At 46.6% G+C, this 1,153,433-nt stretch overlaps 2 protein-coding genes and 2 pseudogenes across 4 annotated transcripts; 1 reads left to right on the top strand and 3 right to left on the bottom strand.

The window, feature by feature from the left end:
* Positions 1 to 38,555: 38,555 nt before the first annotated feature.
* LOC144764182 (thiosulfate sulfurtransferase pseudogene) lies at positions 38,556 to 39,249 on the bottom strand (annotated as a pseudogene).
* Positions 39,250 to 94,607: 55,358 nt separating this feature from the next.
* MRI1 (methylthioribose-1-phosphate isomerase 1) lies at positions 94,608 to 142,781 on the bottom strand. The gene is made up of 6 exons (XM_078685520.1): positions 142,375 to 142,781; positions 133,578 to 133,813; positions 132,410 to 132,579; positions 127,852 to 128,028; positions 126,862 to 127,086; positions 94,608 to 94,971 (listed from the first exon to the last, which is right to left on the bottom strand). The coding sequence occupies exons 1-6, from the start codon at positions 142,504 to 142,506 to the stop codon at positions 94,832 to 94,834; spliced, it is 1,080 nt and encodes a 359-aa protein (XP_078541646.1). The 5' UTR covers positions 142,507 to 142,781; the 3' UTR covers positions 94,608 to 94,831.
* A 152,364-nt stretch (positions 142,782 to 295,145) lies between these two features.
* On the top strand, positions 295,146 to 851,140 carry LOC144827080 (adenylate kinase isoenzyme 1-like). 3 transcript variants are annotated; one of them, XM_078685535.1, is made up of 6 exons: positions 295,178 to 295,288; positions 437,072 to 437,231; positions 438,968 to 439,167; positions 656,629 to 656,745; positions 658,280 to 658,471; positions 850,205 to 851,140. In XM_078685535.1, the coding sequence occupies exons 2-6, from the start codon at positions 437,174 to 437,176 to the stop codon at positions 850,271 to 850,273; spliced, it is 636 nt and encodes a 211-aa protein (XP_078541661.1). In that variant the 5' UTR covers positions 295,178 to 295,288; positions 437,072 to 437,173; the 3' UTR covers positions 850,274 to 851,140. The 3 variants fall into 3 exon arrangements, with proteins under 3 accessions (XP_078541655.1, XP_078541661.1, XP_078541667.1); XM_078685529.1 differs by lacking the exon at positions 437,072 to 437,231 and having other exon boundaries at positions 295,146 to 295,288; XM_078685541.1 differs by lacking the exons at positions 295,178 to 295,288; positions 437,072 to 437,231 and adding an exon at positions 465,316 to 465,517 and having other exon boundaries at positions 439,034 to 439,167.
* LOC144773270 (ras-related protein Rap-1b pseudogene) lies at positions 298,876 to 299,681 on the bottom strand (annotated as a pseudogene).
* Positions 851,141 to 1,153,433: the final 302,293 nt, after the last annotated feature.

The following is a 1,153,433-nucleotide window of genomic DNA, read 5'->3' as shown; positions in this document are numbered from 1 at the left end:
AAGTCTCGGCATGTTTTATTTTAATACTAGCTACCTTCTTCTTTGGAAATTTAAATTTTTTACTTTGATGAGTAGGTTCCTTGTCTTTGGACTTGACGTGCTCTTCTTTGTGTTCTGACCGTCCTCTTCTTTCCGATTTCTGTGAGGAAGTCTGAAAAGATCGAGAGGGACGTGTATCAATATCTTGATATCTATCAGGTTTTCTCAAATTGTCCATATTTCTAAGGTTGTATCTTTTCTCAGAGGGCTCCCTGTGAGGAGACTTGCCTACTCGTTCTGGAGATCTATCTCTCCGTTGAGGAGACCTTCCTCTGGACTGAAACAGTTTTTCTCTGGGAGTGGATTGTTTATTACCCACCCAACTCTTTTTTGGAGTGTTCAGATTATTTTTAATAAAGGTTTTTTCAGGATTTTCAGTTAGTTGAGGTTTTAGTGGTTTCCCACCTTAACTATCTCTACCTAGTTCTTCATAGGATTTGTCTATGATTCTGGCAAGTTCAAACGGTTGTTCTGCTATATCTGTTTCTTTCAATTTCTGGTGGATCGCCACAGATGCTGCTTCTCCCTTTATGTTGGCTAGTAATATAGCCGAGACTTGCTTAAAGTCTTTTAGTAATTTCATACCTAGAGTTAAAGCAGGTTCTGGACCGTATTCATTTTGAATGTCTTAGTACGTCTGGTATAACCGCCATAGACGGAACACCATGTGTTTTTGTGTATATCGAAGCGATGACTGTGCCCCAAGTGTCACAGTCCTCCACATGTGGTGCGATCCCCATTGGAAGGCAGATAGTCAGAATTCTGTGTTTCTCATGGGGTGTTGTATCAGGAAATACTGCCTCTATTTGAGTGATTTTTTGTGCTAACCAGAATGGAATTTGTTCCCGTTTTGTGGGTATTTTGCCAATGGCTGATTGTATATTCTGTGGTGTGATTTTATTTGTGTTCCCCTGGTGAGGGGTGTGCTGTGGAATCTTTATTGCTGGTTGGACTGTTGAAGTCCGCATGACATATTGGACCAATTGTCTATGTATTTTAATTAGTTGTTTTAGCTGAGCTAAAAGTTCCTGGTCTGACATTTTTTCAATGTCGGGATGTGGTGTGTAGCCGGTTAGAACTGGCCACGTGGCTCCTGGTCTACCTAGTGGACTGAGCCTGGTGATGTGATTTTGATGTTTTAGGGCGCCATTAAACCAGAGCAGGTGCTCTTGGTACGTTAGTGGAATTTCAACGCCCTCGAAAGGAGCGTATTCCTCTGGATATTCCTCTATTTTGTAATAGTGGAAATCTTGTGTCACAGCGAGTGCTGCTGGAAAATGTATCCATGAATAGAATACCTCTGTCTGCCGATATTCGTGGGCCTCTACCACAAATATGTCTGTACCACCTGTTGGTGATAGTCCATTTTCTATAAGTTTAAAAGTTATAGTTCTTCTTACATTTATCGGAATGATTATAGCATTCGGGTCTTCATCTCGGAGACTTGTGTCATCCGCTAGGAGTTGAGCTGCTATTCTAGCTCTCTCACCTTTCGTCGTCACTTTCCGTCATTTTACTGACTGAAAGGTTTTTTGTTGCAGAGCAAGTTTCAAGGAAACAAAGATTAGGTGCACAATATTTTCGAACACTGTATCCTTCAACGTTGACTAAACCAAAAACTAATACATAGGAATCTCTTCCTACTAAGTTCCAGCGGATATTAACCTTTTATCCACTCCAGACGTCTTTTGGAGTTTTTACGGGAAAAGGGGTCTGTGTGAAAAGCACGACTGAGTTACTCTAGTATCTTGCGTTAGATTAACACCTTACCAAACGTTGGGCGCCATGTAGTGTAGTTCCTATATTCCAAATAGGCTCTGCGCATTGGAATAACACAAACAGCAGTTTAGCCGTAGGACTGAGGTCATCTAGGTCTCTACTGAATATGTTAGACTTAATTAGGTTTGCCAGCTAGCTCAGAGGTCACTAGAAACGTTCTCGAATGTTCAGGAAGGAGTTAACTTTCCTGATTAGACAAGAAGGGATTCGTTTCTGACAACTGCATAAACATGACAACTTTGCTCCCCAGAATAAGGAGTATATCTCCAGAGTCGTCTGAAAACAATAGACAGCTATTTCACTCAGTCAATCGTGCATGCTTAATTTCACCAGAGTGCAGAGAAATAGAGAGACCGGCGTTTTCAATAAAAGGTGTTATTTATTGAGCAGTCTTCTTTCTCATGCAAGAGAAATGAATTGCCACAATTGCAATACTTATCATGAAGTAAAGTGCGTACAGTAAAAGTATTATTATGAAATAATACTGTAAAAGCATTGATATGGTTTCTGAGCCATATGATACTTTAAAACGGATAAAATATATACATACATAAAAACATTGACTAAAGGTACTCAACTGGTGCTTCTAAGATACGCCTACCCCGGTGTACCTGACCTAAGCCTAATACGTGGGAAGGAGTAAGTAAGTTGCAGTTTAAGTTAAGTTGGTTTTTGCCAAGAATCTGAATCAAGAATTCTCTTAAGATCTAATCAGCTCCGTACCTTGGTTTTTAGAATGAAGGAGGTCTTGTATCTCTCTCTCAGGACTCGATCTCCCAGCAACCCGCAAGGGTGACTGGAAACACCGGAGTTGGAATTTCTCTGCAGGAGAAAAGACAGCGTCTCTCTCAGTGCGTCAATGGGAGGGTCGGCTTCCTTCAGCACTCGCATCAGCTGGGCTTCGGGCAAGTAGATAGCCGCTCTGCTCCAAACCACCGTGTGCTTGCTTAAGGCAACGTTGGTATATTTATACCTGGAAGGTGCCGAGTTTGAGGTAAGGTTGGACATAAGACGTCACTAAGAACTTACAGTTCTTTCTGGACTCCAGGAGTTCTTGTGCAAATCAAAACAAAAGCAGGGGGAATTCCCGGGCTGCTGGAGGCTTGGTTTGTTTAAAGAACGCGTTGTACTTTCTAGGAGTCTATGGGAGTAGCCTTGCCGTATTTGGACTGCATTGGCTATGACTAAATATGGACATGATTCTTATCCCTGTATAAGGGTATGTTTTGTTGTAACCACATAAGGGCATGAATCGGGAATATTTAAATAGGGTCCTCGATACATTCACAACAATGGTTCCCTTGTGGCACCCCTCGCAGAACTCCCCTCCACGAAAATGCCTAAAAAGGTAAACTGGACAGTTAGTTGTCAAAAGGCTTTTGAAACCCTGAAAGAGGCAATGTGCTCAGCACCCATTCTCAAAGCTCCAGATTACTCAGTTCACTGTGCAGACTGATGCCTCTGAGCAAAGGATAGGAGCGGTCCTATCCCAAACCAAAGATGATGGCCATGACCAGCCTGTTGCTTTTATAAGCAGGTTACTCCCCAGGGAACAGCGTTGGAGGGCCATTGAGAGGGAAGCCTTTGCTGTGGTTTGGTCCCTGAAGAAGCTGAGATCATACCTTTTTCGGACTCATTTCCTTGTTCAAAGTAACCCCAGACCTCTCAGACGGCTTATGCAGATGAAAGGTGAAACTCCCAAACTTTTGAGGTGGTCCATATCCCTACAGGGAATGGACTTTACAGTGGAACACCTACCTCGGACGGATCCTGCCAACGCAAATGGCCTTTCCAGGTTCTTCCACGTAGACAATGAAGACTCTCTTGGGAAAGGTTAATCTCATCCTGTTTTGTTTCAGGGGTTGGGGTTGTTTAGGGAAGTGCACCTTTTGACATGGTTACCTTCCACTTTGTGCCTGGTATCTGGTGCAGTTTTGACGGAGAGTGTGCTGGATTCCTGCTAACCATGTCCCCAGCACCAGTGTTTTTTCTCTAAACTGTACGATTGTTCCACAATTGGCAAACACTTGTAAATCCCTAGTAAGTGGTACATCTGGTACAAAGGGTCCCGAAGGGCTGCAGCACAAGTTTTGCCACCCTAAGGGACCCCTCACCAAGCTCTTACAAACTGCCATTGTAGCCTGCATGTCTTGGTGCAGAGAAAACTGAAGAGTCAACATGGCATACATCCCTGTGTGCCAGGGTGCACTATACCCATGAGAGGGCATATCTGTGAGGGTGGGTAGGTCCTGGTGATATCTAAGTTCACCTTTAGATATTACCAGTGAACAGGAAAGCCATAACAAGTACATGACCTTGACATTAGTCATTACGAATTCCCAAGCTACATGATGGCTTCACTGTACCCCAAGGTGTTTGGTACCAAACAGCTCGTCTTAATAAACCCACACTGATGCCGGTGTTGCATCTATTAATACATGCACACAGACAGCACCTTAGAGGTGTCCCCTGAAAACCTACTGACTACTAATGTGTTGACTGACTGGTCTCGACCAGCAAGCCACCATAGACAGGTTTCTGACCTCCTGAGGTGAGAGCCTTCGCTCTCGGAGGACAGGAACAAAGCCAAGCCTTCTCCGGGCAGAGGTGTTCACACCTCCTCCAAGGAGGATGGGCATTCCAGGGCGGGAAGCTTCAAAGACCCAGGCAGCTTCGTTATGGGACCCTGGGCCTCTCTAGCGAGTGGAGGTGCCCACCTCCCTGTTCTGACCTCACTTATTGGCGGCAAGACAGATGGGAAAATTAGTTAGGTTAGGATGTGTGCCAACATTAAGCCAACATCACCCCTAGAGCGGGCCAGCTGATATGGACCCCACTTTTCAGATTCCTCCATGTTTTTTTGGCAGGAATTAGCCTTTTAGGGTCAGGGTTATGCCCACTACTTACAGGAAGTGGTCATATAGAGGGTGTAGACACCCTAAAGGTAGGAAGCCCATTGGCTACTACCTGACACTCCCCATAACACCCCTAAATTGAGCATTTAAGTGGCACCCCTGAACCAAAGAACTCAGATTCGACAGATCAACAGAAGAAAGACGAAGAAGAGTCACTGCCTGGCAGGAACTGCAGCAGAACTTTGGAGCAAAACCCTGCTGTCCTCAGCCCTCTCTAGACAATCGTGACAGAGTTACTCGTCCTGTGAGCTGGAGAACTACCAAAGCCTTGGATAGCCTGCCAGCACTCAACAAACACTGAAAGTCTCCCTTGGAGTAGAGAGCTACTCCCCTGCACTCCACAGGCACCGATAAGCAGAGTGTTGTCCACTGCTTTGCAGTTTCCCCGCCTGACTGACTCCAAAGATGATCAGGAGAAGGTACTCATGCTCCGGAAGGTCAGATCTGTCTCCCCACCGATTCTGAAGATATCAGGACTGTCTGGAGCCATGCAGCACCAACCCCCGGGAATTCACGTCTGGGTTAGGATGACGGTTGGGCTCTTGTGCATACACTCTAGATAGTCGCGCAAAGGGAGCTGAGGGGTGCCTTGCATATCCTGATGGGCCATCACCAGGCTGATAGTCCTTCCTGGGCTACAGGGGTGGGAGGAGTTGTCACTGGCACCCGAATAGGACTGTGCCTGTCCTCACACAAAGCTGTCTCCACACCACTGTAGTCTGTCTGGAGTAAGGTCAGGGAAAGGCAGGGTCTTGTGCACTACAAAGACTTTAGTTTGAAGTTTGCCTACTTCAAAGGCAGAAACTGGTATAAGTGCTGGAACTGTGACACCCTAACTTCAGAACACTTCTGGATTGAGGACATTCTGACAGGAACAGGAGCTGTGATGCTGTCAGGAGGGGCTACCACTTTGCTGTTTGCTTTGCTGCGTTGGCCTGCTGCTGCTGCATCTGTCTTGGACAGTGAAAGAACTGGACTTTGCTTTCTGTATCCTGCCTTCCACGTTTCTCCAAGGGCTTGAGTGGAGCTTGCCTCCTGTTGGAAGTCTCAGGGATAGCAAAGACTTCATCCATATCTTGTTACCAGTACTGGGCTTCTTCTGCTGCGAGTACTGTGTTGCCAAGTGGTGCCCAAATTAGTCCGGGCCCTTGGAACTGAGTGGTTGTGTTGTAAGCTCCAGAAAAGCAAACCAGATGCTGTCCCTGATGCCACTGCCTTTACCAAAGCCGTGGTCACTGCTTGTGAATGGCACGATACATCATTCTTGATGACATCGCAGTGCCAGCCTCACCGGCGGCATCGCTTCATGCCATCATTGACGCGCCTGCCTGCACCGAAGCCAAGAGCACTGCTTGTGAAGAGCACAATGCATAGCCTCAACGACATTGCAGCCCTTGGTGTACCAACAACAGCACCATTGACCCCGACCTCATCTCCGATGGCGCTGCCTGCACTGTGGCTGAGGGTACAGCTCGTGAAGAATATGACGCATCGCCCCGTCTCACATCACAGCCCCTGGTCTGCCGACAACAGCGCTTCAGCACCGATGCCAAAGACTGAATCGAAGCCATGGTCACTGCTTGTGAAGAGCACAACTCATCGACTGTGACAACTTCGCATCCCTGGCCCCACTGATGCCAGTGCTCCTGACCTCAATATCACGGAGCTCGATCCCCAGGACCTATGCCTCCAAGGCCGCAATGATTTCTGCCCGACTTTCGGAACTGATGCCCGCCGGCGAGGCCTCATCTTCGTATTTCATCACAAGGTGCTGGAGGCCTCTTCCCTTTCAAAGGCACTGTTTTACTGGTCTGTCCAATGCCGGGACACTGATCTGTTGGATTTATATTATTCACGGTGGCGCAATAGAACTGGTTGCCGCTATCGACTTCAAGGACCTGTATTTTTAAGTTTATTCTTGCAAAATTAATATCTTTACTTGTGTTGGTTGGATTTTTATCATTTTGGTCTTTCTTTACTCAGATAAATGTTGGCTATTTATCTAAACTGGTGTGGAGTCCTTTTGTAATGTTTTCACTGTGTTACTGTGTCTGTACAAATACTTTACACATTGCCTCCGAGATAAGCCTGACTGCTCGTGCCAAGTTACCAAGGAGGTGAGCAGGGGTTATCTTAGTGGTGTAACTTACTTACCCTGACTAGAGTGAGAGTCCCTACTTGGACAGGGTGCATACCGAATGCCAACTAGAGACCCTATTTCTAACAAGAGCGGTAGTATTATCTACTTTAGCCTCTGTAAACCAACTGGGGACCCACTGGACTCTCTGCACAGTGTACTTTGTTTTAGTACACTATATAGAGAGCCAGTTTCCTACACACGGCAAAATCACTTTCTATATGCAATACAAAATGAAGGGTGGAAAGTTTCACAGCAGAAAGCTGCTGAGAGACTACCTGAGATTGACAGTGCAATTTTATTGCTCTAGCAGTAGTAGGCAATGGTTGACCACCTTATCAACTAGAATATATTGTGTAGGTAACATTGTGTCATCTACTATCGACATCATACAGAGTGATATGTCTTCTTTTTCAACATGGGCAATCACAGCTTATAGCTACAATGCTACTAAGTTGGACTCTACAGACACTACGTTCTGGCCGCGTCGCATGGAAACACCTAAATGCCAGCCACCTGTTCTCTCCATGCAATTTAATTAAAGAACAGATCATTGTGGCTAAGAAAGACGTAGCATACACAATGTTACACATAGAAAAATGACCATTTACCGTTGCAGAAATGCAGATTGAATAATACATGGTGTTATTTTTCTGCCAATTTCAATTTTTCACTTTAAATACTGTTTACAACATCATCGGGTAGGCAGATACGAAGCACTAGGAGAAGGGTTTTTACATGAGGCATGGATACTACCTTTCACATTTCGTTGCAAGAATAGTGCAACTGAGGTTTTTCTTAGCAGCACAGGCTTCAAGAGTACTTTAAGCCATTCTTTAGTTTGCAGGGAGGTAACTCTCCATGGCGCATGCAATGCATCCAAGAAAACTTGTCATGTTATCTGAAAGGTTCCCCGGCTGCTGTGATCCACCCGGTGTTCATATTGCTCTCTAATGGGAGTTATTTGATGTTGAATGACCAAGGTTGCTGTTGAATGAGAACAGGAATACCATATCTGTGACGGCTTCTGAGGTCGTGACATGTTGTGCACAAGTACTGTTTCCACCTGTCTGCCCAGTTAGGGATGCAACAATTTGGCCTTCGATACATATTTTGAATTTTAACCTTGATGCTTTAAGCAGACTGAAAGACTTATTGTTTCAGAAGGAAGTGGCCTTAACATCTGCCCAGGAGATGTTTGATCTTCAGGTTGCAAGGTCTTCCCCTGAGATATAGTTGCTACTTTGCACCAATCTCCCACACCATTTTGGGGAGTTAGTGCACCACATTTTTTACATTTCCAATACTGCAGAAATAGCGCACTTTTTAAAGTCAATTGGCTCCAGGTTGGTTACTACCTTCTAGACAGTCTTCGGAGCTATCCCATCTTTCATACACTCTGTGTCAACAAGGCAGCCTGACTAGAACTTCGGCATGGTAACATGAGGGATGTTTATTATATAAACAACACCACTTCCTTCTTTAGTTAGAGGAGCATTTCGCTGGCACTGAGAGGTCACCCCATGCCAGAATTCAAGCCCAGTTAATTCCTGTTTACCTCTTGCGAGGAATAATGCCCATGTTTCCACCAAGACGGCCACAATGATGACACTTACCAACAAGTAATGGGGATTTAGATCACCCTAAAGGGATTCTGGCAGATTCACCCACCCTAGGCATACTATGATAGGTATCGCTAGGTAGGATTGCAATATTCTACAGTACTTATATGCAAACATATATTCTCTGTAACAGCAAAATGGTTGAATTGTTTATCTACTTCGCCATTCTCATAATGCTGACGGCATTATTCTGTTTCCTTCTATTGATTATTGCAACGCAAGTTTTTTAATAAAAAAATCACGATGCTTCAAGAAATATTGAAACGCCTTGCTGTGTATTTCTTGTGTATCTCTTTGGGTATGCATAAGTAACTAGATCTAGATCTGTTTCCACAATTTCTTTGGGGAGACAGGGTTGTCATGTTCTGAGGTTGCACAATCCATTGTTACCTGGTCAACATATCCTGATGGTGTGCATAGAATCATTTTTGCACAATCCTGACATTTATGTTGTCCAACAAATACACAGTTTTTACTAAGAAAGTATAAGCCTTACAACAGAACAAACATAGACAAACCAATAATATACCTATAGCTGGATGGCATTATATATAAAACCCAACGAAATGATAGCCCAATCTTTCCAAACTTTAATAATAACTTGATGTCCTAATGGTCGAAAGGAGAAAACTGAGTGACTGTCTTGTTGAATTTTGTGCGTTGCACAGGTTAACAAACTTTCAGAACAAAGACATGGAACTTCCTCTTACTGAAAAAACTCCTGCTGAGGAAGACTATCCTCACATATTAACTGACCTTCCTCTTAACAAAACTCAGAGGTCATTTAGGATAAAAACATACTGTGTAAGCATGGAGGGGACCCGCGTGGGTGAAGTCCTTGGCATCTTAGGAAAGATCGTTATATATGCTGTAACTCACTGCATAGAAATAGGATTACGAAACTGGAAACAACTATCAATCTTTTGCTACGTTGTAAAAAAACAGAAACATTTGAAAATGTTACCTGTGCAAGAAGCGAAAAACTGAACAGCCCTGTAACAAGGAGACCCCGTCCACAGACAGTACACCCTCAATGACGGAATGGTGGGTGTTAGACCTGACATCATTGGCATGAGTCTCTCCTCCATTTTTTCTGTTTGCCTCCTCTGTTTACCATGTTTTTGCTGGTATATTGCTTTGGGCACTGTGCCACTGCTGATCAGTGCCACAGTGCAAGTGCTCCCTATGTGAAATTGCTGTATTGATTGAATTCCATGTTTGGCTTATTTGGTTTACTGTCAGTCCCTAGTAGAGTGCACCAGGAGTGCCAGGGCTTGTAAATACAAATGCTGCTAGTGGGCTTGCAGCACGTGTTGTGCCACCCACAGAAGTGGCCTAGTAAAAGTATGTCTACAGGTCTGCCATTGCTAGACCTACGTGCAGTCTGGTACTGTCACGCAGACTGCGCAAGTACACCTACTTGCCAGTCCCTAAACCTTCCCTTAACTTCATGTTAGTCACCCCTATGGTAGGCCCAAGGGCAGGGTGCATTATAAGCATAAGGTAGGACAAGCCTGACAAGGTTGGCATGTCCTAATAGTGAATTACAGCCATATTCGTTTTTCACTATTGTAAGGTAACCTGCTCTCCATCAGTTAGAATGGGCTGCCAGGATTATTAATGCTATAATCCTAGCGGGCTCGGGGAGCATGGTGCAATGTCGAGTTTGGTATCCATGAACTCAGGGTTTAATAACGCATCCGTTTGGGTGGATGGTTTTTGGACTCTGTGTTTGAAAATAGCACTTTTAGAAAGTAGCTATTTTCTTGTCTAACTGTCTACCGGTCTCTGCTGGTTCTGGTGTGCGTGTGACAGGAGCTGGGTGGCTCCAGAGGTCTGAATGAGTCAGTGTGGGGTGAGTGGGGCATTTGCATTGAGAGTAGGGGAAGAGTAGCTCCTGATAGCCTGTCCTGCCTGATACAATGCTGGCTCCGCCCCCCTGCCAGGCGACTGATGACTCTGAGCCTGCCAGGGACTTTCCTGGCCCCACCTCCTGCCGGGCAACTGATGGCCCTGCCCCTGCCAGTGACAATGCTGGCTCCGCTCCTGCTGGGCGGCTGAAGACTCTGCCCTGCACAGTGAATAGGCCAGGTGCCTAGGCCTGGCAACACCCACAACAAACCCAAGATGGGGGGAAATTCCCCTGCATGGACAAAGGGATCAAAGCCAAAAAGGGGTATAAGAGAAGGACCCCTGAACCAAGAATTTAGATCACTTCTGACAAGGAAACCTGAACCAAGGACAAGAAGCCTGCTGATCCAAGGACTGCCTACCCCTTCTGCCAGAGTGCTGTTTGTTGGGGGAATCCTGCAGTTGCTTCTTTATTTTTGCCAAGGAACCAGGAGAGAGGAACTGAGTGTGTACTCTCAAACTTGCTAAAGAAACTCTCCAAGGGTTGGAAGAGTGCCAGCCTCCTGTTGAAGTCACAGGGCCAAAGGACTTCATTTATTTGCTAAAAGTGCTTGTTGCTGGAACCTGAGAATCCAGCACCTCTGAAGAATCCAGCAATCTCGACGCCGACGGACGCCGCCAAATCCAGCTCGACATCGTGAGTAACGGCTCCAGTGTCACGCACCTTCGACGCCGGCCGCCGGGCCCGATCGACGCCAGTAGCGACGCCAGTGAGTAGCGAGTTCGGCTCCAACTCCAAGTGACCCTGTGTCGACGCCACCGCTGATCGCATCGACCCGAGCCTTCTCGAAGCCGTGAGCTCTGCTCACTCTTGCAACATCGACATCGACGACGCCGTATCCTGCTTCATCTCGTGAGCGCTGCTCCTGCCTGACTTCGGTCGACGCCGCTGCAGATCGCCCCGACTCCGAGGCCCGATCGACGCCGAAGACGCGACGCCGGACATCTCGACGCCGCTGATCATCGAGTGCTTCACTTTTCCAAGGTACTGTGTTGTGGGGGTCTGTGCGACTCCGGGCTCGACGTAGCGCTCCTCGCGGTCGACGCCGAACCTTTGGATTAACTTTGCCTCAACGTCGTGTGACTCCCGTGTGGGTTACATTGTTGCCAAGAACTGTGTTTTAAAGAAGAAGAGTTGCTTTTGTTACTAAAGACTTTGTGCTAAGAAGAAACCGTTCTTGAACTATTATTTTTCCTTCCAAGAGTATTTATTAAGATTGTGGTATATTTTTGTCGTTATTTGGTCTTGTGCTAAGCCTTATATAAACATCCTTATTTTTATAATACTACTGTGTCGTGTCCATTTGTAGTGTATTCACTTTATTACTGTATGTGGTCATAAATGCTTAACGCACTGCCTCTGAGATAAGCCTGTCTGCTTTGCCAAGCTACCAAGGGGGTGAGCAGGGGTTATCTAAGTGTGTGATCCCCTTGCCCTGACTAGAAAAGGTGTGTCCCTATTTGTCAGAAGTGTATACCTCTGCCAACTAGAGACAGCCGCTTCTAACATTGGTGGGTCAGCGGTGAGGATTTGAACTTTGCATTTATTACCCATGTGCAGTGATTAGTGTGCGCTACATAGTGAAAGCAGACCATAGCGCAGCCACAATCTGTTTTGGTTGGATATCCTATTTTTGTTCTCCGCTTTCCTGGAGCTTGATTTTTGAAACTGCCAGTTTTGACCATGAGTGATGCCGGAGTCACTACCCCTGTTGTTGTTGTGGAAGAATTTGATAGGAGTAAGATAAACGACTATCCAGTAAAGCAGCTGAAATCCTTTTGCAAGCAGTTTAAAGTTCCTACCCCAGGCATCACAAGGAAAGAAGATTATCTCAAAGCATTGGAGGCCTGGTTAGAGGCCAGAAATCCCTCTGATCTGGTGGTGGTACCGACAGGGGAAGGGGAGGAGGAGGTGCCAGTGAATGGGCCCACATCCCCTCCTGGCAGCAGTGTTTCCTCCAAAGGTCTTTCTCCTGAAGAAAGAGAAGAAAGGGCGAAGGAGCGAGCATACAACATGGAGATGGCAAAACTTAAGATAGATGGGCAGTTGGAGATAGAGAATGCAAGAGGCAGGAGAGAAGCTGATATGGAGATCAAAAGGTTGGAGTTTGAAAGAGAAAAGTTAGCTTTTGAGCGTGAGAAAATGGTGAGGGACATGGAGCTCAAAGCTAAGAATTTAGAATTGAATCCCTCTGGTGGCAGCATCCCATCTGTGCCTGCAGAAAGTAGGTTTTATTTTCCTAAAGATGTGATCAAAGATTTTCAGAAGAATGAGGATATTGGTCAATGGTTTAAAGCATATGAGTTAGCATTGTTGGCCCACCGGGTCCCTGAGAAGGATTGGGGAGCGGGGTTGTGGGGTCGCTTTGTGAATGAGGGAAGAGATACCCTGTTAGACATGCCTGTTGAGGATAGGATGTCTTATACTCATATGAAAGATGCTTTAATGTTAAGGTATGGCCTAACCCCAGAAAAGTACAGACAAGCCTTTAGAGAATGTAAGAAATTGCCTGGTACTACGTGGGTTGAATATGTGTTATTTTTTTGCAGAGCCATGGATGGTTGGGTAAAGGGCAGCAAAGTGGAAAGTTATAATGCTCTTTAGGATTTGTTTGCTTGGGAGCACTTGTCTAATAACTGTTTTCCAGAGCTGCGCCAGCACCTTATTGATAGCAAGATATCTAACCCTAGAAAACTTGCTGAGGAGGCGGACCGCTGGGTCAGTACCAGGGTCCACAAGGGTCCAGTGGGAGACTCAGCCAAAGGTGGGCAGGGTCCCCAGCAGAAGAGTGGGGGGGACAAGGGTAAACAGAGGGAGTTCCAGAAAGGGCCCCAAAGTAATCCCCAAGGGAACCAAGGGAAGGGTTCCCAGCCTCCCCCTGTGAAGAAATCAGATGCCCCGACAGGTAAACCTGGTCATAGGGGCCCAATGACCTGCTTCGCTTGTAAGCAGGTGGGACACCGTTTTTATGATCCCCAGTGTCCCTTGAAGAACTCTAGTGCACAACCCCGTGCACCCCCCCATCAGTTGGCGAGTGTAGCCCTGGGAGGGGAGGAGATGGTTGCCCATGGTGGGGAGGGTCCCGCAGAGATGTCCCTGGTCTCTTTAGGAGACATGGAAATGGTCCCTCCACCCCCTCTGCCTAGTAACACTAAGAAATATAGGCAGTGGGTGACCATTAATGGCCATAGAGTGGAAGCTCTCAGAGACACCGGAGCGAGTGTGACAGCTGTCAAGTGTCACTTGGTGTCCAGAGAGCAGGTTGTTCCCCACGCATTCTACCCTGTGATAGCTGCTGACAACTCCCAGAGAGAGTGTGAGGTAGCTCAGGTTCCCTTTGAATGGGGGGGAGTTTCAGGTACTCTTCAGGTTTCTGTAAGGCCCGCCATGCCTGTTGATTGTCTCCTGGGCAATGATTTGGAAGACTCACCTTGGGCTAAGGTGGAGAGGGAGACACATTTAAAAATGTTGGGTGTGCCAGAGTGGGTGTGTGCAACCACTCGATCGATGACAGCAAGTAAGGGTGTTGATGGGGTTCTGGAGCCTGAAAGTATGGCCCAGGACCCAGCTGTGAAGAGAAGAGGCAGGGGGCGCGGGAAACCGTCCCCCGTAGTTCCCATGGTCCAGGAGGAGGCAGACCTTGAGGGGTATGCCCTGGAACCCACAGGTGAACAAGTTGCTGAACTGGGAGACCTGCCCGAGCTGACCCACTGGCAGCAGGATGGTGGTCCCTCCAGGGAAGAATTTTGTGCAGAACAGAAAGTGTGCCCTTCTCTTGTGGGTATGAGGCAGCAGGCCTCAGCCCAGACAACAGGTGATCAGTCAGGGTCACATTTGGTCTACTGGGAGAACGATCTCCTGTATAGCGAGCCTAAGGCTGCTGAGCCTGGGTCAGCCCGTGTGCTGGTGGTACCCCAGCGCTTCAATCAATCAATCAATCAAAGCATTTATATAGTGCACTACTCACCCGAAGGGTCTCAAGGCGCTTCAGAGCCTTCCTACTGGGTTTGGCTCATGACGTTCCGTTAGCTGGACATCTGGGGCAGGACAAGACCTATGACAGGCTTGTCACCCATTTTTATTGGCCTCAGATGAGAAGGGATACAGATATCCATTGCAAGACCTGTCAAACTTGCCAGGCAAGTGGGAAAAGCGGGCGGAAGCAGAAGGCTCCCCTCCAACCTTTTCCCGTGGTCAGTACCCCCTTTGACCGGGTGGGGATTGACATTGTTGGGCCTCTGGACCCCAAGACAGCCATGGGCAACAGGTTCATCCTGGTCTTGGTGGATCATGCCACACGGTACCCGGAAGCCATCCCTCTCAGAACAGTGACGGCCCCCGTGGTGGGACGGGCACTGATGGGTGTTTTTTCCCGAATGGGGTTCCCCAGAGAGGTGGTGTCAGACCGGGGCACCAACTTCATTTCCAACTATATGAAGTCTCTGTGGAAGGAGTGTGGGGTAACCTACAAGTTCACCACTCCTTACCACCCTCAAGGTAATGGGTTGGTTGAGAGATTCAACCGTACCCTTAAAGGCATGATTATGAGTCTTGAAGAACCAATGAGGCGTAAATTGGACGTCTTCTTGCCATGCCTGTTGTTTGCTTACCGTGAGGTGCCACAGAAGTCTCTAGGGTTCAGCCCCTTTGAGCTTTTGTATGGACACCCGGTAAGAGGACCTTTGAGTCTGGTCAAAGAAGGCTGGGAGCAATCTCCCAGGAAACCTCCCCAGGATGTATACAGTTACATGCTGGCCTTTAGGAACCAGACTAGGCGCTTCAGAGATCTTGCTCAGGCACATCTGGAGGCCAGCCAGGAGGAGATGAAGCGGTGGTACGACCGGAATGCCACTCTGGTGGAGCTTCAGCCTGGACAGAAAGTTTGGGTCATGTCCCCTGTGGAACCTTGTGCGCTCAAGGACAGGTGGACTGGACCATTTGAGGTTGTGGAGAAAAAGAGCGATGTCACCTACATGGTGGACTTGAAGTCTCCCGGAACCCCTTGCGGGTCCTGCATGTCAACCGTTTGAAGCCCCACTTAGAAAGGTCCGAAGTGGGCATGCTCCTAGCTACAGATGCTGGAATGGAGGAGGAGAGTGAGCCTCTTCCTGACCTCCTGTATGGAAAAGAGCAAGATGGGTCAGTGGATGGTGTTGTCCTCTCTGACACACTGACCCCTGAACAGCAGCAGGATTGTCGCCAATTGTTGGGACAATTCCCTGATCTGTTTTCCTTGATTCCTGGTGTCACTCAGTGGTGTGTCCATGATTTGGACACTGGGGACAGCACTCCTGTGAAGCACAAGGCTTACAGAGTGACTGACAAGGTCAGAGCATACATCAAGGAGGAGGTCTCCAAAATGTTTGCCTTAGGGGTGGTTGAGTCCTCTAGCAGTCCTTGGGCCAGCCCAGTGGTCTTGGTCCCAAAGGCTGCAGCGCCTGGTGCTTCACCGGAACTTCGGTTCTGTGTGGATTACCGAGGACTCAATTCAGTCACCAAGACTGACGTGCACCCCATCCCCAGAGCTGATGAGCTCATAGATCGGTTTGGGGCTGCCCGGTACCTCAGTACGTTTGATCTAACGTCTGGGTATTGGCAGAATAGCCTTGACTGATGGGGCAAAAGAGAGGTCAGCATTCTCCACACCAGATGGGCACTACCAGTTCCGGGTTATGCCCTTTGGGATGAAGAATGCCCCTGCCACCTTCCAGAGGTTGGTCAACCAGGTCTTGGCTGGACTGGAGGATTTCAGTGCCGCCTACCTGGACGACATCGCAGTGTTCAGCGCCAGCTGGGAGGAACATCATCGGGTAGGCAGATACGAAGCACTAGGAGAAGGGTTTTTACATGAGGCATGGATACTACCTTTCACATTTCGTTGCAAGAATAGTGCAACTGAGGTTTTTCTTAGCAGCACAGGCTTCAAGAGTACTTTAAGCCATTCTTTAGTTTGCAGGGAGGTAACTCTCCATGGCGCATGCAATGCATTCAAGAAAACTTGTCATGTTATCTGAAAGGTTCCCCGGCTGCTGTGATCCACCCGGTGTTCATATTGCTCTCTAATGGGAGTTATTTGATGTTGAATGACCAAGGTTGCTGTTGAATGAGAACAGGAATACCATATCTGTGACGGCTTCTGAGGTCGTGACATGTTGTGCACAAGTACTGTTTCCACCTGTCTGTCCAGTTAGGGATGCAACAATTTGGCCTTCGATACATATTTTGAATTTTAACCTTGATGCTTTAAGCAGACTGAAAGACTTATTGTTTCAGAAGGAAGTGGCCTTAACATCTGCCCAGGAGATGTTTGATCTTCAGGTTGCAAGGTCTTCCCCTGAGATATAGTTGCTACTTTGCACCAATCTCCCACACCATTTTGGGGAGTTAGTGCACCACATTTTTTACATTTCCAATACTGCAGAAATAGCGCACTTTTTAAAGTCAATTGGCTCCAGGTTGGTTACTACCTTCCAGACAGTCTTCGGAGCTATCCCATCTTTCATACACTCTGTGTCAACAAGGCAGCCTGACTAGAACTTCGGCATGGTAACATGAGGGATGTTTATTATATAAACAACACCACTTCCTTCTTTAGTTAGAGGAGCATTTCGCTGGCACTGAGAGGTCACCCCATGCCAGAATTCAAGCCCAGTTAATTCCTGTTTACCTCTTGCGAGGAATAATGCCCATGTTTCCACCAAGACGGCCACAATGATGACACTTACCAACAAGTAATGGGGATTTAGATCACCCTAAAGGGATTCTGGCAGATTCACCCACCCTAGGCATACTATGATAGGTATCGCTAGGTAGGATTGCAATATTCTACAGTACTTATATGCAAACATATATTCTCTGTAACAGCAAAATGGTTGAATTGTTTATCTACTTCGCCATTCTCATAATGCTGACGGCATTATTCTGTTTCCTTCTATTGATTATTGCAACGCAAGTTTTTTAATAAAAAAATCACGATGCTTCAAGAAATATTGAAACGCCTTGCTGTGTATTTCTTGTGTATCTCTTTGGGTATGCATAAGTAACTAGATCTAGATCTGTTTCCACAATTTCTTTGGGGAGCCAGGGTTGTCATGTTCTGAGGTTGCACAATCCATTGTTACCTGGTCAACATATCCTGATGGTGTGCATAGAATCATTTTTGCACAATCCTGACATTTATGTTGTCCAACAAATACACAGTTTTTACTAAGAAAGTATAAGCCTTACAACAGAACAAACATAGACAAACCAATAATATACCTATAGCTGGATGGCATTATATATAAAACCCAACGAAATGATAGCCCAATCTTTCCAAACTTTAATAATAACTTGATGTCCTAATGGTCGAAAGGAGAAAACTGAGTGACTGTCTTGTTGAATTTTGTGCGTTGCACAGGTTAACAAACTTTCAGAACAAAGACATGGAACTTCCTCTTACTGAAAAAACTCCTGCTGAGGAAGACTATCCTCACATATTAACTGACCTTCCTCTTAACAAAACTCAGAGGTCATTTAGGATAAAAACATACTGTGTAAGCATGGAGGGGACCCGCGTGGGTGAAGTCCTTGGCATCTTAGGAAAGATCGTTATATATGCTGTAACTCACTGCATAGAAATAGGATTACGAAACTGGAAACAACTATCAATCTTTTGCTACGTTGTAAAAAAACAGAAACATTTGAAAATGTTACCTGTGCAAGAAGCGAAAAACTGAACAGCCCTGTAACAAGGAGACCCCGTCCACAGACAGTACACCCTCAATGACGGAATGGTGGGTGTTAGACCTGACATCATTGGCATGAGTCTCTCCTCCATTTTTTCTGTTTGCCTCCTCTGTTTACCATGTTTTTGCTGGTATATTGCTTTGGGCACTGTGCCACTGCTTATCAGTGCCACAGTGCAAGTGCTCCCTATGTGAAATTGCTGTATTGATTGAATTCCATGTTTGGCTTATTTGGTTTACTGTCAGTCCCTAGTAGAGTGCACCAGGAGTGCCAGGGCTTGTAAATACAAATGCTGCTAGTGGGCTTGCAGCACGTGTTGTGCCACCCACAGAAGTGGCCTAGTAAAAGTATGTCTACAGGTCTGCCATTGCTAGACCTACGTGCAGTCTGGTACTGTCACGCAGACTGCGCAAGTACACCTACTTGCCAGTCCCTAAACCTTCCCTTAACTTCATGTTAGTCACCCCTATGGTAGGCCCAAGGGCAGGGTGCATTATAAGCATAAGGTAGGACAAGCCTGACAAGGTTGGCATGTCCTAATAGTGAATTACAGCCATATTCGTTTTTCACTATTGTAAGGTAACCTGCTCTCCATCAGTTAGAATGGGCTGCCAGGATTATTAATGCTATAATCCTAGCGGGCTCGGGGAGCATGGTGCAATGTCGAGTTTGGTATCCATGAACTCAGGGTTTAATAACGCATCCGTTTGGGTGGATGGTTTTTGGACTCTGTGTTTGAAAATAGCACTTTTAGAAAGTAGCTATTTTCTTGTCTAACTGTCTACCGGTCTCTGCTGGTTCTGGTGTGCGTGTGACAGGAGCTGGGTGGCTCCAGAGGTCTGAATGAGTCAGTGTGGGGTGAGTGGGGCATTTGCATTGAGAGTAGGGGAAGAGTAGCTCCTGATAGCCTGTCCTGCCTGATACAATGCTGGCTCCGCCCCCCTGCCAGGCGACTGATGACTCTGAGCCTGCCAGGGACTTTCCTGGCCCCACCTCCTGCCGGGCAACTGATGGCCCTGCCCCTGCCAGTGACAATGCTGGCTCCGCTCCTGCTGGGCGGCTGAAGACTCTGCCCTGCACAGTGAATAGGCCAGGTGCCTAGGCCTGGCAACACCCACAACAAACCCAAGATGGGGGGAAATTCCCCTGCATGGACAAAGGGATCAAAGCCAAAAAGGGGTATAAGAGAAGGACCCCTGAACCAAGAATTTAGATCACTTCTGACAAGGAAACCTGAACCAAGGACAAGAAGCCTGCTGATCCAAGGACTGCCTACCCCTTCTGCCAGAGTGCTGTTTGTTGGGGGAATCCTGCAGTTGCTTCTTTATTTTTGCCAAGGAACCAGGAGAGAGGAACTGAGTGTGTACTCTCAAACTTGCTAAAGAAACTCTCCAAGGGTTGGAAGAGTGCCAGCCTCCTGTTGAAGTCACAGGGCCAAAGGACTTCATTTATTTGCTAAAAGTGCTTGTTGCTGGAACCTGAGAATCCAGCACCTCTGAAGAATCCAGCAATCTCGACGCCGACGGACGCCGCCAAATCCAGCTCGACATCGTGAGTAACGGCTCCAGTGTCACGCACCTTCGACGCCGGCCGCCGGGCCCGATCGACGCCAGTAGCGACGCCAGTGAGTAGCGAGTTCGGCTCCAACTCCAAGTGACCCTGTGTCGACGCCGCCGCTGATCGCATCGACCCGAGCCTTCTCGAAGCCGTGAGCTCTGCTCACTCTTGCAACATCGACATCGACGACGCCGTATCCTGCTTCATCTCGTGAGCGCTGCTCCTGCCTGACTTCGGTCGACGCCGCTGCAGATCGCCCCGACTCCGAGGCCCGATCGACGCCGAAGACGCGACGCCGGACATCTCGACGCCGCTGATCATCGAGTGCTTCACTTTTCCAAGGTACTGTGTTGTGGGGGTCTGTGCGACTCCGGGCTCGACGTAGCGCTCCTCGCGGTCGACGCCGAACCTTTGGATTAACTTTGCCTCAACGTCGTGTGACTCCCGTGTGGGTTACATTGTTGCCAAGAACTGTGTTTTAAAGAAGAAGAGTTGCTTTTGTTACTAAAGACTTTGTGCTAAGAAGAAACCGTTCTTGAACTATTATTTTTCCTTCCAAGAGTATTTATTAAGATTGTGGTATATTTTTGTCGTTATTTGGTCTTGTGCTAAGCCTTATATAAACATCCTTATTTTTATAATACTACTGTGTCGTGTCCATTTGTAGTGTATTCACTTTATTACTGTATGTGGTCATAAATGCTTAACGCACTGCCTCTGAGATAAGCCTGTCTGCTTTGCCAAGCTACCAAGGGGGTGAGCAGGGGTTATCTAAGTGTGTGATCCCCTTGCCCTGACTAGAAAAGGTGTGTCCCTATTTGTCAGAAGTGTATACCTCTGCCAACTAGAGACAGCCGCTTCTAACATTGGTGGGTCAGCGGTGAGGATTTGAACTTTGCATTTATTACCCATGTGCAGTGATTAGTGTGCGCTACATAGTGAAAGCAGACCATAGCGCAGCCACAATCTGTTTTGGTTGGATATCCTATTTTTGTTCTCCGCTTTCCTGGAGCTTGATTTTTGAAACTGCCAGTTTTGACCATGAGTGATGCCGGAGTCACTACCCCTGTTGTTGTTGTGGAAGAATTTGATAGGAGTAAGATAAACGACTATCCAGTAAAGCAGCTGAAATCCTTTTGCAAGCAGTTTAAAGTTCCTACCCCAGGCATCACAAGGAAAGAAGATTATCTCAAAGCATTGGAGGCCTGGTTAGAGGCCAGAAATCCCTCTGATCTGGTGGTGGTACCGACAGGGGAAGGGGAGGAGGAGGTGCCAGTGAATGGGCCCACATCCCCTCCTGGCAGCAGTGTTTCCTCCAAAGGTCTTTCTCCTGAAGAAAGAGAAGAAAGGGCGAAGGAGCGAGCATACAACATGGAGATGGCAAAACTTAAGATAGATGGGCAGTTGGAGATAGAGAATGCAAGAGGCAGGAGAGAAGCTGATATGGAGATCAAAAGGTTGGAGTTTGAAAGAGAAAAGTTAGCTTTTGAGCGTGAGAAAATGGTGAGGGACATGGAGCTCAAAGCTAAGAATTTAGAATTGAATCCCTCTGGTGGCAGCATCCCATCTGTGCCTGCAGAAAGTAGGTTTTATTTTCCTAAAGATGTGATCAAAGATTTTCAGAAGAATGAGGATATTGGTCAATGGTTTAAAGCATATGAGTTAGCATTGTTGGCCCACCGGGTCCCTGAGAAGGATTGGGGAGCGGGGTTGTGGGGTCGCTTTGTGAATGAGGGAAGAGATACCCTGTTAGACATGCCTGTTGAGGATAGGATGTCTTATACTCATATGAAAGATGCTTTAATGTTAAGGTATGGCCTAACCCCAGAAAAGTACAGACAAGCCTTTAGAGAATGTAAGAAATTGCCTGGTACTACGTGGGTTGAATATGTGTTATTTTTTTGCAGAGCCATGGATGGTTGGGTAAAGGGCAGCAAAGTGGAAAGTTATAATGCTCTTTAGGATTTGTTTGCTTGGGAGCACTTGTCTAATAACTGTTTTCCAGAGCTGCGCCAGCACCTTATTGATAGCAAGATATCTAACCCTAGAAAACTTGCTGAGGAGGCGGACCGCTGGGTCAGTACCAGGGTCCACAAGGGTCCAGTGGGAGACTCAGCCAAAGGTGGGCAGGGTCCCCAGCAGAAGAGTGGGGGGGACAAGGGTAAACAGAGGGAGTTCCAGAAAGGGCCCCAAAGTAATCCCCAAGGGAACCAAGGGAAGGGTTCCCAGCCTCCCCCTGTGAAGAAATCAGATGCCCCGACAGGTAAACCTGGTCATAGGGGCCCAATGACCTGCTTCGCTTGTAAGCAGGTGGGACACCGTTTTTATGATCCCCGGTGTCCCTTGAAGAACTCTAGTGCACAACCCCGTGCACCCGCCCATCAGTTGGCGAGTGTAGCCCTGGGAGGGGAGGAGATGGTTGCCCATGGTGGGGAGGGTCCCGCAGAGATGTCCCTGGTCTCTTTAGGAGACATGGAAATGGTCCCTCCACCCCCTCTGCCTAGTAACACTAAGAAATATAGGCAGTGGGTGACCATTAATGGCCATAGAGTGGAAGCTCTCAGAGACACCGGAGCGAGTGTGACAGCTGTCAAGTGTCACTTGGTGTCCAGAGAGCAGGTTGTTCCCCACGCATTCTACCCTGTGATAGCTGCTGACAACTCCCAGAGAGAGTGTGAGGTAGCTCAGGTTCCCTTTGAATGGGGGGGAGTTTCAGGTACTCTTCAGGTTTCTGTAAGGCCCGCCATGCCTGTTGATTGTCTCCTGGGCAATGATTTGGAAGACTCCCCTTGGGCTAAGGTGGAGAGGGAGACACATTTAAAAATGTTGGGTGTGCCAGAGTGGGTGTGTGCAACCACTCGATCGATGACAGCAAGTAAGGGTGTTGATGGGGTTCTGGAGCCTGAAAGTATGGCCCAGGACCCAGCTGTGAAGAGAAGAGGCAGGGGGCGCGGGAAACCGTCCCCCGTAGTTCCCATGGTCCAGGAGGAGGCAGACCTTGAGGGGTATGCCCTGGAACCCACAGGTGAACAAGTTGCTGAACTGGGAGACCTGCCCGAGCTGACCCACTGGCAGCAGGATGGTGGTCCCTCCAGGGAAGAATTTTGTGCAGAACAGAAAGTGTGCCCTTCTCTTGTGGGTATGAGGCAGCAGGCCTCAGCCCAGACAACAGGTGATCAGTCAGGGTCACATTTGGTCTACTGGGAGAACGATCTCCTGTATAGCGAGCCTAAGGCTGCTGAGCCTGGGTCAGCCCGTGTGCTGGTGGTACCCCAGCGCTTCAATCAATCAATCAATCAAAGCATTTATATAGCGCACTACTCACCCGAAGGGTCTCAAGGCGCTTCAGAGCCTTCCTACTGGGTTTGGCTCATGACGTTCCGTTAGCTGGACATCTGGGGCAGGACAAGACCTATGACAGGCTTGTCACCCATTTTTATTGGCCTCAGATGAGAAGGGATACAGATATCCATTGCAAGACCTGTCAAACTTGCCAGGCAAGTGGGAAAAGCGGGCGGAAGCAGAAGGCTCCCCTCCAACCTTTTCCCGTGGTCAGTACCCCCTTTGACCGGGTGGGGATTGACATTGTTGGGCCTCTGGACCCCAAGACAGCCATGGGCAACAGGTTCATCCTGGTCTTGGTGGATCATGCCACACGGTACCCGGAAGCCATCCCTCTCAGAACAGTGACGGCCCCCGTGGTGGGACGGGCACTGATGGGTGTTTTTTCCCGAATGGGGTTCCCCAGAGAGGTGGTGTCAGACCGGGGCACCAACTTCATTTCCAACTATATGAAGTCTCTGTGGAAGGAGTGTGGGGTAACCTACAAGTTCACCACTCCTTACCACCCTCAAGGTAATGGGTTGGTTGAGAGATTCAACCGTACCCTTAAAGGCATGATTATGAGTCTTGAAGAACCAATGAGGCGTAAATTGGACGTCTTCTTGCCATGCCTGTTGTTTGCTTACCGTGAGGTGCCACAGAAGTCTCTAGGGTTCAGCCCCTTTGAGCTTTTGTATGGACACCCGGTAAGAGGACCTTTGAGTCTGGTCAAAGAAGGCTGGGAGCAATCTCCCAGGAAACCTCCCCAGGATGTATACAGTTACATGCTGGCCTTTAGGAACCAGACTAGGCGCTTCAGAGATCTTGCTCAGGCACATCTGGAGGCCAGCCAGGAGGAGATGAAGCGGTGGTACGACCGGAATGCCACTCTGGTGGAGCTTCAGCCTGGACAGAAAGTTTGGGTCATGTCCCCTGTGGAACCTTGTGCGCTCAAGGACAGGTGGACTGGACCATTTGAGGTTGTGGAGAAAAAGAGCGATGTCACCTACATGGTGGACTTGAAGTCTCCCGGAACCCCTTGCGGGTCCTGCATGTCAACCGTTTGAAGCCCCACTTAGAAAGGTCCGAAGTGGGCATGCTCCTAGCTACAGATGCTGGAATGGAGGAGGAGAGTGAGCCTCTTCCTGACCTCCTGTATGGAAAAGAGCAAGATGGGTCAGTGGATGGTGTTGTCCTCTCTGACACACTGACCCCTGAACAGCAGCAGGATTGTCGCCAATTGTTGGGACAATTCCCTGATCTGTTTTCCTTGATTCCTGGTGTCACTCAGTGGTGTGTCCATGATTTGGACACTGGGGACAGCACTCCTGTGAAGCACAAGGCTTACAGAGTGACTGACAAGGTCAGAGCATACATCAAGGAGGAGGTCTCCAAAATGTTTGCCTTAGGGGTGGTTGAGTCCTCTAGCAGTCCTTGGGCCAGCCCAGTGGTCTTGGTCCCAAAGGCTGCAGCGCCTGGTGCTTCACCGGAACTTCGGTTCTGTGTGGATTACCGAGGACTCAATTCAGTCACCAAGACTGACGTGCACCCCATCCCCAGAGCTGATGAGCTCATAGATCGGTTGGGGGCTGCCCGGTACCTCAGTACGTTTGATCTAACGTCTGGGTATTGGCAGATTGCCTTGACTGATGGGGCAAAAGAGAGGTCAGCATTCTCCACACCAGATGGGCACTACCAGTTCCGGGTTATGCCCTTTGGGATGAAGAATGCCCCTGCCACCTTCCAGAGGTTGGTCAACCAGGTCTTGGCTGGACTGGAGGATTTCAGTGCCGCCTACCTGGACGACATCGCAGTGTTCAGCGCCAGCTGGGAGGAACACTTGCGCCACCTCCAGGAAGTGTTGTTGGCCCTGCGCAGAGCAGGCCTCACAATCAAAGCCAGTAAGTGCCAGATTGGGCAGGGTTCAGTGGTGTACTTGGGGCACCAAGTAGGGAGTGGCAAGGTGGCCCCCCTGCAACCCAAGATTTATACCATCCTGGCATGGGCACCGCCCAAAACCCAGACTCAGGTGAGAGCCTTCTTGGGTCTCACGGGTTACTACAGGAGGTTTGTCAAGGATTATGGTAACATTATGCACCCCTTGACTTCGCTGACTTCCAGGAAGCAGCCAAGACTTGTGATCTGGACTGACGCCTGTCAGACGGCCTTTGACACCCTGAAAACTGCAATGTGCACAGCACTCATACTCCAGGCACCCGACTTTTCTAAAGAATTTGTTGTCCAGAAGGACGCTTCAGAGCATGGCGTGGGGGCTGTTCTAGCTCAGGTGAATGAAGAGGGCCGAGACTTACCTGTAGCCTTCATCAGTAGGAGGTTACTTCCCAGGGAACAGAGGTGGAGTGCGATAGAGAGAGAAGCATTTGCTGTGGTCTGGGCGCTGAAGAAGCTAAGACCCTACCTGTTTGGGACTCACTTCCGGGTTCAGACAGACCACAGGCCCCTCAGATGGTTGATGCAGATGAGGGGTGAGAATCCAAAGCTGTTGAGGTGGTCCATTTCCCTACAGGGGATGGACTTCACGGTGGAACACCGCCCTGGCACAGATCACGCCAATGCTGATGGTCTGTCCAGATTTTTCTGCCTTAGTGATGAGGACTCCCTAGGGTAAGGGTAGTTCTCCCCACATTTCAGCTGGAGGGGACACGTGTTAGACCTGGCATCATTGGCATGAGTCTCTCCTCCGTTTTTTCTGTTTGCCTCCTCTGTTTACGATGTTTTTGCTGGTATATGCTTTGGGCACTGTGCCACTGCTGATCAGTGCCACAGTGCAAGTGCTCCCTATGTGAAATTGCTGTATTGATTGACTTCCATGTTTGGCTTATTTGGTTTACTATCAGTCCCTAGTAGAGTGCACCAGGAGTGCCAGGGCTTGTAAATACAAATGCTGCTAGTGGGCTTGCAGCACATGTTGTGCCACCCACAAGAGCGGCCTAGTAAAAGTATGTCTGAAGGTCTGCCATTGCCAGACCACGTGCAGTCTGACTGTCACGAGGACTGCGCAAGTACACCTACTTGCCAGTCCCTAAACCTTCCCTTAACTTCATGTTAGTCACCCCTATGGTAGGCCCACGGGCAGGGTGCATTGTAAGCATAAGGTAGGACAAGCCTGACAAGGTTGGCATGTCCTAATAGTGAATTACAGCCATAGTCGTTTTTCACTATTGTAAGGTAACCTGCTCTCCATCAGTTAGAATGGGCTGCCAGGATTATTAATGCTATAATCCTAGCGGGCTCGGGGAGCATGGTGCAATGTCGAGTTTGGTATCCCTGAACTCAGGGTTTAATAACGCATCCGTTTGTGTGGATGATTTTTGGACTCTGTGTTTGAAAATAGCACTTTTAGAAAGTAGCTATTTTCTTGTCTAACTGTCTACCGGTCTCTGCTGGTTCTGGTGTGCGTGTGACAGTAGCTGGGTGGCTCCAGAGGTCTGAATGAGTCAGTGTGGGGTGAGTGGGGCATTTGCATTGAGAGTAGGGGAAGAGTAGCTCCTGATAGCCTGCCCTGCCTGATACAATGCTGGCTCCGCCCCCCTGCCAGGCGACTGATGACTCTGAGCCTGCCAGGGACTTTCCTGGCCCCACCTCCTGCCGGGCAACTGATGGCCCTGCCCCTGCCAGTGACAATGCTGGCTCCGCTCCTTCTGGGCGGCTGAAGACTCTGCCCTGCACAGTGAATAGGCCAGGTGCCTAGGCCTGGCAACACCCACAACAAACCCAAGATGTGGGGAAATTCCCCTGCATGGACAAAGGGATCAAAGCCAAAAAGGGGTATAAGAGAAGGACCCCTGAACCAAGAATTTAGATCACTTCTGACAAGGAAACCTGAACCAAGGACAAGAAGCCTGCTGATCCAAGGACTGCCTACCCCTTCTGCCAGAGTGCTGTTTGTTGGGGGAATCCTGCAGTTGCTTCTTTATTTTATTTTTTTTAATTTTTATTAACCTTTATTCGTATAGACAGGATATACAAATCTGGGCCTACAACCAAACTGGCCGGCCATGATACGTGAAAGCAGTCAAGAAATCCAGAATGAAGTTACAGAATCAATCATAAAGGAACGCAATCAACACAATCCTAAAAAGGGGGGGAGAAAAGAGGATCTAAACGGCCAGCAAACAGGAGCAAAGAAGGTTATTTTTTATAATGTAGCGATAAGGAGCATGACAGGCTCTGCGATAATATAGAGGAATCCGGAATCCCAAAGCAACCATTGACAACAGAAAGTCTAAAGGGCAGCAATGCAGGAGTATCAGCACTGTACATATAGGTATAAAAACAGGTGCGGTGAACACAAGTCAATATATAATTAATAACAACTTTACATCTCCACCACCCAGTAGCACATTGGAAACAGAACAAAGGGGCCGGAATAGCGACAAAACCAAGACCAACCCGTCATGCTAACCTAGGGAGAGAAGGAAAGGGGAGGGGGGAGGGGAGAGGAAAGAAGAGAGGAAAGGAAAACACAGACTGAAAGAGAAGAATGCCGCGCCTAAACAAGCGCCCCGTAGCGAGGAACATATATAAGAGCAGGAATATCAGCAACAAGGAGGGCATGGGAGTCGCAATGGCAAGCAGCAGAGCTACAAGAAGAAGAACCGTGATGTTCCAGGCCCCACCCCAATCATACCACGGAAGGCAAGGACAGACGCGGCACACCAGTAAAGAGACACAAAAGGGCCATAGAACTGAGGAAAATAAAACATCAAATAAGACCCAACCCACCCATCCCACCCAGCACCCCTGAAGAAGGCTACGGCCTACCCTCCAAACAGCGCGCCTGTCGCCCTAAACCAGAACCCGAAATGTAGTAGAGACAAGAGAGAAGAGGAATAAAGAGACAAAAAGAAGGACATGAAAACAAAAGAAATAAATGGGAGGGAGGAGCAAGAGGGCAGAAACAAATACGGTCGGCCACAGCCCTCCGCCCAACCATACGATCATATTATATGTGAGCCAGAACGACACAATCTCGAGCGCCAAAAAAACGTACAGGTGGGTCTCCCACAGCACTAGAAATATGAGCAACTTCGCCACGAATCCGTACACCAGTAAACCACCGGGAGCCGTGCATCTCACCCCAGTCCCTTCCTAACCACAATTACCACCCACCACATGACAGCGTGAAGTAAGCAACACGATGCGAGGCAAGCACACAATTGAAAGAAAATACGAGAAAGACGTATGCCAGGGAGGGCAATCAATAAGCAAGTGGGCAAAGGTTCAAATAGGCAGTTCAAATGTCTCAGCAATAGCAACAAGGGCAATAAAAGACAGGAGTTCAGTCTCGCCGTCTGGAAAAGCGGGGGTTGTCCTGCAAAATAGAAACACGACCTCATCAAGGCAAAAACAGGCAGCGGTCCACCAATGTTCTCAGGCACCCGGGGAGGATCGGGTCCCCGCACGACATCCAAGTCCCCAAACTCCAGACATCGATGAGCAGGAGGTTCCAAATCCACCGGCCAGCAAACCCGTCGATGGACAGCGGCAGTATCCCTCGTAGCGACCGAGGGAGACGAGGCAATGGCATCACTGAAACAAGAGGGGACCATGAAGGAGCGTTCACCCAAGATGGCGGCGGATCGCATCGAGTCTCCAAGAGCACCGGGGGCCAGGGCTGCGCGTAAGGATCGCAAGGCATCAAGAACGTCTGCAATCGTAGGCTCACGCACACATGTCCAGGCCCCCGTGCAGTCCAGCAACCCAAGTCCGTCATCACGAGGAGACCCACAGCACAGGTCGTAGGCAGCCATTTTGTGAATCCAGCCTCCTCACCACCCTCCGCGATACTCGGAACAGTTCACAAATGTGGGCCTTTACAGATATCCGGGGGGTCCCAGCAATGGCAGCCTCGGTGAAGAAAGGAGATTCGCCCAAGGCGGGGGCCGTCTGTAGTATCGCTGGTGCTCCTCACAAACAGAGTCCGAGGACTAGGGTCCAGGGTCGATGGACGGAGCAGCGGCGGGGGGGACCCCTTCACACGATCAGTCCACGGAGCACCGCGCCCTGCACCAGCCTCACGGCCGACAAGACGGGCCCGGTTCAGGATCACCGGGACGTTCACACAACGGCTCTCACCAGTGGCGCAGTCTCTCGGCCGGGGCCGAAGGTCACCACAACGCCAGGCCGGATCCAATAGGCGAGGCCCTGGTCTCAACACCACGAAGGCCCAGGTCCCTTCGGGGGGCACAACTTCGGAACCGCAGCACGCCGGAGCCTCCAGGTCAAACGGTGAGTAAGAGCGAAACGTTGCGTTCCTGTTTCTTCGGAACTATGTCGTCTCTGGGCAGGATATGCGACAGGATATACGAGTCGGGCCAGAGGGCTGACGGAGCCGAGCTACAAGGCGACCATTGCGCTCGCGAGCTTGGCTCCTCCCCCCCTGCTTCTTTATTTTTGCCAAGGAACCAGGAGAGAGGAACTGAGTGTGTACTCTCAAACTTGCTAAAGAAAATCTCCAAGGGTTGGAAGAGTGCCAGCCTCCTGTTGAAGTCACAGGGCCAAAGGACCTCATTTATTTGCTAAAAGTGCTTGTTGCTGGAACCTGAGAATCCAGCACCTCTGAAGAATCCAGCAATCTCGACGCCGACGGACGCCGCCGAATCCAGCTCGACATCGTGAGTAACGGCTCCAGTGTCCCGCACCTTCGACGCCGGCCGCCGGGCCCGATCGACTCCAGTAGCGACACCAGTGAGTAGCGAGTTCGGCTCCAGCTCCAAGTGACCCTGTGTCGACGCCGCCGCTGATCGCATCGACCCGAGCCCTCTCGACGCCGTGAGCGCTGCTCACTCTTGCAACATCGACATCGACGACGCCGTATCCTGCTTCATCTCGTGAGCGCTGCTCCTGCCTGACTTCGGTCGACGCCGCTGCAGATCGCCCCGACTCCGAGGTCCGATCGACGCCGAAGACGCGACGCCCGACATCTCGACGCCGCTGATCATCAAGTGCTTCACTTTTCCAAGGTACTGTGTTGTGGGGGTCTGTGCGACTCCGGGCTCGATGTAACGCTCCTCGCGGTCGACGCCGAACCTTTGGATTAACTTTGCCTCGACGTCGTGTGACTCCCGTGTGGGTTACATTGTTGCCAAGAACTGTGTTTTAAAGAAGAAGAGTTGCTTTTGTTACTAAAGACTTTGTGCTAAGAAGAAACCGTGCTTGAACTATTATTTTTCCTTCCAAGAGTATTTATTAAGATTGTGGTATATTTTTGTCGTTATTTGGTCTTGTGCTAAGCCTTATATAAACATCCTTATTTTTATAATACTACTGTGTCGTGTCCATTTGTAGTGTATTCACTTTATTACTGTATGTGGTCATAAATGCTTAACGCGCTGCCTCTGAGATAAGCCTGTCTGCTTTGCCAAGCTACCAAGGGGGTGAGCAGGGGTTATCTAAGTGTGTGATCCCCTTGCCCTGACTAGAAAAGGTGTGTCCCTATTTGTCAGAAGTGTATACCTCTGCCAACTAGAGACAGCCGCTTCTAACAGTGGGTTGTTGATTCTGCCCCTCTCCCCTCTCTCCAATCACCACAGAACGAGTGGGCAACCGACACAAAACCCCTGTGGAAGTCGCACTACGGGGACGAGGAGGACGGCTTCTTTAATTGCGCCTATTCGACGCTGGAAGCCCCGCCCACGAAGAAGCTGGCCCAAGCGGATTCGATGAAAAGGAGGAAGCGTCGGTCTTGGCGGGTGACGTCATGGAGAAGGAAGCGAAAGAGAGGAGAGAGCAACGAGCGTGGTGGAGTGGAGAACACGGAGCGGGAGAAAGCGTCCAGGGAACCATTGAAGCGGAGAAGCCAGGAGGCCACCGTCCCCACGGTTCGCCCAGCCGCACTCCTGGAGGAGTGTGGCTAAGCCAGGTATGGCAGCGGGTTACAGACTGGGTGGGGAGGCGGGGAGACTTCCCGAAGTAAGAACGGTGGTGAAGGAACCGGCGCCTGGGGCCCTGAGTGTATATAGTTCCCCTCACTTACGCGGATTTCCTCCTTTCCCCTCCCCTTGATACCCCTCACTACCTGCACTGTCTCCCATCACCGTTCCACTTGTATATAGTTGTTGTATATACACAAACAGCTGTGACCCCTCACTCCCCGGTTTTCCTATTGGGGTATTGTACAGAGACGACTAGTGCCTGACGGCCACATATCTTTTTCTCTTTTTTTTCATTATCTATCAGAGGATGAAGAACTTCTAACCCCCTCAACTACGGAGGGCCTGCAACAAGAGGAATCCAGTCACAGAAGGTCCCGGTACCTGCTGCAACAACAGACCCAGCACGATTTGTACGGGAAAGACTGTCTAATACTAAAAAGAGGTCTTACACAAAAATAAAGCCTTACCTACCACAATCCAGCCTCCGGTCCCCTTCTTCTACCCCGCCACAAGCCCCCTAACCCAGTGGTTCACAAACTGTGCGACGTGGCACCCCGGTGCACCGTAATGAGGTGCCAGGGGCGCCGCGCGCAAGATGAAGGAAATTTCAGCTACAGGCTGATGGACCTATGTGCAGTGCTGTAGCTGAGGGGGGCGGTCCGCCCCAGGTGGCACTATTTTGGGGGCGGACAAAGGCATTCAGATAAGGCTCAGCTTGCTTTCGTGGACGGGCGGAGAAGGACTAGGACTCGGACAATGTCCTCTTCTTTTCTGTGCTGGCAGCTGACCCCCCCTCCTCCTATTATTTCCTTTCTTCTGTCTTGCTCCTCACTTACTGAAAACCGTGACTTGAAGAAATGGTTCACAACCTCTCTTTCCTTCTTTCATTTAGTTGCTTCCCGGTGAAATGGATCCAAAAAAGAAAAACACTCTTGCGGGAATGCCCTTTTTCTGACATTTTTCTATTCCAAAGTGCAGCGGGATGGAGACAATCTGAGTGCATGCACACAACATCAGTGAGTAAGTGCACCAAGTTCAGAAGTACACAGCTTGCAATATGACGATGTCAAGCATTTACACATATCTATCTACAAGACCATGCACACAAGGACAGAGAGCTACCCATAAGCTAGCATTAAATGTGTATATACTCACACACGTACTCCAAGAAGATCTTAAGAGTGCACTGTGAACAATACAAAGAGAACGTACACGTGCAGAGGAGCAGCGAATGTGCACACACACAGCAGAGTACATACACAGGTATGTTCTAAGTCACAATAGCAGTCACTCACTCCTGTCTCTCGCTCACTTAAACACACACTCATCTGCATGCACACAACGCTTGACAGATTATGTTTGCACTTCCATGCACTTCCAAGTAGCTGCCTGCCCTGGTTTACGCTAGCTCCTCTCTTGCTAGCGGTGAATGAGTTCTGAAGCCAGGCACATAGCTTTCTCCACATAGGTCTGTGTGCCGCAGTGTCAAAAAGCCTTTGCACAGGGACTGAGACGCATAGTCCTGCACCTACATGCGTCACTCTGGGTCGGTGTTAGTAAAGCCACTCATAAGGAGCCCGCCTTTTTAGTGTAAAAATAATGCTGGTGATACTGATTACGACAGACCAAACTCAATGTTCAATTTTCTCAGAGCGGGTCTCAGTACCAAAAGCTACTGAAAGCAGCAGCTGGCATAAATAAAGGTTTGGGACCAGGCACTCTGTTGGGGAAAAAACGATGGAATGGGATGCAGCCAAAGTGATTGCCAGTGGATGAGATTAATAATTCAAGCATTCCAACCATTATAGTTCCTTCATTGCATCCCAATGACTTTAAGGAAGACAACAGGAAGTACTCCCGAGGTTGGGCTTACATCCCCCCCCACCCGCCCGAGGGTAAAAAAATGGTGGGGAGCCACGGCCAACTGCTGATTAGGTAAAGGGAGCCACAGGTCAAAAAAGTCTCTGGAACCACTGCCTTAACCTATCAATAACCTGCAAAAATAATCTCCATTTGTACGATTTTATGTTCGATCAGCGATGCAGGATCTCTATTTTAATATTGTTATCTGTACTACTACTCCCTGCATGGAAATGGAACTACAGATTTAAAAAAGATCAACGATCTATTGCTATAACATTAAAAAAATTAAACTATGTCACCTGTTCAAGAAACCACAAACTTAAAGAACCTAGGCCATGTCAATAACCTTGAAAATAAACATCATGTGCATGGTTCTGTGTTCGATCTAGAATGCAATCTGAGGCTAAAGGAGGTGAGTGATAACCATGTCAGCTGTATAAATTATGAAGATGGATTCAAGAATCAACTTCTAAACAGGATTTGAATACTTATGAAACAGGGACTAATTCCTCTTTCAGAAACGGTTGGAGTGGGGAGATGGGATGTTGTTGCCAGACAGCGACAGTTCTGCTTGTTTATGTTTTTGTACACCCAGGAGCAGGAGGTTATACCCTCCTACACCCATTGAGCTTTGATAGACATTGGGTTGACACTGATTAATACAAGAGTGCACTGTCATCTATTTCGTTTCTTAATCGTAGGGATGCAATCATGCACGGATTAAAATAACATTCCGACTTTTGGGCAACAATCTGGAATGTCCCACTAAAACTGAGGGACCACCCTGCCATGGTGCAGAAAAAAGTTGAAAGGAGTGATTCTGCCCCTCTTCCCTGTGAGCTTGTGTATCGGTCTTGCCCCCCAGGGACAAACAAGGAAGCAAAGGGCGCAGTCTGGCCATACTGCCTGGCTTGGCCATGATGGACAAGGGAAAGCAGGGAGGATGGGGTGAAAGAGACTCACGTGGTTTCTGCTTCTCTTTCTGGGGAGGTCGCTCAGCCTTATTCACCCCACCTGTGCTTATTGTGCCCACCCGGCAGGGGAGGGGGAGGATTCAAACCACAAGCATTTCATTTTTCATAGGAGGAACCCTTGATCTCGCCCGCCCCTTCCCTTGAGGGCAAGTCAGTCTTATATTGCATTGGGCCTGAGGCTGCTGGACGGGCCTTTAGTTAAGCCGTAGACTGTAAAAGTGCACAAAATATGCTCACCACACCGCACAACAAGCATCTGCAATGCAATGGGTCTCGCATTTACGCGAGTTTGAGCTATTGGCATTGTAAATGGCAATACTTTTTAAAAACAAATTCTTTAAGTAAATACAAGTCATTGTCATTTACAATGCCAGTAGCTTAAACTCTCGCAAATGCGAGACCTATTGCATTCCAAATGCTTGAAGGGAAGGCATGACTAAGTTGCCCCCTTCTGTCTTCCCATGTCCCCTGAAGAGCTCCCCATTTGGTAAGAGTCAAATATACAAGTCGGTGGCTACAACTGCGCATGAGAGACCCTCCTGCAGTAAGAGAAACCCATTAAAGAAAATAGTGCTAACAGACTTACCTTGTAACAACCGAAGTGAAAGGGCCCGTCCTCATGGGAGGTTACAAATGAAGACAAGGAGATACTAAGGCAGGACTAACAAGCCTAATAGCGAATCAGAAGCCAGCATTTACGAAGGACAATGACACAAGCCAATGACAAATATGGGTGGAGAGTGGGTGAGGCTTTAAGTACATACTCCAATACAGCATGGCTCGCAGGGAAATGCGTGCTCTGCCCAAGCTCGACCTAAAAAGTAGGGAGGGCCCTCAACTACATGTTGACTGTCTACGGACTTGAGGGAAATGGCTTGTGGGTATGTGCTAGCATAACCCACCAAACTTTAAATTATGTGCTTCACTTTGGAATTGGAGAGTGACTTGAGGGAGACCAATCTCCAATACCACTATATACATGATGATGTCTCCCCTAGATAAGGGTAGATTAAATCTACTTTGCTATATCATGCTCTATTCCCAGCACACAATACACAACCTTCCCCACCTTGCACCCTGAAGTTCTTCCCTTTTCCAGCAGTTTCCCTTCCTCACCTTGGTCTAGAAGGTTGCTACTTTACAAGAGGAAGGGCATGAGCTACACCTAGTACTCCCATTTGCTGGCTTAGTGTAGTGCATCCTACAGAATGCCAGTCCATTCTCTGTAAATGACACCCATCCTAGTAACTTTATCCATATACATTTTGGATATGCCTCAGCGTTGTTTCCTGTGGCATACTGTGCTTTCATGAAAAGGGTCTAAAATGAAAGGTGTCCGATTTCTCCTTCAGGCTAACCTTACAAGTATTGCAGAAAATGCTGACCTGTTTCCAAGTTCTCCAGATGATGATTTGGGCTGCCACGGAGGTAGAAGCCTCTGCACCGGTGAGGTCTGGCTCCATATTAATCAACACTACTACTTTTTGGGTCTCGCCTGATGTAAGCAAAGCGCATGCGCTGCTCTCGCCATACGATGGCTTCTTGGAATCAATATGGTTCCAGAAGTCGTGTGTCTGCTCCGCCTGCAATTTTCATTGGCGTGCGTCTGTTTTCGTCTCTAATTATCCTGAACATACTTCGTTGATTGCACCGGAGTGTTTTTAGTCCCTCCTGGTTGCCAACTTGTCCTCTTTAGGCCACGCCCACCGGGATTGGATCTCTTACTTACGGCGGGAGACAGTGCCTCTTAATTAGCCGCTAAGAACTTTTTTTGGTCTTACCGCGTTTATCTTTAACAATAGCTGATGCGCCTTTCATTTCTCTGTCGTGGCTTGTTTCTTTGTTTTTTTGCCATTCAGCTCCAAGCCCGAGCAAAATGCTTTCACTTTCACGCTTACTGAAGCTTCCCAGGCCATCCACTGGTGAAACACTCCTCCGGACACCATGCTTTATTTTTTTCACGGCGTGTTTTGTTTGCTGAATTTCATACTTTTCTGATGTATGTCTGATCCGTGTTTCTCATGTCTGATGTCTTATGCATTTAATCACGGTTTGTCGCACGTCTCTTTATCTGTGTGTCTATTCTGACTTCTGTTTATATGTGCAGTCTGTTTCACCTACGATTTATCCTTTTGTCCACATTGACTCCCCTCTACCACTGGTTGCTTGCCACCCTCTGTCCTTTTCTCCACTGTCACTCCCCTCTACCCCTGGTTCTGTGCCATGCTCTGTCTTTTTCTCCACTGTCACTCCCCTCTGCCACTGGTTCCCCATCACGCCCTGTCCTTTTCTCCGGACTACTCGTCTCTTCAGCTCTCTGCCCCCTCCATTCAGCCTGCCTTGCAGTGTCCAGCCTGGGTGGATGACCCCGCCGCCCCCCCATTGTAAAGTAGCACCGAAGACATGAAGCACTGCTTTGTCTTCCATCGTACAGTGGGGTTTCTTTAGGGTGGGGTCGGGGGAAGTACGTAAAAAAAATCGCACAGAAACGCCCTCCCCAACAGCCTCCCCCCTCCACACGCTACCCTATTCTCGGACACTTCAAACTCCCAGCTCTGGAGAGCAGCCCCCTGTGGCACTTCCTGTACGCTTCCTACGCCCCTCCCCTGCACCAGCCCAGCACACACACCTTCTCTCCGTCCATCCCTGGAAGACAAGGGTCTGACTACGCAAAAGAACAGAGGTGAGCAGTGAGAGGTGAATGTGAGAAGTCTGGAGGGCAGAGAGGAGGTAAACAGAGAGAGAGGGAGTAAAGCGAGAGTAAGAGAGGAGGACAGTCATGACTGTGGCGCGTTGTAACTAGGTCTACCCAAGTGTCATTGTGGAGTGTACGTGTAGAGTACCTTTGATGTCAGTCTTCACCTCATTGTAGCCATCGACGCAAAAGAACCCGCACTTCCATTGGCCCGGGGGTGGGGGGGATGCGGAGGCTAGGCAGCAAAGGCGCACAGGAGTTGGCCGTCCAGTAGCAGCAGTAAGGGTAAGACTATGTACTGGGGACAGCAGATGAGAGTGAAGTGTAGGGCACAGCGGTGATAGTTCAGTGTTGGGCACAGCGGGTGATAGTTCAGTGTGGCACACAGCGGGCGAGAGTGTGGTATTGGGCACAGTGAGTGAGAGTGCAGTGTAGGGCACAGCGGGTGAGAGTGCAGTGTGGGGCCCTGCGGGTGAGAGTGCGGTATTGGGCACAGCTGTTGAAAGTGCGGTATTGGGCACAGCGGGTGAGAGTGGGGTGTTGCACAGCGGGTGAGAGTGTAGTGTGGGTGCACAGCGGGTGAGAGTGCAGTGTGGGGCACATCGGGTGATTGCTGTCTTTTTAAATTACCTCATCTACTCAAACTGCATTATGTCACTGACGTATAGGTGCAAGCATGTTGCCTTGATCTTGTGTATGCAAATTGATGGTGAGGGGCAGATTAATACTATGGATAATGTGCTACATGGCGAAATACTTATAGGGTCCCAAAAGCGAGACCTATTGGCTATGCCAATGCTTGTTTTATATTCTGTCTATTGGACACTGGAAGACATGAGCCAGACTATGCCTCATTCTAAATTTTGCACACCCCCCGCCCCACAGATCTGATGTCCTGTCCCCAGTTTTCTAACACAGCCTACCAAAGGTTCAAGGAGATTGTAGACGCAGATTTGGCGAGTGCTTGTGGTCTCAAACTGAACAGCCACAATTTTAGCACACACATCTGCAATGTTAGCCACGTCAGTTCTGTACAAGATGGTGTAAGCCACCTAAAACAGGTCTAGGAGCGCTACACTCACTCAGCTTAAAGCCATTATTTTCCCATGCAAGAGTTTTTCATGGAATGGCTCCAGGTTCCCACCGGGTGTGGCATGCTTGGGCTGGGGTGTAATTCCCAAATATCCACCACATCAACTATTGGCTTGTTTACGTCTTGGCAACCTATGACACTCAGTGTCTGTGTGCAGAGATGGGAATCTCTCAAATATAGGTAAGTGTGTCTACAAACCAGCCCACATTCAGTTATATCCCCCACAGTGTGTGTTTCTCTAGATAAACAACCTCAGTGTGAGTGTACACGTTCTAAGATCTCTGAACTGGCACCCAGTGATTAACAAAACTACTTGCATGGCACAGAAGGCCCTCCATCATCACATGCTTTACAAGCTGAGAAATTTCCATTTATAGGAAAAGGCTGAAATTCCAGGAATAAAGAAATCATGTCTATACCAATCCAAATACAAAAGGCAAACAATTATTAACTAGTCCTTTTCAGGGGACACCATATATTTGGAACGCCGTCCTATCGGCGCTAAGAACAACCTCGTACATGGCCTCTAAGAAGCCCTATTAAATACTACACTCCTCAATAGAGGGAGCCTCTTCCAGAGATTAATCTTCCTTTAATAAAGTGAAGTATATTTACGGAGGACATGAAAAAAAGATAACCGGTGTTTACTTATCGATTTCTGCAAGTCTTTACTGTCTATGGATTTATCGGTATGGTTGTTTTCATAATTTTACACAAATACTGTCATGTGTCTATTAATAATCTATCTGACTGGTAATATGCAAGACCCTTATGGAGGTTTATATGTATCTATACCTTCTTTGTAAAGCGCTCTGCTGCCGCGAAAGACGTGGCCTAGGGATACAGAAATTGTAAATGAAAAGAAAAAAAAAACAACTACCAGTGTTTAATATTCTGGTTGTGTGGTTGTCAATTCTCAATGCATGCCTTGGCTTGGAAGAGCGTATATACCCGTACGTCAGAAGGTACGTATCAGCAGATGCCTAATTGTACAGCCCTGCGAGTGTGTGGGTGGGCAGTCATCATGGTGGAGATGTTTGTATGCAACTCGACGATAGTCTAGATGAGTACGTCACTGCCTTCTTCCCTGGCAGTGCTTCCTGCTGACCACTGGTCCTACTTTCACCTTGCCTCGGCTCCGGCTCGGTGCTGCTGTACCGTTCATCTGACCTGGAGTCCACCACCTGGAACCTCTTGGTCTGCAGGTTCTCCAGCATCTCCTCAAAGCTCTTTACCAGCCGCCCGTCCAGCATAGCCTCGAACTGGGCGGGCTCAGGCCTGCTGGCCTCCGCAGTCACGGGGTGGCCATCCTGCAACCAATTCGGGAAGCCACTGTTGAGCGCCGACAACTGCCGGTGGCGAAGGCCCGGAACATCCACCAGGCCCGCGGGGCGTGGAAGGAGCCCACCTGGTTGCCTTCGTAGACCACGACATGCGTGTTGTTGCCCACACCCAGGCTGCGCCCGTAGTCGCCGAACAGCTGCCTGCTTGGCAGCATCACCTCGTAGGGCGAGGCCTGGTCCTTGCACACCTCGATGTCGAAAAACGAGGCGCCCGAGATGTAGCGCTCCAGGTTATCCTGGCAGGCGTCTCACTCCCCTGGCAGGTACCAGGAGGTGTCCAGCACCTTCAGGCCAGGCCCCACCGTCGGGCCCCGATGGCCTCCTCCAGCCACTTGGCAGAGATCAGAGCCTTGCAGAAGAGCTGGTTGGCCATGCTAAGACCTATGTATAATTGTCAGTGAGATGTGTGTGAGGACCTAAGAATTCTGAGCGAGGTATATGTGTGATGCGTTTCTATGCCGTGAGTGAGCACCCTGTGTGGAGCAACACCAAGAAGGGTGTACTTGTGGTCTGACGTAAGGACTAGGCGAAACGCAAAACTAAACTCATTTGTGAACATTTGCTTACCAGTAGCTCAGAGCTGGGGTGTGACTTGCAGTTGTCCTTAAATGACCACAGCCAATCAGCCTCCCTCAGAGGGGGGAAGGAACGGTGCGCCCTCGCCTTTTGCCAACAGGATTTAGCTGGCAGTCGTTGAAACAAGCTGTCGCCATTGTGAAAAAAATATAGTGCTTACCGACTAATGAAGGAGACAGTGTAACACCGCAAGTAAAAGAACCAGTCCTGATGGGCGGTCCCAAAAGGAGACAGGGCGGTAACAAGAAGGGACTAAGAAGCCTCATTATCAATCAGAAGCCAGCATTTACCATGGACGATGACGCCAGCCAATGAAAAATATGGGCGGGGCTTCCACTCCACTTCTAAAACATACCCTAATACATCATGCCTTGCAAAGCGAGCAGGTCATGCGCTGCAACGCTAGGCTCGACCTAATAAAAACAGCTCAGAAATTACCTTCATGCACCAGCTCTACTGGACATGTTAATGATTCACTAATGTTACATGTTGATGTTTAACGCATTTAATATTTGATGCCTCACTTCTACTTACCTTGTTATTGTTCAACTTAGTTCCATGTTCTGGAATATTGCTCTTCGGGATGTTCTTCTCATCTGTCCTTGAAGTAGTTGCTGTTGGACATCACGTGAGGCAGCAGCTGTTGTTCATGGGCTCCCACGTTTTTACAACTGGAATAAATCTCTTGTTCCTTCACTCTTCGGTTGTGTGGCTCTTCTTGACATTTGGCGACAAGGATGCCTGCGTGGGTGTCCACCTCTGTCTTGTAAAATTCTGTTATTTCCGAACCTGGTGTTTGTCCTGCTGTGTTGCTGCCTCCAGCCAAGGTGTCTCTGACTGATGTTTGCTATATTGCTGCATCAGGTCTGAATGTCGTAGTCTACTATTGCTGGAGACACCTGTTCTTCTGAAGATTCTTTTTGGGAGGTTTGGCAGTCAGGCGCTGACTGAGTAACAACCACAGAATGTTGTGTGGGATTCCACGCCAGGTCTGACCTGGTGTGGAATCCCACACAACATTCTGTGGTTGTTACTCAGTCAGAGCTTTTCTCTGTCAAACCTTATGTACAGAAAGAGTAGTTAGTTGATAAATGAATTGTATTCAAGTGTATGTATGAATGACTGGTGAGTGTGATTCAGGTGTGGGTATCAGGGTAGTTTTAGAATTCTTGTGTATAAAAAAACTGGAAAAAAAGTGTCTAAATGATGAATTATGTTTTTATATCTGTCTAAATTGTTTAAGAAGAGTACAATGAACTTGTAAGAAAAGAAATGCTATAAAAAAGTATCTAAAAAAGTTTTGTGATATACATATATTTATCTAAAAAAAAGAAGTAAAATTTGATAAATATAAATCTAAAAAAACGTGTTATTAGCATATCTTGAAGGACATGTAATATTGATGTGCACTAGGTCACAATGTACAAAATATGTGAGCCACAAGGGAAATCTCTCCTTTTTGATGTGTTTGTATTTTCCCTGGCTCCAAGTAAATTAAGAGGGGGTCCCCACTTTCATACTATTGTAGAAAGGTGTAGTCACACCATGGGAGTGGTTGTGGGCCTTGAAATGCGAAGAAATCCTGCAGTGTTGCATTTCACAAATGCAGGTTAATCTAAGGAAAGACATTTGGGGGTTTGTTTGAAACCTTTTGCTCAGGTTTCTGAGGAATTGTCAGTAGTCAGAGGAGTTTTAACACGTAATGATAGGCGTATCCCTCCCACATCCATTTGTGAAACTCTGATCAGGATAGCTTGACGACATCTAGGTGTCAATAGTACTTGTAAGAACTTAAAGCAGGTTTATTGGTGGCCATCTAAGGATGCACGAGTTGTGAAGAGGATGAATTTGTGTATTACCTGTCTGCTTTCACATAATCTTTTGAAAACACATGACACTCCTTTGAATATGGTCCCTCTACCTGATGATGTTTTGGGTAAAACTTGCGGTGGATTTTTCAGGATCCTTGATTTGTTACCTTCTAAGAAGAGTTTTATTTTATTTTTGGTTGACTATTTTTCCAGATGGGTTTATTTTGATTTTGTTTCTGCTCCTAACTCTGCATCAGTGATTCAATTTCTGAAAAAGTTTTTTCAAAATGAGGGGGCACCCAAGGAAATTGTCACAGACAACGGCACACATTTTATGTCTACACTTATGAGGCAATTCATGGACTCCCCTCATATTAAACATCTTCAAGTGGTGTTGTATTTGCCCACCTCTAATGGACTTTGTTAGACCCGTCTGCTTCTGGGAGTCCCCTCACCACTATGATTTCTTTTGTTCCCCTGTACCTCCCAAAATTTGTCGCTTTTTATTTGTCTACCAGGACTTTTTATGTGTTGTTTCATGGGGTTAGATGTTCCTTGACGCCCAGTTGCTCACAAGGTTTGTGGCACCTATTTACAAGGCGCCTGGCCCAAACCTGTGGCATTACAAGCTGGGGTTGTCAACCTGTGTAAATGAACTTAAAATGGTGGACACCCTTTTTCCTCATGTGAAGGGACTCCCATTGGAGCCTTCATGAACCCTGGCCTTTTGAGGTTTTGGCGCCCTTTGGTTGGCGCGCATTTCTGACAGGAATTCCTTTATTTTCCTCAGGTACACAAAATGGCTGCTCTAGAACCCAGTACGGTGGCTGTGAGTGTCCTAAATACCCCTCAAGAGTGCCATGTCATTGTCACAGCCAGAGAAGGTTCTAGAACCTTCTGGCTCGTGCCAGTACCCCAGGGCACTGGCTATATAAGGCCCAGTCCCTGGGGGCCATTTTAGATGAGAAGAGAAGGTGATGATGAAGTTCAAATTAGAGAAGAGATTCCAGACTTGACACCAGATTGACACCTGCCCTGTTGACCCTTGAGGTGGCTGGTAGCGCAGGCAGTAGAGCAGCAAAGGGTTGCTGGCGTTGTGTCTGACTGGCGTTCCAGTCAGCTACGTGAGAAGTGATCTAGCGCCTACAGCGCCTGCCCAGCGAGTACCTCATTGCCCCCAAAGACTGTGGCCAGATTTGTGTGCCTCTCCACCCCCCCCCCGGTGGTGAACTGTGATCGACTTATCGAGTCGCGAGGCGAGAGCAAGTTCGCCGCGACCGCGATCGTCAGCTGTGCCCCCTTCGCGTCAGGTGCCTCTAGAGGGGAGCTCGGACGTCTCCGAGCCCCACCAGCGTAGAGCGCTTCCTGCGCAGATAGAAGGTGAGGTGGTGCGCCGGGGCGGGGAAAGGCCGGCCTTCGTTGGGCGGGACTAGCGTCTCTGCCACTCCCCAGTGACCCGGGAGCTGTAGCTGTGGGCGGGAACCACCCTGAATGCGGAAGTCGGAGGGAGGTCCGTGGAGCCCCTGAGAGCCCCGTCGCTAACGAGAGGAGTGCTGTGCCCGACTGAATCGTATCTTGATTGCAGCCGATGTGAGGTGGGCCCGTTTCCTCATAGTGGATGCAGCGTTGTGAAGGAACTGTGAACCGGCATTTATTTGACTGTGCGCGAAGGTTGTGTGACCTCTCCGGCAGCCCGTTCGTCAGTCTAATGACTTTGAACTGGTGCCGCCTGTGCTCAAGTGGTGCTAAAGCCCGTAGGCGCGCATAGACTTCACCGGCAAAGCAGAGATCCTATCCAGGTGACCGCCGAGTGCAAATGATGTATTTACTGTGTTTCCTTGCCTTCTAGATATACGCGCATACGCCTTGAGTGATTATTAAAGAGTCCCAAACCTTATTTTGTGCTCAGAGAAGCCGTATACCTGGTCATTGAAAACAGCATAAACTGTAAGAGTTATCTTTCCCATTTGAAACATATTGCAGATGTAATGATTCGAAAGTATTTAATTGGTGGCAGCGATACCAGAAGAAACATGTGGTTGTTTATTTAAATGAACCAATATTTATTCTGATATTTATTCTGATATTTATTGAGATACTCATTCCTGAAGTTATTCTATTTATTAATACTATTTATTACCAGAACTCTATGACCAAAAGAAATGTATATGTGCTTTCCCAGACAACCCTATTTACAACAAAGAACTTTTATATAAAGGAACCGTATTTTTCTACAGCAGTGGTGTGGTGTCCTTCTTTTTGGTGTGGATGTACAAGGAGTTATTATTGGGTCAGAGCTGGCTTAACACTACAGCCTTCACTTGCCTTGTCACTTGAGCCAAGCTACCCCCTTTGTGCTGGGCTTGCCCATCGCAGGTCCAACATAAAATTGGTGCTCAGCGGGTGGGATTGCGAGCCGTGCTTGGTTTGAACCCCATAATAATTCAGTGTGCACCACAGGTACACACCCGGAGTTTTCTCCTAGCGGCCCTCAAATTCAACGTTTTGCTTTTTCCAAATTCTTTCCTGGAGGTGGGTGGAAGTGACCCTCAAAGTTCTTATCCTGGTCACCTACTTCGGGGTGGTGGTCCACACTTTTCACTGACAAGATGGAATTCGAAATGTCAGAGCTGGAGACCTATACTGTGGTACGGCTCAAGGATTTCTGTCAGGAGAGGGGAGTGTTTGTCAGGCGAGGGGCCAAAAGAGAGGAGCTCCGTACTAGTCTGCGAGCATGGGTGGAAGCACACACGGAGGGAACGGTGGAGGAGGAGGAATCGGACAGAGGTACTGTCATTGATAGGACTGCGGAATGTCCCCCGGGGGTGGGTGAGATGTCAATCAGCCCCAAGGCAACCTCACGGGAGGGCAGCAGTGTGCCATCGAGAGGGTTGTCAGAAACCGAGTTAGCTGACAGGAGAGAGGAAAGACTGTTAAGGTGGGAAATAGCAAAAATGGAGTTGGAAGAAAGGAGGGAGGGGAGGAGGTTGGAACATGAGTCCAAGCTGGAGATGGAAAGGAAAAGGATGGAACACGAGTTCAAGCTACGAGAACTCGAATTCCAGGCCCCTAACATCACTCCGAAGGGTGTTGAGTCAAAGGAATTTGCCAGGGAGCCCAGGCCCCATTTACCCAAGGACGTAGTCGCCAGTTATACCGCTGGAGATGACATAGCCAAGTGGCTGGCAGCCTATGACGTCTCCTTAAGAGCCCATGGGATCCATGAGAAGCATTGGGGTGGTGGATTATACCGGTACATGCCTCCGACAGGTAGGGATGCCCTATTGGCCCTAGACCGGGAGGAACAGGTTAATTACCCCGCCATGAAGGTGGCGCTCATCAGGAAGTTTGGGTTGACCCCCGAGAAATACCGGCAAAGGTTTAGGGGCAGCCACAAGCTGAGCTCACAGAATTGGGTTGACTTCCTGGATTTTGCCAAGAAAGCCCTGGATGGGTGGGTCCAAGGTAATGAGGTGGAGGACTATCGAGGGTTGTACGACCTGATACTCAAGGAACATCTACTCGAGAAATGTCTTCCCGAGCTGAGGCAACACCTGGTAGACAGCAAACTTACTTGCCCCCGTAAGCTTGCTCAGGAGGCGGACATTTGGGCAAGTACCCGAGTGTCCACGAAGGGACGGGAGGAGATTCTCAGAAGTCCGGACAGGGCGCTCCCCAGAAGAAAGAGGGGGGAGATAACAAGAAGCAGGAGTTCTCCAAAGGCCCCCAAAATACCTTTAAGGGGAAAAGTTTCTTCTCCACTTCTAAGGCTAACCCGCAGAAGAACCCTAATCCTGGCCAGAGTCAGCAGCCAAGGGTTATCCATTGCTATGAGTGCGGTGGTATTGGACATTATAAGGGAGACGTGAAATGCCCAAAGAGACCACCCCCTCCCACTGGAGGAAAGGCCCCGGGAGTCGCTAGTGTAGCACTCGGGGGGGAGATGCCCTTAGTTAAGGGGGGGGAGTGGGCGGGTGTCACCTTAGTGTCCCTGGGTGATCGGGAGGTGGTTCCAAAGATCCAGGTGCCCTCAAATACTACCAAGTATGGGCAATGGGTCACCATCAATGGCCATAGAGGGGAAGCTCTGAGAGATACAGGAGCCAGTATGACTATGGTAAGGAGTCATCTGGTGTCCTCAGAGCAGGTGATTCCAGGCGTACTTCATCCAGCCGCGATGGCTGACGGCAGAATGGGCCACTATCCTGTGGCCGAGGTTCCCTTTGAGTGGGGAGGGGTTGCAGTTTCACTTAGAGTTGCCGTAAGCCCCGCCGTGCCAGTCGATTGTCTGCTGGGAAATGATATGGAGCACAATGCTTGGAAGGAGGTGGAATACCGGGCTCATACTGAGATGCTGGGTACACCTGATTGGGCCTGTGTGAGTACCAGGTCTGCGGCTGCTCGGGAGGAGAAGTCGCGTGGGTTGGAGCCTGGAACAATGGCCCACCCAGCTGCTGATGAGGGAACATTTCGAGGACAGGAGGAGCCTGCCTCGATGTCCATGCCCCGTGAGATGGATAGGCCACCTGTGGAGGTGGATCCGGAGTCCGCGGAGGACATGGTTCCGTTGGAGGATTTGCCTATCCCCGCTGAGTGGCGAGTGGAAGGAGGACCATCCAGGGAGGAACTGAGCAAGGGACAAAGGGAATGTCCCACCCTCGAGGGTCTGAGGCAACAGGCTGAAGCCCAGGCAGCAGGTAACGAGTCTGGGAACTATCGTGTTTACTGGGAGGATGGTCTCCTCTACAGTGAACCCAGGGCGCCAGTGCACGGATTGTCACGGGCCCTGGTAGTCCCACAGTGTTACTGAGCCTTCCTATTAGAGTTGGCTCATGAGATTCCCTTGGCAGGACACTTGGGTCAGGACAAGACCTTTGCCCGGCTTGTCCCCCACTTTTATTGGCCTCGAATGAGGGTGGCGTCCGACACATACTGTCGGTCGTGCGTGTCATGCCAAGCCAGTGGGAAAACAGGGACGAAGCTGAAGGCTCCCCTGGAACCACTTCCCGTCGTTGGCACCCCCTTTGAAAGGGTGGGCATCGACATTGCTGGGCCCCTAGATCCACCTACATCATCCGGTCACAGGTTTATCCTGGTCCTGGTGGATCACGCCACAAGGTATCCAGAGGCAATTCCTCTGAGAACCATTACTGCACCAGTAGTGGCCAAGGCCCTGATGGGGATCTTTACCCGAGTGGGATTCCCCAAGGAAGTTGTGTCCGACAGGGGGACCAACTTCCTGTCAGCATATATGCGGGCCATGTGGAAGGAGTGTGGAGTGACTTACAGGTTCACCACTCCTTATCACCCACAGACCAATGGTCTTGTGGAAAGGTTCAACCAAACCTTGAAGGGTATGATCAGAAGTCTACCCGAAAGCCTGCGGAGGAAATGGGACGTCCTCCTACCCTGTTTGCTCTTTTCCTACAGGGAAGTGCCGCAAAAGGGAGTGGGCTTCAGCCCCTTCGAGCTTTTGTACGGGCACCCTGTACGTGGATCTCTCAGCCTGGTGAGGGACTCCTGGGAAAGGTCTCCCCGGAAAGTTCCCCAGGATGTGGTGAGCCACATGCTGGCCTTCCGAAGCCAAATGGCTAAGTTGTGGAAGCAAGCTTCTGACAACTTGGAAGCCAGTTAGGTAGTTATGAAAGCGTGGTATGACCACAATGCTCACCCAGTGGAGTTGGAGCCTGGCCAGAAGGTGTGGGTGATGGAGCCTGGAGAGCTGAGTGCCCTCCAGGATCGTTGGACAGGCCCCTACGAGGTATTTGAGAATAAGGGCAAGTCTACCTATCTGGTGGACGTAAAACCCCTCGGCATCCGCATCGGGTGTTACATGCCAATCGCCTCAAGCCCCACTACGAGAGGCCCGAAGTCATGTTGGTTATGGTGACTGACGGATCGGAGAAGAGGACACGGAGCCTCTCCCCGACCTTTTTGCGTCTCAAGAAAAGGATGGGTCAGTGGACGGAGTGAAACTCTCGCCAACCCTGACTCCTGAGCAGCAGGAGGAATGTCGCCAGGTCTTGGGGTCATTCGCTCCTCTGTTCTCCCTTGTCCCGGGTAAGACCCACTTGTGTACCCATGACGTGGACACAGGAGACAGCTCACCTGTGAAGTCAAAGTCTTACCGGCTGTCTGACAAGGTGAAGGCCAGTATCCAAAGCGAAGTAGCTAAGATGCTGGAGCTAGGAGTCATCGAACCTTCAAGTAGCCCTTGGTCTAGCCCGGTGGTGTTAGTTCCTAAAGCTGTCCCACCTGGCACCACACCAGAATTGAGATTCTGTGTGGACTACCGAGGACTAAATTCGGTAACCAAAACGGATGCTCATCCGATCCCTCGGGCGGATGAATTGATTGACCGGTTGGGAGCTGCCCAATATCTCAGTACCATTGACCTCACTGCAGGGTACTGGCAGATTCCCATGTCTAATGGAGCCAAGGAAAGGTCAGCCTTCTCCACACCTGATGGACACTACCAGTTTTGCGTCATGCCCTTTGGGCTCAAGAACGCTACTGCCACTTTTCAGCGGCTGGTGAACACGATCCTCACCGGGATGGAGTCATTCTCTGCTGCTTACTTGGATGACATAGCTGTCTTCAGTAGCAGCTGGGAGGATCACTTGCAAGCCGTTCTCCAGACCCTGGAACGGGCTGGCTTGACGATCAAGGCCAGCAAATGTCAGATTGGACAGGGGTCGGTAGTGTACTTAGGACACTTGGTGGGCCGGGGAACGGTGCAGCCCCTTCAGGCGAAGATTGAGGCAATCATGGCCTGGAAACCCCCCCAAGACCCAGACTGAGGTCCGAGCCTTCCTGGGCCTCACAGGTTACTACAGACGATTCGTGAAGGGGTATGGCACTATCGTGGCACCCCTTACAGAACTCACGGCCAAAAAGCAACCCAGGAGAGTCATTTGGACGGAGGCTTGCCAGCGAGCTTTCGACACTCTGAAACAAGCAGTGTGTAAAGCTCCAGTCCTGAAGGCTCCAGATTTTTCAAAAGAGTTCATTGTCCAGACAGATGCATCCGACATTGGCATTGGGGTGGTGCTATCGCAACTCAATGAAGAGGGTCTGGATCAGCCCGTGGTCTTTCTGTCACGAAGACTGCTTCCCCGGGAACAGAGGTGGAGTACCATCGAGCGGGAAGCCTTTGCGGTGGTCTGGGCACTGAAGAAGCTGCGACCATATTTGTTTGGTTCACACTTCCTTGTTCAGACAGACCACCGACCCCTTCGTTGGCTCATGCCAATGAAGGGGGAAAATCCCAAACTGTTGAGGTGGTCTATCTCCCTACAGGGAATGGACTTTTGGGTGGAACACCGGCCCGGAGTTGACCACGCCAATGCAGACGGTCTCTCCAGGTATTTCCGCCTTAGTGTTGAGGACTCCCAAGGGGTTGGGTAGCTCTCCCCACTTTCAGCTGGGGGGGACGCGTGTTAGACCCGTCTGCTTCTGAGAGTCCCCTCACCACTATGATTTCTTTTGTTCCCCTGTACCTCCCAAAATTTGTCGCTTTTTATTTGTCTACCAGGACTTTTTATGTGTTGTTTCATGGGGTTAGATGTTCCTTGACGCCCAGTTGCTCACAAGGTTTGTGGCACCTATTTACAAGGCGCCTGGCCCAAACCTGTGGCATTACAAGCTGGGGTTGTCAACCTGTGTAAATGAACTTAAAATGGTGGACACCCTTTTTCCTCATGTGAAGTGACTCCCATTGGAGCCTTCATGAACCCTGGCCTTTTGAGGTTTTGGCGCCCTTTGGTTGGCGCGCATTTCTGACAGGAATTCCTTTATTTCCTCAGGTACACAAAATGGCTGCTCTAGAACCCCAGTACGGTGGCTGTGAGTGTCCTAAATACCCCTCAAGAGTGCCATGTCATTGTCACAGCCAGAGAAGGTTCTAGAACCTTCTGGCTCGTGCCAGTACCCCAGGGCACTGGCTATATAAGGCCCAGTCCCTGGCGGCCATTTTAGATGAGAAGAGAAGAAGATGATGAAGTTCAGATTAGAGAAGAGATTCCAGACTTGACACCAGATTGACACCTGCCCTGTTGACCCTTGAGGTGGCTGGTAGCGCAGGCAGTAGAGCAGCAAAGGGTTGCTGGCGTTGTGTCTGACTGGCGTTCCAGTCAGCTACGTGAGAAGTGATCTAGCGCCTACAGCGCCTGCCCAGCGAGTACCTCATTGCCCCCAAAGACTGTGGCCAGATTCGTGTGCCTCTCCGCCCCCCCCGGTGGTGAACTGTGATCGACTTATCGAGTCGCGAGGCGAGAGCAAGTTCGCCGCGACCACGATCGTCAGCTGTGCCCCCTTCGCGTCAGGTGCCTCTAGAGGGGAGCTCGGACGTCTCCGAGCCCCACCAGCGTAGAGCGCTTCCTGCGCAGATAGAAGGTGAGGTGGTGCGCCGGGGCGGGGAAAGGCCGGCCTTCGTTGGGCAGGACTAGCGTCTCTGCCACTCCCCAGTGACCCAGGAGCTGTAGCTGTGGGCGGGAACCACCCTGAATGCGGAAGTCGGAGGGAGGTCCGTGGAGCCCCTGAGAGCCCCGTCGCTAACGAGAGGAGTGCTGTGCCCGACTGAATCGTATCTTGATTGCAGCCGATGTGAGGTGGGCCCGTTTCCTCATAGTGAATGCAGCGTTGTGAAGGAACTGTGAACCGGCATTTATTTGACTGTGCGCGAAGGTTGTGTGACCTCTCCGGCAGCCCGTTCGTCAGTCTAATGACTTTGAACTGGTGCCGCCTGTGCTCAAGTGGTGCTAAAGCCCGTAGGCGCGCATAGACTTCACCGGCAAAGCAGAGATCCTATCCCGGTGACCGCCGAGTGCAAATGATGTATTTACTGTGTTTCCTTGCCTTCTAGATATACGCACATATGCCTTGAGTGATTATTAAAGAGTCCCAAACCTTATTTTGTGCTCAGAGAAGCCGTATACCTGGTCATTGAAAACAGCATAAACTGTAAGAGTTATCTTTCCCATTTGAAACGTATTGCAGATGTAATGATTCGAAAGTATTTAAATAGTGGCAGCGATACCAGAAGAAACATGTGGTTGTTTATTTAAATGAACCAATATTTATTCTGATATTTATTCTGATATTTATTGAGATACTCATTCCTGAAGTTATTCTATTTATTAATACTATTTATTACCAGAACTGTATGACCAAAAGAAATGTATATGTGCTTTCCCAGACAACCCTATTTACAACAAAGAACTTTTATATAAAGGAACCGTATTTTTCTACAGCAGTGGTGTGGTGTCCTTCTTTTTGGTGTGGATGTACAAGGAGTTATTATTGGGTCAGAGCCGGCTTAACACTACAGCCTTCACTTGCCTTGTCACTTGAGCCAAGCTACCCCCTTTGTGCTGGGCTTGCCCATCGCAGGTCCAACAGACTTGTAGAAAGATGAATACGTTCTTGAAGGAAGGGGTACCATCGGCTTTGGAACCTAATGTGGAGAAATTTTTAAGACACAAATTGTGGCCTTATTTTGTTGTGCCAAATAGTGCTACTGGAGTGTCTCCATTTGAACTCCTACGTAACAGAAATCTCAGATCTATTTTATGTCCTGATTGGGTGGAAGATTTACACATGATTGTGTGGGGGAAGTTGACGTACTGTACAGGTTAATGCTTCACTAACGTTACATGTTAATTTTTCACTGATGTAGTGTTTAATGCTTCACTTTTACTTACCTAGTTATTGTTCAACTTGATTCCATGTTCTGGAATGTTGCTCTTCAGGATGTTCCACTCAACTGTCTTTGAGGCAGTTGCTTTTGGACATCACTTGAGGCGGCAGCAGTTGTTAGTGCACTCCCATGTTTTTACAACTGGAAAATATCTCTTGTTCCTTCACTCTTTTCTCAGAGATGGAGGAGCAACAAAACCCCGGAGGACCACTCAGCCTTCAAAACTGCTGTCACTGCACACTACCGCCCCATCGGAACAACAGAGAAAGTGGCCCTTCAAGAAAAGATCAACGCAAATGCACTCAACAACAAAAAACCTTTTGCCGTGGTCAAAGAATTTGCCAAACCGAGCACAGAGATAGCAGATATCCCTCGCTCCCAAGACCTCTGCAACAACCTCAGTACCTTCTTCCACCACAAGATTAAGGAGATCTACGACAGCTTCAACAACCTCGATACCCAAGACCCTCTCACCCCACCTACAACCACTGCACCCAATGACACTGGACTCCAGCAGACCCTGCTCAGCTGGACTCTCCTCACTGCTGACAACACCCTCAATATCATGAAAAGCATCCACTGTGGAGCACCCTCAGACCCCTGCCCTTACCACATCTTCAACAGAGCCGGCACCTCCCTCGCCCCGAACTCTGCAGCACCATCAACTCCGCCACCATCCCGGAAGACTGGAAACATGTAGAGATAAACCCCTTGCTGAAGAAACCCTCTGCAGACCCAATAGATCTCAAGAACTTTAGACCCATCTCTCTGCTCCTCTTCCCAGCCAATGTCATTGAGAAGGCCGTCAATGCCCAAATTTCCGAGTTCATCTAAGCGTGCCACTTCCTGGACCTCTCCCAATCAGACTTCTAAAGCAACCACAGCACCTAGACCGCCTTCCTCGCTGCCACAGACGATGTCCGCACCCTCCTTGACCAAGGCGAAACTGCAGCCTTCATCCTCCTGGACCTCTTAGCTGCCTTTAACACCATTTCCCACCATACCCTATGCACAAGACTCCACGATGCCTGCATCTGCGACAAAGCTTTGGAATGGATCCGCTCCTTCCTCACCCGCCAAACACAGAGAGTCAGACTACCTCCGTTCCTCTCTAAACCCACAGAGATCAGGTGTGGAGTACCTCAGGGCTTCCATGAGCCCCTCTCTCTTCAACATCTACATGGCCTCGCTTGCAGCTATTGTCAGGAACCAAAGACTCAACATCGTCTCCTACTCCAATGACACCCATCTGATCCTCTCCCTCTCCAACGAACCCACAGTCGCCAAGAACAACTTCCAAGACCGTATGAAGGCTGTTGCTACCTGGAGGAAGGACAGCTGGCTCAAGCTCAACTCAGAGAAGACCGAAGTCCTTATCCTGGGCTCCACCCCTTCTGACTAGGACGACTCCTGGTGGCTCACAGATCTTTGATCCCTTCCCCACACTCACATACCATGCATGAAACCATGGCATCTTCCTGGACTCCTCGCTCACCATGAACTGCCAGATTACCGCCATCTCACCATCCTGCTTCCACACGCTACGCCTGCTCCGTAAGATCTTCAAGAGGATCCCCACCAAGTCCAGACGAATGGTTACCCACACACTCATCAACAGCAACACGCTCTATGCTGGAATAACCCAGACACTCCTCTAGAAATTCCAGAACATCTCCGTCAGACTCATCCTCAATACCCCCGCCACAGCCACATCACCAGCCACCTGAGAGACTTCCACTGGCTCCCAGTCAACAAAAGAATCACCTTCAAGCTCCTCACACACGTCTACAAGGCCCTACACGATTCAGGACCTGTGCATCTCAACCACCGCCTCTCATTCCATGCACCCACCAAAGACCGCTGGTCCACCCATCAGGCCTTGGCCACCGTCCCACATATCCACTAGACCATGACTGGAGGAAGAGCCTTCCACTACCTCACAGTAAAGGCCTCTACACATCAGGCAATCACCGTCATGGCCTCAATTCAGGAAGGACCTCAAGACCGGGCTCTTTCAACTGAATCACAGTGCCTTTGGCGAATCAGTAGGCCCCCCCTTATCTCCCCCAGCGCCTCGAAACCCTTACGGGTGAGTAGGTGCACTTTACAAGTCACCAGATTGATTGATTCTTCAGGTGTGTGGCTCTTCTTGACACCATCTCATTGCTGTGCCCGACTGCCTGCCTTCCCAATGTGACCCACTTTACTCTACTGTAGTTCATCTAAATGGTGCTTCCTACCCCTGACAAGGTGCCAATATGCTTTTATGGACAGGGATCATGTTACTTGATGCAAATGGATAGGAGATGTGTCTGTCGTGGCCTTTATGGCTAGTGTGTAGATCATGTGATCCATGGGGTCCAGAGCTGTGCTATTATCACATGATGTTCCTGCACTAGTGAATTTGAAGAAAAAATGAATGGGATATGGACCGCTTAAGCATGAGATGGTGGTGTACAGATGGTTAGAAAGTGTGTGAATGCAGCGTGTCTTCTGTTGGAAGTATTTTGGCATTTTGAAAAATACCCTTAGGAGGGTGCATCCTGCATCAATTATAGTTCTTCATGCGGAAGCCACACCAGCATGGCAGAGAAGCAACACAGTGAAATGGACATAGGAACATGGCATATGCTCTGAGGAGTACACCCAGGAGCACAAGGGAGTACGAATAGGGGCAACCATGATATGACTGGCTATATCCATATTCCACACCCAAAGAGAAGCAGGCACCAACCCAGAGGACTCAGTCAGTGTGCAGTCAAGGAGCAACAGTCATTAAGCGATCAGCCACAGTAATGCCCGAAGAGTCCACCCACATGAGGCAAAAAGCCACCCCTAGGAAATGGCATTATGCAACCAGGAGTGACAGGGAACAACCTATGGAATGGGCATTATCTGATCATATTTGGTATATAACTTGACCTGATACTATGGAGCAACAATGAGGACAACCATTATAGCACAAGCAATATCAAATGCCCGAGCAATCCACACGAGTGGCAGGGAGCAAACCCTAAGAATGAACATTATAGAACAAGCAAAAGTATGTGATCTGAGGCGTATTTATCATGCATCCAGCCACTATGCTTGGAGGAGTCTACTGAAAAGCAACACATGGGACTGGTCATTTTACAGCTACGCTTGATATATGGTGAGAGGAAACCACCAGGAGTGGCAGTGAAACATCCCAAGGAAAGGGGCATATTCAAAAAGCCATGGTAGCTACTCTGAGAAGCTGATAAAGGAGTGTCAAGAAGCAACCCATGCAAATGTGTATTATATAGCCAGCCTCAGTATATTCTTTGAAGGGTTCACCGAGGAGCAACTAAAGGGACAACTATTACAGGGCCAACTATAATGTATGCCCAAGAAAGAGCAGCTGGCAGAAATCCATAAGAATGCCTATTCTACAATTAGCCACCATGTATGTTCTGAAAATCATCATACAACCAGCCAAGGTAAATGCGTCAAGAAGCAACATACTACTGGTCATTCTAGATAGCGCCTTGCTATATGGGCTGAGGCATGCACCCAGGAGGAGTGATAACCCAGCCATGGTATAAGGTCTTATGGGGTCGACCCAAGAGCAGCAGTAGAGAAACCTGTGGTAGGGGACATTATACAGCTATCTGCATTGCACTGGCTAAAGGGAGTGCAGCCAAGGTGCAGCACTGAAGCATCCTACAGCAATGGATACTGTACAAGCAGCCATGATATGAGAGGTCCAGCACAGAGAGGTAGAGAAAAACCCCTGGGAATGGGCATTACACAGCCACCTTTGGTATATGCTCTGAGGCATAAGATAAGGAGCAGTAGCAAAGCAATCCATAGGAATGGGCAATATGCAACACGCCATGTAATATGAACTCCAGACAAGTCTGCCCGAAGTGGCAGGGAGCAACCTATAAGAACAGTTACACGACCAGTCTTAGTACTCCCTCTAAAGAGTATTCATTTTGTTAGAAGCCATGGTAAATGCTCTGAGGAGTCCACAGAGGAACAACAAGTAGGACTGGTTGTTCGATATCCCACCCGAGTTGCAGAAGCGGCGCAATCCAAGGGAAAAGCATTATACAACAAACAATGCAATAAGGTCTGAGGCCTCCACCAGGGAGTGGCAGTGGAACAACCCATAGGAATGAGCATTACACAACCAGCATTCCATATTGTATGAAGAGACCACCCAGGAGAAGCAAGAAGCAATCACAGGACTAAGGATTTATACAATTAGCCTTGCTGCATGGTCTGAATGGGCTCATCCAGGGCCAGAACAACCCATAGAAATGGGCATTATACAGTCCGCCATGCAATATGGTTGAGTAGTCTACCCTGGAATGGCAGTGGAGAAGCCTATTATAATGGCATTATGCAAGATAGCTAAATGACAGGAATTTCACCTGCATGGTAGAGGGGCATGTACCCCTGCCCAAAGTGACCCAGTTGCAAGTTATATTGCTACCCGGACTTATTTTTGGTACTGCTAGCAGGTGGCTAATCCAGTGTGTGCACTGAGGCCTGGTCCTGTCCATGGCAAAGCCAAGGTCCAGTAACTGTTCTGTGACCTGGAGAGGTGCACCAAGCGTATCCTCTGTAGAGACATGGGACTATAGTCCATGTCCTGGGTTGCGGACATACAACCATGGTCTTTGGAGATCCATAGCCCTCAGCAGACTTTTTTTCTGTTTCAGAGGGGTGACGGCCCACTGGCCCCACTCATGTAAAGTTCCACTGAAATGTATGCATCCATTGTGTGTTTGCATTTTGGATGTGAGGCACATGTAAGGTAGCAAGAATCCATGTTTGAGGACAGTATGATTCTTGGGGCCAGTGGGATCCATTTTGGATGCCCCTCGTTTAGCAGGGCACAAGATGGAGGGTGGATACAAGTTCCCCAAACAGTGTAACTGGTCGTAACTGGAGGATTGAGAGCCAAGGCACTGAAATACAGATGAAAGGAGTCAGGACTACTTTCTGTGAGAGCCCTAACCTTGCAAAGAAGTTGTGTCTGCACTTCATCCAGAAATTTCATTTAAAACAGAACAAACTCAAACTGGTTCCAGGACCTTAGACAATGGATCAACATTCCCCATCTGAAGAATTAGTATAAAAGTGGGACCAAACCATGCCACTTTTTCCAAGTTCTTCATGACCAAGGAAGGGGATGCTCAACATAGTACTCGAGGATCTGCTATGTGACCAGGACTAGTGTCTCCCAAAGGTGACAGGAGATCACCCGAAGTTTGTACAACTTGCTGGAGGTGTGGGTCTGCCTAGAAGACTGCTTAGAGATTGAAGGGGAGTACCTGGCAGTGCAAGAGGGCAAACTGTTCAGGAGAAGCACAGCTGTGTTCCTGGTGTGTGGAACACCAAGTGGACACTTGCGCTTGGGAGTGTTCCTGGTGTCAACTAAAAAGCAGAAGGGTCACAGCGCTACTCTCCATGGCTCAATTGGTAAACTGTGTGAAGCAATTTCAACTTTAACTACCAGTGTGGCATCTGGCATTTCTGCCACGACTTGAGTGGCCTGCTTGCCTCTGTGGAGCACTGCATCCAGATACCATGCCACTGCAGAGGAGGACTTTCTCAAAGACCCGAATGCTCCAACTATCAAGAAGAGACAACCAATAACTGACGGCGAGAGGCGGCAGCTCAATCTTGCTCCCGCTATTGGAGGGTTCGGTCTTTTGACCACAAAGGTGGCATTTGATCAGCAGCAACTCCCAACAGCATTCCGCAAGGACAGGGAACTCAAGGCTGTTTCAAAGACCCAGATTGTGTCTGACCATAGAACTGTGTACTGAAATCTGGCATCAGTGCTGCCACAAACTCTATAGCAAGATACAATTTGGACCGACCTACAGGTCCCCGGTATGGGGCAATGACATGCATGACCAAATAGTGTCCTCATACCTGAGCTGTTTCTTGCTGGAGTGTCCCCACTGTAACATTTCCCCTTAGATGGCTTGAAACTACAGCCACAGTACTGAATTGATGCAATAGGGCAGGAATTAGCAGCTCTGATCTAAAACCCAGATTGGTTCTGACTCGTAGCATTGAAAGAACACGGTAGTTGGACCATATTTCTATGTGCAGTATTCTGTTTTATCACGTTATTCTTGTACTTCACTTTGTACAAGACACATCTCAACACATTATTGCCTCTCTTGGCTGACTCTTCAGTTCTGAGTTCTGCCCCCTAAACTAACTCCCTGAGAAGCCTCAGACTGATCGCCGCCACTAGCCTGGGAGTCGTGAGCGGAAGAGATATATTTGGCCTAGTTTGCAGAGCTGCAGTAGAATGGACTGCAAACAATCCCAACAACCACCACCATTGTGGCCAGTAGTCCCCACCAGCCCATAGCCCCCACCAGCCCATAGCCCCCATGAAGGGAGTTTGACTGACAAAAGTGGCAGGACTTTTCCAGAGAACCTGTGCAATTACATACAAAGGAACCCTATTTGAATGTTTAACACAACTACACTAATCCTTTAGGAGACCGCGATGTAACATCGTATATTCATCCTTTAGACTATGTATGCATAAGGTTTGTGACCTAGGAAACTAATATTTGGAACTGTGATCGCCAAATCAGGTCATAAAAAGGCTTATATGAGTAGTGCTAACAAAAATCCAGAACCGAGAAAATCTTTCATTCTGCTGGTTAGGTGAATAATAGAAACAGATGGTGCAAACAATACAGTCAAACCCATAATTGGAACATGTGTAATGAGCAATATAAAATGTTGTGGGTTTTTCTAACATTTAATTTTATGATTGATGCCGAAATTAAATTATTAGTTATTATACACATGGCTTGTGTGCCGATTGCACGTGATAAATAACAAATCATGATAAACACCAATGTTTGTGTGTCTATTACTTCAGGCATCAGGGTGAGGTTTGCGCAACTGCAAATAAACCCTGCAGATAAGGGTGTCACGGCCAGGGTAGCCTGACTCACAATGCTCTATATCTACCTGCCGGTTTGACTTTTATCTGAGGGACAGGAATGTAAGGAAGTCAATAAGCAAATTGCCTTGGGGCTAAGGAAGTTTAACTGGGTGTGTGACATATTTAGGAGGATTCAGGATACAACATTGCTAAATCCTTTAAGATGACTACCATGGCTCTCTTCGTGGTCCTCTAGAAGATAGGATTTGGTTCCCGATTCTGGCAGTGCGTGTCGATGCTGTACACTGAATCGTGGGCTCAGGTGTGGGTCAATGGGCCCTTTCTGCTTGTTTTGTGGTCGAGAGGGGCACTCGACAGGGCTGCCCCTTGGTATTAGCCCTTGTAATGGAGACCCTGGCAGAGCTCAATCGGATCAACGATAGTCTGCGGCCTGGACTTGGAGACGGGGTGGAAGACAGGGTCTCGCTCTACGCGGATGACATGCTTCTATTCCTCTAGGACCCCCGAAGCACCTTTCAGAGGCTCATGGAAATTCTGGATATCTATAGGGAAACTACGGGCCCAAGGGTAAACTGCGTCAAATCCACCCTGGTACATGTCCGTTGGGAGGTGCTTTGGGACTGGGTGGATCCTCGGTTGTGTATGGTGGAGACAGTTTTCCAGTATTTGGGCATGCTAGTTGCCCTCTCTCAATCCAGGTACTGGGATTTTAATATTCTCTCCTTAGTGGTCTGGACACAGAGGGATAAGAATGAGTGATCTAAGCTGCCACTGTTGACTGCGGGTCGTGGGGCCCTGTTAAAAAAATGGGGGTGGGGTGAGACACCATTTTGAAGTGCTGCAACACTACCCATATCACATACCGCCCACCTTCTTCACTGAATTGCAGTCGCATTGCACTACTTTGGGCAGGGAAGGCACTAGAGAGTTGTTTGCAAAGTGCTGCGACTCTCCTTATGATGCTGACCAGGGTTCGGCAGACACTTGCTTATATCATTGGGCCTCTCAGTTGGTCACTCTCGATGACTGGTTCCTGGCGGACAGGGGGACCCAGCAAATAGGCTGGAAATTGCTCTCCTTCAGCCTTACGGCCTACTCTGCTTGCTCTACGGTCAGAGACCCCCACGCACTCTTCCGCCGGTCACCCATGTCCCTATCTGCTGTTGGTATTTGGTGCCCCGCCACATGAAATATTATGGTACATTCACAGGAGCTACCCCACTCTGGCATGGGACATGGCACGCCGAGACAGCAGGGTTGGTTAAACTGCATCTGTGGGATCTAATTGTCATCTATACTGTGGATGAGGTTTGGAGGAACGGTCATATGCACTAATTTCAAGAACTAGCAGAAAAATGTTGCCTTCACCCCTCTCAATTTTATCGCTATCTGCAACTGAGGCACGCCATGGAAGTCTACAGAGATAGGCTGTTGGCACTGCCAGAATTTAATCAGCTTGAATGCAAGTTAGTCACTGATGAGCTGGGCAGTGGGTATATGTGGACTTTATAAATCTGTAGTCATAAATGCGTCTGCCCCCCAATGAGCCCCGTAGGTCCAGATTGGAGAAAGATGTAGGGCTCCCTGAGAATGAATGGGTAGAGGTGAAAATGTCTTTGAGGGTACTATGTGCCTCAACTTGGTTCAACTCAAATATTTTTCCCATTCTCCCGAGTGCCTCTAGCGTATGGGTTGAGCTCGTGACTCGGCATGTCTGCAGTGTGGGTCCACCCCTGGCACTCTTTATCGCACCATCTGAACTTATCCTGGAGCGCAGGCGTACTAGTTGGCAGTTAATAGTCGCATGGAGAGGGTGGTGGGCTTCCCTCTGGCGTTAGATCCCAAAATAATATTGCTGGGGATTATGGACACCATGGGTGATTCCAGAGCAATCCAATCCCTCCTTGTGAAGCTTATATGGTGCCCAAGAGGGATCTTGCTAGACACTAGAGCGACGCGCAGGCCCCATCTATCCATGAGTGGGTTTGAGGCTGGTATATTAAGCACAAGGTGTACCACGGAAGTATGACTGATTATGTAGAGGTGCGGACTGAGGATTGTGACTTGTTTAAATGAGATTATAGTCATTGCCTTATGTATAGTGTGTCCATGCCTGATGTTATTGATCTTTGCCACTCTTGTAGCTGTGTTTGACTTTCAGTATTCTGTATGCATTGCTTGATGCTTTATCTGTGGCGTACAAGGCGTGAGCTTGGAGTTTTTATTGATGTGGTTGATAAAAATAAGATGTAATAAAATGTGTTATAAACAAAAGATGACTACCGTAGCCAAATATTAATACGAACAAAATGGTATTTCACATCCCAAGTGATTAAATCATTATATCAATACTCAATGTTTCAGATAATGGAAAATAGCTTCTAACCATTTATTTAAAATGTTTCTATTAGCTCTTAATTCATGCAGGTTTCACCAATGCAAGTGGGAGGGAGCAGGTCTTCGAGTTCTGGACCCTCCCGTTCAGCCGGTCATCAGCACCCTGGTGCTTTGCCAAACTCCTCAAGCCAGTGGTGGAGCATCTACGGACCCTGGGCATCAGGCTGATTATTTACTTGGACGACATGCTATTGATGGATCAGTCCCGAGAACTACTGATAACTCACCTGAATACCACCATAACTCTTCTCCAGAGTTTAGGGTTCATCATCAATCAACAGAAATCGGACCTGGTCCCGCAACAGAGCATGATATTCTTGGGCTTCCTTATCGATTCCTAGGCAGCGACCCTGAATCTACCAGAGTAGAAGATTGCCAAGATCAAGAAGGAACTGAGGAAAGTTCTCAGACGGGACAGAATCTCTTTACGTCAGCTGGCCGGGATTGTTGGTTTGTTATCTGCCTAGATACATGCCATCTTCCAGGGGCTATTACACTACAGAGCCCTACAGAGACTGAAAGCATCTCATCTTCGGAGGGAACTCACTTACTCCGAACTAGTGTCTCTGACACCGGAAGCCAGGACGGAGCTCCAGTGGTGGATCGATCACATGGAAGCATGGAACGGTCAGGCGATCTTCGGCTCAAAACCAGACCTGGTGATAGAATCTGATGACAGTCGCTTGGGTTGGGGCGCCAGATATGGATCGACCTCCATGGGAGGCAGATGGACAGAGGAGGAGCTTGCTCTCCATTCAACTGTCAAGAGCTGCTGGCGGGCTTGTTTGCTATTCGATCCCTTACGAGGGACAGAGTAGCATGCTCTGTACTTCTACGGATGGACAACACGACAGCAGTGCAGTGCATCAACCGACTGGATGGCACCCAATCCAGAGTCCTAGCGGAGCTTGCCAAGGACTTCTGGCACTACTGCCTCCAGCGTCAGATTCCCGTGACGGTGGAATACCTCTCCGGGGCGCAGAACTCATTTGCGGACAGGAACTCCAGGCACTTCAGAGATGCCAGCGACTGGAGTATGGACCGACATTTTTTTCGGGCACTGATGAGACTTTGGGGGCCAAGTGGACCTGTTGCCTCCAGACGGAATGCTCAACTGCCCGATACTTCAGCTGGAGACCGGACCCGAAGGCAGAAGCAGTAGATGCCTTCCTTCAGAATTGGTCGATGGATTTGGCCTACGCCTTCCATCCCTTACTTTTCATCCAGCGGGAGGCAGTCCGAGCACAGCGCCAGAGGACCTCACTGATCCTGGTCACTATGATCTGGCGATTGCATGCATGGTTCCCCTCTCTCCTGGAACTGGCCTGGGCCGCCCGATACGACTTCCATCATACAAAGAGATCCTGCTGGACCCACTGGGCCAGCCTCACCTATTGGTTCTCCAGGGCTATCTCCATCTCATGGCATGGCATGGAGGGTTTCAGGCAACGCTGGCAAGACATCAGACTTATCCAACAGGCTTGTGCCCCGGGACCATTAAGAGGTATAGATCGGCTTGGAGGAGAGGGGTACGTTGGTGTGTGGAGACACCTGGATCCCGTGGGCACCAGCGTTACAGACATGGTGAACTTCTTGACGGAACTTTTTTCAGGAAGGATTGGCTTATTGTACCATCAACTCCTTCAGATCAGCTATTTCGGCAAGTCATACACCGGTGAATAATGTGCAGTTGGGGGGGGGGGGGGCGTCACCCCTGGGTGAGTCAACTCCTCAAGGGCATCTGGATTTCTTGTCCCACCGGGTCTTTGGGACGTCCACCTGGTCCCACGCCTGCTGTCATCTTGGCAGGGCAATCAATAGCTGTCCAGGAAGGAAATATCGGCACAGTTCACAATGTTGCTCTGCCTCATCTTGTAAAAGAGATCTTCAGATGGGAGGGAATTAGACCCATCTGCGAGAATCTTTACCTCTGAAGGGGTTACATTCACCATCTCAAGGAGCAAGGCCTACAAAGACATGACATTGGAGGTACGGCCTCCAGGGGAACGGCAACTTCCAATTGCTTTTAAAAAACCCTTCAAAGCTGTGCCATCCTGACCATTTCCAGGTGGGTGAGATGGATCATGGCAGAGGCTAGCAGAGGTAGTAGTGAGTTCAGGGCATACTCCACTAGAGGGGCTACGGCTTCCAACTCTGTCCAAGTAGGGGGGCAGATTGGAGGATATTATGAATGCGGCGGATTGGTCCTCTGATTCCATAATAAAAAAGTTTTACTTTAAACCAATCCATGACGCAGCCACACTGGCGGTAAATTAGGTTTAAAAAATGCATAATCCCCCGCCTCCGGTCCTGACACAGAATGAAAGATTTCCTAGTTAACGTGAAGGAAAGTTTCAATTCTATTAAGGATGCGGAAGCGAGGATTACCCCCATCCCCATCCCCACCCCACCCCACCCCATCCCCTCATGATCTATCTATGCCTCCCTCCCTAGGAGGACTTACGCAATGACATACATGGATTCTACAGATAAGTGAACGAGATCCTGTGATCATCAGGAAAGTACTTAACTTTTACTTATCTGCGATCGTTTATTGTTATGCTTGTGGTTTAATATTAACACTGTTCATAACGGCAATCAGTTCCTATATTGTACATCAATATCTAATGTGAGATTATGGAATTCATTGGATTCATTTGTGATTCTCTATCATGTCCAGTGATATTCTCATGGCGTTTGATTTTTGTTCCTGAATGTTGGATACAATGGTAAGAATCAATTAAGGGAGAGACTAACATTTTTTCCATATCTTCTTAGGTTGGGAGTATAAAACGGAATAAGCTCCAGTGGGCTTAACTTTCTTCAGTGAAGAAGAGGAAGGACTACGACATTGCCAGCTTTATATGGACTATCGGACTGTTATGTAATAGGACAGTTGGTGGCCATGGTTACTCCTAGCGTTCATGGGAGTTGTAGTTTCAGCGATGTATTTTTACTTTATCTTTGAACATGCTGTTAATAAAGAGTGAAGAAAGTAATGCATAATCCTCTCCTCCGCGTCCTTAATAGAATTGAAACTTTCCTTCATGTTAACTATGACATTTTTCATTCCTGTCTTGACCTCGGGGGAGGGGATAGGGTGCGGACTTGCATGTGTGCATGCGCGAGGACTGGGACTTTGCACATGCACATAATGGTCTCCCTGCACAGTCTGTAATTGCAGGAGTGCTTTCAGTTATGTTGACAGGTGGGCTTGTTTTTTTTAATAAAGCATGTGTATGGGGGGTAGGTAACATTTAGCTTGTGGGCATGTCTGTTGTGTCTCTGCTTTTTATGTGTATACATTCATAGCTGCTGAAGGTGTTTTCCTGCAGCTGTGGTTTGGAGACAGTGCATGGACAGAGTTCTGTACCTATATACCTCATGGGAAAGCATTCCAGGAAGAGTAGGATTTTGGATACATCCTCATCCGGCTCTTCTCCCTAGAGATAGGAAGAGGGCTAAGGAGGAAGAAAAATCCTTTGAGGACAGGATTAAAAGAATTAGGTCAAGACCATATCCTCTGTTAATGCTCCTCGGGCTCCTGAACCCTTAATAAGGACCAGTACGCCTCCATTTCCAGCTCTGGAGCAGAAGCAGGGAGCTCTGACATCCTTCCTTTTGATGTAGAGGGGAAATACATAAATAAGGAGATGCTGCCTGAGATTCTGCCCAAAGTGCACCCTGTACCTCTTCTGAATCTGTTCTTAGGCAGTTCCAGCAGCCTAAGGCATTGGGTCTTCATATTCACCAACATGTTTCAGATTTATGTCTCAGCTTTATCCATTGGAAGAAGTAGACACGTTCATGCCCAAGTCCTTGGCAGTGGATTCTTTGGTTGCCAGTCTGGTTGTCAGAAGATCTATGGCTGAGGAGAGCATCCTTAAGGATCAGTCTGAAAAGAAGATTGACTCAGTTTTGAAGAAATCATACACTGGGTCAAATTCAGTGATGAGCTTCGATTTATGGTGCTAAATATTGCAGTCTATCAACCCTGTCATCAAGAACCTGTTTAAAGCAGTTCAGGAGAAGTAGTGTTCTGAACGTCTTGCGGCCTTAGAGGAAAGGGGTGTTTTTATTTGATATCTCATTTGGCATAGTGAGGACTGCTGCACTGGTAGTGTCGTGTATTTCTATAGGTTCTGAATCAGTCCCCCTATTCCTGACCCTATTCTGGTTAAACTAACTATCAAGTTAACTAACAGTCAGCCCATGAGGCAAGAAATCCCCCATGATGCAGATACCGTTATCTGACGCAGTCACACTACGGCACAGGAACGTGTTATCTGATTAGGTCATAACGCTTGAGATCTAATTAGACAAGCGACATTCCTCCAGCCCCTGATAAGGCATACGACGTTCTCATAACAAATCAAACCTATGACAACCTGGAAAATCCGTGCGGCCATGGTTTTGATTTCACAGAGAACTTTTGCAAAAGAATGTGCTAACGAGCAAGTCGTATGACATCTTTATTGACGTACCTATGTCCATCCTTACGTCAATCTCGGCACCTTTAAGGTATAAATATTGCCGACCTTGCCCTATGCAAACACACGCGTGGTGACAAGACGGAGCAGCCATACTTGCCGAAGCCGAGAGCAGAAGCAGACCCCGCTGGCAGCAGCCCCGCCTTCCTGACGCGCTGAGAGACGCGCTGCTATCTCAAACCGAGAGACCCAGCACCGGCGCTTCTGGGCAGCCCTCGCAGGCAGCCTGGAATATCGAGAGCAGAGAAAGAGATACCATTCCTCATTCATCCTAACTTCCAGGTACAGAACTGAATAACCCCTCACAGAGAATTCTTTAGTTATTCACTTGGCAAAAACAAACTTAACTTAAACTGTAACTTTCTATTCCCGCCCACGCATTAGACTTAGGTCAGGTACACGGGGTAGGCGTATTTAGAAACACCAGTTGAGTACGTTTAGTCAAATGTATATGTGTATGTAAATATATTTTAATCATTTTAAACATCATATGGCTCAGAAACCATATCAATGTTTTTACAGTATTATTTTATACTATTGCTTTTAATGTATGCACTTTACTTAACTATAAGTATTGCAATAATATCGATCCATTTCTCTTGTACGAGAAAAGAGACTGATCAATAAATAACATCTTTTATTGAACACGCCCGTCTCTTCCTTTTCTCTACATTCTGATGAGACTAAGAATGCACGTACTGACTGAGTAAAATAATTGCCTTGTGCTCACACGACTCTTGAGATTGACTCTTGATTAGGGGAGAGCAAAGTTGTCATGTTCTATGGTTGTCAGAAACTAAATCCCTTCTTGTCTAATCAGGGAAGTTAATCCTTCCTTGAACATTCGAGAAAGTTTCTAGCAAACTCTGAGCTTAGCTGGCAAACCCAAAAATTAAGTCTAGTATCGACAGTAGTAGACCTAGTTAACGTCTGGCCTAGGCCTTTACTGCTGTAGGTACTATTCCAATGCGCAGAGCCTATTGGGAAAATAGGAGCTACACTACATGGCGCCCAACGCGTTTGGAAAGGGCGATAAAACTAACGTAAGACATTTAGAGTAACTCAGTCGTGCTTTCTCACTCAGACCCCTTTTCCCAAATACTCCAAAGACGTCTGGAGTGGGTGAAAGGTTATTATATCCTCCAAAACCTCGCAGGAGGGAACTCCTATGTAAGGTTCTTGGTCTAGTCAACGTTGAAGGATAAAACAGTTCCAGAATATTGTGCATCTAATCTTTGTTCCATAAAGAAACCTGATCTGCAAACAAACAAAATAACCTTATTGACAGTAAAATGTCTGACAATGAGGAGGAAAGAGAGGCAATTAGATTAGCTACTGAAATAGCAGATGCTGATGCTACCATGCAAGCAGCAGACCCGAATATAACACTCATTCCGGTCATTAAAAGGAGATCTATAACCTTAAAACTTATAGAAAATGGACTGACACCTAGAGGTGGCACAGTCATATTCGTAATCGAGGCACACGAATATCGGCAGACAGAGGTATACTATACATGGATACATTTTCCAGCAGCAAATGCTGTAACAAAGTACTTCCACTATTACAAAGTAGAGGAACCTCCTGAAACGTACACTCCTTTCGAGGAGGTGGAAGTACCACTCAAATTCCAAGAGCATTTGCTCTTATTTGATGGCGCCCTAATACATAACAATCACATTACAAGGCTCGGTCCTTTAGGTAGACCAGGAGCAACGTGGCCGGTCTTAGCCGGATACACACCACATCCAGACATCGAAAGAATGCCTGCAGCAGAGCTGTTAATACAGCTAAAACAACTACTAAAAATTCATAGACAATTAGTTCAGTATGTAATGCGGACTTCAACAATTCAGCCAGCGATTAAACTACCACAGCTGACCCCTCACCAGGGGAACACAAATAAAATTACACCACAGAACATCCAATCCTGCCTAGGTAAAGTTCCAGCTAAACGGGAACAAATACCATTCTGGTTGGCACAGAAAATTACCCAAATAGAGGCGGTGTTTCCTGACACCACCCCATTAGAAAAACACAGGATTCTGACTATATGTCTCCCAATGGGAATCGCACCACACATAGAGGACTGTGACACTTGGGGTACAGTCTTTGCTTCAATCTACACAAAAACGCACGGTGTTCCATCCATTTCGGTAATACCAGATGTGCTAAAACAAATTCAAGATGAATACGGTCCAGAACCAGCTTTAACTCTTGGTATGAAATTACTGAAAGACTTCAAGCAGGTCTCGGCTATATTATTAGCCAACATAAAAGGTGAAGCAGCAAACGTGGCGATCCGCCAGAGGTTAAAAGAGACAGATATAGCAGACCAACCAGCTGAAATTGCCAGAATCATAGAAAAATCCTATGAAGAACTAGGCAGAGATAGTCTAGGTGGAATACCAGTAAAACCGCAACTGACTACAAATCCAGAAAAAATATTTTTTAATAATAATAATTCACCAAAAAAGAACTGGGATGGGAACAAACAATCCAATCCTAAAGAAAAGAAGTTCCAGTCCAGAGGAAGGTCTCCTAGGCGAAGAGAGAAATCTCCAAACCAAAGACAGAGGTCACCGCAGAGTGACCCCTCTGGGAATAGATATAACCTTAGAAATAGGGATAATATTAAAAAACCTGATAGATATCAAGACATTGATACACGTCCCTCTCAATCTTTTCAGAATTCCTCGCAGAAATCGGAAAGAAGAGGACGATCAGAAGAGCACGCCAAGTCCAAAGACAAGGAACCTGCTCAACTGAAAAAGAAATCACAATTTCCAAAAAAGAAGGTAGCCAGTATCAAGGTAGTTAACAATGCCGAGAATACTGAGGACACAACTGAAAAACGGAGAGTGGGCTCAGACAATGCTAGACAGCGCAGCAGAGGTGAGCATAGCTCGCAAAGTCCTTATGAATCATCTGGAGACAGTGGACACGAATGAATACCTTCAAGTGGAAACTGCAGATACCAGAGTTAGCAAGCCCCACAAAATATACGAGATAACATTACGTATAGAGGGAGATAAGACTAGGAAAATAAGGGGACTATTTTGGGATAACCTATCCAAGGGCTATGACATCCTTCTAGCTGAAAAAGACTGGCCACCAGAGTTTGTCAGGGAGTGCCCTCGTGGCGAAGAAGTAATTATGCCTGCCTTCTCGAATCACATACCGATTCATAAAAAATATACACTTGCTAGAAAGTGGGCAGTGGCCTTAGCACCTGCTTTATATAAAAATCATGTAGGATGGGATGAGGATTCTCCTCCTCACAAAATCCAGTTAAAATCACAACCTACTGCACAAAGGCAGTACCCAATTAAGCAAGAAGCTAAAAAACAAGTAAATGAAATACTAGATCAGCTAGAATACCAGGGGGTGATTGAAACTTGCACCTCACAAATGAACAATCCTTTGTTTGCGGTCTCCAAACCAGACAATTCATATCGTCTAGTCTTGGATTACCGACACCTTAACACATGTTGCAAAACTTTTGCAGTGCAAAACTCACACAGTGCTGCACTAATGAATAACATAGTGCGCAAAAAATACAAAACAACCTTGGACATCTCCAATGGATTCTTTTGTCAAAATATAGCACCAGAGAGCAGATATTTAACAGCTTTCTCAGTAAATGGCACTCAAAAACAATTCTGTCGGTTAGCCCAGGGGTACAAGAACAGCCCGGGGGTATTCTCAGCGAGAGTAACAGAATTACTACAACTATATGATGATGAAGCATTATCTTATGTTGATGACATTTACTTAACAGATGATGACTTGGAGACTCACTTGAAAAGAGTGAACACCATAATACTTGGGTTCGCTGCAGAGGGTTACAAATTCAACTTCAAAAAATCCAGAATTGCCCATCTGAAAATCCAGTACGGAGGATATGAATTATCAAGCATAGCCTGGTTGACAGTCTTCTAAAAATTAGAAGAATTAAAAAATCTAAAATATGAAAAGACGTATCCTCTGCCAATCGACATTCTGCCTCTACGACATTACGCCTGTGTGATCTATACAGACGGACATGCTCAACGCTCCGTTTGGGGAGAACATGCATACAATCCCACATGTGAGATCACAAAAGAAGTGTGGCGCGGAGGTAAACTAAGACCTCTATTAACAAAATCACACTCAGTAGAAACTAATTCAGAACTACAAACTGAAATAATAGCTTTGAAAATGGCGCTAGAAAATGCGGATCGCGAATTCCCGACACTTATAGTGTCAGATTCATATTTCTGCGTCAAAGCATATAACACGGATTTGCAGACATGGATTCAGAACGGTTACAAAGATGACACAGATGCACCAATAAAGCAGAGATTTCTCTGGGAACAAGTAGCTCTTTTGAAAAAAGAACTACCAAAGACTCACGTGACTCACTCACTGAGTCATCAGCGTGATGGCGTTCACGTTGTAGGGAATTCATTGGCTGAAACAGCCGCAGCGGCAGCCAGTAAACCGGCTCCCGTAGATCGAAAAAAGCGTACATTAAAATACATTGACGGCGAAACATTGCTGGCGGTGAAAACGTCATCAAAAGGCGACTGCTCAGCGTTACCGATCAACTATCCACTCAATTATACATACATAATCGATGCAAACTCCGTCCCTTTTGCTCGAATCCCTGGAGTGGGGGATAGAGTGATTCCAAACATGGACAGGAGACACTTGTTAATCGCAGACGCACACATGGGCGAGGGTCTCAGACACCTTAAATTAAAAGATTCTCTGGAAGAATTACAATCACGGTACTGGTGGCCAGGCATGAGCCTGCACTACACCATGTTTGTAAAAAACTGCCCAAACTGCAACAGAGATCGCAGTGGGGAGAGAAGCAGTTTAATACCTCGTAGTATCAAGGCAGATAATATTACCAACAAAAAGAATGGCTTGCGATTAACATACACAGGCTAGTTCCACTTATAATGTAGATCCACAGCACTCGGCTGACGTCCGGACTGTTATACAAGATTTGCGAGTCTAAATGGCATATACGCTAAGAGCATGCTACGTTCGACCATTTTTTTTTTTCTCTCACTCAGGCAATCCAGCCTGGGGGGGGAAAGAATGGCCAAATGAGCACAGCCCAGCGGGAATCTTCTCACTTCCTTCCTGAGGGTATGGGATGGTGTAAAGAAAAAACCAAGGCAGAAAGCAATCTATAATGGAAAGGACATTAGGTTCGGGAGCTGGGTGGGTCAAACATCTAATAAGTGTCCAACGTAGTCTAAATAACTTGCCAAGAAATTCTCTGAAGGGATTCAGTCCGTACGAATTATTATTCGGAACTAGGATGTTGATCTCTGACCTTGATAGTCAGACTTCAGTGGTAATAGAAAAAACCTTTGATGTCAAAGACCGTTTGGCTATTTTGCAGGACTTAAACAAAACAAGAAAAGACCTGAGCAACATACAGTTGAAACAACAGCCAACAACCACTGAAGATTCACCACCTGTCCCAGCAAGACCTGTCTGGATTCCAAAAATCGGGGATCTAGTCAGGGAGAAGATCGCGGTAAAGAAGGAATTTGGGCCTTCTTACAGAAAAGCAGTTCCTGTCTTGTCTGTCAACGGGACAAGATCAGTTGTACTACCGCCACTTGCTGGAAAAAAGGAGAACCGAGTTGTATCCATCGACCTGGTAAAACCACAACATGTGGCCAATAACAAACAGTAGGCCAAGTGGACTCCCAATAAGTAGCAGAACACCAAGGTTTGCTACCAGTACAGAGGTCCTATCAAAGAGGCTCATCACATTCGAAACGCCTACAGAAGAACAAAAAGGACTATGCAACAATGCAATAGAACTCAGACCTCTGAAAACCCAAATAAAGACATTTAGCAGAGACACACCAATCTACAATGAAGTTCCAAGTGAAAATGCAAGAAACAAAAATCCTGAACCAATTGGAACAATTGACAGAACTGCATCTGGTTACTTCATCAACTTCGATGATTCCTCTGAAGGTTTCAGCGAACAAAAGACACAGCCATCATCAAAATCCTTTAAAGACAAAGCTAAGGAACTTTTGAAACAACTGAAAGAAACATATCTGGCTACTCCATGGATTGAATTTTGGGTGGGTTTTGGTGCATTTATCCTCATACTTTGGCTCATCATGGTATTTACTTTGGGACGCTTCATTGAGGGAAAATATGCTAAATTGGACACAGCAAGTCAGAACATCAACTTGGTCCTCAAACCACACACATCTTCACACGTCGAGAAAAGAGAACTTTCTTCAGAACTTTCTTCAGCCAACTTCACAGCAATTCCAATACCTGGTGGGGTAGCCTGGGACAACACTGACTATGAAATTTATGGTCCGGTCGAGATCCTGAAATATCCACACCAAATCAAGATCTCCTTGAGTGACTTTGCAAAACCAAACTCATTTGCTGATGATTGGGACTTTGAAAGTATTAACAATATGATGTCTGATTTAGTAAGGTCTGCTAAATTTACAAAACATGATTATTTGCAAGGTTCTACAAATTATGATAGTATGTATTGCTATAACCATTATGGTAACCATTTCTTGCATAAATCTGCACAACCTAGAAATGTTTTAAATTATAATCAATGGGAACATTGTGCAACACCTCCAAAAGGGAGTTCAAGAACCGTTTATGACAAATATTCATACTTTCAAGGTTTTAACACAAGTAATGCTGAAACATTTTATTACAAATTGTCAAACAAGACAGGGATGAAAACCATGATAACCAACACAAAATTGATATATTCAGATTCATTCTTTGAAAAAATGAATACTTTTGGATTTGATTATTGGGACAAAGATGTTGATTTGAAAAGTGTTTGGGGTACAAAAGAATGGCAAGTACAGGGTTTAGAAGCTTTGTTTAGAGCCTGCATGATCCCAGAACAAATGATATTTTTAAATGACACTGTTCAACAAACCACCTGTCTTGGCTTAGCCAAAATCAAAGATTTAAATAATCCGTCTATTCCAAAGCCAACAATGTTTAGAAATAGCTCTGATACAGATGAAGAGATAGACGTAAACCATATATTAAACCAAAACAGAACACATCCTGATTGGAAACAATGGTTGATCTGGCCCACAGATACAAATCACTGTCAAGATAGATTCCTGAATAAAACACAGGGTTTCAAAATGACCAGGCCAGACCCTAGATATCCTCAAAGACATCACCCAGGGATAATAACAACCTACAGTGTGGGCAAATTATGCCTTCAATGGCTACAGACTTCCACACTGCCTGAAATTAAGCAACACCTAACTTTACTTACTGATGGTGCTGACTTGCGTGATTTCATACTGGGACCACGCAAACAGCGTCAAAAGCGTTTCATAGCAGCCTCTGTATATGCAGCATACAATGAGGCCTGGAAGGTTACTCAAATTGAGACAGCAGAAAGAATACGGGAAATTGACCGTATCAATTTGGAAAAATCACTTTCTGTAGTGGACAATGGGTTAATGACTCTGTCCTCCAGAATATTTTCATTGGACAGCATTGTGTCTTCAGCAATCGATATATTATCGCAAGACTTACTGTTATTACAACATGGTCAGTCACAATTGCGTTCTATTGTACAGCTTGGCTGGACGTTACAAAATCTGCGTTCAGGCTATGTGCCTTGGCGTTTAATCAACACAACGTCACTATTCCAAATCTTTAACCTTACTGATAGACAAATCGGTATGGCGCAGAAGGGTGCTGATTATACAATCTTGAGCATTGAAAAACTAGAAAGATTACCAATGACAATGTCAGAACGACCTGTCAGTGAATGGATAATCCACGGAATCATAAATATTCCAATCTCAACCTTCAGGTTTCAATACTGCCAAAAATATATACAGGCTGGCATGTACGAGAAATTGGGAAAGGGGTACCTTAAAACAACTTGGAACCTGCCCTATTCACATGCATGTGTCAGTAACAAAGGACAGAAAGTGTTTCTTAGTGGCAACAATTGTGCTATGTCACTAAGCGGCACGCTTCTGTGTAACGGTATTAGTTTGCACGGAGCCTGTGAAGGGAATTCATACAACCTTTCATGTCACCAGCAAGGCGCACCTGCAACTGAAATAGAACCATTCTTTCAAAGACTCTATAATGGGAGTTACGTTCTTATGTAGACCGCAGATGTTGCAGTCTTATGCCCGGGACTCCTTATCTAGTAACTACAACGGCGAAGGTCAAGTGCTGTGGACGTTCTTTGTTCCCCAGCTCCTTACCAGACAGGGAGGCAAGGGCATGGCCCGGTTTGAAAATTACTTCTATTCGAATAGACACTTTAAGCAGAATGAAAACAGTGCTTCTTCAGACGCCTACAAGGCTCACGTCATCTAAAGAAACGTATGATCTACAAGTCGCAAGGACGACTGCAGAGATACATACATTATTATCAACTAATTCCCCCGTACATTTCGCGGAAATCCTGAGCGAAATCTTAAATATTTCTGATACCACTGGGGTCTCAAAGGTATTTAAGACAGCATTTTCGATGGCATTAACACCATTCAAAGCCATACTGGGTATTTTTCCAGATTTCGTCCATTCGATTTTTGGCGGACTTACCCTGATCCTGGGACTAATTGCAGGAATCCTATTCCTAGTCCTTATTTTTCGTTATGGCAACCCATGTCACAGATCAAACTCTTGCGACAATGGAAGATACGATCCTAGCCATTGGATACCGGGACCGGATATCAAAAATCCTGGGACTCTCCCGGCTTAGAGACCTAAACATGACTTGGTTTCTATCATTTCGACCAATGTGGCAAAGGTGTGTTTTACCTGTACTAAGGTGTCTGCTATGCGGAGAAGAATGCGTGTTAGACACCTGTCTGACGCTACAATCGGATGCGCCGGTGGATGCAGATACACTGTTGGTTCCTACCAAGGTTCACGCACTGTGCTGCCCTCAAAGGCTGCCAATTCTGATGACGGCATTCCTGGAATCTTCACCACTACGATTGAAGAGTAGTGAAGTTCAAGATGAAAGCAGCATCGAACAGGTACGACCTTCTGTCAGCAATGCAAATCAGAATGTCGATGGAGACAATCATGCGCACGAATGCATGGTTACCCCTATTTCCGACTTAGTGGAACTTTCCCATGAAGCTGTTGACAGTTTTTTCGAAAGCCTGAATGATATGATGTTCTCTCCGGAACAGAAATAGAGACTTTTGAGTAAACTCGCACACAGCGTTCCCTGAATTCGGCCTTCAACCTTTAAAAATAAAGTCACATGAACAATTACAATCCAGTTCACGGACAGCAACTTTTTTCAGCAAGCCCTTAAAATATTTTTCTATATATTTTTTCCCCGGGACACTGATCTTCTGCTTAAAGTAAGAAACTATTCCTAGAGAACTAAGATTTCTATTTTAGATACTTTATATAGACTTTAGCTGCCCGCTGGTATGTTCACAAATATTTTATTATGTGATGAAATGGTCTCGACCTTCCTTTCTGTATAGCTATATTAAGAGCCATTTCATGTGTATTTCTCATATACCAAAAAGCAATAATGCATTACAATGCGTGTTTACTTTTGCATTTAATTCATAGCTTAAGTGCATACAATATATATGACTGCAATTTTTCAGTATATTTGAAAATTTCGAAATGCATTTATGTATTTTGGGGTGGTAAGGTATACACTATACTCTATAGTATGTTGTACTATGTTATACTATGCATAGATTAGTAGATATGACCATAGTTAGCGTGGAGTGGGTGTCGTGTATTTCTATAGGTTCTGAATCAGTCCCCCTATTCCTGACCCTATTCTGGTTAAACTAACTATCAAGTTAACTAACAGTCAGCCCATGAGGCAAGAAATCCCCCATGATGCAGATACCGTTATCTGACGCAGTCACACTACGGCACAGGAACGTGTTATCTGATTAGGTCATAACGCTTGAGATCTAATTAGACAAGCGACATTCCTCCAGCCCCTGATAAGGCATACGACGTTCTCATAACAAATCAAACCTATGACAACCTGGAAAATCCGTGCGGCCATTGTTTTGATTTCACAGAGAACTTTTGCAAAAGAATGTGCTAACGAGCAAGTCGTATGACATCTTTATTGACGTACCTATGTCCATCCTTACGTCAATCTCGGCACCTTTAAGGTATAAATATTGCCGACCTTGCCCTATGCAAACACACGCGTGGTGACAAGACGGAGCAGCCATACTTGCCGAAGCCGAGAGCAGAAGCAGACCCCGCTGGCAGCAGCCCCGCCTTCCTGACGCGCTGAGAGACGCGCTGCTATCTCAAACCGAGAGACCCAGCACCGGCGCTTCTGGGCAGCCCTCGCAGGCAGCCTGGAATATCGAGAGCAGAGAAAGAGATACCATTCCTCATTCATCCTAACTTCCAGGTACAGAACTGAATAACCCCTCACAGAGAATTCTTTAGTTATTCACTTGGCAAAAACAAACTTAACTTAAACTGTAACTTTCTATTCCCGCCCACGCATTAGACTTAGGTCAGGTACACGGGGTAGGCGTATTTAGAAACACCAGTTGAGTACGTTTAGTCAAATGTATATGTGTATGTAAATATATTTTAATCATTTTAAACATCATATGGCTCAGAAACCATATCAATGTTTTTACAGTATTATTTTATACTATTGCTTTTAATGTATGCACTTTACTTAACTATAAGTATTGCAATAATATCGATCCATTTCTCTTGTACGAGAAAAGAGACTGATCAATAAATAACATCTTTTATTGAACACGCCCGTCTCTTCCTTTTCTCTACATTCTGATGAGACTAAGAATGCACGTACTGACTGAGTAAAATAATTGCCTTGTGCTCACACGACTCTTGAGATTGACTCTTGATTAGGGGAAGAGCAAAGTTGTCATGTTCTATGGTTGTCAGAAACTAAATCCCTTCTTGTCTAATCAGGGAAGTTAATCCTTCCTTGAACATTCGAGAAAGTTTCTAGCGAACTCTGAGCTTAGCTGGCAAACCCAAAAATTAAGTCTAGTATCGACAGTAGTAGACCTAGTTAACGTCTGGCCTAGGCCTTTACTGCTGTAGGTACTATTCCAATGCGCAGAGCCTATTGGGAAAATAGGAGCTACACTACACCACCATATCTGCTAGAAAGAACATTTAAATGAAGGCGTGACATACAGGTGCTGAGCAGAAACCACTGGCTTTAAGAATGCATTTTGAGGAAACCAAACTCTGGTATAGACCTAGAAGAGAAGTTACATACACTTTCCAAGAAAACAGACTGTGCAGTCCTGTTGACAGAGTGGTGGTACTTTGTGGTTAGGATCCCGCTCCTCTATTTCCAAATCCCAAATCATCTTTTTGCCAACATTTGAGAAGATCTAGTCAGCAACCATATTTTTCCCTCAAAAAAAGACAGAAAGGCAAAGGAAACAGGAATCAGGGAGATCAAAATGGAAAGGCAGCCTTGCCAGCCAGGAACTAGTGCTCCTGACAATTCTAGGAATAGGTCTCCCAAGCCTGTGGGAGGAAGTATAAACATTTTCCTTGTGGCTTAGGAGGAATCTGCTTCTAAAACGTGGGCCAGTCATGTGGTGAAGAAAGGTCACGAGATAGAAGTTCTGGAGACACTGTTGACCTCTAGGATAATTCTTATGCCAGTAACTCGAGATGTAACAAGGAAGTTAGGGCTAGATGTATGTAATTTGGATTTACAGATTCATAAATACCGAATTTTACTGATTCGGTATTTATGAATCGGTAAATCCAATGTAGGTAAAAATTCGGTAAAAAATACCAAATCGGTAGGATTCGGTATTTACCGAATCAGTATTTACCGATTCGGTATTTGCCATTGAATCCTATGGGCCTGTAGGCCCATAGGAATGAATGTCAATTACCGAATCGGTAATTACCGAAAAATTCAAGGGTGGCAGGGTGTCACTTTGACACCCTGTTGCACCCCTGATTAGGGCTGGTGTGTCATGTGGCACACATACATGCCCTAAGGGCATGTATGTGTGCCACATGGCACAGGTGTAAATGCACATATTTGCATTTGCATAGGAATTCGTTATTTACCACCAATTAATAATTTGTGGTAAATAACTAATCCTGAAAGCACTGTAGCACTGTTTACAGTGCTCCCTACATATCAAAATGCAGATTCGGTAATTTTACTGATTCTGTAATTTTACCGATTCGGTAATTACTGATTCGGTAAAATTACCGAATCTGCATTTTCTTATGCCCCTACATCTCAGGATCCAAATACCGGTCGGTAATGGCCGGAAATCGGTATTTTCGGCCGTTACCGACCAGTATTTGGATACCTACATCGGGCCCCAAGTCCTGGAAACAGCGATTCTCAATCTGGTGAAGAAGGGTACAGTGGTTCTAGTTCCAGAAGCGAAGAGGGGCAGGGGTGTGTGTATTCAAGGATCTTCCTTGTCCCCAAACCCTGGGGCCAGTTCAGACTGATTAGAGACCTACGAGGGGTGAACAGATGAATAAGGAGGTTTCCATTCAAGATGGCAACGGTTCAAAAGATCATTCTTTTAATCTCAGACAAAACCTTTATGATCACTAAGGATATAACCAGTGCCTATTTCCACATTCTCACAGCAGGACATCATCAGAACTACTTAAGATTTTTTGCTCTAGAAAGACACTATCAGTTCAAGGTATTTGCTCCTTAGCATCAAGTCTGCCCCAAGAGTGTTTAGAAAAACGATGGCACCCGTGGTCACTTCTCCATCATCAGGGGTGGAGTGTGTTTCGATCCCTGGATGACTGGATTCTTCATGGCCCAACAAGAGAGAATGTATTAGAAGGTTGGGAAGTGATGAAGAATGGTCTTCACTGAAATAGTCTTCTCAAAAATGTGGAGATTTGCAAGCTGGATTCTACACAGGACAGGACTTTCGTTGGGGCCCACTTCAGGACAGATTTGGGCATGGTTTTTCTGCCAGAGGGGAGCGAGCAGTGAGGCCGACAACAACCCCCATATCTCTATTATCCCGGTCAGAAGCTACCGCAAGTTAGTGGCTGAAGGTTAAGGACCACATGGCCTTGTTCGGGTTTCTATTTCCTTGGGCATGGCATCATATTAGACCTTTGCTAGCTCATCTAGCAAAGGACCTGATGTAGATGTTGGTGGACCTGGGCACACTGTCGCTTTTTTGAGTTTCACCGCCTGCCTACACGGCAGTCTGCCTGCTCGATTTAGATGTTGGTGGGTCCATGAACGAAAGGCCAACTGAGCCCCACCGACTGCACCAGCCTTTCCCTCCCACCTTGTCAGTGTCGGCAGCAGAAGTGGCTGTTGGCGGGAGTCCACCCAGGATTCCTGCCGACCTAATCCAGATGTGCCTTTCCATTGGGGAAAATGTTGCGGGGAACCTCCAAACTCGGGTTGGCTGTAGCGATGAAAAAGAGGTGAAAACGTACCTTTTTCCGTGTTCCCACTTCAGTTTCTGTCTTGAACCCAGTCATATAGGCGTGGCCTGTGCTGCTACTACTTCACCACTACACTAAGCCATCCCGTTGTCACCAGAATCTACTATGAATCGTGTGTTAACTTTTGCTTTGGCCTTGTGTAGTTTTTCATTGCTGTCACATGCAATTTTTGGGTGCGGTCACATGCAATTTTTGGGTGTGTCATGTGAGTGTTCATCTCACTACTTATAGTGGTAAAATGTAAACACCTGTATTGACACTTCAAAAAATATTTAATTGGTGGGTGTTGTGCTTGTGATGCCTGTGGGTGTACATTCAACAATGTCTGTATGTTGTTGGTGTGCAATGCTAAATGTAAAATAAACGATGTGCATTAGACATTACCTACATATACACATTGACAGATTCACAACACGTGTAGTGTGATAATAAGTAGTACTTACCTGTCTCTGCACAACCACGACCTCACTGTCAGGACTCCGCCACCAGCACAATGAGAACATCTAAATCGACTCGGTGCAATCCAGCCAGCATGACTGCGGCAGAGTACTGGTAGCCAGTAGAGAAGACCGCAGACACAGGGGTTACCCAGTCTGGTCATGCCACTTCTAAATACGGCAGACGGAACAACAGCAGCTTGATGGAGTACGTGGGACAGCCGCCACAGCGGGACGACAGTAATACTGCAAAGATCTAAATCAGACCCAAAGTATTGGAGACTGTCTCCCATGGACTGGGAGAGGAGTATCCTGGTTACAGACCTCATCAGGGGTCAACTGTAATGGTGGCTGAAAGGGGAGTCTTTGAGCAGGGGAATTTCTCTTTATTCACCACCAGAGATGCTCAAAGCAACAGGCACCAGCCTTTAAGCTTGGGTCCAATGTTGAGGAACAAAGAGCCTCAGGGGAGATGGTCAGTAAAAGACAAGACAAGATCTTCGAACTGGAATGAGTGGTCTGCATTTTTCCAAGCATGGTTACATTTCACGAGGAACATCATGAATCAGCATGAGAAGATCAGGATGGACAACACAACAGCAGTGTCGTATGCAAACAGACAGAGGGAACAAACTCTGCCTCTCTCAATCTGGTTGCCTTGAGGATTGGTGCCCGGGCAGAGAAACATCTTTTCTGAAGGCAACTCCAATCAAAGGAGAAGACAATACAGTAGCAGACAGACTGAGTAGTCTCTTCATCTCATTTCAAACCCAGTTTCTCTCTCTTCGTATTAAAGTCCTACTCCAAACATTGGAGAAATGTTGAAGTATGGTGTGCTTCTCAATAGCCGTCAGCTGTTCAATGTAAAATTTCGTCTGTTTTGCAATTCGTGCTGGATGAATTACAGAAGCAATTGGCTGTAACTGCTCTGAGAGCCCAGTGGTTTGCAATAAGGGCCTTTAGAAAAACCCTGGTCCACTTCCAGCAGTGACTGATTTGGTGGTCAGACTCTTAAGGAGTTTTTCTATCTTTAGACCTGTGTCTAGCCTAGACCCTCTGTTCCTTCTTGGGATTTGCCCTTAGTCCTGAAAGCGCTGCAGGGCATGCCATTTGAACCAAAAATGTCCATTGATTTAAAATACTTGTCTTTAAAACGCCCATTCTTAATAGTACCTCTGCTAGCAGGCTTGTAGAACAGGGGGCAGTGTTATGCAGACCTTCTTTTTTATATAGATTCTGGAGAGTGAAGTATTTTTAAGCACAATCTGGCTTTCCTTCTCAGGGTAGCATCCAAGATGCATAGGGAACAAGAAGTAGCTACCTGTCTTTTTTCATTCCTTGTCTTCCAAGGAGGAGGAACTTTTTCATTGGTTGGATATTAAGAGAGCAGCTGAAATTTTACTCTGAAAGGTTGAGGGGTATAAGACGACAGAACATTTCCTAATAACTTTTGGTGGCGTCAATCAAGGGCACAAAGTTCCCCATATTACTTTAAGTGAATAGATTAGATCTATTGTTGCTTTGGCATATTCTTTGGCTAATGTTTCTCTACTTGAGGGGATACAAGGTAGATCCACTAGTGAAGTTGTAGCGTCTTGGGCTGAGGCACAGTGAGTTCCCCTGTCAGAGATCTTGGGCCTCAGCTAAAATCTTTGGGAGACACGGTCATATTGAGACGGTTATGGAGGGTAAATCATTTGGGAAACGTGTTGATTTCAGTGGCTTGGTATGGTCCAGAAGATATGTGGGTCAGAGGGTATTTATACTACCCTAGGTTGAGTGGGATTACCCCCACCACTACCTGTTTTGTCTACTAGTTGAGGTGACGTTCACCTCAATAGTAATGACTGTGACAACAAGGACAAAAGGGACTCAGGACAATAATATTTACTGGTAAGTAACTGGACATTACTCTTAGTCCTACTTGTCCTCATCCCTGTCATAATTTTATGAAGTGTACCCCACATCAAACTTCTGGAAATCCAGCCAATGTAAGCCCTACCCATTCTTTCCTGGGCCCATAAGAGGGCTAGCATTCCCAACATATACCAGTACTCCTGGACCCAAACTGTAGATGGCAGAATTACGCACAGTATGTGACCCTTGAAGAGATTTCCCGCTGCAAAACATCTCCCTTGTGGGTTTAAAGTTTCTTTACACACAGATCATGTTCTTTCTTCCGTAAAGCAACCACAGTTTCAATTACAGTTTTTCTTCCCCTTTCCATCACAATGTCTGGATCTCTTTGATGAAGGATAACAGGAGGAATCAGTAGAGGAGAAAATATGTTCTCTCTTCCTGTAATATTTGTCCATTTTAAAAGGAAATAGTAGTAATTACAGTCCAGACAAGGTAATTACAGCCCAGACAAGCACTGTTTTAGTAGTATTGACAACACCTCCCAATAACTTCTCTGTTGTCAGGAGAAACTAAAATCTTGCATATGTCCGCGACTCTCAGGCGAGCACTACACAGGCATTGATCACAACTCCGAGTCCGGCTTCTTGAGCATAGATCATCAGTGAAAAACAAAAAAGAAAATGCACCCCTCACGCACCATTACCAAAAATATAACCATAGTTGGGATGACTTTACCTGGTTTATTTTGGAAAAAATGAGTGTGAGTAGAAGAGGTGGGAATCTGGAAGCATTAAGGAAAAAGCGTGAACAGTGGTTCATGTGTCATTTGGATACTATAGATAAAGGCCTGAACTCGGGGGAGGAATGGATGAAGTTAGTAGTCAGCTAGCCACAACTATATATATATATATTTTTTTTTTTCAATTCAATTTATTTTATTATGTTTTGGCTCTCAAAAGAGGGCCACATAAAACAAAATTACAACAAATACAAACACACATTTTTCTTAAATGAAAAAACAACTACAATATTTTCCAATAACAAGAAAATCAATGACACAAACCTCCATATTTCATCAATAAATAGATAAAAAACATTTAAAAAAGTTAAAAATATTGAAGCAAAACATTTCATTTGGAGGAGAATATAATGCCTGTAAAAAAGAATTCATATTAAGGATACCCAGTTGCAGACATATTGGTTTTATCCACTTCAACCGAAGTGGACGCAATGCATGGCAAATTAACAATATGTGGGAACGATCCTGAACAGATGTGTTACAAAAGTTACATCTAGAAGAAGATCCATACCATTTTGCTAAAAGATTATTCAAGGGTAACAAGTCCTGCCTTAACAGGAACCAAAATCTCCGAATACCATGAGGTAAATTCCAGGCGACATAGGGTTGGGCAAGCTTCATAGAATATGAGGTAACCAGAAGATCACCTCCCCTCTTTGCTTGCATAAACTTTTTATCCAACATAAAACATAAATCCCATGACGCCTGTTTCAAAAGGGATTTTAACTGGTTAGGAGAGATAGTAAAGAGAGTACTCTCTTCTAATTCGAGAAGTGCCACAGCCTTTCTAAAGTTCTTAACAATTTGGGAGTACTCTTTTAAATTACCCAGCAATTCCCCTTTAAGAAGGGATCTCAAAGTCCCCGTTTCACCTCTAGCGAGGCTAACAACCCATCGAACTAAAGCTGATAGGCCCTGCGCCCAGCTGCTACGGAGACCGAATTCCATTCTGCACGCAGCCACGGAACAGGCCGGGTTAAGAGATGTAATAGACCTTAATAATTTTCCTTCTACAGAAAGCCCCAATGCTTTATGTCAACCAGTTCCATTCCATACAATAACGTTGGAGGAATTTTTGCCCTAAAAACCTCCAGTAAACAAGCAAAATGTCTTCTCCCTGTGGCGGAGTAGAGGGCGCTCAGACTTTTGCCTTGGGACCTGGCTTTGCGAGAATTATTGTCAATATGAGGCTTCTCACTCAGGTTAGCGGAAATTATTTTTCCTAAAAAGGTATATGTCTTAACCACCTCCAGTTTCTGGCCGCCTACAGCCCACCCAAAATTCTCAGATTTAGATTTTTTCTTTCCTGTAATGCACATGATTTTACTTTTTGAAGCGTTTATCCTCATATAGTGGGACTCTGCAAACAGATGTAGAGCCTGCAGACGATTTGCCAATCCCTTAGGCGTTAGATCCAGGATAAGAATATCGTCTGCGTATAGCAAGCAGGAGATAGAAGATCCACCCACTACCGGGGCTATGCCAACACAAGATGAAAGGGTAGCAGGTAGATCAGCAATGTACAGGGAGAAGAGTAGAGGTGCAAGAAGGCAGCCTTGTTTTAAACCATTAATGGAGGGGATCACCCGTGATAGACCCCTTTCTCCGCCCTGTAACACTCGGCACCAGGTGTCCGTATGGAGGGATCGCACCAGGTCTAGTAGGAGGGGAGGCATGCCCAAATCTAACAATTTTCTCCACAGCAAGGGACGGTCAACTTTGTCAAAGGCTGTGGAGAAATCAATAAAAGCCGCATACACTCCCCCCCCCGAACTGTTATATATTTGTCCGTAATGACCTGAAGGGCTGTAAGATTATCCAATGTACCATGCCCCTTGCGAAAGCCAGTTTGTTCAAGGGGTAGTATCTGATTCACCTCAACCCAATCCGTTATTAAAAAGAGGAGACATTTAGCAAAAACTTTGCCAATGGCATCCAGGAGAGCTATCTGGCGATAATTCATTGGATTATCCCTAGCGCCCTTTTTGAATAGGGGGACCAATATACTCCCCTTCCAAGAAGAGGGTATAATTTTACTAATGAAGCAAGATCTAAATAAAGGGAAAAGAATCTTACTCCATGAAATAGGATACTGCTTCAAAACTGAGATGGGAAGTTCATCAGGCCCCATTGCTCCGGAGGGGCGCATATCCCTAATGGCCAATTCAATGGTTTTTTCCGATGGAGAATCAACAGGAAACACATCTTCTATAGTAGACTCCTTACAATCTACCATTGGTATATTCCCTGCATACAGGTTGGAAATATGGGTAACCCATAATAATTCTGCAATGGGAATGGGGAGAGAGTTAACTCTTGCTCCACAGCCCTCGCCAATGAGAGACCAGAATTGTCTTATTTTGCCATAAACAGCAGCCTCCCGAAGTTTTATCCAAAGTGAGTCTTCTTTTTCTTTTCTAAATTTCTTCCTGATTCTGTTTCTCCTTCTTTTTAACAAACATATTTTCTTATTTGTTTCAATGGATCTACACAAAAATTGTTCCCGCACCAATTTATGTATTTCTTTATTTAGGTATAAAATTGGTCTGGGAACATAAATCCTTTTCTCAGAAAATCTAGACCTTTTGGCAACAGAGGTGACCTCTTTCATAAAATTCTCAAAATGGAATATTTCGGAACCCTGCCAGACATTCAGTTCTAATAGTACTTTACCAAGTATTCCCTCCAGGCCTTTCTTGGCTTTAAAATTCCAAAAACATCTACCCGAGTCCCTATGAAAGTTAACTAAGTCACTGCCAAAAGACCATGAATCGGAATCAGGAGGATGGAAAGAAAGGCTTATAGTAATCAGGTTGTGGTCACTAAATTGTGTCAATGAGACCACCAAATCCTTCACTAAGGAAAAGGTACGATAATCAGTGATTACATAGTCTAAAATTGACTCACTTTGGGAAGATCTATGGGTATAACTGCAGGGACATCGAAAGGAAGCCTACCATTCACTATTAATCCCTCCGCCGCTGAAAGTTCTTCCAACAATAACTTGCCTCTCTTGTTGGTTTTAATTTTACTAGGGAAGAGGGATTGGGGAATAAAGAGGGCTTCTTCTTTAAATTTATTTCTGTATAACTCTAGGCTTGAATTGGAAACTTTACAATTAAAATCGCCTACTAGCAAAACATATGGAGGAAATTCTACATCTTTAATCTGCTTAATATATGAAAACATATGCTTCAATAGGATATTAAAACATTTATCGGGGGAATATAAGCATTTATTATTACCAAGGAATTAGAGTTTCCCCTGCTATTTAAGCTACAGAGGGACACAGCTTGAAATAAGTTGCTGGGATCAACATAATGGGTGAAGTTCCACTTCAATCTATAAGAAAAAAGGCACGCAATTCCCCCTTTTGCACGCCCTTTCTTCGATGGAGCAGCCACCGCCTCTAAAACACAATCTACTAGCGCACCAGGTCTCTTGGATGCAAATCACACTAGCATTCAGAGAAAATAAATACTGTAATTTCTCAGGGCTACTGTTTATCCCGGCGGCATTCCAAGAGATAACTTTCAAATTACTGCTAAAGGTGTTGGAAAAGTTTAGGGTTATCTGTGGTTTTACTGGATAAGGCACCGGGCAGCCAATTCCACCGCTGATTGTCTTCTATTGGGAGACTATTCTGAAAGGGGGGGGGGGGCATTACATGTGTCACCAGACGAGTATTTTTTGATACCCATATTTTTAAATCGTCATAAGAGGTAGTATGCCCCTCTTTGCCATTGCCCTGCTGGGGAAGTCTATTATAAGGGAAACTGTCTCTACGAGAAGAAAAAACAGGTAAAACATTAATTCCCCTACACTGAAAATTCTCAGCCTGTTGTAATATAAGATTTACTATAAATTTAGAATAGAACTTTACCCTAGCATAGGGCGAGGCAGCTGTTCCGGATAGGAAAACTAAGTCAATATCATTTGTTTGGATTAACTTTAGACTCTCTATGCTTTTGAAGCATTGAGTAGCCATGCTCTATTGAAAGGCTGATCCGAATCAAATAACGATAGGATTCTGTGAAACTGATAGAGCGCAAAATAATCAATAATAAAATTTATGTCTAACTGTCACTACCCATACCAATACTCTGAAAATATGTATGGGTAACTAGGTAAATAGAATTAAGGGTCTGATAATGAATTAAAAGTGGAGAGATTCGGAAATAACACAGGAATAGGAATAAAAATAATAACACTAATATCGTTTATAATAATTTCAACAATGAAGTGCCAGATTAAAATCATAACAAGGAGTTAAATCGAGTTTAAGCAAATGTGAGCTCAAGTAATTACCTGAGGCAAAAATCCGACTATTATAAAACCAAGTAATATAATACACGACGATGTACATAAAAATCAAGGTTTAAGAACATATATCGCCAGGGTCTAGGATTTGCAACCAGACTACGACAGGGAATCGGGTATGAGAACGAGGCGTGGAATGCGCTCGGGATCCCGAAATAGAGGCTTGAATTAGGCAGAGTCAGAACTAGATGATACTGAGGCATGAAACTCGAACCACAATGAGGCTTGAAACGCGGTTAATACACAAAGCGCAACGCCCAAATCAACACAGACCGCGCTAGGTAACTACAAACAGCTGAACCCATCTGAAACTGCCCAATAGTAGGCGAGTGAAAAGAGTTTAAATAAGGAGCATAGACCCGGAGAAAATCAATCACTTGCACGGATGACGGCGGTTTGCGGTGAGGCTGGTCACGGGTGTGGATTCGTTCAAGGCATAGACATTACAAGGTAAGGAGGACGAATCCGAGGGAATTAGCTGAGCAGAATAGTTGTAGGGGAAACGAGCAGAGATAACATAAACTTAAAACCTCTCCCTCGTTTTATTTCCAGAAAGGATAACCAACGAGCCCTTTAACTGAATCCACCCCAGTCAGGTTCCAGTGTACCAAGAGATTTGGTAGGTACTCAAAATAGATAGTGTTGTATAGTGAGACAGACTAAGAATAGTCCCCTGCTGGTAAATATTAAAGTGTTCCACCCTGTTTTAGGAATAATAAGGAGAAGGCGAAGAACAAGGGGATGTTCGCTGCGCCTTTCTTTCCAGAAAAACCAACTGGGGTACCGGATGAGTAACGCCTCCTTAAATCAGGTACATCTCCTTATAAAAACTTTTTTTTAGCAAGACTAAACTAGATTAAGTAGTTTTTTAGGATGGACGTAATTTTCATCTAAACAGAGTGGGGTATATCTTCCCTTTCAGACAGCCGTCAAGGCACCACTTTGGAAGCAAGAAATAAATAGGACTAACAGGTAATCAATGATGAAAGTAACCGCATAATTAAAGATAATGCAGCAAGTTTGAGTCCCAGCAAAGACTGAAATTAATCTATCTTGCAGACTGATTTTCTAAAATGCGATGTGACCACACAATAATGAGAATACATCCAGGACAGTGTGAAAAAGATATGGAATAAGGTCATCATTCCATACTATATATGTAAATTACACTGACTAATGTTAATACTACCATGTGTGATAGAGCCACAGCAGTAAAAAGGAGTTAGTTTTAACACCCGGGACCCACCAATAAATTGTCCAACCTAAGAGGAAATACAGGCCCAAAACTATCCAATTTTTGAGGTCACAAGCCCACATACTAGTAGAAGACAAAAATGTATGACTAGGGCTTCATTAAGTGTGGTTCTGAAATTCAAATCCAATGTACACAAGCGACAAGAGACTATACAATTTAAATTGTGCTGTGTAAAGGTTTTTTGAAATAAACAAACTGGGGATAGAAACAAGGTGGCATTTAGACCTAATTGTCTGGTAAAAAACAGAAGTGGAAAATTCAATTTGCAAAGTCCGTACTATGAATAGAGGTAACATAGAAATGATCTTTTGTGACTTCTATGCAATATACTGATTTAAATATGCTTACCAACAGGATTTTCTTACTTGAGGCAACCATCTAGTGCCACAAGAGGAGAGATTTATATTTTGTCTTGATAAAGATGGTTTATTATTGAAAAGTCCATCGAAACGCGTCGACGCCCAACATCGCACAATCGAATAATCAAGCTCATCCTGAGAACAATACATATTAAGCGGGTCTAGGATTGAGTTTGGAATAGTATATATTTTTTTTTTGAACCTTTATTTATGAATGCGAGCAATTACAGGCAGAGGCCTACAACCACCTGGCCGGCCACTAAGGAAGTCATAATAATAGCAAAGCAATAATAAAAAACGTAGCAGCACAAGACCAGGAGGACCCGTAAAGGCAGGAAGAACGTAGGAGCAAGCATGTGTGTAGGCAGTCAGGAGTAATGAAGGTTCGTTTTCAAATCTTTAAATCACAGGATCACTATCAAGCAATCGTTCCAGGTCCTGTAGGTAGTCCGCACAAAGGGAGAGGTCAACAAGCAACCCGAATGCAGTAGGGAAAAAGGGGCTACGCGAACAAATCAGGAGGAGTCCTAACACAGTTACATATCATAGCACACCAGCGCCCCATCCCTCAAAACCGAAAACACTGCAGAGACCCTAAGGAACGGTAGTACAGAAAAAGAAAAAAAAAGGGGCCATAGAACCAAGGAAGAAACAAAGAGCAAGAAAGAAAAATCCCCCCCCCCCAACCTGCACCCCTGCACCCCTGCACCCCTGCAGAAGGCCACGGCCTACCCCCCCCCCCCAGCAGTGTGCCTGTCGCCCTAAATAAGAGACCCGAAATGTAGTAAGTTAGTAAAGAAGAAAGAAAGAAAGCGGAGGAGGAGAAAAATCAGTATGTCAGCACCCAATCATCCATCCCCGGAGCCCAGAACCACAAAGTCAACACAGAAGCGAGAGCAGTGGCAGTCAAAACAGATCGCGCCCCTCGTAGTCACCAGGTAAACCAACACCATCCATCAATGAAGCAGACTCAGCCCTGTCCCGTGCGCTCGATTGCACCAGCTGAGTACATCCAACCAGCCACCATGATGATGAATGTGGGCGACAAGGAGAGGCCAGTGGGTTGTTTTCCGACATCCGCCGTAAGCAACAGTGTGCTGTGAAGGGCGTCAAATGAAAGCTCCACGAACGGCACCAGTCCCCAATACCTAGCGACAGCCGATAGTTCCGCTGGCCCTCCAAAGCCGCCATATCCACTGGGAAGATCTCAGCAGACCGCTCAAGTGTAGGGTGTGGCATAATGTCCTGAGCGCGCGGATAGTCAAGCAAGGCGTGTCCGGCTACGGGAGTAATGGCCTCCAATTTGCGTCTCAGATCGCGAGCACTGCAGATCATGGCGCCACGAAGGGCACCGAGGGCAATCAGTACATCCCAGACCCCTGGCGACGTCCCATGAGCACAGTCCACGACGCTCATCCCTTCCATAGGCTCTACAGCAGGCTCTGCCATGTTAGTCAGGGTGTCACTGACCCACACATCTGATCGGGCATCCTCTCGCCCCCCATCAGAGCACAAGTGAGTCACAATTGCGAAGGTGGCAAACTCCATGATGTTTACAGAAAGGGACACAAAGGCAGCCTCAGCGGTGTCAGGGTCTCAAGCACACACCAGTGCCCCCAAGTCTCAAAACACCGACCCCTCGGCGAACAAAATGGCGCTCAGACTTACTTCGGGAGAAATGCAGGGGACGGCCGAGCCATGCACAGACGAAAAGTCCCAAATGAAGTGTAATCCCCCGGTTCCTCAATGTGCTACCGGCCCTCAACCCACTAGGTGGACCGGAGATCGCAGCAAGAGGCAAACGATGCTACGGAGGGCCTGATGGGAGGCGAGAGCATTTCTCCGGATCTACGGCTGATGGAGAGTTCAGGAGCACATCACCGAGCACCGCCACACTTCCCCTCCATAGGAATGCGGCTCGGGGTCAGGATAGGATGCAGGATCAGTGCACAAAGCAACAAGGTCGGCGGAGCCGAGTGCCTAGGCGGCCATCTCGGTCTCCGGCTTGGCTCCTCATGGAATAGTATTTTTGATGTGCAAATCCTCATGACAAATTATTGTGTCTCTGTTTGTCTCTCCTTCTCCTTCCTGAATTATTGCTTTACATGTGATTATTTTAACTTAGGTGATGATTTATGTTTAGATTGATCGGAATAGAATGATCTGACAGTTATAAATGCTTTTGAACTGTGATTATTCTGTCCATGAAATGATGATGTGTTTTTAAAGGCTTTTATATGTTTAATTTTAATAAATTTGATATATTTTACATACAAAAATGTTTATGTTTATGTTCATGTTTGATTATTCTTGCGTCCAATACTAATATTTGGGCTTAATTCTCTCAGCACTTCGGCCAAGGGAAGTTGTATAATTTCACTGTTTAAAGTGCCCTATTCCCCTGGTTCCTTAAGGGGTCTCTCTCAATCTTTTTTACATTGATCACAACAAGCCACTTCCTCAAAGCCAGACAACAGCCCACTTTCTCACTAAATGCCCTTACCCCTGACAAGTGAGATAAAACTTTACACCACAAGTGAGCAGAAAGCTTTTTAGGTCTCGCTGAGCCAGCGCATGCGCTGGTCCGAGACATTTAGTATCGGGGTTTTCAAAGTGCTGCCTGGTGGCCTAGCGCTGGCGTTCACGCAGGCGTGCACGCGCGCAGCCGCCATCTGCCTTCCTTCCAACTTGATCACTTTAACTTTTTCGGGCTCATTAAGCCTTGCGTGCCTCAATGAGCTTTCACTTTCGTGCTTGTATTTACTTTTTGCGCGCCCACACAACTCTTGGGCGCGATCACTTGGTAAACATCAAATGGACTACATTGTGGTATCGGTTTAAACTTCGAAGCGCCCCAGCAGGTTTAAGCATGTCTCTCCTTGCAGAAACCACCCTTCAATCTGCACACAAGAGACTCACTTGCAAGTCGTGTTCGGGGAAATGACAGGAACTGAGGAGGGTAATAAGAAGCAACTTGTCATCTTCTTGTTAACAGACTAGTGAGTGCAGGATATATAAATTACTGTGTCACACACTACCACGCAGTTTGGACAAGAGCAGCTTTAGATGCTATTCTTGTATTCCATACATTTGCAGCAAGACGTTACACGTTGTTGTCTCACCCTCAAGAAACGTATCTATGTTCAATGCTTAAAATCCTTGGGGCCTTTGGTGCATTTGTAACTTTGTTTCTGTGGCGTGAAGGGTTGGTGACTCCGACTGTAATGGGTCTGCTGAGATATTTATACAGTTAGGCTGTACTTGTTCAGCATTCCAGCGTTTCTTTTGTTCTGTCAAAAACTATCACGTTATGCAAACCAAGTGTGAGACAATGAACTGTGTGGTTTGACTCCTGGTATGTGGTTTTCTTATGAATTAAAATTCCTTAAATGTGGTTTCCCGCTGAGATGTGCAACCCCACATACTTCTGAGCCCCGCGCCATGTGTCGTCATTAACTTCCTGAGGCTCTGAACAAAACATACGGGCTTCCCAGCCTGTGTAAAGAGCCTGGCCGAATCCCCCCCTATGAAGAAGCGGAGGTTTGGAAAGGACACCAGAATCATGTCTGCAGAGATTTATGATTATTTAACAACAGTAGCGAGTTTCTGAAAATTAGTTTTCTTCTTGTGAAAAGGGACCAATTGAAGTAAAAGGTTTTTTCTATTTAACCAGTGTGCTTATAGTAGCAATTTTTCAGTTGCATGTGTCGTGTAGTGGTTGCGGGGGCTGATGTTAGCTGTGCGTCTCACCACCGAGGTTGAATTTTGGAGTTAATTTCCCTTGTTCGCTAGTTATGTTTTCTGAATATGCAACTCAAAATACGTCCCATTCTGGTCACAAAAAGAAGTTCAAAAACAATATGATTCCCTCTTGGTTTAGGGTTTATGGTAGCTGCAATTACGCAATTTACACCATTTTCTGAATAGAAATGTCAGCTCTTTATTGGCATAAATGAATGATGGGCAGGGAACCACGCGGCTTTATAAGCATTTCATGCTTCAGTGACTTGGTTCATAGATTTATGCGTCTTCACAAGTAAAAGAAACATGCCAACATCTATTCCAGACAGAAAAGTACTTGTTAAAGAACAGTAACATTTTTATGGTAGTCCATATTTAATCTAGCACATGCGCATCACCTCCTCATCAACTTCTCCTTTTGTCACAGAGACCCAAGAGTTTTATATATTTTTTGTTTATTTACATTTTTATTTAGGGTAGCACAAGCAAAACAGTGGCAGAGTGTTTTAAATAGAACCAAATGCGGAGGGGTAGCAACGCTCTGCCTTAACCCAACTCCTACTACAACAGGGCTGCCAAACAATGAGCATGTTCCTTAAGAATTCACAATAATTGAAGTTCGAGGATGAGACTGAAAAAGTCTGGCAGAGTGTAGATACCTTTACACTATGCTACACTCCTGTGTTAAATATATTTTGCAGGTAGATGAAGATCTATTTCCCTGTGCAGTCCAGGAATATTCCTTGATGACTGGGTGGCACTTTTTTCAATAAAAGCACTGGGTAAGGAGTCTTTCCAGATGTCGGTAGCAGCGCCCATTGGATGTACCATGGCAAAGGGCCAGGGTGACTTCAGAGAGACTAAAGATAGGAATTTCCGTCTAATAACATAACGTGTATTTGTAAAGCGCACGTTCAGACGTAGGCATCGTGGCGATGAATAACAGATGCTTATTCAGCTACTTTAACCCTTGTGCAAAGAAGTGATGCATAATGATATGTTATGAAACTGCACCAGCTTCAACAAATGTGCAAGCCCATCATTCAATAGAATGGCTTGCATTTTTCGGGGAGACTGCGATTGTGTGCATCTTTGCACATCTCACTTCGTAAGAATATGCCAAAGTCAGATATACTCTTTGGCTACTCTCATTCAGATGGTGCAGGGATGAAGGCCTGCTGGAGACAACAGGCCTCCTCTACTACAGAGGTCTGTAGCATCCAGAGGATTGCCCTTAAAGGAGTTCTGGAGGCAATATGGGCAACAGGTGAAATACGCACCACCCTGATAATGGCAGACCGTTAGCATTTCTATCCCTTTTTTCGACCTTTAAGCTCCTTGAGCCATCTCCTGTTCAATGTGTGTGGGGGCAGATCCGAAGGGAAGCATCTCTAAAGACATCATAAACCATACAACATTGCAGACTGGCCCTCACTTTTTTGGAAAATCTGAAAATAAATATGCTCTTGCTGAATGCTAAAATATTCACACCTGGGGAAGATATCACAAAAGGGAAGTGATCCCCGGTAGATGGGTAGCAAGCAGCGCACATGTTTGGGAAATCCAGAATCTAAGACTAAGAGTCAAAAACAGTATGTTTACAATCGGTCTTCAATTCTTCTCAGGCATCAGACTGTACAGTGTGATGCAAAGTATGTCTCTACATACCACACTCTGTGAATAGCCGTCACTTCTTTATACCACCCAATACATTTCTTTCTCTGTCGCATCGTTCTGTCCCGTCTCATTCCTTTAACTAAACGCTCCCTTTTTTCCTGTCTATTTATACATGGCTACGTACCTACCAGACTATTGCTCTCCCTTTAAACTCTCTCTGTACGTCAAACCTCTCCTTCAATAAACCTCAGTGCCACGCAACATTTACCGTTCATGACCTCAACTTGCCACCTCTCTCCGATCCTACCTCTAGATCTCTAGCTCTCTGTCAGCTCTCTGCCCCGCTCTTCTCCTCAAGTGCCCCTCTCTCTCTCTGTATCTCTCCCTACTTTCTCTTCTTTCTGCATTGTGCTGCTCTATTTGCATCTCATCCCCCTTCATTTCTCTTCCATTTACTTCACCTCCCTCTTAATTTCATCTCTCTTTATCTTACCCATTCTATCATTTTTGCCATTTATACCTTTCTCTACCTCTCGCATGCCTCTTTCTACCTCACCATTCTCTTTCATTTCTCTCTCTGCCTCACAACTCACTGCCTCACCTCTTTCTTCCCCACCTCTCGTACACTATCTAGCCTCTCCATTTACCTCACCTATTGGCCTTCTATGTCTCTCTTTTTTATTGATGTCCTCTTTCCCTCACTATTGCCATTATTTTATTTCTTTCTCTCTACAGTGTTCTCTCTACCTCTCCCACTCCATCTATCACTCCCTTTGCTTTTATCTCCCTTTCTATCTCTTCACTGTTTCCGTTCACTCTCTCTGCTTCCAATGTCTCGCTCGTTTAATACATGTCTTACCTCTGTCTCTCTCTCTCCCTATTTCACCATTCTCTACTTCTCCCTCGCCCTTCCTCTGTATTAGCCTCATCTCTCTACCTCATCTGCACCTCTTTACTCTCTACTTCTCATATCTTTCTATTTTTCATCCCACCGGCTCTACCTGCCTCTCTGCCTCGCGACTGTTTACCTGACCTGTCATTCTGTGCTTCACTTTTCTTTGTGCTATCTCATTATAACTCACCACTCTTCCTATCTTATTTCTCTCTAGACCTTGCCCCTCGGGTTGGCACCTTTCTCACCAGCCTACATTTAAAACTGCATGCCAGGTCTCTAAATAAAAGCATTGGCCTAGCCAACAGGTCTCGCCTTTGGGACCTTATAAGTTTTTAGCCATGCAACAGTTGATGTTATTGCACCAAGGATATTGTGCTGCATAACTAAATACCTATAAGGTCTCAAAAGCGAGACTTATTGGCTATGCCAAGGTTTGTTCTCCTTTGCGTCATGCAGAGAGGGAGTGTTCAGAAACATCAACGTTGGGCCAATCTCAGAAAGGACCTCTACTTCATAAAGTTCTTACTTGAGCTTAGACAGGAAAAACACAAGAGGGTGCTGGGAATGCCAGCTCTCTTACGGCACTGAGATAGTGGTGCATGGGCGAGTCTTGCATTGGAAGCATTTCTGGATGCATTTTCCATCTTAGGAGGTAGGCGATCCACCTCATGAAGTAATGAATGGGACAAGGACCAGGGACATAGAGGTAATGTCCTGATTCAGCATAGATAAGGTGTTCGGAATACTGCTCCAATCCCAAAGAGCCTCCACCGCTCAATATTTCTATATTCTCACGTCTATCTTAGTTCTCCTATTGTCACTTCCGTTATCCCCCCCATGACAGGTACCTTCCGGTACTCGTTATTCCCCATCCATCATAATACAAATAACACAAACAAGCTGTACAGCTTTCTAGATTTTAACTTTAAAAGCGACCTCAAAGACAGCATGTATTTTGAACCTTTGCTCCTGCACAATACACGCAGGCTAATTAATGTAGTCAACGTAAATATTTCATTATGATTGGTTAAGTAAACCCTTGATTTTGCATAGAAGAGCATTTCTAGACAATGCAGCTACACAAAATAATTCGAAACTCCTTTATCGTTTAGTGCAACCACAGCCACCAGGCTATCTTATGCAGATGATGTTTATTGGGGGAAATCCTGGAAATATTACATGATGAGATGAAGAGGCCATTGGTATAAAATCTAAATTGAGCAATTTTGGTCATTTAATCGAAGTATTTGGTTACTGTAAGGTTGTGAAGAGCTGTCATCTAGCCACCCTGGAAGACTTCTAGAATGCAAGAACACCCATCCTGCTATTGGCAGTCCACTTTTATTGGCTTGGTAAGAGACGAGCGCAGCTCCTGAGGTGAAAAGACACCTAGTTCAGTGATGATTCCTCCAGTGATGAGGGCAGCAGGGGTGACATCAAAGGCAGGGTTCCATACACCGATACCTGAGGAGAAGGTAGAGTGAAATGCACCAGTGAGCACAACGTCACCCAAATCTTGACCCTACAAATACTCACAAAAACACAAGTCAAAATAAAACATATACTTTTGCAAAGATTTCGATACACTGTGCGTTGCCAACATTTATAACATTTATAGCTCCTCTACAACTACAGAAGGGTAGATAGATCAACATTCCTCTACTAAGAATTATAGAAGGTACAAGATAGGCCATGCCACCTCTGAGCAAAATAAACCTCTCCAAACCCTGATGAGTTTTGCCCCTGAGGGTGCAGTCTACAGGTGTTGCAGCAGAGCGGTCACAAGCCCTGTCCTAATAATACATTTTTTTTTAAATGTTACTTAAGTATCTGGGCATGCCTAACTTGCTAAATGTGGTACAATAAAAAAAATAAAAATAAAAATCGTACTGGCTCATGTGTCGCTCCTTACCTCACCTCACTTCTTGCATTTCAGACCTCTCTTAATTTCGCTCTCTACAGATCTCTCAACCCACTCCTCACTCTATAGCTTTACTCTCCATACCTGCCACTCTACCCATTGTACCTCAACTTTTTCCTCACCTCTGTACCGCTCTCTCCAAGTCTCTACACATCATCTCCCTCAGCACCCTTTATGCCTCGCTCCTCTCCACATCACTTTCTTTATCTCACCTCTTTATCCATCTGTTTACATATTAGCTCTTGATACGTCACACTGCTATACCTTATTTCTCTATCACATCTAATCTCTCTACCTAACTGCTTAATTTAGCTATTTCTTTGCTCTCACCGTTTTTATAACTTCTCATTTTACCCCTCTCCCTACATTTCATCTCCTTGTACTTTACATTCAATATATATATATATATATATATATATATATATATATATTCACTGAAAAAACCATAGGTTATAGACCATATATAGTTAGGAATTAGCATTTAGAAAACCTTATTTTACTCACACAAAACCATTGAAATTCCATATATAGTTAGTTGCACTAACTATATATCGCGCACCCGCAATCCACTGCTGATGATGTCACATATTACATCATTCATGACATGGTCAGTGACATCACTGATGACATCACTGATGACATCTCAAATGACATCAATGACCACATCACTGATGATATCATTCATGTGACAATACAATGCATCTCCTCACATTTTAATATAACCTCTGTTACACTCAGTGTTAAATACAGAGTATAATTTTTGAAACCATTGACACACCAATACTAGTTACTACATACGCACTCACTGATTCCTACGTCTACACACACATTCACTCATTCACCCATACAATCATTCATACATACAATCAATCATCTTTACAACACTATCATATGCACTCATACACCTATACAGACACTCACACTCTGCCACTCATCCATGGAGTTACTCACACACCTAGTCAGTCCTGTAAAGAATCAATCACACTTCCATTTTCTAATCTATACAGTTAAACATAGAGCACCTTACGTTTTCAACCATATACTAACACATACTTAGTCTCTTATACAATCATTGATACAAGTACACATTGATCTGCACAGAGTCACACACCTCCCAGCCAGCCACACACACACTCAGTCTCCCATGCAAATACTTGGGCAATCAATCAATAACCCATATAGTTACTCATATAGCTACTGATCAACACATGCTGCAGTTTACAGAACAACAGACATAATGATGCACAAATTAAGACAGTTTAGTCACTAACCCATGCACTCAGTGAGACACATTTAATCACTCACTCATACATTCAGTCATGCACCTACTAAATCCTTCGTCCAGACACTTATACTTCCACTCATTCTTCAATATGTAAGACATATTTTAACTTTACAGAAACACACAGTCACTGGATGTTGTCATCAGTGATGTCATCCGTGATGTCACTGACCATGTCATGAATGATGTAATATGTGACATCATCAGCAGTGGATTGCGGGTGTGCGATATATAGTTAGTGCAACTAACTATATATGGAATTTCAATGGTTTTGTGTGAGTAAAATAAGGTTTTGTAAATGCTAATTCCTAACTATATATGGTCTATAACCTATGGTTTTTTCAGTGAATTTTCAAGGTTTTGTAAATGCTAATTCCTAACTATATATGGTCTATAACCTATGGTTTTTTCTGTGAATTTCATTGGTTTTTTAACAGCTAATATCTGTAGCTGTAAAATGTATTCTTCTTTAAATCCAAAAATATATTTTATATGTTTATGAATAATTTTTTTTTTAAATATTTTTTTTTCTTCGTTCCCGCTTCGCGAATCGGGAAGCTTCCCGTTAGCTGACCTTGATGCCGCGAAATAGACCGCGAGCCGGTAAACGTTTCTTTACCGCAAGTGCCGCGTTAGAAAACAACATCGTGACGCCGCCCGTCCGCATGACGTTTCACGTTGTCGCGTGATACGTCATATGACGTGCTACGTTAGCGAACTGGTACGCGAAGCGAGTCGCAAAGCGCAGGTTTCTGGAAGCAAACCGGGAGGCCCTGCAAAGCGCTTAACGTAAACACAGCAAGTCATGTGACTTGGTAATAACACTTTTCATTGGTTCATTTCACTTTTGGTTTCCTAATGATGTAAGACTAGGTCATATAATCTAAAATGAACACTTTTGATTGGTTGAGAACTCTTGTTTTTCCCAAATGATGAAAATCCCTCCTTCTTTCCTCACTCTGACTTTCATCATTGTGAGAGAAAGACCCTTTGTGATCACTGAGCAATGGCTTCTTTAGTAGCTTCAGCTGGTGCTTCCCCACCACCTCCACCACATCCAAGGAAGAGTGGACCACCTGCTCAAGTTGTAATTCAACAAGAAGAAGAAGAAGAGGAACAGGAGGACGAGCACGAAGAGAGGCAGTTTTTGCCTGAGCAGCCCAGGACGTCTCACCGGGAAGAAAACTTCATTTGGCAATTTTTTTAAATTCCCAAAGGTCAGAAAAAAGTAAATGCAAGATACGTAACTTGCCTTATATGTCAAGATAGACTGTCCAGAGGGACCGACAAAAAATACAGTTTCGGAAACTACACAATGCATCGCCATATGACTAGGTGGCATCCTAACAACTACAGTGCTGCACAGTTTCGGAACGACCTAGATAATCTCCCTATTATGGCCAGAAGATCTGTTGTACCGGAAGTAACGGGACCAGAGGGCAGGGAGATGGTGCCAAATATACAAATGAGATTTGGTGATGTAAAACACATCTGCGCATTTTGCGATGGATTCATTTCCTACGGAGAAAAAAGCATCACTCTGATCAACAGAGCTATTGACTATCATATGCAAGTTTGTCCGAAACGCCCAAAATAATAAATACTTCTTTTTTTTGTTTTGTTGCTCCTGTTGAGCCCTTTACAATGAATCGTTTTCATTGCCCCCTCCAAGAAAAACCCAAAAAAATATAAAACTGTTCCGAAAAATTCAAAAACAGTAAAAAAATGTTCAGAAAAATTAAAAAAAAAAAAGTTCTTTTCAGAACTACCTCCCCGTTATTAAAAAATTGGTACAATATTTGGAACTGTGCCAACCTCTATTTCTCTTAGTTCGCTTCCTAGTTCGATCGCCGGTACGCGAACCGGAAGCGAACCAAAAACAGTAAGTATAAGGGAAGGAAACAGACACTTATGTTAAAAGAAACACAGCTATAAGGGAGTAAACTAGAGATACCATTACCCGTAATCCACTGCTGATGATGTCACATATTACATCATTCATGACATGCTCAGTGACATCATCAGCAGAGGATTGCGGGTTTTTTGGCAACATGCCTTATCCACGGTTTAATAACGCTGCCTTTTGCTTTATATAAGTTTTCAAATTGTATGAAATATATACCAATAGGTCGTTATGAACCTTTAGGTAGTGCTTTTCTTCATGAGGTCTGGTCGCTTCCATACACATACAGATGTTTCAAAGATGATCAAGAAGTTTATCTGAATGGAGAGGAATGCACTGAGACGCCAGATCATTCACTAATGTGTAGGCACATACAGTTACACGGTTCATGCAACAAACACCGACCAAATATGGCTTGCGTGTTGCAAGGCACGCCAGTTCCTGCTATCATCCCCACGTTCAAGTTGTTGGAAAATGGTAGTTATTTGATGCTCAATAATGAAGATTGTTCTGAGTTAATTAAAAGTATTCCTTTTATCGTAACAGTAAGTGAACGGGTTATTTGCTGCAGAAATGTTCTATTTCCTCCCACACATGAACATAGGGAGTTTTCAATCTGGCCACAAATACCAACCTTGGGACACGTTTCAACGGCATGGCAAGAATAAGAGCTCTTTTGTCTCAGAGAGAGGTGGCCTTGAGTTCGGCCCGTGAAACTTTCGTACTTCACATAGCGAACACCCATACAGAGGTGCACACCCTTTTCAATTAAGATTTGCCTTTCAATTTCAGCAACATGTTTCCGACTATCTTTAACGCATCCTCCACAAAGTCCCTGGCACACTTTTTTAAAGTTGTTACCAGTGGTCTCGTGACTTCATTTGAGAAAATCTTTGGAGTCATCCCTGCTTCCTTTCATTGTATTTTCTGCACTCTGGTTCGTAGATTGGCATTTTTACTTGCATTACCAGCGGACGCTCTTGTGCTTTTTTACATTTTTAAATATGGATGTCCCTCCTATGCAACCTCCGACCCTGCAGCTGCTGACACTGTTCCGCAATCGCATGCTAGAATATTATGGCACAATGCCGTTGGCGATATTAAGCACGGCATATGGATTATCTTTTCGGTTCTCCTACTTCACCTGTGTCCAGCCTGTATTTCACTGCCTGACCTGTGATTTCGATTGGGCCATTGATTTGTGTCTCTGCGGACCGGTTTCTCCTGACGTCGACTTTAATCAGCTGATGACTCCTATCATTACTCACGAGTTGGTTTGTCCTGGCGAAAGGATTATGGCTGTGGCATTGATGCATGGACTACTTGGTCCCTGGAATTTACTGGCGGCAGCACAGTCTTTCTTGGAACAGAGCTTTCTTGAAAACCCACCGAGCTGTCCTCTGATGGTGATAGAGGATCCGGTGCTGGGAGAGCACGTATGTTCTTTTCCGCTTTTAAATTGGATGGCTGAACTGTTTTCGGATGAAGACGGTGACTTCCTATTGGAGGCTGTTGCAGCTTATTTTGCATACACAGTTATGTCATAGACCTTTTTCATGTTTGATATGCTGAGTACTAGCATTTCATTGACAATTCATTGACTTATTTGTCAAGTTTTTATTATTTACCTTGCCTATTGGCTTAAGACTCGATAAAGTACTTGGCTGTTTTATTTTTCTTTAGCATTAAATTTTCCTAGTTTTTAATGCTTTACCTTGCGGACCGTCCACATATAAACTTGCAATCTGCTCTCATGAGATGGCACTTCTATTATCTTATTCAGTTCGTTTCCGGATCATGAGGAGGTGTCATCTAGGTCCTGGATATCTTTACACCGTGTTAAGTTAGCATGGGCTCATTACCGGTTTAAACGCCATTTTCCCTTTTTTGCAACTTCTGCACACGACACTTAGTTGTTGCTTTAGCTTTCCACCTAGTAGTTCATCGTGGTTTACATGAGAATAATATGTTATTGGTCTACTATCTGCTTTACTTGTTAAACTATATCTGTACAGCGAGTGCTAAAGTTTCAAGAACAACACGATACAGAATGGTTATGAGGTCTGATCTCCACGACTTCATACTCATAACATAAGTGCAACTTCTGCCAATTCTGGGCATGAGGCGGGTTTTATATTGCTTTGCCGAACACACATACACAACAGTTGATGCGGTTCACATGAAGAGAGAGCTGGTGTATGCTGATGTGATTCCTTCAAATCTAAGACACTAAAGTATGGGCACGCCCTAAACCAACACAAAGAGACCTTCTTAGCAAATAATATAATATGTGTATTAGGGAGGGTGAGATATAAGCAGCCGCGGGCCGTGGAGGGAGTTACGATGGGGCAGGGAGGCGGGGAGGGGGAGAAGCAGGGTGGAGCCCTCTCTACCTTGCCCCTCCCCCTCCCCGCCTCCCTGCCCCACCGTAACTCCCTCCACGGCCCGCGGCTGCTTATAAGTGTTGCTAACTCTTATTCATTTACAGCATGTTAACATACTGTCACCATTCGCTTTTTATGTACTAGTAACTATGCTGGTAATTTTGCTACTGATAATATGTGTACTTGTATTCTCCACCCTGCTTCTCCCCCTCCCCGCCTCCCTGCCTCACCGTAACTCCCTCCACGGCCCGCGGCTGCTTATAAGTGTTGCTAACTCTTATTCATTTACAGCATGTTAACATACTATCACCATTCACTTTTTATGTACTAGTAACTATGCTGGTAATTTTGCTACTGATAATATGTGTACTTTTATTATCTAAGGTACTACGCCTGAGAAGACGGCATTAGTAAATAAACATTTCAAATACACATCTGTTCTTCTTAACTCCATGTTCTGGTTTCTAAGAAATCTATAACGACCGACTGTTCATGAGTTCCACGTATCCTGAGGTACTATAAGTTCATATTCTGGATTGTCTAAACATTGAGAGTTTGTTATATCCAATGTGACACTGTACCTAGCTTGCTAAGGAGTTTTTGATTACTAACGTGAGTTTTGGGACACCCTAATTCGCCGAGGGTCCAATCCTCTGTCCACAGTTCTGTGTGAGAACAGAAACCCTGCGACAGGGGCACCCCCGACCCTTGCTGGAGCTTCATCACACTTGCGATACAACTCCAGCAATGCATTCGCCGAGGTTCCAATACTCTGTCCACAGTTCTGTGTGAGAACAGAAACCCTGCGACAGGGGCACCCCCGACCCTTGCTGGAGCTTCATCACACTTGCGATACAACTCCAGCAATGCGCCACCTTTACGGCACAGATACATCACGCATCTGTGCTGTTTTTGCCCCATGATGCGCCGCATTGTAAATGCAGCACACCATAGGTGACGGAACAGCGGCACAGAATGACTAACACATCCCTGGTGATGCGCCAGTCATCATAAATGTATCCCTATGCTTCTTATCTTGTTAGAGATGAACCGCCATATGTATCATCAAAGTTATTTGCATTTCCTAAATAGCGAACTTTAAGGAATAAATAGCGATTCTTTACCATTCCTAGTTTGCGATGAGCTATTTGCTAATTAGCCGAATGTAGCCCAATGAAGCCCAATGTAGCCCAATGTAGCCCAAAGATGGCCGCCAGACACACAAAAAAACAAATGTAGCCCAAATATCAGCCAGATGTAGCCCAACTATAGCCCAGTGACAGAATGACCAATCAGCTTCGCAAACCTCCGTTACGCGAAGCGGAGCGCTGTTACAGATATATATCTTTTTTTGAACGTTAATTTCTCAAAATCCACTGGAGCACATATATTGAGACCTAGCAAAGGCACATCGGGCTACCAGTCCCTAATATTTTGCCAAGTTTCGTGCAAATCCATTCAGCCGTTCAATTATTATTATTATTATTTTTTTTTGCCCCGCGGGGCCCTTTTAAAACCTCCACATCAAACCTAGGGGGTCAGCGAGGATCTACTATGCCCCCTTATAGTTATTTCCCCCTTTGTTTTGACCTCCTCTTGTCTCTCGATCCTACCGAGAGACAAGATGGCGGCCGCTACGGACTGTTTGGAATGTTGACAGACGCCGGAGAACCAATCAGCTTCGCTTCACAAAGCTCCGTTGCGCGAAAAGTCCGCGAACCAGAGCGCTGCCCGGTCCGCTGTTACAGATATATATCTTTTTTTAAACGTTAATTTCTCAAAATCCACTGGAGCACATATATTGAGACCTACAAAAGGCACATCGGGCTACCAGTCCCTACAATTTTGCCAAGTTTCGTGCAAATCCATTCAGCCGTTCGGGCTAAAAGTGAGGCCAACCGCCCGATGGAAAACTCAATGTTAAAAACACGTTTTGGGACCCCCCTTTTTTCTCGGCCCCCACTGGACGAACCCCCCCCCAAATTTTCAAGGGCTGCTCAGAAACAAAATGTGCCATTTTCCTGAAAATTTCAGCCAATTCCGTCCACAAACGCCAAAGTTATTAGACATAGAATTTTCAAAAAACCCATAGAGAAAAAATCCTAACTATATATACCTACTGGCGACCGCCAGTAGGTAATATATATATATATATATATATATATATATATACACTCTTTGACCTAGCGGACAGCGCACTTCAAGGACGCGCTTACCGGACACTGCACCAGCCGGACCTAGCGGACAGCGCTCTTCAAGGACGCGCTTACCGGACACTGCACCAGCCGTCACCGGACCTCGCCGCACCCGCTCCGCGGGTGCCGCAGCGCCGGAGTTTGTGTGGGGCATCAGCCCAGGACTTCAAGGGGAAAGCCGCTTTCCATCTGTGGCTGGGGGCTGCAGGGCTGCGAGCGTCAGGGACTCCATTACCCAGGAGTCCCTGCTAGACCGGCACCTACTTCCGGTCCGCTCTCCCTGGCGGCCGGCCCACCGCCCACCTGAGGACCCCTTAAAACTCCCAGCAATCCAAATCTTAACTGGGACACTCTTTGACCTAGCGGACAGCGCACTTCAAGGACGCGCTTACCGGACACTGCACCAGCCGGACCTAGCGGACAGCGCACTTCAAGGACGCGCTTACCGGACACTGCACCAGCCGTCACCGGACCTCGCCGCACCCGCTCCGCGGGTGCCGCAGCGCCGGAGTTTGTGTGGGGCATCAGCCCAGGACTTCAAGGGGAAAGCCGCTTTCCATCTGTGGCTGGGGGCTGCAGGGCTGCGAGCGTCAGGGACTCCATTACCCAGGAGTCCCTGCTAGACCGGCACCTACTTCCGGTCCGCTCTCCCTGGCGGCCGGCCCACCGCCCACCTGAGGACCCCTTAAAACTCCCAGCAATCCAAATCTTAACTGGGACACTCTTTGACCTAGCGGACAGCGCACTTCAAGGACGCGCTTACCGGACACTGCACCAGCCGGACCTAGCGGACAGCGCACTTCAAGGACGCGCTTACCGGACACTGCACCAGCCGTCACCGGACCTCGCCGCACCCGCTCCGCGGGTGCCGCAGCTTGTGTGGGGCATCAGCCCAGGACTTCAAGGGGAAAGCCGCTTTCCATCTGTGGCTGGGGGCTGCAGGGCTGCGAGCGTCAGGGACTCCATTACCCAGGAGTCCCTGCTAGACCGGCACCTACTTCCGGTCCGCTCTCCCTGGCGGCCGGCCCACCGCCCACCTGAGGACCCCTTAAAACTCCCAGCAATCCAAATCTTAACTGGGACACTCTTTGACCTAGCGGACAGCGCACTTCAAGGACGCGCTTACCGGACACTGCACCAGCCGGACCTAGCGGACAGCGCACTTCAAGGACGCGCTTACCGGACACTGCACCAGCCGTCATCGGACCTCGCCGCACCCGCTCCGCGGGTGCCGCAGCGCCGGAGTTTGTGTGGGGCATCAGCCCAGGACTTCAAGGGGAAAGCCGCTTTCCATCTGTGGCTGGGGGCTGCAGGGCTGCGAGCGTCAGGGACTCCATTACCCAGGAGTCCCTGCTAGACCGGCACCTACTTCCGGTCCGCTCTCCCTGGCGGCCCGCCCACCTCCCTGAACGCCGGTATAATTTGGATCCATCCTCCCGCAGCGCGGGACGCAGCCCGGGCGAAGACAGGGCAAAGACCGGGCCGTTTGAGGCCGTTCGAGGTCTGAGCGGTCTGGTCTGGGCCCTTCCTCTGTCGCCTTTTTTTCCTTCTTGTGGTTGCTGCTGGCATTTGGGATTGTTCTTAGCGAGGTCCTACTTGGTCGCCACTGTTAGCACACATGTGTACTCGTGTAACCCGCAACAGGGCGGCCAAGGCGGGGCCAGCTCCGAATGGACCTATGGATGACTTTATTACACGAACGAACATTGCCATAGACCATGAAATTACCAAATTACAGTCTAGAGTGTCACTGGACCTAGAAGCTGCTAGAAAACTGTCTCTGGAATTTGCCACCCTTAAAAAATCCTCCCTTGGGCATATCGCATCTGCCATTACTCCTACTCGGGCTCATAATATAGGGGGAACTGAAGTTAAGGTTGATGTCCACGATATCCCAATTTCACCTACCCCCCTATCATCTTTGTGTCCGCTTGTTTTGCCGAGGATCAACTAACGGTTGTGGGTAGCCTCTCTGTCGCTTCTACCTCTATCCCAAACTCGCCAGATTCTTCTTTTGCCTCCACTACCTATGGAGGACTAGATAGTATCCCTGGCAACACTAATAAAAGAAAACGCTCACCCAGCATTTCCCCCCCATATAAAAAGATTCTGAAGAGGGGAGGTAACGGGTCTGTTATGGGTAACACACCAGTTATCGGTAGCACAGGGATGCCCTCCATTGCCCCCCAGACCGCTTGGTGTGCTAATAACGATGGGACTGCTTCTGTGGCTTCTGGTGGGTTTCCATCTGGCAGGAGTTTGGACTCTGCCCCAAACGACCAAGAAGGGAGGGAATCAGAATTTATAGGAGTAGTCTGGGACACCCTTAAAAGCCTATTGTCTCCCCTGGATTTAAGGCTCTCTCGAATAGAGAACAACCTCCTTGAGATGGAGAAAAGCATTATTGCTTTGGCCACTCTTGGCCTGAGAGGCCTTGAACACCAGGGTTTGATAGATAACAATAGAGTTGCCCAGGCAGCTATTCCCCCCCACACGGTCATTTTGGGTTCTCAGCCTAACCTCACTGCGCCTCGTTCCACTCAGCCCATTCCCAAACCACGGACCAAGAGAGTTGACATTGCAACCCCGGCTCCTCAGCCTAGGGCCAACATCTCTAACGCCCCTACTACTCAACCACATGTTCGTGCCAACCCGGCCAATGCGAGAACACAGAATCCCACCAGGTTTAGTTCTCGTTCTGCGCAAACCTCCCAAAACAAATTTAGCACTCGTTCTTTGGGGGGTCCAAGCTTTAGGAGCAACTTCCGAGGGGGATATATCGATCTTCCACCTGAAGCCAACGATTACGTGGCAGTATTGACGGGGGTGCCTGAAATACAGAATGGCCTCTATGAACATCAGCAATCCCTCCATAACAAAGTTATGCATTGGCTCAATTCCCATAGACCCATCCCTAATGGTAGGAAGAGCAGAGTCACAATGGTTCGCAGAGTCCCGTGGGTGGGAACAACTATGAAATCAATCCCTGGGGACTGCATAGTCGTAACTTTTGACGATGTTTTTACGGCCAATTTCATCTGCTCCTGGGTGAGCCAGAATGAGGGCTCTTCTATTGCCCCGAGGCCCTTGTCATTCTTTTATCCACCCCGGATGGTCCACCCTCAGGGGGGTAATTGGACTCTGGTTCCCCAGCAGCCCAGCTGGGGGCTTACCCCCAGGGTTCACAATCCAGCTAGTGGCTGGCTTGGTATCACAACCTTTAACAGGTTTGCCAGCCTTGAAGATGTGGATTGACCGGTAACACCCCCTGTTCTGGCTCCATCTCTCAAACCTAATACCCCGCAGGTGGAGGCTGTCTCTTCATCACTGTATACTACCTTGGACAGGGGGGGCATTGGTCCTCTGACCCAGGTTACGCCCCTGGCCACCCCTGGTCGGGGTTTGCTGCACCGTCCGCCGCTCGATGGCAATGCTAGTTCTTCCTCAGCAGCGATCTTGCCAGCCCAGGATTCGCTGGAAACTATGGCTCATTCTCAGCATCCCAAGCCTGACGGTCTCGATGTTGTGTACCCAGCTACTGCCGCCCAACCTTGCATAAGCTCGGTAGGCATGTCCTCGTTTAAGATCTTAAGTTGGAATGTGGCGGGGCTAGTGCGCAATCTAAATAAACCTGACTGGCATTCTTTTGTGGAGCCTTTTGGGATCTGTCTCCTACAGGAAACCTGGTGTGTGGAGCCCGTGCACAGGGTTGGTTTTGCAACGTACCATGTGCCGGCCTCCAAGCCAAAAGGCAGTAAAGGACGCCCTTCTGGTGGCCTTCATGTCTGGGTCAGTATCTCTCTGGGGCTCACCATAAAACATATCAACACTCAATCGCCAGATCTGCTGAGACTTACCATTCGGTGCCCGGGGGGCAGGATTATGGAATTGTTTAATTTGTATGCCAGGGGGGGTCGGGGGGGGGACTCTTCTCCTCTATTTTTCTCTGGAGTCGAAGAAGAGCTTCGGGGTTGCGAGATTGATTCCGCTATCTTATTGGCTGGCGATTTTAATTGTTGCTTCGAACCGCTGGCCTGCGAAGATATTTTGGACACGTGGGAGGATGATGCCAAGAGAGGCATTCCTCTGCTCGATCTCGACCCCATTAAAAAATGGTCACAGAAGGCCATTGATATCAACTCTCTCTGCTTGGAATATGCCCTAAGAGCCACAAACGGCCGCTCCAAATCAGACACTAGGGGTGCGCACACCTATAATAGGGTGGGCCACACCTCTAGAATAGACTATATATTGTTGAACCACAATTTGTGGGAGCATTTTCTTGATATGGAGGTCCAACAAACAGCGGACAGTGATCACAATCCCTTGGTTCTATCACTTGCTCTTCCATGGGAGGCAGGCGATCTAGTATCGCCTCGATCCACCTGGAAATCATCTAATGAAGTTGTCCCATCCAACTGTGGCAGAAGGCTGAAATGGGCCAAAGTTGCCTTGGATGAATCAAGAATGGCCCAAGCAAGAACCATAATGCTGGAAGCCAAGGGTACCTTGAGTATGTTGGACTCCGATGAAGCAGTTCTAACAACCTTCACGGAGATTATCGCATCACTTGGCAACCTGTTCTTAGTTCCCCAGGGAAGGGGTGGGGCTAGGCGGAGAACTGTATTAAGGGGCAGAGATCAATGGTATTCTCCTGCCTGTCGTCTGGCCAAAAGCAACCTTATTCGAGCAGTCGGCTTGAAAGATCCTGGGTTGATATCCTCTGCTAGGAAGGAATATAGAAAAGCCCAAGAGGTGGCAAGGGCAACTCACGAAACTAACTTCTGGAGTGAATTAATGGATGCGGGTTCCAGGAAGGACTCAAGGGCCTTTTGGGCCTTGTTTAGAGGTAGGGACAGGCCGGTTGACTCATTGTTGACTTGCAATATTACAGGGGATGCTTGGCTGGCCCATTTTTCAAAACTTTATACTAATTCTCAGGGGGCTAGGGGCCACTGTAGGGGCGAAAGCCACATAATATCGGTTAACAGCATACACTCTGACTCTACCTTTACAGCCAAGGAGGTAGAAGTAGCAATTAGGTGTATTGTGCCCAATAAGGCAGCGGGCCCAGATGGAGTTCCGGGCGACCTGCTGCGCATAAATATAGAGGAGTGGAGCCCACTTATTGCCAAACTCCTAAATGAGGCCATGGAGGGCGGAGGATTCCCGGATTCCTGGAGGGGCGCAGAAGTTGTCCCGATTTTTAAAAAGGGGTGTAGGGATGACCCTGCCAACTACCGACCCATAAGTCTGCTTGATTCCACCCAGAAGGTAGCAGGGAAGGTGGTATTAGGGAGGCTCCTCCAATGGGCTGAGGAAGCAAAGGTATTGTCTGACTTTCAGGCCGGCTTTAGATCTGGTACCGGCACTATTGAGCAGACATTCCGCTTCCTTATGTTGTATTGGAAAGTGGTTAAACTGGGCAAGGGCAGTCTGTATCTTGCTTTTATAGATTTGCGGACTGCCTTTGACCTAGTCAAACGTAACCAACTGTGGGCCGTTCTTGAGGGGTTGGGCATGCCCGCTTATTTGCTGGCATTAATCATCAAATTCCATGAGGAAAATTTTGCCAGAATTAGATGGGGTGCGCAGGGCGAAAAAACATCTCGCATCTCTGTAGACAGGGGGGTCCGCCAGGGGTGTGTGCTAGCCCCCACTCTGTTTTCATTATATCTAAACGGAGTGGTGGAGCATCTGCTCCAGCTATCTGCAGACGCACCTTCCCTGGCGGGCAGGAAGATACCAACACTCCTGTTTGCAGATGATACCCTGCTGATTTCGAAATCCCCGGTGGGCCTTCAAACCTTGCTAACTAGGTTCCAGGGCTTCTGTGACACCAGGGGCTTGGCTATTAACATCAGCAAAACTAAGTTCCTGGTGTTGAATCCCCCTAGAAAGACAGTCCACCCTCCATCCCTGGATTCAGTTCCCTTAGAAAGGGTAAGGGAATTTGATTATCTAGGAATCCGCCTCTGTGACTCTATGAGCTGGAAGGCGCACCACCAAAAGATCATTCTGGCTCATAGGAGGGTCACGGGTGCCCTACTGAAAGAACACCGTGCCTCCTCGCTCAAGCCCATTGGGGTGATACTAGACATTTATAGGGCAAAAGCTGTGAGTGCGGCTCTATATGGGGCAGAGTTGTGGGGTACCCAGAAATTTGACACTCTATCCCATCTTGAGAACAAATTCCACAAAGATTTAATGAGGCTCCCTCACAGCTCCCCAACTCTCCCACTTTTATTTGATACTGGTACACGTTCCATAGCCGAGCAGGCGAAGTTACGCCCCCTTCTCCTGTGGGCCCGCATTTGGAATGTTCCTGAACTCGCGAGCTATGCAGATGCTCTCCGCGAGCTTCTTTCCACCTTGGGTTGGTATAAGATTGGTTGGCTCTTGGAAGTTAAGCGCCTGCTTTGTGAACTCGGCCTGGATGACGCCTGGGCCAACAGATCCTCACCACCCAAACAATTATTAAAGAAATTATTTTGGGCGTGGGTGGATAACGAGAGATCTAAACAAACCAACCTATGTAGATCTGCGGTGGAGTTTTTGTCATTCAAAGGCCGTCCCCATAGAGAGCACTATTTGGATGTGATTTCTAACCCAACAGATAGGGCGTTGTATTTTAAATTCAGGGTCGGTGTTCTGCCCGTGGGATCATGGACAGCAAATTGGAAACCCCCCTGGCAAACTGTATCAACTTGCCCTTTCTGTCCAAACAGTGTCGAATCAATTTCCCATTTAATGTTTGTATGTCCCGCATATTCTAGTCCTCGCCGTAGGTGGTTGAAACCGCTTTGCTTGAGGCTGGGTACACGGTCATACGAGGAGGCACTATATTTGTTAAGATCAGACTCCCAACCCTTGCTCGCATGTGGCCTGGCGAAATATTTGGGGTGGGCCTGGAGGATAAGATCTACAAGGATGATGATCCTCCAGTAAATGGCTCCATTTGTGGATCCTTCGGCACAGTTACTTATTGTTGTGTCTCATTCCATCCCCTAAGGTCGACTAAGTATGTGTCCCTATGCTTGCCCTAAGATGGTCGTTTTTTAGCACTGTTGTATATTGCACTTTTTAAATGATTTTTTCTTGTGATTTTAAACTCAATAATTGTTTTTATCCTGTATTTGTTTTATTGTAATGCTTTTATGAAATGAAACATTTCGAAATAAAGCTATTTACTTACTTACTATATATATATATATATAAATAAATAAAGGCTCACTCTCCGTCTGCTCTCCTTCACTCGCGGCCGGGTGCTTTTAATCGCGGGAGACGGTACCACGCCAGTCACTACCACAGACTCAGCTCAGTTGCAAGAAGCACACAGCACTCGCGGGGGACTGTCCAATATGATTTATTGGACAAACACTCTAAGACGCGTTTCGGCCACCGCCTTTCTCAGTTAGAGGCCGGCGCCACCCTTAGGCAAAGTATATATACAGCCAATCAACAAAATAAAGAAAGGACATGTATAGTGCATTCTGACCACCATTTCTAAGTGGTATACATTCAGTTAAATCACTGACAAAATTGCGCCCTGGATGGGCAATGAACGCACCAATGATAATTATTTTGCAAATTCAGCCCTGAATGGGCATTCCACAAAAATATATGTATAGATAAATACAAACAACTCACAAATTTAAACATTAAAAAATTATCAACAATGCAGAAAAAACACACACAATATGAGACTCATAAATGGACCGCTAGCTCCTCCCCAGCAATCAGGCCACCCATTTACTGAAGGGGGGGGGGGGGGAAAGGTCACAGGGACGTTATAGTTAGGCTTAGATTTCACTAGTACAAAACTAGTGAGATTCAGCAGTTATAGTTACCCAAGCTAACTAGAACGTACACCCCAGCAATGCACTGCTTATGACCTCACATATTACTCACTTATGACAATCACTGATGACATCATCCAGTGATTGTGAATGTTTTCTAAACATATTTGTATGTTAAACATATATACTAATATACTGAGGTACCGCAAAAGTTTTAAATTAGTATACTTTGTGTACTACGGAGGGATTCCTTTTTTAACATTGTTTATGTGAGTGACTATGTGCATCCGTGAGTGGGTGTCTAAGTGACTGTACAGGTTGTGAGTGGGTGCGTGAGTGGCTGCAGAATTTGGTGTCTGAGAAGCTGCGTGGGTGACTTTGTGGCTGTATTGGTGAAAGGGTGTGTCAGTGGCTGTATGCGTGAGTGGCTGTATGGGTGGGCGTGTAAGTGGCTGTTTGGATGAGTGTTTAGTTAAGTGAGGTAATGTGAGTGGCTGTATGGAAGAGTGAGTGTCTGTGGGATTGGCTGTATGGGTGAGTGGTTGTAGGTATGTGTGAATGGGTATGTAAGTGGGTGTGTGAGTGGTTGTATGGGTGAGTGGCTTTGCTGAGATGCTGTAGGGGTGAGTGGGTGTGTGAGTGGCTGTGTAGGTGAATAACTTGGTGCATCAGTAGCTTTATGGGTGAGTGTGTGGCTGTATTGGTGAGTGACTGGTTGTATGATCAGGTTCTGTGAGTGGGTGTGTGAGGTAATACAGCCCCCTATTTTGAGTCCCTAGGTGCAACGCTTGATGACCACCCTTAATCATTTAAGAAGTAAGCATCTGACAAATTGGATGCAAAAGGAAAGCAATGGAAGTATAATGATGAGAAGGAAGAACAAAAAGACTGTGATAAGGAAGAGTGACTGAAGAGTGACTAGCACCAGTTGCTCCTCCATGTCTCAGTTTTTACTATGTGAGAATATTGCATGGGCCTTCTACAAATGCACCAGACACCGTAACAGTTTGACACGGATTTACGGAGAAGTACATTTGCAGAGAAACGTGCGACATGTGAAACAGATTGGAAGCTGTTCAGTGCCCCAGCTACACAGAAAAACTAAATTGTTTGGAGATGCCTGGGAGGCAACATCACAAAAGTCAGTTGGGAAACCTACAGTGACTATATCTAAAAATCCACCATCTCCCTGGTAGAAATATCCTTCTTGATATTGCCTGGATCCTTCAATCCATAAGCTTCGGAAACAGGCAGAATAAGCAGACAACATAACATGATAGAAGAATTGTTGACGCCTTGCCTGTAAGACCAGAAGGGCCCACGTAAAGACCCTAAAATATGAAGCACCAGGCTATTTATAAATACGCCAGGGGGGTTGTATGCCTAAACGCTGTATGGATATTCACCGTCTCAGGAAACTTAGTGTGGAAAAAAGGAGTTTAGGAAATATGGTGTTATATTTGAAACTAACAAGACATGCCTGGGGCATAATAACAAAACTGGTCAGAACAATGCATGGTCAAGAAAGATGCAACTGTAATCAGAAAGCATGTTTTGGCGGAAGTAAGAGCAAAAAATCAAACACACACATTAAACACTATATGGCTTCACACTGGAATGCTTATTGTGGTTGACAGCACCAAAGAATCTAGGTCTGACATGAAGCATTTATTTCATACGATAATCCACAAAATTAGCCACTATTGCTTGTGGGCTCAGTTGTGTTCTCAGGACTTGTGATGGAATTCTGACTGTACACCTTATTATTGGATCACTTTCCTGTTAGTTATGGAACACTATTAATTTTTATCAAGAAGTCAAGGACTGATTCCTATATTCTGGGTAACTGAAGATGCAATATCCTTGAATGTTTCAGTAGGTCTACAGCCTTTAATTTGATTATTCGTACATCCTTTTTCAACAATTTTATTTATATGAAATCTTTTAAAGTGAATATTCATTGCCTAACTTCCACAACTCATAAGACAAGCATTGGAAATGCAATAGGTCTCGCAGCATTAGAGTTTGTGCTTTTAGAATTGTTTATGGTTTTTTTTTTTTTATCTTTAGCATTTTTGTTTCCTGTAGGCAATGCTAAAGAATTACAAAGAAAAAAAGCCATAAACAAATCTAAAAGCTCTAACTCAAATGCTCCGAGACCTATTGCATGCACCCATTCAGTTGTTGGCCTCTCAGCTGAGTCTGCCAACTAGACAACAAAGTGGAGGTGGGGCGGTTAACTAATGAGGCAGTAAAAAAACAAGACGGAGGGAAGGCAGAGAAGGGGAGGGGGGAGGCTAGATGGAGAGCTCTATTCCTCAGCAGATTGGCTTGGTACACTGTCTGGTGATTAATGTACGACCTGACCTCCGTTTTTTGGCCGTCATCCTTTCCGGTTGTATGGGTTGCTGATAGTAGAGTCGATGTTGAGCCGTGGACATGAGCCACTCTGGGAATTCAAGAGCCTACTTTTCTTCAAGTCGGTAACCCTGGTGACCGAAATACCTAACCGACAGAGGAAGCCTGATATTGAGAAGACACACAGGATACAATCCATTGCGGGGGCGGGGTGCTCTTTGGCGAGGGAGGAGGAGGGAGTTAAGCACTGCAGGACTGTCGAGTCACGGCCTGCGGCCGTGAATAAGTCAGATGGCTGTGAAGCAGGGGGCGGGGCAGCGCTGGGGGAGGGTGATTGATGCCGGGTCAGCGGAAGCCTTTGATGTGGCTTGGCGGCCGTGGAGAATGACTCTTACCCCAGAATGCGGGTTTTAGATTTAACAGTCTTCAACCTCCTAGCTGATAATTGTACATGTTCTCTGAACATTTAAATGATTGTTGCAACCCAGCTCATGGTATCTGCGACAATACAGTTGTAAGAACTGAAATACTGTAAATGCAAGCCCCAGTTGATGGAAATACTGACAGTCAAGAAGCGATTAAAATCTCCGACTAGGTGATTCAGTTAGATGGCACGGTGGCTAAACGTTGCACATCATTCCCCATAGTAGCTCACTAAGTTGGTAAGGGTGGTGCTTAAGTTATTCTGTCAATGTAAATGTGTAGCCCTACTTATATCCTTGCAGAATGTCCCGATATCGTTTTTAAATTCTGGTCAACGTACATAAGAAGTAGTTTAATTAGCCAGAGACACCAAGAGTGTCTTCCGTCGACGAGCTAGGCATGTTCCCGACTCTCGGCAGTTCATTCCAAGTGAGAGAATCACATGAGTCCTCGAAAAACAAAAACATTCACATAATAAATCCGGATCCAAATCAAGTCCTGCAGCTCTGAATAGTGCAAATACATTATTATTTTATTGTTTTGAACGTTTGTGCATGGCGTTTCAGCATGCTTGCTGCAGTGTTATGTGTACACGCTGTATCCTCTTCACGGTCCTAAGATAGCCTGTACTTTGAAAAGTAAATCCCCAGGAATGTCGTGTAACAAAACAAGCCTTTCACCGTAACACGGCTGGCAGGGGAGGGGGCGGAGAGGGGAGAGGTGCGACACGGCAGTAGGAGGAGGAGGGGGGAGGAGAGTAGGGGAGGCACGGCCTAGCGGCAGGCAGGCAGGGGAGGAGAGGAGGAGGGGGGAGGAGAGTAGGGGAGGCACGGCCTAGCGGCCGTGCAATCAAGTAGTGAGGGGGCGGAGCTGGGGGAGGCTGTGAGAGAGAGTAGGCAAGGCAGGCGGCTGGGGGCATGTGCACGCGCTTTTAAGCTCAATGCACATGCGCATTGAGCTTAAAAGTCACGGGCACTGCAAGGAATCGCCACGATTCCTTGCAAGTTAGATAAAGTCTGGATGAGCCCCTATAGTCTCGCTTGCTCGATGCGCATGCGCATCGACAGGCGAGACCTAAAAAATGAATCAAATGTTGCATTCATTTCATCAACCCCTTTCCAGAATATTTTAGATATGACAAACTGATCTGCCTTCTCTTGGTGCATCTTTGAGAGGATACTTTAGAGAATGTCATATCTTCTTTTCAGGAACTAAACTCCTAATTTTCGTAGCCCAGCTTGGTAGTCTCTTGGCAAGCTCAGTGATACAGCCAGTCGTCTAGTTACACTTCTATGAAAGGTCATATTGGATGGTCCAACTGGAAGCACTCGCGTCAGTCTAGTTGGTGATCACAGATGCAGTATTCCACTTCCATTGACACTTTTCTATTGCAGCATTGGACAAGGGCCATAAAACATTCTTATTTGATTAACTTCAATAAGCTTCTTTCTTACCAAACACATTTATGGGTCCTCATTTTAAGAACTCTGGTTTGCCATCAGTGAGTGCGTTCAAAAATTAATAAATTCAATATGGTTTGTAAAACCAAATTTCTTCTTTTGAAAATTTGAATTTGTCTCCTTTTGAACTTCCGGCATGCTAAAATAACTATTGCCAAATACCGAGAAGAGCTTTCACTTTTCTATACTGTAGAAAGGGGCTGTGTTAGGCAAGGTAATGTCTTGCTTATATCTGATTGGCTGATTTCCTTTCTCATGGTCATTTTGCTGCACATTGCCACTTGCCATGTCATCTAGTAGAAGGTGCTCAGGTGGCATTATAGTTTAATTAATAATAATGCCAGGGGTCCCTACAGCGAAGTTAGATGCTGATTATGATGCCCGAACTGTGCAAAAAGGAGCCCAGACGAATTGCCCTTTAAAGTGTATGGGTAGCACTCAAGTAAAATGCTATTTTGGAGGTCTAAAAAGGCCTGCATTTTTCTTAGCTGTGAGGTTTCTTGTTAATGGTGAACCTCCGAAGCAGCAGTAAACTCCCTACAGCAGGTGACGCAGATTTGAAGGGTACATAAGCTGTCATTAACTAGATATTTACAGTCACAATGGATTTTTGTCTGCATGTGGGTGGGTGCGTGTGCGCGCTGCTTCGTTAGCACAATGATCAGAATCATTTTTTTAATTTAGTTCACAGTACTAGAGGCATTCTGAATACATTGTAACTTTGACATTATGTAACTTATAAGTCCCAAATAAAAGGAATTGCAGTAATCAATTTGTGAGAGTATTGAAGTTTGAATTACAGTTTATGTGATTCTGAGCTAGTGCACAACTGGTCTTTCTCGTGGTTTGCAAAGTAAGAAAGTAACTGGATGGGAGTTATGTGATCTGTTTGAAGGATAGCTTTGAATCAAATATAGCCCCCAAGGTTTTTAGCGTAAGCTGATGGCACTGGAGGGCGAACTAATTCAAATGGCCAGCAATCATTTGACCTGCAAGAATTACCCAAAATCAGTACTTCAGTTTTATCTGTGTAGAGGCACAAGACTTGTTGGTGATTTACTGCATACCTGAACACAGGCATTCTTTTCAATCCATAAAATTCTTGAGAGGAACAACAGTCCAGACTTATAAATTGAATAGCATCAACATATGAAAACAAATAATTTTCAAAGGAGTGGATTAATGACACTAATGGAGCTAGACGAACATTAAAAGAGTAGGTCTCAAAGCTGAGCATCAGGGCTCCCTACAGATTACATGTTTAAAACTTGACATAAAAGTATGTTCCGTCAACACTGCTTGAGACCAGTCTCATAGAGGTGAAGTAAGCCAGTTAAGGGCCATGCCCGCAGCACCAGTATTTTTAAGGTGCTGAGAGAGAACTGGATTCGGGCTGGACAGTTCTCATAAGGAATAGGGTCAAGACCGGTTTGCATATGGCTGGGTCCAAACTTTGGTGGCATAGTGTGCAACAGAATGATGGATTAAACCCAGATCCTTGTGACTGAGGGTGAATGATTGAATTGTTCAGCATTCCGGCCATCAGTTGTTTCTTTTGCAAGAGAGAACTGAACAGCGGATGCACTATTAGCTAGAGTTTTTTTTGTATATAGTCAGTTACTGACAGTGTATGATTTTGGTACTAAAGCCTGCATGACAACCAGATCTTATTTTCCTTGATAAACTATGGAAGTTCTGAGCCAATAATGCTTTCAGCACAAAACAAAACGGCAATATAGAAATTGGGTGGTAATTACCAGGAACACTGGGTGTTAAGTTGGGTTTCTTCAGAAGAGGGGTGACAACTGCCTACTCCCTGGAGTGCGGAACTAATCCAGATTCGAAAGATGGGATTACAGTAGGCAGTAAACTGTAGTATCAATGTATTGGACAAAGGTTTCCTGTAGTTTGCTGAACATGGGTCTAAAGGTGAACTCAAAGTAAGTTTTGGGAATTTTTCACAGACCTGAAACAAATTAAAAAAGAGGAGATCCTATTACTAGAGGGGCTACCCAAAGATTACCCCCTTAATGAGAGTGGTTACTGCCTTTTCAACTCAGGTTATTAGAGCCCAACAGTAGCTGCAGAGTACAGCCACCTCTTTACAGTGAGGGGGGTTGGCATACCAGTTTCCTCCAAGTAAAGCCTGTGTTGTCTGCCATATCAAGGCTCCTGAGGGTGGAGGGGGAAGGGGACCTCAAAATAGATTTTTCACTCCTGTGCTTAGGCATGTGAATGGTGGAATAGACTGGAATCTAGGCTTGTGCCACTCAAGATGGTGGTTGCTTGTGTGCGTGGCTGCCAATTTTCATCACAGACACTGAAGTCTGCATCTACACATTTAGCTTCTTCACAAAAAAGATCTCGAAACAGGTTGGGATAGATCCAACAAAGCGCCAGTGAAGCAGTGGCAGTTCTCCTGCCAGAGTAAAACATTTCCCTCCAGCTTCTCCACTTGAGATCTGCATACCTTTAGGAGATGGACTCCTGTTTGGACCTTCACCTTTCACCTGAGCCAGCTGAAAGCGGCCTCTGGAAGGGCAGCATAACAAGTAAAAGGGACGATCACGCGGAGATATTGCTACTGTGAGAGATATTGCTACTGTGAGAGAGACAAGTGCTAAAAGGAAGTAGTTGAAAATTCAGCTGGAGTGCAACAGTACTGTGGCCCCAATACACTAGTGGGAAATAACATCCATTGTTTTGATGTTAATTAATGTTAACTGTCTTGCCGAACAATTGCATGAAAAGGCCTCAGACTGTTTAGCACTGCATCCCAAACGTTTTAGAACCACAAACCACCTAGCTTTAACAGACTTGACATGAGGCAGGCCCTTTTTTTAATGTAATATTAAACAAGCTTTCAAAATGCTGTCAATTGCCAAAATAACAAACTCTTTACAATTGTGTGTACCGGTCTAACAGCAATTGTTTGTAAATGTCCCTACCTTGAAAATGCCCTTCAATATTTATTTATCAGACTGTGGCCTAGATGTTGATCTGCCAATAAGAGGGGGGAATGGTGAACTGCACTGGGAGCTAGAAAGCTTTTCAGAGTGGCATGCTGGTCTGTGGTATATGTTCACTAAAATCACTAGGCTTCTAAAAAATATTGGTGTTGATGCTAGTGATTATAGCAAATCTGGACAATCCCTTCTGCAAAAGGGTATGGGGTAAGGCCTCCATTTTTGTGTTAAAATAAGTTAAGTGATTGGCCCAAAGCCAACACCGGGTTCCCCAGATCCAAAGTTGCCAGCTCTGGCTGTTAGGCCACGTCCATATTTCTCAATGTAAGTGTGAAAGCTAGACCCCTGACCTCCTGGTCAGAGACCTGCTTTCTCCCCCAGCAGCTCCGCAGTAGAGCAGCTACCGCTGCCCTGGTGCAGGTAGGTGTTAGAGGCCCTCTTCCACCCGCAGGCTCCGGCCTACGCCTCATCCCTGGTGGTCCGGTGGGAGAGCCTTGCTCTTCTGCTGGCTTCTGCGGTCTGTCTCGGTCTTTGTGCCGTTTTCCTGTCTTTTTGTGCCCGTTTTCTGTCTTCCTTCTAGCCTCTTCACTGTATTTTATTGTGTCTGTCTTTGTTGTGCCAGTTATTGTACCGGTGTGTATTTTTTGCTGTTTTTCTGTCTTCTGTGCCCGTTGCTCTCCGTGCCCTTCCCGCCGCTGCAGCCCCCACAGCCCCTCCCCCCCTGCTGGTTCCCGCTCATGCCTCCCAGCCGGACTTCCCTCCCCTCTCCCTCAGTTAATGGCGGCCACGCCAAAGGCGCACCAAAGGCAAGACCGTCTGCACCCATCTGTGACCCGACTGCAGCCATCCCACCACTACAACTCCGCTGCCCTCCTCGCACTCAACCCCGGAAGGAACAACAACTGCCAGCGATCCACGCCAAACACCACCCACGGCCAGTTCTCCTGCCGTCCCTGCCGCCAATCCTTCACCGCCGACCGCATCCCCACGGCCCCTGCATCAAACGTCAGCAATACCGAAGCACTGAAGTGCATCCTCCTCAACGTGTGCTCCTCAACGTGCGCTCCCTGCACAGACCCGCCGTAGAGATCTGGGACCTCCTCCACACCCTCCCGCCAGACATTGCCTTCTTTACGGAAACCTGGACCAACGCCTCCTCCGTGCCTGACATCGCCACCACCATCCCCGACAGCTACAAGATCCAGAGGGAGGACTGCCCCAAACGCCCAGGAGGAGGACTCGCCATCATACATAAGAGCTCCCTCCGACTCTCCACCTACACTACGAAAGACCCCTTCCTCACCACCAAACACCTCCACCTTCACTTCCAGATTCAGACCAGCCCCAGAACCTTACTCCGTGGCACCCTCGCCTACAGACCCCCCGGACCCAGCGCTTAGTTTGCCACTACCATTGCCGACCTCTTCCCACCCCATGCCATCGCCTCCATGGACTACATACTCATCGGAGACATGAACTTCCACCTCGACAACCCCAGCAACCCCAACTCCACCACCCTCCTGGACAACCTCACCAACATCGGACTGAAACAGCTAGTCACCACGCCCACCCACAAGGCAGGACACACCCTCGACCCCATCTTCGCAGGAGGTAGCAGCATCCACTTCAGCCACACCACACAACCCCCTTGGACAGACCACCACTGCGTACACTTCCACATCGACAAACCAACGCTGCCCAAACCTGCACTGCACCCCCCCCACAAAGGAACTGGAGCGACGACCCCACCACATCGACCGACGCCAACCTCGAAGCAGAAGGATTCCACACATGGATCTACAGCTGCGCAGACAAGCTTGCACCACTAAGTAACCCCAACAGACAATGCCCCAGAAAAGCCACCTGGTTCACCGCCGAACTCCAAGACTCCAGACGTACTTGTAGACGTTTGAGAAGAACTGGAGAAACAGCAAAATGCCAGAAGACCACACCACCTACAAAAACGCCATGACAGAATACCACCAACGCATCAGATCCATCAAAAGGACCTTCATCCAAAATAAGATCCTCGCCAACGCCGCAACTCCAAGCAACTCTTCAGCGTCATCCAGGAATTCACCAAGCCCCCCAGTGAAACCATGGACATCACCCCTTCCCAGGACCTCTGCGACAAGCTTGGATCCTACTTCCACCTGAAAATCAAGGCACTCTACGACAACTTCAACAACCAGACACCCAACTCCGAATCCACTTCCTGTTCCAGCAAAGCCATCCAGCCCACCATATGCTCCTGGACCCCAGTCACCACCAAAGACACCACTTCGACCATGAAAGGCATCCACTCAGGGGCCCCCAAGGACCCATGCCCCCTGCACATTTTCCACAGAGCCGCCACCGCCATCGCTCCCGAACTACGACACACCATCAACACCAACTTCAAGACCAGCACCTTTCCTGACAACTGGAAATGCGCAGAAGTCAGACCCCTGCTCAAGAAGCCCTCAGCAGACCCTTACCGACCTCAAGAACTACCGACCCATCTCCCTCCTCCACTTCGCGGCCAATGTCACGGAGAAGACCGCCAATGCACAACTAACCAAATTCATCAAAGAAAACTCCATCCTCGACCCCTCCAAAAGCAGATTCCGCAGCAACCACAGCACCGAAACTGCCCTACTCGCAGCCAGATGACATCCTCACCCTCCTCGACTAAGGACACACGCAGCCCTGATCCTACTTGACCTCTCTGCAGTATTCAACACCGTCTCCTACCGCACACTAACCGCCAGACTCCACGACGCCGGCATACAAGGAACCGCCCTCGACTGGATCTTAGCGTTCTTCACCTGCAGAACCCAAAGACTCAGACTACCACCCTTCCTCTCCGAACACACAGAAATCAACTGCGGAGTGCCCAAGGATCATCGCTCAGCCCAACGCTCTTCAACATCTACATGGCCCCCCTCCCCGCCATCGTCAGACAGCACGGACTCAGCATAGTATCTTATGCCGACGACACGCAGCTCATCCTCTCCCTCACCAAGGACCCAATCACCACCAGACTCAACATTCAGGAAGGAATGAAGGACGTCGCATCCTGGATGAGCAGAAACTGCCTGAAGCTAAACTCGGAGAAGACAGAAGTCCGTGGACCCTCCCCCTCGGCATGAGACAACACCCGGTGGCCTACCGCCCTCGGCAGCCCCCCCCCCCCCGAACCACGCTCGAAGCCTCGGCATCGTACTAGACTCCTCCCTCTCCATGACCCAACAGGTCAACGCCGTCGCCCCCAGCTGCTTCAACACCCTCCAAATCCTCCGAAAGACCTTCAAGTGAATACCCCCATGAATCAAGGAAGGCTGTCACTAACACACTCATCACCTGCTGACTGGACTACGGAAACGCCTTCTACGCCGGGAACAACAAGTCTCAACAAGTCTCTGATCTGCAAGCTCCAGACCATACAGAAGACCGTAGCCAGTCTCATCCTCGACACGAGCACACCACCCAACACCTACGGAACCTCCACTGGCTCCCCGTTGAGAAGAGAGTCACTTTCAAGATACCCACCCACGCCTACAAATGCATCCACAGCACCGGATCCCAATACCTCAACGAGAGAATCTCCCTCCAAGAACTCAAGATAAATCTCCGATCCACCGACCTCACCCTCGCCGAAATCCAGCGCATCCGCAGACCCAGAATAGGTGGAAGAACCTTCTCCTATATTGCAGCCAAGACCTGGAACTAGCTCCTGCTCAACATCAGACGCGCCCCCTCCCTGAACTTCTTCAGGAAGACGCTCAAGACCTGGCTTTTCGACTGAACGGGGCTGCTTACCCCCCTCCAGAGCCTTGAGACCCTCATGGGTGAGTAGCACGCTTACTGATTGATTGAAAGTCATACACAAATGGGGTGATTGTAGACAATCACATATAGTGAGCACATTCTCTGTTGGAATGGCATAGATGCAGCAAAAAGTACTGGAAGGTTCACAAAGAGTCTTGCTTGGATATACTTGCAAGGGTTTGTTTTTAAACTGGACTTAGGGACATAGTTCAGCACCATTGCACCCATGGTGCTGGAACAATTTTAAGAGTGGAGTGCTGACATCAATGTTACATTGCTGAAGTCATAGGGATTGCAGAAAATCCTAGTTTCGCACGAAGTGTAGCAAATCTATTCAGCAAGAGAGTGGTAAGACTGCAGTATGTATCTAGTGTTGGATTCGGGAGCACACTGTTGTAAATATATTACTAAAACATCGCATGGTAGCACACTGTCATTTCCAGACAGCACATTTTCTAATTAAATGAAAACTAAATTTACAAAGAATAAAGCTTTACTGATTTATGTAGCACAAAAATTAGAACGTGTGGAAATCGGGTTTGAGAATATTTATCGTTCACGCATCACCAAGTAAAAGTGTCTTGATTTGCTTTAATCCTATCAAACTGTTTATTTCCAACACACATGAGAAAAACATTTTTTTAAATGTGCTTAATGTTTGCTTTCCTAACTACTGATATATACTGAAATGTGCACAGTTAATTTACAGGTATTTAAATGTTGTATGTTACACAATAATTATACCCTACACTGTCACTCTGCCTGTAGCCCAGCAAGACTGTCACATAGTTCACTTTGAAACCTCTTCTGACTTTGCAGTCAGAGAAAGAGAAGTAAACAGCAATCCCCATGTAAGAAGGATAAGTAGCATTTTGCCAGAAGACATAGCCTGATTTTTAGGTCGAGCTGGCGTTGGAGCGCGAAGCGCTCCCGCCAGCGAGTTCTATAGTCGCCGTGTTCACTGGCAAGGGAGTCTAGAGCTGTGCACGAGCCGCTACTGGCCTGTGCACGAGCCGACTCAGCTCTGTGGACGCGCACGTCTCCGGAAGACGTGCTGCGCCTGAGCCGCCTCACGCTTGTTCTTTCAGCAAATATTCTCGGAGCCGTAGGGCAAAGTTACCGAACAGCACAACAGGTAGGCTTTTTACATTTATGAAGACAGTATGATAGGCCTCGTACACACACCTCCCCTTCCAGTGCCATACTAAATCAATCTAGCAGTGTACCCTAGGTATTGTTGGGTACAGAGTATTTGAGATCTTGCTGTTGGCTATGGGCTATTAACGATGAAAGTATTCTCAAGCTTTGTCTGCGCAATTACATATTTTGTGATGATCATCGTGATTTCCTGTTTGGGTTTTTCAGATCCAAGAGAGGTGTTAACAGTCGATAAAGTTGATGTTTATAAAACTGTAATAAAGCATCCTGTCTCTTTTTTGTGTTAAGCTTTTTTTTTGTTTTCTACACGTAGTATATATATATATATATATATATATATATATATATATATATATATATATATATATATATATATAGTCCAGGGCAGACAACCAAAGGAAGAAAATAATTTCGCGAAAGGCGTGTATTGTATTGTAGCTGAATGTATATAGTGCTTCTTACCTCTGAGGAAGTGCACTAGAAGAGGGGTAAGCACACTTTCAGAGTGCAGATTCAGAGTGCAGATTCAGAGTGCAGATTCAGAGTGCAGATTCAGAGTGCAGATTCAGAGTGCAGATTCAGAGTGCAGATTCAGAGTGCAGATTCAGAGTGCAGATTCAGAGTGCAGATTCAGAGTGCAGATTCAGAGTGCAGATTCAGAGTGCAGATTCAGAGTGCAGATTCAGAGTGCAGATTCAGAGTGCAGAGTGCAGAGTGCAGAGTGCAGAGTGCAGAGTCAGAGTGCAGAGTGCAGAGTGCAGAGTGCAGAGTCAGAGTGCAGAGTGCAGAGTGCAGAGTGCAGAGTGCAGAGTGCAGAGGTCAGAGTGCAGAGTCAGAGTGCAGAGTCAGAGTGCAGAGTCAGAGTGCAGAGTCAGAGTGCAGAGTCAGAGTGCAGAGTCAGAGTGCAGAGTCAGAGTGCAGAGTCAGAGTGCAGAGTCAGAGTGCAGAGTCAGAGTGCAGAGTCAGAGTGCAGAGTCAGAGTGCAGAGTCAGAGTGCAGAGTCAGAGTGCAGAGTCAGAGTGCAGAGTCAGAGTGCAGAGTCAGAGTGCAGAGTCAGAGTGCAGAGTCAGAGTCAGAGTGCAGATTCAGAGTGCAGATTTAGAGTGCAGATTCAGAGTGCAGATTCAGAGTGCAGATTCAGAGTGCAGATTCAGAGTGCAGATTCAGAATGCAGAGTGTGAGTGCAGAGTGTGAGTGCAGAGTGTGAGTGCAGCGTGCAGATTCAGAGTGCAGAGTGCGAGTGCAGTGTGCAGATTCAAGATTCAGAGTGCAGAGTGCAGAGTGCAGAGTGCAGATTTAGAGTGCAGATGCAGAGTGCAGTTAAAATGTTGCTAGGCTAGGGCTTTAAAGACACCCCAAACGTGGAAAAGACTGCTGTTTTTCTTTGGTTTTGTCCAATCTTGTCCAGACGGTCACGCCTAGTATTTTTTTGCAACTATCTTTTCTCCTAAAACATTAATATGCAGGATTGCTGAGGGGTCTCCCCTGTCAGTCCTCGTGGTTGTTTTTTGTGAAGCACCTGCAAGAAATGGCCATAAAACAATTGGCTGTTTCAGTTGTCTAGAAACACCACAGATTCTGCTTGACCTGGGCGTGCTCCATGACTTGCAAGTGGAACTTCACAGACAACTACATAAAAAAAAAGCATTTGCAATGCAATAGGTCTCGCATTTGCGAGATTTTAACCTATTGGCATTGTAAATGACAATGCCTTTTATTTATGTTTTAAAAACCAACACATAAATAAAAGACATTGCCATTTACAATGCCAATAGCTCAAACTCTAACAACTGCGAGACCTATTGCATTGTAAATGCTTGTTGACTTCTGTCTTTGAAGCACAGAAAATGGGAACCGATAACTACAAAATGCAAAGGTATCTTTATGTATTGCTCTTTCTCGACCTCCAAAAATAGATTGACGACCTACACTGTGGGAAGCGCTCCTGTAGAGATAATATCACTTTTCCCCCAAAGAAGAGCAAATCCATTATTCAGTGCCATCAAGATGAATGACATTGTCTGGGAACACTATTAGGGCATGTGCATCCTATGAAATCCTTTATATTGCAAATTGTTATTCACTATTGTTAACATTTCAGATGTGTGTGGGAAGGTCTGGTCTATGCACACAATATTGGTATCCCCTACATAACTACAGACAAACTTGTACACAGCAAATACATCCATAAGTTATATCACACACCAGTGTCATAAATAGATTCAATTCCTTGCACAGTCCCATGTAATAGATGCCGGACCCCATAGGCTGACTTCACGCATCTGGCAAAGCTCTGTCTGCCCCATGGTACAGCCATACTGGTGGGAGGCCACGAGAGTCATCACAGATAGTAGAGCAGAATATCTAGGTGTACACATTACTTGCCCTACTGAGCTCTCTCTAGATAAATGGTGGTGATAATGTTATTGACCAAATGCAGGCTGGCCATTACATGGCTGCACCCCTTGAGCCTCAATGCTAAAACCTGGCTTTTGGATTAAGTGCTACACCTTGACAGAAGGGTGCATTTCCTACAGACAAAAGCAACAAGATCACACAGTATTAGGGGTTCCTTCAGGGAATATATTAGTAAGAGTACAGAGGACTTAGTCTAGCACTTGATGCACAGCTGTGGTGTGGACAGGGTTGGGACGTTCTGTGATGAGGGAATACTACTACCTGGGGGCATGTCTTTCTTGTGCTTGGGACTATATGGACAACCCCAGGAAGGGGCTGGTATACTAGCCTTGCATAGTGTCAATCAATAGTGTCAGACGGTCATTTCATTACTAAATAGAGATGTTATACAGTGTGCAATCATGTGGTTCTACATTAAAAATTAATGTGAATATAGCATAATTTTACGAATATGGAATTTGCTTTGAGTTGCAGGTTACACAATGCAAGCTATAAATTACAATAAATAAACTCAGAGTAGAGCCATCCATGGCAATCCATCTTATATTCTTAGAAAAAAGTGAAATGCCATGTTCGCTCTCACAGTCTTTGATTATCCAGTCAGGATTGGATATTGGTGCCACGATGAATTACATGTGGGTTTGGAACATTGAGAAGTAGGATCTTTTTTGTCTTTGGCCCCATCTTTAAATACTCCCGATTTCCAATCAATTCACCTTTTGAATCTTCCTTAAGACATGGGGTTTCTTGAATTATTCTTCATCGTTTTTTATTATGTAGTACCTCTGATGTACACTAAATGAGAATCGGTTTATGTGTTTAGAAAGACATTTCCTCAAGCACCACTAGCTTGCTCACCATATTTTTCATTTTACATAATCATTGCGAGAAAATATTATATTATTTTGGGGTCATGACCAATTTATCTTCCATGAGTTTGAAGGATTCTGGGTCAGAGTTAGACACAAGGATACTGTAAAACTACTTCTCAAAACCTGTTTAAGCATTTCTCAGCATCTACCTTAGTCTCGCCAAGTGCTACAATCAAGCTCCACTCTCTATATCATCCTTTTCTTCACTTGGAGCAGTGGTGATGCTCCCCTCGCAAGTCCATAGTAGAGCCTTATCTCGTGCTTCATTTAAGGTTTACACCGCCTTCCTGCCTATACTGGAGGATCATCTGAAGCAGCGATCAAGCTCCTCTAGTTCACACCAGAAGCACACCTGGTGCTGCGATAAAGCCCCGCATTCCCTTATAGCCCATATCAGAGGTTCACCTGGAGCAGCGATTCGGACTCCATTCACATCAGTCAGCTCCTGGCCAGGGCGTTCCTCTATCACAATTTTGTCCCCTTCTTCAAGGCTCAGGTCGCAGGAGGTGCTGGGGGCTGCCACATAGAAGGGTATCCCATGGTGCTTTGCGGCAATAGCCAACTGATAGGTTCCCACTTTGTTGGCTGTGTCTCCATTAGCCACAACCCGGTCTGCGCCCACGATGACAGCTGGAAACAACAAAGTGGAGAGGAAATAAGGGGCGGCATAAGAGTAGAAGAGAAGAACATAGAAAATGTTCTATCCATGCAGTGGCTCTTTTAAACTGCACATTAAGTGGCCAATAGACTGGCTCCATGCACACGCCCCTACCTTCAGTTCAAACTTTACACTATGTGGACCCACAGACTAATTTCTACCATAATGTGATAGTCGCCCTAGTCTCACCCAGGTAGAATATCAATAGATTCTGGAAAGTGAGGGGCATCTGAGCAGGGGCTGCGAACATCCAACAAACCCTATTCCATCTGTCAGAGGTTTTCAGACATGGAAAGTAACTTGTCTTTAATGTCCTTTAGAGCGGTTTAAAGGGCAAGGAGCTGCACTGGTATAGGAAAGATCTGACTTGGATTTTGAAAGTACATGAGGGTCTAATATCCCTAAAACGATTTAAAAACCAGTATTACCCCAAGTGCATGTCTAACCTACCTCCCCCATGGCCCTGCCCTTGCTTTACTGTTCCTCAGAGCCTTGAAGCTACGCAACCCATATGTAATTAGATGAAAGGGCTTTCTTGTAGACACCACCTAATTTGCACATTATGACATTTTGCTGATAGTTAGCCTGCACAATGCTTCAACATGAGAAGAAATGTAACCATGAGATCCAGCCAATATTGAAAAAAACATAATCCTAAAAAGGCCCTCCTTGTGCATTATGTCAGACAGCATTATCATATTAACTCGAAAGTAATCGGAGGCACAAGTCACACCCACCAGACACAGCCTTCTCCTTCATTGCCAAAGAGGCCATGCTGTCCGCGACAAGTGTGGATGGTATCTTCTCATAAACCAGCTCGTATGCGGTCAGCCGAGCCCCCTGGTTGTAGGGCCGCGTTTCCGTGCAGTACACATGTGCCAGACGGCCAGCAGCATGCAATGAGCGCACCACTCCTGCAGAAGTGAAAGGAAAAATGGAGTCAGTATGGTAAGCATTAGCAGTTCTAGCACACTATGCAAACTTTGCAATTACAGAAGTTACAACATTGTCCAAACACTGCTGCCAAAGTTTTGAAGGGTGGATTCCAGCAGGGGAGGTTGCACTGCCATAAGGGCCCTTTCCCACCCAAAGAGATCAGAGAGGCTCGATTTTATTTCAGCTTTCGATAATTAAAAACAAATTAAGATCAAGCGAAGGTGGAGTTCCCTATGCTTCTCTCAACAGAGGTTCAAACAACAGACAAGAGCAAGTGCTCTGGAGTGAAAGAAGTAAGAGCAAGATTTCAGGACCTATTCTCCATGCTCGAAGCATTTTGGAAGAAGGTGAATGTGGACCTCTTCTCTATGCTCCTGTCTACAGGACATTTATCCCACAGGCAAGCCCTCATGCTCCGGAGGGTTTTGCATATAGGGAGATGTTGAGGAAGGAATATGTTGACTCTCTTTTGGGCTTGTGTCAGTGTTGCACGAGGTGGCAGTGCACTGGTGATCCAGATCTCTGATGTATGCTCCAGAGGGTGGATTTGGTTGCAATCTTTAATGCCAAAGTAAAAGGCAGCCTTCTCATCAGAGATAATTTCTGGAGAACAAGGAGGAGCAACCCCAAACTCTCCTCACTGATCCTGCTGCACTGGTAAACCATAATTCTGTTTCTATCTTCCTAGCACACACATGAGGGAGCCCCACTTCTATACTGTCATCAGACAGTTTTTTAGGTCTCGCCTAGCGACGCAGCGCATGTGCTGCTCACTTGTGAGATCTATTGTCGATTTAGCTTCCGAAGCGGGGGTGGAAGCTCCACCTATGCCGCTTATTGGCGCAGCTCCCAAATGCGTGCTTTTCATTGGGACGGAGGCATGTTTTGTTCCCTCCCAGTCTCCTGCTCGGCGTGCCTCCCCGGACAGGACATGTGCACGCGCCTGGACAGGGGATGTGCACGCTTTCACTTTCTTTACTCCCCGCTTCCACTTTGTTTTGCCCACTACCCCGGGCATCTCTTTATCACAGCGTTTCATCAGAACACTGGCATGGCGCGCTTTCACTTTTTTTACTCCCCCTGCATGCTTTCTCTTCTGATTTGATATGCGAGGCAGCTTTGGGTTCCAGGTTGGCGATCACGCATTTCTTTTGTTATGCACCGCTCACCCAAATCAGCCAACACATCAACAATTGCACCCGGGGTTTGCAGCCCCTCATCCCAGCCCCAGTCGGGGGCGCCACGCGTTCGCTTTAAGCACGGTGCCCACTTTTCACTTTATTATTAACCTTTAAGAATGCTGGTTACGCCTTTTTTCAGTTTAGTTACGTACGGCTCACTGGCACGTAGCATTTCAGTTGGAAGAATCACGCCTGCGCGCCTTTCTTCTAGTGTGGCTCCCAAAACCATTTCTTTATTAAAAATTAAACTTTCTTAGGCAGCAGCACACCATGCTTGATGTTCATGACCCCCGCCCACTTTCTCCGTGGCTCGAGCTGCCTCGTTCTTCGCCCTCAGGAGAAAGGCCTGCTGCCTGCACCAGAGCCGACCTCCTTGCACCAGGGGACTTGAAAAAGCACTCCCCAGCTGACGTGAGATCTGACCTATAGGATCATTCCCCGCAGAGAAGGTATGAATAGAAAAGGGGAGGCAGGTCTGTCCACACAGCATGTCCCTCTTATTCAATGTATAGAACTCTTTGCTGCAGATTGTGAGTTATGTTTGTGCTCCTAAGTCTGTTTACTCTTTGCCTTCCAATGCATATTAAACCATTGCACCGCATGTAAGGTTTGCAGCTGCTGTACTTCCATTGAGGGGACACTTAGAATCTGTTATGTCGGGGTTGGTGGCATGGGTGTGGTGGGGTCAGGAGAGCACATTCTCAGCCCTTGATTATTAGCCAAGCTTTCATTGTAAGCCGAAATTCACTTCTAAAACAAAGTACACATTCAAGGTTGTTTCCACAGCTTTTTACACCTCTAGTCGACAACAAAGTGCTGCTGCATGAATGTTGCGATTAATACAAAAACTATTTTCATGCACTTTAAAGATTATTTTATTGCAAACTAGCGAAAACAAAAGATGGGACTGCTTGAAGCCCAAAAACTTGGTTGGCAGTAAGGAGCCAGCTTTGGTTACCTTTTTCCTTGCCGCCATTTGTAGTTTGACTTTTAATCCCCTTAAAACACTGAGAATCCCAGCTACCCCACTAACCACGAAGTGTGACCTGAGTACGTGTTCCAATACCTTCTTTCCCTTATTTACAAATATAACAGGCGTACAAGAATGGTCTGAGCACTGGCTGTAAAACTAGTGCAGCCAATATTACAGTTTAGGAACTTACACGGCCTTCTGCACAGTAATGGGCAATACTCGAGTACAAGTGTAATGCCAACGATATCCCGTTGGAATGATTTCCTTTGGTGTGCAAGGGCTACGAAGACCATGTTTAAAAATATTAAATTGTTTTTATTGATCTTTGCGAGAAAACTTTGCAGTACTTTTTCCGAAGAAAAATTGCTCATATTAACTACAAAGGACGATCTTAGGTTTCCGCTGATATTAATTTGGATTTAAAGTTCTCATCTTAACTGACAGAATTCTGTGGAAGCAGAGCCGGCAACGTAGCTGCTAGTGGTCAGGATGCTGTGAGCTATAGAGGCTGGTGGAAGCAAACATTGTCTGGAAGTGATGTCATTATGGTGCAAGAAATAGCACATTAATGTACATTTGTTTGAGTGGGTTTAAAATGCAGGAGAACTGACATCCAGCCATTCAAGAAGTATGTATAAACCATGATTTGGCAATTCCCATGTGTCTGTGTAAAGTAGATACATGGAGGTACCAATATCCCATTATCAAATATTGTAAGCAGACATTGTAGCAGGTTTACTAACAACACAATGGGTACACAATGCACACATCTACAACAGGCGGTAGTACAGATCAGATTACCTTAGCAACTGAAAACGAAAGCTGTCGGTAGCCAGACTCCAAAACCAGAAAACATTTCACAAAAAATGGATAAAATAGTGCCAGATTTTACTAGTTAACTTCTATGGCTTCGAAGCAGTTTGTTTTTGTAACCATTATTTAACTAACATTTATTTTTATTAAGTTCATTTAAAACTAAAGTAAATAGTGAGGGGTTAAAGGTGCACCTGGAGTGTGCTTACTTCGTAATGTATGCATGGGTATGTTTGTCAGAATCGTATGTGCAATGCGAAGATATTAGAGTAAATGCACATAGATCCATTCTGAGGTTTGAAACCGGATGTCTCCTCCTTTCATCTTTAAAGGTGAGAAAATATGAGCCATAGAGTTCAAAAATTGTGTTTTGAATGCTCCAAGAAGGAAGATGCTATTTTTAAAGCCCCCGGTATTCTGACATTTTTATTTTGATATCTCTACCTGTATACGCCCACAGTTACATTTTTCTAACTTCATCTGCATTTATCGTTCCTTATCATTTGTGCAGTTAAAAAATGTTGCAAATAGTATTTTTCCACATCTATGTATACAAAATGATGAGTTTTGTTGTACTATTGAGCTCAATGAAATAGAGCACTTCATTCTTTTGTACAATTTTGATAAAATTACTGTGTCCTGTTAAATTTTGTGAAACTCCTTTTAACCGTCCTGGTGTGTTGGAACTAGGGGTGCGGCAGATGCTGCTGTTTACAAGGAGGAATTTCAAGAAAGAAAATGGAAACAATTGAGATGCTCCAACCAGTTTTCTTTTCAACCAGTATCAGCTGTTTGTTCAAAATCAGTCACGATTTTCCAATATTAACAAGCATTAGTGATGCAATAGGTCTCGCATTTGCGATGCAATAGGTCTCGCATTTGCGACAGTTTGAGCTATTGGCATTGTAAAATGACAGTGCCAAAGCCTTTATTTTTGTGTTTTGAAAACCAGCAAGTGTGCGTAAACACACAGTTTGTACTTATAGTCCTTGTTAACGAGAAGCAAGGCTGGAAGTAAGTTGTGCTGTTATTGCTGCTGCTTACGAGAAGCAAGGCTGGCAGTAAGTACAAAGTGTGTGTTTATGTACTGCTTGCAGGTTTTCAAAACACAAAAATAAAGAGCATTGTCATTTACAATGTCAATAGCTCAAACTCCTGCAAATGCGAGATCTATTGCATCGCAAATGCGAGACCTATTGCATCACTAATAGCTCAAACTCTTGCAAATGCGAAACTTATTGCATTGCAAATGCTTGTTTTTTAATATTATTAGTAGGGCACACAAGGCCCTTCCAGATCTTTTGTAAGAAGTTTCTGGAGAGTCAAAAAGAGCATTGTTGTTCCAGTGTAACTGGGAAGCAGCACCCCCTCGAATCCTCCAGCGTGACTCACCTAGAGCAGTGCCATAGCCAGCTGTTGCCAGGGAGCCGGTATTACAGTGGGTCAGTATAACAATGTCCTGGTTTGGGACATTCTGCAAGATGTGGTTTGCGCCATGCTCCCCGATCTGGCGGTTGTCCCCTATGTCCTTCGTCAGCATGTCTTCAGCCCACTGAATCACACTAAGGTGGAGGCAAATTAAGAGGTGAGACCTTCTGTATGGGAATCCAAGAGGCGATACCTACATCAGCAAAAACAGGTGGATGGGTCAGACGTTCTGCAGGGAGAGCAGAAAGGAGAGAGCTGTTACAGAGAGAACAAGGCGAGAGGTGAGACCTGCTTCAAGAAGGCGGGAGGTGAGACCAGCTACAGCAAGGTCAATGAGGTGATATTTCTAATGCAGGTACAACAATGGTAGAGGTAAGACCTGCCAGAGTGGGTAAAAGTGATACTTGGTTCAGCAAGAGCAAGGAGGAAGATGAGACATGCTGTAGAAAGAAAGAAAAAAAAAAGGGAAGAGATGGAAGACTACTGCTGAAACAGACAGGTAGGACTTTGTGTGACCATTCACACCTCAAACTGTCTCACTCCTGCGACCCTTTCAAAGAAAGTGCAGAGTCAGGAAATCTCACTCGGACCACGTACAGAGCTCTGCTGTTTTTTTTTAAATCGAGGTTCACGCTAGAATAATCAAACTCAGAGTATAGCAAACGTTTTAAACATATTCATAAATATGCTGTAATTATCCAAAACCTTGAGGCATTGCATGGGAGCTGGTCCAATTGACAGCACTGGCAAGGACTTCATAGATGCAGGGACAGAGAGATCAGAAAAACATTTGTAAAACAAAGCAAAGAGACTGCACTTCTTGAGAGCGACAATGGTGAGGTACGCCGATGATAGTGCCTGTGAACAGGACACAGAACAAGATCTGCTTCCCCAACCCATTACATTTTGGAAGGGCAATGAATATAAGGCTGGGGATACAAAGACCTGACAACAGAAGTAGTGTGATAAAGAAATGTAGTTAGACTCTACTGATTCACCCCTACGAATCATTACCCAAAGACGAAGGCTCAACTTATTAAGTTGTGCGGTTTACAGAAATAATGCAAAAAGATGGAGTATAGCGTGTTTGTGGGAGTGCTGGATGGCAGTTGATTCCATAATAACCAGTTACCTGTTCCTAATACTCTCAGAGGTGGCATCTGGCTTCTCAGCTTCCTGCTTGACGAAGGCAGTCAGTTCGGTGGCAGCTCGAGCCATGTTGACCGCAGTGGGGCGTGAGGTGACAAGGTATGCCAACGACTCCAAAATGAAGGCCACCAGGTCATCTTTCTCCCTCTTGTGACTGTGGTGGAGCTCTACGGCTAAGCTCAGGCAGCCCACAATAGCTATCGCTGGTGCGCCACGCACCTGAAATACACCAGAGTCCTGTTTGCCATCTGTACACTAGCTCCTATAACCCTCAGTCTAGGAGCTCTTCAAACCGTCCTCAACCACATTTGCACTCCTTCCCAAACCACCACCCGCAACATATACATCCTAAATCCAGCACACACTCACATAGTAAGTACACCCCATAAGCCAGCTCCCCTCTTTGGTCATTGTACGGCCTTGTAAATGATCTTACTCTCCCACCAACTGTGCACCCTGAAAACCAGCACTCACCCAAACAATCTTTCAGTCAACAAATTAGAACTTTCCTGATCTTTTTTGTGTGTTTTATATAGTGCAAAGTAGACCCAAAGGTATCAGAGAGCTTTACATGAACACCAGTTAAGTTAGACGGACACATTCATTTTTGGTAGGCCCGGGATGTCAAGTGATTTGCCCAGAATCACAGAATGTTGAGCGCCACTGCAGAGACTCGAACTCAGTTCCCCAGCTTCAAGGTTGACCACTCTAGCCGTTAGGCTACAATCTAGATCTCAAGCTCCTAATGTCTGGTGTAAGTAGCTTACTTGGCCATAAGATCCTAAATGGCTCCTGGTCATGTATAAATACCTCACACAGTCCTGTTTTTCAAAACTCTGTGCACTAACATGAATCAAACAAAAATAACTGGTAAAGATACCACAATAGACAAAGGAAAATCAGATTTTCTTCAGTTACAATAAAATGATGTTGTGGTCTTAAAATATTTAATTCACAGTTGTCTCCTTTATATCAAAACATTTTTGAATATTGGTCATACTTTTTGCAGATGAAAGTTATAATAAGCATACTCATAACTGGCATATCATTTTAACCAACCATTCCAACACATGAGAACAGATATGAGGGAGATTTATTAAAAATAATTGGGATCGTACGGGGGTGGAAGGGGTGAGGGGCGCAGTGGGTATAAGAGTGCCGTCAGCCAAGATAGCTCTTTATGGAAGAGGCTTCACCAACCTGGTTACTATATACATCATCATCTGCTACAGGAATATATTATTGCCTTTCAAGATTGAAAGTGCTGAGATGGGGGATGTCTGCAGGTTTGAGAAGTGCAGCAATCTGAAAGTGAAACCTGAGAGGATCAGTGTGCCACTGGATCTAGGCTGCGGGGAGCACAAAAGGTGGGAGATCGTGAGAAGGGAGCTGCCTTTGTCTATGCCTGTGGACCGTGCAGATTTAAAGAGCTGGAGTACCCAATCATCGTGTATTAGAGGGGAGGTCCATCAGGACGCAGGGATTTGTGCTCTGCGTTGCTGTTACCATAGCAGAGCATGGCAGGCCGAGGTCTGGTGGTGCACTGAAGGAGAGAGTAGCTTGCAACATAGCTAAAGAGACGGCAATGCAGCTCAGGTTGAACTTCTTTGCCTGACTGGAGTCCTGTAGGGGGCCCTACTTGCCAGAATTTACTGTTGGTGGAGCACCGGGGGGGGGGGCGCTAATTGCGTGGAATCTGCCAACAGAGTGGGCATGAATTACACACCTAAGTTGACACCGCACCCGGTTCTAACACTGTTGGATGTGACATACACCAACCCAATGCGGAGGTGCGTGTTGAGTGAGACATGCGAGGTGTTTGTGTGGCTCCTGGACTGCAACAGAGAGGATACATTCTTCCACGTTTGGGGTGTCCATAGTTGGGCTTGGGCCTTGGAGCGTCCCGGTCTGCTAAGAAACAGAGCTACAGTGCAGGGTACATGGTGGTACAGCTAGAGCTGAAACTAGAAATAAACAGGACCAGAGACAACATATGCTTGTATTTGACACCAGCAATATCGCTAACGCACCTGACAGGAAGGAGCTGGCAGAGGACCCTCTCCAACATGACAAAACTGGTTTGAAACTATACACTGAGGTGATGGTGCTGCCACTCGACATGCGAAAGAGCCTCCATACGATGGACGTCAAAATTGACACTATGACAATAAGACACCATCACATAAAATAATGGGTGGAAAAGCATTCTGAAAATTTTGATTAGGTCAAACACTATTTCAAACCAGGAAGAAAACAAAAGGGTGAGGGGGGGGGGGGGGTTCTTGAAGATGTAAAAGGTGTTAGAGGGGTTAACAGCAAAAAATGGAGACCTTGATACCACAACCTTGCAAAACAATATGCATACTAGAGTACTGACTCCTCTAAGGTAGAGAAAATGGAGCCTGGCAGATTCTTGCGGCCTCAGAGCAAGCAGGGACTACTGTGACCCAGCCATAGAGGCTGGAGTAATTTGCCTCTGATGTCCAGGGTCCATCCTACTATGGCTCTGCAAACTGGGCCAAGTACAACTACCTTTAGCACCTACTTCTCAGTGATGATGAAGCTTACATCAATCATACTTTGCTGGGCTGACAAGTTCACAATCCTGATGACAGGGGTCATGACCCAGGCAAAAGCATTGCCTCCGGGGATAAGCTCCAGTCCCAAACAGAGTTGCAAAGATAGCCCCTGTGAGCTTCTTGCAGAAACCCTACAGCACCAGGGACTTTAAGTCTATCAGGGACTGGAGCAAAGCCACCCCACCCTTTCACAACTCATCACAGGGAGGGTTGTGGCCAGCAAGCTATACCGACCTGACCTCACCCTGTGAGGAATTATAAAAGGGTGAGTTTGAGGCTGCAGGCGGCAAGCTCAGCTATAAAACCTGCACAGTTTGTTATGATAAGATTTGATGACCAATTATGCAGGTGTCAGTGTTCTGCTTCCTGCCCTGCACCTGAAATGCGTCACTGTGTTTGAGAGAAGATGCTCTGAACAGCTCAGTGAGGCTTCAGTCCTGTGCTCCGTTTCTGCAGTTGAAAACCCAAAGCAGGATAGAACTTAAAACAAACCACAGATATTTGTTTTACAAAATAGATGCGAATCCGCAGATGAGAAGGACTCTGTGCTAGCCCCAAGATCAATATGTGTAGGCCCGTGTGACCCTTTCTTTTATAGTTTACCAGGTTGATGGCACGGTTATGGCTTAAATGCTAAATGCATTTGTGCATGTGTGTTTTTAATGCCATGATTTATGAGTCTTTCACCACATCTCTTCGCAAAATGAAAGACAGTAAAACAAGTCTCACATGGAGTGCACAATGGTGCAGCCTTCGAGTACAAGGGGGGGGGTGGTATATTCTTTAATGCAAAGCCATTTCTATTGTGCATGTCCGCTAAGGAAATGCTGCGAGCTCAGTTTGTACTACTGACAGTAGTTCTAGTAAGAAAACGGGTACACATTTATTGTAACCTCAGGCCTGAATCAGACCTATTGGCAAGTATGCCCACGTAGATTTGCAAAGTGGTGGCAAGATTCAGAACCTTACTAAAATCAAAACCTTGATAAATTAGGAGTACCAACATAATCAAAGAGGCTAGTGTGAGAGTTCTGATATAATGATAATGCTACTATAATTTGTAACCTCATCGCATGGCACATAAAAAAGGACAAGAGTGTTTTGTTTTTTTTGCAGGCCAAAGACATTTCTGAAATTGTTGTTGGACGGAACTACAATGGCATTTACAACCAATGCCTTTACTACGGAAGTCATAACTTTTTTTTAACCCCGAATATGCCTTTACCACAAAAATGTAAGTATTAATCTATATGTTATGGGTTTTTACTCAGTTATAAAATACTTACACCTCCAATGTAAAAGCATGCATGGTAAAGGTATATGTATTGTAGAAAACTAACAGTTAAGTGTGTCAATATAAATATATATATACATATTCGAAAGAAAACCTCCGTTACGGGAGCAATAGACCCTAAAGGGCAGCCATCAACACACTCTGTTTCCGAGTTGATGGCTGCCCTTCAGGGACTGTTGCTCCCTTAACGGAGGACTGCGCTGGAATCAATTGTACTAAGGAGTCTGACACCCTTGTTTCTGCGTCACCATGTGGATTTTCCCTTGAATTAAGGCAGTTAGACACAAGTAAGGGGAAGGAGGTTCAATAGCCTCCTTTCCGGTCTTTGAAAACTCTTCTGTCTGCAATTAACTTTGGTTTTGTGGCAGAAAGCACACAATAAACAATTTACCATTTTGCTTTTATGCACGTTACCAGTCTTTCACTTCCCACACGTGAGCGTGTATATATGTAGCACATGTTGTGGTGTGTTTTTATGCGCTTTGATACTATCTCAATTGTTGATTGTTATATATGTTTATACGCTTTCCTGAAGTTTACTGTTGTAAAGATTTGGGGCCCGATGTAGGTAAATCTTTTTTAGAAACAAACAAGGAGTACCACCCACATGGAATCGCCGATTCCTAATGGGGTGTGTGGTAATACAAAAGTGAGAAAGTTCTCCTTTTGTTAAGAAACCCCTCACTCACCACCTAGTGGTGACATGCTTCATCATCGGGGTCCACCCTAATGACCTAGCGTCATCAGGATGTGCTACAACACCTGTTTACAGTGGAGCAGGTTGTGAGTGAGGGTGCGTGAAAAAAATGTAAGTGTGTTAAAAATTGTCCTGGTTTAACTCGGGAAAAATAAGATTTTTATTTGCAAGCAACTGGACAATGTTAAAATCAATGGCGAGATAAAGTGAGGGTAATTATGAGCCCATGTATCTCTATGTGTATCTGGTCTACATGTATCAACCATGAAGGTATAAACTAACCAGGTTTTCTTCAGGACCAACAGACCCTGAGAGTGGATGGTCTGCGTCCCCTAAAAGACGCACCCGGTCCTACTCTCTGGGACCACAAAAGGGCAAAAGTGTGCCTGTGGTGTGGGCTTGAACCACAATGGGTAAGCCTTAAAAAGATCAAAATACTCTCAACGGGGTATTGCGATACCTCATAGGGCGGGAAAAGGTTATCCTCGCTAAAAAAAACGTATTTCCGTCTGCCGCCCTGCTAGGTAGCAGGGCGGCGGACGGAAATAGGTAACCGGCCACAGACCTCGCACCGAAACTAATACGTAATTCACTGGTAGAGAAAGAACTAGAGATCCTGGAAGAGCAAGGCGTCATCGAAAAAGTCTCAGGGCCGACGCTGTGGGTATTCCCGATGGTCACTGCGGAAAAACCGAAGCAGCCGGGGGCAATATGACCCTGCATCGATATGAGACTTCCCAACAAAGCCATTAAACGCAAACGTCACATCACACCAACGATAGACCATATCATCGCAGACGTCAAGGGGTCAGAGTGGTTCTCTAAAATCGATCTGAATGCAGGATATCACCAGCTGCCACGATCAGAATAAAGCTGCTACATCACAACCTTCAGCAGGGCTGAGGAGGTACAAACGACTCAACTTCGGAATATCCTCAGCGGCGGAGGTGTTCAAGAACATGATATGTGAAATGCTGTCAGGACTGCCAGGCGTATTGAACATCAGCGACGATATCCTAATTCATTCAGCATTCGCAGCTGATCACCATAAGCACCTCCGCAACACCTTAAAACGCCTAAGTGAACACGGAGCAACGCTTCACAAAGGTAAATGTCAGTTCTTCCAGCCATCTCTGGAATTTTTTGGGTACGTGTTCAACCAAGAAGGCATCTAAGTGTACCCGAGGAAATCCCACGCCATCAAGAATGCTTCCGCTCCGACAACGCCCACCGAAGTGAGGAGTTTCTTAGGGATGGCCACATACTGCGGGAGATTTATCCCAGGACTAGCAACCCAAGCAGAACCACTCAGGGCCCTCACCCGACAGATACCAAATGGCAATGGGGTCAGAAAGAGGAAGAGGCATTCCAAGGGATAAAAGATGCACTACTGGAAGAAGCCACGTTGGCATACTTCGATCCGGCCAAAAAAAGTGAAGTACTTGTTGATGCTAGCCCGGTAGGATTAGGAGCAGTACTAGCTCAGGAACACGAACCCGGCCGATGGGCAGCCTTGGAATTTGCCAGCAAGTCATTCACTCCAACTGAGACGCGATATGCTCAGATCGAGCGGTAGGCGCTAGCTATAAAGTGGGCCTGTAGCCACTTTCATCTACACTAACAGGACAGCCTTTTACCATGGTCACCGACCATCAGTCCCTCGCTCCTCTCTTCAAAGGGACTGCACCTCACCCCCTCCAAGAATTGAGCGATGGGCAGTTCAGCTGCAGTCATACGAGATGGAGGTACCCTACCGGCCCGGGGCCAAAATCAGCTGACTTCTTGTCAAGACACCAGATACCGCAGGAGATACAAGAGGACACCGAAGGGACCGAACAGTACATCCACATGGTGTCGACAGCTGCATGCCCCTAGAACATGACTCTGGAAGACATCAAGGGATCAGCCAGCATGGACGCCATGTACATGCGAACCCTCGGAGCCATCGAGTAAGGATCGTGGACAGATTACCTATGACAAGCCATCCTGGGCCCTGGAAGACAGAGAAAATCTCATAAAGGTATGGCGGATAAGAAATGAACTAAAAAAAAAAAAAAAAGAAAAAAAAAAGAAATGAACTCAGCGCCACAGAAGACGGAGTCCTGTTAAGAGGATCAAGACTAGTAATACCCCAAGCACTGAAGTACCGAGCAACTCAACTAGCGCACAGAGGCTATCATGGGGCAACAAAAATCAAAGCACGGATGAGAAAAAAGGTTTGGTTCCCGGAGCTAGACAAAATGGTCGACTACTTTGTCCGACGTTGCTCGCCGTGCCAACTGGCAAGCGCTCCAGCAAGGCTGACCCCGGTAATCACTGAAGAAGCATGCACCGCTCCATGGTCTAAAGTGAGCATAGACTTCGGCAGTTTTCCCGGAGGGAAACACACTCTGGTGCTTGTTGATGCATTATCAAAGTAACTCCAGGTAGAACCCATAGTATCAACCGCATTCAGCCACGTATGCCCTGCCATGTTTGGGTTTCCTCACGAGATCCGCAGTGACAACGGGCCGCTGTTCCAAGAAGCAGAATTTGCCACATTTCTAAAACAACGAGGAATAAACCAGTGCAGAGTCACGACCCAATGACCACAAGCAAACTGCGACGTCGAAAGGTTTATGCGCACTCTAAACAAGATGTTTCGCAGTGCTGTGGTAGAACAGGTCGACCCCGAGAAGCGACTCCACGAGTTTCTCAGAGAATACGAAGCACTACTCAGTGCACCACGCAGAGGAGTCCCTGGTCGCTAATGCTACACGGTCCAAGGAGAGACCCTCTCCCCACCTGTCCAGGGTGGATGTCCCTACCTCTAGAAACCAAGGAAACACAAAACAGGAGAACACATCAGAACATGCGAGCAAGCACCCAACGCCGAGCGGTACCACAACACTCCGAACAGGGGCAACTGTCCTTCTTAAAGACCGCCAGCCAGAAGGAAAATTCAGAATAAACTACGAACCCGGCGCCTGGAAGGTCATTGCCAGCAATGGTACTATTGTAACGGCGTAGAAAGGAAGTGAAGAAGTATCCCGAAACATCTCATGGTTCAAGGAAGTCCCGGCTGAGCGTCCGACAGGACAGATCGAGGACCGACCAGTTGGCCCAACCATCACAGCTCAAGAAGACTCCAGCAGAGGATCAGGGAACGACAACGGTGCAAGGGATTCAGAAGTCAACATCTCACCACCCACCAGCCTGTCTCCAAGTAGGACACCACCCGACAGTAAGCGACAACGAAGATGTTCTCAGAGGTATAACCTGCAGCCCAACCCGCACCCAAATCAACGCCTACGAGACTGCGCCTGCTGATGATGCAAGGACCAGCAATGCTGCAAAGCGTCCAAGTATCTCAAGCTGACTGCACACTACCAAGACTTATTACATTTGTTGTTTTCTAAGATAGAGTTGGGAAGGGATGTAATGGTTAACGCTCCAGTTGTTTATGGAGCCCGCACGTCATCCGTGGCCTGCGGGGTAACAAAGGGAAGTGCTCGCTCAAAGGCGTTGCTTCCGTCACCAGCACACTGTGTTGTGTGGTGATATCGCGCCAACGCTCACTCCCGCTGGCCGCCGCAGGCCTGTGCATCACTGCAGAAGCGCGCCATCACAGTTTATAAGTCATTGTAAACAATGTTTCCCTTCTGAAGCATCCTGACCCTTGGACAAGTAAAACATTTTATAAAACTGCACACACACACACTATACCTACACACAAATAGCTTGCTGCCTGTACAAAAAAAAACACTTAAATAAATTGCAAAGGAAGATTGAATAGGCAATTATTTGCTTTTCAAACTGCTCCTAGTTTTAGATTTTACATTCTTAAGCAAATAGCTTAATTACTGAACAGAAGATGTAGCAAGCCGCCTCAGCTAGCATAAGAAATATCTAGCTTTATATTTACTACTTCAAACCATAAGAGCCCTAGTTTTCTAAAAAAGTAGGATCTTTAAAAGACCGTTTCGCCTAAATACACACTTTGTGAAGTAAACGAGCACAATCAAAATTTGGTGTTCATTTACAAAAAGTAGGTTCGTAATGGCTTTCTTTGATGTCATCGGCCGGGAGCCAGCACTACAGAGTTGAAACTCTCTACGCATGGATTGTTTTCTGAACCGGAAATCCCGCCTCTCTCGCACAAGTTACATGGGCTTGGGAAATCACTCCCGAGTTAAAAGCTCCTTTGAAACAAAAAAGCGCTACCCCTCACCTTCATCGATCGGATAGCGTCCCAGCCCTGCTGCACGTTTGTGACATTTTCATAGACACTGGCGCGCGGCAGCAACAATTGATTAAGAACTTCCAGAGAACCACGGCGGTAACGCAGCGACTCCAGCGCCATCTTTCAAGATGATTGTGTCAGTTCCGGTGAGCATTGGAGGGCCATTTTAGCGGCGGGCCGCGGCCATCTTGGGATTGGATCGTTTTATTATTATATGACTAAGACTGGGAATGCAGACACCTCGGTGGTCACGTGCAACCCCATTTAAATCATCAGCGTGAACTCTGTCATTTTATAGCAGTTCCAACATTTTTCGACTGAGCGTATATGACCGCAAATGCGACCCACGTATCAGCGTTAAAAAATGTCCAGCGCCTTAGCCATCAAATTCATAAGGCACACCCCCTTGAAGCGTGGAGGCGTTCCTTGTTGTGCGCGATTCACATAGAGAGCATGGACTGAGCGCTTCATTTTCAGGTCGAGCCTAGGCAGCGCATGCGCTGGTTTGCGTGCAAGGCATGCTGTATCTAGAGTATGGCTTGAAGCACCTCCCATCTTTTCCATTCTTCCTGTCTGTCTTCCTGTCTGTGCCCTTCATAAATGCCTAGTTTTGTTTGGTAAGTATTAATTAGTCCCTTCTTTTGGTGTTTTGGGCCCTCCCAGGAGACTACTTCTGTAATGTGTTCTTATTCTTTTTTTTATTTATTTATGTTCCTTTGTGCGCACAATTTTTTTATTGTTTGCCTCAGCTCGTGTATCAGCATGGCGCCTTCTTCACAGACACCGCGCTTCATGTTTTGGACATCATTTGCATTTTTCAACTGTGAGTTTGCTTTGATCAGTTCAGCCTTCCTAAAATGGCTTCCCCCATTGCCCACCATCGCTTTAACTTTAAATCTGTGAGACGTTACATGCCCAGGTACATTTGCTCTCCGCCCTTCTCTTTGGCAGAAGCTTGCTGCTGTTTATGGAATTAATCAGTGTGCATGGAGTCTCTGCTTACAGCCACTCAGAGTGTCGCTACCCTCATCTGCAGCTTTTCTCAGATTGCATGTGCACCCTCCCGCACAACTGAGCCACCAGTTGCGGTTGCCCTGATATGGCTCATCAGTTTAACTGGTGTCCCTTCATATCCCCTGGTGGCTCACACATTCCTATGTTGGGTGTGTACACACACTTTCATAGAACCACTCCATCAAATATCGGCATCACGCTCCTTAACAAGCCAACAAGTTGAAAGGTATACTCCACATCGCAGGGTTTTGTAAAGTCGATCTTTGATGGGAATGCACCTTGACCGGAAATGCCTATGTTTAGCGCTCCAATCACATTAAACAACATGGAATTTTTCACACGCTGTTTTCGAAACCTAAGTCAGTACATTTGTGGTGTTTGATGCTTGTTTGCTAGTTTACAAACCACTTGCATGCACAGCTAATTAGATATTTAATCACCACATCCATTGTTTTCCATCTTGGTAAATGTTTAGGTTTGGCTGTATTTAAAACAAGCATTGGCATTGCCAATAGGTCTCGCTTGGGGACCTTATAAGTATTTAGTTTTGCAGCACAATATCCTTGTTGCATAATCGGATATTGTGCTGCAAAACTAAATACTTACTGTTGCTATCTCTTCTTTCCTTATTGTTGTTTGTGTAAGGGGTGTTTTCATTGCTGCCAACATATTTCCTTCCCTGTTCGTGTTTGTGTGAGGGGTGTTTTTCACTGCTGTTAACTCTTCCTTCCATATTCCCTTTGTGTGAAGGCGTTTTCACTGCTTCTAACCTCTTCCTTCCCTATTCTGTTTGTGTAAGGAGGTTTTTCGCTGCTTGTAACTCTTCTTTCTCTATTCTGTTTGAGTTAGGGGCGTTTTCAGAGATGCTAACTCTTCCTATCCCGTTCTTGTTTGTGTGAGGGGTGTTTTCTCTGTGGCTAACTCTTCTTTCCTTATTCGTGTTTGTGTGAAGTATGTTTTCACTGCTGCCGACTCCTCTTTCCCTGTTTGTGTGAGGCGCGTTTTCCCTGCTGGCGCCCAACATGTCCCTCCCTATCCTTTGTGTGTGGTGGTTCACTGCTGCCCCCGTGAGAGCCCCTGCTCGGTGTGTGTGGGTAGTTTCCAGTTCTGCTTCCCACCGGTGCTTACTCTCTCTTGCTGCTGTTCTGTCCCGCCATTGAGTGCGAGGGGAGCTCGCGCCTCTGGTCCCTGGGATGAGCCTATTGCATCGATCTGCGTCGCGCGCCAGTGCAGATGGCGGTTACAGCAGCATGCATCTTCAACAAACAAGCTCCACTGCGGGCAGGTAGTATTTAAAACCAGGAGCCCGAGTGTAGTTCCAGGACGGCCAGAATCCGAGCTTGTTAATGGCCCTTTATTAACGACTAGTGCGTAGTTGGAGGGCTGTGTTAATTAGGAAACCCTGCATTTCACAGTCTGCTAATTGGAATGTCAGGGTCATCAATGCCGGGATGGAGAGTGTGTCGGAGACGTGGGAGCGAGAGAGGCAGTGAGTGGATTCGTACAAACATCCTGGCACGACAAATCAGTGTGCATGTGTGCACGAGAGTGAGTGGGTTTTCATGAGAGGGGGTGGGCGAGCTTGCCTCCGAGAGAGTACAAAGGTTATGGGACGGGAATTAACTAATGAAGTGCACATGTGTATATGTGCGAGATAAAGGAAAAGTTAGCGTGTTTGTGAGAGAAGTTGTTCTGTGCACGTGAGAGATATAAGATGAATGAACTTTAGAAAAAAAAGGATTTAGGTGTAGCGGTATGAAGAGGAAGTAGGACAGGCAAAGAGAGAGGATGTGAAAAGGTAGAGGAAGGAAGAACAAATGGAGAGGAATCGGAGAAAGGGAGCCGAGGGGGTGCGAGGGATGAGGGAACACGGCCTGGGGGAAGCTGGCAGGGGAGGGGGAGGAGAAATCCAAGGAAGGATGTGTGCGGCGTAATTAGGGGAGGAGAAGCCGAGAAGCCGCAGAGCGCACGCTGGGCGAAGCCCTTTGATGTGCTCTGCGGCAAATGGAGGGAGGCTGATGCGCGTTCATGTTTGAACACGTGGTTCACATGAACTGCAGGAAAACGCCATGAAAACGCCAGCAAAAAGCTGGTGGTTTCATGATGTTTTCGCCGCTTGAATTCTCGCTCCGCTCGATGCGCATGCGCGCATCGATAGGTCGCGAGACCTAAAAACATGGGTACAGGGAAATGGAACCCCTAGAAATGAATATCTGCAGCATTAAGGAGTCATAGAAAAACTCCTTACTCAGCCCGAGGAGCTGATCCTCAGTTCGGCCGGGTACATTTCGTTACATTGGGTTGTAACAGCTGGAAGAAGTTTTTAAGTGTCGGACTCTAATAATATTTTAAATATGTAGATTTCACTTAGTTTTAAGAATGCAAGGTTATTTTAACAGTGTAGACAATATTTAGGGGTTAATGCAGTATATTGATTTATGCTCATCACTACTCTACCTGTACATATGAGGTCTTGAAAGTGTTTTAGGGCAGCAATAAATAATTGTGTTGTATACTACTTACTGATTGAAATGATTTCCTGTGTTGATATGTTGTGGCAAACCTACTGTTGATGTAGTGACTGTGCTGGAACTGTGTGCTTGGATGTTTGTGTGAATTTGGAGACAGGCAGGCATCGGTGTAGCATCACAGTGCACTGTACAAAGCAGGAACCTTAGTAAACAGTTGTTTAGTGTTGCACATGCCCTAACCTCAAGGTGAACATCCCATGGTGTTGCATTGCTTTCTTTCCCCTGTGATGTATTTATGTTGTTTAATTAAAAGACTTGTGTGCACACGATAGGCACTTGGTGCACCAAAACAAAACCAGCATCACCTTCACCTTTTGCATTGTGAAACATGCCCGTGATGAGTACCACAGCAAACACAACAAGATGATAAACGGAGTGCTGAAACTTTTCAACCATCACCCCCAGTCAAGAGATCTAGATTTAATCCATAGTTCTTTTGCTTACTATTTGCCACCCTAGTTAGGACCCAGCCGTATGCAAATCAGTCTTGACTCTGCTCCTCATGGGAACCGTGCAGCCCGAACTGCCAGGCCAGGTCCTCCCTGGTCCGGAAACAAGCATCCTGGGACTGGTTTTGGGGTATCACCCCTCATCAGCCAGGCTAGTTTGAATCCAGTGGAACAGTGAGCAAGGTAACCACATCTGGGCATACCCTTGGCCACTTAGGGCAAACATAGCAAACACAACAAGATTCAAGCTAGCCTTGGAGATGAGGGTTGAAACCCCAAAACCGGTCCCAGGATGCTTGTTTCTGGTCCAGGGAGGACCTGGCCTGGCAGTTTGTGTTGGACTGTTCCCAGGTTCAAGACTGATTTGCATAGGGCTGGTTCTAAACTGGAAGGTGTGGCGTGTAAAAAAACAATGGATATTTAACCCAGATCTGTGACTGGGGTGAATGTTTAATTTGTTCAGCATTCTGTCCTTTATCTGTTCTTTTCCATTTGTCGCACTAAGTGGGAAGGGTATGCCCAGACATGGGTCCCATACTCACTGCGCCACCAGATTCAAGCTAGCCAGGCTGATGAGGGGTGATACCCAGAATGTGTCCCAGGATGCTTGTTTCGGCCCAGGGAGGACTTGGCCTGTCAGTTCAGGCTGGAAAATTCACAGGGGGAGCAGGGCAAGACTGATTTGCAAATGTCTGGATCTAAACTGGAATGGCGTGGTGTCCAAAAAAACAAAGGATTTAACCCAGATCTGTGACTCAGGGTGAATGTTTGATTTGTTCAGCATTTCGTCCATCATCTGTTCTTTTTGCGCATGATCAGTAACACAGCATGGGAGGCGAGGTACAGGCACTCAAAACTCCTTGTTATACTATTCGAACCACTAATGTGCGCTATTTAGCACAGTCCGTGACCTATCAGTGATGTTTCTGCTCTTATCTCACTTGAAATTGTTATTACACAATCATTCCAAGCTCCAAAATGGCTTGCCTAGAGAATACCTAGAGATGTACATTCTGACCACAAAGGTTAACATAAGGTAAAGAAGATGACACTCCATGCAACAAAATGTATTCATTGTGTAAGGAAAGTGACATTGTTCTCCCTCGATGACACCCTTTGTTTTTTTATGCAGTTTTGCTTGAAGCCCTTTTAGATGTCCGATACCAGTGCATTGTTTACAATTCAGTGGGTTTACAACTGCCCACAGCATACCATATTAGTTGTTTCTGTTATCACTCTCATTTTCAATCTTTCGACTGCTTTGCTCCAGTAGTCTTTCCTTCCTTTCTTCTGGTAGATTCTCCCTGGAGGACGCACTATGTATTCTTTTTTTTTTTAAATTTGTTTATTGCAATTTCAAAGATGAAAAAACCAAAAACATTACAGAAAGAGAGGCAAATCATAAGCGATTAGCAGGATATTCATGAGAGTGTTTACAATTGTCAATGCGTTAGATGACAGGATTACAATCATGACAATGGTAAGACATAATACAGTGCAATAAAGATGGACCTTATATATCAACAATTTCGTCTGACAAACCCATCCTCCTCCATCATAACCTCGGCATAGCGGGCCGCTAGGCCATAAGTTGTGTCTCATCCGCTCGCCTGATCCGTCATATCAGTCGCCACAGTGCCGTCACAGTGAGTGTCATTTGCTATCCCATCTACCCTACCCTGAGCATCTCTATCATCTTCACCTTCATTATTCTGAGCTGCTGACATAAATGTACCGTCCAGTATTATGGACCAAAAATTCTTAGGTCTGTTTTTCGGTGGCATCAAATCACTGTATAGCTCAGTTTGTGTGCAGCAGTATATCAGTTCCCTCTTCCGTAGGTTTAGGGTGGGGTGCGGACCTCTCATCCATGCTCTTGCGATACAAAGCTTAGCAATTAGAAACGCCATGTCAGCAAGTCTACGCTGGTGAGGTCGTAAGGGTTTCGAATATCCTAGAAGGGCCAATAACGGGTCCGGCACCAGGGTTAAAGGTGTAGCCCTGTTAATTTCCCCATGGACCGCTTGCCAAAAGGGGAAAACTGCGGGACATGACTAAGCAACGAGGAGGAAATCTGCCAGAGGAGCCCTGCATCGCTCACATTGAGATGATTCGCGAAGGCAGTACCTATGGAGTCTCTCCGGTGTATAGTAAGTCCTGTTTAGGAACTTAAAATGTATGAGTCTGTGTCAGCCATTTAGGGAAACCTTCCTAGTGCTGGTACAGCAGTACTGCCACAGTTCCTCGCTCATTTCACTGCCCAGGTCGTGCTGCCAGGCTAATCTCGGCTTCGTGTATTCAGTGCATTTTTCCGATTGGGCTATCCTATAGAGCTGTGGTTCCCAAACTGTGCGCCGCGGCACCCCAGTGCGCCGTAATGAGGTGCCAGGGGCGCCGAGCACAGTAGGGTGACCACTTTTATCTGTCATTTTGGCCATCACAGGGAGCAGCGCTGCTCCCCTGTGAGAGGCCTCACCCCCGCTGCTGGAGCCGCCTCGCACTCCTCCAGGAGCACAAGAGCAGCTCCACCCCTCCAGGAGCACAAGAGCAGCCCCACCCGCCCATTGAAATTCTGTATGGGGCTGACTGCCACATACAGAATGACAATGGGGCAGTCAGGGGTGTTCAAGCATGTGGTGGCGGCCTCCTGCCTCAGTGTACAGAAGGGCCTTCTGTTAGATAAAAAGTAAAACGCCCATGCTGCAATGTTAGAGAACACTTCATTTAAAGAAGCCTGTGAAATAAGTTTAAAAGAACAGGTTATCGTTCTTTCACTGTCTCATCATTTTTGAACTGAAGTATTTTCAATATTATATTCAACAAAGCCATGGTTGCTGCTTTTTTATTTTAAGGAACTAGCGACCATTGACAAAGCCAATAGTCCTGGCTTGTTGTTGGTGCAATGATACTTGCTGTATTATATATCTGGATGCAATGACATAAACAACATAATACCAGTCGCGCGGAACGGGAAACATCCTTTACAACGCAACTTTTACCACGCAGTGCCTTTACGATGCAACTTTTACAACGCAAACCATTACAACGCATTTCGCTGGGGGGGTGCTCTAGGATAGGGAATACGTTTAATTTACTGTCCAACACCTTCCCTAGTGTCCACGGGGACTGGAGTTGGAATAGTAAATTAAACTATTCACTATCCAGCACCCCAAAGCGCTATGCGTTGTAAAGGTATGCGATGTAAAAACCGCGTTGTAAAGGCATGCGATGTAAAAGTATGCGTTGTAACGTCATACATCCGCGCGGAACACTATGCTAAGTGCAGATTTTTAGCCTAGGTGTTTTAAACTGCGCTCTTAATTACATCCAACACCCCCTTTGAAGAGACCCCCCCAGTTTTGTTACACCGCTTAAAGCCCTGGAAACAACACCATGTTACAGTAACCTCACATCCTAGCACTGTGCATCATGCATGACTTCTACGTTTTCAGTCTGCCTATGTGCAGGGGCATAGTGAACTCTCCCCCACCGCACCCCACCCCTTGCTGTAGTTCGTTCTTGATAGGCCTCTTCTGCCTGCAACTCTGCAGACAAAGGCTCAGCTCTTAATGTGGAAAGGTGGGTGAGTAAGTAAGTGAAGGAATGTCTGAATGGCTGGATGGATTACTGAAAGGATGAATGCATGAATGAAAGGGGGAATGGATAGATAATGAAAGAAAGGGTGGATGGATGAGTGAATGAGTGGAAGTATGGATGAGAGAAAAGGTAAATAGATGGATGTATGGGTGGAAAGGTAGATGAATGGGTAAAAGTGTGGATGGGTGTGTGAAAGGATGGATGGATGAGTGAAAGGGCAGCTGATGGGTGAGTGAATTGGTGGATGGGTGTGTAAAAGGGTGGATGGATAAATGAAAGGGTAGATGATGGGCAAGTGAATGGATGAATTGATAAGTGAAATGGTGAATGGATGGATGAGTGAACGGGTGGATGTAAGGATTGATTAGTTAGTGAAAGGGGGTAGATGGACAAAAGGATGGATAGATGAGTGAAGTGAAAGGGTGAATGGATGAGAGAACGGATGGTTGGATGAGTGAACGGATGGTTGGATGAGTGAAAGAATGCGTCCCAATTACTTTAAGGAAGATAATAGGAGGTACATACCATCCACCCACCGGTAAAAAAATGGTGGGGAGCCATGGCCAATGGCCGATTAGGTCAAGGGAGCCACAGGTCAAAAAAGTTTGTGAACCACTGCTATAGAGGTTAGTCATTAATTTAAAAAGGGATTTGGCAGTTACCACATAGTCCAATCCAATCCAAAATTCTTTATTTCGGCCATATAGACCATAAAAGATGCAGTACAAAACACAATACATACATTTAAAATACAATTTTTTTTTATTTTTTTTTGAAAAGTACAATATATAAAAGTCTCTTCTCATCCAGCGAGGAATAGGGAGTGACATGACAGTACCATGGTTCAGAGGGCTGTTTTCTTTCTGATTAGCCATACTGCCATTAGAAATTTGGATAAGGCGAACACAATGTGACCCGAAGTGCTAGTTTTCATTACTCTGAATGCCTGTGTATACTTCCTAAACCCCAGGTTTCTACAGAGCGGCGCTATCCAATATTTTCTGGGTCTATAGTAGGCAGAGCATACAAACGTGATGTGGAGGTCATCTTCCTCATAGATGTTACAACATGGACACATTTTGTCACCCCCCTTGGTCCATTTACAAGTAAAAGTTTTGGTAGGGAGTGTACCTAGCCTCCATTGTACAAACAATTTCCTCGCCAGGATAGGAAAAATAAAATCCATAAAAGGTTCAAATACATAAGAATTTTTGGATTCCAGAAATCGCGCAGTAAGGGTGCCGCTATTTTGAGCATTCATCAAAAGTGAAAGGCTCCTGTCTTTGTAGATTTGGGTCAAAGCTTTGCGTGAGATCCTTTGGCAACCTCGCGCGGGATCTTCCCATAGCTCCGAGAGGTTCATAGTGAGCAGTTCGTTTTTTACGAAAGCAAGCCAGGGGATTTTACTATTGCGGTTCAGGCTCATGACATGGATAAGGTCCTGCCTGTAATGGTGTAGTTCGTTTGTGGACCAGAGCCTGTGCCAAAACTTCACTGGCTTTGACACAAGCTCCTCAGCAATAGAGGGGAGACCCATGTCTAATCTCAGTGGCAGGAGTGGCGTGCCTTGTGGAAGACCTAGTAGGCGCCTTAAAAAGCTGTTTTCCACTCTTGCCAAGTCTTTACCTGCTTTATACCCCATAGCTCACTGCCATACATGGCCGCTGCCTTAGCTTGGGTCCTATAAGTTTCAAGGGCCGGGCTTATGGGCTTGAAGGTGGAAGTATTTACCACCTTCAGAATTGCACCAGAGAGTTGGGACAGTTTGACCCTTGATCTAGCTATCTGACGGTCCCATGATAGGTTTTCCTGCAATGTTACCCCCAGATATATAAAGGTAGAAACCCTCTCGAGGCTAACAGTACCCATGGTGGGATTGGGTCTGGCTTTGTTTGGTGGATTAAAAATCATAAACTTAGTCTTCTCTGTGTTCACCTCCAACCCGTGCTGTCGACAGAAGAGACCAAATCCGTTCAGGATCCTCTGAATCCCCATAGGAGATTTGGAAAGCAGGAGGGTATCATCGGCAAACATAATTGCCGGAACCCTCCTGCCTGCCAAATATGGGGCGTCATTGTCCTTAACGTTATCTAGATGTAATATAACGTTATTGATGAAGAGACAGAACAGGGTAGGTGCCAGGACACAGCCCTGCCTCACCCCTCGACGGACGGGGAACCTGGGCGAAAGGTTGCCATCCCTCCCGCACCTGACCTGCGCATAGTTGTTCTCATGCAGCCTAGTTATAATGCTAAGTAGCTGGGGGGGTACTCCCAACTTTTCCAAGACCTCCCAAAGTTTCAAGGCTGACCTCAAATCCACGAAGACCATGTACAGCCTTCCCCCCTCTAGCCTCACCGTCTTCCAGTAAAGGAGGACGATGCGGAAAATCTGGTCCATGGTCGACGTGTTTTTTCTAAAGCCAGCCTGCAGGGGGCTCATGATATCGTTGTCCTCCACCCAGTCTAACAGATGGTTTAGAGTGAGGCGCGCAAAGAGCTTTTGGGGAACATCTATCAGGCTAATCGGCCTGTAATTGGCCGGGAGCAGAGGAGACCCTTTCTTATATATCGCCACAATCTCTGCTCCTAGCCAAGAACAGGGGACCGCCATGCCTTCTAAGATGGCATTAAAAAGGATAAGAAGGTACGGACCCCAAATGTCAGGGTGGTGTCTGAAGAGATCTCCCGGTAGCCTGTCCAGCCCCGGGGCCTTTCCCAGCGCTAGGCGCTCCAGTGCAGTCACCACCTCACCTAGGGAAAACTCCAGGGCCACATCCGAGGCACCGGGGGGCTCAACCACCACTCCATCGGGCCATAGAATAGTATCTTGGTAAAGTGACCCAAAATGGGCCTCCCAGACAGAGGGGGCGATGTTAGGTTCAACTGCTGGTTTAAGTTCCCCCGTCCCGTTGTTTACCAGGGCCCAAAATGTCCTGGAATCTTTAGCTTTTAAGGCTTCAGACAAGTCATGCCAGTGATTCCAATCCCACTCTACCCTTGCATTGGCCAATGCTGCTTTATACTCCCTCCTGAGGTCTGCAACCTTACCCTTATCAGAGCCCTCCTTGATGGTAGCGATTAGCTCGGATTTAATTTTCCTACAAGAGGAGGTGTACCAAGTAGGGGTTCGAGTCTTTTTCCTTCGTGATTGTACCACCGGATGGAAAACCTCTGCAAGGGCCCTCACTAGTTCCTGGTGAATGCTGGCTAATCTCTCATTATAATCCGGGGGTCTTGATTGATTTATGAGAGCATCCACCTCCTTGAACCTGGGGAGTGCTAGGCCATATAACTTGTTTATGGCGTCTTCTGTGTTGAGCAGCTTTCCCCATTTAACACGGCGCCTATTTGTAGAGAGAAGCATGTCTCCCTGATCATCACCGCAGGCAGCAGCAGGCGACCCTGCTGGGGGAACGGGATGCTGGATCTCCAATTGGAGAGCATTATGGTCACTATCTGACCTTTGTAACACCCTGAAATCGAGAACTTTGGGCCACATAGTGATATCTATTAGAATGTAATCCAGCCTTGACTCATGGTCCCTTCTATTGAAAGTACACAGCGAGGGGGTATCAGATGGGGTACGCCCATTGCATGCCCTCAATGCGAAGTTCAAGGTAAGGGACGTGAGTTGTACTGCCAGCGGGGACCAAGCTTTGGGGTGAGGTGAAGACGGGGGAGGGACTCCCCAATAATCATCCTCAGCGGTAAGAACACCCTCCTTTAGTCCTTCTAGGGGTTCGAAGTGGCAGTTAAAGTCCCCTCCCATCACTATCTTGTGGTCACCTGACAATTGACCTAGGAAGGAAGACAATTCATCTAAGGTGGGAGATTCATTGGGCGCGGCAACTGGTCGCGAGTAAACATTAACAATGGCCCATGATGTTCTACCAGGCCATGTAAGCAGCACACACTGGATGTCCTGCGAAAATGCATCCATCTTTACCGCCTGACACCCAATGTGATTCGCTACCCAGATCGCCAAGCCTCCCGAAGGCCTCCCCCTACCGTTCCACTTTGCTGGAATTTCGAAAATTTCAAACCCCCTTCTGGTCTGTGGTTCCCTCGCCCATGTCTCCTGGAAAAGGAAGATGTCGCTGCCACTTATCAGGAGATCCCAATCAGGTGTACCTACCTTATTTGTGATCCCTGCCACGTTCCAGGAGAGAATTCTCAACCCTGGACCTTGTGGGGTGGTCCTGGCCCACCAGAAAGGAATGGTACGGTAGCTGTGGCGAGGTCAGGGTCTCGCGGGCCATTTGTGGTAGCCGGAGTAATAGACGATACAGCCACCTCCGCTGGTTGCAAATTAGGACCAGTCGGGGTGTTGGATGGTGACTCTTCTTGACCCGAGATGATTCCTAGGATGGCCCTTCCTTCTTTGGCCAGATCCTGCACCCTATTATCAGTAACGGGAACGGCTCTCACTTCCCCCCTACCTGGGACCCCGAAAGCCGATTTTTCTGGAGACTGTTGTATAACCCCCCTTTGTGGTCAATCCACCTGGTCAAGGCAGGAAAATCTATTCTGGTGGATAAAATTACCAGGAACGGGAAATACATTGTGCTTGGGCCTGTATCGTGAGCCATCTACAGCAAAGCCCACTCTAGTCCAACCCTGTTCCCTCCCCACCTCAAGATTACAAACATTAGGATAGAAGTGTGAGAGAGACACTAATTCAATGGTGGACTTATCAGGCCTTTCAAGCCAATTACAAATATATGGGGCAACCTGTGGGCTTTTAAAGCTGACAATAATGCAGTCCCCTGCCCTGTTCTTAGGAGTAAAACCAATCCATGGAATCCTTCTGACCATCAAAACATCACCTTTTAGGTTCGGAGGGAGGGGCCTGTTGGTATTAAGCCAACTAATTACCTTATTACGCAGCGAGTCCTGCGGCTCCCTTGCGTCACCAGTGAGCTCAGGCACTCCCACCATAATCGCCGTGTATGCCACTGCCTCGGGGGGCAGATTGACCGCCCTACGCCTAGCATTAGGACTAATAGGGCGGCCAATGTGGCCGTTGGCAGTGCTCTCCTCTCTCGATTGTTGGGAGGGTGCAGGTTGCTTAGACCTTCTAGGAGCAGGAACAGGAGGCCTTGACGTTTGGGATGACGATGGGTGCGATTGGGGGGCAGAAACACTATTGTTGGTGTGCAAGTCCCCTTGCTGGACTGATGCCACGTTTGGGGCCTGGGTAGTCATTACTGGGATCGGAGGTCTATTCCCAGCAGTCTCCCGGGGGACTCTTTGAACATTTGGACCCAGACCAGGACTGTTTCTTTGTTGAGTATTTTCTAGAGCCATCAGTCTAGCCTCTATAGAGTCCAGTTTTACAGACAAAGGGTTCAATAAGTTCTTAAAAATGTCCGCAAGTGAACTGATGAGCAAGTCTGTATTGTTGAGAGGGGCCCCACCACATATGAATGGCCCTGAACACACTGGTATGGCTGTAGTTGGTGGAGGGCCAGGGTGTTCCGACCTGTTTCCTGGGGAGATGACCTGAGACGAGGCCGAGATGTCTGTACTAACATCCAGGTTTTGCTTGGTTGAATCGACTTTGGCCCTCTTTGCCCCTTTTGACTTCCTTGACCTTTTCCTTTTCGATGGTTGATCCCCTCTGCTGCTTGCGGGTTCTGTTAGAACTACAGCCCGGCCCACATCCTGCCACTCGGTTTCCGTGCAATCCGCATTGGAGGAGGGATCTACAGCCCCGGAGAGGCGTAGTGAGTCTCTGTCCCTCTGGTGGTTTAACGGGGTCCTTAGTTGTTGTAGGACTGACTCAATAGTCTGGTCAATACTATCCAAGAGTGACTGGTGGGTAGCATCCAGAAGTAGTGGGGTACTAGCATCAATTGAAGAATCCGGGGAGTCCAGTAACAAGTTTTCTGAGCCCACCTCGGGGTGAATGTCTAGCACTGGTTGTCCTTTATTGGCCAGAGCACTGGCCTTGGGGAACATTTTTTCCAATGTGCCAGAACACTGTTGAACAGCCTTGCTCCTGGAGACCCTGGTAGCCATGTTGCAATGGGATGCACAGGGGCCGCAAGCTTGAGGAGTGAAAGATATTTTATCGAAGCACGGCGTCAGAGGGGTAGCCCGGTCCGGTCTCTACCGGCCTCTAACGGCCTCTAACGGCCCGCCCTTTGCCCGGGCTTAGCCCGGCGATCGCCCGCGCGCGTCCCGCGGTGCGCGTGTGATGGAATGAAGATGTAGTTGATTGGGGCTAAGAGGCGCGGCCAGCCGGGAAGAGTCCCGGGTGTGGCGTCTCAGCAGCCGCTGGGATACCTGGGACTCGCAGTCCCGCTGCGCCGTTAGCAAGCGTCCACGTCCCTCTTCTGGTCGTTTACGGCTCCCAGAGGCAACGGTCAGTCTAAAAATGATTCCCACTGCAATGTTCCACCAACGCTGTAATTAAAGGGGCGGGGGCGTTCCTGGCAGGGAGAGCAGCCACAGGTGTGGCAGGCAGGGACTCCTGGGATACTGAGTCCCTGCAGTACTGCTCGCAGCCCTGCCGAAAGCCTCGATAGGAAGATTGTGCTCCTCTCAGCCCCAAAGTCCAGGGAGGCGCAGCGGGACCCGCGGAGCGGGTCCGGCAAGCTGTGGGTCTTTAAAACAGAAGGTGAGAGTAAAATCCGGCTCCCAGCGGCAACGGTCAGTCTAAAAATGATTCAAAAGAAGCAATCGTCACCGGCTCCTCCATTTCGGCACCCAGGAGCTCCCGTAGAGCGTGTCGTACCCTATGGAACTGAAAGCGCGCTATCAAGGGGGGGTTTGTCTTGTCGGTGACAATGTCGTCCCACTTTCGCGCCGTGCCTCCCACGAATCGGTCACCCATGTTGTGTATTCCAAGTTGATGGAGAGCTAGTATTACTCCTTTCTCCCTGCAGGGAGCTATCCAATGGCACCATTCCATCTTCGCCCCCGGGGAGTACAGTAATGTGCACGCCTGAATCTCCATCATGTAGTGCCAAGCATGTATAACTGAATTCAAAGAGTCTAGTAAGCCCGTACGTCGGTCTCGGAACTGCGTTAACAAGGCTGGCAAAGGAGTCGGGTCCGCAACTATGCTTTCAATACGAACATGAGGAGCGTCCTGCGGACCGTGTATCCAGGAATAAGCGTGGGCACACTGCGCCACGCAATAATATCGTTCCATGTCAGGGGCGCTCAGGCCTCCCGCAGCGTATGGCCGTATTAAAATATTCCAAGCAACCCTAGGCTGCTTCCCGGCCCATACAAGATGAACCAATAGGGACTGTAACCTACGAAAAAAGTGGGAAGATAAGACCATAGGGATGTTGCTAAATAAGAAGAGGAAACGCGGGAGCACCACCATTTTCATTAAGGAAATGCGCCTCAGTAGTGACAACGGAAGGGTAATCCATTTCTCTATATCATCTTCCAACTTAGATATAGTGCAACCATAGTTTCCCCTAAGAACTATCTCCGAATCCGTATGGAGGCGTATCCCAAGGTACATGACCGCCTCAGTAGTCCACTGTAGTGGATACTCCGGTTCGAACTCCTCCGTGGTGGGCGTCAACGGAAACATAATCGATTTATTCCAGTTAACCTGTATGCCTGAGAGGGATCCGAAGAGAACCACCTCCCGCAGGACCGGAGAAAGATGAGTAGTGGGGTCCCTAACGTAGAGTAACGTATCATCCGCATAAGTAGAGACAATGAGGTTATACGTAGGGAAGCGGATGCCTCGGTGACTATGGTACTCCCGTAGAGCACACACAAGCGGTTCAGCCACTAAAGCATAGAGTATCGGGGAGAGGGGGCATCCCTGTCTCGTCCCTCTACCTATCGCGATGGGCTCCGAGACCAGTGGGCCTATGCGTATGCGTGCAGTTGGCATAGAGTACAGTATTGACAGTAGTTGTAAGAACAGCAGACCCACTCCCATCCTCCTCAGAACCTGATGCAGGAACGCCCATTCCACCGAATCAAACGCCTTTTCCATGTCTAAGACTATAGCAACAGCTGAAACCTCGGGGCTAGTATGCTGGAACGCAGCGAAAACAGTTCTGATATTATATGTAAGACTGCGCGTCGGAACGAAACCAGACTGCTCTGGGGCCACTAGAGACGTGACCAGAGACTGCAAACGGTTAGAGAGGAGTTTTGCGAAAAGTTTTGTGTCAACGTTCATAAGAGAAAGCGGACGGTACGAGGCACAATCGCTCGGGTTCTTGCCTGGTTTAAGAATTGCCACAATGATAGCCTCTCTCATGGAGGGCGGCATTGCACCCGAGTTGGCCATGTCATCAAACAAGGCAAGAAGATGTGGTATCAAGAGTTCGGAAAAGGCCTTGTAAAAGGCCACTGTAAGTCCATCGCTGCCCGGTGCACTCCCACTTTTCATGGACGATAAGACCACGCACTATGTATTCTTACTCGTCTTATTGCAGCATACAATTTTTTTATGTGTTTCAGTATTATTCCTGGAAATGCAATGTGTTTTCCTTCTTTTAACACAGGCGCATGGCTTCCTATTTATGTGTTTTTCACCCTATCTGCCTTATTGCATGACGCTTTAGTTACTTATACCCACAACTGTAATTTATGCCACTCCATATCCAACCTCTCCACTCAATGCCACTCCATACAATGCCACTCTACGCCACTGTACCTTACTCTGTGTTACTATACCCTACACCACTCCACACTTCGTCACTTTACAGCCACTCCACTATACTCAGCTATGCAGCACCACTGCTCCACGCCACTCTACACCACTCTAATCTACGCCAGTCCATTTTATTCCTCGCCACTCTACTTTACGCCATGCCTTCTACTTCATGCAACTACACCATATCCTGCTACACACACTTCACTCTATAACAATCTAATTTTTACCATTTCACTCCAGTCTATGCCACTGTACGACACACCACTCTGTCATTCTGCTCTACACCATTCTACTCTACACCACTCTATGCTGCTCTATGCCATTCTTCTCCACACCACTCCAATCCATGCCACTCCATTCCACTGTATGTCACTCTATGCCACTTCTCTGTACTTTGTGACACTGTACTCTACACTACTCCATGTCACTTTACTCTATGCTACTTCACTCTATACCAATCTAACCTATGCCACTCAACACATTACTATTCTACACTACTCTACTCCGCGCTACTCTGTGCCATTCTACTGTAGACCACTGTACTCACGCCAGTCTATGCCACTCCATTCTACTGCATGCCATTCTAAACCACGCCACTCTTCTCTATGGCACTCTTCTCTGCACAATTCTATTTCATGCCACTCCACTCTACTCCATGTCACTTCACTCTATATTTATTTATTTATTTTTAAGGTTTTATATAGCGCTAGCTCCACCCGAGGGTATAAGAGCGCTTTACATCAGCAATGGTTATCAGCATTAAAAAACAACAATAGCAATGAAGGAAACTAATTATACAGGCGGTCAGACAAGAATATAGGGAACCAATAAGAGTACATAGTGAGAAGGGTACATATAGAATAAACAGAACCAATTGAAAGAACCAGTAAGTTGTCACAAATAGTAATTTTACAGTATGCCAAGGAGGGCTCAGTGGACAAAGTAAGGAGTGGGTGGGTATAGTGAGGGGTAGGGAGTGTGGAGGGTGTCAGGAGGGGGGTGAGAGTGCAAGGGGTAGGCTAAGTTGCCTGAAGGAGGAAGGAGGAGAATAGTCAGAAAGGAGATCAGGGATTTAATTTCCCCAGAATTTTGTGAGCAAGTGAATTTTGAGGTTTCTTTTGAAGCTGGAATAGGAGGGGTTGCATCAAAGGTCTATGGGGAGGGCGTTCCAGATGGTTGGGGCCTTGCCAGAGAAGGAGAGGGATTTTGAGGAGTTTTTTTTTAGAAGTGGGGGTATGAGGAGAAGAGTGATGGTGCTTCTCAATGTTCGTGCACAGCCAGCTTTATTAAGTTTAGTTGAGAGGTAGGATGGGGTCTTCTGGTAAAGGGCTTTGTGTGTAATACAGGCAATTTTATAGGAGGATCTGCCTTCGATGGGGAGCCATTTGAGGGTCTTGAGGGAGGGGAGATGCGGTCACAACGTTTACAGTTAGTTGTCAGTCTAGCTGCGAGGTTGAGGATGGATTTAATGGGGGCAAGGTAGATTTTGGGTGTACCAGAGAGAAGGGCATTTCCGTAATCGATTTTGGATAGGACCAGAGATTATATAATTAATTTGAAGTCTTCAGCTGGAATAAAAAGTTTAATTTTTTTTGAGATGCCGGAGTGCGAAAAGTGCACTTTTTGCTGAGTTCTTTACATGGGAGTTAAGTGTGAGATTATTGGTAACGGTGATGCCGAGTGATTTGACAGATTCGGCAAGGGAGAGAGAGCAGTTTAGGTCGTTAAGGTCAGCGATCCATGTTTGGATGGGCAGAGGGTTGTTTTTGGGAGAGAAGAGGATGATCTCAGTTTTGTTAGGGTTGAGTTTAAGATGGTTGTTATGGAACCAGGTTTGGATCTTGGTTAGTGCAGAGTTAAGGTGGAGGATATTGGCATGGGATTTTATTTTATAGTACAGTTGGGTGTCATCAGCGTACAGGTGATAGTTGATTTTAGCTTGTTTAAGTATAAGGGTAAGGGGTTCCATAAAGGGGTTGAAAAGGGCGGGAGAGAGAATGGATCCTTGAGGGACACCTAGGGAGACAGAGGTTGGTCTGGCTAGGCAGTTTTGAATTTTGATTTGTTGGCTTCTATGTTGGAAGTAGGAGGTGAACCAGTTAAGGACAGTGCCATTAAGACCAAAGTGATCTTTGAGTGTATTGAGTAAGGTTGAATGGTAAACTGTGTCAAATGCAGCGGTGAGGTCGAGGAGGATGAGTAGGTAGGTCTCGCCCTTGTCAAGGGCTAGGTGAATATCATCGACTATGTTGAGCAGTGCAGTTTCAGTGCTGCAACCTTTGCGGAAGCCAGATTGAAGGGGGTCGAGAAGGTTGAATGTGTCCATGTGTTTGTCCAGTTGGAGAAGGGCGCATTTTTCGAGGGCTTTGAAGAGGAGAGGGAGGTTGGAGATAGGGCGGAGGTTGTTAGGGTCAGCCTTGGGATTTTTGGGGATGGGAGTGATTTGACCGAGTTGAAGGGAGATGGGAACACTCCCTGTTACGAGGGAGGCGTTAATGATGTTTGTCCAGTAGGGGACAATGATGTGTTTGAGATCTTGGACGAGTGTGGATGGGAGAGGGTCATTACTGTGGGAGGATGGTTTGAGTTTGGCTAGGATGTTAAAGACTTCACGTTCGGAAACGGAGTGGAAATTATACCCTGAGGCGTTATTTTTAAGCAGTAGGATGGTGGGGAGGGGTTCAGGGGGAGTGTGCGATGGGAAGAGGAGAGAGAGAGTCGGAGGTGTTTTCAAAGGGAGGGGTGGATAGGGTGTAGTATCCAGGGGGTGTTGAGGGCTGAGCGAGGGATGGGTATCGAGGAAGGCACGGTCAATTTTAGCGATTGTTTCACAGAAAAAGTTGGCAATTTCTTCACATTTTTTAGTGGAGGCCACCGGGTTAAGGGGTGCAGGTGATGTTTGGTTTCTGATAATGTTGAACAGTTCTTTAGATCTGTTTTTGGCACGAGAGAGTTGTAGACGAAAGAATGATGCTTTTTCCGAAAAGATGTGTTTTTTGTAAGAGGATCGAGCAATTCTGAGGAGAGCCAGATGGGATGGGGAAGGGTGTTGTCTCCAGGTTCTTTCTGCCGGTCTCAGTGAGCGTCTTTCTTTGTTAAGGTCTAGGGTGAACCATGATTTAGAGGGGGCATTTTTTAGCGTTTTACTTTTCAGAGGCGCAAGTTGGTCTAAAACTTCAGAGACAGTTTTGTTAAAGTGCTCCGTGAGTTCATTTGCATTTGAAGAGGGGGGGGGGGGTGAGACTGAGTTGGGATTGGAGTTTATGTTCCAGTGCGCCGGGTGGGATATGCTTAAGATTTCTGGTCACAATTGTAGTTTTATTGTTTATTATAGGAGCGGGTGGGGCTGGGGGGGGAGATCGTGAACAGAATGAGATGGTGGTCTGACCAGTCGATAAGGATGATGTTGGATAAGGATGTCAGATCAGGGTTGGAGATGATGGCGTCTAGAATAGCTCCTTTGGCGTGGGTAGGGGAGTGGCAAAGTTGCTTGAGGTTGCTAATCTCAAGAAGGTTATTAAGAAGGTTGATTGCAGGGTCATCGGGTTCGTTCCAGTGTAGGTTAAGATCTCCAAGGAAGATATTTTTAGAGTTGGAAAGTAGCGATTTAGTTAGAAGGTCCGATAGTTCTTCGACAAAGGGAAGGGGTGCACCAGGAGGGTGGTAGATGTTATGAAGTCGTATTGGGGGGAGCTTTTCATTTTAAGTTCAGCTCCTAGGTATTCAAAGCTTGTGAAGTCAGTGTTAGTAATTGGGTAGAGTTGTAGCTCTTCTTTGAAAATGATTGCTAGACCTCCCTCTATTTTTTCAGGTCTGTCTTTTCTGGTAATAGAGTAGCCGGGGGGGCTAGAAAGTCAAGGATGGGTGTCGAGCCAGGTTTCAGTGAGGAAGGCGATGCCGGTATCTTCGTTAAGAATGGTTTCTGAGATTTCGGTTGCATGTCGGACAGCCGAGTGGCAGTTCACGAGCATGCAGGTAAGGGGTTTGGGGATGGTGGTAGGGGCGGGGAGAAGTTGAATGCTGGTGAGTTGAGGAGGTGGTCTAGGGGATCTAGGAGACTCGGTGATTCTGCTAGTCCCCCAGATCCCAGGAATATTGGAGTGAGAGGGGGAAGGATCTTTAGGAGGGGGAATATTAAGGTATGCGTTGCAGAGGACAGAGAGGTCGTGGGCGGAGTAGGTATTCGCGGTTCGGAGGGGTCTGTGGGAGCGGGGGAGGAGAGGCGTTGTTGACCAATGCTTGAGATATGGGAGTTTTCGAGGGCTGGCCCATGGGGCAGATGGCCAAGAGGGGCGCATATGGGTTTGTAGGATTTGAACCGATTGAAATCTTTTCTGAGTAGGGTAAGTTCAGTAGCCAGGGTAGAGATATTTTAGGCTAAGTTACGAAGTGTCAGGCTGAGGTTGGAGAGGAGGGAAGTGGCTGGGGCGGAGGAGGAGTTAGGGATGGAGTGGTTAGGGAGAAAGGGTTGGTAGCTTGGAGAGGGCGATTCGTCAGGGGGAGATAATGTGGGTGGTTCTGAGTTTGAAGGAGGCTTGTGGAAGGCCAGGGGAGGGGAGGGGTGTGTGGGCCAGTGTTGGGGGGAGGGATGGGCGTGGAGTATGACGGTCTGGTGGGAAGTGGGGAGGAAAGGGGGAGAGGTGGGGGAGAGTGTGAGGGACAAGAGGGGATGCGGTGGCGACGTAATGGGTGGCGGTCATTAGGAGACATACGGGTTTGGAGGAGTGTATTAGAGGAGCTGGGGTGGAGAATAGAAGTTAGGGAGAGGGATGTTCCATTATGGGTAGGAGTGTCATGGGGTGTGGAATTTGTCTCTGGGAGGCAGAGGAGAGTGGGAGCGGGTGTGAGAGGGGGCTGGTGAGAGGAGGAGGGAAAGGATTGCGACAGGGGAGAGTTCAGGTGAGGGTGACAGAGTGGGAGTTGTTGTACGGGGATTGTCGTTAGGGAGAGGGCTAGGAGTTTGGGCAGCTGTGGGGAGACCGGAGGGGATTTGGGGCTGAGAGGGTGTTGGGGGAGGAGTAGGTAGTGATAGTTGGTCAGAAAGAGTGTTGAAGAGGAGTTAAAAAATTCTGAGGTGCTGCTCTGAGGCTTGAATCAGGATGTTTCCAGCTTTGTAGATGGAAATGGTTATTTCACCAGGAAAAATAGAGGTAGAAGTGGCAAGTTTGTGACCATGGGGGATTTTAATAGCGCTAGATATTGAGAGGTGTTGTAAAAAGGTGCTCTTCAATTCGTTTGGTGTAGAAAATATAGTTAGTTTTAATGGGGCACGTGGGGCTGTGGTAGTTGTCTTCAATTAGGGCTTCAGGATGTTTGATTAGAAATGTATGCTTAAAGTTCTTTTTGGCATTTTTTGTAAGGTTGGGAGGGTATGGAATGGTCCAAGAGTTGGGTCCATGTTTGGTGAGGGCGAGGTGTTTGTCAGTTAGGGTATGGGAGGGGCGTGGGGATAGGGTGGTATTGAGGTGGGACATGATGGTGAGGTTTGGCTGGGGGAGAGTAAGGGAGCTGGCAAAGAAAGGGGGGAGAAGTTTAGAAGAAGGAGGTTTGGATAAGATCGCGGAGGGCGAGGGTGTGGGGAGGAGTTTGTTTTTGGGAGTCCCAGCGGTAAATCCGGGGGGGCGAGGGGGGAGGAATAATTGGGATTGGCTGGGTTGGAGGGGGAAGGAGAAACATTAGGAAATGTTAGGGGAAGCGGGGGGGATACTAAGAATTGGAAGGTAGTCAAAAAGAGAGCAGAGAGAAGCAGAGGTTGTTGGCCAGGCAGGTGTTCGGTGCTAATAAAGAGGGGGGGGCAGTGGGTCACAAGCTACAAGATCATAGATTGGAAATACAGAGAGTAAAAAAGTGGGAGAAAGTTAAGGTTGCAGGTACAATTTCAAAACACATTACAGTTACAGTTACGTACGACTAGATGGCTGTGGCGTAACGCAATGGAGACTCACAGGGAACATCACTTTAAGTATTAAACTCAGGTAGGCTAGAGAATAACAGCATGCAAAAAGAAGGTCAACAAGATGCACACAATTTATGTTACTGTAATGGATGAACGAGAGGACCAGTCCAATAAAAGTAAAAAACATAGACTTGGTTTAGGATTATTTGTCTGGTAGAGGTATGAAAAAGGGCCAGAAGATAGCACTAGAGCCTCATTATTTATGATGTTAAACAAATAATCAGATGACAACAGGATAGTAGTGGAAGAATAAAATGGAGGTCAGGTAAACAAAATAGTAGTGACTAAATGTTAGGAAACATCAGCATTAGCTTTTTTTTCCCTTCCAAGTAAGGTTAGGGTGAGCCTAGAATCAAACCGAGGTAGTACAAAATCCAGTATAGGTAGGGCAGTCCTACCTCAATTTCTGCAGAGGAAAACAAGAAAAGTAAGTACGGTCCTTTGTTTGTTTTTATTTCCATGTCGAGTCACCATCTTGTGAATTCACCAAGGATTAGGGATATAGTAACCTCGCAAAATGGAGGGGGGCAAAAAAGCAAACAGCAGAGTTTGCGGAGGTGAAAAAGGAAAAGAAACCGCATTTCAGTCAGGGAGAAACAACAATGAGCCCGTGATCACAGAGCAAGGGCCAAGGCAGCTGCGGGAGAGCAAACACCCCTCACGAGCCGGAAGAGAGACGGTGATGGGAGGGGGGAAACAAGGAACAATGGGCTTGGAAATCGCCCCTGGAGTCCCAGCTGTTCTCCCAGTGTCTCGCCCCAAGTTAAGCTGCCTACGTCCAGGCAGGAAGGCAAGAGCGGCCGATTGAGGCAGTGGGGAGCCAGCGGCCTGCAGATCAACCCTCCAGGTCATCAGCTCCTCGCAGCATATTGGCAAAGACACAGCTTGGCGGAAGGGGATCACTGCGCGAGGAAGGGATGGGAGGAAGGAAAGGCCTCCCCTCAGCGGGGTCACCGACTGGGATGTAGCGTGCGAGCAAGCACTGGAGCGAGTCCGGAGCCACGAGTCCGATCCGCCACCCTGCGACTCGCCTCAGGGACAGGAGACCAACCCCCGGCAGGGAATCAACACGGCTGAGCGCCCTGGGGCAGGAAGGATCACTCACCAGTGCTGAGATGCGACGCAAGAGGTCAGGTTAACGGAGATCATCGGCGGCCTGATCGTGGCGGTGGGCAGGGGGGCTCAAAGACCAAGCAGGAGAGCTGATGCATCCTTAGAGGCCCACCAGGCAGTATTGCTGATGCATCTCGGGAAGAATTGCAGAGACCAGCGAGTCCATCCCCGCTCATCAGGGGGCTCAGCTCGAGGCCTTTTGTTTCGGATGTAGGGCTGCCGCGTCGAGAGGAGCTTCACGGTGAGCGTGTTCAGACGTCCGACGAGAGCCACAGAGTAGCCCGAAAGGCGACCCAAGGGCCAACCGCCATTGTCAATGGTGCCATGCTCCAGGCTGTAGGTCCCTGCTGGGAGTCACCTCGCAGCCGTGGCTAGGGATGTCCGTAAGGAGGGCAGATCGGCATCTGTTACCTTTTCCACGGATCAGCAACGGAGGTCGAGAAGGCAGAGGACCTCAGCCGCAGGGGGATCCGTTCAGGTCAGGCAAGGCATAGAGGCATGCAAAGTGAAGGGGGATCCGCTCTGTCCCCTCTGTGGCCGTTTCACCTTGTAGCTCTGGGATGTGCGGAGGGAGGGCACCTCGGTACCGGGCATCAATCGGCGGCGCGTCCGTCGCAGGAGATCATTTCAGTCGTGACCAGCGAGGGGACGAGGGTCGTCTATCTTGGGGAGACCAATCTTGTTGAGAGCGCCGCTACAGACGAGTTGAAGCTCTATGGATCCTGGGAGAGAGATTCTGAAGGTATGTGGCATCAAAATCGCCGTTTCGTCTGGGTGAATGTCGATTGAGGTAAATATATGATAGTTGATGTCGGATGGCTCGGTTATCGCGGGGATATCTACCGATAAGGTAATCCCAAACCCGGAGCTTTGAGAAAGATCTCCTACTCGGCGGCCATCTTAGTTTCCAAAATACCATTTTAATCTACGCCACTCCATTGCAGTCGACGCCACTCCACTCAACACAGTGGCACTTTACTCCATTCTACTGTACACCACTCTAATTTCTGTCACTCCATTCTACTGTACGCTTCTTTACTCCACCACTCTACTCTACACCACTCCACTCTGTGCCACTCTACTACATGTCACTCCAGTCTATGCCTCTCTGCTCTCTTCCACTCTCTTCCACTCTACTCCATGTCAATCTAATGTACATCCCTCCATCCAATGTCACTCTACCCCACACTACTCGACTCTACTCCACTGCACTCTACGCCACTCTACCCTATTCCACTCTACTCTATGCCACTCTCCTCTTCCTCATTCTACTCTGTCACTCTCTTCCATGCCACACCACAAACTTTAATCCATGCTTATCATCAGCCAAGCTGCTGTACAACATTTCTAAAAGGCTTTAGCATAGCCATTAGCTCTCACACAGGCAAGACTTATTGTTATGGTTTGACTTGAAAGTGTAGCTCTTGCCAGACAATTATATGATTATCACTAGAGAGGGGCTTTGGCTCCATCCACATGTTGGAAGCCAAGAGTACATGTTTTGATTATGCTGAAGTTGTGTGCTTCCACAAAAAATTGCTAGACCTCCTCGCAGCTGTGATCATCTTATTTATTCAGCTGCAAGCTGATATATGCATTGTCAATACTCAAAAATACCTTCCTCAATCAACATGAGATCATTGATATCTTTCATCACTATGATAGTGGCATTAGTGTCATGTACCGTAATCCTTGGATTAGGCTTCAAAGTGTTCACACTTGTATGGAGTGGCATTGAGTGGAGAGGTTTGATATGGAGTGACATAAATTACAGTTGTGGGTATAAGTAACTAAAGCGTCATGCAATAAGGCAGATAGGGTGAAAACCACATAAATAGGAAGCCTATAGATATCAGCGTTACTGTATGGTGTTCTTAATATGTACCCGACTAAAGCATTGGTTGTGATACTTAGTGGTTGTGTCCAGTAATAGAACTCGCAGAGGAAGAACCTGAACTCAAAGGTATTTCTTCTCCACTGACATTCTGTCTTCTTGGGACACTGTCACTTTTTCTCCTTACTCCCCTTGGTCCCAGATCACACCTTAGGGGGCCCCCTATACCTTTTTTGATTTGTTAAAAGAAAGAAAGCACATTGCATGTCCAGGAATAATACTGCAACACAAAATAATTGTATGTTGCAATAAGACGAGTAGGAATACTTAGTGCGTCCTCCAGGGAGAATCTACCAGAAGAAAGGAAGGAAGGCACAACAAGCAGGGAGGCAGTGTATGCACAAGCAACATGTGAAGTTAATACCAGAAATTACCAACAGAATGATAAGAATCTTCCATCCCCAGGACGTGAATATACCCCAGAACCATCTGGAGAGGGTCCAAGTACCATTTTCTTGGTGTATGTCAGATGAAAGCCTATGCAACTTCTGTACGGCAGCATATACATTGGGGGCGTGGTCTGAGATGTACACACAGCAGCTACTACCAATGACGCGACAGGCCCCTCCCCGATCAGCAAGGATGATGTCTAACACCATCCGGTTTTGTAAGATAACGTGCCTCGTAGCCTGGAGCTCAGCAGTGATGTTTGCCAGTATACCAGTCGTTGTGTTAATAACCCCTTCAACAACCCTTGTTAACCGGCGAATGTTAAGGTTATTAGACTATTAGACATGGGGCCCCATAAGAGTACTATACCCTTCATGGCATCTTCAAACTGTTGCAAAGTGGTATCTGTCTGATCTATATCTTCTGTGTTAATAACCCTTCTAACTCGAGGCAAATGTACACTCTGCCGCTGCAGCTGATGGTCTTTGTGGTAATTTGACGGAGCTATATACACAGGGGGTAGGAGGAAAGAGAGATAACACCTGCCCGACCATCCCTTCGGGAGCCAGACATAACCTTGGGATCCACAAACAAAATAGACATTAGAGGGTGGCATTAAAGGCGGACTATCAGTCGTTCTTAACCTATAAGTGGAATTGCATCTGCTGTCCCCCACCTTTATCTTCCCAGTCCCCTGGACACAGAAGCTAGCTGTTGTGTTGACCACTGACAGGGGTATTGGCTTATCCTCAGTAACATTATGAGCCTGGAATGACAGGAAATACTCTGACGTGTTGAAAACCAGAAGATCAGCTATTTCCATTCGAGACCACATTCCATTTCTCATCCCCTTCTATGCATACAAGCAGGAGCTTAAGAACAATCTACCAAACAGCGTTTGGTCTGTTGAAGCACTGGGGGAGCCCTGTACTAGAAATATACATTCTGTATCATGGTGCGAGAATCAGTATGTGTTCTATCTAAAGCATCAAAATGGCGGATGGGGACGCACTATACTAAGCAATGCAAAGCTATCCTCGCAACTGCTAATATAGGACAATGGCATGGACAATAAGTGCTCACTTTTATGGGTCACTGAGGGAAGTAGTCCGCACACACAATAATTAGTTGTGTTGGACACATTATGAGCCTGATGAACATTTGTATAAACACATCCTTATAAGACTTTCGGTGCTCTCTTTTGTGAGGGGCCAAAGTGACAAACATGTGTTCAGGGGGGACAGGAGTTGTCCCAATCAAAGAACGTGCAGGATACTTCTCCACCAAGTACCAAGGTATCCCTAACACAAATATCGATGCAATTGCAATTATGGACGCAAAAACTGTTTTGCGTTTTTGTGGACCAATTCTGCTCTGGGCGCAGAGGTGCAAACGGCTGTTTTTCTTCAGAAATGGGTCGACCAAACAGATACTTTGTGGAACCAAGGAAAAAGGAATGCAATAAAACTGATGGCAAAGGCAAGAGTTCCCAGTGTCCGTCAGAGCCTCACTGGTAGATTCCTATTGTTCATCAACGTTGGCGCCCTTGAGCACCGGCAGTGGAGCTGTTCGATCCTTGCTCTTGATGAAATCCCACGTCGCACAGGAAAATGCGGGAGCTCGTTCGATCTAGCCTGTCCAATGTCCAAACTATGCACCAATCTCTCCTCTCCCTAAACTACTGTTGGTACTATAGGCAAAGTACACCCTAACTTGCGCAGTCCATCCCTGCTAAGCTGACTTCTCCTTTGGTGCACTGTCCCTCCGTTGGGGCGCAATTGTACCTAGCTACTCCAGGCACAGAGGTGTCAGTAAAAACGGGCTCAAACACAGAGGGGGCAGTGGAAAGGGGCTCTTGAATAGCCTTCCTCTACGGGGGCACTGCTGCATTTAGTACCTCATTGTTCTCGTCCTCCGTTTGGGTCCATGTTAGCTTGACATACGAAAAAGGGAAAAATCGTGGGACTTGCTCCCACTCCGAGTCCCCAATTCCTTCCTTGACCCACTGATCATAGGGCAAGGGTAGAGGCACTCTGCAGTAGTGTTGACTACGAATCCAGTTCTTTCGGCCAGTGACCTGCACTGCAGTGCGGGTGGCCAGGCGGACAGGACTGGTCCTTTCCACCTCAGCTCAAAGTTCTTCTTCCTCAGAAAATTCCGGACTCGAATAAAATCACCCAGCCAGATATCATGTCCTGGCCCCTCGGGTACTGGCGGGAGAGAATCCTGGATCTGGTGGGGAATAGAACGCAGACTTTTAGTTGACTCATACAGATAGTCCACTAACAGAGAATATTCTGTTTCAGAGAATCTACGAGGACGCGGGACGCCCCAGACATTTGGCGGGCGCCCGAACACGACCTCGTAGGGTGACAGTCCTGTCCTAGAATGCTATGTAGTTCTTGTAGACAAACGGGCTAACGGTAAAGGATTTGGCCACTGCAACCTTGTGGTCTCCTGAAACTTTGCCAGTTTCAGTTTGAGAGTTCCATTGTACTTCTTAACCAAAACAGTGGACTGGGGATGATTTGCAGCATGAAACTTCTGTCTGATATGTAGTCCCTCACAAACTAACTGAATTACTTTGGCATTAAAATGACTTCCATTATTACTCCAAATCAAACGGGGCAAGCCGTAGCGAGGAAAGAACTTCTTCAGGAGTGTTTCTGGAGTCGCTATGGCTGTATGGCTATATTTTCTTTCGTGTGATAGGCCTCAACCCACCTACTGAATGCACAAACAACCATTAACACATATTTCAAATTGTTGACTTGATCCATTTCTATGTAACCTATCTGGAGGACCTCAAAAGGGAAAGTGGGAGGTGCAAAATTACCAGGTGGTGTAGGGGTACCTTTTCAAGGATTGTGCATCATACACACCATGCAATATTTGACTAAATGAGCGGCAGTCTTTGGGATGTTAGCATTTTGCCATACAGGGTCCAACAACACAAATACCTTTAGCACTGATATGAGGGGGCCCGTGTGCCATGGTGACTACGGGAAGAACATATGCATCTGATAACATCCATGGGAAGGGAAAAACCCCTTTATGCCAGAGCTGCCCAAAATTATGGGTGACTCTGAAGGCATACTGACTGTCAGTATAGATATTGACAGCCAGTCCCTCATTCAACTCGCAGGCTAGAATAAGGGCAACAAACTCTGCAGCTTGGGCCAATTGATAGGAAACTTGTGACGTCTCAACTACCGTGTACAGTGTTGTGATTGCTTGTGCAGCAGTTGTAGTGCCATCTGGTAACTTAAAACAAGAGCCATGGACATATAGTTCCCCTTGAGGGTCAGATAAGGGAACAGCAGTCAGGTCTACCCATCATTTCGTCTCTTATTCCGTCCGGAAGATACAATCATGTATGTAAATTTCCTCACTCTTAGAAGGGAGGGATAGTAACATGGCTGGGTTCAGAGTGGCACATCTTTTAATCGTGACATGTGGTGCAACGAGAGTTAGGTCATAACCGGTCAGACGTGCACTGGTGAGGTGCTGTGTCTTGGTCTTATTGAAAAGGGTATCCCCAGCATGGGACACCATGACTGTGAGGTCTGTATGAAGTACGAGTCCAGCTAATTGCCTTATGGAGACAGCCACAGCTGTGACTGTTCTTAGACAGCTCGGGAGGGCTCTTGCGTCAGGGTCAAGAAGAGCAAAAAAATAAGCACACAGCTGTTGATTACCTCCAGAGGCCTGTGTTAAAACAGAAAGCGTACAGCCAGCCTACTCGAGTAGGTACAGCACAAACGGCTTTGTATAATCAGGTGCACCAAGCACAGGCGCAGAGCAAAGCAAAACTTTTAATTGCTCAAAAGAATGCTGACATTCAGGCATTCAAGCCAAGGGTTCATGCACATCTTTAGTGGTTAGTGCGAGCAGGGGTTTGGTTAATAACTAATAGTTAAGGATCCACTGACGACAATAGGAAGTAATACCAATAGAAGCGTGTACATCCCTTTGAGTTTTAGGGATAGGCATTTTAACAATGGTACTGACGCGCTCAGGTGTCAATCTCCTACCTTCCTTCGACACTAGGTGACCTAAGTAGGTCAATATTGAAATTTGGAAAGGGATACTTTTTGTCCATGGTGTGGCAAATGCAATAACAGTTGAACCGTACTGTCTTTGCAACCTTTTTCAGTGTCGGAAGCGATGAGAAGGTCGTCTACATATTGGAGCAATACATTACCTGAAGGAAGGGCAAGGGAGTAAAATTGGGCTTTTAGAGCTAGACTATATATACTAGGTCTCTCAGTATAGCTCTGAGGCGCTCAACAGAATCTAAAGATTCTGCCAGCTAGTGTAAAGCCGAACAAGTACCTGCTATCTGGATAGATCGGAATACTAAAGAATGCATTTTTTAGATCAATGACAGATAAGAATTTAGCAGTAGATGGAATCATCGTCAAAAGGTCAGTAATGTCAGGGACCACCGGGAACTGAGGAACTACTATTTTATTAATTGCGCGCAAGTCAATCATAAAACGATAAACATCTGGATGGTCATCAGAGGATCCCGAAGGTGCCCTCTTAAGAATGGGAAGAATAAGGCTATTACATACATTAGCAGTCGTCTCCTCAACAACTCCTTACTTAATCAAGTCCTGTATAATTTGGAACAAAGCTCGCTCCCCTCCTTGCAGTATTTTGTACTGAGGAATACGAGGCAAAATGGCGTTTAATTTTGATAGAAACTGGGGGTATCTGCAATAGTCTTTGGACAGACACTGCTTAGTGCTGACCACATTCGGGCCCATCATTATGTAAACACCTTCCGGGGAACAATAAATAGTAGCATGCAACTTCTTGAATAAATCTATGCCCATCAGATTTTCTCCGCAATTAGATGTCAACAACAATGGCAAATCCACAGTAAAAGGACCTATAGTCAGGGTAAGAGGTTTGGGAATGGGGCTCACAACCGATACACCAGAAAATCCGATCTAAACATTATTATGGCCAGACAGAGCTGCCCCGAGGACCAGTGAATGAGAAACAGAGCTATTCACTGCACCTGTATCCACCAAACATTCCTTAGCTGAGCCATGCAAATCTGCAGTAACGTAAGGACCGCACTGATCTACAAGTATCAGAACTGGTCCCTCACCCTGTCCCTGGGTGTCCTAGCTGTGAGACATACCTGTCACCTCGTCTATATCATATTCATTATGATAATGCTGGCCGCACTATTGTCATCAAAGTAGTTACTATGTGGACGATCCTGTGAGGCTGCAGTATTATGATCCCTGTCCTGCCACTAGCTCCACTATCTCGTTCACAAGAACCTCATCCTCTAGGGGCCACGACTTTCTGCAACAACACTGGACACTCGCTACGCCAATGTCCCTCCTCTTTACAATACGCACACTGATTCGGCCGCACAGGCGTAGTATTTGGCTAGTACACGGAAGCTGCCTGTCCGAACTACCACGTCCTCTACCATTCCCCCTAGAAGCCCGCTGCAACAACACCTTCGTCTTCAGGTCTTTATGCTTTTTCTATGTCTTCGCCTCGTCCTCAGTTTCCCTATGCTCATAATACTGTGCCATGTTCAAGATACCAGAAGGGGAAGAAGTGGACCAAGTACTTTCAGAAGCCTGCAACCGAGTCATGATCTCCAGAAGTAAATTAGGCACAAACCTATGAACAAATAATCGGACACCTCCATCAACAGACAAGTCCTACCCACTGTAGTCCAGAAGTACACCTTCAAACTGAGTGAAGAAATCTGACACACTCTCATCTTTCTTCTGACTACAAGCTGAGAGCTTGTCCCAATCTACCTTTCTTGGTGAGATGAGAGATTGCATATAAGTAATAATACGGCCTGGCAAGGCAAGTATATTCACTCTAGGCTTCCACCCAATTCTGCAACATGATCTTGTGCGTGTCTCCAAATATCAACCAGAACCAACAAGCCAAAGAACATTTCAATATCCACAAGAGTCATAACCGTTGAGGATGCAGCCTCAGTCAATTCTTAATAATATGCTGTCTGGTTTTTCCTAGGGTCAGGCAACTGACTTTTAAGGGATAAAACATCACTTCTTTTCCATGGAGTGTATACACACAAACAGACAAATCCTGCCCACCTGTAGTCCAGAAATACACCGTCAAACTGAGTGAAGAAATCTGGCACACTCTTATCTTTCTTCTGACGACAAGCTGAGAGCTTGTCCCAATCTACCTTTCTTGACGGGATGAGAGAATGCATATAAGTAATAATATGGCCTGGCAAGGCAAGTATATCCGCTCTAGGCTTCTCACCTGGCTTCGTCTCCTGATCCCATGCCTTTATTTGATCCCAGGTATCCCCTAATTCTGCAACATGATCTTGTGTGTGCACTTGTCTCCAAATATCCACCGGAACCAACAAGCCAAAGAACATTTCAATATCCACAAGAGTCCTAACCATCAAGGATGCAGCCTCAGTCAATTCTTTATAATATGCTGTTGGTTTTTTTTCTAGGGTCAGGCAACTGAGTTTTAAGAGATAACACTTCACTCCTTTTCCATGGAGTGTAACCCACTGTTCTTGGAACCGGGCCTCTACCCGTGGTCTAGTAACAAAGTTATGCTGATCCCGTAGCTCTGGTATTTCAGGGTAATATATGGGGTGAACTTCCCTCATCGGAAACTGGGATAGTATTGTCAGGCTCTTCTCAAGCAGCCTACTCGGATAAGCGACAAACGCCGCAGAATTACCAAAAACTTTACCAGGAGTCATAGCAGCATATACATGATCCCTCATATCATAAATAATCTAGGGTGCTACATCATTAAAACACTGTTCCCATAGTCCAATCAAAGTAGCCGACATGTGCTTAAGGGCATGATGCTGCACAAAAGGCTCATAATCTTTCATCACACTCCATACGTCTCCCACACTGTAAATGGGGTTACGAGCCCACTCGGCGGCCTGATTGGCTACTATCTTTTTCTCTTCACCTCCCACATCAGATCGTATCAATATCCGCCCCATTCATTCGCTATGAGTGGCCCAGTCTCCATCCCTTAGTCCACGTACCCGCGTTCCGCTGCTGAGTAATGTTGGGGGATGTAGGAACAGGGAAGGAGTTGCAACAGAAGTAACAGGCACCAACGTCGCTGCCGGCTGCAATGTAGGTGTAAGGGCTGGCGAGAGAGATGCCGAAACAATAAGCGTAGCAGGGAGACTGGCAGTCATTGTAGCCTAAGAAGGCGAAGTCAAAGAAAGGGCAAGAGGCGCTGTGGCCGAAGCAGCTTGATCAATAGCAAAAGAAACAGAAGCAGCAGAGACAGAAGGAACGGATGACTGAGGATGTGGCATGGCAGGGTATATATCTAACAGTTCCTCCACAAATGTATCATTTTCTTCTCGGGCAACATAAGACTTTCCACATTGCAATTGAAATTTCCTATCAGCACACTCTATTCCTTTTTAGGTCGAAGGCCTAAAAGGCTGCGCTTGCGCAGACTTAGGTCTGAGATTTAATGACTCTCAGTAGCGCAGAAGGTCCCGCCTCCCTGCCCTGTCTCTCCTTCATTGGCTGGCTTCCTAAACGGAGGCCAGCCATTGGAGGAGAGATCAGTCACTCCGATGTAGCCCCGTCCTTTTCGGATTTGGGGGCGTAATTTTTGATGTTCTTTAGACAGTGACGTTGTCCGTCACTCAGAACATCAAAACCACGCCCCCAAATCCGAAAAAATCTCGGAGCTTTTTTCGGCCATTTTGAAGCTCGATCCTCGACATCGGACGTCTCACGAGGTCTGCTTTCCGTCCTTTTGCCCCGCTTTCCGTGTCCTGCCCTCCTATGCTGGCTCCCTCCCCACCCCACTCCCTCTCCACTGATAGCCGTTTCCAGGGCCTGGTAAATGTATTCACGAGGTCTGCTTTCTGTCCTTTTGCCCCGCTTTCCGTGTCCTGCCCTCCTATGCTGGCTCCCTCCCCACCCCACTCCCTCTCCACTGATAGCCGTTTCCAGGGCCTGGTAAATGTATTAACCCGCTTGTGTCCGCCCTCCTCCCGCTGTCCGTGTATTTTTCCCGCCCCCTCCCGCTGCCTTTTGCCCCGCATATATAGAGTATACTGCTCTACAGGCATATATATGCTACCGCACGTTTTACTCTTTGTATATCTAGCATACCGAAGAACTCAAACCTACATTTGGCCCCAATGTATTTTTCCCAAGTCTTTTTGATGTCAATATGTTTAGCCTTGTGCGTTCGTGTGTGTGTGTATATAAATACTAATATAGAGAAAGTTGCATTGATCTGTCACTGCAGATGCAACTTTTCGATGAAGCTCAACTGGTGCACTTCAGGAAAACATGGTGTTCCGTGTTGACGGAAGGGGTACGTGATAGGCGGAAATAGTAACAAAAAAAAGTGCCAGTTGAGAACACGGGAGGAGAAGCACTTCTCACTCGCAGGATAACGCGGGCACTTCCTGTGGTAATCCGAGCCAGACTTGGGAGGGAAAGGAGGAACATGGAGCACTCGGCTCTTTTTTGGACGAGATCGCACCCCAGAGGAGGCCAACATACAGTGACGATTTAATGTTACACCCACCACAGCGACGGGTGATATTCAGGATGAAAATAGTGTAAAGCCAGTCCGTAATGCTAGAAAAAGGCATTTAACAGATAAGACTACTTGTAACTACTTTACCTTGGCACAAGTAGGTTGTTTTTCCGTCAGTATTATATGGCACGACCGATGTTAGCTATCACAATAGACTATACAGTTCGAGTTCTCAACTATCCGTCTAAACTAATTCACTTATTCGTTACTGGGGATTAGGAACACAGCAATTGTACCTATTTTCTGCCCGTGTGCGTGAACTTTTTACTCAAAGATAATTGTATACTTTTACCAAGTTCACGTTTTAAATTCTATTATCTTTCACTCTTATTCTCGACATACAGTGTTTGGGAACACATCGGCCTCATTAATCAAACGTCATCTCTTGTTTATTCTGCTGGTCTGTGGTGAGTGTTCCCTGCACTCTCTGCCAGTCGCGTAAAACCTCGCTGCGCCATGTTACCCCCGAGCATCTCGCCTCTCGCCCCTCCCCCACACTACCATCATGCAGCCTGGTCCTAGCAGTGTGCCATGCAGCTTACTGTGTTGAGTTTACTTTCTTTATGTCCTCGCTGGGTGCCTCCGTCCGATCCCACCAGGAGGTCCCCCCTCGCCTGGGGTAGTGGTCTCAGGACAATCCTTTAATGTGTACAAAGTGCTGGCAGACACCCCCCCCCCTTTCCCTGAGCCTCGCCCGCGCTAGTGCCTGTTGAGTACACATCTCTGTGTGATCTTGGGCGTGCGCAGCGGGGGTGGCTGATGAGCCCTCCGTGCCCTGGTCTGGAGATCTGTGGGGGGGAGGGAGGGAGAAGCCCCACACTGCCTCCTCATAGCGTCTCCCAGGTGAAAACTTGCCTTCTAGCCGCTCTGTATTCTGTTCTGCGTAGACATGTAACTGCCAGGCGGACAGGCTCAGATATTTCTGCTCTAGAGTTCATTACACCCCCTGGGCCTCTTGAAGCCTCACACTCCCTCCTCATAGTGCCTCCTCGTTGAACACTGGACTTCTCGCCACTCTGAGTTCTGTGTAGACAGGCTCAGACATTCCTGCCCGGCTCTGGAGCTCATTACACCCCCCCTCCCCCTCTCTTGACGCCACACACTGCCTCCTCACAGCGCCTCCTGGTTTGCCACTGGACTTCTAGCCGCTCTAAATTCTGTGTAGATATGTGACTGCTGGGTCGGACGGGGTCAGACATGTCTGCCCGGCTCTGGGGCTCATTACACCCCCGCCCCCCTTTCTCGGACTGTGGGCCTCTTGAAGCCCCACACTGCCTCCTCATAGCGCCTCCAGGTTGAATGCTGGACTTCTAGCCGATGGAGGTACTGTCAGACATTTCTGCTCGGTTCTGGAGCTTATTACACCCTCCCTCCCCCTCCTCCCCTGACGCCCCACACTGCCTCCTCACAGTGCCTCCTGGTTTGACCTGGACGTTCTACGAAATAGTACTATTAAAGTACCACCACATAATCGGTTCACGTAAGTACAATGGCAAAGGAACCGGATGTTTACATTTGTAGCTTATAATGGTGCACCCTTCATTTGCAGTGCCGCTATTGTGAAAAGGACATGCGTGTTTTCGTCTACAAAGGACTTCATTTCTTGCTCATTTAGTAGCCAATTAGAGGGCCGTCTAACGTGCTGCTCAGCCATTTTTGAAGTCTACACGAGTGATTAAGAGCCATGCGAATATTGTCATATCTCCCTTCCATTCTGGTTACAGTTGCGTGATTAATTTAGTTTTTGGGGCGTTTATTTCACGTATACATCGCTGAAACTGACCGTGCTAAATATCCTAACTGAAAACACACGTTTTGCAGAGAATGAATTGAAAAGAAAGCAAGAAATATTAAATATATTACATTTTCTGTTTGTATTACAAAATGCCAGCAGGTTAAAAATACATTGGGAAGTCTTCGGTTGGGTTATTTCATGAGTCTCTCTAGTACAAGTCGCAGGTAAACACACCGGTTTGACACTAAACTTTAAAGGCACCGTAGGTGTTCCTTTATTAGTTGTGCCTGTATTTGGTGTATTTATTTCTAACTTTTCAGAAAACTGGCTTTTTAAAATATATAGTTTGCTTGTCGACCTAGAGGGACTACACTCAGCTGCAGTTTCCGGTTCGTGAATATTAGTCCTTCGGTCTCCACCCCAGCAGTCATTTCACAGCAGCCATTGTCTGCTGGAGCGTCATCCCATGCATTGCGCAGCATCGGCCCACCTCGGAGGCAGCATGGCGGAAGGTAACATCAGGGAATGGGTTGGCTCGGACACTTCTGCTGTTTATGGATTGTAGCCTGCAATATTGGGAAAGGAGTATTTGTGATGCGGAGTAACTGCTTGCACAAGCCCCTGCGTTCGAACTCTGGTGGGGCCTAGCCAGACTTTCATCATTAGGAGGACGATAACATAAGTAATCTGGGGAGTGAACTAATGCGTTAAGACAATTCCGTTTCTACCATACACTGTAAATAATCACCACTATTGTCAGTTCAGTGTACTGTTCCAGCCCGCTGAACAATTACTGTCCCAGGGCAAAGCCTACTTACTTAATTAACACACTACATGGTGCAGCGGAAAGGTGCAATTCTATAGCAGTGTGCGTGCACCTCTGAGGGTTTGGAAGGCGATTAAAGATTGTGTATAACAACTGTCTTACATGTTTGGATTACACTTAGATATTACATTTTACATCTTCACAGAATTTAGGCACAAGCGGATCAAATCTTCTTCACAAAACCACATAATTCCCCAACTTCCAGAGTCATCAACTTCTCCACGAAATGCATCCTGTATCTCGAATTTTGTATTATTGTAATAAATAGATTATTGTTTTAGAAGTATTTCATACTCAGTTCTGTCAAGAGCTTTGTCTTAATATATCTAGTAATTCAAAAAGAATGTGCCCTAATAATTATGTTTTTCCCTCGGTGACTATGACTGTCATATCAAATATCCCCCTTTTTTCCTTCCAGTATTGGACAGGGTTATCCTAAAATGATGTCCGCCGCCAGAATTCTTTGTGGAATAATGGCAAGGGGGTAGGGTTTAGTTCGCCACTACCTAAAAGTCCAAGTAATGTGGTGCAACCTGTGATGATTCCCATGCCTGAGCGTGGGTGAAGGTAATGTGCATTGCCTTATGTATAATTTACCCAACAGCCAAAATTCTCGTAATGTATCTACCCGCATTTTAGTGGTTCAAGAAACGTGCTTTCTTCCCCAACTGCTAACAAAGATTGGTACATAACTCTCTCTACCTCACTACTCCACTATATCTATCTCACTACCTCACTATCTCACAACTTCTCTCTCTCACTACCTCACTCTCTAGCTCACAACCTCACAACTTCACTCTCTCTCTCTCTCTCTAACTCACTACCTCAATCACTCTCTAACTCACTACCTCAATCACTCTCTATCTCACTACCTCACTCTTTCTATCTCACTAACTCATTTTCACTCTCTCTTTCACTACCTCTCTCTCTATCTCACTACATCACAACATCACACTCTGCTTATATCTCACTACCTCACAACATCCCTCTCCCTCACTACCTTACTCTTTCACTACCTCACTCTCTCTATCTCACTACCTCACTCTCTCTCTATTTCAATACCTCACTCTCTCTCTGCTAATGCAATAGGTATCACATATGCAAAAAAATAAGCTAATGCCAATAGAAATGACAATGCCATTTATTTAGGGATACAAAAAAGATAAAAAAATAATGAGCAATACCAATAGCTCTACCTAAAATATTGCCGAGACCATTGCATTGTAAATGCTTGTTCTATTTTCTCTCTATCATGCGCTACAGCTTTCTGAGTCAATGTCTGCATTCCCTCCTTCCGGGCCTCTTTCTCTGCTTTCATTCGTCTTTGCTTAGCCTCCTTTTGCCATGTTCTGAGGGAATCAAACATCGACTGCTTACTCCTTTTCGCAAACAATTTTTCCTGTAGAAAGTACATTTTTTGTTCATCAAAAGTGCTCGTCAACGGCCACTGCAACTCGGCATTGTCCCTTGTATATTTGTCCTGTAGCATACTAAACATAATCGGGCCAAGGCCATGTTTTGCGTACATATAGAAATTCGGAGTGCCTTCTGAAGGCGCAGGCTGACTCACTTCCAATCGAGCATCAGCAGAACAACAACGACAGTCCAAACAAAACACCTTACTAAGGTACATCATTTTTCAGAAGAAAACAAGTTCACTATTTATGCCTAGCAGATATTTGCAAATATCTTTACCAAAGTCGGTCCTCAGACCTCATCAAATACAAATCATAATAGTCCCATGTTCATAAAGAACTCAAGCAAATCCAAGGGCTTGTCCAAAGACGGTCCTCAGACCATGTCAAATACAAATCAAAATGGCGCCGCGTCCACACAAAAAAACCAAAGCAAACTCACCTGGTGCACAAATGTCAAATGAGTTTATTCTCCACTGCCGACTCTTAAGACCAAACAGTAAGATCCAAGGGTTTCGCCGTTCAGGACTCCAGTCGGGATGATCACTGTACGAGGCACTGCCCGGTCAGACAGACGGGGCAGCTGCTAGGACAAGGACTCTCGTGCAGGGATCCCTGGTCCGCCCGTCCGACCCGACATGGTCCGACTTCCTCACCCGTCCGTGGGCAAGGATGGGTCACCCGATTGAATCCCTGTTGTGCGACAAATGAAGGAAGTGACCCGATTAGGGTCACTCGGGTCACTCACGACCACCTCTCAGCCTTCCTCACAAATGAAGAGTCGATCAGACAGTAGGGAATACAAACTAAAGGTATTTATTAGAGATACACTCAAGTGGAGTCCGGTCTGACCAGCCTCCTTGGATTGCTGCAGAGGGACTGACTTCAGCAAGCATAGCAACATATGAAATACAGTTCAGAACCCGATAATGACATGCCCTTACTGGAAATTTCCAGTTGGTAGCTGGTGAACAAAGGAGGTACAGAAGGATGGGTCTAGGTCCTGAAATCGGGTACATGCTATCTCAACGCCAAGATCACTCTGCCTGCGCCCGCTGCTCCAAGGGCGGGAGTAGGCCTATCTACAGGGAAAGGTATGCACCAGCAAAGACAGTGTATGCATGAGCACAGCGAAGCTTAGCCTTGGAGAAATAAAAAAAACCAATCGTTGCTGCTTTCAGCTGAAGCTGACAGAAAAATTAGACAGAAGTTAGTTTCAATCATGGCTCAAAGTGGCGGCTGAATACTAAATGGTGCAGAGAATGTTAACTTAAGTCGTACAATGCATAGTGAATTCGGCTAAAAACATTTCTATTCCAACAACAGTGCAACTGTCACCTGACCTTTTAACCTACACCAATATTATTATACAGTTCTTTTATTCAACAGAAATACATATATTCTCCCATGATAGTTACTTGTCAGGGGTGTTGAATTTAATAAAATATCTACTTGTCCATGGGGCAGGTTGCTTCATAAATCTACTTGTCCTGTAACAAAATCCACTTGTCCCTTTGGTGCCATGTAGTGCAGCGGAAAAATATGCAGCATTCTCATTATATAGGAGCTCTGATATAGCCTCTCTGATTATGCCAGGGCTCACACCATAGTGGTGTTTGAATACTTGCAATTCCTTATGTTGCCACTTTTCCGCAGATCTACATACTGAGGCTGAAGGTAGTGGTAAGCAATAGTTCCAGGGTTAGAATGCCCTTTTGATTCTGTGCAAACCTACTAATGTGCGTGTTTTAAGGGTTTTCAACAACTCTTCTCTAATCTTGTCCCATACTGTGAAATGTTGGAAATGTACTCCTCACAATGGCAAACGTAAACCTTCTTCCAGACTTGGGGAAAAAAAGTGGTTGGAGAGAAAGTGAACTTGCAAACACTCAGATTTTCGCATGAGCAAATCTACACATGCAGTTTTTTTGATGCTAAAATGCAGTACACAAATATTGTCTAGGAGTACTATTTCTTGTCCTACTTCTGTAAATTCTTGGGAATTGCCGAAAGCTGTATAGCTGCACCTAATGCAAGGACATATACCATGCGTGCACTTTTGAGACTTTCTTTAATAATTCGGCCCCTAATTTGGTCTGGTGTTCACCGTGACCTTTTGTGTTTAATAAAATTCTGTCTCTCTCTGTTGGTATCGGCTGGCTTCACTGTGAATGACAGCATTCTGCTCTTTCACAAGGAGCATATCGACACACAAAGTAGTTGTGTTCAGTGCGAGTAACTACTGTGACAGTGTGTGCTTTTTGAGACCAAAAGCTATTTTTGCTTTTGCCAATGTTTGGTATAGTGAGGGCTCGGCACCTCCCACACCAATAAGGTTTTACAAAAACCATGGCAAAACAAGTCACACATTGACAAAACTAAAAAGCTGACCACCAATTTTAGACCTACTAGATTTGCCAGTGCTTGTTTATTTATGTTTCCCATAATATTATTAAATCTGGTTACACTGATTTTCCATTATGAATATTTTTTTTAAATACTAGCATGCATCACCACGTTACTAAATGATGCTGCAAATAAATTGTACCTGACATTTTACAGTAGTTTAGCAAAATGGTTTTTTTCATGATTTCATTTTTTTAATGAACATTTTATTTTGAAAGCAAAGGATTCCCAATCTTGCTTTGAAGCTTCTGCAAATATTTGCATCAAACCAGAGAGCATTCTGGGAGCATTATACATAGCCTCATATTGTTCAATTTTGAAAACGTGTGTACACATTTTTATACTGGAACCACTGCCAGTAGTGCAGTCAGAGCTTACAACATTTACTTAGAGTGCTCACCCTAATAATAAAGTATTTCAATTAATGAACTTTAAATATAAGTTTGAACAGCATTAACATATGGACAAAAATATTACCTTAACTGCAGACAGTGCCCTTCCCTGATCCATAATGTGGTATTGTAATCTGGCAGCCAGAGGGTTTGTGCTGCAGGGGGTTGGGCCTACTTGTCCCAAGGACAAAATACACACGAAAACTTGTTGCCCTTCGTTGGGCTTTAGAAATTCCACATTCCTGCTTGTAATGCTTGGCATTATCATACAGCACTCCTTTAAAGCCAGACCTATTGGAACTGCCAATGCTTGTTTGAATGCTTGGGTTAGTTTGTACTTAAACCTTCATAACATTTTTCTCACAAAAGCCATCTACTCCAAATTTGTGTCCTTTTTTCCTAATATACAGCAGATTTGAAAGGTACCCAGAATTTGTAGATTTACCTTGAGGAAACTGAGAAAATAGCATAAATATAGCAACATTTTTTTTGGGGGGGGGGAGATGGGGGAAAATGTGCTCTGCTAAAGAGTATTTGTTTCTAAAAATTACATAAAATATTTCCTGTGCAAAACCACTATTTTTACATTTTTCAAGGTGGTAGTCAATTTTTTCTATTTTGTTTGGTTTCAACCTACTTTTTTATATTAGAAACAGGTGTGAACCCCTTGAGTAATCCCAGAAAACTATAAATTTCTGAAAAGCAGGCAATATTCTGAAATCAGCAAGAGGTCATTTGTTTAGTTCTTTCAGTTTCGTCACAATAGCCGATCTGCAAAAGCAATTCACCGTTACATCCCATTGAACCTTCAAGTTTCTGGGATATATAGAGTTTGTTGGTTATCCAAAAACAGGAGATAAAACAACTAAAGTGCATCTTATAATTATGTATCATTGTGTAACGACCATACAGCAATTCATAGGGTAAAATATATTGAAAGAAAAATGAGAAGGAAGGAGACCTGTGTATTTTTGAAATATGTGCAAGATACCGAATGTAGAAACAGAGGGCATTTCTACATCTCTGAATTTGGTGTTACCCATACTATTGTGATTCAGAGTGGAGTTTGGCAAAGTGTCTTCTTTCTTGTCTACTAGTGTACATTTGGAATCTAAAAATTTAGAGAAAATCAATTTGGCAATAACAAATGTTCTACTATTCTGTGCCCCCCTCTGTTGGACACTCTCTTCTATTTTCTTTCTCTCATTCAATTTTCTTTTCTGTACTGCCACGTTGATTCGTCTACCCCTCTCAAGAATCTTTTATCTCCCAGCTTAAGACAGTATTAAAAGTGACAACAGATAAGTCATTTCAATTGAGGACACCCACTGTAAGGGTTTGCCAAGTCAGACATAAATAAGTTAGTACGATCATTGGTGGGGGTTATGTGAAAAGTAAATAGTTGATGGAATTAATATTTAGGTTGTTAGGCGACAGGGATCAAGTTTCAAACAAAGAGTGAAAATGACAGACATGTGACTTACAGTAGTCCATATACTCAGAAGGCATGGTGGAGGTGGAAGGGAAGGAGAGGTTCAATCAAAAGAAATAAAGGAGAGAAAAATAAAAAGTTCAAGTCAGGGTACAATTTTTAATGTAGGAATGTAGGATTTTAAAATATAGTTGACAGAGTTTTTTGAGATAGCATGCAATCTTGAAGGACGTGGCCCTAAGGGGTCACGCGGGTTACTCAAAACCACCTGCTATGCCTTCCCAAGAATGAAGAGTCGGTCAGACAGTAGAGAATACAAACAGTTAGTTTATTAGCAATGCTCTGCAGAGGAGTCCATCATGACCTGCACCCTAAGATGTCTGCCAAGGGACTGGCCCCCAACAGCCTACAGTCGATAAACACCCCTCTCATGAAACCCCCAACCACGCCCACAATGGAAAAATACTGGCCTGGGCCGAACATGAACAAAGAGGCACAGTAGGATGAGCTTACACCTGCCAGATGGGTACGCGTTATCGGGGCGCCAAGGCCACGGTGTTAGGTCTCAGCATCTCCTAACGTAGGAGCAGAAACTACACATTCAGATAAGTATGGCAGGGCAGAATAGCCTATTCATTAGCAAGCCAGAAAACAGCTTTGAGCAACAGAGAAAATAATAACGAGATGTGGTATTCTGCTGAGGCAAGCAACATGAGAAATGAGACCTAACTCGGGCACAGTCTAAGCTGCCTAATAGGGGTTACGAAAAGCAAAATGGAGTTACACTTGCTAACTAAAGCCTACACATTAGCTCTGCAGAGGAGTCCATCATGACCTGCACCCTAAGATGTCTGTCAGGGGACTGGCCCCCCGACAGCCTATAGTGGATAATGATTCCTCTTGTGAACCCCCCCAACCACACCCACAATGGAAAAATACTGGCCTGGGCCGAACATGAACAAAGAGGCACATTAGGATGAGCTAAAACCTGTCAGATGGGTATGCGTTATCAAGGCCCCAAGGCCACTGTGCTAGGGCTCGGCATCTCCTAATGTGGGATCAGAAAATACACATTCAGATAAAGATTGGCAGGGCAGAATAGCCTATTCATTAGCAAGCCTTGAGCAACAGAGACAATAATAACAAGATGTGGTATTCTGCTGAGGCAAGCAACATGAGAAATGAGGTCTAACTTGGGCACACTCTAAGCAGCCTAATAGGGATTACGAAAATTAAAATGGAGTTGAACTTGCTAACTGAAGCCTGCACATTACGGGGATAACTCAGTGGGTTGCATAACGTGAACGCAAATGTCGGCTATTTAGCCACGCACTGCTAACCTAATATAGCATGTAACGAGTGCATTGCAGAAATGGGGATTTCAAACCTAACACACCCTCCTTTTAGCAGAAGTGGCTAAATGCTTTATTTGGCTATCCGGTAGGGTCTTTACAATTCTAAGGGGAAGGGCAAATGCAGGGATACTCACGTGACAATCAGATAACACTGGAAGGAAAGCAACACATTTAATATGAAAGTACAACTAATACTCAAATATCCCTTCATCGATGAGCATAAGATCCTGGATACCCTGCATCATCATAGTATAGACTTTATTATTACGTCCCGAGAGCCTAGGAGTAGGGGTGAGCTTGCTCACACAATAAGTGCAACATGCTGGAAGGCAATTAATACATAAGCAACATGTAAAGATGAGACCTGCAATAGCTATTAGAACCATTAGTATCTTCCAACCCCATGAGGTCAATAGACCCCAGAACCACCCGGAGAGGGACCATCAACCCTTATCCTGGTGAATTTCTGAGGAAAGTCTGTTTAATTTCTGTATTGCAGAGTATACAGTAGGGGCGCTATCGGGGATGTATACGCAACAACTACTGCCGATGACGTGGCAGTCTCCACCCCTATCAGCCAGGATGACTTCTAAAACCATCCAGTTTTGAAGAGCAAAAAGCCTTGCAGCCTGAAGCTCGACTGTAATATTGGTCAGTATACCTGCAGTAGTATTAATGACTCCCTCAACTACTCTGGCCATGCGCCAAATATTATGGCTATTGAACATGGGACCCCAGAATTGTCAGAATTCTTTTAATTATGTCAGTAAATTGCTGGAAGAGGTATCAGTCTGATCAATATCGTCTGCATTGACTACCCTCTTAACTCGGGGAGCCAGGGCACTCCTGTGCTGTAGGCGGGGAGCCTTGTGGTAGTTGGGAGGGGCTAAATAAACTGGCGGAAGGAAGTAGGAAAGGTAACACCTCCCAGACCATCCTTCAGGGAACCACACATAAACACGATCACCACAAACAAAATACACATTAGGTGGTGGGATTAAGGGCGGACTTTTGGGAATTCTCAATATGGAAGTGGTGTTGCATCAACTGTCCCCCACCTCTATGTCTCCCATCCCTTGAACACAAAAAGGAATGGGGACATCTACCACTGCCAGGGGAATGGGCTTAACTTCGGTGACATCGCAGGCTTGGAAGGATTGGTAATATTCTTATCCATTGAACTTCGAAAACCTATCTCAATCCATCTCTGTTCTGTTTGCCTTCCTACCTTGATCTGCGGCCCTGAGGCCAGAATTCAAGAACACTCGATAAACCGTTCTTCTCCAGGGGAAACACCAGGTGGGGACTTATGATGGGAGTACACATTCATTGTTAAAGAACAGGAACCAGTACTTCGTTTGTCCAAGGAGTCAACTTGCGAGAAGGGGCGGATCAAGCTAAGTAAAGTGAACCATCCCTCAGAACTATGGACATAGGATAAGGGCATTGGAAGCAAGTTTTCACTATTACAACAGCACCAGAGGGGAAAATGTCTCCCAGAGTCCTTTAGAGCCTCACTGGCAGGCTCCTATTGTTCATCAACTACCGTATTATGAAGTACTCCCACGGGGAGCTGCGCGATCGCAGCCCTTACTGAAAAAAAAAATCCTCTTCTTTCAGGATAGGGCACTCTCCCTCCTCGGCAAATACCCTCAACTATCCTGTCCAGGGCAGTGCATCAGTGCTGTTCACTCTAGTCTAATACAGGCACCTTAGGCACAGCACCTGCTCCCTAATCTCAAGTCCTTCCCTCACTCCTAGACTGCTCAGCTGGTGTACCGTCCTTCTTTCGGGGCCTCAAATTATATTTAGTGACTCCAGACACTGTTTCATCAACAAAAAGGGGCAGAAACTCAGAATCAGGTGGGCATTGCGACTCAGGGTCGGGTGAACTGGAAACAGAGTGATCCAAGGCAGCCCTTATCTCCGCGGGGATCGCCTCAAACAGGGCTGCGTCACTCTCCTCGTCCGTCTGCTCCCACCTAAATCGGGCGTCAGAGAAGGGAACAAATTGTGGCACCCTTTTGCACTCCTGGTCAGCGATGCTGTTGTTGACCCAGCGGTCACAAGGGAGCAGGAGGGGCACCCGCTCCACGTGAGTGGCATGAATCCAGTGCTTTCTGCTGTCTACCTTAATTGCGGTGCGAGTGACGAGTAGAAAGATGACAGGTCCTTTCCACCTCGGCTCCAAACAGCTTTTTCTCTGAAGGTTTTTAATTATAACATAATCTCCGGGCTGTATGCGGTGCCCGGGCCCCTCTGGTACTGGCTGCAATACGGTAGGTACCTGTTGGTGAAGAGAACAGAGATCTCTAGACAACTCATTTAAATAGTTCAGTTCTAGAGTGTGCTGTCGCTCTGGTAGATAACAAGCCCAAGGGTAACGCATCTGGCGATTGCAATCCTGTGCTTTCTTGAATCTTTCTTAGAGAGTACCATTGTACATCTCAACTAGGCCTGCTGACTGGGGGTGGTTCGCTTCATGGAATTTCTGCCTAATATGCAAGCCGTTGCACACCAATTCAATAACTTTTGAATTTAAGTGACTTCCGTTGTCACTCCAAATCATGTGTGACAATCCGTAGTGCGGGAAGAACTCTTTTGAAAGTGCCTTCGCTGTGGCCATAGCTTAGTGGGGTAAGCCCCAATCCATTTACTGAATGCGCAAATCACTACCGGCACATACTTCCAGTTATTCACTCTTTCCATTTCGATGAAATCCATCTGAAAGGGAAGGAAGGCAGTGCAAAGTTACCAGTGGGGGTAGGGGTAACTTTTCCAGGATTATGCTTTAAACAAATGAGACAATGTTTCACTAGGTGTGTGGCTACCTTAGCGATATTATCATTCTGCCATACTGGGTCTAATAGCTTGCATATTCCTTTGGCACTGATTTGCACTGGGCCATGGGCCATAGTCACAACAGGGAGTACACATGCATTAAGAAGCAACCAACGCTTCTTTCCAGACAAGTCAGTCCAACACCCATCCTCGTCCAAACGACCTGTTCTCTCCTACCACATTTCCAATTCATCTACAGTTGCCTCAGCCTGAATTTCCTTAACATTTTCCAATGTGTCATCGAACATTCCATTGTCTGGGACCCACCTAGCGGGACCTACCGAAAACATCTTTTTCATCTTAGATCGAGCTGTCTCCTTAGCTGTCTAGTCCGCAAACACATTTCCTCTCCCAACATCATCCGTGATGGCTTTATGAGCGCAACATTTCACAACATTTTACTATTGCCTACTTATCAGGAAGTGTCAATGCAGACAGCAATCTGTGTATCAATGGGCCGTTCTGTATTCACAGTCTGTGCGAAGTTAAGAACCGTCTCTCCGCCTAGAGGCGCCCAAAATTATGGGCCACCCCAAAGGCATATTGGCTTTCGGTGTGGATTTTAACAGCCAGTCCCTCACTCAACTCACAAGCCCTGAGGAGAGCAACCAACTCTGCAGCTTGAGCCGATTTGTATGGGATACGGGATGCCTCAACTACAGTGTGTAACGTTGTGATTGCATAGGCTGCAGTGGTGGTGCCATCTGGTAACTTGAAACAAGAGCCATCGACATATAGTTCCCCTTGAGAGTCAGATAAGGGAACATCAGTCAGGTCTACCCGTCCTTTCGTTTCTTCCTCAGTTCGAAGTAAACAATCATGGACATCATTGTCCTTTTCTTCCGAAGGGAGAGGTAGTAACGTGGCTGGGTTCAGAGTGGCTCATCATTTGATGGTAATGTGCAGAGCAAACAAAATCAGTTCATATCCAGTCAATCAATCAATCAATCACAAGAATTTGTATAGCGCGCTACTCACCCGTAAGGGTCTCAAGGCGCTGAGGGGGGGGGGGGGTCGCTATTGCTCGAACAGCCAGGTCTTGAGTTGTTTCCTGAAGGAGAGGTGATCCAGGGTCAGCCGTAGGTGAGTGGGGAGGGAGTTCCCAGTCCAGTAAGACGTGCACTAGTAAGGTGCTGTGTCTTTGTCTTGTTCAAAAGCGTATCCACAGCATTAGGTACCATTACTGTGAGATCAGTATCAAGGACGAGCCCTGCCGATTGCCTGCTAGAAACTGTCACTGCTGCGGCGGCTCTCAGACAGCTCGGGAGAGCTCTGGCAACGTTATCGAGCATGGCAGAGAAGTAGACGCAGGGTCTCTGCTTACCACCGAAACCCTGTGTTAGAACAGCAAGCGGGCAAACATCCACCTCAAGCACAAAAGGCTTCTGGTAATAAGGGGTACCAATCACAAGAGCAGAGCAAAGCGCAACCTCTAATTGCTCAAAAGCTTGCTGGCATGCAGGAGTCCAAGGCAGGGGTTCATGCACATCTTTGGTGGTCAGATAAAGAAAGGGTTTTGTTAGTAGGGAGTAGTTAGGGATCCAATGCCGAAGTTATCCCAATGAATGCATGTACCTCGTGTTGGGTCTTAGGAACAGGCATATTAGTAATAGCAGCTATGTGTTCAGGTGTTAGTCTGCGGACCTCCTTTGACATTAGGTGACCTAAGTAGGTGACCTCCTGTCGACAATATTTGGATTTCGAAAGTGACACCTGTAGGAGGATGGATATCTGACTATGGTTACCCCCAACTTTTTGCCTAGTGTTTAGCTGGTTTTCGACTTAGTTGGCCTGGGATCCTGCTAATCAGGACCCCAAGTTGTCTGCTCCCTCTGTAAAATGGACTCCATGTACTTTAGGTACATAAACAATTGGGTATTGGGTCACCTTGTGAGCCCCCGTATAGTGTACCATAAGTACCCAGGGCATAGGTGCATCCAAGGCCTACCAGGGGCTGCAGCATGAATTATGCCACCCCTGGCTGGCCATCCAAATTGATACAACTGGCTGATCACTCAGCTGGGGCAAGGTTGTGTAATCACCCCTTGCTTAGGTATAGTATTCCTATACCTACCATTATATATAGACACATATATACCTATAAGTCACTCCTATGGCGGGCCTTAACAATCCTGGAGGCAGAGTGCTTGGTTTTATGTGAGATGGTGCTCTAGCACGAGCTGAGCCTGTCTGCAGCTTTCGGAACCATGTCCTTATAGCTGTTCTATGATATAGCCATACCATATACTCTTAAGTACATTATAATCCTCGCGGTTATTGCTAACTTTGGTTTGGCTTTATCAAAACATGTCGTGTAAGGTGTCATACGCTTTGGAATACTACCCCCCACCAGTTCTGGTGGCGGGGGTAGCATCCCACCCTTCTAGAGGGAGAAGACATGTAGTTGTAGCTTTACCCGGTTAAAGTTAAACAGAACCTCAGCATCACAAAATGGATGCTGCTGCCACAGACACAAGTCTGACCTCCTGCAGCTGGGAGCCCTTCCAGCGAGAGATGCCTGGACAATAGGTTTCCTGCCTTGGGAGGTGCTATCACCTCCCCAGACAGGCTACAGTGTATTGGGGCAGGGTGGGTTGAAAGGAATGAGACACTGCCTGGGGCACACAAGGTGCTCCATGCATAGTCCGATTCAAACCAGTTGCTGGGGCACTCCAGCCCCAGCTCTGGCACACAACTGGACAAAGGGAAAGGGGTGTAACCACCCCCTTCCCTGGTCCCACCCATAGGAGGGACCTAGCAGGTAATCCAGCCCCTTTAATTCGTATAAAGCTAGGAGCTGAGTCTAATTATCCTGAACTGAAACTCTGACATAAAACTCAGGACCTTAGACATTCTACTGCAACTAGAAGACTGAAGAATCTCCCTTGTGGTCAAGGAGTGACCACCCTGTGCAAACAGGCACCACCTAGCGAATTGCCGGTTTGCTTTGTCGACGCTCCTGAAGGATCCCAACGACCTTGCTTCACAGGACTGGACTTCCAGACTTCTCCGACCTCGACCCAAACCTCCAGCAAAGCTGAGACCCGTGGCGAACACGAGAGACGTGGGACCGGACACCTGGCCATTTTGCTCTTTGTTAAATTGTGCAGCTTCTGAGGCATCCTCGAAGTTCTGCTTTGGGACTTGAGAAGCCCCAACACCGAGTCGTAAGTGCACCGAAGCTCAGCCCTCCACACTCCACGAGTGCCGTGTGGGGCCTGCCTTTGCACTTCCTCTCGACGCGTCTTCGCGGTTGCTAGCCCGCTGGCTAGTGGCCATCTTGAAGACTCAATTTTGAAACAACGCTGCTTGCCTGGTTGCTCTGGGCTTGCTCCTGCTTTCCTGCAAAAAGGAAGCCCCACAGACTTTGTTGGTCTGTACAAGAAGCCGATCTTCACATCCTGCGTGGGTTGTCTTTGCCAAGGCTTGTTGACTCCAATCCAGAAGCCGACACAGCGAACAGCGAAATCCTTCGTGGGACAGTCTGTATCCAGCTCCTGGTCGTCGTCGACGCCTCCTGGTCCACGTGGCTGCAGAGACAAGCTTCACGACATCACCTGATTGCATCTCGACATCGCCTGGTTCCTTCCTGGTTCCTTCCTGGTTCCGTTCTGGTCACTGGCTAGTGACCCAGACTCTGTCCCCTCTGCTTTCAGGTTCTTCACTTCCTCGATCCACTCTTGGATCCACCCGGACATCTTCCTCCTGGTCGCCTGCAGAATCTTCTTGCAGCTCTCCATAGTATTCGACGACGAAACCCGACACAACTTCACACCTATGCACCCGTCTCCTGTGGGTGAGGTAACTCGAGTACTCCGGTGCTCCCGTGGGTAACAACTATCCAAGTGTCCTAGTCTAACTTTGTTTCCTCGCAATCCTCAACAAAGTGTCCTAAATCAACTAGTTTGTAAACTTTACATTCCCGTGGACTTTCAATGGAAACCTGTGTGTGTGTTTAGACACTGGGCACGCGTCCTGTGGGCCTCCCCTTCCAATCCTTTGGTTGTCCTGTGTAGCCCCAGCGATTCTCTAGGCCCTAGGCTTGTTCACCTTTCCTGAAGTGGTTCTTATACCACTTCTTTAGTATATGGATTGTGAGGCCCCTAGGGCAGAATTGTATTTGTGCAACTTATAGTATGCTCCTTGAGTAACTTGTGCTGTATCTCTAACTCTGGTCTCATAAAGAGTACAAAGGGGCTGTGATAGTAATAAATACATATATATTTGATATGTACCTTGTGTGGTGTCCTTTCATTTGGTATTCAAGGGATTATATATGGTAAAACAGCTGGCTTCACATGCTCTCTGAAGTTTTAGCCTAAGACTGCTTTGCCCATGCTACCACTAGGATAGCTGGTCTATAAGGTTGACTTTACAACCATCACCATAAGGGTTGTTTGGACTGGTGCAAGGTGCTCACTAGAATAGTGAACATCATATACCAGGCCAACTTCTCACAACACCTTGTGTCCATGATGAGCCAAATGCAGCAATAATTTAACTGGGGCTTCTTTGCAACCATCCTCAGTGTCTGAAGCCACACGGAGGTCATCAACATACTGCAACAGCACATTACCAGGGGGAAGCTCCAAGAAGTCCAATTGAGCCTTCAAAGCTTGAATATAAATACTAGGACTTTCTGTATAGCCTTGTAGAGCACTGCAGAATCTAAAGCTGCGACTGGCCATATCTGAACTGGGTTGGCGTGGTAAGCAAAATAACGATGGATTAAACCCAGATCTGTGACTGGGGGTGAATGTTTTGCCAATGTGCAACATTACGTCCATCGCCTTGTGTGTTTTGCTGTTCACCCTATGTGGGAAGGGTATGCCCAGACGTGGGTCCCGTGCTCACTACGCCACTGGAGTAAAACTATCCTGGCTGATGATGGCTGATAGCCAGAAACTAGTCCTAGGTTGCTTGATTCCGGTCCAGGGAAGACATGGCTTGGCAGTTCAGGCTGGACTGTTCCCATGAGGCACAGGGTCAAGACTGATTTCCATATGGCCATGTCTGAACTGGGGTGGCGTGGTGAGCAAAATAACGATGGATTAAACCCAGATCTGTGACTGGGGGTGAATGTTTTGCCAATGTGCAACATTCCGTCCATCGCCTTGTGCGTTTTGCTATTGCAAAACCGAACAGATGTCGGCTATCTGCGTGGATCAGTATGCTGAAGAAAGTATTCTTTCAGTCAATCACGGAAAATAATTTGGCGGATTGGGGAATCATTGTCAGGATCGTGGTAATGTCTGGGACCACAGGGTACTGGGGAACCACTATTTTATTGACCTCTTTCAGGTCTATCACAAAACGGTAAACGTCAGGGTGGGTATCAGAAGAGTCCAAGGGTATCTTTTTAAGAATAGGAATAGGCTATTAAACACATACAACACTGTCTCTTCAACCACACAAGACTTAATCAAATCCTGAATTATTTGCAACAAGGCATTTTCTCTTGCCCGCGAGATCTTATACTGGGGAATGTGTGGCAATTTGGCATTGTCCTTTATCTGAATGGAAACCGGTGGGATCTGAAGCAAACCCACATCCGTGTCCCCTGTAGCCCACAATGTGTGTGGCACATCTTTGAACTCTGTAGGGAGGGGAGCATGTTTTGGGAAGCATTGTTTCGCCTGGGCCACCTGTGGTCCAATAGTCATGTTCCCACTGTCAGGAGAGCAAAATATTGTTGCATGTAATCTTTTTAACAAATCCAGTCCCAACAAATTCTCCCCACAATTGGACGTCAATAGAAATGGGGAATCAACTGTGAAGGGACCAATAGTCAAGGCAAGAGGTTTGCAAATGGGGCTAACAACTAGCACAGACTGAGCTGCCCCGGGACCAGTGAACGGGAAACAAAGCTATTCATAGCCCCTGTATCAACTAGAAATGTTTCTGTGGTGACCTGTAAATGAGCAGTGACGTAGGGTCCACGCTGATCTATAGGCACCGGAACTGGTCCCTCGCCCTGTCCCTGGCTGTCCTAGCTGGGCTTAAAAATAAATCATCCTTTCAACCTCCAGCACATTTAATACCACCCCAAGTAGCTACCTTTGAACAGGCTGTAAAAGATGACATCGACAGACTGTGGAATACTCCTAAAGATCATTTCAATAATCTGTCTAGGTTGGAATATCAAGCCTTGCGAGCTCTCACACAAGACTCTTCCATTACGATCAAGCCTACAGATAAGGGCGGTTCGATCGTTATACAGAATACTAACGATTACAGAACTGAGTGACTACGTCAGTTGGGGGTCCAAACCTCCTATGAACCCCTGGCGTTAGATCCCACTGAGAGGTTGACTACAGAGATTAAGATTTTAGTTGAAGAGGCTCTAAGTGAAGGCTGGATTACCAACCATGAGGCTTTGTTTTTGCAGACCCCACATCCCACGATGCCTTATTTTTACACTTTACCTAAAGGGCACAAGGCCCAGAGACCACCTCCTGGGAGACCAATAATATCTGGTCAAGGCTCACTTTTAGAACCTTTATCTGCTTTCGTGGACCATTTTTTAAGTCCGATTGTCCAAACCATGCCTACGTACTTGAAAGACACGACCGATGTCCTGAGGGCTATACCGGAGATTGAGTACAACGCCGAGACAGACTACCTAGTCTCATTTGACGTCGAGTCGTTGTACACGTAAATCCCTCAAGATGAGACTCTGGACACTATTCGAACTATCTTGAGTAAAACTGTGTTAGACTCCATTACCCCAGGCCCCTTCATAATGGCACTGGCTAAGTTAGCAATGAAGGATAATTCCTTCAGATATGAGGACAAAATCTATCTCCAGACCTCGGGGACTAGTATGGGCAGCATTTTTGTGCCAAGTTTGGAGAATCTGTATGTCCATACCTTTGAACAGCAAATTGTCTTGACACCAACTAACCCCTTCCACCCTTACATCAAATGGTGGAAGAGGTATATAGACGATATCCTGGTAGTATGGAGAGGGGATCGGGAGTCGATCCTCTTATTCCATCAGTGGCTCAATACTCAAAACCAATATCTGCGTTTCACAGTGGAGATTGACAAAAAGAGATTATCTTTTCTAGACCTTTCAATTTATGCTACTGAGACTGGCCTGGAGAGTGAATTGTTTCGCAAACCCATGGCCAGGAACTCTTTTCTATTATATGAAAGCCAGCATCCCAAAGCCCTCTAAGACAATCTGCCCTATGGTCAGTTTCTCCGAGTGAGGCAATGAAACATTTGTTAAACATGCAGAGGTTTTCTGTCAACAACTCTCTGAAAGACATTACCCTAAAAAAATAATTAAACGCTCTCTCAAACGAGCGACAAATAATAATCGACAAGCGCTCCTTGACCCTCCGGTGGTTAAACCACCTCTAGAGCGCATCACTTTTGTTAGTACTTTTAACACCAGGTCAAACCAAATACAACAAATTGTGAGACAACACTGGAGGCTCTTGAATGCAAGTAATGATAAAATTGAGCCGCCTCTGTTCGCCTTTAAACGCTCTACAAGCTTGCGGGATCACACCCGCCCCAAGGAAACACCAAAAAGAGCCCTTGGTACCCTGTGGGACCTACCAGTGGTAACAGGGCATCACCCTTGCGGATGTTGCTCTGTCTGTCCACAGACTATACGTTCATCTCAAATTGACATAGGGACAGATCGCCCATGGGTACAGAAACAATTTACGAATTGTAATAGTACCCATGGTATTTACCAGCTTACTTGCCCCTGTAACACCAAATAAGTGGGAATGACCACTCGCAAGGTGCGAACCAGGATGCTTGAGCACAAGAGTGCATTCAGGTGCAAAAAAACTGTATCCAAACTCACTAAACACTTTCGGTTTCGAGCATTTGGAAACGGATTTCACATGTACTATCTTAGAGAAACCATACATTCCGTCCCATATAGGCAATGTTTCAAATTTTCTGTTCCTAAAAGAACAGAAATTGATATACAGGCTGTCCACCGATACACGGGGTCTTAATGATGAGATACCCTGGGCTATCCTTAATTGATATAGTGGGTTCCATCAGTTATATGATCTAGCTGGTTCTTTGTACTCTGTTTGCCTATATAGTATAGTCATGATTGGTGAGTGATACCAGTTCCCTGCCAGTGAAGGCTGAGTTCTGTACCTACCTATTGTCACTATGTGTTGCTAGTGAGGGGCCCCTTCCTTTCTTTCCCCCGTTTTCTAGTTCATTGCCCCCACTTATTTATCTACTTAACACTACTGAGATGCTAGTTATAAGCACAATAGAGAACTATGGGTATTTCCGTGTATTAACTTTCCTTACTTTTGTCAAATGTTTAAATATCCTCATTTCTAAGTTTGGACAATGCTTAAATATCCTCATTTCCAAGTTTGGACAAAGCTTTAGTTAACTTAATCTAAAGAAACTACAAAAATGGCCGTGATGACGTCATTTTGTAGTTTCCGTCCTGTTTTTGTTGACAGCCTTGCGTGATCACGCGATGTTTTAACACAGAATTGGGTTGCCAATACAGAGGCCCGTAGACCCCACGGTTTGGTTTATATCCTGTTGCTTTGATAAACAAAATTCTCTGATAACCCTGAGAGGAGCGGCCTGCGTTAAACTACTGCCGAGGGGACGGTGACGTCACTTTGTAGTCCATCGTGACCTCTCGTGAGATTACGCGCTGACTCTCGGTTTTTGTTGACGATCAATAACAGTCTAAAATCTTCTTACACGCTTGTTTCCACAGCGGTTTTTTGATAGTTTGGCTGGCCGCAATAAGGAGTAACCAAATAGATAAAACAAACACAGGTATTTTGGTATGACTGTGAGCAGGGGACTCTGCCCCCTTTGTGCTCTTTTCCTCTCTTTAACCCCTTTAGAGCTTGTAAATAAACCTCCCCAGTGCTGCGCTGTCCATTGGAACTAGTGCTGAATGGACGTCCAACGGTCGTGCGCAGCACTGGGGAGGTAGTGGCCGTGACGACCGTTGGCCGACGGCAGCAATTAAGGGGTTAAAAGCCTACCGTGCTGTGCCTAGAGTGCCTCCCCCCGAGCTTGGGTCCTGTGACGAGGCAACGACGGACAGGTCAGTGACATCACAGAAGGTTTTTTTTTTTGCTCATTCTCTTTTAGATGTTACTGTATGTCTTGTGGGCTATTAGATTAAGAGAGATTCATTTCCTCTAGCTAATCCGGGTCCTTATTCATTATTGATACATAGACGTTTTAAAACACGATCTTTAAATTAAGATACCTGGGTGACTGGGTACCTGTGAGGGCAGGTTGACTTGTTTCCTTCCTTTAAGACTCAATAGGACCTCTGGGGGGCTTGACTAGTGGAGGGGTTACACCCTAGTTTGAAAGGAGGGGCAGATTAACATTATCTGCCGTTCCTTTCATTACCCCTTCCTTTGCCTTCACAGAGCGGGGCCTCTTTCATCCTGAGCTGGGTTCCAGGAGAGGTGAGGTACACTCCCTGTACAATTCGGGTGAGTAACGCTAAGATAATATATGGGCTTACTGGTGAGGAGCCACTGACAGGATTCTCTCTTCAATTAGGACTTACTTATTTTATATATGTTTTTGTTTTCTTTCTTTTTAGATGTAAGATACACCAGTTGATACAGAGGAACACGAAACTGGATAATTTATTTATATCCTTTACTAATTGATTCATGATTCACTTTTTGCAGTAGCAAACGTTTAGAACTTTGGCCCTGAAGAAAGCCGTGGAATTTTGGTCCTACTGGCTGAAACATGTTGGCCCAGTATACGTAGTTATTTGGTTAGACTGCGTTCTTTGCACTGTTCTTGGTTTTAACGAGGGAAAGGACAATTTCCATTAAAGTTTTCTATATTGATCCTTTACCCTTTTTTAACTCACTACCATCATAGTTTCTGCACTGCACATGATCCCATCACGATCTTTTTCTCATGGTCACTACAACGATTGAGGGTGCGACCCAATTGAGGGTGGGCAATGGACGAGTCCCGTTGATCAAGGGACATACCATCCCATTTTGGATGACCAAATGAAAACATTTGATCTACATTTCATTTTGATGGGAATCCAGTAATTCTCTGTATGGGTCCTACCAACAATCTAAGTATGTCCATTGTTTAGATTTGTCCTGTCACACACTTAGGCATTAAGACTTCTTTAGCTCTGCTAGCGCCAACTCACTTGTGAAGGAGTTTGTAGCATTCTGGAACACCTGAAGCTCCCACATAGACCCCCAGTGTTTCTTGTTGTTAGTTTCGCAATCATGGGGATACTATTCTGGGCAGGTCTTTAAATTTCCCTTAGACCCTTTTGTTCATCGTTTGTTACTTATTGTTTGGAGCAGCTGCTGGCTGCGGGTCTTTTTGTATAATTACACTTGTATAGGTTATTATTTACTATGGACGCGGTGTGCCTTAGTTTTGATTATTGATTCTTTCAGTTAGGTTTCAGGTCCAGCTCTCTTGGAGTATAAGGTCATCCTCCTTTATTTTAATAATGGCAGAAATCAGTGGTCTAGCCTATGATGACTCGGTCTTTCAATCTATACTGGACAGTATGCCCAGTATCTTAGAAGTCCTTCCAACACCCAGTGTAGGTACAACTAACGACTGGGCTAAGGTTTCGACACTGAAAAAATCCCATTCGCGCACATCGGTGCATGGCATAGCCATGGCTGAGTACTTGAGGGCCAGTTGTGCCCCGCCTGGTCTAATAGTGACAAACGCACCAAGGCTTTTTCTAAATGATAAAGCGTTTCTAAAAGATTGGTCACTTATTGCATGGCGTTGCACCCGCGATTGGCTAATTTTAATAATTAGTACTGCCAAGCGGGTGGCTGACAAGATTCTAATCGAGATCCAAGTACTAGAGGCACAAATAAAGACGACTATTACTTCTACACTGTTTAAAAAACAACATGATGAATCTAACAAGAGTAATACCGAGTTTAGGGATTCCATCCTGCAGGTGAAGATTGACAAATTTAAAAAAGATTTGTCAAAGTTCAAGCACAAGCGTGTATACCCTTACACCAGTGACTCATACCAGGCACCTGAGTTTAGAAACAATGGAAAGAGATATGGCTCTAATTATTCTGGTTCAAGCTCAGGTTCCGACAGTGATCCAGATCCATCTAACAATCCTCCACCTATGATGAGAGGCAGAGGCCGCTCACAAAGATTTCAGAACTATAAAGGACAACACATAGCCCAATTTCAACCATGGTGGCCACCTGCCCCTTGGGGACATTCAGTGCCTTCCCAATTCCCTTTTCAGCCACACATGGGACCCTACCCAGACTACCAGTCCAACTACGGTAATCAGCCTTTTTTATCGCTTGGCCCACGACGGACAAGAAGAAAAAGAAGAAACGCTCAGCCCCAAGTCCATTGGGGCTGACCGGGTGCACCTGCGGGCACCCGAAGCCAGACAAGGAAGAACTCCGCTCAGACAGGGAACGAACACCTCCCAGCCTCGTAGTGAATTTGAGCAGCAAAATACTGACTACGACTGAGGCGACTGTTCTGAATAAAGCTCTTGGTTATGTCATGACCAACCAGGGAGACCCTTTTCAAGTACAGGTGGAATTGGCGCAGTTTATTCGGAAACTCCGATTGCGTTATTTCTTTCGAGACAAAGTCACCACAGCAGACTCTCCTATTGATGAGAACACTGGGCTTAAAAATAAATCATCCTTTCAACCTCCAGCACATTTAATACCACCCCAAGTAGCTACCTTTGAACAGGCTGTAAAAGATGACATCGACAGACTATGAAATACTCCTAAAGATCATTTCAATAATCTGTCTAGGTTGGAACATCAAGCCTTGCGAGCTCTCACACAAGACTCTTCCATTACGATCAAGCCTGTAGATAAGGGCGGTTCAATCGTTATACAGAATACTAACGATTACAGAACTGAGGCCCAGATGTAGGTAATAGCACATTACCGAATGGTAAATACCGAATTTTACCGATTCGGTATTTACAATTCGATAATTGCTATGTAGCTAAATAATTCGGTAAAAATACTGAATCGGTAATATTCGGTAATTACCGATTCGGTAATTACTGAATCGTTATTTGCCATTGATTCCTATGGGCCTTGAAGCCCATAGGATTCAATAGCAAATACCGATTTGGTAATTACCGAATCGGTAAAATTACCGAATTTACAAGGGGGACAGGGTGTCACTTTGACACCCTGTTGCACCCCTGTTTCTGGCTTGTGTGCCATGTGACACACATACATGCCCTTAGGGCATGTCTGTGTGCCACATGGCACAGGTGTACATGCACAGATGTGCATGTACACTGGAATTCGTTATTTACCATGGAATAGGTTTCCATGGTAAATAACGATTCGGTAAGGGCCTGTGGCACTGATTACAGTGCCACCTACATCTTGATTTACAGAATCGGTATATTTACAGATTCGGTAAATTTACAGAATCGGTAAATATACCGATTCTGTAAATAAAATGCCCCCTACATGCCAATTCCCAAATACCGGTCGGTAACGGCCGAAATCGGCCGTTACCGACCGGTAATTGGCAACCTACATCTGGGCCTGAGTGTCTACGTCAGTTGGGGGTCCAAACCTCCTATGAACCCCTGGCGTTAGATCCCACTGAGAGGTTGACTACAGAGATTAGGATTTTAGTTGAAGAGGCTCTAAGTGAAGGCTGGATTACCAACCATGAGGCTTTGTTTTTGCAGACCCCACATCCCACGATGCCTTATTTTTACACTTTACCTAAAGTGCACAAGGCCCACAGACCACCTCCTGGGAGACCAATAATATGTGGTCAAGGCTCACTTTTAGAACCTTTATCTGCTTTCGTGGACCATTTTTTAAGGCCGATTGTCCAAACCATGCCTACGTACTTGAAAGACACGACCGATGTCCTGAGGGCTATACCGGAGATTGAGTACAACACTGAGACAGACTACCTAGTCTCGTTTGACGTCGAGTCGTTGTACACGTCATTCCCTCAAGATGAGACTCTGGACACTATTCGAACTATCTTGAGTGAAACTGTGTTAGACTCCATTACCCCAGTCCCCTTCATAATGGCACTGGCTAAGTTAGCAATGAAGGATAATTTCTTCAGATATGAGGACAAAATCTATCTCCAGACCTCGGGGACTAGTATGGGCAGCATTTTTGTGCAGCAAATTGTCTTGACACCAACTAACCCCTTCCACCCTTACATCAAATGGTGGAAGAGGTATATAGACGATATCCTGGTAGTATGGAGAGGGGATCGGGAGTCGATCCTCTTATTCCATCAGTGGCTCAATACTCAAAACCAATATCTGCGTTTCACAGTGGAGATTGACAAAAAGAGATTATCTTTTTTAGACCTTTCAATTTATGCTACTGAGACTGGTCTGGAGAGTGAATTGTTTCGCAAACCCATGGCCAGGAACTCTTTGCTATTATATGAAAGCCAGCATCCCAAAGCCCTCCGAGACAATTTGCCCTATGGTCAGTTTCTCCGAGTGAGGCGCAACTGCTCTGCCAATGAAACATTTGTTAAACATGCAGAGGTTTTGTGTCAACAACTCTCTGAAAGACATTACCCTAAAAAACTAATTAAACGCTCTCTCAAACAAGCGACAAATAATAATCGACAAGCGCTCCTTGACCCTCCGGTGGTTAAACCACCTTTACAGCGCATCACTTTCATTAGTACTTTTAACACCAGGTCAAACCAAATACAACAAATTGTGAGGCGACACTGGAGGCTCTTGAATGCAAGTAATGATAAAATTGAGCCGCCTCTGTTCGCCTTTAAACGCTCTACAAGCTTGCGGGATCGGTTGGTACACACCCGCCCCAAGGAAACACCAAAAAGAGCCCTTGGTACCCTGTGGGACCTACCAGCGGTAACAGGGCATCACCCTTGCGGATGTTGCTCTGTCTGTCAAACAGACTATACGTTCATCTCAAATTGACATAGGGACAGATCGCCCATGGGTACAGAAACAATTTACGAATTGTAATAGTACCCATGTTATTTACCAGCTTACTTGCCCCTGTAACACCAAATACGTGGGAATGACCACTCGCAAGGTGCGAACCAGGATGCTTGAGCACAAGAGTGCATTCAGGTGCAAAAAAACGGTATCCAAACTCAGTAAACACTTTGTGGATTTCGAGCATTTGGAAACGGATTTCACGTGGACTATCTTAGAGAAACCATACATTCCGTCCCATATAGGCAATGTTTCAAATTTTCTGTTCCTAAAAGATTAGAAATGGATATACAGGCTGTCCACCGATACACGGGGTCTTAATGATGAGATACCCTGGGCTATCCTTAATTGATATAGTGGGTTCCATCAGTTATATGATCTGGCTGGTTCTTTGTACTCTGGTTGCCTATATATAGGCTGTCCGGATTTCGGTTAAAACCGAATGTACTCGACAATAACCCACAGGCTGAAAATCAGCTGACCTGGTTTAAACCGAGTGTCACTGATTTTCTTATTTGTTTCACCATTTGTTGCACCTTTTGGCCACTTGGTGGCGCCAAAGCAGTACAATGGCCCCCCGATTGACGTTCACATGGCAGCAGCAGTGGAGATATGTGCAGTAGAGGTGGTAACGACGTGTGATAATGGTAGGGCGAAACTGTTGTCTGGGGCTGGCTTGATGGGGGTTATAAATGGGCAGAGAAGTGGGAAGGGCACAGTGGGGATTCAAGTGCCATTCATAGGCGTGGAATGGGTACTTAGGTCCTAACAAGCTGCAACACATAAGATACAAGGGGAGAGCAGAGGATAAGGATAATTAAAAGTGGTGAAATGCCCGTGGATAGCTAGGGCGGTAGAGGGTAGGGACGTCCAGGCACTAATATGGATATGGGGGGGGGGTAATGGTCGGTACTTAATACGGCAGGGGATCGAGAAAGGCTTGGGGTAGGTGTAACGCTCGTGAGGGAGAATATTTCTCGGGTTGCTGGAGGCTCAGTGCAGATCAATGGGGCCCGCTGGACAACAATAGGCAATAGTGGAGACAAAGGGGAAAAGCGATGCGGCCCTATGCGCAGAGCGGCTCAACATAGTGATCCTGGGCAGATACGTTAATGCCCTCAGGCGATCACAAACAAGGTCTTTGGCCTGGGGGTCAAGCACTGAGTGGTGGGGGAGAGCTTCAGTGTGGAGTCGAGTTACAATTTCGGATTCGGATTGATGGGCTGACAGAGCTGGTGCGAATGAGAGCAGTGAGAGGGGATGCAGGAGGCCCTTTTAGGAGTTGTGCACATCGTAATTGGGCGCAGGAGCACAAGGTTGTTACGCAAGGCAATAGTAGTAAATGAGGGAGGCGAGGGGGGCCGGGGCTCGGACCTGCTGACTCAGGAGCAGGGGAGTTATGTTTGAATCTCGACGTAGCTCAACATCCTGTGAGCCTGGGGGGATGATATATGTCCCAGAATACCGCAAAGGAGGTATTTGTCATGGGGTGACGCAGCAGGGGCAGCAAAACACTTCAATTTCAGAGGCGGGTTGGAGGGAGACAAAGCGTGCAAGTGGGGGTGGCGAGAAGGGAGGGGCATAGGGGACTCTCGTTTCACCAGATTAAGACAGGGCAGATAGGGGTCTAATTACTAAGTTAATGCGGGGAACCAGGCTGCCCAGGAGGAGGTTTTTGTAAGGTAAGAAGAATGGAGTCTGGCCAGTTCGGATCCATTACACCTACAATGAGCCAGGGCTATTGGCTTAGTCAAATGGTTGTCAGTAGCAAAAGATAAATAAGCAGCGACCACGGTTTTGTTTATGTAATATTGAAAATGCTTCCATGCTGAATTGATGAGACACTTAAGATCTAGAACGAGTCTCGTTAAAGTTACATTAAATGCTTTGAGCAGTGGCACTGCTGCAGAGATAATAAAACAAATCGCCATGAGGGTGAGGGCCCAATAGAGACGCGTCTGAACACCTGCTTTAAGAATTGCCTGTACCCTCTGGATGTAGCCCTCTAGCAGTGTTATCTACTTGCCGGGCATGGGGAGGTCATGAAATTGCCATGTTGAAAGCACTGAAGTGCAAACTTCCCACACGGCTCTTCACTGTGCGTTAAAACTGATTTGTAGGGCAGATTGAGTGCGTGGGTGTTTTTTCTCAGATTTCCCAAAAATGCCATCACTGAGAAGAGAAGATAGGCACCTGTTTTTAAATAAGAAGGGCATGTCGTGCTGACATGGCCATTCAGAATATATCTCGAAGGAGCAGCTCAAGCCTCTCACGCTGGCCACACCTGTGCTTGCATACCTGCTAAGGAAGGTAAAGGTGAGCATGGACCCATAGCCTTTTTCTTTGTTACTCCAGATTTTCCGGGAATTTACTTTACACAAATATCACCCGTCTGTTTCAAACTCCGAAAGGTAAAAAAATACTTTTGAGGCTGCATTTATTTTTGTTCCAGAAGAATTAGATTACATTTTTAACCACACTCCTGACAAGAGCAGATTTCTCAATTAATCGCCAAATGCCACCTACATTAAAAAAAGCAACTTGTTTTTAGGTCGGAAGGCCTTGGCAGAACAGGGTAAGACGCAGGGAGAGAGGGGAACGAAGATACAGTGCCATCATATGAGGAGGGAGGGTGATGGTGGGGGGATCGGCGTCTCATAGCAGGCACAATGATGGGCAGATGGGACCATAGGGGAATGTTGTCTGTTCTCCGCCCTCAAATCGACTGCCGGGCTGGCTCCAACTCGGATGCAGGGTGGGTTCAAGGAGCCGCTGGTTTCCTTGGATAGCGGTTTCGGGCCCAGTCTTTATTCCCCAGCTTTCATCCTTCTTAGACTAATTATATAAGTTACAACTCGTTGCCAATAACGACAGTGCCTACGGTGGCGCTCAAGGGGACTTCTCTGGGGTGGGGTGAAGGGGCACACTACAAGGAGAAATGCAAGGGAGGCTGGAGGTAGTTTGTGCAGGTGGTGCGGGAGCGGGTGGTCACTTTCATGAAAGGGGGGGTCTCATGGCACGAGGCAGTAAGGACACAGGACGATGATACTGGAGATGGAAGGAACAGTGGGTGGTACGCTGGTGGGCACACAGGTGGCGGAGCGTGCAATAATTTGAGTGTCTGGCATGGCAGCAGCGAAAAGATTACCGATGGCTAATTGTGCCCCCTCTGTTGACAGACAAGGAGCAAGGAAGATTGTCTGGGTGGTGCCAGTGCTACACCGGGAGGGTGGGGGTGTAATGTTGGGCTGCATAAGAGGCTAATTTGGCCTATTGGCGGCACCGTTCATTGGGGGTACATGTACGAGAAGTACGGCAGTTAGGTCTTGGTCCGCGATAACGTAGATAGTTCTCCTCCCGCAATAAATCCAAGGTTGCACAAACCCCCAAAAAAATAAAAATATGCAGCAAAAAGCAGCTGTTAAACCTTGCTCTGGTTATGCATTGGCTCTACTATAAAGTTGCCTTAATAAAGCACCAAAGTGTTAGACATTCCAAATTATATTTGATATTTTATCAAATATTTTAACTCTAAACATTTCTGCTCTAGTGTCAACCCCAATCCCCATGCGTTTTCAAATGCAGCAGGCTGTTAATACATGTAGGACTACTGTGCTGGTTTTGTTCGACCTGCATTTGTTAGTTAAAATGCACCTCATCACTATTGTTGATGGGAAAACGAGCAGCTTCTGGACTCCTTGTTGTGGCAGAAATTGTATGCTCACATTTTTCAATTCAGTTTGCTCTTGTCTTTCGTTATTGTGAATCGTCTGTTTTCCAAAGATTCACTGAAGAAGTATTGCATAGTGTACTACAATAAGTTCGACTTGTAAAAATATATTTGGACCTCATATACACTGTACGTACACTGTCTACTTACCATGCATCAGTGAAGAAAGCAAGCAACAATAAAAGGAAAGCGTTCCATAAACACCGGTAAAACACTGTTTCTGCTGTTTTTTATGGCGCGAAAATGGGTAACCACTGAATAGCACTGTTTTTGTAAGGTATTGAAATCACTGGAAAACACTGAAAAAACACCACCAGAATTTGCCAAAAATAGAAACTGAAAACAGGAAAGCCTACATAGGCTGTCCGGAATTCGGTTTAAACCGAATCTGCTCGAATGTACACTACCGAATGAAAATCAGCTCACTCGGTTGAAACCGAGTGTCACTGATTTTCATTGCTGTTGCACCACTTGTCCACTTGATGGAGCCAAAGCACTGCAGATCAAACTGCAATTTAGGCCCGAGAAGGAAGCACCTCCGAACGTGCGTCACCCCCATTAAATTCAGGGGAAACACATTGGTTGGCACGATTGTTGGGTGTAGCCAGGTGCCATTGAAAATACTCTCCGCCAGTGTTCCAAGACCTATTTAATTTTGAGCCATCCAAGGTAAATGCTGGGAGTGTTGTGCTGTTCTATAAAGTGTTAGCCATCTGTGTTCTGCGTAGATTGCTTGAAACGCTTAATGCGGCCCGTGAGCAAGGCCCCCTGCCTGGTTAACGTGGGGGAGAGGAGCTGTTGTAATCTGCCGTTTGTCTGCCTACCGGCCCGCACCCAGTGAATTTACAGGTCTTTGAAAGGATTATGCACGTAACGAGGCTTTGTTGGTATTGCACCCCTACGAGGAGCCCCTGCAATGTTTTAAGTATGCAGGAAATTCACAAATTATTGGGCAACGGGAGGGGGGGACGGGGACGGGTGGGCACCGGGGAAAGCAGTGGCATGCTCAAGTGTTCTGCGTAGTTTGCTTGAAACGCTTAATGCGGCCGATGAGCAAGCCCCCTGCCTGGTTAACGTGAGGGAGAGGAGCTGTTATAATCTGCCAATTGTCTGCCTAGCGGCCCGCACCCAGTGTATTTACAGGTCTTTGAAAGGATTATGTACGTAACGAGGCTTTGTTGGTATCGCACCCCTACGAGGAGCCCCTGCAATGTTTTAAGTAGGCAGGAAATTATTAGGCAACTGGGGGGTGGGCACCGGGAAAGCGGTGGCAGACTCAAGTGTTCTGCGTAGTTTGCTTGAAACGCTTAATGCGGCCCGTGAGCAAGGCCCCCTGCCTGGTTAACGTGGGGGAGAGGAGCTGTTGTAATCTGCCATTTGTCTGCCTGCGGCCCCCACCCAGTTAATTCACAGGTCTTTAAAAATGACCATGCACGTAACGAGGCTTTGTTGTTGGATGGCGTGTTCAGAGGTTACGAGGGTAGGAAGAAATTTGCACTTCTGTGAAGAATACTGAGCTGACAGAATGCATTACCTATTTCTTAAAAAAATGTTTTACTTTTTTTAAATTAACCTTAACCATGTTCTGGTGTCTCTATATATGTGTCTTCGGCTCCAAAAACTGTAAAACATATTTGGCATGTCTCCCACTGCGCCCCCCAGCACCCTCTCCCGCCCCGGAGTTTGCATCCAATTGTGTGAAATTATGGTAAAGGGCTTCGCTGTTCATTTGTCGAGTATTCTCGAAGGTAGATCTTTAGCTGTTTGCTCCCCCTCCAGCCTGTTTACTTTATTGGCTGCCAGGGCACATTTTAACCCTCTCCACCCACGCACACCCTTGAAGATCAGCCTGGGGTGTTTTACGTCAGCGGGCTGCTGGACTGCGACACCCTTCTGCCCTAAAAGATTGTAACCCACCTTCAGTACAGGAAAGCCCAGAATACTTTTTTATGTTTTTCCAAAGTATTTGTAATGTAAGTGCATAACGTGATGCATATGCATTTCCCGGTACTTCTGAATGAAAAGCGGAGCCATTCACTGCCTTGGCTCAGAGGCTGTAAAATCGGCAAAGAGGGTTCTGCCTTACAAATGCTGACCAGGCATGAATCGTCCCTAGCACCCATTGTACTAGAGTTTCAGAATGAATATTTTGAAGGGTTGCTTTGAAACTTGACATGTTTTCACTAAACAAAGAGTCCATCACGAGCCAAGACAATGACCATTTCTTCTTATTGGTTGATTTTATTTGTTGATTTTTTTACCTGAGATCTCTCTGCTGTGAAGGGAGCCGATGTTATGGTAGCTCTCTTCACATGAATGAAGTTTGTGGTGCGTGCACCGTGTTTAAAGTGTCTGCACTGAAATCATTTTCGCTTGTAGACAGCAAACTCCCAAGGTAGTTAAATTGAGAGTTTTCGCCCTAGTTTCTGTACTGAGCAAAATGAGCAGTTTTAAGTGAAGTTCAAACCCTTTAGTCCATTTTGCACGTAAATTACAGAAAAGGTGAATACTCAGTAGATTGTTTGAATTGTATTCTACATTAGTATTATGCAGCCTCGTGGGGGAGAGGAGCTGTTGTAATATGCCATTTGTCTGCCTGTGGCCGCACCCGGTTAATTCACAGGTCTTTAAAATGACCATGCACGTAACAAGGCTTTGTTGTTATTGCACTCCTTCGTGGAGCCCCTGCAATGTTTTAAGTAGGCAGGAAATGCATAAATTATTGGGTGACTAGGGGGGGGTGGGTACCGGGGAAAGCGGCAGCACGCTCAAGTGTTTTGCGTACTTTTTAAGATGTGCCGCACTAACAGAGTAATTGCAAATTCAGAGTCTGTAATTAAGCTGATCAGCATGCAGGATGGAAAGATAATGGGAAGTGGAATGCAGAAGAGCAATAAGCAGCATAACCATCAAGACCAAAAGAGTGGCATTGTTTGGCTAATTGGAAAGATTTCAACTTCACAAACTCTAAGACTTAAAGCATAGACTCTCCCATAAACTTTAAAAATAACAGCAGGAGAGGATGTAGTTTAATGGTCAGGGCAGTTGACCCCACATCTAGCAGGGTTCAAATATCGGCAATGACGCTCAACATCCTGTGATTCTGGGCAAATCACAAATCACATCTACCCGTCCCTAACAAAAACAAAAATGAATGTGCCCTTGTGTAATGCAACAGGTGCTCATGTAAAGCGCTTCAATATCTTCAGGTCGAGTTAGCACCATATAAATAATTGGTGTCGATGTCAAACATCTCCTTGAGAGTAGGCTAGGTGACACTTTTAGTGACTTTGGCACTGCAACATGTTCCCTGTTAGAATGCTTGCCACTTGGTAAGCAAAGAAGTGTTGAGGACCAATTCAGGAAATTTTATTTTACCATGCATGAGAAATGGCTTGCTATGATGCATAGAAATGTCCCTTCACCAGCCATGGCGTTTGAAGCCAATGAAGCCTCACTGTGGTACTCTGCACAAGTGTTAGACCCCTTCCGTAAAGGGGAATTTTCTCCTGACTTTGAAAAATACAGCTTCATTTTTCACCGCTTTAATACCTCTGAGGCCATATGCACCCAGTTCAATACATATGTCGCAGAACCTGGCCCAGAGAATGTCAACATTGAGGTGCACCAGTATTGGCATGGAAAGCTTCGTCAGTGGCCAGAGTTGGCAAATTGTGTACTGGCTGTTTTGGCGTTGCCAGTCTCAAGTGCCAATGTCGAGAGGGCCTTTTCACAAATAAAAGTGTACATGGGAAAGAAAGAGAGAGCGTGAATGACCAAAGAATCACTAAAGAAATATTGTATGGTGTACTACAATAAATTTGACTTGTAAACATTTATTTGGGCTTCATATACACTGTACGTACAATGTCTATATACCATGCATCATTGAAGAAAGCCAGCAATAATAAAAGCAAAGTGTTCCATAAACACTGATAAAACACCGTTTCAGTCGTTTTTCATGGCGCGAAAATGAGTAACCACTGAAAAGCACTGTTTTTTCCAGGTATTGAAATCACTGGAAAACACTGAAAAAACACCACCAGAATTTACCAAAAATAGAAACTGAAAACAGGAAAGCCTAAACATATACAAGTTGCACAGTTATGGATGAGGCCGGTGGCCACTCAAACCATATATCAAAAAAATGGTATAACAATCACTAATCGATCAGGGATAAGGCCTAGGGCCTTGGGAATCGCTGGGACTACACTAGACTAACAGCAGTTAGGACGGGAGTAGTCCGCGGGATTCAGGTGCAGTGCAGAAAGCACACGCATGCACCAATGCAAAGTCAATGGTGCGTAAAAGTTATCGAGTTACAGTTTTAAGAGTCTTCCGACTGGACTAGAAGGACAAAACTTTAGACTTAGACACTAGAGGTGTAAACCACTACAGGAGCACCGGCGTTCAAGAGTTACCTCACCCACAGGAAGCGGGTACACAGGTGCAAAGATGTGTCGGGTTTCGTCACGAAGATCTATGGTGCCTGGAGATGAAGATGCTGCAGGCGTCCAGAAGAGAAGTGTCCGGTGTGATCCAAGGGTGGATCGAAGATGTAGAATACCTGAAAGCAGAGGGGACAGAATCTGAGTCACTAGCCAGTGACCAGGAAGGAACCAGGAAGGAACCAGGCAATGTCGGGCGCAATCAGGTGCTTGTCGTGAAGCTTGTCTCCGCTGCCACGTGGTCTCTGGAGCACCGAGGATGTCCTGGAGTGAATCACGAGCTGTACCACGAAGGCTCTCGCTGTCGGCGGTGTCGGCTTCAAGATCGGAGTCAACAGGCCTTGGCAAATGCAACCCACGCAGGATTCGAAGATCGCTTCTTACTCGGACCAGCAAGGTCTGAGCGGGTGCTCCTTTTCAGGGGAGCGAGGGCCAGTCTGGAGCAACCAGACTAGCAGAGCAAATTCAAAGGTTCGTCGGTACTGGGGCCACTAGCCAACGGGCAAGCGACCGGACCAACGCGTCGAGCAGGAAAATGCAAAAGGGCCCCACGCAGCACTCGATGAGTGTGGAGGGTTGAGCTTCGGTGCAAAGGCTGCTCGGGGCTGGAGCTTCTCAAACTCCAATGCACAGCTTCGAGGGAGCCTCGGATGCTGCACGGTCAGCGCTTCGTAGTTTTTCCAAGATGGCCGGCTCCACGCTTCAGGTCACCTCCACGGGTCTCAGCTCTGCAGGGACTGTGGATCTGGCTGTTAAAAGGCAGGCACGCTGGGTCTTGTCGATCTCTGTCGCTCGAGTTCCGGCGGGAACTGCAACAAAGCAAACGTCGTGGTGCTGGATGGTGCCTGTTTGCACAGGGTAGTCACTCCTTGACCACAAGGGAGATTCTTCAGTCTTCCACGTCGAGTGGGATGTCGAAGGGTCCAGAGTTTTGTTTCATAAGTTTCAGTCAGGATAATCTGATGTGCATCTGCACAGCTCCTACCTTTATTCCAAATCAAGGGGCTGGATTACCTGCTAGGTCCCTCCTATGGGTGGGACCCAGGAAGGGGGTGGTTACACCCCTTTCCCTTTGTCCAGTTTCGCGCCAGGACTGGGGCTGGAGTGCCCCAGAACCGGTTTGACTGGATTTTGCCTGGGGACACCTTGTGCGCCCCAGGCAATGTCTAGTTTCTTTCAACCCTCCCTGCTACAATCCACTATCTCCTGTCTGGGGTGGTGTGACACCTCCCTGTGACAGGAAAACCTTTGTCCAGGCCTCCCCTGTCAAGTTTCGGTCAGCAGCAGGAGGTCAGACATGTGTCTGTGGCAGCAGCGTCCATTTTGTGATGCTGGGCCTCTGGTTAGGATTAACCGCGTTTTAAGTAAAGTAACATGTCTTCTCCCTCTAGAAGGGTGGGATGCTACCCCCGTCGCCAGAACTGGTGAGGGGGTAGTATTCCAAAGTGTAAGACACCAAACACGACATGTTTTGATAAAGCCAAACCAAAGTTAGCATTAACCGCAAGGGTTATAATGCACTTAAGAGTATATGGTATGGCAGTATCACTGGAACAGCATTAAGGAAATGGTTCCCACACTGCAGACAGGCTCAGCTCATGCTAGAGCACCATCTCACATAAAACCAAGCACTCTGCCTCCAGGATTGTAAAGGCCTGCCATAGGAGTGACTTATAGGTGTCTATGTGTCCAGCTATAGGTTTAGACATAGGTATACTATATCTAAGCAAGGGGTGAGTACACCACCTTGCCCCAGCTGTGTGAACAGCCAGTTGTGTCGATTTAAGTACCAGCCAGGGGTGGCAAAAGATATGCTGCAGCCCCTGATAGGCCTTGGATGCATCTATGCCCTGGGCATCTATAGTGCACTGTACAGGGGCTGATAAGGTGTCCAGTACCAAATTGGTTATGTACCTATAGTACATGTCTGTGAATTTAGAGAGAGAACAGCAGGCTGTGGGTCTGATTAGCAGGCCCACAGCCACATTAAGTCGAAAACCAGTGAAGCAAAAATCAAAAATTGGGGTGACCATAGGATAGCAGACCCTACTCTCCTACACACACCCCCCTCCAAACGCAGGGACATTAAACTTAACCTTGACCAGATAAGTCTTCATGTTCTAAGTGGAAGTACCTGGAGAGACCATCTGCATTACCATGGTCAGTCCCTGGGCGGTGCTCCACTGTAAAGTCAATCCCCTGTAGGGAAATGGACCACCTGAGTAGTTTGGGGTTTTCACCCTTCATCTGATTGAGCCACAAGAGGGGCTTATGGTCTGTCTGAATTAGGAAGTGAGTACCAAACAAGTATGGCCTCAGCTTCTTCAGGGCCCAAACCACAGCAAAGGCCTCCCTCTCAATGGCTGACCAACGTTTTTCTCTGGGGGTCAGCCTTCTGCTAATGAAAGCAATGGGCTGGTCTTGACCATCTACATTAAGTTGTGAAAGCACAGCTCCCACCCCCAACTCAGAAGCATCTGTTTGAACAATGAACTGTTTGGAGTAGTCAGGACTCTTAAGGATTGGTGCAGAGCACATGGCCTTCTTCGGGTCATCAAATGCCCTTTGACAGCTAACTGTCCACTGAACCTTTTTGGGCATCTTCTTGGATGTCAGATTGTGATGTATTCCTATAGGTTCTGTATCGATCCCCCTATTCCTGACCCTATTCTGGTTAACAAGTTAACTAGCAGCCATCCCATGAGGCAGAAAACCCCCATGATGCAGGAACCGTTATCTGATAAAGCCACACTACGGCACAGGAACGTGTTATCTGATTAGGTCATAACGCTTGCCATCTAATTAGACAAGCGATATTCCTCCAGCCCCTGATAAGGCATACGGAGTTCTCCAAACAAATCAAACCTATGACAGACCTGGGAAAAACCCTGCGGCCATTGTTTTGATTTCACCGAGAACTTCAGCAAAAGAATGTGCTAACGACCAGGTCGTATGACATCCTTATTGACGTATCTATGTCCATCCTTACGTCAATCTCGGCACCTTAAAGGTATAAATATTACCGATATTGCCCTATGCAAACACACGCGGTGGTGACGAGATCGGAGCAGCCAGACTTGCCGAAGCCCAGAGCAGAGCAGACCCCGCTGGCGCAGCCCCGCCTTCCTGACGCGCTGAGAACGAGACGCTGCCTTTCTCCTGCCGAGAAATCCAGCTCCGGCGCTTCCGGGTAGCCCTCGCAGGCAGCCTGGGATATCGAGACCAGAGACGAGAGATACCATCCCTCATTCATCCTAGATTCCAGGTACAGAACTGAATAACCCCTTGCAGAGAATTCTTTAGTCAGTCACTTGGCAAAACAAACTTAACTTAAACTGTAACTTTCTATTCCCGCCCACGTATTAGGCTTAGGTCAGGTACCCGGGGTAGGTGTAGTTAGAAACACCAGTTGAGTACGATTAGTCAAATGTGGAGAAGTGTGGCTCAGGGGTTAGAGGCGGCAGACCCGGAATCTGAGATCGGTCCTGGACCAGGGTTCAATTCCCCGCCCCGGCGGGTCTTGGGCTAAAAATTCCACGGACTCGATAATTCTCACCCCGGTGCCTCCTCGACTCACGGGTTCACACTCTGCGACTCTGGGCAACAGCTTGCTTAATCTCCACAACGGCCCCTCGCGGCGGGATGCCTGACTTTCACCTTGTGGATACCCTGCTATCTCACAGGGGAATATCAGGAAGGGTTCCCTAAGCAAGCGCTGGGACACCTGCTTTGCGGGTAGCTGTGCGCTATATAAGCTCAACTACATTTACATTTACATTTATGTAAATGTGTATGTATTCATTTTATTCATTTTAAACCTTCATATGGCTTAGAAACCATATCAATGTTTTTACAGTATTATTTTATACTTCTGCTTTTATTGTATGCACTTTACTTAACCATAAGTATTGCAATAATATCGATCCATTTCTCTTGTATGAGAAAAGAGACTGATCAATAAATAACATCTTTTATTGAACACGCCCGTCTCTTCCTTTTCTCTACAATCTGGTGAGACTAAGAATGCACGTACTGACTGAGTAAAATAAGTCGTCTTTTGTTTTCACACGACTCTAGAGATACACTCGTGATTAGGGGAGAGCAAAGTTGTCATGTTCTATGGTTGTCAGAAACTAAATCCCTTCTTGTCTATCCAGGGAGGTTCAACTCCTCCTTGCCTAGTCGAGAAAGTTTCTAGTGAACTCTGAGCTAGCTGGCAAACCCAAAACTTTAAGTCTAATATCGACAGTAGTAGACCTAGTTAACGTCTGGTCTAGGCCTATACTATTGAAGGTATTATTCCAATGCGCAGAGCCTATTGGGATAATAGGAACTACACTACATGGCGCCCAACTCGTTTGGAAGGGCGATAAAACTAACGTAAGACATTTAGAGTAACTCAGTCGTGCTTTTTCACTCAGACCCCTTTTTTCCCATAATACTCCAAAGACGTCTGGAGTGGGTAAAAGGTAATATCCGCCAGACCTCGCAGGAGGAAACTCCTATGTATGGTTCTTGGTTTAGTCAACGTTGAAGGATACACTGTTCCAAAATATTGTGCATCTAATCTTTGTTTCCATAAGAAACCTGATCTGCAAACAAACTAAATAACCTTCGTGTCGGTAAAATGGTAGACAGTGATGAAGAAAGAGAGACAGTTAGGATAGCAACTGAACTCGCAGCAGCTGATAATGCACTGCAAGACACAGACCCGGATATAATACTCATCCCGGTCATCAAGAGGAAATCTATAACTTTAAAACTTATAGAAAATGGACTGACACCTAGAGGTGGCACAGTCATATTCGTAATTGAGGCACACGAATATCGGCAGACAGAGGTATACTATTCATGGATACATTTTCCAGCAGCAAATGCTGTAACAAAGTACTTCCACTATTACAAAACAGAGGAACCTCCTAATGAGTACACTCCTTTCGAGGAGGTGGAAGTACCACTTAAATTTCAAGAGCACCTGCTCTTATTTAATGGCGCCCTAAAGCATAATAATCACATCACCAGGCTCGGTCCCTTAGGTAGACCAGGAGCAACGTGGCCGGTCCTAGCCGGATACACACCACATCCAGACATCGAAAGAATGCCTGCACCAGAGCTTTTAATACAGCTAAAACAATTAATAAAAGTACATAGACAATTAGTCCAATATGTGATGCGGACTTCAACAATTCAACCAGCAATTAAAATTCCACAGCTGACCCCTCACCAGGGGAACACAAATAAAATTACACCACAGAACATACAATCCTGCCTAGGTAAAGTACCAGCTAAACGGGAACAAATACCATTCTGGTTAGCACAAAACATCACCCAAATAGAGGCGGTGATTCCAGACACCACCCCGTTAGAAAAACACAGGATTCTGACTATCTGTCTTCCAATGGGAATCGCACCACACGTGGAGGACTGTGACACTTGGGGTACAGTCTTTGCTTCCATCTACACAAAAACGCACGGTGTTCCATCCATTTCGGTAATACCAGATGTGCTAAAACAAATTCAAGACGAATACGGTCCAGAACCCGCTTTAACTCTTGGTATGAAATTACTAAAAGACTTCAAGCAGGTCTCGGCTATATTATTAGCCAACATAAAGGGAGAAGCAGCAAACGTGGCGATCCGCCAGAGGTTAAAGGAGACAGATATAGCAGACCAACCAGCTGAAATTGCCAGAATTATAGAAAAATCCTATGAGGAACTAGGTAGAGATAGTTGAGGTGGAATACCAGTAAAACCACAACTGATTGAAAGTCCCGAAAAAATATTTTTTAATAATAATTCAACATCACAAAAAAAGAGCTGGGATGGAAACAAACAATCCAATCCTAAAGAAAAGAAATTCCAGTCCAGAGGAAGGTCTCCTCGGCGGAGAGAAAAATCTCCGAACCAGAGACACAGGTCACCCCAAAGTGACCCCTCTGGGAAAAGATATAACCTTAGAAATAGGGATAATATAAAGAAGCCTGATAGATATCAAGACATTGATACACGTCCCTCTCAATCTTTTCAGACTTCCTCGCAGAAATCGGAAAGAAGAGGACGATCAGAACAAAGAGAAGAGCACGCCAAGTCCAAAGACAAGGAATCTGCTCATCTAAAAAAGAAACTACAATTTCCAAAAAAGAAGGTAGCCAGTATCAAGGTAGTTAACAATGCCGAGAATACTGAGGACACAACTGAAAAAACGGAGAATGGGCTCAGACAATGCTAGACAGCGCAGCAGAAGTGAGCATAGCTCGCAAAGTCCTTATGAATCTTCTGGAGACAGTGGACACGAATGAATATCTTCAAGTGGAAACTGCAGACACCAGAGTTAGCAAACCTCACAAAATATATGAAATAACTTTACGTATAGAAGGGGATAAGACTAGAAAAATAAGGGGACTATTTTGGGATAATCTCTCCAAGGGCTATGACATCCTTCTAGCTGAAAAAGACTGGCCACCAGAGTTTGTCAGGGAGTGCCCTCATGGCGAAGAAATAATTATGCCTGCCTTCTCAAATCATATCCCAATTCATAAAAAATATACACTTGCCAGAAAGTGGGCAGTAGCTCTAGCTCCTGCTTTATATAAAAATCATGTAGGATGGGATGAGGACTCTCCTCCTCACAAAATCCAGTTAAAATCACAACCTACTGCACAAAGACAGTACCCAATTAAGCAAGAAGCTAAAAAACAGGTAAAAGAAATCCTAGATCAACTAGAATACCAGGGGGTGATTGAAACTTGCACCTCACAAATGAACAACCCTTTGTTTCCGGTCTCCAAACCAGACAATTCATATCGTCTAGTTTTGGATTACCGACACCTTAACTCATGTTGCAAAACTTTTGCAGTGCAAAACTCGCATAGTGCTGCACTAATGAATAACATAGTGCGAAAAAAATACAAAACAACATTAGACATCTCTAATGGATTCTTTTGTCAAAACATAGCACCAGAGAGCAGATATTTGTCTGCATTCTCAATAAATGGCACTCAAAAACAATTCTGTCGGTTAGCCCAGGGGTACAAGAATAGCCCAGGGGTATTCTCAGCGAGAGTAACAGAATTACTACAAACATATGATGACGAAGCATTATCTTATGTCGACGACATATACCTAACAGATGATGACTTGGATACTCACTTGAAGAGAGTGAACACCATAATACTTGGGTTCGCAGCAGAGGGTTACAAATTCAACTTTAAAAAATCTAGAATTGCCCATCTAACAGTCCTGTTCTTAGGATACGAATTATCAAGTGAAGGCAAAAGCCTGGCTGACAATTTCCTAGAGAAATGTGCCGTACTCCAAGCACCTAGAACACTAAAAACCTACAGTCAATTCTAGGCTTCCTAAATTTCGGAAGAACATACATTGCAAATTACGCAGAAAGGGTCAAACCCCTTTATGATCTAATAAAACCAGATTTTAAAAGAACCAATTGGACTCAAATACACACAGAAATTTTGAGATCCTTACAAACAGACATGTTAATTAAAACAAAATTAGAAACACGTGATAACACACGCAATCTTGTGATTCGGGTCATCCCAGGAAGATGCGGATTCACATACCTGACCTCTAATGAGGGAGAAAAGGTACCAATTGCATTCAAATCACACTTGTACACAGAAGCTGAAAAGAAATTCAGCATTAAAGAAAACATTGTTCATGCAGTTCAAACCGCTATAGCTAGAGAAAAAGATCAAGCGGACGGTAGACATATCACAGTCAGAACAGCAGAATCAGCCTTTGAGGCATTAACAACACCTTGTAATTTACCAACAACAACATTGAATCCGGAATGGATACAATGGGTGAATTCAATTACAACGGACAAAGTATACTACTACTTTGATCCAGAACTAAAGGAATTGAAAAATCTAGAATATGAAAGAACATTCCCTCTGCCTATCGACATTCTGCCCTTACGACAATACGCTTGTGTAATCTATACAGACGGACATGCTCAACCCTCCGTTTGGGGAGAACAAGCATACAACCCAACATGTGAGATTACAAAAGAAGTGTGGCGCGGAGGTAAACTAAGACCTCTATTAACAAAAACACACTCAGTAGAAACTAATTCAGAACAACAGACTGAAATAATAGTATTGAAAATGGCGCTAGATAATGCGGATCGCGAATTCCCGACACTTATAGTGTCCGATTCATATCACTGCGTCAAATCATATAACAACGATTTGCAGACATGGATTCAAAACGGTTACAAAGATGACACAGGTGCAACAATAAAGCAAAAACTGCTTTGGGAACAAATAGCTCTTTTACAAAAAGAACTACCAAAGACTCACGTGACACACTCACTGAGTCATCAGCGTGATGGCGTTCACGTTGCAGGGAATTCATTGGCTGAGACAGCCACAGCGGTAGCAACTAAATCGGCTTCCGTAGCTCGAAAAAAGCGTACAGTGAAGTATATTGACGGTGAAACAGTGCTGGCGGTGAAAACGTCATCAAAAGGCGATTGCTCAGCGCTACCGATCAACTATCCACTCAATTATACATACATAATCGATGCAAACTCCGTCCCTTTTGCTCGAATCCCTGGAGTGGGGGATAGAGTGATTCCAAACATGGACAGGAGAGACTTGTTAATAGCAGACGCACATATGGGCGAGGGTCTCAGACACCTCAAACTAAAAGATTCTCTGGAAGAATTACAATCAAGGTACTGGTGGCCAGGCATGAGCCTGCATCATACCATTTTTGTAAAGAACTGCCCAAACTGTAACAGAAATCGCAGTGGTGAGAGAAACGGTGTAATACCGTGTCGTTTCACTCCAGAAAAGATCAACAGTAAAAAGCAAAGCGTCCGTTTAACATATACAGGCTAGTTTCCACTTATAATGTAGATCACCAGCACTCGGCTGACGTCTGGACTGTTATACAAAGATTTGCGAGTCTAAATGGCATATACGCTAAGAGCATGCTACGTTTGACCATTGTTTTCAATCTGGCCCTCCAGCCTGAGGGGAAACATGGCCAAATGAGCATAGCACAGCGGGACTCTTCTCACTTCTTTCCTGAGGGATACGGGATGGTGTAAAGAAAAAACCAAGGCATAAAGCTATCTATAACAGAAAGGATATTAGGTTCGGGAGCTGGGTGGGTCAAACATCTAATAAGTGTCCAACGAAGTCTAAATAACTTGCCAAGAAATTCTCTGAAGGGATTCAGTCCGTACGAATTATTGTTTGGAACTAGGATGTTAGTCTTAGACCTCGACAGTCAGACTTCAGTGGTGAAGGAAAAAAGCTTTGATATCAAAGATCATTTGGCTGTTTTGCAGGACTTAAACGAAACAAGAAAAGACCTGAGCAACATAAAGTTGAAACAGCAGCCAACAACCACTGAAGAACCACCGCCTGTCCCAGCAAGACCTGTCTGGATTCCAAAAGTCGGAGATCTAGTCAGAGAAAAGATCGCGGTAAAGAAGGAATTTGGGCCTTCTTACAGAAAAGCAGTTCCTGTCTTGTCTGTCAACGGGACAAGATCAGTTGTACTACCGCCGCTTGCTGGTAAAAAGGAGAACCGAGTTGTATCCATCGACCTGGTAAAACCACAACATGTGGCCGATAACAAATAGTAGGCCAAGTGGACTCCCGAAAAGTAGTAGAACACCAAGATTTGCTACAAACACAGAGGTTCAATCTAAGAGGCTAATCACATTCGAAACGCCTACAGAACTACAACAAGGACTATGCAACAATGCAATGGAACTTAGACCTCTGAAAACCCAAATAAAAACATTTAGCAGAGACACACCAATCTATAATGAAGTAACAAACGACTATGCAAGAAACAGCAATCCTGAAGCAATTGGAACTATTGACAGAACTGCATCCGGCTACTTCATAAACTTCGATGATTCCTCTGAAGGCTTCACTGAATCAAAAACACAGCCATCAACAAAAACCTTTAAAGATAAAGTTAAAGTACTTTTGAAACAACTGAAAGAAACATATCTAATTTCTCCATGGATTGAATTTTGGGTGGGTTTTGGTGCATTTATCCTCATACTTTGGCTCATCATGGTACTAACTTTGGGACGCTTCATTGAGGGAAAATATGCTAAAATGGACACAGCAAGTCAGAAAATCAACTTGATCCTCAAACCACACACATCTTCACACGTCGAGAAAAGAGAACTTTCTTCAGTCAACTTCACAGCCAATCCTATACCGGGTGGGGTAGCATGGGACAAAACTGACTACGAAATTTATGGTCCGGTTGAAATCCTGAAATATCCACACCAAATTAAGATCTCGTTGAGTGACTTTGTAAAACCAAGCTCATTTGCTGATGATTGGGACTTTGAAAGTATAAATAATATGATGTCTGACTTAGTAATGTCTGCTAAATTTACCAAACATGATTATTTGCAGGGTTCGACAAATTATGATAGTATGTACTGTTATAACCACTATGGTAACCATTTTCTACATAGATCTGCACAACCTAGAAATGTTTTAAATTATAATCAATGGGAACATTGTGCAATCCCTCCAAAAGGAAGCTCAAGAACCGTTTATGACAAATATTCATACTTTTCAGGTTTTAACACAAGTAATGCCGAAACATTTTATTTCAAATTGTCAAATAAGACAGGGACAAAGACCATGATAACAAACACGAAATTGATATATTCAGACTCATTCTTTGAACAAATGAATACTTTTGGTTTTGATTATTGGGACAAAAATGTTGAAGTAAAAAGTGTTTGGGGTACAAAAGAATGGCAAGTACAGGGTATAGAATCTTTGTTTAGAGCCTGCATGATCCCAGAACAAATTATATTTTTAAATGACACTGTTCAACAAACTACCTGTCTTGGCTTAGCCAAAATCAAAGACTTAAATAAACCGTCTATTCCAAAACCAACAATGAACAGCAATAGCTCTACAGATGAAGACATAGACGTAAATTATGTATTAAACCAAAACAGAACACATCCTGATTGGAAACAGTGGTTGATCTGGCCCACAGATACTAATAACTGTCAAAACAGATTCCTGAACAAAACACAGGGGTTCCAAATGACCAGGCCAGACCCTAGATATTCCCAAAGACAACACCCAGGAATAATAACCACCTACAGTGTGGGCAAATTATGCCTTCAGTGGCTACAGACTTCCACACTGGCAGAAATTAAGCAACACCTAACTTTACTTACTGATGGTGCTGACTTGCGTGATTTCATTATGGGACCGCGCAAACAGCGTCAGAAACGTTTCATAGCAGCCTCTGTATATGCAGCATACAACGAGGCCTGGAAGGTGACTCAAATTGAGACAGCAGAAAGAATACGGGAAATTGACCGTATTAATTTGGAAAAATCACTTTCTGTAGTGGACAATGGGTTAATGACTCTGTCCTCCAGAATTTTTTCTCTGGACAGCATTGTGTCTTCAGCAATCGACATAATATCGCAAGACTTGCTGTTGTTACAACACGGTCAGTCTCAATTGCGTTCTATTGTACAGCTTGGCTGGACGTTACAAAATCTGCGTTCAGGCTATGTGCCTTGGCGTTTAATCAACACAACGTCACTATTCAATATCTTTAACCTTACTGATAAACAAATCAGTATGGCACAAAAGGGTGCTGATTATACAATCCTGAGCATTGAGAAACTCGAGAGATTACCAGTGACAATGTCAGAACGACCTGTCAGTGAATGGATAATACATGGGATAATTAATATTCCAATATCAACCTTCAGGTTTCAATACTGCCAAAAATATATACAGGCTGGCATGCACGAAAAATTGGGAAAGGGGTACATTAAAACAACATGGAACCTGCCCTATTCACATGCATGTGTCAGTAATAAAGGACAGAAAGTGTTTCTTAGTGGCAATAATTGTGCAATGTCACTGAGCGGTACACTTCTGTGTAACGGAATTAGTTTGCATGGAGCTTGTGAAGGGAACTCAAATAACCTTTCATGTCACCAGCTAGGCGCACCTGCAACAGAGATAGAACCATTCTTTCAGAGACTCTATAATGGGAGTTACATTCTAATTGTAGATCGCAGATGCTGTAGTCTTATGCCCGGGACTCCTTATCTCGTAACTACGACTGCGAAGGTCAAGTGCTGTGGATGCTTATTGTTCCCCAGCTCCCTTCCAGACAGGGAGGCAAGGGCATGGCCCAACTTGAAAATTACTTCTATTCGAATAGATACTTTAAGCAGAATGAAAACAGTGCTTCTTCAGACGCCGACCAGACTCACGTCATCAAAAGAAACGTATGATCTCCTAGTCGCAAGGACGACTGCAGAGATTCACTCCTTATTATCAACTAATTCCCCCATACATTTCGCAGAAATCCTGAATGAAATCTTAAATATTTCTGATACCAGTGGAGTCTCAAAAGTATTTAAGACAGTATTTTCGATGGCATTAACACCATTCAAAGCCATACTGGGTATTTTTCCAGATTTCGTCCATTCGATTTTTGGCGGACTTCCCCTCATTTTGGGACTAATTGCAGGAATCCTATTCCTGGTCCTTATATTTCGTTATGGCAAACCATGTCACAGACAAAACACCTGCGACAAGGGAAGAAACAATCCTAGCCATTGGATACCGGGACCGGATATCAAAAATCCTGGGACTATCCCGGCTTAGAGACCTGAACATGACTTGGTTTCTTTCATTTCGACCAATGTGGCATCGATGTGTTTTACCTGTATTAAGGTGCTTGCTATGCGGAGAAGAATGCGTGTTAGACACCTGTCTGACTCTACAATCAGATGCGCCAATGGATGCAGAAACATTGTTGAGTCCAATAAAGGCTCATGCTTTGTGCTGCCCTCAACGGCTACCAATCCTGATGACGGCATTCGTGGAAGCTTCACCACTACGATTAAGGGGTAGTGAAGTTCAAGATGAAAACAGCATTGATCAGGTACGACCTTCTGTCAGCAATACTAATCGAAACGTCAATGGAGACAATCATGCGCACGAATGCATGGTTACATCTTTTTCCGAGTTAGTGGAACTCTCCCAGTAAGCTGTTGACAGCTTTTTCGACAGTCTAAATGATATGATGTTCTCACCAGAGCAGAAATAGAGACTTTTGAGCAAGCTCGCACACGGCGTTCCCTGAATTTGGCCTTCAACTAGAATAGCAAAATACCATGAACAATTTTCCCTCCAGTTCACGGACAGCAATTTTTTTTTCAGCAGCCCCAAAATATTTTTACGAAATTTTCGGGACACTTATTTTCTGCTTAAAGTAAGAACTATTCTTAGAGAACTAAAATTTCTATTTTTAGATACTTTATAGACATTAGCTGCCCGCTGGTATGTTCATAATTATTTTATTCTGTGATGGAATGGTCTCGAAACTTTTTTCTGTATTAAGAGCCATTTCATGTGTAAATTCTCATATACAAATTAGTGATAATGTATAGATATGCGTGATTACTTTAGCATTATTCTACAGCTTGAGTGCATATATTACATGTGACTGTTTTTTCCGTATATTTGATAATTTCAATATGCATTTATGTATTTTGGGGTGGTAAGGTATACACGATACTCTACAGTATGTTTTACTATGCATAGATTCGTAAATATGTCCATAGTTAGCGTGGAGTGGGTGTGATGTATTCCTATAGGTTCTGTATCGATCCCCCTATTCCTGACCCTATTCTGGTTAACAAGTTAACTAGCAGCCATCCCATGAGGCAGAAAACCCCCATGATGCAGGAACCGTTATCTGATAAAGCCACACTACGGCACAGGAACGTGTTATCTGATTAGGTCATAACGCTTGCCATCTAATTAGACAAGCGATATTCCTCCAGCCCCTGATAATTGTAATTGTAATTGTAAAAATATTTATTAAGCGCGGTTGCTGCCCGTAGGCGTCCAAGCGCTGGATTGAAGCAAGGCATACGGAGTTCTCAAAACAAATCAAACCTATGACAGACCTGGGAAAAACCCTGCGTCCATTGTTTTGATTTCACCGAGAACTTCAGCAAAAGAATGTGCTAACGACCAGGTCGTATGACATCCTTATTGACGTATCTATGTCCATCCTTACGTCAATCTCGGCACCTTAAAGGTATAAATATTACCGATATTGCCCTATGCAAACACACGCGGTGGTGACGAGATCGGAGCAGCCAGACTTGCCGAAGCCCAGAGCAGAGCAGACCCCGCTGGCGCAGCCCCGCCTTCCTGACGCGCTGAGAACGAGACGCTGCCTTTCTCCTGCCGAGAAATCCAGCTCCGGCGCTTCCGGGTAGCCCTCGCAGGCAGCCTGGGATATCGAGACCAGAGACGAGAGATACCATCCCTCATTCATCCTAGATTCCAGGTACAGAACTGAATAACCCCTTGCAGAGAATTCTTTAGTCAGTCACTTGGCAAAACAAACTTAACTTAAACTGTAACTTTCTATTCCCGCCCACGTATTAGGCTTAGGTCAGGTACCCGGGGTAGGCGTAGTTAGAAACACCAGTTGAGTACGATTAGTCAAATGTAAATGTGTATGTATTCATTTTATTCATTTTATTCATTTTAAACCTTCATATGGCTTAGAAACCATATCAATGTTTTTACAGTATTATTTTATACTTCTGCTTTTATTGTATGCACTTTACTTAACCATAAGTATTGCAATAATATCGATCCATTTCTCTTGTATGAGAAAAGAGACTGATCAATAAATAACATCTTTTATTGAACACGCCCGTCTCTTCCTTTTCTCTACAATCTGGTGAGACTAAGAATGCACGTACTGACTGAGTAAAATAAGTCGTCTTTTGTTTTCACACGACTCTAGAGATACACTCTTGATTAGGGGAGAGCAAAGTTGTCATGTTCTATGGTTGTCAGAAACTAAATCCCTTCTTGTCTATCCAGGGAGGTTCAACTCCTCCTTGCCTAGTCGAGAAAGTTTCTAGTGAACTCTGAGCTAGCTGGCAAACCCAAAACTTTAAGTCTAATATCGACAGTAGTAGACCTAGTTAACGTCTGGTCTAGGCCTATACTATTGAAGGTATTATTCCAATGCGCAGAGCCTATTGGGATAATAGGAACTACACTACAAGATCATTCAATGGTGTCACAATGGACCCATAGTTCTTTACAAATTTCCTGTAATACCCAGTCAGGCCCAAGAAGGCTCTGACTTGTGTCTGGGTAGTTGGAGGAGCCCAGTCCTGTATGGCCTGGATCTTGCTCTCCAATTGTTGAACTTGGCCTCCACCTACTAGGTGGCCCAAGTACACAACCTTGCTCTGCCCTATCTGGCACTTGGTAGCCTTGATAGTCAGGCCTGCCTTTTGCAGGGCCTCCAGAACCTTCTTCAGGTGGATCAGGTGATCCTCCCAGGTAGAACTAAAGACAGCAATATCATCTAGATATGCTGCACAAAAGTCATCCAACCCAGAAAGGACTTGATTCACCAACCTTTGGAAGGTGGCAGGTGCATTCTTCAAACCAAAGGGCATCACCACAAACTGATAATGTCCACTGGGGGTAGAGAATGCTGTTTTGGCTTTAGACTCCTCAGCTAACCTGATTTGCCAATAGCAAGCTGTCAAGTCAAATGTGCTCAGATATTTGGCAGAAGCCAATTTATCAATGAGCTCATCTGCACTTGGAATGGGGTGAGCATCTGTCCTAGTGACAGCATTGAGACCTCTATAGTCCACACACAATCTCATTTCTCTCTTTCCATCTTTGGTATGAGGTTTTGGCACAAGGACTACTGGGCTGGCCCAGGGGCTCTCTGATGGCTCAATCACTCCAAGTTCTAACATTTTCTGCACCTCAGCCTTTATAAAATCCCTGACATGGTCAGGTTGCCTGTAGATTTTATTCTTCACAGGCAGACTGTCACCAGTGTCCACCACGTGGGTGCACCAGTTAGTTTGACTGGGTGTAAGAGAAAACATGTGTCTATGGGCTTGCAACACCTGTCTGCAGTCCATCTGTTGTTGGTTAGTGAGGCTGCCTGCCAAGGCTACTCCATCCACTGAACCATCATCAGGGTTTTGGGAAAGCAGGTCTGGGAGAGGGTCACTCTCTTCCTCCTGTTCCCCATCTGTAGCCATGAGTAAACCCATGTCTTCCCTGTACACAAATGCTTTCAATCTGTTCACATGGAGCACCCTGTGGGGGCTCCTAGGGGTGCCAAGGCCCACCAAGTAGGTGACCTCTCCCTTCTTTTCAATTATGGTGTGGGGTCCAGACTATTTGTCTTGGAGGGCTGCTGGGGCCACTGACTCCAACACCCACACCTCTGCCCTGGCTGGTACTCCGTCAGAACAGCCTTTTGGTCATGCCAAGCTTTCTGTAATTCTTGGCTGGCCTCCAGGTTTTTGGATGCTTTCTCCATGTACTCAGCCATCCTGGAGCGGAGACCAAGTACATAGTCCACAATATCAAGTTTAGGCTTTTTGAGAGGTAACTCCCATCCTTCCTTCACAAGACACAATGGACCCCTCACAGGGTGGCCAAACAAAAGTTCAAAAGGGCTGTAGCCAACCCCCTTCTGTGGGGCCTCTCTGTAAGCAAAGAGTAAGCAGGGTAAAAGGATATCCCATCTACACCTGAGCTTTTCAGGTAATCCTTTTATCATTCCCTTTAGGGTCTTGTTGAATCTCTCCACAAGCCCATTGCACTGAGGATGATAGGGTGTGGTGATCTTATAGTTCACTCCACACTCTTTCCACATTGCTTTTAAGTATCCAGACATAAAGTTGGTACCTCTGTCTGAAAGTACCTCCTTTAGAAAGCCCACTCTGGAGAAAACTCCAAGTAGGGCCCTTGCCACAACAGGAGCTGTTGTGGTCCTCCGGGGAATTGCCTCTGGGTACCTGGTGGCATGATCCACTACCACCAGGATAAATCTGTGCCCAGATGCTGTTTGGGGATCCATTGGTCCAACAATGTCAATCGCAACTCTCTCAAAGGGCACCCCCACCACAGGTAAAGGTATAAGGGGGGCCTTTGTGGTGCCACCTGATTTGCCACTGGCTTGGCAGGTGACACAAGAGCGACAAAACTCCTTGGTATCTTCTGACATGTGAGACCAGTGAAAGTGAGGGACAAGCCTGTCCCAAGTCTTGTTCTGGCCTAAGTGTCCTGCAAGGGGAATATCATGGGCCAAGGTTAGAAGGAAGCCCCTAAATTGCAGAGGTATAACCTACCTCCTGGTAACACCAGGCATGGGGTCTCTAGCCTCTGAATAAAGGAGCCTATCATCCCAATACACTTTATGGGTACCTTGAGCATTCCCAGCAGTCTCAGCAGCAGCTTGCTGTCTGAGGGGTTCAAGAGAAGGGCAAGTTAATTGAGCCTGCCCCAGATCTGCCCTTGAGGGTCCCCCTGCCCCAAGAAACTCAACCTGATCAGGTTCAAGCTCTTCTGGGACAGTCTCCTCTTGGATCACAGAATCACCTTCCTGTGAGGTCTGATCCTCAACCTGGGGCAAGTGGGAAGGCACTGCCTTGACCCTCTTGCTCTTTCTCTTGGGTTGTGGTTGGTCTATAGTTTCAAGATCCACCACAGGTTCAGGTAGGCACTTCTTGGCCTGGGACCTGGTTACAGCAAGGACATGTGCTGAAATCCCTAGCATTTCTGCATGAGTCCTGTACTCCACTTCTGACCATAAGGATTCCTCAAGATCATTGCCCAACAAACAGTCAATTGGGAGGTCTGCACTAACAACAACTTTCTTGAGGCCAGTTACCCCTCCCCAGGAGAAGTTAACAACAGCCACACTATTTGTAGTAGTGGTATTGCTAGCGTTGGTCACTAGGTAGTTCTCACCTAGTATCATCTGTTCAGGGTCCACAAAGTTAGGTGTCACCATAGTGACACTGGCACAAGTGTCCCTGTAGGCCTGAGCCAGTTTCTCATTGATTAAAGGCGTCTGCCTGTACTTGCCCAAGTTATTAAGACTTATAGTAGAGGACATAGCTATGTCCCCCTCACAGATCAGAATTGCTTGAGTAGGGACTCTGACTAAGCCAGACTCCATCTCAGATCCCAGGGTTAACCCTACTATCCCCTTGGGTTGTGCACTACCAATGGTAACTGTACTAGGGTGTGCAGGTGCCTTAGGGGCTGCAGTGGTAGGAACTGGGTTTCTCTTAGTGCATTCACTTCCCCAATGAGAAGTGGACTTACAAGTATTGCACCAAGGTTTCTTTGGGCCATCATTCTTCTTTTTCTTGTTTCCATTTTGGGAACCACCCTCCTTTTTAGAATTATTTTGGGGGCCTGTAGAAGACTTCTGGTCTTTTTCTTTCTTATCTCCACCCTTCTGGTCTGCTTTCTTCTGATCACCTCCTTGGTTCTGGGGTTTCTGCTTAACCCTTGTTCTGACCCATTTGTCTGCCTTCTTACCCAGTTCTTGGGGAGAGGTCAGATCTGAGTCAACAAGGTGTTGATGCAATTGCTGGTTCTGACAGTTATTAAGGATCTGCTCTCTCATTATAAGATTGTACAATACTGTATAGTCTGAGACTTTACTTCCCTGCAACCAACCCTCCAGAGCCTTAGTGGCACAATCAACAAAATCAGTCCAGTCTTGAGTCTGTGCTTTTTGGCTGTCTCTGAACAACAACCTGTATTGCTCAGTGGTTAGGCCAAACCCTTCAATAAGAGCACTCTTCAAGACAGAGTACTTTTTAGCATCCTCAGGTCTAACAGTGAGGAGCTTATCTCTCCCTTTCTCAGAAAAGGAGAGCCGCATGATTGCTGCCCACTGATCTTGAGGGACCTGCTGTACCATGCAGGCCCTCTCCAGAGCAGTTATCCATTTGTGGATGTCATCCCCATCTCTGTAGGGGGGCACAATCTTACTCAGGTTTCTATGTTCATAGGACCTGTCTTTATCCTTAGGGATAATGCTGCCACCAGTGGGAGTCTCCCCACTCAATCTCTGTTCTCTTGCCAAAGCAAGTCTAGCTTGGGCCAGGGCTACTTCCTCCCTCTCTATTTGGAGTCTAACAGCTCTCATCCTGGCCTTATGCTCTTTCCTCTGAGAAGTCATTCCCCTCTGAGATTCTCTTGAGGCACTAGAAATGTGAGAATCCCTGGAAGGAGTTCTCTCTCTTCTATTGCCTGGGAGAATTCTGCTATTGGGTCTATGGAAGTGCCCTTCTCCATTCCCATGTAGGACCAAGTTAGCTTGGCTACGCCTTGCAACTGGTACCTGGTTTCCCCTCTGATCATGATCTGACTCTTCACCTTCTGATTCAGGGTCTGCCTCCTCATTTTCTACTTCTGGGGAGGTGTTCTCAGTCTCTGGGGGATTCACTCCTTCTCCTGACCCTGAGGGAACTATTCTAGCTTTCTCAAGATCATCCTTCTCCAGGATGGCTATCAGGATGGGAATGGTAGGGTTTTGACCCTTTCTCAGCTTCCTTGCAGTGCACAAGGCACTCAAGTCTCTATGGCAGAATTTGTCATAGTCTGAGGTTGCCTGTGGAGGGTCAACCACCACAGGTAGAGAGCTCTGGGCTTCACCTGTGCCAGACATGACTCTAGTGGGATGTATGACGTTACAACGCAGGCTATTACAACGCCTGCCTTTACAACGCGGTTTTTACATCGCATACCATTACAACGCATAGCGCTTTTGGGTATTGGATGGTGAATAGTTTAATTTACTATTCCAACTCCAGTCCCCGTGGACACTAGGGAAGGTTATTGGATAGTAAATTAACCTATTCCCTATCCTAGAGCGCCCCCCAGCGCAATGCGTTGTAATAGTTTGCGTTGTAATGACCGTGTTGTAATGGTAGTGCGTTGTAAAAGTTTCGTTGTAAGTGATATTTCCCCTCTAGTGAGGTGTAAGTGATGCACTTACCTACACTAAGTGTTTTCCTACTGTACCTTGCTAGTGAGTTGTAGTCAGGGTGTGCTAAGCCCTTCTACCTACAACTACTAAGTTCAGTAGAACTTAAATATGCTAAGCTTTTATTTATATGTACCTATGGTACTTAATGTGATCTTTCAATTTGATAAAAGATTGCAAAGGTAAAACAACAGCAAAGCTCAAATCCGTACCGCTGCTCACCAATATGAGAAGTTGGCCTGATGTATGATGTCTCCAGTTCTGGGGGCACCTTATATCAGTCCAAACAATCCCTTATGGTGGTGGTTGTAAGTCAACCTTAAAGACAAGCTATCCTAGAGGTAGCATGGACTAAGCAGCCTAAAGGCTTAACTCAAAAGGACATGTGAAGCCAGCTGTTTTACCATATGCGATCCTGTAATATCAAATGAAAGGACACCACACAAGTTATATATTATAAAAATATATGTATTTATTCTCAGAATAATCCCCACTACTCTTTATGAGCAATGAAGCACAAGCGTTTAAACAAAAGCACAGTATAACATATACAAGTTGCACAGTTATGGATGAGGCCGGTGGCCACTCAAACCATATATCAAAAAAATGGTATAACAATCACTAATCGATCAGGGATAAGGCCTAGGGCCTTGGGAATCGCTGGGACTACACTAGACTAACAGCAGTTAGGACGGGAGTAGTCCGCGGGATTCAGGTGCAGTGCAGAAAGCACACGCATGCACCAATGCAAAGTCAATGGTGCGTAAAAGTTATCGAGTTACAGTTTTAAGAGTCTTCCGACTGGACTAGAAGGACAAAACTTTAGACTTAGACACTAGAGGTGTAAACCACTACAGGAGCACCGGCGTTCAAGAGTTACCTCACCCACAGGAAGCGGGTACACAGGTGCAAAGATGTGTCAGGTTTCGTCACGAAGATCTATGGTGCCTGGAGATGAAGATGCTGCAGGCGTCCAGAAGAGAAGTGTCCGGTGTGATCCAAGGGTGGATCGAAGATGTAGAGTACCTGAAAGCAGAGGGGACAGAATCTGGGTCACTAGCCAGTGACCAGGAAGGAACCAGGAAGGAACCAGGCAATGTCGGGCGCAATCAGGTGCTTGTCGTGAAGCTTGTCTCCGCTGCCACGTGGTCTCTGGAGCACCGAGGATGTCCTGGAGTGAATCACAAGCTGTACCACGAAGGCTCTCGCTGTCGGCGGTGTCGGCTTCAAGATCGGAGTCAACAGGCCTTGGCAAATGCAACCCACGCAGGATTCGAAGATCGCTTCTTACTTGGACCAGCAAGGTCTGAGCGGGTGCTCCTTTTCAGGGGAGCGAGGGCCAGTCTGGAGCAACTAGACTAGCAGAGCAAATTCAAAGGTTCGTCGGTACTGGGGCCACTAGCCAACGGGCAAGCGACCGGACCAACGCGTCGAGCAGGAAAATGCAAAAGGGCCCCACGCAGCACTCGATGAGTGTGGAGGGTTGAGCTTCGGTGCAAAGGCTGCTCGGGGCTGGAGCTTCTCAAACTCCAATGCACAGCTTCGAGGGAGCCTCGGATGCTGCACGGTCAGTGCTTCATAGTTTTTCCAAGATGGCCGGCTCCACGCTTCAGGTCGCCTCCACGGGTCTCAGCTCTGCAGGGACTGTGGATCGGGCTGTTAAAAGGCAGGCACGCTGGGTCTTGTCGATCTCTGTCGCTCGAGTTCTGGCGGGAACTGCAACAAAGCAAACATCGTGGTGCTGGATGGTGCCTGTTTGCACAGGGTAGTCACTCCTTGACCACAAGGGAGATTCTTCAGTCTTCCACGTTGAGTGGGATGTCGAAGGGTCCAGAGTTTCGTTTCATAAGTTTCAGTCAGGATAATCTGATGTGCATCTGCACAGCTCCTACCTTTATTCCAAATCAAGGGGCTGGATTACCTGCTAGGTCCCTCCTATGGGTGGGACCCAGGAAGGGGGTGGTTACACCCCTTTCCCTTTGTCCAGTTTCGCGCCAGGACTGGGACTGGAGTGCCCCAGAACCGGTTTGACTGGATTTTGCCTGGGGACACCTTGTGCGCCCCAGGCAATGTCTAGTTTCTTTCAACCCTCCCTGCTACAATCCACTATCTCCTGTCTGGGGTGGTGTGACACCTCCCTGTGACAGGAAACCCTTTGTCCACGCCTCCCCTGTCAAGTTTCGGTCAGCAGCAGGAGGTCAGACATGTGTCTGTGGCAGCAGCGTCCATTTTGTGATGCTGGGCCTCTGGTTAGGATTAACCGCGTTTTAAGTAAAGTAACATGTCTTCTCCCTCTAGAAGGGTGGGATGCTACCCCCGTCGCCAGAACTGGTGAGGGGGTAGTATTCCAAAGTGTATGACACCAAACGCGACATGTTTTGATAAAGCCAAACCAAAGTTAGCATTAACCGCAAGGGTTATAATGCACTTAAGAGTATATGGTATGGCAGTATCACTGGAACAGCATTAAGGAAATGGTTCCCACACTGCAGACAGGCTCAGCTCATGCTAGAGCACCATCTCACATAAAACCAAGCACTCTGCCTCCAGGATTGTAAAGGCCTGCCATAGGAGTGACTTATAGGTGTCTATGTGTCCAGATATAGGTTTAGACATAGGTATACTATATCTAAGCAAGGGGTGAGTACACCACCTTGCCCCAGCTGTGTGAACAGCCAGTTGTGTCAATTTAAGTACCAGCCAGGGGTGGCAAAAGATATGCTGCAGCCCCTGGTAGGCCTTGGATGCATCTATGCCCTGGGCATCTATAGTGCACTGTACAGGGGCTGATAAGGTGTCCAGTACCAAATTGGTTATGTACCTATAGTACATGTTTGTGAATTTAGAGAGAGAACAGCAGGCTGTGGGTCTGATTAGCAGGGCCACAGCCACATTAGGTCGAAAACCAGTGAAGCAAAAATCAAAAATTGGGGTGACCATAGGATAGCAGACCCTACTCTCCTACACAACCCCCCCCCCCCAAACGCAGGGACATTAAACTTAACCTTGACCAGATAAGTCTTCATGTTCTAAGTGGAAGTACCTGGAGAGACCATCTGCATTACCATGGTCAGTCCCTGGGCGGTGCTCCACTGTAAAGTCAATCCCCTGTAGGGAAATGGACCACCTGAGTAGTTTGGGGTTTTCACCCTTCATCTGATTGAGCCACAAGAGGGGTCTATGGTCTGTCTGAATTAGGAAGTGAGTACCAAACAAGTATGGCCTCAGCTTCTTCAGGGCCCAAACCACAGCAAAGGCCTCCCTCTCAATGGCTGACCAACGTTTTTCTCTGGGGGTCAGCCTTCTGCTAATGAAAGCAATGGGCTGGTCTTGACCATCTACATTAAGTTGTGAAAGCACAGCTCCCACCCCCAACTCAGAAGCATCTGTTTGAACAATGAACTGTTTGGAGTAGTCAGGACTCTTAAGGATTGGTGCAGAGCACATGGCCTTCTTCGGGTCATCAAATGCCCTTTGACAGCTAACTGTCCACTGAACCTTTTTGGGCATCTTCCTGGATGTCAGATCATTCAATGGTGTCACAATGGACCCATAGTTCTTTACAAATTTCCTGTAATACCCAGTCAGGCCCAAGAAGGCTCTGACTTGTGTCTGGGTAGTTGGAGGAGCCCAGTCCTGTATGGCCTGGATCTTGCTCTCCAATGGTTGAACTTGGCCTCCACCTACTAGGTGGCCCAAGTACACAACCTTGCTCTGCCCTATCTGGCACTTGGTAGCCTTGATAGTCAGGCCTGCCTTTTGCAGGGCCTCCAGAACCTTCTTCAGGTGGATCAGGTGATCCTCCCAGGTAGAACTAAAGACAGCAATATCATCTAGATATGCTGCACAAAAGTCATCCAACCCAGAAAGGACTTGATTCACCAACCTTTGGAAGGTGGCAGGTGCATTCTTCAAACCAAAGGGCATCACCACAAACTGATAACCCCCAGTGGTAGAGAATGCTGTTTTGGCTTTAGACTCCTCAGCTAACCTGATTTGCCAATAGCAAGCTGTCAAGTCAAATGTGCTCAGATATTTGGCAGAAGCCAATTTATCAATGAGCTCATCTGCCCTTGGAATGGGGTGAGCATCTGTCCTAGTGACAGCATTGAGACCTCTACAGTCCACACAAAATCTCATTTCTCTCTTTCCATCTTTGGTATGAGGTTTTGGCACAAGGACTACTGGGCTGGCCCAGGGGCTCTCTGATGGCTCAATCACTCCAAGTTCTAACATTTTCTGCACCTCGGCCTTTATAAAATCCCTGACATGGTCAGGTTGCCTGTAGATTTTATTCTTCACAGGCAGACTGTCACCAGTGTCCACCACATGGGTGCACCAGTTAGTTTGACTGGGTGTAAGAGAAAACATGTGTCTATGGGCTTGCAACACCTGTCTGCAGTCCATCTGTTGTTGGTCAGTGAGGCTGCCTGCCAAGGCTACTCCATCCACTGAACCATCATCAGGGTTTTGGGAAAGCAGGTCTGGGAGAGGGTCACTCTCTTCCTCCTGTTCCCCATCTGTAGCCATGAGTAAACCCATGTCTTCCCTGTACACAAATGCTTTCAATCTGTTCACATGGAGCACCCTGTGGGGGCTCCTAGGGGTGCCAAGGTCCACCAAGTAGGTGACCTCTCCCTTCTTTTCAATTATGGTGTGGGGTCCAGACCATTTGTCTTGGAGGGCTGCTGGGGCCACTGGCTCCAACACCCACACCTCTGCCCTGGCTGGTACTCAGTCAGAACAGCCTTTTGGTCATGCCAAGCTTTCTGTAATTCTTGGCTGGCCTCCAGGTTTTTGGATGCTTTCTCCATGTACTCAGCCATCCTGGAGCGGAGACCAAGTACATAGTCCACAATATCAAGTTTAGGCTTTTTGAGAGGTAACTCCCATCCTTCCTTCACAAGACACAATGGACCCCTCACAGGGTGGCCAAACAAACGTTCAAAAGGGCTGTAGCCAACCCCCTTCTGTGGGACCTCTCTGTAAGCAAAGAGTAAGCAGGGTAAAAGGATATCCCATCTACGCCTGAGCTTTTCAGGTAATCCTTTTATCATTCCCTTTAGGGTCTTGTTGAATCTCTCCACAAGCCCATTGCACTGAGGATGATAGGGTGTGGTGATCTTATAGTTCACTCCACACTCTTTCCACATTGCTTTTAAGTATCCAGACATAAAGTTGGTACCTCTGTCTGAAAGTACCTCCTTTGGAAAGCCCACTCTGGAGAAAACTCCAAGTAGGGCCCTTGCCACAACAGGAGCTGTTGTGGTCCTCAGGGGAATTGCCTCTGGGTACCTGGTGGCATGATCCACTACCACCAGGATAAATCTGTGCCCAGATGCTGTTTGGGGATCCATTGGTCCAACAATGTCAATCGCAACTCTCTCAAAGGGCACCCCCACCACAGGTAAAGGTATAAGGGGGGCCTTTGTGGTGCCACCTGATTTGCCACTGGCTTGGCAGGTGACACAGGAGCGACAAAACTCCTTGGTATCTTCGGACATGTGAGGCCAGTGAAAGTGAGGGACAAGCCTGTCCCAAGTCTTGTTCTGGCCTAAGTGTCCTGCAAGGGGAATATCATGGGCCAAGGTTAGAAGGAAGCCCCTAAATTGCAGAGGTATAACCTACCTCCTGGTAACACCAGGCATGGGTTCTCTAGCCTCTGAATAAAGGAGCCCATCATCCCAATACACTTTATGGGTACCTTGAGCATTCCCAGCAGCCTCAGCAGCAGCTTGCTGTCTGAGGGGTTCAAGAGAAGGGCAAGTTAATTGAGCCTGCCCCAGATCTGCCCTTGAGGGTCCCCCTGCCCCAAGAAACTCAACCTGATCAGGTTCAAGCTCTTCTGGGACAGTCTCCTCTTGGATCACAGAATCACCCTCCTGTGAGGTCTGATCCTCAACCTGGGGCAAGTGGGAAGGCACTGCCTTGACCCTCTTGCTCTTTCTCTTGGGTTGTGGTTGGTCTATAGTTTCAAGATCCACCACAGGTTCAGGTAGGCACTTCTTGGCCTGGGACCTGGTTACAGCAAGGACATGTGCTGAAATCCCTAGCATGTCTGCATGAGTCCTGTACTCCACTTCTGACCATAAGGATTCCTCAAGATCATTGCCCAACAAACAGTCATTTGGGAGGTCTGCACTAACAACAACTTTCTTGAGGCCAGTTACCCCTCCCCAGGAGAAGTTAACAACAGCCACACTATTTGTAGTAGTGGCATTGCTAGCGTTGGTCACTAGGTAGTTCTCACCTAGTATCATCTGTTCAGGGTCCACAAAGTTAGGTGTCACCATAGTGACACTGGCACAAGTGTCCCTGTAGGCCTGAGCCAGTTTCTCATTGATTAAAGGTGTCTGCCTGTACTTGCCCAAGTTATTAGGACTTATAGTAGAGGACATAGCTATGTCCCCCTCACAGATCAGAATTGCTTGAGTAGGGACTCTGACTAAGCCAGACTCCATCTCAGATCCCAGGGTTAACCCTACTATCCCCTTGGGTTGTGCACTACCAATGGTAACTGTACTAGGGTGTGCAGGTGCCTTAGGGGCTGCAGTGGTAGGAACTGGGTTTCTCTTAGTGCATTCACTTCCCCAATGAGAAGTGGACTTACAAGTATTGCACCAAGGTTTCTTTGGGCCATCATTCTTCTTTTTCTTGTTTCCATTTTGGGAACCACCCTCCTTTTTAGAATTATTTTGGGGGCCTGTAGAAGACTTCTGGTCTTTTTCTTTCTTATCTCCACCCTTCTGGTCTGCTTTCTTCTGATCACCTCCTTGGTTCTGGGGTTTCTGCTTAACCCTTGTTCTGACCCATTTGTCTGCCTTCTTACCCAGTTCTTGGGGAGAGGTCAGATCTGAGTCAACAAGGTGTTGATGCAATTGCTGGTTCTGACAGTTATTAAGGATCTGCTCTCTCATTATAAGATTGTACAATACTGTATAGTCTGAGACTTTACTTCCCTGCAACCAACCCTCCAGAGCCTTAGTGGCACAATCAACAAAATCAGTCCAGTCTTGAGTCTGTGCTTTTTGGCTGTCTCTGAACAACAACCTGTATTGCTCAGTGGTTAGGCCAAACCCTTCAATAAGAGCACTCTTCAAGACAGAGTACTTTTTAGCATCCTCAGGTCTAACAGTGAGGAGCTTATCTCTCCCTTTCTCAGAAAAGGAGAGCCGCATGATTGCTGCCCACTGATCTTGAGGGACCTGCTGTACCATGCAGGCCCTCTCCAGAGCAGTTATCCATTTGTGGATGTCATCCCCATCTCTGTAGGGGGGCACAATCTTACTCAGGTTTCTATGTTCATAGGACCTGTCTTTATCCTTAGGGATAATGCTGCCACCAGTGGGAGTCTCCCCACTCAATCTCTGTTCTCTTGCCAAAGCAAGTCTAGCTTGGGCCAGGGCTACTTCCTCCCTCTCTATTTGGAGTCTAACAGCTCTCATCCTGGCCTTATGCTCTTTCCTCTGAGAAGTCATTCCCCTCTGAGATTCTCTTGAGGCACTAGAAATGTGAGAATCCCTGGAAGGAGTTCTCTCTCTTCTATTGCCTGGGAGAATTCTGCTATTGGGTCTATGGAAGTGCCCTTCTCCATTTCCATGTAGGACCAAGTTAGCTTGGCTACGCCTTGCAACTGGTACCTGGTTTCCCCTCTGATCATGATCTGACTCTTCACCTTCTGATTCAGGGTCTGCCTCCTCATTTTCTACTTCTGGGGAGGTGTTCTCAGTCTCTGGGGGATTCACTCCTTCTCCTGACCCTGAGGGAACTATTCTAGCTTTCTCAAGATCATCCTTCTCCAGGATGGCTATCAGGATGGGAATGGTAGGGTTTTGACCCTTTCTCAGCTTCCTTGCAGTGCACAAGGCACTCAAGTCTCTATGGCAGAATTTGTCATAGTCTGAGGTTGCCTGTGGAGGGTCAACCACCACAGGTAGAGAGCTCTGGGCTTCACCTGTGCCAGACATGACTCTAGTGGGATGTATGACGTTACAACGCAGGCTATTACAACGCCTGCCTTTACAACGCGGTTTTTACATCGCATACCATTACAACGCATAGCGCTTTTGGGTGTTGGATGGTGAATAGTTTAATTTACTATTCCAACTCCAGTCCCCGTGGACACTAGGGAAGGTTATTGGATAGTAAATTAACCTATTCCCTATCCTAGAGCGCCCCCCAGCGCAATGCGTTGTAATAGTTTGCGTTGTAATGACCGTGTTGTAATGGTAGTGCGTTGTAAAAGTTTCGTTGTAAGTGATATTTCCCCTCTAGTGAGGTGTAAGTGATGCACTTACCTACACTAAGTGTTTTCCTACTGTACCTTGCTAGTGAGTTGTAGTCAGGGTGTGCTAAGCCCTTCTACCTACAACTACTAAGTTCAGTAGAACTTAAATATGCTAAGCTTTTATTTATATGTACCTATGGTACTTAATGTGATCTTTCAATTTGATAAAAGATTGCAAAGGTAAAACAACAGCAAAGCTCAAATCCGTACCGCTGCTCACCAATATGAGAAGTTGGCCTGATGTATGATGTCTCCAGTTCTGGGGGCACCTTATATCAGTCCAAACAATCCCTTATGGTGGTGGTTGTAAGTCAACCTTAAAGACAAGCTATCCTAGAGGTAGCATGGACTAAGCAGCCTAAAGGCTTAACTCAAAAGGACATGTGAAGCCAGCTGTTTTACCATATGCGATCCTGTAATATCAAATGAAAGGACACCACACAAGTTATATATTATAAAAATATATGTATTTATTCTCAGAATAATCCCCACTACTCTTTATGAGCAATGAAGCACAAGCGTTTAAACAAAAGCACAGTATAACATATACAAGTTGCACAGTTATGGATGAGGCCGGTGGCCACTCAAACCATATATCAAAAAAATGGTATAACAATCACTAATCGATCAGGGATAAGGCCTAGGGCCTTGGGAATCGCTGGGACTACACTAGACTAACAGCAGTTAGGACGGGAGTAGTCCGCGGGATTCAGGTGCAGTGCAGAAAGCACACGCATGCACCAATGCAAAGTCAATGGTGCGTAAAAGTTATCGAGTTACAGTTTTAAGAGTCTTTCGACTGGACTAGAAGGACAAAACTTTAGACTTAGACACTAGAGGTGTAAACCACTACAGGAGCACCGGCGTTCAAGAGTTACCTCACCCACAGGAAGCGGGTACACAGGTGCAAAGATGTGTCAGGTTTCGTCACGAAGATCTATGGTGCCTGGAGATGAAGATGCTGCAGGCGTCCAGAAGAGAAGTGTCCGGTGTGATCCAAGGGTGGATCGAAGATGTAGAGTACCTGAAAGCAGAGGGGACAGAATCTGGGTCACTAGCCAGTGACCAGGAAGGAACCAGGAAGGAACCAGGCAATGTCGGGCGCAATCAGGTGCTTGTCGTGAAGCTTGTCTCCGCTGCCACGTGGTCTCTGGAGCACCGAGGATGTCCTGGAGTGAATCACAAGCTGTACCACGAAGGCTCTCGCTGTCGGCGGTGTCGGCTTCAAGATCGGAGTCAACAGGCCTTGGCAAATGCAACCCACGCAGGATTCGAAGATCGCTTCTTACTTGGACCAGCAAGGTCTGAGCGGGTGCTCCTTTTCAGGGGAGCGAGGGCCAGTCTGGAGCAACTAGACTAGCAGAGCAAATTCAAAGGTTCGTCGGTACTGGGGCCACTAGCCAACGGGCAAGCGACCGGACCAACGCGTCGAGCAGGAAAATGCAAAAGGGCCCCACGCAGCACTCGATGAGTGTGGAGGGTTGAGCTTCGGTGCAAAGGCTGCTCGGGGCTGGAGCTTCTCAAACTCCAATGCACAGCTTCGAGGGAGCCTCGGATGCTGCACGGTCAGTGCTTCATAGTTTTTCCAAGATGGCCGGCTCCACGCTTCAGGTCGCCTCCACGGGTCTCAGCTCTGCAGGGACTGTGGATCGGGCTGTTAAAAGGCAGGCACGCTGGGTCTTGTCGATCTCTGTCGCTCGAGTTCTGGCGGGAACTGCAACAAAGCAAACATCGTGGTGCTGGATGGTGCCTGTTTGCACAGGGTAGTCACTCCTTGACCACAAGGGAGATTCTTCAGTCTTCCACGTTGAGTGGGATGTCGAAGGGTCCAGAGTTTCGTTTCATAAGTTTCAGTCAGGATAATCTGATGTGCATCTGCACAGCTCCTACCTTTATTCCAAATCAAGGGGCTGGATTACCTGCTAGGTCCCTCCTATGGGTGGGACCCAGGAAGGGGGTGGTTACACCCCTTTCCCTTTGTCCAGTTTCGCGCCAGGACTGGGACTGGAGTGCCCCAGAACCGGTTTGACTGGATTTTGCCTGGGGACACCTTGTGCGCCCCAGGCAATGTCTAGTTTCTTTCAACCCTCCCTGCTACAATCCACTATCTCCTGTCTGGGGTGGTGTGACACCTCCCTGTGACAGGAAACCCTTTGTCCACGCCTCCCCTGTCAAGTTTCGGTCAGCAGCAGGAGGTCAGACATGTGTCTGTGGCAGCAGCGTCCATTTTGTGATGCTGGGCCTCTGGTTAGGATTAACCGCGTTTTAAGTAAAGTAACATGTCTTCTCCCTCTAGAAGGGTGGGATGCTACCCCCGTCGCCAGAACTGGTGAGGGGGTAGTATTCCAAAGTGTATGACACCAAACGCGACATGTTTTGATAAAGCCAAACCAAAGTTAGCATTAACCGCAAGGGTTATAATGCACTTAAGAGTATATGGTATGGCAGTATCACTGGAACAGCATTAAGGAAATGGTTCCCACACTGCAGACAGGCTCAGCTCATGCTAGAGCACCATCTCACATAAAACCAAGCACTCTGCCTCCAGGATTGTAAAGGCCTGCCATAGGAGTGACTTATAGGTGTCTATGTGTCCAGATATAGGTTTAGACATAGGTATACTATATCTAAGCAAGGGGTGAGTACACCACCTTGCCCCAGCTGTGTGAACAGCCAGTTGTGTCAATTTAAGTACCAGCCAGGGGTGGCAAAAGATATGCTGCAGCCCCTGGTAGGCCTTGGATGCATCTATGCCCTGGGCATCTATAGTGCACTGTACAGGGGCTGATAAGGTGTCCAGTACCAAATTGGTTATGTACCTATAGTACATGTTTGTGAATTTAGAGAGAGAACAGCAGGCTGTGGGTCTGATTAGCAGGGCCACAGCCACATTAGGTCGAAAACCAGTGAAGCAAAAATCAAAAATTGGGGTGACCATAGGATAGCAGACCCTACTCTCCTACACAACCCCCCCCCCCCCCCCAAACGCAGGGACATTAAACTTAACCTTGACCAGATAAGTCTTCATGTTCTAAGTGGAAGTACCTGGAGAGACCATCTGCATTACCATGGTCAGTCCCTGGGCGGTGCTCCACTGTAAAGTCAATCCCCTGTAGGGAAATGGACCACCTGAGTAGTTTGGGGTTTTCACCCTTCATCTGATTGAGCCACAAGAGGGGTCTATGGTCTGTCTGAATTAGGAAGTGAGTACCAAACAAGTATGGCCTCAGCTTCTTCAGGGCCCAAACCACAGCAAAGGCCTCCCTCTCAATGGCTGACCAACGTTTTTCTCTGGGGGTCAGCCTTCTGCTAATGAAAGCAATGGGCTGGTCTTGACCATCTACATTAAGTTGTGAAAGCACAGCTCCCACCCCCAACTCAGAAGCATCTGTTTGAACAATGAACTGTTTGGAGTAGTCAGGACTCTTAAGGATTGGTGCAGAGCACATGGCCTTCTTCGGGTCATCAAATGCCCTTTGACAGCTAACTGTCCACTGAACCTTTTTGGGCATCTTCCTGGATGTCAGATCATTCAATGGTGTCACAATGGACCCATAGTTCTTTACAAATTTCCTGTAATACCCAGTCAGGCCCAAGAAGGCTCTGACTTGTGTCTGGGTAGTTGGAGGAGCCCAGTCCTGTATGGCCTGGATCTTGCTCTCCAATGGTTGAACTTGGCCTCCACCTACTAGGTGGCCCAAGTACACAACCTTGCTCTGCCCTATCTGGCACTTGGTAGCCTTGATAGTCAGGCCTGCCTTTTGCAGGGCCTCCAGAACCTTCTTCAGGTGGATCAGGTGATCCTCCCAGGTAGAACTAAAGACAGCAATATCATCTAGATATGCTGCACAAAAGTCATCCAACCCAGAAAGGACTTGATTCACCAACCTTTGGAAGGTGGCAGGTGCATTCTTCAAACCAAAGGGCATCACCACAAACTGATAACCCCCAGTGGTAGAGAATGCTGTTTTGGCTTTAGACTCCTCAGCTAACCTGATTTGCCAATAGCAAGCTGTCAAGTCAAATGTGCTCAGATATTTGGCAGAAGCCAATTTATCAATGAGCTCATCTGCCCTTGGAATGGGGTGAGCATCTGTCCTAGTGACAGCATTGAGACCTCTACAGTCCACACAAAATCTCATTTCTCTCTTTCCATCTTTGGTATGAGGTTTTGGCACAAGGACTACTGGGCTGGCCCAGGGGCTCTCTGATGGCTCAATCACTCCAAGTTCTAACATTTTCTGCACCTCGGCCTTTATAAAATCCCTGACATGGTCAGGTTGCCTGTAGATTTTATTCTTCACAGGCAGACTGTCACCAGTGTCCACCACATGGGTGCACCAGTTAGTTTGACTGGGTGTAAGAGAAAACATGTGTCTATGGGCTTGCAACACCTGTCTGCAGTCCATCTGTTGTTGGTCAGTGAGGCTGCCTGCCAAGGCTACTCCATCCACTGAACCATCATCAGGGTTTTGGGAAAGCAGGTCTGGGAGAGGGTCACTCTCTTCCTCCTGTTCCCCATCTGTAGCCATGAGTAAACCCATGTCTTCCCTGTACACAAATGCTTTCAATCTGTTCACATGGAGCACCCTGTGGGGGCTCCTAGGGGTGCCAAGGTCCACCAAGTAGGTGACCTCTCCCTTCTTTTCAATTATGGTGTGGGGTCCAGACCATTTGTCTTGGAGGGCTGCTGGGGCCACTGGCTCCAACACCCACACCTCTGCCCTGGCTGGTACTCAGTCAGAACAGCCTTTTGGTCATGCCAAGCTTTCTGTAATTCTTGGCTGGCCTCCAGGTTTTTGGATGCTTTCTCCATGTACTCAGCCATCCTGGAGCGGAGACCAAGTACATAGTCCACAATATCAAGTTTAGGCTTTTTGAGAGGTAACTCCCATCCTTCCTTCACAAGACACAATGGACCCCTCACAGGGTGGCCAAACAAACGTTCAAAAGGGCTGTAGCCAACCCCCTTCTGTGGGACCTCTCTGTAAGCAAAGAGTAAGCAGGGTAAAAGGATATCCCATCTACGCCTGAGCTTTTCAGGTAATCCTTTTATCATTCCCTTTAGGGTCTTGTTGAATCTCTCCACAAGCCCATTGCACTGAGGATGATAGGGTGTGGTGATCTTATAGTTCACTCCACACTCTTTCCACATTGCTTTTAAGTATCCAGACATAAAGTTGGTACCTCTGTCTGAAAGTACCTCCTTTGGAAAGCCCACTCTGGAGAAAACTCCAAGTAGGGCCCTTGCCACAACAGGAGCTGTTGTGGTCCTCAGGGGAATTGCCTCTGGGTACCTGGTGGCATGATCCACTACCACCAGGATAAATCTGTGCCCAGATGCTGTTTGGGGATCCATTGGTCCAACAATGTCAATCGCAACTCTCTCAAAGGGCACCCCCACCACAGGTAAAGGTATAAGGGGGGCCTTTGTGGTGCCACCTGATTTGCCACTGGCTTGGCAGGTGACACAGGAGCGACAAAACTCCTTGGTATCTTCGGACATGTGAGGCCAGTGAAAGTGAGGGACAAGCCTGTCCCAAGTCTTGTTCTGGCCTAAGTGTCCTGCAAGGGGAATATCATGGGCCAAGGTTAGAAGGAAGCCCCTAAATTGCAGAGGTATAACCTACCTCCTGGTAACACCAGGCATGGGTTCTCTAGCCTCTGAATAAAGGAGCCCATCATCCCAATACACTTTATGGGTACCTTGAGCATTCCCAGCAGCCTCAGCAGCAGCTTGCTGTCTGAGGGGTTCAAGAGAAGGGCAAGTTAATTGAGCCTGCCCCAGATCTGCCCTTGAGGGTCCCCCTGCCCCAAGAAACTCAACCTGATCAGGTTCAAGCTCTTCTGGGACAGTCTCCTCTTGGATCACAGAATCACCCTCCTGTGAGGTCTGATCCTCAACCTGGGGCAAGTGGGAAGGCACTGCCTTGACCCTCTTGCTCTTTCTCTTGGGTTGTGGTTGGTCTATAGTTTCAAGATCCACCACAGGTTCAGGTAGGCACTTCTTGGCCTGGGACCTGGTTACAGCAAGGACATGTGCTGAAATCCCTAGCATGTCTGCATGAGTCCTGTACTCCACTTCTGACCATAAGGATTCCTCAAGATCATTGCCCAACAAACAGTCATTTGGGAGGTCTGCACTAACAACAACTTTCTTGAGGCCAGTTACCCCTCCCCAGGAGAAGTTAACAACAGCCACACTATTTGTAGTAGTGGCATTGCTAGCGTTGGTCACTAGGTAGTTCTCACCTAGTATCATCTGTTCAGGGTCCACAAAGTTAGGTGTCACCATAGTGACACTGGCACAAGTGTCCCTGTAGGCCTGAGCCAGTTTCTCATTGATTAAAGGTGTCTGCCTGTACTTGCCCAAGTTATTAGGACTTATAGTAGAGGACATAGCTATGTCCCCCTCACAGATCAGAATTGCTTGAGTAGGGACTCTGACTAAGCCAGACTCCATCTCAGATCCCAGGGTTAACCCTACTATCCCCTTGGGTTGTGCACTACCAATGGTAACTGTACTAGGGTGTGCAGGTGCCTTAGGGGCTGCAGTGGTAGGAACTGGGTTTCTCTTAGTGCATTCACTTCCCCAATGAGAAGTGGACTTACAAGTATTGCACCAAGGTTTCTTTGGGCCATCATTCTTCTTTTTCTTGTTTCCATTTTGGGAACCACCCTCCTTTTTATAATTATTTTGGGGGCCTGTAGAAGACTTCTGGTCTTTTTCTTTCTTATCTCCACCCGTCTGGTCTGCTTTCTTCTGATCACCTCCTTGGTTCTGGGGTTTCTGCTTAACCCTTGTTCTGACCCATTTGTCTGCCTTCTTACCCAATTCTTGGGGAGAGGTCAGATCTGAGTCAACAAGGTGTTGATGCAATTGCTGGTTCTGACAGTTATTAAGGATCTGCTCTCTCATTATAAGATTGTACAATCCTGTATAGTCTGAGACTTTACTTCCCTGCAACCAACCCTCCAGAGCCTTAGTGGCACAATCAACAAAATCAGTCCAGTCTTGAGTCTGTGCTTTTTGGGTGTCTCTGAACAACAACCTGTATTGCTCAGTGGTTAGGCCAAACCCTTCAATAAGAGCACTCTTCAAGACAGAGTACTTTTTAGCATCCTCAGGTCTAACAGTGAGGAGCTTATCTCTCCCTTTCTCAGAAAAGGAGAGCCGCAAGATTGCTGCCCACTGATCTTGAGGGACCTGCTGTACCATGCAGGCCCTCTCCAAAGCAGTTATCCATTTGTGGATGTCATCCCCATCTCTGTAGGGGGGCACAATCTTACTCAGGTTTCTATGTTCATAGGACCCGTCTTTATCCTTGGGGATAATGCTGCCACCAGTGGGAGTCTCTCCCACTCAATCTCTGTTCTCTTGCCAAAGCAAGTCTAGCTTGGGCCAGGGCTACTTCCTCCCTCTCTATTTGGAGTCTAACAGCTCTCATCCTGGTACCTGGTTTCCCATCTGATCATGATCTGACTCTTCACCTTCTGATTCAGGGTCTGCCTCCTCATTTTCTACTCCTGGGGAGGTGTTCTCAGTCTCTGGGGGATTCACTCCTTCTCCTGACCCTGAGGGAACTATTCTAGCTTTCTCAATATCATCCTTCTCCAGGATGGCTATCAGGATGGGAATGGTAGGGTTTTGACCCTTTCTCAGCTTCCTTGCAGTGCACAAGGCACTCAAGTCTCTATGGCAGAATTTGTCATAGTCTGAGGTTGCCTGTGGAGGGTCAACCACCACAGGTAGAGAGCTCTGGGCTTCACCTGTGCCAGATATGACTCTAGTGGGATGTATGACGTTACAACGCAGGCTATTACAACGCCTGCCTTTACAACGCGGTTTTTACATCGCATACCATTACAACGCATAGCGCTTTTGGGTGTTGGATGGTGAATAGTTTAATTTACTATTCCAACTCCAGTCCCCGTGGACACTAGGGAAGGTTATTGGATAGTAAATTAACCTATTCCCTATCCTAGAGCGCCCCCCCCCAGCGCAATGCGTTGTAATAGTTTGCGTTGTAATGACCGCGTTGTATTGGTAGTGCGTTGTAAAAGTTTCGTTGTAAGTGATATTTCCCCTCTAGTGAGGTGTAAGTGATGCACTTACCTACACTAAGTGTTTTCCTACTGTACCTTGCTAGTGAGTTGTAGTCAGGGTGTACTAAGCCCTTCTACCTACAACTACTAAGTTCAGTAGAACTTAAATATGCTAAGCTTTTATTTATATGTACCTATGGTACTTAATGTGATCTTTCAATTTGATAAAAGATTGCAAAGGTAAAACAACAGCAAAGCTCAAATCCGTACCGCTGCTCACCAATGTGAGAAGTTTGCCTGATGTATGATGTCTCCAGTTCTGGGGGCACCTTATATCAGTCCAAACAATCCCTTATGGTGGTGGTTGTAAGTCAACCTTAAAGACAAGCTATCCTAGAGGTAGCATGGACTAAGCAGCCTAAAGGCTTAACTCAAGAGGACATGTGAAGCCAGCTGTTTTACCATATGCAATCCTGTAATATCAAATGAAAGGACACCACACAAGTTATATATTATAAAAATATATGTATTTATTCTCAGAATAATCCCCACTACTCTTTATGAGCAATGAAGCACAAGCGTTTAAACAAAAGCACAGTATAACATATACAAGTTGCACAGTTATGGATGAGGCCGGTGGCCACTCAAACCATATATAAAAAAAATGGTATAACAATCACTAATCGATCAGGGATAAGGCCTAGGGCCTTGGGAATCGATGGGACTACACTAGACTAACAGCAGTTAGGACGGGAGTAGTCTGCGGGATTCAGGTGCAGTGCAGAAAGCACACGCATGCACCAATGCAAAGTCAATGGTGCATAAAAGTTATCGAGTTACAGTTTTAAGAGTCTTCGACTGGACTAGAAGGACAAAACTTTAGACTTAGACACTAGAGGTGTAAACCACTACAGGAGCACCGGCGTTCAAGAGTTACCTCACCCACAGGAAGCGGGTGCACAGGTGCAAAGATGTGTCGGGTTTCGTCACGAAGATCTATGGTGCCTGGAGATGAAGATGCTGCAGGCGTCCAGAAGAGAAGTGTCCGGTGTGATCCAAGGGTGGATCAAAGATGTAGAGTACCTGAAAGCAGAGGGGACAGAGTCTGGGTCACTAGCCAGTGACGAGGAAGGAACCAGGAAGGAACCAGGCAATGTCGGGCGCAATCAGGTGCTTGTCGTGAAGCTTGTCTCCGCTGCCACGTGGTCTCTGGGGCACCGAGGATGTCCTGGAGTGAATCATGAGCTGTCCCACAAAGGCTCTCGCTGTCGGCGGTGTCGGCTTCAAAATCGGAGTCAACAGGCCTTGGCAAATGCAACCCACGCAGGATTCGAAGATCGCTTCTTACTCGGACCAGCAAGGTCTGAGCGGGTGCTCCTTTTCAGGGGAGCGAGGGCCAGTCTGGAGCAACCAGACTAGCATAGCAAATTCAAAGGTTCGTCGGTACTGGGGCCACTAGCCAACGGGCAAGCGACCAGACCAACGCGTCGAGCAGGAAAATGCAAAAGGGCCCCACGCAGCATTAGATGAGTGTGGAGGGGTGAGCCTCGGTGCAAAGGCTGCTCGGGGCTGGAGCTTCTCAAACTCCAATGCACAGCTTTGAGGGAACCTCGGATGCTGCACGGTCAGCGCTTCGTAGTTTTTCCAAGATGGCCGGCCCCACGCTTCAGGTCGCCTCCACGGGTCTCAGCTCTGCAGAGACTGTGGATCGGGCTGTTAGAAGGCAGGCACGCTGGGTCTTGTCGATCTCTGTCGATCGAGTTCCGGCGGGAACTGCAACAAAGCAAACGTCGAGGTGCTGGATGGTGCCTGTTTGCACAGGGTGGTCACTCCTTGACCACAAGGGAGATTCTTCAGTCTTCCACGTCTAGTGGAATGTCGAAGGGTCCAGAGTTTCGTTTCATAAGTTTCAGTCAGGATAATCTGATGTGCATCTGCACAGCTCCTACCTTTATTCCAAATCAAGGGGCTGGATTACCTGCTAGGTCCCTCCTATGGGTGGGACCCAGGAAGGGGGTGGTTACACCCCTTTCCCTTTGTCCAGTTTCACGCCAGGACTGAGGCTGGAGTGCCCCAGAACCGGTTTGACTGGATTTTGCCTGGGGACACCTTGTGCGCCCCAGGCAGTGTCTAGTTTCTTTCAAACCCTCCCTGCTACAATCCACTATCTCTTGTCTGGGGTGGTGTGACACCTCCCTGTGACAGGAACCCCTTTGTCCAGGTCTCCCCTGCCAAGTTTAGGTCAGCAGCAGGAGGTCAGACATGTGTCTGTGGCAGCAACGTCCATTTTGTGATGCTGGGGCTCTGGTTAGGATTAACCGCGTTTTAAGTAAAGTAACATGTCTTCTCCCTCTAGAAGGGTGGGATGCTACCCCCGTCGCCAGAACTGGTGAGGGGGTAGTATTCCAAAGTGTATGACACCAACCACGACATGTTTTGATAAAGCCAAACCAAAGTTAGCATTAACCGCAAAGGTTATAATGCACTTAAGAGTATATGGTATGGCAGTATCACTGGAACAGCATTAAGGAAATGGTTCCCACACTGCAGACAGGCTCAGCTCATGCTAGAGCACCATCTCACATAAAACCAAGCACTCTGCCTCCAGGATTGTAAAGGCCTGCCATAGGAGTGACTTATAGGTGTCTATGTGTCCAGATATAGGTTTAGACATAGGTATACTATATCTAAGCAAGGGGTGAGTACACCACCTTGCCCCAGCTGTGTGAACAGCCAGTTGTGTCGATTTAAGTACCAGCCAGGGGTGGCAAAAGATATGCTGCAGCCCCTGGTAGGCCTTGGATGCATCTATGCCCTGGGCACCTATAGTGCACTGTACAGGGGCTGATAAGGTGTCCAGTACCAAATTGGTTATGTACCTATAGTACATGTCTGTGAATTTAGAGAGAGAACAGCAGGCTGTGGGTCTGATTAGCAGGCCCACAGCCACATTAAGTCGAAAACCAGTGAAGCAAAAAGCAAAAATTGGGGTGACCATAGGATAGCAGACCCTACTCTCCTACAGTGTTGTAGTGCTGGCGGGCGGCACCATCTATGCCGCTTTTGTGGACTTAAAATCCACTTTCAACCTTGTCCCCCGCAACAAACTCTGGTGGGTCCTCAAGGACTTTGGGATGCCTTCTGATGTTGTAGTGAGTCTTCATATGGGGAATTTTGTCCAGGTTCGATGAAGTACCCAGGGGAACATCACTAATCGAGTACCGGTATCCAAAGGGGTCCGTCAGGGGTGTGTCTTGGCTCGACATAATTTTCACTATTTATTAATGGGGTTGTCAACTATTTTTCTACATTCCCGACAGATGCACCATCTCTTGCAGGCATAAAGACACCTATACTTATGTTTGCAGATCACACTCTTGTTCTCAAAAACACAAAGTATCCTACTGCCTTTCATTTCACACTTTTTATACAGCACATTTATCATACAGTTGACTTAACAAAATCTTTGAACTTTGCACTCAAAGAAAGAAAAGTAATTTTAGATGTAAACTGACTTTTGACACCTGTCTCCGGACACAGAATACTTGTGACAAGATAAAAACAAGATTTAAAAGCATCTTTAACCGTTTCCCAGCCTACATCCTACTAGGCCTCCCTAACGCCCTTATGTACCCCCTGAAGTCCTAGAGAGGCAGACTGATCGCATTGGCATTGGGGTCGGCGGTACAGAATATAGTGGCTCATTGGAGGGCGGTCCAGGCTCCGTTGCAGCTAGGCTGGCTACATAGGCTGTGGGCGATCCTGGGCATGGAGAAGCTCTCGCTGACCGCGGCAGGGAGGGGGTCTGACTTTGCAGCTTTGTGGCAACCCTTCCTCTCCCTGTTGACCGGGGAATTCCGGGAGGTGAGTTGCCCCAGGTATTTGCGGCTGCTACGCCTTGCTGATACCCCACTGCCGGAGCCCACGACACGCTCACACAAACGCAGGGGCCCGGCAGGTAAGGCTCCGACTGATCGGTGAAAGAGGCAGTGCTGATGTATCACTCTATGTTTAACTATTGGACAAGGAGAGGGGGGAGTGGGGAGGGGGGGGTCTGGGGAAAGTTTTGTTTCATGTTGAACTCATGTTCCCTTTTGCATTCTCACTGGCTCCGCTGGCACCTCTTGAGCACCTCTTTGACGCGGCCGGCCCGGATGGGTTGTAGGCGGCTTGCTGTGTTAATTAAGACTATCTGGTATCACCAGGTGGGGCGTAAACCGTGCCACCGGTCTAGACTGCCTCCCCTCGGGGTCGGTACTGACGCTTTCTGTGAGGTGCAGTGTGATTATTTTCTGCCCAATAAAAAGATTTAATACTAAAAGCATCTTTAAGCACAACCCTACCTCTTACTCAGTTACCTATATCCTGCGATATCCGCGATGAGTGCCAGAGGGTTGAGAGGCCACCAGGCCTCCAAACTGGACAAATTTGTCTACCACAAAGATCCACCGGATAACGCGAGAGGAGACCCACAGCGCACGCCGCCCCAGAACAGTGGAACGCAAAATGACACCGAAAAGGTCACCCTACAGGATGTAATGGCAACGCTGAAGATGATGCAATCATCGATGGGCACTATATCAACAGATGTCTCCTTAATAAGGGCAGACTTCGCGAAGATGTCGGAACGGCTAGTAGAAGTGGAGAAGACAACCACCGGGCTTGTAAAGGACACGTCGGAGCTTCAACGGAAAGTCCTGAAATTAGAAGAAGACAACGCCGCACTGAAATCCAAACTGGACGACCAGGAAGGGCGCTCTAGGCGTAATAACGTGCATCTAGTTGGTGTACCAGAGACGGAAGGCGGCCCCGCCCTGGACCTCTACGTTGAGGACCTAATACAAAATCAGCTCCAACCCAAAGGATTGTCGAACTTTTTCTCGGTTGAACGAGCCCACCGAGTGCCCGGAGGGAAGGCCAAACCAGGGGCACCACTCCGTCCCATCCTGGTAAGGATCTTCAACTTCAGAGACCGGGACGCCATTTTACAAACAGCACGCACACGCCCGCCGATAAAAATCGACAACTCAGAAATTAACTTCTACCCAGACTACACGGCAGCGGTGGCTCAACAACGAAGGGGCTTCACAGACGTCAAACGGGAATTGAGAGCACGTGAACTCAAATACTCTATGCTTTTCCCAGCGAAACTATGCGTCGAATCAGAAGGAAAGACATGGTTTTTTGAGTCACCACGAGACGCCCAGGATTGGTTGGAGGGCTGGAGGCCAGCCAAAGGACCCAGAAATCGTGGTCCACAATGCGGCAACGGTAATGGAAGCCCACGGATCACCGATGAGACGGAATAGCCAAGAGGCGACGCACGACAGAACCGGCAGACTCCTCCCGACACTGAAAATGTGGCACCTGCCTATTGGACTGAAACACCGGAGTTCACTCCCAGTCAAGGTGAAAGAGACACTAAAATGACGTACAGATGGGAGAACATTTATCCTCAGACACAGGTAGCCAGCCATGGTAAGATTCTGACTGCAGGAACGCGGGCCCATGCAGGTAAGACATTCTGATCTGGACAGACACTGCATGGTATTAACGGAGAAGGGGACTCAACAGCGGACACAGAAGTCTCACCCCCACGAACAATATCTATAAGTTGGGACTTTAAGCACTCTGCTCAGTTGGGGACGTGGAGGGTTCTTTATCCACAGGGCAGGGAGGCAGGGAGGGGGGATAGGGATTTACACATTCCAGGTTTGACTTGTTTTTGTTCTTTGTTACTGGCTTGGACATTTTCCTCATGTACACATGCAGCATGCACACAGGCTCTTCTTTATACATCTCGACACATCACCTCGAAGGTGGCACGCTCTAGGGAGACGCTTACTGCTTTAACAATACACCACACCCACCTTAAGGAACGATCTCTGAGCAGCCTAAAGTCCACACCAGATACTGACTGGTTAACAACCCCACCACGGACACAGCAGTCAGCACCAAAGTTCCACCTGTACGTCACACACCATGACGGAACACGCATTACCAGGACTTGATCCCCAAGGGGAAAATTGGTATCCCCCCCCACTGACAATCATTTCCTGGAATGTGAATGGGCTAGGCCATAAAATTAAACGGGGACTGGTCCTACAGTACTTAAAACGTAAGGCACCGACAGTAGCCCTCCTACAAGAAACACACCTGACAGGCATGGCGACTAAGGCACCGAACCGATGGGGCTTTAAAATGGTCACACATTCGGATTTCTCCACCGGCTCCCGAGGGGTCGGCATTCTAGTCAACAAAAGTGCCCCGCTGCTAATCAAGCGTACATGGGAGGATGACCAGGGACGCTTCGCGGCAGTCACATGTCAATGGGAAGGACGGACCTATAATTTAATATCAGTATATATTCCCCCGACACTCCATCAAGGTGTCTTCCAAGATCTGGGGAAATTTCTACTTGAGCTCCCGGAGGAGGACCTGATCATGGAAGGGGATTTTAACGCAGTACTCAACACGACGATAGATCGCCAACCTCCGCGGCCCTCAGCGAGACCCAACCAACTCTTTAGAGAATTTCAGGATGCAATGGGGCTGGTAGACATGTGGAGACTGAAACACCCTAATGACCGCCACTACACATTTAACTCAGGAGCCCATAACAGCCTCTTCCGAATAGACTACATGCTAACACTAGCGATACCACCTGAACGAGTGACGGCGATAGAACATTTACTGAGAGGAATATCAGACCACTCACCAGTTCTACTTACCTACACTACACACCCCACGAGGCGACAGAGAATATACCCCATTTACCCGGGTTATTTAAAACACCACAAAATTTCAAAGGCATTAGACACTTCAACCACACACTACTTTGAAGAAAACCTATCATCAGTCGACTCTCCCTCGATCCTCTGGGAGGCCTTTAAGGCGGTCATTAGAGGGTAGGCCATCTCCACCATCACTAGATATAAAAAAGACCAAAGGGAGACAATGGAAGCACTAGAATCAGCAGTCTTGACAGCAGAAATAGCCCAAGCAGCGAACCCCACAGATGATACGACGCACACGCTCACTATGGCATTGAGCGAATACAGAACCTATGCAGAGGAAATGGCCAAAATTAAACACACAGATACACTACATAGGATTTACGAACTGGGGGACAAAACGGGGAAAATGCTAGCGTGGCTTGAAAGGAAAGAAAGAGCAGATAGATGGATAGCTCGGTTAGCCTTACCAGATGGCACGCATACTACCTCCCTCCAACAAATAGTGGAAGAACTGGCCTCTTACTACGAAAACATATACACTGCACGGGGTAACATGACAGAAGAGGACTGCATAGACTTCCTACACGGCATACCACTCACCGCTATCTCACAGGATGATGCACAGGCGCTAGAGCGTGACTTAACAGCAGATGAATTGGGGAAGGCACTGGCAGCATTACACACAGGCAAAGCAATGGGACCGAACGGTCTGCCGGTGGAACCATATAAAGCACTGGCACGACAGTTCATCCCTAATATGCTTTCCATGTACACTGACTGCCTATCACAGTGTACATTAACGGCTGATCAACGATTGGCCACCATCGTCGCAATTCATAAACCTGGCAAACCGCCCGACCTGACGTCCTCATATCGCCCGATCTCGCTAATAAATGCAGACGCAAAAGTGTTGGCGAAACTGCTGGCAATACGACTGCAACCACACCTCACAACATTAATCCACCCGGACCAATCGGGCTTTATGCCCGGGCGAAACACGTCACTTAACCTGCGACGTTTGAATGGAGTACTCCACCGCATCCCCGACCTCCGTGAGGAGGCAGCCATTCTCTCCCTGGACGCAACTATGGCTTTCGACCTTGTAGAGTGGCCATTCCTTTTTGCAGTGCTCAGGAAGATGGGCTCTGGCCCCAAATTTTGTGGCTGGATTAAACTGTTATATACGGCACCCCTTGCACAAGTGGTGGCCAATGGCCATACATCACGTACGATAACCTTAGCTCGCGGTACACGACAGGGGTGCCCCCTATCCCCCCTTTTGTTTGCCCTCATTTTGGAACCGCTGGCGGTGATAATAAGAACAGACCCAGTGGTCCGCGGGATCACCTGGGAAACGGGATGGGAAGATCGCATCTCCCTCTATGCCGATGACGTATTAATATACCTTATGTCCCCGGCAACATCCATTGTAGCCCTATTAGACGTCCTCAAGAAATATGGGGAAGTCTCAGGATATACAATAAATTGGATAAAATCGCTCTTATATGTATTGCACGGTCCAATGTCCATGCTCCCCCCAGCCTGTCCACTGCAAACAGTAACCAGAGGTTTCAAATACCTTGGAATCTATGTCACTCCGCAAGCCTCCGTCTTTATGGAAGAGAACCTGCAGAAACCCTTGCAGAGGTTCAAATCAGATGTAGCACACTGGCGTTCCCTCCCGCTAACGCTGTTAGGGAGAGCAGCACTCTTTAAGATGCTTTCGCTCCCACGGTTCCTTTATGCGTTACAGAACACCCCATTCCCGGTCCCTATTACTTACTTTAGGGCAATAGACGCAGAAATATCTTCCCTACTGTGGGATGGAAAACCGGCTCGTATAGCAAACTCCAAATTAATCCGTAGCTGGTACGATGGGGGGATTGCGCTACCAAGTGTCAAATTATACTACTGGGCGGCTACACAGCTAATAGTAGTCAACCAATGGCTACACGCCCCTCACAATGACCCAGCTTACAGCTTAGACAGGACACTACTCCCCACAGACCAACTGATGAAGGCCCTATTCACTAATAAACAGCTTCACACGCTTACTGGCCCTACGGCTCACACCGTGAAAATCTGGCACACAGCTCAGAGACATTAAACAAAACAGGTGTGTGGAGGGTCAAGGGGAATCTTTAACGACCTGTCTGCTCATACCCCTCATGCCAATACTCAATACACAAAAGAGCAGAACGGGTCTGGGAACAATGTGTAGCTCTACCAGTCACCGCAGGCAAACGTGGTGTATGTGCGGGTGGAAAGTTGCTGTCTGTGTGGAATCTTTGACAACACATTTTAACAACAATGGTTGAACAAAAACTAAAGCAATTCCCATCAGACCACCCTTTTTGGTGGATTTTACGTCATGTGGGGATTGCTGAACATTCCTTCCGACCATATAGTGCCAGTGTGGGAATGAATAACAATAATGTAGTCATGATCAACATCTCAGTGTGGTGTTGGTGAACAAGTGCAGTGCTACAGTGATAGTGATGGATAAAAATGACTACACAGACTCAAAAAGTAAGTTTAAACAAGAGTCCATGTGCCAAAAGTTTAAAAGTGCGCCCAGTAGAGCTGCTTACTGGCGCAGTGCAGAGCGGTCGACATGTTTCAGCCATAGGGGCCATTACCCCGGCTTTCTTCAGGACCTTATAACATAAATTTGCTACTGCACCTTTAGTGAAGGATATGCAAACATGTACTACAAAAACAACATATAAATTATTGTCTACCAGGAACTTCAATACTTAAGTGTCCACTGGAAGGTGATCAATGTGTTTTCTTCCCAGCTTTGTGTGGGTGAAGACCTCACCTCACCCGGCGACCGCTCGGGAGTATGAGGCCCCGCTCCAGCTTTGTGTGGGTGAAGACCTCACCTCACCCGGCGACCGCTCGGGAGTATGAGGCCCCGCTCTCTCCGTCGGTACCTCCCGTCTGGTGGCGAGCGGAAGTGGAGGTCCACACAAAGCTGGGAAGAAAACACATTGATCACCTTCCAGTGGACACTTAAGTATTGAAGTTCCTGGTAGACAATAATTTATATGTTGTTTTTGTAGTACATGTTTGCATATCCTTCACTAAAGGTGCAGTAGCAAATTTATGTTATAAGGTCCTGAAGAAAGCCGGGGTAATGGCCCCTATGGCTGAAACATGTCGACCGCTCTGCACTGCGCCAGTAAGCAGCTCTACTGGGCGCACTTTTTAACTTTTGGCACATGGACTCTTGTTTAAACTTACTTTTTGAGTCTGTGTAGTCATTTTTATCCATCACTATCACTGTAGCACTGCACTTGTTCACCAACACCACACTGAGATGTTGATCATGACTACATTATTGTTATTCATTCCCACACTGGCACTATATGGTCGGAAGGAATGTTCAGCAATCCCCACATGACGTAAAATCCACCAAAAAGGGTGGTCTGATGGGAATTGCTTTCGTTTTTGTTCAACCATTGTTGTTAAAATGTGTTCTCAAAGATTCCACACAGACAGCAACTTTCCACCCGCACATACACCACGTTTGCCTGCGGTGACTGGTAGAGCTACACATTGTTCCCAGACCTACACAGCTCAGAGAGCCTTGGGCTGGTAGGGAGTGCTCGCATTGGCCACCCCACTCTGGGACACGCGCCGCCTTGGTGCCCTGGCTAACACCAAGGGATTCCGGCAGTGGGACCTCATAGGTATCTCGAAGATAGGCGACCTGTGGAGTAGGGGCGACATCATCACATTTGAAGCCCTGCAAGAAAAATACGAAATGGCGAGCACCGAGCGGTACCACTACACGCAAATCAGACACGCCTTGAAAGGTGCCATCCCACCAAGCACGACCCTGGTTGAATCCTCCCCACTGGAGGATAGACTCCTCACTGACCATCTTGAGTAGAAAGCAGTTTCACTAACGTACCGCAAGTTGATAAACAATCTTCCAGACCCCACAGTGGTCCTCCGTAGCAAGTGGGAAGTGGAATTAGGGGACATAGAAGACGAAGACTGGTTATACGCACTTGCTAAAGCTCGTACAACTGAAGATACTACACTGAATCTATTAGTCCCGCACTCTACTACATAAATTAGGTCACGTCCCGGAGCCTGGGTGCCTGAGGAGTTGTGGACTCCCGGGAACATACTTTCATATACTGTGGGACTGCCCCAGGATAAAAACATACTGGTCAGGGGTGCTGTCAGAACTCTCAAATGCAAGCGGGGTAGAAATACAACTTGACCCACGGTGCTGTTTATTAAACATTTGGCCGCCCACGGATCTAAACCGGGGGCTACAGACTTGGGCAACACTGGGCATGACGCTGGCAAAGCGGAACATAGCTAGAAAATGGGGATCCGGCACCGTACCCTGAAGGACACACTGGGGGGATGACATGAATGCGGCAATGGTGGCAGAAAAGGCGGTATTTATACATAGGGGGTGTCCCAAAAAATGGTCCACTATTTGGGGCAAATGGAATGAATACCGAGGAGACCTATGCGTACCACCGCAGGAGGTATCTGAACTGACAACAAGTCCATAAGGAGGGAGCCAGGGCATAACACAATTGTAACGGACATAGGTGCCCAATTGGTGTAAACAAAGACATTAGACTGATAACCAAAATAAATAGTTTTTGACATAAAGGTTTCTAGAGGTCTTCCACACACATAACGCATAAGCTATACCCAGGGAGAGATGCATCCGGAGGCCCACGTGTCTAATATTAACATATATATGGTGTTAAGATTGTCGACGTTCACGGATCACTAAATGTAGTATTATTTGTATACAATGAAGATACCAAAGTATGTTATCTGCATGTAAGAAAACGAATTTTACGTGTACTGTTACACTGAAAAAGCCAATAAAAATTGTTATTAAAAAAAAGCATCTTTAATGCTTCTTCCCTTTGTGAGTGAACACAACACCTGTTGTTTCTCAGCTTGCCAGTCGACCTAAATATAGCTCACCCTGATAAAATCTGAATCGCCATAGCGAGTGGGCGAGTAGATTTGTCGAAGCCTGTAGTTATTGGAAATAATTTTGTGTGCTCAGGCAAACTATTTCATACCTTCATTCCACTTTCTTCATGGTAGATTGAATTCATGAGCTAGATATGATCAATTGAATCCATGAGCTAGATATGATCATTAGTGGGGAGTATGTTAGTGAAGAGTGTAGATGAGCATAAAGAAATAATGTATTGTTACGTTGCAGGGGTATGCCTTTCAAAAAATGTAAAGGTTTTGCTCTTTAAATTTACGTGCGGACAATTTTCAGAAATGCAGTCATAGAGATAAAAGCAAACATGCATGAGACTTTAAGAAAGTTGTGCTTAGGTAAAGGAGGCAAGTGGGGGATGGAATGGAAGAAGATGGCCATTTGAAAGAAAAAAAGGTTAGAGAGGGCAATCAGATTTTAAGGAACTGCCAGATGTGTATGCTGGATTTAAAACTATAGAGTATGCTTTTTAAATGTGCCTGCAAATTGAGGATAAAAGACTGTAGAAAGAAACAGTATCTTTTGCATTTAAAGATATTGCTATGTTAGGTAATTTTGATAGGCATTATAATCAGGCAAACATTCTGCTCACTGCTAGGCTCCCACTTGACCACCTTTCCAGCAAGGTCAGCTGATCAGCTCAGAGGATGAAATCTTAAAGTAATGGCTGGGCTCAAATATAGGGAAATATTAAGAGATCTAGACTGTGCTTGAAGGCTTGTATTTGCACCGAGTGTTTGCACTGTGAGACCAAGAAGTGCAGTTTCATCTCCCTGAAAGTTTTGTGGCAGTCTTCCAGCATCTAAACAGTACAGCAGAAAAATGGTACAAAGTCATGTACAAGCCACACCATCATTATTGCTTTTCGGTGCACATATTTAATCAAGGTATGGAACAGAAACTTCAGAGGTCAAGTAACAAGGCCTGGAATTTGAACCAATTTCCATTTTACAAAGTATGCAACCTAGCTCCACGAACACATCTTCCTGTGTCCAGGTGCCAATGCCATAAAATGTGCCGGATCTCATTACAAAAGTACCCGACCCCGTCAAAATGCTCCAGATTTCTTGTCAGATGACCTAGAACGCTATCTCATAGGTAGGCTGTCGGTTTTAGGTGTAAACCTATAATAACTGATAAAACCCCACCGGAAGGGAACAAGCCCTCACAAGTGTAAACACATTAACACTGAAATACCCCCTGCACAACCACAAACTAAATGCCATTCAAAGAAAGGAAAAGGTGAATGAAAGAGTAATTTGTATTATTTCCTGAAGGGGCCAAACAAATATAAGTTTGTTATATATGGTAGCAGTAAGAAAGACTGGGCTAACATTATTCTGCTTGAGTTTTGTTGTTTAGGGATGTTGTAGGAAGGTGGAATCTGACTGCATGGTTACCCCCACTTTTTGCCTGGTGTTTTGCTGGTTTTCGACTTAGTTTGACTGGGCCCCTGCTAATCAGGACCTCAGTCTATCTGCTTTCTCCCTAAGTTGATTGCATGTACCTTAGGTACACTCCAGATTGGATTCTGGGGTACCCTTATAAGTCCCGAGTATATGGTATGCTAGATACCCAGGGCATAGGTACCCCAGAGGCCTCCCAGGGACTGCAGCATGTATTATGCCACCCCTGAGAGGCTACTCAAATTGACACCACATGTCTGCTACTGCAACCTGTGTAAGGTGGTGCATGCACCCCTTACTTAGATATAGGTTCACTATATCTACCTTATCACTGCACATATAAGCCTATCAGTCACCCCTATGGCAGGCCTTATCAATCCTGAAGGCAGGGTGCTTGGTTTTATGTGAGAGGGTGTGGCGGCGGAATCAGCAACGGCTGGCTAAGGACTCGAGGAGACCAGCCGGCTCAACAGTGGTACGAACGGGAAGATTTCCGGGGGAATCAGGGGAGCGCCAGCAGACAGGGAAGCTGGGAGACACACAGGAGAGGTGTAGCTCCGCTCCAGATCGACACTTGGCGTTTTTGCCCAGAGAGAAAGCAGATCGAGCCACGGAGTCTGGGCAACAGGAGAGTCATTAGAAACAAAGAAAAAAAGACGGATCCTAGCTCCTACTGCAACCACATGAGCCAGGTACGAGGGGGGATAAAAAACCAGGGAAGGATTGCTCTTGATTTAATTGAAGGGTGTAAGGAGGGCGAACAGGGGGTTGCTAAAAAAACAGAGGTAAAAAAAGCTAGTTGCTTAGGAGACAGTGGATTAGAAGCGCTAGACTTTTTCTCAAGGACAAGAAATAAGGGAGAGGGAAAGAGCCAAACAAAAAAACTAGAACTTGAGGAAGAGGGTGAAGTAAAATCGAGCTACTGCCTGAGAAATAGGCAATTCCCCAAACAAAGTTTTGCACAGCCTTCTAAACAAGTAACCCTGCCTCTACAAAAAAAAGAGTAAAAAAGGTACTACTAACAGAGAACGTCAGCCCAAACCAAGGGCAGACAAGGCAGGAGTCCCTCCTGAACACAAACTAAAAATCACACCTTCACTGAGATCCTTTTTTAAAGTGCAACAACCCCAGCAAACAGCAGGAAAAAGTCCCCCCATTCCGTTACCCCAATCTGATGAAACCCTTGAAACCCCTGAAAGTCTGATTAGTGAAATCCCGAAAATGAGTACAGAAACACCTAGTAACGTAAACCCACAGAGTGAAAACTCAGAGACCCCAGAGAATTCACCTCTGCTAACCGCAAATGAACCGGGTACAAGTGCCTCCAACTGTCCTCCACCACAAACCTTCCTTGAGCAAACTGGAAAACTCATGGAAAGCCTCATGGAGACGGTTCTGGGAGAGATGAGAGAGAAATTCTTGGTATCTGAGTCCAACCAGGCCAAGATCCAAGAAGTCTGTGAGACCCTAGATCAAAAGCTGAATGCTTTGGGTGACAGAGTATCTGCAGTGGAGTCAGAGATGGTGTCCCTCAACAAAAAAGTAGACTCTAACCAGTCTGAAATCAGGAAATTAAGAGACTCGGATAAAGCCACAAAGGAGAAACTAGAGTCACTTGAAAATCAAGCAAGAAAGAATAATCTTAGGATACTAAATGTGCCAGAAAATCAGGAAGGGCAGGACATAAAGAAATTTACCATCTCCCTGCTCGAAGAATACTTTCCATGGACAAAAGACACAAATCTGAGTGATGACATTCAAAGGGTGCACCGAGACCCATTCAGAAAGAGCAGAGACAGGAAGACGCCAAGGAAGATTTTAATAAACTTCAAAACATATACACTAAAAGAGAGAATTCTAAGTGAAGGATTAAAGAGCAGCTCACTAAAGAAAGATAACTGGACCTTCAGGATCCGTTCAGATATGTCGAAAGCCACTCAAGACAGACAGTGGGAATTAGGGCAATACATGGCCGAATTAAAAACCTTAGGTGCTACGGTCCAAATGAGATTCCCCGCCGCACTGAGAATCATGTGGCAGAATAAAATGCACAATATCAGGGAACCGAGCGAAGTGGAAAATCTCATACAGCAGATAAAGACTCAGCTACGGACTACAACATAAATTTAAAGATAGGTAACGTAACAAAAAGAGGAATTGTGGAGCTCGAAAAGGGCGAACAATACCGCCCAAGAGAGAAAAGGAAGGCTTCCTCGGGGGGGGGCAAAGATAAGGACAGAAAAAATACAAAACCAAACAAAAAAGACACCATGGGTGGGGAGCAAACTAGGGAAAAAACTGAAAAAATTATCCTCAAGAGTGATGTAACAGGGAGTACACGAGAACGACAAATAAAAATGAAACTGGAAATAAATAACCAACAGAAAAGAAAATATCATGTCTAAAATAGCGAAAGATTTTAAAATTCTATCATGGAACGTAAATGGACTCAGAACATCTAGCAGACGGAGGAAAATCTTCGAATATTTAAAATTAGTGGATAGTGAGGTGATCATTCTTCAAGAGACTCGTCTCCTAAACAAAGAATGGGAACAAATAATAAAATCTTTAAACTGGGTGGATTCCTACGTTTGCACTAACCAAAATTGCAATATTAAGGGGATCGCAATACTCTTCAAAAAATCGCTCAATGTAAAAGTCATGCATAAAGTAGTAGACAACAAAGGCAGATGGGCCTTAGTAAGAGTAAAGATATATGATAACAATCTCATTATAGCGGGATATTACGGACCAAACATTGATGACCCAAACCCCCTACAAAAATTATATACAGAACTTCTAACCACATCTGATCCAATACTGTTGGGAGGAGATTTTAACATTATGATAGACCCTAATTTAGACAGATCTCCCCCAGGAAGACAATCAAACTTGCCAAAAATGAGAGAATGGCTAAGCATCTATAAAAAGGATCTAGAATTGATCGACATGTGAAGAGAGAAAGGAAACAAGGAGCACCCATTTACTTTACACAACAAAAAACTAGGTCATAAGTCTAGAATAGACTATTTTTTGATTAGTAAAAACTTTCACAACAACATCAAAGCTCTTGACCATTTGCTGAGCATCTGTCTGACCACTCGGCGGTACAATTAACCGTACACTCAGAAATAAATAAACCTCAACCTAGATGGGACAGTAGACCGCACTCTCTTTTTGGACCCAAAAATAAGGGAAGATTTGAGTATAACCTCAGCCAACTTCTTTGAGGATAATAGAGTAGGCACCTCAGATCAAATAACCTGGGACGCCTATAAAGCAGTCATCAGAGGTAAACTCATAAGCCTGGGGGCTTACAGATCAAAACTTACAAAACAAGAGATCAGAGAAAAGGAAGAAAGTATAAGTCAACTAGATGTGCCGATTAACTCAGAACAAGACCTGGAAATAAAAAATAAGTTGGAGATGGAGAGAAAAGATCTAAAAGGGAAAATGGCAGACTATCTCGAAGATAGAGTGAAAACTAAGTGGGAGGCTAGCAAATTAGCCATTCATGAGTATGGAGAGGGTTGCGGAAAACTACTGGCCTGGAAAACTAAAACGGAGCAGACCAGAAACAAAATAGCCAGTATACAACTAAGTAATCAAACTGGTACAACCTCTGATGAGTCTGAAATTAAGCAGGAATTTGAAAATGTCTTCTCCAACTTTTATATGGAAGATTCCTCCTCCTCTTCAGAGCAATTAGGAGAATATCTTGACTCCCTAAACCTACCGAAACTGTCGGAATTAGAAAACGAAGAGCGAAACGCAGGAATAACAATGGAAGAAGTAAAAACGGCCTTGAAATCCTTGAAAAAAGGGAAAGCCGCCGGACCTGATGCCTTACCAAACGAACTGTATTCAGCGCTAAGAGAAATTGTAGCCCCCCCACTAACGAAACTACTAAACAAAATCTACAGGGAAAAAGATAAAACCCCTGACACCTGGCATGGCGCCATTATCAGCCTTATTTTAAAACCAGGGAAGAACCCCACAGCTTGTGAGTCATATAGACCCATATCCCTGCTAAACTGTGATTATAAAATCTTCACAAAAATCATAGCAGGTAGACTAGCACTGGTAATGCCAAAACTGATACATTCGGACCAAAAAGGGTTCATAAAAGGGAGGCAAATATCAGAAATTACCCACGAACTTTTTGCAGCAGTTGATATAGCAACTAGTGAAAAAATCCCCCTCACAATAATAACTTTTGATGCTGCCAAAGCATTTGATAGGGTCAACTGGTCTTTTCTAAGCAGAGTTATCAACAAATATAATCTTGGTCAAAATGTTAGTCATCTGATAACTGAGACCTACAGAAACCCAAGAGCAAAGATCCTAGTCAACGGGAGTCTTACCAATAACTTTGCAATACAAAGAGGAACGAGACAAGGGTGCCCGCTTTCTCCCCTGCTTTTTAACCTCTACATAGAACCCCTGGCAGATACAATTAGAAACAATGAATTAATAACCCCCTTTAAACATCTGGAGTGGGTCAAAAAGGTGGCGCTTTATGCGGATGATCTAATGATTTTTACAGAAAACTATCAAAATTCCTCCCCAGCAATAAACAAGGCAATCACAGAGTTCGGGAAAGTATCCGGGTACTTGACAAATGAAGCAAAAACTGAGTCAATGAGCTGGAACACCCAACAGAATACTTCATACACAAAGGAAAAAATAAAATATCTGGGTATAACCATTGTGAAAGACTTTGAAAAAATCCCCCAACTAAATCTTAACAGGATCTCATTAGAGACAAAAAAGCTTTTTAAGGTATGGGACAAGTTACCTCTAAACATGATAGGAAGATCTAACCTGGTAAAAATGTCGATTCTTCCTAAATTTACTTACCTTTTTAATGTCATACCATTGGAGTTTAAAAGAGACTATCTGAGGAAAATTCAAGGAGATATAACGACCTTCATTTGGGCCTCAAAAGGTTCAAGGATTGCCTGGAATAAAATAAGAAGGAGAAAACAGCAAGGAGGAATAGCTAGCCCAGATATTGTGGAATACTGTAGAGCTTTTCAATTCAAGAATGCAAGATCTCTTGTGAAAATCTACGAACTTTACCCCCAATACCTCCAAATATTAACAAATAAAACGGACCACTTCCTGTTTAAATTCGGACATCCCAAATTCTTTAAAAAGATAAAACTAAAGATACTAAAAAATTGGGCAAAACTCTGGTATCAAGTAAGAAGCTCATTAAATATCCCCTACTACAGCTCCTTGGCCCCAATATGGGACTCACCAGGCACCCCTGAGTGCTTAAAAGACGCCCTAGCAACCCCACTAAGAACGGCAGGAATCAACAAATGGGGACAATTGATGATAGAGAACTCAATAGTGCCTTGGGAACACGTTACAGAAATCACTAACGGGACTCTTTCAAAATGTAAATATTACCAACTCACAAGCTGGGCAAGCTCTTTGACGGAGAAAAAAACTGGAAACATAGAAATAGAGAAAGAGATCATCAAAATCTCCCCAATAAAAAAGGAAATTTCAATATGGTACTGGGCCATAATTACATCAGGAGAAGATAATGATTCAATATCGGAATCAATCTGGAGCAAAAACATCTTAGATTCGGAACTTCATAATTTATGGCAGAAATCATGTGAAAAATGCTGGACTATTATTAAACCAGCACGCCTAAAGAGAAATCACCTGTTTACACTGCATAGGGCATACTGGACACCCAAAAAATTGTCAAAATTTAAAGGAGCAAGCATAAAATCCTGCCCTAAGTGTGGATTTGAAAAGGCAGATGATATACACATGTTCCATAGATGCCTGCAACTGGAATTCTTCTGGCATGAAGTAGGTAACACGCTAAGTCGGATATTGGGAACAAACCTAAAAGTAAGTACAACATTAATTATTTTTGGGATATGCACCGAATTTAATGTAAGCAACGAGAGGTTAACCAGAAAACAAGAGAATTTATCATTTGTTTTGATACTTCTTGCTAGAAGAGAGATATGTCTGAATTGGGTTAAATCAGTGTTACCTTTGCATGAAGAATGGCTAAACTCCATAATAACAACTCACAAACTAGACAGGAAGGAGAACCCTCGAAAAAGTTTAACTTTTGGGAAATTTGGGAAAACTATTATACTAATAACATGTAAGGAAAACCGAACAAAACACCAATATGTCCGATGATTAAAGCGGTGACAATAATTCAGACGGGAATAATTTCCCGCCGAGTAGCCAAGATGGCTAGCTCTCACCCTCTCTGTTAAGAATTATTGAATATGGTAAAGAATATAGGAGGACTAAAGCAAGACAGATCCACCAAAGGGGTACTCTATGTGGTCGGCAAAGCAAAGGAAAAGAGTGAAGGAACAAAAGTGGAAGTCCTAAAGTTCCCCGTCGTACTCCTTATACATTCATACGCAAAATGAGGATTAAAAAATAAAAAATAAAAAGAGAGGTTGCCCATGCATGAGCAGGGCCCCTCTGCAGCCTTCGGAATCTATTCTCCGGGGTTGTTCTGTGATGCAGCCATACCATATACTCTTAAGTGCATTAAAACCTCGCAGTAAATGCTAACTTTAAAACGGCTGCACAGAAAACTGTTGTGTTTGGTGTCAAACATCTTGAAATCATACCTCCCCCTATTAACTGGTGGGGTAGGTATGATTCCACCCTCCTAGAGTGAGAAATATGACAACACCGATACACCCGGTACCAGCTTTCTCGACCCTGGCATCACAAGATGGATGCTGCCAGCCACAGACAGGAGTCTGCCCTCCTGCTGCTGGACGAAACTCCGGCAGGGGAAGGCTGGACAATAGATTTCCTGTCACAGGGAGGTGTAACCACCTCCCAGACAGGCTTTAGTGTATTGGGCCTGGGTGGGTGCACTCAAAGAGTGCTTTGATGTCTGCACTGGGGGCATATTTGGTGTCCCTGTGCCTAGTCCAGCTCTAACCGGTTGCAGGGACTATCAGACCCTGCTCTGGCGTGAAACTGGACAAAGGATATGGGTGTAGCCCCCCTCTGTCCTGACCCTCCCATAGGTGGGTCCCCAGAGTTTGTCCCACCCTTTCCTTCGGTATAAAGTAGGAACACCTGGCTACAGGACTTTAGATTTACCTGGACGAAACTCTGCTACAGAAACCAAGTACTTCGACGATCTACACTGCGCTAGATGACTGAAGAATCTACCTTGAAGTAAAGTAGCTACACTCCTGCTAAGCGGCACCAAAGACACATCTGACCGGTTTGCAACTCCGAAGCTCCTGAGGACTCCGAAGACCTTTGCAACACAGGAGGTGGGTTTCCAAATGTCCCTGAGGTCGACTAGTGTGCTCGGCAAACCTGAGACCTGTATCACTCGTGGGGACCGTGCAACCCGAACCCCTGGGCACCGTGTCCATTTGCAGAAGCATCTGCTTTCCTGCGATCCCTGAAGCTCTGCTTGGGGCTACTTGTTCTGGGAAAGCAAACAAGGGAACCCTACTCAATTAGAGCCTGGTTATAAAGCTTTAAGAAAACAACAACGCCTCCTGTGGATAGATATATTACACTTATGATAAGTATTATGCACAATGGCAATGTGGGTGGTATGTAGGACGTCAAAGAAAGAAGCTGTCTACACGCTTAGTCAGTCTGGTAGTGAATTTGCATAGTTTATATGAACATAGGCAAATCATTTTTACATAAGTGGAGAAGCGTGGCTCAGTGGTTAGAGGCGGCAGACCCGGAAGCTGAGATCGACCGTGGACCAGGGTTCGATTCCCCGCCTCGGCGGGTCTCGGGCTCAAAAATTCCACGGACTCGACAATTCTCGCTCTGGTGCCTACTCAACTCACGGGGTCACACTCTGCGACTCTGGGCAATAGCTTGCTTAATCTCCATTACGGCCCCTCGCGGCGGGATGCCTGGCTTTCACCTTGTGGACACCCTGCCGGGGTTTCTCACAGGGGAATACCAGGACGGGTTCCCTAAGCAAGCGCCGGGACGCTCACGGGCAGCCGTGCGCTTTACAAATCCAGCACATTTACATTTACATTTACATAACATCCGAAATATTTACATACATAGTATAACAAGTGACGGTGTGTCACTTGTTATACTATGAACAAGGAAACCCACGGAGCACAACATGCTACTCACGTACAATAGCCATCATCCAAGGGCTCTTAGAGATGGGTTACCCTACGGCCAATTTTTAAGACTGCGGCGCAATTGCACCAAGAAAGATGACAATATGAGAGAGGCTAACGTGCTGAGAAGCAAATTAATAGCTAGAGGTTACCCTAAAAAACTAATAAAAAAACTTGCTGAAAAGAGCCTGGTTCTGCCCTAGAGAAACATTACTTAAGCCCAAAAAGAAGTCTAAAATAAACAAACTCATTTGCGTCACCACATTTGGCATACACACAAACAAATTACGCAATTTGATTACTAAGAATTGGCACATTATCAAGAGTTTAGAGCCCAGTATAGAAGTCCCTATGTTCGCCTTCAAAAGGGGTAGAAATGTAAAAGACCATCTCATTAGATATTCCCTAGAAGGACCCTTACAAACCACTAGAACACTGCATACCACATGGGGTCTTCCAGAAGTCAAGGGGAATTACAAATGCGGCAATTGTGTGGCATATGCATTCACCTGTAACACAAAAACATTTGAACATGGAATTGTCAAACAAAACCTGGAATTCTTTGCCAATTGCAACACAATGAATGTAGTATACTGCATCACCTGCCCACGTGGACTTCCATACGTAGGCCAGACCCAATAGCCTATCAAAGCACGGATTGAACAGCACCGTAGCAGAATTAGAAATTCTGTTCCCAATGCCCCGCTTGTCAACCATTATCTAGAGAAATCCCACACAGCGAACGAGCTCAAAAGGCAGGTCATAGACAAGGTCCAGATCCCCCCTAGGGGCGGTGACCTTTCCCAAATACTCCAAAGACTAGAATGTTGTTGGATTGAACGCATTAACTCAATCACAGAGGGGCTCAACTCCACAGAGGAGTGGCGTGGATTTGATACCTCATTACCATTCTAAAACACCCTGTATGATTCTAGGATGAGCACACACATGCATAGACCAGAGTAAATTGAACAATCATACCCCCTACTGAGAGACATCACATGTGTATATGTAGCCTAGCGCCTTGTACTTTACAGGTAAAACACTATAGAACAGGAGGAATACCAAGATTTTATGGTCATTCTTCATATCATCTATACCTGTTATCTTGGGGCAACTTGTAGTCCAGACCCCGAGCAGTGATTCCACCGAAGATTACCGGCCTACACTCCACAAGTGTTCCGTGGGCTGGTATTTTGTGATTCCTCTCGAGGTCCCTTTGCGATCCCTGCTCTGTTGGCCTCTGGGTCCCTGTGTAGGCAACTTTAACTTTCAGCTAGCGTACCTGGTTGCTCCAGATGTGCCCTGACTCTCCATTGCTTGGGGAGTCCATAGGACCTTTCTGGTCCTCACCCAAGCACTTTTTCTCTGACCGAGTGGGTTGCAGTTGCCAAGGCTTGTTGGTGTTCAATCCGGACACTGACCCTCCAGCACTTGCCATCCTTCATGGGACAGCTCGCCTGCGGACTTTAGTCATCGCCGACGTCTCCTGGTCCCCGTGGTTGTTGAGTCAAGCTTCACCTATTCTCACCTGAAACGCCCGACATCAGTGGGCATTCATCTACCGGGCACCTGGTCACTGGCAAGTGACCTAGACTCTGTCCCCTCTGCTTTCAGGTTCTTCTCAGCTTTGATCCAGGCTTAGATCACACCGGACTCTTCACGGCAGCAGTACTTTGCAGCATCTCACCATTGAAAATGACAAAGATTGTTGTTTTTAATGGCGTAAAATGTGTAAACTCTGATAACCACTGTTTTTTAAGGTATTGCAATCACTTGAAAATTCCGGGAAAAAAACACCAGAATTTACAAAAAATAGAAACTGAAAACAGGAAAGCCTACTCATAGGCTATAATAATACATAGACCATGGCTCTGGGTTTTGAGTCCCATGTCTCTTCTCACATTTCAATTGCTGGAGTTGACCCTATGTCTATGATTATTTCGAGGAGCAGCGTGTTCTGTTCATAATCCAAAGTGGTGCGGGAGTCCCACATGCACTCCATCAACTCCTGCACCAGCTCTAGCTACCTATTCTTGTCCTTATGCTGCCTCTGATCCTGATGTAATCTATGTCTGGGTACCAGCCGAGGCCTGGGGGGGGGTCCATCCAGTGTGCTTAATTTGTAAAATATTAAGTCCAGGTGCTCACATTTTTCTAGGAGGCCACACCCACTTCCCTCAGGTCCACCCACCCCCTCCATTGGCACCACCCACGTACTATATTGGCTCCACCCACATCTTCATCTGGCACTACTGAAAGCCAGATGTAATACCTGATCTGAATTTCAGTAAGGGAGCCTTCCTCAAGTAAGATTTTGATAGGAGGTTTCCCTGTCCCGCAAACATTTTGACAAAGATGAAATCAAAAGTGCATTTAAAGCACAATTTTGAAACAAATTGGCTAAAATGACAAACCCATCACTGAAGTCATAGGATTGTGAAAAATCCAATCATCACAGAAAGAACAATCATAGCAAATGAGCCTTGCCCTTTCCAGTGGGGTGTGGTATGCATGCAGTGGAGCTACTTTAAGACTATGGTTGCAAACATATTACTAAAGCATGCTGTGGTAGCGCTCTGTCATTTACTGACAGCACATTTTCCATTGAAATTGCCAAAAAAATCCCACTGACTGCATATTTACTAATAAAACTATGTACCATTCAAACGACAATGCATAGAAATTGCGCTTCAGAAATTATGTACAACTTGCACATGACTAAGTAAGATGTCTGAATTAATTTTGATCCTATTAAATCAGAATTACAAAATAACGTGCTTCACTTCGCTAAATGCTGATATACTTTGAAATATTTTTGAAGTTCCTTGACTTTTACTGATAGTTCTTTTTACAAAAGCCACTAACTTTACAGATACAAAGCGAAACAGGTGAATGAGTATAAATTGCGCTGGGAAGATACACAAGTGTAAGTCAATATTTGTTCAAGCTCCAAGGATAAGGTCTCATGTCACCCAGCATAGACCAAACAATGTGATGAGAGGAGCCAATCACTATTGTAAATAGAAACACAATGATATATCCTGAGCTCGATAAGTCGAAAGAAATAATTTTTAAGTCCGTTAATTCAATTCAGTGAAACTAGTGATTTCTTATGTCATCTTCATTTATTTCCAATTTGACACGATAAAAACTTCAGTCTTCACCCAGAAAACAAAACCAATAGCCGTTGCCAACACGTGTTTCGTCTTGGTATGGTAACCAATGACTTCTTCAGGGCTATGGCTAGGGTTAAACCATATCATTAGCGGCAGGTTGTATTTAGACTGATCCACCGCATTCACAAGTGTATTTAGAAGGAGTTGTATTCCACGTTTTCGCTGAGTGGTGAACAATTTAACAACCAATGAATGGAGATCCGCCGATCTCCATGGAAAAATGTGTATTAAGGTCCACAATGAATATTATCCTCGTGTATCAAACAAGCGGTACCCTCCGAGTGCAGAGAGTAAAAACAACACTTTCTCCGTAAGTTTGGCGTTCCACTTACGGAGAAAGTGTTGTTTTTACTCTCTGCACTCGGAGGGTACCGCTTGTTTGATACACGAGGATAATATTCATTGTGGACCTTAATACACATTTTTCCATGGAGATCGGCGGATCTCCATTCATTGGTTGTTAAATTGTTCACCACTCAGCGAAAACGTGGAATACAACTCCTTCTAAATACACTTGTGAATGCGGTGGATCAGTCTAAATACAACCTGCCGCTAATGATATGGTTTAACCCTAGCCATAGCCCTGAAGAAGTCATTGGTTACCATACCAAGACGAAACACGTGTTGGCAACGGCTATTGGTTTTGTTTTCTGGGTGAAGACTGAAGTTTTTATCGTGTCAAATTGGAAATAAATGAAGATGACATAAGAAATCACTAGTTTCACTGAATTGAATTAACGGACTTAAAAATTATTTCTTTCGACTTATCGAGCTCAGGATATATCATTGTGTTTCACTAACTTTACAGTCACAGAAATGAAAGTAAATACCACTCTCTGTTTAAAAATATTAAACATCAATTTGTCAGATGACATAGCCTGCCATTTTACCTGTTTGCACCCACAGCAAACCTGACAAGATGAAAAGAAAAAAACGTAAAGGCATTTTATTTTCCATTCCCCTTTTGAACTCTACCCTGATTATTTTGGGAGTGATGAAACAGCACCCACATCCCTATTTCAAACACCTATGGCCCAGGCTTGAGAGCATTGAAATGGCCCACATTAAGGTCGGACAATGCAAACTTAGCAGGTCACACCACCACCAGTCCGCTCTGCCTGTGCCGCCCTCTTTCCTCGTGGCTCGACGACCCTGGATAAAGTCTCACACAGTCTTGGTCCAGAACTCGAGGAGAACACAGAACAGAAACGCCCTGGAAGCCCTGTGCAGGGATGCAATGCAAGGGGCAGTCGGAGAGGGGTTACATATCGGAAGTGAGGGGCTCCTGCATACTGGGGAGTCAGGACGCATTGCATATTATTTAAAGCTTATGCTATGTGCCACAAGGAGAATCGGCATTAAATAATATGTAAATACGTGTCAAGATGACAGCGATACATGAAAGGCAGGACAGCAGTATATTATTTAATGCGAATGCATGCAGCATAAGCATTACATAATATGCAAATGCGAGCCAGGGCAGGGGCAAGGGCCACAGTGGTGTGGTGTGCGAGGTCGGGGCCTCGCACGTGGGAAATGTCTAACAATAACTAGACACAGAAACAGTTCACTAGCTGGTGCCGGAAAGACCCCGAGCGGTCTTCCGCCCGTTTATTTATACCTCGGGACGATCCCGCCCGAGGGTGTATGTCTGCGTGTAAAGTATTGTTACATTGTATGGTTGAGGCCGGGTGGCTCTCTACATCTCTCCTTCAATTTAGTTTGCTGCAACCAGTTAGGTCAGGGGCTAGGGCGACGCCCAGGCGAAGTCTCTTAGTCTCTGACTGGGTCCCGGATTGGGCCTCAGGTGGTATCGGTTGTTGCGGCCAACTGGAGAGCTAGCAACCCCGGCCGGGGTTGCATTTACACTTCGCGTCGGAGACGGGGTTTGAGTCGCAGGGCCTGGAGGTTCATCCTGCTGGTTGTCATTTTCCTCCTGTCTCCGCGGGCTCAGCGGAAGAGCGGGAGCCCCCGCTCCCCTTCCGTCTTCATTTTGGGCATCTATCTCAGGTGGGGCGACGTCAATGATGTTTTCGGGATGTCCGTCCGGCTCCCTCACTCTTTTGAAGCAGGATACGTTCCGGGTTACCGTCTGACGGCCTCGGCGCGCGGTCACCATGGTCCCTTGTACCTTTTCCACTCTCCATCTCTCTGGCTCGTACGGGGTCCGGAACTTCCACCCCGGATGGCGGTCATGGACCACCACGCAGTCCCCTTCTTGTATTGTTGGCAGCACCGCGTGTCTTGTCACGCTCGCCTTCTGGTTGGTCACACTTCTGCGTGACTGAATGGCTTCACTGTCTCTCTCTTCGGGCGCCCAGGTGGATGCTGACGGTATATTACCTCGGGGCGCTCTTTTGAATAACACATGTGCCGGGGCGCACTTGGTGGTGCTGTGTGGTGTCTGCCTGTAAGCACTTAGAAATTGGTCTAGGGCAGCCTCTGGATCAGTCCCATTATCTACTGCAATCCTGAGTGCTCTATTAATAGTTCTCATCAGTCTTTCGACTTCCCCATTCGCTTGAGGCCATAGCGGTGTTATTTTCCGGTGTCGTATTCGGAGGCTGTCGAGGTAGGTTTGGAACTCCCGTCCTTGAAACGGTGGTCCGTTGTCCGATTTTATTTCCTCTGGGAGTCCCATCGTTGCGAACATTCGATCTAGAGCTTTTCTGACTTGAGGAAACGCAGTCGACACGACGATCTCCACCATGGGGAACTTCGAGAACGAGTCCACCACTACCAATGTGTGACGACCATCCGGGAAGCTTCCAAAATCGATGCTTAGGTGAGTCCATGGGTTCTGGGGTGCGTCCTCTGTGATGACAGGGGCAGGCGCTTGATCACCCCCTGTGATTGCGCAGGCGTGGCATGATCTGACCATTTCATCCACCATGTTGTCCATGGCCGGGAACCAGACCTTGTGTCGTAGTCTTGCTTTTGTTTTGGCCATGCCTTGGTGGCCTACGTGCGCTATGGTCAGCAGATGCTTCTGAAGGCTCTCGGGCACCACGATGAGGTGGCCCCGAAGCACGACCCCTTCGTCTCCTACGCTGAATTCGTGTCGGATCTGCCACATCTGTTGTCGGGCATGGCTCACCTCTGGTCGCAGACCCTGAGCTCCGTCTAGGAATCTGGCCCAGCTGTTGTCTGCGAGAGCTCGCTTCACTCGCGATAGTGTTTCATCTTCATTGGTGGCTTCACCTATCTCCTGGAGCGAGAGCGATTCTGGGCATGCCGCTTGAGTTATCATGTGGACGAATTCTTCAACTCCTTGTCCGTCGGGGAGTGGGAGTGCTGTCTTTGTCACATCCGGGTGTCTGGACAGATAATCTGCGGGGTTGTGGGCTCCAGGGCGAAATATCAGGGTGAAGTTGTAGCCTTGAAGTTGGACCGCCCACCTCTCGATGCGCGGAGGCGCGAGCCTGGCGGAGCCAGTGAAGAGTGGCAGCAGTGGCTTGTGATCAGTCACAACAGTGAAGTCTTGGCCGCACAGGTATAGATGAAAGTGCTGGCATGCCCATTTGATGGCCAGGGCCTCTCGCTCGATTTGAGCATACCTGGTCTCCGTGTCAGTGAGCGCCTTGCTGGCGTAGGCCACGGGCTTCCACTCGTCCTTGCCGTATTCTTGCAGCAGCACGGCTCCCAGACCGACTGGGCTCGCGTCTACAATCAGCTCTGTCTTCCTTCTTGGTTGAAAGTATGCCATCACGGCCTTGTCAAGGAGGCTCGCCTTAATGTCATAGAACGCTTGATTCGCCTGGTAAGTCCATACCCACTCCTGATCCTGGCGCGTGAGCGCCCTCAGGGGTTCTGCCAGGGCGGCCAGGTTGGGGATGAATCGGCCGCAGTAGGTGGCCATGCCGAGAAAACTCCGCACTTCGGATGGGTTTCGTGGGGTGCTCGCATTCTGTATGGCCTCCGCCTTTTTCGGGTCTACTTTTAGGCCGTCCCTGGTGAAAGTATATCCGAAGAAATCGACCGCTTCCTGGTAGAAGGCGCACTTTTCCTTATGTAAGGTTAGTCCTTGGTCTGCCAACCTTTGCAGTGTGGCTCGCAGGTGAGCGTGGTGTTCCTCCAGCGTGTTCGAGTAGATGAGTATGTCGTCACTCAGGTTGATGACCCCGCTCAACCCCGACAGTACTTCTCTGATTGCGTTTTGAAACACTTCCGCAGCAGAGGAAACCCCAAAACTTAGCCTCTTGTATCTCCGGAGCCCGACGTGAGTTGAAAAAGTTGTTATATATCGACTCTCCGGTTCGAGCTCCAATTGGTGGTATCCCGCGTTAAGATCTAATTTGGTGAACCACTTGGCTCCATTTAGGTCGGCAATGATGTCGTCCATTGTCGGCGTGATATGGCGCTCACGTTTTACAGCCGCGTTTGGAAGTCTCATATCGACGCATAATCTGATGGCGCCAGGCTGCTTGGGTTTCGGCGCTACGACCAGGTGTGACACCCAGGGGGTTGGTCCGGAAACCTTTTCGATTACTCCGAGGTCCTCCAGTCGTTTGAGTTCAGCCTCCACTTGTGGTCTTAGATTGAACAGTACCCTCCGGTGCCTTAAAGCGACTGGACGCACTGTGGTGTCGATATGTAGTCGCACCTTCTTTCCTTTTAGTTTCCCTAGGCCGCTGAAAAGTGACGGGAATTCTTGTAGGATGCTGTCTGCGTGGGATTGGTGGACCTGATTGGCAAAGAAAGAGCATAGTTGGCCACTTGTAATTCAGTGGGGTTTTTAAGTAGTGCCAAGTAAGTGCTAGACACAGCATCAATCAAACATAATAGTTAGGCTGTCAAAACACTTTAAACAAGTCTTGTTTAAAGTGTTTTGACAGCCTAACTATTATGTTACTACTTAAAAACCCTACTGAATTACAAGTGGCCAACTATGCTCTTTCTTGCCTAAAAACCCTCTCTGTGTGTTCACAAAAAGGTACAGGATTGTGCCTTTGTTTACTCCATTATATATTTCATTGAAAAATATGTTTATAAAGTATAGCCACCCACGGTCCCTGGATAACCGTATGGGTTCCCTTGTTGTTTAAAATAGGCTCCTGTGTCTATGAGCGCTCGCATTTCAGTCCCTTCTACTGACACGGTGCACATGGGTGGAGGCCTTCGTCTGGTGGATACTCTGCTGACGTAGGATATTACATACACCTCATCATCCTCATCATCCTCATAGTATGGTCTCCTTTCTTGGGCCTGGCTGTCTGGGGGAGGACACTCTGATTCTAGCGATAACTGTCTCACTCTTTGTGTAACCGATCTTCTTCCAAATCCTCCTCGGGATCTCGGGGCGTTGGGCCTGTATCTTCCATCTCGACACACTACTGCGAAGTGGTTCATGCGCCCGCACTTCAGGCAGGTTTTTCCTTTTGCGCTGCATGTAGCGTTCGTAGGGTGTCCCTCCCCGCAATACCCACATTGAGCGTCTCGCGACTGCCATTGACGCGGGCGATTGTTCTGCGGCCGTCTCTGTAGTGCGTCCACCCTTTCTTCCTTGATCGGCGCCAACTTGGGGGAATCCGAACGCACCATCGGTGATCGCAGCGCTGTTTCCATCTCTTCTGCCCTTGCGTCCGAGAGTTTGTGGGATCGAGCGAGAATGAGTATCTCGTCCAGGGAGATTCCCGGTTGTCGAAGGATCAGCTTCCTGAGTAGTTTAGACCGACAACCCACGATGATTTGATCCCTTATCTCCTCCCTCGGGGTGGTGAAAGGGCAGCTCGCGGCCAGGCGGCGCAGTCTTGCGTAGTACATGTCCATTGACTCCGTTTCCGTTTGCCACGCCCTCTTGAATTTGAACTTCTCGAAATCCAGATTTAGTTGGGGGTCAAAATGTGCGTTGAGGGCGTTCACCGCAGCATCGTAGTCATCTTCTTCGCCCGTGTTCGGTAAGGTCTCGAATAGGTCATAAATCTCGGGGCCTCCATACAGGATGAGGAGAGACCTCATGACCGTGCTATCAGTTTCCCGGGTCCCCTTGAAGTACAAGTTGAGGCGGCCCAGCCACGCCTTCCACCGGGGGGCTGCAGTCGCCGGGTCAGCCGTTTCGCTGAAAGGCGGGAGGTGAGCCACTCCTGTGTGGGCATGACTGGTCACCTGTTGCCTCACGACGAGCTGCTGGGCTGGCCCTGCGGGACCAGGGTTTGTGGCTGGTGCCGCCTGTGCAGCGCCCTGCGTGGCGTCATTCATCGCGCCTTATGTGAGCACGTGCGAGCTTGGGGAAGCCTGGAAGTAGACCGGGCACCGGGCAGATGTAGGCACGGGGAAGGAAAGGGACCTGAGGTAGGCGAACCCCTGCCTTTCAGAGGCTTTGAGCATGTGCACCAGTCCTTGACTGTGATTAATAGCACTTGAGTCTTGTGTGTGCCAGTGCTTGTTTGTTGCTGAGGGGAGGAGGAGGCCTCTTCTGACTCCCGGGCGCGCAGGCAGGGTGAAGACACAGAGGCAGGTCCCACGCCGGTGGGAAGGTGCAGGGCAGCCAGATCAGCCCTGGAGCAGACGTGCACCGTCGCTCGTCTTCGCCCCTCCCCCACCGGGGCAGCGCGTGGCAGGCGGCGCGCTTTACTGAGGCCCAGAGCGCGCTCAGACAGGGGGGGCCAAGCAAGGCCGCGGAAGCGCCGTGCAGGTGTGACGTAGGAGAGCGCACTCACCGGGGTGGAGCACGCGCCGAGTCCCGCCGGCTGAACACTCTCCCAACTAGGAGGCGCGTGGGCGGGTCTCGAGCAGGCGTGGGCAGCAGTGCTCGCAGTGGAGGTGCAGGCCGCGAGGCGGGTAGCACCGGAGATCCCCGCGGACTGATCAAGGCCAGGTGAGCGACCGCACACACGCTGCAGTTGAGAGAGGCACAGCACGCGCGAGGACAGTACCGGCCTCGTCGCCAGTGTGGTGTGCGAGGTCGGGGCCTCGCACGTGGGAAATGTCTAACAATAACTAGACACAGAAACAGTTCACTAGCTGGTGCCGGAAAGACCCCGAGCGGTCTTCCGCCCGTTTATTTATACCTCGGGACGATCCCGCCCGAGGGTGTATGTCTGCGTGTAAAGTATTGTTACATTGTATGGTTGAGGCCGGGTGGCTCTCTACAAGTGGCAAGGCAGAGCAACCACCACCTGCGCAGTTGTAGTGCTTTCGCGCTACTAGATTGAATGACGGCCTTGGGGGTGGGGTGATGTTTATTTTAAAAAGAAAAAAAAAAGCAGTGCAGGCTTCAACGCTTGTGAAGAGTGACCATGCTGAGCCGGCAAGAAGTGACTGGCGAAAATAATTAGACCTCCACTTACTGAGAGAGCTGACTACCCGCCCTCTCTCCTAAGTGCTGGCGAAAAATGCACCCATAAACTTACTCGGAGATAGCAGACCACGCGATCAACACGCAAGCGCGGCTCAATAAATTTGGCTCACCCTTCGTTCAAAGCTCTACCCTTCACCCGCAGCTGGTGTTTGGGAGGGGGGGCTTTGCCGGGAACGCTCTAAAACACACACTACAATATTCACAAGTACTAGGGTAACTATCAATAAACAAGCATTTGCAATGCAATAGGTCTCGCAGCATTAAAGTTTGAGTTATTGGCATTGTATATGACAATGTGTTGCATGAATTTTTTTGCAAAGTCTGTATTGGCGCAATCCAATTAACAGACTAACATGTCCACCACTATGACAATGCGTTGCATACATTTTTCGAAAACTCTGAATTGGTGTATAAAGATGATTTGCAAACTGTCAGATGTTGCTCAATAATAAGGAGAGTTGGGAATAATTATGCTATACTATGTTTTGCTATCCTGTGCTTTTTTTGTTATGCTGTGCTGTGTTTTGTTATGCTATGCTGTGTTTTGTTATGCTATGTTTTGCTATGCTATGCTGGTGAGGGTGAGTGAGTGTGTGTGAGGGTGAGTGAGGGTGTGTGAGGGTGAGTGAGGGTGTGTGAGGGTGAGGGGGTGTGAGGGTGAGGGGGTGTGAGGGTGTGGGGGTTGTGAGGGTGTGCGGGGGTGTGAGGGTGTGTGAGGTGAGGGGGTGTGAGGGTGAGGGGGTGTGTGAGGGTGAGTGGGAGTGAGGGTGAGGGGGGGTGAGGGTGAGGGCGTGTGAGGGTGTAAGGGTGAGTGAGGGTGTGTTAGTTTGAGAGGGTGTGAGGAGGTGTGAGGGTGAGGGGGTTTGAGGGTGAGGGGGTTTGAGGGTGAGGAGGTGTGAGGTGAGGGGGGTGAGGTGTGAGGGAGGGTGAGGGTGTGTGAGGGTATGTGAGCGTGAGGGTGTGTGAGGGTGTAGTAGGGATAGTTTTGCATGTGACTTACTGGCAGCTCTCTTGTGAGGTGTACAAAGACAGAAGGTAAAGAGTAATACACAGGGGCTTCTCCTGGGCAAGTCATGTCATGTCCCCACGCCTACAAATAAAAAAAACAACTGCGCCCTAACCTCCCCCCTCAATATGGCGCACATTACACCGTTCCAGTCAATTTTGTAGTGCATGAATAAGAAACAACTTGCGTATGGCTTATACGGAAATGAAGGCGTGAGGACGAACTTTGGTGGACAGGTGGAGAACATGTGCAGAAGAGCCTGGAAGGACTTGGGTAAAGAAGGGTGGGAAAAGCGAGGCAAACGTGCAAATGATCCAATATATTGACGGGACGGATAAAACGTAATTATTTCTAAAATATACCTTGTCCTCTTGCTCTCGCAGCATCTGCTCCTTCAGTCCCTCCAGCTCCCGGGGGAGCCTGTTCCGCAAGGACAGCAGCTCTTGGTGCAGTTCCCGCAGCCCATCCCTCTGTGCCAGGTACAGCCAGGCAAGAGTCCCGAGGGCTCCTGCCAGCAGGGCCAGGAGAGGCCATATCAATGCATGGAGCCGTGAGGGGGCGGGAGCTGCAGACCGATACCAGGAGATCCTAGACTCACGGGGAGGCTGCGGGGTAGAATTAACTTCCTTACTACTGCGCGCGAAGGGTGTCCCATGGCCACCTTTCCCCTTCCCCTATAAACACAGAATCATTCACATAAAGCAGCTGTGCAAATGATTTGTTCACTTCATGACTGAACATTCCATTATGCTAACTTGAGCCTACAGACCCAGAAAGGCCAATTCATAGGACGGGCTTTTAGCTTTTAGGCCCACGTGGGTCATTTTGTATGGCTGTCTGCTAGTTTTAAAACAAATATGGGCCCATTCGTGAGGCATTGTTTATCCTTTGGACCCCTACAGACCAATTAGTAGGCAGTGCCATAATGCAAAACGATAGGGCTCTTCCAGAATGTGAAGCGTGGCTCCTGAGCCGCCCATATCTGACAGATGTTAGTGTGGGGCCTCGGCTGAGGGCCCGGAACGCCCCTGTAAGTAGGGAAGGTTGCTCTTTCAGACCCACGCAGGTCCATTTCTAGGGCTATTTACTTCTGTTCCGCTTGTGTAGGCCCATTCCTGCGGCAGGCTTTTGGCTTTCAGAGCATTGAAATGCCATTTCTGGGGTCAGGGTGTGAGCTTCGAGGCAGAAACAGGGCTGTTCCTATGGAATGGTAGGATCCTAGCTCTTAGGATCACACACATGTCTTCTTCACATTGGTATGTAATCCAGGAGTGCCAGGTGCAATAAGAAGCAAAGTAGCGCCCAAAAGTATGTTAGCACAATAAGCCATTGTTTTTTTTTGCTTACAAGTGTTATTTGATTCAATTGTTTTTTATCAAGGTTTTGAGAGCCTACGTATCCAAAGTAAAAGAGGACCAAGATTAAGCACGGTCCAAGCACATGATGCATACCAGTAGAAATGAGGTGCCTCCAAGCTTTGAAAACAATACCCCCCTCTAACACAGTACACGTTCTCAGTAGATGGCAGCAGGAAACGAACTGAACTTGAGGGTAAACAAAACTTTTTTTGCTTTAATTCTGAAACAAAATAACGTGCCTAAAAAGACTCAGGTGCACGCACGCCTAAGTGCCGTGAGCAGCTTTGCAGAATTGAAGGGCTTCCCTGCGGCGTCGGTTGAGTAGGTCTCACGCAGGTTTCCCTACAGCACAGGGCGTTGCCCTCACAGTAGAACCTGCGCCTGCATTTGCTTTACATAGGGCGCCGGATACTACGCTTGATTATGCGGGCGGGGATGTATTTGCGGTTCCGTAAATCAGATATAGAGAAGCCTTTAATTGAATGGGAGCCCCTCGCATGTCCCACCTCGCACTGCAGGTGTTTGCGTTATGCACAGTCCGTGTACACACACAGGAGCGTCGGTGTGAGGGGCTCCGGGAAGATTTGATTCTGTGAGGAATGGCTGGGAATCACACCTCCTGACTGGCGGCCGCCCTGCCCCTCCTGGAGGCCAGGGCGCGCAGCAGGCGGCGTTGGCAGCATGTTCCCACACTTAAGAGTGTTTAATTTACAGAGATTAAAGCCTGACCTTGGCACAGACGGGAGGGGTTGGCGCAATGCGGATTTAGTGCAAGGCGAAGGAAAACGCACATTCCGGTGCCCTGATAAGGTCACTGCCGTACTTTCAGTAATCGGCATTGCTTTAAACGGGCAAGGTCATATCAGGTACAGATTGTCTCTTTTGGGTTTACTGTGAAAGGGAGAGTACTGGCCAATAGTTTTAATAAGGAGAACTCGCATTTCCCAATCCCCGGAGCTAATCAGGTACTCAGACAGTGACTAGGTTCACGTTTATAATTCAATTTCAACTGCTAGTACTCATGAGCACCACGTAGCACTCCCCTCCTTTTCTTTATGTACTGTTTGCATTCTGGGAGTTTTAGTTTTAGTTTGTATGTTTAAGCCAAGCCTCTTAAAAAGGTTTCTTAGTTGCACTGCTTTGGCCATGCCTCTTTTAGAGCCACCTTCAACCCCTTTCCCCTAACCCAAAAGTATGGCACCCCTAGAAGCGTGGCAGAGACTGCTCTTAAACCCGCACCAGTGGGCGGGGTTTTAATTAAATGCGGCTTTTGAGCAGTGATAGCTGCAGACGAACAATAGGGGGCAGTGTTATCTGCCAGCGATTGACAGGTGGTAGTTTCAGCCATAGATGATTAAAAGGGGGCACGTTAGCTGCAGGCGATCACCGGGTTGCAGTTTCGTGGGTTACCACACCTCACAGGCTGCGGCAGAGTTCACCCAGATGATCGACAGGTGCCAGTGCTAGCTGCTGGTTGATGGGGCAGTCTGAGGGGACGCTACGCACAAACACTCTTATCAGACACTTTGATTTCTTTCCCTATTTCCGCGCGAGCGCGGCTCCTCATTCAAGGAGAACCTGGGAGCACGTGGCCGAAGCGGGGACTCTCCCACAGGCGGAGGCTCACGGCACTCTGGGGCGATAGAGTCCTTTGGGCCAGTGCGATCACCGCAGAAATCTGCGTGTAACGTGAACTAGGAAGTACCAAGACAGCAGCAGCGCTATATTGGTTCCTATAAGCACTGAGCACAGAAGTAGTATGTCATTAGCCGGTGCAGCTTGTCACTAGCAGTCAACAGTATTTTACTAGCAGCATGTAAATAGCAGTTACAAGCTCTCTCTTGTGGTATGTCGTTAGTTGTTCCAGCATGCCAATAGCATATGTCTAGCAGTACGTTACGAGTAATCTTAGACTGTCATTAACCGGTGCAGCATGCCACTAGCAGTCACAGTATTTCACTAGCAACATGTCACTAGCAGTTACAGTCTGTCTCTTGGGTATGTCGTTAGATGTCGCAGCATGTCAATAGCATATGTCTAGCAGTACGTTACAAGTAATCTTAGACTTTCATTAACCTGTGCAGCATGCCACCAACAGTCACAGTATTTCACTAGCAGCATGTCACTAGCAGTTACATTATTTCACGCTAGCAGCATGTCACTGGCAGTTACAGTCGGTCCCTTGCGGCATGTCTCCAATTATTGAAGCATGTCAATAGCAATGTCTCTACCAGGACGTTAAGAGCAACCTTAGTATGTCACTAGTCGGTGCAATGTCACTAGCAGTTACAGTATTTCACTACTAGCAGCATGTCAGTAGCAGTTACAGTCTGTCTCTTTCAGTATGTCACCAGTTGTTGCAGCAAGTTAATAGCATGTGTCTAGAGTAATCTTAGTATGTCATTAGCCGGTGCAACTTGAACTTGAACTAGCAGTTACATTATGTCACACTAGCAGCATGTAGCTAGCAGTCCTAGAATGCAACTAGCTATGTCAGCTCGTGCAGAATACCCACTGTGGAAAACAGTCTGAAAACAAAAATGCTGACCTCGTTAATTTTTTTAACAAGACTAAGGAGCTACTTCTTAAAAAAAACTGAGTAGAAACGTTACATTTATCCAAGAAGGAAGCAGGCCACTGACACTCCGGCAGCACTTTACACATTTCCATATGAAGTATCCAGATTGCGTTAAAAAAATAATGAACACAATTCTTTCAAGCTTCTTTAATAGAAGTGCGCAGAATTAATTCATGAGGCGCGCGGAGTGACAGTGAATGCACCTGTTGCGCTGCCTGCAAACAGACATGCCTCCAGGCGCTGCCCCTCGCTGCCTCCAGGGCGTGGCAATGAAAAGGGAGTGTGCGTAGCTGATTGATTTTTTTTCTCCTCGAGACCGATATGTTGTGCCAAATTTCACAAAATATTCATGGGCGCCGTCGTGTATTTCCAGTGCGAGCTTCATCCGTTGCCCCACGAGACGCGAAGACACGTGTTCTCCGGGTCCATGGATTATGCAGGGCTTCGAAGCATTCGAACACATCCAGCAGGCGCCCTTCTGTTACTGGGAGTATTTCTAAGAACAAGGCAGTTGCACAACATTGCATATATTACAGAAAGTGAATTAAAAATATAGAAGGATAGTTCTTGCCATTACATTTCCTTTCAGGTTTTTTAGGCGTCACGTTTAGTATTCCCGAGAAAATAAAAAAATGCCGAGGACCGCAATACCAAGTGCGGAGAACGACTGCCGATATTATATACACTGTTGCGGGACAGTTCAGTTTCGAAAATGAGGCCTGACACGCAAAAAGGATTTCCGGCCGGGAGAAAGGAGAGGCGTGACACGCACTGAAGGGGCGGAGAAACAACGGAGCGGGCTGCGGAGTCTGGTCTGACACGGAGGGACAGGACGAGAGGAGCCGGTGAGGGGGGGCGTCGGGGCACATTGACGGTGCCCGCCCCCCCAGTGATGGAAGCCCTGCGTGTGCCCGGTGAGCGGGGTTGGGAGTGTGTTTGTGTGCGCGTTTGTAAGAGGGGGGGGGTGCGCGCGCGCTTGTATGTGCCTGCGTGTGTTGTGCCTGTCTGCGTGTATGTGTGTGTGTGTGGGGCGCGTGTGCCTGTGCCTGTGCCTGTGTGTACGTGTGCCTGTGTGGTGTGTGCGCACTGGAATGTGAGACACGAGAGGGGCACGGCGCCGTGCGCGCCCACGAGGTCAAATCTGCGCTCGTGTACCCTCTCGTGTCCACATTCTCAAATACGGGTAACATTAGTTGTCTTGCTGACAGCATTCAATGCTTTCGCATTGAATGCTAGGTCAGCTCGACCTAAAAAAAGAGACGGGTTATTTAGCATCTGACATTACGTACGGCACAGATGGGTCTAAGGCAGACGGAAAGTTCCTTACAACCTGTATGTATGTACATTCCGTCTCATCGAAATAAGGGGGTATTTTAGATTTCCTGTTCCACGCAAATTGCCTTAATAAATGTCATTTGTTCTACGAGCAGTTAATGCTCCCTCCACACAACAGGGTAAGGCGCCTAATGGCCGGGATAGCCAGCGCCTTTCGAACTCGCCACAAAGCAGTATAGACCACTTCATGCGTGGAATGGAGTGACCTTCTATTATCTGCCACCAGCCTCTGTTGGGATTTTACTAAGATTTATGTGGGTAAACTCTCTGTGGTGGCAATCGGGAAAAGATCTGCGTGCACCACACTGCCGCCCAGCACCTACAACATCCGGCATGCTGGCATATCACAACTTAACCCGGGTCAGGCGGGCGGTTGGCCTTGGCTCAACAGAAGTATGCAGGGACTCGGGAGATCCAGGCCAGAACAACTCTCTGCTCCGGCTCCGACCCGAGATAGCCACTAAGACACTGTTAAGGAGTCAGTAAAGTGTTTAGGAGGGGAGGAGTGGAGGATACTACTAACTTCAAAGGCAGGGGAAGGCGGGCAGGGCCTTAACTTTAACACCGGCCTGCCCGGCCCTATCGTGATAATAATGTGGACAGTGGACCGGACTAGACTACGGTGTCTGTGGCAGCTACTAGGCCAAATCAAGCCTGACCAGGCAGAGAGCAGTGCATAAATCGAACGCTGAAGATACATGGGGCAGGCAGTGCCTTCTTTAAAAACGCAACCCCGGCCGGCGGCCCTATTGTGATATATGAATGCGTATGCGTACCGTGGGCAGCCGTGGCTATAATATGTACACACGGTCGGTGGCCGCTACTTGGCCAAGCCAGCTGAACCCACGCAGGACTCAGGAGCATGCATCATCGTCGAATTTGAGGATACGACGATACTTGCAGGGGCAGGCCCTCCCCTTCTTTAACAACTGTGTGAAATAAATGATGAATGAAATACATGTGTACCGTGGGCCGGGGCAGGGCCAGGAATAGTGCGTAATCGAATGGAGCCGGACTGCTACAGCTACTAACTACCCCGGTGCCCGACACACCACCACTGACTGGGGCTGGGCTGCACGTCACATATGACATGGCGTAATGATGTTTGACTTAGTACTTACGGTTCGTTACACTCTTCGCTGCCTGCAGGGGCACTTTATTAATTGATAGGTCGCCTGGTGGTGGTGCTGCCAGCTCTCTACGTGGTTGAATTGGCTCTAACTCGTGAGGTGCGAGTGTGTACTGCCGTGGCAAGCGTGTTAAATCAGCGCGCAGCGCGCACATCCAAATCCAACGCAATCATTGTCTGAGTCCCGCCCACCACCAGCAACACAAGAGTCCACTGAACTAAGAGCCGCGCCTGCGCGACACCGCGGCCGCCATGATGACGCCACGAGTCAAGTGAGTATTATTATTTTGATTAATGATGAATGCAGAGAGCAATTGCTTTGCTCCGCCTGATCGGCTCCAGTACTGTCTTGCTCACATTCACACAGACTGAACCGAAGCACACTGAGACTCAGGAGACCCAGAACCACTCTGTGCTGACTGCGAGTCACTGAGCAGTCAGTATTAATTTTAATAACATCATTGCCATCATATGTGGGGACGTGCAGACTGGTGTAGACCCGGCCCTGAAAAGTAAGTGCCGGTGCTAAGCACCGGAAAACACCGGCACAAATTAAGCACTCGTCCATCTCTAGGGAGTACTCCACAGTTCCTGGCTTAGCTCTGCCTCTTCCAACTCACAATGGCCTGAGAGTAGCCAGAACTTCACAAATTTATATTTAGAAGCCTTGCCCAAGGGTGATGCTGCTGAGGATGGGGCTTAGGTGAGGGCAGTGCAGCACTGTAAAGATAAGCACCTGGACTTGGAACACCATTAGTCGTACGGTATTGCAGCAGCCAGTACTCTTGTAACACCTGCTCGTACCAAGCACATTTGCTTTGACATCTAGAAGACCCTATCACTGTTGGAAGCATTTAGCTTAAGGTATGACTGAGGTCACAGCCACTGCCATGGTAGGCTCAGACTGATTATCACTATTTACTGATGTTAGTGTGCATTGATACGCCACCTGCAAGGAGGAGAGCCTTCTCCCATAACCATACTAGTAAGACAATGATGTTTTGCCTAACTTCAAATTGGCAGATGCACAAGATTGGACTATGTATGGCACGGGGGGGGGGCCACTAGGCCACATCTCCTCCATTACATTCTTTGCAATGAAATCAACCCAGGAGTTACAAAGAATTTACAAATAAATAGTTATTATTCTTATTATTTACAATATATGTAATTACACCATGAACTTTAAAGAATAATTACTAAATAATACAATATTAAATATGTGTACATATTTCAGTAGATGCACATATTTCTATTAATCCAAATTATAATGTTAGCTTCTGGCATGAAATCTGCTGTATTTGATAAGGAAGGCTCACAATCTGGAATGGTGAAATCTTCTACACACTCAGAAATCACTTACAAGCGATTCATCTGGCTAAGTCTGTCTTCTGTATTCTGAATTCTACGAGTCCTGAAAGGCAGTCTGAGAATGGTTGAGAGGTATTTGACTGTGCACAGGCTACTCCCTGCCTTTAGCACCTTCAGTGCTGGCGGGATTCCCCCGCTGTGCTGGGGGGCGAGCGCGTACGGCGCTCCGGTGCTCAGCTACACCTTTCCGGTGCTCATGACGAGCTGAGCTCGTCATGACCGCGCCCGTTTCAATGGAACGCTGAGCACAGCAGGGGAATCAGCCCAGCGTGCGAGCGTTCCATCGAACGGGCACGGTCATGACGAGCTCAGCTCTTCATGAGCACCGGAGAGGCGTAGCTCATGACGAGCTGAGCTCGTCATGAGCACTGAAGGGGTTAATAAAGTATAAACTTTTTGAGTTGAAACAATCATTGCTTGAAATAAGCTATTCAACTAGAAACAGAAACACCTTCTATATGGCCCGTCATGGAAACAAAAGAGATGTTTAATTTGAATATGCTTCCTTATTACGCATGCCATCACCCCGCTTGCGATTACAACGTGGTCGTTACAACGACTGTGTTGTAACAACACATACCATTACCCCGCAAGTCATAACAACCACTTGCGGAGGGGGGCATTGGATGTTGGAATAGTATAATTTACTATTCCAACTCCAGTCTGTGCGGACAGTAGGGAAGGTGTTGGGAAGGTGTATTTTAAATCCAATATTTTGTAACACGGCAAGAATCCCTCTGTTTGCTTTAATATTCATTCTTAAACGATTTAGACCACTCTCAAATATGTTTTAACTGATTTATCTGTTTGCTGTTTTAGGTTTATCTTTCAGAAGGAAAAATATATCAGATTTCACTGCTTTTCTCAATATTTCATGTTCCTGGGCTTAAAAATGCAGGCTAGGTGGTAGCCTAGCTGAGAAGTGGCATCTTGCGTTTCCTTCTTAATTAACACTGTGTTATGACGTTTGAAATCAACAGCCATATTAGGAAAAACCCTCAAGCTAATAGGAGAGTAGCAAGCACCTTTTTCGGAACAAGCACACAATTTTTTTAAAAATATTTTTTTTAATCCTCATTTAACCATATGCTCCAAAATCAAAGAGAGGTTTTTCCGACCATTTCAAAAATTTCAAAGGCAGATTGTTACCGGTCTGGTCACACTCCCAAGGGAGAGAGGGACACGACGTATCTCCAGAACCGCACCTTTTACTGTCTGAAATAGTCTTTAACCTTAATCTTGAGATCTTAAGAGACCACTGTTTTCTCTCTTTACAAGAGGAAAGAATAATCCCACCCTGGGACTCTTGTCTATGGCATATTTTTAATCATTGGACCCAGAAATCATAAATGTGAAAATAGAATATGGATAATAACACCCTAACATCCTACCATTTTTCCCCTCCCCTCACATTGAAGAAAGTGAGGCTTCTTATATATAACTCGCCCCTTCCTCCACCCAATTATCCCAAATTTCCCAAAATTTTGATTTTCTAGTGGATTTACCGGATTGGTCTAAAGAGGATATCCTCTGAATAGAGTGAATCCATTCTTCTTCTGTTGGTGAACATGGCATACTCCATTTAATACAAAGTTCCCTTCGGGCTAGTAGTATGAAAGTAAAAAATAAAGCTTTATGGTTTTTATTTAATGCCCGCCCATCAGTTTCCCTCGGCAGTAGCCCAAAAACAACCGATAAAGTTGTTAAATTTATATCCACCCCCATAATGTTAGAAATGGTCTTACCCACATTTTTCCAGTAATCATGTATTACCGAGCAACTCCAAAACATATGGACCTCGTTTGCTCTATCTTCTCCACATTTAGGGCATTTCTTGATTTCTCGATTTCCCATTTTCGATAGCCTTTTGGGGATCCAGTAGCCTTATGAACTGTAAAAAGTGATTCTTTTTTAAAGGGGCAGCATTTACACAAGACAATAGTGAAGACATAGATACTTGCCCAATATAAAATATGTTTTAACTGATTTATCTGTTTGCTGTTTTAGGTTTATCTTTGAGAATGAAAATATAACAGATTTCACTGCTTTTCTCAATATTTCACGTTCCTGGGCTTAAAAATACAGGCTAGGCGGTAGCCTAGCTGAGATGTGGCATCTTGCGTTTCCTTCTTAATTAACACTGTGTCATGACGTTTGAAATCAACAGCCATATTAGGAAAAACCCTCAAACCAATATGAGAGTAACAAGCACCTTTTTCGGATCAAGCACACAACTTATGTACTATCAAACCCAGTAATCAAGTCCACCAAAATGTGGGTGAAGCCAAAGTCCTGCTTGTTGTGGTGCTTCTTAAAACTCTTTTTTTATTGACTACAAAGTCAGGCAATAGCTGCGCTGTCAACCCACGCCCAAAATGAATGTGTCCATCAAGTCTCTGACATAAGCTATATTAGTACTAAGAAATATATATTGTGTAGATTAGAAGAAGCTTAAAAAAGTCTTTAAACACAGGCCACTAAAAGAGGGTCCTAGGGCCTTTTTATAGACCTTTGCATGAACACAGCCCCCAACTAAACATTAAAAAAACACAGGGTGCCCATGGATCTCTATTGAAAAAATCCAAGAATGACATGAACCAATAAACTAGATGTAGTGTGAAACTATTGCTAGTGTATCTGTGGCAAAACAAGATATCCCTAAGTAAATCAGGATACCCATCAGTCGCTTTCCGGTAAAAAAGTCTACCTACCAACACATGTCTTTGTTGATGTTCTTTCTGGCAGTATTACTTATATTCTGTTCACCTCTTAACAAACATTTTCAAAGCCAACAGGCCTTGCCTTTGAGCTCCGTTGGATTTGCCAATGTTTTTTAGCAATGCTGCTAAAGAATAAAAAAAGCCTATGATGCAGGGTTTTTTCCTATTTATTTAATAATCTGAGTGGGATCAGTAAATAAAATGAAAAAAACATGCAAAAGCATTTTGGTTTTTACCGGGTGGGGGAAGCAACACAGAAAGCATTGGTGGGGGCGGACAAATCAGAATTGGGCAAAAGAGGGAGCACAGGGGAGATGTTAGAAGGTGGTTCTGACACTATGGGCCGCCCGGATTTTTTGCTTTTTGAGCCCCTAATTGTTGAGCTTTTACTGTGGGGGAGCCTCATAATCTGGGACTCACCCACAGTGAATTCATAATGAAGGAGACTGCATGGAGATTTTACTGGTGTCCCCCTGGCTTGAATAGGCCGCTGCGCAGGAGCTGGAGTATGAGGCACCGTGCTGGTTACATGCACACACGGGTGTACATGCGTGTACACACGTGTTGGGGCTGCGCAGGGGAGATTCCTAGCGTGCGCAGTCCAGGAGCAGCTACAGAGTGAATGGTGTGGCAGGACTTATGCAGAATTGGGTGGTGACATGGAATAGGCTTTATACACTGGAAAGGAACATGCCAGGGAAAGTCAGTGTGTCTTACTGTGTTTTCACTTCATTATTTCCCAATGGGGATGTGTTGCCCATGGCTAAAATGACTTCCACAAAGCCTACAGATTCCAGACACGCACGAATGTCCAGTGTAGCAGATGTGAAAATTAGTATCCTGCAAAGTCCAAAGTCATATTTGTCCTGCTTTTGGGTCGTCCGGAAATGTCATATTTCTCTGAGTCCCTGGCTGGGGTCTGGCCATGGCAGGTTAGATTAATGACCTTTCTTCCCAGAGGGAAGATCTTCCCTCCAAGGAGAAAAGATAGGTGGAGCTAAAAGCCAATCCATCAACTGCTGTCGCTGGGTGCCAGACACCAGTTTGCACCCAGGAGAGAAGGCAGTGAGGGGGGAAGGAGTTGGGTTTCAGAGGCCATGTGGCCAGAGACACTGGACGACGCCATTTTTTAACAAACCCAGGGGCTGGACAAGAAGGAGGGAGCAGGGGCAGGGAAGTGATGTGTCGCTGTGTGATAGGACACACAGAGACTTCCTGCCTGCCCCCTACTCCACTTTAAAAAAGTACTTGCACAGGAAGAGAAGCTCTCTCTGGGGTGTGGTCTGCCGAGGCGGAAGGTGCTGGAGCCGGGTGCAATGGGCAGTTGGAAGGAGAGACCCCCTGACTGCCCCCCAGGGCCCTAACAGCTCCAAAAGAAGAGCCCAGGACCGGTGCGCAGAAGAAGAGGCCTCTGCACAGGGAGAAGAGAGGCGCAGGAGGAGAGCCAGGCGAAAGGCTGGCGCAGGGAGCCAGTGCAGACCGCTCCCGGCAGAATGAACCCTCTTGGAGACCCGCAGGGTGAAGCAGAGTGCTCCCAGTGGCTGGAGGGCGCCGCCAGGAGCAAGAAGACGCAAAAATGGGGCAGATCGGACCTCCAGGGGCTGAGATATGGCCCCCAGAAGGTGAGCGACCTTTGACTTGTGGCCCCCTGACGGCGAAGCGCGCGAGGCTCTGCCGCCGGTCCAGAAAAGGCCCCCGCGGTGGGTCAGGACCCGGGGACTGCCCTCCAACGTGGAGAGCCTGCGGGGGTCCTGGGTGGGACCGGGTCCCGGACAAGGAAGGAGGAGCCAGGGGCCTGGGTGGGGCCGGGCCCCCGACCAAAGCGCGGAGCGGCCAGGTGTGGACTCCCCGCGTCGCATACCCTTACCCAGGGGTCCGGGAGGGACCGGGCCCCCACCGAAGTCCCAGAAAGCGGCAGGAGCTTGAAGCGCCCCATGATGCCTTGCAAGGCATGAGGAATGGATTGTTTTGGGCGTTTTGGTGGCCCCCAGAGGAGAGGGGTCACCCTTGAGTGTGAAAAGGTGCTGGGGGGAGCTGCTGGAGAAGCGCAGTCTTGCCCCCAGCACAAAGCTAAGTCCCACCCTAAGTTTCTTGAGGATTTAAAAAGAATAACCCCTCAACTCTCAGCGAAGATTGCATCACCTCCTAGGCTGGAACTTTTGTTCTACAGCTGGGGGTTCATTGAGAAGTGCATTAAAATTGAAGGGCTGAGTTGGAGATGTCTCAAGAAGGGCATCCCCTGGAGGTGAAATGGCGTGATTGCACTGCAATGCATTTATTAATGGTTATTTCTTTTAGAGGGATTGATGTTCAATGTGAAGTACTGGTGTAAGGTGATGTCACAAGCAAAGTGGATTTAAGTGACTAGACACTCCTGCTAGGGTGTCTGATAGTATTTACAACTTAATCCTGTGATCATCAGTGATGCCTTTAGGGGCTGTAATTGCAATGCATTTTTAATGATATTCAAATGTGCTGAGTACTGTCATTCTAAAGTGTGCGAAAACATGTAGTCTTGCTGCGGCGCTTAGGTGAAGACCCCAGACTGTGAGCCCTTAAGATGTAGAGGTGTATACTTTAGGGTCAGTAGGAGATGCTTGGTCAGGGTCATGTGTCACCAAGGCAGGTGTACCCCTGTTTATTGCTTGTTGAGGTAATGGGAGGGGGACGCCACTGGGATGGTGCCAGTGCGCAGGGCCCTCGCTCCAGGATAGGTTCAACTAATTGCATTGGGGGCAAGATGATGTGCATACATGGGAGTGGTGGTACTAGACCCCACCCCCACTGCTGGAGGGGTGGAGATGTTATGCAATGTCACAAAGTAATTCCATGTATATTTGTAAATTGGTGTATAGTATTGAGTGGAGTGTGTGTTTAATAAATGTACTCTTACTTTTATAAAGCAAAGTACAGACTGGACAATCAATTATTGAGTGTTATTTTTGCGCACCTGCAAATGGCGATTACTAGCCCACACCACCTCCCTAGAGTAAGCCTCAGACTGCTCTGCAACGCTACCTTCTGAGAGTCAGGCGCTGCCCTAGGGTGTTTGGTTCCCAGTGAAGGACAAATGTGTCATGTTATTTGTGCAGGCCTCACGGATGCTGCCTCGTTTTCCAACAGGAGAGAAAAGCAAATGGGCACTAGAGAGAGCAAAGTGGAGCTGGGGTGGAGAAGCTCATGGGGAGAAAGCAAAGCGTCAGATTCAGCACTCCAGGACGAATGCATGACAGAGAAGGGGCCGATAAATACATGGGTTAAAGAGAGAAGCACACACAGAAGAAATCTGGAAAACACATGCACTCTTGTGGACTGTGAAAACAAAAGATAAATGTAGTTCCCTACAAGTGACACAAGTAAATCGGCTATGCGCCAGTGGCTGGACATACACAAGATGGACATGGAAGCCATTGAGTAAGAAGCATGCAAATGAAAGTGACAATAAAGCCATTCAATAGTAAGCAGCGGACCAAAAACGGAGTAAACTACTTCCACAACATAATGTTGTAAAAATAAATATGTCATTTATTTCATGTTTTAAAAACCCTTTCCTTCTTAGGTTTACACGGTGCTTTAAGTGGGCTGGGTCTCACTGGTGCGAGTTTTTAAAGGGTGCCTCGAAACAGTGCTCTATTGGGCTCTGTTTTGTGCCTTGGCACAGGCGGTACATTTTTTTCCGGACTGCAGTGACAGAGGCACATCAATGTGCGATGCTCACTTCTCACTGGTGGAGAATTTACATCATGCCAGGTGAGCGTTGTAGGGCAAGAGACATCCTTTAAAGAGAGTGACTTTCTCTCTGGGTTTCTCTTCTCCTTTTGTAACTCTGGAGCAGCAACATTGCTGCTTATTTATCTTATGCAACTAACAACAATTGACAAAGCCAACAGTCCTAACCTGTTGTAGGTATGATGTTAATTGTTGTATCATATATCTGGATGCAATGACAGAAACAGCAAAAAAAAAAAAAACGGCGGCACACTATGCTAAGCATACATTTTTAGGTTGTGTTTTAAGCCACGCCCTTAATTACATTGGCCACACCCCTTTGAGACCGCCCCCCAAGTTTTTTCATCCCACTGCAAGCCCTGGGTTTACTTTACAACAAAAATACATTTTTTTTTAAAAATCCACTTCTCCAAAATGGCAAATGGACGTCATGGAAAGGGTCTTCAGTCAGTATCGCCTGGATGGACTATTCAAAAAACAGAAATAGCAGTTCCATTGTCATACGGTAAAAAGGGAATGATAATGTGGAGTCGGAATGAAAGGAAAAGCGAATTGTAGCATTATATTAAATTTCCACAAGCGCGGAGCAGAGGAGCAGTATCAATGTGCTGGTCCTCCCCCTAAATGACACATGGTTGTGCCCGAGGGCCCGTTGTGACGTCAGAAGACGTCTGGAAATACGCGGCTTGTAATCGGGGGCCGACCAAGACGGTGCAAACCAGCGCGCAAACTGGGGCTGGCAGACTACGCCATCGTGCTCACGCATCAAAATTCGACGTTCCAAGGCAAGGCTCCTGGCGAATGTTGTGCGCACGCGCTGGTCTAGCTGACGTTCAGTGCACGTGTGATAAACACCTGTCCCTAGAGAGCCTGTGATTGGTTGAGCTTGACGCCCTTTCCCGCTCTTTTACGCTTGCACCTCCATGGGGAACTGTAATGGAAGTGGTAGCGGCGGAGGAGACCAGCGATATCACAGGTCCGGCAGCCCGGTGACGTCACGACGGAGCAGACTGCCCCCACAAGGTAAGGGTGGAGGGAAGGGTAAGGTATGGAATTGAGTCGAGTCCAAGGAAGTAAGCGGAATGGAAGAGGGGTGGGTCCTTACTCTACTGTATACATGTCACCATTTTATAAGAGGAAAGAGGGAGATTCAAAATAACTTAATCAGGGGAATGTATTTCCCCCTTTGACTTCTATTGAAGGAGATGCAATTTCAGGCTGGAGACAGCCGAAATGAAGCAATTTTTTGACTTGGAAAATCTTCTTAAGTCAGCGGCCGTAGTGCATTAATAAAAAAAATGGAAACTGATGCTGTGCACAATGGGTGGGGGATGGGGTGAGTAAACATGGGGGCGGGGTCAAAGGCGTGAATAAAAAAACGTAAATATTCTCAAATTTTTTTTAGTCTTTCACCTTCAGGTATGTATATAAAATAACGCATACCTTAAATGAAAAATAAATGTCAGTTAAGCTAATCAGTGGGAAATGCACTATTGTACTTTTTCGAAACCTCTATAGAAAATGCACTGCAGATGTCTGTATCTGTAACTAGAGAGCCACAGAACTGAAGCAGTGGAGCAGTGGAGAATAGTGAGGGGCGTAACACAGGATCCTCCTGCGCAGGGGGGCCCCAGCCCTTCATAGGGCCTCCCAGTTCTTTAGGGTGCCCCCACTCAGTCCAAGGAAAATAAATATCTATGAGATATGGGAGACGTTGGGGCTCCTTATCACACTTTGCAGGGAGGGCCCATCATTACGCTTTAAGCCAGTGAGAAAAATGACTTGTGTCTGTTACTTGTTTCCAAAGACAACCTCCAAAATCTTTGCTAAAAGTGCAAAAATAACATCGCCAGAAGAGGACAGGCATGGCCTTGCACGAAAGGCATATGCAGATTTATGCTTGCCTCTTTACCAGAACCTGGGGGAAAGCAGCATATCTTGCCAGCCACACGAAATTGGACTTTAAAAAAGAATTAATGAGTCTCAGATGTGGACTAATACAGTTAAAAGCATGTAAGTCTGGGCGCCTAAATGGCTCCACTAATCAGAATTGCAGAGTGAGTGATTTAAAGCAGGAATCTTTGATGCATATTGTTTGTATTTGCCCCTGTCTGAAAAGCAAAAGGTGCATCTGGTTAAAGCCAATATTTCCCTGTTTGGGCAGGTATTAATGTTACCAGGCCATCCTCACTTGCATGACTGGTACAGACGCACAGCTTTCAGTTAGATGCGTAAACAACGCACAGCTTTCAGTTAGATGCGTGAAATTCCTTAGAGCATCCCTAAAGCTGCAGAATTCGGCCCCTGCAAATAGCTAGTGGGTCAGCTTGAAATCTGTTACCAGTCTCCAGTTCGAGAATGCTAGCTACCTATGCCTGAGGCTCCTGCTCCTTGCAAAATGCACTTTCCCTATTAGCTCACAGACCTAACCTGCCACCCTGGCTAGTGTTATTGGGAAGAGGAGCACCGCAGACAGTCAACAGGGCTTTTTGAACACTGTCACCAGACCTTAATTCATGGTCAGCCACCTAAGCCCGTGGTCATTGCACTTTGTACCATGCACTTTACTTACCAGCTCATAGTCTTACCTTGACACCTTGGCTAGGAATCAGTGGGGAAAAGGAGCCCAGTAGATAGCTAATGGGGTAGACCGAAATCTGTCACTGGACCATAGCCCCCAAAAACCATCTAAGCCTGAGTTTCCCTGTATCCTCATCATTCACTTTAATTCCAAGTTCCTAGTCTTACCAAGACACTCTGGCAAGGATCAGTGGAGAAGAAGAGCTTTAGGTCTGGGACAAGGGCCTGGCCTTGATAGGCCCCTTGGCACTGCACAAATCATCCCAATCCCAACTACCATTTCAGATGCACTGGCACTATTAGTGCTATGGTCCCTTTCCCAACCCGCCCCACTTCAGCTCATGCTTAACATTAACCAAACACTACCAGTTTCTCAGATAGTCCACAAGCCTGCACTGTTAAAGGTTTTAGCCTGACCATTGTTGATAGACTCCTTGACAGCCTTGCCCACACACTAGGAGCTTTGGCACCGAAGGAGTCCAGAAGCTTTGCTTAATCCTCTCTTCTCTGTACTTTTTAAAATCCTTTAAACTTAGCTTTGAGTGCATTTTTATAGTTGTCAATGTTGAATGTTTTAACCTGACTGTTCAGTTTGACTCTTTGGCACAATTGTAATATGTCATGATTTTATACTGACAGGAACAGTTGACTAGGCAGCCATACTATGTATTGTGTTTTGACGACGTATGCCTTTGTTTTAACAACATTTTTGCTTTATTTTCGCTAATTGCTATAGTTTTAAATAACTAGAAACAATAAACATTTTTTTATCTAGCTTCTATCTTTTTATCTGTGTATGTTTAGTGCTAAGAGGATGCCCCTGTCTGTGACGGAAAGCACTGTAAATATTTAAGTCATTATTTTTTTTTTTTTGCATGGCAATCCAAATTTATTGAACTACTGATGCTAAGTTATACAAAATTGCACCACTTTCATTAAGGCTTTTTAGTTTACATTTGGCCACCTCAAAGCAATTGTAGCATTAGGTTGGTCAATTTAAATACTGTGGCTCCCTGTTGGATTTACACACAATCTTTACACCCAAACGTTAATGCATACAAAGCAACAAGGCATTGTTAAATAAATCAGCAAAGGATAGTACTGTAAATTAGGCCTTGTGACTAATTACACATGATTAAAATTACTTCCCACATTCACATCCACAGTACTCTTCCACCATTTACCATCTCAACCAAAACAGGTACACATGTGAAACAATCACTGACAGGCAAAAAATGACTAAACCTGCATATTTGGTATTGCAAACACTTATGCAATGAGCAAGCGAGGAATTCACAGTGAGAATCTACAGCTACAGAAGCTGAAAAATGATTTACAAAAATTGTCAAATCATTAAAAAATAGTTTTAAAATATACACTTCTTGTTGTAGACCCCCACTGTACAAACAACTATAAACATTATTCTTTGTGTAAACAAGAGGGAAGAGGAAACCATGAATAAAAGATTGAAAAGTTGGGACATGTTAATCTCGGATCATAAATGCATCATCATCTTTGACTAAAGACATTCCACTGAATGATCGGTTATATATTAATGACAAAAAACATTGTCCGGAGTTTCTCCATGAATGGGAAAAACCTACCTTTGTGTTAGTCAAAGCAGTTTTGCACAACAAAATAGATGAAATCTTGTATTTGTTTAGAAGAAAGTAAGTTGCAATAAGCTACAATTATTGAAGAAGCAAAGTTATCAGGAGTAGTTATAGGAGAGCTCTTTGGACTTTGTTTTATTATGCTAAAATAGTGGTGCTTTAACGATTTACATCATTTTGACTCTTCAATAGAAAGTAGAGGACCGCTCTAGGTTTAAAGTACACATTTACATCGCACATGGACACCGGTTGATGAAGAATGTCTGTTAGCCGTAATACTGGATCTAGGGCTCTGCTTTTACCAGCTGCATATGCAAAGACTATCTTTCGAAGTAAAAATCTCTTGCGATGCTGGAAAGTGATTACTATGTGCAAACTGATGTCTAAGCTTCCATCCATCTCTATTAGGGTACCACCACAGGAAAGTCCATTAAAGTTGTTGGTAGGTTTAGTGACATTGGAATGCTGGCACTGTTGACGTCGCAACAGTTCCTCCGACCTGGCTCAGAGCTACAGTACGTCTTTGAATTAAAGCAGCTGACATGTTGATTTTTTTCGTGCTTTTCCAGGAACTGGTGTTTTTCTGTTAATTTGCCGAACAAGGTCATAAAAGATCTCACTAACATTTATCTTTGATTTTGCTGAAGATTTTAAGAATGCACAATTGTTCCACTGTCTTGCGAGCTTCTGACCTTGTTCCTTCCCTACAACTCTCTCATCTTCCAAGTCACACTTGTTCCCAACCAAAATCATTGGCACATCATCTTTATCTTTGACTCGAATAATCTGTTCTCGTAGGTCCTGTAAGCCATTAAACGTAGATTGTGCCGTTATGGAATATACTAATGCAAAGCCTTGTCCGTTTTTCATGTAGAGGTCCCTCATTGCTGTAAATTGTTCCGTTCCAGCCGTGTCTAAGATTTCAAGCATGCATTGTTGACAGTCCACTTCAACGTGCTTTCTATTAGAGTCTTCTATTGTCGGGTCATATTTTTCAACAAAAATTCCTTGAATAAACTGTACAGTCAAAGGAGATTTTCCGACACCGCCGGAGCCCAGGACTACCAACTTGTACTCGCGCATGTTGCAAGATTTTCAGACAAGGCCCTGAAACCAGCACCGTTCCCGTTCGCACGGGTCACTGGACTCTTCCGGCTGTCTCGGGCCCCAGCACCAGCTCACTTAGACGGACAGCCAGAGACAGGCAGTATCCCTGTGCTGCTGACATCTTTAGCTAAGTCATTATTTTAAACTTGCAGCATACACAGTAAAAGATAGGGTAATACAAAATGTGCAAAAATGATTAAGATAAAAAAAATGTGCTTCCAAAATATAGATTTTAGTAATACACAGACTGCACATAGTGCAATATTTTTAAACTGTCCTTTAAAAGCACACACTTCACAGATCAGCTGGTAACTCCCTTGCAATACCACTCTGTGTGTCATCAGGAAGCATCAAGTCATTCCATCAATTGAAACCAATAACGCTTCCAGGCACCCTTTACATTTGCAGATTAACCAGTTGCGCACATTTACATTTCTTTCGGGCACGCAGCCGCCCTGGCAAGAATGCTTGTTTAGTTATCTGCACCTCCCTCGGTTTTACAGCAAAGAAGACTCCCTGCTTTACACTGCAGCTGAAGCATTTTAAATGTCAGAATTAACCGTCCAGGGCTTGTTGTCTTTTCACAAAAAGTAGGGAAACTTTTCCTTGAATTAAAAAAGTATGGGCATGTCGTGCCCCTCCGATCCCAACCCACTTTGAACACTGTCTAATGTAGATGATGTTTCTGTGAGCATGAGGATGTAATGTAGTGATGTTTTTCCTGGGTGTGCTTCCCTCCATGGTGTCCATCCTAAAACATCTGATTCTAATTAACATCTCCCCTTTTCCTTTGAATCTTTTGAAAGTTAAGAGTGGCAGGGTCCTGAGTGGTGATGCCCAAGTACCTTTAGCAAACAATATCCATTTGACTTTACTTGTAGTTCTGTTTTCGTTTTCTTATTACTTGATGACATTTTTTTTTTATAACAGAAGTGCGGAGAAGTGAATACATTTCATACATAAGGCCTATGTTACGCTGTAACATATAGTACCGTACAGTGGGTGTACATACATTATGGTAATCAAGTACAAATCAGCATTGTGTGCGGTAGCAATAAGATATTCAACAGAGTATATCCATACATTGATAGCTGTTTCTACATAGCAAACCCTGTTTAACAACTGAACTGTGAATGCTACCTCCCCTGCCCCCCAGCAGACAGGTGTGTCTATCAATTGTCGAGTAAAAAGGTGTCCGGCTATAGCAGCACTTATTAATGGTATGTGGTGTGTATGGTTAACTATGTTGTTGCATTATATAGGGACACTCATGCGATAAAATCTTCCAGTGCCTATGTATGTCTAAAATTACGTGTATTGCCTGTAGACGTATTGTTGAGTGTAGTATAAGAATTTTTGTTGAGACTTATCTCTGTGTACCCAGGCCTCGTCCTTCTGGGAGGTAGTAGCAGTGGTTATTAGGCTGTGAACATATCTAACGAGTTGAAGGATTCCAGGAGGAAGTCCCAGTTCATGGCAATAGGCTTTTTCCATAGCCCAAAATACTCTTCTCTACGTATGCTTCACCTTCTGCTAACCCCCATTTTGCCACACCTTCCTTCCAGGTGAGCAAAACAGATGACGTTGCCGATTTCCACCTCCTAGTTATGCTTCGTTTTGTTGGTACAAGCACTAAGTCTGCGAATTTCGCATGCACTTTATAACTCTTCGACCCTGGGTAGAGACCTAGAAGACAGTTCTCAGCCGTGTGCCATGTGTTCTCTCCGACAACCTCACGCATGTCGCAGCAGTCTGTGCCCAGTATGTGGAGAGGGTAGGGCAGGCCCACAACATATGCAGTAGATCACATCTTGTTCAGGACGTTGTGGACATACCGCTGCAACAGCATGTGGTCTATGTGGTGTAAGGCATGCTCGCTTTACTATCATGTATTGTATGAGTTTGAATCGTGAATTGTGTGAGATACGTTTCGGATATTCGAGGAGAAAACTCCATTCCTTATCCAGAAAGGCTGTACCCATATCAATTTCCCATTTTGCCTATATTGACAGCAGGATTGATGATAAGTGCGTTCGTATGCCTCTGTAAAACCATTGTATTAGATGTCTGCCAGTGCTCATTAAATATATCGATTGAACTAGCTCGTGTGTTGTGGGTTCAGTACCGTCTAGGGCCCAGTGCCGTTTGATGTATCGCACAAGGCTTGCGTGTGCTAAGAACAAATATCCGTGAGTCCCTGTTAGTTTATGAAGTTGGTATGATTAAGCAGTGCCCCATCTCCAATCAGTGAGCCTATAGTAGTCACACCTGCTTGTTCCCATGTGAACAGCCTACGTTGTGTTAATGTGCCTGTAGGAAGACCCAGAAGTGGTATGTTAGGGGCATATGGAGCAATCTGAGCAGTGTACTTCAAGGCTGATTTCCAATATGTGAGTGCCACCCTGAGCAACAGTGGAGCCGTGGCTGAAGTTTGTACCTCAGGGAACAGTAAGTTGTGTAATGCACCATGGGCTATCATACGGGGCTTGTAAAATGTTTCATGCAGATTGCGGCCTGCCAGCCAATAAAAAAGCCAAGCAGTAAGCCCTGAAGTCCGGCGCCCCCATAACCCAGCGCCAGACGGTAACGGCAATTTTGCTAGGCTGATTCGTTGACGACCATTACCCTGTACCAGGGTACTAGCAGAGTGTCCAGCATTTTGAAGAACTTCGTCGGGATTACTACCAGCAGATTGGTGAAAAAATAAAGAATGCGTGGGAGCTTTACCATTTTAGATATAGCAAGGCGCCCGCTACAGAAAGAGGGAGTGAGGTCCAAAAGGTGATTTGTGAACGCATAGAAGTGATTGCTTTTTAGAGGTTCCCTTCCAGGAGATCCTGTGGATCTCTATACACCTGGATTCCCAAGTATTTAAATGTACTCGGAGCCACATTGATCTCCACTGTTCCAAAGGGGAAAGTTTGTATTTGGACTCATCCATGAAGGAGAATGCATGGGATTTACCAATGTTGATAGCCAGCCCGGAAAGGGACTTGAATTGCGAAAAGGTGTGGGCTATGGTTAGTACATCTTCTTGGAGGTCTCTGGTGTGAGACCTCTGACCTTCCGGCCAGAGACCCACACTCTCCCCCCGCAGCTCCGCTGGTCTGCCGCTGCCCGGTGTGCGCAGGGTTCGAGACCTCTCTCGGCCCGCTCTCTGTCTGCCTCAGGTTCTTCTCCTGCTGCCGGTACTGTTTGCCCGTATTTGTTTTTGCCACTTTTGCTTGCCTGCTTAGCTTTACTTTTGTACCTGATATCATATTCGCCTTGTTTTGCGTTTTTAATTCTTATTTCTCTGCCCCGTCGCCACTGCTGCCCTCACGGTCCCTCCCCTGCCTGCCGCTTTCCCGCTCCAGCTGCGCTCTTTCTCCCCCTCCCCTATTTAATGTCGGCCGCTGTGCGGCCCCACCGTTTGCCCGCCAAAGGCAAGCCCATCTGTGCCCGACCGCGACCAGCGACAGGGACCCTGGCCCACTGACCATCCACCGCTACGACTCAGCGGCCCTCCTCGCACTGAACCCCAGAGATAGCAACAACTACCAGCGGTCCAAACTGAGCACCAACCATGGACAGTTCTCCTGCCATCACTTTTGTCAGGCCTTCAACACTGTCCGCACCCCCACGGCCACCTCCCCTGCACCAAACGCCGACACCACAAAGCTTTGAGGTTCATCCTTCCCAACGTGCCCTTCCTGCACAGACATACCGCAGAAATCTGGGACCTCCTCAACAGTCTCTTACCAGATGTCGCCTTCTTTACAGAAACCAGGACCAACACCTCCTCCATCCCCGACATCGCCAACGCCTTCCCTGACGGATACAAGATCCAGGGGAAGGACCGCCCCAACCCTCTGGACGAGGACTCGCCATCGCAAACAAGAGCTCCCGCCGACTCTCCACTTCCACCACGAGTGACTCCTGCTCCACCACCGAACACCTTCAGTTCCAGATACAGACCAGCGTAGAACCACACTTTGCGGCACCGTCGCCTACTGACCCCCCGGACCCTGCGCTTTGTTCGCTACGACCATCGCCGACCTTATCGCACCCCATGCAATCGCCTCCATGGACTACATACTCATCGGAGACCTGAATTTCCACCTTGAAAACCCCAGCGACCTCAACTCCACCACCCTTCTGGACAATCTCGCCAATATCGGTCTGAAACAGCTCGTCACTACACCCATCCACAAGGCAGGTCACACCCTCGACCCCATCTTCGCAGGAGGTAACAACGTCCATTTCTGCCACACTACGCAACCTCCATGGACTGACCACCACTGCATACACTTTCATGTAAAAAACAAAACACACCGTCCAAACCTACCCGCGCCCCCATGAAGGAACTGGAGCAAAGTCACTGAGGAGCTGCTCAACTCCACCCTCAACTGCAACACCCCCACCACCTCGACCAACGTCAACCTCGCAGCCCACAAACTCCACAGATGGATCTCCAACTGCGCAGATGAGCTTGCATCCCTACGTAACCCCGACAGAGAGCGTCCCGCGAAAGCCACCTGGTTCACCGCCGTCCTCCAAGAATCCAGACGCACCTGCAGACGTCTTGAGAACAACTTGAGAACCAGCAAAACATCAGAAGATTGCACCACCTACAAGGACGCCATGACTGAATACCACCAAAGCATCAGATCCACCAAAAGGACCTTCATCCAAAACAAGATCCTCGTCAACTCCAACAACTCTTCAGTGTAATCAGGAAATACACCAAGCCCCCCAGTGAAACCACGGACATCATCCCCTCCCAGGACCTCTGCAACAAGCTCGGATCCTACTTCCATCTGAAAATCAAGAGCCTCTACGACAACTTCAACGACCAGACACCTGACTCCGAAACCACTTCCTCCCCCAGCAATGCCAGCCAGCCCACTATCTCCTCCTGGACCCCAGTCACCACCGAAGACACCACCTCGACCACGAAGGGAATCCTCTCAGGAGCCTTCAAGGACCCCTGCCCGCCTCACATCTTCCACAGAGCCGCCATTGCTCCAGAAGTACGACGCACCATCAACGCCACCTTCAAGACCGGCACCGTTCCCGACGACTGGAAAATCGCAGAAGTCAGATCCCTGCTCAAGATTTCCTCAGCAGATCCCACGGACCTCAAGAACTACGACCCATCTCCCTCCTCCCCGTCGCGGCCAAAGCCAAAACAAAATTAATAGAAGAAAACTCCATACTCAACCCCTCTCAATCCGGATTCCGCAGCAACCACAGCACAGAGACCGCTCTACCCGCCGCCACAGACGACATCCGCACCCTCCTCGAACAAGGACACACCGCAGCCCTGATCCTGCTCGACCTCTCCGCAGCGTTTGACACCATCTCCCACCGCACACTCACCGCCAGACTCCACAAGGCTGGCATACAGGGAACCGCCCTCGACTGGATCTGCTCTGTCCTCACCAGCAGAACCCAAAGAATCAGACTGCCACCCTTCCTCTCTGAACCCACGGAAATCAACTGCAGAGTTCCTCAAGGATCGTCGCTCAGCCTCACGCTCTTCATCACCTACGTGGCCCCCCTCGCCGCCATCGTCAGACAGCACAGACTCAGCATAGTACCCTACGCCATCCCTCGACACAAACTCATCACCCAACACCTGCATACTCTCCACTGGCTCCCCGTTGAGAAGAGAGCTACTTTCAAGAATTATTTATTTATTTATTTGAAAGGTTTTATATAGCGCTGGCTAGACCCGGAGGTATCAGAGCGCTTTACATGAGTATCAGACCATAGTTGCAGGTCACATCATTACAAAGGTTACACAGTTATTCGAGCATAGCTACATAGTTACATGTTAGGTCGAGACAAGCAATAAGGACAATATGCGTAAGGGAAAAAGCAGGTAAGGGGAGAGATTCAGGGGAGAGGGGGTAGGAGCAGGGGAAGTAGACGGCAGATGAAGGAGGGAAAGAGGAGGGGGAGGGTGAGAGACACAGCATGAATGACGAGGGGTAGGGTGACGGGGGCACAAACCCGTAGACGAGTAATAGCTGCGTCCAAAGTCCAGTAAGCTCTGATCCCAGGGGAACTGGTATCATCCCCCCAACTCCGTTGCAAGAGGCTCCCTTTACACAGTGGACTCTCTCAGAGGGGTCTCCGAGACTCCAAGGCCTACCTACTGGATCCTTCCCCAAAAAGGGGAGAGGGAGTGCTTTGGCAAGGGGTGCCATACCATACCTCAACTGTGAGTGGCTCCTTTGGCGCTGTGGACTCTCTCAGGGGGATCACTGAGACTCCAGAGTATAAGTAGTTGGATCTTTCCCCATAGTCATTAAGAGGAGAGGGGATAGGGGCAGAGGAAGTAGACAAAGAAATAAAGAAAGAGGGAAAGCAGTAGGGGAGGGTGAGAGAGAGAGAGCATGAAAGGGGGGAGGGTGAAGGGGGCACAAACTGGTAAACGGGTAAAAACCTTGTCCAAAGTCCGGTAAGCTGTGGAAGTGGTATCATTCCCACATCTCCGCTGCATGAGGCTCCTTTTACGCAGTTGACTCTCTCAGAGGGGTCTCTGAGACTCCAAGGCCTATCTACTGGATCCTTCCCCAACAAGGGGAGAGGGAGTGCTTTGGTAAGGGGCGCATACCATGCCTCAGCTGTGCATGGTTCCCTTGACGCTGTGGACTCACTTAGAGGGGTCACTGAGATTCCAGAGTAAGAATATTGGATCTTTCCCCCACAAGCGCAGAAGGAATGCTTAGTCAAAGGGCAACAAGGGACAGGGGGCTAGGAGGCGGGTCTGAACTGGCAGGTCAACAGAGGGGGAACAAACGGCAAAAGAAAATCGCATTAATTACAGAAAGATAACACATTCAATACCAGGGTAAATTAGCAATCCAGAAAAAGACAGGATCCACGAAAGGCAAGCGTCAGAGAGGACATAGGGAGGGAGTCAGCGAGTTGAAGAGTCCCACAAGGAAGAGATACGAATAGCAGAAAAGGAAATCTATACGTTATAGAGTCACTCAGGAGAGAGAAGCAAACGGGAAAGCTCAGAATCACAAAATAGTGATATTAAGTGCAAAGAACTACTACATATACTAGTGGTTAGAGTTGTAACTATGCAAAATAGTAAATTCACTCAGGGTTCCATTTTCACAACGATTAGGCTAAAAACGATTGTATATTATTTTTCAACAGAGTGAATGGAGAAATAAGACTTTCAAGGGGGTAGAGAGAGGGAGGGAGAGGAGATAGGTGACAGGAGAGATGGGGGCCTGGTGGGGGGAGAAAGAGATAAGGCCGTCCAGCCTAGGAGCAATGTCTGAGGGTCGGCAGGATGAAGTCCAACGGACAGAGGGAGAGAACAAGAAACAACAAAAATGGTGGCTCCGTTCGCAATCCGCCATTTTGTGTCGTCAGTTCCCAGACACATTACTGGACCGTCACTCTGAGGCATCTCCAACTTTGCGGTGATAGGGCAAACTAAGCAGTCACATGTGTGGGATAAATGCGACAGAACAAACTCCAAGGAGGCAATCTGTGGCTATAAATCCTAAGAGGGACGGCAGTTCAGGCAGGCCGATTCATACAAAAAAAAATAAAAAGCCTACAAATGCCTCCACAACACCGGACCCTAATAATTCAACAAGAGAATCTCCTTCCATGTACCCAAAAGAAACCTCCGATCCGCCGACCTCGACCTCACCAAAACCCTGCTCATCTGCAGAGCCACAACAGGTGGAGGTGCCTTCTCTTACATAGTGGCCAAGACATGGAACGAGCTCCCGATCGACAACAGATGCACCCCCTCCATGAACATCTTCAGGAAGACACTCAAGACCTGGCTCTTCGACTGAACGGAGCTGCGTAATTCCCCCGCGCCTTTAGACCCTCACGGGTGAGTAGCACGCTTACAATTTTCCCTGATTGATTGATTGGTGTATATGATTATGTCATCTACATATAGTTACAAACTATGGGTTGTAGGTGCAATAGGGACACTACAGTCTTGAGCACTATGGCGTAACGTGTATGCTAGCAGCTCCAATGCAAGCACAAATAACATGGGGGAGAGCGGGCACCCCTGTCTTGTGCCTCGTTGTATGATGTAGGTTTTCGAGATGTGGGCGCCAGTGTGTGTCCTAGCTGTCGGGGAGGTATATAGTAGGTTGATCCATCGGAGGAACACTTGGAGAATGCCAAAAAGCTTAAGTGCAGCTGTCATGTATTCCCAACTCAGTGTATCAAAGGCCTGGCAAATGTCAAGCGAGAGACACCCTGCCCTGGGGAAAGCTTCAGGTCATGCATACATGACATGGTAGAGTCTGCGTATGTTCAGCGATGTATTTCTTCCAAGTACAAAGCCACATTGGTTCACATGTATGAGTCTCAGCAGTAGGGGGAGGAGACGGCAGGCTAACACCTTGTTTAGTATTTTATATTCTGTGTTTAAAAGCGACAGGGGTCTGTAAGCTGTGATGTCTGTGTGATCTCTCCCGGGCTTCCGCAATGAGGTCGCAAGGACTTGAACTGTAGTAGGGGGTAGCGCTCCCTCAGCCAGGGAGGTGTGATACAACTGTTCTACGTGGGGAACCAGTTGTGTAGCAAAGGTTGAATAGAACTCCACATGGTAGGCTGTCTAACCCTCGGGGTTTTGTTGCAGGGAAGCTCTTTACTAGCTTCTTGGATTTCAGCCGCGGTGATCGGGACTATGAGCATCATCTTGTCTGCTGCTGTCACCTGCGGCAGGTGGACTGCGTCCAGGGAGACCTCAATCGCTTGTGGTTCTGTTCTGCCATGTGGGTGCCATGTATAAGGACTCCTAATACTCATGAAAAGTCTCATTGATTCCCTTCTGTGTGGGATCAAGAGTATGCGTTGGGGTAGCGATTTCAAATATGGATACAAAGGTTGGAGCATTTCTAATCAGCTGATCGAGCAGTGTACTCGACTGGTCTGCTTCAGCATGCATTTTCTGAGTATATGAGTGATAGTACACTACAAGCAGGCGCTCTAGCAGATCTGCGTATTCAATGCATGCAGCTTCAAGCTCAGTGAGTTTATCCACATTGGATACTGCGTCCTGCTCAAGCTCACCCAATCCTGCTTCCACCCATTTCAGGTCTCGGTTTATTGTTTGTCATGCTCCAACAGCAGAGCTGATCGTTGCCCCCCTTATGACGAACTTGAAGGCCTCCCACTCTGTAAGCGGTGAGGAGGCTTTGTTTGTGTTAATTGTAAAGTAGGTGTCGATGGTGGTAGCTATGTTGTCACGACTGACTCCGTCTTCCAGTAGGGTTTGGCTTCCATTTTATTATGGGCAGAAAAAATAGATGGGATATACAGAAAAACAAAAAATCATCCATAAATAGTCAGCATAATGGTACAAGATTGAAAAACACTTCATAATAAATAGTCTCATAATTCATCACAATATAAATAGCACAAATTCACATACATAGCCAGCATTACCTATATCAAAAAACAAATTACATACAATAAGAGTAAATAAGGCCATAAAGCATTACTAAAACCCTAGAGCTATGTTGACATCGCCCCTTTTTAGGTCGAGGAACTAAAGGCTGCGCTTGCGCAGTCTGGGGTCGGAGATTTAATGTCTCTTAGTGTGCTGTTTAACCCGCCTCCCTGCCCCGTCTCTCCTCCATTGGCTGGCTTCCTAAACGGAGGCCAGCCATTGGAGGAGAGATGCGTCACTCCAATTTAGCCCCGTCTTTTTCAGGTTCGGGGGCGTAAATTTTGCTGTTCTTTAGACAGTGACGTCATGCGTCACTCAAAACAGCAAAACCACGCCCCCGATTCCGAAAAATTCGGAAGCCTGCGGCCGCCATTTTACTTTTCCCCGCAGTGAAGGTGAGCCTCGAGCCTCTGCCTCTGCCCCCGTTTTTAGTGCTCCTGCACCCCTGTTTGTGCCGTTAGACGCAGAGGAGAGGCTTTGTACCGACCTGCATGAGACCTCAAACAGTCATCCTTCCTCGCAAGTTATTTCGCATACCCTGAACAGTAATATCAGCCACAGCAACGCACATCAACAGAACCATGCGGGAGGACTCCGATATGGTGAGCCTTTGCCCGGGCTCCGGGGAGGGGGCAGAGGCTGTTTACACCCCCGCACCTGAGGACACGACAGGTAGAACAGGACCCTCATGAACCACAACCTGTAATTTATGTTTATTCCCGCATTATTTGATTAAGTCCAAGCAGTTTCAGATGCCCTGTCCTTGGAATCCACTTCCCGCCATGTCTTGGGGCCAACTAGGGTAGTATCGGGTGTCCCACTCCCCCCCTCCCTCCCCTCCCTCCGCCCGCAGCTCTCCTTCGTCCCGCTCCCCCCCTCCCTCCGCCCGCAGCTATCATCGCTCCCTTTTGAATCATTACAGGCCTGTGGGGTCCCTCTCATTACCTGGAATCCCCTTTTGTCCCGGGTCCCATTCTCCCCCCAGGAGCCCATTCAGCCGCCACGGGGACCCCCCTCTTCCCAGCCGGGCCCAGCAGTCACGGCAGCGCCACCATTCAGCAGGCCCAGCAGGACTTACAATCACAGGCCTGCCTTCGCCTTTGGCCAGCTCAGCGGGGCCCAGCAGGAGCCTAAATACACACAAGCAGTGCCCGGGCTCCGGGGAGGGGGCAGAGGCTGTTTACACCCCCGCACCTGAGGACACGACAGGTAGAACAGGACCCTCACGAACCACAACCTGTAATTTATGTTTATTCCCGCATTATTTGGTTAAGTCCAAGCAGTTTCAGATGCCCTGTCCTTGGAATCCACTTCCCGCCTGTCTTGGGGCCAACTAGGGTAGTCTCGGGTGTCCCGCTCCCCCCCTCCCTCCGCCCGCAGCTCTCCTTCGTCCCGCTCCCCCCCCTCTGCCCGCAGCTATCATCGCTCCCTTTTGAATCATTACAGGCCTGTGGGGTCCCTCTCATTACCTGGAATCCCCTTTTGTCCCGGGCCCCATTCTCCCCCCAGGAACCCATTCAGCCGCCCCGGGGACCCCCCTCTTCCCAGCCGGGCCCAGCAGTCCCGGCAGCGCCACCATTCAGCAGGCCCAGCAGGACTTACAATCACAGGCCTGCCTTCGCCTTTGGCCTGCTCAGCGGGGCCCAGCGAGAGCCTAAATACACACAAGCAGTGCCCGGGGAGGGGGCAGAGGCTGTTTACACCCCCGCACCTGAGGACACGACAGGTAGAACAGGACCCTCACGAACCACAACCTGTAATTTATGTTTATTCCCGCATTATTTGGTTAAGTCCAAGCAGTTTCAGATGCCCTGTCCTTGGAATCCACTTCCCGCCATGTCTTGGGGGCAACTAGGGTAGTATCGGGTGTAGAAACATTTATTTTAATTAGAGTGATGCTTGGGAAATGTGTGACGAATGCCCACGCCTTGCCTGCGTTTGACACTCACTTAATTAACTGATCCTTCGTGCTTTAAAGGGTACTAAATGTGTATAGGCGCTGTGTCCAATAACAAGTAGTCATCAACTACTAAATCTGTTCTTCACCATTGACGAGAGAGGTCTTCCTTGTGTCAATGAGTTTCATACTGATATGTATTGTTTTATGACGCTTGATAACAAACCATTGCCCTGCTAGAAAAGATTATTAAAGCACAATTTTACTCGAAGAGAAAAAAACATTTAGATTTTTCTTGAAAAGCATTCCTCGAAAGGGCGTTATAGGTATGATACAAAATCTAATTTAAAAAAAGCTGAAATACAACCTTAGCTTCTACCTTCATCATGAGCATCACTTGTGTTCTGTATCAATGTCCTGCGCTCAACCTCCACTCCGAATAGCGCCTGCATGTTACGCTATGTTTAACCACAAAGTACACTATTGCGTAGCTTCTAGGCGCTAACTCAACACAACAGTGCTAAAAGAGCAAATACAGTAATATCAGGCATACAAAAACCATATACAATATACCTTATCTAATAATAGGTGGGAACACCTACCTTGGGGTGAGAAAGGCTTAAAGGACAAGTATACATGATAGTGATCAAAACACCCAACTAAAATCGATACAATAACAGAAACTAGGAGAGAATGAGTGTTATGTAGGAGGATACACAATTTCAGGCTGTATTTATTCATACATGTCATAAAGATAACAGAATAAACATTTTCTTATTATTTACATACAGTGGCATCTTCCAATGTTGTCCGTAAGCTAGACATTGAGGGGCGTATTTATCAAATAGTCACTCAACGCAACGCAGCAAGCCACCGTGCTGCGCAGCTCCGCGTGAAACAGAGAGGGCAGGAATGTGCCATATTTAACATTATACAGTCAATTCCTGCTCTCTGTCTGTGCTGGCACGCACCAACACAGGCCCCCTTGCACCATGGTGCAAGGGAGCCTGTGTTGTGGGCAGTTTTGGTTTTGTGAATGAAGGGGGCAAAACAATCCTGTGAAGCTTTTTAGGTCGAGGGAACGTCGCTTCTCACTGCGAAGCAGTGAGAGGCGGAGTCCCGAAGAATGAATGTTTTGGAGTTAGGGGCTTGGAACCCGCCTCTCTCCTCCATTGGCTGGCTTCCTAAACGGAGGCCAGCCATTGGAGGATAAGGGCGTCACTCCTGCCAAGCCCCGTCTCTTTCGGATTCAGGGGCGTGTATTTTTAGGTTCTTTCTACCTGTGACGTCATCCGTCACTCAAACCTAAAAACACATGCCCCCGAATGCGAAAATTACCATGCTTTCTCCGAGGCATTTCTGCTTTGCCTTGGAGAAAGACGGTGGTGGTTTCCAGAGATGCTCTGCTCGTCCCCCCTTCCCTCCGCCCTCAGCTCTCCTTCGTCCCGCTCCCCCCTCCCTCCGCAGCTCTCCTTCGTCCCGCTCCCCCTCCCTCCGCCCGCAGCTCTCCTTCGTCCCGCTCCCTCCGCCCGCAGCTCTCCTTCGTCCCGCTCCTCCCTCCCTCCGCAGCTCTCCTTCGTCCCGCTCCCCCCTCCCTCCGCCCGCACTCTCCTTCGTCCCGCTCCCCCCCTCCCTCTGCCCGCAGCTATCCTTCGTCCCGCTCCCCCCTCCCTCCCCTCCCATCCGCCCGCAGCTCTCCTTCGTCCCGCTCCTCCCCCCTCCCTCCGCCCGCAGCTCTCCTTCGTCCCGCTCCCCCCCCTCCCTCCGCCCGCAGCTCTCCTTCGTCCCGCTCCCCCCTTACATTCATTACCCTGGCCAATCAATAAAAAATCTTTCACTCGTGAAATAGCGCTACCTATTTTCTTTACTAATGCTTCTTTGCTGAGCAGCCTGCAGGCTTATCATCCCGTGCTTCGTTTACACAGCCAGCCATTGGTTGTCATGAGCAAAGCAAGAACGGATACGTGAGCAAACCACCTGTGACATTAATACCTTATATTAAACAGAGCATTATGTTATCGAATTATGTAAACAAGCAGTCCTTTGTCACTTTCGACGCTGACCTTGGTTAAGTGTTCTGACGTGAGAGCGAAAGCAATATGATATACGGTTCCAAAACTGGACCATTATCAGTTGTAGAAAATATCACTACATTAACGCCCCCTTTTGTGTTCCAAACGAACAGAACCTGACCACACATCTCCACAAATCGGATGAGTTTGTAGCCTCTCCGAACCCACCTTCAAGTCCCCAGTAGAGTACTGCACTCTGCTGAACAGAGAGTGAACCTCTAGTGTACCATGCCTGTAGAGGAGTGGGGCTACTACCCTATAATCTGCTTTTGGGAGGTGGATAGTTAGTATTTCACAGGGCTTAATTTGTACACATAAATGGTATTAAGTGCAGGGCTCAAGTTTTTTCTTAGAACCCCCAGTCCTGCAATACAAAGCTCTGGGTGCCGAATGCCAGGGCTTCCTAGTCCTAGTTCACCTCTTTCTCCCACCACCTTACGCATCATGTCTCTTCATCTCACTCTTTGGATTCTTTTTCGTCCCGGCGTTTCTCCTTTTGCTTCTTAGCTTCCTCCCATATCTGCCTTTCCAGGTATGAACAGATTTCTGTTTCTAAATGCCTCTCCCACTCTGACTTTGTCAAAATTCCACTGTCTCTGCAATTCGGTAGCCCCCTCAAGAATCCCGGGGCTGATCCCATCTCTAGCACAGCCAAAAAACCCCACCTCTTTCCCCACTCTGTACCCTCTGTGTGTGTGTGTGGGGGGGCTCTGTGTGTGTGTGTGGGGGGCTATGTGTGTGTGTGTGGGGGGCTATGTGTGTGTGTGTGGGGGGCTCTGTGTGTGTGTGTGGGGGCTCTGTGTGTGTGGCTGTGGCTCTGTGTGTGTGTGTGGCTCTGTGTGGATAGCTTTTTTTGTAGGTGGCTCTATGTGTGGGTGGCTCTGTCTGTGTGAGGGTGGCTATGTGAATGACTCTGTGTGGGTGGCTCTGTATGTGTGTGTGGGTGGCTTTGTGTGTGTGGCTCTGTGTGGGTATAAATGCAATAGGTCATGCATTTGCGAGCGATTAAGCTATTGGCATTGTAAATGACAATGCCATTTATTTAACGATTAAGCTATTGGCAATGTAAATGAAAATGCCATTTATTTATGATTTACAAAAAAATAAGTCATGAGCAATGCCAATAGCTCTACCTTTAATAATGCCAAGACCATTGCATTGTACATGCTTGTTAGGATTTGCCTGCGTAGCAGCGCAAGCTGCTTGCGAGATCTATAGTTGTTGGTTTTCTGTCGGGCTTCTTTGGAAGTGGGGTTGGTGCACGCCCTGTCTCCCATAGGCCCTGTCCACCCGTCGTCTGTTGCTCGTCATGCGCCGTCTCTCTTTCTCTAGCCCGGTCCACAGCTTTTTGTAGTTATTCAATCTTCCGTTCCCTCTGCTTATATGTGTTAGCTTTCTATGCAATCACCTGCCCCCGAAAAGAGGCCTTAAAAGCTTCCCACACCATAAAACCTGGGGCTGTATTAATATTCTTTTTGAAAAAACTCTGTATAAATTCCCAGGTTTCTGTGATCCATACTGGATCCAAGAGCAGTGCTTTATCAAAGTACCACCTGTCGTTGTTCCTTTGGGGGGTACATAAGTGTATCACCAAGGAGACTATCAAATGGTCTGAAAAAGAGTTAGTAAAACATGTGGACTCTCCTCTTACAATTTGCCTGCTTATCAGGAAAAAGTCAAGTTGTCTATTAAGGCATAATCTTCTTGCATAACTTTTTAATAATTTTGCAGTCTTTGATTTTATTTGTTATTTAGCCTTATTTGAGATGTCTAGACCTAAATCTTGTATAAAGTTAAAACCCCCCCATAACTATAGGGCAGCTGGCATTTATTAACATATATATCTGTTTTAAGGCTTTGATATTATCAAAAATTTGCCCATAATAATTTTAGAAAATTAGACAAACCCTGTGACTAAAACCTCAATCCAAATCCACCTTGCTTCATCATCCCGGATCACTTCTCTCACCTCCCAATCCAATGAAGATAAGAAAAAGATACCCACCCTGTGCTGCCCTACTGGCTGAAGCAAAGTATGCTTGGGAATACTCCCTGGGGAGTGATAAATTGGGGGTATTAGACTTAAGATGTGTTTCCTGCAAAAAAATCACCTGAGGGGAGGACAAGCCCAACCATTTTAACACTGCCCCCATTTTACGAACATTTAGAAGACCATTTACATTGCACGAAATTATCTTTAACTATTGAGACATTCTTCAAGATTTACTCAATACGTGAATACTTGTCGCACTCTTCCCTTTGGAATACCCCATTTCATATAACCGTGCTTGTTGGAGTTGACTGAAACCCCTTGCTACCATATAAAATGATATAAACTGCAGCTAGCCCCTTGTCCCCTGCTCTTACTCCAATCTTGTATCTTAACCATTTCTGACCTGCTGTTTTCCTGCCCTTTTTTTATGCTTCACCCAACAAACCCTCACACCCCTCTCCCCCACCACCCCAAACCCACCTGAAGAAGGGAGTGGCCCTTGACTCCCTTCCTCAGCCCTCCTGGCTCTTAACCACATGTCTATGCACCCTCCCCCTCTGTGCTACTTAGCACGCATCTTTTAGCAGCCCTAAAAAAAAACCTCCATAAAGTGCTAGCAGTATAAAGAGGAAGAAATGCTTGTTCTTCATGTGCCTATACCAACCAGAAATAGCTATCTGTACATTGATCTATAGACTGAGTCTGGAACTTGGTGAATGAATAAGCTGGGAACCCACTTTAAGAAAATCCGCCAAAATTGTGATTTATAAAGCACATTTTCAAAAACCTTGTCCCAAATTCACTGAGCCTTAAAAAAAGCTCTTATGCACAGACTCGTTAAAAAAGTGCAATGTACAAGTGCAAAACCTTATTTCAAAAACCTTTAACAACCTAGAATTCAATCCGGCTTACGCTACCAATTGACCATAAAAAGAGATCAATGCCTTCTTTTCCCATTAAAGCATAAAAAGATACTAATAAATGTTGCAAAAAGGGAAAGAAAGTGCAAAGTGAAAGTGAACACAGCATATAAAGTGCAAAGTACAAGGAATTAAACCTACTGAGATTTACAGAGATCATACATAAACCAGACTTAATATATTGAACTATACTTCAATATCATATAGGTATACTCCATCCCAAAGCAGACTAGACCACCCCACGTTTTTCTACTTTCCGCTTGCTTGGGATGTCTTTTGTAATATTACTTTAGCTTCTTCAAGAGTAGAGCAAAGATGGAACTGGCCTCTCCATAAGACTTTCAGTTTGGACTGTTGAACAATAGAGGCCTGTGCTCCTGCGCTCTTAAATTGTCCAATCAGCCCCACAAATTCTCTCCGCCGACGTGCTGCAAACGCCGACATATCAGAGAACACTCTCACCCTCATCCCTTTGGATAGAACAATGACCTTCCTTTGTATTGCCTTACTTAAAATGGCCTCTCTATAACGGAATAATTCACAATCATCGTCCTTGGATACCTAGCCCCTGAAAGTTTCTGGGAATGAAACCTATGAACTCTCATTATAGTAAGGTCCTCTGGAACGTTCTCAAGTATGTGCTCTCTGATCAGGGTTTCCATATACGACAAGGGATTAGACAAGCCATTGGCACGTTCATTGTCCTCTGGTATCCCTGTAAAGTGCAGATTTGAACGCCTCACCTAGTTCTCCATTTCATCCATCTTTAATTGTGAAGCCTGCAGCTTTTTCTGAAGGGAAGCAATGTCAGAGACACATGCCAAAGAGTGGTCTTCAATATCTGATACTCTTTGCTCCAATTCTTTGATTCACTCTGGTATTTTTTGTACTAAGCTCTCGATTTCGTGGAGTCTTTGATGAAGTAATGTGAGTTCTTGGGCCTGAGAGATCTTACAATTGTGTATTTCCCCTAGAATCGTCTCGAAAAGCTGTTGCATTTGATGCATCAAAACCGTTTAGGACTGGCTCTCCCTTTCACTCTCCCTGGGATGCCCAATCGTCGTCGCCACCACCTGCTGATTTTGCATTTCCATTTCTTTAGCCCTGGCTTCCAACGGGAGACCCTGAGATACTGGAGAAGGCGATGGACCCGGGCAGCTTGACGTCACTATATCGCGAAGAGGCGCAGCCAGACCTTTTGCTATCTCAAACTGTCCCCTTGGATCAGGGTCAGCACCAGACAAGATTTCCTAAGAGTCTAGTGCCGGAGAGTCCCTAGATGATGTGCCATCTGGGGTCTGGCCTTTAAGTTGTGCATTGGTGTCCTCGTGCATTGCTTTATAATTTTTTGAGAATTGAGGGTAGTCCTTATGGGAATTTTCCATCCCTTTCACTTTCTTCCTTTCCTCGTATGTTTTTGTTGTGGCCATTGGTGCGGTCATTAAACCACTGCCAGTACCCTCAGTCGCCTGCAGGTTGTTGAGGGGCTTTGGATCCTTCACGTCCCTTGACTATAGAGAGCTGTCTGGGACCACGACATTCTTTGCCGCAGTGTCCGCTTCAATGGTACCAGACTCTGGAGAAGACCCTAAGAAGGCTAATGCCTGTGGAGAGGGACCTGGGGATAGTTGTTCCATTAAATTATTTGCAACCCCGCTTTTCTTCTGCAAAATGTTCCCTCTCCTTGCTGCAAGGATGTGCGATTGTGCTGCTTTCCTCTTAGCCCTCTGAGTTAACGGTGAGGGAATCAGGGCTGTGGCTCCTGTTCCTACACCAGTTCTCCTCAGGACCATTTGCCGCATGCTTCACCATCTAGGCGCTAGAATCGTTTTATATATAATTCCAATTCTATATGGGGGCACTATCCTCTAGAATAATTTCCTTAAAACTTTTTTTTCTTCTTCTTTAGTTTCTGAAATTCTCTTGGTTGTGCAGTACTGTTACCCCTCTGTTGGAAAGCAAGACTCCAAGTGTAAGAGTTCTTACTTCAGGGCCCCAGCTGGGCAGGAAAGGACTAATGGGTCTAATGGGGCGACTACCCAAATCAAAGGAGACCTCCTTACCTCAGGGCTAGGCTCAGCAACTGTAATCCCTGGCTGACCTCGGGATTGAGTTCTGGCAGTAGAACCAAGACCACAGACCTACAACACAGCAGTAAAGCACCAACAGACCAGAAGTAGAGATAAGGCTTTATTGAAAGTACCAATAATGCTCCAAATAAAGTTCTATAATGTCACGAACTAACCAAGGACCGGGTTTTAGTCACCCTTCGTATACCTTATGTACCCACACCGTCCTCCGCATGAATGCCGTTCCTGGCACTCCCCAACAGAGGGCACTGTGCTAAGAAATGGCCGACAATGCCACTCGAGTTTGTCTGTCAGCAACAAAGAGACCGGTAAATACCTGGCCTAACCGTCCCCCGCATGAATGCTGGTCCCGGCACTCGCCAACGAGGGGTACAGTGATACGCTGTGGCCCGCAATGCCACCCTAAAGCAGGGGTCTTGACTTCTGTGGTTGAGCGAGAGACCTCGGCTCCCCCATCTATGATTATCGTCTTGCCCTGTGAAGACCGTGATCCTTTGGCTGATAGGAACACCGTGTAAGGCTTCCTCGTTATGATTCCTTCATAGATTGTTGGTATAAATGCCCTCGAGAGTATTTTGTCCTGATGACGGGACGCGCAGGAGCAGCCGCTCGGCTTGCGCTTGATTCCCGTGTTTTCCGGCAATGTTTATCAAGGGCCCCAGCTAGACCCACAACTAAGTCCCCAGAGTGCTCACGCTCCGGTCGGGTCATGAATGAGCGGCCACCCAACTTGTTCGATCACCCGCACCTCGGCACGCTCTGGCAGGAAGTAGAAAAAGGAACGCTGGTCCTTACCTCACGGCGATTCCCCGTACCTTGGCTCTGGCTCGTCAATATCCGACACTGTTCCCGGCTGCTGCCATTGTTTTATGCGCTTCCTGGCGTGCGCATGCGCCGCGCACAGCAGTTCGGGATTTGTAGTTCGTTCGGGGCCGCTGCTGGGAAATGAAGTTCCGTTTTCACCCGCTAATGCGGTACAGGTTGTTATCGTGCCGCTTGCTGTTCCGTACCCCCACGAACCATGACGGCAACACAAGGCTCCCTACTTTCCATACAATGCAGCTCCTGCAGCAGCTCCCAGCTTTAGCTGGTTATCCCTCGCTGTCCTTGTTGACCTCTCATGGGGGGGGGGGGGACAACAGTCCAGGATTTATTTCCCTCTCAAGTTTCTTCACGGGTCATGTTAGATTTGGGGGTCTCTAGTTGGCACCGGTAGGTACTTGTGACAAGTAGGGACCCTTGCCTCTAGTCAGGGTAAAGGGGTACACTCCTAAAATAACCCCTGCTCACCCCCTTGGTAGCTTGGCACGAGCAGACAGGCTTATCTCAGAGGCAGTGTGTAAAGCATTTGTGACCATATACAGTAACCCAGTGACAACACTACAGATGGACATCACACAGTTGTATATTAAAAATAAGTATTCTTTATATAGACTTAACACAAGACCATGAACGACAAAAATCCGCAATACTATGCTTAATAATGGTAGTTTTAGCTTAGTTTAGTTCAGTTCTTAAGATGCAACACTTTGCGTCAATGTACCTAATGATGCGTTGCGCTTCCACAACAAGTAATGTTGCAGCGATGGAAATGCAGCAAAGTTCCGGTGCAAAGAAATAAAGACGTGAAGATCTTCCAGATGCGGCACGCTTCTCCAATGATGCGAGATGTCTCGGTTCGATGCATCAGCTGCAGCGGCGACACCCTTGTTCAGCGATGCAACGGCAACAGCCTCGGCTGCGGCACTCTTCTCGGACGTTGCGAGAGGCTTCCACACAATTCGACAACTACAGCGGCGACATCCAAGATGCAACGGCAGCAGCTCCAACGGTGGCGCGCTTCTCCGGGGGATGCGAGGTGCTTTCCTCAATGCGGTGCAATACGACAGCTACAGCACCGACATTCAAGATGCGACAGCAGCAGCAGCGACGGCGACAAGCTTCTTCCTCGTTGCGAGACACTTCTCTCGATGCCGTGCAATACAACAGCTACAGCGCCGAAATTCACAATGTGACCGCAGCAGCAGCGACGGCGACACGCTTCTTCTTCGATGCGAGACGCTTCTCTCGATGCTGTGCAATACGACAGCTACAGAGCCGACATTCAAGATGCAACGGCAGCAACAGTGACACGCTTCTTCCTCGTTGAGTCACGCTTCCAGCTCCTAGTGACACGCAGCTCCTCATAAGGCCCAAAACAGCAGCAGGCACTTCCAAAAGAACTCTGGGGAGCTTGGGGTTGAAGTCTGTTGTCCCTGAGACTTCAGCAGGAAGCAAGCTCTTTTCCAAGCCCTTGGCGATCCTTCACAAGTTGAAAATAAAGTACACAAAGTTCCTTTCTCCTTCCTTTGGCAGTCAGGCAACCACTGCAGGCCAATCCCCCAAGCACCACTTCAGCTTAGGGATAGGTTCCTTCTTGTAGTCCAAAAGTGATCTAATGTCTTGGGATCAAGGTCCCAATATTTATACCCCAAAATCCTTTGTCCTCTGAGGGCAGAGGGGCCTATGCCCAGTCCAAACCAGTTCTGGAGCACTCTGTTTACATGACTCCTTCTTTCCTTTCACAGTGCAGAGCAGAAACATCAGACACCCCACAGGAGGTGGAGCCAGCATTGTGGAGGGAAAGCACAGCCTTGTAGCACTTGGTTGACATGATTCCTTTTCTTCTTTCACTGTGCAGGGCAGAGATATCAGCCGCACCCCAGGAGGTGGAGCCAGCATTGTGGAAGGCAGGCACAGCCCTATTCAGGTCCCCCCATGTGCTACTCCTCCCACCCATCTAGATGCAGATCTCTCTATTCACCACTGGGCTGACTCATTCTGTCTCCTGGAATCCCCCAGCCCTGTCACTCAAACTCCAGACAACGAATACAGAACCTAGCAGAGCAGGCTTTGGATTGTTAGACAAGAAAATACCTACTTTCATAAAGTGGTATTTTCAAACACAGAATGTTAAAACCAACTTCACTAAAATATGCATTTTATAATTCTGAGTTCAGGCATACTAAACTCAAATTTCTACTGTGTTCCCTGAGTCAGTTAGGATTATAAGATGTAATAATCTAACTGCCCATTCTGGCCGATGGAGAACAGGTAGCCTTGCAATAGTGAAAAACGAAAATGGCTGTAATTCACTATTAGGACTTGCCACACACATCAGGGCTTGGCCTACCTTAAACTTACAATGCACCCTGCCCTTGGGCCTACCATAGTGGTGTCTGATATGAAGAAAAGAGAAGGTGTAGGGACTGGCAAGTGGGTGCACTTGCCCAGTCAGCATGACTGCACACAGGCTCTGCAATGGCAGACCTTAGATACACTTTACAAGGCTGCTTCTGTGGGTGGCACAACCAGTGCTACAAGCCCACTAGCAGCATTTGGTTCACAAGCCCTCGGCACACTCAGTGCACTATACCAGGGTCTGACAAGTAAACCAAATCAGTCAATCACGGAATCACTAATCAATACATTAATTTACAATAGGGAGCACTTGCACTGTGGCACTGGACAGCAGTGGCACAGTGCCCAAATCATCTAACAATAGCAAAAACACATGAGGCAACAGCAAACATGGAAGGGAGACCCACGCCAGTGGTGCCAGGTCTAACACGTGTCCCCTCCAGCTGAAATGCGGGGAGAACTACCCTACCTCCTGGGAGTTGTCATCACTGAGGCGGAAAATTCTGGACATGCCATCAGCATTGGCGTGTTCTGTACCAGGGCGGTGTTCCACTGTAAAGTCCATACCCGGTAGGGAAATGGACCACCTCAACAGTTTTGGGCTCTCACCCCTCATCTGCATCAACCATCTGAGGGGCCTGTGGTCTGTCTGAACCCGGAAGTGAGTCCCAAACAGGTATGGTCTCAGCTTTTCCAATGCCCAGACCACAGCAAATGCCTCACGTTCAATAGTACTCCACCTCTGTTTCTGTGGAAGTAACCTCCTACTGATGAAGGTTACAGGCCCTCCTCATTCATCTGTGACAAAACAGTCCCCACACCATGCTCTGAAGCGTCTGTCTGAACGATAAGATAAGCTCTCTGGAGAAATTGTGTACCAGGAGCACGGGCGCCGTGCACATGGCAGCTTTCAGGGCTTCAAAAGCTTTCTCACAGGTGTCCGTCCAAATCACTTTCTTGGGCTGCTTCTTGGAAGTCAGCTCTGTCAAGGGTGCAACAGTGTTGCCATACCCCTTGACAAACCTCCTGTAGTACCCTGTGAGTCTTAACAAGGTTCTCACCTCTGTCTGGGTTTTGGGGGGCTCGCAAGCAAGGATGGTTTCAATCTTGGGTTGTAGGGGTGCCACCTGGCCGCTCCCAACTTGGTGTCCCAAGTACACCACGGAACCCTGCCCGATCTGGCACTTACTTGCCTTGATCGTGAGGCCTGCCTTCCGCAGCACCAACAACACTTCCCAGTGGTGGCGCAGATGTTCTTCCCAACTTGCGCTGAACACTGCGATGTCATCCAGGTAGGCGGCACTGAGCTCATCCAGTCCAACCAACACCTGGTTGACCAACCTCTGAAAGGTGGCAGGGGCATTCTTCATCCCAAAGGGCATAACCCGGAACTAGAAATGCCCATCTGGTGTGGAGAATGCTGACCTCTCCTTTGCCCTATCAGTCAAGGCAATCTGCCAGTACCCAGACGTTAAATCAAACGTGCTGAGGTACTGTGCAGTCCCTAGCCAATCAATGAGCCCATCAGCTCTGGGGATGAGGTGCGCGTCAGTCTTGGTGACTGAATTGAGTCCTCTGTAGTCCACACAGAACCGGAGTTTGGGTGTGGTGGCACCTGGCGCGGCAGCCTTCGGGACCAAGACCCCTGGGCTGGCCCAAGGACTGCTAGAGGACTCAATCACCCCTAGTGCAAGCATCTTTGAGACCTCCTCTTTAATGCAAGCCCTCACCCTGTCAGTTACCCTGTAAGTTTTGTGCTTCACAGGTAAGCTGTCTCCTGTATCCACATCATGGACGCACCAATCTGTGATATCAGGAACCAGGGAGAACAGATCAGAAAACTGTTCCAGCAACTTGTGGCAGTCATTCTGTTGCTCATGGGTCAAGGTGGAAGAGAGGTTACCACCATCCACTGACCCATCTTGCTCTATTGCAGACAGGAGGTCAGGAAGAGGCTCAGTCTCCTCCTCCATTCCAGCATCTGTTGCTAAGAGCATGCCCACTTCAGACCTCTCCAAATGGGGCTTAACGCGGTTGACATGCAGGACCTGCAAGTGGTTCCTGGGAGACCGCAAGCCAACCAAGTAGGTAACTGGACTCTTGCGCTCCACAACCTCAAACGGTCCGGTCCACTTATCTTGGAGCGCGCAGGGCTCCACTGGGGCCATGACCCACACTTTCTGACCAGGTTGGAGCTCTACCAGAGTGGCATTCTGGTCATACCATTTCTTCATCACCTCCTGGCTGGCTTCCAGATTCGCCTCAGCGAGTTGCCTGAAACGCCTAGTCTGGTTCCTGAAGGCCAGCATGTAGCTATATACATCCTGGGGAGGTTTCCTTGGAGATTGCTCCCAGCCTTCCTTGACCAGACTCAGAGGTCCTCTGACTGGGTGTCCATAGAGAAGTTCAAAGGGACTGAACCCTAGAGATTTCTGTGGCACCTCACAGTATGCAAACAACAGGCATGGTAAGAGGACGTCCCACTTACGCCTCATAGGTTCCTCAAGACCCAGAATCATGCCCTTTAGGGTGCGGTTGAACCTTTCAACCAACCCATTTCCTTGGGGGTGGTAAGGAGTGGTGAACTTTTAAGTTACCACACACTTCTGCCACCGGGACTTCATATACTTAGAAATGAAGTTGGTACCCCGGTCAGACACTACCTCGCGAGGGAATCCCACTCAGGAGAAAATTCCCATCAGTGCTCGTCCCACCACTGGGCCGTCACTGTCCTCGGAGGTATGGCTTTTGGGTACCGGTGGCATGGTCCACCAAGACCAGGATGAACCTGTTGCCCATGGCTGTCTTGGGGTCCAGTGGCCCCACAATATCAATCCCCACCCGCTCAAAGGGGGTACTGACCACGGGGAATGGCTGGAGAGGAGCCTTCTGCTTCCTCCCACTCTTTCCACTTTCCTGGCAAGTCTGACATGTCTTGCAATGAGTGTCTGAACTCTTGCGCATTTGGGGCCAATGAAAGTGGGTGACAAGCCTCTCAAAGTTCTTGTCCTGCCCCAAATGTCCTGCCAACGGCACATCATGAGCCAGCCCCAGTAGGAAGGCTCTGAAACTCTGGGGTACCACCAGCACATGGGCTGACCCAGGCTCAGCAACCTTAGGCTCACTATACAGGAGACCGTTCTCCCAGTAGAGTCAATGTGATCCAGACTGATCACCTGCTGCCTTGTTTGCAGCGTGTTGGCACAAGCCCTCAAGAGAAGGGCATTCTCTCTGCTCCTTGCAGAATTATTCCCTGGAGGGGCCTCCTTCCGGCTGCCAATGGGTCAGCTCAGGCAGGTCCTCCAGTTCAGCTACCTGTTCCCCGGTAGGCTCCAGGGCATCCCCCTCAGGGTCTACCTCCTCCTGGGCCGAGGGAACTTCGGGGGCCGGTTTCTCGCGCCCCCTGCCTCTTCTCTCTAAGGCAGGTTCCTGGGCCTCCCGCTCAGGCTCCAGGTCCTCTTGAGCATCCCTACGTGCTGCCATTGACTGGGTGGTCACACATGCCCAGTCAGGCAGACCCACCATCTCCAAGTGAGTACTCTTCTCCACCTTTCCCCAAGGTGAGCTCTCTAAATCGTTCCCCTACAAACAGTCAACAGGCATGGCGGGCCTCACAGCTACCTGAAGAGTACAAGAGACCCCCCCCCACTCAAAGGGAACCTGAGCCATTGGACAATGGCTCTCTGTGTTGTCGGCGGCAACAACTCGGCAAAATGCATGAGGGACAATCTGCTCTTGAGACACCAGGTGACACTTGACAGCTGTCACACTGGCTCCTGTATCTCTAAGAGCCTCCACCTTGTGGCCATTGATTGTCACCCACTGCCCATATTTCTTAGTGTTCTTGGGCAGTTGGGTCCCTGGGACCACCTCACAGTCTCCTAAAGAGACAAGGGACATTTCTGCGGGACCCCACCCACCTTGGACACCAATCTCCCCCCCCCAGGGCTACACTCGCCATCTGCCGGGGCGTAGCACCAGTAGGTGCTGATTTTCCTAATAGGCTGCACCCGGGGTTTTTCGCCTTGTGACCCAGGTCACCACTCTTGTAACATTTCAGGGGTCCCTGGGGAACAGGACTACCTGTCGGGACCTCTTGCTTTCTCTCAGGGGGAGGCTGGGAACCTTTCCCTTGGTTCCCTTGGGAATTACTTTGGGGCCCTTTACGGAACTCTTTCTGTTTACCCTTGTCCCCCCCACTCTTCTGCTGGGGACCCTGCCCACCTTTGGCTAAGTCTCCGAGGTGACCCTTGTGGACCCTGGTGCTCACCCAGCGGTCTGCCTCCTCAGCAAGCTTCCTAGGGTTACACAGCCTGCTATCAATCAAGTGCTGGCGCAGCTCTGGAAAACAATTATTGGACAAGTGCTCCCATGCAGTCAAATCAAAGAGACCTTGAAAATCATTAACCGTGCTGCCCTTTACCCAACGATCCAATACTCTGCAAAAGAAAGTGACATACTCCACCCAGGTAATGTTCTCTATCTTCTTACAAGACCTGAACCTCTGCCTAAAGAGTTCAGGGGTCAAACCATACCTAGACATTAATGCATCCTTCATGTGGCTATATGAATTGTGGACTTCAGAAGGCAAGTCTAACAGTGTATCCTGCCCCTCACTAAGGAACCTTCCCCAAAACCCCGCTCCCCAATCTCTCTCAGGGACCCGGTGGGAAGACATGGCTACCTCATAGGCTCTGAACCACTGCCCAATATCATCATTTTTATAAAATTCTTTCACCACATCTTTAGGAATATACACTCTAGCTTCCATAGGCACTGACGGTGTGCTGCCACCAGAGGGAGTAATCTCTAAGCTCTTGGCCTTCAATTCCAACTCCCTCAAAACCTTTTCATGCTCAAACTGCAATTTCTTTTCCTCTATGTCTAATCTCCTTCCTCTATGTCTAATCTCCTATTTTCTATCTCCAGTTGCCTATTCACCTTAAACTTGGTTATCTCCATTTCATGCCTCCTATATCTCTCTCTGTCCTCCAGCTCCTCTGGAGACAGACTCTTGCCAGAAGCACTGCTACCTGCTGGGAAAGATGCTTTCCTTCCTCCTGGACACACTGGCCCTTCCCTGTACATCTGCATGGTCATCCCCCTCCCCATTCTCAGGGGTTTTCCTTGCTTCTACCCAAGCCCTCAGCGCCTTGTAGAACTCCTCCTTTACGCTGAATCCAGCAGTGGAAACATTGAATTTCTTGCAGAAGTACTTCAGCTGTGTTACTTTGTAGCTTTCCAGCCTCTCCTCTTCCCACTCACAATCAATAGAGGCTATGACTTCTGCTCTCTCCATGACAACTGAATCTGTCATCTTTCAAAAATAGAAAATCCCAAAAATGAGATCTACCAAAAAGTATGTGGTTGCGTTACGGTGTGCACTCACTAGTAGTGTTCACCAATCACTGTACATAAATCACAAATGCAAGTCCGGAATCCTCACCGCTGACCACCAATGTTAGATTTGGGGGTCTCTAGTTGGCACAGGTAGGTACTTGTGACAAATAGGGACCCTTGCCCCTAGTCAGGGTAAGGGGGTACACTCCTAAAATAACCCCTGCTCACCCCCTTGGTAGCTTATCTCAGAGGCAGTGTGTAAAGCATTTGTGACCATATACAGTAACCCAGTGATAACACTACAGATGGACACCACACAGTTGTATATTAAAATAAGTATTATTTATATAGACTTAACACAAGACCATAAACAATGAAAATCCACAATACTATACTTAAGAATGGTAGTTTTAGCTTAGTTCAGTTCAGTTCTTAACACCTTGGCTGCTAAGGCTTTTCCCCTCCTGTGCTGCAGAATTAGGTTTTCCATTGTTTCATGACGAGTTGACCTTGTCATGAGCACAGCTCCAGTGTGCCTCATGACGAGTTCACCTTGTCATTAGCATGGAAAAGGTTAAGATGCAATACTTTGCGTCAATGTACCTTATGATGCGTTGCGCTTCCACAACAAGTGATGTTGCAGCGATGTATATGCGGCAAAGTTCCGGTGCAAAGAAATAAAGACGTGAAGATCTTCCAGATGCGGCACGCTTCTCTGATGATGCAAGAAGTCTCGGTTCGATACGCCAGCTGCAGCGGCGACACCCTTGTTCAGCGATGCGGCGGCAGGCCTCGGCTGCGGCACTCTTCTCCGACATTGCGAGAGGCTTCCGCACAATGCGACAATTACAGAGGCGACATCCAAGATGCGACGGCACCAGCTCCGACGGCGGCGCGCTTCTCCGGGGGATGCAAGGCGCTTTCCTCGATGCGGTGCAATACGACAGCTACAGCGCCGACATTCAAGATGCGACGGCAGCAGCGACGGCGACACGCTTCCTCTTTGATGTGAGACGCTTCTCTCGATGCGGTGCAATACGACAGCTACATCGCCGACATTCAAGATGCGACGGCAGCAACAGCGACGGTGACTTGCTTCTTCCTCGTTGAGTCGCGCTTCCAGCTCCTTGCGACACACAGTCCCTCAGAAGGCCCAAAATAGCAGCAGGCACTTCCAAAAGAACTCTGGGGAGCTGTGGGTTGAAGTCTGGTGTCCCTGAGACTTCAGCAGGAGGCAAGCTCTTTTCCAAGCCCTTGGAGATCCTTCACAAGTTGAAAATATAGTACACAAAGTTCCTTTCTCCTTCCTTTGGCAGTCAGGCAACTACTGCAGGCCAATCCCCCAAGCAGCACTACAGCTTAGGGATAGTCTCTATCTATCTTATGTCTTGGGATCAGGGCCCCAATATTTATACCCCCAAATCCTTTGTCCTCTGAGGGCAGAGGGGCATTTGCCCAGTCCAAACCAGTTCTGGAGCACTCAGGTTACATGACTCCTTCTTTCCTTTCATAGTGCAGAGCAGAAACATCAGATGCCCCACAGGAGGCCTTGGATCACTTTGTTGACATGATTCCTTCCCTTCTTTCACTGTGCAGGGCAGAGACATCAGCCGTACCCCAGGAGGTGGAGCCAGCATTGTGGAAGGCAGGCACAGCCCTATTCAGGTACCAGGTGCTACTCCTCCCACCCATCTAAATGCAGATCTCTCTGTTCACCACTGGCTGACTCATTCTGTCTCCTGGAATCCCCCAGCCCTGTCACTTAAACTCTAGACAAGGAATACACAACCTAGCAGAGGCAGGCTTTGGCTAGTTAGACAAGAAAATACCTACTTTCATAAAGTGGTATTTTCAAACACAGAATGTTAAAACCAACTTCACTAAAATATGCAATTTATCATTCTGAGTTCAGGCATACTAAACTCGAATTTCTACTGTGTTCCCCGTGTCAGTTAGGATTATAAGATGTAATAATCTAACTGCCCATTCTGGCCTATGGAGAACAAGTAGCCTTGCAATAGTGAAAAACGAAAATGGCTGTAATTCACTATTTGGACATGCCACACACATCAGGGCTTGTCCTACCTTAAACTTACAATGCACCCTGCCCTTGGGCCTACCATAGGGGTGTCTGATATGAAGACAAGGGAAGGTTTAGGGACTGGCAAGTGGGTGCACTTGCCCAGTCAGCATGACAGTACCAGACTGCACACAGCCTCTGCAATGGCAGACCTTAGACACACTTTACAAGGCTGCTTCTGTGGGTGACACAACCAGTGCTGCAAGCCCACTAGCAGCATTTGGTTCACAAGCCCTGGGCACACTCAGTGCACTATAATAGGATCTGACAAGTAAACCAAATCAGTCAATCATGGAATCACTAACCAATACATTAATTTAGAATAGGGAGCACTTGCACTGGACAGCAGTGGCACATTGCCCAGAGCATCTAACACCAGCGAAAACACATGAGGCAACAGCAAAAATGGAAGGGAGACCCACGCCAATGGTGCCAGGTCTAACAGGTCACAAAACATGCCTACTAAACATTCACCATGTGCAACTCGTAGCTGTGCATCTAGGGAAACTCACAGCTCACGACTCGTGGCTCCCGGCTGGCGTCCTGACCCGGAAGCAGCCTCATGGTGTGTGATGTCTGAAGGAAGAGGGAGGAGTCGACATGTACGTCAGCAGTGAGGCATCGGACTCACCCTCGCCGCTGCCTCAGTCTCACAGGTAGCTCAGCTGACTGAACTCTTGCCCGTGGGGTTTAGCTTCCATGTCAGAACCAGTGTAAGTACTCACCCCCAAGACAGTGTAAGTTCCAAAGAATTGTGACCAGTAAGTGTTTTCCTGATATGTGTAGTATGTGTAATTTGGGTTAGCAATGCAGGGGAACAGGGGATATGGTCTATCTGTGTGTCCACTGCATGTGTTGAGGAGTAAAAAGAATATTTTCGCATTCCCCTGTTCCGACTGCACCTTGCAAGTGACCATCCCTGGGACCAAGATTGAAGGGCTTTGGCCTAGCAGACTGTTGCCGCTCCTGGTAGCAGGGGATGATCATATGAGCAGTCCAGGTCTTTGTCTAACACTGCGGTAAAATCACCGCCCAATAACTAGTACGTGGACCAATCCGCCATCACTGTGCTAACCCGAGCCAAAAAGGTATCTTGCTCTGTGTTTGGAGCATAGAGGCTACCGAGTACTTCCAGATTGCTCTGGATCAGTGTATCTCTGCTGTTAGTATCTACCCTTGTGTCTAGTACTTTAAAGGGGACTCCCGCCTTAATCCACACTGCAGCTCACCACACAAGCACAATATTTGCCACCTCCATGTTTTCCGAAGTTTGAGAGCCTGTGAGGTAGTCAAGTGTGTGTCCTGTAGAAATACTATCTTTGCTTTGCGTCTGCATAATTAAGCGTAAATTCTATGACGTTAATGATTGGAGCCCGTCCCGCTGACATTCCAAATAGTGAAGTTATAGTGGTGGGTTGCTGCCATAAGTTCACTTTAGAGTTCGTGTGGTGCCCGAGTGTGTCTCAAGTCGGAACTCATGTAGTAATTCTAAAGCAGAAGGTAACTGTTCAGTGTCCCATCAGTCTAGCACGTCATTGGCCATTTGTGAGGTTTTGGAGGGGAAGAGTGCCAGGCTGTTTTCGGAGTCTGAATGCGTTGTGCTGTCCGACGATGTCCCATCCTCCAGGAGCGCCCTGTCCCTCGAAGCTTACCCGCAGTCTGAATCGCAGCTCGCTGGCCTTCAAGCATCTGTTCCTACGTGGGTATCAGATCGTCCTCTCGATATTGCTGTGTTGTGCCCCATTTTTTGGCTTGTGCCGCCATGCAGTTTGCGAGGAAGGGCACTTATGCTCTTTGGCGATGGAGAGATCCGGGAAGGTGTGTTCTATCCAAGGCCATATGACCTCTCGGTTGTCAAAGGAAATAAAATAGCGCTCATAGATCATTTTGAATCGAGCAGGGTACAAGAGGGCATATTTAAGGTTCATAGTTTTGAGGTGCTTCTTAACTCCCTAGTAGGAGGCTCGCTGACGCTGGACATTGATAGTGTAGTCCGGGAACAGGGAAACTGGCGTTTTCATGTTTGATCGGTGTATTTTCTCGTGCACTGCGGAGGAGTGTGTCCCGGTCCTAATAATTTAGTATTTGGGCCACTATTGGTAGTGGCGGGCGCCTGGTGTCCTGCCTCTGGTATGGACTGTGCACTCTTTCCACACTAAACAGCTCAGATAGGTGAAGCCTTGACTACTGGCTCAAGGTCAGCACTCTCCCCAGCAGCCTCGCCTGCACGCCATGCTCTTTACTGCTCCTGACTGCCTCCCAGCTCCAGGTTCAAACCAGCAGTACGCCCGGCGGTAACTGCTCCTGCCATCCTGCACTCGCCGTAATTGTCTTGCTTCCTTTCCTGTGCCCCATATTGTGTGTGCGTTAAGTTTTCATTTTTAAATTGCATTTCTGGCATTGTGCACCCCTTTCCTTCAGGCACCTTCAGTGTTTTCCGCGCTTTTCCCGCCGCTGCTGCCCCTGCGGCCCTGCCCACAGATAGAGCCGGCACCCGCCCCCTCCCCTTCTTATGGCGACCGCTGCGGGGGAGCGCGTGTGAAGCTTTGACCACTGACTCAAGGTCAGCACTCTCCCCAGCAGCCTCACCTGCATGTCACGCTCTTGACTGCTCCTGACTGCCTCCCAGCTCCAGGTCCGAGCCAGCAGTCTGCACGGCGGTAACTGCTCCTGCCATCTTGCGCTCGCCATAATTGTCTTGCTTCCTTTCCTGTGCCCCATATTGTGTGTGCGTTAAGTTTTAATTTTTCAATTGCATTTCTGGTATTCAGTGTTGTCTGCGCTTTTCCACCTGCTGCTGCCCCTCCCACCGATCCAGCCCGCACCCGCCCCCTTCCTGCTCCTGGCCCCCTCCCCTTCTTATGGCGACCGCTGCGCGGTCACGCAGCGGACGTGCCGAAGTCGCGCCTAATGCAAGCCCTCTACGCCTGACCACGCCCTGCGCCAGGACCCCTGGCCCCCATGAACAGCACCACAACGCCCGTGTCCGCTACGATGCCAGCACCCTCCACGCACTTAACACCGGTCGAACACACTCCTGCTTCCAGGCCGCCCTGAAGCACACCCAAGGACCCTTCTCCTGCCGAACTGCAGCTTCACCAGCAACAGACCCGCCAATCCACCCACCAGGACAGGACGCAACCACCTCAGATGTATACTCCTGAACACCCGCTCCGCATGCAAACATGCCATCGAACTCTGGGACCTGCTCGACACATCCTCCCCGTACATCGCTTTCCTGACCGAGACCTGGATGAACGACTCCTCGGCTCCCGACATCGCCATTGCCATCCCAGACGGCTACAAGATCACCCGCAGAGACCGCACCAATGGAGTAGGAGGTGGAATCGCCATCGTCCACAAGTCCACCCTCAAGATCTTAACCAACTCCCACGACACCCTCAACACCGCCGAACACCTGCACTTCCAGATCCACACTAATCGTCAGCACGCACGCTCTCACGCCCACAGACTACATCCTCCTCGCGGACCTGAACTTCCACCTAGAGAAAAACAACACCAACTCCACCACCCTGCTCGACAACCTCGCCAATCTCAGACTCGAACAGCTTGTCACGACTCCCACCCACTCCGCCGGAGACACACTTGATCCCATTTTCTCCGCAAGCCCCCACATCTCCTTCAACCACACCACCGAACTCCACTGGACCGATCATCGCTGCTTCCACTTCTCCTTCAAGAAGCCTACCACGCACCACCGCACCCAACAGATCCCCCGCTGCTGCTGGAGCAAAATCACCGAAGACCAGCTACACACCGCCCTCACCTGTAGCCCACCCACAGACCCCACAGACCCTGACGCTGCCGCCAGCAGCCTCAGACGCTGGATCGAAGACTGCGCCAACACCCTCGCCCCGATCAAGAATCCCTCCAACAGCCGCACAAACATTACTGCCGGCTGGTTCACCGCAGACCTCCAAGCAAAACTGCTGAAAGCTGGAAAAGAAATGGCTCCACGAACAAATACCAGAGAACCAAACAGCCCACAAGAACGCCATACGCCAACATCATCACCTCATCAGAATCGCCAAAAAGACCTCCTTCAAGGACCGCCTCGACAACAACGCACACAACAGCAAAGACCTCTTCAACATTGTGAAGGAACTCTCCAACCCCAACGCCAGCACCAACGACATCCCACCTTCACAAGACCTGTGCGACTCCCTGGCCTCCTTCTTCCACCGCAAAATCGCAGACATGCACGACAGCTTCGACAACCAGGCCTCCTCCATAGCCCCCGACACCGCAGACCCCTCGGCAACCACCCACGGCGACCCCCTCCTCACCTGGACCAACTTCAATGACAAGAACACCATCAAAATCATGAGCACCATCCACTCCGGCTCCCCGTCGGACCCGTGCCCCCACCACATCTTCAACAAAGCCAGCCCCACCATCGCACCCCACCTCCGCAAAGCCATCAACATCTCCTTTGAGACCGCAACCTTCCCGGAGAGATGGAAGCATGCCGAGATCAACGCCCTGGTCAAGAAGCCCAAAGCAGACCCCAGGGACCTAAAGAACTTCCGGCCCATCTCCCTGCTCCCGGCAAAGGTCATCGAGAAAACGGTCAACAAACAGCTGACCCGCTACACGCTACCTTGAGCAGAACAACATCCTGGACCCATCGCAGTCCGGGTTCCACAGCAACTACAGCACCGAGACGGCCCTCATCGCCGCCACCGATGACATCAGGGCCCTGCTGGACAAAACGGCGAGACCGCGGCCCTCATCCTCCTGGACCTGTCAGCCGCCATCGACACTGTCTACCACCGCACCCTACGCACCCGCCTCCACGACGCAGGAATCCGAGGCAAAGCTCTGGACTGGACCACCTCCTTCCTCTCCGGCAGAACACAGAGCGTCTGCCTCCCTCCCTTCCGATCCGAAGCCACCAAGATCGTCTGCGGCGTACCCCAAGGATCCTCCCTCAGCCCGACACTGTTCAACATTTTTTTTTTTTAAAGGAATCTTTATTGATTTCTCCAACCAACATACCATCAATCCAATATCACATTCTAGACCATTGCACAGATGGTCCCAAATCCAGTGTGTTAAACAGAAGGAATCAACTCTCAACATTCTTCCTCTAACTTCCCTACCCGCCTCCCTCTCTACCCCCACCCCCCTTGTCAGTGTACCCTCACCTACCCCCCCTCATCTAGATATGCAAACAAAGAACTCAAATTATCTAGCACAAATTAACGGAGGGTAACACCATCACCGGTCTCGGTAGACAGTAAGTTCCCTTTAGTTACTCATGTGTGCTCTGAGCCCTACCCTGATTCCACAACACTTCGTAGCCTAGAGTGTGTGAGCTGACTCCTCTCAGTATTTGTTTAGGTATCCCCATCCCCATTATACTCCCCAGTGTTCCCCGCTCTGGCCTCCGTGCCCTGATCTATTTCTGCGTCACCTTCGTCTTCCTCATCCACTTCCATAGGTAAATGTAAATGCCTGGCTAGTTGCAGACGAAGCATCCCTTCACTGCCCGCCCAATTCAAGAAACTCACCCTCCATCTTTGAAAGTTAGGTCCCGCTCTCGTTTTCCAATGCATGGTAAGCTCCCTCTTTGCCATTATCAACCCCAAATCGTAAAACTTGCTAGTAATTTTAGTATTGGGAGTGTGCGGGAACCAAAGCAAAAGGCAAGTTCCCATCTCCACCTCCAGTGTACGCTCCGTTACTCGGTTCAAACATGCTACCACTTCTGTCCAGTAAGATCCCAGTCCCGCGCAGGACCAAAACATGTGGCCAAAGTCAGCGCCTTCTGTGTTGCACCCAGGGCACAGTGATTGAGTGCCCCCGAAATACTGTTGAATTTTTACCGGTGTTAAATAGGCCCTATGTAAAGTAAAAAATTGAACCAGTTGAAACCTGGCGTTGCGCGTACCCTTCCAGGCCCTCCTCAGCAGCTGCGGCCATGTCATCTCGGGTTGGGCTTGCCAACGTCCTCCTCCCACTTGCCCATTAGCTTATCCAGGGGTGAAAGCCTTTCCGTGGACAGTCGCCTATATAGACAGGTGATAGCTTTGAATGTGCCCGCTGCCATAGTAACACATTGACAGCCCAACAATGTTGGGGGTTCCGACACTCCCATCCTCCACTGTTTTTTGATCGACACTGTTCAACATATACATGGCCCCACTCACCCACGTCGCCAGACTGCACAACCTCAACATCATCTCCTACGCCAACGACACCCAACTGATCCTCTCACTTGCCAAGGACCCTGTCACTGCCAAAACCAACCTCCACGAAGGTATGAACGCCGTTGCCGAATGGATGAAGAACAGCCGTCTGAATCTGAACTCGGACAAAACGGAGGTCCTCATCCTCGGCTCCTCACCTTCAGCCTGGGACGATTCTTGGTGGCCGACCGGCCTGGGAGCTGCTCCAATACCCACTAACCACGCACGCTCCCTGGGATTCATCCTCGACTCTACACTCTCCATGACCAAGCAAGTCAACGCCATCTCATCCTCCTGCTTCATCACCGTCCGCATGCTCCAAAAGATCTACAAATGGATCCCTACCGACACTAGAAGAACGGTCACCCAGGCCCTCGTCAGCAGCAGACTGGGCTACGGAAACGCCCTCTAAGCAGGAGCCCCGGCCAAACTACTGCAACGCATACAGAACGCCTCTGCCCGCCTGATCCTCGACATCCCACGCCACAGCCACAACACACCCCACCTAAGAGACCTGTACTGGCTCCCCGTCAATAAGAGGATCACCTTCAAGCTCCTCACCCACGCACATAACGCCCTCCACAGCACCGGTCCACCATACTTCAACAAACAGCTCACCTTCTACACCCCGAACCGACAGCTCCGCTCCGGCGTCCTCGCCGTCGCCACCGTCCCCCGCAGCAGGAGAACGACCACTGGTGGCAGATCATTCTCCCACCCCGCCGCCAAGTCCTGAAACACCCTTCCCATCCTCCTACGGAAGACCGAAGACCTACTAACCTTCAGGAGGCTGCTCAAGACCTGGCTGTTCGAGCAGTAGCAGCACCCACGCATGCCTTGAGACCCTCACAGATGAGTAGCGCATTTAAAAATGTCCTGATTGATTGATTGATTGAGATAGGCCCTCTGGAGCCACCACTTCACGCAGCCAAGTCTCTATGAATTGGGTGGTGTTGGGGCCCTCACAGTTTTCCGGCAGACCAATTATTCTGACGGTATTCTGGTGCGCGCGCCCTTCAGCATTTTCAAGTCTGTCCTGCAGAACCGATACTTGGTGCTTAATCCGTGCAACACTTTCCATGTGTTCTTTCCGCCAAAGGGGCATTTCGGTTAGTGTTACTGTGGTGGCTTTCTCCTTGTGAGCGAGCTTCATATGGTCCGCCCTAAGTAGACTAACATCTGTTGTGAGGGTCCCCAACTGTTGTTCCAGAACTGCCCGGGATTCTCTTATTTCCTTCACTATGACATCCAGCTTCTCCTCTGGGGGTCCACTGAAGTAGGAGGCACATAGTCCTCCGTGGTCATTGCAGGGGAGCTGTTGGAACCACTGAGCAGCGTTCACCCAGGATCAACCTGCCTCCCCTTTATGCGGCCCATGTTGCGTCGACACCTGGCTTCCAGGAGTCCCCACCAGGTACTGTGTGATGGGCCTCGATGCAATGGGAGACCTGACAGTCTCACTTCACAGCCGGTCCTCGCCCACTTCGCAATCCAGTAAAGCCAAGCTGGAAAATACGGATCATTCAATCCAGGGGTCCAGCCTCACATACAAGGGGCATGGACGGCTCCACAGATATCCAGCGCTCCCCGTCTCCAGGGTGTCAACATGCCAGATGCGGGGCTATTGGAACCCTACCGGCCTGCCGCTGTGTTGGGTCCTGGCTGCTGGTAAGGCTTGCCTCCAGTTTATGTGCCCCACCCATTTCGGCACGTTCCTGCCACAGCAATGGTCCTGATGCATGATCAGGCCGGTCTGATCCTGTTCGTCCCAGAGGGTTTGTTTTTCCTGCCTGGACACCCTCAGATCGGACAAAGTAGCACTTCACAGTTATTTTTGCTGTTAAGTATGTAGTACTGTTGACCCTGTTCCGCTTGCACAAGGCTTCGGGCCAATGAGGTGAGCACGCTGCTCTGTGCACCTCACCTCTGGCTGGGGAAGCACCCACCATTTGGGGGCGCGCACCAACCTTCGTGGACTCTGGTGTGTCCATTTGTGGTGCTCCCTGTGACTCTAGGCTTCAGGACAACCAGCACGACTAGGGACGACAGTATATGCGCACAGAGAAGCTGGATCCTTTGTGGGCCCTGCAGGTCGTGAGTCGTGGCCCAGTTTCTGTCCAGACTTGTAAGAAACCGTTGGGATGGGCGCGCGTGGGCGCACCCCTTCGCTTGCCAACCGTAGCCAGATGGGGTCCTCTGAGGTGTCATTCCTCCTCCCCGGATTCTCCAGCACCGATCAAGGTCAGCGGCTGGTGAGCGAGTGGTTTTAGGGTGTGTCGGCAGGTCCCGGCTCTGCTTCTTACAGATTCAGGTTAGTAGTTATGTTCTGCCTTGAGAGTTTGGCCTGCGCTGTTCCGGGGATGTAAAGTCCCGGCAGAATCCTCCGGGCGACCCCCAATGCAGGGACCGCCTGTATGGAGAGTCCCCTTTCACCGAGCATTTAGCGCTGGACCCCAGACTGCCACCAGCCCTGTGGCCCGGGTCCACCTCCTTCGCCTTGTATACTTCAGCTGGCGCAGCCCTGTTGATGTCTCTGAGCCTGCCGCCAGGAGCCGCATGTCTAATAGCCTGTCATCTTGCTGTTGAGGCCGGCAATGCAGGGAATAAGGCGGTGCCTCGGCATTCACACAAATTGTGTACGAGAGCTCTCGTTGTTCAGGGAGTCAGGATCAGCCGGTGGTAGAGTGTCTACGTAGGTGTCTCATAACAGTGAGAGATGCAGCAGGATCAGCAGGCCCAGGCACGGAAGCTCTCTTTTCATGCGACCACCATCTTTGGTGGTTGGCCATGTCCCATTCTTTTTTCCCAAAAGTATTTTTATTGGCATTTTCTTGATTTCAGTACAGATACAGTGGAGATTTCCAAAAAGCAAGGTTTCGTTCAGTATTACATTAACATTGTTATTCAACGGCAGTAATATATATGAAAGTAACAAATACGTTTTGAGAGTTGGTAACTCAGTTCCCCTGTCTCTCAGGCCCCTCCCCCTCGTCCCCCCCAGTCACCACATGACCCTGGTGACTCTCTGTGAGTCCTCCATCAGGAGACCATAATGTTGTATCCATGGTTTCCATATTTTTTGGAACTTTTCGGGACAAATTCGGCTATGTACGTCGTTCCTCCCCTGACATATACATGGCCATGCCCCATTCTGGATACAATACATTTGGGCGCCAAGTAGAAATATCCCGGATGGTAGTTGCCCCAACCAAGCAAACAGCACAGACAATAGAGAGACAGCCTGCCTAGGGATGCAATATTAAATAGTATTCATTCATTTCAATCTTTATTTCGATCGATTTAGATCATAAAAGAAATGCAAACAATTTTCAGTCAAATTACAGATAATACCCAGTGAACAGAATTAAGAGGCATTACAATAAGCCTATTAAAATCGATTACTATATATTACAATTAAAAATCATCAATACAGTTCATTTATCCCGAATGTACCTCACATTTCATAAAGCGGGAGCGGGTGTGCCACATCGCAGTTAAAAATTTTGCTACTGCAAACACAGTCGGAGGTGAGAGATCCGTCTTTAAAATTCTGTAAGCTGGCAGGTATTGGCTGAAGCCTACATTTTTGAGAAGAGGAACAAGCCAATATTTCCTAGATCTTTGGTAAGCCTTGCAAAAAAATATAATGTGCAGTTCATCTTCCAGATGATGTGAGCATGACGGGCACTGTTCTCTAGTTGGTGACTGGGCCCAACGATTTGTGAATGCCCTAGTGGGGAGTGTGCCATAGCGCCATTGCATGAATAGTTGCTAGTTGGTAGTGATACCGTCTAGCACATGCTCAAGATGGTACAAATCTTTGGATTTAGTGAACAGATCTGTCAGGGACCCCTCCCGTGTGCTCCCCATTGAGGCCGATAGCTTCAGCTCATAGAAATCCCTCGAAATGAGTTTGCATGGGATCCTGCTGCATTCATTACCTGGATCTAGCCATAGTTCTGTTCTACCTAGAATCTCACATGTTTGTTTGATATACCTCAACCATGGGATTTGTCTTGATTTGGGTAGACAAAGAAGCTCTTGGAGCTCGGTCTGTAATTCATAAGTTCAGGCATACTTCAGATACGGCGCCAAAAGGTTATTGGTCTTAGTCCCAGCTCTTCCGAAATAGGTCTGAGACTCAGGTCGAATCTCAACGGGAGTAGCGGGGTGCTTGCCGGTAGTGCCACCAACTGTCTGATAAATTTATTTTCAGTAGTCTGCAGGTTTTGGGCAGAAGTATGACCCCACAATTCCCCTCCATATAAAACTGCCCCTCTGGCCTGCATTTTGTAAATTTCGAGAAAGGCACCAAAAGGTTTATAGGTCGACCTGCTTGCCATCCTACAAATGCCACCTTTTAGCTGGACCAGTTTCATATTAGCCTTGGTCCGGTGCGTGTCCCATGTCATATCCTGATTGATAGTTACACCCAGGTATTCAAAAGTAAGAACCCTCTCGAGTCTTAATGGACCTATGGTAGGGTTGGGGCGTGTTGAGGGAGGGGGGTTGAGAATCATGAATTTGGTTTTCAAAGCATTGATCTCAAGCCCCCGCTCCACACAAAAAGCTGAAAACCCATCCAAGACCCTTTGTATTCCCATGGGGGACTTAGACAGCAGCAGGGTGTCGTCCGCAAACATAATAGCGGTCACCCTGCTGCCGTTCAACTTAGGAGCGTCAATGTCGCCCATCCTGGTCAGATGGGCAATTACCCCGTTGACAAAGAGGCAGAACGGGGTCGGCGTGAGCACACAACCCTGTCTCACCCCCCTGTCAACGAGGAACCTTCCGGAAAGTGCCCCATTTCTTCCGCACCCAACACGTGCAAAGTTTCCCTGGTGTAATCTTATCAGAATAGTCAGGATATCAGCCGGAATGCCCAGCTCCGCCAGTACGGTCCAGAGTCTATCTCTAGGTACTAAATCGAAGGCGGCTCGCAAGTCCACGAATACCGTGTACAAGCTGCCGCCCTCGATTACCGCAGTCTTCCAAAACAGGAGATTCAAGCGGAAGATCTGGTCCATAGTAGAAACCCCTCTTCTGAATCCCGCCTGATAGGGACTGAGAATGGTGAATTCCTCTATCCAATTTTGGAGGCGATCTAGTATCAGCCTACCAAATAATTTCTGGGGTACATCTATGAGGCTGATGGGCCTGTAGTTGGCTGGGAGCAGAGGTGATCCCTTCTTAAATATGGGAACAATCTCTGCGCCCAGCCAAGTACAGGGGACCTTCATACCCCTTAGGACAGCATTGAATATCAGGACCAAGTAGGGGGCCCATACATCAGGCTCCTGCTTGAATAAGTCACCCGGCAGGCCATCCAATCCTGGCGCTTTGCCTGATGCCAGCCCTACGATGGCTGCTCGTACTTCCATCTCTGTGAAGGGATCCCCCTCCACTGGTACGTTAGTAATAGGTGGAGTGTCGTTAGTGACATTATTGGCAACCTTGTAAAGGGACTGGAAGTGATCCTGCCAGGTCTTGGCTGAGATGTTAGGTTCAATAGCCGAGGCTAGCTCCTCGGACCCCGTATTAACAGTGTGCCAAAATTTACGAGAGTCCCTGATAGCCAATAATGTAGTGAGGTTTTCCATTTTTCGTGTTCCCATTCACTTTTGGCATGGGTGATCAGGCGCTTATAGTCCCTTCTCCTTGCCTGGGTTACAGACCTATCTGCACCTTCCTTAATCGATGTCAAAAGATCTGATTTAGCCTTGCGGCAAACCTGGTTATACCAAGTGGGGCGGTCATGGCGACCACCCCCACTCTTTCCTATGGTAAAAAGGACTTCAGCCACGGACTCAATGAGGTTCTCATGTTCCAGCCATAGTTCCTTGTGTGTATCCTGGGAGGTGGGGCGCTCCATAATTATACAGACCTTTTCAAGAGTAGGAATAAGCCGGGCATAAAGTCCACAAACCTTCTCTGGTTTAGAGGCTAGCTTCTCCCACCTCACTCGCCGTCTATTGTTTGTCAGTGCCAACCCTGGGGCAACATCGTCTAACGCGGCCCTTCTATCTTCTAGGCCGGGAATGGCATATTCCAATTCCAGCGCATTGTGGTCGCTATCTTCCCGAAGTATCACCTGGAAGTCAGTGATATGCGACCACAGGGAGAGTTGGACCAAGATGTAGTCCAGTCTGGACTCCCGGCCCTCTCTATGATATGTGCATTTGGGTGGAATGTCTGAGCTTATACGTCCATTATAGGCCCGCATACCATACTTCAGAGTTAGGGCAGTAATTTGAAGAGCTAGAGGAGTCCAGGCTCTGGGGGGAGGAGCTACCGAAGGAGGTACCAGCCACGCGGCATCCTCCTCCTGGGATAGTCCATCCAGTAAACCTGGGAGGGGCTCGAAGTGACAGTTAAAATCACCTCCCACCAAGAACGGTGTGCCCTGGGGGATATCACTAAGAAAGACTGAGAGTTCCTCGATGGTATGTGACTCTTGTGTGATGTTTACCGGCCTGGAGTAAACGTTTACCACAGCCAGTCTACTCGAGTTCGGCCACTCCAACAAAACACCAAGGATATCCTCGGAAGCTGAGGGGAGGGGTGTAGCCTCACAGCCCAGGTCGACAGCCACCCAGGTTGCGAGGCCTCCTGAGGGACGCCCCTTACCTCCCCACTTCGCTGGAATCGAGAATGCCACGAAACCTGTACGAAGAACAGCCTCTCTGGCCCAAGTTTCCTGGAACAGGCATATATCTTTGCCCTCAATGAACAAACTCCAGTCCGGACAGTTCAGTTTGTTCCCCAGGCCGGCCACATTCCAGGACAATATCTTGAGTGAGGGTGATCTAGGATTCAGGGCAGGAACAGTGGATGTGACTATCAGCTAGATTCATCAAGCTCAATTGCGCTCGCAGAGGGCCAGATTCTGAGAATCTGGCCCTTTGCGAGTGCAATTTTTTGCATTTGGGATTCATCATCCCAAATGCAAAATTCGCTAATAAAGAATTCGCACATTTGCGAGGAATTGCATTTAAGGAATCTCTATTTGAGATTCCTTAAATGCAATTCATGAACCATTTTTACATTGCGAATTCGCAATTTTTGGTCGCTATTTACCACGAAGTCTGACTTCGTGGTAAATAGCGAAAAAATAGAAAAAAGCACTTTAGTGCATTTTTCTCAATTGCATGTTACACACACACATGTCCTTTGGACATGTGTGTGCGCAACACCTGTGTACATTTGCATATCAGGGGTGCTACAGGGTGTCCTTTGGACACGCTGGCACCCTTGAAATCGCAATCTTATTTGCGATTAGCTAATTGCTAATCGCAAATAAGGAATGACTCCCCATGCATTCCTATGGGCCTTTAGGCTAGCTAATCGCAAATAAGGAATCAGTAGGAATCGCAATAAGTATTGCGATTCCTACATGAATCCCGTTTTGCGAGTCTGTAATAGCGATTCCTTATGAATCGCTATTATAGACTCGCAAAACGGGTCTTTCATGAATCTAGCTGTATATACGTTGAACTCAACTGTGATATAACGCTATAGGCTTGTTCCCGTAGTTCAACTATGGGTTCCTTGAAACTGGTTAGGGGTCCTTCAGTGTTTGAATGAGCCACTTTATTATTATTATGCTCCTCACAAATGGTCCTTCTCCAAGGTGTTAGCATGGCATACAATATGGGGACTAGTGTTTCCTTCTTTACGGCCCCTATATGAGTCACCCACCTCCCGCCTCCTGCCCCGGTTTTGTCGGTCCACCATATCCAGACAGCTGTACCTGTTAAATGTTGGAAAGAAATCAGGCTGCTGGGATCTGGGGTGGTGGAAGTCACCTCTATCTCTATCAACCCAGCCTCTCCCCCTCCTGGAAATTGTGTGCCAACCCTCCTCCTCACATGAATTAAACAGTGGTGGGTAAAAAAAGGATAGGGGTAGCGACTGGATGGATGTCCCCTGTTCAGAATACGACCAACTGCATATATGGGAAACAGTCCTGGGGTCCCTAAAATTAATTATGACACAATCTCCATTAATTGATTTCCTTGTATTACCTAACCATGGGACTCTCCTAACCATAAGAACCCCGCTCGAGATTCCATAAGGTAGAGGTCTGTTTATGGTAAGCCAATTGGCGACCTTGTTTTTCAGAGCGAAGACGGATTCTTTAGAATCGGGCTTCAACTCTGGCACACCAGCCAAAATGACTGTGTACGGGCTCGCCTCTGGCGGCAGGTTCATTGGCCTAGGTTTTTTGGTGATTGCATGTGCTCCTTGCGTGACAGTGGCTTCCTTTTCTAGGCGGCTGGATCTTGAATTACAATCAGTCACCTGAGGGGTGGCAGTGTGTACTGTAGGGGGTTGTGTTTGTGGAATACGATCAGTCACCTGAGAGGTGGCAGTGTGTTGTAGGAGGTTGTGTTTGTGGTATCTTAGGAGCTAGCCCAGCATCCTTCGGTGGGGGCTTAGGTGTAGCCTTCTTATTCCTAAGCTCTACCCCGCCTTTGGCTATGTTATTATTTATTTTAAACGTGTCAGCAGGCTGAGCAGTTGTTTTTTCTATCGTCACTAGCCTGGCTTCAATCTTTTATAGGCGTGTTTCTAGAGGACTTAATAGTGTCTTGAAAAGTGCTTCAATGTTGGGAAGGGTAAGATCATTGGCATCTGTATTTACACTGGGAGGTGGAATTGACAAATTTAGTATCGTGGAGACGGTATGACAGTGGGTGGAGGCGTGGTTTTATCTGATAAAGTAGGTCCTTTTTTACTTGGTCCTTGTCTGCTGCCCTCCAGTGTACAGTTATGCTTAGCAATTTTCGCCTTTCGCCCACCAGTATTTTGTACCCCTCTTTTCCTTTTTGGTATGGCACCTTCCCTTTCCCCCTGCGTAAGGCAGCCTACACTATCATTGATGTCATCCGGGTTAGCCATGGTGGCAGTGGGAAGGGGGAGGGACTGTTGCGCTTGGATCTGGGGTAGGGGTAGAAGACTGAGCTCATCGGGAGCACTAATATCATTGTCAATATTGTACAAGGTAGAATTAGTTGAGTTAGATAAGACTAACGCCCCTCCAACCGCATTTTCCCCATTACCTGCAACAATGCGATCCAGTCTATTTTCCGGAGTCTTTGCATGTGCTATGGGCCCCATGGAAGATCTTCGAACCCATTCTATTTCTTGGGATATGCGCCTTTCAAGTATCGTTATTTCATCGATCAAGAGAGGCCCAGCTTTAGCAAAATAAGTGTCCAAAGTACCTTTTGCTGCTCCAGCAGTCAGTGTGCTCTTGCTCCTAGTTTCTCTGGTCCCCATGGTTTGTGTTTTGGAGTGTGATCATAAAACTCAAGGTTAGCAACAGGAGCAAGGGGGTGGCCCGGTCCCGGTCTCGACCGTTCTCGAACGGCCTCAAACAGCCCACCCTTTGCCCGGGCTTAGCCCGGCGCCCGCCCGCGCGCGTCCCGTAGTATTCATGTAGGAATTTAAAAAGACAGCTTCTTCTGATATTTTTTCTGCTACTCTCTTACCCTCAGCACTGTGTGATCCAGTAAAGCATATATTTCTCTCTTTCATGTCCAAATCCAATCCTTATTGTGTAGAAGAGCAAGTATTTTGCATCACTATCTTCAGTCATCCTTACTCATGGAAACAATACCTTCTTGCAGATCCGCACTTTTGTCTTTACTGCGGACTGATATCCTTCCCAGGCAAGTGTTACTGTTTGTGCCCTAAGGTGCTGCTTGTGAAAGTGAGTGCTGTAGCAGATGCTCTTCTCGTGGTATTGAAAGATCCTGCCTTCCACCACAGCAAGAAACACTGTCCCTGCTTTGAGGCTGCCCGCGTAACACTCATTGTGCCCACTCAGGAGGGCAACCACCCTAGTGTACCTTAGGCACGGCAACAGGTCTAGTGGTTGGGACCCTCCGGGAGTCCCCAAAGTCCAGCGCATGCCACACGTCACTTCTGGCACATTTGTGGGTGTGGGCAAGCTACTTATACCTGCCCCGCCCATCTGGCTGTCACGATCGCTTTCCTTTTGTGCCTTCTGGCCACACAGTCTGGCATATTTCTTTTACGAAATAAACCTGCAGCAAAATGTTTTCCAACAAACAAGTCTTGTGTGTTTATTTAGTGATGTGCATGCTGTACTTTTCATGTTGGGTTAGTTACCTATATTGGCACTAGTACAATTGGGGAACATCTTTTACAACGAAACTTTTACCACGCACTACCATTACAACGCAGGAATTACAACGAAAGTCGTTACAACGACTTTCGATGAGGGCGCTGTTGGATAGGGAATAGTTTAATTTTCTATCCAACACCTTCCGTACTATCCACGGGGACTGGAGTTGGAATAGAAAATTAAACTATTCCACTATCCAACGCCCCCCAACGCAAGTCGTTGTAACGACTTGCGTTGTAATACCTGCGTTGTAAAGGCATGCGTGTTAAAAGCATGCGTTGAAACGTCATACAACCGTACAATTCATTGTCTTAATACAGTGGTTCCCAAACTTTTTTGACCCGTGGCTCCCTTGACCTAATTGGCAGTTGGCCGTGGCTCCCCACCATTTTTTTACCCGCACACCGGGGTGCCGCGGCGCACCCTTTGGGAACCACTGGTCTATATGAAGAATCAAGCCTAGACGTGGTGAAGGATTCAGAGAGTAGCCATCACTGTCATAAAACCTTATTTGCAATCACAAAGATCTTATAAAGTACATCTCAATGCATACAACACCATCATAGAGTAGTATAAAGCACTCCCACTAAAAGTAACCAGGCTAGAGAAAGGCTCAAGGAGCTCTGTGGCGTTACAAGAAGTTTACGTGAGGTGGGCTCTGATCATGGGCATCCGCAGAAATGTTTTCGGGGGGGGGGGGATTTTTAACTTCATCACCATCCCCCTTGTACCCTTTCCCCCTCTGCCTTCCACCCATCTTCCCCTCCACCTTGCACCCTTCTACCCCTTCCCCATGTACCCTACTTCACCTCAGCCTTGCACCCTTCTCTCCTCTGCCTTCCACCCTACTCCCCTCTGCCTTGCACCCTTCTCCCCTCTGCCTTGCACCCTTCTCCCCTCTGCCTTGCACCCTTCTCCCCTCTGCCTTGCACCCTTCTCCCCTCTGCCTTGCACCCTTCTCCTCTCCCCCTTGTACCCTACTTCACCTCAGCCGTGCACCCTTCTCTCCTCTGCCTTCCACCCTACTCCCCTCTGCCTTGCACCCTTCTCCCCTCTGCCTTGCACCCTTCTCCCCTCTGCCTTGCACCCTTCTCCCCTCTGCCTTGCACCCTTCTCCCCTCTGCCTTGCACCCTTCTCCCCTCTGCCTTGCACCCTTCTCCCCTCTGCCTTGCACCCTTCTCCTCTCTGCCTTGCACCCTTCTCCCCTCTGCCTTGCACCCTTCTCCCCTCTCCCTTGCACCCTTCTCCCCTCTGCCTTGCACCCTTCTACCCACCCACCCAACGCTCTCCACCAGGCCCCTGAACCTGCACCCACCCAACGCTCTCCACCAGGCCCCTGGCCCTGCACTCACCCAATGCTCTCCACCAGGCCCCTGACCCCGCACCCACCCGCCCAACGCTCTCCACCAGTCCTCTGACCCTGTACCCACCCAACGCTCTCCACCAGGCCTCTGATCCTGTACCCTCCCAACGCTCTCCATCAGTAATTACAGAGTCCCCTAGTCTAGTAATGAGCAGCCCGCCACTGGGGCAGCAGGAGCAGTTAAGGTGCTGGGGCTGATGAGCGCAATAAGCAATCACCAGATACAGTGGCGTCACTAGGGGGTGCGGGGGGTGAGGACCGCACCGGGTGACACCATCACATGGGGTGACACCCGCCTGTCTGATGTTATTTTTTATAACAAAATTGAGCAAACTGGTTCTGTACTTTTCTTGTTTTGTGTAATTAAAATGGAACACGCTTACTTTGCTTCATGTCCCCCCATCTTTCAGATGTGAAAAGTAGGGAAATGTGTTTCACCCCACCCCGCCTTAATATATAAACAGTGTACAAATAGTGTGACATTAGTTCCTGCGATGTTGTTGTTTTGCACAAGCAGCTTAATAAAGGGGGCGCGTTGGCTACTCCTGTGTTTTTGTACCACTGAAACTTATCTATGAAAAGCTCCCCTGTAGGAACTTCAGCGAAAACTCAAAACGTCACTGTTCGTGCATTGCTCACACGTCTGTGCCCCGCTCACATGCACACAACCTTCAGCCACTCACAGTTACACCAGGGACCTCACAGTGCCCCCAACTTTCCTCTCTCCCCAAGCACAGCATGCAGGGTGCAAGTGGCAGCTGCATAATACAGCTACATGACCAGCAGATGGCAATGGAGGCCCAGGGGTGCAGCAGGCAGCTCGGGAAGGGGCAGGGAGCATTAGGACGCCCTCTCTCAGCGTGGCGACTGGGCTTGGCCACACAGGGGACAGGCCCTGAGCTGGGGACAGTCTGGGACAGACTGCCACTTGTTCATGCAGGAAACCGGGCGACCCAGAGGAGACAGGGCAGAGCCGACAGCTCATAGAGTGAAGACTGTCCGTGCCTGGGGGCAGGGCGCTGCACCTCAACCATAGGTAGAGTGCAAGTGGGTACATGGCAGTGGGACATTCTGCCTATTGTGGACACGGCGCATTCAGACAAGACAGGCTCTCCTTGCAGAAAAATAGGGCAACAGCAGCCTCAGAGACTCACAGAGTGACGAGACAGGAAGACATGCACTGGACTCATTCACAGAGAATCCGGACAGTCAGCTTAACTGGGCTCACAGAAACAGGACAGGCAGCTCCACTGGGCACAGAAACAGGACAGGCAGCTTTACTGGACTCAGAAAGAACTGCACTGGGGGAAGACAAACAGGACAGGCAGCGCAATCGGGCTCACAGAAAAGTACAGGCTGCTCTACCGGGGTACAGAAAAGAACAGGCTGCTCCACAGGGTCCCAGAAGCAGGACAGTCAGCTACATAGGGGCTCAGAGAAACAGGACAGGCTGCTGCACCGGGCTCAGAGAAACAGTCCAGATAGGAGCGAGAAGAAAACACCGGGAGATGCGTGCCTGGGGTAATGTCTGCCATGTGTGAGAATTGGCTTTGTCCATCAATCACTAATTGAGATGCAGAGTGACCTGGTAGCACAAAGGAGGGGGAGGTATTGCGCCGCGGCACCCCTGGCTTCTAATCACGGCGCACCAGGGCGCCGCGGCGCACACTTTGGGAACCACAGTCTTAATAACACCTGCACTCATACGCTTTCCTCAATCAGTCACACATAAGGCATGGGAGTTTCTTTTTAAAATCATACTCCCAAGACATTATGCATCTTACACGAATCTCTTGCGTTTGACAGGCCTTCTATCACAAATTACCAAACAAAGTGGAATCCCTCAGAGCTCCTCGATTTTCCCCCTCATTATGAAAGAGGACAGGCTCTTACAGGACACCGTTGATTTTCTAACCCCTAACTTTGTGTGGGATATTTCTCGAAGGGCCAGTGGTGCATTTGTCCCTTCTTCAAGCTTGCATGCAAAATAAGGAGTGACAGTGTGGTGCATTCATCACTTTTTATTTGCCACCTCAGCCACGCAAAAGAAACTGGACACCTGCAGTATAGGTCTAATTTTATTTCCCCTGTCTTGCTATGAAGGAGTGGCAACAACACACTTCAGCCTCGTACCCCTGCATTCTCCAGCACCGATTACTGCAACGGTTGTCTTGTTCAGCTCATTGCTTCAGTCCATATCCCATATGCATGGACTAGTAAACAACATGGAACAGGAGCGGTGTATGGGATAGCAGCTAGTAGATATGTGCATTATGTTTTTTTGGTGGTTGCCAGGCTTGCACCTACCTGGCTGCTGCAAATAGTAAATATGGCTGTCACTCGCAAGCTTGCTATTTTTTTGTAAGCTCCTGAAATAGAAATTGAGAGTAAATGTTTAAAAAAGTAAATATGATGCTGTGTTAAAGTGTCAGACATTCACTTTCTAAGTAAAAAGTAAAAAATTAACCATTGCAGCAGCGCTTGGCAACCACCAGAATAGCTAACTTGCCCTGGCACTATAGTGTACTGTTTTTCGGTGGATGTACACGTGATCAGGTGAAATATATTTTCACTTGAAGTGAAATGGCACTTTGTTAGACTTGGCACCATTATGGTGGGTCTCCCTTCCATTTTTTGCTGTTGCCTCATGTGTGTTTGCTGTGTTAGATGCTTTGGGCACTGTGCCACTGCTATTCAGTGCCACAGTGCAAGTGCTCCCTATTGTAAATTGATGTATGGATTAGTAATTCCATGTTTGGCTATTTTGGTTTACTTGTCAGACCCTAGTCTAGTGCACGGAGTGTGCCAGGGAGTGTAATCCAAATGCTGCTGGTGGGCTTGCAGTACTGGTTGTGCCACCCACAGAAGCAACCTTGTAAAATGTGTCTAAGCCTTAGACCTTAGATTCTAAGGTCTGCCATTGCAGAGCCTGTGTGCAGTCTGGTACTGTCATGCTGACTGGGCAAGTGCACCCACTTCCCAGTCCCTAAACCTTCCCTTTTCTTCATATCAGTCACCCCTATGGTAGGCCCAAGGGCGGGGTGCATTGTAAGTATAAGGTAGGACAAGCCCTGATGTGTGTGGCATGTCCTAATAGTGAATTACAGCCATTTTCGTTTTTCACTATTGCAAGGCTACTTGTTCTCCATAGGCCAGAATGGGCTGTTAGAATTGTTACATTTTATAATCCTAACAGGCTCAGAGAACATGGTAGAAATTCGAGTTTAGTATGCCTGAACACAGAATAATAAAATACATCTTTTAGTAAAGTTTATTTTAATATTCTGTGTTTGCAAATACCACTTTTAGAAAGTAGGTATTTGCTTGTCTAACCATGCAACCCTGCCTCTGCTAGTTTGTGTATTCCTATGTCTGGTTTCTGTGAGTGTCAGGGCTGGGGAATTCCAGGAGACAGGCTGAGTCAACCAGTGGTGAATAGAGAGATCTGCATCTTGACGGGAGGGAGGAGTGCACCTGAACTCTGAATAGGGCTGTGCCTGCCTTCTACAATGCTGGCTCCGCCTCCTGGGGAGCGGCTGATGTCTCTGCCCTGCACACTGAAAGAAGAGAAGGAGTCCTGTCAACAAAGTGCTCCAGGATTGTACTTGCCTTCCACAATGCTGGCTCCACCTCCTGTGGGGCGTCTGATGTTTCTGTGAAAGGAAAGGAGAAGTCTGGTAAATAGAGTGCTTCAGAACTGGTTTGGACTGGGCAAAGGCCCCTCTCCCCTCAGAGAACAAAGGATTTCTGGGTATAAATATTGGGACCCGGATCCCATGAAATTAGATCACTTTTGGACTACAAGAAGAAACCTTTAGTGAGGAGAGGAACCTGAAGAAACTGAGGAGAGACTATTCCCAAGCTGAAGTGCTGCTTGGGCGATTGGCCTGCAGTGGTTGCCTTACTGCCAGAGGAAGGTGAAAGGAACTTTGTAACTTTGCTTTCAACTTGTGAAGGCTCTCCAAGGGCTTGGAAAAGAGCTTGCCTCCTGCTGAAGTCTCAGGGACAACAGTCTTCACCTCCCAGCTCCCCAGAGTTCTTTTGGAAGTGCCTGCTGCTGTTTTGGGCCTTCTGAGGAACTGCGTGTCGCAAGGAGCTGGAAGCGCGACTCAACGAGAAGAAGCGTGTCGCCGTCGTTTTGCCTGCCATCGCAACTCCCGAAAAAGGAGGGTGTCGCCGCTGGAACTGTCGCACTGCACCGCATCGGAGAGAAGCATGTCGCAACGAAGAGGAAGCGTGTCGCCGTCGCTGCTGCTGCCGTCGCAACTCCGAAGAAGGAGGGTGTCGCCGCTGTGGTTGTCGCACTGCACCGCTTCAGGAGAAGAATCTCGCAACGAGGTCGGAGCGTGTCGCCGTCGCTGTGCCTGCCGTCGCAACTCCGGAGAAAGAGGGTGTCGCCGCTGGAACTGTTGCATTGCACCGCATCGACCAAGAGCACCTCGCATCCCAGAGAAGCCCGCTGCCGTCTGAGCTACTGCTTGTCGCATCTTGGATGTCGCCACTGTAGTTGTCGCATCGAGCGGAAGCTTCACGCATCGAGGAGAAGAGCGTCGCCGCTGGAGCCGTTTGCCGTCGCATCGTAAGGGTGTCCCCGCTGCAGTCCACGCATCGAACCGAGAGCTTCCCGCATCCCCAAGAAGCGTGCCGCATCTGGAAGATCTTCACGTCTTTATTTCTTTGTATCTGAACTTTGCCGCATTTCCCATCGTTGCGACATTGCTTGTCATGAAAGCGCAACGCAACTTAAGGTACAATGACGCAGAGTGTCGCATCTAAGAACTGAACTGAACTAAGCTTAACCCCTCCCATGCTTGTGACGGAACCGTTCCGTCACGAGCCTCGGGTGGGCTGTGCTGGTGACGGAACGGTTCCGTCACGGCCCGCTCGCCGCGCCTGCGCGGCGCGAATTCCGCGCCTGCGCTGACGTTCTAATGGGCGGGCGGGTCCGTGACGGAACCGTTCCGTCACAAGCACAGCTCACCCGAGGGCCGTGACGGAGCGGTTCCGTCGCAAGCACGGGACCGCCGCGCGGCCCAGCCTCCCCCTTAGCGCTGCGGCGGAATAGCCGCCGCAGCGAAGGGGTTAATCTACCATCTTAAAGTAATCATAGTGTGTATTTTTGTCGTTTATGGTCTTGCGGTAACTCTATATAAAGTCTACTTATTTTTTATATAAAACCTGTGTGGTGTCTTTGCAGTGTTGTCACTGGGTTACTGTATATGGTCACAACTGCTTAATTTACAATGCCTCTGAAATAAGCCTTGACTGCTCGCGCCACGCAACCTAGAGGGTGAGCAGGGGTTATTTTAGGTGTGTAATCCCCTTTCCCTGACTAGAGGAGAGGGTCCCTGTTTGTCACAAGTACCTACCTGTGCCAACCAGAGAACCCCAAATCTATCACACTTGAACACAACAGTGCGTAAAAATGATGACCCCCAAACCCTTCTGTGTATGCATATTTATGGATTTTTTATTAATGAATGAAGAACTTTGAGCAAAAAAACCTTTCCTTTGTATGGAGACAGAAAAGTTACACATCTTTGGAACGTGCGCACCACTGATGCACTGCTCTGAGAACTGCTGAAAGATATAGGTATATAGGTCAAGTGAGTCAATCAGAGGCATTCTCATATTCCTTTCCTCGGCTTTCAGAATTCTCCACCCACACAGAACAAAGCGCTGGAGTTGATTTTTAACAACGTGGGTGTGCTGACAAAGCAGCTGAATTGATAAAGAGTGACTTGTGCATTGAAAATAATAGGAACATGGGGTTTTCCAGCCCATGGGCCTAGTGAATCTCCACCCAACCCTGAAGCTGAACCTGGCCAAGTCAGTCATAAAGCGCTAGCAACACCACATGCTAAACCTAAGTTGCCTAGTTATGAAACACTCAATAAAGGTCTAGTCAGCGGCTGTGAAATCTTCACCTGAAATACATCATATGATCAGAGAAGAACACATTTTTAGGTCTCGCCTACTGAGAGTGCATGCGCTGCATAGCAGGACCTTTAGCCGTCGCTCTGCTCTTTTTTGAAGCACATACTCGTGCTTGTGGCGGCATCCAACTTGGGGGGATGAGCAGCGACGCTAATTGGCCGCTGCTCGCTCCCGCAAGGCAGACCGCCACAAGCACGAGTGTGCGTGAAAACAGCTGCTGCATGTTCCATCTGAACTGCTTGTCTTTCAAGCGCGTGCTTATTTACATTGAGCGGCGCGTATCATCGCTCCTGGTTAATCTCTCCACTGCCTCTGTGGCTGTCTCTCTCTTCCTCACTTCCACTTCTGTATCTCCTCTGTGCCCCTCAATGCCATGGCCCTCCCTCTGCCTCTCTCACTCCTCACCCCAGCCTCCCCTCTCTCCTCTTTCCATGTCCTCTTTCCTTCCCCTCCCTCTCCTTTCTTCCCTGTTGTTCTCATCTTCATCTCCCCCATGCTTACTCCTTTCCCAGGTCTATCTCCATTGCTGTGCCTTCCACCTCTCATGCCTCTCCCCAACTCATCTTCTCAACCTCACTTCTCTCCCCGTTGCACTCTCGGGCTCCCTAATCCTGCCTCTCTCCCTTTCTATACTCTCAGACTCCCTCTCTTGCTTCTCTCTCTTGCTTTGCTCTTGGGCTACCTGTCCGTGGTTCTTTCCCCTGATACACTCTGTCTCCCTCTCCATGCTTCTGTCCCCTGCTGCACTCTTAGGCTCCATGTCCGTGCTCCTCACCCTTGCTTCACTCTTGGGCTCCCTCTCCATGCTTCTCTCCCCTGCTGCACTCTCAAGCTCCCTCTCTGTGCCTCTCTCCCTCACAGCACTCTCGGGCTTCCTCTCTCCCTAACAGCTCTCCGAGTCTCCCTCTCTGTGATTCTCTCCCTAACAGCACTCTCGGGTTCCCACTCCGTGCCTCTCTCCCTTATAGCACTCTCGGGCTCCCTCACCGTGCCTCTCTCCCTTATAGCACTCTCGGGCTCCCTCACCGTGCCTCTATCCCTAACAGCACTCTCGGGCTCACTCTCTGAGCCTCTCTTCCTAACAGCACTTTCGGGCTCCCTCTCTGTGCCTCTCTACCCTTGCTTCTCTCTGTCTCCCTCTCCGTGCTTCTCCCAACTGCTGCACTCTCTGGCTCCCTCTCAGTGCTTCTCTCCCCTGCTGCACTCTCGGGCTTCCTCTCCATGCTTCTTCCCCTGCTGCACTCTCGAGCTTCCTCTCTGTGCTTCTCTCCCCTGCTGCACTCTCGGGCTCCCTCTCCATGCTTCTCTCCCCTGCTGCACTCTTGGTCTCCCGCTCCGTGCTGCTCTCCGCTGTTGCACTCTCGGGCTCCTTCTCCGTTCCTCTCTCCCTTGCTGCACTCTGTCTCCCTCTCCGTGCTTTTCTCCCCTGCTGCACTCTCGGGCTCCCTGTCCGTGCTTCTCACCCTTGCTTCACTCTTGGACTCCCTGTCTGCGCTTTCTCTCTTGCTGCACTCTCTGTCTCCCTCTCCATGCTTCACACCCTTGTTTCAGTCTTGAGCTCCCTCTCCGTGCTTCTCTCCCTTGCCATTCCCCTCAAATTGCCTTCCTCCACTTCCTCCCTTCTCGTCTCCCCCTGCTTGCCTCTTCTTTCCACACTCTTTCCTCCCTCTGTCCACACACTTCTGTCTCTTCTTTTCATACACTTCTCTGCCTCTCCTTTCCACACTCTTCCCTCCCTCTCTGTCCACACTTTTCTCTGCCTCTCCTCTCTCTCTCCTCTGTACCACGTCATCCGTCTCATCCAGGTTCTCGAACCCTCAAATCTCTTCTACCTCTCTCTCCCATCTGTTCATTTTCTGCCTCTGCTTCCTGATTCCTTCCCTCCCCCCTCCCTGTCCTCTTGTGCAGTCCCTTCATTTCCTGCTATCTCTTCCTGAAAGCATCCATCACCATTTCAAATCGCGACAGCGACGATTCTGAACCTCCCACTAACTTTGCCGCTGGGAGATTGTCGCACATTCGGGTGTTGAGCTTTTTATTTTAATATAGAAGTATTTGGTTTGTTTTATGTCTAATGTAAGCCAAGGCCTTCTACTAAACCTTTTTGGTTCAAGCGTAAGCCAAGATTTATTCACAGGGCACAAGTCCTAAACAAGCATTTGCAATGCAATAGGTCTCGCATTTAGGCAAGTTTGAGCTGTTCACATTACAAATAACAAAGCCTTTTATTTTTGTTTTCGTTTTTAAAACTTAAATAAAAGGCATTGTCATTTACAATGCCAATAGCTTAAACTCGCGTAAACGCGAGACCTATTTCATTGCACATGCTTGTTCTTGTTGTAACAGAAAATAGGCGTTTGCACAATGCTGCCACATATTTCAACACTTCCTGCCACTAGACTCGAAAATCCTAATGAAGAACAATCTGTATGGGAGAGATGGAGATGAGGCACTGATTTACCACAAATACTAGGTCCGAGGATCAAACTATACTTCAGCTGACCATGACAGCCAGAATCTGCATTTGCTCTAGTGGGAACTGGAATACAATTCTGTATTTGCAGAGAAAACCGCAGACACTGCCTTGCTGACCCGAGATCTATTGCTAATAGCGTTGCTTCTGGGCGGTTTGAACCATTGGACAGACACACAGTAGTTGAAACAGGACATAAAAGAAACGTTCAAAAGATCCGACCTGATTTACAAAATCTTGTTTGACTTTAAATATATGTTGAGTGAGAACGGACAGGATTTATGTCTGCTAGATATCCACAATAGCAAGCAAAGCCAGAGCCAATGCACTCCTGCTCAATTGCTTGTCACAACTGTATACAGTTACAGAAGAGTAAATTATACACCAGTAGTGGAGAGCAGGCAGATCAAGGAGTGGTTTGCCTTCAGTTTGTGAACTCCTACAATTGTGAGAGCTTATGAGCGTTAACAGAGTCATGCTCAACCCATTTGACCCTTGCAACACTGTGAGGTTTGTTCCTGTAGAGGGCTTAATTAAGTAACTCTTACAAAATGCAAAGGGGAACGAAACACCTTCAGATTTAATGGGGAAACAGGGGGAAATAGTTTTGACATCTGAAAGAAAAAAATGCAAATGAATGTAGGGACTAATTCCCCCCTATGTGCACTTAAACTGTACATTCAGTTTTGCATTGTGGGAATACTAGTAAGTAGAAACGGAATATGACATTCAGAGTAGTATCTCTGGAAGCCTGCAACTGGTGCAGCTTTCCAGGGGTACTACAGGAAATTATTGTGAATTGCAGAAAGTATTGCATCTGCACATATTTGTACAAGCACACATTTACTACTCATGTTGTGAAGGTTACCGCTAAAGTCTCTATGTGCCACTCTAGTAATTTCAGCCATACACATTTGGCAGACCATGCACTGGACCTCATCATCACCTGTGTTAGCATCAACTCAGAATCAAATGTCAAGACCAAATCTTGGATGGCTACACACTGATCACAGTGCTATTTGTCTCCGAAGGCAACGACTTGAAAACAATAACCTCCTCGCATGAATAATCAAATAAATGTGGCTCTGAAGTAAAGTCCCATTGACTCCATTTCGTGAAGTATTCACTATTGTGAAAGCCTACATCACACATTAACCACTAGACCACAGTGGGGTACATCACAAAATCTCAAGAACATGGGACGCGTTGGTCTCTTCCCAAAATTAACAAAAAAACATAAATAGAGTGAAAAAACTGTCAAAAAATGGTTTAACCCAGAACCGGCAAACACAAAGAGATTGCCATAAAGTGGAAAGATGGTGGAGGATAACGAATCAGCAACTGATAAAACAAGCATTGGCATAGCCAATAGGTCTCGCTTTTGGGACCTTATAAGTATTTAGTTATGCAGCACAATATCCTTGGTGCAATAACATCAACTATTGCATGGCTAAAAACGTATAAGGTCCAAAAGGCGAGACCTATTGGCTATGCCAACGCTTGTTCTTCTGCCCACCACGGTATCCACTACGGGACAGTGGGTCCCACTTCTGTCACTAGCTCTCCTTACTGTGAGTGACAGCAGTTTGCCTGGGCCGATGTACCGAAGCGCACATCCCTTAAAAACTAGTTCTCTTTAGTGCCAGAGTTGGAAAGCCAATCTATATTAAAAAAAATGTATTTGTCGTTTTGGTGCCACTGACCTCATCGTCTATCTTTGTTTGAGATATTTATTTCAAGGTAACATTTTAAATAACAGATTGGTAAAACTAGAGATACTTCAATTTTCAGGGCTGAAAGGCTGCCCTCTGTGCCTCGACGTAACAGTAAACCTTGCACCACACCTTGCATTCAAGATGATGTATCTGTAGGAAGCAATCAACAGATTTATTTTAAAGTTCATGCGCAGCAAAAAGTTGAATTAGCACTCTTTGTGGCTTAAGCTATTCGCATGGTGAACTGATAATAGGAGAGGTTTTGGTATACTCCACCAAAACAAACTGTATTCTTAAGTGACTATAAGGGTGCTTTTTCACACTTGAAATGCTTCATCTCCTCTTTTTTTAGTAACTTCTGTTGGTGAAATGAAAACCTAATTGGTGCCAAAAGTCCTACAGAGCATGCATATATACACATCATGAGCATGTTGTCTCGAAAGACAACTTTGGTTTCGGTGAGAGCCTTTCTCAGGCAGCACAATACACATGACACACTGAAAGGCTGTATCAAGTTAATGAGATTTTTTTGGGGAATGTCACAGATCTATATTTAGTTGCAATATTTATTTTAAGAGTTCATTTTCAAAAACAGATAGATAAATATTTAATATACCTTTTATTCACAAGGATAAAAGGTTTTCTTTGCCGACGTAGGTAAGACAAACATCATAACACACCTTGCGTTCCATATGCTGTATCAGTCTCTTGAATTATTCCAACTGCTCTTACACAGCAGGTAATGCAATTATGTGATGTAATTATTTATAGCTAAATACATATTAACTAACAGGAAACTTAAACTGCTTTTGTGTCGTAACTGGTTCGAATGGGTACCGCTTTATTGGATCCCATGTAGTATGAACCCGGGCAAGGAGCTTTGTTTTCAATAGCCATGACCAACAGATTTTCTAAATAGATCGGTGACAACAGTAAACTTTGTATTTACTCCAACGATAGGCTCAACTACGTGCACAGGCGCAACAATGATCATCACAACACATTGTCTAGGCACAGCTCTGGCTCCCGATTTATCCCACAGAGTTTATGCGTGGCAAATAACAAGACTTTAAATTTACTCTATATAAGAGAACGCCTTAGCCCCACAGTGCCTGTAGTATAAGCAGTCATGACACCCACCTGTTTGCAAGGTATGCCGTTCAAGCGCTGTCAAGAGAATGTATTTTCGCACACGAGCTTTGCAGATAATAGTCCTACATTACATTTGAAACCAGCTCAAATTGGATTCCGATTGTGACAACGGATGCTTTTCCACGCCTTAACCATTTTATCTTCTCTTTTATTGCTTCTCTTTCAACACAAAGACCCAAGGTATTGCAGTTGTTTGTACCCATCTTGTGCACTGCACACATCTGCTTTAAAAGCTGAAATGACGCTGCACTTATTTTGACACTCCACCACGCAGTAGTGCAATTTGTGGGGCAGGTGCCCGAGATGTGGCAGGAAGTGAAACCAGAGATAATCTGTCTGGCAGCCATACCCTCATGATACCTACATGCACCTCCACACATCTCTAAATGAACCACATTTCAGCCCTGCAGAACCTCCTCCTGTTCCCTCCTGGGGCTCTCACAGCACCCTTCCATCGTACGTCGTCAGCCCCGCCACCGTCACCTGGCAGACCCGGCACTCATGGCTACTATCCATGGGGAGAGAAGCAGAGAGGGGACACTCAGTTCTTCCCACAGGCATGGTTGGCTAGAAAAGACAAGCTGGCGCTGTATTTACTTCAAAACTCGGCGGGCCCCTCGTGCCAAGAATCTTCTTAAATTGTTGAATTTCAAACAGAGGAGACACGGGCGAGAAGAGGAGGCTGAGTGGGGGAGCTTGCGGAGCAGCTAGCGGCTGCTGCTCCGAGTCACCTCCATGCCGGCAGCTGCTGAGGCAGCCTGGTGACAGGGTCTACATTTATGCCCCGTGGCTGGCACATGCGCTCTGCGTGCGCCGAGGGCTGGGTAGAAGGGTAGGCAGCCTATGAGAGGAGTGTGAAACTGGAGCAAAGGACAGCTGGGGCCCCCACCCGGAATCCAAACACTCCGGCCGATGAAGGGGGCGCCTCCAGCCAGGCCTACTTTTTTGGAACGGCACGAGGGCAGAGTTTTGCTGCAGCGTGCTCATCTAAAACAAGCCCGCGCGCCTCGCATTGCAGCAGGGGGAGGAGGGGGGCCTGCGCAATTCACTTGCGGGAGCGGTAATTGCTACCGTATGGCGGCGCTCGCTCCCGCAAGTGAATCTCCACACGTGCACGCGTTGCCATTGAAGGCAATTGAACGCGTGCACGTGTTTGGCTGAAAAGCCATGGCGACCGCAAAAGGTCTTTTTGCCTTTGCGGCTCATGCGCGCTGCATAGGCAAGACCTAAAAAGCTGCATAAACTGAATGAGAAAATGCCGTAGAGAAATCTGTCAAATAAAAAAGACCTGAACAACACAAACGTCTCAGGCAATAAATGAAAGGAGGGGAATTAAAAAAAGTTCTCAAAAAAGTTACTGAACTGGAGGTATCAAAAGAGGTTCCTGTGACCTTGGACCAACACTGCAAGTACTTGATGTCATTCATCGAAAGTGAGATTCTGAATATATGAACTAAAAAGTCTGAAATGCCTGGCATCCCCCATAGCAACCCGATTGACCTGCTTACCAACTAAATGTCATCTTCGGCTTTTCCATGAGAGCCTAGGGCAAATGCTCCAAGTTTGCAGGTAAGGCAAAGCCTCAAATATCTCTGTTGAAGCTTGCTTGACTGCCATACAAGGGAAATTGTGCCCTTATTGTGTCAGGTGATAGGGAGAGGTGTCAATGCCTTGTTTTTACAAGAAACTGCGGAATGCCATAGAGCATGCATTTATCAGCGCTTTTATTAAAGAACCTTTTGACCTACTTACAAGGACTAGTCAACTTCAGAGCTATCTTAAATCCCTTTTTAAAAAAAACCAACAGATTTATTTGTCAAATTAGCACATATGAGGCAGACCTCTGAATCCCAGAGACAACTGCTGCATGTAAGATACAAAAATTGACTATGACCATTTTGCATATTTAAAAACAGGAGAATATGAAAGGAAATACAAATAAAATAAAACCCTCCAAACAACCAACCCCTCCCTCCTCAACCCCGGTGTTAAATCCCTTTCTTGCCTTCAGTAAAATCATGAAAGGGGAGGCTACACTTCGGTTGCAAGTGTTCAGAGAAGCATATGCCATTGTCCATAACAGACAATTTAATTTTATTCCAGGGAGAGGAAGTGAAACAGACCTCATGTGGGTTCACACATGGATCTTCATAGCCACCTCCACTGTTCAGTATTTACACTAGACCTTTGGAGCTTTGTACCAATTTAAATTCCTAATGTACACGAATGACGTCCAGCCTCTCCCCCAATTCAACTGAGCTACCCTGAAGGTCTGAGCTGCAACATAACCACTTGCCTGAATGGCACTAAGATGAGAACCCTGAGAATTGGATGCCCAATAGACTTTAGTCTGCTGTTCTTCTGGCTAAACAATTTGGGAGTCACCTTTATTACACAATTCTGTAGTTTTATGTAAATCTTGTTTTGGCCACCATATCTCCATGATGATTCAAAAAAACAACTTCTAGATCATGCTATTCAGAGGTATCCTCTCATTGATCCAGGTACCTCCCATGTTGAAATGATCAGGGCACTGGAAGTATTAGCACTTGACTAGTCCAATATTATCTAGTCTAGAGATCACAAGAGATTGCAGAGTTGAAGGGTCCACAATATCAAGCAGACAGACTCTATCACACCCTTAAGAAATTAGATCTCATTTCACCAGCCCTCACAGAACTTCATTAGCTTCCAGTCGTGTATAAATTACTTCTGTGTGTCTTACATAAAGCAAGCGACTGACAGGCTGTGTTTAATTTACCATAAACAGGAAAAAGAGAGAGAGAGAGAACACTCGCTCGTCTTCCTTTGACTATATCAATCAAACAACAAGAGCGAGTACTTTCTTTACGTAACATATGACCCTTTGGAGTCTCTCACTTACAGAAATGCAAGGGGGAACCTTCAGGGTTTTTAAAAGAACTCTCACCAACCTAGTTTTTGACATGCTTCATCACTGGGCACCTACTGAAACGATATTTTAATTTTGGTAATGTTTGGAAAGTTTAAAATCAGTGTTTGGGTACCGTTGAGATATCAATTATCTCATGTACCCCTTAATATGGTTAACATGTTTCAGCCATTTATGCAAAGTGCTCATATGGGTCAAAATGGCTTTCATCAGGGCTGTGTAGTTAAACTCTGTGCACTAAGACATTCGCAAGCGAGCTTAGATTCAAACTCCCAGTTTTTTCGAATCGCCTTTTGCGTAAATGATGTGTTAGACAATATTAACCCGTTGACCGCGGCGCAAATTCCGCCGCGGTGCGGGGGATTATGGAGTGGGTGTGACGTCGGACGGCCGGGGACCTAATGATTCTCCTTGTAAGGTCCGTATGTTAATCTGGACCCTGGAGTCGAGGCTTTTAAATACCATGTATCCCTGACCTGCGCTGTATCCGGAGATGCGCAAGCCATTTCTGTGATAGGATAATTGCCTTTCAAGTTTATATGTGCCTCCATTGTAATTGGGCCTCTGGTGAAGGTCTCGCTTTTAGCAGCACGTATAGCAGCTGTGCTGAGTTTAATGGCCCTCATGAGCAATGTGCAGATAGTGATTGGGCACCAAGGCGTTGTCGTCACTTACTGCCCATTTCATTGGAGGCTCCCACGTAGGTTAGGTGCGACATGGTTGGGCACCGGGGAGATAGGTTGCAACCTGAGACACATCTCCCGCAGCTCCATGAACCGCCCTGTGCATGGAAGTCACACGTCATCAGGACAGCTTGTCGGGAATCTGGAGGAGGTCCTACCCTCCAGCCCCGCCTTCAATGAAGAAGTCCCGCCCTGTGCTACACGGACCACAACAACAAACCAAATGCCAATACTGACCCACAATTTCAACTAATTTGAAAACTGGCGCAAGAACAGTAAATCAATGCGGCCGTACGCTAACCAATAGATTTTATTTCAATAGCACAAATAGTTTTTTATCATTATTTCAAAAAAGGACACAATAATACATAAACACATTATAAAGAAATTCCACGACTTGGAACTTTTATCAAAGAAACAAACAGAAAATGTTCAACCCCATCAAACTTCATTCCACACTTACTCAAAACCTTTAATTCAATCTAAACTCTTCATTCAACATACACATACAACATACACCAAGCACTGTCCCCGTCCTAGAGGCCAATTTAATTTAATCTCACAACTCGTGATAGGCCCCAAAACACACAAACCAAACAAAGCAATAGTTGACACCCTAGTTCCTTGTGCACACTGTACCCTCCTAAAATATTCACAGTTTAATCAAAATAATTTTATAAATGTGCACAATTCAACCAAAAAGAATTTAACAGACAATTGCTTTGCAGAAAACAACAACCAGGGTCTACACGTTTCGTACCCCCTAGTTCCCGGGGTTCTCATAAGGACCGAACAACACTATCCAACTATAGCCAGGAGATTTCCTTCCGAATTTTACCACACGTTCGGAGACATCCTCGGCCCCCTCCTCCTCCAGGTCTTCCTTAAGGCGCTGGAGGATGGATCCCTCCCGACCACAATGTATCAAGGAGAGATCTGCATGCTTCTAAAGCCGGGTGGTGATGGTTACGACCCCGCGGCATTCCGCCCTATAACAATGATCAACACAGATGTGAAGATCCTGACCAAACTGTTAGCCGCTCGCTTGGCGCCACACATGGCCCAGTTGGTTCACCAGGACCAGTGCGGGTTTATCCCCGGACGCAACACAGCAATGAATCTGCGGCGATTAATCCATATCCTGCATGAGGTGCGTGGCAGGGAGGATCCCCAGGTCCTGGTTTCGATCGACTTAGCCAAAGCATTTGATACAGTTAGATGGGGGTACCTGTTAGAGGTGCTTCAGCAGGTGGGATTGGGGCCCGTGTTTTGCAGATGGATCCAGATATTGTATCAGGCGCCTCGGGCCAGAGTTAAACTTGGGGCTGCACGCTCTGAAGACTGGGCGTTGGAGAGGGGCACCCGTCAGGGATGCCCCCTCTCACCGCTCCTGTTCGCCCTGGCAATTGAGCCATTAGCGGTTGAAGTCCGTACCACGATGTCTCAATGGGGGATCAAAGTGGGGAGTAATGTACACATGGTGTCCTTGTATGCGGACGATGCTCTGTTTTATTTAACGTCTCCGCGGGAAGCGCTACCGGTTTTGCTGCGGCTGCTGGACCGTTTTGGTTCAGCCTCGGGTCTGCGTATCAATGCAGGGAAGTCCCTGATATTCCCCCTAGCGGGATATAATATGGACATGCCAAACCTAGGACTGCGGTGGGAACTGGAGGCCTTCCGCTATCTGGGGATCCAGGTGGCGTTGTCAGACGAACAGTTGCTGACCCGTAATGCAGATAGGGTAGTTCACTCCCTACAACAGTCGGTGTCCTTCTGGAACACACTGCCCCTCTCCCTGATGGGACGCCTGGCGGTGGCAAAAATGGTGATGCTGCCGAGAATGCTGTATGTATTGCAGAATTCGCTGTGCCCACTTCCCCCGCGGATATTCCGCACGCTTAATACACTCCTTACGTCCTTGCTCTGGGCGGGCAGGCGTAGTAGGGTTGCCTTACACACGATTGCCCGGAGCTGGGAGGAGGGGGGGTTGGAGGCGCCGAGGTTTGACCTTTACTACTACGCGGCTCAGCTGTTGCCGGCGGCCAGGTGGTTCGCAGACTCGGACACCTGGGAACTGCAACTCCTAGCGGGGAGTGCGGACGAGAGAACGGTACAGATGGCCCTGATGCACGGAGGGGGTGCAGATGGAGATCTGCCATACATAGTGCGCCACACCGCGGTAATTTGGCAGCGTTTTGTGGAACAAGTCTTACGGAGGGCCCCCTTTCACAGAGAGCTGCCGATATGGATCATGGCCCCAGTGGTGGCCATGGAGGAACATATGCCATTCCATGAGTGGAGGGCGGGTGGATGCGAGGTATTGGCTGACCTTTACCCGGATGACACGTTTCTATCCATCGAGCGGGCAACTGAGACGTTCGGACTCGGCGAAGGACAATTCTTACACTATAGAGGCCTTCAAGCAATGGCGCGGGATACTTGGCCTCAATTCCCTGACGCGCCCCCGATGTCCCATACCCTCAATATTATCCTTTCCTGTGGTAGGGGCAGGAGGCTGATAACCCTATTATACTCGGCCATGCGGCAGGACTCCACCCCACCGGTCCCTCCGGCCTGGGCAGCCTGGGAGACTGACCTGGGGATCGCTCTGGAACCGGAACAGCGCAAACGCATAGGCACTCTCACCCGAAAGGTGTCGTGCAATGCACGGTTTAAATTGACACATTTTAACTTTCTACATCGCACATATGTGACCCCGGTTAACTTGAGACGTATCTCCCCGGACAAACGGGATGATTGCCCTAGATGTGGCGCGGCAGGTGCGTCCTTCCTCCATCTGGCGTGGGACTGCCCGTTAGTTAAAGCCTTCTGGCAGTCTGTGGTGGCGCACGTTCGCATAGTTACTGATCTCCGGATGGAGCTGACCCCCCTTCATTGTTTATTAGCATTGGTCCCCAAACCCAAGAAGTGTAATCTGTCCTACAAAATGTTGCAACTACTTTTGGTGTTGGCGAGGAGAAGGGTAGCGATTACATGGATGGGACAGAGGGCCCCAGAGGTGTCGCAGTGGCTTAGGGATGTGGGGGAATGGTCCCTAGCGGAAGAAACCTTCATGCAGAGTGTGCGTAGAGATGTAAAGCTACAAGACGACCTGCTTGCGTGGAGAATGATGCGAGTGGTGGGAGCGACCGCCGAGGATTCGGATGGCACGAGTGCGGAGTTGTTCACCCCTGAGGATACAGGGTCTGAGGATGAGGGTGGAGGGGAGGGAGAGGGAGGGCAGTTATTTGGGGGAGTGCCTGGCCGTTCACGCGCGTGTATGATACATTTTGGAGAAGTTATGTTTTGATCCCTGAAGGTTTCATTCCTAATCTAGGTAATTATTGCTGTCTTATCTGCCACTAGGAGTGCCATAATGAGGTGAACGAACTGCATACACATGTCTTAGTCATTGATGCCAAGGTTTGGGGGGGGGGTTCTATTGGGGAGTTGGGGGGTAACCTGCATAAAGAAAAATAAAAGCAGACCAGAATATCCTGCCGTACAGTTGCATTGCTAGGTTCATGGCCAGTTCTGGCATGCTACTACCTACCGTCGGACGGCCTTCGGGATGTGGGCTGATGGGCCGTGTGAACAGTAACATGTTGCTTGACGGAATGTCGTTATTTTAATGGGACTGTCGGCGCAACTGTTTGTATGCTATAACTGTCTGCGACAAAAATAAAGTTTAAAAAAAACAAAAAACTATAGCCAGAAGATCAAGATTTCTTTGATACGGGGGAGGAGCCTAGCTCGCGACCGAGATGGCCGCGCTTTAGCTCGGCTCCGTTCGCCCGCCTGTGTTTTTCACATTTATCCTGCATTTATCCTGCCCCGGGAAGCCCTCCTTGCTGTGTGGTACTACTACGACGCACTGCAGGCACTTACCACTTGTTCCGGTTGTCCTGGCTGCTGTGGGTCCGGTGCAGTGTCCCCGATCGTTCCCGGGACTCGAGAGCGGACTGGCCTGGTTCTTCGTCCCGGCTCCTGGGCCGGATGCAGCCTGCGGGCTTGCCCTTCGGGGCGCGCTGGAGGTGATTGGAGGGCCGCTGTTCGTGTGAGCCGGAGGTTCCTGGCTGAGAGACTCCTGTGTGGCAGCGGCCTTGGATGGTGACGCTGCCCTTCATTATTGGGGTTCCTCGTGTGTTCGGCTTCCTCCCCCTTTGTTCTCCGGTCCGGCCATTTTGTTCTTTGCCGCCCGGACTCGGAGAACGGGACTGGCGACATTGGAGGGCCGGCGAATCCCCTTCTTCTGGTGGCCCCCCTTCCTGTCCGGGGTGTTCTTCTGCCTGTCGACGGGACTTCATCTGCTTTAATGCCGCCCCGGCGGAGGTTGTTGGCCGCGCGGCCTGTTCGGGCTCTCAAGATGGCGACCAGCCCCATTTGTTTGGGCCGGGCCCAGACGAGCACTGGGGGCCCGCCTCAGGGCCCGGGTGTCGGATACTGTGAATGTTTTCCTGCTCTTAAGGGGATCCTGACCATCCTGCTATCCTGGCGGCTATCGGTGGCCGCGCCACTCCTGGCTCTCGAGACGGTTCCTCACTACGGGCCTCCCGGGCCCCCGCGACCGGATGAGGCATCGATATCGCGGGGTGTGGCTGGTACTCTCCTGGCGGACTCGGCCCCGGCTGCCACCCCGGAGGCGCGCATCCTGATGGCGCCTTCTCCTCCTGTGCCGCCTCCTCTGCCCTTGGCCCGGGAGCCGGATTTTGTTTTGCCGGACTTTCATGATTCTCCTGTTCCCTCTCAATCACCACTGCCCGATGACGTCTCCTGTACCGGCCCGGATGGGTCGGCTTTTATGGATATATCCTTGGAACTGTGCCTGCATCGTTTGCTACATTCTGTGACTTTCCTGGATCTTCCATGCTTTTCTTCCTGTGACTTTTTTGGACTGCCGTTGGACTTTCCTGCTGCCTGCCTTCTGATCTTTCTGGCGGGGTCCTCGTTGGATCGGACCCTTACTGCTTTGGATAAAAAGGGTCAGGGCTGATGAAAACTGGCTCCTATATGCGGTGGTTCATGAACGGTTTGGATGATCTCTGTGTCCTGATATGGTTCTGTGTAACTGGTTAGTGCTCCTGGACTTTGGCCTGATATTCTTTGGCTTCCCGAGGACTTGGACCCTTAACCCGGGCGGGTGGATGGGTGCATTTACTCCTGTCTTTGGCCCTCCCCCGTGTATATGTATGTATGTCTTTATTCCCTTCTTTCCTTCCCTCCCTTTCCCCCCCCCCCCTTTTTTGTCTTCTAATTCCAACTTTTCTTGTTCCACTAAATTTCGGGTTCAACTTAGGGCGACAGGCACGCTGCGGGGGGGTAGGCCGTAGCCTTCTGCAGGGGTGCAGGGTGGGCTTAGGGGTGGGTGGGGGGGGTCTGTTAGTGTCGGGGGGTCTTTTTCCCCCCTTATTTTCCCTTTTTGTTCTATGGCTCTTGTGTATTCACTTTTTCGGGACTCTGTCACCTTGTATCTCCCCCGGGGGTATTCTGTCCTTCTTCCGGTGTGTGGCTGATTGTGGTTTGCTGCCTATTCTGGTATTATGTTGCTGTTACATCGCATGCCGGTTTTATTGTCCTGTTTTTCCCCCTGAGGATGCATGGTCTGGCGGGTGTTCCTTCTGTTGTCTTTTTTCCCTCTTTCCCTTCCTCCTTTATGGAGGTGCCCTTTTTCCGTTGGGGTGCGTATTGCATAGTCTTTGTGATGGGGCTTTTTGACCACGTCTTCTTTGTTTGGGTGGGGGCGGAGGTGAGTGTGCGCGATTGATTGTTGCCACTGTCGCTATTTGATGGTCTGATTCTGTTTTTGTCCTTTGCTCGATTTGATTATATGGCTTCATTTTTTACGTTGTGTTTATAAAATGGCGGCTTGCCGCGGTCCCTCCCTTGTATTCTCGTATACGGCCCGTTATTCTTTTGGTCCCCTCCCCGTGCTAGAAAACTTAACCTTTATTATCCTGCTCTTGCTGAACGCTCGATGGTCTTTCTTGTTTCACCAGTGCTCCTGATGTTATATCCTGTGCAGATCTTCCTTTTGTATGCTGGTTATTTGACCATTCTGTTTCTGGCCAGCCCGTGGGGTTGTAGGCCAGTATTTGTGAGCTTTCATTGTCAATAAAGGTTTTCAAAAAAAAAAAAAAAAAAAAGATTTCTTTGATACCACTTTCGTTGTCCCAAATTCGTGATGTATGAGCAGCTGCTGCTGCTGGTCTAATCCTTCCAAATATCACGGGAACCCTGCAGCGTTCATGGCTCTAGCGCATACAAACGCTGTGTGGAATCGTTAATTTCGTCCTCCAATTTTAACCACTGCTCAACGATCCTCTCTGTGGCTCTAACAGTTGATTTTTCGAGCGCTCGTTATACTATATATATTGTTATACTGTGCTACACGGGGCATTGGTGTTTATGGTTCTAGTTGTCTACGGCCGCCATTGTGGAATGGCTATCCATGTCTATGACTATAATAGACACAGTGCTGGCACTATTACGATTATGAGCGGCATGGTGCCTTAATGTGTTTAAAAAGAGAGTGAGGAATATACTTCCTATTGATTTTTCAGTAAGTATATTTTCAGTTTATTTGTAGAAAAAAAAACGGAGAAATCCTTTGGGCTATTTAGGTCGAGCCTTTAGCAGCACGCATGCGCTGCAATAGGATAACGACCTCTTGGAGCTCACCACAACTTTTCACACGCTCGTGCGTGTGTTTTTTTTGGCTTACAGCCTATGGCCTTTGCGTGCGCCGTCGCAGTTTTCCAGGAACCTGCCCCGAGACTCCTGGTCTTTGGCTCCTCCACCCCTACTGTGCCGCACAGAGGTACCCTTACTGTACTGGTCTGCCGCAGAGGTACCCTTACTGTACCGGTCTGCTTCCAGATCGCCCTGTAACTCTGCCACAGCTCTGGAGGCGGCCCCCATCAAAACAGTTCATTTCTGACCTGCAACCTTCTTTCTAGGGCTTCGTGCATGTCCAGTTGAAAGTGTCCATGCCCACCTGTGACAAATGCACCCCATGTCTATCAACCTAACCTAGGCGTACGCCTGGATGGCAATGGTGACAATGGACCCCATCTTTAGCAAAGTAGCCTTTAGCATTTGCCTGAATCATCTCGTGCCTGATGAAACCCAGACCGCTCTGGTCTGCGAACTTAGGCCATGAATAGTTCCTTCTTCAGGATGTACAACGGCCTCCTCTGACTTAGCTCCGACCTCTGCGGGAGATCATCTCGGACCACCAGAGCTCATATTGTCCCATGTAGTTGCTGATCTCTCCAAAACAGTGCATTTCTCTCTTGCAACCACTCATTTTCAGGCTTACTGCAAATCTAAGGGCAGAGATCCCTCCCTACTGGTGAGAGATGAACCCCATCAATATCGCAATAGCCCTTGACGTGCGCTTGGATCAGCTAGTATCTAAAGAAACCAAAGACCCTTCTGGCCTGTGAACCTGTGCCAAGGACTATTCACCCTCCTGTGGGAAAGTTCCTCTGCCTCACATAACCTAGCCCCGTGACAACTCTAAGTGGGACAAATTCCGACACCAAGGCTCATATTGCCCCATCTATTTGCTGATCCCACCTAGCTGCCGTTCTTCTAGCACTGTGTGTGACTGAACACCTGTGTTCCCCCATCTATGGGACAGCAGCCCACTAGTTGGGTGACCGCTCCCACCCCCGCCTACCTGCTTTGGCTGTTCGGGCGAGGAGGATTATGCTTAAACTTTTGCAGTCCCTTTGCTTTCTAAATCTTGACGCACAGGAATGTTCATAACTAGCAGTATGTGACAAAGAGCACGGGTGCCCTCCTGCCCGTGCCCTGCATCCCTTATTCAGCTCCCTCTGTGGTGAAACCCCCTAGGCATACCAGCTAAGAGAATCTGTCTGATTTAATACTGTGCGCACTGAGCGATATGGTGCCTAACATTAAGGATTGACTAAGTCCTACCTAACTCCCATCCTAGAATATTCCCGAACAGAGGGACAGGGGCGTTCCCACTGCCCACCCTTGGACAACCCCATAGGTGGAAAATTACCTGCTCCGCTAAATTGTAATCATTGTTGATCGCTGGACGTGCCACATGTTCTTTTACCTAGTGACCATTTGTGCTTGACACCTTGTTTCCCAATTTCTTTGGACGGCAGCACACTATGTTGGCTGACAGCGTCACCACCCAGCGAGGCTACCATAACTAACCGGGCGGGCATTTGAGCTCAACTGCAGGAACTTGTCACCTACTCTAGGTTCTGGGTGCACTTACTTCCCCCGTTGACCAAACGGTTGCACAAACCCCTTTGATTGCTAACCTTGGTGAACACCTTAATGGTATCAAAGCTGGTTTTAAACAATATATGTCTTGTACCCACTATTGGAGACACCTCACCCTTTAGTGCAATTACAACTTATGCAGGGCACCCCGCTTCCCTAACTGCCGTCGGATCACAGATGCACAGTGCCTACTGTCCAACTCCGTACCTGGATGCTTTAAACCTGCCAAAGTGACGGAAACTAAGATTCCATGTTCCCTGTTTTGCTGCAATACACCTTTAGTGGGTCGACTAGGAGATACCACAAACCGCATTGGTCATGCAAACCTTAAATACACAATTTTCACCTGGGCGTACCTCTAAATGAGACAGGCTCCACACAGCTGTAAGGCCAGAGACACACGTATATGTTTTGTGCCCACTATTGAAGACAACTCACCCCTTCATGGAGTGACAACTACACAGGTGCCTCACAAGTCACCCAACAGACAAGTTGGCCCTGACTACCTAGTGTTCTGGTGCCAGATTTGGAAAGAGCCTTGCCTCCAATTGCTGACCCCCTTAAACTTCTGCTGGTCTAACCCACAGACACGCCTCCTGTTCAGTTCAACTTAGTAATTCATGGCACTGACAACCACAAGGGCCTACTGCTGGGCTGTGTAAATGCGGCCCAGGGTGACCTTAAATAGTTGGCTTGTGTGGATGGGTGCTAACATTACCTGGCTTAAGTGCAATCCCTTTGACAATCACTCCTGACAAGGTGTGCCAATGCAGGTAGACGCAAGAGTTATCCAGCCCGTCTTACTTCCTGTCCCAGTTATCTGAGTAAATTAGTGACAGATGCACGTTTGAACTGGCAGCTGATACTGTTCCTTACGCCTACGCCCTAGGTGAAGTCTTGCCCTCCCAAACTTCTGCTAGTATACCAGGGAGCAGGCAAGGCAGTGGGAAGAGGAGGGGAACCATAGGTATCAATACCTGCCCTTTCTTGAATACTGGAATGCCAAATGTTCTCTAATACATTATTGCCTATTTGCGCTTTAACTTCCTGCTCCAACCCAGTTTGACCCCAACTTTGTGACAGTTGTAGTGGTGACACGCCCTTAATGGTACGTGGCATTCTACAAGCACTGCGATCCTCAGATCCTATATATTTGTCCCTGCCTCTAAATGTTAGCTACCATTGTCATGACCGCCTTCCTTATACACTTTCGATCTGCCTGGTGGCTGCTCTATAACCCCGCAGTCACGACTCTTTGGCAGGGCATCTTAAGGATCTTGGGGGCCCTGGGACAAACCCATGTCCAGGGCCCCAGTCCAGCACAGCTTAGAATCCTGTCCTGTCTTGGTTCACCCAGCACTCGAAGAAGTGCTCGCTTCCTAGGTGGGGTGATGCAGCCTGACCTACTATGCTAAGAGCAGAGTGCACCTGCTCTGTCCCCCCAGGCTGCTAGTCTGGCCTTCCTATATGCCATGGGATACCTAAGGCAATGCTTCAATTCCGAACTGGTATGACTGTGCCAGAAGTTTAGTGAACCTTCAGACAACAGACAAGTTGGGCCTGACTAACCTTGTGTTCTGGTGCTGGATTTGGGAAGGCGTATCCCTTGGAATGCTGTGTGCAAGGTGGGGATGCTAACCTGCCCCAAATCGCAGCCCCACAGCTTGCGAGATACTAGAAAATTTTTGGACGTTTAGTAAGTGTGACACATAGGACTTGTCTCTCAAACTTAAGTCAGGATTTGTCCATCGAATTGAGCCAGTACCCACCCTAGGTGAAGTCTGGCCCTCTCAAATTTCTTATATTATACCCGGGAGCAGACAAGACAGTCTTTAGAGGAGGGGAACATATGTGTCAGTGCCTACCCTTTCTTGAATACTGGGAATGTCAAATGGTCTTTAATACATTGTGGCCTATTTGTGTTTTCTTTGACTCACTGCTCCCACCCAGTTTGACTCCAAAACTTTGGGGCACTGTTAGTAGTAACATGCCCTTAATGGTAATGCCTGCCCGCTTAACAAGACTTAGTAAAGCTACCCACTGTCTAATGATTTGGGCGCGCACCGTAAAGCTCCACTTCCACTGGATTAAATCCTTTAAACTCATAAGTGAGGCCCTGTTTCGATCTAAGGAAACTTGTTTTATGGCGGTCGCCTGAACACAACACCATTTCGACTGCAACAGACTCACGCATTACCATACCCTCTCTTAAGTGGATCAGCTGATCATACACCACCGGCATTACGCAAGAAAGACAGAGACATGCAGAGACACCTTTGAGATCTGCTGTGTCTTGCAGGTCCCACCCTCCTGGGAATACAATGTGCGTGCCCTGCAGTCCCTTAAGCCATTGACGACCCACGTGCCCCAGCCTGAATGACAAAGCAGGTGACTGCGGGGGAAGGGACTGTCGTGGGCAGGAGCTGCCCCTGACCCTGAAAAGTAAACCAACCAGGGACACGACAGCGCACCCGCTGGAGCCCGTCCGGCCCCGCAACAACAGAGGTGGCTGCGCTGTCCCCAACACTATCCAGCTCCACGACCTGCCTGCCCGACGTGCCAATAACTTCAGCAAGGCACGAGCACCCCAAGGAAGAGGCCATCCTGCCCCACCTGCTGCCACGGGTGCTTAGAATAGTGTGCCGCCCGACTGGTATCTGGCTGTTTCGTTATTTGCACCCAGATATATAATATAGCAAGTAACATCATACCTACAACAAGTCAGGACTGCCATCTTTGTCCATGGTTGTTAGTTGCCTAAGATAAATAAGCAGCGACTCAATATGGGCCACAAATCTGACTCCAGCTAGAGCAGACCAGGGCCTGGACCCAAGCCGGAAACCCTAAACCCAGCACCCCTGTTTGTCCGCTGTCCAGGTTATCCTGCGGGATGACCATGAATCAGCCGGAAGAGCTGATAAAAACCCGGGGCCACGGTGAATGATTGCAGCACCAGTGTGTGGGAGGAGACACGACCCTGATCCCACGTTTGCAACATAACTGACATTAAAACAGCATTTGCTGTGGGTGCCGAAAGCACCTTACCGGAAAGCCCACATGCCACGAGGTCGTCCAACTTGATTGACCGCACCATGCCCGACATGCAACTGGCAGAGTCCCCCACGACATGTTGCTCCTACAATGGCGAAGGTCTTGGTCCCTCCAGCGACCTGAGAAACCCCTTCAGTTCCCGGAGCCAACCATAGTGAAGAAGTGTAACTGGCAGTGGTGGGATCAAACCCACGTCCTCAGAGAGACTGGAGCCTAAATCCAGCGCCTTAGACCGCTCTGCCACGCTACCACTCAAATGGTATACCGAAATGCCAGCAAGGGGGGTGCGGGGGGAACTAGCGGGCACCAATTCCCCTTGAACGCGTGCACAGCCTGAAAAGTCCCACACTGCGAATCCACGTGCGGCACGCGAGGTACGCACAACTGACAAACCACAAATACATTGAGAGAGTTCCGCTTCACTTACATAGCTATAATACATAGAAGGATATGAACCAATTCCACGTGCAATGGCAACAATGACACCCAGGATGAAAACGTAATTGTTATCATCCTCCCGGGCCCCCGCAGGGATGTCCAAACGAGCACACTGTGCCGCATCGTGCCGAAGGCTCTCTACCAGCAGACTAGGATTGGCAAGAAGCGTCCCGATAGAAGAGCCTCCCTCTAGATGCTCAACCATGTTCGACCTTTCTCTAGCTAACACCACACTTGTGATGGACAGTTCATCGTGATTGTGCCACTAATCTATGCTGTAATTTCCTGGACAAGGCCTTTTAGCCGCACTGGCTGAAAGCGCCCGGCGTGCCACTGCTCTAAATTTTCTGGAAAGCGTCGACCCCGCATATACACACAAGTTGCCCAGTTGTCCCCCCCCACAAAGCATACAATTGCCAGCCACGGAAAAGACAAATTTCCCGGGATCGCTTGGCGCACATAAAACAACCTTCACCAACAGGGTATTGTAGACATAGTTTCGCCTACCTAATTGCTACTTGTAAAATGTTGGTCATGTGGACACGCAAGCCTCAGATTGAGGTCCTTTCCCCCGCGCTGCGTGTCAAGCTGGCAATGATTAACCAGCAAACTAGCAAAGCCTGAGGCTCATGTTGCATTTGCATAACAAACCCACATATAGTGCTCCTGTGACCCGTCCTGAACAACATCTCCCCTGCGCATCACAGTCTGAGCCGAGGCACGCATAGAATCCCCACAACAGGGTGGCCTCCGCAACAGACCTATCCACACTTTGGCTCCAACACGTTCCCCTTGGAGCCCCTGCAAATGGACCGCAAATTAACTTGATCGATATTCCTCAAATACAATTACACATGCGTCAAAATATCTTAAATATGTGGCGTTCCTTGTTTGGAAATGTTTCCTGCATTGTCCAAAGCAGTTATGAATGGCAAAACAGTTCTATACAAGAGGACCAGTTTGCTGAGATTAACAAAACCTTAGCTAACGAAGACCCAGTGAACGCCCAAAACCCCGCGCTCTCACGAAGCATGTGGTGCCCATACCAACATCCACTACACCTGAAACCGGCTCCAGTTCCCTGCTGCGGCACCAAGACAATGATCAACATTTCAACAATGCAAACGTTGCTTTCCCAGCCACAGGAGGCCAGTGACTCGCTTTGGCCATCCATGAAGTACCCACTCACGGTTCTCAGGCAGACAATCTCAAAGTCTTCCAAACGCCGCAGCGATTTGCTATATATAAATCGTTCACCCTACAGTGTATGAATGATCTAAAATACCACAATGCCCACTGCTTTGGAGACTAATCAACACTGAATCCGTTAGCAGAAAAATGGGAAGCGTGTGTTAAACAGCATGAACTATCTTCGTTTTCATGACTTCTAAATTCCTTCGTGAACAGTTGGTTGCACTTACGTAGAAGCATCTGTACAAACGGAATACACATTTTAAAATGTATCTGCATATTTGAATGTCAATAGATGAATAGAATCCGACATGTGTGAAGAGAAGAGACTCTTTCCTAACAGCTGCTCACAATCTCCTGAGGGTTGTAGATATTTTGCTGTGAATCTTCACCGGTATATATCTCCCCTCCCACCCTTTTTAACCAAGGGAGTCAACCACGCCAATAAAGTTCATTGTGGACTGACTCACCTTTTTTTAACCCACCTTCACTTCACGACTACACTTCCTCCTGCCCTCTCACACGCATGCACCATATGGCCGGAACAAAAGATCTCCGATAAAGAGCCCCTTTAATGGAGCCCGCCAGACATTGCAGCGCCAGTCTGACGCGGAGCAGAACCCATATGATGAAGCATGACACCTAGCTTGCTGGGTGTGTGAGGGTTTTAGTTCCAAAAAGGGATTTCCCCCCCTTTCTTCTGTCCTCTACACTATACACACACTGTTCTTCACATTCCTATCGGGGAACTTTGTACCCTCCTTGTGTCACTAGTTGTTCGGACTTGTACACTGGACCCCGTTAAACATAGTCCTCCACGGTTCTCCCATTTGTTGATTTATATACACAATCTCTTTTTGACAGCGAAAGCAAAGGTCGAGTTGCCTTTGATGTGAATCTAACCCCGGCCTCTCTCTTCTGCTGCTATTTCTGCCTCAGGAAAAAGAATTAAACACCCATTTAAAAGAAAGAACATAAATACAGTCATCATTTTAAGTTCAATCAATCAATCATACAAATTTGTAAAGCACGCTACTCACCCGCTAGGGTCTCAAGGCGCAGGGGGGGGGGGGAGACGCTACTGCTCAAACAGCCAGGTCTTGAGTTGTTTCCTGAAGGAGAGGTGGTCCTTGGTCTGCCGTAGGTGGATGAGGAGGGAATTCCATGTCTTGGCCGCCAGGTAGGAGAAGGATCTTCCTCCGGTGGTGGCTCTGCGAATTCGAGGGACGGGGGCGAGGGCGTGGCTGGCAGATTGGAGCTGGCGGGTGGGTGTGTAGAAAGTGAGACGGCTGTTGAGGTATTTGGGGCCCATGTCCTGGAGAGCCTTGTGTGCGTTGGTGAGGAGTGTGAACGTGATTCTCTTGCTGACGGGGAGCCAGTGCAGGTCTTTCAGATGGGCAGAGATGTGGCTGTGACGGGGGATGTCCAGGATGAGTCGTGCCGAGGCGTTCTGTATGCGCTGGAGTCTTTTCTGGAGTTTGGCTGTGGTTCCAGCGTAGAGGGTGTTCCCGTAGTCCAGACAGCTGGTGACGAGGGCCTGGTGACCGTCTTCCTGGTTTCGGTGGGGATCCACCGGTAGATCTTTCGGAGCATGCGCAGGGTGTTGAAGCAGGATGACGAGACGCCGTTGACTTGCTTGGTCCTCGTCAGGGAGGAGTCCAGGATGAAGCCTAGGTTGTGTGTGTGGTCCGTTGGCTTGGGGGCGGTGCCCAGGGCCGGGGGCCACCAGGAGTTGTCCCAGGCGGAGGGGGATGGTCCCAGGATGAGGACTTCCATCTTGTCTGAGTTCATTTTCAGACGGCTGAGCTTCATCCAGTCCGCGACGTCTTTCATTCCTTCCTGGAGGCCGGTTCTGGCGGTGGCGGGGTCGTTGGTTTGGGAGAGGATCAGCTGGGTGTCATCAGCGTAGGAAATGATGTTGAGGTTGTGTTGGCGTGCGATGGCTGCGAGGGGGCTCATGTAGATGTTGAAGAGGGTGGGGCTGAGCGAGGATCCTTGCGGAACGCCGCAGGTGACTTCGGTGGCCATGGAGCGGAACGGGGGAGGCGGACTCTCTGGGTTCTTCCGGCGAGGAACGAGATGATCCATTCCAGGGCCGATCCTTGGATACCGGTGTTGCTGAGGTGCTGTATCAGGGTGTGGTGGCATATGGTGTTGAAGGCTGCTGAGAGGTCCAGGAGGATGAGGGCAGCTGTTTCCCCGTTGTCGAGCAGGGACCTGATGTCGTCGGTAGCTGCGATGAGTGCGGTCTCGGTGCTGTTGTTTGCTCGGAAACCGGACTGCGAGGGGTCGGGGATCCGTTTGTCTCGAGGAAGGCTGAGAGTTGTTTGTTGACGGTCTTCTCGATGACCTTGGCCGGAAAAGGGAGGAGCTAGATGGGGCGGAAGTTCTTGAGGTCCGTGGGGTCCGCGGTGGGTTTCTTCAGGAGGGCGCTCAGCTCGGCATGTTTCCAGCTCTCCTGGAAGGTGGCGGATGCGAAGGAGCTGTTAATGATGTCCCGGAGTTGGGGTTTGAAGATGGAGTCGGCTTTGTTAAAGATGTGTTGTGGGCAGGGGTCGGTTGGGGAGCCGGAGTGGATGGTGTTCATCGTGCGGGTGGTGTCTTCGGTGCTGACCAAGGTCCAGGTGCAGAGGGTGGTGGTGGGGGGCGTTGGTTCGGTAGTTGGGTGTGTGGTCTGTGCGCCGAAGCTGAAGAAGACTTATAGAGGCAGCACCAGTTATGGAGAAAGTCACAAAGTCAAAATGTTCTGGGAATAAACTTCTTTTTATTGAATTTTTTGTTTTTTATGGGGTGCACAGGACAGCCAACGTGTTTCGCTCCCCACCTTGGGAGCTTCGTCAGGGCAAATTAATCAAATGGTAATGAACAAACTGAAATCTGTTGGTCCAAATCCGACAGGCAATATAAAATTCGACCAAGGTCCCAGTAGTCATATAATGCACAAAGTATAAGGTATCAAACACTGGATAGGTGTAAGCAATAAGTGTGGCGTCGATCAAGTTGGATAAGGTCAAGTTCAAAAATCAGTTAAAGTACAAGTAAAAGTAACACTTATAAGGGGTTCCTGAGATATAATTTATAAGTAGAGATGAGGTGTTTTCAGAGAGGGGAGGGCAGACCTTGATAAGCCGCCACAAAAAATCGTTCTCTACAACGAGTCTCACCCACAGCGGGTCCCCCGAGAGTAACGCCAGCGCTGAAGCTGTTGTGTATGTCGGCGATCTTGCGGTTAAAGAATGAGGCAAGTGAGTCGCAGAGGTCTTGCGAGGGTGTGATGTCGTTGTTGCAGGCGCTGGGGTTGGAGAGCTCTTTAACGATGCTGAAGAGTTCTTTGCTGTTGTGGGTGTTGTTGTCCAGTCGTTCTCTGAATGATGTTCTTTTGGTGGTGCGGATCAGCTGGTGGTGTTTGCGGGTGGCGTTCTTGAGGGCTGCCATGTTGTCTGTTGTCTGGTCGTGGCGCCAGGCTTTCTCGAGGGTGCGGCAGTTTTTCTTGGAGTTTTTGAGGTCGTTGGTGAACCACGATGCTTTCTTGCTGCCGGGTCTGCTGGGAGGTTTCTTCAGTGGTGCGAGGTCGTCGGCGCAGTTGGTGAGCCACTGTGTGAGGTTGCGGGCTGCTTCACTGGGGTCCGTCGTGTTGGCGGGGGGTTCTGGCTGAGGGAGGTGGTGAGTTGGTCGGCGGTGATCTTGCTCCAGCTTCTGCGGGGAACCTGTTGCGGGTGGTGGTGGGTCGTGGTCCTCCTGAAGTTGAAGTGGACGCAGCTGTGATCTGTCCAGTGTAGTGTGGTGGAGTGGCTGAAGGAGATGTGCTTGCTGGAGGAGAAGACGGGGTCAAGCGTGTGGCCGGCATAGTGGGTGGGGGTGTTCACCAGTTGCTTGAGTCCGAGGTTGGCGAGGTTGACCAGCAGGATGGCGGTGTTGCTGTCATTGTTGTTCTCCAGGTGGAAGTTGAGGTCCCCAAGGAGGATGTAGTCTGAGGAGGTTAGGGCGTGCGGGCTGACGAAGTCTGCGATGGCTTCGCTGAATTGTGTGCGTGGTCCAGGGGGTCTGTAGATGAGAGTGCCTCTGAGGGTGGTCTTGGGGTCGGTGTGTATCTGGAAGTGAAGGTGCTCGGCGGCGGTGAGGGTGTCGTCGGAGTTAGTCGTGATTCTGTGGACGATGGCGGTGCCTCCTCCGGTTTGGCTGATGCGGTCCCTCCGGGTGATCTTGTAGCCCTACGGGATGGCTATGGCAATGTCGGGGGCTGAGGAGGCGTTCGTCCAGGTTTCCGTGAGGAAGGCGATGTCTGGTGATGTTGTGTCGAGGAGGTTCCAGAGTTCGACGGCGTGCCTGTGGATGGAGCGGGTGTTGAGCAGGATGCACTTCAGGTGGTTCTTGCTGGTGCTTGGCTTGGCGGGTGCGGTGCAGGTACGGAGGCAGATGAATGTGCAGGTTTGGCAGGTGAAGGGTCCGTGGGTGCGTTTCGGGGTTGCTTGGTGGCAGGCGGGGTTCCGGCCGGCGTTGAGTGCGTGGAGGGTGGCGGCGTCGTAAGTCCGTCGGGTGGGTTGGTATCGGGGAGGGCCAGGGGTCCAGGCGCGGACGGGCGCAGACGGGCTTGCGGCGCGCCTGCTGCGCGCGGCCGCCTTGCGGCCTCCATATGAGGCGAAGTGGGAGGGAGGAGCAGCTGGGAGGCGGGAGCGGGGCGTCCAATGGGCGGGGGTACAGAAAAAAGGGGGCGGGGCCACAAGGGAGCAGCGGCGGGAAGCGGGGGTCGGGGGGGCACACCAGAGGGCAGGGGTACAAAAAATAAAAAAGGGAAACAGTAAGACGCCTAAAAATACAAAAGATAAAATCACAAATCAAGTCCCAAGTGGGCAACAGCGGGAAAAAGGACACGGTAGCGGCAGGGGGACAACGAGGCCAGGGGTGAACCTGCGGCGCTGAGGTCAGAGACGCGCTCGCAGCTGTGTAGCCGTGCGGCGTGGGGGGTGTCCTGGGTCTTTAAGATGTGCTTCCCTGCGATTTCCTCACACAGATTCTAGCACCCAGTGTCACCGCACAGTGTCACAAGCGACAGACCCAGAACGCGGGGGAGGCCGTGGATCACTGACAGTGCAACCAGAACTCCCCGCAACCGAACAAAACAAACACCTGAGGCCATGCCTGTTCCCTGCCGTCACTGTGCCACCTGCAAGCGCCACAAACAGGGTGTCTGGCCCTCCGCCCCGCGACTGCCCCCTCCGTGTGCCCCGCTGCTGCTCCAGAACTCAGAAGATCCCCTGGGCCCCAAATCAACAAAACATGCCTCCGCGCTCGGACCCAACAAGGGAGGGTCCGAGCTGCACTGCGCTCGGTCCGTCTGCCCAGCAATAACCAGCTTCCAGCACTCACCACGCCAGTGGTCTTATGCCTGGGCATGAATCCCACCAAACAGCACCTCCGCAATGCCTTCCCGATTCAAATGCCGGAGCCGTGAATTCCAACGCACGCCGTCCGCTATCCTCGACAGACACAGTGAGTGTCTGTCTTTGTGTCGCCCAACCTCCATCACACATTCAGATCGGGCCCCCGTCAAAATGCATGCCCGTAGGCAATCGGTGGCAAAAGGCTCCACCGCGAGGCAAACAATACTGTCCCTCAAGGGGGGAAGGGCAGACTCGCCGCATACAATCACTGACGCTCGCCCCAGCCACAATGCCATCCGAGCAGGACAAAACGCATTGGTGAGACCGCAATGAAGACCAAGCCAAGGCGGTGTGGCTGGCAAAAAGAGACCTCCAGGAGGGGCGGGGGAGGCATATATACCTTCCCCCCCACCTGGTGAACCGGAAGGACGCCACAGTGGCGACCTGACTAGAGGGCTCCTACAGGAGCCCACAACGACTAGAGCGGTGGTGGGCGGTGCCAAAATGGCACTAAAGTGCTGCCCTGCTGGATTGGCCCCCTGCGGGGGCCACGGACAGCCGCATTCTTGTAGTTTTGTGTGACTGGTGAAGGCTCTGGGTGCAGCCGTGGGCTGGTGTGTTTACTGAAAGGGACACCAGGCGGCATTGTTCTCTTATCTTAGCCCAGCTCAGGGCTTGGAGCAAACACCACAGAGCAAAGCCGGAATACACTCGGTGCAGGCGGCGTCAGGAGTGGTTTTTGGGACGTGGCAGCGCCGGGGGGTACGAAAGATGTCCCTGCTTCACTTGCAGCCAGACACCGAGGGGCAGTAGGAGAAAGGCATTGTTTACTTGGACTCTGATCAAATGGAAAACCTGTATAATCTACTGTTTTTATACTTGGCAATCTAACAACTAAATGTCTTCGCCTCCCAGAAATGCGATTATTATCACGGTGATTATTAATGCAATATTTAATGGGGCGTGGCTTAGGAGCCGATGAGGACGGTCGCGTGAGCAGAGAGCTTCACGCCATCCCCACCTCCACGGAGAGCCGGACTGGCTCTTCTGTTAACCTGGGAGGGTGTCGGCAGGTGCGGGGGCCTGCTACGACCAGGATCGAGAGTGTTTTGACCCTCCGGAGTTACTCTGCGGACCCGAGTAATGTGAGGCCTGACCTGCACACAAGTGGAAAAATGGCGACTGTGTCTGCTGGCAGGCCAGCTGGAGGGGACCGGGAAGCGGCAACAGCCTAGACATAGCCAGGCGAGTGATCTGCCCTAGAAAGCGACGAGCACTGCACCCTTGCTGGCTGCCCGGCTCTCCTTTGTAGCCGATGAGAGTGGCGGTGCAGCTTCCGGCGCTGCGGCCTCAAAGTGATCTTGGGAGCGCCCAGCCGCAGCGACGTAGACAACCGAAGATGGCGGCGCACTGGGGAAGACCGCTCTCTGCCCGGCGAATGGCTTTGGAGGGCTGGTGAGCGCCTCCTGCTGCGGCCCTTACGTGAGTGCCCTTACCTCACGACACCGGCATTGGGGAATGGAATCGGCCCCACGGACCAGATGGTGAGGGCCTGGAGCGACGCTCTCTACTGGCTCCTGCTGGGGTGATGCATCTGCCTGCTGTGGGGCCCTGATCTCCCCGACACTGGTAGGAGAGGCGGAGGCCCCGGTATGACTCTGCGGGCGCCCGACCGTTGGGGACGCCAGAGTCTATTGGAGGTGTGGCAGGCAGCCACAGTCTTGGCTGGCAATTCGAGGAGGAGACATACTGGGCGCCCAAAGGGGGCTGAGTGCTTTGGTCGGCCCCCGGGCCTGGCGGTGAAGCGCCGCCGCCTGGTGGGCGAGCTAACGGCGGATCAGGGTGGTGCCTGCGGAACCCTAGCGCTGATCGTGGAGGTGAGAGAGTCCGGGAACTAAATAGAGGCCAGGTGGGCGGCGGCCCCGGCCGGCCGGGGCGGACACCCTGCTGCGGCTTGCAGAGGCCTAGTGTGTTGCTTTGGGGTTCTTCCTGGGACCCTGCTTACCGGCCCTTCCTCGAGGGATACGCAGACTCTTGGGGGGACCTTGACCTGGCAGTGACCGTTGACTTGAGCCGGACACGGGGAGCACCAGTGCGGCGACTGAGCTGAACTTGGGCCTGCCTGCTTGGACCCCCCCTCGCTTAATCACTGGACGGCTGGCCTTGTGGTGGACTGTTCCGTTGGGCTACCGTGGGGTATAGTAAAGGGACGAGGAGCCCCCGGGGGCATGACAGAAGGCGGGGGCTGGTGACCCGGAGAGCCCCCTTGCCCGGCTGAAGGAGGGGCACTCTATTATTGAGGTGCAGGAGGCGCCGAGTGTTGGGGCTGAGGCTGGGACCTGATAGCTTGACCACCATGGGGAAACCAAGAGGCTAACAAGGGGGAGCCCACCGGAGCCGAAGGATGACACTGCGGAGCAGAGCAAGCATGATGTGGCCAACTCGCAACCGGAAGGGCTGAAGCAGCAACACGTGGACCAAATTCTCCGAGCTATCACAGACACGAGGGAAGCACTCAAGGAGGACATTGCCCAGGTGTCGCTGGGGTTGGGTCTCCTGAGGGCGGATCATGCGAAGCTGGTCGACCGGGTAAAGCAGGCTGAGACCACTTTGGAGGTCTTGGAACCCTCCCAGAAAGCATTGGACGTTCAGGTGGGAGAAGTCACTCGCAGGTTGCTGGTACTGGAGAGGAGGCCCGAAGATGCCGAAGGGCATAATAGACGGAACAACATACGAGTGGTGGGCCTTACGGAAGGCGTGGAAGGGAGCAACATGGCAGATTACCTGGAGCAATGGCTGCGCACTGAAGTTGCTCCGGAGGGCCTGACACCTTTTTATACACTGGAGAGAGCCCATTGGGTGCCGGCCCGACCATTGGCGCCTGGAAGACCGCCCAGGCCTGTGGTGGCCCGTCTACTCCACTATAAGGACAGGGACCTCTTTCTGCATAAGGCGCGTACCGCAGGCCCGTATAGAGTGGATAATAAAAATGTGTTGCTGTTCCCGGATTACACCTTCGACGTGCTGCGCCAGCGTGCTTTGTTTCTGGCGGTCAAGAAGGCCCTTCGGGGCAAAGGCATCCAATACTCCCTGATGTTCACGGCTCGTCTGAGAGTGATGATGGACGGCAAGACTTTCTTTCACAATGATCCTGAAGAGGCATGGAGCTGGCTGGAATCCAACCGTGCAGGGATGGGTGAGGCAGGAGGTGATACGAGACGGACAATGGAGGCGCCGCAACCACGCCATACAAGGCGTACCAGATGACGTCGCCCTGGGACACAGAAGCCTTCCATGTCACAGACGGAGAAGGAGAGATCAGCGGCTCTGCAGGCTGTGACTGAGATATCCCAGGCGACCGGAACGTTGCTGATGGGTGCGACGGAATCTGAAAAAGGGTCAACTGGGACTGATTCTGACGGGATGGATGCAGGGGGTTTGGAAGTCTCTCTTCTAGTGGGGTTTGGCATTTTGACTCTATGAGGCTGCAGACCAGATTGTCTAGACTCTAGGGCTCCCCCTTAGCTTCGCTCACTGAGTGAATCCCTGGTAGGGCCCAGAGGGACTGTTAGTGGATGGTTTGGATGGGTGCTAGCTGTTTAGAGCCTGTTCTGGGGAGGGATGGTTGGGTGAGTTTTGGGGTTGTTTTGGGGTAGTTAGAGCCACCGGTGTGGCGATGCAGGGAGTGCAGTTGTGGAAGAGTGACAGTCAACATAATGGGGACATCACCTGAGTTCAAATGTATTACATGGAATGTGCGGGGGATGCATACAATGTTGACACGCCACAGTTGTCCATTCTTATTTAGTGATTAGGGGAGTGCAGATTGCCTTTCATCAAGAGACCCATGTAGACTGAGCTGAAGGCCAGGCTTTACAGCGCAGATGGAGGGGGATGCTTTTCTACAGTAGGTAAAGGTCTATAGCTTGTAAACTGGATCAATCAACAAGATATATATATATATATCCTCCTGTAATGAATAAAGCTGCGCTTTAATCTTCTGTGGAGTGGCGCTTTCTTTTTTGGACAAATTGTGAAGGCATAACTACCGGCTGTCCCGCCGTGAGAGCGCACCGCCTTGAGGAAAAAATGTGTAAGGTGCTGCCGGGGCGATGAACTGTTCGTGCCTCGGTGTTGGCCACAGGAGATTCTTAATTGACTGTGCGGCGTGGTTTGGAGGCCCACTGGAGGGTTTTAATATTAAGGAATGAATCCTGAGAAACGGAACGACCTACTGGAAGGTTTTGATTCAAGCACTTCAATAACCAGAGTGCACGGCGTAAAAGGAAGTCACCTGTTAAAATGCCGAGAGCTTACTGTTTCCGTTTCCTCAGCAAGAGCCTGTGAACAAGAGCCAGGGGGCTCGAAATGCATTAGGCTGATTTGAATCCAGAACATGTTGGCACAGTATCCTCCTGTAATGAATAAAGCTGCGCTTTAATCTTCTGTGGAGTGGCGCTTTCTTTTTTGGAAAAATTGTGAAGGCATAACTACCGGCTGTCCCGCCGTGAGAGCGCACCGCCTTGAGGAAAAAATGTGTAAGGTGCTGCCGGGGCGATGAACTGTTCGTGCCTCGGTGTTGGCCACAGGAGATTCTTAATTGACTGTGCGGCGTGGTTTGGAGGCCCACTGGAGGGTTTTAATATTAAGGAATGAATCCTGAGAAACGGAACGACCTACTGGAAGGTTTTGATTCAAGCACTTCAATAACCAGAGTGCACGGCGTAAAAGGAAGTCACCTGTTAAAATGCAGAGAGCTTACTGTTTCCGTTTCCTCAGCAAGAGCCTGTGAACAAGAGCCAGGGGGCTCGAAATGCATTAGGCTGATTTGAATCCAGAACATGTTGGCACAGTATCCTCCTGTAATGAATAAAGCTGCGCTTTAATCTTCTGTGGAGTGGCGCTTTCTTTTTTGGACAAATTGTGAAGGCATATATATATATATATATATATATATATATATATATATATATATATATATATATATATATATATATATACATGTATATACATGTAGACAGTAACCACTATTGCATACAAAGACTCTACATATCTCCAAAAGATATATGTATTTTATTCTTCAAAACAATCATATCAAAAAGATTTTTTTATATTAGAATGTTTCTTTGGTTTTTTCTCATTATATAAAAACTATTTCATTCTTTACATGATATACTGAGAACATGTCAATCAAATAATGGATAAATATTTTAGATGAAAAATTTATGGGGTCAATGCGGTAGATGTAGACTAAGCGCGTTTCGGCATTGCTGCCTTCATCAGGTGACCGTCCATTGCACTACAAATAAACAAAAACATATAACAAAACATTATACAGTGGTTACATAACATTTAATATCATACAGAGAAAGGCTCAATACTTATTTCCTCATCTATGGATACATATGAGTCTTTACATGTTTTTAGAGTGTCGATATATTTAATAAAAATACCCAAGCTAAACTATGTCCCTCTATTTCCAAACAAAGGGACTCTATTTGTGTATTAAAAAAACTGAAACCAGTGGAACATATATAGTCAAATACAACATTACATCACAGTGTCTCTATTTCAAATTCACTAGATAATTTACTCATTTTTTTAGAATTTGACTAACTGTACATATATACATATATCTGATCATTATTTTTGGGTTGCATCAACTGAAGAGAACCTTAAGTGATTTGTCATGATTTACAATATGCATGTCCTGCATAAAATGCTAGCGCCTACCTACTAGATCTATCTCGAGCACCCACTCATGTAGACAGAATTACTGGCTTATATATGATGTTCGGGGTGCTTATACGTGGTGTACGGTACTGTCGCCTCCACCTCCATACATGAATAGAGCTTAAAAGCTAGAAGAGAGAACGATTCATAAGAAATGCCGTCCATTTTTCTCATGATGATATATTACATAGCGTAAATACTAGACAGGAATGGTTATTACGAAGCATCAATGGTCTTCAAGCAAAACCGAATTGCTCTACCCTTATGTTATTGCCAGAAAGCTCATCTAAGCAGTTTTTAAGATAGTTCATGATTGGCTATATGGATATATTTTTTTAGAAAAATATATATCTAGCGCCTTCAAAAGGTAGAGAGTCTGCCTGATATATACTATAGAGATAGAGTTTTGGGTTCTTCAATCATATGTATGGAACGAATATCCTACTCTAACTAACACACTTGTATATACTTGTCTCAGGGAGGCTCGATTTTTTATTAGCACATATATTTGTTTTCTAAGCAACAGAAACCATGGACACACTCTGCTCGTCCTAATTTCACTTACACTGTATATCATAGCCCAAAATAAGAGAAGATGGTTACTAACCATATATGTTTAGAAAGAAATATCCGATTTCATCTTGGTGTAATCCATTGATACTATCATCAGATTCTCTGTGCAAATCTGTAACCACATGATGAAACCCAAAAAAACTTTTAGCGTGACATCTTAGATATATAGATTTTATTTTTATGTATGCCCTAATTATATCTATCAAAGAGAGGACACTCACTTGAAAAACAAGGGATATCCAAAATTAAAAAATATTACATCATTGTGGAAAGATTGTCGTAATTTCTAAGTCCGCGATCAATCCTCTATCAGCCAACTAAGGACATCCTATAAAGAAGGTAAACAAAGAGAGAGACCATCCATATGATTTTACGTTTATATACCCTAAAGTTTGTACATATATCTTTCTAATCTCTATAGCCTCGGTATTCAAGTGTTAGACCGGCACTTACTGGGCCTGATGCGAATAGTTCTTCTGATATATATACAGCTATCCTTAGTTCTGTGGTGGCGCCTCGGATCTCGGACCATATACCGGCCGTGCCCGCTATCCTACGGTAAAAACCAGGTGCCACGTATTAGACTTTATAAGTAAAAGTACGGAATCTAGTCCCGAAAAAATCGAATTCCTCAAGCACATGTTTTACCTTTGGGCACACATTTCGTAATGCTTATAGGCGTCCAACCGCGATGGTCTCGTTGGTGCTGAAGGTATGGCTACCGGGATGCAAGCATTCTGCGAAGGGACCAGTGAGCTTTAAATATGTTCAGGTTTCCCGCCAAAGAGCTAATTTGCAAAGGTAATTGGCACGCTACGTTATTGCCGTTCTAGAACGCCAATAATCAAGCGGATGATATTACGTATTATACAGACCCAACGTCAGAAATCGATGACAGACTCACAACAAAATGGGCGGTGAAGGGTGTTGCCATAAATGACGGACCAATGATCAAAAGACATAGCGTTATAGATGATCCAGCCTCCCTCAAACTGGACAACAGACAAAGGGGCCGATTATGATGGCGGACTGACCTGAGTCCGTCCGCCACCATAGAGCAGGAGGGAACCTCCGCATTGCCTGCGGAGTTCCCTCCTGTGCAATTAGTATGTGACCGCCACCCTGGCGGTCACATCCTCTATTTTTACCATTGCGGCGGGTGCGGCTTCAAGCTGCATCCGCCGCAATGGTAAAAATGCATACATTGCATTTGTATGCAGAAAGCAGCAGGCACCGTGCGGTGCCTGCCGATTTCTGCATACAAATGCAGGGGGGTACCATAGGTACCCCCCATGTGCACCCCCACCCCCCCTTCACCTAGGGGGCCCGCAACGGGCCCCCGCAGTGAAGTTACACATGCTTTTCCACGGCGGAAAACCCGCTGCGGAAAAGCATTTTTTAAAGCCCTTCTTAATATGGCGGACGGTGTCTGAGAGACACCACCACCATATTAGAGCTTTTCCGCCGCGGTTGTAAGTCAACCGTGGCGGAAAAGCTGCGGACGGAAACCAGGACCCACCAGCCATCCTAATGTGGCGGTGGGTCTTTGGTGGGTCCGCTGCGTTTTTTCCGCATCCTCCGGGCCGGCGGTGGCTTCCGCCGGCCCGGAGGATGCGGAAAAACCGCAATCATAATAGGCCCCTAAATGTTTATCGTGCAAATAAGGAAGAAAGAGTATATATAATGTACTACAATTAAATATCATGGCGTAACATAACGGACACCCTCGCACTTTCTCGAGATTTACTGCGCTATTTGTCAGCTATGATGCGCTATCCGTGAAAATGAAGGTGATGAGTCGATATAAATATGTAGTATGTTGCACATATTTTTTATTGTTTTACACATGAAGATTATCCATAGTTCGACTCAAAAATCGGAGAGAACCATCAGAGGCAAAATATATGTTATAAACACTATGTGTGATATGTAGGTACTCTATAAGACCAGTATAACATAAAGGGACGATTATTGATGCCCATAGTTCAAACTCCTTCTCTAGTGTGCTTTTATGCATATCATGCAGGTGTGGTGGAGAGAGTGGAAAAGAAAAATTAATAATTTTTTTTATCATATATAATATAGTGAACATGAAGATAGATCAACAACTACTGATGTCTAGTTCTTAATGTACACATAACCATTCTGCATTTTCAGAGTTATGTATCAAGTATGCTTTTCTATACAACGTACTCTGCCTGTGCCAGTGGTGCACTGATTTGGGTTAGGACGGGAGTTCCCTTCCAACCAATCCAACAGACAGTGGATCCTGAGGGAAGGTTTGTGGCTGTCCTAGGGCGTTTGGATGGGCGGGAAGTGACATTGTGCAGTGTGTATGCCCCTAATGTGGACCAGGCGTCCTATTTTGCTCGACTGTGAGGAAAACTGGCGCCTTACTTGACTGGCCCAGTGTTAATGGGAGGGGATTTCAACTCAATCACGGATATCGAGATGGATAGGTTGCATCTGCCACTGGCACCTATACATAGGCTCTCGAATATCTGACGGGATTGGCAAGCCGAGTGGGGGTTGATAGACACATGGCGCGCGCAACACATGGAGGAGCAGGATTATTCTTATTTCTCCGCCTTGCATGACTTGCATGTGTGACGATTGTATGTCATATTGTGCACCCTGGATGTTCATGCAATGGTGAATACTTGGCGAGGACGATATCGAACCATAATCCACGGTTACTGGCATTGCATTGGTCCTGGGGGAGGCCTGCAATTCCTACCTGGCGATTGTGCCCAGAGGCCTTGGAGGACCCGGTATTCCGTGCTGAATTAGAGGAGGGTATAGAGCAGTATTTCATTGAGAATGAAGGTACAGCTTCAAGTTTGGCCCTGGAGTGGGACGCCTTTAAGGTGGTGGTGCGGGGCATATGTGTGGCTAAGACGGCGGGTATGCTGAAAACCCTTTTGCAGGATATAGAGGGAGGAGCTGCGACTGCGTCAGGCCGAAAAAGCCCGCCCTGATATTCCAGATGGCTGCAAGAGAGGAAGTGGCGGCGCAAGTGGAGCGGTTGCGCAGCTTGGATTAAAAAGCGTATTTGGTGCGGGCTCATGTGGAGAGAGATAAGGCGGGCACCCTCCTGGCTTGGTTGGCCAATCCTGTCAGCGTCAAGCCACTCCTCTGTTTCCGTGTGATGCCAAAAGGAGTCCACCTCCAGACTTCCCCAACTCTGGAAAAAAGCAACTCAGAGTAGTGAGGTAGTCAGGCGAGGGAAATATGGATGAGGAATGGACCAGTGGGAAGCGGGAGACCTGCAACAAAAGAATACAGATTAAATACATATCCTGTCAAAACTTACTACTCTCATAAGGTCTCACTAGAACTCACTAGTACCTTTCCACTGGCCGTAAACTCCTGTAGTAGTACTTCTAATAGGTAGGGACTCCAGCTTCTGACTTAAGGCCTTCCTACAACAATAAACCACAACGATTAATGTTCCACTCCACTTACATGCTCTTACTCACAAATGGGAAGTAGTTTAACATACATACCCAGTAATCACTCATCCAAATCCAACTTAAACACAGCTCCCAAAATAGGGCTTCCTTCCCATCCAAGAATGAGATTTGAACGAGCCCAAAGAAAGGTGCTCCGCCAGTTCGGAGTATGAGGTAAAAGTAAAGCAAAAAATAATAAACTCAGGGTCCATAGGGAGGAGAGGCAACTCCTCGAGTGTAGAAGCAGTTAAACAGCAAGCGCTTCCTTCAGCGCAAATTTAAGGAGGAATCCAGCTCCCACTCGAGCAACCAGTCACCACAGATTATTCCCAAACGAGTACAAAGGAAATGTTCGGCTTACTGTAGGAGAAGGGAAGTCTCCAGAAAACGAAGCGCTTCCATCAGCGCTAGGAAAAGTAAACAAAACAACAATCCCAATATCAATCCGATAAGATTTCCTCCCGAAGGTTCCAGGCTGAAGGCAAAAACACTGTGTTGAATTAGCGCTTCCTTCAGCGCGAAGAAATCAACACAAACAGGGATTTTCCAGCCCCGGCGACAAAGAAACACAAACACCCCTTCCTTTCCGAGTGCCTTAGTCCGAGAAATGACGCTTCCAGCAGCGCCCGAAAGAAGCCTCTCCAGAGGCGGAGAAAGCAGCGCTTCCTCAGAGCACAAGGAAAGACCGGTGAGAGGCACACCGCTCCGCTAGGTATCAGGAACAGAGAGAGCCTCCACGCAACCAGCGTGAGACTCAATGCTATGGAATCCAAATGCAAACGGCAGATTACGCGCACCTCAGCCCACACCTTACTGGGTATTATAGACGATGCTCCTCCCACACCAGGCATTCTGAGAGATGTAGTTCAGGGCATACGTGACGGTCATAGTAGGTGCTTTGGACACGGCAGGCTCCAGTCAGCGCCTGACAAATCCGGCCAGAGGGGTACACCCATCCTGGCCTTGACCTCCCCTGAGGGAGTACCAGAGTATTCCCAGCGTGGGGTTAATGGGATATTCTTGGTTATTCTTGGACTACTATACAGATTTATACCAGGAGTAAGCTACAGGAGATGGGCGACAGGCTAGAGGAATTCTTAGCAGAGGTGCGACTGCCACGCCTTGAGGAGGACCAGGCGGACACGCTGGGGTGGGAGATTACAGTGGGGGTAATACGTAGCGCGATAAAACATACGGCATGCAAGAAAACACCGGGGGCTGATGGCCTGCCGATAGAATTTTACTCGACACACGTTGATCTCTTGGCCCCCAGGCTGCTGGCAGTATACCAAGAGGGCCGGGATCTGGGGAGGTTGCCAGTTTCCACTCGCGAAGCTATCATTATCCCGTTGTTGAAAGCGGGAACAGATCCCCTGACTAGGTCGGCCTACCGCCCATTATCAATGTTAACAACTGAATATAAGATATTGAATAGGATTCTCGCGGCCCAGCACCTTCCCTATATGGCTCAACTGGTACATACGGGTTTTATCCCGAAACTCACTCCGGCGACTAACGTGAGACGCCTTCTTCGAATCCTAGGGGAGGATCACAGCGAGACCCCCACAGCAGCGGTTCTCTCAGTAGATATCGAAAAGGCTTTTGACGGCCTGGAGTGGCCATATTTGTTCCGGATTCTTCATGCGTTCGGGCTTGGGGGAATCCTTTGCGGGGTGGACACAGATACTTTACCGCTCGGCGACGGCTCAGGTACGGACGGGTGTGACGAATTCCTCCTCTTGTTTGGTAGAGCAGGGTACGAGACAGGGGTGCCCGGTCTCTCCGTTGTTGTTCGCCTTAGCCATTGGCCTCCCATGCCAGGTTGGGGATGCATTACACTGGACTGGAACTCCGTGGAGATATGCAGTTTATCTCCCTATATGCGGACGATTTGCAAATTTTTCTCGCAAATACGGCAACGGCCTTGGAGGATGCGAAGCAACTGCTTCATGCGTTTGGGCAAAGACTTGTTTGTTTCCGGTGGTTAAGACTGAGGTAAGCCCTCCCCAGGTGGCGGGTATTCGGTGGGAACCCCGATGCTTGCCTTATCTAGGCACTCCCATTTATCATTCCTTCGAAGAATTACTAGAGGGTAACTTGGGTCGAGCCATAAGAGGCCTTAGGGGTAGCTTTGCGTTTTGGAGCACGTTGCCGCTCTTGGTGGCAGGCCGGGTGGCGCTTCTGAAGATGGTGGCGCTCCCTCGGTTATTGTATTATTTCCGGATGCTACCAATCTGGGTGCCGGGCTCTGTGTTCCGACAGCTCCATTCCATGGCTGGGGGGTTTCTCTGGGAGACTGGCAAGCAGCGGGTTGAAATGGCAACAATGATACGTCCGAGAGCCGACGGGGGTATGGCAGTGCCGGACTTTGAGTAGTACTATTTAGCCGCGCAGCTCCAGTGGCTCACTCAGGCTGTGGCTCGGGAGTTTCGAGGCCCAGACGGTCCTGAGGGACGATGGGTCCCGCAATACAGATTGTCCTTTATAGTGCTCCAGCAGAAGATGCGCCTTGAACCGCTTACTAATGAAGAGCGGACGCTGAGATTGTGCTGGAACCGGAGCCAGCGTCGAGCTGGGATTGCCTGTCCGTACGCCCCAGAGATTCCGCTGGGCATGTGTACGGCCCTCCCGCATGGCGGGTAATGAGCGGCGCTAGCTGAATGGGAGGCGCTGGAGGTTCAGGTACTGGGGGCCCTCTATGAAAACGGCATTCTTTTATCTTTTCCGGCTCTGCAGGACAGATATGGTCTCCCTCGGGGATTACCTGCTGCATACAGCGCTAATTTCGGCAATGCAACGGTACTGGAAGACGGTATTGTTGGAACCGCAGACCTCAATGGCATGCCAATATGTGGTAATTGCTGCAGGAACCTTTAAGGCTATCACATGCCTGTATGGGCGCATGCTGACTGAAACACTAGAACCGTTGCGTGCACTACCGGGGAAATGGGAAGCAGACCTATGCAGGGAAATCCCTGAGAAGACGTGGATTCAGCTGGTTAGAAGGGCCTGGAAAAGCACGAGGAACGCCAGATTCCAATTGGTGCAATTTTATATACTAAATGGAAATTTACAAGTTCAATAATCAACTCGTATGCCTGGGCACAAGTATATGCTGCGTACCAGCAAACATTTTTTCAATGAAATGCTTGGTCAAATGCAGTTGTTGTAAGTTGCTTCTTTATTCATAAATCACGGATTATGCTGACATCTTCATGTTACTCCACATTAAATGTCTTCATCAACAAATTTCTTAAGGTTTTAAGCATTTAAATCGCCAAAAACATGGCCTCCAATGACCTCCCAATGCATTTCGGCGCAAGAAAGACAATAAATCAAAGACTGCATGCCAGTACCTTAATCAGGTACCACAAATCGCAACGGATTCCAAGAGGACTAAGGATCCCTCTAAAACCTTCGTTATGTAAAAATAGCAAACAATTTGTCGATAAGTGGTATGCAATTTTGAATAAATGCAGCCTAGACTTGATCCTGTTAATCATTGAGGAGCTGTCGAAAATACTACAAGAATTGAACACTGAAATTGAGGGAGTTCAGGATGAACTGAAGAAATTTATGAGTTCAGAAGAACCGGCTAAGACACTGGAAGATATTAATCAACAACTAGTCAAACATACACAAGAGGTGAATGAGCGTAAAATCAGAAAGTATCGCCGAGACACCCTCGATTACAAACTGGAGGAAGTTTATTCATGGGCGGAGGTGTATGCAAAAAGAAGGATCAATAGAGGACAAAATTCACAGACAGATTCCTCCTCTACAGGGAGTGAGGCATCCACACGGAGTGGTCAACAGAAGACACAGGCACAGGTACCGAAGGAAACACCGTCAACCTCTGCACAAACGCCTTTTTTAGAGTCAGGCCCAGACAAAAGGGCAGAACCAGGAGGGGCAAAAGACGTAGAAAAGGAGCAAGACCAACCAACAACGAGAGACAAACCCAAGAGGAGGAAATAACGACAGGAGTAATGGATGAAAACAATCTAGTCATCAATATATCACACAAATCCATGACAACTAAAGAATTGCAAACACTACAGAAAGGCATGTCCTTCATTCCCACCACAGGAACAGATACTCTTGAAATGGAAGTGAGTCTATTCAAGCTCACTCGGAAATTACGACTCAGAAACTTCTTTGATAATGTTGTGACGGAAACCACTGGGGTAGAACCAGATGAATTAAAAGGACTTAAAACATCGAGTAAATACATGGCACCAGTTAGCCATAAAACCATTGACTTATTTGAAACTCTATGTAAGCAGGATCTACTTTCGATTAACCCTCATCGAAAAAAACATTGCAACATATCGTCAGGTGAATTAAATATCATCAGAAACATCAGCCAGGATGAAAGTATATTATGCCAGAAAGCTGACAAGGGTGGCGCACTTGTTATTATGGACCGATCATACTATGACCTAATGGTCAGTCAACACCTCAACGATACTAACCTATATATGAGCATTACACACAATCCAACCAGAGAAATACAGGATATCCTGATGCAAATCCTGCAGAAAGCAGTAGAAAATGGCACCATCAAAGAGACGACCAAACAATACCTCACGCAAGCAGATCCACGGAGCCCGTCATTTTATATGACGCCGAAAATCCACAAAAATTTGAATCAACCCCCATGTAGACCTATCGTGTCAACTGTCAAAAGTATACATGAGCCTGTAGGGAAATTTCTTGATAAATACTTCCAAGAATTCGCAGTAGAATCTTATTCGTACATCAAAGACACTACAGATTTCTTAAAAAAACTGGTGGATATAGAAATCAATAAAGAACAAGTTATCTACATGGCTACAATAGACGTTCAAGCACTTTATACGTCAATACCCCACTTATCAGGCATTGAAGCAGTGGAAAAAGTGCTACTACATAGCCATTATGAAGACACTATGAAAGTTTTTTTGATGGAGCTTCTAGAGTTTACCCTCATGCACAGTTACTTTAAGCATGGAGAACTATGGTACATCCAGAAGAGTGGTACAGCCATGGGAAATTCGGCTGCGCCTACGTATGCCAACATTTTCATGAGGATTTTTGAGGAGACGAACATTTTGAGTCAAAACATCTGGAAACAACATATCAAACTGTATGTTCGTTTTATTGACGATATTTTTATCGTCTGGGAAGGTGCAAAAGAAACCCTGACATCAGAAATCTCTAAATTAAATCTGATAGATGAACGTATTAAGTTCACCTGGGACATTCAGGACAAAACCATTAACTTTTTAGATGTGAATGTAACCCGAGGAGAATCTAGCTTTGATACTACTCTTTATAGGAAAAGCACAGATCGGAATAACCTATTAAGCTTTGGCAGCTTTCATCCTCCAGCACTCAAAAGACATTTGCCACTTTCACAATTTATGAGGGTGAAAAGAGTCGTCTCGGACCAACAAAAAGCAGTTACCCAGATGACAGAAATGTCCACACGTTTCGAAAAAAGAGGCTATCCACAAGCCATACTAAAAGAAGCCACAGACAAGCTAAAGGAAATAACAAGGGAGTCCTTATTGAGCAGTAAACCCAGCTTGAAGGAACAGCGGATAACATGTGTAAGTAAATTTTCTACAGCAAGTACAGCCTTTAAAAACATTATCAAGAAACATTGGGCTATTTTGCGCATAGAACCGGATTTTAAGGGAGCCTTTGAATTAGACCCTTTGTTTGCTCACACACGCCCTAAAAACATTGGTCAATTGTTGAAAAGCCAAACTAAAACTAATCCATATAGGATTTGGAAAGGTACACTACCTTGTTTGAATTGTAGTAACTGTGGGAACATAAAGAAGGGCAATCAGCTATCACCCCCAGAATATAAAGATAACATCAAGCTACGAGTGAACGGTACATGTGACTCGATGAATGTAATCTATGTTTTAAGCTGCCCTTGCAAATTGCACTATGTTGGCCATACAGAGCGCAAACTGAAAACTCGCTTGAATGAGCATAAAAGTAACATTCGCACAAAACAACCTAAATCCACGGTCGCTGTACATTTTATGGAATTGGGCCATGAAATCAATGATTTGAAAGCTTGTATATTGGAAAATGTGGAAAAGCATGAAGGAATCAACAACAAAGTCCAGCTTCTCAAAAGAGAAAACCACTGGATATATCGCCTTAGGACCCTTAAACCGTTTGGGCTCAACGAAAGGGTGGAGTTTCAATGTTATCTGTAAATTACCGTTTGTATTATTTATATAATGTATGCATGTATGCCTTTGATTTAAAAGCCAGCAGGTTTACACCATAATGCATTGCACAGCGCACCTATACGTAGTATAATATTTTTTATAGTGAGGCTATTGCCTACATATACCAAGATGCACAGCGCTGGGCAAGGAGTTTAACTCCTCCCCTTAATTTACTTAACCGTTCCCGCCACTTGACATTGGAAGAGCCGGAGTTCAGTAAACCGTTGAGAGCGATACTTCGTCTTAACTTGGTAAGCGCGATTGCATTTATAGCTTCAGCAGTTTATTCATCTTAAGCAGCGAGTAAAGCGTTTGAATAGAGCTTAGCACACCGTCGAGAGCGGGATTCCGACTCAACTAGGCAAGCGTAATCACATTTAGAGGTTTTACAACAAACATTAGGAACTGTGATCCTTTCAGCAGTGTGTTAAGTATCTCAACAGATAACGCGGCTTTGCGCCATTACCGTTATAGAACGATCCGCTACTTTGTAGCTCTAACTTAGGCTTGCAGACGCGCCACGTAGAGATCAGATCTATCGTACACTAGTAGATGTATTCAGCGAGTGTCCTCGTATTTATGATGGTTGAGTTATTTTTAGACACATGCAGCGCGTTTTTTCTAACAGTCTCTCGTGTAGCATGCAATGTATGTTTTGTTTAAAGATTGGTGTATTTATGACAGTTTGTAACAGTTGAGTGGCACCATTTTGGTGCAGCTAGTTTTGTTGATTGCTTAAGATATGGTGGTAATTATTATCATTTAAACTTGCAGATCCCTTGACAAAGGCGCTGGCTTGCGCCAAAATGCATTGGGAGGTCATTGGAGGCCATGTTTTTGGCGATTTAAATGCTTAAAACCTTAAGAAATTTGTTGATGAAGACATTTAATGTGGAGTAACATGAAGATGTCAGCATAATCCGTGATTTATGAATAAAGAAGCAACTTACAACAACTGCATTTGACCAAGCATTTCATTGAAATTTTTTTTGCTGGTACGCAGCATATACTTGTGCCCAGGCATACGAGTTGATTATTGAACTTGTAAATTTCCATTTAGTATATGCCACACCCTAGAGTAGAGGGTGTTCCTGGTGCACAGTAAACGTCTTGATTTTATCTATTCAACTCAGCAGTGCTCGAATCACCCGATCCCGCAATTTTATATACTGCATAGAGTGTACTTAACACCAGCTAAGATTAACCACTATTTTACTACGGCTGCCGCCCGGTGCCCGAGGTGTAGTTTGGAGGGGGCCAATTTCCAGCATAGGATGTGGGGTTGTACCTGTTTGGGAACGTATTGGGTGGAAGTACTTGATCTGCTGTACGAAATAAGGGATCGTAACATAGACCCGGATCAGGGGGTCTGTTTATTGCACTGGTTCCTGCATACCTCTAAAACTAAAGTGACGAGCAAATTTATAGACTTGGGCCTTGTATCAGCTAAGAGGGAGATCACACTTCACTGGAAATCAGCGAGTGGGCCCAGGGTGGGGAGATGGAGGGCGGAATTCCACAAATTGGCACTAAGAGAATGTACACTTAGGCTACAACAGGCTCTACAATCAACTAATGAAAAGGCACTGGATGCAGCAAGGGCGTGGGAGGCATTGGTTGCACTGCTACAGGCACCTGAGACGGGTTCTGAGGAGGGTTCGGCTCTAGAAGACCAAGAAGGTGCAACTGACGCCATAGCAAAAGGAGTATGAATCTGGGCATGCACCGTGGAGCCAGCGTTGATCCAACATGAAAGTATGTTACCTGTGCTGTACTACATTTGTTAACTATTCTGTCTCAGGAGAATTGGATGTTCCATTAATGATTCTGATGCGGGTAACTATGGCACACCGGTGGCGGGGGGGACGGAGGGGGGTTGGGGGATATGGGGCCATGCAGCCTGAGATTTTTTATGATGTTGATATTTGACTATGCAATGCTGCCTGTGTTAACTTGGTATAGAAGAACAAAGTGGTCCTAGACATAACTTGATCACATCAATAAATGAGACACTTTTCTTGTTTTTTAGGATTCAATCCTGCAAATAAAGAGACGACAAAAAACACACACAAAAAACAGCCAGATGCATGTACAATTCTTACAGTACCAAAAATGATTTTAAACACAAATTAGTCTCAGGCAACTCAATTAGCAATTTATTTACATTATATAAATAGAAACAGTGAAGGCTGGGGGATACTGCCAGGTGCAGTAGGAAGACAGTGCAAAGGTAAGTGCTCACGTGAAGAGGGAAAAAAGGAATTCAAGAAAGTTTGAAGAAGAAAATCCAATGTTTTTTTTTAAACCTTTATTTATCAGTTTTCATGGAACAGACATAGTCACAGTGGTTACAATCATACAAGAAACAATCATTTGACAATTGAAGAGGTACAGTGTCCGAGGCTAAGGAGTCAATCAAGTTCGCAGATGCGAGCGTGCTCTCACTCGTTGCATTTACAGAAAGGCTGCGCAAGGTCACATATCTGAAAACTCAGGACAGTAAAGTCATTAGCACATATGAGCTAAAGGAGCATCCATCAATAATCACGTCTGGATATCAGGAATGTCACATAATAGCAGACAGGTAAAAGGATTAGTTAAATGTCTACAGCATCACCATGAGGCAAGATCATGAGAGCGGTGCATCTATACCTCAGCACCCTGATCATCATTATCCGACCCTTCTTGTGACTCAGTATTTCTCATCAGATACACCTGCAGAAGACCCCAGATATCTTTCGGCTTGCTACGGACCGGTAGTAAATCAGCATAGATATTGTGTTGATCCTGACAATAGGTTAAATCATCTAGCCATTCCTTAAACTTCGGGGGTCTTCCCCTACCCCACCTGCATGCAACTCTCCTTTTGGCAAGTAGTAGAGCAGTGTCCACAAATTTTCTGATGGGCTTAGGTACATGCTGCGTATATCCCAACAGCATACCCAGCGGGTCCCTATCCAGTACCCCCTCTGTCATAAGTTGCAATGCCTCGTGTACCTGTGACCAATAGCTATACACCCCGGGACATTCCCACGCCAGATGCAGGAATCCCGCCCCTTCTGCATGGCATCTAGCACATCTATCATCATCTGCCAGCTGGAATCGCAGTTTCCGAACCGGGGTATAGTAGAACCTCTGCAAGAACTTGTAGTGTATGAGTTTGAGCCTACAGCTAGAAGAAATATTAGCTGTGATAGTACAACAATAAGTCCATTGATCGTCAGTAATTTCCCTGCCTACATCCAAACCCCACTTCTGTCGCGCTGCGTCTTCCAGCCCCACGCGTTGTAGCCTGGCATTATTATACAATCTAGAAACAAGATGGCGGCCATCTGACAGCAACATAGCGTGCAACGGTAACACTACTTCTGGTTCATACGGAAATTGTAACAACACTTCCTTCAGCCCCTGACGCAATCTGATATAATAAAATACCTCAAGGGGGGTTGGTTGCGTTCCCTGAAAAAATTGCTCCTTAGTGCGAAATTGCCCGTTGAGGAACAAGTCACCCCACGTGGCAACCTTAATACGTCTACACATTATTTGAAATCCCGTCTCTTGTAGTAGCGATAGTTGGGGGTGATATGTGAGTGGCATAACTGGGGAGTATAGCAGCGAAGTGTGAAGGACCCTCGTTAATCTATGCCACGCATCGATCGTGCATGTCACTGTAGTGGCCGGTGTGTCTATAACTGCCACCGTTCCCTGAATCATCCAGCTGAGAGGAAGAGGTCGTGCGATCCAATCCTCTGCCGCCAGTTGTGGAATAAAAGGTGTAGGATGCATCCAATAGTACGCATATTGCGCCTGAGCACTTATGTAATACAACTCGAAATCTGGCACGTCGAAGCCTCCCTTCTCGTAGGGCTGAGTCAGTGTTGACCAACGCACTCTTGGTTGTTTACCGCCCCAAAAGAGTCGAAGTAGTTCCGATCGTAGCCTAGTAAAAAAATATGCACCAGGATAATAAGGGATATTTTGAAATAGATGAAGAAAGCGAGGTAGCACCACCATTTTTATGAGTGACGCTCTGCCCGCCATAGACAAGGGCAACGACGTCCATCGTGAGACATTGTCGGTCAATTTAGTAATGGCAACACCATAATTAAGTCTAAGTGTCTCCTCCTTATTTAGAGATACCACAATACCCAAATAGCGGATATCAGTGTCGCACCAAACAAGTGGGTAATCCAACTGGAATCTCGTGACTGCACGCGTAAGCGGAAAAAATTTTGATTTCTTCCAGTTAATAAGCACACCCGATATCCTACCCAAAAACTATAAACTCGCGCAGTATTGGGTTAAGGTTGAGTTGCGGGTCTTTGACATACAATGTAATGTCGTCCGCATATAGTGATACCCCTATCTGACGCTGGAAACACTTGAAAGCACTATCCCTATGCAGTTGACGAATGCGGCATGCCAATGGTTCTATTGCTAGGACCACATTTCTTAAAACATCAACTGCAATACTACAAACCCACCAGAGCTTTACGATCAGCCACTCTCAATCAACTGGTCGTCCCCCGCACCAAAACAGTCACCTGGGGTGACCGACGTTTCCTGGTGGCGGCCCCCAGACTCTGGAACACCCTGCCTTCTAACATTAGACAAAGTGCCACGCTCCTCCAGTTCCGTAAACTCCTGAAAACTTGGCTGTTCACTCAATAATCATTTCTTCCTTACAGTCCGTATTAACTAACTGGTTCTAACCTCACTTTTGTACTTAAATAAATGGTTTATCAGCGCCAAGACGCCCACGGGTAAATGTAGCGCTCTATAAATATTAAAAATAAATAAATTGCTATGGCAAATAGCAACGGGGGGAGAGGGCACCCCTGCCTGATACCCCTCGTTATGGGCATCTGAGGTGACAACACTCCATTAATCAGCACTCTCGCAGCCGGCTTGGTATAGAGCAGTTCCACCCATTCCACAAAGATCTTGGGGAATCCCATCCTATGCACTATAGCAAAAAGGTACTTCCACTCCACGGAGTCGAACGCTTTCGTTGCGTCAAGAAATATGGCTGCAACTGGGATCTCGGGGGCTATGGTTGGGATTAGCGAGAACAACGTGCGAAGATTATGGGTTGTGGCCCGTCCTGGTACAAAACCAGCCTGGTCCGGCAGTACTATCCTAGTCATAATCAAAGACAGACGTGTCGCCAGAACTTTAGCAAGTATCTTTGCGTCACAATTAATAAGAGACAGCGGCCTATATGAATCGGTGTCTACCGGGTTTTTGCCTGGTTTCAACAGCGAGGTTATCACCACCTCCCTCATCGATCCCGGCAACACCCCAACCTCCAAAGACTCCTCAAATACCTCCTTCAGGACAGGTGCCATAACATCAATTTAACATTTATAGAATTCGGCAGGCAGTCCATCTAGTCCTGCCGCCTTGCCGTTTGCCAGTGACATAATCGCCTCCCGTATCTCGTCCAGTTCAAGCGGCGCGCCAAGGAACTGCCTATGGACATCACTCAACCAACACAGCGCCTTATCATTTAAGAAACTCCCTAAGTCTTTGTCGTCAGCCTGCTGTGAAGTATAAAGTTTCCCATAGTGCGCCAGAAATTCCTCCTGTATCCCCTGTGTATTCTGACAGCGCGCGCCTTCCGCTGTGGTGATCTCCAATATATTAGTACTGAACCGTGGTGTCCTTGTGAGTGCTGCCTGTACTTTTCCCGGCCTGTCCCCTTCGCAGTATCTACGCGCTGTCCAGTGTTTCCCCATCTGAAAGCTTGTCCCTAAAGCGTTTATGTACCTCTGGGCCTCCCCCTCTCGCCATCTCAATTTCCAACTCTTTCAGCTCCCTATCCAGCTTCCCTATTGTTCGTCTGATGTCTCTCAACACTCCGCAGCTCTTGGATATACAGAAACCACACACCGTGCCTTTGAACGCCTCCCACACTGTTCATCGATCCCTTGTTTCTGGGGAAAAATGCCTGTATTTCTTCTCCTAACTCAGTTTTGAACACCGTATCAAGTAATACAGATGGGAATAGTCGCCATGGGGGCCTCAATTTATCGTGTCCCGGCACGGTCAACTGCAGCAACACTGGGCAATGATCCGAGTATGTCCTTGACAGATGTGTCACTCGTCCTATACCCGAGGCCAACCCCCGGGACACAAAGCAATAATCTAGTCGAGCCCACGTATTGGTGGATGTGGTCAAATGGGTCCCTTCTTTGCGCTCTGGATGGACAAACCGCCAGCTATCAACCAAACCAGCTTCCTCAATTATGCCTAGTAACGCATCCTTAGCCTGTCTGTTATACTGACCACAGCCATCCGACCTATCCATGCCAGGGACTAGTGCAACATTAAAGTCCCCACCCCATATAATATGATTAGCGCCCACTCCCATCACATGCCCCCAGAGTGTCGTGAAAAATTCCGGGGTGTCTACATTCGGTGCATAGCAACTCACTAATACAACCGTATCAGTACCCAATCTGCCCCACAATATCACATATCGACCTTGAGGGTCTATGATCTCCCCTAACAGATGCAGGTGAAGGGATTTCTTGATGATCACTGCTGTCCCCCTTGCATAAGAGGAATATGATGCAAACTTCCTAATTACTGCCCATCTACTAGCAAATGTGGGTACAGTGTGCGGGCTCAAGTGTAATAGGGCTATTTGCACATTGTGCCTGTCTAAATATGCAATCACATTCCTACCTTTCCTGGCGTCATTTAGGCCTCTCACATTCCAAGCTAATATTGATACTTTACTCAACCCTGTATCAGCCATAATCCGCAGTAAAGACTGTTCTAAGAGCTGCACCATTATGTCTAGACTCCAGCCCGACTGCACCACTACCCATACAACAATGAATCCTGAATCGTACTCGCAAACACACTGTGCTGTAAACATCACCCTTTCCCCCCCACCCACTGACAGTCCCCAACTATGTCAGTTATTCTCCACCCCTCTTTCACCCACCCTTGCCCATCACAGATATCAACACATCTACAGATCTTACACCATCCTTCTAAAATTATCTTTTGTAAAGGCTGCGCTTCAACTCCTACCCCCAGACAGAACCCAGTTACGTTTGCCCATTCCCCCGTATCTCCACTCCAGACATCACTGAACAATTGGGAGTTAGAAGCATACTTCATCACCTGTCTCTTATTAGGTACTAGAGGTAGTGCAGTCCTAGCTCTATCGGGTAAAGCTCTAGAAACATAGAATATCAACAGTTCCACCAGATGTCTTCCCCCTCCTCCCCCCACCCACTGAAGCATCCCCAACTTGCCAGCATCTCCATCCCACCCCCCTCCCTCCACTGTCAGCAAACAACCCAACAGCTGCAGTGTAAACAACATAGCATATGGGGTATTCCCTCTCAGGGACATTAGAGGTGCACACATTACCACCCCTCGCTCCTCGCCCTATGTCCTGAACCACCCTCTTAGGGCCTTACGAGGTGAGGGGATGGTGCCTGGCATACATTACCACCTATGTGTCCAATACCCGTCCATGATATAGTCGATCAATCCCTATTTAATCGCTCCACCGGCATTTCTCCACAGGCCTCAGAAAGGAGCCCTCCAGCATCGATATAACTCCCAGACTACTGAGACAAGTTCTTCACTGTTCATCAGGTAGATGTTGATCCTCTCCATCGTCTACATCATCGTCTCTATGGAGCACGTCACGTTTACGCCGCAGTTTCTTCAGGAAGTCTTCTACCTGCTGAGGATTAAGGAAAAAATGTTGCTTCGCCTGATGAGTCACTCTTAGTTTCGCTGGGTACAGCAGTGCATAATCAATTTGCAACGCACGTAATTTCTTTTTGACATCCAGAAACTTGTGCCGCTGCTCCTGCACAACAGGGGTGAAGTCCGGGTATATTGAGAAACTAACGCCATCACACGACATCTTCTGGTTGTTCCGTGCTGCACGCAGCGCTGTATCTCTGTCACGATAATTTAGGAGCCTCGCGATGATCGGTCGAGGCGGAGCACCAGGTTTAGGCTGTGGCCCCAGGGAGCGGTGCGCTCGCTCAACTATAAACTGTTTGGAGACGGCCTCTGCCCCTATTGCCGTCTGAAGAATCCTCTCCACATACTCCTCCATCCGGCCTGTGTTGGTAGACTCCGGCACGCCAACCACGCGAATGTTGTTGCGTCTGCTACGCGCCTCCAACTCCTCATTCTTTGCAGCAATTACTCTAAGGATATTGTCCATCCTCGAAAGCCGGGTAGCGTGGGATGCAGTGGTATCATCAGCCTCCGACACACGCCTCTCCACTTCGGTAAGTCGCTCCTCATGGACATCCATCTTCTGCGCGATTGCATCCATCCTGGACGATAATCGGTCCACTTTATCCACCCCTGTAGCGAAACCCTGCTTCATTTCTTGGAGGATCAATTGCATGTCCGGGGCACTCGAGCTGGATCCTACCCCCTCTGTTGACGGGCTTCGAGCCCCTCCATTGTCTGGTGTCGTACGTACCACCTTTCGTTGTGCCGGAACAGAGCCGAAGGATAGTTTGGGCTGCTTATTGTCTTGGCGACCCATTAGTGAACGTGAAATGTACGCTGCGTCTCTAAACCTGTCACCTCAATTCCACTGCCAAAAGGATCACCAGAGGCTGTTGTAGATGGACCAGACCTATGACGTGGGGTGAGTCAGTGCGTGCTCCACCAGGCCCCCAGATTCCACCAGTGTCCGCGGTAGCCTGTCCCTGCGACCCCCGGTAGGGTAGGCAAGCCGCACTCCTGCACTGCAGTTCAAGAGAGCAATTCAAGCAGCACCCAGCTTGTCTCCAGCTGCAACAATCGAAAGTCAGCGTATAGGGAATGTGGAGTAGTGCATCGCAATCCGCCGCGTCTGTCGGAACACTCCGCCTGCTGTCCCCGCTCCGGTCCGAAGTGCACGCACCCGCCGCTGCAGGTAGGACGGTCCTGCACGTTCCTCTCCCCAGTGCCTCAACGAGGGGCCTCACAGCGCGTCTCACCTTTGGTGTACGTCCGGGGGGGCAGTAATAATCAGGAGCGGGAGCAATGGAGTGCGCCGCACGTCACGGGCTCCTCACCTCAGCACAGCCACTGCTGGATCCAGTTGGCAGGAATAATGAGCTCTCCTCACGGGTCAGGTTTGAAACTCTCCGACCTGCCTTCGTGCCTCTCGACGCTCTGCCGTTTTCGCAAGCCCAGAGTCTGCTCCCACGAGTCCGCTCCCAGCAGCCTGTCCGCCTGGTGGCCGCACCGGCCTCTCGTAGAAAGCAGTCCCCGGCCGTGCCAACAAGCGGGCTCCGCACACGCGTGCGGGCGGACACTCCAGCGCCTGTAGTTCGGGAGCCAAAAGACCTTTCACGCTCAAATTTTAACCGGAGGTGCACACAGGTGTCCTCAGTATCCGTGCCGTGTTTGAACGGGTTTGGAGGTGATATCACAGGATAAATTATGGATATTCAGCGCAGGCAGCCGGAGCCTCACAGAAGTGCGGCCATACTGCGTGTGCGCCCTCTAGCGCCCCAAGAAAATCCAATGGTTTGAATTAAGCTAAGGTCCAATTCTCTTAGCGAAATAAAATAAGAGGCCTACCCCAAAAAGTTTTTTGTCATAAAGTATTGCAAGTGTCTGTCACAGTGTCACCGCATCTGCGCCGATGATCAATGGGGGGAGGGGGAAAAAAACCAAAAGTGCAGGCCCCGGATTGGGGGAGATTGTCAACGTTTCGACCCTGGCGCAGTTGAGGGAGGTTAACATCTCAGCTATGGGTCTTCTTCAGGACGGGGTGAAAGGAAGGGACCTAGGTTGCAGGGAAAACACGCCCCCAACAATGAATTAGGCAACCTGTCAATGGTGTGCCACAGTATTTCAAGTAGTGTCTCAGGTTTCTTATATGGACTTATTTGAGAAGTCCCACGTGGGAAAATCAATTCCAGATAAATTCCGCTCAATGGAACGGAAGGAGAGACATGGGGGGAGAGAACAACTTAATGTTCCGCCCTTCGATTCAATCTGGAAGTGGTTCTGCTAGTCAAGGCAGTGTCTCCTCGTAAGGGTGCCGTCTAACAGACTAATTTCTAATTGAGTTGCCTGAGACTAATTTGTGTTTAAAATCATTTTGGGTACTGTAAGAATTATACATGCCTCTGGCTGTTTTTTGTGTGTTTTTTTTTTTTTTTTTTTTTTTATAAAACATTTATTGTGCATGAAAAGTGTACAAATACGGGCCCACAACCGTCAGGCCGGCCACAATACTTTCAGCATAAAAGCAAACATTACAGATTCCCAGCGGCCCCAGGATAAACAGTAGCAATACACGGAGTAATTCTTCAAACGAATACGTGCCACCAGGAAAACAGGAGCAGTGAAGGTTAGGTTTTAAAATTGTTAAAGGTATAAAACTTAAACAGGGAAGAATAGAGATCAAGGAGTACTGAGTCCGCGTTATAACTGCACATCATGAGTAGGCAACAGCATAGTACAAAATCACCCATAGAAGCGACATCTAAAACAACATGGCGAATCAAGGCAAAACAACAGGAGCGTAGACAGGCAAGCACACGCCACGCATAGCGCCACCCACTCCTACTAACCCTACCTTCGGACCCAGGACGGAAACAGGTAAAGAAAAGCGCAGAAAATAGAAGGCCCATAGAAACGAACTATATGAAAGTAAACCCTCCCCCCCCCCACCCTACATCAATGCGGAGGCTACGGCCTACCCCCCCCCGACAACGTGTCTGTCGCCCACAAGAACCCGAAATATAGAAGGAGAAAAGAAAGAAAAAGAAAAAGAAATCCCTAACATTGGAGGAGGGCCCATCCCAAATCACCCGAACTCCCCGGCCATAAAACCTCGTCACCCCCCATAATAACGAGTAGAGCGACAATATTTATAGAAAGCAGGGAGAGACATCAGAAAGCACTGCAGCACACTTCGAGGAGGCGTCCCGTCTCGGGCCCCCACCCGCCCCTTAAACACAGTAAATACAAAAGAAGATCATGCCTAGCCCTGGCCAGATTTCAAGCGTCCATCCAAATATGGCCCCGGATGACACTCCGCCCCAGACAGAACAAAGGGATAAGATGGCCGCCCTCTACATGGAGAAGGTCCCCCTGCGTGGATCATACAAACATAGTCACAAACCATGGCAGTCCAGAATAATGTCGCACCCGAGTCCACCCAATGCAGCACAAAACAGCAACTGAAACCCAGAGCATCTCCGGCCTGGGCAACGTAGAAACTGAGTCGTATCCCCAGCTGAGCCACGAATGAAGACAAGTGTCCATTGTCCAACAGGAAAGGCTGAGGCAGGCAGGGAAACAAAGTAGCGTTCACGACATGGGCTGGCGGTAGTCCCACAAAGGGCACAGTCTCAGGATGTTCCACAAGCTGATAATTGCGCTGCAACAATGTTCCCATGCCGGTTTCAGGAGAGGCTCGGTCGATCACACAAGGGGGGTCAGCTGGCGAGGCATTCTCCTGCCCGAGAATGGCTGCGTCCTGCCTCACACCGAGCGCACAGAAGCGAACATGCCAGTCCGACCTCAGCTCGGCTAGCGCTGCAAGGATGGAGGCACGGGTGATGGAATGTGGCCGATCTAGTGAATCGGCAGTGCGAGGAACGACAAAGGGGTCCGATCGCAACTCAAGATCATGGAGGGCGAGATCCTCAGGGGCAGAGACTGAATCCATCCGTACCGCGGAGGAGACGACCGCCATATTGTGTACCAACCTAGGGTCCCCGCTCATTCGGGTGGGACACACGATAGGCAGCCGGGGTGTAATAGCGTGCACTGGATCCTGTAGGTACCGGACGGCAATCCGTCCCGGCGTGTAGCAATGGCAAAGCGCAGCGGCCATTTCCCCCTCAGCGAATTCAAAGCAAGGCAGCGCACCTTAACATCGATATGAGGGGAAAGGCATTATGAACTCACAGCCGGTCGAAGAGTCCTTCCACAGGAGGGATCAGTGCGGGCACCTGACAGGCAGTCAAGGCGGGGGGCGCAGGCACATCACTCGCAGGCGGGAGCCGTGGAGTTCCGGCCGTCTCCAGCTGGGCGCATCGACCCGGGGCACTGGTCCAGGGCTCGGCTTCGGTCGTCAAGAAAACCCGCCTTTAACACCAACAATCGGGCAGGTAGGAGCACCGGAGGGACGCCACCGGCCACAGCGCGCCTCGCTCGTCCTTTCGCGGCTACTTTGTCGCCGGATAGTAATCAGGATATATTAGCAGCAAAACAGGCTCGGGGAGCCGGGTGATTACACGTCCGTCTCCGTCGCCATCTTGGCTCCTCCTCTCTTGTGTGTGTTTTTTGTCTTCTCTTTATTTGCAGGATTGAATTCTAAAAAACAAGAAAAGTGTCTCATTTATTGATGTGATCAAGTTATGTATAGGACCACTTTGTTCTTCTATACCATTTAATACCCAGGTCCTCTGACTTTCGCTGGGTTTGACCCCATTATTTCAACGGTGCCTGTGTTAACTTGTCATTTGTGGAAAAACCAATACAAATATTTAAAAAAATAAAAAATTTATGCAATATTTAGCTACAATTAATGTCATCGTTATTTATATTCTTTTCAATACATTCCTCACTCCCAGGGGTGTGCTTATTGTTAGCAAGACTATGGATAGTGAAAATAGCTGTTATTGCCTTTATTATGGTGAGGATGAATGACGTTACTATATGTGTGATTAATAACTAGTCACATTTTGGTCAAGTGTGGGAAACCAGGTTACGAGCAGGGCTTTAAGTGGGCCGGGTCTTGCCGGGGCTGAGCACCAGGCAGTTTTGAAAAGCAGGTGCCGAGACGGGTCCCTATCGGGCTCTGCAGGTTGAAGAGAAAACCTTAACTCTGCAGCAGTGCCACTGCTCAAAGCCTTTGAGGTAACTTCAAACACTCATTTCAGTTCTTTCACGGCCTCATCATTTCAGAGCGGGAACATTTTCAATCCAATATACAACAAAGCCGTAGTCATTGCTTATTTATTATATGCAACTAACAACTATTGACAAAGCCAATAGCCCTGGCTTGTTGTAGGTGTAATGTTACTTGTTGTATTATATATCTGTATGCAATAACGGAAGCAGAAAAATACCAGTCGTGCAGGGTTGGATTGGTAAGATGGGCACTCGGGCAATGGCCGAGGGGCCGGTATCGACGTTCCAGCTGTCGGCTAGGTTTTTGGAAGCCTATGGGGGCGATTTGGGCTGTGTCTGGTATGTTCAGATGTCGCCAGCGGCCCAGTGGGGCCCTGAGTAGCCTTTTTGGAAGCAGATGGGCATCCATTACCTCTCTTTTATCAATGGGCAGCGGTGCACCTCCCTTTCTCTTGCTAGGCCGGCCAATTAATGTGTGCATACTGAGTGGGGGCAAGGCCTGAGCAGAATTGGCCTTATACACGTCTGTGAATGAATACATATACTCTGTGCTAGCACACAAGCTACAAGCGCGAGCACTGGCTTTCCTGTTTTGTCACATGCATCCAAACAACCCTACATCTTCACTGATATCTGCCCCACTTCCTGTCCCTTAGCGCTTTCATTCCTGTCTTGTCCACCAGTAACACCTCCTGCTGTCTCTCACCCTCATAGTTAAGTCATTTCCTGTCTCTACCCAACTTCCTTGCCCCTCCCAACTTTCCCTCTCCCATGCAGGTTGTAACTGCACGTGGCGCTGTGCCAGTGTGACATCTCCAGCCTGCCTTGGCTTTCTTTTCAACACAACTTTCCATGCTAGAATTGTCTGAGCCCACCCAGGATAATGTGCTGCATGACTAACCACTTATAAGGTCCCAAAGGCGAGACCTGTTGGCTATGCCAATGCTTGTTATAAATATTGTCCCACTTAAATAAAAAGGGCATGCAGAAATATTTAAAAAATATATATTTCCCAGTTCTTAATTTTTTGTATACAGGCATGACTCTCTTGGTGGGAGGTACTCCATCTACGTATCCTAGTTTAGCCATTGCCATGCCTTATGTAGAGTCAAGCAGCCAGAACGTAGAGTGGAGGCAGAGTATCACAGATGTCTTTGGCTGTACTGTTTGTGATGGGGTAATACTGTTTTAACTCATGTGGTGCATGTACCCTCATATGGTGCAAGTGCCCTCATATGGTGCAAGTGCCCTCATTAGGTAGTTTCTATCCCTGATCTTGACAGAATTCAGTGACCAGGAAATCAGGTGAAGAAGATCCCAAAGTTAACGTTGTTGTAATACAAGTAAAGTAAAGTAAAGTCCACATTTGTAAAGCGCACAATCACCCATAAGGGTCTCTAGGCGCTGGGGGCCGTCGGGAAGATTAAGCGAGCTATTGCCCAGAGTCACATGGTGCTGGGCTGACCTGCCGCCGGAGCCGGGGATCGAACCGTGGTCCCCAGATTCCAGCGTCAGTCGCCCTGGCCGCGGCGCCACACCTCTTCCCAAGGTGCCAGGGGATATTGTAATTTAATCCTGGACATGCGATGAATCCATCTTTGCTGTTTTTCCAGTAGTACACCCTCTGTATTTGAGATATGGTAAATTTGTTCAATGCCCACCTATCTCATGTTGTTGGTGTTGTCCAGTTCACAGAAAGTGATCCGTCATCTTTGTGGTGTTTTTCTTGCATTGAATGTTACTGCGGTGCTCGCAGATCCATGCCTTCACCTTTCTCGTGGTCATCCCCACGTAACAAAGTTTACGGGGCAAGTTATGAGGTCCACCGTGTTGGTGGGATTGCAATTAGTTTTTTAGCGTCCATACTTTGCCCGGTTCCAGATTCAGAGATTGGTCGATCTTGTGTGATGGCACACACTGCAATTCCTGCAGGCATAGTAGCCTGTCCCTTCCGATAGGCCCCAGCTTCTCAAGACATTGGTCCTTGTTTGGGTGTTTCTCTTCTATAGGCATGTGGACACAAGGCTGTCTTTAAAGCTGCTTGCTCTTTTGAGGGGAAAAAGTATTTTCTGCCAATTTAAGTTTCTTGGGCGGAGGAGCCTTCAATGTTTCTTGATAACTTTCTTTCTGTATGAACATTCAGCAGGAGCTTATTCCAATAGGATGGGGCCAAGTAAGAGAAAGCTCTCCCCCACATCTAGTCAGACTGATATGGGAGACACTCAGCAGGGCTTTATCATAGGATCTTAAGCTTTTGCTGGGTGCAAACGGTTTAATTTTCCGTTGCAGATAGCTGAGGCCTTCCCCTTAACAGTTTGTGGGTGAGACAGCAGATCTTAAAAATTCTTCTATTTTTCACTGTTAGGCAGTGTAGATCCGTTAACAAGGGGCCAAAGGATTGCCAGGAGGAGGACTGAGAACGAGGCTGGCTGTCATGTTTTGGACTACCTGTAGTTAAGCCACCAGCATCTCATTTACTGCCGCCAGTAGAGCATTGCCGTAGTCTAATCTGCTTACTACCAGGGCTTGAACTATCTTCTTCTGGCAAATATTGGAAGGTATGGAAATATTCAGCGTAGAAGATGCATATTCTGATAGCATAGTCCAGTGGCAGCCACATTATGATCTTTCATCATAAGGGCTTGGTCGATTTTTATACCAAGGTTCTTCACAGATTTTTTAGGCAGAGGGATTGAACCTAGTTGGAGGGCTCACCACTCATCGGACCATATAGAAGAGGCCTTGCCAAACAGTAGAATCTTTGTCTTGCCTATGTTTAGTTGTAGATAATTGTCATCCATCCAACTAGAAAAGGCCAACATTTCCATGACAAAACACTTTTTTTGTAGCAGCCAGATCTGATGTAAATGTGAACATCAGCTGGGTATCATCTGCATAAGAGATTATTTCAAAGCCGTAAGGCTCTGTAGTTTTAGCAAGGGGTACCACATAAATGTTAAACAAAGTAGGGCTCAGGCAAGAGCCCTTTGGGACTCACCTATCCAATTGCCTTTTGCATGAGGTATAAGGCAGAGGGTAACAGTTTGGTATCTGTATCCAAGAAACGATGCAGCCATTTAAAAGCTGTGCCTTGAATACCTATCTCTCGCAGCCTCTCTAGCAAGCTGATATGGGAAACCGTGTTGAAGGCTGCAGAGGGATCTAACAGCACGAGCATCACAGGGGTTCCTGCATCAAGTGCGACTCGCAGAGTCATTGACTGCCAGGAGGGCCATTTCAGTGCTGTGGCCTGGTCCAGGATTTGATTTGTTTCCAGGTAGGTTCTTAATTGTTTATTGATTAAGCCTTCGAGCAGTTTACCCAAAAGGGGTAGCAACGATTTAGGGCGATAATAAATGAAAGTATTCTGGTCAAGATAGCTTTTTTAACCTATATAGAACACAAGCAGCTTTCCATTCAGAAGGGATGGTGCTTGTTCCCACCGTAAGATGAAATATCTCTTGGACTGCTGGAGCATGACATTTGGATAGAGATGATACCCCTTTAGGACGGCAAATGTCCAGAGGAGAACCTGATTTTTCTGCTTCTAGGGATCTCTGGATTTCCTCCAGAGTAAAGGGTTTGAACCTGTTTAGGATGGGAGTCCTATCTGCTGTCAAATTGGCCATACTCCTGGAGTCGTCAGTAACAGTAGTGAATGGGATGTTATATTTTAAATATATCTGGGAGATTTTCTCCTGAAAGAAATTGGTAAGGGAGTCACACAGTTCCGATGACCCTAAGGAGAGTTGGGCACACCCCGAAGGCTAGTAAAATCTTGGACAATTTTGAAAAGCACTTAGGGAACTTTGCCTGCCTGTTCAATTAGATTTGTCATGAAGTTTTGTCGTGAGAGTTTGATGTTTAAGGGATATCTAAATAATGCTTGTTTGTAGGAATCCTTGTCATGCACCTGTCAAGTTCTGCGCCATCTTCTCTCTAAGATTTTGAAGACTTTTCTATTTTTAGCTCTGTAGTATATCAAATGGTTGACATTTGCAACTTAGTGAACTTTATTTTTTTGTGGGGCACTATTACATCCAGGGCCTCCGTTAAAGTAGTAATGAAGGTGTCTAAAATTTCATTAACATCTTAGTTATTAGGCGGCGAACTAAAGTGAAATGATTCTAATCACAAATTGCAGGATACAGCCAGGGGATTCAAAGTCGCACTGCCTGAAAAAGTCACTATAGTATGCAAGTAAATTCCTAAAGAAAAATTGCTTCTCATTGACCATACTTTATAGACAATACATTCATAATAAGCGAGAGGCAACAAACATGTGTAAGTAATAAGAACAGATGTTCTTGAGTCTTGAATGTCGAAGCTGAAATCTTTCTTTACTATATATTTTCATACAAGCGCAGCCAACACGTTTCACCTTATAAAAGGCTTCATCAGGGATGCAAATGTGATAAAATCACATTTATCACAATTAGAAAAGGGTACATACTGAAAATATACAAGCTCTTAATTAAAAGACGTATTATTTTTTACTTTTTTCTTATTCTTTAAAAATACCCCGTCCAATGCATCTAGTACTAAATTCACATCATAAGCTATCATGCATGTGAAAAACCAAAATCCCAGAGTTACAATTTAAACTATAACAAGACTGTCAAAACACAACATATCCTATTTGGTTTGACAAAGAGACACTGCATGGATAGGTGTTTGGGATCCCTATTGGCTGTAGTTTTTTCTCTATACTACCACAAGATGTGAGAGGTATCCTCACAACCGTAGGGGATAGGGTAAATAGATAAACAACAAAATAGTGTCCCCCATGTACCGCATAAAATCCCTTAAAAACTGGTCACTGTTCTACACATTCTTTGCTCTTCCACCCACTAAATTACTGAACCCATTCACATGTGACAATGTTGACTTCATTGCTGTTTTTAATATTAATACAGAAGCACTATTAAAATTTTAAAACAATATAATCACAAATTGAAAGTGGGGCTTTATATTTTGTAATGTTGGCCACCAGTTTCTAATATCTATGTCAATACAATTCATCAATCAATACATAGAGGTTAAAACATATTTGATCATAAAAATCACGCAAGAAATAAAAAAAAATCATATTCGAATCCGGCCTATAGCCACCAGAATTTAAAAGCATGTAGTTGTCGACTTGGCGCTTCAGTGGAATGTATTCGATAAATACTACCTTCCTCAGGACATAAACTTTGTGACAACAATCATCTGTTTAATTGTTGTCCACAGGAAGCACTCAGCTATCAAAAACACTTCCTGGGTGTGTTCCAATTCTTTCTAATGGTTCTCTCTTACTACCTTCTGGGTTTTTTCCGGAATGCCTCACCATCACACTCTCACTGTGTTGGAGAAGGAGATATTCAATCTCCCATTTTTATCGTTTCTCCTTTCAAACTTCAAAACGTACTCTGGTTCTCCAATTGGTTACACCTGTTACGCTTTTCAATTAGACTGAGGCCTCATGAACAATGAAATAGAACGCCCGAGCTGACGGGAAGGTTAAAGAGTCTGAGCTAAGTAGGTGGCTCTTAAAAGCTAATAGAGAAGCGTAACTGGTGTAACCAAGTGAATGCCCAGCTTGATGAGTAGGGCCATTGATTTGTTGATACAGGCTAAGCGTTTCCATGTCTGCTGTAAGCTTCGCCACCTCTGTGTTACTATGATCTTGTCCATGGTAATTAAAATTACCCAGGAGAAGAAATGTTTTGGTGGCTAGTGCATAGGTGGCTATTTCTTCAACCAAACGTTGGCTGAAACCTTTCTTAGTCCCAGGTGGATGATAAATCAGAGAGCTCCTTTCCAACTTTCCATAGCGGATAGGGTAATTTTAAATATACCTAATTCTATCAAATCTGTAATAATGGTCGTAATCCATGTGACATTGAGAGTATTTTTAAAGGCTATAGCAATGCCACCTCCTGTTTTCTGGCCTCTATCCAGCTTTATTAATTTATAGTTATCAGGAATGGCTAATGTGATGACTGGGAGATTAGGGGCATTCAGCCATGTTTCCGTAAAAAAACGAAATTCTAGAGTGAGGCTTCACGAACAAGGAAACAGAACACCCGATCTTGTTGATGGCAACGTTAAAGAGTCTGAGCTAAGTAGGTGGCTCTTAAGATCTAATAGAGAAGCATGACTGGTGTAACCAATTTGAGAACCAAAGTACGTCTTGAAGTTTGAAAGGAGAAACGATAAAAACGGGAGATTAAATAAATGTAATATCTCCTTCTCCAACACAGTGAGAGTGTGATGGTGAGGGATTCCGGAAAAAACCCAGAAGGTAGTAACAAAAGAACCATTAGAAAGAATTGGAACACACCCAGGAAGTGTTTTTGATAGCCGAGTGCTTCCTGTGGACAACAATTAAACAGATGATTGTTGTCACAAAGTTTTTGTCCTTAAGAATAGGGTTTTTATTGAATATCATCCACCGAAACGCCGCTTCGAGAACTACATGCTTTTAAATTCTGGTGGCTATAGGCCAGATTTGAATATGCATTTTTTCTATTTCTTGTGTGATTTTTATGATCAAATATGTTTTTAACCCATATGTATTGATTGATGAATTATATTGACAAAGATATTAGAAACTGGTGGTCAACGTTAGAAAATATAAAGCCCCACTTTCAATTTATGATTATATTATTTTAAGATTTGAATAATGCTTTGGTATTAATATTAAAACAGCAATAAAGTAATCATTGTCACATGTGAATGGGTTCAGTAATTTAGTTTGTGGAAGTGCTAAGAATGAGTAGAATAGTGACCCGTGTTTAAGGGATTTTATGAGGCACGTGGGGGACACTTTTTTGTTGTTTCTTTCTCTATACCTTACAGTTCACCTGATTTAGTAGACTTTGGTGCTCACATGGCTTAACACTATTTTGTCTTGTACTTCCTTTTTTTTCTACATACTCACATTGTTTTTGTTATTACACTTTCTGGTGTTTTTGTATGAAGTCTCGATAGAGGTATTTGTACTGTCATGTTTGTTTGTGTGTCAAGTACACCTAACTCTCACAGTTTTGGATAGGATGTGTTTTGTTTTGACAGTCTTATTATTGTTTGAACTGTAACTCTGGGATTTTGGTTTTTCACCTACATGATAGTTTATGATGTGGATTTAGTACTAAATGCATTGGATGGGGTATTTTTAAAGAAAAAGAAAAAAGTTAAAAACGATAAGTCTTTTAATTAAGAGGTTGTACATTTTCAGTATTTACACTTTTCTAATTGTGATAAATGCAATTTTGTCATATTTGCAGCCCCGATTAAGCCTTTTTTAAGGTGAAACGCGTTGGCTGCCCCTGTATGAAAATATATATTAAAGACAAATTTTGGCTTCAATATTCAAGACTCAACAACATCTATTCTTATTACTTCCACATGTTTGTTGCCTCTTGCTTTATTATGAATGTAAATTGAAATGATTCACTGAACGCATCGGGAGATAGTAAGTGCCAGGGCCTACTTGTTGTTTTTGCTGTTCTGCAATTATCCATCATATTGGGTGTTTGAGAAGATTGGACATATAAGGGTATCATAAAATGGTCAGTCCAAGTTAGAGGCATAGGTGCCTCACATACAATGAACTCGGAGTTAGTGACTAATAAATCAAGTGAATGGCCAGCTTGATGAGTAGGGCCATTGGTTTGTTGATACAGGCCAAGCGTTTCCATCTGTAAGCTTTGCCACTTCTGTGTTACTATGATCTTCTCCATGGTAATTAAAATCACCCGGGAGAAACAATGTTTTGGTGGCTATTGCATAGGTGGCTATTTCTTCAACCAAACATTGGCTGATACCAGTCTTAGTCCCAGGTGGACGATAAATAAGAGCTCCTTTCCAACTTTACATGGCAGAAAGGATAATTTTAAATATACCTAATTCCATCAAATCTGTAATAATGGTCGTAATTCATGTGACATTTAGAGAATTTTTAAAGGCTATGGCAATGCCACCGCCTGTTTTCTGGTCTCTATCCAGCTTATTCATTTATAGTTATCATGAATGGCTAATGGCTAATGTGATGACTGGGAAATTAGAGGCATTCAGCCATGTTTCCGTACAAACAAAAGCAAATTTCTGGGGACAGTGAGGTAATTAAGTCCCATACTTCGTTCGAGTACCTATCTTACGACCTGACATTACAAATAAAACTTTTAATGCCACTTTTTCCCCAAATATATACATGACTTCGTAGAGTTTTGAAAATAGCAGCTGCGACAGGCCAGTGGACCCTCTAAGATTTTAGGAAAGCTATTGGTGCAATAAAGTTGGTATGGAGCACTTTGTTTACCGGATATCTTTAGCTGATGGAGAGTAGCAGATGAATAGATGATTTGGGGGGGGGGTCCGATTTCTTTTTTCCCCAAAAGAGCCAGGGGTCCTGGCTCCTAGCGACATCCAGGCGTGCCCAGGCTGGCACTGGCTTTTATAGCCTAGTGGGATATTTGAGGTTCTTTCCCATTTCTGTACAATGTATAGATATGTCACACAGCCATCACGTACTCTGTAGGAAGGTGTCTATGCTGTACCCACAGGGCAAGAACAAAGGTTAGGGTCCTGTATCTGAACTGGCTTGGACCACTCCAATATGCTAAACAAACAAGATAGCCAGACAGATTTATTTTCAGATTTTTTAATCCCACCCAGCCAATTAGTTCTGGAGGGTCATCTATTTTATTTTAGAATTTTTGTATTTTTAGAAAAACATTACACATTCTCATTTGTATATGTCATCAAAAAGACAACCAGCAAACAGTGAAAATATACATATAGACAAGTGAAGTGTGCAATAATGTACAAGTGCTATACAAGTGCTTAAAAATAAATATTGTCAGTTGGTACAAGCGACACCAAAAACAGTAAATCAAATACCTAATAATCAATTCACAATAGAAACCAGTCCTTTATATTAAATACAAGTAGATAGGCGGAAAACAGTTCAAAAGTAATGCCTGCCTATCTGTCTAAGCCTAGGATAGAGAAATAAATTGATGGGTTGCAAAACTAGGGATAACACTGTATAGATTTTAACAGCCCTAGTGGCACCCTTGTTCTGTTTCCAAGGCTCAGGGTCAACGCGTTTCGAACCACGAAGTTATTACGGGTTCTCCTCAGGACATGGACTGGATGAAGCCCAAACTGAAAATAATAAGTGAAAGGTTGGTGTAAGCTTTGTGCACAGCTATATACAAGTATTAAAAACTCAGACTCGAGACTCAGAGAAAAAGTAAGAGTGGTACCTGCGAATGACAGGAAATTGTCACTCGAAGATTGTTGCAGTGTAGTGGAAGGCCTCCCACGTGCCGCGGTTCTGTAACCGGACGGAAATGTGTGTCAAGACAGTTGCCATTGGTCAAACCGTTTGAATCAAATACATTTATAAGTATAACGTAGATTAGAGCCTACCTGTGTGGAAGAGCGTTATTAGCGCAAGTTAGTTTGTGGTAGAGTATCTAGTGGGACAATGATTTAAAAGGAAGGACCAGCGGGAACCAACCTAGAGGATTAAGTAAAAAAGCTTTTGTTGTAAATTGCCACTCCTTAAGACTGCCACGCAAGATGACTAAATACACAGGGGATTTTTTGTAAAAACCGCTTGTTACTCACAGTTTTGTTGTGGACCCGCGGCGTGGCTTAGGGAATTGCCATGCGCTTCAACATGGATTTTCTCGATTTGTGGGGCTCTTATTGCGGATTACTCGGCAGTACCTGGAAAAGAGCCGGAGTCAGCTTTTCCAAATCTACACTATTTTGTACAAAACGGGACGCGCAACAGTGCTATCAGCTGATAGTATTACTCACTGTGCGGCTGGAACGATCCGTTCTCCTCACTCACGGGCAGCGTTCGGCATCAGTGCGCCGCGCGCGTGAGAAACTAGGTCAAAAGGGGCCACTAGGGGTCACGTGCTTGGTTGAGAATGATGGGACATGTAGTCCGCATTCACGGCATGGTTCTTTGTCCCAAAACTGGTAAAATGTGTGTTAGACTAGTAATGACGGAGCATGTATGTTTTTAATGAGATGGCCAACACTCGCACTGCAACGTATTCAGACTCAGGACAATTTGAAACATGCTGTAACCAGAACTGCAAATGACGATCATATCATGGAACAATCAACAGAGACAGGGGGGCTTACAGATTGCTTATTTCGGACAGATCATTAAGTCCGATGTTGGCTGTGTCAAATTTGAGTATGAGGTATGCTTCCCTTTGAGATAGTCGTATTTCAGGGTCGCCACCTCCACCCAGTTTGATAAGTGACAGCACAGTCCATTTCAGTTCTTCCGCCTTGTGATTCTTCTGTACAAAGTGCGCTACCAATGGAGCAGTGAGGATTTTATTGTTGATTCTGGACCGATGTTGAATGATCCTTTGTCTGATTTCTTGTGTAGTTTTGCCAATGTACACCTTTTGGCAAGGACATTGAATGGCATACACCACATATTTTGTTTTACAGTTGGTATGTTCCTCATGCCGCCAACATTGCCTGCCATCTGTAAATAGAGAACCCTCAACTGTAAGGTTGCACACCGAGCAGGTACCACATTTCCGATGACCCTTCACTGGATTTGCGCCAAATATTGTACTCTGGGTGTCGCGCTTCTTTCGGGGTCGTGTTGATGTGATCTGTTCCCCTATACGGCGGTTCTTTTTGAGTGCGAATAGGGGTGATCCCACGTCGGGAAGGACCTCTTCCACTAAATGCCAGGAATTGCGGATGATTTTCTGTAGAGGGTGTGTATGGGGTCCGAATGTAGATACACACACCAAACGTTGTGTTGGTGGTCTGCTTCTCTTCTCAAGGAGATGCTCTCTTGGTGTCCACCTGGCCCTTTTCATGGAATGCTTGAGAAGCTTTCTTGGATAGCCTCTGTCCTGCAGTTTTTTGACCAGTGCTTGACCGTGAATATCGAAGTCTTGAACTCTTGAACAGTTTCTTCTGACCCTAAGAAATTGCCCACAGGGAAGATTGTTTTTGAGACTCCGGGGGTGGTAACTTTTGAAGTGGAGAGCGTTGTTTTTGTCCGTCTTTTTTTGGTACAGGGAGCAGACCAATCCGTCCGATGTTGCCTTGACTTCCACGTCTAGAAATGGTAGTGATTTGGAATCATAAGTGAGACTAAATTTGATGTCGGGGCTACGGTTGTTAAGCCATACATGGAATGACTCCAGAGATTGAATAGTTCCATTCCAAATGCACCACACGTCATCAATATATCGCAACCATTGCTGGATCTGTGCCTTGTACGGATTATTGTTATAAATGAATTTTTCTTCGTACTGTCCCATATACAGAATGGCCATTTCTGGGGCAAAAGGACAGCCCATCGCTGAGCCTTTGACTTGTAAAAAGAGTTCATCCTCAAATGAGAAGTAATTTCTTTTCAAAGCTAGTCTCGCAAAGGCTAGGATTAGCTCAGTCGGAACTCGATGTGGGCGCGGTCTTTTTTCAAGATATATTTCAATGACATCCAATCCATCCTGTTGCGGAATTTGCGTATACAATGACGCAACGTCCATTGTTACCATCAGTTGCTTTGTAGGATCATACTGTAGCATTTCCACTTTGTTGATGAAGTCCATTGTATCTCTGAGATACGATTGTACTTGGACTACTAAAGGTTTTAGAAAAACATCTACAAACTTGGAGATTGGCTCTAAGACGGAATCACACCCTGACACTATGGGTCGACCAGGGGGTGTCGTGGCGTCTTTGTGAACTTTAGGTAGAAAGTAGAGGTGAGGTACCCTAGGATATTTTTTGATCAGATACTCTGATTCTTTCGGACCCAATATACCTTTTTCTTTTGCCTCATTTACCAGTAGCTTGACTTCCTGTGATATTTGACTTGTAGGGTCCTGGGAAATCTGGCGATACCATTCCTTGTTATATACGTGGCTTCTTCCTTCAGCTTTGTAAAGATCCTTAGACCACAAGACTACTGCACCGCCCTTGTCAGCCGGTCTGATGATCGCATCCTGCTGATTCTTCAATTCGCGGATTGCTTCTTTTTGTTCCTTGGTCAGGTTGTGTGGTACAAAGGGACGTTTCTTCTCCAGAACATTTAATGATGACATCACTACTCGTTCGAAGGTGATGATGTTTTTTGAGGTGTTTTGATTGGAAGGGCAAAAGGATGATTTATTACGCAATCCAGATGCTTCAGTTTGAAGTTGGTCAGGAGATTCTCTGAAAAACCATCTAAGATGAACTTTCCTGAAGAATTCCATCATTTCTAACTTGATCTTAGTGAAGTCCATAAATGTACCAGGTACAAACGAAAGGCCTAATTCGAGGACCTCCTTCTCTGCCATGGATAACACTTTATTCGAAAGGTTAATGATTGGAGATTTGGTTATGACTTGTAATGCTGTTTCCGTGTAGTCATTTCCCATTGAGGCTTGAATCTGGTTCTCTTCTGTTGTTGGCCCTGTCCTCTATCCTAGGCTTAGACAGATAGGCAGGCATTACTTTTGAACTGTTTTCCGCCTATCTACTTGTATTTAATATAAAGGACTGGTTTCTATTGTGAATTGATTATTAGGTATTTGATTTACTGTTTTTGGTGTCGCTTTTACCAACTGACAATATTTATTTTTAAGCACTTGTATAGCACTTGTACATTATTGCACACTTCACTTGTCTATATGTATATTTTCACTGTTTGCTGGTTGTCTTTTTGATGACATATACAAATGAGAATGTGTAATGTTTTTCTAAAAATACAAAAATTCTAAAATAAAATAGATGACCCTCCAGAACTAATTGGCTGGGTGGGATTAAAAAATCTGAAAATAAATCTGTCTGGCTATCTTGTTTGTTTAGCATATGCTGTACCCACGGCATGATTGGAATGCCGTGGATAAATGCTATTGTTGCTGGAGGTTCCAGTGTGTATGGAACATAGTGCATGATCTAATATGCGCCCCGCTGGGGTACTGCCTGTTCTCCTTAAAATATGTTTACCTAACCACAATGTCACTCTTGTTAATATTGCTTTACAGATAATTTATGCAAAAGGCGATTTAAAAAAGTGAGTTTTAATCTAAGCTCTTTTACCCATGTCTTAGTACACAGTCCTGATAAAAGCCATTGTGACCCATTTGGGCACTTAGCATAAATGACTGAAATATGTTGAGGGGTACATGAGACCAGTGATATCACAACGGTACGCAAACACTGATTTTAAACTTGCCCAAGATCACCAAGATTAAAATACCTTTTTGGTAGGTGCCCTTGAGTCAATTTTAAATCACTTGCACCTTTTCACTTCACTCAATAAAAACAAAAACAACCAGCTACGCTGTAATCAGGTGTCGAAGCACACCTTGGAGGCATTCAGCTTCCAGGGTGGGAACCTAATGAAGAAGCATGTCACCAACTAGGTTGGCAAGTGAGGGTTCTTTTAAAATCTCTGAAGGTTCCCCCCTGCATTTCTTTAAATGAGAGACTCCAAAGGGTCACGTGTTCAATGTATGGCAGAAGACATCCATGACTCAATTTTGCAAAAAGGTACTCTTTTGAACTTTAAGGTACATGCATAAAGGGTGACTGAATGTTGGGAGGCACATGCGTATCCTAACACCATATGTCCTATTGATTACCATGTGGTAAAAACTGGTCACTTTCAGTATTCCCACATGAGAAATTTGTCAAAATCTGAATTGTGGAATATTGTTCTGGCAGCCTTATCTTCAAGAGGGTATATGGCAGAATAGTGTGGACAAAAATACTGTTAGGCCAAAATATTGAGACCTACATATCGAGGAATACATTTTTGAGAAGGTAAGTGCATATAGGTAAGCATAGATTTACTATTCTTAATTCCACCTCTACTTGCCTTAAAGACATATATATCTTCAAGGTATCTATATGCAGAGTGAAGTGCAGTAAAACAAAGCATATCCACATATATAATCTTACTTTCACAATATTTTAGCTCGCAATATTTTTTGCCACAATATTTTGAAGTTGATATTATAGTGGAGTACCGATCACAATGGCTTATTTTTATCTGTGCAGTGAGACAAGAGGTACACGCACTCCAGAATCCATTTTTATATTTGCAAATATTTAAAACTACTGTTCAAAGTATTTCTAAATATCCAGTTGTGAAGGCAACACCATTTATGTAAGAAATGATCTTCCCACTTTGTACTTGGGTCAAGGGAAGTACTGTGACAACAACAGCCAATCCATTTTTTTTTTAAAAAGACACTGTTATTAGAAAATAATTAAACCAGAATCACATCACAGTTTCTTAACCAAGATACGGGATATAGCTTCCTGCAAACTTTGATCTTAATAGTTTTAACTATATTGATTGTCTGCTATGCACTGTGACAACTGTATTATTTTAAATTTGCAAAAGAAGTATAAAAACTAAACCTCACAGTTTAAATGGTTTCTGACTGCCACATGCCAGTTCCTTTCAGAAACAGGATTTTTTAATAATTAAATGCAATCACCTCTGTTTTAGCCGATCATGTTCCATGTGATCTGTCAGAGACTTCAGTTTCATTGCAGTCACAACAGACAACTTACTACCTATTGTGGCTGCATGAAAGGTAGACATTTGGCAGGTATTCTTTTTTTTATTTTATTTTATTTTTTTTATTTGGAAACCTCAGAAATAGCACTTAAAACCAATACAGGCATGGGCCTACAACCATTCAGGCCGGCCACAATTTAGGATCAAAAAACAATACAGAATAAAAGAACACAAGTCAGCATCGCCAGCGCCGAAATCATAGCAAATCGAAAGAACAGGAGTTACATGTGAGCGTGGCCACTAAATATCAGGATATGAGAGGCTTCCATTTTATAATATAGGAGGGAGGATCCGAGAACATACAGTCAGGCAAAGTCAATTTCGAAGCAAGTCATAAAATAGGGTATTCGCCGTCCATACCAATGTGAAAAGAGAGTTACCTGAAATTCGTGTGAATCAGAATATGTCAGTTTACAATAGCTACGCGCCAACCCCATGCCCCACCCATCAGGGTCAACAGATGTTATAAGACAAACGCAAGCGCATCTCGCCAAATTCCGACCCAAAAAAGAACAAGACTGGACCCCCCACCCAAGCGAAATATGGAAAAGACAAAGAAGAAATACGAGAAGAAAGAGAAAAAGAAGGGCCATAGAAACCAAAAAAGGAACGAAAACAAATCCCATCCCCCACCCTGCATACCAGCAGAAGGCTACGACCCACCCCCCCCCTATAGGCATGCCTGTTGCCCCAAGCACTAAAACCCCGTTACAAGAAAATGGAGGAGGACCCCTGCACCCGCCCCCTGTCCCCCCCCCCCCACCGCCTCCCAGAAGAGAGAGTAAGCTCCCCAAGAGGGGAGGTAGCCATCATCATGTGTCCGTTACACACCCCCACAATCACAATAGCGAGCCAAGTTCTGCGTCATCACCAAAGGCATCGAATCGGTAAAACAATCTTGCGATGCTCATCCCTGGCCAGTCCGAGTAAAAGTAGACGAACACTCCGACCCAGCAGTTCCACAGGCAGGCAATCCCGGTGACCAAATTTGCTTCTCAGGAGCCAGCCAGGTGCTCAGCAAAGGCAGCTGTACAGTAGCAAATCCCCTTCGCCAATAGCCACTGTGCGATAGTGAAAGGGCCCGGCGATACTGTTTGATGGCGAGTACATATGTCGGAAATCCAGAAGGAAAGTCGGTCGCGCAAAGCAAGCCGGCAGGCTCACTGTAGTTGAAATCCAGGATCTCACGCCCCAAGGAATCCACGGTGGCAAACGACTGAGCAGTAACAGGCGACCGACCCATCGTATTCCCATCAGCGCTCCTAGGTCCCATGTCAGGAACAATAGACGCCAGCGAGTCATGGAGGGCCAACAATATACAGTTCAGGGAGGAATGAAAGTCATTAACAGCCAAAAAGACATCCCTCAGTGTGTACTCCCTTTCTCCACTGTCAGCGGTGGCAACGCTCCTCGCCCCAGGGAACCCCCCCAGGCAGGATAGTAAACATCCTAGCAGGCGTCCGGAGTCTCATTATCACCCGGTAGAACGTGTTGGGGCCGGAGCGGAGTGGAGTAGGACCCTCATAAGTGCAGCTTCACCAGCCTCCCACCCGCCATGCCCAGGGGAAGATCCATAATCCAGCGCCTACCGCGACCGGCAGGCGATCTCACTGAGGGCCATATCACCCCGGGCAGCACAGCACAAGATTTAATGTGGGCGGCTGAAAGAACATCTGGTCTCGGGAGCTCCGACGCAGAGAAAATCAGTCAGAAGCGTGCCATGTGATCCCAAGCACTAGCATCGCACTCCGCTGGCGTCCGTCAACAAAGCCACAAACAGCGACCTCCGCTGGGGTCAACCGGTCCTTTACGCTGGCCGCATCCGCTGTTGATCAATTCCACCCCGGCCACGTCACAGCTCAAGGTCCGGGCTTACGACTGGCGCAGGCCGCTTTGTTCGCGGCGACGCTACGCAGCCATCCGAGGTGATCGCGAACCCGGAGTTGCACGGGAGGGCATCGCGCTACCTCCGCCGTGCGGGGGTATGGTGCAGACTCAGGATAAATTACAGGATGCTAGGGAGGGAGAGGGCGAGCGGCGGAGCCGGGCTTCTAAGCTGCCATTTTGGATGCCGTCTTGGCTCCTCGATTGGCAGGTATTCTTAATTAAAATACAGTTCTATGGGTCAAAGTGAAAGATTATGAAATGATGCATGTGCTACTGATGTTTTGCTTGGTGTCTGACAATATATCTCCCTCCCCGTTTTTTGAATCTGTAACCTACTGGTCCAGGTACATTGATGACATTTTCTTTATCTGGACCGACACAGAAGAAAGTTTGACTGAATTCCTAGAATTGCTCAACTTATGCGACCAGAACCTTAAGTTCACCTCTCAACATAGTCATAACCAAGTTGAGTTTTTAGATATCATCATTTGCCACAATCAAGATGTTTTGGAAATTGACTAGTTTGTCAAGCCCACTGCAGTTAACACACTGTTAGAATTCAACAACAACCATCCACGCACTCGGAAACAAAGCATTCCCTTTTTGGACAGTTTCTCCGTTTGCGTAGAAACTGTTCTAATTTGCATGATTTTGACAGACAAGCTATTACTATGAAGGAAAAGTTTGCCCTAAGAGGTTACCCCCACAGATTGATCCGTGAATCTTACTAAAGAGCAAGATTTTACGATAGAGATTCACTCTTGACAGGCAGGATGCCCTCAACATCTAATCAACTAGTCTCTGTGACTAAACATTCAACATTAAATGATAGGTTAGACAGATCATCAATTCAAATTGGCACATTTTAAATAGTGACCCAGAACAGCAGCAGAAACTACCTAAGCCCATGTTTGCCCTTCGTCACAATAGAAACATAAAATATATAGTTACAAGATCCAGATATGTTGAAGGCACTGCATTATTCAAAAAACAATTGATGGAACACTTCCGATAAAAGGAACTTTTAAATGTTCACAATGTAAGTCCTGTGAAACTGCCTGATTGGGGGATACCATTACCCACAATGGTTATTCGATTACAGCGAGGAAAATGCTTAAGTGTAAGACAAAAAACATGATATACCTCCTACTATGCCCATGTGGCATGGGCTATGTGCGAGAGACTTAACAGGCTTTTCACGTCCGTCATATAGAACATCGTCCAGCTATACACACATTGAAACTCAATGCTCCATTAGTCAAACATTTTTGGGAGCAAAAAGACACACCCAATGATATACAATGGCTTATCATTGAAAAAATCGATATTCCCCAGGGAGAAAAAAGTAATAAGTTCGAAAAAAAGTGACTTTTTTTGATTTTTGTATTGGACACATATAAACCCGCCTAAATAACCTCACCATATAACTGATTCATACCACTTTACTGAATATGCAGATTCAGATTCCAAGTATACCCACAGACTGAAATGCAATACTTACACTGTTTCATTAATGTAAATTATCTCTCTTTTTTAAAATTTCGGTAAATGTCCCGAAAGGATGTGTGCAATCAATATATAGAAACATTTTTCACAAATATATACATCTCAAAAAATCTTGACATCAAATAATACAGTACAAAAACAATTAAAAAACCCCGTTAAAAAACGTGCTAGACTCCCAGTTAAAAAACATGTATTTTTATCTGTTTGACCATCTATTTGATCCAATTGCCGAATGAGATCGATCTGAAACTTTTAGTAAAAAACCTTTTTTTTATCTAAATGTCCCCAGGCTTTTTTGGATTCTTTACAGTACAAAGGCGTCGATGCGTTTCGGTGGTTTAAAAATATGCACAGTGCCACCTTCCTCAGGACACAATTCGATATGGGGTTACTTTACAGTTTGTATCTATACAAGAGAGAAAACAAAAAGCAGCTACAATAGAAACCAGGCACCAATCACTTCAGTCAAAGACATTTTATCTTATAATCAATGACCTCAGTCTCCTAGTGATGATTAATGACCCCCGGAGCGATAGTAGCAGACAGGACCATCTTTTATTAAAGGTAAGCGAATTAGGAACCATGCAACCCACGAAAGAACCGAGGGAAGTTACTAAATCACTATATTGAAATTTCTGTTCTTTTCTATGTATTTTTGGAACAGAGACAATTGTTTTTAAAATATATAGTCCACTGAGGGACCACACTACAAAAAGTCATCTCTGTCATATAAATAAAAAGGAAAAACCAACAAGTGGAATTTCAAGGTAATAAAATATTTTTAAAAAGAGAGGAGGAGTCTATTAAGAAGTAAGTGTAGGTAAACGTCTTACTGCTGCACACTCATCTCCCCCCTTTAGGAAATCGTCAAGTATTACACAAGGACGGAGGATAGGACTATATCCAGCCCTAATCTGGAACATAACTGACACATTCCATGGTTAGTAATGGCTGTTAAAGAGGTTGAATGTTGTGAAAATGAAAGGTTGAGGAAATTTAAGAGGTATGGAGAAATTGAGAAATGTCCATGGTACCGGGGGTACGGACAAAATGTAAAACCTTACAGCGAAATGTAATGCACTCCTCTGTGTTGTTGTAAATCTAGATCTTAAAATGTACTGTCTGATGTTGTCATTGATAGTTTTAAATATTAAATGGGGAGGAAGTATTGCGGTAGATCGGATGTTATCACTAGGAGACTGAGGTAATTGATTATAAGATAAAATGTCTTTGACTGAAGGGATTGATGCCTGGTTTCTGTTGTAGCTGATTTTTGTTTTCTCTCTTGTATAGATACAAACTGTAAAGTGACCCCATTTCGAATTGTGTCCTGAGGAAGGTGGCACTGTGTATATGTTTAAGCCACCGAAACGCGTCCACGCCTTTGTACTGTAAAGAATCTAAAAAAGCCTAGGGACATTTAGATAAAAAAAGTTTTTTTACTAAAAGTTCCAGTGCGATCTCATACGGCAATTGGATCAAATAGATGATCAAACAGATGTTTTTTAACTGGGAGTCTAGCACGTTTAAAAACATTTTTTTTATTGTTTTTGTACTGTATTTGATGTCAAGATATTTTGAGATGTATATATTTGTGAAAAATGTTTCTATATTGATTGCACACATACTTTCGGGACATTTACCGAAATTTTAAAAAAGAGAGATAATTTACATTAATAAAACAGTGTTAGCATTACATTTCAGTCTGTGGGTATATCTGGAATCTGAATCTAAAGTGGTATGAATCAGTTGTATAGTGAGGTTATTTAGGAGAGTATGTAAAGTGACTGAGTGAAAGTACGTAATGCTTTTTCCAGGGATGTTCTAATTTGCTTAGTTGTCTAAAGAACCCTGTTCCCTGGAACAAGTTGGGTTAACTCTCTCTTGTTTAACACATATAAACGCAGCCTCAATAGTGAAATATCGTGGGAAAACGCGATCTGATACAACACTTAAAGACTCCTACAATATACGTTCTTTGAAGATTCTATTGTTGTATTATGTCCCTGTTCTATTCGGTCTTTGTAGCCTATCATTTAACATTTCATATCCTCATATATAGATTTAGGGACTGTAGTCTTTTCCACATTCCAATTTCCATGAAGATACTTTGGACTTTGTAATTTACCATCCATCAATTTAGGTCCCCATACATACTTTTAGATATTAGGATATAACTTGGCAGATACTTTGATATGAGGCTTCTTTTACTCGATTCAAGTATCTACAATGAGGACTTTTTTCAAAATCTGTATATCTGAATTTTTGATTCACTATAAATTATAAAACCAGAACATATTTGAAGTTCCTTTGCAGACGGTTGTTATATTTGTTTTTATTATATCGTACTCTTTGGCGATGTAACTTATGGCCTTCGACCATAACATAGTCTTTTTGCTTTCTTCATTACATCGTGACGGCTATTGTGCGATTGATGTCATAACGTTCCAGAAGTTCATAGATATGTCCCGTTTAGACGCTAGCCGGCCCTTTTAAATGCCTGTCTCCTCATTATAATCTGGGATTGACTTCCATACGGCTGCTCGTTTTAAGCTGCGACACACACGTGAGTCATCGGTAGTAGGGTGTTTTTGCCTATATTTCCATTGTCGCTTTTTCATTAGGTTGAACTATTTGGCCTTTCTTTGTTTAAGGCTTCTAATCCGCATAAGCCGCATGGTATGGCGTGAGGTTATACGCACTGGCTATTAAGCCCTTTCCACGTGACAGGGCGATTTAACGATATATTCATATATCACTAGCGGCACGCATTATACACGGGCATTAGTCAATGCGCATGTGGCATCTGAAACTTTAAAGCGCACTAGGATGGCTAAGCACTTAACAACTTCGAAAAGCAATAGATTTATTCCGTAGGTATACCAGCCACTCTCGTTTTAATCAACCAGTCCCTCTATTTATGTAATTAATTTGAGATCATTAATTTAATCACTCCTTTTGATTAATTATGAGGTTTTATCTTCCTTGAGACTCCTAATTAGCTTATGCCGCATGAAGGTGCATTGTTCTATTCTTTCAAGCTTACCAGTATAAACAAGCGCTCTGAAGTTAGTTCCTTGTTTAAGGTCTACACATATACATAAAATATACGTTTTTCTATGGTTGATTTTTTGTTTTTATACATATTTTCTGCAGTGGTTATCCTCTGCCATACCTGTGAGATGTTGTCCCGCGTTTGAAAACTACAATTATATATAACTACAATTTTGTATACAGTTATTGGGAAATTTAAATACAGCAAGGTAAATACTTATATATTAGATTTAACCTGTTAGCATATTTCTATATATTTTTTCTTACAGCAGTATAATGTGATGCTGTTTCTATTGTAGCTTCATAACTAAAGAATACGATCTACACACCATTTTGGTATTTTCCTTTTCTGGAGACTTGGGCTCAAGTACCAGTATTTTATTGATCAACTTATTCTACGATCATATGTTCTTTGGATGATCAATTTTTCAATCATTAAATCACAAATTTCTGTTTAGGAACTATATACAGGTTTCAGTATCCTAACTTTGGGCGATATTATTCACAGAAACTCTATTACAAGGAAGGCCCTGTCCAATCAGTACAGTGTTTATCAACTGTTTGCAAGTGGAGGTCATAATATTATCCAACAGATTAGATAAAAGTATCCAAGCATGGTTAGATTCACTTTCTGTATATATATGTTTTGAAACTGCCAATTCTTTTTGTCTTTTTTAGAATAGGTTACCCCTATACCGTAACTACTATGGCTCAAAACATCCATTTTGGTCCCACATATAGTATAGTCTGGGTAAGTTCCCCTTGTATTTTGTTGGATCCAGTTCCGTTACACCATTTAACGCTCTCATTCATCACAGGTCCTTGGTAATTCTGTATTAGGATCTTCTTGTCTCTAATTTCTAATTTTGATATACTCTTTCGGTGATAGTAGGGTCTATACTCCCACTATATAATTAGAAGTTTTATCTTGTTCACTTTTTCCTTGGCTGTTAATTTCTTTTTCTGAAATTGTCTTTCATCTGCATTTTCGTCTCCTTTTTCTATAAATCCGACACAGAGATTATGTTGTCAATTTTTATTATTGTATGCTATATAGCAACCAACAAAATATGTTTGGTATTAAGACTCAGTGTACAATTATGTTTGTATTATGTTTATTGTATTGTTTGGTTAGGAATTTCTGTGGCTGTCCGGAAGAAGGCGCTTAGCATGCCGAAACGTGTATAGAAAATAAGAATTTTCCACCATTGAACCACGATGTTTCAATATGAAACCAACTTTTATATTTATGTTTGGTTTTTGTATTAATGTTTGAAACATTTCTATTGAATTGTTTTACATATGCTTGTGTAGTATATATTTTTCTGTGTTGTTTTGATGATTACAGTATGTCTTATTTGTCTTATAGGCCTCAGATATTTTATGTCTGACACTAGTAATTTTTTATCATGAATTTGTATTAATAAAATGAAGTGTTTTAACTTAAATGCAGAGTACACTGAGTCTATGTTAATATCAAGTTGCTTGTTGTAGGTGTACATATAAAATATGACCTATTATTTGCCTAGGGTTGCTCTTTTCTCAAATGCTGCACGAAAGGTAGACATTTGGCAGGTATTCTTAATTAAAATACAGTTCTATGGGTCAAAGTGAAAGATTATGAAATGATGCATGTATCTGAAAGAGACACGTTAGTATTAGATTCCTTACCTTAGAATATCTCCAGGCGTCAGACTGGATCCGGAAACTTTTGCGTAGCAGTACCCTTGCGCGTCGGTAGGCGTCGTCTGCGGCTCCGCGTCCGTCGTCGGCGTCGTGGGGCCGTGATGACGTCGTCAGAGTACTTAGACGCCGCCTCCGCGTGCTGACGTCAGTTCTTCTTTTTTCCGCGCCAGCAAGCGCAGATCTGGAAAAAGCAGTAACCCTAGTCAATTTTTGACTAACTTTTTTGATCATTTTTGATTGTTCTCGAAGTCTTTCGACTCCGAACGGTGCCGTAGGGATGCCCGGCTTTAAGCATTGCGATGATTGCGACCGCCTGATGTCGGTCACGGATCCTCACCGTGTGTGTTTATCTTGTCTAGGCGTCGACCACGACGACAAGGCCTGCTCCGACTGCCGGGCCCTCTCTTCGAAAGCCAGGCGGGAGCGGTCCCGCAGGCGACTCAAACTCCGGCAGTCGGTCCCGCGCCGCGAGAGGTCCCGATCCCATGGGAGGTCGAGGGACAGGTCGCGGGCTCGGAGCCACCACAGTTCCAAGAGTAGGCCGCACTCCTCCGGGTCGAAGTCGTCGTCAGGTAAGAGGCACAAGAAGTCCAAGCGGCGTCATCGCTCTTCGGACTCCCCCCGACGCTCGCGCGATGCGGCCGGGGGTTCGGGTGACACCACCCACGCGGCTCCGTCGGAGTCGCGGGCGCCGCGTGCAGCTCCACACCCTCCGGTCCCTGGGCTGAACGCGTCGCAGGAGGAGATCGAGCGCTTCCTCATGGCCATGAGGAAACTCACTCCTCCAACGGGCTCCGCGGCGCCTTCGGGCCCAGCGGACCCGTCTGGGACCCCTAGCGGGTCGGCGGCTCCGGCCCCGACGCCGTCAGGTGCTCCGGCCCTGACGCCGCCGACGCCTTCGGGCCCGGCGCCGCAGGTTCCCACTATCCCGACGCCGAGGGGTTCAGTTGTTCCGACGCGGCTGGACCTCCTTCGGGATCTGGTTCGTCGCCGGTGGACCTTACGACCTCCCCGGCGTCGGACCCTCAGGTGTCGCATACGGCGCCGACCTCGGGCGGCGCCGTCCCCGGTTCCACCTTCGTTCCTGTTCAGCCGTCGGGACGGCCCCGATGGGCGCCGCTCCAGACGTCGTTTGGTGAGTTTCACTTTTATTAACAGGCCCCATTAGTTGAGAACCCTGAGTTTCAGGAGATGGGTGATGAAGAGGACTGGGAGGGGTCTGAGGACCCTCTGACCAGAGGGTGTCAGTCTCATGAGGACTGGACAGGAGACCTTGGGGAGGCCAGTGGCCTGGACACCTCTCCAGAAACTGGTTTTGTCTCCCCTCCTACCGTGGCTTCGGAGGAGGGGGCAACCTATAGTGTGGTGCTGATGAGGGCTGCCAAGGCCTTGGGCCTTGAGCTCCCCGTCGCGGCCGTGAGGACTAATCTCCTCACTGAGGTCCTTAAACCGCAGTCAAGCTCGGCCGAGCCTCTGCTGCCCTTTAATGAGGCCTTGACTGACGTTCTTCTGGGCACTTGGTCCAAGCCTGCTACGGGTTCGCCCGTAGATAGGAACGTGGCCAGACGCCACCGCCCAGCCCCGGGCGACCCATGTTTCCTGTCCACCCACCCCACCCCCGAGAGCCTGGTCATCCAGGCCTCCAATTCCCAGACCGCATTCCCGTCCGCCCCGCCGGACAGGGAATCAAAGAGGTATGAGCAGTATGGAAAGAAGATATTCTCATCCCTTAGTTTGAGTCTGCGGTCTTCCAGCGCCGCATGCCTCTTGGGCCGTTACACCCACTCCCTGTGGGATACGGTCGCGGAAGTGCTGCCAGAGTGTCCGTTGGAGGTACGGTCCAAACTCGGCCAAGCCCTTGTGGAGGGCCGGGACGCAGCCAAGTATTCCATTAGGTGTGGGCTGGATACCACCGACTCGCTAGGCAGAGCGATGGCAACGACGGTGGCAGTCAGATGCCACACCTGGCTGAGGTCCGCCAACTTTTCGGCAGATGTCCAGAACACACTCATGGACATGCCGTTCGATGGCCGTCGCCTCTTTGGCGACAAAGCAGACCATGCGCTCGAGCGCTTTAAGGACTCCAGGGCTACGGCCACGTCCTTGGGCCTCTCGGCCCCGCGCCAGCAATCGGCTGCTTATCACTCCTTTCGTGGCCACGGAAGGGGTGCACCCACACGTGCCGCTAGCCACGCTCCGCAGGGCAATACCCAACGCGGTGGCGGCCGTGGTAACCGCCGTCCGGGCGGTAGGGGTCAACGGTGAGGTCAGTCCACGCCTTCCCCCGCAGCATCCGCCTCCAAACCCTCCTAGTCCGTGCTTTCAGGCCCATGTGACGCCAGTGGGGGGCAGGGTTCGCCATCACCACCTCCACTGGCGCACTGTCACTTCGGACAGGTGGGTGCTGCAAATCGTCCGAAGGGGCTACTCCCTCCCCTTCGAGGCGACTCCTCCAGCCATGCCACCGCAGAACCACCGTGTATCGGGGGATCATTTGCGACTTTTGCAGGAGGAAGTTACGGCCCTCTTGGCCAAGGGGGCCATCGAGCGCGTTCCTGGGCCAGAAGTAGAGTGTGGTTGCTACTCCCACTACTTTCTGGTACCCAAGAAGGGCAAGGGGGGCCTACGTCCTATCTTGGATCTACGGAACGTCAACGGCTTCCTCCGGAAGGAGAAGTTCAAGATGCTGACACTGGCTCAGGTCTTAGCTGCCCTGGACCCAGGAGACTGGATGGTAGCGTTGGACTTGCAGGACGCTTATTTCCACATCCCCGTCCTGCCGGCCCACCGGCGCTACCTGCGGTTCACGGTTGGCCACGAGCACTTTCAGTTTACCGTGCTCCCCTTCGGCCTTACCAGCGCCCCACGGGTGTTCACAAAGGTGATGGCGGTGGTCGCAGCTCATCTGCGCAGGTTAGGGGTTTCAGTCTTCCCCTACCTCGACGACTGGTTGTTGAAGGCGGGCTCGCCCCAGACAGTCGTCAGCCACCTCCAGACTACGGCAGATCTCCTGCACCAGCTGGGGTTCTCCATCAATGTGCCAAAGTCACACCTGTGTCCCTCTCAGAAGCTCCTCTTCATCGGAGCGGTTCTGGACTCGGCGCAGTTTCGGGTTTATCCACCCGAACAGCGGGTCCGGGATATTCAGGCTCTGATTCCCATCTTTCAGCCGTTATCCCGGGTCTCGGTCAGGTTGACGCTGCGGCTTCTGGGGCTGATGGCCTCCTGCATCCTTCTGGTGCATCACGCCAGGTGGCGGATGCGGGCTCTGCAGTGGGACCTGAAGTTTCAGTGGGCCCAGCATCAGGGCAACCTGTCCGACCACGTCCTGATCTCGGAGGGCACTGCGAGACAGCTGCAGTGGTGGCTCACGGACCGCGATTGGGTCAGCGGCAGATCCCTCTCCCTTCCCCAACCGGAGCACGTAGTTGTGACGGACGCGTCTCTCCAGGGCTGGGGAGGCCACATGGGAGAGGCGGAGATCAGAGGCCTCTGGTCTCCGGCGGAGGACCGGTCCACATCAACCTGTTGGAGTTACGGGCGATTCGTCTAGCACTGAAGTCATTCCTCCCCTCTGTCCGGGGGAGTGTAGTGCAGGTGTTCACGGACAACACCACCGCCATGTGGTACTGCAACAAACAGGGCGGGGTGGGGTCGTGGACCCTTTGCCAGGAGGCTCTGCGCCTCTGGCAGTGGCTGGAACGCCAGGGCGTGACCCTGGTGGCTCAACACCTGGCAGGTTCTCTGAACGCCAGGGCGGACGAGCTCAGCCGTCGGTGCATGATGGATCACGAATGGCGTCTGAACTCGGACGTGGCGCAAGGCCTCTTTCAGCAATGGGGAGAGCCTTGGTTAGATCTATTCGCCACCGAAGAGAACGCGCAATGTCATCAGTTCTGCGCGTTGGAATTTCCAAGGCGGCACTCGCTCGGAGACGCTTTTCGTCGCGAGTGGAGTTGCGGTCTGTTGTACGCCTTTCCGCCTATACCACTTCTGCCCAGAGTGCTGAAGAAGATCAAGCGCGACCGGGCCCAAGTCATCCTTGTCGCTCCGGACTGGGCGAGAAGGTACTGGTATCCAGAGCTACTCAGTCTGTCAGTCGGTCCCCCGGTTCGTCTGCCTCTTCAGGAGGACCTTCTGTCGCAGCAGCAGGGGACGGTCCTCCACCCGAACCTGTCCAGTCTCCACCTCCATGCTTGGAGATTGAGCGGCGACAGTTGAGGCCATTTGACTTGCCTCCTGAAGTCTGTAACGTCATTCTGGCAGCCAGGCGTCCCTCCACAAAGTCGGTATACGCCTGCAGGTGGAACAGATTTGTGGCATGGTGCACAGCAAAGGCTGTGGATCCTCTTGCTGCCCCTCTTTCTGAGGTTCTTCTCTTCCTTCTTTCTCTTGCCCAGCAGGGCTCTGCTCTGGGCACTATCAAGGGCTACCTTTCTGCCCTTTCAGCCTTTCTCAGGCTGCCTGATCAGCCTTCTTTGTTCAAGTCCCCTATTGTAAATAGATTTCTTAAGGGCATCACACACACGTTTCCTCCTGTTCCGTTTGTGATGCCTCAGTGGGACTTGAACCTGGTTCTTACATTTCTGATGTGCGCTCCCTTTGAGCCACTTCACAACTGTCCTCTTCGCCTTCTGACTTTGAAGACTGCTTTCCTGGTTGCCATCACCTCTGCCAGGAGAGTGAGTGAGCTCCAGGCTCTTTCTTGTACTCCACCTTTCCTTTCTGTCCATCCGGACAAAGTGGTGCTCCGTACCAAACCTTCTTTCCTGCCCAAGGTTGTCACGGCCTTCCACATCGGGCAGTCTATCACCTTGCCAACCTTCTTTCCGCCACCGCATCCCTCTAAAGAGGAAGAGCGGCTCCATCGTCTGGACCCAAAACGTGCGCTCTCATTTTATTTGGATCGCACACGCCAGTTCCGGGTGGATGACCAACTCTTTGTTGGTTACGTGGGCGCTAAGAAGGGGAAAGCGGTACATAAGAGGACCATCTCCCGGTGGATCATCTTGTGTATCCAGGCATGCTACTCCCTGGCTAGGAAGGAGCCCCCTGCTGGATTACGGGCTCATTCTACCCGAGCCACGGCGACTACCACTGCCCTGGGCAGGGGTGTGCCCTTACAAGACATCTGTCAGGCAGCTACGTGGGCTTCGCTGCACACGTTTGCAAGACACTACTGCCTGGACAGCCAAGTCCGGAGGGATGGCTTCTTTGGCCGTTCCGTCCTCCAGGACTTTCTGGTGTGATTATTGGTTCGCAGACCCACCACCGGGGTTGGTATTGCTGGGGTATCTATTCTAAGGTAAGGAATCTAATACTAACGTGTCTCTTTCAGATGCACAAGTTACTACTTGTGTAACGATATATCTGTAAGAGACATTAGTTAGTATTAGATTCCTTACCGACCCACCCATCCTCCCCGTTCTGCGAACCAATATCTAGGGTTAGGGTTGTCCCCTTTCAGGGCCCTAGTTTCAATGGCACCAGTGTTGGTTTTTAACATGGCTCTTTGTTTCTGGCGCGGAAAAGCTGTGTCTAAGAACTGACGTCAGCACGCGGAGGCGGCGTCTAAGTACTCCGACGACGTCATCACGGCGCCCACGACGCCGACGACGGACGCGGAGCCGCAGACGACGCTTACCGACGCGCAAGGGTACTGCTACGCAAAAGTTTCCGGATCCAGTCTGACGCCTGGGGATATTCTAAGGTAAGGAATCTAATACTAACTAATGTCTCTTACAGATATATCCTTACACAAGTAGTAACTTGTGCGTTACTGATGTTTTGCTTAGAGTCTGACAATATATCTCCCTCACATTATAAAGTTCATGAATTTATTTCCACTAAATCAACTAATGGACTATTTGAACACATTCTCTTGTTTTATATTTGCACTAGCATAGTATGTTCTTTCTCTTAATTGTATGTTTGCATGAAGAAAGCAAACAGTACTATTTTCTCTGGCAGTCATTGACCACGAATACCACAAATATCTCATCATTCTCCTTCCAGACTTTGAAGGCCTGGGCTACGCATGCTCTTCTGTGTCGTTAGAAAGCATCATGTTGTCTGCAAATTCCTGAGAATTCAGTCTTATTGCCCTATTATAGACCAATGTGTTTTGCACCAGTCTGTTTCCGGCAGCTCTTCTTTGCAGTATCAACATTCACAGGTGATCCCCTTTAATACTGTTTACCTTTCTCCCACTCAGTGTGCCAAGGTTTTTTGACTTTCTTTGGAAATATTACTTTCCCCGTAATTGCCACTCTTTCCTGCTTTATGGAGACATGCTGAAATACCTATTTCATGAAAGTGAAGTGTGTTCTATAGTGTATGTGCTTTGGAAACATTGAAGATGTTATCTATGGAGATGCCCAGCTCTGCCAATATCTGCTGTTATACTTTTAATGACTTGCATCCCTGAATAACTTGTCCACCTTATGTTGTTACTGTCAATTACATTTTGAGCACTTTCAACCTGGCTTACAAAACTCAGTACGCTCACCAAGGTTCTGTTTTGCTTGCCACAGAACACCTTCATTACTTACAAGTACTACTGAGTTCTACTTTTCCTCTTCAAAGCCCTTAACTTGTGAGGATACCCACGTTTGGAAATAGACACTTTGCCAAAAATATAGTGGCCACTCAGACCTGTAAATGCTTTTAGCCACCAAGCTGGCATGAAAGACTTAAGTTCAGGGATGCGATTAACAACATTATAGGAACCCTAATGCTCATGAATTCTTCCTGCGCTCACAGAAACTGTAGAGGGAATCTGCATGGAACAGGCTACTATGAGGCAGTGATCATTAATGAAAGGAAAGATTAGAGAAGTGTTGATGAATATGTGTTTGGAGGTAAATTGTTAAATTTTCCCTTAGTCATTGGGTTGTGATCTGTGCATGCAAGAATTCCATCACTTACTTAGGGAAACCGATACAGTAATGCAGTTTTTTCCAGTTAACCTGCCACCTAGAGTAATTTAGTGGCACGTAAATTGGATAAATTACTCATCAGTCCTGTTTGGGATTTTACAGGACTTTACACTGTTCCCATAATGACTTGGATGAGGAAGAGGGTTGAAGGGGTATTGAACAATGAAAATTTGGCAGTGGCCTGTAGGCAGAAGTGTTGAAGTTGGGTACTGATAAATAGTAATCTACTGTACCCTTTCTGTTGTGCAAGACCTGAAATATTCAAGCATTTCACCCCAGGCAAAGTGTAGAAATGGTGAATAGTTTACCACTGTTAGACCTCTTTTTCCTGGCCAAGCAATAATTGTTGAACCATTCCAGTCACAGCACCCAATTTGGTTCTTAGCATATGGGCAGCAATCCGTTTGTTATGCTAGAATGAGCACAGTGAATGAAGCAATCAGGAGGAATAACCAGCTCTTGCTGCACCCAAATGACCCTGTGCTTGAGAAATATTCTCACTGTGTCTTCGTCTTCTTCATCGCCAGCAATGAAATGGATGCGTCTCGCCGATGAATCTCAGTATGGCGACGATGGACACGTACTGATGGACTATTTGCTATCTGTGTGAGAGGTAGGCACGGCAAGACAAATGGGAGGGGCATTGTATGGCATGACCAAAAGTCATGTGATGGTCTTGAAACAATAAGTGCTTTGTGCCACACAGTGTTTCTCACTGATATTAAAGCAAAGATATGCTTGGAAAGGAAAAAGGGGTACTCACTATTAGTGATAGTGGCTGATGTAAGGACTAGGAACTGTCAGCTTCCAATTTAAATTTACTACACTTGAGAGGCAGATTAAAAAGAAACGTTAAAATGCAGTTTCACAGAATATAAATCCTTGTATAGATCATGGGAGAGAAGCTGATCTCTCACAGTAGAAACTATCTAGGTGGTGGAAACTTAACTAGAAAATATTGTATGTTTTTCAGAAAAGCTAAAAACTCAGAAGATTATATTTCTAATTGGTGGTCCTGGTGCTGGAAAAGACATACAGTGCGAGAAGCTTGTGGCGAAATATGGCTTTACCCATCTATCCATGGGGGACCTTCTGCGGGTGGAAGCCAGCTTCCCCACCTCCAGGGGCCGGCAGATCAGGGACATCATGCAGAGGGGAGACATTGTACCTCTGGTGAGTATATGTGTGTAGACTGCTCCAACTCTGCAGTGGAGGGCAGTAACACTGATAGATTTTGTGGAGCACACAGAGAGGGTCTGATAAGATTATTATTTCTAAGAGAGTGTGATTGATTGAACTATAGAAATAGGGCATGCTTAGACTAATAGCACAGAGAGAGGTTGGGAAGCACACGTTTCAAGAGGCTATTCAAAATGAGAGATCTTCAGAAACAGAGTGGCAGAGTCTAATATTATAATTTGCCAGAGAGAGGATGTGAAGTCCATAGAAGGATTTTGTGTTCTTATTATACCAGAGAAACTGTGTGAATTAGATTGTAGTGTTGAAATTACTCCTGGTAGTGAATATGGAGTATGTGGATGGGTGTAAAGTGGTTGCCCCAGTATTGGAACTTTCATAGATTCCCATAGCTTGTATCATTCCCCGTCGTCGGACTGGGAGTCTCGGTAACACAAATAACATAGCAGTAGGTACAAAAGAGAAAGAAAAAAGGCCTAGGCCTCATTCCCTTTTATAGCATATCTGCCTCTTTTTGTGAAAGAGACCAAACTAAGCATCAGCCAATCAGAAGATCCTCACCCCATAGAACCCTCCTGAAGGAACCCCAGAGCCTCAGATTTTTTACCGCACGTTGTGCTTAGGGAGTCTCCTTTGAGCTCTGCTCATTTTCTTCTCTATTTGAGGATTTCTTCGACTTTTTTCTTCAGGATTGTTAGGTATTTCTTCTGAAATGTCTGACAAGGAGAGGAAAGCCCTTTCCAAGTCATGTTCCACCTGTGGCAAGAAGAGGCTGTATGTGGAGGACAGGCATAAGGACTGTATATATTGCCTGTATCCAGATCATAAGCCTGCGGACTGCAAGATCTGCCGCACCTTCTCTTCAAAGACCCTCCGGGACCGTGAGGGTCGCCTCCTCACTTGGCTCCAGAAATTGAAGTCCAGAAAAGACACGGTGTCAAGCGACAGTGAGGACTATTCTTCTGAAACATCATCCAGACGGTCAGTCAAAAGGGGTAGGGCTTCCCCTTCACCTTCAGTGGAGAGTCCAGTTAAGGCCTCAAAAAAGACCCCCCGTGAGTCTGAGGGCGAAAGTCCTATTAAATCTCCTCACCACAGTGTAAAGGAGAGGGAAGGACCATTTACGCCTTCAGCAGTAGTGGAGACTGCTGCAACTTTTAAGAAACCTTCTTCTCTGACATATGAGAAGTCAAAGAAAAGCTCCAAGTCGTCGGCGACGCAGCAGAAGGCTCCGTCGACGAAGGCGTCTAAATCTAAGGTGACGAAAGATATACCGTCGACCGGCTCGTCGATGGTACAGTCGGCGTCGACAGGATCGCCGACGACAGTGACGGCGACGAGGATGTCGACGGGGATATCGACCAAGGCAGCGGCGACGAGGATTTCGACGACGATGGTGGCGACGACGGTGTCGTCGGCGAGTGCTTCGACGACGACAACCATGACGACGCCGGGATTGTCAGCGGTCTCGTCGACGGCAGTGTCGACGACGCCCATCTCGTCGTCGACGGTGACTCTTCCGTTGACGACATCGACGCCGAGTTTACCTCGACGGAGAAAATTTATATTTCCTTGAATAGGATAACTCCGGACATAACGTCTCCAAGGAGGGTTACCCCCTTGCCTCTCGCTTTGTTACTGGAAGAGGAGGAAAAGGATTCTGATGAGGATGATCAGGACTCTTTTGGGTATGCTCACAGTCCCTCCCAACTGCTGGTAAAATGTCAGGAAACAGATTCTGAAGGCGAGTTTCTTCATGAATGTTCTTACCAACACTCTTATTAACATCAGGAGACCGCAGAACAGGAGATGGTGTCTGTTCCTTCCTTACTCTTGGCGGATCTCCATAGCATGCTGCAGGACTATAAGACCAGATTCTCTCAGGTTACGACTCAGGCTGCCTCTGTCTCGGCAGTTCAAGCTATACCTGCCCCCACGACTCGAATGATGGAATGATGGTTTCTCCATAGTTGCCAACCCAGGCGTTCTCTCAGCCACAAACACCTGCTCCAAATATACCTCCAGCACTACTGGATGTACAGGATGATTCCTCGGATGAGGATCAGAATATTGATAACAGACCTAATCAAGGCTTAGAGTGGGATGAGTATGTGAACCCAGATCCAGCGTTGCCTAGTCCAGACCCAGTGGATTCTCCCCCAGCGGACGTCTGGGGTTTCCATACGCTGATGGAGAGAGCATCTAGTTGGTTCAAGCTACCTATGCTTTCCGTACAGACGGAGTGTTTCCTCTATGACTTTAAAGAGCCCTATAGGAAGGTGACCCGATCTATACCCATTGTGGAGCATGTGTGGGATGAGGGTCTAAAGGCGATGAAAAACCCGGCTACGGTTATTCTGGTCCTACCACGCCTGGAAAAGAAATATAAAGCCCCTGAAGATGGTCCGGCGTCCTTGACTGGGCAGCCAAAACCGGACTGTGTGATATCGCAGGCGGCACAGAGGAAGTCTCACAACCCTTCGGCACCCCTTACAACTCCTCCTGATAAGGAGGGCAGGCGACTTGATAACGCAGGAAAAAGGTTCTCTTCAATGGCTAGTCTCCTGGTGCGAGCGGCAATGTTTTGGCGATACTGGGCAGGTATGATCGCAATTATGGTGTGACCTATCGCCTTATTTGGAACAACTTCCCCAGGAGGCCAGAGGTGAAGCCAATAAGATACTACAAGAAGGGGAAGCGACTTCGGCTGAGGTGATAGATTGTGCCATGGACATTGCCACTACGGCTTTTCGTTCATTGGCTGGGGCAGCAATTCTTTGTCGCCAAGGATGGCTCAGAGCGACGTGGTTCAGGCCGGAGGTCCAGAATAAGATCTTGGACCTCCCTTTTGATGGAGAGGCATTATTTGGAAAACACATTGATGATGCCCTCCAAGAAATAAAGAAGGATACAGAGACGGCTAGGTCTCTTGGCACACTTCAATACCGGAAAGCTCATTTCAGGGGTGCAAGAGGAAGGAGTACTACATCATACAGAGGCTCATACCAGCAAAAAGGATACTATCCATACGGATCAACGTAGCAATCGTACCGTCAGCCCTATCACCAAAAGCAAGGTCAAGCCTTGTCTTCCTCTAGATCGAATGCGAGAGGGAAGCAGAACCGTCAGGGTCGTGATACATCCAGCGGCAATAGCGGCGTTCTGGCTCTGCCTGCTGTACCCACCTCCACGGCAACATCTGTGGGAGGCAGGGTATCTCAATACCTCCACAACTGGACACAGATAACATCAGAGCGTTGGGTGCTCAACATCATTCCAAAGGGCCATATTTTGGTGTTTACACAAATTCCACCTTCCAAGCCCCCTGCTGCCATTCCTTCGAAACGTCTGCGTCTCCTGCAGCTCGAAGTTCATCAGATGCTCCTCAAAGGAGCTGTGGAGCTAGTCCCCTTATCTCAAAGAGGGGAAGGATTTTATTCCAGGTTCTTCCTGGTAAAAAAGACGCTGGAGAAATGGCGCCCTATTTTAGATCTCAGGGAGCTAAACACCTATCTAATTTCCCAATCCTTTTGGATGGTTTCACTTCAGGATATCTTGCGTCTCATCAATCCAGGGGATTTCATGGCCACTCTCGATCTCGAAGATGCGTATTTTCACATACCCATTTACCCAGCGCACAGGAGGTTTCTTCGGTTTACAGTAGCCAAGAGCCACTTTCAATTCAGGGTTTTGCCCTTCGGACTTCGCTCTGCCCCAAGGATCTTTACCAAGGTGCTGGCACCGGTGGCAGCTTTCCTACGGAAACCTCATTTTCAGGTCTTCCCATACCTGGACGACTGGTTGCTGAAGGCCCCGTCCAGGAAGGCTGCAAGGGAAGCAGTCAGCGCATGTACGAACCTATTCCAGAATTTGGGTCTTACTCTCAACAAAGAGAAATCATCTCTGATTCCGTCCAGGACGGCGCGTTTCCTGGGGGCAATCTTGGACACAACTCTCAACAAGGCCTTTCCATCCCTAGAAAGGCAGGAAAAACTGCAATCCATGGCGCTGTTATTGAGAAAAAGAAAGTGTCTTTCAGTACGCCGTTACAAATCACTTCTGGGAGTGATCTCTTCATGCATTTCTCTGATACCTCATTGCAGATTGCAAATGCAATCTCTTCAGGAACAGCTAGACAAACAATGGAGGCAAGTTCACGGCTCATTCGACGACAAGGTGATGATTACTGTGGCAATGAAAATAGCAGCCTTGTGGTGGACGAAGCAAAAAAACCTTTCCCAAGGTCTATCCTTCGTAAGCAATCTGGCTCCTCAAGTGGTGACGACGGATGCTTCACTGGACGGCTGGGGTGCGGTGCTTCTGGATCTTCATGTCAGCGGGCATTGGTTGCCCAGCACCATCTTTTTCACATCAACCGCCTAGAACTCAGGGCTATCAGGCTGGCACTACAGGCGTTTCTCCCGCAACTGCAGGGATCGGCGGTTCTCTTCCGCACGGACAACACCACGGCCATGCACTACATAAACAAGGAAGTGGGTACCAGACCTCTTCCGTTATCTCAAGAGGCCCAAAAGATTTTGGAATGGGCTATTCTTCACGGAATATCGCTGCAGGCAGAACATCTACCAGGAGTTCTAAAGGAAAAGGCGGACAGACTCAGCAGGCTGTCGTCAGTCAGCCACGAATGGGAACTGAACCAGACGGTCTTGGAGGAGATTTTTCAACCGTGGGGCAAACCCTCATTTAATCTATTTGCCACCCCGATCAACACGAAATGCCGGTTTTACGCAAGCAGGCTTCTCCATCGAGGATCATTAGGGAATGCACTTTCGATAGCTTGGTCAAGAGCATTTGTGTACGCCTTTCCCCCCATTCCAGTGATCCCGAGGCTTCTCAGGAAGATCAAAGCGGAACCGTGCAAGATGATCTTAATAGTTCCTGCTTGGCTGAGACAGTTCTGGTTCACGGAGCTTCACCTTCTGTCTCTGGTTCCTCCACTTCCTTTACGGGCGATTCCGGATCTTCTCACGATGTCCCACGGGCAGATTTGGCATCCAGATCCAGATTCATTACACCTGACTGCATGGTTCCTGAGCAGCAAGAATTCATAAACCTTCCCATCTCGAATGAATTAAGAGAAGTTCTGTCTCAAGCTAGAGCCCCTTCCACTAACAAAACTTACAGTTTGAAATGGAAAAGATTTTGCATTTGGTGCCGGAAGGAAAGTGTTGACCCTTTCTCTTCTCAGCCTCATCAACTTCTACCTTACCTCTTGTCCTTGGCTAAGACAGGATTGGCTCATTCATCCATAAAAGTTCACTTGGCAGCGATCTCTTGCTACAGACGCACTGCATCTGGACCTTCTCTCTGGTCATCCAGGATAATTAAACAGTTTCTCAAGGGCTTATTCCGAGTCTGTCCCCCGGTGAGGCCTCCGCCTCGCACTTGGCATTTGAATTTGGTTCTCTCACAGCTCATGTAAAATCCCTTCGAACTGATTCATCGGGCAGACATGACATTTCTTTCTTGGAAATTGGCTCTTCTTCTTGCCCTCACATCGGCAAGACGCATTGGGGAATTGCAGGCTCTCACAATACAGGAACCTTTTCTCCAGTTCAAAAGAAATACTGTGATTTTAAAAACTAATCCGAGGTTCATTTGAAAAGTGCCTTCAGACTTTCACCTAAATGAACCTGTGATTCTCAAATCTTTCTTTCCTCACCCTTCCACACCAGCAGAGAGGTCACTCCATTCTCTGGATGTGCAGCGGTGCTTGAAATTTTATTTGGATCGCATCAAAGGGTTTCGTAAATCTTCTCAATTATTCATCGCTTCTGGTGGTCTGCGTAAGGGCCTTCCACTATCAAAGCAGAGTATTGCAAGATGGATCTCCAGTGCCATTCTATACTGCCACTCAACAGCGGGTAAGCCACTGGACAGCAGGATTAGAGCACACTCCACAAGATCCGTTGCTTCATCTACAGCTCTCTTCGCGGGAGTTCACATCAGAGACATTTGCAGAGCTACGACTTGGAGCAGCATGCACACCTTTACGAAGCATTACTGCCTGGAATCCTTGACACAGGAAGACACAGCTGTGGGCCAGGCAGGCCTGAGGAACCTCTTCCACTAATTGGTGAGCTTTCCCTACTATCTCTCCTTCCTATTGTTGCACATTTTGTATTTACTGTTAGTACAGATTGTTATTCTATCTATGGTTTATTTCTTCTCCTATGAGAGTACAGATACTTACATGACTCTATATTTATGTCACAAAATGTGCTTTATTGCTTACTGCTAGCTACTCTTATACAAGCTATGAGAATCTATGAAAGTTCCAATACTGGGGCAAGAAAACAAGTTACTTACCTGTAACTTTGGTTCCCCAGTATTAGTAACTTTCATAGATTCCCATGCGCCCACCCTCCTTCCCGGGGAAAGCTCAGCTCAGCACAACGGCTACGAAAATCTGAGGCTCTGGGGTTCCTTCAGGAGCGGTTCTATGGGGTGAGGCTCTTCTGATTGGCTGATGCGTAGTTTTCGTCTCTTTTACAAAAAGAGGCGGATATGCTACAAAAGGGAATGAGGCCTAGGCCTTTTTTCTTTCTCTCTTGTACCTACTGCTATGTTATTTTTGTTACCGAGACTCCCATTCCGACGACGGGGAATGATACAAGCTATGGGAATCTATGAAAGGTACCAATACTTGGGAACCAAAGTTACAGGTAAGTATCTTGTTTTCTTTTAAGCCTATTGACAGGTGTGGAGCACACCGCAATAGGGCATCATATGACTGCTAACTGTAATAGGTAGTGAAGCATGTGGATGATATATTGTGCTTATTAACTCTTGGAGGATGTGTAAAGCACATACAAGTCTAAACCATGGATTTGGAAATCTTAGATAACCTAGATGTCACATGGATCAAATTCAAGGCTTCCTTCCATACCTGACCTTCTTAAAAATCTGCTTGCCCAGAGGCAAAAAGTAAATGCTATCCATCTGTTCCTCAGGGGCAAATAGCAAATACTTTCCATCTATCCCTCTTATAAATTGGAACCGTTTCAGTGTGCTGGATATATTTAAGCTTATGTAGTGAATAGAGGTCTGTGAATGCTGGAGGAGAAGCTGCATACATGTGTAAGGGTAAAAGCCCAGGCAAAATAGAAAACACAAAATCTGACAAAAACAGTAAGGTGGACACACCATAAAGAGAAACGGACTCAAGAAAAATTATTAAGTGATAACATAGAAAATTGAATTACATTTATAAAAATTGATATTGACATATTCCATAATACACATGATTTAAAAAAAGGGGATAAAAAAATCATTTTTCTAAAAAAACAATTCTGCAAAAGTATTCTACATCAATCACGGAAATATTGACACAATGATAATGTCCAAAATTAGTTGAGGTTGCTGATTCCTGTCGACGCGTTTCGACACACACTTTGTGTCTTCCTCAGGACAAATTCAGCAAAGATTCTAAAGTTTAAACAAAAAAGAGTCACAACATCTCCTTATGTCAGTCACAATAATTTCCTTAGTATTAAATTCAGTGGTGTTACCATCTGTTGTCAGACACATACATTTTTTTTATATATATATATATATATATATATATATATATAACATGATACATCGCTGGGGAAAAGAACACAGACAAATATATTCCTATATACAAATATACATCTATATAAATGTGTAACTAGAGCAGTCAATTATACAGGTGGGTATCTTATTTTTACTACACTTTTTTTAGGGCCAACAAAAGAAAGAAGGGAAGAAAAAACAGGATTGGAAGAGAAAAGAAAGAGAAAGGAAAGAAAAAAAGAAAGTGAGGGGGAGGGGGGAAAGGGAAGGGAAGAAGTGACGAAGAAAGCAAAGAAAAGACAACAAACAAAAGGAGGGCGGGTGAAAGGAGAGAGGGGTTTAAGGGGTGAGAAAGGAGTGGGAAGGGGGGGAATGGGGGGCTTTGGGGAAAAAAGAGAGAGAGAAAAAGGGGAAAGATTAGGAAAGAGAGAAGAGAAAATATAGAAAAACAGTAGAGAGAAAAAGAGAAAGAAAGATTAGGGGCCCGATGTAGGTCGGTCGGTAACGGCCGAAAATCGGTATTTTTGGCCGTTACCGACCGGTATTACAGAAATGGGATGTAGGGGCATGTGTAACTGATTCGGTAAAATTACCGATCGGTAAATTTACCGATCGGTATTTCTACCGAATCGGTAATTATGAGATGTAGGTGGGACTCTTCTGAGTCCCACAAGCCTTACAGAATCGGTATTTTAACATCAAATTCAATTTGATGTTAAAATACCGATTCCGGTGTGCATGCACATGTGTGCATGCACACCTATGCCATATGACAGGCAGACCTGCCCTTAGGGCAGGTATGCCTGCCACATGGCACCCGAGCCTCTTTTGGGGGTGCCAGAGGGTGTCAAAGTGACACCCCCTGCACCCTTGTGTAATTCGGTATTTACCGATTCGGTAAATACCGATTCGGTAATGCCCATTCATTCCTATGGGCTTCAAAGCCCATAGGAATGAATGGGCATTACCGGTCGGTATTTACCGAATCGGTAAATACAGATTTTTACCGATTCGGTAAAAGAAACATCTGGATGCTCCTACATGTCCCCTCTTCTTATTTACCGATTCTTAATTACCGAATCGGTAAAATTCGGTAATTAAGAATCGGTAAATAAGTCCTACCTACATCGGGCCCCTAGATCTGTGCTATTCTTTTTTACTTTATTAATTTTTTTTTATTTTTGGATCACAAATGTACAACAGTGCGCGATAATATGACCTATAAAAAGCACATGAAGGGTACTTCAAACCGTTTGGGTTTTATAAGAGAATTTTTGACAACGGGAAGGAAGCCTATCTTTTCGAAGATTATAAACAGAGTTATTTCTTAATTTTTAAAAACAGGTCTATATTACAGATTTAGCCTATAATCCTTACCTTTAGGGCTTTACAAAGAAAGGGAGGTTTCTGAAGTCAAAAGCGCTGTGGTGGTGTAGACTTCGTTTTAAATACTATAGAGAGATAGGTAACATATAATGAACCAAAGTTAGTCAGATTTAAAAGCGAATATTTTCCTAATCTCTCTTGTTGTTGGAGAAGCTGCATAAACAGTCTCATAAAACTACTTACCTCCATTTATTCCGAAAACTTTTGAGAAACGTCCCGATAAGAAGTCATCTTTTTATTTGTAGTCTTTTTAATATGTTGACAAATCAGTGCTTCGCTCTCTTTATTCTTTAGTAGTAGAAGGCCATTTTAAAATGGAATAAGCCTAATTTCCTATCTCACTTAACTACCACCTGCACCTACCAAAATCCTACCTCTCCAGAACTGTCTGTAACTGTATTGCCTTTTTCCGCAGCCCACTTATCGTAAGTAAGGAATTCAGGTGTGAATGAGGATTTTAGTCTTCACCTTTTCCAAGCACATCAAGTTTTTAAACAAAGGGCACCATTACGATGCCACCGTAACGTGATGCTGGCCGCCCGCCAGGGGTGTGGCGGTCTCGCTGTGCCGATTACGATGCGCCCACAACACTGGCAGGCGCAACACGCATATTTTACATTGCGGCGGGCGGTGCTGCAAGCAGCACCCGCCGCCATGTAAAAACTGCATGTAGTGCATTTACACTGTATGTGGTGCATTTGAATGCGCAACGTGACAGACACCGCGCGGTGCCTGCCACCTTGTGCATGCTAATGTCAGGGGTACCATGGTACCCCCCAAGTGCAACCACCCACCCACCCAACCTCCTGGGGGCTCGCAATGGGCCCTCAAATAAAAGCCTTTCCATGGCAGAGTCTCCGCCATGTAAAGGCAATTCACCACCATCATCCTAATACGGATGGTGGTGCCTGCAAGGCACCACCACCATATTGCTAGCCTTTTCAGCCAGGCAGAGTCTTCGCCATGGAAAGGCAATTCACCGCCATCATCCTAATATGGCAGGCACCGCCACCATATTGCTGGCCTTTTCCACCCTGTAGGCAATTGGGCGGATTGCCTCCGGCGGAAAACCGACAGACGGTCTTTCCGTCCGCCTGGGTCCCCCCCCCTGCCATCGTAATATGGCGGGGGGGAAATGTTAGGTGGGCGACGGAGAATTGCGGGCGGATCGCCACCATACGGGCGGTGGCCATCCTAATGGGCCCCAAAGTTTGTACATAATGAGGTGCCTGTGCCACACTAGCTCACATATCCTTAATAGTGGTTCTCTTCTTTCAACATAAACTCCCCACCTATTCCCAAATGGTCTAGGTTGACTTTACCCTCTTTTGACCACAACCCCCCTTCAAAATGTTGTGAACTGTCTGAAACCCCTTCTCTGTCCAGATGGCCAGCTACTGAACGTCGATTCCAGCTAAAATAATAATTAGCAATCGCTTAAAATTCTTCCTCACGATTGCAGGAAACAGATGACCCATCTACAGACATTTTCTCGAGAGGCATTCCTTGCATTCCAAATGGAGGACCATTTTCGGGGGCATCCCCAAGCCACGTACACTGTCTTCTCTCGGAACATGCACCAGTCCATGTTCGCCTCCGAGGCCTCTATTGTGGGCGAGTGCGCCGCCCCCCATCGCTGTACAATGTTTCTGTTTGCTATCATCAGGCCCAGTTTTACCCAGAGTATGTGCTTGCTGTTCAGGTCTGTGGACTCCCACACGTTCAAAAGACATCTCTTTGCTTCCGGCTGTATCGTGAGTGTGAGTACTTCACTCAGAATGTTTTGTATTTTGTGCCAGTATTGTTGAATGTGGTCACATTCCCATAGTATGTGCATGAAGGTTCCCTCCCGTCCGCACCGCCTCCTTCAGTCTCCCTCCTCTGCTCTACCCATTCGCACTAGACAGGGCCCTGTAATGTACACGCTATACAGGATTTTGAGTTGAACGAGTCTTAGTCTGGCTGAGATGGCCACTTCTCTTGGGGAGGCAACTGCGTCCCGCCACTTCTCGTCATCTAGCTCTAAGCCGTCTCTTTCCCACTTTTCTCTTGTCAGTTGGAGAGGGTCTGCAGTATTATTGATCAGTTGTTTGTTCGTTAGCAATATAGCCTTCGCTGGTAGATAGCCGTCAAGCAGTCTATCTTCAAGGGGTGAGGCTTCTGGGGGGGTGAATCCCTTCTGAATTTGTGTCTGTAGTGCATGATGCACCTGCAGGTATCAGAAGTATTCTGAGTTGGCTAAGTCGTATTCTTGTTGTAAAGAGTGAAACGATTTAATTTCGCCCTTCACCTATAAGTCCCCTATCTTGGAGATCCTAATCAGGTCTCATTTATCGAACCCCTTCGATGTCCACAGACTGCCCAGTGCCTCTGTATCCAATAGAGGAGTAGCCAGTGGAAGGTTCTGCTCCCACCCCAGGCCTCTAGTCGCGGCATGCCAGATTTGAACTGAGTGCTTAGTTGGCCCTGTCAGGGGAAACCACCAAGGCTTAGATTATAGTGCAGGATAATTGCGGCGTGGTTATGCGTATAGGTATTTGGCGCCTAAGGTTAGATTTACACTAAATCTGTGTTAGTCCTAGAATTTATTTCACGGTGCTCAAAGGAATGGAGAACCACTAAACTCCACAGGGCAAGAGAAAACTCTTGAAACACAATTTTTACTCCCAAGCACACGTTCGAATTTAGACAAAGTTTTCCCTTTTAAAAGCTCAACATATACAGAGATAAGATGATACAAATCAACAGTATTGCTTCCAATTTGATTATTTGTCTCGTTTTATTTGGATCTTTTCCAAAACAGCCAGCAACAGCCAATGCGTTTCGTCGCAACAGGTTGTACTCCTGCGACTTTCTCAAGGCTGTACAAAATAAACATACAAAATTGTGTTGTCTTTACTCGTACCGTCCAACTTTCTCAATTAGCATAAATACAAACATACAAATCTAGTAAGTGTCATGCTCAAAAAACAGACAAAGGGCATATCTTAGTGATGATCCTTATTGTTAAGCTCAAAGCATCATTTAGTTTCAAAACATATGTTAACAAATCGTAACATGAGATTCAAGATAACGTATAAGATGGAGAGAACGGAACTCAAAGGTCCCATTGGTTCGCGATATTTCAACCTTATCGCCCAAAGAGTAAAAAAGAAATTGGAAAGCGTGCTCAATATACAGAGACTTTACACCCGTGCCCAGATACATGCGGTACAGTTTGTAGTGTCATAGTTATTTTAATCAAACTTTGTGCAGGGAAATGGGAAAATAAGCCACTATTTTATGTGATGTTTAAAATCAAGTTACAATACCTATGTAATCCAGAGTAAATTCTCTGTGGAGAAAATGAGAAAGCCTGTCAGTATACTAAAGGTACCGTAAGAACCTAGCTACTTATTGATAGTTAAGTATATATGTGAGATCAACCTACTGTAAGTGCGGTGATACTTCCAACTCACACAGGGGTTTTGATGAGCGTGGAAATCGCTATATATGTGCAAATCCTTAGTGTATCCAATCGAGGTTATTCATCCCTTTAAATCCTTTCTTTCTAAAATTCAAAATCATTTTATCAGAAAGCTGTGTATTCGACTGTCCATACAATGGCAGACTGATTACAGTAACAACTGAAGGCCAATGGGTCAGTCACATAACCAATAAGCTGTCATGACAACGATTAGCTCCGTAATTCAATGAGTTATTCCAAGTTTGTCACGAGAACAGCCCATATACTTAGTCACCTCCTAATTAACTTATAATTAACTATATATATATATTATGGCTATGATTTCAGCGCAGCTCCGCTGCTTGCTCTGGCTATATTTGAACATTCGTACTGCTGCCTGCCTGGCATTACATTTACATTGCCGCATTGCGCTGTGTGCTATTGATGATACCATAGACTTATTCTGTTATAGTGCAGCTGCTCGATCCTGTAAGGCCGCCGGCCATTTTGCTGTTGTTGTTGTTGGTAGCCCTGCCCTAGTCTCCACCCCGCTACCGCCTTCCCAGCTGACCCTCCCTCCCACTAATCTCTACCTCCGCAACTTTGACCCTAACGCGCTGTGACCGTCCTGCTGCCTGCAGACACGGCCGCTCCCCACGCTGCTCCCTGACCCGCCTCGCCTCACTGTCGGGTATCGTAACGCAGCTCCGCTGCTTGCTCTGACTGCAACTGTATTGCTACCTGACTTTGCATTAACATTACTGCATTGCGCTGTGTATCACAGCTTAACGTCTGATTTCAGCGCAGCTCCGCTGCTTGCTCTGGCTATATTTGAACATTCGTACTGCTGCCTGCCTGGCATTACATTTACATTGCCGCATTGCGCTGTGTGCTATTGATGATACCATAGACTTATTCTGTTATAGTGCAGCTGCTCGATCCTGTAAGGCCGCCGGCCATTTTGCTGTTGTTGTTGTTGGTAGCCCTGCCCTAGTCTCCACCCCGCTACCGCCTTCCCAGCTGACCCTCCCTCGCCCCTCCCCCCTCACTACCATATATGACAGTTGCATTTGCGCGCAGCGTTCACGCGCAGCGGAAGCGCCCCATGCGCGCCGAAGGTGCGCCAAAGGTAAGCCCGTCCGCGCCTGGACCGCGCCCAGAGCCAGACCCCCTGGTCCCCGCATCACCCATCCTCCCCGCATTACATACGACGCCTCCTCCCTCTTTGCACTCAACCCCGGCCGACCCACTAACTGCGTCCAAGCAGCACCAGGACACACCCATGGACCCTTCACCTGCCAATCCTGCAAATTTACCTGCGTCAAGTCCCAAACCAAATCCACAAACACCAAACAGAGAACCAACACCAACCACCTAAAATGCATCCTTCTCAACACCCGCTCGGTTCACAAACACACCATCGACCTTTGGAATCTACTCGACACCATTTCTCCGGACATCGCCTTCCTAACAGAAACCTGGATGAATGCCTCTTCAGCTCCAGACATCACCATAGCCATCCCGGACGGCTACAAGATCATCCGTAAGGACCGCCCCATCCAAACAGGAGGAGGCATCGCCATCGTCCACAAGAACACCATCCGCATCTCAACGAGCTCAGATGACAACCTCGCTATCGCCGAACACCTCCACTTCCAGATCCACACCGACCCCAAGACAACACTTAGGGGCACCCTCCTCTACAGGCCACCAGGACCCCGTACAAAATTCAGCGACGACATCACTGACTTCATCACCCCACACGCCCTCCCTTCAGAAGAATACATTCTACTGGGAGACCTCAATTTCCATCTGGAAAAGAGCAACGACAGCAACACCACCACCCTTCTGGACAATCTCGCCAATCTCGGACTCAAACAACTTGTTAACACCCCCACACACTATGCAGGACACACACTCGACCCTATCTTCACTTCCAGCAAGCATATCTCCTTCACTCATACCACACCCCTCCACTGGACGGACCACAGCTGCATCCACTTTATTTACAATAAGACCTCGACCCACAACCACCCTCAACCAACTCTGCGAAGAAACTGGAACAAAATCACCATCGACCAGATCTCAACATCGCTTCTTCAAAAACCCCCTGCCTATTCAGCGAACCCTAACCAAGCCGCCATCAACCTCACACAATGGTTAACCCTAACCGCCGACAAATTAGCACCCTTGAAAAAACATCAAACCAAGCAAGGCAGCAAGAACGCCCCCTGGTTCAACGATGACCTTAAGAAATCCAAGAAGCTCTGTCGTTCCCTTGAGAAAACTTGGAAAACAGACCCAAACACTATCACCCAAGCCGCCTTCAAAAACGCCACCCGCAAACACCACCAATTAATCCGGACAGCCAAGAAAACAGCACTCAAAGACCGACTAGACAACAACGCCCACAACAGCAAGGAACTTTTCAACATCATCAAAGAATTCACCAACCCCACCGCCAGCTCTAACGACATCACCCCCTCACAAGTCCTCTGCGACTCCCTTGCTTCATTCTTTCACGACAAAATCGCCGACATCCATAACAGCTTTGACAACACACCTGTAAACCAATCCACCCCACTCACCTCCGAACGGTTACCTCCCCCGAATATCCTTCTCGAATGGAACCCAATCACCACAGAAGAAACGATTCGCCTGATGAACTCCATCCACTCAGGATCCCCTACAGACCCATGTCCCCATCACATCTTCAATAAAGCAGACTCCATTATCGCACCCCATCTCCGAGATGTCATCAACTCCTCCCTTAACTCCACCACATTCCCAGATAGCTGGAAACACGCCGAACTCAACGCCCTTCTGAAGAAACCCACAGCTGACCCCACCGAACTCAAAAACTACCGCCCCATCTCGCTCCTCCCATTCCCTGCCAAAGTCATTGAGAAAGCCATTAACTATCAGCTCGCCACCTTCCTCGAAACTAACAAATCACTCGACTCCTCAGTCTGGCTTCCGAGCCAAACACAGCACCGAAACCGCCCTCATCGCAGCAACAGACGACATTCGAACACTACTAGACAACGGAGACACAGTCGCCCTTATCCTCCTTGACCTCTCCGCAGCCTTCGACACAGTCTGCCATAGCACCCTTATACAACGCCTCAGAAACATCGGAATTCAAGGAAAAGCACTGGACTGGATCATTTCGTTCCTCGCTGGAAGAACTTAGAGAGTCCGCCTCCCCCCTTTTAAGTCAGAGGCCACCGAAGTCATCTGCGGCGTCCCGCAAGGATCATCACTCAGCCCCACCCTCTTCAACGTCTACATGAGCCCCCTCGCAACCATCGCACGTCAACACAACCTCAACATCATCTCCTACGCTGATGACACTCAGCTGATCCTCTCACTCACCAAAGACCCAACCACCGCCAAAACCAACCTACACGAAGGGATGAAAGAAGTAGCCGAGTGGATGAAGCACAGCCGTCTGAAACTGAACTCGGACAAAACGGAAGTCCTCATCTTAGGCTCATCCCCTTCCGCCTGGGACGACTCTTGGTGGCCGACGGCCCTAGGAAAAGCCCCCATACCGACGGACCACGCACGGAACCTGGGCATCATCCTGGACTCCACACTCTCGATGACCAGACAAGTCAACGCCGTCTCATCTTCATGCTTCAACATCCTACACATGCTCAAAAAAACATTTCACTGGATCCCCACCGAAACAAGAAAAACAGTCACCCACGCACTGGTTACAAGCCGCCTGGACTACGGAAACACCCTTTACGCTGGTTCCACCGCAAAACTACAGAAAAAACTCCAACGCATCCAAAATGCGTCAGCCAGACTCATACTAGACATCCCCCGCACAGACCACATTTCCGCTCACTTGAAAGACCTTCACTGGCTCCCCGTCAACAAGAGAATAACGTTCCGCCTCCTCACCCACGCACACAAAGCCCTATACGAACTTGGACCGGATTGTCTCAACACGCGCCTTTCCTTTTACACCCCCACCCGCCAGCTGCGTTCGTCCAACCAAGCCCTCGCCGCTGTTCCACGCATCCACAAAGCCACCATGGGAGGAAGATCCTTCTCCTACTTAGCGGCTAAGACCTGGAATTCCCTTCCCATCCACCTCCGCCTTACTCAAAACCACCTAGCCTTCAGAAAACAACTTAAAACATGGATATTCGATAAGTAAACCTCCCCCCCTCCCTCAAGCGCCTTGAGACCCAATGGGTATGTAGTGCGCTATATAAATTCTGACTTGACTTGACTTGACTTGGCTAGTTCAAATTACCACTGTAAGCGCTAACAACAGAACCAAGCAACACAATAGTTATTCTACGGTGAATATTATGAACATCGGCATAGTGTTGCGCCATGCATTTGTATCCTCAAATAGCAACAATAGTAATAGGTTCAAAAGTACCCCGCTAACTCCAAATCTCATAATAACGTCATTGAATTCAAAAGCCCCCCGCTGACTCCAAACCTCACAACAGCGTTATTAGTATAGTACACTCAGAATCAAAGTTTCTTCTTACCTACAACGCCAAACAGAGTACTGCAAAGCCGTTATTCCTGCTTCTTCCGTGTTCCGTGTGCACATTCCCGGCGTTCGGTGCCTTTCGATTATAAATTGTCGATTACTAACCTTACTTCCCATTGGATGCTCTTTCCGATTACGGAAATGAGAACATAGACAACGGACTGTCGAGTTGTTGTCTGATGAGGCAGACATCTTGAAAGTAACCTTTGGGCGTCTTAAAAAGGCCACATGTCGATCTAAAATGTTTAATGCAGTTCTCTAGTGTGTCAAGGAGTTGCAATAATAATTCATATCGTAATTCCCACATTTTTAAGAAGATGGCTCAAACTCGGTTGGGAAGATAAAAAACATAATTAAACTAAAATAGTTGGCAATTCTCTGATTTGTCAGGATAAAATATGGTATGTGAAAACGTGTGTTTCAGAAAATTGGTGATGTAATGTTCGCCTCATTTCACTAGTGGTGTATATGTAATATCTATCATTATATCACTAAGATTGAGATTATTATAGGGTGAACTATGAAGTGATCTAACTCTATAGTCGAATAAAGGAAATATGCAAAACCATGAATTCTCCATCAGCCACTGTACCTAACATGGAAATATAATGGCATTTCTTCAGGATTTGGATACATTATCCAAACACGGTAAGTGTCACCAAAGTTGAAACGTAAATGTCATAAATTGCAGAATTACTGTTCATTCATTAAACTCGTAACACAGTGTGAGTATCATATTTGACATAACGTTTCCTTTCACACGTCACAGTAAACGACTGCTGTTAGAACTGAGATTCCTGGTAGGCTAAGGCTGACGCCAAAGCCAGGCAGAAACCACCATTCTAGTCAGGGCAAGGGAGTCACACGCCAAGATAACCCCTGCTCCCCCCTTGGTAGCTTGGCACGAGCAGACAGGCTTATCCCGGAGGCAATGTGTAAAGCATTTGCGCACGCACACAACAGCAACAACATCCTAGGCACACCACAAAAGGAACTCCACACAAGGTTATATAAAAACAACTTTTGTATTGTCAAAACACATCAGATAGTAATCACACATGTACATTGTGCCAACTGGCACGGGCAATATTCACAAGGGATTATGTACAGGACAGGCCCACATGGGCCACTGTCAGAATCAACACTTTTAGAAATAGCACTTCTAGAACTTAGAATAAGTGTAGCACAAAAGAACAATTATAGGTCACAACCAGTAACTACTGGTAAAGGTAGGTACACACTACGCAATCCTAATAACCATAGGCCTAGATCACGCATGGACACATAACCTCTCTAGTATAAACTCTACTAGGCAAAACACGACCACCAAAGAATAAAATACATTTAGGGGTATAAGCAAGAACACATTACACATGATGCATCACAACATTCAGAGGTGTAGGGAAGGAAAACACATGATGCATAAAAACATTCAGAGGTGCAACACAGGAAAAACACATGATGTATAACCAACACATTCAGAGGTGTAAGAAAACACAATTGCGCAAAACATCACCTTAGGCAATTACTATCCAAAACATAGCGAAATCACATTGCGCAGAAATCATATTAGGGCCTTGCGCCCTACCCACATACCAGCCCCCTGGCCAACTGGCCATCCAACAAGGGGACTCAAAAAGCCCTGTGTCCAGAATGTCCGGGCGCGCTGCCACGCAGCGCCAGTCAGGGGTGCGCCACCGGCGCAAAACCTAAACATTGCAGGTGCCCACTACTTGCTGGGCACCTGGGAACAATCACAAGGGCCTGAAAGTTGCAGCTGGCACTATGTGCTGCGCAGCTGTAGAAGGCCTGGCACCTTTGTGCCATCTCTGTCCCACACAAGGACTCTCAAATTGCGCCTAAACGGTGCAACTGCCCACTAATTGCTGGGCAGCTGGGACAAACGGCGACAGGGGGCTCTCTCTAGCCCCTAGAACAAGGACTAGGCCAACGGGGTTGGAGCCACACTGGCTCTGAAACTGTGCCACATGGGAGCCACACAGGCTCTAAAATCACTGTACCCCTTTAGCCCACTGGCTCCTTAAATAAATATGTCCACAAACACTAGCGCTTAGACATGGGGCCAGGGGGATAGCCACACAGGCTCTTTAAATCACAATGCCTACGTGGTCGTGAGAGCCTCGAGGCTCTGAACACAAATGCCCCCAGGGAGCCTCGTGGGCTCTAGACAACGTTGGGGCGACCCACTACCAACCGGGGCCGCCCTGCTTGCACCAACTATGCCCCCCTAAACAGAGGGGAGGACACGGGCCATCGTGAAAGCCTACGGGGCTCTAAAACACATCGCGGTAAAAATGGAGGGGCGGCCCGCTGCCACGGGGCCGGTCGAACGCTGCCTCGATCAGGCACTGCCACCCGCGGAGCTCCCCGCATACCCCCAGCCCTTCAACACTCACCGGGCTGGTCGGGGGGGGGGCTCTGCTTCCCTCACGGCTTCCTCTCCTCTTGCTGCAGGGCTCCATCAGCTCACGGGAGCCCTGTCGACCGGCCGCCATGCTTCTTCTCTCACACGCGGGGCTTCCACCCAGCGCGTCTCCTCCGACGAGCCCCCTCTGACACGGCACTGCCCCCAACAGTCAGCCAATTACTGCGCTGCTTCTTCGCTGGGCCCCCTCAGAGTGAGCCAATCACAGCGCGGCCGCTCCGAGGCTGATCGCGGCCCGGGCCGATGACGGTGACTCTTCGAGGCTAAAAACGAGGGGTGGGCACCCTCGAGGATCCAATCAAAAGCGCTACTAAGTGCTTGGGGGCAAAGTAAAGGGCTCCCAGCGCTATACGTAAAAATACAGCGCTCTCAGGTGCTAAAGGCAAAATAAAGCACTTCCTGCCCAAAATAAGGCGCTGGGGGGCTGATCAAGGTCCTGGCAACATTAACAGCCAGCAAAAAGAAGTCCCAGCAGTCCTGGAAGAGTAAAGATGGAGCAACACAGCTCCCCTAAGGAAAATCCTCCAGCATCCAGGGGTAGGACATCCAGGGGCTGGGCAGGGCCCAGGGAGGCAAGCCTTCCCCTGGGCCCAAGCAGCAGCACGCCCCTGGCAGGATTCAAGTCAGAAACAAGAACATTTTTCAAGGGGACACAGCCCCTTTTTATACAATAAAATCCTTTGTCTAGCAGGGTGCAGGCAATGTGAGAACCAGCTACAACTGGTTATAGGGAACTCCTTCCACTGGCCAGGCTGGGGACATCAGACGCACCACAGGGGGTGGAGCCAGCATTGTGTGGGGAAAACCCAGCCCTATTCACTCCCAGGTGCTATCTTCTCCCACCACTCTAGTTGCAGATGCAGTCATTCAACCAAGGGCTGACTCAGACAACCTCCTGGGGGCTCCCCAGCCCCTGTCACCCTCAAACCAGACAGTCAATCCACAAGCAGGCCCAGGCACACTCCTGGAGCCAGGCATCAGCCAATCGCGTGCCAGCAGACTCACTACACACGCACACCCATGTCTAGAAGTGGCACTTCCACACTAGACACATTCATGCCACATACATCATTACGCAGCATTCAATCTCACGAGTTCGCACATACCAAACTCGACCCTGCACTCCCCACACATCAGGAACTACCATGGTCACACATATTCCCCATGCATTCCTATGGGAGGGCAGGTCACTCACCACACATACACAGAGAGCTCACGCACTTTACACTGTACCACAGTGAAAAAGTGCGCAGACGCCTAAAATCACCAACACCAGGTTCCAGAAACAGGCTAGGAAAAAGCAAAAAGTTTCGGGGTGAACCTGCCAAAAAGGGCCAGGTCCAACAACTGCATATAGTAATAAGTTCAGGCATACTAGTAATCATGCGTGATAATTGTCATCTATCGTCACCCAGGAAGTAATGTAATTCCTGATCGATGGTAAGGCCCCACTCAGTGCTACGCAAGATTATAGTGCCCTGCTGTAGTTCCCTCCAGGTAACAGCCATCTATCTATGGCATAGCCCCGATCATCCGTGTGATGGTAAGTTCCGTGATTTATGGCAGCCAAGTGGGCCTCCCAATAATATTTATTTAAGGTCCGGGAGTCCAACCCCTCCATCATACCAGCTTAGGCTTAGTTTAACCAGTGCGATGCGGGGTTCCCCTCCCATAGCAGTTCTCTGCAGGCTTTCGATCTCTCTAAAGTATCACGTGGGAACCAGGTCGGGGGAGTTTGCAGCACGTATAAAAAGCGAGGCAGGGACATCATTTTGAAAAGAGCCGCCCTGCCCAGCATTGAGAGTGGGAGCGCCTTCCAGCTACTATGTCCTGCCTCAATCTCTGCAAGGGTGGGAATAGGTAGTAATCGAATCGGCAGTTAGGGTCAGAGGTGATAAAAATGCCTAAGTACTTAAAGCCCACTGTGGTGATCTGCACAGGGCAGCCTCTTGGCAGGACAGGCGGCGGCCCACTGAGGACATATAGTGTCGACTTGCTCCAGGTTATGGTGTATCCGGGATATCTGCCAAGTTGCGAAAATATCCAGCACACTCACGAGTGAAGCCTTGGGGAAGGCCAAAAACAGGAGTATGTCGTCTGCGTGCAATGAAATGCCGTCTTCCAGGTTTCCGACCATCTCACCCCTCGTATCACTGGATCCCTGCGGATCCATGCTGCCAACGGTTCCAACGGCAGGACAAAGAGGGGGGGGGACAATGGACAGCCCTGGCGAGTCCCACAACTGAGCTTAAAAGCTTCTGATTTTTGTTTTTTTTACTACAACTTTGGCTAGGGGCTCAGAGTAGAGGAGTTTAACTCATTGGATGAAGATAGGCCCGAACCCCGTTTTTGTGAGGACTGCGAAAAGATATGGCCATTCGACTGTGTCGAATGCCTTGTGGCATCAAGTGAGACTATTATTGCCGCTTCCTGGATTGTGGCTATTCTCTCCATAACTCCATGCACTCTATGCAAGTTTAGCGCAGTGTTGCGCTGGGGCATGAAGCCCGATTGGTCCGGGTGTACCAGTCTATTGACTACTTTGACAAGTCGGTTTGCTAGGAGTTTGGCTAATATTTTAAGTTCCGCGTTTAATAGGGAGATAGGCCTGTAAGAACAACAGTCAGTCTTAGGCTTGCCCTCCTTATGTATGGTGACTAGTGTTGCTATCCTTTGGTCCAGTGGTAGTATTCCCAGCTTCTTGCTCTCTTCAAACATAGCAAGCATGTATGGGGCTAATTTGTCTGGTCTGAGTTTATAAAGCTCAATATTCAGGCTGTTAGGGCCATGGGCCTTGCCCGATTGAAGAACCCTGATCGCTTGAGCTATTTCCTCATTGGAAAATTCGCACTCCAGCAGACCTAAATCGTCCGCCGAAAAGGAGGGAAGGGCTATGTCTTTAAGTAATTGTTGGGATTCTTCTTCAGTGTGCGGTGTACTCGTGTGGTATATCATACTATAGTGGACAGCAAACACATTCACAATATCCTGGGGGTCAGTGATCGACTGACCTGCCCTACCTATCAGCTCTGGCACCAGTCTGCTCGCTAGCTCCTTCTTATCCAGCCATGCGTTAACATTTCCTGCCTTGTCCCCAAGATTGTACAGACTGCCCTGTTTTTCCCTCCCTATTATTTTATCTCTATCAGTCACTATCACCTTTTAGTCGTATCTTTTCAGTTGAAGGACATGTAATGTCTCCTGTGTCACCTCTTCACCAAACTCTTCTTGCAGTCGAAGGACTTCGTTTTCTGCGTCAACCACTTCCCTTAGTTTCTCTTTTCACACCCCGGCTATCAAGGAGAATACTTGTCCCCTTATTACTGTTTAAACGCTTCCCACAGGGTCTTGGGGGGATTTAACCGACCCTTCATTTTCCTGGAAATATTAGTCCATCGCTGTGAGCAATAACTTTCAAATTTTCGGGTTTCGGAGATGCCAGGGGTTGATGGGGGCTACTATACCCACCCTTTGCTGACCAATACCTAACTGGGCCCATATCGGGGAGTGATTGGAGATACCCCGCGCCATGTGCCTTATTTCGGGACAAGCTGTGCTGTGCCCCTGAGTGAAAAGTGTGTTGGATACTATCTGGGTGGTAAGCTCTCCAGACGTCTGTTTGGCCTAAGGCCTCTAGAAAGTCGTGTAGCCATCGATACGATGGGCCAAGCTCTCGAGGCGGGTGCCTGTCCAGTGGGCCTGAAACTATGGAGTTGAAGTCCCCTCCCACTACTAAGATACCGTCTGGGAGTGATAACAATGTGGTACCCAGGTCTTTAAAGGTGCGGCTCTGAAGGCCAGGTGGTACATATACAGACATGAGCGTCAATACGTTCCCTTCCCATTGCCCCGTGATTGCTATGTATCTACCCCATTCATCAGGCCAGGTGGAGTGTATGGTCAGTGGAAATGAATTTCTCAGCATTATGCCAACTCCCCTGGAACCCGTGGTAAAACCTGAGTGAGCCACTAGCTTGTATCCCCACCTTTTCAAGGCCTTGTAGGAGTTACCTACCAAGTGTGTTTCTTGGAGGAGGATGACATCTGGGGTATGTCGTCTAATATGCTGCAGTACTACACAACGTTTAACTTTGTCCCCTAGGCCGTTGACGTTCCAACTCATCATTTTAATATTCTTTTTTTTTTTTAAATCTTTTTATTGAATTCAAATAACAAAAAACATAAAAAATAAGACAAAAGCAAGGCAATATAATACAAAATGTGTCACTTCGTTGCTGGGGGGGGTACATATGCAAATCAAATGTCAGAAGTATACGATGAGATTGGGGGGGGGGAGGAGACAAGAAGCAAACAAGATATCTAAACTCCTGCCGAGGAAACGTCAGGTTGGGAGGACGACAGGTCAGTATTCAGTTCCAGACGGGGGGGAGTACATAGATCACCACGGTATGTGTTCCATTGAGTCCAAATTTTCCCCCATTTGCGGGGCGTGCCACGGGAAACATAAACAGTCTTTTCTCTAAACATGCACCAGTCCATGTTTTGTTGCCACACCAGAACTGTCGGTGGCCTCTGTGCGCCCCATAACTGGGCAATGTCTCTCTTAGCAATCATATTACCCAAGGTCACCCATCGAAGCTGTGCCTGGTCATAATCATTCGGCTCCCGGACATTCAACAGACATCTCCGCGCTTCAGGCAATGATTGCACACCCGTGACCTCACTCATAACTTCATGCACGCGAGTCCAATAGCGTAGCACAGCAGGACATTCCCAAATAATATGGAGAAACGTGCCCACCATACCACAGCCACGCTTGCACAATCCATCCGCCGAGAATCCCATGCGTACCAGGCGAGGACCAGTCACATATACCCTATGAAGAATTTTGAGCTGGAGAAACCGGAGGCGTGCCGGGATAGCCACCTCCTTCGGGGAAGAGATCGCAGCCTGCCAGTCTTCATCATCGAGTTCTAGACCATCATTAGTCCATAACTCTCGAAGGCTATCCAGTAGGTCAATTCTGGTATTAATTAACTTTTTAGGTCTCGCCCTGGAATGAGCATCCAAAGGATGCGTCCAGGGTCGGAGACGTATAGTTAGCTGTCTCGAGGGAAGGAAGGACGAGAAGGTGTACGAGCTTTGCTTGGATTTCTCTGCCTGCACGCGCACCGCCACTCACGCATGCGCACATACACAGCCACACCGCCACTCACGCATGCGCACATACACATCCATACACAGGCACACACACCCCCGTCGCACCTACACGCATACACAGAAACCCCTCCACACACACCAGCCCCTCTCCTCCCGGCTCCACTCACCGGTGTCTGGCAGGCGCTCCCCGGGTCTCCAGGCTCCTTCCCTTCCTCCGCAGCTGCAGGCTCTCCCCACATCACGCGGGACTCTCTCTCCACATGGGAGACCCGCCTCCTCAGTGCGCCCGCTTCGCCCCGCGGGTCTTCACCCGGTCCCCCATCTCGGGACCGGGACTTTAAGGGAAACAGTATCCAGGGCTCCTTCCTGGTCACGGGAGCCCCGGGGCCGCAATGCTCACGCCACTTCCTGCTGCCGGCTCCTCTTCCTGTTTGCACGTCAGGTCCCGGGCCAGCAGCCAATCAGAGCGCGGCCCGGGAAAGACGTCACAGAGGTGTCCCGCAGTACCGCCCCCGCCTGCCTGACTTCCTGGTTCTTTGTAGCTTTCGAAATCAGTGTTACAAATGTGTGATACGTGTTTGGAAAGGAAGGTCATTCGAAAGGGAGCTTTGCGTTTGATTCTGAGCGTGTTTGTTGTGAATGTGCCTCTCTGCCTTAAGTTATTTATTTGAGCAAACCACAGAGAGGGATGTACGTACGTATGCACACATGAATAGTCATGTATGTTTATGCCTTTTGAAATATAAATATCTGTATATTTGACTTCTTCCTGTGTTTAGAGGTCTGCTCTTGGTATGCCTCATTTACATGTGTGCACTGTTTCACCTGTGTCTGCCACCACTGCCGGTGGTTTAGTTCGCATTTTATATGTGGGAGCTGTACTCCTGCCTTCCTCGTGTCTCCATTTTTAAAAACTCCTGTTTTCCGTGCACGTTGCACGCCTCTCGTCTCCGGCGTATGCCCTCTCCCCCATCAGTTTATGAGTACGTCAGTCAGCTCGCGTATTCCTTATTTATCTGTGCCTTTAGTAAATGCGGGTGTATAAATAACACCTGCCCGCATGGCTGGCTGCTTCTAGTATGTTGCACTGGAGAGGTCACCATTCCACAGCATTGTAAATAGGAGTCGTCGCAGCAGCAGCACTGAACACCCCCAATCACCTCCAGCCCAGGTCGCACCAAACATGCAAGCTCGGAAGTTTATGTATTGTCCGCCAAGCTGTGTTAAGCAAATGATTCCGAATTCACGCCTCTAACTTAAACTGACATAACGCGTCCACTGGTAAGCGCCTTCTGGGTGGAATGCATATTTGACTTTGACCAGTTTGCACCAAAGTGTGATGTGTAGTTAAGGTTACATTAGGGGTATATTGCAACACACTTTATTTATCTCGTCGGTTCGTGTCTTTAGTGACCCATGTGCAATATTGTGTTTTGTCTTTTACAAATATGGCTTCTGGTGATTTTACTTGATGGTTGATGTATACGAGATGAAGGGGGATTCGTATGTCCGATGATGTATTTTGTTAGTGCACTTATATGTTTTCTTGGTGTGACTTTGAAGTAATTAGAGTAAGTAATAATTGATGAGGCTGCATGTCCAGTCGCTAAAATGAATGTATATTGTTAGAGCTCTTTTATGTTCCAGATGGTTTGAATACCTCATGGACAAAGAGTTCGCGATGCCTGTTACTTTATTCCCTCTTGGCCAGATGATAGTTGTTATGGCTTTGTGGAGTACTGTGCTCGTTATTTCTGGAAATATATATATATATATATATATATATCGTGGCAAATTCTGTTTCCTCGGCGATTCCACACCAAACGGAAAGAAGGACCCCCAGCAGCAGGTAAGTTTTTAGTGGGAAGATTTATTTGCTCTCAAAATGGTATTCCAGGCATGACGCGTTTCGGTTATCCAGTAACCTTGATCACATAGCGACACTGCAGTTTGTTACAATCTTAAATACTCTTTTTTTCAAACATTTCAGTCATGTGATGACAAACAGTGAAGAAATACTTCTGTTGACGCTATGTCCTCACATATCAATAGCGACCAGTTCAAACATTGGATAGGTTCTTGTGTGTATGTATATATATGTATATGTGTATATATATATATATATATATATATATATATATATATATATAATCTCAATAAAATACAAATTAGTAGAAATGTGATGTTGACTGAGGAGAAATATTCGTTTTGTTGTTGTATGGCGAAGCACATGTAAAAGTCATGAACTGTAGTGTAGTTTAGAAGCGAGTTTTAAGGGTGAGGCTGTACTTTGGGCCACAGGTAAAACTGGTGGGGTCGTCTACAAAGGTAAAATGTTGTTTTTACGTATTATATACATATACACTCCTACATTCAAAGTAAGATTGAAACCTTTGAAGCAAACTTCGCTTTGCAATGAAAGGTAGTTGGACAAATTAATGCATGTGATGGGGTGCAGTGACTGCTTTTTTTCCCCCCAATTTCAAAATACTTAATTGATTTCCATACGAAAGATACAAAGAGTAATACCGTATCAGGGTTAGCATATCATATATGTAAAGCAAAAATATAAGGAGTATAAAAGCATACAATAAGGTTATTACTCCTATGAGAGTATCACGAGGCTAACCCAAGTGATCAATAGTGAAAGAAGAGAAGCTGAGAGCAAGAAAACAGAAAAGAGAAGGAAAAATTAAAACAAAGATTAGACGAGCGGTATCGTATACATCCTGAATTCTATGCAGTTGTGGGCTCAAGAGCAGTTCGATATTGATAGGCCTTACACATAACAGCCTATTACAGGTAATAACGATTAGATAAGAAGATACAAGGGATGCGCCAGTAAGGTACGAGGTGTGATTCAACGACATGCACTAGTGTTCATGGAGGTTTGTAAAGGTCGAGATAAGTGTCCATAGAGTTCCACATCAACCTGGATGATGGTTTCCACGGAGAGTTTTGTAATGAGATGTTATCTGCCCCTATGAGATGAGTGATCCAGTTTATCCAGCTCTTATAGGATGCCTTGCTTGTGTCCTTCCATTTGGCAAGAACTATTTTCACCGCAGATGTTAATAAAAGTTCAAGTAGAGAATTGTCAGCGTCAGATCCTAAATCCGCGTTCAAGAAGGCCATTGGTATGGTGGAGAAGTGTTGGATCAAGGTACAGTTAAACATACCAGTTAAGAAGGTAAATTATTTTTCCCAAAAAGGCTTTACTGATGCACACTGAAAGATAAGATGGGCTAAATCCCCCTGTTTCTTGATTACAGTTCCAGCATGTTGCGACCCTATGGAGACCTAAGGAAAATAATCGTGCAGGAGTCCAAAATGCTTTGTGTAGTAGCCAGTATTTGGTTTGGGAGAGGACCGGGGAGATCTTATTGCGTGATACCGAGTTCCACATTGTGGGCCATATCTGATCGTTTGGTGGAACCGGAGATTGCGGATTCCATGTCTTGCCTACATAGCGCATGCTCTGTGCCAATAGGAATATTGTTTACTATTCCGTGCGCTTCCAACTCAGCCACGACATGCAAACGTTGTCTTCAGCTCCCTAAGGCTTACCCTTACTTTCTTGTGCTCGCTCCAGCGTGGTGCTAACACACTTTTTAGGTCTCGCCTAGACGAAAGCAAAAGCAAAGCTTTTGCTGTCTAGGGCGAGACAACTTATGTTATCACTTTTGGGGGAATGTGGACAGCAGACTGTCACGCGCTTCTCCTGCCGGAGATTTGACCTCGTGGGCGCGCTTTGGCGTCTTGGCTGCTTGTAACGTGCATGGCGTTGCGCGCGCTACACTGACGCATGCGCACATACACAGCCACACGCATACACAGGCACACACACACTGCATACACACACGCACCCCCCCTTAAACAGACGCACGCGCACACAGACACACTCGAACAGACACACGCGCATACACCCCCACCCTCACCCCCACTCACCGGGCTCCTCTCCCCTTAGGCATGTTCGGCCCTTTCCGATGTTCTCTTCACGACGGGAGCTGCCAGACCTGGTAGAGCGGGGGCTGGCCGCCGATGTTGTTCACGACGGGACTGGAGCTGCCGGACCTGGTAGAGTGGGGGCTGCCCGCGCATGCGCGGCATTTCTAACCGGGGCCGGGGCTCTCAGAATGAAAGTTAGAAATGCCGCGCATGCGCGGGCAGCCCCCGCCCTCCCAGGTCGGTCTCAGTACAGGCTCTATTGGCTGCGGCACGTTCCCACTCCTCCCAGCCCGGATACCACACTCGCGTTTCATTTTTTTTTTTTTTATTCGCGGCCGCCAATGCTTGTGTCGTGTATTTCTATAGGTTCTGAATCGATCCCCCTATTCCTGACCCTATTCTGGTTAAACTTACTAGCTAGTTAACTAACAGTCAGCCCATGAGGCAAGAAAACCCCCATGATGCAGATACCGTTATCTGACGCAGTCACACTACGGCACAGGAACGTGTTATCTGATTAGGTCATAACGCTTGAGATCTAATTAGACAAGCGACATTCCTCCAGCCCCTGATAAGGCATACGACGTTCTCATAACAAATCAAACCTATGACAACCTGGATAATCCGTGCGGCCATTGTTTTGATTTCACAGAGAACTTTAGTAAAGAATGTGCTAACGAGCAAGTCGTATGACATCTTTATTGACGTACCTATGTCCATCCTTACGTCAATCCCGGCACCTTTAAGGTATAAATATTGCCGACCTTGCCCTATGCAAACACACGCGTGGTGACAAGACGGAGCAGCCATACTTGCCGAAGCCGAGAGCAGAAGCAGACCCCGTAGGCAGCAGCCCCGCCTTCCTGACGCGCTGAGAGACGCGCTGCTATCTCAAGCCGAGAGACCCAGCACCGGCGCTTCTGGGCAGCCCTCGCAGGCAGCCTGGAATATCGAGAGCAGAGAAAGAGATACCATTCCTCATTCATCCTAAATTCCAGGTACAGAACTGCCGAGAGCAGAAGCAGACCCCGTAGGCAGCAGCCCCGCCTTCCTGACGCGCTGAGAGACGCGCTGCTATCTCAAGCCGAGAGACCCAGCACCGGCGCTTCTGGGCAGCCCTCGCAGGCAGCCTGGAATATCGAGAGCAGAGAAAGAGATACCATTCCTCATTCATCCTAAATTCCAGGTACAGAACTGAATAACCCCTCCTAGAGAATTCTTTAGTTATCCACTTGGCAAAAACAAACTTAACTTAAACTGTAACTTTCTATTCCCGCCCACGCATTAGACTTAGGTCAGGTACACGGGGTAGGCGTATTTAGAAACACCAGTTGAGTACGTTTAGTCAAATGTATATGTGTATGTAAATATATTTTAATCATTTTAAACATCATATGGCTCAGAAACCATATCAATGTTTTTACAGTATTATTTTATACTATTGCTTCTAATGTATGCACTTTACTTAACTATAAGTATTGCAATAATATCGATCCATTTCTCTTGTACGAGAAAAGAGACTGATCAATAAATAACATCTTTTATTGAACACGCCCGTCTCTTCCTTTTCTCTACATTCTGTTGAGACTAAGAATGCACGTACTTACTGAGTAAAATAATTGCCTTGTGCTCACACGACTCTTGAGATTGACTCTTGATTAGGGGAGAGCAAAGTTGTCATGTTCTATGGTTGTCAGAAACTAAATCCCTTCTTGTCTAATCAGGGGAGTTAATCCTTCCTTGAACATTCGAGAAAGTTTCTAGCGAACTCTGAGCTTAGCTGGCAAACCCAAAAATTAAGTCTAGTATCGACAGTAGTAGACCTAGTTAACGTCTGGCCTAGGCCTTTACTGCTGTAGGTACTATTCCAATGCGCAGAGCCTATTGGGAAAATAGGAGCTACACTACATGGCGCCCAACGCGTTTGGAAAGGGCGATAAAACTAACGTAAGACATTTAGAGTAACTCAGTCGTGCTTTCTCACTCAGACCCCTTTTCCCAAATACTCCAAAGACGTCTGGAGTGGGTGAAAGGTTATAATATCCTCCAAAACCTCGCAGGAGGGAACTCCTATGTATGGTTCTTGGTCTAAGTCAACGTTGAAGGATAAACAGTGTTCCAAAATATTGTGCATCTAATCTCTGTTTCCATAAAGAAACCTGATCTGCAAATAAACATAATACCATCCTGTCAGCAAAATGGACAGCGATGAAGAACGAGAGGTTACTAGATTAGCTACTGAAATAGCAGATGCTGATGCTACCATGCAAGCAGCAGACGCGGATATAATACTCATTCCGGTCGCCAAAAGAAGATCTATAACCTTAAAACTTATAGAAAATGGACTGACACCTAGAGGTGGCACAGTCATATTCGTAATCGAGGCACACGAATATCGGCAGACAGAGGTATACTATACATGGATACATTTTCCAGCAGCTAATACTATAACAAAGTACTTCCACTATTACAAAGTAGAGGAACCTCCTAATGAGTACACTCCTTTCGAGGAGGTGGAAGTACCACTCAAATTCCAAGAGCATTTGCTCTTATTTGATGGCGCCCTAAAACATAATAATCACATTACAAGGCTCGGTCCTTTAGGAAGACCAGGAGCAACGTGGCCGGTCTTAGCCGGATACACACCATATCCAGACATCGAAAGAATGCCTGCAGCAGAGCTGCTAATACAGCTAAAACAACTACTAAAAATTCACAGACAATTAGTTCAGTATGTAATGCGGACTTCAACAATACAGCCAGCGATTAAACTACCACAGCTGACCCCTCACCAGGGGAACACAAATAAAATTACACCACAGAACATCCAATCCTGCCTAGGTAAAGTTCCAGCTAAACGGGAACAAATACCATTCTGGTTGGCACAGAAAATTACCCAAATAGAGGCGGTGTTTCCTGACACCACCCCATTAGAAAAACACAGGATTCTGACTATATGTCTCCCAATGGGAATCGCATCACACATTGAGGACTGTGACACTTGGGGTACAGTCTTTGCTTCCATCTATACAAAAACGCACGGTGTTCCATCCATTTCGGTGATACCAGATGTGCTAAAACAAATTCAAGATGAATACGGTCCAGAACCTGCTTTAACTCTTGGTATGAAATTACTAAAAGACTTCAAGCAGGTCTCGGCTATATTACTAGCCAACATAAAGGGTGAAGCAGCAAACGTGGCGATCCGCCAGAGGTTAAAAGAGACAGATATAGCAGACCAACCAGCTGAAATTGCCAGAATCATAGAAAAATCCTATGAAGAACTAGGCAGAGATAGTCTAGGTGGAATACCAGTAAAACCGCAACTGACTACAAGTCCAGAAAAAATGTTTTTTAATAATAATAATAATTCACCAAAAAAGAACTGGGATGGGAACAAACAATCCAATCCTAAAGAAAAGAAATTCCAGTCCAGAGGAAGGTCTCCTAGGCGAAGAGAGAAATCTCCAAACCCGAGACAAAGGTCACCTCAGAGTGAACCCTCTGGGAATAGATATAACCTTAGAAATAGGGATAATATTAAAAAACCTGATAGATATCAAGACATTGATACACGTCCCTCTCAATCTTTTCAGAATTCCTCGCAGAAATCGGAAAGAAGAGGATGATCAGAAGAGCACGCCAAGTCCAAAGACAAGGAACCTGCTCAACTGAAAAAGAAATCACAATTTCCAAAAAAGAAGGTAGCCAGTATCAAGGTAGTTAACAATGCCGAGAATACTGAGGACACAATTGAAAAACGGAGAGTGGGCTCAGACAATGCTAGACAGCGCAGCAGAGGTGAGCATAGCTCGCAAAGTCCTTATGGATCATCTGGAGACAGTGGACACGAATGAATACCTTCAAGTGGAAACTGCAGATACCAGAGTTAGCAAGCCCCACAAAATATACGAGATAACATTACGTATAGAGGGAGATAAGACTAGGAAAATAAGGGGACTATTTTGGGATAACCTCTCAAAGGGTTATGACATCCTTTTAGCTGAAAAAGACTGGCCACCAGAGTTTATCAGGGAGTGCCCTCATGGCGAAGAAGTAATTATGCCTGCCTTCTCGAATCAAATCCCGATTCATAAAAAATACACACTTGCTAGGAAGTGGGCAGTGGCCTTAGCACCTGCTTTATACAAAAATCATGTAGGATGGGATGAGGATTCTCCTCCTCACAAAATCCAGTTAAAATCACAACCAACTGCACAAAGGCAGTACCCAATTAAGCAAGAAGCTAAAAAACAAGTAAATGAAATACTAGATCAGCTAGAATACCAGGGGGTGATTGAAACTTGCACCTCACAAATGAACAATCCTTTGTTTCCGGTCTCCAAACCAGACAATTCATACCGTCTAGTTTTGGATTACCGACACCTTAACACATGTTGCAAAACTTTTGCAGTGCAAAACTCACACAGTGCTGCACTAATGAATAACATAGTGCGCAAAAAATACAAAATTACCTTGGACATCTCCAACGGATTCTTTTGTCAAAACATAGCACCAGAGAGCAGATATTTAACAGCTTTCTCAGTAAATGGCACTCAAAAACAATTCTGTCGGTTAGCCCAGGGGTACAAGAACAGCCCGGGGGTATTCTCAGCGAGAGTAACAGAATTACTACAACAATATGATGATGAAGCATTATCTTATGTCGATGACATTTACTTAACAGATGATGACTTGGAAACTCACTTGAAAAGAGTGAACACCATAATACTTGGTTTCGCTGCAGAGGGTTACAAATTCAACTTCAAAAAATCCAGAATTGCCCATCTGAAAATCCAGTACGGAGGATATGAATTATCAAGTATTGCCTGGTTGACAGTCTTTTAAGAACTAGAAGAATTAAAAAATCTAAAATATGAAAAAACGTATCCTCTGCCAATCGACATTCTGCCTCTACGACATTACGCCTGTGTAATCTATACAGACGGACATGCTCAACCCTCCGTTTGGGGAGAACATGCATACAATCCCACATGTGAGATCACAAAAGAAGTGTGGCGCGGAGGTAAACTAAGACCTCTATTAACAAAATCACACTCAGTAGAAACAAATTCAGAAATGCAAACTGAAATAATAGCTTTGAAAACGGCGCTAGATAATGCGGATCGCGAATTCCCGACACTTATAGTGTCAGATTCATATTTCTGCGTCAAAGCATATAACAAGGATTTGCAGACATGGATTCAGAACGGTTACAAAGATGACACAGATGCACCAATAAAGCAGAGACTTCTCTGGGAACAAGTAGCTCTTTTGAAGAAAGAACTACCAAAGACTCACGTGACTCACTCACTGAGTCATCAACGTGATGGCGTTCACGTTGTAGGGAATTCATTGGCTGAGACAGCCGCAGCGGCAGCCACTAAATCGGCTCCCGTAGATCGAAAAAAGCATACATTAAAATACATTGACGGTGAAACATTGCTGGCGGTGAAAACGTCATCAAAAGGCGACTGCTCAGCGTTACCGATCAACTATCCACTCAATTATACATACATAATCGATGCAAACTCCGTCCCTTTTGCTCGAATCCCTGGAGTGGGGGATAGAGTGATTCCAAACAAGGACAGGAGAAACTTGTTAATCGCAGACGCACATATGGGCGAGGGTCACAGACACCTTAAATTAAAAGATTCTCTGGAAGATTTACAATCACGGTACTGGTGGCCAGGCATGAGCCTCCATCTTACCATCTTTGTAAAAAACTGCCCAAACTGCAACAGAGATCGCAGTGGGGAGAGAAGCAGTTTAATACCTCGTCGTATCAAGGCAGATAATATTACCAGCAAAAAGAATGGCTTGCGATTAACATATACAGGCTAGTTCCCACTTATAATGTAGATCCACAGCACTCGGCTGACGTCCGGACTATTATACAAGATTTGCGAGTCTAAATGGCATATACGCTAAGAGCATGCTACGTTCGACCATTTTTTTTTTCTCTCACTCAGGCAATCCAGCCTGGGGGGGGAAAGAATGGCCAAATGAGCACAGCCCAGCGGGAATCTTCTCACTTCCTTCCTGAGGGTATGGGATGGTGTAAAGAAAAAACCAAGACAGAAAGCAATCTATAATAGAAAGGATATTAGGTTCGGGAGCTGGGTGGGTCAAACATCTAATAAGTGTCCAACGTAGTCTAAATAACTTGCCAAGAAATTCTCTGAAGGGATTCAGTCCGTACGAATTATTATTCGGAACTAGGATGTTGATCTCTGACCTTGATAGTCAGACTTCAGTGGTAACAGAAAAAAGCTTTGATGTCAAAGACCGTTTGGCTATTTTGCAGGACTTAAACAAAACAAGAAAAGACCTGAGCAACATACAGTTGAAACAACAGCCAACAACGACTGAAGAATCACCACCTGTCCCAGCAAGACCTGTCTGGATTCCAAAAGTCGGGGATCTAGTCAGGGAGAAGATCGCGGTAAAGAAGGAATTTGGGCCTTCTTACAGAAAAGCAGTTCCTGTCTTGTCTGTCAACGGGACAAGATCAGTTGTACTACCGCCACTTGCTGGAAAAAAGGAGAACCGAGTTGTATCCATCGACCTGGTAAAACCACAACATGTGGCCAATAACAAACAGTAGGCCAAGTGGACTCCCAATAAGTAGCAGAACACCAAGGTTTGCTACCAGTACAGAGGTCCTAACAAAGAGGCTCATCACATTCGAAACGCCTACAGAAGAACAACAAGGACTATGCAACAATGCAATAGAACTTAGACCTCTGAAAACCCAAATAAAGACATTTAGCAGAGACACACCAATCTATACTGAAGTACCAAGTGAAAATGCAAAAAACAAAAATCCTGAACCAATTGGAACAATTGACAGAACTGCATCCGGTTACTTCATCAACTTCGATGATTCCTCTGAAGGCTTCAGCGAACAAAAGACACAGCCATCATCAAAATCCTTTAAAGACAAAGCGAAGGAACTTTTGAAACAACTAAAAGAAACATATCTGATTTCTCCATGGATTGAATTTTGGGTGGGTTTTGGTGCATTTATCCTCATACTTTGGCTCATCATGGTATTTACTTTGGGACGCTTCATTGAGGGAAAATATGCTAAAATGGACACAGCAAGTCAGAACATCAACTTGGTCCTCAAACCACACACATCGTCACACGTCGAGAAACGAGAACTTTCTTCAGAACTTTCTTCAGCCAACTTCACAGCAATTCCAATACCTGGTGGGGTAGCCTGGGACAACACTGACTATGAAATTTATGGTCCGGTCGAGATCCTGAAATATCCACACCAAATTAAGATCTCTTTGAGTGACTTTGCAAAACCAAACTCATTTGCTGATGATTGGGACTTTGAAAGTATAAACAATATGATGTCTGACTTAGTAATGTCTGCTAAATTTACAAAACATGATTATTTGCAAGGTTCTACAAATTATGATAGTATGTATTGCTATAACCACTATGGTAACCATTTCTTGCATAAATCTGCACAACCTAGAAATGTTTTAAATTTTAATCAATGGGAACATTGTGCTACACCTCCAAAAGGGAGCTCTAGAACCGTTTATGACAAATATTCATACTTTCAAGGTTTTAACACTAGTAATGCTGAAACATTTTATTATAAATTGTCAAACAAGACAGGGACCAAAACCATGATAACCAACACAAAATTGATTTATTCTGATTCATTCTTTGAAAAAATGAATACTTTTGGATTCGATTATTGGGACAAAAATGTTGATTTGAAAAGTGTTTGGGGCACAAAAGAATGGCAAGTACAGGGTTTAGAAGCTTTGTTTAGAGCCTGCATGATCCCAGAACAAATGATATTTTTAAATGACACTGTTCAACAAACCACCTGTCTTGGCTTAGCCAAAATCAAAGATTTAAATAACCCGTCTATTCCAAAGCCAACAATGTTTAGCAATAACTCTGATACAGATGAAGAAATAGACGTAAACCATATACTTAACCAAAACAGAACACATCCTGATTGGAAACAATGGTTGATCTGGCCCACAGATACAAATCACTGTCAAGATAGATTCCTGAATAAAACACAGGGTTTCAAAATGACCAGGCCAGACCCTAGATATCCCCAAAGACATCACCCAGGGATAATAACAACCTACAGTGTGGGCAAATTATGCCTTCAATGGCTACAGTCTTCCACACTGCCTGAAATTAAGCAACACCTAACTTTACTTACTGATGGTGCTGACTTGCGTGATTTCATAATGGGACCACGCAAACAGCGTCAAAAGCGTTTCATAGCAGCCTCTGTATATGCAGCATATAATGAGGCCTGGAAGGTTACTCAAATTGAGACAGCAGAGAGAATACGTGAAATTGATCGTATTAATTTGGAAAAATCACTTTCTGTAGTGGACAATGGGTTAATGACTCTGTCCTCCAGAATTTTTTCATTGGACAGCATTGTGTCTTCAGCAATCGATATATTATCGCAAGACTTACTGTTATTACAACATGGTCAGTCACAATTGCGTTCTATCGTACAGCTTGGCTGGACGTTACAAAATCTGCGTTCAGGCTATGTGCCTTGGCGTTTAATCAACACTACGTCACTATTCCAAATCTTTAACCTTACTGATAGACAAATCGGTATGGCGCAGAAGGGTGCTGATTATACAATCTTGAGCATTGAAAAACTAGAAAGATTACCGTTGACAATGTCAGAACGACCTGTCAGTGAATGGATAATCCACGGAATCATAAATATTCCAATCTCAACCTTCAGGTTTCAATACTGCCAAAAATATATACAGGCTGGCATGTACGAGAAATTGGGAAAGGGGTACCTTAAAACAACTTGGAACCTGCCCTATTCACATGCATGTGTCAGTAACAAAGGACAGAAAGTGTTTCTTAGTGGCAACAATTGTGCTATGTCACTAAGCGGCACGCTTATGTGTAACGGTATTAGTTTGCACGGAGCCTGTGAAGGGAATTCATACAACCTTTCATGTCACCAGCAAGGCGCACCTGCAACTGAAATAGAACCATTCTTTCAAAGACTCTATAATGGGAGTTACATTCTTATTGTAGACCGCAGATGCTGTAGTCTTATGCCCGGGACTCCTTATCTCGTCACTACGACGGCGAAGGTCAAGTGCTGTGGACGTTCTTTGTTCCCCAGCTCCTTTCCAGACAGGGAGGCGAGGGCATGGCCCAGTTTGAAAATTACTTCTATTCGAATAGACACTTTAAGCAGAATGAAAACAGTGCTTCTTCAGACGCCTACAAGGCTCACGTCATCAAAAGAAACGTATGATCTACAAGTCGCAAGGACGACTGCAGAGATACATACATTATTATCAACCAATTCCCCCGTACATTTCGCGGAAATCCTGAGCGAAATCTTAAATATTTCTGATACCACAGGAGTCTCAAAGGTATTTAAGACAGTATTTTCGATGGCATTAACACCATTCAAAGCCATACTGGGTATTTTTCCAGATTTCGTCCATTTGATTTTTGGCGGACTTCCCCTAATACTAGGACTAATTGCAGGAATCCTATTCCTAGTCCTTATTTTTCGATATGGCAACCCATGTCACAGATCAAACTCTCGCGACAATGGAAGATACGATCCTAGCCATTGGATACCGGGACCGGATATCAAAAATCCTGGGACTCTCCCGGCTTAGAGACCTGAACATGACTTGGTTTCTATCATTTCGACCAATGTGGCAAAGGTGTGTTTTACCTGTACTAAGGTGTCTGCTATGCGGAGAAGAATGCGTGTTAGACACCTGTCTGACGCTACAATCGGATGCGCCGGTGGATGCAGATACACTGTTGGTTCCTACCAAGGTTCACGCTTTGTGCTGCCCTCAAAGGCTGCCAATTCTGATGACGGCATTCCTGGAATCTTCACCACTGCGATTGAAGAGTAGTGAAGTACGAGATGAAAGCAGCATCGAACAGGTACGACCTTCTGTCAGCAATGCAAATCAGAATGTCAATGCAGACAATCATGCGCATGAATGCATGGTTACCCCTATTTCCGACTTAGTGGAACTTTCCCATGAAGCTGTTGACAGTTTTTTCGAAAGCCTGAATGATATGTTCTCCTCTCCGGAACAGAAATAGAGACTTTTGAGTAAACTCGCACACGGCGTTCCCTGAATTCGGCCTTCAACTCTAAAAATAAAGTCACATGAACAATTACAATCCAGTTCACGGACAGCAACTTTTTTCAGCAAGCCCTTAAAATATTTTTCTATATATTTTTTTCCGGGACACTGATCTTCTGCTTAAAGTAAGAAACTATTCCTAGAGAACTAAGATTTCTATTTTTTTAGATACTTTATAGACTTTATATAGACTTTAGCTGCCCGCTGGTATGTTCACGATATATTTTATGTGATGAAATGGTTTCGACTTTTTTTCTGTATAGCCATATTAAGAGCCATTTCATGTGTATTTCTCATATACCAACAAGCAATAATGCATAACAATGCGTGTTTACTTTTGCATTTAATTCATAGCTTAAGTGCATACAATATATATGACTGCAATTTTTCAGTATATTTGAAAATTTCAAAATGCATTTATGTATTTTGGGGTGGTAAGGTATACACTATACTCTATAGTATGTTGTACTATGTTATACTATGCATAGATTAGTAGATATGACCATAGTTAGCGTGGAGTGGGTGTCGTGTATTTCTATAGGTTCTGAATCGATCCCCCTATTCCTGACCCTATTCTGGTTAAACTTACTAGCTAGTTAACTAACAGTCAGCCCATGAGGCAAGAAAACCCCCATGATGCAGATACCGTTATCTGACGCAGTCACACTACGGCACAGGAACGTGTTATCTGATTAGGTCATAACGCTTGAGATCTAATTAGACAAGCGACATTCCTCCAGCCCCTGATAAGGCATACGACGTTCTCATAACAAATCAAACCTATGACAACCTGGATAATCCGTGCGGCCATTGTTTTGATTTCACAGAGAACTTTAGTAAAGAATGTGCTAACGAGCAAGTCGTATGACATCTTTATTGACGTACCTATGTCCATCCTTACGTCAATCCCGGCACCTTTAAGGTATAAATATTGCCGACCTTGCCCTATGCAAACACACGCGTGGTGACAAGACGGAGCAGCCATACTTGCCGAAGCCGAGAGCAGAAGCAGACCCCGTAGGCAGCAGCCCCGCCTTCCTGACGCGCTGAGAGACGCGCTGCTATCTCAAGCCGAGAGACCCAGCACCGGCGCTTCTGGGCAGCCCTCGCAGGCAGCCTGGAATATCGAGAGCAGAGAAAGAGATACCATTCCTCATTCATCCTAAATTCCAGGTACAGAACTGAATAACCCCTCCTAGAGAATTCTTTAGTTATCCACTTGGCAAAAACAAACTTAACTTAAACTGTAACTTTCTATTCCCGCCCACGCATTAGACTTAGGTCAGGTACACGGGGTAGGCGTATTTAGAAACACCAGTTGAGTACGTTTAGTCAAATGTATATGTGTATGTAAATATATTTTAATCATTTTAAACATCATATGGCTCAGAAACCATATCAATGTTTTTACAGTATTATTTCATACTATTGCTTCTAATGTATGCACTTTACTTAACTATAAGTATTGCAATAATATCGATCCATTTCTCTTGTACGAGAAAAGAGACTGATCAATAAATAACATCTTTTATTGAACACGCCCGTCTCTTCCTTTTCTCTACATTCTGATGAGACTAAGAATGCACGTACTGACTGAGTAAAATAATTGCCTTGTGCTCACACGACTCTTGAGATTGACTCTTGATTAGGGGAGAGCAAAGTTGTCATGTTCTATGGTTGTCAGAAACTAAATCCCTTCTTGTCTAATCAGGGGAGTTAATCCTTTCTTGAACATTCGAGAAAGTTTCTAGCGAACTCTGAGCTTAGCTGGCAAACCCAAAAATTAAGTCTAGTATCGACAGTAGTAGACCTAGTTAACGTCTGGCCTAGGCCTTTACTGCTGTAGGTACTATTCCAATGCGCAGAGCCTATTGGGAAAATAGGAGCTACACTACACTTGTTCTACGTAGAATACTGTCAGTCTCGTGCTAATCTGCACATTTGCTGGTTAAACCTATAGCCAAATATGTTATGCACAACATTTATTAGTGAAGAGATAATGTAGTGGGATAAAACAAATGCATTGGTAAAGCATGCGCGTTTGTTAGGTAAGTTTGTTTCCTTTACCGCAGTACGTGGACGTCATCAACAGGTGTTATACACCGGCACTCTCACGCACAGGACCTCAAACTGGACAGCCAAAGTGGACTGCGCTTGCACGGTGACTTAGTCACGAACGGCGGCCAACTTAGAGACAGGCCAAAACGTTGCTGCTTGACCGCCCACTCCGTCCGTCATTGCATGTTTACAGTGGAGCTCATCATATAACATGAACATATCTGCCACCTCCCCTTCACCTCAGTCTCCAGCCAGCGGCCACAGCTCACGAGAGGCCTTCCATGCAGTGTGCAGCTTATGTCGTGCTGTCCGTCACTGGAAGCCGCATATCACATTGCACAACAAATTGCAGCTTCATGATGCGAGTTTTACCATTTGCTACCAAACATCCACCAAGACACACCAGTGCCGTGCCACCATGTTTGTCTTTTCCATACATAATTGCCATTAAAGGTGTCTGTTCAGCGCACAGAAGCAGCAGCCAGGACCCGCTATATTGCAGACTGCTGTGACAGCAGTCATTTTCTGTTTGATAACACTTGAAATTGACATGGGGTGAAGACTGTGGAAGACTTAGGAGCTGGCATTTACAACCTGAAATGTAAACGGCCTGTTTGAAAAGGTGAAACATTCAATTGGAGTTCTTCATCAGTAGGCACCGATGTTATGTGTGAGGAAAGGGGTTAATACTGTTTGAGAGCAAATCCTATTTCTTTCTTTGGCATTTCCAGGGCTTTAAGTGGGCCGGGTCTCACTGAGCACCAGCTGTTTTTTTTAAAGGGGGTCTTAAAACGGGTCTCTATCGGGCTCTGTTTTGTACCCTGGCACAGGCAGTCTGTTTTTTCGTGGAGTCCGATTTAAAAAAAATTAAAGCAATTGTTATTTGTAAAATCAATACATCTAAGTCACGTAAATACAACACATATTGCATTACAAATGCTATAGGTGTCACATTTGCGAAGTTAAAAATATTGTCTTTGTAAATGACAAAGCTATTAATTTAGCTATTTTCAAAACCAATACATGAATAAAAAAGTTGTCATTTACAATACCAATAGCTCAAACTTTCCTAATGCGAGACCTATTGCATTGCAAATGCTTGTTATATATGAGCAAGATCGTGCTATCAGGGACGTGTCCATCCAGTACCCGATCTTCAAGCGGGGACGCCTCCGGAATATCCGAACCCAGGGGAAATACGGACAGTACCGCATGTCGGATTTGTGCATACCGAAAGGATTCTCTATCATTCAGGTCGTACTCAACTTTCAGCTCCTCAAACGTCTTAACCCTACCCTTGATCCATACATCATTAACCCTGCTGATACCGATCACATCCCACCTATCAAAACCCTTCGACTTACAGAGGGAGCCAAGTTTTTCCGACGCAAAAAGCGGAGTAGCACGGGTCGGCTTGTCAGCCCATCCCATAGCCGCTGTAGCACGATACCACACCTGCACCGCTGTCTTAGTGGGGCCCGTGAGAGATCTGCCGGCAGATTTCGCATACAGAGCCTTGTTATAATCTCTAGCGGGCAGTAGCCATTTATCCATCTCAAAAGCCGGGTTCGGCAAAGGAGCGTAAGTGCCGTGGTTGATGGCCCCCAGCTGGGAGGCCCAATAGTAGCGACGAATGTCCAGGAGCGCAATGCCCCCATCGTACCAAGGGAGCGTCAGCTTTGAAAGGGCAATACGAGAACGCCCCCCCCATATCAATTGTCTTTGTAGACTTTCAATCTTCCGAAAGTAACTGGCTGGTACGATGTCAAGTGTGTTTTGAAGCACATAAAGAAACCGTGGGAGCGACATCATCTTAAATAGCGCCGCTCGTCCCAGAGGAGAAAGAGGGAGCCTACCCCATGCAGTCACATCAGCACGGAGGCGCTGAAGAGGGGGCAGCAAATTGCGTTCATAACGAAGCACAGGGTCTAAGGTGATAAAGATACCCAGGTACTTGAATCTCTCCAGCTCCACCGAGATAGGACAGCCACGAGGCAGGAGAGGAGCCTCTCCGGAGAGGACATAGACGCAAGACTTCGACCAGTTGATGACAAGACTGGAGTTTTTACGGAAAGAAGTCAAAACGTCGAAAAGGACGATCAACGACTTTCGAGGCGATGTAAGATACAAGAGTATGTCGTCTGCGTATAGGGATATACGATCCTCAAACTCCGGAGTCCATCTAATGCCCTTCAGAGACGGCTCCCATCTCAGCCAGGCCGCCAGCGGCTCCAAAGCCAGGGCAAACAAAAGAGGGGACAAGGGGCAGCCCTGGCGCGTTCCCCTACCGAGAGCAAAGGGGGTCGAGACACGCCCGTTCACCACCACTTGGGCTAAGGGGTCAGCGTAAAGCAATTTCACCCAGTTAATAAATGTGGGGCCGAAACCGAATTTAGAGAGAACCGCCCAAAGATATGGCCAATCCAGAGTATCAAACGCCATGGTGGCGTCCAAAGACGCCAAGATGGCCGGTTCACGCAGGGTCTCCGCCCGCGCAAGGACGCCATGGAGTCGCCGGAGGTTCAAAGCCGTGTTGCGGTGTGGTATAAATCCGGATTGGTCCGGGTGAACCAGATCGCCTATGACAGACACCAAACGATTGGCAAGCACTTTGGCCAGGATATTCGGTTCAGCGTTAATCAGAGATATGGGCCTGAAGGAGTCGCAGCGGTCACGTGGCTTACCATCCTTATGAATAACCACTATGGAAGCCAATCTTTGGTCAGGAGGAAGAGAGCCCGTCTCCAGTGATTCTAAAAACATCGACCTTAGATACGGTGCTATCACATCCGGACGGAGCTTGTAAAGCTCAATGGGGAGCCCATTAGGGCCCGAGGCCTTCCCCGAGCGAACCGAGCGTATGGCAGTCGCGATCTCCTCAACCGTAGGCGGAGCCTCCAGGAGATCCCTTTCAGGGTCGGACAAGCATGGAAGCGAGATATCGCGCAGAAGCAAGTGGGAGTCATGTTCAGGTCTATCGGACACAGGGGAGTACACTACCCGAAAATAATCAGCGAAACATTCAACAATATCAGCAGGGTCAGTGATACTCACGTCATTCAAATCCACAATCACAGGGACAACCCGACTCGCACATTCCCTCCTATCCAGCCAAGCAATCAATTTACCTGCCTTATCTCCCACATCATACAAACGTCCCTGCTGTTCCCTGCTCATCTCTTTCGCCGCGTCACTCACCAACGCTCTATAATCAAGTTGTTTCAGACCCAAAAGCTGCAGCCTCTCCGGGGTGACCTCGGACTCCAACTCCCCCGCAAGAACAGTAATTTCATGTTGAAGACGGACAACCTCCTCCCGCCTACATCTCTTAACATTGCCAATCAAGGAAAGGGCCTGGCCCCGAATAACAGTTTTGTATGCTTCCCACAACGAGACAGGGGAGGACACTGAACCCACATTTTCACCAAAGTATTGGTCAATCGTTTTAATTAGTTCCGTTCTGACCTTGGGATCACGGAGATACCACGGGTTAATCGGGGCCACTCTACCCTCCGACCCCACATGCGCGTCCACGACCAACCATAGTGGGGATTGATCCGAGATACCCCTAGCAAGATGTTTCACCTCCCTTATGGAGGAGGCCTGGGAGGAGGGCATCAACACGTAATCCAGTCTCGAAAGACTGCCGTGGGCCCCAGAGTGGAAGGTATATTGCGATTGCCCAGGGTGAAGCAGGCGCCAGCAGTCAGTAAGCCCCAGAGCCTCCAGGAAGTCCCCCAGCCAGGAATGAGACCTTGCGATTTCACGGGGAGGGTAACGATCACACATCCCAGACAATACAGAGTTGAAATCCCCACCCACTACAAGCAAACCCTCGGGGAATCCCAGGATCACCCTTCCCAGGTCGGCATAGGTAGTAGTCTGGAGACCCGGCGGTACGTAGACGGAGAGCACGGTGATAACCCTCCCCTCCCAGCGCCCCACAATGGCGGCGTATCGTCCCCTATCATCCAGGATAATATCGTCAACAGCAAGAGGGAGGGAGTTTCGAACCAGAATGCCCACCCCCCTGGAGCCAGAAGTGAAACCTGAGTGCGCAATGAGACGATAGCCACGCCTATTCAGTGCATGGCACGTATTGCCAAGCAAGTGCGTCTCCTGGAGCAAAGCCACATCAGGGGACAAACGTCGCAGCAGCTGCAAAACTATACCCCGCTTGATCCTATCTCCCAACCCATTAACGTTCCAACACAGTAACCTTAGTCCCCTACCCCCCATCCCAGATGCCACCCCCATCCCCCCCTCACCAGACGCGACACTGCAAAACAGAAGATCATCGATACTATGCCTTGATAAAAACAAAGAAACGTGAACTGCCCCCCTCCATCCTCCCAAGAAACCTCATACATCACACCCCCCACCCCTGCATAAGACTCAAAAGCCGCCCCAACTTGCAGTGTGCCTGTCGCCCCAACATACAACTATTCTACGAAAAGAACCCCAGAGGAGGAAGACTCACCCAACCCCCACCCACACCCCAATCAGACAACATATTAGCAAATAATAGTGGCATATCCTCAAACCACTGCTGAAAGTCAATACGTTGGTCCGGGAGCCGATTTCGCTCCCTATTCCTGCTCCACCGGGCCGCCCTCTCCTCCACCGGAGTATCCCGAAAGATCAGATAGATCTCGTCCCGGGGGCAGCGTGTCCAGCAAGCACTTGCCGCTCCAGGATGATCAAAGAAAAATGTTCGGTCATTGTAAACCACACGTAGCCGGGCCGGGAAAAGCATAGCATATTTCATATCTTTGTTCCTCAGTCTCTTTTTCACCCCCTGGAATCCAAGTCTCTGTTTCTGAACCTGCTGGGTGAAGTCCGGGTAGAAACTAACAGCGGTGTTTTCATAAGCCGTAGGACCAGATAGGCGGGAAGCTTGCAGGATCGCATCCCTGTCCCGAAAATTAAAGATCCGGGCAATGATGGGACGCGGAGTGGCTCCCAGCTTAGGCGGGCCACCCGGGATCCTATGTGCACGTTCTACTGCAAAAAACTTGCTGAGGCCCTTGGGCGCTAGATGATTCAAGACTAAGTCCTCCACCAGCAGGTCCACCGATGATGCTTCCAACGTCTCCGGGACACCAACCAGACGGATGTTGTTCCGGCGTGCACGGCCCTCAAAATCGTCCAAGCGGCGAGAGAGGTAGTCACGGGCGGATCGCAGGTTACCGACCTCTGCCTGTAAGTCGGAGACGTCAGTAACAAGACTAGATGTCTTCAGATCGAGGGATTTGACCTTCTCATTAGTCTTCGCAAGATCAGCCCTGATCAGGGTAACATCGATTGCGACCGTGTCCAACTTGTGGGTCAGGGCTTCATACTGTTGACCCAGTGTGGCCTTCATCCCGGCAATGGCGCCCATGACGTCTCTCAGCGATAGATCTTCACCCATCAGGGATTCTTCTCCAACATTGGCCTGGGGTTTAGTCGATCCGCCCGGAGAGCCCTTAGCGAGGGTATATCTGTCCATAACATTAGACTGCACAGGACCCCCTCGTAGCGCCGGTTTGGTCTTGCGTTTTTCTCCCTCAGGCTTGGTGGCCATTTTAGGTTGTGCGCCCCGGAGGGTATTCTGAGACCTAGTGAAAATGGCTACACTCGATGCGCCCGCAGCAATTTGGAGAATAAGATGAGGATCTACCACCAGGCAATAAGTAGCGAACGGCCGGAACGCCAGACGGTGTTTCTTGGTTAGGTGGAGAGCAATAAACCAGGGCGGTCGAGGCAAAGTCAAAGGGGTCCAAGCACGAGAAACGAAACTGAAAGTAGAAGGCCGGGCAAGGGAGAATCGCAAGATCCGTTGTTGTTCAATTACTGTCCGGCTGGCAGAGAAACCAAGCCCGGGGCAGTACCATGGAGCAGGCCGGAAATGTTCAAAAGTCCAAATCTCCGGCTCCCGGGGTCCAAATCGAAGTCTGAAAACGGAGAAATGATCAGCAGGGCCGCGCCAATAAGAACCCGTCCTCTAAGTCAGGATAATCGGTGGAGGTGGTGAAGGTCCGGGAGCTCTAAGCTCACGCGACCATCTTGGGTGCGCGCTAAGCTCCTCCCATTTTAATATTCTTGTCCCATTGGGTAGTCATTAGGACTTGGATCGTATATTCCTCTGATAAAAAGCAAATAGACTGTGTCGATTCAGGATAACATATATATAAAAAAAACAATCCCAAACCCAACTACACCCCCCTCCCCCCCCCCCACTCCACTGCACTCTGGGCTCGGAACTGCCCATGAATCTAACAATGCAGAGTGCCTGTCGCCCAACAAACTTACTAAACGTAGAAGTGGGGGGGATGCTGTGTCTCGTCTCTCCCTCTCCCCCCTGTATGTAGTTCAATTTAATGCCTGAGAAAGGCTGAGCTGCACAACCATCACACAATAATTAACAAGGTATCTCAACAAGTCCATATCTGCCATAGCTACTATATGCCTATGTCACACGCTGGTACAGTCAGAGTACAGTAAGGAGAGAGTGGCCATCGCTCCCCAGAGCCGGTCCAAGCGGCCGTTGTATGAGTTGGGTTTATCACTACCTCAACAGGAATTGTGTTCCTCAACTCCTCTCCACCCATCCAGCCACTCACTCTGCAGCAGTCTCCGGGAAGTCAAAGAACTGGGTCTTGCTGTTGGCCTGCACTCGGAGTCTGGCCGGGAACCACATTGCGTATTTTAGACCTTTGTCTCTGAGTCTCTTTTTGACAGCAAGGAAGAATCGCCTCTGTTTCTGCACAGCTTGTGTGAAATCCGGGAAAAAGGCAATTTCAGCATTGTCCTATCGAAGCGGGGAGCTTCTCTGGCGGCCTGTAGTATAATGTGTCTGTCACGGAAATTGAGTAGCCTGGCCAATATTGGACGGGGGGCCCCGGCTTGGGTCGTCCTCCAGGAACCCTGTGGGCTCTCTCAATTACAAAGAGTTTTGACAGCCCCTTAGGCTGCAGGTGGTTAGTTATGAGGTTCTCCACAAAGAGATCTGTAGCCTGCCCCTCTGATTTTTCCGGCACCCCAAGAATGCGTATGTTGTTGCGCCTTGTGCGCCCTTCATGGTCTTCCAGTTTGCTTTCTGCCAATTTCTGGAATGTCTGCAGTTCTTGGATTTCATTTTGCAACTGTGTGGTATCACCCACCAGGCTCGCTGTAGTAAGCTCTAGTTGCTTGACTTTTTCTCTATTTTTGGTGAGGTCTGCCCTGATGAGCATAATTTCAGAGGATATTTTGTCCATTCTCTGTTCCAGAGACGTTCTGACCCCGGTGATAGCCTCCATAACGTCTTTGAGAGTGAGTTCAGGGAGGTCCCCTTCAGCACCCCCCATCGATTTATCCATGGATTGCTATTGATCAGGGAGCGCCGCTTTTGGAAGGGTATACCTGCCCAGTTTGCTTTGTTGGGAGACTTTGGGGCCTCTTGTGCTCGACATTGCCGCTTTCGCTGGTTCGGCCAAAGGCCCGGGTTTACGCGGAAGGGAATGGTGTCTCCGATCCCTCCCAGCTTGTCACAGCACGGGAGTGTGGGACTATGCCCCCTTGCAGTCCTCTTCCTTTTGATGGTTGCGGGCCTTCGTGAGGGAGGGAAAGAAGAGGAAGCAGGCCTCCACCCCAACATGCCAACAATAGAGTCTGGAAGGTGGAGAGGGTGAACATAAGTTCGTTGCGGCTGCCACCCGAGGTCTCTGCGTTCGATGTGTCCCCTCCATGCGGTGTTTCCAAGGCCCTGCACACTGCAGTCTGCAATCGGGGGGAAGCGACCACTAACCCGCAACTCCAAGGTGCAGATTGATCCTCGGGCTCTGGGTCTACCAACACTCTGGCCCACTCAGTCTGAGTTTTTTACAATCCACCCCCTGCCATGTGGTATAGGACACTGCCCTTGTCTGGAGCGCGACCCCTGGGCCAAAGCAGCTTTCACGGGTAGCAGGCACGCTCCGGGTTCTCACTAATACCGGCGCCTCGCCCTCGCGATTCCGCAGGGTAGGATCTCAGTGCTGCGGGCGCACCGCCATCGGGTTGCCCCAACCTCCACTTTCAGCCGCCTGGCAATCGCGGGCTCCAATCACTACTGGGTATGGCCGGGTTGTTGTACTGCCACCGGATTTTACCCTCATCTCCCGATAACCACGTTTATAGAGTGGCAGGCCCAATCCCTGGGCTCACGTCGAACTCAGGCCACTGGTCATCGGCGCCTCTTCAGGCTCAGCAGCTGCTGTGGTTCCCGGCTTTAGCCCCGGAGGAGGCCGCAATCGGCAATGGCTCTAACTCCGCTCGTAGAGAGCCCTCAGGCTCAAGTTTAGGCTCTCCGGGGGTCAGCAGATCTTCTGAAAGCTCATTCTCTACTCGTGGGCCTGATTTATGTAACGGATATGCTTGTGGGAGAAGGATCGGACGGAGCGACCCTAACTTGCGGCTATCACACTACGCAGCATAGCCACACCCCCTCATCCTCTCTCTTAATTACCTTATACTGATCCCTCTTTGTGATCTGGTGACACCATTCTGATTGCATGTCTTTCAGAAGCCTAGGACTGTCTTGATTTTAGTTTTTTTAATTTGTCTGCTATTGCCTTTGCTCTGAAAATACATAACCTACTGTAGCCTTCAGCCTTCCACATATTCTTACTGACTAGCCTATATATGTTTTATTAAATACTTGTGTTCTTTGGCACTGCTTTTGTGTGTGTTTATAAGTATGGTTCATAAAATGTTTACAGTCTGTCTGCCATATTTCCAAATTACAGCAAAGTAGAACACGTCAGTGGATTTGCATCTTCTCAGGTCATTACATATAACGATTAAACATTATTTGTTTCAGCTTATTGTTGCTCGTTTTTTAAATTTTGATGGGTTCAGTCTTTTTATTAGTGTTCTTTTTATTAGTAAAGCAAAAACCTTTTATTCAACTTGCAGCAATAAGAACCAGCAGGGCTTTTGGCTCTTTATCAATCGCCTGGAGAGAGGAACTCTTTGTTCAGCAAGCATTAATGCAGATCAATCGCTTTGAATGTGTTACATCAAAGAGCTCTGTAAAGAGGAAGTACCTAATCTAGCACTAGAATGTGACTTCACTTCCCATTTTCCTCTGGAATTCCACTAGGAAGTTAGAGGCAAGATGGCGTCCACTGGTTCGGAAGTGTGAGCTGGCGCTCCCAGCCCCCCCACCTGCGTAGCGGCTGAAGTCATGGCAGGGAGAAAGGTTCTTGATATGCTGTGGTAAACTCTCTGAACACTCAAAAATCTGCTCGCCCGGCATGTTTGGAATCGGGGCCGTGGCGGTCATAGGCAGGTTGCAGCATGTTAGAAACGGGATCTCTGGCTGGCCAAGGCTTGCGCCAACGTCAGTCAGGGATCACCATTTCTAAGGTCAGGGCAAGGGAGTCACACACCAAGATAACCCCCGCTCACCCTCTAGGTAACGTGGCGCGAGCAGCAAGGCTAATCTCGGAGGCGATGTGTAAAGCGTTTGCGCGCGCACCCCAGCAGCAACACCCTAGGCCCACCACAAAGGAAACTCCACACAAGGTTATATAAAAATAGCCTTTGTATTATAGTAAAAACACATTAGATAACACACAACTTTACAATGTGCCAACAGGCACGGGCAAGATTTACAAGGGATTATGTACAGGACAGGGCCACCTGGACCACTGTCAGGGGTATGCACTTTTTAGAGATAATACTTGTAGGTATAACACTTAGCACATAAACATATAATGAATGTAGCACACAAAATAGTAAATGTAGCATACAACCAGTAACTACTGGTAAAGGGAAAATACCTTCTACGCCACCCTAAACACTGTAGGGAAATCACGCAGGGAACTAGGACCTTATCATCAGGACCTATGGAAGGAAAACCTATCACCTAAGCAAGTCACATTTAGCAAAGGGAAGGAAACCTAAAATAATCACCTAAGCAAGTCACATTTAGCAAAGGCAATAAAACATCAACATTCCTCTAAGCAGGTCACTTTTAGCAAAGGGAAATAAAAGCATAAACAATTACCTAAGCAGGTCACTTTTAGCAAAGGTAAACAAACATTCCTCTAAGCAGGTCACTTTTAGCAAAGGGGAATAAAACATAAACAATTACCTAAGCAGGTCACTTTTAGCAAAGGTAATAACAAACAATTGCACACGAACCATTAAAACACATTCAGGGGTGCAGGTAGAACATTTGCGCAGAAATCACATAAGCAGTAACTCATAAATTGCGCAGGGTGCATATAGCACAACACTAGGATTGTCCCTCAGGCCAACTGGCCTCGCAAGGGGCTTAAATGCCCTGAGTCTCAATGTCAGGGGAGGCTGCGCTGGCAGCCAGAACACAACGCCTAAACGTGGCAACTGTCCACTAAGTGCTGGACAGTTGTAAATCACAGGTAGGCAAATGTTGGAGCCACGTGGGCTCAAGAACACTGGTGGGGAGGAGACACTGTGTGGGAGCCTCGGGGCTACTGACCACACTCGTGTCCCAAGAGCCTCTCTGGCTCGCAAAACAAATGTGGGCTGGGATCAAGAGCTTCAGCGCTCTAAATCAACAAAATGCCCCCTCGAGCCTTCTCTGGGCTCAACACACAATTGCGGGCGTGGGGAGCCTCGTGGTGCGCAGGAAAGAAATGGCACCTCAGAGCCTCTCGGGCTCGATGAACAGATTGCCCCCAGGAGCCTCGCAGGCTCGTCAAGATAAATTGCCCCCAGAGCCCTTGGCTCCCACAACGAAATGCTGCCCCCGTTGGAGCCCTCGTGGCTTCACTCTAGACGCTAGCGCGAGCTCGCGTTACCGGGCAGAGGGGGGGGGCGGACACCGACAATGTGTCCCGGCGCCCCTCCCTTCCTGACACTCACCGGCTGTCTCCTGGGGCGGCTCGGGGCTCCTCTTTCCTCGGGAGCCTCGGCGAGACGCGGCAGGCTGCTTCCTGCTTCCCCGGCCTGTGCAGCCAATCACAGCGCAAGTCGCCCGGCGAGCCCCCGGCAGCTGTATCCAATCACAGCGCGGCTCTCCGGGTGACGTCAGCGCTACACTCTCTCGGTCCCGGGCTGCGGTGGTGATTACGGGGCAATGCCGGGTGGGCACCGGCTTCTAATAAAAACTAGCACGGGGCAATGCCGGGTGGGCACCGGCCTCTAATAAAAATATAAAGCGAGGTGGGCACTCGCTCGGCAAAAATCGGCAAATCGGCTCTGATGCCGGGTGGGCACCGGCTAGAGTCAAAATAAAGCGCTTGGAGCGCTAGACGGCAAAGCAAAGCGCTATTGAGCGCTGGAGTAAAACTAAAGCGCTCCCAGCGCTATAAGGCAAATAAAAGCGCTTTCAGGCGCTCTGGCATAAGGTAAAGCTCCAGCAGGGTCTGGAGGCAGGCAGGGGGGCAAGGCAGAGCCAGAGCCAGCACACTGGGTCTCCAGGCAGGGAGACAGCCCAAGTGGCGGTCCTCCTGGCCCCAGCAGCAGCAGCAACAGCCCCCTCTGGCAGGATCCAAAAGTAGAACAACTTCTGTGGGGACACAGCCCCATTTTTATACTGTAAATTCCTTTGTCTTCAAGGTGCAGGGTGGGGGGAAACCAGTTGCAGCTGGCTTGGGAGTACCCTTGATGGCCCAACCACCCCTTTCATTCACTGGGGAGGCTTGGGTCGTTAGACAAACCACAGGGGGGCGGAGCCAGCATTGTGTGGGGAAAAACCCAGCCCATCCAGGACCCAGGTGCACTCCTCCCACACATCACTCATGCTGATCTCACACTCACCACCGGGCAAACCCATCCAGACTTCCTGGAGCCTGGCATGCCAGCCAGCTCCAGCCAATCACCCTCCAGCACCCTCACTGCACACATACATCAATGTCCAGAAGTAGCACTTCCCTTCTAGACACATACAAGCCACACATACCATTGCGCAGCATTCATTCTCACGAGTTCACACATACCAAACTCGAGCCTGCACTCCCCACACATCAGGAACTAACATGGACACACACATTCTCCATGCATTCCTATGGGAGGGCAGGCCAGCCATACTACACGCACGCACTTTACTCTGGGACACAGGGAAAAAGTGCGCCAAGACCCAAATATCACTAACACTGGGTCACAAATAAAAGCAAAAAGATTAGGGGTGAACCTGCCCTAAGGCCCAAGTCCAACACGACCCCCTTCCAGCCAAAACGCAGGGCAGACCAATCACCACCGTGATGGACTTCCCTGCTTGGGGCGATAAAACACGGACGCGGGCCCACAACTGCAGGGACACCCTCCTGTTTTACGCCACGGTGAACCCCTAGGGTTCCTTCTAAAACTACTGTAGGGACTAACTGGGGTACCCCACTGATACTCTCCAGCTGCCCTCGGCCAGGACCAGGCCCTAGGCCATCCAGGTACCACTGGATCCTGCCTACTCACAAAGTGGGGGGTAGTAACCCCTGGCACATAATAGCCATTTTCCACCCTTCCTGTCTGCAAGACAGGGCTAGACTGCCACTGGTTCTCCAGCCTAGGGTCTACAACCTCAGGCGGCCCAGGAGTCTCAGGGAAGGCTCTCCTCCCCTTACCTCTTCTTCTAGGGTTCCTCCTCCTCCTGCGAGGGGTACCCTCTAAACAACATTCTCCCAACCTAGGGTTTAACCCCTTAGGTTGCACCGGGGTCAGAGGTGGGCTCTCCCACCCTCTGCACCCCCTTCCAGAGTCCTGCTCCCTCCCAACCGGGGCGATACCTCTGGAAAAAGAACTGGTCGGGACACTGATTACAGTAGTCCCACCCTTCAGGTCAGGCGGATCCTGAACCTGGCCTTCCAACCTCTGGTCTAAAACCTTTGGTGGAACCAATGCCTGGCACTCCAGGACTTCTGGGGACTCACATACTAGCCCCCAATCACTCCTTTCGCTGGACTCCTGTACCCTCCCGACTGGAGCGGTACTGCCAGACTCTAGAACCATAGAAGCTCCGCTTACAGATGCTCCAGGTCCTCTACACACTAGGAGATCTCCCTCAAGTGAACTAACAGGCAAGCTTAGGTTCCCATCCTGGTGTTCCCTAAAGAAACCATCCAGGCTCTGTGACAGGGCTTCGGGCATCTGGGAACTCTCGGTCACACACTCACTCCCGCTCCACTGAGACAGGCAGTCAGCCCCTACACCCTCCTCACTAACTTGGGACCTAGCTGGGCTACTCTCACCCTCCTCCACCACGCTGGGCTGGAGGACACCTGACCCACTATTGTTGGAATCACTCACTAGTGACTCGACAGAACCTCTCGCACTGTCCCAGCGCTCTGCTTCCTCTGCGAGGGTGTCTGGATCAGTCAACCCATATTCCAACAGGTGTTGGCGCAACCCTGGCAAACAACTATTGAGCACCTGCTCTCTTAGAACCAGATCAAATAGCTTGGTAAACTCAGTTCCCATGTGAACCTCTAGCCAATCAGACAGTGCATCTTGACATTCATCCACAAACTCTTCCCAAGACTGGTGAGACAGTTTCCTAAGGTTCCTGAATTTCAACCTGTTCTCCTCCTCTGGGGAAACAGGCACCACACTCGGGAAACTGGGAGTGGGACTGTCTACACTAACACTTAAATAGCTGCCACCACTGGATTCAACCCTCCCTGGGGAATCCAGAAAACCACAACTGCACTCAGGGGATAACCTACCCTCTAGGGTTACCTTCTCCCTGAACAAGGCCCTTTCAGCCTCTAGCTTGGCGTGCTCCAACCTGAGCTGTTCCATCGCTAGCTGATGCTCCCGCTCTTCCCTCCTATCTAACCACTCCTCTGGGGACAGGACAAGGGATGGGGCGCTGGTACTGACACTGGGCTCAGCAAGGGACTCCCTACCTATGGGGTCCTCACTATCTGCTGATATACATCCACTGTCATCATCATACAACTCACATTCTTCAGGGCTCTCCACAGACTCACCACCCTCATGGCGTGCGGCCCGGGCCCTATCTCTCTCACTGCGCTCAAGATCCCACTGACCCTTTTGCCATAGGATCAGGCTGCTCCTAAGTTCTGACTGAGTATCTGACTCATCCACCCCTATGTCTCTCTCTTCACAGAATCTGACCAACTCCAACATACTGTATCTAAACAGATCACAGAAATCAAAAGTAGCCTTCATTTTGGCGGACGTTCTCAAGAAGAGTTTGACACAGGGAACCTGGGGGTCTGAGCTTACACAGGAGTACACAATTACAAAATTCAGCAAGATTCCTATCTCAGAGAACTTGCACTCCTCTGTCCAGTGTAACATACCACTCATTCACACACACCCTCCCCTCGGACCGGTAAGGCAGTTTCTACCACCCCTAACTTCTCAACCTGACCATAAGTGACACAGGTACCAAACTCTGGAAGCAGGGCGGGGAACAAATGTACTGGACAGAAATTACAAAATGACACCTTTCAGGAGAAGCAAAACTGAACTTCCCTAAAAAACAATAATCCCCAAAATGTGGTTATCTAAAATTGCAGAGTTTTGTAGTGTGGCCTGTCGCCACTGTGGTACAGCGCAAACGCAAGTCCAATCCGCACCGCTAGCCACCAATGTTAGAAACGGGATCTCTGGCTGGCCAAGGCTTGCGCCAACGTCAGTCAGGGATCACCATTTCTAAGGTCAGGGCAAGGGAGTCACACACCAAGATAACCCCCGCTCACCCTCTAGGTAACGTGGTGCGAGCAGCAAGGCTAATCTCGGAGGCGATGTGTAAAGCGTTTGCGCGCGCACCCCAGCAGCAACACCCTAGGCCCACCACAAAGGAAACTCCACACAAGGTTATATAAAAATAGCCTTTGTATTATAGTAAAAACACATTAGATAACACACAACTTTACAATGTGCCAACAGGCACGGGCAAGATTTACAAGGGATTATGTACAGGACAGGGCCACCTGGACCACTGTCAGGGGTATGCACTTTTTAGAGATAATACTTGTAGGTATAACACTTAGCACATAAACATATAATGAATGTAGCACACAAAATAGTAAATGTAGCATACAACCAGTAACTACTGGTAAAGGGAAAATACCTCCTACGCCACCCTAAACACTGTAGGGAAATCACGCAGGGAACTAGGACCTTATCATCAGGACCTATGGAAGGAAAACCTATCACCTAAGCAAGTCACATTTAGCAAAGGGAAGGAAACCTAAAATAATCACCTAAGCAAGTCACATTTAGCAAAGGCAATAAAACATCAACATTCCTCTAAGCAGGTCACTTTTAGCAAAGGGAAATAAAAGCATAAACAATTACCTAAGCAGGTCACTTTTAGCAAAGGTAAACAAACATTCCTCTAAGCAGGTCACTTTTAGCAAAGGGGAATAAAACATAAACAATTACCTAAGCAGGTCACTTTTAGCAAAGGTAATAACAAACAATTGCACACGAACCATTAAAACACATTCAGGGGTGCAGGTAGAACATTTGCGCAGAAATCACATAAGCAGTAACTCATAAATTGCGCAGGGTGCATATAGCACAACACTAGGATTGTCCCTCAGGCCAACTGGCCTCGCAAGGGGCTTAAATGCCCTGAGTCTCAATGTCAGGGGAGGCTGCGCTGGCAGCCAGAACACAAAGCCTAAACGTGGCAACTGTCCACTAAGTGCTGGACAGTTGTAAATCACAGGTAGGCAAACGTTGGAGCCATGTGGGCTCAAGAACACTGGTGGGGAGGAGACACTGTGTGGGAGCCTCGGGGCTACTGACCACACTCGTGTCCCAAGAGCCTCTCTGGCTCGCAAAACAAATGTGGGCTGGGATCAAGAGCTTCAGCGCTCTAAATCAACAAAATGCCCCCTCGAGCCTTCTCTGGGCTCAACACACAATTGCGGGCGTGGGGAGCCTCGTGGTGCGCAGGAAAGAAATGGCACCTCAGAGCCTCTCGGGCTCGATGAACAGATTGCCCCCAGGAGCCTCGCAGGCTCGTCAAGATAAATTGCCCCCGGAGCCCTTGGCTCCCACAACGAAATGCTGCCCCCGTTGGAGCCCTCGTGGCTTCACTCTAGACACTAGCGCGAGCTCGCGCTACCGGGCAGAGGGGGGGGCGGACACCGAAAATGTGTCCCGGCGCCCCTCCCTTCCTGACACTCACCGGCTGTCTCCTGGGGCGGCTCGGGGCTCCTCTTTCCTCGGGAGCCTCGGCGAGACGCGGCAGGCTGCTTCCTGCTTCCCCGGCCTGTGCAGCCAATCACAGCGCGAGTCGCCCGGCGAGCCCCCGGCAGCTGTATCCAATCACAGCGCGGCTCTCCGGGTGACGTCAGCGCTACACTCTCTCGGTCCCGGGCTGCGGTGGTGATTACGGGGCAATGCCGGGTGGGCACCGGCTTCTAATGAAAATAGCACGGGGCAATGCCGGATGGGCACCGGCCTCTAATAAAAATATAAAGCGAGGTGGGCACTCGCTCGGCAAAAATCGGCAAATCGGCTCTGATGCCGGGTGGGCACCGGCTAGAGTCAAAATAAAGCGCTTGGAGCGCTAGACGGCAAAGCAAAGCGCTATTGAGCGCTGGGGTAAAACTAAAGCGCTCCCAGCGCTATAAGGCAAATAAAAGCGCTTTCAGGCGCTCTGGCATAAGGTAAAGCTCCAGCAGGGTCTGGAGGCAGGCAGGGGGGCAAGGCAGGGCCAGAGCCAGCACACTGGGTCTCCAGGCAGGGAGACAGCCCAAGTGGCGGTCCTCCTGGCCCCAGCAGCAGCAACAGCCCCCTCTGGCAGGATCCAAAAGTAGAACAACTTCTGTGGGGACACAGCCCCATTTTTATACTGTAAATTCCTTTGTCTTCAGGGTGCAGGGTGGGGGGAAACCAGTTGCAGCTGGCTTGGGAGTACCCTTGATGGCCCAACCACCCCTTTCATTCACTGGGGAGGCTTGGGTCGTTAGACAAACCACAGGGGGGCGGAGCCAGCATTGTGTGGGGAAAAACCCAGCCCATCCAGGACCCAGGTGCACTCCTCCCACACATCACTCATGCTGATCTCACACTCACCACCGGGCAAACCCATCCAGACTTCCTGGAGCCTGGCATGCCAGCCAGCTCCAGCCAATCACCCTCCAGCACCCTCACTGCACACATACATCAATGTCCAGAAGTAGCACTTCCCTTCTAGACACATACAAGCCGCACATACCATTGCGCAGCATTCATTCTCACGAGTTCACACATACCAAACTCGAGCCTGCACTCCCCACACATCAGGAACTAACATGGACACACACATTCTCCATGCATTCCTATGGGAGGGCAGGCCAGCCATACTACACGCACGCACTTTACTCTGGGACACAGGGAAAAAGTGCGCCAAGACCCAAATATCACTAACACTGGGTCACAAATAAAAGCAAAAAGATTAGGGGTGAACCTGCCCTAAGGCCCAAGTCCAACACAGCATCTCGGCGGGTTACGCTGGAGAGCACCATGAAGCCATCGCTGGTGGTGTACCGCGGTCACGACGGCTGATGGAAGGGCGGTGCCTTGCTGACGATGCCTCACAAAGCTGGGAGAGGGAGGTCTTGCCACCTGACTGACACCGCGGGGGCTGGAGCCGGAGCTGTCAAGAGCTCTGCCAATGCAGTCACATCGATCTAACCCGGTAAGAATGACATCGCTGGTGATGTAATGGGAGAAAAACGGTACTGCCCACCAAAGGAAAGCACTGGTAAGCGTATTATCCCCCCCCCTTGTTTTCTATGGGAAAAGAAAACAGTATATTCCCCTCAGATTGAAGCTACTCAGCAATAATCAGAGATAAGCAACATTTCTGACTCTGCGGTGGAGCATGATCCTGCTGCTGGTCAATTGAATGTAGCTAATACTGACACCGTATTACAAGCGATAAAAGTTGCAGCTCCAATGATGGAAGATGCAGTGGGGGGTCAAACTCAAGATAGCTCTTCATTAGGTGTATCTAGCCCCGCGAAAACTAAAACTGGACTGGAGATAGTGGCTTCTTCAATTGCAGAAACATCAGGTACTAGGAGGAAGGGTGACTCCCAGAGTACAACGAAGACTGCAATGAAGGAGATAGACTCTGGTGATTACTTTTACTCCGTGTCGGATCACTCTGACTCCTCCAGCGATGAGCTGGAGTCAATCCTGAAAGTTCAGGCTAGGGGTGGTTAGCATGGCAGCGGTGACAGTGATTTTAGTAGCACGCAACTGGATGACACGGATGGAGATACCCCATAACCCAGCCCCCAGACGGTCCACAAGAATCTAGCCGCAAGAGAAGGGGCAACGCAGATGGATGGTAGCAATGCCTTGCAATGGGACTACTCCTTTTCTGCAGAAATAGGCGCCGCAGCGGGCTTATTTCAGAGACCACTAAAGAAAATGCAGTAGATAGATCTGAGGACATCTCACTAGCCCTATCTATCAAACCATCATGACTCATAGGGAAGAAACACGTACAGAGAGTCAGCGGACACAGTACGTGTAGTAATTTTGCAGAATTCTGTCCGACACATCGCCAAATCATGTACTGAATTCACCGCAAGGTTCAACGAAGCAGAAGCCCAGATCTCATGCCTGGAGGACGAGCTGGCAGCTCTGAAGGTGGCGACAGTAGCCCTGCGGTCACTCAAGAATTGACACAGTGGGACTGAGAGAGATCCAAAGGGTACACCGATTTCCGTTTTCTTCTCGTGCAAGACCAGGACATTTCTCTTTCACTTTGGGCATACCTGGCTTCAGTTGGCATGAGTGCTTTTCTGGCAAATGCTAGCGGTGACCATGTCCCTGGTTCTATTTTTTGGGTGAGTACTGCTCACAGGGCCTACTGTGCTTGCATTGACAAGCAGCCCAGTTCTGAGGAGTGCTGGCTTTACCTTCTAAAAGCCTGGGCCCCACATCCAACAGAAACCCGCCTTTGTTGGGGCTCTCAGGGATTCATTGATCATCACTAAGGTAGGGATAAATAGTCTACAATAGGTAGCCATGTCTAGTAAACTAGGCATGTCTTAGGCATTTGTCAGTTGCTGAAGCCTGCTTAATGGCTTGCTGTTTCCTGGGGCTGACCTGCACTTATTTCTGAGTGAAGACGTATCCAAAGAACTCTATTGAAGTTTGGACGAAGGAGCATTTTTCCTTGTGAAGGGTGACTCCTTGTTCCCAGAAGCACTTCAGAGTGGCTTGCAGGCACCTGTGATGTTCCCCTGTGGTTGCTGAATAGATTGAAATATTGCCACTCAAGTTCATGATGCCTTGCAACCCTAATAGTGTCTCTCTTATGGCATCCTGGAGCACTATCGCCGCTGAGGAAATGCCAAAATTCAATCATTTGTATCTATGTAATCCAAGGTGTGTGGAAAATGTCATGTACCAGCTTTCCTCAGATAGTTGCAGTTGGTGGTAACCTTCATTGAGATCAAATTTTGAGAACCTTTCCGTTTAGATCAGCAAAAATATCGTCCATTGTGGGCGTGATGTGCCGCTCCCGTTATATGGCCTTATTTGGGAGGCGCATATCAATGCACAAACACATTTTGCCAGGCTGTTTTACCTTTGCAGCTACAACCATAGGAGACACCCAGGGCATTGGTCTGGATACTTTTTCGATTACTCCTAGGCTTTCGAGCTTGTCCAATTCTTGCTCCACCAGTAGCCTCAGGTGGCCGAGGGTTACAGGCTTGCCTGACTTATTGATGTGTAGTTTGACCGGGGGGTCTTACAGGCATCCCGGGCCACTGAATAGTTTGAGGAATTGGCTTAACTGTTCGTCGACTTGGTAGGCTTTGATGTTTCAGGCGAATGACACTACCTCTAAATCCCCCTCTGTGTGACTTCCTAATAAGGTGTCAGCTTTCCTGTCAAACATATGGAACGTTTTCAGGATCTCTTGATCATTAGATTGTTGCTTACTGTCATGGGTTCTTTGAGGGGCAGCGGGGACTGACCTCCATATGTGAATCTTTTGGTGTGGGACGGGGATAATGTAGGCTTCAGTCAGAGACATCGATATTGCTGTATGCCCATCACATTTACTGATGCCCCTGTGTTGATGAGGGTCTTGACCTCTGATCCAGCAATCTTTACTATTCATATGGGCTGTGGCCGCCTATGTCTTTCAGATCTCAAGTGAATAAGATGAGGACGACATCCTCTTCGTCCTTCGACGGCAAGTCTTCTAGCCAGTGCCTGCTTCGCTGCGGGTGCCTGCCGGCTCCTTGAGGCTCTCGGTCAGTTAGCGGCAGCTGCCATACAGCCCTTGTTGGAATCCTTCTCCCGTGGGCATCTCTTCCCTTTTGACCACCTCGACACACCTTAATGAAGTGGTTGATCTTACTGCAGTTTGTACAGGTTCATCCTTGGGCTGGACAGGCCTCTGCGGGGGTGTTCATCACAGCCACAGTATTTGCAATAGGTTCTTATCAGGGGTAGAGCTGGCACTCATGGCCTGGTTGTCTTCCATTTCATGTACACTGCATCAGCATGTTCTAGCTTCATGTTGGGAGCCTTTTTTGGTGTCTGGGTTATTGCAGTGTCCATTTCGGTGGCCCTAGTCGCAGACAGGGCATGAGATCTGGCCATCATGAGGATATTAACTAGGCTAATGTGCGTTGTCTCTGGATTAGGCCTCGAAGTGTCTTATTCCGGCACCCTTGGATGATCTGCACTCTTATCTCTTTCAGCTGGTCATCCGCCGTGCACGTACTGGCTAATTAGCGGAGGCATGCATAAAAAACTTCTGTGCACTCACCCAGGCGAGCTTGGCGGAGTTTAAATCGTTCTAAATCAGGATTTAGTTGCAAGTCAGAATGCACTTTGAGGGCCCTGACCCCTTCATCATCATTGTTCGCTGTGCCAGTGTTGGGGAGGTGTTCAAATAAATTATAGATTTCTTCCCCTGCGTAGTGCAGCAACAGGGAGTGTTTGACTGCTCCATCAGTTTCCAGCGGCAATGAAATAGTTGTCCAACCTCCGCACCAATGTTTACCGTCTGCGCACAGCAGTAAAAGGGTCACTGGGCGATTGAGGCGTTTGGGCCTCGCGAGGCCTGCCATGTCAATCAGGGCATGGCCGCAATACACTGGGCAGGTTTTTACTGAGGCGCTCTGTTGTCAGCGCCGACGGCCGGCACACCTGGAACGGTGCCTCTGCAGCACAGACAGTCTTCTGCTTTCCACATGGCGCAGAGGGTTACAGGGTGCTTGTCACAACACAACTACCGCACTTTGGGTAAAGGTGGGAGTCGCGTAATCATCAGCGCTGGACAGCGGAGACGGTTGACCGAGCACCGTTACCTGCTTCATGCAGACTGCTCTAGGAGCACGCGTGCGGGGGTGAACGGGTCACACTCCTACCTGTGTCGCACCACAATTGCGTACTGAAAAAAATGAGCCATACAGTATGGCAGTACGGTTGAAGGTCCGAGCAGTCTACAGCACCTTTATTATATAGCCTCTGTAGAACCTGTACATCTGGGGCAGTGAGCTACCATGGAGGAGTCCGGGTACCTCACTACAATACCTACTATCATTTAATGCTTAAAAAAATTGGAGGCGAAGTGAGTGGCCTTATACCAACTACAGACTGTATGAGTCAAGGCCTGCACCCAAAGGGGCTGAGTGTCGGTGCGTTAAACAGCACCAAGGTCCCGGAATGGAGGTGTGTCCCACAAGGGACAATAGGACTAGAAATGACACCCCCACCCCTCCAATGCGACTAAAAGGGGAGGGGCAAAGAAAACGGTGGCAAAACTGGAAAGAAAGGCGTCAAGCTGCCTGCCAATAGGGGGGCCAGTCGGGATCTGAAATTCCCTTCAGGGGGCACCTGAGCCTTGTATAAGTCCGCAGTCCCCCTAGCCAACCACTTGTCTGCGGGCCCGCGTGGCGTAGCGAAGAGAAGACAGGGCAAAGAAATAGCACGCCAACCGTCTTGGACTTACCGTCTTCATCACCGCTGCGACCTGGGAGGAGGCGATCCGGAGCCAGGACGTTGGTGGAAGCAGAGTGGGCATAGAAAGCCCTGAAGCGCCGTAGTCGAAGGACTCACCAGCTGCATGACTTGGAAGGAGGAAATCCAGAGCCAAGAGGCCCGTGAAGGCACAGAGGACATCGGACTCCTGAGAGGACGCGGTCAAGACAAAGAGAACATCAGCATCAACAGCGGACCACTGGTGGTGAGGCGCCAGGGGCCGAAAGCGGGAGAGAGGACCATTATCCGACCGCCGGCCCCGGTAAGGGTGCATCCGGAGAAGAGCACAGTAAGCCACGTTGGGCTGCCATGCACAGCTGCCTCTGTTGGCGCACCACACCATAGTGCCAATATCGGCAACACTCATCCCTCCTCATGCAGCATCATACCCAATGAATAAACAGACGCGACAACTGTTTTCGTGGAGAAAATTGCTGCAGGTTTATTAGCATACCAAATATGCCAACATGGTGGGTTATCTTACAGGCGATCCACAGGCAAGCCGCCCCTTGCGGCCTACCACCTGATGGGCCAACTTGCATCGTGGCCTTAGCCAATTAGTGCATAGCGGTTATGGTGAGGGGATACCCCCTCCCACTTCCTGTGAACCGTCGGTCCACCCCATTACTCACACCCCCCCCCTACGAGGGGCGGAGCATTCAAGAGACCCCCCGGTTGTACAGGTTTCCAACCGCCGTAGGACAGACGGGGCGCCGTCGCACCTCAGGGTCCACCGCGAAGACATCCTGGGGATATTAGGCCTCAGCACCCTTTGTGCTCCTGAAGAGGGTACCCCTGAGTACCTTTCCGCCTCTGGATCGCCCTGTAACTCCGCCACAGCCCTGGGTGTGGCGACCGTCACAGCCAGGGCCCCCCACCAAGGCCGGCATTCCTACTTACATCCTGCTATTTGTAAGTCCTCTCCCGGATCCAGCAAGAACAGGTCCATTCCTATTCTGGACAGATGTACCCCATCGTCCTCGAAACACCCTGTGGATTTGGCGTGTAGCAACCAATGTCTAATGGAGCCAAATCCCCTCTGCTCAGTGAATTTACGCATAGCGCAAATGACCCTCCTGCGCGCAGGCTCCATCACCTCCCCCGACCGAGCTCCATGCCACGGGAGCCGGGGGTGATTTCAGACCACTAAAGTTCACCTGTCCCCAACTGGTTGCTAATTTGCACATTGTGGTCTTCATGGTCTTCTTCTAGGGTGCATTACTTCGCCACATTGACCAGAAAATTTCACAGTTCTTTTCGATTGCTCCCAGTCAAACATAGTAATGGTGTCAAAACAGGTTTGAGAGAATATGTGTATGGTGCCCGTTATTAGATGTTATAGGTATGAGAGAGACCCCCTTACAACCAGGGGAATGAGGTACTACAATAGTAGAGAAGATTTTTTTCCCTTGGTGAGTTATTCCTAAAAACAGGAGGGCCCAAGACTGGATATCTCCACCCGACCAATCAAGGATTCACTGCATTACTAAACTGACTAGTACACTTCAGCAACTGTAGTAAAACTCATTATTTATTATATATAAAAAGATTTTTATATTTGTACAAATACAGTCAATTAAAAACAATACATGTCAAAAACATTGCTTTAAAAACTCACAGGATGAAACATCCCTCTATGATACACATAAATTCAAAAAACAGTATAATCACTTAACATATGACCTATGACATTTAATAAAAAATGTAAGATAAAAGAAAGAGAATGGAGAGACAGACAAAAGACAGTCAGCTTGTCAATAAATTTTGCACGTTTCTGGAGTTTCATATAGACACAGTCCTGAGGAACATTAATTGTTTATCTGCAGGCTAGGTCTGTACTCCCTTAATCGTGCAGTAGGGCGTCGACGCGTTTCGATGGTTTTATTGTTCTATTACCATCTTTATCAAGACTAAATTGATATGTCTCTCCTAATTTTTGGCACTGGTTGGTTGCCCGCAATTTTATGTTCTCCTGTGGATAAACATAATGCCATCAGTGTTTCATATACAGTGCATTCTATATTTCACAGTACAGTTTGTTACAATCTCTATTTCTAGTGCACACATCTTCACTAGCGTGTGGAAGTCCTTAATCACATCCTACAACCCTATCTTCAAATATAAGTGGCTTGCATCATACTAACATCATATTTATTAAAATATTCTAAATTTTTTAAACATATTCTCATTTATACCTTTTTCAGTACATTTTCTCTAAGAGATACATTTATGAGTTGTCCTCTACCCCACCAATTATTTCAAGTTTTCCATGCGTCTTTTTTGGGAGTATTTTCTACCTACATCAGTTACCCAATTCCGATCTTAATAATTCACTCTAGGAGACTATTACCTATTTATTTTCGGAACTAAATTCCTATCTCACCACATTTCAGGCTTGTACACATTTCTGAACTAATCATATTAGATCTCTTTTTACCTTTTACATGTTACTGTGTTGCACAGATTTTCTGATTAGATGGCCGATTTTCCTTTCTGACCTATGTATGTTACAAACAGATAGACATAGTTTTATTATCGCTGTATCTCAGAGGGCACAAAGGAAAGAAACGTTCCAATCCAGCAGTTTATTTATTTACCATTGCATCTTCTGTCTTATTCTGATTCTGGTAAGGTTGGAACGTCGTATCTCTCACACTTTCTTTATTTTAAAAACGAACCTGTAATTTATATAATTGGGAAAAGGAAAACAAAGGAAGATTTTAATCCTTAATTCTCCCTCCCCAAGCTACACTCGTGTTTGTGGTAGCATGATATTATTCTTGTTTACCTTCAGTTTTAATCTGAGTAGTGATCTGTCCCCTTGTTCTGTTTTCTGTTAAAAGACCGTCCGGATATTTCTCATTATCCTTTGGTGTTGTGGCCAGTATCTGCAAACAACCATGTAAAACCTATTTATTAATTTAACCTTGTCTGTATGTTGTTTGTTTAACACCCACAAACGAGCATCTTACCTCTGTTTGTAGCGATGTCGGAGTTTATATTTACATGGGGGGCGGGTACCGGTTTCCCTCCTCTGTCACTATCTGTTGGGAATAACGCATTAAATTACCTCACTGTATCGATAGTTCCCTCTAGTTCAAGTCCCATACTACGAGGGTTTTTTTCTAAGGGTTTGAAAGGTCTTACCGATCTAGAGTAAGGTCCTCGTCTCCCACGCCCCTCGTCTGCCTCGGCTTCTCGGCTGGTCGGGAACAAAACGGATTTCTCCACACGGGTCAAGAGACCAAACTAGATTATTCCACCCTATTTTAACGTGGAGCTCAGTTCTTCTATTGGCTCCTTGTAATGAGTAGCCGGTGAGGTTAATTATTATCCTCCTCGCCTCGCACATTGGATTTGCGCGCGTCGACCTTGTTTGCGTTCCAAGCGGGTTCCAAGCCTCGCTTTGGATCGCGCCCATTCTCTTTTTAGACTACGCGATATCCGGGGTCGATTACATATTGTGCTTGTGTTTCAAGCCTCGTTTTTCAACGCCACCATTGCTAAGCACACCTTCTCTTTTGCCGGCGTATATTTAGCAATGTTATTAATCTTCATATTATTAGGGTCCCTACGTATTTGTTTATGCAGAAAGTTCACCTATTCAACATCTGTAGGGTATTTTTAGCCATCACATTTGTTCCTATTTGTTCGTATTTTTTATTTTATTTTTACAGGTCAATTGATACAGGGTATTTTTTTTCAGAGATAAGCTTTTTTATTTTTGTTATTATATCTTTACACAGATTCGATGTTTCCCTGCCTCTATTTTTATATTGAGGGGTATGTGCTTCCACAGGACTTATGTATCCTAAAAATAAGACCTATCAATATATGTGATTGATTACCAATTTGTCAATTCCTTCTGCTAAATATCTAATGTTACAAGTGCATTGCTTACTGTACTAGGAAGCCCTGATCATCGATTGGCCACAATTTTCATCCAATCCTCTCTCGAGTTTAGGCCTTTATTAATTGTGTCCAGATAAACCATGAACCACTGTTCTCTTGATTTGCGTATCAATTCCAAATTGCCCCCTCTTCTACTCACATTTACCTTTTCTAGAATAAACCAGGTGAAGTCGTGGCATCCATGGTTCTTAGTTCTATAATGGTCTGTTAGGGGGGCGTTCTCTTTTAGATTTTTGATTGCTGATCTATGTTCAAGCAATCTAATGCGGAGTTCCCTCCCCGTCTCGCCCACATAGCCTAGGCCACATGGGCAGATAAGGAGGTACACCACACTTTTGCTCCTACAGTTGTTTAGACTCTGAGGGTTCAATATTTTGCCGTTAAATTGCAGAGTCTTGCTCTCAATACAACTAGGACAAATTGAACAGGAGCCGCACTTGTAATTGCCAAGTGCCCTCCCGGTCCCAGTTACGGTAGTTTGAGAGAGACAGGTGGAATTCTTATAGGTATGAACCAAAGCGTTTTTAATTGTTTTGTTCCTCCTGAAAGAGAACAGTGGTTTTGCCAATGGTACTGACACTTCGCTGTTCAGGATTTTCCAGTTGCGGTTAACAATATTTTTCAATTTGTTACTTACTCCTGAATATTGGGTGACAAACACAATCCTATTTTCTGTTTTGTTAGTTTTCTGTCTATTGATGTCCAGAAGTGCATCTCGATTAAAAAATCTCGCTCTTTTTAGGGATTGTTTTATTAGTTTTTTCGGGTATCCCCGTTCTTGTAGTTTGCTGCTGGTAATTTCTGCATGGTAATAGAAATCATCCAGACTAGTGCAATTTCGCCTTAACCGCAAGAATTCCCCAAAGGGAATATTGTCTTTTTGGGACCTGGGGTGATTACTCTGGTATTTTAAAAGACTGTTTTTGTCAGTTGGCTTTGTATATAACTCCACCTCTAGTCTACCTCCAGATTCTTTAAGTTTAATATCCAAGAAATTCACATTATTATTACTGTAGTGGGCTGTGAATCTTAGATTTTTATCGCCCATGTTGAGCCATTCCAAAAAGGACAAAAGGTCCTCACTGGCACCGCTCCAGATGAATATAATGTCATCTATGAAGCGGTGCCAGTGGGTAACATTTTCAAAGTATGGCGCTACTTCGTTGTAGATATGTTTTTTTTCCCAGTTGGCCACGTAGAGGCAGGCCAGACTAGGGGCACAGGTGGCCCCCATGCTGGTCCCCTTCACCTGTTTGAATAACTCCTCCTTAAAGAGGAAGATGTTATTTTTTAGCACCAATTCAATGCACCCCAGGATGAAATCTCTATGATCTTCAGTGAGGTCACCCTCCTCCAGGATGGTGGATATGACCTCAATAGTATCGTCCTGGGGAATATTTGTATATAAGGCCTCAATATCGAGGGTTACCAGATATTGAGTATCCCTATTAAAATCTATTCCCTCAAAAATGGAAATGGTATGGGCTGTGTCTTTTAAGTAAGATTCTTGGGTCTGGACTATTGGACGCAAAAAGTAATCCGCATACTTGCTGAGGGGTTCCAACAATGATCCCAGGCTACTCACAATCGGTCGCATGGGCGGGTCTTCAGTGTTTTTATGGATTTTAGGTAATCCATATATTGCTGGAATTATAGGATTACTATTCAACAAAAAGTTATATTCATCCTCACAGATCACATCATTTTCTCGACCATAGTTTAGGAAGGTAGAAACCTCTTTCTTAAGTTTGTCAATCATTTTATTGGAAACCCCAATGTAATGTTCTTTTACGCCCAAGAGTGACCTCATTTTCTTTTCATAATCAGAACTGTTGAAAATAACAACCCCCCCCCCCCTTGTCGGCGGGTTTGATTGTAATTCTGTCACAGTTCTGTAGATCTTTTAATGCAGTTCTCTGGCTGTAGGACATATTATTGTTTCTGACTGGATTTGATGTTAGAATATTCCTCACCTCTATCTCTACAATTCTTTCGAATAATTCTACATTCCTATACACCTGATTCAGGCTCGGAGTAAAGATTGATTTTGGTTTGAACCCAGTCCTGTTCGGTCTCGGTTCATACTCTTTATCGACAAAAAATCTGTTTAGTCTCACCTTTCTAAAGAAACTCTTCATATCCTTCTCAAGTTCAAATTTGTTGGGCGGGGCGCTAGGGGCAAAGCTGAAACCATTTTTTAAAACCTCTATCTCCTCACTAGTAAGGATCCTGTCTGAGAGGTTGAGAATAGGAAAATCACTCACCTCCAATACCTCGCATTCCTTGTTTTGAGGTAATTTGGAGTCCCCAGATTTTGAGGTTGATGGTTCCTCGTGGGTTCTTCCCGTGAATAGTTCCGATATCCCCTGTTCCCCCTGTAAGGGCGCCCCCCTAAAAAAGGTTGCTGTTCCTTTTGGTGGATCGGGTTTGTTCTCCCTGTGTGTTCATTCATTTGTTCTTCATCCTCACTTGAACCAGAGGTTTCTGAGAATGTAATCCTCCTATTACCTCCCCTGGAGTATATTTGTCTAGTCTGTTGGGGCCTGTCCCATCTCTGATCTCTCTTGGTAGTGTAATAATCTTTCTGGAGGAAGGGATATGCTAACTCTGCGCTGAAATTTTCAATGTCTTTTTTAAGTTTATTCGATTTTCTATTGGTTAAATAGTCTTGATAGCCTTCTATATCCTGCGCTAGCTCTTCTAATTTCTTTTTGGCATCATCTACCGCTGTATTTTGTTTAAGCGCTGCCTCCAATTCATCAATTTGTTGCCGTTCCAAAATTATAACTTCCTGCGCTGTTTCAATAATCAGGATTAACCAATCCCTACTGCATCTATTTGCTATGTGCGACCATACTTCAAGAAACTTTCTATTTTCTGTGAACAGTCCCGGTTCGTTTCTAATGCGGAGTCCTAATGGAATAACTCCCGCTCTAAGATACCCCATGAGAAATTCCGCATGGAGTTCTGTTCTTATCAGTTTCTTTCTCAGATTTAAGATTTTCATTAATTCGTCATGGCCATTTTTGGTATTCATTACGGAGCTCCCTGATTTGGGTTGTTGGTTTAATAATCTGTTAAATTGGTCCTCCGTAAATCCAAACGTTTTAAGACTATCCATGATATATTTAAGAGACTGGTACAACTCAATTTGACAGGAAAGATACGACTCTGCACTATTCTTGTTTTTATGCACAAGCCGTTCTGTTTATTAGACACTGCATCTTTTCGTGGAGTGAAAACTTACGCAGCCCACCCTGCTTGCTGAACCTTCAACCTGTCACAGATGCCCAGTCCCTGCTATCCACCTGTGAACCTTGATACTTACACCAGTAATGGTGTTCGGACTACAAGATTCTGTGCCACATGTTTCACTGCAGTCCCTTTGGTGGATCCGCTGGGACCCTTCTGAATCCCTTTAATGCCTTGTCACAAACTACAGCCCTTTAATGCCCTTGCCCGTCCCTCAAAGACACCTGGCAGCATGATGCCCCCCGCAGCTTTGGTGAGGGGTTTTGGGCCCAGCGCACCCCAGTATGTGTTTCCAACATTTATCCTCCCTAGAGGCTCCAGTTAGTGTGAGTGGCTATCACTGTCATGGCAAGGCATGGCAATGGCCTGTCCCCCCCTTGGTGACTATCCTGCCATGGGATATGTGACATTAAGCACAGGTGTCCTCGTGTAACTGACGTATAAAGGGGGAACAACATGTATGAATACCTGCCCTTTCTTGATCAGTGGGAATGCCAAATCAATCATTCTTCAATCATTGTAGCCAAATTGTGCTCTGACCCCATGTTCCCCCCAGCTTATTGCACTGCAACCCACTAGTTAGATGGCACTTCCACAAATGCCTTGCTGCCCTGGCTATAGGGCGGGTGTTTTTGTCTCACATGATCAACTGGTAGCATGCCCTTGTATACAGAGTGCACCTGCTCTGCTGCATCGAACAGACATTTGCGCAGGCAATTCTATTGTTGAATTGTGTCGAACAAAAGAATGGTGTCCCTCTGGTTTGTGTGACTGTATGTCTATCGAACATCTTCCACTGTGTGGCCTGCTATGATTTGTGTGTGAAGCCACAACCGCTGTCAGACTACTATGCCCCTATCCGTGATACTTTATCAGATCAAGAAGTGTCATAAAATTAAATATACGCTTACGATGGATGAGGGCTTCAAGAAATGCCTGCTCACTTGAGGGAGAATGATGCACAGTTGAACTGGTGGCCATTAATGTTGCTCATGCCTGCATATACTATGCTACTTAACTTATGGGGAGACTCCAGACAATCCAGAACGCAGCAGCCTAACTGATCTTCAACCTGCCAAAGAAGACCCACATCACTCAGCACCTAAAAGACCTCCACTGGCTCCCTATCCAGAAAAAATGCCAATTCAAGCTCCTGACCCACGCCTATCAAGCCTTCCATGACCAAGGTCCTACCTATATGAACGACTGCCTGAACTTCCACCTACCTCCCAGGAACCTCCGCTCACCTCGCCCTCGCTTAGGTATCAGGCATTCGCCGCTGCCGCACCGGAATGTCCTCCTTCTCCCTACTCGCCGCCAAGTCCTGGAACACCCTTCCCTCCACCTCCGTACTTTACCCTCACTGACCCACTTCAGAAAAGGACGAAAGAGCTGGCTCTTTGATTGACTCCGCAGCACAACGCCTGAATACCCTCTTGGGTGATAAGCATTTACAGAGATCCTCAGGATCCAATGTCTGATAGCAAAGCTACCCCTCAGGTCACAAGGGTTTCATAGGTTGATGCTATATACAACAGAACTACTGTTGAATTTGCAAATCTGAGAAAAGAGGCTTGTAGAGTAGAAAATACGTTTGCTAAATGTCTCAATTTGTTTAGAGAGTACCACCAAAGACAAGGCTTGGAAACCAATATCGGTGGGATGAGATTCTAATGTAAAAAAAGAAGAAGTCCTTCTTTGTTTTTAAGGAACCCCTCACTCACCGACCTGGTCGGTGACATGCTTCATCATCGGGGCCACCCTGACAGCCGAGTGCCGTCAAGGTGTGCTGCAACACCTGAGATACAGTGGAGCGGGTATGTGAGTGATGAATGTAATGAAAAAAAGTCAGTGAATTAAAAATTGTCCTGGTATGACTTATCCAAAGATTATTTATTCTAAGACTACTGGACAATGTTAAAAAAAGGTGTATGTCGATACAGTGAAGGCTTAATTTAGGACCAAATGTATCTGTGGTATGTGTTAGGTCTACATGTTTCAAACCAACAAGGGGAATTTACCGGTTTTTCTTCAGGACCAAAAAATTAAAAGGCGTTGGGTGGTCAGGGTACACTAACACCCTGCCATACCTGCAATCCTTTTTAGACCCAAACTAGCGATTTGCCAAGTGGGTAGAGAAAAAAGTAACCCAGAAGTGGTTACATTTAAAATGCAAAAAACTCCTCAATGGGGGAATGTTGGCTGCACGGGGATTGAGGGGAGAGATCACAAAGCTCGAAATGTATTAGTTTCTGATGTTCAACATCGACCATCAACCTATGCCGCCCCTCCCCTCCTATGCCGCCCCTCCGCGCACCCGTCGGGTGTGCGGAGGGGCGGCATAGGTTGATGGTCGATGTTGAACATCAGAAACTAATACGTTTCGAGCTTTGTGATCTCTCCCCTCAATCCCCGTGCAGCCAACATTCCCCCATTGAGGAGTTTTTTGCATTTTAAATGTAACCACTTCTGGGTTACTTTTTTCTCTACCCACTTGGCAAATCGCTAGTTTGGGTCTAAAAAGGATTGCAGGTATGGCAGGGTGTTAGTGTACCCTGACCACCCAACTCCTTTTAATTTTTTGGTCCTGAAGAAAAACCGGTAAATTCCCCTTGTTGGTTTGAAACATGTAGACCTAACACATACCACAGATACATTTGGTCCTAAATTAAGCCTTCACTGTATCGACATACACCTTTTTTTTAACATTGTCCAGTAGTCTTAGAATAAATAATCTTTGGATAAGTCATACCAGGACAATTTTTAATTCACTGACTTTTTTTCATTACATTCATCACTCACATACCCGCTCCACTGTATCTCAGGTGTTGCAGCACACCTTGACGGCACTCGGCTGTCAGGGTGGCCCCGATGATGAAGCATGTCACCGACCAGGTCGGTGAGTGAGGGGTTCCTTAAAAACAAAGAAGGACTTCTTCTTTTTTTACATTAGAGTCTCATCCCACCGATATTGGTTTCCAAGCCTTGTCTTTGGTGGTACTCCTTATTTTATTATACAGCTACCTAACCAGGGGATCGGGAGTACCCTTCCGTCCACCTAGGTGGATAAAAATCCCTTTGCTCTCTAATTTTGTTTAATACACATCAATTTGTTTAGACTCATAATCAGGCGGAGTGGTAGTGAAGGCGTTGATATTGACTTTGCTGGTGGGCACCTGTACCACCAAACTCGCTGGATTCAAATGTTTGTAAGAAAGGCTGGGTTGCCCGATGCGAAGGAAACACTTTCTTCCATAACAGGTCTGGTGGGGGATGGTGTGCAGACAAAATATTGAGTTGAAAATTTCGAACTACAGAAAGATCGTGTCATAAATATTGTCACGGAGAAATATCGACAGCAAGAATATCGTGGTCAAGAATATTGATTTGAAGGTAAGAAATATTGTTTAAAAAAATATATAAGTCAATAATATCGTTTGCAAAAATATAGTTGTTTAAAATATCGATTTTTTAATTAGTGTTATGTATTTTAGTATATATTCTAAATGTATGTGATGTATTTTTTGTATAAGTATTGTTTATGTTTTTTAATATATGTGTTACATTTTTTGTAGTTATCAATTTTATTTTAATTACATTTTGCGTTTTTTAGTTCTGTAGCAGGTTGTAGGTTTATAGGGGAATAGGGTGGGAAGTAATTTAATTATAAATTAATGATATTTGTTATTTATTAATATTTATTTAATTGAGATTTTTTTAGTGTTCATTTATTTTTAATTAATTATTAATTTGTTGTTAACTAATATTAATTAAGTGAAAATTAAATATGGAAATTGTGTAATTAATTGTAGGTGCGGGTTGTGGGGTGTATAGGGGTTAAGGTTGGGAAGCAATTTATTTTTAATTAATTAGTTGTTAATTATTATTAATTAATTGATTGAAAATTAAATATTGAAATTGTGTAATTCATTTCAGGTGTGGGTAGTGGAGTTTATAGGGGTAAAGGACGGAAAGTAATTTATTTTTAAATAATTAATAATTAGTTAATTATTATTCATTAATTAATTGAAAATTAAATATGGAAATTGTTTAATTAATTTTAGGTGCGGATTGTCGGGATTATAGGGGTAAAGGGCGGGAAGAAATGTATTTTGAATTCATTAATAATTGGTTTTTAGATTAATATTAATTATTTAATTGAAAATCAAATATGGAAATTGTGTAATTATTTGTAGGTGCGGGTTGTGGGGTTTATAGGGGTAAAGGGTGGGAAGTTATTTCATTTTTGTATTTTAATTAGTTTTTTAATTAATATTTGCTTAATTGATAATTATGTTAATTATGGAAGTACATTTTATTTAGATGTGGGTTGTGAATTATGTGGTGTTATAGGGAAGGATGTAAATAATATTAATGCATGTAATCATATTTTTGTTTATAAATAATTTCTAACTAAAAATATTTGTTTGAACAATATTTTAATATTTTATTTAATATAATATTTGTAGGTATTTGCGAGGTGTATGTAACATTATAATATGTTTAACTTGTTTTTAAATGTATAATATTAAATATATTTGTATTTCAATTTTTATGGTTTAAATCTTTTTATAGAAATTTTCCAACATTCAATATGTTCGGCTAAATCAGAGCTGCACCTTATTGTAGGTACCTATTTGACATGGGTCTCATTTAAGTGAGCTGGGCCTATTGAGAACATATTAAAACAACATGAAACATAACAGAACAAATCATAGAAACGCCTATCAATAGCCCCCCCTTTCCCCTCCTCCAACCCGTTCTTTGTCCCCCAAACAAACTGTCTATATTACGCCTGGATCGCGCTAGTTGAGCAGGTGTCCTACCTCCCTGTCGGCTGCGTGTCAGAGAGCCGTAGCAAGCGGAGATACCTGGGGCAGGTGGTTTCCCTAAATTCAGTGGAAAGAAGGGACAAAAATGGTTGCCAGAGCTCATTAAACATGGACCCCCTCCCTGCTATTGTCAACGTCGGTTTCTCCATTCCTAGGACATGCCACAATGATATAACCAAATGTGAAGGTAGGTACTTGTGGGGAGTGCCAATGCGTAAGTATGTTTTGCACTGCAGAGCCCAGCGCTATTGCTATTAACCGGCCTCTGCGGGAGCGGAGCCGATAGGTGAAAGGATTCCAGAGCCCAGAAGGACATACACTGGGAAGTGCAGTATTTCTGTGTCTAGGTGCTTGTCTGCTCCCTCTAGAACCTGATTCCAATATGTCTGAAGGTGTGTGCATTCCCACAGCAAGTGTACCAGAGTGCCCACACTCCCGCATCCCCGCCAACAATTCACCCCCTGAGTAGGATCTATTGCATGAAGACGCTCAGGAGTATAATACCAATATGTAACCTGTTTGGCGAAGGTCTCAGTGAGCCCCATATGATATGCTCGGTGGCGAGCCCTATAGTACACCCCTCCCACTCCTTATGACTTAGTGTTCTGCCGAGTTCTCTTTCCCATCTCGTTCGCCGGCATTATATATATGTGCGTTTCTAGTCAGTAGCATTTTATACAAATCTGAAATATGTTTTTTATCCAATGTGCGCATGATGGGCCACTTCTCGTAGGTGGAAAGGTGTCTACAAGCAGCTGATTTAACCTGGATGTGTAGTGCTCAGTGTCTAATCTGGAGGTATCTGCGCCTTTCATTTTCGGGTAGCTCATAATCTAGTTTGAGTTGTTGGAATGGTATTATCCCATCCACATCGAATAGGTGGCCTAGAGAGCGGCACCCTGATGATCTCCATCGCATGAAGGCAGCTGCGTCCATGCCGGGTTGGAAGTCGGGGTTATCCAGCAACGGAGTGAGTGGTGAGGGAAAAGTAGTGAGATTGTGTTTGATGTTGGTGTGATCCCACGATTCAAGGACAGCTCGTGTGATGTGGGACGCATATAAGTTGGGTGGTTTCTGTCTCTTCCTGAGTAAGGGGATTTCTTGTAATGGTCTTGAGGCAACCACCTGATCCTGGAACAGCCAGTGTTTCTCTGACTCCAACCGGTTTCACTCAACTAGGTGGTGCAGTTGGGCTGCTTGGTAATAGAGGAGGAGATCGGGGATACAGAGGCCTCCCCCTTCCCGTGGAAGCATCGCAAGTGTCTACTTCAGCCGGGGCTTATGGCCATTCCATATAAATTGTGCTAGGTCTGATTGGGTCTGTTGTATCCACCTCTATTTCAAAAGGAGCCCAGAGGAAAGAAAAAGCGACAGGGTTGCCCTCCTCTCATCAATCATCAATACACCAAAACCCTGTTGCATGGGCGACCAATATATCTATTTCGTTACTGCAGAAAGAATGTCTCCCATCAATTTCTTCCGCTACAGCACCCCTCTTACTCCGATTTTATGGGGGTGTTTTCAGTATATTTCCCTTTATTTAAAAAAATTCAAGATAAGAACAACCTTTTTCAATTAACAGTCAAAAAAGAAAAAAGGCACACTACCGATGTCTGCAAAGAAAGTCAACAGTACATCAAAAAGTGAAAAAATGTGTGAAAGACAAAAATGACCCCTCACGGGTGCACCGCCTTCAGGGTAACTGGCAGGTACTCACCAGATTGGGCCCCTTTTCTCATCATAGGCAGTCATTTTTGTTGTCCCAGAAAAGAAAAGAAAGAGTGTCCAAACAAGGTAAAGAATGTGTAAGTGCAGTAGAGTGATAAACAATATCACTCCACTAGTGACAAAAAGGTTGTTCTTATCTTGAATTTTTTAAAATAAAGGGCGATATACTGAAAACACCCCCATAAAATAGGAGTAAGAGGGGTGCTGTAGCGGAAGAAATTGATAGGAGACATTCTTTCCGCAGTAACGAAATAGATATATTGGTCGCCCATGCAACAGGGGTTTGGTGTATTGATGTCTGTTGTATCCACCCCTTTGGAGGTCAGAGAGGTAGGGTCCGAAACAAGTATAAGATCTGAGGTAAGATGGTCATTTTGACCACGGCTATTTTACCGAGCTAGGAGAGAGGGTAGTGTTTCCATTGGTTCAACTCTTTGCGAACTATCTGCCTTCGTCGGGTGTAGTTAGCGGTTACTGTGTCCGGTAAGGAGGGAGCTAATTGAATCACTAGATATGGGATCGTGTCTGCTGCCCATTGAAGGGGATGGAGACCCTGTAGGTGTGTGCCGGAGTGGGGCGTTAGGGAGGGATCAAGCGCTATAGACTAATCCATAATCACCTTAAACCTCGAGGCTCGTGCGAAAGTCTCTAATTCTGCAAGGCACACTGGCAGTGCGAGGATGGGGTTCGACAACGAGATTAGGACAACGTCAGCATACAGACTGATTGTATGAGTGTAGCCTCCAAATTTAATCCCGTGATCGCTGAGGTATGTCGGATATGGTGGGCTAGAGGCTCCATATAAAGCGCAAATAGAAGGGGCGACAAGGGACTCCCCTGTCTTGTTCATCTCTCTATGGGGAATCGGGAAGGCGTGTGGACATTAACTCTAACTGTGGCCGTTGGGAACTAATAGCAGTTCAAGATATATGTGCGAAACCTCTCCCCTATCCCCGCTCGCTTGAGAACCTATTCCAAGTATGGCCAATGGACCCGGTTAAATGTCATCTCAGCGCGATAGTAAGCATCATATATTCCCCCTGTGTTCGTGAGGCTTTCCCATTAAGGTGAAGGGCCTGTTTGGTATTATCGCTGGTTTGGCGTTGAGGGAGAAAGCCTGCTTGGTCTGGATCAATTAGACCGGGCGTATGAGGCGAGAGACGAGCTGCTAGTATCCCAGTATTCAGTTTAAGGTCTATGTTGAGGAGGGATATAGGGCAATAGGCTCCGCATTTGGTCTTGTTCTTTCCCGGTTTTGGGATAACGACTATGGAGGCTTCGAGCATTTCCCATGGGATCTCTCCGGGTTCAGCGAAGGAGTTGAAAAGTTTAGTGAGAATCGGGCCACTAAAGTGCAAAATATCTTATAAAATATGGCAGAGAAGCCTCTGGCCCAGGGGCTTTGGCAGGTTTAAGGCGTGAGATGGCCGCAATAACTTCTTCTAATCTAATGTCCCTGTCTAAATGGTCAGCCTGGGCCTTAGTCAACGCTGGTAGATCAACGGAGTTGTGAAAGGCAGCGCCGTCTGTGCTGGATAATGGTGAGTTGGCGTAGAAATCCCGAAATGTTTCCGCGATCTCCGAGTCCTCAAAGACTCGTCCACCATCCCCCCGCTGAATCTCCCGGACCCCCTGTTTCTGCAGAGTCTCGCGCAGTTTATGGACGAGGAGGCGGCCGCATCTGTCCCCTCCAGTGTAGTATGTGTGTCACAGTCGGAGGGCTGCAAACTCTGCTTTGTCTTGATCTAACGCCGCAAGTTGTTTCTGCATGTCTTCCAGCTGGCGCCAGACCCGCGGTACCCCTGTCCGTTGATGCATCTGTTGTAACTCTTTGGTTTTTTGGGTGAGATCATCTCTCTTGCGTCTACACTCTGCATTTTCCGCCGCCGAAATGGCTTTCAGCTCCCCTCGTATCACTGCCTTCAGCGCTGCCCACTGCGTGGCAGGAGTGGTGTCGTCATTGGCGTTGTGGGAGAGGTAGTCTTTGATGGAGCGCTGTACCTGTTCTATGACTGCGGTGCGGTGCAGGAGGGTGTCTCGGAGGTGCCACATTCGGGGGGACCGTTGCATGGGAGGAAGAGTGAGGGTTACAGTAACGGGTGCGTGATCGGAAAGGGAGGATACCCCTATCCTTACCTCCGTTGTTAATGCGTGTATGGGTGCAGTTGCCAACAGGTAGTCCAGTCTAGCGTATGTTTTGTGTGCATTGGACTACTGCAACGGCCTGCTGACGTTAGCAAATGCTGACGCAGTAGGTCGTTTGCAGGTGGTCCAGAACACGGCAGCAAGACTGGTTATGGGGGCACCAGCTAGGACCCCCTCCAAACCCCTGCTAAAGGAGCTGCACTGGCTCCCAATAAGACAGCGCGTCGATTTTAAGATCTGCTGCACGGTCCATAGATGCATTTATGGTATAGGTCCTAAATACCTGTCTCAATCTCTGGTGCCATACCAGCCCAGTAGGTCCCTTCGCTCAAGTAGTCAAGCCCTCCTAAAACCCCCGTCCACAAAGAAGTCCAGACAAGGAGACCGGGCCTTCTCCTCAGTCGGACCTGCCTTATGGAACAAACTGCCCCTTGAAGTCAGAACAACTACTAATTACCTATCCTTCAGGAAAATACTAAAAACTACCCTTTATCAAGAGGCATTTCTGTCCATCTAATTTTAATGTTCCTTATTCACTGACTGAGTTTCCAACTGCTGGCACAGCGCGGAGATACCCTTACGGGATTGATTCTTGCGCTCTAGAAGAATTTAAAATAAAAATAAAATAAATAAGAGTATTCGCGGCTATGGGGATGAAAGCATCGCCACAGGTCCTTGAGGTCTAGATCGTGTAGTCAAGCTAAACCTTCCTTTGATAATGCGCCCGTCTGAGCAGTGCGTTGACATGACCTATCTGAAAGAAACACGTTAGTGTTAGATTCCTTACCTTAGAATATCCCCAGTCGTCAGACTGGATCCGGAAAGTTTTCGCTAGCAGTACCTCTGCGCGTCAGTTGGTGGCATCGTGCGGCTCCTCATCTGTCGCTGGCGTCGTATGTGCCGAAATGACGTCACAGAGACTACTTACACGCCACCCATGCGGGCAGACGTCAGTTCTTTCTTTTTTCCCCGCAAGTAAGCGCAGATCCGGTTAGAGCGAGTACCTTAGTCACTTTTTGACTATCTTTTTGTGACTTTTGTCTCTGTGTGGTTGAGTCTACTCTGGTGCATGTAGGGATGCCTAGTTTTAAGTCTTGTGGGGCCTGCCGTCGCAATATGCCGGTGGCAGACCCCCACAATGTCTGTGTCTACTGCCTGGAGAGGGACCACGACTCTCGGTGCTGTATGGACTGTCTGGCCATGACCCTGAAGGCCTTGAGGGACCTGCGCCGGAAGCTACTTGAGGTCCGGCACTCGTCCCAGTGCCTTTCATGGCCATGGGGCCGCTCCAGAGAACGCTCGCGGGGCCACCATAATCACTCCTTAGGCTCCAAATCTTCACCCTCGGATTCGGGTAAGAGACTACACAAAAAGAAGTCGAAGACGCATTGTCGCTCCCTGACGTCCCCCCGTAGGTCCCCTGATGCGGACGAGGGGGACAGGGGTTCTGCCCCTGCGGCTCCTTCAGAGCCAATGACTCCTGCGGCCTACCCACCTTACCCGGGTCCGTCGGCGACTCCCGCACCGGTGCAAGAATTTATTGCTACCATGGACCGCTTGTTTAGACCTCGGGCTCCTGCCGGCGTGCCCTTGGGCCCCGTGTCAGGATCCTGTCGGGTCGTGGGCGCCGCCGGCGGATCCAGCCCTGGCGCCACAGGATCCTGTGCCGCCGGCTCCAGTGCCACCCTCGGCTCCGCCTCGGCGTCGCAGTGGATGCCACTTGTTCCTCCCCTGCCCAGGTTCCAGGACAATTTTGTCCCTACCTGGGATCTGCATTGGGACACGGCGCTGGTTCGGCCCGTCCGGCGCCGTTCCCGGCGCCGTTTGTTCCTTCCCCGGTCCCTGCCTTGCCGCCGCAGTCTGTCCCACATACGGCGGAGGTGGAGGGCGACTGGGAGGGGTCAGAGGACCCTCTTTCTCGTCAGTGTGACTCTGAGCAGGACTGGGCGGACAAGTTAGAGGAGGCCGGCGGCCTTGATGTCTCCTCTGACCCGGGGTTTGCCTCTCCTCCGCCTACCATGGAGGAGGGCGCTTCTTACAGCATGGTGCTCCGTCGGGCTGCTGAGGTCTTCAACCTTGATCTCCCTACGGTGTGGAGAACCGCAGCCTTAAGGCCCGGTGGCGCAGGGTACGCCTTAGATCCCTGGGATTCACCTGCCTTGTCAAATACAGAGACACGGACCCTTCGACTGGCGTAGAAGATGGTATTTATTAGCTGCAGCTAGTACAGTGGTCTTAGAAGTCGTCAGTATAACGAGGTTCAAAAGAGACTGCCACTTAACTCCGTGGCGCACAGGTTTATATATGGTACAATACAATGCAAAATGCAATCACACAAGAGCATGAGACATAGGCAAACGTTATAGACAATGCTTTAAGTCTAAAGCAACTCAAGTTTCCCGGTTATGTTTGTTATTCGACCCCTCGAGTAAATTACAAGTGAATCCACACAATTCGATTTACAAGTAGAGAAAACACAGCTGCATGTTGTAGAAGGACAATCGTGAAACAGGACAATACATGGGACATGTAGCAAAGGACAGCAGATAAGATAACCTGGAGGAAAGAATGGTGTGAGCCAACAAATAGTCCGGACGGGGATTAATCAGCTCAGACAGGAATTAGTGTACTCGGCCAGGCCCTGACACTCGTTAGTAAACATAAGCGAAGAAGCCACCTGACACGTGAATGCAGAAACGACAAAAACAACGCGCTCGCCGTGCTGCCTGAGTGAGGGCACCACAAAATGGCGGCGATTTACAAAATGGAGGCTGAGCACGAACCAATTCGTAATTTACAGAACCTCAGACCCTCCTTTTGCCATTACTCAGGCAAAAACAAACCAACTCATGCTAATCTGAGTCGGAATCAGCATCAATGTTCATAAAGTCCTCAAGCTGCTGCTGCACCATCATCCTAATATTCTCTGTCCTTTGAGTTTCAGGACGTGGAACGCATAAATTAGCCAGTAGGCCACACACTGCGGGACCACATTGAACGCACAGACAACAAGAGAATATGATGGCCAAAATTGCTCCCAGTAACGTTAGGATCTTCCATCCCCAGGTTGACAATATTCTCCAAAACCATCCCATAAAAGACCAATCCCCTTCGTCCTGATGAATCGACTCGGAGATGGTATGCAATTTGGAAATGGCTTGATATACTGCCGGAGCATCATCTGGAATATAAATGCAACAGCTAGATCCGATCAATTTACAGACACCTCCTCTGTCTGCTAGGATCACATCTAACGCAATTCGATTTTGCAACGTCATAAGACGATCAGCCTGAAGCTCTGCTGTAATGTTACCTATTGCGCCGGCAGTAACATTAATAGTGGTCTCAACCACACGAACCAATTGCCTGATGTGTCTGCTGTTAACCATCGGGCCCCAAAAAGGGAGGAATCCCTTAAGGAAATCCCCTCCTTCTTGTGCTGCCGTGTCCTTGGCATCGAATATACCTCGGCTATATCTGCTTCTGTGGTGGTCTGACGGAGCCGAATATGTAGGGGGAAGAAGGAAGGCTACATAACAGGTTCCAGAAAAGTTGGAAGGGAGCCAGGTGTAAGCTCTATCTTTACAAACAAAGTATGTTCCTTGAGATGGAACCAATGGAGGGAAATCAGGGGACGAGAAAATGTAGGTGTGTAAGCAACTCTGCTTATCGTCAGTTTTCTTACTGTTGACTTGGAGACAAAGATTACCTTGATGGGGTACAGTCCATACTAGAGAAGACTCACCCTTCTTAGTTTTGTCACCAAGAATAGAAACATAGTGGGTAACGTTCCATTCTTCATAAGCTCTCTTCTCATCTGACGGAATTTTGCCCTTTTCTACAATCTTAGCCATCACCACTATACCTTTAATCAAAGAGCTGTGGCTGAAATCCAATCCAGTCCCGGAAGTTTTTACAGGATTTCTAAGTTTGCTATGGTATGCGGCCGAAAACATAGTCAGATAGGCCCAAGCTGAACCTTCATATGAGAAAGGGAGGACCAAATAAGTCATTCCCTTCTGTGTATTATGTGGCATAAGACTGCATACCCAACAGTCAGTTATATTAATGGCCAACTGGTGTTGGTGCAACAACTGAATGAATGTATTATTCATATATTCAGCTCTCCTTATCTGTTCATGAGGGGGTAGAGTATGCATTTTATGTGAAAAGACAGAAAGACGAGAAGGCAAAGAAGTTGTAGAATTAGCAACATTTCTCGGGTGTAGAACATGGACAATCCAACCTATGCAGGTTAATAAAATACACAAAAACATAAAAATACACAAAGTTACGCCAAATCGACTACGCAATGATTTACAATATTTCAATCTAATTTCCTGCTTCCTATTTTCCCTACCTATGGTTATTGTACCATCCATCTTTATCTAAAAAAAATGTCGCTCACTGCAATCTTCCTCGATCACTCAGCTATATACTTCTGTATATCCTGAGGCGCTAGCCACTTACTTAAAAGAACAAAAAATCAGGTTACAGTCTGAGTCTCCTACCGTGACCCTGCGACGGAGACGGATGGCACTTCTAATGCTAAATATCACTTCAAAAAACAAGGTGGCAAAAGATCAATATATATATAAAAAAAAAAGTCTTTGAGCAATAAAGAAAGGAAGTGTTCAAAGTGTTCAGTTCTTCTGGTCAACTCTCGACCTTAGGTTATAGCGAGTTTTGCTCGGCACTGTCTGGTCCTTAAAAAGTGTTTTTGGATCCGTGGTGTTTATTCGAAGGTGCGCGGGCACAGCGGCTTTGAAGAAGATCGTCATCTGCTTTCTCAGACTGAGTTTCATAGATTTGAGCATCACTGAAGGGCACAAAACAAGAGACTGCGGCAGTATCCGATTCTCTTATACCACTGCAAATCCACTGGTCAAAGGGTAATGGCAATGGCACTTTTTTACAGTGCACGCCATGCACCCAATTTCGCTTGCCGACCACTTTCACAGCCGTGCGGGTGACGAGCAAAATGTGCGTAGTTGTAGACCAACGAGGCTCCAGATTCTTAGTCCGTTGAAAGTTCATTTTTTTTAAAAACTTTATTTTGAAATTTTCAGGTACAGTACATCTTCAAGGAGTGCATTTACTTGTACACATTTCAGTCATACTCCACAGGGCATGCATAGACCAGGTGACCGGAAATACATTATGCTGCACGATAACATTGTAATAACATCAAATAGTCCTGCAACGTACGCGACAACAGTGCATACTACAGTTACAGCTTCCTATATCCACAACACATTGCCCCAACTGGAGATCCTGTATAAGTGAGCAAATCCGAGGGACGGTGTCTGGTTTACCCCTCCTTAGGTTACACATATCAGTAGAACAATTAAATCAACGCCTGCTTGTATAGCCATACAGTGCCACCCGCCGGGCAAAAGTGCATCTCGGTCCCCCATGCAACAACTAAGGCCCACATGTTCAATTCCGTTTACATACATGCACACCAAAGGAATACCTAAGAACATCTCTCTATGGAACTTTTAAGTGATCGCCGCATCAGAGGCATCATCATGCATCTTAATTAGGTAGCACTGTAGTGGGGCCCAGATATCTCTGGGACGTGAGACGAGTGGCAACATTTCAGAATACGTACTCAACTGTTCCTGGCAATAAGTAAGGTCATGAATCCAATCCTTGAATTTGGGTGCTCTGCCTCTGCCCCATCGACATGCAACTCTTCTTTTGGCCACGAAGAGGGCCAGAGCGATAAATTTGCGGTGCGCTGCCTGTAGGGGCTCCACATATCCCAAGAGAGCTAGAACAGGGCAGGGGTCTAGGTCAACATGAATCATTTTGGACAAAGCTGCAAATACCTGGCCCCAGTAGTGTCGCACCTCATCGCACCCCCGTGCTAGATGCAAAAAATCAGCCCCCGGGGCGTGGCATCTGTCACAAGTGTCAGTAGCACGAAGTCGGAATCTAAACATTCGGACAGGGGTGTAGTACAGTCGGTGTACAAATTTATAATGGAGAATTCTAAATCTACTGCTAGCAGAGATGCGCTCCGTCTGCTGGAGACAGAATCCCCATTGCTTGTCCATTAGTGGTGTCTCTAATTCCTGGTCCCATCGCAGTCTAGCAGCTAACGATGGGTAGTCTATTTGTGTGTGCACTGATCTATAGATCGTCGATACCAGTTTACAAGGGGTGTCATTTTGAAGTAAAAGCTGCAGAGGAGCGAAGGTCGGAGGCTCATGTGGAAAGTCAGGTGTAAGGGCTTTCAGACCCTGGCGAAGCCTAATGTATAGGAAGACATCCAGCGGAGTCGGTTGTATGCCTTCATATAGGTGGTCCATAGAGCGGAATGTACCATTGTGGTATAAGTCTCCCCATAATGCAACGTGTATATTATGAAGCAGCTTGCGAAAGCCTGCTTCTTGTAACAGGGGCAAGCGCGGGTGGTAAGCCAGAGGCAATAGAGGCGCATAGAGCATTATCGCATCCAGTCGGGTAGCAAGTCGAGACCATGCAGTTACTGTGCTCATCACTGTCGTAGGTCTCTTATCTCTACCTGGCACCAAGGCATAGAATGCTCATTCTATGGGGATAGGATGGGCCAGCCAGTGCTCCACAGCTAGTTGGGGCATGTATCTAGGCTGGTGCACCCAGAAATAGGCATAATGAGCTTGAGCTGCTTGGTAATACAATTCGAAGTTTGGTATGCCAAACCCGCCCTGACTATAGGGTCTAATCAAGGTGTCCCATTTTAGGCGAGGCGACTTCCCTCCCCACACCAGTCTGATGAGTTCCGTCCGAAGCTGCTGAAAAAAATACCTGCCAGGGTAAAATGGGATATTCAAAAATAGGTATAATAGTTGGGGGATCACCATCTTAATTAAGGATGTCCGACCAGCTAAGGAAAGGGGCAGCGTGATCTATCTCGTTATATTATGGGTAATGCGCGTCATAGTGGTGCCATAGTTGGCTCTAAGTAATTCACCTCTATCTTTCTCTATGTGAATGCCCAGATACTTAAAATCCCCCTCGCACCAAGTGATGGGGTAGTCAAGTCCGAACTTCACTGTGGACGCCGTGAGTGGGAATATGCATGATTTACCCCTATTGATCTGAACACCAGAGAGTCTACCAAACCGCATAAACTCTCTGAGGATGGGGTTCAAATTTTCGCATGGGTCGCGCACATATAAAGTGATGTCATCTGCATACATCGATATTAGTATTTGTCGCTGAAAACAACGCAGGGCGTTGTCCTTGTGATGTTGCCGCAGTTTCGCAGCCAGGGGCTCTGTCGCTATAGCAAATAGAAGTGGCGATAAGGGGCACCCTTGTCTAGTTCCCCTAGTAACGGGGAATTCTGAGTAAAGTTTGCCATTTATAAGTACTCTAGCTACAGGACGCTCATACAGGAGCTGAATCCATGAGATGAATATCGCCGGAAAAACCATTCTCTCAAGGACCCGGAAAACGTAGTCCCACTCCAGGGAGTCAAAAGCTTTAGTGGCATCAAGAAATACGGCAGCCATCGGTTGGTCATCATGCACCGAGTCCAGGACAGAAAAAAAGGTACGTAAATTATGCGATGTTGCTCTGCCAGGTACAAAACCGGACTGGTCGGGCAAGATCAGGGCAGGGAGCAAGAGGCTGATGCGAGTGGCAATCAGTTTGGCAAGTATTTTTACATCGCAGTTCAGCAAGGAGAGGGGCCGGTAAGAGTCACATTTGTTCGCCGGTTTCCCTGGTTTAAGTAGCGATGTAATAAGTGCCACTCGTATAGAGGGCTGCAGGTGACCCACCTCATGGCATCCTCGTAGACTTCCCTCAGTACCGGGGCCATAAAATCTATGTAAGTCTTATAAAATTCAATTGGGATCCCGTCTAGTCCCGTAGCTTTCCCCGATTGCATGCTCATGTTTGAATCACGCACTTCGTCCACCTCGAAAGGGGCACTTAAAAACGCTCTCTGTGCATCACTAAGCCAACCAAGGGAAACACATCAGCCAGATATTCTTGTAGGCGGAGGTCACCCGATCTAGTGGAGTTGTACAATGAGCTGTAGTGCTCCACAAACGAATTGAGGATTTGTGCGGTATCTATAAGCACTTCCCCTACCGGGTTCTCAAGTTCTAGGATAATATTAGGTGTTTTTGCCAGTTTAATCGTCGCAGCCAAGGCCTTCCCTGGTCTCTCGCCTTCACCATAGCGCCTAGCAATCCAGTATTTGCCCCTAAACCTCGCCTCTCTACCAGCCTCCTCAGCGTACTCAGAGATCTTCTCGCGTATGGTCGAGAGGGTAGCATCATCTGGTCCCACAGCTAATGATCCCTCAAGGCGTGTAAGGTCGGCCTCCAGTGACTTCAAACGCGTCATGATGCTCCTTAAAACTCCGGAGCCTAGTCCATTGAAAGTTCTTGATGCAGACCCAGTCACCGGGCAAAATGGTGTGACCTGGGTCTGTGGAAGCCTCTGGCAAAGCACTTTGTACCTGTTGACGAATAATACTTAATTTAGTAGTCAAATCATGCAAATAGTCAATTAACAAAGGATATGGTATGTCAGAATATCTTTTGGGGCGAGGGACACCCCAAACATTAGCTGGGCGTCCAAATACCACTTCATATGGGCTAAGTCCCATACGAGAGTGTACAGTAGTTCTGGTTGACAAAAGAGCTAAGGGCAAGGCATCTGGCCAAGCAAGACCCGTACTGGCTTGAATCTTAGCTAGTTTAAGTTTGAGTGTACCATTATAACAATCAACCAAACCCGCTGACTGTGGATGGTTTGCCGCATGGAATTTTTGTCTGATCCCAAGACCAGAACATACTTTCTGCATAATTTGGCCCACAAATTCACTTCCATTGTCACTCCAGACAATTCGCGGCAAACCAAATCTGGGGAAGAACTCTTTAAGTAACACTTTAGCAGTTGACAGAGCAGTGTTATCTTTCAAGGGGTAGGCCTCTATCCAACGGGAAAAGGCGCATACCACCACCAGAACATACTTAAGGTTGTTGCATTGATCCATATGAATGTAATCGATCTGCAACACTTCAAAAGGATATGACGGGGGAGAAAAATGACCTGCCGGAGTTGGGGTACCCTTTCCTGGGTTATGCATTAGGCAAACAATACAATGCTTAACCACGTTCTCTGCACATTTTGGAATTCCTTCATTCTGCCATACAGGAGCCAAGAGTTTACAAATGCCTTTCGCACTAATGTGAGCTGGACCATGAGCCATAGTTACAACCGGCAATACATAAGCGTCCGGTAATAACCATCGCTGATGTTCCGACAATTCCGTCCAACAACCAGTCGAGTCTAACATTCCCGTACTTTCTTTCCAAGATCTTAATTCTTTCTCAGTCGCTTCTCCCTGAATCGTTTTCACACTCTCAATCGTATCTTCACACATTCCAATTTCCCTAACCCAGTTTGCAGGACCTGCCACGTACATTCGACTAGCTGTATCTCTAGCTGTAGTTCTTGCTACTTCATCTGCAAACGCATTTCCACGACCCACATCATCTGTGATTTTCTTATGCGCGCTGCACTTTATGATTGCAATCTCTGCAGGTAAGGTAAGTGGCTCAAGAAGATCAGTCACTAACTGGCCATGCTGGATCTTTGTCCCGTGAGAGGTAAAGAATCCTCTCTCCCTTCATAATCTACCAAAGCTATGTGCAACGCTAAAAGCATACTGGCTATCTGTGTACACATTCACTCTCTTTCCCTTTGACAACACACACGCTCTAGTCAAGGCTATCAATTCAGCTGCTTGAGCTGAATTATGTCCAATACGAGCCGTCTCAACAATTGTGCATAAAGTGGTAACAGCATAGGCAGAAGTAGTCTCCCCATTTGGAAGTTTGAAACAAGAACCGTCCACCCATAGGATCCCATCCGGGTCCTTGAGCGGAGTGTCCTTCAAATCAATTCTACCCTTCGTTTCTTCTTCCGTTTGAAGAAAACAATCATGTGTTTCCTGAACGTCTTTCTCATCTGGCAGTGGCAACAGTGTAGCTGGATTTAACGTGTTACATCTTTTGATGTACACATGACTCGCTAGAAGTGTCAGCTCGTATCCAGACAAACGAGCACTCGTAAGATGCTGTGTTCTGGTTCTGTTCAACAAGGTATCCACTGCATGTGGAACCATAACAATGAGTGTGTTATCCAACACTAATCCGGCATATTGTCTGATAGAAATCGCTGCAGCTGCTGTGGCTCTGAGACAACTGGGCAAAGCTTTAGCTACTGGGTCTAATGTAGCGGAGAAATAGGCACATGGTCTCTGCTTATCTCCAAATAACTGTGTCAAAACTGACAATGCGCAACCCTCTCTCTCGTGAACGTACAGCGTAAAGGACATGCTATAATCTGGGGTACCCAACACCGGAGCAGAACACAAAGCAGCACGTAGGTCAACAAAGCTCTTCTGACATTCATCCGTCCAAGGGAGCGGATGTGGCGTATCTTTTAACGTTAATGCCAACAATGGTTTAGCCAAAAGTGAAAAATTAGGAATCCATTGTCTACAGTAGGAAGTGATACCCAAAAAGGCACGCACTTCTCTCTGCGTGGTGGGTACAGACATCTGTGAAATAGCATGAATACGTTCTGGGGTCAATCGCCTTCCCTCCTTCGACAAGAGATGACCTAAATAGGTAACCTCTTGGCGGGCATACTGCAATTTAGAAGGAGACACCTTATGATGTAGAGCAGACAAATGATGCAACAACGCAACAGTTACTTCCTTACACACATCTTCCGTATCCGCAGCCACCAACAAATCATCCACATACTGAATAAGTGTAGCGCCAGGAGGCAAGGAAAAGGCATCAAGTTGTGACTTAGGAGCCTTGCTATAGATAGAGGGACTTTCACAATAGCCTTGGGGAGCTCTCTTAAATCTAAAACTTCGGCCACCGAGAGAGAAACCAAAGATATCCCTACTTTCTTCAGCAATAGGAATACTAAAGAAAGCATTCTTGAGGTCAATAACTGAAAACCAAGCTGCCGAAGCAGGAATCATCGTCAACAAAGCTGTAATGTCCGGAACAACAGGAAACTGTGGCACCACAATTTTATTGACCTCTCTAAGGTCGATAACAAATCTGTAAACAGGACGTTGTGAAGGATCTGTTCTTTTAAGAATCGGAAGAACAGGACTGTTGCAAACATTTCCTCTTGTTTCTTCAACCACACCTTTCTGAATGAAATCATCGACAATAGCCAAAAGTGCTCCCTCTCCATCACTAGAGATACGATACTGGGGAATGCGTGGCATTCTCACATTCTCTTTAATTGTAACGACATATAGTGGAATCGCAAGACAACCCACGTCATTTGGGCCTGTAGCCCAAAGACTTTCAGGAAGAGAAAGCAACTCAGGTGGAAACTTGTCCCGAGACAGATACACGGAAGATGTCATTTTCTTTCCCAATGTAAGATGCACACCTGAAGGGGAACAATACAATGTTGCATGTAATCTTTTCAACAAATCCAGACCCAGCAGGTTCTCGCCGCAACCAGTTGTCAGAATAAGCGGAGCATTCAAATCATAGGGACCAATCGAAACAGGCAAGGGACAAGAAACCGGATTACGAACTGGGGCGCCAGAAAATCCTACAGAAGTATTTATTAAGCCAGACAAAGGTGCCCCAGGGAGTTTAGTATGCATAATAGAACTTCTCATCGCACCAGTATCCAAAAGAAACGGTTCTGAAACACCCATAGTATTGATCGTGACATATGGCCCATTTTGATCTACTGGAATCGACACAGCTCCCTCACTTCGTCTATGGCTGTCCTATTCGATCTGAAAATCATCAGCCCTGTCTTCACAATAATCGTCATTATAATACTGCGTGGACTGAACTCTCTGTTGATCAAAATAATTTGTAGTAGATGGAGGAATAGAACGCTGCTCCTGAGAGGACACACCTCGTCCTCTACCTCTAGATCCGGATTGGGAATTTCCACGACCTCGTGGAGCAGACATCCCATTATTACGCTGTAATAAAACCGGACAATTATTCTTAAAATGTCCCTCTTCTCTACAATACGCGCCTTGATTAGGACCCAACGGAAGGCGTGGCGTGAAGTACTCAAGTTTCTGAAACACTTTCTGAAACTGGGGGTTGAGAAAACTGAGGCTGTGCAGAACGCGGAGGATAAGCTTGCTGTAAAAGAACCTTCGTTTTCAAATCTTTATTTTTCTTCTCTTGTTTCTCTTTCTCCTCCTTATCTCTATTCTCATAATACTGTGCAGTAGCAAGTATTTTTGCAGGGGAAGAGACAGCCCATGCACTTTCAGAACTCTTTAGTTTATTCGACAATTCAGGAAGCAAGTTGTATACAAACTTGTCCACAAACAACCGCTGGCCACCCTCCACACTCAAATCCTGACCACTGTGATCAATAAACGTCTCTTCAAAATGGGTGAAGAGATCCGAAACGCTTTCGTCTTTCTTTTGCTTGCATGCGGCCAGCTTATCCCAATTAACTCGCACCGCGGGCATGATAGTTTTCATCAATTCTATTATTCTGCCGGGTAGGGCCGTAATCAGATCATCGGGTTTCGCACCACCCACTTGGCCTGCATCAGCGGCTCTAATAGCAGCCCAATCACCACCTATTTCAGCATTATGATTTTCCCTACGAATCCGTGCCCACAATGCTTGTGGAACAACATTCCCAAACAACATATCGATATCGGCCAAATTCATAATACAAGCGTCAACTGTCTGAGACAACTCCTTATAATATCCAGCCGGGTTTTTACGCGGGTCCGGAAGGGTTTGTTTAAGCGCCAATACTTCAGACCTTTTCCAGGGTTCGTGGACCCATATAGGCTGGAAATGAGCAGGGACAGCAGGCGGACCAACTACTGCGTCCCTCCATACGGGAGGAACTTCACGCATCGGATAATTCTTAATGCCTTTGGTTTTTGTAGCATCAGTCTCGGAAAGGGACAAAGACAGAAACATTGTTCGAAACGCAATGAGTTTATTCACTGCGTCTTCGACTCATGGCCCTACAATAAAACCTTTATCGAAGTCGGCTTGTAACTTCAATAGTTCAGAAGGGACTATATCTAACTCCATATCTTCCCAACCTTTAATAAGAGTCTGACACATGACATTAAAAACATATCTCTGCGTGGGCTCTACCCATTGGTGGAAAGAACTCATAATATCTTCTGTACTATAGTCTAGCCCTCTCTCAATCCATTTACGAGCGAGGGAACCCAAAACTACTTTCTCATCCGTAAGAGGAAGCTGACAACGGGATTGTCGTCTAGAGAAAGCTGGAGACAAATTGAAAGACCAGAGAAGAGGAGAAAAGTAATTCGAGACAGCCTCAGCTAGTCTCCTGTGTGATGTAGGGGAATCCCTCGAGAGAATGGGAGGCAATACAGATGCAGAAGGTAACGGAGACTGAAATGCAGCTGGCTGAGGAACGAGAGTGGGAATTTGTAGAAGAGGTGGGGGCTGAATTACAGGCTGTAAAGACTGAGCAGAAGCAGGCAAGGAAGCATTAATGGGCTGTGCCGGTTGCTGAACAATCGGTAAGTGAGCAACCACTGGTTGAGCGATAGGAGGGGGTAACAAAGGTGCGTTAGGATTTTGGGCATAGGGCGGAGGTGAATTCAATAAACAAGACATTAGGGAATCTTCTTCTAATTCCTTACTTTTATCTGAAGAGGAAGTAGGCAACTTTAGTGCGCTTTAGTGCGCAGTAGCCAGCGAGGAATGCCTACTTAAGGCGAGTCCCTTTGTGGCCCGCCCTGACAAGGAGCGTACCGCTGCTGGAGCGCTGCGCGCGCATTTCCGCGCATTCTAGCGATTTTTAGCCAAGCCTGTTATTCTATTTGCTTTATTTTTATTTGTTTACCCTTGCTTTTATCCCCTCACCTGCACAATAATCGGTTGCTCACCGCCGCTTGAGCGGGTCCGGTTCTGGGGTGGGCTGCCGGTTTTGGGCGCCATCTTTGAGTGGGGTGAGTGTTTGCTGTAGTCACCATCAGCTACCTGCGCTTTAGTGCGCAGTAGCCAGCGAGGAACGCCTACTTAAAGCTCCTCCCCCAGCGTAGCGGGACCGCGTAGCGGGCGCGCCTTCGCGTGGCCGGAGTCGTGCCAGAGTCCTGCCCGTCTGCGCCCGTCCGCGCTTAGGCCGTGCGGGACGCTGCGGGTAGGAGGACTGTGGCAGGTGAGACATCTGTCTTCGAGCCACGATGCTGACATACTCTAGAGAAAGTCTATATTCCATCGGACAGGTTAGTCAGAGGTGTAGCCTCCCGCCTGTTCATCCGCTCTGTGGCCCGTACCGTTGCCGCTGCAACGGTTGGGCGCTTGACCCTCCGGGGCCCATCCTCCGGAAGGGTTCGTTAGTTGCCCACCGTATTAAGGGCCCTCCCCCCTTTCTGCGGGTTCTAAACCTGAATGTTAGATCGGCATTGAGACACCATCAAGACATCCACGATCTAATTGAGGATGAAGCCCCCGATGTCTTTGCCATCACTGAAACCTTGCTCCAGTATGCGGATGCGGCTATTTCCAATCTAGCATGCCCCCCTGACTATTCTATGTTTACTCTTAATAGATCTTCTAGAGGCGGTGGTATAGCTCTCATAGTGAGGTCCTGTTTTTCCTGCGTGTGGAGCGGCCTTAACATTGCCGGGTGTGAAAGTGCATCTTTTAAGATCTCAGTCAGTCCTCAGTTTACGTTTTCTGGGATGGTTGTGTATCGTCCGCCGGGCAGCGATGTGGTGTTCAGAAACTCATTCCCCGATGCTGTTGGCACACTTGTTATAGATTGTGCCAACTATTCCATCTTGGGTGATTTGAACCTACATTTTGATACTCCTTCCAACTTGACGGTACGCAGCATCTCTGCTGACTTAGAGGCCTTTCAGCTTTCCCAGCTGGTTTCTCAGCCTACCCATATGGGGGGACATATCCTCGACCCCTTTTTTACTAATCTGCCGGAGACTAAAATCATATCTATTTCTCCATTAGCGTGGACCGACCATTCCCTGGTGACCATTCAATGTCCCATACCTGTGACCCCTTCCATCCCTTCGGGCAGACGGGTATCCAGGAGACTCTGGAACAAACTCAGGCTAGAAGACTTTCATCGCCTTCTAGTTGAAGATCCGCTGGCCCCATTGAATGGCGTGGGAGAGGGCTATGACCACTTTTGCTCTTGGATTACCAGGGCTCTGGACACTCTGATTTCCATCGTATTGAGTAAAATCAGTACTAGAGAGGCGAGTCCCTGGTATGACAGCGCCTTACGTGCCTTGAAGGGAGCCTGTAGACGGGCGGAGAGAGCATGGCGGAAGACGTATGAGGCTGATTTAAAAGCTGCATATGCTGCTTCCGTCAAGATCTATCACCGGGCCATCTGTCGAGCCCGTGCGGCATTTTATGCTGCAGAAATTCGCAACAGCTCAAACCCGTCGAAGACCATCTTCAAGGCCGTGAAAGATCTTTTGGCAAAGCGGACTTCCTCTGTGACTGTGGGTTCCATCTCCCACTGCGAATCCCTTGCTTCTTACTTTCTGGGAAAAGTCCAAGCTATCTATCGGGCATTCCCCAGCACAGGGATCGGCCTGGGAAGTTCCAACGGGGCACTATGTCATACTACCCTGCTTTCATTTCCCCCTCTTTCTCTGGAGGGGTTTGACAAACTTGCTTTGCAAGTTAAATCTGGCTCTCCATCGGATCCAGTAAGACCTGCTCTTTTTAGAGACCAGGCCTTTATGGGACGCTCAGTTGTACGCTCCCTAGTCAACCTCTCACTGGAGTCGGTGTGGTTCCAACTAAGTGGAAGCAGGCGGTCGTGTCCCCAATCATCAAGAAGCCCTCCTTGGACCCATCGAAGCCCGAAAGTTATCGGCCCATTTCACTGTTACCCTGGCCGGCGAAGATAACGGAGGCTCATGTCAGCTTGGCCCTATCAGAACATCTCGCCCGGACCAACGCCCTTGATCCCACACAGAATGGTTTCCGTGCTGGCCACAGCACGGAGACTGCTCTCCTCGTGATGGTAGAGCATCTACGGGCGGTGCTGGATGCCGGTCAGACGGCGGCGCTGATATTGTTAGACCTCAGCGCCGCCTTTGACACGGTCTCTCACGATATCCTTCTGTGTCGGCTCGAGGAGATTGGTGTCGGGGGCCAGGCGCTACAGTGGTTCCGCTCCTTCCTCGGCACTCGTTCCTTCTGTGTTGACATCCCTCCCTTCAAGTCCAATTTCCAGCCATTGGCCATGGGGGTTCCGCAGGGATCCTCGCTGAGTCCCACGTTGTTCAATCTGTACGTGAGACCGCTGGCTGTGGTCGCCAGGCAGTGGGGCCTAACTTTGGTCTCATATGCCGACGACACTCAGCTGGCGGTTACTCTCAGCGGGGATGCGGAACAAGATGCCCCCAGGTTTCAGGATGGACTGAAGGCGGTGGCTAGCTGGTTGACGGGGAACTGTCTCCAGCTTAATGCCACTAAGACAGAAGTTATGATTGTCGGAAGGGGAGTGGAACTATGGGGTGACCAATGGTGGCCACCAGAGTTGGGACCAACCCCGACGCCGGTGTCGGAGTTAAAAAATCTGGGAGTCTGGCTGGACGCTGGCCTTACCTTTGTAGGACACACCAAAAAACAGCTGCCTGTTGTTTTGGCCTGCTGAGAGGCTTAAGACCAGTCCTCAAATATTTTGATGCCCCAACCAGGCAGCTGGTAATCCAGGCCACTATCATCTCTCGACTGGATTACTCTAGCTCTCTCCTGGTTGGGGCTAATCAGGCTGAGCTCACTCGCCTGCAACGGGTACAAAATGCTGCGGCCAGAGCGATTGTTGGCCTGCCCAGATTTTGCTCGGTGTCAAGTGTCCTTCGCTCCTTACACTGGCTTCCAGTGAGGAAGCGTATCCTTTTCAAGGTCCTTTGTTTGACCTTTAAGATTCTGAGAGGTATAGGCCCTGACATTATGTCCAGCTTTCTTTCTTTCTACGTCCCAACACGTACTCTCCGTTCCCTAGGCCAGGCCTTTGCTGTAGTTCCTAGATACAGGCTTTGCCGCGTGGGGGGACATTCCTTCAGCGTTAAAGCTGCAATAACTTGGAACTCTCTTCCGGTTGAAATTCGCCTGCTGGAGGATCTCACGGCTTTCCGGAAAGCCATAAAAACCTTTCTGTTTTAGTTGCCCCCTTTAGTTTTCTGTTAGCACCTGTTGTGTTATGCCTTACCTTGTCAAATGCGCCAGGACGCTCCTTAGCTGGAGTAGCTGTGCGCACAACAAATAACAATAACATAACATAACATAACATAACACCGGATAGCATCTATCTATCGCCATGCGATATTGTGTCTCTAATATCTCATTTGCACCATCTGTTTCATTATTTTTAAACTGTTGAGCAGCCTCTATAATTGACATATTTTGTGCTTTCTTATCCTTTTTCGCTTGCTTAATTTCCTTTTGTTTGGCTTCCTTATGCCAAAGGCGAAAAGAGTCAAACATTGCCGGCCGGGCTTTACTTCTAAACAGAATCGTTTCCAAATTATCTAATATGGCGGAGTCAAAACTACCATTTTGGGGCCAACTCAAAACTCCACTATTTTTCGTGTATCGGACCCATGTCTCGTTAAAGGTAATGGTACCAATACCATGTTTAGAATAGAGCTCATAAGTGGGAGTTCCAACTGGAGGAATCGGACATGAATCTTCCAACTGGGAATCCCTCGTACACCTAAACAACAAATTCTTTTGAATTTACTCAGTCCAGGCATCGTTACTTCTCTAGACTGTTTACAAACAACAAGGGGTATAAATCAATAAAACAGTACAAACGTACTTACCCCTTGGCTTCAGTTATTGCAATAACTGAATCAAAACCCAAAAACAAAACAAAACAAAGGATTGTGGGAGCGACCCACCAAATTCTTAACTAAGCATCGTTCTACACCAGCGAAGGTCCGTCTATCGTCTCGCTTTACCAAACATCATCGGAGGGGTCAAAGGCAGGGCGACAGTCACGGCAGCAGTCTTCAATAGCCGTCAGAAAGGAGTAGCCGCGCTGTCAAAGACCTTCGGTCCACTTACGACATACAGGGGTCGATCACGTGGTGCGCGTCCTCCAGAATTTTCTTACGGGGCTCCTCACGACCTCGGGCTTAACCGCTACCACTGAAGTCGCCCCACGTTGTGCGCCAGTTGGAGAACCGCAGCCTTATGGCCCGGCGGCGCAGGGTACGCCTAAAATCCCCGGGATTCACCTGCCTTGTCAAATACAGAGACACGGACCCTTCGACTGGCGTAGAAGATGGTATTTATTAGCTGCAGCTAGTACAGTGGTCTTAGAAGTCGTCAGTATAACGAGGTTCAAAAGAGACTGCCACTTAACTCCGTGGCGCACAGGTTTATATACGGTACAATACAATGCAAAATGCAATCACACAAGAGCATGAGACATAGGCAAACGTTATAGACAATGCTTTAAGTCTAAAGCAACTCAAGTTTCCCGGTTATGTTTGTTATTCGACCCCTCGAGTAAATTACAAGTGAATCCACACAATTCAATTTACAAGTAGAGAAAACACAGCTGCATGTTGTAGAAGGACAATCGTGAAACAGGAGAATACATGAGACATGTAGCAAAGGACAGCAGATAAGATAACCTGGAGGAAAAAATGGTGTGAGCCAACAAATAGTCCGGACGGGGATTAATCAGCTCAGACAGGAATTAGTGTACTCGGCCAGGCCCTGACACTCGTTAGTAAACATAAGCGAAGAAGCCACCTGACACGTGAATGCAGAAACGACAAAAACAACGCGCTCGCCGTGCTGCCTGAGTGAGGGCAACACAAAATGGAGGCGATTTACAAAATGGAGGCTGAGCACGAACCAATTCGTAATTTACAGAACCTCAGGTGGCCCTAAAGACTCCTCTCCTCACTCAGGTGCTCCAGACGGTGTCCACTTCGTCGGAGCCCCTGCTGCCATTTAATGATGCCCTCACTGACGTCTTACTGGGCACTTGGTCATGGCCAGCAACAGGGGCTCCTGTGGATAAGAACGTCGCCAGGCGTCATCGCCCAGCGCCGGGTGACCCTGCCTTTCTGACCACTCATCCTACGCCTGAGAGCCTGGTCATCCAAGCTTCGACGTCCCAGAGTGCCTTTCCCACGGCTCCGCCGGATAATGACTCTAATAAGTTGGAGGAGTTCGGCAAGCGGTTGTTTTCTTCGGCCAGCTTAGGGCTGCGGTCGGTGAACACCGCATGCCTATTGGGCCGCTATTCCCACGCGGTGTGGGATACAGCTGCACAGGTGTTGCCTCGGTGTACTGAAGAGACCCAAGCTGTGCTGTCTCAAGCTGTTGCCGAGGGTAAAATGCGGCTAAGTTTGCCATTCGGTGTGGTTTGGACACTGCAGACTCACTAGTTAGAGCAATTTCTACGACTATGGTGCTTCGTCGCCACCCCTGGTTGAGATCTACCGGGTTCTCACCAGATGTCCAAAGCTCACTCATGGACATGCTCTTTGATGGCACTCGCCTGTTTGGCGATAAAGCCGACAGTGCACTGGAGCGTTTTAAGTACTCGTGGGCCACAGCCAAGTCCTTAGGTCTTTCCACGAAAAGCCCAGCCACTCCTGGTTTTCGTTCCTTTCGTGGCCACGGAAGGGGCGCCCAGGCACTTTCCTTCAGCAAGTCTGTGGAGAACCAGCCTCAGCGCGGATGTGGTTTCCCCAGGGACGGGTCTGGGAATCAACGTGAGGGTCAGTCCACCTCTGCCCCGCTGCTTCTACCTCTAAACCTTCCTAATCGGAGCTTTGTGGGGCACCCCATGCCAGTGGGTGGCAGGATCCGCCATCATCTCCCCCACTGGCCCGATATCACATCGGACAAGTGGGTGTTGCAGATCATCCGCAAGGGTTACTCCCTTCCCTTTCAGTCCACCCCTCCAGCCATGCCACCTCAGTACCACCGCATGTCGGGGGAACACTGGGCACTTGTCCAGCAGGAAGTCATGGCCCTCTTGGCCAAGGGGGCCATCGAGTGCGTTCCTGGGCCAGAAGTAGGGAGTGGTTTTTATTCCCACTACTTTCTGGTCCCCAAGAATGACAAAGGCGGTCTGCGCCCCATCTTGGATCTCTGGAACGCCAACCGCTTCCTCCGGAAGGAGAAGTTCAAGATGTTGATGTTGGCTCAGGTCTTGTCTGCTCTCGATCCAGGAGACTGGATGGTAGCGTTAGACTTGCAAGACGCCTATTTTCATGTTTCCGTCCTGCCCACCGGTATTACCTGCGGTTCATGGTAGGCCACGAGCACTTTCAGTTTACCATGCTTTCCTTTGGCCTTACCAGTGCTCCTCGGGTGTTCACGAAAGTGATGGCGGTGGTGGCAGCTCATCTGCGCCGATCGGGGGTGAAAGTCTTCCCCTATGTAGATGACTGGTTGTTGAAGGCGGACTCGCTCCAAAAGGTCGTCTCCCACCTCCAGACTATGGCCGACCCCCTGCATTTGCTGGGGTTTTCCATCAATGTGCCGAAGTCGCACCTGAGTCCCTCTCGGAAGCTCCAGTCCATTAGAGCGGTTCTGGATTTGGTGCAGTTTCGGGTCTATCCTCCCGAAAAGTGGATCCGGGATATTCAGGCTCTGATTTCGATCTTTCAGGCTCAATCCCGGGTTTCAGTCAGGATTACCCTCCGGCTCCTGGGCCGGATGGCCTCCTGCATCCTGCTGATACATCATGCCAGGTGGCATATGCGGGCTCTGCAGTGGGACCTAAAGTTCCAGTGGGTGCAGCATCAGGGCAACCCTGTCTGACCACGTCCAGATCTTGGAGGGCACTGCACGACACTTACAGTGGTGGCTCATGAACCACGATTGGGTCAATGGCAGATCCCTCTCCCTTCCCCAACCAGAGCTCACAGTGGTGACGGATGCGTTCCCCCCCTGGGATGGGGTGGCCACATGGGAGAAGCGGAGATCAGGGGCCTCTGGTCTCCAGTGGAGTCCCGGCTCCATATCAATCTTCTGGAGCTGCGGGCGATCCGACTTGCTCTAATAGCTTTCCTTCCCTCTGTCCGGGGACAGGTAGTGCAGTTGTTCACAGACAACACCACCGCCATTTGATATTGCAACAAACAGGGCGGGGTGGGGTCGTGGACCCTATGTCAGGAGGCTCTGCGCCTCTGGACATGGCTGGAACATCGGGGCATGTCTGGTGGTTCAACACCTGGCAGGCTCCCTGAACGCCAGGGCGGACGAACTCAGCCGCAGATGCATTTTGGATTACGAATGGTGTCTGACATCGGACGTGGTGCAAGGTCTCTTTCAGCAGTGGGGAGAGCCTTGGTTAGATCTATTCGCCACCGAAGAGAACGCGCAATGTCATCAATTGTATGCTTTTCCCCGTATACCACTTCTGCCCAGAGTGCTGAAGAAGATCAGGCGCGACCGGGCGCAAGTCATTCTCGTGACTCCGGATTGGGCAAGAAGAGTATGGTATCCCAAGCTACTCAGACTGGCAATCCCTCCTCCGAACCGACTGCCTCTTCGGGAGGATCTTTTGTCGCAGCAGCAGGGGACGGTCCTTCACCCGAACCTGTCCAGCCTCCACCTCCATGCGTGGAGATTGAGCGGTGACAGTTGACAGCTTTTGACCTTCCTGACGAAGTCTGTGATGTTATCTTGGCAGCCAGGCGTCCCTCCACAAAAACGGTATACGCCTGCAGGTGGGATGCATTTGTGGCATGGTGCACAGCGAAGGCTGTGGATCTCCTTTCTTCCCCTCTTTCAGATGTTCTTCTGTTCCTCCTTTCTCTGACCCAGCAGGGCTCTGCTCTGGGCACTATCAAGGGCTATCTCGGCTATTTCCGCTTTTTTAAGGCTTCCAGATCAGCCTTCTCTTTTCAAGTCCCCTGTTGTTAGTTGTTTCTTGAAAGGCATTACACACACATTCCCTCTGGTCCCCTTTATAATGCCTCAGTGGGACTTGAATCTTGTGTTGACTTATTTGATGTGCGCTCCCTTTGAGCCGCTTCACAACTGTCCTTTACGTCTTCTCACCTTAAAGCATAGGTATTCAATATATGGGGCGCGACCCCCAGGGGGCGTGGAGTCATTGGCACACAAGAACCGAACACCATTCTGAATGCATGGGGCCTACCATAAGTAACTGGACACTACCCCTGCAATGATTGCAGTGTGTGTCACTTAAACACCCACACCAAAACTCTAACCCTAGAACCTAACAAGGTGTGGACACAATGCAGCCACACCAACTGTAATTCACGTAATGTGATTTACCTTCTCACCTGCTCCTGTGGTCTCCGCTATATCGGCATGACCACCCGCAAAATACGCACTAGGGTCACTGAGCACAGAAGCACCATTAGGTGTAAGAAAAACATCAGTAAATTAACCAACCACTTCATCACCCATGGCCATACCCCCAATGACCTCACATGGACAGTCATCGAACAAATCCCTGAGCAGGCATTAGACAATGAAAGAAGACTGATGAGCAAAGAACAGCGTTGGATCTATCGCCTTTCCTCACATATCAATGGCCTGAACGATGCGATCCCTTGGAACTCAGTCACATGCTGACGTAAACCTCTATACAGAGGTCTTTACTAGTACCCATTCAACCCAGTTGACCTATGAACTCCCACTCGAGGCTACCACCCCTAATCGTGCCCAACCCATATCGGGTTGTGACTAGTTGCCATACCCAGCCATAGCCTCCCGCTCCTACAGCAACCTGTGATGATTCATTACACTATGCCCGAGCTAAATGCACCTCCTTGAAATTCCATGCCCGCACTATTGATAGTGCTGTAAGAACACGGGTTAACCCAAAAAAGTCACTGGGACCTGGGCAGATAATTGATACAGACAAAGTGGTCCCAGATAATCTCAGGTCTTAGTGACCCTTTTTGTAATTCCCATACCTTCACTATCCCACCACTACCTTTCCTCCATCCTTTAGGGGCATCATATGTGATTTACTATGTATCTATTTTATGAATGATTTTCTACGATACACGTTGTGATTAAAAACAATGTTGTTATAAATGTCTTTGTATTCACTCTAGTGATTTTATTGTCGAGTCAATTGTTCGATTATCTGGGACCACTTTGTCCGCACTATTGATAGTGGCAGATTGCAAACTTCAACACAACACATACTCTACCGCGCACCTGCACTAATAACTAGTGTCTTACCCCCGCACATGCGCAATAGACACAAGCAGCACCGCGCATGTGCTAGAGACTAGTGTCTTTCCACCAACTAGTGTCTCACCCCCGCTCATGCGCAATAGACACAAGCAGCACCGCGCATGTGCTAGAGACTAGTGTCTTTCCACCGCCCATGAGCAGACAGCTAGGAACACACCCGGGGTAGTATTTCTACTCTTACTCCCAGCTACAGGTGCAGATAGTTAATCTAATTAGCAAGCATATAAAAACGAACAAGAAACTCCAGCTCTTTCTACCGGAGTACGAGGACGGTGTAACAGGTACAAGGCAGGCTCTGACCAGAAAAGCTGTGAGTATGACAACCTCCAAGCAACAATCTCTGGGTAAGCGCTTTTCCCTCCTTACAGGTCTCTAACTCCCAGTGGCCAACATTATTTCCCTACAGGGTCAATCCCTTACTGCTTCACTCCTGGAAGCATTGGATGCAAAATCTAAGCGTAAGAGTGTTTACTTATCTCATGCATATGTGTGATACCCGTGTTTTACCGACACCACCCCCAATTATTTGTGATAATCACAATAATGGTACCACCAGTGCCATTACACTTTTGCCGACTATAGTCTACCCACTGAGCACTGTAGATTCGGCATTCTATGTATGTGACAATGTGGCGAAGACGCCTATTTGACTCTCCTCTTCTTACATGTTGTGTCTTTGTCTTCAATGTTGTCAGTACAGGCATATATGAGAAGGGAATCCCCCCTCTTACACTTAGAGAAACACCTTAGTGAGTGTAACACATAGCCAGGATTACACTCCTTTTTAACCTGCACTACACTCTATTTTAAAAAGGTCCTGAGGAAAGCCAGATTTAGTTTAAGGCCCTTGCTGAAACATGTCGACCAACTGAGGGATGTAGAAGGTAGTAACTCGCCTTGCTTAAACATCCCCAAGCCTTATTTTAACCGCTGACGGAGGCCCAGTTATTAAAATTTAATTTACCCTCGGGTACTGGGACCCTCGCCAAGCCGTTTTAACTCACACCTCATTTTACACCTCACACTGCACTCTCAGTAAAATACCAGCTCCGCTGTAATCTGGCGTCGCAGCACACCCGGGACACATTAGGTGTCACTGGGTGGGCCCGATGATGAAGCATGCCACCAACCAGGTTGGTGGGTGAGGGCTTCATGAACTCACCAACGAGGTGCCCATGACAAATCTAATCAGAGTCCTAACAATATTGGTCATATTTAAGCTAGTCTCTTTTGATAACACATTACAATACCTTTGACACTCTGCAGCAGTGAATACTTTGTGGGTCTTCAGTTCATATAGAACACATCCCGCCATTTTGTTTGCAATAAGATTTTTTATCCTAAACTAAGCATGTGACTTAACGCTGAATGGTTCCTCCGCATATATTCTGTTGTCATTGTGGTATTGAATACCAATGTGTGCCAAAACTGTTCTCTCGTGGCATCATTTTCCATGACTGGTCTATAAGTTTGTCAGCAATAAAACGTCATAAATCACCCAGGTACCGGGGAGGGGAGAAGGAGGAGACAATGGTGTGCGGTAAACAGCTGTCTGTCTCATGTCAAGGCCAGACTCTCACAGAATCGTTGTGTGTCCTAATTTGGAGGCCACTCAACTCCTCGCCGACTGCCTGTGTGATCTTGAATGATCTAGTTTACCTGTCTGTTAGATTACCAGCCTCTGGGTACAATGAACTTCACCCACAAAAAAGAAACAACGTGTGTCTTTTGATTTCCATCTCTGGACGAGTGTGTATTGCAACCTTTCACAACCTCTCTTCTGACCCTCACCCTGCAAAGGCCTTTCCAAGGCGAAGGCTCAGTTCAGCCAGTCTGACCGTGCAACATGTTGTCCTCCACCTGCACCAAATGCATAGGAACACGTGTTCACATGGGTGCTGTTCTCCTTCCAGACACTAAGCCTCCCACTGTACTGAAAGTCTGGCCTGCATAGAAGGGCACTTCTAGGGGCACTGACATGAACAAACCTTTGATTTGCTTAACACTGTTTAATACTATTTCCCCACCGTAAAATGATTTGCCATGGTAATTAGGGGGCGCTTTTGCTTGTCGATGATGATGAGTACCAAGTTCTAGAATTTTTTGTCGGAGGGGGGTCCTTACGTATAACATTTTTTGACAGGGGGTCTCAGCATCAAAAAGTTTGAAGACCTCTGCCTTAAAGACTGCTTTTCTGGTTGCTATCACCTCTGCCAGAAGAATGAGTGAGCTCCAGGCTTTCTTCTAAACCTCCTTTCCTTTCTGTTCATCCGGACAAGGTGGTGTTAAAGAGCCGTCCTACTTTTCTTCCCAAGGTTGTCACGCCCTTCCACATTGGGCAGACCATCACTTTGCCCACCTTCTTTCCGCCTCCGCATCCTTCGAAAGAGGAAGAGAGGCTCCACCATCTGAATCCAAAATATGCGCTCTTGTTGTATCTGAAGTGCACACAACAGTTCCGGGTGGATGATCAACTCTTTGTTTGCTACGTGGGTACCAAGAAAGGTCGGGCTGTGCACAAATGAACCATCTCTCGGTGGGTCGTTCTGTGTATAAAAACCTGTCTCCTTGACTAAAAAGGAGCCTCCTGTGGGGCTGCGAGACCATTCTACTCGGGCGACAGCTGCCACTACTGCTCTGGGACGGGGAGTCCCTTTGCAGTATATCTGTCAAGCAGCTCCTCGCTGCATACCTTTACCAAGCATTGTTGCCTTGACAGCCAAGTCCGGAGAGACGGTTTCTTTGGCCGTTCTGTTCTCCGGGATTTTCTGGTGTGATCTTAGTTCGCAGACCCACCACCGGGTGTTGGTATTGCTGGGGTATCTATTCTAAGGTATGGAATCTAACACTAACGTGTTTCTTTCAGATGAACAAGTTACTTACCTTCGGTAGCGATATATCTGTAAGAAACATTAGTTAGTGTTAGATTCCTTACAGCCCCACCCATCCTCCCCGTTCTGCAAACTGATTTCTAGGGTTAAGGTCTTCCCTTTTAGGGCCCTAGTTTTAGTTACCAGTGGTCAGTGTCTTGTATGGCTCTGCGTTCCTGTGCGGAAAGTCGTGTACAGCTCTGATGTCCGCGCGCATGGGTGGCGCCTAAGTAGTCTCCGTGACGTCATCTCGGCGCATACGACGCCAGCGACAGACGTGGAGGCGCACAACGCCACCTACTGACGCGCAGATGTACTGCTAGAGAAAACTTTCCGAATCCAGTCTGACGCCTGGGTATATTCTAAGGTAAGGGATCTTACACTAACTAATGTTTCGTACAGATATATCGTTACAGTAACTTGTTCGTCTACGTCATTATTAAAGACTAAATTCAGATCACTCCCCAGGAGGATCCTGCGGTCTGTTGTGGCTGCCGTCTCAGTGAGGACTGTGTGTAAAAACTTTTCCTGTTCCTCATTGGGGCCGTAAACTGACCCTGTAGTGAGTGTTAAGCCTCCCAGTGCAAAACTGTAGATTAGAAGCCTGCCCTTAATTTCAGCTTCCTTATGGAGGACCTCCCCCTTGAACCTCTGGGCAACTAATTTGACCACCGCGGCTGATTTGGTGGGGCCTGAGGAGAACAGCTGGGTCAGGAACCTGCGGTATTTGAGGCAATGGCAGTCTCTTGGAAGCAGAAAGCAAATGAGGGCCTGGAGCGCTCTTCCTATGTAAACCCCTGCTGCGTACGTAAAAAAGATGGACAAGGAACCCCAATCCCCCCAAAAACCAACCCCAAACGTATGACGTCATAAAGTCCTTCTTCAAAAAATAAAAGGAGAAAGAACAAGAGGTATAACATAGTTCATCATCCATGCATGTTCGGAATGAGTTTTCACGGGAATGTGTTGTGGTCAAGGGCGCCCCCCCGGCTAGCCGCACCCACTTTAAGAGGACACATCAGAGAGGTTGGTTGATGATGCGGGCATCTGTCAGGGTGTGTTTTTGCTAGTTCTGCTGGCAGAGTCTCAAGGGCTGCCTTCTGACCCTCGGAGATTTCAGCGGGGTTTGGTCGTTTAGGCCTATGCCGTCGGCCCTGTTGCCTCCATCTTGGGTTCGTGTCATCCGCGCTGGGAGCCGGGCTATCATCACGGTTCTCCGTCGGGGGGTCAATTCCTAGCAGGCGGCAGGCCTCAGAGAGGGAGCGGAGCTGGAAAAGCCTACCCTCCATGCGGAATACCAGACGGATCGGGTGGACCCAGCTATGCTATATGGAATGTCGCATTGGCTGAGATACGAGGTAATAGGCCTGAAGGTTCTCCTCTTTTGTAAGATTAGCGCCGCAAAATCTTGTTACAGTACTGGATTCTGTTCACCAGGGGATGCATCTGTCGTGCCTTCTGTAGGATTTCTTCTTAGGTGCGAAAGTCTTGCACACAAACCAGTATATCAGACGGCGGAGTCGTGGCCCGGCGTGGGGGTCCCACTCTGTGCGCCCTGTCTAATTTTAGGTCAGAGTCTGAGGGCTTGCCGCAGAGGATATGGTTAAAGAGGTCCCTGGCGTATTTAAAGATGTCCCCGCTTCTTCGTCGGTCTTCACCCCCCGGATGCTGATGTTATGGTGGCGGGAGTGGTTCTGCAAATCCTCGAGATGTGACAGTAGGTCCACCTGCTGGTCATGTATTCGGATGACTTTCTGTTGAAGCGTCGATAGCTCCGACTCACTCTCATCACGTTTCTCCTCCAGCTCACCTACCCTCTTGCCTATGCTGTCCGTGCCTCTGTGGACATCTTTGATCTCAGCCGTGAGGTCTCGTTTAAGGGATTGCCGATCTTCTTGTAGAGTTACGAACAGGGATTCAAGGAAGGCTTTTGTGATCAGCTCTACGCCTTCTCCACCAATCGGACTAGATCAGTGCTTGCAGGGGTGTCTCCCATTTGTGAACCACCTTGGGCCTTTGCGAAGAGGTCTTTAAGGGATTTTTCCTTCCGCCCACGGGAGGTGGACATACTGTACTTTGACTGATGACTGAGGGATATACCGGCAAGCGTTGTGCGATTATAGTGTGGAACGCAGTTTCTAGTGCTGCCCCCAAGACTCTGCAGTAGGGCGTCCTGTTGCGGGCTGGACCACGTGCAACCAACGTGCTATAACCGGGGAATCAGGTTCAGGGGATCGACCCCACCACCACCAGCGGAGCCCACCGGCCCGTTATCAAAGTTCGCGTAGCTGCCGTTAATACTGTCCTGGCTTCTGGTCGTCCCCCCAGCGATGGCTCTATGCTTCCAGGGGGGGTGGATGGATTCAGTGCCTCCGATCATGCGTGGGAGCCTACGGCTCCGCTTCCCTTATCCAACATCTGGTAGGCCCCGGGCAGCGTCACAATCATGCAAGCGGCGGGCCCAGAACTTGTGCTATGGAGAGTGAATGTCTCCCGTTGCACCTCTCAGACTGTGCTATGTCCCTCGACTCAGTCGGGTCGCTCGACGCTGCAACGGCCCACCCAGGCGGATTGGTGCGTCCCCGGGCTGCCACTCGCACTCCTCCAGAGGCCTCTCCCTGCTCAGCATAGTCCCTCCTGGGTCCTGGGACTTCCTGCGTCACCCACCGTCCCGCTCTGCACTCCCACAGTGTCGGCTATACACTGCGACTTTCCCTTGCGCTGCGGTCACTTGCCTGCTGTTCGCTGGAGGGGTGACGGCCCACGGGCTCGCTGCAGCTCCGACTGGCCCCGGTGAATCTCCCTCGTTGCTAGGCCTCTGCCTAAGATGGCGGGCCCACCTCTGCTGTGCGACGTGTCCTCTGATACAGGGCCTGCCAATCTCCACTGGTGAGGCAGACGCTCGCCGGCCTCATGGGTCGCCGGCTATTATGCGGCGGCGGCCTGGTCTGCTGCTCTGCCCCAGGCTCGTGTTTCCTGCGGGGACGCGGCCTCTCCGAGTCTCGCTAGGAGGCAGTCGCCGCTCCAGCACTGGGTCCTCTCGGGGCTAGGTCGCGCCCCGTCAGCGCCTCGCTCCCCCCCGTCGCAATTGCTGTAGACCTCCCAGTGAGGAAATATCGCAATTTCCCCCTGTTGCCGTGTCTGTAGTATTTGTCGCAATAATCGGCCACAGTTTCACAGGTGTCCCAACTGCTGGTGACGGCAAAAAGCAGGTGCTTTGTCGGGCGGCCAGCGGGAGAGCTCAAGCAGCACGCCCTATCGAGCCGCCATCTTGGCCATGCCCCCTGTATTTCAATATTACGCATATTTATATATATTTGTTTTAATTTTTATTTTTTTATTTTTTTTAAAGTTTGTTGTTGATATTTTCTTCTTTTTTAATTTTGAATTGACTGCAGTGGGAATAGTAATTTGTATCCCTCAACAATCCAACACTTTCCCTACTACTGTTGCACTCATTGGAGTGGGAATAGTAATTGTTACCCCTCTGCTATCCAACACTTTCCCTACTGTTACACTCACTGGAGTAGGAATATAAATGTTTACCTCTCTGCTATCCAACACTTTCCCTACTGTTACACTGACTGGAGTGGGAATAGTAATTTTTACCCCTCCGCTATCCCAACACCTTCTCCACTGTTGCACTGACTGGAGTGGAAATAGTAATTTTTACCCCTCCGCTATCCAATACTTTCCCTACTGTTGAACTCATTGGAGTGGGAATAGTAATTTTTATCCCTCTGCTAGCCAACACTTTCCCTACTGTTGCATTGACTGGAGTGGGATATTTAAGTTTAAATATTTTTAAATAGTTTAATGTTTTCATTAATAATAGAATTTTTTTAACATACATGTTATGCTATTGGTATACGTGTGTGTGTGTGTGTGTGTGTATATATATATATATATATATATGTATATATATATTTATTTGTTAAATTTTTATATATTTTTAAAATCATAAAGTAAATTTAAATTAATAGTTTATTAATTGTTTTACAGTAAATATATATAATATTTATATATGTGTGTAACTTTTTTAAGTTAAGTTTATTTGTTATTTGTATTAAAATGTATATTAAATCTATAATTTTTTTTAATTAAGTTTATTATTTAATATATGTAATATTTATTATTTTATTATATATATATATATATGTATATATGTAACACCAAGAGTTGCCCCCAAAGGAGATGTCACACATCAACGAGTTACCGCACTCACATCCGTGGCGATGAAAAAGCAGCTGCTCTCATTCCCTTCCCTCAAATCACCAAACGCGTTTCGGGCGGTAAGCCCTTGATCACTGGTCTTGATTGAGACACGGAGGCAGCAGGTACGTAAGGAACTTGAATTTATTGAATATTTGAGTCCCCGCCCCAGTGGGCGTAAACAAGCACAGCATTGTGGTAGATGCAGTCCATGAGCTTGGAGAGACCCTAAAAGTTTCCAAAATGCACCCCAGTGGGTGATGCATGCCCCCGTTGCAAATCTGGAAGCGAGCGGGATGCAGCCGCTTTGACATCAGTAGCTCCCAAGGATGAGGCCTCGCTGATTCCGCTCGGTGTTTGTGATCTATAACACCAGGATCCGCTGTAGATGGCGGCGGGACATCTCCGCGGCCGGGCAGGCCGCATAACATGTAACACCAAGAGTTGCCCCCAAAGGAGATGTCACACATCAACGAGTTACCGCACTCACATCCGTGGCGATGAAAAAGCAGCTGCTCTCATTCCCTTCCCTCAAATCACCAAACGCGTTTCGGGCGGTAAGCCCTTGATCACTGGTCTTGATTGAGACACGGAGGCAGCAGGTACGTAAGGAACTTGAATTTATTGAATATTTGAGTCCCCGCCCCAGTGGGCGTAAACAAGCACAGCATTGTGGTAGATGCAGTCCATGAGCTTGGAGAGACCCTAAAAGTTTCCAAAATGCACCCCAGTGGGTGATGCATGCCCCCGTTGCAAATCTGGAAGCGAGCGGGATGCAGCCGCTTTGACATCAGTAGCTCCCAAGGATGAGGCCTCGCAGGCCGCATAACATGTAACACCAAGCGGTAACTCGTTGATGTGTGACATCTCCTTTGGGGGCAACTCTTGGTGTTACATGTTATGCGGCCTGCCCGGCCGCGGAGATGTCCCGCCGCCATCTACAGCGGATCCTGGTGTTATAGATCACAAACACCGAGCGGAATCAGCGAGGCCTCATCCTTGGGAGCTACTGATGTCAAAGCGGCTGCATCCCGCTCGCTTCCAGATTTGCAACGGGGGCATGCATCACCCACTGGGGTGCATTTTGGAAACTTTTAGGGTCTCTCCAAGCTCATGGACTGCATCTACCACAATGCTGTGCTTGTTTACGCCCACTGGGGCGGGGACTCAAATATTCAATAAATTCAAGTTCCTTACGTACCTGCTGCCTCCGTGTCTCAATCAAGACCAGTGATCAAGGGCTTACCGCCCGAAACGCGTTTGGTGATTTGAGGGAAGGGAATGAGAGCAGCTGCTTTTTCATCGCCACGGATGTGAGTGCGGTAACTCGTTGATGTGTGACATCTCCTTTGGGGGCAACTCTTGGTGTTACATGTTATGCGGCCTGCCCGGCCGCGGAGATGTCCCGCCGCCATCTACAGCGGATCCTGGTGTTATAGATCACAAACACCGAGCGGAATCAGCGAGGCCTCATCCTTGGGAGCTACTGATGTCAAAGCGGCTGCATCCCGCTCGCTTCCAGATTTGCAACGGGGGCATGCATCACCCACTGGGGTGCATTTTGGAAACTTTTAGGGTCTCTCCAAGCTCATGGTCTGCATCTACCACAATGCTGTGCTTGTTTACGCCCACTGGGGCGGGGACTCAAATATTCAATACATTCAAGTTCCTTACGTACCTGCTGCCTCCGTGTCTCAATCAAGACCAGTGATCAAGGGCTTACCGCCCGAAACGCGTTTGGTGATTTGAGGGAAGGGAATGAGAGCAGCTGCTTTTTCATCGCCACGGATGTGAGTGCGGTAACTCGTTGATGTGTGACATCTCCTTTGGGGGCAACTCTTGGTGTTACATGTTATGCGGCCTGCCCGGCCGCGGAGATGTCCCGCCGCCATCTACAGCGGATCCTGGTGTTATAGATCACAAACACCGAGCGGAATCAGCGAGGCCTCATCCTTGGGAGCTACTGATGTCAAAGCGGCTGCATCCCGCTCGCTTCCAGATTTGCAACGGGGGCATGCATCACCCACTGGGGTGCATTTTGGAAACTTTTAGGGTCTCTCCAAGCTCATGGACTGCATCTACCACAATGCTGTGCTTGTTTACGCCCACTGGGGCGGGGACTCAAATATTCAATAAATTCAAGTTCCTTACGTACCTGCTGCCTCCGTGTCTCAATCAAGACCAGTGATCAAGGGCTTACCGCCCGAAACGCGTTTGGCGATTTGAGGGAAGGGAATGAGAGCAGCTGCTTTTTCATCGCCACGGATGTGAGTGCGGTAACTCGTTGATGTGTGACATCTCCTTTGGGGGCAACTCTTGGTGTTACATGTTATGCGGCCTGCCCGGCCGCGGAGATGTCCCGCCGCCATCTACAGCGGATCCTGGTGTTATAGATCACAAACACCGAGCGGAATCAGCGAGGCCTCATCCTTGGGAGCTACTGATGTCAAAGCGGCTGCATCCCGCTCGCTTTCAGATTTGCAACGGGGGCATGCATCACCCACTGGGGTGCATTTTGGAAACTTTTAGGGTCTCTCCAAGCTCATGGACTGCATCTACCACAATGCTGTGCTTGTTTACGCCCACTGGGGCGGGGACTCAAATATTCAATAAATTCAAGTTCCTTACGTACCTGCTGCCTCCGTGTCTCAATCAAGACCAGTGATCAAGGGCTTACCGCCCGAAACGCGTTTGGTGATTTGAGGGAAGGGAATGAGAGCAGCTGCTTTTTCATCGCCACGGATGTGAGTGCGGTAACTCGTTGATGTGTGACATCTCCTTTGGGGGCAACTCTTGGTGTTACATGTTATGCGGCCTGCCCGGCCGCGGAGATGTCCCGCCGCCATCTACAGCGGATCCTGGTGTTATAGATCACAAACACCGAGCGGAATCAGCGAGGCCTCATCCTTGGGAGCTACTGATGTCAAAGCGGCTGCATCCCGCTCGCTTCCAGATTTGCAACGGGGGCATGCATCACCCACTGGGGTGCATTTTGGAAACTTTTAGGGTCTCTCCAAGCTCATGGACTGCATCTACCACAATGCTGTGCTTGTTTACGCCCACTGGGGCGGGGACTCAAATATTCAATAAATTCAAGTTCCTTACGTACCTGCTGCCTCCGTGTCTCAATCAAGACCAGTGATCAAGGGCTTACCGCCCGAAACGCGTTTGGTGATTTGAGGGAAGGGAATGAGAGCAGCTGCTTTTTCATCGCCACGGATGTGAGTGCGGTAACTCGTTGATGTGTGACATCTCCTTTGGGGGCAACTCTTGGTGTTACATGTTATGCGGCCTGCCCGGCCGCGGAGATGTCCCGCCGCCATCTACAGCGGATCCTGGTGTTATAGATCACAAACACCGAGCGGAATCAGCGAGGCCTCATCCTTGGGAGCTACTGATGTCAAAGCGGCTGCATCCCGCTCGCTTCCAGATTTGCAACGGGGGCATGCATCACCCACTGGGGTGCATTTTGGAAACTTTTAGGGTCTCTCCAAGCTCATGGACTGCATCTACCACAATGCTGTGCTTGTTTACGCCCACTGGGGCGGGGACTCAAATATTCAATAAATTCAAGTTCCTTACGTACCTGCTGCCTCCGTGTCTCAATCAAGACCAGTGATCAAGGGCTTACCGCCCGAAACGCGTTTGGTGATTTGAGGGAAGGGAATGAGAGCAGCTGCTTTTTCATCGCCACGGATGTGAGTGCGGTAACTCGTTGATGTGTGACATCTCCTTTGGGGGCAACTCTTGGTGTTACATGTTATGCGGCCTGCCCGGCCGCGGAGATGTCCCGCCGCCATCTACAGCGGATCCTGGTGTTATAGATCACAAACACCGAGCGGAATCAGCGAGGCCTCATCCTTGGGAGCTACTGATGTCAAAGCGGCTGCATCCCGCTCGCTTCCAGATTTGCAACGGGGGCATGCATCACCCACTGGGGTGCCTTTTGGAAACTTTTAGGGTCTCTCCAAGCTCATGGACTGCATCTACCACAATGCTGTGCTTGTTTACGCCCACTGGGGCGGGGACTCAAATATTCAATAAATTCAAGTTCCTTACGTACCTGCTGCCTCCGTGTCTCAATCAAGACCAGTGATCAAGGGCTTACCGCCCGAAACGCGTTTGGTGATTTGAGGGAAGGGAATGAGAGCAGCTGCTTTTTCATCGCCACGGATGTGAGTGCGGTAACTCGTTGATGTGTGACATCTCCTTTGGGGGCAACTCTTGGTGTTACATATATGTATATATATATATAAACGATATTTTTACATCTATATTTATGTCATCGTTTTTTTTCTCTGAAATTTTTGTACTTACCTTTATAAATATAGAATGTTGAAATTTTTTACATCTATATTTATGACTCAATATTGTGGTATGGGGATGTTTTGGATGTCTATGTTTTGTCAGTGAACTGTAGGGGATAAAAGGCCAGTATTGAAGTATCTTGACCATAGGTATCTTGGAAATCTTCATATCAACCAATTTTCCTCATCATATTGTGGGATATAATGATGCTATTCAGCTTAATTGTCATTATACAAGTCAGTGGCAAAAATATTGTCCAGTTGTGGCCCTGCCATGTGGTAAGGACAAAGTGTCAGAATTGGAAGGATTACCTGTTGACTATGTGCCAATTGGAGGCAGTCATAGCATCGGTTGAGGTAGTGATGGATTCTGCTCTAAGTCTAATAGCAAAATGAGCTGTAATTCCTCCCCCGGAAGCATCCGCATTGATGCAAAGTGTATCGGCACAGGTGGTAGCGCCTGAACTGAAGTTGGAACCGGAGCCGGTGCTAAACTCAATGCAAGTTCAGGGGATACTACAGTGCAGAAGTCTGACTTTCCAGTGAAAGTCCGACTAGCAGCCCCTGCAGACCATTGTGTCCTGAAAGCTCGCCAGAGGGAACTGGTAAAGTGGTGAAAATGCGTAGCTGTCATTATCTCTGCTGCCTGTGCAGTCTGTGCTCCTGCTACCCCCCATTTGACCCTTAGGCTCCCTCCCGTTTGGGTTAGGAAGTTCCATCCCCAGAGGCTGAATCTCCTATAGTTCTCATGTTCATACCCCGGGTCAGCCGGTATTCTGTTTTTTAAGTTTCTCAGAGTAGTTAAGAAAAGGCCTCCGACTTGCTGCAGTGTTGGCACAGAATGTTCTAGCGGGCATGACCTTCCCGAAGTCTCGGGTGCGATACTATAAATGCCGTTCCCTGACCCTTGCAGTCCTGCTTGACTTCAGAACTCCAAAGGCAAAGAAACTTCGGTTCCCTTGATACTTACCTGTTAAAGGCGACACCGATTCTTGTCCCGGTCTGCTCATTTTCTTCCTCCACGCTGGCACCCATCTTGTGTCCTGGGTCTTAAAGAAAGAAGGAAGAAAAAGAAAGCACAATTAGAATCAAATGCGGTAAGACTAAATTATTGCGACGGCATGAAATCAACGATGCAAGGTTAGTGCACAAAATGTATGATACCTAGAGGAATTGTATTGCAACAACTTAAACTGTGATTTTTGAAGGCGTTGTAATGAGAAACCACCCAGGACTTGAATGTGTTCTTCCTTGATAGTTTTGAGAAACGTTTGGAACTTTTCCAAAACACAGATTAAGACTCTAATTGGAGCCAGTGATCCTAGGGGACAAACCATTGGATGATGGGCAGAATCGCAATAAGAGGTAGTAGCACCGAAGTAGAGGGATCAGTTGTAAATGGGAAATCACGGACTAAAGTTGTGTTCTCCTTTCTTTGCAGAAAGAGACTTTCCAGAAGGTAGAGAATCCTGTCCTAGAAAAGCCTCCCAAGAAAAGGACTAGTAATCACCATATGTCTGTACAGATGAGGTACCCTAGTGAATAAGTACTTTTGGGGGAAAACCTATTATGTAGCCCTATATATAGTTAGTGCTGTCCTGATCCAATTATAAAGAAGATTGATTGTTTTTGCTTTTATAGAAAAATACTCATAGGAATTCCTTAACAACAGTGAGTCCAGAATCCTACCCTCCCATGCCTCATTCAACTGGTTCCATCTCCTGCCAGAGGAAGTCCAGTCAACAGCACCTGAAGGCATCTTCTTTTGTTTCTGTCTCATTCCAACATCCCTTCCCTTTGGTACTCCTTCTTAACCTAAATGTGGTCAGATATTGAGTTGTGCAAGTCATTGCGAGGGACATTGGCAGACAATCTTCACTTTTTAAGAAGCCTGCGATCCATGTTACTGGTTTTGGACTGACAGTAGCATGGCCTATCTGAAAGCCTCTACTTGCTGCGCCATCGCCAGGGCTGGGGAACTTAAGTTGTGCCAGAACTAGACTAGGAAATGGCTCGGATGGAGATTGGAAGTGAGAGTGGGAGGCACTTTGACCTCAGCGTCCAATCTAAAGACTGAGAGTGGCGGGAAGGGGCCGATTCCTGCTTCAGCTTCTTAAGCTTTGACTTGGGCTTACCCAAAGACATCAACTTTGACGATGATCTGCAACGGATTGACTTCTTGAGCCGGAATAGGAATGTCCTTTCGACTTCTACCAGTTGCGACGTGAAGGCCCCTTATGATTGGTGATATAAAGTTTGGAGTTGCAACCCCGTATGTCCTTCAGACTGGACACAGACTGACCACTGGAGTCGTGCTGCAACCCCAGGCACGAAAGACTCACTTCGTGAGGGTCCGTCACAAACATCTTTTTGCGACATTCCCTGTAGGATTTGAACCACGTTGTCTTAGGGGGTGACATTTTCCCTTGCACACTGGTAACATTTTTGATGGAAAAAATAGATCTTGAAGAACAAGGAGGGGCTAAAGATCCGTTTCTGAAGGTGTGCAAAGAAAGAAACAGACTCCGGCACATATTGGTGGTGTATATATTTTTTAAAGAACGAAATACGTTGGTGCGTGCCGTATCATGCCATCTACTGGCATGCACGAGTAGTGCTTTAAAATTGTCAGATCCTGTGTGATGCCTCTGGAATATTCACTAGATGAGAAATCTGTGGAGTGTATTGCACCTGCTAATTGTCTTGTGTTTTAAGCTCAGCATTTATTAGAATTCAGATCCCTGCTTTGAGAAAATGCGGTTTAATACATGGTGTGGTTGTGCAACCTCACCCTGTAATAGACTCTCAAAACTGTCTTGAGTCCAGCCAGGCTTGTTTTCAAAACCTTGGCTCAACCTTTGGGAACTGTGGCTTCGAGCAGACAGTCTTTAACAAAGGAACAAGTGCAAAGCATTTGGAAGTACCAGAACAATTGAACAAGAAAGAAACCCAACGAAGAACAACATTATAGTCAACAGGCACCAGGGGGGAGAACATGGCGGTGGTCGGCTGACTGGCCGCAGTACTCCGTGACCTGCACTCTTGTAATGGAGCCTCCCCCTTCACAGACATGACACGACTTACCGAAAGTGCCGATTTTGCCGATTTTGCTGCATAGAAGTGTTTTCTGGCCCCCACGGAGTTCCTGCCTGAGAGGTGCCGGTGAGAAGACGGCGGATTGAGGGTCCCGAACGCGGGCTGTGTCTTGCAGTGTGTCGAGCTTCCCAGGTGTTTCCCAACTCGGCTTTGCTCGAGGAGGCGGGGCAGAGTCTGCTTTCCATGCCGGATACAACGCAGAGAAACGGAGGAGGCTACACTGATTGTCTAGAGCCCCAAGGGAGGTTTGATTTTAGTTTTTTCTGCCGACCTGAGCTAGTGCGCCCCCGGGTTTGTCCGGGGCTGCAGAAGTGGGTAGTGGCCGCCCTGGAGTTGCGGAGGGGTAGGAGAGTGCGGAGTTTGATCCCAGCGGTTGGGGGTAAGACCGGTGTGGCGCAGGGGCGAGATAGCAGCTTCGAACAAACTGTGCCGGAGGTTGTGCCTGTCTTTTTTCCTGAAATCACGGCGGAAGGTGGTACTGAGCTGTCTCTCAGGAGGGATTGTGACGGAGGGGCTAAAAAAGGTGTGCAACATTTAGCTTTATCCCTCTCCTCTCCTAAGCCTCGTAAAGCAAAAGGCAGACGAGGGCGAAAGAAGAAAGAGGTACCTAAGGAAGTAATTGTGGAAGTCGAGGTGGATGATCTTCCTACTCTCCCAGGCAGGTCTGAGTTTGTGAAAAAGAAGGCCTCATCCTATTTGTCTACAGAGGTCAGAGCAAGGAGTCTAAGATCTGCCAAATCCTCCCGAATTCTTGGGGGTAACCTGGGCGCGGGCTCAAAAATTACGCCTTCGCTCCTTTCCTATTTTAAGGTTGTCCCACAGGTGCTTGACTTAGGGGAGGACACTCTTAAGATGGCTACACTACCTGCTACATTGCCTGCATTATCTGCATTGCCTGCATTGCCTGGGTGCGAGACTGTGACCCTTCCATCTGATGTTGCCCTCTCTCCTAACCAAAATTGTCTGTCCTCCCCCAAGGGATCTTTGGGCCCAGTGTCAACAGTCATGGCGTTAGCCCTCTTGCCTGGATCATCTGTTTCAGTCCTTAATCCTATTAGTTCTGTTTCTCAGGCGGGTCTGCAGGGTGATTTTCCTGATCAGCAAACACCTGTTATACCCACGGGGGCCCTAGTAGGGTTGGTCTACCTGAAAATGTACATCCAGGACCCTCAGTGCAGATATCTGCCTCTGCAACAGACGGGCAGGCTGCTATGTTAGACCCCCTGGCAGTAATGTTTTCTTCTCTGTCTCAGGACATAAAAAAGGGGTTTGAGGAGTCTTCAGCTAACCAGCTGGAGATTAGGAACTATTGTGAGCTGCTGGACAATAAGATAGATGGTCTTACTGCCAGAACCGGAGCCCTGGAAGAGACGGTAGCAGTTTTAACGGTTCACTTGGACCAGGCTAAAGATGACATCTCTAAACTTAAAAAAATGGATATGGATTTAGCTGATAGAATGGAATTGTTGGAAAACAACTCGAGGCGAAGTAATATCCGCATTCTTAATGTCCCGGAGGGCTCTGAAGGGTCCGAAATTAAGCAATTTATTGTCCTTCTGTTAAAGGAGTCTTTGCCCCTAACCCACTCAGTGGAGGATCTTGCCCTTGATATCCAACGAGTACATAGGGATCCCTTTCGACGTAACCCCCAAAGGACTAAACCACGCAAAATTCTAGTGAATTTCCATACGTACGCTATGAAGGAGCATATTCTAAATCTTGCCCTGAAACAGCGTTCACTGGAAGGTAAAGGATTTGCCTTCCTAATAAGATCTGATTTATCACGCACCACACTTGAAAAACAATGGGAATTCAGGAGGCTTTTGGATGCCTATAGGGGGCTGAGGGCAACAGCGCAATTGATGTTCCCGGCGGCTTTGAAAGTTATGCACAATAATAAAATGTTTAATTTAAGATCTGTGCAGGCGGCCGACGAGCTCTTACTGTCATTGGGTAGTAAATCTTAGGAGATCCCGAGTAAGCTCTTGTGCATCAGGAGTAGGGTATGAGTAAGCATTAATACACAGAATAGGGTCAGTAGTGAAATAAGTTTAAAAAAAAAAAAGGGGGAGAAAATTTTTTTTTGTTGTAAAATATATATAGAGGAAGAAGGAAAAAAAAATATAGAAGGAAAACAAGAAAAAATGGGTTTAGGAAAACACAAATTAGAGTGTGTATTTCACTACTTATATATGGTGTTGACATTTTGGTCTCCGTTTTGTTTTTAGGCACATATAGAGAGGTAGGGGGGCTCTTGCAGGAGCGCAGGGAGGGGTGCTATTCTACTGGAATTTTCCGGTTAGATATAGCAAGGGTTCTCCATGGGGCGGGGGAGGTGAGGGAAGAGGGCACAGGGGTTTGTGGGTGGGGGTAGAAAAAAACCAAAAAATCCTCATTTTTCAAGTCTTAGTTTACTTGTATTTATGGCGGTCCGTTTTGGCATTTTCATTGTGTTGGTTTAAAGGTAGAATGGTCATAGGGGTAAGGCGGATGGTTTTTCTTCATGGGAGACATTAAAATCATTTCCTGGAACGTTAATGGTTTGCGTTCTAAACCAAGAGCTAATAAAATCTGGCAGTATCTGCGTGACTCCGAGGCTCAGATAATAATACTCCAGGAAACCCACTTGACCCTTGTTGAATATACGGCAGAGATTAATAAAAAGAGGTGGATTGACTTTGCAGTCTCCACTTCGCAAAATCTTAATATCAGAGGGGTATCGATTATCTTTATAAAACAGCTTAAAGCGAGGATGGTAAAGCAGATCGTCGACCCAGGTGGCAGATGGGCAATTGTTACGGTCTGTATTGCCGATGCACAGTACACTCTAGTCGGCTACTATGGCCCTAATATAGACGATCCCTCCTTTTTGGAGACTATTATGTTCCATCTTTTGTCATGTCCAAATCCCATCATATGGGCAGGAGATTTTAACATTGTCTTGGACCCTTGTTTGGACAAATCTCCTAGTAGCCGCCCCTTGGTTCCTTCCAAATCCAGGTTATTTCTTCTTGCATCTATGAGGCAATATGCCTATGTAGCTATCTGGAGATTAAGATCAGGAAAGCAGCAGGGTGTTTCTTTTAGGAACTATAAGTACCACCATAAGTCTAGGATCGACTTTGTGCTGATAAGCCAAAGTTTGACTGACGCTGTAAAATCTATTACTTACCTTCCCCTACACCTGTCAGATCATTCAGCGATTTTTTTGGTGTACAAAGGGTTGTCTAGGACAGTTCCAAGAGGCTGGTCCTTTGATCGCTCTTTCCTTACGAACTCTGAGGATGTCTCCTTTCTTAAAGCTGAGGTCCAAAGTTTTATTAGCATTAATGTTGGCTCAGCTGCCTTGGATGTTGTTTGGGACTCCCTAAAGGCATGTTTGAGAGGTCTGATCACAGGGAAAGTGTCTTTCCGTGCTAAACAATACAGGGAGGAGGTCGCTACTATCGAGGCAGAGGTAGCTAAGATCCAAGCTGATATCGATTTACTGTCAACCCCGTCGGAGGCTGTATACAAGCCGCTTAGAGAGAAATTGTTTAGTTTAAAATCATCTCTGGGGACAGTTCTTGGTAGGAGAATTCAGCAGAGATGGGAGGCCAGTAGGTTGGCGCATTTTGAGTATGGTGAGGGCGCAGGCAAGCTATTGGCATGGAAGGCCAAAACAGAGCAGGTTCGGAACAACATTGCCACAATAGTTTCTGGAGGTTCTATAATCTCTTCAGACGAAGGTATTAGATCCGCCTTTAGAGATTTTTTTAACGGGATATATCATGAAGATAAATCCATTAACCCTGCTTTAGCCAAACAGTGGCTTAGTAAAATCTCTCTTCCTGCCCTATCTACCGAGAAAAGTATGCTTCTAGATAGAAACATTTCAGAGGAGGAGGTCAGGACTGCCATTCAGAGCAGTAAAAAAGGCAGAGCTTCAGGACCGGATGGTCTCCCGGATGAAATGTTTAAACTTCTAGAGCAAGAGATAACACCTCTGCTGGTTGCTCTATTTAATTACATTTTGATAGAGGGTCATTCTCCCCCTGAGTCATGGAATGGTGCCTCCATTACGCTAATTCTAAAACCGGGCAAGCCTGCCACATCATGCGGGTCCTATAGGCCAATTTCTATACTTAATGTAGACTATAAGATATTTACTACAATATTGGCCAGGCGGTTGGCAGGGGTTGCTCCTGAGCTGTTACATCAGGACCAGAAGGGGTTTGTAAAAGGACGACAGCTGTACGAGTTAACCTACGATCTTATTGGGGCCATAGATATGGCCACGACTGCGTCCCTCCCCCTGGCAGCTATAACATTGGATGCCACCAAGGCCTTCGATATGGTAAATTGGATCTACCTTGCGGAGGCCTTGGTGAAATTTAACATCGGGGAGGGTTTTCGGCGCACTATTGAACTTCTGTACAAAAGGCCCTTTGCTCGAGTCCTGGTTAATGGGGTACTTTCGGACCCGTTTAATATCTCTAGAGGGACGAGGCAGGGCTGTCCCCTTTCCCCTTTACTTTTTCATTTATATATCGAGCCCCTAGCACAACGCTTGAGGGATGCCCCAAATATTAAGCCTTTTGTATATCATGGCTGGGAACGTAAAGTTGCACTCTATGCGGACGATGTGCTTATTTTGACATCAAACGCACAATCCGCACTCCCAGAAGCTCTTTCAATAGCTCAGGAGTTTGGGGACATAGCGGGCTATGAGGTGAACGCTGCACAAACGGAAGCCCTGGTTTGGAATGATGACATCGGCGATACTAACATCTTGCCAGGGTCTTCAATGCGATACTTGGGCTTAAATATCCCGAAGGATATAAATAATCTTGTTACATCTAATTTCTCTGCTGTAGCAAAGCATTGCCGCCAGTTAATGCGTTCTTGGGAAATGCTTCCATTGACTCTTTTAGGAAGGGTTAACTTAGTCAAAATGACCATCCTACCTAAAATTTCTTTTTTATTCAATACAATACCATTATACTTTGAACCTGCCATGATTGCGAAGTTCCAGTCGGACATTACATCTTTTATCTGGAACAGAAAACAATCATGGATCTCCTGGAAAAAACTTAGGAGGCGTAGAGAGAAAGGGGGGTTGGTGGCCCCGGACCTCCAGCTCTACGCCTGGGCGTTTCAATTATCGCATGTTAGAATGCTTTTAAAGATGCCATTAGATTCAGGGGTGTAGGTGCCTTGTTGTCAGCCTTGATTGATGGGAAGGGTTTAGGTAATTCAGGTTTATTATTTAAATTTGAAAATCAACGCTTTTAAAAAAAATTAAGTTAAAGATCTTACAGGGTGTATTCAAAACATGGGCCAAACTGATGGGCACATTAAAAATAGGCTATTATTGCGATAAGACTCCCTTATGGGGACTGCCGGAAAGTCCGGAGTGGCTGGGTGACAGCTTGGCGATTCGATTAAGGAGGCGGGGCTGCTGGTTTGGGGGGACCTGTTCTCTGAGGGCAGCCTGCTCCCATGGGAGTGCTTAAGAGAGAAAGTGGGTCCTAACTTCTCAAGATTTAAATATCTTCAGATATCAGGTTGGACGCAAGCCTTCTTAGCGCGGCCATTTTTACTGAATAGGTTTCCTATTGGAGGCTATAGCTATCTGGTCTCACAGCTAATCGACATTCCACCGTCTAAGAAAGAAGTCTCCTTGTGGTACAACTTGATGCTGGATGAACTTGATGGCGACTTTTTGTTACCAGAACAACTTTGGGGTCCTACGTTACCGGGTCATAAGGTGACCGAGTTGTGGTCCATCTCATTTAAAACATTGTGGGAGTTTGTAAAACCGGCTTGGTTACGTAGGAACCATCTATATACGTTGCATAGGGCCTACTACTCCCCACTCAGGCTCTTGAAATTCAATCCCGGAAACCATGTAATGTGCCCAAAATGTGGATCACCGTTGGCATCAGAAGCCCATATGTTCTTTGAATGCCCCGCTCTATAACTTTTTGAGGGAAAATATTGGCCGCTTTTTCTCAGATGCTCTTGGAACTGTAATTACCTTTGATTTGGCTATGGTTATCTTTGGCCTCTCACCTGAGGTCCAAGAACAGGCAAAAACTCTTTTGTTCTATGCTGCTCTGCTTGCCCGGAGAGAGATCTGCAAGAAGTGGAAGGAGGTTACACCACCTGCATTTTTAGATTGGCAGATATCGGTTTTGCATGTTTCAAGAATAGACCTAGAAAGATCTGGTAACCAGGCCAAGAGAGCCTTTTGGCACCGTTTGATATGGGCAAATTGAAGCCCGGGGTTTTTTTGTTTTTTTTTCCCCGGTCCAATGATTATTCACTGTTGGGGTTATCGAACCTGAATACCTGGACTCTTTTGTTTGGTGTCTTTGGTTTATATCAGCCCCATCAGCCGGGCATGGTGGTGGTGGCACTTACCCCTTCCTATCTTGATTCCACATTAGATGGCCCCTGAAAGCATATCTTTCTGAGGGTAGTGTTCAACCTTGTGTTGTTACAACCTATACCCTGCCTGGTTTTTAACCTGAGACGGACTGTTGTGTTCTTGTAGGTGGCCACACCTGGAATCAATAGTGATTAACAAGGATTAAAAAGAAAAAAGAAAAAAACGAAAAAAAAACAACACAAACAAAAGCAGACACCTGTTTAAAAAATAGATCTTATTTTTATGAATATTTAGACACCCAAATGATCAAAATCAACCAGAGGGTTTCAGAGATACAGATTAAAAAAAAATCATGATTCACTGCTTTTTACTCAAAATGCGTACAAGCACTGGCAATTACCTCAGTCAGCGGTTACTTTGAAAACTTTTGAAAAACGTTTGTAAATTTGTGTTAGGCTATTCTGGCCCGCTTTGGGTAACCAACTCTGGCAGGGTGCAAATCAAGGGGGCCAGTAAGGCTTAGCAGACCAGTTACGTTGCATCAGAGCAAACTCCAGCCAATTTACAGGCTCTGTGGGCAAACTGCCATAGACATCAATGAAGTGGTCCTGATGGACGGGATAAAGGATGCTGGAGATGCTGAGGGTGCTGATCCGGTTCATGGGACTCTCCCTGGGGCCACTCCTTAGTCCATAAATATGGTAGGGTGACTTTGGCCACAGAGGTCAATATCCCTCAAAGTCCAGGAGAAGCCCAGCCAAAGCCAGTTGCCACTGGTCTCTGGTCACAGCAAATCCAGCGGTTTTCTTTAACTGTGGCTAATGTCCGTCTTGGGTGACCAAACTGCACTTTGAATACTGTCCCGGGTCCAGCAGACTCGGTGCAAATTTTAAGTGTTGGGGTTCCGTCTCCCGGGCTGCGCTTCGGTAGTCCGCGCCGAACAAGCGTTTGTGGGTTCCAGGTTTCCTAATGTTGCTTTTTCAGCTTTTGTGGCTTGGGAGCTCTTACAGGAAGTCAGCCAACTGACTTTTGGAGTTCACCTCTTCTGTTTGGGGCTTGGGGATTACTTTTCTACGAGCAGGACACTACAGGCACAGTCTTCACTTTGCTAGCCCAGGAGCAGCAGGTGCAGTCCACTCTTTGTGCAGCCTTTCTTTGCCAAGTCCAGGGAACAGCAAAGCAGTCCTGTCTTGTGTCCTTGCCTGGGGGTCATTCACACCTCTCCGCAAGAAGGCAGAAGGCTGTCTTATGGCCAGCATCTGCGACTGGCCACTGGAAAACTTGGGCAGCAGAGTGGCAACTTTCTAAAATTGCCTTTCTGACGGATAGGTCTGCCTGTGGATTCCTCACCTTTTGAATTTCCCCTGCGCCAGCATTCCACGGAAATTCTTTTCCTAGCTATCCCACGTCGATGAGGACGTCATAATAGCATGGCTCCGCTCGCGACTCTGTATGACGCCATCGGAGCCTTAAGAAGACCTCGTCGGCTTGCTGACGTCATTTCCCTTTTTTCCATGCCCTCGACGCATAACAGGTTTTTTATGGGACTCTCCATTTCTCTGAGAATAATTTGTTTCTTCACATCTTCTTTGTGATTCTGTAGGAATGGCAACTTTGAAGAAGTCGGGTTTCAAGCCCTGTAGGGAGTGTGGGGGCCACATGTCTATTATTGACCCTCACAACGACTGCCTTTGGTGTCTTTCTTCAGAACACGACGTCAATGGGTGTTTGTGCTGTCGAAAGATGAACCCAAAGGCGCTGAAGGAGCATGAAGCTAAACTCTTCATTGCAAAGGCGAAAAAAGAGAAAAGGGGTAGTAAGCGCTTGAAGTCGTCGACCTCGCATACTTCTAAGTCTAAGAAGTCGAAGAGGAGACACGGCTCTCAAAGTCGTTCTTCAAAGGGAAAGGCTTCGGAGACAGCCTCTCCTGTTCATCGACGTCGAGGAAAGAACTTCTTTTCTCCGTCGCCTTCTCCACAGGCTACTCCGATCCATTCACGGACTCCGAGCGGTTTGCCAGCATCCAGAGGCTCTTCGACGCCCAGAGGTTCCCCGCGCCCAGGGTTTCTTCGACTCCTAAAGAGTCTTCTCCTGTACCTGCAGCTTTGCCTGTGCGGGGTGCCGATCTCACCGGCTCAGCAGCCTCAGCCTCCAGTTCGACCTCGGATGGATCCAGTCCAAGGAGGTTTGGATCCTTACCTTCCTTTCCCAGGACCAGGAGCGGATCCCTCGCATTTCCTAAATGTGATGTTTGGCATGTTTGCCAGGGCATCCTACACTTCCGGTGCGCCGTCTAGCCCCTTGGGTCCGCTTGCCTTTAACTTGGGCGTTCCCCAGCAGTATGCCCAGGCACCCTTTGTGCCTTTTAGGGCAACCGCTCCATCTTGGCAGTTTCTGGCGCCAAGGTTTTTGACTCCAAAACCTCAATCTCTGTCTGGTGTTGAATCGGCGCCGTCTTGGATTCGATCGGCGTCGCTGCCTGTTTCCGAAGGTTCTCCTTCGACTCCGGCGCCGTTGTCACCGCCGCCGCGGCTGGTGTCGCCGATCCCGAAGCAGTGATCCAGAAGGGAAGCACAAAGGCTGCTAGAAGAAGATGAGTATCCGCAAGAGCAAGATGAAGGGGATATTCTCGACTCCGTAGACAAGTTCGAAGGTCTGCAAGAGGCTAATGGTTTAGACACTTCCCCGGAGTGGGAGCTCTCTTCACCAAAGGCTGTTTCCTCTTAGGATGTCGCCCCTCATCATGTGGTGACTAGGAAAGCTGCTGAGTTGTTGGATCTTCAGTTGCCTTCAGCTGAAGTTAAGTCAAATATTTTGACTGAAGTTCTTAATACTTCTTCAACTAGTGAGCCTCTACTGCCTTTCAATGAGACTTTGACGGAGCCAATTATGGAGGTGTGGCAGAAGCCCTTGTCTGCTCCTGCGGTTTCCAGATCAGTAGCAAGAAGATATAGACCTGCTCCTGGTGATCCAGCTTTTCTTTCTGTCCACCCATCTCCAGAAAGCTTGGTGGTTCAGGCTTCTTGCTCCAAGCAGTCGTCTGGGTACTTTCCTACCACCCCGGGGGATAGGGATTAAAAAAAGCTAGAACAGTGGGCCAAGAAGGTGTTTTCCTCAGCAAGTATGGCGCGGAAGTCTACGAACGCCACTTGCTTACTTGGGAGGTACATTCATGCCCTTATGGACTCTGTTAAGCTATTGGCCCCTAAACTTCCTGAGTAAGATCGAGTGCATTTTCTTGAGCCTCTTTCGGATTCTCAAGCAACTGTCCAACAAGTCATTCAGTCATGTTTGGACACTGTGGATTCGGTTGCCGGGGTAATGGTTTCTTCTGTTGCTACGAGAAGACATGCCTGGCTCAGATCTTCAGGTTTTTCAACGGATGTTCAGGCTACTCTACTGGCTCTGCCTTTCGATGGCTCAAGATTATTTGGTACCAAAGCGGACTCTGCCTTGCAGCGTTTTAAAGACAGTAGGGCTACTGCAAGATCTTTGGGCCTGCAGTCTCAGCCTAGGGGGTATGGCTACAAGCGGTATTGAGGCTTTGGGAAGGCGGCTTCCTTTCGAGGTCATCAGCAGCCTCATCAGCAACAACAGCAAAATCCTCTGTACAGGTCGTACAGGGGAAAGAATAGAGGCAGTCTTTGAGGGGCCTCTTGGCTGCAGTCCGCCTCCTCTTGTCCTGACCCCCCCCCACTGGTACCATGGGAAAGCAGCCCTAGATCCCCCATCTTGGAGCATGTTGGTCCTGTAGGGGGTCGGTGTCACATTTTCTACAAGATTGGAAATCGGTTACTTAACGTTGGGTTTTAAATCTTGTGGCAAATGGGTATGCCCTCCCTTTTCTAAAGTTTCCACCTCCTTACCCTCCTCGCCAGGATTGGTGTTCAGAGGACCATTTACTACTCTTACAACAGGAGGTTCTTGTTTTGTTGCAGAAAGGAGCGATATATGTGGTTCCAGAGCAGGAAAGGGGTCAGGGATGTTACTCCTGTTATTTCCTGATTCACAGGAAGACCGGCCGATGGAGGCCGATCCTGGACCTCAAGATTTAGAATTTTTACCGCAGACAGGAAAGGTTCAAAATGTTGACCTTGGCTCAGGTTCTTCTAGCGCTGCAGCAGGAAGACTGGATGGTGTCGATCGATTTGCAGGATGCGTATTTTCATCTTCCCATCCTAAAGTCGCATTGGAGGTATCTCTGGTTTGTGGTAGGGTCACAACACTACCAGTTTGCGGTCCTTCCGTTCGGTCTCACTTCCGCACCACGGGTCTTCACAAAGGTGATGGCGGTGGTTGCAGCACATCTCAGAAGGTCGGAGGTTCCTGTTCTCCCTTTTCTGGACGACTGGCTGCTAAAAGCCAAGCCTCCCGAGATTGTTGTTCAACTTGGGTTTCTCAATAAATGTACCCAAATCTCACCTGGTGCCTTCTCGGCACAACCTGTTCATAGGAGCAATACTGGACACTACTGTGTGTCGAGCTTTTCCGCCTCCGCAGAGGATTCTCGACCTACAGGAGATGATTCCTTTGTTTCACAATGGTGCGGTAGTTCCAGTCCTGAAGGTCCTACGCCTGCTGGGTCTGTTCGCTTCCTGCATACTGTTGGTCAGCCATGCATGCTGGCACATGAGGGCACTCCAGTGATGCCTCCAGAGGCAGTGGTTTCAGCACGATGGAGATCTCAGGGAGAACATCAGAATCTCCAGAGACACTGCAGCGGAGCTTCTTGGTGGAGTGTGTAGGGCAACCTGACTCAAGGAAAGCCCTTTCAGCACCCTCTTCCTGTGGCCACAGTGATCACGGATGCCTCCACTCTAGGGTGGGGAGTTCATCTGGGGGATGTAGAGGTCAAAGGTATTAGGTCTCCAGAGGAAAGGTTACTTCACATCAACCTTTTGGATTTGCGGGCAATACGTTTGGCTCTCAAAGCCTTCCTTCCCTCCCTTCACGGTCAGTCAGTTCAGGTCCTGACGGACAACACTACCGCGATGTGGTACAACAAGCAGTGAGGTGTAGGGTCGTATCGTCTCGGCAGAGAGGCTCTGCGACTCTAGTCCTGGGCTCAGGGCCATCAGATTTGTGTAATGGCAAATCATCTGGCAGGAATGCTAAATGTACGTGTGGACAGTCTCAGTTGGCATTATCGGCCGATCACGAATGGCGGCTTCATCCGGAGATGGTCCATCTCGTCTGCAAGATGTGGGGATTTCCTCGGTTGGACCTCTTTGCCACTCGCGAGAACGCAGACTGCCCGTCGTTCTGCAGTCTCCAGTTTCTTTCCGATGCAGGGAGCGTTGGGGGCGCGTTTTAGTTGGATTGGAGTACGCAGCTCCTTTACGCCTTCCCCCCATACCCTTGATTCCTCGGGTTCTGAGGAAGATTTGCCAAGACCGGGCCCAAGTCGTGTTGATCACCCCGGATTGGCCAAGAAGGGTGTGGTACACAGATCTACTTCACCTCTCATCGCACCCTCCGCTCTGTCTCCCTCTCAGGGCAGATCTCCACTTACAGAGGCAGGTTCTACACCCCCACCTCCAGAGCCATCACCTTCATGCTTGGAGATTGAACGGAGCAACCTGAGTTCCTTCTCTCTCCCACCGGATGTGGTGGATGTTATTTTATCTATTTTATCTACTAAATCTATTTATTCCTCCAGGTGGTCCAAATTTGTGAAATGGTATGGAGAGAGGTCCATTGATCCTTTGAAGGCACGTTTATCTGGGGTGGCAAGTTTTTCTCTTTGGCTCAGCAGGGTGGCGCTGTTGCTACAATTAAAGGATATTTGTCGGCTTTGTCTGCTTTTCTTTGTTTGCCGGACAAGCCGTCCCTGTTTGAATCTCTAGTTGTTATGAGGTTCATTAAGGGCTTAACTAATACGTTTCCTCCACTCCCTTCATTATGCCTCAGTGGGATTTGATTCTTGCTCTTACATTTCTGATAGGTTGGCCTTTTGATCCTCTTCATAGTTGCCCTTTGAGGCTTCTTTCTATCAAGACGGTCTTTTTGATCGCTATTGCCTCGGCCAGGAGGGTAAGTAAGCTTCAGGCTCTTAGTTCAAAACCTCAGTTTTTAACCATTTATGCAGAAAAGATGGTTCTCAGGACCAAGGCTGCTTTCCTGCCTAAGGTGGTTTCTTCTTTCCATTTAGGTCAGTCTACCTTCCTTCCTTCCTACCTTCTATCCTCCCCCTAACCCTTCCAAGGAGGAGGAGACACTTCATCGCCTGGACCCTAAGAGGGCGGTCTGTTTTTACCTGGACAGGACCAGGGAACTAAGGCTAGATGATCAGCTCTTCATGGGCTACATTGAACGGATGAAAGGAAAAGCTGTCCACAAATGAACACTCTCCAGGTGGATCATCTTGTGTATCAAGATCAGCTACGCCCTGTCAGAGAAGGAGCCGCCTGAAGGTATTAGAGCTCATTCCACTAGAGCTAAGTCTTCTACTTCTGCTTTGGCTAGAGGTGTTACTGTTGTTGATATTTGTAAGGCAGCAACTTGGGCCTCCCTCCACACCTTTGCGAAGCATTACTGCTTGGATTCTGAGAATAGGAGAGATGGCCATTTTGCACGCTCTGTTCTGCAAGATTTTTTGGTATAGTCAGGTGGACACCCTCCTTCGGGAGAGGTACGGCTTGGGGATTCAATTCAGAAGGTGAGGAATCCACAGGCAGATGTATCTATCAGAAGAACAAGTTACTTACATTTGTAATGCTTTTTCTGGTGGATACAGTATCTGCTTGTGGATTCCTCACTGACCCACCCGCCTCCCTGTTGTCCTCCTGTTTCTACCGAAAAAGTTATAATTGTTTGACATGGATGTTTTTAATATGTCATTTTTCATGTATACGGTTTGCTGCGGGGAAGTGCTTTGCTTATTGCCAGTTCCTTTCTGCTTTCGTATATACTATATGTATTGTATATATATTATGTATATTGTGTATACTTGTGGAAATGTTGTTGGTCCGCCCGTTTGCCTCGAGGGCACGGAAAAAATTGGTCAGCACACCGATGAGGTCTTCTTATGTCTCCGATGACGTCATATGGAGTCTCGAGCGGAGCTGTGCTATTATGGCGTCCTCATAGACGTGGGAGAGCTAGGAAAAGAATTTTCGTGGAATGCTGGTGCAGGGGTAATTCAAAAGGTGAGGAATCCACAGGCAGGTACTTATGCACCCGAAAAAGCGTTACCGAAGGTAAGTAACTTTTTAGTTACTCAAAAATTACATAAAATTCGACTTGGGCATCAAGACAGGTTTAATGTAATAATTCTTTTGATACCTTGAAGTACTATCTTTAGTAGTCCCTTTCTGAAGTTAGCACAGCTGAGTTGTCAGTTTGTAATACTCTACTTGCCAATGGGACTATTCGCCTTTCCCAAGTAAACAACATTTTAGGGTTTTTACTGGTAAGTCATATCAAAATAAATTTCTTATCTTTTAATATACAGCACCCTACCATAGTGTTTGATATTTCTACCCTAGGGGTGACCTACATATATTAAAAAAGAAGATGGGGAGGTCTGGCCTCTGTCATAAGCTTAAAAGATGAAGTTGAGTTAGCAGGTTAGAACCACTTTGCCAGTCTGCAGTGCAAGGCTGTGATGCATGTTTTACTTTGCCACACTCAGAATGGCACAATAAGTGCTGCAATCAATCTTAACTTACAGGCCCTAGGTACCCCTAGTATCATGTACTAGAGACTTATAAGTAAGTTAACTTATGCCAGTTGGATATAAGCCAGTCAAATACAATTTGATGGTCAGAGCACTGGTACTGATGTCAGATTAGCAGGCCTCAGTACACTCTCACAATACCACCTACCTTTCCTCACGCAGGAGTACTGCTTTGATGTTTCTGGATCCAGTGTGACACCTGGGAAATACTCACACGCTGAGAAATCCGCAGGTAGTTAGAGTATCCACTAGAAAGATTGTTAACAAAGGTAAGTAACTTGTTCTTCTGCATGTTATGTCATATTTTCGATTTTGAACTTGGAATAGGATGCATTTACCAGACCCAGTAATCCCTCACCCTTTAGTGTTGGTGTTTACCTAGTCTGGCAAATACCTTGTGCCCTTCTGCTAGACTGCTGTAAAGGCCAATCCATGCACAAACTGGAGTTTGCATGGGTAGCGGAGTTACACAAGTTGTGTGATAATTCTTTCCAGGAAAAACTGGCAAAATATATTGAGGAGGGGAAAGACCACCTGCAAAACAGGCAAAACCTAGGGCTTTGATGCAATGAATATACAATCTACATGTTATACCTCATTCCCAGGGAAAAACAGGTAATAGGAGCTAATTACCACCTCAGGTAAATACCACACCCCAGGGTAGTTATATTTATCGGGTGTGGTAAATATCCTTTGTGTCACCCTGCTCATAATGAAACACTTGAGGGTATATTCACAAGCACGTGTGATAACTACCGCAAGAGTAGCGTAACACAACTTTCAACATCGCAGCCCATCGCGGGAAATAACCCTGTGTCAACGTGGAATTTACAAGAAGGCGGAAGCATGCAGTAGTCACCAGATAACGCGTCAAATGTCTGCGTGAAAATCAACACCACGCCGCAAAAACGCAAATGCAAAAAGAAATGCAATGAGGCCAATCGCGGTACAAAAATCAGAGAAAACCAGCCACAGGCCTTTAAATCCCACGCGTCTGGCGAAAAAAAGCACTATAACAGAAAGAAAAGAAAAAACAATTCTAACTGCGCTGCAACATGGATGCACCTGGACCAAGTGCAGAGAACAAGCTGAACTCCACAAGCCCCACGGAGGTACTGCCAGGACCCCCGTTTTCGGGGAAGGGCTAGGACAAGAGGAAGAGGAAGACGGGGTTCAGTCCGCAGGAAGACCGGATCATCGTCACGGAGGTGATAGAATGCCATCAACAACTGTTCGGCACCTCCACTGCTGCACTGGCAACCCAAACGGAAATATGGCAGGCCATCATTACCAACTTCAATGCAGTTGTTTCACCAATCCGCAACACAGCCCAATAGGGGAGAGCCTCGATGTGGTCACTGCACATGAGGAATTGTGCAATCTCCCATGGACAACTGCCAATACGTACGCAGTATGTGAAGGCATCCCATGCACAGCTGTCTTGGTTACACTCCTTTTCGTGATCCAACAGGGGGCGCAGACACAAGTCATAGTCCAATTCATCTACGGTTGTGTTGGAAAGGCAGATTTCTATGGGACACTCAAATGTGCATGTTCGGCAGTGGAACCAGGGCTGGACGCAGGTGACGTAGGCAATGCGGAAGCTGAGCCGGTAACTGATCCGCTGCACTGCTAGTGGCACTGCGCCCAGTAAATGCAGCAATCTGATAGAGACTACTAGCCGCAGATTCTTTCACGTAGAATTATCCCCAGGCGTGAGACTGGATCCGGAAAACTTTTGCCACAGCATTCCTGCGCACCGGGGGCGGGACGACATCACGCTACTCCGCCCAGGCGTCGTCCGTGTACGTGACGTCAGCGTGGTCACATAAGACCCACCCCAGCGCGCCTACGTCAGTTTTTTCTTTTTCGCGTGCAACGCGGATCCGATCCTTGCTACGGGCCTGTTTGGGCCCTCCTTTTTCCTTCCATTGTCCCTTCTTTTTGTGGAACAGTGTGCGAATGCCTTTGGGCTTCAAGACTTGCACGTCGTGTGGGCGTCTTATTTCGGCGACGGACCCTCACCTCAATTGTATGTGGTGTTTGGGGGAGGTTCACAGCACCGCTGATTGTGCGGCATGCCAACCGTTGAAGCCGAAGTCGAGGCGGGAGAGCCGGATGAAACTTCTCTCGGCGCGGCTGTCCAGGTCGACGTCCTCCCCTTGGTCTGCTTCGGCGGACGGCTTCAGATACGGCCGTGGTCGTTGTCCTCTCCCTTCTCCGATGTCACGTGAACGTCGCTTCCCAGTGGGTAAGTGTTGCAGTTTGTCCCCCGGGGCTGGGTTCCGGCCGGGAGGGTGAGTGGGCTCTCCGCGGGTCAATTTGCCACACATGTCGTCCTGTTCACCGTTTCCCAGTTCTGGGGCGTCGAGAGTCCAGATGGAGACATACGCGGCGGCTTTGCAGGACTTGCTGGCGTCTCCTCTTCCTCCCCTGGAGCGTCGGCGGATCCCTTGCCTTGCGAGGGGCCCTCCGCGGCGCCGGCGGCAGCTTCGGCCCCAGCGCCCACTGGTTTGGATCCAGGCTTGGAGGATGTGGTGATGTTAGGGAGCGACTCCCCTGGGGCATCTCCTTCAGCCCACGGCGTCTCTGCCTCGCCGCAAACTCCCGTGGGAGTCCCTGTGGTGTCGCGGGAGGTCGCCGGGGCTCGGGTCGCATCCCTGAGCCCCTCTCGGTCCTTTGCCAAGGTGGTCCTGTCTAAGGCTGAGGTGACGCCGCTATGGCGCCAGCAAAGGCTGGACCGTGCGGAGCCACAGGGGTCAGTGGACCCTCCTCATCCTGATCCGGGTCGTGGCTGGGTGGGGACCACTCGTCCCTCTTCAGGACCCTCTCGTCCCTCCCCACGGACGGCTGCCTCGTCGGGGGTTGAATCGTCCCTGGCGCCGCCACATGGGTTGCCGGACGATCTCCGCCACATTCTGGGACCGCGGCTGGCGGAAGGCTTTGTGTCACTCCCCAGGCCCTTCTCGTTCCTCCCCGCAGGCTGCTGCCTTGGCGGGGTTTGAGTCGGTGTCGCTCCGGCTCCACCCCGAGGCCAGTTCGGCTCCAGCTCCCCTCCGGTCCCCGATGCGGTGTGATTGGGAGGAACCCTGTCCAGCGACGCCGGGTGGTGCCGACTTTCTGCCTCAGGCGGTGGACTCTACTGCTCCGTGCAGGAGTCGTGCTGCGAATTCGTCTTCCGATGCTCCGTCTTCTCCGGAGGCAGGCTGTATATTGGTGTCCTCCCTGGAGACTGGTCACCGCGTGGTATCTTTTTCACCGGCATCGTCGAAGGGCGGCTCCCCGCCTTTCCTGAGGCACAGGTGTTTGTCGGAAGTGCGGCAGGTCCCTCATTCTTCAGCTCCCTCTGACTTCCAGGTCTGGCCCTTGTCTGTCCCGCTTGGCTTCGGGGTCGGCCGCCTTAGTTTGCAGCCGTCACCCACGAAGGAGCTGCTTTTTCCACCACGGGGCCCTACGGTGGTGGGTGCGGCCTTTGCTCATGCGGTGTCCTCTGCCGTGGGCACTTTGCGCATGGGTGACTCGGTTGCTCACTTTCCGGCGGACCATCTCTTGGAGGTTCTTCACCAGGACTCTGGTGGGAGGGAGATCTTACTTCCCTTTGAGGGTTCGCTCCTTTCTTCCCTGACGGGGGCTTGGAGGCGTCCCGCCTCAGGGGATCCGGTGCCTCACCACCTTCTGCACCGGCATCTTCCGGCGCTGTGTGACCCGGCGTGCCTTTCTCCCCACCCCTCTGCTCCCAGTCCGCTTTTGCAGACCGTCTTTTCCTCCCTGCCGCCACTGTTGACTCTGCCGTCCCGGGAGGCCTGCTGGCTGGATTCTTGGGGGCGCAACACCGTGTGTGTTTTGGCTAGGGCCTCCTCTTGTTTGTGGGACTCGGCTGAGCCTCTGCGATCCACAGCCTCCCCAGAGACGGTCCAGGTGGACTTACGGCATCATGCTGTCGATGGCCGGGAGCTAGCGGCTTTTATTCTCCGCTCCGCTTTAGACATCTCAGAGGTCCTGGGCCGGGCCATGGCTTCTTCAGTCACCCTCCGTCGCAATGCTTGTCTTCGGGACAGCGTGTTCCCTGAAAATATTCAGGAGCGGCTCATTGATCTTCTGTTTGACGGCAGCCTGTGGTTCCATGCCCCGGCTGACTCCGCCATCCAAAGGTTCCTGGCAGGGCTCCGTCCTCCTCCCCCACCTTATCCTCCTCCTCCTCCTCCTTCCCCATCTCAGTGACTGCTGAGTTGGGCTGGGTCTGGGCCGTCTTAGGCCGCTTGTTCTGACTGTGGAGTGTGCTTTCGGACCATTGAGTCCTCCTTGGGATTTTGGCATTGTTGGCTGCTGGACGGCCCTTTGTTGCCTATATGTGTGTGTTTGCTGGAGTTGTTGCGCAGACTCGGCCCTGAGATTAGGCCTTCTGCTTTGCTTGGGCTGCTTGTCAAGCCTTCTGCGGGGTGTTTTTCTCCATGGCCCTCTTGTTTTTTCCTCTGCTGCGGAAGTTCTTCCAAAGAGGGTTCCCATATCTTGGGACTTAACATACCCTATGTGGGGTAGTGGTAGCTGTTATATAGCTTGCGCTCTGCTAGGGATTTCTGGTCGCCTTCGGTTGCCGGTTCTCCATGGCGTTTCTGTATGTTGCTGTTGCTCTTGAGGTCGTGTGCGCGGCCCCTCGTAGTGTTGGGGCCGGGCATTTTCTCACCTTCCTGTCCCTGTCCTGAGGGCTGGGGTGATTCTGAGTGGGGGGATGGTTGCCCTCTATGATGGGGTGGCTTGGAGGTTTGTGTTTCTATCTGTCTTGGGACTGGCCTTCCTTCCTTCTTTCTGGATGAGAGTGGTGGGCCTGTTAGGCGTTTCATGGCTTTACGCATGTTCCTTGTTTCAGGGGAAATGCTGTCTATGTGCTGGCAGGGTGGCTGCTTAGGGCTCTGCTCTGATCTTTCTCTGCCCCTGCCTTTGGACACTGCAGTGTTGCACTGTTCTTTCTGGTGTCATTTGTCTCTCCTTTTTCTACTCTTTCGCACACTGTTCCCATGCTCCCACAGTTTTTGTCTGGTGGCTCCACGTTGTGGTGCAGAAAAGTTCTCCGAAGAAAACTGACGTAGGCACGCTGTGGTGGGTCTTATGTGACCTCGCTGACGTCACGTACGTGGACGACGCCTGGGCAGAGTCGCGTGGTGTCACCCCCGGCGCGCAGGGATGCTGTGGCAAATGTTTTCCGGATCCAGTGTCACGCTGGGGGATTATTCTACATGAAGGAATCTGGGGCTAGAATCGTCTCTACCAGATACATCATTACCGAAGGTAAGTAACTCGTACTACGTGCACGGTAGTGTTCCATGTGACGGAGGTTGTGCATGTGCCCGGTATGGCCTGCCATTTCCTTGGTGCGTCTCTTGGAACCGACACTTTTCTGAACTGCGGCAGTTGTGTGGATGATATGCCACAGCTCTGTTCAATGATTCGAATGTGTGTACAACATTGGACTGAATGAGTTGCTGTTTCCGTGAGTGTCAAGGGCATCCCATGCGGGGGTCCCTCAGGCAGGGGCTTCTGTATGTGGGGTGTGGATAAGTCGGATAGTTCATTTGCGTAATGCGTGGTGTGGTAGTCATCCACATCTGCCATGGCATCTCTCTCAGGGTGTTCCAGGCGCATTCTGGACCAAGGTCAGCGGTGCAGGTGTCCTTCCGCCTTCTGCATTGGAACAATGGAGCTTTCATCCCTGATGTTTGTCTGACTACTACATGCGTTTTCGGAATGTGATGTGGCTTTGGCGCTGAGATTGGGACACGGCCTTGAGCTCATGGTGTACAGATGGCAATACACACAAATGTTGGCATGTGGAGCCAGGTGCCCTGCAAGGCCTTGCTCTGCTTGTGCAATCTCACTCTGTCTCCCTCACTCTCTTCCTCTCTTTCCTTTGTTGGGCGCATGGCACACCTTCTTCTCTTGGATTTAGTCTTCCAGGCTATGTCCTACGGATGGTCCAGTGAGGACCCGCTAGGACTCATCCGAATGGTTGTTTTGGCTTTTGTTTGTATGGTGTTTTGTGTTGGTGTTTGCATTGCTGTATGACTGATTCTCCATTTTCTGGCATGTATGTTGATTTTCCTGCTTGTGTGACATCAGTAAAAATATTTGTTTTGGGATTTGTGGCGTTGGTGTGCAGCTTCTTGGTCCGGGGTTGGGGCGGAGGGGGGGGGGGGGGGTGCGGGCCTGGGCCTGGGTGTGGTGTCAGGGGGTGTTGTGGCCCTCTTGGGTGTCTGTGCTACATGTTCAGTTGCTCGGAGGCATCTGTTGTTCTTCATGTGTGGCTCGGGGCTGTGCTCCCTTTTGTGGTGCAGACGGTGGTCCGACTTTACACCAGGTCAGAGCAGGTGTTAATTTCCTGCTGCTAACGTGCCTTATCGCCTGTTTTGTGTTCTTATCGCGGTTCTGTCTGGTCGTAGTGAATGTTGTGGTGTGATCTTTTGGCAAGGGAACGCCTACTCTGCATATCATCAGCAATAGTTGCGAGGGGCCTCTGTGGCGATGTTTTTTGCGGCTGCTATAGCGGTTAAACTGGTGCTGTGGGCTGTTAGCACCAGCTTGTGAATGGGGGGGGGGTACATTTATTACGACTTTGGCTGCGTAAAGTGCCGTTAATTCGGCGATAGCTCCTTGTTAATATGCCCCTTGGTGTTTAGCAACTGGGCATGAAGAATATATATGTATAATAATATTCAAGTTGACTCTATCACCTAATTTGATATGGTACTCAGACCATATCCGATAGGCAAAGGACCCTTCCAATTAGAAAAGATCTGCTATCATAATGAGAAAATAAATACTGCATCCCTCCTCTCAATTGCGAAACTTTTGTCACTTTCTGACATCTGACTCGTCAGCATCTAAACGTCTATTGAATATCTATACCAATATCTTTCATGATGCCAAAAAGCCTTCTTCAAAAGAACAATACAAAAGTTAAATAGCTTTACTCCTTTTGATATGCCTTGGCCTTTAGATTGTATTTTGACATGTTCATTGCTGAAGTGGATTTGAACCTCTAAGGTTACACTTACTCACAGCAAAACAAAATTTGATTTTTTTTAAGGTTTTCAATGTGTCTACAAGGAAGCCACAACACTTGCCACTTGAATGTCATTTTGAATATTCTAGCAGATAAATCTTTTGAGTCAGTGGCATCCGATGAGGTTAATAGATTCATTTAGATGTGGGCGTAAGAGAAAAAAATGGGTGCAAATGATATTTGCGTCCTATTTAGAAATTGCTATCAGTTGGAAATGTGTACACATTTCGCTCAGTCTTTTGTTTTACATGAGCACTTAACACCATGTCCTTGATTTATAAACTGCAATGCAAATTAGTGCGCTAAAAGGTAATAATACACACAAAAATGGCAGAAACCGCAATTGCATGCATTTTTCTGTATTTAACATAGAAAAAGACAGAATCGTGTAGAAATGGATTGTTTGATAATCTTGGCATCGCCATATTTTAATGTCTGTGGTCTTTTTGCAGGAATGAAAAAAATGCATAGTGAACCCCTCCAGGGTAAATAGAGCAAAGCGCCATTACCTTTTTACCAAGTACGGCGCAGTATAGAGCTTCATCGTGAGGAGAAATGAACCAACACCATGCAAGGGTAGTTGCAGGATCCGCATTATCCCTTTGGGTTTTTATGCCTCTAGCAAATGATGATAAAACTGCATGGAGTTGTATGAAGAACCGTTTAGGTATATATATGGGGAGTAATATGAATACCCACAATATTTTTTGAGAATCAACATTTTATAACAATAAATAAAAGAGGCATTTCTATAGGTGAGTGTACAAAGTTTTAAGAAATACATTGTAATTAGAACGAAAATGGGCCTGATATATATTTTTAATCGTCACGTTTCAATATTTTGCTTGGGCTACAACTCAGGCATAGCCCAGTGATAATTTTCTATAAGTAATAAAGGGAGTTTTATCTTTGTTGAGACAAAACTCAGGGCCTTGACCAAATTCTTCGTAATATATAGGCAGGGCTAACGCAATTATTGCTGCATATATTGCCATGTCTTCTGAAAAAACAATTATCTTTATGGTTGTATTTGTTGATACTCCCAGAGCGAGAGCCCTTTCTTTAACTACAGCATTAAAACTGTGTGTAAAGTGCAAAGTTGAGGGGAGGCATTGAGCTCCCGCTTGGGTGTCTTTAGTAATGGAAAACACAGTGGATAGAAATGACCTGTGCTTAAGAAACATGCCTTAATGGTACCATTAGCCTTGCCTAAAACAGCTCGTACCTTCCTTGTCCACAAGTTCAAAAGCTTTAGTTGGAGAAGCTGCTACCTGATTTGATAACTATGCCGTTGGTTTTAATCTTTTCCCAGAAGTTCTACAAATTGACATGTGCACGAGCAATTTTGATTTTAAATATTGGCTGTGTGTGGAGATCAGCTTGAGAAATACTCTTGAAAGAAAACCTCCCTAAAGTGGTGCTGAGGTTTGATATAGTGGATTAACATCCCCGGTCTAGAAAATGTGTATAAAAGTGGGACTTAAACCAGTCCACATTAGTCCAGATTCAGTTTGACAGGCACTATCAAAAACCCATTTATTTTGTCAATTAGGGGCTTAGATAGAGGTTGGGCTTAAATAGAGTTTAGTAAACATGGTAGTGTACCCTGTCCACTAAACCCCTTGTTCGCCCGCTCTTTATAGTGGTGAAATGTAATGTTGGAGCCCCTGCTTATTCTCTGCCTCTGGAAAGCTTTGACCGATGGCTTTAACATTAAGCCATCAGTCAAAGTACCTCAGAACGTAGACCTCATTTTGGGCGCACATTCTTTTTTTTTTGTTTAATACATTTTTATTGAAATTTTTTGCAAGTAGAACAAGTACATGCCAAAAATTGGAAACATATGAACAAAAATAGGGAGATACTATCAGGCATAACATTATGCTATGAAATACAGTAAAACTGGGAATGGAAAGGAAGGGTAAAGGGAAAATAGACGAAAAGAAAGAAAGAAGAAAAGGAAGAAAGGAAAAGAGAAGGAAAGGAAGAAAAAGAAAAGAGAAGAGAGGAGGAAAAGGTAGATAATGTTCAGTGGGATATAGTAGTAGAGGAAAGATAGGAAACAAAGGGTAGCCAGAGAATATCAGATTTTATTTTTTGAGGAATGGATGAGGAGGCTACATTGGCAATTCTATGTTCGTCACAGATAAAATTCCACCACATGGAGAAAGATATTTTGGAATTATCTTTCCAGGACGATCGAATAACCTTAAGAGCTAGAGCAATAAAGAGGTCAAACAACTTAGATGCAGATGAGGTTATATCAATATCAGAGGAAAGGGAACCTAGAAAAACATGCAGAAAAGATACATCAGTGTTAAACTTAAAAATAGACATGCAGATCTTCCAGACTGAACTCCAAAAGGAATAGACCGTAGGGCAATCGAATAGCAAATGGATTAATGTACCTGGAGCACTAGAACAAGACCAACATAAGGAAGAGGAAGTGGGAGAAAATTTACAAATGCTAACAGGAGTAATAACCGCTCTACAATATACAAAATATAGAGAGTGAGTCACACGAGCAGCTGCAGAAACTTTAAATAACTTTGCCCAAACTTTCTCTCACAAATTAATGGAAAAAGAGACAGATAAGTCATTTTCCCAAGTAAGTTCAACAGGATATTTAGGACGGGGTTGGGTAGCGGATAGCAATATGTTGTACACCAAAGCAGCTTTAGGGGTTTGTGTAGAGAACAAAGGATATAAGGGAGATGGTGGGGTAACAACGGGAGAAACAGTTGGAAGTGTAAAAGTAGCTAAGTGTGATGAAATAGCATTAACAATAATAGTGTATTCACCTAAAAGAGTATCAGGTAGATGATAACGCAGTTGCAAATCTTGGAAAGGGACAATATCGAAATTATGAAGGAATTGATATACAAAAGAAACATTCTTCTCCTTCCAATATTTGTAGTAAAAGGATTTACCCTTATATTTGAGAAATTGGTTGTACCAAACAATTGAAGACAAAAAACATTGCAAAGGGTTTACATCCTTAGAAAAAGTACTAGAAATAAGAGTTTGTGAATATTTCAAAATGGGATATTGAGATAAAAAGGAACAGTTGGACATAAAAGCAACATGTTCAAAAGGAAAATCCTTCAAAAGTGAACGTTCAAAAAGAACCCATTTGGGGACTGGACTAGCTTGAAAATCATACGCTAAGGAAAATGATTGTTTAAGTAGGAAAGCAGAGTGGTATGATTTAAACAAAGGGAAACCAACACCTCCTTCAGCCTTTGGGCGAGTGAGTTTGAGTAAGCCAATACGAGGGTGTTTATAATTCCATAGGAATTTTGTACATAAAGAGTTTATACGGGAGAAATACAAGTTAGGAATTTTGAAAGGAAGCATGGAGACTCTATATAACACATGGGGAGTGACCATCATTTTAATAGTGTCAAGCCTGCCCCACCAGGAAAGAAAAAGCGGGGACCACAGGAGAAAGAGAGCTTGTAGTTTCTGGATCAAATTATTAAAGGTATATTTGAGGGTATCTCTAAGGGAGGACGAAAACCAAATACCTAAATATTTAATTTTGGTGGGACACCATGTAAATTCAGTATCACTGAACATATATTGGGAACAATCAGAGTTTAGAGGTAGGACTTCAGTTTTGGAAAGATTTAGTTTATAGCCAGAGACTGACGAGTAAAGGTGGACTTCAGTCATAAAATGGGGCAACGAAGCGACAGGGTTAGACATGTAAACTAAGCGGACATTCTGACATAATTCTTTTCCTATTTGACACCACCAGGGAATGTGTGGCAGTTCCAAACAGAAATACACATAAATGATTCTCCCATGCTGGGAGACCCCACCTAGTATGTGAGTGACATTTATTTATTGTTTTTCAAAAATAAACTCCTACTTTGGGAGTTTGTTTTTGAAAAACATAACATGTTGCTGTGCAGGCTCACTTAACATCGTGCCGGCACAACAAAGCTTCAGAGACGCCACTGTAAAACGAGCTCCTCCGAAGGCACAGAGTTCTCCGCCAGGCAGAGAGAGATTTCTAAACATTGCAGGCTGTAGGCGCCAGGGTAACTAAGTACATCCCTCCACTGCACTGGCGGAACAGAGCATAATGAGTCAAGGGCTAAAAAAGCACCATAGACCCTTTGCATATTTTAAGTGAACTGCCTATGCCCCCCGCCCCCACCACCACCACCACTTCCAGCTGCTTTTATCCACCCCAAGCCATGGGAAATCTTCTCATCCCTGGCGACTACTTCCACACACAGCAGACAGGTCGTTTTTATTTTCTCGCATTCCTTAAGGGGAGGGAGAATGAGTGGAGGATAATATGATGAAGAAGATAGTACATCCAATTGTATGTTCTCACTTGATGGCTAGGTGACTTGGTCCCGTTTACAGTGGTTGATTGCCAGCAGAACTGCAGCATTCTAAGCCACCTGTAGCGTTTTCATATGCACACCCTATACTATAGTATAGTATTGCAGAAGTCAGGGCATGAATTGATAGCAGTGTTGTGTCCAAAACCATTGTCCGTTTAAAAGGCTTATAGAAAGGTAGACAAGACATTCCCATATGGAAAAGGCACATCTTCGCTACTGTGCTCATCTGGAGAGCCACTGAATAAATTAAATAGTATTTCTAAAGCGTGAACAGCTGCTTAAGTAATGCGTCCCAGCGCTCACCATTAGGATTTGGTCTTACCTTCGCCAAGGCCTGGCTAAAAAGGAGTATTTTCAAATCTTTTTTTAGACCGGAATTCAGAATCTGACTTCTTGCGTTCCAGGGGCAAACTGTTCCATAGTTTAGCAGCCAGGTATGAAAAGGCACGCCCTCCCTGATACAAGGCACCTAACACAACCTAAGGACCAAATCTGCTTACGTTTCTAAAATTAGAAGGGCGCCTATATGCAACATTTGCCTGTATTGGGACGTGAGGATCATTAAAAAAACAGTAAGGAAGAAGACATGTGGGTATGCACTCCCCGTATTGTGGTTCTCTTCTGCCCACAGAGGCATTACTGGGGAGGCGTTCACGGTTTTACCAAATCTTTCCTTTGGTTTCACTTTGATGCTTGATGCGTTGCTGCAAGAGTTGTTGTGGCATCTCGCATGAGGTAAAAGCTACAGACGAAACGATGGTTTGATTTAACCCAAAAAATGGTATCCTTCTGGTATAATGGCGGTAAAAATGGCATTTCAATTCTTATTTACCATGCTGGTTATCCTTTTGGCGGTACACACTTCTTTCAATGTGTGAACGTGTTCTGCTTCTACAGAAAGCAGCCAATCCGTGCTCGGACTCAGTGAAAGTCTGTCTGGAACTCAGGATGATGGGAGATTCAGCACCCTAACTCAGAACATTGCGAGACGTCCTGCTCATAAGTTGCCCTGAGATGCAGATGTTGATCTCAGACATTCCAAAGCACTTTTGAATTACACAGTGGATAACAAATGCATTCTTCAGAAGTTTTACAGTTGGCTCTGTTAGGGTCTGGGTGCGTGTGGATGGCTTATTAAGGTCAGATCTCTAATTGGTTTGCATTATCTTGTGACTTGTTACTCTGTCAAACGAATGTAGAATAAACTCCTAGCCATTCATTTAACGTATTGAACTATGAGGTCCGAAATATAAGTTAGAGATGTCTAAATCACACAGAATGCTACCAATGTCGGATCATTTTATACTTGCCATAAAATAGGTATGATAAAAAAAGTCAAAGGAGAAAATAGGTTTCATCGGGAAGACTGAATGTGTAAAGTTGGCCTTGCTTCATCATGAAACATTCACCTATTAATAACAGGTGGATAGCAGAGGAACAAAGATTACTTCTGGTAGCAGATCTCATCTTTTTTTGAATTTTTTTTATTTAATGCTTTTGCCGTTAACAGTCAGTCAGTCAGTCATTAAAACTTTATTTGGTTTGTTACAACCATAAAAGTATACACTTTACATTTTATAAAACTTTATAAAAACACATAATATAAAACAATTATAAAAAGGCAGCACATAGCAATTTCCTGGAGGATAACACGGCTCCTTTTGTTGTTAATCAATATCCTCCTTAGTTATTAAAATCACAATGTATTAAACATATATAACCAAACCTTCCAAACACAATGCATACAATATTCAAGTCAAGTCAAGTCAAAGATCTTTATTCGGATTGAACATCCATAAAAGTACATAAAATCACAGCATCATGCAATATCATACAAACACAGGATTCAATAGACTTGTATAAAAAAATTGAATAGAATCACATAATAAAATCATCGGTTCATCATAGTATGTATTTACAGTCGACTATAAGAGTAGGGATATCAGTCAATTTTGGATGCACATTAAAAACAAACTGTGAATGGAAACTCTTCAAAAAATCATTTCTATAATGTGTGCAAAGGGCAATTATTTGTGCAAAAATAGGCAAATGTGCAAACTAAGCAATTCAAGGTGCAAAACTTTTCAGGACAAGTTTAATGATATTCTTGAGCGGACTGCAGATTTAAGAAAGCAACTAACTCTAAAGATTACTTCATCACAGCTCAACCTTAGTAAATCGTAAAAAGCTCAATTAAAATCAAGCTGATCGGTTTTGCGAAAGTATGGCATTAAAAAATGTTTGGTGTATTTAACATAGAAGCCGCAAAAAAATATAAAATGTAAAAGGCTTTGTTTGCCACCTTGTGTACAGGGACAGTTTAGGTTTTCCAAGTTTCTATTAAATCCTATTGGGAAGCATAATACATTTTTAATGCTTCCGTCCCTGAACCGAAACAGCAGGCTTCTATTCCATTTGCTCATCTTTTTACACAAGTAACTTTCAGGTAGGTTAGAAGGCCTGTCTCTAGGTATCTGGAAGGTTAGGTACCTTATAACGACCGGCTTAGTAAGGTCTTTCATTTCCCTCTCACAGTTGTAGTGGCTATACAGTGCCCTTTTTACTAAGTTCTTGTGTGAACAATCTATTATGTGGGGGGATGTAAATAGATGCCCCTGTTCCACACTCACTAGGCTTTTTTCCACCGCCACAAGCCATGGTATGTGGTTAGCCCGGTCACATTTTAAATAGTCCATAATGATGTCACGGGTCAGTGACGCGGCTTCATTCCTCCATATTTTCAACCAAAACAACGCAGGTCTAGATCTTATAAAATCCTCTATATACTTGATGCTCAGTTCTTGGTGGCACAAATAGGTTGGGGCGCAGATAACCCCTCCCAAGATCTTCCTGCAGAACCGGTTTTCCACTGTCTGTATATTAGTACAGTTTGTATATCCCCATACCTCTGCGCCATAGGTTCCTGTTGGTAAGCATTGGGTCTTGTAAATATGTAGCATTGATATAATAACCTCAGCACTTTGTGGTTGGCGGAGTGAAGTAACAGAGTTTATGGCTTTGCTCAGTTTATTTCTTCCCTGTGCAACATGCGGTTGCCAAGAGCCAGAGTCAGCGAACAACAGACCTAGATATGGAAAAGTGCTTGTGCATTTTAAAACATTATCCCCTATTGACATGCAGTTGATCTTATGCTTTTTTGGAAAAAAACACAGTTGATGGACAGAATGTAGAACAATGTCATACATTCACCCCAGTACAAGGATCTGGGCCTAAATCCATCGTTTTTTTGCACTCCACACCACCCTGGGTTAGACACTGGCTATATGCAAATCAGCTCTGACCCTGTGCCTCATGGGAACAGTCCAGTCCGAACTACCAAGCCATGTCTTTCCCAGACCCGAATCAAGCATCCAAGGACCGGTTTCTGGCTATCAGCCTTCATCAGCCTGGATAGCTTGACTCCAGTGGTGTGGAGAGCCTGGGACTCACGTCTGAGCATACCCAGCCCACTCGGGGTGAAAATTGCAAAAAACACAGTTGATGGACAGAATGTAGAACAATGTCATACATTCACCCCAGTACAAGGATCTGGGCCTAAATCCATCGTTTTTTTGCACTCCACACCACCCTGGGTTAGACACTGGCTATATGCAAATCAGCTCTGACCCTGTGCCTCATGGGAACAGTCCAGTCCGAACTACCAAGCCATGTCTTTCCCAGACCGGAATCAAGCATCCAAGGACCGGTTTCTGGCTATCAGCCTTCATCAGCCTGGATAGCTTGACTCCAGTGGTGTGGAGAGCCTGGGACTCACGTCTGAGCATACCCAGCCCACTCGGGGTGAAAATTGCAAAAAACACAGTTGATGGACAGAATGTAGAACAATGTCATACATTCACCCCAGTACAAGGATCTGGGCCTAAATCCATCGTTTTTTTGCACTCCACACCACCCTGGGTTAGACACTGGCTATATGCAAATCAGCTCTGACCCTGTGCCTCATGGGAACAGTCCAGTCCGAACTACCAAGCCATGTCTTTCCCAGACCGGAATCAAGCATCCAAGGACCGGTTTCTGGCTATCAGCCTTCATCAGCCTGGATAGCTTGACTCCAGTGGTGTGGAGAGCCTGGGACTCACGTCTGAGCATACCCAGCCCACTCGGGGTGAAAATTGCAAAAAACACAGTTGATGGACAGAATGTAGAACAATGTCATACATTCACCCCAGTACAAGGATCTGGGCCTAAATCCATCGTTTTTTTGCACTCCACACCACCCTGTGTTAGACACTGGCTATATGCAAATCAGCTCTGACCCTGTGCCTCATGGGAACAGTCCAGTCCGAACTACCAAGCCATGTCTTTCCCAGACCGGAATCAAGCATCCAAGGACCGGTTTCTGGCTATCAGCCTTCATCAGCCTGGATAGCTTGACTCCAGTGGTGTGGAGAGCCTGGGACTCACGTCTGAGCATACCCAGCCCACTCGGGGTGAAAATTGCAAAAAACACAGTTGATGGACAGAATGTAGAACAATGTCATACATTCACCCCAGTACAAGGATCTGGGCCTAAATCCATCGTTTTTTTGCACTCCACACCACCCTGGGTTAGACACTGGCTATATGCAAATCAGCTCTGACCCTGTGCCTCATGGGAACAGTCCAGTCCGAACTACCAAGCCATGTCTTTCCCAGACCGGAATCAAGCATCCAAGGACCGGTTTCTGGCTATCAGCCTTCATCAGCCTGGATAGCTTGACTCCAGTGGTGTGGAGAGCCTGGGACTCACGTCTGAGCATACCCAGCCCACTCGGGGTGAAAATTGCAAAAAACACAGTTGATGTGTGGTAAATAAATAAATAATACCCTATTTTTGACTAGACATATATCATAACAGATAGCTCAATAAATAAGAGTCAAGATTCGAGGTAGTAGGAGTTTTACAGGTTTTAATACAGCATAAGGACAGGAACAGGACAACCTGCACGGGAATAGGGGCCCAGCAGCTGCTGGGGCTGGGTCTGGGATGAGCGCGCTAACTTTTGATAACAATACACGAGCATATATACATAGCGCAAACACATAGCATTACATTGCAGTAGGCGTAGCAGTGGGTGGAACAGAAGGCGTGACACATAGCAGTCGTGAAAGATAACAGTAAAAGTAGGTGTAACTGGGCGTATACATAGACATGTGGTGCAGACGTAACAGAATATGTCATGAATGGGGCGGAAACATTGGAGGGGGCTACCTAAGGAGCCGGGACCTCTAACCTGGTGGTGCGCGCAAACTGGCAATGACGTGTTACGAGGAGAAGCTGGGGGCTACGAACTCTGTGCTAGGAGCAGAGACTAAAGTCTGGAGGGTCGGAGCGACATGTACCTAAACCCTATCTAGTATCTGATGTTTAGGGAACATGTTGATATAAACTAGAAGTCAAGAGGGGAAAGGCTAACTGACTCTAAGACTAGAGCATGCATTTATTCTACATGTAGTACGTGATGAAGAATATTAAATGACCATTAAATGCAGTATTTCTCTAAAGTGGAGACGAGAAGGCTAGACAATGACGGAAACTATTGATGCAGTTCAGTAGCTTAGGAATGCAGAGAAGGAGGACTAAACTGATAACTGGAACTATAACATACTCTTGGCAGACTCAGAGGCAGAGCCAAGCTGCACCGGGCACTGCGAGGCAGGAAGTAAGTGAAAGGTCGAGGATACAGGTGGGGGCTGTATCGCTCCTCAGCGAGGCTTCAGGAGACAGGAGCTGAATCTGATGTCCAGGCCCTTTTGAGGCCTAGAAACGGGGACTTTATAATGGAATAACGTGCACACTGAGAAACGTGGCAACGTAGCTTTACATAGGCCTGATATTCGTAGTATTCACGTGGACTGGAAACTAGCATACTAGAGGAGGACACAACTATAATTGCGTCATTAATCGGACATGGGGAATAACATATGCATATTGATCATGCACACATAACATATGATGGATGACACGTAGGGACACAGAACATGGCAAAATTTACTTTTCCACATTCCCTCCTTGTCACTACGTTTCCATCAGGAAACATCAATATTCATGATACCATCTATCATTTCATATAGTACCATTTGTTCATCTCGAATTATCCTGGAACGGGATTTAGAACGGGGCTTGGGACTAGGAATACAAGAGGTAGCACACATGCCGCAAATCGCAGGGCCACATTGTATACAGAGGCAGCAGCTGAATATGATCGCTACTGCGATACCTAGAAAGGACAGGACTTTCCATCCCCATGCGGAAATTATATTCCAAAACCAACCGGACCATGTCCAGGTGCCTGGATCTTGGTGTAACAGATGGGCAATTTTATGAAGTCTGGTTATAGCTGAATAAACAGACGGCGCGTTATTTGGAATGAAAATGCAACAACTAGATCCGAGGACTCTACAGGCCCCGCCCCTATCGGCCAGTATGACGTCAAGGACGAGACGATTCTGTAAAACGACAATTCTCATAAAGGATTGCTCTTCGGTTAAGTTACCTAGAGCGGAGGCAGTCTCATCTACTACAGCTTCAAGGGTTCTTGTTAACCTACGGATTAGCTTACTGTTTACAACTGTACCTAAATAAGGGAACACACCTTTATCAATATCTATGAATTGTTCTGCAGCAGTTTCAGTATAATCGACAATCGGGAGATTTCTCTTGTGTCTAGTATGTACTAGGAAGGAATTCCTATGGTAGTCAGGTGGGGCTAGAAAAACAGGTGGCAGTAGGAAGGCAATGTAACAGGTTCCCTCCCAATCGAGGGGCAGACGAACATATGCGGTCTGACCACAAACAAAATAAGAATGACGTGAAGCTTTAAAAATAGATTTCCCACTGTCACTATACTTGACAATAGTAGTACAATCACTATGTCCTACGTGTACGGAACCCTTATTTCGGACACATAATTCGCCTTTGACTGGTAGTACTGAAATAGCAGGTGAGTCTGGAGTAGTATCAGACTGAACATTCAGGACCATGAAATTCGACGAATAATTACCTAAATTATATACTTCATTTTCTAGATCTAAACCTGTTCTGTGGGGGAAACCTTGCTTGTCTGGGAAACATGTGCTGTTAAGAAAAGACATATCTGTTGAGGATGACGTTAACGTGGACCATGCTCCACACGAACCATTATGTGAAAACGGATAAGGAAAAAGTGGCAGAACTCCCTTCGACGTCTGGAAAGGGGGAAGTCGACCACACACCCAACAATTAGTGGCATTGCTGGTCTGGTGTGAGTAATGTAACATGCGGATAAATGAGTTATTACGCATAGCGAGGCGATATGAATATTCGTGAGGAGGCAGATCACTAAACGTGTGCTCTACTATAGCATTAGCAGACTTATTTACATGAAGAACTGGGAAATATAGGAAAAAGGCATAACTGGTGCAGGAAATCATAATGCTGATGAATAATATGAAACTTAGAAAAACGATACATTGAATTGAGTTTTTACTAACTCTCTCACTATGGGGGTCTATTTTATACATGTCAGAAACAGTCTAACCGTTTCACCTAGGGGAGGACTTATACAATCAAACTGACTGACTTATTTTACTAGACCGGAGTTTTTGCTTATACTCCTGCTGCGGAGTTTTCTCTACCAAGGGAGGGGTTGTATCAATGTCTTTTGCGGGACAGTCCTTAGGAACAATGTTTTGACAAGTCTTGATATCCTGGGAAATGTTTTTAAAGACGGGTTTCAGTCCTTTTAAAAGTTTAACGTGAGAAAGGTGTATCCATCCTTTTCGGCCTTCCAACTTCACGGCTGTACGGGTGGTGAGGAGGACCTGACGGGGCTCTTTCCATCGAGGCTCCAGCGGACTTGATCTGTCAAAGTTACGGACCATCACCATGGAACCTGGAACGATTTCATGCGGTGCCACCTCGGTATTGTCTGGAAATGCGGCAGCAACCTGTGAACGACATGAGTTGAGGGCAGACATCAAGGAAGCTAGGTAATCTGTCAGCATATTACATGAAACATCAGTAATACTTCGGGGTCTAGGAGTACCCCACATGTTAGGGGGGCGGCCGAATACGACCTCATACGGGGACAGACCTGATCTGGAATGTGCGACCATGCGCATATAAAACAAAGCGACTGGCAGAGCTACTAGCCAGTCCACACCCTTATCTTTACATATTTTGGCGATTCGGATTTTCAGAGTCTGATTATGTCTCTCGACTAGACCGGCTGCTTCAGGATGGCGTACACAATGAAACTTCCACTGGTACCCTAACAACAGGGAAACGTGCTTCATCAGTTCAGATGAGAATGGCTGACCGTTATCAGAATATACGACTCTAGGGAGTCCATATCGAGGGAAGAACTCACGAACCAACTGCTTGGCAGTGGTCGCGGCTGTATAATCTGGGACTGGATATGCTTCTGTCCATCTGGACAAAGCGCATACAACTACAAGGACATACTTGAAACCTCGACATCGCTCCATCTGAATATAATCCATCTGGAGGACCTCAAAAGGGTGGTCAGGGGGCTGGAAACCGCCTTGTTCCACCGGGACACTTTTACCTGGATTAAACTGACAACATATCATACAGGTACGGACTTTCTGCTTGGCTGCAGCTCGTAAATGCTTGTTGAACCAAATGTTCTGGATACTGTCTAACATAGCTTTTTCTCCTAAATGTGCTGGACTATGTGCGGTATTAATGATGACTTGAACCATAGAGTCGGGGAGAAACCATGTGGCTCTACCCTTCGTTAACCATCCTTGATCTGTCTGGACCCCTCCTTGTTCAGACCATTTCTTGATTTCATCGGGAGTAGCATGTAACTGGATATCTATGACATCTTGAGTAGGGTCCTTAACTGTCATACATGTAGTCAGATCTGGAGTATGTGTCAGGTTAACTGGAATGTCTAGAGTCTGTGCTGTAAGCTTGGCTGTGCGATCTGCTAGATCGTTACCTTGAGAAATAATGTCAGTGACTTTCGTATGTGCTTTGCATTTCATGATAGCAATGGATGTCGGTAAGTGTATGGCATCTAACAGAGCTTGAATAAGGAGACCATGCTGAATCTTGGTTCCATGAGAAGTCATGAAACCTCTCTCCTGCCAGAGCACTCCGAAGTCGTGTACAACTCCAAATGCGTAACGTGAATCTGTGTAAACATTAACTTTCAGGTTCTTGGCGTGTATGCAGGCTTGTGTCAGAGCAACTAGCTCTGCTGCTTGAGCGGACAGGGTATCAATACGGTGTGTTTCAATAACTTCGGTGTCAGTAGTCACTGCATACGCGGCGACTAGTTCTCCTGTACTAGTTCTCATACATGAACCATCCACATAAAGTGTCAGGTCAGGATCTGGTAACGGAATGTCTGTCAGGTCTTGTCTTGGCTTTGTCGTAATATTGACTATTTCCACACAGTCATGTGGGTCAGGATTTGAATTAACTGGTGGTAACAGTGTAGCAGGATTCAGGATGTTGCAGCGCCTAATATCTATGTGTGGCTGAAACAGTGTCAATTCATAACCTGTTAAACGTGCAATTGTCAAGTGCTGAGTTTGTGTTCGGTTTAAAAGAACTTCCACGGAGTGTGGGACTTGTACTGTCAAGGAGTGTCCTAAAACTATGGAATCACTTTGTCTGATAGCTAGTGCTGTGGCTGCAACTGACTTGAGGCACGCAGGCAGAGCCTGGGCGACTGGATCTAATGTGCTCGAAAAATAAGCACAGGGCTTGTATTGTCCTGCTTGATCTTGTGTGAGAACAGATAATGCTGTACCTTCGCGTTCAGTAACGAAAAGTGTAAAAGGCTTACTGTAGTTCGGTGTAGCTAGAACTGGAGCTTGGCATAGGGCTTTCTTTAACTCGTTGAAACTAAGCGTATGTTCAGATGTCCAAGGGAGAACAGTCGATACGGCTGCCTCCTGTGTCGTTAACTGTATCAGTGGCTTCGCTAGAAATGCATACTGGGGAATCCATTGTCGGCAATAAGAAGTAAGGCCGATAAAGGCACGTACCTCCTTCTGGGTTCTGGGCTGGGGAAGACTCGCTATTAACTGGATACGGTCTGGTGTCAACTGCCTACCCCTCTTGGACAGTAAGTGTCCTAAGTATACCACTTGCTGGACACAGAATTGAAGCTTCGAAGGTGACACCTTGTGCCCCATCTGGGCTAGGAAATACAGAACCGTCAGTGACGCACGCTCGCAATCACGTTCAGAACGGGCTGTGATCAGGAGATCATCGACATACTGGAGCAGGGCAGTGTCAGTTGGCATGTGAATGTTGTCTAGTTGTCTCTTAAGTGCTTGACTGTAAATACTAGGGCTTTCTGTGAAACCTTGAGGAGCGCGTGTGAACATATAGCTCCTTCCATTTAAACAAAATCCGAAAAGAAACTGGCTGTCTGGATGAATAGGAACACTAAAAAATGCGTTCTTGAGGTCTATGACAGTAAAGAACGTGGCTTCGGAATCAATGGCTGTCAATAGGGAAGAGATGTCTGGGACAACTGGGTACTGCGGAATAATACATTTATTAAGCTCTCGTAAATCAATCACTAATCGATATACTGGGGGTGCATTTGGATCAGTACGTTTCATGACTGGAATGATCGGAGAGTTACATACATTGGAGTCAGTTTCTACAACCACTCCTTGAGCGATGAGCTCGTCAATAATTTTGGATAAGGCTGCTACAGCCTCGGGTGGCAATCTGTACTGTCTGATTCGTGGTAACACTACACCTGGCTTGAGAGTCACACGATAGGGTGTGATTTGCATGTAACCTACATCAGTTGGACCTTGCGCCCATAAATGCTGCGGAACATTAGACAGTCTGGAATCAAAATCTCGTAATACATAGTGACCCTTAAAGTCACGTAGGAACAGACGTATTCCCTCTGGGGAACAGCATATAACTGCACCTAATTCTTTCAGTGTTTTAATGCCTAATAGATTTTCTGGACATGACTTAGTAAGTAACAGATCAGTAGTGCGGGACAATGGACCTACTTCTAGAGTGACTGGCTTTGAAATCTCATTTACGATAGGCTTTCCTGAAAATCCAAGGGAAACATTTCTTGAGCCTGAGAGCGGAGCCCCTGGAACTTCGGCGTGACTAATTGTGGTCCTACTTGCCCCTGTATCAATCAAAAACTTTCTGTCTTTCCCTAATACTTGACTGTGAACATAGGGACCTTCTTGATCTACAGGTATCTCGATGAGAGGCAAGCCTACCTCCCTCTCTAGGCTGTTTCATGAATATGGCTGGTACTCTGGATACTCAGACTGTGCATACTGGTACATCTGCGATGTAACGTGCTGTGTTGCAGCGATAGGCTGCGGTGCTGTAACTGTCTGTGGTGCATTCTGTGGCTGAGGAGTCTGTGAAACTTGCTCCTGTCTAGGCGGACGTGGTCTTTCTTTAGTCTTACCAGTAGCTATGTTGTGTTTCAGAACTGCACACTCGTTTATAAAATGACCTGGCTGTTTACAGTAATTGCAGTTCCCTTTAACGGGTGCTGCAAGATGACTGGCTTGATTCGGACCCCTCTTCTGACTGTCTTGGGGAACAGATTGTGCAACTAGTACTTTCATTTTCGTGTCTTTCATACGTTTTCTTTCGTGTTCTTGCTCTTCCCTGATTCTATTCTGGTGGTACTGGAGCATCTGGAGCATCTGGGACGGAGTATTAGCTTGCCAGGTGCTTTCGACTTTCAGAACTCGGTTTTTAATTGGTGGACTTGAATTCTCGACTAATTTAGTAACAAAAAGGTGAGGGTATGACTCACTACTTGTCTTGAGACCACTGTTGATACTGAAACATTTTTCAAACCTAGAATAAAAATCACTAATATCTTCATCTTGTTTCTGTTTACAGGCTGAGATTGCATCCCAGTCTTCTTTTCTAGTTGTCAATAATCTGGGTAAAACTTGTATCAATAATTCTGGTAATTCTTTACATTTATCTCCAAGACCGGTACCTGGTACTCGTGCCTTATCTTCGGCTTCTAGAACTGTCCAATCTATCTTTTTCTCTCCCACCTCCCATTCTTTTTCCTTTAGTTTTTCATACACCCCTGCGGGCAACAGGACCTTTAACATTTTAATGATATCTGGGTATGTGTATTCTCCCATACGGAGCATGTCTTTTAATTCTCGATGGAACCCTGCTGGATCTTTGTCATGACAGGGAATTAATTTCTTCATTTCAAGGAGTTCCATCTTTGTGATTGGAGTGTATACAAACACTCGTTGCATTTCGCCACCCGTTCCTTTAACTGGGTGGACTTCTCGTAACGGATTCTGTCTGTCTATGTAGAATGATTTACTTTCTGGGGGTGAGACATGAACAAAATGCGGGTTCAAGAATGTTCTATATTTGTGACGCTGTTCTAGAATGACACTAATTAAATCGGTACCTAGACCTCTCCATTTATACTGGAGTAACTCGTTCAGGATATCATGTAACGGACCTGGATCAGAGTGCTGACCCTCATACAGAGTAATGAGGTACTGAATCATATACATACCCACCAGTCGCTGCTCGGCTGGGGGCAATTTCAGAAACATTTGTGCCACTATTTCGTCTGGAAAAGTGGTAGAATCAGTAATCCATCGGACTGCTGATCGCACTAGTTCTTGTTCATGCATAGTACTTAACTCACTATAACCGATTCGTGATTTCAGAATGTGATCGGTAGCTTGGAATACTTGTTCTAGGGAACCTTGTTCTGGTGCTGGATGATGGAAAATAGACTTGGGTTCTAGACGTAAATGGCGATCTGGAAATCTAGATTTCCCTACATACGCTATTCTGGCAGTATTCTCATCGTCTTCCTCTTCAGGATCAGAGGTACTTTCTTTCTCGCTTACTTGTGCTGCTTTACGCTGTTCGTGTATCTTTATTATCTCTCTACGGATTTTCTTGTACATACTTTCCATGGCACTAATGGTATTGTGCTTTCCTTCGGCTATATTATCACTCCACTTTGTCAGAGTTTTCATTTCTTCTGGATCTTTAGACGGGTAATCTTGTTCTCTTATTAGACAGTTAATTAAGAACTTTAATATCATGCGCTGAATCTCGGCTTTCCTTTGAGACATGGCATTACTAATACTTTCTGGATCATCCCCTGTACGGATGAAACGATATATTCTGTCTAGATCTTCTTTCATATTCGGCAAGGTGACTAGATACTCGGTCACCCTCCTTATGCGTACGGAATATAAAACCATATTAAATTCGCCTGGAACTGGGTCATAGACACATTCGCCAAGGGTTTGCCTGATTTCTGCAACAGACTTATTACTTTTAGGAGTACGCTGTGATGCTTGAGCATGTAATTCGAGTGCTGATAAACGCTTGTATGGCGGCGGGGTTTGAGGAAGACCTCCCCCTGCGGCCCCTAAACTAGAATCATCAACTGATGCTTTTCGCCCTGACAGGGTGGGTAATTGTAACGTGGGCTGGACTTGTATGGCGGGCTGACCCGGGGGGGCTGTTAAGGGCACCCCGGTGTCTGGAGGAGCAGGAATTACCTGATTTACAGGGACTGGCGGAGCGTGAACAGGATTTGCATATTCGGGGACTATGTCGTCCAAATAGGACGAAATAAAAATATCAGCTGCGGTCGGTTTGTGACGTAGCTTGGTCGGAACTAATGGTGGCGGGAAATTACTGGATGCCTCTGGGGTCGCTTTTGGCAAGCCCTCGGCAAGAAGAGGATACATACCCTTAATAAGGGCATGCCTCTGTCTGTCTGACTGTTCGGCTTTGACTCGTTCACCTATCTCGATTAATTCTCTTTCTTGGGCTCGTTCTTGGGATTCTCTACTTAGTTCTGTCTTTCTGATTTCTTTTTCAGTTCTTTTATGAGCTTCTTTGCGCCATAACTCGATGGCATCTTTCTGTGACTGTCTGGCTTTCTTTTTCCATAATGCTTCTTCTACTCGCATGATGCATTCGGCATCCCATGTACCCGATACGGGCCATCTATACTTTTCTTCTAACTGTTTGGTATAATCTACCCATAAATCTAGATACAATATGGCACTTATGCCATGTTTCTGATACATAAAGTGACCTGGACTGTCCCTAGGCGGAACAGGAACTGCTTCTTCTAACAAACCTTTTCTAGTTTTTAACTGACGTAATCTCGAAAAGAGAGACATTGTAAACTTGAATCGGAACACAATACAATAGACGAGGAACAATAACAATTGGGAAAACAATTCAGGCATACCACGACATTGGAAATACATTTGAACAACATCATAACATTACAGTTCGGACAGAAATATTACCTGGAATACTGAGAACAGAAACACAAGAATTTCTCGAGAACGGAACAGACTAGAGTTACTGGATGCGCTGCTGAAACAGTACGGAACATACCGGTCCCATAAAGGGACGCATCAAGACCCGTATCCACCTAGGTGAACACTTCGTTTGTGGGCCTGGGTACCACCAACCCACGGACCAGAGTCAATTTAGATTGACCCTGTCTAGATACTACCCCAGTAATGGTACTCACCGGGCAGCAAGAACGGAAAGGCCTTGGACTGGACTGGACTGCTACGACGACGGACGACGAACTTCGGACTTCAGTTACGGGTGGGCCTCCGGATACCTCGGACCTTGGACTCTTGGCTTGGGCTCTGGTCGGGACTCGCCGCGTTCCTCCACCGTCTCGTTTGGATGCTGGACCGCCTCCTCCGTCTCCTCCGTGGGCCTGAGGGATACTTGAAGCAGAAATATCTGCACGTGGCCGGTATGGTTCCGTCACGGCTGCAGAGGGTCAGGGGGTCGGCGTGGCTTCACCGACGCGTGGGGAAAGGGCAAGTCCCTGTTCGGGCGCCATTATGTGGTAAATAAATAAATAATACCCTATTTTTGACTAGACATATATCATAACAGATAGCTCAATAAATAAGAGTCAAGATTCGAGGTAGTAGGAGTTTTACAGGTTTTAATACAGCATAAGGACAGGAACAGGACAACCTGCACGGGAATAGGGGCCCAGCAGCTGCTGGGGCTGGGTCTGGGATGAGCGCGCTAACTTTTGATAACAATACACGAGCATATATACATAGCGCAAACACATAGCATTACATTGCAGTAGGCGTAGCAGTGGGTGGAACAGAAGGCGTGACACATAGCAGTCGTGAAAGATAACAGTAAAAGTAGGTGTAACTGGGCGTATACATAGACATGTGGTGCAGACGTAACAGAATATGTCATGAATGGGGCGGAAACATTGGAGGGGGCTACCTAAGGAGCCGGGACCTCTAACCTGGTGGTGCGCGCAAACTGGCAATGACGTGTTACGAGGAGAAGCTGGGGGCTACGAACTCTGTGCTAGGAGCAGAGACTAAAGTCTGGAGGGTCGGAGCGACATGTACCTAAACCCTATCTAGTATCTGATGTTTAGGGAACATGTTGATATAAACTAGAAGTCAAGAGGGGAAAGGCTAACTGACTCTAAGACTAGAGCATGCATTTATTCTACATGTAGTACGTGATGAAGAATATTAAATGACCATTAAATGCAGTATTTCTCTAAAGTGGAGACGAGAAGGCTAGACAATGACGGAAACTATTGATGCAGTTCAGTAGCTTAGGAATGCAGAGAAGGAGGACTAAACTGATAACTGGAACTATAACATACTCTTGGCAGACTCAGAGGCAGAGCCAAGCTGCACCGGGCACTGCGAGGCAGGAAGTAAGTGAAAGGTCGAGGATACAGGTGGGGGCTGTATCGCTCCTCAGCGAGGCTTCAGGAGACAGGAGCTGAATCTGATGTCCAGGCCCTTTTGAGGCCTAGAAACGGGGACTTTATAATGGAATAACGTGCACACTGAGAAACGTGGCAACGTAGCTTTACATAGGCCTGATATTCGTAGTATTCACGAGGACTGGAAACTAGCATACTAGAGGAGGACACAACTATAATTGCGTCATTAATCGGACATGGGGAATAACATATGCATATTGATCATGCACACATAACATATGATGGATGACACGTAGGGACACAGAACATGGCAAAATTTACTTTTCCACAGATGGACAGAATGTAGAACAATGTCATACATTCACCCCAGTACAAGGATCTGGGCCTAAATCCATCGTTTTTTTGCACTCCACACCACCCTGGGTTAGACACTGGCTATATGCAAATCAGCTCTGACCCTGTGCCTCATGGGAACAGTCCAGTCCGAACTACCAAGCCATGTCTTTCCCAGACCGGAATCAAGCATCCAAGGACCGGTTTCTGGCTATCAGCCTTCATCAGCCTGGATAGCTTGACTCCAGTGGTGTGGAGAGCCTGGGACTCACGTCTGAGCATACCCAGCCCACTCGGGGTGAAAATTGCAAAAAACACAGTTGATGGACAGAATGTAGAACAATGTCATACATTCACCCCAGTACAAGGATCTGGGCCTAAATCCATCGTTTTTTTGCACTCCACACCACCCTGGGTTAGACACTGGCTATATGCAAATCAGCTCTGACCCTGTGCCTCATGGGAACAGTCCAGTCCGAACTACCAAGCCATGTCTTTCCCAGACCGGAATCAAGCATCCAAGGACCGGTTTCTGGCTATCAGCCTTCATCAGCCTGGATAGCTTGACTCCAGTGGTGTGGAGAGCCTGGGACTCACGTCTGAGCATACCCAGCCCACTCGGGGTGAAAATTGCAAAAAACACAGTTGATGGACAGAATGTAGAACAATGTCATACATTCACCCCAGTACAAGGATCTGGGCCTAAATCCATCGTTTTTTTGCACTCCACACCACCCTGGGTTAGACACTGGCTATATGCAAATCAGCTCTGACCCTGTGCCTCATGGGAACAGTCCAGTCCGAACTACCAAGCCATGTCTTTCCCAGACCGGAATCAAGCATCCAAGGACCGGTTTCTGGCTATCAGCCTTCATCAGCCTGGATAGCTTGACTCCAGTGGTGTGGAGAGCCTGGGACTCACGTCTGAGCATACCCAGCCCACTCGGGGTGAAAATTGCAAAAAACACAGTTGATGGACAGAATGTAGAACAATGTCATACATTCACCCCAGTACAAGGATCTGGGCCTAAATCCATCGTTTTTTTGCACTCCACACCACCCTGGGTTAGACACTGGCTATATGCAAATCAGCTCTGACCCTGTGCCTCATGGGAACAGTCCAGTCCGAACTACCAAGCCATGTCTTTCCCAGACAGGAATCAAGCATCCAAGGACCGGTTTCTGGCTATCAGTCAAGCTAGCCGGGCTGAAGAGAGGTGTTACCTCGAAACCGGTCCGGTCCTCGGATGCTTGATTCCGTTCTGGGAAGGACATGGCTTTTGTAGTTCGGACTGGACTGTTCCCATGGGGCAACAGGGTCAGAGCTGATTTGCATATCGCCATTGTCTAACCCAGGGTGGTGTGGAGTGCAAAAAAACGATGGATTTGGGCCCAGATCTTTTGACTGGGGGAGTGTGTGACATTGATCCACATTCAGTCCATCACTTGTTGTTTTTGCAATTGCCGCCCTAAGTGCGCTGGGGATGCCCAGACGTGGGTCCCAGGCACTCCACACCACTTGGAGTCAAGCTAGCCGGGCTGAAGAGAGGTGTTACCTCGAAACCGGTCCGGTCCTCGGATGCTTGATTCCGTTCTGGGAAGGACATGGCTTTTGTAGTTCGGACTGGACTGTTCCCATGGGGCAACAGGGTCAGAGCTGATTTGCATATCGCCATTGTCTAACCCAGGGTGGTGTGGAGTGCAAAAAAACGATGGATTTGGGCCCAGATCTTTTGACTGGGGGAGTGTGTGACATTGATCCACATTCAGTCCATCACTTGTTGTTTTTGCAATTGCCGCCCTAAGTGCGCTGGGGATGCCCAGACGTGGGTCCCAGGCACTCCACACCACTTGGAGTCAAGCTAGCCGGGCTGAAGAGAGGTGTTACCTCGAAACCGGTCCGGTCCTCAGATGCTTGATTCCGTTCTGGGAAGGACATGGCTTTTGTAGTTCGGACTGGACTGTTCCCATGGGGCAACAGGGTCAGAGCTGATTTGCATATCGCCATTGTCTAACCCAGGGTGGTGTGGAGTGCAAAAAAACGATGGATTTGGGCCCAGATCTTTTGACTGGGGGAGTGTGTGACATTGATCCACATTCAGTCCATCACTTGTTGTTTTTGCAATTGCCGCCCTAAGTGCGCTGGGGATGCCCAGACGTGGGTCCCAGGCACTCCACACCACCTGGAGTCAAGCTAGCCGGGCTGAAGAGAGGTGTTACCTCGAAACCGGTCCGGTCCTCGGATGCTTGATTCCGTTCTGGGAAGGACATGGCTTTTGTAGTTCGGACTGGACTGTTCCCATGGGGCAACAGGGTCAGAGCTGATTTGCATATCGCCATTGTCTAACCCAGGGTGGTGTGGAGTGCAAAAAAACGATGGATTTGGGCCCAGATCTTTTGACTGGGGGAGTGTGTGACATTGATCCACATTCAGTCCATCACTTGTTGTTTTTGCAATTGCCGCCCTAAGTGCGCTGGGGATGCCCAGACGTGGGTCCCAGGCACTCCACACCACTTGGAGTCAAGCTAGCCGGGTTGAAGAGAGGTGTTACCTCGAAACTGGTCCGGTCCTCGGATGCTTGATTCCGTTCTGGGAAGGACATGGCTTTTGTAGTTCGGACTGGACTGTTCCCATGGGGCAACAGGGTCAGAGCTGATTTGCATATCGCCATTGTCTAACCCAGGGTGGTGTGGAGTGCAAAAAAACGATGGATTTGGGCCCAGATCTTTTGACTGGGGGAGTGTGTGACATTGATCCACATTCAGTCCATCACTTGTTGTTTTTGCAATTGCCGCCCTATGTGCGCTGGGGATGCCCAGACGTGGGTCCCAGGCACTCCACACCACTTGGAGTCAAGCTAGCCGGGCTGAAGAGAGGTGTTACCTCGAAACCGGTCCGGTCCTCGGATGCTTGATTCCGTTCTGGGAAGGACATGGCTTTTGTAGTTCGGACTGGACTGTTCCCATGGGGCAACAGGGTCAGAGCTGATTTGCATATCGCCATTGTCTAACCCAGGGTGGTGTGGAGTGCAAAAAAACGATGGATTTGGGCCCAGATCTTTTGACTGGGGGAGTGTGTGACATTGATCCACATTCAGTCCATCACTTGTTGTTTTTGCAATTGCCGCCCTAAGTGCGCTGGGGATGCCCAGACGTGGGTCCCAGGCACTCCACACCACTTGGAGTCAAGCTAGCCGGGCTGAAGAGAGGTGTTACCTCGAAACCGGTCCGGTCCTCGGATGCTTGATTCCGTTCTGGGAAGGACATGGCTTTTGTAGTTCGGACTGGACTGTTCCCATGGGGCAACAGGGTCAGAGCTGATTTGCATATCGCCATTGTCTAACCCAGGGTGGTGTGGAGTGCAAAAAAACGATGGATTTGGGCCCAGATCTTTTGACTGGGGGAGTGTGTGACATTGATCCACATTCAGTCCATCACTTGTTGTTTTTGCAATTGCCGCCCTAAGTGCGCTGGGGATGCCCAGACGTGGGTCCCAGGCACTCCACACCACTTGGAGTCAAGCTAGCCGGGCTGAAGAGAGGTGTTACCTCGAAACCGGTCCGGTCCTCGGATGCTTGATTCCGTTCTGGGAAGGACATGGCTTTTGTAGTTCGGACTGGACTGTTCCCATGGGGCAACAGGGTCAGAGCTGATTTGCATATCGCCATTGTCTAACCCAGGGTGGTGTGGAGTGCAAAAAAACGATGGATTTGGGCCCAGATCTTTTGACTGGGGGAGTGTGTGACATTGATCCACATTCAGTCCATCACTTGTTGTTTTTGCAATTGCCGCCCTAAGTGCGCTGGGGATGCCCAGACGTGGGTCCCAGGCACTCCACACCACTTGGAGTCAAGCTAGCCGGGCTGAAGAGAGGTGTTACCTCGAAACCGGTCCGGTCCTCGGATGCTTGATTCCGTTCTGGGAAGGACATGGCTTTTGTAGTTCGGACTGGACTGTTCCCATGGGGCAACAGGGTCAGAGCTGATTTGCATATCGCCATTGTCTAACCCAGGGTGGTGTGGAGTGCAAAAAAACGATGGATTTGGGCCCAGATCTTTTGACTGGGGGAGTGTGTGACATTGATCCACATTCAGTCCATCACTTGTTGTTTTTGCAATTGCCGCCCTAAGTGCGCTGGGGATGCCCAGACGTGGGTCCCAGGCACTCCACACCACTTGGAGTCAAGCTAGCCGGGCTGAAGAGAGGTGTTACCTCGATACCGGTCCGGTCCTCGGATGCTTGATTCCGTTCTGGGAAGGACATGGCTTTTGTAGTTCGGACTGGACTGTTCCCATGGGGCAACAGGGTCAGAGCTGATTTGCATATCGCCATTGTCTAACCCAGGGTGGTGTGGAGTGCAAAAAAACGATGGATTTGGGCCCAGATCTTTTGACTGGGGGAGTGTGTGACATTGATCCACATTCAGTCCATCACTTGTTGTTTTTGCTTATGCTTTTTTGGGCCACAACACATTATAAATGATTTGGTAAAATTAGTACAGAGCCCCAGATCAGCCACATAGTTAACAAAATCAGAAATTAAAATTTGTAATGCATTAGGTGTGCGGGCCATGAGTACCGCGTCATCCGCATAAAGGAGAGCGGGAAGTGGTCTACCATTGACTTGCGGGACATCAGATGTTAATTTACCCACACAATTACTTAATTCATTTATGTACAAGATAAAAAGCAGGGGGGCTAAGACGCACCCTGTCTGACCCCTCTGCCAATAAAAATATCACTGGATACCTCGCCAAGGGTGTTCAAACGGACACGGGCTCTCAAGTCGCTGTGTAGATGGGCCAAGAAATGAACTAAGGAATCGTCTAAACCATAATTCAACAAAACTGTCCATAAACGGGAGCGATTAACAAAATCAAAGGCAGAACTCAAATTCATAAAACCTAAATAAAGTGGGGATTTTTTCTTTGCAATAGTGTACTTTGCCATTAATAAATTTAGATTTAGGCATTGTTCCACGGTGCCCACGTGGCTTCTAAAGCCAAGCTGGCATGGATGTAAGATGGAATTATCTTCCGCCCAGGTTCTAATCCTATTAAAAAGGACTGCCTAAAATCTTCAAGGTGTTGTCGATTAGAGATATCAGTCGATAACAGGCAGGGTCTAATCTATTGCCTTTTTTGAAGATGGGCACGATGGTGCTATTTGACCAAGTTACTGGCGGTGGAGTGTGGGATAAATGGTTAAAGATGTTACAGAGTAGTGGCGCCCAAAAATCTGGCTCCGATTTAATTTGGTCAATAGATAGACCGTTGGGGCGAGGGGCTTTGTTCCCTGCGCTCTCTGACATGGCATCTTCTACCTCTATTAAAGTGATGTTAAGTGGGGTTAATTGAGGAGCGGCGCCCATGATGTTAGGTGGCGCCTCGTATATTTACGAGAAGTGTTTCACCCAGTCATCCCCTGGTATATTACAATTTATCGGGGTAATGTTGGATCCTAGTGATCTTAAACTTTTACCCTCACTCCAGAATCCAGTAACATCCCTCAGTGTCGCAAAGCGCACGAGGGAGTCCCAGTGTTCTCTTAATAGCTCCTCTGTCCTTATTTTGAGTACATGTTTGTAACTAGCCCTCAATCTCCTCACAGCAGACTGATCGCGTGGGACCGCTGTGAGTGCTCCCCTAAGTTCACGGTTAGCTTTAGAGCATAGGGAATCGAACCACCGTGGTTGTTTATTGTCTGTGGTTCGAACTGGTTTAGAGATTTCCTTTTTTATAGCCTTACAAAGGTCCGTAAAGGCCTCTATAATTACGTGTTCGGGGCTATCAAGAGATAGACAGACTGACACTAGTTGGGGATGCGTTTTAATAGTACGTGCTAGAACTCCCTTATTATCCACCCCTCTCCAAACCACCCTAAGTCTATCTGTGGAGGCTACTAAATTTTGAGCGCCAATTTCTCCCACATTCCCCTGTTTTTAATAGATTTTAAACTGATTAGAATGGGGTAATGATCACTATATGGGGCATCGACCACCTTGGCCTTTAATAGGAGAATTCCTAAAGTAGAGGATAGGAATACATAGTCTATGGTGGTTGAGCACCCTCGCCCTACATAGGTGGCCTGAGGTTCATCAGTCTCCTTAATTTTCACCTCTTCCATTGCGTTAATTAAATCACGTGAGGTTAAGTGGTCAAGTAGTTCTACGCCTCTTTTACAGCTAGGGGATCTTAGATGGATATGGGCATTAAAATCACCCCCAATACAAATGCCATCGAAGTTGCCATATTTATGTCCATCCACAATTTCATCTATAAAATCAAATAGTCTTATAAAATTTGGATTAGGGTGGGTTGCAAAATCATTGTTGTAGAAATTAATTATACATAGCTTTATCCTACTAATGTATGCCAGGGCCTGAAAACGTTTGTCATTAACAGATAATAATTCAGTTTTAACTCCTGCCGTGATTTTAGCCCAAATGGAGAGTCCCCCACTAGGACGGCCCATAGCAGGGGAAAGAGCATTTTGATTATAACAGCTGTACCCTTCCAAGAGTAAAGGGTTAGTGCACCACGTTTCTTGGAGCAACAGAACATCGAAATTAGTAACCCACTCTGTCCACTCTTTAATTTGAGTTTTGGCTTGAAGGCCAGCGATGTTCCAACTTAAAATACTCAGGTTGTCAGTGGGTGCTAGAATGTTAGTGCCCTGGGAAGAACTTAGGGAAATGATTGGTAGGACCGATGTTCCTGATTCGTTGGGCACTATTGTATTAGTGCAGGTCGTCATTTCAGCTGTAGAATCAGTTATGGGCGGCTGCTCAATTTGAGCAAAATGGGACGTCTGGGGTGTTGCTTTTATTGCAATACTAACAGGACGCTCTGGACACCGTTTTCCCCCACACGCTGCTCCGCTGTTTGGTGTCCAGAGCGTCCTGTTAGTATTGCAATAAAAGCAACACCCCAGACGTCCCATTTTGCTCATGAAGCCCACAAGCAAGCTTCACAAGTCATTGTACTTGTAGCAGACCGCTGTAGGCACACTTAGCCTATTCATTTTCACTTTTCTGTATAATACACTTTTTTATTAAAAATACGTGAGTAAGGTGGGGAGGTCGTGCCCCCGTCCTGAAGAAGGAGCTTGACTCCGAAACATGTCGACAACGCACACCAGAGGTCCTGTTCCCTAATATAACAGATCTGACCTCACACTGCACTTCTTTTAACAGTACCAGCCAGAGTTCAGAATAAATTTTTTCTTTCAACTCATGTGCCAGGTACTTTTTAACTTTTTTCACCACATCCCACCACTCACTTACAAATAATACACCCCACACACCTAACACCACACATAGTCATTACTATTAGTGCTCCCGCGTAGTCGTAGGTCGTAGCACGCCGCATCCCGATAGAGGGGTGCGAAGACCCCGATGATGAAGCATGACACCAAGGGGCCTTTTGGTGTGTGAGGGGTATTTTACAAAACACTGAGTGCTTCAACATTTGTCGATCACTCTCTTCCCTTCCAATTTTTTATGTTGGATTCTCTGTCTGGGTGTGGACAGAGGCATAGTCATCATTTGCCGAGGTTATAGGGGGTACAACTAGGACCACGTCATCAGACGGTATAGACTCGCTCGTGTCGGTGCCACCCCTAGGAAGTTCTTTATTCACTTTGGTCCACATACTCTGAGGCGTTGGCTGGCTCTTATTTCGAGGGGGTTGCTTCCTCTTGTTTCCTGTTGGTTTGGAAACCCCTCTTTTTCTTTTCTCACCTCCCGGTTTGTTATTCGGGGTCAAAGGGGCAGCTGAGTCTAGTGGGGCTTCCACTGTCCCAATAGAAATACTCCCACCTGATAATGGTTCCATGGAACTAGCTGGTAGTGGTTGCTTCAAAACCGTGACCACAGGAGAGAGTGGGGTGGCATTATTGGGAATTAGCAAGGATGTTTCAGAAAGTGTGCTTGCTAAGCCCATTGACATCCTCCTCTCAGTGTTCGCAATTTCATTGGTGACCATATTGAAAGCATTTTCCAGCATGCTTTCTGATGAGGTTTGGGACGCAGTAAATCCTTCATTAACTGGTACCACATTTACAATATTTCTTTTCACCATTGTGAGGGATAGTCGATCAGACTCACCTATTACAGGAGCTTAGAGGAGTGGCCCAGCCCAGCCTCTTTAGGCCTCTGACGGCCTAAGAGGGCCCGCCCTTTGCCCGGGCTTAGCCCGGCGCAGACCCGCGCGCGATCCCGCGACGCGGGAACTGCAGGTGTTTTATCAGTCCTCCGGGCGCTGGGATGCGGTCATCAGGCGGCGCCCCGGCAAAGGATCCTGGGAAATGGAGTCCCCCGCTCGGCAGCCGCAAATAGCAAAGAGCGGCGGCGGGGGGACTCGAGTCAGCGTCTGGTGTTTTCGCCGACCTCCAGGCACAGGAACCAGGTAGGGGGAGATAACTCTCAGGGCACCACGAGTTAGGGAGAGGGAGAAGACACCACCCACTCCGCCGGAACTGCAGGTGTTTTATCAGTCCTCCGGGCGCTGGGATGCGGTCATCAGGCGGCAGCCCGGCAAAGGATCCTGGGAAATGGAGTCCCCCGCTCGGCGGCCGCAGATAGCAAAGAGCGGCGGCGGGGGACTCGAGTCAGCGTCTGGTGTTTTCGCCGACCTCCAGGCACAGGAACCAGGTAGGGGGAGATAACTCTCAGGGCACCACGAGTTAGGGAGAGGGAGAAGACACCACAATACAATATTATTAAAATGCAATCTCATTTTATATTAGGGGGTTACTTGCACCTATAGCTCTGTACACTGGAGGAACGCCCTAACTCTGCTCATGTATTTCCCCAAAGCACAGGCTATATCCAAATTTGTCATTCCCACTAGGAGGTTAGCAGCTTGCTTCCTATTCATACTCCTGTATTTTTTAAATATCGGGCATAAAATCTCCTTTCGTATATTAAGAACCATCCTGCAGTCTAATAGAATATGTAAAATGTCACAGGAGGTACCTAGCATACAAGTGCAGTTACCATCACTATTTATCATGAGGTTTTTGACCCTATTATTTACGTAACAGGGATTTAGTCCCATTCTCACTTTTAAAACCTCTCGTCTTAGACGGTGATTCGGTAACCTGTCTAAATAAGGATACGGTTGGTCTTCTAAAGCCCATGCTTGGGTCATATGGGACACCGATGTTTTCTGCCGGAGATACTCTCGATCACATATACGGGACGCGTCGGCTCCCAATGACCGTAGTTCTTTTTTGCCTATTATGGCGTGTCCTAACTGCTTGCCTAGTTCTAGACCCAGCACTTCATATGCTTCTCTTAGTGAGGTTCTTGTTTCTTTCGCCCAGGATAACTCACTAGAGGCAATTTCTTCTCTACACCACTGTGAGATTTTTTTGGGGGGCTCCCAGTCCCTACACCACAGCTTTCCAAACTTTTCATGTTGGTGACACACCTTTTAGATAATCTTCATCTTGCGACACAGTAATGTGAGTGAGTGCAGAGAGTGAGCCCGAACCACCTAAGGGGGGCTCCGGGTTTCCCCCTCCGAGAAAGTTCTGAAAAATAGTGGGCAAATGGTGCATTTTCAAGCAAATTTGAGAAAGCAGGAAGGTTAATAAAGCAATTGTGAATCTGTTCTAACAAAGACAGTGACTGACAAAACTGGGTGTAAGCAAGGTTAGGTTTGGGCCTGAAACAAAAATATAATCATGCACACATTGACACATGCCCCAGTTGTTTACGGCACAAAAACAAAATCGCCACCTCAATTCAGACCCACCTATATGACAATGAATTTACACTGGAAGAGTAGGCAGTAAACACAGAGCTGGAATCTCAACCAATTTTGAAAGTCATAAATATAAACAAAGAATTTACTAAAAAGCAAAAAAAAAAAAAACAGCTTGCTTGAAACGTGACTTTCGGAATGTACATACAACCAGGGTTGGAGGGTCGGAAAAATACCTACAGAACTGTCTTGCTATTTGACATGCAGAGTGAAGGAAGCACACCTGCATGCACAAGAAGCTGGACTATACCTGCCAGGAGGAGTGGCATGATCCAAGAAAGACCCAGCTGACATGATGGAATATCATGAGGACAGCTCAAGGAATTGAGACAGCCCAGGACCAAGAAGGCCACCCTAGCCCGGCAGCATCAACTCTTGAAAACCCCACCCTTGTTCTTTTTTTTGTCTAAATTAGGGAAGGGATAATTGTTTTACTAAGTACAGAAGCCGAACTGAGGCAGCTTGCTTCTGTGACTACATGATTCACATTAATGGGAAAGTATCTTCTGAAATTTGGAGTAGCCTGGTCAGACAGCGGTAGCAGCAGTTCAGGCCCCCTGAAACAGAAAGCGCACAGTCTTCCAGGATCTGCTCCTTATACTACAGCATATGCAGCTGTTGTGCGAGAGAAAGAGAGACAGGCACCCACCCACCCAGGATGTAGCTACTATAGGTGCAGCAAGTGCAGTGACACCATTGACCCCTGATAACTGCTGTATTTCTCCTAATCAACAGCAGTTAAAGGGTCCATTTTCCCTGGTTGCATCAGGGTCCGTGGCATCGCTGCTATACATAGGTAGTAACAGTACAAACACCCCTGACACACAGCAGTGATGGATGCAGTGTTGGTTTATTCGAAATAGTTTTAAGTCGTTTCAGTTTGTGGCTCCAAAGATTCACAGGCTATCTTGTAAAATAATTTGGCTGACAGCCAGATGCCCCGAGGCCTGGTCTCTGTTCAATGGCTTCAAAACTGTGGGGCGCCCTACAGGAAGGTGCAGTTGGGTGTCAAGGGTGGGTGCGATTCTGGCACAGAAGAGCATGTAGCTTGTCCCAGATGGGCACAGACAATGTGCATCATTTTGGTAAAGAGTAATGTCATATTATGAACGTAGACAACGTGTCATGGAGCAGAAATTAGCAACTTTTTGTCACTTATGCCCTGCTGTGAGTAGCTGTCAAGGAAAGGATTCCGGATGACCTCTAAACTCCCACCACTTCTGTTCAGATTAAGGATCATAGTGTGACTATTTTATGGTAAAATGTTACCCGAGCGCCTGTTGGAAATAATGTATTAAATTATGCTTTAAAAAAAGATAACTGAACTTAACCTCAGTGTCCGAAATATAAAAAAAATGCAGTTCCTAAGTGGCCCCATGTCTGGAGCAACAAAATAAGTTACTCCTGGCATTTTAGTAAACCGCTTATTGCATTTTGTGTTTAGATTTGTAAATATGGACTAAAAAATCCCAGCAGGCATTGTGCTTTTGGTTGGACTGGCTAAATGTGGCACTCAGTTGCTGGTTGCACCCCTCCCCTCTCATCCCGTTCATCCTCTAATTTTATCCCTCCAGGGTTCCGCCCAAACTGTATGAACTATGTTTGCTGTACAGCGCTCCAACGCCCATGCAGCATGTTCAGCGCTATTTAAAAATAACTCTCTAAATACGTGAAAGCAATTACCAAATATGTAAAATAAAGCACGTAAAGCCACAGAATGTTCCATGTTGCCCCTTGAGGGTAAGTACACATCTTGCCATTGCCTGTCTCTGCAACGCGTGCTTTAAACACCGGAAATGAACATGTCACAACCGTGTGCCTTTCATTCAGAGCATACATACAGTGTCTGTCTTCTTTCCTTTATGTAAAGTGCACACACTTGTGTAATGGCCCTTTGCATAAACTACACATTGCCATTCTTTGCTTGGTTCGACAGTGCACCAAACAGAATACACTCGGCGCTCTCTTGGCCTCTTCTAAGCTGCTGCCTTCACAATATAGTGTGGCCTAATGGTCTGAGCGGTCGACCTTGGAGTTGGGGAACCGGGTTCGAGTCTGGGCAAATCACTTCATCTCCCGGTGCCTAACACAATTAATGTGCCCGTCTGTAACGCAACTGAAGCTCATGTAAAGAGCTCTGATTCCTTCGGGTCTATTTCAGTGCTATATATACAAAAATAAAAATAGCACTTTAGGCCCCCAAAGCCAGATATTACAGGCAGAAGAGGTGGTGTTCACGAAGGCAGCATATCAAGAATAGGATCGGTTCTGTATTTTTTCTACCACTAGTTCTTGTATAAAGAATACAGCCGCCTGAGGTGAAGCAGTTGTATTTGTTCTTGAAAATTATATCTATATAGCGCTTGCTACTCTTGACGAGTTATTGAAGCGCTTTGCAGCGAGCAACATAAAAAATTCCCATTTTACACTCCTGGGCAGGTCGTGTAACTAGATACGAATATGGTGTATTTAGGTCCACGTTTCTTGCACACAAACGCACACAATATGCACGACAGCGGTAGCAGCAGTTCAGGCCTCCTGAAACAGAAAGCGCACAGCCGTCCAGGATCTGCTCACTATACTACAGCATATGCAGCTGTAGTATATCGCGCGACACACCCACACATGGCAGGCGACACACTACTGTGTCTCGACACAGAGTTTACACAGAGTTTGGAAAGCTCTGCCATAGACGCTGCCAAGAACGTATTAGGGCCATCCTAGTGATTATTGCCCAAGAGGTAAATCCCAACTCTAATCTTGCTGCTTGTACCATTGATGATTTTGGTAGCGAGAACAAGCTTTTCAGGATCATACCCTCCTCTTTATCCCAACATTTTTCCTGCTTAAAAAGAGAACTTCTGACCCATATAGAAATTGCGCGGGGACCATTGCTAGGTAGGCCTTTATAACCGGCCCCTATGGCATTTCTCCATAGAAGCTATTACATCTTTTTAAGCCCTTCATAGAAGCCATTGCCCTCATTTTTAGTGCTTCCAGATGGGTGGTCCAATTCAGATTACACGTGAACCATATTCCCAAATATCTATACTCTGTTACCTTCTCGAGTAATTCCGTGCCTAGACGCCTAGGGAACCGGGTCTTACTTTTACGGAAGCATAATATTTTGGTCTTCTCCATGTTCACTACCAATTTTTTATTTAAGCAGTATTTATAGAACATGTTTAATTTCCTCTGCAGACCTATCTCTGTCTGGTCCATAATCACCAGATCGTCTGCGTATAGCAGACAATATATGTGATTACCTCCTAGCCCCTCTGACCTCTCTTAAATTCCGGGGTAGGTCCGCTATAAACAGGGAAAAAAGCAACGGGCTAGTACGGACCCCTGCCTCAGGCCATTTCCAATCTGGATTCTCCCAGACAATCCACCCTCCTCGTCCAGGATTACCTGGGCCCAGTTATTTGTATTTAAGGCCTGAATAAGGGCTAACAGGTCATCATTTATTTTATAGCCTACCAAGGTTGACCATAGCTGCTCCCTGCCTACAAGGACAAATGCCGCTCGGAAGTCTACAAAGCAGCAGAACAAATTACCCCTCTGTTCTATTGACTTCCGCGCTACCGCCCAGAGGGCAAAACAATGGTCAACCGTTGAATGCCCTTCTTTAAATCCCCCCTGTTCTGGGGGTACTATGCAGTTATCTTCAGCCCAGTCTTTTAGCAGACCTAGGATTACTTTGGAGAAAACCTTTTCCCCAATGTACAAGAGGTTTATTAGGCGATAATTTTTAGGGGAGTTTACATCGCCTTTTTTATGTATCGGTCTAAGGATAGCCCCTTTCCAGCTGTCTGGTAAGATTCCAGTGTTTAATATTCTCGAAAACATCTTTGAGAACAAGTCCGCCCACCAATCTATATTAGTTTTTATAATGATGGCGGGTAGATTGTCTGGGCCAGCAGCACGTGTCAGATTTAGGTTAGCTATTATGGTTTTAATATGGCCTTGGGAGAACTGCCCCATTACTTCTTCCCTAACTCTTGGCCATCTAGATGATAATATTTCCCCCCTCCTTGGCCAATTGCCGTAAATTTCCTCGAGATAGCTTACCCACTTATCCTCTGGGACAGAACATTGCATGGTCCCTGCCGCCTTCCCCGTACATTCCTGAATCATTTTCCAGAAGCCTTTGACTTTTTTTCTTCAATTGCCTCTAGTAAGTTCATCCAGCATTTTTCTTTAAAGGATCTTTTTTTTCTCTTAAAGTTACCTTATATTTTATCCTTAATTTCTTAAGTGCTAATAATGCTGCTTTATTGTAGCTACGCCTAAGGCTCCTTTCATATCGCCTAATGGCGGCCTTTGCTTTCCGGCAGTCTTCGTCAAACCATGGTTTATTACTTACATGTAGTGTTGCTTTATTTACCAAACTATGCTTTTCCCGTTTGATTTTTATCCTGAGGCATTCTACCAGTTGTCTTATTATATCCTCATACCAGGATATATCCTCCCCTGGTGATGGGTTTTCTAAGTCAACTGCTATCTGGAATTCCCTCAGTTTCTTTAGATATTCTTCACTAATCCGGGTTGTGAGTCGCTTTGGAAATTCAACATCTACATGTAACACTTTCTGTCTCGACGGGACCTTGTTTACATACATTTCCATCAATAATGGGAAATGGTCACTACCCTCTACCTGGAGTATTTCAAAGTGTTGTGTTAAATGGAAACACCATGCCTGAATAAAGGCATAGTCTATGGGGCACATTTGCTGCCCTATTTTGAAGGTTGAAGAACCGGGCCTTATGGGCCTGGCGGCGCAGGGCACGCCTGTAATCTTCGAGTTCACCTGCCTTATCGGACAGAGACACGAGACACTCTGTTAGGCGTAGAAAACAGGGTTTATTAGCTGCAGCTAAGCACAGTTGTCTTAGAAGTACAAAGTAGGTTCTTAGGAGACTGCCACTTTACTTCGTGGCGCACAATCTTTTATAACACACATATTTACAATGTCTACTCCCAATACATACAAGGCTGGCCAATAGGAAAAGTTGGAAAACAAGCTATCAAATGTCCCGAATACGCCCTTCTTTCAGACCCCATGTGTCACCCCTCCCCACATGTTAATCAGTGCTAGTGCCTGTAATCCAATTTGCAGGTGGCAGAACGTATTTTTGTGCCTCAAAGGATAGTTGTGTAACCAGAGAATACAAGGAGAGAATAGCGAAGGCCAGTTGGATAAGATAAAGTAAGAAAGAATAGGGAGAGCCAACAGTCAGTCGAGACAGGCATTAATCAGCCCAGACATGGATTAGTGGCCAAACCCTGACATCGGTTTCGGAAACAAGGGCAAGGGGTTACTTTTTAACAGAAAGGACACGTAGCAGCTGGAAAAGGCAAAAACACTCCGTTTGCCTTGCTGCCTGAGTGAAGGCAACACAAAATGGCGGCGGGACACAAAATGGCGGCCGCATACGGAACGAAGAAGAAAACCAAAGAACCTCAGGCCCTCCTTTTGCCATTACTCAGGCAAAACACAAAGGACTCAAGTTAGTCTGAGTCGATATCAATGGCCATGAGGTCGTCGAGCTGTTGCTGCAACATCATTCTAATGTTCTCTGTTTTCTGTGACACAGGCCTTGGGACACACATGGTGGCACAAAAACCGCAGATGGCAGGGCCACACTGTAAACAAAGACAACAAGAGAAAATGATGGCCAAAACCATTCCAAGGAAGGTTAATACCTTCCATCCCCATGTGGACAGTAGTCCCCAAAACTCTCCCATTACAGACCAATCTCCTGCGTCCTGGTGTATTGTCTCGGAAATTACATGCAACTTAGAGATGGCCTGGTTTACTGTAGGGGCATTATATATAAATGCAGCAACTAGACCCGATCAATTTACAGACTCCTCCGTGATCTGCAAGGACAATGTCTAGAACCATCCGGTTCTGCAAAGTCATAAGGTGGTCCGCCTGAAGTTCGGCTGTCAGATTACTCAAGGCTCTGGAAGTCACATTTATGGTAGGTTCAACAACATGAACTAACTGTCTAATGTTTCTACTATTGGCCATTGGGCCCCAGAAGGGAAGGAACCCTTTGAAAAAGTCCCCTCCTTCTTGTCCTGCTGTGTCTTTGGAATCAATAACCCCTCTGCCATATCTATTTCTGTGATGGGCTGAAGGAGCAGTGTATGTCGGAGGGAGAAGAAAAGCCACATAACATGTTCCTGAAAAATTGGTAGGGAGCCATGTGTAGGCTCGGTCGTGGCAGACAAAGTACGTGCCTTGAGATGGTACTAATGGTGAAGAAATCTGGGATGAATAAATGTATGTACAGGAACAAACACTCTTTTCCTGTTCGTTTTAGGGCTCGCGCTGCGATTGCAGGGGCAAAGCCCCTGCTGTCGCAAAGCGAGCCTATTGCTATCGTTTCAGCTTTCAAGGACAAGCAGGACTTGGAGACAAGAGACTGGCACGCGCACGCAGCCTCTTCCGGAATCGGATCAGGTCGCGATTCCGGCAGGCTCTTCAGTCACCATGGATCACGCACGCACACAGACACACACACGAGCGCACACACACAGACGATTCCCCCCCACCGCCGTCCCCGCCCACACACACACACATACAGAGAGACCCCCCCCCAACTAACCCCACTCACCGCATCGCCGGACTCTGCAGCCTCCGCGGGGCTCTCCCTCGTACATGGGAGCCCACATCACCACTCCTCTGGCCAGGCACTCCGTGTGCGCGTGCGCGGGCTTCTGAAGACGGAAGTCCCGCCCCACACCAGGTTTCAGTTTCGCTCATCTTCAAGCGTCTCTGTAGTTCAAAACCGGGTCCCGTCCAACAGCCGCCTCTACAATCACAAGCCGCCCTAGGGTAACGAGGATCACAACCCCTACCCCTCCAGACGAAAATGAGGAGGAAGAAGAGGACGAGAACGACAAAGACGAGGAAGATGTGGGTGCACCGGGGCAGCGCGTGTCTCACCAAAATAAACCGGTGCTCAGGGAAGTAGCGCCTTCCCCTCCCACAGCACATTCCTGGCACAGTGAGTAATAAGGGGCAGCTCGCGCACTTCCGCCTCTGAGACAGGACAGGCAGATGGCACTCTGCCGCCCCTCCGCCTCGTGGGAGGGAAAACAAAGCATAGGCAAGAGGCGCACTGCGCTAGACAAAGCACCAGCAAAGAGTCTTTATAAACAGTTGATTGACAAGTTTTTTTCTGGGCCTGTGATCAGATTGCCGGGTAAGAGTTTTCACCCCTGTCTGAAAGAGCCCATTGGTTAGTTTATGGACAGATTTGTTATTTATGGTCTGTTAACTTTGCAGTCAAATGGCACCGTAAGTTATTCCCTGCGCTTTATCAAAGACGTATTTAAATTAATAAAACAAGTTGCCAGTTCAGTTTTATGACGGGTTGCAGGCCGGGTGCCCTTCCCAGTTTGTTGACCTTGAAGGCACTTTCGTGTTTGCGCAGGCCGTTATCAAGCCAAAGCAGAGTCCGCGCATTCTTTAAAACACCTGATCGCAGTTGTCGAGTGTCTGCAGACACCCCAAGTCTCACTCCATACACGCCAACTCTCTATATGTAGCGTTAACTAATTTTAGGTAAAATATTGCCATTTATTTATTTTTCTTCCTCAAGTAAGTTACTTGAAGTAATCCTGCCTTGGTTGCCGTGCCTGTGAGAAACCGATAAAGTACATTCCAGCCGCTGTGCATTTGAATAGCACAAGGAGCGGTGGTACATCCATTATTAGCTCTCGCCTACAAGACAGAGCAAGCTGTCTCTGTGTGAAAACACCTGTTAGCTTAGAGCATACCCATGGCTTGGTTGGCTTTATCATCACACTCATTTGCTTACTTCTTATTCGTCAGCATGTGTAGACTTTTATTTCTACTCTTATGTTTGTGCTTACGCTGTAGCATGTCCACTATTAAATGTGTCTTTCCACAGCTCAATTTTCAGGCACTGCTTATTTTTTCTTTTTGGTTAAGCACTCCACAAGAGAACGTGTTTCCCAGCGTCTTCCACCATGTACTTCTCTTCTGCTGCACTCTGAATTGCTCTCTCTTGTCTGTGTGCTTCTCGACTGCTCCATCCATATGTGCTTATCCCCATTTGCTTCCTTCCCCTCCTGCAATGTTTTTGTTTAAATAAAGAAGGTTCATGAGACAGCAGGTCAAGAGAGTTTCCTTAATCCACACAAATGCACAACAACTGTCATTTCTTTTGAATACAAACTGCGCGCTAACATATGTCCTGGAGGAATGTTGGAGATGCATGGAGCATGCGGACAGAAACATTGAAATGAACATTACCAAGAATAAACATGACAGGAATATAAAATATCCTTCTCCTTCAAATAAAGAAAAACAGAGAAATAAAATACAGGGAAATGTGAGTGTAAAGGGAGCGCAATGATAATGGCAAAATAGCATATCAAATACAGTCCTTAAGTTTACCCGTTTAACAGGTGGAGTTCTGTAACAAGCCATGGATTTTGCACTTCCAGCAATTAAGTTTTCTGCAATTAGGAGATCAAGGTACATGTCAAAATAGCATATCAATTACAGTCCTTAAGTTTAACAGACAGAGTTCTGTTACGAGCCATGGATTTAACCGCTAGGGCGGAGGAGCACCGCCCACAGCTTTCTCGCAGTGCGAGAAGCAGAAACATAAAATGGTTTTATGTTTCTGCTTCTCGCACTGCGAGGAAGCAGAACAGAATGGTTTCGTTGCGAGCAAGGATTGGCAGGGGAGGAGTGGTGTGCCCACTCCTGAGTGTGCATGACTGGTTTGGTCAGTTCTCTGGGGCCGACCAAACCAGTCATGCAAACTCTGCCCTTCTCCATGCAGGCTGCAATGCAGCCTACATGGAGAACATGGCCGGGCCATAAGCCCCTGGCTTGGCGGCATCCCAACCACTAGGGTTGCAGCCTGCTGGAGGCAGGAGAGACGACGCGGGACCCTCCCTCCCACGCACAACCCTCCCTCCCACGCACAACTGTATTTAACACATCCAGGAATTGGGTTTTATGGAATTATTTCAGCAGAATTACCTATGCCACAATCACCCATAGGAGGCAACACCACACCTTAAGAAGGATTCAAACAGGACTCAGGCAAACACTCCTTAGATAAGGGAAGTCTCAGCCTAGATTCATTCATAACTGAGAAATCGTTAGACTGTACATTTCACAACTTTCCTTACAGTTCATACGCGACTATCCTGAGTCACAACACTTTTTGGATTAACTTTCAGAACTTTCAAAGGTTTCACATACTTGGAACTACCTTTCTGAATTAAACCTGGCATGCGAATCCTGGCCTAGTCATCCTCTTCAAAATTAGGTGCCTAAACTGGAAAAATTTTGTCATACAATGCTTTCATTTTTTCCTACTTAACAGCTACTCTGTCGGCACATCCTGGATTGGTTTCTCCATCAGCAGCGTCTTTCTCTTTGGAAGTCTTTTTGCTAATATTCTTGAACCACCAAGGGCACAATTTGGAAGCTAGCTCCCGTCCTTTCAGTGGACTGAAAGTACTGATCCCAGTTGTGTAATGCAACAAATCCATAACTTTGATCTCAGAAACACTTTCCAGTCAGGATTACTACATCTAGCCCAAGTAACTCTATCCCTCAACACACAATTGAACCTTTCCACTTGCCCATTGCGCTGCGGATTGTAAAGACAAGTGATAATATGTTTAATACCATGTGTGGGATGAAAATCCTTGAGATCAAAGGATGTGAACTGGACCCCATTATATGTAAGGATGGATTGAGGATTACCGTCCCTAAAAAATACCTCTTCATAATGAGAGTCACAAGGGAGATTTAGATATGGCCATTAAATATCAAAAGCCAATCTTTCCCAAGTGTTTTTGAGCCAAGAAATGGAGATGAGGGGACCCGAACAGACTTTAAACTTCTTTTCACAACTACACTCTGGACATTTTCTTACCCAGTGTTACCACCCGAACTACAGGTCCCTGGGGCTTGCATGGGGTCATGAGTCCCGTGGGGTCGCGGGCAGCCTCTTAGTTTTTCCCTCCCATGTGGTTTATGTAAAAACTGGAATGAATGGGCAACCTACCTTTTCTTTCATTCCTATGGGGTGTTCCTTTGCACCCTTTTCTTTAGTTTTCTGCCTGCTCTTTCCCGGTAATACACATACTCCGGCGAGAGTACAGCATATTCATCCAGCATGAAATGCCCCACATCAAGTGGGAGACGAATGCCTATAAAGATGTGCTTCTCCCGACGCTAAGGTGTTTGGTTTTAAGATTAACTTCCGGGTTCAGGGAGAAGGACCCATGCTTCATTCAGGCTCTTCCGGGTGATCAGCAATTGGCCGCGTTCACCCCTCATCTTCGTTGCGATCCGCTGGAGCAGTTCCCATTCTTGAACTTTTATTTTTAGGTCTCGCGCCTGCGATTGCAGGGGCGATACACAATGCCAATAACTCAAACTTTAATGCTGCGAGACCTATTGCATTGTAAATGCTTGTTTCATATTTTTACCATTTATCTGTAGACACAAATTGCCTCGATGGGGTATGGTCCAAATTGGTGGTGATCTCCCTCGTCTAGCCTTATCTGTGAGGCTAGTAACGTAACTAGTCACATTCCAACTATCATACACTCGTTTCTCATCGACGGGAATTTTACCAATTTCTGCAACTCTAGCCATAGCCACTATTCCCTTTATCACAGAACTATGACTAAAATCTGCTCCACCACCATATGGACCAACAAGAGGATGTCGAAGTTGATTCTGGTATGCATTGGAAAACATAGCCAAATAGGCCCAAGCGGAACCTTCATAAGAAAACGGAAGGACTAAATATGGCATCCCTTTCTCCGTGTTATGGGGCATGAGTCCACAAACCCAACAGTTAGTAGTATTGACTGCCAGTTGATGCTGACGTAACAGCTGGATAAATGAATTGTTAAAATATTCTGTTCTCCTAATTTGTTTGTGTTCTGGGAGTGTGTAAAACTGATGCGGACAGGCAGTAGTGGGAACAATCAAAGAAACAGAAGTAGGAACAGGTGCTTGCTGCATAGTGTGAACAACCCAACCCACACCAGCCAATAGAATACATTAACATATTAGAATTCACAAGGTTACGCCACTTGGACTAAACAACAATTTCTTGTATTTAGCTCTCATTTCTTGCTTTTTATCATTCTTTTCAAATTCAATATCCATTCTCTAAAGCGTTGCTCACAGTAATCATCCTAGATCACTTAGTTGTGGTTATTAGCCGTCCTATGACACTGCAAGTCCTGCAGACCTATGTCACTACTCAGGTCACAGCCTAAGACTCCTACCGTGACCCTGCAACTTGATGGATGGTAAAAAAAAAAAAGAATGTCTCTTAAAAGTATAACCAGAAAAAAAAGTTCAATTGTTTTTTTTCAATCCAGATCTCAAATTGTACCGAGTCTGGTCAGGTACCGTTGGCTCTCGAAACAAAGTCTCTGGGTTTGTTGTGTTCAATCGCAGATGTGATGGTACAGCTTCTTGCAACACAACGTCATCTTCTTTTTCAGACCTCGCCCGATCCAGACGTGCACTACTGAAAGGTACAAATTGAGGGACCCCTTCGCCCTCACTATCACCTATACCGTTACGGACCCACTGATCAAAGGGAAAAGGCAAAGGTATCCTCTTGCAGTGCACGCCGTGGATCCAATTCTTCTTGCCGACGACCTTTACTGCTGTACGGGTTACAAGAAGAACTTGCAGAGGCGGCCCCCAATGAGGTTCCAAATTCTTTTTCCGCTGAAAATTTTTGAGTTTTGAGGCAGACCCAGTCGGGTTGGATGGAGTGACCTGGGTCTGTAGAGGCATCCGGCAAAGCGTTTTGAACCTGTTGGTGAAGAACACGCAATTTAGTGGTGAGGTCATGTAAGTAGTCAATCAACATAGGATACAGGATATCAGAGTACTTCTTAGGTCGAGGGACTCCCCAGACGTTAGCTGGGCGCTCAAAGACGACCTCATATGGGCTGAGTCCCAAGCGAGAGTGTACAGCTGTTCTCGTAGACAGGAGTGCCAAAGGTAAAGCATCGGGCCAAGTAAGACCCGTGCTGGCCTGAATCTTTGCTAATTTGAGCTTGAGGGTGCCATTATAACACTCTACCAAGCCTGCTGACTGAGGGTGGTTTGCCGCATGGAATTTCTGCCTAATACCAAGACCCGCACACACCTTCTGCATAATTTGACCTACGAATTCACTTCCATTGTCACTCCAGACAATTCGCGGCAAACCAAACCTTGGGAAGAATTCCTTCAAGAGGGCTTTGGCAGTGGACAAAGCAGTATTATCCTTTAGGGGGTAGGCCTCTATCCATCTGGAAAAGGCACACACCACCACCAGAACATACTTTAATTTATTGCAACGTTCCATATGAATGTAATCAATTTGTAATACCTCAAAAGGATATGTAGGTGGAGCAAAATGACCTGCCGGGGTTGGGGTTCCCTTTCCTGGATTATGCATCAAACAAACGATACAATGTTTCACCACATTTTCCGCACATTTAGGGATACCTTCATTCTGCCATACTGGAGCGAGAAGTTTGCATATCCCTTTCGAACTGATGTGAGCTGGACCATGCGCCATAGTAACTACGGGCAATACATAGGCGTCTGGTAACAGCCAACGCCGGTGTTCCTACAATTCTGTACAACACCCTGTCGCGTCCAACATTCCCGTACTTTCTCTCCACTTACTCAATTCCTTCTCTGTAGCCTCTTCTTGAATCATTTTCACACTTTCTATTGTGTTCTCACACATTCCTCCTTCTTTGACCCATCTTGCAGGGCCTGCAACATACATGCTACTTGTAGCATCTCGCTGTTTCTTTCGCTACCTCATCTGCAAAAGCATTCCCGCGACCCACATCATCAGTGATCCTTTTATGTGCACTACACTTCACAATTGCTATCTGGGTAGGCAAAGCAAGTGATTCGAGAAGGTCAGTTACCAACTGACCATGTTGTATCTTAGTCCCATGGGAAGTAAAGAATCCTCTTTCCTTCCACAAGCAGCCGAAGCTATGAGCCACGCCAAAGGCGTACTGGCTATCGGTGTAAACATTCACTCTCTTTCCCTTAGCCAACACACACGCTCTCGTCAGGGCAATCAGCTCAGCTCAGCTGCTTGGGCTGAATTCTGTCTAATGCGTGCTGTCTCCACTACTGTATACAAGGTAGTAACAGCATAGGCTGAAGTTGTCTCGCCATTAGCAAGTTTGAAACAAGAACCATCCACCCATAGGATCCCATCCGGGTCCACAAGTGGTGTATCTTTTAAATCTATGGGTCCGTAGTACAAATCAACCCGGAAATGACCGGTCTTTGATTTCCGGGTGATGAAAGGCAGAGTCAGCACATGCTGCCAGGACGGAGTAGAAGAAACCCAGGTATCTGAGGAGACCGCGTCTTCTTCACACAACAGAACCGCAAGTAACAAATCCTTTTCTCTAAACCCTTTCCTTTTACAATTCCAACAGTGAGGCCTCTCTCGTCCTGCCTTATCCCCCGATGAAGCAATTCCTCGATATAACAAAGGTACGCTAGAATACCACACAGTCTGACATCCAAAAAGCGTACTCATTACGAGTACAGTGAGAATCAAGTGACGTGTCTTATTCTCAATACCTAACCAAATATAGACCCCGCATAGCAATAATATCTAAGAATAGAAATGCCAATGCACAATAAGGAGCACAATTGTATAATGAAAACCGTTATAACAACACGCACGAACAGTGAATTAACACCTGAGCACTGTATGTATGCAGCATTATAAACGCAATCCACGAGGCGTTTTACCGAATACCACCAAGTTATCCCACCCTAGACCACGCATCAAATTAAGTAAGTCACAGCGAACTTTTAGAACTATGGGCACATCACTACAGTATAGCTTGAATCACCTCCACCCGCCGAAGCATGATAATGGGAGAGTTGACGCCAGAAATGAGTGTGGTTCATTGAAAAGCATTGCCATTTTTTAGTTCCTTTTCGAAATCATTTGATTTCGTAAGAGTACTTTTGTACATAACTATATGTTTTCCATACCCCATCTCCCTGTATGTTGTGTGTATGTCTGTCTATCTTTATTCTACAGGTACAAAGATGCCTTCACCTCCTGAAGAATCAGGTTAATACACTTTTGTTCTTCACACTTTCTTTCACGTTTTCACCCCTATTGGTCCTGACGAAAGCCTATTGACCTTTTGGCAACCCAAGGCTGAAACATGTTGACCTTTTTTTAATTCTCAAATAAAGTGCGCTCGAATTCCTAACTCATTCTAAAGCTGCACGTATAATTTTAACTATTGTCCAAATCCAGAATTATTAAAATTCCCTCTCTGGCTGTCCGGACTTTTTTAGAATCACCACCCATCTCACCACTGTTCTATGATCACTACTGCCTTAAACCGAAGGTAAAACCTCCTGGTGGAGGGTGCACACACAAGAAACGACCCAATGATTACGCACGCACGTGTAAACAAAAGCGGGGACACATTATATACCGCTTAGAGATACTTCCAACATACACGTGTATGAGGGTCATTTTTGGGAGATATCAACTACCGACCTGCAAAACCTTGGTTTAAGCGGGACTAGTGATCCTTTCCCCTTCCTGATTATGAGAGTTACAATGAAACAGTCACATTCTTACAAACATCCTCAGAATCAGCAGCAACCAACAAATCATCCACATACTGAATAAGAGTAGCACCTGTGGGCAAAGTGAAAGCATCAAGCTGAGATTTCAAAGCCTGACTATAAATGGAGGGACTCTCACAATAACCTCGGGGTGCACGTTTGAATCGGAAACTTCGGCCTCCAAGAGAGAAGCCAAAAAGATCTCTACTCTCCTCAGCAATAGGAATGCTGAAGAAAGCGTTCTTGAGATCGATAACTGAAAACCAGGCAGCCGAAGCAGGTATCATCGTGAGCAAGGCAGTGATATCTGGGACAACAGGAAACTGGGGTACAACAAACTTGTTAATCTCCCGAAGATCGATCACAAATCGATATACAGGAGGCTGAGAAGAATCAGTGCGTTTAAGAACAGGTAGAACAGGGCTATTGCAAACATTTCCTCTTGTTTCTTCAACCACACCCTTCTGAACTAAATCATAGATGATAGCCAACAAAGCTCTCTCGCCATCGCTAGAAATTTTATATTGAGGAATGTGTGGTAATTTAACATTTGGCTTAACAGTAACCACGTAAGGTGGAATCTGAAGGAGACCAACATCATTCGGACCTGTAGCCCAAAGCGTAGCAGGAAGGGAATGCAATTCGGGTGGGAGTTAGTCCTTAGATAAATACATAGGAGAAACCAATTCCGCACCTAAAGTAAGATGTACACCAGAGGGGGAACAATACAATGTTGCATGAAGACGTTTCAATAAGTCCAAACCCAGCAAATTCTCGCCGCAACCGGTCGTTAAAATGAGCGGAGCCTCCAAATCATAAGGACCAATTGAGATAGGCAAAGGGCAAGAAACCGGATTACGAACTGGGGCGCCAGAAAATCATACAGAAACATTTGTTAAGCCAGACAAAGGTGCCCCAGGGAGTTTGGAGTGAGTGATAGAACTTCTCATTGCACCAGTATCCAAAAGAAAAGGCTCTGAAACACCCAATGTAACAACTTCAACATAAGGTCCATTCTGATCCACTGGAACTGATACCACTCCCTTGCTTTGTCCATGGCTGTCCTAGCTAGTGTGAAAATCCTGATTCTCACTTTCAATACAATAGTCGTCATTGTAATATTGTGCAGACTGAGTATTCTGCTGGTCAAACTAATTCATAGAATTCTGAGGGGGAAAGGAACGCTGAGTCTGAGGCAACGCACCTCGCCCTCTACCCCTAGATGCTGACTGAAAATCACCACGACCTCGCGGCCCTGGCAGTCCACCATTACGCTGCAATAAAACCGGGCAGCTATTCTTAAAATGACCTTCCTCTTTACAATAGGCACATTGATTAGGACCTAGCAAAGGTCGCGGAACAAAGCGTTCAGGTTTCTGTAACAACCTCTGAAACTGGGGAGGCTGTTGAAATGAACGCTGAGCAGAACGAGGAGGATAAGCCTGTTGCAAAAGAACCTTCGTTTTTAATTCTTTAGTCTTTTTCTCGAGTTTATCCTTTTCCTCCTTATCCCTATTCTCGTAATACTGAGCAGTGGCTAATATCTGGGCAGATGATGAAACAGCCCACAAACTCTCAGAGTCTTTCAATTTATACGATAATTCTGGAAGTAAATTAAATAAAAATGTATCCACGAATAATCGCTGTCCACCCTCAGTACTCATATCTTGACCACTGTGGTCGATGAACGTCTCCTCGAAACGGGTAAAGAAATCGGAGACACTCTCATCTTTCTTCTGTTTACACGCAGCTAACTTATCCCAGTTAACACGTAGGGCAGGCATCATTGTTTTCATTAAAGTGATTATCCTACCAGGCAATTTTGTAATCAAAACATCGGGATTAGCACCTCCTACTTGTGCTGCATCCTCCGCAGTTATAGCAGCCCAGTTACCACCTAAAGCTTGGTCGTGGTCTTCCCTACGAAACCGAGCCCATAACGCTTGTGGGACTACATTTCCCATCAACATATCAATATCGGCCAAATTCATAACGCACGCGTCAACAGTCTGGGACAGCTCTTTATAATACCCAGCAGGATTTTTTACGAGGGTCCGGTAAAGACTGTTTAAGCGCCAAAACTTCAGATCGTTTCCAGGGAACATGTACCCATATACGCTGGAAATGAGCAGGGACAGGCTGATTACCACCCTGGGCTGGAACCGCATCTCTCCATATTGGAGGAACTTCTCTCATAGGATAATGTTTCACTTTTTGTCTAACTGTAGAATCAGGTTCAAGAAAAGCCTGAGAAAAGAATTAAGACCTGAAAGTAACAAGTGTCCTAACGGCGTCCTCAACATCGGAACCCACAATAAATCCTTTATCAAATTTAGCCTGTACGTCTAACAGACCCTGGGGAGTTAAACCCAAATCCCTATCCTCCCATCCTTTGACAAGAATGTCACACATAGCATTAAAAACATGTCTCTGTCTAGCGCATCCCACTGGTGAAAGGTGCTCATGATATCCTGCACACCATATTGTGGACCACTCATGATCCATTTGTGAGCAAGATTGTCCAACACAATTCGCTCATCGGGACCTGGGAGTTGACTACGGGATTGCCTTCGAGAAAGAGCAGGAGTCCGTTTAAGAGACCCAAAGAGGGGGGAGAAAAGGCCAGAAACAGTGTCGACCAATCTTTTACGAGCTGTGGGAGAATCTGACAATAGAACGGGAGACAAGGCATTAGGCAAGGCAGAAGAGGGACTATCAGTTACAAGAGAAACCGGGAATAAGGGAGACTCAGATATAGAAGTCTGAGGGACAGGAGTCGGTGGCAAAGGAGGCGGGGGTGGAAAAGCTGGAAGGGGCAATTGTGGAAGAGCCGGAATCACTGGATGAACGACAGGTGGCTGAACAACTGGCAACAATGCGGGTGCATTAGCACCTTGTACATAGGGCGGAGGCAATCTCAACAAATGGGAAATTAAGGGATCTTCCTCAAGATCCTTACTCTGTGGAGAAGTAGGCAACACAGGGTAACATCTATCTATTGCCATACGATGCTATCTTTCTGAGACTTCGATCCCCTGATCAATCTCATTATCTTTAAACTGCTGGGCAGCCTGTACAATCGTCATACCTTTCTCTTTCCTATCTCTTTTTGCCTGCTTAATTTCTCTCTGTTTGGCTGCCTTACGCCAGAGGCGGAAAGAGTCAAACATTGCCGGCCGGACTTTTCTTTTGAACAGAATTGCTTCTAGATTATCTAATATGTCAGGCTCAAAGCTACCATTTTGTGGCCACTGCAAAACACCATCTTTCTTTGTGTATCGGATCCATGCCTCGTTAAAGGTAATGGGCCAATACCATGTTTCGAATAGAGTTCATAAGTGGGAGTTCCAACCTGAGGAATTGGACAAGAGTCCTCCAGCCGGGAATCCCTATTACAATCAAGACAACAAAACTTCCTAAACTTGCTAAGACCAGGCATTTTTAATTCACTGGTCTACTTACAAACTTCAAGGGGTTTTAGAGGAAATACTCAGTACAAACGTACTCACCCCTTGGCTTCGGCTATTGCAATTGTCGAATAATATAAAACAAAGAAGTGGGCGCTACCCACGAATACTTAACTAAGTGTTCTCTCACGCCAACAGAGGTCCGTCTACGTCTCGCAATACCAATTGACACCAGAAGGGGGGGCCAAGGCAGGGCGGCAGTCAGGGCAGCAGTCGTCAGCAGCCGTCGGAAAGGAGTGGCCGCGCCGCAAAAGACCTTCGGTCCACTTCGACATGCAGGGGTTGCTTGACATGGTTCGCGAATCCTCCGGAATTTTCTTGCGAGGCTCCTCACGACCCTCGGGCTGAACCGCTACCGCTGAAGCGGCCCACGTTGGGCGCCAGTTGAAGAACTGGCCTTTTGGGCCTGGCGGCGCAGGGCACGCCTGTAATCTTCCAGTTCACCTGCCTTATCGGACAGAGACAAGAGACACTCTGTTAGGCGTAGAAAACAGGGTTTATTAGCTGCAGCTAAGCACAGTTGTCCTAGCAGTACAAAGTAGGTTCTTAGGAGACTGCCACTTTACTTCGTGGCGCACAATCTTTTATAACACGCATATTTACAATGTCTACTCCCAATACATACAAGGCTGGCCAATAGGAAAAGTTGGAAAACAAGCTATCAAATGTCCCGAATACGGCCTTCTTTCAGACCCCATGTGTCACCCCTCCCCACATGTTAATCAGTGCTAGTGCCTGTAATCCAATTTGCAGGTGGCAGGACGTATTTGTGTGCCTCAAAGGATAGTTGTGTAACAAGAGAATACAAGGAGAGAATAGCGAAGGCCAGTCGGATAAGATAAAGTAAGAAAGAATAGGGAGAGCCAACAGTCAGTCGAGACAGGGATCAATCAGCCCAGACATGGATTAGTGGACTCGGCCAAACCCTGACATCGGTTTCGTAAACAAGGGCAGGGGATTACTTTTTAACAGAAAGGACACGTAGCAGCTGGAAAAGGCAAAAACACTCCGTTCGCCGTGCTGTCTGAGTGAACACAAAATGGCGGCGGGACACAAAATGGCGGCCGCATACGGAAGAAGTTGAAAACCAAAGAACCTCAAGGTGCGCTTTGCGAGTTGATCCGTTTCTTTCCTACCATTAACACAAACAAAGCCCTTAGACCCCAGCAGCCGTCCAAGCTCCACATCTTGATTTGATAGCTCGTTGATGGTGAACATTGCAGACTCTATATTATACGCTTTTAGCAATTCGCTATTCCAGACATCGGTTTGTAGGGGATTTAGTCTATGATTAAAATCCCCTAAAATTAGGAGCACATCTCTTGGGTAGATTTCATATAGGTTCTCTAAGTCCTTTTTTAGACGCTCCAGCTCCGCTTTATACTAGTTTTTTTCCCCTTTCTGTATGTACATATTGATAATACATAAGCCTCCATCACATACGTTGTTATTTGGGATTAACACTCTGCTACCCATTGCCCAATTACATGATAAATCAAGGCGAAATATATCTCTCACTATCCTTGTGGAGACCAACGTCATCTGGCCGCCCTACCTATTTGGTTCTTCCTTGCAGGTTTTACATGTTGTGCAAAGCCTTCAGTAAGGGGGGTCTCGTCGCACAGCCAAGTCTCCTGTAGGCACGCAATATCGGTCTTCTCAAGGATGTTTTTAAAACCTTCCTGAAACCGTATTCTTTTATAACCATTAACATTCCAGGACAAGATACACAGACTGTGCGACGACCCAGTTTCCTAATCGATGTTACTCAAATTCCCCTCTTTCTCATGGTCCATATAAGCCAATTCTCTATACCTGTTTCCGACCAAGACATCTTCCTCCCCCCATCCTATCTTTTTGGGAGTTATAGTGATTTCCAGGGCTTCCTTGTTACCCCGTCCAGATGTGATCATTTTTATTTGTCGTTCTCCCAGCCCTGCATGGTTTCTAAGGAAATGGTGCCCTTGATTATCCATTATCACATCCTCTCTATTTACTATTCTAATTCCTTCCCTTAACATCTCAGCTTCTGCTTTTACCATCGCAACTTTTATTAATGCTGAGTGGAGAAGGACCTTTGTTATTTCTTCACCTTTGGAATTAACCAAAAACCCCACTTCTTTTAAATCATCCGTACTGACATATTTTAAGCTAGGGCATTTTACAAATGAAGAGAGTAGCTGCGAGCGATTTAGAGGTTTTAATTTCTTACCCCTTTCCCCCCCCCTTTACCTGTCCCATAGGTTCTAGATATAGCCAGGTGTCCACAATCCTGGTTTCCTGTTGGGTTTTTAGACTTTCATCTGATCTTTCATCCCTTCTCTTCATGTTAACTTCTACTCTACCTCTATTCCTACAATTTTTTACCGGGGATGGGTTACTGGGCCCTGCGTCAATGGACATCTCCATCTCCCATTCTAATTCTACCTCCTCCTTTCCCCCCATGTACTTCCTCAAGGGGGCCTTTGCACTCCTAACCAAGCATTTACCTGAGTCCCAACTTGATTGTTCCTTCGGTCTAAGGGTGCTTGCTCCTGTATCTACAAGGGTTAACTTATTTATTTCTACCCTCGCTGCCTTGTCCCTGGGCCTTACGTCGTGGAATACCTCCTTCCTATTCCCCTGATGTTTTGCTACCTGCTTTACACATAGGACCTTTTTCCCTTTCCTCCTCTTCAGACAACGCCTCCTTTCACCATATCTCTTTAAAATCATGGGGCAGCGGGAGATATATATACAGTTGGCTCCTCCTCTTTGGGTATATTTCCCCTTGTCTTTTCTCCCACCTCATCTACTTTATTCTCTACCACTCTTACAAGGGATGGCATTTGGCCTTTAATCTGCATCAGCTCCCCAATTATGTTCTTAAACTGGTAACCTTGAGTTTTAAGGATTTCATTATTTAGAACTGAGACCTCTAAGATACCTTGCAAGGTTTACTGGAGCATCAACATAAACTCGAGCATTGATAAGCTTGAGGAACCCGTCACCTCCAGACTATTCACAGGTAGACCTGATAGCTCTATGTGGACGATATTGGCATTTTCCAAACTTTCTTTTACATTAAGACTAAAATCCCCTTGGGCAACATCTTTCTCTGGCTGTGATTCACTCTGAATTTCATTTTCTTCCTCCCCCTCTACATCTAAGTCTTGAATAATTAATGACTGAAACAGCCAAGGGGAGGAAGACAACCGAGGTTCCATCGGGATCTTAGCGATGTCAAAGTTTGTCTGATTCAGGGAATCGGCGTCTAATACCAAGTTCTCTGTACTTTTTGGGGACTCCACCACATTCAGCTCCCTTTCTGGTGTCTCCTTCGCTTTAAAGTGTTTACCCAAAAAGTCTTTAATAGATTTTGAGACTGCCTATCTGCCTTTTGCGCCGGCTGCCTTAGCGGTCAACGGCCCCTTCTGTTTAATTATACTTGAGGATGGGGTAGACCCCATCGCAGGTGTTTTACTTCCAGTAGGTGTCGCCATAGCACTTTCCAAGTCTTTGGGTAGTTATGTTAAGTCCTCTGCCCCAGTGCTTCTATTTCCTGATTTTTTTGAGTTCTTCTGTACTTTCCGTGGTTTATTCTTCCCCAGTGCCACAACTTTATGTTCTCCTTCACTACTTACTTCCAGGGGTGCAGAGATTTTCAGGATGATTTCCTTCTTCACTTTGATAAGGTACCCACGACTTCTAGGTGCACTGCCGCCCCTGTGTCATACACTCTTAGATGCAACTCCCCCAATTATAATTATTAGGGAGAAACTGCCTTTTCCACTTACCTCTGTTCTGTGGGCCCACGCTCATCCTCCACCACCTTTTTCTTTTTTTCTTCTGCACTTCCAATCCTGGCAACCTTCTCTATGGATTTATCCCACGGATTAGGGCTCTGGGGGTCTCTATCCACACCCTATCACCGCTGCGGGACGTCCCTCTAGTTGGGATCCGCCCAATCTGCGCTTGTAATCTTCTGCGGCCTTCACCGCGGCGTCTCCTCGAGTCACATGTACCACACGCCAAATGGCGAGCAAACGAGCGTGGCGTCTCCTTGAGCCACAGTCCCGGGACTCCCAATGCCGCACGCCAGATGATAAGTGAGCAAGCGGGTAAAAGCGGGTACACATCTACCGCTACCGCAATGCCCAAGCCACGCCGCCGATGCTGCCAAGGCTGACCCGGAAGCCGAAATCCTGGAACCAGAACCGGAAGCCTGCAAGCCGGAGGCGATAGCGAGATGACGACGATGAAGGTGGGAGGTTCACAGAGCGCGGCCACACAGAATCAGAGTAAAACCCAGTCAGAAAAGCAGTACAATATCTAATCATTGTGTCATTACAGTTTCAGATGCACACCTATAATAGCACCTGCTTTATGGACAGAGTTACTCTCACTCCCATTACTCTCACTGTGGAAAAGTACATTTTGCCATGTTTTATGTGCCTACGTGTTCCCCACCTTATGTTATATGTGCATGATCGATATGCATGTATTCCCCTCTGATCGATTAAAGACACAATTACAGTTGTGTCCATCTCTAGTATGTCAGTTTCCAGTCTTCGTGAAAACAACGAATATTAGGCCTATGTAAACCTACGTTGCCACATTTCACAGTGTGCACGTTAATTCATTGAATCGTCCCCGTTTCTAGGCCTCAAAAGGGCCCGGACTCAGATTCAGCTCCTGTCTCCTGAACCCTCTCCGAGGAGCGATACAGCCCCCACCTGCATCCCTGACCCCTAGCTTACTTTCATGCCTCGCAGTGCCCGGCCCGGCCTGGCTCTGCCTCCCAGTCTGCCAAGAGTATGTTATGTTTCTAGTTATCAGTCCAGCCCTCCTTCTCTGCATTCCTAAGCTACTGAATCGCATCAATAGTTTCTGTCATGGTCTAGCCTTTATGTCTCCATGTAAGAGAAATACTGTATTAATATTCATAGAATATTCCTCGCACACACAATACATGTAGAATTATGCACGCATCAGTCCTAATGTCTAGTAGCCTTTGCCCTGATAACTTTTGGATTCTATCAACATGTACTCTAAACACCAGATACTAGATATGCCTTGGGTACATGTCGCTCTGACACTCCAGACTTTAGTCTCCTCTTCTAGCGCAGAAGTCATAGCCCCCAGTTCTCCCTGGTAACACGTCATTGCCCGTTTGCGCGCACCACTAGGTTAGAGGTCCCAGCTGCTCAGGTAGCCCCCTCCATGTTTCCGCCCCGTTTATGACATATTCTGTTACGTTTACATCACATGTCTATGTATACGCCCTGTACACGCCTTCTTGTTACATCATTTTGCCCTTATCTTTCGCGACTGCTACGAGTCACGCCTACTGCTACGCCTACTGTATTGAATGTAATGCAATTGTTTTGATATATATACTGTGCACCCATATTAAAAGTTACCCCATTATTCCCAGATCCTGCCCCCGGCAGCTGCCTTCCATCCTATTCCCGTACAGGCTGTCCTGTTCTTGTCCTTTATGCCTGATTAAAGCCTGTTGACTCAAGATACCTCGAATCCTGACTCTTATTTATTGAGCTACCTGTTTATAGAGTATCCTGAAAAATAGTACCGGTAATTAATTATTTATTTACCACATAATGGCGCCCGAACAGGAACTTGCCCTTTCCCCACGCGCCGGCGAAGCCACGCAGGCCCCCTGATCCTCTGCAGCCGTGACGGAACCATACCGTGCACGTGCAGATATTTCTGCTTCAAGTATCCCTCAGGCCCACGGAGGAGACGGAGGTTGCGGTCCAGCATCCAGACGAGGCGGTGAGGAACGCGGCGAGTCCCGACCAGAGCCCAAGCCGAAAGTCCAAGGTCCGAGGTATCCGGAGGCCCACCTGTAACTGAAGTCCGAAGTTCGTAGTCCGTCGTCGTAGCAGTCCAGTCCAGTCCGAGGCCTTCCGTTCTTGCTGCCCGGTGAGTACCGTTGCTGGGGTAGTATTTAGACAGGGTCAATCAATTTGTCTCTGGTCCGTGGGTTTGGGTACGCAGATCCAACACGAAGTGTTCACCTAGGTGGACGCGGGTCCTGACGTGTCTCTTTATGGGACCGGTAAGTTTCGTGCTGTTTTAGCAGTGCATCTAGTCATTCCAGTAAGTTCTGCTCTCAAGAAATTTATGTGTTCTGTCCGAACTGTTATTCTAAATGTTATTTTCATGTGTTTTCAATGTCGTGGTATGAGTGATTTGTTTTTCAGTTATTATTGTGTTTATTGTGTATGGTATTGTGTCCAGACTCCAGCCTAAACTATGCCTCTATTCTCGAGGTTACGTCAGTTAAAAACCAGAAAAGGTCTGCTCGAGGAAGCAGTTCCTGTCCCGCCTAGGGACAGTCCAGGTCATTTTATGTATCATAAGCATGGCTTAAGTGCCATATTATATCTAGACTTATGGGTGGAGTACACCAAGGAATTAGAAGAGAAATATAGATGGCCCGTATCAGGTACGTGGGATGCCGAGTGCATCATGCGAGTAGAAGAAGCATTATGGAAAAAGAAATCTAGACAGTCCCAGAAAGATGCCATCGAGTTATGGCGCAAAGAATCTCATAGAAGAACCGAAAAAGAAATCAGAAAAACAGAATTAAGTAGGGAATCCTCAGAAAGAGCCCAAGAAAGGGAATTAATCGAAGTAGGTGAACGAGTTAAAGCCGAACAGTCAGACAGACAGAGAAATGCCCTTATTAAGGGTATGTATCCTCTTCTTGCCGAGGGCTTGCCGAAAGCAACCCCGGAAGCACCATGTAATTTTCCGCCGCCATTAGTTCCGATTAAGTTACGTCACAAACCAACCGCAGCTGATATTTTTCTCTCGTCCTATTTGGACGACACAGTCCCAGAATATGCAAATCCTGTTCCGCCTGCTCCTGTAAGTAATGTAATCCCCGTTCCTCCAGCCACCGGGGCACCCGTTGCAGCGCCTTGTTACGGTACCCCCGGTCCAGCCTACAGTACATGTACCTGCTACATCAGTCACTCTCCCAGCACGTACAATACCCGTCGACGATTCTAGTCTAGGGGCCGCGGGGGGAAGTCCTCCTGGAACCCCGCCTCAACACAGACGTGTGACATTACTCGAGCTACATGCCCGAGCGTTACAGCGTTCGCCCAAACATCAGTCAGTTGCAGATATCAAGCGAGCTCTTACCGAATGCCGTTATGATCCAGTCCCAGGCGATGATGATATGGTCATATATTCATTACGTGTAAGACGGGTGACCGAATATTTGGACACCCTACCGAATATGAAAGGATATCTAGACAGAATATATTGTTTTATCCGTACAGGAGCAGATCCAGGAAGTATTGGCGAGGCCATGTCTCAAAGAAAAGTCGAGATTCAGCTCATGCTTTTAAAGTTTCTAATTAATTGTTTGATAAGAGAACAAGATTATCCGGATAAAGATCCGGAAGAAATGAAGGTCCTGACCAGGTGGAGTGACCATATAGCCGAGGGAAGACACAAGACACAGAACTGTATAGACAGTATGTACAAGAAAATCCGTAGGGAAATAATAAAGTTACACGAGAAACTAAAAGCAGCATGAGTAAACGAGAAAGAAGACAACTCTTCTACTGAAGAGGTAGACGACGAGAATCCCTCCAGAATAGCGTATGTAGGTAGAACTAGACTTCCCGACCGACATTCACGCCTAGAACACAAGAAAGTTTTCCCTCCTCCAGCACCAGAACAAGGTTCTCTTGAGCAAGTATTTCAAGCTACCGATCACATTCTGAAATCACGAATCGGATATAGTAAACTTAGTACCATGCATGAACAAGAACTAGCTCGATCAGCGGTCCGATGGACTACTGATTCTACCACTTTTCCAGACGAAATAGTGGCACAAATGTTTCTGAAACTGCCCCCAGCCGAGCAGCGACTGGTGGGTATGTATATGATCCAGCACCTCATTACACTGTATGAGGGACAACATTCTGATCCAGGTCCGTTACATGATGTTCTGAACGAGTTACTCCAGCCTAGATGGAGAGGTCTAGGTACCGATTTAATTAGTATCATTCTAGAACAGCGCCACAAATATAGAACGTTTCTGAATCCGCATTTTGTTCATGTCTCACCTCCAGAAAGTAAATCATTTTACATAGATAGACAGCATCCGTTACGAGAAGTACATCCAGTTAGGACAACGGGTGGTGATCTAGAACGAGTATTTGTTTACACCCCTATCACCAAGATGGAACTCTTAGAGATGAAAAAGTTAATTCCCTGTCATGACAAGGATCCAGCAGGGTTCCATCGAGAATTAAAGGACATGCTCCGTATGGGAGAAAACACATATCCTGATATCATTAAAATGTTAAAGGTCCTGTTGCCCGCAGGGGTATATGAAAAACTCAAGGAAAAAGAATGGGAGGTGGGAGAGAAAAAGATAGATTGGACAGCTCTAGAAGCTGAAGATACTTCACGAGTACCAGGTACCGGTCTTGGGGGTAAAGTTAAAGAATTGCCCGAGTTATTGATACAGGTCTTGCCAAGGTTACTAGCCACGAAAAAGGAAGATTGGGATGCAATCTCAGCATGTAAACAGAAACAGGATGAAGACACTAGTGATTTTTATTCTAGATTTGAAAAATGTTTTATAATTAACAGTGGTCTGAAGACGAGTAGTGAATCGTACCCTCATCTTTTTGTAACAAAACTAGTCGAGAATTCAAGTCCACAAGTTAAAAATCGAGTATTGAAAGTCGAAAGTAGTTGGCAAGCTAATACTCCGTCACAAATGCTACAGATGCTCCAGTATCATCAGAATAGAATCAGGGAAGAGCAAGAACACGAAAGGAGACGTATGAAAGACACGAAAATGAAAGTATTAGTTGCACAATCTGTTCCACAAGACAGTCAGAAGAGGGGTCCGAATCAAGTCAGTCATCCTGCAGCTCCCGTTAAAGGGACTTGCAATTACTGTAAACAGCCAGGTCATTTTATAAACGAGTGTGCAGTTCTGAAACACAACATAGCTACTGGTAAGACTAAAGAAAGACCACGTCCGCCTAGACAAGAACAAGTTTCACAGACTTCTCAGTCACCCCAGAATACACAACAGACAGTTCCAGCATCGCAGCCTATCGCTGCAACACAGCATGTTACACAGCAGATGTACCAGTATGCACAGACAGAATATCGAGATTATCAGCCATATTCATGAAACAGCCTAGAGAGGGAGGTAGGCTTGCCTCTCATCGAGATACCTGTAGATCAAGAGGGTCCCTATGTACACAGTCAAGTATTAGGGAAAGACAGAAAGTTTCTGATTGATACAGGGGCAAGTAGGACTACCATCAGTCATGACGAGGTTCCAGGGGCTCCGCTCTCAGGCTCTAAAAATGTTTCCCTTGGATTTTCAGGAAAGCCGATTGTTAATGAAATTTCGAAGCCAGTTTCCCTAGAAGTTGGTCCATTGTCCCGAACTACTGATTTGTTACTTACGAAGTCATGTCCAGAAAATTTGTTAGGCATTAAAACGTTAAAAGAGTTAGGTGCAGTAATTTGCTGCTCCCCAGAAGGAGTTCGATTGTTCTTACGTGACTTTAAAGGTCATTATGTATTACGTGATTTTGATCCAAGATTATTAAATGTACCACAGCATTTATGGGCGCAAGGTCCAACTGATGTAGGCTGTATGCACATCACACCCCATCGTGTGACTCTCAAACAAGGTATAGTTTTGCCACGAATCAGACAGTACAGATTGCCACCTGAGGCTGTAGCAGCCTTATCCAAAATTATTGACGAGCTTATTGTTCAAGGAGTGGTTGTAGAAACTGACTCCAATGTATGTAATTCTCCTATCATTCCGGTCCTGAAACGTACTGATCCCAATGCACCTCCAGTATATCGATTAGTGATTGACCTTCGAGAGCTTAATAAATGTATCATACCCCAGTATCCAGTAGTCCCAGATATTTCTTCCCTATTGACAGCCATTGATTCCGAAGCTACATTTTTCACTGTTATCGATCTCAAGAATGCATTTTTCAGTGTCCCCATTCATCCAGACAGCCAGTACCTTTTTGGTTTTTGTTTAAATGGAAGGAGCTATAAATTCACACGAGCTCCTCAAGGTTTCACAGAAAGCCCTAGTATTTACAGTCAAGCACTTAAGAGACAACTAGACAATATTCACATGCCAACTGACACTGCCCTGCTCCAGTATGTCGATGATCTACTGATCACAGCCCGTTCTGAACGTGATTGCGAGCGTGCGTCGCTCACGGTTCTGTATTTTCTGGCCGAGCAGGGGCACAAGGTGTCCCCTTCCAAATTACAATTCTGTGTCCAGCAAGTGGTCTACTTGGGACACTTACTGTCCAAGTGGGGTAGGCAGTTGACACCAGACCGTATCCAGTTAATAGCGAGTCTTCCACAGCCCAAGACACAGAAGGAGGTACGAGCTTTTATTGGCCTCACTTCTTATTGCAGACAATGGATTCCTCAGTATGCATTTCTAGCCAAGCCACTGATACAGTTAACGACACAGGAGGCAGCCGTATCGACTGTCCTCCCTTGGACCCAGGAACATACACTTGTTTTTAATGAATTAAAGAAAGCCTTATGCCAAGCGCCTGTTCTAGCTACACCGAACTATAGTAAGCCTTTTACACTTTTGTCACAGAACGTGATGGTACTGCATTATCTGTTCTCACACAAGATCAAGCAGGACAGTACAAGCCCTGTGCTTATTTCTCGAGCACATTAGATCCAGTAGCCCAGGCTCTGCCTGCGTGCCTCAAGTCAGTCGCAGCCACAGCTCTAGCTATCAGACAGAGTGATTCCATAGTATTAGGACACTCCCTGACAGTACAAGTTCCACACTCCGTGGAAGTTCTTTTAAACCGAACACAGACTCAGCACTTGACCATTGCACGTTTAACAGGTTATGAACTGACACTGTTCCAGCCACACATAGAAATCAGACGCTGCAACATTCTAAATCCTGCTACACTGTTACCCTCAGTTACTTCAAATCCTGCCACACATGACTGTGTGGAAGTTGTTAACACTATGACAAAGCCAAGACAAGACCTGACAGACATTGCATTACCTAATCCCGACCTGACACTCTATGTGGATGGTTCATGTATGAGAACAAGTACAGGAGAACTAGTAGCCGCGTATGCAGTGACTACTGAAACCGAAGTTATAGAAACACATCGTATTGACACCCTGTCTGCTCAAGCAGCAGAGTTAGTCGCTCTGACCCAAGCCTGCATACGTGCCAAGAACCTGAAAGTAAACATATATACAGATTCACGTTACGCATTCGGAGTCGTACACGACTTTGGAGTGCTCTGGCAGGAGAGAGGTTTCATGACTTCTCATGGAACCAAGATTCAGCATGGTCTCCTCATCCAAGCTCTGTTAGATGCAATACATTTACCGACAGCTATCGCTATCATGAAGTGCAAGGCACATACGAAAGTTACTGACATCATTTCCCAAGGTAACGATCTAGCAGATCGAACAGCCAAGCTTACAGCTCAGACTCCAGACATTCCAGTTGACACGACACAGACACTCATTCCAGATCCGACTACTTGTATGACAGTCAAGGACCCTACACAAGATGTCATAGACATACAGTTACATGCTACTCCCGAAGAAATCAAGAAATGGTCCGAACAAGGAGGGGTCCAGACAGATCAAGGATGGTTGACGAAGGGAAAAGCCACATGGTTTCTCCCCGACTCTATGGTCCAAGTCATTATTAATACCGCACATAGTCCAGCACATCTAGGAGAAAAAGCCATGTTAGACAGTATTCAGAACCTTTGGTTTAACAAACATTTACGAGCAGCAGCCAAGCAGAAAGTGCGTACCTGCATGATATGTTGTCAGTTCAATCCAGGTAAAGGTGTCCCGGTGGAACAAGGTGGATTCCATCCTCCTGACCACCCTTTTGAAGTCCTCCAGATGGATTATATTCAGATGGAGCGATGTCGAGGTTTCAAGTATGTCCTCGTAGTTGTATGCGCTTTGTCCAGGTGGACAGAAGCATATCCAGTTCCAGATTACACAGCTGCGACCACTGCCAGGCAGTTGGTTCGTGAATTCTTTCCCCGCTATGGACTCCCTAGGGTCGTGTATTCAGATAACGGCCAGCCATTCTCATCTGAGCTCATGAAACATGTTTCCCTTCTGTTAGGGTACCAGTGGAAGTTCCATTGTGTGCGCCATCCTGAAGCAGCCGGTCTCGTAGAGAGACATAATCAGACCCTGAAAATTCGCATCGCAAAAATATGTAAAGAGAAAGGTGTAGACTGGCTAGTTGCCCTGCCAGTTGCTTTATTTTTTATGAGGATGGTTGCACATTCCAGATCAGGTCTGTCCCCGTACGAGGTCGTATTCGGCCGCCCCCCAAACATGTGGGGTACACCTAGACCCCGCAGTATTACAGATGTTTCCAGTAATATGCTGACAGATTACCTAGCTTCCTTGATGTCTGCCCTACACTCTTGTCGTTCACAGGTTGCCGCCGCATTTCCAGACAACACGAGGTGAAACCGCATGAAGTCATTCCAGGAAACCTGGTGTTGGTGCGGAATTTTGATCGTTCAAGTCCGCTGGAGCCCCGCTGGAAGGAGCCCCGCCTCGTCTTGTTAACAACAAGGACCGCCGTGAAACTAGAGGGCAGGAAAGGATGGGTCCACCTGTCCCATATAAAGAAATTCCATGGACTACCAGACAAGACTTTTTCTAAGGACTACCTCATTCCTAAAGACTGCCTAAAAACAGACTCTGAACTTAAAGTTCCCCTGTTAGAGAAAACTCCGCAACAGGAGTATAAAGAGAAACTTCGGTCTAGTAAAATAAGTCAGCCAGTTTAATTGTCTAAGTCCCTCTCGGGTGAAACGGTTAGACAGGTTCTTGACATGTATGAGATAGACCCCCATAGTGAGAGAGTTAGTCAAAACTCTATACGATGTATCGTTGTTCTAAGTTTTTTGCTATTTTTGAGTCTAATGGTTACCTGCACAAGTTATGCTTTACATTTATGTTTTCCAGTCTCACATGTAAATATGTTTTCTAATGCTACAGTAGAGCACACATTTAGTGATCTGCCTCCTCGCGAGCTATCCTATCGTCTTGCTATGCGAAATAATACATTTATCAGAATGTTACACTATTCACATCAGACCAGCAATCCCACTAATTGTTGGGTGTGTGGTCGACTCCCCCCTTTCCAGACACCGAAGGGAGTTCTGCCACTCTTTCCTTATCCGTTTTCACATAATGGTTCGTGTGGAGCATGGTCCACGTTAACGTCATCCTTCAATGATATGTCCCTTCTGAATAGAACATGCTTCCCAGACAAGCAAGGTCTCTCCCATAGAACAGGGTTAGATCTAGAAAATGAAGTATATGATCTAGGTAATTATTCTTCGAATTTCATGGTCCTGAATGTTCAGTCTGATACTACTCCAGACTTGCCTGCTATTTCAGTACTACCAGTCAAAGGCGAATTATGTGTCAGAAAGAATGGTTCCGCACATGTAGGACATAGTGATTGTACTACTACTGTCGAGTATAGTGACAGTGGGAAATCTATTTTCAAAGCCTCACGTCATTCTTATTTTGTTTGTGGTCAGACCGCATATGTTCGTCTGCCCCTCGATTGGGATGGAACATGTTACATTGCCTTCCTACTGCCACCAGTTTTTCTAGCCCCATCTGATTATCACAGAAACACACATCTAGTACACGTCAGACATAGAAGGGAGATCGAGTCCCCAATTGTCGATCAAACTGAAACTACTCTAGAACAATATCAAGACTTCAATAAAGGTTTCTTCTTCTTTATAGGACCTGTCCAGAATAGTAAGTTAATACGTAGGTTAACCAGAACCCTTGAAGCAGTAGTGAATGAGACTACTTCTGCTCTAGGTAACTTAACCGAAGAGCAATCTGCTATGAGATTTGTCGTGCTCCAAAATCGTCTCGTTCTTGACGTCATACTGGCCGATAGAGGAGGAGCATGTAGAGTCATCGGATCTAGTTGCTGCATTTTCATTCCTAATAACGCGCCGTCTGTTTATTCAGCTATAACCAGACTTCATAAAATTGCCCATCAGTTACACCAGAATCCAGGCACCTGGACATGGTCCGGTTGGCTCTGGAGTATCATATCTGCTTGGGGATGGAAAGTATTGTCATTCCTAGGTGTAGCAGTAATGATCATATTCAGTTGCTGCCTCTGTATACAATGTGGCCCTGCGATTTGCGGCATGTGTGCTACCTCTTGTATTCCTAGTCCTAAATCCCGTTCCAAGACAATTCGAGACGAGCAAATGATGCTATATGAAATGATAGATGGTATCATGAATATTGATGTTTCCTGATGGAAACGTAGGGCACAAGGAGGGAATGTGGAAAAGTACATTTTGCCATGTTGTATGTGCCTACGTGTTCCCCACCTTATGTTATATGTGCATGATCGATATGCATGTATTCCCCTCTGATCGATTAAAGACACAATTACAGTTGTGTCCATCTCTAGTATGTCAGTTTCCAGTCTTCGTGAAAACAACGAATATTAGGCCTATGTAAACCTACGTTGCCACATTTCACAGTGTGCACGTTAATTCATTGAATCGTCCCCGTTTCTAGGCCTCAAAAGGGCCCGGACTCAGATTCAGCTCCTGTCTCCTGAACCCTCTCCGAGGAGCGATACAGCCCCCACCTGCATCCCTGACCCCTAGCTTACTTTCATACCTCGCAGTGCCCGGCCCGGCCTGGCTCTGCCTCCCAGTCTGCCAAGAGTATGTTATGTTTCTAGTTATCAGTCCAGCCCTCCTTCTCTGCATTCCTAAGCTACTGAATCGCATCAATAGTTTCTGTCATGGTCTAGCCTTTATGTCTCCATGTAAGAGAAATACTGTATTAATATTCATAGAATATTCCTCGCACACACAATACATGTAGAATTATGCACGCATCAGTCCTAATGTCTAGTAGCCTTTGCCCTGATAACTTTTGGATTCTATCAACATGTACTCTAAACACCAGATACTAGATATGCCTTGGGTACATGTCGCTCTGACACTCCAGACTTTAGTTTCCTCTTCTAGCGCAGAAGTCATAGCCCCCAGTTCTCCCTGGTAACACGTCATTGCCCGTTTGCGCGCACCACTAGGTTAGAGGTCCCAGCTGCTCAGGTAGCCCCCTCCATGTTTCCGCCCCGTTTATGACATATTCTGTTACGTTTACATCACATGTCTATGTATACGCCCTGTACACGCCTTCTTGTTACATCATTTTGCCCTTATCTTTCGCGACTGCTACGAGTCACGCCTACTGCTACGCCTACTGTATTGAATGTAATGCAATTGTTTTGATATATATACTGTGCACCCATATTAAAAGTTACCCCATTATTCCCAGATCCTGCCCCCGGCAGCTGCCTTCCATCCTATTCCCGTACAGGCTGTCCTGTTCTTGTCCTTTATGCCTGAATAAAGCCTGTTGACTCAAGATACCTCGAATCCTGACTCTTATTTATTGAGCTACCTGTTTATAGAGTATCCTGAAAAATAGTACCGGTAATTAATTATTTATTTACCCTCCAACATCATACCTGCCATTTCCTGCTCTTTTACACTTGATACAGTTTGCCATTTTAACATTATAACACTGCAATTAAATTTGTAATCGTTCACAGGAACATTGGATGTGTTCCCTTTCCCATCATTCAATCCTGTTGCCTCCGGGTCTACTGAGCCCGCTTCTCCCACTGCCTTTTTTTATCATGTCTTCCCTATATCGACCCCATATTTCTTTAGGCCTGTTTTTTTCTGGAAGGAAGGGATTATAATTATCTGTGTGCATGGAGCAGTGTGCCAAGTCCGCAAACCAGTAAATTGTAAAATGTAAATTGATACTTGTATTGTGCACTACTCACCCGCAAGGTTCTCAAGGCGCTTGTACGAATACCGCTGTGGAACCCATCCTGGCTTTCCCTGTGAGGTGTCCACTCCTGGGCACCCCCAAGGTGGAGGCCAGGCATCTTTAGCGTTGTGGGGGCCGTTGTGGAGATTAAGCAAGCTCTTGCCCAGAGTTGCAGAGTGGGACTCCATGATTGGAATAGGCACAGAGGCGAGAATTATCAGGTCCGTGGAATTTTGAGCCCAAGACCCACCGAGGCGGGGAATTGAACCCTGGTCCCGGGCTAGACCTCTGCATCAGGGTCTGCCGCTCTAACCATTGAGCCACACTTCTCCACCAAGTACGCAACCTTCGGTAGTGGTGGACCTCGCAGCCATCTCATTGCGATTCTCAGTTTTGCCAGGAGAAGGCAAATAGTAGCCAATCTACGCCCTACTTTCGGTATATCCTTATCATATCCCAGTAGTGCTACCAGCGGTGACTCTGGGATCGGGGGTGCAAGCATCTCTGTTAGTATACTATATGTGTCTTTCCAGAATTCCGTATCCCAGGGCATTCCCACGCCAAGTGTATGAATCCCACATTCGCCATCTTGCACCTATGGCACCTATCATTCTCTAGTAAGCCATATTGATGTAGTCTAGCAGGTCTATAATATACTCTCTGTAAATATTTATAATGTATAAGTTTGTGTCTCCCGTTTTATGATAAAAGCATTCAGCCCATTGTGTTTCGGTAATTTCCACTACTAAATCATCTTGCCATTCCATCTGTGTTTTTGATAGGAAGGCTACATTGGAAACTCTTGTTTACCTCGTGTAGGGATGTGACAAGGGTTGGATTGGAATCAAAAATCAACCCGGCCACACCAAAAAACAGTGGCCCACATTTGCGTATTGCCTTTCCACAAATCACTGCTTCAGCAAAGTTTTATGTAAAGAAAGGGGGTGGGGCATGTTTTATTAACTTCACTTAGATTTTAAAAAAATGCAAAAATTAGGTCCCACTGCTGAGCCACACATGAATGCAAGTGAGACCACTTCTGCTAGGCCCCTTGGCCCCGCTCAATCAGTATAATACATTAATGGGCCAGCCCAGCGAGAGAAAGGGAGTGATACCTCCACCCTTCTGCCTCTAGAAAGGCCACTCAGGCAACCAATGGGGCGCTGGCTGCATCCTAACAGCATAGACAGCCTCCAGACTGCCCAAAAAGCAGCCCACAGCTGGAACTCGGCTACTGGCCCTTCGGCCATTTCCCGAGTGCCCGGGTTACCAATCCGACCCTGGGTGTGAGATGGCTTGCATTAAATAAGTTAGTGTCTGCCACTCCGGTGGTTCTGCCAGCTCATCTCCCAGTAACTCGTGCATAGCCTTGTGCAGTCTGTGACAACTATATGCATCTCGAGTATTGGCTTGGGGAGCGTGAACCAGTACTTGCTCCCATTTCTTCATCAACCCCTCATGAAATAGATCCCCAATTCGTTCAATTTTTAATTTGTGAAGTGTTTGCTTAACCACCTTTTCCTCTCCCATAGGCAACCAGCCCTACCATTCTATAGGCCATTTTGGTGTATACATGAGTTCTATCTGCTGTGACCTAGCCACGTTTTGCATTTGAGTCCTAGTGCAGACTGTCCGGTCTATTACGTGCGGGATGCCCCTGGCACCCTCCATCAACATTCTCGGCAGCGGGCTGGGTGCAACAGCGTTTCTTTCGATTTGCAATTGAGGTAGGTCCCAGAGTCTGTGTATCCAATAGTGGGCATGCAACACCTGAGCCGCTCTGTAATACCTTTCCAGATCTGGAGCATTTAGTCCCCCCTCTGCATATGGTTTAATAAGAATATCCCACTTGACTCTCAGGTTTTTCCCCGCCCAGGCCAATAGTATCATTTGGGTTGTAATGTTTTGGAAAAATAATTTAGACAGTGCAATGTGAATATTAGCAAACAAAAACAGAAAGCGAGGTAATACAATCATTTTCATTATAGCGATGCAACCCAATAGGGACAACGGGAGCCTTATCCATTTGTCAATGGACTCTTTTAGTTTCTGAGTTGCGTGGCCGTAGTTTTCCTGAATTATTATGTCCGGGTCTGTATATACCTGTATCTCCAAATATCGCACTGCTTCCGTAGCCCATTCTATAGGGTAATCTGTGCAAACCTTAGTGGTTAACGGGGTAGGAGGGAACATTATTGATTTATTCCAATTAATCCTTAGACCGGAATGTTGTCCAAAAGGCGCCACTTTCTTTAACATTGGATGCAGATTTTGTTCTGGGTTACGTATATATAACAATGTGTCATCTGCATAGGCACCTATACCTAGGTTATACTGTGGGGATCGAATCCCTCTGTGGATGTGGTATTCCCACATGACGTTTAAACAAAATAGAATCCACTTAGAAAAGTGGTAGTGATCCCTAAAGTGATGGGGAGCACACAGTGTTGTTTAAATGCCACTCACACACCAACAGGCCCCTTGGTGTCATGCTTCATCATCGGGGCCTTCGCACCCCTCTACCGGATGCGGCGTGCTACGACTCACGGATACGTGGGAGTACTTGACAGTGAACTATGTGTAGGTGTGTGTTTTAGGGGAAGAAATGTGAGTAGTAAGGTGAGGTGAAAAAGTGGAGGTTTAAAAATTACCTGGCTCATAGGAGAAAATTATTTATTATGTCCTCGGCTGGTATTGTTAAAAAGTGCAAGGTGAGGTTGACAGATATACGTATTAGGGTATATCAACCTTTAAAAACGTCGACATGTTTCGGAGTACAACGACTCCTTCTTCAGGACGAGGATATGCACGTTATCCTCACCTTACTCACATGGATGTAGAATGTTAAAGTGTATTCTACCAAAAGTACAAACTAAGTGAAATGTACCTATCAATGTTGACAGTGGATAAGCTCTGTTGCGCCCAATTGGCGTTTGGAAGAACTTATAGTTCAAGGTTCTCTGACCTCATGAGTCTAAGCGTGGTATTGGGGGATTCCTTCCTCACTGCTCAGTAAAGGAACAGTTACTGCACGGTCTAATGGACTGCCTTCCCCTCAACGCTGCGCCGACATTTCGACATTTCGTCATTCTACATCCATGTGAGTAAGGTGAGGATAACGTGCATATCCTCGTCCTGAAGAAGGAGTCGTTGTACTCCGAAACATGTCGACTTACCAGGTCGCCATCAGCTATGTGTATCTGTATAATCACATTTTCTCCCCTGGGAGTTCGTGTGAGTTTGCCGATAGTCGCACTAGACCTTTCCCCTTCAGCATATATTCATGCGGTTGCATATTTACAGAGGTGCTTATCTTCTGTAGCTGCAAGCTCATTGTATTTGTTTATCTGCTCACATATCTGTGCTAGTACTTTGGGCCCCCACCCTCTTGTAGCTTCTTATCCAATATGCCCAAGTCCTTTTCTACCCTCTGCAGTTGTGTACGGATTGCCTTGAGGACCCCAGCATGCTTCGCTATTGTCATGCCCCTAATATAGATTTGAATGCCTCCTATATGGTGCACATCTTCGGTACACTACCATAGTTTGTGGCGAAGAATTTGTCTATTGTGTCCCCCAGCTCTTTACGAAACACTGGGTCTAGTAAGGAATATTGTGGTAATCGCCATGTACATTCCCTTCTCTGCAGGTCATCTAGGGCTATGCTGATCAAGACTGGGGAGTGATCTGAGAAATTGCATGCCATGTGGGAGCAATGGCTGACACTGGACATTATCACACATGAGGCAAACCAGTAATCTATTCTAGTGTGGGTGTTGTGCACTGTGGAGTAATGTGTGTAGCCTCTACTCGTGGGTGCTTTAGTTCTCCAGACATCCACTGGATCCTCTGATTCGGCTATTGCTGCTATTGTTTTAGCTGCTCTTGAGGGCCTTCTCATTGACCCTTTGAATTTATCTAGATCAAGGTCTTTCGTACAATTAAAATCCCAGCCCCATAATTGGTGCATTTGTGAGTATGGCGCAATTTTGGTGTGCAATGCATGGTATAATTGGGGGTCATCGTGATTTGGCCCATATACAACCACCAATAACATTTCAAAATTCTCTTTATAGCATCTTGGTATGACAAACCTACTGCCCTTATCAGTTTCTATTTTTTGCTGTCTTAGCCCAGACTTTCTACCCGTCCACACTAATACCCCTCTTGCTTGTGATGTAAACCCGGAACCTATACATGTACCTCTCATTCTTCTGGAGGTTAGCACATTTGTTCCCTGCGAAAGATGTGTTTCCTGAAGTACAGCCACATCTATGCTGTGTCGCTCTAAGTATGCAACTATTTTACAAATGTTTTATGGTCATTAAGACATCTGGCGTTCCAGGTCAGGAACTTAACCTGCTTACTGGGATAGGTGCTTTTAGGATCAGCCATTATCTACTTTTCTGTCCCAGTGGTTGACATGCACTTTTTGTAACTTTCCCTCTGAACTGCATTTGCACTTATAAGAATTACACATTTTTCTTCCTGACAAACTTTTTATCCAACTCGCCTCCCACGCCATAGCCGGTTCCCTTGGGCTTGGCAAAACATCAAATCGTTAACCCTTCCCCCGTTACCGAACATAACACCCATTGTGGATTACACTCAAGAGCGGTGAATGCCGTCAACCAGACATCTTCCTATGACCTGTTCCGCCCAGCTTCTCACACAGTCCAGTTTTACTGTAACTTATTTCCAGCTCCTGTGATCAGCCCTAGCAAGTATCCCTTCTGCTTCAGGCTTATTCTGTTTTCTTGCAGTAACATAATAACCATTGGTATATTCAGTTCGATAGTGTCCAGTGAAATACATTTCTTTTGTCTACCCCCCACATTATCATAAGTTTCTTTACATGTTATTAAGGTCTATTCCAGAGGCCGTGCTCTCTTACCACCTTACTCATTCAGAGTCCACTTGTGCGTCGCCAATACTTTCTGCCGTCTTCTGAGCTGTTTTCGTCAGTTGTTCCTTACTGAGCTTTTTAAGTTCCTGTTGCAGTGTCTGTGGATCATTAGATATTTTGGTCTTGCCGTCCGTGGTGACACGCAATCTGGCACGGTATAACATGGAATATTCTAAATGTAGTTCGCAAAGTTTCTATTTCATAGGCTCAAATTACCTCCGTGCCTCTTGAACCATTGGCGTGAAATCAGGAAACAAGGCAAGCTCAGAGCCTTCATATGTCAGGACACATAGCTCCCTTGCTTTCTGAAGGGCAGTATCCCTGTCGCGGTACTTCAGCGATCTTTCCACTACTGGTCTAGGTGGGGCTCCAGGTGGCGGTTTAGGGGACAGTGATCGGTGAGCGTGCTCCAACACAAATAATGTTGAAAATGTTTCACGGCCTAGTATGGTAACTAGCAATTTTTCTACAAACCACTCCATATTCCCGGCTCCCGTGGATTCAGGCAGGCCCAAAATGTGCACATTGTTGTGCCTTGAGCGCGCTTCTAAGTCTTCAGCCTTATCTCGCAGCGCTGTGATTGCCTTACCCATCTGTTTCTGCTCAGTTCCAGCCTCCGGCTGCACGTTATCTGCTTCTGACACACAGACCTCCACAATATCCAATCTTTCAGCATGTTTATCCACTCTCTCTGACATGCAGGCCATTCTGTATGCCAGAAAATCTATTTTCCCATCTATAGAAGTCAGGCTCTGTTGCATGGATGCCAGTATCTGCTTAAGGTCCTCACCTGGTACAATAGCTGCGTTCTCTTGTTCTGCAATAGGGGAGTCTGTGTCATCATCACGCATGCCTGTCGTTTTCTGCTTTTCGAAATTTAGTTTGGGTCGCCCCTTGTTCTTTTTCCCCCTATTGTGGGATCAGATGTTTGTGGCTGCTCTTGAAACACACACCGTTGACCTCAGCAGTGGGCCTCTGAGGCAGCGCTCCCGCCCGCTCAGCACTCGTGGCTCGCATACCCCTCAGTGCCCGCTATGACCGTTAAGTGCTAGGTCTTCTTACAAGGGAGGAGGGTCACACCCCTACCACAGCCAGGGCCCGCTCTGACACACAGCACGGTTCCGCTGAGACGTTCCCCAGCTCCTTTAAATGTCATTCTACCTGTGCAGGCCCACCAATTGCCCTTCAATGTCAGCACACCGCCGGTATGATGTACACCCGTCGCTTATTATCTCGGGATGCAGCTCAGCAGGCCGTGCAATCTGCATTTCATGGATACCCTCAATGTGCCTCAAGCGATGCCACCCCTGGGGCCTCCTTATTATTGTGACTTGTCGCGTTGCTCTCACAGGGCCCAATGCGACACACCCTGCGAATGCATTTTTACAAATCTGAGCATACTCTCTTGCGGGCAGACAGAATTACCGTTTCACTGTTATCTCGCTGCCTTAGCTGTTAGGTCCTCCCACTGGGGCCTTCGCGCCCTCGTCTAGAATTGGGGGATGGTGCCACAGTCCTACCAAAAGGCGCTCCGTTCCCGTGCTGCCCGACACTGTGCACCCTAGCCGGTTATGGGCCCGATGTAGGTCGCCAATTACCGGTCGGTAACGGCCGATTTCGGCCGTTACCGACCGGTATTTGGGATTTGACATGTAGGTAGGCTTAATTTACAGAATCGGTATATTTACCGATTCTGTAGAATACTGAATCTGTAAATTTACCGAATCGGTAAATACAGATGTAGGTGGCACTGAAAACAGTGCCACAGGCCATTACCGATTCGTTATTTACCATGTAATACTATTACATGGTAAATAACGAATTCCAGTGTACATGCACATCTGTGCATGTACACCTGTGCCATGTGGCACACAGACATGCCCTAAGGGCATGTCTGTGTGTCACATGGCACACAAGCCAGAAACAGGGGTGCAACAGGGTGTCAAAGTGACACCCTGTCCCCCTTGTAAAATCGGTAATTTTACCGATTCGGTAATTACCGAATCGGTATTTGCTATTGAATCCTATGGGCTTCAAGGCCCATAGGAATCAATGGCAAATACTGATTCGGTAATTACCGAATCGGTAATTACCAAATCTTACCAATTCGGTATTTTTACCGATTTTTTTCCTACATAGCAATTACCGATTAGTAAATACTGAATCGGTAAAATTCGGTAATTTGCTAATACCTACATCTAGCCCTATGTCCTTCAGGGCTCAGCGTGCAGACGATCTGTAGCGGTGGCCCCTGCAGGTTAGCACCACTCACCAGCTCCGCGCCCCGGGCTCACTTAGGGCCAGATGTAGGTAAATCCATTTTACCGATTCTTAAATACCGAATTTTACCGAATCGGTATTTAAAAATCGGAAAATGATATGTAGGTAAAAAATCTGTATAATTTGCCGATTCGGTAAAAGTCGGTATCGGATGATCGGTATTTACCGATCGGTATTTACCGATCGGTATGTACCGATCGGCATTTACCGATCGGCAAATACCGATCGGTAAATACCGATCGGTAAATACCGATCGGTATTACAAAAAAACGTGCAGCAAACAAAAGTGAAACTTAACACAACAGCCAATCAGGTGCAACCACCCTCCCCCTTCCTCCCAGGAAGTGCCTGCCCAGCCAGCTGCAACTCATTAGAAAGTTCTGGAGACAGGCAGAGCAGAGCACACAGAGAGAGGAGCAGGGAGAGAGTTGTTTGTGTTTAAAACCCAGGAATAATGGCAAGCAGCACTGAGAGCCAGAAGGCAGAGCGAAAGAGAAAAATTAAGTTCAGCTACACTGAGCTTCAAGTCCTAGTTGAGGAGGTGGTCAGGGTGCACACCCAACTATTTGGGAAGCTGTCCCTCACCCTGGCTGAGTCAGCTAAGCGAAAGCTGTGGCTGCACATAGTGGAAAGGGTAAATGCAGTGGGAGTCACCACCAGGAGCATGGAGGAGTTAAAGAAAAGATTTTATGACCTCAGGAGCCAAACCAAGAAGAAGCTTGCAGAGCAGCATAAACAGGCTGGTGTCACTGGAGGAGGCAGGAATCCAGCACCCCCCCTGACTGAGCTGGAGGAGTTGGTGGCGTCTACCATCGAGCGAGACAGTGTGGTGGGACTGGGAGCAGTGGACAGCTCAGCCCGAGCCAAATCAAAAGGTAAGATGCATGCGCAGCACAACACCCCATACCAAGCAGCAGCCCTTAAACCTCTGTGCACAGGCCAAGCCCAGTCCAGTACTGCTAGCACTATACAGGAGCAATGCATTATGGGAAATGTAGTCAGCTAATATTAGACCATGTATAACTGAACAGACATCAGCAAGGCAGTGAAAGTATTGCAGAATCATGAAAGTTAAATGTGTAAAGATTTATTTATAGTCACTGTGACACAGTAACAATCAATGTACATACGCTTATTTACACCTAGGGGCACCATCAGCCAGGCAAGGCACATCGACACCAGGGACTGCAGCAGCGAGGGAGGAGAGTGAGGAGGCAGGGCCAAGCCATGTGCAAGCATCGCAAGATGAGGAGGACACAAGTGGCATTGCACAGGAGGAGGAGACAGACCTCACCCCGACCTTCCACACTCCCCACACCTGTCACAATCACCTGCATTAGTATTCTCTCCGGAGACTTCCCCAGTAATGCAACAGGCTGCACCTGCAACACCACCAGCCAGGAGGCGACTCGTGGCCACACTGCCCTTGATGGAGGCAGCATTAGATCAGGCTGAGCAAACTCCACCTATGCCTCATGCTGCACTGCAGGCAAACACTCATCAAGACACCATGCACACACGTCGCCGCATGCCCAGCACTGCAGGAGGCACTGGAGAAGGCACTGTCTTCCGGGGGCTGGAGGGAAGCATGGTGCGCATCCAGCGCATGCAGGGCAGATCCATCCAGGCCTGCCACCGGCAATTCCGTGCCCTCAATCAAACTGTAGGAGAGATGGGGAAGGGCATTAATGATATAGCCAATAGCAACAGGGACATGGTAAAATCGAATGACAACCTAGCTGCTGGTATTACGTCTGCTATCACGCAGCTGTGCGATAAGATGGACCACATCGAGAACGCAAGGCGCAGGGACGCCCGCGCTACCAACAGGGCGCTGAATCGCCTTGCCACTGCCACTGCACAGCTATGCAGGAGAGGAAACAATATGCAGGAAAGCCTAACACAAAATACGGCAGAGGTCACAAGGGGCATAGCCAAAATAACCAGTGCCCTAGAGGCAATGATGATCACAAATGCTGCTCACAATGCTGCCCTGGATGTGGCTGAAGGAGAGGACAGTAGTAGCCGCAGCAGCTTGGGTAGTGCTGTGGTGCCTGCTCGTAGGAGCCGGAGGCGCGAAGCTGAGCCTTCAAGCCTGGAGGAAGGCAGTGGGGATAATCCCAGTGTGTCTGGGAAGCGGCAGAGAAAGTGACTCTCCAAGTTTGGGTGAAGTAACCCTGGACATGTTGTCCCCACCTTTGTACATTTTAATTTGTTGCACCTAAGTGCTGTAAGTTCGTGCCAACAGATAAATACTTTACTTCCATTCACAACCTGTCTGTGTGTCATTACTTACTCAGAAATAGTTGCTTGTTATTTCCTCACGCCTGTATCTCCCATCACTTGGTGTTGTGACTCCAGCAGGTTGTATGTCAGGCACGGCATTGTCGTCGTCATGATCCTCGTAGTCTGACAACTCCACCTCTGTACCCTTTCTCACAGCCAAGTTGTGCAACATGGCACAGGCAGCTATGATTTTGCAGCATGTTGTGGGGGTATACTGCCTTGCGCCTCCACTCTTGTGAAGGCATCTAAATCTGCTCTTCCAGATGCCAAATGTCCGTTCTACCACATTCCTTGTACTTTTGTGTGCCCGGTTATACCTCCTTTGGCTGGGTGTGGAGGGGTTGAGGTAGGGAGTGAGGATAAAAGAACGTAGGGCATATGCACTGTCTCCTAAAAGGGAAATGGGAATACATTACTCACATGCATACTTGTAAATCTCACTGCAATATGTGTGAATGCTGTCGCAGACTCTGTCTTACCTAGGAGGTATCCTTCGCCAAATTCCCCTGCTGACAGCCGTTCATAGATGCCGCTGTTCTGAAATATATAGGAGTCATGTGTACTTCCAGGGAATTTAGCTACAAGGTCTGTGATGACGTACTTTGCATCACAAATCACCTGGACGTTGATGGTGTGGCTTGACTTCCTATTGCGGTAAATGTATTCTGTGGCAGCAGGGGGACAAATGGGGATGTGTGTCCCATCAATGCATCCGATAATATGGGGAAATCTTGCCATCTGGTAGAAGTCTGATTTTGTTTGTACCAGTTCAGCATGGGTGGATGGAAATGAAATGTAATGCTCCATCCTGTGCAACATGGCGTCAAGGAATTTGTAAAAAAACCTTGAGAGGCTGCTCTGGGTCACCCCTCCCACCACAGCAACCACGCTCTGGTAGCTCCCAGACGCCAGCAGGTGGAGGCTGCACAGCACCTGTACATGTGTTGGAATTGCATGTGCCCTTGGGGTGGGGTGCTCCAACAGTGGTTTAAGGTCCCTGATGAGCTCCATGATGGTGTCTGGAGCCAACCTGTACCTTTGTAGTATCTCCTCCTCTGTCAGCATGAACAGGGTGACCCTCTGCCTGTAGACCTGCTCCTGTCTCAGCCATTCCCTCTCTCCTTCCTCCCGTAGCCGTCTTGCTATTACATAGAATGCCGCCATTGTGCAAACAGAATTGCATTTTGGGTCCTTTTTTATAGGCTGCATGAATTGCATTTTGGGTCCTTTTTTATAGGCTGCACCTGGTTACCACCTGATTTGAATCCATGGTAAATACCGACTCTTAAATACCGATTTTGAGGCAAAATCGGTATTTCTGAGCCTCCCTACATCTCAATGTTCAATTTTCCTATTCTTATTTACCGATCGGTAACATTACCGATCGGTAACATTACCGATCGGTAACATTACCGATCGGTAACATTACCGCTAGGTAAAATTCCGTTCTCGGTATTTTACTGATCGGTAAATTTACCGATCGGTAAATTTACCGATTCAGCCTATTTTTGGTCACCTACATACCGAACGCTCAATACCGGTCGGTAACGGCCGAAAATCGGTATTTTCGGCCGTTACCGACCGGTAACGGCCTACCTACATCTGGCCCTTAGTTCGGCCTCCCGGCACAGTACACACTCTCTCGCGGGTGGGTGGGCCCTCCGCTATCCTGCATAACTCTTAGCTTTTGTGCGCGCTGTGGCCCCATGATCACAAGGGGCCTCCTCTGTTGGGGGCAGGTGTACTTCGCTGCTACTCTTTTGTGCCTTCACCGATACCTCGGCTGCGGCCTCCCGTCCTCGCTCAGCAGCTCACTCGCAGGTCACAATTCTTCTCTGCTCTGCTCTTGGCCGAGTACGTTCTCCGGCTGCTCTTAGGTCCTGCCCCGTCTCAATCTTGGGAGGCGTTACCTTTTCCGACCGCGCAGCAACAGGCGATCGCTCATAGCTGATTATTAGCGTTTTTTAACTGGTGGTCTGAATCCTGTCAAATTAATCGGGCGGTCGTCGGAGCTCGTTTACTCCGGTGCCATCTTGGGTCTAGGCAAGCTCCGCCCTCCAGCAGATCTTATCTTTCAGACCCAAATCCGACTGCCAAGCCTTCCTTTTTTAACTCCGTTGTGAAAGTAGCAAACTACAACATTAGTGCAGTCCTCCTGAGCACCTCATATTAAAGAACATTTTTGTCCAAACTGAAGAATAGTTGTTGCAATATACGCCAAATCATATTCCTTATTCAGTATCAGCTGTCACTGCAAATTAAACAGTAGGACTTCTCAGAGCATAAAGAGTGTTGAATGCCCTTTAGACGGAGTGGGAGAGAGTAAATGTTACTGCTATTCACAAGACAGCTGGCATTAACATAGCATACTTTTTTTGACTCTGGAGTATTGTGAGGATGGAGTGCTACTGATTCAGGACCGTATTCTTTGGAAAGGTGTGCTTCAGCTGTGAATAGAGATAGAGAGTACCATATGCTATGAAAACATGGCCTGAGAATCTGCTCTATATTCAGAATCATTCCTTTGAAAACTTTCTCAAGGCATTGCAGGGCTAAAGTTCTAGTAATGGAGATAATTGTGTCCAGAATCTTTGTCTTAGATGTGGGTCTATCTAGCTGTTCAGTGGTACTTTTATCATTGAAGGGGGATTTTAGTAATGCCTTCTTGAGTTTACTGTGCTTGTGCACAGAGAAATATGCATACACATTGCCTTGTGAGAAGGCAGATTTAATGTCCGTCCCAAAAGGATTCCTCAATGAGAGTTCTAATGAGAATGAGGCTTCCATAGACCTTGAAGCCTGGATATCTGTGCCAAGTACACTGACTGAATAGCCTTTTCAGCAGAGAATTCACAAAGTGGCTTACATATGTAAGATCTCAAATGCAATTGTTTTCTAAAGGTTACATTTGAGGCTCTCTCATCGTTGGGACTGTACCTTAGCAAAATATTAACATGTCAGTTTGTATAGATTGTCTGTACCTAATGTATATCATCAAGGTACGTTGATGTGGAGTTAAGAACAACAAATCAATATTTATATATATACACTTATTTCCTGGATATTTGCAGCCAGATGCATCAAGCATCCATTTTGCGATTCCTTATTAGCGAAAAATAAGGATTCGCTAATAAGGAATAGCAAAATGCTATGCATGAAGAAATCGCTTACAAAATAGCGATTTCTTAGAATTCTTTAATTGCGACTCGCAAATTGCGAGTCGCAATTAAGGAATACATCCCCATTCATTCCTATGGGCCTAGAGGCCCATAGGAATGATTGGGAAGACAATCTCAATTTGCGAATCGCAATTAGCGATTCGCAAATTGAGATTGCGATTTCAAGGGTGCAGGGGTGTCCAAAGGACACCCTGTTGCACCCCTGAATGTGATCTGTACACATATGTTGCGCACACACATGGCATAGGGCATGTGTGTGCGCAACATGAAACTTTGAAAAATGCACTTCAGTGCATTTTTCAAAGTTTTTGCAAATTACCATGAAGTTGTACTTCGTAGTAATTTGCGTGCCCTATTAGCGAATTCGCTATTTTTGAAACTTTCATGCATTGCATTTAAGGAATCGCAATTTGAGATTCCTTAAATGCAAACAATCGCAATTTAGCAAATTCTCTATTTGCGATTTTTGCATTTGGGATGATGCATCCCAAATGCAAAAATACCGGTCGCAAAGGGGCAGATTCTGAGAATCTGCCCCTTTGCGACCGGTTTTTAGCTTGATGCATCTGGCTGTTGGTTCTCAATATTTAGGCTATGATATTAAGGTATCTCAATATTGCTTTCTCGATATTAAAAACGACCTCAGCACATGCAATGGCAAGCAAGTGATGCACTCATTTCCCCCACTCATGATCAACTAGCCATCGTAAAGGGTCACAGTAATGGTATCATTAAATTCTCTTGATACTCTTTCCCCATGAGATGAGATCTTGTAAAAATAACAATCTAGAGGCTGTATGGAAGATTTTACGAAGAGTAAATGGTATCTCTAAAGATAAAAGATTTTAATATAAAGATAGAACGTTGAATGCAGATGAAAAATGTCCTGATCTATATAATAAAGAACAAGAGTTTGCAATGCAATAGGTCTCGCATTTACGCGAGTTTGAGCTATTGACATTGTAAATGACAATGCTTTTTATTTTTTTGTTTTTAAAACATAAATAAAAGGCACTGTCATGTACAATGCCAATAGCTTAATCCTGTGTAAATTGAGACCTATTGCATTGCAAATGCTTGTTTTAGATTTCCTGATAGCATCACTGACCCAGTGACACTTGTTTTCTTACGACCAGAGACCGTTCTCATTTTTGTAGGGAAGTGCTTCCTGGTGTTGACTAGACCATCAAACATTGAAACATTTCATGACTTCATCTTCGGGACTCCCTGTAACCAGTATACTTAGGGCCCGATGTAGGTAATCCCAGATTACCAATTCTTAAATACCGAATCATACCGATTCGGTATTTAAGAACTGGCAATCGGGATTTAGGTAATTTTACCAATTTCATTTCCGAATCGGTATGATTCTGTAATTACCCAATCGGTATTTACCGATTCGGTAATTGCCATGCATTCCTATGGGCCTGTAGGCCCATAGGAATGAATGTCAATTACCGAATCGGTAAATACCGATTTGGTAGTTGGGGGAAACATTGAAGGGTGGCAGGGTGTCACTTTGACACCCTGTTGCACCCCTCAATTGTGCATGGGTGCACATGTTGCAGACATAAATGCCCTTAGGGCATGTATATCTACAACATGGCACTGTTTAAAAAGCAAAAAAATGCTTTTTAAGGGGTTTTCATTATTTACCACCAACTTCTAGTTGGTGATAAACAACGAATTCTTAGACCCCTGTAGCACTGATTGCAGTGCTACCTACATGTCAAAATACAGAATCGGTAATTTTACCGATTCGGTATTTTACAGAATCGGTAAAATTACAGATTCTGTATTTTTACATGCCCCTACATCTCCATCCTCAAATACCGGTCGGTAACGGCCGAAATCGGCCGTTACCGACCGGTATTTGGCGACCTACATCGGGCCCCTAGAACCTTGTCCAGTAAAACGTAGTTTTGCTTATTTTAAAGACAAAATCCTTTTTCCAGGCCAGGAAATAATCAATGGCAGTACTTATTCCCTTTGTGAAAAATAGGGCAATCATTAAAACATTTAGATCCGCGCCTGGGGCAGGGATAAGGCAGGCAAACCAGGTTGGCAGCAAATCCAAAATGTTGGCATGAGGGCCAAAATTCTACAAGTGACAACTGATGCATGTTTTCTAAGATGTAACTGCGTACAGCATTTCAAGGCATTGTTTCAGAACACTCCTGCATTGTTTTTTGTATTTTCATATATCGCAAACTCAGCCAAAGGGCGCTGGAACACTTTTCACGAGCACCAGTTATATTACTCAAGGTCACGTTCATTTTTTTAAGCACGGGGATATAAAAGGACGTGCCCAGAATTACCGGAATGTGAGCCGACGTCGGGACTCGAACCCGGTTCCCCAGTTACAAAGTCGGCAGCCCTTTTATCTATATTTATTACCTGTTTTGTGCTTAATGGTTTAAAGATGGCATGTCTTGCCACCGTCCAGGGTTTACTGTCTGCGAGCGTGCAGCAAGGCGGAAGGGACGCTGTGCGCAAGCAAAAGAGACGCCGTGCCCAAGCAAAATATCCAGTCCGGGTGGGCGGGGGCCAAAAGGAGACAGGGCGGGAACAAACAATCTTCACTCCAAATCAAAAGCGAGGGTTTAGCATAAAGTGTGACACAAGCCAATCAAAAGCATGGGCGGAGCTTCCACTCCACTTCCGAAATCAACTCGACGACAATAGATCTTGCAGAGCGGGCAGCGCATGTGCTGCAACGCTAGGCGAGACCTAAAAATGGATGTAAAGGCCAAATTAAATTAGTTTTTCCAATTGCTTCTCCACTGAGATAAAAAAAAAACGACTGTACTCCCGCACTACAATGCATCCTGTAATAATGAAGCAGCCAGCATCTTTAAACTGACAGTTGTACATTCTTTGTTGGTGAGGATGCTCCCTATTTAGTCACACAACTGACGTTTCCTTATTAATTGAAAATATTAACAAATGTTAATAAATGAGGGTTATCATTTATTTATTTTTTCTTCCAATTAAAGTCGCAACTTGTTTTAGATAGGCAACATTATATTATGTAAAATCTTTATTTTGTCTGTGCAGTTTCTCTTTGGAACAGGTGTTCCGGCATCTTACATAGCAGGGTTGAAATATTTATTCTTTATAACATTTATGAATATTTCATTATGTTGAACAACAGCAAGTAACCTGTTCTTTAACCCCAGACTGACAAAGGACAAAGCTGCAGCATGGCACACAATTTGTCAGTCCTACAGTATTTAGGGACGGGGTTTGGTTTCGAGAGAAGGCATTCACTGCAATTTAATATTTTCATGTTGTACAGGATATCGTCATGACTGTGCTCAAAGATGCCCTACTAACTAAAGCTGAGGCCTCAAAAGGTTTCCTGGTAGATGGGTTCCCCAGAGAAGTCGGCCAGGCTCAAGAGTTTGAAAGAATGGTAAGTACACTCACTTTCTCTGAGCTTACTCGATAGCTGTATATTGAATGAATATCTCTGGCACAATAACTGAAAATCACGGATACTCTTAGTAATTCTGGCCTGGGTTCACTTACCCTTCAGTTTTTTAATATAAAAGACGAATATAAAGTGGAGCCGGTCCTAGACGAGGAACTACCCAGTGCAGCGAGAAAACTTTATTATGGCACATTCCCGCTTAGGGTCTTCTCCTATAAATGGTCATCCAACAAGTCAGTAGAATGTCCGGCTTGTGGGGCCAAGGAAGAGACTGAGTCCCATGTTTTCTTCTTCTGCCCAAAGTATAAATCCCTACAGCAACGTTGGCTTGTCCAACTTTGCAGAAATATGGTGTTTAGATATCATAATGAGGCCCTCAGAATACTTAAACGTAACACCTCTACTCCTCTTGTGTTCTCTGTTTCTCGCTTCATCGATGCTATGTGGCGCAGGAGAAGATCCTTTTTATGAAAAATCTTTTTTTATATATGTTCACCTCCCAGATACCAATCAAGAATTGCAAACCTGTGTCCTATTTAAAAATTTTATATTTCTTAATTTTTTTAATTTTTACGTATTGAATGATAACTGTATTGTGTTCCTATTTTTGAGAGTTGTAAATATTAGTAATGATATTGATTGTATGTATGTATCTTTTATGGTCTACAACCGAAATAAAGATTATTTGACTTGACTTGACTTGTATATTGAATGAATATCTCTGGCACAATAACTGAAAACCTTTATGAGCCCCCTGTCATCTGTCAAACATCATACAATTACTCTCATCTTAATCCGCATTTGTTTGCGTTATCTACATCATAAACCGATGCATTCTTGGCCATTGGGTTTGGGGTGTCTTCACAGTTCATCATGGAACACAAGCGTCTGTGAGATAGCCCCTTTGCATCAAATGATTTGAACTTGAAAACTGAGGTGATTCTATAGTCACATTTGGCCAGTGTAGTCGTCTATATAGACAAAAACAGTGGGGTGCTGGTCAGGAGAGGAAAGGCAGTGCCTAATTAAAAAAACAACCTATATTATTGGGGTCTGAAGCTTTGCTTTGAAGCCTGCGGCCAAAACCATTGAATATCGACGTAGCGAATATCAAGGCTGCTTCACCTCATTACTCTTTAAGTGACCACAAGACTCTCCCTGCTGTTTCATCTCACTCTTGTGGGTTCTTTGTTATCCCTTATTTCTCCCTTGCTTATGTTTTTTCAATTTTTCATTTCTCCGCCTTTCATCCTTGTGTATTTTTCTCCCTCTTACTCTGGGTCAAAATCTGATGAAAAAAAATGAGTGTCAGTCCCAAAAAGAGAATGCTGATGGGCCCCACCTGCATCCACCGGCTCAAATTAAGCACTGAGGAGAAGCATGTCTTCTGGTCTAATTAGATTTGTTACTTGTTGAAAAAATATACGTTTTTATTTCAAAATACCTTTGCCACAATTTTTGATCTTTGTTGTGATGTATAATTTTTCCACCAATGCTATACCTCTTGCTTATTTAGATTGGCCATCCCAGCCTTGTGTTGGTGTTTGAATGTTCAGCAGAAACTATGGTGAAGCGCCTTGTTATACGAGGACAGACCAGTCACAGGTTCGATGACAACGAAGAGGCAATCAAAAGAAGAATGGAATCATACTTCAAGACAGACGAGCCCATCATTGATTTCTACAGCAGGAAAAAGCTAATTAGAAAGGTAAATTGTTAAGACATGCTCCACTGTGAGGAACCCAAAACTAGCTTGGAAACAGACCCTCAGTGTAGAGAGGAGGTGTCATCTCCAGCCTAAGCAGTTCCAATGGGGAAAGCCAGACAGCAATATATTCACATTCCCTGAGCTAAAACATCTAACACATGCTGATGAGGAATAACTACTGCTTCTAGAATTTGGTAAGATATTACAAATTCAGTGTTAACCACAAAATCCCAGTAGTGTAAGACGTGTGCTACTCTTATTGCTTATATTCCTTTTAGGGAATTGGGATCTAAAATAAAAGTGGTCATTCTCATTTGTGGGGCTTTTGAGGACTCTTATGATCATTAGAGCACAGAGATGAACATGAGACGAGCCAAGCTTCTCTTGTCCTTAGCCACATCCTGGACCCTCTGTACACTGTTAAGAATAGGAAAGCCGCTCGTGTCTTAGCCACAGCGCAGCCTTCTTGCCCTACTATGAAAGAGTCAAATTTCCTCCTAGCCTGAGCCACAGAGGTGCACTCAAGCCCTTTTGCAGAGATGAACAAGCTAAATGTCTACTATCATAAGGCACTGAGGACCACCTTTACCCATATTTGCCCATGTCTTCATTCTTAATGTGGCATTCTGCTTGCTATCACAACGGTCTAGAGCATAAGTGTGAAGTGTAGGTCCAGGAGGGAAAGAAACATACCCATTTTCAGGATGCCCACATACCATGTAAATGGGTTTTATTTAAAATCATTGTCTTTAAATGATGTGGTCATTCTGAAAATCTAATGTGAACCTGCCCCTCATTTACCTACATTGGAACCTCTAGTCTAGCTCCTGTCCACAGCTACTGAGTAAGTCTCTATGCTCACTCAGGGCAGGAAGAGTTAAGTTCTCCCACTCGTGAATCATTCAGGACACATAGTCTCACATGGGAAAGGAAGCTTCTCACCGAAGCCTCAAAGTGCAGTCTATTTTCCTGTGGAGTAAGAATCGGCAGGCTCCTCTCATCAGCATCTAAACAACATCCTTCCTTCACATGGGGAAAGGGTTATGCTCCTCTTGTACTCTGCATCAAAATGACCTAATGACTTAAAAACTGAGAAATCATAGAATGTCATCAGCTACAGAACACCATACCTACTCTACTTTAGTGAAAGGAAATGTTCAGCCATCTGCCCTCATGGAGAAGAAACACTCAAGCTTCCTCAGTTTGGGCAAGGAGGAATATACTTCCCACTATAAGCAAAGAAACGACAAGCTCATGTCCCCCTCCTTCCCCACCTCTGAGTAGCACCCTCTTATAATACTGGGAACTAAATCAGGAAGTGTTGCTCTTGACTGCCCTCTTTAAAGAATCGTCCTTTTATCTTCGACACCAGTGTGACTAGCTCATATCAGGTGTTGGATCTTTAGAGAGGCACACACTTTTTAAATTTCTCTCTGTCCGACTGGGAATCCTTGTTATTTATTTAATATTGCAGTATTAAGATCTTCATTTAATAATTTAGTCTTTGTAACCTATCCAGTTTGTTTTTTACCCTTTGTCTGGTCATTGAGGGAACAAATCCTGTGTCCTTTCTCGGGCCGTTTTCTTAGATTTCTGCAGTTTGTTATATTAGGGTGTTCCCAATCAAAGCTGCTTATTATGGGGTGTTTCACTCTCTACTCAATTACTGAGGTTGCTTCTGTGACCTCTCACCTTAGACACTTCTCTTGTTTGGGGAAGATGCAAGTAGCTGCTAATATAACAGCCTTCTCTTCCAGGGGATCCACATCAATAGTCATAAGCATTAGAATATTCCCGCCCATGCGCGGGACCTCGGAAACACTATATTATGTGTGCCCCACATATATATAACCATATATATATACATATATATATATAAGCAATTGCAGCCTAATAAACACAAGAGCTGAATCATGCTGTAAAGAATTTCCACCATACATGAATAACATGCATTAGAAACCTGAGAAACAACAATAAAGTTTGTTTTGGAACTGTTTTAATGCTCAGTTAACAGTAGAAATTCTTATAAAACACTGAAAGCATAGGAAGCTCCCAGGCTGCGTTGCAAACAAACAGTCTAAAAAGACTGAAAAGCTAACCTGTAGCTGCATGCAATAAACTGACACCGTGCCTTTAAGGCACTCCTGACCCCCAGCTTCCCATCATGCCTCAGGGGTGACAGTTAGGTCAGTTGTTCTTTCCGGCTCCTTCTGGAAGGATCCTGGCAACACAGCTCCACTCTTTTCTGATTTCTTCAGAAAAATCTTTTCACTTTTAACAACTTTTTCTCTTTACTTCTACGTTTTACATCTTAAGAAGTAAGAGACTGTCCATTTTCGACAGATTAAGGCATTTTTAACTCCTTAAAATGCCGTCTCTTTTTGACTCTTGCCCTACTTGTGGTCATAAGAAGGCCAAAACAGACTCTCATGAAGTCTGTATTCTTTGTCTCCCGGAAGACCATGACCCAAAGGCCTGCTCTCACTGTCAGCTCCTGACCAGCAGAACTTTGAAAGACAGAGAGCGAATTCGTATCTATAGCCTGTCAAGAGGAAGATCTCCAGTCAAGAAGGGCTCCAAGAGGGCTAGAACATCTTCTAGAAGTAAGTCCTCGTGTCCTTCAGCTTCAGCGTCGGGCTCTGTGCTGAAAAAAGATCTTCAAAGGGGTCATTTATCGAAGAAAAGACCCTCGACAGCGGGCTCGCTGCCAAGAAAAGGTATGTCGTCAATGTCGAAGATTCATCCTCCGCCGTCGTCAACCCGGCGGCGATCGGCATCGAGAGACAAGACTCCTCCGCCGTCGTCAACCCAGCGTCGAGAGACAAGACTCCTCCTCCGTCGTCAACCCGGCGACGATCGGCGTCGAGAGATAAGACTCCTCCGCCATCGTCAACCCGGCGACGATCGGCGTCGAGGAGCAGAGACCCTCCGCCGTCGTCAACCGTGCGACGATCGGTTTCGAGGTTGAAGTCTCCGTCGTCGTATCGACGGCGTTCGGCGTCGAGGGCGAGGCAAACCCCTCCGCCGTCGTCTCGAAGACCTTCGACGTTGAGACTGGATCCAGCTCCGCCGTCATCTAGAAGACATTCGGCGTCAAAGGAGAGGCATTCTCCGTCGTCGGCTTCTCATCGCCGTTCGACATCGAGAGAGCACTTACCTGCGTCTCATCGGCACCGATCGACGTTGAGGATGCGTTCTACGTCGAGAGGACGGCAGGAGCCTAGATTGGCGTCCAAAATGCGTTCGACAGGCCTCGGTGAGATCTGGGGACTCAGTGGTCCTGGTGACAGAGTCGGCGTCACGACATTCGTCTCCTCACTCTTACAGGAGGGCATATACAAAGTCGCCCACTCCGGAACCTGCTTCCCGCGTTCGTAAGTCTCCTTCACGATCAAAGGGGGCCCCTGCTGCGACTCAGTTGTCCCCAAGATGGTACCTCCCTGCAAGTCACTGGAAGGACTCTGGAGCAGCAAGGCGAATGCAGGAATATGCCAGCTCTGTGCATAGGTCTCCTTTGCAGAGACTAGTGGACGAAGCAGACAGAGCGAGCCCTCCTAGACACAGACAGGAGAGGTCTCCAGAGACAAGGCGCCACAGGTCTCGCTCTCCGAGATGCGAGGACCGCCCTCGGAGATCGAGAGAAGGGAGGATTTCTGAACATGGACGGTGTAGGAGAACACCATCTACGTCCTCGTCTTCCTCCACCCGATCCTCCATGAGAGATTACTCTCCCACACTATCGGACAGCCCGACTACCAGGGTCTCTCCCATAGATGATATTGCCACCTACCATGAGGTTCTGCAAAGAGGTGCTCAAAAGCTTAATATTGAGATGTCTGTCCCGCAAGTCAAGACTTTGAAACTCTCCATAAGAAGACAGAATCTCGACCTCTGCTGCCACTGGTTCCTGGGATCCTTGACCTAGTCATGGACACGTTTTTAACTCCAGCGACCATTAAGGCGGTTCCGGCTCGTCTCTGGAAAAAATACAAGCCGGCTACCTCAGATCCAATCTTCGTCAAGACAGACCCTCTTGCAGACTCTGTCATTGTGGCAGCAGCGAAAAAGACACAAGCTGTTTCGGCCACTTCTTCTGTTCCACCAGACAAGGACAGCAGGTCCCAGGACTCGTGGGGTCGCAAGGTCTGCACTTCTGCTGCAGCTTCTCTTAAGGTCTCCAGCGCGGCTGCGTTGCTTGGCAGGTATGACAGGGCTCTCTGGGGCTCTTTGGAGCGTTTCCAAGCCAAGCTCCCAAAGGAAGACCAGAAGGATTTCACAGAGATAGTCACAGAGGGATCTCTGGTGGCTAACCAAGCAATAAGCACAGCGGCAGATGGCGCGGTGTTATCAGCACACTCTTACGCGCATGGAGTATGCACCAGAAGATCGTCCTGGTTACGGTTAACAGGACTTAAGCCAGACGCTCAACAAAGGATCATGAACCTCCTGTTCTCCGGCTCTTCTTTCTTCAGCTCCCACGCTGACGAGGAGATGACTAGGATGAAGTCCGAGTTGGACACGGTCAAGGCAGTTGGGCTGGAGAAGAAAAAGAATTTAAGCGCCGCTACAAATCCAACCGTGGCAAAGGGCCTCAACAGTGGGTTCAAACCCCTCAGTGGTCCCAAAATAAGAAACAGTGGAAAGACCCAGTTTTGTGGAGGAATGTCCAACAGAGGTAGAGGTGGTCACCAACAGCAGTCCTCTACCACGACAAGAGGAGGGAAGTCCTGAGCAGTGGCTTCCTCCGCCTCTGTTGCCCACTCCAGTGGGAGGAAGTGCTTCTCAACATCTAGCAGAGTGGGCCAGCATCACAAAAGATCGCTGGGTGCTGAATATACTGAGCAATGGATATGCGCTACGTTTCCGAGCGCTTCCGAAAGACATTCCACCAAAAAAGTCTCGTCCCCATCAATTACAGCTGCTTCGAAAAGAGGTGAGAGCTCTTCTCCAAAAGCAGGTGATAGAGGAGGTTCCACCCTCCCAAAGAGGAAAAGGAGTTTACTCCAGATATTTTCTTGTCCCCAAAAAAGATCAGGAGGGCAAGTTTCGACCAATTCTGGACCTTCGACTACTGAACAAAGTCATAGTGAAGGAAAGGTTTTGCACTTTGGCCCTTCACCAAATATGTCCACATCTGCAAGTAGGGGATTGGATGTGTTCGGTGGACCTCCAAGATGCGTACTTCCACATCTCCATCACAAAACGACATCGAAAATACCTGCGGTTTGTGGTTGGTCACAAAAATTATCAGTACAAGGTTCTGCCCTTTGGTCTGAAGTCGGCTCCACGAGTCTTCACCAAATGCATGGCAGTGGTGGCAGCTTTTCTTCACCGAAAAGGACTTTTCGTCTATCCATACTTGGACGACTGGCTGCTAAAAGGTCCTTCCCCACTGCAAGTGAGTCACGACTTCCAGTTCTGCCTGCAGCAGTTGCACGACCTCGGGCTGCATGTCAACATGGACAAGTCGGTGCAGCAGCCCACCCAGACCATCCACTATCTCGGCTCCGTTCTGGACACAGGCGTGGGAAGAGCGTATCCTTCGAAGGAGAGACTGTCTTCCATGAAGCACAGATGCAGGCTTCTGCTCCAAGCGCAGAATCCGACAGTCAGGCAGGCGGCATCCCTGCTAGGATCCTTGGCGTCCTGCATCTTCCTAATTCCCAACGTCAGGCTGAGGATGCGTCCTCTTCAGCAGACTCTGGAGGATCAGTGGGATCAGTCGACAGGTCGCTGGGAGGATCAGATCTCTCTCTCTCAGGCGGCCAGATCCTCCCTATCATGGTGGACCCAGCAGCGGAATCTGATGGTGGGAGTCCCTTTTTACCAACCACTACCAGTGCAATCGGTGGTGACAGACGCATCTCTGCAAGGCTGGGGCGCGCACATGGGATGCCTTCAGATTCAAGGACGGTGGTCGGCAAAAGAACAGACCTACCACATCAACATGCTGGAACTCCAGGCAGTCCATCTAGCTCTGAAAGCTTTCCTGCCTGCGATCTAGTCCGATTCAGTCCTAGTCCAGACAGACAACACGACAACCATGTTCTACCTGAACAAGCAAGGTGGAAGTCGGTCACGTCCACTCTCCCTGGAGTCTCAGACCATCTGGCACTGGCTGCTCGCTCGGAACCTGGTGGTACCCGGACCTTCTACATCTGTCGGTGCTTCCACACAGGAGACTACCTTGCAGGCCGGACCTGCTGTCCAAGATGGGAGGGAGGATTCTTCATCCCAACCTATCCACACTGAACTTGACAGCATGGCTCCTGAAGTCCTACAATACGGAAATTTAAATTTGCCTCCTGATTGTATGCATATTTTAAAGGAAGCGAAAAGACTATCCACAAGAACGTCATATGCGTTTAAATGGAAGAGGTTTTTTCTTTGGTGTAGAGAGCATCACTTTGATCCCACGAAGGGACAGGAGGATGTTATTCTCCCTTACCTTCTGTACCTAGCAAGATCTGGTCTTAAATATGCTTCGATCAGAGTGCATTTATCTGCCATTACAGCTTATAGGAAGTCACCTGGTCAGCCCTCCTTTTTCCAAATGCAGGTGGTCAAGGACTTCTTACAGGGGTTAAAGAAAGTGTATCCCCCTGTTAGAAACCCTTCTCCTCCGTGGGAGTTGAACCTGGTGTTGTCTAAGTTGATGGGCCCTCCCTTTGAGCCCATCCACAGAGCTTCCTTGCAGCATTTATCTTGGAAGGCCGCTTTTCTATTAGCGATTACATCAGCGCGCAGAGTATGCGAGATACAAGCGCTAACAGAGTAGTCTTGAGAGCACATCCATCTTTTCTCCCTAAGGTGGTGTCTGATTTTCACATCAATCAGTCCATTTCCCTGCCATCTTTCTTCCCTGATCCAGCGACCCCAGCTGAGCGGTCGCTTCATTCCTTAGATCTTAAAAGAGTACTTAAGTTCTACTTACAGAGTACAAAAGGGATAAGGAAGACAGATCAATTGTTTGTTAACTGTGGCGCCAAGAGAACTGGCTTCCAAGCCGCTAAGAGATCCATTTCAAGATGGATTGTTTCATGCATTAGCTTAGTTTATCAGCTGGCGAAAAGGCCCTTACCTTTACCTCCTAAGGCTCATTCCACCAGGGGGAAAGCGGCCACTGTTGCATTCTTGCATGACGTCCCTATGTCAGAAATTTGCAAGGCCGCAACCTGGAAATCAGTTCATACTTTTACGAGGCACTACTGCCTAGAGTCTGATTCCAGGGCTGATGCTCAAGTAGGCCAGGCCTCCTTGAGGAATCTGTTTGGATAGTGGTTTCTTACTCTATCCTAGCTTGGTGTTTTTAACTAAGCTTACTGATTATATTTACTGTGATTTCCTTTGCCCGCAGGGAGATGAGGTGAGGCTCGCTATTCTATTCTAATGCTTATGACTATTGATGAGGATCCCCTGGAAGAGAAGGATTAGTTACTTACCTGTAATCCTAGTTCTCTTCCAGGGGTATCCTCATCAAAGTCATAAGCAACCCTCCCGCCTCCCTGGGCAAAGGACTATTTTAAGTTGGAGATATTGTTAACCTCTTAGTTTCATGGTTTTTTCAGTCTCCGCAAAGAACAACTGACCTAACTGTCACCCCTGAGGCATGATGGGAAGCTGGGGGTCAGGAGTGCCTTAAAGGCACGGTGTCAGTTTATTGCATGTAGCTACAGGTTAGCTTTTCAGTCTTTTTAGACTGTGTTTTTGAAATGCAGCCTGGGAGCTTCCTATGCTTTCAGTGTTTTATAAGAATTTCTACTGTTTTCTGAGCATTAAAACAGTTCCAAAACAAACTTTATTGTTGTTTCTCATGTTTCTAATGCATGTTATTCATGTATGGTGGAAATTCTTTACAGCATGATTCAGCTCTAGTGTTTATTAGGCTGCAATTGCTTATTTATCTATACTACTATTATAAAGAGAGAACTGGGAACCTTTGAGGCGGGTAAACTCCAGAAGTACACAACCAATCACGACACCCAATGCAGCGTTGTAAAGGGGAGTCCTAGGAGTTGGACATAGGCTATACATATGCCCACCATATACATTACGAAGTGCAAACAACATTAGGGGTAAAGTAGTTCCTTGTGGGCGTTGTTCTGCTGTTAGGGAGTAGCATGTGCGTGTCAAAGTAAACATGTGGGTGGCACCAACTTCTCTCTGTTACATGGGCTGCGACTTCAGGCACACAGAAATGGACTGCGACTTCAGGCACACAGAAAACATTGCCAAACCACTCGGCGCTACAGAAAAGATTGCCAAACCACTCGGCGCTACATTCACAGCTTTCTCCAACATAAACAGCGTTATTCTGCTGTTACTGAGTAGCGTGGTCATGTGTAACTAAAAAGGTCGGCGGAAACATTGTCAGAGGAGCATGGCACAAAATACAACTAATGCCATGCGACTTACATGGGCAGTGACTTCAGGCACAAGAACACTAAAACACTTGCCGATATATCACAGGGGCCGTCAATGCCATAAACAAAGGGGCGCTGCTTTTTACAGGGGCGGCACCAAGTAAAAGAGGCGCGGCACCATTGCTCACACATGCACGCTGTCATAAGGGGCGGGCACAAGTAAGAGGCGCGGCCTTATGAACACAAAAAAACCATCGCCACAAACATTTAAAACACTTTACTCTCAACACTCACAATAATTTTTGCCCAACATCATTTCCAAAATATGGTCAAAAGTTGCACACATAAAGGCCCTTCGCTTTCTAAAACATACGCGTTCGTTCATCAGTGGGGTCAGGGTTAAAAAAGGGGCGCGGCTTCCAAAAACAACCAATCACGCTATATTTCACAAATTTTGCACAGTACTTGCGCAGAGAACTATGCAAACCCTTAATGTATTTGGCAAACAACCATGTTCCAAATAGGGGGCTGGACGAGGGAAACAACGCTTCTGAAGGTACGAGCACACTCGCATTCTCATTCACAACATTTCGCCAACAACACAATCATTACTGAGTGCGGACAGTATTTCGGAATTAAGGAGAAAGGCATTCTCGCAGGGCCACTCTGTACAATTGCTGCGCGAAATAAAACAGACTTTCACCCTTTGGAGTACATCAAACCTTCTCACAGGGGGCTGCCATTAAAAAACACATGCCGATTTCTTTACTAACATTTTACACATTTCTTTTATTCCCCGGACAACGTCGGGACGGGCTGCTAGTATATATATATGTATATATATATATGGTTATATATATGTGGGGCACATATAATATAGTGTTTCCGGGGTCCCGCACATGGGCGAAAATATTCTAATGCTTATGACTTTGATGAGGATACCCCTGGAAGAGAACTAGGATTACAGGTAAGTAACTAATCCTTATTCACCACCCATTACCTCTGTTAAGCACATCAGAGAGTTTTATGTGAACAATCCTCATTAAACCTCTTTCGACCTCAGCCTTTCTTCATGGCTGTTCCTTTTGTGTGCTTTTCATTCAGCAGTTGCTAAAGAGATGCATCCTGCTGTTCTCTTGAAAAGGAGATCTTACGTTTTTTCTACATGGGTTTTGTGCTGGATGTTCAGCACCTTCCACGTGTAAGAGGTGCATATAGTGTTTAAGTTCTGAGACTAATTTAACCAAACTGCTATAGGAATAAAATGACAAAACCAGATAAAGGAATAACTGTAGGTATGCTAACAAGGACTTCATGTTGTTCCCATATAGGCTCCAATACTCTATCGTTTAGTCTCGGTGCAAGGGTAAACCGAGAAATAGGTCTAATCCCAGATATCATACCCATAAGTTCAGGTCCTCCACAGAAGGTAAATGAAACTAACGATGAACACAGTAACAGAGACAATCAATGCTATGCATGAGTTTGGAACATTGCAGGCATATGGTCGAAAATATCAAACCCACCCTATGGTTGGACCTTGTAGGGAATTATAATATTCTTTGTTTTCAAGAAATTTGGGTAGAGGATATTATGCACATTAGTGGGTATAGGACTTTCCACACTGCAGCGGTACAATCTGCACATGGGAGATCTAAGGGTGGGCTATGTACGTATGTGTCAAATTACATGAATGTGATTAAGATAACGTTGAAGATTTTTGCAATTTATTATCAAACTGTTATGATCGAAATTGACAAATATTGTATAGTTGTGATAAACTTTTATAATAATTCCCTGTCTGATCAAATTCTGGGGGTTTTGAGAAAACTGAGTAACGATCTCAATAACATACATAATGAAATTGCAAAAGATTTGTTTGTCCTTTGGGACGGGGATTGTAATACTGCATTGTGTTTGTTTATCGGGGGGAATTGTGGAATACTATCTGATGATAATACCATGTACTCTCATTTTACGCATTCAAACTAGGGGGACTGTTTAAACGAGATTCTGTTTATGTTTGACTAAGGATTTGCTAATGATTTATGTATTCCATCGGTCCCTTTTTTTTTTTCACAACAAAATTTTATTGATTTTATAGATCGGGTAAGCAAAAATCGCGGACCTCCACAGTCAGGAGAGTCCCGCCACAGTGTTAAGTATACAGAGTCAAGATGCAGGCCCAATCAGAAACGACCCCACCCAATCTCCCACCACCCAACATACCCAAACGAGCCCCCTACCCACCCCTTATCCCTCCCTAACCCCGTGCACGTGTTCATTTCTAGACACCAATAGTCGGTCAAATCTGGTAAAAGAGCCAGTGTCTCCTCAGGCCCACCGCCCGACCTCTGAATCCGTTTCACCGTCGTCTGGTTCCACCGGGGGATCGAGTAGCAAACCCCTATATTCCGCACACCTTTTCCATATCTTGAAATGTTTGCGGGGACACCCTCTTGCTTCAAATACCGGGCGTTCCAAGCCCATGCAGTAATCAATTCCCGCCTTCCAAGCACTCAACGGGGGGGCCCGCTCACTCTTCCACGCCTGCGCCAGGTCTCGTTTGGCAATGACAAGGCCTAACAGCAACAGATGACGCTTGTATATGTTTCCCCCAACACCCTCTAGGACATGGAGCAGGGCCAAGCGAGGAGTCCGAGGAAGATCCCATCCCAGCACCTCCGATAGACAGCTCCATATACCCCCCCAGAACCGGGACAAGCCACCACAGGACCACACAGTATGTAGCAGCGTGCCCATGTCAGCGCCACAACGCAGGCATTCCGGAGACCCAATCAAGCTCGCCTTCCACAATCGCTCTCGTGTATAATAGGCCCTGTGTAGATATTTGAACTGTATTAGGCGCAAGCGCACCGCAATAGCAGCACCCCGCGGGGACTCTAGAGCCTCCCTCCAATCATCCTCGTCCATCGGGCCAATGTCTCGTTCCCAGGCCTCCCGCAGTTTAAGGAGGGGAGAGGAGCAGTGAGTTACCAAAGTTTGGTATATGCGGGACACTTTCTTATCGCCCAGATCGCCCATAAAAACTTTAGCCTCCAGAGGGCTGAACTCCGGCAGCGACTCCAGGCCCACCAAGCTAGGCCCAAGTGCATGGCGGAGCTGAAGATATTTGAAGAATTGGGTATTAGGCATATGATACTCGACACTAAGCTCTTGAAAAGATTTAAGTGCCGTGCCGGATACGACGTGGCCTAGCGACGAAATCCCAATGGAATCCCAACCTTCAAACCCGGATAACGTGGACAATGCAGGAAGCTGCCCATTATGCCACAATGGGGTCTCGGCCGTCAGTCTGCCCCACCAACCCATACGGCGCAACACCTGGCGCCATATCGTAAACACCACCTGTGTAGCCCTGGGTAACCGCCGCCGCAGTCCGGCCGAATAGAGAATCGTGTGCAGAGTGTGGCCTCCCATCAGTTGGTGTTCCAGCGCGTATGCCGGGTCCCCTCTACTTCCATACCACCATTCGTTGAGGACCAGTAAGTGGGAGGCTTGGTAGTAGGACAATACGTCCGACGTCGCAAGCCCACCACAGTAAGTGGACAGAAAACATGTACGCAGTGCCACCCTGGCGGTACCCCCAGCCCACAGGAAGCGTCCCAAAGCGGAATTAACCTGCCAAAACCACTGGGGTGCAATCGGGTGCGGGTGATTCTGTAACTGGTACAAGAGGCGCGGGAGTGCAACCATCTTAAATATTGCCGACCTGCCAAAAATAGTAAGGGGCATTCGCGCCCATGTTTTAAGGTCCGACTGGACTTTATCCCAGACCGGCACCACGTTCCGCTCCCAGGAGATCGACGCGGATTCCGATAAGAAGACACCTAGATATAGTAGGCCTTCAACTGCTACTTTCAGGGCCGTCGCCCAGTGGCCCGCGCACGCTCCATCACCCAACACCCATAGGGTGGACTTTCGCGGGTTAAGGTACAGACCCGAGACTTCCCCGAAGATGCGCATGATTTCTAACACCCGCGGGCCCGACCTATCGAGTTCAGTAAGGAAGAACAGGACATCGTCCGCATACAGCGCAATCCTATCGGAGCATCCCTGGTCCCATCGAAAACCTTGCAGCTGTGCATCAATGCGCACCCAAGAGGCGAGGGGCTCCATCGCTAACGCGAAGAGGTAGGGGGAGAGCGGGCAGCCCTGACGGGTCCCCCGCCCGATTGGAAACCGCACAGAGACGGCACCCGAGACCCGCACGGCCGCCGTGATGTCAGTGTAGAGCAACCGAACGTACGAGATGAAAACTGGGCCCAAGTTAAGGCGGGGCAGGAGTGCAAACAAATAAGCCCAGCTCACGGAGTCGAACGCCCTATCTATATCCGCCAGCAACAGGGCCGCTCGCTCACCTGTGGCCCCCATCGCATCGATGGCCGTCTGAGCCCGTCTGACATTGTGTCGCGTCGCCCTGTGCGGCATAAAACCGGCCTGGTCCGGATGAACCAGATCCGCTACGTAGGGGAGAAGCCGGTTCGCCAGCACTTTTGCCAGTAATTTAGCTTCTACGTCGAGCAACGATATGGGGCGATACGAGTCGTGCCTAGCGGGTGGCCTACCCGGTTTCTGGAACACCACCACCTCAGCATGTCGCCAGTCAGCGGGCAACCGACCCGACTCACGCGCTGCCTCTAGTACCGCCTTATAGTGAGCCCCCAGTTGGAGCTGGAACTTCTTGTAGAATTCGCATGGGAAACCACTCGGTCCGGGCGCCTTTCCCGTGTTTAGTTGCGCCAGTGCGTCCCCCACCTCCTCCCCCGTAATAGGGAGATCCAAGATCGCTTGCGCCTCGTCGGAGACCACCCTCGGGGGCAGGTCCGCGATAAATTTATCCACCGCTTCGGCCGGAAGGCATTCCTGCGGTGCATAAAGTGCTGCGTAGTATCGCGCGAAACTGGCCGCCAGTTCAGCCGGGTCCGTTATTGTAGCTCCAGTCTCATCTGTAAGACCAGGCAGCGTAATCGGCTGCATGGTATTCTGACACAGTCGATGAAGCATAGTGCACGACTTGTCCCCCCACTGATAAATTCTACTGCGGGTGGCGAGCCATGCCTGGCGAGCCTCATCAAGCAGCACATATGCATGAGTCTGTTGCGCCTGCAAGAGCGACCGCACGGCATCTCCACCTCCCTCCTCCTTACACCGCCTCTCGAGGGTCTCCACCCGCGCCGCCGCTGCCACTATGGCCTCCCTATGTCGTCGGCGAGCCGCCGCGCACCACGCTATGTCCACCCCCCGAAGTGTGGGCTTCATAGCTTCCCAAGCCAACGACACATCTGTGTCCCTGACAAGGTTTTCCTGCCAATAATGGGCTATCGCTCCCCGCAGATGCCGGACGTAATCAGCCTGCTGAAGATGCCACGAGGACATTCGCCACCGGAACGGCTGCTTCCGCCCGCACAGGTCAAAATCTACAGTCACTGGAGAGTGGTCAGACAACCCTCGAGGCAGTATGACCGCTCCCCACACTCGGCTCAGGCACCCACTTGGCACAAACACACAATCTAGCCGTGAAAACGAGCCATGCACTGCAGAAACATACGTATATTCTCTGGCCGCCGCATGCAAATGTCGCCACGTATCAACCCAGCCCAGTCCATCCACCATCGCACGCAACCGCGTGGGAGCAGCCACCACAGGCGGACCCCGCGGCCGAAGACGGTCCATAGTCACAACCAGCACATCATTCCAATCCCCACCAATCATAGCCAGGGACTCTGGGACCTCCGCCCATACCGCAAACAGCCTTTCAGCCAGAGCCCACTGCAGAGGGGGAGGGGCGTAACACTCCCAAGGACGACTGGTTCCGTACCCACCCTACCCTGCACAACAATGTATCTGCCCTGAGGATCAAACCAGAGTCTCTCATGTACATATGCAAGTCGTCTATGAATCAAGATGGCAACCCCTCTAGAGCCCCTCGAAAAGCCGGCGTGGAAAACCTGGTGATAGCCAAATCTTTGCAGGCAGGGTGCCTTCGTGCCCATCATATGCGTCTCCTGCAACAGCAGGACATCCGCCCCCTCCCGCTTAGCCCCCCTCAGAACAGCTCCCCGTTTAATTTTATCCAGTAAGCCCCGGACGTTCCAGCTCAATATGCACATAGACATACAACGGGGCCCTGTAGGCAATGCATCAACCATAATCCCAGGGAAAATAAAGCAAGAGGACCCGGCAGCAGGCCCGTACATACAACACCAGCTCTAGTTCAGCATGAAACTCACGTGCACCACAAACCAAACCCCCCCCACCCATCCCCCTACATAACAACCCCCTGAACACCCCGTCCCCCAACCTCCACCCCCCCCCCCCCCTATACCTCATAAAACACAGAAGTATCTGTCGCGGCATGGGCGACCTCGGGCCCAAAACAGAGCGCCCAAAGCCTACCATACCAATGGATCCCAACTACCCACTCAACCTACAGGAACCCCCCCCCCTCACTAACACCCGCCTATAATAGAGGGATGTAGCCCCGATCAGATAGCACCCCGAACCCCACCCCGCAGCTCCCCGTTCTCCCCGACAAGTAAAGCAAACAGTGTCAAGGCATCTTGTCCCGGATTGGTTGGGCAGCAGGACTTACTCATCAGCCACACACTGCCAAGATCTACCACAGCCATAAGTCACCTTACTTTCAAACGATGTTCAATTGTCCTTATTCGATTGGTCCGAGTCCGCCGGCGCTCCATCCTCTGCCCCAGCGTGAGAAGGGGAGCGCTGCCGCGATCTAGAGCTCCTGTGTCTTTTCCCCCTGATGCGCTGGGTCGCCCGTTCCGGAGAGGAGCTCCTGGAGGAGCCCGGGTTCAGGCCCGGTTGAGCATTCGGCCGAACCCTCACCGTCTCATCAGTCCACTTAAAGACATCCTCCGGGGTATCAAAAAAGTGTGTCCTCGATTGGAAAATCACCCGAAGGCGGGCTGGATAAAGTAGCGAGTACTGGAGCTTCAGGCCGCGCAGCTTCGCCTTGGCCGCCACGAAGGAGTGTCGTTGCTGCTGTACCATCTTCGTGTAGTCCGGGAAGATCATGATTTTCTGACTGTCAAACATGACCGTGTCTTTCGCCCTCGCCTCCCGCAGTATGGTGTCCCTGTCGTAGAAATTCAAGATCCGTGCGATCACCGGTCTGGGTCGCTCGCCTGTGGGCGGTTTCTGCGTCAAGGCTCTATGGGCGCGCTCTATTACAAAGCACCTCGAAAGCGCGTCTGGGGGTAACCACGACTCCAGCCACTGGGACAAGAAACCTTCCATATCCCCCTTCTCGCAGCCCTCGGGAAATCCCACGAAGCGAAGGTTATAACTACGCGCCCGACCTCCGGCATCCTCCACTCGAAGCGCTAAGCCCCTCTGGATCTTCTCCATCGCAGCCACCTTCTGTTTCAGGGACCCCACATCATCTTCCACTGTTGAGAGCCTGGATTCCGCTTCTGTAATGCGGGTCACCGCATTGCGCAGGTCCTGGCGCAGCAAGGTCACATCTGCCCCCACCGCACCTATCTTGGCGTCAAGCATGTCTCTGGACTGGGTGATAGCCGCCATGAGCGCCGCATTGTCCGGTCCCGCGCTCTGGCCCCCCCCCCCCCCGATGCGCCAGCACCTCCATTTGGCCCGGTGAACTTGTCGATGGGCCCTTGTTTGGCAGGTCCGCTGCCTCCTCCACCCCTGGTCATAATGCAGGCCGTAATCAGGCCGCTGCTCCAAAGTGTGTCCACAGGCCTCAGGGCAGATCGCGCACTGCAGGGGTCCAACGCACCGCAGCTCCAAGGTCCCCGCTCGCCGGCCGTCGCCGTACCCCTCACCCACACACACCGGGGCCAGGGGGACTCACAAATGACGAAGTAGCACCCTAGCCAGGGTCACAGAGCAGGAGCCTCCAGCCCGGGCAGGCGGCAAGATGTCCAGCGCAAGTATCAGTAGCGCCACCAACACCGCAGACGAGGCCGCCCACTCCACAGTCCACGTCGGCTCCGGGCAGCACCACACACCGCCAGAGGGCACGAAAATTGAGGGCCCGGCTTCAAGGCCGCAGCGCCAGCCAACACTGTCTTCCAGCGTCTGGAGTAGCCGAGCCGCCACTCAAGGAGCGGAGGGGCACAGCGGGGCCCCCGCCCTCAGCTCCGGTGTCCGGTAAAGAAGTCGGGGCGGCGCCAGCAGGCGGGGCCGAGGACCAGCACCAGCGCCTCCCGCCCGGACTCCACCAAAATCGAGGCCCCGGCTCCACACGCCAGACCAGGCCTCGAATCGATGTCACTTTCGCCGTCAGCTCCAGGGGACCAGGGAGCTCCGCTCGCCACCCCGGAGGACGCCGCACACCAGCCGCTCCAGCAGTCAGGGCCGGGGACCAACACCAGGATCTGTGGCCTGGGCACCACCAAAATCGAGGTCCCGGCTCCGCACGCCGGACCAGGCCTCAAGGCGCAGTCACCGCCGTCGGCAGCTCCGGAGGACCGGGGAACTCCGCTTGTCGCACCGGAGGACGCCTCGCACCATCCGCCACCAGCGCTGAGTTGGAGAGCTGCCAGGTAGGTCCGGGAGCAAGGATAATTGCACGGATCAATACAGGGCCGGTGGGAGCTCTAACAAGCTGCGTCCACCATCTTCGCCCGCTAGGCCACGCCCCCCATCGGTCCCTTTTGATCACATATTTAACAGTAGAGGCGCAATTTCGACTATTGACTATATAATTACATCAAATAGACACTCAACAAGATTCACAGGTTTCAAAACACATAATAATGCCCTAATCAATCATTTTCCTCTGAGTGTATCTTTTTCTTTGCCTAGTAAGGTGATAAATATTAAGGGCAAGTCAACACATTTGGTCCAGGATATATCCTTGAATAAAATTAATGGCTATTATTTACGTTGGTCCAAAGTAGACCCAGTTGTATTTACACAGAAACTAGTGGGTAAATATCAAACACCCTTTTTAACCTGTCTAGATGAGAGGACTCCTCATGTTGAAATCTTAGAATATTTCGCACAGATTACCAGTGGAATAAAGGATGCTTTAACGGTAGAGAATAAAAAAGTATATAAGCAAAATCATGGATGGTTTAACTCTAGGTGCCCAAAAGCTTACACAATATTGAAACATGCTCTACACAACCCACCAAGAGATAGCCAAGAAATAAGAGCTAGTATATGGGAATATAAAAAGGCCTTGAAAGAGCGTAAGGGTAAAAATAGAAAAGAAGCCTGGACAGCCTTGCGTGAAGTTACATCGACTAGAGACAACACAGCTTTCTGGGGAGCAGTAAATGCCCCTTTTCTGACAGCCCAAGATATTCCCACCATAGAAATCGCTATAGATGCAGATCACTGGGTGAAACACTGCTCAAACATGTACATGAACTCATTAGACAAGACAGCTAAAGATGATACACAGTTGACGCAGGGAATAACCGCCCCAAGGAATTACCCTATAGATCTTTATTTTTACGTCAACTGAGCAATTAAGGCTAGGGAGGGAGAGAAAGCACCTGGTACCGATGGTGTCCCTGTAGATCTTTTTAAAGCCAATTTGCTTCTATGATGCCCACTTTTAACTCCAGTGATAGCAGCTTGCTGGTCCTCAGGCTTTATTACGACTTGGTCCGAATTATCACTGGTACCGATCTTTAAGAAAGGTGACTGCCAGAACCCCGTTTGTTACAGGCCAATATCACTGCTCGATTCCCTGGTCAAGGATGTGGGGCGTATCATACTTAATAGACTCCAAGACTAGGCCGAAGATAACAATGTCCTATTTGAGCTACAGTTCGGCGCTAGGCCAGACCTAGGTACAGCCGAGCAGGGATTAAACTTAAAGCATCTTAATTGGGAAGTACATGCTGGCCAAACTGCAGATTATATCTGGCGTTTGTAGATTTTACTGCAGCTTTTGGCTGCGTAGAACAATTATAAACTATGGAATATTTTTCCCGATATGGGAGTGAAAGCTCCACTGCTAAACTTCATGAGACAACTTCATTCTTGTTCGAAAGCATGGGTTCGCTACGGGGCAAGGGGTGAATGCACTGGGTCATTCAACTTAAAGAGGGGGGTAAGACAGGGCTGGGTCCTGGCACGCTGGGTCCTGGCACCCTTTTTATTTACACTTTATACCAAATGATTGAGGCAAGCATTGATGGATCAGTGCCAGGACCTGTCGCAAATCGATAATCGCCCTATACCGGCCCTTCTCAATGCAGATGATGACGTGCTGATGGCCCTCACGCAACTGGTGCTCCAACGGGTGTTAACACGCTTTATCGTGTATATGCAGAAGGGTGTTCTTATTTCTCTGTCAAGGAATCTTCCTTAATATTCATAAACACTAAATTGTCCCACTCAGGACACTTTTAAAAGCAGAGAGAAAATCTTGTCAGCATAGAAATGAAATGCATATGAACAGGCAACATTTGCTTTAAATGTTTGCATTTTTGAACTATGAACTAAGGAGCAAAATCATCAAAGCCCCAATATAACCTACAAATTGTGTTATAAACAGTCTTTTCCCTTTTTAAAAAGTGAGCAAAATGAAATGAAAATCATAGGCACACTTCTAGCAGAGAGAAAAAAATATGCTGTGACTTTGAGGCTACCTTTGGACCATCAGATTTTTACATGCCTCTTAGTGACAGTCTTGCAGGTTTTTTCCAGCAATGTGAAAAGGATCCCAGGACATAGGTTTCTACCTTTCACCTGTAATTCGATAGTAAAATGCTTGGGAGAGGCATGTTTTGTGCTCCACTCATTGCCTTTTTTACCCTTCATGCCTTTTTATGTCAAGAATTTTGATCATTTGGGCCTTCATGGGTGAATCCTTGTGTGTTTTTATTCATTTTCCTCGCTGGACAGTTTTTCTGAGAGAAAAGTCGTTCTCCAGTATTGGATCTTTTTTAGATTCACATGCTTGAATCATTCCCCGTCGTAGAAGCAGGAGTCCCTAGGTTTCATAATAAGCAATGTGTAAAAGAACATTAGATAGATATAGCATTGAACCATGGTTCTATAGCCTATCTATGTCCTTTTTTAAAAAAGGATCAAATGTAAACCTTTGACCAATCAGGTTTCAGTACCCTCTAGAATGTTCCCAAGAGAGGCAGAGTTCCTCAGATTTCTTACCGCACGTCGTGTGGTAGGAGTCTATCTGAGCCTCTGCTCAGTTTTCAGCTTTATTCAAATTGCTGAGAAGATTTCCCTTCAGGATTTTCTTCATATCTGCATATCAACAGTTATTCGGACTAGACATCATGCCAGAACAGGTTAAAAAAGGACTTTTTAGGTCCTGTGACACCTGTGGAGAATAGTGACTACAGATTGATGTCACTCACAAGCAGTGTATATAGTGCCTCATCTAGAGCATAAGGTGAGGGATTGCAAAATTTGCCACACCTTTTTCCAGAAAATGCTTAAAGATAGGAAAGACAGATTGCTGTTGTGGCTCCAGAGTCTTAAAATTAAGGACTACCCTCTTCAAGATGAGGACAGTGAGGGGTCTTCAAAGACTGTAGCAGCTAAGAAAGAGGTCTAGAACTGGTGAAAGACACTCTTTGCCATCCCCTCACAAAGCTGTGAAAAAATCTCACCATAGGTCACCCACAGAGCGCAATCCTGAGTTACACCCATCTTCCTCAAAAAGGGGAAAGCTTACTACTGAGAGAATTCGCTCAGAGCCAACATCTCCTTCCCATAAACAAGCTCCAACTTGGTCGATGGCGACGTTCACTTCAGCAATGTCTCCCATGATCTTGACATCCTCACCATTGTCGTTGATGACTAGGATAACAGCGCAGATAGAATCAACAGCGCTTTTGTCCACATGTCCATTGGCCAAAACTTTGTCCGCTAAGGATTTGTCATCGAGGGACTCGCTGACAACAATAAGAAGTCCCCCATCGATGAAGCTTCCATAGACGAAACTTGCCTCTCTTAAGGACCAGTCCACAAAATAATCGCAGATGAAGGGCCTATCGACAAGACCCGCCTTTGAAGGACTCGTCGACGATATTAAATAAAGACTCGTCAGCGAAGGGCCCATCAATTAAGGTATTGTCCACCAAAGAACCGTCGATAAAGGCAAGGAAACCGCTGACAATAGAACCGTAGATGAGGGTACTGTTGACAAGGGAACTGTCCACGAAATTACTTTCCGCACAGGATTCAACAGCAAGTGAGTCACCATAGTACAACTTACGTCGTCCATATCTTTCCTTCCACTCACATTCATCTCTTCTAATGAAGAGATCCTTCCAGTGCACACATCGCCATCTAAGATCCCCCTCTTCTACCAGTGCATCTCCAGGACAAACATTCAGAAGTGGAGGATTTTGGTTTCTCCAGTATTAGGGTGTCTTTCATAGATTCACATGCTTGAATGTTCCCCGTCGTCGAAGTGGGAGCCCCACGGTAAATAAAATAGCAATAAAATCCCAAGAAAATATGTATGTAAAAACATAACACAAAAATACACAAACCAGAAATACTTGTAAGTACCAGGTTAGTATTCTCACATAGGAGTACATAGAGAGAGAGAAAACTTTTGTAACATATCCCTGTCATTATGTTAGTCCAAACTACGGCCAATCAGGTGCAAGCACCCCCTCTAGAACCTTCTTCTCACTCAGAGGCTCAGGCCCTCAGATTTTCTACCGCACGTCGTGTGAAGGGAGTCTCCCTGAGCTCTGCTCAGTTTTCTACTTTCTTCTGGTTTTCCAGTGTTTTTCTACAATGTCTTCAAGTAAGAAGACTTTGTTTAGACCTTGTTCTTCTTGTGGAAAGTTGAGACTTTATTCTGAGGACCCCCACAAGAAGTGTATATACTGCCTCTATCCTGACCATGAGGTAGGCAAATGTAAAATTTGCAGGACTTTTTCCACCAAAACCCTAAAGGATAGAGAGGGTTGTCTCCTCCTTTGATTACAGAGACTGAAAGACAAGGATTCAGTCCTTTCTCACGCAGACAGCCTGGCGTCAGGTACGTCCAAAGCCGCCTCAATGCATAGCAGTGTACAGGATTTACCTTCTCCCTTCTTGAAGAAGAAGAAACTTTCCCTCTTGAAGGCTCCTGTGGTGTCTACACCTCCTCCTGCTACGCCTACGCCCCCGAGATCTGACTCTCAGGCATCTACAGCTTCTTCCAAGCATGTTTCTGCCATAAAACGTGCAAAACCGTCGACGAGAACTGCCGTCTTTGACTCGTCGACGACGACTTCGGCTTCTGGTTCGTCGACGATGGCTGCGTCGACGTCGTCTGTGTTGACGAAGGTATGCCTCAGTTTTAAGACTGTCTCGTCGACGATTCCAATCGCCTCTTCGCCGTCAATATCTTCGTCGACGAAGGTTGTGAAGAGTGCCTCCTCCTCGTCGGCTGCCCCGTTGACGAGTGTTACGTCGACGGCGGTTTCGTCGACGATGGCCCCGTCGACGGCGGCTCCGTCGACGGTGGCTTCGTCAACGTCTGTACTGTCGTCGTCGACGACGATATTGTCGACGGTGGGTCCATCAGCCTTCGCATCCTTGCCTCTGGTGCCACTTCCTTCACCTGGGTCTAGCTCTTCCACCGTTGAACCTCTACACCAACGTCGCCAAGTGCCTTTGCAACAACTTGCCATTCCAGAAGACATGCAGCCCCCGTCACCCCTCTTTGCGACAGGTTCTGAACAGGACTCTGGTTCTGAGGAAGACGAAGATGATCACTTCCGGGCAGCACGAAGTCCTTCTGAACTAGTCATAAAGTGTCAGAACTAAGGGGATGATCATGAGGATTCGTCTTTTCAGGAGGAGGAACCCTCCACCCAGGTTCCTACTGCGACACTTCCACTTTCCCTCATTTCCAATCTCCAGTATGTGCTGGAGGATTACAACAGGCGTTTTCCGCCATCTCGTCAGGGCTCTCCTTTGCCTACAGCACCTGCACCTGCACCGGCTCCAGCCGCTGTTCCGCCGCCGCAACCGGCACTGCCATCATCCCCGGTTACGGCCTCTATTCAGGTCCACACTACGGTGTACGAAGAAGATGGCGATGATAATCTTCGCCCAGACAAAGAGGATGGCGAGCTTCAAGATGACGATTACGGTGATGGTGATATGCAAGATTGGGACGATTATCAGATTCAGACACCGTCCCCACCTCCTGCAACTCCTGGGGATTCCCCTCCAGTTGATATCGCAGGCTTTCACCAGCTCATGGACAGAGCGGCACTCTGCTTTAAGCTTCCTATGGTCCAAAGGGAAGAAGACTGCTTTCTTTACGACTTTAAGAGTCAACCTTTCAAACAAGTTCGGACAGTCCCCATCATCGACTTCATTTGGAATGAGGGAGTCAAGTTGATGCAAACGCCGAATTCCATCCCGGCTCAACTACCGCGTTTGGAGAAAAAGTATAAGGCGCCGCAGGGTTCTCCATCTTGCTTGGTGGCGCAGCCGAAGCCGGATTCCGTGGTCACCCAGGCCGCCCAACGCCATTCCAGAAACCCATATTCCCCGATTACAGCTCCTCCTGATCGGAAGGGTCGTCGCCTCGATGCTATCGGGCGAAAGTTTTCAACTACGGCTTCCACAACTGTAAGGGCCGCTAATGCTCTGGCCATATTGGGACGCTACGACCGTCAGATGTGGTCTGACATGTCTGCCTTTGTTGCCCTCATTCCTGAGTCCTCCAGGGCGGAGGCTCTTAAAATTCTTCAGGAGGGTGAAAGAGCGTCAGAAGAGATCATAGACTGCTCCGTGGATATCGCCTGCACTGGCTTCCGTCAGCTCGCGGGGGCAGCTGTTCTGCGACGTCAGGGTTGGCTTTGTTCTACCTCTTTTCGCCAGGAGGTTCAGGCGAAAATTCTTGATATGCCTTATGACGGCGAGTCACTCTTTGGTCAACATGTTGATGAGGCACTGCTGACGATGAAGAAGGATACGGACACTGCTCGTTCCTTGGGCACTTTACAGTTCCGCAAACAGCCCTTTCGTGGTGCACGCGTACGCGGCACCACCTCTTCCTTTCGTGGCGGATCTAATCAGTACCGCTCCTACCACCAGGGAAATCAGCGGTATTCCAACCAGCCAAAACAGACCTCTCGTCCGCAGTCTTCCAAATCATATCGAGGAAAATCTTCCTGTAGAGGATCCGCTTCCAAAAGGTTGGAGGTCGAATCTCCCGGTTCTTTTCTCAATGGTCCTCAATCACCTCGGACCGTTGGGTGCTAGACATTGTATCGAAGGGTCACGCTTTGGAGTTTGTAAAGTTTCCTCCTCACACTCCTCCGGCTGGTCCACCTCCAGCGCACCTCGAAGAACTTTTCAAGCAGATTCGCATTATGATTCAAAAAGGTGCCATCGAAGTGGTTCCCGAACATCAGAAAGGGATGGGATTTTATTCCCGATTTTTCGTCATCCTCAAAAAGACAGGCGACTGGCGTCCAATCCTCGATTTACGGGCACTGAACAAATACCTGAAATGCCAGTCCTTCCGCATGCTCACGCTGGTGGAGATTCTACGTCTTCTCTGCAAGGACGACTTCATGACCACGATCGACCTCCAGGACGCTTATTTCCATGTGCCAATTCTTCCTCGACACCGGAAGTATTTGCGCTTCCGGGTGGGGCGGAGAGACTTTCAATTCAAGGTGCTGCCTTTCGGCCTGCGCTCCGCCCCTTGTGTCTTCACAAAGGTCTTGGCTCCAGTGGTGGCTTACCTACGTCTACAGGGAGTTCACATTTTTCCATACCTGGACGATTGTCTCATCAAGTCGCAGTCTCGCAACAGTCTGTCTCAAGACACTCAACTCTGTCAGACCTTATTTCGCTCCCTCCGTCTTTCCATCAATGCCAAGAAGTCTCAGGTCAACCCAGCTCCCTGCAGGACCTTTCGAGGCGCCACTCTGGATACGTCACTAGCCAAAGCGTTCGTGTCGCACGAACGTCAGCGGCGGATTCTACGCTTAGTGGCTCTCATTTGTTCAAAAGAGTCCGTTTCCGTTCGTATGTTGAAGTTGTTTCTGGGGATGGCGTCCTCGTGCATTTCTCTGATCCCAAATTGCAGACTCAAGACCCGCCCCATTCAGGAAGAATTGGACCGTCAGTGGCGTCAGGTCACAGGCTCTTTCAGCGATCTGGTCTTTGTCACCGCTCGGATGAGGTCGGCTCTCCAGTGGTGGGCGCAGCCGTCCAACGTGGCTGCCGGCACTTGGTTCCTCACCATCGCTCCGGACCTCATTCTGACCACAGATGCCTCCATGGAAGGTTGGGGCGCGCACCTTCAAGGGCTGTCCATAAAGGGCAAGTGAACTCAGTCTCAACGCTCCTGGCACATCAACAGGCTGGAGTTGATGGCCATCTTTCTGGCTCTCAAATTGTTCCATCTTCTGATCCAGGGAGAATCGGTGCTCATCCAAACCGTCAATACCACTAGCATGCACTACGTGAACAAGCAGGGCGGCACCAAATCTCCTCTTCTGTCTCGATTGGCGCAGACTATCTGGGATTGGGCACTTCGGCACCACATTACCCTGACAGCAGTTCACCTACCAGGCATCTCCAACATCCTAGCGGATGCCCTCAGCAGGTCCGCATCCTCGACTCACGAGTGGGAGCTGCATCAGCCGACTCTGGACTTCATCTTTCGGCGTTGGGGTCATCCGCACATGGATCTCTTTGCGAGCCCGGTAAACCGCAAATGCCCGTCCTTTGCAAGTTGGCTTCCCCATCCAGAATCATCCGGGAATGCCCTTTTGATGGACTGGTGCGATCTATTCGCCTACGCTTTTCCGCTGATTCCACTGGTTCCTCGAGTGTTATGGAAAATGCGGAGACAGCCGTGCCACATTCTCCTGATCGCTCCCAGATGGCCTCGACAAGCGTGGTTCTCGAAACTGCTGCTTCTTTCACAGTGCAAACCCATTCTCCTTCATCCTCGAGCGGATCTCCTCACGATGAACGAGGGTCAGATCTGTCATCCGGACCCCTCCTATCTCAAATTATAGGCCTGGAACCTGAGCACCTTGAGTTTGCCCATTTGAACATTCCACCAGCATGCAGGGACATTCTTGCCAATGCCAGAGCTCCATCTACAATAAAAACTTACAAACTAAAGTGGAAAAGATTCTGTCACTGGTGCGCAGCGGCAAACATTCATCCTGTGCATTCCCCTCCAGCTCAGTTACTACAGTTCTTTCTAGAGCTGGCACAGTCAGAACTTTCACACTCCACTTTGAAGGTTTGCTTGGCGGCGATTTCTCGCTTCCGGCAGGATGGCTCCTCTCTCTGCTCTTCCAGAGTCATTCGTCAATTCTTCAAGGGTCTCGTCAGGAAGTTCCCGCCCATTCGGCGTCCTCCTCCAACCTGGCACCTCAACATCGTTTTGGCGCAATTAATGAAAGCACCATTTGAGCCCATCCACAAGGCAGATTTAAAAATGTTAACCTGGAAAGTGGCCCTTCTCCTTGCTTTGACCTCTTCACGTCACGTGAGTGATATTCACACCTTTACAATTAAGCCTCCTTTTCTCCAATTCAAATCGGACTGTGTTGTGCTTCGCACCAACCCGGCTTTCATGCCTAATGTGCCCACTGACTTTCACCTTAATGAACCTGTTTTCTTAAAGACTTTCTTTCCCAATCCTCAGTCTCCAGCGGAGCAACGTTTGCATTCTCTGGACGTTAAACGATGCCTTAAATTTTACATCGCTAGGACGACACCCTTTCGCAAATCTGATCAGCTGGTCGTGGCCTACGGATGCATGCGCAAGGGGCGTTCTGTTACCAAGCCAACTATTGCACGTTGGATTTCTTCAGCAGTTTCTTTCTGCCATCAGAAAGCTGGCAAGCCTCTTCAATCCTCGGTGAGAGCTCATTCCACCAGGGCGAAGTCATCCTCTACTGCCCTGTTTGCTGGTGTGCCGATTCATCAAATTTGCCGAGCAGCTACGTGGTCCAGCAGGCACATTTTCACAAGACATTACTGCCTTGAAACGATCAACGAAGCTGATACGGCAGTGGGACAAGCAGTGCTTCGCAATCTTTTTAACTAAGGTGAGCCTCTGCTTTCTACCCTCCACCTATATGGTTTGTGTAATGATAGTGTTATTATTATTATTATTATCATTCCTACCTGGCTATGCTATGCGATCTTGCATTTTTATGCCTATGCATTGCTGTTTTTGCTCTTACAGCAGGCTATTACTGCTCACTATTCTATTCAAGCATGTGAATCTATGAAAGACACCCTAATACTGGAGCAGAACAATTGTTACTTACCTGTAAACAGGTGGTTCTCCAGTATTGGTGTATTTCATAGATTCACATGCGACCCACCCGCCTCCCCTCAGAGGCTCGCTTCTCCTCCTAGAATCTTTGTCAGTCCTGTGCTACGAAAATCTGAGGGCCCGAGCCTCTGACGAGAAGGTTCTAGAGGGGTGCTTGCGCCTGATTGGCCGTAGTTTGGACTAACATAATGACAGGGATATGTTACAAAAGTTTTCTCTCTCTCTCTATGTACTCCTATGTCAGAATACTAACCTGGTACTAACAAGTATTTCTGGTTTGTATATTTTTGTGTTATGTTTTTACATACATATTTAATTGCGATTTTATTGCTATTTACTGTGGGGCTCCCACTTCGACGACGGGGAATATTCAAGCATGTGAATCTATGAAAGACACCAATACTGGAGAACCACCTGTTTACAGGTAAGTAACAATTGTTCATAGCTCACAGTCTATCTGAGCTTCATGTCAAATGTCAGAATGACGATGAGGAAGAGCAGTATTGCCAAGAATATTGCACGGGGGACGAGCAGCCTGAGCAATATCAACAAGAATATTCCCATTATTCACACCACCAATCTATCCAAATGCCCAGGTTTCTAGTGAACAACTGCTGCAAGATTATTATAATATATTTCTGGAACCATCTGGCACAACTGCAGGGCAACACCATTCATTCCACAGCATTCTCCTCCACCTCGGACACCACATTCAGCTCCATCAAGGCCAATCACAGTTCCGTCTTCTTCACTGGTTTCATCTTGTATAGCGGATCCTCCTGCTGACAATCACATTTCTACCAATGAGGAGAGAGAAGAGGGTGAAATTAGAGGCACTGCATCGCTCCCTAACGAGTGGCAGGATTACTTAGTACCAACTTCATCTCCTCAGCACCCGCCAGCTGCAGATTCTCCACCAGAGGATATAGGCAGATTCCACAATTTGATGGAGAGAGCTGCCTAAAGATTTGATCTTCGATTATTATCCAAGCGAGCGGATTGTTTCCTTTATGATTTTAAGGAACCGACCCAAAAATATATTCTATCAATCCCTATCATTGATTTTATTTGGCAAGAAGGCCTAAAAATAATAAAGTCTCAGCAGTCATTCCCAAACTGGATAAAAAATATTAAGCTTCTGAAGGTACTTTTGCATGCCTAATTGGTCAACTGAAACCAGATTCCGTGGTTTCACATGCAGCACCACGCCATTCCGAAAAACCACCCACTCTAATCTCTGCACCTTCCGACAAGGAAGGTCACTAGCTTGACAATACTGGTAAATGATTTTCATCTATAGCAGCCACCACAGTCAAGGCTGCCAACTCTCTTGCAAAACAGGGCTGTTACAACGGCCAGATATAGTCAGATTTTACCTTGTACATCGACCTGTTACTTGGGAACAGTAAACTGGAAGCCTGTTAGATCCTACAGGAGGGAGAAAGAGCCTCAGCAGAAATCATAGATTGTGCCATTGATATTTCAAACACTGGTTTCAGGCAGCTTGCAGGCCAATATCAGTCATCGCAACATGAATATCAGCACCAATACCAGAATCAACCACATTAGTCTTACAGGCAGCAATCGTTTGCATTGCACAAACATTCCAGCAGAGAAAAATGTGCCCCCTCCCCTCCCCCCCGTGGAAGAGATTCCAACTGAAAGCAGTGACATTTTAGTGGTGCCGGCTACCTCTCCCCGTCCTCCTACTCAATTGATCGCATTTCCCATCATCTACATCAGTGGTCCCTCGTAACTTCTTATAAGTGGGTACTAGACATCATCACACTGCGTCATACTGTGGAGTTTATCCAACGCCTTCGAACACCCCTCCAAAAGGACCATCCCTGTCTCACCTCAAACAGATCATCAGCGAATTAACAGAGGTGATCCAAAAATATCAGACAGGGATGGGATTTTATTCTCGTTTCTTCCTCATTCGTAAGAAGTCAGAATGGCGCCACATTTTGGACCTCTGAAAATTAAAAAATTCCTGAAAAAGCAATCTTTCCACATGGTAACAATGCAGGAAATTCTTCACCCCCTCAATTCTGGAGATCATATGACGACCCTGGATCTTCAGGACGCATAATTGTATGTACCCATCCTCCAGAAACACCGCACATTTTTGAGGTTCAAGGTAGCCACCACACACTGTCAGTTCATCGTCCTTCCCTTCGGTCTCAAACCAGCACCATGAATCTTTACAAAGGTCCTAGCGCCAGTAGCTGTATATCCCAGACAACGGAGAGTCTAGGTATTTTCATACTTAATCGACTGGCTGATAAAGGCAAGAACACATTGCCAAGCTTCCAAGGCCATGTCAATCTGCCTCACACTCTTCCGCAATCTGGGCCTTACCATCAACTATCAAAAATCACATTTACATCCCACTGGAGCTTAAGAATTCTTATGGGCATTCTGGACACAATTTCAGCACAAATCAACATAAGGCCTTCGCTTCCAAGGACAGGCAACTACAAATTCCATGTCTAGCAAAAGGTTTGGCCGCAAAAAAGTCTACTCCTGCCCGGAAATAAAAATCTCTACCAGGAATGCTTTCTTCATGCACCCACCTCATTCCAAATTGCCATCTTTGGATGAGAGTACTTCAAGAAGAATTGGACAAACAATGGCGTCAGGAACAAGGTTTGTCCGAGGACAACGTTCAAATCACCCCTCTGATGTCACGAACCATGCTCTGGTGGTAACAAGCATCCAGTATTTCCAAAGGTCTTTCATTTCTGGCGCAAATTCCAGACTATACTTTCACAACAGATGCATCTCTAGAAGGCTGCAGTGCTCGTCTTCAGGACGTTACTATCGGGGAAAGATGGCAGTCACAGGAGAAAAAAATACACATAAATCTGCTGGAGCTCAGAGCTATCGCTTTGGCATTGAAGGCTTTTCTCCCCAAGATTACACACTCCTCAGTCTTCATTCAAACGGCCAACACCACCAGCATGTTTTCCTTGAACAAGCATGGAGGAACATGTTCAATAGCACTATCAACTCAAGTGCAACAAATCTGGACCTGGGCACTCCAACATCACATTGCCCCACTTTGGCTCTGGCAGTTCAAGTTCACTGAACCCCTTCTCTTGTCCAACCAACCTCACATTCCATCAAACCTATACCATCGCTGCTCAACATGAATCAGGCCAGGTGTGTCGTCCTAATCCGATATCTTTGCACTTATCGGCCGAGCTCCTGAGTACGAGTTTGCCATGATAGATATTTCTTTAGATTGCAGACAAATTCTTGCCCAAGCGAGAGTTAAGTCCACTAACAAGACCTCCAAATGCAAATGAAAACGGTTTTGCCTCTGGCGTACAGAAAATAATGCTAATCTCTTCTTATCCTCGCCTGATAAAATCCTTCCATATATACTTACTTTGGCTAAATCTGGATTAGTACATTTCTCTATAAGGGTTCACCTTGCATCAATCTCCAGATTCCTACGTTCCAGTGAGACTCCATCGTTATGGTCCTCCAGGATCATTCAACAGTTTCTAAAGGGTCTCTTCAGAGCATTTCCTCCAGTGAGAAAACCTCCACCATCATAACTACTCAACTTTGTTCTAGGCCAACTCATGAAAACCCCATTCAAACCAATTCACAAATCTGAACTGAAATTCCTCACATGAAAAACATCACTTCTGTTAGCCCTAACTTCTGACAATAGGTTTAGTGTTAGCCAAGCCTTTACCTTCAAGGAACCTTTCCTTTGATTCAAGTCTAACAAAGTAATTCTTCACACTAACCCCAAATTTATTTTTAAAGTTCCTTCGTACTTCCATTTAAATGTGCCTGTTGTGTTACAGATCTTCTTCTAAAATCCTCAGACAATGGCAGAAAAATCTTTACACTCTCTGGACCTCAAAAGATGTCTCAAGTTCTATTTACACAGAACCAGTCATATTCACACAGGCAACCAACTATTTGTGTCATATGGTAACCTCTCTCAAGGTCGCCAAGTTTCTAAACAAACTATTGCCAGGTGGATAGCCTCCACCATTGCCTTCTGCCACAGACAAGCTGGGAAGCCATTGCAAGACAAGGTTAACGCCCATTCGACAAGGGCTGGTTTCACCTCAACAGCTCCTTTTGATGGTGTACCCATTCGACATTTTTGCAGGCTGCAACATGGTCCAGCAGTCACACTTTCACGAAGCACTACTTCCTAGATGAGACAGACAATGCAGATGCTGCTGTGGGCCAAGCAGTGCTCAGTTACCTATTTCAATAAGGTAAGTCTCTCCTAACATCAATCCCACAGACCACTTTATTTTCTATCTATCTATATATATATATATATATATATATATATATATATATATATATATATATATATATATATATATATATATTTGCGTTACTTCCTGTCCGTGAGCAAGGCTGCATGGCCGAAACCGGTCGGACTGTAGGAAGGCCTGTGCTGAAGTTTCCAATTAAAAGCTGCATGTTTTTCAAAGTGGGCCTCTTGTGGTGTGTTCACTGAAGGTGGAATTTGGCGGGCTGCTCCGTGCCCGTTCTTTGAAGAGGCCGTCCTGCAGGGTTGACAGCTCCCTATTTTCGGAGGTTCTTTCTTGTGCATGTGATAAGGGAGCACGACCCACACACTGCCGCCAGACCTACCAAGGAGATGCCAATGTGGTGAAACAGACGGCAGCGTTGGATGGGATTTGGTAGGGGGTGACTCCCCTTCCAATCGTTCGTCTAACAAAAGCTGGCAATTGGAAGAAAATGTCAAATCTTGCACTTTGCTTTAAAAATGACTTTTGACTGGTGAGCATACTCGAAGAACCAGTGCATCCAGGAACCGAGCGGATTACATTATTTCTGCCAACAACACGAGTATTTTTCATCATTCATCCTTACCTGCAGAGAATGATGCACTGCGAGAGATGCAGGACATATTCAGTCAAATGCCGTGAAAAGAACTATAAAAACATAAGCACAGATGCACTTTGCGTTACTTCCTGGCAAGGCTGCATGGCCGAAACCGGTCGGAATGTAGGAAGCGCTGTGCTGAAGTTTCCAATTAAAAGCTGCATGTTTTTCGAAGTGGGCCTCTTGTGGTGTGTTCACTGAAGGTGGAATTTGGTGGGCTGCTCCGTGCCCGTTCTTTGAAGAGGCTGCCCTGCAGGGTTGACGGCTCCCTATTTTCGGAGGTTCTTACTTGTGTGTGTGTATATATATATATATATATATATATATATATATATATATATATATATATATATCCAAGAAAAAAGTGACTCAAACAGATATATTCACCAAAGAACAAAAATATATTTCCACTACAACGTTTCAGCTTCCGCCTTCCTCAGGTAGTTTCAAGATGGCTGTTGTTTTCTTGTAATCCTTCATCTTCAAGTATATATATAAGCTGTAGATCATATGCTTTAGCATAGATCACCATCTGGTGCTGTGCTCGGATGTTTGCACTTTGTTTTTCTTCAAAGAAGTGTTTGTAGTCACGAGGTAGGTGACTCCTCCTTACGGTGATAGTGTGCGTGGGCATCAACTCCATCCCCAGTTTTTTTTTCCGCCATCGGGTTCGGACTTGTATTGCTGCGCTCCGGTTCGGTATCGTCTCCATTTCGACTAATAATCCTTACCACTCAACGGTATTGTTTTTGATCGCTGTTTCCCTTTTGACATGCATCGTAAAATCCAACAACTTCGATCGGTAGCTTCCACGCGGGCCGTGAGGCCTACCCGCTTCGACCACGCCAGCAGTCCATGGAACGGACTCCATTAAAGAAATGTCCTGGGGGTGGTGCTAAGTTCCCACACACGGACCTGCACAAGGTCTGTAAACTTTGCCTATCCCCGAGCACGAAGAAATCAACTGCGAGGCCTGACGATCATTCCGATCAAAGAAAACCATTTGTGGCCATCGGGCTTGACGTCACGAGATGAGATGCAGCACTAGCCCGGTGCCAGACATCTTCGGGGAAGAGTCTGAATTCCAACAGCCCGGTGCCTAAGAAGAAGAAGAAGAAATCTCTGTGTCTGAAGCCGACGTCTCCGACATGGTAGATGACTTGAACATCACTCTGGCTCAACGAACAGTGAATAACGAGCCCAGATTTCCCACAAAACCAACAAAGGCTCCTGTATCATCTTCGACCTCGGGCCTATGTCGGCCGTGAAAACGTTTCAGATGCCCCACCCTCGGGCCCGACTATGAAACATAGGGATAAACATCCCGTCTCAAGATTGAGCCGGCCCCATTCCAGTGCCGAACCCACATCTTCGGCACCAAAACCCAAGACCAAGCACGTGCTGGATGCTTCCCTATCGGCACTGAAGACATCTTTGGCACCGAAAGACTCTGATCCAAAACCGCATAAAGCCAAACTTCGGAGCAGACACCAGTCAAACCCAAAGCTTCGGAACCAACACTAGCTAAACCCAAAGCTTTGGAGCCGAAACCAACTAAAGATAAACCTTCGGAGCCGAAACCGTCTAAAGACAAAGCTTCGGAGCCAAAACCGCTAAAATTGAAACCTTTGGAACCAAAACATTCCACTCCTAAAGGCTCGAAGCCCAAAACGTATACAGCTCCTCCTAAAGCTTTAGAGACTAACCCTGTTAAAAAACCCTCTAAATCAAGAGAAAAGGAAAAAGAGACCCCATCCAAAGGACTTTCTCCACAAGACCCTTTGGATCCAAAACAAACACAGTTGCATATCGACCCTAAAACCGGACAGCTACTAGTATCAACTCCTAAAAAACGGAAGCTGGATCTTTCAGAGTACTACCATATACCTCTGTAGAAAAAAGACATGGGTAGTAACCCCACTTCCACTTACATACCTCCCTCTCCTCCACCTCTTAATCCAAACTGATTAATTTCTCCATCAAACTCACCACCATCACCACCTTTCTCACCTGAGCCACAGGATAACAATGATGGGGATGGGGACGACGAAGTGGACAACATACCACAGGACCCAGACCTCTGGGATGATTACGATAAGGATCCAGATCATAATAATGACCCTGATCTATATCCCTCAAGACCATTGCCACCAGTTGACGATATTGGATTTGCATAGCTTATTAATAGAGCTGCTCAGTACCATGGGGTGGAACTACATAGTGATCCCCTAGAGGATGATTTCTTAGTTGAAACATTTGCTCCCTCTCAAAAATCCACTAATACTTTACCCATGCTCAAAGGCATGATCAAGCACGCCAACGAGGTATTCAAAGACCCTGTTAGAGCTAGAAAACGTACGCCAGGGGTGGACAAAAAATATAAAGCTGCACCTATATACTCGGTTCATAGCAGAGGCCAGGTACCCTGACTCTCTTGTCGTCTCCAAACCACGCAAGAGTGCTAATTTGCAAAGTAGAGGCGACGCCCCTCCTCCTGACAAGGAGTCAAAACTTATAGATGCATCAGGCAAAAGAAATGCATCACAAGCTACTAATCATTAGCGTATTGGCAATGCTCAAGCTCTTCTAGCGCGCTATGATAGAACTCACTATGACGAGCTGGAAAAAAGAATGCAGCATTTACTAGAACAGTACAAAACTAAAGCTCACGACCTCATTCAGGAGGGTAAGCTCATCAAGAACACTTCTATAAGACTGGCCCCCGTAGTACCCACCCTAGTACATCACCACGACCAGAACGGGTTTGTACTAACACGCCACACATCCCATAACATCCGCCGCCTATTCCGCATACAAGAATACGCCACACGACAATGGCCACGTGCCGGGTGTCTAGTGCTGGACCTGGAGAAAGCATTTGACTCGGTGGAATGGCCGTACCTGCGGGCAGTCATGGACAAATTTGAATTGGGGGACGACTACGAGACTATGCTTGGCCTCTTGTACCGCAGACCCACAGTCCGCGTCCGTACTGGTACACTGCTTTCTGACGCTATTCATGTGCAGAGGGGCACCAGACGGGGCTGTCGCCCTTGCTGTTCTCCTTAGCTGTGGAACCCCTGGCCGCGATACTCAGGTCCCGAGGAGTGGGGTATACCAATGGCGGATGGCCTTCATACGGTATCATTATATGCAGACGATCTCCTCCTCTATATCAAAGATCTGACTGATGTTCCGGCGTCCCTTGCTGACATTTTCTGCACTTTTGAGGAAATGTCGGGTTTGAAAGTCAATTGGGCCAAATCAGGGGCCTATTCCTTTGACCCGGATACACCCGAGAGTGAGATACGCATCGGCGGTGAGAGACTACAGTGGTATCCCACGACATTCAGATACCTGGGTATTCACATCTACCGTAACCCTGCAGATATATTGGAGGGGAACCTGATGCGGGCGATCGCTTCCATCCGATCCCAAGTTGGGTTCTGGAAAACTCTACCACTGAACGTTCCCAGCCGAGTAGCCTTGACGAAAATGATAGTTCTGCCAAGGCTGTTGTACTACTTTGCCAATATTCCATCCTATGTCCCCAACCGGGTGTTCCGAGACCTTGAAGTCCTACTACGCGACCTGATCTGGAATAAAGGTCGACCACGCATTGCGCTGACGAAACTATATACGCCCACTGAAGCGGGAGGACTGGCTGTTCCTAACATGGAGCTGTATTACCTGGCGGCGCAGATGCAGTGGGTGTCGGGATGGCTGGGTGGTAAGACCATGGGAGACACTGCCACGGACACCGCTGTCTGGTCCCCGCTGCAGATCCAAGTGCTGTTTCACCCACTGACTCGGACTCCCCGCCCCTCGCAGCTGTATCTTGCGGTGGCGCGCAGATGTTTCCTGCGCTGCCTGCGCCTCACCCGAACGACGATACCATATGCCCCGATACTCCCCCTACTGGGCACCCCGACTGCAGCGGGGGCACTGACGGCTGTAAAGCTTGACAGCTGGACCGCTGCAGGAGTGGAAACACTGGGAGACCTGTACTCCGATGGCGCTCTCCTCCCCTTCGCCAGCCTTGTGGAGGACACATCTCCCCCAGCTGGACAGTTCCTATTACACGCGTCCCTTGTCCGCACGCTGACTGCCGCCTGGGGTGACATATCTGACGAGCTGCCCATACATCATTTTATACAATACCTTCACGTTATGAGCAATGGCACACACATAATACACTGGCTAGCACAAGCTCTCCTCCTTCACATTCATCCCGCCACCGTGCAACTGAGAGAGAATTGGGCGACGGACCGGGGGAGGGATTGGACAGATAAGGAGTGGGCGATGGTCCTGGTTGGTCCAGTTAACGTCCCACGTAACCCTCGCTTCAAAATTATACAACTCTACATACTACACCGTGCATACCTCACCCCGGACAAAATAAACAGATATTTTTCGGTCACGGACAACGCCTGCAACCGCTGCTCCTTGGTGGGAGCGGACCTCCTCCATATGCTCTGGCTCTGCCCTGCCCTTCAGCACTACTGGGACGGGGTGACTGCGCTACTTACGCATTGCACTAAAGAACACGTGCTGAGGACTTGGGAGGCCTGCATACTGGGACTGTACAAATGCACAAAGCTGAACAAAGTCCAGGCCCGATACTGGGATCTCGGACTAATCACGGCCAAGCGGTGGAAAGCCGACACACCTCCGCACATACGACATTGGAGCCTATCCCTCACAAACTGGGCACGAGCAGAGAGCACAGTCCTGCGGCGAGAAGAGACAGCAGGACTTAGGAAATTTCCAATTGCACAACAATGGGATGACATCCTCCAATCCTTCCAGCAGAAATGCGTGGAACAGGGGATCACGTGAAGAGATCCGCGCCTTCCCCCCATACCCCTCCCCGCGGTGGACACTATGAGACGCGTCTACACCCAGCAGTCTTCCCTACTCATATAATTTTCTTTCTCCCCCCCCCAGCGCCCACGCACCATTGCAACATTGCACATGCCATACTGATCGCTGCCTGCACGACACCCACGTCCCGATAAACGCATGCTGCATACCTGGTTGTTTAGCAATGTCGTATACATCGCCCCTCCCTCGCTTACGTCCCCACACATCCAACTCTTAACAGGAGTTCTGACCTAGGGCTGCCTCACGAACCATCCTTTAATACCGTACTTGACACACCCTTATGGTGGTGACCCCCCCTTGTATGCTTGGCATGCACGCGGGCCGCACACTGCAATCTCCTACCCGCCCACTTGACCGCTACTGACACAATGGCACCGCACTTCTTTCTGTAAACACATGGCCATATCTACCCATACTCCTCCTCCCTTTAATGTATACTTCCCATGTTATCGTTTTGAAGTTTATTGAAACACTGGTCCCGCTTCTCTTTTGACCAGGCTATTTGAAGTTAGTTACTGTACACACTGCACCATGGGGCCTTTGAGAGTAACGGCCATAGCTGAGGTAATCCTAACTGAACACCAATATCAACATCGGCCACTCCTATTAGGAATGATAAGCTGTATAGATACTCGCTCACCGACACACTTAAGACGTCGCACAGCCTCATCTTCTGCTACCACTGCCCCATGCCCTCTTGGAGGGCAGACCTAGCTGACACACTTCCTCATGACACACATGAGTAGTAGCGGGCCACTATCCATCTGACGAAGTTGATGAGTGCTGCCATATTTCTGTAACTACAGATTTACATAAAAAAGAGAAAACCCTACAGGCCTATACCTCCATATTACTAAATATTTTGATGATTGTGAAGTGCTGACATGGAACAATTTACGCCGCCGAACCTCAGGGATGTCGGCCTTGAGGCTGTGTTCATCTACTAATGCTTATACAGTTAAAGACATACGCGGCTGGCCCTGACGGGTTGTAAGCTGAATGCTGTGTACCTTGCACTTTGAAGAATAAAGGTCTTAAAAAAAAAAAGTCAAGAACACTTCTATAAAATGCAGTCTCGATGTGGCTGATACAGCATCTCGTGCCATTAATACCAGCATCTTACTACACCGGCACCCTTGGCTTCGAATCTCCGGATTCAAGCAAGAAGTCCAATCATCAATACTTAATCAGCCTTTTAATCAGGATCATCTTTTTGGCCCAACAGTCGATTCTTCATGAGAAAAAATGAAAAAAGAGACTGCCAAATCCATGGAGCCTTCTAATAAGGGCTCTTTTTGTTGCTCCTTTTAAAGGAGTGGCTCAAAAACAGCTGCGTCAGACAATACCTCCTCCTCTTTCAAAAGTCCCAATCAATCTTCCTCCTCCAGAGGATATTTTGGGGAAGATGCAGAGGAAATATCAATAGGGGTAGAGGCAGAGGTTACTCCAATCTTACTTCCCCTGCCACCAAACAATGACTTCCCTCCACTACCCCCCGATCATTCCACTCCTGTCGGGGGATGTCTCTCACAGTTCCTACCTGTCTGGAACTCCATCACAACAGACAAGTGGGTAAGACAAATTATCCAGTATGGTTATCGCGGGAAGTTACATCCACTCCCCCAACTATTCCTCCCGAACATCGTGCAATGTCCTCAGAACATCTCACGCTCCTAAAAAAAGAGGTTCTCTCAGGCCAATATTAGACCTCAGGCAACTTATCCTCTACATTCAGTCAGATCATTTCCATATGGTCACCCTCCAACAGGTGCTACCATTGCTTCAGCAGGGCGACTTTCTTTCCACTTTGGATTTAAAAGACGCATACTTCCACATTCCCATTCACCTGCTCCCAGAAAATACCTCAGGTTCATGGTGGACGGTCAACACTACCAGTTCAAAGTCCTCCCGTTCAGGGTAACCAGAGCACCCAGAGTTTTCACCAAGTGTCTAGCAGTAGTTGAAGCTCACTTAAGAAGACAACACATTCACGTGTTCCCTTATCTGGACGATTGGCTTATAAAGGCCAACTCACAACAGAGCTGTGTTCAACACACTTACAAGACAATTCAGTTGCTTCACCACTTGGGATTCACTGTAAACCTCACAGAGTCCCACCTCCAACTGTCCAAAAACACAAATATATTAAGGAGCTAGAATAGACACTTGCCAAGCTCCAGCGTACCCCATCCCACTCAGGATATGCAACATGCAGACTCTAATATCACAATTCCAACCTCAACACTCATTACCAGCTCGAGTGTTCATGCAGTTAATCGGGATGATGTCCTCTTGCATTCTAATCGTACCTTATGCAAGACTCAAAATGCGTCCTCTACAGGAATGCTTAGTATGTCAGTGGAACCAGGATCAAGGTCTGTTAACAGATCTAGTGTTGGTAGACGGCTGGACACATCGCTCTCTGCAGTGATGGAACACAGAAAACCTTTCCACAGGGCGGCCGTTCCTCGACCCGGTTCCACAGATAGTGCTAACAGAAGACACATCGCTCACCAGCTGGGGAGCTCATCTTCAAAATCATACCATTCAGAGCATGTGGACTCTACAACAAAAACAGTTCCACATAAATCATCTGGAACTACTGGCAATTTTTCTAGCATTAAAAGCCTTTCAAGTACATCTAGTCCACAAAGCTGTCCTAGTCCGTACAGACAACATGACAGCAATGTACTATATACAAAAACATGGAGGGACACACGCCCTACAGCTCGCGTGACTAGCTCAAAGCATATGGAAATTGGCCATACCTCAAAAGATAAATCTCCTTGTGGAACACCTTCCAGGAGTAGACAATTACATTGCAGATCTGCTCAGTCGTCAACGACAACAGATCCACGAATGGGAATTACATCCCCAAGTTCTCCTTCCATTCTTTCACATGTGGGGCTACGCAGAAATAGATCTGTTCGCCACACACCAAATCGCAAAATGCCCAAACTTCACGTCCAGGTATCTACACCCATTGTCCAAAGGCAATGGGCTATGGATGAACTGGTCAGGAACATTTACTAACGCTTTTCTGCCTCTCCCACTCATTCCATAAGTGGTGCGGAAGCTCCAACAGCATTCTCTCACAATGATCCTGGTTGCTCCCACATGGGCTCGACAACCAAGATTCACAACCCTGTTGGAACTATCTGTAGTTTCTCATCAAAAACAACACGTCTCACCCAAGCTTCTCACTCAGAAACATGGCGAGATAAGACATCCAGATCCCAGTCGACTCAACCTTGCGATCTGGCACCTGAAATCATAGAGTTTGGCTACCTTAATCTCCCGCCAGACTGCATGAACGTCATTAAACAGACTAGATGTCCTACCACAAGAGCACACTATGCAGCAAAGTGGAAATGATTTGTAATTTGCTATACAAACAATCAAATCAATCCACTAAATGCTTCCATTCAAAACATACTTTGCTATTACACCTACAACGCTGTAATTTAGCATACACATCTATACGATTGCACCTCGCTGCAATAGCCGCTTATCTACAAAACAGACAACACTTGCCTTTGAGTGCCCGCTATCAAACCATTTATGGAAGGACTCAAATGAATCATCAACCCTAGAGTTCCATCCTCTCCAGTTTGGAACCTTAATATTGTCCTTACAAGACTTATGGGTCCACCTTTCCAGCCTCTGCACAAATGTGAACTGCAGTTCCTCACTTGGAAGGTAACCTTCCTTATAGCCATCACATCTCTTAAAAGAGTTGGTGAGCTCCAGGCACTAACCATACAAGAACCATTTTTACAAATTCATCACAACAAAGTGGTTCTTAGGACTAATCCAAAATGTTTACCTAAAGTTATTTCTGCCTTTCACCTCAATCAGTCTGTTGAACTACCAGTGTTTTTCCCACAACCAGACTCAGTCGCAGAACGTGCTCTTCACACACTAGATGTCAAAAGAGCAATACTTTACTACATTAAAAGAACTAAATTTTTTAAGAAGACCAAATAACTCTTTGTTGCTTTTTTCCCGACCGCATAAAGGCAATCCCTCTTCAAAAACTGGTATTGCAAGCTGGATAGTTAAATGTATCCAAATATGCTACATTAAGGCTAAACGCACATTGACTATTCCCCCTAGAGCGCATTCCACATGAAAACTAGGGGCTTCTATGGCATTCTCAGGCAATATACATAGATGACATATGCAAGGCTGCAACTTGGTCTACACCTCACACATTCACAAAACACTACTGTGTAGATGTGCATGCAAAGCAACAAGCTAGTGTTTGCCAGGCTGTCTTAAGAACACTTTTTCAAACTACTGCAACAGATACAGGTTAACCACCGCTACAAAAAATAACTGCTGTATAGTCTATGCTAAAGCATATAATCTACAGCTCATATGCCTTGAACAGAAATGGCTACTTACCTAGTATGCATCTGTTCTTGGCATATAAAGCTGTCGATTCATATGCGCCCACCAGCCTCCCCGGGTACCTTTATCTGCTGCAGTATTATCTTACTTAGATACAACACACAGGGACATCTTTTTCTATTCTTAGTAACTCCATCATCACCCTTTATGGCGAAAACAATCTGGGGATGGATTTGATGCTCATGCGCACTATCACCGTAAGGAGGAGTCACCTACCTCGTGACTACAGACACTTCTTTGAAGAAAAACAAAGTGCAAACATCCGAGCCCAACTCCAGATGGCTATCTATGCTAAAGCATGTGAATCTACAGCTTTATATGCCAAGAACAGATGCATACTGGGTAAGTTGCATTTATATATATATATATATATATATATATATATATATATATATATATATATATATATATATATATATATATATATTTATGTAATCAAGCTTTATTTCGGACAGCTCGTGTCATAAACGCTAAAAAGAACATAAATAGTCAAATACAATTAAGAATATAGGAATTCATACAGCACATGTCACAGTAGGCATACTGAATCTTCCTTTCACAAAGCTGTGGTTTGAACCAGTATGTGAAAATGGCATAAGGTGCTTGGTACGACTACTGGCGCCAAGTAAAGTTAGAAGCGAGCCAATTTATGAGCCGATGAAATAATATCATGCCCGTTCAACATGAGCCAGTTAAAGATAATACGTCATACAAACTCGTTCTTACAATACAAATTAAAATTTATTTGATTTGAAATTATATTGACATATATGTAAAAGAATCGTGCAAAAAGTAGTGAAAACAACTATCAAAGAATTTCAGAAGTTAAAATGTGCGTAAGACTGTAACGATAGACAGGAAGAACTAACATAATATTGCAGCAGTTAAAATATACTAAATAGAACGTCATACACAACAGTCATGTTGTTGGCCTTTTGGGCCCTCTCGTGACAAAACTAGTGGGATGATCATTTTACAATAAAGTCCTTGTGCAATGCGTCTGGTGGGGTTGAGGTTTTTGTGGGTAGAATTGCTAAGACCCAAGTGCAGCTAGGTCTGAAGACCGGCCTACTGCCTGCTGTGGTTCTCTCGTTTGGGCCTTCCTCCTGATGCCCCTCATACGGCTTAGAAACTTGGCCACTGCACAGGCAAAAAGGTCTGGAGTCCGATTTTAGAATACGCAGGGCTTCCCGGTGGTTCCGTGTGCCCCATTGCCTGCAGGTCGGTTTTAACCATTTGGACCTAGGCTGCACATAAGCAGGACATGCAAACAGCACATGGGCAGCAGACTCCACTGGTGCCTTGCAACCAGGGCAATTGGTTGCGCTTGGGTAATTTGGGTGCCAGTTAGCTGTTGTTTCACCAACAGGAAGGGTGCCAAACCTAAATTGGATGTATAGCATCCTATCCTGGGGGATCTGAATTAGGTCTAAGTAGGGTTCCAATGAACAGACCTCTTTATGGAGATATAATTCTGTAGTACGTTTCCCCTGATTAGACTTAGTGAACTCTTGTTGCTCAACCCATTCCCAATAAAGTTGCTATTGTGCCTCTTTGCGGAGCAGCGGTGGGTCTGGAGCCCAACATCGGACTCCAGTTTTCTAATGTTTCTGATCCACCCTACCTGGTTGCACATCTCTAGGTGGGCTACCTCTGATAGGGCTTCTGCATAGTGGCTGGTGCCATCGAAGTGGTTCCCGAACATCAGAAAGGGATGGGATTTTATTCCCGATTTTTCCTCATCCTCAAAAAGACAGGCGACTGGCGTCCAATCCTCGATTTACGGGCACTGAACAAATACCTGAAATGCCAGTCCTTCCGCATGCTCACGCTGGTGGAGATTCTACGTCTTCTCTGCAAGGACGACTTCATGACCACGATCGACCTCCAGGACGCTTATTTCCATGTGCCAATTCTTCCTCGACACCGGAATGTACTCCTATGTCAGAATACTAACCTGGTACTAACAAGTATTTCTGGTTTGTGTATTTTTGTGTTATGTTTTTACATACATATTTAATTGCGATTTTATTGCTATTTACCGTGGGGCTCCCACTTCGACGACGGGGAATATTCAAGCATGTGAATCTATGAAAGACACCAATACTGGAGAACCACCTGTTTACAGGTAAGTAACAATTGTTCATAGCTCACAGTCTATCTGAGCTTCATGTCAAATGTCAGAATGACGATGAGGAAGAGCAGTATTGCCAAGAATATTGCACGGGGGACGAGCAGCCTGAGCAATATCAACAAGAATATTCCCATTATTCACACCACCAATCTATCCAAATGCCCAGGTTTCTAGTGAACAACTGCTGCAAGATTATTATAATATATTTCTGGAACCATCTGGCACAACTGCAGGGCAACACCATTCATTCCACAGCATTCTCCTCCACCTCGGACACCACATTCAGCTCCATCAAGGCCAATCACAGTTCCGTCTTCTTCACTGGTTTCATCTTTTATAGCGGATCCTCCTGCTGACAATCACATTTCTACCAATGAGGAGAGAGAAGAGGGTGAAATTAGAGGCACTGCATCGCTCCCTAACGAGTGGCAGGATTACTTAGTACCAACTTCATCTCCTCAGCACCCGCCAGCTGCAGATTCTCCACCAGAGGATATAGGCGGATTCCACAATTTGATGGAGAGAGCTGCCTAAAGATTTGATCTTCGATTATTATCCAAGCAAGCGGATTGTTTCCTTTATGATTTTAAGGAACCGACCAAAAAATATATTCTATCAATCCCTATCATTGATTTTATTTGGCAAGAAGGCCTAAAAATAATAAAGTCTCAGCAGTCATTCCCAAACTGGATAAAAAATATTAAGCTTCTGAAGGTACTTTTGCATGCCTAATTGGTCAACTGAAACCAGATTCCGTGGTTTCACATGCAGCACCACGCCATTCCGAAAAACCACCCACTCTAATCTCTGCACCTTCCGACAAGGAAGGTCACTAGCTTGACAATACTGGTAAATGATTTTCATCTATAGCAGCCACCACAGTCAAGGCTGCCAACTCTCTTGCAAAACAGGGCTGTTACAACGGCCAGATATAGTCAGATTTTACCTTGTACATCGACCTGTTACTTGGGAACAGTAAACTGGAAGCCTGTTAGATCCTACAGGAGGGAGAAAGAGCCTCAGCAGAAATCATAGATTGTGCCATTGATATTTCAAACACTGGTTTCAGGCAGCTTGCAGGCCAATATCAGTCATCGCAACATGAATATCAGCACCAATACCAGAATCAACCACATTAGTCTTACAGGCAGCAATCGTTTGCATTGCACAAACATTCCAGCAGAGAAAAATGTGCCCCCCTTCCCCCCCGTGGAAGAGATTCCAACTGAAAGCAGTGACATTTTAGTGGTGCCGGCTACCTCTCCCCGTCCTCCTACTCAATTGATCGCATTTCCCATCATCTACATCAGTGGTCCCTCGTAACTTCTTATAAGTGGGTACTAGACATCATCACACTGCGTCATACTGTGGAGTTTATCCAACGCCTTCGAACACCCCTCCAAAAGGACCATCCCTGTCTCACCTCAAACAGATCATCAGCGAATTAACAGAGGTGATCCAAAATTATCAGACAGGGATGGGATTTTATTCTCGTTTCTTCCTCATTCGTAAGAAGTCAGAATGGCGCCCCATTTTGGACCTCTGAAAATTAAAAAATTCCTGAAAAAGCAATCTTCCCACATGGTAACAATGCAGGAAATTCTTCACCCCCTCAATTCTGGAGATCATATGACGACCCTGGATCTTCAGGACGCATAATTGTATGTACCCATCCTCCAGAAACACCGCAAATTTTTGAGGTTCAAGGTAGCCACCACACACTGTCAGTTCATCGTCCTTCCCTTCGGTCTCAAACCAGCACCATGAATCTTTACAAAGGTCCTAGCGCCAGTAGCTGTATATCCCAGACAACGGAGAGTCTAGGTATTTTCATACTTAATCGACTGGCTGATAAAGGCAAGAACACATTGCCAAGCTTCCAAGGCCATGTCAATCTGCCTCACACTCTTCCGCAATCTGGGCCTTACCATCAACTATCAAAAATCACATTTACATCCCACTGGAGCTTAAGAATTCTTATGGGCATTCTGGACACAATTTCAGCACAAATCAACATAAGGCCTTCGCTTCCAAGGACAGGCAACTACAAATTCCATGTCTAGCAAAAGGTTTGGCCGCAAAAAAGTCTACTCCTGCCCGGAAATAAAAATCTCTACCAGGAATGCTTTCTTCATGCACCCACCTCATTCCAAATTGCCATCTTTGGATGAGAGTACTTCAAGAAGAATTGGACAAACAATGGCGTCAGGAACAAGGTTTGTCCGAGGACAACGTTCAAATCACCCCTCTGATGTCACGAACCATGCTCTGGTGGTAACAAGCATCCAGTATTTCCAAAGGTCTTTCATTTCTGGCGCAAATTCCAGACTATACTTTCACAACAGATGCATCTCTAGAAGGCTGCAGTGCTCGTCTTCAGGACGTTACTATCGGGGAAAGATGGCAGTCACAGGAGAAAAAAATACACATAAATCTGCTGGAGCTCAGAGCTATCGCTTTGGCATTGAAGGCTTTTCTCCCCAAGATTACACACTCCTCAGTCTTCATTCAAACGGCCAACACCACCAGCATGTTTTCCTTGAACAAGCATGGAGGAACATGTTCAATAGCACTATCAACTCAAGTGCAACAAATCTGGACCTGGGCACTCCAACATCACATTGCCCCACTTTGGCTCTGGCAGTTCAAGTTCACTGAACCCCTTCTCTTGTCCAACCAACCTCACATTCCATCAAACCTATACCATCGCTGCTCAACATGAATCAGGCCAGGTGTGTCGTCCTAATCCGATATCTTTGCACTTATCGGCCGAGCTCCTGAGTACGAGTTTGCCATGATAGATATTTTTTTAGATTGCAGACAAATTCTTGCCCAAGCGAGAGTTAAGTCCACTAACAAGACCTCCAAATGCAAATGAAAACGGTTTTGCCTCTGGCGTACAGAAAATAATGCTAATCTCTTCTTATCCTCGCCTGATAAAATCCTTCCATATATACTTACTTTGGCTAAATCTGGATTAGTACATTTCTCTATAAGGGTTCACCTTGCATCAATCTCCAGATTCCTACGTTCCAGTGAGACTCCATCGTTATGGTCCTCCAGGATCATTCAACAGTTTCTAAAGGGTCTCTTCAGAGCATTTCCTCCAGTGAGAAAACCTCCACCATCATAACTACTCAACTTTGTTCTAGGCCAACTCATGAAAACCCCATTCAAACCAATTCACAAATCTGAACTGAAATTCCTCACATGAAAAACATCACTTCTGTTAGCCCTAACTTCTGACAATAGGTTTAGTGTTAGCCAAGCCTTTACCTTCAAGGAACCTTTCCTTTGATTCAAGTCTAACAAGGTAATTCTTCACACTAACCCCAAATTTATTTTTAAAGTTCCTTCGTACTTCCATTTAAATGTGCCTGTTGTGTTACAGATCTTCTTCTAAAATCCTCAGACAATGGCAGAAAAATCTTTACACTCTCTGGACCTCAAAAGATGTCTCAAGTTCTATTTACACAGAACCAGTCATATTCACACAGGCAACCAACTATTTGTGTCATATGGTAACCTCTCTCAAGGTCGCCAAGTTTCTAAACAAACTATTGCCAGGTGGATAGCCTCCACCATTGCCTTCTGCCACAGACAAGCTGGGAAGCCATTGCAAGACAAGGTTAACGCCCATTCGACAAGGGCTGGTTTCACCTCAACAGCTCCTTTTGATGGTGTACCCATTCGACATTTTTGCAGGCTGCAACATGGTCCAGCAGTCACACTTTCACGAAGCACTACTTCCTAGATGAGACAGACAATGCAGATGCTGCTGTGGGCCAAGCAGTGCTCAGTTACCTATTTCAATAAGGTAAGTCTCTCCTAACATCAATCCCACAGACCACTTTATTTTCTATCTATCTATCTATCTATATATATATATATATATATATATATATATATATATATATATATATTTGCGTTACTTCCTGTCCGTGAGCAAGGCTGCATGGCCGAAACCGGTCGGACTGTAAGAAGCGCTGTGCTGAAGTTTCCAATTAAAAGCTGCATGTTTTTCAAAGTGGGCCTCTTGTGGTGTGTTCACTGAAGGTGGAATTTGGCGGGCTGCTCCGTGCCCGTTCTTTGAAGAGGCCGTCCTGCAGGGTTGACAGCTCCCTATTTTCGGAGGTTCTTTCTTGTGCATGTGATAAGGGAGCACGACCCACACACTGCCGCCAGACCTACCAAGGAGATGCCAATGTGTTGAAACAGACGGCAGTGTTGGATGGGATTTGGTAGGGGGTGACTCCCCTTCCAATCGTTCGTCTAACAAAAGCTGGCACTTGGAAGAAAATGTCAAATCTTGCACTTTGCTTTAAAAATGACTTTTGACTGCTGAGCATACTCGAAGAACCAGTGCATCCAGGAACCGAGCGGATTACATTATTTCTGCCAACAACACGAGTATTTTTCATCATTCATCCTTACCTGCAGAGAATGATGCACTGCGAGAGATGCAGGACGTATTCAGTCAAATGCCGTGAAAAGAACTATAAAAACATAAGCACAGATGCACTTTGCGTTACTTCCTGGCAAGGCTGCATGGCCGAAACCGGTCGGAATGTAGGAAGCGCTGTGATGAAGTTTCCAATTAAAAGCTGCATGTTTTTCGAAGCGGGCCTCTTGTGGTGTGTTCACTGAAGGTGGAATTTGGTGGGCTGCTCCGTGCCCGTTCTTTGAAGAGGCTGCCCTGCAGGGTTGACGGCTCCCTATTTTCGGAGGTTCTTACTTGTGTGTGTGTGTGTGTGTGTGTATATATATATATATATATATATATATATATATATATATCCAAGAAAAAAGTGACTCAAACAGATATATTCACCAAAGAACAAAAATATATTTCCACTACAACGTTTCAGCTTCCGCCTTCCTCAGGTAGTTTCAAGATGGCTGTTGTTTTCTTGTGATCCTTCATCTTCAAGTATATATATATATATATATATATATATATATACATATATATTCGAGGCATATGAGCTGTAGATCATATGCTTTAGCATAGATCACCATCTGGTGCTGTGCTCGGATGTTTGCACTTTGTTTTTCTTCAAAGAAGTGTTTGTAGTCACGAGGTAGGTGACTCCTCCTTACGGTGATAGTGTGCGTGGGCATCAACTCCATCCCCAGTTTTTTTTTCCGCCATCGGGTTCGGACTTGTATTGCTGCGCTCCGGTTCGGTATCGTCTCCATTTCGACTAATAATCCTTACCACTCAACGGTATTGTTTTTGATCGCTGTTTCCCTTTTGACATGCATCGTAAAATCCAACAACTTCGATCGGTAGCTTCCACGCGGGCCGTGAGGCCTACCCGCTCCGACCACGCCAGCAGTCCATGGAACGGACTCCATTAAAGAAATGTCCTGGGGGTGGTGCTAAGTTCCCACACACGGACCTGCACAAGGTCTGTAAACTTTGCCTATCCCCGAGCACGAAGAAATCAACTGCGAGGCCTGATGATCATTCCGATCAAAGAAAACCATTTGTGGCCATCGGGCTTGACGTCACGAGATGAGATGCAGCACTAGCCCGGTGCCAGACATCTTCGGGGAAGAGTCTGAATTCCAACAGCCCGGTGCCTAAGAAGAAGAAGAAGAAATCTCTGTGTCTGAAGCCGACGTCTCCGACATGGTAGATGACTTGAACATCACTCTGGCTCAACGAACAGTGAATAACGAGCCCAGATTTCCCACAAAACCAACAAAGGCTCCTGTATCATCTTCGACCTCGGGCCTATGTCGGCCGTGAAAACGTTTCAGATGCCCCACCCTCGGGCCCGACTATGAAACATAGGGATAAACATCCCGTCTCAAGATTGAGCCGGCCCCATTCCAGTGCCGAACCCACATCTTCGGCACCAAAACCCAAGACCAAGCACGTGCTGGATGCTTCCCTATCGGCACTGAAGACATCTTTGGCACCGAAAGACTCTGATCCAAAACCGCATAAAGCCAAACTTCGGAGCAGACACCAGTCAAACCCAAAGCTTCGGAACCAACACTAGCTAAACCCAAAGCTTTGGAGCCGAAACCAACTAAAGATAAACCTTCGGAGCCGAAACCGTCTAAAGACAAAGCTTTGGAGCCAAAACCGCTAAAATTGAAACCGTTGGAACCAAAACATTCCACTCCTAAAGGCTCGGAGCCCAAAACGTATACAGCTCCTCCTAAAGCTTTAGAGACTAACCCTGTTAAAAAACCCTCTAAATCAAGAGAAAAGGAAAAAGAGACCCCATCCAAAGGACTTTCTCCACAAGACCCTTTGGATCCAAAACAAACACAGTTGCATATCGACCCTAAAACCGGACAGCTACTAGTATCAACTCCTAAAAAACGGAAGCTGGATCTTTCAGAGTACTACCATATACCTCTGTAGAAAAAAGACATGGGTAGTAACCCCACTTCCACTTACATACCTCCCTCTCCTCCACCTCTTAATCCAAACTGATTAATTTCTCCATCAAACTCACCACCATCACCACCTTTCTCACCTGAGCCACAGGATAACAATGATGGGGATGGGGACGACGAAGTGGACAACATACCACAGGACCCAGACCTCTGGGATGATTACGATAAGGATCCAGATCATAATAATGACCCTGATCTATATCCCTCAAGACCATTGCCACCAGATGACGATATTGGATTTGCATAGCTTATTAATAGAGCTGCTCAGTACCATGGGGTGGAACTACATAGTGATCCCCTAGAGGATGATTTCTTAGTTGAAACATTTGCTCCCTCTCAAAAATCCACTAATACTTTACCCATGCTCAAAGGCATGATCAAGCACGCCAACGAGGTATTCAAAGAGTTTCAGAAAAAGGACAACGGTGGAGGATTCCCGACAGAACAGCACCTGGTCAAATATTCTCACAGTATTAGTTTAGACCCACACTATAATATATGGGACAATATGTGTGCACACTTCAAAAACACCCACCGTTACAATGTTGGTTCAAGACATGAACTATGGTATACTTTAAACAAGGTCAAGGTGCACCACTTTAGAAATTGTAGAAACTGATAACTTTGATGAGGTTAACAGCAATAATCACATTAGTTTGTTACTTGTGTTCTTTGAGAGTTCTTTATTGAGTTCAGTTGAGAGTAAAAAATACACACAGGAGCTACAGCCGACGCGTTTCGTCCTCTTGGGACTTCTTCAGGGAAAATAATTTTCTGCAAAAGCTCTTTTATAGGGGTAGCAGCTGCTACCTGACGGAGGAGGACGTTATATTGCATGCTGCTCTAGGAACCAGGGGATGGTTTAGCTCACTTTATCAAGAGTGTCCAAGCAGGAGGACTAATAAACACTTCCCTCTACAACAAGTTAACAATTATAGATAGTCAGACAGAACCTACATCCCACGCCTTTTACCTTGGTTCCAGCTCTACTTGGACTATCATCCATATTTTGATGAGAATCATATGTACAATATTGAAATACCCCTATAAAAGAGCTTTTGCAGAACGAGACTACAAATAGATACCTTTCGCCTAAGATCAAGAACGGCGCGGACAGATCAGATTCCTCCACAGAAAATTATTTTGTTGAACAGGATGCCTATTTGAGCACAGTTAAACGTCACAGACAGTTCCACGAATCCTAATAACTGCGGGAGAGGATACAAGGACATTATCTTATTCTTTATTGTGCCCTGAAGAAGTCCCAAGAGGACGAAACGCGTCGGCTGTAGCTCCTGTGTGTATTTTTTACTCTCAACTGAACTCAATAAAGAACTCTCAAAGAACACAAGTAACAAACTAATGTGATTATTGCTGTTAACCTCATCAAAGTTATCAGTTTCTACAATTTCTAAAGTGGTGCACCTTGACCTTGTTTGAGGTATTCAAAGACCCTGTTAGAGCTAGAAAACGTACGCCAGGGGTGGACAAAAAATATAAAGCTGCACCTATATACTCGGTTCATAGCAGAGGCCAGGTACCCTGACTCTCTTGTCGTCTCCAAACCACTCAAGAGTGCTAATTTGCAAAGTAGAGGCGACGCCCCTCCTCCTGACAAGGAGTCAAAACTTATAGATGCATCAGGCAAAAGAAATGCATCACAAGCTACTAATCATTAGCGTATTGGCAATGCTCAAGCTCTTCTAGCGCGCTATGATAGAACTCACTATGACGAGCTGGAAAAAAGAATGCAGCATTTACTAGAACAGTACAAAACTAAAGCTCACGACCTCATTCAGGAGGGTAAGCTCATCAAGAACACTTCTATAAGACTGGCCCCCATAGTACCCACCCTAGTACATCACCACGACCAGAACGGGTTTGTACTAACACGCCACACATCCCATAACATCCGCCGCCTATTCCGCATACAAGAATACGCCACACGACAATGGCCACGCGCCGGGTGTCTAGTGCTGGACCTGGAGAAAGCATTTGACTCGGTGGAATGGCCGTACCTGCGGGCAGTCATGGACAAATTTGAATTGGGGGATGACTACGAGACTATGCTTGGCCTCTTGTACCGCAGACCCACAGTCCGCGTCCGTACTGGTACACTGCTTTCTGACGCTATTCGTGTGCAGAGGGGCACCAGACGGGGCTGCCCCCTGTCGCCCTTGCTGTTCTCCTTAGCTGTGGAACCCCTGGCCGCGATACTCAGGTCCCGAGGAGCGGAGTGGGGTATACCAATGGCGGATGGCCTTCATACGGTATCATTATATGCAGACGATCTCCTCCTCTATATCAAAGATCTGACTGATGTTCCGGCGTCCCTTGCTGACATTTTCTGCACTTTTGAGGAAATGTCGGGTTTGAAAGTCAATTGGGCCAAATCAGGGGCCTATTCCTTTGACCCGGATACACCCGAGAGTGAGATACGCATCGGCGGTGAGAGACTACAGTGGTATCCCACGACATTCAGATACCTGGGTATTCACATCTACCGTAACCCTGCAGATATATTGGAGGGGAACCTGATGCGGGCGATCGCTTCCATCCGATCCCAAGTTGGGTTCTGGAAAACTCTACCACTGAACGTTCCCAGCCGAGTAGCCTTGACGAAAATGATAGTTCTGCCAAGGCTGTTGTACTACTTTGCCAATATTCCATCCTATGTCCCCAACCGGGTGTTCCGAGACCTTGAAGTCCTACTACGCGACCTGATCTGGAATAAAGGTCGACTACGCATTGCGCTGACGAAACTATATACGCCCACTGAAGCGGGAGGACTGGCTGTTCCTAACATGGAGCTGTATTACCTGGCGGCGCAGATGCAGTGGGTGTCGGGATGGCTGGGTGGTAAGAACATGGGAGACACTGCCACGGACACCGCTGTCTGGTCCCCGCTGCAGATCCAAGTGCTGTTTCACCCACTGACTCGGACTCCCCGCCCCTCGCAGCTGTATCTTGCGGTGGCGCGCAGATGTTTCCTGCGCTGCCTGCGCCTCACCCGAACGACGATACCATATGCCCCGATACTCCCCCTACTGGGCACCCCGACTGCAGCGGGGGCACTGACGGCTGTAAAGCTTGACAGCTGGACCGCTGCGGGAGTGGAAACACTGGGAGACCTGTACTCCGATGGCGCTCTCCTCCCCTTCGCCAGCCTTGTGGAGGACACATCTCCCCCAGCTGGACAGTTCCTATTACACGCGTCCCTTGTCCGCACGCTGACTGCCGCCTGGGGTGACATATCTGACGAGCTGCCCATACATCATTTTATACAATACCTTCACGTTATGAGCAATGGCACACACATAATACACTGGCTAGCACAAGCTCTCCTCCTTCACATTCATCCCGCCACCGTGCAACTGAGAGAGAATTGGGCGACGGACCGGGGGAGGGATTGGACAGATAAGGAGTGGGCGATGGTCCTGGTTGGTCCAGTTAACGTCCCACGTAACCCTCGCTTCAAAATTATACAACTCTACATACTACACCGTGCATACCTCACCCCGGACAAAATAAACAGATATTTTTCGGTCACGGACACCGCCTGCAACCGCTGCTCCTTGGTGGGAGCGGACCTCCTCCATATGCTCTGGCTCTGCCCTGCCCTTCAGCACTACTGGGACGGGGTGACTGCGCTACTTACGCATTGCACTAAAGAACACGTGCTGAGGACTTGGGAGGCCTGCATACTGGGACTGTACAAACGCACAAAGCTGAACAAAGTCCAGGCCCGATACTGGGATCTCGGACTAATCACGGCCAAGCGGTGGAAAGCCGACACACCTCCGCACATACGACATTGGAGCCTATCCCTCACAAACTGGGCACGAGCAGAGAGCACAGTCCTGCGGCGAGAAGAGACAGCAGGACTTAGAAAATTTCCAATTGCACAACAATGGGATGACATCCTCCAATCCTTCCAGCAGAAATGCGTGGAACAGGGGATCACGTGAAGAGATCCGCGCCTTCCCCCCATACCCCTCCCCGCGGTGGACACTATGAGACGCGTCTACACCCAGCAGTCTTCCCTACTCATATAATTTTCTTTCTCCCCCCCCCAGCGCCCACGCACCATTGCAACATTGCACATGCCATACTGATCGCTGCCTGCACGACACCCACGTCCCGATAAACGCATGCTGCATACCTGGTTGTTTAGCAATGTCGTATACATCGCCCCTCCCTCGCTTACGTCCCCACACATCCAACTCTTAACAGGAGTCCTGACCTAGGGCTGCCTCACGAACCATCCTTTAATACCGTACTTGACACACCCTTACGGTGGTGACCCCCCCTTGTATGCTTGGCATGCACGCGGGCCGCACACTGCAATCTCCTACCCGCCCACTTGACCGCTACTGACACAATGGCACCGCACTTCTTTCCGTAAACACATGGCCATATCTACCCATACTCCCCCTCCCTTTAATGTATACTTCCCATGTTATCGTTTTGAAGTTTATTGAAACACTGGTCCCGCTTCTCTTTTGACCAGGCTATTTGAAGTTAGTTACTGTACACACTGCACCATGGGGCCTTTGAGAGTAACGGCCATAGCTGAGGTAATCCTAACTGAACACCAATATCAACATCGGCCACTCCTATTAGGAATGATAAGCTGTATAGATACTCGCTCACCGACACACTTAAGACGTCGCACAGCCTCATCTTCTGCTACCACTGCCCCACGCCCTCTTGGAGGGCAGACCTAGCTGACACACTTCCTCATGACACACATGAGTAGTAGCGGGCCACTATCCATCTGACGAAGTTGATGAGTGCTGCCATATTTCTGTAACTACAGATTTACATAAAAAAGAGAAACCCCTACAGGCCTATACCTCCATATTACTAAATATTTTGATGATTGTGAAGTGCTGACATGGAACAATTTACGCCGCCGAACCTCAGGGATGTCGGCCTTGAGGCTGTGTTCATCTACTAATGCTTATACAGTTAAAGACATACGCGGCTGGCCCTGACGGGTTGTAAGCTGAATGCTGTGTACCTTGCACTTTGAAGAATAAAGGTCTTAAAAAAAAAAGTCAAGAACACTTCTATAAAATGCAGTCTCGATGTGGCTGATACAGCATCTCGTGCCATTAATACCAGCATCTTACTACACCGGCACCCTTGGCTTCGAATCTCCGGATTCAAGCAAGAAGTCCAATCATCAATACTTAATCAGCCTTTTAATCAGGATCATCTTTTTGGCCCAACAGTCGATTCTTCATGAGAAAAAATGAAAAAAGAGACTGCCAAATCCATGGAGCCTTCTAATAAGGGCTCTTTTTGTTGCTCCTTTTAAAGGAGTGGCTCAAAAACAGCTGCGTCAGACAATACCTCCTCCTCTTTCAAAAGTCCCAATCAATCTTCCTCCTCCAGAGGATATTTTGGGGAAGATGCAGAGGAAATATCAATAGGGGTAGAGGCAGAGGTTACTCCAATCTTACTTCCCCTGCCACCAAACAATGACTTCCCTCTACTACCCCCGATCATTCCACTCCTGTCGGGGGATGTCTCTCACAGTTCCTACCTGTCTGGAACTCCATCACAACAGACAAGTGGGTAAGACAGATTATCCAGTATGGTTATCGCGGGAAGTTACATCCACTCCCCCAACTATTCCTCCCGAACATCGTGCAATGTCCTCAGAACATCTCACGCTCCTAAAAAAAGAGGTTCTCTCAGGCCAATATTAGACCTCAGGCAACTTATCCTCTACATTCAGTCAGATCATTTCCATATGGTCACCCTCCAACAGGTGCTACCATTGCTTCAGCAGGGCGACTTTCTTTCCACTTTGGATTTAAAAGACGCATACTTCCACATTCCCATTCACCTGCTCCCAGAAAATACCTCAGGTTCATGGTGGACGGTCAACACTACCAGTTCAAAGTCCTCCCGTTCAGGGTAACCACAGCACCCAGAGTTTTCACCAAGTGTCTAGCAGTAGTTGAAGCTCACTTAAGAAGACAACACATTCACGTGTTCCCTTATCTGGACGATTGGCTTATAAAGGCCAACTCACAACAGAGCTGTGTTCAACACACTTACAAGACAATTCAGTTGCTTCACCACTTGGGATTCACTGTAAACCTCACCGAGTCCCACCTCCAACTGTCCAAAAACACAAATATATTAAGGAGCTAGAATAGACACTTGCCAAGCTCCAGCGTACCCCATCCCACTCAGGATATGCAACATGCAGACTCTAATATCACAATTCCAACCTCAACACTCATTACCAGCTCGAGTGTTCATGCAGTTAATCGGGATGATGTCCTCTTGCATTCTAATCGTACCTTATGCAAGACTCAAAATGCGTCCTCTACAGGAATGCTTAGTATGTCAGTGGAACCAGGATCAAGGTCTGTTAACAGATCTAGTGTTGGTAGACGGCTGGACACATCGCTCTCTGCAGTGATGGAACACAGAAAACCTTTCCACAGGGCGGCCGTTCCTCGACCCGGTTCCACAGATAGTGCTAACAGAAGACACATCGCTCACCAGCTGGGGAGCTCATCTTCAAAATCATACCATTCAGAGCATGTGGACTCTACAACAAAAACAGTTCCACATAAATCATCTGGAACTACTGGCAATTTTTCTAGCATTAAAAGCCTTTCAAGTACATCTAGTCCACAAAGCTGTCCTAGTCCGTACAGACAACATGACAGCAATGTACTATATACAAAAACATGGAGGGACACACGCCCTACAGCTCGCGTGACTAGCTCAAAGCATATGGAAATTGGCCATACCTCAAAAGATAAATCTCCTTGTGGAACACCTTCCAGGAGTAGACAATTACATTGCAGATCTGCTCAGTCGTCAACGACAACAGATCCACGAATGGGAATTACATCCCCAAGTTCTCCTTCCATTCTTTCACATGTGGGGCTACGCAGAAATAGATCTGTTCGCCACACACCAAATCGCAAAATGCCCAAACTTCACGTCCAGGTATCTACACCCATTGTCCAAAGGCAATGGGCTATGGATGAACTGGTCAGGAACATTTACTAACGCTTTTCTGCCTCTCCCACTCATTCCATAAGTGGTGCGGAAGCTCCAACAGCATTCTCTCACAATGATCCTGGTTGCTCCCACATGGGCTCGACAACCAAGATTCACAACCCTGTTGGAACTATCTGTAGTTTCTCATCAAAAACAACACGTCTCACCCAAGCTTCTCACTCAGAAACATGGCGAGATAAGACATCCAGATCCCAGTCGACTCAACCTTGCGATCTGGCACCTGAAATCATAGAGTTTGGCTACCTTAATCTCCCGCCAGACTGCATGAACGTCATTAAACAGACTAGACGTCCTACCACAAGAGCACACTATGCAGCAAAGTGGAAATGATTTGTAATTTGCTATACAAACAATCAAATCAATCCACTAAATGCTTCCATTCAAAACATACTTTGCTATTACACCTACAACGCTGTAATTTAGCATACACATCTATACGATTGCACCTCGCTGCAATAGCCGCTTATCTACAAAACAGACAACACTTGCCTTTGAGTGCCCGCTATCAAACCATTTATGGAAGGACTCAAATGAATCATCAACCCTAGAGTTCCATCCTCTCCAGTTTGGAACCTTAATATTGTCCTTACAAGACTTATGGGTCCACCTTTCCAGCCTCTGCACAAATGTGAACTGCAGTTCCTCATTTGGAAGGTAACCTTCCTTATAGCCATCACATCTCTTAAAAGAGTTGGTGAGCTCCAGGCACTAACCATACAAGAACCATTTTTACAAATTCATCACAACAAAGTGGTTCTTAGGACTAATCCAAAATGTTTACCTAAAGTTATTTCTGCCTTTCACCTCAATCAGTCTGTTGAACTACCAGTGTTTTTCCCACAACCAGACTCAGTCGCAGAACGTGCTCTTCACACACTAGATGTCAAAAGAGCAATACTTTACTACATTAAAAGAACTAAATTTTTTAAGAAGACCAAATAACTCTTTGTTGCTTTTTTCCCGACCGCATAAAGGCAATCCCTCTTCAAAAACTGGTATTGCAAGCTGGATAGTTAAATGTATCCAAATATGCTACATTAAGGCTAAACGCACATTGACTATTCCCCCTAGAGCGCATTCCACATGAAAACTAGGGGCTTCTATGGCATTCTCAGGCAATATACATAGATGACATATGCAAGGCTGCAACTTGGTCTACACCTCACACATTCACAAAACACTACTGTGTAGATGTGCATGCAAAGCAACAAGCTAGTGTTTGCCAGGCTGTCTTAAGAACACTTTTTCAAACTACTGCAACAGATACAGGTTAACCACCGCTACAAAAAATAACTGCTGTATAGTCTATGCTAAAGCATATAATCTACAGCTCATATGCCTTGAACAGAAATTGCTACTTACCTAGTATGCATCTGTTCTTGGCATATAAAGCTGTCGATTCATATGCGCCCACCAGCCTCCCCGGGTACCTTTATCTGCTGCAGTATTATCTTACTTAGATACAACACACAGGGACATCTTTTTCTATTCTTAGTAACTCCATCATCACCCTTTATGGCGAAAACAATCTGGGGATGGATTTGATGCTCATGCGCACTATCACCGTAAGGAGGAGTCACCTACCTCGTGACTACAGACACTTCTTTGAAGAAAAACAAAGTGCAAACATCCGAGCCCAACTCCAGATGGCTATCTATGCTAAAGCATGTGAATCTACAGCTTTATATGCCAAGAACAGATGCATACTGGGTAAGTTGCATTTTATATATATATATATATATATATATATATATATATATATATATATATATTTATGTAATCAAGCTTTATTTCGGACAGCTCGTGTCATAAACGCTAAAAAGAACATAAATAGTCAAATACAATTAAGAATATAGGAATTCATACAGCACATGTCACAGTAGGCATACGGAATCTTCCTTTCACAAAGCTGTGGTTTGAACCAGTATGTGAAAATTGCATAAGGTGCTTGGTACGACTACTGGCGCCAAGTAAAGTTAGAAGCGAGCCAATTTATGAGCCGATGAAATAATATCATGCCCGTTCAACATGAGCCAGTTAAAGATAATACGTCATACAAACTCGTTCTTACAATACAAATTAAAATTTATTTGATTTGAAATTATATTGACATATATATAAAAGAATCGTGCAAAAAGTAGTGAAAACAACTATCAAAGAATTTCAGAAGTTAAAATGTGCGTAAGACTGTAACGATAGACAGGAAGAACTAACATAATATTGCAGCAGTTAAAATATACTAAATAGAACGTCATACACAACAGTCATGTTGTTGGCCTTTTGGGCCCTCTCGTGACAAAACTAGTGGGATGATCATTTTACAATAAAGTCCTTGTGCAATGCGTCTGGTGGGGTTCAGGTTTTTGTGGGTAGAATTGCTAAGACCCAAGTGCAGCTAGGTCTGAAGACCGGCCTACTGCCTGCTGTGGTTCTCTCGTTTGGGCCTTCCTCCTGATGCCCCTCATACGGCTTAAAAACTTGGCCACTGCACAGGCAAAAAGGTCTGGAGTCCGATTTTAGAATACGCAGGGCTTCCCGGTGGTTCCGTGTGCCCCATTGCCTGCAGGTCGGTTTTAACCATTTGGACCTAGGCTGCACATAAGCAGGACATGCAAACAGCACATGGGCAACAGACTCCACTGGTGCCTTGCAACCAGGGCAATTGGTTGCGCTTGGGTAATTTGGGTGCCAGTTAGCTGTTGTTTCACCAACAGGAAGGGTGCCAAACCTAAATTGGATGTATAGCATCCTATCCTGGGGGATCTGAATTAGGTCTAAGTAGGGTTCCAATGAACAGACCTCTTTATGGAGATATAATTCTGTAGTACGTTTCCCCTGATTAGACTTAGTGAACTCTTGTTGCTCAACCCATTCCCAATAAAGTTGCTATTGTGCCTCTTTGCGGAGCAGCGGTGGGTCTGGAGCCCAACATCGGACTCCAGTTTTCTAATGTTTCTGATCCACCCTACCTGGTTGCACATCTCTAGGTGGGCGACCTCTGATAGGGCTTCTGCATAGGGCTGTAGCTCCGGTTTCCTCATGATGCCAGTCCAGTAAAGTAATGGGCGGAGCTTCGCTATTTCGCCGATAGGGTGTCTGCCCATATCGAGCATGAGGGGAGTAAGCGGGGTTCTTTGAGGCAGCGTCACAAGGTTTCTAAGGAATTTGTGCTGTATTCTGCTGATCTCAGATATCTCGTCAAATCCCCACAACTCTGCGCCGTACAGGGCTATGTTGACTGCTTTCAGGACGTAGACTTGCAGGGCTGCAGCTACAGGTCTACTATGCGAATAGCGATGTTCCTTCCCTTGGGCCCCGTGACGCGCTTGTAGCCCGGTAGCATCTTAGTTATGTGGGGCTTCCTCAACATTTTATCTTAGAGGCGGACACCTAGATAGTCAAAAGTGCTGACTCTTTCCAAGAGATCCCTCCCAACACCGGGCTACCTTTATAAGATTTGTGGGGGTTAGAGGCCATGAATTTGGTTTTTGTAGTGTTAATAACCAAACCCCTGGTGTCACAGAAAAGTTGGAATCTATTAAGTAAAAGTTGGAGCCCCGCCTTGGTCTTAAACACTAGCAGGGTGTTGTCTGCAAACTAAAGTGTTGCTACCTTATCCACCCCCCAAGGTTGGTGGCAAGAACTAACCACTCGGTTTATGTACAAAGAGAAGATAGTGGGGGCCAAAACGCAACCTTGGCGAATTCCCCTACTAACTGGAATACGTTTGGTGAGTTGCCCCTGCGACCCCCATCTGATCTGTGCATAATTACCTTCGTGCAATCAAACTACCAAGCTGGGAATGTGTAACGGGATGCCCATGCCATTAAGCACATGCCATAGTTTGTGCTTAGGGACTAAATCGAAGGCAGTCTTTAGATCAATAAAAGTAAAGACTGCCCAGGCCAATCACTACGACTTTCCAATAAAGTAGCATGAGGCGAAATACTTGATCTTTTATCCCCGTCTTCTCCCTAAAACCACCTTGATATTGGGATAAGATTGCATTATCTTCCGCCCAAGACTGGAATTTATACCGAAGTGCTCCACAAAAGTCTTTTGGGTTGGCATCGATCAGGCTAATGGGCCTATAGTTGGAAGGCTCATCTCTATCCCTTTTTGGTAAATTGGGACCACCTCTGCCCCCTTCCATGACCCTGGGACTGGAGCACCGCTGGCTACGGCGTTTGACAAATGTAAAATGTATTGAGCCCAGCTAGAAATATCTGATAAAAATAAATCCCCCAGTATGCCATCAGGCCCTGCAGGTTTGGACTTTACTATTCGACCTAAAGAGGTCTCAATCTCACCCAAAGTAAAAAAATCCATTATTCGAAGTCTGGCTAAAGAAACCAACATCCTCCATTTAGGACGTCTCCCCGGAATCTGAGTAAAGCTTCCAAAAGTGGGCAACCCATGCCTGGCCTGTAATGTAATTGGGTGGTGGTTGGGCCCCTGATTGGTTGTCCCAAGTGACTAGTGACCAAAAGGATTTGGAATCTTTCTCCGCACATGCTTCCTTTAGTTGCTGCCATCGGGATTCATCCCACGCCCGTCTCGCATGATGCAAAGTTGCCTTATAAGGCTTCCTAGAGGCTTTAATTAGGGCACTGTCCTTGGCTTTATTGGCTGAGGTTAAACTTAAACACTCGTGTTTGCAATCCCTTGTGTACCACAAGGCTGTTCCCCCTTTTGGAATGCTTAGCCTTCGGTCTGTTCTCGAGACTATGAAATAGGAACTGAGTCCGTCAAAGATACATGAGTGGGCAATAACTACTTCGACTGCTCCACCAGTACTTGTGGCCAAAAACTGAAGCTCAAGAGTACCTGCTTCCGGGGCGTGGTCTGCAGCCGAGGAAGATGGCCGCAGACAAGTAGCGAGCCATGTCCGTATCGTCCACCCCTAATCTGGCATCATCCGTCTATCCTGAAGACACCCGCCGCTGTCGGGGGAGGCAGTGCGGCGGCTGGCGGTGTCTGTTGGCAGCGAGACCCCTGTTTTCGGCTCTGTCCTAGACTGTGTTCGCCTGCGGCTTGTGGGCAAGGAGACAAGATGGCGGAGTTCGGAGCTTGAGAGCCCGCGCCGCAAGTGTGCAGGGAGGTGTCGGCCGCGGGTGAGAGAGTGCCTGCGCTTCGGCTCTGGAGCGCGGTGAGTGTGGCGACGGTGCCCGCGCAGAATATCCGACGCCCGGCGGGGCAGCCTGCGAAGTGGCGGCTAGGGCAGCGTGAAAATCATCAGGACGCTGCCTGGCGAGGTGAGGCTGTTCCCGCGCGGACCCCGGCAGTGGCGATGATTGCTGGGGGTGACTTGACTTTGCCCTTGCCACGGAGCGCAGGCAGGCAGAGTGCAGCAGGGCCCTCCCTATAGGACTTCAGGCGACGCTGTGAGGCCGGGTCTGCGCGCCGGAAGGACCCCGGCAACTGCGGGCCCCTTCCTTGGAGTTCAGCGCCAAGCAGCATTGGGATAGAGGAGACCGGTCTGATTGGCAGGGATTGGAGACCTGGCGTGGCCTCATGCACCACACCAGAGGGCCCCATGTAGTGAGTGAGACTGGTCGGACCAGGGCTGCGGCGGTCTAAGTTGGGCCTGCAACGAGCGGTTATCAGCCCGCGGATTGGGAGGGGGCAAGAGTGTGTGCCTGGTCCTAGGTGTGATTCTGGGAGCGGAAGACGGAGTGGCCTGGTCGGGACCCGGGGGCCAGAGCTGAAGCGGGGCACCCCATAATTGCAGCGAGGACTCATGGTAGTGTTCCCTGATTTAGTTGTTGTGGGGTTATGGGGCGACAGGCACTCTGCGTATTACAATAGTGGGTGGTTGGGGGCCCACTGAGCATGGAGGCAGGGTGGGGTTATGGTGGGGGGGTGGGGGGATTTGTGGGTATGTTTTTGTTTTGCTCCAGGTGCGTGGGTAAGGCAGGTATGGTGGGTGGTTCTTGGGCTTCAGCAGGAGTTTGCCGAGGGTCCGACGCATGTTAGTACACTGCTCTTTAATGGGGTAATACTTGTAAAGCACTGGACCGGTTCGGGTACAAGCTATTGGCTCACTCCGGGTTTTCGTCAGGCTCTAGGGGGATGGGATTTCTAGTCCGCACGGCCTTCCCACTGATTGTCACGGGTAAATGGGAGGAGGCATCGGGATGTTTGGCAAAACTGGTGGCCACATGGGAGGGCCGTGCACTACTGTTGATCTCCTGCTACATTCCACCGGGACTGCATGTCTCGTCCTACACAAAATTGGGATCCCATCTGGCGGCGCTTCCAGAGGGTACCTTGCTACTAGGGGGCGACACTAACGCGGTTATGCACTCAGATCTGGACCGCTCAGGGGAGGGACAGGGCCACAGGGGCGAGGCGGGTTTGGGTGGTTTCACCTCTGCATTGGGCCTCACAGACATTTGGCGGGCACATCAACCCACGCAAAGACAGTACACTTTTTACTCGGCCCGGCATGGATCCTTTTCCAGAATAGACCATTTCTTTGCTAGAGTGGATCAGGTGGGTGACTTTATGGACTCGTGTATCATGGCTAGGGGGTATCAGATTACTCGCCGGTGGAGGTCACCTTCAGGGGGTGGCTACGACAAGGGCGGCCTATCCGCGGATCGACACGTGGCGCCTAAAAGACGACTCTATAGTGGACAAGGTGCGGGAGGGCTCCCAGCTCTAATTCGAGGAAAATCAAGGCTCAGTTGAGTCCCAGATGATCATTTGGGAAGCATTTAAGACCGCCCAGCGGGGTCAGGCCCAGGCGTTGATTGGCGTGAAAAAACAGGAAGAGGTGCTCCAAATGAGGCAGTTGGAGAGGGAGTTGGAGAGAGGGGCTGGTGGGACCCCATCGGCGGAGCAAGGTCATGAGTTGGCCCTTAAACAACGAGAGCTCCGGTCACTGGCGGAGGGTGAGGCGCGGGCCTATTCCCTTGCTGTGCAGCACCAGATATATACGATGCGGGGGACATGAGTATGAAGTTGCTAGCATGGCTGGAACGCCGGGACAGGGAGCGATCCTGGGTTGCGGAGATACGCGATGAGGCGGGAACCCTGGTGTCCGCGGGTGTGGATATAGCGGAGGCATTCGCCTCATACTATGAGGCAGTATACTCTCCGGTGTGCACCAGGTGAGAATCTGACTGCTCGGAGTTCCTGCGAAACTTCGCTCTCCCCACGCTCTCGGAGGAGCAGACTGACAGCCTGGAGGCAGACCTCACAGCCCTGGAATTGGGTGAGGCCCTTAACGTGCTTAAAGCTGGGAAGGCACAGGGGCCGAACGGGCTCCCAGTGGAAATTTACAAATGGCAGGCCAGCATAGTGACTGAACCCATGAGGCGCATGTTCCTTGAGGCACAGAGGGCTGGGGTGCTGCCACCAGAACAGCGGGAGGCCACGATCGTGGTCATCCACAAGCTTACTGTTGCTCTTCCTACCGTCCGATATCGCTCATCAACGTGGAGGCCAAGGTCTTGGCTAAAGCTTTGGCGACGCGACTACTCACAGTCCTACCGGATCTGGTACATGTCGACCAGTCGGGCTTTATGCCTCATAGAAGTACACAACATAATCTACGTAGGCTATATGGTGTAATGTACATGACGGAGGATGAAGGGGATACCCAAACGGCATTGATGGCGCTGGACGCCTCAATGGCCTTTGATAGCATTGAATGGCCTTATCTATTTATGGTCCTGCAGCGGTTGGGGTTTGGGCCGGTCTTCTGTGGATGGGTGCGCCTGCTGTATGAAAGGCCGGTGACGAGGGTGCGGGTTAATGGTGTATTGTCCCAGGTGTTCACCCTGAGCCGTGGCACAAGGCAGGGGTGCCCGCTGTCCCCTGTCCTGTTCGCTCTGGCACTGGAGCCACTGGCCCATTGGATCAGGAGAAAACGGTCGTTCTGGGCCTTGTCACTTACGGATAGCTGGGAAGAGCGTATATCACTATACGCCGATGATGTAGTCCTATACATGGCTAGACCCTACCATTCCAGGCACAGGCGCTTCACTTTTTTAAAACTATTTGGCAGCTACTCTGGCTACAGGATCAATTGGTCCAAGTCCTTGATTTACCCGCTCTCGGGGGCCCCTCCACGGGTCCCGTCGAGGTGTCCGGCCGTGGTTGTCACTGAGGGTTGTAAATACCTCGGAGTGTAAGTTACAAGGGACAGGGTGGAGTTCTTCGCCAGGAATCTAGAGCCGCTTCTGGTGAGATTGGCGTCTAACGTTGCGCATTGGCGGGCCCTGCACCTCACCCTGATGGGGCGCGCCGCGTTATTTAAGATGTTGGCATTACCGCATCTACTGTACATCCTACAAAACTCGCCCTTCCAGGTGCCAGACGGGGTGTTCCGGCGCATATCCCAGGCCGAGAGGACGTTGCTCTGGGACGGGGGCTGGCCCTGCCGGATGTTAGGCTGTATTATTGGGCGTCTTAGCTTCTGGTCGTCAACGATTGGGTCTATGCGGCGGACTTGGAGCCGGCCTACAAAGCGGATAGGCAAGTCATGCAGGAGGGTGGTTGTGAGCCTCTTCTATACTCAAAGAAGCTCCGGAGGGACTTGCCCTCGCACACAGTGGTAGTATTGCAATGCTGAAGGGAGGCTAACAGGTTCCTGGGTTGGGCTAATGCCGTAACCGGCAGAACCCCGCTTTGGTGTGGTGATCAGTTACCGAAGGTGAGGAAGCTCACTGGCTTTAGGGGCTGGAGATTGATTGGTATTGAATACCTCGGGGACGTTTGGAGGGGGGAGGCCCCTAGGTCCTTTGAATATCTGAGGAAGAAGTACCGAATGCATGCCTCACATTACCATTACTTACGCATTACGCATGCTTTACGCTCTCACATACCGGTGGGGACTTCAGTACCAGAGTACTCGAAACTGGAGGACAGGCTCTTGATGGACCCTATCCTAGAAAAGCCCACGGCCACTATCTATCGCAAACTGATCAATAACATGCCCGATCCCCTGGTATCACTGCGGGCAAAGTGGGAGGGGGACATTGGCACCCTGGAGGATGATGACTGGCAGGACGCCCTGCAGAGCCCGCGTGAGATAGCGATACGGGTCTGGTTTCGTCTGATCCAGTTTAAGATCCTGCATTGAGTCTACTACCAGCGCACGCACCTATTCTCCTGGGGCATAACTCAATCACTAAATTGTGCGAGAGGCTGCAATGAGGAGGGCACGTCTTTTCATATCTCATGGGACTGTCCGACGGTGGCGCCCTTTTGGTCTAAGGTGGCTCGCACCATGGAGTTAGTTGTTGGGTCGCCAGTTCCAGTGGAGCCGAGGTGGCTTTTATTAATGATTAAAGGTCCGACTGACTGGACAAAATACAAAGAGATCTGGCTGGCCTTAGCAGCGGGGATGGCGAAAGAGAATATTGCACGGGGGGGGGGGGAGGCTCCCCGATGGGACCAATGGAGGCGAGACTTGGATTGGTGCCAAAGGGCGGAGGAGACAATTTACAAGGCAGAGGGGGTTTGAATAAGTGGAGGAAGGTCTGGGGCCCCTGCCGAAAATATCAAGGATCCGGGGGGGAGGCGGGTGGGGTGTGAAGAGTGGAGTGGTCTTTGGGAATGTTTTGACCTGCCTACTGTGTGAATCAGAGACTGCTGACTATCTCCTGCTAAATGTATGCTGCTATGTTTTTTTGTACCTGTGAGCAAGGTTAATAAAAAGATTTTACAAAAAAAAGGAGTACCTGCTTCCAAATCATGCTGTATACCCCTGATCTTATCTTCTTGTAGGACTATTTTCCTCCATTTTAGTGTTCGCCTGTCGTTAGATGGATAGACCTCCTTGGTATTACTCAGGGGTAAGCTTCTTGTGGGATTAGAAAGAATTTCCCACAAAGGCTTCATGGTGAGACAGAGGTGGTTATGGTCACTGTCAGTTGTGGCACCCGCACTCATATCGACCACATCTCTCCAGAGCCTCACGTCAAGAAGGATGTAGTCGATGTGGGATGGGCCACTGTTCCTATAGAACATGTTTACGCCCAGTCTGTCAGAGGGAGTTCTTCCATTCACAGCCCGTAGCCGAAATTCTGCATTTAGGGCGTTCACTTGGAGCGCCAACTTCGTCCATTTTTTAACTGGAGGGAGATCTAAATTGGGAACAGCCCATTTAAGGTCATCTTCATTCGGGCCCATTATATCCTCTTTGTCTAGGGGCTCGAAAATAATATTAAAATCCCCCACTACTATTGATCTTGAGTGAGTTGGGCACCTCGCTAAGCTCTCTTCTAGATGCGTGAGTGTTGGCAAATGTCTCTTCCCTTTGGTCCCCCTCACATAGATGTTAAATAGATCGATAGAATCACCCCCAGGTGACCCTTAATACGAATCCCCAGAATATCTGGACTGGGACTTGGAAGAAGGGGGATCTGGTATCCCAATGCACTCCCCACCCAAATTATCAGACCCCCTGTCGGGCGCCCTCTCCCACTGGTAATTGCTGGTGAACAATAGCATGCATACCCAGATTTAAATAAGGCGACGAAGCTCCAGGTCTCCTGGAAGATGCAAATGTTGAATCCTTCAATTAAGATATTCCAGTGAGGAGTGGCATTTTGCTACTTAGCCCGCCACATTCCAAGAAACTATTCTAAGCTGCCGGCAGAATTCAGGTCTGGGAAGCAATGCAGCACTTGGGCTTGCAGGGCAATAGCGAGTAGGAGCCTGTATCGGTGCATGAGGTTTGGTATTTTTGCCAGAGAGCAACCCGCTAAAGGTGGTTGAAGGACCGCCCTTTTCTGCTTCTTACGGTGTTCCATCCCCCCTCATTTGAGCGGTCCTCTGTAGAACCAGTGAACTAACACTGTTAGTTGTATTAGTGGAGTATGGAGGGAGAGGCCTAACAAACTCATGCCCTTCCCCCAACAGTCAATCGTTTGTCTCTATTTGGGAGCCTCTGATTGTCCCACCCAACACGGAGACTGAATTAGGGTTTCTTTGAACTTGTGGAATATAGCGTTCAAATTGAATTAAGGAAGCATCGGGGGAGCAGGTTCGATATTTTAGGGCGAGGAGATTTTCAGCTAGATCTACCCCCTTGATTGTTAATTCGATGCATTCAAGTGGCTGGTCAGGGGATGTGCATCTTTTTGCCCTTGCAATATCGTCACGAATCACAGAGCAGCATCCCCTGATGTAACGGATCCAATGGATCACTTAGTTAGTGAGTGCAACTTCTCCCTCATGCCCCACTCTCCCTGCAAGTTTAGGAACATTGACCATATACATTTTCCGGACTTCTGGCAGGTGAGGGGGAGCTAGGGAGTTTAACTGTGTCCTGCCTTGTTTTTGCGGTGCTAGCTCATGTTGCAAGGTTTTGCTTCTTGGCCCTGGGTGTTTAAAGGGGCTATTCTCTGCCATTTCATTAGGGAGATAGTTGGTTTGGGTGACATGATGGGGTATTGCTTTAGTGTGTGGGATAACAGCAGGGTGTAGATAAGGACTCCTATGGGAGGGGCAGTCCCTTTCTGGTATAACAGACAGATGTGGGGTGGTTCAGGCATTAATTGGTTGGTTGGCTATTTCCTGGGCAGACTCCATGGACAGTAGAGGTTGTGGGTCATTCTGTAGTAATTGTTTAACTAACATTGTAAGGCCATCGATCGTAGATCTCATGGCCGCTACTTTTGCCCTTAGATCGCAAATGAGCTGGTAAGTGCATTGATTCTGGCAAACAAAGTTAAGTACAGGGGCAGGTATTGGTTCGCCTGACACATCAGGGGACTGATGAATGGAATCACCCTTCAGGTCATCGATCAAGTCCAAAAGGGGGGTGAACCTTATTGCACTGGAGTCCGGGCTCAGGCTGACTTGTGGGGCAACTAATAGAGTTTCCTATGGGTGAATGGACCCTCACAGTGTAGATTTCTTAGTAGATGGTCTCCTAAACATATCCGGGATAATTGGTGGGCCACTAGGGCTGGTGGAACTGATGGAGGGTTGGCTAACAGCAGTGCATGGAGCAGGGGGCTGGCTCAGCATCTATGATGCCTTCACATTCATGTAACAGGCAGTCTATGCGGTCTAAAACGCATTTGTTGCCTGAGTGCTTTGAGATTTTGATGATTTTTTTCTCTTTTCCCTTTCCCAACTGGCCCACCTCCAGCGCCCTCCATAGCTTTGCTTTTCCCCATCCCTCTCTGCCCAGAACAGGATGAGGTTGTGGGTCCGAACCTTATCAGCACTTTGCAGAAAGATTACCAGACAGGAATAATTATGAGCACTAAGGCAAACAGGAGGTTATATACCACCAAGAAACTGTAACCCACCCAAAAAAGCAATTAAAAAAACACCAAGCAAGTGTCCCTTCAATAGTCACACAATAAAGAAAGTCAAAGATTACACCTCTCCTGATGGACAAATGGTAGAGCTTGAGAGGGCATTTATTGACGGTCAATTGGATTGGCCAAAAGTCTAGCGCAATGTCAGACCAGATAGTCAGTACCGGGAAACAGGTTGGAAGACGATCAAAGACTGTTCGTAAGCCACCAAACAAGCAAACAGGAAAATTACTGTGCCTTATGGAGCAGTGATGACTCCTTATAAAACCATCAGAAAGCCAGACTCGGGGGGGGTGGCTCTGCCTCTTCTTGGCAATGACGGTCAAGGACGGGCCCGCCTTTGGCCTGGGAGCGGCCCATGCAGCGGTAGCGCGGTGCAGCTAAAAGCACCTCCTGGGGCGAGGAAGTGGCGGTGTGTCTGCCGCGAGGCAAGGCAACCACAGTGCTGGCTGGGGGGTGAAGTTCCTCTCCCGGTCGGCGAAGAGGCAATAACAGGCTACCGCACCACGACATCTCAGTGCAGCTAAAAGCGCCTCCTGGCACGATGATATGGCGGCATGTCTGCTGTGAGGCGAGGCTACCGCAATGCTGGCTGGGCCTGAAGTTCCTCTCCCGGTCGACGAAGTGTCAATAACAGGCTCCCTTATATACATATATATTTATATTCTCACGAGGTATTAGTTTATTTTATGTATATATATATACTACGAGAACCAGCATGCTTTTAAGAGACAGTCAGCCCGTCGAGGCGGCCACTAGAGGGCAAACATCTTAAAAGGAGCGATCATGGCTGGTATGCTGTTTAGCCTTCGTGATGCCGTGGCTTCCTCCTTTGAAAAAGGTCAATGATGACCAAAATGCATCAGGAAAATAGGAAATTGCCAGCGCTGCATAATATAATAAAATGTTTCTAACTTACCGGAATGTGTGCGTCTCATCCCTTTCTCCAGCAGAGAGGCTTTGTTTGATATATATTTATATATATATGTATATATATGTTCGAGGCATGTCAGCTGTAGATCACATGCTTTGCATACTCCTGCCATTTAATGTAGGGTCCGAATGTTTTTCTTCAAAGAAGTATTCCAGTCACGAGGTAAGGTGACTCCTCCTTTCGGTGATAGTGCGCATGGGCATCGACTCCATTGTTATATTTTTGTTTCCGCCATCGGGTTCTAAAGTGTATTGCTGCGCTCCGCTTCGGAATCGGTCCCCGGGTTCCCCTCGGTGCACAATCCACTATAGCCTTGACAGTATTGTTTTCGAACGCGTTTCCTTTTATCCATTTCGATTGGAAATTCGAGGCGGCCTTCCGGCCTATCCACGTCGGTCCAGATCCTTTCGATGGAACGGACTCCGTTAAAATGTTGCCCCCTATGTCACATCCACGTAAGGACTTACCCTAGGTGTGTAACTTGTGCTTGTCTCCAGAGCACAAAGAACAAGACTGCGAAGCGTGCCGATCCTTCAGATCAAACAAAACTCTCAGTGATCATCGGGCTCGAAGTCGAGAGATGCAGTAGATGACACACCGGATATCTTTGGCGAAGCCTCAGAGCAAGAGGAGGTCTCAGCGGCCGAATAAGAACAGGCTTCAGGGTTACAGATTGTCCTCGAGGACAACAATGTGCAGCAGGGACAAGGGGACGCGAGAACAGAGACCCCTTACCCCCCGCCACCCACCGTCCCTAAAAAATCTAAGGCTTCGGCACCACCTCTGCCTCCAGGCCAAGGTCGGCACCGAAAAGAGGTTTCTAATGCTCGGCCAAAACCCACTTCCGAGCCGAAACCATTGGGATCTGAGCATAAAATGGTCTCGGAACCGAAACCTCCAACACCGAAACTAACTAAACATTCCTCTGAGCCGAAATGTTTGGCACCAAAGACACATTCCAGCTCGACTCCGAAAGCTTTGGTGCCGAAAACGAAAGAGCCACCCTTAATTCAACTGGATCTAGACATGGAAGTTGTACCACCTAAGTCCGATACAAAACGTAAGAAACTCTATATAAATCCTGACACAGGGCATATTCACCCTAAACCACCATCCAAACACAAGCTTCCTGATGACAACAGCTCTTATAAAATTCCTTTGAAGAGGAAACATGTGGGTACTAATCCTTTCCACACATTTCCATCTCCACCTCCTCCACCACAGCTTGATCCTTTACACATTACACCTTGTCAGTCTCCTCTACCTTACCTTGATCCAGGTGATACTGATGATGATGACACACAGTTACCAATAGATCTGTGGACGGATTATACAATTCATCCTCCAGAGCCAAATCTTTACCCTGCCAGACCATCTCCACCTGATGACAATTTGTCATCTCAGAAGCTCATTGATAGAGCTGCATAGAACCATGGGGTGGAGCTCCATAAAGAGTCCTTAGAGGAGGATTCTCTCTCTGAAACTCTAGGAAACACATTAAGTCCAGTCAGACACTGCCTATGCCGAAGGGTATGATGAGACACACTGGCGATATCTCTAAAGATCCTGTAGGTGCTAGAATCCTCACTTCTAGATTAGTCAAGAAATACAAACCTCTTCCCCAAGGCACCCTATTTTCATTAATGGTCAGTTACCACTTGACTCTGTGATACTATCCAACACTCAGAAGCTAACTAATTCTCAAGCGTCTGATGCGCCTCCCCCAGATAAAGAGACAAGACTGATTGATGCGTCTGGCAAAACGTGTAGCTGCGCAAGCGGCTAATCATTGGCGTATTGCTAACACCCAAGGTCTCCTAGCAAGATACAATAGGGCCCACTGGGACAAAATAGAGCAATTACTACAGTTTCTCCCAGATCACCATAACATTTAGTTCAAGAAGGTAAACTGATTTCCAACACTTCTATTAGATGTGCTCTAGATGCGTCTGACACTGCAGCTAGAGGGGTAAATACTAGCATCCTACTCCGGAGACATGCCTGGTTACTGGTTTCAGGGTTCAAACATGAAGTCCAGCAATCCATTCTCAACATGCCTTTTGACAAAAAACATCTTTTTGGCCCTGAAGTTGATCAACTCAGCAAAATCCATGGGGGCGCTTCATTGTCCCTCAAACAGGGGTTCCTTTCAGTGCTTCTTTTACTGGGGAGGGGCCAAGTCCACAGCGGCAGACCAAAACACATCCTCTTACAAAAATAATTCCCAATGATCTTTTACAAGAGGATTTTTCAGAGGAGGTTATAGGGGAAATAGTCCCAGGGGCAGCGGTAAAAACACCACACCCCGCAATACCCCAAAATAAACTGTGACTTCTCCACACTTCCCTGCAACCATTCTACACCTGTCGGAGGAAGGCTTCAAGACTTTCTCCCCATTTGGCAATCAATAACAACTGACAAATGGATGAGTAGAATTATCCAACATGGTCAAGTCAAGTCATACTTTATTCGATTAATTAAAATCATAAAAGCAATTCTAATAGATTAAAAAACAATTCATAATAAAAACAATTTAAACCAATTCATTGTCATAAATATACATGAAATATAGATAAAACAACACCACATACAAAAGATAAAAATAGGCTAAGTTAAATTCACATCTCAGAGACAGTCAATGACATTCTTTTAGTCTTGATGCGCATAGCAGCAACCAAAAAGCTTGCGACCCCAAAAATTACCCTGGTGCTGCCCAACAGTTGTAAATACAGGAGTGCAGGCCGTACTTGTGAAAAGCCCGCTTCTCTCAGTATAGGGACCAGGTACTGTTTTCTGATGTCGGCAAAGTGACCACAGAACATGATAAAGTGCATTAACGATTGATCCGAAAAGTTATCACAACTACAGGGGATGGACAGATCTGATTTTCCCCATACAGGATAATGCCCCAGGGGAAACTGGATGATGTTAAATCTGAATCTAACAAGAAGATGCCGATGGAACGGCAGGGTAACGATTTTCAAGTAGGGTTCAATTAATGGAGTGGTCAAAAGCATATAATTTGCTCTGACACCGGGTTTTAACACCTCTACTGCCTCCCGTTCCTGCACAGCTAAGCCCAGAAAATGATCCTTCATCCATTTAACATCACCCTTCTGCAGCAAATTTGGAAATGTGTATAGGTCAGGCCTACCCAATTTACTCAAAGTATCTTTGATATATGATAACCAAGGGATTTTATTTACTCTATCAAGCGCCATACAATCTTTCAGAATGGTGTGATTCAGTGTGATTTCAGTGTTGAGCCAAGTTTTGGCCCAACAAATCAGTGGAGCCAGGTGTAACTGATTTGTAATATACCCGAGTCCCAGCTCAGAGTGAACTGAGAGTACTGGGGTAGATTGGGGGACCGCTAGCAGGGATCTGAGGAATTTATTCTCTACAGTCTGCAGTTTACCGTGAGGTAAAAAACACCATAGGGAAGCGCCATACTTTGCTATTGACAGGCATTTGGACTTGTACACTGTTAGCAGAGCCTCGATTGGACGTGAGCCCAGACGTTTTGCAAAGCCCAATAGGGCTGAAGTAGATCTGGTAACAGCGATGCCTTTCGCATTGAGTTGAGGACACCAAGTGCCCCTTTCGTCAAAAATGACGCCCAGGTATGTGAATACCGGAACCCTGGATACCTCCTCACCGTTGCAGGCAAAACATTTTATTTTAGCAGCTTTAGGCCGTTTGCCCGCAACCATCACATGTGATTTTTTATTGTTAACCTGGAGATCTAAAGATTGCATAAATTCCCCAAAAGCATCAAGGAGTTTCTGCAGCCCCATCCCTGTGCAGGCCAGTAGCACTGCGTCATCCGCGTAAAGGAGTACTGGTACCGCATAGTCCCCAACTTGCGGTATATCTGGTGTAGTACCCTCCAAAGATTTTTCAAGTGAGTTTATATAAAGGGTGAACAGCATCCTACTCCGGAGACATGCCTGGTTACTGGTTTCAGGGTTCAAACATGAAGTCCAGCAATCCATTCTCAACATGCCTTTTGACAAAAAACATCTTTTTGGCCCTGAAGTTGATCAACTCAGCAAAATCCATGGGAGCGCTTCAATGTCCCTCCAACAGGGGTTCCTTTCAGTGCTTCTTTTACAGGGGAGGGGCCAAGTTCACAGCGGCAGACCAAAACACATCCTCTTACAAAAATAATTCCCAATGATCTTTTACAAGAGGATTTTTCAGAGGAGGTTATAGGGGAAATAGTCCCAGGGGCAGCGGTAAAAACAGGGGAACGTCGTTTACGACGCAACTTTTAGCACGCAGTGCTATTACAACGCGGTCTTTAAATCGCATTCTATTACAACGCATGACTCTGGGGGGCGCTCAAGGATAGGGAATACTTTTAATTTACTATCCAACACCTTCCCTAGTGTCCACGGGGACTGGTGTTGAAATAGTAAATTAAAATATTCACTATCCAACACCCCTTTCTGTTATGCGTTGTAAAAGAATGCGTTATAAAAACCGCGTTGTTACAGCATGCGTGCTAAAAGCATGCGTTGTAACAACGTACATCCGTAAAAACACCACACCCCGCAATACCCCAAAATAAACTGTGACTTCTCCACACTTCCCTGCAACCATTCCACACCTGTCGGAGGAAGGCTTCAAGACTTTCTCCCCATTTGGCAATCAATAACAACTGACAAATGGATGAGTAGAGTTATCCAACATGGTTATTGACTGGAGCTTACCAACAACCCTCCAAACATTCCACCTCGATGTCACCAGCACTTGCTACAACATGAAGTGCAATCTCTATTACTCAAAAGAACTATCCAACCAGTCCAAATTCAATACCAAGGGCCAGGAGTTTATTCCCTTTACTTTCTAATTCCCAAAAACGACGGCTCATTAAGACCTATTCTAGATCTCAGAGAGTTAAACAAATACATACTGTCAGAGCACTTTCACATGGTGACTCTTCAACAAGTACTTCCCTTTTACAGCAAGGCGACTTCATGTCTGCTCTAGATCTAAAAGACACCTACTTTCACATTCCAATTCATCCAGCTCATCGCAAAAACCTCAGCTTTGTGATAGCAGGCAAACATTACCAGTTCAAGGTACTTCCATTTGGCGTCACCACGGCCCCCAGAGTGTTCAACAAATGTCTCGCAGTAGTGGCCGCTCATCTCAGGAGACAGTGTATCCATGTCTTCCCTTACCTAGATGACTGGCTTAGTACACCTACTTCATCAGTTGGGTTTCACAATCAATGCACAGAAATCTCACCTGTGACCTACGCAAGTGCAGTCTTATGTACGAGTTTCCCTCAACACTCTCAAAGCTCTAGCCTGTCCCAATATAGCCAGGATTCACAATATTCAGTCCACAATACTCCAATTTCATCCCAAACATTACCAGCCAAAGCTTTTATGCACTTCTGGGAATGATGGCATCCTGCATTGCAATCGTACCTTACGCAAGGCTTCACATGCGTCCACTGCAGAAATGTCTAGCTCCTCAGTGGAATCAGTCACAGGGTCCATTAACCGATCTAGTGTTGGTGGACAGCCACACCCATCCCTCTTTGCAGTGGTGGAACCCTCAAAACTTATCAAAAGAACGGCCCTTCATAGACCCAATTCTACAGACTGTACTGACAGCAGACACATCTTTAACCAGTTGGGGTGCCCATCTCCAACATTCCACAGTACAAGGGCTGTGGTCAGACAATCACAAATGTCTTCACATCAACTACCTGAAACTTATACCGGTGTTCCTAGCACTCAAAGCTTTTCACACTCACCTCCTAGGCAAAACTGTCCTAGTCCACACAGACAACATAACTGTGATGTACTATCTACAGAAACAGGGAAGAACAGACTCTCTCCAGCTGTTCCGCCTTGCACAAAGCATTTGGAATTGGGCAGTTCTTCACAGAATTTACCTCCTAGCGGAACACCTTTCAGAAGTAGAAAATCGAATTGCCAACCTACTCAGCAGACATACTCAGAAATTTCACGAGTTGGAACATCATCCTGAGTTCTTCTTCCCTATTTTCAACATAGGGGGTTTGCACAGATAAATCTCTTTGCCACAATATTTTGGTCGCAGTTGGTGGTATTGGTTCTAGGTGCTGGCGCCACAAAGGAAAATCCACATACGTTATTCTAAAGAATAGTTATTAGGACGGTGCTATAAGGAGAAGAGAACCACACTCCCTCTTCTAAAATCGGCTAGGGCCACACAAAGTTGTAAACTCCTTAGCACACGTGTGATATTTCAATTGGTATACATGTCTTTCACCATACAACAAAAATACATTTTTAGAAAGAATTAGATCCTTATTAGTCAAGGTATTCTTTGGTGTTGCTTTATTTCAGGAGACGTCACAGCCAACACGTGTTTCGTCGTTAGGGGAATGTAACCCACGACTTTCTCAAGGCTAGTCTTCTTTTTATTGTTGTTTAGTAGTTGAGGTGATATTTCCAACCCTCAAAGGGTTCTGTTAGGGGACCTTTTCCGTATCTTGTAATTCTTAATGAAGCGTTCAGTTCTAGGGTTTTCAATTGTTCAGCTTTCGCTGTTGCTTTTGGTCAATCGATTCCGTCCCCTCTGCTGTATGTGTGAAGCAGTCGACTGATATATATATATATATATATATATATATATATAAATGTGTGTGTGTGTGTGTGTGTGTGTGTTTGTGTTACTATCCTTGTGGGGACTTGGGTGTGATAACACACTCACGCTGTGGGGACTTGATTGCACTGTGGGGACCTGAACGGAGGTCTCCACAAGGCAATGTCTTCTAAATGATAAAAAATGGCTTCAGGAACATCTGGTTCAATTTTTACAACTTTTTAAAAAATTGCCTTGTGGGGACCTGTGTTTCTTCAAGTGTGTTTATATTTCTGCTCGCTCTGCCCCCGTAGACAGGAGGCGGTACTGCAGTCTTAAACACACTGCATTTAAACACACTTTTCTTTGCAGAAGGATAGACTAGCAGCATAAAGGGCAGATATTTCAACGGAAAAACTGCATATCCCTGTGTTTATCCAAATATTTTGAATGCAAATTAACCTTTTCTGTATTTATTAAAATTAAACTTCATTTACAGGAAGTATTCAATTTAAACGTTTTGTGTTTGAATATTGTTATTGATTTTATAAATATTGCTGAAAGCAATTTGGGTCAGTTTTGAATACCAGAATACTTTACTATTACCGTTTGATTCTAAACTGTAGTTATAGAGTGATGATGCACTACACTGCAATACAATATAAACTGGTTTTATCATTTTTGGCGAAAAACTCAAGGCATCATGAGTTGTTTTTTGCTGAGCAGTAGGTGGTGGTATTCTAGTCTTTAAAAAAGGTGCAAGGCTAGTGTTTATATCAGGAATCCCCGTTCTTGTTCATTTGGCATCATTGTACTCATTTAGCAGCATATCTTCCTTGTGCATGTTACCATACGGGTTACTGGTTCCTCTTTGAGTACCAATCTTTTTTGGTGTACATGTATAGAACACCCCACTGCTCTCTGTTGGGTTAGTGCAGTGAAACTGCCTACATGGTTTAGGCCTAATTACAGTTAGAATGTGTGCACCTTTATGTGACGCCTCCTCTTTGAACACACTGCAAAGCAATGTGCCCCTAAAACACGATGAGGTCACCTCTCTTGTCATACCCACATGACACAAACACACTTTCCCTACAGGATCCCAACAAATATAACACTCTACCAACATGCACTCCCCCATGATATAAAGTACTACTTGTCTGAAAATGCTCTTTGGTGACCTAGATCAGGCTTAAAGCACTATATAATTACAATAATATAATAAAATATTCCTACTCAGAATCCAAATCTATCTATACTTTAGGGCATGGACCCCTGCCTTAAATACTGTTACTCAGCTATACTCCAGTAAACCTACGCCTTCTGATACCCTTATAATACTACTGTACCTATACCATATTACATGCACTCCTAACTGTACACAGGAGCAGCTACCACTACCTATACATTAGTACCTGTTGTTCCGGCCTATACTCCACCACCAATAACCAAATCAATAGTCTAGTACCTTTACCAAAATACAGGCATAGCTGCCAACACCCTAGTAGTTCTTGGCATGCCGAGCATCCTAGCTGTACCCCTTACCCGACTTTGGTACAGCTATGCATTCTAATAGAAGGCTTCTACCCCAATAATAATAGCCTTACCTTTACCCTACAGGTTCTATCCAAATTTCACTACCTTTTAATATAATTTAGTATGTCTACTCAATCCCTACCTACCTGTCTAGCTTCTATCCCTACCTAGACCCTACTACTTCTACTCCTGCATTTACATGCCAAACTGCCAATATGCTATTGCTGTTAACCCTGCCACTTCCCTGGTATGCTACTCATACCTATACCCTAGTATCTCTCCCCCTACATAGACCATAGTGCCTCGACCCCAACTACATCCAAGTAGTTCTCATTGCAGAGAAGTTCTTTTTTCAGTTTAATGGCTGCACACAGGATACAGCTTTTTTAAGTTCTATATTTCGTGCTGTGCCATTTCCTGCTTCTTCTGAATCCTCTTCCTCTCTGTTCCTCAAACATTCCTCTTTGCCAAATACATCTGTGTATGTGTGGGCACGCAAATAAATACTTGTCACTCCATACATGCCACAAATATTGGCTTTGTCAATGCTCGTTTACTTATAGAAATAGTTAATATATTGGTAATGTTACGTTATGGGTGCGCAGCGTTCTAATTTTCCACTTGGGCAAACGAGCACCTTGTTAGTTTGCTAGCTTGTTGTGTAGCTATTCGGTAATGTGCAACAGGTTGAAAGTAATTTAGTTTGCGTGCATGTTAATCAATAAGTGGTCACAAATATAAATGTGAAAAGGCAACCCACTGCTTATAACATTCATTTTTACTTTTATACAAAACTTAAACAGCATGAATAATGTTGTCAGAGACAAAAATTGTATACACGCACATCATTTTCTAATCTAGGGAAAGCCAGGAATTTAAACTATGCAATGGAAAACAAACATATTAAATGCTACAATATATTTTCTTCTTCCTATTTAAAAGCCAGCAAAAGACATGTATAAATAAACCCTTTTGTACAAGAAACCCCAAACTATTCATTAGCACTTTTAACCGAACAGAAACGAAATGCAGGGCCTCTGCCCCAGGATGTAAATGCCCGATCACGCATCAGAAAAGGTCAATTAGCATAACAAGAGACTGTGGCTGACAACACCTGAAGCGCATGAAAACTCCCAGAGTGGGGGTGGGTTGTCCTGCAACCAATACACCTAAACTAAGCCTACAGGAAAGCAGCATTGAATGTGACGGTCTTTATACCCGGACAGAAGCAAGTACGCCCGAGGCACAATGAAGAGAGACTCGCAGTGATCACGGCTGTGAGCTCAGTGTAATGTTATAATCACAGACAGAAAATTAAAATATAGCATTGATGTTTGACAAAATTCCACGTACATAAGAACACAATTGTTCTTTTAATTATTACAGTTTAAGCCTGTCTTAGACTTGGTTGCAGGTGGATCAGAATTTGCGATCTGTTGAAGGAATTACAGATGAGCCACTTTTACAGACTCAGCAATAGGAGTTTTTTTCTTTGTTCTGTTTAAAAAAATGATTTCCTTTACTGATTTAAAATAGAGCTGTGGATGAGCGACTGCATTACGAAATATTCCTGTCATTTGGGAAAACAGTCTGGGGGAAGAAATATTGGTGACATACAAATGCAGCTATGGAGGTGGAGAGAAAACAAAAGCAGCAGAAATCGAACAGTAAAAAAAGAAATACAGGAAGAGGAAGAGACAGGAGGAGAGTGTGGAAAGACCAATACCATTAGAGAAATCCTATAAGTGAGGTAAACATTCACACAGTAGAAACATGATCTGCCTAGGAGAAAGCACTGGGTAAAATGAAATGTAGGGAACTCTGAAAGAAATAGAGACTTTGCCAATATTAAGGGTGGATGGGCAGACACAGAACGCTGATGGTTAACAGGAACAGCTGGGAAAGAGGAACAGATATGGAAGCAAATGCCGGGGAGCACACATTGCATTGAATTTGTCCCATGCCAAACTTAAGTAGATTTTCCACTCCTGATTTTTTCCTTGCATTGAAACACTTGTGGTGCTTTTTTTGATTGATTTTTTATATTGATTTTTGTGTGGAAACATACTCTCACCTACATCCAGACTAGTCGTTGAGAATTACAGAATTCCCCAAAGCATATACATGTGCATGGCAAAGCTAACCTACCAATCCAATAGCCCACGCCCTCTCTGCCATGATTTCCCAATCCCAATCCCAACTCTGTTCAGGATTGAACCAATGCTTTCAATAACAAAAATATTGGGTGGCAGAATGAAAATTCCATATTAGGCAATCACTTCAGTCCTGGCATCTTCTTCGTTGCCATTGTGGGGCAAGAGCTCTCAAATATCTCAAATAATAAGCGGCCAAAACCTGGAATTCTCTCCCCACTCACCTCCGACTCACACAGAACCACCTCTCCTTCAGAAAACAACTAAAAACCTGGCTATTCGATAAGTAATGCACCCACCCTCCCTCAAGCGCCTTGAGACCCTCTGGGTGAGTAGCGCGCTATACAAATTCCTGAACTTGAACTTGAAATAACTGTGGCATATAAGCGCTCCAAATTCTGCTCATAAACCCTACTAACAAGGTGAGCTGTCCGAATAATAGACTTTAGGTTTAGGTTTTATTGACAGAATAAGTTTCTCAATTGTTAGCAGGTTGCACTCTATCTGCACTTTGATTGTCACCTTTGCCAAAGTGGTGTCAAGATTGTGAAGCGGCACCAGTGGGATCGGATCTCAGGGGATCGGAAGGTAGTTTGTGGGATTATTTGGACAATAGTGGGTGCTATTTACAAACCTACATGTTTGATAGATTCATAGGTCCATTAAAGAGAGAGTAATTCACCAACCAACATTCCTGGTTCTGGAGGCCCATGATGGTAAGTTCCTCAGATTTGTAAACATAATTTTGAATCCTGTAACCAAATGATAATATGGCCAGTAGTTCAATCAAAGGATGGCCAGAATGTATTGGGTCAGACAGAGACACCAGAAACTAATCTAAATATATAATACGAATTGAAATCATCTTGGTTAATCTTTATCCCTGTAATAGTAGAATTAAGGAATATATATTTGACCAACAATTCCAAGGTCAGTCCGAAAATAACAAGAGAGACTGGAGAGCCAGGAATACCATTCCTATGAATAATAAAAATGACAGGATCTGCTGTTGACTCAAATGCTTAGTTTGATGCATTATAACCGGCCATGACCCATATGCTGGACATTAGGCCCAACCGTTCCCCTGAAGTTTGCATTTCGGAAAAACAAATGTTTCCCAGCTGAATGATTTCTCAGCACACAAGAGCCATATGGCACTCTTACATGCATGGAGCGTGTTCTTAACTGAGTGAAATGTCTGTTTGATGTTGTCACTATACTTCTTGCCACTAATATATCAAGTTTTATCTGGGTCACTCAGCTATAGTATAGCAGGACATTGTTGTGCTGCCACAAAGCAATTAAAGAGTTTGCTATTTAGATTAAGCAAGGCTAGCAGCTAGCAGCAGAAAGGACAGAATTTTCAGAGGAAAAGCTTCATAACTTGTGTTTATCCAAATATTTTTCATTCATATTAAACTTTTCTCTATTTATTAAAAATAAAACTTTATTTACATGAAGCTATTGATGTTAGAATGTTGTATCTAAACATTATTAGTGGTTTTATGAACATTGCTAAAAGTAATTTGGGTCAGTTTCAAATCTCAACATTCTTTGCTGTTGCCCTTTAATCCCTATTTGTAAATAAACAATGACGGTGCACTGCACTGTGATTCAGTATACACTGATTTGATCATTTTTGTGCACATAACCAACAGGCATCAATGCCTATTGTTAGATTGTAATGTCCGTACCAGGAATTCAGAATTGTTATGTTGCTTTTCCTCAGTTTACATATTTATATGCACAATGCAATATGTTCTTTTAGGTGATGGCTAGAAAAGTGAGTGACTAGGCTTCCACTTTGCTACAGGTTACGTACTTGCAGATAGCAAACTGAAGTATGTTCTTATAAAATTAATGAACTTCTTAGAAGATATATTCAAATATCATATCATAATATGCAATTACATTCTAATCATTTGAATGGCTTAATTTAAAAACTGTTGCTAAAGCTTTACAAATAAGCATTGGCAAATCCAATAGGTCTCACCTATGTGATAGCTATTGACTTTGGCAATGGGTTTTAGCTATGTTGTATACCACTGCGGCTGCTGTTCAGCAAGGCTACAGGTTAGTGGCATGGAGTGGGGAGGGGTAGGGTAGACAGGTGAGGGGTAGATTGAGGTATAGCAGAATAGGATAGATTGGAATAGAGGGGAGTGTGGTAGACTGCCATACGTTGGAATGGGGTGCAGTGGGGTAGAATGGAGTGGGGTGGATTAGGGTAGATTGTAGTGGGGTAGATTTTAGTGGGGTAATTTGCAGTGGGGTAGTTGGGTAGATTAGCGTGGTACATTGGACTGGGGCAGACTGAATTGGGGTGGGCTGGGGTAGATTGGGGTGGCGTGTGGTGGATTGGGGTGCAATAAGGTATACTGGGGTGGAGTGGGATAGATTGGAGTTGAGTAGATTGGAGTGGGGTAGATAAGAGTAGGGTAGAAGGGGTAGATTAGAGTGGGTAGATTGGACTGGAGTGAGGTAGATTTGAGTGGCATGGTGTAGTGTGGAGTAAAGTGGAGTGGGGTAGAGTACCTAGAGTACAATGGAATGTGGAAGATTGGGGTAGAGAGGCATCGAGTCAATTGAGCGGATTGGAGTGGGTAGATTGGACTGGATTGGGGGTAGATTTGAGTGGCATGTGGTATTACGGAGTGGAGTGGAGTAGATTTGGTGGATTGGAGTGGGTTACATTGGACTGGAATTCTGTATATATTTTTATTTTTTTGATTAAAGACTTTTATTGGTCAAAGTACAAGAACACAGCCATAGGCCTACAACCCAGACGCGGGCTGGCCGCAAAGTACATCTGTCTTGCAACACCTCCAAAAATATATCATCTCCGTACATATTAAGGAATCAAATAATAGCAGGTGACAATACAGAAGCTGAATCTTGTAAGGATTCTAACTCAATTAGCAAGCTGTCTTGTTTCATAAGCAACCCAACAGTACTTAACCATAGAACATCCCCCCCATCAAACATCCCAGGTTTCAGATCTGACTCCAGCAAATGTCGTATTCAAGTGTGCATCCAGTGAGGTACATAGAACGACACAAAGGGCGTGTCTCAATATCATACCGTGAAGACGGTAAAGCCATGAACCGTCCGTGTTACTCCATCAACAATCTTTGCAAGGGTAAACCACTTTCATGTCACACTCATTCATCTGAGGCTATCCTCCACACCAGACTTGATCTAGGGGCTCCCCTCCACCGCCGTCTTGGACAACATGTACAATGTATACGGACCCCACACATCCCTAGGTCTTGAGGCTTCTGGCAATTCCTCATAGTAACAGGTCAGTTGATCACGACAATACGCCATGTCTTGCAACCATAGCTTGACAGCAGGTGCTCGCCTCCCGCACCACGTCACAGCCACTCTGCGCTTGGCTACTTGCAATGCTAACACTATCAGACGCCGAGCTCCAACAGGCAATCCAGAAGCTATACCCAACAAGCACAACCGCGGTTCAGCAGTCACCTCTATGGAAGTCATCTCAGTCAGTGCCTTCGTCACCGCAGTCCAGAACTCGTATACCTTAGCACAGCCCCACGCCAAGTGTATGAAGTCAGCATTTTCTGCGCCACATCTCACAAATCTGGAGTGATCCCGCAGTCCTTATCTCAACAGTTGTGCAGGTGTGTAATACCATTGCTGTAAATATTTATAGTGAATGAGACGGAAATTCCCATTGGCCGCAAACCCACCCGTCCCAGAACAGCATTCAGTCCATTCCTCATCAGTCAGTGGATCCGGCAAACATGCGTCCCATCTCGCTTTCGCCAATACACCACCCCCGCCCTCATCCTCCTGCGAGGCACGATATAAGCGTGAAACCAGTTTCACAGGATTCGTAGAGGAGTACAGTAACTGTAAGGCACCTAACACTGGGGGTTCATCCGGGAAGGAGGGATACAAGTCCCGCAGCGCAGCGCGTAGCCTAACATAAAGGAACGTGGCCATAGTGGGATTAGTCCTGCTATCCAACAGAGTCTGCAGTTGAATGAACTTGGCATTAGGAAACACATGCCCCATGTTATGTATGCCAGCCCCTTGGAGAAGCTGGAGCGCTCCCACTTCGCTGGTGACCGAGATCTCGGTATGATATAACAGCGGCATATCCGGGGCATACAACGGCAATCTATCCAACCTTTTGCTCAACTCTTGCCAAGCACGGTGTGTGCTGCGCACCGTGTCCACCTCCCCCTTCTCAAACACAGAGTACCGATTTACTAACATGGCCTTCAGTGGTTGCGGAGTGACTGCACTAGCTTCAAGCGCTACATGTGGTGTATATGGCGGTGCCGACATTCAATATGAAGCAAAGTGAGCCTGCGCGCAGAGATAGTACAGTTTCATATCCGGTACTGCAAAACCCCCAAGTTCGTATGGCTTTGTTAGAACATCCCATCTCACCCGCGCCTTTTTACCGGCCCAGGCCAGCGTGATGAGTAACGATTGCAGTTGTGCAAAAAAGTGTGACGTCAGGATGATGGGCACATTGACAAAATAGTACAGAAATTTAGGTAGCACCACCATTTTGATGATGGATACCCTATCCGCAAATGATAGCGGCAGCCTAATCCATCTCTGCACCTGGTCTTCCAATTTCGAGACCGCCACTCCGTAATTGGTCCGCAGGACTTCAGTACAATCCCTGTGCACCCAGATTCCCAGATAGCGCACCGGTTCTAATGCCCATTCCAATGGAAATTCTAACGGGAAGGGCATGGTGGCGTCAGTAAGGGGCAGCAGAATGGATTTATTCCAATTTATCGAGAGACCAGAAAAAAGCTCAAACCGTATGAACTCCCTCAGTACTCTCTCTAGATGCTGAGCTGGATCTCTGATATATAGCACCATGTCATCTGCGTACATGGATACTGCAAATGACCTTAGCGGAAACCTTAACGCTGCGGCAGCATACCTTTGCCGCAAAATGCAGGGAATTCTGTATATTTGAGTGGCATGTGGTAGTATGGAGTGAAATGGAGTGGGGTAACTTGACTAGAGTAGACTGGAGTGTCTTAGATTGTAGTAGAGTGGAATTAGGCAAATTGGATGAATTGGAGTGAGGAAGACTGGAGTGGGGTAGAGTGGAGAGGGATAGATTAGAGTGGGGTGGAGTGGAGATTGCTAGATTGGAGCGGAGTGGAGATTCAAGTGGAGTTAGATAGGTTGGGGAAGAGCTGAGTAGAGTAGGATAGACTTGAGCGCAGTGTAATGGGATTGATTAGGGTGGAGTGGAGTGGGGTAGATTGGATGGATCAGAGTAGGGCAAATCGGAATGGAATAGGGTAGATTGGAGATTGCTAGACCTTCACTTGACCAAGACTGGTCCTTCCCATTCAGCGGGGGACACACTGGATCTCATTGTTTCTACTCTTGGCTCTCTGCAAGCTGACACCCCAATTTACTTAACCTGGACCGACCATTTCCTGAAAAGTTTTCAGATTCCTACCAGCATCACGTCTGCCAAACCTACAGTTCAGAAGGGCATTAGTTCGAAACCATGGAAGCAGATTACTATGGAAACTTTCGGATTTGTTTTTACTGCTCCCAAATTAGATAACTCACAGGACATAAACTGAGCTTTAGCCCTATTTCATGACACCTTTTCAGGAAGCACTTAATATCGTTGCCGCTTATAAGTAACTTCCCGTCAAAATGTCTAGGCCTAACGCTTCGTAGTACACAGTTGATCTGAAAAATGACAAAAAAAACATGCAAGAGACTAGAACATAAATGGAGAGCTACTAAAACAAATACAGACAAACAAACATATAAATCAGCACTTCATACATATCACTCTAAAAGGAGAACACCCTGGAGGCATTTCCTTGTCAACAAAATAGAGCAAGCAGGCAATTCCTCCAAAGAATTATTTAAAATCCTAAAAAACTTTGCTAAACCTCAAGCCTGCTTAGCTGCCATCCCTGCTTCTCAACAACTCTGACACCTTGACAGACTTTTTCAAACTAAAATTGGTAAAAGCTACAATAGTTTTAATTTACTGACTAATGCACCAGATCTTTCTCTAACCAATGGGTCACCTCAAACGACTGCATCAGTAATACTTTCCTTTCCTGATCATTTGTGTTTTCTTGAATGTAATTCAGTCAAAACTAACGCCTATTGTTGCTAAATTCCAGTAACACTTATTGTGTCCTTCACACAGAGGGGCATATTCTCAAGCCCCTATTGTCACGGGAACGTCACTTTTTCTGACATTCCTGTGGCGATAGGGTCAGCGCCTTATTCTCAAGGCAGCGTTAACCCACTTAACGTGGCTTTAAGCCACGTTAAGTGGCTTAACTCTGCCTTGAGAGTGAGGCCCCTTTCACGCTAAATTTAGCGTGAAAGGGGTGTGCAGTGGGTGTTGTGGTGAGCGTTACACCGCAACACTCATTGTGATCGACGCTACCACCTATTATCAAGGCAGCGATAATAGGTGGCAGCGCCGAACTTAAGACCAGAAAAATCCTGGTCTTAAGTAGGCAAAACTTTTTCCATGTGTGCTGCCTTGTGCAGCACACATGGGAAAAGCAAAATTCCATGGTTTGTTTACGTAAATGAAGGTGTCCCTTACTGTACATAAACAAACCTTTTACAAAAATGCCATTTTGTAACTTTCATGTGTGCTGCACAAAGCAGCACACATCACATGAAAGTTACAAAATTGTATTTTAGGATTGTTTATGTGCAGGAAAGGGCACCTTCCTGAACATAAACAGCCCTCCCCTGCACACAGACACCCTTGCACTCTGGTGCAAGTGTGCCTGTGTTGGCGCTAAGTCGTGAAACTTAGCGCCATCGCAGGGGGAAACGCTATGTTGCACCACATTCCTGAGAATAGGGTGCAGCCTCGCGGTGAGAGGCGTTAAGCCAAGGAGGCTAACGCCTCTCACCGCCACTTCATTGAGAATATCCCCCACTGTTTGTTAATTCAACCTGTAATCCAGTCAGAAACTGCACTAGTGGATAAACTTTATCCTGAGCATGATTGTTTCACAGGAGGATTTACACAGTCTCACAGATTGCATTTTTATATAATAATTTGCAGCACTTCCCTAAAAATACAATAACTTTTGCCATTAAGTAAGCTGAATCGACCATAAACCCAGTTCGCATCACAAATTGAATTTTCATTCTGCCATCAAATGATAACGGATATTGGCTTGGAGACAGTTGAGAAGAACATAAGGAGTAAGGACTGACCACAAAGTCGCTACTAGCCCAGCAGATATTCTGGAAACAATGGGGCATATTATCAAGGACCGGTGTTAAAATTATCGCTGTTTTATCGGCAGGAAACTGCTGATAAAACAGCGATAATGGGCTTGATAATACGCCCTTGTTAATTCCCATAGAAGCCCATGTTAACATCAGAACATGGGCTTCTATGGGAATTAACAAAGGCGTATTAACAAGCCCATTATTGCCGTTTTATCGTCAGTTTCCTGCCGATAAAACAGCGATAATTTTAACAGCGGTCCTTGATAATATGCCCCTATGTGTCTTATGTGAAGGCAGATATAAGAACGTTTCTTGAAGAAATTCCACATTGCTTGATGTTCCCAACATTATTAGGCACATTAAGGTTTCTGTCCTGAAACTACTGAGAAAATGTGTTCACATATGATCATATAACACAATGTGAGCAAATGAGCCTGTCCTCGGACAATTATATCCTGGGAGGTATACAGAGTGAACCCAGAGGTGGGAATAATGCCCGATAATTTGGTTATTGTGAGAGTGCTACTTCTACGATCATTACGCTGAGGCATTGAATAACGCACAATGTGAGGCACCGAGACACATCTGCATAAGTGGCAGATATTGTAGTACCCTCTGATTATCTACAATTCCTACATACATGGTTTCGTGTTATTGCACTTTCTTATTTTACCCACTGTACTGGCGCACATCATTACCCTCCCACCACAACTAAGATATTGAGAAATAGGTGAAATTGTATAAATACCATGCTGACGTAGTCAATTGAAAATTTGCACTTTACTATATTTTTCAGACAATCCCAAGAACTCCACTTGGAAAGATAGATTGTATATTGCAATTGAATTACAGCTGATGGATGTATGACGTTACAACGCATACTTTTACAACGCCTACCTTTACAACGCGGTTTTTACCACGCATACCATTACAACGCATAGCGCTTTGGGGTGCTGGATAGTGAATAGTTTAATTTACTATTCCAACTCCAGTCCCCGTGGATAGTAGGGAAGGTTATTGGATAGTAAATTAACCTATTCCCTATCCTAGAGCGCCCCCCAGAGCAATGCGTTGTAATAGTATGCGTGGTAAAAGTTGCGTTGTAATGGTAGGTCGTTGTAAAAGTTTCGTTGTAAAGGTTACATACCCAACTGGATATGAGTGAATTATATATGAAAGTGATATATAACTTTTCTAAAGTGAATGGCTTTCTGAAGGTGTCTGTGAGGGAAGCTGCAGAAGTTTTTGTTACTTCTTAGCTACATCCCTTCCACTACTTTCAGATTTATAAGCCAATCGTGGCCTATATTTTTAGCGTTCTCCTGCTTTAAAATATTTTAGCTATTTTAAAAGAGTGACCACTCCAGAGACTGTAATCAAAGAAGATTTATTTTAGTTTTTATCCCCTTAAAATCTTTATTTCTTAGTTTCACAGCAGGTTAAGGTGAGGGGTGGTCTTTTTCAAGTCTCCCACTTGTCAATGTATAGCTTCTATACGTTACACATACTGGGGAGGGTATATTTTGGTTTTAGTAAAATGGCGCACTTTAGAATTTCACTGGGGTATTAATTCGTTTTTTAACTGTTTAGGGACTTTCTCACTGCATCTCTTATTAAGGTTGGATTTAACTAAGTGTTCAGTATTTAAGATACTTCAGATCGAGAATGCTCTTTCTGCCCTCCTATTATGGCATACAGGAACGTTTGCAAGAGTTTGAGCTGGAGTGGGTGTGTGGTCGTGTGAATTTAGTTTCCTTGGTAAGGTGCAATGAAACATGGTGGTGTTCAGTGCACAGCTTGGCAAGATTAAATGTGGCCTGCAGAGGCAGTCTTTGCTGTCTATTTCTGGCTATTTTCAGAGGTATGCTGTTATTGTGAAAAAGTATCAACCCTCCATTCAGCACATCAAGACTGGCCACAAAAGACGGCCTGACAGTAGTGGGGGAGTGCTAGTTGCTCCAAATGTGATGAGTTGCTGGCACCCGTGATGTGACACCCCTGCAGTGACCTTTTTTCGAAAGGCATGGCAGCAGTGTTTTCGGAGGCCTCAGTCTGTCGCAAGGTAGCCTTTCCGGATTAGCAAAGAGTGCAGGTGGTTCCTGATGTGATGGACCTGGGCTGATTACGAACCAAGGATTGTAGGTTAGGGATACATTGGTGGAAGTGACATCTCTTGTAGGTAGAATTTAACTAATGGAAGTTTTGGAGCTGGAAAGGAGCTCAGTTGATGAGAGTGGGGAGATCCTACCCCTTTTCCATCATGCCATACTTTGGCATTTGGCTGCTATGGGCCTTCCATTTAACATAGACTGGGACATTTTATGCCAGACTTGAGTCCTGCAGTGCAGACAGATTGGAATTTGCTGTAGTGCCCTCAAGTTTCCCAGGACCATGGTTGTTCTGTCTGCATTTTTATTTACATTATGGGACTTCTTGCTGAGCTTTGATAATGCACATATTTTCACAAAGGAATCAAAAGGTGGAATGGGTAAGTGAAAAGCTACGCCCACAAAGTCAGGTCAAGTTTAGAAACCTAACTGTGATGAAGAAGGGCAAAGCCCTACTAGTCTGGCTGAGGAGAAGCATTACCTTAACAAACACACTCCCTGAAGTTGAATGAATCACCCAAGATGGATTGGAATAAAGGCTGCAGGTACTTGTGTTTTCCAGCTATTACTCTGGGATGCTACAACCCACGACAGGCGTTAAATACAATACCCAACACTTAGAAGTCTCCTCCCACTTGATCTCCACCCGCCCCCTCAACTGTCCCCGTGCTTAAAGCATTCGAAAATAAGATGTACAAAGTGCCAAAAAGCCACCAGAGAACAGGCGGTAAACGGCATCTGAGCAGCATGCTTACGATCCAAAATGGCAAACCTTTACCACGTGGCCTCGTACAATTAGTATAACAAAATACAACATACCTTTACAACTCACTGTTTTACATCATTGTACTTTGCTATGAAAAAGTGCTTATAGGTATTGTTTTAAATGTGTGTGTATGTGTGGGCACCTGACACCCACCTAATAAAAAAGATTTCGGCTCTCACTGGCACACACAATGTATGAAGGCTGGGGAGTTGGCTATGCTCTCGTGGGCCCTGGGGCTCCTAAACCAATATTAAACATGTGGGTGTCCCTGATAGACAGTGGCACACCTACAACAATGTGTTTATTTTTCAAAAAGGGAATAATAAATGAAAGGCAGGACCACTTGGTAGTCCAAATGCAATAGGAAAGGGTTATTGAATGAACTGATGGATACTTCACTACGAATATAGCAATGGATTGAAACACATTTATAAACAACAAATTTAGAGTAAACTTAGCTGTACTCCATAGTATCTCTCTCACTGCCTAAACCGTACTATATCACCTCCTGTCTTTACATCTAAACCTGCTGATACCTTAATGTATTTAATCCTGCCTCTACCCTGTTACTAAAACCTAGTAACAGGGTAGAGGTACTTCAACAATATGGAAATTTCCCCGTTTATGGGTAGTTGGACTGGTCTACTCCATTTTGTTTTTCCTCTAAAATATTGTAGTTGTTAGTGTACAGTTGCAGGAGCAGGTCAGACCTCCATACATCACAGTAATACCATTGAATGGGATGCTTAAATCTTGACACCTGTCTAATTCCCACACATTCAGGGAAATTACTATTGTTTTCTAGTGCCTCCGTTTTCTTCTCAGTCTATTTGGATGAACATGGAAATAGCAAGAGCACCCTTTTTAGGTTTCGCCTCGCCGAAAGCTGCGCAGCAGACTTTCGCGCAGGCGAAATCTTATGAGTTAGAGTATGGATGTTTGTGCCGCCTCTCTGTTCCATTGGCTAGCTCCATAAATGGAGGCTAGCCATTGGAACAGAGATCTGTCCGTCATGGCCGGACCATATTCGTGGGCGTTCCCGACAGTTTTTCGCATTTTGCCCACGTCATGCGGCTGTGGGCGGGTTTTTTTTTTGTCGTCAAGGTTTGTTTTCGTCGTTTCTCTGAAGATGGCGGCCGGGCAGTAGCTTGCCTGCAAAGCTCCGCAGTTTGTGGGCTCAACGCACATTCCTGGCATTTTGGCAAATCGACGCCCACGTTGAGGCTACTTTCTGGTGGGATATCCCACAAGGTTGGTGCTGTTAAACTGTATAGACACAAGCTTGGATTGTTTTACTTGAAAGAGTAAACAATTACGTCTGGAAATAAATAATGCAAATGAGACGCACATCTTGCAAACGTTTTTATTTGAACCATCAAACCGGTCGACAAAGAATCAGGAAACGTTATGAAATATGAATGAATATTCGTCGAAACACATCTAAAACGACCCGTGCATTGAGGTTACCTCATGAAGACCTCCTCCGTGCGAGGGGGTGTGGCGCAGTCTCAGAGGCCCGAGAGGCGCCCGCGCCGAGGTTTACGATGTGTAAACTAGGAACGCTTTGGCTCAATACCTTGATTTCTGGGTCGCAAAAAACAAATGTGCATTTGCGTGCATAACAGAGGTGCCCTCTTGCTGGTGGCAGAGTGGCACACTAGGCACTTGCCTGGGTTTGCCTTGCTGCACAGCGGTCTCTGAAAACAAAGATTGGATACAGCTGCGTGTGACCCACGCGAGTCCCGCGGCCAAGAGAAATACTACAGCGTGAACATCAAGTTCAAACTGAGACCGGCGGGGGAGGGGGGAGGGAGAGGGGCTCTGAATGTTAGTCTTTTCTGTAGAAGGCACTCCTCGCCGTCACCCTGGACGGGGGGGCGGCCTCTCTACACTTCAGAACAGCAGACGGGATGACTGCCGACCCAGCAGCGCCTGCACCAGCCGCAACAGATGGACGCGCACAAAGAGGACAACAGACCGCTCTTATAAACAAAACAGTTTGTCTGAAGGGTCTGTGGCCCATTCAGCTATCACCGCCCCTCCCCCGCCCACTACTACTGAACTCCGATTGTTTACCCAGCCCCCTCCCACGATGCAGCCTTTAGGAGGCGGGGTCAAAGGGCGCCAGCTGGGACGGCTGGCGGCAGAGATGGAGAGCAATGCCAGTGCGACCCTTGGCCACAAGAAGAGGATGCGCCTACCTGTCGGCGCCTCATCACACCTCGCAGCGCTATCCTGCACATTAAAGCAGTGATATAAAACAGGTGGCACCAGCTTAAATTGTGAAGAACCGCAACAAAAATGTCATATTCAGAACTGCGCCGTAACAAGAAAGATTCTCTTTACTGTATCAAGAGGCAGGGAACCGATGGGAAGTCACCCACCATCTGATGAAGATGAAAACTGCATGGTGCTGCGCACGCGGCAGTTCCCACAGCTGCATCACGTGTTGACTATCAGTTTAGGGGCACTGGGGTTTAGAGTGTCTCTAAATGCCACTGCTGTCACTACTACTGCTACAAGTGTCCGGGATTAAGATGTAGATGCCACCTCTATTCTGTAACAGGTTCTTCTTTTTTCAATATAGCGCGGCGCTATATTAGCGCCTAGGCTCCGAGGGAGTTCAATAAGAAATAACAGATGCTACTGGTACCAAACTTAATGTGCCGACTTAATCGCCCCTGAGCGGCGGTCGAATCAGTCCACTCGGGACTCAAACTAGCGACCTAAAACTTACATCTCTGCAGCAGGAGCCTTGATCCACTGAGCTGTCTCTCCAGGTAATATAATAAAACATTATCGCTGCGTCACAAAGCAAGGGATTGCAAGGTGATCGCAACCACCGAGTCTTAATTGAATGATGTAAAGCGCGTCAGTAAAAGGTAAGACATTCGCCTACTTATGTCATGTTAGCGGATAGCGCTCTACTGCCATTACTGTGGCTCCAAAGCGCTCTCTTGAGTGAGTACATTCATGCCCTGGGCTTGTGGATTCCAGTGACCGATGGAATGTGTGCTGAGCTGCAGAACCCAGAGAATACAATGGAAACCACCACCCCATGTCACGTGTCGTGTTGCGCGTGACCGATGCTGCTCAGACGTCAGGGTAGCAGTGCTGCCCCTGGCTCACCCTCTGCTACTCCTGGCACTGCCCGGACAGCTCTGGCTCGGACTTCGCAATGCCACCCCGGGGGAAGAAATGTGAACGGGGCTCTGTGGGGGGCAATGTCACTTTCGAAGTTCCCGCCTCTTCTTCCTTAGAGATCCCATTGCACACAGGATGCTGTGTGCTGAGAGGACCTGGGAAGGGCAGCAGGTGGGAGGGAATTTTAGAGCGTCAGCACGGTGTCCCTGAGGAGGGACACAAGCAGCGAGCCTCACCTCTCTGCTCCCAACGCCACAAGGGATAGTGTTAGTACAGGGGACTCCAAACAATGCCAGGAAATCCGCTATTTCTATCCAGGCTCGTGTTGTTGCTGCCTACTGCACGGCGCCCCTAGTTCGCTGGCTGGACTGGCCCTGCAGCTCGTGCCCTTCACCAGAGCAGCTGCACAAGCTGCAGGGCCAGCAGTTGAGCGGAGGCCTGGCAGCCCCCAGCAGCTGCAGGCTGTGCTGGAGGTGCACTGGCACAGCTGAAAGTGTGCCCCTGGTTACAAGGATGCTCAGCGACGCCGAGGTTCACTGAGGCGCTCTGTCAACGCTGCCAGCAGGCCCCAGTCAGTAGTATACTAGTGAGGGTGTTGCAGAGCAGTCCCTGAGTAGAAAGGGCGCGGATGGCCTGAACTGAGTGCACTGGCAGACAGGCCTACTGACATCATGGGGTGCTGCAGGTGGAGACCAAGGCTACTGGAGATATGAAACCGACCACAAATAAAGGGGTGTTGTTGGGGAGGACTGATGAGCACCAGCAAAGTACTGAAGGGGCCCAGTACATGAAGAGGAAGTAGTGCCGCGAGGTAGGCTTGAGGTGCACGAGCAGCACTATGTAGGGTCCTACTACATTATCCTTCAAACATTGGCAACAACATTTCACACTTAATTTAGGCTGAAGATCTGGGTTTTAATCTCGAGGACCCAGATAGGTCTCCAAAAACAGCTACGACGAATGGAAAATATACCTCTGAAAACGGTTTACTTATTAATTACACTAAAACAAAAATAATGTAATTTGGTAAAATAAGGTCAAGATCCACCTGGATAAGGAGATCGAACACGTCGTACATATATACACACGCATACATACAAAACTCACATGGTCGCTACATATGGAACGGATCAAGAATAGATTGAAAACTGCTGCCAGAGACGTAGTGCATTTTGCATATCTATTGGGGGCGTTTAGGTGGGGGGTGTCTGCAATGGGTTAGATGCTAACGATCTATAAAATTATTTTATATGGGGGAAATATAATTAATAAACACACCATGGAGGTCCTAAATATAACTGTGATGCTAACTATACGATACATTTATTTTACAGACTTTACCTCCACATGCTATGATCATACTAGAGTTTGGTCTTACTGAATTAGTGTTTTAAATACCAGTTTATTTATGTGACTGTCAGAATGCATCTTTGCATAATCTGGGAATTAATCAGACAGGATCTAGAAATATACCCAGTCGATCGAGTGATTGTAATGGATTTGGTGCCAAAACTTCTACTATGAAATTATCTGCTTCCTATGATAAAAACTCTAGCGACAATCCCTAAGATGACCATAAACTGCTCATCAAAAAGAAAATGAAGTCGGTATCAAATGAAAGTAATTTATTTGTTGTAACAAAACAAAATCATTTTCATTACACACATGAAACTTTTATGAATAAGAGACAACCCTATTTATATTCTAATTTAAATAAGAGGGTACAAAACTTTCCTAGGTTTTAGACCAATATATTGAAGTTTGAGGAGTCTTGTAACAAGACTGGGAATAACAATATGCAATGCTGCGTGTGTAATCTATTTCCTGAAAAAGTAGAACATGTCCTTTGCTTATGTCTTTAAACATGATTTGAGAAATACATTTCTGAACCCCTGTTGCAGCAGGCAGGTACAAGGACAGTGAATGACACGTCTCACTTCTGTTTTGCCGGGAGCTCTAACAAATGTATTGAGTTTCTTACCAAATGTATTTTATTGGTAGAGCTGCACCTGAAGGCCCAGTCTAAATAAAACGTTATTTGGGGCAATGTACATAATTTTAAGAATTTGGATTTTAATTGATGTTGGATTGCAAGTATCAGGTTGGTTTATTATTCAAGACCGTGTATTGTATTGATTTTTAATATAAATGACACAATAACGGTTTACCTACTACGTGAACAGAAAGTAGTGCTGAGGGTCAGAATGGGGGTCATTGGCACAGCTGGGAGCGTGTTCCAGTGCAGAAATGGCAGATGTAGATGAGGACCGAGGGTACAAGATTAGTTGTGGTATTTCAGGTCAAGATTGAGGTGCACGTGCAAAGTAACAAGTTCATGTACAGGTATCAGTTATCTGTGCAGGTATGGGCTGAGCTATGGGTCCTGGGTGGAGTCATGGAGCTTTTCAGAGCTATGGAGAGGTCTTGGACGTGGTTCTTCCATCGCATGGCTTGGGGCCTGAAGAGGAAGTAATTTTGTGTCGGCCTGCATTTCTGCCATGAAACCTAGCAGCGCCCTTTTCTGGTTTTTAAAAACAGCTCCATTTTAAAACGTAGTACAGCTGCCTCTTCCTTTTATCCAAATTCTGCTTGCCCCTGCCTTTGAGATGCGCCCCTTTTCCCCAGCAGCACCGGCTGACCCTTAGCTACAGGAAAGCTGTGACACCCTTCCCGCCGCAGCCACATCTCCGGACACCTGAGAGACCTGCACTGGCTCCCAGTCAACAAGAGAATCACCTTCTGGCTCCTCACCCACGCACACAAAGCCCTACACAACCAAGGCCCAGGATACCTCAACAGCCGCCTCAACTTCTACGTTCCCAAACGCCAGCTTCGATCAACCAACCACGCCCTCGCCGCCGTCCCCCGCATCCGAAGAGCCACCACAGGAGGAAGGTCCTTCTCCTACCTGGCCGCCAAGACTTGGAACTCCCTTCCGACCCACCTCCGCCTGACCCAAGACCACCTCGCCTTCAGGAAGCAGCTCAAGACCTGGCTGTTCGAGCAGTAGCGGACCCCCTCCCCCCAGCGCCTTGAGACCCTCCGGGTGAGTAGTGCGCTATATAAATGCTTTGATTGATTGATTGATTGATTCGCAAGTACCGCGTCGTCCTGCTCCTGGGAATTTATATTCGAGAGTATGCAAAAACCTGAACCAACCTATGCATTGTTGCTACCCTCCGTCTACCGACCGCTCCGCCATGAAACGGGGCATGGTCTGAGATACTGCCGCATTTGCGAAAGATTAAGCTATTGACATTGTAAATGACAATGCCATTTATTTATCTGTTTTCAAAACCAACACATAAATAAACAATTTGTCATTTACAATGCCAATAGCTCTAACTTTGTCAAAGGCGAAACCGTTGCATTGTAAATGCTTGTTTTAAGTTCTATATGTACTGCCATGCCCTTGTCCCACTCGTTCTGAAATCTCTATGCTAGGCTCCAAATCAGATTAATTTTAAGGGATGGGCGAAGTGGGCTAAATTGAAATTGCTGCCTACTGCTCATAATATTTATGCTCAATTTTTATAGCGCACTTAACATAAATAATATTGTCTAAAACAAAATTACATAATGCATTTTTTCCAGACACGCATGATTTTTTAAACTTTTTTAATTGGGAATGAAAGGAATTTAAATGTGGCCTATTGATTCCACTACAAAGCAGATAAATTAAACACTAAATTCCATTTCACGCTACGGTATATTTTTTAAGAGCCTCCAAACTATCAATTAGCCCCATTGCTATTGAACGAAAGGAAACGGCAAGCAGGATTCGGCGCAGAGCTTCAGGATGGCCACTCACAGAAGTGCAAATGCGCGATTGAGCATCTCAAAAGGTCAATTAACATAACAAGAGACTAGTCCCTGAAAACCCCAGAAGACGGTGAAAGACGGGATACGCTTCCTGTAGGGGGGATTGGGCCCTGTTGCAGCAGAGCACACCTTGCTAAGCTTAGTCTGCAGAGAAGCGACATGGCATACGACCTAATGTTTGAACTGACAACAGCAAGCATGGGGCCCAACACCCAGAGATTCTCAATGATCATCGCCTGAAGCTCACTACAAAATTATCGTTACAAAAACAAAATAAAGCATTTCCGGGTTGCCCATGGGGCAGAGTTTGTGCTCTGTGAAAAGGATGCATATGAGAAACGTTTGAAGGCGGGATGTTGGGAGATATGTGCAGTTCTTTTATTTTTTTTTAACAAGTTGTTCCTCTCCAGGTAAATAATGATTAGCTATGTGGGGGAACAAATGTAAAAATAGACTACCCTGTCATTTCGGAAAAACATTTGTCTAACTGAAAAAAAGAGTGGCGAAAATAAATTGGTGACATAAAAAGGCAAATGGGGACGAAAAAGAGAAAACAAATGGAGACAAGGAGTAAAAGAGAATTGTACAAAAAAATATATGGCGAGGAAGAGATGAGACGAAGAGGGAGTAGGAAGAAAATCAGGGCTGTCACATAGGAGAGGTGAAAGTGCAGACAATGAAAAGAGAATTCGCTGAGAAAGGTACGCCCAAAATTAAAATTTAAAGAAAATACCAACTGCAGATGTAAGAGACGTCCACTGGAACCATGCAGGGAGATCAATACTGGCTAGCAAATTGGTGGACAGAATGGTAGGAAAAGCAAGAGCTTCTGAAGGAAATAGAACTACAGGAACTAACAAGGGGAGAGGAGCATATAGGAAAAATGCAGGCAGGGCAGGAACTGCTGTAGAAAGAGAAGCAGTTAGGGAAAACACCTGGAGAGCAGTACAATTTCGCAGATGTCTCTCTGTCCCTTGTCCAATGAGAGTAAATATTTCAGTCCTAACTTTTTTTTCCCACTGTTATACATGTGGTATCAAGGCCGGCGTTTAGGGTGATGCAATACGGTGCAGCTGCACCGGACGCTGACCTTAGGCAGTACTGAATTTAGAAATAGCCTTTGGGTGTAAAATCACCTGCTGCAGAGTTCCTTGTGTGTCCTGCGGTTTTCAGCTAAAAATTAAAAGGTCAGGATCTCTTTGATGATTAATGTTCCTGCTGGATAGAGAGATTGGAGTTTGTTCAAGTGACAGCTCATAAAGTAGTGCAGTGGGTTAATATGTCTGCTACAAAGAACATGTACCATACAGATCACAGAACTGTCTTTTATGTGTATAGCTCAGTGGGTTACTGCTTTTGTCACAGATCCTTTTGTTACTTGTAGTTCGTTAATTATAATCCTAACATAGTTACCCATGAACTGTCAGTAAAGAGTTGCATGCAAAGTGCATGGTGTAAGTTAGAATGTTATGCATTTTCCCCCGTCTTTTATTATCTTAATATTGCAAAAAAAGGTTTCGTTTGGGTAGAAATATATTCTTATTAATAAAGCCAACCCCAAACACTGTGGTAAATTTGAAATACTGAGTCTTTGCTTCTCTAGACCAAGCATTCTTAAAGTGTACTGCGTAATAGTATGGATGATGTGATTCCTACACCTTTTAATCCTCATTGCCTTATGTAACATTTTCTATAGACTGATTTACAAGTATCATTAACTGTCCCAGTATAATGTGTGTGTGATGTAAAGTGCTCTGAAACCCTACTCAGGTATGAGCAGTGCTTTAAAACAAATAAAATGTAAGTGAAAGATGGACAATGGAGATGTGAGGGGCACTGTGAAGGAGATAGTAAGGGGATCTGTGGAGATGGAGGTCATGGGGAGGGGGTGTCAATAAAGACTTTTGCACGGACACCACCAGCGATATTTTTGATGTAGATGCTTAAAAGGTAAATTTGGTGAAGTAAACCAACAAATGAATCCAAAGTAAAAAATAAACAAAGGATTAATTTCAGACTGAATCATAGGTCTTAGACCTGTTGTATGTTTAACTCGAACACGGTGTGTTTACTATAAGTGGATTGAGGATAACAGTACTGGCAATTGTTCAGTTTTCTATTGGCATCATGATCATCACACCCTATCTCTGTGGGACATGGACATGACTGACATAACACATGATCTCTACAGAGACTTGATCATGGCTATAATCACACACTATCTCTGTGGGGACCTAGGCATCACTGCCATCAAACACTATCTCTAGTGACTGCATCATGATTATCGTCTCACACTATCTCTATGAACTTGAACATGAATATACTAACACACAATTTCGGTGGGGTCTTGGGCATTGCTATCATCACTCACAATCTCTTTGGGGATTAGGGCAATCATTAGACACTATCTTTGTGGGACATGGACATGACTGACATCACACATGATCTCTACAGAGACTTGCCACTCAAACACCCACACAAATACTAAACCCTAAAAGATTAATTACCACCCAAAAATCCATACCCATCCTAAACCCTAAAGGTACCCTTGCCACCCAAAACCCCATACCCACCCCAAACTAAAAAAAAGCCCTTATCACCTAAAACATATACTCACCCTAAACCCTAAAAATACTCTACCATCCCAAAACCCATACACTCCCTAAACCCTAGAATTTCCCTTGCCACCCAAAAACCCATACACACCCTAAAACCTAAAAAAATCCCATATCCCCTAAAGACCCATACGCAGCCGAAAACCTAAAAAATCCTTACCACCCAAACCCCCATACCCACCCTAAACCTACAAAATACCCTTGCCACCCAAAAACCCATACCCACCCTAAACCATAATAATTCCTGTGCTGCCCAAAAACCCATACCCATCCTAGACCCTAAAAAAGTCATTATCACCTAAAAACCTATACTCACCCTAAACCCTAAAAAATACCTTAAAACCAATAACCCATGCCTACCGTAAATCCCAGACATTCCCTTGCCACCAGAAAACACATACCCACCCTAAACCCTAAGACAAACATCACAACCAAAAACCTATAACAACCCTAAACCTTCCTTGTCACCAGAAAACCCATACACACCCTAAACCATAAAATGTCCCTTGCCCCTCAAAAATCCACAGCCACCCTAAAAATTCTCTTGCCACCCAAAAACCAATACACACCGTAAACCCTACAAAATTCCTTGCCAACAAGTCCCACACACATCCTAATCGATAATAAAAATACCCCTGCCACCCAAAAAACCTAAACCCTAAAATATCCCTTACCATTCAAAAAACTATTCTCATCCTAAACCCTCAAACATCCCTCGCCAGTCGCCAGTCAAAAACCCATACCCACCCTAAGAAAATTCTTGCCACCCAAATACCCACCCAAACACTAAACCCTAAAAATTCAATTGCAACCAAAAATCAGATACCCACCCTAAATCCTAAAGTATCCCTTACCATTCAAAACCCATACTCATCCTAAACCCTTAAAAATTCCTTGGCAGCCAAAAAAGCCATACTCACCCCCAAAAAAATCTTGCCATCTAAATACCCACACAAACACGAAACCCTAAAAGATTAATTACCACCCAAAAACCCATACCCATCCTAAACCCTAAAGGTTCCCTTGCCCCTCAAAACCTATGCCTACCCTAAACCCTAAAAAATCCCTTACCACCCAAAAACCTATCATCACTTTAAACCCTAAAAAAGTCCCTTACCACGTAAAAACACATACCCACCCTAAACCCTAAAAATCCCTTTCCACTCAAAAACCCATACCCACCCGAAACCCTTAAAATGTTTTTACCACCCAAAAACTCATACAAATGCTGAACCCTAAAAATCCATTGCACTCGAAAAGTAAAAACCCATACAAATGCTAAACTCTAATACAATTATTATTGCCCAAAAATCCATACCCAACCTAAACCATACAATTTCACTTGCCCCACAAAAACCCACACCCACTCAAAACCATAAAAATTCCCTTGATACCCGAAAACCCATACCCACTGTAAATCCTACAAAATCCCTTGCCACCAAAAATCCCACACCCATCTTAAATGATAAAAATTCCCTTGCCACCCATAACACCCATACCCACCCTAAACCCTAAAAAATCCCTTATCACCTAAAAACCTACACCCACCCTAAACCCTAAAAATTCACTTGCCACCCAAAAATTATATCCACCCTAAACCCTAAAATAGCTACCACCCAAAAACCAATACCCTCCCTAAACCCCAAAAAATCTGTTTCCACCCAAACACCGATACCCATCCTAAATCTAAACAAATCAGTTGCCACCCAAAAACCGATACCCACCCTAAACCCTGAAAAATACCTTACCACCCAAAAATCCATACCCACCCTGAACCCTAAAAATTCCCTTTACCACCCAAAAACCCATACCCACCTTAAACCTTAAAAATTCCCTTGTCACCCCAAAACCCATACCCACCCTAAACCCTAGAAATTCCCTTGCAACCCAAGAACATGTACCCACCCTAAACCCTAAACAAGCATTTGCAATGCAATAGGTCTCGCATTAGGAAAGTGTGAGCTATTGGTATTGTAAATTACAATTTTTTTTTATATGTGTTGGCTTTGAAAATATATAAATTAATAGCATTGTTATTCACAAAGCCAATAGCTTACTCTTTCCTAATGCGATTCCTATTGGCTATGGCAATGCTTGTGGGTAGCAAGCAAGGACAGTGCTGTTGTGGTGCTGAGTGATGATTTGGTTGGGCTGAGTGATGTGGTGGTGCCCCCGAGTGATGTGGTGGTGCCCCCGAGTGATGTGGTGGTGCCCCCGAGTGATGTGGTGGTGTCCCCGAGATGTGGTGGTGCCCCCGAGTGATGTGGTGGTGCCCCCGAGTGATGTGGTGGTGCCCCCGAGTGATGTGGTGGTGTCCCCGAATGATGTGGTGGTGTCCCTGAGTGATGTGGTGGTGCCCCTGAGTGATGTGGTGGTGCCCCCGAGTGATGTGGTGGTGCCCCCGAGTGATGTGGTGGTGGCCCCCAGTGATGTGGTGGTGGCCCCGGGTGATGTGGTGGTGGCCCCGGGTGATGTGGTGGTGGCCCCGAGTGATGTGGTGGTGTCGCCGAGTGATGTGGTGGTGTCGCCGAGTGATGTGGTGGTGTCCCCGAGTGATGTGGTGGTGTCCCCTCAGAAGGTTGAGAGCCTGAGTGGACCCGCTGGGATTTGAACCTAGGGACATGAAATTGAACACAGAGCCCTACAGTGGACACATTTGTCCACTGAGCCACCAGACCCATCTAATTGCCTTTTAAAAATTAAATTGACATTTAAAATTGCAAACTATGTTTAAAAAAAACAATTTCACTAATATTATAAGTGTGTATATATATATATATATATACTAGCAGCTCGTCCAGACGTTTTCCGGGTATGAATTGCTGCCGGCCAGTAGTATATTGTTTTGTAGGATTTTATTTAGATAGCATTTCTTATCTGTGACAGGCCTGTGAAACGCTCTGATTCACAGTGCACTGCTGATGCACTTAAGAGTGTGCGTTCAGTAGTGTGTGAACTCGAGTTTCCCTACTTTATTTTTCCTTGCAATATTATATACCGCGAACTCGACAACATGGCATGAGCACAATTTACATTACAGAAGAACACATTCATTTGTGGTAGGCACGGAGAGACAAAGCGATTTGCCTGGAATCACAGGATGTTGAGCTGATGCCGAGATTCGAACGTAGCTCCCCAGCTCTAAAGTTCGCAATTCTAGAACTTGTGGCAGGAGGTGTGTCTAAAAGTGTATATCGGTGCTGACCATCAATGAGAGAGACCTGTGCATTTTTCAAATGGGTGGTGAAAAAATATGAGTATGTTGCTGGAGATGTGGGCCGCCGTGCCACCAATGTACTTACCGGGGGAGGGTAAACACCCATTATTCCGCAACTTTCTTTCCGCATACCATCACTCCGTATACTTTCATTACGAAAGTACCATGACTCCGCAATGCCATTATAATGCCTGGCATTACATTTTATATGCTTTTACCACGCATACATTTACAACGAAATTCGTTGTAAATGCATGAATGGCAAAATCATGTTTTTTTAAAATGTTTGGATAAGGTAAGTATGGGTATAGGGGTATATGTTTTGGGGTACTGAGGTATATGTTTTGGGTTGTTTGGGTATTTTAAGGGTTCAGATATAGTTTTGGGTTATGGGGTACAGGGGTAGTTTTAGGGTTCAGGACTAGGTTTTGGTGTTGGGGTATAGGGGTATTTTTAGGGTTCAGTGGTAGGTTTGGGTTTTGTGGTACAGGGGTATTTTAAGGGTTCAGGGCTAGGTTTGGGTTTTGGGGTACAGGGGTATTTTTAGGGTTCAGGGCTAGGTTTGGGTTTTGGGGTACAGGGGTATTTTAGGGTTCAGGGGTAGGTTTGGGTTTTGGGGTACAGGGTTATTTTTAGGGTTCAGGGCTAGGTATGGGTTTTGGGGTACAGGGGTATTTTTAGGGTTCAGGGCTAGGTTTGGGTTTTGGGGTACAGGGGTATTTTCAGGGTTCAGGGCTAGGTTTGCGTTTTGAGATACAGGGGTACAGGGGTATTTATAGGGTTCAGGGCTAGGTTTGGGTTTTGGGGTACAGGGGTATTTTTAGGGTTTAGGGATAGGTTTGGGGTACAGGGTATATTAATAGGGTTAAGATGGGTTCGTATTTAAGGGTGTTGGGGTATTTTAAGGAGTAAGGGTGGGTTATGATTATGGGGTGCAGGGGTATTTAAAGGGAGCACACGATATGAGACATGGCATGAAGGGGAAACGTACCACACGCCCCTAGCGTTTGTCACGCCCCCAGCACACGCCCACAGCACAACGCAGACACGCCCACAAGAGACTTCTTTGCTGGCACGGTTCTTTTACCTTTTAAATGTATATGGTGGGCGTCTGCATAGCCTATGTCCTTCTGCTGCAACTGCCCTTCCCAACACTGTATTGGGTGTTGTGATTGGTGCTGTGTTTCCTGAGATTACCCGCCTCAAAGGTTTGGGCTCTCTCCTTATTATATTAGTATGGATATATATATATATATATATTTTTAAAAACAATGTTTAATACAAGTATACTAAAGTGCACAATATTAATTACAACAATTGTCTTCATTGCCACCATATTGTATACAATAAAACCTGCATTCTTAATTTTGATATTCTGTTCCACTATATTTTTGCAGTGGTGATATTTTTGACAACATGTTTATGTCACATGATATTTTGCAATAAATATTTGTTTCATTCACCATATTTAACATGTACCCATTTTGAAAATGTCCCTTTTCTCATGAAAAGTTTAGTTACAGAACTATTAGTCATTTTCTCTACATCGGCACAAAGGGAGCACAAACCTAATTGAAAAATGAGGAGCTTATTGTTGAGCCCCTTGTTACACTTTTGCCCCGCCGTTGCATCACTTTTTGTGAGGCTGCAGTGGCATAAATAATGCGCCATGTTGCACCATATTTACAAAGTGATGCGTCAGGTATAATGTATGTAGGGTGGGTGTTCCCCCACAAAAGCCTTGTAGAAGTGGCACAGTGATATTTATCAGATTTCACGGTGCCACTTCTAGGACACTACTGCGTCACAACCTTACGCCTGCCTCATCACAGACATAAGGGTGACGCAGTGCAATGGGAATAGGCTTCCCCCATGCATTGCTGGAGTTGCATCATGCTCACAACACAACTCCAGCAATGCGCGGGTTTCGCACAGACAGATACATCAGAATTCCTGACGTATCTGCCATTCCTTGCGACTTGGTGTGCCGTACAATAAAAGCAGCACATCCATCATGTCGCAAGGAGGGTGCACTGAAAAGTGTTGCATCGCTGCTTTCACGCAGAGATGCAACACTTTCTGTAAATGAGGCCCTTAGTGTTTAAGACTGTATTTATAAAATACCCACTGCCAAAAACATGTTTTTCAACTTTGTGAAGGACTCCTATCTTTAACATGGGGACATTTTAAGTTTTTTTTTCTCACAAAAACAGCCAGTGCATGACTATCAAATTGAACTTCTCCATTCCTTAACAAAGGATTTAAAGGCTCCTTTTAGGAAGCCGAGTTGTATACCCCCACACACCGAAGTACATCATTTGGGCTCACTCCTCAAAAATCTTTGTTAACATTGTGAAACATTCCTATAATTAACCGCATCGCTGCGGCGGCTTTTCCCGCTGTGCGCGGCGATTTTAAAAACCCCGCGTTACATGACGAGCTCAGCTCGTCATGAGCGCGCGGCAGGTTACGCTCGCCTGGAAGGGGTTAAAGTAGGCACATTCTGGGGGGTTTTTCCCATGAAAAAGACAGCTGTATGTCAGTCGAAGTGACTTTCTCTACTGTTGTTTAAGAATCTCTTTTACACTCCAAATATAAAAGGCTAAACAAATAGATGTTTCAACTTTGTGAAAGTTTCCAATGTTTCACCTGGGCACATTTAGAGAATGTCTCTTCCCATGCAAATGTGGATGTACCACTGCCAACTTGATTTTTTTCTACACTTGCACAAAGGACTGCTAGCTCCATTCTGGAAATCAATGAATGTTTGAAGTTTGTTAAACAAGGTTTATGTGTTTATGTATGATAAAAAAACTTATTGAATAAAGTACATACAACTATATATATATATATATATATATATATATATATATATATATATATATAGATAGATAGATAGATAGATAGATAGATAGATAGATATATATATTACCTACTGGCGATCGCCAGTAGGTAGTTATAGTTAGGATTGGCTACCATAGGAAATCCGCAACATTCTATTGGGAATAACTCTGGCGCCGGTTGAGGAATTTGCATGTAATTTTCCAAAATTTTGGCCAGCTCCTCTCCGCTCCTTCCCTGGATGTTTCGGGGGGATTCGTGGAGTGGGGGCTGAGAAAAAAGGGGGGTCCCAAAACGTGTTTTCCCCATGTTAATTTCCTTAGGACGGTCTGACAAGTCTACAGCCCGAACCGCTGAATGGAATTACGCCAAACTTGGCAAAATTGTAGGGACTGGTACGCAGATGTGCCTTTGCTATATTTGGTGAAAATTACTCCAGTGGTTTTTTTGAAAATTAACTTCAAAAACACATATATATCTATAGGCGCGCTCCGAACGCTCACAGGTGTGCGTACCGGGGAGCGCACCCGGCGCGCTACGGGAGTGCGCGAGCGGAAAGCTGATTGGCTGTTGGGTGTCTGTCAACATTCTAAACAGTCCGGAGAGTCCGCCATCTTGTGTCTCGGTAGAATCGAGACACAAGAGGTGAAAAAGAAAGGGGGAAATAATTAAAAGGGGGCGGAGTAGACACCCCTTAACCCCCTAGGTTTTCTGAGGGGGGTCTAGAAGGACCCTGAAGGGCAAAAAAACTTTTCTTTTTTTTCTGAAATTTTCGCGAGGTAAGCGCTGGGTGCGTTCCCAGGTGCGCGCTCCGGTACGTGCACCCTGAGCGCACCACAGGGAAAAACAGTGTAAAAAATTATAGTAAAAAAATAATTTAGAGTGCTTAGAGGTAGGGTAGCTCTGAAAAGAGCTGTTGTGTTATGTGGGTGTTTTTTGTACCTACAAGTAGGTACCAATGCAGAGTCTTATATTCAAGAGGAAAACTCTATTCCCCTCATGTGTAAAATGCACACCATCTCTCCTATAGATGCCTTGCATGTTGTAACGCAAGTTGTTGTGGTATATACTACCCATTCCATAGTCTCTCATGTAAGCAGAAACAGATTTATTTACATGTTTCCTTGCTTTCTCAATCTGTGGACAAAATTGGTTGGACCAGTTCCATTTTTGCCTTTGGCATATATTAGAAAATACTAAGGCAGTTTTTGGAAAAAGGGACATCAATTGCCCAAAGATGTCCTTTAAAAGCATTTCCAGACCTACACCAGTCAAAGTGCCCAAGTCATTGCCACCACAGTGCACAATTATAAGGTCAGGACGTGGTAAATGCATAAAGGATTTTACCAATGGTATCAATTGGTGACTTCTCAATCCTCTCGGTCCAATCCATACAATGTCCACATTTGGTAAATCAAGGTTGTAATTGCCTCTGTTAGCTGCGTATTTTTGACTCCAGTGGACATAGCTATGACCCACAAACCAGATTTTTGGCATCTTAAAGGTAGATATGCTTCTAGTCAGATGAGTTGTGGAAATGAAATGGCAGTTTGATTATGAAAAAAAGTGGTTGAGAATCAGTGCACTTGAAAAACAAAAAATGATTGGTGCTTTCTTAACATTCTCCACTGAAAACTAGGGAGCATGCTTTTGTTTTTTGAAAGAAGTCATTTTAATGGTTGAGGAAAAGTCATTTCAAGAAACATTGCACATGATTAGCTGGTACATTGAGTGGTCAAACACCCTTGCTGCATTTTTTTGCAACATAGTATGATGAACTTCTGAACTGTGTGCTGGGTGAGTAGGTAGTTGCCATGGTAACAGGGGAATGAGCACTGGGGGGATGGGTGAATGTTATGTCACTTTCAAAGTGTTCAAAAGTACAACCAATTAAAATGTCCAGTTTCTTACTCCACTTCATTAACTCCTTCTCTTTCTTCCTCTGTCCTCTTTTTTCCTACACTCCCCTTCCCTCAATCTCTCTCTGTTAGTCTCATTCTCTCCGTCCCCTTAGTCTCTCACTCCTCTTCTGTCACGCTCACTGCCTATAACTCAGCCATACTCCTACACTCGCCTTCTTTCAGACCCTTTCCTTTACTTTCCTTCCTCTCTCTTCCCATCCTTCTCTCCTTCACTCTTTTCCCTTCCCTTACTCCCCTTACTCCACTTCAGTAACTCCTTCTCTCAATCCCTCTGTCCTCTAACTTACTCACTCCCCTTCCCTCACTCTCTCTCTGTTACCCACATTCTCTCCTTCCTCTTAGTCTCTCACTCCTCTTCTAACACGCTCACTCCCTATAACTGAGCCATACTCCCACACTCACCTTCTTTCAGAGCTTCTCCTTTACTTTCCTTCCTCTCACTTCCCTTTCTTTACTCCTTCACTGTTTTTCCTTCCCTTACTCTCCTTACTCCACTTCACTAATTCCTTCTCTTACTCCCTCTGTCGTCTTACTTCTACACTCCCCTTCCCTCACTCTCTCTCTGTTACCCACATTCTCTCCGTCCTCTTAGTCTCTCACTCCTCTTCTGTCACGCTCACTCCCTATAACTCAGCCATACTCCCACACTCACCTTCTTTCAGACCTTCTCCTTCACTTTCCTTCCTCTCACTTCTCTTTCTTTACACCTTCACTGTTTTCCCTTCCCTTACTCTCCTTACTCCACTTCACTATTTCCTTCTCTTACTCCCTCTGTCCTCTTACTTCTACACTCCTCTTACCTCATTCTCTCTCTGTTAGCCTCATTCTCTCTGACCCCTTAGTCTGTCACTCCTCTTCTATCACACTCCCTATAACACAGCCACACTCCCTCACTTATGTTTCTTTCCTCTCTCAGTCAGGGCCTCATTTATGAGAAATGTAGCATCGCTGCGTGAAAGCAGCGATGCATCACTTCTCAGTGCGCTCTCCTTGCGACATTCCTGATGCGTCATATTTAATGTATGACGCATTATGTCGCAAGGAGTTACAGATACGTCAGTATTTCTGACGTATCTGTAAGCGCAAAAGTGATGCATTGCTGGAGTGTGTCACAAACGTGACGCAACTCCAGCAATGCATCCTTTCACATGGGGCCAGCCCCATGTAAAAGGGCCTGCGTCAGTCTTACGCCTGCTGTGAGGCAGGCGCAAGATTTTGACGCAACGGTGTCCTAAAAGTGACGCAGTGAAATCTCAGAGATTTCACTGCGTCACTTCTATGACCCTTCCTTGCATCAATACGCCCCCTTTGCATACATTACACCTGGCGCAGGTATAATGTGGCGCAGGGGTTTACAAAGTGACGCATCTACCTAGATGCGTCACTTTGTAAATATGACTCAACAAGGTGCATTTTTTATAGCACAGGTGCGTCACAAAAAGTGACGCACCGGCGGCGTAAAAGTGACGCATGGCCTCATAAATGAGGCCTTCAGTCTTCTACTCTCACTTTTTCTTTCACTTTCTCTGTCTCTTCACTCCCTTACTCACCTTGTCTCACACTCACTTGTCTTTATCCAGTCTGTATCTCCACTCTTTCCTAAACATCACTGCTCTTTTCTTACCCTTCCACACCCCCGTTCCTTTACTACATTTTCTTCACTTATCCTCATTCCCCATGTTCCGTCTCCTTCTCCTGACTCTCCTTCCCCACACTCACCTTTTTCAGTCCCCCTACTTCACTTCCCTTCCCCTCTCGTCCCTTTCTTTGCTTTCTCACTCATTTTCCTCTCCTCTCTCACTGCACTCCACTTCAGTTACTCTTTTTCATTTTTTTAAGAATACAGCTCTTTTTTGAGAATTGGAGGTAGTTCTAAAAAGAACTTTTTTTTTCTTTTTTTTCCCTTTTTATTGAACAAAAACAAAAACAGGGAATGGGAAACTGCTCTACAGGAGCAAAAAAAAAATAATCAAAATTAGGGCTGGGGACGGCAGCGGTGGTTCTCTATTGCTCGAACCATGTTCATAACACTTTGTTCCCCATAACAAAGTAGTTGATCACAATGTCTGCATTTGATTGTGGCTTCATTAAAAGCAGGCTGAATATTTGGGATCAGCTGTTCTGGTCGCCCCCTCACCGATACAGTTGCTCCTCCAGTTGAAGTAGAAGCACCATCCCTTGGTGCCTCTCGTGCCAGAGCCCTGACACTCTCCCGGGCATAGTTCTGGGGATGCCGGCGTTGAACATGGCGAATCATGGTTGAATTACCGAAACTGTACTTCCTGCTGGGGTCTCCTCGGGAAAGTACAGTTTGGCAGATTTTGCACTCCACCTTTGGTGCATTTACTTTTTTACGTCCCTCAGGTATAGAATTTTTTTTCCAGATAAAATGTTCTTTCACCTTCGGCTGAGGAGGCTCTTTATCAATGAAACCATCTGTATCCTCACTGCTGCTGGATGGTCTGGTAGCCATTCTATCCACAAATTGTTAGCACAGAAAAAAAGAGGTCTTGCTCTCACCAAAGTGAAAGAAGAAGTGAAGGAAAAGGGTGGGGTTTTCATTAGTTGTAAAAAAAAAAACTGTTAACCAATGAAAAGAGTTATTTTAAGGTCACATGACTTGACATGCTTACGCTGCGCGCACCGGAGCGCTTCCGGGGGCGCTTACGTGGCGCGAACGTAGGCGCTTCCGGGAGCGCTTACGCGGCGCGCCTGAGTGACGTTCTGGTAGCTTTACGGAAATGCAAAATCATTTTCATTCGGAAAATCAAAAATACTACTTTTATAAGCATGGTACTGAATGTCTTGCATTATTATTTAGTTTTCATACATATTTTTTTTTACGAACGCAGAAATAGCGCCCTCGCTGCGCTTACCGGTGCGCGCACCCTGAGCGCTCCAAGTGAAAATGATACGGGTAAGCTTACCGGTGCGCGCACCCTGAGCACACAAAATACAGTGAACAAATAACTTTTTTTTAAAAAATAATTATAATTAATAGTTATAAAAAACAGCTAATAAAAAAAAATCGTAGGTAACAATAGGTTTCACAAACGTTATAGTTAGGAATTAGCATTTAAAAAACCTTTGAAATTCACTGAAAAAACCATAGGTTTCACAATCGTTATAGTTAGGAATTAGCATTTAAAAAACCTTTGAAATTCACTAAAAAAAACATAGGTTTCACAATCGTTATAGTTAGGAATTAGAATTTAAAAAACCTTTGAAATTCACTGAAAAAACCATAGGTTTCACACCAGTTATAGTTAGCTGAACATTTTACTCCTACAAAACCATTGAAATTCCCACATTATAGTTAGTTGGACTCACTATAACTTGCGCGCCCGCAATCCACTGCTGATGATGTCACATATTACATCATTCATGACATGGTCAGTGACATCACTGATGACACCTCAAATGACATCACTGATGACATCTCAAATGACATCACTGATGACATCATCCATGGAGTTACTCACACACCTAGTCAGTCATGCAAAGAATCAATCACACTCCCATTTCCTCATCCATACAGTTATACACACATAACCTTACTTATTCAAACATATACTAACACATACTTACTCTCTTTTACAATCACTGATACAAGTACACATTGATCCATACAGTCACTTACGCAATCACAGGCTCTCGTGTATAGTCATTAATATATGCCAACTCTCACATGCACTGTGTTTTACATATGTACTTACTTGGACATGTAGCACTGAGATATCCATTCACTCACCAACACACCCATGCACACAGTCAACCGCCCATACAGCTGTTTCCACACTCACTCTTGAACCCATACACCAAGTGAATCAACTGCTCACACATCTATGCACAGTCACACACCTCCCAGCCACTCCCACACACACTCACCCTCACATACAAATACTTGGGCAACCAATCAATAACCCATATAGCCACTCATATAGCTACTAATCAACACATGCAGCAGCTTACACAACAACAGTCATAATGATGCACACACATATATATATATATATATATATATATATATATATATATATATATATATATATATATATGCTTTCTAATTGCCAGTGGTACGTGTTTGAGGCGATGCCACATCACACCTCTAACAATCGAAAAATTTCACTTCTCACATGAAGAATGGACCAGCACTCAAATCTCTGGAATTATCCAATTTAATTCAAAGGCAGCATTCGGGAAGACATATGTTTATACAGATTTTTATAGAGTGGGAGCCTAGAAAGAGCCCCAAGAGCAGGTGTAAGGAATACTTTGAGAGAAAGAAGAGCTGTGTGAGGAGAGGACCATTTCATTCTTGAATTATAATGACAAACATTATAAAGATATAACAGTTCTTAAATCAATTTATCTATTGTAATCATCCTAAAGTATCAGAACAAAACAGTATGGGGAGTTTATTGCAATCAGAAATACAGTTTTATCTTCTTAATGGAGACTAGAGTAGATAAGATGGGTGCTAGAAAAGAAAATGAGAACTCTGATACTTGGATTTTTAAGGAAGTGTAAACCTTCCTGGATGAATACAGTTTAAATCAGTTAATGCTGCATTTGAAGTGGGGTTCTTAGATATGGGATAATTACAGTCTATCTCTAGTGGTGGCTTGAGTCCCACTATTATCACATCATATCATCTCATGAGCATATATAAAGTGCACATTCACACCTGAGAGTACTTGTTGCTGAATAGCATATGTTTTTAGTTATCCAAGTAAATAATACTTATTGTATAGACCTTGGAAGGAATAAAGGCTGAGTGGTCGCCCCAGGATTCAGACATGTGAGAGAGTGGTCAAACACATTTTCCTCAAGTGGATTATTTCATTTAATAAGCCATCAGACTAATACAATCTGTATGGGTTCTTCAACACACCTATGATTGCAAACATCACGATGGAGACTTGAATATGACTGTAATCACACATTATCACTGTGGGCACTTAAACATCACTATAATCGCATAATATCTCTGAGAGGACTTGTACATGACTATAACCACTCGCTATAACTGTGTGCTATCTCTATGCATCCTATTATTCACACGCTATCTCTGTGGGGACCTGGACATGTCTATAATCACACACTATCTCTGTGGGGACCTGGGCATGTCTGTAATCACACACATTCTCTTTGGCAACTGTAGTAATACTATAGTCACACACCATCTATGTGGGGACCTCAACATCTCTATAATCACACACTATGTCTGTGGGGACCTGGGAATGTCTATAATAACACACTATGTCCGTGGAGACCTGGGCATGTCTATAATCACACACTATCTCTGTGGGGACCTCGCCATCTTTATAATCACACACTATCTCTGTGGGGACCTGGGAATGTCTATAATAACACACTATCTCTGTGGGGACCTGAGCATGTCTATAATCACACACTATCTCTGTGGGGACCTCAACATTTTGTGGGGACCTCGGAATGTCTATAATCACACATTCTCTTTAACAACCATGGTAATACTATAGTCCCAAACCATCTCTGTGGAGACTTGAGCGTTCATGTATTTACACTCAAGCTCTGTTTTGGCTTGAGCATCATCAGCTTCGCATTCCCTGTATGGGGCTTTGTGAATACTGATAAGTAGTAAAGTTAGATTTTTGGTCTAAGTTTTCATTGTTGAAACTGAAAAGTTATATTTTTTTTCTAAGTTTACCATTGTGAATTGGGCCCTATTTTAATGAGGACTTAAACACCATCATCTTCATGAACTATATCTGTGGGGACTTAAACATCACTATAATAACACACTATCTTTGTGACCGCTTGAAAAAAACTATAATAAAACACTACCTTTGTGGGAACTTGAACATCACTATAAAAACATATCACCTCTGGGGGACGTGAGCATTCCTGTAATTAAACACAAGCTCTGTTTTGACTTGAAGCACTAGGGGGTGCCAGGAAGCACAGGGTTAAGACTGATTTCCATATAGCTGGGTATGAACTGGGGTGACAAAGTGAGCTAAAGAACGATGATGGATTCAACCCAGATCTGTGACTGGGGGTGAGTGACTGAAACATTTCAGCACTCCGTCCATAATCTCCTTCTGTTTGATTTGTTCGTCCTAAGTTGGCAGGGTAGGCCCAGATGTGGGTCCCTTGCTCACTTTGCCACTGGATTCAAGCTAGCCTGGTTGATGAGGGGTGTTACCCTGAAACTGGTCGCAGGATGCTTGTTTCAAGTCTCGGGAAGACCTGGCTTGGCAGTTTGGGTTGGACTGTTCCCAATGAGGCACAGGGTCAACACTGATTTGCATATAGCTGGGTCAGAACTGGGGTGGTGAAGTGAGCTAAAGAACAAGGATGGATTCAACCCAGATGCGTGACTTGGAGTGAGTGACTAAAAAGTTTCAGCACTCTGTCCATCATCTCCTTGTGTTTTCTTCGACTATCAGCTTAACATTCTCTGTATGGGGCTTTGTGAATATTGAAAAGTAGTAAAGTTAGACTCTTGGTCTAAATTTACCTTTGTGAATCAGGCCCTATTTTAATGAGGACTTAAACACAATCACCTTCATGCACTACCTCTGTGAGGACATGAACAACACTAATTACACACTATCTCTGTGGGGGTTTAAACATCACAATAATAACACACCATCCCTATGGGGACTTGAACATCTCTATGATAACACACCATCTTTGTGGGGACTTGAACAACACTATAATAACACACCATCCCTATGGGGACTTGAACATCTCTATGATAACACACTATCTCTGTGGGGACTTGAACATCACTATAATAACACACCATCTCTATGGGGACTTGAACATCTCTATGATAACACACCATCTTTGTGGGGACTTGAACAGCACTGTAATAACACACTATCTCTGTGGGGACTTGAACATCACTATAATAACACACCATCTCTGTGGGGACTTGAACAACACTATAATAACACACTATCACTGTGGGGACTTGTGAGCATTCCTATAATTACACACAACCTCTGTGTGGACTTGAACATCATTGGCTTCACAATATTTATAAGGGAATTTAAGCTTTGAATGTACACACTATTTCTATGGAGACTTAAACACAATGATCTTCACCTACTATCTCTGTGGGGACTTGAACATCTATTTTGGCAAAAATGTAAGCAGCTAATTAAGCCCTGGGTTCCACTTGACCATATTCCTTAATTCCATATGTTAATTTCTTTGTGTTAGTTCCCTTATCTCCTAAGATTGTATGCACTAATAAATAGGGTAAATATAGCATTAAGACTCTTTCTTTAAGCATGATATGATATTTTTTGGCACATTAACATACTCTGTCTTAAATGTATACACCTAGTATATATGCAGCAATTCATATATGAATAGAATATAATGTTGCTTAGGTATATTGTTGCTAAAATAAACATTTAGCCATGTGCCTTTGACTGTATTCAATCACAACTAGTGTTACGGACTAGGTCCCCACAAGGATGGTAGCACACGTTGAAGTCCCCACAAGGATGGTGCTGTGCGCACGATTAAATAACAATATATTTGCAAATTTGAAGCAGGATCCTGTATCCTGAATTTTTTCTTAACATTTTTCTGTTATTAGTGTGTTGTAAAAACATTGGGAAAGGTTAGTCCCCACAAGGCTGGCATTCACACATAGTCCCCACAAGGATGGTAACACGTGTGTGTGTGTGGGTGTATATATATATATATATATATATATATATATATATATATATATATATTCATGCCCCCAATTGCCCACTAGGCAGGATTTCACATGAACAGCTGCCTCGATAACAGCGGGTAAAGGACCTCCATGTGCGCCAACAACTGCAGCTCCCCTGTCCTGGATGGAAGCCTCTGACACGTTTCTGAGCCGTGTTGCTCGTCTTCAGAGGCTCGACCTGGGAAAGTGTTCTAGGGATACACCCACAATTTATAATTAATCAATTTACTGCCCCCAGATGGGCGTACTCAAATGAGCATAACGCTAATGGGTTGTGGGTAATGTAGTCCGAATCCCTTGTCCTTTGGGTACAGTTTCATATTTAAAGCCCATGGATGGGCCTCAGCGAACAGGAAGTCCATTAATCCCTTGCTTCTGTTTCACTTAAAAAACCATAGGTTTAAGGCACGTTATAGTTAGAAATTAGCATTTAAAAAACCTTTGAAATTCACTGAAAAAAACCATAGGTTTTAGGGAACGTTATAGTTAGTTGGACATTTCACTCGTACAAAACCATAGAAATTCCTCCTTATAGTTAGTTCTGCTAACTGTAACTCTCGCGCCCGCAATGTACTGCTGATGATGTCACATATTACATCATTCATGACATGGTCAGTGACATCACTGATGACCCCTCGCAAATATTTATAGACAGCCCCGGGGGGGGTGGCCCCCACAAACATTTTTTTACATGCCCCGCGACTTGGCCCACCCGGGGGCTAATTAATAACGAAGCGCAGAAGCCAGCGCTTCGTTTTTTTTATTTTCGCGGCCGGATCGGTGGATCCTCTGGGCATCTCGCCGATTTTTAAAAAAAAATTGCTTTTGTGGAGCCCCCTAAGCAGGCCTAGTGGGTCAGGGTGTTTCTGCCCTGCCCCTTATCTTGTTTTACGTGTTTGTTTCCCTGGTTTCTTGTGCCTCGGTTCTACCGTGGCACAAGATGGCTGCCAACACTTCCTGGTTTGGCTGCCAACACTTCCTGGTTTGGCTGCCAACACTTCCTGGTTTGAAGTGTTGACAGCCAATTAGCATGCAGCTCGTGATTGGTAGGGTGAGCGGATCCTCCGTGCCTCTATATATTGATATTTTTATTTTTTTATTTTCTCAGCAACTACTGAACGGATTTACACCATTTAAAAAAAAGAGTGCTTTCTGAACCTAGTACTACCGTTTTGACAATTTTTTTATTTTTTATAAAAACCTTTATTGCACTTGAACAGTTTACACAGCCATAGACCTACAACCCAGTGGGCCGGCCGCGACATCAGCAATGCAAGTATTGATCAACAGGATAATATCGCCTATCGGCCGCTATGTTCGGTGTTCGGCTAATTTACAGCAGAGTAAAGGTGCATAAATCGCGGCTGCATGTAGCTCTATGTAATTTTGGTTTTCTCTTTTTTAACCTTAAACAACATAACATTGAGTAAACCACATTTAGGTCATCATTAGAATAAGTAATTTGCACTACTCGTGCCTGGAGAAACTCCTGTTAAGGCCACAGTGTGAACAGTCTGAGTGACGACCGAGGCCGCGGTGTCTGTGTTGGGAGAGCGGTCCTGCGTGCCCAGTCCTTCCGAGGCTGTATACTTTGGGAACCACTCGCTTCTACCCTCTAATTCACAATCCCTCCCTCTCTACCCGAGGCATCTCCCTCCCCGTCACACCTTACAGGTGTCTTTAGTCTTCTTCCCCCTCCTCATCTGAAGTCAGTGTGTCTTCCTCCGGTAAGGGTTCACAGATCTCCCCCCTGTATGTATTCCACGGGGACCATATATTGTTCCATTTCCTTGGGCAAGCCCGACTAGAATACACAGCTCTTTCTGTTATCATCACCCTGTCCACATTTATACACCATTGCGATTTCGTTGGCACCTCTACCGCCCCCCACTTTTGCGCTATGTCCCTCTTTGCAATCATTATGCCTAATGTGACCCACTGCTGTCCATGTCTGGACAAATCGTTAGGCCCCCATACATTCAGCAAGCACTGCCGCGGCTCCGGGACCAAAGAGGTTGCCATCGTCTGTGATATTGTGCGTAATATCTGCCTCCAGTATTCCTGAATGCGCGGGCATTCCCATATCGTGTGGAAGAATGTGCCCTCCTCCCCACATCCACGAAGACAGTATGGGTGCTGTGCACGGTGTATGAGGTGTAGCGTCGTTCTTGTATAGTATACCCTGTGCAGGATTTTTAATTGTACAAGACGGAATTTAGCCGAAATCCCAACTTCTCTGGGTGACGCTAGCGCCGCATTCCATTCATTGTCGTCCATAGCCTCCAATTCTCCCTCCCATCTGTCTTTCAGTTTAAGCATGGTGTCATGTATTCCTATAGGTTCTGAATCGATCCCCCTATTCCTGACCCTATTCTGGTTAAACTAACTATCAAGTTAACTAACAGTCAGCCCATGAGGCAAGACAAGCCCCCATGATGCAGATACCGTTATCTGACGCAGTCACACTACGGCACAGGAACGTGTTATCTGATTAGGTCATAACGCTTGAGATCTAATTAGACAAGCGACATTCCTCCAGCCCCTGATAAGGCATACGACGTTCTCATAACAAATCAAACCTATGACAACCTGGAAAATCCGTGCGGCCATTGTTTTGATTTCACAGAGAACTTTAGTAAAGAATGTGCTAACGAGCAAGTCGTATGACATCTTTATTGACGTATCTATGTCCATCCTTACGTCAATCTCGGCACCTTTAAGGTATAAATATTGCCGATCTTGCCCTATGCAAACACACGCGTGGTGACAAGACGGAGCAGCCATACTTGCCGAAGCCGAGAGCAGAAGCAGACCCCGCTGGCAGCAGCCCCGCCTTCCTGACGCGCTGAGAGACGCGCTGCTATCTCAAGCCGAGAGACCCAGCACCGGCGTTTCTGGGCAGCCCTCGCAGGCAGCCTGGAATATCGAGAGCAGAGAAAGAGATACCATTCCTCATTCATCCTAACTTCCAGGTACAGAACTGAATAACCCCTCACAGAGAATTCTTTAGTTATTCACTTGGCAAAAACAAACTTAACTTAAACTGTAACTTTCTATTCCCGCCCACGCATTAGACTTAGGTCAGGTACACGGGGTAGGCGTATTTAGAAACACCAGTTGAATACGTTTAGTCAAATGTATATGTGTATGTAAATATATTTTAATCATTTTAAACATCATATGGCTCAGAAACCATATCAATGTTTTTACAGTATTATTTTATACTATTGCTTTTAATGTATGCACTTTACTTAACTATAAGTATTGCAATAATATCGATCCATTTCTCATGTATGAGAAAAGAGACTGATCAATAAATAACACCTTTTTATTGAACACGCCCGTCTCTTCCTTTTCTCTACAATCTGATGAGACTAAGAATGCACGTACTGACTGAGTAAAATAATTGCCTTGTGCTCACACGACTCTCGAGATTGACTCTTGATTAGGGGAGAGCAAAGTTGTCATGTTCTATGGTTGTCAGAAACTAAATCCCTTCTTGTCTAATCGGGGAAGTTAATTCCTCCTTGAACATTCGAGAAAGTTTCTAGCGAACTCTGAGCTACGCTGGCAAACCCAAAAATTAAGTCTAGTATCGACAGTAGTAGACCTAGTTAACGTCTGGTCTAGGCCTTTACTGCTGTAGGTATTATTCCAATGCGCAGAGCCTATTGGGAAAATAGGAGCTACACTACATGGCGCCCAACGCGTTTGGAAAGGGCGATAAAACTAACGTAAGACATTTAGAGTAACTCAGTCGTGCTTTCTCACTCAGACCCCTTTTTCCATTATACTCCAAAGACGTCTGGAGTGGGTGAAAGGTAATATCCTCCAAAACCTCGCAGGAGGGAACTCCTATGTATGGTTCTTGGTATAGTCAACGTTGAAGGATAAAAACATTCCCAAAATATTGTGCATCTAATCTCTGTTTCCATAAAGAAACCTGATCTGCAAACAAACATAATACCATCCTGTCTGTAAAATGGCAGAGAGTGATGATGAAAGAGAGGCAGTTAGATTAGCAACTGAACTCGCAGATGCTGATGCTACCATGCAAGCAGCAGACCCGAATATAACACTCATTCCGGTCATTAAAAGGAGATCTATAACCTTAAAACTTATAGAAAATGGACTGACACCTAGAGGTGGCACAGTCATATTCGTAATCGAGGCACACGAATATCGGCAGACAGAGGTATACTATTCATGGATACATTTTCCAGCAGCAAATGCTGTAACAAAGTACTTCCACTATTACAAAGTAGAGGAACCTCCTGAAACGTACACTCCTTTCGAGGAGGTGGAAGTACCACTCAAATTCCAAGAGCATTTGCTCTTATTTGATGGCGCCCTAATACATAACAATCACATTACAAGGCTCGGTCCTTTAGGAAGACCAGGAGCAACGTGGCCGGTCTTAGCCGGATACACACCACATCCAGACATCGAAAGAATGCCTGCAGCAGAGCTGTTAATACAGCTAAAACAACTACTAAAAATTCATAGACAATTAGTTCAGTATGTAATGCGGACTTCAACAATTCAGCCAGCGATTAAACTTCCACAGCTGACCCCTCACCAGGGGAACACAAATAAAATTACACCACAGAACATCCAATCCTGCCTAGGTAAAGTTCCAGCTAAACGGGAACAGATACCATTCTGGTTGGCACAGAAAATTACCCAAATAGAGGCGGTGTTTCCTGACACCACCCCATTAGAAAAACACAGGATTCTGACTATATGTCTCCCAATGGGAATCGCACCACACATAGAGGACTGTGACACTTGGGGTACAGTCTTTGCTTCCATCTACACAAAAACGCACGGTGTTCCATCTATTTCGGTAATACCAGATGTGCTAAAACAAATTCAAGATGAATACGGTCCAGAACCTGCTTTAACCCTTGGTATGAAATTACTGAAAGACTTCAAGCAGGTCTCGGCTATATTATTAGCCAACATAAAAGGTGAGGCAGCAAACGTGGCGATCCGCCAGAGGTTAAAAGAGACAGATATAGCAGACCAACCAGCTGAAATTGCCAGAATCATAGAAAAATCCTATGAAGAACTAGGCAGAGATAGTCTAGGTGGAATACCAGTAAAACCGCAACTGACTACAAGTCCAGAAAAAATATTTTTTAATAATAATTCACCAAAAAAGAACTGGGATGGAAACAAACAATCCAATCCTAAAGAAAAGAAATTCCAGTCCCGAGGGAGGTCTCCCAGGCGAAGAGAGAAATCTCCAAACCAAAGACAGAGGTCACCGCAGAGTGACCCCTCTGGGAATAGATATAACCTTAGAAATAGGGATAATATTAAAAAACCTGATAGATATCAAGACATTGATACACGTCCCTCTCAATCTTTTCAGACTTCCTCGCAGAAATCGGAAAGAAGAGGACGATCAGAAGAGCACGCCAAGTCCAAAGACAAGGAACCTGCTCAGCTAAAAAAGAAATTACAATTTCCAAAAAAGAAGGTAGCCAGTATCAAGGTAGTTAAAAATGCCGAGAATACTGAGGACACAACTGAAACACGGAGAATGGGCTCAGACAATGCTAGACAGCGCAGCAGAGGTGAGCATAGCTCGCAAAGTCCTTATGAATCATCTGGAGACAGTGGACACGAATGAATACCTTCAAGTGGAAACTGCAGACACCAGAGTTAGCAAGCCCCACAAGATATACGAGATAACATTACGTATAGAGGGAGATAAGACTAGGAAAATAAGGGGACTATTTTGGGATAACCTCTCAAAGGGTTATGACATCCTTCTAGCTGAAAAAGACTGGCCACCAGAATTTGTCAGGGAGTGCCCTCATGGCGAAGAAGTAATTATGCCTGCCTTCTCGAATCAAATCCCGATTCATAAAAAATACACACTTGCTAGAAAGTGGGCAGTGGCCTTAGCACCTGCTTTATATAAAAATCATGTAGGATGGGATGAGGACTCCCCTCCTCACAAAATCCAGTTAAAATCACAACCTACTGCACAAAGGCAGTACCCAATTAAGCAAGAAGCTAAAAAACAGGTAAATGAAATACTAGATCAGCTAGAATACCAGGGGGTGATTGAAACTTGCACCTCACAAATGAACAATCCTTTGTTTCCGGTCTCCAAACCAGACAATTCATATCGTCTAGTTTTGGATTACCGACACCTTAACACATGTTGCAAAACATTTGCAGTGCAAAACTCACACAGTGCTGCACTAATGAATAACATAGTGCGCAAAAAATACAAAACAACCTTGGACATCTCCAATGGATTCTTTTGTCAAAACATAGCACCAGAGAGCAGATCTTTAACTGCATTCTCAGTAAATGGCACTCAAAAGCAATTCTGTCGGTTAGCCCAGGGGTACAAGAACAGCCCGGGGGTATTCTCAGCGAGAGTAACAGAATTACTACAACTATATGATGATGAAGCATTATCTTATGTCGATGACATTTACTTAACAGATGATGACTTGGAGACTCACTTGAAAAGGGTGAACACCATAATACTTGGGTTCGCTGCAGAGGGTTACAAATTCAACTTTAAAAAGTCCAGAATTGCCCATCTGACGGTCCTATTCTTAGGATATGAGTTATCAAGTGAAGGCAAAAGCTTGGCTGACAATTTCCTAGAGAAATGTGCCGTAATCCAAGCTCCTAAAACACTAAAAAACCTACAGTCAATTCTAGGTTTCCTAAATTTCGGAGGAACATACATTGCAAATTACGCAGAAAGGGTCAAACCCCTTTATGATCTAATTAAACCAGACTTTAAAAGATCCAATTGGACTCAAACACACACAGAAATTTTGAGATCCTTACAAACAGACATGCTAATTAAAACAAAATTAGAAACACGTGATAACACACGCAATCTTGTGATTCGAGTCATCCCAGGGAGATGCGGATTCACATACCTGACTTCTAATGAAGGAGAAAAGGTACCAATTGCATTCAAATCACACTTGTACACAGAAGCTGAACAGAAATTCAGTAATACAGAAAAAATCATTCGTGCAGTTCAAACCGCAATAGCTAGAGAAAAAGACATAGCTGACGGTAGACATATCACAGTCAGAACAGCAGAATCAGCCTTTGAGGCATTAACAACACCGTGTAATTTACCAACAACAACATTGAATCCGGAATGGATACAATGGGTGAATTCAATCACAACGGACAAAGTATACTACTACTTTGATCCAGAACTAGAAGAATTAAAAAATCTAAAATATGAAAAGACGTATCCTCTGCCAATCGACATTCTGCCTCTACGACATTACGCCTGTGTAATCTATACAGACGGACATGCTCAACCCTCCGTTTGGGGAGAACAAGCATACAACCCCACATGTGAGATTACAAAAGAAGTGTGGCGGGGAGGTAAACTAAGACCTCTATTAACAAAATCACACTCAGTAGAAACAAATTCAGAACTACAAACTGAAATAATAGCTTTGAAAATGGCGCTAGATAATGCGGATCGCGAATTCCCGACACTTATAGTGTCAGATTCATATTACTGCGTCAAAGCATATAACAAGGATTTGCAGACATGGATTCAGAACGGTTACAAAGATGACACAGATGCACCAATAAAGCAGAAACTGCTCTGGGAACAAGTAGCTCTTTTGAAAAAAGAACTACCAAAGACTCACGTGACACACTCACTGAGTCATCAGCGTGATGGCGTTCACGTTGTGGGGAATTCATTGGCTGAAGAAGCCGCAGCGGCAGCCACTAAACCGGCTCCCGTAGATCGAAAAAAGCGTACATTAAAATACATTGACGGTGAAACGATGCTGGCGGTGAAAACGTCATCAAAAGGCGACTGCTCAGCGTTACCGATCAACTATCCACTCAATTATACATACATAATCGATGCGAACTCCGTCCCTTTTGCTCGAATCCCTGGAGTGGGGGATAGAGTAATGCCAAACATGGACAGGAGAAACTTGTTAATCGCAGACGCACACATGGGCGAGGGTCTCAGACACCTTAAATTAAAAGATTCTCTGGAAGAATTACAATCACGGTACTGGTGGCCAGGCATGAGCCTGCATTACACCATGTTTGTAAAAAACTGCCCAAACTGCAACAGAGATCGCAGTGGGGAGAGAAACAGTTTAATACCTCGTCGTATCAAGGCAGATAATATTACCAGCAAAAAGAATGGCTTGCGATTAACATATACAGGCTAGTTTCCACTTATAATGTAGATCACCAGCACTCGGCTGACGTCCGGACTATTATACAAGATTTGCGAGTCTAAATGGCATATACGCTAAGAGCATGTTACGTTCGACCATTGTTTTCACTCTGGCACACCAGCCTGGGGGGAAACATGGCCAAATGAGCACAGCCCAGCGGGAATCTTCTCACTTCCTTCCTGAGGGTACTGGATGGTGTAAAGAAAAAACCAAGGCAGAAAGCAATCTATAATGGAAAGGATATTAGGTTCGGGAGCTGGGTGGGTCAAACATCTAATAAGTGTCCAACGTAGTCTAAATAACTTGCCAAGAAATTCTCTGAAGGGATTCAGTCCGTACGAATTATTATTTGGAACTAGGATGTTGATCTCTGACCTTGATAGTCAGACTTCAGTGGTTAAAGAAAAAAGCTTTGATGTCAAAGACCGTTTGGCTATTTTGCAGGACTTAAACAAAACAAGAAAAGACCTGAGCAACATACAGTTGAAACAACAGCCAACGACCACTGAAGAATCACCACCTGTCCCAGCAAGACCTGTCTGGATTCCAAAAGTCGGGGATCTAGTCAGGGAAAAGATCGCGGTAAAGAAGGAATTTGGGCCTTCCTACAGAAAAGCAGTTCCTGTCTTGTCTGTCAACGGGACAAGATCAGTTGTACTACCGCCACTTGCTGGAAAAAAGGAGAACCGAGTTGTATCCATCGACCTGGTAAAACCACAACATGTGGCCGATAACAAACGGTAGGCCAAGTGGACTCCCAATAAGTAGCAGAACACCAGGGTTTGCTACCAGCACAGAGGTCCTAACAAAAAGGCTCATCACATTCGGAACGCCTAAAGAAGAACAAGAAGGACTATGCAACAATGCAATAGAACTCAGACCTCTTAAAACCCAAATAAAGACATTTAGCAGAGACACACCAATCTATACTGAAGTACCAAGTGAAAATGCAAAAAACAGAAATCCTGAACCAATTGGAACAATTGACAGAACTGCATCCGGTTACTTCATCAACTTCGATGATTCCTCTGACGGCTTCAGTGAATCAAAGACACAGCCATCATCAAAATCCTTTAAAGACAAAGCTAAGGAACTTTTGAAACATCTGAAAGAAACATATCTGGTTTCTCCATGGATTGAATTTTGGGTGGGTTTTGGTGCATTTATCCTCATACTTTGGCTCATCATGGTATTTACTTTGGGACGCTTCATTGAGGGAAAATATGCTAAAATGGACACAGCAAGTCAGAACATCAACTTGGTCCTCAAACCACACACATCTTCACACGTCGAGAAAAGAGAACTTTCTTCAGCCAACTTCACAGCCAATCCTATACCTGGTGGGGTAGCCTGGGACAACACTGACTATGACATTTATGGTCCGGTCGAGATCCTGAAATATCCACACCAAATCAAGATCTCCTTGAGTGACTTTGCAAAACCAAACTCATTTGCTGATGATTGGGACTTCGAAAGTATTAACAACATGATGTCTGACTTAGTAATGTCTGCTAAATTTACAAAACATGATTATTTGCAAGGTTCTACAAATTATGATAGTATGTATTGCTATAACCATTATGGTAACCATTTTTTACATAAATCTGCACAACCTAGAAATGTTTTAAATTATAATCAATGGGAACATTGTGCTACACCTCCAAAAGGGAGCTCTAGAATCGTATATGACAAATATTCACATTTTTCAGGTTTTAACATAAGTAATGCTGAAACATTTTATTTTAAATTGTCAAACAAGACAGGGATGAAAACCATGATAACCAACACAAAATTGATTTATTCAGACTCATTCTTTGAACAAATGAATACTTTTGGATTTGATTATTGGGACAAAAATGTTGATTTGAAAAGTGTTTGGGGTACAAAAGAATGGCAAGTACAGGGTATAGAAGCTTTGTTTAGAGCCTGCATGATCCCAGAACAAATGATATTTTTAAATGACACTGTTCAACAAACCACCTGTCTCGGCTTAGCCAAAATCAAAGATTTAAATAAACCGTCTATTCCAAAGCCAACAATGTTTAGCAATAGCTCTGATACAGATGAAGAGATAGACGTAAACCATATACTAAACCAAAACAGAACACATCCTGATTGGAAACAATGGTTGATCTGGCCCACAGATACAAATACCTGTCAAGATAGATTCCTGAATAAAACACAGGGTTTCAAAATGACCAGGCCAGACCCTAGATATCCCCAAAGACATCACCCAGGGATAATAACAACCTACAGTGTGGGCAAATTATGCCTTCAATGGCTACAAACTTCCACACTGCCTGAAATTAAGCAACACCTAACTTTACTTACTGATGGTGCTGACTTGCGTGATTTCATAATGGGACCACGCAAACAGCGTCAAAAGCGTTTCATAGCAGCCTCTGTATATGCAGCATACAATGAGGCCTGGAAGGTTACTCAAATTGAGACAGCAGAAAGAATACGGGAAATTGACCGTATTAATTTGGAAAAATCACTTTCTGTAGTGGACAATGGGTTAATGACTCTGTCCTCCAGAATTTTTTCATTGGACAGCATTGTGTCTTCAGCAATCGATATATTATCGCAAGACTTACTGTTATTACAACATGGTCAGTCACAATTGCGTTCCATTGTACAGCTTGGCTGGACGTTACAAAATCTGCGTTCAGGCTATGTGCCTTGGCGTTTAATCAACACAACGTCACTATTCCAAATCTTTAACCTTACTGATAGACAAATCGGTATGGCGCAAAAGGGTGCTGATTATACAATCTTGAGCATTGAAAAACTAGAAAGATTACCAATGACAATGTCAGAACGACCTGTCAGTGAATGGATAATCCACGGAATCATAAATATTCCAATCTCAACCTTCAGGTTTCAATACTGCCAAAAATATATACAGGCTGGCATGTACGAGAAATTGGGAAAGGGGTACCTTAAAACAACTTGGAACCTGCCCTATTCACATGCATGTGTCAGTAATAAAGGACAGAAAGTGTTTCTTAGTGGCAACAATTGTGCTATGTCACTAAGCGGCACGCTTCTGTGTAACGGTATTAGTTTGCACGGAGCCTGTGAAGGGAATTCATACAACCTTTCATGTCACCAGCAAGGCGCACCTGCAACTGAAATAGAACCATTCTTTCAAAGACTCTATAATGGGAGTTACATTCTTATTGTAGACCGCAAATGTTGTAGTCTTATGCCCGGAACTCCTTATCTAGTCACTACGACGGCGAAGGTCAAGTGCTGTGGACGTTCTTTGTTCCACAGCTCCTTTCCAGACAGGGAGGCAAGGGCATGGCCCAGTTTGAAAATTACTTCTATTCGAATAGATACTTTAAGCAGAATGAAAACAGTGCTTCTTCAGACGTATGATCTATGAAACGTATGATCTACAAGTCGCAAGGACGACTGCAGAGATACATATATTATTATCAACTAATTCCCCCGTACATTTTGCGGAAATCCTGAGCGAAATCTTAAATATTTCTGATACCAATGGGATCTCAGGGGTATTTAAGACAGTATTTTCGATGGCATTAACACCATTCAAAGCCATACTGGGTATTTTTCCAGATTTCGTCCATTCGATTTTTGGCGGACTTCCCCTGATCCTGGGACTAATTGCAGGAATCCTATTCTTAGTCCTTATTTTTCGTTATGGCAACCCATGTCACAGATCAAACTCTCGCGACAATGGAAGATACGATCCTAGCCATTGGATACCGGGACCGGATATCAAAAATCCTGGGACTCTCCCGGCTTAGAGACCTAAACATGACTTGGTTTCTATCATTTCGACCAATGTGGCAAAGGTGTGTTTTACCTGTACTAAGGTGTCTGCTATGCGGAGAAGAATGCGTGTTAGACACCTGTCTGACGCTACAATCGGATGCGCCAGTGGATGCAGATACACTGTTGGTTCCTACCAAGGTTCACGCTTTGTGCTGCCCTCAAAGGCTGCCAATCCTGATGACGGCATTCCTGGAATCTTCACCACTGCGATTGAAGAGTAGTGAAGTTCAAGATGAAAGCAGCATCGAACAGGTACGACCTTCTGTCAGCAATGCGAATCAGAATGTCAATGCAGACAATCATGCGCACGAATGCATGGTTACCCCTATTTCCGACTTAGTGGAACTTTCCCATGAAGCTGTTGACAGTTTTTTCGAAAGCCTGAATGATATGATGTTCTCTCCAGAACAGAAATAGAGACTTTTGAGCAAGCTCGCACACGGCGTTCCCTGAATTCGGCCTTCAACTTTAAAAATAAAGTCACATGAACAATTCTTCCCACCAGTTCACGGACAACAATTTTTTAGCAGCCCCAAATTATTTTTCACAAATTTTTCGGGACACTTATCTTCTGCTTAAAGTAAGAAACTATTCCTAGAGAACTAAGATTTCTATTTTTAGATACTTTATAAACTTTAGTTGCCCGCTGGGATGTTCACAAATATTTTATTATGTGATGAGATGTTCTCGAACTTCCTTTCTGTATAGCTATATTAAGAGCCATTTCATGTGTATTTTTCAAATACCAAATTAGCAATAATGCATACAAATGCGTGTTTACTTTTGCATTTAATTCATAGCTTAAGTGCATACAATATATATGACTGCAATTTTTCAGTATATTTGAAAATTTCAAAATGCATTTATGTATTTTGGGGTGGTAAGGTATACACTATACTCTATAGTATGTTGTACTATGTTATACTATGCATAGATTAGTAAATATGTCCATAGTTAGCGTGGAGTGGGTGTCATGTATTCCTATAGGTTCTGAATCGATCCCCCTATTCCTGACCCTATTCTGGTTAAACTAACTATCAAGTTAACTAACAGTCAGCCCATGAGGCAAGACAAGCCCCCATGATGCAGATACCGTTATCTGACGCAGTCACACTACGGCACAGGAACGTGTTATCTGATTAGGTCATAACGCTTGAGATCTAATTAGACAAGCGACATTCCTCCAGCCCCTGATAAGGCATACGACGTTCTCATAACAAATCAAACCTATGACAACCTGGAAAATCCGTGCGGCCATTGTTTTGATTTCACAGAGAACTTTAGTAAAGAATGTGCTAACGAGCAAGTCGTATGACATCTTTATTGACGTATCTATGTCCATCCTTACGTCAATCTCGGCACCTTTAAGGTATAAATATTGCCGATCTTGCCCTATGCAAACACACGCGTGATGACAAGACGGAGCAGCCATACTTGCCGAAGCCGAGAGCAGAAGCAGACCCCGCTGGCAGCAGCCCCGCCTTCCTGACGCGCTGAGAGACGCGCTGCTATCTCAAGCCGAGAGACCCAGCACCGGCGTTTCTGGGCAGCCCTCGCAGGCAGCCTGGAATATCGAGAGCAGAGAAAGAGATACCATTCCTCATTCATCCTAACTTCCAGGTACAGAACTGAATAACCCCTCACAGAGAATTCTTTAGTTATTCACTTGGCAAAAACAAACTTAACTTAAACTGTAACTTTCTATTCCCGCCCACGCATTAGACTTAGGTCAGGTACACGGGGTAGGCGTATTTAGAAACACCAGTTGAGTACGTTTAGTCAAATGTATATGTGTATGTAAATATATTTTAATCATTTTAAACATCATATGGCTCAGAAACCATATCAATGTTTTTACAGTATTATTTTATACTATTGCTTTTAATGTATGCACTTTACTTAACTATAAGTATTGCAATAATATCGATCCATTTCTCATGTATGAGAAAAGAGACTGATCAATAAATAACACCTTTTTATTGAACACGCCCGTCTCTTCCTTTTCTCTACAATCTGATGAGACTAAGAATGCACGTACTGAATGAGTAAAATAATTGCCTTGTGCTCACACGACTCTCGAGATTGACTCTTGATTAGGGGAGAGCAAAGTTGTCATGTTCTATGGTTGTCAGAAACTAAATCCCTTCTTGTCTAATCAGGGAAGTTAATTCCTCCTTGAACATTCGAGAAAGTTTCTAGCGAACTCTGAGCTACGCTGGCAAACCCAAAAATTAAGTCTAGTATCGACAGTAGTAGACCTAGTTAACGTCTGGTCTAGGCCTTTACTGCTGTAGGTATTATTCCAATGCGCAGAGCCTATTGGGAAAATAGGAGCTACACTACAATGGGGTCTGGCAAGTTATTAAGTAATTTGCGGTATACAAGGGAGGTTGCCCTTTCCGGCATGAAATCCGTAAGAAGGCGATCTTCAAGCGGAGAGGCCTCTGGGATTTCTGTCTCGGGGTGGATGGCCGTGAGCAGCGCGTGCCGAATCTGTACATAGCGGAACAATTCCCGAGCTCCCAGCTCGTATTGCTCCCTCAACTGATCAAAGGGGACCACCGTGCCTCTTTCCCATAGATCCCCTACCGTGGATATCCCTATGGTATCCCAATGGGAGAAGCCCTTGCTACTTCTCAGGGTTCCCAGAGCGCGGGAGTCCCACAGCGAAGTAAGTTTGGTTAGTCTTCCTTTCCATCCCAGGGCCGACTGCGCCGTGTGCCACAGCGCTGTGGTCAGTCTCGTGGGCCCCGTCAATCTTTTTGACAAATTTGGTGTAATTCCGTTTGGTAAGTTTATGTAGCATCAAGCAGCTGGGTCCTAGACGACTGCACTACCAGGGCTAGTCACAGATTTGATGAAGTATATTGCCCACCTCAAGTGGCCTGCTGCTAATAGACCACAAAAAATGTCACAAGCTAGTTGAATGAGAGGCAACATATACAAAGCAAAAGCAACATAATGTGTAAAACATTCTACAAGACGAGAGACTCAAGTGCAGATATTCATCTTTTATTTTCAGCTGTTCAGAGCATGCAGATGTTGAAACCAGCCAACACTTTTCACCCAAAAATCGCGCTACTTTGAAAGACGGCCACCGGACATGGCTCCTCTAACTCTTCGCTTCTCACATGGGATTCCAGTTTACACAGTGAGGATCCCCTTCTTACCCGAGAGCTTCTTGATTCTTGAATTAGAATTCACGATTATCATTGTAATTTCGACTAAACGTGAAGGATTACTTTAGTCGCAGAAAGAAAAAAACTGTTTTTTTCTGTGCCCCGAAGAAGCCCATGTTTGGGTGAAACGCGTTGGCTGGTTTCAACATCTGCATGTTCTCAACAGCTGAAAATAAAAGACGAATAACTGCACTTGATTCTCTCGTCTTGTAGAATGTTTTACACATTATTTTGCTTTGTATATGATGCCTCTCATTCAACTAGCTTGTAATTCCGTTTGGTGGTTCGAGCTGTAGCCGTGTCTAAAGTTTCCTATGGGAAATGCATTTTTTCGCCTCTTTTTCTTGAATTTCCCAAGAAGTACTGAACAGATTTACACCATTTAACAAAAAGAGTTCTTTCTGAAACAAGGGCAACCTTTTTGCAAAATTTGGTGTAATTCCGTTCTGCAGTTCGGGCTGTAGCTGTGTCTAAAGTTTCCTATGGGAATTAACATGGATAAAACACGTTTTAGGACCCCCTTTTTTCTTGGCCCCCGCTTGCCGAATCACCCCGAAACTTTCAAGATATGAGTGGACTGGAGCGCCCCACTAGTTTTGAAAATTTCGCGAACATTCGTCAACTGGCGCCAAAGTTATTGGGAAAAGAAAAATCGCTTTTTGAATAGAAACAAGGTCCTAACTATAACTACCTACTGGCAAACGCCAGTAGGTAATATATATATATATATATTACCTACTGGCAGTTGCCCGCAGGTAGTTATAGTTAGAACCTAGTTTCCATAGGAAAAGCATTTTTTGATTTGCTAATAACTTTGGCGTTGTTTGACGAATCTTTCTGAAATTATCCGAAAAAAGTCTATCCAGGTCAGCGCCTATCCTGAAAGTTTGGGGGTGGTTCGTCAAGTGGGGGCTGAGAAAAAAGGGGGGTCCCAAAACTCGTTTTCTCCATGTTAGTTTGCATAGGAAATATTGCAACGAGCTGCAGCCCAAACTGCTGAACGGAATTACCCCAAATTTAGCAGAAAGTTAGAGCTTGGTTTAGAAAGCGATCTTTTGTTTAAATGGTGTAAATCCGTTCAGTAGTTTTTGAGAAATTCAAAAAATAGGAGTGAAAAAATCATTTTCCCAGAGGAAACTTTGTGCAAGGCTACAACCGAAACTACTGAACGGAATTACTCCGAAGGTAGTGTGTGGGTCAGAGAGCGACCTTTTCAAAAATGGTTTAAATCCGTTCAGTAGTTGCTGAGAAATTAGAAAAATAAAAACTTTGATATCTGGCCGGAGCCTAAGTCGCGTGCACGAGCTTCACTGTGATTGGCTGCTAGCACTCCAAACCAGGAAGTATTGGCAGCCATCTTGTGGCTCTGTAGAAGTGAGCCACCCAAAAACGGAGAAACAAAGATATAAAACAAGAGAAGGGGGCAGGGTAGAAAAACCCTGACCCACTAGGTCTGCTCAGGGGGTCCCAGAAGGACCCATAGGGCCCATAAAATCATTAAAAAAATATTATAAAATCGGCATAAATTCATGCTGGGGTCGCGTGTTCTAGCGTTTTATTTTATTGAGGCCCTTGGGTGGGCTAGGTTCCGTGGGTATTTCTTAAAAAATAATAGCAGGGGCTCGCAGGGGTTGCTGGGGTCCACGCAGTCCCGAGCTTCACTCATGTTTGGAGGGGGGGTTGCGCTGCCCCCCTCCTGGAGTCTTCTATGTGCTTGTAACTTAGTCGTAGTTTGACGAATCTTTATGAAATTATCCAAAAAGGTTCTCTTTTTTTGATTAGCTCCTATATTGAAAGTTTGCGGGTGAATAGTGTAGGATGAGCTGAGAAAAAAGAGGGTTCTAAAACGTGTTTTCTCCATGCAATTACCTTACGAAACTTTACAGAAGACTACAGGTGAAACTGCTAAACAGAATTACGCCAAATTTGGCAGGTAGAAAGGTGATGATCCAGAAAGCATGCTTTTGTTTAAATGGTGTAAATCCGTTCAGTAGTTTTGGAGAAATATCAAATTTTACAGATATTGATATTTGAGAATTCTGACATATGATTGGCTGAGGGGTTACAAGCACCAGCTTGCGGCTTATTGGCTGTGAATGGTTGAAACTAGGAAGTGTTGGCAGCCATTTTGTTATTTAATCCGTCAGCTTGCATCTCTCCGTGTAGAAGCCATCGGGTCCGCAGTTTTACCTGTGCAAGGCAACACTGGCATCTGTGTCTGTGTGAGATATGCCTTTCACGCTGCCTCTCCTCATATCACCAGGTCGCGTGTATGCCTTTAGAAGCCCGTCCGTCGGCTCGGAGCTCTGTGAGTCAGTCTGTCGGTACGACCCCCTACACTACCCAAAGACTACTGAAACACCACTGCATTGTTGTAAAGTCTAAAACACTACCCTCAGCAGGACCCCCTACACAACACAAACAACACTGCACTACCTTAAACCCTAAAATACTACCGCCAGCACAACCTCCTACACTACCCAAATACCACTGTAGTGCCGTAAACCCTTAAACACTACTCCCAGCATGACCCTCTACACTACCCAAATACCACTATAGTGCCGTACTGTAGTGCCGTAAACCCTTAAACACTACTCCCAGCTTGACCCCCTACACTACACAAACACCCCTGCACTACCCTAAACCCCAAAACAGTACTCCCAGCATGACCCCTTACACTACCCAAACATTAGTGCATTGTTGTACACTCTAAAACACTACCTCCAGCTTGATTCTTACACTACCCAAACACCATGGCACTACCTTAAACCCTAAATCGCAACGTCGAGCACGAACCCCCTACACTACACAAATACTACTGTACTACCCTAAAGCATAAAACAGTATCAGTACGTCGTCTTGCAGTTGTGCGTCTGCGAGCCGTGGTGTCCCTATCTGTACATGTGCAAGTCAGTCCGTTAGGTGATTGGTGTGTCTCTGCTAGCGGGGCCATTGGCCCGTTGGTGTCCCTTTGCGAGTTAGACCCGAGCTCTCCCTCTGCGAGCCAGCAAGCTGGTGTGTGTTTGCGAGCCGACGGCCCGTAGCTCACACTGTACGAGCCGAGCCGACAGGCCGCAGCTCTCCCTCTGCGAGCCTGCTCAACGGCCCGCAGGTCTCCCTGTGGCAGCCGGATTGCAGCTGTCACTCTGCGAACCGATAATGGCAGTATAAGGTAGCTCTAAAAAGAGCCCTTGTGTTCATTAGTTGGAGCTACATATAAGTGCGGATGCACAGCTTCATGTTATTCAGAAAAACTCGATTTCCCTGATCTGTGAAGTGTACTCCATCACTTCTGTAGATATCAGCCATTTCAAAACATATGTTGTTGTTGTAGATCGACCCCATTCTATGGTCTCTGAGGTGTGCAGACACAGCTTTGTTGACATTCTTCCTCAATTTTTCAATCTGAGGACGAAATTGCTTTGACCATTTCCACTACTGTCTTTGGCATATATTGGAATATACAAAGACAGTTTGAGGCAAAAGCAACATCAATTGTCTAAAGGTGTCCTTCATTAGCATTTCCAAACCTACCCCAGTCAATGTGGCTAGGTCGTTTCCACCACAGTGCACAATCATGAGGTCAGGGTGTTGGAGATGCAAATAGGTTTTAACCAAAGGCAACAATTGGTGCCACTTCAATCCTCTCTGTCCAGACCATTAAATGTCAACATTTTGTAAACCTAGGTCTAAGTCAATATGCCTCTGTTCTGCATACCTTTTGCACCAGAAAACATAGCTATGTCCTACGATCCACACTAGCATTTTGAAGATATGGCTGGGAGGTATGGATAGATGTCTGTAGCTCATGCAGTCCGTTTGTAGAATAAGAGATATGTTTAAAGATGGGGGACTTATTTTTTTCCCATACAAAATAATAACTGATTGGGAGATGAAAAGCATTGTTTTTTAAAAGTAGGGTGCACATTCGTTTTGTGGAAAAGCATCTTTGTGATTGGTTAAGAAAAAGTAGTTTAAACGTTCAGCATTTATCATAAGATAAAATTTGCTCAACTCAGCCATATTGCTACTTGTATTTGGAAGGCACTGTTTTAACTTAAAACAATTGTGAACTTTTAACCTGCACGTGCCGTTAAATGTTCAAGAAAATGTTGCAAAAAAATATTGTTAGGTTTAAAAATAATTGATGAACTTTTAACCTGCACGTGTTGTAGAATGTTCTAGAAAGTGTGTTGATAGAATACGTTGCACTTCTGACTTCTATGTGTCCTTGAATATTAAAAAAAAACTGTTTACATGGAAAATTTGAAAAAAACAATAGAGAGAAGTTTTGAAAGTTTTGCAATCTAAAAGAATCAAGGAACTATTCTAATTTGTTCTTTACATGTATTTATGTGCGGAGGAACAAAATAACAGACACAACAGCACCAGGAAGAGAATCAAGAAGGGAGTGGGGGAACGGGCGGAGATGGGCACAGTGGCACACATGCACAATTAAGTACAGCACAACTACAGACAAACCATGGCCAAGATGAAACGCACCAACAAGGAGCACAAGTCACACAACCCGCCAACATCACTCCATTGAACAAGCATAGAAGTGTAAACCACACTTCTTGAAAGGAACGAGGGTGAACAAAACCTCACATGAAGGGACATCTCACACACAATGCAGCATTCACACATAGGAAGCGGAGTACACCAACATCCAACACAATGTTGTCCAAACACAAACATTCGCACAATCGAACACAGGACACAAATACTCGCAAGATAGCTCAGACAAAGAACCTTTCATCCCTACAGTAACTTCTATAGCTGCATTCATACAGGATGTGTAGAAAGGCCGGTTGTGGGTGTTGTGGGATGTCTGCGACCCTGATCATCATGGATGAGATGCCCAGCATGTGGCACATGGGCGGGTTCACTGTGTGTTATGTTGCCAAACAGCTGCTTCTCCCTCCCTCGAGCCACCACACTTTTGTGCGGTGCACTGTTGTATCCCGTGCACTCCTTCGGCACACCATTGTAATGCCTATTTATTCGCGCATGTCCGGCGGCATTCCAACCAAACCGTGACACTGCCGTTTGGAGGTGGTACATGCCACTTTATAATATCGACTCCTGCGGTCTTTTTGGCGCCCACACCAGAACACAGAGACACACTTACTGCACTTCCTGTACACGGACATGTCCGAGACACCCCGTTCCCCTTGCCGGATAGGCACACCCCTGCGCTGACCTGTGTACGCCGGACCAGCACACACCGCTTGTGCATGCAGAAGGATGCGGGTTCGGGGGCGTTGGCAGTCCTGGGGTTGGTACGATAAGTGTTGTGGCCCTCATGGGTATCCGTGTATCATGCTCATTGATTCTATGGCACCCGGGGGTGTTCCGGTGTTGCTCTTGGCTGTGTTCCCTTTCATGTTGGAAGTAGTCATCCTGCTTAACACCAGCAGAAAGCAGGTGTAAAATCCCTTGTGCTAACGCGGCTTATTGCCGGAATTTGTTTCGCATCGCAGTTTTTGCCTTTCGTCGTGACAGTTGTGATGTGGTTTTTTCGTGTACAGAAAACTAAACGCACCGGGCAGTGTATCCCGTCAAGATCCAGCCTCTGACTCACTATTTTCAATCAATATAAATACAATGAGATTTCTTCATTGATTTTGTGTGTACACTGTAAATGCACCCACTACCACAGTACAATTCAATACAGGGTTTTAGTATTTAGAATAAATCGTAAATGAGCACCTCGTGTCTTTTTGCACGGGAACGGCTACTCTGCATCTCATTATCAGCACTTTAATGCAACTAAAGTTGAGATAAATCTAACACACTATTCACTATGGCTTTCCCATTCATTCCTTTGGGCCTTTAGGCCCATAGGAATGAATGGGAAAGCCATTCCTTATTAGCGATTAGCTATTACCGAATCGCAAATAAGGAATCTGTAGGAATCGCTATTAACATTGCGATTCCTACATGCATCACGTTTTGCTAGCCTTTAATAGCGATTCCCTAAAATTCGCTATTAAGGACTCGCAAAACATAACTTTGATGCATCTGCCAGTTAGTAATGTATAGATTTACATATAAAAAAATTTATTTAAAGAAAACAACAACAAATAAAACTGAAGGGAGTCTGGTGCTGTGGTCGCTGCCACGAAGTTGGGGTCACTGCCATTCAGGACTCAGGACACAGTTCCACATGTGGGATCGGCTTGTGTTGTACAGGGTTAGTGGCACCATGTGTCGCCGGCTTTTGTTGAACAGGGTCAGTGACACCACGTGACCAAAATTCAAATTGCGAGCTCTGCTGCCCGCAGTGTAGACTTGTATTGGGGGGACATAACATCACTAGAAGCTGCCGTACCTTGCGGAGCTAGGGAACATCGGGGCCACAGCACTCGCCTGCCTCCCGCCTCCCGCCTCCCGCCGCCGCTCCACTGACCACTCGAGAGCGGCCGCCGAGCGGAGTGCGGAGAGCGGGACTACAGTTCCCAGCACCTTTTGCGGCAGGAAGCCGACACTGCACAGCAGCGTGCCAGGAGGCGCATAAAGACCAGCGCGTCTCCCGGCAGAGCGGGGGACCTAACATCACTAGAAGCTGCCGTACCTTGCGGAGCTAGGGATCATCGGGGCCACAGCACTCGCCTGACTCCCGCCGCCGCTCCACTGACCACTCGAGAGCGGCCGCCGAGCTGAGTGCGGAGAGCGGGACTACAGTTCCCAGCACCTTTTGCGGCAGGAAGCCGACACTGCACAACAGCGCGCCAGGAGGCGCATAAAGACCAGCGCGTCTCCCGGCAGAGCGGGGGACCTAACATCACTAGAAGCTGCCGTACTTTGCGGAGCTAGGGATCATCGGGGCCACAGCACTCGCCTGCCTCCCGCCTCCCGCCGCCGCTCCACTGACCACTCGAGAGCGGCCGCCGAGCGGAGTGCGGAGAGCGGGACTACAGTTCCCAGCACCTTTTGCGGCAGGAAGCCGACACTGCACAACAGCGCGCCAGGAGGCGCATAAAGACCAGCGCGTCTCCCGGCAGAGCGGGGGACCTAACATCACTAGAAGCTGCCGTACCTTGCGGAGTTAGGGATCATCGGAGCCACAGCACTCGCCTGCCTCCCGCCTCCCGCCACCGCTCCACTGACCACTCGAGAGCGGCCGCCGAGCGGAGTGCGGAGAGCGGGACTACAGTTCCCAGCACCTTTTGCGGCAGGAAGCCGACACTGCACAACAGCGCGCCAGGAGGCGCATAAAGACCAGCGCGTCTCCCCGCGTCGCCGGAGCGCGCGGGCAGCGCCGGGCAAAGCCCGGGCAAAGGGCGGGCCGTCTTTGGCCATCCGGGGTCGACAGGGGACGGGACGGGCCACCCCCTTGAGAGGCATCGATCAAAATGGGTAAGCGTAAGCTACAAACCTCTGATAATGTGAGTGGTGTGAAATCTAAAGTCCCACGAAATTCCAATAACTCGTCTAATATACTGTCATACCTCACCTCTGCTGTGGGCAAATTAAACAAGGAAATTGCAACCACAGAACGCGAATTGGGACTTGAAACATCCATAATTGAGCCCCCTGAAATCCCAGTAATTGATACACAGTACATCCCCCTGGAGCCTACGGTCATTGTCAGGAAAACGACTGATATCATACCTTCCACCAGTATAGCTAACCCAGAGAATGAAGAGGGTGTAAACATCCCAAATGACAAAATACCTACGGGGGAGGCTAAAATCGTAGGTACTAAGCATGTTCAGAAGCAGTCAAAAAAAGTAATAAAACCTACACCGTCTAAAATGAAACAAGGACAAGCTGTATCTAGACATTTTGAAACCTCGATGAGAGATTTGGTTGAGGATGTACTCACTGAAAAATTGGAAACCACCTTGTCTCAAATTTGCAGTGATATTACTGAAACATTAAGAGAGTGTGTCCTAGAAATATTGAAAAAATGTGAACGGATAAACACATTCCTAGCTTCAAAGGATCACTCTGTCAGTATTGACAACACTGAGTTGATTAAAAAACCACGATCCCAGTCTAGTGTAACAAAGAGGTCTTTAAATGCCTGCAGTACATCAACAGTCCTGAACCGACCAATCTCACCCATGGAACATAATGTAATATCATTAACAGACTGTGTCAAGGTTCCTGAAGAGAGCAGGCAGCTTAGTGCCAAAGACAGCTCACAACCTCATCTAGAGAACCCTTTGATCGAGAGACAGCACACTAAGAATAAGGATGTGGATTTGAAACGCACCGTGCATTTACCCCCAGAGGCCACACCTTACGTGGCGATTCTAGTTAATGTACCACCCCTTAAAACTGGCGAGCTAGAGTCACATGACACCCTACTAAGAAATATTAAGGTGTGGTGTGATAAAAACTGCACGGGGGAAAAATCTCTCTGTTAATATAAATATGGGGAGACGGATGAGTTGGGTAGGAAACACCAAAAAATATCTCAAGGGAGACTGTCTGATTGTGAATTTTAATAGACCATATGAAGTTTCACGGTTATTTTGGGATGCGACGGACATGCTCCCACAAGAGGGAGAGATAAGAGCATTACCACTAGGGTTCTTTTATCCCAGACCACATTCCTGTAGGAAGAGCTTACAAGAGACTGTGCGAATTGTATCAGCAAGAAACCCAGAAACTGCACTACCTCCCTTAAATAGTTGGGCAACTAAAAAATCTGGATTGCACCCTAAAGCAGGTTACTACACTAGTGCTGCACCAAACGAGGGAATTGTAACGCCAAATAGATTTACACCTTTATCCCAATTGGAGGACAATGATTGACTGACAAAAGAACGCTCATCTAACCCTCTCACACGCCCGATAGAACAACAGGAAAAAACGGGAGATTCCTGTTAAGCTTATGAGTTGGAATATCGCAGGATTACGTGCTAAGAGGGATAATAAGACATGGATAGAATTCCTGAGGCAATATGATATAGTAGCATTGCAAGAAACTTGGGATAGGGAGGGCAATTTTTGGGTGGATGGGTTCACCTCTTACTTTGTACCTTCATGTATATCCAAATCAGGGAGGGATAAAGGAGGACTGCTATTTCTAATTGCGGTAAATATTCTGGGATCTGTGAAACAGCTAAATCCCACTTCCCCCAATATCTTAGCTATAGAAGATTTAATGCCTAACAAAAATAAAGTGTTATACATTAATTTTTACAATGCACCACAGGGAGACTCCCCAAATGAGCACATTGATGCCTTAACCAAATTTTTATACGCATATAAAGAAGCTCAAACCACTTTTTTTTCCATTATCCTAATGGGCGATTTTAACGTGCATTTGTGTGATTTAAATTGTCAGTATTTAGAAGCTGACTATCCGGCCTATTCAAGTTATCAGCACTTCGAACACTCAGTAAAGGGATCTGCCCTAAAGGAACTACTCACAGAGGTAGACCTGTTCGAACCTGGCTTTGCAAACATAAAGGACCGTGTACCTACATATAATGCAAGGGAAAGCGAAACCATAATAGACTATATGTTTATATCCCCTGCTTTATTAAGTTTTGTTTTATATTACAATGCTATTCAATTTACGTTTAGTGACCATAACCCAGTGGTTATGGAACTGGCTAATACCACACTTTCTTTTAACAAAATAGAGACTGCTAAAATTATCACTAGTGTTGGAGCCAAGGATCAAGGGAGGAGGCTACAATGGAACAAAATCATACCTGAGGAACTCTTATCCACAATTAAATCTAAAGTGGGGAATGAAATTGATACCTGTATAGACCCGCTCAGATTTGGGGGTGATGTAATAACCTCGTTCGAAAAGATCTGCCAACAGGTTACAACAGAACTCACGGTGAAGACATCACATAAACCAAAAATGGAGCATAGATGGTTTGACCATAATTGTACCAAAATACATGGCGAGCTCCTGCAAGCCCTAAATGAGAAACCTAGAGATAAGAGTAAGGTCTCCTTTTTAAGGAAATTATACAAAAAGACACTACAAACTAGGAAAAATGATCTAAAACAAGACGCATGGGACTCACTATTTGAAAAAGACACTTTAAGGAACAGTTCCAAATTCTGGACTATAGTCAATTCTCCTTTGTTCAATGGGCAGGATAATGCCCCATTAGAAGTAAACATTACTGAACAAGAATGGTTAACCCATTTTCAGAATGTTTATGGCAGTAATTTGGAACTGGATAGTTTTGAGACGTGCCCCAAAGAAATAGTGGGCCCCGTACAGATTATCACAATCAAAGAGGAACAGTTAGCGATAGCTGAAACATCTGCTAAGAAAGCACCAGGACCAGATGGGGTACCATCTGACTTGTATAAAGCCAACCCCGAGCTCTGGTCCATAATACTCACTAATGTTTTCAATTTAGCAGCTAACTCTAGCCCGTCTATCTTCCCCAAGACTTGGTCCCGCTCTATTATAATACCGATATTCAAGAAGGGCCAAAGAGGGGACCCAAGATGTTATCGCCCTATCTCCTTGATCGATACATCGATCAAGATATTAGGAAAAGTAATTTTGACAAGGATAAATGCTTGGGTGATGGATAAAGACATATTATGTGACGCCCAATACGGGTTTAGAGCAGGAAGAGGTACGGAAGATCAATGCCTAAATTTACATCTAATAGTTAATAAATATACAATAGCATCAAAAGGCTCAATTTTTCTGGCATTCATGGACCTATCCACAGCTTTTGATTTAGTTAATAGATCAAAGCTGTGGAAAATGCTCCTGGAGTTGGGATTAGACCAGGCTCTGGTAAATTTTCTTGCCGAGTTACACAGGGACCTATCGGCATCAATCAGAATGACGCAAGAGGGAAAATGCACTGCCAAATTTAAATCAGGCAGAGGGGTGCGTCAAGGCTCTATATTGGCCCCAATGCTGTTCACACTTTATATCAAGTCCCTAGAAAAAGTTCTGGCAACTGTAACAACAGATATTCCGCATATGGGAGGAACGTACACTCCTGTACTCCTATACGCGGACGATACAGTACTTTTGGCAAGAACACCTAACGCCTTACAAAGATTGCTAGACTCATTTGGAGAGTTTATGGACAAGTTAGACTTGGTTGTTAACACAGAGAAATCCCATGTTATGTCTCTAGGGAAAAGTAGAAAGCAATTTAAAACAGTGTCATGTAATGCCAATATAATAACTAAGGTTAGAGTCTTCACCTATTTAGGAGTGGTCTTCGATGATGTAGGCTCCTGGGTTCCCCAATTACTAAATAAAGTAGCTGCAATAAAGAGATCAACATTTGCTATTCTTGGTTTTGCTAAGAGACTGGGTGGTAAACCGGGAGAAGCAATTTTGTCTATTTATAAAGCGAAATCTGTGGCCATAGCTAGGTATGGGGCCGCAATATGGGGATGCAAGGATAAAACTCGTATACAGAGGGAGGAAAATAAATTTTTGCGGGCCCTGTTGGGCCTCCCTCAATCAACTCCCAGCTTTGCGGTACATCGTGAGTTAGGGATGGGATACATCTCAGATTATCTGAATATGGCCCCTATCCTGCAATGGATTAAAACATGGATAAACCCCGCCCTGACCCTGAACCATAAGATTATTAAGGACTGCTTGGCACTAGATAAAGCAGCAGAAATAAAATGGCTGTCTTATATTAAAGCAACATCTAACTACCTTGGGCGCCCAGAAATCTTTTTAAACCCAGAAACCTTAATCAAAGCTGATATTAATTGGGTAAAAACCAATTTAATAAAATCTAGGGAATTGGAACGTGAGGCTAAGGAAATTTGCAAACCGACAATGAGGGCTCATTATTTATTGTTATTGACAATGTCTACTCAACCTTATTTGACAATTGTTACCAAACCTTACCATCGATGGCTGTTAACTAAATTCCGTTTTAATCAATTGCATGTGTTATTGGGAAACTACAGGGAGTGGAGTAAACCGGAGGATGCCGCCCCCTGTAACTGTGATCATCATTCATACCAGGACACGATGCATTTTGTGTTTTTTTGTTCCTTTTATACGGAAGGAAGGAAAAGGTTTATTATACCACTGTTGAAAAATAGGGGTTTTATACAAGCAAAACCTGCCCTAATATACTTACAGCTGATGGAATCCTCGGTTGTCATGTTCGGGGTAGCTAATTTTATTGTAACATCTATCCGTAACAAAAAAACTAGAGACCTAGAGGATACAGGAGATACCCCTTCGGGGGTCGAATTCCTGCGCTATAAAAGCAAATAAATAAATACAAATTGTGAGCAAGAGTAAAAGCAATCTTTAAAAGACGGAAGAGAACTTAAAGATCTAAATGATTAGACAAATGAATAAGAACTCCTGTCGATTTGATTTAGAGATCATGTGTATATTTGACAAGATATTTTGGAAATTTGTGTACTGTAGTGTAGTTCCTATCTTCCCAATAGGCTCTGCGCATTGGAATAATACCTACAGCAGTAAAGGCCTAGGCCAGACGTTAACTAGGTCTACTACTGTCGATACTAGACTTAAGTTTTGGGTTTGCCAGCGTAGCTCAGAGTTCGCTAGAAACTTTCTCGAATGTTCAGGAAAGAATTAACTCCCCTGATTAGACAAGAAGGGATTTAGTTTCTGACAACCATAGAACATGACAACTTTGCTCTCCCCTAATCAAGAGTCAATCTCGAGAGTCGTGTGAGCACAAGGCAATTATTTTACTCAGTCAGTACGTGCATTCTTAGTCTCATCAGATTGTAGAGAAAAGGAAGAGACGGGCGTGTTCAATAAAAAGGTGTTATTTATTGATCAGTCTCTTTTCTCGTACAAGAGAAATGGATCGATATTATTGCAATACTTATAGTTAAGTAAAGTGCATACATTAAAAGCAATAGTATAAAATAATACTGTAAAAACATTGATATGGGTTCTGAGCCATATGATGTTTAAAACGATTAAAATATATTTACATACACATATACATTTGACTAAACGTACTCAACTGGTGTTTCTAAATACGCCTACCCCGTGTACCTGACCTAAGTCTAATGCGTGGGCGGGAATAGAAAGTTACAGTTTAAGTTAAGTTTGTTTTTGCCAAGTGAATAACTAAAGAATTCTCTGTGAGGGGTTATTCAGTTCTGTACCTGGAAGTTAGGATGAATGAGGAATGGTATCTCTTTCTCTGCTCTCGATATTCCAGGCTGCCTGCGAGGGCTGCCCAGAAGCGCCGGTGCTGGGTCTCTCGGCTTGAGATAGCAGCGCGTCTTTCAGCGCGTCAGGAAGGCGGGGCTGCTGCCAGCTGGGTCTGCTTCTGCTCTCGGCTTCGGCAAGTATGGCTGCTCCGTCTCGTCACCACGCGTGTGTTTGCATAGGGCAAGATCGGCAATATTTATACCTTAAAGGTGCCGAGATTGACGTAAGGATGGACATAGATACGTCAATAAAGATGTCATACGACTTGCTCGTTAGCACATTCTTTTACTGAAGTTCTCTGTGAAATCAAAACAATGGCCGCACGGATTTTCCAGGTTGTCATAGGTTTGATTTGTTATGAGAACGTCGTATGCCTTATCAGGGGCTGGAGGAATGTCGCTTGTCTAATTAGATCTCAAGCGTTATGACCTAATCAGATAACACGTTCCTGTGCCGTAGTGTGACTGCGTCAGATAACGGTATCTGCATCATGGGGGCTTTTCTTGCCTCATGGGCTGACTGTTAGTTAACTTGATAGTTAGTTTAACCAGAATAGGGTCAGGAATAGGGGGATCGATTCAGAACCTATAGGAATACATGACACCCACTCCACGCTAACTATGGTCATATTTACTAATCTATGCATAGTATAACATAGTACAACATACTATAGAGTATAGTGTATACCTTACCACCCCAAAATACATTAATGCATTTTGAAATTTTCAAATATACTGAAAAATTGCAGTCATATATATTGTATGCACTTAAGCTATGAATTAAACTCTAAAGTGAACACGCATTGGTATGCATTATTGCTTATTTGGTATATGAGAAATACACATGAAATGGCTCTTAACATAGCTATACAGAAAGGAAGTGCGAGACCATTTCATCACATAATAAAATATTCGTGAACATCCCAGCGGGCAACTAAATTTTATAAAGTATCTAAAAATAGAAATCTTAGTTCTCTAGGAATAGTTTCTTACTTTAAGCAGAAGATAAGTGTCCCGAAAATTTTGTAAAAAATAATTTGGGGCTGCTAAAAAATTGTTGTCCGTGAACTGGTGGGAAAATTTGTTCATGTGACTTTATTTTTAAAGTTGAAGGCCGAATTCAGGGAACGCCGTGTGCGAGCTTGCTCAAAAGTCTCTATTTCTGTTCTGGAGAGAACATCATATCATTAAGGCTTTCGAAAAAACTGTCAACAGCTTCATGGGAAAGTTCCACTAAGTCGGAAATAGGTGTAACCATGCATTCGTGCGCATGATTGTCTCCATTGACATTCTGATTCGCATTGCTGACAGAAGGTCGTACCTGATCAATGCTGCTTTCATCTCGAACTTCACTACTCTTCAATCGTAGTGGTGAAGATTCCACGAATGCCGTAATCAGGATTGGCAGCCTTTGAGGGCAGCACAAAGCGTGAACCTTGGTAGGAACCAACAATGTATCTGCATCCACTGGCGTATCCGATTGTAGCGTCAGACAGGTGTCTAACACGCATTCTTCTCCGCATAGCAGACATCTCAATACAGGTAAAACCCATCTTTGCCACATTGGTCGAAATGATAGAAACCAAGTCATGTTCAGGTCTCTAAGCCGGGAGAGTCCCAGGATTTTTGATATCCGGTCCCGGTATCCAATGGCTAGGATTGTATCTTCCATTGTCGCGAGAGTTTGATCTGTGACATGGGTTGCCATAACGAAAAATAAGGACTAAAAATAGGATTCCTGCAATTAGTCCCAGGATCAGGGGAAGTCTGCCAAAAATCGAATGGACGAAATCTGGAAAAATACCCAGTATGGCTTTGAATGGTGTTAATGCCATCGAAAATACTGTCTTAAATACTTTTGAGACCCCAGTGGTATCAGAAATATTTAAGATTTCGCTCAGGATTTCCGCGAAATGTACGGGGGAATTAGTCGATAATAATGTATGTATCTCTGCAGTCGTCCTTGCGACTTGTAGATCATACGTTTCTTTTGATGACGAGAGCCTTGTAGGCGTCTGAAGAAGCACTGTTTTCATTCTGCTTAAAGTATCTATTCGAATAGAAGTAATTTTCAAACTGGGCCATGCCCTTGCCTCCCTGTCTGGAAAGGAGCTGGGGAACAAAGAACGTCCACAGCACTTGACCTTCGCAGTCGTAGTGACTAGATAAGGAGTCCCGGGCATAAGACTACAACATTTGCGGTCTACAATAAGAATGTAACTCCCATTATAGAGTCTTTGAAAGAATGGTTCTATTTCAGTTGCAGGTGCGCCTTGCTGGTGACATGAAAGGTTGTATGAATTCCCTTCACAGGCTCCATGCAAACTAATTCCGTTACACAGAAGCGTGCCGCTTAGTGACATAGCACAATTGTTGCCACTAAGAAACACTTTCTGTCCTTTATTACTGACACATGCATGTGAATAGGGCAGGTTCCAAGTTGTTTTAAGGTACCCCTTTCCCAATTTCTCGTACATGCCAGCCTGTATATATTTTTGGCAGTATTGAAACCTGAAGGTTGAGATTGGAATATTTATGATTCCGTGGATTATCCATTCACTGACAGGTCGTTCTGACATTGTCATTGGTAATCTTTCTAGTTTTTCAATGCTCAAGATTGTATAATCAGCACCCTTTTGCGCCATACCGATTTGTCTATCAGTAAGGTTAAAGATTTGGAATAGTGACGTTGTGTTGATTAAACGCCAAGGCACATAGCCTGAACGCAGATTTTGTAACGTCCAGCCAAGCTGTACAATAGAACGCAATTGTGACTGACCATGTTGTAATAACAGTAAGTCTTGCGATAATATATCGATTGCTGAAGACACAATGCTGTCCAAAGAAAAAATTCTGGAGGACAGAGTCATTAACCCATTGTCCACTACAGAAAGTGATTTTTCCAAATTAATACGGTCAATTTCCCGTATTCTCTCTGCTGTCTCAATTTGAGTAACCTTCCAGGCCTCATTGTATGCTGCATATACAGAGGCTGCTATGAAACGCTTTTGACGCTGTTTGCGTGGTCCCAGTATGAAATCACGCAAGTCAGCACCATCAGTAAGTAAAGTTAGGTGTTGCTTAATTTCAGGCAGTGTGGAAGTTTGTAGCCACTGAAGGCATAATTTGCCCACACTGTAGGTTGTTATTATCCCTGGGTGATGTCTTTGGGGATATCTAGGGTCTGGCCTGGTCATTTTGAAACCCTGTGTTTTATTCAGGAATCTATCTTGACAGTTATTTGTATCGGTGGGCCAGATCAACCATTGTTTCCAATCAGGATGTGTTCTGTTTTGGTTTAATATATGGTTTACGTCTATCTCTTCATCTGTTACAGAGTTATTGCTAAACATTATTGGCTTTGGAATAGACGGTTTATTTAAATCTTTGATTTTGGCTAAGCCAAGACAGGTGGTTTGTTGAACAGTGTCATTTAAAAATATCATTTGTTCTGGGATCATGCAGGCTATAAACAAAGCTTCTAAACCCTGTACTTGCCAATCTTTTGTACCCCAAACACTTTTCAAATCAACATTTTTGTCCCAATAATCAAATCCAAAAGTATTCATTTTTTCGAAGAATGAATCTGAATATATCAATTTTGTGTTGGTTATCATGGTTTTCATCCCTGTCTTGTTTGACATTTTAAAATAAAATGTTTCAGCATTACTTGTGTTAAAACCTGAAAAATATGAATATTTGTCGTAAAAGGTTCTTGAGCTCCCTTTTGGAGGTGTAGCACAATGTTCCCATTGTTTATAATTTAAAACATTTCTAGGTTGTGCAGATTTATGTAAAAAATGGTTACCATAGTGGTTATAGCAATACATACTATCATAATTTGTAGAACCTTGCAAATAATCATGTTTTGTAAATTTAGCAGACATTACTAAGTCAGACATCATGTTATTAATACTTTCAAAGTCCCAATCATCAGCAAATGAGTTCGGTTTTGCAAAGTCACTCAAGGAGATCTTGATTTGGTGTGGATATTTCAGGATCTCGACCGGACCATAAATTTCATAGTCAGTGTTGTCCCAGGCTACCCCACCAGGTATCGGATTGGCTGTGAAGTTGGCTGAAGAAAGTTCTCTTTTCTCGACGTGTGAAGATGTGTGTGGTTTGAGGACCAAGTTGATGTTCTGACTTGCTGTGTCCATTTTAGCATATTTTCCCTCAATGAAGCGTCCCAAAGTAAATACCATGATGAGCCAAAGTATGAGGATAAATGCACCAAAACCCACCCAAAATTCAATCCATGGAGAAATCAGATATGTTTCTTTCAGTTGGTTCAAAAGTTCCTTAGCTTTGTCTTTAAAGGATTTTGATGATGGCTGTGTCTTTGATTCACTGAAGCCTTCAGAGGAATCATCGAAGTTGATGAAGTACCCGGATGCAGTTCTGTCAATTGTTCCAATTGCTTCAGGATTTTTGTTTCTTGCATTGCCACTTGGTACTTCATTGTAGATTGGTGTGTCTCTGCTAAATGTTTTTATTTGGGTTGTCAGAGGTCTGAGTTCTATTGCATTGTTGCATAGTCCTTGTTGTTCTTCTGTAGGCGTTTCGAATGTGATGAGCCTCTTCGTTAGGACCTCTGTACTGGTAGCAAACCTTGGTGTTCTGCTACTTATTGGGAGTCCACTTGGCCTACTGTTTGTTATCGGCCACATGTTGTGGTTTTACCAGGTCGATGGATACAACTCGGTTCTCCTTTTTACCAGCAAGTGGCGGTAGTACAACTGATCTTGTCCCGTTGACAGACAAGACAGGAACTGCTTTCCTGTAAGAAGGCCCAAATTCCTTCTTTACCGCGATCTTCTCCCTGACTAGATCCCCGACTTTTGGAATCCAGACAGGTCTTGCTGGGACAGGTGGTGATTCTTCAGTGGTTGTTGGCTGTTGTTTCAACTGTATGTTGCTCAGGTCTTTTCTTGTTTTGTTTAAGTCCTGCAAAATAGCCAAACGGTCTTTGACATCAAAGCTTTTTTCTTTAACCACTGAAGTCTGACTGTCGAGGTCAGAGATAATCATTCTAGTTCCAAATAATAATTCGTACGGACTGAATCCCTTCAGAGAATTTCTTGGCAAGTTATTTAGACTACGTTGGACACTTATTAGATGTTTGACCCACCCAGCTCCCGAACCTAATATCCTTTCCATTATAGATTGCTTTCTGCCTTGGTTTTTTCTTTACACCATCCCGTACCCTCAGGAAGGAAGTGAGAAGATTCCCGCTGGACTGTGCTCATTCGGCCATGTTTCCCCCCAGGCTGGTGGGCTTGAGTGAAAACAATGGTCGAACGTAGCATGCTCTTAGCGTATATGCCATTTAGACTCGCAAATCTTTGTATAACAGTCCGGACGTCAGCCGAGTGCTGGTGATCTACATTATAAGTGGAAACTAGCCTGTATATGTTAATCGCAAGCCCTGCTTTTTATTGGTCATATTATCTGCCTTGATACGACGAGGTATTAAACTGTTTCTCTCCCCACTGCGATCTCTGTTGCAGTTTGGGCAGTTTTTTACAAACATGGTGTAATGCAGGCTCATGCCTGGCCACCAGTACCGTGATTGTAATTCTTCCAGAGAATCTTTCAGTTTGAGGTGTCGGAGACCCTCGCCCATGTGTGCGTCTGCGATTAACAAGCTTCTCCTGTCCATGTTTGGAATCACTCTATCCCCCACTCCAGGGATTCGAGCAAAAGGGACGGAGTTTGCATCGATTATGTATGTATAATTGAGTGGATAGTTGATCGGTAACGCTGAGCAGTCGCCTTTTGATGACGTTTTCACCGCCAGCATTGTTTCACCGTCAATGTATTTTAATGTACGCTTTTTTCGATCTACGGGAGCCGGTTTAGTGGCTGCCACTGCGGCTGTTTCAGCCAATGAATTCCCTACAACGTGAACGCCATCACGCTGATGACTCAGTGAGTGTGTCACGTGAGTCTTTGGTAGTTCTTTTTGTAAAAGAGCTATTTGTTCCCAGAGCAATTTCTGCTTTATTGGTGCATCTGTGTCATCTTTGTAACCGTTCTGAATCCATGTCTGCCAATCCTTGTTATATGCTTTGACGCAGTAATATGAATCTGACACTATAAGTGTCGGGAATTCGCGATCCGCATTATCCAGCGCCATTTTTAATGCTATTATTTCAGTTTGTAGTTCTGAATTAGTTTCTACTGAGTGTGATTTTGTTAATAGAGGTCTTAGTTTACCTCCGCGCCACACTTCTTTTGTAATCTCACATGTGGGGTTGTATGCATGTTCTCCCCAAACGGAGGGTTGAGCCTGTCCGTCTGTATAGATTACACAGGCGTAATGTCGTAGAGGCAGAATGTCGATTGGCAGAGGATACGTCTTTTCATATTTTAGATTTTTTAATTCTTCTAGTTCTTGATCAAAGTAGTAGTATACTTTGTCCGTTGTGATTGAATTCACCCATTGTATCCATTCCGGATTCAATGTTGTTGTTGGTAAATTACACGGTGTTGTTAGTGCCTCAAAGGCTGATTCTGCTGTTCTGACTGTGATATGTCTACCGTCAGCTATGTCTTTTTCTCTAGCTATTGCGGTTTGAACTGCACGAATGATTTTTTCTGTATTACTGAATTTCTGTTCAGCTTCTGTGTACAGGTGTGATTTGAATGCAATTGGTACCTTTTCTCCCTCATTAGAGGTTAGGTATGTGAATCCGCATCTCCCTGGGATGACTCGAATCACAAGATTGCGTGTGTTATCACGTGTTTCTAATTTTGTTTTAATTAGCATGTCTGTTTGTAAGGATCTCAAAATTTCTGTGTGTGTTTGAGTCCAATTGGATCGTTTAAAGTCTGGTTTAATTAGATCATAAAGGGGTTTGACCCTTTCTGCGTAATTTGCAATGTATGTTCTTCCGAAATTTAGGAAGCCTAGAATTGACTGTAGGTTTTTTAGTGTTTTAGGAGCTTGGATTACGGCACATTTCTCTAGGAAATTGTCAGCCAGGCTTTTGCCTTCACTTGATAACTCATATCCTAGGAACAGGACTGTCAGATGGGCAATTCTGGACTTTTTAAAGTTGAATTTGTAACCCTCTGCTGCGAACCCAAGTATTATGGTGTTCACTCTTTTCAAGTGAGTATCCAAGTCATCATCTGTTAAGTAAATGTCATCGACATAAGATAATGCTTCATCATCATATAGTTGTAGTAATTCTGTTACTCTCGCTGAGAATACCCCCGGGCTGTTCTTGTACCCCTGGGCTAACCAACAGAATTGCTTTTGAGTGCCATTTACTGAGAATGCAGTTAAATATCTGCTCTCTGGTGCTATGTTTTGACAAAAGAATCCATTGGAGATGTCCAAGGTTGTTTTGTATTTTTTGCGCACTATGTTATTCATTAGTGCAGCACTGTGTGAGTTTTGCACTGCAAAGGTTTTGCAACATGTGTTAAGGTGTCGGTAATCCAAAACTAGACGATATGAATTGTCTGGTTTGGAGACCGGAAACAAAGGATTGTTCATTTGTGAGGTGCAAGTTTCAATCACCCCCTGGTATTCTAGCTGATCTAGTATTTCATTTACCTGTTATTTAGCTTCTTGCTTAATTGGGTACTGCCTTTGTGCAGTAGGTTGTGATTTTAACTGGATTTTGTGAGGAGGAGAATCCTCATCCCATCCTACATGATTTTTATATAAAGCAGGTGCTAAGGCCACTGCCCACTTTCTAGCAAGTGTGTATTTTTTATGAATCGGGATTTGATTCGAGAAGGCAGGCATAATTACTTCTTCGCCATGAGGGCACTCCCTGACAAACTCTGGTGGCCAGTCTTTTTCAGCTAGAAGGATATCATAGCCCTTGGAGAGATTATCCCAAAATAGTCCCCTTATTTTCCTAGTCTTATCTCCCTCTATACGTAATGTTATCTCGTATATCTTGTGGGGTTTGCTAACTCTGGTGTCTGCAGTTTCCACTTGAAGATATTCATTCGTGTCCACTGTCTCCAGATGATTCATAAGGACTTTGCGAGCTATGCTCACCTCTGCTGCGCTGTCTAGCATTGTCTGAGCCCACTCTCCGTTTTTCAGTTGTGTCCTCAGTATTCTCGGCATTGTTAACTACCTTGATACTGGCTACCTTCTTTTTTGGAAATTGTAATTTCTTTTTTAGCTGAGCAGGTTCCTTGTCTTTGGACTTGGCGTGCTCTTCTCTTTGTTCTGATCGTCCTCTTCTTTCCGATTTCTGCGAGGAATTCTGAAAAGATTGAGAGGGACGTGTATCAATGTCTTGATATCTATCAGGTTTTTTAATATTATCCCTATTTCTAAGGTTATATCTATTCCCAGAGGGGTCACTCTGCGGTGACCTCTGTCTTCGGTTTGGAGATTTTTCTCTTCGCCTAGGAGACCTTCCTCTGGACTGGAATTTCTTTTCTTTAGGATTGGATTGTTTGTTTCCATCCCAGTTCTTTTTTGGTGAATTATTATTAAAAAATATTTTTTCTGGACTTTCAGTCAGTTGCGGTTTTACTGGTATTCCACCTAAACTATCTCTACCTAGTTCTTCATAGGATTTTTCTATGATTCTGGCAATTTCAGCTGGTTGGTCTGCTATATCTGTCTCTTTTAACCTCTGGCGGATCGCCACGTTTGCTGCTTCACCTTTTATATTGGCTAGTAATATAGCCGAGACCTGCTTGAAGTCTTTCAGTAATTTCATACCAAGAGTTAAAGCTGGTTCTGGACCGTATTCATCTTGAATTTGTTTTAGCACATCTGGTATTACCGAAATGAATGGAACACCGTGCGTTTTTGTGTAGATTGAAGCAAAGACTGTACCCCAAGTGTCACAGTCCTCTATGTGTGGTGCGATTCCCATTGGGAGACATATAGTCAGAATCCTGTGTTTTTCTAGCGGGGTGGTGTCAGGAAACACCGCCTCTATTTGGGTGATTTTCTGTGCCAACCAGAATGGTATCTGTTCCCGTTTAGCCGGAACTTTACCTAGGCAGGATTGGATGTTCTGTGGTGTGATTTTATTTGTGTTCCCCTGGTGAGGGGTCAGCTGTGGAAGTTTAATCGCTGGCTGAATTGTTGAAGTCCGCATTACATACTGAACTAATTGTCTATGAATTTTTAGTAATTGTTTTAGCTGTATTAACAGCTCTCCTGTAGACATTCTTTCGATGTCTGGGTGTGGTGTGTATCCGGCTAAGACCGGCCACGTTGCTCCTGGTCTACCTAAAGGACCGAGCCTTGTAATGTGATTGTTATGTATTAGGGCGCCATCAAATAAGAGCAAATGCTCTTGGAATTTGAGTGGTACTTCCACCTCCTCGAAAGGAGTGTAAATGTCGGGTGGAACCTCTATTTTGTAATAGTGGAAGTACTTTGTTACAGCATTTGCTGCTGGAAAATGTATCCATGTATAGTATACCTCTGTCTGCCGATATTCGTGTGCCTCAATTACGAATATGACTGTGCCACCTCTAGGTGTCAGTCCATTTTCTATAAGTTTTAAGGTTATAGATTTTCTTTTGGCGACCGGGATGAGTATTATATCCCCGTCTGCATCTAGTGCTGCAGTATCAGCTGCTACTATTTCAGCTGCTAATCTAACTGCCTCTCTTTCTTCATCACTTTCTGACATTTTACTGTTAGAAAGGTTATTCTTTTTGTTTGCAGATCAGGTTTCTTATGGAAACAGAGATTAGATGCACAATATTTTGGAACAGTGCATCCTTCAACGTTGACTAAACCAATAACCTTACATAGGAGTTCCCTCCTGCGAGGTTTTTGGAGGATATTGCCTTTCACCCACTCCAGACGTCTTTGGAGTATTTGGGAAAAGGGGTCTGAGTGAGAAAGCACGACTGAGTTACTCTAAATGTCTTACGTTAGTTTTATCGCCCTTTCCAAACACGTTGGGCGCCATGTAGTGAAGTTCCTATCTTCCCAATAGGCTCTGCGCATTGGAATAATACCTACAGCAGTAAAGGCCTAGGCCAGACGTTAACTAGGTCTACTACTGTCGATACTAGACTTAAGTTTTGGGTTTGCCAGCGTAGCTCAGAGTTCGCTAGAAACTTTCTCGAATGTTCAGGAAAGAATTAACTCCCCTGATTAGACAAGAAGGGATTTAGTTTCTGACAACCATAGAACATGACAACTTTGCTCTCCCCTAATCAAGAGTCAATCTCGAGAGTCGTGTGAGCACAAGGCAATTATTTTACTCAGTCAGTACGTGCATTCTTAGTCTCATCAGATTGTAGAGAAAAGGAAGAGACGGGCGTGTTCAATAAAAAGGTGTTATTTATTGATCAGTCTCTTTTCTCGTACAAGAGAAATGGATCGATATTATTGCAATACTTATAGTTAAGTAAAGTGCATACATTAAAAGCAATAGTATAAAATAATACTGTAAAAACATTGATATGGTTTCTGAGCCATATGATGTTTAAAACGATTAAAATATATTTACATACACATATACATTTGACTAAACGTACTCAACTGGTGTTTCTAAATACGCCTACCCCGTGTACCTGACCTAAGTCTAATGCGTGGGCGGGAATAGAAAGTTACAGTTTAAGTTAAGTTTGTTTTTGCCAAGTGAATAACTAAAGAATTCTCTGTGAGGGGTTATTCAGTTCTGTACCTGGAAGTTAGGATGAATGAGGAATGGTATCTCTTTCTCTGCTCTCGATATTCCAGGCTGCCTGTGAGGGCTGCCCAGAAGCGCCGGTGCTGGGTCTCTCGGCTTGAGATAGCAGCGCGTCTTTCAGCGCGTCAGGAAGGCGGGGCTGCTGCCAGCTGGGTCTGCTTCTGCTCTCGGCTTCGGCAAGTATGGCTGCTCCGTCTCGTCACCACGCGTGTGTTTGCATAGGGCAAGATCGGCAATATTTATACCTTAAAGGTGCCGAGATTGACGTAAGGATGGACATAGATACGTCAATAAAGATGTCATACGACTTGCTCGTTAGCACATTCTTTTACTGAAGTTCTCTGTGAAATCAAAACAATGGCCGCACGGATTTTCCAGGTTGTCATAGGTTTGATTTGTTATGAGAACGTCGTATGCCTTATCAGGGGCTGGAGGAATGTCGCTTGTCTAATTAGATCTCAAGCGTTATGACCTAATCAGATAACACGTTCCTGTGCCGTAGTGTGACTGCGTCAGATAACGGTATCTGCATCATGGGGGCTTTTCTTGCCTCATGGGCTGACTGTTAGTTAACTTGATAGTTAGTTTAACCAGAATAGGGTCAGGAATAGGGGGATCGATTCAGAACCTATAGGAATACATGACAGTACTTGATGAATTACGTGAGTTGTGTATATGAATTGTATTATATGTAAATATAATTATTTTTGTAAAAGTGATTTTAAAAATGTAATTGAATAGCATACTTTTATGATTTTAAATAATCGAATAAAGTGGTTTTTTAATTGAATTGAATTGACTTGTATTGAGTGTTCGTTTGCACTTGAAGATGAATTTGGTGATTGTACTAAAGTTTTAACTAATATAAAAAAAGTTCTTGAAGCAAGGATACTAAAAGGATATTGTGTAGATTTGAGGGACATTATCCTTAGGCCCCCATTAGGATAGGTGGAAAGGGACCGCCCGCCATAGGGGCGGGGGTCCCGTCGGAAAAATTAGGATGCACCCGCCACAGTGGCGGGCGTATCCTGTATTTTTAACATTGTGGCGGGCAGTTCCCACTCCGGTTACGCTTATGTTTACAGGGGGGACTACACAGCTACATGACTGAGATCTTCCCTAATGTTTGACGAAAAATGGTTGGGTCCACTGTCCACAACACGCACCTGTAGTATTTGTGCACATGGAGAGGTGTGTATTGTGCATACTGAGATGTGTCCAGCTCATCACCACTGCACTTTACATTGTGTGCAATGTTATTCATGGGTGAAATGCATCCTTCACATATAGTTTGTTCACACCTGTCCCAATATTCAGCTATTGTGTGGCTGAGGGGCCATGTTGTTTTTGGAAAGTTCGCTGTCTTGTTCTGCGTTGCCTCGGTGGTAGGGGGAGGGGGTCCTGGGGGTGGTGTTCTTGGGTGTTGGAGCTGCTTGATCAGTAGGTCTATGACATGTGTTGGTCTTCAGAAGTGGCTCTGGGCTGGGCTCCCTTTCATACTGTATGTGGTCGTTTAATATTTTAAAAACAAGAAGACATTATATAGTTGAAATAATAAAAAAATACAAAAACTATTTTTAGGAATTTAAAGTTACAAAATATATATATATTTTTCAAAATTACTGAGAAAAACATTTTTTTTAACTTTATAATTAGAAATTAGTAATTAAATAACCTTTGAAGTTCACAAAAAATAGGTCTCAGGAACATTAAAGTTAGAAATTAGTATTTTAAAAAAATCTAATTTACTGAAAAAACGATTGCCACATTTCCCAAAATTGAACTATTATATGGGTGAGGGACCATGACGTTTTTGGAGGGTTTGCTGTCCTGTTCTGCACTGCCTTGGTGGTAGAAGGGAGAGGGATGGTACAGGGGGGAGTTCCTGAGGGTTGTGGCAGTGGGTGTTGTGTTCTTCTTGGGTGTCAGAAAAAACTATAGGTTAAATAAACATAATTAGAAGTTAGCATTAAAAAAAATTGAAATTCACTGAAAAAACATAGGTTTCTGGCACGTTATAGATAGAAATTAGCATTCAAAAAACTTATGAAATTCACTGAAAAAAACAAAGGTTTCAGGCATGTTATAGTTAGAAATTAGCATTTAAAAAACCTTAGAAATTCACTGAAAAAACCATAGGTTTGAGGCATGTTATAGTTAGAAATTAGCATTTAAAAAACCTTAGAAATTCACTGAAAAAAACATGAGTTTCAGACATGTTATAGTTAGTTGGACATTTCACTCGTACAAAACCATAGTAACTCCCCTGTTATAGTTAGTTCAGCTAACTATAACTCGCGCCCCCGCAATGCACTGCTGATGACGTCACATATTACATCATTCATGATATGGTCAGTGACATCACTAATGACATCTCAAATGACTTCACTGATGACATCATCCACGTGACAATCTGATGCACCACCTCACACCCTTATATAACCTTTGATGCACCCCCTGTAAAATACAGAGTTCCATTTTCAAAACCCTCGAGACACCAAAACCAGTTACTACAAACGCACTCACTAACTCCTAGGTCTACAGACCATGCACTCATTCATTCATACAACCATTCGTACATGTAGTCACTGATAATACAACAGTATCATATGCACTCATACAGCTATACAGACACTAACACACCAACATTCCTCATACTCACTTGTGCCCTCATCGTAGTCAGACATGGAAAGAATGAATCATAGTTCCATTTACTCACCTACCCAGTTAAATATACCCCACCTCATTTATTCATACAGATAACACATACTTATTCTCTTATATAATCACTAATACAAGTATACACTCATGCATACAGCCACTCTCACAATCACTGACTTTCACATATAGGGCCAGATGTAGGTAATTCCATTTTACCGACTCTAAAATACCGAATCATACCGATTCAGTATTTTAAATTCGGAAAATGGTATGTAGGTTAAAAATTACCGAATCGTTAAGATTCGGTAATTACCCAATCGGTATTTACCAATTCGGTAATTGCCATTCATGAATGTCAATTACAGAATTGGTAAATACCGATTCGGTAAAAGGGGGAAAACATTGAAGGGTGGCAGGGTGTCACTTTGACACCCTGTTGCAACCCTCAATTGTGTATGGGTGCACATGTTGCAGACATACATGCCCTGTTGGAAAAGCAAAAAATATGGTTTTTCAAAGGTTTTCATTATTTACCACCAACTTGTAGTTGGTGGTAAATAACGAATCCTAAAATGGGAAAATCACTCATTTGAGTGCTCCCTACATATCAGGATTCGGTAATTTACCGAATCGGTATTTAAGAATTTGTTAATTTACCGATTCCTTAAATTACTGATTCTGTAAATTACCGAATCCTTAAATTAGGCCCCTACATATGAAAAGCCTAATTCCGGTTGGTAACGGCCAAAATTCGGTAATTTCGGCCGTTACCGACTGGAATTAGGCTTCCTACATCTGGCCCATAGTCATTATATACTCCAACTCTCACATACACTGCCTTTTACATATATAGTTACTTGGACATGTACTACTGAGACATCCAACCTTTCTCCAACACATGCATACACACAGCAACCCGCCCATAGAGCTGTTTCCACATGCACTCTTAAACTCATACACCCACTCACATATCTATGCACAGAGTCACACACCTCCCACCCACCCAAACACACTCAGTCTTCCATACAAATATTTAGGCAACCAATCAATAACCCATATAGACACTCATGTAGCTACTGACCAACCCATGCAGCAGCTTACACAACAACCGATAGACTGATACAGATATTCACACAGTTTTGTCACTAACCCATGCATTAACTACGACACATTTATTCACTCAATTATACAGTCAGTCACGAAAATACTAAATCCTTCACCCAGACACTTATACACCCACTCATTCTTCAATACGACACCCAGATCTTAGTCACTCTCAGTCCAGACCCATTGGAAACTAAGTCTTGCTTTAAAGACTGTATGTCTCAAATTGAGAAATGGATGTGCACTAACCACCTTCAGTTGAATGGTGGAAAAACCGAGATAATGCTTTTTGGTAAGGCTGATGAGTATTGGACACCCGATTTGTGGCCCTCTAGCCTTGGCCGTTGTCCTACTCCAACTCGGTCAGTGAGAAATTTGGGTTACCATCTAGACAACAAATTGTCAATGAAAGACCATGTCAATAAGACTATTGGTGCCTGCTTCGGAGTTATGCGTAGCCTGCGTAAAATTTTTAAGTGGATTCCACTGGAAGCAAGAAAACCCCTAGTCCAAGGAGTTATCATAAATCGTATGGACTATGGGAATGCCCTACTGGCTTCCACCAACCAAAATCTTCTATCAAGGTTGCAGGTTCTGCAGAATACTGCAGCTAGACTGGTACTTGATCTTCCACCTAGATCTCCATCGGCTCCCAGTTTGAAGCTTTTGCACTGGTTGCCCATACGAAAACGTATACGCTTTAATTTACTCTGTCTTACGCACAAGAACATGTACGTAAAGGGCCTAGCTGTCTGGGCTAAAAAACTAACCTGGTATTTACCAGGTCGAATCCTGAGATCTAGCAATCAAGCGCTTCTTGTGTCTCCTAGAATACGCACTACTACAGGTGGAGGGAGATCTTTCTTTTACCTTGCGCCTTCTTTCTGGAATAAATTACCCTTACACCTACGCACCTTAAGTGATCACAATTGTTTCCGTAGGAATCTAAAGACATGGTTGTTTGACATCTAGCTGCATCTAAAATCTTATCCTCTCAGAGACATCCCTAGCGCCATGAGACTTTTGAGTGATATGTGCGCTCAATAAATGTTTTATCATTTGATTTGATTTGAATACACCTTGGCATATATATATATATATAAAACATATTTAAACTTTACAGAAACATAGTCACTGGATGATGTCATCAGTGATGTCATTTAAAATGCCATCAGTGATGTCATCAGTGATGTCACCGACCATGTCATGAATGATGTAATATGTGACGTCATCAGCACTGCATTGGGGCGCAAGTTATAGTTAGCTGAACTAACTATAACAGGGGAATTTCTATGGTTTTGTGCGAGTGAAATATCCAACTAACTACAACATGTCTGAAACCTATGTTTTTTTCAGTGAATATATATATATATATATATATATATATATATATATATATATATATATATATATATGTATGTATGTATATATATATATATATATATTCAAAACAAGAGTTGCCCCCTCGGAAAAGCCACACAAAGGTAGGTGATCTTTCGTTTATTCAGGAAGTTGTTGTACAGCTGGCATTACAACTTGCAAGGGTTTAAAATCGCCAACGCGTTTCGTGCTATTCAGCACTTCTTCCTAGGCACAATCGTCCAAACAACGTAATGCACTTTGTGCACTTCTTTTCAAGTCCTGACAACCCGCCCTTGTGGGCGTCGGCTCCTCGCAGAGCCTGCTGGTATCAGTAGTGCTCAGCATTTTCCTCCAGTGAGTTGCTTTTTGCGCTGCCACAATTCAGACTAAATAAATAACCCCAGTGGGTATGCAAAAATGTCCTGCTCACGCTGTGCAGCATAATAGTACCTTCCAAAACGACCTCCTTTCCCAACATGGTGGATATTTGTTAAAGCCCCAAAGGACCGCTTTCAAGCAGCGGGGCTCTTCCACGGCCGGACCGGCCGTTAATCCATTCAAAACAAGAGTTGCCCCCTCGGAAAAGCCACACAAAGGTAGGTGATCTTTCGTTTTTTCAGGAAGTTGTTGTACACCTGGCATTACAACTTGCAAGGGTTTAAAATCGCCGACGCGTTTCGTGCTATTCAGCACTTCTTCCTAGGCACAATCGTCCAAACAACCCAATGCACTCTGTGCACTTCTTTTCAAGTCCTGACAACCCGCCCTTGTGGGCGTCGGCTCCTCGCAGAGCCTGCTGGTATCAGTAGTGCACAGCATTTTCCTCCAGTGAGTTGCTCTTTGCGCTGCCACAATTCAGACTAAATAAATAACCCCAGTGGGTATGCAAAAATGTCCTGCTCACGCTGTGCAGCATAATAGTACCTTCCAAAATGACCTCCTTTCCCAACATGGTGGATATTTGTTAAAGCACCAAAGGACCGCTTTCAAGCAGCGGGGCTCTTCCACGGCCGGACCAGCCGTTAATCCATTCAAAACAAGAGTTGCCCCCTCGGAAAAGCCACACAAAGGTAGGTGATCTTTCGTTTATTCAGGAAGTTGTTGTACAGCTGGCATTAGGAGCAGAGTTTGCCAAAACGAGGGGTTGCTTAATCCGACGAACTCATCCTCCAGCTTCCCTCGGACCCACTGGGGATTTTTATGAAGGAATCAAGAACTGGTCGCAACCCACTGGGGTAATACATTTGGAGGAGAACTGCAAGTACCACAAGGCAGTCCGTTGCCGAAGCCGAGTGAGGCTTAAAGACACGCCCATGCAGGCGGGCTTGATTGAATAAATGCAGGTGTTTCAAACTCCACGCAGCCAAGTTCTTTATTTTTGAAGCTCGTGATCAAGGGCGGTGGCCCGAAACATGTTGAGCTGTTTTTACCGATAGAAGGCTGGGTGATGGGTCTGCTGGGGCCCTCGTGGAAAGGCGTCAAGCTCTGTGTGGCCTCTTCACCTAGGGCAACCTGACTTGAATTATATTAGCGGCCGGCTCGGTCGCGAGGAGGGCCCGCCGCAGTGTTGCGGATCCTGTTACCTGGATACCCCGGGTGCTGTAAAGGAGCAGAGTTTGCCAAAACAAGGGGTTGCTTAATCCGACGAACTTATCCTCCAGCTTCCCTCCGACCCACTGGGGTTTTTTATGAAGGAATCAAGAACTGGTCGCAACCCACTGGGGTAATACATTTGGAGGAGAACTGCAAGTACCACAAGGCACTCCGTTGCTGAAGCCGAGTGAGGCTTAAAGACACGCCCATGCAGGCGGGCTTGATTGAATAAATGCAGGTGTTTCAAACTCCACGCAGCCAAGTTCTTTATTTTTGAAGCTCGTGATCAAGGGCGGTGGCCCGAAACATGTTGAGCTGTTTTTACCGATAGAAGGCTGGGTGATGGGTCTGCTGGGGCCCTCGTGGAAAGGCGTCAAGCTCTGTGTGGCCTCTTCACCTAGGGCAACCTGACTTGAATTATATTAGCGGCCGGCTCGGTCGCGAGGAGGGCCCGCCGCAGTGTTGCGGATCCTGTTACCTGGATACCCCGGGTGCTGTAAAGGAGCAGAGTTTGCCAAAACAAGGGGTTGCTTAATCCGACGAACTTATCCTCCAGCTTCCCTCCGACCCACTGGGGTTTTTTATGAAGGAATCAAGAACTGGTCGCAACCCACTGGGGTAATACATTTGGAGGAGAACTGCAAGTACCACAAGGCACTCCGTTGCTGAAGCCGAGTGAGGCTTAAAGACACGCCCATGCAGGCGGGCTTGATTGAATAAATGCAGGTGTTTCAAACTCCACGCAGCCAAGTTCTTTATTTTTGAAGCTCGTGATCAAGGGCGGTGGCCCGAAACATGTTGAGCTGTTTTTACCGATGGAAGGCTGGGTGATGGGTCTGCTGGGGCCCTCGTGGAAAGGCGTCAAGCTCTGTGTGGCCTCTTCACCTAGGGCAACCTGACTTGAATTATATTAGCGGCCGGCTCGGTCGCGAGGAGGGCCCGCCGCAGTGTTGCGGATCCTGTTACCTGGATACCCCGGGTGCTGTAAAGGAGCAGAGTTTGCCAAAACGAGGGGATGCTTAATCCGACGAACTCATCCTCCAGCTTCCCTCGGACCCACTGGGGTTTTTTATGAAGGAATCAAGAACTGGTCGCAACCCACTGGGGTAATACATTTGGAGGAGAACTGCAAGTACCACAAGGCACTCCGTTGCCGAAGCCGAGTGATGCTTAAAGACACGCCCATGCAGGCGGGCTTGATTGAATAAATGCAGGTGTTTCAAACTCCACGCAGCAAAGTTCTTTATTTTTGAAGCTCGTGATCAAGGGCGGTGGCCCGAAACATGTTGACCTGACTTGAATTATATATATATATATATATATATATATATATATATATATATATATATATATATATATATATATATATATATATATATATATATATATATATATACATATATATATATATATATATATATATATATATATATATATATACATATATATATATTACTCAAAACTCCAACCTCCAATCCCCCAAAGCAGGCAGGCACAAGAGCAGGGATCACAGGCAGGTGCAGATTTCTGTTTTATTAGTTCAATCAAGCACCAGCAGCATTGCGCGTTTCGGCTCCAAGGAGCCTTGATCACATGACGCGCTTAAAGGTGTGAGGTCAGTTTTTATACAACATCTTTTTCCACATTTTTTTTCTTTTTTTGCCTTTTTCTCTTTCCATTCTTAAAGTGACATGTGCCCTATGTGCAAGGTAAAGCATGGAAATAAACAACATATTGTAAATTCTAGGTTTCTTAACTAATGCCATAAATAATACACTCAGGTTTGAATACCCACTAAATTTATGCAACGTTAATTCCTTGTTTTTAGTACATCCTGGTATAATTACCTGTCCAAACATTTTTGTAAACTGATACATAAAGTGCTTATGCGAACTACAGTACCTGTCAAAAAAATGCTTTAGTGTTAACCTTTGTAACTACACATAGATTCATATCTAAAACCTGTGCAAGATATGCTGATAAGAGTGTATAAAAATTCTAAAACCCATCTAAAACTGTACAAAATTGTGTGAAATAATTAAAAAGTGGGGTTTGGCCGGCTGGATCACTACCTATTATATAATTAGAAGTAACATTGTGTCTTAAAGTCTATATGTCAGTTTCAGATTTACATTTTTTTTTATATGAAGTACTAAAGGCAGGTGTATAATTCCTCTGTAATGTTGAGGCTTCCCGGGGACTTTGTATCGAGGTCTACAATATATCTGGTTTCTAGACGTTTGAGGGCCTTTTCTCTGTCCCCCCCCTCTTTTGTATGGTGGAATAGCATCAATGATAAAATATTTTAAATGTTTGGGGTCAGCATTGTGTGCTTTCCCAAAGTGTTGCGCTACGGAGTAAGTAGTATCCTTGTTCTTAGTTGCTCTAATGTGCTGGAGTATCCTCTTGTGCCCCTGTTGTATAGTACTACCTACTTATCGTAGGGCACACAGACACTCCAGCACATAGACTACATGGTCCGATTTACATGTTAGGGACTTCCCTATTAGTTTTTCTTGGTTACTGAATGGGGTATCATAGGATACTTTATTGATTCCGAATTGACACACCTTACAGGTTTTGCAACAATGGAATCCCTTCCTTTGGGACAACCAGGTGGTTTTGGTTTGGGCAAAGGGGTCATTTTGAACTAGGACGTCCTTCATGGATGTTGCCCCTGTATATGTTATGGATGCCCTTTTTGAGAGAGTGTGCCCAATGATGGGGTCATCTAGGATGAGGGGCCAGTTGGTTCTAATGATTTTTCTTATAGCATTGTCTTGTTTGCTATATTTTAAGATAAATCTGAAAGGAGATGTAGATCTTTGTGACTGGCTACCATCAATCTTTCTGTCTTGATTGATTAGACTCTCTCGTGGGGCTACATTACTTTTCTTGATAGCTTGTTCAATGCACATTTTTTAATACCCCCTTGCCCGGAATCTGACAGCGCAGGCTTGCTGTGCTATGATTAAATCATCTTCACAGCTACAGATTCGTTTAAGTCGCAGCATCTCCCCATAGGGGATGCTTTGAATCAGATGCTGCGGGTGAAAACTGCCTGCATGTAATATCGAATTCCCAGCTGTTGGCTTCCTGTGCAATTTTGTCTCCAAACGACCATTTTTGATGTAGATTTCAACATCTAAGAAATTGATAGCTGTAGCACTAATCGAGGCTGTGAAGTGCAGGTTAAGACTATTCACATTTATTTTTCTAATAAATTGTTCTGCTTCCTCTACAGACCCTTGCCATATTAAAAACAAGTTGTCTATAAATCGTAGCCAACATTTTGTTTTAGTTGTAACTGTAGTCATGTGTTCCTTCAATAGTACCAGCTCCTCCCACCATCACATGTGCAGACACGCATAACTGGGGGCGAAGCTGGCACCCATGGCTATCCCGCATTGTTGTTTATATAAGACATTCTGAAAGAAAAAGATATTATTATTAAGACAGAACTCAATCATATTTAAAAGCATCTTATTGTGCTGTGCAAATTCAGGAGTCCTTTTGCCCAGATAATGTTGTAGTGCTCGGACATCATCTTGGTGGTTAATGGACGTATATAATGATGTCACATCCATCGCAATGAGCAAAATATCCTGATGCCACACAATGTTTTGTGTTTTCGAAAGGATGTCCCCTGTGTCCCTGATATATATATATATATATATATATATATATATATATATATATATATATATTCCGAAAGTTGTCGCTTTGGCAAAAGAGCAGTTTGCCAACAGTGTCCAGCAACAAAGAGTCGACCCAAAAAGTGCTGGTGCAAGGTGGTTTTAATTACGTGAAGCCAGCGCTGCCGCCATGACGCGTTTCGCCTCCAGGGAGGCTTGATCACATGACAAACTACACATAGTTAGCAAAGCTTTTAAAGTGACAGTGCAATCAAATAAATCATAGGCATGGAAAAAATACTATATAGTGAAACGCTACTGACGTGCAAATAGTCAAAGAATGCAAAAAATAAAACAATTAGTTTTTTTCAATGAGAATAGCACAATCCGTGAAATCATGTAAACCGATTTCCTATTTGTAGGGCAAAAAAAACATGATAAAAAACCAACAGAAGTATATACACGACAATTAATATCATCTATGTGCACTATGGGTATTATCTCATAATCATGTTATGCCCAAAAGCAAATAGCTCAGTATATGAGTTAGCAGCGTTAATCCAAAGCCATATGACAATAGATATCAGATATATATATATTGCTAGCTATTCTGATTCAAGCATGTGAATCTGTAAAAGTTCCTATAATGGAGAAGAAAATGAGTTACTTACCTGTAACTGAAGTTCTCCAGTATTAGTATTAGTATGTTTTGTAGATTCACTTGCAAACCGCCCTCCCCTCAGAGAGGCTTCCCCTTTCCTCTACATCTACTACAGCACACTTGTGCTAATAAATCTGAGGAACTCTGCCTCTCTTGGGAGCATTCTAGAGGGTAGTGGAACCTGAATGGTTAGAGGTTTAAATTTGACCCTTTTTTTTAAAAAAAAGGACATAGATTGGCTATAGAACAATTTTTCAATGGTATGTCTATCTATTGTTCTTTTACACATTGCTTATTATGATATAGAGGGACTCCTACTTCGACGATTGGGAAGTGTTTAAGCATGTGAAAAAGGTACTGAAGAACCACAGTTACAGGTAAGTAACCAATTTTCTTTTTCTCCATAGGTGTATGATTTTGATGAAACAATGGCAACCATTACTGGACTGGGATCCCTGACCTTTTTGTGCTACCTGGTTCTCAAACCAGCCTAAGGATGAGGACAGCGAAGATATCATGATATGCTCCTAACTAAATCCCTTTGACCCTTCTGATACCTCAGGAAATTTCCTTCAGAGGCGCTTTTCTGTGGTTCCCTGAAGGCATATAGGGCCATATGTAGGTGGCCAAATACCGGTTGGTAACGGCCGATTTCAGCCGTTACCGACCGGTATTTGTAGTTTCAGATGTAGGGGGCCAGATAATTACCGATTCTGTAAATTTACCGAATCTGTAAATTACGGAATCGGTAAATGTACAGAATCGGTAATATGGGATGTAGGTGGCACTGGAAACAGTGCCACAGGCCCTTAGGAATTCGTTATTTACCATGAAATACTATTGCATGGTAAATAACGAATTCCTGTGTACATGCACATCTGTGCATGTACACCTGTGCCATGTGGCACACATACATGCCCTAAGGGCATGTATGTGTGTCACATGGCAGACAAGCCACAAACAGGGGTGCAACAGGGTGTCAAAGTGACACCCTGTCCCCCTTGACAAATCGGTAATTTTACCGAATCGGTATTTACCGATTCGGTAATTGCCATTGATTCCTATGGGCCTCAAGGCCCATAGGAATCAATGGCAATTACCGAATCGGTAAATACCGATTTGGTAATTACCGAATCTTAACGATTCGGTAATTGTTACCGAATATTTACCTACATGGCATTTACCGATTTGTAAATACCGAATCAGTAAAATTCGGTATTTACGATTCGGTAAATGCCATTTACCTACATATGGCCCTTAAAGGCCAATAATATTGCAGGGAGGTCCTCGAAATCATGGAGGGGCTATTGATGTAATGGAGGAGCCCAAGACATCTGATGGATACTTCTAACCATGCATTTCTCTCCCAACGGATAGCCCCAGGTGCCAGTCTGGAGTCAGAAACTCAAAAAGTAATGTTCCTACATCTCTATAGGTGACTTCATGAAAATTTGCACCAACTTCATTCCGCTCTGAATGCTGCATACAAGCGCCAACTGTGCATGCTGGTGTCAGTTCCCTTTATTTCTACGCTTGCAGACCCAGAAACCTCCTTTTCTTCATACATTAAGTGAGCAAGGGAACATGTCACCTCCTAAAACAACAGGGTTTAAACCTTTTAGAGACAGATGTTGTGACTGATCCCCACAAGGTATGCCTCTTGTGTTTGGGTTCGGTGCACGACTGCAAGGCCTAAGATGACTGCACCCAGATGAATCTGAAAGCCATCCAAGAACACAAGGTGAAGTTCTATGTGGCAAAACCCCTCAAGACCTCAAGCAGGTCTCCTTCCTGGCTAAAGTCAATCAATCAGTAGATTTTAATTAACAAATCAATCCCACGCGAGGGTATCCAAGTGCTGGCAGGGCCCAGTAGATTTGTCAAATAGTCAGGTCTTCAGGGACTTTTGTAACTCTTAAAGAGATGGCGAGGTCTGAAAGATTAGCTCATTCCATTTCTTTGCTGCAAGGTAGGAGGAGTGACCTCCTCATCTGCAATGTCGGATGTGGGGAGTGAGGGTTATAGAAAAGGATGCGGATCGGTGGAGTCTGGTGGGCTGATGAAAGTTCAGGCGATGTTTCAAGTTGGCAGGTCCATAGTTGTATAGGGCCTTATATGCATGGGTCAGGAGCTTGAACTGGCATCTTTTCTGTACAGGAAGCCAGTGGAGTTCCCTGAGGTAGGTGGTAATGTGGGTTCGTCTAGGGAGATAGAGGACGAGTCTGGCTATGGCTTTTCTTTATGGACTGTAGTCATTGGAGGAAGTGAGCTGTGATCTCTGCGTAGAGAGTGTTGCCATAGTCCAGTCGGATAGAGATGAGCGCCTGGGTGATGGTGCATCTTGAGCTTTGGGATAGCCATTTGAATATCTTACCAAGAATTTGGTGGATGAAGAAGCAGGAGGAGGAGAACGAGTTGACCTGAGTTGTCATGTTTACCTAGTTGTCCAGAATGTTGCCTAGGTTCCTAGCGTGGTCAATGGGGGTAGGAGTAGGTCTGAGTTCTGAGGGCCACCAGGATGAGTCCCACAGGGAGCTTTTGTTTCCAACAACCAGTATCTCTGTCTTTTCCGAGGTGAGCTTCAAACAGTTGTCCTTCATCCAGTTTGGAGACATGTGTCATGCAGTTGTGGAAGTTGGTCTTGGTGGTGTTTTTGTAGATGAAGAGGATGAGTTGTGTGTCGTTGGCATAGGACATGATGTTGAGTCATCTATTTTGGTGATGCTGGCAAGAAGGGTCATACAAGTGTTGAAGAGGGTGGAGCTGAGAGAGGATTCTTGGGGTACTCCACAGATGATTTACTAGGGTATTGAGGTGAAGAGGAAAGGTGGACTTTTTGGTTTCTCCCAGTTAGGAAAGAAGCATTCCAACTAAGAGTGGTTCCTTGGATGCAAACTTGTGATGAGTGTGTGGTGGGAGACTGTATCGAAGGCTGTCAGGAAGGTGTGGGAGTTTCAGAGTGGCAGTCTGTTCTCGGTCGAGTAGGGCTTTGATTTCGTCGGTAGCGGCGATAAGGGGTGTCTTGGTGCCTTGGTCGCGGCAGAATCTGGCTTGGGAGGGGTTGAGTAGGAGGTTCCCTTACAGATGTGAAGACAGTTGTTGGTTGAAGGCTTTTTCTAATACTTTGTCAGGAAACAGGAGCAAGGCGATCAGTCAGTAGTTGTTGAGTTTGCTGGGGTCTGACGATGGTTTCTTTAGTAGGGCGTTGACTTCTGCATGATTCCAGTCCTCGGGGAAGATGGCCGCGGCAATCGAGGTATTGTAGTAGGTGGTGAGTACGTGGCTGATTCTCTTTTCGCCCAGGTTGAAGATGTGGTTAGGGCATTCGTCGTTTGGGACCCCTGAGTGGACCGAGTTCCTGCAAGAACCCAATGGGTTAGATACCTCACCCGATACTGGGTTGGTTTCTCCTCCTGAACCAGTGACAGAGGAGAGCATATCATTCTCCAAAGCTGAAGACCTTGACGTCCACCTCCCCACTATGGAGGTAAAAAGTGATGTCCTCTTTGAGGTCCTTGGACCTAAGCTTTAGGTAGTGAAGGTGTCCACCTGCTGAGTGAAAGTATGGAAACGTTCAGCAAGCAAGTGTTTTTGTTAGCCAGTCTTGACCTGAGGTCGGTCAACTGCATCAGCCTCCCAGGATGCTGCATCCATACACTCGGGACATGGTTAGTGAGATCTTACCGGCAGTCCCAGACGATGTGTGGGCCTCCTGGGCCCAAACCATTTATGATGGTTAAGACACTGCTATGTTTGTCATCCAACCAGCCTTAGATGCCACTGATTGCCTAGATAGAGCTATTGGCACAGGTTTTCTGCTCCAGTGCTACGTGTACGAGGTCCACAGGCTTCTCTGGGGATATCCAGGAATCCCTAATGGACATGCCTTTTGATGGAACCCGCCTGTTTCGTGAAAAAGTGGACTAAGCCCTGGGGCATTTAAAAGATAAATGAGCCACGGCATGCACCTTGGTCTTCTCTGCACCAGGTGGCACCCAGCAGTTTTACACTGTTCAGGGATGTACCAAGGAATTGGCGTATCTGCAACACCAGACACAGGAGGCTTCTCATTCCTTTCGTGAGCTTAACAGCTGACTACCAGGCCATATGGGGCAGCATATTACTCAGTACCCCACCCCGCCAGCAACCACTTCCAAACCTCTTTAGTGTACCCTGAATGGCACACAATCACTGGGGACTGGATGTTATTCAATCTACCTTTTTGTACTGAAGAAGGATGGATGCCTTTGTCCAATTTTGGATCTTCAGTGGTGCACGTTCTATCTGTCCTGGATCTAGGAGACTGGATGGTGGCCAATCATCAGAGGGATGGTGATGCATGTTCTCAAGAACAACTTCACCACTATGTAGTACAGCAACAAGCAGGGCTGGCGGTGTCCTGGGTCTGTAGTCTCTTCATCTCTGGTACTAGTGGGGCTGACAGGGCATCTCACGGATCACGAACCACCTGGTGGGATCTTTAAATGCTAGTGTGAATAAAATCAGCTGGGTATCAGATCACAAATGGCAGTTACACCAGGAGGCGGCGCAGAGTATCCTCCAGCCTTGGGGGGAACCCTGACTTTGATATTGTCACCACTGCTGAATAAGCATCGCCACAACACTTATATGCTTTAGAGTTCCCAAGAAGGCTCTCTCTCTGAGACATATTCCACCTAAAGTGGAGCATGGGACTTCTATATGCTTGCCTATATGCAGCCAGTACCTCTTCTACCCGAAGTTCTAGGGAAGATCAGGAAGGACTGGGCCTAAATGACTGTGGTACCTGGCTTGAGCATCTACCCTCCAATCAGAGAGCTGCTTTAGGAGGACCTTCTGTCGCAGCAGCCTGCAGACTTACACTTCCTTGCTTGGGGTTGTAAGTTGAGTTGCGACAGTTGATCTCTTTTTATTTCCCTTCCGAAGTGGTTGATATGATCGTGGCTGCCAGGCATCCTTCCTCGAAATCAATGTCCGCCTAGTGCTGTGATAAGTTTGTAAGTTGGTGTTACACATGCATGATGGACTCATTGCACGAAAAACTTTTCGATGTTTTGTTGTTCGTGTTATCTTTGGCCCAGCAGAGACATGTAGTGGAAACTGTTAAAGGTTATTTGTCAGGTCTCTCAGCCTTTTTGTTTGCCATACCAGCCGTCCTTGTTCAAATCAACTGTTGTGATGAGATTTCTGAAAGAGTGAGACTTATTTGGTTTTCAATTTCTTAACGTGTACCCCTTTAGAACTAAAGCACAGTTATCCATTATTCCTCTTGACCTTGAGAACGGTCTTTCTTGTTGCAATAACACATTTTTTTCAGACAAACAAGTGTTAAAACTCAAGTTACTTTCCTCCTGAAGGGAGTGACACCTTTTCATGTTGGACAAGCTATCACGCTTCCAACATTCTTTGCTCTGCCTTATCCCTTGAAAGACAGTTTAGACTTCAAAAGAGACCTTAGCTTTTACATAGAGTATGAAGAACCATCAAGTTAATGGTCAGCTCTTTGTTGGGTGCAAACGCGGACCATATCTCATTGGATAGTTTTGTGAAGTAAGATCTACTATGCATTGGCTAAGAAGCAGCTAAGAGGGGCTCATTCCAGTACAGCCAAAGCTACCACCACTGCATTGGCATGCAGAGGGCCTGTCCTGGATACCTGTCAGGCTGCTACATGGGTATCAGTGCAGTACTGTTTCCTCTACAGTCGGGTCCATCAGGGTGGGCATTTCGGCCATTTGGTCCTGCACAACTTTTCAATCTGAACCATTCTACAGGCCCACTACCTTGGGAGGTACTGATTTGGAATCTATTCACAAGGTAAGGAATCTGCGGTTAGAAGTATCCATCAGAAGAGCAAGTTATTTACCTTCGGTAACACTCTTTGTGGTGGATACTCTATCCAACCATAGATTCCCCACCGCCCTCCCATCTCTCATTTTCAGTGGAATGGTCTCTTTTTCCTTCTAAAAAGGTCTCAAGTTAGGAATCCCACTTGTCTTGTGCTTCCGTTCGACGGATGCCCCAGTAGAGGGTCTATTGGAAAGGCTGACTATATCAAATGGATGCCTTGCAGCCATGTCTCTTTAGGTGCCACAGTCCATAAGTTCTTGTTATTTTGGGGTTTTTGAGGTTGACCTTCTAAGGTTTATGGGCTAAGGGTCGGTACGCCGTACAATGTTATTCAAATATTAGATTTACTAAGGATTTGCAGTCAGACTGAAAGTTATTTTTTATTGGACATTTATATTTTCTTTAAGATTTGAACTTAACTATTTTGACCTTCTACATAGAGTCAGAGACCAGTGTGTGCAGTTCTTCAGGAAATGGGATAGTCTGAAACATGCCTTTTACCAAAAATGGCAACCTGTTCCTTGTCATAACATGGTGCAGTCCATAATTTATGAATGGATCTCGATATCTTGAAATGTCTAATACTTGCTTCCTTAATTCTTCTGCTTGATGGTGTATAGTTTAAAACTATGGGGTTTTCCTAGATATCTCATGGTATCAGACTGTCTTCCATCATAAAGAGGTATATTGGGTCTCTAAACCTGTGGTGGTTTAAATGTACTTCTTAAGGCACCTCGCAATCTTTATTCTGATTGATACTTCTAACCGCAGATTCCTCACATTAAGAACAGCTCCAGAAACCAGTTTGGATCTAGAGAATTTTCCTAGCAATTCCACTGCGAGCCAGTGGACGGTGCCATTTGTCTCCAGTATGATTCTGTCAGAGCGGAGCTGCATGAGTGCCACCACTATGCACTGACATCAGTTCCTTCCTATTTGCGATTTTCAATGAAGACCTGGAGCTCTGCTCCAATCTTATCAGCTTTCTGATAACTTACAAAAATTGACACTGGGCCAGGAACTATGTCTGTGTCTTTCAGAGGGCAGATGGCGACCAGGATTCGTTCCATGCAGAGGGGGTGGAGCCAAGGATGAGGAATTCTGTCTTTACTGAGCTGAGTTTCAGGCAGCTGTTCTTCATCCAAGTGGATACGGCTTTCATCCCTTTGTGGAAGTTGTGTTTGGTGATGTCGGGTTCGTTGGTGAGGGAGAGGATCAGAGAGAGGATCAGCTGGGTGTTGTCGGCGTAAGAGATGATGTTAAGCCCGTGGTTCCTGACGATTGTTGCGAGGGGAGCCACGTAGACGTTGAAGAGGGTGGGGAAAAGGGAGGAGCCCTGGGGCACTCCACAGTTGGTCTCTGTTGGTTCCTAGAGGTACGGAGGGAGTCTAACCTGCTGAGTTCTGCTGGTGAGAAAGGAACGTTTCCGGTCGAGGGCCTTGCCGTGGATGCCGGCGTCGTGGATTCTGGTCGCTAGGGTGCGGTGGGAGACAGTGTTGAATGCCGCCGAGAGGTCCAGGAGCGTGAGGGCTTCCGTTTCGGCTGGGTCGAGGAGGGAGTGGATGTTGTCGGTGGCGGCGAGTAGGGCGGTCTCGGTGCTGTGGTTGCTTCGGAATCCAGATTGGGAGATGTCCAGGATGTTGTTGGCTTCGATAAAGTTTGCTAGCTGGCTGTTGATGGCCTTTTTGATGACCTTGGCTGCGAAGGGAAGCAGGGAGATGGGACTGAAGTTCTTGAGGTCCGTCGGGTCAGCGGAGGGTTTCTTCAGGAGGGTGTTGACTTTGGCGAATTCCCAGTTGTTGGGGAAGCGGGCGGTCTGGAAGGAGCAGTTGATCGTCCGACGTAGATCGGGTGCGATGGCAGAGGCGGCTCTGTGGGAGATGTGGTGTGGGCAGGGGTCTGATGGTGCTCCGGAGGGGATGCTTTTCATGGTCTTCAAGGTGTCGTCTTTGGTGAGTGGGATCCATTTAAGCAGGGCCTGTTGTGTGACGTTGCATGAGGCGGGATCTGGAGCAGTGAGGTGGTCTTCGTTGTCGAAGTTGTTGTAGATCATCTTAATCTTGTGATGGAAGAAAGTGCTAAGTCTGTTGCTGAGGTCTTAGGAGGGTGGGACGTCTGTTACTTCGCTGCAAGGTTTCAAGAATTCCTTGATGATGTAGAAGAGCTCTTTGGCGTTGTGTGCGTTGGTGAGGATTCTGTCTTGGAGGGATTTCTTCCTTGTGGATTTGATGAGTTGGCGGTGTGCAGTGGTGGCTGCTTTGTAGGTGGCGCTGGTTTCCGGGGTTTTGTTGTTGTTTTGCCAGGTCTTTTCGAGTCGTCTGTAGGAGTTTCTGGATTCTTGGAGTGCAGAAGTTAACCAACTTGCTTTCTTGATGTGTCTTCTGGTGGCTTTCTTGAGGGGGGTGGGACGGGGGGTGGAGTGTGTTGGTGCAGTTCGTTATCCAGCGGTGGAGGTTCCGTGTTGCAGTGTTTGTGTCTGACATGGTCAGTGGTAGGGTACTGATGAGGGTGGAGGTGAGCTGGGCTTCGGTGACTTTGTTCCAGCTACTGCCGAGGAGGCAGTGGGCGTGCTTGTGTTCATTGGGTTTTTGAAGCAGAAGTGGATGCAGTGGTGATCTGGCCAGAGGAGTTCTGTGGTTGCACTGTAGGAGACGCTCTTTCCTCCGGCCAGGACTGGGTCAAGCGTGTGTCTCGCTCTGTGGTAGGTAGTGACTAGTTGATTCAGTCATAAGTTGGCAAGGTTCTCTAGGAAGGAGGTGGTGTTTGAGTCGTCGTGGTTATCCAGGTGGAAGTTTAGGTCTCCAAGTAGGATGTAGTCTGTGAATGCAAGGGCGTGGGGTGAGTTGAAGTCCATGATGGCGTCAGTAAAGGGTGCCCGAGTGTCGGCCGGCCTATAGATGAGGGTCCCGTGGAGAGTCGTTTTGGGGTTGGTCTGGATCTGGAAGTAGAGGTGCTCCATGAGGTTTGTTGTGTCGTCCGGGAGGGTGGCCATGCAGAGGGTTCTTTGTGAACGATGGCGATGCCTCCTCTTGTGCAGATGGGGCAGTACTTACGCAGGATCTTGTATCCATTGGGAATGGTGGTAGCGATGTCCTGTGTCGAGTTGGCTTTGGTCCAAGTTTCCATGAGGGAGTGTACATTGAGGAGGATGCAGTTGAGTGGTTTGAGAGCGGTGATGTCCAGTAATCTGGGAGATGTTTCTGAGGTACAGAGATGGGTGAAAGTGCGGCAGCGGTGTAGACAGGAGAAAGGGGCGTGGGTGTTGGTCAGCGTCTAGAGCTGGCAGTTGTTGTTGTGTCCGGGTTGAGATCAGGGGATCAGGGTCCCTGGTGCTGGTGACGTTTGGATTTTGAACGGGCACAGTCAGGCTTGCCTTTGGCGTGCCAGTGGCACGCCGGCTGCACGCGCCAGCCATTAAGTAGGGATCGGGGAGGGCGGGTCATCTGGGAGACGGGAAGGACACACTGGAGGGGGGAGGGGCCGCGGGGACAGCAGCGGCGGGGGAAACAAAGGAAAGAGCAAGAAGAGGGAAAGAGTGAAAAACGAAGGAGAGAGCAGTAGGAAGGAGTGAAAAACAAAGAAGAGAGCAAAAGAGCACAAAGAAGAGACAAGAGAGGCAGAGCAGCAGAAGAGCAAAGTGCTCTCCCACTGGACCACCAGGGATGAACAACCTGCAAAGTAGCTTAGGGGGCAACACTTAGTGGTGGAGCTGCGTGGGGAAAACAGTCACACAGACCTTGCACAAGGTACCAGTGGTACCAAGGGCCTTGTGACCAGAGAGGGTCTCTAAGGGCTGCAGCATCTATTGTGCCAGCCTCAGAGGCCCCTCCTCAAACACATACTGCTATTGCATCCCTGTGTGCCATGCCCACCAACCACTGCCTGGGTGCATAGGTAAGTCATCTCTCTAGCAGGCCTCACAGCCCTAAGGCAGGGTGCACTTTACCACAGGCGAGGGCACTGCTGCATGAGCAATGTGCCCCTATAGTGTCTGTGCCATTCAAAGACATTTAAACCCCATGGCCTGTGCCCTGAAACCCCGGGTAATTACCTGCAAACCATGTCTCTTTGAGGTGCTCCCAGTCTCCATTGCTTTACATTGGGCCCAGTGACCTCTGTACCTGGCCACCACAGTGCTCGTTGGTGATGCAGTGCCTACCTGAAACTGAGTCTTGCCCAGTGTTGGTCAAAACCTCTGATGACTGGGATTGTAAGTCTAGTACTTACCTGCTAATGCATAACACTGTTTTCCTCCCTTCTAGAAATAAAATAACCAAATAATAACATTTTATACAAAACAATTGGTCTGGATTCAGTCTTTGAGTGTGTGCTATCATTTCATGCCTGAGTGTGTACAAGACATGCTTTAAACTACCCTGATAAGCCGAACTGCTCCACCACACTAACTCAGATAGAGCTTTTAGTATTATGTGCTTGAGCCTCTGTAAGCCTCTGGGGATTCACTGTACTCTGTGCACACTATACCTTACTTTGGTATAGTATATACAGAGCGAGCTTCCCACAGGTAGTCACTGATGTTTTTGCTTTTTTATTTTTTTTTACAAAAAAAAGAGTGTAGGTTCTTTAAAGGCCTTCATGGTTTTCAGGATGGACCAATGTTTTTTGATTGTCTTAACTATTTTGTTGTTATCTGGGCAATAAGTAGTGACACATGCAATCTTGTCAGACGGATGTTTCACTCCTTTTCATTGAAACCTTGAGGAGGCATTTGGGGTACCTCCTATCCTGAAGTTTCTTACCCAGAATGGCTCCTTTTTTAAAGGAGTCCGTTTTGGGGGGGCAGTTTCTACAGAGTCTAAGGAATTGGTCAAAGCGAGGGCCACCCTTCAGAGCTCAAGGTGGAAGTTGTTATATTGCAGTAAGGTATTGCGTTCAGCAGGTTTCCTGTAGAAGGCAACAATGAGGTGGTTTTCATTGTTTTTGATTTCCAGATCCAGGAAGGGTGTGATCTGACGAATGATGTTATGGGTGAATTTGATGTATGGCTGACAACTGTTAAGGTAGTGTGTAAACAGTGTCAGGATGTGGGAGGGACCTTTCCAGATCATAAAAATGCCATTGATGTAACGTTTATAGCAGCAGATGTTACTGCGTAAGGGGCTATGATCTGTGATAACAAAGTGAAGTTCAAAACTGGCCTAAATAGAGATTAGCCAGATTTGGTGCAAAATGGCTCCCATGGATGTGCTGGAGCATAGTTGATAGAAGTATTTCCCATACACAAAGTAGCTTGTGGTGAGAGCTATCTGAAGTAGTTCCACAATGAAGTATGTCAGGACGTGTTATGGGGCAGGTCATCCATCAAGGATTTGTCTTAATTACTTCTGAGCTTTTATTCTGGGGAATGTTTGTATATAGTGACTCTATGTCAAGGGTCACTAGCATCTCTTGTGAGGGGTCAGATGCTATGCTTTCATTAAGGTTAATCATAAAAGTACTATCTCTCTTGTAAGTGTCTAAGAGTGGGACAAACTCTTTGCTGAAGATACTTATGTACTCCCCTATGGGATCAAGGATTGAGCCCAACAAAATTGGCATACCTAGTGGTTTATTTCCCCAGTATTGGGGTGTCTTTCATAGATTCACATGCTTGAATATTCCCCGTCGTCGAAGTGGGAGCCCCACAGTAAATAAAATAGCAATAAAAACCAATCATATATGTATATAAAAACATAATTACATACATTCTAAAACCATAAATACTTATAAGTACCAAGGTTAGCATTAACACAGAGGAATACATTAAAAGAAAAAAGCACTTTCATAGCATATCCATGTCATTATGCTAGTCCGAACTACAGCCAATCAGGCGCAAGCACCCCTCTAGAACCTTCTCCTCAGAGGCTCAGGCCCTCAGATTTTCTACCGCACGTCCTGTGAAGGGAGTCTCCCTGAGCTCTGCTCAGTTTTTTTCCATTTCTTTGTGGATTTCTACAGTTTTTGGGGATGTCTTCAAGTAAGAAGTTTCTGTTTCGACCATGTGCTTCTTGTGGGAAATTGCGGCTCTTCTCAGAGGACCCTCACAAGAAGTGTATTTACTGCCTCTATCCAGAGCATGAGGTAGGCAAATTTAAAATTTGCAGGACTTTCTCAACCAAGACCCTTAAGGACAGGGAAAAACGTCTTCTCCTGTGGTTGCAGAGGTTGAAGGATAAGGATTCACCTCTTTCTGATGCAGAAAGCCTTGTGTCAGGTGTGTCTAGAGCCCCTCTAAGCGTAGCAGTTTGCATGACTTGCCATCTCCATTCCTAAAGAAGAGGAAGCTTCAACTCCAGAAGGCTCCTGCTGTGTCTCCACCTCTTCCTGCTACGCCTACGCCCTCGAGATCTGACTCTCAGGCGTCTACGGCTCCTTCTACGCATGTTTCCACTAAAAAACGTGCTAAATCGTTGGCGGGAGCGTCGACGGTCTGTCCGACAATGAGATCTGCCTTCTCTGGCTCTCTGACGACGACGACTTGTGCCAGTGGGTCGGCGGCTGCGTTGACGTCGTCAGTGTCGACGATGGTGTGTGTCAGCTTTAAATCTGTTTCGTCAACGATTCCGTTCTCCTCGACGATGTCAAAGAAAGGAGTCTCGTCGACGTCCAAATCTTCGTCGACGCCTTCGGTGAAGAGAGCCTCTTCGTCGGCGTTGCTCCGTCGACGACGGCTCCGTCAACGACTGTTTCGTCGCGGCGGTGGTATCGCCGTCGACGGTGGTTGTCCCGTCGACGGAGTTACTGTCGTCGACGTCTACCTCCTCATCATTGCCTCTGGTGCCAATTTCAACATCCGGTTCTGGGACTCCTGCTGTTGACCCTCTGCTCCAACGTCGACATGTGTCTTTGGATCAACTTCCGATTCTACGTAACTCTCAGCCTCCATCTCCTCTTTTTGCCACAGGTTCGGAGCCTGACTCTGGTTCGAATGAGGAGGAAGATGATAGATTTCGGGCAGCTAGAAGCCCTTCGGAGCTGGTCATAAAATGTCAGGACTATGAGGACGATCAGGAAGATCATTACTTCCATGAGGAGGAACCTTCTTCTCAGGTTCCCACAGCACAAATACCGCTCTCCCTCATTTCTAATCTCCAATACATGTTTGAGGACTCTAATAGACAATTTACACCGTCTCACCATGGATCTCTTCAGCCTACGGTGCCTGTAACTACAGCGGCTCCTACATATACTGCACTGCCAAAGCAATCTGCGCCATCTGCACCATCTATTCGGATTCAGGCAAAAGTTTATGAGGAAGATGACGTTTGCCCAGATCATGAAGACGGTGAAGTTGATGATGATGATAGGACCATGGCGGATTGGGACGATTATCAGATCCAGACACCGTCACCGCCCCCTTCGGGTCCAGGGGATTCCCCCCCTGTTGATATAGCTGGTTATCACCAACTTATGGAAAGAGCGGCGCTGCGCTTTAAACTCCCTATGGTTCTGAAGGATGAGGACGGTTTTCTTTATGATTTCAAGAGTCAACCTCTTAAGCAGGTCCGTGCAGTGCCCATAATTGACTTTATCTGGAATGAGGGTGTCAAACTGATGCAGACGCCAAGTTCTATTCCGGCGCTTCTTCCTCGTTAGGAGAAGAAATATATGGCGCCCCAGGGTTCTACAGCTTGCCTGGTAGCGCAGCCTAAACCCGATTCCGTGATCACCCAGGCCGCACAGCGCCGTTCCAGGAATCCGTCTTCTCCTATTACTGCGCCTCCTGACCGTGAAGGACGTCGTCTGGGTGCCATTGGGCGAAAGTTTTCCACTATGGCTTCTACCACCGTGAGGGCTGCAAATTCTCTGGCCATTCTGGGTTGCTACGACCACCAGATGTGGTCGGATATGTCTTCTTTTATCAACCTCATTCCTGAACCCTCCAGAGCAGAAGCTCTCAAGATTCTTCAGGAGGGAGAGAGAGCGTCATCAGAGATTATCGACTGCTCTGTGGATATTGCGTGCACTGGTTTTCGTCAGCTTGCGAGGGCAGCTGTTTTACGTCGTCAGGGCTGGCTTGGTTCCACCTCTTTTCGCCAGGAGGTTCAGGCGAAAATCCTCGACTTGCCCTATGACGGCGAATCGCTCTTTGGCCAGCATGTGGATGACGCACTTCAAACCATCAAAAAGGACACCGAGACGGCTCGTGCCCTAGACACTTTGCAGTTTCGCAAGCAGCCTTTTCCTGGTGCACGCGGACGCCGCACCTCCTCTTCTTTTTGCGGCGGATTCAACCAGTACCGCTCCTACGGTCAAGGAAATCAGAGATATTCCTCCCATTCACAGCAGTCCTATCGGCAACAGTCTACCAAGTTGTACAGAGGAATGTCTTCCTACAGAGGCTCCGCTTCTAAGAAGCAATGACTTGCCTTCCCCGCTCAAAGTTAGAGGTCCAATCTCCCTTTTCCAATTGGTCTTCAATCACTTCGGACCGTTGGGTGCTGGACATTGTGTCAAAAGGCCATGCTTTGAAGTTTGTCAAGTTCCCTCCAAACACTCCTCCAACTGGTCCACCTCCGGCTCACCTCAAGGAGCTCTTTCAACAAATTCGACTCATGATTCAGAAAGGTGCCATAGAAGTGGTTCCCAAGTCTCAGAAGGGGATGGGATTCTATTCCCATTTTTTCCTAATCCTCAAGAAGTCCGGCGAATGGCGTCGGATCCTCGACTTAAGGGCCCTAAACAAGTACCTGAAGTGCCAATCCTTCCGCATGCTCACGCTCGCGGAAATTCTCTGCCTTCTCTCGAAGGGCGACTTCCTGACCACCATCGATCTCCAGGACGCCTATTTCCACGTGCCGATACTCCCAAGACACCGGAAGTACTTGCGCTTCCGGGTAGGGCGCAGAGATAATCCAATTCAAGGTTCTGCCTTTCGGCCTTCGCTCCGCCCCTCGCGTCTTCACGAAAGTCCTGGCCCCGGTGGTGGCACATCTACGTTTGAAGGGCGTTCAAATCTTTCCCTACCTGGCGACTGTCTCATCAAGTCGCAATCTTGTCATCAGGAGTCTCTGGACACTCGATTCTGTCAGAATCTATTCCACTCCCTCGGTCTGTCCATCAACACCAAGAAGTCTCAGTTCGATCCAGCTCCCTGCAGGACCTTTCTAGGCACCACTCTGAATACTTCGCAGGCGAAGGCATTCGTGTCTCACGAACGCCAGCTACGGATTCTACGCCTAGTGGCTCTCCTCCGCTCAAAAGGGTCCGTTTCAGTTTGTGTATTGAAATCTTTTCTCGGGATGGCGTCCTCCTGCATCTCCCTGATCCCAAATTGCAGGCTCAAGATTCGCCCAATTCAGGATGAACTGGACAAACAGTGGCATCAGGTCACAGGCTCTTTCAACGATTTGGTCCTGGTGACCGCTTGGATGAGGTCCGTTCTCCACTGGTGGGCTCAACCGTCCCACATAGCTGCCGGTACTTCTTTCCTGACCATTATTCCAGAGCTCGTTCTTACCACGGATGCCTCCTTGGAAGGTTGGGGCGCACATCTTCAGGGGCTACCCATAAAGGGCAAGTGGACCCTGTCTCAACGTTCTTGGCACATCAACAGACTGGAACTAATGGCCATTTTCCTTGCGCTCAAGTCTTTCCGTCTTCTGCTTCAGGGAGAATCAGTGCTCATTCAAACCGACAATACCACCACTATGCACTATGTGAACAAACAGGGCGGCACCAAGTCACTGCTCCTCTCTCAGCTGGCACAGAGCATCTGGGACTGGGCACTCCGTCACCACATTACCCTGACAGCGGTTCACTTACCAGGCATCTCCAACAACCTAGCGGATTCCCGCAGCAGGTCTGCGTCCTCGACCCACGAGTGGGAGTTGCATCAGCCGACTCTGGACTTCATCTTTCGGCTATGGGGTCGCCCGAACATGGATCTTTTGCGATCCCTGTGAACCGGAAATGCCCGTCTTATGCAACCTGGCTTCCCCATCAAGGGTCGTGCTGGAATGCCCTTTTGATGGACTGGTGCAATCTATTCGCCTACGCTTTTCCGCCGATTCCGCTGGTTCCTCGAGTGTTGTGGAAAATGCATAGACAGCTGTGCCACATTCTCCTGATCGCTCCCAGATGGCCTCGACAAGAACTCGGAACCGCTGCTTCTCTCACAGTGCAAACCCATCCTCCTTCGTCCTAGAGCAGATCTCCTCACAATGGACAAGGGTCAGATCTGCCATCCGGACCCTTTCTCTCTCAAATTATCAGCCTGGAACCTGAGCACCTTGAATTTGCCCACTTGAACATTTCACCAGCATGTAGAGAGGTTCTTGCCAATGCGCGAGCTCCGTCCACAGTAAAGACTTGCACGCTAAAGTGGAAAAGGTTCTGTCACTGGTGTACATCTGCCAACATCCATCCCGTGCAGTCTTCTCCTGCTCAGCTTTTGCCGTTCTTTCTGTAGTTGGCTCAATCAGGACTTTCCCACTCCACTTTGAAGGTCTTCCTAGTGGCAATATCTTGTTTTCGGCAGGATGGGTCTTCCTCTCTCTACTCTTCCAGAGTCATTCAGCAGTTTTTCAAGGGGCTGTTAAGGATGTTTCCGCCCATTCGGGTTCCTCCTCCTACCTGGCGTCTCAATGTTGTTTTGGCGCAATTGATGAAGGCGCCTTTTGAGCCCATCCACAGAGCGGATTTGAAATTTTTGACCTGGAAGGTTGCCCTTCTTTTCGCCTTGACCTCCTCTCACTGTGTGAGTGATATCCACGCCTTTACCATTCAGCCTCCTTTCCTTCAAATCGGACTTTGTGGTGCTTTGCACCAACCCGGCATTCATGCCTAAGGTGCTAACTGATTTTCACCTCAATGAACCAGTGTTCTTAAAGTCTTTCTTCGCTAATCCCCAATCTCCGGTGGAGCAACGTTTGCATTCATTAGACTTTAAGAGATGCCTTAAATTCTACATCGACAGGACAGCGCCCTTTCGTAGGTCTGATCAACTATTCGTTGCTTACGGGCGCATTCACAAAGGGCGTTCTGTTACCAAGCCAACTTTTGCACGTTGGATTTCCTCAGCAATCTCATTCTGTCATCAGAAGGCCGGCAAGCTTCTTCAATCTACAAGGAGAGCTCATTCCACCAGGGGGATGTCATCCTCTACGGCCCTGTTTGCTGGTGTGCCGATTCACCAAATATGTCGAGCAGCCACGTGGTCCAGCAGGCATACTTTCACAAAGCACTACTGTCTTGAGACGATCAACGAAGCTGATACGGCAGTGGGCTAAGCGGTGCTTCGCAATCTTTTTAAATAAGGTGAGCCTCTTTCTCTCCCTCCGCCTGTATGGTTTGTACTATTATATGTCTGGCGGCATTGTGTCATTTTCATTGCATTTTATGATAATGCACTGCTATTTTGTCTTGCGGCCAGCTATTACTGCTCACTCATGAAAAACACCCCAATACTGGAGAAGAACAATTGTTACCTGTAAACGGTGGTTCTCCAGTATTGGTGTCTTTCATAGATTCACATGCGACCCACCCACCTCCCCTCAGAGGCTCGCTTCTCCTCCTAGACTCTTTTGTCACTCTTGTGCTATGAAAATCTGAGGGCCTGAGCCTCTGAGGAGAAGGTTCTAGAGGGGTGCTTGCGCCTGATTGGCTGTAGTTCGGACTAGCATAATGACATGGATATGCTATGAAAGTGCTTTTTTCTTTTAATGTATTCCTATGTGTTAATGCTAACCTTGGTACTTATAAGGATTTATGGTTTTAGAATGTATGTAATTATGTTTTTATATAAATATATGATTGGTTTTTATTGCTATTTTATTTACCGTGGGGCTCCCACGTCAACGATGGGGAATATTCAAGCATGTGAATCTATGAAAGACACCAATACTGGAGAACCAGGGGGAGGAGCCTAGCTCGCGGCCGTGATGGTCGCCTTTTAGCTCGGCTCCCGCAGCCCTCCATCCTGACTGCCTATCCTGTCTTTTATCCTGTCCCGGGACGGCACACTTTTGGGGAATTGGAAACATTTCGGCTTGTTTGTACTTACCATCTGACCCCGGGGTCTTGACGTGCAGTGGCTCCGGAGTTCCGGCCTCCGAGAGATCGGGGCCTCTGCGAGACTTGGACCGGGACCTGGCCGGTGGGATCCGACGGCTCTCGGCCCCGGCCGAGAGCGAGAACCAGTGTTGTGAGCGATGTGCGAAGATCCCGGCGATCCTGACCCGGACCTGTCCTGCTAGTCGCGTGGCAGACGTGGGTGAGAAGCCCCGGGACCTGATTCTGAGAGGGGGTCTCCCCCCGCCGCTGCTTTGTCCGGCGGCCCTGGTCCTCGAGGCCCGGACTCCGCTTGTTTGGGGCACCGGTGCTGGTGCGGGCGGAGACCCGTTTTGGGCGGACATCCTTTTGGCATCGAGGCCGCCCTTGCTGGGACCCCCGGCGCTTGTAAAGTCCTACATTTGAGAACTGTTATTTCCGGGGGTCCTCGTGGGCGGCGATTGGGCTGATCACGAAATGGCGGCTGGCCCTCTGGATCGAGAGTCACCTTGTGGCGGCGGACCCGAGTTGCCTGATTGTGTGGGGAGCGGATCTGGTGGGCGTGAGCCGACAGTCGGAGATATCCTGGAAGCCCTCAGATCCCTGTACGCTTCCCTGGGCGTCTCGGTGGGTCCGCCACGATCCGCCGCCATTTTGGGCGGCCGTTTCTTCTTGTCGCCCTCTTGTTTCGATGCCTCCATTGCCTCACCCCCCTCGATTGACCTGAGTGTCTCCACCGCTGATCGAAGATCGTGTAATGTGCTGGCGACTTTGGGGCGCCCTGCTTTTCAAGGTTCGGACCCCGGGGACTCGGATGCTGTACTGCGACCCTGTTCGACATTGTTGCCTGGATTTATGGGTGGACTTCCTCCTGTGCCTGCTTCGATGACTTTGCCTGAGTTTAAAAATGGGACCACCTCGCCCGCTCCAGTGGCGCAACTGAACTCCTGTTTCTCATGGCTCGTGCTTCGATTGTTGATACATCGATACTTTCAGTTTGAACTATTGCTCACTTGTCGATCTATCTACTCCCCACGTAGCTATGCTAGTCTCCATTCCACTCGATTATCTGCTGATTTCGTATTTAGTATGTGGTTGTACATTGCCATGTGGTGGGTGGGGTTTGTCGCTCGGAAGGGTTGGGGGTGAAATGTACGACTTCTGCTTGATTCCCGGTATGCGATTTCGTTGCACACTTGTCTCTGATTGTAGAGGGGTGGGAGGTCCCCTTCTCCTAATATTTGGTGGCGCGTGATGGGGTGACGTCCTGGTCTGTTTTTTGATTGTACTTGTCCGGTTGGACGGAGGGCTGTGGCCTATCGTTTGTATTATAGCTCTTCTGCTCCTCCCTCCTGTTTTCTTTCTCCGCTTTTGTGGTCTTTTTGTCTTGTTTTTCATTCTTTCTTCTTGCTATATTTCGGGTTCTGGTTTAGGGCGACAGGCACGCTGTTTGAAGGGTAGGCCGTAGCCTTCTACAGGGGTGCAGGGTGGGACGGGTGGGTTGGGTTCTATTTTTTGTTTGTCTTCTGGTTCTATGGCCCTTTTGTATATCTTTTTCGTGAGGCCGCGTCTGTCCCGACCTCCTATGGTGTGTTTCGGGTGGGGGTATGGCGTCGTTACTCCTCCTGTTACATTTTGGCTGTCTTTTCATCCGATTGCCATGCCCCACCTGGACCGTTAATCCTTTTGTCTCCTGTCCTCTCACCATGGGGCGCCGTGTCGGCGTGTCTTTTACCTTTCTTTTTTCATATTTCCCTATTCCCTTTTATTGTTTGGTTTTTTCCCTCCATTTTCCTTTCCCTTCCTCTTCCCCCCTCCCTACCTAGTCCCCCTTCCCTTTTTCCCTTCCTGCGTCCCAGAGGGTACTGTGACGGGCGGGTTTTCATGCATTGTCTTCCGATCCCACTGTTCTGGCTTGGTAGTGTCCCGGGTGGCGGGCGTGTTACGAGGATAACGCTCAGGGGTTGACTGTATCTCACGTATCCTGATTTCTTGAATGCATTGTGTTGTCCCCCTGATGTTTTGCCCCACGCCCCCTTCTTAATGTTGAGGTTGATTACGGGATATCGGATGCCTCCGTATTGCAATTGTGCCTGTCATATGTCCTCTCTCCTTATTGTAAAATTAAGCCTTCTTTACTCCTGTGTTTTAGCCCTTTAGTTTCTGTACTTCTTTTTCCCTATTGCGATTATACGGCCTCTGCTTTGTGTTGATTGACTATGTATTATTTGCCTGATGACTCCTGACTGTTTTGTACACTGCGGCCGGCCGGCATGGTTGTGGGCCTCTATTTGTCTTCTTTTGATATCAATAAAGGTTTTTAAAAAAAAACAAAAAAATACTGGAGAACCACCGTTTACAGGTAAGTAACAATTGTTCTTCTATCTTTATGGATTTTTGGCAGAGTATACAGAACAGGTGTCCTTGGTGTTTTTTTATTTATGTACTCAGACCCTTGTTGTGTCAGGAACCCTTGCTTGAGTCTTGTATTAAGGGCATACAGGTTCAGCGATTACAGCAACCTTCATAATCTGAATTCCATATAATTTATCATACAGGCATTACCATGGGCCTTTATTTGTGGTCATTCCTGGAGTCCTGAGGCAACTACTTGTACACAGGCTTGGCTTCCGAGACTAGCCAGTATGTATATTATGTAATCTATTACATGCATACAATAACTCATTGTCATCCAAGGCACTTGTGCTAACTCCTATATCATTAGCCCCCCAGTTTATCCTCAGTCCTGATGAAACCTTAATACCCGGCGTAGAGTCAAAACGCCTTCGACACCATCATAGACTGCCCTTTGTTTCAAACTACACACTGGGGGAATTGCCCAGTGCTATCTCATGTATCAAGCGAATTAGGCTGTCTTTGTACATTCAAATGTACCATTGATTCTCATTTATTTGGTCACCAGTCTTCTTTTCTGGTTATGGCTTTTCCACTTGGGGCTTCTCAAAAAACTATTTGAAGGTTCACTTAACTGCGTATTTTTGTTTATGCATTTTTCTTACATTTCAACTCCAAAATAAATTTGAATTCTGATTAATTGAATTAAACAATGCCATACTGGTTGTCTTGCATATGTTTTGACTTAGATGGATTCTTGACAGGTACCTTCTGTCTTAATAAAAAGTCTCTGAATTAGATTGGCTCAGGACAGGTACCTTCTGTTGTATTGCATGTGTTCCAACCATAAGTTCCATGTGAAGGCTTGTTCCAAGTATAAGCTCAAAAAGGCCAAGCAAACTTGACCCCAGTCTTCAACTCAGAATCAGATGAAAAGGCATGAGGGTGTCATTCCAAGGGTCATACCCACAAGCATCTCACATCTGTGATTCGATCTTGGTTAGTGCCACCATACCCCGCAACAATTTGTGATTTGCAAGGGAGTTGTAGGAAATCCGTCTTTTAAATGTGGTCACCCCAAATTTTATTGCCTCTTGCTGGACTCTATGTTTTTCTGGTTTTAGAACTTGGTGCACTTTACACCTGCTAACCAGAACTAAAGAACCTGTGCTCACCCTTTGAACATGGTGGAATTGGCATACTCCTAATTGCTAAATACACCCAGGGCCTGTAATATACATACCACTAGACTGTAGCACCTATTGTGCCATCGACTAAAGAGGCAGTTCAAACGTGGCCTCAGGCCTACCATTGTAACCAAATTTTAGCATTGTAACATATACAATTCGATCTGTCAAAATAAATGCTCTTGACAGTTCAAATCCTCCCTTTTAAATATTGATATGTCACCCCTAGATAGACAGCGAAAATGTAATCTTAACATGTCCTGACAGTGACTAGCACCAAAAACTTTTTTTTCAGTGAGGTAGGGCTAGCTGTCCTATGTAATAAACCACAGTACAGATTGCAACCCTGTATCTCGAGAAGGGGACTAACTAGACAATTGATGAAACAACAGTTTTTAATAGTTACACAAAATCCAATCCAACGATGAAGTCGGATTTTTAATAAACATTAAGGAAAAGTAAGTTATAGACATTTATCTTTACCCTGTCCGAATTTCCTGGAGGCTAGTTGCATTTACTCCCCAACTCCAAGATAGCAATTAGCATTTGAATAGGTCTGAATGAGGTGCGAAATTCATCCCCGGAGCATCACAATAGGTCACTGTGAGTGACAGGTGAACCAGGATGGCCAGAGTTGACTTCACTGACATTTACAGAATATGCAGAGTAGGGGTTGTGGGCATCCTTTTTGATATAACTGTGTCAAATCCTGCTGGAGTGTCCAATCCTGCTTGAGGTTTACATATAACACTTGGGGCGAGCTTGAGAAGAAAACAGGATGCCAAGACAGTTCTTTTTTATTCACTGCCGGGTTTCTGGAAAACCCTATTTTGTCCTACCAGACTTCTGTCTTTGGGTTTTACATATAAGACTTGAGGAGCACTTGAAAAAAAGGAGACAAGAATGCCAAGACAATCTTTATGTATCAGTTATCTGGTTGCTGGAAAACCCTACTTTTGTCTTACCAGACGTCTGTCTCGGGGATTATTGGTTGGTACAGCAGCTGCCCAAAACTGAATGTTAGTGTTAGAAATTTGAGAACACTAGGTTTACCTTAGTATACTCCCCGGACACCATAGGAGCCCTGAGAACCCAAATAGAGTGTGGCCAAAGTTGTTCGCCATCTTGAAAATGCCCTAAGTGGTTTCACGGTTTGGCTTTACACAATGGCTTTCTGCCATTTGTATTACTAACATTTAGTTTGCTGCAATCCATAATGACCATCAGGGGACTCTTCATATAATGAACCTTCACTACGGCGTATCGATTCTAATTTTACCATACCGCGTTCACGACCGAGTGTGACACGTTTTTTTAATATTTTCTCACCCCAGCATCACGCTGACCTCCTCTTACCAGTTTTATTAGTTTCTCTGTATGTTACACTTGTACCTCAAACATACTCTAAAGATGGCACATGCTATCCCTGAACGACAGAGTTCACATGCATGTGCCGACCATTTTGTGATCTTTGCATCATCATTCAGGTGCGCCCGGTTTTTTGACAACGCATATATATGCGACAATCCTGGATCGCAGGTTCTTTATCGACCTCCTACACATCACCGGAGTGTAGAGGATGGTCGTTGGCAGGTTGAGCATCAATCGGAGTAAGTACGTAGCCGTCTCATGTTCTATAATCTTGCCTCTGTTTTTATCGTTTTTTGCCACCTGTTGGACACTTCGAGCGCCCATCTTTCACCGCTTGTACCGGTACAGCTTTTATTAATATGCACTCAGGCCTTTTTCTTTGCTGGGAAACGCCGGGGTTTTTTGACAGTAGCGCTCCACACAGGTGCATTCATTTTAGGCTTCATTGTCTACTGCTCTGTTTATGCTTATTTTACTTATATCATTTGTCACTACCTGTGGGGATACTCCAAGTGTCTGCTTCTTATCTCTTGAGTTTGCACAGTTTCTTTCTATATGCACTCGGGTTTTCTTGTCTGCAGGGAAATGCCGGGGCCCTGGGTCGCAGTACTTCATACGGCGCACATACTGTCTGCACAGTTTCTTTCTACATGCACTCTGGTTTTCTCCTCTGCAACAAAACACCTAGGCCCTGGATCGCAGCATTTCGTACGGCAGCACATTATCAGGCATGCCAGTCACTATTTTTCTCAATATTGACATCTCCTTTGTGGGTCTCATGGTTTTATCGTGCACATGGCTACTCTAAAGCTTCGGCTTTTTCTCTGTGTTTTGCCAACACACCTCATCGGCTATTGGAGCTTTTTTTGCGGACTTTTCATTTGCTATTGTCTCTTTTTACGTAGCAGGTGCTTCATAGGGCTTATCAACCCTTCCTCCATTTCCTAATCATCACTGCCCCACTTGGGGTGTTATTATTGCAGTACACACTCATCCACGTTGTTAGTGACCATGGTTGAATAGCTTTTGGTAGGTACATGCAACTCTGTCACTTGTTTCTTGCCCATTGGTCTCAGTCTCCGTTATTACTAATTAGCTGTTATGGCAATTTTGGACAGTGACTCATATCATGAATACTGATGCTTTATGCTACTGCGGGGGTTCAAATTGAAGTCGTACCATGATGTCTCTATTAGGCTGAAATTCGTCTGTGTATACACCAGGTACGTATCAGCATGTCAAACTAAGCTTTGGTGTCCGGGCATGACATGTATGAGTTCTGACCCTATATCACAGCTACTTGAGCGGCATACAGGCATATACCTCCCCTTCGTTGGCTTGGGATATGTGTGTGTCAATTGAGACCCTCATTTTTGCCTATTGCCCTTGTTTTTTTTGTATTCACCTCCTTGTCTATTTCAATTGACCACTGCATACCCTTTCCATTTTGACTATCTCCCCTTTTTTCCTTCCTTTTCTCTTTTGAGAAATTCGCTTTGCAAACTCATTTACACAGTATGGGTAACAAATCAATCATCAAGATATGTAGTTATGATCACCTGCTGTGTACCATTTTGGATAATTTTCATCATTTCCATTTGATATTCGTATGTTTTATCTGTTCTCAATGCCACATGCCTTTTCAGAGCATGCATGTTCACACACTTGTTTTGTTCATAGCTTCTGTTGTTCTCCCCTTTGCCACCTTCTCTGCCCCAGCTAGCTGTGGTCAAGATTAAAAATGTATTGTCTTTTTAAATGTAGAAGTCAGAGAATCGGTTATCTCTCATTCCCAATGGGGAATTGTTTTGTAAATCTTCATCTGATATATTTTGTATGTATATGCTTTTTATATATGTACTATGTGATCCACCTCGAGCACTGTTATGCGTCATGTGTAGTTGTTGTACTTGTTGTTTCTTTTCTTCTCCTCACGAAGTTTAGTGTTTTATGTGTTGTACATATTTCTTGTTTTGCAGCCCTGAAGAAGTCCATTTCATGGACGAAACGCATTGGCTGTCTTCACTGCATATGTAAAACTTGATAAAAAAATAAATAAAAAGAGAATAGAGACAAGAACCACAACCTTGTTTTTGGGTTATTGTTGTGGTGCATCTCTACGCTTCACATTGTCATATAGTTCATCCTTTATTTGCATAACAATTCTAGACCTTTTGTGCATCACCAAACGCCTTAAGTATTTCAAGATGGTTTTATGACTCAAATTCCAGACACACACCAGCAATGAGATTGGTTAATGGTAATAGAACTAAAGGAGTCACACTTTCACATCCTGTTTACAACACCACATTGCTGGTATATCTGAAAAATAATGGGGTATCACGTAGTTCTCTCATTTCTCCTCTTGTTCTGCTAAAATGACCCGTAGTGACAGTTAAAATGTTCTGTAACTTTGAATTCATCAGAAACATCCGTATGGGGTGATCACATTGACTTTAATTAAAATGGCTCAGTTACCTTTCTTTGGTTTTCCTTTATCGATTTTTCTCAATGTCTGTGATGGTTAAGTAATAGAAGGTTGCTGTCTTGTAAATTTGTATTGATTATTTTAATGACTTGTTCAATCATGCACCCCCTGCACCCACTTATGGTTACGTTTTAAGCTCCACACGCTCTACTTAAGAGACAAAGATACTTAAGGCTATCTTTGGTTGCCTGTCAGGATTTTTCCTGGAATGTGGTTTGTGTGAACTTAGATATATTGTGTACAGACGTCTTTGGTAATTCTCAGCCTCCCAGTGGTATTTTGTTTAGTGTATTTTAGTGAATGCTGTACCTTCGATGGAATAGGAACATTATCCAAAATGGACATAATAAACCAGGAAGCAAGCATTTTTCGGTGTATGCAGCAAGACTCTACAACAAGCGTAGTTGGCACTCTGAAAATCCCTTTTTCCTCTATTTTAGAAAGTAACTTCAAACCCACACACATCTTATTCGAGCCACAGTCCAGCTGATGTTCTTAAGATTCACAAACCCTCCCCAGTTATTACTCTTTCTTATAAGCTATAGTGGTTTGGGGCCAGAAAGATACAAGGCTCTGTACTATTAAGCCTGTTGCTGTGCAATGAGAAATGGCTGTACTTTGCATATCACTGTGTTCATAACAACACTCCCTGTGGCCCTTACAAGTACAATCAACAATCACAAAGACGCAGCACTTTCCTATAGTCAACATAACTTGTTAGAACATTACATACATTTCAAACGCAACACAGATATTCGATACAGTTGGTTACTGCGATCAGTCCTGCGCCTCGATTACAAATTGCTGCCTGTGATATATCCACCATCATGTTGCCCCTAGGATTAGATCTGTGCTATACTAAATCCAAAATGAGATAAAATTAGATAGACATCCTACTTGATATAATCTGTCATTCGCCCACCTGGGCTAGTCCTCATACCTTCTGAAAGTACCTCTGAGGCTCTAAAGGTGAAAGGTTCGAACCTTGAGCTGAATAGTACCACCCAATCTTTAATTTCTGAACTAATTTTCTGAACCTTATTAATATCCAGTGGAAAGACTTCTTTTACTTATGACTGTTTGGCCTGTAGGACTAATAGAGAAATGCAGTTGGTCACTTTTGTTTTCATTTTCAAGCACCAACTCACTGCAGCTTCTTTTTTGCAGATTCTAGCAGAAGAGTCACCCGAAGACGTGTTCCTGAAGACATGTGCAGTGATAGACTCCTTGGAGTAAGACCGGAAGGATCCCTCTCTTTAAGACACAGAAGATGCTGACCCTCCAGATAGATGCACTAACTATAACGCTTGCCTTACTAATAATGAAATAAAATAGTTAGCAGGCTAGAATCTGCATTTTTTTAAAACCCTTGGTTGGCCCTACTGGTCATGGCTCGGGAAGGGAATCCAGCACCAACTTAATGGTGCAAATAATAGATGCTGCTCTCTGAAGCCCTCCATGGTGTTCAGGCATAGAAGTGTGACCCAAATATGCAGAAAGTTTGAAATGTCAGGGAGACTATTCTGCCCATCTGTGCATCTACACAAAGGAGAGACCTAGTCCTGCTCTGCCCGCTAAGGGGCCAGATTGAAGCATTGTTGTTTGCAGGGTAATTGGGCAGAGGAAAAATTACCTTACAGCTAAAAGGTGCACTAGTTTGACTCACAAGGATCCCATGTGGGGAAGAGGGATGCAGTGCTGACTCTTGAGGGTTGATATATAAAAGTGATTGGTTGTGCTTTGACTCAGTGGATGCATACAGAAAAAAGGGGCACAGCTCATATCCACGTATCTTCCAGGCAGAGAAGGGGCAATGGTGCGCTGCAATCGAGTCATGCATAAGTGTATGAACTAGCTGCACTCCAGAATAACCACCAGGCTGGAAAAAGGGTGGATGGGATAGACTGTACAGTCATGAAACAAGTTATACACTTCCCACTACGTTACATGCTTGTACCCCATTAGCTCCTTAATAGAATTGTAAGGACATGTAATGCTGGGAGCATGGAATGTAATGAGGTCACTGCTGACCTAATGGTAGAATGTTGGGAATTGTTTAGCTTGTCTGGGGATGCTGTACCAGAATAAATTTATAGAAACGTATGAGACTCCTTGAATCCTTACATTGGCGACGAGTTGAAGGGGTTGAAGGAGCAGTGCAGGGAACAGACGGACGACATCTCCACCCCTGGAAATACAGATTGCATTTTATGCCAAGCAAGTTGTTTGTATACCTGCATCAATAGACAAGTTTACATGTGTTGACATTCAGTGCGTAAGGTTAAAAAAGATAACTAACATGAGGGAGTAAAAGACTGTTTGGCAAGACGTGACGTTATAACTTAACTTTCATGTTGCCGCCAGGAATCGCAACTAATTAAGCGCTTGAGCTGGCGGATGTCTAATTTTCCTACTGAATGTAATTGCCATAGTCATACGTTTTCCTACGTGTGCACAAATGTTGTAATTGATTTAATAGCCTTCAGTTATTAAGTTTGGACTAACGGTAACGGTGCCTCGCGTGCAGTATATCGGTGCGCGAGCTCTAACAGACCTCCTGGTTCTGAGAGTGTCTGCGAGTCGGCAAGTGAGTTCTAACAAGCCTTCCAAGAGGCATCTTACATTCAGCATGTGTGTCGGAGCTAGTCGGACACACGAAGCAGACTGTGAGAGACGCGCCTTTCCAGTGGGTGTGCGACGTCAATAAGATGCGAAAGACTGATCTGAAAGAGACACGTTAGTATTAGATTCCTTACCTTAGAATATCCCCAGGCGTCAGACTGGATCCGGAAATTTTTGCGTAGCAGTACCCTTGTGCGTCGGTAGGCGTAGTCTGCGGCTCCGCGTCCGTCGTCGGTGTCGTGGGCGCCGTGATGACGTCGTCGGAGTACTTAGACGCCGCCTCCGCGTGCTGACGTTAGTTCTTCTTTTTTCCGCGCCAGCAAGCGCAGATCTGGAAAAAGCAGTAACCCTTAGTCAATTTTTGACTAACTTTTTGGATCATTTTTTGATCATTTCCCGAAGTCTTATGACTCCGATCGGTGCCGTAGGGATGCCTGGCTTTAAACACTGCGAGGATTGCGACCGCACAATGTCGGTCACGGATCCTCACCACCTGTGTCTAACTTGTCTAGGTGTCGACCACGACGACAAGGCCTGCTCCGACTGCCGGGCCCTCTCTGCGAAAGCCAGGCGGGAGGGGTCCCGCAGGCGACTCGAACTCCGGCAGTCGGTCCCGCGCCGCGAGAGGTCCTGGTCCCACGGGAGGTCGAGGGACAGGTCGCGGGCTCGGAGCCATCACAGTTCCGAGAGTAGGCCGCACTCCTCCGGGTCGAAGTCGTCGTCAGGTAAGAAGCACAAGAAGTCCAAGAGGCGTCATCGCTCTGCGGACTCCCCCCGACGCTCGCGCGATGCGGCCGGTGGTTCGGGTGACACCACCCACGCGGCTCCGTCGGAGTCGCGGGCCCGCGTCCTGCCCCACACCCTCCGGTCCCTGGGCATGACGCGACGCCGGAGGAGATCGAGCGCTTCCTCATGGCCATGAGGAAACTTTCTCCTCCGACGGGCTCCGCGGCGCCTCCGGGCCCAGCGGACCCGTCTGGGGCCTCTAGCGGGTCGGGGGCTTCGGCCCCGACGCCGTCGGGTGCTTCGGCCGCCGATGCCTTTGGGCCCGGCGGCGCAGGGCTCCGCAATCCCGACGCTGCCGGTGCCCTTCGGGCCCGGCGCCTTCGGGCCCGGCGCCGCGGGACCCCACTAGACCTTCTTCGGGATCTGGGTCGTCGCCGGTGGACCTTACGACCTCCCCGGCGTCGGACCATCAGGTGTCGCCTCCGGCGCCGTCCTCGGGCGGCGCCGTCCCCGATGCCCCCTTCGTTCCTGTTCCAACGTCGGGACGGCCCTGATGGGCGCCGCTCCAGACGTCGTTTGGGGAGTTTCACTTCTATGAACAGGCCCCATTGATTGAAAACCCTGAGTATCAGGAGATGGGTGATGAAGGGGATTGGGAGGGGTCTGAGGACCCTCTGACCCGAGAGTGTCAGTCTCATGAGGACTGGGGAGGAGACCTTGGGGAGGCCAGTGGCCTGGACACCTCTCCAGACACCGGTTTTGTCTCCCCTCCTACCGTGGCTTCGGAGGAGGGGGCAACCTACAGTGTGGTGTTGATGAGGGCTGCCAAGGCCTTGGGCCTTGAGCTCCCCGTCGCGGCCGTGAGGACTAATCTCACTGAGGTCCTTAAACCGCAGTCAAGCTCGGCCGAGCCTCTGCTGCCGTTTAATGAGGCCTTGACCGACGTTCTTCTGGGCACTTGGTCCAAGCCCGCTACGGGTTCGCCCGTAGATAGGAACTTGGCCAGACGCCACCGCCCAGCCCCGAGCGACCCATGTTTCCTGTCCACCCACCCTACCCCCGAGAGCCTGGTCATCCAGGCCTCCAATTCCCAAACCGCATTCCCGTCGGCACCGCCGGACAGGGAATCCAAGAGGTACGAGCAGTACGGCAAAAAGATCTTCTCGTCCCTTAGTCTGGGACTGCGGTCTTCCAACACCGCATGCCTCTTGGGCCGCTACACCCACTCTCTGTGGGATACGGTTGCGGAAGTGCTGCCAGAGTGTTCGTTGGAGGTACGGGCCAAACTCGGCCAAGCCCTTGTGGAGGGCCGGGATGCAGCCAAATATTCTATCTGGTGTGGGCTGGATATCACCGACTCACTAGGTAGAGCGATGGCTACGACGGTCAGACGCCACGCCTGGTTGAGGTCTGCCAACTTTTCGGCTGATGTCCACAACACACTGATGGACATGCCGTTTGATGGCGCGTTAAGGACTCCAGGGCTACGGCCAAGTCCTTGGGCCTCTCGGCCCCGCGCCAGCAATCGGCTGCCTTTCACTCCTTTCGTGGCCACGGAAGGGGTGTACCCACACGTGCTGCCAGCCACGCTCCGCAAGGTAATACCCAACGCGGTGGCGGCCGTGGGAACCGGCGGTCGGGGACAACGGCGAGGTCAGTCCACACCTTCCCCCGCAGCATCCGCCTCAAAACCCTCCTAGTCCGTGCTTTCAGGCCCATGTGACGCCAGTAGGGGGCAGGGTTCGCCATCACCACCTCCACTGGCGCACCGTCACTTCGGACAGGTGGGTGCTGCAGATTGTCCGAAGGGGCTACTCCCTCCCCTTCGAGGCGACTCCTCCAGCCATGCCACCGCAGAACCACCGTGTATCGGGGGATCATTTGCGACTTCTGCAGGAGGAAGTTACGGCCCTCTTGGCCAAGGGGGCCATCGAGCGCGTTCCTGGGCCAGAAGTAGGGTGTGGTTGCTACTCCCACTACTTTCTGGTACCCAAGAAGGGCAAAGGGGGCCTACGCCCTATCTTGGACCTAAGGAACGTCAACGGCTTCCTCCGGAAGGAGAAGTTCAAGATGCTGACACTGGCTCATGTCCTAGCTGCCCTGTACCCAGGAGACTGGATGGTAGCGTTGGACTTGCAGGACGCTTATTTCCACATCCCCGTCCTGCCGGCCCACCGGCGCTACCTGCGGTTCACGGTTGGCCACGAGCACTTTCAGTATACCGCGCTCCCCTTCGGCCTTACCAGCGCCCCACGGGTGTTCACAAAGGTGATGGCGGTGGTCGCAGCTCATCTGCGCAGGTTAGGGGTTTCAGTCTTCCCCTACCTCGACGACTGGTTGTTGAAGGCGGGCTCGCCCCAGACAGTCGTCAGCCACCTCCAGAATACGGCAGATCTCCTGCACCGGCTGGGGTTCTCCATCAATGTGCCGAAGTCACACCTGTGCCCCTCTCAGAAGCTCCTTTTCATCGGAGCGGTTCTCGACTCGGCGCGGTTTCAGGTTTATCCACCCAAACAGCGGGTCCGGGATATTCAGGCTCTGATTTCCATCTTTCAGCCGTTATCCCGGGTCTCGGTCAGGTTGACGCTGCGGCTTCTGGGGCTAATGGCCTCCTGCATCCTGCTGGTGCATCGCGCCAGGTGGCGGATGCGGGCTCTGCAGTGGGACCTGAAGTTTCAGTGGGCCCAGCATCAGGGCAACCTATCCGACCACGTCCTGATATCGGAGGGCACTGCGAGACAGCTGCAGTGGTGGCTCACGGACCGCGATTGGGTCAGCGGCAGATCCCTCTCCCTTCCCCAACCGGAGCACGTAGTTGTGACGGATGCGTCCCTCCAGGGCTGGGGAGGCCACAAGGGAGAGGCGGAGATCAGAGGCCTCTGGTCTCCGGCGGAGGCCCGGTTCCACATCAACCTGTTGGAGTTACGGGCGATTCGTCTAGCACTGAAAGCATTCCTCCCCTCTGTCCAGTGGAGTGTAGTGCAGGTGTTCACGGACAACACCACCGCCATGTGGTACTGCAACAAACAGGGCGGGGTGGGGTCGTGGACCCTTTGCCAGGAGGCTCTGCGCCTCTGGCAATGGCTGGAACGCCAGGGCGTGACCCTGGTGGCTCAACACCTGGCAGGTTCTCTGAACGCCAGGGCGGACGAGCTCAGCCGTCGGTGCATGATGGATCACGAATGGCGTCTGAACTCGGACGTGGCGCAAGGCCTCTTTCAGCAATGGGGAGAGCCTTGGTTGGATCTATTCGTCACCGAAGAGAACGCGCAATGTCATCAGTTCTGCGCGTTGGAATTTCCAAGGCGGCACTCGCTCGGAGATGCTTTTCGTCGCGAGTGGAGTTGCGGTCTGTTGTACGCCTTTCCGCCTATACCACTTCTGCCCAGAGTGCTGAAGAAGATCAAGCGCGACCGGGCCCAAGTCATCCTTGTGGCTCCGGACTGGGCTCGAAGGTGCTGGTATCCAGAGCTACTCAGTATGTCAGTCGATCCCCCGGTTCGTCTGCCTCTTCAGGAGGACCTTCTGTCACAGCAGCAGGGGACGGTCCTCCACCCGAACCTGTCCAGTCTCCACCTCCATGCTTGGAGATTGAGCGGCGACAGTTGAGGCCATTTGACTTGCCTCCTGAAGTCTGTAACGTCATTCTGGCAGCCAGGCGTCCCTCCACAAAGTCGGTATACGCCTGCAGGTGGAACAGATTTGTGGCATGGTGCACAGCAAAGGCTGTGGATCCTCTTGCTGCCCCTCTTTCTGAGGTTCTTCTCTTCCTTCTTTCTCTTGCCCAGCAGGGCTCTGCTCTGGGCACTATCAAGGGCTACCTTTCTGCCCTTTCGGCCTTTCTGAGGCTGCCTGATCAACCTTCTTTGTTCAAGTCCCCTATTGTAAATAGATTTCTAAAGGGCATCACTCACACATTCCCTCCTGTTCCGTTTGTGATGCCTCAGTGGGACTTGAACCTGGTTCTTACGTTTCTGATGTGCGCTCCCTTTGAGCCACTTCACAACTGTCCTCTTTGCCTTCTGACTTTGAAGACTGCTTTCCTGGTTGCCATCACCTCTGCCAGGAGAGTGAGTGAGCTCCAGGCCCTTTCTTGTACTCCACCTTTCCTTTCTGTCCATCCGGACAAAGTGGTGTTGCGTACTAAGCCATCTTTCCTGCCCAAGGTTGTCACGGCCTTCCACATCGGGCAGTCTATCACCTTGCCAACCTTCTTCCTGCCACCGCATCCCTCTAAAGAGGAAGAGCGGCTCCACCGTCTGGACCCAAAACGTGCGCTCTCATTTTACTTGGATCGCACACGCCAGTTCCGGGTGGATGACCAACTCTTTGTTGGTTACGTGGGCGCTAAGAAGGGGAAAGCGGTCTGCACTCCGGTGGCATCGGAACCTTTGGTGACTCACTGTTTGGAGTTTGGAGACTTGGACCCCGGGCTCGGGCCTGTTCCTGTCCGAGCACCCAATGAACATGGTGGACTGTTGTCTATCTCTGCTTCGGTGGGGTCGTTGTCCTGTGCTGCGGGGGAGCTCCGGTTTTTTCAGATGGCGAGACTGAACTCCTGTGTTCTGTGGCTCGGGTTAATTTTCCTGGGACACTTGAATTATATACCCGGACTTCTGTTCTCTTGTCTGTTGATGGACCTCCCTGATCTACACCTTTGTCTAATATCTTTTCATTCGAGTGCTTTCTTCATACTGAGTTGCCTATTTCCTGCCGCTATGTGGTGGGTGGTGGTGGTCACTAAGAAAGGCCTGGGGTGAGACAACTTATTCCCGGTGGATCGCCGGGGTACAGCTTAGCGGCGGACCGGCCCGTACTCATGGCGCTGTGGGTGACCCCCTAGTGTGTTTTACGATTCTCGAGAATGTGTCGCTCTGGTTTTAAAATATTACGTTTGTATGGTTGGGCGGAGGATTGGGGCCGAACGTATTGTTAATTGATCCTTTACTCCCCCCTCCTATTTCCTTCTTGTCTTTATGTTTTTTGTTTTCGTCTTTCATTCCTTTTTTCTTTTGTCTTTACTACATTTCGGGTTCGGTTTAGGGCGACAGGCACGCTGCTGGGGGGGGTAGGCCGTAGCCTTCGGCAGGGGTGCTGGGTGGGATGGGTGGGTTGGGACTTTTTCGTTGTCTTCCTTTTAGTTCTATGGCCCTTTTGTGTCTCTTATAGGGGTGCCGCGTCTGTCCCTGTCTCCCATGGGCTATGTGGGTGGGGTTTGCATACCCGCTGCTTCCTCTATGGGGCTATGCTGCATTTTGAACGCGACTCTCACGCCCTCCTTATTATTAATGTTCCCAATCCTTAAGTGTTTCTGCTGTGGGGTACTGGTATCAGTGCGGTGTTCTTCCCCTTTAGCTCTGTTTTTCCTCTTTTTCTTTCCTTTCCTTAAGGTCAATATGGCGGGTTAGTTTTTCCTTTACGATGTCAATATTCCGGTTCCTGTTTTGTCTCTAATATGCTAATGGGGGTGGTGGGTCTGAATGAGACGAGTGAAACTAATTATGGCTTTGATTTACTGATATTTGCTCTTACACTGATGTGTGTTGCCACACCATTCTCCCACATTGTCACCCTTTAGCTTTATTGTTGTCAATGACTTGCTCTGGGAACCCGGTAACGTCTTGTGTTGTAGTCGAGCCTGCGATATTCCTTTTTGTATTATTATAAAATTAACCTTCATTGTTCCTTTTAGCTGGCCGTCTGTGTCCCCACCCCTTTTTTTGATGCTGTAATGATTGCGATTTACTGCGTTTTATTCCGTACACTGTCATCCTGGATTTATTGCTTGCCCTCTCGTATTAGTGGCCGGCCTGACTGGTTGTAGGCCCGTATTTGTATATCCTTTTTGTCCAAATAAAGGTTTTCAAAAAAAAAAAAAAAAGAAGGGGAAAGCGGTGCACAAGAGGACCATCTCCCGGTGGATCATCTTGTGTATCCAGGCATGCTACTCCTTGGCTAGAAAGGAGCCCCCTGTTGGATTGTGGGCTCATTCTACCCGAGCCATGGCGACTACCACTGCCCTGGGCAGGGGAGTGCCCTTACAAGACATCTGTCAGGCAGCTACGTGGGCATCGCTGCACACGTTTGCAAGACACTACTGCCTGGACAGCCAAGTCCGGAGGGATGGCTTCTTTGGCCGTTCCATCCTCCAGGACTTTCTGGTGTGATTATTAGTTCGCAGACCCACCACCGGGGTTGGTATTGCTGGGGTATCTATTCTAAGGTAAGGAATCTAATACTAACGTGTCTCTTTCAGATGCACAAGTTACTACTTGTGTAACGATATATCTGTAAGAGACATTAGTTAGTATTAGATTCCTTACCGACTCACCGATCCTCCCCGTTCTGCGAACCAATATCTAGGGTTAGGGTAATCCCCTTTCAGGGCCCTAGTTTCAATGGCACCAGTGTTGGTTTTTAACATGGCTCTGCGTTTCTGGCGCGGAAAAGCTGTGTCTAAGAACTGACGTCAGCACGCGGAGGCGGCGTCTAAGTACTCCGACGACGTCATCACGGCGCCGACGACGGACGCGGAGCCGCAGACGACGCCTACCGACGCGCAAGGGTACTGCTACGCAAAAATTTCCGGATCCAGTCTGAAGCCTGGGGATATTCTAAGGTAAGGAATCTAATACTAACTAATGTCTCTTACAGATATATCGTTACACAAGTAGTAACTTGTGCATTACTGTGGATGTTGTTGAAGCGCTGTGTATAGGTACCGATTGGATTCTCACGCCTGATTGCGAGGAACCCTGTTGAAACACTAATCCTACAAAACTATTAATGCAACTTTAAGCAACAATTGGGAACCACTTACCGCGTCAGTAAACCAATCAGTCTGTTCCTTGTCTGTTTCTAGCTGCAACGTCTGAAAACATTAGATAGAGTCCCTTAATAGTGTACATTAATAAGTTGGCATGAATTATATTGACCTGATTGCTAATAGTAATGTAGAGCTTTGTTATGTATGTTAATGTTATTGTTCCTGTTCGAATATTATAAGGGGGAAGATGTGTAAAGACATGTAATGCTGGGAGCATGGAATGTAATGTGGTCACTGCTTACCTAATGGAAGAATGTTGGGAATTTGAAGGGATGCAGTCGGTGAGCGTTTAGGGATGCTGTAAAAGAATGCTGTAAAAGAATGAACTTATAGAAACTTATGAGACTCCTTGAATCCTTACAAGAATCCTTAGAAGCCACATGGTATAGAAGACTCACTCTGGTTTCTGCTATAAGCAAAATGTACGTTTTATGATGCAATGCACAGTAAAATATTTGTTCACTATTGCATGCTGAAACATTTAGCATTGCTAACCTTCCAGTTTTAAAAAATGGCATCTCCCATAACCACAACATTTCCACCTTGACCTGCTGCATATCTTATCTTTGCGATACTTCGACGGACTGGCAAACATCTCTAATACTACATCTTCATCCTGGTTTAGAGTAGTCCATACTATTCTAAAGCTATGATCAAGACAGAGGGATTGCACTTTAGTACATGACTGCGGCGATCCCTGCTGTTTCAGTACTGGGCCCACATAGAGCCTTTCCATTGCTCCTTAGATGTGACCTGTAGGACTCATTCTTTCTCCAGTGAGTATTCCTTGCTTCTCCTTACGGACATGCAGTAGCTCAGACTGTCCCAGTTCTAGAACCCACAAATGTAGATATTCACACTTTCACCAGAGCACTGCGTCGTTTTCACTTTGTATATAGTGATGTATTGACAACTGCAGAGAACTTGAACAATATATATCATTCAACGAAACCCTGGTAAGACTTGTAATTTTATGTATTTTACGTTATGTACTGGGAATATTTCTCAATAGGGTTGCAGTAATCACATTAATTGCGGGATTCACAGATTTGTTGGTTGAGTCCCACCCACTAAATGTTGCCCACAACACCTTGTATAGACGTATATAGTAGTATATTATAGGGAGTCTCATTGTTGTCACTTAAGTTCAAGTGAAATGTTTGTATAGTGCACCTGCTGAATTGAAGTATTTAATGACTTGATGGTCCAGGAAAAGAAACACAGTAAAGTAAAGTGATTTTCCTTGGTTTACACAGGTTGGTTTAGATGGGGAAGCTGGGATTTGAGCCTAGGTATTCTCATTGCACACTGTCCAATTCAGCTACAGGTTTGATATATTTTGTCTTTTGTTAAACATTAACTAAAAATGCTTTGTGTTCACCTTTTTCTGGGGATATACTAGCACACTGCATTCAAGAAACACGTGTATCATGTTAAATCAAACTGAATATATGAGCCTAATAAGAGGAGAGAGGTTGCATGTGAATATCTGTAAGATTCGAATGCTGGAGAACTATTCCTTTTTCTTTTATGGATCTTTCATAGATTGAAATGCTTGAATTGACCTACCAGTTAAATATAATAGGGGAAGATGGCAATTAACCCATCCCCCTCGCCTTATCTAAATAGGTTTCATAGTACAGCCTGTGACTTGTACACCCAAGCAATAATGCTCTATGAAGGTATGAGTGTTTTTCCATGTTGCTGCTTCAGAAATAGCTGTGTGCAGGGTTCCTACAAAAAGAGCTGCAGCCTTGGTCATAGCTCTAGTTTAGTGAGCGTCTACACTTTCCATAAAAGAGGTCTTCAGCTTTGGAATGGTAAAGAACAATAGACTATCCATCATGCTATGCCCTATTTGTCAGAGTGTAGCTCTTGTTTCTTTTTCCAAATAATACAACCAACTCATCTGACTTTATAAAATTCTTAGCACTTGAATTGTAAAACACTATGGAGCAGATTTACAACCCTTTGCCCTGCCGGTGTGTCAATTTTTGTGACGCACTGGCAGCGCATTTTTCTGCCCCATATTTACAAAGACCCTGTCCTTGAAAATATGACCCCTTTACACACAGCAGTTTGCGTGAAAGGGGCATTCCATGGGTGTTGTTGGGAGTGTTCCCACGCAACACCCATGGAACCAAAACAACACCCATGGAACCAGGCACATTTCCAGATTTACAAGAAATCGTAAATCTGGAAATGTGCCTGAATGCTACGCCTCCCAGGGAAGGCTTAGGGAGGTGCAGGGAGGAGAAATTTATTCATTTCTCCTTGTTGTTTTCCTCTTTCTATGCATGCTACATTGTGCAGCACACATAGAATGAGGAAATAACCTCTAATGATTGTTTATGTACCGGAAGGTGTCCCTTCCTGCACATAAACAATCCTTTAAATGAATGATGTTACTCCAGTATTGGAACTTTCATAGACTCCCATAGCTTGTATCATTCCCCGTCGTCGGAATGGGAGTCTCTGTAAATAAAAAATACCATAGCTGTAGGTACAAAAGAGAAAGAAAGGCCTAGGCCTCATCTCATTTTGTAGCATTTCCACCTCTTTTTGTAAAAGAGACCAAAATAAAGCAACAACCAATCAGATTAGCCTCACCCCATAGAACCTTCCTGAGAGAGCCTCAGATTTTCTACCGCACGTTGTGCAAGGGACGCTCCACTGAGCTCTGCTCAGATTTCTCTTCATCTTCTGTGTTTTTTCAACTGCTGCTCTTTAACTTTCATTCTTCAGGAAGCCTGGCAAGGAGAAGGCTTTATTTAAAGCCTGTGCCACCTGTTCAAAAAAGTGGCTTCATGTGGAGGACAAACATAAAGGCTGTATTTGTTTGTACCCTGACAACAAGGCTACTTGAACCTTCTCTTCAAAGATCTGGAGAGACCGTGAGGGTCGTCTACTCACCTGGCTGCAAAAGGTAAAGCCACGGAGAGACCCTGTTTCGAGTGACAGTGATGATGCCTCCTCTGCGACATCTTCGAGGAGATCTCTAAAAAGGGGTAGGTCTTCACCTTCAACTTCTTCTGACCCCCTGCCAAGGCCTTACAAAAGACCTCTGATAGTTCCATCAAATCTCCTCACCAAGGTGTAAGTGTAAAGGAGAGGGAAGGACTGGTTTCTGAGGTACAATCTGTTAAGAAGCTGGGCATGGGCCTTCTCTTTCGCCTCCACACTCTGAGAAATTGAAACTGTTAAAAAAGCCAGTTTCTGTCCCACCTGAGGCGAAATCTGAGAAGAAAAGCTGCCTGTCTATGACAACAACATCAGGTCCGTCGACGGGCTCGTCGACGAGAGCTTCATCATCTCCATTGTCTTCCGACGACGACTTCGTCGACGCTGCAACCGGAGGTACCTGTTACTATGTCGTCGATGCTTATGATGACTACCATGACGATGATGGTGTCGACGATGACGACGACGTCTACAGCTTCTAGTGTGGTACTGAAGACGGTCTTGACGACGGTCCCGTCGACAAACGCCCTTTCATCGTCTACGGTCCAATCTTCGTCGACGGTTCACTCAATCGACGACCTCGTCGACAACCTTGTCGACAACTCAAAAGGTGGCAATTTCAATACGAAGACGCCAAATTACCCCGGAAATTACATCTCCTCGGAGAGTGACACCACTGCCTCCTGCGCTCCTTTTGGAGGAGGAGTTTTCAGAAGATGATGAAGGTCCTTACAGGGGTTGCATATAGCCCATCCCAGTTACGTTTCAAATATCAGGACTCAGACTCCGAGGTCTATTATATGGAGCAAAAGCAAAATCTGCCGCAATCTAGATCTCAGGAACAGTCGCAACAGGGCATGGTTGCCATGTCGTCTTCACTCATTGCTGATCTCCAATTCATGCTATTGGATTACAGGAAGAGATTTCCAACTCAGTCTTCCGGCCAGCAGTCAGTGCAAGTGTCCCCACCTCCTGCTCAGTCTTCTGCTCCAGTTGCTCCTCCTTTTCTCCAAACTCCGGTTCCGGAGCCAACGGAATCTCAACAACATGTGGTCACAGTTCAAGATGACTCGTCTGATGATGACCAGGGCACAGTCTCAGTCCCAGATCCAGATAGGGAATGGGATGATTACATTATTCCGGATCCCGTTTCTCCATCTATGGATCCGGCAGATTCTCCTCCAGTAGATATTGGAGGTTTTCACAATTTAATGGAAAGAGCTTCCAAACGTTTGATCTTCCCATTCCACCAGTACAATCGGAATGTTTTCCTTATGATTTCAAAGAACCTTATAAAAAGTTGGTCCGTTCTTTCCCAATTGTGGGCCATGTCTGGAATGAGGGGATAAAGGTTATGAAATCTCCAGTGACTGTCATGCCTGTTCTTCCTCGCCTGGAGAAAAAGTACTAGGCCCCAGAGGATAGCCCCGCTTGTCTGGTCAGCCTGCCAAAACCGGACTCTTTCATTTCTCAAGCGGCCCAAAGGAAGTCAGAGAATCCGTCGGCCCCCCTCACCACACCACCGGACAAAGAAGGTGGACGACTAGATAATGTGGGGAAGAGATTCTCTTCTATGTCCAGTTTCCTAGTCAGGGTGGCTAGTGCCTTCGCGATTCTTGGACGATATGATCGCCAGATGTGGTGCAACCTATCCCAGTATTTTGACCAGTTACCCGAAGACTCAGGCTGATGCCAAGAAAATCCTAGAGGAGGGAGAACGTTCCTCTTCGGAAATTATTGATTGCGCAATGGACATTGCTACTACAGCTTTCCGCTCTCTGGCAGGAGCAGCAGTCCTCAGACAGCAAGGCTGGCGTCGGGCCACCTGGTTTTGCCCGTAGGTCCAAAATAAGATCCTGGATCTGCCGTTCGATGGAGAGATGCTTTTTGGGAAACATGTGGACGATGCGCTGCAGGATGTAAAAAAGGACACGGAGACTGCGAAGTCCCTTGGGACTTTACAATACCGCAAAGTGCCTTTCCGTGGAGCGAGAGGAAGAGGTTTTTCTTCATACAGGGGTGGATACCAGCAGCAGCGCTATTCCTCCTATTCGCAGCCATCTCAGTCTTACAGGCCCAGTATTCTCAACGTCAAGGCCAATCGCCGTCTTTCTCTCCCAAATCCTCTAGAGGACGACAAGGGAGAGATTCCTCTAAGCGCCAATAGCGGCTTCCCGGCTCTGTCTGCTGTTCCTTCACCCCCCTGTAACACCAGTGGGGGCAGGATATCACAATGCTTCCACAACTGGCAACTCTTAACATCAGATCGGTGGGTCCTCAATATCATCTGGTTTGGCCATACCCTGGAGTTTCAACACCATCCACCCTCCAGAGCCCCTCGCGCCACCTAATCCAAACATCTGCAACTATTACGTTTAGAAGCTCACCAACTACTTCTCAAAGGAGCGATAGAGCCAGTACCTCTGTCTCAGCGAGGCTGAGGATTCTATTCCCGGTTCTTCCTCATTTGCAAGACCGTAGACAAATTACGCCCAATTTTAGACCTGAGGGAGCTCAACACCTATGTCATAAAACTCTCGTTTTGGATGGTATCTCTACTGGACATTTTGCGACTCCTCAATCCAGGGATTACATGGCCACTCTGGATCTCGAGGACGCATACTTCCATGTTCCCATTCACCCTGCCCACAGGAAGTTTTTACGCTTCACAGTAGCCAAGAGGCACTTCCAATTCAAGGTCCTGCCTTTCTGACTCAGATCCACGCCGTGGATATTCACAAAAGTCTTAGCCCCAGTTGCAGCGTTTCTCAGAAAACAAACGCTAGAGGTTTTTCCTTATCTGGACGACTGGTTGGTGAAAGCACCATCTTCTCAGACAACATCAGAATCAAGGCGAAAGCTGCATTCAACTCTTCAGTCGTCTGGGACTTCAACTCATCAAGGAAAAGTTGGTCCTCTGTCCTTCCAGGTCGGCCAAGTTTCTGGGGGCTATTCTGGACACAGCTTGTTGCAAAGCTTTTCCAACAGAGGAAAGACAGCAAAAATGTATCACCTCCGCCCGTCGATTGCAAACAAGACGGTCTCTGTCTGTTCGCCTTTACAAATCTCTTCTAGGATCAGTCTCATCTTGCATTCCAATGTTTCCGCATTGCAGGCTTTGAATGTGCCCGCTGCAAGAGCAATTGGACTTGCAGTAGCGCCAAACAGAAGGCTCTTTTGATGAGAAATTAGTCATCACTCCTCTTATGAAAGAGGCAGACAGCTCGTGGATGGTCAGTGACAATATCTCTCAGGGTCTCACCTTCACAGTCACTCCAGCTCCTCTAATACTTACCACAGACGCTTCTCTAGAAGGCTGGGGGGTGGTCTTGCAAGACCTTCAAGTGAGCAGCCACTAGCGGCCCCAACAACGCCTTCTCCACATCAACCTACTGGAGCTCAAGGCGATTCATCTAGCTTTACAGGCTTTCCTTCCCAGAATCCGGAAATCCACTGTCCTGGTCCATACGGACAACACGACGAGAAGGTGGAAACAAGGGCTCGTCTGCTGTCAAAGGAAGCCCCGGAGATTTGGGAGTGGGCTATCCTTCACCAAATCTCGCTTTCTGTGGGGCATCTTCTGGGTATCCTCAACTCAACAGCAGATACGCTGAGTCATCTCAAAAGTGTGAGTCACTGGTGGGAATTAGACCAACGCACTCTGGAGAGAGTTTTCAATCTTTGGGGCACTCCATCCATATGCCTGTTTGCCACACCAGAGAACAGGAAATGCAGATTCTACGCAAGCAGGGAACGCCATCAGGGATCATTGGGGAATGCGCTTTCGATGGCCTGGTTAGGCGCCTTTGTTTACTCCTTTCCTCCAATTCCGCTAATCTCAAGACTTCTCAGGAAGCTCAAAGCAGAACCCTGCAGAATGATTCTGGTGGCACCGGCGTGGCCCCGCCAGTTTTGGTTTACAGAGCTTCTCCTACTCTCCCAGGATCATCCACTTCACCTGCGTCCAATTCCCTCTCTATTGACAATGTCCCAGGGCCTAGTGGTACATCCGGAGCCGAGCTCGCTTCAGTTGACAGCGTGGCTCCTGAGTACAGAGAATTTCAGAACTTGAAAATCCCTCAAGAATGTAGAGAGGTACTAGCTCAGGCTCGCTCACCAAGTACGAATAAAACCTATCGCTTAAATGGAAACGTTTCTGCCTGTGGTGCCGCCAAGAGAACATTCATCCTTTCTCTTCTGCTCCTCATCAGATCTTGCCATACATTTTGACTCTGGCCAAATCAGGGCTCGCACATTCTTCTATCAAGGTGCACCTGGCAGCTATTTCTAGATTCAGACGAACATCTTCTGGCCCTTCTCTCTGGTCTGCAAGAATCGTGAAACAGTTTTTAAAAGGACGTTTTAGGGTTTTCCCTCCAGTTAGACCTCCACCCATGTGGCAGCTCAACTTGGTGCTTGCTCACCTCATGAAACCTTATTTTGAACCAATTCATAGGGCGGAACTTAAGTTTCTCTCATGGAAGGTGGCCCTCCTTCTCGCTTTAACATCAGCCAGGAGGGTTGGTGAACTTCAGACTCCCACTATTAAGGATCTGTTCTTACAGTTTAAAAAGCACACTCTCATCCTGAGGACAAATCCAAAATTCATCCCAAAAGCCCCTTCAGGTTTTTATTTGAATGAACCGGTCATTCTGAAATCTTTTTTCCCTCGATCGTCAACTCCAGCGGAGAGGTCCCTTCATTCTTTGGCTGTTCAAAGATGTTTACATTTTTATCTCCAACGCACCAAGGACTTCAGGAGATCTTCTCAGCTCTTTGTCGCTTTTAGTGAACCTCGCAAAGGTTTTCCCCTTTCGAAGCAAGGGGTTGCACGATGGATTGCCAGCGCCATCCACTACTGTCATCAAGCAGCTGGTAAGCCCCTAGAAGGGCAGGTCCGGGCGCACTCGACAAGATCAGTTTCATCTTCTGCTGCTCTTTTAGCTGGAGTGCCGATCAAAGACATTTGCAGGGCAGCTACATGGAGCAGTGCCCATACTTTCACGAGACATTACTGCTTGGACTCTTCCACGCGGAGTGATGCTGCAGTGGGACAAGCCGTTCTGAGGAATCTCTTCCAGTGAGCGGTGAGCTTTCCCTCCTAACCCACCTTCCTGTTATTGGTTTCGCACATTTTGTATCTGATGTTTACTGACTGCTGTTTGCTAACTTGTATCTCTTATGATGATATGCACACAATGTTTCTCTGTGGTTTATTACGCAAAATGTGCGGGTTTTTTTTAACTGCTAGCTATACCGATACAAGCTATGGGAATCTATGAAAGTTCCAATATTGATGTAAGAAAACAAGTCACTTACCTGTAACTTTGGTTCTCCAGTATTGGTAACTTTCATAGATTCCCATGCTCCCACCTTCCTCCCCTGGGAAAGCTCAGCCTTCAGCATATTCTGTTATACTGTTACATAACGGCTACGAAAATCTGAGGCTCTCTCAGGAAGGTTCTATGGGGTGAGGCTAATCTGATTGGTTGTTGCTTTATTTTGGTCTCTTTTGCAAAAAGAGGTGGATATGCTACAAAATTAGATGAGGCCTAGGCCGTTCTTTCTCTTTTGTACCTACTGCTATAGTATTTGTTATTTACCAAGACTCCCATTCCGACGACAGGGAATGATACAAGCTATGGGAATCTATGAAAGTTACCAATACTGGAGAACCAAAGTTACAGATAAGTAACGTGTTTTCTTTTACAAGTTCTGTGGTTGCTAATGCAGCACACATAGAATTTGGAAAACGCCATTTCTGATTGTTTTATGTGCAGGAAGGGAACCCTTCATGCACATAAACAGTCATCCCATTGACACAGGCATCCTTGCACCATGGTGCAAGGGTGCCTGCGTCGGAGCATGGCCGCAGTTTGTGTCCCAGCGCAGGGGGAAGCACAAAGATGCGACATGCTGTTGTAAATATGTTGCATCCCTGTGCTTCCAAACTAACTCAGCGTGGCGCGGCAAAATGACTTGCTGTACCGCACTGCGTTAGTTTATTGTAAATCTGCCCCAGTGCATTTGAATTTCAGATGTCTGTGAAGTGTTCTTTCCACTGCTGGTTTAAGTCACAGAAATATGTGGGTTAAGCTGCTTGTTAGTTCAGTTGAAGTCACATAGGCATCTTTGGGATGAAGAGGGGGATTGTTAAGGAGTATTTTTTCCTTAAAGACCCTGGGATATAGTGCTTTGATTGTAAAGGCTTGGATCTTCCCAACTTTTCTGGTGGCTGTAATTACAATTAGAGGTGCAATGTTCTACGAAATTAACTTAAGTGAAACCATTTGAGTGAACCCAGAAGGATCCTCATCAATGCTCCTAGAACCAGATTTGGTTCCTAAATGTTATCAAGCTTGGTTAATCAGGAAATATTTCCAAACACCCCCCATGAATCATTTAATCATTTCTGAAAGAAGATGACTAGTTCACTCTACTGTCTTAGATATTGTGAAATAGCTCCTAAAGGCACCCAGATTGAGGAGTATTTAGGTCCGACTCTGCCAGTTGTAATAATTACGGTAAAATATTGTGCAGAATGACATATAAAATCGTTCTCAGTACCGTATGCATGACCCTTTCATTGTAAGGACATTTCTTTGTTGTGCATTGCACTTACGCCAGCTTTCAAATTTGTCTACAGCGGTTCCATAATCCAAATTCAAACTCATCAACATCTATGCTGTCAGTTGAAGTGAAACCAGATTGTTATGTATTATTTGTCATCTTTCTCTGGCCAACCTTTAAGTATTTGGCTTGAATCTACCATCACCATGTCCACTTTCATGCTCCAGAGACCTGTGAATCAGCGATGTTTGGTATACACATCATTGCCACTAAGATTATGATGGATGTATAAACAATGTCTGTCAGTCGAGCCCATGTGCTCACTCAAACACAAAATGGAAATTTGCATAGGCTTTTCCCTCTTTGCAAACGAGAAGAGAGAGATCAAAAAACAGCTTTTATATTCCCAGATATAGTAAATTATCATTAACTTTTCCTTGCCTTCTTCTGATAGAAGACAGAGGTCTGAGCCCCAAGTTCCAAAACTACTGAGCTTTCTGTGACAACAGAGGCAACCTTGTGCATCCTTGTTTGCAAATGCAGTACTGGCATGTCATTTTGTCTGCACAATTCTAATGTCCTCCCCACTGATTTGGTGGTGAAAGGTTTTGCTAATGAAGCAAACAGCCCTCAATTCAAAGTTGCTTGTGTGCCAAAACACATCTTCTGTGTCCAGTGGCCAATTGCTGAAAGTTCTTGCAAGTGTGTGCCCAACCCTTTCAGGAAGGTTTCCATAGTCATGGTTTGGCAAGTAGGTGTCCTGCTTCCAAATCTAAGTCCTTTCAAAACACTGGTGGAAAAAGAATATGTCCTGATGTGGCCATTTTTTAGAACACCTTTTCAGCATCTATAGATCTAGGATAGGAGGGACACCGTCCGTGCATTTTCTTGTTCATCAAAAGGAAACAGCAAGATCGTTACATTTGCTCCTGAATAGATCTTCCTAGCTAGTCATTCCACAAAAAAGTGACAACTGACAGTAGAGGAAGTTATGAGCATAAGAATTTTTATCTTTAGGAAATGTAACTAAACCCCAACAAAGATCACTGTGCACCAAACTAAACCACAACTAGAGTGCTGCTCAAGGAAGCTTCCCCTCTTAGCCTTATCAGGGTAGGGATGGGTTAACGGCATTGACTGGCAGGCATAATATTGGCCAGATGGATACTGAACAATATTCTTAATGGACACCAGCTGCATCAAAACCTCCCACTTATCTCCATAATAAGAGAAAAATATCCGTTGCACTTAAAAAGATTCTCAACATGTTACTGAAAGCCCTAATAGACAAGTGTCAAAAGCCAAAATAGCAAGGGGTTTAAATCTGGTATCTTCAACTACATGTCTCTTGACAACAGCTTGCCTATGTGACAAGAATTCTGACTTAGAATTCAGGCCTAAAGATGCCTTCTTCTAAATAATGTTACAATAGATCCCAAAACCCAGACAAACCTCGTCAAAGCAAGCAACAGTCTGGAATGTCTATTGTTGGCAATTGTTAGAAATGCAGGACTGAGTAAAGAGAATACTTTTTTAATTTACACTGGATGGCCTATTGAAAGAAGTATCGCACATCCAAGAGTAGTGTTTTAGTAAATGCTCCGTTAGCCAGCTGGCCAAAACTAGTGTTTACTGACTGTATTGGCTTGTTGGTAGACGTTAAGTCACATTCTTTTACAATGAATAGGAATAGAAAATGGCAGTTGCTGTATTTGTAGAGGCCTATTAAGGTAGTATTTTCTATGATAATTTTACTCCTTGTTCTTCATGTAGCGAGGCTTCAACTGCTTCCTCTTACTGCTTTTAGCTGGAACATTGCACAGATTCTTTTTCAGATGACTGTACTCAAACACAAATACTAATCGTCTTAATTTTTTTAACGTTTTATGTTGAGTGTGCTCCAACTGTGAATGGAGGGTCAGACCATGCAGAGTGCCTCAGTGGGATTAACATATATGGCAGTGATGGCCTTAGTAACAGATTGGCCAGCATCCCCTGCCTCCAAATATTTCTAAAAGCTGATCCGTAGCATGCAGTGTCTTGGTTCTAACAAGGTAAAATCACAAGGCGGGCCTAACATCCAAATTACGTAGCGCATTTCAAGGCTGTAGAACCACACGGGAAAAATGTAGAGGGAAAGATCCGTCAGCACCTCGGAAACAAAAGTGGGGTAAATCCTCAAGATTATTTTTTCCACAGTCGAAAATGGTATAAGGTTTCCACAGCACACAGCAAAGGTGTTTAAAATCAGGGTATGGTGCTAGGAATGGTTTAGAAGTAAAACTGTAGTCATTAAATGTTGGGAACGGCAATAGTTTTAACATTTATTGTATTCACAGGAAGCAGAAAAGTAACAGCAACAATTAGCTATGCATAACCATATACGTTACAGACACACCATCAGTTATTTATTGTTCAGGCTGGGTTATTTATATAGAGCCATCATGGGGCATGGGGCATGGGGCATTCATGTCAGTAAAGTTGAGCACACCTTCCATTCCTCTCAGGACCTAGAACTTATCTATTTATAGCACCATAGACGCAACTGTAACTGTTAAGTTAGTCCTGGTTCATTGTTTGCATTCACAACTACAACAGATTTAAATTGTCAACATCTGGCTGAGTCTGGGCTGTTACAATGTTCTTGCAGTCCAGATATAAATGTAGTAGTCCTTAGATTTCACAAATATAGTAACAGGGCTGGAAAGGTATTTGTTGCTTAGTTGCAGAGAGGCCCATCTCGTAGCTAGTCCAATAGTCATGTACCAGGCCTCTCATCCAATTCATTGCTATTCTGCGATGTACTAACAGTAATAACACAGCTGTGAATTTCCTGGGCCCTACTGGGATCTTGGCAACATAACTCAGCAGTGCAACTGTGGGAGTAACTTTAAGATATGTCTGCATAATCGATCCCCTGTATCACCAAGGTCACCTTCCTGAAAACTTCCAAAAGTCTCGTGCATTGCCGTGATAGGTGAAAAAAATATGCTTCTGTATGTTTTCATCAGCAACATTTATGTTCCACATTAGAGGCTATTATATTCTGTACATTTGGTGTGGTATATGGACGGTTCAGAACTTAAAATGGAAGAGCTTATGACTGGAGATCATTGATACAGATTTCCTCTGAGCACAGCAGTAGCTCCAAACTTGCAATCAGGAGTCCCCACTAGCCCTACATTGATCAGCATATATCCTACTGAATTCCTGAAATCTCTCCACCTTTCAGTTCTATCAATTGGTTTCCTGACATATATACAGGAATTATGTTATATTCCTGCCAGGGCGCAGTCCTAGCAAATCTCCTCACCGAGGTGTAAAGGAACACACACCTTCACCACTTTCAGTGTCTCGCAGGACCTAACCACTCTTACCACCCCTTCATCTCCTGATGATCAATGACCCCCTACCCCACCCGGAACTGCTGAAAGTAGCATTAGCAATCATCATCAGCTCGGTGTTTTAAAAAGCCAATCCAGCAACCCACCTTTTGCTCCTCAGGGCCTAACCTCTCCCTCCACCCCTTCAGCTCATCCTGAGGAGCAACGACCGACTACCCCACCTAAAACTGTTGGTAGTAACATTAACAAATCCCATCAGCTCTGTGCTTTTAAAAAGCCAGTCCGTCGACCCACCCAGGGTACCTCAGAACCTAACTTCCCCCTCCACCCTATCAGCACCTTCGGAAGAGCTACGACCCGTGCCTCTACCTACAGCTGCTGAAAGAAGCGGCAACAACTCCCCGCCCAGCTCACACACCATACCAACTCTCTTTTCTGGAACCAGCAAGAACAACCACAACAACGCCCCCCTATCAACACCCAACTTCAGCCCCCCCGCCCTATCAAGATTCTCCTAAAACACAGACTTTCGTCACCGTCCTAAATTTACAAAACGTTATCCTAGAAATCAGAAACATCCTACATCTCGCTGAAAACTCCCTTTCTACACTTAAACATCTTGAAAATTCCCTAGCAACAGGCGAGAAGGCGATAAAAACTTTCCCCTACCCCTATTGGATCGAGTCTTGCGCACATGCAGACTCCCCAATAACATAACGGAACGTGAAATCCAATCACTTCTACAGCAATATGAAACCACGGCTGGTCCTACCACAAATAAAGATGAATATGCTATACTCCCAGTCCCTAGCGACCCAAGCAGAACCTCTCATCCAAGAGCTAGAGGAATAAACCTGAATAACCTTCAATCATTAACCACATACATTGAGATCCCTGAGCCAATTATAAAGAGCTCCTCAAATGTGCTCTCCTGTCTTCTACTGAACTGCCGGTCAGCCCCAAAACACGCATCTGACATCGACGACCTTGACCTCAACATGAAAATTGATGTAATCATCCTCACAGAAACTTGGCTCAATGAATCATCCTCCCCTTGCTTAGATCTTCTTGTCTCCCCTGACTACAACATCATTAGATTAGACAGAATGCACAAGACAGGCGGAGGCTTAGCCTGCATACATCGGTCCGACATTGCCATCTCAAAATTTCATTCGGACCTGTCTCTTGTGAATACTTGGGGATCTCTGTTAATTCTTCAAGTACCCACTCTCACAAACTACACATTCTGTACCATCCTCCAGGTTCGAATGTTGAACTCACTGAACAGCTTATGGAAATTATTACCTCAAACTTTCCCCCTCACTCCAAAGACATATACCGGACAAACTGCCGCTGGAACTTTATAAATGTTTCTTTGGAGTGCTAAAAGGGGATATGTTAGCAACAGTTAGAGAGGCCCAGAAAGGTGCGGCTCCCAAATCTTGGGATGTAGCTAGCATTGTCGTGTTCCGAAAGAAGGATAAGCCCGCAAATCTTCCGGCCTCAAACCGGCCAATATCTTTATTGAACACCGATGGGAAGATTTATTCAAAAATATTGGCCACCAGGCTAGCAACAGTTATCATTCCTTTGGTGTCAATTCGGCAGCATGGATTTATCCCAAAGCGGGGTACGACAAATCATGTTAGCCGGGTAATTACTCTATTAGACCATGCTAATGCAACAGGGGATGCGGCCTAATCTTATTGGATGCTGAGAAGGCTTTCGATCGAGTCTCGTGCTTTTTATGGGATGTGATGAGGCGACGTGGGTTTGGGCAACAGTATATCACAGCTGTACAAACACGTTATCGTCAACCGGTTGCCAGGATAAGCACCATGGGACTCGAATTGGAGGTGGTCTCCATCTGAAGTGGCACTAGACAAGGGTGCCATGCTCCCCATTACTCTTCTCACTGTACATCGACCCATTTTTAAAAATGATTGAATTTAGTGCTAGGATTCAACCAATAACCATACAGGCACACCAATATAAGGTGCTCGCTTATGCTGACGGTTGTATCATCTAAACCAGGGACAGCGATGCAGGAGATTGAGTATCTGGCTACAGTATTTGGGGCTGTGTCGGGTTATAAGTTGAATTCAGCAAAACTCAGATTCTATGTGTGAATGTGAGTGCTTATTCAGATCAAAGGGTCTCACAAGGAGTTACCTATTTGGGAGTACGGATTCGTGCCTCAGCAACAGCACTGGTCAAGTCGAATTGGGAAGTGCTGTTGAAGGGGGCTCGATGACAGCTAGATCGGTGTGAATGTTTACATCTTTCTTTAGTAGGGAGATGTAATGTATTAAAAATGATGATTCTTCCAAAAATCTTATACTTCTTCAGGTGTGTACCCCTAGAAATCCCAAAATCTAGCCTGGCACAATTAGTCTATTTGCACACGATTTCTTTGGTCCCGTGGGAAGGCCCGGCGGGCAATGCGGTATATGATATTACCTAGAAGATTAGGGGGGTGGTCTGTACCTGATTTTACCCTGTATTATTACGCATGTATGATTCAACAGATGAATATATTACTTACAGGTGTGGGGCCCTTAGATATAGCGGAATGCCCATCAATATATCAGATGTTACTTTGTGTGAAAGCTAAAAATTGTTTGTTTTTAAATCTAGACTGGAGTTACTACAAATGTACTAGATTTAAGGTTTTAGGGGCAGCATACAAAGCATGGAAAACAATTAAGAAAATGTATGGGTTCGAAAAAATATCCTGGTACACATCATTGGCTGCTACAACTTTTTTTCCAAGTGTATTTTGGGATCGCATTGTGTATAATTGGAGATCAAAAGGTATTATGTTAGTGGGGGATCTTTTTTCTGAAGAGGGTCTCAAATCATTTGATCAACTTAGGGAGCAATACCACCTGCCCCGGGTGGATTTTTTCAAATATTCAAATATCTGCAAATTAGGCACTATCTACTGAATACTTGTGGTAATATCCAACCCAATCTTTTGATAGAAGCGAACAGAAAAGCTGCAAGGATTGGCACATTATACGCGCTCATGCTTAGTACTAAGCCTAATGACGTGGAGGAGCAAAGTCGTAAATGGGGGCTTAGACTGGGGCGCCAGGATATTCATTTAGCGGCCTCTATTGAATTAGCTACGCAATTATTTTTATCTGCTAAATTAACTGCGCAGCATTATAAATCCGCCTTTAGCTTGTATTATACCCCGGATAAGATCTCGAAATGGTGTGGTGACCAAGCGGGGAAATGTTTTCGGTGCGGGTAGTCCGCTGCTGATGATGTACATATTTTTTATGCGTGTCCATCATTAACCAGATTATTGGAGCACCTGGACAAATTCCTAACAGAAATATTAGGAGCTCCTATGCATTTATCACCTGTTCAGATTTTGCTAGGGGTTGAGATGGGAGATGCGGCTGAAGTAATCCCACATAAGAATGTATATTTAATTTTTTTAGCCACGGCTGTATTAAGAGTATGTATAGCCTCCGATTGGTTACAAAAAGAAGCCCCTACATTCGAGGCCAGGAGGGCAAGTTTTTTTCTATGTTTAATATGGAGCACAGTCTGTATGCTCTCAAAGGGCGACGTAAAAAGAAATTGGGTTTGCAAATTTGGAGCGCAGTCATGACTTATTTGGATGTAGATATTTAATCTGTGATTATTTTGGCTCCCCAGCTCTTTTGTTAGTCTTTTCGTTTCTCCTCCTTTATTCGTCTTTTGTGAACATTTTTTTTTCTTGCAAGAAGATTTGTGTTATTATGCTGTAAAGCGATTAATTTGAATTCTGGTTACTCATGTATTTTCAATAAAAATATTTTTTTTTTTTAAAAAGACATATACCTGGGTGATTTCAATCTCCACTGGGATAACCCCCTGGACAAGCAGGTTAACGCCCTCAAAACCTTCCTAGCAGACCATTCCCTGACCCAGGTTATCTCAATGCCGACTCACTCAAAGGGTGCCACCCTTGATTGGATCATATCTAAACAAAATACTATTGACTCACTCTCGGTTATGCCTTGTGACTGGTCAGACCATCACATTATCACCTTCCAAATTCCATCCGCCTTCAAGAAAACCTTCTTGCAACAAAGCAAGCAAAAACATTGGATAAGAGACACAAAAAACATTGATTGGAACATCCTGGCCTCTCACTGTGAGATGGTTTTCACTCCCCCCAATAACGTGTCAGACGTCAACGACCTCACAGCTCACTACAACTCAGCAATGACCAAAGTCTTCGAGCAAAGCCGCTCCACCAAAACTCAAAAGAATTCGGGATAAAGACAAAAACCCATGGTTCAGCGAAGCCTTAAATGAAGAGAGACGCAAACTTAGATCAGCGGAATGGAAATGGAGGCAACATCCCTCCCCCAATCATCTTAAACTTCTCCGGAAATCAAGAAACTCCTACAATAAAAGTATCCTACAATCAAAAAAAGACTTTTTCAGATCAGAACTAGACAAGGCCAAAAATAGACCAAAGAAACTCTTTGAAATTCTGAAACAACATCTAACAAATTAGCTAAATCCTCACTCCTAACATCGAAATCACAGTTGAGTACCAGATTTTCTGTATTGTCACTAACCATGTAAATGAGTTCCATTTATAATTGATGTGTGTGAATTCTTGCTCCATAGTTTTTTAGGGGGGAGGGTTTTATATAGCGCAAACAAGACCCGTAGGTATCAGAGAGCTTTACATAAGGACCAGTTGCGTTACAACCTCTTCTGACGTTGGACACCCGTATTCTACACTATAATATGAACAATTCAAGATATACATTAGGTCTCGTCTCTCTGAGAAGTAACTGAGTGTCCCTCTGTTAAAAAACCATGATGGTTAAAAAGCATTAAGGGTACCAAGGATGCAGATTTAAAAGTTTTAAATCAAAAGCACTTAGAAACTGCAATTTGGCAGTTTTCGTGAATGTGCCTGTTAGAGTCCTGATGGCTGAAGGTTTTGCTTCACGGTCAGCTATTGTAACAAACATATTTTCAAGACTTTCCAATCCTTAGTCAATTCAAGGCCAAGGGGACGAGGGAGAGAGTCCCAGAGCGAGGAACCTGAGACACATTGTGCCCTTCTTTAAAACTAATTTTTCATGTGTGATTGGACTGAGAGTCTCATCTAGGGTGGCTGGTTAACCTTTTTGTTTGGGGTCATCAGGCTTTAAAGATAAAATGGATTCTTATGCTAGCCTATGCCTCAAATATGTGTTCTTCAATTTCACCAATTGGTTGGGAGCCTGTTTAGTGGCATCTCCAGTACGCAACCGGTTACTAAGTGTTTGTTTTTTATTGATCTTGATCTTCGGTCGCATATTGATAGTGATGTGAAAAAAAGTAGACTCTACTGCATTCTTAGGTTTTTCCAGGAAAGCATGACTGCTGTAGTGGACAGAATAAAAAAAACTAGAGTCAGGAAACACCCTTGTCTACCAAGTGTTCAGCATAATTGGTGTAGATGTGAAACATCTCGAGAGTAGGCTGGGCGACACTTTTAGTGACTTTGGCACTGCAACATGTTCCATGTTAGAGTGCTTGAAACTAGGCAAGCAAAGAAATGTTGAGGACCAATTCAGGAAATGTTATTTTACTATGCATGAGAAATGGCTAGCAATGATGCATAGAAATGTCCCTTCCCCAACCATGTCGTTTGAAGTCAATGAAGTCTCACTGTGGTACTCTGCACAAGTGTTAGATCCCTTCCGTAAAGGGGAATTTTCTCCAGACTTTGAAAAGTACAGCTTCATTTTTGACCGCTTTAATACCTCTGAGGGCATATGCACCCAGTTCAACGCATATGTTGCAGAACCTGTCGCAGAGACCTTCAGGTGCACCAGTATCGGCATGGAAAGCTACTTCAGTGGCCAAAGTTGGCAAATTGTGAACTGGCTGTTTTGGCGATGCCAGTCTCAAGTGCCAAAGTCGAGAGGGCCTTTTCACAAATAAACGTTTATATGGGAAGAAAAGAGAGCGCGAATGACCAAAGACTCATTGAGGAAATATTGTATGGTGTACTACAATAAGGTCTACTTGTAAAAATGTATTTGGTCCTCATATACACTGTACGTACACTGTCTATATACCATGCATCCATGAAGAAAGCAAGCAATAATAAAAGCAAAGCATTCCATAAACACCAGTAAAACACTGTTTCAGTTGTTTTTTATGGCGCGAAAATTAGTAACCACTGAAAAGCACTGTTTTTTTGAGGTATTGAAATCACTGGAAAACACTGAAAAAACACCACCAGAATTTACCAAAAATAGAAACTGAAAACAGGAAAGCCTAAACATAAATAATAGGCTTTGTCATTTACAATGCCAATAGCTTAAACTTGCATAAATGTAAAACCTTTTGTTAAATCTGAGCTGCAGAATCAAAGGACAATGGAAAGTATTTCATGACTGTATTAAACTTCTGAAATGTAGAGCAGTATACAATTTCTGAAGAAAAATGAAAAAAGTTTTATATTAAAAGCAAAGCGTTCCATAAACACCGGTAAAATACTGTTTCAGTTGTTTTTTATGGCACGAAAATGAGTAACCACTGAAAAGCACTTTTTTTTAGTTATTCAAATCACTGGAAAACACTGAAAAAACACCACCAGAATTTTCCAAAAATAGAAACTGAAAACAGGAAAGCCTACATATCACTGAAAGCAGAGCATCTTCCGGGTGTTCTCAACAAAACGGCGGACACTCTGAGCAGACTGAAGTCAGCCACGAAGGGGAACTGGACCAGTCCACTCTGGAACAAGTGTTTCGCCTATGGGGCAGACCTTCCATAGACCTTTTTGCCATGCCGGAGAACAAGAAATGCTGATTCTACGCAAGCTGGCTGGACCATCCAGGATCATTGGGGAATTCGCTTTTGATGGCCTGGTCAGGCACCTTTGTCTGAGCTTTTCCCCCATACCTCTGATCCCCAGACTTCTCAGGAAGCTCAAGGTGGAGCCTTGCAAGATGATTTAAATAACTCCTGCATGGCCCCGCTAATTTTGGTTCACAGAGCTGTATCTCCTCTCCATGCAGTGTCCACTTCCTTTGCAGCCGATTCCTTCGCTGCTGACAATGTCCCAGGGCCAAGCTTGGCATCCGGATCCTCGATCCCTGCAGTTATCGGCACAGCTCCTGAGCACCAAGAATTTCTCGGTTTGACCCTTTCGGCAGAATGTAGAGACGTACTTTCACAGGCACGAGCTCCAAGTACCAATAAAACCTATTGGCTAAAGTGGAAGCGTTTCTGTCAGCAGGAGGGCATTCATCCTCTTTCTTGCGCACCTCATGAAGTTCTTCCTTACATCCTTTTGTTGGCGAAAGCAGGGCTGGCTCATCCATCCAATAAAGTTCACCTGGCCGCCATCTCTCGCTTCAGACACACATCATCTGGTCCTTCCCTCTGGTCGGCAAGGATAATTAAACAGTTTCTCAAGGGCCTTTTTAGAGTTTTCCCTCCAGTCAAGCCTCCGCCACCTCTGTGGCATCTTAATTTGGTTCGCACCCAGCTCATGAAGCATCTCTTCGTACCTATTCCTCGGGAGAGTAGGTGAACTACAGGCACTCACCATTCAGGAATCATTTTCTACAATTTAAAAAGGGGACAGTGATTCTCCGTACCAACCCAAAGTTCAGACTGAAAGTGCCTTCAGACTTTCATTTGAATGAGCCGGTCATGCTCAAAACTTTTTTCCCTCAACCGACTACTCCGGCAGAGAAAGCACTGCACTCACAGGACATTCAGAGATGCTTAAAATTCAACGTTCTAAGGACTTCAGAAAGTCACCTCAGCTCTTTGTGTCTTTCAGTGCCCCTCGTAAGGGGTTAACCCTTTCCAAGCAGGGGATTGCTCATTGAATTACCAGCGCTATCCAGTATTGTCACCGAGCAGCGGGTAACCCCTTGAAGGTCAGGTCCATGCTCATTCCACAAGGGCCATTTCTTCTTCGACAGCCCTCTTTGCCGGAGTTCCTATCCGGGAGATCTGCAGAGCAGCAACCTGGAGCAGTACTCATACATTTACAAGACATTACTGTCTGGATTCCTCAACGCGGAGTGACACAGCAGTGGGCCAGGCAGTCCTGAGGAACCTCTTTCATTAAGTGGTGAGCTTTCCCTTTCAACCCTCCTTCCGTCTTTCTGTTTATGCTATTTGCACATTTTTTGTTAATTTGCTGGTTTCTTCCTTTTTCCCTATGATTATAAATATGTTTTGTGACCATTGACTTTTGGTTCTAATTGTTAAGAATGGATATATGAGAATTCAAGGTTCCTTAAATGTGCTCATAACTGCTAGCTGCTCTGATTCAATCATGGGAATCTATGAAAGTTCCAATACTGGAGTAAGAAAACAAGTTACTTACCTGTAACTTTGGTTCTCCAGTATTGGAAACTTTCATAGATTCCCATGCGACCCACCCTCCTCCCCTGGGAAAGCTCAGCCTTCAGCATCTTCAGTAATATGATTACACAACAGCTACGAAAATATGAGGATCTCTCAGGAAGGTTCAGCAGGGTGAGGCTAATCTGATTGGTTGTTCATTTTATGTGGTCTCTTTTACAAAAAGAGGTGGATATGTTACAAAGCTAGAATGGGCCTAGGCCTAGTTTCTGTTTTTGTAATGGTTTTTATTGCTATTTTATGTATACCGATGACGGGTAATGATTCAAGCATGGGAATCTATGAAAGTTTCCAATACTGGAGAATCAAAGTTACAGGTAACTTGTTTTTTTATCCAGCTGCCCGCCACTTTAAGGAAATTCATGGTAATAATTTGGAACATTTTAGATACCATCTGTTGGACTTGGTTCTGAGTTCAAGACGTGGAGGCAGCAGGGAAGCCACTTTAAGAAAATTGGAAACTAGATATAACCTAGAATTAGATACAAAGACGCCTGGCAGTCTCAGTGTGACTGAGGACCTTTTCACTTGTCTTTAACATCAATCTGTGTCTGTGTGTCCGAACAGCACGAACGATCACATTGGCTTAGTCTCTGTTTGCCCCACATTTCCTAAAAAACAATTTCAACAGTCCTTATTAATATCAGTAAGATCCCAAAGCACAAGTCAATGAAGCAATGTAGCCAACCCTTAGTATGATACACAAAGAATTTGTAGACATCTAGATAGACAGAATGGGGGAATTACACGTCACCAAGGGCATTTAAGTCCAGTAGTTAACCATTCAGTGCTGCTATTTGCCTGCAGCTATGTTTTCTTGCACTTTAGGTAACCAATATGGTTCACATTTTCATGCAACAATGCACTTTACCTTTGGCAGTTTTGGCACTTTAAACACTTTTGCACTTTAAACAGACTAGAATAGAAATATGTGTTAGCATTGGGCCCATGGGGGCCAAATTATATGCTGATATGCACGACATTGCATCAGTGAACTACATACTCATTGGAGACCTCAACTTCTACCTCAACAACCCCAGCGACCCCAACTCCACCATCTTTCGTGACAACCTTGCCAACATCGGACTTAACCAACTCATCACCATACCGACCCACAAAGCAGGACACACCCTCGACCCCATCTTTGCTGCAGGTAACAATGTTAACTTCAGCCACACAACGCAACCGACATGGACCGACCACCACTGCGTACACTTCACCGTCGACTAACCCAAGGCACCTAAACCTGCCCCTCGCCCACCACGAAGAAAGTGGAGCAAGGTTACCGACGAGCAACTGAACCCCACCCGAGACAACCACACCTGGGCATCCAACGCAAACACCGCAGCCAGAGAACTCCACACTTGGATCTCCAACTGTGCAGACGAGCTCAACCGCTACGCAATCCCAGCAAATAGCACCCCAGGAAACCCGCCTGGTTCACCACCGATCTCCAAGAAGCCAGGCACACCTGCAGATGCCTGGAGAAGAACTGGAGGAGCACCAAGACAACCGAAAACCACTCCACCTATAAGGACGCCTTCACTGACTCCCACAACCAAATCAGAACCACCAAGAGGAACTTCATACACAACAAAATCCTCGCCAACTCCAAGGAACTCTTCCGTGTCATTCAGGAATTCACCAACCCACGCAGCGAAGCCACAGACATCACCCCGTCCCAAGACCTCTGCGACAAACTTGGAACCTACTTCCACCTCAAGATCAATACATTCTACGACAACGTCGTCGACCACCCACAAGACGCCACAGCCAGCCCCCGCCTCCCAGAGACACCAGCAAGCCGACCATCACCAACTGGACACCAATCACGAACGAGGGTGCCGCCACAACTATGAGAGGCATCCACTCGGGTGCCCCCACCGACCCCTGTTCCCCGCATATCTACCAAAGAGCCACAGACACCATCGCACCCGAACTATAAAGCACCAGCAACACCACCTTCAAAACAGGCACCTTCCCAGACAACTGGAAACACGCAGAAGTCAAGCCACTGCTCTAAGTGGCAGAGAAAACAGTCCACAGAGAACTGACATGTCTTATCGAAGAGAATGCCACCCTCGACCCATCCCAATCCGGATTCCGAAGCAACCACAGCACCGAGACTACCGTACTCGCCACCACAGACGACATCTGCACCCTCCTGGACCAAGGCCACTCCGCAGCCCTCATCCTACACGACCTGTCAGCAGCCTTCAGCACTGTCTCTCACTGCACACTAGTCGCCAGACTACACGACGCCGGCATACAAGGAAAAGCCCTCAGAAAATCACCTGCGGAGTCCCACAGGGGTCATCACTGAGCCCGACCCTCTACAACATGTACATGGCTTCCCTCCCAGCCATCGTCCGACAACACAGTCTCAACATCGTATCGTACGCCGCCGACACTCAGTTCATCCTCTCCCTCACCAAAAACCCCACCACCACAAGACTCAACTTCCAGAAAGGAATGCAAGACGTCGCAGTTTGGATGACCAACAGCTGCCTCAAACTCAATGCCGAGAAGACAGAAGTCCTCATCCTTGGAACCACCCCATCAGCATGGGACAACACCTGGTGGCCCTCCACTCTCGGAAGTTCACCCACCCCCTCAGCCCACGCCAAAAACCTCAGCATCATACTTGACTCATCAATCATCATGAACTGACAGGTCTGCACCGTCTCCTCCACCTGCTTCCTCCGCAAGAAATTCAAATGGATCCCGCCTGAGTCAAGGAAACAGTCACCCACGCACTCATCACCAGCAGACTCGACTATGGAAATGCACTCTACGCTGGCATCAACAAGTCCCTACTCCGCAAACTCCAGACAATACAGAACACAGCGGCTAGACTCGTCCCGGGCATCCCCCGGCACAAACACATCAGCCAACACTTACGGAGACTCCACTGGCTCCCCGTGGAGAGGAGAGTCACCTTCAAAATCCTCACCCACGCCTACAAATGCCTACACAACAACAGACCCAAATACCTGAACGGCAGAATCAATTTCCACGTACCCAAAGAAACCTCCGATCTTCCAACCTTGCACTGGCCGAAACCCTGCGCATCCTCAGAGCCAGAGCCGGCAGAAGTTCGTTCTCTCACATTGCAGCCAAGACCTGGAATGAACTACCGGCAGACATCAGAAGCGCCCCCTCCCTGAAACCTTCAGGAAGATTCTCAAGACTTAGCTCTTTGGATAAATAGATCTGCGTACTCCCCTCACCTCCCCCCAGCGCCTTGAGACCCTCACGGGTAAGTAGCGCGCTTACAATTCCCTGATCGATTATTTCATATGGTGCAGCTTCATTTTGAATATGCAGTCGCTATCAATTAAACCAGATTTGTATAAGGGAAGTAATCATGATTAGCAATTGGGATCACCAAACCAAAGTGAACCCTATGAATGTGTATGAGAAATAACGCATTTAGGCTTTTGTCTACATTTTTTGTATTGGTCTTTATACAATGACTTCAAAATCTATTTGGTTGCTTTATTATACAAATGTATTTAATTGGCATTGCATATTAGTGTACAAATTTAAAATCAACGAAATGAGACTGCTGTGCAATCAAATGCACAGCAGTCTCATTTCGTTGATTTTAAATTTGTACACTAATATGCAATGCCAATTAAATACATTCTCAAGACTTAGCTCTTTGGATAAATAGATCTGCGTACTCCCCTCACCTCCCCCCAGCGCCTTGAGACCCTCACGGGTAAGTAGCGCGCTTACAATTCCCTGATCGATTATTTCATATGGTGCAGCTTCATTTTGAATATGCAGTCGCTATCAATTAAACCAGATTTGTATAAGGGAAGTAATCATGATTAGCAATTGGGATCACCAAACCAAAGTGAACCCTATGAATGTGTATGAGAAATAACGCATTTAGGCTTTTGTCTACATTTTTTGTATTGGTCTTTATACAATGACTTCAAAATCTATTTTGTTGCTTTATTATACGAATGTATTTAATTGGCATTGCATATTAGTGTACAAATTTAAAATCAACGAAATGAGACTGCTGTGCATTTGATCGTAAGACAGCCCAATGCCTTCATAACTAATGTAAGTATGAAAGCCTTGAGACATTGGTAGTCTGTTTACAATGTTCATTGCACGTTTGAAGTACTTGCCACTTAAAAAATCTGGATCCCACAATACAGTGGTGTCGTGATCAAGGCTTGTCCAGGCCGAAACACATTGTGGCGAATTGTTAGCAATAAACATACAGCACCAGTTCTTCAGGGTCCGTGTCCATCTTTTCCATCTTGAAGGGAATGATACAAACGGAGTTACTTAGAGATATATAAATTGCCCTTGAGCTTCGAGAGGGCACACAAGCTGTTCCCACCATCCGGTCTGTAAGCCTCATGAATGCTCGCTGCTCTGATCACCATTTCATTCTGCCTTGCCCGACGCGTTTCGAGGCTCCTACGCCCTGTAATCATGGGCTGCTCATGGAGGCACTGACAACTCACCCAGTGATTTTTTTCATTCTTTATGTATTGAAAAAAAACGCCCCCCAGTGGGCGTGGCTCACAAGGAATGCCCGAAGGCATGATGGTCGTTGTGGTCCAAGAAAAAGTGAGTACTATTATCTGCCTTGAGTAGGTTCAGAGCCAGACTGCTACATATGTTGTGGACTTGCCCGAGGCTCGGCTATTACTGGGCAACAATTCACAAAACCTTGGAGACGGTTGCCCCGAGTAGACCTTACATATCATGACTATACAGCCTGCTGGGGGTAGGCCATAGAGAAAAGAAAAAGAGCGCAGCTACCCGCTTTGTTGATCTGGCACTTTTGCTTGGGAAACGGTTAATAACGATGCACTGGAAGTCGGCGAGGCCTCCGGATGTGGAGGAATGCCATAAAGAGGTGATGCGGTGGGGAAGGGCGGAGGGTACGGAAATACGGAGGGAGGAAAGACGAGGCCTGAGGAAAATACACATTTCGCTAGAGTGGGATACAATGATGGCAGACTTTGAGTCATGTGCTGACTCGTTTCGTGACTAATGCCTCAAGGCACTGGCCTGCCCACTATGAAATATGGGATTAGTCTATTCTGAACTTGTAAACGCGAGGCATGGAGGGAGAGGTAGTGCAGAGTCAATCAGCAGTAAGCGCTAATGTGCGAGTCACCACGTCAGCAGAGTGCGCACAGAGTTGTTCGTTATGTGCTGTACGATACGCAGATGTTTTGAAATGTTTTGACTTGTCCTGTGGATCACATCATGTGCAAAATGTGTAGTGCTGTAGGGAACCGGGAGGGGGGGGAGTTGCACACGAAGGGAAGTTTTTCTAAAAAGTGAAATGTTGCATATGCTTTTAAATGTGCAGTCAGACACAATGCAAAGTGATTTGATAATTGGAGAGAACGGAGTTATATGACTGTAACAATGCTCAACAGCAATAAAGAAATTAAAACAAAAAAAGAGTAGGTTCAGAGCCCCCGTGTCCATTTCATGCTTAATTAGATCCTTTAGTAGGGAAGGTTAACAGAGCTGCGAGTGGTATAGTCCTTCGGAACATCATGCTTTACAGAAAGAAGCCGTTTGCCTCCAAAGCCTCTCCAATTCCAGCCTTCCCAGCTTTCAGGAGATGGTGCACCTCTGCCACGGCCAGGACTGCCGTGCGTAGTAATTGTCCAACAAATTGCCCTTGAGCTTCGAGAGGGCACAAAAGCTGTTTCCACCATCCGGTCTGTATGCCTCATGAATACTCGCTGCTCTGATCACCATTTCGTCTGCCATGCCCGACACGTTTCGAGGCTCCTACGCCCCGTAATCATGGGCTGCTCATGGAGGCACTGACAACTCACCCAGTGATTTTTTTCATTCTTTATTTATTGGCTTTCGACCCCGGCATAGTACTGAGTCTGCGCTATTGGTAGTGTCGAAATCCATTCGGAGCAGTCTGGATGTTGGAGACTTGGCAGACTTGTTCCTGTTGGACCTAAGCGCCGCATTCGATACTGTGTCCCATGAGATACTTTTTAAATGTCTTCTGGAAGTTGGGATCAGGGATGGGGCCTTGGACTGGATCCGGTCTTTCTTAAAGGAACAGTCCTTCCAGGTCTCAGTACCACCTTTCTACTCTCAGGAGTTTGCTCTGCACCAGGGGGTACCACAGGGCTCCATCTTAAGCCCACTTTTGTTTAATCTATATGTGAGACCCCTAGCGGAGGTGGCAAAAGGCAGGGGGCTGTCCCTGGTGTCGTATGCCGACACCCAATTGGTAATTGCCTTTTCAAAGAATTGCAATGCCAATCTGGGCTAGTTCAAAGAGGATCTCCTGGCCATCTCTGATTGGATGGCGGCAAACTGTTTACAGTTAAATGCCAGCAAGTCGGAGATTTTGCTGTTCGGTATGGTCTGAGGAGTGCTGGCCGGTCCGCCTCAAACCCGCGCCTCTCCCTAAGGAGGCTGGGAAGAACTTGGGCGTGTGGTTTGATAACGGATTGACTTTCGAGAAACAAACGAAAGCCGTTGCAGCGTTCTGCTTCGGGCTTCTGCGAGGCTTAAAACCTTTGCTTGGTTTCTTCCCTCCTAAAGTACGCCAGACCATTGTCCAGGCGTCCATTTTGTCCAGACTAGACTATGGCAATTCCCTCTACCTGGGCGCTAATAAGGCAAGCATTAAGCGCCTACAGAGGGTTCAGAATGCGGCGGCGTGGCTTTTGGTGGCACTACCTAGATCCTGCTCGGTGGCGCATGTGCTCCCTAAACTCTACTGGCTGCCCATCGAAAAACCCATTCAGTTCAAGGCGCTGTGCATTTCAAATAAGATCTTGACCCACCAGGCCCCATTAGGGTTATTCCATTTGTTGGTGCCCTATGTGCCTGTGCGCTCGCTGAGATCTGCCGACCTCGCGCTCGTCTACGTACCTCGAGTCTGGAGAGCGAGGGCTGGGGGACGTTCTTTCCGCTTTTTGGCGGCAAAACTCTGGAACTCCCTCCCGGCTCCCACTAGAGCCATCCCGAACCGTCTGGCGTTTCGAAGGGCCTTAAAGACCTGGCTTTTCCCTACTCCTGCTGTTTATCCCTAGGTTGTACTCACAGGCTCTTGTCTCTAGTCTCTGGTTGTGCTGGGACGCCTCGTTGCTGAGGCAGCCATGCGCATTACAAATCCGACATAATAATAATAACAGAGACCTCGTTCAAGATTATATAAATGAAGCACACCACCAACTAAGCAACCCTAATTATTATGGAAAATTTAAGGATAACCCTACATCTAAATGGAATTGGATAAAAAGTTGAAGGACTGGGCAATAGCTAATCTTCTGGATGAAGACGGGTGCAAGTATTTAACAACTGAGCATCCAATAATTGCAACAATTTATTTCTTGCCTAAGATCCACAAACATCCAACCACACCACCTGGATGACCAATTATTGCAGCAAAAGGATCACTTTTTGTGCCAGTGGTAAACTATGTAGATCATTTCTTAATGCCCTTTGGTTTCAGCCTCAATTCATATATAAAAGACACAAGTGATCTTTTAGGACACCTGCAAGGGACCTCATGGCAGGGCACATACCAACTGATCACAATGGATGTGGTGTCTTTGTATACTAATATAGAGAATGATATTGGTATATTGACTTGTGAATATTTCCTGAAGGAGAGGAATATACATTATGCCCAACACAACATGATGTTACTAGACATGATTAAACTCTGCCTAACCCAAAAAGTCATTCTATTTGGCAAAGAAATCTATAAGCACGTAAAGGGCAGAGCAATGGGGTTTTCCTTTAGTCCAAGCTATGCCTGGCTGGCAATGGGTTGGTGGGAGCAACAATTGACTTGGCAACCAGAGAATGACAAATTTGTAAATAAGACGATCATGTGGCTAAGGTATATTGACGACCTTTTTGTTATCAGGGATGGATCAGAAGAAGATTTCAGTGAGTATTTTAACATTTTAAACTCCAAAAAAGCAAACTTCAAGTTTACATACAACATCAGCCAAAAGAAACTAGGGGCTAGATGTAGGTAAATCTTATTTACCGATTCTAAAATACAGAATTTTACCGATTCGGTATTTTAGAATCAGTAATTGCAATGTAGGTAAAAATTCGGTATTTTTTACCGATTCGGTAAAAATCGGAATCTGCCATTCGGTATTTACCGAATTGGTATTTACCGAATTGGTATTTACCATTTATTCCTATGGGCCTTTTGGCCCATAGGAATGAATGGGAAATACCGATTCGGTAAATACCAATTCGGTAAATACCGAATCGGAAAGCAAATAAAAGTGAAACAGAATCAGGCAGCCAATCAGGTGCTACCACCCTCCCCCTCCCTACCAGGAAGTGGCTACACAGGCAGCTGCAAATAATTAGAAGCTTCTGGAGAGGCAGTTGGAGCTGAGCTGAGTCCCTGAGCCACAGAAAAAGTTTTGCACTTTTAAACTGTGAAAATGGCAAGCAGCAGTGAAAAGGAACAGCCAGAGAGGAAGAGGAAAATAAAATTTAGCAACATGCAGCTGCAGGTCCTTGTGAAGGAGGTGGTGAAGGAACACCAGAAATTGTTTGGCAAGCTGTCCCTGACTGTGGCTGAATCTGCCAAAAGGAAGATTTGGCTGGACATTCAAGCAAAGGTGAATGCTGTTGGTGACTCCAAGGGACATAGACGACCTGAAAAAGAGGTGGTATGACCAAGAAAAAAATTGCTGAGCTCCACAAACAGGCAAACAAAACTGGAGGAGGGAAGAACCGTGCACCCTCCCTGACTGACCTGGAGGAGCTGGTGGGGTCCACCATTGAACCAGAGAGCGTCTGTGGACTGGGAGATGCAGACAGCTCAGCCAGAGCTGCCACCAGAAAAGGTAAGACGCATGCACAGCAATCACCCCCACCCCATCAGCCTTCCCTTTACCCTATGTGGCAAAGTTAACCACAGTCCAGTAGAGGTAGCACTATACAGGAGCAATGCATTATGGGACATATAGTCAATAAATGAAGGACCATGTCATACAGCACAGTAAGCAACAAGTTAGGCAAATCATTTCAGACAGTGAAGCGCAGGCAACATGTATATTGTACAAGTGAAAATTATTTAATTGTAGTGGCTGTGAGGCAGTTGCACCAAGCTAATGTACGCTTATATGTCCACAGGCGAGACATCTCGCAGGCGTACCAGGGAGCCGGAAGGCACGTCACCAGAGAGGGATGACAGCCAGGAGCCAGGGCCAAGTGCAGAGAATATCACAGAGGACACAGGTGCACCAACTGAACAGCCACCATCCCAAGACCCAGAAATGTCTCCACATCTGCAGGCGTCCCCAGAACGTTCAGGTTCCCCTCTGCTACTGTCCTCACCTGAACTGCCTGCTTCACTGCCTCTGACAACTCCTGCATCACAAAAGAGCAGGAGGCATGTAGTTGTCCCACTTGTCCAAATGGAGTCATCAGTGGGTGACATGGAGGGGGATGACACACCAACCTTGCCTGGGGAAGGTAGCCCTGCCACACAGCAGTCCAGTGCAGAGGTTGTCCGTACAGGTAGCAGACGCCGCAGGCACAGAGAAAGCATTGTAGCAGCTCACGTGGAGGGTCCCAGTGTCTTCTGTGGCCTTGAGGGTAGCATGGTGAAAATCCAAAGGATGCAGGGGAAGGCCATCCTGTCTGTGCAATGCCAGATGAGGAACCTGAACACAAATGTGGAAGATATAGGGAAGGGCATTAGAGAACTGGTCGATGTTAACAAGGAGATGGCTGCAGGGATGCGGGACATGACACAATCAGTGCAGCTTCTGTGCAGCAAACTGGACCAGGGCATGTTAGCAAGGCGCAAGGAGAGGCAGCGTGCGCAGCAGCAAAGTAAAGCAATAAACCGACTGGCCACAGCCACTTCCCTGCTATGCAGACGATGCATTAACATGCAAGAGGGACTCACCCACAACAGCAATGAGGTGTCTAGGGGCATTGCTAGTTTGACCAGTGCTGTAGAGCTGATGATGAATGCACAGACAGCACAAACAGCTGCCCTGGACGTCCCAGAAAGTGAGGAAAGCACCGGTAGGAGCAGCATGACAAGCCCCCTTCGTGTAGAGACATGGAGGGGCAGCAGGCGCCATGGTGAGCCAAAAGCCCAAACGCAGAGTAAAGAAAGCCAGCCACTTACATCTGGCACTGGTAGGCGTGGGCGGAAATGACTTTTTCGGTTAATGGGGAAGTGACCCAGGACTACCATTATTACATGGATGGCATTTGTGTTGCACATTTGTGCTTTTGAATACCTCCGTAGTGCCAAATATTCAACTACGTTGGGGGTATACTCCACCTGTCTGTGTCTCTTTACTTACGTAAAAAGTGTTGCGTGTGATCTCTGCCCGTCTGTGTCTGCCATCTGTTGGTGTCGCAACTCCTGCTGTGTTGGGTTCAGGCAGTGCATGTTCATCATCATGGTCCTCATAGTCGCTCAATTCCACCTCGGTGCCCTTCTTAGTCGCAAGGTTGTGCAACATTGCACAAGTTGCAATCATCTTACAGCAGGTTATTGGTGTATACTGGCATGCCCCTCCACTTTTGTGGAGGCAGCGGAACCTGCTTTTCAACAGCCCAAAGGTGCGCTCCGCAATGTTCCTGGTTGATTTGTGTGCCCTGTTGTATCGCCTCTGGCTGGGGGTTGAAGGGTTGAGGTAGGGTGTCAGGATGAAGGAGCGGACGGCATATGCACTATCCCCTATTTGAAAATGAGAAAAACATTACTCACATGCACACATACACATACATCTGCAATATGTATCAAGGGAGTGTCACACAGTGTGTCACCTAGCAGGTATCCTTCGCCGAATTCCCCCGCTGTTAGGCGTGTGTAGATCCCACTGTTCTGAAAGATGTAGGAGTCGTGGGTACTTCCTGGGAACTTGGCCACTATGTCCGTGATAATGTAGTTTGCATCACAGATTACCTGTACATTTATTGTGTGGGTTGACTTCCTGTTTCTGTAAATGTACTCTGTGGCAGCAGGTGGGCAAATTGGGATGTGGGTGCCATCAATACAGCGATAATGTTGGGGAAATGTGCTATTTGATAGAAGTCTGTCTTGTTCCTGAGCAGTTCTGCGTTCGTTTCAGGGAAGCTGATGTAATGATGTATTCTCTGCATCATGGCCTCTAGGAACTTCCTAAAGAAACGGGACAGGCAGCTCTGGGACACCCCACCTACCGCAGCAATCACACTCTGGTAACTCCCAGAGGCAAGCAGGTGTAGGCTACACAGCACCTGCACACGGGGTGGGATGGCGTGCGCCCTTGGGGTTGGGTGCTCCAAAAGTGAGTGCAGGTCCCTGATCAAGTCAAGGATGATTTGGGGTGTAGCCTGTACCTTTGTAGGATCTCTGCCTCAGTTAGTTGTAATAGGGTGATCCTCTGCCTGTAGACCTGCTCCTCCCTTCTCCAGACCCTCTCTCCTTCTGCCTGTAGCCGTAGCCGCCTCGCTATCACGTAGAATGCCGCCATTCTGGTAAAAGTGTTGCATTTTGGGCCCCTTTTCATAGCCTGCATCTGGTTACCACCTGCTTTCAATCCATGGTAAATACAGACTCTTAAATACCGAATTTCATGCAAATTTGGTATTTTAGAGGTTACCTACATCTCAAAAGTCATTTTTTCCATTTCTTATTTACCGAATCGGTAAATTTACCGATTTGGAAGTTTTTTTGACCCCTACATACCCGGTATTTGGATACCTACACCTGGCCCTTATTTTTTTGGATACAGAAATATATATTCATGACAGCAAAATACAAACGGCATTACATAGGAAGGACACTGCAACAAATGCGCTTCTACACGCAGAAAGCTTCCATCAAAATACCGTAATCCAAAATATCCCACACGGGGAGTTTTTAAGAATCTGCTCGGGAGAGAGTGAATGGAACAAACACAGTAAAATAACTTCACAGAGATTCAAACGAAGAGGATACTCAGCTGGAATAATAAAAAAAGGTCAAGAAAAGACACAAACAAAAGTAAGAGAAGAAATAATCAAAGTAAAAACACCACTAACGTGACAATCCAGAAACAATATGTATGATTACTACATACTCTAGGGGATCTAAAATGATTAAGGGAATTTTTTTTTTTTTTTTCATTTCAAAAGTTTTTATTGGAAATTTCAGGGTTATGTAGCATAAAGAAAAAGAAAACAGAAGTTGCAATGTGCATAAAACCAATACATGTGATTATACATCAATCAATAGAGGATAATACGTGAATTTAGCAGGGAAAGGCATTAAATCCCATGATGGTATACATGTTGTTCGGGACGGTCACGCAGGTAATGTGGTAATCAGCCATGAAGCCTTTCTAGGCTGGGCACATGAGAGAGTAGATAACACAAGGAGGTGGAGAGGATTAAGTAGGTAGGAGGAAGAAGAAAAGAGTAGAAAGAGAGAGCAAAGGATAGAGGTAAGATGCGATATGTATTATGTTAGATGATATATATGGAACACAACGATGCGGCATAGCAGTTCAGGCTGTGGGTGATCACGGGGGTTTATGGGTTTTGAAGTAGATATCCAGTGAGTTCCAAAGTTTCCTTTGTGAGGGACAGTGTGGTGTGTTTTGTAGAGAAATGTTATCTGCACCTCGTAGGTTAATCACCCAGTTTAGCCAACAGGCATAGCTTGCCTTTTTTGTGTCTTTCCAGTTGTTTTGAACGACTTTTACAGCCGTCGTGAGTAGGAGGTCTAGGAGGGCCCTGTCTGCTTCCGGGATTTGTGTTTCTTTTGTAAAACCGAAAACCAGGTAGGGAAGTTCTTTGGCCGGTGAGATATTAAATACTTTGTGGATGAAGTCAAATACCCTATCCCAAAATGTTGAGACGCAGTCACATTGGAGGATGAGGTGGTCCAGATCTCCCTCCGCCCTCTTGCAGTTCCAGCAAAATGCGTCAGGGCTGAGTTTGTGTGCATATAGGCGAGCTGGCGTCCAGAAGACTTTATGCATGAGCCAGAACTTGGCTTGTGATAAGGTAGGGCTTATTTTATGGCTCGTGCAAGATCTCCACGCCGTGGACCACTCCAGCTCTGATATGGAGAAGGAGGCGATTGATGACCAGAACTGTGCTGTTTTGGTATTTAATGTTGATGATTGCGGGCTCAGCAATTTGTACAGCCTCGAGACCTGGTGGCCTAATTTGTTTAGGGAGGCGAGGAGGGAAGGAAGAGCCGGTTGTTTGGATGTCAATCCAGCCTTAGTAAGGGCTGTTTTTTCAGAACAAAATTTTATTTGGTTTTAGTGGTTGACAAAATACACAATATTGAGCACCACTCCCTATGAAGCAGGGAGGCAGTGCACTTAGATCTGCAACATTTAGAAAACAATCAGTCAACTATGCCCCAAAGTCCCACCCTCCACTCACCCTCCCGCTTCCCTCCCTCTACCCTGCACGGTGTCTACAATGTCCAACAAGAGGAACCTAGCAACCATAGGTACTGTGTGTAAACCCATTCACCCGTAGTTAGTAAGGGCGCGATCTTCATCCGTGGCCCGGGGTGCTGGAGGGTCCAGCAGGAGACCCCTGTAGTCCGCCCACCTCTTCCATATTTTGAAATGCTTTGTAGGGCACCCCCTGGCCTCAAAGATCGGACGTTCAAGTCCCATGTTGTAGTCCAAGCCCCTTTTCCAAACCTCCAGTAGTGGGGCCCTAGGAGCCTTCCAAGCCCTGGCAATGTCTCGTTTGGCCACTATGAGGCCCAAGAGCAGCAAGTGTCTTTTATATAAATTCCCCCCTACTTGTTCCATCACATGGAGAAGGCCCAGTTTCGGCGAGCGGGGCAGCTCCCAGCCCAGCACCTCCTCCAGGCAGTCCCACACACCGGTCCAGAATCTTTGCAGGCGTACACACTCCCACACCGTATGAAGAAAGGAGCCGATCTCACTGCCACACCTCAGGCACTCCGGGGAGGCAATCAGTCCCGCCCTCCACAGTCGTTCCCTCGTAAAATATGCCCTATGTAGATATTTAAATTGAATAAAGCGCAAGCGCACCGCTATCGCTGCTCCCCTAGGGGCTTCCAGGGCTTCTCTCCAGTCCTCCTCTTCCAAACTCCCCAACTCTCCCTCCCACACCAATCGCAACTTATCGAGGGAAGGGGAACAGTGGGTGACCAACGTCTGATATATGCTAGATATTTTTTTAGTCTCTAGTTCCCCCATGAACAGCTTCGCCTCCAAGGGACTGAACTCCGGCAAAGTAGTCAGGCCCGCTATGGCGGGGGCCAGTGCGTGCCTGAGCTGTAGGTACCGAAAGAATTGGGATTGGGGCATATCATACTCATCCCGGAGAGCCTGAAAAGATTTGAGGACAGAGCCCTTCATAACATGGCCCAGTGTCGAAACACCAATGGCGTCCCAGCCATCAAAGCCTCGCAAGGAAGCCAGAGCCGGCAATCTCCCATTGTGCCACAGCGGGGTCTCCCCCGTCAGCTTATTCCACCATCCCATACGTCGGAGTGCATCACGCCACACCCGGAAAACTGTCTGGGTAACCGCCGGGAGTCTCCTCCGGAGGGCTGCCGAATATAAGAGTGTGTGGACCGTGTGCGGGTCCATCAAGTATCTCTCCAGTGCATACGTCGGGTCGCCACGATCCCCGTACCACCATTCATTAAGGATCAACAGATGCGACGCTTGGTAGTAAGACTGGACATCAGACGATGCCAGCCCCCCACAATAAGTCGATAGGAAGCATGTGCGAAGCGCCACCCTTACCGCCCCCCCAGTCCACAAGAACCGACCTAGGGTCGAGTTCACCTGTCTGAACCATTGCAGGGAAATTGGGTATGGGTGATTTTGAAGCTGGTAAAGGAGTCGAGGCAGTGCGACCATCTTAAAGATGGCCGAGCGTCCGTAGACATTCAAGGGCATCCTGGACCATATTTGCATGTCGGACCGCACTCTATCCCACACTGGCAGCACGTTGCGGGCCCAGGAGATACCAGGCACATCCGTCACAAAGACTCCTAGATATTGAAGGCCTCCAACCGCCTCCTGGAGGGCCGAAGCCCACGTACCTAGGGTTTCCCTGCCACCCAGAACCCAAAGTTTCGACTTCCGTACATTCAGCGTGAGACCGGACACATCACCAAAAATACGCATGATCTCAAGGACCCTAGGACCGGATCTGTTCAAATCCGTGAGAAAGAAAAGAACATCATCTGCATACAGTGCGATCCTATCAGACGGGCCCCCCACCCATTCCACTCCACGCATCTGTGCATCTATCCTCACCCAAGCCGCCAGTGGCTCCATCGCCAGGGCAAACAGGTAAGGCGAAAGAGGACAGCCTTGCCGGGTGCCTCGGCCTATTAAGAACGAGCTGGATACCGCCCCCGCTACCCTAACCGCCGCCGTCAAGTCCGTATAAAGCAAGTGAATATAGGACAGGAAACGCGGGCCCAAATTAAGACGGAGAAGCAGTGCACGAAGATACGGCCAGCTCAGGGAGTCAAATGCCCTATCGATATCCGCCAGCAACAGGGCCCCCTGGATGCCCGCCGCCTCCACCACCAATTGTGCACGACGGATATTATGTCTCGTCGCCCTGTGGGGCATAAATCCGGCCTGGTCCGGGTGGACCAGGTCTGCGATGTGGGGGAGAAGACGTTTAGCCAGGGCCTTCGCCAAGATCTTCGCTTCAAAATTAAGCAAGGAGATCGGACGGTAGGATTCAGGGCGATCAGGCGGTCTCCCAGGCTTGCAAAAGACCACTACCTCCGCGTGTCGCCAGTCTGCCGGCAGACACCCACATTCCCTGGCCGCCTCCAAAGCCTTCCTATATCGCATCCCCAGTTGGAGATTAAACGTTTTCATGAATTCACATGGGAAGCCGTTAGGCCCGGGGGCCTTGCCAGAATTCAGCTCACCCAGGGCCTCTCCCAACTCCTCAGCCGACAACGGGAGGTCCAGTTTGGCCCGGCTCTCATCCGAGAGCGCCCGGGGCGGGAGATCCGCCAAAAACCGGTCGATCTCCTCCGCCGAAAGGGTCTCCCGGGGGGCATATTGTGTCGCGTAGTACCGTGCGAAGGTGTCGGCCAGGGCCTCCGGATCTGTGATAGGGCCACCCGCTTCGTCGCACAGTCCCGGCAGGGGTTGGGCCTGGAACGTACCCTGGCACAGCCTATGCAGCATCGTGCTGGATTTGTCCCCCCATTGATAAATCCTACTCTGCGTAGCCAACCAAACTTGGCGGGCCTCATCCACTAGGAGAGAGGCATACGTCTGTTGGCTATAGAGTAGTTGCACCACCGCTTCGTCGCTTCCCTCCGACGTACATTCGGTCTCTAGGCTACGAACCTGACTCGCCGCCTCCTCGATGGCCAACCCGCGGGCCCTCCGGTTCGCAGCGCAGTAAGGGCTGTTTATGATGTTAAGGAATATGTAAAAGTCGGAACTATCTAACCCAAAGGACGATTGGAACTTTGTAAAGGACAGAGGGTAGCCATTATCGTAGAATTGGTGGGGGAAAACAATTCCCTTCTTGATCCAAGTTGGATTGAATAGTGGTTTACCTTTGTAAGTGATTGAGGGATTTTTCCAAATCACTTCCCACCTAGATTTCCTTATTGATGTGTCTAGTAGTTTATCTATTTTTAGTAAAGCTATATTGGTGTTGGTAAATATGGGCTTAGAACCTGGGAGCTGATTTGCTTTCATTGAGAGGATCGAGATGGGAGGAATGCCGTCCAGGAGCGCCTTTTCGATGTCTAGCCACACCGGTGAATAGTCCACTGGTGGGGACAGCCAATAGGATCCTTGTTTCGCTAAAAAGGCTATTTGATACCTCTTGAAATCTGGGAGATTGACTCCGCCAATGGATTTATCCAATCTCAGTTTTTGTAGGCTGATGCGTGCTTTTTTCCCTCTCCAGATGAAGTTGTTAATCATTTTATCTAATCTGTTATGAAAATCTTGGGACAACAACAAGGGGAGCATGGTAATTAGGTAATTTACTAGCGGTGTAATCATCATCTTGATGGTCTCTAGCCTGCCCCACCAAGTAATGAAACGGGGTGACCATCCGTCTAGGTGTGTTTTTATTTTTTCTAGTGTGAGTTTTTCATTGTGTTGTAAGGTTTCTATGATGGAGCTTCCAAATTCTATACCTAGATATTTGACGTAATTGTTTTGCCAGACTAATCCTGATGTGCCTAAAGATTCCTTATTAGTGAAGATGTTGAGGGGTTTCACTTCCGATTTATCTCGATTCAGTTTGTAGCCTGAATGCTTAGAGTAGGAGTCTATAGAGTTCATCAGTGCGGCTATAGAGGTATCTGGATACTCAGTGACTATCAGAATATCGTCTGCGTAAGCAGCAATTTTAATACATTTTTCACCGAAGGTGATGCCACTAATATCTACATTCTGCAGTATGTCGCGGAGGAGAGGTTCCATCGCCAGAAGGAATAGGGCGGGAGATAAAGGGCAGCCCTGTCTAGTTCCTTGTTCAAGAAGGAATGGTTCTGATAGCGAGCAGTTAATGGAAATTCTAGCCGAAGGGGAAGCGTATAATGACATGACCATATCAATAAAACTGTCACCCATGTTGAATATGTGCATGCATTGACGGAGAAAGGGCCACGACACCCTATCAAACGCCTTTTCCGCGTCAAGGGTGATTGCTACTGCGGGGGCGTTCGAGGATTTCGACTTCTCCAGGACATGACATAGGAGTCTCGTGTTGTCGTTAGAAAGGCGGTGTTTTAGGAACCCCACTTGTGAGTTATTTATTAGGGAGGGTAGAATGGCGTTTAGTCTGTATGCTAGAACCTTCGCGTAAATCTTGCAGTCCAGATTTATGAGGGATATCGGCCTATAATTTTTAGGAAGTAAAGGATCCTTCCCCTCCTTAGGTATCACTATTATTGTCGCTTCACTCATCGTGGGGGAGATCCTGTTTGATAATGAAAAGGATTGGAATAAATGTAGGAGTCGTGGGTTCAGTTGTTCCTCAAAGGTCTTGTAAAAGTTGGCCGTGAAGCCGTCAGGCCCCGGAGCTTTATTGTTCTTCAGTGTTTTTACGGCGGTAGAAATTTCCGCTATAGTTAGTGGCGCCCCAAGTTTTGCTTTGTCAGGGTCGGATAAACGTGGGAGTTGAATTGAGTTTAGATAGTTGTTACATTCTTTCATGTTGAATTGGTTGTTGTTCTTATAAAGATCCTCGTAAAAGGACTGGAATGTGTGGAGAATGTCTTTCTGTTTGGTTTTGGTGGTATTGGATCGGTCCCTAATAGATGTAACATGGAATTGCTTCCTTTTGTGTTTAAGATAGGAAGCAAGGAGTTTCCCTGCTTTGTTACCATCACATAGCCTTAGGGCCTTGAATTTAATATTCCACACTCCTGCCCTCTTACTGAGGATAACAACAAACCACCAATGGGTCTGGGCCCCCAACAGCAAGGCTAAGCCACAAAATCTGAATGAACAAACAAGATGCCAGTACTGTCTCTACTACTTATTTTTTGTTTACCAGACCATAAGAATTGTGCAATATGGTCAAATAACACATCAAAGTTTGAATGAATCCACTATTTTATTTTTATATTTTTCAAAGCAAGGATATCGGTTATTATTTCACCAATTCATTATGCATTAAAACAACCTCATCTCAATATACATATATTTACAACTTATTCACAAGAAAAAACATTTACAATATTCACAATTGTTGTTCAAACAATCATACCCTCAAACATTCACATTCATGCATAACAAGACAATGTTATCAAAAAAAGACTGGAATCCCAAATAATCACAGTGCGCCATATACAGTTAATTTTTCAATATTAACGATATTTTGAAGGAAATTCTTTCTATCACTCCTATAGTTTAGATGGCGAAAAAGATTGTCTACGCGTTTCGAACTCACACAAGTCGCGGAGTTCTCATCAGGACAAATATGCTCTAAAATCCAATAGAGCAGTCTGCTGATGTATAGATCATCTGTCACCACACCAATGAACCACAAGACACCCTTTTAGTTTGGCGGTTTATGGAGCCTGGAGCGTGGCCACCCTAAAGCGGGAGAGGGGTGGGTGTCCCCGTTATGCTGCACGGCTCAATCTCCAAGCGCTGTGGAGACTGGAGCTTGGATTCCCTAATGCGGGGAAGAGGTTGGTGTCCCCGTTCGGTGGCTGGACTCGGCGTTCTGTTCACGGTCCAGGCGCTTGTTGCAGAAGGCGTAGTCGTCTGCAGCGGTCGTCGCCCGTGGGTCACGAATCCCAGGATTCCATCCCGGAACCGGAAGTGCAGCCGAGACTGATTCCAGGCTTCACGAGTATTGAGACAACGATCTACGTCGTATGGGATTTGTGACACACGGGCGACGACCGCTGCAGACGACTACGCCTTCTGCAACAAGCGCCTGGACCGTGAACAGAACGCCGAGTCCAGCCGCCGAACGGGGACACCAACCTCTTCCCCGCATTAGGGAATCCAAGCTCCAGTCTCCACAGCGCTTGGAGATTGAGCCGTGCAGCATAACGGGGACACCCACCCCTCTCCCGCTTTAGGGTGGCCACGCTCCAGGCTCCATAAACCGCCAAACTAAAAGGGTGTCTTGTGGTTCATTGGTGTGGTGACAGATGATCTATACATCAGCAGACTGCTCTATTGGATTTTAGAGCATATTTGTCCTGATGAGAACTCCGCGACTTGTGTGAGTTCGAAACGCGTAGACAATCTTTTTCGCCATCTAAACTATAGGAGTGATAGAAAGAATTTCCTTCAAAATATCGTTAATATTGAAAAATTAACTGTATATGGCGCACTGTGATTATTTGGGATTCCAGTCTTTTTTTGATAACATTGTCTTGTTATGTATGAATGTGAATGTTTGAGGGTATGATTGTTTGAACAACAATTGTGAATATTGTAAATGTTTTTTCTTGTGAATAAGTTGTAAATATATGTATATTGAGATGAGGTTGTTTTAATGCATAATGAATTGGTGAAATAATAACCGATATCCTTGCTTTGAAAAATATAAAAATAAAATAGTGGATTCATTCAAACTTTGATGTGTTATTTGACCATATTGCACAATTCTTATGGTCTGGTAAACAAAAAATAAGTAGTAGAGACAGTACTGGCATCTTGTCTCTTACTGAGGATGGCGTTGTATTTATATTTCAGATTAGTCAAACGGTCGATGGTAGTTTTATTGTTCAGGTCCTGGGAGTGTTGTGCTTCTAGCTGCTTGATTGTTTTCTCTAGAGAGTCTAGATCGGAGTTTAATTCTTTATTCATACGGGCCCTGATACCTATCAGCGTACCCCTTAATGTGGCCTTAAATGCGTCCCATACTAGGGCTGGATCTGTTTCTGGCTGTGAGTTTATCTGGAAGCATTCTTGTATGCATTGTTCAATGCTTTTTTTGTTTTCGGGCACTGACAGTATCTCCTCGTTGAAACGCCATCGTCTGGGGGGGATAAGTGAATGCGAGCCTGCCAGTTTCAAATGTATACCTGCATGGTCCGACACTAATATGGGGGCTATGTTAGTTTCGTCTATGAGGTGTGTATGAGAGTCGGATATCAATAGATAGTCTATTCTTGAGTAAGAGTTGTGTGGAGGGGAATAGAAAGTATAGTCACAGCCATCCGGGTGTTGGAGGCGCCATGAGTCATGCAGGTGGAATTTAGCACACATTCGCTTCAATGCCTCATGTGCGCGTGGGGGGTGGTACGTGCTCTTGGATTGCCTGTCTAACAAGGGATCTAATGGTAGATTAAGATCCCCCCAACCACTAGGAGCTCATCTTGTGGGATATTTTCAAGTTCTTTCGATACATATTCCCAGAATTCGGGTAGGTCAGTGTTAGGGCCATATATATTTGCCACATATATATGGTCCTCGTCTCTTTGTAGATGTGCAATACTCAGTCTGCCCTCAGAGTCTACTGAATGTGATATCAGGGTTAAGTTAGATTTTTTAGCAATCTGGGTGATCACCCCTCTTTTCTTTTGAGTCGCCGGCGAGCAAAGTGTCAGCGAGATCCAGTTTTGTTTAAGGTTGTCAGCATCAGGCTGGGATAATTTGGTTTCCTGCATGAGAATTATATCCCCTTTAGTTTTGGCCAAGTAATCCAAAAAAAAATTCCGCTTAACCGGGTGATTAAGCCCTTTAACGTTTAGTGAAACAATATGTAGAGAGGTTGCTAAAGACTTATCTAAAGCCATGGTTAATGTTCGATTTAATGTGATGGTGGGACGTTACGCGCAATTCCGCACATACCGGAATGCTGAATGTTAGGTATACTATAATAGACAACGCTGCACGCCGAGGCAGGACCTGGAATGCGTGGCACACATCGTGGTGGAAGAGAGTAATTGGTAAGTAAGAGGTAGCTGTGAAAGTGAGAGAGGAGGGAGAAAGGAAAGGAAAGAACGAAAGATAGGTGAGTGAAAAATAGATAAGGAATAGTACATAAGTAATAGTACATAGCAACAATGTTCCTGAAATGTCCGACTTTACAACCCTACAGCCCCCCACCCACCCCAACTGAGTCAGCCCCCCCTTACTCCCCCTCCTCCCGTCGGAATTCCCCTTCCTAACCCCCCCTCCCCTCCCACCCTCCCCAAAACTCGAACTGTAGAGCTGCGACGGCAGTGCTGTCGACGCTCGCACAGGGACATATGAGATAACATTCTGATAACATTTTGTGTGAAAACATTCTGCTTTAACGTTTTGTTAACATTAATAGAAGAGTCATCTATTGTTTACGGTCAGTTTACAACATTTGGTTTAGAACATTAGCCATTAGCTATGCTGATGGATAAGTGGCGTAGCATCCTAAGTTAAGATAGTTTAAGTAAGCAAACGAAGAACTTCTTATTTAACGAACCCCCGCATAATAGCGTATGACAAATTAACTGATGCCAACGATTCCGGTCATGTGTAAGAACGTTTTAAGCATTTAGGGAACTTGCCGACGTTAGAGTCTTTTATATGCAAACAGTGCAGCGTATAGTTATATACAGCAGAATCATGTTGTCGTTTGTCTGTGGATAAGTGGAGCAACTATCCAGTAACTTAACCTCACATTCAAATAACCTCGCACCAAAATTTTCATTGAAAAATTACAAGCTAGTTAGGCACTACAGGAGCTGTGTTGGGACACTCTCAGTAGACTTATAACGTACAATTTGGGCATAAAAATAGTGAGGTGTATTATTGTCTCCGACCATACTGCCCAGTTCGATCACTGAGGCCAAGTCCAGCCTCTGAGAGTCAGTGAGAGACTTAGGTCAGGACGTTGGAGCTGAAGTAGCAGTCCGCCTGTGTTCACAAATCATTAATCATTACTCAGCAGTTAGACATACCTGTTGAAAGATCACAGATGATGGGCTCCAGGGACAAATTTAACTGCCTTTTTCTTGGGCCTCTGTTTTCCTTTTGTTGGATTGACCCCCAGACAAGTCCATTTCATGTTGTGGTTTGACACTTAGGTAGCATGATAAGTCATGCGGATTAGTGAAGAGGTGAGAACGACCATGGTCTGAGATCTTGAATTTCGCCGGACCTGCAAAGGAGAACTGAATGTCTTTCGCCCGTAGCCTTTCTCGAAGAGATAGGAAACCTTTTCGTATTTCCACCGTTTCTCTGGAGTAATCCTGCGTAAATGTGATTCTGTTGCCTTCCCAGATGATGTTGTGGTTTTTTCTGGCATATCTTAGGATGTCTTCCGTGTGTTGGAACCTGAGTGGTTTGCATATGAGAGGACGTGGGCCTCTCGCCGAGCGGTGCAGGAAGGTCGGCACTCTATGGGCTCTGTCGAGCTCCAAACCATGTTGGAACTGTATCCCCGTAACTGATGGGATCCACGCCTCTAGAAATGATATACAGGAGTCAGCGTCCTTTTCTGCGTTTTCCGGGACCCCGAAGATTCGGACGTTTCCCCTCCTGTTGCGATCTTCCAACTCTGAGACTTGGCGTCTAAGATCGTTGGTGGCTGTCTGGAGATGCTGCGTGATTTTAGCGCCGTTCGTAGACTTGTCCTCAATATCGCTAATTCTCTGTTCTGCTTCATCTTGGCGGAGAGATAAGGAGTTCATGTCAGCTCTGATCGCGGTTAGTTCAAGTTGCATCGCGTCGGTGTTACTTTTAGTTGACTTGGCAAGGTCATGAACGTCCGCTAATTTCTTCAGAATCATGTCTAGGGTGCTAGAAACGTCACCCCTGTTCTTAATAGGTGAGTCTGAAATGGAAGTTTCTGGTCTTACCTTCTTAGTGTTTTTGGGTTCTCTATCCGCTATTTTTGGTGCTCAGCCGGTTCACTCAGTAAGTAGGTATATCCTGAGCAGGGAGCGACTGGCTGTGGAAGTCAATTAGGTGGCTGTTAGGTGGAAGTTTATATCCTTCTCTTCCAGGTCTTTGCAAGTCTTTGTAAGTCTTTTGTGGGTTTTGTCTGGGCTTGTATCGGTCTTTTCCAGGTCTTGCGCCGGGCTCCTCTATACTGAAGGATCTTAAGATCTTGGGTGCTCCACAAAAGTGCCGATAACTTTATCAACAGTGGTAGGAATTGGCTTTATCGTGTATCAGCAATTGTATCTGGCTCAGTGCCTATTGGCTGCCAATTACTCGGTTGCTGGTGCTGGCCAGGTGATGGCAGGGAGTGATTAAGCCGAATTGAACAGCTGCTGGCCGTAACACAAGACGTAGAAGTGTTCAGCTAGCCCATATATACTTTACTTGCTGGCGCTGGCTGGTATCAGTTGGTACAGGCTGGGCGCAAGATGCTTCAGGGAACATACATGCTTATGTCTCTACTGGAATAGATCTGCCTTTGCTGTGGGGCGTTTTCTATGAACTCTGTGCCTTTATTGCGCTGTGTAAGCATTTTCGCGCCTAATGCTGGGGATAGTTTCTGTAGTAGACGCCATCTTGAGGTCAGGTATGGTTACAGAAAACGAAGGCTTATTTGGGTACTCAGGGCGTCAGAAAGTAGATCTGTTGGACAGGTCTGCGGAGATGAAATACCTGTGGTTAGCAGTAGCGCTATGATGGGTAGTAGGGCGTCGGTTGTACTGTGTAAGTTGCAGCGTTCATTTTATCGGGCAATCAGGACGCCGTTTTGAGGTCAGGCAGGTCTGATTTGGTGTAAATCGGCTGCTCATGCGATCCCCTTGATTGCAGGTGTTTGGGTAAATGTCGCTGCCTTTATCTTCCTAGCGCGCTCACCTTAGCTATGAGAGAGCACTTTGCGGAGGGCTGGAAGTCCCACTCGCCTCCCGCTCGTCCTCGGACGCGGTCTGCGGACCCAAGATGGCGGCCCGTGCCTCGCGTCTACCGGCAAAGACCCGATCATCAGTCTGGGCACTTACAGGAGGGCGGCCGTAGTTTCAGCGATCACATTGTGTGCGGTAGGAGTTGCGCTGGGTGAGATCACCTTTGTTCCTCGTTTTCGGCGTCTGCATCACACCGTATTCACCACGAACTTGGTCCCTGTGCGGCGCGAAGACAGACTAGGCGGCCATTCACTCTGCCGTCCAAGCCACGCCCCTGATTAAGGGAATTTTAAAGAAAAATTAGAAAATACTCCAATTGGACCCAAAGGTGGCCAAGATAATGGGAAAACATCCAAATGTTACATTCCGAAGATTAAAAAATCTGTAGGACAAAGTAGTGCATAGCCATTTTCGGAAGACGACCAACAAACTAACTCCGTGGCTTAACACAAAGGGATTTGTAAAATGTTAAAATTGCAAAGTATGCCAAATTGCAAAAAATACAAAAGAAATCAAAATGGCAAACAACAAAATCTGGAAAATACAAAACTACTTACATGCAAAAGTCAATACGCCTTGACGCCCTTGGGGCTAAGTCTGCGCAAGATAAGATCCTTTCATTCATTCAATACGTAGTATACGTAATTGAATGTCCTTGCGCTCTCAAATGAGTTGGAAATACCACCTGTGACCAAAGAAAACTTATTTTGGAACATGTACGAGCTACTATAAACAAAGACTGCAGTAATGCAGTGGCAAAACACATGGAGTACCATCATGGAGAATGAAAATTACTAAAATTCTTCGCAATCAAAACTGTAGACTGCCAAGAGCAAGGCGGGGACAGAGAAAGAAATCTGAGGCAAAGAGAATCCCAGCACATTCTGGATTTGCGCACTATCACTCCATATAGTCTGAATCAAGACAAGGAACTTTATGTACATTTATCGCAATATCCTTCAGTATGTTTTGCTTCGAAAGTACATTAAGAATTGTATTTTATGTTATTATCTTTGCTGCCATCACATATGCAAGTTTGAATCATCAAGCAGGTATATTGAGTAGAACAGGTGTTTCAACTAAAAAACAGCAAATAAGATTGGTACTTTTGTTGAGGCACAATAAAGGAAGAGACACTAAGGGCCCGATGTAGGTAAAATAGATTTACCGATTTTTAATTACCGAATCATACCGATTCGGTAATTAAAAATCGGTAAATCTAAGGGGTGGAGATGTAGGAACATCCAGATGTTCCTTTTACCGAATCGGTAAATATCTGTATTTACCGATTCGGTAAATACCGACCGGTAATGCCCCATTCATTCCTATGGGCTTTGAAGCCCATAGGAATGAATGGGGCATTACCGGTCGGTATTTACTGAATCGGTAAATACAGATTTTGACAAGGGTGCAGGGGGTGTCACTTTGACACCCTCTAGCACCCCCAAAAAAGATTCGGGGGCCATGTGGCAGGCATACCTGCCCTAAGGGCAGGTCTGCCTGTCATATGGCAGAGGTGTGCATGCACACATGTGCATGCACACCTGAATCGGTATTTTACCATCAAATATATTTGATGGTAAAATACCGAATCGGTAAGGGTTGTGGGACTCAGAAGAGTCCCACCTACATAGCAAAAATACCGAATAGGTATGAATACCGAATCGGTATTTTACAGATTCGGTAAATTTACCGATCGGTAAATTTACCGAATCTGTAAAATTCTGGGCCCTACATACCAATTTACCGAATCTGTAAAATTCTGGGCCCTACATACCAAATCTTATTTACCGGTCGGTAACGGCCGAAAATACTGATTTTCGGCCGTTACCGACCGACCTACATCTGGCCCGTAGTTATTTTGGAAATCGGCGAATGCCACCCATTGGAGGGATGGAAATACCAATAAAGGAAAAAAGATTAAAAACCACACTTTGGTTAGGACCCACTGGAGGTTCAACCCTTGCCTCATGACCGCCATATATGGAACTATATTGTGGCGGGAATTAGTATGCAGATTATAATGTTGCTGCAAAGATATGAGAAAATTGCGTAATCGTATCAAAGGATAATCATGTAAACTTGTCCTCTTTGGTCTTGTGGCTTGATGGCGATACACAATTGTTTTAATTTTAAATGTGTTATTTTAATTTTTTGCACTGCATCACTTTATTCCTGTGTTAGAACTACATCTCCCAGAAAGCAAAGCAATGCTATGACAGGAAATGACCGGTGAGTTCGTATTGAACTACAATGTATTTCATTGGTCTAAACGCATCGCCCTGAGTTAACCATGATCAAGGTCTTTGTGAGACCGAAATGCGACAGTTTTTTGTATTCGGTCCGGAAAATTATTTCTGGTTGAATTAAAGGAAACCTGAAACCTGTCCGTGAGTGCGACCTGTTCTTCCTTGGAAGTTGTTGGTATATATATATAAAGATATATATATATACACACACACACATATATATATACATACATATATAGATATATATATGTCTTTTTTTTGCGCCACTTTTTTTGATTGCATTGCTTCAGGAATTCATTTGTGTAGCGACTGCACCTGGCATGAAAGCTACTTCTAAGACTCAAATTGTTGCGGGGACAAACAAGCGATACTAATTGTATGATATGTACTTAACATTTGGAAGACTGCAGCAGCCGGATAGGCATGCACTTCCAAAATGGCTTGTAAATCTCTGCAGCTGTGAAGCCGAGACAGTCTAGTGAGTTATGGTAAGTATGTGTCTTTGGCTTAATTGCCTTTCTGATCGATCCGACCCCATAACTGGTTGGGGTACGGGGGCTTCAGAATCCATGTTGGCATGACTGGCAATTACGAGTGCCTAACTAAAGAATCTGGTGACTAGTAAATGAAATATTGTTTTAAAGAACACAAGTGTTGCTGGTGAAAGGATTTGTCTTACACACACAGACTGTCAAAGGAATTCAGGAAAGTTAAAACAGTGTGGAGTGTCGCAGCAGACTGCATTGGCATTATGTTCTAAGAACTCAGGTTGACACCGCTTGGTGACAATACAGATTAGATCTTAAAAGGATTGCCAGGTTATATGAATAAATATGTGAATCCAGCAATAATCAAAGGTTAATAATTATTGGGCTTCGAGTACCAGAATGCCTTCTGGGGGATATAAGACATGTGGGCACATGGCGGCAATGGTTGAAACGCGTTGTTGGCATTCTGGGGAAGTTGCTATGCCAATTAAAATCTATGTGGATTTTAAGCCCCCCGTGAGTGCAGCGTTGTTATTTCGTGCTTGAAATATATATATATATATATATATATATATATATATATATATATATATATATATGTGTATAATGTAATATTTAATATATTTAGGATACCTTTTTATGGGGGAAACTCCCCAACCCTCCGTTTTCAGTTGACTCCTAACCTTGGTTTACCACTACCCACCCATAAAACCCTATAGATTACCCATACCTCCCTTTACCACTACTCACCCCTAAACCCTAAAATTAATATTTAATATAATTGATTTTCTTTTTTGGGTGGACACCAGCCCAGCACCCCTTTACTTTTACTTTACTCATAACGTTCCATTACCACTACCCACCCCTAAACCCTAAAATTAACCAAACCGCCCTTTACCAGTAAACACCCCTAAGATTGAGGAGGCACAAGCTGAAGGGAGCAGTGCGCCGGGTGGGCACCAAGTGCTGACTGTCCACGAGCTTCCAGGACAAACTCTAGGACAACCCGCACCAAGCAGCCCCAGCATCCTGCCGCCAGGAAGAGCAACAACAAGTTGAAGTGACGGCGAGCGGCGGTGCACCTCCATGTTGGATGAGGTGTGTGGCGTAAGGCAGGGGAAACCGTTCGGTAAGTGCTAGGCACTGGTGGCAAGCCCCTCTACGAGCAGAAGCAGTTGGAGGTAAGCTGGTGTGGCTTGCTGGTGTGGGGGCTGCCTACCTGCTAAACGGGGTTTCCCCTGCTAAACAATCGCACCCCATTGAAACTTACCATCCACTTATCATTTTGTCTGATAATTACACCAGTGGCAGTATCTCCTCTGCCTGTTTGTTGCCTCAGTCTGATTTAATCTGCCTTAACCCGACACATTGTTTGAGACTATTGAGAGCTTCTTTGGGAAAGGTGCGAGGAGGAGGGTGCACAGGTTGCTTGAGTCACCCATCAGCTCCTGCCAGTGCACATAAAACTACAATAGTTCACTACAACAACAAAAAAACACCACTACAAAAAAGAACCCACAGAAGTGCAAGATTAAGCTCTCAAACCAAAGCAACCCAAACGGTATACAGCCTTTACAACAAAACTTTTACAACGAACTACCATTACAACGCAACTTTTACAACGCAAACTATTACAACGCATAGCGCTGGGGGGCGCTCTAGGATAGGGAATAGGTTTAATGTACCATCCAACACCTTCCCTACTCTCCACGGGGACTGGAGTTGGAATAGTAAATTAAACTATTCACTATCCAGCGCCCAAAAGCATTATGCGTTGTAAAACTTGCGATGTAAAGGTAGGCGTTGTAAAAGTATGCGTTGTAACGTCATACATCCAACCCAAACTACCTAAGCAATCAAGGGACCAAGGACAACCGTCTGGCTGATACATTGTGTATAGTGCTGCCTCACTTGTGCAGACACTTTCTAGATCCATCTGAGACTTAGCCCACGAGTCCATAATGAACGCATACTTGTTTTTAATCAGGGAAGGCAGCAGCCCCTATTGAAGTAAATTCACATTACAGAAGAAAATCAACATCTGATCCTCATTCCCGGTAGTGGCGCCAATGTCCATAATTTATAGAGGAAACCAACCAAGAAGCAGGGTCAGAGTTGGAGGCAAGAGACTTCCTTTGTGCTCCATGTCAAAGTCGGAAATTCGTTACTATCTCCAGCATGCAACGGAAGAATATGGGATCCAAGAGAGGTGGAATCCCCATACATCTCCCCACTCAACAAGGCACCACAACTTCAACAGTAACCACAGATATCTGGTAGTATAATACATCAAGCTGTGGGATTAGCTCGAACTGCTGGGAAAACCACCACCCAAATTCATGAATGCTTCTTGAAACACAAATCTGACTCTGACTCTGACTCTGAACCCTGCTCCAAGTTAGGATGTGAGGAAATAACTTGTGCAGCTTCTGAGCTGACTGGAAAATCCAGTCCTTCTCTAAGAACATCTTCATTGCTGCGGGCACTGACTTCCAAGGAGCGAATCTGGGAGACCAGGGAATGAGAGTCTCAGAAATAATTGAACTGTCTTCCTCAACCAACTCTATTGTTCTTTTGATTGCCTTGCCTTCTCTTCTCTATTAACGCTACACACCTGAGTATTCACTGAGAAATTGGGGGGGCTATCAACGCTGTGGTCTTGCCGCGCCGCAAAGCTCCATCTCGCGGCCTGCGGTTGGAGACTACAGCTCCCAGGGAGCCTAGCGCCCACTTCCGCCCACTTCCTGCTGCCTGACGCTGCGCGCCCGGAGGCGCTACAAAAACAGGACGCTCCCTCCGAGTCGCGGGACGCGCGCGGGCGACGCCGGGCTGAGCCCGGGCAGAGGGCAGGCCGTCTGTGGCCGTCCGGGGGCGACCAGGGACGGGACGGGCCACCAATCTTGGCTGCACGATAAGGTACGATTATACTGGGCTGGGCACCAATATACTGGGGACGTCAAATAGCGGATGACTTACAACTGTGCCTATAAAAGCTCACACGGGTGGTAAAAGGTGCCACACGAATATTGACTTAGGCCATTGGGATAAAAGAGGAACGAATATCCAAAAAACCATACAAAAACACCATGGCTACAAAACCCAAAACTCGTTCCACCAAGAGCAAACCAGATACACCCCAGCGATCAAAAAAGCCAGGGGTAGAGAATAGTATCCCGGCACCCCACAAAAATACCCCAACTGCAATAGATCCAATGCTAGAAAAGGTAGCGGGTGAGATAGAACGCACAGAAAGACGTATATCTATGACATTAACCACTGTGCCGCTCTCGCCCACGCTGACTGGGGATGGGAATGGTAGTTTGCTATCTATTAATGATACACAGAATGGCTCCATCAATGATGTCCCATGCGCCCAGATAGTGATAGAGGACGAACCACTGATGAAGGCAGGGGAAATTATAATATCTAACAAGAGAAGCAGAAAAGGGGGGCAGAAAAACCCACAAACACAAAATCTGAAGAAACCCGCAAGAAGTGGAAAACCAAGAGTTAGGGGGGAAGAGGTTTCTACAACAGTAAGTAGTGGCCGCTGTATCCCGCCGGGATGGGCGAACGAGATAATCTTAGACCTCCAAAAACATCTAGAATCCTTTATAATAAGCCAAATCAAACCACTGATCAGTAGACTGGACAAAATAGCACATGAAGTCCTGAAGCAGGGCAAGATCAAGGATGCACAAACGGTTAATCAACAAGGGAGTGTTAGCTTAGAAATCCCTGCTCCACCCCAACAAACCCGTCAAACCAACAATTGTGTGAGCAATGAACACTGTAGTGCACAGGTGCATGCCGAGCCAACACCGCCAGTTAACAGGGGTCAGGAAGGTAGAATGAAACCACAGGGAATTAGGGACAATGATAAAGTACCGGGACAGGGAGACGCTGGGCACACGAACCCAGGATTATCTGCTATCCCCAAGTTGTTGGATCCCCAATCAGGTTTTGAGCATTATGATAGACACCAAGCTCACTTGCCATATGTGAACCTCCCGCCGGAAGCCAGTCCCTTTGCAGTCATATTTACGGGGGTCCCCGAACTCAGAATAGGGCAGAGAGAATCGCAGATGGAACTTAAAGGCAAGATTGTCAACTGGTTAAACATCCATAGACCATTGCAGGGGGAAGAACGGGGAAATCCTACATGTAAGAAGGGTAAATTGGGTGGGCAGGAGAAGAAAAGATAGAGAAGGAAACTGCATCATTGCAAATTTTAAAAACCCAAACCTAGTGCAGTATATATTGGACAATCAAAATAGAAACTCCACAAGTACAATTAGGACAATGCCACTAGGTTATTTTTACCCCTGAAAACTTGTTGCGTACCCCCCAAATCCTAAACAGGGCACCAGAGGAAGAATTGTGGATGACCATTGGGTAAGGCATAATGATTTTACTACTCAGTATTTCCCACATCAGCTAGCCCCACAGTGGACCAATAGATTCAGCCCTTTGCAGACTCTAGATGACAATGAATGACTAGCGCTACCAACTACGGGGGAACTGGTCAAGAGAAGCAGGGGCCTGACTAATGAGCTGGTAGCGAAGGAGCAAAATAAGGGACAAGGAAAGCAAGTTGTAGACCGCTCCCCTCCTATTGAGAGAGATTGCTCCCCACCCATTGATAGAGGAAAAAATAGAGAAGGGAATAGGAACGTGACTGATGTTAAGCCACTGCCTCAGGACCCCAATGAAGAAGAAGCCAAGGAGGGAAAGATACATTTTATATCCTGGAATATAGCAGGACTAGCTTCTAAATTTGAAAATCCAGATTGGAGGAAGGAACTTCGTGGCTATCATATACTTGCCTTCCAAGAGACATGGGCACTTAACCCGGCATTGTACCAGATAGAGGGTTACAAGTGCTTTGCGGTCCCAGCACAGGAAAGTAGAGCAGGGAGAGCGAGAGGAGGACTATCCATCTATGTTGACCTGACCATAGAAGGGAAATGGTCTGTGCCATCTTGGACGTCGCATACCCTCCAGGCAGTAACACTCCAAGGCAGAGGACAGAAATTACAACTTTTTAACATCTATAACCCAGGGTACGTACAAGGGGAGAATGCTGCCATATTGGAGTTAAATGATAGATTAAGCGAAGAGGTTGAACAGAGAAAAGAGGGGGGGGGCAATTATACTATTGATGGGTGATTTTAACTCCCACCTTTGTCCAAACCTTCCCACTACACTAACAGATTGGGATGCTTGTCCACTAAGAAAGGGGCCGCATTTTGAGCACACGCAGGAAGGCACCATACTATCTACATTAATAGATACTTACTCATTAGTCCACACTATGGATATGGTAGCACAGGAGAGGGGGGGTACGCATGTCCCTACATTCAAAGGTAGAGGTTGTTCATCAACAATCGACTACATACTTATATCAGCTTTTGCAACACCACAAATTACAAAGGTTATAACAAAGTGGAGCCCCTTCAGCGACCATAACCCACTAGTGCTAGAACTAAGTCACATGAGTTGCAGGACACAGACCAATAAAAGGGAGGGCAGGCTACAGCCTGTAGACCAGGGGAGGCGACTTAAATGGATAAAAATAAACCCCCAGGAATTCTACAAAGCCCTAATCCAAAAAGGGGGGAAATACGTAGAAGAGTGCCTGAACCCCCAAATAGAAGGCTTAGAATTAGTAGAAGCATTTGAATCCCTAACAAATCTGGCAGATAAACTGCTGGAAGCGAAAGGTTCTGCCAAGACAACAACAAATCACCTACGTTGGTTTGACACAACCTGCTCCAAAGCATTGAGGAACCTAAAAAAAGCCCTCAAATGCAAACCAAGGAATACAGCACTAGTAGCCAAATATAGGCAAATCTACAAATCTAGTGTTAGGGAAAGGAAAGCAGCACTGCAGGCACAAGTCTGGGCGGATTTAAAAGAGGCAGGTGAAAACAGGGACTACTCTGAATTCTGGAAAATTGTGAATAGGCCATGTTTTCAGGACAATTCAGCACCAGCCATTACCTCTAGCATCCTCTCAGACCAATGGGTTACGCATTTTGAGGGCCTGTATAATAACACTAAGACGGGTGTGCAGGAGGGAGAATGGGAGGGCGACAGGAGTGTAGAATTAACTTTCAACGTGGAAGAATTAAAAACGGCGATTCGAGGTCTTACCCCCAATAAAGCACCAGGACCCGATCACAAGGGTCCTTAATGCAGCCATTAGGTCTGGCCTACCACGTTCTTGGTCCACCGCACTGATTGTACCCATTTTTAAAAAAGGGAGCAGAGAAGATCCCAAATGTTATAGGCCGATTTCCTTAATCGATGTCTCTGAGAAAATATTAGGGCAGGTGATCTTGAATCGATTAATGGACTGGACGGAGGAACATCATACCATAGCGGATACCCAGTACGGTTTTAGAATGGGCAGATCCACTAGTGACCAGTGTTTGAACTTGTATTTGTTAACGGCCAAATACACCAAAGCTAGTAGTGGTACTGTTTTTATGGGGTTCATGGACTTGGCTGCTGCTTTTGACAATGTTAATAGAAGCAAACTATGGGCCATGATGTACAATATGGGAATGGAGGTGGAGCTCATTAACATTCTAAAAGAGCTCTGTGAGAAGTTGGCCTGATGTGCAGTGCTCACTATTCTAGTGATCACTATATATCAGTCCAAACAACCCTTATTGATGATTGGTTGTAAGTCAACCTTATAGACCAGCTATCCTAGTAGCATGGATACGAGCAGTCTAAGGCTAAGACTCTAGAGGGCGTGTTAAGCCAGCTGTTTTACCATCACATTACCCCTTGAACACCCAGTGAAAGGACACCACACAAGTGTTATGAAAATAAACAGTGTATTTATTAGAATCACAACAACCCTGTACTCTTTATGAGGACAGGGTGCTAGGCACACAACAAAACTCTTACGAAAATACTTAAGTTAGCACGTTATACACAAATGCCCGAGGGGCACGAAAAACCATATACTTTAAAAGTGGAATGCGAATTACTAGCAGGTAAGTAACAGTTCTAATAGGCTTTGGAATCGCTAGGACTTGACTAGGGAATCGTTAGATTACTACTAGGAGGCCCAGGGGACTCGGGTGCAGAGTGTGCACTCTCACGCGGGATGAGGGACAAAGTCTATGGAGGCTAGTAAAGGCAAAGTTAGTGTTCACGGGCGAACCCGACCTGGTAGGAAGAAAACGACAGTGGATCCTGACCCTAGGATAGTGAGGCTATGCTGGGACACCGAAGTGCCGAAGTTACCTAGCCCAGGGGCTGCAGCTGCATAGGTCTGAAAAGACGTCGGGGATCTCGTTGCCGGACCAGGAGCCTGGAAGAAGGAAGTTGCTGGCAGGCGACCAGTGAAGAAAAGTTCGATGGATCCAAGCCTGGATCAAGGAAGAAGAAAACCTGAAAGCAGAGGGGACCAAGTTCTTGAATCACTAGCCAGTGATTAAGTGGGCACCAGGATGGCACCGGGCGAAGTCACCGCAGTCAGGTGAGTGGGCGCTGTTGGGCTCTGCAGTCTCTCGGACCAGGAGGCGTTGTCGGCGACCAGGATGGAGGTGCGAGCTGTCCCACGAAGGTTCTTGCTGTCGACGTCGCTGGACCCAGGATTGGGCAACAAGTCTTGGCAAATGCAAGGCCCACGCGGTGGACCTAAAATGGCGTCTTGGGCGGACCAGGAGGGTCCAGGGTACTTCTCCGATGGAGGGAAGCAAGGGCCAGTCTGGAGCAACCAGACCAGCAGCAGAAATGTCATCGGGCGTCGTCAGGAAGGCCACAAGCCAGCGGGCTAGTAGCCAAACAATGCGGTGAGCAGTAAAAAGCAGAAGGGCCCCACGCAGATCGTGGAGATGCTGGGGGGCTGCTCTTCGGTGCTGGAGCTGCTCAGGGTGGGGGCTTCTCGGACCCCAAAGCACTCACCAGGAATTCACTCGGCGGGCTTGCTGGAAAGAAGTCGTGCAGTCTTGAAGATGGCCGGTCCCTCGAGGTCTCGTCACACCCACGAATCTCAGCGTGACTGATGATGCAGGTAGAGGTCAGAGGTGCCAGGGAAGCCGGTTCTCGTCGAGCTGGGCAGTCGGATTCCGGAGGAAGGACTTGCAGCAGACCGCAGTGTTCTTAGATGGTGCCTGCGGATGCAGGGTGACTACTCCTTAGTCACAAGGGAGAAATCTTAGGAAGAAGTCTTGAGTTCCTTTCGCAGAAAGTAGTTTCAGGATTCAAAGATGATCTGATTTGGAAGGGGGCCAGTCTCTACCTTTATCCTGTAAAAGGGGGCTGGCACGCGACTAAGTCCTGCCCTATGGGTGGGACTAGGAGGGGGGTGGTTACACCCACTTCCTTGGCAGGCTTTTCCCCAGCACAGGGTCTGGAGTGACCCTGGAACTGGTTCCAGCCAGCCTATGCACAGTGAGCACCGGGGTGCCACGTGCAGTCACCTTCCTCTAAAGCCCTGCCTACCTACAATACACAAAACCCTGTCTGGGACGGTGCTGGCACCGCCCCTGGCAGGAAACCCTTTGTCCTTGCCTCCTGCTCTGGGAGGACTCCCAGCAGCAGGAGGGCAGACTTGTGTCTCGGTGGCAGCATCCATTTTGTGGAGCTGAGGCTCTGTTCGACTTTAACCGGGGTTAGGGGTTACATACATGTCGTGTCCCTCTAGAAGGGTGGAATGCTAACCCCGTCGCCAGAATTGGCGAGGGGTTAGTATTCCAATTCGTATGACACCTTACTCGACATGTTTTGATAAAGCGATACCAGAGTTGGCACATAACCGCGAGGATTATAATGCACTTAAGAGTATATGGTATGCGATATCATGGAAACGGCTAAGGGATGGGTCCCGAAAGCCGCAGACAGGCTCAGCTCATGCCAGAGCACCATCTCACACGATTCCAAGCACTCTGCCTTCAGGATTGTTAAGGCCTGCCATAGGAGTGACTGATAGGAGATCTGTGTGTCCATTTTTAGGGTTAGATATAGGTATACTATATCTAAAGCAAAGGGTGATTACACCACCTTGCCCCAGCTGTCAAGCAGCCAGTTGTGTCCGATTTGGATGGCCAGCCAGGGGTGGCATAATACATGCTGCAGCCCCTGGTAGGCCCTGGGTACACCTATGCCCTGGGTACCTAAGGTACACTGTACAGGGACTGATAAGGTGACTCAGTATCCAATTTAGATATGTACCTAAGGTACATGGAATCCATTTTACAGAGAGAGCAGTGGGCCTGAGGTCCTGAATAGCAGGGCCTCAGGTCAACTAAGTCAGAAAACCAGCAAAACACCAGGCAAAAAGTTGGGGGCAACCATAGTCAGGGATCAACCTTCCTACATAACCCCCCCCCCAAACGAAAGGAGATAAGGCTATCCTTGTCCAGGTAAGCCTATATTGCCTAAGTGGCCATTTAAGGAAGTGCCAGCACTGGCATGGTTACCCCCTAGGTCATGGTCCACTAAGCAACCCCTCACCCTAAGGGTGTCTGAGGGTCTCCACCATAGGGAATCTCTACCTGTGGTGTGTTTTGTCAAAGAAAAAGGCTGGTGCTGAAATGGAGTACTGAAGTGAGGCTCCACTAACTTTGGGCTCAGCTTCCTCCAATCATCATCCACCATAGAGGTCTTCCTTTCCAAGACTGAGTTGTTTTGGGCTCTCAGGGTCAACCTCTGGCTACCTACAGCTGGAGGTTGGGTCCCTCTGTTTGGCTTACTGGAGGGACAGGTCAGGTCTGGGGCCCTCAGGTCCCAAGTTTGGCTGTGCCCAACAGTGTCCATCTGTGGGAGGTCCCTAACTAATTTTAAGGGGGATCCCTCAGGAGTGTGTCTTATTTTCACTTGGCTAGGACTACTAGCTTCAGTGCCCTTAATCTGTTGATTGGGGAATTCTTTTGGACAGGGGGCCCTTTGGGGTCCAACACTGGCCTCCCTGACCTCTACAGCCCTGGGCTGACTGAGGCAGGGTAGAGAGGGGCAGGTTACCTGCTCCAGACTGGGTCCCACCTTGGAAGGGTCCACTGACATCAGGGGTTCTGCCAGGCTAGGCCTGACTACCTCTGTGGCAGTTTCTTCACAAGGGGTCAGATCAGTTCCCTGAGGAGGCTGATCCTTTCCTAAAGTCTGGTGGGAGGGAGATTTCTCTTCCTCCTCAATACTCTCTGTCTGAGTGGAGTGATCCATAGTTTCAGGCTTCACAACACTGTCATCTGTCTGAGTTTGAGCTGTGGCCATCACAACTCTCCCAACCTTTTCAGGAGGGGGCTCAGTTTGGGTGTGGGCTGTGACCATCACAGCCTTGACAATCTGTTCTGGGAAGGAAGTTGTCTGAGATTGGGTTGTGACTGGCACAACCCTCCTGACCTGTTCAGGGAGGACATCTTGGACTGGGGCTGTGGCTATCACTGCCCCACTAACCTTACCATGGGTGTTTACCATTTTAGAATGGGTTTCTTGCTCAACTTCAGCCCAGGCTGAGAGCTCTAAATCATTCCCCAGTAGGCAATCTACAGGCAAGTTTGGTGACACTGCCACTCTCTTGTGGCCAGTGACACCTCCCCAGCTGAGATTGACCACTGCCATGGGATGATCTCTCTGTACTCCATCAATATTGGTTACCTGGTATGTGCCACCAGGTAAAAGTTGCCTTGAGGGGACTAGACTCTCAGTCACCATAGTGATGCTAGCCCCTGTATCTCTATAGGCCTCAACTTTTATACCATTGATGAGGGGCTCCTGTCTGTACTTGCCCAAAGTGTTGGGACAAGTTGTGAAGTTGGCAAACCCCATGCCAGTCTCACAGACAAGAGTATCTAAGTTTGGGGACCTGGTTAGGCCAGAGTCCCCAGGAACTCCCAAAGTAAATGCACCCAAATTCTTGGGGGCACTCCCACCACCTGGGGGATTACTACTAGTAGTAACAGGAGGTTTGGGAATGTTACTTGGGGGTATGTTTTCCTTATTGTTATTCTTTGGGCAACTGCTGTCAGTTTTTAAATGACCCACCTGTTTACAGGGATAACAATAAGGTTTCTTCTGGTTGTTGGAAGGATTCTGGGACCCACCCCCCTCAGAGGATTTTGGGGCCCTGATGTGGTTTGATCTGTAGATGTATTCCCACCCTTCTCTTGAGGCTTGGTTGATTCCTTTTTCTGGTCACCACCTTGGTTCTTGGGCCTAATCCTGGTTCTGACCCATTTGTCTGCCCTCTTACCCAATTCTTGTGGAGAGGTCAGATCAGAGTCTACCAGGTGCTGGTGTAATAACTGGTTCTGACAATTATTTAAGACTTGCTCTCTCATAATAAGATTATATAATCCTGTGAAGTCAGTAACCTTGCTACCCAGTAGCCAGCCTTCCAAAGCCTTAGTGGCACAATCAACAAAGTCAGACCAGTCCTGAGACTGAGTTTTCTGGGTGTCTCTGAACAGCAACCTGTACTGCTCAGTGGTTAAACCAAACCCATCAACCAGTGCATTTTTCAGGACCTGGTAATTGTTAGCATCCTCAACTCTAGTAGTGAGGAGCTTATCTCTACCTTTGCCATCAAAGGAGAGCCACAGTATAGCTGCCCACTGACTCTGGGGAATGCACTGCACAGTGCAGGCCCTCTCCAGAGCAGCCATCCATTTCTGGATGTCATCCCCTTGCTTAAAGGGGGGCACTATTTTAGTCAGGTGTTTAGTATCTAAACCCTTCTCTCTATCTCTTGGGAGATTGCTGCCACCAGTGGGAGCTAACCCACTCATTTTCTGCTCTCTAGCAAATGCAAGCTTTTCTTTGGCCAGGGCAAGTTCTTCCCTTTCAATCCTCAGTCTAGCTTGTCTCATCCTTGCTTCATGCTCTCTTCTCTGAGGGGAAGTCAATCTCCTCTGGGGAGAGTTCCTTCTCCCCTGAGAAGAGGCATTAGAGTGCAGAGATCTAATGGAGTCCCTAGAAAGAGATCTATCTCTCCTAACTCCAAGGTTAGGCCCACTTCGGGTTAGTACTGGGGGTCCCCCAGATCCTAGCCCAAGTAAGTCTAAGTTGGCCCTGGTTAGCCTTCTGACTACCTCAAGACCTTTGTCTACCTCATCCCCAGAGAGTTCCTCTTGATCCTCCTCCTCAACTGCAGTAGCAATGTTGGGGAGATCTGGATCCCCAGAGGTTCCCTCTAAGGCTGGCATGTTCTCATGTAACTGAGAAAGCTTTCTGGCATCATATGTCTCTAAGAGACCTATCAGAAATGGAATGGTGGGGTTAGACCCCTGCTTCAGTTTCCTGGAGACACAGATTTGCCTTATCTCCTGGAAACTGAGAGCTGCATATCTTGAAGTGACCTGTGGAGGGTCAACACTGACCAGGGGAGTCTCAGTAGAGTCCCCCTGAGTCGACATGCTTTTCTAGTGAGGTGTAAGTGGTGCACTTACCTACACTATATGTTTGCCTACTGATCCCTTGCTAGAGTTGTAGTTTAGGGTGTGCTAGGCCCTAGGAGCTACAACAGCTGGTTCAGTAGAACTCAGAGTATTCTAAGCTAAGTTATATGTACCTTTAGTACTTATGTGATCTTTCACAAGATATTCTTAGGATATGTGTGGTAAAACAACAGCAAGCTCAAATCCCAACCGCTGCTCACCAATGTGAGAAGTTGGCCTGATGTGCAGTGCTCACTATTCTAGTGATCACTATATATCAGTCCAAACAACCCTTATTGATGATTGGTTGTAAGTCAACCTTATAGACCAGCTATCCTAGTAGCATGGATACGAGCAGTCTAAGGCTAAGACTCTAGAGGGCGTGTTAAGCCAGCTGTTTTACCATCACATTACCCCTTGAACACCCAGTGAAAGGACACCACACAAGTGTTATGAAAATAAACAGTGTATTTATTAGAATCACAACAACCCTGTACTCTTTATGAGGACAGGGTGCTAGGCACACAACAAAACTCTTACGAAAATACTTAAGTTAGCACGTTATACACAAATGCCCGAGGGGCACGAAAAACCATATACTTTAAAAGTGGAATGCGAATTACTAGCAGGTAAGTAACAGTTCTAATAGGCTTTGGAATCGCTAGGACTTGACTAGGGAATCGTTAGATTACTACTAGGAGGCCCAGGGGACTCGGGTGCAGAGTGTGCACTCTCACGCGGGATGCGGGACAAAGTCTATGGAGGCTAGTAAAGGCAAAGTTAGTGTTCACGGGCGAACCCGACCTGGTAGGAAGAAAACGACAGTGGATCCTGACCCTAGGATAGTGAGGCTATGCTGGGACACCGAAGTGCCGAAGTTACCTAGCCCAGGGGCTGCAGCTGCATAGGTCTGAAAAGACGTCGGGGATCTCGTTGCCGGACCAGGAGCCTGGAAGAAGGAAGTTGCTGGCAGGCGACCAGTGAAGAAAAGTTCGATGGATCCAAGCCTGGATCAAGGAAGAAGAAAACCTGAAAGCAGAGGGGACCAAGTTCTTGAATCACTAGCCAGTGATTAAGTGGGCACCAGGATGGCACCGGGCGAAGTCACCGCAGTCAGGTGAGTGGGCGCTGTTGGGCTCTGCAGTCTCTCGGACCAGGAGGCGTTGTCGGCGACCAGGATGGAGGTGCGAGCTGTCCCACGAAGGTTCTTGCTGTCGACGTCGCTGGACCCAGGATTGGGCAACAAGTCTTGGCAAATGCAAGGCCCACGCGGTGGACCTAAAATGGCGTCTTGGGCGGACCAGGAGGGTCCAGGGTACTTCTCCGATGGAGGGAAGCAAGGGCCAGTCTGGAGCAACCAGACCAGCAGCAGAAATGTCGTCGGGCGTCGTCAGGAAGGCCACAAGCCAGCGGGCTAGTAGCCAAACAACGCGGTGAGCAGTAAAAAGCAGAAGGGCCCCACGCAGATCGTGGAGATGCTGGGGGGCTGCTCTTCGGTGCTGGAGCTGCTCAGGGTGGGGGCTTCTCGGACCCCAAAGCACTCACCAGGAATTCACTCGGCGGGCTTGCCAGAAGTCGTGCAGTCTTGAAGATGGCCGGTCCCTCGAGGTCTCGTCACACCCACGAATCTCAGCGTGACTGATGATGCAGGTAGAGGTCAGAGGTGCCAGGGAAGCCGGTTCTCGTCGAGCTGGGCAGTCGGATTCCGGAGGAAGGACTTGCAGCAGACCGCAGTGTTCTTAGATGGTGCCTGCGGATGCAGGGTGACTACTCCTTAGTCACAAGGGAGAAATCTTAGGAAGAAGTCTTGAGTTCCTTTCGCAGAAAGTAGTTTCAGGATTCAAAGATGATCTGATTTGGAAGGGGGCCAGTCTCTACCTTTATCCTGTAAAAGGGGGCTGGCACGCGACTAAGTCCTGCCCTATGGGTGGGACTAGGAGGGGGGTGGTTACACCCACTTCCTTGGCGGGCTTTTCCCCAGCACAGGGTCTGGAGTGACCCTGGAACTGGTTCCAGCCAGCCTATGCACAGTGAGCACCGGGGTGCCACGTGCAGTCACCTTCCTCTAAAGCCCTGCCTACCTACAATACACAAAACCCTGTCTGGGACGGTGCTGGCACCGCCCCTGGCAGGAAACCCTTTGTCCTTGCCTCCTGCTCTGGGAGGACTCCCAGCAGCAGGAGGGCAGACTTGTGTCTCGGTGGCAGCATCCATTTTGTGGAGCTGAGGCTCTGTTCGACTTTAACCGGGGTTAGGGGTTACATACATGTCGTGTCCCTCTAGAAGGGTGGAATGCTAACCCCGTCGCCAGAATTGGCGAGGGGTTAGTATTCCAATTCGTATGACACCTTACTCGACATGTTTTGATAAAGCGATACCAGAGTTGGCACATAACCGCGAGGATTATAATGCACTTAAGAGTATATGGTATGCGATATCATGGAAACGGCTAAGGGATGGGTCCCGAAAGCCGCAGACAGGCTCAGCTCATGCCAGAGCACCATCTCACACGATTCCAAGCACTCTGCCTTCAGGATTGTTAAGGCCTGCCATAGGAGTGACTGATAGGAGATCTGTGTGTCCATTTTTAGGGTTAGATATAGGTATACTATATCTAAAGCAAAGGGTGATTACACCACCTTGCCCCAGCTGTCAAGCAGCCAGTTGTGTCCGATTTGGATGGCCAGCCAGGGGTGGCATAATACATGCTGCAGCCCCTGGTAGGCCCTGGGTACACCTATGCCCTGGGTACCTAAGGTACACTGTACAGGGACTGATAAGGTGACTCAGTATCCAATTTAGATATGTACCTAAGGTACATGGAATCCATTTTACAGAGAGAGCAGTGGGCCTGAGGTCCTGAATAGCAGGGCCTCAGGTCAACTAAGTCAGAAAACCAGCAAAACACCAGGCAAAAAGTTGGGGGCAACCATAGTCAGGGATCAACCTTCCTACATAACCCCCCCCCCAAACGAAAGGAGATAAGGCTATCCTTGTCCAGGTAAGCCTATATTGCCTAAGTGGTCATTTAAGGAAGTGCCAGCACTGGCATGGTTACCCCCTAGGTCATGGTCCACTAAGCAACCCCTCACCCTAAGGGTGTCTGAGGGTCTCCACCATAGGGAATCTCTACCTGTGGTGTGTTTTGTCAAAGAAAAAGGCTGGTGCTGAAATGGAGTACTGAAGTGAGGCTCCACTAACTTTGGGCTCAGCTTCCTCCAATCATCATCCACCATAGAGGTCTTCCTTTCCAAGACTGAGTTGTTTTGGGCTCTCAGGGTCAACCTCTGGCTACCTACAGCTGGAGGTTGGGTTCCTCTGTTTGGCTTACTGGAGGGACAGGTCAGGTCTGGGGCCCTCAGGTCCCAAGTTTGGCTGTGCCCAACAGTGTCCATCTGTGGGAGGTCCCTAACTAATTTTAAGGGGGATCCCTCAGGAGTGTGTCTTATTTTCACTTGGCTAGGACTACTAGCTTCAGTGCCCTTAATCTGTTGATTGGGGAATTCTTTTGGACAGGGGGCCCTTTGGGGTCCAACACTGGCCTCCCTGACCTCTACAGCCCTGGGCTGACTGAGGCAGGGTAGAGAGGGGCAGGTTACCTGCTCCAGACTGGGTCCCACCTTGGAAGGGTCCACTGACATCAGGGGTTCTGCCAGGCTAGGCCTGACTACCTCTGTGGCAGTTTCTTCACAAGGGGTCAGATCAGTTCCCTGAGGAGGCTGATCCTTTCCTAAAGTCTGGTGGGAGGGAGATTTCTCTTCCTCCTCAATACTCTCTGTCTGAGTGGAGTGATCCATAGTTTCAGGCTTCACAACACTGTCATCTGTCTGAGTTTGAGCTGTGGCCATCACAACTCTCCCAACCTTTTCAGGAGGGGGCTCAGTTTGGGTGTGGGCTGTGACCATCACAGCCTTGACAATCTGTTCTGGGAAGGAAGTTGTCTGAGATTGGGTTGTGACTGGCACAACCCTCCTGACCTGTTCAGGGAGGACATCTTGGACTGGGGCTGTGGCTATCACTGCCCCACTAACCTTACCATGGGTGTTTACCATTTTAGAATGGGTTTCTTGCTCAACTTCAGCCCAGGCTGAGAGCTCTAAATCATTCCCCAGTAGGCAATCTACAGGCAAGTTTGGTGACACTGCCACTCTCTTGTGGCCAGTGACACCTCCCCAGCTGAGATTGACCACTGCCATGGGATGATCTCTCTGTACTCCATCAATATTGGTTACCTGGTATGTGCCACCAGGTAAAAGTTGCCTTGAGGGGACTAGACTCTCAGTCACCATAGTGATGCTAGCCCCTGTATCTCTATAGGCCTCAACTTTTATACCATTGATGAGGGGCTCCTGTCTGTACTTGCCCAAAGTGTTGGGACAAGTTGTGAAGTTGGCAAACCCCATGCCAGTCTCACAGACAAGAGTATCTAAGTTTGGGGACCTGGTTAGGCCAGAGTCCCCAGGAACTCCCAAAGTAAATGCACCCAAATTCTTGGGGGCACTCCCACCACCTGGGGGATTACTACTAGTAGTAACAGGAGGTTTGGGAATGTTACTTGGGGGTATGTTTTCCTTATTGTTATTCTTTGGGCAACTGCTGTCAGTTTTTAAATGACCCACCTGTTTACAGGGATAACAATAAGGTTTCTTCTGGTTGTTGGAAGGATTCTGGGACCCACCCCCCTCAGAGGATTTTGGGGCCCTGATGTGGTTTGATCTGTAGATGTATTCCCACCCTTCTCTTGAGGCTTGGTTGATTCCTTTTTCTGGTCACCACCTTGGTTCTTGGGCATAATCCTGGTTCTAACCCATTTGTCTGCCCTCTTACCCAATTCTTGTGGAGAGGTCAGATCAGAGTCTACCAGGTGCTGGTGTAATAACTGGTTCTGACAATTATTTAAGACTTGCTCTCTCATAATAAGATTATATAATCCTGTGAAGTCAGTAACCTTGCTACCCAGTAGCCAGCCTTCCAAAGCCTTAGTGGCACAATCAACAAAGTCAGACCAGTCCTGAGACTGAGTTTTCTGGGTGTCTCTGAACAGCAACCTGTACTGCTCAGTGGTTAAACCAAACCCATCAACCAGTGCATTTTTCAGGACCTGGTAATTGTTAGCATCCTCAACTCTAGTAGTGAGGAGCTTATCTCTACCTTTGCCATCAAAGGAGAGCCACAGTATAGCTGCCCACTGACTCTGGGGAATGCACTGCACAGTGCAGGCCCTCTCCAGAGCAGCCATCCATTTCTGGATGTCATCCCCTTGCTTAAAGGGGGGCACTATTTTAGTCAGGTGTTTAGTATCTAAACCCTTCTCTCTATCTCTTGGGAGATTGCTGCCACCAGTGGGAGCTAACCCACTCATTTTCTGCTCTCTAGCAAATGCAAGCTTTTCTTTGGCCAGGGCAAGTTCTTCCCTTTCAATCCTCAGTCTAGCTTGTCTCATCCTTGCTTCATGCTCTCTTCTCTGAGGGGAAGTCAATCTCCTCTGGGGAGAGTTCCTTCTCCCCTGAGAAGAGGCATTAGAGGGCAGAGATCTAATGGAGTCCCTAGAAAGAGATCTATCTCTCCTAACTCCAAGGTTAGGCCCACTTCGGGTTAGTACTGGGGGTCCCCCAGATCCTAGCCCAAGTAAGTCTAAGTTGGCCCTGGTTAGCCTTCTGACTACCTCAAGACCTTTGTCTACCTCATCCCCAGAGAGTTCCTCTTGATCCTCCTCCTCAACTGCAGTAGCAATGTTGGGGAGATCTGGATCCCCAGAGGTTCCCTCTAAGGCTGGCATGTTCTCATGTAACTGAGAAAGCTTTCTGGCATCATATGTCTCTAAGAGACCTATCAGAAATGGAATGGTGGGGTTAGACCCCTGCTTCAGTTTCCTGGAGACACAGATTTGCCTTATCTCCTGGAAACTGAGAGCTGCATATCTTGAAGTGACCTGTGGAGGGTCAACACTGACCAGGGGAGTCTCAGTAGAGTCCCCCTGAGTCGACATGCTTTTCTAGTGAGGTGTAAGTGGTGCACTTACCTACACTATATGTTTGCCTACTGATCCCTTGCTAGAGTTGTAGTTTAGGGTGTGCTAGGCCCTAGGAGCTACAACAGCTGGTTCAGTAGAACTCAGAGTATTCTAAGCTAAGTTATATGTACCTTTAGTACTTATGTGATCTTTCACAAGATATTCTTAGGATATGTGTGGTAAAACAACAGCAAGCTCAAATCCCAACCGCTGCTCACCAATGTGAGAAGTTGGCCTGATGTGCAGTGCTCACTATTCTAGTGATCACTATATATCAGTCCAAACAACCCTTATTGATGATTGGTTGTAAGTCAACCTTATAGACCAGCTATCCTAGTAGCATGGATACGAGCAGTCTAAGGCTAAGACTCTAGAGGGCGTGTTAAGCCAGCTGTTTTACCATCACATTACCCCTTGAACACCCAGTGAAAGGACACCACACAAGTGTTATGAAAATAAACAGTGTATTTATTAGAATCACAACAACCCTGTACTCTTTATGAGGACAGGGTGCTAGGCACACAACAAAACTCTTACGAAAATACTTAAGTTAGCACGTTATACACAAATGCCCGAGGGGCACGAAAAACCATATACTTTAAAAGTGGAATGCGAATTACTAGCAGGTAAGTAACAGTTCTAATAGGCTTTGGAATCGCTAGGACTTGACTAGGGAATCGTTAGATTACTACTAGGAGGCCCAGGGGACTCGGGTGCAGAGTGTGCACTCTCACGCGGGATGCGGGACAAAGTCTATGGAGGCTAGTAAAGGCAAAGTTAGTGTTCACGGGCGAACCCGACCTGGTAGGAAGAAAACGACAGTGGATCCTGACCCTAGGATAGTGAGGCTATGCTGGGACACCGAAGTGCCGAAGTTACCTAGCCCAGGGGCTGCAGCTGCATAGGTCTGAAAAGACGTCGGGGATCTCGTTGCCGGACCAGGAGCCTGGAAGAAGGAAGTTGCTGGCAGGCGACCAGTGAAGAAAAGTTCGATGGATCCAAGCCTGGATCAAGGAAGAAGAAAACCTGAAAGCAGAGGGGACCAAGTTCTTGAATCACTAGCCAGTGATTAAGTGGGCACCAGGATGGCACCGGGCGAAGTCACCGCAGTCAGGTGAGTGGGCGCTGTTGGGCTCTGCAGTCTCTCGGACCAGGAGGCGTTGTCGGCGACCAGGATGGAGGTGCGAGCTGTCCCACGAAGGTTCTTGCTGTCGACGTCGCTGGACCCAGGATTGGGCAACACGTCTTGGCAAATGCAAGGCCCACGCGGTGGACCTAAAATGGCGTCTTGGGCGGACCAGGAGGGTCCAGGGTACTTCTCCGATGGAGGGAAGCAAGGGCCAGTCTGGAGCAACCAGACCAGCAGCAGAAATGTCGTCGGGCGTCGTCAGGAAGGCCACAAGCCAGCGGGCTAGTAGCCAAACAACGCGGTGAGCAGTAAAAAGCAGAAGGGCCCCACGCAGATCGTGGAGATGCTGGGGGGCTGCTCTTCGGTGCTGGAGCTGCTCAGGGTGGGGGCTTCTCGGACCCCAAAGCACTCACCAGGAATTCACTCGGCGGGCTTGCCAGAAGTCGTGCAGTCTTGAAGATGGCCGGTCCCTCGAGGTCTCGTCACACCCACGAATCTCAGCGTGACTGATGATGCAGGTAGAGGTCAGAGGTGCCAGGGAAGCCGGTTCTCGTCGAGCTGGGCAGTCGGATTCCGGAGGAAGGACTTGCAGCAGACCGCAGTGTTCTTAGATGGTGCCTGCGGATGCAGGGTGACTACTCCTTAGTCACAAGGGAGAAATCTTAGGAAGAAGTCTTGAGTTCCTTTCGCAGAAAGTAGTTTCAGGATTCAAAGATGATCTGATTTGGAAGGGGGCCAGTCTCTACCTTTATCCTGTAAAAGGGGGCTGGCACGCGACTAAGTCCTGCCCTATGGGTGGGACTAGGAGGGGGGTGGTTACACCCACTTCCTTGGCGGGCTTTTCCCCAGCACAGGGTCTGGAGTGACCCTGGAACTGGTTCCAGCCAGCCTATGCACAGTGAGCACCGGGGTGCCACGTGCAGTCACCTTCCTCTAAAGCCCTGCCTACCTACAATACACAAAACCCTGTCTGGGACGGTGCTGGCACCGCCCCTGGCAGGAAACCCTTTGTCCTTGCCTCCTGCTCTGGGAGGACTCCCAGCAGCAGGAGGGCAGACTTGTGTCTCGGTGGCAGTATCCATTTTGTGGAGCTGAGGCTCTGTTCGACTTTAACCGGGGTTAGGGGTTACATACATGTCGTGTCCCTCTAGAAGGGTGGAATGCTAACCCCGTCGCCAGAATTGGCGAGGGGTTAGTATTCCAATTCGTATGACACCTTACTCGACATGTTTTGATAAAGCGATACCAGAGTTGGCACATAACCGCGAGGATTATAATGCACTTAAGAGTATATGGTATGCGATATCATGGAAACGGCTAAGGGATGGGTCCCGAAAGCCGCAGACAGGCTCAGCTCATGCCAGAGCACCATCTCACACGATTCCAAGCACTCTGCCTTCAGGATTGTTAAGGCCTGCCATAGGAGTGACTGATAGGAGATCTGTGTGTCCATTTTTAGGGTTAGATATAGGTATACTATATCTAAAGCAAAGGGTGATTACACCACCTTGCCCCAGCTGTCAAGCAGCCAGTTGTGTCCGATTTGGATGGCCAGCCAGGGGTGGCATAATACATGCTGCAGCCCCTGGTAGGCCCTGGGTACACCTATGCCCTGGGTACCTAAGGTACACTGTACAGGGACTGATAAGGTGACTCAGTATCCAATTTAGATATGTACCTAAGGTACATGGAATCCATTTTACAGAGAGAGCAGTGGGCCTGAGGTCCTGAATAGCAGGGCCTCAGGTCAACTAAGTCAGAAAACCAGCAAAACACCAGGCAAAAAGTTGGGGGCAACCATAGTCAGGGATCAACCTTCCTACAAGCTCCATTGGAACACCACGGCTAGGGTGCGCTTCAGCCCAGAGGGGGGCGAACCGAGCCTTTCCCCTGCTCAGGAGGCGTAAGGCAAGGATGCATCCTTGCGCCTTTTCTCTTTTCATTATATATCAATGGACTGGAAAGCACCCTCACGTCCCTTGCCCTGGATTGTCCGAGAGTAGGATCGCGTCAGATCCCAGTACTGTTATATGCGGACGACGCGGTCCTTCTGGCCCGCACATCGAGTAGCCTACAACAACTGGTGAATGGCTTTGTGAAGTTTATGGCCGACCTGGACCTGTCAGTAAATTTAAAAAAATCCTTTGTCATGGTGGCCGGTAAGAAACCAGCTAAGAAGCCTGTGTTCAAAATAGGGACACACACGTTGGAAATAGTTAATACTTTCCCTTATCTGGGCCTCTTGCTGGATGGCGATATGCACTTTAAACCATTGGTGGAGGAACATTGTTCTAAACTGGTGTCTTCAAATGGGGCAATTCTAAGCTTTGCGCATAGACTGGGGCGTTGGTGCCCTGAACAAATAATGACTCTGTACAGATCAGTTACTATGCCAAAAGCATTATACGGTGCAGAGGTGTGGGGATTCAGGGACTCGAAAAAGCTGCAAATCGAAGAAGACAAGTTTCTTCGTAGAATTCTCAAAATCCCTCCTTCTACCCCCGCTGATATTGCCCACTCAGAACTGGGGATCCAATACATCTCGGACCAAGTGAAGATTAGGCCAATCACCGCATGGATCAGAATATGGACTAACCCAGAGGCTGAATTGAGCAGGGAAATCACCAAAGATTGTCTGCAAAGGGATAATGCAATGCAAATCCCCTGGTTAAGATATGTTAAAAATACTTTGATAAATATTGACCAGTCTCATGTGTTTTATGACCTGTCTCAAATTACAAACAATTGTAAAATTACTGTAAAGAAATTGCTTCTAGAAAAGTTTGCAACAACCAGAGTAAACGCGGCAAAGGTCAAGACGTCAGTAATTGCACATGGTTTAGTGGCCAATGGGGTGGGCATGGAACCTTATTTGTTCCTGATGTATAACCAACAGACGAGATTTTTAATGTGCCGTTTTAGGCTCAATCTTTTACCTAATATTTTAGCCTATCCTTCTGGTTTTACTACAACGATTGAGCAGAGGGGTGCCTGCGGCTGCGACAATAGGTCTCCGCAGGACACCCTTCATTTTGTACTTTTATGTTCATTTTATCAACTGCCTAGGCGCCGATTCCTGGTTCACATTCTTAGAAAACAGAAACTACGTCATGCGAAAGCAGCCCTGCTATTCCTACAGAAAGCAAATGATATGTACACCTTGTGTGCCATCTCAAATTTTTTAAAAGTAGCGGTTAGACTGAGAAACACAAGAAATTGATCTAACTGTGAATTGGAACTCATGTCTACCCCTGTTTATGATTTATATGTCCTGCTGCTGGTGTTTAATTTTATCTAATTGTTTTTAAATACTACTGCAAAGTTCAGAAATGTAATTTAATGATATTTTAGGGGCAAATGTATTGTTACTATGTATTTTTATGATGATTTTTAATTGTCGAAATAAAAACGAACTGAACTGAACTGAACACTGAGAAATTATGGAAAAGGTGTTGCAAGTACACCACTAGCAGGATCCAGAGGAATGCAAAGTTTTTCTTGGTAATCGTAACACCTCTACTCCTTGGTTAACATAAGATCCTCCATCAAGAGAGCCTGTTTGTTTACATAAAATTATACGGATGCAAAGATCTTCGAAGCACTGGAACAGTTGAATCTGGAATGTTCCCCCGAGCTAAACATCAAGCGGGCAAATTACAAAGGTGGCTGTAATTCTCCATTGAAAACCACCCTAATGTCTATCAATTCATCATTGTTGGCCACCAGCAACTCACATACATGGCAATCACATAAAGTCGAGCTACAAATTGATGTAATGCAATCAGTTGCTAACTACATGTCTAACATTGACTTAAACATTGCTAATTTGGAATTTATACTCAATATTCTACAACAAAATTGCAATTGCATCTGTGCTCCAATAGTCGATAAACTATGTACCCTCCCAGAATTACTATCATTACTGGTGGAGAATTTAAAAGAAACCAATCTGCACATGTCCAATTGAGGGGTCGCTGCATGCTCACCTGCATTGCCTTTTACCAACTCCCTTGAAACTGGTAGATAGGCTATGCCCACTCCAGAATTTTAATACCCAGCGATGATCGATGACCAAAATGATAATCCTATGTCCTCTCTGGCTAAAGACAGCTTGTGTGAGCGTCTAAAGCTAGTGACTGTTGTTGATATGTCACAACAACAAAATTGGTACTGATCTACCTCAAACTATTAACAAACCCTTAACAAAGAAAGAAAAAAATGATGAATAAAAAAAAATTATAAGGTATTTGACAAACTGAACACAAAGGGACTAGCAGGTAATGTCACCCAAAGCATTACATCACATCCGAAAGTCTTTCCCATCTTTTGTTATTCACAAATGAAGGAAGGACAAACATTAAGACCTGGCCATCGCAATGATTCACCTCCCCAGGCTAAAGAAGGAATTCAACTTTGGTCTGTCAAGAATCACTTAGCTCTTCCTTAACACCAGTCACATTGGCTCCAGAAGTACTCCATTCGGGCACGGGGCAAGATATCCCAGGTGCACCTGCCTGACAAGTATGAAAGAGTCTGGTTAACTCTCATCTACTGGTGCACAACAGGTGTGCAGTACTATAGCTCGAAAGGGCAGGACTTCGTCTCCACAAGAGAAACCAATGCTCCTTCCACTGAGCAGAAGCCACTACTAGAGCCCCCTCCCACTAGCAACTAATGGCATTAACACGGAGTAACTGCTCAACAAGAGTTCAAAGGGTTGTAAATAGGTTACCTACAAAGCCCGCGACTAAGCTGAGGGCACCTAGCATTAACAAGCTGCACAATCTCACTACCACCCGGGACCAAGGAAATAAGGAGACTCGACTTATTTTATGCCCACAATACATTTCATACATTTCAAGGGAAAATATAGACATCCTCAATAGAGTAAATATTTTGTGGTTACTACGCTATATTCCCGCCTTAAAACACCTACAACAGTGGGCGTGACCATGGTACGTGCAGTGCAGACAGCGACGGCTGCGGCCCCGACATCAATGCTGCATTGGCACCATCTCAACACCGTTGTGATGCCACAGCAGGCATCACCCGCCGCTCACAGCCCCCACTCATCACCGTAGCTTTGGCATCGACTTAACTACTGGCTCGCTGAGTCAGGCTGCAGCACCAGGGGTGTCGTCGAATGGTGCAAGACGAAAGGTGAGTGGTAGGTCGGCCTGCATGGTCGCAAGTCCCCCAATAGGGGGCACCGGAAAGGGGGGGGTGCAGCGGGGGTGGCCAAGCCACGACTCAGTGCGGCTTGCAGCTCACACCACCCTAGTCCCACACCCACTTTCATTCACCATCACGTGACTGTGGTGAAACAGCGGAGACATCTGTGAAAGGTAAAAGACCAGGGGCAAGACAGTCGCATGGGTGCTGCTGTAACTATCAAACCAGGACCCATAGATGACCGCAGGCTTATAACAGTTCCATCAATGCGCCCCCAACAATGGGGGAGGAAGTCCTGGGAAAATGAGCACTGCTGACCCCCATTCATCCGCCCTGTGGGAGGACTACCACCACCCCAAAAATACTGACGCATGCGAGGAAAGCACAGTAATTTGATGCCATAAGTCAAAACCAAAACCCCTTAAAGTCTTCAAAGTGGCATCAGCAACCACGACCATTGTTTCAACTAGCAAAAAATAAGGGCAAAGCCATGGCGACCTCGTGAAAACTTTTATGAGGACCACATGAGAAATCAGAAGAACAGGACTAGTCCTCTTTGTATGACGATGACGGCACGCTTTTAAATCAGCGTGCAAGTCTCCTTCCTGTATCGGTCCGACTTTGCCGGATCTGAAACGCTGACGGAATACGGCGGGCGGGAGTACCGAAACTTTGAAATTATCGAATTACTCTTTCTGACCAGGATCCCTGTTACCCGGTTGTTGGGCACACCTATGTCCTGATCTTTATTTTGAAGTCACAGTCCTAGCCGGCCCATTTCCTTATTTAATAAGGTTTAATGAAAACTGTGAGAAATTTCTGAGACATATTGACAGCCATTGGTTCTCCATTTTAATTCCGGCACTTTTGCCTAATTAAGAGAAGGCACAATTTTAATATTGTGTATTTTGTTATTTGGTGTTTTATGTCTTTTTTTCTGCCACTGTTTGTTCAGTCTACACCTGTCAATGTTCACAATTTCATAATTGTTTGTGTAACTGTTTGAGCGCCCTTAACATTTTGTTTTTCTTCTGTGTTTTAATGAATTAGTATTAAAAATTATTTTTTCTAAGTTTATTTATGTACATGGTTTTTGTAAAATTAAGTTAGTTTTTGCTGTGTTCTAGCACTATCTCTCTCTTTCACTTTAATTATTTTTCATTTAGTTATTTTTGCTCTTAAACCACTGTTTGGAATACAGTAGATATTGCCACAGGTTCTTGTTCTAGGGTTGCCCTTGTTGTTTGTAAACCACATGAGACATCCGGCAGACTGATAATACAGCAGGAGTGAGAGCAAGACCAACAGAAGACAAAAAACACGCACTTTCAGCACTCAGCCCCAAGTATGGGCAAGTAAAAGAAATACCATAAGGCTTCTTCCCCTTGGAAATTGGAAGCTATCCCATAAGACCTCACATTTAGGAGAGCAGCAGTGATGCCTAGAAGGAAGGCATAGATACGGCCACAAATGGGAGCAAGAAAATAAACTGTCACACAAAATGGAGATCAGGACACAACGCATCGAGCTAGCATAATGACCTCAGTGACCCTAAGGGCTTCCAACTCAGCCGAGGCTCCAAATGGAGGTTGCACACACATTAGCAAAAAAGGAGTTGTCAGAATCACATCATATTTTGGGAGAAAGGACAAAGGGTACACACCCTCCTGGGTCACCGAACCCCGCACTGTGCAGGCTTACACCAGTTCAATCAGCGCTAGAGACCCGGGATATGAGACCCGGCAGTCCATGCAAAAGAAGGACACATTCATGCCCAAAGTTGGGGGACATAAGCTCAATATTAAAGCTTTCATCTACAATATTAGATTCCCCACCATCGCAAAACATGGGCCCGGTGTGTGTGGTGCATGACAGGGCAAGAGTCCCTCCTCCCCATGCCGGTCCCACACAAATAGTTAGCTGCCATGCAGTTCCATTAAGAGTACGGTCCCAATAAAGGGGTGGGCAGGTCACCAGGGGTCACGTGCCAACTGGAAGAACTGGGCACAAGCAGTGTAGCCCAAAATCCAGAAAGCCCCATCGACAAGATTCCTGGAATAGAGGTACCAATCCTCCTCGAATTACCAAACTTGCTACAAAAATCCCCAACGTGACTGTATTTTGACCGCTCTCACACACAGGACAACTTATTATGGTCCATTAATTCTTCACTGACGGCGGCTACCAACACCTTGGCATGACAGTCCCAAAAACTTGAAATACAGTTGGAAGCTTTACAAGTACTCGCGCTCACCATGGTGGACATGGCTAAGAAGACTGCAAAAAATAGAAGAAAAAAGATAGATAAAATAGCAGCAGGCGGGGGTTCACACAAGTCTGCCTATGCCCAGACATTGTGGACAAACTGTCCACACTACCCACAGTCCTCGCCACTCTAGCCGCCGGCCTGAAAGAAATAGCCAACACCCGCCCAGGTTCACAACGCACAGGGGTAAAGGAAGACAGGACATATAAGATGGACATGCGAGACATGACGACGGAAGGCAGGACAAACAAGATGGATGGGCAGGCCACGACGATGGACAAACACCAAAAACAACAAAAAATGGCCAGATGGGGACGGAGGAGGACGTGATGACCCGAAATGCCCAACTGAGCACAAATAATAACTCAAAAGAAGAGCTCCAGTCACAGAAAGGTGCCCGTGATCGTGTAGATGATGGAGCAATACACTCCATAATGGACCAGCTAACCCTGATAGCAAAAAACGCCTCAAGAAGCATCAGAAAGCAACGCAAATACAGTAAATGAAAAAAAGGAGCCCTAAAAGCTCGCAATTAATCCCCTCCAAGAAAACCTCATCAGATGCCCACAACCACCTTAACTAAGCCCTTAACTTCAATATTTCAAACAGGAACGCGACTCCCAGGCCAGCAGGCTACAAACAAGCCTGCATATGTTCAGACTGTCCTACATTCGGACAGTGACAGCAGTAAATCAATCACCAGCATAGACATGTCAGACCCCAACAAGTAAATTAGGCAGTCACAAACACAACTGGAAGATGACCAGACAAGTCTACAAAGGGACGGAAGTCCACATTCAGGCAGAAGGTCACAGCCAAATGAATAATCCTGAACAAGAGTTGGAAATATTGTTACACGGAAATATCGACAGCAAGAATATCATGGTCAAGAAAATATCGAACTTAAGGTAGGAAATATCTTTTTCAAAAATATAGAAGTCATTAATATCGTTTTCAAAAATATAGTTGTTTAAAATATCAATTTAGTGTTATGTATTTTAGTTTATATTTTAAATGTATGTGATGTATTTTTTGTGTAAGTATTGTTTATGTTGTTTTAATGAATGTGTTACATTTTTAGTAGTTATCAATTTAATATTAATTAAATTTAGTGTTTTTTAATTTAGTAGCGGGTTGTGGGTTTATAGGGGAATACAGTGGGAAGTAATTTAATTATAATACATTAATGAATATTTTTCATTTAATATGTATTTAATTGAGATTTATAGTGTTAATTGTGGAATTTATTTGTAATTAATTATTAATTTGTTGTTAATTAATATTAATGAATTGGTAATTAATTATGGTAATTGTGTGATTTTTTTTAGGTGCTGGTTGTGGGGTTTATAGGGGTAAAGTTTGGGAAAACATTTTTGATTAAGTAATAGTTTGTTCTTTATATATATTAACTAGAAGCCCGTCCCGACGTCCGGGAATGAATTGCTGCCCGCCAGTAGTAAATTGTTTTGTAGGATTTCGTTTTGATAGCATTTCTTATCTGTGACAGGCCTGTGAAACGCTCCGATTCACAGTGCACTGCTGATGCACTTAAGAGTGCGCGTTCAGTAGTGTGTGAACTCGAGTTTCCCTACTTTATGTTTCCTTGCAATATTATATAGCGCGAACTCGACAACATGGCATGAGCACAATTTACATTACAGAAGAACACATTCATTTGTGGTATGCACGGGGAGACAAAGCAATTTACCTGGAATCACAGGATGTTGAGCTGATGCCGAGATTCGAACGTAGCTCCCCAGCTCTAAAGTTCGCAATTCTAGAACTTGTGGCGGGAGGTGTGTCTAAAAGTGTATGTCGGTGCTGGCCATCAATGAGCGAGACCTGTGCATTTTTCAAATGGGTGGTGAAAAAATATGAGTATGTTGCTGGAGATGTGGGCCGCCGTGCCACCAATGTACTTACCGGGGGAGGGTAAACACCCATTATTCCGCAACTTTCTTTCCGCATACCATCACTCCGCATACTTTCATTACGAAAGTACCATGACTCCGCAATGCCATTATAATGCATGGCATTACATTTTATATGCTTTTACCACGCATACATTTACAACGCAATTCGTTGTAAATGCATGAATGGTAAAAGCATGTTTTTTTTAATGTTTGGATAAGGTAAGTATGGGTATAGGGGTTTATGTTTTGGGGTGTTTGGGTATTTTAAGGGTTCAGATATAGTTTTGGGTTATGGGGTACAGGGGTAGTTTTAGGGTTTAGGGATAGGTATGGGTTTTGGGTTACATGGGTATTTATTTTAAGGGTTTAGGGCTAGGTTTGGGTTTTGGGGTACAGGGGTATTTTAGGGTTCAGGGGTGGTTTTGGGGTACAGTGGTATTTTTAGGGTTCAGGGCTAGGTTTGGGTTTTGGGGATGCAGGGGTATTTTTAGGGTTCAGGGGTAGGTTTGGGTTTTGAGATACAGGGGTATTTATAGGGTTCAGGCCTAGGTTTGGGTTTTGGGGTACAGGGGTATTTTTAGGGTTTAGGCATAGGTTTGGGTTTTGGGGTACAGGGTATATTTATAGGGTTAAGATGGGTTAGTGTTTAAGGGTGTTGGGGTATTTTAAGGAGTACGGGTGGGTTATGATTATGGGGTGCAGGGGTATTTAAAGGGAGCAGGGTGGGATTAGCACACGATATGAGACATGGCATGAAGGGCGGAACGTACCACACGCCCCCAGCGTTTGTCACGCCCCCAGCACATGCCCACAGCACAACGCAGACACGCCCACAAGGGACTACTTTGCTGGCACGGTTCTTTTACCTTTTAAATGTATATGGTGGGCGACTACATAGCCTATGTCCTTCTGCTGCAACTGCCCTTTCCAACGCTGTATTGGGTGTTGTGATTGGTGCTGTGGTTCCTGAGATTACCCGCCTCAAAGGTTTGGGCTCTCTCTTTATTATATTAGTATAGATTATGGAAATTGTGTAATTAATTTTAGGTGCAGGTTGTGGGGTTTAAAGGGTGGGAAGTCATTCATGTTTAATTAATTAATAATTAGCTCGACTTACTTTGTGACCTTTGTGCCCTGATCTTCACTGCAGCTGCCGCCACCGCCAACGGAGTCACCTGGGGGCATTTCCGGTCCCGGCAACGAGGGGGGAGACCGGTCAGTAACCACAACACTCAGCAGCCCAAGCGGCATGCACGCCGCCAACTTCTGATTCAAGCGCCAGGATGCGCTTAAAAAGATCACAGGGCTCCCGCAGCGCGGGAGCTCAACTTACTTTGTGCCCTGGTCTTCACTGCAGCTGCCCCTAACGGAGTCACCTGGGGGCATTTCCGGTCCCGGTAACGAGTGGGGAGACCAGCCAGAAACCACAACACCCAGCAGCCCAAGCGGTGTGCACGCCGCCAACACCCGATTCAAGCACCAGGAGGCGCTTAAAAAGACCGCAGGGCTCCCGCAGCCTGGCCAAGGGCGTGCCCTTCTGTGTCCGTCAGAGGCCACGTTATTAACATTCTCACACTGTCTTGGACTCAATCAGTGTTGACTGCAAAAGAGACTGTGACATTATCACTTTAGGTTCTGTTGCCAAGGGGGGGGGGGTGAAAATGAATAGGTTAAAAATGGGAAATGGACAAGGGGTAGTGGGGACCTTGGATGCTTTTTTATTGAGGGCCGAATCGGCACTCATTCATGAGAGCGCAGATTGTCCCTGGAGCCACAAAACCCTTATAACCAACCTAACCCTAACGTACCTGCTCCACAAAATCATTTGGAAGCTAACCGATTACAAATCAATACGTCGCATTCCCCAGGCCCTGAAATCATTAACGATTCTGATCTAACTGAAAAATCTGATTTCTCTGTAAGGCAAAAGTTGTCACAGAGGGTCAAAAAGCTAAGATCAATCATGGGAGTAGTCTTGCTCATATGCTGATACAGAGCATAACCGGGGCAACTAAAGTAGCAATAGCAGATGCAGACGATAGGGTATAGGGCATCATTAGTAGTATCACCTAGTTGGAAGAGTGAAGCTTTTTTGAAAAAATTAGAACTTGTGATTTCAGCCCATTTGGACCCGATACTGCAAAAGTTAACTGAAATTGAGGTTAGGCTAGCCCACTAAGAAAAACCAGTACCTAGCGCTTCCTTAATCCCTACAGCTCATGGGGAAAATCGGGCTGAGGGCGTCGCTGCAAAGGTAGTTGTGTTGCAGCCTGAACCAACTGTAAGACCTCTGAGTAGGGAGGGTCTGCCTCTTCTAGGGGTAGCATGCTCTCCCTCGAATGGCACTGAGACTTCTCATCAGATAGAAGGTCTGCCTCATAGGAACGCCCAGACAGCACATGTACTAATAAGTACCCGAGCTCATAAAGCAAGTAATAATCAAGATGAGAGACCCCGAAACATAGCCAGTATAGATGGCCGGCCCTCTGATCGAAGACACCTTAGTGGCCCACATTCTAACTTGCATTTACCTCCAGAAGCAACCCCATATGTTGTAGTGTTGGCCAATGTCCCCTCACAGCTGTCCGGTGACATTGAGCACTGGTCATCCCTGAGGAATAAATCTACACTTTTTGAATGCAAAGACAGGCATCAACAACAAGTTGCTATTTTCTGAATTTAAGATGGCTGTAGGACTGGGTGGGTGGGGAATTCTAATGAGACATTCTCTGGGGACTGCATTACATTAACTTTTAGTTCCCCAGGCTTGGTCAGATCAATATTAGAAAGGGTGGACAGTCACTTTGTTAATGAAAGAGGAATCTCCATTTTACCCTAAGGGTTTTTTGTCATCCTCCTAGACCACGATGGCACACAGTGGAAGACAATAGATGTGCATGGGCGAACCCCACCCCCAGCCTCCCCCTTGGTTTCACCCAAATCGTTTTGCAGCCTTAAGCGCACTCGCAGACATAGATTGACTAATATCAAATCTGAGACCACCAGGGAAAAACGTCATCTTAAGCAATGCCCCAAAGATTGACTCCAATAAATTAGATAGCGTCGTAGCTTCTCCTCTTATAGCAGTCAGCGAGAATAGCCTATATCCACCACTGCTTCGGCATAATGATAGTGTGGGAATGGTAGGGCTGGATCATTTCCTAATGCCCTTTGGTTTCAGGCTCAATTCATATATAAAAGACACGAGTGCTCTTTTAAGACACCTGCAAGGGACCTCATGGCAGGGCACATACCAACTGATCACAATGGATGTGGTGTCCTTGTATACTAATAAAGAGAATGATATTGGTATATTGGCTTGTGAATATTTCCTGAAGCAGAGGAATATACATTATGCCCAACACAATATGATGTTACTAGACATGATTAAATTCTGCCTAACCCAAAATGTCATTCTATTTGGCAAATAAATCTATAAGCACGTAAAGGGCAGAGCAATGGGGTTTTCTTTTAGTCCAAGCTATGCCTGCCTGGCAATGGGTTGATGGGAGCAACAATTGGCTTGGCAACCAGAGAATGACAAATTTGTAAATAAGACGATCATGTGGCTAAGGTATATTGACGACCTTTTTATTATCAGGGATGGACCAGAAGAAGATTTCAGTGAGTATTTTAAAATTTTAAACTCCACAAAAGGAAACTTCAAGTTTACATACAACATCAGCCAAAAGAAACTTATTTTTGGGGATACAGAAATATATATTCATGACAACAAAATACAAACAACATTACATAGGAAGGACACTGCAACAAATGTGCTTCTACACGCAGATAGCTTCCATCAAAATACCTTAATACAAAATATCCCACACAGGGAGTTTTTAAGAATCAGAAGAATCTGCTCGGGAGAGAGTGAATGGAACAAATACATTAAAATAACTCCACAAAGATTCAAGCGAAGAGGGTACTCAGCTGGAATAATACAAAAAGGTTGAGAAAAGACACAAACAAAAGTAAGAGAAGAAATAATCAAAGTAAAAACACCACTAACGTGTGACAATCCAGAAACAATATGTATGATTACTACATACTCTGGGGAATCTAAAATGATTATGGGCATTTTAAAGAAAAATTGGAAAATACTCCAATTGGACCCAAATGTAGCCAAGATAATGGGAAAACATCCAAATGTTACAGTCCGAAGATTAAAAAATCTGAAGGACAAACTAGTGCATAGCCATTTTCGGAAGACGACCAGCAAACCTACTCAGTGGCTTAACACAAAGGGATTTGTAAAATGTTAAAATTGCAAAGTATGCCAAATTGCAAAAAATACAAAAGAAATCAAAATGGCAAACAACTAAATCTGGAAAATACAAAAACTACTTACATGCAAAAGTCAATACGTAGTATGCGTAATTGAATGTCCTTGCACTCTCAAATACGTTGGAAGTACCATCTGTGACCAAAAAAAACGTATTTTGGAACATGTACAAGCCTCCATAAACAGAGAATGCAGTGGCAAAACACATGGAGTACCATCATGGAAAATGAAAATTACTAAAATTCTTCGCAATCAAAACTATAGACTGCCAAGAGCAAGGCGGGGACAGAGAAAGAAGGCTGAGGCAAAGAATATCCCGGCACATTCTGGATTTGCGCACTATCACTCCAGATGGTCTAAATCAAGACAAGGAACTTTATGTACATTTATCGCAATATCCCTCAGTATGTTTTGCTTCGAAAGTACATTAAGAATTGCATTTTATCTTATTATCTTTGCTGCCATCACATATGCAAGTTTGAGTCATCAAGCAGGTATATTGAGTAGAACAGGTGTTTCAACTAAAAAACAGCAAATAAGATTGGTACTGTTGTTGAGGCACAATAAAGGATAAAACTCTAAGTTATTTTGGAAATCGGCGAATGCCACCCACTGGAGGGATGGAAATACCAATAAAGGAAAAACGATTAAAAAACATACTTTGGTTAGGACCCACTGGAGGTTCAACCCTTGTCTCATGACCGCCATAAATGGAACTATATTGTGGCGGGAATCAGTATGCAGATTATAATGTTGCTGCAAAGATATCAGAAAATTGTGTAATCGTATCAAAGGATAATCATGTAAACTTGTTCTCTTTGGTCTTGTGGCTTGATGGCGATACACAATTGTTTTAATTTTAAATGTATTAATTTAATTTTTTGCACTGCATCACTTTATTCCCGTGTTAGAACTACATCTCCCAGAAAGCAAATAAATGCTATGACAGGAAATGACCTGTGAGTTCGTATTGAACTACAATGTATTTCATTGATCTAAACGCATCGCCCTGTGTTAACCATGAACAAGGTCTCTGTGAGACCGAAATTCGTCGGTTTTTTGTATTCGGTCCGGAAAATTATTTCTGGCTGAATGAAAGGAAACCTGTCCGTGAGTGCGACCTGTTCTTCCTTGGAAGTTGTTGGTGTATATATATATATATATATATATATATATACATATATATATATATATAGGTGTGTGTGTATCTATATATATATATATATATATAGATACACACACATATATATACATACATATATATATATATATATGCGGTATGTTGTCGTCCTTCTCAGCATGCCCAGCCGAACATTCAGGAAGAGACGAGACCCGTTCTTTAGGTGTTTAGAAGTTTATTTTGCCCAACACCAGTCTGCCACGACGCGTTTCGGCTACCAAAAGCCTTGATCACATGATATATATATGTGTCTTTTTTTTCTTCTGCGCCATGTTTTTTGATTGCATTGCTTCAGGAATTCATTTGTGTAGCGACTGCACCCGGCATGAAAGCTACTTCTGAGACTCAAATTGTTGCGAAACACTGTGTCAGGGGTTGCTTTTACTCATTTCAGGTTGGCTTGAGTTGGTATTTTACCAATTCAAAGCTGTAATATTGTACCTGGAGTGATAAATGGCTTTTGTCATTTTACAGCTCGGCTGCTGCTAATCCTATGCTTAAAGAATTTGATAGAAAAACAGACATTTGAGGTGAGCAGATCTAGAGTGTGGCTGGTGTTGAGAGTGCTCTAACAGGAGCTGCTTTCCACCTAAATTGGAGAACTACCCAGAGTTCTCTCTTTCTGTTTCGCATAATTTATGTGTCACTCAATGCCTGAAAGGGTTTTGTTATGACTTATACTGGTGTCTGGACTTATACTTGTGTCTGGACAAACCTATACCTCTCTGAAGAGCTCTAATTAGAGCGAAACACTGTGTCGGGGGTTGCTTTTACTCATTTCAGGTTGGCTTGAGTTGGTATTTTACCAATTCAAAGCTGTAATACAGTGCCTGGAGTGATAAATGGCTTTGGTAATTTACAGCTCGACAAGGAGAGCACTGTGCTAGTCCTATGCTTAAAGACTTTGCTGTAGAAATGGCAGAAGACTTTGTCCTTTTCTATCTCGGCGTGGATAGCACTGTGCTAATCCTATGCTTAAAGAATTTGATAGAAAAATAGACATTTGAGGTGAGCAGATCTAGAGTGTCGCTGCTGTTGAGAGTGCTCTAATAGGAGCTGCTTTCCACCTAAACTGGAGAACTACCCAGAGTTCTCTCCTTCTGTTTCGCATAATTTATGTGTCACTCTATGCCTGAAAGGGTTTTGTTATGACTTATACTGGGTGCTCCCTTGTGTCTGGACAAACCTATACCTCTCTGAAGAGCTCTAATTAGAGCGAAACACTGTGTCGGGGGTTGCTTTTACTCATTTCAGGTTGGCTTGAGTTGGTATTTTACCAATTCAAAGCTCCTTTTTTGCATATATATGTATATATATATCAGCGTAATTTTCTTCAAGACCTCCACGCGGGCGAAAAGAAGAAACTGACCCACACGACTTCAGGCAAGATGTAATTTATTCCAACCTTCTTTGATGACGCGTTTCGAGTATCAAGTGCTCTTGTTCACACAACGAGCACCGCGTCAGCCTTCATTTTATAATTAGTGCAAAGTGAGTAAACACCCTCAGTGAGTCACATGATCATGTCCATGGACATAGAAAGAGTATTGTTTGTACAAACACCATCTTACATGTATTATATAATGCAATTCGACTTTTGTTACAGTGCTATCAGCATGAATGCTCTCTGGTGACAACTTTTTTAAATAGATGAATAATGGATCAATCAACAGCATGAATGCTGGAATAGAAAAACGACATATAAAGTGGCAGAGTGCAATAAATACATAAATATGGAATATGTACATTTAGAAATAGGCGATATATATACATAAACAAACTTATATATAAAAATATATAAATACCTATTGCAACAATAAATACTTTAAAATAACATTCCCGCATAATTGCTATAATTTTTGTTACTTAATCCAATTTATATTGCATATAACCACCCATGTACGTTTGATAACCATTCACATCATTAAGTTTATACCAGATATAGTGCCTTTTTTTAGGGTTTGAATGCGTTAAATCTCTTTCATGGCAAATGGTGTTTTATTTATATAGCTGCCATCTATCCTTGGGTTATGTGATGTTCTCAATAATAATGAAAAAAATGTGCAATACCAGAAACCAAATAGTTTTATCCTATAATTCATTCTAAGCAATTAAAAAAAACATTTTCTTTTTTTCCCCCAAAAATGTTCCCAAAAAGTTTTTCCTTTTTTGAAATATATATATTTTTTTTCTCTCCAAAAATATCCCTCTTTTTTGCTTATTGAAATATTTTCTTCCAACACTAAATCTCACCAATGGTGTATATAAAATTCTTTGAATAAAGTGACTTAAAAACTAAACCTGTTCACGGGAAAATATACTTCTCAGAGAATAATATTATTATCAGGTATAATTATTATAATGTCAATCTTTAGATATTCACAATTGGTATTGAACTCATAATTTCTTAATCAAAAGAAATACTACTATTCTTGAAACCGCCTATACATGTAACACTTAGAGTAAACATAATAATCCTAATCGTAATCCTAAAAGGTGCAACGGCATCGATCACAAAGTAAGACAGACATGATAGGTCATTATTATGTGTTACTTTAAAATGACGTCCAACCGGATAGTTGTTGTCATTGTTCACGATTACCCTCAAATGCTGCAAAATCCTGGCGTGCACCTGTAGTTTCGTGCTGCCTACATATCGCAGACCACAGGAGCACATCAGGACATACACCGCATACTCAGTGCGGCAGCTGTAATTGCCTTTGATCGCAGTTTTGGCTGTGGAGAATGGGGTTTCATAATGGGTTGTAGAGATGCCGCATTTGCATGCCCTACATGCTGAACATTTGTAAAACCCATCTTTTGGCTTTAACCAGGTACTGCCACTACCTAGTTCTGGGCTCGCCTTTACAAGTGTATTTCGCATACTTTTTGCTTTCCTGTAAGTGATGGTGGGACTATCAGGTAATCTACTGCCCAAAACTCCATCGGTTTTGAGGATCGGCCAGTTTTTCTTTATGATGCCTCTGATGATACGCTCTTGTTTGCTAAACGTTAGTATTAAGCGAGGAGTATCTTCAACATCTACCTTGTTGGAATTTTTAGGTATTAATAAAGAATCCCTGGACCTTTCACATGTTTTGGACAGGGCTTTAGACAGAGTTAGATCACTATACCCTCTTGCCTTAAGACGTTCCATCATTGTATTAGCCCCTTCCTCAAAACTCTTAGTGGTGCTACAAATTCTTTTTAGGCGTAGGAGCTTGCCATACGAACTGCTTTCAATCAAATGCCTGGGATGCCCACTGCTGGCGTGCAAAATGCTGTTTCCAGCTGCTACTTTGCGGAAGAGAGATGTTGCAAATGTGTGTTCTTTTATCTCAATCTGTACATCTAAAAATTCGGATTTGATTTTACTAACCTTTGATGTTAAAAAGAGGTTATGTACATTTGTATTGAGTTCCTCCACAAATCTCAAAGCACTGGACTCATCTCCTTCCCAAATACAAAAGACGTCATCTATAAAACGCATCCAATGCGGTACATTGTTAAAACCTGGGGTGACAACGAGATACCGCTCCTCCCACAAGCCAACATCTAAACATGCATAGCTGGGGAGAAGCAGGATCCCATCGCCACACCCCTTATCTGTTGCCAAATGTCTTTTCCAAACATAAAATAGTTATTATTCAAACACCAGGTCACCAGTTCAAATAGCATTTTGTTGTGGCTATAATACTCACAGGATCTCTGGCCCAAATAATGTTTTATGGCCTCCACCCCTTCAGTGTGGTTGATGCTGGTGTATAATGATTCTATGTCTAATGGTAACATACACCAGTCATCTTGCCAGTTAATGAGGCGCAGCTTGTTCAGAAAGTCTCCGGTGTCCTTGATGTAACTCGGTAAACTTTTAACTAGATCCTGTAAGTAAAAATCAATGTACTTGGAAATGTTCTCACTTGGGCTGTTTTTTTTTTAATTTTATTTTTTAACACCTTTATTAATACAGACCGGTACATACACGGCTTTCAGCCTACAACCCCCTCGGGCCGGCAATGCGATAAAAACAGATGTGTTCAATAATCATGCAACTTTCCGTACACAGCCATGTGCCGTCAACCCTGGGGTACGGCGGCGCAAGGGAGCCCTAGGGAAGGTATATAAACCGTTAGGAGCCGTAGGTGCCATGACAGTGCATACGTAAAAGACCACGTTCATATATCAGTTGATCCGTGTAGGCCATATTCTTAAGAGTGCAGAAATGTAGGTGAATTTTATGTTATAAGAAACCCCCCACCCGACCTAAGGTAAACTCCCCTCATCCCCTATCCACAGAAACCCCCGAGAAAAAACTCCCTCCCCCCCCAATTACACAACCAGTTCCCTGACCTGCATGATGCAAATAATGCCACGTTGTATCGTGTGCCAGTGTCCGTATCCCCCGCCCCGAGCGTAGCCTCTTCGGAACGTCTCGTGTGTGTCCCGTACTCTCCCTGGTGAGTGTCTTGTGTATGCCTCCACCGACCTCATACTGCAGGGCAGCCGAGTTTCAGCACTCCACCCAGCCACTGCCGATTTCCGCAGTTCACCAATGAACCCCCCACTCCTCGACTCCACAGAGGTCCATCGCCCATGTGTGAATTATTGTGCACCCTCCACCCCTTCCCGCTGTGTGTCCGCCATGTCTTCTCTAGCGTGTCTAAAAGTGTTATATAGGCCGCAGAAGCTTTTCGGTCGGCTGGTGGGAGGGAGGAGCTCACTGTAGTGTTCCATCTGTGTGCAGCAGTATACCATATCCCTAGCCCACCGCTTCTTGGTCGGTGTCGGCCCCCTCATCCAGCACTGCGCCACTGTACGTTTTGCCAGTAATAGTCCCATATCCGTCAGTCGTCTGTATGCCACCGGTAAAGCCTTTGAATAGCCCAGCAGTGCTAAGGCCGGATCGACGGGAATTTCATGGTCCAGTATCTCGCTTAGTTCCGCTATGACCGCCACCCAGAACTCGTGTATCCTACGGCAACCCCACGCCATGTGTAGGAAATCCGCTACAGGCGCACGGCAACGCTCGCATTCAGGGGACTGCCGAAGACCATAACGATGTAGGCGCTCCGGTGTGTAGTACACTCTCTGCAAGAATTTAAAATGTATCAACCTGTGACGCCCATTCAGCGATAGCTTCCTAGTGTTGCCACAGCAATATGTCCACATAGAGTCGTCTATCTCGATCTCCAGGTCGCTCTGCCAGGCCAGACGGGCCCTAGAGGGTTCCTGCGCCCTGTAAGAGGCAATACTCTTGTATAGGTGCGCTGTCATATGTCGCGAAGATTCAGTGGCTATGACGTGTGAGAGTTCCGGGAGGTCCGGCGGCTCTTCCAGGTCTGGGCCCAGAGCGTCCTTCAAGGCGCTTCGGACTCTGTGAAACTGGAACCGCTGGAGCAGCGTCGGGCTATCCACTCCCTGAGCAATCTGGTCCCACGTTTTAACTTTCCCGTCCGCAAACAGCGCCCCCGCAGTCATAAGCCCCAGCTCGTGTAAGGCTCGGACGACGTTCTTGTCCTCGATGGGAGCCAGCCACTGCAGCCATTCCACCGCCACCGAGGGGGAGTAGAGCAATTCTCCACCCCTGGCTTTCAGCAATGAGTTCCAGGCATGCTTCATAGCCGTTATCGAGTCCAGTACTCCAACTCTACGGTCTACAGTGGTGCAGACCGTGGCAGGGAGCGGAAGAGGGTCCGCGAAGAGCTGCTCCATCCGCACATGGGGGATGTTTCTCTCGCCATGAATCCACATATGTAAGTGGGTGGCCTGGGCCACCCTATAGTATCTCTCAAGATCGGGCGCGCCGAGCCCACCGAGCTCGTACGGGAGCGTGAGCGTGTTCCACTGAACCCGCGGCTGCCTACCACCCCAGGCCAAACGGACCATAAGTTTCGTATGATGGGCAGAGTGTTGAACAGAAATAGAAATCGCGGCAGAATCACCATCTTCATGATGGCTATGCGGCCCATCAGGGAAAGAGGGAGTTTACACCACCTTTCCACGTCGTCCTCACATTTACTGAAAGCCGCCCCATAGTTTTCGCGGAATATCACCTCCGCCATCGTGTGGATCATTATGCCAAGGTATCGCACCGAGTCAGTCGACCAGTGTAGGGGATATTCCATGTCAAAGCGGTCTGTCACCGGGGTCAACGGAAACACCACGGACTTCTCCCAATTGATCTTTAGGCCAGAGAGAGCGCCAAAACGCACCACCTCTCGCAAAACTGGGGATAGGTTCGCTTCCGGGTTCCGCACATAGAGTAGTGTGTCGTCAGCGTACGTCGAGATGACTATTTTATATGTCGGGAAACTAACCCCTCGGTGCCAGTGATATTCCCTCAGCGCGCACGCCAGTGGCTCAGCTACGAGGGCGTAGAGCAACGGGGATAGGGGGCAGCCCTGTCTCGTGCCTCTGCTGATGTTAAAAGGGTCCGATACACGATCCCCCAGTCGCACCCTGGCCGTAGGTCTCCAATACAGCGCACCAACCAACTGCAAGAACTGCTCCCCCAGTCCCATTCTGCGCAAGACCTTCAGCATGAACGGCCACTCTACAGAATCAAATGCCTTCTCCATATCCAAGAAAATTGCGACAGCTTTCGCATCCTGTCTCACATGTTGCAAAGTGCCTAACACTGTGCGTATGTTATAGGTCAAGTTCCTACCCGGTACGAAGCCAGACTGTTCCGGGGCTACAATCCCTGGCGCTATAAGGGATAGTCGAGTGGCCAGAACCTTGGCATAAAGTTTGGCGTCTACGTTCATGTGGGCGTGGGAACAGGGACGACCGTGACACCAGGTATTGGATTCAATGAAGGTTTTATTTTCAGAGTTCTCTTAGGGTATGACATAAGCGTCTTTCTGTGTCTGAAGGTCAGTCTCTCTCGGGCAAAGGTGCTGTGGTCCGTGGCGAAGGTCTTCTTCTTTCTCTACTGATGTCGGGGAGGGTTTCTTTACACCGGATACCGCCGACTCCGTGCCATGGAAGAGACCAACAAGAGAGGGAAGCCGTTAGTTCACAGTCCTCTATAAGAGGTGCACCAGGGGGACCGGGGAAGTGAGGGCGAACCCAGTGAGATCTGTCTCAAACTATGTACAGTGCTCCGTGAAACATCAAAGTAAGGAAAGAGATACAGAGGTTTGGGTACACGGAATGGTAGGGGAACGACAGAGGGAAGTGACGCACAGGGATATATATAACGCTACTCTCGAGCGCTCAGTTTCCCCACCCAGGCCGCCCAACGCCGCCGTACCTGTGATAGCCACACTCCTCCCTCGGGAGTGTGGCACGGCGGTTCGCGGGGTCGGTGGCCTCCTGGCTCTCCTCTGGTCTCGGACCCTCCGTCCCTTCCGCGTTGTTCCTTCGGGTAGTCGTTCTCCTCTTCTCCTCTTCGTTCGCTCCTCTCCGTACCGCCGTCTTCCGCCTTCTCCTCCGGGGTGATTACACACGCCGTGTACATCACTTCCTGGTTTTTACCCAATCCTGCGCTGCTGACGTCATTCTGGGCTGTCTCTTCGTTCTCCGCTGTGAACGCCCAATTAAAGGCGCCGCTCTCTTCTCCCTCGTCGTTCGGTCTGCTCAGATCGTCCTCCCATTCGTTAGTCTGAGGATAAGGGGGAGATGCACATTCAGCAAGGCATGGGTTCCACCATTCTCTCGTGCATGCCCCTACTCCGTTACAGTTCAATAGGGATATCGGTCTATACGAGCTGCAGACATTAGAGGGCTTGCCAGGTTTCAAGATGGTGACCAATAGGGCCTCTCTCATCGATTGGGGCATGCTGCCTTCCTCGCATATCTCGTTGAATAAGGAAGATAGGTGAGGAATAAGTTTATCCTTAAATGCCTTGTAGAACCCCACTGTCAAGCCGTCTATCCCGGGGCGCTGTGCACACGCATGCTAGCCAACACGTCAGAAATCTCGTCTGCCTGTATAGGGGACATTAGGAACTCCCGGTCTGACTGAGCCAAAAACGGCAGCTGTATATGTTCCAGGTAGTCATCCATGTCCGACTCCAGATCTTCTGTTTTTGTAGTGTACAAGTTGGAGTAGTAATCGCAGAATTCCGCGACGATCTCCTCATCTGTCGTGACCGTGCTCCCCCCTGAGGTGACAAGTTCAGTCAATTTGGGGGCCTTCCTGGTGTTGCGCAATATTCTGGCTAATAGCGAGCTAGGTCGCTCGCTCTCGCCATAAGTTCTCGCCGAGGCATACTTCCCCATATAGCAAACCTCCCTATCCGCCTCCTCATTAAATTCCGAGATAAGGGATCGCAGTCTATCTGCCGTAGAGGGGTCTGGGTCAGTCAACAGTTGAGTCTCCAGGTTGGCTAATTGAGATTCCAGGGTACGCAGCCGCTGCTGTATGGCCTTCAAGACACTGGAATGTTTGGTCATAGCAATCCCGCGAATGAAGACCTTGAACGCCTCCCAAACCGTGTGGAAAGTATCCACAGATCCTATATTCGTCTCAAAAAAGTGGTCAATTTCCTCTGCCAATTCCCCTCTAAAGGCGTCATCTAACAGGGTATACGGGGGGAAGCGCCATGTGAACGGGGGGATCCTGCGTGTCGGCGTCTCAAGAACTAGTAGTATCGGCGAATGGTCAGAAAGTGTGCGCGCAAGTACAGTGCATGCCAAAACTCGGTCAGTGATGGAGTGTGAGGCCAACCAGTCGTCAATCCTAGTATGTATGTTATGGAAGGATGAGTAGTGAGTGTATCCACCCCTGCCCGAGTTTCTGCTTCTCCATACATCAACCAGGTCCAGTGTTAGCAGCTCAGCCTGGAGAGTCACCGCAGCCGCAGCCGGTTTCCGTATGGGCCCGGAGGACCTGTCCAACTCCGGGTCCAGCACTAAGTTGAAATCTCCCCCCCAGAGCATGTGTGCTGTGGCGTATGTTCTACAGCTCAGGGCTAGCTGGGCATAAAAGTCTGGGGAGTCATAATTCGGGCTGTATACATTAACTACAAGTAAGTCATGTCCCTTCCCCACGCATCTTGATATTAAATAGCGACCTTCAGTATCAGCTCGGACCAGCCGCAGATCTAGATTGGAACGTGGATTGACCCATGTCAGAACTCCCCTAGAGTGTGTAGTGAAACCCGCCACTGTGGAGTTCCCCGCCAGGCCTCTGTGTTGTAACATCTTGCTCGTGAGTGGTAAATGGGTTTCCTGTATGAGAGCCAGATCTATGTGGTGTCTCTGTAAATAGTGGAGCACCTTCCTTAACTTTCTGTGATCATTCAGCCCTCTGACATTCCAGGTCAACACACGTAGGGTATCAATAGGATTTTCCGAGGTCAGCACAGGGGCACCAGACATTGTAGGCAATGTACAGTAAGACAATAGCTCAGGGACACGAAGCCACGATCAGTCCCCAAGTTATCTGAATGAGCCAGCGAATATTCTGCGAACTGCACCCTTCCCTCCCCCTCCCCCACCCTGTCTTCCCACAACAAAAACGTTAACTCCCATAGTTCCATTCTCCATCCCACCGCCCACAGCAGACCCACCCCAACCCGGTCCGACAGTAGTCCACCCACCCCACTCCCCAGCAGTCCCACCCCAACCTTAATCAACCACCACAACTGTGTGCTTAATGCGCGGGGGCCTAGGTAGCCAGGTGTCATAGTCTCTACCTATGTATCAGAACGCTTGTGTGTCCCTCCACCCGCTCCCGCCATGCACAGTGACTTCAATTATCGCAACGTTTCCATAACAGTTAAGATTGTTTGTTGCGCGCCACACCTCTGCGATGTGCGCCCGAGTCCCTGCCCAGTGAATGGCCCCAATTCTGGGCGAGTCGCCACTGAATGTCAATGAGAAGACCCGTGTGATAGGTCTCAGTGTGCGCAGGAATCAACTGTGAACTGCGACGCACCCAGAGTAGCTTCTTTTGCCATGCATCACCCCCCTCCCAGAACCACTTATCTGTATAGCTTGTAGTCTTCGTAAGCTGTGTCGATTGTCCCATCACTCCTCCAGGGGGGAGCTGTTCATGGTCTTCCCGGGACCTCGCAGCTCAGATGCTAGGCTATCAACCGGTCAGTGAAAGAGATCAATCCTGATCATCTAGCCGGCTGCCGTTTTCATCTTCCTCAGGGTTCCTGTCAGTGCTCGCTTTTTGCTCCTTCGACCAGCGCTTCATCGCTTGCTGTAGAGCCTTGGGATCCGTGAAGATATGGGAATGGCCTCCTCTGTTGATGCGCAGCTTGGCCGGGTACAGCAAGGCATAGTCCAGGCCCATCTCCCTCAGACGCTTTTTGTGTGGGATGAACTGTTTTCGCTCCTCCTGCACCTTCGCTGTGAAATCTGGGTACAGCGAGATGGCGGACCCCTCATATTGCAGTTGTTGTTTGGACCTCGCCAGACGGAGCGCAGTGTCCCTGTCCCTATAGTTAAGAAGTTTCGCTATTATAGGGCGCGGAGGCGCTCCAGGCTGCGGTCGAGGGGCTAGCGATCGATGCGCCCTCTCTACCGTAAACATGGCTGAGAACACTCCGTCTCCCAGAAGTTTCGTGAGTAGCTGCTCCACAAAGCGCTAGATGTGCTCTCCGGAAGGCCCGTGATGCGCAGATTGCAGCGCCGCGAGCGCGCTTCCAAATCTTCCGTCTTGTCCTGCAGGGTCTGCATCAGCCTCTCCATCTTTTTGTGCGCCGTGTCTAGGTCCGTTTGGGCCTCTTCGACTTCGGTCATCCTCCTTTCGGCCATATCATGTCTCTCGGCATGTTTATCTAGCCGTTCCGCCATCCGGTCCATTCTGTATGACATAGCGTCTATCTTCGACCCCAGGGCTGAGATACTGGTCTGTATGCCCTGCTCCATGGAGAGCAGCATGGCCTTAATGTCCAAATCAGTGCCCCGAGCCTCCTCAGACCGCGTCGTAGGGCCATCCTCCGTTATTGGGCTCTGCTGTAGCAACCGCTTCTGCGAAAAGGGCAGCTTACTTTGGGTTCTATCGCCTTTGCCCATCTCACCACAATGTTCACCGGAAGTCTGCGAGGTAACGTGGAGCACGTGGGATAGGCCGCAGAACGTGTAGTCACGGGGCTATGCAGCCCGCGGTCGTCACCGCACCCCAAGCCGCCGTCCAAAGTGCGTCAGAGAGAGGTAATATCCAACACTATGCAATTGCCGCCTCGTCTCAGGAGCCAAGCACCGCTCCGGCCCAGGGCAAGTAGGGTGCGTGCCGCAGAAGCTGAGTAAAATGGACTGCAACCCCGAATGAAAGGCCAGCCTGAGGGGGGGGGTCCGAAACACAGCCCTTCACCAATTGTTCCAACCTCATTCCGACCAGGGGACACACCTCGCACCAGGCACGATACAGTCTTCAGCCTCGAGAGCGCGATGCCCCACCGGCCAGCTAAGCGTGAATGGGGAAAATGGCGCGAAGCCCTTCCGAAGGATAGTCCGTCCCCCCACTCGAGCAGGTCAGGGTAGGAGCCTCCCGGCCGGCCCTCGACGTTGCCAAACTCACTGTAAGTCTCCCGATCCAGCCAAGGTCAGGCCCTCGCCCGCTCGGAGTCCCGGGAGGGGCCAGGGCGCTCCTCCATCCGATGGAAAATTGGAGTAGGTGCGGGGGCAGTCTCAGGGGGTCCCGCGCCGATGGGCGTGAGCGCATGGGATGCTGCAGCTCTTCGTAGCTCTTCTGGTAAGCCCCTCACTCCCGGGCGAGAAGCGTCTGCCGGACCGGCACCGTGCGCAGTCCGTGTCCGCACGCCTCGTTACGCCGCACGGGCACCGGGCGCACTCTAGTCCGCGGCTCCCCGGCCTAGGACCTCGGGGACACTACCGCAGCTCCACGCAGTCTCGCCTCCGCTCCCTCGCTGCCGCTGGGGCGCTTGCCCGATCTCCTTGCTCTGGGCAGTGCAAGGAATTTGGAAACTGCCCTCTAACGTTGCTATTTGCGGATTATTAAGGATATTGAAGTCAGTGCACGGCGGAGCCGCGGGATCAGGCAGCCATCTCGCTTGCAGGCTAGCTCCGCCCCTTCTCACTTGGGCTGTTTATGGCAGAGATTATCGGTCGGCCCGGAGTTGGTGTTTGCAGCTTGTGTATCTTAGGTATTAGGTACATACTCGGGATCACAGGGTTTTCAGAATGTAAGAAATTGAATTCTGTTGGTGATATTAGACCTTCCCTCTTGAATGTAAAAAGGAATTTTTTTTAATTGTCCTTTGCTTTTTTATATTCCAATCCATTGGATCTCACATAGCAATCACCATTTTCTAATTGCCTCATGGCCTCAGCGATATATTCTTTTTTCTGCCACAGTACAATATTTCCACCCTTATCGGATTTATTGATCACAATTTCGTGGTTTTTGCTGAGTTTGTTAACTAAGTTGGCGTATTGTACTTCTTTGTTTGTTTGGGTGCGTTTTTAACTATGAACTCTGCGGTTCAAACTTTTGAGTTCTTCAATCACACACTCGTGGAATATGCCCACAGCATCTTTAGGCATTATCGGCACAAACGTACTCTTTGATTTAAAGGGGCTCTCACCCACTCCTTTTTGTCCGATGCCAATCCCATGTAGATCAGTTTGAGTACTAGGAATTTCCCGTATTTTTGTTTGTGAAGTCCTGTTGGATGTTTCTCCCAAGTCACATAAAGTTAACAGCAATTTTGCATTTGCCGCTGCTGCTAACGGTGGTTTCATTTGTGACTGCGTTGATGTTGCCGCAATTTCTTGGTCTGTACATGTGCCTGATTTTAAAGTGAAAAACTTTTAAAGTTTCAACTTGCGTATGTAGCAAAAAATGTCGGCCCTTGTATTTGTATAATTAAAGTTGCTTTCAGGGCAAAAGTTCAACCCCAGAGACAAAAGTTGCTCCTCTGCTGCTGTTAAAGTTTCAGTTGTTAAGTTTGTAATAGTACAGTCCTATATATATATATATATATACACACAAAAAAGGAGATAACTCTGGGTAGTTCTCCATATATATATATATATGTGTGAGTGTGTGTGTGTGTATATATATATATATATATATATATATATATATATATATATATATATATACCTACTGGCGGTCGCCAGTAGTTAGTTATAGTTAGGACCTAGTTTTTATAGGAAATCCACAACATTCTATTTGGAATAACTTTGGCACTGGTGGACTAATCTTCGCGAATTTCTCCAAGAAAATGGCCTTCTTGGCTCCGCTCCTTCCCTGAAAGTTTGGGGGTGATTCGTCAAGTGGGGGCCGAGAAAAAAGGGGGTCCCAAAACGTGTTTTCCCCATGCAATTTTCCATAGGGAACTTTAGCCAGGGCTACAGCTCGAACGGCTGACCGGAATTACACAAAATTTGGCAGAGAGGTACAGTTCGGTTCGCAGATTGTGCTTTCTGTTAAATGGTGTATATCCGTTCAGTAGTTTCTGAGAAAATTAAAAGTAAAATCATAGCAATATCTAGAGACGAAGTACAGCACGCGTACGGAAATCCGTACAATTACGAGCACGAGTTGCATGCTGATTGGCTGTCAACTGTCTGTCAACACTCCAAACCAGGAAGTGTTGGCAGCCATCTTGTTCGTCGCTAGAACCGAGTCACAAGAAAACAGTAAAACAAAGTTGAGAAATAAGGAAAGGGTGCAGGGTAGGAACATCCTGACCCTCTAGGTTTGCTCAGGAGGTCGTACATGGATCTTTAGGATCAATTTTGTATTTATTTTTTTTAAATAAGAAATCGCGGGCTACGCGTATCGTACTCTTACACGGTGGAAAAGGGAAAAAACTAGAAGTCCGTTTTATTCATTAGGTCCCGGGGGGGCAAATTCCGGGGGCAATTTTCTTCCATAATGGGGAGCTTGTAAGGTGCCCCGAGCACCTGGGAACGGCACCCCTCTGTGGTTTTATTTTGGAGTATGGACGCGGGGAGCTGTCTGGGATCGTGGCGGCATTGCGGCTAAAAAAAACTGGTAAAAAAAAGCTATATTTCTCTGATAGTATGTAAAACTTTCCGTTTTTTTTTGTGCACCAGTTGTACTCTCTACGCATGCGCAGCCTCGTTTCCAAGCCCATGTTTCTTTAAGTTCGCCAAGGAAAGGTGTCCTCATTTCAGGTATTAAATTTGCCGCTTTCTTTTCCCGGGCCATGTGTGTCATCCGCTGCTATACTTTTGTAATATATTAATAATTATATTCTATCTATATTGATTTGAAATGTATTGCTGAGGCGCCAAACGTTGATTATATACTCCGACCACTGCCATTTTAGTAGTTTTCCTCTGTTATTTTTATTATACGTGCTACTTTCATTTTACCCTCTGCTTATCTTCTCTGTGATCGATGAGATTTCCTGCCACAGACACTACGGTGTTTGTCCTTGTCGTCTGATGTTATTAGACTTGGTCACACGTATACCTAAAAACTAATTTGAAGCACGTAAGCCACAGCCATTACAACGCGTTTTCATCAACACAAAGACATTATTATGATTATGCGTTTATCATGCGTGGTAAATGTTTACTAGTTGTAAAAGCATGCGTGGTAAAGGCATGCGTGGTAAACCCATATGCGTGCTAATGGCTTCGTGGTGACTATCACGCTTGATTATGACCGCGTTGTAATGGCTGTTTCCCCCTAGGACACTGCAGCAACCGGGTCTGGCGTGGCGGACTCCAGGGCACCAGGCGGAGGGCACGCAGTCCCTCTCATACAATATAGAAATCTTTGTGGGGTGATTGTTTCCGTGGTTTGAGGGGCGTCATTGAGGCCCACACACTTAATTTTGTAGGGGGGTAAGTTTGCATGGGAAAATGTTGCAAGAGGTTTGTAAATGTGGTACACATTGTTTCGTATTATTTTGGTTTCTTTACCATGTTGTAGTCTATCCAGAGAAAATATAACTCAATACTTTTCAATCCTACTCTTGAACATTTTACTATAGTACTTCAACATTATAAATATTATTTGTATTGTGGATCGTCACCCCCCCACAAAGAAAAAGTAGTATGTAGTTTTTTAATTAAGTTTTATTAAAACAATAACTGTAAACGAAACTTAATGATAACTATATTATAAACTACTAGAAAAATAACTTTAAAAGAACAATATTATAAAAAATTGTAAGATGGACTCCAAAAGACGTACGATTGGTAATCTGCAAAACAAAAAAAGAATTAGAGTTTAGAATTATGTAGATATGAGTAAATGAGCTGAAGCATTACAAGTCAAGGTAACACTACGATTTTAGGTGTGCAGTGTGCCTGGTACATTTCGCTTCTGTTATAGAGCCGCGTTCAAGTGGTGTCTATATGGAAGTGCCTACTGCGTTACTGACACAAAAGTGGCAGAACGGGATTGTAAATATGCCGACTTATTTCTAATGCATTGTAATGAAGGCATTGTTTATGTAGGCCTCTGTGCTTACCGTTGTATAAACACTGCGGCCAAACACTGCGGCCAGTGGAATTCACAACTTCACGTTAGCTGTTGTTCTACACGTCTAAGCAGACAGCAGTGTCTATTAGTTTAAAAGAGAAATGATGTCACAGAGAGTGAGAGAGAGAAAGAAAGAAAGAGAAAACAACATTAAAACTGTCTCGCAGAGTCTGGAGTTGAGATTTTTTCTTTTAAATTCAAATGCAGATTTACAAGCTCCTTTTGGGGGGGGCTTAACTTCAAGGAAACAAGAGTGGAGCTGCAGGAGCTGTAAGGGGGGGACATCACAGCCTCATTAACAAGCAAAATGTCTTTAAAAGACCTGTGAAGTACTCGGGTGCGACTGTGTGTGGGCCCAGGAAGCTATCTGATCCTAGCTGTAGCCCCGTTAGCCCAATGTGTGTTTTGCGCGCCTGCTGCATACTACACATTCTCTCCTTTCACAGATAACTTGTCGTTCTTTCGGAAACAAGCTTCTTTGCTCACCTTGTGCCATTGCCGTCGTACTTCTTACATAATCCATTGCGAAGCTCTACATCTAAAAGATATTAAAAGAAAGATGTTATGATTGGTAATTGTTACCATATTATTTTGGAGTTAGATAACATCGCGCTTTTATACACGTTCATTCTCACATTTCTACGAACTGTTTGTATTGGTAATATTCCGCTCATTGCAGCGATGATAAAAACATTACTGCTATTGGGGAAAAAATGAATGCATGTAAATTAATACACTATATAGGAGTGCGTTCCTCTAAAATACTATGTTGTGTTTTTGTATCTAGTCAGCTACAACCCTTTGACTCCCTCCGATGCGTACACCGGTCTCACTGCTCACCTTTTCGTGGATAAGACACCTTCTGCATGATGTAGTCCCGATCTCCAACAAAGAAGTCTCATACGTGTTGCTGAGTCTTGATACCTCTATGGCTCACAACATACTCCTCCTCCCATCATCATCATCGCAGGTTCTTCACCGGCTCAGTGATTCGGGCACCACTAACTCAGTGACCAAAGAGGCCACCCATGTAGTAGTGGGCCCCTTGTTCGGTGCTTTGGGAACAACTCTAAAATGGCGTACGACACGTGCGCTTCATCTTTTTTATACATAGGGTCACGTGTGTAGTGACGGATGCGCTGAATGCGTGTGGTGTGGGTGTATACCAGCCATGAGGGAGTGTGTGTGTCGATCTGACAACTAGACCTGCAACTAAGAAACCACTAGAATGGAAGGCCTTGTACTGTTGTTATGTTTTCCTGGTAGCGTAAGAGTGGCTTTCTTTTTTCTATGTGATGTTACGATACAGTCACCATGTATGTAGCCTATTTTGTGCCGCATTTTATTGTATAATGCGTTTCAAAAACTAGTTGTGGTAGGGTGTTTTTAAATTAAACTGTGTACTCTGTTTACGAGTTTGTTGAGTGTAGAAGTATTTTTTTTGTTCTATTTTCTATTCTATCATAATTGTGCTGAGTTTTCTCCTTTAGCGTGCAGTACTATATTATTTTATAAAATGTATGAGTGTGGAAATCATCTTTGAAAGTAGAATGGAATCATGTAAGCTGTTCTCTGTGACGAAAAGCAATGCCGGCTCCCGCAGGAAGTGGGGAGCCGACTGGGACCGTGGAGGCCTTGGGGCTCTTCCCACGGTCCGCAACATTACATTTGAGTCCAGGTGGATGGGGTCCTCGGGGATTATTAAAAATTAGCGATAAAGGCTATTTTTTTATGGTAGATTTATCGTACGCGTACGAAGCACGTATGGACGACGTACCGTGCGAAGGTTGAAAGTCGTCCCATAGGCGTACTGAAGGAAGAAAAAGAAGAATATTTTTCCGATATTTATGAAGTGTATGTGTTTAGATGTTGGGTGGCTCTAAAAAGAACCCATGTGTTTATTGGGAGATTTTAGTTGCTGCAAGTAAGTACCAATGCAGAGTCTAAAGTTCAAGAGGAAGACTCTGTTTCCCTCATCTGTAAAATGTACACCGTCTCTCCTATAGGTGTCTTGGATATTGAAACGCAGATTGTTGTGGTAGATGGACCCATTTTATAGTCTCGGAGAAATGCAGAAACAGATTTATTCACATGTTTCCTAGCTTTCTCAATCTGTTGACAATAGTGGTTGGACCAGTTCCATTTCTGCCTTTGGCATATATTAGTATAGACAAAGGCAGTTTTGGTGAAAAGTATCATCAATTGTGCAAAGGTGTCCTTCATAAGCATTTCCAGACCTACCCCTGTCAAAGTGCCTAGGCCATTGCCACCACAGTGCACAATTATGAGGTCAGGGTGTTGGAGATGTAAAAAGGATTTCACCAATGGCATCAATTGGTGCCACTTTAATCCTCTCTGTCCAATCCATTTAATGTCTACATTTGGTAAACGTAGGTCTTTGTGAATTCTTTTCTGTTGTGCGTACCTTTGGCTCCAGAAAATATAGCTGTGTCCCACAATCCACACTCTTAGAATGTTGAAGAAAGGTCTGGATGCACTCTGAAGGTGTCTGTAAATGAAATGGCAGTTTGAAAAGTAAGATTTTTCTAAAATGATGGACAATATGCAATTTTGAAAAAAGAAAAGAAATGATTAGTTGTTCGACAACATTCAACACTAAGCTAGGATGCATGTTTCTGTGTTTTAAAAGACTGATTGTTATTGGTTAAGAAAAACTGATAGAAAAGAACGTTACATAAGATAAGCTGGTATATTCTCAAGTGAAGCACACTTGCTGTTTTAATTTGCAACAATGTATGATGAACTTTTCACCTGTGTGCTAGGTTAGGTGTTCCCTGAAGTGTTTCTATGGTAACTGGCAGATTGTAGAAAGGGGGAAGGGTTGAAAGTTTTGTCAGTTGGAAAGGGTGCAAAAGTTCAAGCAATATAAAAGTGTGTTTCGTTTTGATTTAATGTGGGAATAAATGTGATTTGTTATTTATTTGTATATGTGTGTAGATTGAGTGTGTAGCTTGACAGGAAAAGTTTGCTATTTGCTATAGGACTTCCTGTACCCCTAGGACTGCTTAGGGGGGTTTACAATGATCTCCAAGGTCAAAATCTTTGATGGACTTTGTTGAGCCTTTGATGGCCCTGGGGACCACCACCTCCCATGGCCGGCTCCTGTAGTGTTACGGGGTGCCTATCCTTGGGACATTGGTGTTTGCTATGGTGGGGCGAGAGTTCTCTTTGAAGTAGGAAAGCAGATTGCTTTTGGTCTGAGAGATCAGCATGTATGACAAAAAGCAATGCCGGATCTCGAAGGACGCAGGGAGCCAGCTAGGACCGTGGGGGTTTTGGGGCTTCCCCCACGGTCCTGAACGTTATATTTGAGTCTCGGGGGATGGGGTCCCCAGGGATTGTAAAAAATTAGTGATAGATGCTATATTTATTTTTTTACAGTGTGTTTAGTGTACGCGTACCGTGCGAATTCTGAAAGTCATTTCATAAACACACATAAGGAAGAAAAAATCAATTAGAAATATATATTTTACAGATTTCTATCAGGTTTATGTGTTTATATGTTGGTTGCTTGTAATGAGACCTTTTCTTTTTATTGGTACTTATAAGTAAGTGCTTATGCATAGTCTAAATTTGTTGAGGAGCAGTGTTTTATGCAGTGCTGAACTTTAGACCTCTGTTGACAGTTGACTTTTGCATGATCTGTTGGGGGTAGGGTGGAAAGTTATGTCAGTTGGAAAGGTTTGAAATGTTAAAGCAATAGAAATGTGTGTTTTGTTTTCAATTAATGTATGAAGGATTTTAATTGGTTGTTTATGTGTAAAAAGAGAGGGAAAATGTTTCATTTTGTGGTTGTGCTGGAAACACTTAACTAGGGAGATTCTGTATAACAATATCTACTGTGTGAGTGGCATTCTTCTTAATCTACAAATCAATTTGAAAGGTGAGTTGATAAATTGTATGGGAATGTATGTGGTCCATCTTTGTACATTAAGGAATTATGGGGCATATTATCAAGACAGGCGATAAAATTATAGCCGCTTTATCGGCAGAAAACTGCCGATAAAGCGGCGATAATGGGCTTGATAATATGCTATATGGAATTCCAATCGAAGCCCATGTTAGATGTGAAGGACAATACACTTTTCACTCTTCATAATCCTCCATCTGTTTATAGTCCTTTTTTTCTCCTGAGACTGTATCCTCTGTTCTTGTAACCCCTTTTTTACTTATGGTCCACTTTTCCTCAATTTGTCCGTGCTCTGTTCTGGTACTGTTCTCTCTGTTCTTATACACACTGTTCTTTGCTAGTATTCCTTTTTTGTTCTTATAGTTGCGCGTCTTTTCACATATTCCTTCTTTTTTCTTTAGAGTCTTTCTCTCTCTTTTTATAGTGCCCCCTCTGTCCTCTTACTCTCTTTTATTCTTCTTATACTCTTTCTTCTCTCCTCATATCTTCATCTTTCTCTTCATATTCTCCCTTACCTATTCATACTTTCCACTTTATTCATAGTTCCTTTATCCCGTTATATTGCAGTCTGTTTATGCTCACCTTTTTCGTTATAGTTTCCCTTGTTTCATACTCCTTCCTCTCTTGTTGTAAGTACTTTTATTTTCATAGTCCCACATTTGTGCTCATAATCCTCCCTCTGTTCTTATAAGTAATATTATAGAATATTTCATATATTTATTTTTGTAATGTTATATCTTTTTTTATAATAGATTCTGTTTATCAATACTGAAAAAACGGTATCATGCCTACGAAATGTCAAAGGAGGAAACAACGAAAGAAAGGTGTTTATTTGAAGAGAAGTCATCCACAAGATTTACATGAAGAACCATGTGTTAACAAAAAGAAAAAAAGTCCTGGTAAGAGAAGGAACACTTTTCTGAGGAAAATATTAAAGATTAAGAGTAGTGTGCACAAAGTGAAAAATGGTTTTAGTGTGTCTGCAACGAAAAAGAAAAAGAAGAATAAAGAGAACAATCATGGAAAGTCAAGTGCAGAAAAATTAGTTTATAGTAAATGGAGGAAAAACCAATTTATGGAAATTAGGAAAAAAATGTTTTATAATAGAGTAGTGTTAAATTTAATTAAAGAAATTAAAGGATGTAAAAAAAGCAGCATTTTATAAGAAGAAGAAAGGTATAGAAAATGTAGTTGGGAAAGCTTTCGAATTGAAAAGAAAATTGTTTATTTTAGTAATCAATAGAATTCGATCACTAGATAAGCCAATCCATTTAATGAAGGCCAAAAGTAAGTGGAGAAGAGTAATTAACAGAAGTAACTTTTGTGAATTTTTTTTGGGTGAATGGAAACATAGTTCAAGTTCTGAGCCTTTTTTTAATTAAGAAAGTTATCTTCAGAGTAATGATTTGTTGCATGCAGTTGACACTAGTGGTCGTGCTTATGAGGTTAGAAATGGTTGTCCTATTGAGAAAGAGAAAATTGTTCCTAGAAATGCAGAAGAGCTGTTAGCTAATGAAATTTTAGGGAGAGGTCCTAAAGCTCCAGTGTACACTTGGAATTGTAGTAGTATTTGTAGTGTACGGCAAGAATCTATTGATTTTTTACGCAATTTCTTACGTAACTATACTAAGAAAAGTGTTAAACAAAAGATTAGGATGTTGCAAGGACTAGACCCTTGCAGAGTGAGAGAAAATACTGGTTTGCAAGGTCATTCTCTGGCTTGGCTTTCTAAAAAAGTATGTCGAAGTGCTTTTCACCATTTTAGGATGTTAGCAGTACATCATTCTGAAATGAGGAAATTAGTCAGAAGATTGTATTATGCAAAAAGTCCAGCTCTACTGTTAAAAAAGTTGAATGGTGCTCTTTTACGTGGGTCAGTATCAGATGTAAAGAACGTTTGTGGTGAAATTGAGGTTAGTTATTTTGCTTCTGAGGAAGACAGTGCAGAAGTTGAGATATTAATAGAAGGCAATGTAGAAGAGAATGTACAACATTGTAGTACAGAACATTTTGAGCAAGAAATTACAAAGTTTAAGGTGATTACTAGTGAAAGGCCAAATTATTGTTGTGTCTGTTGTCGACGAACTCATTATAAAAATCAGACCAGAACTGTTGATTTGTATTTAAAAAGTGAAAAGGAAAATAATGAGTGGAAGGATTTTGCAACTTATTTGTTGGTAGAGAATTGTTTTAATTTGGGTTTTGATCTGCGTATTTGTAAGTATTGTTATAACAAATTGGACGAGAACAAAATGCCTACTAGAGCAGTGCATAATAATCTTGAGTTGGTAAATATTCCTTCTGAACTGATGGATTTAAATACCTATGAGTATATTCTTATTCAATGTGTGCATCCATTTCAGGCTACTGTTCGTATGGAGCCTAAGACAGGAAAGTTGCCTCCTTCTGATTTACAAAGAGGATTAAAGGGAAGAGTTGTATATTTGCCTCTAGATTTAAAGAAAAACATTGAAACAATTGGTGTAGAGAATGTAGAGGATGAACCTTTAGTTATTCTTGTTAATGGCATTCCTACTAAGAGTAAGAAAATCTGGCAAGAATTAGTGAATGTTAGGAAAGTGAAAAAGGCAACGTTGTATCTGGGAAAAAATAATCAATATTACAGAAATGTGTTTGTGAGAGAAGAAGAAATAACTGTAGAAGAAGATAGTGACTTGCCATCTGGACAAATTGAAAAAGTGGATGCGTCCAGAACTGAAGAAATCTACGACCATTACAGTGTTCATCCACTGCATTCTAAAGAAGTGATGGGGAATACTATAGAGTTATTCCAAATGAAAGAAGCAAAAGGAAGTCCCATTAGTGTATGGGAAAAAAGCTCGGAAGGTCGTTGTTTCCCTCAGTTGTTCCCCACAGGAAAAGGAGGGCGATATGATGACCGACCTGTGCAGATTCCTGCATCTGAATACCGGACATCAAGATTATATGCAGAAGATCCAAGATTTCGACAATGTATTCCGTATTTGTTTCATCTTTTGTTTGAGAGTGATTTGTCTGGACTTTCTTATGCAGAAAACCATATATTGAAAACAGGTGTACATCTGCAAAATGTTTCGGCAAAGTAATTAATGGATAAAGTACTGCAGAAAGATATTGTTTTGGAATCTCAGCTGATTAATCTCATGTCATGTCAGCGTGGTACTAATGAGTACTGGTACCGTCGTCAAGGAGAACTGAAATGTATGCTAAGGAATTTAAGAACTCCTACATGGTTCCTTACTCTAAGCTGTGCTGAATATGCTTGGGATGATTTACTTCAATTTCTTCGAGAGGCAAATCCAAATATAGTAAATATTGAATACAAGACACCTGGAGAATTGTGCTCTTTGGATCCAGTTAGTGTATGCAGGTATTTCAATCATAGATTTGAAGCTATGATGTCTTTTATCACCAATAAACAAAATCCTCCTCTTGGAGAGGTTCTGGACTTCTTTTGGAGAAAGGAGTATCAAGCAAGAGGTGCTCCTCACATACACATGCTAATATGGATCAAAGATGCTCCCAAATTTGGAACAGACTCAGATGATACTGTGTTGTCTTTTATTGAAGAATATGCTACATGTGATATACCCAAAAGTACACAAGATAAGGACTTAAGACAACAAGTCTTACGATTCCAAAGCCATCGTTGTGGGAAATACTGTCATCGAAAGTACAAATCTAAGGACTAATTCTACACTAAATGCCGTTTTGCGTTTCCACGACCTGTAATATCAAAAGGAAGAGTGAACATTTTTTTTGTCATCTTTGCGACATACTATCACAAGAAAGTCTCCAAAAAATACCTACAACTTAAGAAGAAATGAAGAGTCAAAATATATAAATGACTATAACCCAGTCATTTTGTCCATGTGGAATGCTAATATAGATATTCAATATGTTGCGGACATATCCATTGCTGTTGCTCGATATGTAACATCCTACATAACAAAATCAGAAAAGACAGAATTGAAGGAAATATGGGAAGAGATTTCCCACGAGAAGAGTCTAAGTAAGAAGTTATATACTTACAGTTTGAAGATGTTATCTCATCGAGAAATTGGAGCGTATCGATGCTCGGATCGGTTATCATCTGCAAGTCTCTACTCCAAATCTAGCAACACGAAACCGAGTTCTTAAATCTGTACAAGAAATTGAATATTTAGCTGAAAAAGAGCCAGAAAGTACAGATATTGTGAAAACAAATATGTTGGATACATATTATCCAAATAGAAGTCATCATCTTGAGAACATTTGTCTCTATGAAGTGCTGCAAAACTATATTTTTAAACGGAATATTACAGAAAACATTACTAATGATATATATGCCGTTATTGGTTCTGAAGGATATCTGGTGAAACAAAGAAAAGGACATTTGATTAATCACCGTAAACTGAGTTGCGAAACACCTGACAAAAGGGAATTTTACTATTCAGCTCTTTTGCAACTTTTCCAGCCATGGCGTTTAGAATTGGAATTACTTGGAGATTTCGAGCGCTATGAAGATTCCTTCAATGCAACTAAAGATACTATAGAATGTCCTGTTTTTGCTAATTATGTGAAAATGTTGAATGACGAAATTGAGCAAGAAGCTAGAATTGCAGCTGAGATTGCTAGAGACAGTTCTCAAGACAGTCAAACTTCTGCTCCGTTGAGTCAGAACCCACTAGGAGAACCAATTGTTCAAAATGAAGTAGCAACTGCTATGGAAGAGGTGGAAACAGTAATGTATCAAGGTCAAGAAGATGTAACAAACTTAGGAAACTTGGAAGAACAACTAAATCTTGAGCAGAAAGAAATATATGAGCAAGTGAGAGAACAGATTGACCATGGATTACTTCATGAGAAGTAAGTGTGCTCTTCCTCATCATTTGAACCTATCCGAATGTATGTGAGTGGACAAGCTGGAATAGGCAAAAGTTTTTTAATTAAAGTAATCACAACTTTTCTACAGAAAACAACTGAGTCGCATTTGTTTTGTGTTGTCACTGCTCCAACTGGATTAGCAGCCCACAATATTAAAGGAATTACTTTACATACATCGTTTATTAATGCTACCAGTAGAGCATGAAAATAAATTAGAATACCACAAGCTATCTGGAGAAGCTTCTTATGAAGCTTCAAGAGTCTTGAGGAAAATGAAACTTCTCATTATTGATGAGGTAAGCATGGTATCAAACTTAATGCTTGCTTTTGTGCATTTAAGAATGCAGTAAATTCTTAAAACAGAGTATGACATATTATTTGGAGGAAAGCACGTCATAGTTTTTGGAGATCTACTACAACTTACTCCTGTAAAAGGACAGCCAGTGTTTAAAACACTGTCGCATGAAGATACCAGAAAGTCTTTGGGGAGCATTGGAAATGTAAACATTTGGTCATATTTTGAGTATAAGGAACTTATTACAAATATGCGACATGCAAATGATGCTGATTATGGAACTATTCTTCAAGATATAAGAATTGTAAAAATGACTGAACATTGCAAACAAGCTTTACAGAGACGATTACTTTCCAATTTGTTTCCAAATTAAAATATTGTCCCAGAGAAAATATACATAAGAATTGCAGAAAACAAATCTGTAATCTGCTTAATGCCAACACTACGTGAATGTTCTATATTCAATGAAGAAATGTTAAAGTTGGAAAATGAAGAAATTATAAAATTGGAAGCTATTGATAAAATAGAACATGAAGGAATCACTATTATTTTGACTGAAAAGTTGAAGAGGACATTGGATTCTTTAGAGAAATCGATAAGTTAAATTGCTGGTTTAGAAAAGAATTTGTATGCATGTGTAAACTGTAGGGTAATTTTACAACGTAATTTGAATGTGGAAAAAGGTTTAGTAAATGGAGCAATGGGTAAAATTGTTGATTTTGTTAGTTATGTAAATAGAGATGGGATTGAATTTTTGAAAATCAAATTTGATGAAATTGCTGAAGTACAACAATTTAGTCGTTGTTCATCTCGGTTTTTGCTTGTAAAAGATTTGTATGTACGCAGAAAACAGTTTCCTGTTTGTTTGGCATATGCAGTGACCATTCATAAATCTCAAGGTTTAAGTGTAGATAGTGCTTTAGTTACTATTGGAAGTACCGTGTTTAAAGAGGGTATGGCATATGTTGCTTTGTCTCGAGTGAGAACTTTACCTGGATTGTACTTGATTGATTTTGATGAGACAAAGGTTAGTGCAGATGCAAATTGTGTGAAAGAGTATAATAGGTTAAGAAGAGAATATGCACCCAATTTAGGTCAATATCCAGTATTTGAAAAGCGTGTGGTAGGTAGAAAAAGAAGATTTGAGAATATCTGTAGTGAAACTGTAGAGAAAGCAAAAAAACAAGATGAAGTTGCACCTGCAAGCAAAAAGAAAAAGGACAGTGTTGAAGAGAATGTTGGTTATCGGTTTGAAAAAAGTTGTGGTGTCAACTGCTATGCTAATGTAGTTGTTAATGTTGTTTTTGTTCTTGAAAATCTGCAACTGCAAATTGTTGAAAATCGGGACGAAAGATTCTGTTCTTTGTTGTATTCTGTTTATGAGAAATGTAGTAGTGATAAAAGTAGAATTCAAAGTGTTTCTGATGTTCGAAATGTTTTGGACATATGTTCTGTTTCTAATCAATTTACGCAGAATATTCAGCAAGATTGTCAGGAATTTTTAATGTTTATGCTTGGTGTACTGGAAAATGAAGGTATAGATATTGAAAACCATTTTGGCCTTTCTTATAAATGGGAACATGACTGTCAAAATTGTTTGTTTATATGTAGCATATGTAGCACTAACATAGACACTGAAAGATTCATATATTTGACTTTACCTGACTGTGAATCAGTGTGCTTTAACAATCTAATTAGAGGAGCAAGTCAAAACAAGGAGTGTAGCCAATGTAAATCAGAAATGTCATCAACATTATTTTTACAAAGGTATGGACAGTATGTAATTTTAATGCTGCAACGTTGTAGACCTGATGGAAGAAAATTGGAAAATGTAATTAAAAATGTTGTAGCTGGTCAAGTTTCAATATCAGGAAGAACTTTTATAGCTGTTGCAATTATTTTTCATGATGGACCTTCTACAACATCTGAACATTACACTGTTTATTTAAAATGTCTGAAAGGTTAGATACATTGTAATGATAGTCAATTCGTTTTTAAGCAACGTTTGCCTAAAGAGTTACCAAATTCTTACCTAATATTTTTAAAGCCAAAATTTTAAGATCAAAATTTGGCCTTTCAGGATTACTGCTGTTAAGGTAGATTAGTCTGGTGTTGTAGAGTATTTTGTAAGTGAGGGTGAGGAGCTTGAATGTGATCCTCTTGTTGATATTGAGGCAGTGTAGGTGTATCAGGTGGTGAGTGATGTGGCTGCAGCAGGGAACATTCATAATCACCCAGGTGGAGGTCTTTTGCATTTGTTGTAGTTGTTGTAGGTGTTTGGCTGGAATTCATGTGTAGAGTGTTTTGCCACAGTGTAGTCTGCTTCTGATGAGGGAGTGTCTCACTGTTCTTCTTCTTTTGGTAAGGATCCACTTGTAAATGTTGCGGAGCATGTGGAGGGTGTTATGGCAGTACGAGGAGACGGTGTAGACTTGCTTACACATGGAGAGGGAGGACTTTAGGATGAATCCTAGGTTGTGGACATGGTTGATAGGTGTTGGTACTGTCCACAGTGTAGTCAGCTAGCAGGAGTTGTCCGTGGCTGAGGGGGTGGTTCTGAGGATGAGTACTTTCATTTTGTGCAAGTTCATGTTTAGAGAGCTGCTCTTTGTGTAGTTTGTGGTGTTCTTCATTGTGTCGTGGAGGTTGCTTTTGGTGGTATGTGGATTCTTGGTGAGGAAGAGGATGAGCTCGGTGTTGTCGATGTAGGAGATGATGTTGAGGTTGTGATGGTGGGCTACTTGTGTGAGGGTGGCCATGTAGATGTTGAATAGCGTCGGGTTGAGGGATGAGTACTGGGGGACGGAGCAAATGATGTTGGTGGTTTTGGATCAGAGGCTGGGAGGCAGACGCTCAGGATTACTATTGAACAATTTCCAAACTAAGAATATGACGCATACTATTTGGCCGTGTGGAAAAGTACGTGAAACCATAAAGGACTTGTTGTATATTTTGTCACTATATATTTGTAAGTAATATTATTTACAGTGTATGAAAATTAATCATAATGTTTTGTTATATTATGATTGTTTGAGATGTGTCATATTTACGTAAGAAATTGCTCTTAGAAAAAACATTTAAGCTATGTTTTATTTCTATTTTTTAGATTGTTATTGAGAATGTTGAATGCTTTTTTAAGATAATCTTATTGATTGTCTTTTTTTTGCTTGCTGTTATGTGATGAGTACTATTGAACTCACTGTTTCTAGTGGAATTCTATATATTCTGAGAACAGCAAAAAAGGCAAATGTAATACTTTACAAATTATTTTGTGTTATAAAAGATATATTGTAACTGTATTTTTTTGTGTCTTCCACAGATGGTAATTTTATAATATATAATTTTTTTATTATTTAATATGCTTAAGGTAAGTACAAGTAACTGTTAAAATTGGTCGATGGAATGTGCTTCAACCGAGCTGAAGTAACAAAACATGGACAGAGAACATAAATGTGTAAAGATGGTTTGTATCTTTTAAAGATATTTCAAAAAATTATATACTGAGTGTACCTGTCAGAACCCCTCATCAATCAGTGGATACGATAATGACTTATCTAAACCCTAGCTGCCGCAGGAGAGATGAAGAATCCGCAAGGAAACATACTTGGAGTGCTTTAGTGCAACAGAGGAATTCTAAGATGGCCGCCTCGAGGAAAGACACGGTGGCCATCTAGTCATTTACCACACACCTGTGGGGAATCCTTGGTGAGGTGCGCGCTCCCTAACGATTCCGCACTTCACCTAAGACGTTCCCGAGTTCAGACCTGTTTTCAATTACTCCATAGATATTCCTGAAGAGAAAGCACAAATATTTGTGAGAGTTAAAAAAGGTTCCCGGTTAAACTTACCTTAGTTATCGTGCCCGCAACTAGAATTCAACTTCCGAGTTGGAAGAAGCCCGCACATAGCACAGCGGTTGAATTTCCCGTCGCGGCTCCTTCAGGGCAGACGGACTCAGTTGTGTTCAGCACCTGAAGAGCAGAGAGAACAAGAAACCATACAAGAAACCTAAGTGATACCTTATAGTTGACAAAGGTATATTCTTGGAAAATAATCGTATGACAAGTTACTGAGTGACTTACCTGACATTATAGAGAATATTGAACGTACCCACTTGATGTATTTTCTCTAACCTAAAACAAGAAATGATAAAATTTGTGATAAGCAGGGTTTTAAGGGAAAAGAACACATTGAGTAAGGAATACCAGAAAGATTGTTGAATTAAGAAGGAACATTAGTGAAAAACACAAGATATTCAAGGATTGACAGAATAGATAACAAGCAACTGCATAAAGAAAGGTTAGTAGAAGAACACAAGGAAATTAATAATATAAAAATTAGGCAATAAACTGAGAGGCCTAGGTTAATGAATGTTACGTAATTATAGGTTATAAGCAGTGAGAAAAATAAAGAACCGCAAGCTACAAGGTTGCAGATAAATACTAGAGGAGAGGCTAGTTCGAAAGACCAAGGGGTAGGTAATTAGTAGCATTAGACTAAGTTATAGATGAGGAATAGAGATAGAGTAGGTAGGTTATTAAATAATTGTTCTTTGTTAGTTTCCGTTATGTATCCATGTGAAGGGATTGTCTGTGAATAAAACAAGATAGCCAGAGAGAAGGTGCCAAGGAGGAAATGCAGAGGTTGCGAGCCAGTCTCTTCTTCTTTATTATTTTTTCCTATCTCCCTTCTCCCTTGTGTTTTTTTAGAGATTAGATTAAAAAGTTTGGCCTCTGGAGGATCCTGGAGGGGGAGTTGGGAACTAGCGTCATCTGTTCATGTGCAAGTATTCGGTAAGAGTTTCTGGGCTTACTGTTCCTGACAGTACCAGTGTTCTATACCTGTTGTTGTGAGTATTTCCGACTTATATAAGGAATTACTACTTTCTAATTATGTTAAAAGGTAAGTATTGGATAGGTCTTTAAGAGTTTATTTGTGTGAAAACACAAGAAGTTTTCAAAAAGTAGTGTGATAATGATATCTAAATATACACAGATACACAGTGTTATCCTGGACAATCATAGTATCTTTTGCATTTTACTAAAACACATTTACTATTTTGGAATGGGTAAGGTGAATAGACATATTCTACATCTTTTAGTAGTGTATTTTACTATAAAAGCCTGAGTCTTTTCCTATAGTCATAAAGAGTGACTGGTTTCAAAATTTAAGAAAAGCTAAGAACAGGATATCCTTATAAGTAATTATATTTATATAACTTTGCAAAGGACTAAAACTCTACTAATGGAATGTTATTAGATAATAGTATTTATATAGTATTTTTTGTAGGCCAAAATTGGTAAAATCTGTAGTTTTGGATTATATATTATGAAAAGTGATAAAATTAACTGTTTATATTTTTATACAAGTAGCAAGAACATAAAGGAAAAAATAATGGAAAGAGAAGAGCCTCATACTGAGGAGATTTTGGATATTACCTTGAGTGTAATTGAAGAACTAATCGTATGTGTCACAGGCAATGAGAGTGAAGAAGGGGAAATTAGTGCTGCAGACATGAGCTATGATTTCGAAGCTTTGATTTTCTGGAAGCATTAAATTATGTTGACATTTTAGAACAAATTAATTCAGAAACTGCTAACGAGGGAATTGATCTGTATGACATACCTGATGAACTTGTATTGGAAGGTCTGTTAAATTATGAGATGTTACAAGAATACATTTATTGTTTAAAAATAATAAAGGTTTGAGCACTATCTACTAATGTATTCATTGTACTAAAAGTGAAGCACTTATACATTCAGTTATATATTCTTTAAATGTTTGTATTGATTTAAAATATGCAAAGTGGGTCTGAGGGTATGGATTGCTTAAAATCCTTATGGAGTATACATGCAGTCTTGTATGCACCTGCAAACTTGTGTTTTATACCTTCAATTCCCCAGTCTGTATCCTTAGACTTCCACCAAACACTCTGACACTGCTGTTTTAGTATTGTAGTGAGCCAGTCAGCAGTATGTTATTTTCCATTGTACCGTGGTAAAACTGAAGCTGTAATAAATTGAGTGAGGAACTTTCTTTGCAGAACTGTAATGATCCACTCACTATCTAGATACTTATGGATTAAAACAGGCCTTAGTCCATAGACTGTTTCAAACCCCTATAGACTGTGCATGCACTGTTCTTTGCACCAGCAAACTTATGTTTTATACCTTCAATTCCTCAATGTGTATCTTTACACTTCCAGCAAACACTCTCACACTACTGTTTCAATATTGTAGTGAGCCATTCAGCAGTATGTGTTTATCTGTATACTGTGGTAAAACTGAGGCTGTTATCAATTCAATCAGGCTCTTTCCTTGCAGAACTGTAATCATCCACTCACTACCTAAGTACTCATGCATTAAAATAGGCCTTAGGCCATAGACTGCTTCAAACCCTTATAGACTATGTATGCAGTCTTCTATGTACTTGCAAATTTGTCTTTTATACCTTCAATTCACCAGTTTTCATCCTTACACTTCCACCAAACACTCTGTCACAGTTGTTTTAGTTTTGTAGTGACTCATTCATCGGTATGTAGTAATCCATTCACTACATTAAAACACTAATGGGAACATATACAATAACTGGCATATCCCCAGGAATGTGCCAGTTATTGTGCACCGTGATACCACCACCATGGATGCGCCGTATTTACAATGCAGTGTACCATGGGACAAAAATGGCACATATATGTGATGTATCTGTGTTGTAAAGGTGGTTCATTGTTTGAGTTATGTTGCAAGTGCAACGCATCTCCAGCAATGCTCTGGGGGCCCTATGCTCAGAATGCTGTGTCAATCCTTACACCTGCTTCAAGCTAGTGAAGGGTTTTGACACAGCATGAGCCCAAAAGTGACAAAGTGAAATCTTGTAGATTTCACTCAGCCACTTTTAGGAGGTGTTCCTGCGCCGGAACGCCCCCCCATGTAAGAATGTCTCCTTCTGGTACAGGGATTTAGAATGTGACGCACCTCCCAGATACGTCACATTCTAAATACCACATACCATGGCGCATCTTTTGCACCACCGCTTCATCAGAAAAGTGATGCAACTGCGGTGTAAAACAGCCACAAGGGTGTTGTAAATCTGCCCCTAACAAACACTTACAAATTCACCCAGGCAGTTTCACTAGCAGTGCATTATTTTTTAATTTACTTTTGTTATTATTTTACATAAAAAATATGAAATGTAACTTTAAAAATAAAATAAACATAAGTTTTTATAATAAAAATTTAGGAAATTACTATAAGAAAGAAATATAATAATTAATACATTTTAATATTCTAATTTGCAAAACCTTTGAAATTCGCTGAAAAAAACATAGGTTTCAGGCACGTTATAGTTAGGAATTAGCATTTTAAAAACCTTAGAAATTCACTGAAAAAACCATAGGGTTCACACATGTTATAGTTAGCTGGATATTTCACTCATACAAAACCATTGAAATTCCCCCGTTATAGTTAGTTCAGCTAACTATAACTTGCGCGCCCGCAATGCACTGCTGATGACGTCACATATTACATCACTCATGACATGGTCAGTGACATCACTCATGACATCACTGATGACATCTCAAATGACATCACTGATGACATCACTGATTATATCATCCTTGTGAAAGAGTGGCAGACTTCCTATCTCCCTAATATAACCTTTGATACACACCTTCAAAAATAGAAACTAAAATTTTCACAAAAATGGAGATACCAATACCAGTTACAACAACCTATTCAGTAATTCCAACATCTACATACACATCCACTCATTCACCAACAGTTCTATATAGTCACTCATACATGTACTCACTCATCATATGAATTCATACAACTATACATCCTGTTACACACTGATACTCATCCATAGAGTTACTCACACACATACTCACACATGCAAATAAACTATCAAACATCCATTTACTTGCATATACAGCTATACACACACACCACTACACTTACTTCTACAAAAACGAACACATACTTACTCTCTTAAACAATCAATTATAGAAGCACATACTTATTTATACAGGAAGTCTTCCAATCTGTCACTGTCACATATACTGACTTATATACATCAATACTCACATATACTAGTTTAAAACATATGTAGTTACTCACTCACTAACACACCCATACACACACTCATCCACCCATATAGTCCTGCACACATGCTGTCTTCAAAACACATACAAACAGTGAGTCACTCATTCATGCATCTGTGCGTTAAGTAATACCCCCCCAAACCATACAGACACTCATTCTGATACTCAAAAAACCAACTAATAACCCATATACACACTCATATAGCTACTCACCAACCCATGCAGCCACATATACACAAAGTGAGACACTGATACAGATATTTACATATTTAAACATTACTCGCTAATACATGTATTCACTCAGATACACTTAATTAGTCAGTTATACAATCAATTTTACAAAAAAAACCATCCATTTAGACACTTATTTAACCGTTTGTTCTTCCATCGACGTTTAGGTATACATATATAAAAAAGATTTATTTTTCAGAAAGACACACATTCACTGGATGATATCATCAGTGATGTCATTTGAGATGTCATCAGTGATGTCATGAGTGAGGTCACTGACCATGTCATGAGTGATGTAATATGTGACGTTATCAGCAGTGCATTGTGGGCGCGCAAGTTATAGTTAGCTGAACTAACTATAACGGGGGAATTTCAATGGTTTTGTATGACTGAAATGTCCAGCTAACTATAACGTGTGTGAAACCTATGGTTTTTTCAGTGAATTTCGAAGGTTTTTTAAATGCTAATTCCTAACTATAACGTGCCTGAAACCTATGGTTTTTTCAGTGAATATATATATATATATATATATATATATATATATATATATATATTCACTGAAAAAACCATAGGTTATAGACCATATATAGTTAGGAATTAGCATTTACAAAACCTTGAAAATTCACTGAAAAAACCATAGGTTATAGACCATATATAGTTAGGAATTAGCATTTAAAAAACCTTATTTTACTCACACAAAACCATTGAAATTCCATATATAGTTAGTTGCACTAACTATATATCGCGCACCCGCAATCCACTGATGATCATGTCACATATTACATCATTCATGACATGGTCAGTGACATCACTGATGACATCACTGATGACATCTCAAATGACATCACTGATGACATCACTGATGACTACATCCAGTGACTGTATAATTCTGTAAAGTTAAAATATGTCTTACATATTGAAGAATGAGTGGATGTATAAGTGTCTTGATGAAGGATTTAGTAGGGGCATGGCTGACTGTATGAGTGACTGATTAAATGTGTCTCACTGAGTGCATGGGTTAGTGACTAAACTGTCTTAATTTGTGCATTATTATGTCTGTTGTTCTGTAAACTGCTGCATGTGTTGATCATTAGCTATATGATTAACTGTATGGGTTATTGATTGGTTGCCCAAGCATTTGTATGGGAGACTGAGTGTGTGTCTGGGTGGCTGGGAGGTGTATGACTCTCTGCATAGATGTGTGAGCAGTTGATTGACTAGATGTATGGGTTCAAAAGTGCATGTGGAAACAGCTGTATGGGCGGTTGACTGTGTGCATGAGTGTATTGGTGAGTGAATGGATATCTCATTGCTACATGTCAAAGTAAGTACATATGTAAAACACAGTACATGTGAGAGTTGACATATATAAATAACTGTACATAAGAGCCAGTGAATGTGTGAGTGGCTGTATGGATCATTGTGAACTTGTATCCAGGATTGTATAAGTGAGTAAATATGTTTTAGTATATGTTTGAATAAGTAAGGTGTGTATAACTGTATAGTTGAGGAAATGGAGGTGTGATTGATTCTTTGCATGACTGACTAAGTGTCTGAGTAACTCCATGGATGAGTGACAGTCTATGAGTGTCTGTTTACACTGAGTGTATCTAAGGTTATATTAGAGTCTGAAGAGGTTCATCGTATTATCACATGAATGATGTCATCAGTGATGTGATCAGTAATGTCAAATGAGATGTCATCAGTGATGTCATTTGAGATGTCATCAGTGATGTCATCAGTGATGTCATTTGAGATGTCATCAGTGATGTCATTTGAGATGTCATCAGTGATGTCATCAGTGATGTCACTGACCATGTCATGAATGATGTAATATGTGACATGATCAGCAGTGGATTGCGGGTGCGCGATATATAGTTAGTGCAACTAACTATATATGGAATTTCAATGGTTTTGTGTGAGTAAAATAAGGTTTTTTAAATGCTAATTCCTAACTATATATGGTCTATAACCTATGGTTTTTTCAGTGAATTTTCAAGGTTTTGTAAATGCTAATTCCTAACTATATATGGTCTATAACCTATGGTTTTTTCAGTGAATTTCAATGGTTTTTTAATAGCAAATATCATAAGCTGTCGAATGTCAAGTACGTGGTAAGTGAAAACATTTTCGTGTTTATGCACACTGATCTGCTTTGAATGGTGCCCCCCCCCCCCTCATTTCTATTAGGAGTACTCTCTCTTTGCAGATAGTGAAAGGTAGTTAACGCAGGCCTTTGCCCCCGTTGTAATCCGTCGTGCCTGCTTCTCTCTCCATTTGATTGATTGTTATCCAAGTATTTACTGTTTTAGAATTAGTTCTCTTTGGTTCATTCTCTATTTACAAACAAACACAGAGTCGCAATACTCTGTTTAGTCTTTGCAGATAACGAAAAATCGTGTAAAAAAAAAGAAAAGGAATCGAGCAAAATCAGTAGGCCACTAATGGGATCTCTTTTTGACCTCGCTAAAATAGAAACATTAGGAACAACCCCTCATGACAAATACAAAACTAGTGAGATGAACTGAACTCCACACAATGATGGCTGCAAAACAGCTCGGCTCCGCCACCCACCCCGCCCAAAATAACGATAAAGAGCGGCTGCCATGATTGGTTGCGGAATGGCCACGACGGAGCTACGAAATGGTGCTGCTCTCATGCTAACCCCAGCTTCAGTCTGAAACATCCAGAAACACTGTAGACTACCAATTCGATCAGTTCCGGTAGCGCCCCAATGTAACCCGGTAGAGAAGAACTAGCCCTCCCCTCTTTGACTGATGGTTCTTGTTGCCTGTCCCTTCTGTTGTCATTTAACAGAACTATTTAGCCTGCTGAAAGGGGTTGTGTTCCGACCGCTGGTTGGTGGAGACATTTTGACTATATTCTGTACCTGCGTTGTCGCGTAATGCGTCATATGACGCGCCGCGTTAGCGCATCCGGAAGTCATCCGGGGCGCGCAGCGCGTAACGTAAGCATAACAAGTCATGTGACTTGTTAATAAAACTTTTCATTGGTTCATTTTACTTTTCTTATTGTAATGATGAAAGGCTTGGTCATATGACCTAAAAATTACGCTTTTCATTACTTCCGAACATTATTTTTTCTTAAATATATGTTATAATGTTCCAGGCTAATGTACTTTCCTGGAAATTTTACAACTGTCCTGCAAGTAAAATATATTCTTTTTTCGAGAAAAAGAGCGTTTCTTCGTCCCATGACGGAGCCGTTGAGCAAAAGAGGGTCGACCTGCTGTCTTAGTCGCCGATACGCCTGAATATGAGATTCTTATCGATCACTTTATGTTGCAGGAATAGAAAACACAACAGCCCTTGACCATTTATCTTTACTGCGTTCCTTCGTATTATACCTTTTACCCTTCATGTAATTGGTCTGCTTTATTTCACTTGCCTTTTAATGATTCTAAAACAGTCACTATTATTAAAAACTTTACCAATGTATATACTACTACCATGTTTTCTTTTAAAAACCTTTATTGTGAAAATTTCATTATACAAATACGAGCCTATAACCACGTGGGCCTGCCACGGAGCAAACTGTAATCGTATATGATGAATAGACATTTACACTGTAGAGGAACGTAACGGGCGGGCCATTAGGTTGCAAGAACTAAGGTGTCTAACAGTTACGGAATCGGTGGACGTACATTTTATAATTAAAATACGACAGGGCCAGTTACAATAAAATTATCTAGATATACATTTGCGGGCAAGTACCATGGGTGACGTTAATTCGAACTTTCAACAGTACAGTAATCAATAACACATCAGAACTTAATATCAATAGGGATGTCGAAATATTCAATCAATTCTCGTCCCCGCCCGCCATGTGCTTCAAAACTGCATACGTATCTCGTGATTTCAAGGTTCTGCAACCAGTACACAACAAGGAGTTACGAGTCCCATTTATTCCGGCGCCATTTTGGGCGAGGACGGGCAGGTCCAGGATATAGTCAAAATGTCTCTACCAACCATCGACTATGATGATGTTCATATGCTGTATTTATTAGAGTAACACTCATCTGTCCACATGAAATTAATTTGCCACAATCTAAACATGTCATTTTAATCTTTCCAAAGTTCTTCTAAATATTTGGGACCGTTTCCCTTGCCTCTGAAGCTCTCAGTGCCACTTCTTTGATGAATGTACTAGCAGGTCAGGGGTTCTCCTCCAAATCTCTCTTTTATGCAGCACTATAATTAATTGGTGCCACCTCTCCATATGACGATGCATGGTATAGTTACCACAACTATATTTTTTTTCGGTTCCTCTGGAGAGTTCATCGTGGCAGATGAAGCGTGTAACGTACCGGGCATTTACCTTTTTTTGCATGTACAGGAAAGGAAAAAAAAATCGAGCGTCCGAGTTCTAAGGTGTCCCAGGGCCATTTTAGTGGACCAGGCCCAAATCCAAAGAACAGGCCGCCATTTTGAGAGTCCTCTTGCAGCCGCCTGTCGCTGTAGCATCAAGAGCAGCCGAAACTCAGCTGAATGGCAACTGAAACGGTAAAGGGGCGCCCCACTACAGCAGACGAGCCTCCACCTAGGAAGGCCCATTCACGCCAGCTCCCCCCCCCTTCGGGCACCCCACGCCGTTATTCGGAGCAGTATTGTAGGATGGCCACACCAGTGCGGCAACTTGCTAGACATCACCTCGGTGGTAACCGAATCTCAACGCCTTGTGGTGTCTTCTATTCAGAAAACATTGTTATGCTGCCTTCGACCTATTCGCCGCAAGTGCGCACACAACTCAACTGCATAGCTTGCTAGACACCACCTCGGTGCCATCCGGATCTTGGAATGTCAGCACCTTTTGGTGTCTTCTCTTCAGAAAATATTGTTGCGCTGCCTTTGGCCCCATTCGCACATCAGTCCGCTACTGACGCCATCTCACAGGCTAATGGGGCGCCCCACGCCGACTTTCAGCATTGTAGAATGACCACACCAGTACAGCAACTTGCTAGACATCACCTCGGTGCCATCCGGATCTCGGCGCCCCACTGCAGATGAAGTGCCTCTCAACTATGAAACCACCACGGTGACATCCGGATCTTGGCGCGTTGTGCTGCCTTCGGCCTATTCGCACATCGGTCCGCTACTGACGCCATCTCACAGGCTAATGGGGCGACCCACGCCGAGTTTCAGCATTGTAGGATGACCACACCAGTACAGCAACTTGCTAGACATCACCTCGGTGCCATCCGAATCTTGGCATCTCAACGCCTAGTGGTATCTTCCATACAAAAAATATTGTTACGCTGCCTTTGGCCCCATTCGCACATCAGTCCGCAACTTAGACATCACCTCGGTGCCATCCGGATCTTGGCATCTCAGCGCCTTGTGGTGTCAGTCAGAAAATATTGTTGCGCTGCCTTTGGCCCCATTCGCACATCAGTCCGCTACTGACACCATCTCACAGGCCAACAGGGCGCCCCACGCCGACTTTTACCATTGTACGATGGCCACACCAGTGCCACAACTTGCTAGACACCACCTCGGTGCCATCCGGATCTTGGCATCTCAGCGCCTTGTGGTGTCTTCAAATCAGAAAATATTGTTGCGCTGCCTTTGGCCCCATTCGCACATCGGTCCGCTACTGACGCCATCTCACAGGCCAACGGGGCGCCCCACGCCGACTTTCAACATTGTAGGATGGCCACAGAAGTGCAACAACTTACTAGACACCACCTCGGTGCCATCCGGATCTTGGCGCGTTGTGCTGCCTTCGGCCTATTCGCACATCGGTCCGCTACTGACACAAACTCACAGGCCAACGGGGCGCCCCACGCCGACTTTCAGCATTGTAGGATGGCCACACCAGTGCACCTTACTAGACACCACCTCGGTGCCATCCGGATCTTGACGCGTAGTGAAGCTGCAGCAGCTGCAAATAAGCTTCAGACAGTGTTACAACCGCTGCTCAGAACTCTCAACTATGACACCACCTCGGTGCCATCCGGATCTTGGCATCTCAGCGCCTTGTGGTGTCAGTCAGAAACTATTGTTGCGCTGCCTTTGGCCCCATTCGCACATCGGTCCGCTACTGACGCAAACTCACAGGCCAACGGGGCGCCCCACGCCGACTTTCAGCATTGTAGGATGGCCACACCAGTGCGGCAACTTGCTACACACCACCTCGGTGCCATCCGGATCTTGGCATCTCAGCGCCTAGTGGTGTCTTCTATTCCGAAAATATTGTTGCACTGCCTTTGGCCCCATTTACACATCGGTCCGCTACTGACGCCATCTCACAGGCCAACGGGGCGCCCCACGCCGACTTTCAGCATTGTATGATGGCCACACCAGTGCGGCAACTTACTAGACACCACCTCGGTGCCATCCGGATCTTGGCGCGTTGTGCTGCCTTCGGCCTATTCGCACATCGGTCCGCTACTGACGCAAACTCACAGGCCAACGGGGTGCCCCACGCCGACTTTCAGCATTGTTGGATGGCCACACCAGTGCGGCAACTTACTAGACACCACCTCGGTGCCATCCGGATCTTGGCGCGTTGTGCTGCCTTCGGCCTATTCGCACATCGGTCCGCTACTGACGCAAACTCACAGGCCAACGGGGCGCCCCATGCCGACTTTCAGCATTGTAGGATGGCCACACCAGTGCTGCAACTTGCTGGACACCACCTCGGTGCCATCCGGATCTTGGCGCGTTGTATTGCCTTCGGCCTATTCGCACATCGGTCCGCTACTGACGCCGCCTCACGTGCCAACGTATTTTCTCCGCATTTTATACCCTATGCCGCATAACAGGTCATGTGACTTGTTTATAAAACTTTTCATTGGTTCATTTTACTTTTGGTTTCCTAATGATGGAAGGCTTGATCGTATGACCTAAAAACAACACTTTTCATTGGATGAAAACTTTTTTTTTTCCCAAACGATGAAAGCCCCACCTTGTTTCTGGATGTTTCAGACTAAACTGGCGTCAGCATGAGAGCACCACCATCTCGTAGCTCCGTCGTGGTCATTCCACGAGCAATCATGGCAGCCGCTCCCCACCAGAAGCCTGCAGGAGTCGGGGCCCCCAAAACTTTTGATGAATTCTCAAGGCGGAGGGGACGCTTTCGAGAATGGGGTCCAAGACCTAGCAGACAAGCGTCCGATTTCCAAGGTGTCCCAGGGCCATTTCAGTGGACCAGGCCCAAAAAGGAAAGAGCCTGCCGCCATTTTGAGAGTCCTGTGACAGCCGCCTATCGCTGCACCGCAAGAGTGGGCGCAACTCAGCTGAATTGCGGCTTTTGACACAGTGGACCAAAAACGGACGGAATGGCAACTGAAACGGTAAAGGGGCGCCCCACTACAACAGATGACACTCCACCTGGAGAGGCCCGTTCACGCCGCCTCCCCCGGGGCGCCCCACGCCGTTATTCGGAGCAGCATTGTAGGATACCAAAACCAGTGCGGCAACTTACTGGACATCACCTTGGTGCCATCGTTCTGCTGCCTTGGAACTATTCGCACAACAGTTTGCTACTGATGACCCACCCCCCGCGACGCCCCACGCCGTTAATAGCTGGGTGGCAACTTACTAGACATCACTTTCGTGTCATCTAGATTTCGGCGCGTTCTGCTGCCTTGGAACTATTCGCACAACAGTTTGCTACTGATGACCCACCCCCCGCGACGCCCCACGCCGGAAATCTGGACGTTGTGCTGCGTTGGGACTATTCGCACAGCCGACCGCTACTTCGTTGTTTTTCCCTAAAAATGTTTATATGTTATTACTATTTTTGTTTTCTTGTATATATTTATAAATTATTAAAGTTTTATAATCTTACTACTTTGTCGGAGTGCTATATATTTTTAATGTGACACATAATTGTAAAAACTTTGATGTACAAAGAGTCATCCCTGGAATCTTCCGCTTCACGCTCGGTCCCCTCCCCAATCACAATACAGGATGGTTTTCAGATAATAGCAACGCTTCTGCTGTGACGGATCTCATCGAGTGTGGGCCTTGATCTACTATAACTCCTTTGAAGAGGGGTGATTCTTTACAGCTGTGGCCATAAACTACATCTACAGGGCTAGCTGATAGCCTAGGACCGGCCTGGACAATCGGACACAGAGGAAAAGGAGTGTCAGAGGGTGCGGTAGTGAATAGGGCGAAAGGGAGGTGTCGGGCGGGCACAGGGTGTGATTCTCAGGGAAGAGCAGCGCAGATGGGGGGAGGTTTATTACCCATGCATAAGACAGAGAGCGGGGGTGACCACTGCCTGGGTGAGATGCTTGCGAGGGTGGGGAGCCATGCTAAGGATCGACAGCGTGCACAGAGTGGGTCTGGTCAAGGCATCTAAAATGGCTGCCGTGCACGACAAAAGTGTGGCATTTGAAAAAAGACAAGATGGCGCAGACAATGTTTTTCAACACTTCCTGATTTCCTTCGAATCGAACGTTAACAGACGTTGGGGCATATTACCAAAGTTAAGCGATATTTATCCCTAACGATGCATTGCAAAGATTTTTTTACCGTCAGAAATTATCGCAGATAAACCTTGCTATTATCAAGGTTTATCGCAAATACGATAAAAAACGACCGCAATGCATTAATATCGCTGAAAACTCAGCGATATTCATGCATTACCGAGCTAATGCTCTTAGCCATGTTATCCACCTCCCATTGGATAACATGGCTAAGAACTGCTCAGGGCAGCTGTTACTTTTTGGAGATATTCGCGCTTATCTCGAATATTTCCAAAAGTTGATAATAGGAGATAGCGATGTTAGCGACTGTTTCCAGTCGCTAACATCTTGGCATGCCCACTTTGCATGTCATTAGTGATAAATATCACTCACATGCAAAGTGGGGCCCAAGATGGTCGCTATCTCCTACTAGCCGTCGCTAACTGGTGTTAGCAACAGCTAGGTAATACAGATATAATTTTATCTCCGCGGAGCGCTGTTACAGATATATATCTTGTTTTTGAACGTTAATTTCTCAAAATGCACTGAAGCACATATATTGAGACCTAGCAAAGGCACATCGGGCTACCAGTCCCTAATATTTTACCAAGTTTCGTGCAAATCCATTCAGCCGTTCGATTATTATTATTATTTTTTTTTTTTGCCCCGCGGGGCCCTTTTAAAACCTCCACATCAAACCTAGGGGGTCAGCGAGGATCTACTATGCCCCCTTATGGTCATTTGCCCCTTCGCTTTGGCCTCCTCTTGTCTCTCGATCCTACCGAGAGACAAGATGGCGGCCGCTACGGACTGTTTGGAATGTTTACAGACACCGGAGAGCCAATCAGCTTCGCTTCGCAAAGCTCCGTAACGCGAAAAGTACGCGAAGCGGTGCGCTGTTACAGATATATATCTTTTTTTGAACGTTAATTTCTCAAAATCCACTGAAGCACATATATTGAGACCTAGCAAAGGCACATCGGGCTACCAGTCCCTACAATTTTGCCAAGTTTCGTGCAAATCCATTCAGCCGTTCGATTATTATTATTATTTTTTTTTGTTGCCCCGCGGGGCCCTTTTAAAACCTCCACATCAAACCTAGGGGGTCAGCGAGGATCTACTATTCCCCCTTATGGTCATTTGCCCCTTCGCTTTGGCCTCCTCTTGTCTCTCGATCCTACCGAGAGACAAGATGGCGGCCGCTACGGACTGTTTGGAATGTTGACAGACGCCGGAGAACCAATCAGCTTCGCTTCACAAAGCTCCGTTGCGCGAAAAGTACGCGTTCTGGAGCGCTGCCCGGTCCGCTGTTACAGATATATATCTTTTTTTAAACGTTAATTTCTCAAAATCCACTGTAGCACATATATTGAGACCTACAAAAGGCACATCGGGCTACCAGTCCCTACAATTTTGCCAAGTTTCGTGCAAATCCATTCAGCCGTTCGGGCTAAAAGTGAGGCCAACCGCCCTATGGAAAACTCAATGTTAAAAACACGTTTTGGGACCCCCTTTTTTCTCGACCCCCCCTGGACGAACCCCCCCCCCCCAATTTTCAGGGGCTGCTCAGAAACAAAATGTGCCATTTTCCTGAAAATTTCAGCCAATTCCGTCCACAAACGCCAAAGTTATTAGACATAGAATTTTCAAAAAACCCATAGAGAAAAAATCCTAACTATATATACCTACTGGCGACCGCCAGTAGGTAATATATATATATATATATATATATATAATATATCTATCTATATATATATATATATATATTCACGCTCCAACTTGCCCTAAGGCGCGGCAGCACCCACCAACAACGTCTTCGGGTAAAAGCTCAACTCGCACTCCGTTTCCTTTCAGTCCTCATGTCGTCAATTATTGCCTGACGCGTTTCTGGGCATCCGCCCTCATCAGAGGCTTCGACAAAGAGATTGTGCGTTATAGACACGCCCACATTTATTTATCACTCAGGTGAGTAAAACGCAATGTCTTGTGGGTCTTGTAGTGCCTATCTTCATTAATCCTTGATGGTCGCACCCATTATTACTGTTCAAGGGTCCTGAATGGGCCCCCAGAGTGTGGATGAGCCATAGATCCCTGTTGTTGGTCCACAACCGAAGCCCAGAATATTCAAGGCCCCATGGCCCCCAGTCCTCACGGGGTGGTGCAAGCCGCTGCGGCCGGACCGACCGCATTCATATTCATGCTCCAACTTGCCCTCAGGCGCGGCAGCACCCACCAACAACGTCTTCGGGTAAAAGCTCAACTCGCACTCCGTTTCCTTTCAGTCCTCATGTCGTCAATTATTGCCTGACGCATTTCTGGGCATCCGCCCTCATCAGAGGCATCAACAAAGAGATTGTGCGTTATAGACACGCCCACATTTATTTATCACTCAGGTGAGTAAAACGCAATGTCTTGTGGGTCTTGTAGTGCCTATCTTCATTATTTCCTTGATGGTTGCACCCATTATTACTGTTCAAGGGTCCTGGATGGGCCCCCAGAGTGTGGATGAGCCATAGATCCCTGTTGTTGGTCCACAACCGAAGCCCAGAATATTCAAGGCCCCATGGCCCCCAGTCCTCACGGGGTGGTGCAAGCCGCTGCGGCCGGACCGACCGCATTCATATTCACGCTCCAACTTGCCCTCAGGCGCGGCAGCACCCACCAACAACGTCTTCGGGTAAAAGCTCAACTCACACTCCGTTTCCTTTCAGTCCTCATGTCGTCAATTATTGCCTGACGCGTTTCTGGGCATCCGCCCTCATCAGAGGCTTCGACAAAGAGATTGTGCGTTATAGACACGCCCACATTTATTTATCACTCGGGTGAGTAAAACGCAATGTCTTGTGGGTCTTGTAGTGCCTATCATCATTAATCCTTGATGGTCGCACCCATTATTACTGTTCAAGGGTCCTGGATGGGCCCCCAGAGTGTGGATGAGCCATAGATCCCTGTTGTTGGTCCACAACCGAAGCCCAGAATATTCAAGGCCCCATGGCCCCCAGTCCTCACGGGGTGGTGCAAGCCGCTGCAGCCGGACCGACCGCATTCATATTCACGCTCCAACTTGCCCTCAGGCGCGGCAGCACCCACCAACAACGTCTTCGGGCAAAAGCTCAACTCGCACTCCGTTTCCTTTCAGTCCTCATGTCGTCAATTATTGCCTGACGCGTTTCTGGGCATCCGCCCTCATCAGAGGCTTCGACAAAGAGATTGTGCGTTATAGACACGCCCACATTTATTTATCACTCAGGTGAGTAAAACGCAATGTTTTGTGGGTCTTGTAATGCCTATCTTCATTAATCCTTGATGGTCGCACCCATTATTACTGTTCAAGGGTCCTGGATGGGCCCCCAGAGTGTGGATGAGCCATAGATCCCTGTTGTTGGTCCACAACCGAAGCCCAGAATATTCAAGGCCCCATGGCCCCCAGTCCTCACGGGGTGGTGCAAGCCGCAGCGGCCGGACCGACCGCATTCATATTCACGCTCCATCTTGCCCTCAGGCGCGGCAGCACCCACCAACAACGTCTTCGTCGTCTTTGTCGAAGCCTCTGATGAGGGCGGATGCCCAGAAACGCTTCAGGCAATAATTGACGACATGAGGACTGAAAGGAAACGGAGTGCGAGTTGAGCTTTTACCCGAAGACGTTGTTGGTGGGTGCTGCCGCGCCTGAGGGCAAGTTGGAGCGTGAATATGAATGCGGTCGGTCCGGCCGCAGCGGCTTGCACCACCCCGTGAGGACTGGGGGCCATGGGGCCTTGAATATTCTGGGCTTCGGTTGTGGACCAACAACAGGGATCTATGGCTCATCCACACTCTGGGGGCCCATCCAGGACCCTTGAACAGTAATAATGGGTGCGACCATCAAGGATTAATGAAGATAGGCACTACAAGACCCACAAGACATTGCGTTTTACTCACCTGAGTGATAAATAAATGTGGGCGTGTCTATAACGCACAATCTCTTTGTCGAAGCCTCTGATGAGGGGGGATGCCCGGAAATGCGTCAGGCAATAATTGACGACATGAGGACTGAAAGGAAACGGAGTGCGAGTTGAGCTTTTACCCGAAGACGTTGTTGGTGGGTGCTGCCGCGCCTGAGGGCAAGTTGGAGCGTGAATATGAATGCGGTCGGTCCGGCCGCAGCGGCTTGCACCACCCCGTGAGGACTGGGGGCCATGGGGCCTTGAATATTCTGGGCTTCGGTTGTGGACCAACAACAGGGATCTATGGCTCATCCACACTCTGGGGGCCCATCCAGGACCCTTGAACAGTAATAATGGGTGCGACCATCAAGGATTATTGAAGATAGGCACTACAAGACCCACAAGACATTGCGTTTTACTCACCTGAGTGATAAATAAATGTGGGCGTGTCTATAACGCACAATCTCTTTGTCGAAGCCTCTGATGAGGGCGGATGCCCAGAAACGCGTCAGGCAATAATTGACGACATGAGAACTGAAAGGAAACGGAGTGCGAGTTGAGCTTTTACCCGAAGACGTTGTTGGTGGGTGCTGCCGCGCCTGAGGGCAAGTTGGAGCGTGAATATATATATATATATATATATATATATATATACACACATACATAGATATAACTACATAGATACACACACATATATATACATACATATATAGATATACACACACACATATATATGTCTTTTTTTTGCGCCACGTTTTTTGATTGCATTGCTTCAGGAATTCATTTGTGTAGCGGCTGCATCCGGCATGAAAGCTACTTCTGAGGCTCAAATTGTTGCGGGGACAAACAAGCGATACTAATTGTTTGATATATACTTAACAATTGGGAGACTGCAGCAGCCGGATAGGCCTGCACTTCCAAAATGGCTTGTAAATCTCTGCAGCTGTGAAGCCGAGACAGTCTAGTGAGATATGGTAAGTATGTGTCTTTGGCTTAATTGCCTTTCTGATCGATGCAACCCCATAACTGGTTGGGGTACGGGGGCTTCAGAATCCATGTTGGTATGACTGGCAATTATGAGTGCCTAACTAAAGAATCTGGTGACTAGTAAATGAAATATTGTTTTAAAGAACACAAGTGTTGCTGGTGAAAGGATTTGTCTTACACACACAGACTGTCAAAGGAATTCAGGAAAGTTAAAACAGTGTGGAGTGTCGCAGCAGACTGCATTGGCATTATGCTCTAAGGACTCAGGTTGACACCGCTTGGTGACAATACTGATTAGATCTTAAAAGGATGGCCCAAATATATGAATAAAGGTGTGAATCCAGCAATAATCAAAGGTTAATATTTATTGGGCTTCGAGTACCAGAATGCCTTCTGGGGGATATAAGACATGTGGGCACATGGCGGCAATGGTTGAAACGCGTTGTTGGCATTCTGGGGAAGCTGATGTGCCAATTAAAATCTATGTGGATTTTAAGCCCCCCGCGAGTGCAGCGTTGTTATTTTGTGCTTGAAATATGTATATATATATATATGTATATATATGTATTTATAATGTGATATTTAATATATTTAGGTTACCTTTTTTATGGGAGAAACTCCCCAACCCTCCGTTTTCAGTTGACTCCTAACCTTGCTTTACCACTACCCACCCATAAAACCCTAAAATTAATATTTAATGTAATTTATTTTCTTTTTTGGGTGGACGACAGCCCAGCACCCCTTTACTTTTACTTTACTCATAACTTTCCATTACCACTACCCACCCCTAAACCCTAAAATTACCCATACCGCCCTTTACCAGTAAACACCCCTGAGATTGAGGAGGCACAAGCGCAAGGGAGCAGTGCGCCGGATGGGCACCAAGTCCTGACTGTCCACGAGCTTCCAGGAAAAGCTCTAGGACAACCCGCACCAAGCAGCCCCAGCATCCTGCCGCCAGGAACAGCAACAACAAGTTGAAGTGACGGCAAGCGGCAGTGCACCTCCATGTTGGGTGAAGTGTGCGGCCTAAGACAGGGCAGACCGTTCGGTAAGTGCTAGGCACTGGTGGCAAGCCCCTCTATGAGCAGAAGCAGTTGGAGGTAGGCCAGTGTGGCTTGCTTGTGTGGGGGCTGTCTACCTGATGAACGGTTTTTCCCCTGCTAAACAATCGCACCCCTTGAAACTTACCATCCACTAATCATTTTGTCTGATTATTACACCAGTGGCAGTATCTCCTCTGCCTGTTTGTTGCCTCAGTCTGATTTAATCTGCCTTAACCCGACACATTGTTTGAGACTACTGAGAGCTTCTTTGGGAAAGGTGCGAGGAGGAGGAGGGTGCACAGGTTGCTTGAGTCACCCATCAGCTCCTGCCAGTGCACATAAAACTACGAAAAGTCACTACAACAACAAAAAAAACACCACACCAAAATGATAATCCTATGTCCTCTCTGGCTAAAGACGACTTGTGTGAGCGTCTAAAGCTAGTGACTGTTGTTGATATGTCACAACAACAAAATTGGTACTGATCTACCTCAAACACTCAAACTATTAACAAACCCTTAACAAAGAAAGAAAAAAAATGATGAATAAAAAAAAAATTATAAGGTATTTGACAAACTGAACACAAAGGGACTAGCAGGTAATGTCACCCAAAGCATTACATCACATCCGAAAGTCTTTCCCATCTTTTGTTATTCACAAATGAAGGAAGGACAAACATTAAGACCTGGCCATCGCAATGATTCACCTCCCCAGGCTAAAGAAGGAATTCAACTTTGGTCTGTCAAGCATCACTTAGCTCTTCCTTAACACCAGTCACATTGCCTCCAGAAGTATTCCATTCGAGCACGGGGCAAGATATCCCAGGTGCACCTGCCTGACATGTATGAAAGAGCCTGGTCAACTCTCATCTACTGGTGCACAACAGGTGTGCAGTACTATAGCTCGAAAGGGCAGAACTACGTCTCCACAAGAGAGACCAATGCTCCTTCCAATGAGCAGAAGCCACTATTAGAGCCCCCTCCCACTAGCAACTAATGGCATTATCACAGAGTAACTGCTCAACAAGAGTTCAAAGGGTTGTAAATAGGTTACCTACAAAGCCAGCGACTCAGCTGAGGGCAGCCAGCATTAACAAGCTTCACAATCTCACTACCACCCGGGACCGAGGAAATCAGGAGACTCGACTTATTTTATGCCCACAATACATTTCAAGGGAAAATATAGACATCTTCAATAGAGCAAATATTTTGCGGTTACTACGCTATATTCCCGCCTTAAAACACCTACAACAGTGGGCGTGACCATGGTACGTGCAGTACAGACTGCGGCGGCTGCGGCCCCCGACATCAATGCTGCATTGGCACCATCTCAACACCGTTTCGATGCCACAGCAGGCATCACCTGTTGCTCACAGCCCCCACTCATCACCGTAGCTTTGTCATCGGCTTAACTACTGGCTCGCTGAGTCAGGCTGCAGCACCAGGGGTGCCATCGAATGGTGCAAGACGAAAGGTGAGTGGTAGGTCGAACTGCATGGTCGCAAGTCCCCCAATAGGGGGGCACCGGAAAGGAGGGGGGTGCAGCGGAGGTGGCCAAGCCACGACTCAGTGCGGCTTGCAGCTCACACCACCCTAGTCCCACACCCACTTTCATTCACCATCACGTGACTGTGGTGAAACAGCGGAGACATCTGTGAAAGGTAAAAGACCAGGGGCAAGACAGTCGCATGGGTGCTGCTGTAACTATCAAACCGGGACCCATAGATAACCGCAGGCTTATTACAGTTCCCATCAATGCCCTCCAACAATGGGGGAGGAAGTCCTGGGAAAATGAGCACTGCTGACCCCCAGTCATCCGCCCCGTGGGAGGACTACCACCACCCCAAAAATACTGACGCATGCGAGGAAAGCACAGTAATTTGACGCCATAAGTCAAAACGAAAACCCCTTAAAGTCCTCAAAGTGGCATCAGCAACCACGACCATTGTTTCAACAAGCAAAAAATAAGGGCAAAGCCATGGCGACCTTGTGAAAACTTTTATGGGACCACATGAGAAATAAGAAGAACAGGACTAGTCCTCTTTGTATGATGATGACGGCACGCTTTTGAATCAGCGTGCAAGTCTCCTTCCTGTATCGGTCCGACTTTGCCGGATCTGAAACGCTGACGGAATACGGCAGGCGGGAGTACCGAAACTTTGAAATTATCTAATTACTCTTTCTGACCAGGATCCCTATTACCCGATTGTTGGGCACACCTATGTCCTGATTTTTATTTTGAAGTCACAGTCCTAGCCGGCCCATTTCCTTATTTATTAAGGTTTAATGGAAACTGTGAGAAATTTCTGAGGCATATTGACAGCCATTGGTTCTCCATTTTAATTCGGCACTTTTGCCATATATACCCAGATTGGTGCCTCTGGGTATATTACGGAGATCCTGTCAGAAAAGAAAGTGGACGCTCTTATACTGGAAGTCTTTGTCCTGAAGATGACCCTCTAAGTACCCCGGGTCAAAACGCCAACATCGCCGTAAAAGGTGGCCTAATTAAGAGAAGGCACAATTGTTATATTGCGGGCCGACCGACACGTCCCCGCAGGGGACACTCATAAGAGGGCGGCCCCTTAGTGCCACAAGATGGCACATGGGGCAGCCCAGTGTTCCTCGACCCTAAGGGGTCCTGGACGTCACTTCCGGCCGTGGTGGGAGGCGGTGAGAGGTATATAGTCCTTCCCCGCCCACCTGGCGGCCTCATTGTCCCCTCACCCTGATGCCGTTTCCCTCCCTACCGCATACCCGGCGTCTCATGGTGGGGGGGATTATGTTCTAATCCTTTTTATTTGTGTTGCAGGCGGAGTTACAGGGCGATCCAGAGGCGGAAAGGTACTCAGGGGTACCCTCTTCAGGAGCACAAAGGGTGCTGAGGCCTAATATCCCTAGGAAGTCTGTGTGGTGGACCCTGGGGTGCGACGGCGCCCTGTCTATCCTACGGGCGGTGGGAAACCTGAACAACCGGGGGTCGCTTGAACGCTCCGCCCTCGTAGGGGGGGGCGTGAGCAAGAGGTTGGACCGTGGTTCACCGGAAGTGGGAGTGGCTATCCCCTCCCACAACCGCTAAGCACAGATTGGCTAAGGCCACGATGCAAGTTGGCCCATCAGGTGGTAGGCCGCGAGGGGCGGCTTGCCTTTGGATCGTCTGTAAGATAACCCACCTTGTTGGCATTTGTTATGCTAATAAACCTGCAGCAATTTTATCCCAACAAAAAGTTGTCTTGTCTGCTTATTTATGATACATGCATGTTGCTGCGGGAGGGCTGGTGAGTGGGCCGATATTGGCACTATGTGTATTTTGTTATTTGGTGTTTTATGTCTTTTTCTCTGCCACTGTTTGTTTAGTCTACACCTGTCAATGTTCACAATTTCATCATTGTTCGTGTAACTGTTTGTTTTTCTTCTGTGTTTTAATGAATTAGTATTAAAAAAAAAGATTTCTAAGATTATTTATGTACATGGTTTTTGTAAAATTAAGTTAGTTTTTGCTGTGTTCTTGCACTATCTCTCTCTTTCTTTCACTTTAATTATTTTTCATTTCGTTATTTTAGCTCTTAAACCACTGTTTGTCCAGAGTCAGAACTTTATCCGGATTGCATTTGATTGATTTTGATGAGAGAAAGATTAGTGTAGATGCAAATTGTGTGAGAGAATAATCGGTGAAGAAGATTGTATGCTCCCAATTTAGGTGAATATCCTGTATATGAAAAGGGTGTAGTAGTTCGAAAAAAAAGATATGAGAATATCTGTAGTGAAGTTGAAGATAAGAAAAAAAATCAAGATAATGTTGAGATTGCAAGCAAAAAGATAAAGGACAGTATTGAAGATATTGTCGGATATCACTTCGAAAATAGTTCATGTATCAACTGCTATGCTAATGTAGTGGTCAATGTTGTTTTTTTCTAGAAGGTCAGCAACAGCAAATTATAGAGAAACGTGAAAAAAGATTTTGTTCCTTGTTGCATTGTATTTATGAAAAATTGAGAACTGATAAAAGTAAAATACAAAGTGTTTCTGGTATTCGTAATCTTCTGGATATATGTTCTGGTTCTACGCAATTTACGCAGAATGTTCAACAAGATGCTCAGGAATTTCTAATGTATATGCTTGCAGTATTGGAAAATGAAGGAATAGAAATTGAAAATCTTTTTGGCCTCCGTTATAAATGGAAACATGAATGTGAAAATTGTATGTTTACTTCTACCACTAACATAGACACTGAAAGATTCATATATTTTACAATACAAGACTGTAAAACAGTGTCTTTCAACAAACTAGTTAAAGCAGCAAATCAAAACATGGAGTGTAGCCAATGCAAATCAGAAATGTTATCAACATTATTTATACAAAGATTTGGAAAATATATAATTTTAATGATACAACACTGTACAGCTGATGGAAGAAAATTGGAAACTTTAATAAAAAATGTTGTAGTACCGCACCTGTGCGGGGTTGTTAACGGCAGCCAGGTCGGCTCTCTGTGGAATCCACGACCCGCGGCCAGATTCGCGGCCGGACTCACGACTGGGTCTGGAGCTCAGCGAGAGCAATTGTTGCTGGTTTGGAGAGGCAGAACATTTGGGTAAAGTTTGTGATACAATGTTATTCTCAGACAAGTTTCCTGCAAGCAATGTAGTGGGTCTCGGCTACGAGTAGGCAGACCATGGCGTGTGTGGCTCTGGCAAAACTCTTTTTTTTCTGGTATGAAGGTATTTGAAGACTGCTTTCTGCAACTATGCTACTTGTTCTGGCTACGAGCTGACAAACTACGGGAGAGCTAATTCTAGATAAATCCTTTGCAACAAGTCTGCTTAAAAAAGGGTGAAATTTTTTCTTTCTAAAAGTAATCACTGTGAGATTGATTATACAAACAAAGTCGACTTTCTGTGGATTTTGCTGGTTTGGAGAGGCTGGATTACCTGGCGAACTCTCTGCTGTTGGGATTGACTATACTTTTATAAAATAACTGCTGGAGAGTCAGAAATACATCGTTTTTGGGTGCTTTGGGATACTCTTGGAGTCTGATATGGCACCTAAAGTTGCTCGAGGTGGGAAAACAAGAGCTACTGGGGAGGCTGCGGTAGGAACACGTGCAGCACTTGCAGCAAAAAGCTCCAAAGAAATGCTTGGCGTTGAGCATCAGGATAGCGGTTCACAGGGCACGGGTTTTGTACAAGGGACACCTAAGATATCGCAGATTTTTCCAGTGGCTGCTGGCAAAAAAGCGGTGACTTCCTTGACAGCTTCTTCAAAACCCGATATTCTTGACGCCCAACAAGGAGGGGTGAACCGTTTGGTTTATCTCTTGAGTAGAGACGTTTATTTTTGGAACATTCTGCACCACCCCAGGTTATTATTGACACTGTTAATGAACTTGCATTAACGGATGACATTGGATTCATTAGTGATGATAGGAACAAACCTACTAGTAGTAAGGATAGTGAGTTTTATTCACTCTCAGAGCACTCGGAAGAGTCTGATGTGGAAGGAAATTTCCAAGTGCACGAGGAGGGGCTTGGTGACACTACCCCTACAGCCATGGAAGAAAACCACACTAAGAATTCTCTTTGGGTGGGGTATCTACAGTAGCACAAACTGTACGGAAGAAAACTAAGGAAGGAATGGCTGGATCAGCGATGACAGAAATGCCCGACTGGGAGCTCTCCAGTGGGGAGCAGCTGTTTGATGGTTTGGACTTATCTGATCAAGCCCGGTAGAGGAGATACAGGGTCATGCATCGTTGGAAGCGATTTATCAAATGGGAGTGTGACATGGGCAGACAACTATTGGATAAGGAGTGGGAAAGAATCCTTAAAAGCCCGGTGCGCGTCCCCAGAAAATGGCGCTTCCGACAGATACAGATTTATGTAGTTCATAGGGCCTACCTCACGCCTGCGCTCATCAATAGGTATTTCCACCGCGCAGATGCTTCCTGCCCCAGATGCGGAGAGTTAGACGCGGGGATCCTTCACCTCTTATGGAGCTGCCCTAGGCTGAGCTCCTACTGGAGTGTAATCGGCGAGCTGCTCAGCAGATGCACTGGGCGCACAATACCCCTTGACTGGCCGGAATACATTTTGCATCAGTTCAGAAGGCCACCTAAAGACAAGGTGTCGTCCCGCTTTTTAGATTTGGGTATGGTGGTGGCTACGTGCCTCCTTATGAGGCGCTGGAAGGCAAGTGATCCTCCAAGCGCACAGGCGTGGACCTCCTCCTTTCAGGCATGGGCCCGGGCAGAGTGGACGGCCATACGCAGGGAGGAGACGGTGGGGCTTCAAAAAGAACCAATGGCGGAGCACTGGGAGAGTATGCTTAAAGCCTTGCAGCCGACGGGTGGAGCTGGGGGCGTAGGTGTTGTGGCGGACTAAATGTCACCCTTTGGGATTGGGGTGCGCCGCGGGTTACTTTCCTGCCAAATAAGATGGCTTGACACCATCATTGACTCCTGGGGTCACATAGGATTCAGGTGCAAGTCCAGTTGAGACTGGGACGCATGCGTGTGTGTGGGGAGGGGGGGTAGCCTAAGGGGAAGGGGGAGAGAATTAATAGGTACCAGTGTTATGGGTTTTGCCGCTATTGTTTTCTTATGCTCTTCCGTTTGTTGTTTAATCACAGTTGTTGTATAAAAGCCATCTCTGTGCACAAACCAGGAGCTGGGAAGATCCACCCCCAACTATGCTCATGCACAAAAACTCAACGTGCGGACATTCATGGACCTACTTTGGGGCGGCTGCCCCGACAACATGTGTTTCGCCAGTATGGGGTGGGTATCCTTCCTTCTTAATTCATATGTGGTCTTGTACTCCTTAATCATATGATAACACGCCTTTAAATGCATGCCTGACGTGCCCAATTACTAGGCTATTAATTTTGAAAAGTCTAATGTACTGTGATACCTTTTCGAAATGCTAATAAACAGATTTGACAAAAAAAAATAGTTGGAAGCGATTTATAGATCAATCGCAGAGCATAGGTTGGAAACGCGAGCAGAGAATTTAAAAACACATACCGCATGTAGAAAGCTGCAAAATACAGTTAGATGGCTGGCAAAAACATGCAATGATTTTACCGACAGGATGGTGGAAGCAGAGACTCGCATTTCATTGCCGGAAGATCAGATGGTGGCTCAAAAGGACGCTGTTGCAGATATAAAAGCCAATAAAGATGATATGCAGGACAAGCAAGTTGATTTAGAAAATCGCCTGCGTCGCAACAATCTGCGCATCTTAGGGGTGCCAGAAGAACTCGAGGGGCAAGACAACCAAAAATCTGAAGTTGAGCTGTTTGAGGAAGCGCTCCCTGAGCTGAAAGAATGGAACTGGTTGCAGAAGATACACCGGGCGCACAGATTTCCGTTTCGACAACGGCCTGCAAGGAGTGAGCAAGTGGTGCAACAGCCGAGTGCCATTTTGATTTCCCTGAATAACTTCCTGGCTAGACAGGCACTGTATGATTTGGCTAGACCTGATAAGAAAAGAACCGGCAAGGGGACGCAACTCTTTGTGAGACATGACTAGTGCCACTTTACAGTGGAAAGGAGATGGCAGCTGCGGCAGCTGATCACTTCTTTCCAAGCAAAAGGCGTACAAGTGTTTCTATTACAACCAGCTACTTTAAAGATTGTAAACAAGGGACAGATACGTTTTGTCACCTCTGATACTGCAGCCAAAGAATGTCTTCAATCTTTGATTTGAGATAAATTATATAGGCAATGGATTTTATATGCAACGATATGATTGCTTTTTTGACTATTTCCTGTCACCTTTTGTTTGTTTGTTCTTTGTTTGTCCTTAAGCCGTATATATAAAAGGATGCGGGAAAGGCGATTACCAAGTGGGCTATTCCCCAGCATCACAAGGGCGATTGGCCCTAAAGCCTTATTGATGGGGGAGGGTCACGGTCAGGGTGGGTGGGGGGGTTTCTGTGGGTTGGCGGTGATGGGTGTAGAGAGTCACTTGGGGAGTGAAGGGTTGGGTGGGAAGGTGTTAAAGGGCAAACACTCAGTTCATAGCATGTGTTGTAGGAATTTTAGACTTTGTCTTTTGGGTATATTGATGGCCATGAGGTATTCATATAGTAATAGCAGATAGGAGGCTGCGCATATGTTCATTTACTGTTTGTGGGCTGAATAATGTCCTGAAGCGGAAATGTGTTACTGCTGAGCTACGGTTAATTGACCCTGATATTTTCTGTCTGCAAGAGACGCACGTCCCCTGGGCTAATCGTAGGATATTATCTGAGTTGGGATTTAAATTGCTATCAACCTTCAGACAATCTACTATGAATAGGGGGGTGGCGATATTGGTGCGTCATGGTATAATTGGTACAGGTAAAGAGAGGGTGGATAATCTTGGGAGGTGGGCTATCACTGAGTGTATCCTAGGGGGTATTAAGACTGCACTTTGCACAGTATATGGCTCAAACTTGGATGAGGCTGAGACTTTAGAGTTTTTAAATGTTGAGCTTGCACTTTGGGGGACCCCATTGATACTAGTTGGGGACTTTAATATACACGGGGAAGCACAGACATGGGATTCTCATTTTGTTAATTATAAAGGGCGTAAGCCTAAAGTATTTAGGGCTTTGCAGCAGTTGTTACAGAATAATGGATTAGTCAATGGGTGGACAGCAGCGAATCATGGAGATGGAGATCCTGGGTATACATTTTTTTCATCCCCACATAATAAGTTTGTTCGGCTTGACTATATTGTTTTACCTCGTTTGTTGAATGTGGGTGCTATGGTCATGGACCTGTGGTTATGGATCTTGCCAGCTTTAGTCGTACAAGGGAGCAGCGATCCTTCACATTTAATAAAAAACTTCTAAGCAGTGAGAAATATATTCATCATATTCGAATCTGGGCTACATTGCTTCTGGAGAGTAATAGAGGATCGACTACCCAACCAATAATCTGGGACGTTTTGTAAGCGGGACTAAGGGGTGAAACACTTAGTTATGGCTGGGCTAAGCAGAAACAACAGAAAGAACAAATGCTGGCTCTACTTGAGGAACTAAAGGCTGAATGTGAACTTATACAAGTGGTTAGAGCGAATGTGGATAGTAAAGAAGTGCAAGCTAAGACGGCCTGTTGTAAGGCTAGGATCAACGGGGTATGGAGTCAATAAATAGCTGCTCAGTTCAGAATACATAAGGCAGAAAGATATGAATATGGGGAGGCAACTGGCAGATGTCTAGCTCAAAGACTGCGGGGTTAGCCAAACCTCCCAGCGAATAGAAATTTTGGAAGATGGTAAAGGGGCACAGCTGAGACTATGGAAGGCATAATGGACGTACTTCACTTGTTTTATAAAGAATTATATACTCAAGATCTTGTGGAGCAAGGTACTATAGAGCGGTACTTCCGCAATTCTGATTTAACTGAGATAGGGTTAGGTGAACGGGAAGAGCTAGAGGCTCCTATTAATATGCTAGAACTTCAGACAGCACTAGATAGACTAGCGTTAGGGAAAGCGGCAGGGCCGGATAAACTTCTCCTGGAGGTCTATCGGATAATTTTTTCAATTATTAAGGACGATATGCTGGCCACGTTTTTAGAAGCTCAGTGTGGGAACACCCCACCATCTTGGGACGATGCCAATAAAGTGATTTTTAAAAAGAAGGACAATTCTCCTAGGCTCCCGGGTTCATATAGACCAATATGATTAATAAATGCTGATAGCAAGGTGTATTAAAAAATCCTTGCAACTCGGTTAGCACAAGTTATAACACCATTGGTATCTCAGCATCAGCATTGCTTCTTGCCCGGCAGGAGCACGGTAAATCATATACACAGGGTAATCGTGTTGCTAGACTACGTTACTACATGTCAAAAACATATAGGTATAATTTTTTTAGATGCTGAAAAAGCATTTGACCGTGTATCGTGGTCGTTTTTGTGGGCTGTAATGCGAAAGATGGGGTTTGGTCCCCAATTTTTGCTAGCACTACAGACTATGCACAAACGCCCGCGGGCTAAAATTTGTACAATGGGGAAAGAGTCATCTTTCGTATATATAACTAAGGACGCCCGGCAGGGATGCCCCTGTTCGCCTTTACTCTTTGCTATTTACATCAACCCACTGTTGAAAATATTGGAGACCACCAATGGTATACAGTCGATGGTAGTGGGGCAACATCAAGCACGTGTTCTTGCTTACACAGATGATATAGCGGTAGTAACATCTGACCCAGAGTAAGCACTAAGTGAAATTGAGAATCAGACTCAGCAGTATGGGGAAGTTGAGGGGGTACGAGTTAAACGTCTCTAAAACCCAAGTTGTTTGTACCGAGGGGCTTTGTCCTGGTGAATTCCGTGTCACACCAGAAGCAAGATATGTGGGAATAAAGATCAGGATGTCACTCCAGGAGATAGTTGAAGTGTACTGGGCAGACATACTAGCTTTAATGAAAAGTCAATTGGAAAAGGTAGAATGTCTCCACTTATCAATGGTAGGGCGCTGCAATGTTTTAAAAATGCGTATACTCCCCCGGGTAATATAGTATTTTAGGACGGTAACGCTAGAGTTGACACGAGTACAATTAAAGCAGCTTCATTCTATTGCAGATAGGTTTATATGGGGATGGAAGAAAAATCGGCGTGCTTCAAAATTTATGACGCTTCCATTGGCACATGGTGGATGGGGGTGCCGAACTTTGCATTTTATTATCTAGTTTGCTTTTCGCAGAATATGCAGTATCTGGTGGTTGGGGATGAAGCAAGGCCATTTGAAGCTCCTAACATATATCAGATGATGTTGGGGACTCAGGCGAGTGAGGCCTTGCTTAAGTTCTATGAACCAAGCTATTTCAAAAGAACTCGATTTAAAATCGCCTCTGCTGCATATAAGGCGTGGAAGTTGATAAACAAAATTGTATCTATAAATCAGATTGGCTATTATACGCCTTTTAACTCCACGGAAATATTTCCGTTGGTGTTTTGGGACTCAAAGATGGCTACTTGGAAGGGCAAGGGGATACGACATCTAGGGGCTATGTACAGGGCTGGGGTAAATATCCCTTTTCAGATTTAGTGGTACGATACAAAATATCTAAGTATGATTTTTTCAAATATTTGCAAATTCGTGATTTTATTAATAAATATTGCAGGTATATGTCTATAACAACCAATGATTTATTAGAGGCATTGTCTAAAAGAGCTAAGATCGGGGCACTGTACGACATATTACGGGCAACTCAGCGGGATGACATTGAGATGTAAAGTGGAGGGATAGATTTGGTAATATTGGTTCATATGTGCAATCATCAATAGGTATGGCTAGTAAATTTATACTAACGGCAAATCTACGCACCCAACACTATAAAACTCTGTTTAATCTATACCATACACCGTTCAAGGTGAGGAAGTGGGGTGGGGTACACGATGGGAAATGTTTTAGATGTCAGGCAGAGAAAGCGGATATTGTACATATAGTCTTTGATTGTACAGTTTTAAAACAATTTCTAGCTGGCATATCAGAATTTCTATCGCAAACCACGGGGGTCGATGTCCGTATTTCTAGAGAGATTATGTTAGTGGGTGTGGGTGAGGATATTGAACCCACGCAGATTTGCTATCCTTTTCGATATTTTATATTTATAGCTATGGCTGTTGCCGATTATGTGTTGCTTCTATGTTGCTACAATCAGAGGCGCCATCATATGAAAAGTTTCATAATGTGTTTAATCTTGAATTTAGCTTGTATCGCATAAAATCTTTGAGGAAGAAACAACTAGGGATTAAAATCTGGCAGCCTATGCTACAATATATGGAGATGTCGATTTGAAATGTAGCTGCTTTTGATTATCTTTGTTTTTTTCTCATTTTTGTTTTAATGTGATTTATCGTTTGATGCTATTACATGCAATTGTGTAATTTTTTTTATATGTTTTTATTGCAGGTATCATATATGTCACACATTACAACATTATTCACCCCCCCTACCTAGTGGGTATGTCTCATTGATCATCTATTGCAATCTTTACACAGCCCTATTGCCCACATCCCGGAGGCCGGGCGGCGTAAGTCAGAACAATGAAAGGATATTCAAGATTAGAACATAACCCCCTCCTAGTAGGAGCATCTCGAGTCTGCTTTCCTCTTTTTCTATTTTGAAACAACCCCCAAACAGAATTCCCCACCCCTCCCCATAAATCCCAATCCAATGGGCAGCTAAAGAAAACAATCAGATTTATTTGGTGCCGTCTTATTTCTTCTGTAGTCCCTCCCCGATCATAATCTTGCAGATCTCACATATGGCAATTGTACCTGCCAATTCCACCTCTCTCTATTGCAGGCGTCATTATTCTTGTCATGCCGGGAAGTCCCTCAGTAAGCTGAAGGCGGACTGCGTCATGGGTCGGTGGCGCCCCCTACTGCTGTCGCTAGGGGTCTCGATACGCCCAATGTTGTCTCCTGTTACCCCTATTATGGTCCCTCAACCCACCCCCCTCCCACAGTCCCACCACTTCGCAGAGCATCACAGTCTAATATTGATGTCATGTAACAGGAGTGTTAGACGTTGTGGAGTATAGTGTGTCTTGGGTGTGCTGTCAGGGCCCGCTGTCAGTGTCCAGCTCCTCTTCTTCATCCTGTACCTCCAGATCCCTCAGGGCCTGTACTAGTACCTCCCACGCTGACGCTGCTGCTAACGCCCTGTCATCTCCTCGTCTGCGTGCCATCTGATATCTAAGGGTGCTTTCACACGTGGCCCATTTCATGAATTCGCTCAGCCATCGTCTATACGAAGGCCCAGCTCTTGCCTTCCAATGCCTAGTAATCTCTCGTTTGGCTAGTATAAGGCCCATATCAATGAATTTGCTGGTATTCTTGTGCTTGGGGGCATGTGGAAACCAGTGTAGAACCCCGACAGCCATATCAAACTGTATCTGTCTCCCCGTCACCTCGTTCAAAACTTCTCCTATTGTCTTCCAATAATCTCCCAGACCCGGACAAGTCCAAAGCATGTGGTCCAATTCTACGGCCTCCCTAGAACATCTTGGGCACGCCGCTTCCTGTACTCCGAAATATTTCCTTACTTTCCCTGGGGTCAAGTACGCTCTATGTAGTATGAAAAAATGCACCAACTGGAAGCGAGCGTTTCTAGTGCTTTTTCTGGCCCGTCTCACTATCTGTGCCCAGGCTGTATCCGGGATCTCTCTACCTATGTCTGCTTCCCATTTAGTTTTCAACACTGTCAACGGAGGCAAGTTTTCACGGAGCATTCTACTATAGAGGCATGTGACCGCTTTATAGGTGCCCGCAGTCATGACATACTGGCAGGCCAGTGATGTCGTGGGTTCCATTAGTCCCTCCCGCCAGTGCGCCTGTATCGCCCTGGTGATTGCGGCATGCAACAAGAAATCCCCTCTAGGTAGATCAAATCTTTCCTGGAGCGCTTGGTAAGGCAGTAGGGCCCCATTCACATAGAGATCCCCCACAACCTGTAGCCCCGACCCCTCCCATGTCTGCAGTTGGGACCAGTCCCCTCCATGCGGTAACGCCGTCAACATCCCAAGTGGGATTTCTGGTGCATACGGGTGATGCACTCCTGCCAGGCGTTGAGACCTATTCCAACACAGTCGGAGCGTTTGCTCCTCAATGGTCAGATCACGCAAGTGCAGTTTCTGCTGTAGTGTTATATAAGCCAAAATGTGACGCGGTGTACCCCTCCCTCTCTCCTGCTCTGGTCCCCTGAATACTCTCGCCACCTCCTGAGTAAACATTTGCAGTTGCGCTGCCAGATAGTAAAGTTCAAAATTTGGGACCGCAAGTCCCCCCTCGTCTTTTGGTCTAATGAGTGTGTTCTGGGCAACCCTACATCTCCCCGCCCCCCAAAGAAAGGAGGAGACCTGCGATTTCAGCGCTTTAAAAATGGAGCAAGGTACCCACACAGGCAGCGTTCGGAAGTAATATAAAAGTCTAGGTAGGGCCACCATTTTCAACAGGGAGATCCGACCCATCAATGATAGGGGTAGAGTCGCCCAGAAGGCCATGTTGCCCTTCAGCGCTCGTATACACCGACCCACATTACCTTCTAGCATGTCTGCCGGAGTATGGTATATATGTACACCGAGATATTTGAAGCAGGTGGGTTCCCATTTTATCAGCCGGTGACCCTCCGGTCTGGGCTCTCCTTGTCGGACAGGAAACATGCACGTTTTGGACCAGTTGACTTTTAGGCCCGAGATCTCCCCGAAGTTATGCAACAGTTTTTCTGCTCCGGTCAAAGCTGCCCCCGCATTTTCCAGGAATAGCAATAGGTCATCCGCATATAAGGATATCAAGTGCCTCCCATCCCTGTCTACTAACCCTTTGTAATGTCTTCCCGTTCTGATCTCACTAGCTAAGGGTTCTATTGGCAGGGCAAACAAGAGGGGGGACAGTGAGCACCCCTGTCTAGTCCCGCGCGTCACCTGGTAGTGAGGCGATATCAACCTCCCTACCCGGACCCGTGCCGTCGCCTAGGTATACAAGACTCTCGTCCATTTTACATATTCCTCACCCAGTCCGAAACATCGCAGAACATTGTACAGGTAGTCCCACTCCAGGCTGTCAAAAGCCTTCTCTAAGTCTACGGAGAGGATCAGGGGTACCTGTGCCTCAGAGTCGTCTGCGTTCATGAGGCGTATAAGTCTCCGAATATTCGAGGTAGTATTACGCATGGGAATAAACCCCGACTGGTTATCGTGGACCAACGAGGTCATGCATGGCAGCAAACGGGCCGCTAATATGCTGCTAAGGATCTTATAGTCCGTGGTCAGCATAGACAACGGCCTATAGGAGGTCCTGTCGCTACCCTCCCTCCCTGGTTTCAAGAGCGGTATCACCAACGCCTCTCTCATTGATTGAGGTAAACAGCCTATTTCCTTGGCCTCTTTGTAAACCTCCAGTAGCCGTGGCGCTAATAGGTCCAAATATTTACTATAAAATTCCACCGGCAAACCATCCAGTCCTGGCGTTTTATTACGAGCCATACGGTTAATAGCCCCTCGAATCTCCGCTAGATCGATATCCTTACCTAGATCTTTTGCTTGGTCGGAATCTATTTGCGGGAGATCCAGCTCGTTCATGAAGGCATCCAATGCTGGGTTTCCCTCTGCCACCTTACTTTTGTAAAGCTCTTCATAATACCTCGTGAAACACTGTAATATCTCAGCCTGTGTGTACACCATGGCTCCCTCGTCATCCTCCACAGCCAGGAAGGGTAAGCATCGTCTCCCGGGGTTGGCCAACCATGCCAGCAGCGTGCCCGCCTTGTCCCCCTCCGCGTGTGCCCTGGTCGAGTAAGCCTTGAAGTCAAAGCAACGGAGTCGCTCCACCTCAACTGCGACTGCCTCTCGGGCTGCATTGAGGCTCTCCTGGAGCTCAGGGTGTCCCGGCCTTTCCCGTTCAAGTCTCCGGAGGTTTCCCTCCGCAGTGTCAAGATCCCCCAGGAGAACCCTCCGCACCCCCGCCTGCTTCCCAATACAGAGCCCCCTGGTGACAACCTTGAAGGCGTCCCATTCTACTGCCCTAGTCGCGGCAGTGCCAACATTCACTTCGAAATACTGCCTAATCCCGTCTTCCAGCATCACCTGAAACAACGGGTCGTCCAAGGTGTCAGGCCGCAACTTCCACGTGGGAACACATGGAATCTCTGGCATCCAGTTTAGGGTGACCAATAGAGGGTTATGGTCTGAGATTGTCCTGGTGAGATATTCAGTCTGCACTACCAATGGCATTATCTGTGGAGAACACAGCATCGTATCCAACCGTACATGTAGCTCGTGCACTCTCGAAAAGTATGAGTAATCCCGACCTGCTGGGTGCCGTGTGCGCCAGGCATCAACCAGAGTCCACTGAGCCTGCCATTCCAACCTGCCCTTAGCTAACCTATGAACCAGGGACTTATGTAGCGGAGGGTGAGACCTATCTAGTGAGACATCCGTTACTGAATTAAAATCTCCACCAACCACTATGGGTCCCGCTAGTAAGTGCGCCAGTGTCCCCGACAGTGTCCCCAGGAATACCAGCTGTTCCGTGTTGGGTGCATAAATGCTGCATAGGGTAATGTCTCGGCCCCGCAATCTACCCGCCACAGCCACAAATCTACCCTCGGGATCGATCACCTGTCTGGTCATCTGGAATTGAACTCCGGCTCTGATCCAGATCAACGTCCCTCTAGCGTATGCAGAATAAGTAGTACTAAACACTTGTCCCCGCCATCTGCGCTGCAGAGCTAGCTCCTCTGGTGCTGTTAAATGCGTTTCCTGGAGAAAAGAAATCTGGACCCCTCTACGGGTTAAATAAGAGTGAACTTTATGCCTTCTCACCATCGTATGTAGCCCCCTGACATTCCAGGTCACACATTTCAAGTTATCAACTTCAACCATAGTCCCATTCCTTCGCAGTACTGATCAAATCAACTGTCGATCTAGCTTCGGTGGTGGAACCTTCCCAACAGACCCCCTCGTACCTCACCCCTCCCCCCCTCCCAACAATGAATTCAAACATCCATTCCATAGAAACAACCCCAACTGTTACCCTCCCTCTCCTCCCCAGAACAGGACCCAATAGCAACCCATCAGCCCCCGTCCAAACTCCCCTCATTCAACTTATCCCCAATCTATCCTGCAGTCGTCGCTGCAGTAGCCTTAAGGGCGGTTAGGGGTAGGCTCTGGACCAACGGGCGGCCACGCCAACTATACCCCGCCCCTCTAGGATCCCAGAGAAATTATATGCTGCGATCGTGTACTCGAACACATGTCACCTTATATTGTCCCCATCAATTTTAATCAGACAATGGTACAAGAAAGATATGAGTTCTCACGTGTCAGGCATCTAGCACCTCGTCTGCTGAGTTCGGTGTCACCTTTGGACCCTTGGCGCCTTGCGTCTCCGACATGTCCGCCTCTGATCCCGTGTTATTTCCCTCTGAGTCCGTGCCCTGTTTCGATAGCGGCGGACTGGCACCCGATAGTTCAACCACTGCTTGCAGCGCTGCCTGTCGTTCCTCCACTGTTTGCGAGGCCGATGGTGTCCGGGTGCCCTGTCTCTTTCCGTGGAGTCTTCGTGATTTCCGCACCTGCTTCTCCCTTAGCGTCTCCTTTTCCTGTTGACGCGTGCCGTCGGTTCCTGCTTTGTAAGTTTCTATCCACGTCCAGGCGTCCTCCGGGGTATGGAAGAAATGGGCCGTGCCATCCAATTCGATTCGCAGCCTGGCCGGGAAAAGTAGGGAATACCGTATACCGTCGTCCCTAAGTGCTCGTTTCACCGATAGGAAGGAGGACCTCAAGCGTTGCGTTTCGTAAGTGTAGTCCGGGAACATGGATACCTTACTATTATCTACTTGGTATGGGCCATCCACTCGGGCTTTCTGCAGCAGCAAGTCCCTGTCCTTGTAGTGGAGTATTCTTGCTATAACCGGTCTAGGTGGCAGGCCTGGCTTGGGGGGCCTGGCTGGAACCCGATGTGCCCGTTCAAGCGTAAAGAAGGGGGACAGGCCCTCTGGGGCCACTGTTGTCTTGAGCCAGGAGTCCAGGTAGCCTATCATATCGCTCCCTTCAATTTTTTCAGGAAGGCCGACCAAGCGGATATTATTACGTCGGCTCCTATTTTTGGCATCCTCGGCCCTCTTCTCCAGCGTTGTTATCCGGGCAACGGCGTCCTCCACCTTCCTCTTCAAGTCCGAGTGATCGGGGGCCAATTCCTGCAGTGCCACCTCATTCTGTTTGACTCTGTCCGCCAACTTGGCATGGTCCGCGCGGAGTAGCCCGAGCCCGGATGCCACTTGCGCAATATCCTGTTGCAGGGTGTCTTTTGTGGCTGTTATGGCATCTAGGATCCGGTCTTGCATCTGCTGGATGTCTGCTGGACCCGCCGCGACAGGGTCTTGCGTCTCCGTTGTCGAGGTGCCATCCACCTTCCCCTTGGGCTTCCCCATGTTGTGGATCGTCTCACACTTCTTGTGGGCCCCCTGTGGGGTATCCGTAGTCTCAAGCCCAAGTTTGCCGAAGGGGATGGGCTGTCCAAGCGTCGACTACGATCCCTTTCCGGCCTTCTTAGAGGCCCGTCGTTCACGCCGGCCCAGTGGTTTATTGCGGCCACGTGGCTGCGGCTCCTCGCAAGCTCCTCGGGTTTAATTAGTGCTCTCAGCTTAGTAGTTCAGCGATTAAGCTCCCTCCACCTCGTGCCCAAATGGGTCTCAGTAACGTTGTGGTGGATTGGACTCCAAGCCGTGCCCCTTCCTTGTCTTTGGTGATATGTCCGGGCTCTGATCAGGGAAGCCCTCCCGGATATCAAATTCCACAGGAGTGGTGCGCTTGAAATGTCCCCAGCCTGACTACACTCCCTCTCGCCGATCCGGGTCCCCCAAGCGTTCCCCGTGATCCTCTTGCGCTCCGGCTTTGGGTTATGTGTTAGATTGTCCCCCGGTGGCCTAGATGCGTCGGAGGGGGGGCTCGGGAATCCCTCGCCGAGTTGTGCTACGTGGTTGAAGATTCCGGCGCCTCCCAGACCATAGAGGATCTGTAGCCGGCTGCACGCCGGTCCTCGGATCCGCTGAGTACTATGCTTCCATGCCAGGTCCAGTCTCAATCCGACATTCATCAAGCTCGCAGCATCGGCACCCCTTCAGCTCCGCAGCCGGTGCTCACCGTCCTCCAGCGCTAGCGGTTTCTGTGTATTGCCGTCCCCCGCTCCGCAGCAGGTCCTGCGGCAGCGCGTTCCCCGCTGCAGACCAGTATCTCGTGTCCGGTTGTCCAGGGCACTGCTCCGATCTCGATCGCTGTCCCCGGGCTCCGGGCCACAGACCTCGCCAAACCTCGCCTCCTCTCGTTCCGGTCCCTCGACCGCTGCCAGCTGCCGGTCTCGTCACCCCCCTTCAGACCTGACATCAGATGTGACCCTTCTATTCACTGGTGTTACTGCTCTGCACAGTTTCGCTCCACATGCGTCGCCAGCACACCTCCTCAGAAGTCTCCACGGAGCTCTGCTAGTCCGCAGGGACCCCTCCTCCAGGGTCCGATCCCCGCCCAGGCGCCATTTTGGGTCCCATCGGCCAGAGATCTATCGGTACTTGCTCCGCCGTCAATGTGGGTTGTGGAGTAGTTTCTGCAGCGTCCGACTGTGCCGCTGCTATCCCGATCTTCGTTGCAATGTGGCAAATCCAATTTCATGCGATTCGCAGCTTTACTAGCAGGATAAACGAGGGATCGGACGCGGAGCTCCAAGCTCACGCCGCCATTCCCGTCGGCAGTCAAGCTACGCCCCCCACATGCAATTGTGTAATATTCCTACATTTATGATTTAATTGGCTGATTCACAAATGCTATTTGCTATGAACTGAATAATAAAGAAATCAAAAGAAAAAAGGACAGCGAGGTTAAGGGTTGGCAACTTTTCTGCTTGCAGTCCTTGCTCATAGCAGTATACCCAGAAAGATTTATATAAAAAGCAGGGAAATGAAAAAAAAAAAAATGTTGTAGCAAATCAACTATCCATATCAGGAAGAACTTTTATAGCAGTAGCAATTATTTTCCACGATGGCCCTTCTACAAGATCTGGACATTACACTGTTTATTTAAAATGCAATAAAGGATGGACATTTTGTAATGAGGCTCATTTGGTTTTTAGATATCGTTTGCCTAACGAATTACCAAATTCCTACCTAATATTTTTAAAGCCAAATTTCTAAGAACATAATTCGGCCGATTGGTAATATATTAATATGTATTAATACGATTCCTATTGGACAATTTCAGTATAAAGGATTTAAGGAATATCATTTGACCTAGAGGAAAGATATTTATATCAATTAAGGACTTTCTCTTGGATATTCTGACAGCATATATTTTAAAGAACATCATTTAGAGTATAAGGAAATTATAAACAATTGTTGATTGATTTATTGTTTTGGTTCTTTCATATTGCAGTAACAAAATTCTCTTAGAAAGAAGCATTTTATATATGTGTGATTTGTATTATATGCTATGTTATTGAGGATGTTGTTTTTATGGAATGTGCAGAGATAGTTGACTATATTGAAAATATTTTTGACACAGATTTTTTGAAACAATCTTATTGATTGTTTTTTTTTGCCCGCTGTTATGTGATGAGTAACAGTGAAATCACTATCTGTAGTGAAATTCAATATATTCTGAAAACAGGAAAAAAGGCTAACAATATCATTCATATAATGCTAAAATGATGTTGTGTTGTAAAAAATATTATATTATATATTATAACTGTATTTTTTCTTCTCTTTCACAGATCCTAATTCTAAAGTACGAAATGTTGAGAAATTTAAATTATAAAAAAACAACTAAAAAAATGTTTAGCATTTTTTGATATGTACTACTGTCAAGGTAAGATTAAGTAATGCAAACACTATCAATGCACTACTACATTCAGCAGTACACTATATATATACACCTCTAACCAGCTACTTAGTAAATTACTACCCATGCAGCCTAGGAATCCTCCTGTCTGTCCCATGCACTTTTCCAATCACCCATCCACCACTATATATGTATTCTATCACTCTGCCAATACCTAAGCACTAATAAATTAAGCATGCATTCTCTTTACATCACTGAAATTATTCCAGTTATTAGTCATATACTTAAGGAATGGCCTAGCCACTAACCCAAGTGCAGGTATAATATTTTGTACGCTATGCATGCAGACCTCTAACAAGCTACATACTATTGATACGCTCTTCTAAATACCCAGTTAATACCTATGCAGTCTAGGAATCCTTCTGTCTGTCCCATGTATTTCTCCAATCACCTATCCAGCACTATCTACGTATCCTATCACTCCGCCAATACCTAAGCACTTATAAATTCTGCATGCACTCTCTTTGCAACACTAAAATTACTCCAGTTATTAGTCGCATACTTAAGGAATGGCATAGCCACTAAAACAAGTGCAGGTACAATATTTTGTACACTATGCATGCACACCTCTAACCAGCTACATACTATTGATAAGCTCTTCTAAGTACCCAGTTAGTACATATGCAGTGTAGGAATCCTCCTGTCTGTCCCATGCATTTCTTCAATCACCCATCCAGCACTATCTACTTATCCTATTACTCCACCAATACCTTAGCACTTATAAATTCACTATACACTCTGTTTGTGAAGTCTGTGAAGTCTCTTAATGTGTTGAGACACCAGTCCTCTCTTGATCTTATCCCCCAGCCCATTAACGTTCCAAGTAAGAACAGTTAGGTGAGAATTATGTGACATGTTACATCTGACGGCGTCAAGATTGTGGCCCTCAAAACTAGAGGTAGGTGAGAAGACAGCTCCCCATTGCATCTTGATCTGCAAGATTGGCCCGCTACGGCAGTCATTGCGCTGAACCAAATAACATAAAAATGTTTAAACCCCAACTGTGTGAAGCCCCAACTCTCCCCCACCCCACCTCCCTCCCTCCCTCCCCCTAGCCATTTCCCCCCCCCAGCTCTGGAAGTGGGCCTTGGCAGGCAAGAGTGAGTCGGTCTGTTGTCCCCCCCCCACCCGATTTAAAAACCCCCAACTCTTACGGTTTACTGTTCAGATGGCCATGGTAATCACTGTTTTAAGCTCGGGTGCTTCAAAACACTGAAGGGGGGAATCAGTACTGATAGGCGATGTCTTTCCGCTGGGATTCAAGTTGCAGTACCCAGTTCGTTCACGTCGTTCTCTGAAGGCGGAACTCCCTCAGCGGCCCCTTTGCTCTGTTCAAGAGCCTGGATTGCCTTCTCCAAAGGATGTCTAGATTCCACACCAGAAGACAAGTTGTTGTCTTCAGAGTCCGTTTGTTGATTAAGGGATCCCAACTTCTGTGCCGTTTAAGTATCAGATTGCTCTTGCATATTTCTGTGTTGGTCTTGGCTTTGCTGAACATGCTTGGGTTTTCGCAGGGCATATGGACTTCCTTTACTCAGTTTCCGGGTTTGGCTCGCCGTTACAATCCCGCTGTCATGGAGACCTCTCTCCCCCGAGGCCTCTCCGTGAAATAGCATTGTTCAGTTGTGATCCCCCTTGGGGTGGAGAAACCGGTCGTTCCTCCACCCATGCCCAGGCCTCTTCTGAGGTCTGAAAGAAGAGGGCCCTCGCCGGAAAAGAACCTTCAGCTTTGCTGGGGACAACAGCATGTATTGAAGTTGGAGTGCCCGTAGCTTAACCTAAACAGAGTCGAAGGTGTAGCGTTGCTTTTGAACCTTCCGGCTGTAATCCGGGAAAGTTATAATTTTGCGATTCTCATAGTGGACTTCTCCCCTCTGATGCATTTCCTGGAGTATCATGTCTCCATTGAAAAAATGTAACAGAGTTGCGATGATGGGCCTAGGCGGTGCCCTGGGAGGGGATTTCGCACTTACTGCGCGATGTGCGTGTTCTATAACAAAGCACTGGGAGAAACGCTCCACCGGGATAAGATCCTTCAGCCAAGATGTCAGGAATACCACTGTGTTAGTGTCTTCCGCTTCCTCTGGGAATCCCACGAAGCGGAGGCTATTCCTCCGGGCCCGATTTTCTGCATCATCGATCCTCCATAGCATGTCTGTTGTGGCACTTTGCATGTCTCTCATCCCCTTCTGGAGATCTTTTACGGCGTCCTCTGCCTCCGACACCCGGGTCTCGGCCTCTGTCACCCTCTCAGATACCTTGCGAAGGTCCTGTCAGTGCAGCGATTCCTCGGTTAGACCTCTCCATTCCACCCCTCCAGGTCCTCTCTCAACCTTTATATGGCCTGTAGGAGCAGAGTCGTGTCGGACGATGACTGCGCCATCTCCGCTGTCGCGGCCTGTGCAGGAGCACCTTAGTGTATTTATCCATTTTCCCCTGTCTCCGACGCTTTGGATCTTTGTCTTTGGTCATCGCGGTGACTTGTGTCTCACGTACAAGGAGGGGTTCCCAATCTGTGCTTCCTCTTGCATCCGGGCGGCCTGTCAACTCCCCACGTTTCCAAATCGCACAGGTTCCTGTGAAAGTGAGAAAGAGTGTATGGTCCTCTGCTTCCGAGTCCGAGATCAGGGGGAGGGAAAGCAGAGTTATTGAGGACAGCCTGGGGTGGCTACGCCAGTGCCTCAGGCCATGGCTCCCGGCCCCTAGGTCAGGTGTATTGGTCCTGTGTCATATCCCTTGTCAGTAGACCCACGGATCAGTTATGCCTCCCTGGGTACCAGTTTTAGCTGTCCTCACCTGTCTGGGTGTCCACTCCCACACCACCTCCAGTCCAGGGTGTTAGGCGCCTCCTACCCCTCACATTCAAGCAAGTAGTGGGTCACCCTCTCAGCACCGTAGGATCCCAAGGAAGGGAGGGGGGAAACATCCCTCAGACCCCTCTTTCACTTGTTCCTCCTGTGGACCGGGAACGCACACAAATCGTCCGCCAAACACCCACTCCGGAGTCGTCAGTCCTCCCCAGGGGCAGTGCTGTCCTCACGGCATCTTGGGGGAATCCCTGACTCAGAGTCAGTAGTGCTCCATGGCAGAGTGTCGGCCTGCTTGCCGGGTCTTCAATTATTGGTGGGCATCCATCTTGATTCCTCTAGGGCCCTAGAGCTTCCCAGGGCTCTCTCCCGGGCTTAGCAGAGGTTTTCAAGTGCCTCTAAGGACGTGGTATCTTGTCCCGCTCAGGGGGGGTGTGGTTCTGCACCTTCGTCCCGCGGGCCTTTCCTTAGGGACCGGTCGCGGCTAGGTCTCTTCCAATTCCTCTGTTGCGCCGCGTGATGCCTTCAGAGGGGGGCCCAGGCTCTCCCAGCCACAGCACACATTCACTGGACAGCAAGGCCACTGGGTGACATCGCTCCCTCACCTCTGATCTGGATGGGGGCATGGGGCAGACCAGGGTCCATGACACTCCCCAGTCGTCCTCAGCCGCTCAGGAGCCCCCGATCATCAGCCGCATGCACAGCTGGAGCCCTCCTACGCGTCTCGGGCAGCCGCTATTCCTCTTGTGCCGCGACTTGAGCAGCTACGCCCCATGCCGCACCATTTAGGGGAAGAGACAGGGGTCTCAAACTCATAGAATGATGGATGCAGACACAGTTGGTATGGTTAGATAACTGGCCCAGAGCACATGTGCTCGCCCCCTTTTATTGTCAGGGTCATCTGACTGATGACGCCCGTGGTGGGTGGGTGTTCAGTGTGTGTTACAACATGCTGAGACACTAGAACGTATCCAGCCGGATACTACATCCCTCCCAAACTTTAATGAAGGTCCAAACAAATGAAGTCCGAGCCTGTGGGAGAGAATACAATTTGCAAACAAAACCACAACACAATAATGACAACTCCCACGTAGTCTCTTCCGCTGATGGTCAACCACTGACGATGGTGTCCTTGCCTCCAGGACCACTAGTTCTCCTTGGCACAATGCCAGGGTGCTCTGTGGATGTAGTCTTTTCTTGGATTTGCAGACTTGCAACCTGGAGGTGGGATCTGTAGTCTCTCTTTTTCTGTTCCACATCCAGTGAAAGTGCAGATGGAATGATGGTTGATCAGTTATGTGTTACTTTCCTCTGTACAGTCCTGGTTGAACTATTTTCTCCGACTGGTGATTATCTCCAATGGGATTTGCAGTTGCAGGATAGCCCTCTCACGGATACCCCTCTCTCGTGGGTGTCCCCTTTCACTGGATGACCCGGAGGCCCTTTGTTGCCAGGCTTCCACTGGACCGCAGGGCTGCTGCCTTGTCGCTCCAAACGCGTTGGAGGAGTCGCTACGGGTCCCTTCTCTGTGTCCGAAGCTCAACCTGAAAAGGGTGTTGTTGGCACTTGTTCTGTCACATGCTACCTTTGTTCTCCCTGGATCTCCGAGCAAGCTTCAATGGTCCATCTCTCGTTTTGGGACCCTCTGCCACCGGTGTCCCTAAGGCCTCTGCCCCTTGGATAGCCACGGTCCTGTGTCCGTTTCATCTCAGAGGTGGTTGTTACCAACGGACCGGCCTGCTCGCCTCTGTCGTTCCCGGATGACCTTCGGGTTTGCACATAGATGTGTACTCTCGATGGTGCTGATGCTTTCCAGGTACTCTGTTCGGATGTCCATGCATCTTTTCACTTTCCCCATGGGGTGTTCCCCTTTTGGTGTGTGTTGTGGTGTTCCGTCACGCACACTTCTTTGCTCTTTTCCTTTCCTCTTCGGGTGTTCCCCTTCTGGTGTGTGTTGTGTTGGTCTGTCACGCACACCTCTTTGCTCTTCTCCTTTCCTCTCTTCTTCCTTCGTCGTGACGTCGTACCACTCAGGATTGGTCTTCTCTTCCTTCCTTCGCGTCTCGGTCTGGTCTTCTATCTGGTTGGTCTTCCCTCACCAGGCGTCTCCGTGTAGCGTGCACTATACCCGGGTCTCCCTGGTCTTGTCCTCCCTAGAACACAAACTTCACATCCGTCTGTGACTGGGCCAGTCGTCGCGACCTTCCTTCACATAATAACATCTGGCTTCAAGTGATGTTGTTGGACTTCACGTCCGTCTCCTTCTGGTCCTCTTAGTTGACATCTCCTCGGTCATTCTTTTCACAGAGGTCTTCTCAGTTCTTCTTGTTGGACGTCTTTTTCGGATCTCCTCGCTCGCTGACTTCTTGCAGTTCAGCATCATCCTTGCGACCAAACTGGCAGGTCGGCTTCTTCCTCCTTGCGACCAAACTGGGTGGTCGGCTTCTTCCTCCTTGCGACCAAACTGGGTGGTCGGCTTCTTCTTCCTTGCAATCAAACTGGGTGGTCGGCTTCTTCTTCCTTGCAACCAAACTGGGTGGTCGGCTTCTTCTTCCTTGCAACCAAACTGGGTGGTCGGCTTCTTCCTCCTTGTGACCAACTGGGTGGTTGGCTTTTTCCTTCTTGTGAATCTTCATGCTTCTGGTGGTCATTGCAACCGCTCCGTCATCTCTCCGCAGTTGCAGTGCTTCAGCGCGCTTCTGACTGCGCTCTCCTGTCCCTTCCGTGACTTGCTGCTTTGGGCGGCTATCTTGTAGTCTTGCCTCTGCAGTGATTACCTGTGGCCACAAGGCATCACCGCACTCTCCCTCTTCGGCCCTGGCAGTCTCTGTTCAGCTGTCAGTTAGCTTTCACTCTTCCATTTGATATCCCCAGGCGTCTCCAGTTTTCCTTTTCCGAAGGGGGGGGCTTGCTTACTTCTTTTCCAATGGAATGACAATGTCTTAGGGATCTGCCTGCCCCTTCAGTCGGATCCTGTTCACTGTCCTCATGCGCTTTGAGTAACATACCCACAACTGCCTTCGTGTGAGTTCCTGCACTCCTGGCACGTTCCTGCCCCGTCCCTTAGCAGTGGTTTGGCGCCACTCTCGCATGGCAAGTCTCTTGCTCACTCTTTTCTGTGCTTGGAAGTTCTCACTGTCCAGTGTTGCCTTTCTGTTTGTTTTGTTTGCTAATGCTCTGTGTCCCTTTTGCCTGCCTGGGCCAGCTTCTCTTGACCCTCTTTGGCACTGGTTTACGGCAGGCTACAGTAATCATCTCCTTGCTACAGACTTGTGCTCTAAATTATCTTGATTTGTCCTAGCTGCCATAACACACACAGCCACTAGATGGCAGGGGAGCGATCTCACAGGCACCGGCAGTCTTCTCACTCTGGGCTTTGCTGCCGGTGCTGGGCTTCGGTGCAGCTTTGAAGCTGGGTGAAGAGCCTCTCTCAATGGGCTCAGGGTAAGACTCTCCTGCAGTTGTTCACGGGCCCTGCGGCGTGCTGATCGGCCAGAGCAGCTTCACCCACGCTGTTGGCCACGCCTTGCTGTTTCCCTACATTCCGAGCAGGACAGGGATTTCTCACGCTGCTGCCTGCCCCCACATCAGAGGTACACTCCAACTTCAAGCAGTGAGTTGCTCACTTGTTTTGTTTTATTGTCCCCACACAGCCAATACTGCTTCTCTGCACAGGGCCCTCACAGCTGATCACACGGTGGCGCTGGCCGCATGCAGTCACTCTCCATGTCCCGCCCCTCGCAGCAGGCTCACTGTGCTTCACTGGCGGCGCGGGGACACGTCATTACAGGCAGTCTGTTCAATTTGCAGGGAGGAGGGCTGGCTCCATTACACGTTGGCCGCTCTGACCGGCCACCGGCTGCCCGCTGTCTCGTGCTTGTTTTCCCCGCTACCCCCGCCCGCAGCAGCCTCTCAGTTATCACGCTGCGCAGAGAGGTGGGGGGTGTTAGCGCTATTGCCGTAGCATGCTGGCTCTGTTTTTGGGCAGTCTTAGAGCCTGCGGGACGGCATAGCGGACCTTAGCGGGGCCTCTGGGCAAGCGCTATTCTCCCTCTTGTGTCGCCTCACTTGTTGGGCGCAGCGGCCAGCCATACACTTTTCGCGGCTTTCTGCCCCTCGCAGCATGCCTTTTTCTACATGGGCTGCGCAGGGTGTTGCTGGTGCCGCACTGATCGGCCGCGGGTTGCTCCACTGGGCTTCAGACCGGCAGCTGATTCACCCTCATCACGCCCGCCTACCGCAGCCACTTACATTTTACTCCGCTGCACGAGGGGGAAGGTCAGTGCGTACTTTTGCCAGGTGCAGCGGGGTGGGCTCTCGCTGGCCTGGGATCACCTCAGGGCATGTCACGCTTCGTTCTCGGGGCTGAAGGAGCGGGGTGGCCTCCCGCTGGCATCTGATTGCACAGGGTCACTTCTCTTTGCGTTCCCCCTTCCTCACCTTCGGCCAGCGGGCCCTTTCATCCACGCGGGTGGGCTCTGTGTGTTCCTCCTCACTTGCGGGGGTACTCCGACGCAGCCGATGCGGGTGGGCTTCACTCGGCTGGCACTGCTCTCCACGTCCCTTCCACCCCGGGGAGGGGGGCGGCTCACGGCGGGCTCATGAGGTGCGTGCGGGGTAGGCTCCCGGTCACCTCATAATCTGCATACAGGCTCGTGGCTCGTCACACGCCCCGCGGGTCTCCCGGCGGCCGGCACCGTTCACAGGGGGAGGGGGGGCGATAGCACCCAGCAGCTCTCTCCCCCTTTTTAGGTTTTGCCTGGCGAAAAGATGCGCTCTGCGCATCTTTTTCGCGCAGGCGAAAACCTGATGAGAACTGTAGTGTGGGTTTGGGTCGGCCCTCGTCATTCATTGGCTGGCTCCATAAATGGAGCCTAGCCATTGGACGAGGGGCCTGTCCGTCAATGCCGGACCAGATTCGGGGGCGTTCCCGAGATTCTTTGGCTTTTGCCGACGTCACGCTACGTCAGCCGAAAGCCGATTCTCGGGAACGCCCCCGAATCTGGTAAGGCACTAGTGGCACCCCGAGCGCTCGGCCGCCTCCTACTACGGTGCAAACGCTGCCTCCCTGATTGCCGCCGCTGCCCGGGGCCGAGAATAACTTGAGGATTTCGCCGGGGCCGCGGAGAGCAAGAACGAAGGAGGCTGCCCTCCCATTGGCTGAGGCGGTCGAGCCCCCTCAGTGCCGCCGCGCTAGGAGTGGTTATTGAGCCGCCACGTCATCGCTGGAGCCGCGCTGCGATTGGCCGCAGCTTCGCCACCATCGGAGGCTCGCCCTGAGAGCGGCGCATCCATCGGGAAACTTCGCCGCCCGCCTGCCTGAGCTAGAGACGGGCCGCCGCGCTGCCCGCGGCGACCCGGAAGTGACTAGCCGGCCGGCCAATCCTAGCGCGGCCGGCCGGAAGTGCCCGCCCCCCCCTCCCACCCCCCCCAGCCCGGGGGAAGAAGGAAGACGGCAGCCCAGGAGGAGAAGAAGTATGGCGGCCCACGCGGGGCTCCCGTGGCCTGGAGGGAGCCCCGGGAGAAGCGGAGGACGTTGCCGGTCTCCCATGCTGAAGAGGGAGACCGGAGAAGTGCCCAGGAGATTGCCGCCATCGCAAGGAGCCCCCGCCAGGACGGCGGCCCAGGAGAAGAAGTATGGCGGTCCACGCGGGGCTCCAGTGGCCTGGAGGGAGCCCCGGGAGAAGCGGAGGACGTTGCCGGTCTCCCATGCCGAAGAGGGAGACCGGAGAAGTGCCCAGGAGATTGCCGCCGTCGCAAGGAGCCCCCACCAGAGTGCCCGGTAAGTTAAATGGGCTACCGAGCGCAGCAGCACCACCACCAGAGGCTTGGGGCTCGGAGCCGCACCATGGTGGACCTGGGCGGCTGCCCCAGGAAACACCTCTGCGAGCCCCTGCTGCCCCCCGCCCTGCTCTGCTGGGCCCTGCTGCTGCTCTGCCAGCATTTGTATGGGCACAATACTCACATTCTGAGATAGCACACTTGGTAAGAGCGAAAGTACAGTGTATTCCCGCAGTATTCCTAAATAGGAGGCGCAGAAACCAGAATACGTTAAACCCACCCCTGGGTAATAGGACACCCATAATATCTGTATTTACCAGGTGCGGTATTACCGCACCAAAATACCGAGGCAGATCTAACGAGGCTCTTAGTAGGGCCTACGCCTGATAGGGGAGAGGCAGGTGTAAATCACGGGTGTCATCCTAAATGCTTTACATAGTGCATAACAGAAAGAACCCCTAAATCATTCTGTATCCAGTGAAGAAGGCCAAGTTAGATCCAGGCATACAATGTACAGCGCTGCGAGGCGTCCTATTATAAACTAGGCTCTTTATAAGCATACACGTGAGAGGGCCTGGTGGTCTGTCATGAATTAGAGCACCTGGTGTATCTAGCACAATCTATTAGTGGGATAAGGCGAAGGAATGCCATATTTCCTCTCAAATGACCTAGGCTCTTTCCTCACAATTAGCAATGCACCGGCTGTGCACGAGGAGCTAAGCAGCAGAATGAATGCAAACAGTTACCATGACAATGTGACATGGCATTCCCTATTGTTGTCATTATTGTTTTCTTTACAATGTTTGTCTTGTTTTCCGCTGACTGGGCTGAGGTCCCTGGCTGTGTTTGCTAAAAGCCACTGTCAGGAATAACAGCTGTGGCATCTGACAGCCTTAGACGGGTGTCTGAGGTCCCGCCTGGGGAGCAGTGTATCTGACACGTCACAACGAGAGAGAGGGCGAGGGAGGGAGAGAGAAAAAAGAGGGACAGCAGGAGAAAGGCAAAGAGAGAGAGAGATAGAGATTGAGTGAGAGACAAGAAAGACAAAGATGGCGAGACATAAAGTGAAAGGGAGGGGTGTGTAAGTGAGAGGACAGAAAAGAAGCAAGAGGAGGGATCAAGATAAGTGGTGCATGTGAGAGAAATAATGAGGGAAAGAAAGAGAGCGGAGAGAAACGAGACAGAAAGGGAAAATAAATATCGAGAGGATGTGGCCTAATGGCCAGACCTGGCGATTTTGGCGCCGGTAAACCAGATTCGTGTCTCGGCTTCGGCTCAACCTCCAGTGATTCTGGGCACATCACTTAATCTCAACTTGCCTACCTAAAATGAATGCGTCCTTGTGTAAGGTAACTGGTGCTCATGTAAAGCTCTCCAATACCTTCTGGTCGAGTTCGCACTATATAAAACAGCAACAAAAAAAGAGAGAAGGGGACAAAGAGGTGAGTAGGTGAGTGAGGGAGTGTAAGAGCAGCGTTAAAGAAAGAATGTCAGAGAGAAAAAAGAAAGGAAGAATGATAGATACAGATCAAGAGAGGGTCCTGTTAAAGAGAAACACAGAGAGAGGTAGAAAGAGGGAGGAGAGAGAAAGGGAGAAGAAGAATGAGAAGGAGAGAGAGAGAGAGAGAGGTATAAGGAACAAAAAGAAAACGCGAATGGGTGGGACAGGTAGAAGGAGGGGGGAGAGAGACAGACTGAGACGGACTGAAAAAGAGAAAGAATGAATGTCAGGTAGCTAGATCGATCAATAGATAGGTCGATAGATAGATAGATAGATAGATAGGAAGATAGATAGATAGATAGATAGATAGATAATGCGGAAAATTCAGAGAGAAAGAGTGAGAGCAAAATAGACAGAGATAGACACAGAGAACAAGACAAGGAAAAGGAGCAAGAAGGAAGTTGGAAATCTCCCAACAAGCATTTGTATTTTGCTGAAGGCTGCTTGGTTCTGTGGTAGGTTTTAATGACATTCTGCACTCCAGCCTGCAGCACTCTTCACCGATGCATCAATGCTCTGCTGGTAAATGTACCAAGATGAGAAGAGCGTGGAGAAATCGGTCGGTCTGCTTAAGGGATTTGATCTATATATGGATGAAACAGAATCAAGTTGACTCATAGTTCAAGATTTAGGTTTCTTGTACAGGGAGTGCTTTATTTACTTCTTTATTTTAGTTAACATACTGTACATTTCTTCATAAATATACACTTGAAAACCTACAATAATATTTAAAATTTAAAATAATCAATCGATAACAGATCTAGTCGTCAACAACCCTCGTAATCACACTATGTATTTTCTCCTGTGTCTGCAAATCCCTCTCTCCTGATTGGTCACATTAACTTTGATCGTTGGGCATCTAAAAAGAATAAATTGCACATATTCTATCTCCTGTCACACAACCTACTCATCTAGTTTGCATACTTGAAAGCCACCCCAGAACCCTCAGTTTCACGAACTGGAATCAATCCCAGTGGGTACCAGGTACAATCATGTTGCTTCGACAGAGTGGGCCATTCAGAGCAGAGAACATGAAATAACTTCTCATGATTATATTTTTACAAGATGGTCAATGTTTGATGATGAGCCATAAAATAGCAACTTGTCTCATTAGCAATTTGCAGCATTCTCCAAGTTATACCCAAATCGCAAGACCCGATCAACCAAGGGTGTCTTACAACACCTAGTACTCCTTCACTGCTTGTTTGCCACCATGAGCCATAGTCTCTTTCAACTAGTAAACACGTAGGCGGCTATTGAGAATTTAATTGTATAAAGACAGGAGATGCTGCACCACCATTGTTGTACAAGAAGTGAGTCCCTTTTCAGATCGAATCAGGGCACAGCTGGTCTTGCGTTGCTTCTTTTCCAGTTCGGGGAGTACCCGTCCTGGCAGTTCAGGCTGGACTGTTCTTACTGATTTACATATAGCTGAGTCCAAAATGAAATGGCATGATGAGCAAAGAAGGAACGATAGATTGGGATGCAAGCATTCCTCCCATCATCTTTGGTGTGTTTATTTTTGGTTACTGGCATTAGTATTGTGCTCCCAAGGAATTACTTTTATGCATTTGGTCCTGTTTCCTAGTGGTAGATTAGATTAATAGGCGTTGGGTGTGATCAATAGTGGGGGTTGTGTAAGGTCATGAATATGGTTGGTGGGATGAGTAGATAGGATGGAGATGATTATGCACTGTAAGAGTGCAGGATATAGTCCCCAAAAGGGGGTGGTTGAATGTTTTCAGCCAAGTTTACATTTTTATGCAGGGTGCCTCCGTGTGCCCCTGTTGCCTGCTTGTGCTGTGTGGGTGTGTGTGGAAGGCTCTGTGTGGTTGTGTGGAGGGCTCTGTGTGGCTGTGTGTGTGGGGGGCTCTGTGTGTGTTTGTGTGTGTCATTTGCGAGAGATAAAGCTAGTGGGATTGTAAATGACAATGCCATTTATTTATGTTAAAAAAACATAAATAAAAATAATGTCAAGAGCAATGCCAATAGCTCTAACTTTAACAAAGGCACAACCATTGCATTATAAATGCTTGTTCATCTTCTGCTGGGCTGCTGCACGCACGGGCACAACCCCCTCGTCGCCAATGTGGTATTTGGGCCTCAGGCCCTCATACTCATAGATTGATGGACGCAGACACAGTTGGTATGGTTAGATAACTGGCCCAGAGCACGTGCGCTCGGCCCCTTTTATTGTCAGGGTCATCTCACTGATGACGCCTGTGGTGGGTGGGTGTTCAGTGTGTGTTACAACATGCTGAGACACTAGAACTTATCCAGCCGGATACTACAAGGGGGAAGCGTACTCCACCCGCCCGGCCATCTACGAGGGCCGGTCGCTGGGTGCGACTTGCCCATGACCCAGGGTTCACAATACGGTCTTAATGCCATCAGCCACAATCTTGGTTTGTTTCCTACGTACAGCTTCAGGCAAAACGACTTGACTTTTGCCCCTTAACGGTGATCTTTGAGGTCCCCACGGTTGATGGAGGGGATCCACTTCTTGGGAGGATTTTTTTGGGCAGAATCAGGTAAGGGGTACTGCAGGATCAGCCTCGGATATCGGGCTCCGGTGGGAGCTCGCAGTCAGCACGTCTCACACGGCCATAAGCTAGGCCATACCCCAGACAGTATTTAATCTTGACAACTGCATTCACCAGCAAGATCTTTCCCTTATTCTTGAAACTATGCCAACTTGACAATGCAGCACTGGTCATTAAAATCAGTGGACAGAGGGATGCAAGGGAGTCTTCTCGTTATGTGAGCTTGAATTTACACAATTACAATCCACTGATAACCATGAATGTGACAACATTGATGTCAAGGCAGAGGCGTAACACAGGCCTCCGCATCCCCCACCTTGCAGCGGGGCACCCAAGCTTGAATATTGTCAAATAAAAAAGAGAAAAGAGCATCGTTTGTGGACTTCTATGAGATTGGACATTTATTTGAACATCAGTGCTCAGGAAAATGTATGTAACCTTCCAAAGCTTGTCGGGTTGATAATCTCTATAGAAGAAGAAACTGTCATCTCCTTGTCCTTAATGGAACTGCCGTCACCATTTTCCTGTTGGATTCCTTTAGGTGAGCTAGGACTTTTGGAACTACTGGAAAAGGCAGGAACTTGTATTTAGGTTCCTGTGGCACTACATTGTCAATGCATCGATCCCCCAAACCATCTTTCCCTGAGATTTTGAACAGAATCTGGGCGCCTGTACATTGTCTAGAGAAGCAAAAAAGAAATCTTAAAAAGGATTCTTGAGGAATTACAGCTTTTAGGTAAGGAGTTTAAGAGAACAGGAATATTCTGCTCAGGGAATCTGTCTGCACATTCTCTTTTTCTTTTGCTCTAACATGTGACACTCAGGGATAGCAAATATTTATCTGCCCCAGTCACCCCAACTGAGCAGCTAATTGTTTTAAGGACTTAGAGGCATATTAGCAAGAACCTCGTAAAAATGATCGCAGTTTTAGCGGCAGGAAACTGCCGCTAAAACGGCGATAATGGTCTTGCTAAAATGCGTTATAGAATTCTAATAGAAGCCCAGGTTAGATGTCCTGCACATCTAACTTGGGCATCTATTGGAATTCTATAACGCATATTAGCAAGCCCATTACCGTAGTTTTAGCAGCAGTTTCCTGCCGCTAAAAGGGCGATATTTTTAACGAGGTTCTTGCTAATATGCCCCTTTGATTTTGTCCTCCTGGCCTTCAAATGGTTGATATAAGTCACCAAGTTGTCTGATCTTAATAGAACAGATTGTCTGGATCTGAGGAAAAAAGAAAATGAGAGCTCTGAACACTGCCATTACTTCTCTCTTCGGGTAGAAGATATCTTGCTATCTGTTTTACTCCATAGGGCTTCGGTAGATCATTTTTCCACAACAGGCCCCGAGCACAATGCACTTGTATTTATTTTTATGATCCACAGACAAACAGACTGAAGATACATTCTTTTCTCCAAAGACACCTTACTTATCCACCTACTCATAGAGTTCCAGATCTCCTTTGTCAGTGGAATCATCCTCTTGAAATCCTGACATGTTGGCTTCCAGTAAGCATGAAGGTGATTTAGCAGCGGGTGCAGGTGTCCCAAAGGAAAGTAAAAATGCATGGCGCCATGTGACAGTGCATCTTTAACTAGTATATTGCTGTGGCTTCTTTCTTCCTCAGAAACCCTGTCATCAAGTTCTGTAGTCTTCCAGCTCTTTCTTGGGGAAGAAACCGCTTTTGAAGTTCTGTTCAGAAAACAGGATCTAATAAACAAACATTCTATCCTGTGTGGGCACCATCTGACATTTTCTGTTGTCTTATACTGTAGGATTTCATTATCTCCAGTTCTACTATAGAATTGCTCCCTCGTGACCTATATATTCTTTCCTATGATTTGAATATGAATTCAAACATGGGTTCCACAAAAAACTAAATTCAAAAACATATACACCGTACTTTTTAGTTTGACTTTTATTTTATTTTCCTATTTTTCATTAATACTCTCATTTTATTATCAGTATTTTCAACATATAATCTTAGCAAAAATACATATTTACAATATCCTCAACAGTCTACAATGCAAAATTGTTTTTCCACATTACAATATATTCACTCCCAGGTAGAGAACTAACACAAACATACCAATCACTCATACATTCACATCTCTTATACTACATACATATTCCATTCACAACTATATATATATATATATGTACAAGTTAACACATTCAGTTGGTCTCAGTCTCTGTGACCATCTTGAGTGTTACTGCTTATAGCAGGATTTTAGATGGCTACTATTTGGTCCACACATACCACATCTGGGACTTTTTCCTCAATTTGTTTTCCAGTGGATGTAATTTTGAATAAACCTTGGCATATAGATTTTCTCTGGATCTTTCAATGCCCTTTGTATGACATCCAGCACAATGTTATGAATAGGCAAATCCCACTATGGAGTCTTATGAAACTGTCTCAATAAAATCGCAGATAAAGTACCAGGTTCCTTTGAAATGTCAAACCCTATTTTTATTTTTCAATCTGGTCGGTAGTCACCACCCAAACTCAAGCCGCTACAGCTCTGAAAGCATTCAATTTCTAGAATTCAACAATCCGAAACCGAATTTTAACCAATTTCAACTATAGTAATCCATGTCTGTACCAACATTTATTTGATGTTATTACAACGATAGTGTCATTCCACACTTATAATGCTACTGAAATGCCAATCCACGTCTTATTCTGTAGCATGTCAGAATTCACTATACATCCTTGGCGCCGTGCGTGTGTGTACCCAATGTATTTCGGGCTAATGAGCCCTTTGTCAGGGGTCTGGTAAACAAATAAATAAAGGCCATCAGTTGACGAAAATGATCCTAAATATACATGTAAACATAGATACACAAATACATAACTTAACTTCCTCTTATACCCCGCAATACAATTTGTTTTAAACTTAAACTTAGTCTGAAACAACAACCCTGTTCTGTAACATCCCCATTTATAAACTCCAATTGTATGTGCTCACTGATAATAGAAACATTCCTTCCTGGTTAAAATCATGCAGGAACAGATGATGTGCCTCCCTCTTAAAACCCAAGCAATCGCAGTCCACTCGCCCTGCTATCCGTGTACAATTGCAATCTCTTGTGTAGGAAGGTGGATACCTGACTATGGTTACCCCAGATTTTTTGCCTTGTGTTTAGCTGGTTTTAGACTTAGTTGGCCTGGGATCCTGCTAATCAGGGCCCCAGGCTATCTGCTCTCACTGTAAAATGGACTCCATGTACTTTAGGTACATACCTAATTGGATATTGGGTCACCTTATGAGCCCCTGTATAGTGCACTATAGGTACCTGGGGCATAGGTGCATTCAAGGCCACCAGGGGCTGCAGCATGAATTATGCCACCCCTGACTGGCCATCCAAACTGACACAACTGGCTGATCACTCAGCTGGGGCAAGGTCGTGTAAACACCCCTTGCTTAGGTATAGTATTCCTATATCTAGACACATATACACCTATAAGTCCCTCCTATGGCAGGCCTTAACAATCCTGGAGGCAGAGTGCTTGGTTTTATGTGATATGGTTCTCTAGCATGAGCTGAGCCTGCCTGCAGCTTTCGGAACCATGTCCTTATAGCTGTTCTAGGATATTGCCATCCCATATACTCTTAAGTGCATTATGAACCTCACGGTTAAATGCTAACTCTGGTTTGGCTTTATCAAAACATGTTAAGTAAGGTGTTATACGCTTTGGAATACTACCCCCTCACCAGTTCTGGCGACGATGGTAGCATTCCACCCTTCTAGAGGGAGAAGACATGTTGTTCCTACTAATCCCGGTTAAAGTTAACCAGAGTCTCAGCATTACAAAATGGATGCTGCTGCCACAGACACAAGTCTGACCTCCTGCTGCTGGGAGTCCTTCCAGCGAGGGAGGCTTGGACAATAGGTTTCCTGTCTTGGGAGGTGCTAGCACCACCCCAGACAGGCTATAGTGTATTGGGGCAGGGAGGGCTGAATGAAATGAGACACTGCCTGGGGCACACAAGGTGTCCCATGCATAGTGCAGTTCAAACCGGTGCTGGGGCACTCCAGCCCCAGCTCTGGGACAAAACCACCCATAGGAGGGACCTAGCAGGTAATCCAGCCCCTAAATTTGGTATATAGGTAGGAGCTGAGTCCCAAGACTTTAGATTTATCCTGACTGAAACTCTGAAACAAAACTCTGGACCTTCGACATCCTACTCGACGTAGAAGACTGAAGAATCTCCCTTGTGGTCCAGGAGTGCCCACCCTGCACAAGCAGGCACCATCAAGCGATCAACGGTTTGCTTTGTCGATGATCCCACTGTAGCCCGAGCACAGAGCCTGACAAGACCTGGACTTCCAGACTTCCAACAGCCCGATCCACAGTCACAGCAGAGCTGAGACCCGTGGAGGCGACGAGAGACGTGGGACCGGCCATCTTGGAAAGCCAGCAAATTGATTTCCGTGCAACTTCTGAGGCACCCTCGAAGTTGTGCATTGGGGATTGAGAAGCCCCAGCACCAACTGCACCGAAGATCAGCCCTCCACACTCCACGAGTTCTGCGTGGGGCCCTTCTGCATTTTCCTGCTCGACACGCCTGTCCGGTCACTTGCCCATTGGCTAGTGGCCTCTGTGACGACAAAACCTTTGATTTACAATGTTGGTCTGGTTGCTCCAGACTGGCCCCTGCTCCCCTGAAAAGGAGCAGCCCATCAGACCTTGCTGGTCTGATTAAGAAGCCATCTTCCTTTTCTGCTTGGGTTGCCTTTGCCAAGGCTTGTTGACTCCAATCAGGGAGCCGTCACCGCCGACAGTGAGCACCTTTGTGAGACAGTCCGTGCCCAGCTCCTGGTCATCGTCGACACCTCCTGATCCACGTGGCTGCAGAGACAAGCTTCACGACATCACCTGATTGCTTCGCGACATCGCCTGGTTTCTTCCTGGTCACTGGCTAGTGACCCAGACTCTGTACCCTCTGATTTCAGGTACTCTTCATCCTCGATCCGCCCTTGGATCCAACCGATTCAGAAAAGGGGGGTGGTGATGAACAGAGTGCCTGAATTAAGCAGACCACTCTTACCCAGTCCAAAGATCAGGGCTTGATCCATCACCGTTTTTTAGCTCACTGCACCATCCCAGCTCAATCCAACCGGACACTTCTCTTCTGGCCGCCTGCAGCATCTTTCTCCAAGGCTCCATAGGAATCAGCGACGAAACCCGACACACTTTGACACCTATGCACCCGCTTCCTGTGGGTGAGGTAACGCGAGTATTTCGGTACTCCTGTGGGTATTGACTATCCTAGTGTCCTAGTTTCAAGTAGCTTTTCCCTAGTCCATCCGGAAGTGTCCTAAAAGAACTAGTTTCCATTTCTTTCGTTCCCATTCTAACTCTATGGTAACTCGCGTGCGTGTAAAAACACTGCACACGCATCCCGTGGGCCTCCTGCTCCCTAACCTTTGGTAGTACAGCATAGCCCCAGCGATTCTCCAGGCCCTAGGCCTATCCTTTGTTCGTGACGTGGTTCTTATACGACTATTTTAGTATATGGTTCGAAGTGCCCCTAGGGCATTACTGTATTTTGTGCAACTTATTGTATGTTTATTAAGTCTCTTGTTATGTGCTTGTGCCTCTGACCTCATAAAGAGTTCAGAGGATTAATTTAGTAATAAATACATATATATTTTATATATATCCTGTGTGGTGTCCTTTCATTTGGTATTAAAGGGATTGCATATGGTAAAACAGCTGGCTTCACATGCCCTCTTGAGTTTAGCCTAAGACTGCTTTGTCCATGCTACCACTAGGATAGCTGGTCTATAAGGTTGACTTTTCAACCATCACCATAAGGGTTGTTTGGACTGGTGCAAGGTGCTCACTAGAATAGTGAACATCATATACCAGGCCAACTTCTCACATGTTATATTCTGTGCCATTAGTGGTACTGTTTATTTCAAGCTCCCTCCCAGGTTGTATCCAAAATGAGCTGATCTAAACTAAACTCTTTGTACCCCCTCAGGTGAAACCTAGTTCAACGCTGTCAGGTTCAAACTTCCCACGTGACTGTTGTGGCTAACTCTACCAATGAGAACGAAACAAATAAAAAAATAGAAGAAATACATGCCTGCTCAAAACCCGATAGTGTAGCGGTATAATTAAACGTGTTTGAATATTTCTAATGTGACAGTGAACATCAATAATAATAAAAATAAACCAATGCAATATTTTGTGATGAAATGTCCAATGTCTTTAACCTATCTTTAAACATATATGTTTTAGAATTTCTGGTAATACATCTTTTCCACATACTTATTCCTTTGATCTTTTGTAGAGACTTCCAACTCTTCGCCACTGCAGCTTTTCTAGAAGATGGTCTTCCCATCACAATTCTCTTGACCGTTTCCTCTTGATTAGAAGCATGCCTCAACCCTTTCCATGTGGGTGAGCGAGACCTTAAGTCTGGTGACCTATCTGCATAATTGCCCTTATGCTTCCCCATAGCTGTCTTCACACTCAGGCACAGCATTCTCACCAAAATCTTCATCTAGCCCCTTACCTGTAAATTACAGAGTGCTTACCCAACTGCCATCTCCCTCTGTACTTGATTGTGTTCAAAACGAACACAAGTTGCTGTTGAATACATTAATTGGAATACTCTCTAAATCGCTAATCTACAATCCTCAGACCGAACCTCCTTTAACAAGGGATCACCGGAGCCCGCAAGATGATGGCTTGGAGCCTGCAGGATGACAGACATGGATTACTAAGCTCCAGACCTGCAGCCCTTACAAATCCAACAATATTCTTTAAAGGCATTCCATCCTCATCACTTCATCCCAGCTGGTGACTGGAGTAGCAGTGTGTAGTGAAGATGAAACGTGAGTCTTATTCCAGATGTATTTATTTAGTTAAGGTAATACACAACGTAATGCCGTCAGCTTGTCAACCTGGACGCCGGCTCGCTCTGTCAACATTCCAGGGCGAGCGCCTGGCAGTCCAGGGGAATATACCAACTTGCGATAAGAAGGAGGGGGGAAGATAGGGAGAACAGGGAGTTAGATAAGGGTAAACAGTAGTTACAACACATCATCCTCCTTAAGGGAACTAACAGTGAGGAACAGGGGAACTAAGGATGAGTGCTCCTGTGCTCCTATGACTTTAGTGTGTGTGTCTATCTCATTATGTACTGTTTGTGCCACTGAGGAGAGGTCCTCCACCTGTCACTCCTTCTGTCTAGCCTGATGTTTTCCCTGATTTCTTTACCTCCTGCTCTTCTCATTACTGTCCTTGGTTCTCCCACCTCTGCTGGAACCACTCGATCATGACTCCATAGTCTACCATCATCCACAACCACAGAGTTTCTGTTTCGCTGCTGGATGGTCTTGGGGGCATAGAACTTGCTGCCACCACTCCACAGTCTCTCTGGTTTCTTTACATAAACTCCTTGTCCTTCCTGAACTTCTCTCTCCTTCACTCCCCATTTCTTATCATACCACTCCTTGTATTTCTGCTGACTGTCTTCAATTCTCCTCTTGATCTCCTTGTGATCGGTCTCCTTAGTTTGTTTTCTCCCCATCCAACTGGGTGTGAGTTTCGTGCCAGCTTTTCTTCCCCTCAGCAACTCAAAGGGTGTGCATCCTGTAGTGGATTTCGGCGTGGTGTGATATGCCCACAACATGTCCCTTATGGCTTCCTCAATGTTCTCCCCCACTTGGTTGGCCAATTATATGCACTCCTTCAACATACGGTTCACTCTTTCCACCTTTCCGTTTGCTTTGGGGCAATACAGCGGCGTGCGAACATGGGTCACCGAACAGTCTTTGAGGAAATCCTTCATCTCTTCTGAGGTTAGCTGTACGCCATTGTCTGTCACCAGTGTTGAGGGTATGCCTTCTAGGGTGAACACCTCTTTCAAGAAATCAACTATGACTTTGGTGCTCACATTGTGAACGGTCTTGCAGGTTATCCAGCTTGAGAAGTAGTCTACTAGGACCAATAAGTACTTGTCCTGGGGACCTTTGCCATGGATGGGACCCGCTATGTCGAAGCCTAACTTGCTCCACGGCACCTCCGGAACTTCAACTGGTGACAACGGTGCTCTCCTCGTGATCTTGGATTTGTCACTCAGGGCGCATGCATAGCAGTCACGCACCTTGTCCTCCATTTCTCTGTCCATGGTAGGAAACCAGTAGTCCGCACGAAGTCTGGCTTTGCACAAACTTCAGCCTAGATGTCCCTCGTGAGCCAACTCCACTACTTTACTTCTTAATGCTTCTGGTGGGACCACTTTCCCTGATTTCAGTATTAGGTCACCTTCCACAGAAAGATCCTCCCTCACGTTCCAATATGGCTGGATCTCTGTCTCCATGTCTTTGCATTTCTTGGGCCATCCAGATAGTATATAACTCTTAACCTTCTTCATAACATCATCCTGTTCCATCTGGGTTTCCCATGACGCCTTTTCCACTGCCGCTAAACGCACTTCCAGGATTGAGTCGCTCTTCATTTCCTCTACCTCTTCTCCGTCTGCAGGTGCTCTTGATAGGAAGTCAGCAACTCTATTTTGTTGCCCAGGTATATAGGATACTCTGAAGTTGTAAGCTTGTAGACCCACTGCCCATTTAGCTATCCTAGGCGTCATGCTTTCCATGTCCTTCTTGGTGAACAGTGAGACCAGGGGCTTATGGTCGGTCTGTACTTCAAAAGGAATACCCCAAATGAAAAACTTGTAGTGACAGATGGCCCAATAGACAGCTAGAGCCTCCTTCTCTATGGTGGAGTAATTCTTCTCAGATGCTGTGAGAGTTCTTGAAGCGAAGGCTATCACGTTTATCTGGTTGCCTTCTCTCTGTGCCAGTGTTGCCCCTATGCCTCTGTTGCTGGCATCCGTAGAGATAATGGTTGCACCATTGGGATCAAACTTCCCTACATACGGGGCTTCAATGATAGCCTTCTTTATGCACTTCATGGACGCATCCTGTTCTTTTCCCCATTCAAAAACACTGTCCTTCTTTATCAAGTCTCTTAATGGTTGCGACACCATTGCAAAATTCCTAATGAATTTGGCCATGTATTCCGCAAGACCTAGGAAAGACAGAATGTCCTCTTTACTCTTGGGAATGGGAGCATCCTCCACTGCCTTCACTAAGTCATGTTTAGGTTTGATGCCATCTTCAGACAGGGTATGTCCCAGGTAATCCACCGAACTAACTCCTAGTTTGCATTTTGAAGGCTTCGTGGTGAAGCCCACTTCTTTCAACTTTTCCAACACTCTTCTAGCCATTTCATTGTGTTCTTCTTCTCCACTTCCAAAAATCAGGATGTAATCTTGGAAACAGATAGTGTTCCTACAGTCTTTTAACACATGTTGCATGACTCTTTGAAAGGCAGCAGCTGCCGTTGCCAATCCAAATGGCATTCTCTGGAACTTAAAATTTCCAAATGGGGAGGTGAACGCTGTCAGTATTTGGGAATCCGGGTGAAGCTTGATTTGGTAATAGGCAGAGGATAGGTCCAGCACGCTAAAATACTTGGCACCCCTGATCGTGCTTAGCATTTCCCCTATCCTGGGAAGAGGGAACCTGTCCACAAGGATATTCGCGTTAAGGTCCCTCAGGTCCACACAAAGTCTTATGCTGTTCCCTTTATCTTTGGCCATGATGACAATCGGGGCCAACCAGGCTGAACTCTCAATTTCTGTGATGACTCCCTCCTTGACTAGCCTCTGAAGTTCCTGCTGGAGGGGCTCTCTCATGCGTAAAGGTATAGACCTGGTCTTGTGCACCACCGGCACCGCCCCCTCCTTTAGCACAATCTTGTGCATGTAGTTCTTAAATACCCCCAATCCGTCACTGAACACTTCCTTGAACTCATTGGTGAGATTCTCTGATATGCCTTCCTGGTCAATTAACAACACCTGCTCTTTGTTGTTTGGATCAAGTATGATTCCTAACTGCTTCTGATGTTTCCAGCTTAATAGGGTTGAGCCTCTCGTGGATACATACACCTTCCCTACAGTGTGTCTATCCTTAAATGAGATTCTCATGGTCACCATTCCTTCAAGGGATATCTTCCCTTTGTTGTAACCCTTGGGACTAATGTCTGGTGGTAACAATTTTACAGGATGGTTGGCAAACTTATCTTCAAACACTTTCTTATCTACTAAAGTATAAGGGGAACACGAATCAGCATACATACTAAACATCACTCCGTCAAGTAAAACATCACATTTAGGGTAAACCTCATCACTGTTGTCCTCCTCATCCCCCACTTGAAAAATGTATGATTTTTCCCTTTCCTCTTCCTGGGATGACTCCTCAATGACATGCACAGCCCTGCCAGTGGCTTTACATACTTTGGAATAATGCCCCCACCTGTTGCACTTTCTGCACTGTACATTCCTTGCAGGACACTTCCAGTTATTTGCCAAATGATTTGGACTACCACATTTGTAACACACTGTGGAACTGGGCTTGCTGCGATTAATCTCTTTACTCTTGTCCCCTACTTTACAAACCGTTTCACTCTCAGAACTAACTTTGCTTTCAGATCTCTCTCTGTTTATGCCCTCGGTAGCTTTCATTTCCTTCATGCATCGTGCTGTGTGCTCTAAACCCTTAGCTATATTTATTGCCTCCTCAAGATTGGGGTTCTTGGTCAGTAACTCCTCTTGTATCTTGGTTTCATTGGTGCACCTCACCAACTGGTCTCTTATTAAAGAGTCTGTGAGTTGACCAAACTCACATGTGGCAGATAAGCCTCTCAACACAGCTATATAATTGCTCACTTTCTCCTCCCTCTTCTGTACTCTCTTAAAGAACTTGTGTCTTTCCATCACCACATTTATTTTCTCCTTAAAATGAGCTGCTAATTCCCTCAGCGTGCTTTCATAAACATTGACACCTTCTTCTACCTCCTCTTGCTCATCCTCGATCAATCTCCCTGTTATGTCTTCATATATTTTCCTCCCATGTGTGCCCAAGTTATGTAGCAATATATGTTGTTTGCGTATATTAGTGTAGTTGCTGCCCCCAATTGCTATTAAATAAGATTTGAAGATACCTTCCCACCTTCTCCAAGGGATAACTGGTTCTCCTAATTCATTAAGAAAAGGCGGGGCTGGCTCATTCCTGCTCCAGCCATTGCCATAAAGTTCCTGAAATCCTTTTGTTTCTAAATTATCTAAACTGATCAACAGTACTCTAAAGACTTGAGAATGACCCTTTTACCACAGTTTGCTGTGGTTCCAAACTGAGTAATGCACTTATATTCACCACAATAAAGAAATAAAGCACAAAAACCCACACTTTCCTATTATGTAACGTGGTACTAGCACACTTGAGAGAAAGAAATTAACACGGAGGTTTATGAAGTCCTCTTTCTGCTTCTACAGTATAGAAATTGAGTCCCATGTAACTGCCTGCTTCCCACCAGCAGGCGGGAACTTCCTGTGTAGAGACTTCCCCTAAAAGAAAATAGATCCTGTCAGGAAGACGATTAGAATGGAGCTGAGGTAACCGGGCGTGCACTCCTCCGAACAGCTGCCTCAGAACCCCTCAACACTGTTTTCACAAGTTCATCCACGGAAGCGGGAAACGAAAATAAACCTCCAAGTCACCACAAATCTCTGGGAGAGATCACCGGTGAGCGCTCTGCATAGCGCTCTGTTTCAATCAGCGCCGTCAGTTCAATGCGCGCAGGAAGCTTGAGGTGAAGCCAAAGAGTCTCACTTGAATTCCACTCGCATGTAACCTACACGCGCCAGGGCATAATGCAGGGTGATTTACTTAGGACGCCTCGCCGCAGGAAAGCCAAGTAATTAGTTCCGCCAGCCGCCCCTCACAGAGCACTCTTCCCCTCCGTTCGCAGCCCGTGCCCGACCCGGCACCAAGGTGTGAGCGATGACACGCCGCCCCAACACATCAATTTAGCTGCAACTCTCCCTTTGTAATTTAGCGTCAATGCAGGCAAAGCGATGCCCGACCTGGCAACCGAATAAACTAACAGCCCTCTCCAAGTGTTATTAATATCTTTATACAAATAGTCTTTTGACTTCGTTTGCCTCGTCTCTCCTTTTCTCCTTACTTGTAAAGCTTAGGCAGCTGTTAGTGACAGCCAGCATCAGTCACCCGCTTGCTCCTTTTCTCCGTTCAACCGGCTCCGTTATTTCTTCCACCGTCGACAAGCAATAAATTAATTCCAGGGAAACGGCAAAAACTGTCCCTGGCCCAGTCTCCTCCACCTCGTCGCCAAGAAATGTAGTGAAGATGAAACGTGAGTCTTATTCCAGATGTATTTATTTAGTTAAGGTAATACACAACGTAATGCCGTCAGCTTGTCAACCTGGACGCCGGCTCGCTCTGTCAACATTCCAGGGCGAGCGCCTGGCAGTCCAGGGGAATATACCAACTTGCGATAAGAAGGAGGGGGGGAAGATAGGGAGAACAGGGAGTTAGATAAGGGTAAACAGTAGTTACAACACAGTGTCTCTATAGTGGCAGGGTCTACTTCTCCGATTGGCCACGCAGGGAAGTAGACACCACCAGGGATAACAGCAAGGTCTGTTGTGGGGAGCCTCACAGGCCACCCTGATGCCTGGAATAAGATGGCTGAAGTTTAATGGGTGTGCGAGGAGCACTCCGTTGTAAACAGTGTATTCAACCTAAAAAATGGTGCTGCAACTAATCAGGTGTGTCACGCCTGTGACTGAATACTAGTTTAGGTGAGAAAAAATCTCAACTAGTTGCGCACTGTTCACTGTGTGTTATCCAACACTTATCAATATAAACACAAAACTAATCAAAGACTTCAGTTATTTTAATTCATAACTTCACATTCTTATATTTTTATAATCATCTGCACGTTTATACAAAATCTGATAATGAATCAGTTCAACATATAATTTACTGATTCTCAATTCTGTACATGAAATATTTTCATTTTTGAATCATCACAACGCAAAAAAATATATATATGATGCTTGATTTACACATTTTCAAATTATGCCCAATGCATTTCGGCACATACGGTGTGCCTTCATCAGGGGCTGATCTGTAATAAAGATGGAAACAATATTCCAATCTACAAAATATATATACTCCGCGGAGTTAACAGTCCGTTTTCAGTGTTGTTTCCGAAAAATATGTAAGCTGAGAACAGAGTTTAGAAATGTGACGGTAGCACAGTGTGTTCTTCGTTTATAATGAAAAGCTCACATAGTGTTTGAACAGTACATATTGCATGGCGGTTTTTTAATGAGGATTCAACACTTAGACTATAATGTTTCATTCTGGCTTAAAATGGCGACTTTGTTACCTTGGATTATAGGCGTTCTGACAGTAATAGTCCGTTTTTAGTGTTGATGATGAAGATACATTGTAAACGCGGTGGATTTAAGCAATGGCGTGAGACGTTCTGTTACAAGGCTGTTTGGATTAGAACGGAATTCGAGGCTGGGAATCACTGTTTAAAATACAGGCGACATTGTAAGAAGGTAAATTAAAAACCTTTTGATGAACGCGTGATTGAGTATCACACTAGTCTTATTGTTGTAGGCTAAGCAGAGTGCTATATTTAGGAGCTAATAAGTACTTGGTTTTTGTTTCAGGTCAGAACTTAGCACGTAAGAGGTGGGTGAGTTGTAATTTAAAGGATTGTTCATGGACATTTGGAGTCCGCTTTGGATATTTTGTCAACTATATTCCATTATATATTTTGTAGATTGGAATACACAACGCAAAGCAGGTAGGACCCTAGACTTTCATTATTAAGACTCTAAGTAACGAACAACATGTGGATAATAAGAATGTTTTGGTTGTTATTTGTATCTACAGGGCAAGTCATTCTCATCTAGGTAAGCTTACTTTTGTGTTTGTTGGATTAGCATTATTATTGTTTGTGCTATGAGCGACATTGATTTCATTTGGTACAGGTTACTTTAACAGTGGTATTTTCTTCGATCCTGTTGTTTTATTTCCACAGTGTAATTTGTGAGACTTACGTCCAATAGAGGTATGGTGACATCTTATTAGTGAATACACCCCCATGGTATACATCACATATAATACACTTACTTGTCTTATTGTTTCCATCTTTATTACAGATCAGCCCCTGATGAAGGCACACCGTATGTGCCGAAATGCATTGGGCATAATTTGAAAATGTGTAAATCAAGCATCATATATATATTTTTTTGCGTTGTGATGATTCAAAAATGAAAATATTTCATGTACAGAATTGAGAATCAGTAAATTATATGTTGAACTGATTCATTATCAGATTTTGTATAAACGTGCAGATGATTATAAAAATATAAGAATGTGAAGTTATGAATTAAAATAACTGAAGTCTTTGATTAGTTTTGTGTTTATATTGATAAGTGTTGGATAACACACAGTGAACAGTGCGCAACTAGTTGAGATTTTTTCTCACCTAAACTAGGAATAAGATGGCTGACAGTGGTGCCTTTACGGCAGAGATGGTGCAGAGGGGGCCCGTGGTCTGTGGCACTGACCTGATGGGCTGCTGGCTGTTGAGAGGGAGTGCTGTGGCCAGGCAGTGCAGAACCATGTGAAGAGAGAGCCATTGCTTTCTTACAGCCTGGTGAGAACACAGCCTGGATCAACGCGCCTGCTTACATCTGCCAGGCACAAGGTACATTTGCTTTAAAACTTAATTTATAGAGCACAAATGCTAACTGCTCCTCCACGTATGCCTGACCTTACAATGGCGGTACAAAAGGGGGTGGTGATGGACGGAGCATCTGAACCAATCAAACACTCACACCCAGTCAACAGATCTGGGTTTAATTCATCACCGTTCTTTAGCCCACTCTGCCACCCCAGTTCAGACATGGCCATGTGCAAATCAGTCTGACCCTGTGCCTCATGGGAACAGTCCAGCCCGAACTGCCAAGCCATGCCTTCCCTGGACCGGAAACAAGCTTCCTAGGACCGGTTTCTGGCAGCACCTGACAAATCCAAACTCATTACTAGAATTACAGCCCTTCCATTCCTCTATCAAAAATAGAAAAAGGACTATGATCTCCCTCAAAACGGCAACCATCTTTAAAGGGGCAAAGTCATCATCCAACATAAGCTCAACCAACCCTAGTAAACTGTCCAATCCCACCAGCTCAACATATTGTTTACATTGAGATCCTAATACCAGCCTCATCTATCCCTCTACAAAAGACTGTTAAATGAGGTGTCTTTCTACCCCTAAGGACGCAGTGAGCTTCGCAAGGCAGGTGACGACCGCGATATGCCCATCTTTACCCTAGCAATGGTTGTCTAGGTTATACCTATAACTTCCCGTTCTGCATCAGCCTCCAACATGATGGCGATGCCCTTTGCCCCCAGCTTCCCATCGTGTGTTTCCAGATTTGGCACCAATGCTTTATAAATCAAACACCCCCAAATCTTTCCAAATACGCGATAAAAAACCTGCAACATAGGACGTTTAGAGACTTCACAGGCACCCCCTTTGCAGACAACTACAATTGGAAATACAAAGACACCCTCAAAGCTGACCTCCTCCTTTTCACACACAACACTGACCTATGGATCAGATCCTTACTCAATCTTCTCCCATCCTACTCTCTCTCTAACATTCCCTTTGGATAAACTCAAATGCTTTTCCCCCTTTGGCCTCTTGAGCAACCTTTCTATCTCACTCTACAACAATCGGAAAATCATGTTCCAAGCCAACAACACAATCATGGCCACAATCAACTTTATTTATCTCACCCTCAAGCCCTCCGACAATACTCTCAATACATCCGGCTAGAGCACCTACTTGCTCTAGCCGTATGAACCATTATGATTTGGGCCAGGTCTGATGACGCTTCTTACTGCTGCCTATATGCTTTCTCTTTTGTCATCCCTGTGCAGGTTTCACTAGAAGTGGCGGGACCACTTGCCCGCCTCTGAGGCCAGTGGTAGGTTGAATACTTTCCCCGTACCACAGCGTGTAGATAGCTACTTTTAGGTCCTGGTGAAATGCACTGTATCATACTGAACACTTAGCATGAAACATGTCGACGTCAACAAAGAGTAGAGCATTGCTCCCCTGGATCACAGTGCCAGCGAGCAGCCTCTCTTCACACATTTTTTAACAAGGTGGATTACTAAGTTATTAAACTTAATCGGTGGACTATCTAACCTTTTTTAATACACCACCCATCCACATCTACACTCTTCCCTAGGGTCCTCACACCCACGGCACCATACAGCAGGAACAAAAGATCTCCGCTAAAGAGCCCCTTTATGGGTGCCCGTCGGGTATTGCACCGCCGACCCGACGAGGAGCAAGCCCATATGATGAAGCATGACACCTAACTTGCTGGGTGTATGAGGGCTTTAGTTCCAACAGGGAAGATTCCCTTCAGGTGTGCCTTCACCCACTTTTGGTTCATCCCCTTCCCCCACTGTTTTAGCCTACTCTACTGGGGAACTACACACCTTTCTTTGTTTAGCTGTATCTGGGCATGTGGGGTGGACCCTGTAAAAAACAGCCCAACTCATCCCTCCCTTTGTTTTTTGCAGATTATCAACTCATCCCTCCCTTTGTTTTTTGCAGATTATCAACTCATTCCTCCCTTTGTTTTTTGCAGATTATCACACCCATGAGAACATATTTTTTATTTAGGGGATGAGTAAGCAGATTTCATTGTAGTGTAAAGGGAATCTTTTATGCAGGGCCTGCCATTTTTGTTTCTTCTGGATATGCTACTCCAGAAGTCAGACGACAGCCTGGTACACAGCCTCACACTTTATTGTGCCCTGAGTTACGGGTGACTCAGTTTGAGATGCTGCTTGTCACCACCTCCGGTGAGGAGCTGCCACCTGAACAAATATTTTGTGGCTTAGGATATCCTTTAATCTAACAAGCTGGCTGGGCTACCATCTGCTATTTTTTTTAGATCTCCACCGAACCTGCAGAGATCTCTGCGCCTTCTGAGTAGCTGCTGTCATGGCTGCACCTCCGGAGGCACTGAAAGTTTGATGAGTGCCCATTGTGTTTCATGCTGCAGTTCAAACATTTCATTTTTCAAACATGAACTCCCAAAATGGGAGTTTGTTTTTGAAAAACAGAAATTAAATTACTCTGACACATAGGGAGTTTTCTCCAAGGGTTTGGGGGTATATTTTCTTTTTTTTCCAGTCCTGGACCACCAGGGTTTCCATGACAGAAGAGCCAGCGGCATGGGCAGCGCATTTGGAAATATAAGAGTTCGCGCAACTGAAAATGGAGCAGGTGGACCGTCACTTGGGTGGACAGAGTACTCCGCCATATTTGTGGCAGATTACCTTGTCTGCCAAACTGCATGTCTGGCCCTTTGTCTGCTCTGCAGAGGATGAATACATGTAGAAGAGAACTGCTCAAAATGGGCTAGAGGGCACGAACGGTGGAATCCACATTCTTTTCTGGAAAATGACTAAGTGGGACCCAAACTTTCTAACTTGGTTCCAGAATTTGCATTATCTGAGGAGGGTGTACTCTGTGGCATACACAAGAATATCTTGAGATCCAGAGCAGGCACATTTGGCCATGTTATCAAGCAAGGGCGATACATTATAATCAAGCCCATTATCTCCGCTTTAGCGGCAGTTTCCTGCCGATAAAAGCGGCGATAATGTATCGCCCTTGCTTGATAATATGGCCCACTGTCTTTGCAGGAGTCGACTGCCAAGGGAAGTTGGGCCATCTGCTATGCTTGGGCAATTCGGAGAAGCAGACGGAAGCAAGGAAGCAGACAAAGGCGGACCCAATTGTTGGAGTGGGTCTCCCAGCCTTCCTATAGTGAAGCATTACTGAGCAACGTAGGGCATGCTGACCAAAGAAAGTATTTAATAAAAAGCCCCAACCTCCATGGTTATGGCTTAACCCCGTCTGCCTCATGACCCCTGAAAATATTGACTCCTAAGATTTCAGCAAAATGTGCATTTAACTCTGACTAACACCGTAATTTTCTTTTTACTACCCTTGCCACCAGGTCGTTCAATATACAAAGAGACCTTTACAAACCAAGCAGATTTGCATCCATGATAATGATGTCCTCAGCATACTGAAGCAGTGTACTATTCTGGCCCCTCATGTTAGGCTGGACATGTGTTAGTCCATGTAGGTGAGCTCCCAAATCAGTTGTAAAGGGATTAAGCAAAAGAGGAGCCGTAATTAAGCCCTACTTCAGGCCACTAGTGGTTGGAATTCTTTTAGTGACCCTGGTAGCAATAGCATCACGTACCTTAACACATTACCATGTACTACAATGTAGTAGCTAGCTAGCCCTTAGAGGTAAGTCTGAGATGTCCCATGTAATTAGGTTTCTCCATTACAGCCCAGATTTCACCATATCAATTGCTGAGCAGTAATCTAAGAAACATGTCTAAAGCGCCACACCAGTGCTACCCACCTTTTTCAGTGCCAACATATTTAGAAATAATATATTACCTAGGGTCTCACACCCTTTTCTAAATCCATCCTGGATCTCCTTGGAGTCCCCATCTGATATTGGCTCTTCACCAGTAAAATGTCTGATTTGAGCCAATATCATGTGACATAAGGTGCCACCATGTGTGTTGGCAGTCCTACATTGTAGAAAGTAGGACAAATTCTGTCCCCTAAGGAGGACAGAAGCTAGTCTCAGCATCTGAAATGGTGTTGAATGTTTTCCACTGAGTCTCAGATTTGTGTGTAGGCAGTTTTTTTCGATTTGTTTTGCCAAGTAGTATAGTATCTATTGAATATTGGAATGTAGTTTACATGGTTATTTGCATTCACACCAGGTTTCTCTAGAACATGGGTACTCACTTTCTCTCGGGGGCCAAATTGATAGTGTGGTTTGTGGCCGAGGGCCGCACCGGTGGGGGCGGGGTCAGAGGGGGAGGGGGTGGGGCTAAAGCAAAAAAAAATTGTGACTATGAGGTTGAACACAGGTCCCTGCAGCAGACGCCTTCGTCCACTGAACCACCAGACCCGGTATGTATGTGTATGTGTATGTATATGTATGTATATGTATATATGTATATGTATATGTATATGTGTGTGTATATATATATATATATATATATATGTGTGTATATATGTGTGGTATATATATATATATATATATATATATACATGTATATATATATATATATATATATATATATATATATATATAATCTCTCGGCCCCTCCCTCACTCTGTCTCCCTCTCTCTCTCTCCCTCCGTCTGTCTCCCTCCGTGTGTCGCTCTGTCTCCCTCTGTCGCTCTGTCTCCCTCTCTCTCTGTCTCCCTCTCTCTCTGTCTCCCTCTCTCTCTGTCTCCCTCTCTCTCTGTCTCCCTCTCTCTCTGTCTCCCTCTCTCTCCCTATCTCTCTGCCTCCCTCTCTCTCTGTCTCCCTCTCTCTCTCTCTCTCTCTCTCCCTCTGTCGCCCTCCCTCTCTGTCTCTCTCTCTCTGTCTCCCTCCCCCTCTATCTCCGTCCCCCTCTGACTCCCTCCCTCTGACTCCCTCCCTCTGTCACCCTCCCTCTGTCTCCCTCCCTCTCTCTCCCTGTCTCTCCCTCCCTGTCTCTCCCTCCCTGTCTCCCTCCCTCTCTGTCTCCCTCCTTCTCTGTCTCCCTTCCTCTCTGTCTCCCTCCCTCTCCCTCTCTCCCTCCCTGTCTCTCCCTCCCTGTCTCCCTCTCTCTCGGTCTCCCTCTCTCTCCCTCCCTGTTTCCCTCCCTCTCTGTCTCCCTCCCTCTCTGCCTCCCACCCTCTCTCCCCCTCTCTGTCTCTGTCTCCCTCCCTATCTGTCTCCCTCTGTCCCTCCCTCTGTCCCCCTCCCTCTGTCTCTCTGTCTCTCTGTCTCCGTCCCTCTGTCTCCCTCCCTGTCTTTCTCCCTCTGTCTCCCTCCGTCTCTCTCCCCCTTTCTCCTTCCCTCTGTCTCCCCATGTCTCCCCATCTCCCTCTCGGTCTCCCTCTCCCTCTCTGCCTCCCTTCCTCTCCCTCCCTTTGTCACCCTCTGTCTCCCTCCCTCTGTCACCCTCTGTCTCCCACCCTCTCCCTCTGTCTCCCTCCCTCCCTCTGTCCCCCTGACTGACTCTCTCTGTTTCCCTCTCTCTTTCTCCCTCTCTCTGTCACCCTCTGTCTCCCTCCCTCTGTCAACCTCTGTCTCCCTCCCTCCCTCCCTCTTCCTCTTTCACCCTCTGTCATCTCACCCTGTGTGTGTGTCAGCCCGGGCTGAGACAGCTTCCCAGCGCGCACACACAGCCATACCCCAGTACTTCACAGGTCTTTAAAAGACCATTTACATGTTAATAAAGCTTTGTTGTATTTCACCTCTTAGCGCCCCTGCATCTCCACGCTGACAATCACTGGAATCCCTCGGCCCCCCACAGAGCAGAATCTCTCAGAGACGGGCTGCTGCAACCGCAGTGTTTGCTAACACAATTTTTTTTTTTTTTTAAACACAGGTAGCCCTTGATCCGCGGGTGGCAATGGGATTGAAGCCACGTGGACAAAATTGCCTTGTACGCAGACGACGTGCTGCTCCACTTGGAAGACCCGGAACAGTCCGGCCCCAGGTCCTTGAGAGCCCTTTCGGCCTTTGAGCAGGTCTCGGGTCTCCGCCTCAACCCGGCAAAGTCCACGTTGGTCCCCCTCCATTCTTCACGTGCCTGCTTTGACTGGCAATTGCAAAAACAACAAGTGATGGACTGAATGTGGATCAATGTCACACACTCCCCCAGTCAAAAGATCTGGGCCCAAATCCATCGTTTTTTTGCACTCCACACCACCCTGGGTTAGACAATGGCGATATGCAAATCAGTTCTGACCCTGTTGCCCCATGGGAACAGTCCAGTCCGAACTACAAAAGCCATGTCCTTCCCAGAACGGAATCAAGCATCCGAGGACCGGACCGGTTTCGAGGTAACACCTCTCTTCAGCCCGGCTAGCTTGACTCCAAGTGGTGTGGAGTGCCTGGGACCCACGTCTGGGCATCCCCAGCGCACTTAGCGCGGCAATTGCAAAAACAACAAGTGATGGACTGAATGTGGATCAATGTCACACACTCCCCCAGTCAAAAGATCTGGGCCCAAATCCATCGTTTTTTTGCACTCCACACCACCCTGGGTTAGACAATGGCGATATGCAAATCAGTTCTGACCCTGTTGCCCCATGGGAACAGTCCAGTCCGAACTACAAAAGCCATGTCCTTCCCAGAACGGAATCAAGCATCCGAGGACCGGACCGGTTTCGAGGTAACACCTCTCTTCAGCCCGGCTAGCTTGACTCCAAGTGGTGTGGAGTGCCTGGGACCCACGTCTGGGCATCCCCAGCGCACTTAGCGCGGCAATTGCAAAAACAACAAGTGATGGACTGAATGTGGATCAATGTCACACACTCCCCCAGTCAAAAGATCTGGGCCCAAATCCATCGTTTTTTTGCACTCCACACCACCCTGGGTTAGACAATGGCGATATGCAAATCAGTTCTGACCCTGTTGCCCCATGGGAACAGTCCAGTCCGAACTACAAAAGCCATGTCCTTCCCAGAACGGAATCAAGCATCCGAGGACCGGACCGGTTTCGAGGTAACACCTCTCTTCAGCCCGGCTAGCTTGACTCCAAGTGGTGTGGAGTGCCTGGGACCCACGTCTGGGCATCCCCAGCGCACTTAGCGCGGCAATTGCAAAAACAACAAGTGATGGACTGAATGTGGATCAATGTCACACACTCCCCCAGTCAAAAGATCTGGGCCCAAATCCATCGTTTTTTTGCACTCCACACCACCCTGGGTTAGACAATGGCGATATGCAAATCAGTTCTGACCCTGTTGCCCCATGGGAACAGTCCAGTCCGAACTACAAAAGCCATGTCCTTCCCAGAACGGAATCAAGCATCCGAGGACCGGACCGGTTTCGAGGTAACACCTCTCTTCAGCCCAGGCACTCCACACCACTGGAATCAAGCTAGCCGGGCTGATGAGAGGTGTTACCTCGAAACCGGGCCGGTCCTCGGATGCTTGTTTCTGTTCTGGGAAGGACATGGCTTTTGTAGTTCGGACTGGACTGTTCCCATGGGGCACAGGGTCAGCGCTGATTTGCATATCGCCATTGTCTAACCCAGGGTGGTGTGGAGTGGAAAAACGATGGATTTGGGCCCAGATCTTTGGACTGGGGTGAATGTGTGACATTGATCCACATTCTGTCCATCATTGTTGTGTTTGCAGGTACCGCTCTAAGTGTACTGGGGATGCTCAGACGTGAGTCCCAGGCACTCCACACCACTGGAATCAAGCTAGCCGGGCTGATGAGAGGTGTTACCTCGAAACCGGGCCGGTCCTCGGATGCTTGTTTCTGTTCTGGGAAGGACATGGCCTTTGTAGTTCGGACTGGACTGTTCCCATGGGGCACAGGGTCAGCGCTGATTTGCATATCGCCATTGTCTAACCCAGGGTGGTGTGGAGTGGAAAAACGATGGATTTGGGCCCAGATCTTTGGACTGGGGTGAATGTGTGACATTGATCCACATTCTGTCCATCATTGTTGTGTTTGCAGGTACCGCTCTAAGTGTACTGGGGATGCTCAGACGTGAGTCCCAGGCACTCCACACCACTGGAATCAAGCTAGCCGGGCTCATGAGAGGTGTTACCTCGAAACCGGGCCGGTCCTCGGATGCTTGTTTCTGTTCTGGGAAGGACATGGCTTTTGTAGTTCGGACTGGACTGTTCCCATGGGGCACAGGGTCAGCGCTGATTTGCATATCGCCATTGTCTAACCCAGGGTGGTGTGGAGTGGAAAAACGATGGATTTGGGCCCAGATCTTTGGACTGGGGTGAATGTGTGACATTGATCCACATTCTGTCCATCATTGTTGTGTTTGCAGGTACCGCTCTAAGTGTACTGGGGATGCTCAGACGTGAGTCCCAGGCACTCCACACCACTGGAATCAAGCTAGCCGGGCTGATGAGAGGTGTTACCTCGAAACCGGGCCGGTCCTCGGATGCTTGTTTCTGTTCTGGGAAGGACATGGCTTTTGTAGTTCGGACTGGACTGTTCCCATGGGGCACAGGGTCAGCGCTGATTTGCATATCGCCATTGTCTAACCCAGGGTGGTGTGGAGTGGAAAAACGATGGATTTGGGCCCAGATCTTTGGACTGGGGTGAATGTGTGACATTGATCCACATTCTGTCCATCATTGTTGTGTTTGCAGGTACCGCTCTAAGTGTACTGGGGATGCTCAGACGTGAGTCCCAGGCACTCCACACCACTGGAATCAAGCTAGCCGGGCTGATGAGAGGTGTTACCTCGAAACCGGGCCGGTCCTCGGATGCTTGTTTCTGTTCTGGGAAGGACATGGCTTTTGTAGTTCGGACTGGACTGTTCCCATGGGGCACAGGGTCAGCGCTGATTTGCATATCGCCATTGTCTAACCCAGGGTGGTGTGGAGTGGAAAAACGATGGATTTGGGCCCAGATCTTTGGACTGGGGTGAATGTGTGACATTGATCCACATTCTGTCCATCATTGTTGTGTTTGCAGGTACCGCTCTAAGTGTACTGGGGATGCTCAGACGTGAGTCCCAGGCACTCCACACCACTGGAATCAAGCTAGCCGGGCTGATGAGAGGTGTTACCTCGAAACCGGGCCGGTCCTCGGATGCTTGTTTCTGTTCTGGGAAGGACATGGCTTTTGTAGTTCGGACTGGACTGTTCCCATGGGGCACAGGGTCAGCGCTGATTTGCATATCGCCATTGTCTAACCCAGGGTGGTGTGGAGTGGAAAAACGATGGATTTGGGCCCAGATCTTTGGACTGGGGTGAATGTGTGACATTGATCCACATTCTGTCCATCATTGTTGTGTTTGCAGGTACTGCTTTGACTGGCAGGCAGTGATTCCCCCTCCGGCGCCTGTCCTTTAAGTATCTGGGTGTGTGGGTGACCCTCCTGCCTGAACTAGAGTGGACATTCAACATCGCCCCCCTGGTTACGCGGATGAAGACGGATCTTCGAAACTGGCAGTCCCTTCCCCTCAACCCGCTAGGACGAAGCACGCTTTTTAAGATGATGATCCTCCCCCGCTTCCTCTATATTTTTTACAAAACACTTTTATCCCCCTCACAAGCAGCTGGTTCCGGGAATTGGACAGCGTGCTTATCCGGTTCCTGTGGGGGAGGGGACGCTCACGACTGTCCCTGGCCCACTGCCGAATTCCCCCCTTTGACGGTGGTATGGGAGTCACCAACCTGTACACCGATTACCTAGCCACCAAACTTATTGTGATTCACGACTGGTTCGCGGGTGGCTGGTCTGACCCCACCTACCGCGTCGAACTCACTGTCCTCGAGTTCCCACGACTGCAGGGATTCCTCTATGGTTCCCCGGTGCCACTAGACATGCCCTCCATCACCAGATCGGTCCTTCTGGCCTGGCGTGCCGCACTCCATCTGGTGCGCTGGGACCGGAAACTGACTCGACAAACGCCCTCTGGTGTGGCACCTGGCTGAGGGAGGCCTCCGCCCTGGAGGGCTTTTGCCTTTGCGACCTGCCGGGAATATCCCTCCTAGGAGATGTGGGTAGGAGACCATGTCCGCTCCTTCTCTGACCTGCAACAGCGACACTCACTCCAACACTCCCAATTTTACAAATACCTACAGCTCCGCCACGCCCTCCACGCCCACCTCCCCATACCTACCTCCCTTCCAGAGTTTAGTCCCCTGGAGGCCCAAGTCATGATGGGTGATCTGGGGCGGGGAGGGGTTTCCCGAATATAGCGAGCTCTGGTTAATAATTCCCCCACATCCCTAGATCGCCTCAGGGAATGATGGGAGGGTTGGGTGGGCCCCTTGGACGAAGCTGACTGGCGCGATGCCCTTATGGCGCCCAAGACCCTAACCACATCTTCGAAATTACACCTGGTCTAGCTTTACTTCCTTCACGCGGCCTATTTGACGCCGGCCCGTCTCTTCCGCGCAGGTGCTAGATCCTCCCCGGTCTGTCCCCGGTGCTCCGGCACCCCGGCCGATTTCTACCATATGGTGTGGCTGTGTCCGGCCTTGGAGTCGTTCTGGAGAGGGGTGGAAGGAGAACTTATGGGTATACTGGGCTGGGTGGTTCCTCATGACCCGAAACATCTGCTTTTAGGAGTGTTTGCTGGACTGGACGGCTCCCGAGCTGATAAGCCCTTTTTGGGCACAGCTCTGGCGGTGGCGAAACGAGACATTGCAGCCAAATAGTCTCAGATGGAGGCGCCAGCACTGGGGAAATGGAGGAGGGGGGTGGACTGGTGTGGGACACAGGAGGAAAGTGTATTTGAGGCCCGAGGCTGCCCGGAGCTCTTCCATAAAGTATGGGGCAAATGGATTGGCTTGTTACCATAGTGATGAACTTGTTATGCCACTGGGATAGGTGGATACCTGTGACTTCATCTACCACTGTTGATATGCTCTGTGATGAAGGGGAGGGGGGTAGAGGGGTCTTTAATAGAATATGTGACTCGCTACGAATGAACTTGTTTTGTATTGAAACTTTAATATAAATTGATTATCAAACAAAAAAAAACACAGGTAGGATGTCTGCAAGGTCCACGGGCCGTACTATGAGTACCCGTGCTCTAGAAGGACTTTAATAGATGACAATATCAACTCTTTTGGCATGGTATCTTTGGTAAGCAATACATTGGTAATCTTTGGTGCGGTCTCTGCAATAGATTTCAGGGGTAGAATTCCTTCAAAATTCCTTGGACCAGAGGTCCGCTGGGATACAGTTTTTTTTGCTGTGTGAGATATTATTTAAATGATTGCTCCAATAACCCCGCACATCTTCCAGTTTAGTATTTGATTTTTGTTTGGGATGCCTGGGTTGCTCGGTTCCTTTGAGCTAAGAATTGCATGTACATCCTTGACTTTTTCTAAGAAATTAGTGAATGCGCATCATATGGCACTTGCATTAGGCATGGAGCTAATTCATTGGAGACATTTATGGTTTAAAAATTCAGGAATGATTCCGTAGACCTTTACAGGAGGCACAAATAATAAAATGTCCTTTTTTGTTGCTAATGGTTGCTTCATGGAAGTATAGTTGGCAAGGTTATCGGTTTCTACTGTCTTTTGTCCTCTATTTATGTTATTGTGGGTTGTGGCAGTCAAAAACTTCCTTCGGGAAACTTCTAAAGACCCATCTATTCAAATGTCATCATTACTTGTGTAGGTCCTGCAGTTGTGTATGTCTCAGTGCCAGAAGGCCTATTGGGGCAGCTGTGTGTTATATAAGACACATAGGATGGAATAGAGTGTTGTGAGCTTCTTGGTGAATCATTTTGCTGACCTTGTTCAAGTTATGTTTGTGTGGCATGGTATTCTCTAAGGTTTCAGACTTTTTAACAAAGTCTAAAGTTTCCCAAGCTTATTGCAGGGTCTGTGTACTGCACAAGGGTAAGTGGTGCGGGCTCCTTCTTTAGGGAAAAGTCTCATGTAATGATTTTACCTCACTGTTCTTACATCACTGCTCCAAAATGATGTTTTTCTCCCTCAAAGGATTTATTTGGCACTGGCTGAGAGAATCTCTCCAACACACTGATTTGTAGTCCATATTACCTAATCACATTCTAGGTTTTTACAACAGAGGAACCGCAGATACAAAGGTATCTAGTGCAAAACATCCCAAGTGTATCTTATGCATGTTTGTGGACCAGCCAATACGGTACATGGATTGTGTATTTGAGTGACCCAAAGTAAAGGGGGCCTGTGTGCTTCATGTGTACACCCCAGCCCACTCTTGCACACAAGAAAGAGGCGATGCTGTCTCACCAGACAGTGGAAGGGCATCGCTTACACCACCGAGCTGGAATAAGGAGACTCAGAAACCGAAGTGGGGAATGGGTGCAGTGGAGACTGAGAGGGGAAGAAGGGTATGTTTTGTAACCCTGCAACAAGCCCAAAGAAGACACGATGGGACTTTGTGATGAACTGGCAATTGGCACAGAATTTGGAGCCTGCGTGTCCAGCTTTTCAATTGCATTAAAGTCGGAGTGTTGTCCGGGGTGTCTTGAGTCTAGTCGGACTTACCCGGTTTGAAACCAAGTGAACGAATCTACCCAAGAAAGCAAAGAGAAGAAGGAAGAGAATGCAGAAAAAGACATGGGAGGAAGAGTGTGGTGATCCGCAAGAGGGAGAGAGGAAGAAAATTAAAGAGGAGACAAGCTGTGAATAAATTTAGTGACAACAAAGAAAAAAAGGAACACAGAGGATGAACAGGTTGGAAGAACTGATGAAGGAGGCAAGAAAAAGAAGACAGAAGATTGAAATGATCAAGTGATTTGCAAAGGTGAGAATCTAGGAGATGGTGAGGTGAACACGCTTATGGGAAGTTCAGCATGATGAAGAATGATGAACAGAAGAAAAAGGGAGATGAGTGCAAAAAGTTGATGCGGTAAATGCAGAGAGAGGAAGCAATGAAAAAAGATGGGAAAATAATAAAATCTGGCGCTGCCACCAATATCACAAGGCTGCTGCCCTGAGAACTGCGCCACTGCCCAACACTCACTCACAATAGAGGTGTTTGTGGGACTGCTTGCTGTTACAGCATTCTAAGGCCAATAGAAATACATGTCCCATAAAAATAAGATTTGGGATGCTTAGACAGAGGCCTGCACAGATATAGATTATGAAAGCGGTGGTAGACAGTAAATTAGCAAGGATGATATTGAGTTGTTGGAGAATGGATATATATTTGCAGCCGCCACTGTGTAGTTATGGTTCGGCCGTCTGTACATTGAAAAGGCATTTTTTCATTTGCCTATAACTTTTGGCCCACGCTGACTGATCTGCACCAAATGTGTTACTAATTTAATGGGATTTACACCAAAATGTTCCACTATCAAAATTCTTCACTCACAAAGCGCTCTTTTTTTGGATTAGTGGAATCTGATCAGTTGTTTTAGAGAGATATTAGTGTTTAAGAAATGTACTATTTGGGATTGAAACATACTTTTGCATATTTCGGCAGCCTAAAATCGCAAATTCAGAAATCATAATTACCATCAATCACATTTGGATTTTTCAAAATAATCTGTTCGGCTGACTGTAAGAAAGTGGTTCATTAATTGGGGTGGATGGGAGTCCACCACAAGAAATAAGGTCACAAACTTGTTAAGGTAAAACACAATTTTAATAATTTTAACCTGGGCTCAACTCCTTGGTAACTATGCCATGGAGCAGACATTCTTAACTTAGGAAAATGTGTTAAGTGTTTAGCAGTAACAAAACAGTTAAAAAGTCAACATACACAATGGAAACTCCACAACCAATTTAGAATAAGAGTGAAAACTTTTTTTAAAACTTATTTATCAGTTTACTAACTATACCATCAATGACATGTCAAAAGCAGTTCCTAAACAATTTGTCTTGCATGAACAACCGTGCGATACAGTGTAAAATGTGATACATCCAACCACCCGGCCATGGCGTTATTATGCTTTACTGATCCTTACTCTAGACCTTTTATGCTAGACACTCCTACACAATGCATCACCCCAGAACATTCAACCATACACCCCGATAAATATAATATTTTATACAGATTGACAGCTAGCAATTCAAACCACCCCAGTGGGCACTACTCCATCAGGGGTGTCATCAGGGGTAGTAGACTGCAAAGTTTGTAAATATGTTATCAGTGGATCCCAAATATCCTTTGGGCGAGACCTAGGTGGAAGCAGTGTGGCATTGAGTTCACAATTCGTATTGCAGTATGTGAGACTAGCAAGCCATGCGGCCGTCGTAGGGAGGGATCTGTTGCCCCATCTCAGTGCTATATCCCGTTTGGCTAAAGGCAGAGCAAGTGCTACGAATTTGCATAATTTGGGGGGCATATTGCACACATACCCTAAGAGGGCAAGTTCGGGAGAGGGTTCAATGTCTAGCAAGATCATTTGGGAGACTAGCGCAAAACAGCCACCCAAAACTACACAATCTTGGGACAAGTCCATGTCAGGTGGGGAAAATCTACCTGGGGGCTACCACATTTTCGACAATTATGGGGCCGAGATGAGTCAGTGGAGTGGAGTTTAATCGGAGTCGTATAAGCTCGCCAGAGGAATTTAAAATGGAGAAGTTTGTGTCTGCTGTTGAGAGGGACTTCACACGTTTGCATGCAGCAAAATGACCACTGGTCGTCAAGAAAAGGGTGACCAAGTCTTGTTCCCTTGCCTCTCGAACCTTTAGTGTCATGGCACCTTGTACAATCTGGAAATCAATTGGTTTCCATCAGAGTTGGCTATTAACAGGGACAGCGGTGTGAAAGATGGGGGTTCCAGCGGGTATTCCAATATTTTTGCATGGAGGGCGCAGCGTACCCTACTGAAGATGAACCTGTACATTAATGACAAAGTTGCACCTCGATCCCCACCCGGGGTGTCAAACACATGACCATTGGGAAACAAATCTCCAAACTTTGCCATGGCATATGAGCGGAGCACACAAATTACTAGTTTCTCTTAAGTTATGCCTAGTCATGCATTACCTGCCAAGGGGAGATTGGAGGAGTACAGCGAACCGTCCCCAAGCACCGCATGATAGCATGTGCCACGTCCAGCTCGTAGTGGAAACCGTCTTAATATCTTTAGGGTCGCGGGGGAACCCCAGGAGGAAAAGTGTGTGAAATGGAGTAGGATGTACCAGGTCAGACTCAGGCCTACTGTAGGGGATTCGGGCATCTGGGTGATACCATGAGTGTGCACAGCTACTCTAAGCTACCAGGTAATGTGTTCGGAATGCGTTCGGAAATCTGGGGCACCCAGACCACCCCTTTCATATGGTAATGTCATAGTTTCCCACCTTTATTCTGGCGTGTCCCCCCCTCACGCAAGCCTAATGAGTTGAGACCGGACTGTTTTGAAAAAACTGTCCGGGAGGGGAATGGGAATGTTGTGGAACAGGTAGAGAAACTTCAGAAGTACCACCATATTCATGAGGGCAATCCTACCGGACGTCAATAGAGGGCGTTTTAACCAATGCTCCACCTGTGCTTCCCAGTTATGGATAGCGGTTCCATAGTTCAACCGCACCATTTGGTCTGCATCGATGTGAAGCTGTGTACCCAAATATCATGGCAAGTCATGGCACCATTTGAATGGGAATTCACATTCACATTCCGTGGTGGCAGTCGTTAATGAAAATAACTCAGATTTGTTCCAATTGATGCCTAAGCCCTAATAGTCCTCAAAGCGGAGTACCTCCCTGTCGAGGGGGTCTAAATACTACTGCGGGCGATGAACATATAGCACAATATCGTCCGTGTAAAGCGAGATAAGGAGTGTCCCCATCTTAAACTGCAGCCCTCTATGTAGATGTTTCTCCTGTAAGTGCTGAACCAAGGGGTCGAGAGCTAAGATAAAAAGTAAAGGAGACAGCGGGAAGCCCTGTCTAGTACCACAAGTCAGTGAGAGTGGGGCAGAGAGCATTCCGTTCAGGTGGAGTCTAGCTGTGGGCCGCGCGTAAAACGGTGTAGTGAGATCTACGAAGCCCTTGCGGATGCCCAGTTTCCTCATTATGACCCATATGAAAGGCCATTCCAAGGAATCAAAAGCCTTTTCGGTGTCCAGCAGGACTGCTGCAGCCGGAAGCTCTGGTGTCATGCGATGAAGCACCGCAAACAGAGTACGCAAGTTTAACGGCGTGGACCTATGTAGAACAAAGCCATACTGCACCGGGGATATGATGTGATCTAAAAGCAGGGCTAGCCAAAGTGCAATAATTTTGGCAAGGATCTTATAGTCCAAATTAAAAAGCGAAAGAGGCCGGTAAGAGCTGCAATTCAACAGGTCCTTGCCAGGTTTAGGCAATAAGACATTAACCGCCTCACGGAGAGTGGGAGGTAACAATTTATTTTCGGGGCCTCATTATAGACCTTAAGGAAATGCGGTGCCAGGACGTCTTTATAGTGTTTGTAAAATATACCTGTGAAGCCATCCAGAACCAGAGCAGTAGTGCCATTAATGTCATCTATGGCGCTTACTATCTCTTCCTCAGAAAAAGGTTCCGCGAGGAACTGCTGCATATAGTCTTCCAACCACACCATAGCAATCTCATCTAGGTAAGATCTAGAGTCTTCGTCAGTATATCCCTGATTTCTGTCCTGTCAGTGTGAATCTGCCCATTGCCACAGTGAATAGCAGCCACGTAGGCTTTCCCCAGACACGGCCGCAGGAGCTGCACCAACGTGCGGCCCGGCCTGTCTCCCTCGCCGTAGCGCCTAGCAGTGGCGTATTTCCCAAAAAAATTGGTTTCACTGTCAGCCGCCTCCCTGAATTCCAACAACAATGCCAAGCGTTTAGAGTGTCCAGCCAGACCTGCTCGATGAAGTAGTTCATCATCCAAGGCCTGTAGCTGGACCTCAATGCTAGCAATGGTTTCCCTCAGTGATTTAAGTACTCCTGCATGCTTGGCAATGCATTCCCCTCTAATGTACACCTTGAATGCCTCCCACACAGTTGCCCAAGTACTGACAGAGGCAACATTTAGGTCAAAGTACATAGTTATGGATTCCTGAATTTCTGCCGATAAGGCTGCATCCCGTAATGCCTGTCCTGGGAACCTCCACTGCTTCTCGCAGCCTTCCGGTCTGGGGAAATGAAGCTGCATGACGACGGGTGAGTGATCAGAAAATGTTCTAGGCAAGTGAGTCATGGACCAAAATCAGGGGGACATCGTACGAGAGAGCAGACAGAAACCCAAACGTATCCATGTGTTGTGAGGAGCAGAGTAATGTGTATATACCTCTTCTTTAGGGAATCGCATATGCCATATATCTACCAGGCTGAGTGAATCACATATGTCACCGAGTACTTTACGGGCATGCGGTTTTGTTACGGGAGAAACTGTTGTACTATCAAGATTAGGTTGTAAAAGTAGATTAAAATCCCTTCCAAAGCAAATGTAGTCAGCGCCTTATGGAAGAAGTAGGGCGCGTAGAGAGTGGAAGAAATCCGGGTCGTCGACATTCGGGGCGTAAATGCACATTAATGCAATGTAAAATCCCATGAGCATCCCAATAACCAATGTGAAACGCCCCGCTGTGTCAGGATATGTTTTATATAGCTGAAAGGGATGGCGTTTATGAATAAGTATCGCAGTTCCCCTGGAATATGGCGATGTGAACAACAGCTCGGGGCAATCAGTGTGGGGGAACTAGGGGACAAATGCATTCCTGTAAAAAGCGATATCTGTCTTGTGAAGCTGCATGTAGTGCAACATATGTTTAGTATTCCTGGTATTGTTCAGTCCTCGCACATTCCAGGTAAGGAAATTGATGTCAGAAAAAGTAGGGAGTCTACCCGCCATGGTCACAGGTGTACAGGATAGTCAACGCACATAGAAGCAATAATGTTTGCATTTGGAACAGCAACATGAGTAGCTGGTAAAAGGAACAAATGATGGTATGAAATCGCAAAAGCTCCCACCCATCCCCACATTCTAGGGGAAATCCCACAACCCCAAGATAGTATGAATAGACATTGTAGTAAATAGTCAAACATCATAAACCAGTGCAAACGCACAGGGGGAGAGGCAGCGCCTCACCATATCCCCGGAACGATAAAACATGAATCTTAATGTGCATAAAAACCAAACCCCCAAAAAAAATCAAGCTAGAAATGAGTGGGATCAAGGACACAGCAGAGAGGACCCACTGCACTCTATATGTATTAACCCCTTCCATGCTCATGACGGAACGGTTCCGTCATCAGCGTCGGTGCTCCGGTGCTGATGACGGAACATTTCCGTCATGAGCCAATACGGTTTTAAACCCTTCAGCACTGCAACGAAATTCGCGCAGCACTGAAGGGGTTAACACCCAGAGTTGTCATGGTCCATCAACTCGTCGAGAACAGTTCCACGCTGGAGCCGGTGTTAGGCAGCTAAGGCGGGCGCTCCGGCGAGGGTGACTTCCTAGATGGTCCAGTATTAGCACGGGTTCTGAGAAAGTCTTGGGCCTCAGCTGGGCTTTCAAAAATTCGGGGCATGCCATCAACGTCCACCTTCAGACGAGCGGGGTACAGCATACCATACCATAGGCCGGCCTTGCATAGTGAAGCCTTGACTTGCGTAAATTTTCAATGGGCCTCTTGGACCAAAGCGGTAAAATCTGGATATAGCGATAGGGAAGAGCCCTGCCAGTCCAATAAGCCACACTCTCCTGCCAACCTCAATGCAGTGTCCCTGTCCTTAAAGTTGAGGAGCCGTGCCATTATGGGGAGAGGCGGGAGACCAGGATTGGGCCACGGGCCCAGGATTCTGTGCGCCCGTTCAACTACAGAAGTAGCAGAAAAGGACTCTCGCCCAAATAAGTCCACCAGGAGGCCCTCAACAAATCCATCCAGGTGGCCGGTATTCGTGGACTCAGGCACACCCATGATACAAATGTTGTTACACCTTCCCCTGGCTTCAAGGTCCTCATTCTTGATGGCAACAGTCTTTAACAGACCTTCCATCCACTCCATACTCCGGGTAGCTTGAGCCGAGTCGTCCCCTAAGTCCGATATTCTACCCTTGGCAGTGTCTAGCCTCCGCTTGTGCTGATCTAATAAGACTGGCACCCATTTTGTCATGACGTTTGTCGAGTGCGTCAAAGCGGGTGTCATGGGCGCGAAATCCCGCCTTGAGTTCCGCCATAAGTGCCTCATTGCCTTTTTCCTGCTGTTGCTGTGGTGCAGTAGCTTGGTCTCCTCACTCAGCCATCGTGCCAGTCACAGATTCAGTGCCACCACCTAGCTTTTCAGAGGGTAATTTCCATTGCCGCAGGTCTTTCTGTCTCATGGCCCAGGGATGCAGCCACCAGATGACGTCACACACCAACGTTGGATCGATCCTGAGCCAACCGTCACACAATTATCAGCGGTGAACCATGCAATTCTCAATGCACACGGTCCGGTTTTCATGTAGGGCCGGAAGAGAAGTTACCAAACAAACATGCAGCAGAGGTACTAACAGTCTAAAGCAACTACCACTCGTATATAATGCCACCTTCAAGTGCTCCACTCTGTAGGGGCCAGAGCCCGACCAGGACTACAATGGGGGTGTCTGCCACATCCACCGGGCCTCCACCTTCTGTGTACTATGTCCACGTTTCTGGGGAGGTGCAGGGCGAAAGCAACGGCACACCCAGATCTTTGTGCAGCATGAGCACTGTGGAGGCATGAACTGCGCCACGGCGTGGGAGACCCAAACAAATGTACAGTCCAAAATATAGGTCACAGGGTAGAAATAGCTATGCAGTACTGGCCGGCCCTCCTCCAACTATGTAAACAGCCTACGATGATCCGGGGCATCCTGCACTTGTAGTCACAGTGGGAGTGTCCAGCGCCTCACAAGCGCACTCTTCGCCGTTAACCGGCCAGTGGGGTGCGAGCACTCCCGATTATACACATACCTTCGCTTCCAGGCAGGGGCAGGGAGAATTCCTCAGTCAGCTCAAGTCAGGCAGCAGCCCGGGCAATGGAGAGGCACGGGTCCCCCCCGCACCACGGAGATCAGGAAACGCGTCGAGCCCTCAGCGAAGGTTGCGGGATTGGTAGGGCTACGTGGTGTGTGCTAGCTCACCTCCACGCTGCCCACAGTAGACCGGAGTGTCCCACAGTGGTGGGCAGGTCAGGATCGCACACCGCTTCCCCCAGCATATGTCCAGATGCAGCCACTACAGCGATGGCACCAGTGCGCCGTAAGCAGGGCAGGCTCCACCCCCTCAGCAAGGCCCGGCCACGAGCTGGAATCCAGGCCGCGGCTCAGAGCAGGGCACAGGCCTCGGAGCGTACTGCATGGAAGAGCAGGTTCCTGGATGTTAATTCACCAACCGGAGGCATCATTCTGTGTCGGAAGACAGTGGGAGCGGTGACCTGGAAGGATCCCACTATAGAGTGATGCGCCAGCATGGGGAAGGTCGCAGGTTCCGGAGATAATAGCGGAGCTCCGGTTCTAGGCGGCCATCTTGGCCCGCGGTCCGGCCACGCCCCCAAGAGTGAAAACTTTATTGAGTAAAATGACAAAAATCCCAAAATGAGAACTTGAAATATGCATTTTTACAGATTGAAGGCAAAAAGTAGAAAGAAAAAGTAAAGCTCCAATCAGTAGTCACTGTTCAGGGTTGATCTGGACCTACGTGCGATTTCAGACCATTCACTATGAAGCACATGGCAGATACATCAAGTGGGTTCATCCCTGTCAGTGGTTTTAACTTCTAACCTAAAATAAAAGTCTGAATCCTGCATTGTGGCAAGGTTGCAGGCTGTATTAGCCTAAGTCTTCTCAAAGCCAGATAGCCAGAGAACAAGATCCCACTGAAGCCATTGGATGTGGCAGGAAAAGCACTCAGCAGGAGAAATTTACATATTCGCTAGAGGTGGGGTAGCCAGCAAATGAACAGTGCGAGCTAAGCCAGAGCCGAGCCACTGGACAGTCTTGGCACTTAGAGCATGAGCCGAGCTGTGAAAATGTATGCCATGTAAAAATGTATGCCATGTAAACCAGCATCACATAAAATATGATAAAGTTTCTTCAAAGTTCAAAAAAGTGTATTTCTTAAACATGTGGATACTTTGACATTAATATGTCACATTGTAGCACTGTGAAGTACTTATTAAAAGTGATAGTACTTATTAAAAGTGATAGTTTTTAAATATGAACTTAGAACCATTCGGGCTCTTACCCCATCCCCAGCCTGGCGACAGTGCCATTAGTAAACTAAGAAGCAATATAGGTGTCATGTGGACCCTGTATGTGTTCCAGATTCTTAAAGATAGGGCAACATCATAGGCTATTAAATCAAACACAATCAGTGTTTGTACAGCTTGTATTCTGAACTCAAGTATTTGATGGTGATTTCCTATGTATTTGTGAAGAAAAAAGAAGGCTCTGTCAAATATTTGCCTAAGATCTCACAATTTGTTTAAGCAAGGAAGCTGCCTTTAAACCAGGTTTTCTGGTTTGAGTCTGTACAAATCAGCCACTAAATGGTTATCTGTTTGTCTCTCCTTTGTACCTCCAATGTTAATGGTTTTTACTTCTTTCTGCATGAGGGTAGAGCAAGAGTGGCAGACAGAAACCACATGAATGCTCTACTTGTTGGAACCTCAAGCTGAGCCAGAGACAGGCTTCAGGCTCCTGCCAGGCTCGAGCTTTCAGTGGCTGGCCCACATCTACATTTTGCAGTCACCGAAGTTCTAACTTTGGGCAGAAACGTTTGAGCTCCCCCTCCTCCCAATTGGATGGTGTCAAATTGGCTACAAGGAGTCTGGAGGACAAACACATTCTCTTTCCCAGGTCTCCATTCACACTTAACTGTGAATGGGCAGACCTCACCCTGGCCCCTATCAAGTTACTGAAGGTCCTGAACCCTCCCCAGTTGCCTTTCCAGAGTGGATATGTGTCACACACCTTGCTCCCAGGTCTTCCTTTGAAATGGCCTAAGCTATTGCATTGTTCATGCCTTGGGAGTAGTTTTCACACTCTACTAAGGGAAAGTACATGCAATACCATTTACCAGCAGTCTAATGCTAATTAGTCAACTGGAGGTTCAGGCAGAAAAAGTTTAAAAAAAATTGAAGCCTCTTTTCCTAAATATTTATTACAAATCTGAGTTCACTACTGAATTAGATTTTTAAGAAATAGTAAAAACAGCCTTTTAATTATTCCAGTACCTTGTCCCAAACCGGAGATAGCAGAGATATGATTTTATTCTGAACTTTGGTTTTTCTCATCGGACAGCTACAGCCCTTCATAGCAAAAATTGCTTTTGATGGCTAGTCACTCTTAGTACATTCCACCATTAAATTCTTATATGTTCACTTTTAAATACTCTACACCCTACCATGTGCGGTAGAAGGCCTTCTTGGCGGTTACTTATTTAATATTTAAAAGTAGGGTTCTTTCCGGTTAAAAAGTGTGTTTGGGTACAAGGATGGTGTACGCAGTGCAACATAAACAAAATCTTGAAAACCACTGAAGAAAGAAAAAAAAAATCACAGTTAATGGCTAGTTATGTTTCAACGTACATAGTCCCGAAAAATCTTCAAATGACCATTGATAAGGGTGGGCAGAATTTGCGTAATCGCATTACGTAAATCTCTGCAAAACGGTAAAAAATCTCCGCGAACACGCTGAAATTTCGCGAACATGCGGAATTGCTTGTTCGCAGTGCTTTTTTCCTGTTCACAATTGCTGTTTGCGTGCTCGGGGGAAATATCTTGCAAACACGCATTTTGAGAACGCGAACAAGCAAAAAATGTTGCGAAGTCGCGCAATGCAGAATTTTGGGCAATTTCGCGTTCTCCGCCTAACCATTTTTGGACTGCAATGCACTGTGCTATTAAACTTAAACACCACCATATTATACTCTTGGTAGAGAGCCTTTTATTCTGTGCCACTGGCAAAGTGGTGTAGTGAGGGTGGTGACTGTGGTTCTCTTCTGTCAAAAGAGTCATTTAGACAGTTTTGTCTGCAGGTTTAAAAACTGCAAGAGTGAGGCTACACTGGTAGGTCTGAAACCATATTTTCTTTGTCAGCCTAGGGAATGGCACAACGTGTGGTGCTGTCCATAGGTGACATTTAACTTTTAAATGCATTTGGTCTATTTTCCTGCTCTATGTACTAATGTCTTACTGTAAATTAAATATGTCAAATAGTGTGCTGGGTTTAAAAGCCAGCACTACAAGTCAGCAAAATGGGAGTGAACATAAAAATCAAGAAGAATTTTGTCACACTCATGAAAAAGATCTAAAAATGTTACGTGAAAATTGCAACTTTGGGGAAAGTTGGTATATTAGCATCATGGTGAAAAATACCAGTTAAGGGGCGGGACCTACAGGAGACGCTTGACCCCAGGGTAGTGTTAACGGGGATTGATATGTGGAAAATGGTGCACAGTCAAAATATCGAGTCAACAATGTCGATTTGCACTAATATCGAGTTAGAAACATCAAAGGTAAGAAATATCGATGCACTAAATATCGTTGTCAAAAATATCGATTAGAATGTATATTCAATAACATCGAGATAAGTAATGTCGATGATAGAAATATCGACATATATAATGTCGAAATGTCAAAATATCGACATTTTTAAATATATGTTTCTAATATATTATTAATAAAAAATGTTGTATAAATTTGCTATAATTTTTAATAATAATATAATTTTTTTATATAAAGTATTATACATTTTAGGAGCGGGATGTTGGTTTTATAGGGGATAAGGGTGGGGAGTGTATTAAAAATATAAATATAAAAAATATAAATGTAAATTTCTTTTTTAGAGAAATTAGAATGCGAAATTAAATATTAGAAATTAGAAATATGAAATTAGAAAATATATTAAATTTTTAGCAGTGGGATGTTGGGTTTATAGGGGATAAGGGTGGGGAGTGTATGAAAAATATAAATACAAATATTTATTTTAGCAAATAAATTTATATAAAATAGATTTCGAAATTTTAAATTTTAAATATGAAATTTTAAATTTTAATTATGAAATTTGAAATTAGAAAAAATATACAATTTTTAGCAGCGGGATGTTGGGTTTATAGGGGATAAGGGTGGGGAGTGTATGAAAAATATAAATAAAAATATTTATTTTAGCAAATAAATTTATATAAAATAGAATTTGAAATTGTAAATTTGAAATATGAAATTTTAAATTTTAATTATGAAATTTGAAATTAGAAAAATTATAAATTTTTTAGCAGTGGGATGTTGGGTTTATAGGGGATAAGGGTGGGGAGTGTATGAAAAATATAAATAAAAATATTTATTTTAGCAAATACATTTATATAAAATAGATTTCGAAATGTTTATTTTGAAATATGAAATTGTAATTTTTAATTATGAAATTTGAAATTAGAAAAATTATAACATTTTTAAGACATTTATTTAATTTGAGTTTTGGGGTACAGGGGTATCTTTAGGTTTAAGGGCTAGGTTTGGGTTTTGGGGTACAGGGGTATTTTTAGGTTTCAGGGCTAGGTTTGGGTTTTGGGGTACAGGGGTATTTTTAGGTTTCAGGGCTAGGTTTGGGTTTTGGGGTACAGGGGTATTTTTAGGTTTCAGGGCTAGGTTTGGGTTTTGGGGTAGAGGGGTATTGTTGGGGTTCAGAGCTAGGTTTGGGTTTTGGGGTAGAGGGGTATTTTTAGGTTTCAGGGCTAGGTTTGGGTTTTGGGGTAGAGGGGTATTTTTTTAGTTTCAGGGCTAGGTTTGGGTTTTGGGGTAGAGGGGTATTTTTAGGTTTAAGGGCTAGGTTTGGGTTTTGGGGTACAGGGGTATTTTTAGGTTTCAGGGCTAGGTTTGGGTTTTGGGGTACAGGGGTATTTTTAGGTTTCAGGGCTAGGTTTGGGTTTTGGGGTAGAGGGGTATCTTTAGGTTTCAGGGCTAGGTTTGGGTTTTGGGGTAGAGGGGTATTTTTAGGTTTCAGGGCTAGGTTTGGGTTTTGGGGTAGAGGGGTATCTTTAGGTTTCAGGGCTAGGTTTGGGTTTTGGGGTACAGGGGTATTTTTAGGTTTCAGGGCTAGGTTTGGGTTTTGGGGTAGAGGGGTATTTTTAGGGTTCAGGGCTAGGTTTGGGTTTTGGGGTAGAGGGGTATCTTTAGGTTTCAGGGCTAGGTTTGGGTTTTGGGGTAGAGAGGTATTTTTAGGTTTCAGGGCTAGGTTTGGGTTTTGGGGTAGAGGGGTATTTTTAGGTTTCAGGGCTAAGTTTGGGTTTTGGGGTAGAGGGGTATTTTTAGGTTTCAGGGCTAGGTTTGGGTTTTGGGGTAGAGGGGTATTTTTAGGTTTCAGGGCTAGGTTTGGGTTTTGGGGTAGAGGGGTATCTTTAGGTTTCAGGGCTAGGTTTGGGTTTTGGGGTAGAGAGGTATTTTTAGGTTTCAGGGCTAGGTTTGTGTTTTGGGGTAGAGGGGTATTTTTAGGTTTCAGGGCTAAGTTTGGGTTTTGGGGTAGAGGGGTATTTTTAGGTTTCAGGGCTAGGTTTGGGTTTTGGGGTAGAGGGGTATTTTTAGGTTTCAGGGCTAGGTTTGGGTTTTGGGGTAGAGGGGTATCTTTAGGTTTCAGGGCTAGGTTTGGGTTTTGGGGTACAGGGGTATTTTTAGGTTTCAGGGCTAGGTTTGGGTTTTGGGGTACAGGGGTATTTTTAGGTTTCAGGGCTAGGTTTGGGTTTTGGGGTACAGGGGTATTTTTAGGTTTCAGAGATAGGTTGAGTGTCCAGCATATATCCTAATTAAATGTAGATTGGAGTTGGAATAGTAAATTAAATAGGTTCAGTGTACAGCAACTACCCTAATTAAATGTATATTTGAGTTACAAGAGTTAATTTAATATAATAAGTGTTTATTATTAATAAAGAAATATTTTATTTTGGATTTGGATAAGTAAATGTTTAATGTTAAGTGTCCAGTATCGAATTAAATAATTTGTATATTTATGTGTGAATAGTAAATTGATAGTAATAGTACATTATATATGTAAAATAATAATAAAAATAAATACATATTGTAAACATTTTTAACAATTTATATATTGGTATTAATTATTTAATAATGGGTAGTAGATAAAAATGACACAGTTTTAAACACATTTTTTATTTATTTGTTCATATAGTAATTAAAGCAAATAATACATGTATAAAAAATTATTTTATACAATTTAAACAAAATAATACATCTAATTTGGCACCAATTTCTTTTTAATTTCGATATCTTTGCAGTAAATTACATTTGTGGTATATGTAAATTATATAGTAAAAAATAAAACATTGAACATTATACTATATAGAGTATATACATTTTAAGAGAAATTACAATACATCACAATTGTTAATAAATTATATAGTCATATTTTTGTTACATATACATGTGAACTTCAATATATATTATATATGTAGATATATTTGAAATTAACAACATAGATAATATTTATAGTTCATATCATACAATGTATATTTTACAAATATGTTAAATTATAATATCTGTTATATATTTTTTATTTATTAATATTAATTTTATAATATTAATATTAATATATTAAATATATTAGTCACAATTTGTATATAAGTAATGAAAAATAACACTTTTTATTTTCAATAATTTAAACACAATATTGTTTGTTTAATTATAACATTAAAAATTAAAATATATTATTAATTAATGTAATAATAAAAAAATATTATCAAATTAATATTTTTGTAGAAAAATTAATAATACATGGGATAAATACAGCAAACATAATTATACAGTTTTAACAAATTTCTATTACTAAAACATATTAAGTTGACATTTATTTAACTGTTATTTGGATAATAGTATCATTTGGGAGTTTTATTTTGTAACCGCTCTTAGTCTTTTTGGGTCATTTTGGAAGATTCAAGCTGAGAAGGTAAGATTGCTATTTGTTATATTTAAACTAATTTAAGGGAATTTTGAAGGTAGTACTTTGTTATTTGTTGTTTGTGGAATACTATGTTAGGGTTAACTTCGTATGTTGTTCGTTATTAATGTTTTTACATTTTCTTAGCGTATTCTCAGTAACGGACTTGGAGTTATTGTGTTTGTGGCTTTTTATGATTTTTTGGTTACATATATGTATGTTCTAGTTATTAATAATGTATTATTCTAAGTTTTATGTAGGTGGGTATTATTTTTTTTCTCTTGTACGTTTTTGGAAACTGCCATTTCCGTTTCCGAGTTGTTAAGTTTTTTTTTAAAGAAGTGCATTTCAGTTGTTGTAACTGCTATGTGTTTTAGACTTCGTTGATTTATTTGGGTTTCTGGAGCGTTTCTTAAATTCTAGAGCATTTTTCGGGAATCAGAGTTATCGAATTATTGGGATTTCAGATGTATTTCGAACAGTACTATTTTCGCATTGTATTGGGCCACTTTTTTTTAAATGCTGTGGATTTATTACTTACAACAAGGGGTGGTGATGGACAGAGTCTCTGAATTAAGCAGAGTACTCTCACCCAGTCAAGAGATCAGGGCTAGATCCAACACCGTTTTTTAGCTCATTGCACCATCCCAGTTTCAGAACCTGGCTTTATGCAAATTAGTCTGTCCCTGGCCCAGTGCATCATGGGAACAGGGCAGACCAGACTACAAAAGCCAATTCTTACACTGGGAAGGAAACAAGCTTCCGGGGACCGGTTTCTGGCATTTCAGCCGTCTTCGGCCCGGCTTGCTTGAATCCTGATGGTGCAATGAGCAAGGGACTCACATCTGAGTATACCCTTCCACGCTTAGGGTGGACAAAATTATTTACAACAAGGGGTGGTGATGGACAGAGTCTCTGAATTAAGCAGAGTACTCTCACCCAGTCAAGAGATCAGGGCTAGATCCAACACCGTTTTTTAGCTCATTGCACCATCCCAGTTTCAGAACCTGGCTTTATGCAAATTAGTCTGTCCCTGGCCCAGTGCATCATGGGAACAGGGCAGACCAGACTACAAAAGCCAATTCTTACACTGGGAAGGAAACAAGCTTCCGGGGACCGGTTTCTGGCATTTCAGCCGTCTTCGGCCCGGCTTGCTTGAATCCTGATGGTGCAATGAGCAAGGGACTCACATCTGAGTATACCCTTCCACGCTTAGGGTGGACAAAATTATTTACAACAAGGGGTGGTGATGGACAGAGTCTCTGAATTAAGCAGAGTACTCTCACCCAGTCAAGAGATCAGGGCTAGATCCAACACCGTTTTTTGGCTCATTGCACCATCCCAGTTTCAGAACCTGGCTTTATGCAAATTAGTCTGTCCCTGGCCCAGTGCATCATGGGAACAGGGCAGACCAGACTACAAAAGCCAATTCTTACACTGGGAAGGAAACAAGCTTCCGGGGACCGGTTTCTGGCATTTCAGCCGTCTTCGGCCCGGCTTCCTTGAATCCTGATGGTGCAATGAGCAAGGGACTCACATCTGAGTATACCCTTCCACGCTTAGGGTGGACAAAATTATTTACAACAAGGGGTGGTGATGGACAGAGTCTCTGAATTAAGCAGAGTACTCTCACCCAGTCAAGAGATCAGGGCTAGATCCAACACCGTTTTTTAGCTCATTGCACCATCCCAGTTTCAGAACCTGGCTTTATGCAAATTAGTCTGTCCCTGGCCCAGTGCATCATGGGAACAGGGCAGACCAGACTACAAAAGCCAATTCTTACACTGGGAAGGAAACAAGCTTCCGGGGACCGGTTTCTGGCATTTCAGCCGTCTTCGGCCCGGCTTGCTTGAATCCTGATGGTGCAATGAGCAAGGGACTCACATCTGAGTATACCCTTCCACGCTTAGGGTGGACAAAATTATTTACAACAAGGGGTGGTGGTGCTCACTGCTCCATCAGGATTCAAGCAAGCCGGGCCGACGAGGCTGAAATGCCAGAAACCGGTCCCCGGTAGCTTGTCTCCTTTCTGGTGAAGAATTGGCTTGGTAGTTTGGTCTGCCCTGTTCCCATGATGCACTGGGCCAGGGACAGACTAATTTGCATATAGCCAGGTTCTGAGCTGGGATGGGGCAGTGAGCTAAATAACGGTGATGGATCAAGCCCTGATCTTTGGACTGGGTAAGAGTGGTCTGCTTAATTCAGACACTCTGTTCATCACCACCCCCTTTTCTGAATCGTTTTTGGCCACTATAGGTGTGGCAGGGTATACTCAGACATGAGTCCCTTGCTCACTGCTCCATCAGGATTCAAGCAAGCCGGGCCGACGAGGCTGAAATGCCAGAAACCGGTCCCCGGTAGCTTGTCTCCTTTCTGGTGAAGAATTGGCTTGGTAGTTTGGTCTGCCCTGTTCCCATGATGCACTGGGCCAGGGACAGACTAATTTGCATATAGCCAGGTTCTGAGCTGGGATGGGGCAGTGAGCTAAATAACGGTGATGGATCAAGCCTTGATCTTTGGACTGGGTAAGAGTGGTCTGCTTAATTCAGACACTCTGTTCATCACCACCCCCTTTTCTGAATCGTTTTTGGCCACTATAGGTGTGGCAGGGTATACTCAGACATGAGTCCCTTGCTCACTGCTCCATCAGGATTCAAGCAAGCCGGGCCGACGAGGCTGAAATGCCAGAAACCGGTCCCCGGTAGCTTGTCTCCTTTCTGGTGAAGAATTGGCTTGGTAGTTTGGTCTGCCCTGTTCCCATGATGCACTGGGCCAGGGACAGACTAATTTGCATATAGCCAGGTTCTGAGCTGGGATGGGGCAGTGAGCTAAATAACGGTGATGGATCAAGCCCTGATCTTTGGACTGGGTAAGAGTGGTCTGCTTAATTCAGACACTCTGTTCATCACCACCCCCTTTTCTGAATCGTTTTTGGCCACTATAGGTGTGGCAGGGTATACTCAGACATGAGTCCCTTGCTCACTGCTCCATCAGGATTCAAGCAAGCCGGGCCGACGAGGCTGAAATGCCAGAAACCGGTCCCCGGTAGCTTGTCTCCTTTCTGGTGAAGAATTGGCTTGGTAGTTTGGTCTGCCCTGTTCCCATGATGCACTGGGCCAGGGACAGACTAATTTGCATATAGCCAGGTTCTGAGCTGGGATGGGGCAGTGAGCTAAATAACGGTGATGGATCAAGCCCTGATCTTTGGACTGGGTAAGAGTGGTCTGCTTAATTCAGACACTCTGTTCATCACCACCCCCTTTTCTGAATCGTTTTTGGCCACTATAGGTGTGGCAGGGTATACTCAGACATGAGTCCCTTGCTCACTGCTCCATCAGGATTCAAGCAAGCCGGGCCGACGAGGCTGAAATGCCAGAAACCGGTCCCCGGTAGCTTGTCTCCTTTCTGGTGAAGAATTGGCTTGGTAGTTTGGTCTGCCCTGTTCCCATGATGCACTGGGCCAGGGACAGACTAATTTGCATATAGCCAGGTTCTGAGCTGGGATGGGGCAGTGAGCTAAATAACGGTGATGGATCAAGCCCTGATCTTTGGACTGGGTAAGAGTGGTCTGCTTAATTCAGACACTCTGTTCATCACCACCCCCTTTTCTGAATCGTTTTTGGCCACTATAGGTGTGGCAGGGTATACTCAGACATGAGTCCCTTGCTCACTGCTCCATCAGGATTCAAGCAAGCCGGGCCGACGAGGCTGAAATGCCAGAAACCGGTCCCCGGTAGCTTGTCTCCTTTCTGGTGAAGAATTGGCTTGGTAGTTTGGTCTGCCCTGTTCCCATGATGCACTGGGCCAGGGACAGACTAATTTGCATATAGCCAGGTTCTGAGCTGGGATGGGGCAGTGAGCTAAATAACGGTGATGGATCAAGCCCTGATCTTTGGACTGGGTAAGAGTGGTCTGCTTAATTCAGACACTCTGTTCATCACCACCCCCTTTTCTGAATCGTTTTTGGCCACTATAGGTGTGGCAGGGTATACTCAGACATGAGTCCCTTGCTCACTGCTCCATCAGGATTCAAGCAAGCCGGGCCGACGAGGCTGAAATGCCAGAAACCGGTCCCCGGTAGCTTGTCTCCTTTCTGGTGAAGAATTGGCTTGGTAGTTTGGTCTGCCCTGTTCCCATGATGCACTGGGCCAGGGACAGACTAATTTGCATATAGCCAGGTTCTGAGCTGGGATGGGGCAGTGAGCTAAATAACGGTGATGGATCAAGCCCTGATCTTTGGACTGGGTAAGAGTGGTCTGCTTAATTCAGACACTCTGTTCATCACCACCCCCTTTTCTGAATCGTTTTTGGCCACTATAGGTGTGGCAGGGTATACTCAGACATGAGTCCCTTGCTCACTGCTCCATCAGGATTCAAGCAAGCCGGGCCGACGAGGCTGAAATGCCAGAAACCGGTCCCCGGTAGCTTGTCTCCTTTCTGGTGAAGAATTGGCTTGGTAGTTTGGTCTGCCCTGTTCCCATGATGCACTGGGCCAGGGACAGACTAATTTGCATATAGCCAGGTTCTGAGCTGGGATGGGGCAGTGAGCTAAATAACGGTGATGGATCAAGCCCTGATCTTTGGACTGGGTAAGAGTGGTCTGCTTAATTCAGACACTCTGTTCATCACCACCCCCTTTTCTGAATCGTTTTTGGCCACTATAGGTGTGGCAGGGTATACTCAGACATGAGTCCCTTGCTCACTGCTCCATCAGGATTCAAGCAAGCCGGGCCGACGAGGCTGAAATGCCAGAAACCGGTCCCCGGTAGCTTGTCTCCTTTCTGGTGAAGAATTGGCTTGGTAGTTTGGTCTGCCCTGTTCCCATGATGCACTGGGCCAGGGACAGACTAATTTGCATATAGCCAGGTTCTGAGCTGGGATGGGGCAGTGAGCTAAATAACGGTGATGGATCAAGCCCTGATCTTTGGACTGGGTAAGAGTGGTCTGCTTAATTCAGACACTCTGTTCATCACCACCCCCTTTTCTGAATCGTTTTTGGCCACTATAGGTGTGGCAGGGTATACTCAGACATGAGTCCCTTGCTCACTGCTCCATCAGGATTCAAGCAAGCCGGGCCGACGAGGCTGAAATGCCAGAAACCGGTCTCCGGTAGCTTGTCTCCTTTCTGGTGAAGAATTGGCTTGGTAGTTTGGTCTGCCCTGTTCCCATGATGCACTTTGCCAGGGACAGACTAATTTGCATATAGCCAGGTTCTGAGCTGGGATGGGGCAGTGAGCTAAATAACGGTGATGGATCAAGCCCTGATCTTTGGACTGGGTAAGAGTGGTCTGCTTAATTCAGACACTCTGTTCATCACCACCCCCTTTTCTGAATCGTTTTTGCCCACTATAGGTGTGGCAGGGTATACTCAGACATGAGTCCCTTGCTCACTGCTCCATCAGGATTCAAGCAAGCCGGGCCGACGAGGCTGAAATGCCAGAAACCGGTCCCCGGTAGCTTGTCTCCTTTCTGGTGAAGAATTGGCTTGGTAGTTTGGTCTGCCCTGTTCCCATGATGCACTGGGCCAGGGACAGACTAATTTGCATATAGCCAGGTTCTGAGCTGGGATGGGGCAGTGAGCTAAATAACGGTGATGGATCAAGCCCTGATCTTTGGACTGGGTAAGAGTGGTCTGCTTAATTCAGACACTCTGTTCATCACCACCCCCTTTTCTGAATCGTTTTTGGCCACTATAGGTGTGGCAGGGTATACTCAGACATGAGTCCCTTGCTCACTGCTCCATCAGGATTTAAGCAAGCCGGGCCGACGAGGCTGAAATGCCAGAAACCGGTCCCCGGTAGCTTGTCTCCTTTCTGGTGAAGAATTGGCTTGGTAGTTTGGTCTGCCCTGTTCCCATGATGCACTGGGCCAGGGACAGACTAATTTGCATATAGCCAGGTTCTGAGCTGGGATGGGGCAGTGAGCTAAATAACGGTGATGGATCAAGCCCTGATCTTTGGACTGGGTAAGAGTGGTCTGCTTAATTCAGACACTCTGTTCATCACCACCCCCTTTTCTGAATCGTTTTTGCCCACTATAGGTGTGGCAGGGTATACTCAGACATGAGTCCCTTGCTCACTGCTCCATCAGGATTCAAGCAAGCCGGGCCGACGAGGCTGAAATGCCAGAAACCGGTCCCCGGTAGCTTGTCTCCTTTCTGGTGAAGAATTGGCTTGGTAGTTTGGTCTGCCCTGTTCCCATGATGCACTGGGCCAGGGACAGACTAATTTGCATATAGCCAGGTTCTGAGCTGGGATGGGGCAGTGAGCTAAATAACGGTGATGGATCAAGCCCTGATCTTTGGACTGGGTAAGAGTGGTCTGCTTAATTCAGACACTCTGTTCATCACCACCCCCTTTTCTGAATCGTTTTTGGCCACTATAGGTGTGGCAGGGTATACTCAGACATGAGTCCCTTGCTCACTGCTCCATCAGGATTCAAGCAAGCCGGGCCGACGAGGCTGAAATGCCAGAAACCGGTCCCCGGTAGCTTGTCTCCTTTCTGGTGAAGAATTGGCTTGGTAGTTTGGTCTGCCCTGTTCCCATGATGCACTGGGCCAGGGACAGACTAATTTGCATATAGCCAGGTTCTGAGCTGGGATGGGCAGTGAGCTAAATAACGGTGATGGATCAAGCCCTGATCTTTGGACTGGGTAAGAGTGGTCTGCTTAATTCAGACACTCTGTTCATCACCACCCCCTTTTCTGAATCGTTTTTGGCCACTATAGGTGTGGCAGGGTATACTCAGACATGAGTCCCTTGCTCACTGCTCCATCAGGATTCAAGCAAGCCGGGCCGACGAGGCTGAAATGCCAGAAACCGGTCCCCGGTAGCTTGTCTCCTTTCTGGTGAAGAATTGGCTTGGTAGTTTGGTCTGCCCTGTTCCCATGATGCACTGGGCCAGGGACAGACTAATTTGCATATAGCCAGGTTCTGAGCTGGGATGGGGCAGTGAGCTAAATAACGGTGATGGATCAAGCCCTGATCTTTGGACTGAGTAAGAGTGGTCTGCTTAATTCAGACACTCTGTTCATCACCACCCCCTTTTCTGAATCGTGGATTTATTACAGCATGGATTGTTATGGACCATTGGATTTGCTAATTACGTTGTTGTGAAAAGGTAAATGCATTTATGTTATTAAATGTTGTGTTTTGGGAAATGTTCAATTAAAAAAAAAATGTAGAGTTAGATATTTTATTTGTCTAAAAATTATTATATATTTATAATTTTTAGAAAAAATAAATTCTTATAATTTGTGAATAAGATGGTTTCGTTACATTTAAGGCATTTTTAAAATGTCCAGAATTTTAGTGAGTTATTATTTTCAGTTTAGTGTTTTGGCTATCATTTTTAAGTATTCTAGTCCTCTTGTTGTGGGGTAAAGTTGTACTTGTTGTTGTAAATATTGGTACATTTGGGCTGTTTGTCTTGATAGTTTGGGTTTTAATTGTATAACGGATTGCTCCATTCTTAACTCTTGGGAACTTTGTTCTTTTTGTATTGCTGTTAGTAGTTTGTGTAGTGTAGGAGTTGTTCGGCCAGTTGAAGATAGAAAGGCATTATGCCAACCCTCCACTGCGTTGTTTGTTTTGGCCTCTTGATTTAGGGTTGGTAGATATACATTCCACCAAGGAATTAGGAATTTAGGCTGTCGTCTGTGGCCTGACCGGTGTAGTCTCCCCACCCAGGTATCCTCAAAATAATCCAAAAGTGGAGACAATTTTTGTTCATTTTGTGTATAGAAAGGACTTTCTATTAAAAGATTATAGTGTTCAGCCACATCAGTTATTGGCACGTATGCTAGGGCAATGAGGTGTTTTATTTGGTATGCAAATGTAATATTGGTTGCATATTCAACACTAAGGGGGCCATTAGGATGGCGGGCGGGCACCCTATCGGGAAACGGGACCACCCGCCTCGAGGGCGGGGGTCCCGAAATGTGCATTAGGATGCGCCCACCACACAGGCGGGCGCATCCTGTATTGTTGCCATTGCGGCGGGCTGAGCAGTAATCTCCACCCGCCGCCTTGTGAAACGTGCACGTTGTGCATTTCAAAGTGCAACATGACAGGCACCGCGCGGTGCCTGCCATGTTGCACTTTGAAATGCGGGGGGGTACCATAGGTACCCCACATGTGCAACCCCCCAAGCCAGGGACTCCCAGGGGGCCCGCAACGGGCCCCCGCAGGGAGTCTTCGCATGCCTTTCCGTGGCGGCATTGCCGCCACGGAAATGCATTGATGTCAGCCCATTGTAATATGGCGGGCGGTGTCTAACAGACACCGCCACCATGTTACTCGTTTTCCGCCCCGGCCGCCAGGCGACCGGGGCGGTAAACATGCGGGCGGTGTTTCTCACCGCCGCGGTCCACCCCGCCATACTAATATGGCGAGGGGGATTTGGGCTGTGGATGTCGGGCGGATTTCCTCCGCCAGGCTGGCGGTAGCCACCGCCAGCCTGGCGGAGGAAATCCGCCCGACATCCTAATGGACCCCTAAGTGTTAATTTTTGCAAATGTTTCCATATACAATGGTTAAAATGGAAGTAACATCCTTGTATGGATGTGTGTGGATATATTTTAAGGATAGAATTTATCATTGCTTGTTCAAAGTCAATTATAATTTTTAGGGGAAAGAAGTCTCTTGTTTCTTCTTTGATTTTGTTTAATATTTCAGTGTATGTAGAAGTTGGTTTGTTTGGTAACAAACAATAGATGAATGGTATGCAGGTATTGTGGAATTGGCCATGTATAGTATATAATTGATAGAATGGTTTAGGGCATATACTAAAAGTGCCATCCATCATCCATGTTTGACTATCGGTTATTTTTTTTAGGTTGGTGTTTGTTGCAAACATTATTATCCTTTTATCTTTGTTGTTGTTGTCGTAGAAGATAAAAGGTTCATCATTATGAGTTATGGTAAGCTCAGGTGGAATTATGACCTCTTCAAAAGTTTTAGGTGTTGCTATTGTTGGTCTACTAGATTTTTTGGTTCTAGCAATAGTTCTTTTTATAGCAGCTATAGTTGGTAACTGACCTCTTGCCTCTCTAGGTACTCTAGGTATTAATTCCTTAAGTATTACACTAGTTGGTAAGTCAGAGGTTTTGCTTAATTCCTTAATATTGTCTAGAGTAGATCTAACCTCTATTTCAGAGATGTTAGGTGGATGGTTATGTTCAGTAGTATTAATCACACTTGTTTCTCTGGTTGTTGCACGACCATAGCATTTGTTGGAATAATACTTAGTACATTTCCAGTTAACTTTAAGGTCTTTTTGTTTTTCCTGAGTATAAGTATACCCCATATAGCATAACAAATATTTCCCTTTCTGAGATGAGATAAATCTTGCATCATCTGTCATTGTTGGTTTCTTAAATCTAGAAAAGGTGTATTAAATGTTATTAGAAATAGTCATTTTATTAGAAGAGAAAATAAATAAGTATGTAACATTTGTGGGTAATTACCTATTCCAAAGTAGTATATTTTCAAAGGAGATCTTTTTGTTGATTGATGCTTTAATAGATTGTAGTGGTCTGTTGAACAAAAATGAAGCATATTTTAGTGAATGTTTATATGTGTATTTTTATTACACATTTGCTAAGGTACAATGTTTTATTATGAAAACGTTTGCAACATTTATTCGGATGTATATATCATTTAAAGAAAAACCTGTTTTAAATATACAAACAGTTAAATATTAACATTGTGAGTGTTTAAAATACAAATATTAGTACTTGGGCTTGTTTTCGATGCTTACCTATTTTTAATCTTTAGTTATTGATGGTAGGATGTTTGATGTTATGTTGCAGCTTTAATTAGTAAAGGTATCTGTGGAAAAAAGTAATGGTATGATGAATGTTTTGTTTAGTTTTTATAATAGAAGTAACATTTTTTTTAAAAAGCATTTCACATTGTTAGTCTTTGAAAACTGTGTTTAATAAAAAACAAAAATTAGACATTTAAGTAGGAATTTATGAGTTAGTTATAACATTTTTATTATTGATTTGGCATTTATTTAGTGTTTAAAAAGGTAATTTAATAAACTTACTTTTCAAATTTGTTGTTGTACTTTTCTCGAAAATGTTCATCTGTTTGTTAACCTTGAATCTGTTTAGGATATATGTAGAGATAGATAGAAAAGCAGTTTTAGATATTTAGAATGAACGGCAGGTTGCAAATAATGTAACATTTTATACTGAAACATAACATTACTTACTTTTAGTTGATTTGTAGTATTTTCGTATGAGAACAATATTTAGAGTAGTAGAAATAAGTGCATTTCTCCTTGAAGCTGAATAATTTCTGCTGGTTTTTGAATCTTAATTGTAGCTCTTTTTATAGGGTATGTTTAATTAGTGTTAGTTAGTGATTGGTTAGAAGCATAGAAAATAGTTCCTATTGGTTAGTTTGAATTTTTTTAATTTTAATAGTTTAATTTGCTGAAATCGAAATGTTTGTTTAGAGAGTTTGTGTATTAGTAAGTATTTTAAATATAATATAATTAAATAGTATAGCTTTAAAACATTTATAATATAAAATAAATATGTGTATATATAACAAATGTAATATTTAATTGTTAGCATAGATTTAGTAATTTAATAATATTTTTTTTTAGATATATAGTTATTTAATAGTATAAAGTTGATTTATTTAATGTGTATAATGTTTCTATAAACTGTAAGAATGATTTAGAAAAGTCGATATTTAGGTAATGTCGATATTATTGATGTCTATATTTTGGTAATCGATGTCATTGTATTGTGGTATGTATATTAATGACTGTCGATATTTTGTATTTCGATATAAGTGTGATCGAAATTAGTTTACTCGAGATTTTTGTATATCGATATAGTGAGATCGATGTTTTAGTAAATTTATAAATAAGTATAGGATGTCGATGTAATTTTAATCTATATTTAAGACACGATATTTGTGTAGGTCGATTTTAGTGAAATCGAAATTTTGTCAGAGATTCGTGGAAAATAGAGGTAGAAGGTGGAAAAATAATGACTTTGCCATGGCATTGTGTTTTCCCTGAAAACCAAAATCATGATGCCACCATTTAGTTAAAAAAATTGTGAATTCTTAAAATAGAGATTTTCATTATAAACTAAATTGTGATTTTGAATTTAAAAAAAGTGAAACATGGCCTTAGTCAGTTGTACAGCTGGGCGGACATGTGCAGCAGTAATTGACCGCATGCAGAGGCTGGTCAGAGAGCCTGGCCAAAGGCTCTCTTGAGAAACCCTTCCATGCATGGCTGTGAGCAGTGCATATGGGTACATGGAAGGTGAATGCAGTGCAGCACAAAAAAACCTTAGAAAGTCAGAGGGAAAAAAAATCACAATTAAAGGTTAGTTATGATGATTCAATGTACACAAAGCCGAAAAACCTTGAAATGGACCAATTATGGTATGCAATGCAATATGCGATCGATCTTACACACTACCACATTATACTCTTGGTACACAGCCTTTTTTCTGTGCCACTGGCAAAGTGGTATAGTGAGCATGGAGACTGGTGTTATTTATGGTGTGCATTGTGCATTGCATACGATAATTACCATCAAGGGGTTCTTGTTATTGAAACCATGAGGCCGAAGGCTAAATGATTTATAAATGTCAACAGAACATATTACACAAAATATCCGTTATGTATTTTTTATACTTTATATTTATTTTTGTGCAATTAAAATGAAAACACGGTTGCAAACGGGGAAAGTTTTATGAAAAAGGAAGTGAAATACTGACTTTACTGTTTGTTTCAAAAATATTGTTTTTATTTATGTATTGAAAAAATACATTTCGGTATATATCCCTCCGGGCCTACAGGCCTCAACTTATGCCGATCTTGGCAGGTTTATATTAGGGCTTCCTGAGGGCCTCCTGATCCTCGGCGGGGATTTTAATTCCGTGGTTTCTGGCACTTCTGATCGTTGTCCCCCTAGGGATTTGGCTAGGTCCCATATGTGGCGGGGTGACTTGCTCAAAATCTTTGGGCTGATAGACAGTTGGAGGTTGATGCATCCTACGCAGTTACAATACACCTTTCATTCTGGGGCCCATGGCAGTCTCTACAGGCTAGATTATTTTTGATGCCTTCGGCCCAATCCTCCTCCATTAGAGAAGTTCGTCATCTCCCCAGAGGTATTTCTGATCATTCCCCTTTGTGGCTTTGTTTCGAGGTCGGGGTGGGCAGTGAGGGTAGAGTTGCCCCTATTAATCCTTGGTACTTCCGCAATCCCAAAACCCGCTCTGAACTTGTGAAAGCTATTGACCATTACTTTACTGAAAATGTGGGGTCTGTTTCTTCTTCTGTTTCATTGTGGGAAGCTTTTAAGACGGTTATTCGTGGGCACTCTCTGTTGCTAATTGCTGCCGCCAAGAAGGCTAACAATGTGGAACTTGTACGCTTGGAAACCGAAATAACTGTACTAGAGAATGATCTTGAATCGGGAGTAACTCGCGCAAAGCTGCATTCCCTCAGTTTGAAACAAGCCGATTACAGAGCTCTCGTTACTGATGCAGCGAAAGTGATGAATAGAGAGCAGCAGGGCAGGTTTTATGATGTGGGGGACAAGGCCGGTAAATTGCTTGCGTGGTTGGACAAGAAAGAGAGAGTGAACCGCGTTGTCCCGGTGATTGAGAGGCTTGACGGTGAGTGTGTTATTGACCCTGTCGGGATGTCAGTGCTTTGTGGACCACTTTAAAACAGTGTATGCCTCGGTCTGTGATAGAGATGAGGAGGACTCCCACCTGTTGTTACGGGACATTGCATTGCCCTGCCTTTCTGACGCTGATAGAGACCTCATGGAGGCCCCTCTTACGGTGGATGAAGTCGCGGTTGCTATCCGTTCCCTTCGTTCTGGCAAGGCAATGGGCCCCAATGGTTTGCCCATTGAATTGTACAAACTGCGACCTGACAAAATGGCGCCCTACATAAGGGAGATGTTCCTTGAGGCTTTGGATTCTGGTTCCCTCCCCGCCGATCAGCGACTTGCTACCATCGTAGTCATCCATAAAGAGGGCAAGCCGCGTGATCGCTGTGCGTCGTACAGGCCCATTTCTTTACTTAATGCGGAATCTAAAATTCTGGCTAAGTTGTTGGCTAATCGTTTGATTAAGGTGATCGGGGACTTGATCCATCCGGATCAGTCCGGTTTCATCCCACACCGAAACACCGCCCTTAATCTTCGAAGACTCCATGGAGTTCTCGCGAGGGCTGGGACGCTCACTGAATCGGCCATTTTGGCTTCCCTTGACGCTACCATGGCTCGATACTATCGAGTGGCCTTACCTTTGGGCGGCCCTCTAGAAGTTTGGATTTGGCCCGGTGTTCATCGCTTGGGTGAAACTCCTTTACGAGAAGCCCTTGGCCCAGGTGGTGGTTAACGGGAAGGTGTCCGGTGTTTTTACACTTGGGCGTGGCACTCGCCAAGGTTGCCCGCTGTCTCCACTGCTATTTGCCCTCGCTCTAGAACCATTAGCGGAATGGCTCCGTTGGGAGCCTTCAATGAGGGGCATTCGGTGGACTCCTGATTTTGAGGATCGTGTCTCGCTATACGCAGATGATATCCTTCTCTACATTACCTCCCCCCGGAAGTCCCTGAATGTACTTTTCGACGTTCTGACCTCCTTCGGAAAGAATTCGGGTCTCGTTATCAATTGGACTAAATCCTGTGTCTACGTTTTGGCAGGAGGTCTCCCTCCATTGCCTCTTAGATTTCCAATTCAAGTAACTGAGACTGGCTTTAAGTACTTAGGGATTTATGTGTCCTTGGACCCCAGTGTGCGCTATGAGCGTAATCTGTTGCCCCCTCTTCAACGGCGGAAGCTTGATGTTGCACGATGGCGTAAGTTGCCACTGTCACCGCTAGGTCGTGCGGCTCTTTTTAAGATGATGTCGCTGCCCATATTCTTGTACGCACTTCAGAACTCATTTGACCCAGTCCCTTCGGATTATTTTCGTGAAGTGGAGAGCCTACAGCGACGACTGGTCTGGGACGGGCGTGCGCGCATTGCTTTCTCCAAACTCACGCTTCCGTGGTATGATGGTGGCATTGCCCTCTCGGACATCAGGCGCTACTATTGGGCTTCTCAGTTGAGTGCGGTCAACCACGTGACTTATGCTCCCGGTCCTGCCCCGGCTTTAGCGATGGATAAATATCGTCTGCCGGGGGGTAATTTCACCAGGGCGCTATATTCCAAGAGGCTCTATAGAACACTGTCCGGACCCACTAAAATTGCTGTACGGGTGTGGCATGACGCGAATGCGGCATTGGGGTGGTGTGATAGACTTACCCGCGCAACCCCTTTGTATGAGTCTGAAGGTTTGGGTGATTTGTGAAGAACGAAAGGTTTTGATAAATGGGATATGATTGGTATAAGCAAGGTGGGTGACCTCTGGTCTAAATGTAACGTTAAGTCCTTTGAGGTGCTAAAGGCGGAATACGAGCTCGGTGACACAGAATTCTTTAGATATGCTCAGGTCCGCCATGCCCTATTGTCAGTTTTTGCTGTGGGTACCGATATTCCTGAGTCCTCCCCTCTTGAGGACCGTATCCTAGATGGCCATGTGCCCGACAGCACAATTTGATTGATCTACAAGAAGCTGATCAATAACAGGACCGATCTGCTTGTGCGCCTCAGGGCTTTGTGGACTGCTGACGGATTAGAACTAGACGACGAGGACTGGCAATCGGCTCTGTCCTCGCCTAAGGAGGTTGCCATACCTGCTCGCCTTAGATTCGTCCAACTTAAGATCCTCCATCGGGTGTATGTTACTGGTCCGAGTCTGGTTCGTATGGGCTATTCTTCAGACGGGTTGTGTAAGCGTGGCTGCGGTATGACTGGTACCTTCCTCCACATTCTATGGGAATGTCCGGAGGTGGTTGAGTTTTGGTCCCGAGTGCATGTGGTGATGGAAAGGGTCATTGGTGTGCCACTGCTGCCTGAAGCCAGGGGTTGTCTTTTGAATGTCTGGGAACCCAACGATTACAACACGTCACAGGTCCATTGGGCGACCCTTGGTAATATGATTGCGTAGAGGGATATTGCGCAGCTCTGGGGCTCCCATAGGCCGCCTACTGTACTGCAGTGGAAAGAAAACATGGATTGGTGCATGTTTCAGGAGAAAACTGTGTATTTGTCACGGGGTAGGCCCAAGAAATGGGGCAGGATCTGGTCACAGTGGAACGCATATCGTGGAAATGTATGTACTCCCCCACATGACTCATCTTCCGATGTCTCTTCGTCCCCCTAACTGACATTCCGATTTTTATCAGTGACTGTATTATTGATTGTTTCCTCGCTGCCCCCTTCCCCCCCCCTCGAATATTGAATGCATTATACGTACTGTACAGTTGGAGCTCTGCCTGCACGGATTCATGACCATGCTTCATTGTATTCATGCCTTGTGAAGTTTGTTGCTTTGTTTTTTGTTTTTAATAAAAAAATTATTTAAAAAAATACAGGGTTTTAGCTATACCAGCCTCTGCTTTTTTATTTTTATTAAATAATTTTAAAAAACCTGGCCTGATGGCCCACCGTTACCTTGGACAAGACTGCTGCCACCATGAAGTCTATCCACTATGGGGTCCCAGCGGAGCCCTGCCTGCACCACATTTTCACCAGATGACATCAACCCATCAGAGAGACACTCACACCTATGCTCAGCTCCTCCCTCTCTTCCACTGTCATAAGCGCCACAGTTCGCCAATGTTCAAGTATCTCTCAGTGGACCCATCTACACTCGCCATTACAGATGATCTCCCTGTTTCTGTACCTGACTAAAGTCCTAAAAAAACTTATCAACAGACGCATCACCGACCATCTCAGCAACCACCAACTTCTTGACGTCCCACAGTCCATCTTCAGACCCAATCACAGCACAGAAACAGCCCGCATTACTACCATAGACAACAACCACATAACCTTGAAAAGAGGAGACACAACAGGTCTCATCCTTTAGGACCTCTCTTTGGCATTCAACACGATCTCTCACTCAATGTTCATCAGATGCCAACACAAGATCGGAATCCAAGGATCCGCTCTCCACTGGAATTGTACCTTCCCGACAGAAGGAGTCTGCTTGACCCCTCATGCTTCGGATGCCTGAAACCTCATCATTGAGCTACTGCAGGATTTGTCTCTGAGCCCGCCCCTCTCCAACACGTATACGAGCCCTCTGACCAACGTCATCTGCGCCCATGACATCAACATCTATGTTGACGATTAACTCATATTCACCTTCTTGCACACGCCCTCCAATTCTCAGAACAAGTTCACGTCTGCATGGTTGAAGTAATTGGCTGGATGAAGACCACTGTCTCAAACTCAAAACCAACAATACCAAAGTTATCTTCAGTAAGAAGTCCTCACCATGGGACTCTACCCCCCGCACCCACGCAAAGAACCTCAGAATCATCAGATTCCTTCAGACCCACTTTGCTGCTACATTTATCTAAACTTGCAGAGAAACTTGCCTTTTCTCAAATAGAAATATATGTGTAAGAGAACTGCATCCTTGACCCTCCGTAAAAGGTCTTGTTTTTTTTCAACTTCATCAACACACTTTATCAGCTTCTTCTTTTCGACAAAAAAAAGATTCTATGTTCCAATGATGAATGTGCTCATGCAATCACTCTTGGATTATGGCAATACCACCTACTTGGTAACCCTTGGTAAACAAGTCTAAGTGATCTAAAATTCAGCTACTCACTTGGTCTTCAATGTGCCTATACACCAACATAATTCTTCTTTAAAACAACTCAAGTGGTCGCCTTTACAGAAAAGAACTTTGTTCAAGACAATGGTCATTGTGAAGAGAGCTGTTTATAATTGAAATGATGTTAAATGAAGGTAATTGTAATGATGGAAACTATCCAACAATGAACTCATCTGATCTAAAAACATGAAATTAGGTCTTATGTAACGTAAACAAATCTGAAAATGATGAATGCATTTCTAATGTGTCAGTCTGATATATAGCAAATGTATCAATTTTGCTGTATTATATATGTATATGCCCGCATGTATGGAACACTATGAGTGACCTTGTATAACCCTCTTCTGTATAGGTGTAAAATACTTGTGAAAAGAAAGCGGTATATCAAGAATGTGAAAGTATTGTCTTTACCGATAGAAAATGTAAACAAACCCAAACTAGTACAGCTATATTATACTACGTTAGGAGGCCAAATAAGTAAAATATTGTTGTGATCTTTTTTACAGAAACTGGATGGTATATGTCCTGATGAAGACATATTTTTATGTTGAAACGCGTCGACCGGATGCCATCTAATCTTCCCCTTTTTTAAATTTGAAATCTCTTGTATAAACAGATGTACAAGTATAGGAATGTTTTATTAACTGTAATCAATGCACTGATTTTTAGTGTTGTCTCTTTATCCTTTTTTAAATCTTATTAAAAATGTATTTGTTCTAAACTGTACTAGTTTGTTTGTTTAATCTATTGTGTAATTGGTATATGCCTGGGAGTGTTACTTTACATATAGAGAGCTGTTTATAAAACATCTCCATATTTTATAGCATTAATCCGTTTTGAGAAACTCTTAAAAACACTCAATTAATTACTAGCTCAGTGGTTTATGTCAATGACAGGTTATGAAAGCACCGTGAAACTCCAGTGTATGAGCGGTTTATAAATAAAGTAAAACATTAAAAAGTATGTTCTGGACCTGTCCTGGCTTCACCGCCATCCATGCACACAGCAGTAATAACCAATTTCAATGTAAATACTGCTGATCAGTGATTGACTGCTGTCCATTGCTGCTGGGCCATGCTCCTTTGTTTGGGTTACAACCAAAATAAGTGCTATGATTGCCTATAATTCCTGTATTAATTTGGGGTCCTTCGACACACCCATGCCATCACCTGAAGATGCACGCGACACATTACACCTTAGAAGGACAATGTGATCATTCCAAACATGATCCAAAGTTCTTTCCCTGCTCATATCTTCCCCTCTAACCTTCCAAATTCTTGAATTTCATTTTGTCACTAAAGCATTAACTACAGAATTCACAGGTGTTAGTATGGGACACCCAGCCTCATCCTCATGGCCTTTCCTTGGATGCCAACAGAATAGCAGCAGCTGATTGGCTGCTTACAAGCTCAGACAACCTCAGGTAGCTCTGGACTTAGTTTTTATTATTTTGCAGTGAACTTGGGCAGGATGTGCAGTGAGCTGCATGGGCTTTAAAAAAAGCAGTAGATCTTCAGAGAATTTAAATGTAATAAGATAAAGGCCAATTCCGACACAGGTGCACTGACCCTATCTTTTCTAGAGGCAAAAGACCAATACAAGCTAGAACCTGTTCTTGATATCATACAGCCCCCCCCCCCTTGCAAAAAAAACGGTACCTACAATTTAGGCACGCGTATTACCATTGCGCGCATTTACAAGTAAATGGGGAAATACTTTGACCCAGGGCTGTCCCGTCTGTGCAGATAACCCGGAGACGGACCAACATGTTCTATTTGTCTGCCCGGCATACAAGAAGGCTAGATACCGCTGGTTACAGCAGGTGTACAGGAATCTTGGCACAAAGTATTGTGCGGAGGACTATATGATCCTAAAATATGACACTAGTCTGCCCATAGTGTACTCAGTTACTTGTTATTTATTTTCTATGTGGTGTGTACGGTCATCTACATTAAAAGCTGGGTCTATTGGATCATTTTAGTCTTTTTACGCAAACAAACTGTATCAATACTTTTTAATTACCTTTTTTAAATGTTTAAAAAAATATAAATTCCGAATCAGCACCTTTTATATTTATATTCAGAATTCCTTTTTTTTTTAAATATTGGAATGCACGCGCACTTTATTTCTGCAAGAATCATATGTATAAATTGTGCTGCATTTTCTTCTTTGTGCTTTTATGGCCATAATGGCCGAAATAAAGAACGTATGAATTGAATTGAAAAATGCAGTAGGGATCAATCAATCAATCAACGGGTTGGTGAAGCACAACTATTCACTTGAAAGTTTCTCAAGGTGCTGAGGGGGGTGGGGGGCCCGGCTCCTGGAAATGCACGGTGATTCGTCCAAGAGCCAGATCTTGAGGTCCTTCATGAACTTGGAGAGTGTTGGTGTCTGCCGGAGGTGGAGAGGGAGGGTGTTCCATGCCTTGGTCGTGTGGAAGGAGAAGGAGCGCCCTCTTGTTCTGGTCTTCTTGATGCATGGCACTGTCGCAAGGGAGAGCTGGGCTGAGCAGAGGGACCTTTGAGGTGCGTGGAACGAGAGGGGTGGTTCAGGTAGGCAGGTCTAGTGTTGTGGAGGGCTTTGTGGGCGTGGGTGAGAAGCTTGAAGGTGATTCTCTTCTCAATGGGGAGGCAGTGTAGTGTCTGCAGGTATTGGGTGATGTATGTGGCACTGGTGAGGTAGGTTGAGGACTAGTCAAGCAGAAGCGTTCTGGATGTTCTGGAGTTTGTGGGTGAGGTTCTTGTTGGTCCCGGCGTAGAGTGCGTTGTCGTAGTCCAGTCTGCTGCTGATGAGGGCGTGGGTGACGGTCTTCCTGTGCTCGAGAGGAATCCAGTTGAAGGTCTTTCATAGGAGGGGGAGGGTGTGGAAAAAGGAGGAGGAGCTAGCATTGATTTGACGGTCCACTTTGAGTTTGAAGTCCAGCATGGTTCCAAGGTTGTGTGCGTGGTCGGTGGGGGAGGGCAGTGGTTCACCAGGTGTCATTCCAGGCGTCTGGGTGTGAGCCCATGATGAGAACCTCGGTTTTGTCTGTGTTGAGTTGTAGGCAGCTGTTCTTCATCCACCTGGCGACAGCTTCCATTCCTTCTTGAAAGTTTTGTATAAAGGTGTTGGGTTCGTTGGATAGGAAGAGGAGTTGGGTGTTGTCTGCGTAGGATACAATGTTGAGTCCATGGGATCTGATGATGGGTGCAAGCGGGGTCATGTAGACGTTGAGCAGGGTGGGGCTGACGGAGGATCCTTGGGGAACTCCACAGGTGGGCGGTGTGGTATCCCAGGGGAAGGGAGGGTGTCTAATCCGCTGTGTCTTGCCAGAGAGGAATGAGCGGATCCAGTCGGGGGCCTTTTCTTGGATTCCTGAATCGTGTAGTCTGTTGGCTAGGGTTCGGTGAGAGACTGTGTCAAAGCTGCAGATAGGTCCAGGAGGATGAGGGCCACAGTCTCTCCTCTGTTGAGGAGTGAGCGGATGTCGTCTGTCGCGGCAAGAAAGGCGGTTTCGGTGCTGTGGTTTTTCCTGAATCTGGATTGGGAGGAGTTGAGAATGTTGTTTTCTTCTATGAAGGAGGTGAGCTGGCAGTTGATTGCTTTTTCAATTACTTTCGCCGGGAACGGGTGTAAGGAGATCGGTCTGTAGTTTATTAGGTCGGTGGGGTCCATCAGGGTTTTTTTCAGGAGAGGGTTGATCTCGACGTGTTTCCAGTCATTGGGGAAGGAGGCGGTCTCGAAGGAGCCTTTGATGATTCGCCAAAGCTCAGGGGCAATGTTGTCAGTGGCTCTTGGGTAGTAGATGTGGTGGGGGCAGGGGTCTGTGGGGGCCCCAGAGTGGGTTGGATTTATAGTCTTCAGGGTGCCTTCGATGGTGATGGCAGTTCAGCTGTCTCGCGTAGGCAGCGTGGTGTAGGGGTGGTGGGTGTAGCTTCCTCGTGTAGGTTGTCGTCATCGTTGAAGTTATCATAGATGGTCTTGATTTTGTGGTGGAAGAAGGCGCTGAGTCTGTCACAGAAGTCCTGGGAGGGTGGGATGTCGGTTGTCTCATTGTTAGGTTGGGCAAACTCTTTGATAATGCCGCAGAGTTACTTGCTGTTGTGTGCGTTGACAAAGATTCTGTCCTGGAGTGCTTTCTCCCTAGTGTATCTGATGAGGTTGTGGTGGGCGGTGGTGGCTGCTTTGAAGTTGTTGAGGTCTGTTGAGGTTTTGGAGTTCCTCCATCTCTTTTCAAGGCGTCTGGAGGTTTGTCTTGATTTTCGGAGTTTGATGGAGAACCAACTGGCTCTCTTGGCCTGAGGGTTGGTGTTTTTCTTGAGGGGGCGATGGTGTTGGTGCAGTTGCTGATCTGGGTGTGCAGAGTTCGTCCGGCGGTGGTTGGGTCATCATCCATGGTGGTGGGAGTGGAGCTGCTGAGGGAAGCTGTGTGCTGGTCGTCGGAGATCTTGTTCCAGTTCCTGTGTTGGAGCTGGTGTGGGCGTTTGCGGGTGATGTTGGTGTTGAAGTGGAAGTGGACGCAACAATGGTCCATCTAAGGGAGTTCGGAGGTGTGGCTGAAGGCAATGGAGTTTCCTGCTGTGAGGATGGGGTTGAGTATGTGTCCTGCTGAGTGCATGGGTTCTGTTGCGATCTGTTTCAGTCCGATGTTGAGGCAGTTGACCAGGAGGGATGAAAAGTTGGGGTCTTGGAGGATGTCAAGGTGGAAGTTTAGGTCTCCCAGCAGGGTGTAGTTGGTGGTGGTGATGGCTTGCGGGGTGATGATGTCGGTGAAGGAAAGCTGTGTGGGGTCTGTAGATGAGAGTGCCTTGGAGGGTTGCGGTTGGGTTGGTCTATATCTTGAAGGGCAGGTGTTCCATCAGGTCAGTGTGGCTGCTCAGTTGGAGGTTGGATTTGTGCGCAATGGCAATGCCTCCTACTGGGCAATTGGGGTGGTCCTTCCAGGTGATCTTGTATCTTTCAGAGATGGCGATTGCGATGTCAGGTCCCAAGGCGGTATTCAATGTCAGACCATTCGTCAGATGAGAGCTTGGATAAGGACTGGGCGGAATACCCCGGTGAAAGCAGTATGGAGGAGGATTCCAGAATTAGCGAAACTTCTCCAGGGTCAGCGATAACTGTGAAAAAACATAGAGCCAGGAAGTCTATAGGAACTAAGAGTAAGGCATTTGACTCTGGCGCCGCTACAAAAAACATGATACAGGATGGATGTCTTGGACTTGAGCAGGATAATGAACCATGTACTGATTCGGAGGTGACCCTTGCCATGATGTATAAGACAACAGTAGCTCACAGAGCGGAGTCAAAAACAGAAATTGCTCGTACACAGGCTACATGCAGAAAGGTGCAGAATGCTGTCAGGAGAGTCACCAAGATTTGTACAGACATTTCTTCTAGAGTTACTGAGGCAGAGGCTAGGATATCCGTACTTGAGGACGAAGTTGCAGCACAAGAAATTGAACTTAATTCTATCAAAGCTCAACGGGACGATTTCACTTTTAAACTTACGGAGTTGGAAAACCAGTCGCGCCGAAATAATCTGCGAGTTCTAGGGGTCCCTGAAGAAATGGGGGGGGCTGATGTACGAACATTTATTTGTGATTTGTTTCAAGAAGCATTTCCGGAGTTGACCTCCTGGGCTTGGTCTACAGTTATTGAACGAGCGCACCACTTCCCCTTTACAATCCGGAAAGCCCAACAATCAGTGGTGGAACGACCTAGAGCAATTTTGATCCGCTTTAATAATTTTTTGGCAAGAGAAGCGGTCTTCGGTCTAGCTAGACCTGATAAGCAGAGGTCTGCAAAAGGTTGTCGCTTTTTTGTTTGGCCAGACTTTTGTCCTGCCACTGTCTCTAAGCGTTGGCATTTGCGACAACTGATTGCAGGGTTTCAGGAGAAAGGTGCAGTTGTCTATTTGCAAAATCCAGCTAAACCAAAAGTGACTGCTAAAGGACAAACAACATTTTTCTTTTCTGAGATAGTGGCAAAGGAGTATTTGATGACACTGTAGGGGAGAGGAGAGGAAAGAAGAAGAGGAAAAAGGAGGAATAGAGAGGAAAGGGGAGGAGAGGGGAGAGAGTGAGAGGGGGGAGGGGGGAGGAGTGGGAGAAAAGAGAAAGGATGAATTTGAACGTATTTGAATGCTGCTGGTTTCGTTTGTTTGTTTAATAGTCCTTAAAATGAGTTTTGCGATCCATTTGCATTTATAGTAATGTAGTTCTCTTCTATATTGCTCAATCTTTTGAGATAATAGTTGCTGTTTGTTCTTTGTTTTTCTTTCTTTTTTTTTTCTTTCTCCCTCTCTCTTTTCTTCTCTTCTCCTTGTGTATCTTTCTTGTAAGCGCGCACTGATATACATGTGAAGATATAGTTGCTAATTCATCTTTTTTCTTTTTCCGACCATGGCAGGGAGTAGGGGGGGGGGTGCCTTGGGTTCCCAGGGACTTATGCTCCTTGTGACTCATGCGGTGGGATGGGTGGGGTGGGCGAGGGGTATGGTGTGGGTTTGGGGTTGGTGGTGGTGGTGGAAGGGGTTGGGGTGTAAGTCAGCGATAGTTATTTTTGAATGGACAGCAGAACTGTCAACTTTAAAGTGTTGCTGTGTTTTGAATCAGAAGAGCGAAGCAAGCATTAGGTTCTGTATGAAATATAATAATGGATAGGAAAGTAAAGATTTGCTCGCTAAATATCAATGGCCTTAATGATTTTAGGAAAAAAGGGATTCTATGTAAAATAATTCAACTATTACAAATAGACATCTTGTGTTTGCAGGAAACCCATATCTCTTGGGATAAGAGAAGCATTTTGAAAAATGTAGGCCTTGAATTATTGGTATGTACAAAGCAGTCTGGAATCAAAAGAGGGGTTGCTATCCTTATGAAACAAGGTATGGGGAAATGTGTTAGAACACTGGCAGACAAATGGGGGAGATGGGGTTTGGCTGAAATTAGTATTGATGGTAATATGTTCACCATCTGTTCTTTATATGGGCCGAATCTAGACGACTGTGAGGTATTGAGTTCGAAAAACGTAGAGCTTGCCGTCTGGCGCCAACCAATAATCTTTTGTGGTGATCTGAATATTCATATTGAAGCTGATTTTAATATTAGGTTAAACTGGAGTTATAAAGGGCGAAAGATTATGACTTTTAGAGCTCTCCCGGAACTTGTCTTGGGGAACGGACTTATTGACGTTTGGAATAGATCGCGGCCTACAGAATCTGGGTTTACTTTTTTTTCGGCCCCACGGCAAAAGTTTGCACGTTTGGATTATTTTTTCGTCTCTCAAGATTTTATAGAGAAAGCCCATATTGATATTATGCCACAGCTTATCTCAGATCACAACCCCATAATATTGGAAATTCATTTACCTTCGCAAAATACAGGCTTTAGAAACCAATGGTCATTTCAAAGGAATTGGCTGCTGGATGATGCTTATCTTCAATACATGGCTAAAATCATTAATGAGTTTTTTTTGTGTAATAACGATACTGCCTCTATCCCAATTGTCTGGGACACCTTTAAGTCCATAATCAGAGGAGAAACTGTCAGTTACTCCAGCTTTCAGCAGAAAAATAAACAAAGTGAATTTAAACAAGAATTAGAAAGGGTGATGAAGGCAGAGTTGAAACTCGCTGCCAATATCAAAACTGGTCTGGGCATCGAAGATGCTCAACGTGATTTAACTATTGCACGTGCTGTAGCTTATTCCTATTTAGCTGACCAAGTAGCGTCCAAATATATGCAACATAAGACGGAATGCTATGAACTAAACTAACAAACGGGCAAAATATTAGCACAAAGACTCAGACAGAAGGTAGCCTTTAATAACATTATAAAAATTGTCGATTTAAATGGGGTAACTCAGGAATCAAAAGTAGGGGTTCTAAAGGCGTTTCGCAACTTCTATCGGTTGTTATATAATGACCCGAATGATGGTATTGGAGACTAGACTAGAGAAAGAAGCTGATATTGCTCCGGTAAATATCCATCAAGTTGATTTTAAAGTCTTTGCATATGCCGACGATGTCGCTATAGTCACTTCTGATATTAAAACGGCGCTACTTAAAATAATAAAAGAGGCCCAGGAGTTCGGCAGACTCTCGGGGTATAAATTGAATATCGCCAAAACGCAGCTGATACATTCGGTTGAGGGTTGGCCGTATGATATGTTTTTTTCCTCCGGAGCCTCTTATCTCGGCATAACGATATCCGCAAAAATAGATGACATTGTTCGGCTTAACACAACCCATATATTAGATTCAGCTAAAAGGACTTTGGAGAGATTGGATAATTTACATTTATCTTTGTTTGGTCGTACTAATGTACTTAAAATGGCAATATTTTCAAAAATGTTATATTTGTTTCGTTCGATACCCCCCTGCTGTTTCCTTCTAAATTTTTTAATAAATTAGATAGAATGATTTCTAGGTTTCTTTGGGGCTATCGGAGATCCAGGAGAGCTCTTAAATGGTGCACATTACCTAGGATTAGGGGTGGCTGTGGGGTACCGAATTTTCTATTATATTACTGGGCGGTTGCACTAAGATATATGGTAATTTTGATTTTTGAAGATATTCCTATGGATGAATCAATTAGGCCATCAATTTATGAAATGCTTCTGGGGAAGGAGGTACGACAATGCTTGGTGAGAGTAATAGAGCCTAGCTATTACAAAAAAACAAAATTTAAAACCATGCTAGCAGCACTGCAAATCTGGAAGCAGTTAAAAAAAAGATTTAACTGCTGTCCCGAGTTGAATTATTACACGCCTTTGTTGCATAATCAGATTTTACCTGGAATCTTCAAAGGCCCGGCAATATTGAGATGGCACTCCGCTGGAGTGCGCTTATTAGGAGATCTATATCAAGATGGGCAATTAGTTTCTTATTCTTATTTGCAACAAAAATATAATTTACCAAGAATGGATTTCTTTAAATACCTTCAAATTCGAAGCTTCTTGGAGGCAAAAGCCCTTCGAGTACAAAGTGCATTTGCAAAAAATGACATGCTAGAATCTAGTAGAAAGAGCAGCGGAATTGGTGTAATATACCAGATGATGGTAAATAGGATGCAGGATGATTTGTGTGTCTATATAGATAAATGGCAAAGGAAATTAGGAATTGAGAATGTTGACCTACTTAGAGCGATAGAGCTGTCTATCAATGTTTTATTTAATGGCTCGTTTAAAAGTCAACATTTTATGTCCATTTTTGATTTATATTACTCCCCTGCTAATCGAGCTAAATGGAAAGTAAATAGTGGAGAAAAATTTAACCGATGTAATTCTATCGCTGCCGATTCTATTCATATGTTTTTTACCTGCCCTAAATGACTTCAATTCATCACGGATGTACAATTTTTTTTAAATACTGTTTTAAGGATACAAGTTGCACTATCTGCTGAATTAGCAATTCTTGGAATCCAGACAGATCAAATTGGTATAAGATCAGTGGAGGAAGAAGGCTTTTTATTTATTAGCATGTCTGTATTTCGGTTTTGTATAACTTCCCGGTGGCTAGATGTTGATCCTCCAGCTTTCAATCACTGGCAGACAAAATTATTATCCATTTATCAACTAGAGAATGCAGTGTATAAACGGAAGGGTCGGACAAGGAAGACGGCTGGGCAAAAACTTTGGGCTCCTATTGCTAATTGGATATGACAGCTTTCCCTAATTATAGATAACTTCCGTCAGAAATCAATGCTTACAATATTGTCGTTTGGTTTATACATTATTCTGTATCTTCTTTCCTTCCTTTCTTATCGCTGTTCGAAGAAAAGAGAAACAAATGATTGTCTGTCGGACTTGTGTTTGTATTTGTATCTGCATACTGTTCCTTATTCTTTTTTCCTCTGTTGTTGTTTATGAATCATTTTATTTTTTGTATAACTATCTGCTGACATAAAACTAATAAAAAAGAAAAAGAAAAAAAAGGCAATGCCTCCTACTGGGCAGTTGGGGTGGTCCTTCCAGGTGATCTTGTATCTTTCAGAGATGGCGATTGCGATGTCAGGTCCCGAGGCGGCATTCAGCCAGGTTTCTGTAAGGAAGGTGCAGTCGAGGAGATCCCAGATTTTTGTGGTGTGTCTGTGGAGGGAGCGGACATTGAGGAGGATGCATTGCAGGGTTTTGGGTGTGGGGGAGTTGTGGCAGTGGGTTGGGTGAGTGCTGGGTCCTGGTGAAGGCAAAGGAGAGGCGACAGTGGCGTCAGGTGAAGGGTCCATGGGTGTCGATAGGTGAAAAACGTTTGCAGTTGTTGTCCTGCCCGTTGTCGAGTGCGTGGAGCTGTAGTGCTGACAGGTCGGAGGACCAGGGTCCCTGGCGCTGCTTGCGGTCGGGTCGCGGACGTGTGCAGATGGGCTTGCCTTTGGAGTGATAGTGGTGGGCTAGCGGAACGCCCGCTGCACGCAGCTGCACAGTGGCTGCCAATAAGTAGGGGTCGGGGACGGCAGGACAGTGGGGGGGGGCAGGAGCGGGTGGGAGGGGGTATCGCGGGGGCAGCAATGGCAGGAAAACGAGCAAGGAAAACAGCTAAACAGCTATAAAACAAAAGGCTTAGGGCTGAGAGAGAAGTCAAAAGGAAAAAAGGCTCAGAAAGAAAAAGGCAGAAAGGCAAGGGACAGGCAAAAAGAAACAACTCAAAAGACAGGAGGGAGAGGAGGAAGGCAAGAATAGGGAGAGAAGGCAAATGGCGAGGACAGGAGTGAGGCAAGCCACACCCTGGTCAGAGCAACCCTGGGGGCGGAGTCACTCACGAATGAGCTGCACAAGGTTAGAGCAGTTTCCTGACCAGGAGGTCAGAGGTTTTGCTCACCTTATCGCACAGCGGCTGCCATTAAGGAGGGGTCGGGAGGGCATGACAGCTGGTAGGGGGAGCTAGAGCACGCAGGAGGGGCTGCGGGGGCAGCAGTGGCAGGAAAACGAGTAGGGAAAATGGCTTAACGGCTAAAAAACATACGACTTAAGGCTGAGAGAGCTAACATATTAATCGGACTACTAAAGTTGGTACCTCAAGGGATCAAAATATTCATCCCATTAAACTCTACTTGATGTCCACGTCAAATTTAATGTAACTTTTGAGTATATGCAACTTTTAGAAAGTTGTCATTCTGTTGCCCAAGTTTTCCAGTTGCTGTTCACAGATGCTGGCCTCCTGTAGAGGATTGTGAACGACTGCCAGGGACAGGATCAATGGGTGCCTTTTTCCTGCAGTTGGAGGAGGTGTTACCTCTCCTGGAAGGAAGCCACACAGTGTGTGAGCCCAAATGCAAGCTTCAAAGGGAAGTGGACAGAACAGTGCACTCAGGAATAGCTAGTTGCCATACATTGCAGGAAGTCATGATCAGGCCGGAGAGGACCTGATAGCCCATTAGCTAGTAATCATTGCATCCCCTAAGGCCCTGTTTGGAGAAAAATATGCCACCCAGACATCAGATCACATCTGGACTGGAGAAAGGACTGAGAGACTGCCCTGCTGCTCCCTGGACCCGGCAAGAGAGGCTGCATTAAAGACTAGACTTCACTTGTTGCTGCTTGAGCTAGCAAACAGAGGACTGAGCCTGGCTTGAGTAAGGTGAACCTGAGCCCCAGACAAAATACGAACTCCAAGAGTCAGTTGGCCGACTTCCTATTACAGCTTCAGGGCCACAAAAGCTGAAGAAACCGGCCTTGGCTAATCAGTAGCTATAATCGCTTGATCACCATTGACAGCCAATGCGTAGTCCCAACCCTTAAAAGATGCACCTAGTCTGCTGGACCTGGAGGAATCTTCGGATTGCAGTTTAGTTGCCCAAGACAGACACTTGCCTTCACCAAAGGGAACAGCTGGTTTCGCTGTGACCAGAGATCAGTAGCCCAGTGGCAACTGAACTTTTGCTGGACCAACCAGGGCTCCAAGTGACATTGACCCTTATGGCCAAAATCTCCACACCAGGACTGTGGACTGTTTCCCCACCCCACCCCAGGAAGCGCCCCCCTATTTACCGCAGAGCATTCTCAGCATCCTGTATCCCATGCATCAGGGCCACTCCATTGAAGTCTATAGTGATTCGCCCACAGAGCTTGGACCTGGACTTGAAACTGCTTGTTGACAAGGTAACTGTTCTAAAAACCCTTGCTAATGCTGGTTGATGATTAGGCCCCTTAAGATTTGCGGAGTGACCCCAAGAAAGCCACCTCCATCTTGTTAGCCACAGCCTCACTGTGCCCAACATCCCAGTGAAAAAAGGAGGACCAGGAGGTGGTAGGAAGACTGGTCTATTCCCAGAAACTTTAAAAGTGATTTTCCTCTATCCGTGATTGCCTCAATTTTCCCTACTGGACTGTGGTCTTTATAGTTTAAAATCTTCTGTTTTACCTGCCTGTGGCTGCCTCGACTTGACTGGTTTGTCAGGGGCTGTGTTGTTTAAAATCTTCTATTTTACCTGCCTGAGACTGCCTCAATTTGTCTGGTTTGTCGGGGGCTGTGTTGTTTAAAATCTGGCATTTTACCGGCCCATGGCTGCCTATATTTGCAAGTTTGCGGGGAGTCCCCGTGACTGCTTCAACTTGCCTGGTTTGTTGCCGGGTTGGTGTGTTTAAAGTCTGCTGTTTAACCTTCCCTTGGCTGCCTCAATTTGCCTGGATTGTCAGGTGGGGTAGTCCTAAATCAGCTGTTTTATCTCCCAGTGACTGCCCCAGTTTGCTGGTTGTCGGGGCTGTGTTGTTTAACCCCTCCCATGCTCGAGACCAAACCGTTCCGTCACGAGCCTCGGGTGGGCTGTGCTGGTGACGGAACGGTTCCGTCACGGCCCGCTCGCCGCGTCTGCGCGAATTCAGCACCTGCGCTGACGTTCTAAAGAGCGGGCGGGGCCGTGACGGAACCGTTCCGTCACAAGCACAGCTCACCCGCGGGCCGTGACGGAGCGGTTCCGTCACGAGTACGGGAGCGCCGCGCGGCCCCACCTCCCCCTTAGCGCTGCGGCGGAATAGCCACCGCAGCGAAGGGGTTAAAATCTGCTGTTTTACCTGCCCATGGCTGCCTCAATTTGCCTGGTTTGTCGGGCGCTGTGTTGTTTAAAATCTGGCATTTTACCGGCCCAGGGCTGCCCATATTTGCCTGTTTGCGGGGGGCTGTGTTGTTTAAAATGTGCCATTTTGCCTGCCCATGAGTGCCTAAATTTGCCATTTTTGTCGAGGGGCTGTGTTGTTTAAAATGTGCCTTTTTGCCTGCCTGTGGGTTTCTCAATTTGCCTCTTTTGTCGGCGGCTGTGTTGTTTCAAATCTGCTGTTTTACCTGCCTGTGACTGCCTCATTTTTCCTGGTTCATTGGGGGAGGCTGTGTTCTTTAAAATATGCCATTTTACCTGCAGATGGCTGCCTCAATTTGCCAGGTTTGTCAGGGGATGTGTTGTTTAAAATCAGCCGTTTTGCCTGCCCGTGAGTGCCTCAATTTTCCTTTGTTGACAGGGGCTGAGTTGTTTAAAATCTGCTGTTTTACCTGACCGTGACTACTTCAGTATGCATGGTTCGTTGGGGGGCTGTGTAGTTTAAAATCTGCCGTTTTACCTGCTTGTGACCGCCTCAATATTCCTGGTTCATTGGGGGGGCTGTGTTGTTTAAAATCTGCAGTTTTATGTGCCTGTGGCTGCCTCAAATTGCTTGGTTAATCACGGGGCTGTGTTGTTTAAAATCTGCTTTTTTGCCTGCATGTGACTGCCTCAATTTGCCTTGTTCATCGGGGGGCTATGTTGTTTAAAATCTGCTGTTTTGCCTGCTTGTGACTGCCTCTATTTGCCTGGTGCTTTGGGGGTCTGTGTTTTAAATCTGCCATTTTACATGTCTGTTGCTGCTTCAATGTGCCTGGGATTTTGGGGGCTGTGTTGTTTAAAATCTGCCGTTTCACTTGCTTTTGACTGCTTCAATTTGCCTTGTTTGTTTGGGGGACTGTGTTGTTTCAAATCTGCTCTTCTAACAGCTTGTGTCTGCCTCAATGTGCCTGCTTCGATGGGGGCGGCTGTGTTGTTTTAAATCTTTAAATCTGCTGTTTTACCTCCCAGTGACTGCCTCAATTTGCCTGGTTAGTTGCATGGTTGTGTTTAAAATCTGCTGTTTTACCGCCGCTTAACTGGCTCCATTTCCCTGGATTGTCGGGTTGTGTTTAAAATCGGCCATTTTCCCTGCCAGTGACTGCCTCATTTTACCTTAGTTGTCGTGGGACCGTGTTGTTTAAAATCTGCTGTTTTTACCTGCCCATGCCTGCCTCAATTTGCCTGGTTTGTCGGGGGCTGTGTTTTTTTAATTTCCCCTTTTACCTACCCGTTGCTGCCTCAATTTGCCCGGTTTGTCAGGGGCGGTGTGTTTAAAATCTGTTGTTTGGGGGCGTGGCCAAGATGGCGTCGGAGTGAGACGCACTTTCGAGTCCCTCCGGCGCCTGACCTTCTTAGCCTTGCTTAGCGTTGTCCCCGGGGCGCTGACCAGCCTCGAAGGGCTAGCGGAGGCCGCTGACAGCAGGTGGTGCGGTCCGGCGCTGCCGGTGGAGCTGCAGTCGACTGGCTTCGGCCGGAGAGAGGCGAATCCCGGCCCTGTCGCCGCCGGCCTTGCGTGAGGAGGAGGCGGGCCCGCGACTGTGGTGACGCCCGCTCCGGACGAGGAGCGGAGCCGCGGCTTTGCGAGCCGTCCCGGCCTCCCTGTTACCTGCGGGCTCGACAGCGCATCAGCGGAGGTGCTTCGGTGGCCCGGGTCACTTGGCAGCGTTTGGAGGCAGAGAGTTGGTGAGCCTGGCCGCCTGAGAGGGGAGAGCACCATGGCCTGTCGGGGTGAGGAGAGAGGCGGGGCGCGGCCTTTCGTGGCCTGCGCCGGAGGCATTTACCGCGGCTGCTGGTGGGGGGATCGGCCCTGCTGCGGTGGGGTGCGCCCCGGTGCTGCCTGCTGCCCTGAGCACCGCGTGACGGGGGTAGCGACCCCCGGACTGTAGAGCGCCGGCCTACTGGGAGACGGACCCTGGCCTTGGATTGGCGGCGCTGCGGAGCCTGGCGGTGAGGGGGCCACGGCGACCACAGGGGCTTCTGGCCCGGTTTCCTGCCGTCTGAGGCCGAGCTGCAGGAGTTGGATGCCCCGGGGAGCTGGGAGTCGGAGGCCGGGGGTTCTAGCAGCCAGGGACACACTGAGGCTTGCTGCCTGCGTCGCTTCACGGACCGGGCGGCTGCTCTGTTCTGGGTTTCCGGCTTGAGGTGGACCGTGGCTCTAGGAGGGAGTGCTGAGGGGAGCTGTCGGAGCAGGGGGATTCGTGCTGGTGACCCCCGAGCGGCAGTGGCAGTGTCCTGAAACCGAGCTGTCTGCGCCCTGCGACCTTGAGCTGCAGCATTGTCTATTGCCGGAGCGCCTCTTGGCGGGAAGCTCCATCAACGCCATCTTTACTGGGGGACTACTCCCTGCATCGTGACTCGGCTGGGTCGGACAGGCTAATCTGGCCTCCCCCACTCTTATGAGACCTGGGCTGGCTCTTGGATGAGGCCCTGCACCGCACTGGACGCCTCTTCTTTGCCCTGACACGGGGTCCTTTGGAGCCTGATTCCCCCCGCCCCCGTTGCCTGGTGTGGAGAGCACCTCGGAGGAGCTTTGGTGAGGGGGCCCACCTGCGGAGAGGACTCTGTTGGTCTCCCGGGCGGCGAGGAGGAGGCCATACCCCTGGGCGGCCTGGCTGAAGGGAGGTGCTGTGTGTCTCGCTGCTCCGGAGACCCTATCACGGTGTTCCGCCTTTGGTTCCTGGAGTGAGGGGGACCGCCTTGGCCCGCGCCACTACCGGAGTTCCGGGATGTCCAACGCACTACGTAAGGGGAGGCCGGGGAAAGATGGCACCTCTAAATCCTCGCAACAGCCGGCCTCTCCCGGGGCAAGTGGATCGTCTAGGCAGTCGGACGATGAGGCGCCCGCCACCAAGGCCTTTATGACTGAGCTATTCGCCGCCATCAAGGAGGACATATCGGAGCTCCGTGCTCAATTGGCGTCGGACCTACGTGAGGTACGGAGAGATGTAGATGGCATCGGTGAACGGGTGGCAACTCTGGAAGACCATGATTTGAGTGTGGCAAACGACGTGCACCAGCTTCAGCAGGACATCATCCGCCTCACTGAACAGAATCTGGAACTGCAGGCCCACTCCGAGGATTTGGAGAACCGGTCACGGAGGAACAACATCCAAATTAGTGCGGTCCCTTATGAGGGTGAAGATGGGGATCTGCGTGGCTATGTACAGGCCCTGTTCTTACAGATCTTGGACGAGGAGGATGTGCAGGAAATAAGAATGGATAGGGTGCATAGAGTCGGTTTGCCTATGAGAGGAGGGGGGCCCCCTCCGGACATCCTCGTTTGTGTGCACGACTTCCAGGTGAAGGAGCGCATCCTGCGGAAGGCCAGAGCCATCTCCTCCTTGCAATTTAGGGACCATCGTCCACAGCTTTACCAGGATCTGGCGGCATCGACGCTTCAGAAGAGGAGGGAATTCCGCCCGGTGACTGCCTTTCTGCGAGAGCGCAACATCTCCTACTCGTGCGGGCACCCCTTCCGTATCATATTCCGCTGGCAGAACCGGCTGGAGCAGATTCGCTCTCTTCAGGCAGCTAAGGACCTGCTGGGCCTGGACGACATTCCTCCTTCCCAGGAAGCGCGTACCTCCGCATCGAGGAGACGGCATCGGTCGTCATCTTGGCATAGAGTTGGTGCGTCCCCGAGCCGGCGGCGGCCGGGTAGCGCTGCTAGCATGCAAGAACGTGGCGATGCGGTGGCGTCAGTGGCCTCCGCCACGCTAGCTGATTCTCAGCAAAGCTCTGGAGCAGCGTGATCCCGGATCTGTGGCAGTTTGGCGCCGGAGGGGCTCTGGCCCTAAGGTCCCGGGGGTGCGTTTGTACTTTTGGAGAAGACACCCCGGACCGTGGCCCTGGGGGTCACCAAGTTGGTGCCCCCTCCCCATTCCCAGTCCGGAAGGGATCTTGCGGACTGTGATCTACTGGAACTGTTGAGGACATTGTACAGGTTCAGTGCTTTCTGTTATTTTCTATTGTTGCTCAGTTTATGGGTGAGGGGCGGGAGGTGGGGGGTCCTGGGGAAGGGGGATGCGGGGGGGGTGTTGGGGTTTGGGGTGGGGGGGGATGGGACGGTGGTGGCGTCCGAAAGCTGTGTGTGCGATGTACCGTTGGCCCTGGAGGTATTCTTCTTTAGTGTCTTTTGCAGGGGCCCTCTCGTTGGAGCGATCTCTGCCTTATGCCTCACTGCGGGTTATTTAATCATTACTGGCTGTTTGGTGATGGGAGACCTGGAACCTTTGGTTGGGCGGTGTGCTGTTTCCCGGGGAGGGACATTGGCCTGGTCACCTGTATTGGTGTATTTACCCAGATGTCATCAGTGTGGTCTGCTTTGCGGGACGTCATGCGTGCCTGGCTCTGTGAGGCTTGGGAGTGCGGATCTGATGGGGGGAGAGGGGTGGAGGGGGGGCTGGTGGGGGATGCTTGGAGATGGGCCTGGCCTGGGTGCATGTGGAGTAGTGGTGACACTGATCGGGGAGTGGGAGCGGTTCACGCTGATAGGCTTGCAGAGCAGAGGCTCCCATCATCACTATGCCTATTAGTGTAGGAACCTGGAATGTGAAAGGTCTCAACTCCCCGCAGAAGCACCAAAAGCTCTGGAAGTACCTGTTGGATCACCATCTGGATGTGGTGGCCCTCCAGGAAACCCACTTAGCTAGGAAGGATGAACTTAGACTTCGACACAAACAATTCCCCCTCATTTATAGGGCATCAGCGTCCACCAAACATAGAGGGGTGGCCCTCCTGTTAAGAGCGTCCCTTCACTTTCAGCCTCTGGGGGTGAGCGGTGACAAGGAGGGTCGTTGGCTAATGGTGAAGGGATCATTGTATGGTCGACAGTGTACATTTGTGGTTGTGTATGCCCCTAATGCTGGACAGAATGGGTTTTTGCAGGAATTGCTGGACAAGGTGGGACACTTCGTGGAGGGGCACTTGTTACTCTTGGGGGACTTTAACATGGTGTGGGACAGAGACATGGACAGTTCGGGAGCGCGCAGGGCAGACTCGGGTTTTTTTTCGGCTGAAACGCAACGACAAATAGGGGCTTTGGGGTTGGTGGACAGCTGGCGTTTCTTACACCCGAATACTAGGGACTATACATTTTTTTCCTCTGTCCATCGTTCTTACTCCCGTATAGATCATGTTTTTGTAAGTCAAGCTCTTAGGGGAGATGTCCGATTATCCAGTGTCTTTCCGATCTCGGTATCTGACCATAGCCTGGTGGTTCTTGGATTGCAGTGGCATGTTGGAGGGGACGGTTGGCGAAAGTGGTACTTCCCGGCGGCATTGACACGGGATGTGGTGTCTTGTAAGGAGCTGCGGAAGGCTATAGGGGACTTCATGGCACTTAACCCGCCTTCTGATACCTCGGTATATGTCACTTGGGATGCCTGTAAGGCCTCCTTGCGGGGCACCTGCCTCGCCCTAAATGCCAACCTCAATAGACTTAGGAGGGAGGAGAGGGAGGCCCTGGAAGCGGAGCTTGCTCTTTTGGAACAGGCGCATAAATCAAACCCATCAAGGGTGACCCTCCGACCGCTGACGGCGGTGAGAGGGAAATTGAGGGCCCACTATAATAACCGGGCTGAGTTCACCCTCCTACGCCTCCGACGCGTCTCCTACTCTCAAGGGAACAAGGTAGGGCGGCACTTGGCCCGGCAACTTCGCGATAAGCGCGAGAAGGACTACATTGGGGGCATAAGGGACCACGCAGGTTCTGTGCGGCACAGTGATGCTGACAAGGCGGCTCTTTTTGGCCGCTTTTATGCTGATCTCTATTCAGGCGACTCCCTTGACCCAGAGGCTCAGTCTGCTTTTTTGAATGGTCTCCCGATACCTCAGGTCTCCAGAGAATGGAATGACTTGCTGTGTTCCCCCATCACTAGAGAGGAGGTACTGGATGCCATCAAGGCTTTGAAACTTCACAAGGCCCCGGGCCCGGACGGCTACACTGCCCTGTTTTACAAGACGTTTGCGTCGGACCTCTGCGACTACCTGGTCTCCCTCTTTAACACCATGGCGTCGGAGGGAAGAACGTCTGAGACTATGGCCGAAGCCTTGATCACCGTTCTTCCCAAACCGGGGAAAGATCATACCAAGTGCGCTTCTTATCGCCCGATAGCGCTCCTCAACCTGGACGCTAAGTTATATTCATCTATAATCGCAGGGAGGCTGCAGGACTTGATGCCGGCCCTGGTGCACCCGGACCAGTCCGGGTTTATAAAAGGACAGCTAACTCATGACAACTTGAGACGCGTGATCCATCTGATCGAGAAGGCTAATAGATTTCATATCCCGGCGGTGTTAGTGGGGCTCGACGCGGAGAAAGCCTTTGACCGCGTTGACTGGGGTTTTCTACATCGCACCCTGGAGGCCTTTGGGTTTTCACCCCACTTTATAAGAATGATTGAGGCTAATTACAGCACTCCTACATTTAGGGTGATGGTTAATGGCCATAGATCCGGGCGCTTCAGTCACTCGCGAGGAACACGTCAGGGATGTCCTCTCTCCCCACTCCTCTTTGCTTTAAGTATTGAACCATTGGCTCTTGCGATTCGGGAGAGCGAACATATCTTGGGCCTCCCCTTCTCGGGTGAACAACATAAGATTTCGCTATTCGCGGATGACGTGCTACTCTCGCTCAGAGATCCGGTGCTATCGCTGCCCTATGTCCATGCGGTGCTCTCTGACTTTGAGATGGCGGCAGGTTTCAAATTCAACCTCGCCAAATCGTATATTCTGAATTTGACTCTTCCTCCCGAGGAGGTGCTCCGACTTTGAGCGCTTACTCCCCTGTCGTGGTCGACTTCCTCCTTGCTGTATCTGGGAGTGCGTCTGACATCTACCCTAGGCACTCTTTTTTCGGCCAACTTTCCACCGATGTTGACGGCGATACGCGCAGACCTTGAGAGGTGGAAGCCGAAGTACATTTCTTGGCTGGGTAGGATTCACGCACTCAAGATGGTCCTCCTCCCGAAGCTTCTGTATCTCTTCCAGGCACTGCCCATTCCGGTGGAGTTAGACTATTTCCGTCGGCTTAAGACTCTGATGTTGAAGTATGTATGGCAAGGAGGCCGGGCACGCCTTTCCTATGCAGTGCTTCGCCGTCCGCGAACGGAGGGGGGAGTGGGGTTTCCGGACATGCACTTGTACTATAAAGCGGCGCAATTGAGGATACTGGTGGAATGGTCCCAACAGCTTTCGGAAAAGCATTGGCTCCATATGGATCGGTGTGTGGCCGGAAGATCCATTTGGGACCTGGCCTGGAAACCCAGGGCTGACCGACCCAGGAATGCATATATTAGCACTCCGACTAGCACGGTGTTAAAGGTCTGGGACACACTCAGTGGTGATGACCGGTGGACTACCTTCCCATCTCCATTTACCCCTATTCATTTCAACCCGGCTTTCCCTCCAGCCTTGAATGACGGACCCTTTGATGTTTGGAGGGAGGGTGGTTGCCGAGCCCTTACTCACCTGTTTCATGGGGCGACACCTCTCACCTTTCAAAATTGTATGCGAGATTATGGGGTTCTGCCCACTGAACGCTTTCGACACCTTCAACTCTTACACTGGGTGACATCAACGGCGGTGGGGAACGCCGCTACTAGACCACTGACGAAATTTGAGGCTTTTCTTCTCCGCACGTCCACGATGAAGGGAACGATTTCCTTCATTTATGGGATGTTACTAGACACCGCGGTTTCCCCCCGCCCTCGTTACATGGACCACTGGGAGGCTACCCTTGGTAGGGACATTTCTGACAACGAGTGGAGGTGCCTCTGGCGGGATGTGGCAGCACATAATCATTCCACAGATCTCAGGGAGGCTCACTTTAAGCTTCTGTTTGACTGGTATCTAAACCCATCTAAGCTACATCGGATCTTTCCGACTACCTCGGATAGGTGCTGGCGGGGCTGCGGTATGTTGGGTGACTTCCGCCACATTTGGTGGGATTGCCCCACCATCCGACCTTTTTGGTCCGAGATCCTGTCCCACATTAAGGATGTGCTGGGTTACCCGATTCCAAATTCAATAGAATATGTGCTATTGGGGCTTAGGGACCCATTGTTGGAACATCAGACTAAAGCTGATAAACGCATGGTATGGCTGTGTTTAGGGGCGGCCAAATTGACCTTGGCAGCCGCCTGGAAGAACCCGTCTGCACCGGCCATCTCGCTGTGGCACGCGCGGTTGTGGCGACTGTTGAGTATGGAGAGAATGTCAGATATATTTTTGGGGAATTTTAAAAATTTCATGTTTACCTGGGGTCCCTTGGTTAGATTCTTATCTCGAGGTCTACCTTCTGCGGTCTGCCCCTCAGCGCTTCGTGCATTACACCTCTTTCAAATTTGACCGCTTACATGTATGACGTTGTGATGAATGGATGCTGGTCGCCGCCACCGGGGGAAGGGTGGGGGTGGGGGGTTGGGGGAGTTGAGGGGTGTTGGGGTGGGGTTGTTGTTTATTCTTAGTTGCGACATACTTGCATGTGGAGATGACCTGCGTGGCACTCCTGTATACCTGTGATTCTGGTTGGGGACCCCCCCTTCCCTTGTGAAATTATGGTCACCTGCTAAGGAGTTGACGCACCCCCCATTCGGTGCTGGTTGGCGAATAAGGACATTGCCATGGGCGTCTAACAGCAAAGTGAGCCATCTTCTGTTACAGGACTTTGGTTTCCACAACAATGTTTTCAGCACCCCCTGTGTGGGGATTTGTGGCGGATTGTCGCCTGTTCCTTTATTTTATCCTCTCTCTCTCTCTTCTTCTTCTTGCTCTTCCTCACTTTTCTACTTCAAATCTTGCATAAATAAAAATTTTATATAAAAAAAAAATCTGTTGTTTTACCTGCCTGTTACTTGCCTGATGAGTTTGGGGGCTCTGTTGTTTTAAATCTGGTGTTTTATCTACCCTGGACTGCCTCATTGTGTCTGGTGTGTTGGGGGGCTGTGTTGTTCAAATTCTCCTGTTTTATCTGCGTGTGACTGCCTCAATTTGCCTGATTCATTGGGGGGCTGTGTTGTTTACAATCTGCCATTTTAACTGTCCGTGACTGCCTCAATTTGCGTGGTTTGTTGGGGGAGCTGTGTTGTTTAAAAACTGCCATTAAATTAGCCTGTGACTACCTCAATTTGCATGGTTTGTCTGGGGCTGTGTTGTTAAAAATCTTCCATTTTACCAGCCTGTGGCTGCCTCAATTTGCCTGGTTTGTCGGGGGATGTCTTCTTTAAAAGGTGCCTTTTTACGTGCCCATGGCTGCCTCAATTTGATTGGTTTATCGGGGGCTGTGTTTAAAATCTGCTGTTTTACATGCCTGTGGCTGCCTCAATTTCCTGGTGTGTTGGGGATCTGTGTTGTTTAAAATCTACTGTTTCACCTACCTGTAGCTCCCTGAATTTTAGTAATTTGTCATGGGGCTGTCTTCTTCAAAATTTGCCTTCCTACCTGCCTGTGGCTTCCTCAATTTGCCTAGCTTGTCAGGGGGCTGTGCTTAAAATCTGCCTTTCTACCTTCCCGTGGCAGCCTCAAATTGTCTGGTTCATCGGTGTGGGCTGTGCTATTTAAAATCTGCCATCTTACCTGCCTGTGTCTTCCTCAATATGCCAGTTTTTTTCGGCGGCTGTGTTTAAAATCAGCTATTTTACCTGCCTGTGACTCCGTCAATTTGCCTGGTTTGTTGAGGGGATGTGTTGTTGAAAACCTGCCCTTTTACCTGCCCATGGCCGTCTCAATTTGCTTGGTTCATCAAGAGCTCTGCTGTTTAAAATCTGCTCTTTACCTGCCCATGGCTGGCTCAATTTGCCTGGTTTGTCGGGCGGTGTTGTTTAAAATCTTCTATTCAACTTGCCTGTGGCTGCCTCAATTTGAGTCGTTTGTCAGGGAGCTGTGTTTTCTAAAAATCTTCTATTTTACCTGCCAGTGGCTGGCTCAATTTACCTTGCTTGGCAGGCGACTGTGTTTAAAATCTGCTGCTTTTCTTGCCTGTGACTGCCCCAATTTGCCTGGTTTGGATGGGGGGGGCTATGTTTAAAAATCTGCTGTTTTACCTGCCCATGACTGCCTAAATTTGCCTGGTTCATTGGGTTGGTTCGTCAAGGGATGTGTTGTTTAAAATCTGTCATTTCCCTCTCACAGGCTGCCTCTATTGGCCGGGTTTTTCAGGGGGCTGTGTTTAAAAACTGCTATTTTACATACATGTGCCTGCCACAATTTGCCTGGTGTGTCGGGCCTGTGTTGTCTAAAATATGCATTATTCCCTGCCCATGGCTGCCTTAATGTGCCTGGTTTGTCTGGGCTGTGGTGTTTAAATTCTGCAATTTTACCTCCCCGTGACTACCTCAATTTGCCTGGTTATGTCAGGGGCTGGGTTGTTAAAAATCTGCAGTTTCACGTGCCAGCGGCTGTCTCAATTTGCCTAGTTTGTCAGGGTTGGGTTGTTTAAAATCTGCCAGTTTACCTGCCCAAGGCTGACTAAATTCTGCAGTTTTACCTTCCAGTGACTGTCACATTTTGTCTGGTGCATAGGGGGCTGTGTTTTTCAAAATCTGGTGTTTTACCTTCCTGTGCCAGCCTCAATTTGCCTGGTTGGTTGGGGGGGGGGGGAGTTGTTTAAAATCTGATGTTTTACCTGCCCATGATTGCCTAAATTTGCCTGGTTCATTGGGGGACTGTGTTGTTTAAAATCTGCCCTTTTACCAACCCATTGCTGCCTCATCTAGCTTGGTTCGTCAGGGGCTGTGTTGTTTAAAATTGCAATCTTCCTGCCCTAGGCTGCCTCAATTGGCCTGGTTTGTCAGGGGGCGGTTCTTAAAAACTGCTATTTTACATACTTGTGCCTGCCACAATTTGCCGGGGTTTGCCTAAGTTCTGCAGTTTTACCTGCCAATGACGGTCTCAATTTGCCTGGTTTGTTGGGGTGCAGTATTGTTTAAAATCTGGCATTTTACCTGCCAGTGCCTGCCTCAATTTACTTGGTTTGTTGGGGTGCTGTGTTGTTTAAAATTAGCTTTTTTACCTGCCCATGCCTGCCTCAATTTGCCTGGTTTGTTGGGGTGCTGTGTTGTTTCAAACTGCTGCTTTACTTGTCCGTGGCTGCCTCAATTTGCCTGGATTGTCTGGAGCTGTATTGTTTAAAATCTGCAGATTTACCTCCCAGTTGCTGCCTTGATTTGCCAGGTTCGTTGGGGCTGTGTTGTTTAAAAATCTGCCTTTTTACCTTCCCGTGAATGCCTCAATTTGCCTTGTTCGTTGGAGGGCTGAGTTGTATACAAGTTGAGGCTGAGTTTACAATCTAGTGTTGTACCTGCCCGTTACTGCCTCAATTTGCCTGGTTCATTGGGGGGGCTGTGTTATATACAATCTGCCATTTTGCCTGCCCGTGAGTGCCTCAATTAGCATTTTTTGTTATAGGGGGATTTGTTATTTGAAATCTGCTATTTTACCTGCCTCAAGTTGCCTGCTTTGATGACAGGGCTGTCATGTTTTAAATCTGCTGTTTTATCTACTCACGACTGCCTCAAATTTACCTGGTTTGTTGGGGGGCTGTCTTGTTTAAAATTGGCTGTTTTACCTTCCCGCAACCACCTCAAGTTGCCTGTTTTTTGGGGGGGCTGTCTTGTTTAAAATCTGGGACCACCTCAATTTTATGTGATTTGTTAGGGTGCTATCTACTTTAAAACCTGCCTGCGACTGCCTCAATTTTACTTGGTTTGTTGAAGGGCTGTCTTGTTTCAAAATCTACAATCTTTTCCTGCCCATGACTTCCTCAATTTCTTGGTTTGTTGGGAGGGGGTGCCTTATTTAAAATCTGCTATCTGTTTTACCTGCCCGCGACTGCTTCAAATTTACCTGGTTGATGGGGGGCTGTCCTGTTTAAAATCCAGTTTTACCTGCCCACAACCTGCTCAACATGCCTGGTTTGTTTGGGGGTTGTCTTGTTTAAAATCCACTGTTTTACCTGTCTGCCACCACCTCAACTTGCCTGGTTTGTTGAGGGGCCATCTTCTTTAAAATCTGCTGTCGGTTTTACATGCCTGCAACTGTCTCAATTTTACTTGGTTTGCTGGGGTGCTGCCTTGTTCAAAATCTGTCTGTTTTACCTGCCCATGACTGCCTCAATTTTACCTTGCTTGCTGGAAGCTCTCTTATTTAAAATCTGCTGTTTTACCTGACTGTGACTGCCTTAAGTTGCTTGCTTTGATGACAAACTGCCTTGTTTAAAATCAGGTTTCTTACCTGCCCGCGACCACTTCCATTTAACCTAGTTTGCTCTAGGTCTCTCTTGTTTAAAATAAAATCTGCTGTTTATCCTGCCTGGGACCACCTCAATTTTACGTGGTTTGTTAGGGGGCTGTCTACTTTAAAATCTGCTGTTTTACCTGCCTGCGACTGCCTCAATTTTACCTGGTTTGTTGGAGGGCTGTCTTGTTTAAAAATCTACTGTATGTTTTTCCTGTCCATTACTTCCTCAATTTTACCTGGTTTGTTGGGAGGGGGTGTCTTGTTTAATATCTGCTGTCTGTTTTACCTGCCCACGACTGCTTCAAATTTACCTGGCTGATGGGGGGCTGTCCTGTTTAAAATCCAGTGTTTTACCTGTCCGCGTCCACCTCAACATGCCTGGTTTGTTTGGGGGTTGTCTTGTTTAAAATCCACTGTTTTACCTGTCCGTGACCGCCTCAACTTGCCTGGTTTGTTGAGGGGCCATCTTGTTTAAAATCTGCTGTCGGTTTTACCTGCTTGCAAATGTCTCAATTTTATTTGGTTTGTTGGGGTGCTGCCTTGTTCTAAATCTGCTGTCTGTTTTACCTGCCCATGACTGCCTCAATTTTACCTGGATTGCTCTGGGTCTTTCGTGTTTAAAATCTGCTGTTTTACCTGCCAGCAACTGCCTCAATTTTATCTGGTTTGTTGGTTGGCTGTCTAGTTTAAAATCTACTCTTTTACCTGCAGGCGACCACCTAAACTTGCCTGGTTTGTTGGGGACGGTCTTGTTTTACCTGCCCGTGACTACCTCAATTTTGCCTGGTTGCTCTGGGGCTCTCTTGTTTAAAATCTGCTGTTTTACCTGTCTGTGACCGCTTCAATTTCACTCGTTTTTTTTGGGGTGCTCACTTGTTTAAAATCTGCTGGTTTTCCTACCCGGGATTGCCTCAATATTACGTGGTTTGTTGGGGGTCTCTTCTTTATAATTTGCTGTTTTACCTGCCAGCGACTGCCTCAATTTTACCTCATTTGTTTGGGAGATCTCATTTAAAATCTGCTGTTTTATCTGCCCGCGATCACCTACATTTTATGTTTTTTGGGGGGGTCTCTCTTCTTTAAAATCTGCTATCTTACCTACCCGCACCCGCCTCAACTTGCCCATCTTGTTTAAAGTCGTCTGTTTTACCTGCCAGTGACTGCCTCAAATTTACCTGGTTTGCTCTGGGTGTTTCTTGTTTAAAATCTGCTGTTTTACCTGCCAGCAACTGCCTCGATTTTATGTGGTTTGTTGGTCGGCTTTCTTGTTTAAAATCTGCTATTTTACCAGTCAGCAACTGCCTCCATTTTATCTGATTTGTTTGTTGGCTCTCTTGTTTAAAATCTACTGTTTTTACTACCCGGGAACGCCTCAATTTTATGTGGTTTGTTGGGGGCTCTCATTTAAATCTGCTGTTTAACCTGACCTTGACCGCTCAAGTTGCTTGTTTTGATGACAAGCTGTCTACTGTAAAATCGGCTGTCTTACCAGCCCGCGACCACCTGAATTTTACCCGGTTTGCTCTAGGTCTCTCTAGTTTAAAATCGGCTGTTTTACCTGCCCGAGACTCCCTCAATTTGGCCTGGTTTGCTCTGGGGCTCTCTTGTTTAAAATCTGCTGTTTTACCTGACCATGACCGCCTTAAGTTGCTTGATTTGATGACAAGCTGTCTTGTATAAAATCGGCTGTCTTACCTGCCCGCAACCACCAGAATTTTACCTGGTTTGCTCTGGGTCTCCCTAGTTTAAAATTGGCTGTTTTACCTGCCAGCGATTCCATCAATTTTACCTAGTTTACTCTGGGGGCTCTCTTGTTTTAATTCTGCTGTTTTACCTCCCAGCAACTGCCTCAATTTTATCTGATTGGTTGGTTGTCTCTCTTGTTTAAAATCTGCTGTTTTTCCTGCCCGGGAACGCCTCAACTTTGTGTGGTTTGTTGGGGGTCTCGCTTTAAAATCCTCTGTTTTACCTGTCCTTGGCTGCCTCAATTTTGTTGTTGGGGTGTTCTCTTGTTGAAAATTTGTTGATTTACCTGCCCACTACTGCTTTAATTTTAAATGGTTTATAAGGGGGGAGATTTAAAAAAAAAATCTGCTGTTTTATCACATTGCGACTGCCTCAAATGTATCTGTTTAGTTGGGCAGGGTTGTCTAGTTTACAATCTGTTTTAGCAGCCCGCGACCGCCTCAACTTACCTGGCTTGTTGGGGGCAGTCTTGTTTTACCTGCCATGCCTGCCTCAGTTTGCCTGGTTAGTCGGGGCTGTGTTGTTTGAAACCTGCTATTCAACTTGCCTGTGGCTGCCTCAATTTGAGTGGTTTGTCAGGGGGCTGTGTTTTTTCAAATCTGCTGTTTTACCTGCCTGTGGCTGCCTCAATGTGCCTTGCTTGTCAGGGTACTGTGTGTTCAAAATCTGCCGTTTTACCTTCCTGTGGCAGCCTCAATTTGCCTGGTTCGCATGGGGGTGTTTTGTTTAAAATCTGCTGTTTTACCTACCTGTGACTGCCCCAATTTTCCTGGTTTGTTGGTGGCTGTGTTTAAAAATCTGTTGTTTTACCTGTCCATGACTATCTAAATTTGCCTGGTTCGTTGGGGGACTGTGTTGTTCAAAATCTGCCCTTTTACTTACCTATGGCTGCCTCAGTTTGCTTGGTTCGTCAAGGGCTGTGCTGTTTAAAATCCGCCGTTTTCCTGCCTGAGACTGCCTCAATTGGCCTGGTTTGTCAGGGGGCGGTCTTTAAAAACTGCTATTATACATACCGTTGCCTGCCCAATTTGCCTGGTGTGTCGGGGGCCTGTGTTGTCTAAAATATGCATTTTTCCCTGCCCGTGGCTGCCTCAATTTGCCTGGTTTGTGGGGGGCTGTGTCATTTAAAATGTGCCAGTTTACCTCCCCAAGACTACCTCAATTTATTTAGTTTTTCAGTGGCTGTGTTGTTAAAAATCTGCAGTTTTATCTCCCCGTGACGGCCTTAATTTGCCTTGTTTGTCGGGGACTGTGTTTAAAATATACCGTTTTACCTAAACTTGACTGTCTCGATTTGCCTAGTTTGTTGAGGTGCTGTGTTGTTGCAACTCTGCTGTTTTACTTGCCCGTGGCTGCCTCAATTTGCCTGGATTGTCCGTATCTGTATTGTTTAAAACCTGGGTTTTTACCTGCCAGTGCCTGCCTCAATTTGCTTGGTTTGTTGGGGGGCTGTGTTGTATAAAATCTGCCATTTTGCCTGCCCGTGAGTGCCTCAATTTGCATGTTTTGTAAGGGGCCTGTGTTATTTAGAATCTGCCATTTTACCTGCCTGTGGCTGCCTCATTTTGCCTGGTCTGTTGGGGGTGCTGTGTTATTTAAAATCTGTTTTTCCTGGCTGTGCCTGCCTCAGTTTGCCTAGTTTGTCAGGTCTGTGTTGTTTACAATCTGCTATACAACTTGCCTTTGGTTGCCTCAATTGGAGTGGTTTGTCAGGGGGCTGTGTTTTTTAAAATCGATGTTTTACCTGCCTGTGACTGCCGCCAATTTGCCTGGTTTGTGGGGTTGTGTTTTAAAATCTGCTGTTTACCTGCCCATGACTGCCTAAATTTGCCTGGTTCGTTGGGGGGACTCTGTTCTTTAAAATGTGCCCTTTCTTTTACTTACCCATTGGTGCTTCACTTTGCCTGGTACGAGAAGGGCTGTGTTGTTTAAAATCTGCTGTTTTCCTGACACAGGCTACCTCTATTGGCCTGGTTTGTCACGGGGCTGTGTTTAGAAACTGCTATTTTACATACCTGTCTCTGCCACAATTTGCCTGGTGTGTCGGGCCTGTGTTGTCTAAAATGTGCATTTTTCCCTGCCTGTGGCTGCCTCAATTTACCTGGTTTGCTGGGGGCTGTGTTGTTTAAAATCTGCAATTTTACCTCCCCATGACTACCTCAATTTGTCTGGTTTGTCAAGGGCTGGGTTGTTAAAAATCTGCAGTTTTACCTCCCTACGAGTGCCTCAATGTGCCTCGTTTGTCTGGGTCTGTGTTTAAAGTCTGGTGTTTTATGTATCAGCAGCTGTCTCAATTGGCCTGGTTTGTCGGTGCTGGATTGTTTAAAACCTGACAGTTTACCTGCGCATGGCTGCCTAAATTCTGCTATTTTACCTGCATGTGGCTGCCTCAATTTGCCTGGTTTGTTGGAGGGGCTGTGTTGTTTAAAATCTGCTGTTTTACCAGGCCGTGCCTGCCTCAGTTTGCTTGGTTTGTCTGGGCTGTGTTGTTTAAAATCTGCTATTCAACTTGCCTGTGGCTGCATCAATGTGAGTGGTTTGTCAGGGGGCTGTGTTTTTTAAAATCTGCTGTTTTACCTGCCTGTGGCTGCATCAATTTGCCTTGCTTGTCAGGGACTGTGTTTAAAATCTGCTGTTTTACCTGCCTGTAACTGCCCCATTTTGCCTGGTTTGTGGTGGCAGAGGCTGTGTTTAAACAGGTGCAGTTTTACCTGCCCGTGGTTGCCTCAATTTACCTGGTTTGTTGGGGGCTGTGTTGTTTAAAATCTGCAATTTTACCTCCCCATGACTACCTCAATTTGCCTGGTTTGTCAGGGGCTGGATTGTTAAAAATCTGCAGTTTTACCTCCCTGTGACTGCTTCAATTTGCCTTGTTTGTCGGGGACTGTTTTAAAGTCTGCTATTTTACGTGCCAGCAGCTGTCTCAATTGGCCTGGTTTGTCAGGCTGGGTTGTTTCAAATCTGCCAGTTTACCTGCCCATGGCTGCCTAAATTCTGCAGTTTTACCTGCCAGTGACTGTCTCATTTTGGCTGGTGCATAGGGGGTTGTGTTGTTTAAAAACTGCTATTTTACATGCCTTTTCCTGCCACAATTTGCCTGGTGTGACGGGCCTTTGTTGTCTAAAATATGCACTTTTCCCTGCCCGTGGCTGCCTCAATTTACCTGGTTTGCTGGGGGCTGTATTGTTTAAAATCTGCAATTTTACCTCCCCATGACTACCTCAATTTGTCTGGTTTGTCAAGGGCTGGGTTGTTAAAAATCTTCAGTTTTACCTCCCTACGAGTGCCTCAATGTGCCTCGTTTGTCTGGGTCTGTGTTTAAAGTCTGGTGTTTTATGTATCAGCAGCTGTCTCAATTGGCCTGGTTTGTCGGTGCTGGATTGTTTAAAACCTGACAGTTTACCTGCGCATGGCTGCCTAAATTCTGCTATTTTACCTGCATGTGGCTGCCTCAATTTGCCTGGTTTGTTGGAGGGGCTGTGTTGTTTAAAATCTGCTGTTTTACCAGGCCGTGCCTGCCTCAGTTTGCTTGGTTTGTCTGGGCTGTGTTGTTTAAAATCTGCTATTCAACTTGCCTGTGGCTGCATCAATGTGAGTGGTTTGTCAGGGGGCTGTGTTTTTTAAAATCTGCTGTTTTACCTGCCTGTGGCTGCATCAATTTGCCTTGCTTGTCAGGGACTGTGTTTAAAATCTGCTGTTTTACCTGCCTGTAACTGCCCCATTTTGCCTGGTTTGTGGTGGCAGAGGCTGTGTTTAAACAGGTGCAGTTTTACCTGCCCGTGGTTGCCTCAATTTACCTGGTTTGTTGGGGGCTGTGTTGTTTAAAATCTGCAATTTTACCTCCCCATGACTACCTCAATTTGCCTGGTTTGTCAGGGGCTGGATTGTTAAAAATCTGCAGTTTTACCTCCCTGTGACTGCTTCAATTTGCCTTGTTTGTCGGGGACTGTTTTAAAGTCTGCTATTTTACGTGCCAGCAGCTGTCTCAATTGGCCTGGTTTGTCAGGCTGGGTTGTTTCAAATCTGCCAGTTTACCTGCCCATGGCTGCCTAAATTCTGCAGTTTTACCTGCCAGTGACTGTCTCATTTTGGCTGGTGCATAGGGGGTTGTGTTATTTAAAAACTGCTATTTTACATGCCTCTTCCTGCCACAATTTGCCTGGTGTGACGGGCCTTTGTTGTCTAAAATATGCACTTTTCCCTGCCCGTGGCTGCCTCAATTTACCTGGTTTGCTGGGGGCTGTATTGTTTAAAATCTGCAATTTTACCTCCCCATGACTACCTCAATTTGTCTGGTTTGTCAAGGGCTGGGTTGTTAAAAATCTGCAGTTTTACCTCCCTACGAGTGCCTCAATGTGCCTCGTTTGTCTGGGTCTGTGTTTAAAGTCTGGTGTTTTATGTATCAGCAGCTGTCTCAATTGGCCTGGTTTATCGGTGCTGGATTGTTTAAAACCTGACAGTTTACCTGCGCATGGCTGCCTAAATTCTGCTATTTTACCTGCATGTGGCTGCCTCAATTTGCCTGGTTTGTTGGAGGGGCTGTGTTGTTTAAAATCTGCTGTTTTACCAGGCCGTGCCTGCCTCAGTTTGCTTGGTTTGTCTGGGCTGTGTTGTTTAAAATCTGCTATTCAACTTGCCTGTGGCTGCATCAATGTGAGTGGTTTGTCAGGGGGCTGTGTTTTTTAAAATCTGCTGTTTTACCTGCCTGTGGCTGCATCAATTTGCCTTGCTTGTCAGGGACTGTGTTTAAAATCTGCTGTTTTACCTGCCTGTAACTGCCCCATTTTGCCTGGTTTGTGGTGGCAGAGGCTGTGTTTAAACAGGTGCAGTTTTACCTGCCCGTGGTTGCCTCAATTTACCTGGTTTGTTGGGGGCTGTGTTGTTTAAAATCTGCAATTTTACCTCCCCATGACTACCTCAATTTGCCTGGTTTGTCAGGGGCTGGATTGTTAAAAATCTGCAGTTTTACCTCCCTGTGACTGCTTCAATTTGCCTTGTTTGTCGGGGACTGTTTTAAAGTCTGCTATTTTACGTGCCAGCAGCTGTCTCAATTGGCCTGGTTTGTCAGGCTGGGTTGTTTCAAATCTGCCAGTTTACCTGCCCATGGCTGCCTAAATTCTGCAGTTTTACCTGCCAGTGACTGTCTCATTTTGGCTGGTGCATAGGGGGTTGTGTTGTTTAAAAACTGCTATTTTACATGCCTCTTCCTGCCACAATTTGCCTGGTGTGACGGGCCTTTGTTGTCTAAAATATGCACTTTTCCCTGCCCGTGGCTGCCTCAATTTACCTGGTTTGCTGGGGGCTGTATTGTTTAAAATCTGCAATTTTACCTCCCCATGACGACCTCAATTTTCCGGGTTTGTCGGGGCTGAGTTTTTAAAAATCTGCTGTTAAAGCTCCCTGGGACTGCCTCAATTTGCCTTGTTTGTCGGGCTGTGTTGTTTAAAATCTGCCTTTTTACCTGCCTGTGACTGGTTCAATTTGCCTGGTTTGTTGGGGGTTTGTCATTTAAAATATGATGTTTTACCTGCCTGTGACAGCCTCAATTTGCCTGGTTCGTTGGGGGTCTGCATTGTTTACAATCTGCCATTTTACCTGACTGTGAGTACATAAAGTTTAATTGGTTGTTGGGGGGCTGTGTTGTTTTTCTTTTTTTATTCTACCTGCCTGTGAGTGCCTACATTTTCGTGGGTCATGAGGGGGTTGTGTTAAAAAAAATCTTTCCTTCACGTGGCTGCCTCAATTTGCCTGGTTTGTCGGGATGTGTTGTTTAAAATCTGCCATTTTACCTCCCAGTGACTGCCTCAACTTGACTGGGGTGTCGGGCTGGGTTGTTAAAAATCTGCCATTTTACCTCCCATGGCTGCTTCAATTTGCCTGGTTTGTCTGGGGCTGTGTTCAAAATCAGCTCTTTTACCTCCTGTTGCTGCCTCAATTTACCTGGTTTGTCTGGGCTGTGGTGTTTAAAATCTGCTGTTTTATCTACCCGCGGCTGTCTCAATTTATCTAGTTTGTCGGGGCTGTGCAGTTTAAAATCGGCCATTTTACATGCCCATGGCTGCCTAAATTCTGCAGTTTTACCTGCCAGTGACTGTCTCATTTTGCCTGGTGCATAGGGGGCTGTGTTGTTTACAAACTGCTATTTTACATGCCTCTGCCTGCCACAATTTGTCTGGTTTGTAGGGGCTGTGTTGTCTAAAATATGTATTTTTCCCTGTCCGTGACTGCCTCAAATTGCCTGGTTTGTCGGGGCTGTGTTATTTTAAATCTGCCATTTTACCTCCCCATGACTTCCTCAATTTGCCGGGTTTGTCGGGTTGAGTTTTAAAAAATCTACTGTTAAAGTTCCCTGAGACTGCCTCAATTTGCCTTGTTTGTCGGGGTATGTTGTTTAAAATCTGTAGTTTTAGCTGTCTGTGGCTGGCTAAATTCTGCAGTTTTTCTTGCCAGGGACTTTCTCATTTTGCCTGGTGGGTTAGGGGGGCAGTGTTGTATAAAATCTGCTGTTTTACCTTCCAGTGGCTGCGTCAATTTGCCTGGTTTGTCGGGCTGTGTTATTTAAGATCTGCCTTTTTACCTGCCTGTGACTAGTTAATTTTGCCTGCTTTGTTTGGGGTTTGTCATTTAAAATCTGCTGTTTTACCTGCCTGTGCCTGGCTCAATTTGCCTGGTTTGTTGGGGGGCTGCGTTGTTTAAAATATGCCATTTTACCTGCCTGTGAGTACCTACAGTTTCATGGGCTGTTGGGGGCTGTGTTGTTAAAAATCTGCTGTATTACCTGCCCATGACTGCCTCAATTTCACTGGTTCATTGGGGGTTGTGTTGTTTAAAATATGCCTGTTTACCTGACAGTGAATTCCCCATTTTGCCTGGTTCGCTGGAGGGCTGAGTTTAAAATCTACTGTTGTACCTGCCTGTGACTGGCTCAATTTGCCTGGTTCGTTGAGGATGCTGTGTTATTTAAAATCTGCTGTTTTACCTGCCTGTGTTTGCCTCAATTTGCCTGGTTTGTTAGAGGGGCGATGTTGTTTAAAATCTGCTGTTTTCCTGCCCATGGCTGGTTGAATTTTGCCTGGGTTGTCGGGCCTGTGTTTAAAATCTGCTCTTTTACCTGCCCGTTTCTGCCTCAATTTGCCTGGTTTATCTGGGGCTGTGGTCATTAAAATCTGCTGTTTTACCTGCCCAGGGCAGCCTCTATTTACCTGGTTTGTCAGGATGCTGTATTATTTAAAACCTGGCGATTTCCCTGCCAGTGCCTGCCTCAATTTGCTTGGTTTGTTGGGGGGTTGTGTTTAAAATCTGCTGTTTTTCCTGCCAGTGGCTGCCTCAATTGGCCTGGTTCGTTGTCGAGATTAATTATATTGAATCTGCCAGTTTACCTGCCCGTGACTGTCTCAATTTGATTGGTTCATTAGGGGGGTTCTGTTGTTTAAAATCTGCCGTTTTACCTGTCCGTGGCTGCCTCAATTTGGTTAGTTTGTTGGGAGCTATGTTGTGTAGAATTTGCCGTTTTACCTGCACGTGGCTGTCTCAATTTGCCTGGTTTGTTGGAGCTGTGTTGTTTACAATCTGCTATTTTCCCTGCCTGAGAGTACCTCAATTACCCTTTTTGTGGGGGGCTGTGTTTAAAATCTACTGTTTTACCTGAACTTGACTGTCTCAATTTGCCTGGTTTGTTAGGGTGCTGTGTTGTTTCAAATCAGCTGTTTTACTTGCCTTGCCCGTGGCTGCCTCAATTTGCCTGGATTATCGGGATCTGTATTGTTTAAAACCTTGCATTTTACCTGCCAGTGCCTGCCTCGATTTGCTTGGCTTGTTGGGGTGTTCTGTTTAAAATCGGCTCTTTTACCTCACTGTGGCTGCCTTAATTTGCCTGGTTCATTGGGGGAGCTGTGTTCTTTAAAATCTGCCATTTTACCTGCCCGTGACTGCCTCAATTTGCCTGGTTTGTTGGGAGGTGTGTTGTGTAGAATCTGCCGTTTCACCTGCCCATGGCTGCCTCAATTTGCCTGGTTTGTTGGGGTGCTGTGTTGTTTTAAACTGCTGTTTTACTTGCCCGTGGCAGCCTCAATTTGCCTGGATTGTCTGGAGCTGTATTGTTTAAAATCTGCAGTTTTACCTGCCAGTTTCTGCCTCTATTTTCCTGGTTTGTTGGGGCTGTGTTGTTTAAAATCTGCCTTTTTACCTCCCCGTGAATGCCTTAATTATTTTTTTTAACATATTTTATTTGTCAAAACATCACATATGACGCAGACCTCTGTGACCCAGAAGCTTCTGCCGCATCAATATACATCAATTGAATTTGGCCATTTTCATATATTTTCAGGAGCAAATGAAGAGCAATACAAATAAAATCTGAACCCAAAAACTGTAACGCCCCTAACCCACCTCCCACCGCACTGTGGACCATTCCGGAGCAACACATCATATCGCTGACTGCCATTGTACAATTGTAACTTATCATCACCTGCGAGGTAGCTCTCCTGCCGGACATCTGTTGGAATGGAGATAAAAATAACAAAGAAGAAAAAGAAAATAATAACGAAAAGTGGGGAGGTCATTCTGGGTCTTGGTGCCGGTCCACCTGTGTCGGCTCGAGCTCCAGGCCACGATAATTGGTCCAGTGCTTCCAGATCTGGAAATGCGTTTGGGGGCACCCCCTGGCCACAAAGATTGGGGTCTTTAGACCCATACAGAAGTCCAGACCATTTTTCCAGGCAGAGACAGAGGGTGCCGCCGCTGCCTTCCAAGCCCTAGCAATCCCTTTTCGCCAGGGTAAATCCCAGAAGCATGAGATGGCACTTCTAAATGTTGCCCCCGATCCCCTCCATAACATGCAGGAGGACCAGCTTTGGTGAGTTGGGAAGGTCCCACCCCAACACTTCAGAGAGGCAGGCCAGCACCCTCCTTCAGAATCGCGCTAATGCGGAGCAGTGACAGACAGTATGCAACAGGGTTCCCTCCTCATGTTCACATCTGAGACACACTGGGGAGGCCCCAAACCCGCCCTCCACAGCCTAACCCTGGTATAATATACCCGGTGCAGGTACTTGAACTGGATAAGTCGTAGGCTCATTGGGATGGTCATCCCTCTCGGAGAGGCCAAAGCCTCCGTCCAGTCTTCCTCCTTCATCTGACCAACGGCATCCTCCCAAGTCTCCCTCAGGTGCTGTAGTGACGGGGAGCAGTGCGTGACTTGAGACTGATAAATTTTAGAGATCTTGTGGTCGTGTAGGTCCCCCATAAATACCTTGTCCTCCACCGGACTGAACTCTGCCAGTGTCTCCAACCCCTCCAAGCTAGGGGAAATAGCATGTCGGAACTGTAGATGCTTAAAAAATTGGGTTTTCGGCATCTGAAAGTCTTTCTGGATATCCTGGAAGGATTTCAAAACCGATCCCTGCATGACATCGCCCAGGGTAGAGATCCCAATACTATCCCAGTCGCGGAATCCAGACAGAGCCGCCAAGTGTGGTAGGCGTCCATTATGCTAAAGAGGGGATTCCAGGGTCAATCTGTTCCACCAACCCATCCTCCGTGACGCCTGCCTCCAGATCTGGAAGACAGTCCACGTGGCAAACAGTAGGGAGCGTCTCAACGAGGCAGAGTAGAGAATTGTATGGAAGGTGTGTTCCCTTATGCACAGACGTTCGACAGCGTATGCCGGATCCCGCCCGTCCGCATACCACCATTCGTTCAAGACGAGCAAGAAAAAGGCCATATAGGAGGACAAAATGTCTGAGGTTGCCAATCCCCCACAGTACATAGAGTGAAAGCAAGACCGTAGCACCACCCTTGCCACTCCACCATCCCAGAGAAACCCAGTGCTGCATTGACCTGGCAGAACCACCTAGGGGGAATCGGGTACGGATGATTCAGTAGGCGTGGGAGCGAAACCATCTTAAAAATGGGCGACCAGCCATAAATAGACAAGGGCCTGTGAGACCAGGTCTTGAAGTCTTCACGCACACGATCCCATACAGGCACCAAGTTCCGATCCCAGGACGTTGTGGGAGAATCCGACAGGAATACTCCCAGATATTTCTTCCCCCATGAACCACCCGCACCGAAGATGCCCAGGAGCCGAGCTCGCCCCCACTACCCAAGACCCAAAGGATGGCCTTTCAAGGGTTCATGTATAGGCCCGAGGTTTCCTCAAAGACCTGCCGGGTGCCTTCGAGGTGGAAGCAGGCAGTAGTAATGCCCATTTTGAAGAAGCCATCTCTTGACCCTAGTAAATCGGAGAACTATCGACCCATCTCACTTCTCCCGTGGCCAGCCAAACTCGCGGAGGTGCATGTTAACACCGCCCTCACTGACCATCTGTCGCGTACCAACGTTCTGGATGATACGCAGAACGGTTTTCGAGCTGGTCACAGTACGGAGACAGCTCTCCTATTTATGGTCGAGCATTTGAGGGCAGTGCTTGATGCAGGTCAAACGGCGGCGCTTGTTTTGTTAGATCTGAGCGCCGCCTTTGACACTGTCTCGCATGAGATCCTCCTGCAGCGCCTCGAGGAGGCAGGTGTGACTGGTATTGCACTCCAGTGGTTCCGGTTGTTTCTAGCGGATCGGTCCTTCTGTGTGGCCGCCCCGCCCTACCAGTCCAAATTTCATCCTCTGTCGCTTGGGGTCCCGCAGGGTTCCTCGCTGAGTCCCACGTTGTTCAATCTCTACGTGAGGCCGCTAGCTGAGGTTATGAAGCTCTGCGGTTTGACTATGGTGTCATACGCAGATGATACTCAGCTAGCGGTCACGATCAGCGGCGATCCCGAGCTGGAGGCCCCAAGATTCAGGGACGGACTTCGGGCGGTGGCCAGTTGGATGACGTCCAACTGTCTCCAACTGAATGCCAAAAAAACAGATGTGATGGTCTTTGGCAAGCGGACGGATCTCTGGGGAGATACTTGGTGGCCTTCGGAGCTGGGTCCCACCCCCACTCCGGTTTCGGAGACAAAAAATCTGGGAGTGTGGTTGGACCCCTTACTCAGTTTTGTTAGCCATACCAAAAGGACGGCGGCTTCCTGCTTTGGCATTCTGCGCAACCTGAGACCTGCACTCAAATATTTTGATGCCGCAACCCGCCAACTTGTGGTTCAGGCGACGATATTGGCTCGGCTAGACTATGCCAGCTCCCTTTTTATAGGGTTAAATCAGGCCGAGCTGACGCGTCTCCAGCGAGTGCAAAATGCAGCAGCCAGAGCAGTTGTAGGCCTTCCTAGGTTCTGCTCGGTCTCTTGCACCTTGCGTGCTTTACACTGGCTGCCTGTCAGGCAGCGGATTCACTTCAAGGTGCTTTGTCTGGCTTTTAAAATCTTAAAAGGCCCCTCTTCTCCAATACTGCATAACCTTTTGTGCCCCTATATTCCTGGCCGTTCCCTCCGCTCCTCAGATCACGAACTGGCAGTAGTTTCACGCTTTAACCGTAGTCGAGCTGGGGGTCGTTCCTTCAAGGTTCGGGCAGCCACTCTGTGGAACGCTTTGCCTCGTGAAATCCGGACCCTTGTCGACCTGCTTTCCTTTCGCAGGGCCGTTAAGACTCTCTTGTTTCCATAGCCCTGTTAAAACTCAAATTTTTTAAATAAATCTGTCCTTTCGTTATGTTGTGTGGCTACCTTGTCGGGCGCCGGGACGCTCCTTCGCTGGAGCAGCTGCGCGCATTACAAATGCCATTAACATAACATAACATTAGGCACAGCAGCTGTGGTCCCGTCCTTTCCAAATTAGTGAGGAAGAAGAGTACATCATCGCTGTATAACACACTATGATCAGACTGTCCGTGTGCCCATTCGAGACTGGGCACTTGAGCACCAATCCGCACCCAGGCGGCTAGGGGCTCCATTGCCAGCGTGAACAAATAGGGGGACAACGGACACCCCTGTCTGGTTCCCCGCCCAATAGAGAATGTAAAGGAGACTGAGCCCGCCATGCGCACAGATGCAGTTAGATCTGTATCCAGCAGGGTTAGATACGACAAAAAACAAGGTCCTATGTTCAACCTACGCAACTGTGCAAATAAGTACACCCAGCTTAGGGAGTCAAATGCCCTGTCCCTATCCGCTAGCAAGAGTGCCGCCCGTACCCCTAGTCCCTGAATGGTCGCAACCGCAACATGCGCCTGCCGAATGTTGTGGCGGGTCGCCCGTTGGGGTATAAACCCAGCCTGATCAGGATGTACTAACAAAGCTATATGGGGTCGGAGACGATTTGCCAACGCCTTGGCGAGAATCTTGGCCTCGACGTTCAGAAGGGAGATAGGGCGATACGAGGCATGGTGTTCAGGAGGTCTGCTGGGCTTGTGGAATACTACCACTTCCGCATGTCTCCAATCACTAGGCAGGCAACCCTTTTCCGTGGCCTTCTCCACCACCTTATGATAGTGGGGACCCAGCTGCAGGAGATTTCATTTAAAGAATTCGCTTGGGAAACCATTCGGACCAGGGGCCTTGCCGGATTTCAACTCCCCAAGGGCAACTCCCAGTTTCTCCTCCGTGATTTAATTTACACGTACTTCATCAGAAAGGGCCTCAGGTGGGAAATCATCTAAGAAACGACCGATTACTTCTGCCGATAAGCATTCCTTGGGGGCATACAGCTCGGTGTAATACGTAGCAAAGCTCTCAGCAATGGCTGATGAATTGGAGATAGGTGTCCCTTCCAGTCCCACCGCGACCGGGAGAGCCTGGGGGCGAAGTGACCCCTGGCATAGTCTATGCAGCAGCTTGCTGGATTTATCCCCCCACTGACAGATCCTGCGAGGGTTGCCAGCCACGCATGACAGGCCTCATCTAGGAGAAGATGCGAATAGTCCTGCTGCGCCAGAAGCAACTGGCGGCAAACTTGTCGCCCTCCTCTCCTCTGCTGTGCGCCTCTAGCCCGAGGATGTCGGCCTCTGCCCGCACGAGGGACTCCCTACGCAATTTGTGGGCCCTGCACAGAAAGACATATTAGTGGGCTTCATTGCTTCCTACAGAGGCACAGCCCCTTGGACCGAGCCAACATTAAACGCCAAATACTGATCAATGGCATCCTCCATCCATTCCCTATAGTCCTCCTTCTGGAGATTCCAGGCCGAGAGGCGCCACCTGAAAGGCCCATGGGCCCTTCCAGCCCGTACAGTGATGGCTAAAGGTGAGTGATATGAAAGCCCCCGTGGATGAATGTCAGCCTTCACCACCCTGCTTTCGACTGCCCGGGGGACAAATCAGTAGTCAAGGCGGGAGTAAGAGTCGCCGAGAGGCAAGTTTAACCCAGCGTTGTGCAATGTAGCCTGCACCAGGGGTCGACCCAGTCAAGACTAGTCACTAGGGAGTGAAGTTTAGTAGGAGGTCAGACCTCCAGTGGACCCCCTGGCCTCCTCTGATCCCTGGCCATTTCCATCACATCGTTCCAATCACCACCCATGACTGCCAAGCCCTCAGGTATATCTGCCCACTAGGTCATAATTCTCTCTCCCAACCCCCATGACAGAGGCGGCGGGCATATACACTCCCCAGTACCACAGTATCACCACCCACTGTGTCCTGCACAAACAGGTATCTGCTCGGAGTGTCCCCTCATGTCTTAATATGCGAGTAGGCAACCAGACGACGGATCAGAATAGCGACCCCCTCACATACCCAGAGTGGAAGACCTGAACATAACCAAAACGCTGAAAGCACAGCGCCTTCGTCCACATGAGGTGTGTCTCCTGCAACATAAGAATATCAGCGTGGGCGCGCTTAGCCTGTTTCAGAATAGCCCCATGTTTGATCTTATCAAGCGCCCCTCTAACATTCCAGCTGAGTACTCGGATGGACCCAGAGGAATCTCGCAGACTATCCGATATTGCTACCCTGTAAAGGCCCCATGCAGGTCAGTGACATCATTGACAAATTACAATACATACTGGTAGACTCTGGAATACTGTAGGACAGTGCAGCTATGAAACAAAAACCCCCAAAACACAACGCAACAGTCCCCCCTACCCTGTACCTCAAGAACAGTGAAGTACCTTTCGAGGCAGGCAGAGCAGACTGACCCCAACAGGAGGTACCTCCCCTCACCCGCCAATGGATCCCCAACTCAAAGCCCATAGTTAACTGGCCCTCTCTCTGTTTGTAGAACCCCACAAAGAGATCGGCCTTCCTCTGTTCTTTTCCGGTCGAAGCAAGAAGTTTAGGACCACGGAATTACATGTTCAACCTACTGCTAGTCTGCTGATGCATGCTGTTGTGAAGCCGACCCAGCCCACATGGAGGTACCACATGACTGGGAGCGGCGCCTGGGCCTGGAGCGCCTGCCACCTCTCCCCGGGCTCGAGCTGATATACCACACGCAATCCATTAGGATAAAGCAAGACATAGGGGGAGTTTAAGCTCCCAAAGGCGGGATTGGGCCGCCAGAAAAGACTGCGGCCGCTGCTGCACCTTTTTCGTATAGTCCGGAAAGATCAAGATGCTGGAATTGTCAAATAGCAGCGGTTCTTTGGCCCGAGCCTGCTTCAGGATAGCGCCCCGGTCATGGTAATTAAGAAGCTTGGCAATAATGGGCCTAGGTCGAGCTCCCAGCAGGGGCTTCTGCATCAAGGCCCTATGTGTGCGTTCCACTACAAAGGATTTAGACAGCACCCGAGGGGGAATCCAACAAAGCGCTGGTTGTTGCGCCGAGCTCTCCCTTCGGCGTCCTCCACGCGCGATGCAAGGCCCTGTTGCGTGGTCTCCAGAGACTTCACCCGTTGCTGTAGAGTGGCGATGACATCCTCACCTCCCGAAATCCTTGTCTCTGTGATGCGTGCGACTGCATTTCGCAAGTCCTGTCGCATCAGCATAACATCTGAGCTAACTGCCCCAATTTTGGCATCCAAGGCATCTCTGGACTGAGTGATGGCAGCCATGGGGGCAGCATTGTTCGGCACAGCACTCTGCAACCATCCGGGCGCAGCAGCAGAGGCCCCCTGGCCCGTTAATTTGTCAATCGTGCTCTGCTTGGTCGATCCTACCTCCCGTTTGTCCCTCGTCATGATGGACCACTCACCACCTTCCACCCCGGACCAGGGCCTGCCTACGATCAGTGTACCTCCTTTCTGGTGCGCGAGACACTCCCAATTAGACAGGAGGAACCGTCACAAGAGAGCACAGCCTCAATAGTCAGACAGGCGCCGGCAATGGGAAGACGTACCACAGTCCGGGAGGGAGCTAAAAGCCCCCCTCCAAGAGGCACCAGTGATCAGCATGCACTCTAAGAAGCGCAGTAGCCCAGGTCCGCGGCTAGGAGCACTTCAGGAGGTCTGCGCGGCCCGATTGACCGCCGATAGGGGCCCTCCATGTAGGGGGGGGTGGAGCACAAGGCCCGCCCGCACCTGGCAGCAGGATACAGTGGGGGGGCACAACCAACAGCCCCCAATATAGCACGTCCTCTTCATAGCACCCCCAGTGGGCACCCCCTGCGGTCCGATAAGACTGCCGACTGTCGCAGCGGATACCAATAGGCGCTACCTGCCCCAGCGGGATTCACCCACGCTACCCGTCTGACCACCGATGCGTACTCCTCTGGGATCAAGGGGCGGGAGGGAGAAGGCACCATGATCAACCCCTCCTCAACAAAGACTCAAGTGGGCAATCACTTCCCTCGCCTGCTGGTCGCGCTCACCCACCTCAAAGCACCTCTGCTGAACACCCCCCGGCGGCCCGATGAGACCGCCAAACCCCCTCCCAATGTGTGCAGGGGGGATATGGAGAAGTACGGGAGCACCCGATGGATGGGGGGATATTGGGCCCCACACCCTGAAGGCGCGGAAGTGTGCGCACGCCCAAGCCAACCGCCTGGACTAGGAGGGCACCGGATAGTGAGGGGGACAATCCAGTCCTTCAAGGCTCAGTTGGGCCACCAACGGTCAAGGAAGCAGCCCGGTACCTGCCGACCTCCCCGCGCTCACTCCTGGCACCTCGCCACCGCCGCAGCCCGACTCGGCCACCGATCAACACAACACTCCCCACTGGAGTCCACAACAGGAGGGGGCAGGCAACCCCCGGGGAGAGGCACCTAGTCTGGGGGCACTCACCGGAACTCCAGCCACCGCTGCCGCGCAGCACGCCAACTCTGCTGCGGCGGCGACGTCACATCCAGCCGGAGGAAGACCCAGGCGATGCCCTGGCTTCACACGAGGCCGCGCCTCAGCAGGCCCCGTCTTCTTTTAAGCGCCGCACAGCCGCACAGGCCACTCCACAAAGCTGAGATCCGTCCAGGTAAGAAATGCCAGTCTCCTATGTCAGCGGGGCAGCTCTGGGGCTCAGGATGTGACCGGAGAAGCATGATAGTGAAGTATAGAAGTTAGGCTGGACGGCGCGCTCCCAGCACACGTCCACCATGCTGGCTTGCTAAGCCACGCCCGGTGAATGCCTAAATTTGCCTGATTCGCTGGAGGGCTGAGTTTAAAATCAACTGTTGTACCTGCCAGTGACTGCCTCATTTGCCTGGTTCGTGGGGCGGGGGCTTTGTTATTTCAAATCTGCTGTTTTACCTGCCTGCGGTTGCCTCAATTTGCCTTGTTTGGAGGGGCTGTGTTGTTTAAAATCTGCTGTTTACCTAGCCATGCCTGCCCCAGTTTGCCTGGTTTGCTGGGGCTGTGTTGTTTATAATCTGCTATTCAACTTGCCTGTGGCTGCCTCAATTTGAGTGGTTTGTCAGGGGGCTGTGTTTTTTAAAATCGATGTTTTACCTGCCTGTGACTGCCGCCAATTTGCCTGGTTTGTGGGGCTGTGTTTCAAAATCTGCTGTTTACCTGCCCATGACTGCCTAAATTTGCCTGGTTCGTTGGGGGGACTCTTTTGTTTAAAATGTGCCCTTTTACTTAACCATTGGTGCTTCACTTTGCCTGGTACGAGAAGGGCTGTGTTGTTTAAAATCTGCTGTTTTCCTGACACAGGCTACCTCTATTGGCCTGGTTTGTCAGGGGGCTGTGTTTAGAAACTGCTATTTTACATACCTGTGTGTGCCACAATTTGCCTGGTGTGTCGGGCCTGTGCTGTCTAAAATGTGCATTTTTCCCTGCCTGTGGCTGCCTCAATTTACCTGCTTTGCTGGGGGCTGTGTTGTTTAAAATCTGCAATTTTACCTCCCCATGACTACCTCAATTTGTCTGGTTTGTCATGGGCTGGGTTTTTAAAAATCTGCAGTTTTACCTCCCTACGAGTGCCTCAATTTGCCTCGTTTGTCGGGGTCTGTTTTTAAAGTCTGCTGTTTTATGTATCAGCAGCTGTCTCAATTGGCCTGGTTTGTCGGTGCTGGATTGTTTAAAACCTGACAGTTTACCTGCGCATGGCTGCCTAAATTCTGCTATTTTACCTGCATGTGGCTGCCTCAATTTGCCTGGTTTGTCTGGGCTGTGTTGTTTAAAATCTGCTATTCAACTTGCCTGTGGCTGCATCAATGTGAGTGGTTTGTCAAGGGGCTGTGTTTTTTAAAATCTGCTGTTTTACCTGCCTGTGGCTGCATCCATTCGCCTTGCTTGTCAGGGACTGTGTTTAAAATCTGCTGTTTTACCTGCCTATAACTGCCCCATTTTGCCTGGTTTGTGGTGGCAGAGGCTGTGTTTAAAAAGGTGCAGTTTTACCTGCCCGTGGTTGCCTCAACTTACCTGGTTTGTTGGGGGCTGTGTTGTTTAAAATCTGCAATTTTACCTCCCCATGACTACCTCAATTTGCCTGGTTTGTCAGGGGCTGGATTGTTAAAAATCTGCAGTTTTACCTCCCTGTGACTGCTTCAATTTGCCTTGTTTGTCGGGGACTGTTTTAAAGTCTGCTATTTTACGTGCCAGCGGCTGTCTCAATTGGCCTGGTTTGTCAGGCTGGGTTGTTTAAAATCTGCCAGTTTACCTGCCCATGGCTGCCTAAATTCTGCAGTTTTACCTGCCAGTGACTGTCTCATTTTGGCTGGTGCATAGGGGTTTGTGTTGTTTAAAAACTGCTATTTTACATGCCTCTGCCTGCCACAATTTGCCTGGTGTGTCGGGCCTTTGTTGTCTAAAATATGCACTTTTCCCTGCCCCTGGCTGCCTCAATTTACCTGGTTTGCTGGGGCCTGTATTGTTTAAAATCTGCAATTTTACCTCCCCATGACTACCTAAGTTTTCCGGGTTTGTCGGGGCTGAGTTTTTAAAAATCTGCTGTTAAAGCTCCCTGGGACTGCCTCAATTTGCCTTGTTTGTCGGGGTGTGTTGTTTAAAATCTGTAGTTTTACCTGCCCATAGCTGGCTAAATTCTGCAGTTTTACTTGCCAGGGACTCTCTCATTTTGCCTGGTGTGTTGGGGGGGGGGCTGTATTGTATAAAATCTGCTGTTTTACCTTCCTGTGGCTGCCTCAATTTGCCTGGTTTGTCGGGCTGTGTTGTTTAAAATCTGCCTTTTAATCTGCCTGTGACTGGTTCAATTTGCCTGGTTTGTTGGGGGTTTGTCATTTAAAATTTGATGTTTTACCTGCCTGTGACAGCCTCAATTTCCCTGGTTCGTTGGGGGTCTGCATTGTTTACAATCTGCCATTTTACCTGCCTGTGAGTACATAAAGTTTCATGGGTTGTTGGGGGGCTGTGTTTTTCTTTTTTTATTCTACCTGCCTGTGAGTGCCTACATTTTCGTGGGTCATGAGGGGGCTGTGTTAAAAAAAATCTGCTGTTTTATCTGCCCCTGAATTCCTCAATTTCACTGGTTTGTTGGGGGGCCTTGTTGTTTGAAATCCGCCTTTTTACCTGCCCGTGAATGCCTCAATTTGCCTGGTTCGCTGGAGGACTGATCTAACATCTACTTTTGTACCTGCATGTGACTGGCTGAATTTGCCTGGTTCTTTGAGGGGTCTGTGTTGTATAAAATCCGCAATTTTGCCTGACCGTGAGTACCTCAATTAGCATTTTTTGTTAGGGAGCTGAGTTATTTAAAATCTGCAGTTTTACCTGCCTGTGGCTGCCTCAATTTGCCTAATTTGTTGGAGGGGCTGTTGTATAAAATCTGCTGTTTTCCTACCCATGGCTGGCTGAATTTGCCTGGTTTGTTTAGGTGGGGGGGGGGGTGTTTAAAAACTGCTGTCTTACATGCCTGTGGCTGCTTCAAATTGCCTGGTTTGTCGTGCTGTGTTGTCTAAAATACGTCTTTTTTCCTTCACGTGGCTGCCTCAATTTGCCTGGTTTGTCGGGCTGTGTTGTTTAAAATCTGCCATTTTACCTCCCAGTGACTGCCTCAATTTGACTGGGGTGTCGGGCTGGGTTGTTAAAAATCTGCCATTTTACCTCCCATGGCTGCTTCAATTTGCCTGGTTTGTCTGGGGCTGTGTTCAAAATCAGCTCTTTTACCTGCCCGTTGCTGCCTCAATTTACCTGGTCTGTCTGGGCTGTGGTGTTTAAAATCTGCTGTTTTATCTACCCGCGGCTGTCTCAATTTATCTAGTTTGTTGGGGCTGTGTAGTTTAAAATCGGCCAATTTACATGCCCATGGCTGCCTAAATTCTGCAGTTTTACCTGCCAGTGACTGTCTCATTTTGCCTGGTGCATAGGGGGCTGTGTTGTTTAAAAACTGCTATTTTACATGCCTCTGCCTGCCACAATTTGTCTGGTTTTATAGGGGCTGTGTTGTCTAAAATATGTATTTTTCCCTGTCCGTGACTGCCTCAAATTGCCTGGTTTGTTGGGACTGTGTTATTTTAAATCTGCCATTTTACCTCCCCATGACTACCTCAATTTGCCGGGTTTGTCGGGTTGAGTTTTTTAAAATCTACTGTTAAAGTTCCCTGAGACTGCCTCAATTTGCCTTGTTTGTCGGGGTGTGTTGTTTAAAATCTGTAGTTTTAGCTGCCTGTGGCTGGCTAAATTCTGCAGTTTTTCTTGCCAGGGACTTTCTCATTTTGCCTGGTGTGTTAGGGGGGCTGTGTTGTATAAAATCTGCTGTTTTACCTTCCTGTGGCTGCCTCAATTTGCCTGGTTTGTCGGGCTGTGTTATTTAAAATCTGCCTTTTTACCTGCCTGTGACTAGTTAATTTTGCCTGCTTTGTTTGGGGTTTGTCATTTAAAATCTGCTGTTTTACCTGCCTGTGACTGGCTCAATTTGCCTGGTTCGTTGGGGGGCTGCGTTGTTTAAAATATGCCATTTTACCTGCCTGTGAGTACCTAAAGTTTCATGGGTTGTTGGGGGGCTGTGTTGTTAAAAATCTGCTGTATTACCTGCCCATGACTGCCTCAATTTCACTGGTTCATTGGGGGTTGTGTTGTTTAAAATATGCCTGTTTACCTGACAGTGAATTCCCCATTTTGCCTGGTTCGCTGGAGGGCTGAGTTTAAAATCTACTGTTGTACCTGCCTGTGACTGACTCAATTTGCCTGGTTCGTTGAGGAGGCTGTGTTATTTAAAATCTGCTGTTTTACCTGCCTGTGTTTGCCTCAATTTGCCTGGTTTGTTAGAGGGGCGATGTTGTTTAAAATCTGCTGTTTTCCTGCCCATGGCTGGTTGAATTTTGCCTGGGTTGTCGGGCCTGTGTTTAAAATCTGCTCTTTTACCTGCCCGTTTCTGCCTCAATTTGCCTGGTTTATCTGGGGCTGTGGTCATTAAAATCTGCTGTTTTACCTGCCCGGGGCAGCCTCTATTTACCTGGTTTGTCAGGGTGCTGTATTATTTAAAATCTGGCGATTTCCCTGCCAGTGTCTGCCTCAATTTGCTTGGTTTGCTGGGGGGTTGTGTTTAAAATCTGCTGTTTTTCCTGCCAGTGGCTGCCTCAATTGGCCTGGTTCGTTGTCAAGATGAATTATATTGAATCTGCCAGTTTACCTCCCCATGACTACCTCAATTTGCCGGGTTTGTCGGGTTGAGTTTTTTAAAATCTACTGTTAAAGTTCCCTGAGACTGCCTCAATTTGCCGTGTTTGTCGGGGTGTGTTTTGTGGGGGGCTGTGTTTAAAATCTACTGTTTTACCTGAACTTGACTGTCTCAATTTGCCTGGTTTGTTAGGGTGCTGTGTTGTTTCAAATCAGCTGTTTTACTTGCCCGTGCCTTCCCCGTGGCTGCCTCAATTTGCCTGGATTATCTGGATCTGTATTGTTTAAAACCTTGCATTTTACCTGCCAGTGCCTGCCTCGATTTGCTTGGTTTGTTGGGGTGTTCTGTTTAAAATCGGCTATTTTACCTACCTGTGGCTGCCTTAATTTGCCTGGTTCATTGGGAGAGCTGTGTTCTTTAAAATCTGCCATTTTACCTGCCCGTGATTGCCTCAATTTGCCTGGTTTGTTGGGAGGTGTGTTGTGTAGAATCTGCTGTTTCACCTGCCCATGGCTGCCTCAATTTGCCTGGTTTGTTGGGGTGCTGTGTTGTTTTAAACTGCTGTTTTACTTGCCCGTGGCAGCCTCAATTTGCCTGGATGGTCTGGAGCTGTATTGTTTAAAATCTGCAGTTTTACCTGCCAGTTTCTGCCTCTATTTTCCTGGTTCGTTGGGGCTGTGTTGTTTAAAATCTGCCTTTTTACCTCCCCGTGAATGCCTTAATTCTTTTTTTTTTAACACATTTTATTTGTCAAAACATCACATATGACGCAGACATCCGTGACCCAGAAGCTTCTGCCGCATCAATATATATCAATTGAATTTGACCATTTTCATGTATTTTCAGGAGCAAATGAAGAGCAATACAAATAAAATCTGAACCCAAAAACTGTAACGCCCCTAACCCACCTCCCACCGCACTGTGGACCATTCCGGAGCAACACATCATATCGCTGACTGCCATTGTACAATTGTAACTTATCATCGCCTACGAGGTAGCTCTCCTGCCGGACATCTGTTGGAATGGAGATAAAAATAACAAAGAAGAAGAAAATAATAACGAAAAGTGGGGAGGTCATTCTGGGTCTTGGTGCCGGTCCACCTGTGTCGGCTCGAGCTCCAGGCCACGATAATCGGTCCAGTGCTTCCAGATCTGAAAATGCGTTTGGGGGATCCCCCTGGCAACAAAGATTGGGGTCTCTAGGCCCATACAGAAGTCCAGACCAGTTTTTCCAGACAGAGACAGAGGGTGCCACTGCTGCCTTCCAAGCCCTAGCAATCCCCTTTCGCCAGGGTAAATCCCAGAAGCATGAGATGGCACTTCTAAATGTTGCCCCGATCCCTTCCATAACATGCAGGAGGACCAGCTTTGGTGAGTTGGGAAGGTCCCACCCCAACACTTCAGAGAGGCAGGCCAGCACCCTCCTTCAGAATCGCGCTAATGCGGAGCAGTGCCAGACAGTATGCAACAGGGTTCCCTCCTCATGTTCACATCTGAGACACACTGGGGAGGCCACCAAACCTGCCCTCCACAGCCTAACCCTGGTATAATATACCCGGTGCAGGTACTTGAACTGGATAAGTCGTAGGCTCATTGCGATGGTCATCGCTCTCGGAGAGGCCAAAGCCTCCGTCCAGTCTTCCTCCTTCATCTGACCAACGTCATCCTCCCAAGTCTCCCTCAGGTGCTGTAGTGACGGGGAGCAGTGCGTGACGTGAGACTGATACATTTTAGAGATCTTGTGGTCGTGTAGGTCCCCCATAAATACCTTGTCCTCCACCGGACTGAACTCTGCCAGTGTCTCCAACCCCTCCAAGCTAGGGGAAATAGCATGTCGGATCTGTAGATACTTAAATAACTTGGGTTTTCGGCATCTGAAAGTCTTTCTGGATATACTGGAAGGATTTCAAAACCGATCCCTGCATGACATCGCCCAGGGTAGAGATCCCAATACTATCCCAGTCGCGGAATCCAGACAGAGCCGCCAAGTGTGGAATGTGTCCATTATGCCAAAGAGGGGTTTCCAGGGTCAATCTGTTCCACCAACCCATCCTCCGTGACGCCTGCCTCCAGATCTGGAAGACAGTCCACGTGGCAGGCGGTAGGGAGCGTCTCAACGAGGCAGAGTAGAGAATTGTATGGAAGGTGTGTTCCCTTATGCACAGACGTTCGACAGCGTATGCCGGATCTGTCCCGTCCCCATACCACCATTCGTTCAAGACGAGCAAGTAAAAGGCCATATAGGAGGACAAAATGTCTGAGGTTGCCAATCCCCCACAGTACATAGAGTGAAAGCAAGACCGTAGAACCACCCTTGCCGCTCCACCATCCCAGAGAAACCCAGTGCTGCATTGACCTGGTGGAACCACCTAGGGGGAATCGGGTAAGGATGATTCTGCAGTTGGTACAGTAGGCGTGGGAGCGAAACCATCTTAAAAATGGCCGACCAGCCATAAATAGACAAGAGCCTGTGAGACCAGGTCTTGATGTCTTCACGCACACGAACCCATACAGGCACCAAGTTCCACCCAATGGGTGGCCTTTCAAGGGTTCATGTATAGGCCCGAGGTTTCCCCAAAGACCTGCATTACGCACAGCAGCTGTGGTCCCGTCCTTTCCAAATTAGTGAGGAAGAAGAGTACATCATCGCTGTATAATGCACTATGATCAGACAGTCCGTGTGCCCATTCGAGACTGGTCACTTGAGCACCAATCCGCACCCAGGCGGCTAGGGGCTCCATTGCCAGCGTGAGCAAATAGGGGGACAACGGACACCCCTGTCTGGTTCCCCGCCCAATAGAGAATGTAAAGGAGACTGAGCCCGCCATGCGCACATATGCAGTTAGATCTGTATCCAGCAGGGTTAGATACGACAAAAAACAAGGTCCTATGTTCAACCTGCGCAGCTGTGCAAATAAGTACACCCAGCTTAGGGAGTCAAATGCCCTGTCCATATCCGCTAGCAAGAGTGCCGCCCGTACCCCTAGTCCCTGAATGGTCGCAACCGCAACATGCGCCTGCCGAATGTTCTGGCGGGTCGCCCGTTGGGGTATAAATCCAGCCTGATCAGGATGTACTAACAAAGCTATATGGGGACGGATCTTGTCCTTGACGTTCAGAAGGGAGATAGGGCGATACGAGGCATGGTGTTCAGGAGGTCTGCTGGGCTTGTGGAATACTACCACTTCCGCATGTCTCCAATCACAAGGCAGGCAACCCTGTTCCCTGGCCTCCTCCACCAACTTATGATAGTGGGGACCCAGCTGCAGGAGATTTCATTTAAAGAATTCGCTTGGGAAACCATTCGGACCAGGGGCCTTGCTGGATTTCAACTCTCCCAGGGAAACTCTCAGTTTCTCCTCCGTGATTAAATTTCACACGTACTTCATCAGAAAGGGCCTTAGGTGGGAAACCATCTAAGAAACGACGATTACTTCTGCCGATAATTATCGTTGGGGGCATACAGCTCGGTGTAATACGTAGCAAAGCTCTCAGCAATGGCTGATGAATTGGAGATAGGTGTCCCTTCCAGTCCCACCGCGACCAGGAGAGCCTGGGGGCGAAGTGACCCCTGGCATAGTCTATGCAGCAGCTTGCTGGATTTATCCCCCCACTGACAGATCCTGCTACGGGTTGCCAGCCACGCATGACAGGCCTCATCTAGGAGAAGATGCGAATAGTCCTGCTGCGCCAGAAGCAACTGGCGGCAAACTTGTCGCCCCCCCTCTTCTCTGCTGCGGGCCTCTAGCCCGAGTATGTCGGCCTCTGCCCGCACGAGGGACTCCCTACGCAATTTGTGGGCCCTGCACAGAAAGACATATCCACGCCACGATTAGTGGGCTTCATTGCTTCCCACAGAGGCGCAGCCCCTTGGACCGAGCCAACATTAAACACCAAATACTGATCAATGGCATCCTCCATCCGTTCCCTATAGTCCTCCTTCTGGAGATTCCAGGCCGAGAGGCGCCACCTGAAAGGCCCATGGGCCCTTCCAGCCCGTACAGGGATGGCTACTGGTGAGTGATCTGAAAGCCCCCGTGGATGAATGTCAGCCTCCACCACCCTGCTTTCGACTGCCCGGGGGACAAATGTCATGATCACGAGGCAGCATACAGCCCCCAACCATCACCTTTCCAGGTTGCGCCTGACACGTATGAATGTAGCAGGGACTACATCTCCCATAAGGCCAAGAGACATGTTGCAGGCCAATTCAACAAAAAAGAGGGGGGGACCAAGGAGCCAATAAAGGTCCAGTGTCCATGCTCCTAAACCAAATCTGTTCACAAAAAGAGGACAACGTTCCTATACCAGGGTGCAAAAGTCACCCACGTATCTGAGTGCAAATAGTCACCCATACATTAAAAACAGGGAAGAATGGGGAAAAGTAATCCTAGGTAAAAAAATACCCTGATGGGAGAGGGAAAGACATACTACATCCTCTGCTGCCCTCACACACCCTGGAGGATGTCATGCTTCATCATCGGACAATTTTGCTCCTCGTAGGGCCGGCGCTGCAATTCCCTACGGGTCCCCGAAGGGTCACTTTATCGGAGATCTTTTAGAGGATTAGCCGGATGTTGCATGCAGGTGAGTGGGGAAGGGTAAGGGAGGGTAAATCAATTACGTGCAAACATGATAGTGTAATAAAATCAAGGGTATGGAAGCAGCGACAAGATTGTCTAGGTAACCCTTGGCAGTTAAAAGTACTGCTTAAAAATGACTGACCCCACAAGGCCCACTATGCCTGGGTGTCACTAGTCAAGGTCAACATGTTTCGCGCCTCTATCGCCCGTAGGTCATTGGCGCTTCGTCAGGACCAAAAACAAAGTGAAGTGCACGTGAGTAAAATACATAAAAGTTAAAATGAGAACCCTCTTATCTCATCCAGGGCGGATCAGGAGACCTGTGTCCCCACTATGTGGTTGTAGCTGTTACATTGAAGCTGCTCCTGGATGATACCTAGAAAGAGAAAAAGCAAAGTAAGCCGCATGTGAGCGTCAGTAACAACTTGATGCATCACAAAGTGTCACTTATGTGTACACAGCGCTTCAAATAGAAAGATTACGCGGGCACACAAGACTGGTCCACAGTAGATCGGGGGCTGCTAGTTCAAGGAGCCCTTAGGCTCAAAATAACGCATATAATGCTGTTAAAAGGCAACTAACCTTGGCTGTATAAGGTTGAGTAAACGTATAACAACTATAGGGCAGAATTCTGCCAATGTTGAAAATTGGTGAAAAGTACCAAACCGTGATGTGGGTAGTTCACATCACAGTGCTTACCAAATATTAATTAAATAAAATGTTGCAGGCCGACAGGAAGGAGCACACTCCTATTTAAGTCCCGCCTCCGGAGGAAACGGCGCTTGACAAACTGCCTGCGGAGCTAGTACCTGTTTGCCGTTGTTGTGCTTCGTTTCCCGGGGGACCGGCCATTAGCGTTTCTACCCGGATTTGAGGGACGCGTTACCTTGATGCGCAAAGGCGCTTTCTGATCTTGCAAGCAGTTTTCCTTCGTTCGCGGTTATTTCCGCGGAACCAAGGGAGAGCCGCGTCTCTGTTCCCAGGAGCAGAACAGGGGACGCCGACACTTTCGCGCTGGTGGGGAGCGTGTTGTTTAACCTCCCGACGAGCGGACCCGTGTTTCCACGGAAGCACCTCCATCCCTGTCCCGGCTCTGGAACCGAACCGAGGGACTTGTAACTGACTATCAATGTTTTTTTCCTTACTTTTATCCAGGATTTGCTGGTGAAACCCAGGACCTGGCAAGCCCCCCTTTCTGGTGAAGTCGCTCCGGAGACAGGAGCAACTGGAGAGGCAGAGACGGCGTATGTCAGTGTTCTTCTCGCCCCACCCCCAGTCCAGCGCACTACGGCACCTTCCTCACAAGACTCTCAGCTGGGACCATTTACCGTAAGTGTAGACGGAGTGGGTTTTACTGTGCAGGAGGGGTGAGTGATTGCGGTGCTATTCATTTCTGTTCTTGTTCTCCTATGCAGGGGTCCCAGAGGGAGGATAGAAAAGGTCTTCTCTTCCTGTGACGGAACAGGCTACTTTATTATTTTGTCCCATTCCCCTTTTCCCTCGAATACTTCACTACCCATAGTGCGTGGTTACATTGTGGTGTGTGTAGTGTTTAGGGGACATTGGGAACTACTCTTCATGGCGTCGTTCCTGCTGGCTGTTCTAGAGGTTAGTGGCTTAGTATTGTTGGCGCTACTGACACCTGACAACAGATAAGTAGTCAAGGCGGGAGTAAGAGTCGTGTACCGCCGAGAGGCAAGTATAACCCAGCGTTGTGCAATGTAGCCTGCACCAGGGGTCAACCCAGTCAAGACTAGTCACTAGGGAGCGAAGTTTAGTAGGAGGTCAGACCTCCAGTGGACCCCCTGGCCTCCTCTGATCCCTGGCCATTTCCATCACATCGTTCCAATCACCACCCATGACTGCCAAGCCCTCAGGTATATCTGCCCACAAGGTCATAATTCTCTCCCCCCAACCCCCATGTCAGAGGCGGCGGGCATATACACTCCCCAGCACCACAGTATCACCACCCACTGTGCCCTGCACAAACAGGTATCTGCTTGGAGTGTCCCCTCATGTCTTAATATGCGAGTAGGCAACCAGACGATGGATCAGAATAGCGACATACCCAGAGTGGAAGACCTGAACATAACCAAAACGCTGAAAGCACAGCGCCTTCATCCACATGAGGTGTGTCTCCTGCAACATAAGAATATCAGCGTGGGCGCGCTTAGCCTGTTTCAGAATAGCCCCATGTTTGATCTTATCAAGCGCCCCTCTAACATTCCAGCTGAGTACCCGGATAGACCCAGAGGAATCTCGCAGACTATCCGATATTGCTACCCTGTAAAGGCCCCATGCAGGTCAGTGACATCATTGACAAATTACAATACATACTGGTAGACTCTGGAATACTGTAGGACAGTGCAGCTATGAAACAAAAACCCCCAAAACACAACCCAACAGTCCCCCCTACCCTGTACCTCAAGAACAGTGAAGTACCTGTCGAGGCAGGCAGAGCAGACTGACCCCAACAGGAGGTACCACCCCTCACCCGCCAATGGATCCCCAACTCACAGCCCATAGTTAACTGGCCCTCTCTCTGTTCGTAGAACCCCAAAAAGAGACCGGCCTTCCTCTGTTCTTCTCCGGTCGAAGCAAGAAGTTTAGGACCACGGGATTACATGTTCAATCTACTGCTAGTCTGCTGATGCATGCTGTCGTGAAGCCGACCCAGCCCACATGGAGGTACCACATGACTGGGAGCCGCGCCTGGACCTGGAGCGCCTGCCACCTCTCCCCGGGCTCGAGCTGATATACCACACACAATCCATTAGGATAAAGCAAGACATAGGGGGAGTTTAAGCTCCCAAAGGCGGGATTGGGCCACCAGAAAAGACTGCGGCCGCTGCTGCACCTGTTCCGTATAGTCCGGAAAGATCAAGATGCTGGAATTGTCAAATAGCAGCGGTTCTTTGGCCCGAGCCTGCTTCAGGATAGCGCCCCGGTCATGGTAATTAAGAAGCTTGGCAATAATGGGCCTAGGCCGAGCTCCCAGCAGGGGCTTCTCCATCAAGGCCCTATGTGTGCGTTCCACTACAAAGGATTTAGACAGCACCCCAGGGGGAATCCAACAAAGCGCTGGTTGTTGCGCCGAGCTCTCCCTTCGGCGTCCTCCACGCGTGATGCAAGGCCCTGTTGCGTGGTCTCCAGAGACTTCACCTGTTGCTGTAGAGTGGCGATGACATCCTCCACTCCCGAAATCCTTGTCTCGGTGATGCGTGCGACTGCATTTCGCAAGTCCTGTCGCAGCAGCATAACATCTGAGCTAACTGCCCCAATTTTGGCATCCAAGGCATCTCTGGACTGAGTGATGGCAGCCATGGGGGCAGCATTGTTCGGCACAGCACTCTGCAACCATCCGGGCGCAGCAGCAGAGGCCCCCTGGCTCGTTAATTTGTCAATCGTGCTCTGCTTGGTCGATCCTACCTCCGGTTTGTCCCTCGTCATGATGGACCACTCACCACCTTCCACCCCAGACCAGGGCCTGCCTACGATCAGTGTACCTCCTTTCTGGTGCGCAAGACACTCCCAATTAGACAGGAGGAACCGTCACAAGAGAGCACGGCCTCAATAGTCCGACAGGCGCCGGCAATGGGAAGACGTACCACAGTCCGGGAAGGAGCTGAAAGCCCCCCTCCAAGAGGCACCAGTGATCAGCATGCACTCTAAGAAGCGCAGTAGCCCAGGTCCGTGGCTAGGAGCACTTCAGTAGGTCTGCGCGGCCCGATTGACCGCCGATAGAGGCCCTCCATGTAGGGGGGGTGGAGCACAAGGCCCGCCCGCACCTGGCAGCAGGATACAGTGAGGGGGCACAACCAACAGCCCCCAATATAGCACGTCCTCTTCACAGCACCCCCCAGTGGGCACCCCCTGCGGTCCGATAAGACCGCCGACTGTCGCAGCGGATACCAATAGGCACTATCTGCCCCAGCGGGATTCACCCACGCTGCCCGTCTGACCACCGATGCGTTCTCCTCTGGGATCGAGGGGCGGGAGGGAGAAGGCACCATGATCAACCCCTCCTCAACAAAGACTCAAGTGGGCAATCACTTCCCTCGCCTGCTGGTCACGCTCACCCACCTCTAAGCACCTCTGCTGAACACCCCCCGGTGGCTCGATGAGACCGCCGAACCCCCTCCCAATGTGTGCAGGGGGAATATGGAGAAGTACGAGAGCGCCCGATGGATGGGGGGATGAACGGCCCCACACCCCGAAGGCGCGGAAGTGTGCACGCGCCCAAGCCAACCGCCGGGACTAGGAGGGCACCGGATAGTGAGGGGGACACTCCAGTCCTTCAAGGCTCAGTTGGGCGACCAACGGTCAAGGAAGCAGCCCAGTACCTGCCGACCTCCCCGCGCTCACTCCAGGCACCTCGCCACCGCCGCAGCCCGACTCGGCCACCGATCAACACAGCACTCCCCACTGGAGTCCACAACAGGAGGGGGCAGGCAACCCCCGGGGAGAGGCACTAGTCCGGGGGCACTCACCGGAACTCCAGCCACCGCTGCCGCGCAGCACGCCAACTCTGCTGCGGCGGCGACGTCACATCCAGCCGGAGGAAGACCCAGGCGACGCCCCGGCTTCACAAGAGGCCGCGCCTCAGCAGGCCCGTCTTCTTTTAAGCACCGCACAGGCCACTCCACAAAGCTGAGATCCGTCCAGGTAAGAGATGCCAGTCTCCTATGTCAGCGGGGCAGCTCTGGGGCTCAGGATGTGACCGGAAAAGCATGATAGTGAAGGATAGAAGTTAGGCTGGACGGCGCGCTCTCAGCACACGTCCACCATGCTGGCTTGCTAAGCCACACCCGGTGAATGCCTAAATTTGCCTGGTTTGCTGGAGGGCTGAGTTTAAAATCTACTGTTGTACCTGCCTGTGACTGCCTCATTTGGCTGGTTCATGGGGGGTGGCTTTGTTATTTAAAATCTGCTGTTTTACCTGCCTGCGGTTGCCTCAATTTGCCTTGTTTGGAGGGGCTGTGTTGTTTAAAATCTGCTGTTTACCTAGCCATACCTGCCCCAGTTTGCCTGCTTTGCTGGGGGCTGTGTTGTTTAAAATCTGCTATTCAACTTGCCTGTGGCTGCCTCAATTTGAGTGGTTTGTCAGGGGGCTGTGTTTTTTAAAATCGGATGGTTTATCTGCCCATGGCTGCCTCAATTTGCCTTGCTTGTCAGGGGACTGTGTTTAAAATCTGCTGTTTTATCTTCCTGTGACTGCCCCAATTTTCCTAGTTTGGTGGGGGGGCTGTGTTTTAACATCTGTCATTTTCCCTGCCCATGACTGCCTAAATTTGCCTGGTTAATTGGGGGACAGTGTTGTTTATAATCTGCCCTTTTACCTACCCATGGCTGCTTCACTTTGCTTGGTTCGTCAAGGGCTGTGTTGTTTAAAATCTGCCGTTATTGGCCTGCTTTGTCAGAGGGCTGTGTTTAAAAACTCCTATTTTACATACCTGTGCCTGGCACAATTTGCCAGGTGTGTCAGGGCCTGTGTTGTGTAAAATCTGCTGTTTTACCTGCCCATGGCTACCTCGATTTACCTGGTTTGTTGGGGTGCTGTGTTGTTTCAAATCTGCTGTTTTAGTTGCCAGCTGCTTCCTCAATTTGCCTGGTCCGTTGGAGGGGTATGTTGTTTAAAATCTGCCTTTTAACTTGCCTGTGAATGCATGAATTTGCCCGGTTCACTGGAGGGCTGAGTTTAAAATCCACTGTTGTACCTGCCAGTGTCTGGCTCAATATGCCTGGTTCGTGAGGGGGTGGGGGTTGCTGTGTTGTATAAAATCTGCCTTTTTGCCTGCCCGCCACAATTAGCATTGGGGGGCAGTGTTATTTAAAATCTGCCATTATATCTGCCTGTGGCTGCCTCAATTTGCCTGGTTTGTCGGGGCTGTGTTGTTTAAAATCTTCTATTCAACTTGCCTGTGGCTGCCTCAATTTGCCTAGTTTGTTAGGGCTGGGTTGTTTAAAATCTACAAGTTTACCTGCCCATGGCTGACTAAATTCTGCAGTTTTACCTTCCAGTGACTGTCTCATTTTGTCTGGTGCATAGGGGGCTGTGTTTTTTAAAATCTGCTGTTTTACCTTCCTCTGCCAGCCTCCATTTGCCTGGTTAGTTGGGGGGCTTTGGTATTTAAAATCTGATGTTTTACCTGCCTGTAGTTGCCTCAATTTGCCTTGTTTGGAGCGGCTGTGTTGTTTAAAGTATGCTGTTTACCTAGCCATGCCTGCCCCAGTTTGCCTGGTTTGATGGGGGGGGGGTGTATTGTTTAAAACCTGCTATTCAACTTGCCTGTGGCTGTCTCAATTTGAGTGGTTTGTCAGGGGCTGTGTTTTTTAAAATCGGAATGTTTACCTGCCCATGGCTGCCTCAATTTGCCTTGCTTGTCAGGGGACTGTATTTAAAATCTGCTGTTTTATCTTCCTGTGACTGCCCCCATTTTCCTAGTTTGGGGGAGAGGGGCTGTGTTTCAACATCTGCCATTTCCCTGCCCATTACTGCCTAAATTTGCCTGGTTAATTGGGGGACTATGTTGTTTATAATCTGCCCTTTTACCTACCAATGGCTGCCTCACTTTGCTTGGTTCGTCAAGGGCTGTGTTGTTTAAAATCTGACGTTATTGGCCTGCTTTGTCAGAGGGCTGTGTTTAAAAACTCCTATTTTACATACCTGTGCCTGGCACAATTTGCCAGGTGTGTCAGGGCCTGTGTTGTGTAAAATCTGCCGTTTTACCTGCCCATGGCTGCCTCGATTTACCTGGTTTGTTGGGGTGCTGTGTTGTTTCAAATCTGCTGTTTTAGTTGCCAGTGCCTACCTCAATTTGCTTGCTGTGTTGGGGGCTTGGGTTTAAAATCTGCTGTTTTACCTGCCAGCTGCTGCCTCAATTTGCCTGGTCCGTTGGAGGGCTATGTTGTTTAAAATCTGCCTTTTAACTTGCCTGTGAATGCATGAATTTGCCCGGTTCACTGGAGGGCTGAGTTTAAAATTTACTGTTGTACCTGCCAGTGTCTGGCTCAATTTGCCTGGTTCGTGAGGGGGTGGGGGTGCTGTGTTGTATAAAACCTGCCTTTTTGCCTGCCCGCGACAATTAGCATTGGGGGGGGGCGGCAGTTTTATTTAAAATCTGCCATTATATCTGCCTGTGGCTGCCTCAATTTGCCTGGTTCATTGGGGGAGCTGTGTTCTTTAAAATCTGCCATTTTACCTGCCTGTGACTGCCTCAATTTGCCTGGTTTGTTGGGAGGTGTGTTGTGTAGAATCTGCCTTTTTACCTACCCGTGAATGCTTTAATGATTTTTTTTTACACATTTTATTTGTCAAAACATCACATATGACGCAGACCTCTGTGACCCAGAAGCTTCTGCCGCATCAATATACATCAATTGAATTTGACCATTTTCATGTATTTTCAGGAGCAAATGAAGGGCAATTCAAATAAAATCTGAACCCAAAAACTGTAACGCCCCTAAGCCACCTCCCACCGCACTGTGGACCATTCCGGAGCAACACATCATATCGCTGACTGCCATTGTACAATTGTAACTTATCATCACCTACGAGGTAGCTCTCCTGCCGGACATCTGTTGGAATGGAGATAAAAATAACAAAGAAGAAGAAGAAAATAATAACGAAAAGTGGGGAGGTCATTCTGGGTCTTGGTGCCGGTCCACCTGTGTCGGCTCGAGCTCCAGGCCACGATAATCGGTCCAGTGCTTCCAGATCTGAAAATGCGTTTGGGGGCACCCCCTGGCCACAAAGATTGGGGTCTCTAGGCCCATACAGAAGTCCAGACCATTTTCCAGGCAGAGACAGAGGGTGCCACCGCTGCCTTCCAAGCCCTAGCAATCCCTTTTCGCCAGGGAAAATCCCAGAAGCATGAGATGGCACTTCTAAATGTTGCCCCCGATCCCTTCCATAACATGCAGGAGGACCAGTTTTGGTGAGTTGGGAAGGTCCCACCCCAACACTTCAGAGAGGCAGGCCAGCACCCTCCTTCAGAATCGCGCTAATGCGGAGCAGTGCCAGACAGTATGCAACAGGGTTCCCTCCTCATGTTCACATCTGAGACACACTGGGGAGGCCACCAAACCCGCCCTCCACAGCCTAACCCTGGTATAATATACCCGGTGCAGGTACTTGAACTGGATAAGTCGTAGGCTCATTGCGATGGTCATCCCTCTCGGAGAGGCCAAAGCCTCTGTCCAGTCTTCCTCCTTCATCTGACCAACGTCATCCTCCCAAGTCTCCCTCAGGTGCTGTAGTGACGGGGAGCAGTGCGTGACTTGAGACTGATACATTTTAGAGATCTTGTGGTCGTGTAGGTCCATAAATACCTTGTCCTCCACCGGACTGAACTCTGCCAGTGTCTCCAACCCCTCCAAGCTAGGGGAAATAGCATGTCGGAACTGTAGATACTTAAAACATTGGGTTTTCGGCATCTGAAAGTCTTTCTGGATATCCTGGAAGGATTTAAAAAAGATCCCTGCATGACATCGCCCAGGGTAGAGATCCCAATACTATCCCAGTCGCGGAATCCAGACAGAGCCGACAAGTGTGGAAGGCGTCCATTATGCCAAAGAAGGGTTTCCAGGGTCAATCTGTTCCACCAACCCATCCTCCGTGACGCCTGCCGCCAGATCTGGAAGACAGTCCACGTGGCAGACGGTAGGGAGCGTCTCAACGAGGCAGAGTAGAGAATTGTATGGAAGGTGTGTTCCCTTATGCACAGACGTTCGACAGCGTATGCCAGATCCGTCCCGTCCCCAAACCACCATTCGTTCAAGACGAGCAAGTAAAAGGCCATATAGGAGGACAAAATGTCTGAGGTTGCCAATCCCCCACAGTACATAGAGTGAAAGCAAGACCGTAGCACCACCCTTGCCGCTCCACCATCCCAGAGAAACCCAGTGCTGCATTGACCTGGCGGAACCACCTAGGGGGAATCGGGTAAGGATGATTCTGCAGTTGGTACAGTAGGCGTGGGAGCGAAACCATCTTAAAAATGGCCGACCAGCCATAAATAGACAAGAGCCTGTGAGACCAGGTCTTGATGTCTTCACGCACACGATCCCATACAGGCACCAAGTTCCGATCCCAGGATGTTCTGAGAGAATCCGACAGGAATACTCCCAGATATTTCTTCCCCCATGAACCACCCGCACCGAAGATGCCCAGGAGCCGAGCTCGCCCCCACTACCCGAAAAGGTGGCCTTTCAAGGGTTCATGTATAGGCCCGAGGTTTCCCCAAAGACCTGCATTACGCACAGCAGCTGTGGTCCCGTCCTTTCCAATTTAGTGAGGAAGAAGAGTACATCATCGCTGTATAATGCACTATGATCAGACAGTCCATGTGCCCATTCGAGACTGGTCACTTGAGCCCCAATCCGCACCCAGGCGGCTAGGGGCTCCATTGCCAGCGTGAAAAAATAGGGGGACAACGGACACCCCTGTCTGGTTCCCCGCCCAATAGAGAATGTAAAGGAGACTGAGCCCGCCATGCGCACAGATGCAGTTAGATCTGTATCCAGCAGGGTTAGATACGACAAAAAACAAGGTCCTATGTTCAACCTACGCAACTGTGCAAATAAGTATACCCAGCTTAGGGAGTCAAATGCCCTGTCCATATCCGCTAGCAAGAGTGCCGCCCGTACCCCTAGTCCCTGAATGGTCGCAACCGCAACATGCGCCTGCCGAATGTTGTGGCGGGTCGCCCGTTGGGGTATAAACCCAGCCTGATCAGGATGTACTAACAAAGCTATATGGGGTCGGAGACGATTTGCCCACGCCTTGGCGAGAATCTTGGCCTCGACGTTCAGAAGGGAGATAGGGCGATACGAGGCATGGTGTTCAGGAGGTCTGCTGGGCTTGTGGAATACTACCACTTCCGCATGTCTCCAATCACAAGGCAGGCAACCCTGTTCCCTGGCCTCCTCCACCACCTTATGATAGTGGGGACCCAGCTGCAGGAGATTTCGTTTAAATAATTCGCTTGGGAAACCATTCGGACCAGGAGCCTTGCCGGATTTCAACTCCCCCAGGGCAACTCCCAGTTTCTCCTCCGTGATTTAATTTCAAACGTACTTCATCAGAAAGGGCCTTAGGTGGGAAATCATCTAAGAAACGACAGATTACTTCTGCCGATAAACATTCCTTGGGGGCATACAGCTCGGTGTAATACGTAGCAAAGCTCTCAGCAATGGCTGATGAATTGGAGATAGGTGTCCCTTCCAGTCCCACTGTGACCGGGAGAGCCTGGGGGCGAAGTGACCCCTGGCATAGTCTATGCAGCAGCTTGCTGGATTTATCCCCCCACTGACAGATCGTGCTACGGGTTGCCACCCATGCATGACAGGCCTCATCTAGGAGAAGATGCGAATAGTCCTGCTGCGCCAGAAGCAACTGGCGGCAAACTTGTCACCCCCCCTCTTCTCAGCTGCGCGCCTCTAGCCCGAGGATGTCGGCCTCTGCCCGCACGAGGGACTCCCTACGCAATTTGTGGGCCCTGCACAGAAAGACATATCCACGCCACGATTAGTGGGCTTCATTGCTTCCCACAGAGGCGCAGCCCCTTGGACCGAGCCAACATTAAACGCCAAATACTGATCAATGGCATCCTCCATCCGTTCCCTATAGTCCTCCTTCTGGAGATTCCAGGCCGAGAGGCGCCACCTAAAAGGCCCATGGGCCCTTCCAGCCCGTACAGTGATGGCTACCGGTGAGTGATCTAAAAGCCCCCATGGATGAATGTCAGCCTCCACCACCCTGCTTTCGACTGCCCGGGGGACAAATAAGTAGTCAAGGCGGGAGTAAGAGTCGTGTACCGCCGAGAAGCAAGTATAACCCAGCGTTGTGCAATGTAGCCTGCACCAGGGGTCAACCCAGTCAAGAGTAGTCACTAGGGAGCGAAGTTTAGTAGGAGGTCAGACCTCCAGTGGACCCCCTGGCCTCCTCTGATCCCTGGCCATTTCCATCACATCGTTCCAATCACCACCCATGACTGCTTAGCCCTCAGGTATATCTGCCCACAAGGTAATAATTCTCTCCCCCAACCCCCATGTCAGAGGCGGCGGGCATATACACTCCCCAGCACCACAGTATCACCACCCACTGTGCCCTGCACAAACAGGTATCAGGTATCTGCTCGGAGTGTCCCCTCATGTCTTAATATGCGAGTAGGCAACCAGACGATGGATCAGAATAGCGACCCCCTCACATACCCAGAGTGGAAGACCTGAACATAACCAAAACGCTGAAAACACAGCACCTTCGTCCACATGAGGTGTGTCTCCTGCAACATAAGAATATCAGCGTGGGCGCGCTTAGCCTGTTTCAGAATAGCCCCATGTTTGATCTTATCAAGCGCCCCTCTAACATTCCAGCTGAGTACCCGGATGGACCCAGAGGAATCTCGCAGACTATCCGATATTGCTACCCTGTAAAGGCCCCATGCAGGTCAGTGACATCATTGACAAATTACAATACATACTGGTAGACTCTGGAATACTGTAGGACAGTGCAGCTATGAAACAAAAACCCCCAAAACACAACCCAACAGTCCCCCTTACCCTGTACCTCAAGAACAGTGAAGTACCTGTCGAGGCAGGCAGAGCAGACTGACCCCAACAGGAGGTACCACCCCTCACCCGCCAATGGATCCCTAACTCACAGCCCATAGTTAACTTGCCCTCTCTCTGTTCGTAGAACCCCACAAAGAGACCGGCCTTCCTCTGTTCTTCTCCGGTCGAAGCAAGAAGTTTAGGACCACGGGATTACATGTTCAACCTACTGCTAGTCTGCTGATGCATGCTGTCGTGAATCCGACCCAGCCTACATGGAGGTACCACATGACTGGGAGCCGCGCCTGGACCTGGAGCCCCTGCCACCTCTCCCCGGGCTCGAGCTGATATACCATACGCAATCCATTAGGATAAAGCAAGACATAGGGGAAGTTTAAGCTCCCAAAGGCGGGATTGGGCCGCCAGAAAAGACTACGGCCGCTGCTGCACCTGTTCCGTATAGTCTGGAAAGATCAAGATACTGGAATTGTCAAATAGCAGCGGTTCTTTGGCCCGAGCCTGCTTCAGGATAGCGCCCCGGTCATGGTAATTAAAAAGCTTGGCAATAATGGGCCTAGGCCGAGCTCCCAGCAAGGGCTTCTGCATCAAGGCCCTATGTGCGCGTTCCACTACAAAGGATTTAGACAGCACCCCAGGGGAAATCCAACAAAGCACTGGTTGTTGCGCCGAGCTCTCCCTTCGGCGTCCTCCACGCGTGATGCAAGGCCCTGTTGCATGGTCTCCAGAGACTTCACCCGTTGCTGTAGAGTGGGGATGACATCCTCCACTCCCGAAATCCTTGTCTCCGTGATGCGTGCGACTGCATTTCGCAAGTCCTGTCGCAGCAGCATAACATCTGAGCTAACTGCCCCAATTTTGGCATCCAAGGCATCTCTGGACTGAGTGATGGCAGCCATGGGGGCAGCATTGTTCGGCACAGCACTCTGCAACCATCCGGGCGCTGCAGCAGAGGCCCCCTGGCCCGTTAATTTGTCAATCGCGCTCTGCTTGGTCGATCCTACCTCCGGTTTGTCCCTCGTCATGATGGACCACTCACCACCTTCCACCCCGGACCAGGGCCTGCCTATGATCAGTGTACCTCCTTTCTGGTGCGCGAGACACTCCCAATTGGACAGGAGGAACCGTCACAAGAGAGCACGGCCTCAATAGTCCGAGAGGCGGCGGCAATGGGAAGACGTACCTCAGTCCGGGAGGGAGCTGAAAGCCCCCCTCCAAGAGGCACCAGTGATCAGCATGCACTCTAAGAAGCGCAGTAGCCCAGGTCTGCGGCTAGGAGCACTTCAGGAGGTCTGCGCGGCCCGATTGACCGCCGATAGAGGCCCTTCATGGTGGGTGGGGTGGAGCACAAGGCCCGCCCACACCTGGCAGCAGGATACAGTGGGGGGGCACAACCAACAGCCCCCAATATAGCACGTCCTCTTCACAGCACCCCCAGTGGGCACCCCCTGCGGTCCGATTACACCTCCGACTGTCGCAGCGGATACCAATAGGCGCTACTTGCCCCAGCGGGATTCACCCACGCTGCCCGTCTGACCACCGATGCGTACTCCTCTGGGATCGAGGGGCGGGAGGGAGAAGGCACCATGATCAACCCCTCCTCAACAAAGACTCAAGTGGGCAATCACTTCCCTCGCCTGCTGGTCGCGCTCACCCACCTCTAAGCACCTCTGCTGAACACCCCCCGGCGCCCCGGTGAGACCGCCGAACCCCCTCCCAATGTGTGCAGGGGGAATATGGAGAAGTACGGGAGCGCCCGATGGATGGGGGGATATTGGGCCCCACACCCCGAAGGCGCGGAAGTGCGCGCGCGCCCAAGCCAACCGCCGGGACTAGGAGGGCACCGGATAGTGAGGGGGACACTCCAGTCCTTCAAGGCTCAGTTGGTCAAGGAAGCAGCCCGGTACCTGCCGACCTCCCCGCGCTCACCCCAGGCACCTCGCCACCGCCGCAGCCCGACTCGGCCACCGATCAACACAGCACTCCCCACTGGAGTCCACAACAGGAGGGGGCAGGCAACCCCCGGGGAGAGGCACCTAGTCCGGGGGCACTCACCGGTACTCCAGCCACCGCTGTCGCGCAGCACGCCAACTCTGCTGCGGCGGCGACATCACATCCAGCCGGAGGAAGACCCAGGCGACGCCCCGGCTTCACACGAGGCCGCGCCTCAGCAGGCCCCGTCTTCTTTTAAGCACCGCACAGCCACACAGGCCACTCCACATAGCTGAGATCCGTCCAGGTAAGAGATGCTAGTCTCCTATGTCAGCGGGGCAGCTCTGGGGCTCAGGATGTGACCGGAGAAGCATGATAGTGAAGGATAGAAGTTAGGCTGGATGGCGCGCTCTCAGCACACGTCCACCATGCTGGCTTACTAAACCACGCCCGGTGAATGCCTAAATTTGCCTGGTTTGCTGGAGGGCTGAGTTTAAAATCTACTGTTGTACCGGCCCGTGACTGCCTCATTTGCCTGGTTCATGGGGGGGGGGGGGGGGGGGGGGGGGGCTTTGTTATTTAAAATCTGCTCTTTTACCTGCCTGCGGTTGCCTCAATTTGCCTTGTTTGGAGGGGCTGTGTTGTTTAAAATCTGCTGTTTACCTAGCCATGCCTGCTCCAGTTTGCCTGGTTTGCTGGGGGCTGTGTTTAAAATCTGCTATTCAACTTGCCTGTGGCTGCCTCAATTTGAGTGGTTTGTCAGGGGGCTGTGTTTTTTAAAATCGGATGGTTTACCTGCCCATGGCTGCCTTAATTTGCCTTGCTTGTCAGGGGACTGTGTTTAAAATCTGCTGTTTTATCTTCCTGTGACTGCCCCAATTTTCCTAGTTTGGTGGGGGGGCTGTGTTTTAACATCTGTCATTTTCCCTGCCCATGACTGTCCCCCAATTAACCAGGCAAATTTAGGCAGTGTTGTTTATAATCTGTCCTTTTACCTGCCCATGGCTGCCTCACATTGCTTGGTTCGTCAAGGGCTGTGTTGTTTAAAATCTGCCGTTATTGGCCTGCTTTGTCAGAGGGCTGTGTTTAAAAACTCCTATTTTACATACCTGTGCCTGGCACAATTTGCCAGGTGTGTCAGGGCCTGTGTTGTGTAAAATCTGCTGTTTTACCTGCCCATGGCTGCCTCGATTTACCTGGTTTGTTGGGGTGCTGTGTTGTTTCAAATCTGCTGTTTTAGTTGCCAGCTGCTTCCTCAATTTGCCTGGTCCGTTGGAGGGCTATGTTGTTTAAAATCTGCCTTTTAACTTGCCTAGGAATGCATGAATTTGCCCGGTTCACTGGAGGGCTGAGTTGAAAATCCACTGTTGTACCTGCCAGTGTCTGGCTCAATATACCTGGTTCGTGAGGGGGTGGGGGTTGCTGTGTTGTATAAAATCTGCCTTTTTGCCTGCCCGCCACAATTAGCATTGGGGGGGCAGTGTTATTTAAAATCTGCCATTATATCTGCCTGTGGCTGCCTCAATTTGTCTGGTTTGTCGGGCTCTGTTGTTTAAAATCTTCTATTCAACTTGCCTGTGGCTGCCTCAATTTGCCTAGTTTGTCAGGGCTGGGTTGTTTAAAATCTGCAAGTTTACCTGCCCATGGCTGACTAAATGCTGCAGTTTTACCTTCCAGTGACTGTCTCATTTTGTCTGGTGCATAGGGGGCTGTGGTTTTTTAAAATCTGCTGTTTTACCTTCCTGTGCCAGCCTCCATTTGCCTGGTTAGTTGGGGGGCTTTGTTATTTAAAATCTGATGTTTTAACTACCTGTGGTTGCCTCAATTTGCCTTGTTTGGAGGGGCTGTGTTGTTTAAAATATGCTGTTTACCTAGCCTTGCCTGCCCCAGTTTGCCTGGTTTGATGGGGGTTGTATTGTTTAAAACCTGCTATTCAACTTGCCTGTGGATGTCTCAATTTGAGTGGTTTGTCAGGGGGCTGTGTTTTTTAAAATCGGAATGTTTACCTGCCCATGGCTGCCTCAATTTGCCTGGCTTGTCAGGGGACTGTGTTTAAAATCTGCTGTTTTATCTTCCTGTGACTGCCCCAATTTTCCTAGTTTGGTGGGGGGCTGTGTTTTAACATCTGTCATTTTCCCTGCCCATGACTGCCTAAATTTGCCTGGTTAATTGGGGGACAGTGTTGTTTATAATCTGCCCTTTTACCTACCCATGGCTGCCTCACTTTGCTTGGTTCGTCAAGGGCTGTGTTGTTTAAAATCTGCCGTTATTGGCCTGCTTTGTCAGAGGGCTGTGTTTAAAAACTCCTATTTTACATACCTGTGCCTGGCACAATTTGCCAGGTGTGTCAGGGCCTGTGTTGTGTAAAATCTGCCGTTTTACCTGCCCATGGCTGCCTCGATTTACCTGGTTTGTTGGGGTGCTGTGTTGTTTCAAATCTGCTGTTTTAGTTGCCAGTGCCTACCTCAATTTGCTTGCTGTGTTGGGGGCTTGAGTTTACAATCTGCTGTTTTACTTGCCAGCTGTTTAAAATCTGCCTTTTAACTTGCCTGTGAATGCATGAATTTGCCCGGTTCTCTGGAGGGTTGAGTTTAAAATTTACTGTTGTACCTGCCAGTGTCTGGCTCAATTTGCCTGGTTCGTGAGGGGGTGGGGGTGCTGTGTTGTATAAAATCTGCCTTTTTGCCTGCCCGCGACAATTAGCATGGGGGGGGCAGTTTTATTTAAAATCTGCCATTATATCTGCCTGTGGCTGCCTCAATTTGCCTGGTTTGTCGGGCTGTGTTGTTTAAAATCTGCAAGTTTACCTGCCCATGGCTGACTAAATTCTGCAGTTTTACCTTCCAGTGACTGTCTCATTTTGTCTGGTGCATAGGGGGCTGTGTTTTTTAAAATCTGCTGTTTTGCCTTCCTGTGCCAGAATCCATTTGCCTGGTAGGTTGGGGGGCGAGTTGTTTACAATCTGATGTTTTACCTGCCCATAACTGCCTAAATTTGCCTGGTTCATTGGGGAACTGTGTTGTTTTAAATCTGCCCTTTTACCAACCCATTGCTGCCTCACTCAGCTTGGTTCATCAGGGGCTGTGTTGTTTAAAATTGCAATTTTCCTGCCCTAGGCTGCTTCAATTGGCCTGGTTTGTCAGGGGGCGGAGCTTAAAAACTGCTATTTTACAGACCTGTGCCTGCAACAATTTGCCGGGGGCCTGTGTTGTCTAAAATATGCAAGCCCATGGCTGCCTAAGTTCTGCAGTTTTACCTGCCAATGACGGTCTCAATTTGCCTGGTTTGTTGGGGTGCTGTATTGTTTAAAATCTGGCATTCTACCTACCAGTGCCTGCCTCAATTAGCTTGGTTTGTTAAGAGGTTCTGTGTTGTTTAAAATTAGCTTTTTTACCTGCCCATGCCTGCCTCAATTTGCCTGGTTTGTTGGGGTGCTGTGTTGTTTCAAACTGCTGTTTTACTTGCCCGTGGCTGCCTCAATTTGCCTGGATTGTCTGGAGCAGTATTGTTTAAAATCTGCCGATTTACCTCACAGTTGCTGCTTCGATTTGCCTGGTTCGTTGGGGCTGTGTTGTTTAAAATCTGCCTTTTTACCTTCTCGAGAATGCCTCAATTTGCCTGGTTCGCTGGAGGGCTGAGTTTAAAATCTAGTGTTGTACCTGCCCGTTACTGCCTCTATTTGCCCGGTTCGGTGGGGGGGCTGTGTTAGATAAAATCTGCCATTTTGCCTGCCCTTGAGTGCCTCAATTAGCATTTTTTGTTATAGGGGGGTTTGTTATTTGAAATCTGCTGTTTTACCTGCCTCAAGTTGCCTGCTTTGATGACAGGGCTGTCATGTTTTAAATCTGCTGTTTTATCCGCTCACGACTGCCTCAAATTTACCTGGTTTGTTGGGGGGCTGTCTTGTTTAAAATCGGCTGTTTTACCTTTCCGCAACCACCTCAAGTTGCCTGTTTTTTGGGGGGGCTGTCTTGTTTAAAATCTGGGACCACCTCAATTTTATGTGATTTGTTAGGGGGCTGTCTACTTTAAAATCTGCTGTTTTACCTGCCTGCGACAGCCTCAATTTTACCTGGTTTGTTGGCTGTCTTGTTTAAAAATCTACTGTATGTTTTTCCTGCCCATGACTTCCTCAATAGCCTTGTTTGTTGGGAGGGGGTGCCTTGTTTAAAATCTGCTATCTGTTTTACCTGCCCGCGACTGCCTCAAATTTACCTGGTTGATGGGAGGTTGTCCTGTTTAAAATCCAGTTTTACCTGCCCGCGACCTCCTCAACATGCCTGGTTTGTTTGGGGTTGTCTTGTTTAAAATCCACTGTTTTACCTGTCCGTGACCGCCTCAACTTGCCTGGTTTGTTGAGGGGCCATCTTCTTTAAAATGATCAGAACTCTAAGCTATCAAACTGTAGTGGCTTACCAGTTCTTGCACGGGAACAGAGATGCTAGGTCCCAAATCCCTCTTAGCAATGTCAGTAGGTCTTTTCACAGAACCTTCTAATCATTACCTCGGGGGACGGGGGAATTGGATAAAATAAAAAATAAACAAAGAAGAGACTGGTCCAGAGTCGGTTTCCTCTGCCTGCATCTTGCTGGCGTCGTCTGTTCTTTAGCGGAACCTAGAAATTAATACACCATTATATTCAATCCTACTCTACACTAAAGTTAGACAAACTCTACTTTAAAATCTCACCCACCCTTGTTCTTCTGGACTGTTGCTTCTCTTCTGTCTTATTAGTTGAGTTATTCCTTCCTCATCAGTTAGTTGTATTCACTAGCTAGATGAGTTCTCCTCTAGTTGAAATCTGCAAGTCTCTCTTCTTCCTATTTACTGCCTTCTAAGCTGTCTTACTTCTTTAAACCTCTGTTTAATGTCTCTACAGGTTTTCTCAAGAAATATCGACACCTTTGCAGTTCCAGGTAAGTATTACATATTTACATTGACATTACTGTTGCTAACATGCTGTTGACTTTTCCTCACAGTTCGCTAATTTCGTTCTCTGTCTCTTATTTATCACTAGGAGCCCCTAGGATTCAACAATTTGCTTTGGGCTGGTAAGTATGCTTCTCTAACACAATATCTTTATTTTAACTTAGCTTCAGCTTCTCGCTGCACTCCTCCGCTCAGGTAGGTCGAGTTCTCTCACTCGATACAACTTGACGGTAATTTCGGGAATGTTCAGCTCCTCTCTCGCGCTTGATTCGGGGCGTCGAGTTTCCTCTTGAAAACAGTCTTTACAGCTCTCCGAACTCAACAGGGTCGGGTTAATTACCTCCGTGACTTACAAAACCTAAAGGATAAGAGCGCTACTTCAACACGTCGTCTCCGGTCGATATCTTGGTGAAGTGCGCGGTTTCTGAGGCGCTCGCGCTGCACCTTAATTTCCCTGCAGCTGCGGCGCAGAAACTAGACCGCCGACATGCATGGTGAACCTGGTGGCCATCTTATGTCTCCCTCGCCGGACCCAACCAGTCCACATGTTTAAACCAGAGGATACCCTAACCGTCTGAGGCAATACCGTACTGCAAATAATTGAACCCGGTCTAGAGGTCCTGATAGTACCCCCCAACAAGGTAGCTTCTTTCCCACTGGGCTTTGTGGGGAACCGTCGGTGAAAGGACTTAATTAACCTAGGAGCATGAACATCCTCATCCAGCTCCCAAGATTGCTCCTCTGGACCATAACCTTTCCAGTCTATTAAATAGTACAGTCGTCCTCTGGATCTTTTGGAATCTAAAATTTCTTTTACTTCGAACTCAGTTCCTGTCTCTAGCTGAATTGGTTTTGGAGGTATTTGAGTTCTCAGATCTGTGGAGGCCTTTTTTAGCAAAGAAATGTGAAACACTGGGTGAAACTTTAACTTAGGTGGTAGTTTCAATCGATAGGTGACCTGATTTATTCTTTCTTCCACTGGATAAGGCCCAATAAAACGGGGTTGAAATTTCCGATTACCTTTTAATCTTAAATTCCTGGTGCTCAGCCAGACACGATCTCCAGTAGCTAAAGAAGGCCCTTCTCGTCTTTTTCGATCTGCGTAGCCCTTATACTTCTCTTTGGCTATTCTTAGATTGTCAACTGCCCTTTGCTGTATGTGATGTAAATGTGAGACTACCTCTTTAACTGCTGGAACTGTTAAATCAGTTTGTCTAATAGTTGCATTAGGGTGCCTGCCATAATTTAAGTAAAAGGGAGAGTACCCAGTGGAACTACTCTTCGCAATATTGTAGGCAAACTCCGCCGACCACAGATAATCCGACCAATTTCCCTCCTCCTTTAACAGAAATAGCCGCAGGTATTGTTCTAGTTCTTGGTTCACCCTCTCTGTCTGCCCATCAGTCTCTGGGTGATAGCTAGTGGAGAATCGGACTTCTGTTCCTAACCCTTCCATAAAGGCCCTCCAGAAATGGGATATAAACTGGGAGCCCCTGTCCGAGATCACTATTTTAGGTATGCCATGTATCCTGACTTTCTGGGAGCTAAATTGGACGGCTAACTGTTTAGCAGAAGGAACCCCCTTTAAGGCTGTGAAATGGGCCATCTTGGAAAAAGCGTCTACCACTACTAAGATTGTATCGAAGCCCTGGCTATTGGGTAAATCTGTGATGAGATCTAGCGTGACTGTATGCCATGGGTATGGGGGCGTGGGTAAGGGTTGCAATAACCCCTTTGGAGCTTTCCTTTCAGATTTTCCCTGAGCACAAGTCTCGCAGGACTTAACATACTTCTCAATATCTGAAGTCATCTTCGGCCACCAATAATGTCTCTTAATTAACTCCTCAGTCTTGGCTTCTCCCTTGTGCCCAGCTAGTCTGTCATCGTGACATTCGCGCATCACTTGCTGTTGTAGGTCCGTAGTGGGAATATACAAGGCATTTTGGTGATTGAGCAACTGTCGCATGATCTTTCTGTTCGAGTCTTCTTTATCCCAAGCTTGCACAGCTTCTGGACTCATAACTTCTGCTATAGTTTCTTCCAGGCTGATTGAGGTCGTTGCTCCAATAATCTTGGCACTTGGAATGATTGGTTGAATCTCTGTAAAAGTTTTCGGAGCTTCCGTGCCTAATCTAGATAACGCATGTGCCTTTCCATTTTGAGCTCCAGGACGATATGTGATTACAAAATCGTAGTCTGAAAAATACAAGGACCATCGAAATTGTCTGGGCGTAAGAGTTCTGGCAGTTTTTAAGAATTTTAAATTGCGATGATCTGTAAACACCGTCACCTGGTGTTGGGCTCCCATCAAATAATGTCGCCACTCCTTGAAGGCATCCTTAATAGCTAGTAGCTCCTTCTCTGTAATGGTGTAATTGATCTCTGCCTGGGTCAGTTTTCTAGATCGATAAGCGACCGGGTGCAATTGACCCGTGATCTTGTGTCGTTGGGATAAAACTCCTCCCACAGCTTG

The sequence above is a fragment of the Lissotriton helveticus genome, chromosome 1_1 (genome assembly GCF_964261635.1).
Source record: "Lissotriton helveticus chromosome 1_1, aLisHel1.1, whole genome shotgun sequence".
NCBI lineage: Eukaryota > Metazoa > Chordata > Amphibia > Caudata > Salamandridae > Lissotriton > Lissotriton helveticus.
The sequence above is the reverse complement of the archived record's forward strand: the minus strand, read 5'-3'. Positions and strand labels throughout refer to the sequence as shown.

What these genes read in the sequence shown, in the direction of transcription:
- LOC144827080 (XM_078685529.1), top strand. Translation starts at nt 295,189, where the DNA reads ATGGGGAACTGTAATGGAAGTGGTAGCGGCGGAGGAGACCAGCGATAT. An exon ending in CTCAAGAGTTTGAAAGAATG is followed by an intron (nt 656,746 to 658,279) that starts GTAAGTACACTC and finishes TTGCTTATTTAG; the next exon opens with ATTGGCCATCCCAGCCTTGT. An exon ending in GGAAAAAGCTAATTAGAAAG is followed by an intron (nt 658,472 to 850,204) that starts GTAAATTGTTAA and finishes TCTTTTTTGCAG; the next exon opens with ATTCTAGCAGAAGAGTCACC.
- MRI1 (XM_078685520.1), bottom strand. Translation starts at nt 142,506, where the DNA reads ATGGCGCTGGAGTCGCTGCGTTACCGCCGTGGTTCTCTGGAAGTTCTT. An exon ending in ACGCTATCCGATCGATGAAG is followed by an intron (nt 133,814 to 142,374) that starts GTGAGGGGTAGC and finishes GGTGTATTTCAG; the next exon opens with GTGCGTGGCGCACCAGCGAT. An exon ending in GAAGGAGAAGGCTGTGTCTG is followed by an intron (nt 127,087 to 127,851) that starts GTGGGTGTGACT and finishes TGTTGTTTCCAG; the next exon opens with CTGTCATCGTGGGCGCAGAC.